General features: G+C 41.4%; 7 protein-coding genes across 10 annotated transcripts in view; 3 read left to right on the top strand and 4 right to left on the bottom strand.

Moving 5' to 3' along the window:
• LOC138630948 (serine/threonine-protein phosphatase PP1-beta catalytic subunit) overlaps positions 1–11,187 on the bottom strand; it is a 20,187-nt gene extending 9,000 nt beyond the window's left edge. Inside the window, exon 1 of the mRNA XM_069715613.1 lies at positions 11,077–11,187. Within this exon, the coding sequence (XP_069571714.1) occupies positions 11,077–11,128 (52 nt within the window). The 5' untranslated portion in view covers positions 11,129–11,187. The remainder of the gene's footprint in view (positions 1–11,076) is intronic.
• A 2,705-nt stretch (positions 11,188–13,892) lies between these two features.
• rela (v-rel avian reticuloendotheliosis viral oncogene homolog A) lies at positions 13,893–25,521 on the top strand. The gene is given in 13 exon segments (XM_069715610.1): positions 13,893–14,086; positions 16,500–16,538; positions 16,712–16,857; positions 18,049–18,194; positions 20,115–20,206; positions 20,598–20,732; positions 21,496–21,600; positions 23,122–23,337; positions 23,538–23,618; positions 23,747–23,821; positions 24,406–25,214; positions 25,216–25,295; positions 25,297–25,521. Coding segments are annotated over 13 exon segments (2,007 nt in total). The 5' UTR covers positions 13,893–14,079; the 3' UTR covers positions 25,373–25,521.
• Positions 25,522–26,238: 717 nt separating this feature from the next.
• cunh11orf68 (chromosome unknown C11orf68 homolog) lies at positions 26,239–28,421 on the bottom strand. Of its 4 annotated transcripts, none has more exons than XM_069715617.1 (2): positions 28,355–28,421; positions 26,239–27,565 (listed from the first exon to the last, which is right to left on the bottom strand). In XM_069715617.1, the coding sequence occupies exon 2, from the start codon at positions 27,516–27,518 to the stop codon at positions 26,775–26,777; it is 744 nt and encodes a 247-aa protein (XP_069571718.1). In that variant the 5' UTR covers positions 27,519–27,565; positions 28,355–28,421; the 3' UTR covers positions 26,239–26,774. The 4 variants fall into 4 exon arrangements, with proteins under 4 accessions (XP_069571718.1, XP_069571717.1, XP_069571716.1 ...); XM_069715616.1 differs by lacking the exon at positions 28,355–28,421 and adding an exon at positions 28,078–28,207; XM_069715615.1 differs by lacking the exon at positions 28,355–28,421 and adding an exon at positions 27,800–27,941.
• A 144-nt stretch (positions 28,422–28,565) lies between these two features.
• Positions 28,566–34,286, top strand: drap1 (DR1-associated protein 1 (negative cofactor 2 alpha)). The gene is made up of 7 exons (XM_069715619.1): positions 28,566–28,797; positions 29,474–29,546; positions 29,927–30,020; positions 30,761–30,886; positions 32,262–32,352; positions 32,467–32,555; positions 34,061–34,286. Exons 1-7 carry the CDS (start codon positions 28,756–28,758, stop codon positions 34,248–34,250), a joined length of 705 nt encoding a protein of 234 aa, XP_069571720.1. The 5' UTR covers positions 28,566–28,755; the 3' UTR covers positions 34,251–34,286.
• Positions 34,287–39,925: 5,639 nt separating this feature from the next.
• On the top strand, positions 39,926–80,098 carry LOC138630945 (mitogen-activated protein kinase kinase kinase 11). Its single transcript, XM_069715609.1, has 10 exons — positions 39,926–41,997; positions 59,501–59,681; positions 63,917–64,065; positions 65,089–65,264; positions 66,510–66,762; positions 71,193–71,309; positions 74,182–74,353; positions 74,456–74,568; positions 74,748–75,368; positions 78,323–80,098. Exons 1-10 carry the CDS (start codon positions 41,241–41,243, stop codon positions 78,922–78,924), a joined length of 3,141 nt encoding a protein of 1,046 aa, XP_069571710.1. The 5' UTR covers positions 39,926–41,240; the 3' UTR covers positions 78,925–80,098.
• Positions 80,099–123,611: 43,513 nt separating this feature from the next.
• Positions 123,612–783,663, bottom strand: nrxn2b (neurexin 2b). The gene is given in 25 exon segments (XM_069715608.1): positions 123,612–126,547; positions 126,550–126,705; positions 135,699–135,777; positions 141,434–141,756; positions 153,771–153,860; positions 167,869–168,040; positions 230,515–230,696; positions 411,967–412,086; positions 416,403–416,576; positions 437,375–437,565; positions 438,759–439,140; positions 440,475–440,594; positions 461,409–461,435; positions 464,700–464,903; positions 467,039–467,422; positions 468,561–468,999; positions 477,643–477,804; positions 485,793–485,816; positions 499,746–500,047; positions 582,956–582,973; positions 619,888–619,917; positions 662,513–662,533; positions 689,348–689,416; positions 707,042–708,420; positions 783,330–783,663. Coding segments are annotated over 24 exon segments (5,118 nt in total). The 5' UTR covers positions 707,754–708,420; positions 783,330–783,663; the 3' UTR covers positions 123,612–125,810.
• Positions 783,664–931,052: 147,389 nt separating this feature from the next.
• Positions 931,053–960,596, bottom strand: LOC138630951 (RAS guanyl-releasing protein 2). The gene is made up of 16 exons (XM_069715620.1): positions 960,440–960,596; positions 960,142–960,244; positions 959,821–959,877; positions 959,365–959,496; positions 958,692–958,842; positions 957,037–957,210; positions 951,858–951,974; positions 951,169–951,450; positions 946,770–946,844; positions 945,697–945,816; positions 945,133–945,248; positions 944,871–945,012; positions 937,735–937,771; positions 934,367–934,525; positions 933,414–933,476; positions 931,053–931,453 (listed from the first exon to the last, which is right to left on the bottom strand). Exons 1-15 carry the CDS (start codon positions 960,507–960,509, stop codon positions 933,418–933,420), a joined length of 1,794 nt encoding a protein of 597 aa, XP_069571721.1. The 5' UTR covers positions 960,510–960,596; the 3' UTR covers positions 931,053–931,453; positions 933,414–933,417.
• Between the last annotated feature and the right edge of the window lie 11,904 nt (positions 960,597–972,500).

Here is a 972,500-nt window from a genome sequence, read left to right as displayed (position 1 = left end):
GGCAGAATAAGAGGGAGCGGGGGAGGTGTATGTATGTCATCCAACAAAAGTCCTCGGTCAAAACAGTATTTTTCTACAGACATGGACCCGTTTAAAAAAAAAAACCCAAAAAAACAGGTAAAGTTGCAGCTGGTTTTTCTTCCTTTTCGGTGTTGAATGTGAATAATTTCACACGGAGGACGGAATCCGCCCGACCTGAAAGAATCCTTCACAATGACGGGACGCTCCGAGCGGTGTTCGTCTACTCCCTCGGCGGCAGCGAAAGCGAGACTGAACCGGCTCTCTGGTTCGAAACAGCTGCCGACCTTCACTTCACCGCAGTCTCGTCTAAAGTTGAAGGATGGAGGGGGGGGGGGGGGAGGAGGTAGGAGGAGGAGGGGGGGGGGCCCTCCACGCTCCACTAGCTTTTCCCAGTTGATTTGTTATGCAAGATTAGTGAGAATGTCTTCTTTGCGAGACCTCCGTGTTCCTGTCCCTCTCTCCTAATTTGGTCGGGTTGCTGCGTCGGCCCGCCGGAGCTTCTCCGGGGAGGTGGTGGTGGTGGTGGTGGGAGGTGGTGGTGGTGGTGGGGGTTTGGTCGCACTCTGATCCCCGCAGACTCGACTCGCTGTCTTGTTTTCTCTAGATCAAACGAGATCACTGCACCGTGAAGTAATCTCTTCCATCTCCATGTCTCTCTTACCCCCCCCCCCCCCCCCCACACACACACACACACACACACCTTCATCTTGAAGTTGCATGCCCGGCGGTGGCCGCACCCCACCCCCCCCCCGGGTCGCCGTCCTCCTCCTCCTCCGCCAGTGAACCCGCTGACGTCAGAGAGCAGCTCCCCCCCCCCCCCCCCCCCCTCCGGACGGCCCACCGAAGCCGTCGGACCCGAACACGCTCAGCTGTGCCGCCCCGCAGGGACCCGGAGACCCGGCGGTCGGGGCATCTGGAAGTCCCATCAAAAACCTGAGGTGGTTCACGACTCGTGTTACTTATTCACGTCAGAGGGAAGACAAAAAAAAAAAATAAATAAAAATACTCCCGGGCGGAAGTCGGTCCGTAGGACAGATACCTCACCGGAAAAACATTCACAAGGAGACCACCACGTTTTCAAAAGTTACAAAAGCTGAACAAAACGCCTCATTTAAAAAGGACCCGTATGTAGGATTTAGAAACAGGACGTCCTATTCCTGATTATGTTTTCGTTACTTTTGTAACCTGCAACCTCACCTCAACCCACGGCTCCTTTAATTGGAGGAAAAGGTTAGATGATCAAGAAATCATTTGGTTTTACTAAATTCAACAAAATTTAAAAAAAAACAGTCTGTTGCAATGTCCCAGATTCCCGGGAGGCGTCTTCAGACGTTTGGTCCGACCAACAGTCTTAAAAAAACAACAACAAAAAACAACCAAATATTCATTTTAACACAATATTAAACTAATAGAAACGAGTCAAATGACCAATCATATCAACCCGTATTTCTGGGGCTGGGAAATATATTAAGAAATCGATATTGTGATATCAGACTAGATATCATCTTCGATTTTTGCATATTGTAGTATCTTGACATGCCTTAAATGTTGTTTTTTTCCTCAGGTTTTAAAGGCTGAATTATAGATATACATGTAGATATTTGGTCAAAGATATTTTTGATTCCGTCCATATCGCAAATCCATAACAAACGAACAAACAACCTGTTTCAGGTGTAAGAAGGTTTTGTCGGGGAACGATTTTTCTTTCAAATCGCTCGGGTTGACAAAAATCGACGAGTAAGATCCAATTTTCCAGGCCAAGAAAAATATTACAATTTTTCTTTTTTTTAAAAATTATTTTCCGATATTTTAAAACCGCAATGTACGATTAGGATTGGTACGCTCGTTCATTTCACCGTCCTCTACCGGAGAGAAGTGAAGCTTATTATTGCAGTTCCTGCTCAACTTAAACCTTCGTTCCACCGGTTGATCTTCTCCGGGTACAAATGAGCCAGTGTTCCCTGAACCAAAGCCCGGCTGCATGTCAATACGCTAAATATGCTTTTTTTTTTTTTTTTTTTTGGGGGGGGGGTTAGCTCCAGGTGATTTAACTTGACCGAGTCGGATGACGCGCCTCTGCAGAGTCACGCAGGAGCCAAGAGTCCGACGCTCGTGGGACGACGTTCCCCCCCCCCTCCCCCCTCCAAAAAAAAAAAAGAAAAGAAAAGAAAAGAAATCTCTCGATAAGTAGGAAAATCCCGGGGTTTAATATGCAACCGGCGCTGGAGGGTCGCTTTTCTAAAAAGGGGCTTGTTGTCTGTCAGTCATCGTTTCCTCTGCTTCACTTGGCTGTACACGGGGTCAAAGAGGTCGACTATTTTTTTCCTCCTCCTCCTCCTCCTCCACCCCCCCCCTCTCCACCACCACCACCACCTCCTCATTTTTCATTTTTAAAAAGAGGGTTTCCCTTCAACGTTCAACGCTCGAGAGTCAAGGAGAGAGACGGAGAAGAGGGTGAAAGATGAGGCAATTACACACACTTCGCTTCTGGAGAGGCATTGCCTTATATGGGCGCTTAGTGTTATGGAGAGAGAGAGAGAGGAGGGTAGACGGGGGGGGGGGGTCGTCGGTGAGGACGAAGCGGGAGAGCTCGGAGGCTCCGCCGCCGCCGCCGCCATGTGATGGGAAGGGAAGCGGCCCGGCGGAGGCCCGGGCCTCAGCACCGAGCCACGGTCCACAACTATGTTAATGTATGGAAAGCCACATCAACAAGAAAACACACACACACACACACACACACACACACACACACACACACACACACACACACACACACACACACACACACACACACACACACACACCGATGTCAGCACAATGTCATGTGCTTAAAAATAGGGCTGACCCCGAGAAGTCAGTGATCCACCGGTCGTGTTGTGAGCCTGCTGGTCAGCGTTGCTCCACATGACAAACGACAGGTCTTTTTGTTGTTGTTGTTGTTTTTGTTCCTCAGCCGGAGTCCGTCCGTTCTACTCCGGTTTTTTCTTCGCCGCGTACTTTCTGGCTATTTGCTCTGGAACATGTGTTGCATTTAAAAAAAAAAAAAAAAAACTAAGCTTGGTATTATTTTAAAAATGTTTTATTCTCGCGGCCGATTCGTTTCTGTTCCAAATACAACAACAAAAAAAAGCTTTTGATACCCGACTTTAGCTTTCGGACCGCTGACGCGCCAATAAAACGGATCAATAATGTTGATACGGGTACCTTTGCTGCACCCCCCCCCCCTCCCCCCCGCACGCCTTCAGCGAAACATAAAACTCAGGGCGGGAGGAAGGGGGGGGGAGGGCAAAAAGTTGCAGTGTATATTTGGACACTATCAATTTAGCATTTAACACTTCCTGGGAATGAAGTAAAACATCAAAGTTCCCGTCTGCAAATCCAAAACAACGAGCTGAAAGACGACGCAACACAGAGCCGAGGAGAAAACCTGCAAGGTCTCAGGGTTTCTCACCGTCGTCAACACCTTTCACAATCCGTCTTCTGTTGATATAAAAAGTACTGATCAATGCGGCTTTTATTATTATTATTATTATTATTATTATTATTATTTATTTTTTGGAAAAAAATAAGTTCGGCAAAAAACAGGGTCCTCTATTTTCTCTGGTTTCCCGACAAAAACATGCAGAGGAACTTCCAAATCGGGTCGCGCGGGCCCGTGAATTTAAAGCGGGGCAATGACTGTGCATGTTTTCGGTCACTGCCGCGCCAATAAAATAAAAAAAAAAATGCCCCGTCAGACCTTTTTTAGCAATCCACCTCCATTCTCTCCGTCTGGGCGCGAGGCCAGAGCAGCTCCCCCCCCCCTCCGTCTAACCCGCTCCCACACAGGAGCGATGGAAAACAGTGACCCCGCTCAGTGCGCGAGGAAAAAAAAAAAACCCAACACACACAAAACGAACTCCGGCGAGGAGAGCCGGAGAGCCGGAGAGCCGGAGAGCCGGAGCGCGCTCTCGAGACGCAGACATCCCGACAGCGATGGCATTTCTTGCGCGGGCTTTTTTTTTTTTTTGTGTTCATTTTCAGAGGACGTTTTTGTTCGCCTCTTAAGTGCCACGGGTGAATGGCCGTCTTTGTGGGCCCGAAGAAAGGCTGAAATTGAGAGGAGAGGGGGGGGGGGAGGTGGAGGGGGGGGGGACGAAGGGGGAGTGGGAGGGGGGGTAAACAGTAGGCAGCTTCTACGGACACAGAAAGTGGGAGAGATGGGGAGAGGAGGGAGAATACGAGAGAAAAGCGAAGGGAGAAAGTGAAGCTTGAGACGCGGGGCGGAGCGAGGGAGTGAATAGAAGGCTGGGTTTCTTTGGAAAGCCTCGCCGGGCGGCTGAAAAGTCCCGGGTGAGCTCTCCGTGCCCCGTTTCGGTGCCGGGGGGGGGGGGGGGGGGGGGGGGGAGCGCGCCCCGCCGCACAGGCTCCGCCATTGTTGTTTCCACAACAGAGTGCCACGCCAGCAGCCCCAAACACCACGCAGACGCGGCAGCGGTCCTCCCGAGTCCGACGAAAACAAGCGGGGAGGGAGAAGGGGGGAGGGAGGGAGGAAAGGGGGGTTAACCGGCGAGAGAAATGTGTCACGGGGCAGAAAGCTGCGTTACAAAATTCAATTTTAGTCGGGCATTTAGGTGCGTAAAAGGACATAATGGATTTGTTTGTTTTTTTAAATGTATTTATTTTTATATCCATGCTGCTTATAGACTACATTTTAACATTCATTACAACCCTCTAACTGCCCCTCTGGGCCTCAGCAACCACCACAGCAGAGCAACAGTTACATCAGGTCACTTTGAGAACTGGCTGAATTCAGTTGACGCACTAAAATCTCCTCAGAAGAAGTTGTTTGTTCAGAAAACACTGAAGGAATTTTCAGTTCAGCAAAACGTGAAATGCAAACCGGAGCTCAAAAGCTGCGGCTTAGACGGTCAACTGAACTCTATTTACGAATATGTTGTACTTATCCGACCGGACATTTTTTGGGGTCCGGCGTGTTCAGAGTGTTTTTCCGGTCACACGGTAACGCGGCGTGATTTCACCGTGGAGCTGCAAACTTCAGCAGAGGGCGCACTTTAATTCTGGGTCCAAACCTTTGAGGAACAGAAACAAGTTGTTTGGTGTTGTTGTTGTTGTTGTGTGTGTGTGTGTGTGTGTGTGTGTGTGCGGGCACATTGTCATGTTGAAGAAAGAAAGTGCCGTCGCTCCACGGTTTTGGAATAGTCGTTTTCTTTTTGACCATATACTCGAGTTTCAGTGGCTGTTCAGGAAGAATTAGGACCAACAAGCCACCGTTTAGTCTTTGAAAGTTTACAAAAATCAATAACACACACACAAAAAATAAAAATATATATGTATGTATTCTACTGATGAACTGAAGGTTTACTATAAGTGTGCAAAGTCAGGGATGATTCCCAGTCAGGGAAATAAACAAAAACCAGATCTTTAAGCTATTTTAGGTTCTCGTACTAGATTACAACTTGGTCTGCATCTTTGCCCGAAACCGAAATGACTCAAAAATTCCAACTTCCCCCTCCCGCCCCCCCCCCCCACCCCCACCCACACGCCCCCACCCCGTCGCTGGCGAATGCGCGGCGGGGTTTGCGGTGTGGATTGTGCCACAGAAAGCCTTCAGGCCACCTGTGCTGGCAGAGCCAGACAGAGGGCCCCGTTGTCGCTGAAGCCCGGGCCGGCGTGGGCTGAGCACGGGCACGTTGGAAAAGCCGGGGGGCGGGGAGGGGGGGGGGGGGCCGTCAACGCCGCCCTGCGTGATCGCAGCAACCAGACACGGTAGAGCACCAGTAAAAACTAATGAGGAGGAAGAGGAGGAAGGGTGAGATGGGGAGGAAGGGGGTGTCTGATCCCCTCCCGCGATCAGACACCCGACCGCCAGCGAGGCACTTCGTTTGCTCCTTCAGCGGAAGAACGCGGGACGAGACGGCCGCGTTTTGCGTCGGAGGCGCTCTCCGGGGACGCGGGAACGCCGAGTCAGCCGTACGCCCTCCACGCCGGTTACCTTTCAAAAGTGGGACCGCGCTCGACGGCAAGTTAGTGTTCACGGTGACAAACGAGGCCACCGACGGGGGCCGCCGTGATCGTAAACCACGTTGTCAGTCGATCGGGTTTAAGCCCTGTCGGCTAGACGACGCCTGTCAAGCCCTCCGCCAAACAACCTCACTGAAGGACACGTGCGCTGTACTTGTGTTTGTGTGTGTGTGTGTGTGTGTGTGTGTGTGTGTGTGTGTGTGTGTGTGTGTGTGTGTGTGTGTGTGTGTGTGTGTGTGTGTCCTTGGATGTCCACAGGCTAAAGTGGACACGTTTGAAAATGTCTCCTCTACATTTTCAGCCACACCAAACTTTGTTTTTAAACAAGTTTTTTGTTTTTTGTTTGTTTGTTTTTTACATTTGGAAAGAAATGCACAAATCCTGGGACTTGGACCGTTCCAATCGTTGAATCGCACAATACAGCCGGTGACATTTACCTGAACCTACATCTGTTTTGTTCGGTTCCTTACCAACCACTGAGCGCGAAAACAAAATCTCAGACACTCTTCTCGCTGTGCAAAAAAAACCCAACAACAACTCCAAAACATATGAATAGAAATAGACTCTATTTCGTGTCACGCATAAGTAAAAAAAAAAAGATTGAACTTAACTTAATTAAACGTATTTCATATTTCTTTAAATCTGGATGGCGAAATCAGCAAAGAACGAGACAAAGTAACAGGACCGCAATCAGGTGGTCCCCCCCCCCCCCCTCTCCCCCACCCTCTCCCCCACCCCCACGTCATTCATTACAGTAATGAAACGTACAACTTGTCAGGTAATACATAATATGTACCATCGTACTAGGTTAGTTATGCTGAAAGGATTCAGACTTTTAACATGACTATTATCGCCACAATACCAATGTAATAATGCACCGTGTGCCATAAATATAACGGTTACCAAACATGGGTTAAACAAAAGCGTATAGTGAAGTCAGAGTACAATTATTTGCTTTTTTAACCCCCGCCCCCCCGCCCCCTTTCGCTAACTCCACAAACTGTTTATCGTTGTTACAAAATATTTTCGGACGACATTCAAATTAAATCACAACGCAGAAAACAACGCCGATGGCACAAAATTGCATTTGAAAATACGGCGCTCTTTAAAAAAATAAATAAAAAAAAAATTGTACTTATTCTATCGAGAATCCAATTTTGAATTGTGAATTTGTTCCGAATGGATCGGTTCCACTGATAATCCGTGCTCAGCGGAACTGGAGATTGTCGAAGTTTCAGTGTTATCCAGCGGGGGGGGGGGGGGGGCGTAATCTGCCAAAAACTAAATGCGAAGTTCTGTTGCTAGATGTCACGGGGGAAGTTTTAGCTTTTTTTGGAAGATTGCAAGTCCAAAAATTCCTAAATGAAAACGCGGTCCAATCACAGCTCGGGGGCGGGGCCGTGGGAGGGGCTTAACATTGCTCAAACAAGCTGACAAACAACCTTTGACATGACAACATTTTCCTGTTGGGTGGCTGGCCAGACTCGGGACACGATCTGTTCCTTCAGTCGATTAGTTCAGTTCCATTTGGAACTGTCTGCCGTTTTAAAGGATGGTTCATGTGACAGGGAGCTGTGGAAAGACACAGAGCTCCTCAATGGCCCGGGAAATACATAAAAAGGGAAACACGTATGTTTTGCATTTCACTGTACTTCCGTAGTTTTCTGTTTATTTATTCAAAGCCTTTTCTTTGGCCATAAGGAATAAAAAAAATAAATTTAAAAAAATACAGAGTGGGATTTTAAATGTCTGACATTTTATATTTAATTACTAAACCATTTGTAGCCTGTAGAGCATTAAAAATGAAAAAATATTTTTGAAAAAAAAACTACAAAAAAAACAAACAGACAGCAGCGAAGTGTATACCTGTGTTACTTTAGAGCTGTTTTGAACACTCTCAGCCATGTGTTTGGGTCAGCAAAAGGGTAAGTTAATTTCTACCAGGGACAGCTGTGCCTGTTGACATTTAATAGGACATGAGCGAGCGCTCCATATGTGCGTCTCTGCGCAAGGGGTATGTATATTTCTGACTGGTATCAGCTCTCATTGAAAAAGTGAAACATCAAACTGTTGAAGCAGTTAAAAAGACCCCCCCCCCCTCCTCCTCCTCCCCACCACCACCGCCTTCATGAAAAGGTCCTTTTTATTCACGCAGACAAGAAGAAGAAGAAGAAGAAGAAGAGAGATTCCCCAGTGTGGAAAAGTAAAAGCCTTCGGAGCTTCTTCCTGTGAATGCGAGCAGAAAGCCTCCGACAGGCCGTTTAGTAAACGTGTAAATAAAGCGAGCTGCAGATGTAATCTGGTTAAGTCAACTAAGTGAGGGATATCAAGATTTCAACGCCAAGGAAAAGCCTGCGAGAGGTCTTTGCGATATCGAAAGGTCAAAAATCGAGAATAAAATGCGGCCCATTCGAAGACAAACTGATACATCAGGAACCATTTCAGTGCTTGGTTTTGTATTTCTTCCCGTGTTTGGCCCCAAATCTGTTTCTTGTTGTTTAAGTAAAAGCGCTTCGCTCTTTATTTTCTTTTAACTTGACGGAAAATATTGGCCAGAGAGCTCCGCGAGACCTTTAAGATGGAAATGACACAGTCCGATTGCGTCTTTTGTTTGCAGACAAAAAAAAAAAAGCAATTTAGAAATGTGATTTCCCCGGGAACCACATGCAGCTCTAAAAAAAACCAAAAATCTGAATTGAATTTGTAATTTGCCAACATGAACAAATCACCACATCTAGGTTCTATCTTATTCTAACAAAACTCTTATGTACGGCTCGTGTTAGACAATATTTACGGGAGCTTTTGTAGAAAAACATTCTCAGAATAACCAAAATGTGATTCAAAGAAGTCTTGGTTTGGTTTGCGCAACTGAATTTGGACATAACAGCAAGAGGACCAATTTCTACCTTCCCCAAACGATGAAGTCCCATAATGTACAAACCCGGATTTTCTCATTTGATTATAAAGCAGGTGTAGGTGCTGTATAAATATTGTCAAAATGTTAAAATACCCACTCTTAGGAATAAATACAAACAGACTGCGCTCAGCAGATTTCTGAAAAAAAAAAAAAAAAAAAAAAGATTTCATTTACATCAATTTATGGTTTCGATTTAGAAGTGTAGGCCTTCAGAAAAACCATCAGCGGTGAGCCTGCCTCGTCCAACAAAAAAAAAAAAATCAGCCCAAACGGCTACAAAGTGCCCGTGGATGGAAAGAGAAAGTGAATGAAAGGAGATGGATGGTGGGATACAGTCACATCTCACATCTGGAAGCTTTTAGGGACAGATCCCTCCAATTTCCTCCACTGAGGTTTTCTAATCACTGCATTAAAAAAAAAAAAAAAAAAAAAGAAGCTAAACATGAAGCCAACTAACCGACTACAGCTCGGGAGTCCTTCACAACTGACATGACAGGCTCACACTGCTGTGTTACTGTGCAGCGCGCGCACACACACACACACACACACACACACACACACACACACACACACACACACACACACACACACAAAGAGCAAACAAAAGCACTATGATGTCACAAGCCTCCAAATCAATCTGGATGATTTTAGTAATACCAACATGTATTCTTCGTGCTCATTCATTAGCATACGCTGCCAAACTGTGTATGTTTGTGTGTGTGTGTCTGATTTCCAGCTGGCTGAACATGAGTGTGTGTGAGTGCGAGATGATCGATCGTGAATGTTTGTTCACCACTGTCTCAGCTGTCTGCATGTTCACTGAAGACAGAGCGGGACCCCGTCTGTGTTCCCAAGAGGACAGAAAGGCCAGAAGAAGACAGAGAGCTCCCGCTCACTTGTTGTCAGGATCCCTTATTTAACACCGCTGGGAAAGTCATCCACTGCTGCTACCCAACACATAACAACGGCGCCAGGAATAACAACAGTTCTTTCTGCAGAAGTACACAGGTTACTTTTGCGAAGTGCCAACAGACTCAAACTGATGGCTTTAAGTATAAACAACAACCCATATCATATCCCACACATGCATGTTAGGTACCACAGCAAACAGACATATAGCACAGGTGGCTTTCTGAATGATTGTCATCCACAGTTAAAAGGTAGGAAAGCTTATTTAAATGTCGGACTAACCGTTTAATTCATTTAAAAAAAAAAAAAAAAAAAAAAAAAAGTGAACACTTGTAGGATGACAGTTTAACACTGGGCTTAACATGACCATTAACATTCACGTATAAACATAACACTGTGACGTGTCCCCCCCCTCACTTCAGCTGAGAAATCCTTACCCGACGTCCCCATCGGAAACTGGACATTTTTTCTTAGGAATGTGGGCAACCCACATATAGACAACACACCGGGTATTTGTACACCTCCTCGGAGGTCAGGCGGTTATACTGAACGTTTCGGCTCACCTAAAATCACCAAGCTGCACTTTATTCTGGTAGAAATGTGAACTTTTTAGTGCCGATATACCAGCAGATGCTGCCGCCCACCGCGGTGTGTTTTGTACCGAGTTTGTGGGAATAAAAGTCGAGATCACGATAGGTTTTAGGTGGCAAGTGTGTCATATCCTTAACACCAAAGGGATAACACCCATATTGCGACATTAAAAAAAATATTAAAAAAAAGGCACCATTGAACTGCTATAGTTAGTTGAAAGACGGGGTCTGCGGTTCGCCCCCGTACTGGACCCGTCGGGGACGCAAAGCCCTCCCGGCTACAACTTTCTTATCACTTCGCCGTCAACCCACTCTTTAACACTCACAATCCCCATTGAAAGACCGTGGTCCAATGCCTTTTAAATATGAATCAATGATAACTTAGTCCTGAGAAAGAAGGCGGCGGCTGCCTGAAGGTGTGCCGACTGACTGACTGACGGGACCGGTCCTGCTCACTCCAGCACCGGGCTGCGCCAGCGAGTACAGCGGGCCTTCTTTCCTTCTCAACTCGCGTCAAAATCAAACTTAAAAAAAAAAAAAAAAATAAAAACTGTTGTGGATGAACGCCACGCACAACAAAGCCAACGCGAATCAAACAAGGGTTGTGAAACTCACCCTCTAAAAGCCTGGAAATCAGCGAGTCCACGTCCAACTCCCCCTCCGCCATTTCTGTAACGAAGAGCTCTGCCCGCCGCAGTGAGGAGCAGGCACCGCCTCAGAGCACATAAACGCACCGCCAACCTCCTCCCATCCACGGGCCTCCCATTAGGACTATTACGCTGCATTCAGGGGACCCTCGGATATATTAGTTTACGGTGCAAAAAAAAAAAAAAAAAAAAAAAAGGGAGACAAGTGGAGCTTTTAACCACATCTCACTTCTCTTTTTGGTTTCTACTCGTTTCCAAAATGGCACATTCTCGGGAACTTGTTGGAGATTGGTAGTTTTTACTATTTTGATCCAAAAGTAACAACGCCACGGCGCAAATATGCACATGTAAAGAGAAGCAATGCTTTAAGGGGACTAATAGAAACAAAAGGTAGCACAGAAAAGCCAAAACACAGAGGCTTGAACTTCCAAACAACTGTAATGTTAAGTAGGCTATATGGTACAAAACGTAGGCCACATAACTAATCTGCATTATTTTAGACTCTGGGAGGAAAGAAGAGCACCCAAAGGATGCAAACTCCTAGAACACTTGATAATGGACAATTCAGCTTTTCTAAATTTGTAGCTGTGGTCACCCACAGTACCTGAAGGCATCAGGGTGGCCAAGGCCTTTGCAATAGGTTAGTCATATTTAGTTTTAATAATAATAATGATTATAGTAAAATAGGAGTACTGAAAAAAATATAATTTTATATATATATATATATATTATGATGAATAAACTCTCCTGCAACAAATGAATATTTAGATTGGATTTCTGTTTTTCTTGTGTTTACGGGCCAATTTTATGCCCATAAAATTTGATTTGCAATGAGGAAATCTGTGGAAATTATTTATTAAGTTCCATTCACTCATTTTTGTCAAGTACCAGTTGCACAGTCCTGTACTGAAAGCGGACCTTTATTCATTCCCCGCAGCGCCCCCTGCTGGTCAGAAAATGTCATAATCTTGGGAGAGGTTTTTACATATATATATATATATATTTTTTTTTTTTTTAATTGCAGAAATTCCCTTTTCTTTAGCTAAACAAAGACAAACAAATTTTAACAAACAAATAATAGCTAATAATAATAAAAAAAAATACTCTGGATTCCAATTATGTGTAACACAGCGCCTTCATTGTGCGCAGGGCCACCAGCAGAATGGAAACTCGTCATGTAGGTTAGTGTGCGAGCAACCGTTTTAACATAATCATGAAAACTTATTACAATTGCAGCGGTGTGTTTTACTGTGAGAAGTGTGTTTACAGAAGGAAACCCTGAGAACGCCCTTCTATTGTAAAGTCTTGCTGCAAGGACTTTAATGTGTTAAGTGCCATGAGATAACCTATGCTGTGATTTGGCTCTATACGAATAAAGTTGAATTGAATTGAATAGAAGCGATTGATCCGGTTTTGAATTCTCCTCCAGGTTATGACTAAAGCCAGAAGCTATGTTGCTGCCTCTCCCACTCACAAATTATTTTCTTGTTCCTTTCAAGTGCGTCATCTGGGTATTTCCGCACTGTTTTGAGTGGGTGGTGGCAAGTTGCACTGCAGAGGAGAGGCGAAAAAGGGAAAGCTGCGTCAAATTGGACACGGGGGACAAAGCCGGAAACACAGACATTTTCTCTTCAAAATAATGGCACAGAATTTCTCGTGGCCAAGTTTTTGTCTGCTACAAATACCTTTAAATGAATTACGTACTACTCGTAGTTATTAGTATTTGACACAGTTGCCACGTACAATGTGTAAGCGACATAACAGCAGATAATGGATAAATGTATTAATTTATAAAGCTGTAGCATTGCCAAAAATACACACGTATCAAAACCATTTTTTTTAATATATATATATTAATGGAAATAAATGATGTTAAGATGCTAAGCGAAATAAATATAAATTAAACGAATAGGCTAAATAAAAAAGAGACCGAGAGAGAGGGAAACTATTTCACAGCTATTAAAAGATTTTTTTTTTTTTCAGACAGCACCTTATAGTTGTATAATAATAGCCTATAATAGTCTTATAAGTAGCCTATCTGTCGAATGCAGATTTGTTTCCAGTGTTTTGGAAAATATTTAGCCATTTAAAATTTCATTTCCCCACATATTTAAAATATTTTGTGATATATATAATATATTATATTTATCACAAAAGTGTTGTTTTTTAATGAAGTCCCTAGACTTCATTGTACTTTTGTTTTCAAATAGTCTATTGCATTCTAATATTGTTGTATTGAAGCATATTTTAAACTAGGGCACAAAGTGCACTGGTTTTATTCCTTGACTCGATTTGTGTCAATTATTTTGAAGCAAAAACATATTTTGAATGCTGTGTTGCAAAGCTGACAACACGGGGGGAAAAAACAAAACAAAAAACTTAAAACATCCTAATTCACGTATTCAAATCCGGTTTTCGTTAAGTTTTTTGTTGTTGTTGTTTTTGTCAAAACTGTCTGTCTACACTATGTGTCAATTCATATTCCTTTATTATTTACATTTTCAAACACAGGTGTAAACCAAATGAACGGAAATGTATTTCACAAGGACAGCAAAGTAGCGTTTTCATGCCCTTCGCATTTGCCGCAACCAAGTGCGATCACCATGTTGACTTTAAAAGCGTCGTGTTGCGCAAAAAGCAACCAAACACTTTGAACACGTTGTACCTCAAATAGACCAATTTGTTGAATTTGTGCGCTGTTTTTTTTTTTTTTTTTTCTTTTACCGGAAAACCTGTCAGTACAGTACAGTACAGCTTTACTCCGTTCACCGCCGGACACAGATGTGGGTGGAGCGAAGTGCGCGACAGAACAGCTCTGTCAAGAAGTTTGGGGAGTCCACACGGTCGTGTTTTCAGCGACTTTTAGCGGAAAAAAAACAACAACAACAACAAAAAAAAACAACAACAACACAAAGTACAGAGAAAGAGAGGCGAAAGACGGAGAAAGCGGGAGCCGGACTCGGACGCAGCCATGGACGGTGAGTTGCAGCTGCTTTCGTTTGGCTCGGCCTTGTTTGTTCAGACTGGACGTGAAAATGTACAGGGAGTTGTTTTGCGCACGGAGGGGGAAAGCCCCGCTGTCGTTGGGTTGTTTTTTTTTTTTTTTTTTGCGCTAACGGGAGGAGTCTCGTACCGGTTCGTGAGCTTAACGTACCGGAAAGAAGGTTGACTGAATTTAAGTTTCGTACAGTACCTTGTCTGTGCCAGTGGACTTGCTGTCATTCCGTCTCCTGCGTGCGGCGAACTCACCTGCCCGAACGGTGTCGGGCTGCCGAAAGGGCCTTCGTCGGGGTTGGTCCACCTCATGGATCTTCCCCCTCGGGCGGACTTACACATTGCCAAACGTCGTTGAGATGTGTCGCGATTTGAATGATTTCTTGTCTATTTGTGGAAATGTGCACCCCCCCCCCCCCCGAATCACATTTTAAGAGCTCGCTGGTTCATTAGCGGCGACTTTTCTTTAATTCGGCCGACATTAAACACAACCGGCTTCATTTAAAAAAATATATTATATATTAATATATTGGTAGTCGCTGCTCGCAAACGCCCACCTCAGTTCTGATGGACGGAAATAATTGAAAGAGCACATCATAGTTTTACACAAATTGTCATAAGAAACAGGCGGTTTAGTTTGCCGATGTGAAGCACGTCTCGTGCATATTTATAAACCGCCCCTGGTTCCTTTTTATATATTCAACTCATATATATTCAGGGGGGGGGGGGGGGGTTAAATGCCGCCAGACTTTTTCTAGATCTTGTAGGCTGCGTCCTAAAAATAGATTGAAGCCACTAATAAGCGTGACCTGGAGGTGACTTGAACGGAGATGGGAAGAAGACAATATGACAGAGCAGTCAACAAAATGTCTGACAAACAAGAGGCATAATAGTAAATGAAAGTGAGTCACCAGACAGTCTCAGACGCTTCAGCTGTGTTTTGATTGTGGGAGATTGTGTGTGTGTGTGTGTGTGTGTGTGTGTGTGTGTGTGTGTGTGTGTGTGTGTGTGTGTGTGCGCTCAGCTGTGTGAACTTTGGTCTACATACTCACCTACATATGTTTTTTTTCTTGATACATAATTTCCAATATCTCTATAATCCAGTTTTGATTGAATATTAATCTTTGAATGTCAGTTAACCGGCGTATTGATTTTTGTGTAGTTCACAGTATAAAGTGCTGGGCTGCGTGTGAGACGGGTCACAGGTCAGTCACAGGGTCAGCGGGTCACTCGGAACATGACGCGACCCCTCGCGTCGCGACGTAGAAAAACACCAGAGGGTGTTTGGAAGCGTGCGTTTCATATTTGTGGTGACCACGGTTCATGAAAGATATGTGTTGGTAGTGCGGAGGAAGTCTTGACAAACATGCGTTGCGTTAATGGGACTCGCGGTGGCCGCGGGACGGCATGCGTCTTAACATCGGTAGAAACGATGACATCCGAATGGTTTGTGAAGACGGTGCCTGATCATTTCACTCCGGCTGGTCTCGTGAGATCACTCGGTTTGTCGTCAGACTCCGGAAACTGTTTCATTATGAAGTGGTGTGATGTGAAAGGGGCCCGGGCCTGCGAAGAATTTTCACCGCATGATATTAGTACTTTTATGAGCATGAGACGACACACTTTTACTTTCACTTTCATAGCATGAGGTCCTCAAGAGAAAGTACAAGTGCAATCATAAGGCATTTATTTGTAGCTCTTATTAAGTGATTAATTGGCATGAATATTGTATAGTACAAGTGTAAATGGTGATTTTGGTACTTTACTGCCCCTCTTCATGCGTCGCTGCACATAAAGCGAAAAGAAGCCACAAAAAAAAAAAAAGTCCTTTCCCTCCCCCCCCCCACATTCTCTTCCTTTGGTCTGCGGCTGGAGAGCAGGCATGTTACGGCCTGGTAATCCCCCTTCTTCATGCCTTTTGACGAGAACAAGTACCTGATCTAGTGTCACCCCTTGCTCGCTGTCCCCCAGCACCTGAAACTAGAGCGCTCCCCGCCCGCTTTTTGCCTCACTTCTATCAAGCCGGCCGGTAATCCGACACCAATATTCCACCCCGCCTGCCATTGTTTGCCTTTTTCTGCACTTCTTCATTTGGTCCGCAGCTTGGCAGGCAGTTTATGACCAGTGATTATATTTAGCCGGGAAGCCCTTGTATCTCGGGCGTCCTTCGACCTCTTTGGCCGCCGAACCGTCTAGTAGATTTCCACTCTGGCCACACCACATATGACAAACTCTTACCGTCCCACAAATATGTGCTGAGGCTGTTCTTTTTCTTCTTTTTTTTTGGCCACTGCCCCCGTAACTGCATCATGCGATTATAGATGGTAATCCACTGCCCACTGTGAGATTTTGACCAACAAGTCTTTAAATTGCCCTCCCTGTCGCTGTCCTCCACAGGTGCGTATGGAGGATGGAGCATGGCGTCACTCAACCCAGGTAAGACGTGGTTTCCTGTAAAACGGTAACAGTAAAAGTCAGTCCTGGTGTTTGCTTTTGCGAGATTTCGTGAGCAAACATCATCCCTCCGCTCCGTGACGCAGCTGTATCAATGTTGACACACAGATAAGAAGTAAAAGCTCGGTATTCTCTGTCCTCCGTCTCTCTGTCAGTCCAAACAGCGAACCCCTTCATAGCAATCATCGAGCAGCCCAAGCCGAGGGGGATGAGGTTCAGGTACAAGTGTGAGGGACGTTCAGCCGGCAGCATCCCGGGAGAGAAAAGCAACGACACCACTAAGACCCACCCAGCCATCAAGGTGAGTCGGACAGGCACATTTCACTGCGTGTTTTTCCACCTGCAATCCGTTTAATGTAGCTTACATTACACGTACGACCCTCTTCAGCAGAAGTTTGGGTAAACATTTTTTTTGTACATGTACTACAGAGCAGGTCAGTGCTGAATAATCGTCTCCTGCAACTGCACCACTTTATTCAGTATTGTTTTCTTGTTGTTGTCTGCACATACTGACAGGTACACACATAAAGTACAAAAAGAAAGTAGGACGGGGGGGAGGAACACAATTTTTTCCCATAAATGTGATCAACGAAACACGAGTACAGAAAACAAAAGCAGCTGTTGTGTGAGTGATACGTGATCACACATAAACCAGTTCTGCTTGATCAGGTTGGATATTGTGTGTGTGTGTGTGTGTGTGTGTGTTTTTTTTTTTTATAACTTCGGCAAAAAAGGAAGGCTAATAAGTTAAATGGTGATGATAATAATGATAAGAAGGAAGAAATGAATGACAAATCTAAGAAATGGAAAACCACATGGGGGTACGGGGCTTTTATCATTCGACATGAGATTAATACAGCAGCGCACCGAGCGGTTGCACACGCAGACAGAAATACACGTCGACAACGGGGATCGTCGCAGCCGAGTTTCGCCCGTTGTCGTGATCAACGAAACTCGAGCAGGACGGCACGCGTCAAATCTTGCGTCGATATTGTCCGGGAACACGAAGGAGCAGCAGGGAGACGAATACGCCGAGCAGCGGTGGTGGGGAGCGACGGTTGTGTTGTTGCGGGCGGGGAACTTGTGCGGTTTTTTTGTTGTTGTTGTTGTTGTTGTGTGTTTTTTTTTTTTGTCCATACTCAAGTCCGGTGGCAAAAGCGCACCGGTGGTCCCTAAAACGCGGATCTCGCGCGGCCGCCGACGCTGGTCACGTGACGTAACTCGAAATGTTTACCGACTCGAAAGGGATCGCGTTGTAACGAAAGGAGCGCGCCCCAAATACGGACAAGCGCTGCAGCGGGGGGTGAGGAGGGGGGGGGGGGGGGCAATACGACGCGGCAATCGACTGAGAGATGCTTTAAAAGTCTTCAACCGTCTTGCCTGTCCGCAGCAGATACAGTACATTGCATCAGACGGCGGCGTTCGCCCGAGGCGGGCTTCCTTGCGCCTGCGCTTTTATCCATGAAGTGTGATTTCTTCCCCCCGGGGACAGGTGCACAACTACAGCGGCCCCCTGCGCGTCCGCATCTCCTTGGTGACGAAGAACGCGCCACACAAACCTCACCCCCACGAACTGGTCGGGAAAGACTGCAAGCACGGCTACTACGAGGCCGACCTGCAGGAGAGACGGATACACAGGTAAGCGGGGGGGGGGGGGGGGGGAGGGTGTTGCCATGCGACGGGGACATCACTCGGACCGCAGAGAAAGCGCCCCGCTGGAAATTACAGTTTCACGACGTCAGCACAAGGTGGCATTTGCTTGTGACGCGTGTGCTGTCACCCCGGTAATAAAAAAAAACAAACAAAAAAAAAACCAGTCGCCAGGGAAAACATTAACAGAGTTCATAGCAACCCAGGTGACTCCGCGGCCTCGGCTGTCTCTCGGCTGCGTGTCACGCTCAAATAGGCTGTGGCTCAGTCGGCAGAGCGGGCTGCACACCAATCGGAAGGTCGGTGGGTTCGATCCCCAGCTCCTCCCGTCCACGTGCCCAAGTGTCCTCGAGCAAGACGCTGAACCCTAAAATTGCTCCCGATGGCGTACCATCGGTGTGTTGTAAGTCGCTTTGGATAAAAGCGTCAGCTAAACGAAATGTAATAATAATACAAATAAATTGCCGTAGCTTCTAAAAAAAAAAAAAAAGCAAAGAAGTATGAATCATCTGGATTAGAAAAAGTGTGGCAACAGTGACAGATTTCATGATTTAATGTTTAGAATTGCAACCAAGACCAGACATGTTTCTCTGTCTTGGTCATGATTGTGATGCGATAGAAACAAACACGCTGCAGACTGAACGTGCGCACAGGTTTTTATTAGTCATGTTGTTTTTCACATTTAAAGATGAGTTCTTTTGATAACGGCTCTCGGTTCCAACAGAGGTTGTTAAAGGCACGCAGAATAGAGCTATAGAGTAGTCTACCTCGGGCTGCAGGCTGATTTTCTCAAAGTATCATTCATTTCTTGTTCTTACCTGTGGTTTTATGTATATTTCGCATAAAACGAACAATTAAACCCCCAAACCACTGCCTGTTAAAGGAATAATAATAACAATGAAAGATACTTTTAAGTACATATAATAGTCTTAATAATGAAAATAGTAATGATCTTTTTATAAGACATGTGAAGATGTCTATATTAAGATATCCTGCTAGAAATGATGCAAGCCTTCAGTAATGTTCTTCTTTGAGTTTGTTCTCAGAATTTTCTTCTTATGTTCTCATGTTTTCTCTGAAAACGTTCTGAAACATTTGAAGAATTGGGAAATAATGTCGCGACGGTGTTAAGAAAAACATTTTAACGTTAACACTTAGAATGCGTTTAGAAAACGTGAATCCTACCTTTGAAGAAGAATATTCTGGTAAGAAAAAAAACCCAAAAAAACTTTCTAGCTGCATAGAAAGATCAATGTTATTTATTTGTTTATTTTTTTTCCAGGAATACAACCAGCAAGGTGTTTTCTGTAGTAACATTAGGAGTTTGAGATCAGCAACTTCTTGAAGAAGCTTTAAGGAAGTTGTAAAGTAACGTCTACTAGTTTATCAACAGGACTGCAGAATGGATTGAAACCAGAATGATCAGTGCAAGAAAATGAAACTGAATTAAACCTTTTGTAACTCGGTGCATTTCAAAAGCAATTCATAGTTTTTTTTTTTTTTTTTTTTTGGCAGAAATAAAATCCTAACATTACCAAGGTTTCACTTCCTAAGGATGTTTATGTTTTGCGTCTCTAAAATGTCTTTTATCTTTTTGGTCAAATGAAGTATTTTTCCGGTTAACCTAAACTGCTCTCTCAACCTGCGGATGCGGTCGGCGACCACAGCGATCGTGCTTTAGTATTCTTAAATGTGGCTTTTAGTATTTCAGACTCATCTGAAGCCGAAGGTACAAAACAGATTAAAACCGTAGGTAATGGAGCAAATTACTTGCACGATGTGTCGACTACGAAGTGGTCACTGTGTGGGCGCCGCGGCGTTTGTTTCCCATAAAACCCTTAAACTGATAAGAAATGGGAAGTACACGCTGATTTAGTGGTTGTTTTTTTTTTTTTTTTTTTTTTGCAGTTTTCAGAATCTGGGCATACAGTGTGTGAAGAAGAAGGACGTGAACGAAGCCATCACCTGTAGACTGCAGACGAATAATAACCCCTACAACAGTAAGTAAATCCCAGTTACCAGTTTTTCGACACCGAGCGCTTCCCCGTGGCTGTTCGATGTTGTCATCGGGCTGTGCGGAGAGTCTCCGAACGTCCCGCTTCGCGTGCGGACGCCGTTATTTTGGTGGACGTTTACCGAAGTAAAATCCCAGTGATGTAATTACCTTCAAAGTTTCCATTATTCTGTCGTCCCAAAATGTCTGTTGCCCACTATTGCCGCGAGCCTTAAAATAACGGGGCAACGCCGTTTTTTTTTTTCCCCTTGAAGTGCACACGCGCACACACGCACACACGAATGAATGAATGAATGAATGCATGCAGTGCTTTTCCAGACTGTTGTGTTGCCTGACTGTGCGCTCCACCCTTTCCCCTTTCACCGTCTTGGCCTCAGTTCCCGAGCCGAAGGTGTGGGAGGAGGAGTTTGACCTGAATTCCGTCCGGCTCTGCTTCCAGGCCTCCATCACGCTGCCGACGGGGGATCTGTTCCCCCTGGATCCGGTGGTGTCGCAGCCCATCTACGACAACAGTGAGTTGACGGACACGCCCGAAGCACACGCGCCGTTCACTCGGCCTCCATGTAAACCTCGCTCTCTTACCTTTGCACGTCCGACAGGCTTTGTTCCTCTTTGCCTGCTAACTTCTTGTCAGCCTGAAGGTATTTACAAGATTCGGCTCTTCTTCTTCTTCTTCTTCTTCTTCTTCTTCTTCTTCTTCTTCTTCTTCTTCTTCTTCTTCTTCTTCTTTTTTTATTCTTCTTCTTGCTTCTTTGCTTGTTTTTCAAGTATTTGATCACATTTCATGTTGAAATGCGATCTATGCGAAACAATGCCATTAATAGATGTTTAGGGTTTTCTTTAAATTCTCAACCGCAAATGTGTTTTAGGTTTGCAATGTTTTGCGTAATAAAGTGTTTTTTTGTTGTTGTTGTTGTTTTTTTTGTTTCCTTTTTATCGTTCCAGTTTTCAGATACGCAAGATCGTCGGCAGTTTAGACGTCCCATCTGCCAGTCGCTCCAAAACGCCAGAATAAACAAATGTCGCATTTGCTATTTAAATTCAAGATAGGCTGGCGGTAGTCGTACGAAATTGAATGATGGCCTTTAATATAGCACAGTGGACTATGAAGATAAAACACAACAACTACATAGAGGCGAGAACCGAATCTAAGCCGTGTAGTGTTGACTTGTCAGCCACACCCCAAACACTCCTCCGCACTTCCTATTCGTAGCGTGGCGCTAATCTGTGGCACAAGTGTTCATTTGTTCATCAACGCTTTCGCTGTCTTCGCAGGAGCCCCGAACACAGCTGAGCTGAAGATCTGCAGAGTCAACCGCAACTCGGGAAGCTGCAAAGGAGGGGATGAAATCTTCCTGCTGTGCGACAAAGTGCAAAAAGGTAGAAGGCAAATAGTGAAACCGGCGCTTTCATGTTGGAACGGTCCGTAAATAGAAGTCAGAAACTGACCGGGCGGATGGGAGTGCGCTGCAAGAAATCTGTTCTCCAAAATTAAAAAGACAAAAAAAAAAAAACTTCCAGCTGCACATTTGAATCTTTCACTAAGTCATCAGATGACTTTTCCACATGAAATGTCGTCGCTCGTAGCGACGAACCCACAGAGGAAGGATCAAAACAAGCCCGCCGCTTTACAGAGCCTTTTGGCCTCTTTCGGCCGATTTGTTTTGGTCGCCCCTCCCCTTCCCCCCCTTTTCCGCTCCGGGCTGCAAACTCTGCACTCATTAGCTTTGATTCCAGCCGCTGCGGGGCGGCTGCGTGCTTCGGCATTAATGGAAAAAAAACAAAAAACGTGCAGCAGGCAGATATTTATCTCGCGACGCGGCGGAGACCGAAACCGAGATTAAAACGCGAAGGGATGCCTGCTTGTTGTTTGTGAGCTGTCGTTTGCCCGTCGCACGGCCTGCTGCGACGCAACGCAAAACAAAGCAAAGCAAAGCGCCCCCCCCCTTCTTCTCACGCCTCCCCCCCCCCCCCACTCCCCTTTTTCCACACGAGTCACTTTTCCCACCAACCAAAACCTCTCTTCCTCTAGTCAGTGGCCCACTTCTCATTTTCACAATTTTTTTTCCTTTCCCAGTCCCAAAACGTGGCTGTGCGCACGCAACGGTGACAATCAAACCCGCTTTACTTCCATGTCTGATAAAATGCACCTGCTGACCTAGAAAAAAAAAACCCCAAAAAAACGGCTTTACGATTATCTCTGAAAAAGCTCAAAGTTTGTGCAGGGCTGACGTGCGGTTCATATCAAAGCAGTTTCCTGCGTGGGTAGCTGCTCGTATCGAGCGCAGCTCTTTGAACCCGTCGGCTCTTCTGCTCCTGGTGACGCGCTCGGTTTTCTTTTATCTGGAATCAATACTCGGTAAACAAAGCGGAAAAAAAAACTCGATCGGGTCGCAAAAAAAGAAAATGGCGCGCCGAGTCGCGTGCAGCGGTTCGGCGAGACGCGCCGGCGAGGCGGGACGCTCCCAGCCGGAGAGACCTCGGCGGTTCTGATCCAGTTGGCTTCACGTCGGGTCGCGGAAAAAAAGCCTGAGAACCCTGGACGTGGACGGGTTTATTGCACTCCTGGCCGCGAGGTCTCAAAAGACTTTTCGCGCGAGCCGTCGACTCGGAAAGCGGAGTCGACGCATTTTTTTCTGCTCGAAACATGACACCCTCTTGCTCGAAGTGAAACATCTGAAGCCGGTTGCAAGTGGTTGGCAAACTTTCCGCTGTGACGCAGCAAACGTGACGCAGCACTCCTGGCGTCGTTCTCTCTGTTTACGTTTTTTTTTTTGGAAGCTGGAGAGAAAAATGCCTGAAGTTGATTTTTGGTTTTTGAAGTTTTGGAGTCCGTTCTCATCTTTTACTACGTTCCCTGTCTCCCCTCCCCCCCCGCCCCGCCCCGCCCCCCCCGCGCAGAGGATATCGAGGTGCGTTTCTTCCAGGACACCTGGGAGGGGAAGGGCACGTTCTCCCAGGCCGACGTCCACAGGCAGGTGGCCATCGTGTTCCGCACGCCGCCGTATCGCGACACCAACCTCACGGAGCCCATCAGGGTCAAGATGCAGCTCCGGCGGCCGTCTGACCGAGAGGTCAGCGAGCCGATGGACTTCCAGTACCTGCCATCCGATCCAGGTAAAGAAGCGGCGGTTCCTGGCGCTCGTCTCGCCTTAAATAATAACCTTAAAAAAAATAAAAAAAAAAAATACACAAAAAAACCACCCGTATCGCCTCCAACACTCCTCTTCATTGAGCATTTCTGAAACACCAAAGATGAATTTAGCCGTTCAACGCTACAAACTGGTAAATGCTTTTTGAAAACGCCCCCCTTGCAGATGAATACAGGCTGAGCGAGAAGAGGAAGCGTACGGGCGACATGTTCCAGAGCCTGAAGATGGGGCCCATGCTGTCTAGTGGTACGTGGATGAGAGTTGTTGTTGTTGTTTTTTTTTGTTTGTTTTTCCTCTTCCATATAACGCAGGAGGGTAATGGTTGCTCCGCTGTAGTTGCACTGTAACAGAAGCAATGTCTGTTGGAATTTCAGTGTCCATTCCGCAAGACAGACGGCTCATAAGTCAGGCGAGGAGACCCAAGCCTCCGTCCATGAACGCACAAGCCGGTGAGTCTTCAGATATTTTTAAACCGTGGGGGGGGGGGGAAAAAGGCATTTAAAGATCCTGAGAAACTGCGAGACACATTTTCGTCCGTTTCCTGACATTTCATTGACTGAATGATAAAAGGATTAGTTGAAAAAGTTATTGTCAAAATAATCCAGAAATGAAATGATTTGTTGGCCTCGGTCCTAGTTTTTAATCACTTGTGAATTTGTTATTGCTATTTGACGGGGTGTTTTGGTTATGATTGGGGTCCCCTAATAAAATCCTAACAATAATTCAGATGTACTGTAAATCTGCCATTTGCTTTTCATCTTCTTCTCTCCTCCTGTCTTCAAAATATTCAGTAAACAGTAACCGCCACTTCAAATCATAAACAGCTATTAATAAAACAAAAATGGAACAATTTCTAGTTTACTTCACGAAGCGTTTTCTGCATTATTAAAAGAAGTTTTCACATCCGTGCGTATTGACCAACATACGCCATTATCTGACAATAAAATCGGGTTTCCCGCTCCAGTACACACAATATACTGTGTGGATATTTAGGTATTGGAACTCAAATTGTTTGTCGTGTTTCTTTTTCCAGGAAACGTGGCGCCCCCTGGTGCCATTGGGGCGAAAGTTCAGCCCTCCTTTTACAACACATCAGGCCAGTTGTTCTCAGTTCAGCCCAAAGTAGAAGCCGTGTCCTCCATCTCGGCTGCAACCACGAGCCAAACATGGAAGATCATGGAGAGTCTGAACCTGGGCCCCCAGCCCAAAGCCGCTCCAGTGCCCACCTTTCCGATGAGCCCGGCGTCGGCCCCCTCCTCCTCCTCCTCCTCCTCTACCGCCGCGTCCACTGCCAACCAGGACTACTCCACCGTCAACCTGTCGGACCTCCACGAATTCTTCCCCAACATTTCCTCGGCCATCGGCCAGGAGACGGCAGCTTCTCAGGGAAGCATGGCCGCCTCGCAGACCGGCAGCTCCTTCAACCTCCAGGCCGCTCAGTTCCGCGTGGACGCGCCGATTGTGGACGAGGATATCCCAGAATTCCCCAGCTTTTCCGAAGCCCAGGTCCAAGGCACCCTGGACAGCCTAAACATGGACGACTTTGTGGACCTCATGAGTGAGAGTGGAAACGGCGTCTCGATGTTGGCTCAGTCTTCAGGCCAACAGGCTGCACCCTCCGGCTCCAATGCTGCCGCCCAGAGCAGCGCAGCATTGCAGAACACTTCTGACCCTGCCAGCAACCCGGGAAGCACCTGGATGAATTACCCCAACAGCATTGTCAACCTGCTCCAGAATGAGGGCATGATCGACATCGCATCCAACACCAGCAGCCACCGGCCCGCGATGCTCGACGAGTTTGACGAGTTGATGTCCGCCGACGAGGACCGTCTTATTTCCATTTTTAACAATGGAAGCCAAGCCGGGTTTGTGTCGGGACACCCGACTTAAAAGCCGTCCGAGTGATTTATTTCGAAACATTTTTGACAAAGACCTTTTGTATCTGCCCGTTCAGCCTTCAGGATCCCTTTGCTTCGGACGGAAAAGGAAAGTGGACATGACGAGCCGGAGGAGGCAGAACGTAGCAAAACTGCTCTCTGTGGACGTTCTCGTTGAAATACCAGCAAAGACTTTTTGTGGCATTGAGTCAGGAAGCTTTGTCCAGTTTTATGTGCAGTTTGTCTGTCAAATGATAAAAAAAAAAAAACAATATTCAACACAATCACATTTCATCACACTCCCTTTAGGTCATGTTTAACATCCGCCACAAACTGTTTCGGTGTCAACGTGACGGTGGAAGATGATCCAGCAGCAAAGGCTTGTTTTAAATAGCCAGTCGGATGTGATGCTTTAAGTGAAGGCGTCAGGTGAGGTCAGAACACGTGATGCGTGTTTTTGTACGGTCATATTTTGAACAATTTCCATAGCTGTGGTCATTGAATTGATCCAAGTTTGGTCGGCCATTTTACTTCAAACAAAGGGCCTCATGAAATCAAGATACGGAGGTAAGTTTATGCAAATGATGTCCACTGTTAGTTTCATGAAACATCGCTTCGGGTTACTCGCATATAATGTTTTAAATGTCTTCTGAAGGTTGGCAGTAACTGTCTGAATGTGCTAAGAACCAAAATGAAGGGCTACGTGTAAATAGCTGTCAAACTAGCGATATTAAGGAGTCCATGCTTACAGCAGAAACATCTAGTTTCAGTTCTTCTAGTTATTTCGTGAATACTGGCTGCGGTTTAACTCGCGTGTCAGACCTGTAGGTCCTTTTGCTATCCTCCGTGGTGAAAGATGCTTTGAGATTGGATTATGCTGTTGTTTTTTTTACATGTATGATCTTATACGATAGGTATTCAACTTTTGCTGTAATCAATGACTAACAACATCCAGAACACTTTTCTTGGCAATAAAAAAGAACATAAGATGGTTTTCAAAAGTATATTTTATTTGGCAACTTTGTAATTGTGGGTCAGTACAAAGCGAGAAAAATAAATGATAATAATAATAATAAAGCCAAACGGAAAAAAACAAAACAAATGTACACTGTCAAAATGAATGGATGCAAGTTATCCCCTGAAAATGTGCATACAAATCAAGGATTTCAGCCATCCTGCCAGTCGTGTGTGTGTGTGTGTGTGTGTGTGTGTGTGTGTGCGTGCGTGTGTTGAAAACTCGTGAATTCAAATGTTCTTATCGATACAAAAAAAAAAAAATTGGACCGTATTTCAGGCCACTCAGAAAATATTACAGCAATAGACTTGATGGAAACAAGGTTTAGTGGTTTCATTTGCAAAAAAAAAAAAGAAAAAGGAAAAGCTTGAAATCAAAATTACACCACAGACAATCAAAACGGTCAGAATCAGTGAACTGTGCTGCACAACGCAGCTTAATAAAGAGCCTCTTCATATATATATATATATCTATACTGGTCCTGCAAAAGTTGCCTCTCTTCCGACGGTCTTATGTTACTTCCAGATTGGTGACTTTGTTGACAATATGGGAACGCCTGGGCACACACTCCAGGTCAAACTTGCTCTCGTATATGGTGGGACAAAGCTTCCAGCGGTTGTTTCGGTAGATCCCCAGGTTTGTGTATACATCCGGCTTGTAAGATAGAGGGCATTTGACCCCGGCGGCACGAATGACACAATCCAGCCTCATTACCTCGCTCTCCTCCGTGAACTTCTGGTTGTAGGCACATATGACCTGCTTGCTCTCTCCCTTGGGATTGAAGGGGCTGACTTTGACGAGGGAGATCTTGCCGTCCAGGGCCGCCCTGGCCACGCACTCCCACGCGTGGTCCAACTTGAAACCGGGGTCCAAGTGCATGAGCCACTTGCCCGTCAGCACTCCGTGGTTCAGGGCCAGCTCCTTCACCGTCTGGAAGCTGACGGGCCGTCCGCTGGCCAAAAGCTTCTCCCAGCTCTCCTGGAGACCCACGACGTCGCCGGGGCTGGGGCAGTGGTTCGGGCCCAGCACAGCGATCCACCCCACGGGGCCGCCGCCCCCTTCCTCGTCTCCGAACCGCTGCACCCGGGAGGGCCTGTTGCTCTCCAGCCAGCCGTCAAACTCCGACCTGGGGGTTCTTCTGGAGTCGAACACGATCCAGGGGTCCATGTCTGCAGCCATGGCCTCGGCGGCGTACGTCTCCGCGGGGACGGAGACCTCCGCCGCTTTCTCGACGGGGCCCTCTTCCTCCTCCATGATGCCGTCAGCGTGGAGGCTATTCAACCGAGTCCCGGAGTTTCGCCCTGTGAAAAGGAAGACGAAATTAAAACAAACAAACAAACAAACAACAACAACAACCATGTGCGTCACATAAGTTTAATCAAGGTGCTGACTCGGTGTTAACTCGCGTCGGGCAGAACCGGACCGGCTGGATTTGTTTGCGGAGGCTGCTAGTTAGCCAGCCTGCTACATCAACAACTCCCCCCCCCCCCCCTCGCCATCAACTCTTTTACAAACAAACAACAACAACAACACACGTTACTGTTTATCTTCGTCTCCAGTTGACGTTTAAACTGAACCCGCAGAAAAGACTCGTGATCGTTTTTTTGTTCACCAGCTAGCCGACCCGGCTAACCGATTGTACAAATCTTAAAAACTAATTCGACTTCCTGACCAAAAATAAATAAATTGGACGTTGATTCTCAGTAAGTGACGTTATAACACGCTTTTTTTAATTTAAAAAATATATATTTATTCATTTATTTACCGGTAGAATAATCACACAAAATGACCGTAAACGTTGAGGATCAGTTACCTGCCGAAGTTTTGTTGTGTTGATTTTCAGCGACGCGACGACTCGTCAAATATCTACAGCTGAACTCGAACCGCTTTTTATTTATTTTTTTTAATTTTATTTATTTACACTCAAAACACGTCGCTTTTTTTTTTTTTTTTTTTAAATAAAAATAAAATTAAAAAAATAAAATCGGCGCACATACGTTGTAGTAAAAGCTGTGTTGTTATTTAAAAAAAAAAAATCCAAACACACACCGGTCGTAACATCATCTTAAAAAAAACAAAAAACCCCGTACCTTTTTAAATGAATATCGCAGGTTCCTCCGGGGTTTATATATCCGGCGGAGGGGGTGTCGGCTGTCTGATAACCCGGCGGCGCTTTGTGACCCTGCGGAACCGAACTGACCTGCAAGGCAGCAGAAGGAAGGAAGGAAGGAAGGAAGGAGGGGGGGGACGACTGACGACGACGCACCGACGAGTTAGCCCCGCGGAGCTACTAGCCACAGCTAGTGTGTGTGTGTGCGCGCGCGGTGGCGGCGGCGGCGGCGGCGAAGTATACATATATATATATACATATATATATGTATATACATATACATGATCAAAGATTAATAACGTGGAAAAATATTGCTTCTTTTTTTTTTAAATTTTATTATTATTATTTTTTTTTTAGTCTAGCCTTCCAGGTCATTTAACTATGCCCAGTAAAAAGAAGAAATACAACGCCAGATTCCCTCCGGTAAGTTCGGCTAAACTCGGCGCCGGAGCTGAGCTGCTGACTTCGGCCTCTTTTGTTTTAAGAGCTAACAATGCTAACTAGCAAACGCGAACCATTTCCCCGTAAACTACAAACTACGTTAGTCGTTTGTTTCCTCTTCTCTCCCCCCCCCCCTCTCTCTCCTCTCTCCTCCCACAACGCTGCTAGCTAGCCCCCGGTATTTTTTTTTGTTGTTGTTGTTGCTTAAAGTGAATTTCAAGCGTGCGCCGGAAAATTTGCGAGCGAGTCCACTTTTACGGACGTTGTTTTTAGCACGTCAAGCTAAACTCGAGTGAAACTGTTGTGAATCTGAGCAAAATGTTGTTGTTGTTGTTGTTTGTTTACCGAGGCAATCCTGGGGAAGTATTTACAGCGCAAACGCTACTTTTTTTAAAAGCGGATAAACACGGCAGGAAGGACCGGTTTTATCACTCGATCGCGATTCTTCCCCTTTTAGAAACGTGTTGACTGTAACGTTTTGCTGACATTTTACAGCAGTCGATGAACACAAATCTACCTCGAATCTGTTTATTTTTGTTGTTGTTGTTGTTGTTTTTCTTGCAGTGATACAACTTTACTCGTGTCTCTTGTCTTCACACATGTTGACCCACTGTGCAAACACGTGTTTAAAAACTAGACCTTCTCTCTCTCGTTTCAGGCGAGGATTAAGAAGATTATGCAGACAGATGAAGAAATAGGAAAAGTGGCCGCAGCAGTACCTGTTATTATTTGTATCCTTCCTGCTTGAGAGGTCTTCAGTGTGCAAGTTCGAGAAAGGGTTTGTGTTCACGTGTCTGAATGTTTTTGAATGATTTACTTGCTGAAGAAAATGAGCAGAAAGATGACCTGTCAACGAACGACTCGTCAGCCCCGGACTGACTCTGGATCGAGTGCAAAGTTTTGTCGACCGGCGTTGTGATCGGGCGCCAAAACTAGTGGACCGGTCGGTAACATTCATCGTACTTAATCGGGAGTTCGAGAGCAGCCCTGTTTGAGGCTTTGCACAGCTGCGGTACTTTTTTTTTTTTTTAGGTTCATGTGATGGAGTCGGTCGTGTTTAGATGAGGGACGCACACCGCCGGTATCGTTATTTCCTCAACTGAGACATCAGCAAGAGCCCTGGAGCTTTTTTTGGAATCGTTGCTTACAAAGGCCTGTCAAGTCACCCAGTCTAGGAATGCAAAGACAATGACAACGTCGCATCTGTAAGTTTTTTTGTTTTGTGTGTGTGTGTGTGTGTGTGTGTGTGTGTCTTGGTAAACCAACCCGTTCGACAGCATATTGCACCGTGCTCTCCCTGCTGCGCGCACAATTCGCCGCGCATCCCCGTGTGTCGTGATCACAAGGCGGTGAGCTAAAAGTGAAGGTGCAGATGCGCCGCAAGACGCACCGAGATCCGGCACCGAGCCGTCCTCCGTTCGATTTATTCAGACCGAAGCACCGCAGACGGGAGCTCCTCGCCGGCTGAATAACAAAACGGCGAGTCGTGAATACGGCAGTAATTTGATTCTGGATACGTGTAGCCGTAAAGGCGTTGTGTCTTCATTTGCTTTGGGTTTACATAAAGACACTCTGAAGCGCCCGATACGCCGTATCGTTGGATTACCTGCTTGCGCTGGTGCTTCCTCGACAGCGCTGCCGAGCGGGTTTGTAAACACATTTGCCAAATCCCTTGTATCCGAACGTACCCGCTGGCCACGAGGAAGACGCGGCTGCCCAGACAAATCTCGCCGGTGTGATGCTGTCGAAATGTTGGAACGGTGCCGTGCATCGCTCTTGTTTATCTGACACGAGGTTGACCTTTTTTTTTTTTTTTTCCTTTTCTTTTTTTTATTACTATTATTATTATTATTTTTTTTTTTTTAGTCAGCTGCTCTTATTCACAGTGCGGGGTAACCCAAGTGGAGGAAGCGACGATTTGACAACTGTGCGTATGTGTTTGCAGAAAACAGTGTATCGAGCTGGAGCAGCAGTTCGATTTCTTGAAAGACCTGGTGGCCACCGTGCCGGACATGCAGGGCGAGGGGGAGGAGAACCACGCGGAGGGGGGGGGAGAGAAAGTCCCACGCAGGTGAAGTTCCCTTTACATGGTGAAAACACTCCGGTGCGATGCGAAGCCGGCCGCGTCCACTCGCCGTTGACCGGGAAACGGCTGCCGCTGCTCATCGAAAGCGACCGCAGCGATATGTTTGGTCATCCCTGCGTTGTTACCTTATCACGGGTTTCCATTTTGTTTATTATTTGATACAAAACAACAAACAAAACAAAAAAAAACTACAGAACAACAACAACCAAAAAAAGGCAAGAAAATGAAAGAGCAGGCGCATTCTTTCCACAGGCCGACTACTAATTATAGACGAACTGCGGAGAAGAAGAAGAAAAAAAGAAGAAGAAGCACTATTGACTGTCAAGTCAAACACTCGCATTTGTAGCAGAGAGTTACACGCAAATGAAATGAGTGAGAAGTCTTCTTGTCACTAAAGATTGCGGCTGATTCGATTCAAAGTGGTTCCCGCTATTTAGACATTTTGAGTCAACCGTGGGAACGAGGCGAGCGGAGTCAGGAGTGTCGGGAGTTTCTGACAATGTGCACTGGCTCAAAGTAATTCCCGCCAATAACATCGGTCACACCAGTCTCCTTTGGAGGTTATCTTATTATCGCCCGAAGGTTTACGCCGCGGAATAACCGCCTTTCAACTCTTCGAATATGTTCACAAGATATTGGAACGCTGGCGCCGTGCTGCTCGTTCAAAACATCTACGAACGTCGAGTCGTTCGCTCACAAAGTATTTCTGGCTCGCGCGCCCTCGAGGGTCCGGAGTAGATTTAAAAGACGGATCCCGAGCCGAGCAGACAGACCTCCGCGCCGCGCTCGTGATTCCGTAGCGCGTTTTCAACGGCGTACACGAGCCGGCTCGGCGCTCTGCCGCACGCAGCGGATCAGCCCGGCGGGGAGTTTACACGGCATGCCAACTGTATCCGACACGGTTATGAGGAAGGATGTTTTTGGTTTTTTTTAACAGCTTAAACACAGCAAACTGTATTTTTGTCTGTATAACAATAAACACCAAATAGGCCTGGAAAAAAAAAAAAAAAAAAAAGGCACCAATTTAGCAACTTAGCGCAAAAATCAAGGAAAAGGGACCAAATCAGAAAGTCACCGAAATAAAACAGACAAAAGACTTTTACTCCTTAAAACGCTGAGTGGAGTTTAAAAGAGCGTTCCAGAGGACTGAGCGAAACGGCGTCACGTCGTGTCCACACACACACACACACACACACACACACACACACACACACACACACACACACACACACACACACACACACACACACACACACACACACACACACACACACACACACACACACAAACTTTCTTCAGAAACTTTGCCGCGAAAAGTAGCCGCACGTCGTTACGTAAACGTTTTGTTTTCCCTCCCCAGGGGTCGAAAGCCGGGGTCTGGTCGCAAGAACGGAGGGGCCAGCTCCAAAGGCAAGGACAAGAAGTTGTCCGGCACAGAGTCGGAGCAAGAGGTGGGAGATGATCTGCATACGGAGGCCTCCGGCTTTCTGTTGGTGATGATTTGTGTGTGTGTGTGTGTGCGCGAGAGGGCTCACGCTTTGTCTGCCCCCTTGTGATGGAAACAGGATGACTCCGAAGACAGCGAGACGGACGAGGACGAGGAGGACGGCTCTCAGTCAAGCACAAATCTGCAGGCTGCTTCCAGGTTTTGCAGGTACGGGGGAACAAAAAAAGAAAAAAAAAAAAAAAAATCCGCGGTCGAGATGCCGTTTGTCCAGACCGTGTTTTAAATCCACGCCAGACAGACGCTGCGCAGCTGGCAGCACAGTGTGTTCGGTAATTATCCTCCAGGCTGCAGTCAGAGAGGAAGACGAGGAGGAGGAGGAGGAGGAGGAGGAGGCGGCGGCTGTGCGGGTGCTTCGTTGCCTCGTACGCGCGTCTGTCTCTGCTCCTGAGGAAAAACCATGGATCTCCTAGACTTTGATTTAAAAAAAAAAAAAAACAACAACCCCGGTCAATATGAATTTTAAGTCATTTCTCCATAAGAAAGAAGAGCAAAGTAAAGAACGCCGAGAGAGCAAAAACGCACAGATGTTCTTCTTTCAGACGAGAACATCTGTGCGTGAATGCGATGGCAATACGACACATGGTTCTCGTGTCTGACTAAGCGCTGATCAGTCAGCGACGGTGTCACTGACAGAATCATTTTAAAGCTCTCACTGGTGCAGAAAAACACATGAATCTTACTTTGCATGGTTTTACAAATCTGCCGCACTCTCTCTTTATATGGTGCTTTCCATAAAGGTCCTGCCATGTTAGTATATTATTATTGTTATTATTATTATTATTATTATTATAAAGCTAATAATCAAACTCCAATCCCGAGTATACTGAATTGAGGAACAGCCTTTTTTTTTAACATTTTTTTATTTCCATCTGTAAAGAGAACGTGAAAAAGAATTACCTATTTCGTCTCTCCAGAGTTACATCATCTCACTCTAACAGCAAATATGGTCAGATTTACGTGGCTGATAAGTCGTTATGAGGCTCCTGAAAGCCCTCAGCTCATATTATTGGAAATTGAAAAACTGCTGTCTAGTTCAGCCAGAAAAAAAAAAAAAAAAAAAGCCTGGCGGAGGAGTTTACAGCTGGAATCAGCCAGGGGGCGCTGTTCTTCCACTACAGCCGACGAGGAAACCAGTGCAGGGTCTTAAATTCACTGTACACAGGAGCATTGGACGCGGGTACGAGCGTGTCGTTTACTCTCAGGCGGTGGCGAAATGTAGTATTCACAAGTCGGCGTGTTCTTCGTGGACGCTTTTCCCACGATGCACCGCACAAAGGAAATGTCACACGTATTGTGTATTGTTTCCCGTAAGTATAAAAATGCTAGAGTATTGATCTCTCTCTTTTTTTTTAATGCTAAATGCTAAAAAAAAAAAGAAGTATACTATGACAATGTGTACACGTAGTACATGTTATCCGTAGCAGTGTGTAGTGCTTTGAATGCCGTACTCGAGAGCTCGCAGCGTTGCCAGATGACGCGCGGCCAATTTGCCGGCGGTTAATTCCCGTTTAAATTGGGTGCACTCTTCTGAGGATACAACATATTGTGAAAGGACAAGACTCCTAACATACCTCTTCTTGTGCCCCCTCCCCGTCCTTCCCCCCTCACCCCACTTTACACACACACACACACACACACACACGCCCACACAGCACCAGCGCGCCCCCCGAGTACATGCACACGGGCGACACGGGCTCGATGGGCAGCATGGCTCCAGCACAGCCGGCGGGCGGCATGGCCTTCGCCCCCCACCCCTCCATGATGAGCGCGGCGCCGCCTCCCCCGGCCCCCGCGCCGCACAAACACGAGGACGACGACGACGATGAAGACTATGACTCTTAGCTCCCTCTTCCTCCTCCTCCCCCGCTTCTCCCACTCCCCCCCCCTCCCCCCCCACACACACCACCACTCACTCACTCACTCAATCAATCAATCTCACGCGCACACACGCACTCTTTCAACGTTATTTTTCGAATTCTTAAGTTGTTCTTCCGGCGGCTGCTGCAAGCAGAGGGAAAGACTCTTCACCGCAGCGCACCGACAGACGAAGCCCTCGACGGCCAGCTGTAAGAGACGCCACCGCGGGAGACGGAAAAAAAACAAACTGGTTGCACGTTATGTGTTTTAATTTTCCTTTTTTATTTTCCCCATTTGAAGAGGAAAATCCAAAACGAGGATGTTTTTCTTAACAAGTCAGCCGTTTCGATTTGGACCAGCAAACGCGGCAGTCGTCACCGTTTCTGCCACGAAGTCCCCCCCCCCCCCCCCACAAAAAAAAAAAAAAAGACAGGAGAGGTCGGGGTTGTGTAGGTTGCTTTTTTTTTTTTTTTTTTTTTTTTTTTTTGGGGGGGGGAGCACTTTTTTCTTAATTTTTTTTATTTTTATTTCTTCCATTTCTTCCTAAATCCTCCGTAGTTAGACGTTATGAAGTGAACATTATCAGTCCTCGTCGCTCAGACCCTCAGGTTGGCTGAAGAATTCCACGAGTGGCAGCCGAAGCCTTCTCCGAGCCGCCTCGGCCCGCCGCGGGAAGCCGGCGAGCCGAGGCGGGGGGGCGTCGGGGAGGGGAAAGGGAACAGGAGGCCGTCTCGCCGCTAAAGCGCGTTGCGTTACCGCGTTATCGATATTGGGCTACGAAACGCTGCTGCTGAGATGAGAGCCCTGCTTCCTGGCTTTGTCGCGACTCGGCCAAGTCGGACTGCAACATAAACAAAGGAAGCAGGTGTATTTTTTACTATAGGTTCGCTTGCCGCAGCTTTTTTCCAATTAGTTTCTATTTTTAAGTCACGTTTTTATCAAAAGAGCCGTAGACCTGAAACCCCCCCTCCCCTCCTCCTCAAGTCAACCATATCAGCGGGTTAAGGGTGTTTGTTTTGGCAGTGGAAGCCTGAATATTATTTTATTTTATAGAAGCATTAAATTACCCGTCAGACGTATACCGCGACTCTTGGACCATAACTTTGTTTTTAAAGTTGTTTCTCTCCTTCCTTCTCTTTAATTTCCACTCCGGCCACGCCTCCGATTTTTTGAGTGACTTGCTCCTTTATCTCCAACATTCCCCCCCCCCCCCCGCACCGCCCCTCTCTCCACCCCTCTCCTCCTCCTCCTCCTCCTCCTCCTCCTCCTCTTTTAGCTTGTTTTAAATGTGTTCATTGAAAGCAGAGATGGGGCTCCCCCTTTATGTGTCAGTCTCGGTATGAAATGATTGCGAACAGACAGTTGACGCTGTATTGTAAACTTTTAACATTCTTTTTATTTTGTATGGGTGAAATAAAGTTCATATTTCAATTAAAAAAAAAAAAGAAAAAAAAAAAAAAAAAGCAACCCTTGTTTTGGTTCGTTTTCAACGCCGGAGACGAAAAGGCCGCGACGCTTTTCACGTGGAGAAAATCTGCAAACAGCCTTCAAACCTTCAGACTCCCCGTTCTTTTGTTCAAGCAGCTGGAAGCGCAAAACCCGAATCCTGCTGCGTCCTTGAGCAAAACATTTCCTAACTGCTCCCCTCTTTGGTGTTTTTTTCTCTCTCTCTCTCGCCACCACAGGCCAGAAACGCGCATTTTGTAGTCTCAACTCCGCGCTTTTCCTACTTTTATTTTTATTTTTTTATTCCCTTCCTTTTCTGTATTCTACAATATAGGAGACTTTCCTCGTAGATGCAGAGCTGGTATTTTATCCCGCAGCCTCCCGATATTTGAATCGGATGAGTGCGGCGACAGTCGCAGGTTTGTGGAGCGCTTGATTATTACCGCCACCGTCTCTCGAAACGCAGTCCGGCGAACACTTTTGGCCCTGAGCGCGGGTACTCGCCCCCTTCCTCTTCCTCCTGCCTTCTTTTATTTATTTATTTATTTTTAAAACAGACCACTTTGTCGTGTAAACGCAGCCGCCCCTCCTCTAGACCCCACCCCGCACACGCACGCACGCACACCCGACCGACCAAGCAACGCAGAGCCGGAGCTGCAAAAACAACAACTGCGTCCTTCCTGCACAAGCGTTGACTCAGCGTACTGCGAGGAGGGCGGGGTTTCGATGTGTGTGTTGTGAGAGAGGGTGTGTGTGTGTGTGTGGTGGGGAGAGGTGGGGGGGGTTGTAGGTGGTTTACTTTAGGAGGTCGCTGTTGAAACAAACGGCAGCCAATATGGGGCAGGGAAGGAGGGAAGGGAAGGGGAGCCATCAAAGAGGGAACAGAAGGAAGCACACTGTTTCCACACAGCAGCCGGGAAGGGGGGGGGCAAAGGTGGTCCTCTTGATTGTCATCCCCTCCCATGAAGCCACTGACTTTTAGAAACATGGGAAAATGTGGTTAAAAAAAACAAAAACCTGGAATTCCCTGACCTTTTTTTTTTTTTGGAGAATAAAAGCCTTTCATAGCGTGGCTACTTGAAGAGCACATGTTTAAAATGCACCTTGTGTTTCAGCACTTGATCGGAGGGGCCAGCGCAGTCACGTACTTCTCAGATGTGCACTTCAGGCTGCGCCAACATGCTCGTTGAGCATCATGTTCTCACTCCACCATCGTAGGTGGCACGTGGGATATCGCGTCATACATTATTCGTAAGGAAAGGCCAAATTTGATCGCATTTCATACGTGGCGCTGTGATGTAGTCGGATCCTTTACTGAAGTGAAAGTGTCATTTATTTCAAAGGAAAAATTGTTTTATGTATGCAGAAAGACTTTATGACGTATGCCTCCTCAATGATATTGAAAAATTACCAGTCAGTCAATACCGAATACCTAATGGGAAAAAGACTCAGCTGGCGGCACATTTAAATTAACCAATTGATAGGAATAAATACATTTAAATTGAGATAAAGTCCTTCATTAAGTTAAATTTCATGCGTAATACACGCATTCTATCGTGTAGGCTGTTTGTTTTTGTTTGTGTATCTTTTTTTATATATATAATTGTGGCGTCTTGTAACGCTGTGAGACAAATGCTTTGCATGACAGGAAAAAACAAAAGTGCATCTAATCGCAAATCAAAGTATTACAATGTACTGATGGTAAATTATGATATAACCTGTCAACTGAAACCTATGAACTTTTTTGCCCTTTTAAAAAAAGGTTTTGGCACAAATGGGCTTCAATAGATAAAGTACTGGTTATAGTAAACACAGTCTCTCCCAGGGGATTTTTCATTATCTGGGATCAGAAACTGGCCAGTTTTCATTTTGAACAGTCAATCCAGTTTGGAGAGAGTCTGGTTTTACATTGTTTTAGCAGTAATTTATCATTTTTTAACGGGAAAATCCGCTCAACTCTCGTGCTTTTACAGTCGAAAGATGATACAACATTTTTTTTTTTTTAAAAAGCTCCTCGGAATGAAACTTTTGAAGTTGTTCCGTTTGGCTTCAGACGAACAGTAAAGGAGCGAATCTGAGTCCACTTCAGTTAAATCAGTTCTTCCACCTCGGTCGTGTAAGTTGCCCGTCAAACCACATAAAGGACATGAAACCAGCCACACGCTAAAGACTTTCAAATGTGTCGCTTTGAAGACGATCTTGAAGCTCTTTCTTTTCTTTTTTTTCTTTTCTTTTATTCAAAGTAACAAAAAGAAAATCTTCAAGAACTTTGTCCTCAGAAGCAGCAGGACTTGATCCTCGTTTTTTTTTTTTTTTTTAGCCCTGGGACAGTTTTTAATGAACTGCTGTCCTTGAGTGTTTGGACTGAGTTTCACTAAAGACTCACATTCCAAATGATTCTTTGGGCGAGACACTTTATCGTTGAGTTGTAGGAGCAAAGGAAATAAATTAGCTGTAGACCTGATGGCATGTAATCATATGGCATATTGGATATAAATACATTAACAGAAAGAAGTTATAAGTTTGAAAAGTAACATTGCTTCACTGAAATGCAAAAGATACTCATGGCAGAAGAAAAGTGGATATTATTTGTCTCAATGTACATCTTTCAAAAAGTGTGGATTTTTAGGAGCTATTATTAGCACGATAACTATTAATAAAAGGTTTACCCACAGGTATATTGCTATCACGTCAGTAATGACTTGTGTTATTGTGTTTGAAAGACTTTGCTTGCTTAATTACTGCAATGTTTTTGATCGTTTTCTCTTTCTCAGGTTTAAATAAATACTGCAGTATTTACAGCCTGCAGCGGAAGGAGCAGTTTTCAGATCCTAATACCACACGGTGAAAGTAAAAGTCCTGCATTCAAACCCTGCCTGCAGTAAAAGTATCGAGGTACTATCAGTGAAATGTACTCCCGAGTATGAAAAGTAAAGGTACCCACTGCATTAATGTGCATTTTGCTGCTATAGTTATTTCCGGTTGTGCTAATTTGAACCACTAATGCTTAGTTTAATCTACAGTAATGATCCAAGTCATTTATTTACCTTAAAAAGTTGAACAATAGCTCGACCCATACATTTTTAATCTCCAATTCAGAATCATTAAAATTTGGAGTGACGTGGTTTTCACTAGACAGGAAAAGTGTGAAAGTATATTCTGAAAAGTAACTAGTAACTAAGGTTGTGGAGTAGAAGTATAACGTTAACGTTACAAGGAAGTGCCTCGTATTTGAGAAATTGCACTTGACATTCAGCCCCTGCATCCAGTATCAGGCCAGCCAAAATGGAGGAATAGGACGTAAAGTGTAAATTTCAAAATAAAAGCCAGATCAAAATGTGCCCTGTGGGATCAAAGCACAATCGGCAGTCAGGAAAATACTAATTTTCTCCCAAAATATTACTAAATAATAATAATAATTATAGTTATATAATTACAACATTAATATCATGGCTATTTCGACAGAGCAAATAATCGACTGCTGTTAAAAAAATGTAGAATCTTTTACTTTGAAAGCCTGCACCTCACTCACGTTGTATTTTTTTGGTACAGTAGTTTTAATTTTTTCACGAGCGTGGTGCACCTCCTGCACTGTGGACCACCAGGAGTGTGAAGTTAGCAGGAAATACCCACAAAATACCGCAACAGCATAAATTTGAAAGAAAAAAAAAAGAGACTATTATTGTAAAAAAAATAGTAGCCTGTTTGAGCACTCGCTTTTTGAATATTATCTGTAATTTGCCTCAATTTATTAAGGCTAGACTACTTTACTTCGACATTTGAAATCACGTTGTAACTTATTATTATTTGTATTGCAATAGAGAGCAACATGTAGACAAAAACGATCTGTACAGAGGTTTGATGAAAGTAAACATGATCTTGGATCATTGAATTGCCCACCTCTTCTCTAATGTAAATATGTTATGTTAACACCGTCCACATAATAATAATAATAATAATAATAATGTTGGACAGCTACACGCAGATATTTGCCTCGTTTGTACTCGTTGGCAACGCACGCCGACAATTAACTCGACTTCCGCTGACATTTTATTTTGACGGTTAACACCGGATGTTAGGTCACATGATTTTGTGTCTACCTTGACCGTGGTCATCTGACTCCTTTCCTGCTGGGAGAGAGAGAGAGAGAGAGAAAAAGTTTTGTAAACCCCACCCTCTCTACTGGCTGGTAAGCGCAGACGTAAGAAGTGGGTTCGAGGGAAGCTGGCGAGTTTGAACGCTGACCGACGAAGAGGAGTTGCGATCAGAAGTCACGATGGAGTTGCTGCGCTGTTTGGATACCGACCGGAACCGCAGGAGCGCCGAGCAGGACCGGGCCACGCGTTGAAACTCCAACCAGGAAACTTAACTCGTTTTGTTTTGTTTGTTTGTTTGTTTTCTCCCCTCCACCACCACCACCACCACCACCACCACCACCCACTACTCCCCAACCTCTCCCCACCTTGCGTGTTTCTCCCTGGAAAGTAAAGTCGAGCAGGTTCGGAGAGCTCTTCCTGTTTACGGAGTCGGCGGCTCCGAAGTTTTTCGTCGTTGTTGTTGTTGTTGTTTTTTGTTTTTGTTTTTGTAAACTGTTATGATAAAGCTCGACTCATCGCGTGATCTTCATAAGACCGTGAAGCATGGATACTCTGGCGCGACGGGACGCGGGATTTCCTGCGGGAGCGCAGCGAGGTTTCTGCCAGACGCCGTTGTTGGAGATTCGGGCTCAATAACGCAAAGCGGTCAGCGCCGAAACTTGTCGTGAAACACTGGTTGGCTGGACTGAATGCTCCTTTCCTGCTATTCTTCTCCGCTCCTCGGCGCTTCCTGCTTTGTGGTGGCCACCGCACTTAATGGCTAAAAATACATTAAAAAAAAACAACCTCCAGATGGACAGTTAAATGTTGTGGGAACCTCGATTTTGGATTCGCAAGTAGCCACACTTCGAATTGTTTTTGCGATAAGTTGTAGGCAGAATTTGACTCTTCTTCTTCTTCTCCTTCCTCTTCCTCCACCTCCACTCTTCAAAATCTCAACTCAACAGGTGGCAGTTTTGAACGTGGGAAGACGCAAGGGCTAATTTAGCCATTATGAGGTGATCAGCGGAAGCCTCTTAAACTGCAGGCAGGCTGGTGAAATGATATTGTGCTCAAACCATGTGTTGGGAAACCGCACGCCGCATCGCTTGAACAGAGAGGAGTTCGCTGGAGACGCTCGCTGTCTGTCCCGGCGTTGACCCACTTTGGCCGTAATCAAACAAAAGCCATCTCCCAGCTGACCCTTCGTGACGGAAAGCTTTTGGAGTTTCATGTCGAGGCGAATGAAAGACGCTCGCTGCTCGGCCGTCTTCGAGTTCTCTCCCGTTGCCCTCTTGTCGGTCCAACTTTTGAACATATTCCGTTGGTCCCTGATGAGCCAACAAGAAAGACAGGAAAGGGAGCGAGGCGCGATAAAGTACTTCTTTGTACTTTATTTTCAAACCCTTGGGGTGCAGAATCAGATCCAGTCAAAACATCTGCTGGAGGCTCCATGGAGCCGCTGAAGAACATATTCAGTCGTGGTCCGCTGTCGAACTGGAAAAATTTGGAGCAATCACAAAAAGGGAACTTCACCAACCCCGTGTGGACGGCCCTGTTTGACTACGAGGCGTCCTGCAAAGATGAGCTCACCTTGCGTAAAGGCGACCTGGTGGAGGTCCTCTCTCTGGACTCCGAGATATCGGGGGACGAGGGCTGGTGGGCGGGCAAGGTCAACAACAAGGTCGGCATCTTCCCGTCCAACTACGGCTCCTTCAAGCCGAGCGGATACGCCAAGCTCCCGGGCGGCGGCGTGGTCGGCGAGCTCAGCCCGGCCGTCGTGGGCGAATTCGAACCCGAGGAGGTGGATTTCAGGGAGCTGAGCCTGGAGGAGGTCATCGGGGTTGGGGGCTTCGGGAAAGTGTACCGCGGCACGTGGCGAGGCGGCCTGGTGGCGGTGAAGGCCGCCCGACAGGACCCGGACGAGGACATCAGCGTGACGGCGCAGAACGTCAGGCAGGAGGCGCGTTTGTTTTCCATGCTCACCCACCCGAACATCATCACCCTGAAGGGCGTCTGCCTGCAGGAACCCAACCTGTGCCTCATCATGGAGTACGCCTCGGGCGGGCCGCTGAGCCGGGCGCTGGCGGGCCGCCGCATCCCGCCGCACGTCCTGGTCAACTGGGCCGTGCAGATAGCCAGAGGGATGCTGTACCTGCACAGCGAGGCCATCGTCCCCGTCATCCACCGAGATCTCAAGTCCAACAACAGTAAGTCTTATTAAAAAAAATTAAAAAAAAAACAACTGATGAAATGCGGGGTATCGATTCGTGTTCTGGGTCTTCCGGGGTTCTGAAGCTGCTAACTGAGCCTCCCGAGTCATTACCAAGCCGTATCCAGAACAGAGACGACCTCTTGGCTCTCGCTCAGTCTCCCAGACTCGCGTCATTAGTCCGCGTCCGCTTCGGATTCTGTCGCGTAATTGCTTCGGCGGTATGTCGGCTTTATCCCGACGCGTGCTTCAAGATCACGACTAAGCGTTTAGAAATAAGATTTAGTGGCACGACGACGCATTCGGCAGCCGAAGTCGCGTGACCCTCCCTCCCTCTCCCCTCTCCCTTCACCCCTCTCTCTCCCTCTCCCTCCCCCCGGGGGGGTAGGGGAGGGGGGGGGGCTGAAGGAAGTAGGTCAAGGCCGAGGAGGCCCGAAAGGCTCGTAGACGGTAGATAAGTGTTGTCGAGGGGACGAATGTCACGCTTCGCGAGGCCGAGGTCAGGGAATTCAAGAGGAAGCTTTGTGGCTCGGCTCACACTTTCGGACTTCGACGCCCGGCCGGAGGGGGGCGGGAGGGATTGGGGGGGGGGGGGGCTCTTGGCGTCGGTTGTTTTCAGGCCTTTGACCTGAACGCGGCAGCAACTCCCCTCTCGTTATTGTCATCGTTGTCGTGACGCAGGCACGTGACCACGACTCCCTATCGGCTCCGTCCCGTCCCGTCCGATCCCGATCGCCAAAGGGTCGCGCGGATTGCCGCCCGTTTCAACCCAACACCGCCGAAATCATTTCTGAGCATACGGCCTTGGCTCGGAGGTTTTAAGGAGGTTAACTCCCTTCATTCAAGGTTTGTTTACAACAAAGGGGCTTAACTCGGCACGTCCTCAGAATATTGTTTTGCTCCGCGACTCCTCAATGTTTCCATCCATTTTGCTTTCATGCGTGTCAAGTCTCGCTTGTTGACCATCGACAGTCTCTGTCCACCGTTCCCCGCTCCCCCCACCCGTCGCCCCCCCTTCCCCCCTCCTCCACACACACACACACACACACACACACACACACACACACACACACACACACACACACACACACACACACACACACACACCCGTGTGTCAGGTTCTTTCCCGGCTGGAAATGCGTCTCCTGTAGGGCAAAACAGAAAGAAGAGTTGCGTTAATATAGTGTTTGTATACGAGGCGGGCCGAAGCGAACACAATCCCTCTCTCTGTGCGCCGGGAGATCGTATCGCTCCTCCTGCCTCCTCCTGCCTCCTCCTGCCTCTTGTTTTTTTTTGTTGGTTTTTTTTTTTTTTACATTTTTTTTTATTCTTCTCCGAATCTTTGTCCCTGGCCTGCCTCAACATGTCTCCATACAGCCGTAACCCTGTTGTGCCACTGAGCAATATCCTGTTGTGTTGGTGGGAAGAGGGAGGCGGAGGGGAGGCAGAGGAGAGGAGGAGGGGAGGAAGGGTCGTTTCAAAAAAGGACGTACCGTCGGTTTGACAGCGATGGAAGTGGGACGCTGACAGTTTTGTTGTTGTTGTTGTTGTTTTTTTTTTATAAAGGAAAAGACTCGGGCGCACAAAGAAAATTCAGATAGTGAGGCAGCTACTTTGACTTCACAAAATGTACTAAAGCTTCAATGGCGAACTTCAGATTATGGTGTCAGTTCCTCAGAATATTACTGCAAGTTCTTCTTTCTCGAGCTGCCATTTTACACTCCGCGGTCGCACGGGGGAGAAGCTGTAGTCACAAGTGGGCCGTAACGCTTCTCATAACGACCGGTTGTGAGAAAGGAAGGAAAGGACGCGAGTTGAACAGGGTGGTTTGAGGACAGGAGAACTCCCGGTATGATAATATGATGATGAGCCCAACCGAAACTCTAGGTGAAGATTATGTGACTACATTAGAAAGGAGATGAGTTTGGATACCTAGTTCGAGCTGTTCCGATGATGGATCGGGGTGAATAGTCATTACCCCTGAAGGGCCTGTAAACAACAGCCGGGAGTTGCTGCTGTTGCTGGACCAGCAGAAGATGCTGATTAAACAGGATCATGTTGGCTTGTGTAGCCAGAGGCCGTAACTGCAACTCCGTCGAATACAAAGCAGAGAGCTGAGGAGCCTCTTTTTTTTTCTTCTTCTTCTTCTTCTTTTTTCTCGTCTGCGTCCGGGCACGAGAGGCTATTTTTTCCCTCGCCCTTATTTTTTGTTTGTTTTTCCCCTGCAGATTACTGATCTGGTCTCCTAATAGTTTTCTAAAAGAGCTTTCGAGGGCTTTACGTACAGTTCTGGTAGGAAACGCGGTCCCGTAGCCGTCACTGACTGACTAATAGCCATTGTCTTTAGTTCAGAGCCTCGGACTTTGAACCTTGACTCACATTAGCCTTTGAGCTAATGTCTTCGTCTTATCTACAAAACAAGGACGCATGTCTTTGCATCACTTTTGTCTTCCTGTGCAAGCCACCAAACAAAACATTCACCGGGGAAACGCGTGCAGGTTGGATAGCTCACTGAGCGGCACATTAAAAAACAAAAACAAACAACAACAAAAAAAAACACGCTAAACGTTGTGGGTGCCAACAAATGCTGTCTCGTGAGCTACGGTTTGAGATGCAAGTTTGATTATATTGTGTCTCTTGTGTCCCTGGATGCTCAGCTGTCAATCAAACATGGACGCAGTCCCAGCATATAACGGTAAACTTGTCAAATTGACTTGACATGTTTTTTTTTTTTAACCGCAAAAGGAGATGATTCCTGGCATTTTTGTTGGACCTTAAAAAAACAACAACAGCTGATTTTTTATTATTTATTTATTTATTTATAGACAGTATCAATGTTCCCTAAAATCCTAATACACTATCAATAGGTCTATGCCAACAACTCGCTCAGACAAATTACTTTGAAAAGACTGAAACGAGTCGTCCAATTCAGTCCGTGTCATAAAAGTATCGACGTTTTATACCCGGCGCTCTTAAACCAAAACAATAAACCAAACGGAGCTCCACAGCGGGACAGTGCCGAGATGCCGTGGGTCCGTCACTGCAGAACTCTTCAAAAACCGTTTCTAAAAGAAGACGCGCAGCTTTAAAAAAAACAAAAAACAAAAACGCTTTCATCAAAACGTCGGCGCAGCAATTTTTTTTTTGCAGCATTTCGGTGCAGCCACAGCAAAACCCGCGCCGTCGCCGGGAGCCTTCGAAAGCTCTTCGAGCGCAGCAGCTGTCGTCCTTCCACTTGTCGGTTATCTGCACAAAGCCTTCATAGACCCAAAAACAGCTATAGGCATCGCCACATGCCATAAAACTGTGCAGAGGCCTTAGTTTAGAACTGGCGGGGGAAAGTGCCAAGCTAAGCACTCCGCTGGGCTCCGACTCACAGGCCCCTTTTTCAGGAAGAAGCCACAGTTAGATCTTGGATCAACATGTAGGTTTTTTTTTTTGTTTTTTTTAATTTATTTATTTATTTTTGTTCTTCTCTCTCCACGAGTGGACAAACATCTGATACATCTCCCCACCAGCGTGTTTTCATTCGGGGCCCCCCAGCGCCCCTCACCGCAGCGCACTCGGGACGGCCCCGTGTGTGTCGGTGTCCTCGGTGTGTACGCCGGGCGGCCGTGTGTGTGTGTGTGTGTGTGTGTGTGTGTGTGTGTGTGTGTGTGTGTGTGTGTGATGTGCACTCCTGTCAGCACTGCACTGGCACACATCGCCGTCCCGCCGTCCAGCTGCATTACGCGGGTACTCCAGGCGTATTTAGCGATGGGAACGAGGGGATTTGAAAACCCGGTCAGGTCTGAACATGCACCTGCATTCTGCTAAAGGAGCCATATTATTATTATTTAGCGTGCAGTTTAGGTGATAGCTGAGGCAATAAGGTCGTGAAGCTGTCCATTAGAGATAAAAAAATAAATAAATTTAATAAAAAAAAACCTGTTAAAAAAAAAAAAAATCCAGCAGTGAAAAATGTCAGGCTTGACTTTTGCTATCAGTTTGTCAGTCAAATATGTTGTTGGCTGCCACCGGAGTTGGCACGTAAAAGCACAAACCTGTTTTTGTTGTTGTCGGTCAAATAACAAAAATGATGTTTCTATTCTTGTTGAGGATGACGGGCCAGAATCGCACCACCAAAAATCCCGTTTTTATGATATCCGTTTTTGCCCGTGTTGTGACTTCAGACTGATCAAAGGCCCTCTCGGCCAGCAGTTGCAGCCAGAGAATCTTATTTTGGGCGAAGTGCGGATGGCAGAGTGAAGTGGAAGGTGGGACGAGGGAGCTCTATCGGGAAGGGCCGACTGATAGCCCGACAGACCTGTCAATCAAACCTACCAGACCTTGTAACCGATTCCCTGAAACGCCTTAACAGTCTTATTAAAAGACCGGTTTGAGGAATCGCTGCCAAGACAAACTGCAGAAGAAAGGAAACCGTCATCTTGAGGAAAAGCGAGCATTTTACTTTGGGATCGGCTTCAAACATTGAGCCCATTAAGGCTTTGGATTATTCAAACCTCGCCCATGTAGATTTGTGACTAGAAACAAATGCAGGAGCGTGTGTACAGAACAGTCTGAGTGCAAGAATATGTCATGTGAATGTAACAGCGTTTATGATTTTTAAGAACCTAAAATGCTCACTCTCACCATCGTCCTTAAAAGATGTCACTACATTCACAAAATCATCGTTTCATAAAGCAACTGTATATACTTGGATTGAAAAAAAAAAACCACGTTCGTGTCACAAGGAAGGGTTGAGTTTATGATCCCAGTGGCGTGGTGCTTATTTCTACTGGCCGATTTCAAAACACTCATGACAATGGTGATAGAAGTTTGAAAAATGTAAACGCGTGGGTGTCTCACTCGGCGCTAACCAGAAACGACGTGACTTACTTGTGTTCCTTTGGTCACACGGCGGAAAAGAAGATTCAGCACGTCGCGGGATCAGGACGAAATAGTCGGTAAATTGTAATACTGTTTTGAACCCCTCGTGTGTTTTTTTTTTGGGTTTTTTTTAAGCGGGAGACGAGAAATCAAGAAAAAAAATAATTGAAAAGAAGGAAGTTGTGTTAAAGATATAAAGGTGTAGGGGGGGTGGGGGTTACCTGGGGGTAGAGCTCAGCTGCGCTGCTGCCGGCTCGGAGTGGGCGATAAGGCAGAGGGGGAGTTTAACTAGCCCGGCTCCATGTGCGGCTTAGTCATCCTCCTGTCTTTTTAGTCTGTGTTTCGCAATGGACAGACAGACAGACAAAAAAATACAAGTCGTTTTTGTTTTTTCCTCTCAAGAGAAGTACTTAAAAGCTAACAAAAGCTCATTTGTTTTTGTGTTCTGAGCTCCAGACTTAACTTTTCACGTTGATTTCACTGGTAACCTTTTTGTTGAGGTGCACCCAAAATTTGTCAGCGCCCCTTTTAGCACCTCCGTTCGACGACATTTGAAGAGATACCTTTTTTTTTTTTTTTTTGGCAGCTCCTGCGACTTAATTTATTATTATTTTTTTCTGTTCAGTTGCTATTTACATTGGTAATTTATACTTTACGTATTATTATTATTATTATTGTTACTACTATTGTAAACCTGCTACTCATATAGTCGATGCACTGCGGGCGCAAAAAAAAAAAAAAAAAAGACGCGCCCACACAATGGCTGCTGCACACCCACGCTCAGTCCTGAAAGCTGCAAAATGTGTGTGCGTGCGTACGCGTGTGTTTTATTTAAATGCGACGCGAGCAAAGCGCGCGTCCCAGGTTTTGATTTCGTTTCAGCGTGCGTTATCTTACATCTTGTATAGCTTTATTTTTGTATCGGACGTTCGGATGTGCATTGCGCAAACGTATCGGACGGGGCTCGGGAATCGCTCCGGGCTCGTTGCCATTGTTGCCTGCGATGTCGACACAGCCCGGCGGCCTTATCGAGGTGGACTCGGCAGTCGGCGTTACTCATTAACTTCCGCGAGATAGCAGGAACGAAAGGACTGGGAATTCAATTAACGGACGGGTGATTTATTTATTTATTTTTTTTAGGTAAAAAAACAAAATCCCCCCCTAAAAAAAACAAATCGCCACCGTATGCGAATTTTAGTTCCCGCGAAGCTTTTTTTGTTTTTTTGGAGATCGAACGAATTGACTTGTTTTCTCTCTTGATTGGTAAATACAAACAGGAATGCCCCGAAAGTTACTCTTCTTTAAATCCGTCGTGCGTGCGCGCGTGTGTGTGTGTGTGTGGTTAAAAAGGGGCGGGGCTTCTTAGTGATTCGTTTGACCGCGCGCGGCGTGCCGTTGAAGCGGCGCCAGTCTGCTTTCCTTTTGTTGCCTGCGTGCGTTTGTTTCATCCCTATTTACCTCCCGGGGGACATCGGCCCTGCCTGCAAGCAGCTTTGCCTTGACATCCCAGCTTTCAGGGGTCAGAGCCAGTAACGCTCCCCCCCCCCCCCGCCCGCCCGCCCACACTCTCTCTCTCTAGTTTCTAAGGAAGTAGCGGTAACGGAGGTTAAAATTCAACAGGAGAGCTCTGGAGGCTTGTTAATAAGTCACCGCTTTCAGGAGCTTTCACAGCTTTTTTTTTTTTTTTCACCTGGCACAGGATGCTTTGCACAGGGAATCATTTATAACCCCCCCCCCCCCTCCACCCTGACCGTGTTAATGTGGTGGGTGCCCAGAAACAAAATAATCCCTTGTGTGTGTGTGTGTGTGTGTGTGTGTGTGTGCGTGCGTGGGTAGTCCGAGCAGATCGCGATGCGTCTCGCTCTCACGATGATTGGCTCGCATGGCAAGACGACGCGTCGTACCCCCTCCCTCCATCCCCCCCCGACCGCGATGTCGCATCGCCGGCCGCCGCGTGAGTTTTAAGTGGCCGAATGTCGATTTCGCACCGCCGGAACCGCGTAAGGAGTCGGCGCGCTGCGGAGAATCTGGCCGGGTCTGATAAATAAAGCATGAAAACGTCCCTCTTAGCCGTCGACTCCGGAGGAGTGTAAAGCGGTTATTTATAAGGCGGTGCTCGCGCCCCCGGAGGCTCCGGAGGTGGAAGTAAATCTCACTAATTTTGTTTTGTTTTTGAACTTTATAATAATTGACCGCGGCGGTTTGTCACGTTTGGGCGACCGGTGTCATGTTTGTGTGGCCGCCCGCTACGCTCCATCAACTGCCGAATGGATCCAAATTGAATCGAGAGTTTTGACCCCCCCCCACCCGCCCCTCCCACCCCGCGTGACGTTTCCGACGTCGGCCTCATCCGCCGGTCCTGCGCGTGACGAGTTGCTGCAGAATTCTCTCGTTAACGTACATTTCTTTTGGGTTCTGAACTCGCAAGCTTTCGGCCCTGATAAATTGGTAATGGGCATTTTTTTTTTTTGTATTCATTATTTCATGGACTACTTGTATGTTTATCGATTACTGAAAAGCGAACAACTGACGAGGAGCTCTTTTTTTTGTTTTTTTGGTTTGGACCGGCGGTCACAGAAACGTGGAACTCGTGCGCCGATATTGACCGGGCGTCTCCAAAAAAGTCGGAGCAGTTGCCCGTGAAGGTTGTTACCGAGTCGGGTTTTGCGGCCCGGTGGCAGTGTAACTCGGTGACGTTGAACAGCGCCCACTCTTAAGCAAAAAAAGGACCCCCCCCCCCCTCAGAGCGACAAGATGAAACTCCGGCGGAGCGGGCCGCTCCAGTTTCGCCGTGAGTCGACATCTCCCACGCTGTGATTATGCCTTATCACTCTCGCCTCCCTCTCCCTTACTCGCTGGCGGGCCTGGTCAGAGGTTGCCAGACTGTCTGTCAGCCTATGGCCTCCTCCCGTCCCTCGGGTGGAGAAGGGGGGAGGGGGCGGGACGGGACGATGACAAAGCTCCTGTTCTTCCTGGGGAAAGCCCCCACCCTGCCGGAATTCTCCCCTCGCCTACAGGCTGCACGGCGGGGGGAGGGGGGGGGGTAGAGTAGAGTAGAGAGAGCACAGAGGAGGTTTAGGTTGACCCGCTTAAAAAAAAAAAAAGGCATTAAAAAGCCCATAGGGATATTTTTGGGCCATTGACTAATATTAAGAACCTAAATTAGTCCCTTTCTGTACAAAAAAAAAAATCTTTGTGTTTTCGCGAAGTACTGTGTGTGTGTGTGTGTGTGTGTGTGTGTGTGTGTGTGTGTGTGTGTGTGTGTGTGTGTGTGTCGCGCGCTTCCAGCCATCATCATCATCGGCCCGACGCACTCGTTAAACTGCGAGTGTGTGTGTGTGTGAGTGAGGCGGGGGGGTGGGGGGGGGGGGGTAATAATTAAGCGAGGTGCGGAGTGAAGAGGCCGGGGGCCGACTTTTTTTTTTTTTTTTTTTTTAATATCTGGCGCGTCGTCGTGACGGGTGCTGGAGGTTTAGAGAAAGACTGTCGTGCAAGCTGGAAGGTTACGGCCCGCCGTGACTGACTGCCTGCGCTGCGCTGCGCTCACTCGGCCGCCGCCGCATGTTCTCTCTAATGTCCTCGAGCAAGGGCACTGAACCTTTACAAGCTTTTGCTCTTTTGAACGTCAGGCGCTGTCGATGTAACGACCACTTTTCCATGGCTCTCTCTCTCTCCCTCTGAAAGTTCCCGAGCGGCGGCGGCGGCGCGCTCGCGTCGACAGAAAAGGCGGCGCCGGAGTTCATTTTCCCGTTTGATTTATTGTACTTTTAGCTTTGCAAGTTTCTTTATTTTTTATTTTTTTGTAATTTAATTAATACGTCTGAGGCAAAAATGTCGACGTTCCCCAAACGCCTTAAAGTTTTCCTTCGATCACTATCACCTTTGGACTTCCTGCGCTGCACTACGCGCCCGCTGGGCTTGCTTTTATACTCTTAAGCATCCGTGGCTTCTAGACGGCGTCCATGTTGCCGCGGTAACCAAGGTAACCACTTCGACGCGAAGCGCACGACGTCGCCGCGAGTTCTTCCGTGAAGGAGGCAGACGACTGCAGGTTGAGGAGTGGATCGGTGTATATATATATATATATATATGTATGTATATATTTGTTTCCTAGCTGTATACATGTCTATTTACTTACCACTGTCCCACAAATTTTTGCCAGTTTTATGCAGGCGTAGCCAACCATCTGATTTTACAGATATTACTTTGGCAATTCTACCCGTTTCCTGCTATGAATTACCTTGAAATTCATAATCTGTACGTCAGTAATGATGTCAAACCAAGTTTCCAGAAAACCTTTTTTTTTTTTTTTCTCCCTTATTTGAAATACCAGCCTCTTCACCCCCCCACCCCCACCAAAAAAAAAAAAAAAAGGTTGAGAGGGATTTTGCACATTAGGCTTGCATTTTAGAATTAAATCTCTTTGTTTAATGACATGTGAAGAATGCGGGGAATTCAAATTTGCCCGGGATGCACGGTTGTGCTTTGTCAGTCGGATAAGCTCGCGTTAAATCAGCACCAGAAAAAAGAAAAAGAAAAGAAAAGAAAATCCCCGACTACGGGATTCTCGCTAAGTGATGTGTTGCTGGGTTGAGCAACAAACAGCCTTGATCTGAGGCCGCTGTAGGTAGCAGCCGTGGCTGCAACTGACACACTCTTGTTTCTGAACAACAAACAGTGCCAAAACAGAGTCTGGTTGCCATGGAGACCTGTCACGGCGCTTTTGTGGCGACACTGTTGGTTTCGCCTCTCTATCAGGAAGACACTGTGTCTGGGCAAGACGGGTCTAGTCAGGGTACCGGCTGTTATTCTTTGGGGGAGAGGTGGATTCCTGGTTTAAAATGTGACAAAAAAAACAAAAACAACCTCACATGTCCCCAATTTATTATTATTATTTTTATTTTTTCATGAAAGGCACGAGTGTGTTTTTTCCCCCCCCCACTGTGCTGCCGGACGGCGGAGTTTCGAAGATATTTCCTTCGGGGCTTATCGTCATGTGGGTCAGCGGCCGATTTGGACGCGGCCGTCGTCGTCGTCGTCGTCGTGGTGACGGCGGCGAGAGGAGGAAGGCTGAACAAGGGCTGAACTGTGGATGCACTCTGACTCAGCTCAGGAAGTGGAAGAAGAATGCGGTGTGCTGAGACTGCTGAAATGCTTCGGCGTGTCTGCGTCTGCGCTCGGCATCGTGGGTACGGTGTTGTACCAGTTGAGTGTTTGGGACCCGTGTGTGTCCCCCCCCCCGGGGACACATTTATGTGGAGCATGTTCTCTCCAACCTGTGTGTCTTCTGAGAGCTTGAAAGTTGAACTAGTACTTGCATGTTGCTTGGAGGGCCCATGAGCAAGGCACTTGAACCCCAACTCTTTTCCGGGTGCTGAAATGGCCCACTGGCGTGCGTGCGTGTGTGTGTGTGTGTGTGTTAAATGGACAGGTCAAATGTGCTGTTGGTGTTTAAAAACAAACAAACAAACAAAAACAACAATAAAAACATACAGTATTTAATGTACATAAATAAATAATAAAAGATAAATCATTTTCTTTTTCTAAATTGGGTGGGATTCGGTCGTATAAGGAGCGACAGCCCCGCAACGTATGGACACGGTTCACGAAACGTGTGACAACTTCAGGTCTACGGTGTGGGACAATTCTTTCATCAATTGTTGATAAGGATTCGAATTTAGGTGAGCAGCTTATTCTCTGCCGCCGATGCTTTGGACTCACAATCTGGGTCCACGTGACTAAAAGGGATGTTAAATATTGCATCATGACTCTGTGCAGCTACATTTCATAATGTGTGTTGTATCAAGTTGCTGATTGGTGTTTAGACCGCCCAGCTGTCATAACACAACAGGCACCCTGAGGATTAGACTCCTCGGTGTGTGTGTGTGTGTGTGTGTGTGTGTGTGTGTGTGTGTGTGTGTGTAGTAGCAGCAGCAGCAGCAGCAGTGTTCAGTATTCATGTGTGCCCTTCAGCTGATTGCCCCTCTCTCTCTCTCATACTTTGCTACTTGTGTGCAGCTGAGCGCATTGCTAAAAAATGGACATACCGTGAGTGTGTTAAGTATTTTGTGTGTGTATTGGTTTTCTCACGTAGAAGGATTGCTTTGTGTGTGTGTGTGTGTGTGTGTGTGTGTGTGTGTGTGTGTGTGTGTGTGTGTGTGTGTGTGTCCCTCCCTTTCTGTGTGTGTGTGTGTGTGTGTGTGTGTGTGTGTGTGTGTGTGTGTGTGTGTCACCTCAGCTCTTCCCTCCAGTCTGTTAGTGTCTGTCCCCAAGTGCCCCCCCCTTTTTAACCTCTGTTTCCTAAAATAGCGCTGCACTAATTTAGCACACACACCAAGAGCAGCAGTCCCTGGGAGTGCTCTTCTTTTTTTTTTTTTTTTTTTTTTTAAGGGAGGGGCCAGCTACTGGAGTCTTAATTAGCCGAACGCCGACGTCACTTCCTGGAAGTGGGGTCACGGCTGCAGTGGGCGAGAGTCCCGGTGGAAACAGGGGTGACTGACCGCGGCTTGTTTTTACCAGACGATGACCGGCAAGCAGCACAAAAGAAGTGGAGCAAGGGATCAGGGCCCATTGCAGTAAATACCAGCCCGCCCCCTCCCGACACCAGCACCGCCCCCCGCCGCCTCCCCGAGAGCCGCTGGAATTGGCAGAAACAGTGACTCAGGCGTCGAAGGGACAGACATTGATTTTCTGCTGAAAGGTTAAATGAGCAGGCTTCTTTTTTCTTTTTTTTTTTAACTGTAGATGTTGTTTTTGTTTTTGCCATTGGCTACTTTTGCCATTTTATTGTTTGTGTCGATGTGAAAGTGCGTGACGGACATACCTCAATGCATTTTTTTTTTCTTTTTCTTTCCACAATTTAAAAGCTGCCTGGCAGTGAGAATAAAAAGAGGCGGTTGGGAATGTGAGGCGAAAGATCTGAGAGGCAGAGTGGACAAAATGCTTTGTGTCCGGTGTGTCCTCCTACGTGTATTTAAAGGCGGCGGTGTGTCGCCTCCCAATTCTGAATTCTCACCCCTTTAGAAACTGACGTTATATTGTCTCTGCAAGACGCTTCACATCCTGGTCAGCATATGAATAAGAGCCTTTTAACGCCGAGCTGATGACAAAAGCACGACGGTCATAACAAAGCAGCAGCGGAGGGGATCGTGTTTGCAGGATTATCATTTGCCATAAGCAAACTCTACGTGTCGCCCAGTAACGTTACGGCAAATACTCTCATTGGATAGAAGTAGTCATGGAAACACATCTCCTGTAAAGTTGGAAAGACATTGGCACATTCGAACTTCCCGAGTCAATAACTCATTAACTAAACAAACAAGAAGGTGGACAACAAGCTAAAACCTCATTTTTTTCCTCAAATTGAGCCAGCCTCAGAGCTGGACCAATTAAACAGGTCTCTGTGTACCAGTGAAAAGAACAACAACAACAACAACAACAAAAACGACCTATAAAAATGTTCAATAACTTCAGCCTTATTCGGTGTACTGTCGTGGTCTCTGGTTGGTTTGTACTGCAAAACTTAGTTTAGAAAAATACATTTTTTTCATAGTTTCGACGAATTTCTATTTGTAAAAAAAAAAAATATTCAATAACTTCGGTCCTTCTCAGTCTGGCGTCGCGACGATCACTTCACATATCAATGATCTGCCGTCCAATTAAAATACCTCACCATTACGCAACATCCCATTTTTTGTTGTTGCGCACCGTTGATGTGTGACGCAACGCTGCGTATGACTGAAATTATGATTTGACTCTGGGGGGGGGGGGGGGGCACAGTTCTGAATACAGAAGCGGGAGAATGAATGAGAGCTAGCTAGCACCGAGCGGATGGAAACGGTCACCCGGTGGTGGGGGGTGCAGTGGGAAAAATAATAGCTTGTCAGTCAAATTTTAGACTTGACGACACATTGGTGGCTGGCGATACGTCATTTCTCTTGAACGCGTGTCGACAGTTATCGTACAAGTTGTACTTTTATTACCTCGCAGTGACATGTCAGCCAGACAGACATTGACGTCCCGTACGCACTTCGCGAGCGCACAGGACCCCCTCCCCCCCGCCCCGTTTAGCGCTTTCGCCTCAGGCCGCGACCCTCCCCGTCCCAGGCTGAAACACTGTTTTCTGTATGTGTGGGTTTGGCAGAACCGGATGCAGAATTCGGCGTGCAAGTACATTTATGAAAGAACCCGAGTCTCCTGTGTCGTCCCCCACCACACCCCCACCCTCACTCCACCCTCACCCCACCCCACCCCACCCCACCCCATACCCGGTCAACGTTCTCGCACACAGAGCAGACAACACAACCTCTTGTGATGCATTCCTTTGTGACGTCAAACCCGCTGCCTCTGGGCGACGACGAGGCACAGCACAGGATGTCTGAACGAGAGAGACAAAGAGGGAAAGAGAGAGACAGAGAGACAGAGAGACAGAGAGAGAGAGAGACAGAGAGAGAGAGTGTCCGTTCAGTGTGTCGAAAGAAATTCGCCAAATTCATATTTGCGTGGTTAAAGAAAAGAGAGACTTATGGAATAGATCTTTTTTTTGTTGTTGTTGTTTTTTTTTGTTTTTTGTTTTTTTTGAACGAAGTCAAAAGAAGGGGAAGAAAAAAAGGGAAAAGGGCGCGGAGCCCAGAAAGTCGGAAAAGTGACTGCAAATAGCAGGAGTCCTACTTCCCTATAATAAGTCAAATTCTTTGCCGCTTCTCCTCCCTGCGCTTTTGACAGCCGGCCGTGCCGTGAGCGATGCCCGCTCCGCCGGCCAAAGAGGAAGAGAGGCACAGCTGCCGACCGTACACCGAGGCATGTGACGCCGTGTCACGCCGCGGCAGCCGACATCCTCGGCGCTGTATTCTGTTTTCGCCCAGAAGCTCGCTCGGCGAGCCCTTGAAATGCCTCGCGCCGGCTGCTCACCAAAAAATGCGTTCGCTCGGAGGTTATTGCATTTTTACAGCGTGTGCTTCTCCCGCTTTATTTCGGTTTCTCTCTCCGTTTCGACGGAGCCGGTCTTTGTGCGTCAGTTATGAGCCGCTCCCCTCCCTGTTGATGAGATTCAAGCAATTATGATACTGGATTTGCTCCATCCATTCCATTTTTTTAATTTTTTTTCCCTCTCTCGTTGTTGTCGTAGTATTCGGGGGAAGAAAAGACGCCATATTTGAAAAGCATTTGTATTTTCAGGGTTTATAGGGTTTCATAAAGTCCCGGTAAGGACGGTTTTGGTAACTTGTTGGTCACTACTGGATTAAATGTGGTTAAGAAGTGACTGTGTTTTTTGAGAATGTGGATTACATATGGTCTTTGGTTTGACTGTATTTCAATTATTATGTTTTGAATACATAATTTGAACATGCCAAATATAAAATATATTCATTTAATGTAACACGGTCGAAAGAAACATTGATTCCTCCCCCCCCCCCCCCCCCCACCACCACCACCACCACCAGATTCAGCTCAGTTTTAACCTGCAAATCCTTCCTGATTGGGTTATTGGATAAAATAAATATTTAGTTCGAGTCAGGTGTCCTACCAGTGCGACTATAGACACGACTGTCATGTCAGTGCAACTTCCTCCCTGCTTTAATCTGACCCGTGGATTCCCCCAGGCAAAGGTCCATCGTGCTAAAAGCGTTTTTGCCTCCTCGGTTTCGTTAACTTCCTGGTTTGGTCATCTTTCACAGATTTTTGTGCTCTCAGCGGGTAAACAGTGTTTTATGTTTATTATAGTTATTTCCTCCTTCGTGCTGCAGCCCACAGACAAAGTTGCGTAACTATTCCACACAGACACGCATTTCTCTTCCTGCTCGAAACCCCAGAAGGGGGGACGGTGTTGAAGGAGTGAGGTGACACGCGATCGGAAGTCTGCGCGGAGCGTTTTATTGTGAAGGTTAACCGGATTCACCGGGCCCGGTCCTGTGTCTGACTTCCTTCCCAGCTGATCGGCTGCGTACAGTTTGAAGTGGCTCTCCCATCAAAAGTTGATACGGCGCATATTTGCGGTGCAGCGGAGCGCTGAGCCGGTTCGAGGAATGCGTCTGGCCGAAAACAAACGTCAAAAGATACTTTAGTTTCGTCAAGTCGGAAAGAAAAGTTCACTGTATCCTGTTTCTCTTTTTAGTTAATGCGTGCGAATGTAGAATTAAATAGAAAATAATTGATTTATCTGGACATTGAAAAATATACTAAAAGAATTTGACATGTACACAAAGATATTCACATATACACAAAAACTTTGAATTAACCGGACACGCGTTAACTCAAAGTAGGAAAAACATAAAAGTATCGTAAATATGGGAGGCAATATAAGCAGCGTTACATTAAATAACTGCCATGAAGGGGGGAGAAAGGAAACCCACAATGTGAAGGCATCAATGGAAGACTGGCGCATCTTCACCAACGGCAAATAAGTGGAACAATTTTAAACCATTGGTAGAAAAGTGTGCGTTATAACCCACGTGTGTGCGTGAGACAGATAAAACAGGGACCCACTCACAATATAAACCCTGAGTGCCACTATTGGGGGGGGGGGGGGGGTCATAAACTCCACAGGATGCCTTTTAAAACAGCTGTTGATCTGACTCCACCATTAGTGGGCTCCGCCCACTTTGACCACGCGGGTAGCTGCAGCGGCCGAGTGACGGCGGTCTGCCGGCGCGAGATAAGACACAGGAAAGATGAATATCACCGGGCTTCAAAGGAATAACGGGACGTTCAGGTTCCCCCGGTCGGCCATTTTTCCGTAAGACGTGACAGATTTGTTACTCTGCTGCGCTACCGCGAGCGTTCGGGGCAATACTGCGTGACGTTTTTTTTTTTTTTTTTTTTTTTTTCTGACACGGTTGGGAAGTTGGGCGCAGGCTGCGATTAGAGCTCGTGATGCGGGAGCAGCGTGGGCGGTTTTCTGCACGACACGGCATCAAGATAAAAGACATTTCTTACCTCCGTCACATGTTGTAGGTTACGCAAATAAATATCGCGTAATAGATATACTTTCCTGCAGCCCTTCATCTACACATCTGTAATTAATGCTTCTTTTACAATTCCCCGCTGCAATATTTAAAGGCCGTGTACTCTACACTTTGATGGTGTTTAAAGTGCAGTCTTGATATCTGTAATCAAGATATCTGTTGCTTAAAACCACAGTTTTGTCGTTATTGTCCATTATTTTAAACTTTCCCCTCAGGTTTCTTTTCCTTTTCTTTTCTTTTTTTAGAGTTCATTAAAATAGCACATGGTGACATTATTTTCAATTTAAAGCTTCTTTTATGGTTTCTCCTGAACGCCATTCTTGTAAAAATGCCTGAACAACAAACCACAGTTTTAAGCAACAAAAAACATTATAATTTTACATCTCCTTTTTTAAGCTCTTCTCCTGAGCTCTACCGAGAACAGGCTGTTTGGTTGCTGGGTCTTTAAGGCGCGTTGATATAAATGACCGTCTCCTCTGATTGGCTGATCCTGGTAGCTCGCTAACCTCTTTGAAAGAATGCCTGCTAAGTGTTTTCTTCTGCATTAGAATTGATATAATATAGGACCTTTAAAACTGATTCAATTGAACAAAAGGGCTTCAACGTCTATCGACGCTTCCTGTGTTCAATATCGGATAAATAAATAAAATAAACAGTTATTTGAAGAAAGTGTGTTAAATATACACCTAAATTAGTTTTATGGACAAATCGTTATTGTCCATTATTTTAAACTTTCCTCTCTTCTAATTCTTAGAGTTCATTAAAATAGCACATGGTGACATTATTTTCAATTTAAAGCTTCTTTTACGCTTTCTCCTGAACGCCATTCTTGTAAAAATGCCCGAGCAATGAGGTTATTGTGTATTACAGTGTCACACAGCACACCAAGTAATATGTTTTTAGTTTTTTTTTTAGTTTTATTAAAAGTCTCATTTTATCGCGATTTATTTTCCAACGACATTTTTTTGTCATGTAGCTTACGGAGCATGGCGTGGCTCGTCGCTGCATAAGTACCGCAAGGCTTAACGTGAACTAAAGTGTCTCATTAATAAGTTGGACTCTTATTTTCTTTATGTGGTGCTATTGTTGCTCTAACTAACGTTAGCGTGCCGGCTTAAGAGTGGCGGGGGTCGAAAACAAAATGTGCGCTTCCTCACGTCAGCCGGTTCACTGATGCTCAGCTCGGTTGCGGGTGGGGACGCCCGCGGTGCTCCTAATCGCGCATGTGATTCGGCGTGCCGGCTGAAACGCGCCGTGCGCAGCGTGCCAAGCGAGTAGACATTCTGTGTCCCGTTTTGGGTCCAACAGCTGATAATCGAAGGAGGCCGAGGTTTATGTGTTTACAGTGATCAGTCAAATGGAAGTGAGCCGTGATATCGGAAATGTGGAAATGTGTTTGTCGCTGTCAGTTTGGGTCGTAGTGGCCTCAAGGCAAGAGGAAGAGGAAGTGAGAAAGAAACCAGCAAAGTGTGGATGTGTGCACTGAAGACTGAGCTCTAAGCATGATTGTTTTGTATGTTCTAAGCAAAAAAACAAAAAAAAAAAAAAGTGGATCATTTTTCTCTCCAGTGAAGCATTTCATTGAATTTGAAGCACTTGGAATATCACTAAGTCTCTTTTTGTCCTTTCTGTCCCTCTCCCCCGCCTGTTTGTCCTTCCTCCCTCCAGTCCTCCTGGCTCAGCCCATAGAGAATGAATGTATGGAGGGTTTGACGTTGAAGATCACCGACTTCGGCCTGGCGAGAGAGTGGCACAAGACCACCAAGATGAGCACCGCCGGCACCTACGCCTGGATGGCCCCCGAGGTCATCAAGTCCTCCACCTTCTCCAAGGGAAGCGACCTCTGGAGGTGAGTGCCTGTGTGTTTCTGTGTGAGGGTGGAAGTTGAGGTTTCTGGAGCTCGGCGATATGTAGCTGCTGCGTAACTCGTAACGAAATGCGGCCTGGAACAAATCCAGGATTTGTATTGCGTGCACAGATGTCCTCGTGTGGTATTGAGGGCGGCACGGCGGTGCAGCGGTTAGCATTGTCGCCTCACAGCAAAAAGGTTCCGGGTTCGAATCCTGTCCTTGGCCTTTCTGTGCGGAGCTTGCATGTTCTCCCTGTGCTTGCGTGGGTTCTCTCCGGGTTCTCCGGCTTCCTCCCATCACCCAAAAACATGCACCTCAGGTTGGTTGGCGCCGCGGTCGTGGCAGCCTGTTGCAGCAGCTCCCCCTCGGGATGCTGCTGTAGCAAAAGAATTTCCCCTCGGGAATTAATAGAGTACAATTAAAAAAAAATATTTGGTTACGAAACGCCCGGAATATATAAGAAAAGGTGATATGAACTGAGTCGCAGCGCTTTCAATGAATACTTTGACATTTTGAGAAGTGCAATTTTTTGTTATCTTGCAGGCAGTTAAATACGAAGCTCGACACCACTCTCATAACTGATTACTGATTGCTAAATATGATGCAGGCTATTAGCTTAGCTTAGCATAAAGACTAGAGGCATAGGGAAACGGTCAGCTTTGCTTTGTGGAAAGCTGAAATAGTCCACCTGCCATCACTGCTGAATTGAACCAATCAGCACATTCTCAGGCGAGCTGTATCCTCCTGTTTCCAGTCTTCATGCTAAGCTAAACCAAATCGCCTGCTTATTCTAGTTTAACATTAACTCACCGACGTGAGAAGTGAATCTTTTCAAATGTCCTTTTGTCCCCCCCCCCCGCGCCCCTCCCTTCAGCAGCAATTTTATTGCAGACTTAAAGACTTGCTCTCACTGTGGTTGTTTTCCCCGTTGCCGCCTTTTGCTGCTCGGCATCAGGCATCAGCGTTGTCATTTGCTGAGGGAAGAAAGTAGGAGCGCTTGTTTCGATGCAGCTCAGTCCCGGATTGAAATGCGACAGTCGTCGTCTTTTAGAAATAAAATGTCATAGAGATATGAATCGACGTCGTGTTTTTAACACGATTGACTCATAGCCTGGCCAGTCCACCTTAAAATGTATCATTTCAGTTTTACTCTCAGTTGCTGTTTATTTGTGAAGCCAAACTGATGGATGTATGTGGAAGGGATGTTTAAAAGGAATTTCAGATTGTTTTCAAATGTTGTAAATGCACAGTGGTACTCAGTGGGCACACAACAGTCCTCGGGCATTTTCTACTGTTTTTTTTTAGGATTTAATTTGAGTTACAGGTGTCACGCAAGTAATTATTTAACTGAAGCCTCGTGTCATCGTAGGGTTTTCTAAAGTCTCAAAAGTCAAATGTATGTGTAGGGAGGATCTAAAGGAAAGCGGGCACACCTATGATCCATTCTAGGCACCAAAGGCTCTACTATATACCTCCTGGATATTCAATGCTTGATATCAGGAAAGCATTGCTGAAGTTGTATTGGAAGTTCTGGATGTAGTCAGTAGTCAGCGTATCCGCAGCTTCAGACAGGACAACTCTGTGGACGGAAAATCGGAGCGAAATAGAGCGAAAAGGGTGAAAGTGCAGAAACGTGATGGTGGGAGACTCGGCGATGAAGAGATGGAGGGACAGGGTGATGGATGGCAGCAAGGCCACCGCGACCATGTGATGGCGTCCCTTCAAAGAGCTGCTCTGTGCTTTGTTGTGGGACATGTGTACCGCACACTGTCCCATTGTCTCCAGTGTAGACGGAGAAGGAGGCCACACACCAGACCTAAACCACAGCCCTTTATCTGGGAATAGCTGTGTGCGAGTGGGTGCGTGTGCATTTCTGTGTGCATTTGGCCACATCGACAGAGAAAGAGAGGAGTCCCTTGATTATGGTTAGCGGTTTTGTAGTAATGGCTTTAATAACTGTTATTTTTTTTGGAGAGGGGATTCGTGATGGCTTTTAAGTTTCGTGTACAAATTAGCATTTGGAATTATGCAAACGGGTGTTTTTACCCGGCAACAGAGAGAAATATAAATATTTCATCGAATGATAACACGTACACCGCTTTGCGCCGCAGTTGGTTGTATAGCAGTTTCTCTCATATGCTATGGTTTAATTTTAATCCTGTGGATTTGGACCATTTCATCCACCCTTGAATGCTTCTTTTTAGCTTCGTACAGAGCCTATGTAAAACCAATTGAGCAAGCGTCCTTGAGAACATCAAAAAGGATTTTGCCATGGTACAAGCTGCTTAAGGAATTTTCTGGTACTTTAAAGAACCGCGTTTAGTTACAGAGTGCAGTTTTTACTACCTTAATGGCCTCAGTGCCATCTCACTGTCACACACACGCACACATGCACACGTCCTCTCCATTTCCATCTTCCCCGTCCAGCGACAACAAACCCACGCACGCTCATTTCCACAGTAATCGCCGCAGAATCTGGAAAACGGCAAAATGAGCGCAGGCAGCCCTGCTCTGAAAATGAAGGGTAATCTTTGTTCTAGTATTCTTTCTCATCTGTCCGCGGCCGCTCGTCTCCAAAGCCGCCACGCGGAGACGACGGCCGCCCCGGGGGCGAGCCGACGTGCGGCGTTTCTGCACAGACACAGTGTGTGGAAGTTGTAATTAAAGAACTAAATAAAAATAGGCTGCGGCCTGCGCTCTCCACTTAGTGAGCCTCCACAGTGCGTTCAGTCAGGTCCGGGCGAGGGCTAATTGACAGTGTGGGAGATCCAAGTCCTGCGCCACGCTTCATCTTCTTAGGACGCAGGGCTGCTCCCATTGTGTGGGCTCAGAAGTCCTGTGTGCGTTTGTGTATTTGTGTTAGCACAAGTTCTGCATGCATGAGTTCACAGTGTTATATCAAGTACAAAAAAAAAAAATATTCCAATTGCACAAATGTCTCTGGGTTCTGTACTGTCAGTGCTGTGATAATGAATGTGTGAGATATGATGTGCAGAACATAGTGATACAATTAAAGTTAACGCGGACTTGAACTGGATCAGATTTATTCACATCCAAAGACAAGAGGCAGCCCAGTGTGTATGGGTGTTATCTGGTACGAAAAATATATATTTTGTCTTTCATTCTTCTTTTACGCGAACAATAACAAATTGATACTCGACGTACACATTTTGTATCACAGTAGCTTTTGTCTCGATGTTTTTGATTTGAAAAGTCACGGTAATAGCCAACCGGTGGTGTAACTTTGATCTCTCACACACTCAGTGACAGACTCTCACTTTACAGTTCTGGCCTGCTGTTGTGCTCCAGCACAAAAAAAAAAAAAAAAAAAAAGGTAAATATGTTATTTACCTAATTTGTGAGCACCCGTTTCTTTCCTGCTCAGTGTGAGAGTCTCTGCTGCGTTTTGCAGGCACATTGCAGGTCCGGCTAGTTTCTGATCTCTGCGTTTCGTGAAGGGCGGAGCTCAAACGACGCCCGTCGGCAAACTGTTCTTCTCCTTTAGTTGTTTAACGACGGTCCGCAAACAGCTTTTAGGTGCATTGCTGCCACCTTCTGGCGGTAATTATGCGTTACTTCCAGGCACCAGGGAAATAGGATTAGATAATAGTCACATGAACGATTTGAGTTTTTATTTTTAAATTACTATTAAAATATATGAAAATCATGACCCTTCTACAGCAGCTAGAAGAATGTGTTGGAAAAGATACTTCCAGTGGAATTGGGTGCTTTGGTTCAGTCTCAATTCTGGTCACACGGGGTAGCTGGTTTCACTGAATGAACTCACTGCACATTATCTGTCCTGCACCAAATAGCAGAAGGACAAAGTAGACAGTTGGTGGACACCAAACCAGAGCTCAAAGCAGTGTGACTGCTGGACTCCAAATGAGATGAACACAAGAGGTATTGAAGTTGTCTGGGGACAACAGATTAAAAATTGGCCTTGTAAAGTTAACGTGTATATTTTTCTTCTCAAGATCAGTCCAGATTATCCCTGTGAAATAAACGGCATGAAATTAAGTTTACAATTATTATTATTATATTACCAATGCAGCAGTTTGATTTACATTATTTGAACATGTACATAACAGAGCTAATAGTTAAGGGCTGTACTATATGTGTTGTAAGAATGTTATATCATGAAGTTGTGTTCCGAGATGTCTGAATTTGGTCTGAGCGAACTGTCTCATGGCTTTTTTATCTGTTTTTTTTTTTTTTTTTTTTTGCCCTCCAGCTACGGTGTGTTGCTGTGGGAGCTGCTAACAGGCGAGGCGCCCTACAAAGGGATTGATGGACTCGCCGTTGCCTACGGAGTCGCCGTCAACAAGCTCACCCTGCCCATCCCTTCCACGTGCCCCGAACCCTTTGCGCAGCTCATGTCAGGTGAGACAAGTGTTTTGGAAATGTTAGGGAGTGCGCTCGCTCGCACCACTCGCTCCGGCAGCGGCCGTCAAAAAACTCAGCTGAGACGTCTGCGTGAGATCCGACTGGTGTTTCAGGCACGCGCTCTTTCCATTTCCCCAAAGCTGCGTTGAAATTAAGAAAATAAATTCCCGCACGTGGTTCACGGAGAGGAAGTGATTTGCGCTGGAGCCACCTTGTGCAATATGTTTGTGGCTGTTCATGTTCTTCTCTTGTTCAGTTTCACTGAAAAAAAGAAATTCCACCTGGGTGCTTGCTGTCAGCAAGCTGCTCCTAATATCCAGCACATTTGGCTGAAAGTCGATAGAGATAGTTTACATTCTTTCCACTTTGCCTCTTCTCCTGATGTCAGCTTGTGTGTTAAAAAAAAAAAGAGATCAGTGCACTAAAGTACCGGTAGCCACCCCAGAGGATTAATTAATCATCGGATTGGTTTTTCATCTGCTCGTAATGCCCAAAGTTTTTTGAGCAAATTATGCAAAACTCCCCACAGCAAGGTAATTAAGCATAGCACTTTGAATAAGTGATCAACTCGACTCTGGATTGTGCCACACAAGTGCCTGAAACATGTGTAAATACAAATTCAGGGCATTGAGGGATATTCATTCAATATGAGGTGCAATGAGTGCAGAAACATCCGTTTTAGTCATATGGCCTGATTTTTAAGGCTTAAAATCTGAGTTGAAAGCGTTCAATAGGATGAAGTTCTCCTTTTTTTTTTTTTTTTTGCTGATTTGCATGTGTGAGGATTATGTGAATCTGTCTGGTGTTTTTCTGTCATCCCTACCAAACTCTAAATAACCTTTGTTTCTTTTTGCAAGAATACACATCTTAGTGTTTTTATTTTTCTGCATTGCTCCACTACTTCTGCTATTTTTTTTTTTTTTTTTTGCATGAAAGTGAGGACAGCTATACATTCGTGGAGGTGACGTTAAGTGCAGCTCTTGTGCTAATCAAACCCTGGTGTCTGACTATGTACAACAGAGTGCTGGGACCAGGACCCCCACCGCAGACCCAATTTCAGCTCCATCCTGGCGCAGCTGACAGCCCTGGAGCAGCAGGTGAAGGAAGAGATGCCGCAGGACTCCTTCCACTCCCTGCAGGAGGACTGGAAACTGGAGATCCAGGACATGTTTGATGAAATCCGGGCTAAAGAGAAGGTACGAGGCGGTCAGCTTTGAGTTGGCATGTGGCAGCGTCTGTACTGTTGAGTTATAAACTCCTGACGCATGTTAACTTTGAGCAGCTCTAAGTATCTTTGGTGATTCCACCAAAGCAGCTTAGTCTGCACTTCACATTGAACTCAATTTCTTCCGGTGTTTTGGCCGTGTCATAAAGGCAGCACCGACCACAGGATCACGATAGCTAGTGTAGCTATTACACATCCTTTAGACGAGTGGTTTACAACTTGTGGGTCACGACCCAAAAGCAGGTCATGGGGCCATTCTCAGCGGGTCGAGGTGCGAGTGAAAGGAAAGTTGAGTTTATTTTAAAGTCGACAGAATTTCTCATGCTGTGCCTTTACATTGAAAGATATACATTTCCCGTAATGCGGTGCGCATGCCGTGGCCCGTTGCTGCCAGCGTCGTCATCACAGTAACAACCAAACTACCAACGTCGTCACATCAGCAGTTAGGTTTTTTTTTTTTTCTGTTATTCAAGATCATTTTGCTTTTTCATTTTATATTTCACACACTTCAAAACTTAATAAGCATTACAGGTTTAAAGATGTTTGAAAAGCATGTATGCTTAGTTATGCTTTTGTTGTGTTTTTTTTTTTTTTCTTTTTTCAGAAAGGCGCAGTAGAGATAGACAGAAATTGTGCGGAGACATTGCAGGGAAATGACGTTCAGTAAGATCTGGCTAGCTGGGAATCGAACCGGCGCCCTAACCGCTTGGCTTTCGGGCTGCCCTGAAGTGTTATGAAGTCTACAACCTCCAATTTAGTTTTGACATTCAAAGTGAAAGTAAAACGATGACCATGATTTTCCAAGCTCACCCGAGTTATTTTCTACGTCAAACCTGTTGGAAGAAATTAAAACTAATGAAAGTACAAAAAAAAAAAAAAAAAAAAAAGGTTCTTTGAGTCTATATGTGGTAAATGATTTAATTAAAAGATGACTCACTCCAGTACACGCACAGCATTCCTGTAGTTGTCACCTCACAGAGATAACATAAACAAATATTTGAAGTGATTTGAAATGCACGGAGATATAATATTGTGTCATTTGATCTGCACAGTAGATCCCTGCAGGAGAAGCCCTGTCAAATATAATGTCGCCGTGAGTCATCCGGGCTGACGAAAGGTGTTATCGGACTGTAAACCTGCAGAACTTTGGTCCACACAAGTGATCGGGACCTGCTGACATTAAACCGCTCCCGACTGCCTTCTTATCCTCCGTCAGGAGCTGCGCTGCCGTGAGGAGGAGCTGAAGCGAGCCGCTCTGGAGCAGAAGTCCCACGAAGAGTTCCTTCGGCAGCGCGAGCAGCAGCTGGCCCAGTGGGAGCAGGACGTGTTCGAGCGCGAGCTCAGCCTCCTCATCCTCCACCTGAACCAGAACCAGAACCAGGAGAAGCCCAACGTCAAGAAGAGGAAGGGCACCTTCAAGAAGCACAAGCTCAAGTGCAAGAACGGCGAGAAGATCAGCATGCCCCAAGGTGTGTGTGTGTGTGTGTGTGTGTGTGTGTGTGTCTCTGTCTGTCTTTGTCTTTTGAGTTGCTCTATCAGAAATCAGCTATTAGGCAGCAGTCTTGACGAGAAATCCCATTTCAAGGGCCATTACTGGCTCGGTCTCAAGAAGCAACGACAATAACAACAACAGTCAAAAAAAGAAAAGAAAGAAAGATACAAAAGAGCAGAGAGGAGGAAGTGAGGGAGTTTTGTGGTATGACTGCTGTATTTTTGTCGCTCGGTTCTGCTGAAGGTTCCTATCAGGGCGAGACTCGTGTAGGTTTAAAGGCTGATATTTTGAAAGCGGGGCTGCAGACAGGTGCTGTTTTCTCCTGTCACGCAATCGCTTTCAAATTGTTTACCTGTGTTTTCATCACAAAAGTGACAACTCTTCAAAAAAAAAAAAAAAAAAAGTTTCCTTACAATTTCATCTAAAAAGCGCCTGAAAGCGTTCAGTCCACCGTTGTAAGAAAACAGTGAGTGACCGTGTGAAAGGGTGTGCAGAGGGGGGGGGGAATCACAGGTCTGACTCCTCCCCCCCTCCCCACCCTCACCTGACTGCTGTTTCTTCTGCATGCTCCACTGTCACACAGTCACCCAGCCGGCAGCAGTTCACATCCACTGTTTCAATGCGTGTACGAGTGTATTTTGGGCTGAGCAAGCATGCGTAAATGCGCTGTCTGTCTGTCTGTGTGTGTGTGTGTGTGTGCGTGCGTGCGTGCGTGCGTGCGTGTGTGTGTGTGTGTGTGTGTGTGTGTGTGTTATATATGTGTGTGTGTGTGTGCGTGCGTGTGTGTGTGTGTGTGTGTGTGTGGTTAGGCCTTTCCCAGCAGCAGCAGGGCGGTGATGTGGTGGTGGTGGTGGGGGGTTGATGAGAGGGGAGAGCGAGCCAACCACGCCTCGACACTTCCTGTCCATGGATACACTGCTGGCTGGCCTCGCTCACTTTCTCGCTCTCACCCTCTGCGTCGCTCGCCCTCTTTTTTTTTCTTTTTAAGCACGCCCCTCCTCACCCATTTTCTCTCTCGCTCTGTTCCCCTCTGGGTTCCCCAGTCAGTGTTTTTAGTCTCCTTCTAACCATATCTGCCCGAATCCCTTTCCTTTCTCCCTTCCTCTTTCGCCCATTGTTATTATTATCCTCTCCTTCATCCTGTGTTGCTCTCGTACTTTATACCCCGGAGTACACTTCAGATATATAAAAATGTATTCCGGACTAACAGAGGCTTTGCACTGGCGTTACAAATCTGGCTCTGTCATGGTTGTATTGTGGCTAAATATACAGAGAAGCAAACAGTCTGGCAATAACAAGATAGCCGAGGCGTTGTTGTATGATGTAAATATTCCCGTGAAGGTAAAACGTGTCGAAATCTGCACCGCTTTTTATCTCTAGAACTTGTTTCCTCTTAAAAACATCTTGCAGCTTGAGTCAGGTCGGTTAAGTCGTTGACCGCAAATGAAACCTGAAGGTAGCCTCCTCGACGTCACCCATACGTTTTCTGAAGGGAGGTTTTGAAGGACGTCACCATCTTGGGAAAAAAAAAATGGTGCTAGGGTGGAGCTGCAGCCAGCCCATCGTCACGGCACCCACCTGTCACTCAAAGCAGCCCCGCCCTTAGTTAGACATAAGTCTTATTACAGATTAAACGGGCGAGTTATATAAATTTCACCATTGCAAAGTTGTCATGAACGGTTAAATTAGCTATAGACATCAAACATATTTATTTCTGTTATTTTGTCATCTTAACAAAGTGGTCTATGGGGTTTATCTAACTTTTTGAAGCCAGCCTCTAGTGGCCGTTTTAAGAACTGCAGGTTTTGGCACTGGGTTATTAACTTTTTAGCCCCAGAAGTTGTTGCTTGAGTTAACCTGAACAGATAATTAGCTACTTTTTCTAACGAGTTAAGCAATATTAATGACAATAAGCAAATACTAGTTCATGGTAGTAGCAGCTTGCTATGGAGCCTGTTATGCCTAGAACTTATAATTATATACAATTGATTTATGAAGCCATGATGTCAAACTGCATCATCCATCACATCAAATTAAAGGTCCCCTACTGTATGAATTCAGATTACCGTGTCTTATTTGATTATAAAGCAGGTCTATGTGCTGTATACAAACTGTAAAAGTGTCAAAATGCACACAGAGCCTGTATTCAGCAACTGTGCAGTTTGGACTTTCATGAGTTTGTGATGTCACAAACTCAGCCTTATGTCATATGCTCGCCCTCAGCACAGGTAGCCCACTGGCCAACCTTTAATGACAAAGAAAACACATAGCGGTCAATCTGGTGCGGCGCAATCAAGCTGCAAGACCGAAGAACACGGTCTGAGCGTGAGTCATTCAGTCAGGAGTCAGCCAATCAGAGGAGACGCTCAATGCGCCTTAAAGACACAGTCACAAATCTTTGCAGAGCTCCAGAGAAGATTTGGACAGAAGATGTAAAACTATATTCAACTGTTTTTTTTTGTGCTTAAAACCACAAACATATTTGATTGTTGTTATCAAGAAACAGGTAAAATATGGGACCTTTAACAGTGAAATCTTTTGTTAGAGCCAGAGTCAATATTTATTTTTTAATTCTAAGTGTCTAAGGAAATTTAAGAACGTAATTTAATTGTTTGAGGAGACAAACCATTTATTAAAAGGAAGTAATGAGGAAAACCGAGGGAACCCGTAAGCAGTGTAGAGAAAGAAGTGGATGAATTAAGTGCACTTTGATTTGATGTTCATAATTTAAGGTAATTAATTACTATTTGAGGGAATGATTTACTAGAACGATTTCCCTCTCATGCCCTTGAGTTCTGAAGATCAATATGGGCAGCGTTGCTTTCCACTATCAGCAGCGAGTGAGTACCAGCTTTGGTAAATGTCAGGGATCAATTTACAAGATGCTCAAACGACTTATTCTGCCGTCGGTCGACTTCTTTGTCCTCTCAGTTTGAAGAGTTTGATATCTTTCCTTGAACTGATGATTGGTGCCTTTGATTTAAGAAGACATAATAATAGAATTACTATATTCCATTTGTTTAGAGTTTTATCATGATATATTTTAGAATGTTTCCTGTTAAATGCAAAGTTATATCAACCTGTACATGTATTGTACAAAATAGTTTCATGCTAAAATTGATCATTTACTGTAATGTGCGGATGTGGCACAGACATATTGAAGGGAAAGGAAGTTGAAAGTCTGATTTATTCGTTCAAAAGCACATTTTATCAATTCCAAAGTAAAAATGAACCACACTAGAATGAAAATGACCAAATTAAGAGACAGAAAAAAAGTATAAATAATACATTTTTAGAATCTGTTTGCCATATTGGATCATAAATTCTCCGTCCTAAAACCTGCTCGGTACTTTCCCTAAATTTGGGGAAAACTTGGTGGAGGGTTTGAAGTTCCTGCCCTGAGAAAATGTAACATTTTTCAATAAAAAAAAAAAATTATATATAAAAAAAAAAATCCAATTTCACATGATTTTTGGCCGTTATTATTTCTCTATCAGTATAAAACTTTCCAAAAATTCAGAATATATAGAGCTGATAATAAATACCCCACAAAAAGTCAAGTCAAATCAGAACTTGCTAATGAAGTCCGCTGAGAAACAACTATAATATTAGATCTGGAAAAACTCTGATTGTTGTTGGCTTATTGGTGGCCGATATGGCTTGAGTGCTGCACCTCAGGGAAACCCCTGCTGCTGGGCTTTGTAGCTTGATAGTAGCAGTAAGAGCCAATAGCAAGTAGCAGAAGTAGGATGCTGTTAGCTCAGGGTATGTGCAATATAGCGATATAATATCATGAGACTTGATACGGTTTTAGATTTTGGGTATCGTAATGTAGTGATGTGGCATTAGTGCTGTGTTTTTCCTGGTTTTAAAGGCTGAAATATAGTAAAGTGATGTCGTGTTCTGAATTTATCAGACTGTTTGTAGCTGCTCTATTATTGGCCTTCACCCACCGAGTCACAGTATCCACATGACCAATAATTACTTATCAAAAATCTCATCGCGTAAATATTTTGTAAAAGCACCAGAAGTCATCCTAAGACCTTGAGGTATTTGGTCAAAAACTTCGGGATATTTGGTTTTGTCCATATTGACCAGCCCGATGATCAAACAAAAGAAATGAGCCGTGGAGAAGTAGTCAACTGAAAAAAAGAAACTCTCGACACCGCATTTCCTACCGGCTGTGAAACCCTTTTGAGGCTGGTTTATTGAATAAGGAAGCTAAACAATTTTAAAAAAGAAAAGTGTTGCAACCTTCAAAACAATTTCCAGCTCTTGCACATATGAATATCTAACATCTTGTTTTTAATAAATGTGTGTGTGTGTGTGTGTGTGTGTGTGTGTGTGTGTGTGTGTGTGTGTGTGTGTGTGTGTGTGTGTGTGTGTGTGTGTGTGTGTGTGTTGCAGATTTCATCCATAAAATCACAGTGCAGGCGTCCCCAGGCCTGGAGAAGAGGCGGAACTCTCCTGATTTGGGTTCGAGCTCCTCACCTTCCTTCGGCCCACGTTTACGTGCAATCCAACGTGAGTGCCGTCGTTTTTCAACAGCAAGCACACGCACACGTACACACACACACACACACACACACACACACACACACACACACACACACACACACACACACACACACACACACACACACACACACACACACACACACACAGGTGCACAGACGCTGTATGTGTACGTGCTTCCAGACACATAAAAAAAAAAAAAGAAGCAAAGAACGCAGCACCTCTCGCCAGCTTGCCTGCACACACACACACACACACACACACACACACACACACACACACACACACACACACACACACACACACACACACACACACACACACACACACACACACGCAGACTCTGTTGCAACATTACATCTCTCGGTTTCCAAATTCTCTCCTTTCATGTGCTCTCAACCACCCACTCGTCTTTTTGTCTTCCCCTGTTTCCCTGTGGGCCCCTGCTCTTTCTCTCTGCTCTGTCCTCCCCCCCCCTTCCACACACACACACACACACACACACACACACACACACACACACACACACACACACACACACACACACACACACACACACACACACACCCTTTTCCCTTTTCAAAAGTGTGTTCCAGTCCAAATATTATCTGACTTCCTCTCAGCAGCGCGTTTCCACCGCAGCGTCGCTCTGCCACCCGAGTCGTCAGTTCCCTCAGTGCTGCAGCGGGGGGAGCCATTCAGCTATATTTTTTCCAGGCAGAAAGAGTCCACTTGTTTTATATGCATGTAGCGGCTACGGTGTGGTTTACTGAATTAAAAATAAGCAGGGAAGAATTCATTGCTCCAGGAGAAAGGGTTGAGAAGGGTTGCGGCAGCGGCAGAGATTTACAATGCTCTTCTGCTTGTCAGGCTCGTAGACAAACGCCCCGAGATCTTTCCCTTCGGAGGGAAAGCGTGGTCAGCAGGTCACGGGTTGTCTCAAAACAAAACCCAGAAGGAAATTTGTGGTGCAGCAACAGGCAATAAAAGAAATTTTACTAAACAATTACCACTGGGGGCTGACACAGAAGCCCAAATTGCAGTGAAACATTTATCTGTAAAAGTGGTTAGTGAATCCAAAACATCTGCCAGCTTCTTTTATTCATTAAATAGCCGGCTGCTTTTCTTTACTTCCTAATGACTCTCCTTAATGGCAGTCACTAAGCCACGAGTGTGCCTGTCATTAAAACGTGTTTAGTCGATATTTATGCTTGCCCTCTTTGTAGCAGCACTGATTTATTGCCGGGGCCTCCCAAACTTATTTGTCTCGAGACCTGCCAGCATTAGTGCACATCGCCAGATTTCATCGTGCCGCATTAAACTGAATAAAATAACACGAAAATGAAACCGCCCCATATTTTTAAGGACTGTTCAAATTAGCATTTTTTTTTACCCTCTCGGTGGGCTGTCTATGTCATATGTGTTAACAGCTTTTGTATACTTTTGTCACTATTTATTTGTTCTGTCTGTGGCGGCAGTATTAGATCTGGATCTTTTATTAGTCCCAATTGCTCGTCCCAGTTCCAGTACCTGCAGTACAGGAATATGAATTCATGTTGATATGATCATCTCAATGCTGTTCTTTAGGAATGGCAGAGTTGCTTGGTTAAATCATAACTTTAGACCACCTTGATGACCCCCTGACCTTTACTTGTAGTGCCAGCCTTCATCCAGTGAAATATATTATCCCCTACAGGATGAGCAGGTGATACTTTTTTACAACACTTTGATTCGTGCTAAACTAACAACATTCCCGTCAGCCTCGGCTCTATTCCCGGTTTAGTGCAAATTCTCAAATGTTTTCATGCTAGCATGATAAACTAAGATGGCGATCATTGTAAACATTGTACCTGCTAACCACCGGCATGTTACCATTATCATTGTGAGCATGACAGCACACTAACGTCAGCGTTTAGGGTGCGTCTAAATAAATATAAAATATATTCCATCAAAACATGACGACATTAACAGAGACGTATTGTAAAAGAAAACGAGAGTGCACAGAGGAGAATGCTGGGAAAGTTTCCAAGCCGCTGTCTGATCTCGATGAAATTGCAACACCGTCACCTGACTTTTGTGCTTGCTTTGAAAACATTGTGCTGGAGAGTGATGGGAGCAAAGTGCATCAGCCAAGCTTCCACCTGGAGTAAAGGCCAAAGATAACAATACAACATGTCCAATCAGAGAGCATATTTACCTTTTCCCACATCTGTGGGAACCAGTGAAAGTGAGCAGCACCAGAACTCAGCGACATGAAGTTGTAGCTTTAAAGTCTCCTCCTTGGTATTTGACGTGTATGATAATTGTGACGATTCTACATTTGCGTCCTCTTATCGTGTAACACCCAACTTGTTAGTCGAGGAGTGATCTTTTAGGATGGTGCGATGGAATTGGTATGTTCGGAGGCGTTGTCACAGGAAGCCCAGACACATTGTTCACACGCTTTGTGTTAGCGGCACAAACCAGTTGGGGGGTGAGAGGTGTTACCAATCCCGACTTTCAACAGAGCCCTGCATTCCTCCTCATCCTCTCCCAGGTGACTTTGCCTCATGCCCGTCACACTTTCTGCTCAGTGAAGCACTTGAAAGTTACATTAGTATAGACTGTATCCACAGACTTAATCAGGACTTAAGCTTTGCAGAAACACGAGCAGAAAAAGCCCATTGAAGTTTCATAAATTGGAGCTGTAGCGGGAGTCAGTTAAAGGTCACCGTGTTGGAGATGATTGCAGTGCTGTGTTGATTTGTTGGTGAAACCTGTCTTTTAAAATGTTCACCTCATTAAAATACAGCTAAGCAGCACGCATACTGATTATCAGAAAGCTCGTATTCATTTTACCCAGTTGTGTTTCTTTCTTTTTTTTTTTCCTTTATCTCTGCAGTCAGTCCCAGCGACAACAGCAAGACGTTTGGCCTGAGCCCCGTCTGGCCCCTGGATGCCCCTTCTCTTAAACAAGCGAATGGCGAGCTGAGGTTGAGCTCCCACTGGAGGCCTCAGAGCCCCAAAAGCCCCAAGAGCCCTAAAGTCCTGCGCCTTAGTCCCCAGGAGAGCAGGTACAGCAGCGTTTCCCCCCCCCCCTTTTTTTTTTTTTTCTGTCACGCGCAAACACGCACAATGATTTGATTATCACCGTGTTTGAATTCAAATTCTTTCAGCCTGTCGATGAGAGCCAAGCTCCTGGAGTCAGACAGCAATGAGAACAGAGAGAACAAGGACGACTTTGAGGAGTACCGGCCCTCCACCCCGACCCCTCCCTCTGCTCAGAACGGTAGCCGACACCCTCCATCACCGGGCCTAACCGCCGGCCACACGCCGTATCTTCCATTAGCCACTGTTGTAATTCACGCTGGCATGAGTGTGAATTATGAATAGAAGCTGAATGAATAATAAATATGTTGAGTGTTCTCTTTCTCCTTTCTGTCTTTTTAAAACTTCATCTCTCTGCAGGTTCCTCAGTGAAGGATAGCCTGCGGCTTCCTCTACCTCAGGGAGATTCAGCCAGCGAGGAAGGGGGTTCCTCCCCGGCTGGCTCCCCCAGGCCTGAGAGAGGCTCTCTCAGTTGCCTGCTTAAGAGCACCCACCGGGCCCTGCTGGGCGGTGGCTCTCTCCTTGCCTCCATAGGACTAGGCCGCTGCCTGGATATTCCCCCACGGGTGCCCCCTCGAACTAACCCCCCTTCCTTAGAGGACCGCACCCCCTCCGAACTTGAGATCTCCCTCCCCAAGCCCCTCATCTCAGACCCCCCAGTAGTGGACGATCTCATCACCCTCTCCACCTCTGAGCCGCTCCACAGACCGCTCTTGGATTTAGCCCTGCAGTACCAAGAACTGAAGCCTTTGCCCCTGACGCCGCCTCCGCCGAACCCCCGAGAGAGGAGCGGACACCGGACTCCGCAAACGCCGCACAGTCCGCAGAGCCCCAGGGCCCCCCCGCAGCAGGACAAGGCCAGCCCCAGGGACTGGACCCCCGACTCAAACTCCACCAATGGGGAGCTGAGCTGTGAGGCCTGGGAGCACAGAGCTGAGAGGAGGAGGAGGTCCAGTCAAGGTCTGCACGCGTCTCAGCTAGGTCAGTCTGAATCTGCACCCGTTTTGTTTCCTCGTCTTTTAATGAGTCTCCCTACTCCATGAATGTACAGTACGAAACAACTGTTGTAAAGTGGTCCTTTAAGGCACAGCCGCTCCTCCAGAGTAGGTCCACGATTTGGCTCCTAATTTAGCTGCACGATTCCTCTGCGTTTCCTCAAGAGCACCGAGCATGTTCCATGTCGGGCCGACACTGAAACTTGGATCCAGCTTATACCTTGAATAATGTATCGCCTCAGCATGACAATGTTCCCTGGCAGAATTATTATTGTGCCTTTTTTTTGTTGTTTTGTTTGCAAGATCTCTCTAGCACAAGGGAGGCTTCAATGCTGCTCGGCACTTTTTCATTCACATCAAAGCTCGTCTTCAGCTATTTGCATATCTCAGGTAACAGCTGGTCCCCCATACTTCACTGCTAATACTTGCTAAGCAACGCCCGCATCCAGTCTCCCGTTGTTGTGGGTTTTTTTTTACATCCCTTTACAAGACAGTTTTCTTTTATTGTAAAGTTAAAGATGAGTGCCAAACAGCAGGTGGTCGCACAATACAGAGAGGTCACACGGACACGAAGTAAAAGTGTGCGTGTGCGTGTGTGTGTGTGTGTGTGTGTGTGTGTGCGCGCGTGTGTATCTTTCTGGCCACTTCGGGACTTTGTCTTGAGTGTGTTTTGGGTTGGAGCAAACTTTCATATGTGCTTTTCAAGTTTGTTCGACACACACACACACACACACACACACACACACACACACACACACACACACACACACACACACACACACACACACACACACACACACACACACACACACACACACAGTACATGACACACGACAAAAGATCACATTGAAGTCGGATTAGCATTCATCCGCCCCTCAAAATGACAAAATATCGCATTTCAGCTGCACATTCATTACAGTGCATTCACATGTTTTTTTGTCCAAAGACTAATATGCATTTCTTGGAAGCTCTGGCACAGCGCGCAGCCATAATGACGGAGGCGTGAGTATCGGTTGTTTCAAGAGCGAGTGGGCTTTTGAGGAAGGTTTTTAAGAGTGCCCTCTGGTACCATTTCACACTCTATATATGGTCCGATTGCCTCTCAAAGCCGTGGATTCTCCACAGAGCGGCTTTCGCAGCTCTAAACCCCCCCCCAACCCCCCCCCGGTTACCGAGCAGACATGCCTCGCCTGTTCCGCCGCCAACAACCGTGATCTCACAAACGGCGTGCGCTCATTACATCAGAAGCACGGAGGCAAAAAGACACGCATAATTAAACAGCGAGCGTTTTGGCTAAACATCTTATTATGTTTATTGACTGTAATGACTCGGATACATAGACAGACTGCCACAAGGTTGCCGCTGGTGAATGTGTGCATGAAAAGAAGAGCGATGAATTCAGAGGATTCCTTCGCTGGCATTTATTTATTTTTGTTGGACTCCTGATTGCTCTTTCTTGTCACCTTGAATAGCTGAGCAACCTTTGGAGAGTTACTGTTGATGTAAATAATGCCATTTGGCAGACGCATCACATTTGGAAAAGGCAAATGTTCTTTCGAGCTGATTTATTCCGAGTTTAATGTTCTTGTCGGGGCTAATTTACACTTTCTGTTTGCTCCTGTTGCAGCTCTGTCAACACCTTACACAGCGCTATGTTATACTTAATTTAGACTAATTGTATCAGTATTCTCTGCTGGTAATTGTTCCATTTCTTTTGGTAACAGTAATGCACCCCACTCATGTTTCTGTTTGGATCAGTTTCATCATACAGGTTTATGTGTTTTGCAGAATATTAAGTGAGTGCAGAATTCAGATGGGTGAGAGGAGTGAACAACGGAGCAGCAGGGCAGTGCTGCAGCAGTTGCCGAGTAATTTTGCAGTTCAACAATTAAAGCCTCAAGAAAGAAAATTAAAGACAAGATGATGGAGATGTTTAATATGTTGAGCGTTTAGACTTTCTATCATGTTGTGTCTTTGTTTGAAGGGGCCCGCCTCTGACTGTACACATTGAGATTTAGCTGTGTTCTGTAGCTCTGGAGCAGCTTCCTGAAGGCAAGATTGATCACAGGATGATTTGAAACTTGGAACTACTCTCTCAATTCACCAGTCTGCAGCTTTTTGAGCCCAGCAGGTTTATAGAAAAGCAACTAGACCAGACTTTGTCACATCTCCACTGCGCAACGACTACCTGTACTTTTTTTTTTTTTTTTTTTTTATGTGCTCGCTTTTTAGTTTTTTTTCTTTGAAAGCTGGATCAATCAATCCATTTTGCACCTTCCAAAAATGCAAAAATCCCACTGGAACATGGTCCCAATACACTTTGCAATTACAGTGAACACGATAAAAGACAACCACCTCAAAGAACATTAAACTGGACATAATTTGTTGCATCATAAACTGTGAATGAGGACAGTGATAGTGAGTTACTTGCAACAGTTGCATTTTTAAGTAGTGATGAAATGACAAAAGCATAAAAAAACAAGAGGGTAGAGAATTTGAAGCCCAACATGGGTGCTTCAACCGATTACCCAGGGGGCTTATGCAAATGTTGGCAGTGAACTAGTTGAGACAGGAGATCGTCCCCGTTTTGTCAAATTCTTTTTCAGCTTTGTCATTTAGTGGAGTTGGGGTCTCTTCGAATAGGCACAAAAAAAACACTATAATGGTTAAGAGTAAAAAAAAAAAAACGTCCCACCAGCGAGTTGACACGCAGAGTCAGCTCGAGTTGAGCTCCGACGGGCCAGTTCACGCTGCTCTAACCTCTCATGCAACGTTTCAACAGTTTTGTCTCGTCTCAAATCTTTGGTCTGAACTGGGCTTAAAGTCCAAGATGTTTGTCTGTCTCCCGGTCCCTCGACCAAACAGAAATGTGATACAAAAACTGCTGGTGTAATAATGTTGTTTTTTTTGTTTTTGTTTTTTTATCATTCTCCTTTCCAGTTTTGGACCTGCCCTTATGCCAAGACACGCAGGACTCTGAGGACAAACCTTCACGGCCATATTCTCTCCACCCTAACCCTGCCCTGTGGAGCCCTAAAACCCGCCGCCTGGAGGTCAGTGTCATTCCTCGGCCCCGCCCTTCCCCCATCCGCCCCCGCATCGACCCCTGGAGCTTCATCTCGGCCGGCGGTGGGAACTCGGGCAGCGGCCGCAGCCCACACCGCTCGGACAGCAGCCTTCTGGGCTACCAACCCTCGCCAACCAACCCGTTCACCAATTGCGACCCTTTCCCCTCTCCGGACTGCGACCCGTTCACCCTCAAGGCGTATCCCTCGAGCGGCTCGGATGCGGCTTCGCCCTTTGACCCCTTCTTGGCTCCCTTCCCCACCTCCCGATCCGCCCCGTGCTCCGCCAACGGCTCCCCCACGCTGCCCTCGTTCCGCATAGCACCCATCAACCCCGCCGACTCGCCCCTCATCGACCTCGGCTGGGCGGCCTGCAGCAAGCCCCTGGACGGCACCAAAGAGAGGGCTCACCCCCGCAGGATACTGGGGCTCAAGCCCTTCAAGTCCCCGACACAACTCAGAGACGACCGCTTCTAGTTCCAGCCATTCCATTCACATTGACGGATGTTTAGACCTGCAGTTTTTTTTTTTTTTTGGTTTTTTTTATCACAGGACCGTTTCCACTACTATTTCCTTCATCGTAACAAGGGTTTTGGAAAAACGCACACTCATCACTCAACCCACCGAGGGAGGTTTCCCCCATGGGAGCGCCAATCATCGCAGGTCTTATTTCTACACCAGCCCGCTGCTTTGGAAAACAGAAAGCCAGTGAAAGGTGGTACATTGAATCGTGGGATAGCTGCCTGTGAACCAATCGTTGGTGCCCATTTTGTTATTCCTCTCTATCTGTTTCTCGATCCCCTTTGAAGGAGCAGAATACAGATCACTAGTCCCATCTTCAGATTCTATCAGACTGCTCATATCACCTGCTTTTATCCCCCCCCCCCCTACCTTTGAAGCATTGTGACAATGCAGAGGCGGATAAGGCGACTTGCACAGCTTCATCTGCTTCTACCTCTCTGCAGACTGAAAGTATTCAGGACAATGGAAAAATGGAGTGCCTTATTTCGTGAAGTGTTTTTAATATATATCTTTTCAAGGTTCCTTGAATGGTTAATCTGGTGCGGAGGGAAGATGCTATGAATTTGGCTTAAATTTGCAAATCAGCTTAGCTTTGCTCCGTAAGAAAGTGTCGCCAGCGTGTGCGTGCACGTGTGCATGTATGTCTAGACTCATTGTTCAAGGAAAGCTTACTGTTTTTTGGGGTTTTTTTGTGGATTTTTTTTTTTTTTTTTCCAAACTGCATCTGCCTGTTGCATTATGGGAGAAAGCACTCAGAGTGGATATTCTAGGCTGCTCTCAAAACCCAAGACGAAACCGTGACCCAGGCATTCCACTTGGAAGCCCGATAACATTCCAGTCACATTCCCCGGGAAATGCCAGGGATGGGACAGATTCACTCGGCTGGCAGGCGACACAGCACAGGAAACGAGACGGGGGAGCCCTCGGCATTCCCTCCTATGCCAAAGAATGCCACTGTGACAGTGTAAGGGCTGGGTTAAAGGCTGTTTGCAAAATGAATCGTTTTTACCTCCACTAAGTGCCGTGCAGGGGTCGGAGGGGTTTGCACACAAGACAGCACCGAGCGTATTTCATTTTAAATTAAATATCCTTTTCTGCGGTTATCAAACTTCAAAGTATCATCCATACTGTCTTGACGCTGTAGGGAGGTTCAACCAAACACTTTAAAAGTATTTGCAAATACTCCAAGGAAGCTACATTGAAAACTTCATCACCAGATTATCTTTGCAGTTTCGCAGATCTCAAAAATGAACACTTAATTCCTGCACCTGATCAAACAAACGCACCCCTTTTCCAGGCTTTGGTTGGTCCCCTCTTTCAATTCTTGTTCTAGCAAAACCATTATTTCTCGTGGACCTGCGTAACTTATCTCCTGGACCGATGGACCGAATTTGGTGTCGGAATACAAATGAGCCGCAATCAGGTGCTGAAGCTGAGATTATTCTTCATTTTGACGCTGTAGAAACTCATTTTAGAGACATTTCTCGCCAAGAGTGAGATGAGAAGACTGATACCGCACTTATATCGGTCCATATGGAGCCTACAGGAAGGAGACAGTTAGCACAAGTTAGCATAAAATGGGGGAGAAAAAAAAGCTAGTCCAGCTGTCCAAAGGGAAAAAAAACGATCCACAGACCCGGCGTCATTAGCACGAGACATCCGTTCTGTTCAGCTGCAGTGACTTGTGGTCACTCGTGGTCGTCATCGTAAGGTTGCCAGGCAGCCGGCTGAGGCTCTTGGAAGTTAATGCTCCCGGCCAAGAAGTAGTCTCACACCCGTAACGCAACAACTCAACGCCTTTACAACGAAGCCTGATGATGCTAATTAAACAACTGAGACGTGATGCGGCGATTAATGCACATTGAGATGCTTCTACGTTAGATACAGCAATAAAACGTACCACAGCGCACTGCAGCAACGCCTGAACCTCTTGAGTCTCACACTCGTGGTTCGTGATCATCATTGATCATTCTACAAGCTAAATATAATATGCTCAGTCATTCTGAGAACTGCTTGGTGGGGGAGCAGGCTGAGGTTCAAGTTGCTGCAGCAGCAAATATTTAATCACAAAATAGCTTCTGGAGTAAGTTGAGCATCACACACTGATGATGCATAACTGTATCCCAGGGTGTGTGTTTATTAATGGCAGTCAGCTGGTTGTCAAGCAGGTAGTCTATTAACAGAACAAGTGCAAAGTCCAGCATGCAAGCAACTGAAAGAGACCCACCTACTTTTAGCACCAACTTGTCCTGTTAACCACGGCTTTACTCGGAACAGTACGGTGTGCAAATACTGATTGGCTTCGTCACTGACACCGTGTCATCGGAACACAATGACGGCTTTGTTCCGACGAGGAGTGAAAACCTCGTCTCCAAAGGGGAAAGCTTTGTGATTAGCTTAATAATCCTACTGACGAACAGGAGCTGATAGTGATAATTAACCTATTGATAAGAGCAGGGAGCAGTAACAAAGCATTCAGATATTTGGTTAATTAATTTGGCCCGACATTACAAAAATACCCTGTATACCCCGGGCAAGATACTGTGTCGCTTCCAGCGCTCCTCGATATAAGCCGTGCCCTTTTTCATGTATAGAGTTTCAACGATCGGTTTTTCTTTGTTTCTCTCTTGCCACTGGCCACGGCTGCTGACTGGACTTCTTTTTCATCTTTATTGTCAAGGCTCACCTTTTTCTGCTTCCTTACCCCTCAGGTGATGTGGGAGATATTTTTCTCTCTTTCATTTTCATTTTAGTTCTCTCCCTTCTTCTCCGGAAACTTTTCTTGAGGGCAGTCTTGTCCTCAGACTGCAGAGCGTTCAGTTCAGTAACAGCCAGGTTTTTCCATGCGGGAAAAAGAAATGGCATTTGTTCTAGGACGGAGTCCATTTGCAGAGGAGTGCTCATTTCACAGAGGCAATTTGGTTTGAAATTGGAACAGGAGTTTTATTGTATATTTTTCTCTTTTTTTTGCACATTAATGTGTCCGTTGGCCATCGCCTGGTCGTCCAAGTAATACTCAACATTAACAAAGACACAGAGCTCGTGAAGGTCTCATTCTTCAAATAAACCAGTTTGAACACGTACATGTGTTGTCTGACCACTTCAGAGTGGCTGAGCAAACCTTAATGCGAACAGGGTTCCCGGACTCAAAGTCAAATTGTCTGTTTTTAGAAAGATACAAAACATATCGAATGAACCTTTATGAATTCTCAACGTGGGGTCGAAATGCTGTTGAAGCTTTAAACCTGAGGATCTGCTTGTGCTTGTTTTGTGAAGACAAGCAGCTGTGATTGGAGTTTTTCTAGCATCTGTCCGCATAGTTAAATTGTGCCTGGAGGGTAAAAAAGGAGTACCCACACAGGACCGAGAGTAAATCCAATGGTCCGAACACGCAGCAAAAAGCAATAAAATACAGACAGCCTTTTAGAATCGGACTCGATTACCCAAACACAAGAATTGACCATTTTTCTTGTGCAAAGCTTGATGTTGACTTCTGGTCTAACTGAGCAACTCACCTGTCATCATTTGAATAAGAGCACTGTGGTTCTTCTTCATTGTGAACAAACCTCAAAGGTTTGATATAGAATTTGTCTCCCTCAGCAGTGTCCCCCCCTACCTTCTTGCACTCTCTTGTCCTCACCACCAACATTTTACTGACATGACAAGTGATGAGTTATTGCCTTGTCTCTTTGTGTCAACACTCAAAGCCTCAAGAGCTATCTCCTGATAGTCATTACGCTTGGGTAGCTGTTATTGTCAACGGCTTTGTGAGTAAGGAGGAAAAAAGAGAGAGATACATGGGGGAAAGTGAGATGATTGAAACGTCTAGCAGATTATTTCTGTCACAAATTCTCTGCGAGTGTCAAGTATTCACTTCAACCTGCCACTCATGTCTTGTCTGTACATTCTCTCAGAGCTACACAAAATTTTTCCTTCAGACTCGATGTTGAAAAGCGTTACTTGTCCTTCTCCATCAAGTGCGTGCACATTTAGTTATTGATTGTATTCAAAGCTTATTTGCAATGACGGGAGGGTGCTTTTCAGAAATGATTATGTTATTTACCTGTAGTCGGGATGGGAATATGGTTCCTACTGGTAATGATCTCTGGAAGTAGTTCGTTTAAGGTGGTGTGAAGTCTTTCTGCTACAAAATGACCTGCACTTGGAAATAGCTTGGAATACTTAAAGTATGTGCTTGCTATTTCTACATAGGCAATATACCCCCACCTCAGCTCTTAAAGTGCAATCTGAATCTGACAAATGTATCGTTTCCCTGCTGAGAGAAGAAACAGGACACACTTTAGTGAGCACTTTCCGGACCGGGACGTCCGATTCTTGGTTTTGGCTGTCAGATCTGGAAACCATAGCTGCCATTTCTCTGCAGGAGCTGACAGCCAGAATCCCAATAAGAAAGTCCTGATGAGTTGTTTGTGACACTCTGCTCGTGCAGGCATCGCCCCACCCGTCACTGCAAATCGCTTCCCCCAGTACAAACTGACACGGAGAGAGGAGCTGAAGGGCGGCTGCGGCTCAGCCGGTAGAGCAAGTTGCCCACTCCTTTAAGACTGGCGGTTCAATTTCATGGTCTTCCTGTCTACATGCCGAAGTGTCCCTGGGCAAGGCACTGAACCACGGGTTGCTCCCAATCGTAGATGAGCACCTTTCATGGCAGGTTTGCTGTGAATGGCCGAATGGGAGGCAAATTGTCAAGAGTTTTGAGACCACTAAGGTTGAAAGGCACTGTTAAAAGTCCAGACCACTTATTCTCTGCAGGGGAGAATGATATCTGACAACCGGCAATCCACTTTCAGCCCCACAGTGGCAGGGAGCAAGACTTGATTTGACGATTTTAATTTAGAGTTCAAGCTCAGACCATTGCCCCTAATCAGTGAATGGCAAATGGTCAATAAATTACATGAATAAAATCTAATGAGACAGCACAATGGAGAAATACAAGGCCCTGGCCCTCATCATGCCAAGAGGCTACTTGTGAGCGGTAGTTGTGTTTTAGAATTGCTGGCGTGAAAAATCAGAGCTATTATCCAGAATAAAGAAAAAAAAAAAGAAAACAATGTAAGCTTATTTGCTGGCTTTATGAAGGCATAACAGTGGGAAGTGCTGCCTCGTGCAACCATCCGTTGAGGTTATACTCACACTTAAAGCTTAAGTTGGATTTTGTAAACAGCAGCTACATTCACATGCGCATACGTGTCTTGATTTGAACGACCGTCCTGAATTTTTTTATTCAGACAGCGGTAAAAGCTTTATGAATAATAGCGCCAGCCCCTCACGGACCCGCCATGTCCGTTATCTTTAAATCAACATTACTACGAGCACCCAGCGTTGCAGGTGAACGTTCCCCTGATAATTCGAATCTCTAGCGAGTCGAACACAGGACCAGATGGATTTGCATGTGTGTAAGAGGCTGTGTAGTAAATATCGTCTGAACCTAAAGGTTGTCAAACAGTCCAAATTTACAGCTTAAAACACGAGTAAATACTAGTGTCAGTTCAAACATTGTACTAGAGTGTAAAATGAAACTTAAAGCAACAAAACAAAAAAAACAACTTGACTATTTTCCTGTACCTTCACCTGGTTGATTAAAAAAAAAAAAAAAAAAAAAACGAAAACACGGACAGGTAATGACAATGACCTTTTTAACTAACATGAGCTACCTAGCTGAAGCTGACCTTTGACATAAAACCGAATCAACCGGGACAGTACAAAGCTTTATTTTTCTTTTTACATTCCATGTCATTATTTAGCTGACAATGTCAAGATATTAATGTATTGATATTGTTTTTACTTGTTTCAGGACCTCCTTGTGCAAATCTTCCTTTTTTTATTTGCTAATCCAGAACGTGTACAATGCCTTGTATTATGTTTATATGCTGCCACTTCAACTTGCGTTCCATCTTTTAGTTTCTGACAACATGCCGACACGTCGGTGTTATTTGATCCCCTTTTCAAAACGTGTCAAAATGGCCACGGGGTGAACGACGTGAATCGAGGCGCAGTGTGTGACAGGGACAACGTGGTGGTGAGTGATGGTGGTGAAAGGCTGAATCTTATTACTGCACAGCCTTCTGGGTAAACGAACCAATCTCTGGAAGACAAACACGTGAACCTCGGTTACTTGGGGGGGGAGGGAGTAGAAAACCCATTTAATAGTCAAAACGGCAGAATTGAACTGATTGCTCAAAGTAGCGGAGCGCAGAGTGTGCACAGACCACATATGCATTTCTCGAAAGTCGGCAAATCAAGTCAGGAGTTGACTGCATTTCTTAAATTGCTGCCACTCCAGTTAAAGCACGTTTTTTCTCCTTCATGGTTAGTGAGGAAATTGGAGAACAATTCAATAAGGCCAGGTGAAAAAAGCTCCTGCTGAACATGTTGTATTTACTTTATTGATGAAATTTTTTACCTCGGCGGGTCACTGAAGAGTAAACTCTGAAACGACAAAATGGATGGCCTCGCATTTCAATGGCTTTCACCCCATTTACCTTTTGCTGCCTCTGCTTGCTCGAGTTCAATTAAGTGGACGTCACAAATATACCTGCTTTTCAGCCTCGTCTCACAGCTAGCTGCCATTGCCAGAGACACATTATCGCTCGTTCTGGCTCGTATTAAAGGCTCATATTAAACTGAAACACCTGCCCGGGCCTTTGTTTGGCTTTAATAAGCCGAGACCAAATGATCAAATATGACCTTTCGTCGGCCGTACAGGAATTGCCCGTCCCAACGGGGATGTGGAAAAAAGCCATGTCTGCAGGAGGCGCCACCAGGTGCATGAGCAAATGCTCGGTTTGTGAAACTGAGTATTATTACCTAATTCTTTTCAGTCTGTGCATCCAAGGTCACCATCTGCTGTCCCTTTTTTTTTTTTAATATTTTTTTTTTTAGTGACAACAAAAACTGAATGGATAGGAGCAATGAAAGAAAGACCAATTCTCCTCCAAGACCACATTGATGGCTCTTGCAGAAAGCTGGCACTCTGTTTAGGAGATAAACACGGATTTTATCTATCCGGTTATTAAGTCCCAGGCCCACTCATTTGTCCCTTCCCTCCGCTCGACAGCATACAACAGCCACATGGTTGTGATTATTGTTCGGCCTCGCTATTGACACTCAATTACCTTGTGATCTTGCTCTCAAATAGAAGCCGTTCATTCTGTACATTTCTGTTTCTGGACGGCTAGATGAGTGCCGCGAGCCAGTCGGTTGAGTAAACAGCCCTCGTGTCTCAAACATAGATAGTGAAAAATGATTTATTGTTGTCTGCTCCAGCTGATAAAAAGAAAGAACTGATATTCTTGGCATTTTTCTTAATCCTATGATGGCTCACTACAAATCTTAGTGCGTAAGATGGTTCTATGTATGAAGCTCTAATCTGACCAGAGAGTCCGTTTAGCTCGGGGAAGAATTTAATTTTTAAACTCGGGTGTAATATTGACAACTATCACTGGGATCTGGTTAGATTGTGGTGTGGTCCTCACACCAAAGATCTGCTAACAACTTTTGTGACGTTCTACAATTCAAATTTGTTTACTTACCCAAAGTACCTTTTTCTTCCTTTTAATTCTACGAAACTAATAACAATACGTTTGGAAAAAAGAAAAAAAAAATGCATTCACATGTCATTATTATAGACTAGAAAAGGGGATTTAATTGCAGCTTTTTGACTTTACTTTTTTTGATTGGTTAGAAAGAAATCATTTGCATATCGACCCTTGCCCCGCCCGCAAAACACCTGAAACTAAAGTCACCGTTAGCTTTGGCCACTTTCCGCTACCTCAAAGTTAAGCTAAACCCAAATCATTTGAAATTTTCTAATTCGGCAATGGCATAAAATTGCATATTAAAGTTGAACTCTGGAAAACGGTGTGGATTTTGTTAGCTTCAGTGTAGACATCTGAGACAACGGAAAACGGCAAAAAACAAAAGTGGATTTTTTTTTGGGGGGGGGGGTGGGCCCTCGCGAGCAGGGCAATAATCGAATGAATCTAAATGAAATTTATTTACCACCAAAAGACGCCAATTAAAGTAGCATCCCTTTGCTACGGAAAGAATGCCAGTCGCTCACAGGATCGTAGATAAAACAGGTGTCAAAGCAGCACCGGCGCTGTTGGGGCTGCCAATGTTTTATCAATATTATCGAATATCATGAATGTCTAAGTGGCTGAACGTCTGGCATTTAACGTGATTAATGTCTTCCAAGGCAGAGATTTAATTCAGGGAGAAGTATTTTGACTGAGGCTTGAGGGTATTTTCACAGTAAGTGGTCTCTTTCAGGTGCTCGTGGTTGGGCTTAAATGACGGAACTCTAAATGTTTCACAGACGCAGTTTGAAGTGGTTTGGATGGTACAAATCCCCATGACTCACTGGTCAAATCTTTTCCACTCACAGCATCACCGTACTGTAAAAGGCTTTTCTTCTCACAGCTTCTTGCCAGCCAGCTAAGGACATCCACAAAATTTATATAAGGGGGAAAGTAGATATTTATAAATGGCCATCTTTTTTTTTCACACTGGATTAAAACTATTTCTCTTCAAAGATGGCCACGGACGTAGTCTACATTAGGATGATAGATTGATTGCGTCGCGCGTACAAAAAAAAAAAAAAAAAAAAAAAAAAACGTTTTATAGGTTTTCACTGGAGTATTTAAGATGCATGTATGGGTGCTTCACATGAGGCAGATCAACTTTTACATTCCAGTTCTCCAATTTGACCAAATCTGTATGAAAATGCAAGCCCCAGTATTTGTGTGTTGCAAAAAGTTCAAGAGAGTTGCCTGGTTGGAGCTTGAAATCCGGTTCTTTGTGTGGATTGCAGCAAAATCCTAAACCTAAATCGCAGCCTAATGTCCCCTTGAGGCACCCATACTGAATTTCTATGTGCATCAAACTGCTAGATGGAGATGAGGCGCTTGAGGTAAAGAGAACAAGTTTGACCTCCTCTCTGTCTCTGTATCTATTTGCTTTTATTGTAATTGTTCCAGATTCGTTTCCATGTTTATTTTGTGTTTTATTACAACCCAGGCGATGTGATAACACAAGTGTCGCATTGCCCTGGCAGCCATTTTTACAGCTCTCTCAGAACTGTCTCTGCTCATGCGAGTCAGAGGTTTCGCAGTCCTCTGGCTTTTTGGAAAATTCTTTATTGTTGCATTTTTTGTGAAATCTCGCACTGGGCTGGGCCTAATCAACTGTTTTTATTGTGAGTCAAGAGGATTATTTCTGTATACAGTATGTGAAAATGTCTCTATTTCGCTTGACTATTGTAATGGGTTTTAACCTGTGGAAAAACAAAACAAAGGAAAAAGCTCAAAAAGAGATAAGACCAAATAAAATGTAACACTCCTGTCATGTGTGTGACCTCATTTGTATCGTGGCAACAGCACAATTGGATACCACAATAAGAAAGTTTTCACGATATCTTATCGATTGTACTGGTGTAAAAATATTCGGTTATTATCACTTTTTTTGCACCGCAATGCCATTTTTAGCCGGCAATGAGGAGAGCGAAACCCGACACTGTCCGAATTCTAATCAGCTATAACGACGCGCACGGCTGAAGCGGACATGTGAGCGTTAATTATCTCCCTTGTGTTGTTTTATCACTATTTGATGTTGTCAACGCTACAATAATGCTGACCTCCGTAACACGCGAACTATGTTGTTGTCAAGAACAAAATATTCCGTGATGATGGAAATGGTTTTGACGGCTTGTCATCACAAAAGCAAACAAGAGTAAACAATTCAACTCTGAGGTCTGTGGAGAAGCTCTTGTGGAATTGCAGACATCTAATGTTGACAGACACAACCATTATAAAGCTGACTATGTGAACAAAGGAGAAACAGCAGCAACAACAAAATGAACTAAAACTTGGTAATAACCTCAACAATGCAAACAGACTGTAGAACATATATATATTCACGATAAGTGGCACGCATTCAGCACACAAAAGTAGTTTCCTAACAGAAGGAGAGAAAATATACCGACGGATAATGACAATAATAAAAAGCGTATTATTAATATTCTCTTGATTTTCGTGTTAACCCACTCTTTGCCTCCATGCTGTTCACCATGTACTCAGATCTATTTATGATGCAACTATGATGTGTTTGAGTCCAGAGGCAGAAGATTTTTCATCAGATACATTAAATGGAGCTTCGCAGTGGTTCACGCAGGCAAAAAGTCAGCTCCAGTCATAAGCCCCTTTCTGTGTTATTGTTCACGACTTCAGTCTGTCACACCTAATTAGTGGGCCTTATCACTTTATGACGCTGCGTTCAAGTGATGCGCAGCAAAGTGCTTTTCTTTGTCCGGAAATGTCCAAAATCGGAGCTTTAATATTATTGGCTTAGAAGATTTGTACAACAAATTGTTCAGCGCTTGACCGGAGCTCCCACCGTGTAGTCTCCTGTAACGGAAAGACAGCCCAACGGTTTGTATTCGACACGATAGTCGGCTTCTGGAGCTGGAAGCGCTGATGCTTTGACAAACACACCGAACTCCGCTCACAATTCTTGATATTTTGAAGGTTTCCTTGCTGGATATTTGAGATGAGCCTTGAAACTGAAAAGTTCAACATTATTTTTGAACTGAACTGACTCCAGCAGTTTGACTATCACTCAGGCGTCACGCTCACAGTGTAATGAGTGAACCGATCGCTGAACATGCACTACAGTGAAAGGATCTAAGTCAGCCTGATCTGCAGTCGCAACAACGGCAATCTACACTTGCCTCTCGTACAAGCTGTTTAACATTGTAAACTTGTGTTTATTGGAAACGTCTGTTAAAACAACGGGGAACTTGAAGGTGTCTGCATTTGTGTTCATGTGGTTTTGTAAGTGTAACCAAGTGAGGAATTATACTAATGATTATTTGGAGCCAACCCTCGGTGCCGTTTGCTGCTAGGTCACTGACTGAGGGAATGTTTCCCAGCACATTCACTCGCAACTTAATGAGCGCTCAAGTGAACTCAGAAATGAACAGATCGTTTAAGGAAATTATTCAGGTCAGTTTGTTCCCCAAAAAGATGTGCTCTTTTGAGCAAAAGATTTGTGAAGGACACAATGCTACTGTGTTCATTCATTCCACACAGCTCCTACATCGGCCCACTACAGATCTGCAACTCATCTGCAATTCCTCTCCTCTATCGTCTCATGTTAAGTTATGATATTCAGTAATTAGGTAAACAAGCTCATTCCAGGGATGAGAAGGGATGCAAGTCTCTGTTCCCCATATACCACATCAGCCTCATAGAAGTCGCTGCTCTGAATTATTGAGGGCGGAAGAGGATGATTGTTGATTTTTCAGCTCTTCGTGACCAAGAGGCTCAAATTATTGTCACAGCTTTCTCCCTAATATACAACAGTACATCCTGCCATGAAACTAAAATAGCATGTAAAGGTGCTCAGTTTGGGACTCACAAAGTGGTATTACAAGATGGGACTTGTATCTTACATAACACATAAAAAAAAAAAAAGATAAATCTGACAAAAATGATTCTAGTCATTGCCTTAAACACCCTGCACCTGGGATTACAGGTGATGAGCTCCAGTTCACCTTTAACTCTGGGAGCGCTATGTTTAAATCACAGTTTGCAGCTTTGCATTCTGTGCAATTGCTGTGCTCTTTCCCCATAGCTGTACGCAACCTATTCTTTCTGCATGTGGCAACCACAGCGGCTTCAGTAGTTCCTATACTACTCTTCGACATGCAAAGCCACTGACCGCTGTTTTTTTTTGGGAGAATATCAATGATACTTCCACCTGAACAGCAAAAAAAATGTTGCCCGTTTAAAAAGCCGTGACTAACTTATGTAACATGTACAACATTCTACTAATAGATTCTTGGATATGAAATGGCACTCAGATTTGACAATGATTCTGTTACTACGGTGTATTCCTCATTAAGCAGCTTAGTTCGAAGCTGCATTGCTATATGAATCTACAGTTTCTTGTTCAAGAGATGTTGGTTGCTCATAAATAATTTTTCCTTTGCATCAAACTGTAATTGCGTCTTGCCACATGATAATCTGTATGTATTCAGTATGCTGCTGATCTCCCTGAATCCAGATGAGAAAGTCATGCACGCTTTGCATAAACTCAAAGGAAACACAACACGCTTGTCGCTGCACATATTTCCATTCTATTCTGTTTCTTCTCAGATTTTATTAGCAGCTGACGCAGCTTGTGCCGGTGTTTGTGATCTCAGGGACTTGCTCAGATTGTTCTCGAGCGGAGCCTCTGCTGAACACAAATCCTGTTATAAATGGTTAAATCGGAAGTGTCCTGCCTGAAATGTGGACTTAATGTATTACTGCACATCTTTCCATTGGGAAAAAACAATTGTTTTGTTGTGATTCTGTTGCGATCTGAAGGAAAATACAAACTATTTTTATTTGTAAAGTGAGAGTTTTCTATCTCTTGATAATGAGTTTGGATCTAAATGATTAGATTTCATACTCTGTGGGACACGAATGTCTATCAGAAATGGATGTAATCCTTCCAATAGCTGTTCAAACTTGACACTTCGAACCAGAAATGTTTCCCTGCTGGTGGCGCAGGAAAAAAAAAAGAAAAAAGGGAGAGGATCAAAGTGTTCATCATCTGTGGACAATAAACGTCTGTATGACGTTTCATTGGGTAGTTGTCGAGATGCTTCGAATCCCCACGAAGCTGTCGACAAAAATATCCATCTGGGTTTCCGTAGTCACTTCTACAGGGCATGTGGGGGCCGTTTTCCTCCTGCTGACAGCTCCTTTTAAACTGAAATGTAAAATGATGTCTGTCCTGCCACTGAAGCGCTGGGAAATATTCTGTTATGACCGTATCACCACATCTTTCCACATCATTCACGGTCCATAAAATGAAATGAAGACGAATATGGTTCAGTGGAAGTCGTGGTCGCGTACGTATGCGTGTATCTCCTGTGTCTGTAAGTGACTGGGTGAAGCCGTTGTGTTCAGTGGTGAGACCGGGCGCTTTACAGCTGCATGACAGGTGATGACGGGGTGAGGACAGCGCTGGCTTGTGTGTGTTTTCCCTAAACAACGCAAATTTTGGGCCAATTATGCACCGGTGAATACACTCACACTTTATCGTCACTGTGTTTGGTGCCTCGTCAGGCACGATGTTCTGACTGTGTGACTAAGCGCAACCTCAAGTGAATGCTGAAATGTCGGAAATGAAGCTCGGCACGAGTTCAATCATGAAGACTTCTGTCTTCTATCTTTCTGTCTCATTCGTCTTCACTTCTTTCTCTCTACTTGTTCTTATCACCCGACAATGGCTGTTTCCAGGAAATAAATAAATCGAATTTCACCACGATTTCAAATCAGCCAATCATTCCACTGTTGTCAAACGTTCTGTCTGTTCTCCTCTCTTCTGTGTCAGCTGTCACATTAGGGCCATTCCACTTTTTTTTTTTATCAGTGGGAGGATTTTAGTGATGATAGTGAAGCCTAATTTTAAAGTAATGATGAATTTAAGCTACTTTTCATTGTTTATCCATTTCATTTCATTCTTTAGCACATTGGAGGCTCCTCACAGGTACTCACTCGCGTGTTTACGTGCATCTGGACATGATTTAATCGATATTTGTGCTGCAATGCGAGCCACTGACGAGGGCTGCAGGAAAACTGCGACCACTCCAGCGCAGCAGCGAGCGCATACCGGCAACTTCAAACATCAGATGCGTCCAGAGGGAGGTCATCCTCTCAAATCCGAATGTGTTTGAAGAACGAGTGGAACAACGTTGGGTGGTACGTCGGTTGGGTGAGAGGACACGCTGAGACACGGCGCCGCTCTTTACTACCCCTCTCCCCTCTCATCAGCACTGTCAGTCAACTGGATAACACAGAGAATGGGGAATCAGCAGCGTCAGCGAGGACGTGATGGAGAAAACTCTGCAATGCCTGACCCTCCTCTACCCCAGCACAAGTCTCCAAGGCTCCTGTTGCCATGGACACTGTGAACGAGAGTCTGTAAAGCGCAGTGGTGTGGCTCTGCAGTGCCTTTACACTGAACACAGGTTTTTTTTTTCTTTTTCTCTTTTCATTTTTATTTAGCCTATTGAAATATATATTTTCACACACCATGTTTAGTATATTTTATATTTATTGAATTTATTGAATTTTTTTGAAATAGAATAAATATAGTAGATCAAATAATACAAAAATTGTCATCCACAAGTGGCAGTTAAATCTGCAATTATTGATTGATTACTTTTGTTTTTTTGGCCACTTGTGGAGCGAAGCTTTGTTGCTAATTCCTATGTACACATCCAGCCGACACAGATCAACATTAGCATTCAAATCAAATCTTTTTTCTGGTCATTTACGTAACATATTGACTCACCTTTTATCCCTGTTCTGGCCTCAACCAGCTCCTGAGAGAAATTAGTCATATTAATTCGCGTAATGAGTTCACACAATGCTGATTGAACCTACCACAGCCAGATCAGATCAATCTATCGTGTGCAGTTTACAGAGTTTTTTTCATCGGTCAGTGGGGGTGAGACATGAATGAATGCAAGCTGAGCATGCTCTGTGTGCAGAGAGCAGTGCACCAGATAACTTCCGGTTGCACAATCCTCACTTGAATGGGGATAAAATAATTCTATCATGCAACTCCTCTACATTTTTCCACGTTATTAGACCGAATGGGTCAAATTCTGATAATGAAACAACTCTTTTCAGCAGGGGTAGTGATGCATTTTATTTCATTTATCCACCATTTAACAGTCACAACGGTAGGCTACAGTGGAGCCTATGGAGTGTGCACGTGAGACAGGATTTTTGTAACTACTCTCACTGGCAGAAGAGGCACTTTAGCTTTAAATATAAAATATTGTATATTTTTTTGACATAAAAATGAATAGTAATATAAAGATATATCCAACTACGTACATAAGTAAAATAGCCAATAATACACATGCAACATAATTGTATTTTTTTAGTGTTTTGTACTGATTTAGATCATTTTTAAGTATCGTGTGACCAGTGTATGCAACCACTTGTTTGATAACACAAGCATTCAGTTCAGATTGTGTTTCCAATCGCCTGATGAATAATCAAAACCACATAAGGTGATAATTTATCAATATTTTGTCGACAGCTTCTTTTGCTGCCCCCAGGTGGCCAAAAAAAATTATGAATACAGCTTTAGTTTTTCTACCTCCTCTTAATACTTGAATATTAACATTTTTAAAAAGTAAAATTCTGATGGGCTCAGTTTTTAAAAAAGTACAAGGTTATCACATTTTCAATTGGTTTTAATGAGATAAAATAGTCCAACGACAAACAACACTGTCACATTTCCGTGTTAAGTCCCCCAATGTCCAGTATAAAATGATTAACTTTAGATATTTTTTCTCCTCACTGCTCAAAACATTGTTTCCAGCATCATCAACATGTACAGAGCCCGGTGTCAGATGTTAATTTTCATCTCCGTTTAGTCATCAAATCAGACTCCCACTATCCCCCCAAATTGAATTGAGCTCAATCAATCATAGCAGTATATTAAATACAGTATACTGTATATAATTGTAAGAATGTTTACAATGGATTTGACTTTTACTCGTTAGAATAAAAGAAGGTCAGATCGTTTTCTGTATGCTTGTATGCAATTTGTTTGGATTGAAGACCTGTTCAAAGCTGCAGGTTCACCTTTTAGATTATTGACTTTTATGAGAGCAGGTAATTAGAGTCAGGTTATCCAATCATTGTGATGACATTTCAATCAGGAGAGACGTGTCTGTAAACAGACAGGGATTTTGTTGCCAGGTGAACAACAGTGAGAATGATAAATGAAAGTCTTTGGCGATAGATCCCGACGAGATGTCGTCAACTTTGGAAGGGAAGGTGAGGGCGAATAATCGATGAGGAAAAACTCCCCTCGGGGTCTAGACACTGGTGGTGGTGATGGGAAGAGGAAGGCGCTGGAGAACTGGGTGGGATGAATAGATTCTGAAGGGCTCAGCCTGAGACGCCAGGAGGCGAGTGGGGTGGAGGAGGGTCGCGGCGAAATGCCCGAAATGCCATCTGACTTGGAGGAAGAGAATATGCTTAAAGTTTGACAGCTATGGTATGATTGGCTGAATGGGATCGTGGCCGGATCTGATTGGTTTACCGTACACCCCTACAGTCAGCTGGTAGATGAGCAAGGCCGCAGCATGCAGCGAGAGAAAGGGACGCGAGTCAGAATTCCTGATTGGGTTACAAATACACTGAGACGTCCTGATCAGAGGAGATTTCAGTGGACATGAGAGGAAGATATGTGGATTGTCAGAGGAGTAGAAATGACAACACAAGCTTCTCTGAACAAATAGAGGAAATCCAGCTCCAGCCCTGCTCTCTTTAGGACATGTTGTTCTGCAAAGCTCACCGCAAGGGTGCCATCCACATCTCAGTGACACAAATCTGCAGCCTCCCAGAACTGTGCACTCACTAACATCAGCTGTCATGAGTCCACGGTGAGTCAGTCGTTGCGGAATTTTTTGTCACAGTGATCTTTGCCGAGAGCCGAAGCTTAACTGTTAGTATACACACACAAAACAAACACCGTTAGTTAAGAAAGTGTAAGAAAAAGCAATCCATATCAAGCTAACTTGATCCAGTCTTTGAATCGTGAGCTGTAGGGAGTGAGAAGGGATTTGATAACCTGAGCAATCAATGAAGATGCAACATTGAAATACTGATAAAGAAAATCAGGGCCACTGTGAGCTGTTATACAAAATGTGCAAAGACATATTACACATCTACAACAGATATTTATAAAATGTTTTGGCACATGGATGGGAAAATGAAATGAATGAGAAGAGAGTAAAGTTTTTGACCAGTGACCATATTTGTGGGAAGGAGCGAGTAGTGGATCTGACTCCATCTAATTGGAAACACAATGCCCCGCCCACTTATAACAAAAACCTGACAGCACCACGGGGTCAATCAAACCGAGGCACTCCCAAACATTCTGCTTTTTGACACCTTATATCTAATTGTCAGATGGAGTGACTTTAGCGAACAACACCACAATAATTTGTGGAAAAAATATATTGAATTTGTATTTCATTGAATGGGACTCTATGGAGCTGGAGACTCTTTGAAGCCAGCCCCTAGCAGCACTTGTGGTATTGCAGTTTATGGCACTCCCCCCCCATTGGACTCTTTATTCAGACCCGGAAGCTACGTCTACATCAGTCTGTGGCTCCAGCACATAAATTGAAACGATTGGTTCCTTAGATATGTGACATGTGAAACCCTGTCTGTCCGAAGGCTGACGCTGGAGTGGACTGGAAATAAATCATTAACATCACATGATAAAAAAAAAAAAAAAAAAAGGATCACAAACAATTGATGATTATTTGGTTTATTTGGCTGAAATGACAGACTTAGTGGTTTAGACAGTTGGTCAGCCAAAACAAGCTATTAACACTTAAATTAAAAATACTTTAGCCCTTCTCTGTGTCTGTACCAGCGTAATAACTGCTTTCCTGAAGACCCCTCCCATGAAAAGTGTGGATCAGTTCAGGTGCTTCAGGGTTAGCGGCTGTTTCAATAGAATCGCCGAGTGCAGGGATACTGACACCAATGACATCACGGCTGTTAAGATCCTGAAGAGAGTGATTCCCAGGGGCCCCTCAGAATCTTTGAGCATCGCATTTCATGACATACCGAGCATTAATTGTTCCTCCGCTGTGTCATCTGTCTCAGGTGTTGCGCTTTCTCTCCAGCTGAGAAGAATTTGCGGTCTTGATCCGGACAACACTGTTCACGTCTTTGAAGACTTCGAACACAAAGGACGTACCTGTCTCGCATTTGAAACACTAGACAAGAACCTACATGAGCTGCTGAGGGAGAGACGAGGCAAACCGTTTTGTCTTCAGGAAAATCAAACCCATCAAACAGCAGGTAAGTGGATGTGATCATTTACCACCGAGCAGTGGGAACAAAATCATTCTTCTGCACACTTCAAACATGCGTCGATGGAAGTAGCATGTCGAAAATTAAACCGTGGAGCCTTTATTTCTTTTTCTGTTCCTGTAGCTGCTCACCGTCCTCGAGTCTCTGAAGACTGTTGGTGTCGCTCATTGTTAAGGTGTCACAATGACTGCACAAAACACAAGCAAAGGCACAATCTGTTAATGACGGAGGTGCAAAACAAAAACAAGACGAACTGTTGGAGAAACACAATGACGATCTGACACAGGAAGTAAGGAGCACCCAGACTTTATACGCATGGAGGCACGGAGATAATTACACACAGGTGGAGACAATCAGGGCGGGGAAGACATGAGGGCAAGGAAGTGACAAGCCACGAGGTGAGTTACCAAAATAAAACAGGAAGTGACCATGAAAAACTTAAAGGACGGCGAGACAACCCAACGACGAGGAAAACACAGAAAGACAACTAAACAGTGAGAACAGACTGAAATAGACAGCAATGAACATAACGAAACAATAAGGATGAACTGTGACAATAACGTCATGTTGGTGCTTTTGCTATGTAATCTCATCCCACTGACAGTTATTAAATGTGTAAAACTGTGCAGACTTTTGAGTGTTGTCTGTCACCCTCGGGCCTCCTGATGTTATCCCCGATAGGTGGTCATTCAGTTGTCTTCTGGCCGCCTTGGCAGCGCGGTGTTCCTTCAGTGCTGCCAGCATTACCTGGTACGTCATTTAATCTGCTCGGATTTAATTGTACAGTTTAACGTCAAAACCCAAATAACGTAAATATCTTTGAGGCCGATCTAACTTCATGGACATTTTCTCTCTGTGGATGGAAAACACTGTGGACACTCTGGGTCAGCCGGAGGATGAGCTGCTAACTGACGGCGCCAACAACCTGCTCTATTTCAGCTAAACCAGTTTTACCCTGCAAATGGAGCCTGGAGGCTCAACGCTGTCCTTCATCCAGCACAGCAGAGACTGTTTTTTTTTTTTTTTTTTAGAAATGTATGACATTCTTGTGATTATAACAAAAATGAAAAGCTTCTCAAATATTTTGTGTCTGAAGAGACCAAGGCTGCGACAGGCTTCGCACTTCAAATGTAGAGGAAAATTTGCAACAGCTTCGACGATCTTTGTTTCTCTGCGTCTATAAATGCTGAATCAATTCAACTATTACTGAGCAGGTTGCTGTTTGGAACAGCTATTAGATTTTTTTTTTTTTTTTTTTCCCCCCCTCATGCAGCTGTACACAAACCCAAACACGTGTGAGATTATACAGGACTTTTCGTCGTAATGCGGTATTTTAAAGTATTGTACGATGATACTTTTACTTAAGTGCGGTTTCTGAATACTTCCCACCATTGAGAGATGGCGTTAGTTCACATCACAGGTAAATAGGTAAACAGTATGCGCACGAGATGTCTAAGCAGAGCGGAGCCGAGCAGTGTGGTGGGAGTGTGCGGCTGTAAGCAGAAGGTTTCTGCAGGTTGATCGGGTGGAAAAACTGCAACAGTCTCGAGAAGGAGGGGAAGAAAAAAAAAAGTGCGATGACGGAGCCGGGCTGCCTTGTATGTGTGTAAGTAATTATAGAGGATGAAGATGAGAAACACTGTTATCACAGGCATCAGCATTGGCAGGCAGAGAGTCCCACTATATGGAAGAAAGCGCAGACAGGTTGGTAAACATAGTATCAGTCGCACACACATAAGGATTTCATATCCGATGCACGGCCTAATTATGTATCTAAACATTGATCTCGTTATACTCTGGCACGCCGCAGGCAAAAAGAATGACAGCAATATGGCCGCTTAATCAGCACCAGTGACATAGAACAATTGATTAATCAACTAAGCGTTTCAGCTCTTTACTCATTATCACAGCCACCCGATCTGGTGTAGACATCATCATCATCATTTTGATTTAATATATCATTGTAATAAGAGTTTGCAGAAACCATCCTGTTTTTATCATTCAACATTTTAAATATAAGCAAAAGTGACACTATTTTAACTCTTTAATACAATCATTTTTTTTTTTTTTTTTTAAATCTTACGTTGCTGTTTTGTCTTTTCCATCCAGTTGCTCCATAGCTATTACATTCAAGACTCCTGGAGCCCCCGCCTGTCAGGACATGACCCAAAATGACATCCCTGAACTGTCAGTGAATTAAAACTACTGTCCTTTCAAGCTTGTTCTCACCCAAAAACTAGCCTCTGCATAGTGTTTCCTGCAGGAACGCAGGTAATTCTCAGGAAGTCACAAACTCATTCTCATAAATATAGGCAGTGTTAAGGTTTTAATCAAATCCAGCGTTAAATATAAACCCATATAAAAAGGTTGTAATTATGGTTGTCTTTCAATAGCTGCTGAGGCTGAGTTCTTTTGCTGCTTTGAAAATGGCAAAATTAACATTTACGTCACAGTAAGTGAGGAATTTTCTAATGTGAACATCACTGTCCAGTGATTAAATGAGCTGTTTGAGATCGAGCATTAAAAGCAAGGTTTTCCTTTGTGCTAGTGCTCAGCGGCCCTCACACATTTACACACACTCACACAGTGTATCCTTGGTGTAATACAGTTGTGGGCTGTCAGCAGTATCTTGCATGCTATTATAGCTTTTCACCTCTGGTGTCTATGCCATCAAATCTGTTTAAATATGAAGACATTTGGCCCTTCGCTGGATCATTATTTTAAAAATCCACAGCACCAGTGTGCACAATGATTACACCAAAGTATTTTTTTTTAATTTTTTTTTACAAGAATTTAACTCCTAACGTCTCTGCTGTTTCTAAATCTTTAGTTTAGAAAATCTCAGGACCTCGTGTTATCAATCTGTTATGTGCCTCTCTGACCTGTCACGTGCTCACACAGCCAAATTATGCAAAGTGCCTGTGAGGTTAAAAAGGGGGTTAAACGCAAACTGACACTGGACCAAAGATTTCCCCGGTGCTGTAATAATGCAAAACTAAGACATCTCAAACCAGTGATAACAGAGTTCAGCCCATAGATTCATAGCGCTGTATGGATCTGTGCTAATTTCAGTGCTAAAGTCGAATATAACGCTTGGCCGTTCCCTAAATGTGAAAACATAATTCCCTCCCAATATTTATCACGAGGATCCAGTCAGTCATGTTTGTGCAGATGTAGCCACCAGAGGGCAATGTGTTAGTGCAGCTACTGCACCACATAATTGCATGAGACTCTGAGCACTGATCTACTGAGTCTATTTGTTGTCACTGTAGTCTGCCATTTTGCCACCTTTGGTTCCCCATCTCACACCATCTGGGAATCTCATATCAACAGTGCATCAGGTCAGAGGTTGAGCATGCGTGTCCCTTTTGAAGGGCTGCTGTCAGAGAGACGTTTGCACGGCGGGGCCGACTAATGATGTTTTTAGGGAGAGTGGGTCCTCCCACCGCAGAGAGCCGCACATGTAACTCAGGAAGGCTGATTGACAGATTGAGATCATGGAAATTACAGACAAAAGGTCTTTATGGAAATGTATGCAGAATTAAAAATATTACACAGGCTTCAGTCTTCACTCTTTATCGTAGCAAGAAGCAAGAAGAAAGAAAGGCAGATTAAAAAAAAAAATGAATCAGTCCCCGTGATTCCCATTATTGTTATGAGATTTTCAAACAACACACACTCTTATTAGAAAGGCTCTCTTCAAACATTGTTGGGGTGGACCTGTTTGCTGCTGTAGCGTCTTACTGATCAAAGATTAATTTTGCAATTCGTCTCAACATGCCTCACCTGTCCCGGTGCCAAATTGGCCATTGTTCTTGGTTGCCTTTGACAAGCCTATATTGTTACATAAAAAAAAAAATTCATCCATTCTCTTGCTTGATTTCACAACTAACCCGCTTCAACGGGAGCATGTCCGACATAGCACTGTGAAGTGCACGCCAGCAGTGCACAAACAAATACACAGCACAAGGCCGCCACAAAAACCTGCCTGTTTTGTGGCAGCCGATAAGAGAGAGCCCTGAATAAATGTGCCTGCATGCATGAAAGACTTGAGAGGGAGAAGTGTTTGCAGGGTAAATATTGCGGTTGGCGTTCGTGCATGTGTACAGAACAATTACATGCTTCATTGTTGCGACAAAAACGAGCCGAGACAGCAGCTATTTGCTGCTAATTTAGCTTGAGAAGTCCCCAACTGTGGGGGGGATAAATCTCAATGGATACTGAATGTCAGCAGCTCCACTTTCCTGCCGGCTGCGAAAGGCACACGCAGCTTCAGAGTGACTCTGCAGGATGGCAGGTGGAACTGACCACAACGGACTGGACACTGGGTTTGGTTTAGTTGCTGTAGAGTGGATGCATTGTGGGGATCAGATCTTTTTGTCGCAATTTACTTTCAACAATTTCATAATCTACAAACAGTTGTGGGTATAACTTGAGTCATTTTTTTTCGACATTAGATCGGCTTCAGTCAATTACCGAGACAGGGATTCTAACGACTCAGAAGTCACCTCGCCTGTTATTGATGACGGTGTCAGACTGCCAATAAGCCAAACTGTCAATATGTCTTGCCTGATTTTTAGTTTTCCTAAAAGATGACTTTCTCTCTGACACTCATGTTTCTATAATAAAAAAAAAAATAAAAAAATCCATTAGTGCAGGGTCACACATAACTGGGGATAATCAGCGGGTGCACTCAGTGAAAACACAATATCCGCGCTTGATGTTAACCAGGTGGGTCAATCATCAGCCTATAACCAGTGTCAAATTAGGAGATGAACTGTGGCGAAGCATGAAATATGAATTACAATGGGACCAATACTGTATTTTTAAGGGTGACGTCAATATTGATATTCAAGAGTAAAAAAAAAAAATCGGAAACAATTTATCAGCTGGACTTTGTTTGTCGGCCAAATAGTCTAATTCAGAGAAACAAGATTTTAAATGTACTCTCATTTACTTTAAATTTACTTGACCGTGTTTTTTTTTTTTTTTTTTTAAAGTGTCTATGGTTACAACTGATTATTATTTTGGTACACAATTAATATGCTCAATGTTTCATTCTGTTTGTTATATACATTGTCTGAAACTATTGGCATTTGTGAAAAAAAAAATCCCGGTGCAAGAAAAACGAAAGCAAATTTCCACATTTTTGCTGGAAAAATGATTCACACATAATTTACTTTCTTAATTAATCCTTCAAATGTTGGGAAAAATGTCCCAAAGGTTGCACTGTCTTTTGTTGGGATGACTGTTTGGACCCTGAAGGGTATTGGATTTATTATACCAGAGGACTAAGAATCTATACAGTCAGTGAGTAGTTGGTATTGATCAGTTATTATAATTGTTGAATATCAATTTTCTGTCAATTGAGTGATTGGTTAATTGTTTCAGCTTTAATTTGTGACCAAAACACAAATTGAAAACATTGCACATTTTTTTAAAAAAAGGTCACATTTCTGTTTTGCAACAGTTTCTAAAATCATGTAATGGGACTAAAAAGTGCCATACGAGCTTCTAAAGTCATCTCAACGTCACCCAATGGGAATATGTATCTGTTGCTTTGATTTGGGAGCAGGTATAAGTTGTGAGCGTTACGAGGCAGAATCGGCTAAATTAAAACATTTATCCTCAATTTATAGAGCGGAGAAGACAGATGGTGCGAGAAGGAAACGAAGACAAGGAGAATAAAACAAGTCAACATCGCTCCGATACCAAAACAGAACAGAAGAGTCTAAAATTAAAGAATATGTTGATATCATCAGCAGCAGCATGCTGCTCTGTTACAGCAGAGGGCTGATGGTGCAGTTAATTTTCCTCCCTGAGCCTCTGTCCCAGAGGATTTCAGAGTCCATATCTTGATTCATGACCAGCAGTGGTGCAATTGAACATTTTAAGAGGAACCAGGGGTATACAGTGGAGCGTAAGCCTTAATAAATGGTGTTCTTAAGAGCCATTCATAGCCTGTCCTGAGCACACAGAAATGATGACGGATTGGTTTTCTTTGCCGTGCCTCATTTCTTATCCAAATGAAATCCGGGAAGTCCATTCATCCCTTTTAGGAGATAATAAATTGGTTGAGTTGTTGGCTGTATATAGATCTCATGAGTTGACCCACCTCTCCTGCTTATTGTGTGCTGGTATACTTTACCTCCTTCTTTCCTCCTCCTCCTCTGCTGACCTCCCTCTTTATGCTCTTTTTATTCATAAGTATCACTTTAAACTTTGACTTCAACTACTTTAATGACAATCCACCATATGACATACAGCATGAAAATATGAGTTCCACAGTGCAAAAGTTCTACTGTCATTCATCCATTTGCTATACCTGCTTACCCTGCTGACTGGTGGAGGGGACTGGATCCTATCCCAGCATGCATCTTGGCTAACTTGCTCGTCTCAATGCAAACCCTTTGGTATTTAAACACAGCACCTGCACCAGGATTCCCATCTTAAATTTTGACATCTTGAAACCCACATTACAAATATGACCAGAGGCGAAGCTGACCTGTTTCAAAGGATCAGTGATTTGTAAAGTTAACCCTCAATGATCAACGCAAAGCTGAAATGTTTCAGGAATAACTACCTCGTTATAAATGGTGCGGATTCAAATCTCAGACGGGTTTACAAATCTGTGCCATTCCTTTGATCCAGTTATGACTGTAACTGATCAAAAAAAAAAATATCCACCAATAAATCATCTAATGCGCCTCTTTGACAGAGCAGAAACCGTGCAACGTTCTAGGTAGTTTTTCAGCGTGATGTTTTTCCCCCTGCAATGCTCTCCTTAAAAAGTAGAATAACGTTCTCTGTAAACATTATAATACGTCCTGAAAACATTCTCAGAACGTTTCCACATATTGGTATCCTGTTTTTAAATCACATGATCCCGTTCTAAAATAACACCGTTCTTGGAACGTTAAAAGAAAGTTTCCACTGTAAGCATTTTAAGAATGTTTCAACAAAACACTAGTATCATGTTTTTAAAGCACATGATCCAACTCCTAAATAAAAATAAATTCTGGAAACATAAAAAAACAAAAAAACAACAAGGTTCAACTTAAAACCTTTTACGAATTAAGGCATAATGTTCTGACAACGTTCCGGAGACAATTTTTTTAGAATGTTAATGTTGGGAGCAAAAACAAAAACAACAACAACAACAAATGTTCTGCTGAAAGCACGAATGCATAATATTCTCATTCATTCAGAACGTTTCTGGAACAAAATAATTCCAGTTGCGTTGAAAGGATGGGAAGGCGGTAGTGTGACATGCAAAATATATTGTTAGCTGTGTTTGAAAAATAAAAGATCAAGTTACGCACTTTTCAGCACTACTTTTTTAAGCCGACAGGTACTGCGGCAGGTATCTTATACACAAAGAGTGTTTTTGTGGGTGAAGTATTCCTTTGACCAGGGAACTACTGCGTTTATATTGTACTTCAAATGAACTCCACAATAGATTTCGGAAAGAGGAAAAACTTGACCATAAAATAGTGACCCTAACATTTTTTTTTAAAAGATGATTTTTTTTGTTGTTGTTGTTTGTTTGTTTTTACATCACTGGATCCTGTTCAGGTTCCTTTCTTCTACAACCATGGGTTCTCGTACGACCAGGTAAAAAAATACAAAGCTGTTGAAAAATATAAGAAGCAAAATACCACACGTTCAATGCAATAGGATCTAAACATCTAAAACATCCTCCGAAGCTTTCGCTTCACTGAAGAGATGAAAAAAAGCTCGAGATCTCTGTAAAGCAAAAAAAAAAAAACAACAAAAAAACCAAACCTGTAATGTTTCTTCAATTAACACATAAAACAAATATAACTATCATGTTTCCATCACGTTCCATGTCATGTAGCTCTCTGAGACATTAACTGATGACGGTAATGTGACAGCAGACTGGTGAAATTGTTTTCATTTCAAAATAAATTACTGACGAAGCTCAAATCTGTGGTGTGTCGTTGTGTCAGAGATATTATTAGCGTTCCCTTTCCCGCGACTTTAATTGTGTTTTTGCTGTTAATAGCTCTGAGACGAGTACCCCGTCACAGGCGATAGCTGTGCAGCAGGTGGAGGAGTTTAACAATTCTACATTCTGCAGTAACACAAAATTAAAGAGACACCGATGATCCAAATCCTGGCAGATTTTTTTAACGACGCGGCTTTGTATTTTCATGTTCTGAAGCGTGTGAATCTCGCGTTTACATCTGGAGGTGATGATCAAATGTTTGCGCGAACGAGATTCCGGGAGACTCGGTTTGAGACCCGACGCGATGTTATCTTTATGCTGATTTCCATGTATGACAAGACGATACGAAATTAAAGGCAACGAGTTTACCTGTCACGGTGTCGTCTGCTGTTTCTGTGTTGAAAACAATGAATGTCCAAACAGAGCAGAAGTATTCTACTGTGTGTTGGACTCTCCCGTCTAGAGATTACAGCATCGTGAGAGTTTCCTGGAGGCTCAGCCTTCTTCTTGGAAGTACAGGATAAAGTGTCTGTCGAGAAAAGTCTTCTCGAAGTTCAGCCGTTACTTGTAAATACACGCGCGTCGTGAATAAAGCATAAAACAATCACTTTTTTCTTTTTAAATGTTGCTGTAACTGTAATGCTTTGGCACAAACTTGGATATAAACTAAGGGACTAAGAAATTGAAGTCAATAATTTATTTTCAGATTATTAATTTAACAAAATGCAGCAACAAATTGCACAATTAAAACACAAAAAACTTTCCTTGTGTGTCCGGCGGAGCAACTCATACCGAGGGCGTCAGATACTGACAACTTTTGAAAGCCATTCGCATCTTATATAAAAACCACATGGTTGTGGTTCGGAAAAGATTATGATTTGGGTTAATTGTACCAGGTTTGGTTAGGTTCAGGTAACAAAACTACTTGGTTAGGGTTAGCAAACGCTCTTGTTTGGGTTAGTTACTTCTGTGGAAGGGGAGGTAACAAAGGTGTTTCAGCAGGAGGACCCAGTGAGGCTGGGTGGGCGGGGTTTATAAAAAGGGACAGGAAGCTCATCAGGGCCTTTCTTCCTGCACACCTGAGGCCGGCCTTTGTTTGGTGGTGAATCTGGTAGGCTCCCCTTTGTTTTTAGAAGTTTTTGGTGATGATTCAACATATGAAATGTGTAGCTTTTAGTATTGAACTAAATGTGGACTGTCTAGCAGTAGGACCCACTCAGGCAGGAAGGAGGAGAAAGGCTGTGAAGGGAGGCAGGAAGCTCACTCTTTCCACCTTTGTTTGGTGGTGATTTTGGTAGCCATGTTGTTGAAAAACATGGTTTTTCATAGTGAACAAATATAAAGATGAACTGTGTCTTTTAGCTCTTTACACAAAATAAAAGATGCTTTAATTAATTGTTCTTTTTAACATATTAACTTGGCCTTTTTTTTTTTTTTTCTTTTTGATAAATTGTCTCCAGGCACCTGCATGTTTCCGACTGAGGGGAAGGGCTTTGTTTCAGGCCTGGAAGGTATTTGCTTTTGTTTATTTGCTTTTGTTTCCACTCTGCAGATAGTTTGTAAAATGTGGTTGTAAAGTTTATTTTGTGTATTAATCAGTCTGTTTGTTTCCTTTTCCCCCCCAGGTTTTAGTTTGTTTTAATACAAAATTGTTTGGGCTGTTTTTTTCTGTTTCATTTCTTTCCAGTGTGGTTGTGGTTGGGCTGCCAGGGAGAACAAAATGGTGGCAGTCTTTATGCATGCAGTTTGTCAAATGTTTGTTGAAACGTTTCCTTTTGTATATCAATTTGCTTTTATTTCTTTTAGTTTTCGACCAGAGATGCGTTTAGAGGAGACTGTCACTGTTCTTCTCCATGCTAGTTAGCTTTTAGTGTATTTAAAGCTGAATTATTTGGGCTGTTTCTTTGTTTTATCTCCCTCCTGTGTGAACATTGTTGTACTAACAGGCGGATCAAATGGTGGCAGTCTTGTATGCTTGAATGCCATCATGTTTGTTTTTAGTCAGTTTAGAACAGTTTGATTTGGTTCCAATTTGTTTGTAGTCGTGTCTCATTTTTGCTTGCCGACTTTGCAATTTCTCTTTTTCCCTTTTTTGTGGTACACATAACTCTCACCAGCCTCCCCGACAGTGCAGTCTCAAGTTCCAATTAATTCTTGATCTTTTGCATTCCATGCAATGAAGTCAAACTTCCACATTGACTTTTGCTTTTTCATGAACTCTAACATTGCTCTACCGGCTGAAAGTCTTGTTTGTTCCATCTAATTAACCCTGACCTACTCCATGTGCTTGAGCTTTACCCCTGTACGTATTTGGTCATTTGATCATCTTCGAATGGCCTCGTGACGGTGCACAAGACATAAGGTAACCTACCTTTTGTGTGTTTCAGAAGCCAAAGGACACCTTGTGGCTCTCTGACACCAACAGCTGTGACAAAACAGAATTATCTGACACCCTGGTAACGAGAGCAGGCTGGTGGATGGACAGGTCTCTTCACTTTGTGGACTTGCTGTGCCTGGCGCTGATGACCAAATCTGTGAGTAGCTGATCTGACTTTTTCTGAGAAGCGGTTGTTCATAGCAGTCTGAAATCTGAGCTTTCTTCACAAAGGAATCATTTTTCCACATGTTTACTGCATAATTTAAAACTTTTAAGTTTAATGTGAACATTCAACATTTTACACATGATGGGAAATACACAAATGCTGCAACAATTAGTTGAATAATTGATCATAAACTATAATTTATGAGTTGTTTGATTTTTGTATTAAACATAGTTATTTCAACCCCTTCATTTTCCCTGTGTTTAGTTGGATTATCCGGTCAACCGGAGATGCGTTTTATTTTTTATGATGTAATAAAGCTCACATCTTTGTCCACATCTGTCTCAAGTTCCAGTTTATTCTGGCTCCTGTGTATTATCACCTGATCACAAAGATTTTCCAAGCACTTGTCCTTTTAATATAATATTAACATAGTATTTTAATTTAGTCTCTAGGCACCTGTGAGTCTTCAACTGGTGGGAAGGAGTTCTCTTTCACGCTTCAACAGTATTTCTTTTATATCCACTTTGAATATAGTTTGTCAAATGTTTGTTGAAACGTTTCCTTTTGTATATTAATTTGCTTTTACTTCTTTTAGTTTTCGACCAGAGATGTGTTTAGAGGAGACTGCCACTGTTCTTCTCCATACTAGTTAGCTTTTAGTGTATTTAAAGCTGAATTATTTGGGCTGTTTCTTTGTTTTATCTCCTTCCTGTGTGAACATTGTTGTACTAGCAGGTGGATCAAATGGTGGCAGTCTTGTATGCCATCATGTTTGGTTTTAGTCAACTTAGAATAGTTTGGTTTGGTTCCAATTTGTTTGTAGTAGTGTCTCATTTTTGCTTGCCTACTTTGCAATTTCTTTTTCCCTTTTTTGTGGTACACATAACTCTCACCAGCCTCCCCGACAGTGCAGTCGGGCACCACATTCTTTACTTTCTTTGGTTGGTAATTTATAGTTGATTTGCTTTAAATGTGTAGTTTGTTTCAATCTTTTTTATGGCTCCAGTCAAATGGAGAGATGTTCTATTTTCTCTATTGTATTAAAGCTTGCATTTCTGTTATAGCAGTCTCCAGTTCCAATTAATTCTTGGTCTTTTGCATTCCACCCGCAGTCAAACTTCTACATTGACTTTTACTTTTTCATGAACTCTAACATTGCTCTACTGGCTGAAAGTCTTGTTTGTTCCATCTAATTAACCCTGACCTACTCCATGTGCTTGAGCTTTATCCCTCTACGTATTTGGTCTTTTGATCATCTTTGAATGGCCTCGTGACGGTGCACAAGACATAAGGTAACCTACCTTTTGTGTGTTTCAGATGCCAAAGGACACCTTGTGGCTCTCTGACACCAACAGCTGTGACAAAACAGAACTATCTGACACCCTGGTAACGAGAGCAGGCTGGTGGATGGACAGGTCTCTTCACTTTGTGGACTTGCTGTGCCTGGCGCTGATGACCAAATCTGTGAGTAGCTGATCTGACTTTTTCCGAAAAGCGGTTGTTCATAGCAGTCTGAAATCTGAGCTTTCTTCACAAAGGAATCACTTTTCCACATGTTTACTGCATAATTTCAAAACTTTCAAGTTTAATGTGAACATTCAACATTTTACACATGATGGGAAATACACAAATGCTGCAACAATTAGTTGAATAATTGATCAACATAATTAGCAGTAATTTGGATAATCACTCATTTTAGTAGCCCAAACATGTGATTTTCAGCCAAAACATTTTCAGCATCTCTAATGTGAGGACGTGATGCTTTTGTGTTAAACATAATAAACTGAACATCTTTGGGTTTTGGGCTGTCGGTCAGAGAGAACCACACATTTGGACATTAACAGCATTTGATCATTTTCTGAGAAGAAAATATTTGGTAGTTGCAGCATAATAATTATATTCCTCAAAGTAAGACATCTAAGAACAGTACTGCTGTGAAAGTGCTGCCAGATGTACTGTATTATCGGCATTAATGTCAGGACATTTCAAATGATTCTGAGTGCCTTCATTCAAAGACATTGAAAAGTTTAAATGGTAATGTGGGATTTTTCAAATATATCTCCCCATTAGAGGTGAACTGTGGCTTTCAGATTCTATTAAAATCTCAAAATTGGATTTTTGGTCCAAATCAAAGCATGAAAATGTTGTCCATTTCAGTAAACCAGCTCTTCCGAATGTTTTCAGGACATATGCGCACACTGACTGTGTGGTTTTATCAAGGTTACATCACAATTGCCATCTTTAGTATCTGGCATTTTATACTACAACTGCGTGCCAGATGATTTGAAGGAATCAGAAAATGATAAGTTCGAAACGACAGTGTTTAAAATCAAAAAGTATAGTTATGCATGAAAAATATATGGCAACTGTGGCATGGATCAATATGGTTGCTCTACATTTTAATTATTGTTAATGTCTAAACGGAATTTCTGGGATCTTTAGAAAAAATAATTACGTCTAAAGAAACAAACAAGTTATGTTCAGTGCTAATCATGCAGCACCATCTGATAATGAGACTCTCGCTTAGTTTGAAGCTTGTAAGTGAAAACAGTCAATAACGCCTTCAGTTGAAATGAATGTCAGATCGGAAAATCGTTTTGGCTGCAAATAAAGCTCTAAGTAAAATGTGCGAGGTCTCCGTGATGCTGCAGAAAACAATCCCACTCTGGGAAAATGCATCAGCCATGATATTTCACATTTTAAATGTGTAATTCATGGTGGCATGCCAGAATTTACCCCCATCACGTATCATTCAGCTTTTAAATTTCATCATTCCCTTCTGGTCATGTTCCTTGTGTATCTTCATTATTTACTTGTTGTTTTATTGAGAACACCTTGGAAAATATTGGAACGAAACTATTGCGTATTTCTGTTTGCAGAACTGTGTGCGATTACATCTCTCTCTCGCTCTCACACACACACACACACACACACTGTTCTCTATGCAAACACATGAACATCTACAGCAACCGGTACAAGGACATAACATGGCCTCACTTACCAAAGCAGTACTCTGCATACACACATTGTGCACACGGCACCGTTGATATGTTGCAAGTCACATTGTTTGACTGCATATGAACCAATCACAAAACAAAATCTGTATCCATCCAATAAATATGGCCTTTTATGATTAGGTAGACCTCTTCCCAATGAAGGCCAAGCAGGGTTGCCTGAGGCAGCTAAATGCAGTGTTGTTCTACCAATCAAAAGTGAGCTAGATACAGTAAGACGGGTAAGAAGTTGTGGAGGCTTTGGCTACTTTAATCCCTATTTTGAACTGAATATGTCTGCAACAAAACCCTGATACTACTTTGTAGTTTCCTGATTATTAGAAACACCGCTCTTGCAGCTGCTTTTTTAAATGGCATTGATGGAAATTAACCCAAGACACACTGTACATATCAACCATTTATTTTCACATGCAAATAGATTTTGCGCATGCAGCTCTGATAATTTTTCAGGGATTTTTAAGCACAAGGGAATCTTCAAGGTCCATGTTGTGATATAGGCAATGTTAAGTAACATGTACTGCAATTATGTAATTAGATTACAAAAATGATGTAATTATAATCAGTTAGTTTCTGAGAAAACATATTTGATAAAGTTCGTGACGATTTAAATGTTGGTGATTACAAAGCGGTTACATCTGAATATATTTTTTTTATGTAAAAAAGTTATGTACGATACAATATTTATGCTGTTGGTCTTCTGACTACGTCTAAACAGGCTCCATACATCTGGCAGTATGAGCTCTTATTGTGGACCTTGTTTTTGATTAGTTATTTGAATTTGTGCCAATCATCAGCCAATTAATTTGCCCTAAGCAACCATGAACAGGTAGTTGGTCATGTCGTGGTGGTTTCTGAATGACTAATGTCCAAAACCTGTGAGCAGCACCCGATCCTGATGATTGTTTTATCGAGACACGGCATGAAGTTGACCTGAACTTGGTTTGAGGTTCGGGGAAATTTTTTCTGTCGTGCATTCACTTATGATGTACATACGTGATGTGAAATCAAAACATTCCCAATCTTAATTTAAGCTATATTGAAGAACTTTAAATAAAAGTTTAAAAGTAATCAGTGTTGAGTTCTGTTGGGTGGTTGCCTGGTTTAAAATCGTTTTTTTAATTCAGTTTAAAATTACATTTCTTTGACGTAATTACAAAATGACTAATTACATTTCAACAATCTGTAACCCGTTACATTTCAAACCTTCCCATCCATACAGACTGATATAGCCTACATTTGATTACTTTATGTAGTTATCGGTGCTTTTTTAAATTTTACAAATACTTGTATGGAACTTTAAATATTCCCTCAAAAATTTAACCGCTGATGTCAGAGTGTCAATTAACATCTTTGTCTGACAGGCCGGTCTGCAGTACAAACCTAAACCGCTTTCCAAACGGCTCTTCACCTGTCACGCACACACACACTCATTAGCCCAGATAGAGTACAGGGTGGTAATGAGTGGATCCTGGTATGGTGATGGAGCTGAAGTGTCTTCAGAGGCGGCGAGGTCAGCCGGATGCTGCTTCAATGCCACAGCAGTTTAATTAGAGTACTCTATAATGGACCTCCTATCTAGAATAGGCCTTAATGAGCACCTAGTCGTTCTATGTGTCCTTAATTTGTTCCACATAACTGAGGCCATGAATAATCTCAAACTGTGAATGATTATCTCTGGGGTTGGCGGGTGTCGGAAGCAGAGGTGAGGAGGGGATTATTGGTGAAGTGTGATTTTTTTTTTTTTTTTTTTTTTTTAGGTGAGTCACTTGAGTTGTCTTCAGTCACCATAGGGTTGGTTTAGGGGGGAGGTGCAGCTTTGAAGTGTGGACAATAGTTTTCTGCGAGCCCACAGCATTGACTTTACATTCCCCAAACACGCACGCACACAAGCATAAGGACGGTGGTTGCCATGGCAACTGGGCAAAAATAGTAGGGGAGGAATGGCGGCCGGTACGCACGCTCATCAGCACGCAGACACTCTCGGAAGGGGAGTGATTAAAAAAAAAAAAAAAAAAAAAAAGTCAGTCTTTCAACACGTTTGTCCCCCCCCCGACACACCTCCCATCTTTTTGTTTCTCCCCTTTCTCCGCCCCTCTCCGGCTCGCTCGGCGTTCTCCGTTTCACGCACTCTGTGCTGGTGTGTGTCAGACAGAGGGATCAGCCGACAGCCAGATTGATGGGGGCGTGTGGTGCGTTTTGTACGGCTTCATTCCAGCTGCAGAGGTGTGGAGGCAGCTACCTGCTCATCCAGCACCCTCCTCTCTGCCCTGCAGTCTGGGTTTCTCTCTGCAGTCACAACACGCACACCGCTGGTTATGTATATTATACACACATGCATGGCCCTACGTACTACATAAAAACACACTCTTGCGCCTGCACACGCCGCTTTCACATGCATGACGGCCCTTGTGCTCATCTCACTCTCATTCTCGGACAAAAACACACTTGAAAAGACAAACCTGTGAACAGCCATGTAGATGAGCACACAATCTCTGTATAAAGCTTCCCTTGCTTTTCCCAAGCTCCTTCTATGCCCCATTTTTAGCCCGTTGCTCACCATATTGTATCCAGTTACCCCCCCCCCCCCCACACACACACACACACACACACACACACTTCCATCTGCATCCGAAGCTCTGCTGCCTGGCTCCCTTCCAGTCACACGTCGCTCCTTATACATATTTGACTTGTAAATTGAGGCTCTATTTGTGTCATGCCCAAGAGGTGCTGTCAATTAGTCTAAACACTGTGACGCTTCTTGAGGAGAAAGTGAGAGAAGGAGGGAGGGAGAGTGGAAGGAGAGGAGACAAGGATAGGCAGGAAGTGGAGTAAATTTAGCGGGAGAGAAGAAGCTAAGTAGCAGGTTTTAACTTGTTACAGCAGATCCCAGATCAGTGCGAGTGTCATCAGACAAAAGTCCCACTCCAACCTACTGAGCGTTTTGGCAAGAAGCGCCGATCAGACACTCACCCACAGAGGGCTGCTGAATGGAGGGGAGTGTTGAGAGGCTGACTGTCCGGCGTATGTTGGAGTGGCCTGCTTGGCAAGATGCACACTTACACGAGGATGTAAACATTTAGTCACGGCACAAGCGCTTTGATTTTAATGAGCAATGCTATGATGCATGATGGAAACCAGCAGGTGTTTTGTAGAATAGAGTGACGTGATTTTGGTATTTCATCAGGAAAAGCCGCATAACGTATTGAAAGTTGTATTCTTCATACGTTAAGGCTGTAAGGTGCATTTTAAAGATGTCACCATTTTGTTTCATATCTCACTACTACAACTTTCAGGACCTTAAAGTGCGACGTATGACCTGCTTGCTTGTAAGGCTGTCATTACCTATCCCTTCCCTCTATAGTCCATTCTAGTTTTTCAGCCATTAAACATCATTTGGCAGCGATTTACTCTCGACTTGAATAGAGGTGCAAAACTATAAGTACTTAATAGCAAGGTATTGGAAATTGCAGTCAAAGGTAGAAGTGTCCTCCAAAAAAAACCTTTTCACAGCTGCTCTTTTTTTTTTTTAAATTAATTTTTACCACAAGAATAGATAGTTCACAGGTAAGTGACAGGAAACGCAGGCAGCGGGGGATATGGGGAACCTGGAAAATTACTGGTCTAACTAATAGCTTTAGTGATGGCTCTGTTCCACTTCCCTGTCCCAGTAAGCCATAACAAAGAGGAAGCATGCACAGTACCAGCACAATGACACTGGCACACTTAGTAATGGCCCTGATTTGTCATGACTAATATTTGGTCTCTACCTGCTCTGACAGGTCAAATCGTCTGCTGTGGAAAATGTCTGTGGCGACCGTAATGTTAAGTTGGAGACCAGTGTGCCTGGTATAAAGTGCTGAAGAAACTCTCTTGTTCTTTTGCTCTTTGAAGTACTTTGTATTGTAGATTGCCTGCACAAACCGATTAGCGAGTTTCCATTTACTGTACTTCATTATTTCAAACTATGATTATCACCCAGTTGCAGAAATATAGCCAGGAGGCTGAGACGCAGCAGCTCAGGTTAAAGGATATACCGTTCATTAAGTTTTGCCCCTCCCTAATTTTTGGGGGACAGATACGGTGATATAATATGTAAAATGACACTAAACTCTTTGTTCCGCAGGCAGTAACAAATGTTTTCTTTGATTTACACCTGATTAAACCTCTTCAGAGTGATGCTTTGACTTCATCTTAAAAGATTAATATATGTACAAAAACGTATTGTGACAGGTACATCTGCTAATATTAATAATTGAGTTGTTCCAGCTACAGGACCTGGTGTTGTGCATACCCAGAGAGCAAGTCATTTTATTTCTCAAACCTGTGACATGTCGAACAGTTGTTACGAACGGTAGGTCATCCTGTAATATAACAAAACTAACGGGGCGATATTATACAAGCCATTCCACAGGTACTGCCCTTATTTACTGTAAAACAACACGGTAAGTATTGACTATAGCTACATGCTGCTGCACACCAGTGTGGTTTGGAAGAGTTTAATCATGGCTCAAGAAGCCGATGTTCTTCTAAAGTGGCGTAGCCTCAGTTTAGCTCATGAATAGAACATGCTGTTTATTAATACATCTGAATCCTAATTAGCTAACTGATCAAATATTTTAGATGCCGTTTTTGTTTTAGCTTATATAGTTTTGGTACTAGAATCAATGTTTGCTTCATAGTTCAACTCGTTTCTCTGTAAAGTATAAATCTGTCTGTCGGTTAACAAGAGGGGGCTCAGTAAAATATTAAATGTGCTTATGAATGCCACACTGCAGTGAATTAACTTTTGTCATGTTGCATGAACAAGACACATCATACGTGTCTCGTTATTTAACTGTATTGGAGGGCATTACAAACAGAAACACTTATCCATATGTGCTGGGATTGTTTGAGTATTTGAAAGACCTTCCCTCCCTCCCCTGCAACCGCACACGCACAGAAAGAGAGACTTGCTGATGCAGAAAACTGACTCGACAAATGCCATCAAACTTCCAAAAACCCTCGCCTTAGACAGAGCTGATGGGAAGTGTGTCTAGTTACCATCTTGCCGTTTGCTATGCACATCTAATATCTAACTTACTTCATATGGGGACAAAGCTAGCCATTGACAGTTGATCTTTCGTCGTGTGTAGTTGTATTAGGCTTATGATCTTTGCACTGCCCCTAATTTCCTAATTTTCTTAAACTTTTTGATGGCTGCGGTTGTCTTCGCATCTTTCTGCTGTTTTTGTACCGTTGCATCTAATCTCAAAGTGCCGCTCATGTTTTGCCCAAGCGGTAACCAACCGTGATGTCACCCATTGCTTTCTGAACTGCTGTTCTGAAGCCTCAAGTTCAGATTTTGTCCGTTGCCATCTTGTTATTTTGGATCCAGAAGTGACCGGATGAGATGGGAAGGAGCGGGGGGGAGAATTTGATTTGATTGGGAACCTGAGGATACTCTGCCCCGCCCACAGTTAGCAACCTGACTGCATCACAGGCCTGTCAATCAAACTGACACGACCCCAAAATGCTTTTTGAGGCCTTAAATGTAATTAATTAATGAATGATTTTCAGATAAACCACCAGAAACCTAATAAGAACAAGTGACTTTAGCGAATGACACCAGTATGACTTTAAATTAAAAATTTGTATTGACTTGTATTAATTGAGGGAAGTTAAATGGAAGTCTATGGAACCAAAGCCTTTTTAGGGCCCCTAGAGGCCCTCGGTGGTATTGCAGCTTAAAGCACTTAAAGCATTGGCCTCATTTTTCAGACCTGGAAGCTATGTCCACATTTATACAGTCTGATTTGACCAGAGCCTGATAGCAGCTTGTTCCTCTTCTTGTTCTGTTGTTTAATGATGGTTGGCAGCTTTCAGGTACATTACTGCCACATACTGGTGATAGTAATGCATTATTAAAGATTTGAGATTTCAGACAAAATGACGGATGCATGGATTATTTTTGAAAATCATCACGACCCATCTCTATTTATGCTGTTCTATGTTATCCCTGCTTGAAGTCTCTTTCCTTTTTGAAACAAACTAAATTTCATTTACATCCAAAAACAAGCACATGACACTAAAAATATAAAAATGGACACGTTGCTCCCCAACGCCACTAAAGGTCAAAAACACCACAGTGTAGCTTTAATGTCTGTCATCAGTCTTTTAGGGATGTAGTCTTTGAACTGCAGCACAGTGTTGAGTCTGCAGGTGTGTGTGTGGACTTGCTTTTAACATGTTTTTCTAAGTGCCTGCATGCCAACCCAGGTGTCAGAATGGGAGGGTTGCCTTGCGTGCCTGGTTGTCTCTGGGGGACTTCAAACAAAGTCTGTTCCTGCAGGAGCTCCCCCCACCCCCTGTCATAAACGCTGCCGAGAGATGCACGATCGCACACGATTAAAACACTGAACAACACACACAGTAAAACAAACACACACAGCTCATTTGAGCTTTTACTCGGCGAGGCAAATCAACAAATTGACTCTGGATCTCCATCGCCTCCTGTGATTCTCACATGCACCCACACGTGCACAGTTACACACACACGCGAGCCCAATGCTGATGATTTTGGAAGGCATGGGGGACTGCTGACACCCCGCCTGTCTATCTAACCAGTGATGTCATTATTTCCTGTGAAAGCCAAGCTTTTTGCAAGCGCTTTATTTTTGTCTCTACGGTTTTTTTGATTGGATGAATGTGGAGCAGCACAGGAAAGAAAACAAAGCTCTCCTTAAATTTAACAGGGGAATATCCGAGATGTCTAATCGTAGTTTGATCCATGCACGTGTGTACATCATATTTTATAGATTGGTGCGTAAACGCGAAAAGCGGCTACGGGGGACGACTCGGAGGAGGAAAGAAGATTGGATGATGAAATAGGGAGGAAACGGCACATAAAATGGAGCGGGGAAGTCTCGCTCTTCTTTCCTTCCTTACCTTTACTAACCTCTGCTCCAGATTCACAGAGCTTTTGATTCGATTCTGTGTCTCGGTGTATGAGCTGATTCAATCCCTGTGGAGGCAGTACTGCACAGACTTTCGAGTCACTTTCTTTAACTTAATTGTAGAGGAGTCTTTTCTTTTTTTATCTTCGAAGGATAGGGGGCGTAGAAACGCAGTAAAAGATGATTGAACAAACTGGTTTTAGACTGGCGGAAATATGGTCTTATTGCTGGTGACGTTGGTATAAGAAGACAGATGACGACTCGAGAGAAAATTCCCGCCTGACCTTTTATTTCCTGTTGTAAATGTCAGCGTTTAGTCAGTCAGGAAGGTGAGAATTCATTGTAGAAAAGGACGAGATGATCAATTCTCAACCAATTCCAGACTCCATGGACCAAACTGCAGCGTGGCAGAAAGACACTTTGTGAGCCAGTGCTGTATCTCACCATTTCTTGCACCACAAAGTTGTTGAAACACAATGATGGCATCAATGAGTCAATACAGTATTTCTGCCTTCAATCCTTGTTCAACTGTAGTATTTGTAATGCTTTCATTTAAAGATGGTGTACCTGCAGTGGCTGCTTCTCCGTCCTGCACACCACAAAGTAACTCTTACCAACTTGATCCTTAAGTATTTATGTTGTGTATGACTTGATTGAAGGACAGTTCAAGTGTTCTTTTAGTGGACAGGGAATGATGGACAGCTGTGGTCTAGTGCCTCTCGTGGTGCAACAAATGCTTTGTCTTCTGTGGTTGATTGAGGTTGTGAGAAGGGGAGACCAACTTTTATTCCAAAACATGTTTCCCATTTATGACGAGCTGCCTCTGCAACTGTTCACTGTGTTGGTGAGACAATAATTAAGTTCCTGGTGTTTTCAGAACACATTGCGGTGTGGGCAGGTGTGTCACAAGTTTGACCATTTCTGGTCTTGTCAGTCAAATTTCTATTATTATTTTATTCTATTGTGTCTATTATTGCTCCTGTATGTATGCTGTTGTGGCGAAAAAATTTCCCCTCGGGGATTAATAAAGTATATACCTACCTACCTACCTACCAAATTCACAACTTTTCTTCTTTAATGTCATTCTCAATTTTTTACTGGTAACCTCTTCTGTCTAAAAAAGTACTCTGTTTTGCCTGTGCTGGCATAGGGATTATGACGAATTATATTTTTTTAAAGAATGGTACAAAATATTGAATCTAACCAACATTACGTCATTTTCTATTAAAAAAAAAACAACAACCCCCGTATAACAGTTTTCTTAATTCTGTGACAGTTGCTGAAAGTTTTGTTCTCACTTCGGCTCTTGATATGAGAATGGATTGGACTTTAATCTAACCAACTGTGACATCACCCATTGGTATGTGAACTACCTTTTCTGAAGTCTTTAATACAGCATATCAGCCGGCCCCATTTTGCTATTTTGGAGCCACAAATGACCATATGTTGAACAATCTGGGGAGGAGTGAGCACTAAATCTTACTTGATCTGATTGGGAACTCGAGAACACTATGCCCCTCCCATCAATGGTCAAAGCCTGGCTGTCTCACAAGCAGGCTTGCCCCACAAAACACAAAAGAGAGGTCAGGAGAACTAAGACCTCATTTACTCCGAGATGTGTTGCATGGCAGAAATATTGGAAACTTTTTTTTACAGTTCTTCAATATTATAATATTTTATTTTGTGCGGTTTAATTCATTGCTATAGTTTCAATTCCCTCCAGTGAACCCCAGAAAACTAGGGCAACATGTTACAACACCAAACACGAACTCTCATGGCTCCGTCTTCACTCATCTTACCGTACAGGTCAACAAACCAATCATAGAGACTGAGATTACCTGCTTAAATACTCTTTAAATTTAAACAAACAGTTCCGAATGAACAGACTGAAGATGAATATGATCAGGACCTGCGAGAGCCAGAACTTCATCATGTACAAATTATGGTGGGTTTCATCTGCCAAGATGTAAACTGAAGCTCATGAGGGGTGTGGAATCGAAAAAATGCTGCAGTGATGACTGATTTACTTTGGCACAGTCGTGTGTTTTTATTTTTGCGACATGTTTTTGCTGCAATATTAAAGGTCACTCCATTTTTCCTGATATCTGCCCCTCTCTCCACAACTCCGTCCTCGCCGCCTTCTGCGGTCATGCTTGTACTGTACCGTTTTCTTCCCAGCATTTATCCGCCTCTTGATTTTCACGCATCGGTATATGTTTTGATGTGGGCAGGTGGACTACCTCGGTTAATTACATGATGCCAATGTAATGTTTGGTCTATCGTTGGCGTTGGGTGTCTCAGTGGTGTCTGCGGGAGTGGATTAATTGCTCTACATGCCACAGTAACCCATCATGGATGTGTGGCATGGATGTCTTTGTTTGTGTGTTGGGTGCCGGCTGCAAATGATCTCATCAAGGTACAGGCCACTTTGTTATGGATAGTTTGCAACATTGAGCTCCATGATGAGCACATCAGGCATTTTAAATCTCCATGTTAAGAGGCGAGATAACACTCAGAGAAACGGGGGATAGGCATGTGTCGGGAGAAGACGAACATCTGCTCCCATGGCACAATTTGATCATACACTGATTCCTCTCATGCAGTCTGCATGCATGCAGCGGGCTGGGCTGTGCACCAGGTGGCCAGCAGTCATGCACTGCCACACCAACAGAGAGGAACTGTATACTCGCATCTGTTTTGCTCTATGGTGCTATGTAAGACGGAGCCTTACTTGGCTGATGTGGCTATAAACCCTCTATTTAGCATTGCTTTGTGTCCTACCTCCCTAAGAATGAAGAGGCTTGTCAGTCCACCTCTTTGGTCCTGATTGAAGCATCTCTTGAACTGAATCAACTGGCAGGATAGTTGGTAAAGGAATTCATTTACCCAGAGGAAGTAACTAAAGGACTTTGATGATCCCCTGACTTTCCCTGTAGCATCACCGAGATACATTTTTGAAGTTGGAAGTAAAATATTCCTAAAACTTTCAGATGGATTGGCATAAAATTTGGCAAATAAAGCAACAGTGCCCAGAGGAGGAATCCAAATATATCTGGTGATCATGTCTTTTCATCTCCTACTGCCATCAGGTCAAACTTTCATTTTGTCAAATACTTCAGCTTATGGCCAAGTGCCAACTCATTGTGGTGCCACCCACTTGTTTGGGAGTCTGGCAATGTAGCCACCGCCATCTTGTTTTTATGGAACCAAAAGTCAAGTTGGGAAAGATCTGACAACCAAAAGACACTGTGCTTGTACACCTCGACCAGAAACCTGACTGCACCCAGGTACGCCCCCAAACATACCTCTTTTTGAGGCCTAATATTTTTTAATTAATGATGGAATTATTTTCAGAAAGACCACACTGAACCTGACATTTTTGCAGCCAGCCCCTACTGGCCCTCAGTGATATTGCACTTCTGCATTGTCTTAACTTCTCAGTCCTGTCCATGACCAAATCTCTGCAAAGCTAAAGATGCCCAAAAACCTTAGCTTTAGTTAGTGTTTGTGGTGATTAGCAAATGTTAGCCAGCTAAAATGCTAAACCAGAACATTGTAAACATTATCCCTGCTAAACATCTGCATGTTAAACAACTGCATCTCAAATTTCTTCTTTCAGTAAGTTCAGCCTCACAGAGCTGCCAGCATGACTGTAGGCGCTTCATGTTTTTGTTCAATCATTAAAACAGATTCAGGATAACCATAGCAGTTGTATATAATACACCATGCGGAGCCTGATAGATGATTTTGGTCATTAGACAACGTGTGCTGTAGGTTGATGTGTGTGTGTGTGTAACTACCATATTTACAAGTTGGAAAAGGTTTAGTTTGGCATTGAGATTGCTGGCGAAACCACCACTCTCTCTGCGACGGAGAGCCATGCACACACACACACACACACACACACACACACACAAAGGCTTCTTTAGCAGCTTGTTCCCAAAAAACTAATTTTGAAGAAAAACATTCAAGTTTGTGCAGTGGTTGTATGCTGATAGTGTTGTTTTCAATGTAATTATGTAAAACTAGCCACTGTCACTCAACAAGAGACCTGTCTAACTCGTCTAAAAGAATTAAGTTCTCTATTTTTCATTCTTCCTTCATTGGACAAACAGTAGATTGTGGCCTATCCAATAGATTTGAGTACCCTGACTTTTCAAATTTTGGCCTGCGCTGCAGAAAGGTCCAGGTTCTACTTTCAGTTTTTTAATCTGTTATTCATTGACGTGATCAAGCACAGATTGCAAACTTAAAGATTTATGTGTATTTTAGATTCGTGTGTCTTTGCCTTACAATTTAGATGATCAAATCGACTTTGAAGAGTTTCATAGCTCCTTAGAGTAGAATCCGTTTTCAGGCGTAGACAGTAAATCACCACTACAACATTAGAACACTTACCTCTGCCTCTGTCTTTTGAAAGCAGTGTTATAAAGAAGTCAGTGCACCTACATGTTTGATTGGAGAGGTGGTGAGGACTCAGCTTGAGCTGTGTGATTGCTCTTTAAAGTTTGGGACATTAGCATGCTTTCACCATCTTCACCAAGCTGATTGGCTACTTGTGATCTTTCACTTTGTGAAGTGTTTTTCTTTTCATGGTGAGAAGAAAGCTCATCATGAAGACTCAAACTTAACAGAAGTGACTAAAAAGAATTCAAATTTTGTCAAAAGTAATAATAATTGAGGTGAGAGTAATGTGTGAATTAAAACAGCATTAGGATTATAATTAGATGTGCTGATTTTTCATATGTTCCTGTGATTACAGCAAAGCAACACCTCTTGAATATCACTCCTGAAAAGCGTCTGTGCTCACCGAGCACATACACAAAGTATTCCCTCTGGACTTTGTTCACATTTTGTTATGCTTCAGTCTAGATTGATGAGGGACAAACTGAATTTATCATATGGCTTCAACTAAGAAAAGATGTGCAAAAAAGTGAGGAGGTCTGAAGACTTTCTGAATGCAGTGTATGAAGGTATACAGAACCTTGCTCCAAAATAAAATGTGGTTAAAAAGCAGCAGCTATTGCAAGACTCATGAAACTACATGGAAATAATAAAAGCCTGATAGTTTACCTTTTTCCCCTGTTTTCACTTCACAGCGTCAGCAGCTCCTCAATGCTGCCACAGCAGTACAACGAATCCCTACCAACTGCTCATCCACTCCTCTCTATTGGGGCAAATGATACTAAAAAGGTTACCAGGTTACCCAATAACACGAATATAAACGGCAGCTTTTTCTAACTCATTAAAGAATCATTGAAAACTCTGCACTGTATCACTACAACAAGTTTTTAAAAGTCTTGACACCAAATGAGACACGGTGTCAGTGGGTGAGCTGTTGGTTACAGCTTGAGCCCCTTTTATTTTAGCACATAATTTACACCATCAAAGGTATGCAGACTTAGCAGTTCCTGCTTTTAATAACCACTATGTACAGCTCCTTTATCACTGTATTAACTTGAATTAGAAATGTGATGGATTTATATGGGACATCTGTTTTCCTACAATATGGACCTTTATTTGCTGTTAAAAGCAGATACTGACATCCTCTGAAACAAAAGTCACACTGAATTGCTAAAAATACATGTTTCAAAACATGTTCATATATGACTGAGTTATAACTTTGGGAACAATGTGCCATTTTTTTACATAAATCGTGGGCCAAAACTCCCACCTGTCTCCTTCATCACAGGCAGCATCTTTGCCTCGTATCGCTCCCTCTGCACCCTCCTGAGGAGACGTGCCTCGTATCTGAAAACCTCGACTCTACAGTGAGAATGTAACTGACATAAAATGTATGCTAACTGGATGTACCTAACCAAAGTCTGCTGAATCTGGAAAAGAACCCCGATCGTATTAACATTCACTCAGCTGCTCTGAATGGCGGATCAATCAGTAACCAGTGTCGACCATTGCAGTTCTTCTTTTTCTTTCTTTCCGAAATGAGGTTAAAGCTGTGGTAGAGTTCAAATGTACTCGAGGTTTACGCCCAGTGGGATGCAACGACTGTAAACGATTCCTTTACCCAGACCCATATATTTACGAAGTGAATTTTGGTCTGGGAACACCAGGCTAAACCACCGTCAATCTCATGGTGGCTTTACCCAACGGTTTCTCCATCAAATAAATTCATATCGAGTTGATCCAAATCAAGTGCAGGTATTTATAACTGTTCAAGTCCTCTGCATACGTCACAGGGTAAAAATTAGTTTGGGAGACGAGACGACGATAAACAGACCACACGACACGGGGAGTAAGAAGTATATAACCAAGTGTATTCCCTCTGTTAATGTACACATATTTAGAGTCATCTCACTGGAACACTTTACAATAACATTTAGAAAGAACAGGAAGATACTGGGAGGAGTATGCTTGGAATGGAGAAAGAGAGAAACCAGACGAACGTGGCAGGTGAGCGAACTGATGGAGCCTGTCAAGTGAAATGGCTGCCATCTCGTCTCTCCCCGTATAGACAGAAATAGATATAAAACAAATAAAAACTGGAGGATGGATAAAGCCTGCTTCCTCCACAGGGTATGGGGACGTACAATCTGCCATACAGAGAAAAAAAAAGGAATAGATGCAGGACAAAAAATAGATTGAGGATGACAGATGGAGGATGGAATAAGAGAGGAACTTCTCTCCTCTGGAAAGAAAAATGCAGGATTTCATGTTCATAACCCAAATCACATTTGCTCAATTACCAAAAGAAAATACATAGAAATTTCAGTTTCCCAGAATCATAGTCATTTTTTTTTTCTTCAAACAGGAATGATAGTAGGGAAAACACATTTCTCTTAGTAATGGGATGAGAGTCAAATATTTAGACATTTCACAAACTTTTTTCAGGATTTTTCTTTTCTTTTCATGGTACAGTTTTCTTTTTTTAATAGAGCTGAGAAAATTGGAATACTAGAGTTCTGTTGTACATCTTCCAGGGAACTGCCGTTCACCTATTATTTGTGTGCTCTTCCCACAAAGTTTTGCTTTGCCCATTGGCTGCCATCAGTCCAGTCAGGCTCGAGAGGGGTGAAAGACACAGTCGCTTTTTCAGCTGCAGGGTATCTCTCGCCACAGAGGAACTCCAGCAAGAATGACTTTCCCTTAAAATGTCTCTCATTTCCCCAGAGAAAAGATTCAAAAAAAAAAAAAAAAAGAAAAGAGCAAACCAAAGTGACTGAGTCTTGCAGCAAGGCATTCAGCCAGCCATACTGTTCATGAGAGGGGCGGGATCTGGGAAACGGGCGGTGAAACTGTTTTGACGCTGAAAATCCTAAAGTCCGTCTTCGCTGTGCTTTGTCAGCAAACTCACTTATAGACTCGCTCACGATTTAGGTCCATAGGTTTCTGCAACGCCTATACATATATTTATAATTATATAGAACAGAGTTCATCTTGTTTGCTGGAGGTTTTTTCTGTTTTTCTGTGATTAGTAACTGTAAGGACGTGACAGTTTCTCTGCTGGCCCACTAGAGGGCACTTCGGAGCTCCAGAAACACATGACACAGATCTGCTGGAACAAAAGACGACCAAAAGGGTTTTTTGGCCTCGACAAGTTTTTGGCGGCTAAACGTACAAGTTAGCATCCATTAGGTCGGAGCGGTGGTATCTCACATAGTTGCTACGTTTAACGTTGTTATGATCATCAATCATCTTCATATTTTTTGTTTTTTAAACTCCACAGAAAGAAAAACAGATTTTTATCTCTTTTTCGTAAATGAATACTACATGCTTGAAACACGGCAGAGTTTACGTTGCATCGGCTGTTGGGCACCGTAGACGAGGAGAGAAACAGAGTGCACGAGCGAATGAGAGGAAGAGAGAGAGAGAGAGAGATCAAAGATGTCGGACACTTCCCCATGTGGGAGAACTGGATTTGACACCGTGTTTCTGTAAGCTGGCAGTATATTGATTTTACAGAAGGGTGTCAAGTTGCTAATTCGAGCCTGGCTGGAAACCAATAAGCTGATACTGTCGAAGGTGACGGGCGTCCACCGCAAGCTCGCCTCAGAGTGAAGTACACAAATACTGATGGTGGTGTTTTCCTACAGTACTCCAGATATTAAATAACCTGTCAAATGCTCACCCATAAGTCACTGTTTTATCAGCATTGTTGGCACAGTGTGTGTTGAGCTCTGAGGTGTAGAAGCCTGTCCTTAAATCTACACCATTGTTCACATTTAATCAAAGTTTAGTCTAGTCAAATGAATCAAAGCAATGCTGACCGGTGTGAACAGAACCATCTTGTTTTGCTGCCTCCCTCCGATCAGAGTGGAACCGGTAACAGCAACAACCACCTGACAATACTGAGTTTAAAATGAATGACGATGTTATGTTTGTCATTTCCCACATGCTGCCTTTCTCCCTGCCCTCTCTCTCTCTTTCTCTCTCTTGTCTCTTTCCTTTTCTAAGTGCGTCTTCGTTCTGTCTCTGTGTCTCGTGGCGGCGCTCCCTCAGACGTAGTACTCTTTGTCTTTGTTCTTCTTGTTCTTGGTGACTGTCTTGGCAGTGCTGGGCTGTTTCTCCTTCACCAGAGCGCCGTTGCTCTGCGTGGCTGAGTTGCTGATGTAGTTGCGGCTCTGGTCCACCTGATAGGAGCCCTCGTCGCGGTTGCGGTACTTGTACATGGCGTATAGCAGGATGAGGATGCAGAGGGCAGCGGCCGCCACGATGCCGACCACCATCCCGGTGGTGCTGCTGGACTGCTGCACCTCAACGGCGCCTGGGAGCCCTCTCTCGGGAGACGTGGGGTCTGGAGTGGGAACATGGGGGAAATTTGGGGGATAGGTTATTCCCGGGACTCTGCGGTTGCCCGGGTCTGACGAGGGGTGGGCCGGCGGCAGCAGCACCTGGTCCCGGGTGTTCATTTTCCCAGCGGGGATGTTGTTGTTGCTACTACTACTGCTGCCACCGCCGGCTGGCTTGATGCGCGGGCTGAGCTGGTCGGGGTTGGCCGTAGGGGTGGAGGAGAGTGGTGGGTGGTGGGAGTTGGGAGAGCGGGAGAAGTGGCGGTCTCGGGGGTTCTGGACGCCGCCCTCGACGGCCGGGGGAGGAGGGAGGACAGTTCTGTCGGTGACCAGGGGGGAGTTTTTGTAATAGTCCTCGTCATCTGACTCGGTCATCTCCCCCGAGCCGTACGCAGACACCTCGATGGTCTCCTCGCAGTCCTCCTGGTCCAGGGGGCAGGGGGCCGGCCGTTGGGCAAGGGGAGGGACTCTTTGGTGGTTTCGAGCAGGGTGAGGAAAGGGCGGTAGGTGGTGGGGGGCGGGGGGATTACTGGGTAGTGGGTGGCGATGGATGGGGGATCTAGGGAGTCCACCGTAATTATGGGCAACACTAATTCACCTCCTAGGACAAGAAAGAGACAACGGAGGGAAAAGAGTGTTAGAGACGGCCAGAGAGAAACAACACCTCCAGATCAACAGAAGAAAAACAGTTCAAATGAATACAGCAACACCAGTATTAGAACAGCACTACAGCTTAACATGAGGTTAGTTCTATACGTTTATTTAGTCTGGTCTACTGAAAAAGTTAATATGTTGTCTAACTCTGATCTGAAATATAATACAAGGTGTAAGAAAACAGTCTATCCTGTTCCTGGCTGCTCTGACCTATCTCCCTGTGCTGCATCAACCTACATGTTATAATGACTAACACAAGTTAAAAGCAGACTACAAATTACACTGAACAACTTAACATCTATTGCACTACACAACCTAGCCTTCACTTTTCTAGTCTTACTTACGCTTTTAGCTACACTAACGCTCAGATGTTTCTGCTGTGATTGGTTAAATAAGATAGCAAACCACGAGGTTCAGGTCACTTACATCAACAAATTGGCCGCATGATTTTTGCATGAAAAAAAAATTACAAAAAGAAAGCTGTGTAAGATTGTTCTCGGATAGTGATAAACAACTCCCCTCCCCGCACCCCATTCTTTAACCTCCTCTCCTCTTTTATTTCTTTACTGGGTGAAAAATAATCAGAATGTAAGAAATAAATTATATTGTTAAATTATTCACTGTCCCACCAGCCCCCAAATTCTCATGAAGAATGGTCTCAATCCTATTTTCCCCCTTTGGGCATGGCTCATTTCTAATTAGCTTAATCTGTATGCAACCCTGAGGAGCGGCTGCGGGAAACTGATGCCCCTAATTTCTAACCCAAAACTCTCAATGCTCACTAAAGTACACTGAGAGTCTTAAACCCTACTGCTCCCATTTAATTCACAGGACTCCCTCATGCCCACCTTCCCTCCCAAATAGCACACATATACATGGGGCAATGATGCTCCTCTCAAACAGCCACCAACGCAAGTAAACAGTTAAAAAAAACAAAAAAAAACATCTTTATGAGCTAGAATTTCTTGTCAAGCTTCTGTTATGTAATCACATTTTAGCTTCAGTCTGAAATGAACACCCACATTTTAAATAAAGATTACCGGGTGTATAAGGAGAAAAAGACATTCAAGAAGAATCCTTCTATCAGACTGAAACGGTTAAACATTTCGGGAGTGCGTTAACAGGACAGCAGAATATCAATCTATTTACACACTGAATTTTTTCTCAAGAGTGGCAGATACTTCAGGGTCACAGTCAAGGAAACAGTTTGAAAAACATGGCAGAGGGAATTAGAGCACATCTTGGAGGGAGAAAAAGGAAGGTAACAGCAGAAAACATGACCAAAGAAATGCCAACATCACCTGCATAAAATCATGACTCTGGCTCTTTGTTCAATTGATGAGGTAAATCAGAGTGACTAAGTGGGGGGGGGGGGTGTGTGTGTGTGTGTGGATCAGGCGTTTCAGGGGTGATGACGAAAGTGTAAAAGGAGGTTCTGGGATTGTAAGAATTCCTCTGTGGCCTTTATTCAGCTAAGCAACGCTCAAACACCCCAAAACCCCCTTTGTCAGTTATATAACCACACATTTGAACTCAGAACGGCAAAAGCTTTGTTAAAAAGAAGAGGTGATGCATTGAGTTAACAAAGCCACTGTAACATATCAGCATATAACAACACACTTGAGATACAGGACTTTGAAATAAAGCAGAATGTGAGAGCTGCAAAGGATGAAAAGAAACTTAGCAACTCTTCTAACTTCTTATTTTACTGCCGTTACTGGAAACGCTAGTTTCCATGGCAATGCTCAAGCTATTTTGTCCCATTATATTTTCTTCCTTTCTGTGTTTGAGGGATGCGTTTCACCTTGAGGGCTAGAGGACAGCAGAGCGTGGTGGCACATTTGAGGAACAAAGAGGAGCCACACCGAGGAAGATTCCCCGAGTGTGTTTAAAAAAAAAAAAGAAAAGAAAAAGAACAACTTTGGTTTTGGGAAATAAGTTGTCAAAGTCACAGAAGAAAGGGGAAAAAAAAAAAAAAAAGACCTCAGTGATAATTCCACAGAGATATGTGACTGAGGGTGATGAGATGCTAGGCTTTGCTATCTTTGCTCTGCCATCTGTCTGTGTGGCAGAGATGCTGCAAGTGCAATTTCAAGCTTTGCACTGCGGCTCGGTGTGCAGCCCACCCATAATTGAGGAGGAGTTACTTCCACTCACCGTGTGCCCTACTTTACAGTATGCGGCCGACATTGCAAATGGATGTCCTTGTTACGGTAAACACTGAATGTAATCCTGTCCGAATCAGGAACACAGTGTTTCCCTGCCTAAAGTCTATGAACCCATAGAACAGTACTTAAGAGATTATACAGATATTTAGGAGGAAAATACAGATATCATAAAAGTAAATGATTGTTCCAACAAATCACTCTTGTCACTCTGCTGTACTCTCAGCGGAGCCAAAGCCTGGAGGCCTTATGGCATCCTCTCATGACTGTCAGGCAGCGACTACTGGGATAAAAACAACATGAATCTCAGCCCTCACACACAGAAAGAGCCACATCTCAGCATGATACACACTTATCAAGTCAACCATCTTTTCATTTCCCGTTTTGTGACCCAAGCCTACTGCACCAATAGTTTAAACCAATCAACAGCTTCAATTGGCTCTCCCCCTTTCCCCAATGCTGTTGTGCCCATATGCAGCTCTGATTGGTCAGTTAACACCCAGAAAGGCAGGCTCAGGAAGTTGTTGCACATGATCCTATCTGTGTTCTCCTGCTGAAAGCTGCCAAGAACCACAGACTGATGGGAAAGTGAAAATATTTTATTCGACATCGTAGACGTCGCACGCAAAACAGACCTCACTGAGACCATTTCTGATGATTATACTTCACACACAAAGTAGTTCCGACCCAGACATCTGATTGGTCAACTGTACATTTCAACGTGCTCAAATCAGCATATAATGGCACACCCTGCTCTTCACTAGAAATATCACTCCGCCTTCTCAATGGCAAGTATATAGTTGGACTTGAATTTCATATAATATGCATTATATTGTTGTATTTACATGTTATAGGTCTATTACATGTGACCTGTTTGGTAAAATTGGATCTTTTTTGGTCTTTATTTGTCGCTCTGAGCACCCGTACCGTAACACCATGGATAGTTGCGCACTTAAAATCCTAGCGGCGGTTCGCTTGACTGGTTATGTTTTAATACATGACGCGGTGCTAAAATCTTAAAAATACATGAGTCCATCGATATCATTTTTCAGCAGATCTCTTACCTACGAGATTGAGCGAGCTAAGCAGTTTAGTGTTTCTATGTGCTGTATTTATTCAGTTTGAGAAACGATCTCTAGAAAACATTAAAACGGACTAGATCTCGTCTCTGTTGCTAGGATCGTTACTAAGGGTCGGGCTACCACGTGAAGTAGTAAACATTGCATGCATCACTGACGCAACTGATTGTGTTCCAGTTGTTAGTCATACCCCATGTATTGCCATAGAAACGGACGTCATACAAACAAAAAGTTTAATATTTTGAGAGCAATTGCCCCAAAACATGAATATATTTTAATTACATATTTAATTTAGTTGGTAACTTGCTTTATAATTGCACTATCGCACGAGAGGGTGTGTTTCAACGTCATTATTGGCACGACAGTGATGCGGCCTGTAAGCATCACATTTGCAAGTGTAGATGTCTTTTTCTTCAGTATTCCTACACCGTCCATTTTAGCATTAAAAGCGAGAGAGACTCGGAGATATTCCACCTGATTGACTGAGTTTGACTGCATTGATTGGACCAATTTGAGGCAGTGGCACCACGTTTAGTCCACATGATGAAATTTCTTTATCTTAACCCCACATACCACTCCGCCACGCTACCAGCGGGAGTCCCCCCCCCTATTTACTCAAAATGAGAACAGGGCAGATGGATACTGACGCATCTACGGCGGTCTCCTGACAAACATCGTTATTCTGCCGATCACGTCGCCACGCTCGCATCCATTTGAAATATTTAGAGCAAAAAGGTTGTTTGGAGTTTGAGCATTCTGTAATTCAGCTTTGATTAGGCTGCAGATGGAAAATCCAGCAGCATGTCCGAGCGTAATATATTTTCCCTTGCTTGCGTTTGAATCATGCTACAATAGGTACAATTATGGGCATATAATCTGTGCGACAGGAAACAAACCTGCTTCTTCATACATGAGGCTCCGTAAATTGTTTACAAATGCTGCGTTTGCTGCCGTCGCTCTCCGGCAAAGTGATTTATTTTGACAAAAAAAGGAGATGACTCCCCGGCTCACACTGTGTGTCTCGATGAGAGTCACATATTGGCTCCAGTGAAAGTCACCTCCCCGCGCAGCACTTTAGAAGCTGGATCACCTCCACGAACCGGGCTGGGTTTGTATTTCTGGCCAGTCTGGTGTGTCAACCTCACTGTGGAATAAATCTGATATACACGTAGAGTCTCATCCTGATGCAGAGATATGACAGTATATCACTTTACCTCGCCCCTGCATTTTAATAGACATCTTTTATTAATTTTTTTTTATCATAGTGCACATCTGCTTCATATCTTCATTGTTTTCCATATTTGTTAAATTAAAAGGTTTCTAACCAAACAACTGCAAAGCTAACTGACTACTGGTAAATACAAGAAAGGATACATTAATTAGAATTAAAAAAAACAAAAACTCACTAGGTTAGATGGCTCAGACAATCAGTGAACCAGACTTTCTGCGTGGTGCTGCGGGGGAGAAACTATGATATGTGTTTACAGTTTGAAGTACGAGTGCAAAGACTCCCTGCTGAGAAAGCAGTGGCACCAGAAATTTAAAAAAAAAAAAAAGTCGTCTTCATCTACTTTTCTGGGTTAACATCAGATTTTAATTATAACTTCAATAAGGTTTTAGATAGTTGGATAATTAGACAGTTTGCAGCTGAAATTCATTTTGAAGAGCAAAACTGACCAGCAATGAATAAAATAGTTACAAAGCATGCGAATAATGTCGAGTAATGCATTCTTCAGTTTTATGTATTTAACAGCAGACTGAGCAGCAGCCTCTGCAATAAATGATTCCCCTGATTTATGTCTGTGAGGACGGTAATCCCTATTTTTATTAGCCGAACGCATCTCCAAGGCCTAAACAAAGACAATACCCTGAGGCACAGTTTTTTGTAGCAAATATGCAAATAGTGCATTCTATCTAAGTAGCGTGTGTGTGTATATATATATAGAAACAAATGATTCAGGATTATTGAATGAACACAGTCGTTATTGTAATTGGAACTATGTTTCTCTATTTTACCTGCAAATTTGGATGTACACTATTTAAAATGTTGGATTGCGCAGTCATTTAATGTTGTCAAGTTTATTTTTAATAAATTCTTGAATTAGCTATTAATAGTAAAAGCCATGATGCATTCATTTAAACCAGTAAATTATTCACATTCAATCTGTCAAATTTGTATGGTCAATATTCTTTTGTAGTTCTCTTTATGTCTCCTTGAATCGCCTCGTGCCTCTTTTATATCCGTCTTATGGAAAGCACTTTTGTTGCTGAAGACAAATGAACCATTCACATGAATTGTTAACCATTTTATCGTTCTTCTCTCCTGCTGGGGAATTTTTTTTTATCGCGCAATGATGATGCAAACTTCACCAGTCACCTCGTTAATTGTGTAATCCTCTATTGTTTTCACTGAAAATGGTGACATCAGAGAAAGGCCTCTGAATCCGACGGATTGGATATTCCAGTAACATCGAGGACACGCTCCTCTGAACTCTGAAAGCCTGGTCTTCTGTTTACAGATCGTCCAGGGACGCTGGTTCAAGCCTTTACATCAAACATCCAACCTGTGGAACCCGTATGATAAACCCGGGGCTGTTTACTCGTGGAGGGAAGGGAGATCAATGAAGTATCACACTGACAAATAACGGACACCCAACCCCATCGACCATGCTCCGAGTCACGACAGGTGCGGGGACTCGGCGCTCTGGGTCATCCCTCATCTATCACCCAATCTCTTACTTTCCCTCCTCGACCTCAAACGAGCATTCGCTGGTTGTCTCTATAGCGTCTCTGCTGATGAATTATTGAGGAGCTCCTCAAAACTCTGATCTTGTCGGCGTAATACCGATATAGCGCCTACAACATCCTGGGACTGATAAGTAGCTCGGAGGTAAGCGAGAGAAAAGGAAAGTGAGGTCGCGCTGAGGTAGAGAAAAGACAGAGTGAAATATGGAGATGAAATGAAAGGGATTTAATGAGCAGAGCTTGTTGTTTGAAAAAAAGATCAGATTTTCCTTCGCCGTGAATGCAATGTGTCTTTTAGTATTAAACGAGTGTTCATGTGAATATACAGATATATTTCCTGTGTTCATGTTGACTTCACTCTCTCTCCTCAGTACGTTGAGCTTTGTAATCCACAATTCCGAGGCCTTGTCGCTCTCCTGACAGAGGCTCATTACCAACACTGAAGGATCCAAGGCAGAGCTCTAATTGGCTGATGTAATTAAGGCTCCCTAACAGTCAAAGTTTAATTAGCCTGGTGGGAAAGTCAGGAATCGTTCACGGGAATTTCACTGGGTCCTCATCCTCTCCTTGGCTTCCTCTTTCTTCTCTCTCTTGCATGCTTTCTCCGTACCTCCTCTCCTCTCCCCGTTTCTCTGTTCTGCTTTGAGCGCAAAGGAACGTGACACCCATCTCAATGAGGGTCAGTCCTTGACAGCGCAGTCCTCCCAGCCCTTTCCCCCACTCATCTCCTCCTCAGGTCCTCTTCCCTGTGTGGCTTTTTTTTTTTTGCATCCACTCCGAGCGTGTCAGCATGTGCGCGACGGCGGCTGTCTGAGCGTTGCACATCGAGTGTCATCACTTAACATTCGACGGCCTAAACTCTCCCTGGACCACGTTGCAGTTGTTGAAAAACAAGCTGCCTCCGTTGAATTGTGTATTGTACAGCTGCAGGTGAACACATCTGTAAAGCAGATGGAGGAAGCAGTTGCACTGATCCCCATGAATTCACAGCAGTCATATCTGGCGCAGCTTAATAGAAAATATACAGCGGTACTTAAGGTTTTCTCTCCATCCTGAAGGCATTCCAATAACACCGAGCTGCATTCTCGCATGTAATTGAAAACACTGGGAATTGGTCCTATCGCACAATGACTATAGGCCCGTGCTCGCGGAGCGGTGCTGGAGAGGGGACATGTTTTGCGGACAATGTTGATTCTTCTCTGCTTGTCCACAGTTTTCACGGAGGCTTATCCGACCCCCGCTGGCTCTGCCTCCCTGGAACTCCTGTGGCATCTGGAAGGTGTGATAGGGAGCATGCGTGTGCTTGTGTGCGCGAGCGTGTTTGTTGTTTCTCGGAAGTGTCGGCTGCTCAAGGGAAAACTTTACACCCACAGAGTGAGAGAGAGACAAGTGTCTGTCTGGAAAGGTGAGCATGTCTGCCACTGTATGCGTGTTTGTGTGGGCATACGAGAGAGAGAGAGAGAGAGAGAGTTGCAGTTCCTCATGGGAGATTAAGCCTGGGTAGAGCATCCACCGAAAAACTCTCATTTCTCCTTTCGATAAGAGGGGAATTGAGTCTCTATTTTGGTCCCAACCACCTACAGAGAAAACCGCAGGAGAATGCTACACTCGAGTTTCTCAACACAGGTTCAGATCAGTTCCTCCTCGCACAAACATAGATATATATATTGTAATCTCCTGCCATTTATACTCCAACATATTCCAACCTTTTAATCCCAATACTGAGAAAAAACTTTTGTGAATTTATTCCAGGCAAAGTGAAGAAGTGCTTTTTACAAACCGACATTATGTTGATTCTCTTTGTTTTTGTTTATAACATTTGTTCTGCTATAGTTTCATAGCTTCAGGCCTTTTATTTTATTTATTTTATTTTTTTTTAAGAGCAAATCAGAATCTTTGCATGTATAATTCATTCTAAAAATTAGAATCGGTGCGAAAATAAAGACCAGGTGTTGATATGGTTTCCTAAAGTGAGAAATTATTAAGGACCATGTAATAATAAAGGCCATATAATTATTCAGATGTCTCTTGTTAGTTGATAAATATACTGTACTCTATGACAAGCTCCTTTCATATTAAACTCAACTGTTAACTAATTTTTTTTTTAAGCAGCATGCAAATCAAAATGTACATTTATTAACTTGTGCCGCAGATGTTCTGGGCTCTCCCTTTCTAATTCCTCGACGTTAGCACCAGAACGGTGTGCACTGTATACTGGCACAGTTTTGATGATAGGTGTCATCCCACCCACACCACAGTTAAATCTATAAACTCATTTAACAATAAAAATCTTGTCAGTCAGGATCTTCTGGGATAAAATGTCATTAAATGAGGATTTGCATTTTCTCCTGGTTCCTAGATTTTCTCCAGAGCAGTCGCAGTAATTTGAATCCCACAGCTTCACTGTACGAACATGGTTCTCGGCAGATTTCAAATATGGCCAGCTTAATAAAGCTAGAAACCACAGAGGCAGGGAGTAAAACACATGGCCTCTAACTTTCACCTCCTGTCATGGTGTCAGCACATTGCTTGACCCGCTGTTCACACAAACAGCGCCTCAGCCACCGGGCCTGCCAGGCTGCAGCTGTGCGCAGTGCACAACAAGCTGCGATTCCACGTTGCAACTGTCCTGCCTTGTTAGAGTCAGAGCAGGAGATTGGTGCAGCAGCAGGGTAAATGCCAGGTATTAACACTTGGCTGAGCAACTGACGGACCACAATGCTGCTGACTGCCTGCTGATCTAAAAAAACAATAAGAAAGCGGCTCAGAGGGTGCACATCTGGCCAATCAGAGCTGCAGATGGGAGGCTGTGTAGCCACAAAGAGTCATTTAGAAGTGCAGTAAGAGACATAGCGGTAGTCTAGATAAATCTGGGTTTTTTTTTGGTTCAGGTTGCTCTTTGTTGCTGGATTAAAAACACAATGAAGACAGAACTCCCTGAGTTGACTCACCATTTCCAGGCTCACACTCCTCCAAATCTTCGTCATCGCTAGGACATTCAGCTGATGCTACCAAGAGGTCATCCGCATTCTGGAGGAACAGAGAGGGAGGAGAGCAGATAGAGTCAGGACTCATTTTATTTGTGTAGAGGATACGCAGAGCATCACGGAGGATTAAGAACCTCTGCCAGTCACTGTGAAGGTCTTTGGCTCGGATTTTAAAGCAACCGAGAGGCAAACTTTAAAAAAAGGCTGGAGTTGAAAAAAAAAATATATATATATATATATTTTAACTTCTGGCAACAATATGAGGATTTATTGTTCAGCAATTTGGTAGTAGTGGTTGAAAATATGGAGGTGGGTGTGCTTTATGACTCTCACCAATGTGTATTTATGTAAGCAGAGATGGGGAGCTGGAGGGAAACCAAAGTGAAACCAGCTCTTCTTTTTGACCAAACAATCAAAGAGGTGTAGCTCGTCTAAACTCTGGGCAAGTTCAGCTGTGTGGGCAACAGAGGCAGACATGGGAAGCTCCAAAGCACAACCATTATTTAATTCTTCGTCTATATCAGGAATCTGTTTTGACCTCGGACCTGTAGACATTTGAACTGTGTGATAAAGAGGACATGCAGTCTGTTGGGTGGGCTTTAGAACTACAGCAGCAGGGGTCTTGAGATGAAAACAGATTAAATCTGACAAGGTGGTTCCAATTTAGTAGCCAAGGTTTGTCCCCACTTCTGCGTGACTCATGCAGCTGTGTGTCTAGACACCCCAACCTCCTCCCCCTCCTCTCTTCTCAGCCTCTGGTTGTTATTCAAGATGGGGTCATCCAATAGAAAATGGAGGGCTTTTATCACCATAATTGATTCAAGTGCCACACTGCTTCGCCGAGTTTTCTCTGTGTTATTAATCCGCGGCCTGGGTGTAATCATTTATTAATTAGAATGTGTCAGTTTGAGTGTGTGTGTTCATATCACCTGGCTCTGTCAAATGGGCCAAATAAACCTGCTTCACTTTGTCAGCCACATCTCCATCAAACTTGTATTTTTATTCAATCCATGCAGTCGGCTGCTTCACTTTTCCTCACTCGATTGTAAACAGCACATAATGAATCCTTTAAAATGTGCACTTGTCTAAATTAAATGACCAGGACATCAATAAACGCACACAGCAGGGTGTGTTTGTGGCCATTAATGAAAAATATGTTTATATAATCCAGTTTCTTGCAGACTAAATGTCAAATGGCTTCAGACTCCTGGAGTTACCACGGTTGTAATTTAGTGCAACATCTGTGGCACACTTATAAGCCCCCGATTCACAAGTTGCCCCCCTCCAACATCTGAAGCAGGCCACAATAGCAACACTGACTGTAATTTATTGGATGGAAAATTGCCAGGAGGCCCACTAACCCGGTGTACTGATTAATGCTGAAGGAGTAGCTCCAAACTCCAGTTTGACCTGGTCAGAACATTTTCCATCAGTCTCCAAGCAGGACCCACAAGGAGGCAACTCTGCAGCATCCTCGCATCCATCCATCCAGACAAATCAGTGAGATCCCAGCACCTGGGAGTGCTCTCAGCTGCAGACAGCAACAAGGCTGCAGCTTGTGATCTTAGTTTTATAACATCCTGACACCAAATGTGGGTCAGCGCGAGACAAGTGATGAGTCCAACTGTTTCATGGAAACCCACAGTACTAAGGGGTGAAGGGAAGGGGGAAAAGGCAGACCCCCACATGCACATCAAAAGGTAGATCTTTTATTCTAAGCATCAAAGCACATTATTCCACTATGATCAAAGCTGCAGCGTGGCGGGTAGCTCAGAGCTTTTGGAGAAATTGGAAATTTAGGTTTCTTGCTTTCTGCCACCCTAACTCGTCTCCACTGTGTCTTAGGTGCTGAAGAAATTCATTAGAGAGACATAGTCCCTGTCAGGTTTGTTCATTTCTGTGTTCTGTATTACTGTGATGTGGAGGGTAAAATTTTGTTGTGGGCTGCAACTGGAAATTGAAATTCCTTTCTCTTCAAAGGCATTCCTGACCAAATTCTCCAGTCGCCCCAGGCTGGCTTCAGTGTTCACGCGTTGGCTATAGAAATTGACACACAGTTCAAATAACCACTGGTAAATTATACTTTTTTGAGGACAAAAACTGAATTACCAAATTAAACCAAGCTACCACCACTATTACTTAATACAGAATCCCGGGACTCCCCCGAATGATGTCACAGTCCTTTAGATTTCTGTTGCCATGGTGAAGAAGCTAGTCGGAGACCTCAATTGCTGAATTTATCAAAAATCCCCTGTATGAATGTATAGCTTCACTACCTTTAACACTGACCACCATAAAATGATGTTGTTTTCTGAAACTCCATGACCCGTCATTGTTGGAGCTACTTCAACGTCATCACACTGAGCAACCCCCACTGGTTACTAGTTGGTCTGTCCTTCAGAGTGGCTGAGCAAACCTTAAAGCAAACAGGGTTTCCAGACTATAATCAAAGCAAAGACTGAGGCTGTGAACAATACATAGCAGCTGTCAAGACCTATAACGTTGAACATTTTTATTTGTAAGAATTTGACTACTTCTGAAACCTACATTGTCTGTGAAGGTTCTTAGTCATCCACAAGATGGTCAATCTAAGTTTTATCGAAAGGCATCAGGGCTTCTTTTCAGTTTCTTGAAGATGTTTCGCCTCTCACCTGAAAGGTTTCTTCAGTTCTAACGAACTGGAGGGGAGTTCCAGGTTTAACTTCTTGTGGTGTCATTAAGACCTTGAGAATTGTTGGGATTCATTTAGGTCACAAGTGGGACTCAACCGGCCATCTTGTGGATCATTAAAAGTATACTATTTTGAACTTATAACACGATGGCCGGGTGGCTCGCACATGTGACCTAAATTACTTCCAACAACTCTCAAGGTGTTAACGACCCCACAAGAGCACCTGGAGCCTTCTTCACGGGGTTAACGACCCCACAGGAAGTTTGCAGGCAATCTGTCCAAACTGTAACAAGCCTTACATTGCACATTACGAAACAGAGAGGCATTCAGTATGTGTTGACCTGTATGTGCTTCCCAAAGTTGAGTACAGTGACTGTGTGTGTTTCTGATTGATTGAGTTTTTGGGGTTTTAGTCTTCCTTATCTGTTCATCTATTATGGTATGATATGAATCACCACCATCCAAACTGCTGCTGCCACAAATACAGAAACAAACAACACTTCTATGTGCACCAGAGGCTTTTTCCCAGGACAAGAATACCAGACTGTGTCAAAGACCGAATCTAAAATATTTCATACTCTGCCTGGTGCCCCTCAGCCGTCCTAAAATCAATGTAATCCCCAACCTTTCATAACTACTTAATTTGACTTGAATAGAACTGTGTTTGTTCACTGAAGCTTTTTTGTGTTATTCTATCTTTTCGTTGGTGGGAGCAGATGAGCTTTCCAGGCATTTCAACATCTCCCAGCAAATTAGAACAAATGCCAAAACAACAAATATTCCGTCACACCGGCATCATCTGTATGAATGATCAGGAAAGTGTTTGCCAACTATACGCCCCAATAATGCCTTTGTTATTCTTGTGCACAGAAAGATATTGCCCGTCTGATCATTAAAGTAGATACTCATTGGTAATATCTGTTCATTCTCAAGCACATATCTTGAACGCTATTTTAGGCTGTTAGACTGTTCAGCTAGGTCCATAATCGTAATAAAGACGAAGCTGTTGAAATGTTTGTATATGATATAAAAATAGATATTTGGCAATAAAAAGCACTCTAAAGGTGGAACTGTGCTTTTTTTATGACCAAACATAAACGTCAATCAGCAAATGCAATTCCCATTAAGGCTTGTAACAACAGAAAGGCAGACAGCACTCGGAGTCCTTTGCTATCCTAAAATGGTTCCAGATAATTTATCAAACGGGTGTTTGCAACTGCCAGTTTGACATCACAGAACGCTGCTGTAAAAGCTTGTGTGCTGAAAGTGGAAGGATGTTTCTACCAAGAAGTCTGGAGGCCAGAGATATGATATTGAACTAAGTGGATGGCTACATGTGACATCTTGTATTCAGGTTCCACTGATCTCATGTTTAGACAGGAGATGCAGACACATTAAATCACAGACCGTTCATTTAAAAAAAGCCATGCCAGCCGGGTACACTCGAGACAATGTTTTAAAGGAGCTCTGACTTGCTTTTTAGCCCAAAACTTCTTACTTGCTTGTAAATACATGGTAGTAACAACCAAGACTGAAAGCAAGGTCTTTGGATGAACATTTTTAAACGGGACCACTTTCGTATATTGCCAGCTGCCATCACAGTGCTCCTTTGATGAGGCAGTGGAAGCCTCAGCAAGTGAATTTTATCAAAGTACAAGAGGAGGAAAACAACAAACTAACATTGTGGTTTTATTTGAACTGCATGTTTACAACACACAATTTTGTGTATTGTGCACTTGTGCCATCAGCGGCCATTTCTGGACTTCACTCTAATTGGCACTGCTATTCAAAATGAGACGGATAGGAAATGTTTGAGATTGCGATAAAAGGATAAAGAGTAAGGTCTAAATATATTCTGGATCTGCTGATCATGGCTATCGGGGATGAGTGCAAGTGGCTCGCCGACTGATCTCGGATAAGCTTCAGTGGACATGAACAGCGCTAATGAACACGGCAGAATGATAGAAATGTGCTGGTAATTGGCACCTTACCTCTATGTTTCCTGTATAAAAGTTTGTTGGACAGCTAAAGGATGGCAATTGACAGCTTTTAAAGACGCAAGCTTTCATTTAGTTAAGGTACAAAGTCTTGACAGTAACAGAAATAGCTGATAAATGTACATCCAGTTCTTCCACTGATGGCCTGAATCACACTTGGTTCACAAGGCTTCACAGCAAAGTCTTTCTGCACCGCACACAGCTTGTAGCTAATGATATTGGAGCATATCTCACCCCCTGTAACAAATGGATCCTGTTATTATTTCTTTTTATGAGTACTGGGCCTGGATGACCCGTCTCCTCCATCTTCAGGCATGTGGGCAGCAGCGCTACCGTTTGCTAATTGTTGCTTGCCATGATGGCAATATGTGCCTTTGTGCATCATCGTCAGGCCATAAATCCCAGGCTCTCGCATGGATGTGAAGTAGTCATAAATATAGGTTTATTGCACCCTGAGTTGCCGTGCAGCTTGTGCCCTAGGATTTCCTCCTCATGATGCTCCTTCCCTCCTCCAACCGCAGTTGATTTGTCTGGATGTGCTGTGATTTCCCAGCATCCTACTCAGCCATATCATCTGAGAGGAAATCAAAATCGCAGCGTTGATTGGTCTAATAAGGCCAGCCACACAAAAGCTGTTCTGTAACTTCCTCCCAGGCAGAGGGCTGTTTGAACATCTGAATGTGGCTGAGGGCTAACAAGGGGAAGCTCACGCACAACACGGGGACGTGACTGTTTGACCTTGCAGCTGACGTATGATTTCTTTTGAAATGCACATGTACCCGTCCGAGCAGGAGACCATCTGGTTACTTGGTTATGCCGTTTAATCTTTCAAATATTTTTTTCAGCACTTTGAGATTTTGGAGGAACTTTGGAAAGCCAATTAAAAGTAACTGGCAATGTGACATCACAATGCACAGCGCAGGAATATCTCTGCGGCTGAGCGACTGGAACGGCAGGCTACTTTTAGCCACGGTTTGCTCTCGGTATGAATCATGCAAACGAGCTGGGATCACAGGCTCGTCATCACTCACCTGTGTGACACTGTCCCTCATGGTGGGCGAGCGCTGTTTGCGGGTGGTGGTTGTGGCCATGGTGGTGGTTGTCTCCATGATGGTGGTGGACATGTCAGCCAGCGGGGTGGTGGAGGTGGTGTCAGTGGTGAGCACCGAGGGCACGTCACCCACCAGCCGCAGGTTGCCCTGGGTCTGGACGTTGGGGTCGCCCTCGGCTGCCAGTTTGAGCACCTGCAGGCCGTTGTAGTACAGGCCTGAAATCTGGCCCTGGAAGTGACGCCCCTTCTCTCCACCACCAATTTTGATGAACGCCTGGCTGTTAAAGATGGTCAACTGGCGACCTGAGATGCGAAAGATGAGAAGGTCAGAGCGATGAAGTAGAAGAGAGAGGAAGTGGAAGTAAGAGAAAAGAGTAGAAGCCGTGAAGAGAGGGGAAGAAAAAGGAAGGAAAAGGCAAAGAATACAAATCAGCTCATGGTCTCTGAATGAGCTTGAACATGAAACACAAAGTAATACACAGGCAAAGTGTGAAACGGGGGAGATAGAGGGACTATTTCAATCACATGGGATTTCCTGGGTAACACTTTAGGGAGATTGGGCCCTGGCTTGCTGCAGTTGCAGCCATTATGGAGCTGGGCACGTGCCACGTTCCCAGAAAGGCAGCCTGAATCTGGCAGTCAAATAGATTGCAGGGGCAGTTGCGGATTGACCCTGAGACTGAAGGTTCATAGCAAAATGCATCTCATTTGCCCCGAGATGGAATATATTAGAACAATGCAGGTCTGTGTCACTGACCTCCAATGCACCTGAGCTGCACAATGATAAAGTACCTCTGCCAGCAGAAAAAAATGTCGCCCCGCTCTGCCATCCACAGGAGGAAAATGAGATCCTCATTGGAAGGAAATGTTTAATTCAGCAGGGGCTGTTCCTCTCTGTGGTCATTACCATTCATCTGGATGGATAGATGGATGAAGGGAGGACAGGGTCGACCATTTAACCAGGGTCCAATACTAATGTGTTCCCAGGACTTGTGATGACGGGGTGGGGTAGGGGGGTCTGACAGGTGTAGTTTTTCTCCCTATATTTTCTCCAGCTGATGTCACTTCAGGTTTTTTTTTTTTTTTTTTTTTCCCCTCCTCATATTTGCATTCCCATCTCCTCGGGGACATCCCATCACACCGGGTGGACCGATGCAAATGTTGACCCCTATTATGAGTCGTGTGGATGTGTGGACAGAGGGAGGAGGGTAGAGGAACACTGTTGGACGAATGTGGGTTAAAAACAGACCTTATGAGGTAATTACTCAGAGGAAAAGGACCGGAGAAGCCAAAGAGCTTTTTATGGATTAATCAATCCCTGTATGGAAAGAGGGAGTGTGTTTGTTTGTCAAAAGGGATACTAGCCTAATCTGTGCATTTGAGAGTGAAATATCGACTCTAGAAATGGTGGGCTACCGAACTCTGAAATGAGAGAGCCCTGTGGCCTGAAGGGAACGTGTGCTTCTGTATAAAGTCCTTGCATGTGTCCATATTTATTACATCTTGTACGGGCATGAGAGATGACTCCACATCTTTTATGTTTGCACATTTACACCTCATGTCAACTGCTGACGGTGGCTTCCGTTGAATGGTGACAAATGAATCCTCTGAAAAACTTGTCAATGTTTCTATTGTTCTCTCAGTGAGATTGTAAGTTCTGCTCATCAGTACTTGGGACAGACCCAGGTTCCATTTGTTTTCAATTAGGAGAGCGGAGATGGTGCTTCATCACTGTAATTATGATTTACTCTCCATCTATGTGGGTGCATTTGTTCTGACATATGTGTAACACCCAGGTGGGTGGAACGACCAGACAAATAATGGCTATTAATGCACTTGTGTGTGTTCATGGGCATAAAAAGCACATCTTCACTATATGTGTGTATCTGTAAGTTTTCAGCAGAAGTGCTGGAGAGATAAATCTATTGCACTGAGATGGGCCATTACACGTGTCATCCCATTATCAGATCATTAGGCCCGTCAGGGACCCACGAGGGACCGAGCCCCCGTCCCCTAACGCTATAATGATGAGACTTAATGTCTGGCAAATGTGCTGTTGACATAATAGCCGAGTCTCACTCTATTATCTCATCACTTAGCATGTTTGGTGTGGGAGTGATACGGCGATAAATAAAATGAACGGTAAAGGATGGACAGATTGTCAAAGTGTGGACATCAGCTAGGAAAACACAGGAGAAGAGCCACTTTTGTGTACATACAGGGGTTAACGTTACACGTCAGGATTGAGAACACACGAACACACGAACTCGGGAACGCACAAAAACAATCTCAGTCCACCTCCCGCCCACTTCCATCCTCCACATACATACACAGTGTCAGCCCAGAGGGTCTCCCGTTTCAAACAGCCCCAGTCGCTTCTGACTCTCCACTGAAAGGGTCACGGAGAAGTTGAGGACAGACATCATCGTCATCTGTGTCCCTCAATGTGGGCGCTCCTCTCGATTTACCAAACAGTTTGAGTTCCTCTATAAACACCCAACTCTCCCCTGAGTGTGAGCAAGTCTGAAGACGATCTGTTCCGACAGGCCAGTTTACTCCGGAGGAGTTAAGTGTATTGGTGTCAGAGTTACACTCTTAGCCAGTGACACAGTCATAAATAAGCCATATTGACAAATGGCTTATGATTATGATGCAGAGTAGGGGGGATTAGTAAGACCTCCATAAGTCACTGCACATGTGTATTGTGCCTTATTTCTGTAAGTGTCCAAGCATCCACTGGGTAACTCTAATTTAATGCCTTCTCCTTTGTAGAAAAAAAAAAAAAAAAAAAAAAAAAGTGCATGAAACAAGCCTTGAGGGCAGGAGAGCACTGTGGCGGCCATTTATGTTCATCCCAACTGAGAGAGGTAGAGCGATAAAAGAGAAAGGTGCCCTCTAGACTAGATGAAGGGAAATCAGTGTTTGTTTTGGTAGCTGTCTGGTCAGGATGAGACTCTAACAGGGCCTGATGAAGTTATTGTTTCAGGGTCTGCCGGGTCAAATCAAAAGTGACATGCGGTTTTAGAGCCAATTTTGGCGGCGGGCATGAGCGGGGTGGGGTGGAGGGATGGAGGGGTGGGAGGGCAGAGAAGGAAGCCTCTGCATGACAAGCAATCACAGCGCTTAATATGACAGAGCTGGATCTGGCGCTGCTGCAGAGAAGAGCGTGCGTGCGTGTGTATTTATAATAACTTATGAAATATGTCAGTGAAATGACCTTTATGTGTGTGATAGTTGGCCTTTTCAAGTAGTGTGTATTTGCCCAACATTTATTTACATACGCCTCTCCGTTTGTGTGTGTGTGTGTGTGTGTGTGTGTGTGTGTGTAGACAGCACACCACAAGAGGGTTTGCACATTGATGAGGGTCTATTGGACCAGTTCAGAGGGACTGAGTGGCTGCTGCCTTTCTCCTCAGGGCTCTTAAAGCAATAGATGTGTAATGGGCAGAAGTGTGTGTGTATGGGGGGGGGGGCTAACACCCATACACAAAGCCTTAATTAACTGCAGTGCAGAGACCAGAAGGGTCAGATTTCTGCAATGTGCCACTGTAGCTAAATTTCAATACTTCTATCCTTTGTTTATACATTTATCTACCCATCTGTCTAAATCTAGAGGTTTTGGGTGTTACTGTATCGGGCAGATGAGCAAGAATACTGAAAGACCTGAATCAATTGTTATTATAAACAATACCATCTTTGTCCGCCCCAGCGCAACGCAACTACTTGCACCCCTGCAAGAAGGTGTGTCAAAATTGTTTGGTTAAAAACAACCAGAAGCACATCTCTGGTGCAGCTTAGTACATTGGTGAAGTAGGAGGGATGGATAATTAGAAGGTGTAACACAACCGACTTTGGTCATGGCCAATCAAATCAGCTCCCCTCATTCCCTTTAAAACCGCTCCGGCACAGCTAAATGTAATGGTACTGTGAGCCGGCCTCCACGGGCTGATGTTAAATCGGAAGAGGGAACTAATATTAAAAATATCTATTTCACTATAAGAACTGATGCCCAATGTAGGAAACGGTTTGATGACCAGAATAAATTCCACGGCTCGGTTATATTTCAAGTTGTTGCCATGCTAAATGTTGCTAATTAGCATTTAACATAAAATTGCTACAGCAGAGGCTGATGGGTCACAAACTACAGTATTCCTGACACATATTTTGGCCTGATGGTGCATGCGGATGAAAAGCTTCTATCTAATAGTTAGTGAGATATTTCAGTTGAGCCCACAATTACAGACTGACCGACACAGGGTAACAAAGGCTTCTTTTCACGTAACCTGTTATGATGCCTTGTTATCAAACTCAAACTGAGAATTTAGACTTCCAGATGTGACTGTTTCCCTCTGCGCTGGCCAAACACCGCGAGACACCTGCAGTCATTAAAACCTTGTAAATTGTGTTTGGCTCACAGATCGAACTATTCATGTCACAGTGCACAGGATGTTAACAGAATGATCTGTCTATCTGTCAGAAAAAAATGTGAGATTAATTCTTCTCCTCTCTTAGCTCTTTACATCCCCATCCTGACTCTGTCAGTCCTTATTGCATTTAAATCCATAGTGTATATTCTTATTAAATCCATAGGGGGATATGGAATGAGCAGAATGGACTTCAACTTTGTCACAACAAAGAGGAGTAAAAATAGCTCAGAGTAATGAAGGGATATGCATAAACATGCTGGAAAGAAGCATAAAGAGTGAAGGAGCCGCCTGAAGATGACTGAGCAGTAACACACACAGCATGTTGTAGTTTTATGTGAATCTCTAGGTTTAGTTCAGATTGGTGAGGATTGAATTTCTTTTTTGGCTCATTTGAAAGGTTTCAGTGACTATAAATTATTCTTCAGAGGTGCTGTAGTTTGAAGTATCTTTGCTCTTGTTCTACAGCTCTGACTTTTAATTCCTTGCAGAAACATTGTGGTAATGACCCCTGCATGTCACAGCATCTTGTGCATCTGGGGGAGAGTGGTTATTGTTACATTTATAATACACAGAGGAGTGCAGTGTGCAGGTAATCGATAAGAAAGGAGATGTGAACTCCTACTGTACATCTTACACTGGTCTTTCATATTCCCATGAGCTTCCCTCAACATTGCCTCCAAAAAAGGATGCGAGCTTTAACTTTTGTGAAGAAGTTTGAAGTTGGTCATCACTATTAACACTATTGACCTGTAATTTACTTCATATTTTATCCGGATGGGGAAGCTCCTGTGCTACCTATTGGGTGCTTGGGAAAAGAGAGAGATAAAGAAAGAGGAGGTCGGACAGGGACTGAGAGAATGGGGACATGAGAGATGACAGGAGCAAGGGAGGATGACAGACGAGGAGGACAGAGAAAGAGCGAGTGTGCATGAGGAGAGAATGTCAAAGAGACAGAGCGAGGGCACAGAGGGAGGGGATGACAGGCCCGATAAGAAGAAGAAGAAGAAGAAGAATGACGCAGTTAAAGTCTGAGGAAGAGAAAGATATACAGTAATACACGTGAGTAAGATGGTAAGAGAGAAGTAGGAGGAAGAGTTAGTGAGCTGGTGAGATGAAAGGCAAAAGAAAGCAAAAAGAGGAAAGTGAATTGAATTGCTTCTCATGTAGAGGATATTAAACGCCTGGTGAGTCACCTCCAGCTTCACACACTAATTTTAAAGTGCTAAAGTCAGCTAATCACATGGTTAAGTTTGTGCTATTCACAGGCTTTTACAAAACGTACCTTTCTTAGCTTCAAGTCAGAGCTTCCAGCTGTATGAATCACTGCAGCCCTGTTGTTTGGCCAGTGAGGACGCTCACATAGAGGAAGTGGGTATACATTTACACAGATCTGGGAAGAATACCAAAATAGCACACTCGGCTGGATTTGCTGTCAAAAACACTAGTGCGAAAATCAACTTATTGTAAGGAGTCACACTATGTAAATTATACTTGCTGGAAAAAAAACCATGAAAGATGTTTTTAAAGGATAATTTAGGGTCTTTTTATAGTTAAAATTATTTGCTGAGAATGTTATGATGTCACTAAAAAAAAGCGTCATATAGGGTGAAAAAAGACAACCTGAATTTCACGTGCAAAAAAAAAATTCCTATCACAATCACATTATTGTGCATTTGTGAAACATTTCTTTTGCCCTGGGAAAATGTGGTTTTGGAACATTTCATTTTCTACATAATTTTACCCCAGGTTATCGTGGTAAACACGTCATCACATTTGATCACATAATGTCCCAAGTGGAAAACATGGGAAACTCGTGTTATTTTCTGTAAGGGCAGTGACTTGCCGTTCAAAGAACTTTGAGATAGCAGCTGACAAAACTAATCAGTGATGAGAAAAAAACAAAAAACTGTTCATGGAATTTTTTTCCTAAATTTGTACAAATTAGCATGAACATTGTTTTGAAAGCTTTACAGTGATTTGCCAGAAAATGAAAGGATTATGTAAAGGAGATGCAGTGGTGGTGCAGGAAGCTTATAGTCTTCAGCACGTGTATATAAATGTCTACACGATTAATACAAACTATAAAATAACTCTACGCAGTATATGATTCCATTTTTGAATGCTCTCTGCCTGTAATAAGAGATAACTACCTGCGTGCTCGCTTTACGTTTTACTTCCAGATTTAAATATTCTGGCCGGAACTTTGGCTTGTTTACAGCCTGATCTTGTGACTGCTTGTGTTGCTCTGTTGGATGTCGTGCACCCACATCACAGCTTTGGCTTTACTTGAGTGTTACAGTATGTTGCCAATACACATGGCAATGATGAGGAAACCTGTTTAAGTACAATGGAAGCTGTAATAAATCAGAGGTTTTATTCATCGTATTTATGTCTATTCCTTCGAATTAGTTTGAGTTTCTCTTGATATGTTCATTTTTGGTGGCTATAATTGCCCACACAATAAATAATCTGTTGCAGAAAAGTTAAAAGCTGTGTGCGCCTCATTTCAATATAATGCAGCACCTGCACATTTAACTATCAGTTGGGAACAGGTGTCATCACTCTTGTCTGATGTCAGTTACAAATGGAGATTATTACTTTGACCAGAAGTAAACTGCCCTACAAACTGCAGGAATAAAAGGAGTAGTCACACATTTCTGGCTTCAGCTTTGCATTGGTGCACCATGCTCCTGGACTTTTTTTTTTTTCTTTTCTTTTCTAAACAGCCAGAGAAATGGCTTGTCTCAGATGAACTGTGGTCGGTAATTACTAGCTGAGCCGAGCCGAACTGAGGAGTGGGCTGTGCTCGGGGCACGCTCGGCTTGCTAATGCTCAGATTGCTCGTGGGATGCTGCGAAATAACGGCCGCGTGTCTGGAGAGGAGGGGCGGGGACGGCGGCTCGATGCCGGGCTTGGCCCCTCCCCCTGGCTGTGAACAGCTGACCTGGAGGAGGTGATTGTTGGAGGGGGGAGAGGGAAGGAGCGGAGGGCGGTGTGGAAAAGGATGATCTAGGTGTATATGACAGGATATGAAAAAGACTGCAGCTGGAGAGAGCGGTATCTTTCTCCCACCACCGTCATCATTACGCCTCTCTCATCTTCCTTCCACTCCTGTTATCTCACAGAGAGGAGGGATGCCACATGGCCGCGAGGAGCTTCTATCTGAAATGTTTTCTCTTAGCTGAGTTGCAGGGTGGGAGGGATGGCCCAGAATTCACCTCTGTCAATACGCTGCTTTCTGACATACAGAACAGAAACTTGGACCGTTTTATGGGTTTGTGTTGACAGCAGAATTTCTAGTATCTGCATCAACAAACAAGAACTCCCTCTATTTCCATTTTCTTTTTTGAAGGAAGAAAAGAGAAAAAGGAAAGTGGAAGAAGATTCGAGCACAATGGGGGCGGGGTGGGATGCTGCCAAAGTCGATTATGAAGTGTTCCCAAGTTATCTTCTTGGCACAAGGCTCTATTTGGTAATTAAGTGCGTTTTGCTTTTTTACTCCTCAGAAGTTGGGCTGGTTCAGGGTAGAACACTATGAATTAATTGTGTTTGACAATGGAGATGAGGGGCCAAATGCAGCATGAAGATAGACTAAAAGCCCTGGGAGACAGCGTAGAGCCCCGAGGTCCTTGAAGGCAGCTGAGGGTGCTGCGATTGTGGCGGTGAATCTGCAGGACTCTGGAGACAGCAGATTTGGATTTAATCAGATGAGGCTCTATATCTGATCCTGTATCTGCATGTAGATCTTAAACAAGTGATACTGTCGAGGGAGACACAAAGGGAGATAGCACGGTGGTTAGCTGGGGACAATCTTCTCTCGTTTTATTCTCTCCAGCTGTGACTGCTGTTTTTAGGCCATTTCATGGTAGGGGACCATGAAATGAACAGTAAAGAGGGACTTCTTTCCTGCCATAGAGACACTTTATTGCTGCTACTTCTCTACTCATGGGCAAGCATGTTAAAAATTCACTCCATTTCCCCTCTGCATGTTTCAAATATGGCCACATTAGTGCTGTGGTTTGAAATGGAAAAAAAAAAACAAGATGGTGCTCAGTGGGATGCAAAGCTCATCATGGAGTCGCTGAGAGACTGACAGACGGGTTTGCTCTCTGCGGCCAGATGTGAGAGAATCTCTAAAATGAAGCTGGGATCATGAATAGCAGATCTGGACTGATGCCTAGCCTTGAGATTTGATTTGGGCTCTGGCCCCACACTAAGTGGGAGGACTTGATTGCTTTCGATTAGGGAATGGGGGAGCTCACACCAGACCATTAAACACTGAGCATTAAACCCGGTTCTCCAGCTCGCGTTTTCGGCCACACAGACATGCCGTCCTAGTATTCCTCCTGTCTTCTCCTCCCTGCACTCGTGTGGCTCGACTCCGAGCTTGATCGTCGGGCTGTTTGGAGAGCTCTGCGGGGAGAGACTCCGAGCCAGAAGAAGATGTAGCGTTTCAATTCTTCTGGGATCTTCCTTCGCTTTCTTGCTCATCGCTAAAGGGGAACACCTACGAGAAATTGATTCTCTCTGGTTATTTGTTATCTTTATTTTCTAGTGGAGCTCGAGATGAGACCAGGAAGCTGTGACACATTATCATCCCTTCAAAAGGAAAAAAAAAGGCAACACTGAAGTAGGGGGAATGCTTGCTAAATTTTTGGTGAAGCCTGGTTCTGTTGGTCAAAGAATATAGAGGAGGATTTAAGGAGAGTGAAGGTTAGAAGAGACGGATAGAAATTAGAAAACGTGGGATGATGGATCCATCAGAAAGAGGAGGAAAAGGGAATGCATCGGCGCAAGTTTTTTCTTGGATAGAGCTGTTTAAAACTTTTGGAACTTAGGATTTTTCCCCTCCATTGGGTCTCTGTAATGGATGCCATTTTGGATTTAGTCAGAAGGCAAAGAGTTGGCCAGAGATGCTCACTCTGATATGCCTCACACGCAGTGGGGGAGATGGAATAAGGGCTTCAGAAAGAGATGTAGTGAGACAGTGCAGCTCTGCAGCACGGCTCTCCTCTCGGACTCTGCTGGCTCTGATGACTTCCATTAGATCTTGGTGCGACTGAAACACTGATATGTGCGAGGGAACGTGAGCGATTAGCAGTCTGATTTTCACTTCTGTGCACACACTAACGTAGACATGGAGATTTTCCAGCCATGCTAAAATTGACAGACTTGATGAAACACTGAGCGCACTTGATGAGGAGACCCACTGGGCTGATTGTTTTCTGTTCTCTGGTCAAGAACTCTGAAGCATGTTGAAACCCTCTGAGACGTTCATGTGAGAAAATCACCAGAGACTCAAACCCCATATTGGTTACGCAGCCTGGACCATTACAGGACATCTACTCCTGGATGGATGATCCAGACTGTTTACCACACACCTCCCATTCAAATACTCCATTCACCCTTCATAACAAATGACATACAGAAGAATACATTGAAATACAATACAGCCATTTCCTTAGTGGTGAAAACAATAAATGTTAAAGGGACCTTCATTTATTTCACATTTAGTCTCAATGATCCAGAACTGGTGTGTCATGGTTGAATTTGGGTTTCGGTCACTTGCTTTGTTTTAACCCTCTGAGTTTTGCTTTCCATGGAGGTGAGGACGATGGGAAGGCGTTGTCACTTGGAGGAGTCGTTTCTTTAAGCAGGAGTTAGAACATTGTTAGCTTTTTTTGTTGTTGTTTTTGTCCCGTACGATTGCCGCAACCTGTCCAAGTTCTTCCAAATACTGACATCCAGGTCCAATAAAAATGTTAAACAAGATTTATAACAAGGTTATAACTGAGGGCTCTCTGAATTTGTCACCAGCAGGGCAAAGCTGGGAAATATGTCCAATTACAAGTCAATTCACGGCTGTGGAAGACAGGGAGTCGGAGAGAAGCCCTCAGCGGTTAGTGTGGGTGGAGTTTGATTTGCTGTTAGGTGGTTAGATTCTGCTTAGAGGTTTCTTAGCTTTAATTTCTATCCGCTTCCTTATCAAAGCAACAAACAGCTTTAACCCTTTGAGCTTGGAAATGTCCGCTAATCCTCTTCAGCATCTAGACTAGCATGTCCTTTATGAAAGCAGCATCTTAGAAATGCTCTTCCAGAACCACTTTGCCTCTTCAGTCCATGACGTGTGTATGACATTTCTCTAATGAATCAAATCATATTGACAAATAAGCGACCTTGTTCCCCTTTTTTTTTTTTCTTTAACATGCACCCTGATCAAAGCCTGCACTTGAGGTTTGATGCGATTTATCTGTTTATTTCTCCTCCCTACTTTCTCCCAGTGCTCTCATCTAAATGACTGGATGCAGACTCAGTTCAAACTATAGAAGAAAGGGAATAATACATTTAGTTTCAAGCTCATTCTCTTTAGAATTTCATAGCATGCACAAATCATTTCATAAGTGGGCAAGTCATTTTTTATTGATCCGCTTTTTCATTCAACTTTCATCTCCGAAGCCTTTTTAATTCTGATTTGTGTCCTAACTACCCTCGGCAAAAGTGCATTCCCTGACGCACAGCAGGAGAGCAAGAAGTCAGTTTATAGGAGCTGGAGATGAATGCAAGGATTGTTTTGTTTTCATGAAATAAATATGGAAGCTCTTCATTTATCTTGTTTGTCTGTCGCATGAATACTTCATTTTGCTCGTGGAGACAAATTTCGGCTTCTGCATTCATCAATGTGTTATCATTCGGAATACTGTTTCAAAGGAAGCCCTAAAGCTAATTGGCTTGAAACGCTTAATTCATGATAATCTCAATACATCTCTCATGCAAATAGAAAAGCTAATGCAAACATTACTGTAAAGTATTTTAACATTCAGACATTCTACACCAAAACCATCCATTTATTGAGATTCTTATCCCTGTACTCTTTTTTTTTTTTTTTTCTCTTACAGCTAATGGAACTGTGTGCTCTTGTTTCTCATTTCTTACCAGAAGGACACAAGAAATGAGCGTCTGCAGTGCTTTGATTGAAAGAAACTATTTACTGACTCAAGTCCATTGATCTAATTTATTGGACTCCTCTCTATTTATACAAAGAATCAACCACCTTCAGCAGCACAAACACACGACACAAGACAAAGACAAAGAGGTTGGGACATTTGGCACTCAAAGGGTTAAAGAATCATCACTTTGATGGGACCGCATTCAAAACTTACGGCACTAGTTATGCATAAAGTTGGGCGGGAAAATGGCGCCCAAATGAATGTAGACGGTCAACAGTCCCTTTAACGTTTAGTGACTTTCATGGGGGATTCTTTTTGTTGAAAAGCCAGTGATAAAGTCATACTTTTTCTTTTTTGGTTTGGTTTCGTGAGTTATTAAATATATGGTCAATACAAGTTCACATTCAGCCAACAAAAGACACAGGAAAGAAGCAGATGGAATCAGTAGGCTGTTTACATGTGGTCAGGTTATTAGGGGGTTATGTTGGGTTATTTGGGGGTTAATGCTCTGAAGAGATGCAGCCCCAGTTTAAGGTGCTTTGGATAAGGTCCCCTGGATATCTGCAAATCAAAGCTTGAGAATGGTTTTACTATTGAAAACTATGGAAAGTATTTTTTTCAAAGCCAATTATAAAAAATTAAGATGAACTAGATCCAAAAGTAAATGTGATAGAAAACAACAAATCTTCCAACAATGCCTCATTTCCAGCTTGGTTTCCCATCACTGGAGATAAAAATAAGTGAGATGAATTAGTATTTGATGTATCAGCCAGTCATAATTAGGCTTGTTTATACATTTGCAGTGGATTATCGGGGACCTATCGGTGTGTTAAAGAGCCAAATCACATTCACCCCTGTTGCGTGGAACTGCACCTCCTCCAGAGTGGTGGTTAACGGTAGGTTAGGCGGTTAGATCATTAGTGGAGTTAAAGGGATTTATTACCTTTGTCGAGTAGCCACTCGTCAACTACCCGACCAAGTCGGTATGGAATTCTTTGTCTAGCAATAGCCAGGCGCTCATTATCAAAGTTCCCTTTAAGAAATTTGGAGAAGACAAATTAAGAGAGGTTACAAAAAAATCTGGAAGTTGAAAGGTTAGAGGTTAGAAGGGCAACATGGCAAATGTTTAGCAAGTTATGTACTTTAAATCAGCTTTAATTAGGACAGGAAGAACTTGAGGATGTGTTTTTGGGCTGGTTTGGTTGGTTAGACAAGTTAACAGCTGTCTAGTTACCTTGAGTTTAAATGATTTTTAAAAAAATGTACTAACATGTTAAACAGATTTATGAATTATTTAGATAGAGTAGGATTACATTTATGGTAGTGCTAACTTATGTTAGCTGCCCGCACAGTCAATACACTTTAGAAAAGAATAAGAAGTAATGAAGTAGATTAAGCTAGAACCGCACACAGAACCAGCAGTGAGTGAAAAACAGAATTATTACATAGTGAGAAAAGAAAGCAGAAAAAGAGACATCTCAATGTCAGCAATAAACCATTGTTATTTCACATGAGCAGGAGATAATCACACAGCACTAAAACGCATTTCATGGTTGTTTCAAGGAAGACATATTTTAGTTCCCATCGCACACAAAGAGTTGCTGATTAGCAAATCACCACCTCCCAAATCCGACAACAGGATGACGTTCTCCCCGTGGAGAACTTTGAATCCGACTCCTCTCCTTCAATAACGTGAAAAGGATTGAGTGAAACCGTCGGCACACAGTTTTTCTCAGGTTTTTTCCGTATGCATTAATGGACCACTTGTCAGTGGCACTCGGCAATTAGCATCACTTCATCAGCATGTCAAAGAAGTTTCATCGCTGCTGTGCGAATGTATTATCCCTCACTTCACTTCAATCAACCTCGGGGTCATGCTGCGTACATCTCTAGCACTGTTAATAGAGACGGAGCTGGAATTAGGGGAGATGAGGGTTGATGGTGGCCAGCCTGGGGGTTAGATGAAGTCTAATGTGGTGGCAATGTCAGAGGATTAATTAGGAGTTATTGTCTATGTCAAACAGCAATCTTTGCAGATTATAGGCTAAAAAAAAAAAAAATCAAAGAGCTCTGCTAGCACAGTGACTTCTAAAAATTGGTTCAGGGAATCCCCTGGTGTCCTTGAGGAGGTATGAAGTTGTGAGGGGTTCCCAAAAATGAGGAACATGCTATTGTCACTATAATATATGGGGAAATTGCCCATAACTGTATCACTAGCTATAATACAATCTGAGGAAGACGGGGTTTGGACCTGGACTGGAGTCTAGAAGAAGTTTGAGATATTAATTGTTGGAAAACGCTGATGAAATTATCTGCAGAGAGGCGAGTCTGAGCCTGAAGGAGAGTTTGGGACCAGCGTGGAAGCAGTAAACACAGGAGCTCTGAAGTATATCCTGCATCCTCACTTGTGTACTTTGATTTCGCTCCACCCCCATCCCCACCCCCCTCTGCACTGTGCTGCTGCTGCAGTGATCTAAAATAGACCACCTTATCAGTTCTGCAGTACCTACTTCCACTCCCCAGGGGTCTCTCTACCCACGCCTGCCTGCGCAATAGTGCCTCACACAGGCAGAGAGGAGATTGGTGGTTTGCACGTGTGCATACTGTATACGAAGAGACGCAGCTGTTTGTGCGTGGGCACGAGGGCCACAGCGAGAAAAGATAATGAGAAGTGAGCAGGGAAGCAAGGAGAAAGGCTGGGTTGCATGATAGCTGGCAGATGGACGGAGAAGAATGTAACACAATTAACATGTGAGAGCAGGAGGCTCCCATGTAGCAAATATGACTCAGTGTGGCTGCACCTGTAGCTCTGTGTGCTCATCTGGGGTGAGAACTGACTAACAGATGCAGGACAACAGAAAAATGACAGGTAGGAAAATTGTTGGTGGAGTTTTTGTACAAGGAATAATTCACAGTAACGGTGCTTTTCACCTGCCATAACTCTTCGATTAACGGGGTCCGTAAAACCTTTTCTTTATTTTCCTCGTAGCTTGTAGTAACTTGAAACCCTCAAGTATGAATCTCCTGTATTGAGGCCGATTCATATTTTATTGGTGGTCTTCCTGTGATTTATGAATGTGTGTCCCCCCCTCCAGCCCCCCCGAAACACAAATTGCTCTAAATGAAAAGGAAAACTGTATTGCTGCAATTACATGCATGTGTTCACATCACAGTTCAAATTAGCTAGGTACTTCGCTGCCTTCTGGAAAGGCAGTGCAGCAATTATGGTGCACATACAACCCCGTTTTTAGTAATGACATGGGCACTTTGCTGCAATCACTGAATTAGGGAAGGAGAGACATATGCTCCTGGTAGCGGAGGGGGAGACGAGCGAGATGGGAAGGGTGTGGTGGTGCTGATGGGGTTTCAGAGAAAAAAAAAAAAAAAAAAGGCGATGAAAATAATAACGGAGTGAAAGGAAAATAGTGGGAGGCAGTAGTCCTCGGTGAGATGAATCAGTCCTGTGTGCGTATGTTCTCCTCCTACTGCTGCATCTGCAATCCCGTCCTCAAATCCTTACTAAATCTTCTCCCTCCTCTAACTTTCTCGTCTGAATCACAACGAGGCAGCCACTTCCAGTAACTTAATCCCATGCAGGATTTATTTTATCAGCCTAATAATGGTTGATAAAGATGATCAAGCGGAGAGATGTACTGTAGTCCACCGTCTAGTGGCAGGTCTGAGATGTCACACCAAAGAGATTATTTTGAAAATGCTTTTGCCCCTCCTCTTCATGGTCCATGGAATTTTTTTTTCCTTGCTTTTCTTGCTGCCATCACTCTTTCCTTAATTCCTTTCCCTTGTTTTACTCACTTATTCATTTCCTCCAGCTTGCTCCTTTTCCCGTCTAACCACTCTTCTTGTCCTTCCCTTGTTCTCAAACAATCTTTCACCCACGCTTCATTCTGTCCTCTTTCTCACCCTCCTGCCAAAACCAATTTTTATTTCTTTTTTTTTTTACTAATACCTTCCCTGCCCCATTCTCTCCTTGCACCTTCACTACCTCCCTCCTGCCTTCCAGGTTTCTCCTCCTCAATAATTTCTTCTTCAGTCTTTGCTTCTTGTTTCCTCTTCCTTCCTCCATTCGCTTCTTTTATCATCCTGGTTTCTGATTCTTTCTTCATCCAAACTCTTCTTCTCCCTTCCTCCCACATATGCCTCCACCTCCCCACCCCCACCCCCCTTCATTCCATTTTTTTTTTGGTATTGTTTACCTCTTCTCCATTTTGCCCCTCTATTCTTCTTCATTTATTGGTACCATAGTGAGTTTATTACCAGGAGATTAAATGTACTCCATCGTGACACAGGCGCTACCATTCATTACTCCGCACAAACACACACAGTCTGCCTGAGTGTGCAGTTGGAAAAGTAATAAATGCTGGGGGTGGAGAGTGTGCGTACTGTATGCAAATGTGTGTGTGGTCTCTCCCTGGCAAGCAGGAGTGAGTGACAACATTTTCATTGACAATCAAAGACAACGGAGGAATCGACAAACAATGGGTCTGTGTTTCTGCTGAAAACAAAAAGACGGACAAGGGGAAGAAAACGGGAACTAATGGAAACCACAGAGAACAGAATGTGACTGTAAAACTAATTTGAGTAAAAATGTATGTACAGCCCCGGAGGAAAAAAAAAGAGTCACGTACTCCTGTTGGACAGGGTTTGTGTCCTCGACACACCGCAGTGTCAGAAAAAAAAAATTCCTCCGTGTCTTGCTTGTTTGTTTGCATCTGTTTGCATTGGGATCCTTGGAGAAATAAGTCATTCTGAGTGAAACTTCTCCCTTCTCGCTCTTCTCACCACCAGCTGAAGCCTGCTCTGCATGAGAATGGGGGGGATAGATTAAACAGCTGGGCCCTTCTCTTCTCCCTCGCCGTCATTATCACACTCGCTCCATTCCCAAGACTATTCCCTTTGCTTGATATGAAAGATGGCAAAACAATGCAATCGGACCTGGCTCTCAAGAAAGAGAGAGAAAAATAAACTGGTGAATCACAGTGGCTCTAAGCTGTTGAGGCATATCGTTTTATGCCTCTGTGCAGGAGACTGCCGTGACCAGAGGCATTAAGTTTTCAGATTGTCCGTCCATCCAATTCTCGCAAATACGATATCTCAGGAATGCCTTGAAGAACATTCCTCAAAATTGGCACAAACTTTTACTTGGTCTCAAGGCTAACCCGACTAGATTTCTGGGATCAAAGGTCACTGCGACCTCACATTTTTGTAAACGCGACATGTCAAAGACGCCTAGAGGGAACTTCTTAAAATGCGGCACACATGCTCACTTGGACGTAATGGATTAAGTAATTTGATTTTGGTGGTCGCAGGTCAAGGTTGCTGTGAATTTGTCATGTTCAGCGCTGGCTCATTTGGTCAGATACCGTTGGTGATACTAATCTTGAGTGTCCACCTTGAAGCTATAGTGATTGTATAGATGTTTTGTGCTGTTGCGTTGAAGATGCGCGTGAAGTATTCGTTTTTAAAATTTCTACCTTCTATGGAGCAACATCCATATTTGAAGCATCGTCTGCTGCCATGGCAAAAACGTTGTGTTCTATCAGAATCTGCTTCATTGGCCAAGCATGTGAACACGTATAAGGAATCCTTCAAAGTCTTCACGACATATTTTACGAGTCTGGGCAGACATGTAGGTAAACTACAATGCAAGTGGTTTGTGTAGGCATACAACATTCTGGTTCCCTTTCATAGCCAACCTTCACTAATGGACACAAGTGGTTTATATGTTGATTAATTCTCCTTTAACGGTGCACTCTACTCTTTTTATACCTTCAAGTCCATTTGCTAGTCACCTGTAGAGAAATGTGCAGCCTGTAAATCTAGTTTTATAATATCTTAACCCTTGAAATCTGAGTTTGCTCACCAATCAGAGAGGGTCTAATGAAAGTTGCTTTTGGCTGCACTATTGGGAATGTAGGATCTTGGGTTTTTAGGATTTGGACCATTTTTAAGCTCTTTTTCATGCATCTGTAGTATTCTGGTTATGACAATGAAAACATAAAATGTCACTACTTCGGATGGCATACAGACTGTCCTATGATGCATATAACGATATGGAATAATACATGTATATCTATTTGACTGTTGCCTTGCATGGCAGGCACATATGTACGGCAGGCTCAAATGTAAAATATAGCCCCAAGCCTTTATATCATTGTTGTTTTTTTTTAAATTTCAGAAATGCCTCTTCCTGAGGTTACAGCTCAGTCCCAGGAGACATTAGAAGTATTTTGTTAATGATCTTTTGCAACTGTAATTCTGGTATTCACAATGTATACTGTATAATTGGGGGAGATATGGAAATAAAGCTCGTGCACTCTAATTATAGGTGCATATAAATAGTTCATCTTAAATCAAATATAACTCCCTGTATGAGCCAACCCAGCAGACTGTGTGCATGTAAACATCAGGATGACCACACTCCTTCACACACGTCATGCATGTTTGCCTAGCCTTCATGCCTGCGGCTCTGGACCCCCCCCCCCCTCTCTCCCCCGAGGCTCAGACGGTCCACACTGAAACACTGGCGCTATTCCCTCTCTGGAAGCCTGCCTGGCCTCCTCCTGGGCCGCATGTTTGCCGTCCGGCGCATCGGCTGGATGAACAGCCATGCTGGGGACGGGTTCTGGGTCGATATCACAGCTGCGGTACTAGGGGGCAGGGCAAGGGCACGCTGATTGACTGGCACCTCGGGGAGACACAAAGCAAAGTGGAGGACAGGCAGGAGCTCTGCCCGGCGTGCTGGGAGTGTAGAGTATCTGTTTCTGTCTGTCTGGGTGAGTGGGACTTGAGTGCGCTGATAATCAGCATATGAATCACACACTGTTCTGTCTCCTTTGGTATCGGTGCATATGTGTTCGTCCGTGTGACTACATGTGTGTGTGTAGAGATCCTCCAAGGAGCCAACTGTATATCATGTAGCTCTGCAGGCAGCCAGATGCCCTTGTACAGGACACCCACATCGGAAATCCATCCACAAGAATGGAGATTACATTGGAGACGATTGGCTAGCGGCCATCCCGCTCTGCCTCTCTCTCTCTCTCTCGCTCTCAGAAACCTCTATCTGACAAGCTAGCCTCATTCTGCTTTTCATTTTGTAACTTTAGATGGATTGCTCTCATATCCACTGGGTGTTTTTGCGACCACCACCTATATAGTGTAGCCTTGTGCTTTTAAATGCACCTCTGCAAAAATCATGTTGCTTTTGTTTGTAAAGTTCTGTTTTCATGTCTTAATGTGATATAATATGTGCTGTGAAACAGATATTTCACCCTGTTTCTAATGCAGATGTTTCAGTTATGACGTGTTTCTGAAGACAAGACAGTTGAAGTGCTGTTTCTGCAGAGTCAAAATTGTTGAAGACAACTTTCAGGGCTCAAACATGGTAGAATTTACACAAGAGGTTCCCCCCCCCCACCCCCTCCTCCATCGTTTTAAAGCCAAATATTGCAGACAAGTTGTGTTTCTTCATTTGGGAAAAGACACCGATTTACCTACCCACCACACTCCTTTGTTCATTGTAAATACATCGCCCACCTCTTACGTCTATGTGCATTTGAAACGGATGATATGTCGCTGTTTTTAACTGCTCGCTCATCTTTCATCTGTGCAGCAGTTATCAATCCAGCAGCTCGTTTTCACTTCTTCCCCTCTCTCTTCCTGCTGCGACGGGATCCCTGCCACCTTTCATCTCAGCCACGGTGGATTTGTTGCGAGGGTGGCTGCTGGAGTGAGCCAAAGAAAGCCCCCCCACGCCTCCCCAACTCATCTGGAAATCAAAGTTGTCACTTCTCTAATTACCCAAAGCAATCTTTTCCCTCTCCTGATCTGAACTACTTAGCGGTGTATCTCCTTTTTTTTTTTTTTCTCCCCCCGCCCTGTCCTCATCACTACTTTCTTGACTAGTTCTCCTCGCTCTCTCTCCATCATCCCATAGCTACAGGCCAATAATTGGAGATACCTTCCAACTGTGCAAGATCCAATCAAAAGGAGTCGCACAGCACCAGAGGCCCAATAAGAAGCAGCAGAACGAGAGGGAACTGTCACCAGTGACAAGTGCCTAAGCTGCCTGACTTCAATTAACTCTTACTGACTTTCTCTGCTGTAGCTACTTTCCTGAATATAATGACGAACATAATAAAAACTCAAAGAGTGTCACGCATCATATCCCATTAATGGCCTGAGAGTACTGGCATTATTTTTTTTGTTTGTTTTTGTTGCTCAGAGGTGTTATTAGATGCGAGTGTGACTTAAAAAAAACCTTCACTTTTTACATTAATAATAACAATAAATAATGGGAAACACATTTAAATACAGTGTGCTAATTTAGCTATACAAAAAAAACAAGAAAGCGCTGAGCAAGTTCATGTCATCAGTGGCAGCCTTGACGCTGTATACTTCACTCATATTAAAAGTATTTTTCTAAAGTAAAATAGCAATAAGTCCCGCATTAAAAATGTTACATATGAATATTTATATATAAATATATTTCTATATATAGTCATGTCCTACAGAGTATCTAATAAGTAGCCCATATAGCTGTCAAACTAAAATAGTGGCGTTATAAGCTAAAGCAGCAGAAAATTTAAAAAGTAAAGCAATTTTTTTGACCTAATTTTTTTTTAATCATTTTTGCAAATAAAAAGGAAACATTAAAATCAAGAAGTCCACATTTAGGCTTGATAACATTACCGAGGACTTCTCCACACTGATGATAAATTAGCAGGTGATTGGTTCTTTTATAACAAGGGGCTGCTGCAACATTAAAAACTGTAATTACCATTACCATATATGAGAAGCCAACATATGAATAAGCCTATTTTACAGTATATAGTGGGACTCTTCCCAAGCAATATGGCACTCAAGATGCTTTCCTGCCAAGCCTGACACAAGGTTCACCTCACACACTCATCCATCCTCATCTGCTTGGTGGACCGTCACAGTCACGAGCCCGAGCTAGTGAGGTGAAATCTAGTCCATGTCCAGGTGAAGTCCCTGTGCCCCCAGCCATTGTCTCATACAGAGTGCACCCCCTCTCCTGTCCTAATCCTGTTCCTCTCCCCTACTTTCAGATACTCCAGCTACTTTTAGAGTGCTCTCATATTGCTTTTGCCAAAGGCAAAGAGGGAAGCAGATCTTCTGGGCTGCCTTCACCCCCCCACCCCCACCTCCCCCTCTCACACTGTCTCTTTCTCTTCCTTGTTTATTCATGCTTGGTTTTCTGTCTCTCTGAGCGTAGAGGTCGCAGAGACAAAGATGGAAACAGTGGAGACAAAAAGGTAATGATAAAAAAAAAAAAAGGAGGACGAAAAGAGCACGGCCGAGAGCTTTGTTGACCCCTTTTCTTACACCATTTATCTGAGGAGTAAGAACATCTTAACAGCTCAGACGGAAGAGCTGGAGCTGACCTCGCCGGTACAAAGAGTCTCTCTATTCTTTACTGACTCCATGTCTGTCGTCTTCCCTTTTTTTCTCCCTCTAATGGCCAGCCTTCACGCTGAACGGATCCTCTAAATGCCTTACAGAATGAAAATCGGGAATGACAATAGCCCTGTCTTTGTACTTTGCCTATCTCCCCTTTTCTTTTTCTGTCCTTGATTTATGATCTGTGTTAAGTGGTGGATTGGTCTGCTCAAAATGAACACCGTTGTGTCTGGGTGCATTTCAAGTAGCAAGTAATTTGTGTAATGAAATTATTCTTGGCTGCGTGTACAGTGCTGCGTTGCGTATGCATGCGCCTGCATGTGAAGTGTGTTCATGCGCTGCATCACACTGTACTGCAATGTATGTAATCTTTCCTGTTGTGATACAATCCAATTTGTGAAGCGCTTATTATTCAGTAACATTCAAAGCCTAATCCATCACAGCAGTGACAGCGTCTTGCTTCCAGCACCCATGCTGGCTCTCACCTCTCTTTGTTCCACTAAACCTGTCTATCTCTTTCACTCCGTCTCTTCATCCGTCTTCTCCATCAGTCCATCATTTTCCAGCAATTCATCCATAGTACTATTGCTTTCCTTATGTCCTCCACTGTTATTTATGCAACACCATCTCCCAAAACCACTTCCTCTTTTTAATTATACTCAACTGCAGAAACTAAAGTGACAGCTTTACATTAGATGTACTGCTCGTAAATACTGACAAGTGAGCGTGAAACTGTAAGAGCGTAGGAAAGACAGCACAGTGTGCACTCTCATTGGTCATAATGACAGTTAAAAGCTAGCAAAATATGGTGACGATATAACTACGGTTTTAAAATTCATAACGATTATGCAAAGCTCAGGGGGCACCGCGATGAAGTCCAAATGCCAAGTGTGGTATAAACCCTCAGGAAATGGGTGGGTCCTTCTTTCTGTAATGTCATAATTTATTGTGATGAATCACTGGAATCACAAAAATAATTAATGTGAGGTGATTTGCAAAAAGAGAGACGATGACGATGAGATGGATGGGTTGTGTGAGACACGGCAAAGAGAGAGAGGCAGGTAGGGATGCATTAAACAACACCGCCATACACTCTATATGTATGCATCTGTACACAAATAACCACGCAAAAGCAATTATACTACACACTCTTGCTTTCTTTCTTACTTTCTTTCTTTCTAGCTTTCTTTCTTTCTTTGGGGTGCAGCAGCTGCTGAAAGGACAGCTGGCTCCTTGTAAGAGACGGATTAATGCTGTAGCAGGACCCCACTCACCAAATCTGACCTCCCCTCTGAGTGTCTGAGCGCCATGATCAGCAAAGGGGTGGAGAGGAGGGTGAAGAGTTGCTACAGGGCAGGAAGAAAACTGACCTAGAAATATATAAAATAATGGCAAATTTCAAAATGGCATTTGCAGATTATAACTAATGCAGGTTTTTTTTTTTTTTTATACAAACTGATATTTTGGAATTAATATTGTTATAGACTGAGTGATTCTTTACAGGCGTGTGGTTCAACCAAAAATTGAAATAAAAAATGGGACAACAGACTCGCTGCTGCATGATTAGCAAGCAAATTTTGGAAAATTAATACTACAGAAACATTGAGTAGTGACAACAACAGAAATAAAAGTTTAAATGTGTCTTCATGTCTTTGTCATAGGCAATTATATCAGATCATTACAGCGAGACTGAAATGAAACTGAAACATATGATTGCACATTCTTCCTCTCACAAATGAAAATCTTTATTTACCAATAATAAAATGCTTCATTGTTCAGTCTGATAATTTTTGCTGTAATAATGGACGAGTAAGCTCATTGACTCAGCGACTTTCTTTACTTATGATTCAGTTAAAGTAGTCAACCCGTAGAGGCAGATTACTGCCTACCTCTGTGACTGGTTCTCTTGGAGATTATCTTCCTGTTAAAAAATAGTTTTTGAAAGTGTTGAATTGTTGGGTTTCTTTATGTTGTAAATTTGCCACCTTAAAATGTTAAGTGCCCTGAGATGATATTGTGATTTGGCACTATATAAATAAAATGAAGCTGATTTTAAGTAAGGTTAGAGGTAGCTACATCTGTCAGAGGTAGTGTTTTTTTTTTTTTTCTAAACTTCTGTGAGGTAAAAAAAAAAAATCAGTGCGATGCGGAACAGAGGTCGATTTTCTGTCGGCCAAGTTTTGATAAGTGTTTGGGTAGTAGTCTTTAATTATGAAGCAGTCTTCCTCAGAAAACGTTACCTCAGTTCTGTAAGAGGAATAAGATCTTCTCTGGTAACATCACAAACCAGACACCCTTTGTCAGGCTGCTAGGACTTCAGGGTTTGCTTATCTGAAAATGATGCACACACTTATCTCAAAGGGGAATGGTATCAAATTTTAAAGTAACTGCTGCAGACTAAACAATTAGCCACATCAGCTCTGCTAACTCTCTCACAGCAGATGACCAGGAAATAAATGGAATTGGGTGTGAAACGGTACAATTAGAGTCCGTATGACACTGCTGCTAGCATCTGGCTGTTTATTTGGGGCCAGGTTGAGGTGCTCGGTGTGATACGGGGATGTTTTTATTGAGCTAGTCTGCCATTTTGAGAATATAGGAGGTGGTGGGGGGGGGGTGTGTGTGTGGGGGGGGCCCAATAACTGTTGCTGCAGGAACCCACAGGGGACACCTGACATGCTGGATTAGCTGTCTGGGCACTCCTCTGACACTTTTTGTCTGCTCTCTGTCCATCAAAATGCATGCATGCGCACGCACACTATGTGATGCACGCAGACAGACGCATGCACTGTCACACGTAGAAGCAGACACGGACCAAAACACCCACAGACACAGACTCCCCGAGGAATACAAACATCACTTCGTGGGACATCAGGAGACGTGTTGCTCTGCCGTTGAATGTGCCTGACCCGTGACAGCCGTGTTTGCTGTCAACATCTTGTCTCTCCAAATCATCACCTCGCAATGGCCTTCTGTTTATGAGCCTGCTGCTGGCAAACCTGGGCCTTAATGGAGGCTTTGTGAGCAAAACAGTGCAAACACTTCTGAATCCAATAGGCATTTTGGACTGAGGCTACAGTGTGAATAAACGTGTTTTTGGTCAGGGAAAGATACAGAAAGATAACCTGTCACTATCCTTCTTCTGAGAGACGACAGATTTACATTCTATCTCTGCTATCTGGTGAGGACCTTTCTGAGGCCATGCTTTGGGTGATGGGAAATCCCACACGTAGCTCTCTGTGTACAGAAAGTATTAGACAGGGATCCAAACTGCAAGGGCATCCAGACAAGACTGCCTGATGTGGATCGCAACAGTCCCTTTGGGGACAGAGATTTCACATGAAACTGCACTTGCTTGTTTTGTTAGGGGAACAAGACAAATTTGGTACCTGTTACACCGAACAGAACGCCCCATTGGGAGCATCTTTCATGACAACGTGTTCTATTTTCCTCTGAATCTGGTTACAAGTTGATGTCAGTGCTCTACTGGGACAACATCGCGATGATATTGCATAATGTAAGCATCAAGAAAAATGATGTAGGCCTGACTCCTTTCACAAACTGAGAGTATATAGAGTATTTTGTCCCATTTAAAGAATCAGAAGACGTTTAAATCTCCAATCTGGGTCAGAGGAACTTGTTTCAACAAGGGAGCTCCTTTTTCTTTCTCTTCTTCCCCAAAATGTAACCTCTCTCTCTCTCTCTCTTTTTACGCACCTCATATGTCAGTTAGGGAAGTTGCAATCCCTTCACCTCCCTCCTCCATCCCTCCCTCGCTCTCCCCCTTTACGCAATCCTCCACCCTTTTGTGCCTGAGCCCCATCCGGGGCTTTTGCTTACCTAATGTGTAACATCTCTGTTTCCCCAGGACACCGCCCAACCAGACAATGATGACTGAAACCTTCAAAGCGTGTGCCGGAGCCATCAAAGCAGGCGCCCAAAAATAGTTCGAGTGTATCTAGCTCACATAAATGAATCAAAGCCATTCTAGCACCAGTTAGCATCCCCCCAATCTTCATCTATTTCCTTTCTTTAGCACTGATAACCTCCTAAAACTTCAGACGGGCTCTAGCCCCTGGCAGCCAAACACGGAACTCGTCAAATAAGCTAACAGACAACAACAAAATAACACTTCAATACTTGATCAGCAGAGGAAAAAGGAAAGAAATGTTTGATGAGGACAACAACAGCGGCAAGGAGGGCGGAAGGGAAGAGGAATAAAAAGAATAGAATATGGGCTGTGCATTAATGTTTCTTGACGAAACAAAACACAGATTTGAATGATGACACTCACTTGCCAACGCTAACAGGCTGCTCTACTGTTATTTTTCCGAGCGGCTCGTGCTATTGTTAGATGAAGGCTCCTCTTTGGAGCGCGTGTTGTAGCGAAAAGGGCTGCATTTCCATCATAATAACAACTGAAAAGAGTGAACTGTCACAGGGCGCTTCCTCCTCTGGTTGTGATGCATGCCCCTTGGTCCGGCCTCGCTGTGCTGATGGATGAGCGAGAGAATATTCTTCTCTCGATGGCAAAACAAAGCCTCCAAATCTGGGATCACTGCTGTGACAGAGAATGTCACAGTCCCACTGCTCTATATGTCGACGAGGGTAAATATCATGACCACATTAGCAGCACTCTCCCTGCTGTTTGAAACAATGATGATACATAGACGGTGCTTTTAGACAATGGAGATGGAGCATGTTGACTTCAGCAGGGCTGCCGATTTACAAGTTGGACATAAAAACATTGGTGAAAAAAAAAAAAATCCTTATTTTCCATTCAGGTTTTTCGTTTTCCACATTTTCATCAAAGCAGAGAGTCCAGCTTAGCCTGGCATTTACCAAACTCATGATGGGAACACAAAATGTCTTCCTTTGAACAACCATGAATAAAGAGGAAACACATTGGAGAGAGAAATTAAGTGAAAGCTTCTGCACCACCAAAAATAGCCTCATAATTCAGGCTGAAATAGAATACCATGATTATGGTTAAACAACAAGCGGGGTGAATGAGCACACTCCCAGCAGTGACTCATCGGGTGTTTGCCCTCGTTTTAAGTCTGTGTGCCTGTGTTTATCTTGGAGCCGAGGCATGACTTCTAAACACCTCCACATACTTTCCCCGCATGAAGTGTCCTCCCTCTGTATCCTGCCTGAAAAACCTTGCTCACCTACCGTACCTGACTGGCACATTTGCATTCTGCTGGCCTCCTTTCAATCATGGCATCCCAGTGCCAGCAGCTACAATGGCAGAGTAACTGCAGAGAGCAGGATGCTCTTAGATGGGAGATTGTTTGCCTCAGGAAGGCTGCTTTGGCTCTTCCTGCCTTTTTACACCAGAACCTGACTTAATCACCGAGAATAATGTAGGCGATCTGTAAATATGAATGTCATGATAAATAAACCAGAATGTGCTTCTTAAGAAAAATCCCCTTTAGTGGCACATGGGAGGCTGAAATAATGATTATTTCTGTGCCAAAGCTGCATCTTTCTCTCTCCACTGTGTTACCCAGCTTCTCTGAAAATTCAATATTGTGAAGGTTCTGATCCAACACTGATGGCCCTCCCGCTGTCCTAGAGATCAGGGCTTCTGTTCCTACCTGAGGGGAAACGTTCGATGACGGGCTGGTTGTCCACCTGTAGTGTGGCGTTGCCACCACTGCGCGTGAATCGCACCACGTGGTATTTGCCGTCGCTCACCATCACCGCGCCCTCCTCGATTGTTATATCGTCCGTTCCCACGTTGAAGATCACGCTGATCTTTCCCCGTTCCTACAAGCAAAGAAGATGATGGAGAACATTGTGAAAAAAAGGCACCGAGATGAAGAAATAACAAGTTAAGAAAGTTCACACAGAGACCGATGAATCTTGAATTGTCTGGAAAACTGTTTGGAAGTGGATCGTTTTTTTGTTCTGCCCATTCAATCAAATTGAACTGCCTTCTCAAAATTCCAAACAGCCCATTGGTTCATACTTAAAATAACTCGCTGTCTAATATCCTGCTTCAAATAACACACCAAGGAAGTTTGATTAGATTCATGAATTAATGTGTCAATTCAGCATTTAAACATTTCAAGCTATTGAGGTCTTTCAAAGAAGGATTGTGAGCTATTTTTAGTTTCAGCTTTAGAGATCGGGAATGCAGCCAATCAGTTGATTGATCATTTTGTTTCAGAAAAGCAGCAAAGTTGTGGATAAGTCTACGATAACAAAAATATTTGGCACAAACCTAAAATCACACTTCCTGGAACACTCATCATTACTCATGTTTTATATTTTTAACCTTTGATACACAGAGGGGCCCCGTTGAGCGTAGCTAGTTTCTAAATGGCATCGCATAAAGGGGAGTGTAATGACAAAAGAATATAAAAAAGGAAATTCTGTCTGTGTGTGAATGAATTTCTCTGAAGCAATTGAGTTGTCAACTAAACAGCAGTTACACTGCAATGGAGTACAGATAAATTGCAGTCATCCTGCCGTGCACCAATCCATAATACACACGATAGGGCTGCTATTTTGTTGTCCTGTGGTAAAAATCGAGAGTATTTTTTCTGAAATCAACAAAAAGGCCCTCGGTGACGGCAGTCGGATGACGATTCCAGCATCAGATCACACACACATCACCCTGGTAAAGAACAGTGCACTCACTGAGGACTGAGGCACCTTTAGTATTCATCAACTGGGTGACCCCCCTCCCCTCTCCCATCTATTAGTGTTGACAGTCACCCACTGCTTCGAGTTTATTACAGTCAACCGCCTACTCTACTCTCTTCTCCCACCATCTCTCTCCTCTCCCTCTGTGGTTCCTGTCCTCAGTCCCAGGAAAGGTCAAAGTCATTTACAGAGTTACAGTCTGCCGGAGAGGCATAGAACAAGGGTGAGGGAGAGAAAAATAGAGTACATAGCAGACAGCACCATTACAGACAAGCTCTCTGTCTGGCAGTAAATCCTCTGTTGCAGTTTTGTTCTGCACATCTGTAAGAGCCCGGCTCACACCTCAGACAGGAACACTTCTCTTTCGTCACTATAGGTCCAGCTCATTTGCGGACAGGGTCACATTTGCACACGGCTATCTGCCCTGAGCAGCTATGACTTCATTGATTCCATTATCTCATTAGCTATGTGCATTTATTTTGCCACTTTCCATATGCTGAGATATTAAGAGGTAAACGTGTGGCTTTTGCTCGCAGCGGTTTTTCATTATTCATGGCTGATTAAGTATTTTTTAAAAGACAATAAAACAGCCCAATGTTAACAGAACTTAAAATAGCAAGTTAATAGAGTAACTAAGTGCAGTGGTTGTACAGGGACTTAATGATCAGTATAATCACAGCCAATTTATGTGCATCCTAACCGCTCTTTGGTGCTGTATAAAGCGGTTACAGTATGCAGCCAAGGCCACATTATGGCCATGCATCGATGACAGCCATGATTAGGGTATTAATTGAGCATGCTCAAGTGGCGGTACAACTGGAAGAGCTGGTGGTTGTGATTAATGCTGCACAGGGAACAACAGAACATAAGACAACCAGGATAAACAAGAAGAATACAGCACAACAGGGAATGGACGCAGCTCGGTGCACTCCGGCACGAAGATCCGAACTCAGCTCGACCTGAGCTCGTCGGAGTGGAACTTAATGGACTGCTCAGTAGATGATCTAATTCTGGAAAAAAAGGCTTAAACATCTCAAATGGCAAAGTGCTTCCAGCTTCTTAGGCACGTAATCAATTGAGTCATGTTATAGACTGACCCTCGCAGTCCTTCCGCCTGCTCTCTCCACGCATGCCAAAATCCAATATAGATTCCCAGACATGAATATGAATACTGTCAGAGAGCGATTAGTGAAGCGCACATGAATGAAAATGTAATCAAAGCTTTGGCCTATTGATACTTTTGAGATACTGCAGCAAGAAGAACAAAACGGAGAGGGTTAGTGAAAATGCCTTTGGAATCAAGTGGAAACGCCGGGATCATCTGTGTTAAATCCCACGCACAAGGACGGAAGAATAATCATAACACCTTTGCTTGGAGAATTAATTCAATTGGCCGGGGCAAAGCAGAATGAATACATGCTATTACAACTGAAAAGCAGAAGGGAGAGTGAATTTGAGTGATATTTACGGAGAGATTAGCATTTGTGTTCCGCAACATTAGGGTTCTTCCCGGTGCTGAGGGAATGTATCGAGCCCATTACAGTGGGAAGCCGCTGGGAACCAGTGGTTTTTTAAAAATGATTTTAGTGCGGCGGTAATGACATTTTAATGGCCGTTTCCCTTAAGCGAACATATCTCCGGAAACAGAAGGAAAAAAAACAACTCTTTGAATGACTGGGAGCAGTCAAGCCTGCAACGTTGAAATGAAGGGACTGCTAGGTAAGTTACAATAAGCCCTGGCTGCTCTTTAAACACCAGCGCGTCTCAACTGCCGCTTAGCGGGCCTTAATCTGCTGCAGCTGTCGGCTAATGTCAGTCATAAGAATGTTACGTTACTCCTCTTTTATGTGGAGGTCATGTCGTCTTACTTCTATCTCTGTGGGTCAATCAGTGGTGCAGGTAGGGGTCTACTGGAGTAGAGGGAAGGAGCTCTACTTTATGATGCATTTTCAATTAAATCCAATTTAAACCTCAAGTGCCTGAAGAGGACAGCATCTCTTTGAATGTTTAATTGAACCTCTGTGACTCAAAGATCTGCAGTAGCAGGGGGTTGGAAGAAATACATATCTCTGGAATGAGTTTTAACTTCAACCAAAATCAGTTTTTGGGTTGTTGCACTTAGTTTCAAGGAAAAACTTTTTGTCTGGGGGGAAAGAAAAGAACATGTTTCAAAGATTTCCTCTTGAATGTTGTAATAATTACTCAAGCACAAACTTGCTGTCCTTGCCAAATATCTAAGAACTTTTTACAACAAAAATGTTTTTCACAAAGGAAAACTGCTGATTAGCTTCCCACACAACAGTAGTGTAAGTTGGTGTTTAGCTGCCCCAAAAAACAAACAACAAAAAAAAAGTTTCTGTAATCCTCATTAGAGTCTCTCCTTCCTTTTTCTCAAAGACAATTGGCTTTTGGAATTCTGTGCAGCAAGCTACCGCAGAGGAAGAGTTGTGCTGGAATACGGAGAGCATTTCCGTCTGAAATATTTCAACATGACCTTGCAGCGTGCAGGAGCGCGTCGAGGTAAATGCTGCTGTCGAGAGCGGAATGAAAATGAGGCAGCGGCTGCAGTTGTGGCGTGTGTGTATCAGGGTTATCAGGCAGCCTCAGAGAGCTCACGTTGATCACGCAGAGCAGAAAAGGAAGAGCGTGAGGAGGAGGAGGAGCAAGGGGCAGAGAGAAACACTGCGCGATAAAAGGACAGAGGGAACCTTGATGATCCTCCAGGGCCTCAAGGTGCTTTGAGATCAAAGCTCCGTTTGAAGATGTCAAGATCTCGTTCGTTCTCCCCAGCACACACTGGTTGTCAATTAAGATGCAGGGAAAAATAGACAAAGGCGGAACGTGAATGCATTTTTCAAGCATTTGTTTCTTTGTTTCATTTTCTTTACAGACAGCTCAATCATGAAGTGCTTCTTCTCAAACACACCCTGCAGCTTCAACTCATCGTCTTCTTGATGTATTTGCATTTCCTCAAAGTTATTGTGCGTTTCCCTTTTTTTTTTTTTTATCTGATACCAGTGCCAAACAGGAGAATTAGAGGGAGAAAACAACTGCTGGATAGGCTGCAAAGTGGATTCAGCAAGCCCCTCCAGCAGAGACAGTTGCAGTTGTTTAAATCACTCAAAGTATTTTGCATCTTGCTGTGCCAATGCGCCTCAGGAAATGGTCCAGATACATGGCTGACCAGTTCAGCAATTTGCTGATGCCGGTGATGTGGTTTGACAAATTTCATATTAATAGTCCCGTGGGTGGCGGAAACGCAAACTATTCATCAGCTTCGTTCTTATTTCTCCCAATAATGATCTATCACGGCCTGTATGTGCTTGAGTTTAACTTGACATGCCTGCATAAGTATGCAGAGCTCCAGTTTTTATTTGCTTATGAATCAGCCGCTGGAGCAGCATGGACAGAGAAATGACTGATAAATAGATTTTTACTGGATGCCCAACTAAAAGGACTGACACTTCCGTGTGGTGTAGGGAAGCTTAATATTTCATTAGTGTTACAGCTGGAGCACAGCATTTTAGCGTATATGCCAACTCTACGCATTAATGTTTGGTTTTGTGTGTTATTTTCAGTTCCAGATTCATATTGGTATTTTTCTAAGGCATCCCACAGGCTTCCTGATTTTCCATCATGTGGTATCTCTGCATCTTCCGTTTGAGGGTAATTCTGGCTATCTATGGCTAATCAGCTTGTCAACACGTATGCATGATGCCTGCTAGTGGAGATGTGGCATCTGCTGCACGGAGAACAGTATAGCGGGGCTAATCTTCCTCTCAGAAACTGCAGCGTTACGTAAGAGGAAATAGGCGGTTGCATAACATATAGACTTCTCGCCGGCTAAATCACCCCCTGTCCGTTCACCTAACGTCTACAGAGTGTCTGTGACGGAAAGAGGAAAACACAGAGGGGGCCAGCAGCCATTTTGAATCGGGAAACTTTAATCTGGCACTCAGATATCATGTCCTTCTCGCTCATCAGTCATCTCGAATGACACGGGGCTGGTGCACACGGAGCTCCGTGTGTGTCGTTTCGATTTGGTCGTCGGCGGGGAAAGGACGGAAGGCAGTGACAAAGCAGTCACTTTGCAGAGAGGATATGGTTGGTTTGATTTACCACACCTTCTCTCTGTTTCTGCTCAGCCAACTCATTTGTATGTGTTTGCTGTGATCTCTGGCAGTCACCTTGAGCAAGTTGCCCCCCCATCTCCTCATCTTAATAGCACTTTATCTCCCCCCCCTCTCTCGTCCCCTCCCTCACCCCAACTCTTCCTCTTTTTTTTTTTTTTTTTGTGCCTCTTCCTAGCGTCAGTGGTCACGGCTACCTGTCCTTTCCTGCGCAAACAAAATGATGAGTGGCTGCTGAATCAGATCTCATTGAATAATCAATGAGTTAGACAGATGCGGTGTGGGTGTGTGTATAAGTGTGTATGTACGCGTCTGAATCTAAATCTCCCATCAGAGCATGACTCGCACAGGGCTTGCCTGTTTGTCCTGGAGTACACACACGCTGGCAGCGAGCCACAAATATTGCAGAGGGAAGCAACGTTTATGCTAAGGAAGGAGAGCGGGAGAAATAAATCAGCCAAAACATCATCCTCCATAATCCTGATTATGTTGTCAGCCTGCACCAAAACTCCTCATTCACTTTGTGTCAGCGTTCGATCTCTAGCGCTACAAAAAAAAACAACACAAACAGTATATGCAGAGTGGATTCAAACATGATGCGTACCACTGAGACTGTTGATGGATGATGTCCTTCACTACAGTGGCCATCAGACCTGGAGGTCTGCATCCGTCTGACCCGCCCGCTTTCACTATCAACACACACACACACACACACACACGCGTACTAATATGCAAACATGAGAACGTCCGTGATCGAGGTTACGTTGAGCCTCGCCTCACACCACAGCCTTGTTTACAAAGCTGCTAAGAGCCAATAGACACACACACACACACACACACACACACACACACACACACACACACACACACACACACACGTAGTGATTCGTGTATGCATTTTTTTTTTTTTTTAAGTGGCTGGGATCCAAATTATGGTACAATGCGTGAAGTGGGTTGTTGTTGCTACGTGTGATTTGCAATTGAAACCATATTCAGTCACTGTTGGAATTTATGTCAAAAAAAGAACATGTTTACTCCTCGTACTGCTATTTTGGCACTGGAAAACTATTACTGCGAGTGCTGTATGTACAGCAGTGACCATTTGGCAATAGGTCACATGATACAGCTAATATTCTCCTCTTCAACACAAAGATTTATTCTGCGCACATCCACTGGTGTGAATCGATTTTGGTCTGACATTCTGTTTAAACCTGTATTAACTGATTTTTCAGCCACTTGGGGTGGACAAACCATTAACACCCGGAATGTAGTGCTTGTTGAAGTTTCGGACCGTGTTCAGGAGTGCAGCCATATGGGCACGCATGGAGGCACACATGGGGGCACGGACGGCTCATTTCTAAAGCGTAACTACTGCTACTGTGGTGGCAAGTCAACAACGTAGTCTATAATTCTATCACTTTAATTTAATAAAGTAAACCCTGCTATTTTCAAAGTTTGATCTAGATTACTCATCTAAAGTGTGATTGACCAATTTCAGTCAAAACACATTCTTGCAAATGTTTCACTATAAAAGCCTCTTTAAGAAATGAAGGGTATCTGTCTAATGATATGCTGAAGGGCTTTTAATTTGAAGTAATACATTAAGTGACACGTTTGTATTAACCTTTTCTATTTTATACAGTAATGTTGACAGTGCAAATGGCAGCTGATCATAAAAGTTGATGTTAATCAATTAATAGATCTTAAATCTAATTAAGACAAATCTGACCAATTCACTTGTTTTATTGGCTCCCTTGCAGGGCATACGCTTTGGATCTTCAAACACTTAAAATATGTAAATGAATTTGAACTGGATAAAAAAAAAACTGTGAACATTTTAATTAACATTTATCATATTGTAGCATACACATACAGTAGACACAGTCAAATGTTAGTATCACTTAAAGATGATTAAAGATTCTGGTCATCCAAATATTATAAATCAAATATTCAGCCCGCTTCTACCTCTGTTTTGGTCTGCACCATCTTTCAAGAAACATAATGTGTTCTGTAGCTGCTAAATGTTCCGCTACTTTCAACAGCTAGTCTCTGATTATGTCTGCTGGTGCTGGTCAGGTAGTGAACCGTGAGTTGATAAGAATAACATCTGGACACAATGTAGATAAGGGCAAGAAGACTGAATCAAAGCAGCAAAGTTGAAGCTTGTTGCACCAAAACAAGCTGCAAGATGCTACAAAGATGTGTAGAGCTAAAGTCATCTGGGAAATACATTTCAATTGTTTTTTCACTACAAGGTACACCTATTACATTACACGGATTACATTAGATCCATTTTTACGTAAACATTCATTCAAGCAACTGTGATAAATGCTAGTTTGATTGAGTGCTTTATGAACCGGTGACCTACAGTAAGTTAGATATTGGATGTAATTTACAGACTGATACAAGATCAGTAACCTCCACTAGACTCTTGTCTTTGAGCATGAAACTTATCTGACCTTTCCTCTCTGCAAAAGCCTCACTAACTACTCGTGCATGAAGTCCATTGTGTCCTTTGTGTTCAGGTTTTTCCAGCTGAGAAGTTTCCCACTTCAAAATATAAGTGATAAACTTAAAGCATCCATCATGGATGGCTAAACTGCCTTTTAGTGCCTTATCACATGCAAAACGAATAAATCAGAGAGGTGATATTACGGGAATATGCCACCTTGCTGCTAAAATAGAATCATCATTTACAACTCAGACTGCCTTGCTGCCAAGAGATGTGTTAAGAGAGATTAAATTTATCAAGATGCCCAAGTGAAACCTGAACCTTTCAAAGAGCAAAGATGTTTCATGTCAAGAGCCTCTTCAAGTCACCAACCACAGACAGTTGGAGGATGGAAGAGATAAAGTAAACAGAGGGGGGAGTGTGCAGGATGACAAAGGAACACAGGAGGAAAGATTAATGTAGGAGGGTAGTAAGAAGTGGTGATACAATAATTTGACAAAAACGGTAACAAGAAGAGGTAAAAATAAGAAGGAATGGTAAAAAAAAGAAGAGAGAGAAGGGTTGGGAGGCACAGCGCTGGAGCTGTGGGGGAGTATTTCTTGAGGCAAAGCCGGAAAAGGATCTGTCTCACTGTTGGTGGTCGAAATCAATGTCCATCCACCCACGATTCATCGTCTTACCAAAAGCCCTGGTAGGCCCAGACACTGGTAGATATTTCTCAGTTTGGGTGACTTAATGTGCAACAAAGAGGCTTACAAGACCAATAAAGTTTCCCACGCATCCTTTTTTTATCTCATTTTTTTGTATTCAATTAAACTCTGCCTTTACCAATGCCTCATAATCCTTCATCAATTCATTAAATTCCAAGATATGGCAATAATCCCTGTATCTGCCACAAAAACCTCATTATACTGACAACCTTTCTGGGGACAAAGAGAAGCAATAACTGATGACCGACATGGCATTTTATCAGCTTTATGAAGGTTTTTAGAAACTCAGCAAACACTGTGTGCAGTGTTTCTGAATGCTACTTTATGTTATGGCTTGAACATTTCTATTGACTGTGTCTTTTGCTATTCTCCCTCCAAAGCCTGTCAGTTCAAAGAGTATAAAGTAAAACCAAAATGGCAACTCAGTCACTGCAGTCATAAGGCCTTCCTATTAGGGCATTAAAAGCGTCAACATATTTTTTTTTAACTTCCTTAAACAAGGAATGAATATTGCATCACCTTCAGATGTCCTCAATTTTAATTTCCCTCACTTTGGCTAGCAACTTTGCTTCCCTTTTACTCCTTTTTCTCCATTTTCTATTTTATCCTCCCTCATCAGCAGCTCTTTCACTCCCCAGAGGCTCATTACTGTGTTGACTGGAGTTGCTAACATGAGTTTGCTAGAATCCAATTGATCCATGCGCTCTTGTGAGCGATCCGAGAGTGATGAGTGTTCTGTGGCTGATGGAGAAAAGTGCTCCAATTCAAAAACAAAACAGGTTTGTAGATCATTCCTGCCTGACAGCAAAAAGTCTAGTAAGCAAATTGCAAAATGACATAGCTGAGTCCTTGAATATTGTGCATAATCTGTCTGTTTATTGGCTTTGTACAATAATAATCCTTTCTGACATTGTATGGGTGATTTCTGTGGCACGGTATTAAGAAGGGCAAACAAGAAGGTAAACCATTATCACTGTGCTGTTTATCCTAATTGAGACATGAACCTTGATAAACACCTTTGAAATCCATAACTTAAATAGATAAGAACTAAAGTCTCAAAATAAGTCAGCCAATAAACTCCAAAACACACCTTAAGTGGATGCATTCACTCAGGAACACTTAAGAACTGAGCCTTTAAAAGAGGGCTGAAAGTGACATGAGAGCGCTACGACCTGGAGTTGTATTCACAAACATTATGAGAATCCTCTCAGAGAGCTGCTTAGTTAAACATTTCTAGCAGTAAGTCCTACCCTAGGAGGGATTTATGAAAATTCTCAGGAAAACTGAGTAAAGGTAGATGGAAACTTTTCATCTTTGTGGGGAGGTGTGGTTGACTCTGTTGCAAGGTAAGACACATACTTTTAAATAGTGGGATTAGTTCATCAAAAGAAAAAAGCACTCTTTGTGGTGTGATTGGCTGAAAGGAAATTAACATGCTTTCTGATATGAAGCTGAGGAATATGAAGCTGTGAAAGCACTGTTTTTTTTGTGATCACTCTGCTGATGAAGGTTGCAACAGACCCAAGTCATCACTACTGTACTGTTGTATTTTTACAGATGCCAAATATGTTAGTGCAGTGATCATATATTATGTCTTATGTTGTTGCATTAAGTTGGAGATGCGAATGCATCTCTAGTGAGGGTGACCATAAACATCATAAATCTATGCCATTCTCCTACCTCTTTGTCTTTCCATCATTTTCTCCTCTAGAAATTGTTTAGCTTCTTAAAAGTCCTCCTTGCTGCTCCTAACAGTGTTTCATCTGAGGAGCTCTTTTAAGGGATGAGATGTTTTGGGAAAAACCTCAATCTGTACCAGGATCTACTCTTAACTGAAGCAGGACATTCTCAGAAAACAGAAAACAAATTCTCAGAATTTTCTTAGATTTTTGTTATTAAAAGCAACTCTACTACTAGGAAGCTTTATGAATATGACCCCTGGTCTGAAATAAACTTGAGGTTAGTTAGACTTGATCCAAAATGAAAGCCAACTGAGACAGGCCGAACCAGAAAGAGAACACCTGTTTCCTTTTACTGAAAGGATGACATAAAACAAACAGTTAGTAATCAATAAATGCCTTTACAAACATCACTCAAATTCAGGTTCTATAACACGAGAGATGAACCAGTTTGGTTCGGCAAATAGTTGAAATTTCATATGAAACGACAGACAGAAGAGATGACAACTCCTCTGCTGTCTTTTTTTTTATTTTTTTTTTTATCTCCAGTTTACACACACAATTTGTCATATCAGAATATACACTGCTAGAAAAAAACTAAAGTGTGAGATTACTCCTTTTTGTCTTTTTGATATTTTTACACTTTGACTGTGTGACTTGGTGTGTAGCTATATGGGCGAGACATGTACTGTATATTGATGTGTGTGTGTGTGTTTGTTCTGGAGCTGCACGTTCATCTCTGTTGAGGAGAAGTGAGGTAGGCAGCTGGCCGAAATTGAAGGGAATGACTGTGACCTTTGGACAAAATCAAGAGCAAAGTGTTTTCTGTCTCCATTGTTTTCCCTCTTCTCTACTTTCTGTCCTTGCAGCCTCATTTTGCCTCTCCCCTTCTCTGTCTTTCTTTTTTTCCTTTGCAAAGCACAACAGAGCTGCAAAGAAGAATTTATTTGAGCATCTATCTGTTTTCTTTCCGTCGGTTACCGTCTCGTGTGGTTCCAAACTTCCTGCAATTGAAAACAGCGGTGGTGCATTTCGTACAGTTTGCGGTTTGAGCAGACTTAAACAGTGCACTTTCAATGGCAGCATAAAGAGAAGCTCTTTGATGGTAAAAAGCTGGGGAAAAAAAAAAAAGTGCCATGCTGTTCTTCCATCAAAAGACGTGAAGTAATGCAGCTGTATAAAAAGCTATATATGTCAATATAAATATAAAAAAAGTATGCGCTGGCCAAAAAAACTATTATTTCTCTTGATTTGGACCACAGACGGCCAGGTGATCACTCAGACTGCCCTCTTTGTGATTCTTACTTTCTTTTTATTCTCTGCCATTATTTGCTCTCTGTTCAGTTTCTCGTACCTGCCTTTTGCTTCTCCCCATCTGCTACCCTGATAAGTCTCCAACTGTTTCCCTCCCATTCATCCTCTACTATCCCCTCACTCCACATTCCCTTTTTGCCTTTTAGTCTCTGCGGGCCGGGTGTGAGGTTGAAGCCCAGTAGAGAAGAACGGCTGCCGAGCACACGGGCTAATATTTGCCCTGGGCTAAACTGAGCAAACACGGATAAAGCGAACACAATCTCTTTCTCTGTCCCTGGCCGTCTGCCTTGTTGTCGTTTCATTCTCTCCCTGTCTCTGCACCACTGCTGTAGAGCTGACTGCTGGTTAATCAACGCACGCTCTGTGCACATGATGTTTTCAAGCAAAGCACTGGGTGAGGGATAAATCTGATACCATAATCCGTTTGTGGTGTGTCTTCTATATCGGTGTGTGTGAAGCTTATTAGGTACACCTGTGCAATCTAACAAGCCTGCAAAAAAAAAAAAAAAAATCCCCCCCCAAAAAATCCCTACTTTCTGTTCTTTGTGCCAAAAGGCACGTTTCAAATATCCCAGTGACAAACTATATTTTTAATGGATCATTGGCACATCAGGATTTACGTGTAATACCAACATTACTTGTCTATGTACGTAAGTAGCGTGCCTGTATGGTAGAAGTGAAGAGTAAAGATGTGAGAAGGTAGATGTATAGTGACTTACGCTGCGATCAAATGGTCAAATGTTGTCGCATTTACCGTGTACATGAGAGGAGTCTATATGAACAGCGTCCTCTCGTGGTAATTTTAGTCATGTAGAGTTTGTCCTCATTGCTTAGATAATAGCTTACATCAGAGGAAAACGTTGATCTTACCAACGGCCTCATTTTTTCCCTCTGCGCCTTTGCATTTCCTGCATTACGTTATTCCCTGTTTGCTTGCTAAATTGTTAGGCTCTGTGGCTTCTAGATGCCTCCATGTTGCTGTTACCTAGCAACAGTGTTTTTACGACTTGAACATTGAACCCTAAGCATACGGTGCACATGACTTCCCATGTTGTAACCTCGAGCGCACGAGTTCCATTTGAATGCAGCATCAAACTCAGGCTTGCCAGCAACCATTGCATTCAGTAAACCTCTCCTAACATGTGTTTCAGTTGTCTAACACTAAACCAAAACTCATTTGCCATCACCATGACTATTCTCTAACTTTAACAATATGATAGTAGCCATCTGCAAATATTGAAGATGGCCAGAAAATTAAAAACACTGGCACTAGTAAAAAAAAAAAAGTGTCTGTGAACGTCTTAAAGTTAGCAGAATTTTCCGCGAACGACCTCCTTGTCAAAACAGATGAGCCTGAAATATTTGTTAAAGTAAACTCAGTAATAAGCCTGTGGGTTATTATTCATATTTTAATCATCTATTTATCAATATTTTATTTAAATCTTTGGGATAATTTGCTTTTAAAAACGGAGAGACAAAATGTCTGTGTGAGAGTATTTTTAAAACCAATGTGATTCATCTGGGTCTCTCTAACACCGAGACTGTACACTATAGAAATAGCAACTTTTCTGTGTTAAGCCTCGAGCTGGTTTGACCTATGTTGATAAATATAATATTTTTTTCTGACAACTACCGCCGGTTTTATGGGTGTTAAGCATATTGCAAAAGGTTAAACAGCTGCAATTGAATACAAAAGATAAACTGACTTTTTTACTCCACACAAAGGTGACTGATGTAAAGAGACATTGATTCACATCTTAGTTTGCCCAGATGTCAGAAAGGATACTCATCATTTTAATGGGGACACCAATGTTGATTTAATGTTGGTGCTGGAGGTTTTGGTGTTGCTGCATAACATTAAAATGTGTTTCATATGTTCTCCTCTTACCTGCATAAAAGATGCCAACCATCATTTTTTTTTTTTTTAATTAGTTGTTAGACGAATATAAAATCAAGACAACAAATCCACATGCCTTATGTTGCTTGGTCAATACTCAAAAATGATATCAGAAAAATATCGCAGCTCTCAACTGGGCTGTGTGGCTCCCGACAACCAAACAAATACAGGCCAATGCATCCCGAAGCAGCTTTAACACGTTGAACTCGACACAAAACAAATGTGGAACATACAGACTATAACATGTTTTGATTTAAACTCAGACAGACTTCCCCACAGAGTGTGTTTCACTCTGCGTGCATCATATTTGTACATGAGGTGCGTCAAAATAACACACTCTGCACCCAAATATTATTTTTCTTCCTTATTAGAACAGCTGGATGTTTTGTCTTCAATAATCCATGAACTATTCAATACATCACAGAAGTCAGGAAGTTCTTTCAATGCAATCTATATTGACTGTCAATCATACATCAAAAGCTACATTAATGAGAGCAGCGCTCCTTGTTTGGAACTTTGTTCTGCATTAACAAACACTGCTTTCAAAACCCAGCGTCTGAACCAGGAAGGATCAACTTCAAATCAAGGATTTGAGTTTCCTGCACCTCTAATTCTTGAGCTGCTGCTTAGGATTTATAACAAGCACTTAAAAACAAGTGGAATTCCCTCAATGCACGGCCTCTTCTCAGAGACACTACAAACATGAAAATCTGATTATGTTTAACAATCGATGCAATGTTACTGATGGTAAGTAAATTGATTTATAATAACTCTACCTTATAATGTTTGCGTGGTGTTTATGTGCATCATTCCCACTGGAATTTCAAAATAAAACTCAAACGCCGCTTCACAGATTAATAGCGACATGAGGTTACAATAAGAACAGTAAATGTAAGCAGAAAGAGTAGTTAAAAGAAAAAGATGAAACTAATTATTTTTATCTGATATTCCCTGTCTGGTCTGGGAAATTTGGTTTGCAGATAGGGATGGGAATAAACTGTGTAACGAGGAAACTGCTTCAACAAGTCAAATGGATTTCTCCAAATGTTGCTCAGAGGGAAAAGGTAATTTGGCAATGACATTAAAGAGATACTGTTTTTATGCTGCATTATTTTATACAAACGGAAATGCTGATTATTAATCACTTCTGTAGATTATTAGCACATTTAAATTCAAGCTCCTAGATCAAAATAAATTGCTTGTTAAAATATAGAGATGCATGCGATAAATCCCACTAGCGAGTAGAATAGCTGCAATGGAGTGCCTCGGTCCATTATTTACATGAGTAAGAAGAAAATAGTTAATTGTAATAGAGTTACTTCTATGATACAGGTTGTGCCGCTTTGGTGAGATTAAAAAACACAAAGTTAACTGGCCATTTATTCATTAATCTTCTATAAATGTTACACTTATGTAAATTTCCCAGACTAGTGAAGAGAACAACATTAGTGGGTAGACGCAGGTTTGCTGGGAACAAACAGTGCTTTGTATATTAAGGAGCAGCTAATGATCTCATGAAGGTTCATAGCTGAGGAGTGCACCCTTTAAAAATGAAACAACCAGCACATTATCATGCGGCAAATTGCAACAGATAATGAATAATTGAATGTAAAAATGGCTTTCTTCTAACCTCTAGCCTGCGTCTCGCTGGGGTGAACGCCGCAACAATCATATATAATGTGGATGAGAAATTAACTCTGTGTCGATGCTATCAGCCCAAAAAGAACCACAGGCATTAATATTGTACTCTACATGGATCTCAACGCATGACACTTTCATGATTAGTGCATGAATGTGGTCGGATTTCAAATTATTAAAATGGTGTTGGTGATTGTTGTTTTTAAAAGGCAGTGGCGAACATACTAGTTGTTTGTGACTGCATGCAAAAATTTTAAATAATAACACATTGTACTTCTTGACGAGTGGCAGCTACAAAGTTGCTCATAAAGCATTGAGGCTGTCTCCAGCAGTGACGGCTGTGTGCGATGTTTGTTTACAAGGCGGCGCCACAGCCTTCAAAGTCCTTAGTTTGAACTAAATGAAAGGAAAAGAAAGGAAAAACTAAGTTTTTGCTACATCTCTTCCTGAGAATTATACCGTGGGATGTCGGGGTGTAAATCTTCTTTTTTTTAACTTTTTTTTTTTAGCCTAGCCTATACAAGACAAAAAGTGACAGTGTGAGACTGACTACTCACGTGCGCACGCACGCATGTACACTCAACTCTCCCTCTGACAACCTACTTATACATTCCAGCTTATCAATAATTCTTTAAAAAGTCTAATGATATTCTGTATTTTTGCTATTGTGAAAGAATGCCACATAAAAAAAGGCATAAATCAGCCCACTGGCTACTAGTGTGGAAGGAAATGTAAAAAAAAATAGGTTGGTTAAAAAAAAGGATTCGCAATAAGACAAACAATATGACTTGACTAATTCTCTAAAGGGCACATTATTTCCACTTATCTGAAAAGATAAATTACAAAATTCCCCAAATGGTAAAAAAAAACAACACTTTTTCATCAAGTTTTAGTTTTTTTTGATATGTTTTAGACTGGACAGCAGAAATATTTGTACTCAATTGTTTTTCTCCTCCCAGCTCTGATGACGCATTTTAGCCGTCATCGTCTTGCTTTTTTGGAGCCAGAGGTGACCTTTTTATATGAATAAGCTGGGTCGGAGCGAATGGTGAATCTGATTTGATCTTAATGGGAACCAGAGGACACTACACTCCACCCACCTGAAGTAGAAACCTGACTGCACCACAGACCTGTCAATCAAACAGATACACCCCCAGAAATGCCACTTTTTGGGTCCTAATATCTAACTAATGATGGGATTATTTTCAGATGGACCACCAAAAAATGAATAAGAAGGACTGACTTTAGTGAATGACACCATTATGACTTCTGGAAAAAACATATTGACTTTGTATTTAATGAGAAGTTGAATGGGAGTGTATGGAGCCAGTGCCTTTTTGGAGCCAACCCCTAGTGGCCCCTGGTGGTATTGCAGTTTATGTCACTTCCGCATTGGCTTCCCTTGTTAGACCCAGATTCTACGTCCACTTTAACAACATGCACAAAAGCAGGAGCTCCCTTAATTAAAACTCAGACAACATTAACACACCTGTTTTCCCAAAGTCAAAGTCAAAATCTCTGCTGTGAAAAAGGTCTATTGTTTTAAATCTATAAAGCTAAGGTTTTGGCTAAAATGAGCATTTTGGTGTTACAGGTTTAATGAAGGAGCTTAATTTGACAAATGTCTGAATATTTGATATAAGAAAGAATCACCATTAATGCTTTCTTTTTTCTATGGAGGATCTTCACTGTACAGGTATTAATTAAATCGGCAAGTAACTTCCTGTACCAGGTACAAGAGGTCCTTTGCTAATTTGCCACAAATGGTCGATACCAAATGTCCCTTTATCAAGTGCCATGCTGCGTAGACTTTCTTAAACTTCCACTTGTTTTTAAAGATATTTCCGTCTGAATGAACGCGCGCTGGTACATGTACTGGTGGTCAGCTTGCCTGGTGCGACCCCTGCACCCCCAGCAGGTGATGAACGCTGCTGTCTCGCCAGCCGCGGGCTGCTGTGTCACCATAGCAACCCTGCAGTGGCAGTTCAGAGTGCCTCCGTCAGTGGTCATCAACCGTGATGAATCTGGGGCCAAGAAAATTGATAGGACAGTGATATCGAACACTCGTAGACTGGCCTTCTATTTGTTGGCCATGTTTTTCTTTTACTCTACCAACTACACAGACACACATACTGTACACTGTATGTCATCACACAACTACTCCCAACATGCTCCAGCACACACTCTGGCTGTACTCCCAAACGTTGTCTCTAGAAAAATACATGGTTACACTAAAAAAAAAAAAGGAAGCAGGACATACGTCAGTGTAAACGTCTTAACTGTGCTGTCAACTGGCAGCAACAATTCTCTCTAAGTGTCAGTCTTTGGCGCACACACACACACACACACACACACACACACACACACACACACACACACACACACACACACACACACACACACACACACACAGCGGCCCCTCTTGACATGTGGCTTGTGTGTGTGAGAAAGACAGAAATACACACACACACACACCGAGGATTTATGGGGCTGTGTTGTTGGTTATTTACAGGTCGAGCTCTGCTCTATTTACTGTCCATAACTGCGGACTGTTAGCCTTGTTTAGCACTGCTGGGGCAGAACCACTTACTGTACTGTCAGAGAGTGTTTGTGTACGTACATGTAAATGTGTGTGTGTGTACATGTGTGTGTGTGTGTTGTCACCCCCACCCCGCAACTACAAAACCCACCGCCCTATAAATCCAAGATGATTTAATGTGAGCCCCTATTTACTCTCACTCCTCACGTGTGTCGTCAGCGGCATCACACATCTCTAGGACATAAAGATTAAAAAGTACGCCACTGTGCTGACTAAAAGGGTGCAAACAAATAAATAAATAAAAGACAATGAAAAAAAAACCCATCAAATATCAATCGCAGGGCACCCCAACGGCCTCCACTTCTCTTATTACGAAGAGCGTGGGAGCGCATACAAGAGCCTCCTCACTTGAAAGTCAGACAGTACCTACTCTCACCAGCTCGCCGCCTCCCCCTCTAAAAACCTTAACCAGGCATCTTATCAGCCAATCAAGCAGGCGCAACCTTCCCCAGACCACACACCTCATCACCCCCCCCTCCCCCCACCACCAATTGAATGTCTTCAGCGGCAGCAGAGGGACGTCAGATGGGTGGAGGAGTGGTGCGGAGAGGGAGGGGAAAATGAGACGATCAAACAAGGAGAGGATGCTAAAAACAAAGAGACATTGACTGAATGTAAGATGGCATTCTTCATAAAACTTTATTTCAGGCCACTTGACAGAAAAAAGCTGCCAACGAATTGAAATTTTGGACAGAACATTCACCTCTGAAACTCTGCATGTCCGTGTTTCCTCCTACACTTAATACATAGGAGTGTTATGGCCTTGAACCGAACACGCATGTAAGCAAGCCGAAGGCCGAAACACCTGGATGGTAAATACATTGTTGTGCACTGCCTGTGTCTGTTCGTAGATGCTGATGCTACTATGTCAGACCTATTTTTTTTTTATTCACAGCTAAGATTTTTTTTCAGTGGATTACCCAGTCTCTCTCTCTCTCTCTCTCTCTCTCTCTCTCTCTCTCTCGATTTCGTTGAGTTTTTTTGGTGATCATTGCGATCGAAAAATGCTTGATTTTGCGGCATATTTTCCCCAAAAATGAGACGTTATTTGCGGCGTTTTAATCATGCTGCACATCACTAATATTTTAGTTCTAATCTATTTATTAATTTTAATTGAACTTAGAGAAGCGCAGGGCTAAAAGTTACAAAAAACTCATAAAAGTGACGCAGCTTTACAGAACAGACATTCTGTGACTAACGACGACTACATCAGCCGTCAAAATAAGAGCTTTAGATGCTGTTTCATTCATGTTAATTTAACACATAGGTCTATTGTATGCACAAAAACAAAGTGCAGTCTTTTACAACTTAATGTGATTATGAAATTATTTTAGCATACAGTAATATGCAATCACTTCCATTGATAATGAGCATTTAAAATGACCACATTTCACGCAAACCTCGTCACTTCCTTTATTTCCCACTTGTTCCTAAGTTTTATTTGGCGATGAGAAAACAGGAGCAGAGCTTTCCTGATTGTAAATGAGTTATTTTTGTTGATAAAGTGAGTTTTGTTTGAAAAGACTTACTTTATGCCATTACTCTTCCAGCACAGCTTCTGCACACGACACTTCTTGCGAAATATTTGCGGGAATTTAAAAAAAATTGCAAGCTCCTTCAAATATTGTTGAGTTTTCTTGAATTAGTGTGATCGCAAGATTTCCTGGAGGGACTGATTAACATCATTTTTTTTCCTTTTAGTTCTCACTGTCATGGGTCACTGTCAGGATTCCAACTCCATGTTTAGTAATGCTGCTGAATTTTGTAAAAAAAAAACTTTTTTTTATTTTTTTTATGCTCTACCACAACCTAAACAAAACTCATTGCTTTATTGAAACGGATAGGCTTTATCTCTAAATTGAATCTAACTATCTAAATGTCCAGATACCACCAGGGAGCAGCGACAACATTCTCATTTTATAATGTGTTTTTTTTGTGTGTGTTCATTTTGATGAAGCAGCGTGAATTAATTTGAGGGAAGCACATGGTTGTACAGCTCAGCAGTTCAGTCTGCACCTTTTTGGTAATTCCAAAACGTTGCCCGTTATAATTAGTATTTTTTTTTTGTTGCTTCGAGACAAATGTTTATACATATCGCATCTCGGGGAGTGAAAAGTTGTACTCCAAATGAAGATTACTGTCAAACATGATTTAAAATGGGTTCGGTTCCTCTGGATGTAATTGGGACACCTGTCCATCCAGAATGCACGGAACAATCCTACCAATGCGACGGCTCTGTGCACAAGACGCTGGAGAAAAAAACAACAACAACACTTTTGTCTCTGGGTTTGTGCTCCCGTCTTCATGTCGCTGGCTGCGTTTTGATTGAGATCATGTAATACATGTGATCATGCATGTGGAACATTTTACAAGTGGTTTTGTATGAGAGCTCATCTCTGCGCTGTCACACACACACCAACACAAAACACCAGATGCGATGACGGTCCATGGCTGATTGTGCACTAATGTGGGCTGCGCATTTCCACGCTGCGGAAATCCAAACATTCGAACATTACTACCGTGTGTTATGCTCACATTCCGGGGTCAGGCATTGTGCATGTTCTCTACTGACATCCAGAAGTAATTGAATTCGATATCCATGAATACCTTATACTCTATGACAGCTGCTATTGTAATACTAAAGGTCATACTTGGACGGTTATGTAGTGGCCGCTGACTATAGCGCAGTATGCGTTGTATAAAGTGGAGGTAGGTTTTTAAAGAAGATCAAAAGCACGTGCAGCACATCCTCATTTAGATCAATGTCAGCTATGACGCACCACCACATTACAATGCATGTTGAGCCGATTGAGTCACTAAGACAAGTGACGGGGCTCAGGAGGCAGAGCGATAGATTTGTAAAATCAAGGCATAAAGAATAACAGCGACAATTTGGATCTCCAGGGAACGAACTGCAGACCAATATACGTGTTCAATTTCCTTAGAAGCAAGGGAAAAGCATAGCCGGAGGTAATATTTGATAAAATAACAGTCTGCACACATTTTGTAGGAAAAACAAAGTAAAGATGCGAACTGGGTGCTGCAAACATAAATTCTCAGTTTTTATTTACTTAGCTCGTGACGACTGGGGTTATCAGCTCAGTTTTGATCCTGAAAGAAACGGGACATCCTAGACAGCTGGCTATCTACAGTATATACCTGAATGTGTGCGCTGAAGAGATAAAGAAAAAAAAAGAAGAAGTTGGAATAGACTTGAGCCGACAACTCCACTAGCACGCATCATCGCCTATCTTACACAACGACCGCACAACACCTCAACCTCCGCGCGGGCCTCACGCACCTGACACCTGCCCTCCACTGCACCAGCCACCCTTGACACACACCACCTGCTGCCTGCTCACACTGCACCCACTGATGGATGAAGACAGGGAGACACACGTGCGTACAAACAAGCTGTGAGTTTCTCTGTGTGTGCGAGGTACTTCTGTCAACTGCTTTTCACTTTGGAAAAAAATAACCCACCAGACTAATGCTGGACCGGACATTACAGGGCAATGGCCTATTATTTGGGGCATCTCATTAGCATCAATAACATCACATTGTGTTTCACTTGTTTGCCCTGAAACTCCGAGAAAAGTCCTAATTCTAAACCAGTGCTTTAAATAATTGTGGAAAAACAAATACATAATTGTACTGAGACTGGGGGTTCTACTTCCAAAAAAAAAAAAAAAAAGATGCTCATTGTAAAGTAAACTTTTTTTCTAGATTGGCATTTTTTCCATCAGTTCTAAGCCAGTGTCAACAAAACTCACTTCATCCTGATTTTTTTTTTCATATTAAAATCCTGGCAGAAAAAGGAGGGATTACACCCTCTAAGACTCTGAGGCTGTGTCTCAATTTGTGTACTTACATACTAAACCTTGCTATTTTGAGTGCATAAATCTGTTCACACTGACAAGTAAGGCAAATTCCAGTGCAATGTGAGTGTGGACATGAAACTCTGGACACTTTTCAATCACAACAGTTGCCACCTCGGAAGAGGAGAGGAGGAAACACCAACCTATTTTAAACTACTGAAATTGGCAGCCGAGGAAACTGTAGCTCTCTTGGTTACCAGGCTGGTTGTACACAAGCTGGTTTATTTTAGTGTCAAGTTGTAAAATGAGCAAACAAAGGTGGCAGATATGTTAGCAGGTGACGTGGTGGCCAGCATTTCCGGTAAATGTACAACAATTGTGTGTGATTTTAGACACCAATTTTGCACTACGCAAGTAACTATACTAACATGAAGTGTTCTACATCAAAGTGTACTAAAGGAAGTATGCGTAGTGAGTAATGGCCTGAAAAGCTTTGAAATGCAACTAACTCTGGAGGAGATGTGTTTCTCTGACAGTGACTTTCTACAAAGTAGAGAAACTTACAACTAATTAACAATACCTCTGTTGGAGGTTTTTCTTCCTTAAAGAGGACTTTTTCCCTCCTAGGTTATGTGAGAATTGTTGAATTCTTGGGTCTCTGTATAATGTTGTAAAGTTCTGCTGGAAGGACTTTAATGTATTACGTGCCATGAAATGACCTGTGTTGTGATTTGAGCTAGATAAATAAAATAAAATAGAAAAATGAATGAAAACAGTTCGATAAGCGATACTGAGCTGTAAGTATTAGTACTGTATGGTTGCATTTACAGAATTAGTATGAAAATATACTATAACGTCTTGAAATGTTATGTTTTTTAAAATAATATATGATAAAACATAGGGAGAAAAGCTGCTCTCTGTGTGAAATTCTGCTCATCTCTGCAGAATTCTAATACAAAAGTCCCATTATTCAACTATTTACAATCATGTCATTGTCTTTCCATAACCTTGTGAGAAGTCCTGGTTTCTAACAAAGAACGAGAAGACAAACCTTCACATATGGATATACACACACTGCACACACTGTACATACTTGCCCCACTTGCGAGTAGCCTACATATTGAGGAGAAGGTGAAGGCTAATGGGAAGGCTTCAGCAAAGACTGGAACACGAAGGGTATTTTGAGAGCTGGGGCGATAAACACAGCCAAAAGCGCATAAAACGAGAACGAAGAAAGATGCAAAGAGACAAGTCAATGAGCGTAACGTCATGACCGCACTCTGCTCTCTCTCAGCAGCCGCGGAAAAACAAACTTTTCCTCCGCTTGTTAATTGCAGTGGCATTGGCAGACGCGTGTGTCTCTTTCTCATTAATCCATTTCGTAATTACAGAGCAGGAGTAAAATGCAGAACTTTGTCTGCCCGAATTTCTCCTAATGAGCCCCCTTCCTTTTCTTTCTCCAGACTGCCGTCTTCTCACTTCTCTCCCCGTATGTCTTGGTCTCTGTCTGGCACCGCACCTGTGTCTGATTCATGCCAGTGCCAACCACATTCCAGGGAAACACGGCAAAACTGAAATGCTAATTACGCTCATTTTGATCAGATGGCTTGATGAATAAACATTTATTTCATTTCATCTGAAGGAAGAGAGGTCTTGGGCCATATTTTATTTTGTCCCAAGGCCAAAAAAACAACAACCCAAACCAGAATCTTACCAAGAAGTCTGTTTGATGCCCTTCATGTCAAGAATATCTTCCTTTTTCTGTCACATCTTAATCACCCAAACACCTTTCTGTTCCAACTGTGCATATATTTTCTTTCTTTTGCGTTATCGAGGCCATTTATTCCAAGTTCTCTCTTTCCATTCTGCTCATTTGTTTCCATAATTGCTGAATCAAAATCTGCATAACTACTACCCAGCTGGTAGTTCTCCCTCTGCTTCTCTTTGTACTCGTTATTGTTTGTGTGTCTCTTGAACTTTGTCCTCTTCTATTTATCTTTTTCACAGCCTCTGTCTCAGTTGCAGCCCCTTTGCCTCTCCTCCTCTCTGGGCACTGTAAACATTAAAAGTAAAACCCTGTTTGTTTGGCTGTAAAAAACAACATTTCTACACTGCTAATAGCGCTTCTTACGGCAGACAATGTATATTTAACTTTGAAAACACGTGTTCATGTTTATTTTATTCCTTCAGTGTGTGTTCTCAATTGATAATGATGAGTTTGTGTGCGAGTGTGTGTGCCTGGGCGTTCCTTGATTATGGAGATAATGCATAATGGAGATTGATTACTGAGACACTGATCAAGGCAGCTGATCTGATAGGTTAAGTGTGTGTCTGTCAGGGTGTGGTTAGAAATGCCTTATTGAGAGTTGTTTACATGTCAGAGGCTTGCTCCCCTCCGCTCAGAGTACATGTTTAATAGCTGGACTGTTCTGCCCTGCTGGGGAAAGGCATGGACTTTCAGAAAAGCAGAAAAGTGGCAGTCAGCGAAGAAGAAAATAAAATGGGAACCGAAGCGAGTCGCGCATACAGATAAGAAAGAAGGCACACACACACACACACACACACGATCATGTGCTCATCATGGCACCAGGTGGAGTGATGACACTTTGGGTCACTACAGCAGAAAGCTAAGACACACACACACTTTACCCACAGTTCTGTGAGGTGATGACAAACAGGACATAAAAGGTCTATTTCCAGATAACCCCGATGTCTCAGATCCAGCGCCGTGCTGCAATGGTCTTGACGGTGTGTGAGTGTGTGAGTGTGTGTGCACGTGTGGGTTTCTTTGTTCGTGTCAGAGATAATGTCAAATACAGAGACAACACCATATCAGAGGTTTGTGAGTATGTAAATGCATCAGTGTGGCGTTTGTGCCCTTCAGATGGTGCGCCTGTGTACGGGGATGTGTGTGTATGCCTCTCTGTTTGAGTGTGTGTCACATTGAAGGCCCTCTCCCCTTATCTCTCAGTGAGGATTAGAGTGCATAAACTAAGCCCGAGGGCTCCGATTCCCCATATCAAACGCTATCAACAATCGCTGGACGCCAGCACTGAGCTCTCTATTAAAGACCCTCTCATATCCAACAGACAGCAATCTAGCAAAGGTAATGAGCCATAGATAGCTCCATGATTTGATGTCGCTGAAATGGGATTATTCAGCCCCATTGTGATCCAAAAAAAAAAGGGGGAGACACATTGTCATTTTTAGTTCACAAAATTTGTCATTCTGTTCAGCAATATTTGGCTACCTTGTATTGTCATGAATGTATTTAATACATTTTGATCATGGGTGGCCTAAAAACTGAACCATCAGTTCAAACTCCAGCTGTATTACCTGTATGTGATCCTGGAAGTGTGCCCCAGTGCACCTCAAAGCTCAATCAGCAGTGATGTCATGGCATACCACACACTCAGGATTACATATTAACATCCTGGCTCCTGATTGGTACATGTAATCATGAAAGCATTTCTTCTATCTAGGCATCCTTTCATTGGCTAGAATATAGGATTCACTTTAAAATGTCATTGTTTGTCTATATGCAGCAGCCCCAGGTTATCTTTCTGACCTGTAGCACCCCTGCACCCCTCGTCGCTTGCTTAGGTCATTGCACCGGCAGTTTGTAGCAGTTACTAGATTCAGACTGACTCTCAGGGCCGACCAGGATTTCTCAGGGACAGCTCCAAAACTTTGGAACGGCCTCCTCCTCCTCCAGATCAAGTCGTCAACTTCACTACCACTACCAATCTCATTTACGAACATATTTTTTTTTCACTGGCATTTCCAGATTAGGCCTAATTAAAATCAAAGTTTTCCAGACTATTTTTTACTGGTAATGTTTATTTGTGTATTGTTCTGGCTTAGTAGTACAAGTATTTGTATTTTCTTGAATTTTGTTTTATTGCCTTTTTTTGTCTTTAATAGCTTAAATGTTTTAAGTCTATCTGATTATATTAATTCACTTTGATGTTGAGCAGCTCTTTGGTCAACCGGTGTTGTATTTAAATGGACTATAAAAGTAAAACTGACTGGACTTCACTGCAGCAGGGGAGAATTTGAAACACTGGAGGTTAGAAAAACCTAAAGTTTCTGCTTCGGTTAAATTACTCTTACAGTATGGGCCTGATTAAAGTTATAATAATGTCATTTGAGCCAAGAGTGGTTAATAACCAGACGTGATAAACAAGCAGCACTGTTTACTAAACCGTTTGGTTTGAGAGTTGATTGAAATTGATCCTTGTAAACTGGTCCAGGTCAAGGAGCCACAATGTAAACAAGACATTTTGTCAGCATGGAAGTTGCGAAGAAGAAATAAGACTCATATTGAGAAAATGTCTGAGATTTACCGGTGGAAGTTTACTTAAGACTTCCTACAATATCTTCTTAAAATCAATCTGTAGAGCACCTATGTGAATTGTGTTCCCAGTTCTACAATGATCTGTGTGCACAGAGTACAGTAACAAGATACTATTGAGGCGTTATTCAGTGATAGAGGGAAGCTGCAGGGCTGAAACATGTTGTATTCAGTGGAGGCTGAGTTGTGATCCCAGCATACCACCTCCTACTGGGACCAAAGGGATGGCGGCATTCCCGTGACTCAGACTGCTCTTCCTTTACCTAATATTGCCTTCCAGTCAGACTTGGGGCATTCAGCGCCCAAGGCAGAGAGAGAGAGAGTACAACTGTGATTTAGGTTCAGATAGCCTTTTGCTTGTGTGCACACCTGCAGCATGAACCTTTTCCTGGACAGTTGACGCTTTAAAACACTTTCAGCACAGTAATGCCCTGCATTGAAAGCTAGCAGTAGAAAAGGGAAAACAGAAAAGGAAGGAGTGGAAGAGGTGAGCGGAAAAAACTGGATTTACATCTCCCCCGGGAGAAGAGATGTTTTGTGAAGCCATCTTGGCCGCAAGCAGAGACTGACAAAATAGATAAATCCACTCCAGACGATGGCGGCTGTCTGGGACGAGATCCCGCCCGCTGAATATTTTAGTGGAGCTGTAAAACGCTGGTCAGCTGCACACAGAGCAACTTTTAGTGTGCATTTTGTGTTCTTTTTTGGACTCTTTTTATAGGAAGAGAACAACTGTCAGAGTGAGTGATGTGTTTTCAATCGCTGCTTCACTCGAAGAAAAGTTAGGTGTATTGTGGGACTACTTCCTGAGATTGGTGGAGTGACTTGGAGCACAAAACCTACTGGAAGAAAAACACAAAACTCTGTCTTTAACTAGGACGCAAACATTACTGTTAACACCTGCTCAATTAGTCCCCCTCAGACTCCGTGGTTCATCTGCAGTTCCCAGCATCACCCAACAACATCTCCACTCACTGAGAGTCTGAATGAGATAAAGTTATGTTGAAGCACTCTGGAAATGCTCAGCTAAAACAAGACAAAAGCACAATGCATCCTGCCTACAGATATAAAAGGATGATGCCCCTGTTCCTGCAGCGATAGTTCAGCTTAGGCTGAGTGGCCATTAATGGGGGAGTTGAAGGTTTTGTTTTTTTCTGTCTGTATTATGATTCTCTCGGGAAACGCGGGTCCGGTGATAAATGAACACCCACCTGGGAAATATTGGAGCTGATGGGAGCCATTTTGGCGCCATTATTCTCAATAAAAGGGGCAGGTCAATGTGCCTCCTCCCCCTTGTGCCCCCCTCCCCCCCACACACGTCTCATTAAACAGGCCTCAGTGAATGGTGCAGGGAAACATCATTAGCTCAGAGATGAAAGAGAGGCTATAGTGTCCTGAGAGGAATGCAATGACGTGCCTCTTAGAATGATGCTCATGAGAAATAAAGAGTCTGGATGTGTTTTTTAGTGGGAGCTGTGTGTTTGCATTGGGTGTGGGCATGTGTAATGCATGAAGGGATGTGTTTGAGGAGGATTTTGCCGTCAGTTATTTGTTTTTGTTTTTTAGTCAGTGTTTAGTTTCTCTGTCGGATGCAGGTGTGCTTCTGCATGATTGTAAGAGTATATTTCGTGATGTTTTTCCAATCGGACAGACACACACACACACACACGCACGCACGCACGCACACACACACACACACACACACACACACACACACACACACACACACACACACACACACACACTGGTGCACTGTGCATTGCCATTCAGCCTGTATGTCTCTGTTTACCAGCTTCAGTGCTGCCGAGACTCTTGCCATTGCCTACATGTCAGCGATGGTGAATTGTTTTTCCTCCACAGCCCCTCTCGCTCTGCTGTGGCTGGAGATTGGAGTCCTGACCCAACGTCTTGAAACCAGTCTCTATCTCATGCTGGCATCTGACGCCAATAATGAAAGCATTTGAGGTCTTCATCGAAGACCTCTCTCTCTCTCTCTCTCTCTCTCCCTTCCTGCCTGTGTGCTTTTCCCCCAAGCCGTTTTTTTATTTTTTATTTTCATCTACTTCCTCTGGCTCACTCACTGTTGCCTGACATCCTGTGTCTGTCCATCAGTCTCCTGGACCCTTAAATGCATCCTTGCCGATGGGATGGTCTATCTCGCTAAAGTGTTGGCTATCAAAAACCTTGCTGTGCGGTCGACAAGTGGCTGGAGTGTGGTGTCGGAGCACGCTGTACTCCAATCCTAGACACTTTCAATTAGTGTGGGAGAGCTGTGTCCAGTCAAAGTCATTCATTTACAGCCCTGCATGTTTTCAGTAAACAAACATGCATGTATATTATACAAAATTATGTAAACATTAATCAGGTTTCAGATATAGTCCAGTAATGTCTGGCATTCTGCACATAGCAGCTTTCTAAATCTGTAATTCCCTGCCAGCGCTGAATGCTAACAAGAATAATCACTTTGTAGAGTATACCTGCAGTGTTGTACCGAAGGAGGAGGCTAGAATTACTAAAAGACAGATCGCCTGGTGAGATAAATCCCACTCAGTCTCCGTTATAAACCGTGCTCCTGTCAGATTGCATGGTTTTATGTCATAAATAATAGCGGTTTGCTCATTTTGGACATTTTACGTCTCAAACAATACAAACATTTCTTTAAGTGCATTTGCTTTTAGATCAACAATTCATTGGTGTTAGAAGTCATTATCACTGCATAATTGAAGCTTTGATGGGGAGTTGATGCATTTATTTATTTAAAGGCTTTATTCAGTTGTCAACTCTGATTGGACAATTAAAAGCATTAAATCTAATTTCTGAAGAACTGATTATTGTGCTGTATAATTGTTTGAGGGTTTGTGAATTGCCAGATATAATTAGGAAATCTTTAACTGCAGAAATGGGTAAATATTGTTAGTATAAATTAATCCATTTCAAAATTTGAATTTGATCTTACAAACAATTTTACAGTGACTTAGTAGTTATTTATTGGGGAAAAAAAATTTGAGATGGAGTTAAATAAACAGTAGTTATGTGCCAGGATAACGGCCTTGTCTAAAAAAAAAAAAAAAGAAGCTTTTAAATGGATTAAAATCCTAACATCTAGCCCTCCACCACTCACTAATGCACCGCTAACAGAGACATTTCAATACAACAGCATGGCTTCATTAGAGCGGTCAATGAATAAGGCAGTTGGATTCTGGCACGCTCCCTCGGCTACATTTCAGAGCACCTCTGTGACAATTTCAGACCCCAAACTGGTGAGCTCTCATGTTTTGCTTATGTAATGAGCCTCCTCCACCACTACAACTGAAATGCAATTATCATTTGGCTGACACCAAAATGCATTTTTCTCGCCTGTGGCCACTCAATGCTATTTAGAATTTCTCAACTTTAGGCGAGGAAGCAGAAAAAAAAAAGAAGAAGGCTTTCTTTCTCTCTCTCCTGTCGTCCTACTTTTTGAGGGTGAGCCGGAAAGGAAGAGAGGAAGAGCTACACGAGGAAGGAGGAGGTGGGAAAGGAGGAGGAGGAGGAAGAGGAGGAGTAGCGAGATGATAGAAAAAGAGAAGTGAGGGAGAGTTTCTGGGAGGATGTGATAATGAGGACAGTTAATTCAGAAACAGGGTGTGAGAGGCAGAGATTAGCCCGCGAGCAGGGCGATGCAGTCCACAGATTTTCTGCTCTGAATGGCTGTCAGTGAGGGCTGAGGGGATGGGACGGGCCACCGAGCCGAGAGGAAAGGAGCGACAGTTTTTAATTAAGGAAGTGTTTGGGTAAATATGCATTTCCAGGTCAACTTTTACTGCATGGGAAGCAGACACGAGTGGTGGAGGAAAGAAGAAGAAGAAGAAAGGCTTTGAAACCATTTGCCTAAAGTCACTTATTTAGGAATAAAAAAATTACTTATTCCATATGCTTTCAAATTTATCCGAAAGGACTGCCATTTTACTTAACCCATTAATCCTGCTCCTCCATCTAAATTGGAGAAAAACAGAACCCTCCTCTTTCCTCCTCCTCTTCTGCCATCAAGCATTTCTTTTTCCTTTTCATGTGGTCTGGAAACAGTGGGTGAGAGTTTGCCACAGGAAGCCAAACAGCCGTGCCTGCTGTCAAAACTCATGATTTTATGTGGGGAGAGCGGCACAAGCTGGAGGTGGGGGGGCCTTTTGAGTGTCTGATATTTTATTCACTGAAAACGGAAATCATACAGTATAGGATGCAGTGGATGCAGGGAAACTGTGCTTATTATTTAATTAAAGCAAGTGGATGCACCAGTCTGCCTATATGATCAGTAGTTGCCACTCTGAGTGCCAATATTTCTCACTATATATATATGTGTTATGACCTTGACTGGTGTTGGAGGTCAAACTTGTGCCACATACATTTCTCTACATCCTCCACTTCATCCCTTTATCCCCCACCCCCTCCACACACACACACACACACACACACACACACACACACACACACACACACACACACACACACACACACACACACACACACACACACACACACATCTCTGCTTCTCTGCTTATTGTCCCGGGCCTATGCCTAAATGTAGCTCTTTCATCTTTGTTTTTATCTGTCAGATCAGTGAGGCGCTAGTCCCACTCCACACAACTCCTCAAAATATAAAGTTAGAGAGTCTCCCAAATCCGGGCAGATCAATGGATAAGGGTTGGCAGGCCTAGCTAATGGAATGCAGCTTGTGCCCTAGATTAGGATGTTTTCTTTTTTGCTTGGCTGTCCTCAAACCACCACGATGCCATAAAAAATGCTGGTGATGGAGAAGGAGAGGGGGAGTCAGACCGCAGGCTGGTTACTTGCTGAGATAGACAGGCAGATGGACAGAGATGAATCAACTAGAAAAACACTACCAACCAGCCAGGGGAAAGACAGTAGGATTTTACTGCTGCTAGTAAAAACATCCATTACAGTAATGGTCTTTATACAGTTTTTAAAGCACTGTTACTCATATCAATATCAAATAAAATACAAAACAAAGCAATTAACATGCCATCCCCATCATTGACCATTTCCCTTTTTTAGAGGAAGGGTCTTTGACAAAATTAAAGTGTTCAAGAGCTACTCATCTTTAGTAACATTTGTTCACATAACTGAGCTCCACCAAACCAGCTGAACCAGTGAACAATAACAAATTAATACTCTTCACACACATTTTGCATCACAGCAGGTTAAATTCACAGCATGTGCATGCTTTGTCCGCTGTTGCGGTCCAGCCAAAAAGTTTGTGAGCATCTCTGCTGCGTTTTCCAGGCAAGTTGCAGGTCGCCAAGTTAAAGTCCTCTGGTCTCTGTGTGTCAGTCACCATGTGAGTGCAGCAGTATTCTCCATTTGTAAATCGATCGCATGAACAGCGTCTTTCTTTTGGGCATGTTAGAAAATAATTAAATAAAATAAAAGCTTCAATAGATTGCCAAATATACTTGGGCAGCTGTCAATATACCTGGCAGCCCAGACAAGTACGTCTATGTATGGGAGGTACTGCATATTGTTGGAGCCTTCCATGATCTACTCGGAACCGGGTCGCGAGCTATGCGTTGGTACGTTAGCAAATATGCCACAAAAGCAAAACAATCCAAGAGTTAGGGTTTTCACTGCCCTTCTGTAAAGACGCAATGTGAATTTTTTTTAAATTTTTATTTGATTATTTGTTTTGATTGTGCTGAGATCTGACGGGACAGGAAACATAAAAAAAAAAAAAAAATCAAACAAGTTTATTAAGATGATCTAAACCGCTATATCTGGAGGTCAAACTGAAGCACTGCAGACCTGTCAGTAACAACCCCAGCTTCCAAACAAAAACTGGAACATAGTAAGAATGTGCAAAACTACAATACTAACAGCCACTTTGTGCAGTAATAAGATGGAAGGACTGTGCTGGTCAGCTTTTGGAGATGACTGTGTGTTTCTGTATCAATGTGAAGCAGAGTGCTGCTCAAAAGAACATAAAGCTGGGCTGACTTTCCCTCCATGAAAAACCTTTGACAAATAAATATGCAGTCAAATTTACAGAGAGAAAGTCAGAGAAGCAATTGAAGGAGACACGAATGGACAAGATGACCACAGACAGGAGAGGTGAGTGTGACTGAAGCCAGAAGGAGACAGTTTTACATCATCAAGATCGTCTCTTGATGATGTAAGACTGTGCTGCTGAGAGCTGGGCAGCACAAACTCCAGTGGGCTTTTTCTGATTAGATTTTCACTAAATGGGATTAGTGAAGAGGGTGTACAGTTGGACGCACTCAGCCACTGGAGACCCAGTGGGAAAAGTGGGAAAGGCTCATAAAAGATCTTTCGTTCACTCTATCGCTTTCACTTCATCTTGCTGCTAAAAGCACTTTCAGGCATTTGAACGATAAATGCATCATGTCCTCGTCAGCAGCTCTGATTGCTAATATAAGCATGTGTTTGTGGGACGGACGTCTGTCTGTGTCCAAAAGAGCTCAGAATACAACAGAACACATAACTGCTGTCTGGATGAGGTAAAGCAGAATCTTATAGAGGGACAGAGTCTCCTTGGAAGTTAAAATTGAACAAAGCTGAAACATTTTCTAAAGCAGAGTCCCTAACTCAAATAGTTTTGCACAACTTTGTTGGTTTGAGAAGTCACAGAGAGACAGAGGGAAAACTGAGCATTGTCCTCTGAGTGACTCTGAAGCTTAGATGTATTAATTAAAGCTAAATTAAATGCTGAGAATCAGAAAAGAACAGCATGGACCTATGCCTGAGTGAGCAACACTGATGGGAGAGAGGAGACACTCCCTTTGTCTCATACAGAGAAGTTAAATGGCGATTGGTAGGAGATGTATTTAAACAAAATACATGCTTTCTAATAATTCACAAACAAAATACCTGAACATTTTCTTCAAGCAGTGGATTGAAGTAGACGGTACAATAAATTATTGGCATAAAAACAAATAAGTCAAAGCGATATGCTGTGAAACAGTTGGCACACTCCATGCGATATGTCAAGAAAATTGTTTTCAGTCCCACTGACCTGAAATTATGGTACTGTTCAGAAATTCTTCCAATTTCAGCTTCAAATATTTCAAAGGGTGTCGAGTGCTTTGTGATTGGACTGAACCACCTCCCACTTCATGATAAATTATGTTGACTTCTTAAAAACTCAACTACCTAACACAAGAATACCGGCCCTCAAGGAGAAAAAGGAGAAAATCTCTACAAAATTGTGCATGAAGCACATTCTCATCGAGGTGCAAAGCCACTTGAGATTTTGATTATCGTCCCAATCAAGTTAACTTCTCTTCACAGAAGAGGCGCACAGTGTCTGACATCAGGTGATGATGTCTGACAGCAGAGAGAAGCAGAGCAAAGGGAAAATATAACTTGTCAAGGGAAGATAACAAGAGACTCCTGAAAAGTATGTTCCGAAATTTAACACAATGTGGGTAAAAACATCAGACTAATAGGAACTTCTATTATAGCTATATTTTGGGATAAATTGTGAAACATTCTGCTGCTTTCTCATCTGGAGGGTTTTCATTTAAGTGGTTAAATTTACTGAGGAGTTTTACTGCTACATTAAAAAAAAAGTCTTGATGCTTCTTTCAACAACTTTTCTATCTTGCAAGAAAATACTGTACATTTATAGGCATGTGGAATTTACATATATTGAATTACTGGTTAGTTTATTGGAACACTTAATCCACAAATTCCAGATCTCCAAAAACAAACAAAGAGGGGAAAAAAAAGAAAAAAGAGAAGGAGCGATGTACATTAAAGTCCCTCCACTCTGCAGCATTAATCAGTGGGTGACTGATGGACTGTGAAACTGTTTTTACAAGGCAGTGTAAAAGCTAAAGTGATTATCTGCAATATTTTCAAGTCAATATTTTGAAATCAGATTGATATAATTTCCAACACTGTTATAAATAGTGAATGAAGTATGTTGTGAAATGGGCAAAGTGCAGCTGCTGTGTTATGATGTAGCACTCAGCTCATGATGCTCGAATTAGTCAGCACAGCTGTCACCACTGACTGGTGAATATGAAACCATTATTCACAGCCTATGGAGTGCACATGGCAAACACAAATGGGAAACAAATCAAACAGAATGTGTGTGGAAAAAAGTATATTTTAATGTCTAAATATTTTTTCCATATTACTGTTCCATTTTGATTTTAGAATTAGGATAAATCGTTGCTTTTTATTCATCTAATAGGCCTTTTTCCTTTATTTTAGACCATTTGTTATGTCCTGCTGCTCAGTACAGATCTAACTTGGCAATTCATAACAGAAAACAGAGTGTGCAGTCTGAAAGAGAAAAACTGTAATACAGTTATTTAAAGCACCTTCGTCTGTTACAGTTTGAAATAAACCGCCGATAAAAGCCAACTGTGTGTGACGTGTACCCATTTAAATTGCGAATAAAGTTATTTTGAGCTCAAAAAATTGAAAGTGTCCTTCAGTGATGAAAGGAAAATACGGTGTATAAGACGAGCTATTCTGGGACATCAGTAAATGTGATGCAGTGAAACTTGTGACGTGTTAATTTCCTGCCTCAAAGAGACCATTTTGAAGTGTACGGGCTCCATAACATTTAACACTATAAATATGTCGAACATCTGTTGAGCAGTTTTATGGCTATTAATATCTTCACTTTGGGCGTTGATTCATTTTTAGGGTAACACTCTTGTTCACCGTTAGATTTAATTCCACATGTGTGCTCTACTGGGTGTCTGCAGAGACAATGAAAAAAATATGTGCACCTGACCGAGTGAGTGGTGTTACCTTTAGCAACCATGTTATAACACGGAAAAAGAAAACCTATACTTACCTAGCTGGTCATGATCATAATCTAAACACGTCTGCTATCCTGCCTGATAAAGTAGTTGAGAGTAAAACAGAGCAGACGAGAACTCCCCTCCGTCCTGTCCTTTGGGGAGTGCTGCAGTCAGCACTGTACGCACAACTGGCAGCGCACTGACACAGCAGAATCGTAAACAACTTCATTTACATTTAAGGCATTTAGCAAAACCTCTAATCCACAGCGACTTCCACTGACTGACTGCAGAAATTTGTACCTGTGATGGTTCTGTAATTAGACATAGAGCCCCACCACACACTGCCTTGATCCTTGATTGAGCTCGTGGCCTTTAATTGTAGCACAGAGCATCCTAAACCAAAAGTACATTTTTTTTTAAAAAATTTTTTTACCTTATTTCTAGCAGATTGTTGGGCAAGAGAGAATATATTCATGTGTCCAGGACATTAAGGTACAATATCCTTTTCAAACTTTTCAGAGTAGTGTTGATATTGATTACAGTCCCTTTATATGCTTATCTGTGTTTAAAAATGTGTTAACATTCAGCTGAACAGTGAAACAGAAGGAGTCTGGCCCTCTGCTTCACCCTGACGTACAGTACGTGATGGTGATCACAAGATTTTTTTTTTTTTTTTTTTTAATTGCAAACAGACATATCAACCAGCCAACATATTGATTCATCATCCAAAGAGGAAAACAAATCTATTACAAAGAAAAACATCTTCTGTGTCAGACTGAAGGTCAAGAAATGATGTGGTCCCTTTTTCAAAAGACAAATCTTTGTTTGTAAAAGAAATCTATCTTGCCATGTTGTGTAAGCTGACAGGAATTGACAGGCTCAGCTTCAGGCCATGGTTAGTCGATATTTCAAGAGCCTTTTCCGGCTAGTGGTTGCCATAATCATTTCATATTTATCTTCCCTGACCAGAATCCCAAGTAATATACACTTAAAGATGGTGGAAATAACTGAAATATTCACTTTGAGGGGTCTCATTCATCCTCTGAGTGAATCTAAATGGCACTGATATATATTATGATAATCACCCTTGGGGCGCCATTTACATTTTAAACTCCAAGTTGGAAAGGTTACTGATTCACAATAAATGAATGAGTTGTCCCAGTAACCCCCCTGTACCCAGCCCACCTCCCCCCAAGCTGTCCTCCTGACCTCCCATCCTGGATTCATCTAAATCCAAAACTATCAATCAAGGTAATTAAAAAGACATCACTGAAATGCCAATGTGCTGTAATAAAGCTTATTAATGGCACCCACATTTTGTGGCGCAGCGATCAAATGATGGCGGGGCCAGATGTTTGCGGGAGAGCAAGCGGGAGATGGGCCTTTGAAAGAACTGTGAGCCCTAATTGAAAGGTCCTGGAGGCTTTTTTGTTTTTGTTTTGTTCCTCTCACTTAAATTGAGGAAAATGATAATGACAAAATGCATTCACTCTGTGATTGTAGTCCTCTAGGTTGAATTATGGGTATTCCAGGAAAGCAAGGGTGCGTTTGAAATGACAGAGGTGGTGAGTGGAGGGATGATGTAACCCACATTCAGAGCATGTTTTCTATGGACCTTGGCATCCCTCCCATCACTATGTCCTTCAGACGCAGGGTGGTCTTTGAGGAAACTAGTAAAAAGCACTCTGAAACACTCAATCTGATACAAAGAAACATCTCTGCCACAGGAGAAATGGAAAGAACGTTCTCCAAAAGGTGGAGAGACAGAGAGACAGGGGACAGACTAAGTCATCATTTATGCAAAGTTAAGCAGTAATGAATGGGTGGGTATCCTGATCCATCTATTCATCGTGACAATGCAGCATTTAAGAAAATTCAATAATAAAGGCATCTTAAAAACAGGAAGCGATAACTTGACTGCACTAAACTGGCACAATCAGTCAACGGAGTACAATGCTTTAATCAATGGCGGTAACAAAATTTCCCCTATCGTGGTGTACAATCATCTAACCCTCTGTGTTCTATACTGCCTCAAATCCTGTCGTATAAAGATTGTGCTCATCTCTTGCAATGCATTTTGCATTTTCCTACTGGGGTTTAGCTTTGCATAAAACTTAATTTATTTCCTTTTTTGTTTGGTTCAAGGAGTACCGAATGGAATAGCCCCGGGCCCACTGAGCTGTTTTGTTTTACATGGTTCGCCAGGATGATTCTGAAGTAGATGAGTCTGTAGTGACGAGTGGCTGCCTCAAGGCTGTGTGCTGTCACTACCAGGGCAAGAAAACACAAAACACTTCTTCCAGTGTTGTTTGTCAACCTTCTCTCTTAATTAATAGGTCAATATGAACATTATCAAAGCCTCCCTCTCTGAAAAATTGAAACCTCACATTAATCTATGTGGAATAGAATCATTTGCAAATAACTCATTAGACGAGAGACGGTTCATTGGAAGGGCTAAGAAAAAAGTTTGCAAAGTTACTCATTCTGCCCACATGTTGAAAACGTGGTGAGTCAGTGCACCTATTCAGTATAGTAAAAACCAAAGTACTTCATGGTTATTTACACTTACTGCATGCAACAAGGAAGTAAGAAGTGGAGACAATTATTATGTGTCTCTTCAGGGTGTGGGATGGTAAAGCAGGAAATGTATTATAGACAGTTCACTTCAAATCATGAATATTCTTTTATTGCTTTATTGGCTCACTGATGAAATGGCAGGTATTTAAAGATATTTAAATCCTGACTCAAGCTGTTTCTGTTCATCAATGCAGAAAGGACAAATTGGGAGGTGGAGTATCTTTTTTTGTATGTTAATAATTTGATATGGGAGTAAAATGCAATATGATTATACATGACTTTGTCATGTTTCTAATATAAACTGGTTCCTGTATAGAGAGCTTATCAGCTGTAGATCTTCTACCCACATCTGCAGCATACACAACAAGGTTTTACAACCCCAATTACAGGACTGGTAAATATAACCATTCTACAGCCTGTACTGAATAGGCTGCAGCCAGATGCTTCCATTCTGGCTGGAAGTAAAGACAAGACAAAAGCATGGCAGACGGCGGCGCCAAACAGCATGATGAGAAAATAAGAGCCAGCAAGAGGGGGTAGCGTGTGTGTGTGTGTGTGTGTGTGTGTGTGTGTGTGTGTGTGTGTGTGTGTGTGTGTGTACGGGGTGGGAACAGGAGTCCATGTTGAACAGTTGAGCAGATGATGCAGTCTCAGTGACAGACCACACAATCGCCAAAATGGACATGACAGATTTAGAGCACACAGATAAAGGTTGGACTTGAATAGTACGGAGCAGATCGGAAGAAAAAATAATAGAAGTTGACGAGCTGGGTTAAAAATACATTTACAATAAAACAACATCTGAGGTCATATTACGCAAAGAGACATCATTTTGTACAACAGTAAATATCTCTGCAATGTCACGTATTGCCTTGGACCTAATGCATTATGTGTTTTTTGTACGTGACCAATGCTGCGATGCTGTCAACAAGCCCTAGTCCACACACTCTTATGTGCTGTAGTGACAACAGGCGCTTAGGGATGGCACACATACAGACACAGCCATATACAGAGCACAGTGTTGTCCCTTTAAATTCACTGGAGGTCTCTCATTGTACACTATAAATATCAGCAAAGCAGTAAAGTAAAAATTACATCTTTGGAAATCTGTAGTGATTTGTAAGTGCATTCTTTTTTTGTGTGCACAAAACATGCACAGTAAGCATGCCTATTATTTGTTTTATTGTGTGAGTGGCATACTCAGCAACAAACAATACAAAAATAGCAGATATATAATTTTCCATTAACATTTCGAGGATAAATATTTTCCTATAAATAACATCCCATTGAAGGCTTGTTGTAAGGTCTGAGATGCACTCAAACTCCCACCATGGCAATACTGGTGTCACAGGCACATTAAGCCAAACACTGCATCTCTTAAACAAACCCTTCTGCGTCGTACATGAGTAAAAGCCAAAAACATAAAAATAAGAAATTACGTCAGATCCACTCGAGCTGCCATTTCCAGTGTGTACTGCAGTTCAGAAGGGCATCATCGTATGGTTAGTAAAAAATATGTAGTGGTGTAGCACACACAGTAAAGTACATCGGACAATGATTGCTTAATCCATAGAGTGAACGTTTGGGAAACTCAATGGGATGTCCATAACCAGCATTTCCTGGCAGGCCGGCAGTTCAATCTGCACTGTAAGGCTTCTTGGAAGCAATAAAGGACTGTCCGTTGTCTCAAGCATACAGCTTACTTAAAGTCAAGATTCAATTCAAACGCACATCCTTCTTATTTCTTCTCATTTTCCGCTGCAGCACGTGCACGTAGGTATGCATGTAGATGTCAGAAAAAAAGCAGAAATTGAGAGGCCAGCACATGCATACACATTGGATGAACATGCTCACGCTCAGGGCGCCATCCTCCCGACAACTCTTATCAAAGCGTGTGTTATATCTGAGATGGCAGCAGTGAAGTAGCAGCCCAGGGCTCATTTATTTAAGAGGGGGAATAATGAATTCTTTGTGGCATCTCATCTTCCCATCACTATTAATCTGTCTTTCTGCAGGTATCTGCAAAGCAATCCATACTACATGGGCCTCCAGCCTGGCGAAGCGCAGATTCAGATGCTTGATCCACAACAGATTTACAGCCTCTCACCCTGGTGATGCTAATTGTGCACGAGTTTTAAATTCTCCCCCATGTTCTCCAAGCTGTTAAAAGAGACATGCATGTCCATCGCACATTGTCCTGGCATAGCGCTGTGGTTGTTTTACATAGCAGCTTTTCATCATTACTCCAGTTTTGCTTTTACTTTACTTCCTCTTATTGTTTTGCTACTGACATGTGAGAATACCTGCAGCTTACTCTCAAGTTAGAACCTTTGGAGTGCCATAATCTGTCTTTGACAGCATGCACAACTCACACAAGCACACACTCTGTAAACCAATTTGTGACACAGGCAGTCGAAGAAGTCATTTACCCTCCATTGAAAGTGGCTAAAAAGAAAGGCAGGGATTAACCGTAGGCCAATTACAGAGTTGGCTAAACCCTGTCTAACTGGAACAAATACATGGCAAGGCTGAGGCTCTGTGAACATGAATTAAGTTGACCATCTTCAGGGGAACTTGAATAAAAAAGCAAGGGAGGGAGTAAATGAGGAGGCTGGACAGAGGGAAGTCAATATAGATGGAAGGAAGGACGGTTCAATAGATGCTTTTGAAGGACAACATAGACATATTTGTATCTAGTTGTTGACAGCTGTTTGAAGTCCAGCTCAAATTAAATTGCCTCCTCTTTTGTGTTCCAGAATGCAGAGATCTCCTCTCTTAATTCCACAACCGTTGCTATCTTTTAAGAGAGAATAAAGACTGCTGGGTGTGTGTTTGTTTGTCTGTGTGAGTGAGTTTGAGGGGGGTGGAGGGGGGGACTGTGGACTGTGGGAAGAAGCCGGACCACCTGCACAAAAGTCACGAAGCCACAGGGAGAACAAAAAAACTCCACAGAGACCAGCCCTCCGCTGACCAGCAGGGTGTCAGGAAGTGACAGTGCTACCACTGTGCTGTTTGACATAATTTCATATTAAACTGTATTTGCATCAAACAGTAACGCCACTTTATCGTCCTTAGGTGCTGCACTCAGTCAGTTTCCTGCAACACAAACTTTAAATCACAACACAACACATTATTATGCACCCGAATGCGTCGGGTCCCATTATTTAATTGGTCCAGCTTGCTGAGCTCTGCTGCTGTGGACAAATTAACTGTGCGAGTGGCAGGAGTCTTCCACATTTAGGTCTGTTGTGTTTTGGAAATCACGAGATAAATTAAAAGAAAAAAAAAAGCTTATACCAGAAGAGGCTATGGTGAAACAGGCATCATCCAGCCTGTGTTTTAAATGACTAAACAGCTACTTTACAGGTGCGAGTTTGCAATACATCCCGCCTGTTTTTTGTAGAGTTCCGCTGCCTCTCCTGCAGAATCACGCAGGACATATTTTCTGGTAACAAAAAAAAAACCTGAAAATAGAAAACAGATAGAGACCTTAAGGTGGAAGAACTGTTTGAATGGAGTAAAACAAAAAAACATATCCAAAACTAACGCACCTGCCGTAATGTGGCAAGCACCAGGTCAGATACAAACACAGGAACATGGCACAGAGAGCTGCATTTATTTGTATTCCTTATTAAGAGTATGTCAGCTGAGCATGTGGTCTTAGTAGGTGGCCCAGGACACACTGTTAAAAGAACGTGGCCACATGCATCCCAGACCGCCTCCAAAAGTGGTCTGCGCAGATCAGATGTCAATGCGTCCTGGCTACATGTACACCTGTTCTTTTAGGGGATCACTGGGTTTTGATGCCAGATGTGCTGAGGCTATGTGCCCCTGCTGGCTCAGCTATCAATAAAACAGGAGTCTGCCCACTCTGCCTACTTTGAAAATTGTAAGCATTTCTGATGAATCGAGCATGGTATTTTTTTGTCTGGTTTGTTACGGCTAAGATTAATGGTCATCACAGCAGTGAGTGTAATTGAATAAACGACATCTGAGTATTTAATCAAATGGAAATATCAGCCGGAGTAATGAGCTAACTGAATTAAGTTAAACCCAGCAGAGAAAAACAAAGACTTTTGAAGTAAGGTGAAACCAGGAAGAGATTAAAAAAAAAAAAAAAAAAAGACAGAAAAACAAAGTGGAGAGAGAAAGATGCAGACAGAAAGATTGAGATGTGGAGAGACAGTGTGTCGGTGTAAGTAACTCAAAGCAGGTTGTATCCATCGTGACTTTGATAAGGAGCGAACGTTTACACGACACCCTGACCTCAAGGGACACTAACCCATGTCGAGTGACACCAACAGGGTGAGAAAGGCCGAGGATGAGGCCTCGCTGGAGGATACTTCAGGTCCCGATGTGTTACACACCCAAGTGACGTGAGGGTCAACAAAAATCGCTCGGCGGGAGACGTTGATACGGGCCGTGTGGGGATTTCTGTCTGTCTGCCTGTGTCTATAACGTGCACCATATTTCACCGCTCAGGGACCGTTCAAATCAAGCCGAATTCAAACACGGGTAATGTCCTCGCTCTGACAGTCCAGTCGGCTCATATCGAGAAAAACAGATAAAACAAGAATGTGTTCGGATGGCTCCCTTTGTATGCATGTTGAATCACCTCTGTGAGAAGGGGTGGCACAAGGCAGCCCGACTCTCACCGGAGAAGACATTCAGGAGCTGCTGCTCTATCAGATGCGGCTGAACACAGCACCGGTGACATTACACGATTCCCATCAGAATCAAAGTCAACTCTCTTGACATTTCTCTCCCTCGCATTTAGTTGGAAAATGGCTGCTGTGAACAAATGTCCGAGAGCCCAAAGACGGGGCGTCACGGTGATTACGGAACCAGTGCCGTCGTCACAAATACCTCTTAAATCATAGCTAATTGCATCGCAGCAACAGATTAAATGTGCCGCAGGACGCATGGAGGAAGTTTACAGTTTAATTAAAGCTTGTTTTAACTTTTGTGTGTGATGAGGGAATTGGGGCTCTCTCCCCTTCACTAGCCGAAGGGGAGCGGAAGATGAGCATTGCATCTCTAAATATGAGAGTGAGGAGACACTGGCATATGCTGTTCATATCCTCGTAGAATGAAAGCAGCTGTAACGAGCATCATGGCTGCATACATTTATTAGTTGGAGTGTATGAGAATGTACCTTGAGGATACCATAATGAAGTATTTAGATTCTGCAGCTGCTGCTCTTTAGGAAGGTATTTGTTGAGCACGATTGGCCTATAAATGGACTTTCAATATACATTACAGTGTGACTCTTCTGACATTTTTATTTTACTCTACAACTCATTGCCAATGACGTACAATTATGTCCAAAAGGTTTACATGTTAACATGGAATTAATGAGAGTTATAGCAAATAATGATGAAATATTTAGGATTCTGCACTTTTTCTAGGTCAGCAAGCACATTTAAGCAAATTAGTGCCACTGACCATGAAAATTCCTTTCAAAAAGGTCAGATTTCCTTGAGTTGCATTCTTTCTAATGAAGCAGCAATACGATGTCACTTAAGTGAGACAACCTGCAGCCATTGTTCACCTGTTATAAGTATGGCTGTGCCTCAAGATTCCAGCAGAACATTGGTTACTAAGAAGACTTTTGATAGCAAGAATCAAGGCATTGAAACTAAGTCAGATGGTTAGAAGTCAACTTGTTATTCTAAGCTGGACGAAACGTTTCTAAAAGGGAAGTGCGTAGCACTCTAAAGCCCTTTATTCAAATGAAATCAGATGTATCCAAAGCATGATCAGGTAGACCAAAAGGTACCAGACTTTGTTACGGAGAGATAGAACAGCAACTTCATCATAAATCCAGAATTTGCTAAATAAAGAAAGCACGACTCCAATCAGCAAATGTCAAGTCAAAAGAAGGCTGCGTAATAGTAGACTAAGAGGATGAGTAGCATTTCTAAACCACTTTCTCAGGAGGGAAAACAAGGACAAACAGTTGGAGTGGGCTCACGCATACCAGCATTTCACAGTAGATGATGGAAAAAAAAAAAGAAGTATATTTAGTGATGAATTAAAGAGATTTGTGGTAGTAACGGGAGGGGGGATGTAAGGAGATGAACATGACAGAGAAAGACACCACAGATTATTAAACCCACAGTTAAACATGGGGATGGAAATAATCAAGTCTGAGGGTGTTTTGCTGACTCTGGAGTCGGACACCTGCACCAAATCGACTCCACCCTGACCAAGGAGAAGTAGCAGTCTGTTCTTCGCACACACGCTCCATCCTCTGGTTTGCATCTTTGTGAAGAAGCATTCATACTACAGCCAGATGATGTCCCCTAACACACCTCAAAGCTTTGCAAGCGTCACTACTTGAAGACCAAGCCAGTCATGGATTTTTACTCCCCAGTCACCTGATATCAACATTTATGAGGGCTGAGAAAGCCAAGCCAAGGAAGCTCTTTAGAACATTATCAAATCATGCTGGATTCAACTTCTCACTCTCATTATAAGATACCACCATTTGATTTTTGGACCCCACTGTAAATATATTCTAATCTAAAAGGGGACTGATGGAACAGGGAATGATAAACTGCAGACAGGTGTTTTCCCTGAGTGTGAGAAAGAATGAGCTGCCTCAGCAAGGTGTCAGTATGTGAGGGACCACACCCTCCCCTCTGGGCCTGTCATGATGTTTCTCCCCGGCTAACTGGCAGATTAGGGCGCCCTTACCTCTCTTTATCTGTCCAGACAGGCATTAGACTTTCTAATATCGCTCCCAACCAAGCAGGGGGGGAGGGGGATTTCATTTTATAAATGCTCAGCTAAATGACCCACCAGCCGTCACGGCTATGGCTCCATCTTTACTATTTCTTTTTCATTTTCATCATTCCAGGGGATAATTACAGATCTGGGACACAGCGATGCCGGTAGTGGAAGGGTGAGTGGGTGTCAGGGTGTTCCCCTTCTCTCAGCTTCACAAGCAGCCCCTTAAATAGCCATTCAGGGTGAGTTAGTTTGTCGCTGTACTTTCATTTGCCAGAGCTGTGGGGACTCAGGGGGAGATTTGCCCTTTCTTTTCTTACATGTCATATCTTCTAGATGCAGTATATATCTAATATACTCCCCTCCTTTCAGCTAGAGCCGTCTGAGAGATGTGAGATATGCAACACTGTAAGTTAGACATCATTCCAATATACAGATTTTGCCTGGAGGGGAAATTCAAATCTTTGAAAGCCAATGATGAGTTGCCTGAATAGCCCAGAGGTATTGCTTAATTTTGCTTCACTGTTGGTATAGGTCAGTTTGTTTGTCCACCACTGGCTGATTGTCCCACTCAGTAGTTGCCGCTCAAGTCAGCAAAAGCTTTTTAGATTTTTTTTTTTAAAACATCCGTTTGAAACTATATGTGTAACATTTATTTATAAATACAGATCAGACATTTAATGTATTTGTGTCCCTTTGATTCAAATTGTTAATCATTCCTATTTCGCTGATATTTTTAAAAGCTTCACTGATTTAATACAAACATTTAAAATAGGATCACAAAACATTTTAAGCTTTAACAAAGCCTGAACTAGTTTGTTACCATTTAAGTGATTTTTCAGTGAGATCTTCAATATCAGTGAGCTACAGGACATTAGATAAAATATAGGTAGGTTCATCTTGAATGTGCTGTTGTGTATTTAATATCATTTTGATCTGTATTTGTCACATTTTATATCAGTGAACACCCTGAATGTTACTCTGTTGTCTTACCAGGGATTCAAAGACTGATGTGTCTGTTCTGGTGATGTCTTAAATCACTACTTAAAGTTATTTAGCCTTCTGGCTAAGTTTTTCTGTGATCTGATGCTTCCAAAGTCACACAATATTAACTTGAGGTTCTGTAAATCAAATTCACCAGTAGGAAAAGACAGAGAAAGTTACAAACTTTCTCTGAATGTATTAATCTGTGCATTTCTCTCTAAATTAGCGCCCTCAATTACTCGCTCAACAGCTGAGCCTCTCATGCTGTGTGGAAAAGAAGCAGCGGTATTTTCTATCAGGCCTTACAGAATGCATACAAACTACCTGTCACACTTTTCATTCAACATCAGGATCATTGGCTAACCTGCAGCTCCCTCTGCAAACCCCCCTCTCAGACTGCATCTGCTCTCCATCGTTCCAGGACCCTCCAGATTTACACATTAAACACTGGTAGTGCTGTACCAGCTGTTTGGTCGACTCTCGCCATCATCAGGCCAGATGTGCAACTAATTGTCATGGCAAGCATGGCATCTCAACACCCTGCCGTGACAGCCCCCAGCATGGTTGGATTTATGAAGCATGTATCTGAATGCATCTTTGTGTGCGTACGTGATGTTCAGAGTGTGAAAACTGTCCTTGCTGCTGCTTCTCTAAACCTTCCAGCCCCTGGGATGTCTCTGTCAACACTGATGCATGTCTGGAGGGTTGTGATGTCAGCACTGAGCTGTTTCCATTTTAGATAGGCATGACGGAGGCCTTATATAATTGAGCTTTTAGCCTCTCCATGCAAGCAAGACTGCAGCGGGATACCTCACGCACAGCTGCAAAGCTGGCAGGGGGGCACCAGAGCTAGGAAGCACCACCCCCGGCCATCTGACCCAGAGAAGGCTCACTGATCTGGGCCTTGTTAAAACAGCAGGTGGGGGGCCCTCAGAATAGCTCTTGGTTATTCTCCTCTTCTCTGTGTAACTGGCATCACAATCAGTGCTCTGACCATCCCTCCCAGGTGGGTTGCAATGTATGTGTCTGCATGTGTGCGTGTGAAGTAGAGAGACAAAGTCTGGACCGCCAGGAAGTGAGTGCCTGTTGTTTATACAGCTCATTTTCTGTCTGATGATAATACATCTGCTGCTTTTGGAAACAGACCACTATACTCTATTACATCTGTTGATTAGTTAGCCAATTGCGTTTGATCTAGTAGATCCAGAGAAAGGCATTGCTGATGCTCAATACATCTGCCTTATGACTGCCATTGTAAACAGCTCTGGGACTCTGCTGTAAGCAATTGCTGTTAATCCATCAGGGAAATGGTCTCCTCGGCCTTGACTATTGGTTTTTCCTAATTATTGAGACTGCCAGCTTTGATAACTCTGCCCTATTTGTCACGTTTGTATGGATTGCACCCCGGTTGACTGAGCCGAGATTGCGTGGCGATGTAAAACGGTGAGCTGGTGGAATAAGCAAGATGGGGGGGAAAAGCTTCATTTGTCAACACAGATGACTGTGGTCTGCCACCACGTCCATTCATCACGCTACAGTGGCGGTGATGTGGATCATACAAATCAATGTCCTTTTTTTTTTTTTTTTTAATGTTAAACCTTATATATGGCCGGTAGCTGAGTCAACAGTCGCAAAGCATAGAGGTTGACACCGAAACCTGCTCACCATGGATGGGGATTAGGCTCAGCAGAGTGGCTGGCAGAAGCTAATTTTCATCTGTGTATTAATCAAACAGGCATGTGGGTTCAGCTAATTGCTCTGGGAAGATGTCCAACTACCAAGCCTTTTTTTTCCCTGGAGTTGGCGCAGAGATGAACAGCTTGACGGTTACTGCCTTAGTTGAGAGGGAAGGATCAATGTGTCCAAAGTGCACCGGATAGTAGTTGGTGAACACTTTGTCATGTAAGTGACTTCATGCACAACCCCAATGAGCTACTGCTAAATATCCTTTCTAACTTTATAGATCTGATGGGAAATGTCAGATTGACGTGGAAACATTTGCAAAATCTGTCCCTAAACGTCTCACATCACAGCCCATGCCGAACTATTGTCCGTACATTTTCAGTTTTTGGGTGCCATAAAAACTTTGCCACCGTCATTATAGTAAAACTGAGGACTTTTCCTTCCCTTACTTGCATCGACTCTACCTCAGCCTTTTGCTATATCAGCTATGAATATAAGTGTACTTATTCAGCACATCACTCTGAAGCCTGGCTCGATGTAAGTACAAGCACTGACTCAGCAAAGAGGGAGTGGAAGAAAAACCCCTGAGATATAATAAAATAATCAGAGTGACAGGAATAACCACAACCTACCAGCTGCAGCTATCAATTGTGTTTGCCAAAATAAAGTTTTAGAAATACGATGCAACCAAATTGAACAATGTCTATTTGGTGACTTCTGGTTTTCTAATAAGATAAAGAGTTTATTGATCCTATAGCAGGGAAATGAAGAGTTTGATTGTTCAGGCGCTGCTGGGATTTGAACCCAGGCACTCTGACCAACTAAGCCACAGTGCCTCCTTCAAGCTAGTATAAGCTCATGCTTTACTTGCACAAGCCTACTTTTGCTTTTCTGAATGTATCTGTCAACAAACTCACACAATAAGGCTTGCATGTGTTGTAGTACTTGAGATTGGTCTTGGTCAACATATTTTGAAGGTGTTGTCTTGGAATTCACTGCAGTTTTACTTTGACATGTCTTAGTTGAACCTTTTAAGCCCTAGAGGCCTCCAATTGGGGGCCAGGGAGAAGACTTAGCAAAATTATTATTAAAATATGCACATATATACTGATATTTACACATCTGAACAAATCTCACAAGTGTTCCCTTTATTATTACAAATAATTAATTTTTATAATTTTGTATTGTGGTTGCAGAGATATACTCTTTTTATTATGGGGATGCAATTTTCGAGCAGAGGCCTAACAAATAGGTGTGTTTTTAAAAGGTTAAGACCGGTCAAGACCACAACTGTGGAAATATCACTACATTGCCTGAGCATCATATTTATTTGTGGACATCACTGTTATTGGACGGAAACCTTCGTGGTTCAAAATGCAACCATTTCCTCATTTCCTATTGAATTTGTTTTCCACTGCTGAAAGCTGTCACTGCTTTCCTTCACACACATTCTAAGAAAGAGAATACAGAAGACAGATGGCAAAACTGTGGTTGTATAAATCTTCTGCAATGAGATTTGGCAACCTAAGCCACAAAGAGTTAATCTGCATAACAGCACCCAAAAGAAAACACACATCAGTATGTAAATTCTGCAATGCAACGCTTAATGAGATGGCTGAGGTCATGTTAAAACTTTTATAGGCACTTAGAAAGGAAGCACGATTACTAATTTAGTTGCTTGCCTGCTATTTGCCACATAGCGAGATATGCCTGCCATACGCACACATATTTGTGTAAACAAAATGAAGGGGAATCCTCATTTCTTTCCTTTTGGTGTTTTTAGGTAGGTGGATCTTTCAGATCAATTTGAGGAGTGCCTATGGTTTGCATGTCCAACATTTTATCATAAGTGTGTCCTGATGTGTAGGACTCGCACCGGTCTGGTTCTGGTCTCGACTCTGTCTCACCCTGCCTTCGTCTTGACTTGGTGTCAACACCTGAAAGTCTTTGGATCGTGGTCATGACTTGGTGTCGGTTTACGTGGTCTTGATGACAACACTAGCAGTTGCTACTAAATGACTGATTTTGACATCTGATTGTCTCAAACCCGATCAGATAAACCTAAGAAACAGTGGTACACCTAAGTCCCAACGGCAAGAGCTAATAAATTAATGATGAACTTCCTTCTCCTCCTAAATTGTGCAGAAGCAATATGATGGCACCAATCCTTCAATCACTTATTAAAGATTTCTCCCCTGCGGCTTTACTTCCTCTAAATATAAGAAAGGGAACATGTGACACAGTGCTGCTCAGTGAGCATAAACAAGCCTGAGAATTGTCTTGATTCTGACTTCTCTGAATTTTCTCAGTCTGACACAGTGTTTTGTTTTTTGGGGGGATTTTTTCTTCACATCTGCTAAATGTATCACAAAAGAAAGGATCTCTTTCCTCTTCAGGTTTCAATTCGCAGTTCTTGTGAATGTGAGCTTAAGGAAACAAAAGCCTTTTTCTGGTTTGCTTGTTAAAGCCATTTGCAGTTTTAGCTCCTTGCGTGTTTCCCTCCAACTGACCCCCCTCCTAGGAAAAAGAGTGAGACAAAGAAGGTAGCCGAATGAATCAAAGTGAATGACAGCTACAGTATATTGTTTTTTCTGTTCCTTCTGTATCAGCTCTGATCAAATTCACAAGCAATTTTCACAAAACAGACAGAAAATATACCAAAGAAGATATGGTCAATGAATACATACTATCTTGCTAACTGACAGGTGGACAAAGTGAAAATACGATCTTATATGTGAAAATCCAAACAGAAGAGATTTTGGTATGGAAATCATTATGCACCAGCAACACAACTACACACATCTGTTTGTACATACTGTATTTGCTGCTCAACATAATACACCGTGCTCTTTATATCCTTCCTTTATTTAACTCTCTATTTCCCCCTGTCTCAACCCTGAATGCTGCCTTCTGTTCAAATCCAACCAAAAAAATGGTCTTTACAGCAGATTTACCAAAGCAATACAGCAGCTGCAGTGAGCGAATCCTATTTGCTCCTTATCGTCCAGGTGATAGCGCATGAAAGATTCAGCAGTGAACATCCATAGGATGGTGTCTACGACATGTTTGCACCGACCCCAGGGGCCCATCGTGCTTCAGTTATCGGCAGTCTGACAACGGGATTTCATCTCTCGGGGAAGGAGAGAGAAAGACGGGACAGTCGACTGCTTAGTGAGCTAAGACCTCAGTCACCCGTATCAGTAAGGATGGATTACTGGTGAATTACTCCTCGACCCATAAAGGCGAGGAAATTGAAAAGAGGGAAGAGGGTGATTGGGCTAAATGTGAAGGATAGGAGGACATCTCCACTTTTGCCCTTTCAGGGAAATTCCATTATGATGACTATTTTCTTTCTTTGGCAACTATTTGTACGAGTAAAAGTGTTTCTGGAATCACCAGGTAAATTGTTGAGATTTGGGAAAACAATGAAATCACCACAAACTTATCCACTGAGGGAAGTGTGATGAGTAATCAGACAGACTAAACAAACACAGTCAAATGTATTTGGAAGAAAAAACCCAAAATAAAACAAAATGGTACCATTATGACCCAAACTGTCCATTTAATCCTTCATAACAGTTAATATATTAAATTACTGAATCGGTTTAGACCTACTATTATCAATGTGGTTGTGCACACAGTTTTTCTGTTCATGGAATGGCTGGTATAAATCCGTCCAATGTTTATGACTTAGAAGCTTTCAGAAAAGGTTGGCAGGTTGAGGATTAAAAAAGTGCTGTGGAGTGACACAATAGACCTCTACAAGGTGTGATTAAAAAAACTGAGATTGTTGCTGTTGTGCATGAATGGAGTGCAGCACACTAATGTGCATGGAGCAGGGGGAGGCAATAACTTTCATGAGTAAGTAGTCCAAATTACGTCACTTGATCAACATCAGCGTCTGCATTACACATGTTTTTTTTTTTTTACCAATGCTGCTTTCACCACCGACTTGAGCCCAGCCAAATTTGCCATTTGTGGGAGTTGGGTTTAAAGAGAGGCAGATTATAACTATCTAATATGGAGGAAGGTACGTCAGATCAGGACTGAAAGGAGGTTTTCTTTGACATTCATTGGTCTCCTCACCATGAATTGATCCCCGAGATCAGACTATCAGCAACAGTGACTTTCGCCTAAAAAGATCTGAACTTTGGTGTAATGGTGTTTGAGTTGTACAACCACAGTGGGTTGGAAAAGTGCAAATTTACCCGCAACAACACAATCGCAGCTCCCCACCACCCCTACTCACCGGATTTGTCTCCCTGCGACTTCTTTGTGTTCCCCAAAATCACAAACGCGCACATGCCAGTGCTCACGAAAACATGTGGAACACAGGTGCTGATGAAGATTGGAGTAACTACTCGAGACAGTTATTGCTTTCCTCTGGTTTGTGCACGACTGGGCTGCTCTGTTCACAAGAAAGTCACTGAACTTTTTTTTTTTTTATCAACCCTTGTACCATGTTACACAGTTATAGTAATGTCAGCATCCTCCCAGATCACAGCAACTATGTTTATCAGAATAGTGTCATCTTAACAGACAGACATGATGGCAAAAATGATCAAAAATATGATCTCAATTGCATAAAACAGAGTGTTAAATTTGCACTGTTCTTTTCCAGCTCCCCCTCTCTCTTTGTCCACATTTTAATCACCCCTCTTCAGGCAAGCAAAATCAATTGCCAACTGCTGAAGTTACAGTGAGTGAACTCAATATGCTCGGCCTGTTAACTGTGCACATCAACTACCAACACGCCCGCAAAAAGCATGAAACAGCAGTCGTTGCATATACACTGACAGTGACCTAAAGCTGCGACACACTCAGTAAACTGTAGACGCATCATGGCAGGCACTGCCGTGTTCCTGGCCCCACCAGCTGGCTCTTTTTCATCCTCGGGAGGGGGACGTTGTGTGGAATGTAACACTGCAGAACGCTGGCGTTTATTAAAAGCTTTTTTACTCCTCAAAAGCAGTTACAGTTTTAAAAAGTGTTCTTCTTATCTTTGCTCTACACTGGTTGCTTTTTAAGAGCCTCCCTCTCAATTCAGAACAAATTTATGCAGAAGGCTCCTCACATTCATTCTTAATGGCATTCATTTTCAAAACAACAAGAGCACTGAATAATGAAGAGTTTTTTTCCTGGTCCGTCAACAGCAGAATGGTCGATGGGTTTGCGAAGTTGAGAGTGGCAACAGAGAAAAGATGCATTCATCATTTCTGCCTTGAGTACATCGCCGAGGGGCTTGGAAACATAGACATGTGCGCTCTGCATGGATGAGCAGATGTAAACATCTTTTTTGCCTCTCGTGGCCTCAGATACGTTCTCAGTCCATCTTTCTCTCTCTACCCCTGGAGCTTCTGCTTTTTTCTCCCCTCAGTCTTATAAGTCCATTTCTCATTCTACCAAAGAAACAGCCTACCAAAGATAGTCAACAAGTACACTGAGATAAATGTGAGAGATGGTTCGGTAACAGTGTTTGGGCCTTAAGCTGACCAACATTGTAAGATAGGAGTGGAAAAAGTTCAAAGCAGGTTTTTGGACTCCACAGAAAAGTCGGGCTTGGCTGATTCTCCTCACAACAACACAACAAACCCTGTTTAGGCAATAAGCTATAGATTATTTTTTCTCTCGGAAAGTGGGCCAAATGTGATGTAGGATGCTCATTTGCTGGTCGATTGAGATATTAAAGGGGGGCATTGACTCAGTGATTTTACAATCAGTAGAAGACATACGATTTATTCCAACAGTACAGAAAGTCAATCGTCAAACTTTCATGGAAAGGGCAAGGATGTAATAAGGACGTGGCGATGAATCAAAGAGGAAAGAAGACATGAGGGTCAGCCAAAGTCCACAAAGTGTTGGATAAAACGCTAACAGCTTTCAATGATTATAAGTACAAAATTATAAGACAAATGCAGAAGCTGAGGGAAGGTGTTAATTGGGAAAATTGGGAGTCTGCATACAATGTAGGAAAGTGTTGTTGGTTTCAGGTTGTCGCACCCACTCTAAAAATTCATGCATGTGTCAGCATTATGAGTTAATCATGAAAGAGAAAAGTTTTAATGAGACCATTCAGAATAGTAAAGACACCTGAGCATTCCAACAGAAAATGAGTGTATTAGTCACAGAGAATATTTAATTGCTGCGGAAGGAGCAGCAGCAGTAGGTGTAGATGAATCAGAATGCAAATAAAGGCATCATTTGTAATGAGGAGCGTCAGGATGTGTTGTGTTGAATAAATGGGTCGTCCTGTCTGACCTGCTGCTTATTGCAGAGAGTGTGGGGAGGCCTGGCTAAAGTGCATCCTGAGGGAGATGAGGGCTGGATGTCTAAAACACAAAGTAGACTTAAACAATTTACTTTTCTCCCTTTTATTTCTCTTTATCTTCTGACATCTTCTTAACTTTCTCTCTGCCCTCCCCTTCTCTTTCCATCTTCCTCCTCATTCCATGCACAATAGTTTACCTTTGGCCAAATCTGCTCTCCATCATTGACAATATGATGTAATTGTATTACAGCGCTGTACATTTTTATATTATATATTTTACTACGTCTATTTGTATTCTGTAAATTTGATTGCTTTTAGTCTGTATGTTTGTAACCTGTGCTGCTGTAGCGAAACAATTTCCCCTTGCGGGATCAATAAAGTCCATCTATCTATCTATCTATCTATCTATCTGTCTGTCTGTCTGTCTGTGTGTGTATCTATCTACCTGCCTGTCTGTCTGTCCGTCTTACAACTCTTTCATAGAGCAGTGGGACAATGGGGCCCAGCTGCACATTTTCTTTAGGTTTCATTTGATTCATACAGTTGTATTTTGACCCCTTCCACGTCTGACTTAATGAGTTATATTCTACCCTTCAAGATTAAACACACGCACAACAAACGTGAAATGCTTCCCTCTTAAATAATACGACATGAGCAATAAAGACGAAAGTGTCAGTGCAATGTATCACACTGCTGATGACATAATTTGTGTGGGAAACTGATCAAAATAAAACACATGCATCATCTTAGATCGCACAGATCCTGAGCAGTCATACTTACTGCGTGTACACTTGAAGTATGCAGACAGAAGACAAAGGGTAGACAAGAGGAAGAATGGAAGTTGGCAGACGGACAATATAGAATGGAAACAGGGTAGTTTTGCCTTCCCAGGTAATCATTAAAGGCAGGACTGGAACCATACAGACAGGCCTACTCCTGGACTGTAATAGCTTATTGATCGGGAAAACACATCTTCTACTTTGCTCTCACAGGATACATAGCCAGCGTGAGCTACAAGTACAGTGACCTATTGGCAGTGAAGATAATTGAGGGCACCTTGTTAGCAAAACTGTTATGTTTTTATGGACTTATCATTAGTTGGTTCCAATAATACAGGTGTGTTTTAATTGTTAAAGACAAAGTAAAAAAAACAGTAATTGACAAAGGGCTACTGCTAACCTGTTTTTACCAACTACTTTGTCAGAGTAAAGTTATATGAGAATTATTAAAGTGATCTACCAAAATGTTCGTTGGATTTGAGCCCAAGTTCCTGTTCACATGTCAAGTGTCCTTTAACAAGGCACTAAACCCCAAATTGCCTACAATTTGTAAGTCACTTTGGAGGGAAGCATCTGCCAATTTACTCCACTGTAATGTATTGCTTTCTTTTTGTGGACTCACTTAGGCTAAAGTGTAGTAAACCATATCGATGTCCTCTTAGCTTGCAGCATGGTTGCAGATCAGCTGGTGAGATCTACTTTTAAGATCGATGTAATTTCATCCGTGTTTCCTGAGTACATCTTTTTCAAGAGTAAATCAACACTATTACAGCAGCTGCTCCTCTCCGCGTAGTTTTCTAATCACATCACGCCTCTAACCACATATCATTCAGTGATGTCAGCACCAGTGCTTTTTCATCAGTTGTCAAAGGCAAAACAGCTCTGTGTGTTCTCATATTACCGTTTGGGGTGTGGCCAAACTGGAGATGTTTCAGTCCAGTAGAGTCACCCAGGACTTTACAACAGTATCTGATTCAGAGTAGATGTACACTTTAATTTGTGTTGTGCATTTAAGAAAATAAAAGATCAGGTAATTTACATTTAGATCTGACAAATTAAAAAAGCCACATAGCACTGTTCACTTCAGCAGTATTGAGTTACTGCTGGGATCTGCAGAGCATCATTTAAAGACATTTAACATTTTAGACAGACTGATCTGAATCAGAACTCTCAAGCAGCATTTAAAGCCATGCTGCCCATTACCAGCATCACCAGTCAAATGTATAGATAAATGTTGGACTTGAAATGTTCCAATCTTCTTTATAGGAAGATCATAATCCCCTTCCCAATCCAAAATTGGCCACCCATTATGAGATTTCTAATGTAGAATCTGGCCCTGCCTCCTTTCAACTCACGCCATGCCTCACCTCCGCTCACGGGGACAATTAATTAGTGATGCAGAAGGGAAGGATTAATCGATATGCTGTCAGGCTACCACTGGTTGAGGAGGGAGACCCTGCCAAACTCACCAGGACCCAATCTCATTACTGACGGCGGCCCACGCTCCCCTTTGCGAGGCAGTTGCATTCATCAAAAGCAATGCCTCCCTTTTTTCCTCAATCGCTCTCCACGGTTCATCCCTCCATCCCTGCCCACATGTTTGGCTTTTTTACCCCCTTGACAAGATGGAGAGGAAGTTGCGGATCTGACACCTGTTTAAAAGGAGGAATTATGGGGGACGGGAGGGGAGGGAGTTATAAATAAGAAAATTACAATGTGCGGGGGAGAGTGTGTAGGGCTGGCCTTGTACATTGGAATAATGCATGTATTAAAGTGTGTACGAGGTCTAATCATACTTGTCAAGGTGTCCTTGCAAATGTATCTGTGTGCAACTCTAGCTGGAACCTGAGAGCAGGTAGTGACTCTGTGTGCGACCGACAGCTAGTTAGGAGTAAAGGCATTCTGTGTGTGGCTATAAGTGTGTGTGTGTTACTGGGGGTGGGGAGTGGAGGATAAAAGCTTCTGCCTCTCCCTGACAGTTTTATCCGCATCACCATCTGCCTTCATCTGACGCCAGCATCTCTTAGCTCCCCACTGCACTCCGAAAGCTCTCCATCCACCCTGTTCTCCTCACCACTCATCTTATCCCCGGCTGCTGTCGCCTGTCAGATCATATTTTTCAACCCATAATTAAACAGTTGCTGGTTTAAAACCCTTGACAGATAACCTGTGGTCTTCAGAAAGTAAAAGCGAAAAACAAAAAGCCAATGTGGTGGTAAAAGACTGTTCCTCTCATTAGCCAGCAGTGAGAGGAATAACAGATCACGGTGAAGCTAATGAAGTCAGATCCACACGTGTATTGGCCACAAATGCCTGTGTACAGAAACCCAAAGGCCCGGTTGTGCTGTTCTGCTTTATTCCTTTCTCAGTCAGCATTTGTCACATGCTGGGAGAGGGGTAAGGGTGGGGTCAAGAGGAGGAAATATTGCCATGTCTCTGGTGCTATCCCACCCGCAACTTCCTCCCTCTCTGCCTTAGCTCAAAGTAGACAGTTGTGGTGAACGATGGCTCCCTAACGGGTAATCAGAGGCAGCCCTTATTTAATGCTATGAGCCCGGCCCCGGACAGCCAGTGATGAAGGTACTTGGGGAGGCCCGCTGTGCACTGTGCACCGGCCCATAACTGCAGATGAGACACTTCCCACAGAGCAGTTAGTGCAACAACTTGCCAGCTGTAAATGTAATGACAGCGACACGAGAGCGGCAATAAACACAAACAGACATCTCTAAAAAAAAATATATAAAAAAAAATGCGTAAGTAAGTTTGAAAGGTGCATCTAAACTGCTACAACTTTATTCAGCCATCTGTCTGGCCATTTAGAAAGTTTATGAGTGGCTCATGAAGAGAATGGCTCTAATATTTGCTCCTTTCTTCATTAAGGACTCATCTCTCTGTGCATAACAAATAACCCTAATTTGCCACTGCATTTATTGCCTTAAGTAGAAACAGCTACAAAAAAAGGACTCCAAATTTTAACAGTCTTAAGCAAGGAATATTACTTCTCAACCTGCATGGTCATTTCTATTAATTTCTGGTGAGTCAGAATGTTAAAGCTCAGTGCAGCCCCTCTAGACAAGCCATATCCTCTATGTTATATTCAGCAAGCACTTTCTGACAGCCTCTTAAATTTGTTTTTCCTCAGTTGTTTACCACACTGGTTGGGTGGGCTGCCTGCAGTGCAGTCACCTGAGCCAGATAGCATGGATGGCGTAGCACCGAGCTGGACAAGCAGACGGTTTTCTAGCCAAGCTGGAATGAAAGACAACACTTCTCAAATGCCCAGTTTTCAAATTGCCAATGTTTTTGTGCAGGAAAAAAAAAAAGACAAACTCAGACTGTCAAGTCAGCACAAAACAATAGAATCGAGTACTTTGTTTGCACTGATAAATGACTGTGGGGAATCACAGATGACTGCCAACAGAAGCTTTCACTCTCAGTCTGGTAAAACTAAGACAGGAGGAGTGTGAATCCATACAACCCTCAAACTGACTGATGGACCGACTGAAAAACTGAATCACCTGCTTAAAAATCTGTTCTGCAAGTATGTCAATTTGATTACAACTGCTGAAGTGTAACTATAAACCACAGGCAGATATAATTAGATGTACTGAACAAGCTACACAAGACTATATAGTTTAAATTCTAACACTTTGGCCAGGGTTTTGGTGTAGCAAGTGAATTCCATTCTCCTAACCTAAAAACAGTTATGAACTGGCATAACTGTATGTTGTGCCATAAAGTAAAGGCACGAGACTATTTGCAAATTTAAAGTGATGTTGATGACATATTGTTTTAAAGTGGTGATTGGCAGAAACAAAAAAGTAATACCAATCTCTTTAAAAAAAAAAAAAAAAAAAAATCTAAACTCTAACCTGTTTATTTCTCTGACTGGCTTCCAAGGTCTTGCAAGGACATCTACCTTTTCCAGCAGCCACAGATGGGAGATTTAGCTATCAGCCCGCTTCCATATCTGTCAGTAGCCTTCATTCCCTGAATCTAACACCCCCGGCCCTGATGGTGGAAATGTCATGAAGATTGGCAAAAAATGATGTCCTGTACTCCCAAATGACCCGTTTTTATTAAAAAAAAAAAAAAATTTAAACCTCTGTAGAAGTAACATCCTGTGAAAAACATCATAACTACTGGGGGACATCCTGTCTACTAAGTCAAAGGAAATGGAATTGTCATTTAAGAAGTAAAAGTTGTCTGTTTTCCAATTTAGTCCATGTTTTGGGAAGTGAAACCACAGGCTATTTCATGGAAAGTGAAATATCCAAATAATGAATCAATGTCATTTTTGTCATACATTTTACTTACACTGCTGATTCCACTTGTACTAAACTCATAAAAACTTTATATCCACTTGAATGTGGAGATTTATTCTTCCCCTCAGAGACACACATCTGTGGTGAATACTCTACATTCAAGGCCCACCAACTGACAGCTGGTGGAATTTGCTCCGCTGTCGTTGCTTTACCAAAGAGCCTTGGACCGTCATTTTAGTGTTCACAGAACTCCGGAATAAAACTGTAACAGCAAACAACTGGTAAACAGGCAAATGAAGAAAATATCTCATCAAGTGTGTGTATATAACTGGAAGTTATGACTTAACTGAGTTCCTTTACTCGGGTTATGTGATGACACCTGACTAAGGTCCATGAACAAGGTCTTGAGGTCTACACAACACATTAATATGGGCTCTATCATTTTATACTGTACATCTGTGAACTAATCACATCGAACATGGCGCTTTCCTTTTTTTTTTCTCTCTTTCTTTTTTGATTGTTATGCACCACTATAAATACAAATTTCCACTGTGTGAAAACTCATTTGGCAATCAATTAAATTCTGACTGACGGTGAAAAAAATCTGGGAATAGCACCAAATACCAAAATCACTACATGAATTTATCGGTCTGGCTACTCGCCATAAATAATCCTTTCCAGTTTTTGCATCCAAATGGGCGTAGATCTCGGGTTCATTTTAAAACTACTGGAGAAGTTATTAACGTTTTGTGATTGAATCATCATATGTGCTCTACCACAGATACAGCTACATTTGGAAAGAAAAACACTTGACTTCATCATCATAACACTTAGGCACCTCAACTGGTGGCTCATTGGTCCACCCAAGGTTAATGTGAACAGGGTTTCCACACTATAATCCCAGCAAAGAAAACTGAAGCTGTGAGCTCTAGGTCTTGCTTGTCATTTCAGCACAACAGCAATGTCTATTGAATGAAAATATGATGAACTAGACAGGATAGACATTAATATCTCAGCGGCTAGACCAATGTGACATATAATACCAACAACCTATCACAAAAACAGTTGCTAGTACAAACGATGCAACCTTTGAGAGCTTCCAAATTTAGCAACGACATACTGACATATTATGAGCACAGTGAGTGAAAGGTAACTGGAATTACTGAGAATTCTTGAAATTCTTTTGCCATTCATAAGGGGCTTAATTAGTTTCACTGACTCTTGGGGAGTTATATGGTATTTAACTTCCCTGGGTGATTAAATACAGAGGAACTCCACACCAGTCAGTAGAACTGATGAAGTCTGAGGACTCGAAAACTAATCCAGATGTTTTCTGTTTACCACTACTTCTCTGACCCAGATGACAGAGAATCTTTATAGACATATGCAATACTGCACTGCAACAGCAATATGCACAGTCATGCTTGGTCTGCTCAGCAATGACTCATTCCTATGGCATTTTCCAGATAATGTATTTCAAAGCCTACTAGCCAACTTTGCCGCACTTTCAGACACACCCTCAGTAAATAATTAGGGAGATGCAAGAAACAAGGTCTTATGAGGACATGTTATGTCCTTTTTTTAAAGCAGTCGCAGTCAGCCGATTTAGTTTAAGCACATTATCCCACAGCCCTGACTTTACATCTCCTACCCCAGGACCTGATGAAAGCATGTCAGGAAGATGTAGTGAGTGATGTCAGGCCCTCTGTCAGGTAAATGGACACAAATGGAAAGGAGGGGAGTGGCATGAAAGAGAAGAAGACCTGGTAGAGGAAGAAGGGTATAAAAAGAGACGGGTGGTTTGTGTGAGATAAGGAATAATGTTCTATCACATCCTGGTGGCATGCTATTATCAGCTGTGCCCACCAGTGCCAGTATTTCTACTAAGGCAGAGACTACATCCATCAGTGTTGTGTCATTTCTTGTAGTAACAAGAAATGGTTGCGATCTAAGTCTCTGGACCGCTGATTTAATGATACAGATTTGGAAAAGCCATTATCTTAACATTACCATGAATTAATTGCTTCATGAGTAATTGATGATCTCAAACCTCAGAAATCCAACAACAACAAAACAATGCATATTTGTAGGACTGTGCATGTCAACGCTCAGATATGTCATTTGGGATTAGGATTTGTATAATCCCATTAGAGTTAATGGAACAAGTCAACCTGAAATGAAAAGTGAAATGCTATTTTTTAACCACTAGCCAAAGCCAACGAATAAGGCCCCAGGTATTGCACCTGGAGGCCACCATCACCGTTTGAAGCTATTTTCCAGAGCTATTTTGTACTTTGATTGGGTCCGTGAGGCCCCCATCAGGTGGGATGATATGGGGCAACGGCTCGTAGGTTTAATTTGCCTGTACCTCTCCCCTCAAAGAGAGACAGGCATAATTAACAGGACCAAAACACCCACCACGGGCTGAACAGAGTCATTTAGGGGAGCGACTCGGGAGGAACGGCAGCAAATGAAATGTAATTGCAATGGGAGCAGAGGCGCCGGGCTGGTGTGTCGGAGCCACTGATGTGTGTGTGTGAGGGAGAGAAAGTGAGAATGAATGGGCCAGACATGAGGGAATGAGGGAGTAAATGAAAGACACAGAAGTTAGATAGAGAATATGCACTTGAGAGAAGAGCAAGCAAAAGAATGACTGATGAGGGATCATGAGCAGGCTGAGATAAACAGTGAGGAGTCATTCCTTCAGGTTAGAATAAAAAACAAATGCACCATGGTTCACTTAAAACTCTGCACAAAGTTGAATCCAAGTTAAAGGATCAGTTCAACGAAATTGCAAAAAGAAAAAAAAGACTTTACCTCACCAACCTCTAGCTGCGTGTAACTATAAGGATACATTTGTATTCCCCAAAGTGTTCAGATATGTGCATCCGAGATGTATTGCCACACCCAAATATAAAGGAGGCAAATCGAATTTTGTTGCTGAGCTTATAGCTTAAAAGATTATATTCAAAAATTCAACAGCAGCCTGTCATTACAGGAACAGTGTTGTGTTAGCCTAAATAATCCTCAGAACATACAGTCAAAAGCTTCAACAAAAAAACACCTCTTTCAGGTTAGAAGAGTTCCAGTGTTTACAGTGAGGCCTGATGGTTATGATAAGAAATTAGTAATTAATTGTAATTTGTCAAATAAATTTTCAATGCTGCACACACCACAAGTAAATTCTATTTATTTCCAGTTTTTGAGTGAATGCAGAAAACCTGGGCAAAAAAACTAAAGACTTCTGTATGGTGAGATACATAGGTGTTGATCTACGGTTTTCTATTGATATTTCTATGGCACACTGTTTAATTAGTTTGTAACTCTCTCCTAACAACCTTTTGAATATTAAAAAGCTGCAGAAATATTACTACAAGTTACAGAAAATGACCCTTTAGAGTTCAAAGTTGCCGCAGATGAACTTTGCTGCGTCCCCACTCCAACCCCATCATCATTTGTTGTGTCTGTTGCATTTACAATTGTAATCTTTCATAATTACAGTCATTATCATTATTTACCGCTAATGTTTTGAGCATTCAAATTGGCCTTGACCCACTTGGTGTGTTCACCATCTCTGCTCCCTCTATACTCTTTCACCTACCCCTCTCTCTTTCCCATCATCCCTCCCTCTGTCACTCTCAGTTTACGGAGCACTGGATGAGAAGTGACCCGGGGTCAACCATGTTCCTGTCGCTCGCAGGCACGGGCGGCCCCAACAAATTGGGGTCACGGGGATGTTGGAGTGGTGTGATCTCACACACATACACCCACTCGCGCAGATGGCAGAGTGTAGATAAGTGTAGATAACAATGATGGTGTCTTATCACTGAGTACTTTAAGTGAGTGTAAAGGAAGTGCAGGGCATTCCGATATTAGACTGGACACAGTGTTTTGTTGTGCGACTCCAGCAACATGTTGTGTGGATCAGAGTTACAGGTGTGGTCCCTGTGGGCAATTAACAGAAACCACTCCATCAACATGACTATGAGCCTTGAATGTAATATTGGCTAGAGGAAGCACAGGGGTCAACGAGACGATTAGCGACTGTGCAAATGCATTTTTAAATGCCTGCTGTCCCTTAATTGCCATTTAAAGTTATCATTAGAGGTGGGTTTAAATGACCTTTAAGCCTAACATATGAAAGCGATAAAAGCAGAAATGAGGGTAATAGCTAGTTTGACGGGATAAAAAGAAATGCTGCAGCGTGATTAGTCATTTTCTGGACACTGCACACACTGATTCCTCTCAGTGACCCTGGCAAGTGCTACACACCAAAAATCTAAATTCCTCAACATTTAGACCAGTCGGCTGTCCAGGTTTAAATATGCAAAACAGCAGAGCAATGCCTTCGTATTCCTCAGCACTTTTAAAACCTCAAAAGTCCAACCTTAAAGGATTATTCCCACTCATTACAACCACATTTTTTTTTAGTTTTGGATATCATTCAGATCACAATATATTTGCTGAATTAATTCCTGAGATTTAGAAGCGCATTGCAACAGGTGTAAACAACAGAAATTATAACCAACACAACAACAACAACAACAAAAATCCAAGTAACAACATAAATCTAAATGATCCTTTAAACCCTGCAATGCACCTGGAATCCTACATACATATTATATTGTATTTTTACCAGCCTACAATATGCCATTCCATGCCAACATAGATGTACAGTGTCATCTTGTGTAGAGTTTCATTCTTTAAACTACAGTACTGCACAAAAACAAAGTGCCTCTGTCCTTTCATTGTACTTATTTTGCATCAATGACCTCCGGTTCATCTCCCATTTCTCGTTCTACTCCCTGCACCCCACTTTTTTGTCGCTCCATGTTCCCTGGCCAGGAAATTCAATGATTCATCTCACTGAATGTACCCAGTGGTATTCTACCATCCCTGTATAATTTCATCCCCCATCACGATCCCCAAGGCAGTATCTTACTATGTGCAGCTCCAGGTAGTCTCCCAGTCCCTTGGCACTCTCCACCCTGACCAGAATAGCCTCCTTCAGCTGCGTGCTGAAGCCCACTGCCAGCCGGTCTGCCCGTGTGCTCGGCCGGTCATTGGGTGGCCAGGTATATGTGATGAGGGCTCCGCCTCGCCCGAAGATGTAAGTTGTCCCAGCTGCAAAACACAGGAAGAAAAGGGGCGTTATGACATGACAATAACACTTTAATAGCTGGAAAAAAGATGGTAGGTGGAAACACAAACTGTAGAATATCCCCAAAAAGCAAATAAAATAAATTTCACCCCAAAGAAAAATAAATCAGACTTTATGCATCACAGATTTGACATTTTTCTCCTTATGAGTCGTTATACAATCTTAAGCATTTGTGTATTCTCCTCTGCTACATACTTGCTTGAAAATCTGCAGGTTGTAATTTAATGTCAAATGAAGCTGAGTGCATGATAAATATGATGTTCTGTGTTAAAAATGAGAATGATTCAAAGCAGCATCTAAGGGAAAAGTCTTGGACTCTAGGATTTCAGCAGGAAGTCTGACAATCAGGGATTTGATAATCCAATTTTTATTTATGTATGTGAAAGAAAGCCCTCATTCTGGTTACTAAACATGTGTTGTTAGCAGAGTATATCTCGGTCATGAAGTCATGTTTAGCAGGAGCACTACTACTACTACTACACTGGCGGTGCCTGTCACTCCCCTTTGAAATGGTAATTTGCCGAGCCACCACAGTTTCAGTTGCCCCTCAGTTGCCTGCGGTTGCGTCGCATTCAAACTACGGCGAACTGACAAACTTTGTGTTGGCTATGCTGTCAGTATAACCACCACCTCTCAACATTAACAAAGGAAATTCCTCAGATCTCCCTGTCAGAGGAACTTTGCCTCAACAGTATTTTGAGTTCTAGCCTAAAAAAAATGAAAAAAAACAAAAACGCCCCATACACTGAGCGATTTCACGTTTGAACTGTAACAGAGGAGTGAGGACTTGGCTTGGCTCCAATGAGCCGAGTGGTAAACGAGAGATGACGGGCGTTGGGTGTAATTATCATATCATAATGAAACCACAGTGAACTGCTCTCAACCCTGTGTCTGTCCTCCATGGATCATAAACACGCATACATGAAGGCCGTATATGTCTGGATACTGATGCATGTAGATGTAGCTCTGTGGAGCATTTATCTAAATATACACAAGCAAACAAAGAATTCTGACAGTTTTTCTGCACACAAACCTCACTACCTATGGTACAAATCCATCAGTTGATTTTTGGTAACAACATAAGTTTCACAGTTTAATTTTATTGAAATAATATCTGAGCATGAAATCCAGCAAATAGTCCAATTTTCTGTTGTTTATCTAATCTGTTAATTTCACTATTCACATATGCACAATCACACATGGACACAGCAGCGCACAGCAAGAGCTTTCATCCTGTACCCCATGCTTGCCTATGAAATCCTGTACACTGGCATCTGCAAGTACACACACACACACACACACACACACACACACACACACACACACACACACACACACACACACACACACACACACACACACACACCAGCATGTCTATGTTTTTACATGCCCTACAAATCTTTCTTGGTGTGCTCAGGTCAGAGAGGATGGAAAGCAGAGGCTGTGATGACTGCAGGGCCAACAGGCCATCAAACAACATCCCCGGCAAGGGGGCCGCTCACACTCTTAGTCATACACGAGGAAAAATCAGCCTGATAAGGAATGGAGAGATGCAGACTTCTGCACGCGACACACACGCACACGCACAAACACTCGCTCAGCTACCTGACACTTTCATTATCTAACAATCCGCTGGTAGCCATTTGAAATCAGCTGACACACACAACTCTCCTCCCCATCTCTCGCTTCCTCTCTCCATCTCACTCTCTCTGGCTCGCACCACCCCTCCTTTCCTCCCTCCTTCCTCCTCTCCTCCTTCCCTCCCAGCGGAGCTAAGCCCTCTGCTCAGCTCTTGTTGTTTTCTTCAGGCTGTATTATTTTAGCGCTGACTAATTATCGCAGCATGGCAAGGAGGGCTATAAAGAGGTTGTGAGCCGGAGGAGGAGGGAAAAAAAAGAAGAGAGGATGAAGAAAGACAACAGGGTATGGAGGCAGGGAATAAAGAGGATGGGAAAGTGTGAATTGTGGATGGTGGAGAGAAGAAGTTGGTGTTGTTTTTTTCTTCTTCTTTCCAGTGTTTATTAACAGTGCAGCACCAGAGCTTCGCAAAAACTGGGCAAGAGACAACCAGGGAGGAAGAGGAGGAAATATTTCTAAAATGGCCGACAAACAGAGAGGGAGTGGAGCCATGTTGTGATAGATGAGACTGGAGCCACAAGGGGAAAAGCAGAAAATGGTTATTGGTGGGGGAAGTTGGTGCATGTTAACGTCGGTGATTACGCACGTAATAAGAGTTCATCAACACTCCGCTGGTTTTATATGTCTTATTACATCTTCTACTCCAAGGGATTACCTCTCAGCCGCTGTATAACACGTGGACATTTAAAGGCAGGGATGCTCTCACCTAAGACTGTATGAGGTTTCCATGAGAGGAAGTGTGTGATCCAGCATTTTATAAGACACTTTCTCCTCACCAACTAATAGTCTGGATATATCTGCATCTGCTGCAGCAGATTTGGCCTTTCTTGTTTATTAATTTGCCTGTTGGAGTTCATTAACTTTGGACATGCAACAGTCAATGACTTAAGTACACTGTTTTAAAGTATTTAGAAGTGCATTATAGCATTTTTTTTTTAATTTTATTTTTTACTTTTGTCAATAGTAATTGAACATTGTGTCACATTCATCTCTTTCAAACTATACTGATGAAAACTCACATCATCTATCTGATGCTACTTTATTGTGAAATTCCATCACTGTGAGACAATGACACAAGTGTGACTGTATGCTCTTCAATCTAGTTGTCTAGTCTAATTTCAAGTACCTGATGTTAAGACTTTAAGCTTTATTCTGTTCTGGCTGCGCCAAGAGTTTAATACAGAGGCAGGAAATTAGCAGGGACTCTACTCTGAGACACAACATATCCAACTGCTGGAGGAAATAATTATAAATGGATAAAAAAAAGCTAACTTTTCCAGGAGGATAGATTAAAGCCCCTGTTAATGTACCTAAACTACCAAGCAGTAGTCACCACTGCACTAAACCCACAGCACTACATTTCAAATTTAAATGAAGTGCCCAAGGCTTTAAGAAATATCTAATTTGTCAAGGCAAATTCCACTTAAAAATGTTTGAAACAATGCAGAATACCAATGCATACCATTTGATGTAATGGTGCAGCAACAGAAAATGGCATCTTTGTTTTTAATCAGTATTGGCTGATAGTGATGGCGTGGTATAACATAAAGGGGAGAAGGCCCTCAAAAAGCCACATGAATTTAATACTAACTGACATCTCATTTAGGGTGTAACACGAATTAGACATGCAGCACGTATCATTGCCGCATATCTTATGTGTGTACTCACAGTGAACTAATTCTCATCAATTAACACCCCTCTCATGCGTAGCAGCTACCATATGCTTTGTCTTCCCTAGAGTTTTCTATATGCCTGACGTTTGTGTCACAGTCCTACTTGTCACTTTTTGCTTTGTTTTCATCAGCAGCACATTCACTTTACTCTGTCACAAACAAAAGAAGAAGAATTCATAAACTCTAGAAATACTTGGAAATACTTTCTACTTCTCTCGCGACTACATCCATCGGATGAGCTGGTGTTGACTTTGCCTGCTTTGATTTGTCCAGCTGATAGTGGCCACCTGCTGCTTTGTGCACTGGTAAACGCGTGTGCATGTGTTTGTGTGTATGTGCACTTGTCTCCCCTCTAAATGAGGAGACAAAGGAGGTGCAGAGTCTCTAATGAGTAGTCTGACAGGGCGCATCCATGTGTCACCGTTTCTCCCAGCAAACACCTGCTGCTCCGGTTGAGGCAAAATCCACTGAATACTGCAGTGCAACACACAATAATGGGAGGGGGAGATGGAGCGGGAAAAAAAGAGAGAAAATGTGTTTATCAAATCCAAGAAGACAGGTCTGGAGGGCATTCTTCCCCAGTTGTCTTCAAGACAATGATCTCCTTAAAACCATTAAACATCTACAAACTAATGTTCGGTGTGTGGAACATCATGCACACAAGAAGGTCAAAAGAGTTACTGCTTGCAACTTCTCCAGCAGGTCATCACATCAAACTGTTGCCAAGAAATGAATCTGAAAGTTTATGTCTGCTTTTCATAATAACATAATATGATGAAATGTAGACAACAGCTTTTCTTTAAAAAAAAAAAAAAAAGAAGAAAAAAAAAAAGGCCTAAATCTTTCCTTTTAGACACAGCTTATAGTTTGGGCTGGCTCAGCAGACCCTGGACCATCCTTTAGTAATGCTTCTAAAAGCCTTGGCTGCTGGGGGACTTCCCATGTTGGTCTCAGCACCTATCCTCATTTCTGCAGGTACCTCTGGCTTAGGAGCTGTTACTATCCCCACCGGCCTGCCCAGTGTTTATAGTTTGTTGTTTCTCTATGCTGTTCTTTTCTCTCCACGCTGTCTCTTTGCTCCAGCTGGTCAAAGCAGATGGCTACAGCATCTGAGTCTGATTCTGTCTGAGATTTCTTCCTGTTAAAAGGGAGTTTTTCCTCCCCACTGTTGCCAACGCTTGCTCATGTGGGAATTGTTGAATTTTTGGTTTTCTTTCTATGATGTTATAAGGGCTGGACCTTACTATCTAAAGTGCCCTAAGATGACTTATGTTGTTATTTGGCATTATATTTATGAAATTGATCTGAATTGCATTTAATATGATTCTCTAGCTGGATGGTATACAGAAGACTCCTTTGAGGTTTGTTCAAATACTTAAAAGTCATCTATGGTGATGTTTTCCTGACAAGTAACCTTTTGTGGTCAAGTTGGTTAATGTGTTGGGCTTTATTGTTGGGCCTACAAAGTGTATCAGTAACTAGAGGTTGCACTTTGCATTCAGTCTCCTATCAACAATAAGCCTTTGCTTATTTAAACCATGATCTTTCCTTAAGACAAGGCAGATTAAGAAACACCCAAGTGATTTATTTTTGTTTCTCACGGGAAGTTCTGGAGGTCATTAGCAAAAAACCCCGATTTTGTTGTATGTAAGTATGGGGACTCGCAGGCCTTTGAACACGGGCTCAAACACACAGATGAATATATTCCCACTTTTAATGTGGGCTTCTTGTGTATTTGTGAAAATGTGTGTCTGTAATTTACTGAGATCAAGACAAACAAAGGAATCTGCTTTGAAGTTCTAACAAGCAGCACCTGTTTGGCTTTATTGAAAACTGTAAGTTAAAAGTAAATTAGCGCTGCAGTGGGAGTTGTCAGCAAACAAAAAGCCGGCCAGGTATGGATTCCTCTGACCTTCAGCCCTCCAGTCAAAACATTGGCCTGCCAGCTTTCACTAGAATAACAATAATGATGGAAATGCTCTGTTGCACTCGTGTCTCATCCCCCCCATCAAAAAAAAAGGGGAGGCTAAATATTTATTACTTTTGTCCAATTAGCTCTGGCGCCATCGATCCAACCAATCAATCCCACCTGCAGTTCTAGAGGTGGAGAAAGTGCATCGAAATGAATCAAACCGTCACAGGATGCCCCTTAATTATTATTTCCATGCACGTGGGCTGGCTGGTAATTTGGTAAAAAAAATAAATGCAATTTTCCTTTGTCCACGGATCCGGTTGAAAAATAATCATAAAAGACTCATGAATCAAAGCTGTAATGAAAAACCTATTGATTTTAATTTTTTTCACCCCCTTCCCTTTTCCTCACTCTACATTGGGGCGAGCGGAGAGTGTATTTAGAATTGAGTTTATCAGTTGAGATGCTTTCTCTGCGAGGGGCGATTGATTTGGGATAGTGGATTCTAGGCCACTACCATCTACCATGGGGATAAACAGGTCATATTGGAGAAAGAGGATGCCACAATTTTTCATTTAGGTCTGCGGTCAATGGTGCGGTGTCCAACAATGGTCGCAAAGCCTCATGGGAGCTGACAACATGAAAATTGTGACACAAGCCCGCCATAACATTGAAACTCCTCAAGGAAAATAAGGACTGATGGTAGTGAGGAAGTCAATTCTTGAGAGGCAATGAGACTTGAGGCTCCACCAGTACACTCGTGTAAATTTATACACATCTCTTATTTTAAACTCTCAGACAGACTCTCAAACAATAACTCAATAACACAGAGTTAGTTCTGCCAACCTTCATACATTATTGCATCAGTGCAGTCAGAGAGACAGAGCTATTGTCTGTGATATAGATAGGGGCTGAGATGAGACATTTGTTGAAAGTTTCCAGACAGCTGTTGATCTTTGAAGTTGCAGAACTACAAGCACACACACACACACACACACACACCCTGACAAGAACTCGGCAAAGAGCACACACTTTGCTGACATTTTAGGGTCTTTCCATCTCTTCCCCTCACTTGTTCTGGCACAGACATCAATAACCTCAGATGCAAACTTTTTGTAGTTTAACAACTTTGTCAGCATTGCAACCCTTGGTCTGATGGATACTTCATTGTGGCAGTATCTAAGAAAACATAGAAATGGTATCCCAAAGATTGGCTGCATCTCGAGTGGAAATAGCAAGTCATTCCCCAATGTGGTTGGATAATATTCCTCTTCTATCTTCTCTGCAAGATTGCTTCAAAGGATGAGAGGGACCTTCCGGTTACATGAGGTGAGACGACACTTGATTGCAGCAGTCTCAAAGTTTCCAACACTTCGCAGAGTCCATTCAAGGACAACACATAATGTGTTAACTTGTTTTTTCTACATGCAAATTCTTTCTTTAGCAAAATGTGCAAAGGACTTTAGACAAAATACTCATCAGTTTTGACTGCCATTCTTCTCTCTCCCAAGCATCTACTGGCAGCAAAACAATGTATTTAAAAGATATTTAAAGACAACTTACTCGATCACACTTGACACAGCTATTGTCGTCCTCATGAGGTTAAATCACATCCATTTTATACCTCAAGGAAATTCAAACTAATCCTGTCTTTTTGACTCACTTTGATTTCATCAGGCTGGTAACAGTTTCCTTTGGAATTGGATCGAGAAAAGTCTGCAGTGCTAGCTTGGAGACTCAGTGGCCTTTTTTTTTTTTTTTACTGTATTGTAAAAGAGTAATTGGACTGACCTTATACTTGGAAAATAATTGGACTGATCATGCATATTTCAAATGCTGTGCATACCCAAATCTGGAGCTGAGACATGTTCCTTTGAACCACAGCTCTAAAGTAGATCTCCTCATGTAACAAAATACAATATTACCAATTAAAATGTCTGAATTCATCTGACAAGGTTTGGTTTGGAGGGTTATTGGTGGTCAATGCCTGTGAGAATTGCAAATGCTGGAAATAAATTAATCGAGGATAGAAGTGAACAGGAATCTGGTGGTTATCAACAAAAATCCACAAGGACCTGATCCCTCACTGTCTTCCCACCAGTGAACACAGCCAGTTGTTCTACTCCTGTGCCGACCGATGTGCCTTCCTATATTTTAATTCGAGTACCTTATTTGCCTCAATTAATATTTGTCATTCTTCTAATTTCAACTTCAAAAATGTGACCATATAATATATTTTGCCCCTAGAGCTCTTTCTAAGAAATTATTAGTTTGTAACTTCTTTAATTTACCCTTTACATTTTAGCTCAGTCAGGATTTTAATGTCACTGTGTGAACTTGTGCAAAAGGGTGCTTTCTTTCTAGTTTGATAGTCATAACGGAATAACAGTCCAGCTCTGTATTTCTGAATCAAATTACAGGCTACTGTTAAAATGGACCTGATTTCAATGACAGATTGTTACCCTCCTCTTAAACCTACTTCATATTTTGTTCCGAAACTAAAGCCTGGTGGCAGATAATTGACAATAAATGTGTTGTGTGTTTTAAATTAATTTATTTCAATCATTGAAATATTTACAAATAACATGAACGCTGGATTATTTTCTGTAAACGGTGTCAGTAGTGAGGTATGTCAGTAACACGCATTTCTATGAATCCTCCCTCGAACTGTTCAGAAATCACTTCTGTCAGCTCGAGATGTCTAATGATTATTCCCCTCCCTAATTATGCCAGTAGGGACTTGATACACAGCTGTACCTTTTATAATTCCTGAGGATTCAAATGTTTCTCCTATTTTGCTTTCGACACCGATGATGCACTTGCAAGGTTTGTTTGACACATTTCAAAATGCTTGTTATGTCCCTGGAGGGCATGCTACAATCAGAGAGTGATTTTTGTACAAATACCATGCCGCAACTAGCACTCAGATGCTATCTTTGTCTTTTTCCAAATATGTTGAAATGAAGTGCTCCGGTGGGAGCTGTATAGAAGGCAGAGGGGGGGGATAGGTAGTAGGAAAACATGAAAAGGGAGTGTTGGGGGGTCATGTAGTTATGCTGCTTTACACTCTGTAATGTATAGAGTAGTCTTTAGAAAAGGTTGCTAGGTAGGAGAGCACAGCTACACTGCATACATCATCTACGAAGCTTATTGATCATCCCAAAAATACCCTCCTCTCTCTGATACGGCGCTCAATAGTCTGGTGAGGTTGAGACAGTGATGACCAACAGAGCTAAGAAAAACAGCAGCAATTTTTGTTTCTGTCAAAGGCTCAAACAAACACTAACTCAATGAGGCAGTTTACACATTTAGTAAAATATTTTCACAGAACTCTGGAAAAAAGATCATTTATCCATCACGTTTTGCCAAATAAACCAATTAACTCCTGCATAAGCTCCAAGAAGTACATTTTTGATGTTTCCAATACATCAGAGGAACTATGAGAAGGATTTAAAAGAAATCGTGGTTTGAGAAGAACATTTTGCTGACAACAAGAAAAGATGACTGAGTCATTAAATAACTGTGCTATTGTGTAACTGTGCTGTTTGAATCAATGATGCAAAGAAATGAAGAGGAGGAGAGTGAAAATATCAAAAAGACAGGTTGAGATCAGCATTTCTTTTTCTGGTTGTTTAGATCTGATTCAGTTCTCTACATAATACTGGCACTAATAGCTAAAGTTTCAGTTGTGTTTCTGTTGCTCACTTGAAAGTGGACCAATGATACTAGAGCTGCAATGTCATAGCATAAGAAAAGTTCTCAAGGCTCCAGTTGAGTTCCATCCAAAATCTAAACATGAAGTATATATTTTTAGACTTTGGGGTCATTTATACTTCTCACATTTTGTCTAATACACATTTATTGTAAGTGGTAAAGAAAAATAGACCCCCCCCCCCCCAAAGCTAAAGCTAAACAGGATTTGAATCAGATATTTCAATCATTAGCATAGCCAGCAAGTTTTGATGGTGCACACACAAGACCAACTGGATAGTTTAGCACATCAGTATGCCATTTAATTTGTTGCAGTGACTGTGTTTATCACTGTTTGTTTGCATGTGTTGTTCACACATGCCTGACATTTCTGTTCTCTTATTCTCACTCTGTTTGCCCATGGGTGGGTGAAGGTGAGGCTGACAACTTCATACCAACTGCTCACAATCCCGAGCCGCGTGGTCTCACACTCCCCGACTAAGAATTGAACTGCAAGAATGCACAAACGTGTTCAGAGCAGCAATAACGGCAGCATGTTTTCACATTAACTCTAATAACACGTCAATCAAATGGCGGCAGCAGCCAGATATGTGTGAATATTTCAGCTTGAGGTTCTGCCCTGGGATTCTGTTGTTTAATTATTCACAATGTTTGGAGGGTATGCATCACCAGACTGACCCCGCCCACCACCCACCACCACCGTCAAACACTACGACTGCAAAATATGGTGAATACGTTCAGCAAGACTTTGGCTGGTGTTAATGTTTAAATAAAACAGAGTGGATTAAGCAAAAAAATATAAAACGACAGGGGGCTAATGCTAGGAGAAAAAAGACAAGAGCACATGACAAACACTGACGTGCCGTATGAAGAAATAATAACATACCTGCATAGAATAACATCCTTCTCTACCATAGAGTCATTAAGCTGTGATGCACTGAAAAGGTCAGTCTGTTTTGTTCTTGCTCGGTCTATGGGAATACAGGTGCGTTCTTGTGTTTGTGCTTGAGTGTGCGTTTGTGTGTGATGGGGGTACAAATGAGTGTGTGCACTTCTTGATAATGTTTAATAGCCACAGGCCCAATTAGTGTTAACATCATCCTAATTACGCTGGAGTGGCCTTCACAGCACATAAACAAACACCGGCTAAAGCTGGTGTTAGCCATTTCATCCCTAAAGTGGTGACCTTACGAAATGGTGGCTCAAATTGTAAAAATTACACAAGCGCGGGACGTTTTTGCAGGAACTGTGTTCAGGTGGTATTCAAAGAAAGAAGTAAAAGGGATACAAAAGAGGGTTTGATAACATTTTAAAAAAAACAACCTCTGAATGCAAAATATAGATTTTTCTTCAAAGAAAAATGTCAAATAAAAAATGTTTTTAAACAAATTAAGGACAAACTATTATTTCAACCTGACATTACGCCAAAGCATGTAATACACCCGTTTCCACTAAATGTTACCATGTCAGAATCATGTTTTGCTTCACTTTTTAAGATAAGGTGTCTTAGGTTTAGGAACCAAAATCTACATTGTTAAGGTTAGGAAAATAAAAATCATGGTTTAGGTTAAAATAAGTAACTTCACATAAGTACTGTAGCGTATGTCGCCTGAGTAAGTCCACTTTTGATTTATCATGGACCTGAACACCAGTTGTGCAGGTGAAGGTCCTGTGTTTGTCCCATTCCCACCTCCTCCCTATGCAGACTTTATCACTCTTTGTACTTTATCAGAAAATAATAATATTAATAAATAATAAACTTAATTTGTAAAGCACCTTTCAAAACCAAGGTTACAAGGTGCTGTACAAGAAGTTAAAAAAATAAAATAACTAAAAACAACACACACAGATAATCAATAAAAACTATACAGGAGGCAAGCATTCATTAGAGTGCAAAGTGCTTATGAAACAAGTACATTTTTAAAAGCTTCTTAAAACTATCAACTGAATCTGCCTCTCCATTAACTGGGGAAAGATGGCTCCAGAGGGTGGAGGCCACAACTCATGACCTCTATCTTTGACCCTGGTCATATGTGTGCATACTTTTTACGCCTAGGCGAGGCAAAACGTGACTCTGACATGGTATCCTCTAATGGACTGATGAGTGTATTACACGCTGTTGTGTGATACCGGAATGATCATTATCATTGTAAATCAATCTGCCACACAACTGATGATTTGTTTCGTCTGTAAAATATCAGAAAAAAGTGAAACAAATTTCCAAAATTCCAAAGTGACATCTTGGATTGCGTGCTTTTTCCAAACAACAATCTAAAAGCAAAACATGTTGACTTTACAATGACCACTTGAATCCAAAGTATAACACTCAAATAAATGGAAAACCCTCTTAAACTACTAGAGCTTGTCTACTGTGTTTGTCTCCACTAGCATGGCCCCTCCAGCTTGTTCCATGGACATAATGGCCTCTGAGAGGTACCACTTGTAAGAAATAAGAGTAAGCACATCATCACACAGCAGAGTAATTTTTTTTTCCAAGTCAACATCACCCTCCACTTTCTGGGCTCCATTAACGCTCCCGCACGTCAAACTTCAAGTCTCTAAGAATATCTCGGCAATAATACGGCTCAGAAATATGGTTCAAATCTCGTCGAAATCTGTAGAGCCTCCACTTTCTACTCCATCTAATCGCGAGATGACCCACAGCCAGAGCTAAAAAGCTGAGATAAGAGCTTAACACACACTTCATCTGCCTCTCACTGTGCACATTTGGTGGATTCCTGTGTCCGTCTACATTTTTTGTGAAACCAATTCGTGGACATTCATCCTCGAGAAAACGGGTCAGTTTTCACTCAGCCATAATCGTAGAAGAAAGCCAAAGAAGTTTAGAGCTGCTGAAGTTTCTGTAGAAGTTTTGGAAAGTAACGACATGAACAGCGGTGGAACAGAGGTGTTCAAGATTCATTTGAATATGAAAACAAAAGGAATCTATTCAGCGATAAGACGAAACAAAATTTAACTTCATTCTGAATGTAAAACTACCGGGTGAACTAATGTGTTTCGAGGTGGAAGTGGAGGAGAAAAAAAGAAAAAGAGTGAAAATTTTCTGTAAATAAAACTAATGAATGCCTTAAATTATTTTTTTAAATTTTCTTTTAAAGAGAGGATACCATATGGCTCGGCCCAGTGAACCGCATGTAGTATCTCTCCAGCAACATAAAAACATTACATTAAAAATGAGTTTTTTTTCTGTGTAATAGTAAGTATTTGGTTTGATAAAAATGTTTGTAATGGTCATTTTTCATTTGCTTACAACACATTGTGTTGTCGTCCTTTTATGTCCTTTTATGCTGTTCTTTTGTTCCCCTGTTTTTGTTTGTTTATTTTATTCATTTATTTATTTGTTTGTTTTCTATTTCATTTGCTCGTTTTGGTTATTTGTTTGGTTTTGTCGTATTCATTACCTTTATGGTATGGTCTTTTTTGCCTCCTGTTTTCTTAAATGTTTACCGGTATTGACGTTATGTATGACTATGCTTTGCTTTTCTGTAGAGCACTTTGTAAACTCTGTTTTTAAAGGCGCTATATAAAAAAAGTTATTATTATTATTATCTACTCAAAAACGTTATAATATAATTATATTTTAGACATTTATCATGCATTTGTCAGCTAATCTTTTGATATTTTGTACTACTTTTGTGAACCTAAGACTTTGATAAACCCATTTCTAGCACCAGAACAATTTGTCCACATAATTTAAGGATGTTCTTATTTGAAAGCTTTCCAAAATCACACTTTAACTCAGCGTTAGGGTTAAATTATCTCTTTACTCCGTGCTGTGGGTAAAACGGTTGCTTCATTACAGTTATGGCTGACATTACCCTGGAAATTGTTATAGGAAACATGGGTTTAATGTTTCATGCACGTGGCTTTAAAAGGCAAATTTAAGAAAATAGGTAAAAAAAATTTAGAAAATGGCGTCATACCCTGGAGGGTTAACAATGGACATTCTAGAATTCGACCCATGCAAAACACTTGACCAGAGCTTGGAGCAATATCCTAAATGGTTCTTTCATGAAATGAGCTGAGTGTGCTGCAGGGCTTGTATGACTTGTTATTGGGCTACAAGAGGTGTAGGAGGGGTTGAAAGAAGAAGGAGCAATGAGAACAGCTAATTCATTGCTGACCTTTATCGTTGATGGGTATATTTTGGAGGGTGGCAAAGATGATGGAGTGAGTGATTGAAGGCAACAGAAGGATGCTGAGAGAGACAGAGAGCAATAGACGAAAAGGGGATCAATGGGAAGCCTCTACTGAGGAGCACAGATCCACTCTGTTTCATTCCCCAGGACTGTATTCCCGAGACTCCAGGGTCTCCCACATCAAAGGCTGAGGCGGATGAAGTGAGAAGATGAAAGGATGACATAGTCTGTAGTCGATGTGTGAAGTACATGCGTGTTGAATGTGTTCTGAGATGCACATATGATGAGCTGGTTTGGGTCAGTTCACGCAGGATTTTGGGGATCTTGCGGAGCTTTGAGTGTTGTTGACGCATGAAAACTGCTGGGCGGGATTCAATGCTGCATGACTGCATATCCATTTCTGCCCACATAGAAGGTCCATTATCTTTTCACTCAGCTATCATGAGCTTGCATCCGTACAGATTAGTCTCAGAAGAAAAATAGGACAAATATAAGCCTGTATCTTTGAAGACTGAAGGTGGTCCGGCTCCCCTCTGATCTCATGAGACTTTAAATCTGCCACATGCTGCTTTGGTGGAGGCTGAACTGAGCAGCCAGATGCTAAATGTTAAGAATTGGTTCGATCCTGCGGATAAAGCAAAGGGGTGACTGCAAAAAAAAAAAAATCACAAGTCTACTCTCTGTGGACCCAGGATAGGTTATCTGAAATGCCGTTGGTGCCTTTGTTCTCTGATGGTGAGTCAGTGTTAAAGTGGCCGAGTAAAGTAGAGACAGTTGATTGTATTTTTTTTTCTCGTCTCAACGGGCCCAGAAGGACTCGCGGACAGGGACAGCAGCTGTCACAGAGCTGATATTTCACATGTGGGGGGAGCTGGGAAGATGGACGAGCGAGGCGAGGAATGGGAGATGCTAAATAAATGACTGTCTGTACTTTGCTGAGAGCCCTTCAATGGAAAACAAATCAAGTTGAACCAATAATGTGACGAGAGGGAAAAAAAAAAACCGCGGGAGAGAAAGGGGCAACAGCAAAGGAGATTTGCTGTGCCGTGTCTGGAACCACAACATTTAGCCAGAGGCGCATCACTTACTGCTTCTCTCTTTCTCTAACTACCCGGCTTTCTTTCTCTCAATCCCTTTCTTTATCTTTAACCCTCCCTTTGTCCCCCATATTTTCTCTTTCTCTGCAGGTTGGCAGTCAGGCATAGCTGGCTGTGGCCGTTACATAACAATCCATTTGTTGGCTGGAGCTGAGACTGCTTGGCGGCTGATGCACAAGCAGCAAACAAGGCCCTGAACGATGGGGAAATAAGAATTCACAGACGCTGGTGTACACAAACAAACAAACAAACAAACACAGACTGTAACAGGATGGAAAACAAACACTGGGGCTACTAGTGGAGGTCTCATGCTCTTCTTCGCTGGTGCGTCATCAGTTGAGCAGCCAACTGGACTCTCAGGCAATCTGTTGGGTTTAATAATGTCTTGTTGAAGTCACTGACGTTTATCCTAAAGTGGTTTAATTTGTGGTGTATACAAACACACTGAAAGCTGTTACAAATAAGAGTTGTGTATACATTTCCCTTAAAAGGAATTTACCCATGAAATTTGTTCTATACACGATGAGCATGCCTTCACTTTCTGCATGTTCGGTATGTAGGGCAAAAGTAAACAGGGCTTTCCTGTTTATCATAATATCTAGTTTATCTTTAATGCTTAAAATCACAAGCTTGCCTCAGAGGGTTTTATAACCTATATTACATGTACAAATCTTAGTCCCCAGACTGTTGATTTGATGAGAAGAAAGTCCTCAAAGTAGGAAAAATAATTTAATGGAACAGCAGAAAAAGCTGTGACTTCTTATTTCAGACAGAAAGGGCACAATGTTTATTCTTCATGTATTTCTTCAAGTTTTAGGTGCCGAAACTAAAGTGATAGCAAAAAATGCTCTGCATCATTTTCATCATACGAGGAGTTTTTTAGGGTATGGACAATGACTAGTATGTGTCAGGAGCAAAGAGAGAATATGACTATACCCGATACTATAAGAAAGTGTAAAATACACCCACCAGTCCAATTAAGGATACCATGACAGTGTCACGTTTTGCCTCACCTCGGCGTGAAGAACAGGGTGCCCTATATGGTCAAGTTTAGGAAAAGATCATGGTTTAGGTTTAAATTTAAAAAAAAATGTAGCTATGCAACATCACACGCAGGTTTCTTAACTCACATAACGCAAGTTACATTTTATATGTTATTTAAGCAACTTGCTTGCACTACTTGATAAATGTACAAACATTTTGCTTTGTCACAGACTCGAACGTCAGTCTGCTGAGAATTTCTGTGGTTCGGCTTTCTGTACACTCGATCTCCTGTCTACTCCGACTTTATCGCTCTTTCGTCACATAACCTTCTTTTTTTTTTAACCCTGGTCATACCATCTGTTTACGTCTCACGCCAAGGTGAGTCTAAATGTGACACTGACACATGGACTGGTGGGTGTATTACATGTGATACATGCTTTGACATGATACTAGGCTTGTGTGAAAGTAGGGCAGTGCTACAAAGGCCAGGTATTTGTATGGTTCCACAAAATTTGGGACTTTAAGTACGGACACTGCTGTAACGCCTGATAATATCCAAATGTTCCTTTGACAAATGCAGCAATTAATATTTGAGAGGTATAAACCAGAAAACTGTCAATGAGTAAAAAGAGGACTCTTTAGTACGTTCAAAGCAGAGTGTGTTAGAAAGACCTAACTTGTTACATTGATCAAATGTATCCTAAAGTTACAAACGTGCATCTTCATGTTTCCCTCCGGTCTATTTTGTTGACTTTTCCTAGCGTGCTTGGGGCAGTGTAACCTTCAAACTGCGCCGTTCACATGTAATTTCAGCTGTTTGCAGCCTCGAGGGGTGCTTGAACTGAAATAGATTAGATGAATAGGAAGACACTGCATTTTCATGAGGGGAAGGAACAGTGGGGAAAAAAACCACATGCAAGTGTTTAGCTCCGGGCTATTTCAGAGCCTGTTGAGAGTGTTTGGACAATGAATGGCAGCACTGGTGAGATGGGCTGTGCTGCCACGAAGCCATTTACAAATATTAAATGTCATGATGGTGTAATTCTGTAAAATAGGAAGAATTATTTCAGGGCTGGAAAAGAACAAATTCTGCCTCTCCAGTGCAGAGACATTTCTTCTCATTGCACGGTAAGTGCCTTTAAGTAACAACAAACTGTTCACACTCCATCTCGAAGTGAGAGACGACAGGTTATAGAAATGAACTGGAGCCAACATGGCTGAAAGAAATGCTCGGAGGCAAATAAAGCACAAATCTTATTTCATCTTGTCTTATTAACAACAGCAAGCTGATAACAGCACAGTTTGCCCCCCAAACAGAAATGTGATTTGATGCAACCAGGCAACCATTCCAGTGTCCACACACTCCAATGGCATCTCTGCCACCGCAATAACTCCGGCACCCCAAACAACCCAAACTCATTTCCCGAGCTCATACTAAATCTGTACGCTGTGGCTAATGAGAGAAATTAGACAAATCACGAATGCAGCTCACCCTGGATTCAAGTCAACACATCGCAGACAGCAGCCAGTCTACGGGGCCTCACAATGGCAAGGAAATATATTGTTTCAGCCAGTTCTCGCTGGTAAACAAACAGCAAATAATTTCTCTGTAATAAGCAGAGCTTCCCTGCCAAGGCATGGACAGGAAGTGGTGATCGTAGCAATCTTCCCGAGCCTTCAAGATGTAAGGCAAGTTTCACTGCACATCTATATACCACTCTTTTTCTGTTACTGTCTCTATGGCCCAGATGATATAACAGGTATCAACTGTCTGATCACAGGTGCAAACACCAAAGGTACGTGACATGAACTTGTCAAACTAAACGGAGGCGGAAGATAAATGTAAAATTAGCACGATTATGTCTTCAGGCTTGTCAAAGTAACACATCTCTGCACAGCACATTGACTGTTACACGGCTTATGTTTGGTGATGGGAGTTCCAACCTTGCAATAAATTATGTCTGCTTAAAGAGAGAGAGAAAAAAAAAAAGGATTTGCAGACACATTACGGCTGAATGCCCCTCTCGGCAGGACCAAGCGGTGTGCCAACAACACTGAAAAAAAAATACGAACAAACTAAGCAGATCATTTTCAAACTGCAGCTGATTTTATACACTGAAAGCTCCTGCAGTACTCCCTCTTCTCTTCTCTCCTTTCTATCCACATTTCCTTTCCCTCCCCATCACTTTCAGTCAGCAGATTAAAAAGAGCTTCACGGATGTCTAGAAGTATTAGCTTCTTGTACACGGCTATGAGGATATAGGGATAGACTTCATCATCTTGTGCTCTCGCTCTCCCTTTTTTCCCCCCTCTTCCCTGCATTCCGACTAAAGTTCAGTGCATGTAGTCAAGTGGACGCCCCCTAGCTGTAGTGTGGTGAAAGTGCATGGGGTTTTAGTGTAAATAAGGGACAAAATAATCTGAACACTCAACCGCAAGTTGTGTCCTACTTTTATAAAGTGCTAACAATTTTATTTACAGTTACAGTACAAAACTGAGTCCACTCTGGTCAATATCACCAAAATAACTATTAAAAAAAAAAATTGAACTCAATTCTATTTGTTCATAGCTAAAGCCCGAGAAGAATGAAGCGAATTAAGTTGAAACACAGAATATACTCTAATGAAAGGACATATTTAAGAACCAACTGCATCAGGAGAAAGAGCACCCATCTCTAGTGAGTTATGTCTTGATATTTTCTAAGTTCACCCTTACTTTGGACGACAGATTGAATCCTGCTGGGCATGGATGATAGCAGTCTCACTCAGATCTATGGAGAGATATTCTTCCATTTTTCACAGTTTTTTTTTTTTTTTATCTGCTCTTTGCTCGAGGGATTTTGTAGCTCTATCTTTCACTTTTAAAATACTGCAAAGGGGTTGGATTGGTTTCAAGTCATGGGACATGCTTTTCCCTTCAAAAACTATTGGATGATTGTTGTGGTGGAAAATTTGCGTAAACAAACTTGCATTCATACTGCGCCTATGCAGCCCCACATCAGCACATGCCCACGTTTCACGATCACACTTTGCCATCACTGCTGGCCAGCTCTGCATGCAGAACACTGACCTGATACAAGTTATTTTGGTTTCAAATAATGTGCTGCCAATATTCACCAGGCTCCTTTACAAAGTTTAATCTTGCAGTTTTGTGAGCAATGATTTTCTTTTTTGTGCGGCGTCCATAGAGGTTCACTTCTCTTTTTTAGCAATTACTGAGACACCACGTTCAATGGATAATCGTTGTGCCAGGCAGCACTTAAACTTTTCAATGCAAGGTTCAGTTAATCGTAAATTGTATGTTGTGTTGTTTTTCGAGGATGGTCTCTGCATCTTCTGTTACGAGTGTCTTAATATACCTCCGCTAACAAAGCTGCTGTTGTGTTCATGTTCAGTAGCCCACTGATGCTCTTGTACCCTCTCTCATCTTTATGAAGACTCACAATCTGATTTCTTACTGGTTCATGGACATGGGGCATATTTGATTGGACACAACAAAGAGCAAACCTGAGAGAGCGTTGGTGTTCATGCAACTAGCCTCAATTAGCCTTAATTGAAAATCATATGTTTAATCCTTTTTTTTCATTGAGGTGTTGGGGTCTGGATTTTCATTCTAAAATTACGTTGTAAAAATATTATTATTTTTAGTCGAACTGGATTGTTGTATAGTTGCAGCGAGATTAAATAGTTGTGCCTGAAAAAAAAAGATATATTTGCAAGCCGTCTAAATTGCTGACTCCGCATGGCAGCAAGAGGAAATTAACTGACATCACTGTAAATAGGTTTCATAGGGATTATTTCGTCAGAAGTAAGTTGTTCCTCTGAAACTGTAACTGTGGCATTGACACAATGCTGTCTTTGAGCACTGCAGGCACCATAAACCAATTTCATTGACCTCCATTGTGTCTCAAAGCTTGGGCAAATAAAAAAGTTTTGTCATTTGAGTCTTAAAGAATACATTTACAGTCATTTTTAGCAGAGCGGTGCACATATGAAACGAAAAGCTGGTGCTAAACTACATTTGCTTAGGTCACAAAAACTGTAAAAGAAAATGCATGAGAGAATTCTCAGAGTGCTGACTGCAAGTGATCATGACTGCAAGGAGTAAGATGACAAAAACAGTCAATATATCTATAGCATTTCATTAAGGGACCTCAAGTGAGTCGTTTAAGTTGTTAAGACTACTTTCTTAAAATATTACCAAGTGGAGCATTGGCAAAACAAAAAAGAAAACAAATGCCACATTATGTGATAATTTATCTCAATTTAGGACATTATCTTCATGTCCCTGGAAACACAAGCAACGTATCCACCACATATTGTTACCATCCTATTATCAGGGTATAATGTGGAAAGCCTAGGTGAAGTAAAAATGTGACAGGTGTGTAAGGTTGGGGGGAACTTAACAGTCGAAACCAAACGAGAGATCTCACTCTCTATTATCGGCAGAGGTGAGATTTATGTGAAGAATAGAAGATGAGGAGGGAGAGGAAGAATGGGCCGGTGTCAGCCATGACACAGGCATGTGAATAGTGGGTGAAAATGGAGCAATGAGGTGACATTTTGTACTCCATTTCCTCCAACAGCTGTTGCTACCAGCAAGTAAGAGGGTGAGAGGGAGCGAAGATGGACAAAACAGTGTGGTAAGAAAGCTGATGGGATGAAACACCGCCAACCTGCACCTTTACCACCGCCTATTACTTCTATCCCCAACTTTCAAGTGCTTCTGCTATTTTCTCTTTGTTGTCTCTTTCTTACCTCCTTCAATCTCTGCCCTATTTCTTTTCCTGCAGAAGCTGACGCAGACCATGCTCTGCCAGCAGGCTCGTCTGGTCGGTATGTAGAGAAAGGCCTTGCTGCTTCTAATGAGACACTCACAGTGCGATTTCAAACATCCACCCTGTCCCTTGCCTTCGGCAACACGAGCACAGAGTGGTGGACGGGGAGAGGTTAGAGTGAGCAAGGGAAGGATGGAGAGATTAGGGGGGGAGGCACAGAAGAGATGAAGCATGAGATAGAAAAGGAGAGGCAAGATGAAATGAGAGGCAAAGAGGCAGAGGGGAACAAGACCTCAGCCAAGTCAGGTCAAGTCCAACTTTTTTTTTATTGTGAAAACGGAAAGTTAGGTGTTCTTAGAGAAAAACAAGCTCAGATATTGTCAATACAAATACAATACAGTCCTGAGGCGCACAATCTCGTGCTAATTTGAGTCGTCTCTCTTGTTAAAGATCTGAGGCTGCACACTGGCTCAGAGAGGGTTCAGAAGTACATGATCTAACTTGAGGCCAGGACCTAATTGCGCTTGAAAAATTGATCAATGAAATCTTAAAACTAATCCTCCATCAGGGAGACAGAGAAGAGACGCCATTACTGGGGTGAAGTGATTTTTTTTTTTTTTTTTTTGCAGTTTAAGTCTGACTGCTCAGCAGAGGGGATGCAGAAGACACATGTAGGAATACCTAAAAAAATGTGTGCATTTCTTTTGCTTAAAATGCAACACTGTGGCTGCACTAAAATCCATCTTAACAAGCCAATCTGTGTTTTAACAAGCAGCAAACAGGGTGACACCATTTCAGTTATTGCAAGAGCTCAAAGCTATTTCCTTTATATTAGTGAAGTAATGTTATTAGGATTATTCAAGATGCATCTTATACCAAGCTTTTCAGGGAAAGTAAGACACAAAGACAGAGACATTCTAGCTGTGCATGGCATTGGTTATTTTGAAATCCTTGGGAATGTCAGGTGGTTTACAATCCTAAATAAAACTGTAAAATGACATGATCCGCATGATCCTGTGTGAGGGCGTGATTGAATGGGATAGCTTTGGTGCACAATGTAACCGCTCACACATGCAAACATGAAACAAAGGAGCTGTGGTTTAGAAAGAGGGACGCAGGGAGCAGACGTTAATGAGAGAGATGAGAAGAGTGGTGTCATCAGGAGCTACAGTAGGCTGAGGGTTGTGAGTTTAGTCCTGCCTCAGCTTCATTTACCCCTCGCTGGCCGAGCCACCGCATGCAAACAATGCAAACCACTTGCCATCACAAGCCGGCTTCATAACTGATTGCATGAAATCCTTCTGTTATTTGTGTCCCTTTCTTCCCCAGTCTCTCCATCTCTTCCCTTTGGGTGCCATTTTTTATTTGATATTTGAACAGAGGTTTATGTTTTGTTAGATGGTAAGTTAATATATCATCATTTTTCTAGTTTTTCTTCGTAATTTAATAAAACAACTTCCCATAGAGCTGATCTATTTCCTCTGTCAATATGTCTTTGCTTTTACTGGACTACATTACACACTTGCTACGTTTTTAAATTCTGTGGCTTCTATTGTAGATGCTGGTAACCACTTGAACGCCAAGCATACACTTCTTTTGATGTGCAGCTTTTGGACGACTGCTGTGCAGCCCAGTAAGATCACTAGTAAAGTGGTGTAGTGGCTGGCAGGCAAGTGGGGAGGATTGAAAGTATCCTTTGGTTCCTCTGTCACTGATTTATGGTGCATTTTAACTTAAAAAAGTTACACTCCCCTTGCTTATGTGACACATAACAGGGTGGTGAGCCTGGCAATAAGCACAGCTAACACCCTGTGCAGACACACAAAGCTACCACAGGAGGAGTTGGAGCACAGGGATGCTGCTTCATCTTCAGGCGCAACAGAAGAAAAGCTGCTCGTGACTGTCCAACAGGCTCAAGCAAATTCAATTTTTTTCTTATTAGCCGTTACAAAAACAGCCCAAATTCTCTAACATGATCAAATTGTTTTGCGAGGCACAACAACAGCCTCGTCGCTATCTTGCCTGCACTTTTTTTTTGCAATAAATCCTGCCCCTTAATTCAATTTTAGATCCTTCCCCTTGACATGTCAGGCAGCTGACATATTTGAAATACAAATATGAGGCCGGTGTTAATATAAGGTTTACACATAGAAATGGGAGAGCGCAGTGAGGAAATAGGAGGTACAGCACATGGAGGGAGTGATTTGCAGTTGCCCACAGTTTTGCAGTGACCTACTTTTGATTTGGCAGGGAGGGAGAGAGGTCTTTAATAAATGCATCACAGCTCACACACTCATTTCCATGAGGTCTCTTGCAACAGCCAGAAGTCTGTGCTGTTGACACGGCTCCTGTCATGTATCATTCCATAGGTGATGCTGCAGGTGAAATGGAAAGCTAAAGGAATCGGAGTGGGGTGAAAATCTAAATAGAAATCCTGGAAAACAGTTTTCCAAATACGATAAAAACAAAAATTATGAAGCTGCAACAGGGTACCTGTCAGCTGAGCTTCAATAATCCTTTTTTAACCCTTCTGTTTGCTGCTTGCTACAATTTTAAATACGTGCTTCTGGATTAATATAATATATTAATATCTATTATATTAATTAAATGTAATAGTTTTAATAATTTGTATTCAATTGGATAGTGTGATAATATTCTTTTGTTTTACCACAAGCTCATGATATGTCTATATGTCTTGTATAACATATGGTTTTGACCAACTTATTTCTTCACATTTACTAGTAACTCGTTGTACAGCCCCACTCTCAGTCTCTGTTTTTAGCCAATTAAAACTCATTCAGAAAAATGCAAGTGTGGTCTTTGGAAGCCTGTAAAAAAGTGTGTACCACTTACAGTTATCGAAACTGAAACCTCTGCACGGTGGCTGTAGTTATGATACAAATTATGATACTTATTTATGACTGGACCATAACAGCGGCTGAGCCCTTTAAACTTAATGTTTATAAGGATTGTTCTTGTTGAAAGTCACTGTTATAAAGTACCTGAGTCGAATGGAAAAACAACTTGTTTTTACCATTAACTTTGCACATGAAAAGCTGAAATGGAAGTGGAAATGACGAGACAAACACACACCATGTGAAGAGTGTCAGAGAGTGGCATGCAAAATGAGACAAGGACAGAATGACCGAGCTTTAATGACGAGAGGAAAAACAGAAATGTCAAACAGTGTGAGTCAGAAGTTTCACTCTGTCTCTGATTTAAATAACTGTTCTGAATCCACACGTACTGTAATCATATGTGTGGATAGCTACAAAAGAAAAAAAAAGAAAAATTGAATTGCTGCAACCCATCAATCAGTCAGTCAATCAATAGCTGAGTCACTCCCTCTGAGTTTCATCTTTGCTCTCGTGTCCCTCTGCTCCGTCGCTCTAAATCAACTTAACCCTCCAAAGCCCTCCACACTACTTGACTTGTCATTAGTGTTGCACTAATCAACTACCACCCATTAAAATCCATTTTTTTGCCCCGGTGGAGGAGCACTGGTGACAGAAGGGGAGACGGAGTGATGGAAATTGGCCGTAATAACGGAAGCGCAGTGTTTGCTGCATTCATGCTCTGCTGTAATCACAGAAAAAGAGAGAACGGAGGAGGAACAATGGTAGAGGGACTATGCTACACTGAAGAGCGCGCACACCAGTGACATTTACAAAATGAGGATGCTTGCCAGGAAGAAAATGGTGGCTGATGCAAGTGAGCCTCTAATGTAGAGGAAGGTCTGTGTGAGCTGCCACCAAAACTTCTAAACCAATTCATACCACCCAATTTCTAGGGACAAAGTGACACCATGTCCAACTATTATTAAGTTCGAAGTAATAAATCACGTCCAACTAACAAATCACCTAATGTGGGACACAACAGAGGAAACTCTGGTACTGGACCCTCACTCTGTGTGAATTTACATTTTCAATGGACAAACACAAGAAACCACAACCATGGAAATGAAAAGAACAAAGGTTTTATCTAAAAAAAAATAGTAAAATATATTAATACATCTATGATTGTGAACATCATTACGTCTCTAATTGTCTTTAAGGGATTGCATATTAAATCTAAAACCATTATCTCAATATCTGACCCATAAAAACACTCTCTACAACCTGCATTATCTCATTCTTTGTAAAACATCAAGCAACACAGTTTTTTCCTTCCTCATTTGCTGAGAGAAGAGTGCAGTGATAGTGGCAGCCATTTTGTGCCTGTCTCCCCCCCCCCCCCCCCCGAGTGCTGCGAGAATAAGGAGAGAGTTGGGACGAGAGCCAAGACAGCGTTTTGGCAGGAGTGGATGTACAGGCACGAATGTGTCATGCATACTGTCGAGCCGGGCAGGTTGGTGCCCGGCTCATCTGTTTGGTGAACACCGGCAAGTCAATTTGACAACAAAGTCCCCCCCCCCCCCCCGTATTGTGGGTGGGTGCCGGGGGTGACAGGGAAATATGTGAAGAAGCAACAGAATAGGATGTAAGCCAGAGACTGTAACACATCCGGGCAGGGAAAGAGAGCGACACGGCTAGCCGGGAAAAATAAAACAGAAAGTGAATCAGGGAGTGACATGCACAAGTAGATGGTGATGACTGAGAGACCTAATGACAACAAGTAAGAGATGGACAAGATTCAGACAGGAAACAGACAGGGAAAATAACGCAGTGAGAGTTTCAATTTGTAAGGTTCAGCCAGTTTTTCCCCACTCTGGGTATTACTATGATTTCATGTTTTAGAAATACTCTTTGATAGAGGCCACAACTCCATCAGAACACATACAATATGCATACAGAGTAGAGCCCTTGTTCTCCCTGCGACAATAAATCATCCCCCTCTGACTGTTTTATGCTCAGCGGAGCGCCGGCTTTGACGACAGTTCATTTCATGCCAATTGTTCGTTGCTTTTTTTCCCCTCCCCTCCACGCCCCCCCTCAGTCAGCCCCCTTTATTCTCTTCTCATTCGACTAAGACAGACTCCTGCATGCATCTGATTAAAAAAAGCTTGAGGCAAGCTATTGGCTGTTATGGAAGGAAATCAACAGTGCCAACTATATATTTTATCCTTTTTTTTTTAAGGCTTGTACATTTTTAATCTGGCAAAACATGTGCAAATGCAACTGAACTGCATGTGTGGGAGGTGAAAAGGCTAAACGGAACGCTGCTCCCTGCTTCACCTGAAATGTCACGGATGCTGAACTGTTTAATATACTGAAGGCAAACAACGTGTTGAGTGTGTTGCCTAGCGTGACGGAAAACAGACGGATATCACTTGTGTAAAATGGCAGCAACTGCGTGCCCAACAGACAGCTCTCCATTTCGACAGATGTCACTTTGAATACGCCCTGAAAACACTAGGACAAAACGACATACATGCGGAAAGCTAACAAAGAAGGGGCTCGAGAGAAGACAGATCATTATACAGTATGTGCTGCAGCTTTTTGTGGTGCTGTTAAATCACAGCTGTCTGCTTTTGTTGTTGAATCCCTTCCTCTGTGTCTACATGCGTGTGTTTGTTCGCTGGTCTTGCCAGGCTGGAAGCGACATGTTAAACAGCAGATGTTGATGCGATGGGAGCTGGTTGTAAATCTTCTCTAGGGGCAGCGGACGGACAACGATCCATTAACCGCAGTGACTGCGTGGCTCTGATCGGCCTGCCGACCCAGTTGAACCTCTCCTCGCTCTCAACACTTCATTCTGTTCACTGCAGGAGTGGTGGAGGTGCGGCGCTCGTTGAAGGGTGCGACTGACTCAAGAGCGATCCACTCTGCTGGTGTTTCTGAAGCGATTCTGGTATCAGACATCCATCACTTGTCACGGACCAGACAGACTTGTGTTTTTCCTGACATATCAATCAACAATGACGTTCAGACACAAGCTTTTCTTTTGACATTTTTACGAATGTATTTCATAAAATCTAACCGAGCTCTAACTTCATATTAATAATGCGGTCAGAGAAGTTAATATCCCATCTCTCAGATAGACAATCAATAAGAATAATGTATTTCCTAAAATATCAAACTACCCCTTTAATTACATCTCTGATGTCCTATCGACATCCTCAAATTGACCCTGAGCTTTTCATGGGTGTGTAGAGGATGGGTTGGTGCGGGAAATAGAATAACATTTCTTTCTGCACAGTCCTCGTAGAGCCTGACTAACAAAAATATTTTTTTGCCCATTGAAATTCTGACAAGACTCAACCAGTCGAAGGCAGCTTGAGGCCACTGATGGTAGTTACAAAGGTTAGAGCCTGTATATACTGTATATGTCAGAGAATCTTGGACACTGCTGAAGGCTAAAGGTTAAATGTGCAATGCGGCAGTGATAACCCATTCAAAACAGTTCCAAGTTGAATACTAAAGGGAACTCCATTATTACAGAAGTGGTACTGCAATGGTTTTATACTCTGAAGTACGCCGATGGGACAAAAGAAGAAGCAAAAAAACGAGTGGTGTGGCTTTGCAAACTCATTTAGCGCTGTTTAGCAGCAGTTTAGCATTTTTATTAATCCCTTATTGGGCTTTTTTTCATTTTCAGAATTTTACTGGGTAATTAAAGAAATGCTGTGGTGTCTCAGGAGGGGTATCTGTAATTTAAGCTGATACGATGACTTATTTGTACTTTAAAATCTGTCTTGTGCAGCTTTTCTCCTTTTTCTGCCCTCTTTTCAACTCCGTGAGTCTCTATCCTTGATTTATCCCTTCCTGGAGATCTTCCGCCCATACAACCCAATTACCTTTCTGCTCTGTCATCTTGCCAATCATTGAATCTCTGCTAATGCAGGTCATTGTCATTGGAGTAGGGGAAGGCTTGACTCTGTCAGACGGCATAACAAAGCACTAATGACGCGCCACCAAATTAAATACCTGTAATTGTAATCCCACCAGATGGGAGGTTTAATGTAGCATCGCTGCAAGGACACATCAGCAGAGACACACTCGTTTGTCGGCATCCATCCCTGAGTTGGTTTTACTGTTAAATGGCTGACCGATGAGAGGTAGAAAAGAGTGAATGTGAATCTGTGTTTGTGGTAACACTAAAGGTGAGGAGACTGAAATGTCAGTAAAACAAAAAGCCACGTTAACATAAAAACGAACCTCTTCACCACCCCCACCATCCCATCAAAAATCAACAACATTTTGGTCTGAGGAGCACGCACTTTATTGATGTCACATTAAAGGATTTTGGGTTAATGAAGTCCTTAAAGAAAGAGGGGTCGCCCACAGCCTCTGTCATCTGAAACCATCCTATCTAATTAATCAAATGTTTCGGGATTGGAACCACCCTTAAGGTAGGTTCATTAAAAACACATTTTTACTGCAGGCTCTATTAAGTCTTTACCTCTGAAAAAAATAAAAGTTAAAAAAAAAAAAAAAAAAAAAAACGTTCTTGCGTCGCCTCTGGCCCTTCAGAGGCATAAAGTGAATAAGCCAACTGCTAATTTAGAGCTATTCAAGGGTAAGCGGATTGCAGAGGGTGAAGCTTGAGGCTTAGTGCAGATTGCAGGGCAGTGTGTTTAATGCAAGAGAGATAGCAGGGTCATTTAAAGCACCACTGAAACCAGCAGCTCCACTCCCTGCAGCACTGAAACCTCTGTTCACACGTCATCTCTGCACGATGCTCACTCGTCTGCTCCCTGAGAGTCCCTCTACCTTCTTCGGCCTCTCTGCTTCTTTCTATATTCACTTTGCCTCATTTAGTATTACTGTATATAATTTTTTTTTTTTTAATCATGATTCAAATTCATATAAATACAAAGTAAACAATGAGTCTCTGAGGAGTGAATTCAACACTCAAACATTACTAATCAAACAAATGATACTTGTAACTGTTGTTTCTCCATTTGGAATCATTTGCAAAGATACAGAGCCCAAACCTTGATACATTGATTTATATAAAAAATGTGGGCACTTGGGAGATTTCTGCGTTACAATTTAATACCATCAAAAACATGAAGCTGTAGAGGCTGTTTGCAGAAGTCTGGAGGAGTAACACATGAAGCAGGCTGCACAGAGGCATTCTGCTTTTTATTAATAATAATAATAATAATAATAATAAAAAAATAAAAATAAAAACTTCTAAGGAAGCCTGTGAAAAAGCTCCAGACAAGTCGACAGAAACAAAAAGAAAAAAAACAACGAGAGCCTATAGGATTGGAGAGCACGTCCTCGGCGTGCAATGGGAAGTCTCGAAGGACATTTTCCTCCTTTGGGGAAACAAATGATTTTAAGAAGAGGGCAGAGCGGTGGTGACTGCATGGCTGTGTTTATTATATATTTTCTGTATGAACACTTTTCAGAGCTGAAAAAAGCAGGTATTCTTCTATAGGTTACTTTTGACTGCCAGTCATGCTGACAAATCCAATACAGCAGAGGATCAAAGCAGAACACTTGGATTTAAGTGTCACCTACAACGTCCGTAAAATGGGGTTTCACTAAGCAGCACATACACTACATAGAGCGGTAGGTTTCTAATGAATCTTGCATCTTCAAGATGCAAACAAATCAGTGCCCATTATAATCAAACTGCTGGCTTTGTCTTGAAGGATAAACCATCACCGCTCAAACATGTTGCAAAATTTGAGAAAACGCAGGTCTGTGGTCAAGGTGAATTAATGATTATTAGTGGAAAGAAATGTCCGGAAATTGAGCAAATTAACACACAAAAATTGCAAATTTTCTTTTTTTTTTTTTTTACTGGTATTATTTAGTTCAGGAACTTTGTTGTAGAGAAAGTCAAAATATTTGACCTGTGACTACAAAAATGGACGATGTTTCAGAGCTACCCTCAAATATCTCAAAGAAGGCTTTCAGGGAAGCACCTCTGTAATTGGAACCATGGTTGTAGCTAAATTCAAATAAGTTACAGATTTGGGAGAGGTAAATAAAACTTAATCCAGTCATATAACAAACACTGTACTTACTATTTTGGCACTTCATTCTGGTACTGGGCATAAACCAGGAGCTGTGAAGTGTCTTTTATGGACATTATTCTGAAGGACACTGGGCTACACACATCAACTGTGATTACATCAAGTGTAACTACAAATGTACAAATGTTCTGCGAGCCTTACAGTTTGTATTGAGATCACTCCAAAAATGACGTCTCAGGTAGGGTTTGTTTTTGTTTTTAGTCGCAGCATGTAGCAATCATCAGGATAAGTGCTTTTCATCTCTAGCTGGCTATTTCAACAAAAACCTAAATCACACATTGTTGAAAGGGCTGCCACATAAATGATACACATCTATGATTATATTGAATGAAGGTTGTTTGACATTGATTCAACCATTTCTACCTCTCACGTACACTCGTACCATTATTTTTGAAAGCACAGTGGATTAAACCCTACAAGGTGAGTGGTTTCAAGAGACAAAATAACACATTTTGTCATATTTTATACCAAACATCATGGCTTCTCTCACGCCTTTCTCCCTCCACTGCCAAGAACAATCTGGTGAATTGTTTCTAAATGTAGAGGAGGACATTTGCACTTTATGCCTTGAGAAAAAAAAAAACAAGAACAACAGCACATTTTGTTTCATCCCATTTCTATGTCCTCCTCTCCTTGAGACATCACCTTTTTCTCTGAATCCCACACGTCTTGTCTTGCACTTACAGCAAAGCACCAGCATTTCTTTTTTTTTACCCGTCTCTCTCGACTCTAATAACATGTCACTACGTGATGATTCCAGTTTAGCCTGCCTTCATCATAGACGAGTATGATGGCTGGTGTCGGTGGTTGGTTGGTCATTTTAGGTGTTTTAAAATTGTGCAACTCGATACAAAACTGAGAAGGTATCGGGAGAAAAAATGAAAAATTTTACTTTTAGTAAAAATGGTTCGGGTAATGTCTGGTTGCTGCCGAAGACTACAATGACTTTAGCACATGTATATGACTGACACCACCAAATGTTCTTCTCCCAATTTATCTTGCAGTTTAAACCATATTTAAATTGACCATCTGATTAATGAGATACATCATCATTATGATAATGTCTCCACTGAATGGTACCTAATTTTACGCTGGTGAACACGCTTCACATTAGGAGTATTACCTACTCTACATTTATATATTATTTATTTTTATTTACATTTATTTATCATTCATATATAAACTGGTCAACAGCTCTAGAGTACCACCAGATGCTTGTAGCTATATGGAACCCTCTTTATTTGGACTTTAAGTTATACCAAATCCTGTTATTCACCTTCACTCTATCTGTATTTTCTTATTTTTAGAGTTCAATTTTTTTTTTTTTAAAGAAAACTAAAATGATTCTAAAATGAAGCTTCTACATGAGCCAGTCCTTGTAATAAGATGTTACATCAAAGTCCAATAAATGTTCTTATAAAAAAGCTGATGTTATTCTACAGGTGGGCCTTTGGTTATTCAAACCTTACTACAGCTATGAGGTATTGTTGTTTCTCATTTTACTATGGTGACAAGTGCATTTCCACCCACTCACTCGGCCACATTGTGGTCACCAATAAGCTAAGAGGGCATCCTCAATAAAGTGAGTAAAAGATTCCAATTACACAGAGCTCTCCATCTAACCTCATGAATTTAAACAGGCCCATGTATTCAAAATACAGTCGTTTGACAAGATCAAATGAGAAAATTAAATTGGAACACATGAGCAACACGAACGCCATCTTGCTCTCTTTTCCTGCCTTATGAGGTGTGAGCTGAATAACAGCACAGGACGCGCCTGCTCCATTAGGCATCCCATACAGAGCAGGCAGAGGGAGAAAGAAAAGATGGTTTTCATTATTATGAAAAAGACAAAAGGAGATGGAGAATGAAGAGGAATAATGAAAAGACAGAAGGGTGGAATAAAGCCACAAAGACAGATGAGCAATTCACCTTTGTGCTGGTGGAAATATAAAGAGGCTGGTTGCAAAATGCACATGGAAATGCAGAGAGACGAAATGAAATGAGTGAGAAGTGAAGCATCACATGCCGCCTCTAATGCTGTCTGCGCTGAGCTCTAATGAGCAACCCAATGATACTCTGTTGAAAGGAACCAGCACCGAGTGAAAAAAAGTGTCAAAGAATACTCCACATTTCCTCCAACTAGTTTGATATAAATTGGCCCTATCAACAGCACTGCGGCGGTGGCATGAGCTGCCCTCATTCACACACATAGGAGGTAATTTGCCTCGAAAAATGTGGCAATTCCCCCCCTTTTATAATCACCACACGTATTAATATTGCAATGTCCTCTGACTATTTAAATATGATACAAAGAGAAATAAGTCGAAAATGAATCAGTGGTAGAAGGAGGTAAGATTCATTGCAATCCAGAGTCTATTCAAATTTAATGCAACGCCTAAATTCGAAGCCACAAGAGCAGATTCCGTGAAAACTTACAGTAAAGGCTTCCCACGGTCGAGCTAAATATGTAATTAAAAGCAAGCGGCAGACTGTGCCTGAATCACTGCCAGAATGACAGCTCTGAGGTTTCCAGAAAATGCTATGACTGTGAGAGAAAGTGGCCACTGAAAAGAGTTGTAAATAAAATGTCTTTGTAATGCATCGACGCACTTTTTTCTTCCTTCACAGGTGCACAGATAATGTGTCCACCATTTGTATTCTCATTCAAAAGGGCCGGAATGCCTTTAAAAGTTGTCAGGTAGCGGCAAATAATCCTTAAAGCCTATTCTGCATCTATTCTGTACCTGCAGCCAAAGCTTGGCGCCACTCAGACCTGCCTTTCTAGCAAAGAAAATGAACCAAATAACTCAATCGGACATTTTAGTGTGCAAAGTGGGATTCTGTCACTTACCTATTTGGTTGTTTTCAAGGCATCGGTGGGGCCGGGGAAGAGCATGAGAGAGAGAGAAAGAGCAAGAGAGAAGCTGGTTAGTTCAAATGCAACCTCAACATGATTCTACATTAATCACACGCGCATAAATTCATCAGTCATTTATCATACTTAGCCGCGGCTTTTCTTTAGAGGATGTAATAAATGCCGTCCTCTACACAAAGTCATCCATCCAGGATGAAAGAGAAATCCGAGGCAAAGATCAAGAGAGGCGAGAAGAATCCAGAGGCAGAATAAGAGCCTCGAAATGTGGTGCAGAAGGTGCATGACAAAATTCAAGTGTTCAAAATTAACAACTGTGTGCGCTTTCTTTTTTTGGGAAAAAAATAAATAAAAGAGAACAAAGATGAATGCCTAAATTTGCACTTCTCTTACCACTGGCTCATATATTGTGTGGCACACTTCCCTGACTTCTTCAGCATAGACTATACATATCTTCAACACTCAGGGTCTGATGACCTAGTTTGGCAGTGGTGGAACAGTATAGAGGCAGAGCACCGTCCTGTTTCTCCACAGACAGCATGTGTTGATGCAAAAACATGGCCTTACTGTGAAGAGTGGGTCAGACAGAGGGCATGCTGGTCTTAAAAAAAAAAAAGGAGTCAGGGTGCATTGTTGGGGCTTTGCTGTCTTAAGACAACTGAGAGCAATTGATCATCAAAAGCCTGCTCTTAAGTCAATGCAGCAGTGTTTTACAGTTATTTTTGGGACTCATTAGGTAGGTAGGTAGGTATTTACTTTATTAATCCCCGAGGGGAATTTTTTTTTTCATTAACTTTCATTATTGAGATAGTGATATGCTCCTACAAAGGCGGGGGAACAACACATGTACACTCCCCTTGTTACACACACACAGATATGCAGCAGTGCACAAACACGCAAAAGATTTCAAACAAAAAGATTACAATGTGAAATATTATCATTGTGGAAATCAAACTGCTCGATCAGCAGAGAAGCCTTCTTTCCTACTACTTGGCAAAACAAAACAAAACAAAAAACTGTCAAGGTGCAAGCACAACTGGCTTTTAGAGAAAATGTAAGATGTCACTCTGATTGGTTTATTTTATGTCCAAAACACACCTGTGATTAATTAAGGTATGATTTGAAACATGCACTTTACACACTGCTCAGATTATCTGCCATCAAACTAGGTAAAGTGTATCTGCACACACCCTAAACACACTCAGACTATGGGCTTCAGACTTAGTACTTAGATCAAATACTGCTTGAAGCTTTCTGGGTGCAATCACAGTGATAAAAAACGAGTTGGAACATGTTCAGTTTGCTTCTCTTTCCTCAGGATACAAGTGAGGTATGACTCTGTCCCAGTTTTTGTGCACACATAAAATAAAACCTTTCTGAAGTCAGTATTTAAAGTTACCCTTATTGAGCACAAGAGGGAAGAGGAAAACAAACAAACAAACTACAAGTGTTTGGAACAACAGCAACCTTTACTATAAATACTGCCACCTGGACGAGGAAGAATTTGCAAGTGTATATCGAACTGCATAACAAAAGGCTAGTCTGCAAGAGTGTTGAAATTTTGCATTTTGATTCTGCTGAAGTCATGTTTTTCCATCTCCCTGCTTTTCACTATCTAGGTCAGCCAAGGCAGATATTGAAAGGAAGGCGGGAGGGGAAAAAGACAGAAAAGTCGCTAGTGTGGAGGGTGTTTGTGTGTGTGTTTTACGTGTGTTGCTCGCTTCTCATTTTCCTGGCGATTGGATGAAACGGTGTGCAGATGGAGCTAGGTAATAAAAAAAATAAAAAAGGGGGAGAGGCAGTTCTCCAGGAGAAAATTTGGCAACCTGCGGAAGTTATACTTCATTGTTTATTAGCAGCTATCTTCAAAATTTCCATATCAAACGCAACGAGCAACAACTGCTTTGTTGAGCATTTTGGCCTCCTTTCAAGGGAGAGTAGAGCCTGTAGGGGGGTTGATGAAGCCTGAGAAGGTGGGTGGTTGTGTGTATGAGTGTGCCGGGTGTGTGTGTGTGTGTGGGGGGGGCAGCCATGTTGAGAGAAAGAGAGAGTGCCAGCTTTCAAACACTGATCTTCTGTCATAAAGTGCGTGGAGGGGGAACCGTTCTATGTTGCACCTCCTTAATTAAAACCACCATCACACACTTACCCATGCACAAACACACATACACTCGCACACACACACACCACCTGCTTTACTTTCTCCGCCTGCATTAATATAATCAAGTCGGTGTGCTATCAGATACCTGCTATTTTCTCCTGCTAAATCCAATTTGCTGATATTTCCAGAATGTCTCTCCCTCTGCCTGATCCCCCCCCCCCGCAAAAAAAAAAAAAAAAAAAAAAAAAAAACACACACACACACACACACACACACGGTCAATCCTTCTTATCGGATTGCAAACAAACTGTCTGGCTCTGTGCGCCCTGATTAGTAACACACTGGCGTAAAGATGGGAAAGTGGGAAAAGGAAGAGGGGGAGGTGAAATCAAGGGAGGAAGGGATGGAGTGTATCCTTCAGTATGCAAAGAGAACAGATAAGGTTTTGCTGCTGCAGTGACATACTATCAAGGAGAGGCGGTGTTTGGATCAGCTGAAAAAAGACAAAAATCTGATACAAAAAATAATCGAAACAGAAAAATAATAACACTTAAATATATTTCAAAAATACCTCTCGATACCCATATGTAGTAAAGTCTATCAGACATCTATGCATTGCAACATTTAACCTCCATTTTGCTCTCCCAACTGGCCCGCCCTCGTTTTAACTTATCTTCCTGCAGAGATGATAGGACTTCATGCCAGGAGAAGGCCTCTGTGGCCCTACCAGCACCCACAGGCTTCAAAATCACAGTGAAACACCACCAAACAAAGTGACACCAGTGGGGCACGGCCTTCTCCATCTGTGTCATGCCAGGAGGGAACATGAGACCATAAGGGATGCTGGGATTGCTGCAGAGCCCCTACCATTTACTGGCATTTCAGATACAACGAGGCAGGAGGGGGGGGGAGGGGGAGAAAGTCCATAAAACACAGTTAGCATGCAAATTAGGACATTGTTTAGTGCTCACAGTGAAATTATGTCGCTCCATGCTGTGTTGGCAACCGTTTTTCTTGCCCATTTAAAAAAGAAAAAGTGCGAAGCAAATATTAGAAACGTAGTCATTTACTCATATAACACGTTTTCCTTCAAAACTACAGACATTTATAAAATACTAATTTGCTTTAACAATTATGTTATAAAAGACATTTCATTGCATGACTTACATTCACTGATAACCTGTTTTCTAATCCAGTTAGTGTGTCACCTTTAAGAAGGGGCCGTGTTGGTGGAGTACATTTAACATCTTGCAGACAGGCTCAAAGTTAACAATGTGCAAACATTGTGCATTCACTTCCTGGTTATTTTTCTTTTGAAACATATTTTGCTAGTGTTTTCTGTTTTAATATGTAGTGTACACTACAAATTTGCAAGTATATTAGTTTGGAAATATGCTATACTACCATATGTGGTGAAACATAATGATGGAAAAAAAAACCTCTGCCAACAATTTCTATTATTGTCATTATTTAACTGTGATTACTGTAATTATCAGTGTTTCCAGAGGGCACGGATTTCAAAAAGGCTTATTTTTTTGAGTAGCAGAATTGCTACAGAACAGCCACTGAAACAGGCTGTTTGCCTGGCCAGCTTTAAAAGTGATGGCCTGCCGAGCTGCTGTGAGAAAGCAGATAGCATCAGTGACATCACCCAGAGGCTTCCTGAAAAGTGGCATTGAGGCTCAGAGTGGGTGACTTTGACTGTTACCATCTTGGCTGTGGCTGACTCCTAGCTAATCCCAAAATGGGCAATGTTACTTGGGTGGAGCTGAGGTGGATTGAATGAAGCCTGATTGCTTAAAGCAGCTCTGGCTGACGGTCAATGGTCAAGACTTGAAGGACAGCATGCCAACTGTAATGGTGCCAAGCTGTCACTCATATCAGCCACTCACACACTTAATTGTGTGTAACTTTAAGCTGTAATACAACTTAAATGGGTGAGTTTGGTAAATAAAAAAATAACCCTCTGGTACAATTTCCATGAAAGAGAATCTTTTCGGACCAAATCATTTTTTTTTGCAGCAGACTGTAAACGTGTATATTTATGCGGTAATGTTGACCAGTTTAAGATGAGTGTCTGTGGGGATTGACTCGTCTTTGGAGTGGTCATTCGAGGAACTGCACTTTTTGCCACTTCTGCATTGGGTTCATTTTTCAGGTCCCAATGTTGCCGCTTGGTCCAATAAAGGCGGAATAATGACTGTGCTACGGGCCATCCCTGTTTCTTTTGAAAATGTTCTGGCTTCACGAAATCATCACCGTTAAAATTAAAACACATGCGGGTGCACAAAATCAAAGACCTATAGTCACCATTCAATCAGACATATACTTCAGCATTAACAGTGGCATTTCAGCAAAGTTTGATGTGAATCATGTTCCCATTTACTGTGACATTTCTGGCAACAATAATCGCAGCATAAAAATCTCATACCAGTACTTTTCTAATCAACACCCAAGGTAGCACCTACGTTTTGGAGATGGTCTCCGCTGTCTGTATGCTGTATCAACACTACAATTGTTATTAGCCTGTGGCTCAGTCACTAACAGGCCAGTTCACACTTACTGTGAGCCAACCAAGGTCACCAGCACCGCCTCAGGTCACTGGTATCTTACTAATGACCAGCACATTGCCTAGCAGCTGTCCGTTGCCCCTTGACATTCACTTCTTATTTCGCTATGCAGCTCACATCTGACATTTTGCGTGCCTTATCATGAATATCGCCGCTCTACAGCACCCCATTACAGGGCCCTCCCTCCCCTCCACATCACTGCCAGCACCCTCCTCCTACATCTTTATCCATTTTTACCCACCCCTCAAACCCAGCTTCCCCCCCGAGCCAACACTTCCACATTAAATGTCAGGAGAAGCCTTCTGGGGAGTAATGGTGTTTTCATGCCAAAGACGGAATAACTATATAAGCATTACAGTGCAGCAGTAAAAGGCTGCTCCCTGTTCCCTGGGCATTTGGAAATGCAATTAAAGGCTGGTGATGATAATAACAGGTGTCATCGCTGAGCTGTGTTCACTGATAGCTTTGAGGGCCTGCAGAGAGGTTACTCGAAAATGCATCATGGCCTTTTCTAATGGCCAGTTCAGCGGACTATAAAGGAGAAGTTGGACGGGAAACAATAAGGGGAGCTGAGTCCTCTCCCTTTGTGTGTGTTAGTTCTTGGCCTTGGAGATAACTTTGGCCCCCAGCTTACCTCTCCACTCTGATGCATGCCAGCACAGGAAATATACAAACGCATCAAATAAAACGGTAAAGTGGCTGCCGCCGCCATAAGGGGATGCAACTAAAATGGCCATTGTCTGTGTAGGTGTGTGTGGAGAGACAAAGAGAAGGTTGGATTATGTGTGTGTGGTGTGTGTGTGTGTGTGTGTGTGTGTGTGTGTGTGTGTGTGTGTGTGTGTGTGTCTGAAAGGTAGAGTGCTTGAGTGTGCAGTGCATTGTGTGTTCTTGGTTGCGAGATGCTAAATTATTTACAGTCTCAAACCCCTGCCGCTGCCACTGCTGTGCTGAGGAGAGCCTCGGACAAACAACCGTCTCTCTTTTTTCCTGCCATCATTTCCTGTTTCCGTCCTTCTATACCATTTTTTTTTATAACATTTTCTGACCATTTTCTCACAAAAATGTTGATACGGATAATTGAGAATAATGTCTTTGTATTTATGTGACACGTATATTCTGTGACACATTTATGTGGTTTTGGTTGCAGATGATAACAAAAAGGCTTTGTAAAGAGAGCAGTACATCAAATATGAATATCAGTTCTCCTAAACCTCCACAGCTTGATGCTGATTGGGTGATAACAGTGAGGCTGAGGGGTAAATAATAAATAATGAAGCACCAATCCAAAACACACACACACACACACACACACACACACACACACACACACACACACACACACACACACACACACACACACACACACACACACACACACAATCCCCTGCCAATACTATAAAGGAGTACCCAGTATTTCATGGATGTAAAAGAGGAGCGCCGCACTTAGATTCAACCTCTTTCTCTCTTGGACACCGATTTGGCACACGACTCAAACCCTAGGAGGGAGATGAGGAAGGAGTGAGGCCGCGGTGCAGAATGAAGAGTGGCGAGACAAAAAGGCGACCAAGCGAGTCTCCGTGTTTCTCTTCCAGGCCTTTGATGTGCTGGGATACTGAAGAAGGGAGAATAGATGAGGGGATGGAGAGGAGGAGAAGGACGGTGCTGTGGGGTAGGTGTGTGTCAAGGAGTTGAGGTAGTTTAATTTCTTGCCAGCGTGGGGTTTCTCTCCCAGCAAATTGGCTCCAGCGATTAAAAGTCAGTGAGGTGAGTGAGAGGAACAGGGAAGCTGAGGTGCCTGTGAGATGGGGCGGGAGATTTCCCAAGGCTATTTTCACTCTTTCTCTTTCCCTTCTTCTAGTTTCTTTTACTCTCCTACAGCATTTTTTTCCCCAAGATATAATACCGCAGTAACATCATACCCTCTTCAGTGAAGGGTTGAAAATAGCAGACCCTTCCCGATAGACTTTCTTCTCCATGTTTAAGACTCAAGCTGCATTTAATAGACAAGGAAATGCTGCTGCAGCAAACCCTGCTACCACCTGTTGAGATTGTATCTCAGTTACCAAAAACAAGCCAGGTAATTCACTTAGTTTGCCTGCCTTTAGGTGAGCATGAGGTAGGTGTCGAGGCTTCCAGACATTCTGGTCTGAAAAATAGTTTTTTGACCTCAATGACTAATTTGAAGGAAACGTTTAGCTCAGCCAATCAGGATGACACTTTTCCACAGGCCTAATCTTTGCTTTACTAAGCAGGATTAAAGCAAAGCTGAAGGAGTATGATTCTTACTGTTACCGTGATTTTTCATTTCAAAGCGGTGACCTTTTCTCAGGCTTTTACAATCTTTCGCACATTAATTTTGAAATGTCAAAAGACGCCGACTTAAAGAAAATTACTGCGGTTGCTTGACGTAATGAAAACTGGGAAACCATTTACTCTTAAAAAAAAAAAAAAGGACAGAATTCAATAAAATCAGAATCTTGTGAATTTCCGTGGATCCGGAAAGAGGCCAAAAAATATTTAGAGAATGGTAAGAATCTAAGTTGCACATTCCTGCTTGTCTCATAGTCAGGGGAACTTAATTCTGGAGGCTGATCTGCCAGTGAAGCTGCAATCCCCCGCAGTGGAGGAGAGATCTGTGGTTTCAGCACCGTGGACAGCTCCTCTGGGCTGCTGCTACTTGTTCACACTTGCCAGGACAAACACAGGTCTGGGCTTAGATGAACAACACGACGGAGGGCCGGGCACGTCTCAGACTGGTTCAGCACTGAAGCCTTGGTAGGGACACGTCCCTTACACGGCGGTAACGTGGCGCTGCATTATGCACGAGGCCTGGGACACGCGACATGGCTTTTCCATTAGGTGAAGTAGTGGAGTATTAATGCAAACAACAAATCTCCATTTCTCTGCAGGGCGAAGCGCTGAGACGGCAGCGCGGCTCAACTTGTTATGTGCTGAACCTACGGAAGAAGCAGCTGTGCTGTAAGCAACACTGCACAAAAATAAAATCCCTTACAAGTCAGGTGTTCTCTGTAAAATTCATCTACTGAGGCTTAAACGCTGGAATCTGGGATGCAGCAATATTGATGAAAAGAAGTCGGAGAGAAAAAGAAAAACAGACAGAACTACGCACCACGCAACCAGTCTTTTGGGGTAAAAGGCAAAAAGATGAGGTCAACTATACTTTGCAAAGTTATTGCCTGGACACGCTTGCGATACCACAAGCATGTCTTAAGAATTGTGTAAATCATAGTGGCTGCTGCTCTGATGTGCTCTGCCTGCTGCCTCCACGGTATAATTTGGCTTCATTTCTCTTTGTCTCCAAACCTCCGTCCACACAACCGCCAGCTGTTTCTTGGTCTCTCACTTAGTCGATACGCGTCTCATTCTCTCCTTCCACCCATCTGTTTGTAATTCTGCACGTCTATCTCCCTGTCTTTCGCCAGACTAAACACACATATAGACATGCTCACACACACACGTTTGGCTTTTCATAAAATATACCAGTGACAGGATATGACAAGCTCTCCCGGCTTTTTAATTTAGCGCCGGTGTCCGCCCACCTCCTCAGAGAGCTGGTCTAAAACCTGTCACTGCCAACTGCCGAGGGATGACAAGGTAATTAATAGTGTTTCACTACAATGCAGCCAACTCTTTCAGGAGCCGGACAGACGGGACAGGTTGAAAAACAGGAAAGCGTAGGGAGAGAGGAGCGATTAGGAGGCAGGAATGAGCAAAAAAAAAAATGTCAACAGACGGAGCAGGAAGAAAGAAGAACAAAAATAGTTTAGTAAAGCAGACGGTTCCTCTTGACACTAATCACATGACGCAGAGGATGTCAATATAAATGTTACAATCCAAAAACAAGCAAGCACAAATCAGATTCAAGTCTCAGTCTTTCCAAAAGCTTCGAGCAGAAGTGTCGGACAGCATCATGTGATTGAAAAGCTGCCTAAAGATGAGGAGTAGGCTGTGGACATTTTATGAAGCCATTAATCAGCAGAGCAAGCACCCTCAGAAATATTTAGTATCTCTAATGCAGACCAAAGCTTGCCACTGTGTTTCATCCATCTCTTGATAAAGCGTCATGCAGTGATGTATAGAGGGCATATATGCACATTCTGCAGAGTGGAGAGATCAATGGCGCTAAAGGGCTGTCCTCATCCGCTTTGATAGATCGCTGATGTCGCTCATAAAGCTAGCTGCTCCAGCTAAAACCAATTCAGCATGGAAGAGCGGGTGGACTGTGGTAGTCGTGAGGCCAAAAATGAGTCAGCTGAATGGTATGTGAAAAAAATACAACTCAATACTGAAAACAAAAAAAAGACGCCCCATTGGAATCAACAAGAATTTGGTTTAGGAAAAAAAAAAAAAAAAATCACAAAAGTGAGATATGTATTTCAATGCCATAATGAAAAACTTTCAATTAAAATTTCATTTAGACTGTTCAGAAACCTGATACAGGAACTTATTACGAGTATGCTTTTTCCAGAAAAGTCCAGAGAGATGATTTACTGACTTCCTCTTCCTCCAACCCAATGCTGCACTCTGATTTGATTTCCTCTGAGTTCTTCATTAATGCCAAATGAGATGAGAAGTAGGGAGATGTCGCTCTGGGTGGACATACTCTAACTATTTTTAGTTCATCTAGTTAAAACAAATCAGAACAATGTTCTACATCAAAGTTTTCTGGTTTCCCTGGTGATCCACACTAAAGCAAATCACACAATGAGTCATCCGAAGATTTAAAGGGAACTCTGGATGTAAAAGCCAACGTTGGTGATTAAGTGCAAAAGTAAAATAACTAGATGAGCAATAGATTACTGATGATGTTATCATTGACCAGACGCATCTGCAGAGAAAACACAAACGGTCGTGTGAGTACAGACCCAGACGCAGGTAGGGGCATATATACACTGACAACTCGCTCAGTGTATCGCTACGAGGGCTGCAAACACACATCCGCTCGCACAATCTCCCCTCCAAATGTCACAACATCATTATCATGCCATATTGATCCCAGCGAGAGTGATCCATTTGAATTCCAATCAAGATGGATGCGACAGTTCTTTGGCTGCAGCACCGCTGCCTGGTTTGGCTGGTCCTGGCGGTAAACAAAGCATTGTTAGTCTGTTCACGACCACAGATGGCCGCAAGATGCTGGAATCTCCCTCTAAAACATCCACTGATTAATACCTGGGCTAGTGAGTGTGTGTGTGTGTGTGTGTGCGTTTTTCATGCTGAACTGCTCACCCCCCGGCTGAAATACCTGCCTGGATGGATTAGTTCATCTTAAAATTGTTTCTGATGTTTACAAATCTATATTCATAATCCTGAATGATGTTGCTGCATCAACTGTATGATGGCAATATGTTATATACAATTGGTCATAAGCCTCCTGCGGCAGCCTGACACCACTCTCAACCAGAGGAGCTGGGAACCCCTGTAGGCAAATGGATCTGGCATGGAGGATGGCACAGAGGACAACACAGACGGGGAGCTAATCAGTCCCAATTACATCTCGCTGCACAAAGGAACGGAAGCCTTGTGTGTGTGTGTGTGTGTGTGTGTGTGTGTGTGTGTTTATGTTTATGGGTGTGTGTATGGCCTTGGGGATGCAATGGTAGATCATGCTTTTTAAAGAGCATGATAAGTTTGACCTTTGAGCCTTGGCTTGCACAATGCCTGTGATGTCCGGTCATCATGTTTAATCAAAAGCCTGTACTGTAATTTGAGTCTTTTTTTTCTTTCTACCACACTGCTGCAGCTCAGACTTCTACATGCCTTCAGCTTACTTGTTCTCAGTTTCTTTTTCTATTCTCCCTCTGATCTAAATGCAAGTGCGGATAATAAGAGATAATCTTATCTCTTCTCTCAATCATTGTGATCTTGTCTATTCAGTGTCATTAGCAATCCAGACTCCCCTGTTTCCTTCAATCACTTTTACTATTTCAATTTTCTCTTTCTTCCCTCTCTCTCTCTCTCTCTCCCCCCCTCTCTCTGTCTCTGGGCAGCACATTAGCATCAACAATGCCACTCAAGAGTTCAAGTGCTCTCTCTGTTCCTCTCCTTTTCCTCTCCCTCCGTTCTCTTTTGTCTCCTTCAGTTTCCCCGCTGCCCTCTCAGTGGCAGCCAATCAGGGTCCGAAGGAGAGCAAATCTATTGTAAAGTAATCAAACTCTGCAGCAGGTTAAAGAATCCACTCACAGAAACACACATGTAGGGGCTCACAGTGCTTCACCTCTCCAGCAATCATGCTTGCTTATTTCTGCTTACCATACAGTGTGATTATGTTACAGATATAGACAACACAAAATCGCAATTTTACTCACACAGACATGTGTTTTTGTCTAGCCAGAGTCCCAGCATGTGATATGCAGGGAGACTTGATTGTCTCCCCCTCCCTCCCCTCCCCCGCTGTCTGCTGTGTTGCTTCAGCATAAAGCACACAGTAGATAAGCATCATGTAAGCTCTACGTTCCCAGAAGACTGCTTATTTTAATGAACCTCGCTTTCAGGGGGAATATGAGGAACATTTCTTTGGTTATGTGCTAAAGCTAAACTTTTGTGTTGTTGGTGACATATTATATTTGGGTAGCGATAATAAGCTGCTAATGAAAACTGTTGGCAAGTAATGTCGGGCATATTAAAAATCAAACAACTGCAACAGTCTGCGGCGAGGCTAACCCAAACAACAACAACAACAACAACAACAGACGGAAAAAAAAAAGAAATATGGATAGCTGCGTCTGCTTTGCATCAAAGGCCGAAGCGAGGATATTCTCATTACAGCTCCTCTTCCGTTTCATCGCTTTCATCCCAAGGCCATCCACCTCCCAAACACAGATAACAGAGGCACCCCAAATATCTCTTTTAAAGAAACTACTTAAAAATCCACAGTCAAAGGGAGAGAGGGACTGTGAAGATCCTCTCAAATAATTAAGGAGTGGGGCATGCATTGCAGATAATGAGTTCCTAGCATCACTGGCTACACAGTATTCCCCTGTCTTATCACCTGCTGCTGTCACTCACTAATGAAGTTGCTATTTCCAATTACTGCTCCCTATTAGGAATCATTATTAGGCCTGGGTTGTTATTGTGGCTACTTCCCAGGCTAGAGATGGAGAGAGCGAGCGTCCATAATACATCACTCAAATCACAAGTAAAACTGTTTTTGGGGGGCTTTCGATGCCTTAAAAAGTGCTCCAGCTATTCTAGAGCTTGTTATTAGTACCATATTAACCACAGACACACAATAGTGTATGGGTAGAATGAGCTATAAGCATAAACATAAGTCAGTGTCAAGTTTGAGTGGAGGTGATAAAAGTGAGAGAAGGAGGCGCAAACTTATTATTTCAATACTTAAGAATAAAAACACCATTAATCCATAAATGCTTCAGTGTTTTTTTGGTCTGCATGATCAGTAGTTCATGGAGGTTAATGTTAGCAAACTTTAGATAGATATTGTTGTACAACTCCCACTTCGCTGACTGTATGACTCTGCTTATGCGACTACAGAAACTGTTAAGCTGTAGCCATTCACCATTATCCCGAGCCTAGTACCACACCAACGTATTTAATACACCGGTCAGTATTGTAGCGGATAGTGTGTCCATGTCACGTTTTGCTTTGCCTAGGCGTGAAAAGTACATGAGTGCATGATCGGGGTCAAAGAAGGTTATAAAGTCAGTTTAGGGAGGAAGTCAGGGGTGGTTGAGCATAATAAAGTTCGGATTTTCACCAGGGAGACCCGTGTTTGATTTCATTACAAAGGAAAACTCAATGTGGATTTCTTGTAAGCAAGGTACTTACATAATGTAATGTTTTTAACTTATTTATAGGTATATAAAGAAAACTATTTGACGTACAAAATGTTACTTATATAAGATTTCTTATTGGAATCCCAACCCTGATCTTTTATTTAAACAAACCGTGCGATTCTCGGTGCTTAAAGCTGAGGCACTTTAGGTTTAACGCCTCGGCAAAGCTATTTGTAACACTGACACTGTCACGACAGCTTTTGTGGCAGTCGTTTCACAAAAGTTGTTATTTTAAAAGGAAAATAAAATGCAGTCATAAGGCTGCCTGTTAAACTTCATCTTGCATTCCTGGACATATTTTTCCGTTCATTGTGACTTTTTCTGAACACTCTGGTTAACTAACTACATATGGAGGACAAATATAACATTGAGTTACTTCTCAACATGTACAAGACGAAAAGCACCATAACAGAAGCTGGCACAGCTTTTTCACTCTGACTGTAGCTGCACACATCTGACGCAGCCACAATAGTTAAAGTTTGATAAGGAGCAGGTTTTTTTTTTCCACAGAAAAACTTTCCACTCAGTTGTTTTTCCTCACATTGTAGAGTGTGTGTGTGTGTTTGGAAATATAATTTGGAGTGCCTATTCATAAGAAAAGGCAGATGATATGTACGCAGCGGCCATATTTTATAATTGTCATGCTCTGTATGTCTATTTATTGTCGGAATACTTGAAAAATATATAATCATACGTTCCAAGCTTTGCGGTGATACATGATCTTGATATTTAAACAAGCAGGATAGCAGAGCTGAGCTAGCCTGAAAGAGAGTCCTCAAGACAAGAACAGAGAAAGGATCTAATTCATTAAATACCAAATTGTTCTTGCCATGGGCCACTCAAATCTCTCATGCGATCTCCATCCTTCATTTCAGTAGAAATTAATGTATCACCCTCATATAGTTTTATTGCTTTGTATTTGTGTGTTTAACCTGGTTTTAGTAACTGAGCAGTAGCATATTTTTCTTTAGCGTACATATCTTCTACAGCATGTGTGCTGTGGAGGGTGTAAGTGGGTATTTGCGCTGAGCACCTGACATGTGTGATCATCACTGTCTGCAATCAGTGGCCTGTCTGCCCCAATGCTGCAGCCGATCAATCTCAATGCCAGGGACGGTCCGCCATGTCCTGACACGTAGCAGTCTTACCAGGGGCTACAAACAAAGCACAATGGCTAACAGGGTGGAGGTCACAGCTATATTCAAAAACTTCACCTAAAAGAGCATCGACTTATGTCATTTTGAGTCAACTTCCTTGAAAACTAACGATAAAATAACTACATTGAATAATTGTGATGTGGGTGCTCGGTGAATGACTTTGAACAGTAAATGAACTGCATGTAGCCACACGTATGATTAATAGATATGTTTCCACTAAAAGTTCCAAGAATTTTAACATCCCAAGAATTAACATCAGGAACATTCGCAGGGCTAAAATGTACGACATTGTGAGTTGGAGGCCACAGCAGCGGGAAGATTTAGCACATTAGAGTGCTCATGCATCCAGTCTAAAATTTCCCCTGAATGTCATATTCTACATAAATAAACAGCAAAGCTCAGAGTTTGTGTTCATTAAATCTCTTGGGCTACTCAATCCTGACTTTTGTCAGATAGAAACTATATGCAAAAATAATATGTTTGTGGTTGCTGGTTATTTAAAATGCCTGTTGTATTCATTGACTTTATATAATATTGGACGTAGTTTCTGGGTCTGAAAAATGAGGCCAACACGGGAGTGCCTTAATCTGCAATACCACCGAGTGCCATTAGAGGTTGGCTCCAAAAAGCCTCTGGCTCCAAAAAGCCTCTGGCTCCATAGACTCCCAGTTAACTTCTCTCATGAAATATGAAGTCAGTACATTTTTCCACAAGTCATTTAGGTTTTGCCAGCTAAAGTTGCTCCTTATAAATTTTCTGGCGGTCCATCTAAATATAATCCCATCATTAATTCGAAAATAAGCCTCAAAAAGATGTTTTTTTGGGGACGTGTCTGTTTGATTGACAGGCCCGTGGTGCAATCAGTTTACGGCTATTGGTGGGCGGGACGTACAGTAGTATTTTCGGGTATACAATCGCTCGTTACTCCCCAGATCGTCCAAATATGGACACTTCTGGGTCCAAACTGCTCCGAACTGGCAGGATGGTGACGGCCATCATCTGAGCTCGATGCTTCATAAAGGCCTTTCACAAACCACTGGGTGATATCACTGTTGGTTGCTGCTTGGTTGTGTCACAGCACATAAATCGAACATTTAGTGCTGAAAGCCCCAAACTGAAGCTGCTAGACATGCACACAAAACATCAGCACAATGATGGCTCGTAGCTACGGTAACTGCTTGTTTAACAAGGGCCAAGTTTGTGAAGTCCTTTTTCAAAATTCTGTGTTCAATTAAGGAAATAGGAGTTATTTGTCAAAAAAGGCAGGAAGAAGATACGATCAGTACGGTTTGGTGAACTTTCTGAAAGATTCACCCAATTTACTAGAGCAATTTTTGCAAATATGTAAAGGAAGGTTGTGAGCGGGGATGACTAAATTAACATGAGTTCTACATAAATCTAAGTAACAGTACAGAGTGAGTGAGTATACTGAGAGAGTATGCAGAGGAGCTGCAGTGAATTATAAAAGCTGAAAGAAAATACAGTACCAGGAATAAATCAACATATTGTAACTATTTCATAAGAGCAAACAATATGCCAGACAGAGTTGAGGCAGCGCGGTCATTAAACTTCCATTGGAGCGTGACGCTCACTGAGTTACTAATCCAATATGGCGATAGCATTAACTAGAAATCAGTCCACGTTGCTGATAATGCAATTAGCTGCTGTCTCAGTAAGTCAAACCCCAATTACACGCAAAAACAGCAAGAAAAGCATTTTTGTAAAACTGGTTCAGGCTAAATGTGATCAGGCTTTTCAAAATAAACAACTAAAATCATGTCTGTTTCACTTCTGTTCTGAATTCTTATTCTTATTTTATGTCACTCTTTTTTCTCTGCAGTGACTCTGAAGAACATGAGAAAAAAAAATACAAACTGGAAGAGGAATGAAGGATGGGAGTGAAAAAATGAAGAGAGAAAAAAGATCCTTGAGCAATTCAGAGGGCAGTGAATCCTTCACCAATCAGAGCCCTGCGTTTCTCATTCAGCTGTCATGAACACACCAATAACACATTTTATAATAAGTGCGCTAAAAATGTACCATGGAGAAGTGGGGAATAGCGTGGGAGCTACAAGGTGCTGGGTCAATGCAGTACTCTCAGAGGGTTAACACGCTGCCCCTTTGTTTAAAAGACAAAAGGGAGATGGAGTGAGAGACGAGGAGCGAACAAGGCTGTGTGACTGTGGTGATGCACGAGTGGCTATTTCTGCTTTCAGTGCCTCCACCTCCCCTGAAGGACGTGCTGGAGGATATGAAGTGGGCAGAGTGCTCAAGGAAAGCGAGGAGGGAGACTGCAGGGTGGAGAGCGAGGTCAGGAGGAGAAAACACACCGGGCCATTACAATTTGATTCAATTTGTTTAAACAGGATACAAGACTGACTGAGAATGGATGTTCAAATGCTATTTCAAGGTGTTCTTCCTGTACGTGGCTGCTTTTAGACAGGGAACAATTTTTCTCCAGAAAATTATTTTCGCAGTGTACATTTCCTCCATTAGAAAACGACAATATCAGTAGTTCTTTAAACACTTGAAATGACCTGCATTTACCCAACAAGCATCTGATGTTAAAGTGAATGACGACCATTTTGTCTCAGAAGCGAAGTACTGAAGCATTGTCATAGTGCCACAAAACCACTTAAGGTGAAAGTTGGAGTAGATGGTTCAGCATACAAAGCAAAACATTGTTTACGGCAACACAATTTTAATAAATAATTCACTGCATATCTAGTCCTTGTGCATGTTAATGCATTTTTGTAATTAATTCAACTGCCCATTCATAAGCCATAAGTCACAAAAGTTGAGCAAAGTAAAAAAAAAAACAGGCTTTATTTGTGGTGTGTAAGAAAATACATTTTAAGGATCAGACAATCAAAGGAAGGAAGAAAAGATATTTCAGGCAGTGATATCAGCCTCTGAAGAGGAATTGATCTTCTTTACTTACAGTTTTATGATTGTCTGTTTAAATAAACTGAGGTGAAATTGCCTCTTTCTTGAAGAAATGTCAAATCCAAAAACATTAATTTGTTCCGTGAATAGCTTAAGTTTCCCATGGCAGGAAAAGTGTCTTTTCTGATGAGACTCAAGGGAAAAACATGTGATGTGTTTTTTGTTTTGTTTTTGACAAGTTGATGGTCACATCTACAATTTAAGTATCAGCACCAAAAGTAAAACTTTGGTACCAACTTTCAAAAACCTCACAATCACCCCCTCATGAAGGTGAGCATCCACTGGCTGGATTACACAACAACAAAACACACACATATCCACACCCACACCCTTAATCTGCAACCCTCTATTTACTCCAAAGAGAAAATATGAAAACAATAAAACAGCGATTACTGGGAGCTAATTCAATAAGAGCCAGCTAATCATTAGTCCCCAATCTCTTGCACTACAATAGTCAGTGAAAGACAGCCAATGCCACCAAGGACAACTGCTTTACTAATTTCACCAAGGGGGCTGGGCCCATCTGCCGTGTACCTACGCCGCAGACAACAGTAGGATGACCTCAGCCGAATCACTGAGAACTGCCGCTCTGTATCCCATTCAACGCACTGACAGACACGGAAGTCTTCGCCTTAGGGAGCCAAAATGTCCTTGTGAGCCGAGGAAAGATGGTCTTTAAAGAGAAATAACAGAGATGGAAAGCCAAGGATCTTTGTTTTATTACTAGCCATACCGCAAATCTGTTAATATACAACCTCAATTTATATATGACTAGAACTGCATGTATGTAAATCGTGATTTGTGACTGCATCTCCTCACTATAATACTCGCTGGAGATCCTTCACCTCCTTCTCCCTCCATCTTTTCAATGTTAGGATGTCAATAAAATCTCCACGGATGACAGATTTTTCCTCCCGTAACTTGTGGTTACACCATATCATTTGCTTCTCCAGCGATCCAATAATCATTTACACCTGATTGCATCAGTCAGGAGGAGCTAATAACCCAGTCAATACAGGTGAGCAGTGAAGCCAACATTGGACAGCTGCGGTGGCCGCTCAAATCAGAGCTGGTGTTCTGATTGGTGTCCACTGAGACCAACAGAAGCAGCGTGATGAAGGGCTCGCCAGTCTGATGAGGTTTTTCTGTGTGTGTCAATGATGGCATTGAGCATATAAATTGCAGTGCTGGATTAGAATACAAAACACATCCTCCACAACTTTATAGAGCCAAAGCATAAACACACACATAGATCAATACCAGATGGGACTGTGGGAAGTCCTATTTGTCTACTAAGAAGAACACCTGTGGTTACAATTTCCTTGTTGCCAAACCCTGAGATAAATGTGGCAGTGGAATCAGTGGCCCACTAATTTGACTTTTTCCTGCTCCTCATGCCACTTCCTCTGGCTCTCTTCTCAATGGGGTTTTCATTTTCAAAGCATGAAATACACATGCTGGTCTACTACAGCAAAACATGAGATAGTCATGCCTTGGCCTTTCTAAGTGTGACAGTGACATTGTTGTTTTTGTTTTAACCTCAACCATGTTCTTGTTCCTAACCCCAACCATGTTGTTTTTTCTAACCCCAACCATGTTTTTTGTCACAAATCCCTAACATATGTTTCTCCTAAAAGTTAATTTTTTCTGTAAATCACATGGCTGTATGCATTCAGTCCATTTCATTTTCGTCCAGTACAGGAATATGTGAAACTGTCACGGATGGAGGCCAAAGTGTGACTATTTCACGTTTTGTCGTGGTGCCAGCTTGTAATATTGGTGTCAAGGTGTCCTAACTTGGACTGGATGCTGGATTTGAAAGCTACCTGGTCAGCTGCACTGACAGATAACAAATAGACCTATCTGAATATTAACAGATTGTCTGACTGCACAACTTTAGTTAATACAGCTAAACAAAATCATAACATAAATTCAGCTGGGACCCTCTTGTGCTTTGTATTTGCTGAACCGTCCTTCTTTATTATTCTTTTAAATAAAACAGATCTAAGCTGTATTGCGGTTATATGATTTTTTTTGTTATGCTCTACAGGAAAGCCAAAATGAATGAATCTAATTCTGAATTAATAATAAAAGTACTGTTCGGCCATTGGGTAGTAGAAATGTGTGGGCATGATGCATGTGCTTCACAGAAAGAACATCTGAGCACATTGCATGGGTGGATGCAGTCATCCAGTCTGACTGTGTGAGTGTATGTGTGTTCCTCCAGCACCACACTGTGTACTCTGTCATGCTTGTTATTGACTTTAATGTTAAAACCTAGACGCCCTACCACCACACACATCCCTTCATCAGCCCTCAGTGCACTTCTATTCAAGAACTGATATGGCTTTAAATAGTAATACGACATTTTAGACAAATAATCCCATTGTAACCAGAGGGTATATCAAATTTTGCCTCTTTCTCTAATCTCCAGGTGCTGCTTTATAAAAGCTCCATCTGTAATATGCTTTTAATGCTTTTTTGTTGTTGTTGCATGACCTCCGAAGCTGGTCTCAGATCATTTCTCAGACCTACGCTCCGACCCCGTCACTCCATTGTGCCATCAACCTTATGGCTGACACGTGTCACTACCTGATAGCCACACTCCAAGCTCCATCTGAGCACACCCATGTGAATCGTTTTGCAGCTGTAAGATTATGCTGCCGTCTCCGATAGGCCGCGCTAATGAAAGCAACATAAATCCCCTATGGGAGCCGAATCCAGAATGAACCCCGCAATGATGTGTGCATTAACTTCTGCTTTATTTGCCACCTTAGACTGAAAACCAATCAAGTCCAGAAGGGAAGTGGCTGTGCAGGTCTGCAGCCGAGGGGGGAAGAGAGGGCACTTGTGAATAATTCACCAGGCAGCTTCAGAGTTGAGTCAGTGGCAGGTGTTGAAGGGAGGACTTTGGCCAGAACTGTGTTGCATTTAGCGAAATAATTGATGGCTTCAATCAGCCTGTCATGCCCGTGCAAAAATGATACACGTAAATACAAGTAGATGAAAGAGAGAGGAAGAGGCAGAACGAGAGACAATAGGAGGTGATATGCAGGAGTGGAACGAGGGGTCCAGAGGGGAGGATGGTGAGGGAAGCGCTTTTATGCGTCTTCAAACTCTGGGCTCCCACTCAATTTTATGTACACACTCATACACAGCTGAGAGCTACCGCATCAAGAGTGTTTCATCTCTGCTTTTACAGTTTTCCCCATTTGTAAATCAGTTTCCCTTTTTTTTTATACTGCAACATTTCCTGCTTTATGGGAGCTATGAAGGTGAGGTATGGCTGAAGGGTAGAGCTCAATTCATTCCTCTTTCTTTGGTACCAGATCAAATGCCCCTCAGGTCTAAACTGGTTGTATCTCTCACTTCTCACTTGCAGATTCTCTTATAAATATGTGTTCACTTCCAGTTAATATTAAAGTCAATACTTGTTCTTAGCCTCAGCGAAACTACAAAAGTCCATTTATATATGCTGGTTTTTTTTTTGCCCATGAGCTTCGTCATAAAAGAGCAACACCTGTGTAATAATGTATGCAGGAGCCTCCGCTGCTTCTTTTGCTGCCTCAGTGGCTCCTGCTGCCCCAAAGCTCAATTGCATTTGCTATGCATTTCCTTCCTCCTCTTGAATTTCAGTGCTTGCCTATTGATCGTTCAGTGCTATTTTCAGCTTCCCCTCAATAGCATCCACCCTGTGATCGCCAGACCTAACCTGATTGGCGTCAACCGGTGGGTTAGAGACAAGCAAGTTCACGAGCAGGAATGGAGGGAGATGTGGGAGTGGAGGAGTGAGGACAGGAAGACGAGAATAAAACAGTGCTGGGCACCAGTGGTGACCCAGCTGCTCTGCTAATTCACTTCAAAGTAAGACATTGTGTGATATTGAGAACATATATGTACACAGACTCGTCAGCCAGCTGGACTAGACAGGTGTGTTCAAGAAACTGACAGAGCTAAATACTGTTGTTCAGTGCAGCAATAAGAAGAGACTAATCCAACTTAATCCTCAAAGAAGGACTACACTGAAAGGCATCTACCGGCACTGAACACTCAACTGCACCAGATGAGCTCTTTACAAGTGGTAGAAGGATAGTCAGATCTTTTACTTAAGTACCACAATGAAAAAGTACTCAATTACTAGTTGAAGTCCTGTATTCAAATCTTACTTAAGTCAAAGTACTCTTATCCAAATGTACTTAAAATATCAAACATAAAGTACTGTATGAGGTTGTGTACCTAATGCTTTTGCAGACTTTATATTTATTTTATATACTTTTATACTTTGAGATAAAGTAACTTTCCACCACTGCACTTAACTATTCTGACACCAAAAACAAAAGGGGCACATGCAGTGGGAGAGGGTAAAATAGCTCAAATAACAGCGTGTCTAACTTGGAGTTACTTCATCACCCAACATGTCAGCTGTGCTTCAGCAGCATGATGATATAACTGACTGACTTTTTCTTCAGGTTTTTGCAGATTGTTTGAATGTAGATAAAGTGACAGTGCAAAAAAATGGCTTTTGAGCCCAATTACCTTCATTGACAGGCAATTTTGCCTGGAGCTGGCAGTTATTAACAAGCCATCACCTTCTGTTGGCAAGGCCATTTCCAAATAAAATCCCCCCCCGCATAGATAGAGTAAGTGTAGTGACCTCCAGCACACTCAATTATGGAATCATAATCCAGGATGGTGGGCAGCCCTGACTAACTCCTAATTGGTGGTCTTTTTATGTATGAGGTTAGCTTTAAGATGGAGCGACGGCGCTGTGGGGAAATCAAGGCCTCTCGTCAGGCCTGTCACTCAACCGGAATTGCTTAAGACTGAATTCATTTCCATCCTCAAACAGATTGGGTCATAGCTGTGCATTTGTTCCTCGCGCCTTTTTATACACTATATCATTCTGAGCTCATTCTGAGCTGCTGAAGAAAATTGATCCCTGTGGTATTTAATCTTTTATTGTGTCTAATTGTAAATACAGATCCTGGAAAATATAAAAGTCAGAACTCAAAAAGAAGATAAAACAGGTAAAAAGGCGACTATCAGTGTTGCTATAATTCTCTCAGGCAAAAACAATTTCCTTTAGTTTGCATCAGGAGATAAACTTTGATCTGGTCAGTGCTGCAGAAAAAAAAAAGTCAGCTGAAAGACTCATTCTCAGCAGCTGAAACATTTCTGGACCAACACGCCAACTGTGATACACATTGACTATCTTGTTTATCATTGTAGACCTAGTTACTGGTATAAAAGTATTCCTTAGCTAAGACAAATGATGACATAAAATGTAGATATTTGAAGATTTATTTACGTGACAAGCTGTGATGTAAATGTAGCCACTATACACACAACAGTAGATAGATGTTTTCACTGAGCGATGACGCCTTCAGCCACCTCCTACATATCTCTTTTTAGTTTGTTTTTTCATTATAATACCAGTTAGCTACTGTTACCACTGCAGTGTTACTGCTGCTGACAGAAATGGATGCAGTCTCGTTTTGATTGATTTCAAAGACCAACTTATCTGAGCTGTGTTGGCAAAAATAATTTCTGATTTCAAAATGTATGTGAATGAATGTCACCTGATTTTATGATTCATTCTTAAATTTCCCAAACCGTCGCCTCCATTTTGAAACCAACTCTGTGTCACACTCGATGTCATGAGATGTCACTCAGGAAGTTGCTTTGTTTTTGCCTTGCAGTCAGTCATTTAGAGAAGCCCTAAAAATAATAACTATTTAAAATTGATTTGTCTGAAATGGCCACACTTTCTAGTTTACTCTATGTCACACATACTGCACACACATGAATTATTATGATCTCCTGATACTGTGTGACAACTCAGAAGAGGAGGGAAGCACCACTACAGATTTTAACACCCATTTAAATGTGATTTGACACGCAATCATGTCATATAAAAAGGCACAGACATTTGCATCCTTGAGGTTTCAGGTGATTACTGTGAGATGAATCCTTGCTGTGTAGATATCAATCAAGGCTTTCAATCAATGAGGGCACGATAAACAGAGGGAAGGAGGAGAGGTCTCTGTGAATCCTGACATTTGAGTGTGAGAGATTGACAGACTATCAACACTGTAATCCACCGGGGAGCCGTTCTAATACACCTAACCGCCCAACTAATGGAAACCGTCCGACAAGCAAACCGGGGCTGATTCCATGTATCAAGAAAGGGCGGCGGGGTGAACGCCAACAAAATGTCAGCTTCAATCAAATTTGAAAGGCAGCCTTCGGTCTTTCACTGACAGCGCATTTACAATAACCCAGCAAGCCAACTCGCTGCCAGCCTGAGAAAGATGTTTCCATTTGCCACAGATTTTTATTGTGTTTTACTCTCGTCCTGCACTTTGCTACAGGGTGCCTCTACTGCAGACACTGAATAATCTGTAAAGTGCCACTTGGCAGTCTGTAACCAACTAGCCACTCGACTGAAGCCACTTGAAGGCACACTACACCTGAAACCAGCAGTTCAGGGAAAATCCACAACTAAACAAAACAACTGGGTTTGTGTGGCATCGAGGATTCTGCCATATTTGGAGCATAAACAAACAAAAATATTTTTTGGGGGTATTATATTTTAGTAAGTGAAAAGATTAAATACATTTTTTTACGAGAATTAGATACAACATACAAAAGCACTATACTATACTATACTATACTATACTAGTACTATAGTATTATAAAGGCCTTTGCATACAGGGGGCATGATGAATAAACACCTGGGAATACTTTGCATCAAACATATTCATACGGGCAGCGATGCAAATTTGAAACAAGTTGTTCAAGAACAGGTTTGAATAGAGTTGTGTCAGCTCATTCTTCAGAAAAGTATAGATTCTACATCATCAAGTGATGAAGATCTTGTCCTGCTCTTCCTCACTCAGGTTTTGGCCAAACCTGCTGTAACACTGTTGCCAGCTCACTACCAACTCTACTACATCCAAAAGTGAACGACAAAAACTACTCACTATCTTGATATAACTTCGTTTTTTTGGTCATGCCACTCTATACGTTGTCCTTGAGACCATTTTCTCTGAAATGTTTGTGCCCTTTGCCACAGAACACTGGGTGACTGGAGAGACAATCAACATTGTCATCAGGAAATGTGATGGGATATCCTTTCCATTTCTGCACAATGTTGGTTGATGCCCCAGAAAAATGTATTTCCTTCAAAATAAACAAATCCCTTTTTGTTGTGTAATATTTGTTTTATGCATGAAATTACTTGAAAAAAATAGGCCAGCATGTCCATTAATCACACGCCCCCGGTCTGTCAAGACTTTAAAGGTATGGCACAATTATGTTGAAAACATATCTTTGTTTTCCAACTAATGTCCTCCCCACTTGTTCAATCCCCAGTGACACACATAAACACAGATTAAATTATTTCACCATTATTAATTCAACTGCGGAGATTCTATTAGTCGCATGCAGTAGGGAGAACAGCTTGTTTATCAAACGCCATGCTGTGCTTCAATTAGTCTTAACAGTCCAACCTACCATGAGAAATACAGTGCATTAAGCCATGGGGGTGAGTCCTCCCTGTTTTTCTAAATGTGATAGATCTGGATAAAGTGGAGAATTACAAAGGCCATAAAGGAGATCATTTTCTTGTGAGAGAGGGTGAATTAAACTGAATAATACAGCGGGAAATGGAGAGTATTTTACCTCTGTCCAACTATCTTTTCATGATCAAACTGATGAGAAACTGGGCCACTGTGACGGAAATGTCAAGGGATACAAAGGCTAAAAGGTAGCATATTCCCACCACACACTTTACAGCACTGCTATGACACACACGGACAGACACATTCACAGTTCTACACCCTCACAGTCCATTCCTATCTCGGCGATCATTCCCTGGAAATAGGTGGACAGGTGACAATGAGGCGCACCACGTGTTTTAATGCAAATGACTTTGGCTTCATCAGTGTGCCTTACAGAGCCCACTGCCATGGGTTAAATGTGTATGCAATGACTTGTGAAGGTGATGCCCCAAATACAAACATGTCAAACAGCATGCATATATGTCTGAAAAAAAAATACAGTGTTGTACCTGCTGTCAGTGCTGCAGTGGGCAAACATCATGTACATGCACTTGAAATATGATACATGGTAGCAGTGGTGGGATGTAACCAAGAACATTTACTCAAGTAAAAGTTCAAGGTACTCTTACTATACTTTTAATGCAACTTTATACCTTACTGCACATTTCATGACATTTGACTGAAAGCTTTAGTCACTAGTTACTTTTAAGATTATAATTTTTCATTCCCTTCCTGTCCAGGGAAAACATGTCTCTCCAAATTCAACTTTCAATTTTAATGTTTCTGATGAATATGAGGGTTTAAATGATCCCTCGTGTTGGGAAAATTAAACTTGTGAAGATAAATAACCTTTTTTAAAACCCTCTTGGATTCACTGCAAAATTTCACAAAGCTGAAAACAGGACTGTTTTTTTGTGCTGAAGAGTTGACTTTTTAGAGATACGTAATTCTCACAGGACATCATTTCTCCAAAGATATGATGCTCTTATACAATATGATGCACTGAAGTAGATTAAACTAAGCAACATCCAATGAAGCAGGTGAAATTATCTACAGTTGCAAAATAAACATAAATGCAGCAGTAATATTCATCCAAAAACATCATATTTAATGGGAGTATTTTACTGCACAATGAAAGTATTTTTATTTTTGATACTTTCATAACATTTTGGTGATCATACTTACATACTTTTACTTAAGTAAGATTTTGAATGCAGGACATTTACTTGTAGTGGAGTATTTTCACAGTATGGTTTTTACTTAATGAAAGGATCTGAATACATTTTCCACCTCTGCATACTGAGTGAGCGTCATGCCCTTTGCATATGCACAAAAACAACAGAAGTGAAGTGGGAGTATCTTTGTTTTGTATCTGTTTTTCCATCCTGACTGTTTTTCCATTCATGCACGAAGGTACATTTAAATTAGTTTTGGAATACAGTAACCTAAGCTATTCATTAGTATGAATTAAAGGTAGAAAGAAAATAGCATAAATTTGCAATTAGAACATTATACTAGTTTGAAGTTATCTTAATGTGCATTCAGGCACACAGAGAGAACCCATCCTATTCAGAAGATCAAATTAATTTCCACCATTAAATCTAAAAAAACAAATTCTAAACAAGATGGATGATTTGGCCATCAGAGGCTTATAAAGCTCTCCAGCTCTCTCCAGGCCTAAAGTATTGTTAGAAATAGTAAGGACAGTAGTATTTCTGAATTAAAAACATCAAGTTGAGGAGAACCGAGGCCAAATAATAACCTCAAAATGAAAACATTCCAAAAAAGCTGTAGCACAAGGTGCTACAGGGCCTTTCATCATTTACCAAAAATCCTTCTTTTCTGTATCCTTCCAAAGGGATGACACTTGAACAGATCCACAGCGACTGCACTGCTCCCTCGGGTAAACTCACTTCCATGTGTAGGAGGCGCAGGTTTGCCACTAGCATATTGATGGCACTTTAAATTAAATTAGCTGCATTGTGGTGTAATAAAACTGTCCAGTGTGTTAGATTTATGATATCCATGTAATGACATTGCATGTATAAACTTTAAAATATGTTTTTGTTTTTCGTCCTTAGTGGAGAGAGACAGTAAATATAGGAGAACCAGGCAGGAGGTGATACGGCGAATGGAAAGCATGGGGCATTGTGGGTGCCAGGTCATCCATAAAAATGCGGATGATCATGTTTTTCTCCATTATTTGTTGGCCTATACTTCTAAAAGAAAAGATATCGGTGCACAGATCGTTACAATTGGCGCTGACTGCAGTTAAAGTGTCAAAAAAGTTTAGGTCTGGATCTGCTTCGCATGTCAAAAATAGAAACCCAGATGTCTTTGTCATGACAGGGACAATACGACAGGAGGCAGATTGAGAGGAATGAGAGCCAGAAGAAGAAAGAGGAAGTCAGGTGGAAAGCAAGCGCTAACCGCTGGCAGGGGATCGTGCCAAGTCTTGGCCCGGTACATCAGCACATGGATTTATAACCTGACCTCTCTACTTGTCGCTGCATAGGCCATTAAGCTTGGCTCCGATTCTTTCCCTCCCCATACACTTCCCCTCATCTCCTCCCCATCAGTAAAACTGTCTGAGTGGCATACACTGTCACTCATTCATAATATTGTTTCTATCTTTTCTTGATTTCTGTCCACCCTCCTCTCATCTTCCTCACTCTTCATGTAGATTATCTCAGCCCATTCTGATGTCAAGTTGGAGGCAGCACTAGCTTGCATATTTGTAGGTTGTTGTATGTGAATACACATGGTCATATGCCACTCAAATCTTTGCAAAGTTGTAACTAGTTTGGAAAGGCTCCAATGAACAAGTGGACTCGACGGTGTCAACAAGGCACTGAGACTCCTGCTGGAACATGACCTTCCTGAGAACAACACAATGTTCTGGTCACCTCCAACTCGCTCAGCAGCATCCCTCCTCTCTCACCCCCGGGTGCCCTTTAGTTCCCCACAGGGACGGTCATTACTGCAACGATGCCCCTCACCACTTTTTATCAAAATGAAAATGTACGAACCGCTGATTACAGAGGCCGGTGGGAAAATCAATTCTCATTTCAACGGGAAACATTTGTCTTTGCGCTCCGGTGGCCCACGGAGATTTGACAGCAAAGTTTAGCGTTAAAGGGTAAGTGTGTGAACGGGGAGAGGTAGGAGGGGGTGTAGCGTGAGCCAGGACTCTGCACCTGATCTGGGTGTATTTGCGCAACGGTTGACTTTGACGTGCAGCAGAAAGGGAGGAAGTGAGGAGACGATCGAAGGTCCCTCCTCTTTCTGTCGATCGCACGAGCACCACAAGGGGCTGAGGACCCTCAGGCAAGGCAGCGGACTGGAAGAAACATTCAAAGGCAGAGTAGGTGTGTGAGTATATTAGTAGAAGATTCATGGTGGGGGAGAATCTCTTTCTTAGCTCTGTGACATTTAATGTGACATTACTGCTTTATTGAAAGGCCACCACAAATACCCAGTAAGACAATATAACCTGGTGGGTAACAAAAACACTGTTTTTCAACCATGTTTTGGAAGCCAGATAATTGCACTCTTGAAATATAGGCTATTATTTTATCTTTGTATTATTATGTACCTTATGAATTTATAATCTGTATTTGTATTGAAAGGCTAGAGGACACACATTTTTAAAGCTATTTAGTGAAGAAGCTTTTGGCCCACTGAAGTGTCCTTGAGCAATACATCAATACATCTTAGCTCCAAAGGTGTTTGAGGATTTGGAGGTTCATGAAATCCAAGCAGAGGTTCTGTTCCCAAACAGTGTGCAGTAATTGGTATTGATCAACAGGCCTATCAACCCTTTGCAGATACATGGTGGTAATATTTTGCATTGTAGAAATTGCCACTACGAACCCAAAGAAGTCCATGAAGAGCTTTATTTTGTATTTTATTTTTATAACACCCATGGAGCAGCACCTTAGGGCATCAGACTGTTAGCCCTCGATGGAACTGGCAGCACTGGCTCATCGTGACAAGATGAGTTCTCGAGATGCATTTCTTTTGACAAGTGAAACAACCGCATTTCATCCTGGGGTCTGAGGCCATCAAAACACTGGTGGTAGAGACAGAAACGAAAAAGTAACAAAAGAGGAAGACAAAAAGAAATGACAGCTATATTGGTGCCAAATACAGTGATAGAAAAAGTTGGATTTTTTTTTTTCTCCCTACGCTTTCGTGTTTGGGGTTCACTTTTTCCCCTTAATTTAACTGTTGGAGGCTGAGGCGAAACAAAAGAATATTTGACAACAGAAAACCACTGGTCCGAGATGAACCTGAGCTGGCAGGCTCCTGGCAGAAACCCCGAGACCACATCTGAAATTATACCTGGATGAGGACACAAAAACACATTCCCATATTCACCAAAATACATTTTAGTAGCAAATAAATAACTTACTTAGGTGCTGCTGCTAATGTGTATAAGAGCAAATGAGGGATAAAACCCTGACATGGGTCAAATACTCGCCTTTCCAAATGTTCTATGTCCCTTAAATGCAAAGCTCAAAGAGCGAATCCATTTCACACGCACAAAACTACAATCTCCCTTTTTCTGTGCAGCCTCGATTAAAATACAGAACACCTCTGCCTGGTTAAAAAGGGGCCCTTTTTAACCGCCATTATCCAGCAACACCACTGTATGTACTGGTAGGCCGGGAAACAAGGGCTAATGCTATCATACCTGCCACAGACCAAAACTCCCAACAAAGTCTAATTTAAATGAAAGGTTGCACACAGTGTACTTGTGTATATCTATGCTTCTACTTTGAATGTAAACACAGTAAAATGTAGGTGGAATAAAGACACACACACAAAAAAAAAAACATCCCAATTTCCTAAATTAATAGCAACTTTAACTTTGGCTGACATTTATTACTCTGTGTGTGTGTGTGTGTGTGTGTGTGTGTGTGTGTGTGTGTGTGTGTGTGTGTGTGTGTGTACGTGCAGGGAGGAGAACACCGCAGACTAAATTGTCTGCATCCGCTCACAGTAATAACTTAGGTATGGGAGAGGGTTTGGGGCATGGTGTGCTCCGACCTGACTATATCACAGACAAATGAACAGCAATATCATGGGCCTACTCCATTATAATGTATATTATTAGTCTGCCGTGCATACTGGGAAATCCAATGTGTGAGTAATATCGTTTAAATGTGACTCTAGCGGTTACATTTTAGAAATGAGTAAGGGATTATTTTGTATGCTGATCTTTGTCACTGTTTTGTTATGTAGGAAGATATGTGCTGTTCTGCATAATGAGCTGCACAAATTGGTACTTACGTTAATTGGATGTTGAAATAAGAATGTTGTCTTTTTATGTACAACAGTAGGAGAAAAATGCCATTTGTTTACTATAGTGGCCTCGTGTGTCTCATAGTGGTAGTTTTGTACCGCAGCTGTGTTACTTTATCAACACAACCTCTGCAGAGAAGAGGTAAACGTGACATAATGCATTGTCAGTAATGGCCTTTGAATAAATAAGTATATAAATACACCTTTTCACTATGAAAAACACAAGCTAACATCAGCTCAGTCAAACAGTGATTCCTCATATTATAATGAGTGACTTTGCACAGTAACTGCATTATGGCATCTGGTGCAATGAAGGCATTTTGGAAGTCCATATGAGCTAGTGAGCAAACTGAGCTACAAAAACATTTTGTTTAGGATAATTGTCCCAGCGCTGCGACACTCCACCAGTGTCTCATGTCACATTTGGTGCTGCTCAATTGATCTGTCGGAGTAAAATGTGTGTTTTGTTTAGAAACCTGTGCTGCAAATATTCTGCTTAGAAGTCTCCTCAGTCAGCAAAGCATTTTTTTTTTTTTTTTTTTGCAGATTAGGTTTGGAATTCAAGGTTTTTTTGTTTTAAAAAAAAGTTGTAAGTAGATTGATTTTGCAAAGCCATTTTTTTAAAAGTCATGTTCTCCCTGCCCCATTTTAACTTCGTAAAACTACACATTTAATGTTCAGTCTCAGTGAATTAACTATATAGTTAGTGATGGGGTAAGGAAAAAACGCAACAAGAGGGAAAGGTATAGAGAATGACTGATTTGAGGGTCTGATGAGGCAGGGTGTTTAATTGCATTCAGGAGTTCTGCCGCTGATGTTTCCACCAAATTACGACCTCACTTGTATCCTGACTGCGTGTGTTCGTGCACGTGTGGACTCTATCATACGTACATCTTCTCCTGCTGTAAATGTACCTTCTCCTCAAAGTAACCTGGAAACACGTCAAACGTTGGCTTTAGAAAAGTGAAACCGTTTAACGCCGACTGTGAATAAAGCTACAAGTCAAATGAAATGTAAGGCACGTTTGGCCTGAGGTGTGTTCTAGATAAGATAATATTATACACAACATGTTTCATTGGATGTTTAAACATTCAAGAAGAGAACCATTTATTTTTATTCTGAAGCCGTGATGATTAATAGTTTAACAATGCTGTAAAGTCATATCGTGGATACGCAGTGTAATCAGGTGTAACGGTGGGGCGGAGAGTGGGCGATGTACTGTTCTCTTCAGCCAATAGTTGGCTAATTAAGCATAACTGCCATGACCGTCAAATTCCCATGGCAGCCTACCACGACTCTGCTCCTCCACCTGAATCATAACCTTATTCATTTTTTTTTTATCCAAACTGCGAGTCAGTGCAGTAGAAAAGTCACGACCACTGTGGTGTTTGATTAAAGCCAAAGATAACCTCTGGGGACAGAGAGCCCACTTAGAGGCCATTTCATGAGCATACAGAGTTTGTTTACACTTTGTAGCGCTTGTACCGACAGAACAACATCTTCCAGAGAGTGGAGAATGAACTAGAAGGCATGCTAAACAGGAGGCCATTTATTGAATTTTAACAAGGTGTTTGGGGTGCAGGTGCATTGTCTTCGATCACATTCGCGCAAAAATCTATAACTAACTGAGATCTCAGGCTCGCAGAGGGACTCACAAGCAGGTAAATGAGCCTTTTTCTCATTTACATGCATTTGATAAAATCTATACATTTTAAATATGAATCGTTACAGCATTACACTGGGTTGAATGAAAATAAAGGAATGAATAAATAAAACTATAAAAAAAAAAAAAGTGTGAACATACTGCAGGGAAACTTGCTTGTTAAAGTGCACTGTCAATATTGTGCACATGCAATATGCAATATCAGAGCAGCCCAATTTGGGGCCCGTGGGCCGAGTTTGGCTCGCACCTTCTTTGTTTTGGCCCACCACATCATTTGACAAGCTCATGCTTATTCTCCTTATTCTTAGGTTCTGTAAAATCTTAACCATAATGACTCTGAACTGTAGATTTTGTGCATCTGAAAGTAGATGAGTTTTAGGTCAATGTACAACATTTCACAGTCAAGTTTCCCGATTAAATTACATCGGCCTACGTCTTATTTATAAATAATAATGGTATTGTCTCTCTCTCCTGCTGATTGTCATGTGTTGTTAGTGTGTCCTGCATCACTAACGGTGAGTTGCCAGTAAAGATGAGAGATTGAGGCAGTGACACACTGACAAGAGAAGTTTGAGAAAAAGTTGTTAAGAGGACTGTTTTAGACAATAATTTCAGCAAAATAATACAATTACTATTACACAGATGAAAGAGTAGTGTTTTAATTATACAGAAATTTTAGTTTAGAATCAAAATGTAAATTTTCTGTAAAATACTTTTTATTGAAATGTCATTTCACAAAACAGATTTTTGGCCCTCGGCCCTCCATCCAGATTCATTTTGGGTCATTCATAGGAACGAGTTTGGGACCCTCTGCTGTCGACCATCAAGCGATGCCTCATGAAGAATAGTCTTGCACAAAACAAGTATCCACTCAACCCTCCTCGCACTGCCCCCTAGTTATAATAGGTTTGCTTCTGTAGAAGAGACGATTGTGCCAGGCACTAATTGGACACATGATAAGGACTCGTGACACCTTTTCAGGACCCCATCAGTTTGCATGATAGCACCTGCTGTGGCTGTCTGTGGATGATCTACGTACAGCTATGTTGTTTGTGCGTGTGTGTGTGTGTGTGTGTGGGGGGGGGTGCTTATGTGTGTGTACATGTATATCAGCCTTTTCAGTATTCTGATTTTTTACCCTTGAGCTCCTTCCACTGACCTCCATTTTAATCAAGTGCTATCAGAGTGGAGTTCAGCAGAGAAAGGAAGAGGAAAGAATGGAGAGGACGTTGAAGGAATGCAAAGAAGGGGACACGTGTGTGTGTGTGTGTGTGTGTGTGTGTGTGTGTGTGTGTGTGTGTGTGTGTGTGTGTGTGTGTGTGTGTGTGTGTGTGTGTGTGTGTGTGTGTGTTTATTGTGAAAGCTGAGGGAGGATGGAAAGGTCACCACCTTTCCTCACCCAGTGTTAATTGAAAAGATGGGGATTGGATGAAGAACTGCGTGGCTACACAGGGGGTAAACTGCTAAATTCTAATGAGCTGTGAAGATATTTATCTATTTATATGTTTATGTGTTTATTTATTAATCTGTTTGCTTTCTTGTTTGTTTATTTCATTTTTGGAGAAAGTTTAAATTGGGAACTCACAGAGATTAGGCTCCAGTAGGTGTGATTGATAATTTAAATGTGTTTTTCCAAAGAAACGGTTTTTAAAATAACTTTTCAGACAGCAATATTTTGGTCATTTCCATACAGAGAAAAAGATGATGAGTGCATTACCATAAGCTGCTGTTAAATTATGCCCAGAGCAAAATTGACTCATGCTACAGCTGTCTGTGCTTTAGGCTTTTATTAAACTGGAATCAAACCAAACTTTGGGTAAATATAAAACTAAACAAGAATAAGCAGGCCCCCAAATCCAAACAGGTCCAATTAAATAGTGCATGACAGCAACATCATACACCTAAAAGTCAAAGTGGATGTGACAAAAATTTCAGTAAAGCATCGTGATGGAACAAGAGAGAGGATGCATATGAAGGGCAAACATAAGCTACTATGCACACTGTCTGCAGACAACACTTCTGAACATACAAATCCCCTCTATGCCTGTGTAACCATCCAGATACCCAGCTGGGTTCCCTGAGACTTGACTGTCCAAAGCAATCAGACTGGTAACAGCGTCTGGGGGACTAACGCTTTGTCCCTCTTACACTGAACCCACGCTGACCTGCAGTGCCAAACCCCTGTCAAGGCCTGGACTATTACTTTTCCTTTCCTGTTCTTCATTTCCAGCCCCAGAAGGTGCCTTCAACCATGGCTGAACAGGCAGGCTGGGCAGCCTGAAGATAAGCAGCCATTTGGAAGAGAGAGGAGAGCGAAGATGAAACGGTGGAAAGAGCAGGGCATGGAGGGATGGATGGATAAGGGGCAAACTACACAAACTTAACAGGTGCAGATATGATGGCTTGGACCAATCTGCTCTCCACTATGCAGTCTAATGGTTCACACATACCCCATCATCATCAAATGGGAGGTGCAACTGTTGCCTTTTTTTAATCCTTTTTTTTTGTACAATGTTTCTGCACAAATAAACCCCCACTGAGGCAAACCACAAAGAAAAAAAAAATATTTACTCGTGGTAGCTACTGTAATAGTTTGGGCACTGGAAACTAAAGTCGAATGTATCTCTGGTGTATGAGGGGGGCAGAAATATTAGGTACATATCTAAAAACATTGAAAAGTAACTCTAAAACCACTTTGATTGCTTGGAACCACCACGAATAAAAGGAGAAAATCTTTGTTTTTCTGGAAATATTGTGTAAAGATGAAGTAGTGCGACTCCCCGGATAGAATATTGGTATAAACCCGCCGTGGGCCAATAATTCCAGTCAATATTCTCCTTCGCAGCTACCATCTTTGTGTTGTTTCATCCCCGTCATATCAGGAAACAACAACAATAACCTCTGAGTACGTACCTGCATGCTGAAAATGGCAAGTTTTGATCACACAATAAGGCACGCCTACTTAGATCTTTTTAGTCTTTTGTGTGGATTTAGCTATTTTAATACCAGAGCTCACCTCCTCATGTGCAAATGTACCACCAAAACAAGCACTAATGACTATTTTGAAAGACACCATCAGTGTACAATGGGCTTAAGACAACTGCAATTTGTGTAAAGAAACACAGTGTTTTCCCCCATATCAAAATGATATGAATGCAGTCAGACGGTTCTCCAGTGCTGGTATAGCTAAGTGGAGATCCGTCTGGCTCTGTGTTTCTGTGTGTGAAATGTGCTGCACACAAACCTATACAGACACACAAATGCACATGCAGAGATGGATTGGATTTTAAGAGGTCTGAGGTGCAATTTAAAAAAAAAAAAAAAAAAATACGGATCACACTGTAAAGATAAATTGTCTAAATATGAAATCAATATTTCTAATATTCTCAACATGGCTTTTGTAGCTTACTCTAAATTACACTGTTTATGCATATCAACAAATAATTTGAACATGGAATATAAACAAATCTATGTAGAGACAGGGGCGATGCAGACACTCCGTGAAAACAAAGAGGAATTTCTCAGTGGTGCATTAGATCCTTGTCACAATTCATTTGGATCATGGGTGGAAAGCTTTGCCTCTGTGAATCCTGAGCTGGCGAGGCAGTGAATCCTGTGTCAGGGGCTTGAACAGCAGGCGTGGAAGGGCTCATAACCGAACCAGGGGAGGGTGGCATCGGTATATGACTGGCAGCAAGGCAGGGAATGGCCCCACCCGGCAGCCTGGGTTTGGGATAACGGACGGAAAATTATAAAGGGTAGGGCAGAAAACTACAAAGAGGAAAATGGGGAGCTAGAGATTGAGGCAAAGCAGCAGAGAATTGGAAAATATGTCAAAGAGAAATAATCAGAGAATAAGAGTTCTGATGTCCTCAGATGTCTCTACACTCATTTCCACCATGCAGGCAGTATCCCAGGGGGATCCTGATGGAAGTTGAAGATTTAAAGAGAAAAGAACACGAAAGGGAGATGGAGACAACACAGCATGGCACCTCCACTTTTTAAACGCTGTCAAGTAAGGGTTTGCAATATTTTATATGCAGCCTGTTTGTCTCTTAGGCTCAGATAAAGGAGTATTTCAGGGAAGCAACTATTACTTGTATTGTCAGTCAAAGTAAGGTTGTCTTTGCAATGGGTACTGTTTAAAGGTTAAGGTATGGAATCCAGTGTTTTGGATTCAATTTACTTGGTTTTAAATTACTTGGACCAACAGTCCTAACCCAAACATATTCACATTGCAACAATGTTAAACAGATAAATCCAGGAAGCTAAATAATTATCCCTTCATATCTACAGGGTCCTCTTCCATAGAGCACACCATGTTGCACAACCATGGCTCTCGAGTGTCAATATATGGGTGTGGCCATGCATCATAGAGATTCCAGTCGTTGCATCCTACTGGGCGTAAACCTCGGGTTAATTCCAAACAACTGAAGCAGCCTTTAACCAATCAGCATTGACCACCATATGCGCTGAAACTCTAACTCCGCTGCAACTACGCAGCCTGTGCAACTACATTTAGAAAAAAAAAAATGCTTGACTTAAATATCATCACACTAAGCCACCCTCACAGGTTGCAACTGCTGCCCCCCAGTTTAGAGTGGCTTTGCAAACATTTTTAAGTGAGCAGGTTTTCCAGAATAGATTCACAGCAAAGGAGGCTAAGGCTCACAAAGCCAGACTACTACACTAAACCAGAGGGGACAAACCAAACACTGGCTCTAGAAAGGGCGTTTTAAGTTTTATGTGAGTTTTGGGGCCACCATAAATCTCCTACACACACAGGGGAGTTTACTGATGTTGGTGGATGTGCGCTAGATGTGCAAAAATCCTACACGCTGGTCCTTTGAAGAATCAGTTGAGTGTTCAAAGAATATTTACGGTGTCACTTCATTTTCTGTTAATCAACAAATCAACTAACCTTTCAGTATTGCCAAATTTAGGTCGCAGCTCACTTTAACAAACAGAATTTCCATCAAATTTGAATAATTATGATATGTTAAACAATGTATTCTGTTGTGGACACCATATTAACTGTCCTGATAAGGCACTAGGAATTATATGCAGCTGTTATTAGGACCAAAGATGTGAATGTGTATGGATGACTTTGCACTAAAAAGACATTCCCAGCCTTTGGAATCTCTTTTTAATCTCAACTCCCACAATATGTAACAGAGCAAAGTCTCCGAGGCATGGAGACTGGCAGGCTTTGCTGAAGAGAGAACATATCCATATTTATTTATACCATCAGGCCTGTGGCCTAAATATTTAGCAAGGAGCCAGCTTCAAAAGAGGACCTCAAAAGCAAGGCCCTTCCCACAGCTGATAGACTCGCTATTCATTAAAATGAGAATAACCTGCAAAAAACATTCAGAAAAAAAAAAAATGAATGAGAATAATGAGCCCCAAATAATCTTTGGTTGCACTGATCGTGTGTTATTTATGATAGAGTAATATCCAATTGTAAATACAGCTTTGACTTGTCTGATTGGTTGCAAAGATGGAGGATGGGGAGTGACACCTTGATGCAGTCTGTTGATCATGGAGATATATAAGCTTTGCTCCTGATTTTATGCAGGTTACATTTGTTAAATAACTTCTATTGTAGTATTTCACCCAATCAGCGCTCATATAACTTTATCAGTCTGTCTGCATTGAGGCTGTGTTAAACAATAAAACCAACTGCAATGATTGTCTTGCTGGAATGAAAACCTGTAGACTTTTGCTCTTTATACACTGCACTTGGTTTAAAAATGAATCCTCACTGGGAATGTTTGAGGCATGAGGAGAACCTTCTCTACTTTCATGAAATATCACAAAATTTAAACTTTTTTTTTTCCATATACATGGGCAAAATTCTGTACAGACAAAATTGTGTTCGCTGGTGTCCACAGACTTTACCATCCAGAAAAATGATAGGTCTGAGAAGCTGCTGTGATGCAACCTTCGCCATTTCCCAATCACTGAATTTAATAACTTTGAGGCCCTGCAGCACTGAAAATCCGGAGCATATTTGCAATATGAAAATAGTGTTGTCGAGAATTCACAGTGCATGCCGCCTCGACAAAATGCAGCATCTAACCCGGAGTTCCTGTTTCATTGCACTTTTCTAAGACTCTAGAGCATATGCCTGGTATTATTTTCCCATTTCCGCACTAGACCTATGGCGTTCTTTTCTTGCGTAATCACTACCCTTCCTCCCTTCTTCCTCGTCTCCATTCCTCTCTCCTACCCATCTCCCTCTCTCCCTTCCTCGCTCGCTCGCTCGCTTCTTGCCTGGTCCCCGAGAAACTCATACATATACATGTCATCTTCACCACAGTGCACCAAGTGTGTTAAGCACAGCTTGGAAATGAATGGCCCCTGAGCAATGTAGCGGTCCCAACAACACCACATGCACGTTTTGGCTGAGGCAGTGTTCTGACTGTTAACAGTGGTGTGAATGTCAGATGGCAATAGATGTGCATGTGAATGTAAAGGTCTTTTAGCTTGATAAGGATTAAAGTGAGTTCCAAAGTAAGACATCCGCCATAAAAAAAAACAACAACAACCCTGAAAACTGTTTGCCATTTTACTACATGCACCATCAGTTGTATAAATATACTGTCATGCGGATCTATATTTTTGAGTCATATTCTTATTCACTGCTTCAAAACGATCCACTGCAGACGTGGCAGCATAATTAGTCCAGACAGGAGTGTAGCCGTGATGCTAAAGATTCGTCTGTTTACTGCATTACCTTGCATACACATGGGAAGGATCACCCAAATTGGATATGTCAGGAAACATCAGTGAGCATGAGCAAGCATCAGCGAGTGCTGCATATAGCCATCCGTTCAAAGGGGATAACATGTCGCTTTCTGATACCACAGTGCTGCGTTCACAAAGTCAAGATAAAGTGAAACATTGATGCTAAAAACTGAAAATGTTTATAACACGGTGTCAACATTTGCTCAGGATTATGGGAACTGAAGAAATAAATTAGACTGCAGAAAAACCGACCAGCTTTGTGAGACAGAAACTATCTGGATTGTCACATTATCTGTAAAAGCTGTTTTGAATGGCAGCATTAACATGATGATTAACATGAGCCAAAGAAATAATAGAAAATAACAACATTTTACTCACCAGAAAAAATGCCAGACTTGTTTTTGTCATCTATCTAAAACTAAAAAAGACATTAGCGTACCTGTTAACACTGAGTTTCATCTGTATTTTAAGAGCATCTCCCATCGCTTTCCTGTTTTGTTGTCTATCTTGAATGTCCATGGCAGCTCAAAATTAATAATAGAAATCGTCGTACTTGCATACATTTTCTATGTTTTCTTGTTTTTTTTACATTACCCAAGTTGCCAGATAATCTAATAAACACTATCCAAAAACAACCTGGCAACCCACAGCACATATCAAACAGCGTGCTCACAGCTGCTCTCTGCACAGACAGGCAGGTGCCAGTGTTTTGTTACCCAGATGGAGGCTCTGTGCTGCGTGACAAACATATTCTGTTGTTCCTAACATTCTCTGTATGGCCATATTTAGCGACTTTTTGAGCTGCTTTGGCTGCTTTACATTGATACCCCTAAAAAAAACCTCCCATCATTTGAAACCTACATGTTGGCAGGTAATCATAGAGACATACATAAAGAGGAAGATGGAGAAGGTAGTTAGGCATGAAAGAAACAACAACAATATGATGATAATGAGTAGTGTGAGATGCATTACGGAGCCAAGCATAAACCATGTAGGTGGCAGACTAGTCATAGTCAAAAGTCTTATGATTTTGGAAAGGCAATGACAATGGCGTTCTGATGATAGGGACACCTATTTAACAGACATATTTTATTTGCTGTTACACATATATTCTTAGGATGAGGCAATCTATACCAGACAACAATCTGATTCAAATGGGTTCTTTGGCTGAGCAAGCTATGACATCACACAGGTATGATTTTAGTTGCTAAAATACAGCTTTAAATGTGGATAATCCAGGCACCTTCTTTTAGCCAAGAAGGCAGCGACAACGTCAGTAGAAGAAGAAACATTGCGTGACCAGACCTTTCAGTGTAACCTGAAGCATTATGAAAGTAATTGAGTTAAATGAAGACAAAAAAATATGAGTGGATTCATGGAGCGGGTAAAAGAGCAGTGCATAGGAAGAAACAGAGGCCATTCAGTGGCTAAGAAGGGCTGACTCGAGTCAATATGAAGCAAGGGCTAGAGATACACATGTAATAAAATAAACATTACACTCATGAAATATGCAGGTCTAATGTGAGTTGCAGAGACGTGTGTGAAATGCGTGAAACACGTTCGTCGAGCCAGACGGCATCGCATATTAGACTGAAGTACTCCTTTCTGTTTGTGCTCTCCATCACCTTTACCTGTGTACTTTAAACTCACACATTCACACACTTCTCTGCTACACGTTTGCCCAACTGTTTTTTTTAAATAACTGAGTGATGGCAAAATGTACTTTTTTAATGCATGAATCAGGGTCCAGAAGAACTCTTATTCTTTCCTCGGCTCCTCTGCATTAACCCAGACTTTCTTTTTGAATATCTAAGCCATGCTTCTTTCATTTAAACATTATACAGGAGAATATTAGAGCCAAGATAGCTTCCTCTCCATTATCCACTTCTTTATATACCCACTCTCGCTTAAATTCCCTTGGCAGTGTTTTGATTTCTCGCAGAAGCTGCATTCAATTCCCTTCTTTGTGTGTTGCAACTTTATAGCTTCCTTTTGTCTCTGCCTTTTTCCCCCCACATCTCTATCTCCATTTCTCCTCTTCTACCCCTCCCTCTCTCTCTTTCATGGAAGCCTAAAGAGCAATACATTGAGACAAATGAGCTCAAATAAGCAACAAGGATAGACAACAAAACATATCCCTGTCACACACACACACACACACACGCACACGCACACACACACACACATCTCACACCCAACCTGACCCAGCCGCAATCCCCCTAAATATGTCTGTGTGTGGCGCAGAGATAGCAGCAGCACAAACACAGACAGCTCTGTTCAAGCTATCCTGATACAGATAAGCGGTCTGTTCTTTTCCCCCCGAAAAAGTGATAATTGCGGTTATTAAATCAGAGACACTGGCACTTTAAACCATCAGATGCACTCAGACAAAGATGCACCCGTGAAATGATCCTTGTGTTTTTGGAGTCGTACGCAACCCGTGTTTGGAGAAAAAAAACAACCACATGGTAAGAGAGTAAAAGCTGATTGTTGATCATCAGAGGCATAAATAAAAAGTCAGCTCACTCGTGGTCATTATCAGGAGTTAACAATGTCACAAAAATGCTGGCAAAAAGTGGCAATGAGATTATAGGGGCTATGGAAAAAGACATACTGCTCATTTGTCCTGCCAAAGCATGGACATAATCAACAAGCACTACTGCATATGGCTGTTTGTTAAGAGTGGTTCAGACAAATTGTGGTGTCTGACTTTCAGAGCTGGTAGGCCCTCAAATACACACACACACACACACACACACACACACACACACACACACACACACACACACACACACACACACACACACACAGGTGCACACTTCATCCATAATAAATGCAAATGCAAAATACTATGATATTAATTATATTGAGCTGGCAATGGATGTCTGACTTCAAAATCACTTTCCCTTTGAAACCCACAAACGTAGCTTCTTAGAGACACACACACTCCCACCTCACATATCTAACAGGTCTAATGCTGCGAACGTCAGCATTGTGTCAGGGGGAGATCCTCTTCCTGGTACTAAGAGGATTGGCTGGCTAAAGACCAGTGACTTTGATGAGGACTTCAGAAAGAAAGAGATGGCCAAGTCAGTGAAGCTGCAGAGCTGAGAGAGAGAAACTGAACTGGGTTTAATAATGGTGCTATCGGCCTAAGTCTGCCATCCAACACAGCGGTGGAACACGGGCTGGTCGGCGTGCTGAGTGGAACTTTATCTGCAAGCAAAGACCTTTGCCTTGATCCATCCGCAGTGGAAGGCTATCATTTTTTTTTCTTTTTGAGTATTCTCACCAAATTTGAAATCTTTTAAGATTTCAAAATGGCTGCAGAGGGGCTTCTCTGTGTCTGTCGTCTGCCAATAACAGAACAATCCAGGAAAATAATTCACCTTTAGCTCTGACACCATTTCCTCAGGGAGTATCATTTTCCGGTGAATACTACCATTAGTGGAAGAATGTGACTCTAAACCTAAAGAAAATTGAGATAATATCTTTGAAAATGACATTTGCTGCAAGATACTTCAGTCTTTTGTGGCTTCTTTCAGTCTGAAATCAATAAAGAAGAATGAGATGGAAGAACCAGATGGATAGAGTTGTCATAAGCTGTATAAATGTGAAACTTCAGATTTTGAGCAGTGTGAAGACAACTGTGTGTGTGCATGTTTGCATAAGGATATCTTAAATGTGTCTGTTGCACACGACATGCTTCTTTGTCCGTGCAGCTCGTGTTCTCTAACATTGAACTGTTACCAATTCCCTCATCAGCGGTCGCCCGGCTCTGCCTCACCCCATGTGTTTCTACAGATGGGTGCTTAGTGCAGCCAAGCATCGCCGGCATAAAAGAGACTGGTACCGATCCACTCCAACAGGCGCGCTGAACCGTCCCTTCATGCTATGCACGGCTAAACTAACATCGTTCTTTGTGCAAAGTGGCTCCGAGCCACATGCATGCACACATCTTTCACTGTATTTGAGCACAATCTCAAAATGTCCAAAGGTTGTGCAAATTCTGCGATAGTTGCATATATTCGCAACTTTTTTTTTTTTGGATCAAATTCTTTATTTTTCTTCACGTGAGTATAATTTCGGAATTGATTGATCATGAAATCTGTCCCCTTCATGAGAACATACCACTGACTGTTCCTCACAGACAGCAGCACAAGTTTAAGTTTAGAATGGTTGTCCAACAGTAATCCTATTGTGTAACGTCGTTTCTCGCTAACATCTGTGCAAGGTAAGCTATAAATTGGTGCAAACTGCTCAAATATTCCCATCAGAAGAGAGAAAACTCCAAAAACCTTTGAATGAAACAAACCGAATCAGAAGCTTAAATGCATTTTTGTAACGTCTGTTAATAACCACAGCTGATTTGACTACAAGCCTTAGGCCCATTTCTGTCCAAATCCATCCAAGTATGCACGCCAGTCCCACATATCCATATTTATAATTCACCATAGATATGATACAAACATCCCTGTACGTTGCATTACGCCCAGATGTCTGTCTGCAGAACAGCATTAGGAATCTGATGTAGCCTTTTGCACCACAGCTCTGTGTTTTCCCCATTTCCCCCCGTCATCCTTCCAGTTCCATATGGTTATATCCATCAACCACCGAGCCATCGATCAGCCTCGCCGTTACTTTCTTCTCTGTCTGCTCGCTAGGTCGAGCTCATAAAACATCCGAGACATTACTGTGCATTAGACAATAAAGATGTGCTGCAGGGAAAGCCCATTAGCTTCTATAGAGAGAGGTGGCATGAATAGAAAACGTCTAAGGTCTTGACTGAGATGATTCATCTTGCTCTCTCGGGCCGACGTGCAACAGCCTTTGTGCTTTAGGTGACTGAATACATGTTCGAATGAGAGACGACTTTCTGAGGGTAGATTTGCATGTGAATGTCAGATAACGTCTGGGTTTTTATTAATGTGTCATTGAAGGAAATAGTTGGAAGCAGTTTTCTCCGATCCATTTAATAATGAAGCAAATTTGGTTCAGAACACGACATTTTGACCACAACCGGTTGGATCGCCTTGTAATCTAACACTTAAATCCATGTTCCTGTAGCAGATGATGCCCTCCGATGTAGGTGAACCACTGCTCATCCATCTACTGTCATTGCATGGTTAAATTTAGGCTTTGATCAACACTTAATAAAAGACATGTAGAATCACAAAAGATAGTGGCCATATTTACATTAAATTTGCTGTTGCTTTTCACGATCACCATAGGATCAAACTGAGAGTTTTTGGTGACCTCCCAACCTTTCCTCTAGCTCTTCCATCGGGACATTCATTTTCATTTGCACAAAATTGCTGCCCGGTATCCCGACAAGGCGTGCAATAGCCCCATCAGTCCATTAGAGGGTACTGTGTTGCGTTAACATTTTGTCTTGCCTAGGTGTGATAAGTACAGACAGTGATCCGGTCCACTAACAGAGGACGTCAGGGAGACTTCAAGTCTGACTTTAGGAGAAAGCCAGTGTGGATTTCAAATGTAAGCAAATGACTTTTATAACATCATGTGTTTAACTTAACGTACATATTGTTACTTATAGACCATGATCTTTACCAAACCCTGACCAAGTCATTTCGGTGCCTCACCCTGATCAAATTGCTACCGTGTCACACTTAACCCAAACCAATATATTTTCCTAACCCAAGCCATGTGGTTTTTGGTGCCTAAACATAAGGCTAGGCATTATGTGACACTGACACGGTATCCTCTAGTGGTGTCTTAATACTGTGCCATTATACCTGGTTGGAAATTGTGCCCAGTCTGCATGATTGGCAGATTGCCCATGGCCCACCCATGCTTCCCAGAGTATGAACCCCTTCTGCTTAGAACTCTCTACAACATTTCTTGAGTGTCAAGACAAGTTATATCACGAGCTATGCAGCAGATTTCCAAAACACTTGCTGAGGACACTCGCATTCCTTTGACTTTTTATGTCCTTATACCCCCTAAGCATTGGTTATCAAAACAAACCTAATACGTTTTGCCACACTAATGATAAAGCTACAATTAAAGTGAAAATTGGCAAAACTTTTGCATAATGTCGGGTATAATTAACCACATAACCTCCAGAGGGCTGCTAGCAGGGATGCAGACCTTTAGTTTAATTATTGTTGAACATTTATTTATGCAGGACAGTCAACTGAGCGTGCGTGCTCTTTTATAGCTACACTCTGACATTCATACAGTTCTACTGGGAGCTTCCCACAAAGATGAGGGACTGCTAATGGTGGCCACGGCTGAAACAGTTAGTCATGTGCATGCCTCTCTCTTGAGGGACAACATTGGTATTCTTCCTTCTTTGTCACAACCAAGCTTCTCTAACCTTGACGTCACTCCCTGCGTCTGCTTACTTCCACTGTCAACTCTCATTCAGCCAGTTGGTTTCTTTCACCACCTTTCTTTGTCACCGTTGCCAAACTTCCCTCTCTTTGTTTTATGTCATCCTCCTCTCTGCTCTTGTCTTCAGTCTGCTATAAATTCAGTATAATGTATGCTCTTCTCTGAAACCAGGGACGGTCTCCAGGGAAGGGTCCTAACAGGCACAGGGACAACACACTCATCTCTCTTTCGCTTATATTTTGTTCATGACTGGGGACGTATAGCTCGTTCCTGTTTTCCCTGTATCACTGTTTATTCATAAGGCTACATCTGCAGGAAGAATTATTATGGAAGTCATGGAGTCTTCCTTGATTTAAATTCATAATGTGTGGATGAGTACAGGGCAACACAGACCAGATATACGAATGGAGTCAACAACTGAGTTTTGTTTATGATTGTATCATTCTGACAGTAAAGGTACATTTTAAAAACACTCATGAGGCAGTAACCACAATGTGTTGATTTTAGCTGGGGAACGGTCATGTTATCAAGACATGTTATGTCTCCTACTTTTTTTATTTATTATTGGTGATACAAGAAGAAAGGCAAACACAAATATCCTAAACTTCTATTATAAACTGTATATGACAAAACCATACAGTTAATTCAGGTGTTTTCTTTTCTGAAACTGTGCGTAATACTAGTTCCATATGAGAAAGCCCAGGGTATCTATTATTTATCAAACATAGACTACGTGTTTGTATGTGCTTAACTGTTGCTTTCTGACATATCCTACAACACTGAATGATGTCTTCTTCTGGAGTATCAGAAATATGTCTGAGACAAACAGACAGGTTTTATTGTGCAGGTTTTCCAGCTCTCTAGATGTCTACCCAGCACCGTGTCGACTTCACAGTTAAAAAGCCTTCCTGCCATAAGGCACCACTTCAAAGTATCTTTCATTTCTCTGATCACAACACACAGAGTGCGAATTCCCTTTCATGCTGTGCCCCAACCTTTGACCCTTTTCGTCCACTGTTCCATCTGACATGTCCCTTCCCATCACACCCTCATCTGTCTCCCAATGGCACCTTTTACCAGCCTCAGTGGCCCCTGTGCCTGTCAGTCTAGACCCACCATCACTCATCATTTGAGCCCGTGGCAGACCCCTGTAAGGTGTCTAACTAACCCCCTTATCTGGCTGGTCTGGCCTTGGTTTGAGACCTTGTGTTACACTATGTCTCTCTTTTGTCTGTTTTCACTTCCGAACTTTACATCTCACTCTGGTGTGTCTGCAGGTATCCCTCTGTTGGCGTGTTTATCCTTGCTGGCACTGCAACAACACTTAAGAAACCGATGTGTTTTAACTGGGATCGGTCGAGTGTTATACTTAAACAATATACAGGAGAACGGTAGCAGATGAGAAACCTATTTTGAAAAATATGCTGCTGCTATACCTCATTATCCAGCTACAATAGCTGTCCTTCACATAATATGGCTCAGCTTGAAGTGGTACTTGGCAAGCTTCTGTACAGCTGTGATTGAAACAGTTGTGCCTTTTGGTTGAGCTGATTCCTGTACTAAAAAATATTTATATATATGTATATATAAAAGTTAAGGTTTTATTATGCAGGAATTTAAACTGTTTTTTTTTTTTCTTTTTTCCGAGGTGTATTATGGGAAATAAGCAAGGCAGAAACAAGGTCAGCCGTGGAGTTTTTCTCCAGAACTCAAGTGGCGCATGACACACTAACTGCTAAGGTTAATGCAATTAGTTAATTTGTTATTAAAGAAATAACAAGTTGAATGGGAAATGTATATTCTCCACACCGCAGCTTGCTATGACTTCTGTGACAAGTAGCAAATGAACTATGCAGCAAAACATAGTGAAGGTTGTCAACTCTTGTAGAATGAAAAAAGCCTCATGTTAGACCTCATTATTTAATGTTTTATAATAACTTTTATAAATATTAATATATTAACAGCTGTTATACTTGCGAGTTACCAGTGTCGGTGTTGAAGAGGTAGTTTGTTGGTGAGTATAACCACAGTGCTGAGTTAAGGCAAATTGAGAAATTCAAGTGAAACAAACAGTTTGGGAGCAATACTTATATTTACACATGTATTATTTACGAGACATGGCAGTCTACTAGTAAGGTATCCATGAGTAATTCCCTGCGTCATCTATATGTACTTAAAAGCAGTAATCAGTAGTAAAGGTTAATTCCACCACCAAAGAAGTCATACAGAAGAAAATATAACCATGACTTAAAACATGTTTAGTGGATGCCATTGGCAGCAATAATTTCAGATTAAGTATTTTATATTCAATATTTGTTCCTTTTATCGTGTTTTATCGCAAGTGTTGGATGTATTATTATTCTACTTCACTGGGGATATTATTGCATATGCCTGAAATATAAAAAAATTAAAAAAAGCCTGTCAGTGAGCAACATTTTGTGGGTTAAGCAAATTACATTATGAACAACATTTTAGTCACAGTAGCAAAAACCCTGTTTGTCAGCATTCAACCAACAAACTCTCACTTGTCACATAATAAAAGCAAGGCACCGTACGGGCACACTATTATGTTTGTGTTACTGCCACAACAGTAATATTGTTTCTTCAAAAGCAGGTGTGTCAGCGCAGGTGTATTTGTGCCCCATTTGCTAACAAGAGCATACATGGATGCACGATTATGTAGCCGTGGTATGACTGTGTGTTTATACAGCATATGTACAAACAGCCAGGCCCAGTGACTGTATAATTCCGACTGCAGGATACCCGAGGGTGCAGCCCTCTCTCCTCGCTCAGTTACTCACCAGGAAAAAAGGGAAATACACCCCCGATCCAGCGGTAGCAAGGAAACAGATTGAGCTAAAAGGTCAATCACCCTCCCACCCCCCACCAACTTTAATTAACAAATCAGCGGAAAATGCCAGGGAACCAGAGGCTATGAAAATATCACACGGTAAAGTTGCTTCTTCCTGGCTACTCGTGCTAATTGGGTACCACTTCATAGACCAGTGAATGAATGTTAATACACCAAGCCTTTGTCCTTGTTGGAATGCCTCATGTCCTACCGCTGTTTGGTTGCACTTCATGTGAGGGATATGAGCTTTGGTGTGTACTGATTCTTTCTGTCAGAGCTAAAATAAACTGTCAAGTCGGATCAATTGTAGAAGTAAGGTCAACATGGAAAAGTTTGTGTGTGTGTTTTCAGCTTGTTTCAGTATACTGCAAGTGCACAGATCAAGATTCCACACTGATACCCATAAACATTACGCCTGCCAAAAATCCAATCTCTGGGTTATGCTGAGATACAGCCATTAGTGAGATTGGCAATGCTCTCTGATACCCAAATTATCCCCTCCAAACCTCCCTTATTATGTTCAGTCTTCTTCCATGCCTTCTTCTTTCTATCCTTCTGTCAACTTGCATCTCAATTAATAGCAGGAGAAACTGAATCTCACTTTTATCTGTTTGGAGTCCCGTAACAAAGCCACCTAATCAGCCTGAGCTGGACTATAGGGGATGAAAGACAGAGGGAAAAACAACTGCTGGAATTACATTAGCTGTAATGAGGAGACCAGAAAAGCATCAGACAGACAGACAGAGAAAAAAGAAGGAGCGGATAGTACAGTAAGAGATGACAGTAGGAAGGAAATCAAATGATAGAGATAGGGATGCAGATAATGGGAGGTAGAGAAGAAGAGAGGGAATATGAGGCCATCAGGGGCATGTGGCAGGAAGGGGTGCAGGCTAGATGGCAGAGGCGGGGAATGAAAATGAGGGAGTGGGAGAGGAGAAAGCAGATGTCTGATTCAGTGACTCATCCTTCTGTCCTGGCACTGTGCTGCACAAAGCAAGCACGTGAATAATTAAAAAAAAAAAAAAAAAGAGACGTGAGAATATTAAGGCAAAGGATGGTATGAAACTGAGGAAATGAGGACAAACAGACTTGAGTGAATGTGTACACCACATCATAAAGTGCAGTTGAGATCTTTGCAGTGAGCTCTGGGAAAAAGAAAGAAACCTATAACTAATTACTCAAGAGCATTAATCAATTTAAAGCCACTAACTATCACTTTACGTTTATATTTTTGCCCCCAGCTGTTAATATAAGATACAATAATGCAGCCCAGAGGCCTGTTCAGTGGGTTTTAAACCAGGCCTGTCTTTGGTTGTCTTCAGCATGCCTCCACACCTAGTGCCCTGCTCCACTCCACCACGGGGACGGCCCCAGGGGAGCCAATTAAGAGTGTCCGCTGTTCCATTGACAGCTGCTGCAGCCGGTGCCCTGAAAGTCTCACAGCTCCACATCACTGATGGGGAAATACTGTAGAACTGGCCGGGAGAGGGGGGAGCCATGCAACAGAAACGAGTCAGAAGAGAGGGTGGGAAGGAGGGATCAATGAAGACAGCAGTCAAGCTGAAAGCATCAAGAGGTGGTATGTTGGAGATGAACCCTTTGAGTGTGTGTGTGTGTGTGTGTGTGTGTGTGTGTGTGTGTGTGTGTGTGTGTGTGTGTGTGTGTGTGTGAGAGAGAGAGGGTGGGGTTGGGGGGGGGGGACTCCTGCCTGTGTACCGTCAGTCACACTTTCAATGGAGGTGCACACGGTGAGCTTCACAAAGGCTTTTATATAAAACTAGACCAATCTAATCATCCTCAATCAGCATGAGGTGCAGCAACAGAGATAGACCTCTCATTCAGTTTAATTGTGATACTAACTATCATTCTAGCTACGGCCTTTGTGGATTGGGTCTGGTTTGTATTGGTGTTGAGTTTCTCAAAAAGGTTGATTTAATAAAAGTTTATCATTTGTGAATTTTGGCATTGACATATAAGCCCATTTATCTTTATTATGGCCTTGTTGGCCTGTAAAACCCAACTGTCTTTTTAAATACTCTCGTTATCTTCCCTGTCATATTCTATTATCTGTTTGCTACTCTGTACTGCTCTTTCTGTACTGCTCTTTCATATTTCAGTGGAACACAAAATTGTTTGTCACATTCTTGTCAAAGACGGGGCGAGATCACTGAGGTGAGGAAAGTAAGAGTAAGCAGAATGATGTTTTGACGGAGGTTGAACACAACAATGTTTGTGAATCAGGAGAAGTTTTTTAATTGGGGCCTTTGAGATAACGCTTATGATGCAGATCACCAGCAGGGGTGGTGGTGGTGGTTTGATGATTATACATTCCAAAATACATTTCTATGCTCCCATTTACATACTGTAGCAAGCAAATCAAAACCCTGCTCTTTCTCTGTTTTAAGGCGCTTCCCTGAAACAACCTTGGAGCTGTGCAAAGGGAGATAGTGTATCTTGCAGTGGATAACTGCAGCACTCTGTTGTTTCCAAGGAGGTCAGGAAGAAATCTTTTCAGTTCTTTTCTTTACGATGTCTCACCTGCCTTCTTTTATTCATCACCGACTGCTTAATGCAACACAAAGCCTCTGTGGATTTTATTTGGTCTCATTAATTGATTGAGAGCAGTGACTTGAGAGGTAAAGTGCAAAAGTATTTTACCGCTTTCCAAGTACTTTCTCTTACTTTGTTCAGAAATTGACTATTTTCTGGAGAACTCTGACAGCCGTGTCCAGCCCATGTGACAATGGCTTCAGATCCAGTCACAATGGCAGCCACCCGTAGGCTGATGGTGGGATGAAAAACTCCCTGTGTCATGTAACAGGATCAGGCTGCCAGGCCAGCACACCTCAGCTAGATATAACACCAGAATGTCACCAACTACTTCCTGATACAGGGCAGCGTCCAAGTGTCTGCTCACTTTACCATGATTTAGCCTAAAAGAGTTCTTCTGGAAGGATTCATCTTTAGACCAAATTCTGCGACAACTACCAACTACAAACCAACTGCCTGCAATCATTAAGAGAGGGCAGAAGTGAACAGGTGAAGAGAGATATACCAGATTTTACATGGAAATACAGACTTTAACTGAAATATATGTGCAGAAAGAGCCCAAAATGTGAGGGCCTGGGTTACACCAAACGCTGACCATACACAACAGCTTCAAAGCTTGTACTTTGTCACAGGACCTCTTTCTGTCCTTACCCAACCACACCTTATCACGCTAAATCAATCTTTGGTTTCATCCAATCCAAACTCTTCTATGCATGGTCTTTTTGTACTTTGTCACAGGACCTCTTTCTTTGACAGACATACATGTGTGTATTTGGCGAGGCATGACACTGATACAGTACTAGCCAGTGTACTACTGCACTACAAGACAGATGCATAAAACGTATTTAAATGTAGTGCAAAGTTAGGTTCAGTAGAGTTTTATATATTTCTGGGATTAAATAAATTCTCTTGAACAGTAATCTCTTGTCCATTTTCTTCTTTGCAGTGTAAGACGTACTTGACACCTGACTAAATATCAGATGAAAATAATCAGTTATCTCTTGCCACACCTGTATCAAGGTTTCTGCTCACTTCAAGCATGCAGGGCTTAATTCATAATCATAGAGTGACGGGAAGCCGACAGGACCGGAGTGGATATCTTCCTCCCAATCAAATCTCAGCTTCAACTGTATGTTTAGATTCAATGTCACCTTTCCAGATGCTTGGATGTCAGCTCCTCTGCCACCCGCGCATCCACACGCAACCATACACAAGCAGTGTACGTAACTGCACACATACTTCTCATTCTGTGCTCTGAGGAAGCTTCTGTCAGTTTCCACTCATCAAAATGTATTTACATGATTTAGTAGAGCCCTTCTAGACAGAAACAATATAATGTGTTGCATGACTCTCTAATGAGCCGGCCAATAGATTCCATTTCACAAATTGTACTAACATGCAAACTAACCCACACAACGCAACTACTTTTTCTTCAACTCACTTTCTTCCTCAATGCAAATCCATTTTGCACCATGCAGTCCTCTGTGAAAAACTCAAACATATATCTTGCTGTGTCCCATTATTTACTTGCAGACCACATTATGTAGACAAAGAAATTGCTTAACACTGAGTCCCTGTGCAGCCAGCTAAAGTCAGCCCGACCACCCACTGTCCACAGCTAGAGCCTCATGTCACCTCGCCTTTCACACGTCAGACTTGACAAGCTTTGGACAGCTCAACTCTGAAGGGACTGACTGTCAAATCTGACATTTACGACCATTAAACACCGGCCATGCATTGACACTAGTTGAAAAGCTTGGAGGTGTGATTTAGAGGATTTCAAGGTTCAGTCCTTCCACCTATAAGCCACAAAATACGATTTGATTGACTGACCGGATAACGTTGAAGAAAAAGAATGTAAACCCTTTTATACAATGGAGAGTAGTTATCTGATGGCCAGGTCTGACAGGTAATTAAAATGATGAGGCGGTGGTTGAGGAGGGAGGTTTCTCCTTAGTTTGTAATTAAGCACATGGACTGGTGCTTGTAGATACTAACTGCCCCACCCATCTGGAAAACTAACATCTTTGCTGGGTAATCAAACATACTGACATGTCACTGGCAGGCTATTTGGAGAACTGTCATGTCCATACACCTGTCCTCGGTGCTATGTTGACAGATTTTGCATCTGGTACGGCTGCTCAATGCTTCCACATGGCAACCGGATGTAGCCGGGCCAAACATGACACAACAGAAGTGGACCAGACTGAGATTTGTACCTCGGTGATTCATTGCACAAGGGAATATATTAGGTATTCAAGATGTGGCTGCTGGCTCTTGACTTTTGTCCTGCTTCTTATAAAAAATATTCTCCACAGAGATCCCATTTGACTATGAAAAGCATGAAATGTTTGTGTGTGATACAGCAGTCCCTTCAGGAGGGAGGTCAGCTAACCAACAAGAAAAGGATTATAGTTGACATCCTGAGGGAGGAAACTCTGGACGCTCTGTTCCTCATCTCAGCATATCAACAGTCTGATTAATACATATGGCAGATCAGAAAGAGAGAATGTATAAAAGGATACCGATCCTTTCTTTACTGCCTCCTTGTGTACTGCCTGCCCGCACACTAGACATTAATCAAATTGGAAAAGAATTATTTTCCCTCCACAGCGTGGCACAAAAAATAAAACTTCGTCTGCGTCTGGGGCGAAGGGAGGGGTAATGTTGCGTGACATTCTCTTCATATCGCCGAGCTAGAGGTCACCTCCCGGCGCTGAGAGAAAAGAGAGAGGGAGAAAAATAACGCTCTCCATCTCTCACCTGCTCGCCCACTGAGCCTGCATTCATCAATCCTTTCCCGGCTCCTGTCCTTCCATCTATCTGGGCTTGTGTGACACACACTCACACGGCAACGGTGTACCCATATAACACATGACACATATTGCTATTTCTGCTATGAGAACAAATTGACTCCAGTACTTTACTTTCCACGACACAAACTGACCAACATCATCTTCCAACATTACTGTGATGAAACAGATGGAACTCTTTACAAGCCATATGACAGCCTGAACATGCAAATACCCAGCATGCATTGGTGGTGTTGTATTTGCTCCTGAGCTTTGACACAGAACAAACGTTTTTCCTGGTCAAAATTACACCATGTAATTGATTTGATTGGTGGAGGATTAGTGAGACAAGGACTTCATTAAAAAGGTGTGTCGTTTTTAAAATGAAGTGAACACATTTAGTGCTTAACATTTTAACAGAAAATCACTACCATTAAATTGCATTTATGAGGCTATTTTTGGGAGTGGACATGATTAGCATGTGGGATTATTTGTGTGCGCGTGCTGGAGCAAGTCACATTTACGTAAATGGAATGAGCCATATTAGATTGACAAGATACAGGACGTAAATCAACTGCATACTTTAAGTTCATCTGAATCATTGACACATCGGAGTAAAACTTATAATAGAATCCTCCATCTTCCGCATGTGTGATGGTATTTCAATTATCTTCTAAAATAAGACCTAAAGGACATTTAAGAGCGGAATTTTTTAGTTTTTTAGAGAGTATCAGAATGAGAACCAAACGCTTAAAATATTCCTGCTGATGAAATAACAATAGTGCATCCATTATCTACCACTTAAAGGGCCACTACCAGAACACAACATCAATCTTGTTTATTACTCTTCAATAGCTCTGACCTTTTGATCTCCAAATCCCAGTTTATGGACAATAGAAGCTACCTGTGAGTGAAATGCAATCAATACCTGGACAGCTTTATGTAACTCTGCACTGTTTGAGTGACCACAGAGCGGGTCCAGAAAGGAAAATGGAGGCTCTGAATTGAGGGAGGAAACTGACAAAGCAAGACAGATAACTGACAGAGAGGGAGCGGACTTTCAACAAGGGAAATGGTTCAAGTCGAGTGCAGTCCACCTCTGCATACAAGCCAAGCACACGGTAACTATATATAATGGATCACAGCAACCTATCATTGCAAAGATACTATCTTTATCTCAGTAATAGAAAGGAAACAAAATAAACAACTTTGGGAAGTGTATCAAGAATAAAGGGAGCTCAAAAAACAACAGTCGTCCGTAGGCAAGGAGATCAAGGCTCCTGTGAGGGGAATGTCTGAAATGCAGACTGACACGGAGACGAGTGGACAAGGGGAAGGTCAAGCCTGTTCGTCTGCATCTGAGGAATGGAGTCCAGGTGGAGGCTGTTTGTTTGACAGTGACAGGATGTGCAGTCACCTTAATTAACTCCATGCCAATTATCCATCTACCTGGAGGCAGATATGTCTTTACTACTGTGTGTTGGTATAATCCCTCAATGATCAAAATTAATATTGGCTTCTTCCCCAAATCAGTCTTGTTGTAATTTTTCTTTGTCACTTAATTCCAGCCAGGGTGTTTGTTTTGGTAACTATAAAGCAAGCAGGCCTGTAATCGGATCATTACAGGAGCCATCAGGACTAAAAATACAAACTAACCATGCGTCGGTACAGTAATACTCTGTAGAATTTAGTTTCATGATGACAGTCAGCTGTAATCGAACCCAGTTTGTGGGAAAACCTAGACCTCTGTCAAAGCTGGAAAGGGCAGGAGAGCTCATGCAGTGGACGGCCATTATCCTGACTGATGAACATGCAGGAACAAAGCTCTGTACTAACTGAGGCAAAGGTTTCAGGACACAAGAAACACACGTTTAAATGAAAACATTTCAAAGAGTCTAGATTACACTGGGGAGTCACATGAAGTGGGAATTCTCAGTATTTAGGAGATGTGTTCGGTGCCAGAATCAAATTATTTGGCTCAAGGGCCATTTAGTCCTCCAGCCTAAACAAATGTAATGTCACATTTCTTCCTGATATAATTGTTTTTTTCATTCCACACTTGGGTGTGCAGTTTAAAATGGGAGATTCTGTGGAGGGGGGAAAAAAAAAATCCATTTTCAACTGTTCTGCCAGACTGAGCCTCTTAGCCCGCCCACGTGCCCTGCCATTGGCGGTCAATAATCTGCCCAATGAGGAAACATTAGCTGGCATGTGGAAGAAGGAGAAGATGAGGAGGAGGTGGATAGGGTGAAGCTTGTAGAGGATGGGCGACTGAGTGATTTGCCTTACATACAGGCCATGAGATAAGCCTCTCGGTTTCCCCCTTGGCAGATAAAGGCCCCCACATTACAGTTATCATCGCAGACAGATTAGACGCCGCTCTCTCTGTAAGTACAGGATGATGCTGGCGAGGCCTTCACTGCGCCACTACCATTATGAATGCTCCACTTGCACTGTTCTCCCCTGCAATCAATCAAATTTACAGCCAATTCGAGTTATTGCTTTCACTTGACTCTCTCTGAGTAGATATTGACCTGCACCGTTCCTCCCTCCTACAGGGGAACACGTACACACCCAATCTGAATGTCACATCCTACAATCAGATAACTGCAAATACACCATAAACTGGACCATAAAATCTATAGTGATGGTCTGATTATGGAAAGTCAACCTTATGTTGGAACTGATGGAATAGTCTCTAGCTATTTGTCAATTGGACAAACAGTTGATATTTTTTCTATCAACTGTTGGCGTTTTCCCCATGTGTGTAGTAGAGTGGTCAGTGATTCAGAAATACACATCTCAATCTTGCTCAGCTCAAGTGGACTGAAAGACAGAGGTTTATGGTCCTGCGGCCCAGAAATGTGAGGCTAAGTCTGGTTTTGACTAGCTCCAAAAGGGACAGTCACCTGGGCACACTCCTGGATAACCTATTTCCACACTGAAATGACTGATGCGCTGGGATAAGATGGCAGCAACAGCACGGACTAGAGAGGAGCAGAGTGGAAAGTAGCGGGGGGCTCGCCTAGCTCTGGTTCTGCTCCAGTAGTGCCTTGGTTCATCTCTACAGCCCCCCGAAGGCCCTGGGGAGGAGATTTAAGTATGTCAAGGCTCTGTGTGCAAGAAGTTGCGTTAGGGCTTCAAACACAACCATGCCAAGAGCCTAGCACTCTGTAGTTCTCTCTCTCCCTCACTTTCCAACCTTCCTCTGCCTCCCCTGCTGTGCAAGCTCTCCTTCCTTCCCCCGACTCTATTAATCTCCACTCTTTCCAGAATTCTTTCTCATTTCCACCAGATACCTCATCTTCCCCTCCTTCCTTATGCGATGTGGAAGCTGCGTGCGGGGCTGACTTGTGGGCACATTAGTTGTAGTGGCAGGGGGGAAAGACGGTGATGGATGCTATGTCTGTCAGTCATCACAGCGCTGGCACAGATGTGTCAGATGGAGACGCGGCGATCTTTGAAGTTCACTTGAACTCTGCTGAAGTTACTTTCTGCTGGCGGAACATGTGTGGGCGTGTGCATGTGTGTACATGTGGATTTATGTGATGCGGTGTATGTGTAGCAGGAGGTGTCTGTCAGTCAAGCTCCTTCAGTAAACCTTTTATTTACCTATTTTCCCATCCTGACATGCTTCTACAAACAGTGAAAGGCCATGTCTCTGCTGAAGCACTACATCACATTTTGCCTTGTGCATGCCACCTCCACAATAACACAACGCAGCTTTAAAGAACAATTAAGCCAATAAATAAGTAGCCCCACAGGACTGCAGTAAAAATAAATCACTGGTATAAATTAAAAAAAAAAAAAAAAGCATAGCCAATACACCGCCCATCCCACGGGTTACCTCCTCGGTCATACAGACAAAAAAACAAAACAGTATCCGACTTGTAAACCCCGTTGACATCCCGCTTGCTGCGAGTGCTTTCTGTCAAGGAAATTATATTTTAATATTTGAAGGCAACACAGCCATGAAAAGCTTTTTACAATACAGGGAAATGAAGGATGAAGCAAAGCAGGAGACCAACTGAGCAAAGCTAGCTCTACAGATAAATGTTAAATGGCCCATAACTGTGTTCACAATAGGTGGGGCGAAATGGGCTAAAAGATGTTGTCAACGCAGCACTGATTAGTATGGTATTAACGCTGACTTCAGTCAAATGGATCAAGTCTTTCTTAACACTTACTTCAATTTACTAATAGATTTGTGTAAAAACACAGTGGGATGCAAAAACAAGGAAAATGATCAAGGTGAATTATATTTCTGCTCGTCTCCAGCAGACAGACTCGTCTCTGATAATCCTTGCAAAGAAAACACATACAAATTGGTTTCTGAATCATCTCGATATGCAAAGTTTATCAGATATAATACATCATCTGCTTTTTGGAGACAGATAAAACAATAAATAATACCAATATATGTTGTAAAATGTCTTATTGTGTGCATTTTTTTATTGTGTTTTGACATTGTGGTCTAATTCTATATTATAATGCAGTGCATATTTTACATGTATCTTTTAGGGTTTTTATATGCTGGAAAGCTGCTTATTGCACATTTTACAAAGGATGCAAAGTGCACTGACATGCACACTGCCACAAATTTTCTGCCAACTAAACAGAATGATGCAGCAAGACATGTAGGTGCACTTTGTCCCAGATCTGTACAATTCCTCGCAAATTATATTTGGGAATGTTTTAGCCGATTAGTTCCCGGAGAGCTTCATTTGGAAACAAACCACAATCAAAGGGCCCTTGGAAACTAGAGGGTGAGGCAGGGAAGGTTAGCTGATGGATGAAGGGTGGGGTTGGGGTACCCTCATGTAGTTGCAAAGCTCATGAAAGTGTTTTCCTGTGCCTCCTTCGGGTTGGGAAGAGTGGCAGAGGTGGCGGTTTTTCAAAGCATCAGTCATGCATAATATAAGCCACTTTGTTTATTAATGCCGAGCACTCCCAGTGGAGACTGAAATACTTGGCGCGGGCCCCCAAGTTTCACCGCTTTAATATCTGACGGCTAAATAATTAAAGCGGGCTTACATCACCACAACCTCTGAAGATCTGGCCCCCTCGTCTGTGCTGTCTACAAAGCCAAGGCGTTGCCCACGCCGCGGTGCACTCCCAGTGATGTGCCTGCAGTGCTTTCATGTGCTGTGGCAGGGAAGGTGGGTGGGAATGACAGAACATCCCGACACACGCTACAGAGTAACCGTGTCACTTCCCCTGAGTTCAATGCCAACTTTTAACACATTTTCAGAGGGCTAATTCCCCAGAAGGAAACACTTGACTGCTAAGACCGGTGAGAATCTGTGACATTAGTGCACCTGCTGTGTTTGTTAGAAGGAAAAAAAAAAACCAACAACACAATTTATGACAACAAATTACTATTTCAGTGTTCTGCAGTATTACAGTATTTACGACAGCAAAGACATACTGACAATGGTACAGCTCCAGCCATGTTGTAACTCAGTGTACGACTAATAGCTAACTTGGAAATAACAAGAACTTGAATACCATTCCCATTCATTTCTGTTAGTTTGCGACACATGGATTGATGCATGGCTCCTCTTGCTTTGGAGCAGCATTAATCAAACCCAAGGCGGAGGAGGATCCCGAGCACAGCGGCCAGGCAAAGTGCCATCGTTCTTCTGCTCACTCGGTCCTTCTATTTAATAGAAAAGCTATGAATGGCTGTGTTGGGGGAAACGCGTTCATCTGGTCCCCGTGGCCGTGTGTGACACCTTATTTTGTGTCTGTGCCCGAACATGCGAGAGCAAGACGGGGCAAATAATTTTCCCTGGCAGGCAGGGAGAATGTGCTCACTAGCTAACTGGCTTCATGCAAATGACTGCAGAGGTGGCTTCTTTGCTGATATATGTCAACTATTCTGAATATTATTTTGTCGTATCAATGGTGTTTTACTCTGCTGCAACTAAACTGACAAAAGGATGTGGAATTGAAGTAATCTTTAACCAAACGGAAAAGAAAATGAAAGAATTTGAGATAAAAAGAGTTTACATCAAATATTATTTGCCCAAATCACCTCAATTATGTTGAGATGATTGGCAAAGTAGGCCTTTCATTTTCAAAGATTATCAAACTGTTTTTATTATTACCGGTTTGACTTTTTTATTTGCATAAATTAGGTAAATTCCATTTAACTTTTGTCTAGAAATTGTGTTATTATTACATGTTTTGTAAAGTTCAACCAACGTTCTTGGCACACCTGTCATGAGTTGACAGTCTTGCCGAATATCCTGCTGCCACGGCCTCTGAATGACCATCTAGCAGTTCTGCCTGTTGGCATGCTGACCTTACATTTCAGTATAAGAGAGGCTGCCATTCTGCAGCTGGCAACTATAGCCAAAACAAGAGGGTGACAAACCCGAAGGGTCCAATTCAGCCTCGGGCCCAGAGCTGTCAGAGGGATACAAATGCTCATGTAAGAAAGCAAGGCAGCAGCCACAGAGAAACTCACGCGCCAGTAGGCACATACGTAGACTCAAACTATGGAGCAGAAACTCTGAGGGTGCTGCTGGAGCGAGTCTGCAGTATCGCTCAATAGGAATGTGGCTTTGAACTGCTACAGTGCTGCTTGAGACATACTTTCCAGCATTACACTACTTAAAATGTCAGAAATGCACCAGCCTGAAGTATCGAGCAGGAGACTGAGAAGTTATTGAAAAAAGAAAACCTGTTAAATGTACTCCTGCGACGGGCTCAACGCTAAAAAATCTCAGAGCTAGCTGAAGTTGATGACACACTCGCCTATTTTAGGTCTTGGCAGCGTTTTGGAAAGGTGTAGCCTGGCACTCTTGGCTTATATATGTTCCCTTTCATGGCAGCACAAATGCTCAGGTGTGAAAAGGGGGTGGGAGCGTGGGTGTGTGGGTGCAGGACAGAAAATGTCAAACCAGCAAGCTTATCTTAACTGGCCAGAACACCCGAGGCGTCCTTTCTGTTTCTCATCACGATTCGCATGTCCGTGCATGCGGCTGTGTGCCTTGAACTTCGTGTGGAGGGAGAATCATGAATACTAATGGTGTTCTCTGAAAGAGAAGGGTTGTGACTTGACTCTCAACGGAGAGCGCTCAACAGCTCTCCCCCTCCTCAACATCCTTACACACACAGATGGAAACACACACACACACACACACACACACACACACACACACACACACTGCACCTGACCTCCCTCTGCAGCCCAGAGATAAAGTGGTGATTATCAAACATAGCAGCTTGTCATTAGCACAGTAATGGGAGATTATTTTATCTGAATTTCAGGAGCAGGACCACACCTCAAACACTCCCTTTCCGGTCACACGTCTATAAATACCCTCCCACCCGGCGCATCTGTCTGCTCTCGTCCGTTCAGAGCCACAGCAAGCCAGGCCACGCCACGCCACGCCGCTCGTTCATCTTGCCTTCGGAATCGGCTCCATTATTAAACTTATCCTCTAAACATCTGTTGATGTCCTCTTTGCCATAGCCATAGGGAGCATTCCAGCAAAAACTACAAAAACCTCCACCGTCCTCCATCCGAGATTCCGCTCGAGGAAGATCATCCATCTGTAAAGTCACTGTCACAAAAGTGGCTGCCCTCCTTCCTCTTTCACCTGCTCAAGTGGTCCCCCATAGAAAAGGTAGTCTCCGGGAACAGCTATTCACCTCGAGCCGTATCCACGCCATCGACCATGCTGCAATAAAAAAAATAAAAAAATCTCCGAACGAACTATGCTCTGTTGGCAGAAGAAAGAGAGACCTGCTACCACAACAGTCCGATCACGAGTTATTGCAACTTCTTCCAACCTCTCAAGACTCATGGGCCAACTCAAAAGAAACAAATCTCCTTCCTTCCTTCTCAGCCCGTGATGTCACCACGCACTCCTGCAACATCGGGTTGCCAGGTTTGCACCTTCTTATCATCTATCCCCATCACCTGCTTCTTCTTCTTCTACTCATTACTGCCACCTGACGGACTAGAACTTCATTTTCTGCAGTTTCGCTGTGTTTCTTGCACTGGGATGCCCTCTCTTCTTCATACTTAATTTTCAGCAATTTTTTGTCTGTTTGTCTCTGGATGCCAGGTCTCCCTTCTACACAACATTTTCCACAGTTTTCCTGCATTGGGATGCCAATGTCTCTCCTTTATACTTCTTTTTCAACAGCTTTTCTGCTTCAATTCTGGCACCGGGATGCCAGGGCTCCTGTTCTCTATTCTCAATTTTATACTTGTCTGATCCATTTCCCACATCGGGTCGTCAGTTCCCCCCTCCTATATGCTCCATTTTTTAACAGTTTCCTCCTGTTCCTTGCACCAGGATGCTAGTTTTCTTCTCCACTACCACCTCATTCCAACAGTCTCCCGCTCACGTCTCGGGCGCTGGCTGACCAGTGGTCCTTTTCTCTTTCCCCTAATTTCAGCAGTCCTGGGATCTTATTTCCATTTCATAAAGGTAGGTAGGTAGGTAGGTATATACTTTATTAATCCCCGAGGGGAAATTTTTTTAATTTAATTTTTTAAAGACGGTGCTTGTTTGTGGATGCGAAGTTCTAATTCTTCTGTCTCCCTATTTCATTAAAGTTTTGCCATTCTCCTAGCACCAGGTTGCTCATTTCTGTTTCGTCAGTCCTCCCATTTCCTCAAACTACTACGCTCATTTGGGGCACCGCTGTGTAATTCTCCATTTCCTCTGTCTTCCTTTTCCCCAAACTACAGCGCTCATATCAGGCACCAGGATTCCTGTTTCCGTTTAGTCTGTCCCCCTATTTCATCAAACTACAGAGTCCATTTCGGGCACTGAGATGCCCGTTTCGTTTCGGTTGTTCCCCATTTCATCCAACAACAGTGCTCAATTCGGGCACTAGAATGCCAGTTTCAGATTCATCAGTCCTTCCATTTCTTCAAACTACAGCATTCAATTCGGACACCGGGATGCCAGTTTCAAATTCTGGATGACGTTCCTTCTGCCAGTATTTGGGGTCTTCATGACGGTGCATTTCTCTTCACTAAAAGGCCATAATAATAAAACAGTTTCTCCAAAACTCTCTCCAACATCCTCTACCATCAACAAAACCATCCGGTAGTCGCTTCTCCAAGACCTGCGCATCACTTTGTTATCACTGCTTTCTTAGGAAGGCTTTTTTGGTGATCTGCGAGGCCCGAGAGCAGCAGTGGATTCTCAATTTAGCCTTCCCCAAACCGCAGTATTTTACCCAGCTCCAATGAATTCCACCATATCATTATCAATACATTCTGTTAATACATAATTAAGGTGGTGGTCCTTGCTCGTGAACAGGTGATATAGGCCAGTGGTGACAGACTGGGACAAAACTTGAGCTGAGACAGCCACACACTGGGAAGTTTTGAGCAAAGATGGTGCTTGGACCCTCTCTTGTCCAGGATAGGTTGGATGGATGGGCGAAGGCGGCAGCTGAACGAATCAGTATGCATGTAATGTCAAGCCAAACAAACAACAACACACAGAGGACTACAAACAGTGACTGTTCTCCTGAAGGAAGTGGACCATGGCATGGAGAAATCATGGCTCTGAGAGAGGAGAAGCAGAGATACGAAGTCTGGGTGGAAGATAAGGTGTAGAAGATAAGGGTAATAATACTGTATGTAGACTGAAGATAAACTCTCCAGAGATTGAGGTAAAATACAAAAAAAAAAAAATGACAAAGAAAAGAATGGAGAGAACAGAGAGAGAACAGCAGATATCTCTTAACCACAACTGACATTGGAAATAATCAGTGTGGTAATTATGTGCTCAAAATAAAAAGGTAAAGAAATGTACGCCAGTGATGACAACAGGGAATTGAATTTAGAGAGCCTGGTCAAAATACGTGAATATACAATGTCTCTCCAATTACTTCAAGGGCACTGCGAGGTGGGTCGCCATGATCACCGAAGACCAGAGGAAAAGGAGGGGCCGCTTCATTCACCACGGTAACCCGACACTTAACATCAGCACACAGCACGGTCAAGTATGGACACCGTGACTGCGGCTTATTTCAAGGTGTAATTTAACGTGGCTAAACACATTTGGCCATCGCTTAAAATTGCTCCAAACGATTGTGTATATTTTCAATCATATTTTGCAGATCACACAACACGTTAATTTTATATTTTCTGCTACGATGTTCATTTTGTTGATGCAATTCACATTTCAAATAGGAAAAAGATGAAAAATCTAGTCTGGCTTGCATCAGCAATACAATGTTATTGTCTTTTTATTTCACAATTGCAAACAAAGGTTTGCTAGATATATAACAATTGGTGTGTTTTCCGTTGATGGTCAGGTTGAAAAGCAACAAAAAAAAAAACACATTTGTGTGATATACAAAAGCTGCTCACACAAACACACACAAGGCAGAAGTAAAGCTGAAAAAAGGCTGAGATGATTTGTGAGCGGTTGTAATTATGATCCTATCCGAATCTTGAATCATTTGTTGGCTTGAGGTGATCAAGGTTAACTTTCCATTTCCTGACTACATTCCTTTATGTTTCCAAAACCACACCTGAGGTTGAGTCTGACTTTGGTTTCCTGGGAGACCAGTTATGACAGGCAGGGCAAGAGATATACGATGCTGATCATTTCAGAAAATGTAGCCGTTAGCCAATGAGGGAAACATTCCATTTTTGGTAGCATTTTTTAAAATAAAATATTCATGCAAAAGTCTGCACACAGGTAAATGTACATACAGTAATGTACACACCAGAGTCCCTCCTGGATACATCCTGTCCACCGCCAAGGACAAAGTGATCTACTCAGCAGTAAAAATCTCCTGGAAGCCCTCCATCTAACACATCAATGGCAGCCTGACTCAAAACTAGCTGTTTAATCCCTTTAGCCTTATGCACTGAGGTGTTCAGGTATGGATTACCTTGTATGGTAAACATCTCCTTTCAGTGTCTTTAATCCAGAGTCATGAAAAGTGTGCACAGGGATGTGTATGTGTTTGCAAGAACAGATATACAGTACTGACAGACACACCAAAAAAAAAACACGGTGGCGCCATTAGACCGAACGAGGGAAGATCACACATAAACAAGCCCTGAGCAAAGTTTATTGGCTTATATCTGGAATAAGGTAGGCTGTTAACACCTCAGTACAATATCTCTCTAATAGCGGTGCTAGGTTATCCACGCAAGCACTGTAAATGTCTCATGGAACATGAGAAGTACTTTCTGCGCAACACATTTGTACAGACTCAGAGAGCGTTTTAAACTCATACTTTGCCACAAGAACCATCACATGTCTGATGGATCTGAGAGAGAGGCCAATGTGAGAGGCATGCACATGAATGTGTGTGTGAGGTCACTTATCACCAGGCGGACAACCCAGTGAAATGCCACAGTTCAGCGGTTAAGACCCTCCAATTAGCTGTAATCACAGCAATGTGGGTGATACTTTGCAGCGTCTGAATAGACAGTAATGAACTGCTTTACATATAGAAGGCTGCAATTGGTGGCCATCTTGGACAGCCAAAAAGGTCTCTCTAAATCGGGCAGCTATGCATCCATCACAGGTGACGATGGCAGCAGTAGGGGTCTTTAATCAGTGGCAGTGTTTCCCACAGGTTGAGAATTTGCTTGTGGTGTTGAGTGGCATGGCGTGTGGCCGTTGATCAAGCACACTCGTGCAGGTCACAAGGAGAGGGTTGGAGTAACCCTGGATGTTTTCTCTAGCGACAATTTATGCCCCACATGAAGACAATAGGTAGATGCTACAATTTACCAATGTTCTGTAAAGGCCTCACGTGTTGGCTATTGGTAGATGCTGCAATTTACAATGTTCCCTGAATGCCCCACATGCAGGCTTTTTGTAGATGCTGCAAATTGCTGATGTTTTCTAAATGCCTCAACTCAATTTAATGTGACATTGTAAACATGCTGAAACCAAGGGATTTTATCTACATAGCCAGGTCTTAATCAAAATGGGCAGGCCACCCATATAGAGCCTTTATTATGGGAAACGCTGAGTGGCAAATGGCTTGTCACCTTCATTCTGTGTGAATTGTGGATCACTTTAAAAACACTGAAGAAAATGTTTGCATAAGGCAAGCACCTCATACAACATATACTGTAAGTAGAATATATTTTCATTTCAGCACTCATGAAACACACACATCACCAACTGCCACATCTATTGCTGTCACATACATGTTGTATAAGATTACAATCATTCTGTGTGTTCATAGATGAGTGGATGCCAGAAGGGAGCGCAGCGAGACCCTGCAGGAGCTCACCCAGACAGATGTAGCATAATAATGACACTGTGGGAAGAGAGCAGCAGATAAGGCCTGAGCCTTGAATCTCATGGATCTCATAAGCTAAAGCCCCAGAGTGGGTTCAGGGCCACAGAGACAGAGAGACAAAGCGAAGCTTAATGAATGATGGGTGCCTAATTTCATAGTTGACAGTAAATGCTACTTGGCAAACTGCATGGAGGTAGATGCGAGGGCTTCTGATCGTAACATAATGTGGTGATAGTGTGTGCATGAGTTTGTGATGGTAAAGTCTCTTCTACAGACTTGTGACAATGAGACCCAGTTGAAAAACTGCCTGCTGAAAATGTTCTGAAGTAAGTGGGCTCTTATCACCACATAAGGTATTAGTGGTAGTAATAAGCTGTGCCACTTGGTTGACAATACAGAGAGAGCTGGCATTTCAGACAAGGACCTGATATGCCAGGCTGCAATGGAGGTATTTATGATGGCAACTGAATTTGACTCCCCACACACGAGCAGTGCTTTAATGTGCATGTGCTGTCTTGTAATAGATAATGAAAAGGCTGGAAGTGTGCAACAGTACTAAAAACAACGCAAACCAAATGAGAAGCAGCAGTGTTTGCTGTGTAGGCGTACATTAGTAACTGCAACAGCATACTGCCAGGGAGAAAAAAGAACAGCAAACACAGCCAACCAATCAACCTAATAACTTCTTCATCTCGCTGTAGCTTTAGCGGCTGTTGCGCTCAACATGTACTTTTCCGTGCATGACTGTCAGCACATGAGAACAAACACAGAAGACTGACAGGCCTGTAGAGTAGGAGGGGGGGGGGGTGACATCATGGCCTGAGCTTGAGCTCGAAGTTTGCTATATGGAAATGTAGCGGTTTTTTTTTCTTTTCGCAGGGTAAACAGACCATTCCTCTTGCAGGCCAATATCTTTTGACAGCCATAAATCCACAGAGAGCCAGATAATATTTATATGTTAATTATGTCAATTTAAATAGCTTAGCAACTCAAGATTTGAGAGGTGCAATCCAATTATCCAAGCTAGACAGACGAGAAGGCAGGAAAATAAAGAGAAGACACTAGTTGGAGCTGCCATTTTAGAGGAGAAAAACTGTCTGTGTGTTGATACTCAGTGTTTCTCTATGATGAACTAGGATGTGGAAGTTTAATTTAAAATGTCAACATAAAAAAATAAAGGGCATATTGGGACGGAACACTGTCACTGACAATTTTATACTTTAGGAAATAAAAGATTCACTTTTGGGTTCACATAATGAGGGCAGAGATTGGAATGAAGATTGTTCTGTTTCAACACTGACCAAGCAGCACCATTAATACAGACAAGAGAGAGACCAAGTGCTGACAAGCTGATCTGAAGTGTTATTAGTGTGAGTTTTTGAGACACAAAAAAAAGTGCACAAAAGATCCTGCTTCCTTTGGATCAAAGATATAACATTTTGGTTTTACTAAATAAAATCTGAGATTAAATGAAATGTCAACAAGTATGACAAAGTTGGAAGTCTACATTTTTTTTTTTTTTATCCTTTTAGGCCAGTCCAATCTAATGAATACAATACTTAATATTGTACATGCTATTTTGGAATTTTAAAAGCTCAACATGGAACATGTTTTGGAATTTTTTTTTATAAGAAAAACTATAATATTATTTAATGAATTCACTATGAGATTGTTTGACAGTCAATACAACAAGGTCGGAACATAGTGTATGGCTGGCCCATGTATACAATGCGATAATTTGAGATGGCTACAAGAAGTCAAGGCATCCTGCCAACCAATGCTGTAAGTTCATCAGTCAGTCATGTGACATTTGGCTGACGCATAGTGTAATTTTGGGCAGCTGTGGCTTATAAAATAAATAATAGAATGGGTTTCTCACGGAGCGTCAGGTTGGCGGTTCAGTCCCTGAGCCGTCCAGTCAACGTGCCTTTGCTACTGAACCCTAAGTTGCTCCCAGTGGCAGGTTGAGCAACTTGCATGGCAGCTCAGTTGCTTTCGCTGTGAGTGTGAGTGTGTGAATGAGAGGCAAAAAATTATAAAGCAACTGCTATCTCCTCTATGACACGTATCAGCCCTCATTTGTGTGCGCAGTCACACTTCGACTGAGAGAACATGTATTTACATGTAGCTGTGAGCCGGATCACATAAATGCAATGCAGCACTGAACACCAGGGAAGAGGTTGTGAACTAATAATGTCCACAGAGGCTCACCACAGACAGAAGACCACAGAGACCACAGAGGGCTAAATAAAGCTCCTTGGCTCATCTGAGACCAGATTCACTGATACAGATTATAGATATACTGAGCAAGAGACAAGGTTAGAAATTAGAGACAGAAACAGTCAGACAGACAAACATAAGGTATACAGTTAGAACATCACTAAGTGGATGCAAATGGACCGACATGAGCATGAACAGGCTGAGGAATCAATAAATGCTATTAACATCTCCTGTCAAAGTAATGTATGTACAGGGTGATGAAAGGCAGCAAGGGAAATAAATTCAAGGAAAAAATGGAGAAGAGAAATTGCAGTGGAAAAAGCTGGAGTTGGGGCACATCAAAGGAATCATCAGTGTGAAACTCTGCCTTGTCCCTGACAGCTTCAGCTAAGAACAGCGCAGCAACTGCACCGCAGAGCACTGAGCCAAAGACATATGCTGTAGAAAGTAGGACAAAATAAGGAGTTCTCAGGCTATTATCAATGGATTTCTCTGGGTATACAATGTACCGTGACAAGCAGCATGTGAGACACAACCAAGTCAAGGCCATTCTCTTTTAGTGGCTGCCATCATGTGTCAACAATTTCACTACTGGTGGTGATTACATGAATTTAAATTGGCCACAGTTCAATACGTCTGTAGAACCAAGATGGCGGCTGAACTTGAAAGGTAAGAAGCTGAACCCAGCTGGCTGGGGATGTGCCGCAAAGAGCCCAGAAGGGAACGGCTTCTAGAGACATCATCCGCCAACTCAGGGACATGAATCAAGACAGCGACCTATGGGGAGCTGAGGCAATGAGACTGGTCGCCAAGACCTGGCTCCTCTCGTCTTCCCAGAGATGACACAGATCAATAGATGGATGGACCAATTGCCTGGGCTTATGTACTCAATTTAGAGCTCAATACCACCATAAATCAACCCCTTGAGGGAAATTAACTCCTACTGACCCCTGGAGTACATGCCATTCCTCTCAGTCAAACTCACACGTTCTTTTGCATGTTGCTCAGCAAAATCATTGGTCAGTCATTGCCTGATGGGTACCAGAAGAGTGTAGCAACAAAGACAAATGATCTTACCATGGCCCCCACGTGTAAGAAAGGGCATCCGGTTGATGGCAATGGGCACAGTACCATGCTTGTTGTGGAAGTGGTGGACATGGTGGGTGGTACTGAGGGAGGAGGAGACCCGGGCGGCCACTGCTGGGCATGGGAATACCAGCAGTGCCAAAGATAGCACCAGCCTGAACAGGAAGGCTGGACTGGCCCACACCACAGGTGATGCAGCAGCTGGCCTGGATACCAGGAGCAACCCTCTGTCCACCTCCACTTCCACCTCCTGCTCCATGGGGGCGGGGCCTGAGAGGAACGGAAGGCCCCTCCCCCTCATACGACACAAACAGGAAGTGAACATCTCAAATGAATCCAGGGCCCATGATCCCCAGCCTTCCAGCCCGGGAAGGACAAAAAAACTAAAAGAAAACACTGATTAAAAATTTAAGCCAAAAAGGAAAAAAAAAAAAAAAAAGATCCTTGTTTGAAAATCCCCAAAACGACTGGAAATTTGAAAAAAAAAAAAAATGAGTGAAAAAAAAATTACAAAATCCTTCCAGAAATGAAAGACCCCCAAAAATTCTCCGTCAGTCTAGTATTGATATCCAAAAGCTTCAGAACCAAAACAACTCCCACTGCTCTCCTAACAATTAAACCTTTTGTGTGAAACTTAACCTCTTTTGTTTAACGTACAACTTCCTCGGGTGCCAAAAGCAAAATAATCACAGTTTAGCAGCACTGATTTAGCAAACAAAGGACTCCATCTTAGCTCCTGAAAAAAATATCTGGTGTACAACTCTTTTGAGTTAATTGTTCGACAGGGTTTCCTTCGCCTTGGGGAGATCTTCAGAGGGTTTCTCCACCCATAATCCAAGCCTCCATCACGAATAGAAAGACTCCTGCCATGCCTTTGGAGCTTTTCGGAGACAACTTAAACGGAGAGCAGTAGAATGGAAAAATAGAAGTAAAGCCAGAGTGCAAAAGGGAGAGGCAAGAAACAGGAGCAGAGACAAGGGTGCTGTGATGAAGGAGCAGTCAAATCCTGTTTCTCGGGGCTTGGAGTCCCTGAAGGAGCTCTGAACCCGATCAGTCTGCAGCCGAGAGCAGGAAAACAAGGCAATGAATAGAATAAAGGACTGGCAAGAAAAAAAACAAAAAAGGTTGTTCCGAAGGAGAACAAAACGATTGGCTATTTCCAAGTGCAGCGGTGCTGAATTCCCTCCTTTCTGACAAAATAAATCTATACGGGTCGCGCAACGCAGAGCAGCACCAAGAAGACACCTTAACAGGATTAAACCATAACCAGAGCATCAGAGTGGTTGACGTTCAGTTCAGCACAACAATCTTTCAATCCTTAGACTTGTAATGAAACTCCGTCCCACTTGCTCTTCCCCCTTTGGGGATACAAGTGAGTCCGTTCCTCGGCTCCTTCAAACAGTGCTTTCCAGGTTGAGAAGCAGACGAGAAGCGGCCATCGGTCCTCTCAGCGGAGCTCCGACACAGGGTGCTGCTGCTGGCTTGCTGAGAGAGTCTGACGATGATGATGCTGCTGCCGCTACTGCCTCTGCTGTGAAATTCATGCTAATTGAATCAGAAGCTGCAGCAACGAGCGCATCCTTCCTGCCCGCACAGTTCTCCCGTCTCCTTTTTCTCCGATCGAGTCAGCCAGTCTCTCTCTCTCTCTCTCTCTCCCCCCCCCCTAAAAACGGCAGGCGCACACGGCTCCGTACTGGCAAGGCAGAAACCAAGAGTCAGGGGCAGAAATAGAGCCAAAACCCGGGGAAAGGTGGACACACTCAAGATCCTTTGAAAGCACAGATGGTGACTATAATACACAGGGCAGAGCAGAGACAGTGAGAGAGTGTTTGTGTGTCTGGTTGATGCAGAAAGAGAGAGAGAGAGAAAGAGAGAGAGAGTGGGAGGGGAATGAGTGGAGAGGATTGAAGGAGGAGAGCACGCAGGACGGATGGGAGGCACACATGCATGCTGGATTTGTTGCTTGCGCACACACACACACACACACACACACACACACACACACACACACACACACACACACACACACACACACACACACACACACACACACACACACACACACACACGGAAGATTGTAAACTGGTGGATATGTTGGGATGACATCGAGCATCCTCTGGAGTGTGTAAGGTCATTAAGACACTTACACCTTTATAAATCCACACGTTACATTAGTACAAAATATGCACATGGAGAAACGTACCTTTTATGACTTTGTTTTTTCCAAGAAAACATCCACACTTCTTTTTACTTTAATAATCCCCTTCCCTCCTCCTTTTGTTTCAACCCCTCTGCACTCAGCACACCTTTCAAGCCTGGACCAATTTACCCCTCTGCATGGCTTTTATTTTCCCACTGCACAGCATGTACTCATTTTCAGTTACTTTCTTTTCTTTTTTTTCTATAAAGAGGGCAGAGGTATTAGCGTGGGCAACAAAGAAAAAAGAAAAGAAAATGACAAATGGGGATGCCAAGAAAACATGATGGTAAGAGGAGTAGGAGGAACAGGCGGTTCAAAATAATGAGGAGGAGAAAGATGCAAGCAGTGTGGAAAAGACATGTAGAGACTGGACGGCAGGAGGAGAGGAAGTATGAAAGAAAGACCGAGGGAAGGGGCTAGAATGAGAGAAATGGAGAGAGATTGTGTATCAGATAAATCACGGCTGATAGAGATCGCAGTTGGGACAGGAGCTCAGTGCCAGAGACAAGAAGCAAGAAAAATGGTCAAAATGGGAAAAGGCAGTGCAGGTCTTCTGCACTGATGGAGAGAACAGAGTCTGGACTATTACTCATTTACTCACACACTCATGTACACACGCGAGCACCTCTGCCAGGTGGGAACATCCCAGGGGAGACAAGAGATGCTGTGCTTGCTGCTGTCGGTGTGAGGGAGAAGTGACACCCAGGGTGACCGGGACACATTTCCCGATTTTGCACCAAGACTGAACTGCTGAACTGAGTGGAGTGATTTGCAGAAGTTCCAAACAAAGACCACCCGCCCCCTCCACAAACACACACACACACACACACACACACACACACACACACACACACACACACACACACACACACACACACACACACACACACACACACACACACACACACACACACAATCCATCCAAGCCTACTGTGTCCAAATCCACAAGCTTGTGCCCATTCTCTAACTTCAAGTTTCCCTGTATAGGTTTGGATGCAATGGTGTTCAGTAAATCCTCTTCGGCAGCTGGAGCATGTCTAAACACCGGGTCTATCACATCCTGATGCTGAGAGCTGGTTCCAAAGTATTTACTGTGCTCCACATCAACAGGAAATTCCTTACTGCAAAATGAGGATGCTGTTTGGTCAACAACTCTGTGAAAGGGACAAATCTCAACTAAAATTATACTTCATAAACTCCCCTCACCGACTCTACCCTCAAGAACACATTAACTCAAAACTTTTTTTCACCGGACAAGTTAATGGTCGTCTGAAAAAAACAAAAACATAAAGGTGAAGGTTGCCTGTTCTAAATGTCACACGTTTATTACATTAACATTAATTAAGGCAGTGTTTAGGAGTGGATTTCTTACACCTCCTTCTCTTCCTCTGGCACACAGGTCTACACGCAATAGTTAACTTGCATGCTTTTTTCTGTTCCCGGGAACCAAATGCAGGTGTTATTGTGCAACCTGGTATCATGCCAAAGCGTGTAATTCACCCGTCAGTCCACTAGAGGATACCGTGTTAGTGTCACATTTTGCTGTGCCTTAGGTCTGGGCAGGAAAAAACACGTGGTTTGGTTTCAGAAAAGACCATTGTTTGGGTTACCTGTGATAGGGATAAACTTTGGGTAGATGAAGGCACAAAAACTACTTGATTAGGGTTTAGAGAAGGTAATGGTTTGGGTTAAAATTAGTAACTTTACAAAAGTAACATTACGTGTGTCACAGAAGTTATATGTTACATATGTTACATACGCTAAATACATTATGTTATGGAAGTAGTTTACTTACATTACCTAAGATAATCAACATTAACTTTTGCTCTGATGGACTGAAACACCGGCCTCCCAGGTGAGAGTCCTGTGTTTGTTCTGTCTAGCAATCCCTGACCTCTCTTTAACTGACTTTGACTTCATCACATGATCTCCAACACTTAATCCCCATCCTTGATCCTCGTCAACCATACATGCAAAATATGACATTGATACACAATCCTCGAGTGGAAGGGTGGGTGTATTGCACACTTTGCTGTGATATCAGGTTGGCAGAGGCATGCAGTACACCCGTCTGTCCACTAGACGGCAGCGTATCAAAGTGGTGTCTATGCCTCAAATGATTCATTGGTGTCATGCACATTAGGAAAACAAAACAAAACATATTTACGGTTAGGACCAGTTAGGACTTTCAAAGAAAACATTACTATCTCCTGGACTCGTACCCCATCCTCCTCAATGAAAGTCAATAGGTGCATCAAAGACACGCTTCTCTTTAGTGGACTGGCACATGTATTACACACTTAGCTGTAATACTGTTTTTGCATGATAACTAGCTGAGTCCAGACCCAGCGTGTTAAACTATGTGTTTTTATTCCACATGTCCAAAGACACAGATTTTAATTTCTGCAAAATTTGCAGGGAACAACAGATTCACTTTATTTTTCTTTCTCCATTTCTTTGTTTTCCACACCATACATCTAAATACTGACCACCAATGGATAGCTTTAAGCAAATTAATAATCATTTAAATTAACCTCGTAACTTGTATACGTACTTGTTACCAAAAATGATACCAAATCTAAACAATTTTATTTGCAGATGACACTGGACAACACTGACATGCTGTGAATTTTCTGTTTAGTGCCATAATTTCAGTTTTAGTATTAGTGGATCTAGTGGATTAGTGACATACTACTATACAGACAAAAACATTGGGTGGGACTTTCTGGCACAGAACTAAACTGGTTTGAATCCTACTTGAAGGACCAAGAATACTTTGTGTCTATAGCTATTATAACATGTGGTGTTCCCCAAGGTTCAATTCTGGGGCTTCTTCTGTTCAACATCTACATTTCCACTAGCATAATTATGCAGACAAGAAACACATTTACATAACTATATTGCCAGGGGATTATAATCCCATACAAGGGCTGGGTAAATGCATTGAATAAATCAACAACTGGATGTGCCAGAATTTGCTTCAGTTAAACAAAGATAAAACAGAATTGTTGTTTTTGATGCCAAAGGAAGAACGATTGAAAGGCAGCGCTCAGCTTCAATCACTGATGTTAAAAACCACAAACCGAGCCAGAAATCAGGTGTAGTCATGGATTCAGACCTCAATATCAACAGCCATATTAAGACAATTACCAAATCAGCCTACTATCACCTAAAGAATATACCAAGGATCAATCAATCAATTAGAGGACTTATGTCTCAACAGGATTTGGAAAGATTTGTCCATGCATTCATCTTCAGTGTATTTCAATACTGTGACGGTGTGTTTACAGGTCTCTGTAAAAAGCCAATCTGACAGCTGCAGCTGATTCAGGACGCTGCAGCTCGAGTCCTCACTAAGACCAAGAAAGTGGATCACATCACTCCAGTTCTGAGGTCTTTACACCGTTTTCCTGTCCAACAAATAATTTACTTTAAAATCCTCCTGTTGGTTTATAAAGCACTGAATGGTTTAGGGCCAAAAGACATTTCTGATCTGCTGCTACCTTTATGAACCATCCAGAACACTCATGCCGTCTGGGACTGGTCTCCTTTCTGTTCCCAGAATCAGAACTAAACATGAAGAAGCAGCGTTCAGGTTTTTTGCTCCACATATCTGGAACAAAGTCCCAGAAACCAGCAGGTCAGCTGCAACTTTCAGCTCCTTTAAATCGAGACTGAAGACTTTTCTGTTTGCTGCTGCCTTTCACTGAAGCAGATTTGAGGATGTCTTAATCTGCACTGTAACTTTCATTGTATTTTTAGCTTGCTTAATGTTTTAATCACTATTTTTAATGTTTTAATCTCTGTTCTTAATTGTTTTTAAATGCCCTTTTCTTTTGCCTTATGTTTTGATGCTTCCAATGGTTTTATGTGAAGAACTTTGAATTGCCTTGTTGTTGAATGTGTTATACAAATAAACGTGCCTTGCCTTGCCTTTAATCGATTGGACTGGGCAGCTAAACTATTTTGGATGAATTCATATTGGAGCTTTTTTGAAAGAAAGCTTCTTCATTTTCAAAAAGAAAAAACGGTAGTATGGAAACACTGAAAAAAAAAATGAAAAAAGGGGAGGGATGAGAACAAATAAAAACCCCAAATAATCTAATCTATATGTAACAAACCATTGTGACAATTGCTTACTACTTTTTAATAAAAGCTTATCTCAAAATATATTCAAATGTAATGGACAACAGTGCTGTGGTTCATTATGAGACTGTCACAGACATTATAGTTGTTTCCTTCAGAGGATAGCGTGTGGACTGGGAACTCATTATGAGGCAAAACACAGAGGGCTGCCAACACCTGCTGCTGCACTCCCCTCCGGCACAGGACAAAAACAAGAGCACACAAATACACACAGGTAAGCAATCACTCCCCACACACATGCATGCATAGTAATTGTACTACACACACATAACTGTCACGTCAGCACTACTGCTGTGTGATGCAACGCCTACGTTTCTGAGGCCAAAAGTCGTGCGCTTCAGACACAAAATATTCCGCTAAAGAAACTCCAAACTCCCTCAGGGGAAAGTGAGGTCATAGATGGGAGGAAGTGGGCTTAGTTTACTGACAGACGTGGGATCAAACACTCTCCTCTACAGTCTAATCCTGAGGACAAATTCTTGCCATTATATACCTAATTAATTAGCCCTAAAAACCACTTGATCTTAAGAAGGAAAGATGACAGAAGTACAAAGTGCGACAGGATGTTTAATAAAAAAATTTTTTCAAGGAAGCACGTTACAAAGGGCGCACGTGGCTATATGTTAGTGTATAGGTCTATTTAACCCTTGTGTTGTCCTTGGGTCAAAATGACCCGCAGCTGTGTTCAATCAAGTTCTATTTTATTTTCATATTTTTTGGGATCATTGGTGACATGGAGGATGTGAGGGTTTCTTTAAAGAATGATGACCAATGATCCCCAAAAAATATAAAAATATAGAAATAAAATAGAACTTGGTTGAACACAGCTGTGGGTCATTTTGACCCAAGGACAACACGAGGGTTAAGGGGTGCGAGAGGCAATGACAACCAAAGAGGAAGTAGAGAAAGGGCTTTCATTTTTCCATTGGGTGAGGTCAGAAAACTAGGACAAGTTGAATCTCTTTGCTTGCGCAGAGGGGGAGAGCAAAACACAAAAAGCAAGTCATCAATTTTTAACTCCAGTCTCCTGTTTGTGCTATTCAGTAGCTTTTTCCTGCACTGAGGCCCAGCGTTAGCCGCTTATGTAAGTGCACTGCTGGGAAACTTCCTCCAGACTGAGACACAATGTTGGCCGCTTACATAAGCGCACTGCTGGATACTACAAACTGGGAAATAAACTTGTATAACTGGAATCCAAACGGAGACACTCAAACAACAGTTTGTCATTAGCATCTGTGATTGTGAGCTGTCATCTACCAGGCAGGCTATTCAAAATTGATTTTGTGGAGCTGCGAACATGCCTCACCAATTTATAGTGTTTAAATAATTAAAAAAATGTACTTTTGAAGTGATAAGTACTACAACATCACACAATGATTTTCCCCAAGTAAACAGAGAAGATGTATAAAATAAGGAATTTGTGATTGCCTTTAAATATTTCAATTTAAATATTCCAATATAAAGATGGTATGGTACCACTATTTTCATTGTGTCTTCCATAATGGCCCACATAAAGGATTGTGGTTAATAGAAAAATTCCTGAATGAAAACTCTGTTTACAAGTTATATTTCTTGTACACCCAACCATCCACCCCTGCCTTGGTCTCAGATTTTGTGGTGCAATGCTGAAATCAAGCTACTTTTGCTTTTGAGAGAAGCCACAACCGCAAGGTTGCTTGTCAGGAAGATGTAGCATTCGTTCTATTTAGGCACAACCGAGACAGAAAATAATCTACTTTGAGGAGGACCGTCTCACATAAAACCAATACAGTTTCACAATGAAACCTTCATTGTCCCAAGCTGTACATTTTGGCAGTTTACTCTGCAGAGTAAGGCACATTATACAGCATTGTCTGGATGAATTCTGCTGCTTTCATGTACATTCTCAGAAAAATGTTCGGGGTCCTGCTGCTCTTGACCAGGTACCATCTTCTTTGAACAACACACACAGGAAGCGAAAACGTTTTCTGACAGGCTACACGTGAGTCGTTTTCTCCTGGACAATCTGCAGATTGAGCTATTTGGTTTGAAACAATTTCTCTAAGCTGGTGGGAACCGAGACATTCAAAATCTCAAAATTTGCCTCAAAAGCAGGACTTTCAAATGATAAAAGAGAAAAATGCTAAATGCTTTGTTTATACTAACTGCTGCCACCTGTAGTTGGGTTATTTTGCTCAGGTATAGGCGAGCAAATGTCGACAACAATATTTGCCCGTCAAACTACAAAGGAGCAGCGGACCGTCTAAGCTGCCTGGTATCACATTTGTACCATCCACTCTCATTGCCTCGAGACTTTTCATTTGTTTTCCTTCACTTTACACCCATACAGTTCCTCTGGAGCCAAGCACAACTAAAAACACAATTTCAACACTTTTATATCCAGCCACTTGCTTTAAATTGTAGGATACAAATGTTTAACAGCATGAGTGGTTTGTCATTAATTTTTAATTTACTCAGTACCACTAAAGCCACTCTTTTTTTTTAATGCTGCCAGCAGGTGGGGTTTTGACTCATTTGACCCAAATAACCTCTCACAGTTTACCACCGGGCCCCTGCCTTGAACTGTTTAGAAACCAGGAAAAGACAGTAAGACAGACCCGCAGCCAGTCTGCGGTTTGTAATGTAATTCATTCTGTTTATTTACTTACTTCAATATGTTGGTTTCGGGGAGGTTTTGTAATTAAAATCTATCAGTTTTCCACCAACCCTGCATCAATTATCCTGCCGGTAATCAGATGCCTACATTTACCGTTGGGTAATGCCCTCAGAAAAAAAGAGCACCAACGAGGATGAAAGCACAATATGAAGCCGTCTATGGAGAGCTGATGGATGCATTAGAGGACAGAGTTATGGGCAAAATAATCCATTAATAGCATTGAGGTTTCAGCAGCTTTGGAAACGAAGGATAGCTAGTTAAATGTATTTCTACGGTGAATGGTGTGAGGATAACAGGGACTGTGAGCGATAATGAAAGAGAGGTTTAGAGCACTGGCAGGGTTACAGGGGAAAAGGTATAGGGAGAAGGGTTAGATGAAGACGAACAGGTCAGGATGAAAGGGAGACAGGGAAAAAAGCAGGATGACTATGTTTGGTAATTAATTGGGAGGGATTAAAGGAAAACGTGTCTTGTGGGCATAAGAAGCTTTTGCTAGGTAGAGGAAAGATAACTAGCTGAAGGGGGGTGTCTTCTGTTTCACTTGGATGGAGGAGCAGGTTGCACACATCTTAATCACATCAAATGATGGGGGAGTAAGCGGTAGACAGCAAGGAGATAAGGAAAAAAAAGAGTCTAAATCGCCTCCTTCCCCCTTCCCCGTCTTCCTTTCCACGTCACCATAAAAGTCCTTTTCTCTGAGATTTCATTAATGATTTTACGCGGAATGACATTGTCTGCCAAACTTATGTTAGTTCTCTCTGTCCTATAGGTAATTGGGTGTTTGGTAATTACAAAGATCTGCTATCTATCAGGAGGTCGAGATGTTGAATATTTAAACGGCGCAGGTATGGCTCACTCCTCAGGGTGCTGTAATGTTGTCTTATCAGCTGAGACAGGTTTTTTTTTTCACCCACAGTCAAAATAATTCACTGTCTTGACAACAGTGGGACAGATGAGCATCGGTTCAGCCTGGGGTGTGGCCATGCTCGATGACCCAGACAAGCTCTTCGGTCAATTTCTAACCAAGTAATCATGAACAGATCTGGTCAGAGCCCTCGGCAGAGGTCATGTCAGGATCTTTCTTTTTCTTTTTAGTTCCCTTTCCCTTTTTTTATTCTTATTTTCTGTAGTTTATTAATATTGTCTTTATTATAATATTTTCAAAGTAGTGTCAATTAATATTGGCAGGAAGTTCAGTTGCAGGTTAGAGAGTTAGCAGGCTGTAAGTTGTGTTTTAATATTGCATTCTTAATTCTTGACCCCTTTGACACAAACTTTTTGTTGTTGTCATCCAGAACTGGATGTTTACTGAGTACTTTTGGCCGGCTATGTCCACTAACAGTCATCTGCTCATGTGTAGCCTAATGCAGAGCAAAAAAAATATGGACAAGGGGACTATGATCTTAATGAGCACGTCCGCATTTCCATTTTGTAAATAACTTACATCTACGTATATCAAATACTCTTTCGAGTTATGTTGCGCTAATAAGCACACAGAAATGGTAAAGTATGTGATGCAAATGCTTGTTAGAGTACGCAGTTGATGAAATCAAGAGCAACAAGACTAAACTGTTCCACAAGTTAAACACTTGCCAAGCTCTGTATAGACCTCTTCTCTCCGCTGAAAAAAAACTACACTCTCTTTGATTTCACCATCACAGAATTGCAAACGAAGAATCCTGGTGGGCTGACAAGCTTTCCCCAGCTCTCTCTCTCTCTCTCTCTGTCGCTCTCATCTTCTCTTCTCTCCCTGCTTCTTTCCTGTCCCTCCAGACATCCATCCATCCATCTCTGCAGCCTAACACTGTGTGGTGAGTCAGCTGTCACTGTCTGTCCCTCCAGCTGTGGACCCAGCTGTCTCGGCCAGATGGGCTCATCTCCACCTCCTCCTCCCTCGTCCATGATGCCTATGAGGGGCCCCACTAACCTGAAGCTACGGACAACTGGCCCCGCAGTGTATCACTCTCACTGAGGCAAAACTATATGGAGAAGAGATGCTTCTGTGTTGGTGCAACACACTCACTTCAATGGCTTTTTATTGTTATTAACATTCGCAGTGAAACATTCCTTTATTTAAGTGATTACTCTTTACCTCGCAACAACTTCAGAGGGTGAGTTACAGGTTTTCCGGGACCTGAAGAGACTCCTTTCTATGTCCCATTGTGAAGGTAATAATCAGGGTACATGCTGAAAGGTTGGTGGGGAGGGAGAGTGCCTACTAAAGCTATTCCAGAATAATACTGGCTCACAGTAATCTCTTGCACACAGGGAGAAATTTTGACAAGGATTTAAGGATTTTAAATACAATTTCTATACGCAATGAAGGCCCAACAATAGCACTGGAGGAAAGAGGGGAACGGAGCACGGCGCAGGAGAAAAAGTTTGGAGGGTAGACGGGGAAGAGCGAGCGTGCATGAGAAAGAGAAAGAAAGAGTCATCATCTTTCTGGGGAGCCAGATTGCAGAGCTCTAGGGTATGAGACACCCCAGTGTTTAAAATGCCAGCTGAATCACATCTAATTTATCCAAAGCCTACGTGAAGAGGAAAGGCAGTTAATGTGGGGTGTGTAGCCTATGTCTGTGGAAAAAAAAGGAGAGATCAACAGAAAGACAGACAGAGTGCACTGTACAACAGCTTATTTAAGACATAAGCCGTTTTTGATGCTCTGGTGGTGTGTATGTTCGATAAATGGAAGTGCCTATCGATTTAAACTCCAGATAGGGAGCGCCAAGTCCTTGCTGTTATCACTGAGATTAACACACAACAACAATGAGAAATCTGCAGGGAACAGATTGGGGAGAGAATTCTCTCGGTCTTATCCTGCACGTAAGAGATACATGGCTCAAACTGCAATTCCGTCTACCGCTGATAGCATCCTACGGAGTTTGCAACACACCCATTGATGCTGATGTACAAGTATAACAGGAGAAGCCACCAGGCATGCAGAGCTGTATTTACTAAACATTTGGAGCGGCACACAAATGGAACTCCGGTTTCCACAGGAGATTTTTGTGAGCAGGGCTTGACAATATTTTCTTCGCTCAGTTAATAAAATAAAATAGTGGTGAAAAGAAAAGTAGTGACAACAGCTGCAGGATTCTCTAAATATAACATTCAGAGATTTGCAGGAGACATTTGGAACAAGACAAACCTGACTGGCAGCAGAAAATGTGATATTAGAATCCAACATGAGATCTGAGGCTTAAGTTTTTTTAAGCTCATCTATTACTGAGGTTAATGACGGTACTGGCTGCACTCTATCTGCCCCTGTTTCCTCTCTGGGTTTTGTACATTTAACTGCAACATATAACATCTAATGAGACTGACGACAGGCAGAGAGGCAGAAAGAATTGCTTATCAAATCTTTTTTTTTTTTTTAATGTGATTTGAATCTGAGGTCTTAAAGAGTCTTAACTTAACTGGGATCAAATATGCTTCTATAAGCTTTACTTCTTTGTGAATATATCCTGCTGAGGCAGCTTGGTATCATGGCCATCAGTCCGCTCAAGGATACCGTGTCATGGTTTTGCCTCACCTAGGCGTGAAAAGTACATGCATGTATGACCAGGGGTTGAAAAATGGTGCGAAAGTCAAAGTCAATATGGATTTCTTTTAAATGATGTAAGAAAGTTACATAGATAATGACGTTAAGTAACTTACATCATGTACATCATGTTAATTACTTAAAATAAACCCAAACTATAATTTATTCTTAACCCTGACTATGTGGTTTTCCTGGCCAAACCTTAGGCACCTTATTTTCCACGCTGAGACAAAGCAAAACCATGAGATGATTATCCTTGAGCGGAATGATGGCTGTGATACCAAACTGCTTCTGCAGGGTGCATTCAAAAAGTAGAGAAGCTTAAAAGGAACAGAAAAATTGTACATAAGACAGTTGGGACATTTAGTTGGCGAGAAAAAAACACAATAAGTAGAGAGAAAACCAGGGAATAATGTAATGACAGGCAGTGGTTGTGGATTTCTGTCTGCATACATATCAGTTTCCACAGATTCTCAGCCCTGAGTGTCCTTTCACCAGGATGTCCCAATCTTCTCTTGATATTTATACCTGTCATTTTAATCCTTTCCCCCAACACCAGCTCTCAGCTTAGACCTTTTTTTTTTCTTCTTCTTTAACTTCAGCCTTTATCGTTCTCTCCCTCTGGGAGGCAGTTTGGTCATAATCCCCCTTTCTGATGTTTGCTCCTTCTTGTATCATCTCTTATCTGAGCGAGAAACCCTTGAAATAAATACTTTCCACAGATTTTCCCTCAGTGGAAGATATTTCTTCCCAGTTCTCTGTGTACAGTTTCACTTATTACTGGGAAAGTAAAAGTTTTCAAAAAATAAAAGCAGAAAATATCCTTTTAGGGCATGTTTTGCCTATACAGTGAGTCACAGTATGCGTGTGAGTGTGTGTGTGTGTGTGTGTGTGTGTGTGTGTGAGTGCTGTGCAGTGCCTTTGCTGCAGTACAGCTGACTAGAACCAGGATTTCAGAGTTAATGGACAGGGTGACGGCTGCCTCCTCCATGTGTCAGCCTTCGTTACACGCTCTGCACACAGAAGCCACCACCGCTGCTGTCCGCAACAGGGCAACACGGCAGCCGAATACATTTAAGAAAAGAAAAATATAAAGGAAAACTATTTGGTTTGCTGCATCTTGTGTACCAAACCATGAAAGCATTGTGACAGATAAGTGCGATGAGTTTGCTGTCAGTTCTATCAGTTAATAAACATGTTCTAATTAATTCATTTCACACATTTAATTCATTATTTGTTTGCTTTCCTGAAGGTCTCCTCTTCCACTGTTTGTCCTTGTGAACTGAAAGAGACGACTCAATGATGCAGGTTATGTGCACGTGTGTGTGTGTTACAGCATGTCTAATAGTGTTGTTTACAGCACACTGTTGCAATTTTTTTCAGAGTGCTTCTTAAATCAAAGCCACAGAGTAATCCTCGGTGCCCAGCATGTTAAATCATTGGTGCCGTTTGACAGCAATGACCTAGGATTCAGTCACCTGAGTCAGGCCCCTACAAAAGTAGACCTCCACGCTTGCAATGAAACCCCCAACTGGAGTTTTCACATCCTATTCGACTTCAGAAGCTGGGAATACAAAGGAAAAAAACAAAAACATAATTTATGGATCAGGCCTATATGGCACACCTTGTAGCTTTTCCTATATCACAAATCCCTGCAGGTAGCAAATCAATCTTCACATCAGATTTTTTTTCCCACAAGGTCAATGACAAGTGCCCACCAGTGCTTGTACCAAACAAGCTTTGATCTTGCTTGGGATGATATAGGGAACACAGTAGGCAAACTGGATCACGCCTCAGGGTGATTTTTACATTTTACAATAACTCCGGTGTTTGACAGAGAGACACAAATGAGAAGAGAGGAAAACTAGGGGCACATAAAGAGAGGCGTCCAGGAATGTCCTTGACGTTTTTCTATACCTCTCTCCCTCTCATCAGTCCATTCTGCCTTGTTATCTCCCTCCTTTGACAGCAGCTCCTGCGTCCACTCAGTAGAGGACATTAACCACCTAAGTGCAGGCCTCCTATTGAGCGGCTACACGAGTGTTCATTAGGGTTGAGGCTGATAGAAACAGCTCCAGAACTTATCTGTTGACTTGCAGCAATGCAAGATTGAAGGGTTAACACGCTGAGCTTATCAGTAAGCAGATGGGGATGCCTGCTCTGAATATGTGAACATGACTTTCCATCACTGTATTGACTGCTATTGCCAATCGGGATGGCAAAAAAAAATAAATGCCGTGCTGCACATTTTGATGGCCAAGGAATGATTGAGTTTTATCTAGGAAAGAGTCACCAAAATGATTACCAAACAATAACAAGGGAAGATGATGGGTTGACACGTTCAAGGGTAATCGTTTATATGACCATCCTAAAAGCTTCAGTTGAATACATTTTTTCCTATTTTACTTTATAGAATGCTTCCCTCTCTATCTTCCTCCAATCTTTATGCACAATACGAGCACAAGAGAAGAAGCAGGATGTGACACAGTGAACATAATAATTACTTGTGACGTCGTCACCTTCTTCCCCCACAGACTTTATGACCCACAGTGTCTGTATTTGTGGTTAATACATTTAGTAAATTCAAGCCACGAGGGAGAGAGAGCCAGTGAGAAAAACAAGTGCAACATGAAGAACTAGCACATAACACAGCCAGATGGCCACCCTACAATGTGTCAACCATGACACGCCTATGAAAATACAGCCAAGCATATGCAATGCAAGAACAGGCCATATCAGGCCAAAGATCTGCGACAAACCTTTTTTTTAGAGCATTGCATGGAACAGTTGAAGCAGCTCGAACCGGCCTGTCTTGGCACGATTCAAGTAAGCTAATGGTGTCGCCGGCAACTCAGCTTGCTCTCAAGTAGTTTGTGGTAGATTGTGAATCAATGTTTTTACTGGCTGTGAAGTAAACAGCATGGTGCTACATCCCTGATGGATTTCACCGCAACAGTTTGCTTTACAAAGAAAATTGTCCTTTTAATGCAAACTATTGTGGAAAGCATCATCACCTGATGACAGCATAGGTGAGGGTGAGAAACAAAAAAGTCTTGACAGGCACTTCAGCGGCGCACAGGAAATTGAGCAGGTTGACATTTAGTCTACTGGTTTGGAGAATCAGGTGGAGAGGTATTACATGACAGCAGCCACCTGAGGAAAGGGCCAATCACTGAATAATCAAGCCAGGAAGCAAAATCATATTTCTACTGAGTCTACATTCACTTTCTAATGACTGTGTACTGTTACATACATCAGAATGTAGGATGAATAAACATACAGTAAAAGTTGTGCAATTAGGTTTTATGCTGGAGTGAGCAGAAAACCTTTGTTTAAAATGATGTCTTATTTTTCTGACCACTGTATTCATTTTTTAAGGGGTAAAACCTCTCATGCAACATATTTAGGCAGTGAGGAGTGACAGCATATTTGAAGTAACTGTGACTGATATTGGTGAATTGGCTATTGTGTTTAAGCATAGCCGTCTGTGCATCATTGGTTAATGCAAGAGGAGCCTACCAGGATGACACACAGCAACCCAGCTGTAATCTCCCAGTGAGAAATGACTGGATGAGTTTAAATTACTTAATGCAAAAAAATAATTTCAATAAATTAATTTACAATCATAATTTGTTTTACTCATGAAGGGAAAGCATAAGGTTTGTCAATATATTCAGTTGGGGCCTGCAAGCCTGTTTGTAGCCATTTCATTGCTTAAGATAATTAATCCAATGATCTTATATCAAATATAAAAATATAAAAGTTATTTGTATGAAAGTCAGTGACCCAAATGAGATATGCTTGTATATTTGAAATCTGCCACTGCAGTCTTAAACCAAATTTTAAAAAAAAGGCAAAGATAAGAGATAACAAAAACTTCCAGCCATAATAGGATAGTTTCACTTAGTTTTCATCTTATCGTTTGAAGATACCTACTTCTCAGCACTGAAACAAATCCAGACAGACCCACACACTCACCAATCAGATGGTAAAAAAAATGTTCCTCCCCTCCGGCCTTTATATCTCTTTACATGCTCTGTGCGTGACACGGCATGACTTATTCATATGGACACAGGCCAAGTAAACAAATCACATGTATGCGCTCAATAATTTAGACAGAGAAGGAGGGCTGTGCGAGCACTTTCTAGGTGCAATCCATATTTGAGAATTGGCTCGGTAGAGACATTCACCTTCACTTTCCACTCAGATGTTGACATGATTTCTGAAGTGATTTCACTGCAATCTCTCCTAAACTGCTGTAGCACTGCATAAACTACAAGTGAACTCAACTACACACCGCCATGAGAACATTATTGAGACCCTAGTTAACAGACAACAGTGGTCCAAAATACTGCTGGTCTTAATATAGTAGAAGGCAGACACATTTCAACTATATTACCAGACACACCAATGATACTGGATAATTGCACAAATCCAGAACTGTACTCAGTGTCAATGTTTACAATGTTTCATGCCAGCATTTTTCAATTCATTGTTATTATTATTATTACTTTTTTTTTTTTTAAATAAACACACACTATAACTACAATACAGTTAAGATTGTGGTTATAGGTGAAAAAGTTAACAATGATTGTTGGATGCACCATTGCATTACATTACATTTCATTTAGCTGACGCTTTTATCCAAAGCGACTTACAATAAGTGCATTTCTTGTGCACCAGCTGCCCATCAGCCACCTTGAACTTCATATCCAGAAATGTCACTTCATTAGTGGGGAAATACTTGCTGTGTTGGCACTAAATGTTGGAATTTAACATAAATTATGTTTTGCAGAATTGTCTTCCAGACTAATCAAATAATTTGGAGATGTTCTGGGGTGACATTTTTTATGAATTCCCAATTTTCATCAATGAGATCAGATAGATTGGGACAACATGATTTGCCAATATATGCATGGTTTTTACATCATGTATTTTCATCTTATGTCTATTTCTGTTTATAATACAATCTATGTCTTGCACAATCTCTGAATGGCTCCAACTTGATTTACACAGTTTTCCCACTTGCCTCGTACACACTCACTTTGTTGCTGCCATGAAAGATCATGAATTGTTGCCCTGTGTGATTAATGTGATGTGAATATACTGGCTGAATAATATCACCTTAGTTATTTACTGCACATGTTGGTGAGTGAAGCAGTGTGTGTGTCCACACTCCTGGATGTTTTTGTTTTGTTTTTGTTCCTGGTTTGAAGCAATGAAGATAGATGAGGATGGTTGGCTGTCAGTCCTCCTCCCCACCATCAAGCTCCATAACTGGCAGCCATAATGCCCTGCTGTGCTTATCAAATGCCAAGATGACAGATTTAATTAAAGACCCTTACACTCTTTATTCAGCTTGGCCCTGTGTTGGGTCCCGCTTATGCAGTGCAACGGTTTACAGGAATCACTGTGCGACAGCGTCTGATAAAGTCATTAGACTTCCACATTAATAATAGAAAGTGGGCAGGGATGTCCTTTTGTTAACTGTGAGAAAGGCTCCACTGTTAGCATGTAGCACAAGAGGATGAATGCCGATCGAAATGAGAAAGGAACATGTAATGGAGGACCGCTAATCTAAGATGATTGGACATACAGACTCTGATATAAAAAAAATTAGCACACAGGATTAATGGCACCCAAAACGACAGAGTTGGAATTTAATCAGGGGAGGAAATGGATCTGTGGCTCTCTGCTGGGATTGGTTTGTGAGTGATCTCCAACTACAGGTTACATAAATGAATTAGCAAATACAACATTTAGAACCTCGGCTGTGCCACAGCAGTGCATCGTAAGGTTTCATCATGCTGTTCTTTTCTTCTCACTGCTGGAGTCCAATAGTCTGCTTTTAAAGCCATAAGCTTTCAGATGTGATTGTCAGGAGAGAAGCGCCCACAGGATCAAACCAGCCAGAGCGCGTGGTCCTCCAGCCTTTCTAAATGGGGAACCTTGCATTTCAAATGACGTCCAACTAATCTACTGATTTTTTTATGGGACAGAGAGCATTAGTACATGCATGGATGCAACAAAGTGCACAGAAATCTCACCACACACACTTGCTTGCACGTTTTCTCTTTGTCTCCTTTAGTTTGTTGATTCATTCGTTGGTTCTCTCATCGTTTTATTTTCACTCCCTTGGCCATGATTACAGTGCACACATTTAAATAATTCAATTTGCAATGCCCAGCTACATAATCATATTCTTCCTCCTCTGCCAACTTTTTCACTGATGCTTCAACTCCCCTGCGGGCAAATGTTCTCCCCTGTCTCTCTCCTTTGGCAAAAAAGAAAGACAAAAAAAAAGGCTGGTTTGTTAAAGGCACATAACTTTGATTCAATGACAATTATATTCTCGCTTATATTAGACAATGCTAACTTAATACGAGCTACTCCTCCCACAGCTCTACTATGGAGGGCTATCAATTACTCCAACCCACTTGTCACCATTTGCCGGTTAAGTGGCTATGCTCATTTCTAATCAAAGCCACTTTTACTCAGCCATAATAGGGCATTTATAATCCTTATCCATATACCGCTTTATGTTACATTACCACTTGTTCTCAAAGAAACAAACCCTGGCTCTGATTTGTTGCTGCTTTTCCTTTGCTTTTACTCTCTACAGTTCTTTTCTAGAGGGACAATGAAGGTTAGTGATAATTTTATATCCCAAACTGCAAAATTCTGCTCGTTAACCATAGTTGTGTTTTAGCGTTAACTCCACACTGCTGATAAAAGTTAAGTCTTAGAAACATATTTACTCTGGTCTCATGCTATAATTTATAACTTCGTCCACAGATATCATCAATATATTTGTCATTGATACCCATACAATTAATAGTAAAAATGTGATGTTGCTTTTAAAATTTTGCTTATGAAAAAAATGTAATTAGAAACCTTGACTACACTGCCATCTTTACAATTTCTGCAAAACTCGGTGGTGAAAAAAACTCAATAAATAAATACAACAAATGTATTGATTGTTTCCTGTAGCGTACCTCACATGGTTCCAGACATGAACCTGATTACCAAACACATAACTGAGGGGGTTGGGGAGGAAGGATTGCAATGATAACACAAACTTGCCACTGTGCCAAAATAGTATTGTTGCCTTTGAGGGATTGACACATTCTTCCCTGTTTCACTTGCCCCTGCAAGATGGAGGTCATAGTTATAACATTGAGAACATGTTATGAGGTTGTTTATTCTTGTTAATAATACATCATCATTTTATTATTGTATTAATGCATATGTACGTTGACATGGACAAAGACTTTTGTGCTATTGTTAATTTGCAGAGTCATTATATCTGTTCCAGGAACAACAGCATGCGGCCAGTGTTGCCAGCTAACTCAACTAACTACCGAACTGTGTGTGTGTGTGTGTGTGTGTGTGTGTGTGTGTGTGTGTGTGTGTGTGTGTGTGTGTGTGTGTGTGTGTGTGTGTGTGTGTGTGTGTGAGTGAGTGGCAAAATGAGTCTCTATTTTCCAAGAACACTACTTGAGCACTTCTTGTGCCCATGCTGAGGGCATTTAGATTCACTGTATTCTCCCAGAACAGTCACTCAGAAGAAAATGGAGACCACAAGCCACGGCACATGGCATTTATTTCTCCCTCCAGGATATTACCTTTCAGATCACATTACACCTCAATTATATGTGGTCTCCATAGATTGTAGACTCAAAAGCAGTGACGGAATAAGAGAGGACAGCGAAGTACACAAAGACAAAGAGAAATGGAAAATATGGCAGTCAGATTGTGCGCTGGCACCCTGCTACTCGGCTGGCACAGCGTCAACAGCTTGATGGTCAATTAGCAATAAGTAGTGGGCAGGTGGAGGCCTATCACTCCCCAATCTCAAATTTTATTCTTTGCTCCTTTCCTCTTCCTTGTCCTTTTCCTACTATACAGAGACCACCCACTCCCTAGCACATTTCTCTGAGGGCTCGGCCCCACCGCAGGGGCCTGCGAGAGCCAGATGGCCCTCACAGTCGTGTCAGTGTCTGTGTTTGTATGTTAATGTGTGTTTGCTCCTACCCAGACAACCAGCCACTGGCCCATCGCAGCTGCGGGGATCCGCTCGAGCCATTGGCACTGATTAAGACATGTTGGGACGTGCCAAGCATTTCATGCATCCTCACACAAACACACTAACGGTTCTCACCATGACTCATCTTCTGAAGTTTTAACTCTGGCCTGCAGTGATGTTCAATGGCTTCTGGTGAGGGAGTTGTGGGAAAGGACAGGAACTGGTTGCATGGGACATTTTCTTTCAGTCTGTTTTTTAACATACACAACATATTCTTTATATGTCTTTAAAAATGTAGGAAAACCTTCAGCGGTTGTTTTCCAGTCTACTATGTAACCCCAGGGACAGAAGCCTATGGCTAATTTTCTTGGAGGGTAATCTGTAAACGCCTACCACCGACGAGAGAGATGTTTCAGTGGCCGTTGCCTCACGTGCCCTCAAGTCCCCTTCACGATTTGACTGCTTTCTGTTATAATCTGTGATTTTTGAATTTAAAAGCCTTTCCACTGCATCATGACTTTTTGTCACCCTGCAGCCAACAGTGGCCATTATACTTCCCATTCATTAGACCTATAAAATAATAATTTACATTTTTTTTAAAATTCAATTTCAGTGTCAGGTGCTGCAATCTGGACATGACTTTTGAGGCAGAGCAGATGTCTGTGTTGAACACATGATCAATGAGAGTGATTAGAAAGTAATTGTCTTTACTTATCTCCTGGTATTCAACACTGACGAGTATACATGCCTCATACACAAGATCACAGTTAAGTCTTTCAACATCCATCCATCCCTGTGAAAACCTTTTGTACCACTCAATGTTTTGCCAGTACAATGCAAATAATATGTAAAGCTTTCATGGTCTTCAACCACTAGTATGAACCATCATTTAATCTGGAATACAGATATTTCACAGGTTACACTGGTCTTTGTGGCAAATGTGGTACACAATACAGGTGTACCACCAACAAAAGGAGCGTAGATGCTAAAGGATTATAATATAGTTACTGTTTTAGAAAAGTATCAAATGTAATCTCATGGAAAGTAACATCTTATTTCAGTCACTCATGGACTACCTTTTTTTTAATGGGAATTTTAAATGATGTTGAACATGGGGGCCATTGAATTGTCACCCTCTTCGACCCCACACAAGAGTACGGTCTATCTCCATTAGAGAGACAGTGACCAGGCAGCCAGCCAGATAGTCAGCCGCGACTGCGTCAGCACTACAACACATTAGCCTGCCTTGCTTCGTTGCCCCGTAGAGCTATTTTACATATATGGATAATGGCTTTGCAGACTTAAGTCAAAGACTCCATGACTGACTGCAGAATGCTGACTTAGTTGATGTACTCAGTGAAGTTTTAAATTTGATTTAATTATTTTTTTTATGAGTTTCTTTTAAAAAAAACAGTATTAGTGTCCATGCTGTTTTGCTTGCTACCCCTGTTCTTTTGCACTGGCTCTGTGACCATTAGCGCAACTCCCACATCAGTCTAAAGACGATTGCACTCCCTTGAAGGCTTCTGTGCACTCCATCTTGTTTTACAGGAAATGGGCATCATCATAGTACGACACTATTCAGAATTTTCCAGCCCATTTGCTCACAGTGCCACTCTCATCTCTCAGTGCTTATAGACAATGTTCCCTCCACCCTTCATTCTGCGGGTGATATATCACAGCAGGTAATCCATTGTGTGAAGAAGATTCGGTGGGGGGCATACAAACTAAAACTGCAGATTTTCAAAAGGATGTGCATCTGTAACCGCATCCAAATACATGTATTAGGATGTCTAGACTGTATGCAAAAAGAGCAAACATGAGCAGATTCCTGTCATGTATCAACCCACTAATGTGAGTTTACAATACATCCAAATGTTATGCAGACTATGACCATGAATTATTTAATCATGTAATTAATCATTGAACCAAAGATGAGATTGCTTCCTCTTGAGGCTTTGATAATATGATTTACACCATTCTATTAACAGTTTAATTTAAAGCAGTATTCCCTGCCAGTATTTTCTTAACTCCTTTAATCTTCCTTCTCCAAATGCATTTACCCATCGAGCTTACAGAGGGCAGTCGCTGTGCATCACTAATGACAAAGTCGTTTTAGGCCAGCGACCCACATTTCAATTAGTAATTGTGTCGTATTTGTTTGTGATATTAATCACCATGGGGCATGAGCATCCTCATCATCACACGGTATCAGTCAAGCTCAGCTCAACAGAGACAAGCATTGATGAAGGGATCATAGAGGAATTACAGAGGAACATGTGCCCACCAAGCCACTTAACCCTTTAAAAACACACCTATTTTTTAGGCTTCTGCCTCGAAAATTGAAAAAAAAAAAAAAAAAAAAAAAAGTATATATCTCTGCAACCACAATAAAAAATAATTACAAAAAATATTTTTAATAACAAAGGGAGCATTTGTGAGATTTGTTCAGATGTGTAAATATCACATCTCCATATTTTAATAATAGTTTAGTGCCTGACCCCCAATTGGGGATCTCAAAGGGTTAAGGCACAAGCAAAGTAAACATGAATCTAATGGATAACATACATGAGCATAGTTTATGCACCATGGATTGAAATTTAGCAGTGTGTAGTTTGGCACACTCATGTTTATGAGACTAAATCACCTGCGACCACTGAATCTTTCAGTAAACATAGTGGATTTCAAATAAATCAGAGTGAGGGAATTTGTATTCATCATTGGGCCTCCCTCTCATCAATCCAGTCTCTCTGTCTCATCAGGTTTCCTTTGCCCACTATAGGTCACTATATCCTGGTCAGTTACGGCTATAGACAGAGGCAGTCTTGTGTTCCAGGGTTAACAAAGCTTAAACGATGAGGCAGGTGGCTCTCTTTATCTGGAAATAAATTAACGATCTGGAGGACAATATTAACTGGACCTGGGAGGGTAGGAACTCAGAGATGGATTGGGAAGACATCACTACACTTGTCAAGCTGTCTCTCCTCGATGGAGGTCTGTCAGTAAATGTGGTTGTTTTGCCATCCAAAGTGGTGTCTTCTTTGACTTCTTCACTCCAAATCTATGATTTCCATCACGATCACCTAATTTGAATGATTAAGTGCTATTACAAAGGTTGATCAGTTTTAAACCAACTTCAGAATTTACAAATCAGGTGTTATAGTCTTAAAATGATGAAATTACATCATGTCCATGTGATTGCAGATCTGTTTTTGTCTTATAATGGAACCAATAAGCTTCTGGCTAAGAGCTGATCAACATAGTGAGGAAATCCTTTTATCCAATTTGCTAACAATAAGAAACCATAACCAAAGCTGAAAGAAAAATGCCAGCTTTTTTATATAAAATATTTTCAGTTGGTTGTATTTACTTCAAAATTTATTTTGTCTTTTTTCCTGTTCATTTGCCAATAAGCCATGTTCCATGCTGTCCTGAACATCTACGTAATCCATACTGTAACAGAAGTTGACATTTGAGAGAGGAGAGAGAGAGAGAGATGGGTCCTGTGGGCATTAAACTGAAGCAATCGGCTCTTTTTGTGTCTTCCACCATCCCTTTGTTTGCCCTTCTCTCCACCATCTTCTGCATCACTGGCATGACAAGACCCCTCCCGTCATGCTCATGTAAAACAGAACATTACCTCTGAGTATGAGTGGGAGAGCATTGTGTCATAGCTCTTGTTTATGTTGACTTTATAGCCATAGAAAGTAGTTAAGCATGATTCAAATGAAATGCTCTTGTTAGGGAGTTTTCATGTGCCAAAGCCCGCAAAATCAATGTGTGTACAGTTGCTATAATGTGATACAATGAGTGAGGAGGTAGTTAGTCTTGCAGCTGAGTGAAATCAATGCCTCTTTCTCGGTCGGTATGACCTACTTCTATTACTGACTGCATTCATGATTGTGTGTGTGTGTGTGTGTGTGTGTGTGTGTGTGTGTGTGTGTGTGTGTGTGTGTGTGTGTGTGTGTGTGTGTGTGTGTGTGTGTGTGAGAGAGTTTGTGTGTTCATATATTCCTTCATGTCTTCTATGTGTTCCTGTCTGAATGCAGTTGTGCAGTTTTGTGTAAAAGTGTGAGGGTGTGTATGAATCTGCTCTGCATAATGCTGACAGACAGAGGGCCCACCAAACACACACACACACACACACACACACACACACACACACACACACACACACACACACACACACACACACACACACACACACACACACACACACACACACACACACACACACACACACACACACACACACACACACACACACACACACACACACACACACAGTTATCTCATGCATTGTTTTCTAGTCAAGTCAGATATTTGCACCTCAGCATTTCTTGTCCATTGTATTCATCATACCAATACAAAGCTTACAGATCAATCAGGAGGGCCAAATAGAGGTGATATCCATTGTATTTATTCATGAAATTACTGTCTAGACATCGCACTCAAGAAAGTGCCTGCAAAGACTGAATCCTAAATACAGCCAAGTGCATGAGGGTGGTGTCCTCCACAGTGTGAATACGAAACAATGAAAACACCAAAGCTGCTCAGAGAAATTGAACATCTCCTGCTTTAAAATAATATATTTTTAAGCGATGACAATTAACATGATTTTCTCATCTTAACCTTGTATATATGGGTGTCACCTCTAATGTGTTATGACCATTTTATTTTGTAGAGATCACTGTACCAGTGGGTCTCTCAAGCAATGAAGGCAACAATTAAATATCCTCGCTGTCTTGGAGGAAGTTATTGGGCTGAGTGTTAAACAAGTTTGTGACACATTTGCAAAATAAACATATATGGGCAAGAGGGTGTGGGGGGCTGTTTGCACTACTCAGCATGTGACAGGACCCACCCACAACAGAAGGCACACACTGGACCTCATCATCATCAAAGGCCTTAACATTCCCAAGGTGGCTGTGACTGATGTTGCACTCTCCAATCATTTCTGTGTTTTCTTTGAGAGTGCAATCTCCCTGCACACAAATGTCGAAACCGAGGTTGTGACAAAGCGTTACATCTCCGAAAACACCCGTGAACTATTTACTCAGAAGTTCTCCTCCACACAAGCCCTCTCTGGCATCTCAGTTAATGAGAGTTGTAGATAGCTTTAACTCTAAAGTTAAACATGTTATTGATGCCATTGCACCCGCTAAAGTGAAGGTTGTCTCTGGTAAGCCAAGATCTCCTTGGAGAAATGCCACGCTGGTCAGAATAGAGAAAAGAGAGTGTCGAAAAGCTGAGCACAGGTGGCGAAAAACAAATCTCTAGGTTCACTGTGACATCTAGACTTTGCAATTATAATTTGGAACTGAGAAATGCAAGGCAGTCCTTCTTCTCTGACATCATAACCAAAAACAATAACAATACACATGCCTTATTTGCTACTGTTGACAGGCTAACAAACCCTCCAGTGTCAGTAGCTGCTGAGCTCCAATCCACTTGGGCATGCAATCAATTTGCCTCCATTTTTACTGACAAAATTCTGAAAATTAGACAAGCAGTAAATGCCTCCACACCAACCACAGGATATATGTTGTCCCCATCTCTAAATAATATCCATTCAAATATCATGACATTTCATGCAATCAGCCATGGTAGTCTGGAAGACATTATACAACATCTGAAGTCCTCCTCCTGCAGCTTGGATATTATACCGACACACCTTTTAAAAAATATTTCAAACTGCATGACCACTGATTTTTTACAAATTGTAAACACATCCCATCTCTCGGGTGTCTTCCCACAGGCCCTAAACATTGCAGTTATTAAACCACTCCTAAAAAAAGGCTAATTTAGACTCCACAATAAAAAATGATAGGCCAATATCAAACCTCCCATTTTCAAGTTAAATAATTGAAAAAGCGGTTTTTCAAAAGCTGAACAACTTCTTGGCCGTAAATAAGTGTTTTGACGTCTTCCAGTCAGGCTTTCGACAACACCACAGTACTGAAACTGCTCTTGTTAAGGTTTTCAACGACATCCACTTAAAACACAGACAGTGGCATAATTTCAGTTTTAGTATTACTGGATCTCAGTGCTGCATTCGACACGGTCGACCATGATATGCTACCAGACGGACTAAAAATCTGGGTGGGACTCTCTGGCACAGCACTAAACTGGTTTGAATCCCACTTGAAGGACCGATAATACTTTGTGCCTGTAGCTAAGTACACATCAGAGCGGACTAAAATGGTTTTCTCCAAGTTTCAATTCTGGGGCCTCTTCTGTTCAACATCTACATGCTTCCACTAGATCAGATTATGGAAAGAAAAAAAGTGTGTTATCATAATTGTGCAGATGACACACAAATCTACATAACTATATAGCCAGTAGACTATAAACCCATACAAGGGTTGGGTAAATGCATTGAACAAATCAACAACTGGATGTGCCAGAATTTTCTTCAATTAAACAAAGATACAACAGAAAAAGGAAGAACGATTGAAAGTCAGCGCTCAGCTTCAATCATTGATCTTAAAAACCACAAACCGAGCCAGAAATCTAGGTGTAGTCATGGATTCAGACCTCAATCTGAAATAAATAAACTTGCCTTGCCTTGCAGCCTGTCAATGAAAGAGACATGCGCCCAAAAACACAGCTTTTTGAAACTTAATTTCTAATTAATGACGGGAATATTTTTAGATGTACCACCAGAAAACTAATAAGGAGGAGCGACTTCAGCTAGCAACACCAAGATAACTCGTGGATATATTTTATTGACTTAGAACTTTATAAGAGTAGTTGAATGGGAGTCTATGGAGTCGGAGGCTATTTAGAGCCAACCTCTAGCAGCACTTGGTGGTATCGCAACTTAAGGCACTTCTGCATCGGCTTCATTTTTCAGACCCAGAACTACCTCCACTTTTATATTCAGTCTATGGTTTCATCAAATCACACAACCTTTTATCAAACCGTTGACACCGTTACAGGTTTGATTGGGCACTGGGTCCTTGGAAAGGTTGGTGATGTCACAGGGCACCAGAGAAACCTGTAACGATTCACTTCCTGGTTTTTGACTAAACAAAGCCATTTGTAATGACCCTGTAATGGAGAAATGCCCAAAATGTAATTAAAGACGCAGGTGACCTTCAGGAAACTACTCCTTCAAGTCTCCATTACCAGAGAAATAATTTTAATTTCCTGTCAAGCCTGGGTCAAAAGTTATCTAAAGCATAGTGGGAGACTGATTAAACTTTGGTACAAAGAAGTAATCACTTAGTTTTTTTTTTTTTTTAATTTTGCCCGTGTCTGCTGGCACTACTGAGTAGTGTTCACAGGGTGTAACATGCACCAGCATGGGTGCCTGATGACACGGGGCTGATTCACAGTGATAAGTGGTGGAAACAGAAAAGGGAGAGAGACATTTTCCTCTGTCACTTTGCTTTTGGGGCTTCATATGTTGTACCAAGAACAAAGAACACCCCTTCCTCTGGCTTCTTTGCCCGCCCATTACACCTTTCATCACGCCTGTCTCCCTCTTCGTCCCCCGACCCCGAACTTCCTAACCATTTCCTTGCTCCAGCCAGCTCCATTAATAGTGACTGCTCAAAATTTGCTCAATCATTGTTGCTTTAAATTAGACCGGTGGGTCAAAAAGGCAGCCTGGAAAGTTTTGAAGATGGGCAGTTCTGAACAGTGGGGGCACGATAGGTCTGTTCCCTTTGAATTTGGAGGTGAGGCTCATTCTGCAGGGGACTCAGGTTGGCAGAGGGAACGTCATTCAAGATAAGAACTACACTTCATCACAAGACTGGACACAGAAGGAATCAAAGCATGTTTGTGAGTTTTTTAAAGTATCATTCATCATTTGACTGAATCAGCACAGAGAAGCTATTGAGCTCCCCTTTTTGACCTCTGGGAATCAATGGCGGCATTTTTTCCCCATCTTTTTTTTTTTTTATTATTATTTCACAGTTAAATATAAAGCCTCCCTGTGAATGTTCCTATTTTATGAACAGTGTTGATTTATATTTGATTCAAAGCCACAGAAGCGAGCTACTCTTTTGCCACGGGTCACCCTCCCTTCTTTGTTGCCCTTGCCACCTCTGTCTGTCTGTCTGGGTCATGCTTTGGAAACACTTGGTAAAATTGGCTGCAAGTAAAAAGACTGTAGGTAGTAATAAGCAGCCACAGCACTCGGTCACAACATTCTAGAAAATGGAGAGGCAGGAGGAGGGCTCAGGGCAAAACAGCTGCCTATTTCTCTCATTCTCTGAGCTGATTCACAATAGCTCACATTCAACAGCATCCAGTCGCACACACACAGCCACACATTTTGCAGAACCCCCGACATTCACACACATGCAGAGAAATGCACACTGTGCCTTTTTTCCTGACAATTTCTCTGAGGAACTAAAACCTGCAGCAATCATCACTGACCCCTCTGCAATCAAACAGAAGGGGTTATTTCTAGCCTGGCTCTCTCTTTGAAGATCCGACACTACAAAGTTGCGCACTGGTGGACAAAGAGGGAGGGAGACTGACGGACAGACGGACAAAGACCGAGGGACACAGGCAGAGGAAGATCAAAATGGAGCGGTGAAGTAAAGGATATAGAGTTATCCTCTTCCAGCAAGCTTACTATACAACCACAGCTTCAAACACTAAAAAGATATTTAATAGAGGTTTTAGGTAGGATGTCAGAAGTACTGTTGGATGTACAAAGTGGAGATGGTACTTCTTGCATCCCAAGTGATGTAAGGTTTGTGCCATTCAAACATATACTTAAACTTTGGGAAGTATTGTTTCTTTGGTAATATTTTTGGGAAAAAAAAGATGACTTTTCACAAACCTTAACCTCAAATAGACATTGTAGGGGAAATACAATGTAAGAAAAAAAAACAACCATGTATACCATTCTATCAAAATGTTCCTACATGATTTCTGATGAGTGGAAATGTGTTTCGGACTTTTTAATCTGCAAGAAAATACTGTGTGATCAAAATGTGGAGGCCTACAATCTTAGCTGGGCTCCACGAGGCCTGATATCTGTCAACATTTTTCAAATAGTGTAGGTGGAATGGGAAAAAAAGAAAAGTGGGCTTCGGTGGCATTTTAATTCATAAATATATATATATATATGTATATATATATATATATGAATGTGTAGGTGTTTTAAGTCAGTTTGTAAATCAGAGTCTTTGTCACAGTTTCAGCATCAAAACAAGTGTGAAGCCTTAAAGGTAAAATATCAAACATCAGCTGGAATCTCAATGCATACCTAACACACATTCAAATAACTTTTTACAGTATGACATCTATATAGGTAAATACTAACAATAACAAAGCAAATTCCTACTATAAATTCATGATAGAAAGAGAGGGAGAGAGAAAAAGACAAGTTGAAGGGACAGACCTAAAGCAATGCAATCTAATTGGAGAGGCAGAGAACGACAGCAGAAAAAGGAAAAAAATGCAAAGTTGGAAAAAAAACCCACAAAGGAGACAGTGCTGACTGTCAAAATCTAACACCTGCATTTCCATCCAGCCCCTTCCCCAGTGACCAGATTAATAAGTGAAGAGAGAAGAATGGAGAGGAGGAAGGACAAAGGAAGGGAGCATGGATTGAGAGGGAACACGCATGGTCAAGCATGAAATGTGTGCAGCCCTGCACTGGGTAACATGAGAGATGAGCAATTGAGTGTGGTGCTTGACATCCAACCGTGGACCCTAACCATCACCGTCACCATAACCGCAGCGCACCAAGATTACGGAGCAGGGCGAGGTGAGGAGCGAGGCTGTGGATGGGGTTCAACTGACACGTGATGGGTCTAATGCTTAAGTCACAGTCAGGATCAGGAGGGGACTTGCAGTCATGGGACCCTTTTCAACTTTGGAGCACTAAAGGCAAGTAAACATACATAAAACATGGCTACTGTTATGTAATTGTAGTGATTGTGGCTCTTATTTACAAGTAAAAGTGCTGTTTAGCCCGACACTGAACCCTCATTACTGTCAGACCTGTGCCTTGCTGGAATGTGTGTGTATGAGTAATTGAGAAGCATTGTGCAGCACTATTTCATAGAAACAATATATAAACACAGTCCATTTCCAATTTACCAACTGATCCGCTCCATATCCCAGCACTTAAAAATTTCATTTTTGCATTTGTGCAGATTTTTTTCATGCATTTAAAAAAAAAAAAAAAAACCTGCTTTTTAGGGTCCGAGGACCAAAGGTGTGAAAGCCCTATTGGTATCCAAGGAATTATTTTTCTCGTTCCTTATTCTTCATACAAATGAATTTCCTTTTTGGTAGTTTTATCATATTCCAAAACTCATGAAAGTTGGTACACACATCTCTCCCGGTGAAACATTTCGTATTCTTGTGGAGTCACGAGTGGACGTGGCCAAATGGCTCGCTGGCGCCCCCTAAACAGATGACCCGGCAGCTACATTTACCTACATGCAAGAAATTCGGTGGATAAAGTTCCAACCCACCATTAGGTCAACTCAACAGGAAGTCTGCCATTTTGAATTTTGTTTGCAATTTTTGGTGATTCACACATGTTGTGCTTTAATGAATTCCCCCTACAGATTTGGTCGGACCGACTTGAATTGAGTCTGTGCAGTCTTAACATATTTGGAATTAAAAGTTATCAAAATAATATGTTTTCGTCGATAGGTGTGCATGTCGTCCAAAATGTGAAAAAAAAAGTCATATTATAGCATATCGTCCAAATTATGACCAAAAAGTCATACTATAGCATGTCGTCCAAAATGTGATAAAAAAAAAGTCATACTTTGGACTACATGCTACAGTATGACTTTTGTTTTACCATATTTTGTACGACATTAAATAAGTGTGACTTTTTTGTGCTATTTCTGAGGACATGCTATAAGTATGACTTTCGTTCAGGTTATGGAAGGCATTATGGAGGATTGCATGTTCTTGCTTGGGGTGTGACTTAGTCACATTTACAACTACAAACGTCATGAATGAATTACATGCTTGTTTTACATTATAGACTACATGCATAAGTCAGTCATCCATATTTTTGGACAACATATTTTACTTTTAGGTTATTGCTTATGCAGGAACATGCAAATTCCACATAGAAAGTCCCAGGTGGGTATCAAACCACAGACCTTTAAACTGTGAGATGACAACGCTGACAACTGCACTATTGTGTTGCCTGCCAAAATTTGAACGGAAGTCATAATTATACCATGTCGTCAGAAATTGCACAAATAAGTAATACTTCTTTAATGTCGTCCAAAAAGTGATGAAAAAGTCGTACTATAGTATGACTTTTTCATCACATTTTGGACGACATGCTGTAGTATGACTTTTTTTTTATCACGTTTTGGATGACATGGTATAGTATGACTTTTTTGTTCATTTTTTAAAATTATTCCCCGACCCGCTGGCTAAATATACGTAAGATTTCACATCCTATTTATATATTTGTCATTGCTATAAAACAAGTGAATGACAGCAACATGACTGTAGAAACAACTTCAAGATGCAAAAGAATCTACCTCCAGCCTCATGGCAGGTGATGCAGCTCCACCACATGTCACAAGTAATTGACATCCCTTCAAAGTGACGTGACAGAGCAAGGGTGTATGTGACAAATTCAGGCTGCCTCCATTCATGTTGCCTTCTCGCATCTCCTCCTGCTGTCATCAAAAAAGGGAGGAGCTGAAGTGAGGGTGAGCGCAAATGATAAACACACCGTCCTTTTTTATATCTGTTTTCACAGCTTCACTCTAACTCTGCTGCTCTTTTTAGTCTCCTTCACGTCTCTATTTCATCAATGCCAATCTTCACCTTTTCTCAGCCTCTATTATGTGCTCGCTCTCATTCAGCCTTTATATCCTTCCTCTTTCTACCATCACTCTTGCCTCTCCTCTCTTTTGCTCTCAGTCTATGCTGACATTCTTTTTTTCCAGGAAGAGGTCTGAGGCCAGCTGCTGCTGTCTGATTTGAGCTGTTTCAAGTGTTCTTACAACAACAAGGAGGGGGGGTGATGGACTTGACAGGGTGTGTGCACACTAACAGCTGAGAGATGGGCGAGGAAATGTTGGAGGCTAAAATAAATAGATATTTTATATCTACATTGTAAATAGAAAATGTGCACCATATAAACAGAGAGAGAGATGTCTAATTTGAACGAGTGTAAATTTCCAGTGTCGCATTCTTAGTGTTATTTCAAAAAGTCCAGACTTTACTCTTCAGCTGGCACTTCAGGTCACTAGAGTACACGTTGCTTCCAATTCACCCTTAAGTATTCAAGAGACTTCTTAAAATACACATTGAGATCGTCGTCTGAGGGCCTCTTTAAATCATGAATGGGCTTTGTAAAGTGACTCACGAGAAGTTCAAACACTGGTATGTTATTTTGTATTAATATATATATATATATATATATATATATATATATATATGCATTTTTAATAGGTAGTTAAGGATTTTGCATTGCATAATTTAAATGTTAACCCTGAGAATAAAGGTTTCTATAATATATATGAGTGCAGGTGATGCAAATAAACAGCAAAGTATGTGCTTCATTTTTCAACCTAACTGGCTCTGAAAGTTTAACAAATCTTAAAGAGTTCCTCGTAACCAAGGCTCTCCCGTCAGTTGAAAGTGTAGTGAAACCAAAGTCAATCTCAAACTTTCTTAACCAATCAGAACAAAGTTTCCTGCCCCAAGCCATTTCTCCTTAAACAGATAGGAAGTCCATAACCAATGACTCTCCTGACACGAACCCATCCAGCTGCAAGATGGATTGGGTGTGCGGTTCAGAAAAATAACTAATTTTCTCATTTCAATATTCTCTAATTTCTCAACCTTGTCTGCCTACATTCCCACCCACTAGCTCAGAGGGGTGGAGGTCCCAGCTGTGAAGGGGGGAAATAGCTCAATCCGAACACACTCATTGCTCCTTTTCATTATTCATAGGGGCTAATGGAGGTTTGGATAGCAACCAGCAGCAGACACACTCAGGAAAAATGGGGCTGAGAGCAGGACGAGTGTTTTGTCTCACCTCTGTTTTGTCTCCTGCCCTCTCTTCCTCTCCCTCTCTGTGTTTTCCCCTCTCTCAGTCTGTCTGTGTTGCTGACACAGGGCTTTAACAGGGTTTCAATGAGTAAGAGCTCTCAGGCTGCTGCGTGAGTAATGGGACAGTGAGAGCGTCTGGAATAAATAAAAGGGGGTGACCGGAACAGCCCTTCCTGCCCCAACTCCCCAACTCATCCTTCTCCATCCTCACCTGCCCCTCTCATTGCAATTCAAATGCTGCAGGTTGCAAAGCGACCAAAAATACTCTTCCTGAATCATAATGGGACTTCCTGGTAAATTGATTTTTTTTTTTCAGGGACAATCTCCATCTTTCAAGATCCATCTACTATTTGAAAAGATTAAAGATTTGATTTTCTCTTTGTGAGTCCCCTGACTCCAACTTGATCTCAGTGGCAACTCTGTACCCCTGCTCCAAGATGAGCGCTGACTGCTTTTATCCATTCTCCACACAAGGTGGAAAAAAATCTGACTAAGCAGATACTTTCTCGGCATGAATTATTCAGCGCTGAGGAGAATGCTCTGATTCGCAGTCATAATGGGAGGTCCTGAAATGGAGCACCGTACCGCACGTCCTCATATATATTTTAGACCTTGGCAGAGCCTCTGTCATGCAAGAAGTAGAAGCCCTGCCACTGTGGAGAGGAAAACCTGCAGCGATGGAAAATGACTGGGTTTAGGTACAATGAACGGCGAACCCCTCCAATTGGCTGGGAAGTCAAGTGACTGTTAATTCAGCATGTTCCATTTAAGGAAAGTCAGTCCCAACACAAAACTGACCTCTTTTGGAAGAAAGACACATTTCAAAAGATAAAATAATTGTATCTGCCGTAATAATAGCACCGAAGATTGAAGGACGTGTTGTTGTTTTTTTCCCTCATCTGCTCTCATTAGATGATACAAGTCGCCACTTCCTGGAATATAACATGTGTTAGCTAGAAAAAAAGAAGCAATGTTCATTTGTTTTTGTTCCATTAAGAAAGAAAAAAGCCAGCCTCCAAGACACTTCTTAAGATGTAACTGTGCACCATCATTTCAGCTGCCAACTTACCATTACTATCAGCAGAATGATACATCACATCATAGTGCCTTCTCTGTTCCACCCACACACCAATATTCAGGGTTTGCAACCTATTAAATTGTCCCTGTTAGTATTTTCTCTATTCTCTGTCATTGTGAACAAAGACAGGATGGTCTGATGAGGACTATCCAACTCGGAGAACAAGGTTTTGTCTCTGTCTTACAGCCCTTTCTCTGCTGTAGTGCTACTTGCTGACTCTCTGGGTTAGATAATTGCTGTCAAGATTCTCCCAATTCAGCAAATTGCTCCAAGTCATAATGAGGAAAAATCTGGGTTTGTGCACGTGTCTGTCAAGCAGGAATGCTGGCTGCACAGGAGAACTATGCAAAGGGACACAAACAGTCACACAGTGTACCGAAGCTAATCAAAGGATCCGTGTAGACTCAACTAATGCTGAAGAAATACAAAGACAGTACAGTACAGGCTGCTGTTATTGGGTGGATTACCACAAGGTGTATTGCTGAACCAGACAGACTTCAACATGACTTGTAATGTAAGTAAAACCATTTTAGTGAAAAAAATAAGAAATGTAATTCCTTCACTCAGCAAGAAAACAGTAGGGTTAACAGTTTGACCTGTGGACACCTAAAACTGAAATACTGAGCGAGCCATTGTTCTTACATATGCAACAGACATTTTGAAACTGTAACTTAAATTAGAATTTCAATTAACAAGATTGCCATTTAAATACATGCATGTTTAGTGACTATCTATCATCGAATGAGGGAACACAATGGTGATTGAGCCTGTGGCCCACTGATTAATCCACGGTTTTGTTTGCGTATTGAACTAGATGTCGGTGGTGACATTCTCTGGAAAAAAAACTTTTTTTCTGGAGAGACTTTTTTTCTAGTCTCAGTAGCCTTGTGAGTAATCTGTTACCATGGCCGAGCAAACCAAAGTGTTGATGACCGCAAACAAGGAAACTTTGAAAACGTCACTGTTTGGAACGCAGGGAAGTGAAGTCCAAAAGCACGAACGAGAACGAAATCAAGATCTTTGGGATTGCTACTTTAAGTTAAATCAGGTAACATCTGGCAAGAAATTACTTTATGAATGATAAGTATGTGCAGGATGAGAAATAATCAATAAATAGTTTGAGTCATTTTTTCTTCCTAATTAATGTTTAAAATCAAAATGGTTTGAAATTGGAATAGATGTGTTTCCACACATCTATTCCAATTTTTCCAGTCAGAACCCAGAAATTATTCCTTTTGTGAGCAATTATACTCATTAATATGTCTTACTCTCTTTTTGTTGCATCTGGAAAGCGGTTTCTATTGGACCATGATGAGGTGATGAGATATAAGAAACCTATAAAACTCCTGGCAGCAGATGTGACAGACAGGTGCCACAAAACCTCTGGAGGCAATAATATAAATTAACTGTAGCTCCGTGATCTCACCTTCTCCCCTGCTCTACTTTCTCATTTCCTGGCCCACTTTGTGCTGCCTCTTCATATGCACACTCCTCAAGCGTCCTCTTACTCCAGTACATCAATTAGTCCAAAGTTTTGTATGGGCTTTGCTAATGGGGGCTTGATTAATGGTGAAGACTCAGCACAAAGCCATTAGCTTCCTGACTCCCTCAGGAGAGAGGTGAGGGGTGGAGAAAGGTAAGGAAGAGGAAGTAGACAGGCAGAAGGAGGGTGGCTCGGGGCGAGGCCTGGGTGTACCAGGCATGACGCCAAAGGAGATAGAGAGACAGCGGGGCGGTGTGAAGAGGATGGAAATGGAGAAGTCAAAGTCACCATGTCTGAATCTATCAGGTATCAAATTATCTATACAGGCACAAACTGCAGATAGAGTCTTTTGGCCTGTGCAAGACCCAGCACTACCTCCCCCATCAACGAAGTTCACTTTCACAACTTAGATGAGGGGTTCAGATGATTTGGAACATTTTAAGTGAAAGCACCATCTAAAATGCATGGCATTTAAGATTCAAAGTTTACTGCTCTCAGACATCACAACAAAATTTAAATCTCATCTGAAAGGTAGGCAACAGTTAGAATACTGCAAATCAGCAACACTTATCCGTGGACTGACACAAATTAATTCTGCTACCTGCCCCCAGGCCTAACATATGCCTCTCGAGCGTCTGCAGATGCTCTCATCAGATGAAGTTGTGGCTCCGTCTTTGACATCGTTCTTTATACCCTTTTCCGAGATACATCAGTTAAAACGCGCAGCAGAAAGGTTCATCCTTCTAAACTGTGCTCCACCCAGGGCACATTAAGCTCCACTGCTGTGTTACAAGACCGTTCATTAAGCACACACAGGCTGTTAAAGAGATTTAACACTGTCACAGTGTTAAAAGAGTGTAAGAAACATACAATAAATATGAACTATGAAAGCACAATGTAGCTTGCAATAGATCAGATATATTGACACGAGGAGGCATTCAGAGATCGTGAATACAAAGACAATTCATCAGATAAAATGTAGTGTATTATTTCACATACAATTCTTCAATTAACTACTGATGACCTAATATCTCACTACCCATTTAGACCCTTTCATCATAGCTCACTTTGTCCTATATGTGATCATACAAAGCGTGTATTCTTCACAAAGCGATTATGATTTCTGAAGTAAGACATATTTTTTCTCATCAACATCAAGACATCAACGTCTCAGCAGGCCTACATAAAAAAAAGAAGCAACAAATCTGTCGGTTGCAAAGGCTCACGTAGGAGCAAAAAACATTTGAACAAATTCAAATTTTATGGGTGCCTTGATTATGAGATCTGGACTGAGAGAGAGCAGCGAGCCCTTCTCATTGCTTCTCATCTCTCATCAGTCCGGGGTGAGAGTGGTGGCTGCGGTAGTGATTGCAGTGTCACTCTCCGATGACAGGAACATTGATTAAAGAGCCTCTACAGTGTAAACGTATATTACATTATCCATACACACATGACATTGACAAAAAACAAAACAAAAACAAAAAGATATGAGAAGCCCTTCCTGTCCTTGTTGTACAGAGCGAGGACTGATCAGAACACACTTCAGCACACGGGCGGGTGGCAATCAGGTTCATGTCACCAGGGTTTAAACACACTTCTCCTCCTCATCCTCCTGTGATACCTTTCTGTATTCAATGTGTTTGTTCTGTCATAACTCATTGTTTGGAGAGATTACAGTGCACCTGTGAAATCATCATGACAGCTACGCAGCAGAAAGTGATACCAGCAGGAGCATGCAGATGATAGAGGGAGAGAATGAATGAGCCAAGAGCAGGCAGAGGATGTAAAAGGATAAATAGAATAAAATAAAAGAATATTAAATGATATATGATACAGGTTGTAACAGGCGGCACTACACTTTTATCTCTGGCACAAGCCCACTGTACGGTGTTGTTCACATTTAGAGACCTCTGCAGGAAGTGGAATATATGCGAGCTAGGGTGAGAACAATCCATCAATTTATCTTGTTCATTTACAAAACAGGTCTTATTTCATACGTCTGTAAGTTACGGAATGAAAGGGAAATGGCCGGCGCATAAGATGCGAGGCGAGAAACTGGAACAAGAATAAAAGTACTGCCAATTATTTAGATTGAACTAAACAGGCGCAGTGAAACAATAGAAGTTGGTGGATATGGGGGACGGGGAATTTCTAAATGGTCTTAAGCATTTTTTGTGTGCATTATGCTCTCTACAAAACATTGGACAACATATGCACCAATACCAATATATCTTGATCTGTAGTAGGCCACTATTGGCCAATATAATCAACCAACCGATGAATCGCTCAGGCTTTGATGGTGTAGATTCAAAATAAAGTTTTTCATTGAGGAAATCAGTGAAGTAAGTACACACTGTAAGAATGCCTCTTCACTGTTCTCCACCAAAAATTGCAGATGTGACGAAAAAATATCGACCTGGCAAGTAGGATTTATTTTCTCCTCATAAAAACAAAGAGATGAGGTTCAGCATCGCCTCTGACCCTGAACACATAGCTGTGTCATCAGGACTAATTTGCCCACCGTTTTCCTTATAACACCTGGTCGACTGTACTTCTATAACACATAGATCCACACAGAGATCAGGCTTTTTAACAATGATTTGAGTGAAATGAGAGTTTTAATATTCATCTAGCTCAACAGGTTAGTCGTTTTTATCAGAGAAGCGCATTCACAATAAATGGCCTCCCGGTACTTTATTGCTGTATAAACCGAGTGCATGATTTTGATCTATAGGTTTTTTCTGTTATTTACAATAATCACTCTACCAGAACACCACTGAGAATATGATGACAAACACACAAAAAACACACGTATGAAGAAGTGAAAGGCTTTTAATGTGAAGCTAGACAAGCAGGAAGTGCTGAGTTTGAAAGAAAGAGATGGGTAGTTTATTGTGCTGGGATTATAGCTATTTATATAGCATGCTTTTTAAAATGTATGGTTGTAGTGCAATAATATTTTAACCAGTCCTTGTTTTATATGTAGATTCTAATGTATAACTTGTTTTGTAATTGTTTATTTGTGGATGAATCAACCTGGCCTCTTCTTTTGACTTGTTCTCGTTGCTGCTGTCACACTTGAAAGTCATTCTCAGAAAGTGATGCTATATATTATCATAATGTGCAAACAAATATACTGTATGTTCCTGTGGATCTATGTGAATTAGTATACTCCAAATCAGACCAAACTTAATTAACCATGGAGCACATGTCAATCTATAGGCAAGAATGTTTGACATGTCACAGTGAAAAAAGTCCCTGCTGCAGATTTATTTAGTGGATCAACCGGTGTCTCTGATTAAAGTTAAACTTCCCTGCATCTAATCGGGTATTTCTTTTTCAAGTGTTCAGTGGTTGATTAATACAAAAATAAGCTGCTTTCTTCCATTACAAACAGCTATTTTTTTTAGCCTGTCATTTTTGTTGTAATTTGCTATTTCATGGGTGCTGTCTCTCCCTTAGGTGATGAACCACAGCAGAAAGAGAAAACTGTGTCTTACATCTTACTAGTGTGTACATCAAATCTCATTTGCACATCAGAATTAAACTGTGAAGCCAAAACTGTAAACAAACAAACTAGAAACTAGTCCAAATGCTCAAAATATGAATGACTGTACTGTATCAGGGTTGTATCTTTTATGTTACATTAAGTCATTGCGTAGAAGCTGAGTTAATGTAACATAAAATAAACAACCTTGTGGAGCCGTCTGCAAAAGTGATATGGTAACAAAAATGACAGAAAAAATAATTTAATTTCCTTCTCTTTTTCTTCTTCTTACTTCTCCCAAAGAACAAATACAAGTTAGGAGACAATTATCTTTTATATTAGGAAAAAAAAAAAGCATTCAGAAAAGTTAAGTGCAAGTAATGAACTTTTAATTTAAAAGATGAGTAAAATGGACAAATGAAGGATGGAGAGAGTCAACCAAAAAAAAAAGCAAATTACAAGAAAGAGAAAGAAAAAAGAAGCAAGTTTGTTGGACCCGTCCCAGGTTTTTACTGCACAGCCAATCGCCTCCCTCTTACTTTTTATGTCACACCATAAAACATAACAACACCACATCAACTCAAAATGCCAATACTGACACATTAGGTAAGGGGCTTTTTGAAATGCATAAAGTCAATCACACCAGTTTAAGAGGGAGCTGGCTTGGCTCTCATGGTTATCTGTATACAAAGAGGGTGTATGGTTTACACACCATCCTGTGTACCTGCATTCAGGCAAGTGTCAGTCTGCCAGAGACTGTTTCAGTTTGCCTCTGGGCCTCTAACACGGAGCCATTCACTGTTTGTCTGGCTCTTTGAGGAAAACTGTGTCTGCTCTATTGTACATATGCATATTTGTGAATGTGCAGGCATTGATTTCTATTGGTGTGGTTGAGGCTTTGAATCTGAAATACCTGTCACGAAACAAAAGTGTGTTCGATGCTGTAAGCTCTTCCGTCTTTCAGGACCTTTGGAAAAACTGGACGTGCGCGTGTGTGTGCATATGTGAACGAGGAAGAAGTACTGAATAGATTTGTGTGAGCAAGTGTATTGACGGGGAATGGTAGTAGTTTTAGAGAAGAGGAGCAGCTAATATTGACATCACTGATGAAGAGATGAGGGCATTTTTTTGTTTCGGTTAATCTAATTAAATTGTTGACATGCGGTTCACAACACATATCAGGACTTCCATTGGGAAAGACACATTGAGTCTGCTAGAAAATCCAGCCTGCTCTCTCTTGGAATGAGGTTCCTACTGGAAAATCCATCAGGACAATATTTATAGTAAAACCACGTGCTTGGGTTTGCCTCCTGTCGCAGACCAAGTATGGCTGAGACACAATGACAATCAAGATCAGAAGAGTGTGAAGGCAACACTTCCATGAATCTAAGGAAATGTGTTTGTTTTAACCACGACCAAAATGTACATCATGAATGGATGTTAGATTCAAGTTTATTGTCACCTGACAGTTCAAAGTACTTGACAGTGAAATGCAGTTGACATCTGACCAGAAGTGCAATTAGTTATTTCTATTCAACTATGTATTATAAGAATAATGATTCAAATGTAATCAAAATAGATATTTTAAAGATGAATTTATTTACCCATTTTTGACATTGTTCAGATATTGCGTTCGGAAGTGTGGACAAATAAAATAAAGGTCCGACTGGCATTTGCACCCATGTGGCATGCTGCCTAACCACTCAGCAATCAGGTCGCCAGAGAAGAACAGTTCATTGTTATATTATACAGGCTTTGGTGGGGACGTACATGAAAAGAACAATCTGTATATAGCTAGAATAGAAAATAATTAGTCTTTTATTTTAAGGATAATCAGTCAGTAGCGATGAGCAGACCCAGACAAAGTAATCAAAACTTACGGTCATTTTGTGTGGAGGTCAAATGCGAAAAATACATTTGTTTTTGGCAAATGATGGTTTCAAACCCAACACATAGAAAATACAGCTTACGGCATCAATTATATAAATAAGCAGACAACATGAAGCTGACAATCTTTATAAATGCTAAAAGATAAGATGTATGCCAAAACCCCTTAAATTATCTGGGTTGAGGTTATGTTAGACACCTAATTCTATATAGTCAGGTAACTATATAATGCTTTGTGGAGCTGGTATAATAGGATAACATATCAACACACAACTTTAATTCATGGCACATTCAGTTAAATATTACAACGTATTAACCCTAAGCAATGATTTCTACTGGAAAAATGCACAAGATATGACAATCATGCCATGACAGCCAGCATAATGTCAATAATTCCACATAATGGCTTCACAATTACCTCCAAGGGCCACAGATTGCTGAGCAGAGCAAGAACACATTAAAGAGAATCACATTAAAATGGTTGTAGCTGGTTAGCCAGGGGAGAGAGACTAGCATCAAACAAATTCATTATTTAGTTGAGAATGATGCTTTCCAATCATGGAAAGCAAACACTAGTGCTAGAAGGGGAGTAGAGAACAGGCAGCGCAATTAAATGATGCCAAGAATACAATGCTGACAGCTTGTACCAGTACTCGGATAGGGGGTGTGCATGTTTTTTGCACACTTAAGCAAGACAGATCGATAAAGACCCAACTTGTACACTATCGCCCTGTTTTACAGACAAACCTTATTGCTGCAAATCACAACCGGGACACCCACTATAAACCTTGCTCCTTGTCCAAAGGAGATGTGGTTGGGGGCACTGATAGAAGAAAACCACAGCTGTGGTTGTAAATTTAGCCTGCGGCCATAACAGCCACAAGGCGTGAAAACTTGGGCGTGACCCTGACAGACACAAATCCACCTGTCCTGCTCTGAAAGATGACAGACACAGAATCTCGAGGAGACAAAATGTGTTGCAGCTGACAATATACACGGCAAAAAGGATGACGAATGCAGCCGGAGATGGAAGAGACTTGTGAGAAAGACACGACTCCTCATTTAGCTTTTTACATTAATACCATCAGTGTAAACTATTGTGCGCCACGTGAAAAACAGCAGTTTTAAAAGGGCAGAAAAAGGCTTTCAACTGATGCCTGACTGGCACAGGAGACTCAGGAGCCTCTTCTGGGCTTGCATCTGAGATTTATGGTGTTGAGGTGCTGTCAGGTAAAAAAAAAAAAAAAAAAAAGTAGACTCTGCTAGTTTGAGTCTGTAGGGAGGTAGTATGTACAGTAGCAATTCCCTTTATCCACTCACAGCCACATAGAAGTAATTTCACAAGTGTCCCAGTTAACTTCAGACAAGTTTCTCAAGGGGAAGCTCTCAGACAGACAGAGAAGGATTTAAGATGGCTTAACTCTCAATAACCATATTGGAATTCACTGTCTTTTTCTGTATCCCCAAGACTTTGCTGAGGTCAACGGAGGCCAACGATTGTCATTTACTGTTCTGTTGGGCAGCAACAAATACATCAATAGACGGGGTTAGCAGTAACAGGGACTGTGACACATGGGGGAGTCAGTCCCGTCAAAGCTGGTGCAAAAGGGGGAAAAATATGAATAAGAGTTCATAGCCTGACTACAGTTATTATCGTTCATTAAAAGATGTATTCAAATACCCTAAAATCCTATATCTTCTATTTTTAAATCACATTAAACTGCATAGAAATAAAAATGATGCTGTGGTTGGCTAGGTGCATATAATAACTACAGTGCCCCACTTTCAAATCCAGTCTGTTTCTGTCATGTAATTTCCACCAATAATTATTTCTTCGCTGTGGTATATCTTCCATAAGCCAAGTTCAACATTTTTTTAAAGCAATATTATGATATCCTACAACTGGGAAGTGAAAAATGGGGTCAAACAGAGAATGAGAGGCAGAGAGCAGCTGACCTCATGTGTCTACGCCAACACATACTAAGTTCTACCAGTAAGGCAGCTTGTATAAAGGATGGTTAGCAGCCCTGGGGCTTAGGGTCCCATTGTAGAATCACTGATCTGGGCTTTTAGTCCAGCCAGCTCAGCCTACATCCAGCCTGAGTGAAAGGGATAACCATGGAGGTTTGGATCTCCAGCACTCCCCAGACCTTTTGCATGATTCACTGTCTGCCCGGGCAAGTCGAAGCAGCCCCTGCCATGTCGCTGGGCCAGAGCCCATCCAATAACAGGAAAAAAAAAAAATCTTACAGATGACTGATGAAGTCATTAAATGAAGCCATGAGGAAGGAGATTGAGGTGGGCCCCTGTGAATGTAGCACAGGCCTTGTAATTTGTATACGTGCATATCAGTGACAAAGGAACAAGGGTAAGGTTGAAACCCATAAGCCTGTTCGACTGTGACAGGCCACTGACTGCTTAATGGAGTTCTCAGTCAACGCTTCACTATGTCTACCTGAAAGTGCTTTATATTAAGCCAAATGCAAATAATGTGAATAATCTGCTGAAGAATTTGTATAGCTGCAATGGAAGCAGCAGTGGCGGCCAAAGAGGTTTTTTTTTCCTTATACCACAAGTAAGATGAAGAATTTGGCTTCAACACCATCATTTATAACCTGACGGGATAAAATACATCATCGTCACTAGTGAAACTACCAAAATATGACTAAGATTAATCTTCGGTAGAAAAATTAAATATGGATTTTTATAAATGTTTAGCTATGAAATTATTACCACAGGATTTTAGACTGGTACACACCTTCAGGACATCTCAATGCCTGTCCATGAAACAAATCATGTAGACTCTTATTACTGACAGACAAGATTTACTGAGGTTACTTCAAAGAATGTGACTTGCGCTCTCTGTTTAATTTTATGTGGCCATCGGAAACTTGGCCTGACCAATCGCTTTTTGGCCAGCTGTGATTCTCTCCCCGTCCAAAATAAACAGCCTCAGCTCACCACTGGAAGGCATAATAGCAGAGGCGGAGAGGAGTGTACCAGAGCAAGCAGAGGAGGGGGACAAAGAGCCAAATCAATTGGGAACCATTTCTGTGCTCTAAAATCAGCTTTGGGGTAGACGGAGGCAAAAGAGTGTGTCTAAACAAAACCGATGCCTCTGATTTATACATACTCATAATGATAATAATTCAAACATGGTGGCTCCCACTCAGAAAAAAGAAGCTTTGAGGGTGTGATGATGTGAATTAGGTATTTTAACACAAAACGCCAAACAACATTTACATAAATTGCAGTTTGGGGAGTCAGGTTTACTATGATGAGATAATGAACCTTTCTAAACTTGGCCGTTGTACAATAACTAAAAGAATACAGTCAATCTATCTACAACAGGATCAATGCAAGTCAATACAGAGGGAGAGGGCAGGAAATCTAAAGAAAAGCAAAATGGCTGCAAAGCCACTGAATTTGCAGTCTTGCTCTCTTCCTCGCCTCCTTTCCTGAGTTTATTCAGTGTGTCATTGTGACTTTGTAGGTGAAGTGCTGTTCTCAGTTTTATGTTCATGGTTGACAATCATGCTGTCAATGTCACCTCACCCTGTGTGTTTATCGACACTTTCACCACAGAATACCATTTTTCTCTGCCCTCACACTCCAAACGTTGCAGACTTAGACGTCTGAAAAAAAAAAAAGAAGAAACCCATTATGGATTATGGTCTGAATTTGTACGTCTGTGTTTGTGTGTCCAGGTGTGTGTCCAAGAAACAGTGGGCAGCATTACTCTAACCTTCATTTGAAGAAGGCACCATTACAGTGCTGCAGGGTACCAGGTATGATGATTTGAAAATTTGAATTGTAAAATTGAATAAAGATGTTTTACAGGGAGAAAAGACATTAAAAATAAAAGCAGAGCATGACTTATTCCTGCCAGTTCAGAGGTTCTCAGTTTTAAAAATACCCAAGACTAGCGGGTCCTCCTTTATTACCATAAAAGGCTGAGGCAGCAGAATGTAAACGCATTGGAATGAGCAGAAAAATATTAACAGGCTCAATATCCATTAGTCCAAATAGCCCTGGAGAACCGAAAAAGTGCTTATCTTTGAATAAGCTGGAAGAACTCAAGTAACTGTGACAGGCAATTTACTGATCATAATAATGCAAGTGTGAAACATGACACTGTAACTGTAATAGCTATGTGACGTCTCGAACTGACAGCTCTATTTATATCCTGCGCTGAGTCGGGAGGATGACTGTTTTCTGACCAGTGTTCTGTTACTCTGAGAGCACAGAAATGTCAATAAGATGGGTTTGGCTGGTGGAACCCATTGATCCACAGCAGAGGAGAGGAAACAAAAGAAAGACACAGAAACAGAAACCGAGAGGAGAGGAGAGAAATAAAGACGGACACAAGGTGAGGTAACACTCAAATCGGATTGAAAATGTATCTTTTTCTATAGATTTTATATTAGTTAAAATTTTTAAGCAGTAACAGTTCACGTAGGGTTTCTAAACACATTATAATGTAATTTGACATATGTTTAAGGTCTTTTTTGTGCCATGCTGCAGTATATTACAGCAATAGTCTATGGGTGTCCACATGGGGACCCTATTATAAAAAGCCATTACTTAATGATTGCATACTTCTCATCAATGCTAAATAGATGGAGTTGAAGTAAAGTGTTACCAACTTTGAGGACATGATGAGTTTGATGATTAAGTAGTGCTTTAATGGTGCAGGGCAACCTGGATGATACCATTATGAAATTAGGGTCAAGGTCATTTTAACATTTCCATATGGTAAATGTAAATCACGTGGAACAATGAGATCAAAATCATCATGTGTCAAACGTATCATTACCTTTTTACTTTATGATTCAAACTTGGTTAAAATGATCAATTTGGACTACATCTGGAACAAACAATATGTTATATGTTTTTAATAAATCATTTAATCTATAAAATCACAAAAACAACAAAAAAATTGTCTGTTGCAATTTCTCACAACCCAAAGTGATGAAGACACATTATGATCAAATAAAATAAACAGAAAATAAACAATTGTTGAATTTGAGACACCTGAACCAACAACTCTTTCTGGTTGCGTGATACATTTGGCACAGAACTGGATAACAGAAACGTGTGACAATACCATGATCACTTCACAACATAATTCATCAGAAAGTGGATTAACAACGACATGCATATTGCAGTATTTATCACGCAGTCCCATCTTTAAAAAAAATAAACAAGCAAAACAAAAACATTTGTCATCTACAGGGTCACAAGAAGTTGGAACCTTTTCTGGTTCATATTAACAAGAGGCTGTACACACAGCTATTTCAAAGTCACCAGTTAATCTAACCTAAGTGGATACTCACACAAATACAAATCTCAATTCTCTCCAACAAAAATGAGCAAAAATCATGGAAATAAAAATCTAAATTGTTAAACTTCTCTTTACAGAGTCACTAGGGTTGAAGTAAACAACACTGCTCTCCAGTCATGGCAGCTGGTCGTTCTGTCCTCTAGTTGTTGTACTTTGTAAAGAGGTTCTCGACACAGCTTAAGGTAAATGACTCCACACAGCTCTGTTAAAGTGTAAGTGTAAACACAGCTGGAAAAGTAATCAGTCGTAGTAGCAGTGCTGCTTATTAGAAATGGAAGATTGGTGTATTAGCACATGGCAGATGGCACTGTGATTGCTGATCACTATCCCAGTGTCAAGCTAAGAAATCTGTGTGCATGTGTCTCAAAGAACCAATTGTTCTCGCGTTAGAGACACAAGCCAGCCAAAAAAAACACACAAAAAAAAAATGCATACACACACAATATGAGCACACAAGAAGAAAAGCATATGCTCTCCTAGTCTGTCAACTAACACACCCACAACACTTTTTTTAAAGTGCAAGAAACAGTAGAGTTAAATGTTGTTTTCAAGCGATCCTCATGAAGCAGGACAAGCTTGGGGTGCATGTGTGTGTGTATCTAAATGCATGGTTTTTTCGCATAGTGAGTGACGATCTGTCCAGTTGTGACTCAGCATTTAGTCATCCCCCTCCCTCGAAATGATCTGACTGCATTTACAGTGCCGTCTGTCTCCATGTGTGATTAACAACATTTAACCAACCTCACTGACTCACTAAACTCACTGACTAAGTGTTCTATTAATGTAGAATTCAAAATGAAATGCCCTTCCATCTTTAGAATACCATGAACGCCAGCAACCAGTGCAAGAAAGGAGGGACTCTGAGCTGTTTGGATATAAATGGAATAAGGAAACAAATACTCTCCACAATCCTCCCTCATACACAGATTTTTACCAAGTTGCAAGAGTAGTGACTCAGTTGAGCTTGTGTATCACATAAAAACCTATTTGCTATTATCTCATTTTAACAGGCCCCATGCGTGAAAGTGCTTCCACGACTCTGTGACCAAGCTGAGGAAACTGATACCGTCGTTACAAATGCTGCAAGAACAGAGGCAACAATAGGAGAAGAAAACAAATGTATTAAAACAACTTTCTGCAGGATGTTGACGGCGTGCAAGAGCCAAGACTGCGACCAACTGACCAATTTTTTTTTTTTTTTTTACACACAGTATTACATTGTCAAAGTGTGAAAGCACTCATGTCCTGTTGCATAGACATTGTGGTTTTCAGTAAACAAACAAACAAACAAATCCTTAACACACCACACACACACACACACACACACACACACACACACACACACACACACACACACACACACACATACACATGCTACATGATGCTCCTCTAAATGAGGAATTTAAGAATCACCAATGTTATCCTGGAACCCAGTGGTAAAATGTTTTTTTCCCTCCAAAGACAAGAACTCTGATTCCATACGGAATAAAAACATTCAGACAGATAGATAGTTACTTTATTAATCCCACAAGGGGACATTTTTTAATTCACACAGCACTGCCGTCAGTGTTACTGCCGTTACACATGAAAATGGGGAAAACGAAACATGTTAAGGGCCGTTTTAAAAGAGGGTTTTGAGCTGTTTACCACGTTACTGATTACCCTGAAGGCACGATAACGCTACCTCACCTGTCTATGTGTGTCATTGTTTTGAAATGCAACTGTGATCTTGTTTTTTTTTCCTTCTTTTGAATAATAACTACTGCCGCACAATGATTACAGTGTCTGCACATGAATTGAAAGACACTGAAATGATATGCCTCGGGGCATACATTTTTGACCAGGGAATACACACACACCAGGCACGCACATCCCTTACATACAATACTGAAACCCACACACACACGCACACGCGTGCACACACATGCGCGCACACACACGCACGCACGCACACACACACGCACACACACACACACACACACACACACACACACACACACACACACACACACACACACACACACACACACACACACACACACGTGCACATGGAGATCATAGCACAGCCTAAGGCACACTGAACCTCACAAGAACCTCTGACTTGCTGGGGTGGGTTAATCTATCAGATCTTCTGAATATGCAGTTATTAAGCCTCTCGTGGCTCCTGTGCAGCGCGGCACCGGTGAAAAAGTTGCCGCAGTTTGGTCAGCAAGAGAGGAAACACAGAAAAAGACATATTCACTACTTAATGTTGTTTTTCTGTCACCTTATTATTGTAAAGAATCTGCAGTTAAATATACATGAACTGGGTCACAGATGTTTGGCTGGCATGGTTTGTGCTATCTCGACAGACGATGCAGCTATGTGACGTGAGAATAAAGTTCATTTGAATATCTATATGGATGAGCGAGTTCAAAATGCAGAAATGTGCAGTGGAAAACATTTTTTTAAATACGCATACATAAAATATGCAGTCAATGTTCAAATTTGTGGCACACACAACCAGTACAGGTGACTACAGGAATTAACCTGGTACAAGTCAGAGCCAACCAGTTCACGGTACAAAGATGGCTTAAAGCTCCAATATGGGATGCAAGACATCAATAAAAAAAATATTAAAAAAAATACTACGTTTAATGCTGTAGAGTTACAGTATTGAGTCAGGTATTATTTCAGTCTGCAGCTCAAACGTCTTGACGGACATGACATTCTTTAAAAAAAAAAATAGTATTAAACTACGGGTCTTTTTTCCTTTTATCCAGATACTGCAGTGTAAACCGACAGGAAATGGGAGGAAAGAGAGCAAGAGTATGACATGCAGTGAAGGTACCGCCGGCCAGGAGCTGAACCAGGATTCACTGCTGACAGCAGTTGCACCCATGTGGTATGTGCCCTAACCACTCGGCAATCAGGTCGCCCCAGAACTATGCTCATTTTTCAGCAGAGTGCAGACACATTTCCCCTCGGTTGTGCTCAAGTGCTTTTCCCTGGTGGATTTATTATAATGTACTCCAATTCTCTGTCAACTTTCTGCCATCTTGCCTCTCCTACTCTGAGGTGTGTGCCTGTATCGTCCTCTCCATACACTTTGAAGTCTCTGGTTTGCAGTAAATGCAAACACACTGATCATATTTTCAAAAAAACCTTGAAATGAAATGACACAGTATGTCAGAAGAATGTTCAACTCACTTAGTCTTCTCTCTATCTCTCTATCTATCTGCTCTAAAAAAAAAAACTATCAGGAGAGGGAGAGTAGCGAGGGGGTTAGCAACATACTGTAGAGCTTCCGCTGTGCCTCCCCCATGGTCTTCCTCCTCCTCCTCCTCCTCCTAATGCTGACAAATGGACAGAGTGTGCCAGTAGTGGACTAGAGAGGTGCTGAGACACCAGCTAGTCATCCATCTGCTCTATTCCCTCGGCACCGCCTTCACCGTGGCATAGGTCACATACTCGCTGGCTCAACTGTAACTACAAACACACACTTTCCTGACACATGCACACTTCCTCCGTAGCTACCCTCCCCCGCCCCCCTCTCACTCTCCAGCTTCTTCTTTCTCTGCAGGTGATGTTTTCTCTAACAAATCTCTCGCTACCTTCCTCTCTGAATTATGCTAGGCCGCCATCCACCCTCCTAACATCCTCTTCCAAATATCATCTTAGCTTCAGTCTTTTTTTGAAGCCAACAAAAGCTGGACGCCTTGGAAGTGAATTCAGCACCAGGGACAGCTCCAACAAAATACACTACAGCCCCTTTCTTCAATACTAAAGGCAGGTTCAACATATCTCAGTCATGGGGGAAGGAAACAAAAACAGGATTGACTAAAACATGAAATGCAGTTCATAGCAGTAGGTGTGAAAAACACCATCTGAAATGTGTTTAACAATTCTAACCCCAAACATGTTATTTGTGAACTTCCATATTCAGCTGCTGTGCTCAGACTGCTGTGTTTGCAGGCGTAGGGAGTGTGGGTTCTTCAAAGGTGCAGAGCACACGATTTCCAATTAAGATGTGAATAACATAATTTGCAGTTCATTTTAAAAGGAAGGTTATAGCGAAGATGTTTATAATTGTCTCTTCATTATCAGCTAGCTAGAGGTGGGAGTTTGATCATATTTCAACCAGCAGAGGAGTTAAGACACAGTAAATTAATTCCATTACATTTGCAAGAATTATTCATGTAGACATGATTATAATATTTCTTTTAAATGTAGTGACTTTTGTTGACACTAGCATATAGAATGTCCAGGATGGATTTTCATGGCTGTTGATCTTTTTTGTTTTATGGTTAAAGTCTCACTTACTGCTTACAACATAAAAAAAAAAAAAAAGCTTTCTTTTGGTTGTTGTTATTTTTTTTGGAGGTGGACCGTCGCAGCAGAGCCAGCCCTGTAAACATCAATGTCTGCCATTGGTTGGCTCACCGCCACATGACTAACTCACAAAGTCACCATTGGTTGGCTGAATAAATGCCACATGACTGACTAATGAGGTCACCATTGGTCCTTAATGCAGCGACGTCCTATATATGCTTCAAACTCAAACTTCTCTAGCATTTTTTTTTATATCATCCAGCAATGCAGAGCTTGAATTGTTATATATATATATCACAATGAACCCATTCATTTATATTGTATCGTAATGATAACAAATAGTATTGTGGATGTTTTGATGGAAACCACTTTGATTTAAACCTCCATATTAAGACATATAATCTACATATACCGTAGCTTCATGAACATACTGTATCTACATCCATCAGACAATAACACGTATTGTTGTGCTTGATGTTGTGTCCCGATGTCTGGCATGTTTCCATTGAAACTTAAAGAAATTGTATAATGCTGATATTTGTTCATGTTAAAGGCGGTTCAATTTTACTTTGAGACTTTCACAATCAGGCAATTCCACTTTGCATGCAAGCCTGATACCTAACTGCATATAGACAAATGTTTGAGTGAGAAATGTATACTCTCAAAGCTGTTTCTCTATATTTTAGCGACTTATTTTGAATTCCATGTCTATCCCAACAAATTCCCTCTTGCATGCCTCCCTGCCTCCAACTTGATCTCACTCTCTCTGACACACACGCACGCACGCACGCACGCACACACACACACACACACACACACACACACACACACACACACACACACACACACACACACACACACACACACACACACACACACACACACTGAACTCCCTGAGCTAGCTGCTCTTGAGTGACAGAATAATCAGTGATTAACCACTTCAGAGATGGCATTCACTGGAGAGTAGATCAGAGTGTACTACAAAACTAGATTCATCAGAACATGAGGTACAGCCCTTTGTGTTTTTTTTTGTGAGAATGTCTATGCGGGTTTGTGTATAAGTGTGGGTCAGTACAAACAGCAGGGTCGAAACAACTTTGATTGATGATTGATTTTTCATTCCACATTGAGATGAAAGTGTTTCAGTGATTTTCAAATGTTGACACGATGTGCGATGTGTTCTTTCATTACCACCACTCTGTGTGACAAGGTGCTAATTTAAGAGTTGTTAATTAAGAGGTGACAATTATTGTCTCGATTGACAAAATGTGACGACAGTGATGCATTTGTTATTATGAAACGAATGTGACAGAAATAACACACATGCGTTTCAGAGCAGGAAGAAAAAAAAGAAAAAAACAACAACAACACTTTACCGGGCTACAATAAATGACCTGGCCATAGAAATGTCTTCGCCCTTAACTGAGTATTGTTCTTATGAGCACATGGCTGACAGAATCAGTTAATACTGAGAACCCCTCTCTAAGAAATGACAAATAACTTGGGCTTTGTTGTGTGTAGTCAGGGGTATTATTAGTATTCTGTGTAAGAAGGAAGAAATCTGGAAAGTTCAGATGGGATAATGCAAAACTAATCCTACAATAAGCTCTTATGTGGTCTTCCTGTCTACCTCTCTCAGTGATCACATACGTAGTGGGCTTGTTTACTCTCTGACAAGCTAATTGACATGCAATGGGTGGCTTACCTTTGCTTCCAACACGCAAACTCCAAAAATCCCCATGTGGAAAGCTCCACCTTCAGGCACCAAACACTGATTCTGAGTCATCAGCCTGCATCACATGGCATGTTCCTATCAATTAGAGAAGTTGTTTTCCATGTCCAAGGGCAAGAGTGGGAACCATATGGGAAGCTTACAACACAGAGGGAGCATGTTTTCAGTGCAGGGACTCACCGCACGCCAGCTTGTCTCATCACTAAGGCTGGGACATATTCTGCAGGGATCCTCTGCTACCCCTGAGAGCTGGTTTGTATTTTTTACAACTAGTAAACAAGTTTTGCAGCATCTTGTGGCTGTGTGAATCAAAGGCCGCCACAAAACACACAGAGGCTGTGATTATAGGGAGCTACAAAATAACTTCGAGCAAAACAAATACTGGGAATGCAGTGGTGAAATTTTCAAGAAGTAATCGAACAAAAAACAAACAAAACAAATCACTCGTTATTTAATGAATTGATGCACACAATTCTGACGCAACAGATGCACAAGATCTTCTAACTTCAAAAACAATCGTGAAAAGACCTAAAGAGCATGTAGTTTGTTTGTGCTGCCTGCAAAAAGTTAATCTGAGCATGCAGGAGAGGCAGTCAGACATATTCATCAACATCACAAAATTGCATCATCTGCACTGCCAAGGTCTTCCCTCTGCAGGTCCTTGAGCAGTGCAGCAGATCTGTTTGTAAGTCTTGACAATCTAAGTCATGTCTATGGTCAGGTGAGATTGGTCCAGATTTCGGAACTCCTTCAAATCAAGGAGAGTTCTTACAAGGAGGTCCAAGTCACAAGTCTTCAAAACAAAATGCAGCTCTACTGCTCTGCAATATGGGAAAGACATGGTAAAGATGGAAAGAGAGGCAAGATTAGCCAGCAGTAAAAGAGAGGAAGGGAAGAAGAGTGGTTTGGAGTAACAGAGAGGCTGATAGGACATTCTCTGAGTCAGTGTGGCGAGGAGTGTGAACAATCTCCTAGCGAGATCTCTTTGGTTTGTAGTCACATTCAAAAGTCACAAAAGTAAGGATTTTATACTTATTTTGGACTTGACTGCTGTGATACTTGACTCACGGAAGACATGACTTGAAATTCTTATGAATCAGATTTTGAAGTGTCAAAACCACAAAAAAATTGAAATAAGACATCAACAGACAGTCCTTGAATAGATAACCATACATGGAACTCTTAAACTATGAGACCCAGAAATATCTTGTAAAACTTGACATAATCAATGAAATTGTTAAATGCGGGGATTTCAGAAGTCCGAAAAGATTTGCCACTAAGTCGAATTTGCTTATGAAGACCTAACTTGACGTTGACCTGCCATTAATGAGCGGAGAATTGTCCCGAGCAGTGAAGACTTGTCTTGACTACCTGGACTCCTGAGACTTTCCCTAAATAAACAGCTCCTGCATGATGTAAACACCACCAATTCAAGAGAGGCAATCGACAACCCAACCAACAACCCATTATCGTCACACAGGCTCTCAGTATGCGTGATGCGTTTTACCCCGGGTTGTGCTCGCCGTGTTGATGATATATGGGAAATGTCACCAGTGAAAACAGGATCGTGCCCACGCTGATGATTACGGGGATAACAAACCCGCAGTGTTAGATTTCCATCTGCACAAACTGTGCGCTAATCTAACACAACCAACACCTGACCACACACATACACACCTCCATCTCATCTGTCGGCCATCACCACCACACACATTGACCGAGTGCCAGATAAGTGATGAGCGACTAGCATCGCTTCCCCCCTCAGAGTGGCTGTGGTGGGAGGGTGGTAGGAAGGTGGTAGGAGGGTGGTGGGAGGTTGATGGGAGTCTCGTTAAGGGACAGGAAGGAGCTGGGAGTGACGTTCTGGCACATTGCTAACACAAGGTCTGACATGTCAAGAGACATGGACTATTAATTTAACTCCTTGAGGTTGTTTACTGGATGGGCTACAGGCACACGGAGATAAACTGTCATTAGTTCACCACGCCCCTCATATCAATGCAGTTCACTTGAAATCATACTGACCTTTTAAAATATGTTCTACATAATTTAAAGACATGATTGGACAATTGAGTACTGCAGTATTGGTTCTCCCTTCATGATACATCGATTAAAAATAATCACTCGTTGGACCAGTGAAACAACGTTATTAAATGGTTATGCGTGCTAGTGCAGTTTTGTAAAATGATGGAGCACAGGGAATTCTCAGTAATTTACATCCTAAGGTATCTATCTCTCACTTGTGTATATTGTAACTCACTTCAAATAAATGGAATGTGAATATTGGTGCTCTCCTTTTGTAAACAGCGTCTTATCGCCCTCCTCTGCTGAAGCCTCCCCATTGTTTATCTCCCGTGCTCGTAATGGGACAGAGTAATTTCTCATTTGTAACAATATCAAAAAGCAATTACAAGCCTGTGACTAAAAGCCAGTGAACAATGTCCACCATCAATCATCGAAGAGGAAAAAGGGAGTGTGTGCAGAGACATTTCAAGCTGCTTATTTCCCCTGCCTCTTGCTGTGGTATTTGTGCTCAGCTGAACTTGGCCACCGCTTTAAGACTGCTTGGGTGCCACTCTGAAAGGGCAACAACTTGTTGCAGATCACCAGCTAATTATTCATCTTATTTACCAGGTTAAAATACCACTATCCATGCACTGCCCTGGAAATTTTGGGCTTTAACACAGAGTTAGACCTGCTAACATCAAGCCTTTTTCATCATGCCCACATTTCTGGAGCGTGACAGCTACAGCAGCATGTACCTGTCTCAATAACTAATTTTAAAGAAGCAACCACATTTTTAATATTTCTCAGCTTGGGAAATACACCATCGCTGGAGGAGTCATTTTCAATTTGCGATTCACTTTTTTCACTCTTTCGCGGACCAGATGAATCACATCTTGAGATATAGGAATATTTAAATTCATTTTGATGTCAGAGATCGACTGCTGCCACCTCAGGCTAATATCGACACGCACGGAACAAGGCAGCTCACATTTACAGTTTGCACATGGCATTAACTTCCTCTCCCTAAAGGAAACGTAAAGGCATCGCTTGCAAAGGTCGATTCCCACAGCAGGTTTCACTTTCAAAGCGCAACGCTTTGACTTTGAGGGAGCGTTGACTGAAGGCTATTCTTGATCAATCATAAAGGCATCATACCCTAAAGAGAGAACCCAGTGGCTCTCAATCCATCTGCCATGTGTGTCTTTGACATTTTCTCAGCCCAGGGGCATGTATTGACAGCCTATTTCCTTTTCCCCTTCCCGCCCTCTCTGCAACCCCTTTAACATCCACTGCCTCTCTCACGCAAACACATTCTGTGCACCCCGGCATGCCAGGCTCATCAAGGACATACAAGAGTGTCCACACTTGATCAGTAAATGTATTCTTCTGCGTGTCTGTGTGTGTGTGTGAAAATTTGTCTTGAGGAAAGATGACAATCCTGTAATGTCCCTTTAAAATCCCCGGCTAGTAGAATACATTTCAGGCAGTGAGACAGGGACCTCACGAGTATGAAATCATAAAGGGACACAGGAGGTGATCAAAGAGGAAGAGAGGTGGGGTTGACCTTGGGAGATTTAGCATTAGAGTGAACATGCCAGGTGTGTGCTCGCTGCTTTATACAATTAGTGCCAGACAAAAGGTGACTGCACTATAATACAAGGGCAGGCAGGGAGTGGCCTGCAGGAAGGTCAGACTCCCCCCCCCCCCACACACACACACACACACTTTGTCACATATGCACATGAAGCGCCACAGACAGGACGTTTGGATGCACTACTCAGAACCTCTGCCTGCTATATACAGTCTGACTATTTGATGCCGGTGTATCATGAGCTTTATCGGAACTGGCAAGGGCACCCATGCATTTTAATATCCTCTGTTCCTGTTACTTTGTGGTCGTGCCTGTGCCCCCCCTCCTTCCCCTACACACACACACACACACACACACACACACACACACACACACACACACACACACACCTCCTCTGGCTTAATTTTTCCATTTCTCTATTGGACAAGCAAAGACAGAAGGATTAGTCTGATAAATTTAGCAAAGACAAGCTGAAAGACTGAGTCTGAGGACACAGGAGTGAGTGAGCATGTGAGTGTGTTTGACAGCTTGTTGGAGTGCTTCTTCGAGAAAGAGTGCCTACACATGTATATCTGCGTAAGGGTGTGTCCCTGCGTTCATGGTCAAGTGTTCCCTCAGCATCCGAAGGCACTCTCTCCCCCTGACAAAATGCATTATCAGCTATAGGTATAAAGAAGGTCAAAACCAATTTGCTTTCAGTTCAAAATAAGATGTAAATTAATCTTGGAATATTTAATTAAATATATTTTAGGAGGAATTATTAATGGCCAACCGGGTCTCACAGCAAAGCGCGTGATACACCCGTCACATTTTGCCTCATCTAGCCGAGAAAAAAAAAAAAAACACACGTTATGAAAAGAAAAAAAAAGAAAAACAACAAGAAAATATGTGGTCAGGATTAGGTGAAGACACAAAATCCTCTCTTGGACCAGCGATTGTATTACCACCTTGGTGGCTGTGATAGTGCAATTGTTGGTGGGTTGCTTCTCAGCAGAATGAGATCTATCTAATCAGTTGAATGGTTCGGTGAGCAGAGAGTCAACTTACTTCATGTTCTCCACATGCAATCATGCAAAAATTAGACCTGCTTACCCATTCTGCCTGACTTTACAAATGTCTATTTAATGCTTAGTAACTGTTCGTGTAAACACTTCTGCAACAATGCAGGCTGTGTATTGCTAAATCTTTTATTGACTGTTTTTGGATTGACTCAGTGTTTGTTGTTGTAGCAGTTGCAGAGCCACAAAACTTTTTTATGAAAAAAACAAACAAAAAAACATGAACTTCTGTGCCCCTTCTCTCGCTCTCTCAACATTTATTTTTCTTTTGTGTTCTATCCAGTTGCTTACATTTGCCAGCATGGCAAATCTAAACTCATGCGTGAATGAGTGCTGTCGTTCTGCGGGTCAACAGACACACTTCAAACATACTTAGAGGGGACCGGCAACCAGGATCGACTCAGCTGAACGAGAGACCGCTGTCTCTATCTCCCTCGCTCCACTTCCATTTTCCCTCCCCGCGGGCACGCACAATGTTATTTTGGCTTCTTGCATAGCCCACGATACCAAAAGTGGAAGTGACAGAAAATAAAGAGGGAGCATGCCAACATTTTTTTTTTTTTACGGTAAGCAGGATCTACAAATTAAATGTCTCTGTTTGTGCGCATATCTGTGCATGTGAGATTTGGTGTTTTTGTAGAGCGGGAAACCCAATCTTTTTTGCAAGTCTTTGTGTGTATAAGCAGTATTTTGTATGGCCCACATACCCACATTTCTATTGCTACGCGTTAATGCACAGATAAATGTGACTTTATGCTCCAGCACGTCTCCGTCAAAATGAATGCGATAAGTGTGTGTTAAATGAGCAGCAGTTTCCATTTGTAGAAGCTCATTATCCCTGGCCCCTGCCCTTGCTATCTCTCACTCTGGCCTGGGGACAGCTGCACTCCCAGGACATTCCTCCACAATCCTATCTCAGGATCTGTGCAATCAATATGCACTGGCTACTTTTTTAATTATGCAATTCATCCTCTCCGCATGCTGTCTACATCCCAATTTCCTTCCCTGCACCCTCATCCCTCTCTATTTCTGTAGCCATTTTCTCTTTGTTTCTCCAATTTCTTTCCTTTTAAATAATTATCCCCTTAGCGACTGAATGCACGAAAGCGTGCCAGCACACATACAAACACAAATACAGACACCGGCTTCTCAGACTCTCATTTAGGCCTATTATTAATAATTTATTACCTGTTTGCTCGGCATCCTGCTGCCACTTAATTGCCTCAAGGGCTGATTGTCATGCGCAAATAAAGCCTGCGTGGAACCATTAGGAGGGTATGGGCAAAGAAGTCAAATGTGCTGCAAACAGGGGACCACATCATTCACCAACACAACTAACTGGTTTCTGTTGTGGTAGAAGTTACAGGCGTCAGATGCTCAGTGATATCGGTTGGGTGGAAAGGTGACATGTAACATGTGACATGTGACCTGGGGTCAGAAGCTTCCTGACTGCTAGTGAGGAAGAGGCACAAGACAGAGACATCCTGCACAGTTTAATGAATTGAGAAAGAAAAACACAAGTTAGAAATTATGGTTTGCTTTCATTCTCTTGAGGAATCATTGATCCCCTCCTTTTTTATTTCAACTACTTTCATTTGAACCAAGTCATTTGTTTTGTTTGGTACCAGTGTACACACTCAAAAACAACTATTTTCTTAAGAACCAGGTTGAGAGTATCTTATTTTGATTGCACATTATTTTTAAATATTGCAACTACCTTATAAATCTTCACTTCATTGAAAAACCTTTCCGGCAGTTGGGGACAGAATCAAAGTGAAAAGAGGAAAAAGAACACTGGGTCAAGATGGAAAGCCGATGAGGCAGAGTTGTTTTTTTTTGTTTTTTTTGGCGCAAATCAAATCAAAGCAGAAAAGCAATCAGAGTTTGGTGTTTTGTTCCTTTGTGATCAAGTGGTACAACTGAACGTTTGTCTCTTTGAATTAAACCTTTTCAAACTCAATTTGATGCCGTTGACACTGCACAGATGTCGAGTTAAAAACAACACACGCTTCTAACTCGTGTAAAGGTGACAGGGAGGAAAAAGGTTGATCACCGTGCACGTGGAAAAATGCAGACATGAGATGGGGAAATGCAGATGACAGATCACGGCATTTAAAGAAGTTGGAGAGATATGACGAGGAGGACAGAAGAGTGGATTTTACTAGAAATCCGCCACCGAGTGTGGTCTCATTAATGTTCAAGGCGAGTACCTCGCTCTCTTCTCTTGCCCTGCACACACAGATGAGTGTAACTTATCTCTCACTCTCTCTTTACTTCTTTCTTCTTTGTTCTGGCTGAAATTCCCTGTGGCACACACACGCACACACACGCACACACAAACACACAGCTTTCTGCATGGAACTAGGGTAAAGACATGGTTCAAAGCCTGAATGATTTCTCAGAGCAGAGGATAGTGACTGCATCTTAAACTCAAATCATCTGCTCTCTTTTCTTATCTTTTCCCACACTGACTTTCAACTTCCACCAACACACACAGATACACAGATACACACACACTGTACGGCAATACTCAGTCAAGCCATGCACACGATTCCTTTTTATCACCCTCTTTTCTGCCTCCCTGTTAGCCATTTTACCCTTGAGGACCTTTTTTTTTTTTCCCCCTCTTTTCATCCGGACAACATGACTGGAACCTTTGGCCCCCGGAAGCCCCAGCGGTAGTGCACTGTTAAATTAGAAAGACTTAGGAATGAGCTCCTGGTAAAGCGGTAGTATGGTGTAAATGTGGAGATATAATCTGGAAAAGGAGAGGAAAGGAAGGAAGGAGAGATAATGGATGAGTGGCAGAGGATAGAGAGAAGAAGAGGAAGGGAGGGAGATGAAGTAGAAAATTATGTGTAAGAGCGGAAGATGATGATAATGGTGAACAAAACAAAAAAAAGAAACTCAAGAAGAGACAGGGAAGTAGTAGATGTACTGTAAGTATGGAAACAACATGGGGAGGAAGCAGAGAAATGATGGAATGAGGAAATTTAGGAAGAAAGTGTTAAATGGTGGAAATTAATCTTAGAGAGGGGGTGGGCGGCACAGGGGAGATGGCGAGAGGGAAGGAGTGTGAGTCTAAAAAAGTAACCGTGAAGTAAGGATAAAGGAAAAGGGGGTATAGAGAAATGAAAGATGGGAAAAGGGAGCAGGGAGGATGAATCAGAAAAAAAGAGGCTGGAGAAGGTTTTAAAGCTCTATCTGCTTGTTACCTAATACCACTCTGAACATGGCGGATCTGTGTGTGTGTGTGTGTGTGTGTGTGTGTGTGTGTGTGTGTGTGTGTGTGTGTGTGTGTGTGTGTGTGTGTGTGTGTGTGTGTGTGTGTGTGTGTGTGTGTGTGTGTCGGTGTGCCTGTGTGTGTGCGCGCTCTGCTGTTTCGTGCTCCTTTCTCCTGCTGCACTGATGCTTCATTCTATGGAGATCACAGGAAGCACGGAAACAATCTACTCCTCCTCCAATATAGATCTCATCTACCGCTCACTTTTTCATCATTGCTTCCCTATTTGTCTCCGTGCCAGTCTCTCACTTCCCCTCATAAAACACCAATCATATGCTGTCAATGTATTTCATAAACTATGAAATAAATTATACTCTCCCTTGCTGTTTTTGTTTCGCTAATTTATTGCGTTATTTGATTTAATTTCAAAAATAGGTCACTTCTTTGAATTACTTGAAAGCATTTACTTCCAATGTGGTATGTCACTGCTCTTTACTATCTCAACAGAGAATAACAATGAGACTCTTTACAACATTTTCATTTTTTGTTTACATTTTTGTAATTGTTTTAGACCAAAAAGTCACACATTTGTTACAAATGACAAGAAATCACTTAAATTCACTATCAAAGCAGACCTTGCTGTTATGCTGCTTCAAATAGCAGCCGTGCGCTAAGTCGTCACATTTCACTGCCTCTGTATGTATGATGTGGGATATAGGGAGATAGTGGTTGCCTATAATCCCATGACAATAGCAGACATCGAGAGCTTGCACCAACACTTTTAATGATGTAGACTATATATAGGTTGTGTAATTTGACACAGACATCTGATCGAAAACCTTATTTTCATATTTCTTTTTAGGAAGATGAAGCTAGATGGTGCACCGAATTCGTGTTCATCTCGACTATTTATTACATAGACTGAATGCTGCTGCTCGGTCTATAAAGTGCCACTGTGGACCTCTTTAGGAAAGAATGGTCAGTAAGTTTGTTCAGGATATATCACTGTAAATGTCAGCTCGTGACGGCACCGCACTTCCAAGTGTCTATGACAAGTTCACTTTATTTTGTAACGACAAAATGTCCCACTCAGTTCATATATATATATATATTTATCATTGTGTGATTTTATAAAATCTCAAATACCACCATCGGTATTGGCCTTGAAAATCCATTATAGATCTGGCGTGACTTCTGACAGTGGAAAGGACAGCTCAAACCGGAAATCAACCTCTGCAGGATGTTTTCTTGTTGTCTGACTTGAACGGTCTTACGAACTCTGAAATATTAGAAAATTAAATAGCCCTGTCTCCCACCATCCCCTTCCTACCTCTGTCACCCTTTTTATAAATAAGTGCCAGCTGTAGTTACCAAACACTACCCACTGCCTTGTCTTCCTCTGTTCACAGTTTCACTGCTGTGATGAATCACTGCTGTATGGGAGGAGGAGGGTGACGGCATCCGGAGAGACTGAGGTTCAGAGGGGAGGAGAAGCTGGTTGATTGGTTCCAGCGGTGGGATACGGGAACTTATTCACATTGTATTCGCTATACAAACACAGTGTCTTTCCAAAAGACCAAAACACACGCAACCAAATCGGAAACATCGCTGACAGATCTTGAGGTTCTACCTTGAATTCAAATTCTGACCTGTGATATCTGGTAAATACAAACTGTGTCCACATCCTTCTGAGGTGCATTATAGTTCACACCTGGCGCCAGAGTGTTACCGATGTGTCTTGAGTGACCACTTCTGATTGGATCTAAGTCATAGGTTCTATCGAAGCAGCAGCGCCCCCACTGGTTTGTGTACAGCTGTTTTGAAGCCTGAAGTCTCGCATTTTGTTTTTGTTTTTTGGCCCAGAAGTGGTCACTTTTGGATGAGCTTGGGAGGAGTGACAGGGTGACTGAGAACCTGATGACACTATACCAGAAATGTGACGGCACTGCAGGCATGTCAACCAAACCCAGCCTGCCCCAAAGCCTACCTCTCTGTGAGGCCTAATATTTAATTCATTATGTAATATATTTTCAGAAGGACTACTCGAACACTGATCAGAAGCCATGACACCATCATGACTCGTGGAAATACTTTCAATGACACTATTTTTCAGAGAATTTGGCTCTTTTTAATGCGAGTCTATAACAGCCAAATACTCTGTGGCACCAGCCCCTAGAGGCCCTCAGTGGTATTACAAATGAAGGCACTTTTTCCTGATGCTAAATCTAAGTGTCTGAGAGTGTCTTTGGATCAAACCCCCCCTCATTAAAATTCAGGATAGGGCAGATGATGTAACTCAACTCTTGGCATGGGGCTTGTCATGCTATACACAGTAGACTGCTGGGGCCCTTTTCTATGTGATGAAAGACACCTTAACACAGCTTCTGAATGTAGCTAATTGTATTTGTGGTGGTACATATTTACTTAAGGATTATTGTGACCTTAAATGACTCCAGAGATGTCAGGATGGGTTTCACATGTTCCTCAACAACCCCCATAGAAGCCTTTTGTGTTCAGGAATTTCAAACAAGTCCAGTTGCCTCCGAACAACACAGATTGATGATGACCTGGATGAGTGACAATCATCACATATATATATATATATATATATATATATATATATATATATATATATATATATATATATATATATATATATATATATATATATATATGAGCAAAGGTGCACTTAGGTGCTGAGTGTGAATAGATCCTTAAATGAACACGAGCTTTCAAGTCAAACAATGTATTATATGTCGAACAGCATTGTCGATGCTCATTATGCCGCCATTCACAAAGTCTCACATATCTGACTGTTCCTCACGTGTGCAGACATACAGGAGCATATGCGAGCTCAGTCCAGAGCAACTACAAAACGGAGTAAGATACAGCAAGAACAAGAGACACAAAGGGAGAGTAATTGATGCGATGGGGTGAGGTGAGGTACAGCAGTAGGGGGGGTCAGCCTTTTATCTTCAAGAATAATACATGAAGAGCGGTGACTGCACTGTGAGCTGAAAACTGCTTCAATATTTTATCATTGTAGCTAGGCCAGGCATCAAAAGTAAGGATCTGTTTTTTTCTCCCTTTTTCGGTCCTTGACAGCCCCAAATGCCACCAATGACGAGTGTGGGTGGAGGGTGAGATACTGACACTGTAGAATCATACTTTTCACTCTCTTTCTGTTTAGTCTTTTACCTTTAGCGTCGCTTTCCCCCCCTCCAAAACAAAGCAAATCTCCATCGCCAAAACACTTGTAACTCTTGTTTTCAGCCTGCAGATCTTAATTTCCAAGGTAATTTAAATGCAATCTAACTTGCAAATCACGTAGCTAACACGTTTTTAAACCGGTCTAGACAGCGCCTAATGTGCTGTGGCTTCAGAAAATAGAACGTGTGTGTGTGTGTGTGTGTGTGTGTGTGGGAGGGGGGGAGCATTCCTGCTGTTTTAGCTCCTAAAATGACCAGATTTCTTGCTTCTGAGCGAGAGACTCAGCTCTGTGCTGTGCACTGCTGTTTTCTATTTACACAGAGCGGTGGCTGGGCCCTCGGGGGGGGGACCTGCAGGCTTGCACTTCTTCCTCTGCGTCCTTGCTTCTCCACCTCCCTCATCCCGTCTTCCTTTGTGTTCTATATACAAAATTAGGCCACAAAATCGTTTTGCCGATGTTGGCCTTTAATTAAAGACCAGTGGCTTACGCTCTGATATGATGATTGTATCCATGTTTCATTATGTATTTATTGTAGAATTGATCACCGGCTGTCAATGAGAAGACTTTAACACAAGACAAGGCAAGAAAATTTGGGATTCACCAAGAAAACAACACATTTGATCAAATATAAATGCTAATATGTTTCAGAATTGAGCAACAATTAGAGGGACAATGAAATTTTAAAGCAGATTAAACTGACTGTTTTTCTAAAATATATTTTGCAGTTAATTTTATTTTATTTTATCAAAAGCAACTAGCAGCTCTATTACTAGTAATTATACCATCATTATGTGCTATAAATATGAGTCAATTCAGATGCATTTATGGATTCTACAGAATTACGAAGTCATATCAGAACTGGGGGCAATATGAATTCATGAGATAAGACAAACAGGTTTTTGAATATGTATGAAGCTGAGCCATCTAATCTTCTCGTATGTGTGCATGCAAGTGTGTGTATGTAACGAAGGGGCTTCGGGCTTTATACACTATTCATAAAAGAGCGAGCTGCAGAGCACAGCAACTTTATTCGGTTTAGTTGGACTTAAATGGTTTCATGTGACCCTTTGGCCTTTTCCCTGCAACACATTACGGCGCTGCTGACGGCGGCTGGATGTGCAAATCAAGGGTGAGGCACCGTGCACCTTGCTTTTGAAAATTTCTGTGATATACAATCACATGCGGACGCTCTCACCCCGCCTCCCCCCCCTCCCCACCTGGCCTACTTTCCTGCCAGCTTCCAGTGTGCGGTAGAACTGGGTAAGTGAAAATTAAACCAAATGACACTGATCAGAGCTTCTGTGGTTTCCGGCTATGTGATCAAGATCAGAAGTAATTCAGCTGCAAGATCAGAGGGAGAACAGAGAGTGGAGATATGTGTGAGACCTGTGGGGAGAGAGAGACAGAAAGAGAAAGGTGGCGAAAGAGACTATTGATCAGGTAAAGCTGTGCTGCCTATCAATACGGGCCTCTCTCTGGGGAATGGAATGACACAAAATAGGGAGAGAATATTTATTAGGCTGTGGATATGTGTCCTGTGTGTGTGTGTGTGTGTGTGTGTGTGTGTGTGTGTGTGTGTGTGTGTGTGTGTGTGTGTGTGTGTGTGTGTGTGTGTGTGCGTGCGTGCAAGGGGGATGGTATGGGTGTGAGTTTGTGTGCACATTTTCACACCAGGGAGAGTCCCACTGATAGGCTTTTAGATCGAAACACACTTAATGCCTGCATGTGGACTGCTCATGCATGCTCCATCTGTAGCAAGGACTGAAGATAGGCCAATTTAGCAGTCTGTAAACCTTCTATTGGAAAAGTCAAGCTCACAATAAAACATACAATCATTGAAGGACAGCAGAACAATGTTTCTTATTGAGTAGCAGCACTATTTTATGATTTTCCTCAAATAATACACAGACAAATAAAACTTGAATGCTACAAAAGCAACTACAAGTGCACAAAGAGCAGAAAGTCGAAATGTCAACCATTACTTCCCAATAATGTAATACCAAAGAAAAAAAATAATTTCATCTGATCTAATTTAGACACTTTAAACTCAGTGCATTTTCACAGAAGAGATCTCAATATACAGATCCAGGTCTGCTAGAACACTAAGCAAGCTGAAAACTTAAATTGCGCTTCAATGCACCTACAACTTCAATTGCATCTTAGATCCATTATCAGTAATCATTTACAAAAACACATAACGATAACTAAAACATTAAAAAAAATTAAAAAAAAATAAAAAAAATTTTTTTTAAATGCCAGAACAACATCTGACAAAAAAAAAAAAAGAAAAAAAAAGTGGGCAACAGACAAAGCAAGAGCTATTAGCGGAGAGTTACCAACAGCAATTAGTCCAGCTAAATGTAACAGTAGGAACCATGGGTGGTGGTTCCTGTGTGTTAGGGTTGGGGGAGGTGGTGGGGTGGTGCTGGGTAATAGAAGAGAGAAACAATTCAAACTCTTCCACTGTCTTTCACAGCATTTCAGTGAGATTTAATAATCCCTCCCATAACAGCGTGTGATTTTCGTCATGGCGGTTTCATGCGACACTGCCACAGTAACACCGCATCCTTGAGGGGGTACAATCTGCAGTGGAAAATGTAATCCTTAAAAGTAACTGTACCAAAAGCGAGGCAAGTTATGTTAAATTATAAGGACATTTTATCCATTTACTCACTGGTTTATATTGGGAACATGTATGTTTAAAATGGTGAAAACATCCTGTTTTGGAAGAAAAAAGTGGAAGAATCTTAAATTTTGTCAGTGCAAGGGACAAGTATTACTTTGAGTGTGATAAATTACATACTATGAAGCCACATCATTTGTACATATACCTAAACTCTAAACTAAACTCTTTCCATATCATGGACTCCAGTTTACCTGCATTAAAAACACAGTTAAGTTTTAATCCTGAGTGAATTAGGACAACGCAGCACCTTACAAATCGACAACAACAATGTAAATACATTTTTTTTAAAGTTCACTGCTGCTCTAAGCACTTTTTCTACCTTTTGAAGGAGCGGGGGTGAAAATGAGCTTTCAGGTCTTGTTTGTGTAGCCAGTGTTCGCTAGGGCTCCTAGATGTGTGTGATTGTATGCGTGTATGTGGTGGGGGTGTAGCCCTAATGTTGATACAGCGTTTTGTTTCACTGTGTAATTTTCCTGCTCATTTCCCTCCCACCTTTGCTTTTAAAAGCTCTTACAGGCAGGACTGTTTTGTCAGGCCTGCCTTTGGTCCCTCCGATATATGCCAGCTGATTGGGCGGCCCGCGCTACTCTATTTACAAAGAACAGCCTTGCCATGAATAATACAGGAAGTCCTGAGCGCAGGGATGGAGACGAGGGAGTGGGGAAGAGGTCTGGGCTTACTTCTAGGCAGCCAGGCAGGGAAACACATTTGGAAAACACATGACAGATACAGCCGTAGTCAGACAAAGAGAATGCAGAGCCTGATAGTCAGCAACAAGATGATTCATGGAGACAGGTCGCATGTCTGAGCAGCTTCACTCAGCCTCACAAACACGATTAAAATTCTTCTTGATTCTCTGATGAGTGCCGGCTAACAAATTTGCAGAAATGCACGTATTACCAATTTTACAGAGACGGATTTTCAGCTCCAGTCAGAATGGCTGCATTCAGACAGAAGTGGGCTGTCATCACCAGGGTTATTAATGTGGTTTCTGCTTTGCTCAAGGACACTTGTCTACTTTGTGCTCATAGTACTGGCTTCAATCGATTGCTGGCCCTCCTCAGCTGCTGTGTGTGTGTGTGTGTGTGTGTGTGTGTGTGTGTGTGTGTGTGTGTGTGTGTGTGTGTGTGTGTGTGTGTGTGTGTGTGTGTGTGTGTGTGTGTGTGTGTGTGTGTGTGAAAGCAAAAGATACAGAGGATATAAAAGTCTTATATAAAAGTGAAATGCCAGTCGTTATGATAAAAAATTGAAGCAGAGATCGAGACAAGTGGAGCTCGTGAGAAGGATTTCATTTTAAACACACCTAGCAAATGGAATACTTGATCTGTACAAGATGGCAGAGGCCTAAAAATGTGCACTAATAGCAACATTTTACCTCTACTTACGCCTCAGACATGTGTCTCTAAGTCTGAGCTAATAGAACTCACTCATTAAAGCAGCACAAAAAAAAAAACTTTCCCTGTGTTGGAAAATGTGCCTGTCTGCAGAAAGTAGAGCACAAAACCCAAAAGCAGATTCTGAATGCAAATGAGAAGTTTCTATAGAAACAGTTCTCTCGTACATTCTGCTGTAAACTTGTGCGCATGAAGCACTTTATAGAAACCATTTTAGTGAGGATAGATATTTCATCAAAGCCATGCAACACTCCATTGTCTGCACCGTTATTTTTCAACTGTTCTATAAAGCGACACACAATCTTTGGACTTGGTAGCAAACGCGTAGGTTTTCTTTTAAAGCTGTCATTTAAAAAAAAGAATCATGTTTCTCTCACCTCATGGTGTCTGTCTATTTAGTGAAATTAATTATTAATGTATAAATTCACTAGTGTATATGTAAAAACAACACATTTGTCAGTGAGAACAGACTCTGCCTCCAGACCAGGTTGTCAACTTCACTGCCAGTATTGAAATCTCAATTTAAAACATATTTGTTCCCACTGCCTCTTTCACATTAGGTTCATATCTTATTTGCAATCATTGTTTTTTTCTCCCCATATTGATAACAGTTCATGTATACTTTTGGGTGTTGTTTTGACTGAAAATTGTTTTTACTTTCTTTAAAATGTTTTTTTTTTTAATTATTATTATTTTGTTTTATTGTTTAGTTTGTTATTATTCTATCTGCCACATTTGTATTATTTTCTGAAGTTGTGCAGCACTTTCATGCTGTGTTTAAATGATATATATGATAATAATTATAAAATGGTTGAAGTAAATTCAAGCTATGCGAAATTATTAACTATTTCCTACTACCAGAGGTGGGCTTGCTCTGTGTATACTGCTGTGTGGATTTCATTTCTTATGTAATATATAATGTGTAATATGTTATTTTACTTGATTAACTTGGAAGAATGTCCAAAGAGAGATGCAGTGAGGGGTCAATTAATACATTGATCTATGCTTGATTTGGTGCAGCTTTGGGATTCTGCATTGGTACATTATTGATTGTGATTTTCCTTGGAAGCATCAGATAAAATCAGACACTATTACTGATGCCTAACAAAATCTGAGTCACTGTCTATAAGGATCGGAACGGAAAATATAAAAAATAAGGTGATAAAATGCAAAGCTTCTCTTGTTAGATAGTGATGAGACTGGTTTTAGAAGGGAAAGAGAAGGCTGACTTCATTATACATTCCAACTGTGAAAGTCAAAGTTTCCCTTGACAGCCAAGGAGGGGGGGCTTTGAAAAGAGTGCCATCGCTCTCTCTGCTTCTGTTTCTGTCTGCATCTTTTTATCCTCTCTCTCTCGGTTGCTCTCATCTGTACTTGGTCCGTCCCCATGTCATCCGTCAGAGTACAGGAATCAAAGACACTGAAATGCAGCAATGATGTGGAGAGACTGCATCAAACACATGCGGGGGGGGTGGAGGGGGGCATACAAGCACATACATCGTGTCCACATATCTCCATCACATCAAAAGCTGTGAGTTGAGTCAATGGGGCGCATACAGTGGGGCACACACACTGAAGATTAGACTTTATAATGCAGGTCTCTCACAGCAGTAAATAAAAAAAAAAATACTTTTTTCTTTAAAATACAGAAAAAAAATACCAATAAAATCTCTCCCCTGACACCCTAATAACAACATGATATAAAATGTAACCCGAGGTTTTAAGAACAAAAAAAACAAAAATACTGCCAATAAGCTAGAGGGGAAAAATCTATTAAAACATCAAAGCTTGAATTTACACACTGAAATGCACATCAGTGTGGATTAATTCTTAAGGGAAGGGGAGTGAGAGATATTTCTGATTCATCACCCTCTTTGGCCACCATCATTTATCACCTCACTAGGCAACAGATTCAGGTCTGCTTTAAAATGGCCACTGCATTTCCGCTCAGGCAGTTCCATTACTGGCCGGGGGACAGAGAAGAAGATGTGAGTACAAAATGTAAGAGCCGATGCTCAGGTGGGAGTCAGTTTGCACTACACTGATGCTCCTGATTTCTATGAATATACTTTGAGAGCGTGCATCCCCTGTGGCACCGGCGGGATTACATTTCATAGTACACACTGGAGCCGCCCGCCTGCTAGTAATGTCCAGGTTCACTTCGGTAAACATGTGCCACGGCTTTACTGTCACAGGTGCAAATAAAGCCAGAGCAGTCAATCTGTAATGTATGATCTCAGCACAGGTCTTTTAATGCACAGTTTCAATTTGATTGTATAATGTGTGATTAATATTGCCTCACACATCTTAATGATAGTATTAGGTGTAGATACAATCTTCCCACCTTTTGCACTTAAGGTTCTGAGTCACAGCCTTATTGAATTATGTTCATATATATGGTAAATCCTACCAATCACTTACACCTATTCTATATTTGCATTATTCTCAAAAGTGCCAAAGGTAGAAGGCATGCTGGGACATTTGAGGGGAGGAGCCCAAGACAAATATATGCATCAAGACCAACCACGTGTCGATTTAAAGAGTGATTTAAAGAGCAAGAGAGATTGATTCATATTCTTTTGCACAAAATTTACAGAAAATAAAACTGTGATTAGCCTAATTGCATTATAATGTCAGTGAGTGGATGCAGCCAAAGAATAAGACAGGATCTGTTGTATAGTGTGGCTTCTTACACAAACACAGACAACTTGCTGCTGCTCCATCAGCAGCCATCCATGCCATTGATTTTTCATTTCCTTTTATAAAGAGGTATTGCAGGGGGAGTCTAAGTCTAAGGAGTTAAATTTTGGCTTCAGATGAAATACATATTTTCAAAACCCATTTTAAACTGCTTGCTAACACATAATCAATTGTTATTTCTGGAGCGTGTGCAAATAAAAGATTCGCCATAAGTGTGCACTGACATGTGGTGCAAGGAGATTGCTTCTTTCAACAACAACCTCAATCTGTATTAATTTTCCTAAACAGATGAGTACTTTGGCTTTGTTTGATTTCTTTGGCTCCAGAATCAATTGAGGAGTTGAACACGTTCAGATTTACAACTGTTTTTAAAAAAAATATATTTATTTAAATGCATATTCACACTTGTTTTTAACAAAATTAGTTCAATGTGTATTACAAAGCATCTTAGACAAATCAGTTATTTCATCCATGCTGTTGTATTTTAAAGATTTCTGGAGTATACAAATGGGGGAACACTAAGTTATAAGGCTGACTCCTCCAAATATGGCAAATATAGTGTTTTATGAGAAGGATTCTTGTTGCACACTTGCGGACATGAAATTAAAGCCAATAATATACAAACTTTGTTGATATTTTCATCCTGATACTTTTTGAGGGTCACGCTTGAATACCACACTCAATTTAACATCTTAAATTAATGCCGAACTTTTGTCATGTTTTAAATGCTTCAGTCCTGTTACCAGTAACATTCCCTCAGCCTACAGGGAGCAGCAGAGGGCAAGAGAGTAAAAGGAGTTGAACAGGAAATAAAGGGCAGGGAGGGAGAGGAGTTGAGGAAGAGGACAGGATGCAGAAGAAAGACAAGGTGAAGCGGAGACTGTCAGCTCAACTTATTGACAGCTCAACCCCCACAAGGATAAATACAAGGAGGGAGGGTATGTGTGTGTGTGTGTGTGTGTGTGTGTGTGTGTGTGTGTGTGTGTGTGTGTGTGTGTGTGTGTGTGTGTGTGTGTGTGTGTGTGTGTGCATGCGTGTGCGTTTACGTGCCAGTCCTGATGATCTACCATGTCAACTTGAGTAAAGGTCTCCTTCTGTGCTAATGCCCTGAGGAAACATTGACATTCTCAGCTGAGTTCCTTGTGTGTTCGCAGGTGTGTGTGTGTGTGTGTGTGTGTGTGTGTGTGTGTAGGAAGGCAATCAAGCACAGGAGAAACAGAGGAAGAGAAAGAGACAATTTGACTGCCTAATATAGCAGCATTCCTCCAATCAAATCTCATGTATTAACAGTATTATGCGATATTTAGTATATTTTGGGAAGCAGCCATCCCAAAAGCACTAGTTATTATTTGTGGTCATCAGGACCAACAATTATAAACTGTGCATCATTTTGTAGAGCAGCTGTCATTTACGCCAGCGAAGATCATATCTCCCTCTAAAGATGAGCATATTTTCCAACCTTATGTGCAATGAAATTAGGGCACAGCTAAACGGTTGCTGTGCCAACTCCTCACTTATTCCTAATGTACAATGCAACAGTTTTACTTCCTTATTCCAAATAAGTGTAAATGGGACGGTGGAATGGCTTTTAGCACCTGCCTTTGATAGACTTCTGTCTATGTCCTGCTGAATCTGTGGTTACCTTCAAAATGCATCAAACACACACACACAAAGTGCATCTGTCAGAGTCATGTTTACATGAGTTTGATTGCAGAAGGTGTGCGTGGTATTTGGAAGTGCATTTGCACCACTGAATTCAATCAGGTCCGGGGCGGAGGCTGACATTGTGGGATCGTAGTCAATTGCCCCATTGCCCCGTTTGTCATGTGACTAGAACATGGAAACAAAAGTCAGTGGGAGCTGGCGAAGAGGCAATCATAATAGCAAACGGTCTGTTTTTATATATGCAGTTCTACTAGCATATATTATATTTTTTTTCTATCATTTTTTTGTCTGCTCTGGTTGTTGGTTGCTTGCAGCCACCTGACCCGTGCAAAACGTGTCAGTCTTCCGGGATTGGGATGGGAAAGATGGATTTTGTTTTGTTTTGTATTTACTCTGTAATGGGGTTGGAACAAGACGGGAGTAGTTTTGTGAAAATCCATCCCTCTGTCACCCTTTAATCAGATGTGAAATGCTGCTTTTCACGAAGAGTAAACACAGGAACTGACTAACATGAAATGTGTGAACTGAACGTCAGTTAAAACTGATCGATTTTTCCTGTTTTTCACCCTTTTTATATTTTGATTTTCTATACCATGTCCACACAAGAGCGTGCACACACACACACACGCACGCACGCACGCACGCACACACGCACGCACGCACACACACACACACACACACACACGCACGCACGCACGCACGCACACACACAAGCACACACACACACACAGCACACACATGCACTCACACAATATATGTTTGAACTCTCGTTCTTATTCCAGAGTACAGTAAAAGGCTTTTGATAATGGTTGTAAGTGGCTGGAGTGGTTTCTATGCAATTACTAAGCCCCATTAGTTGTGCTTTAATGCACATTGTGGTTTCATGAAATCTTTAATTAAAACCAAAAAGGGAGAGAAAAATCTGCACTGCTTTGACACAAAACAAAACCTCACCAAGACCAAAGGAGACTTTCCGGTGTTTCTACCCAAAGACACAAGCAGACGTCTGGCTTTACTGCTCACAGGAAAACAGACCTTCATCATATATAAATATATATATGATAAAGTGATATAACAAAGCTAAACTGATTAGGGAATAGTTAATTACTGCTGTTTTTAATTCACCGCATTTACCTTATCTATGAGATATTTGTGTTATCATCTACTGCACCTGTTCTTTTGGCTTTGAAAACTGGCACATTGATTGAAATTTTCAATTAGCACTGGAAACATGTTCTAGTCTGTTGACCAGTACAGCAAACACATCATTTCCATCTAAGCCAAGCTATTACTTACACCCACTGCCCTCAGCACCACAGGCCAGAGTGTGGCCATCCACCCTCAACCAATCCCCTTCAAGCTCTTGACATGGTGACTTCTAAAGTCCAATGGGCTTAGCGCTGCCCTCTTTTTTGGGAAGCCAAAATTGCCTTTGCATGCCCAAACACTATTTCATTACTCACTTGCACTCTCTTCTTTCCAGTGCTTTCCATCCACACTTTCATTCCTCTGCCCATGCTTTCAGTCCCAGTGTCTGCAAATAGGAAGATAACTGCAACCTCCCTGGTCCCTCTCCATCTCATTTCTAAACCAGCCCGCCACTGAAAAGCAGTGAGGGAGCTTGCTGTGTGTGTGTGTGTGTGTGTGTGTGTGTGTGTGTGTGTGTGTGTGTGTGTGTGTGTGCGTGCGTGCGTGCGTGCGTGCGTGCGTGCGTGTGTGTGTGTGTGTGTGTGTATTTATGGGCATTAAAAGAAGAACATCAAGTAATTATTCAGGATTCACACTGTGTTTCTGGCCTAATGAGGTGGCACTTAATTGCTAGGTTTGGACAGCAGCACTTTGGGGCCGGGTGTCAAACAGTGCAGAGAGAAGATGGCGGGAGGAATGAATACCAAATCTGGACATAACTGAGAGTGTTATAGAGAATAGGCGCAACAATCTAGTCTAGACACCTTCCATTAGTTGGCTTTTATGTGGGCCCGTACTCGTCTTTCTCTCAGTTGGGTTCTTGGGTAAAAACTGTTGATTTCCCTTATTGGATCAGAAGGTTTCAGGGGAGATTTTTTTTTTTTCTGAAAGGTTTGCAGCTCTACTTACTCATTCCTCCTGAGTTTAGGCTGAGTGATTTCAACTGGTGATGAGAATCTTAGAGGGCTAAAGCCTTCCCTTAAGTCTGTCCTGATCCATGCTGTGTTGAGCACTGAGTCCATGTTGAAGCCAGTGTGACCTTCATCACAGCAAGCGGCCTGACAATCGATGTTAAGCCTGAACCAAGTGCATTACACACACAGTGATTCTGTTTTGCCCTAGAGACAAGTAGCCCTTCTTTGATTTTTGTTTCTCTGTTGTTGTTTTTTTATCTTTTTTTTTTATTTTTTACATCTGAAGCGACGTGCGAACTAAATGATCACCTGTAGAGTCTCGGGAGAGGATGAGCGTGAATGCATTTCAGTCATCGGGTTTCATTAAAGTTTGGTGAGCAGAGATGGCGAGAGGGGCTTGACGTGGCCGATGCCTGTTGAAACCTATCAAGCTTATCAAGCATTAACAGTAGGCTAGCAAAAGCAAGAAGTACAACACTTAGTGAGCTGCATTTAGTCCTTTAAAATGTTGCAGTCAATTTACTTAAAGTTAGGGCGCTTGCATGAAATAAATAAAGGACTCGATAAATAAAGAGCTACAGTTAATGCATACTCAAACATAGATACAATAATAATGTTAAGTTTCCAGATGAAGGTGCAAAGTAGTTTAAAGTCTGCCATGATTTGTGCCCACGCATTCCTGAACTAAATGCAGAGTAGCAGCATTTTCCAACATGTCCAACAGTAACTGTTAATCATGACTATCTGATGCTTTACTTTTTTGCAAGCTGATTGGAAAGATTTTTTTTTTTTTTTTTTTTTCTGTAATTGAAAGTGATTACTGGTGTGGAGCAGACAATGACTGCATATAAAAGTGGAAATAGCTTCCGGGTCTAAAACGTGTGTCCCATGCAGAAGTGCCTTTAGCTGCAATACCACAAAGTGCCGCTAGAGGGTGGCTTCAAAACGCCTCCGGCTCCATAAACACTCATATTTCAGTTTTGCTAGCTAAAGTCACTCCTTCTCCATCTGCAAACAATCCCGTCATCAATTACACAGTAAGCTTCAAAAAGCAGTGTTTTCGGGGTGGTGTCTGTTTGATTGACAGATCTGTGGTGCAGTCAGGTTACGGCTATCGGTGGACGGGACGTAGTATCAGCAAATTTCCAATCAGATTAAATCTGATCCGATCGCAGATTGAAATCAGAAGCGCTGCAAACACACTTGCTCAATTAATACGCCCAAGAGCGCGATGCACTGGCAGCTGGACTCATTGTACACATGCACGGGTTGTGCTAATGCCCAGCTTTACTGCATACAGTCAAACAAAGACTTGCACAGATGCAACCTCTCTTCACAGGATCCCTCTCTCCCGTTCCGTCCCGCTCCATCTTGTTTCTTCTCTCACTCACATAAACAGAGAATGAAAGACGGAGAGAGAAACAAAGCCCTCGTACCACACGCACTTACACAGCATCTCTGTCTGAGTTGGTTCCAGATGAATAAGGCAGAATACCAAGTGGCCCACTTATACGCTACGCAGAGACAAATAGACCAGTCAATCACTGCAGGCTGCTGCTGAATAACAAATGCTCTGTGGTGTGGTTCTGTTTGTGTGTGTGTGTGTGTGTGTGTGTGTGTGTGTGTGTGTGTGTGTGTGTGTGTGTGTGTGTGTGTGTGTGTGTGTGTGTGTGTGTGTGTGTGTGTATGTGTGCAATAAGGGATGCAAGGCAGCTTTTTTTGTTTCTATTGTTGTTCCATAAATGCATCTGTGTGCACAAACGTAGTGTTACAGTATGAGAAACAACACTCAGTTCCAATCGAATGCGACGTGCTTTTCAGTGTCACAGCAAATACACCAAATGTTCCTACTGGTAATAAGAATAGAAGCGACACATCTGGTCAAAAATACTGGTGGAGAGCACTCTCCTTTCAATGAGGCAGCAGAGGCAAAGTCTGTAGACTACTGTTGGGTGGAAAAAGATGAATACAACAGACCAATTTCATTTGTTCCTGATCGTTCCTTCGAGCAGCATTTCATATATCAGCGTCCCCCGCCCCCCTCTCCCGAGTCCTGTACGGTAGGACGGTCGGAGTAAACCAACCAAAAGAAGGGGTCACTGAAAAGGTGCAAACAATACTATTCTACAAATCGAGAGCTTTTCCACAAACATAGATACACAAACATACCCACCGCAGATTGAACTGTTGCACTGCTCAGAAAGATTGGTATGGAAAAACCTGACAATTGTATTGAGCGAGATTCAGCAGCGTTAGAGTCTCCCTTTATCAGAGGGTGAAAGGAAACAGGGTTAACCTTGGGCTATGGTGATCACTTCCACTATCAACTTTCTGCCAATCAGACTGCAAGGCTTCCTTGGTGGTGTCTTTTCTTAACAAGTGGACACTCATAAATAAGGAATGCCAGTAAAAAAAATAAGTTTACAGTGGAGTATGATTTGTGGATGGGCAAAAATGAGTAAGACAGTTTTTTTCAATCCAGGAATGCCGATGAAGAACCTCTCAGAAGTGATTTCCTTGAACACAAACTTTAGTCCTGTATTGCACTCAGGATTAATATAAAAGTCTACAGTGTCAAATGTCTTTTCAATACATCAATGTCACTTAGAAAAACGAATAAAAATTTGCAATATGCTATTTTCAAATAAACACCTTTAGTGAGCAGACCTTTTCTAAACTGTGAGTGGACATCCTGAAAGCAAAGCTTTTTCCAAATGAACAAATCAATAACAACACCACTAAAACCGCCATTTCAGCTTCATCGTCATTATCATAGATAAACCCTTTTTAGATGCCAGCATCTCGTGTCAGATTTTACTTTGTCCCCTGTCCTTGTCTCTGGGCATCGAGTTTGTGACAAGCAATAGTAAACCGGGATACAATCCAAAAATCAAAAGATGCTCCGATGAAATACATTATTAGTTCAATGTAGTTGTAGTATTATATACCTTTAATTCTTGGTAGAATAGAGAGACCTGTGATAGTATTTAAAAAAAAAAAATGAATGTGACACTAAAACTCCTTTGGAAGCACAACACTTCATTCAGCAGCTGCTTTGGCTGAAAAAGATTTATTGCATCAAATATGCAAAGAAAATGGTAACATGTAGTCTGAAGCTTTAGACGATGAGTTAACCTTCATTATATCTCAGGTGGTAGATATGATTGGCTGACGTCCAACAGGTCATAAAATCCAGTAGAGAAAAAAATACTTCAGTTTATCTGGTATGAAATATTAAATCTTTTCTGAGTGTGTGTGTGTGTGTGTGTGTGTGTGTGTGTGTGTGTGTGTGTGTGTGTGTGTGTGTGTGTGTGTGTGTGTGTGTGTGTGTGTGTGTGTGTGTGTGTGTGTGTGCGTGCGTGCGTGCGTGCGTGTGTAATATCTCCTCCACTGAACTGTGAATCTGCACTCATAAATAATTACTGTTATGTCAATGATTTTGACAACCTTTCCACCCAGAGTAGAACAAATGACTCTGGGCATAAACTGAGGAAATTACTCTTAAGCTTTTGCTCTATTACAACCCTCTAAATCTGTTAGTATGGCTATACCGAACTGCAGTTGTGTGAATGTGTGTTTTCACTTGTGTTTCATTTGTATTTCTTTAGCAGGCATATTAGAGTAGGGTAGTCCACACGTTTAGGAACACTCATACACTGACCCTACACCCAAAGCCCATTCATGTTTGGTCGATGATGGAAGAACATTCTTTCACAAATACAGTGCTAGCAGTCATTATTGTAATAATTATGTTTTTAATCCCCGCAGAGAGAGAAAAGCAGTGCCATTCGCTCTATTCAAGTTTATGTTCTATTTTCAGAGCAAAATAAAGTTGATTATCCATCTCTTTTTTTAGTGAATCTAGTGTGTGACCTGTGACGCAGATGGCGTGAGTGTGAGTGTGTGTGTACTGTATCCACACACTGTGTTTTGCACAGTGGGAGATAAAGAGTGTGACCGCGTGGCACACTGGTTCTTTGTGATTCATTTTTACTGGGCCTATTTCTGTCCCTTCGTTTGATGACATCCAAACCTTTTAGAAAGCTACAAAGCGATGCAGCTCATACACCTGTTTGTGCTGGCCTCATTCTCATTATTCACGCAGGCGGAAGCAGGATCCATGCTATAGGATTTCTATGACACAGCAAAACAAAGGATTTAAACCCTTTGAAAACGATCAACCTCGATATGCAGGAAACAAATCAAGGGCAGAGAAAAGGCGAAAGCAATTTCACAGCGGAGAGCAACAGAGCGTAACCCTATCGACGGGGTTTTGAGGTAAAACTGAAAGTCCTCTGCGTCCAGGACAAACACAAATATGTTTATAGATCTTCAAATCTGGAGGATCGGTTTTATAGACACGTTACCCAATTTAATAAGTCCTACCTTGGTTTTCAGAGCCGATTCAAGGAAAATTCTGTGAAGGCTGGCATGTTCAGAAAGAAATGGTGATTCAGTGCAAAGCTTCAAGGAGACAAAGCTGTTTGTACGGCGAGAGGTAAGGAAGCATAAAGAGAAGGAAGAGAAGACGATGCAGAAAAAGGAGCCGAAAGTTGGACTGAGGGAGAGCCCTCAAGGTCAAGAGATGTTGTTTGTTTCAATGTTCCAGGGTGTCAGAAATGATGACGGAAGGCAGGTCAGAACATGTGCAGCTGTTGTGAGGAGAGAAAGGACATCAACTATACTGCATGCACACTTGGAAGTGGCTGACATACTGTTTGTTAGCACATTTAGAAAAATATATACTGTATGTAAACAACATCAAATGCATAGAACTGTGTTCATAGATGTCATTTTTAAGCTGTTTAACATGCAATTTGATCAAATTTGCACTTCAATTTAGAAGAAAAATGAGTTGTATTTTAATTAGCCACATTTAGATGTTAATTATTTTTTTCTAAAACTGTGTCATCAGCAGATTAGAGGTGCTGGCTCTTCTCTCAGATGTCGTAAATGTGTGATACTACAGTATGGCAACCCCTCATTGAATAAAACAACCGACAGAAGTTGCAAAATGCTTCTAGCAGAGGTGAGTGAACTTTAACCAGCAGCCATTTGACACATACAACTACAATCAGATGTGCTCAGGCAAAGAAGATGAAAACCGATGTCGGTGTTGATGGTCTCATGTCGGAGATTTCCATGTCTTACAATTTAGAGCTGAATGCTTAACAAGGCCCGATGTAATGCAGACTGGTAGTTGTTCCACTTGAATGCTTCTTTTTTGTGCGCAGTTTTACAAAACATTTTATCAGGCTGCTGGGGAAGTCCTTCCCTCCACTATTGCACACGCTCACAAAACAGACACCAGCATCCAGAATCTCTCCACAGAACTCATGTTGTTTCCACTCACTTCTACCTGTCATATCTGCAACCAGCACGGTAAACCTGCCACCGTTCCCCACAGGCAACAAGTCAAAACACAGGAATCAGCACCTCTCTCCTTTTCTCTTCTCACCATCTGCTCTCCTCTCTCAAGGAGCAAAGCATCTCTGCTTATCTTCGCATAGCTGTCATGCCAACAGAGCAGCTATTATCGCCTTCTCTTTGCTTGAGACTTCCAAAAGCCCAAAAAAACACCTTGCTAATCAGCACCTCACTGTCATGCCCAGTCTTATTCTGTATATCTGACATGGCAGCCGACATAACAGCACAACAATCAAATATGAACTCTATCGCAAATGAGACACAGGGAGGTTTTAAAAAAAAACAGAAGAGAAGGTGAGGGTGATACAGCTTAACTCAGCTCCCACCACTTCATAAGCAAACAAAGACTTATGCAAACAAGTCTATTAGCCTGTCACCCTGCCTCTGCCCCTGTTTAAATCAAACCTGTGAAGAGTGCTGAATGCTAATTGGACATAAGCCCTATGTTACCAAGCTGAGCTCTGCAACAGACACACAACAATACACATTTATCTTAACACGTGTTTTAGTTTTACTTTGAAAGAGCTGAACATTGTTGCTAATGAGATGGGGCAGTACCTAATAAAGAGTCACCTGTTAAATTAACACTTAAAAACATGAAGCATGTCATTAAAATAACACTGAAATTCAGCTCATGTTAAGAAATAATGAAACATGAATCAAAGCTTACAGCAGGTTTGTTGGAGCTGCAGTTGCATGTTTTAAGTTGCAGGTCTCTGACAACAGGTCAGGGTATTTATATTGATTCAGTAGGTAATTTGCAATGTTTAGGGAACATTATGACAAAGATAAAAAATCTTTTCAATGAAGGTAGTTCACACCAAAGCAATATCTATGCAAATGTTTAGACTTTAGCTTAACACTGGGCCCTCAGAAAAAGCATTAACCATAATCATATTAGAATAAACACATACTGTCAGCCTGGGAGAGAAACACTGAAAAACATTAAATAAACACCACATCTGGGATAAAACTCTTTCCCCCTTCCTCCGTTCCATCTTTCACTTCCCACCTGCCAGCCACCCACACACGTGAGCACATGGCAAGGACACAGGGCTTAAATCGCAGCTTTTCCTCACAGCGGGGGCCAGCAGTTGCTCAAGAACCAATTTCATGAGGACCTCAGATTTGTACAAGATTTGACAAAGAATGGCAAGTGACAAATAGTTGACACTTGAAGGTGAGTGCAGTGCACTCTGTGTGGATCTGCCAAGGTGAGGTAATGAGTGTTTAGACATTTAATTTGGTAGCAATACTATGTTAAAATCTACTTATTTATAAAAGCATTTTTTGTTTAAGAAATGATAAGTCAGATCTGTGAGGCTCTAATGCTCATTTATGTATGTATGTAAATATGCAATGCTTTAATGATAAACTGAGGCTGTATAAGTCTTCCATGGTGCTTCCAAGAGCTAGAACTAAACACCAGCCCTAACACCAGCTGTCCACCTCCAACTATCATCACTGCACCACCCACACGCTCTAACCGGTCATTAAAAACTGTTCACTTACGGTCGCTGCAAAACGAGCCTCCGTAGGACGTCATGGTGCAGTCGCAGGTGAAGCCCTCCCACTGCTGGAGACACACCCCCTGATGGTAGCAGGACTCCTCCGTACAGGTGGTACTGGGTCCTGACGGCGTAATAAAGACAAAACGGGGTTTTCAATTCAAAATAATGGGAAAAAAAATGAATAAAATTGATGTGAAGGGTTGCATAATGCACAGAAATGTGCTCATCAGGAGTATATTATGGTATTTGTTGCATTTAATCTGACCCAGAAGCAAAATCCCAGGCAGCTCTGCTGGCAGTCGACTCCTCCAGGCAATGGCGGCAGAGGATACATTTAAAGGCTCTATTTTTGCAATATATGATATTAACATTCAGGCACCCCCTTTAATTTCAAAGGAGTGCTGTTTCTCGTACTGCCAGCCCCACAGAGAATCAGCACATTCAGCAGCCTGCAGCTGACTGTGCTGGTGAAGGTTGGCGGCTGAAAAGAGTTTAGCATCTCTAAAATAGATTTTAAACCTACGAGTTGGTGAACCAATAATTTCTACTCACTTTGTTGTTAAAGTGATGCTTACCAAGCATTCGGCATGTTTGTGTCCTTGTTGTTGTGTTGGGTGCTCTCTTAACTGTAAACTCTCTCCTGTTGTCAGGGATGGCTGAAATCATCAATTATAACTCCACTGTTGAATTTCAGCCACTTATTCAGACGGCATGAAAACCCATATTTCCACTTTGGATTATACTATTGACCCAACAGACGTTGTCACATGAACTGAGAAGTGTTTGGTCTCTGTTGACTGTGTTAATTGAAGCTAATCCAACTGATTGAAATGAAGGAAGACAAGATCTTCATTAGTTTTCTTTCCAGGAAAACCTGATTTCAAATAATTGCTCTCCAAATTAGATGGGAAAAGGGCTGAATGATAGATGTAAGATTAGGATGCAGATCAAGTCTGAGGCAAGACGATTGTTCTAAAAATAAGTGTGTGTGTGGTGGCTGTTGTCTTGGTGGTGGTGGGCTTTCTCATTAAAATCTCAATTAAATACAGACATTTTCAAAAGACCATGGTTCAGTGCCAGAGTAATTTGTTTCTGCATAGATAAACAGACATCTCACTGTGCCATTTACAAATGGCCCAATTAAAAAAAGACCCCCCCCCAAATCTGTAATAAAAAAAAGGAAAATATAAATAAGAAGAAAACTAGGAGAGTTTTCACTTTCAGTTACAAAATGTCCACTTTCTGTCTACCTGTTGTGTTAGTGGTTCCTAATTGCTGCATTAATTACTCACTAATAAAATATTACCTGGAGGAGATAAGTAAGTATATTGTCATAATTAATAGCCATGTCATGTAATCAAACTCTTCCTTTAAACTATTGATTGGCCACCCATTACCTTTGCATGGCTGCCTGAGAACCTGTTATTAGGTGCTTTGGGTTTTGTTGGAACGCAAAATTCCATCTGCTGCGTTTGCTCTAAATGTTCAGGTAAATCCTGAACAATATAAAGAGAGAGCTAACATGATATCACTGTAAAAAAAAAAAAACAAGTGAGCACACATTATTCCCTTACTACAGTCCGCCATGTACTCGCCTAAGAGATTGGTTGTAACTGAAACATCTGCTTTGTGCACTCGATTGGAGATTAGTTTGAGGTTTTGATTTAAAAATGAAATATGAAACTAACATTTTGGCCAAAGCTTCTGATTATTGTAATTTTGGTCTTTTCTTTTTTGGAGGTGGTATTCCAACATAATCTCGAAATTAGTAGAAAACCGTTTAAGTAAGCTTGAAATTAAATTCAACCCCTGCAACTGTTATGTGCTCTGCTACAAATGCTCATACGTTTGCATTTAGAGTCTGTTGACGTGAAAAGAGATTCATTGTTTTGTTTTTGCTGTTTTTATTTTTTGGCTTCGTTTTCTTTGCGTTTCCCCGCAGTGAATCAGCAACACTGTTTATGTATCTTATCTTCAAGTCTCTTGGCCTCAGCCCCCCCACCCCCACCCCTTCTCCCCCCCCCTCCCCCACACACACCCCTCCATCATGTTTTCTGTTGTTGTGATCCACTGAGTCAGCGGGGAGCAACAAGAACAAGCTCCCTGTTCTAGCCTTTGTTTGGCCTCAGGTCTGGAGAGACCGGACCGGCAGCCACCTCTGACCACTCTGCGTATCCCCAGTCCACAAGTCAACAACGAGCTCAGAACGGAGTCGGTGTGGACGCTGGCACTGATCCAAAATAAGGACTACGACGCTTTTGGAAAAATCATCTTCATCACTCTTGTTATTGCTTTAGTAAACCAACAATTTGGTACCTGGATCTTAAGTGTTGAAAATATCAATGACCACTAAAACTGCACAATATGAAAGTTGTAATTGGCTGAATTGATGTAAAATGTGTTTGGCTTCTCCAGCCAGTGGTGATAAATCATATTCTGAATTTGATTAGAGTAACATTATATAACTATTTAACATCTTTTTTGATGTATCCCCTTAATATCAACAAGGGAACACGTGGATTTGCAACAGCCTCAGGACTCAGTATACTAACATTTGTGAAAAGGGTCCACCCTTTCAAAACTGGTCAATTACAACTGCTCAGCTCACTGGCACATCCAATCATTAACTAATATTAACATCCATTCCAGGTGCCTCCAGGAGTCGATATGATAACGTAATGCAGTTTTAAACTGTGTTTGGAGCGAAGTAATTGTGGTGTGTAACTGTGGGCAGGTAATAAGGCCGGCTGGCAGAAGTAGCAGCGTTGGGGAACAAGAGGGAGGGAGGGGGGAGAAAGCTGGATCAGTGCTGCATCGAGTCGGCCAGTGCAGCCCTTGGGGAAATCAAGTCTGTGCTCTCCGACGCTCGGTATGCCACTGAGACATGGCAGAGAAGGGAGTTGAGGGTGGGGTGTGTGGAGAGGGAAATGCTATAGCCAAAACCCACTGTTGTACTCAGGATTAATTACTCAGCATCAGAGTCATGGACCCTGAGACGCGGCGGCCGACCACGCACAGCAGAGGTAAAAATACGACAAATGCAAGGTTGATGAAGGAAAAGTCAATGAGGGTGTGACGCTGCTGAGATTAGCCATACTGACAATAACGTTAGGTTTTATGAGGCAACGGAGAGGATGTACAAAGGACAGACTGTAAAGACTGCACAGAGTTTGGGAGTGGTTCCTGGTGCATATCAGGGAGCAGCAGCCATGGAAAATGCACCTGAGTTACCATGCTGGTGGGTTTTCACTAGAAGCTGTATTAAGTGGCAGTTTTGTGTGATCAGGCAAGAGAGGGGAATCAGGTCCAATGTATGTGTGTGGATAATAACAGAGAAAGGTTTTATTTCCATCTCTTAACGACAAACTCAACTGTTGAAATGTGTGCCTTATAATCCCTGTAATCTTGATGAGTAATTGTTAAAAAGTTGTCTTTTTCTGTGAATAATTAGTTTCACTAACAACAAGAAAATTGTATAACACAATGGATTTTAGCACTTAAAATCAAAGCTGTTTGAGTTTTCCCAGTGAATCATCGGTGAGAGAATTGTTGATTTATTCTACACTTTGAACTCCATTCCTTGAGCTACTCCTGAACAGTTTCTGCAGTGTTTGGAGCTGCATTCTATAAGCTGAAAAATGGCATTTACATCAAGGAATACTGTTGCCATGAAGGGCCGAGCTTGGTCTGAAACAGGGTTAAGGTAGGAGGTGTGTGTCAAAGTAACATCCACACACTCCAAGGTTTCCCAGGAGAACATTCTCTCGGCTTCCCTTCTTAACAGAGTGCATCCTGCTGCTGTCTTTTCCCCTGGACGTCCACGTGGTGTAAAAGACAACATGGTTCCTCAGAGCGGGTCACCTTCTTTGTTGCTCCATGGTCCAGTTCAGCTCACGTGCCTATTGTAGACACTCTACTGAGCGGTCTGCTCAAGCTATGCTGCACTGTGTGTTCTGACTCCTTTCTATCACAGCCAGCATTAAGGTTCTCGGCAAATTTTTCCTACAGTGGTTCTCCTGCTGGAATGCACCACATGGGCCATCCTTTGCTCCCCACATGCATCAATGAGCCTCGGGTGCCCATGACCCTATGACCCTATGCCTGTTCACCGGTGGTCCTTCCTTGGACTACTTTAGGTACAAACTAACACAAGACCTGGTGTTTTGGAGATGTTCTCACACAGTTGTCCAGCCGTCACAGTTCGACCCCTATCGAAGTCACTCAGATCCTTGTGCTTACCCATTTTTTCCTGCTTACAACACATCAACGTCAAGAACTGATTGGTCCCTTACCGTTTAATATATCCCACTCCTTGACAGGTGTTGTTGTCACAAGATAATGAATGCCACTCAGTTCAGCTGTCAATGATTATAATGTTGAGGCTGGTTGGTGTATACCACCGTCTGTATGTGACAAACAGGTGCTTCGCATACTCACCATCGCAGCCTCGTTCCACCTGACCCACCCTGTGGAGAGCATCTGCGATCAGGTCAGGGAGTCTCCCATTCAGGTCCACAGAGGCCAGACAGCCCTGGTACCCGTCCCGGGACGCAATGAGTTTGGGCAGATTGCTGTACATGTTCTTTGTCACGCCACCGATGTACAGCTCCCCTGCAAAACACACACGTAATAACCACAAGTGAGAAGTTGAAAATAGTAATTTCTGATTACCTGTGAATAATAGCCATTACTAATTAACTTCTATAATGTCAAAATAACTGGTGTTTTAGTTCAAAATGCATTCCATCAAAACATATCACTATAATTAAACATATTCATATAATAACCACTTACAACAATGACAATTTAATTGCAGAAGTAAATCTGTGACCCTTTTATATATATATATATATATATATAGCATGCATTTTTATTTGTAGTTTAAGTATTCTGGAAATTGACCATTGCTGGATACTGCTAAAGAAGAATATATATACAGTTTAACCATCTCAGAAATGGATTCTAAATTCATGGATAAATCTGACCCAAACCCAGGCTTGATTCCCAATTCTAAAAAAAAATACCCCAATAGGAATATACACAGCACATCTTTCAAGGGATGTGGTTTTCATATAGTCAATAAATAAATAGCTAATTTTGTAAATGTTGTAATGCTTTCACTGTATGACCTCCTGAGCTCACTATTTCAAGATTATGGTAAAAAAAAAAAAAAAAAAAATCACAGCTGCAATTTTAAAGTTATCTTTAGAAAATTGATGTTGATTATGCAACACGGGCAGGAAAACCTGTGTGACTGCTACAGTGTGTGAGCAGGTGTACTGTATACTGTAAGAAGCCATGACCAGATTTTGGATGATGTGACGTGTATTAAAAACTTTACATTTAACTTTTTCATGAATCGTTGCTGTTAAAGGATTAACAAGCTAATCCTTGACGTATTTATGGCTAAATGTGTCTGCTGAGAATCACAAGTTGTCCCATTACAGAACAGTGTGGTACTGATCCACTGTGAATGTATGCATACAGCAGACAGCGAACACTACAGTCACCGAGAGACAAAGAGCTGCCATTTTAAAGCCGAGCAGCGTGAACGTTGAGAGGTGTGCTCCTCAGAGACTTCTCTGATAAAATGCTTTGTCATTACGGAAGCTGCAAGACCATGTTTCCGACGATTATACGATTCAAGGAAGCAGCTTACACTTGACATGAATAGACTGTACAGCATCAAGCCTGGAGAATTGGAAATGGCATGTGATGCTTGACACATTTATTCCATGAGCCTGTCCACGTACTGTGCTCTGTTAGAAGTGGGGCAGAATACATACAGCAGTTCTTACTCATGAAGGAAGCAGCATTTGTGAATCCTCAGCGACACGATAAAGCTGGGTTTTGGGAAATCTCAGCGCTCAAGTGCAATTAAAGTCTCTTTACATTGCAACATAAAAGGAAATACCCATCCACTTTTAAACCCAATTATTTTCCATCTCTCTAACTCTATCTCAGCCCTCTGTTCTGTAGAGTTTTGCAGAAAATGCCAAGTGAAATTATGAAAAACACAAAGAGGCCTTTGATGTAAGTGCGTATGAATAAACACAGTTTGAAATGATTCGGTCTTTTCATATCATCAAAACTCCTGAAAACTCCCTCCTCGCTTTATCTTTAAGTAGGCATAAAATGAACATCCAGCAGAACCTTTCACACAGGGGCGAGATCCTGCTACAAAGATAAGACCGTCAGAAATCCTTCCGACTCGCAAAAAAAACAACAACACATTTCTTCACAGCTACAAACTAGAACTTTCAACTGAGAAGCAATGAGCCACAAGGTCAATTATATGTGGACTTTGTGTAATGGAATGAGTCAATGATGTTTGCCAACTCCTCTCTAGAATTAATGAGCACTTGACACTTCATATTTCCCAGCCAGGGCTCCCGGGCTTTATAATCAATACAAAGAATTCATTAGCTGTCCGGCTGAGTGATGTCCTGAAATCAGGGCTGTAAGACCCATTTAACAAATATGAAATTATCGGTATGGAGTTAATCTCAAAAGAGCAAACAGCTCATTTCCGCAGAAGTCAACAGAATGCTTGAGCTTCCACTGGCAGACTGCATAACGAGAGGAGACAGGAGAGGAGGGAGGGCTGCGCCAGATCTACTGTAAGAATTAGTCATGAGACTTTTGTTTTCTTTCAGCGGAGTAAAAACTACAGAAGAAAAAAGCACACACACACACACACACACACACACACACACACACACACACACACACACACACACACACACACACACACACACACACAAACACACACAAACAGCAAACTGGGATTGTTTTATTTGTGTAAAGTTTTGATGTCCTTGTTTATTTGGACCTGTGAACATTGTGTTCCACAACATATATTTCACCATCAACCGCCTTCTTGTTTTAATGCAACATGGCTTTCGCGTTAATAGAGGTGCACACTTTGAAAGTTCCGGATCCTGACATGTAAAAGCTGCGAGGAACAAAGTTTGCATGTAAGATATTCACCAAGCATCGTCTCCAGCAGCGCTCCATTAATTCAAATCACGCACCTAAACATCATATCTATTATTTATTTTCCATTTATGCAGTAGAAAACTTATTTAAAAAAATATATATAACTAAGTGTGAGGCTCTTTTTGCTCATTTACCAGTTTTTTTTTCTATTTGTTGACAGACAATACTCCTCATTAAAGATGGTTTGTTTTCCTACTCCGTTGGGAAAGAAAACTCTCGGTGTAGCATAAGGTAGTGTAACCTGATGTGGTGAAATGATGACTGTTCTTCTGCTCACTTCTATAATTTGCTAAGTTATATAAATCTAACTGTAATAATGCTGGTTGAGTGATTAACCGTTTACCTCTACTGTAACTTAGTGCTTGTGGTTTGTTATGTTGTAAAGTAATCAGTGACGTAAATACAACTAATATTTAAATGTACAGTACGTTGTTGTTATTTTCCCAATTTTCCCAATTGCAGCTCTTAAGGCCTGTTCTTCTGCCGGAAGGTTAGAATGATGAGTAGCCACTTTCCTCACAGCCCTCAGACTGTGTCCCTGTCTGGCCCTGCTGTCCCAGCAGTGATGCATGTCTGTGCTGCTGAAGAGCCCAAAGAGATCCACAAGACGGGACCAATTACAGGTTCCCAGACATCACCAGAGAACACCACCTCCACATATCTACGGTTATCATAATGACCTCTCAGGGGCCGGTGGGAGGAACGGGGATGCTTGGATACAGGGCCCAGGAGAGCCTCCGACACCACCATCTGGAAGAGCATGCTGACTTAACATTTACACTTGGCAATCAGGGTTTTTAGAGGGTTTTAAACTAAAACATTGACTTCTATAAAGATAATTCCATTGGTCCTTCATGGTGGTAAAACTTTGTATATATGTTTTTTTTTTCTGATAAAAAAAAAATGAATATGCCCCCCTCCCCCGATTGCTTTCTGACTTGTTTTTAACCAAAACACAATCAGATCAACCAAAAGTAATGACACCCTCACAATCAATACATCAATACGCAAAGTTAAGACATCGATAAACAACTTCATCACGGATATTGAATTTGCTAAATTTCTTTTCTTTCTCTAAAGTCAGTGTGGTGCACACAGTACTAAAAAGCATACCAGGTACCTTTCTCCATTTAAACAGGCTGAATTATTGATTAAAAGAATGAAGGGACCTGTAATATGAATTGAAGTCTGCTTTAAGTATCACTAGAATCCACTGACGACCGGGGTATCAATAATTTCTTCCAGGTAATTTTAGATCTCACTACGATAATAAAGAACGCAGCTCTTTTCACAGCTTCTTTGAATGGAAAGGTATGTGGATATGCAGGACACAAGACGTTTTAACGTCAACAATTTGTTAAAAAGAAAGACCATTGTTTATGTGATGTGTAAGAGTGCCCATACTTTGTATCTGAAAACTATCCACCTCCGGTGAGCAAAAACCTCACAGCTCCAATTTCGCTGTTTCTAAAATCTTTGAATTATCTTCAAGAGGAATTTCACTGGGCGTAAACCCCCGATGCCAAAATAGTGTTTAATATCTAAAACAGTTTGGTTTCTATAAGAAATTCATCCTTATTTCATCCTTGCTTGTAATTGGCTCCCAAGTGAAGTGATGGTATTGCAGCGTGTGCCCATATCAAGCAATACTGTGATATACATTATTTATACTCATCATCAAGAGAAGTCTAATCATAAGAATGGGTCATGAATGCACAATGTCTGCTCTGATCTCTAAACAATGCTCAGACTCCCTCTGGACAATTCCCCGGTGCACACAAAGCCGACCATTAACTTTCATTAAATGCTCTATTAAGAATCTCTGCCTCCCTCTCGAGTCTTCACTTGCTCCTTTCTCTGCTGCTTGTTTTGCTTCACTATCATGCTGGCTCTAATTGACAAAGATTGAATGATTACTGATGAGAAACACAAAAACACATGCAAACATGCACAAACACACACACACACACACACACACACACACACACACACACACACACACACACACACACACACACACACACACACACACACACACACACACACACACACACGTGTATGCAGTGGGCTGCGCAAATGAATGGCTGTTAGGCCGGGGTGATTTGTGCTATAGGCAGTGGTGGGACAATGGCAGCCAGCAGGAAGATGCAGGCAATCTGTGATTGCTAATTATAGAGGCGCTCCAATCTGCAAAGATGCCACAACAAGATGACTGGTGCAGAGAATAAATGTTGACGCTGCGTTAATTGCAGATGCTAAATTATAAGTTGCTTAATTATGTTGTGTCTTATGTCTCTGTGTTTTGGATGATATAATATAGCGAGAGATGTTTTGAATCCTGAAAAAAAAAAAAAAAAAAAAAAAAAGGACCAAAGGCAACTAAAGCTGTCATTATTTCATGACAACAGGTGCATCCTTGTTCCACTGCACTGTAACCACAGGTGGTGAAATACACCTCCGGAGTCGCTCTCTCTCTTTTTATCTAACTCCGTCAGCGTAGACGGCTAAGTAACGGAGAACAGGCTGCAAACAGAGTAGCTGGAAACAATAAGTGAAAATGGAACGTTAAATGATTAAAGTGAGCTTCATTTTGCCGTGTCTGAATATATTTTGCAGCCGCAAATCATCAATATTCAAGTCAAATGTTTCTACAATTAAAAATGAACCTTGACTTTGAAGTGCACAATGACTACATTGAGCATGAAGCCGGGCTAGTAATGTTGGACTGTGATCGTCATGCACTAATTAAAGTGTGGGCACTGCAGCATGTAGTGTGACGATCATTACATGCCTAGAACGACTCATAACTATTAAGTCTTTGAAACGCACATAAACATTTCAACACTGGCAAATTAAACAGGAGAGATCAAGATAGAGAGAAGGGGAAAACAAAAAGTGTCGTCAACTTGCTCTTAGCAGTCACATCATTATCGTTTCTTTGGCAAACACACAATTTACCCGTCTGGACTTGAACGCCTTAATATCAAAGATGAGATTTCTGCAGGTGAGAACATCTCTTAGGCAGTAATTACACATGTTCAACAATCACCGTGTGTCGAGCATTTCAAGTCTCATTCACAATATGTTATTAGTGGGTATACCTTTTCAGTAGGATTGTTCTGACTGGCTGGAAGGTAAACAGAGATCTAAAACACAGCTGCAGTAAACAGTTGAACAATCAACAATCCCTCCAAATTACATAACAAGAGAAAAGGGTATACAACTTGGTCAAAGTGGAAAACGTGGAAATAAAACAATGTACAGAACAATATATATCTGCAGAATATCCGGCCACTGTAATTTTTCATCCAACAGAGTATCTTGCTTGGCATTTAAATTTTGCGTAGTCTACCCAGTTGGATTTAATCAACTACGGGAAGAGTGGACATTGTGTTTTGTAGGGGTCCAGAGCCATTATGTGCCCAGCGACCAAATACTATTTCAATTAACATTATATCAGACCCACAGATCACTGTTATTAACACGCTATGATTGTAATGCTTGCTTTTATGTGATGCAGTGCAAAGAGTTTCCTATTTGAAGTGCTCATATCTACGAGGGCTGTGCTTTCACATGCAGTTAATAAAGCCCTGGTGCTGTGTGCTTTACAGCATCTCTGAAGTCTCTTAGCTGCTCTGTAATCATTATGACATAGCCTGTTGTGTTACAATGATAGAAGCTGCAACCAACCTATAATTTCCCCCACTTGGATGCATATTTACATTACAGGAGAAAAAAAAAAAGAGAGTATTAACTGTTTGCCACCATGACAATGTTTCACTGACCCAGACTCTATGTGTCAGTGCTCGCTGTTGAGATTGTACAGTGACACAGACAGGCATCATTACACACTTTCATGCTTCCATTTTCTCCCCATGAAATGTCACTATATTGTATTTCCATTCACTTTGCATTGGCTGGACTTTCCAGCAGCACTTCAGGTTTGGTCGTTTTTATTTCATTTTTTTGCTCGGTCACCACTCTGCCCCCCACCACCACCATCCTTTTACATCTTTACTGTTTGTGCTCCACAGTATCTTTACCTTGTTTTTCTTCATGTCCTTTGTCCTCTCCCTGTCTCTTTGCTTTACTCGCTTCTACCTTAACTGAGTGTGGTGTAAAAGCCAGTGAAGGTCAGTTTGTCAGACTTGTTGTACGAGTGTTTTATGAGTCTAGTTTTCGTTGCATCTATCAAAACTGGCACAAGTTGAATCTACACAGTCTGCAAGTTTTAAATGGCGATGTCTTCAGGTGAGACATCAACCCCAAATGTCGCACCAGTCAATTAGTGACTGACTGTAACCAGACTTTGTACTGTACTCGTAGTGCTGCTGACACAAGGCACTGGAAGTCCCATTATTCACTGTCCGCAAAACATGCCTGCAACTTTAATTCCTTCCGTCTCTGCTGTTCAAAACTAGGAGTTCACACAAATTCAATATCCATAATTGTGTGAAAACAACTTTCATGAAATGGATTTTAAGATAGAGTTATCTTTAATCTAAATATTTTGCTCTGTTATAGCAGTTTTCAAATGGATGTTTATGAATGACTCTCCCATTGTTGCAGTGGGAATTTAATATACACTGTGTTCAAAATCAATTTAAGCATGATTTCTGTCAAATAAATATTTTGTTTTAGGTTTTGCTTGTTGTATTCTTCATATATATTTAATTAACTGGTATCTATCTCAGACAATTTACCAGGTGACCTTAATGAAAGGGAAACCTACTAAAATAAAACGTTTTTTTTTTACACAGCAAGTCACAGCAGTCATGCAATTATCTTTACGATATAAAAAGTATGGAATAGTGCAATGCCTTGCAAGAGGCATCACATTTTCAACAGTTTCCTTAAAAAACTGAAGAGAAATAATTGAACTGTGAAAAGAGTAGTGAGTGGTTCAGAGCGCAGATTAATCTGGTCTGATAAAGGCTTATTGGGAAAGAGAGAAACAGTGGGACCAGAAATAGTTGAGAATGAATTTAAAGCTGTTTTAATTATTCTAGACTGAACGGTCCAGACGCATGAGTTCTGGTGGTGAATGGTCAACTTGTTACTACAAGCCTGACGGCAGCAAGGCGGTGGGGAAGTGAGGACTTGGACTGAACCGTATTTTGAATGAGCACAATAAATGTAGAGTTCCTATTCCCTGCCACAGTATAAAAAGCAAAAAGTTGAATTATGCCTTCTCCAAAATATATATATATATAAATATATAAGGAGGACATTGTACCATCTGCACAGCACACCACAGACGTCTTGGTTGCTATGGAAATAAAAGGGGGGGGGGGGGGAATCCCGGCGGTGGCTACTTCAACTTTTGACCTCAAACCTATTGAAAAACCTATGGAGCAAAGAAGATCAATGAAGGAGGTGGGTGGCAGAACACTTCAAAACAGCAGCTCTGGGAGGCCACACTGCCATCACATTTAAATTAAATACAATACAAATTGTTATTATTAAATTGTGATCGAGAGGAACGTTCAGTTGATGCAAAACGTACAACAGATTTATGATGGTTTCCAAATGGCACTCTGCATAATAATGTGGGACTATTTTTCAGTTTTCATTATCTGTGTTTTTTCTTGTAATAATGTCCACATTGTTATATAATCGTTTCAGTATTATGATAACCTTAATCATCCTGACTGTCAGGACAAACAAACAAAAAATGCATCTTAGTAATAATTTGGAACATGGTGTAATTTCTCTTTCAAGATGATGGAGAAGTGGACCTGTGAGTGTGGAGAAAAATAAATGTACCCATGACAGTATCGCAACCATCAGGGACATTATTAGTCGAGCTTCTGCAATGTGAGCCCAAGCCAACCAATGAGGCTCCAGGGATTTAAGATGATGTGGGGTACATTCAGTCCATCTCTTGCCGGAATAAACGGAGTGTGGAAAATGTATTGCTGATATTTGTCTGTGTAATTTTGAACATTAAAAAAAACAAAAACACTTAATGGAAAGACAATGTGAGAGGTTCTATGCAGGAGACCGAGGTCACTAGTAGCCTGTCTGGTATCAGATAGTCCAAGTCATTTTCAATTATTATTATTATATTATTATTTTGACCTATTTTTCATAAAGAAAATGTTTTGTACCTTATCAGAAAATACTTGCACTCTTTTCTCTGTCCCTTCTATGAGAACAAAAGGCTTCTATATTTCACCTGGCAGATAGTTAAAACAAGGTTTCTTTTATTGGCCCATTTGCCTGGAGAGATGTTAATAGGACGTGATTACAAAAACAATGTCATTCTCTTTTCTGTTCTTATTGTTTGCATGAATGAGAACTCAAGTCTTTGTAGTTTACTTTTCCAGACACATGCAGAATATATTACTGTTGATAACTATTTCTATGTAAAATGATTCATATAAATTGTACAGTTAGCTAATATCACTGCAACTGCTCGATACTGTTAACAATGGATTGCATATGTCAAATGTCATATTCTAATAAAAGAACATGTTACCTATAGAGCATTTAACATTGTCACATTAGGCCTGCACCAAATAGTTCATTTTGTATTTACTATATTGATTGGTTACTATTTGATAAACTAACTGATGACTTATAAGGATTAAAACATTCTTTAGATTGCTCTTGTTGTTGTAGTATATTTCGAGCACTATATATTCAGGGGATCTATCACTTCAGAGCTAATATATAATATGATGGGGGGACTGCTCTTGTTGCGTGTTAACTGTGTGCAGCAACGTGCATGTATTAGGGGGGAGCTATAGTCCTCACGAGTATATAGTCCAAGTTTTGTTGCTTGATCAACATCGGCACCAGAGTTATACACGGTTTTTGCGATCACTGGTCTGGGCGAATTTGCAATTTCTCCTCGGAAATTAGCAGAGGGAGCAGGTCAAATGTCCAGAAATTGGAAAAGAAGGCCCTTAAAATCATGAAAAGCAAAGAAACCGCAGATGCACCTAGACCACCGCTCACCAAAACGTTTGTAACTCAGGTGCTGATGTTGATCAAGCGATGACACTTGGAATACTTACTTACAAGACTTTAACCTCTCCCTGATACTGCTACAGGAGCAGTCTCAGTATGTTTTGATTGCCCCTCGTGATAGAGTCTCACACATTGTTTTGAGTTATTTGTGTCAGCAGAAGGGTTGCAAGCACTGAACATTAGCTGTAAATACATGAATGGGCGTACAGATACACGCATTCAAAAGAAGTGCTGTCTCACCTCTGGTGAGGAAGCTGGCTTTTGATGAAAGGGATTGACGAAGCAGGAGCAAGAAGAAGGTGGGGTGGGAAAATGGCCAAAGCTCTGCGTAATGCCATAATAAATTGTAATGTAAGACAGGTCAGTGTGAGAATAAAAGCTAAAGCACACCACTCTATTGCAACAGGCAAGCTACCTAGCCCATCATTTATTGAGAGAGCACTGACACTGAGGAGAAAAATAGAGGGGATAGAGAAGGACATGGGAGGAGATGAATGGAAAGGAAACTAAGTTAATCTGGGAGGGAAGACGAGGCTTTCCAGGACTCAGTGAAGGATCAGAGTATTTCACATTACATTTTATGTTGCTACATTGATTTATTGGTTTATGAAAAAAAAAAAAAAAAAGGTATCTAATGAAGATGTAGTTTAACAACAATTTTGAAAATCTCCCGTTTTCTTTATTTTGATGACACCTATGGATATACATTGTAATTGCAGCTCTGTTTTTTGGACTTCTCTTCCCAGCGATCCAAACAGGGTTGTCTCAAACTGCACACTTTCGTGCTGCACTTCTTGGAAATACCCATACCATTTGAATGCATCAACTGCCAACATACCTGGTGGCCGTTGTTGTTTTTTTTAAACCCAGAATTGAACGTTTTGTGCCCTCTGTTTAACAAACACAATAGCTTCTGTCCAACAGCAGTATAGTGTTACTGACCGTAAAATAAACATGTGCGTGGTGTTTTGCTGCAGCTTCCTCTGGACACCATGATTTTTACATTTCTTTACATCAGTGGTCCCTCCCTTTCTGCTACGTAGCCGAGAGGTCGAGCGCTGAGTGTGCAAATTCTCCAGTGTATCACATCATATTTTTGGAATGTTTTGAGAGCATCATCTGGGTACTTGTAGTGCACAGCATGTTTTCATACTGTACAGTGTAAACGCACTTATGCAATGAAAATAGTGAGTGTACAGTATGTAAGTACGCCACAGCATGTGTCACTGGTGTGATGTTTTTTTTTTTCTTTCTCTGGATTTGTAGTGTATGAAGATTCATAGTCGTCGATGTTGTCTTTGTTTGACCATATTAACCGCTTGCAATGATTGTCACTGCAGACACCAAGCGCGTTTACTTCAGTCATCTATTTATTTTAAATACATCTGTTTCAGCCTTTTGTCTGTAAACATGGTGACTCCCCGTTGATTGATTAAACAGAATTAAGAATAGATGTTGTTGATTGATAATGTTATTAATGAGTAAGATAAAGAACAGTGGTCATGGCAAATGCTGATGATGTAGATTATGACAAATGAATGGCATAGTGTGGATGAACTCAACATGTATCCCAAATTGCTCCCACTGTCTCCCCGTTCCCGAAGCTTTGCAGGCGTATGTGTCACGCAGGAGGCTGAAGAAACTGCTTCAGACATTTATACTGTCTGATGTGAGGTGCTAATCCAGTTATGCTGCATGTGATTTGTTTAGTTATTATTATGCAAATATATTCAGGCCCTGCTTTGGCAGATCTTCATTACATGGCTTCCTCCCTCTCTGTCCTTCACAATCCTACACCAGGTGCGAAGTGAAGCAGTGTTAAAAAGGAAATTGAATACAGTACGCAGATTGTCACACATTTGCCAAACAGGTATTTCCTACTTTTCTCCTTCTGGCAGCATCAGATTTCAAACACAACCTTACTGTCATACCTAGTTCACTGTTCGTGATACAACAATTTGAGCTAACAAGTCTCATGAGAACACTGGAACACTGGTTTCTTACCGAGATGAATACAAAAGAATAATCCCCATCATCAGAACAAGTCTTAAAGTCTGTTTGAAACAAATTAAAAAGTCGGCGTGTCCTGTTCTTGATACGACTACTCGGCCTGATTAGTTTCAAGATACTTCGACTTGTATGGAGGGTATTTGAACAAGTACACTTAACTACAGTAGAAATAAACATGTTATTTGCTGTCTACTTCTCTGTGTTTCTGCAGAAAGCACAAAAAATAAAGAACAACAACAAAAACAAACGAGATCTCTTCAGCTCCTGAAGCCAAGAAAAGACTTATTTAATCAAAGTGCAATAAGCCCATGCTAACTACACAATGAATTAGTGTGGCAATCTCAGATATTAGTCAACATGCCCCCAGCACACCTCTCTTCAAGTGTTCATATGTTTGTAATAAAAGACTACTGAAACACCTTGGAAGTCGAATTAGCTGAATTATTAATGAGGGAAATATTAAAGGTGTCATTGAGCAAGCCCCTATTGCTTTCAGAGTTACTGTCTAACACCTCCTCACTGCTATGAGCATTCAACTGGGGAGGCGCAGCAGAGACACTTCATATTACTTTCCAAGTTGCTTGTCATCATATTAAGTCCTTGAAGCATTTTACTACTTGAAGTCCTTGGGGCTAACATTGTGTCCTCTTCTAAAGATTATGAGGTCAAGAAAATCTCTGGAGAAAACATGATAAGTGCTGAAAAGCGCAGCACTTGCAGTATTCTGCCTCTGGATTCAAAATCTTAAAGTAGTATATGTAATAGTTCAAGGACTGTGAAATAGAAATGAAAAGGTTTTCAATCTTCACTGCTGGACAACGCTTTTTTTTGTTGTTGTCTACAGTGCGATTACATCGCTGTCTTGTCATTCACTTAATAGATCTGCACCACCGTCTTGTTACTGTTGCCCCAGAGAGGCTGATTTTAAAGGCTATTCACGCAGTACATAATGCAATGGAAAAGGGAAATAATAAGAAGCAAAAGAGATGAGGGAGAAAAATGTATTTTTTTCTACATAATAGAGCAGATCCCGGCATTATGGTAATGACATTTCCTCCACATACAATATAATGGAAGCAGAGGGAAAGACCTCAAGATGTAACAGTCAATGTATATCATCATATTGAGATGTTTTATGTCCATCCTGAAAAATGATTCTTTTGTATAAGTGGGCATGCTGCTGCACTGGTGACGGTGTACTTAAGAGGACAGGGATGGGCAAGCACCCTTTTAATAATATACTGTTCCTGATGAGTGACTGAAGCAAGCCATTGTTGCCCTTCAAATAGCACCCTTCAAGGCCAAATCTTGGGCAGTGGAAGACGTACATATTGTCAAGATTGTATGAAACTCAGCAGCAGCAGTGTTGCAGCTCAAGTCAATTCAAGTCATTTTATCTGAAAAGGTGGGCACAATCAGTCCCGTTCACCAACCCACCCCACACCGCTCTGTCCTTGAGCAACACAGAGTCCTGCCATTGAGCTGTCGCTCCATCTTGATCCTCTCCTAGAGGAGAGTAGTATAAGAAAAATGTCCCTTGTAGGGAGGGCGAGCACACAAAAACTATCCATGTAGCACCACATTAACATTATCCCTCAATGAGTCCTTTGTCAAACTCTTATCGCATACCACCTACAGCCCTACGTAAGGAAGATTAGCCTTTTTTTCAGCATGTTATGAACTGTAATGTGAAAAGCATAAAGTAAATAATTAGTTTTTTTAATTCTGTCCTATATTGCACAAAGCCTGCTGTAACTTATCATAAAGAGACTCTTACCAAATCCAATGTATTATCAAAGTTTTCATCCGATTGCACTATCAATACCTCCAAGTCTTGTGACAGATATACAACTTCCTACCTTGTGAATTTATGGTTTTGAATCATAGCCTATTTAGTGTAATATCATTTTTATTAATTGATATGTCCTAAAACTCCATGTTTAAATTGTATACATATTATTTCGACCAATCAAATAGACATATTTGATTTTGATACCTATTTTTAAAAAGTTGTAGGAAGTTGTAAGGAAGAAGGCATGCTGGGAAATGCTTTGTTTGTGCAGTGACCTTGCTCGCTCTCATTTGTGATATGTCATGTGTGAGGGGCGTTTGCGGCAAGAAAACTATTTGCATCCTGACCAATCACAATCACGTTACGCCGCAGCGAGGATGGATGTGCAGCTGTGGTGTCTCCAGCATTTCTGTGGGATAATTTTGGACGAATTTATTATTTTTCTGGCCAAACTTAAAACCTTTCGAGTATCCATCAGGTTTTGGAGGTGGTGGAACATTGTGCCTTTAATCAAGAGTTAAACTTTGTGAGACCCTCTGGTTCCCTAACTTGGACATGGACAAATGAAAGGGATTTCTAACAGCTTTGACATTTTCATCAGCAACACAAACAACTTTTAATGTCTGCCCCTTTCTGATAATCAATTTGAACTTTTTTTTTGTACAACAGTAAATAGTGACCATCACCTTTTCCATTTGTGCCTCTGAAAACATTTGAATTTCAGCAGCGATTTATCTTCTGGTCTGCGTTTAGGTACGGAAAGGTTTTGGTATGCTAACAGGATTATCGACTAATTTAGGTTTGGTTTGTCAGATGCTGTTATTAACTTTTGGGCAATGAAACGGCTAATCTCAATTTTACTGCTGGCAGGAGCTCAACTCATTAGTATTTGTGTACCTGTTTGTCTTTCTCTCCTCCTCCTCCTCTCTATCCCTGCCAAACCTCTCCTCCATATTGTGTTTCAATTTGTTCTGCTTTTGGTAGAAAATGGAACATAGTCAATGTCATCACTTTACAATTCTACACAAGTATACCTCATTAGCAAGCATCTTCAAAAGAAAGGGACAGGCATTGTCTGAATATGGTATGCCAAATTACTCCTCCTCCCTGCATCTTCTCAACCTGGAAAATGTTTCATTAGATTAATTCTGCTGCTGTTGACATTCCTCACTTCCTGTTACATTATTTAATAATGACATTAATATTTTTGACACTGCCATTTTTATTGCATAGTAAAACAGGTTCCTTTCCTGGTGGCAATGGGTGTTTGTGTTTGCCTCCTCTTCCACATGCCCAACATTGTTTACTTCAACCTCAGCTTTAAAAGGGGCAAAACTACAAAACAGAAATATAACAGTGCTACACCAGAACACAAGACAGTCACTTAACTGAAGCCTGCAGCCATTTTTTTGTAGTGTTTACATAACTAATTCGCACATTTTTCACAACAGATATCTTGATTTGTCATGGTCGTAATGCATAGGTGCATTAATGATGGCTCATTCCCATTAAGTGTCCCAGTAAGCCATGTCAAGAACCATCATGCAGAAAAGTAGAAACCGCCCGAAGTGATATGCAGCCATCACTGATACACCTGGGTTTTCCCTATAACGACAACTAAAATATCTGGATTGAAACAGGTCTATTGCTCCAGTTTAAAAAAAAAATATATGTGTTACTGTTGAGGTCCAGGAATAATAAAGGAACTTTTACTCATACTTTGACCTCCTACAAACTTCTCCATTTATTGCTAAGTGCTACGCTATGTTAGTAAGAGGATACAGAGAAGGACATACTGTATATCCTCATTGGCTTTAGTCAGAGAATATTTATTAATTAACCTTAAGTGTCCACGGTTTAAAGTGCTATGTGTAGCACTAATTAATTCATGATCAATATATCACTGTTAAATTAATTGTGATAACTAGTATAATTTGCATAAACAAATGGGGTCTATTAGCCTCTGTACACCGCAAATAGGGTTACTGGTGCGACTGTTTCGCAAAATGAAGATATATCATATAAATCTGTTGCTTCCTGTCACTAAAGCGGAGGCTGCTAATTAGTCCTGCTACTGTATCTTCCCAAAAGGGAACTTGCTTGTCTTCTGGGTGAGAGTCTCGTTCATGTAATTAGACTGAAGCCTCAAAAAGGAACATGGTAATTACTAATGTTAAAATGATAGAAGCAACACCTGGCAAGAAAAAAAAAAAAGTACCAGTATTGAAAATCAAAACAGAAAAAAAACGGTATTATCCTATGGTTAAAAGTCCAAACATTTCAAACCACAAATGGGAAATAATTAAACCAAAACTCGATGAGAGCTATGTGGTAAAAGAAAATTAAAAAAGCACTACTGAAACAGGCAAAGCAGCCCTCACAACATGAGGCATCAGACAAAAGGCTGTTTGACACTTTCCTGCAGAGATGATGGGGGAAATCCTGTTTCACATATTAATTTATTCTGTGATAATTAACACCATTATTTTCTGGATCAAAATTGTGGCTGAGGTGGGGTGTTGGTAACTAATATATTTTTTTACTGTAGAAGACTCCAGTTGGGTAATTATAAGCTAGCATTATAATATACTGAAAAGTGTTTCCGTCTACGTTGTTTCCTTTTAATAATGTATGCAAGACTGGTCAGCAGTCTGTAACAGCCTTAACGACCATCATGAATATTACTAGACACAGACAGAATATGTAATAGTTCAGGAATTGTGACACGTTTTACATAGCAGAAGCAAATCAGTTTTAGCCTGCTCAGTCGGTGCTTTGTTTATGTACTTTGAACAGGTAAGAGGCTCCACTTGTACTGCCCTCAGCATACAGAGAATATAATTAAAGTGAGACTAAATTGGAGTTACCCGTACCACAGTGCAGATCTCTACGTTTAATGCACTTTGGGGGCTGAGAGTGTAACCAGTTAACCGGCGTCTCCTAAACGTCTACCATGCAAGTTATCGCTAGAACTTACAATTTAACGATGTTCCCTGAATGCCCCGTGTGCTACCGATAGATTGTAGCAAGCCGGCTGCACACACAGAAGCCTCTAGTTACTGCAGCACAACTCAGCCAGTTCTTTGGCCTTTTTTTTATTATAAAGAGTAAAATAGTGTGATTGATTTGATCAAAGCGGACGGGCCGCCCGAGTAGAGGTTACGCACAGTAAATGCTGTTGTTCACTGACACTGATGAGATTTACTCCTGCAAAAGTTGGGCATTTGAAAGTATCAAAGTTTGGTAGCCAGCTGTAACACTGATTTAATGATTTGATTCCTAGCCAGTCAGACCTTTACTGCATGTTAGTTTCCTGCTCTCCCTCCAGACATTTCATGTCTGTCTATACACTGCTCCTATTATAGGCAAAATGCCAAAACAATAGTCTTTTAAAAAAAAAAGGTCAAACTAAGTTGCCCCAAACAAGAAGTCCGAGTTTGATGATTATGTGCTATGCTAGCACAATGTACAGCTTATGTATTTGGATGGAGGAACATCATTCTCCTCCTCTCACCTTTTTTCCCCTGCACTTTTTATTTTTAATTTTTTAGCATAACACTATACATAACACAACATGAACAGTTTTTGGTCATTTACTCCCGGGCTCCAGTGAGATCTGCTCGTGATGATGTGTGTGATCATTTCTATATTGTAGTCACGAGAACGAATTCCACGTTCCAAAAATACGCACCCATTGTGATATCATATTCAGCTTATCGCGATTTGTGGTATCGTTCACCTCCGATGGTATAACTAAAGGATTTTTCTGTGTTATCGTGTTTTACCATCATATTGTAAAGCTTCTCTGGCATATTTGATAAGGATTCTTCTACACTGTGTTTCAATACAGAATCAACAAGGCTATTTCAGAATATGGAAATATCTTGCTGTCACTGTGTTCAGCAGGTTGTTAACAGGAATGGCAGGGCCATATTACTTGTATGGTGTCTGTTCAACATGTCTTGCTCCGAGACCCGCATTCATTACACAAAACTAGATCCACTCAGCGCTATCCTCTGGGACTACATGTGTTGCTCCCTCGCCATAATTTAGCTGACAAAGAGGGATGCCTTGAAGATGTTTTGCCTGTCCAAAAACAAAGAAAAGGAAGACAGAGCGCACAAAACCCATTTTCTCTGCGCAATTACACAGATAAAGCTTGGAGAATTGGGTTTTTCTCTTTGCAATGCCTGCTGAAATGGTGTTAGAACAGAGCAAAGAGATTGTGAGAAATAGCTTATTGTTGCTATTTCTCCTGCGCTTGATTTGCTCAGCTTTGTGTGTGACTGCTGAAGCCTTAGAAAAAATGTACATAGCTTGAGTGAGTGTGTGCCTACACACATTGCAAGGGGCAAGCCGATTCTGCTTAAGTTTATACTGTATATGTTTATGTATTTGTCAAGAGGCTTTCTCCACCTACACACACGTTTAAGCTCAGTGGATTGCAATAGTGTTTACAGTTTGAGCCGCACACAATTTTTTGCCAGGGGAATTGTCACAGTGGAACCACTGAGAGGTTTGAATGCTCAATTAGACAAAGGGACGGAGGGAAGATGCCCATCCCCCCTCTCAAGTCCTATAAAGGAAGATGTACAATGATTATTCTTCCCGGTAGCAGAAAGCTGCTCAATTTCAGTCCCCTGCAGACACAACGCTGTTCAGATGAAGAAAAAGGAACCCTGAAAATACCAGCGACCAAGTTAACAACACAGATGAAAGGTTACAGCCGAGTAATACATGCTGTTGTGATTATACACTGAAAATATGCCTTGTTTCATTTGTGAGGAAAAAAAAAAAGGAATAATTCTATGGTGTGACTGTAATTTTGAATATGCAAATGAATCCATTGTTGTCATATGGCTTTGTTGGGCAGCTGAGGGATGGTAGCACTTTATAAGGAGCAGATGTAACTGTTTATTAATATACTGAAGAGAGGAAACAGTTGTATTATGTGTAGAGCATTGCTTCATTCAATAATGGGAAGATATATTATGTTTACATTTTGTAAACTGTATTGACAGAAAAAGTATCCCTTTATCGTGAGGGTGCTTCTAAAGCATTTTTCCTTGATTAGACTGGACACCATTCAACATGATTGCAAATAATGAAGATGAGGATGACACGGGGGGGGGGGCCAAAACCACAAACAACACAGTCATCCTTCCCCTGCAGGATGGTAGCCCACTTAAAAGCCTCGCAGTTGGTTTCTTAATGATTCTCCTGTCTAATCTCAGAGCTGATTGACAGCAGTATTTGCCACACCCTAGACATAAGCAATCAATCAAAAACAAACCCTCTTCATTTTAAACATGAATTACTTCACTTTAATGTAGGGGATTGCTTGTGTAGATATATGCATGCATGGATAAACAGGAAAGCCCATTTATTTATCAATCACACCATGCATAAGGAATACACAATTAGGCTGCAGCTTGCTACACTCAAACTGCATGAAAGCAAACATTCATTACATGCAGTAGTTACTGATATCTCTATCAACAGCGTAGTCTTGTGAAGCACATTGACACATTAACCAAGTGACAATTGCATTCCTCCTCCAAAGCATACGTGGCAAATGTAATCTTTTTTTTCACACCAACCTGGTAATTGCACGTGTTACCGCTAAAACCAATATAGCTGATTCAATACTCTTCTATCCTTGTGTCTGCAGCTTATTAAAGCCTGCTCTATGGTCATCAACTTTGCATGTAGTTCGGGGAAGGTAACTGGCAGAGTGCCATTCATCTTCACCCCAGCCTCACCTTATGGCTGTCTTTTCGAGGTGCACTGTGCATACCGCAAAGGGCAAAACTGGTAAAACAAAAAAAAAGGATAAGTATGTCAATAAATCACGCTTTCCCCAAAGAGCTAGGCGCGCGTTTTGATCTTTTGACTCTTGGCAGCCTTCGGTGGGCCCAAAGGCTCACCCTGACTTCTGATCTGTATTACACAACCACCCGCTGCACCCTCAGGAGGACTCCAAACTCTGTGAGATGACACAGGCAAAATCAAAGTGAATTATACAGAGCTAATCTTAATATTAGTGCACACACGGACTTGAAAGAGTTTGGTAATGCTCGCGTCTGCCCTCTGTTGTCCATTGTTAACATGCTAGTGTCTGTCCTCCAGGTACTGTAGGTGTCTGTTTCTTTTTGAACCTTTGCTTTTATTTCTATGCTGTCAGTCTCTGGCTATGCAAACAGCCTCTCAAGCATCTAAATAACACATCAGAAAACTTGACTTTTGAGGTGTTCAACCTGCAATTACCTGAGCTTCCAGTCCCAGTTTCGCTGTAGACCTGAGATACCTATTCACCCTTAAGTGCTTCGTAACCATGGCTGTTATTTCAAAAGGATTCACAAGGGCAGGGTATTTTAAATTCAAAGAAGTAAAGATGCCTCAATCAAAAGACAGTCATCATGTTGCAGGTAGAATTCAGGTGCACCCAATGCGATTGTTTTTTTCCAGTCGAAAAAGCAGCTCACTGGAAACAAGCATGTGAAAGCAAAAAAAAAGAGCAAAGCACAGATGGATGAAGTGATAAGCTGTTATTGTTTTCAGAATGTTTCTCTGCTTCAAGTCGGTCTGTGATGTTGGATTTAGGTAATTTTAGGATAGTGATCAGTAAACGATATTGCTCTGTTATTGTCCTGCTCCTGTAAAGCCAACATCTGCTGAAAGTGGAGGGTCATCTTTCAAGGTGAACAACATTGGGCTACCAACAATGCTGCCAGGCTTTTGTTAAATTTTATTTCATCCACTATCCACATTTATTTGGCCGCCATATTTACACCAGGCACCCAGGATAGATCTCTTTTTATCATGGACGCCTGGGAAAAAAAACAGAACCTGTGAATACAACAGCTGTGCATTTTTGGAAGGTCTTTGTGAAGAAAAATGTACTTAGCTAACACAAATATCAAGGCAACATTGTGCTATATGCACCACAAAAACTAAAGACCCCTCTTTGACTCAGAAAACCCAGTAGACTCTAAAAGCCGCTGGGATAATGAAAGTGGATCTAATTTAGATGGATTTGAGCTGGTATGTATTCATTGCCATTCTCAAACATCTCATAAGGGACAGACCAAGGATGACACTGGAATAGTTCATTCTTGTAAAGCCCAGTTCAGTCCAAAGATCCATTACAAGATGTACGTTGCAGCAGTGCGGACTGTCTCAGCTTGACTCAGCTGTCAGTGAGGTCAGCTGACATGTCGGCTTTGACAAGTTGCAAGTGGACAGTTTTGGACTGCAGTGTTTTTTTTCTGCTTATTAGAGGATACAGTACCTTCTCTAGACAATGGATCTGCTACTGAAAAAGACACGAGAACTTGACAATTGATCACAAATTGAGTTTTGAAATTGTTTAAAGAAGTGAGAAATTCTATCCAGTAACAAAAAAAACCCTGAAAAGCTGGCAGTTAAAACAAGTACAGAGACTCGTCGCAGTGGCGATGTCACACCATTTCGTCCAGTTGCTTTGGTGTAAATTGGCAGGTTTGAGAACAATACATTATAGATTATAGCGATCAATTGCGAGGAGTTTCTAAGTTTCAAATCATCTCGTCGCAAATGGCAATGGCAATATAAGAGAATATAGATTCAACAGTGCTGGATGGCCAGCTGTTACCTTTGAGGTCCAGGTTGCGGGCTCCATTGGAGTGCTGAGTAACGGTGCGTGAGTCGATCTTCAGTGTATGTACATTGTTGGCATCCCGGGACACCACCACGTTGTGCCACTGGTTGTCGTTGAGTGGTTTGTCTGAGTTGCCCTTCATCAGCGACGGGCCGTTGCCGAGATCAAAGACGTAGTGGACATACCTGTCAGGAAGGACATCACAGTGTTTTGGTGTGGCCATTATAAGTCATTATAAACCTTTTGGCAATAAAATATTTTCTTTCAAGAAACACCAACGATATATCATACTTTTTCTGAATTGTAACCAGCCTTTTTTATAATAACAAATGTTTGAGGAAAATAATATTACGAGTTCATGTGGCTGCACATGGGGCCTGGGATTTGTTTCTGTGTTTTCTCATTGGTTTGACATGTAAATATAGAAACCTGCTTTTGTCTAGAATTCCCTGTTTGCCCACAGACCGATGAGGTGGCACAGTTCCCTCCTTCACACAAATATGGCTGTCTTTTGTGTGTTGGGTTAAGGCTATTGTGGCTGTTTCATTCAAGGTATGTGCTTTTTTTTCTACCTCAATTCCAATTCCTTTATGTAGCCTCTTGTCTTTGTGTGGCAGAAGCAGCTCAGGCCTTTGTGTTGTAACAGTGCTGATTATAGAGCACAAGAGGAAGAGAGATACAGGAGCAAAAGCCTCTTTTTGATACTCTAATTATGAGCAGCTTTTAGGGTGATACAATTCACAAGTCTAACCAGTTTATTTCTGGTTTGTGCTCGCTTTTTCAAGTCTTTATAAAAAGTTTGAAGACTTCTTCCCTGGTCTGAGAAATGCATCCTGTTAAAAATGATAAATTAAAAGTTAACAGATTATATAAAATAGACACAGTTTTTGCGAAAAACAGGCATTAATATTTGTCTACTTTCCATTTACCGTCCAATAATAGGCTGCAGTATGTGCAGCTTTCAGCTGAGCTTTTCAGATGACTGGTTATGATTACTCACTAACCTACACTAAGCTGACGTGCAGCCCACTGTGTTCATAGCAGCAATAATAACTCACAACATGCAGTTTAACCCAACTGGACACTATTTCACAGCGTGTTGCTGGGTTAGGAGATGTATGGATTCCTTTGAATACCAGGATTACTTTGTAGCACAAAACAAAAGACGGTACTTGTCTGTAAGCACAAGTAGTGAAAGGCTGTTTTTTGTCAATGGCAGATTGGAGAATAAGTAAAAGTTCAACTGAAAAATTTGTCATTTATTGTCACCAGTTAAGCTAAACATCAATGGAATAGAGAAAAGGAAAGATCATCTCTTTAGTGATAAAAGAGAAGAGTTTTTCACTTGACTAAAATCATCAGAAAGAGATTCGCTCACCCTTTCACCAGTTCCACAACGATGAAGTCACTCCCGTCTCCAGAGTTGAAGAGCATCAGGCCGTCAGGCGTGGTGGTTTTAAACTGAAAGAAGAGGTGCATGGAGGCGTAAGCTTGTAACGTGGCTAATGCTAAGTAGCTGCCTTTAGTTCGAAACGTCACCGGATCTGCAATGATGTGGCGCATGCCGAAGCGGGCGTTCAGCTCGCAGTAGGAGATGTCTCCGTTTTTGCACTGGTCTAGGTATGGCAAGCCGTTGAAGGACAGGCCCTGGAGGTGGCCAATGAAGTTTGAGGGCACCACAGATATGAAGCGGCGCTCGGTCATGATGCCGGTCTCGATGTTGTGGAACTCGAGACGTGTGTGAGCACCGGTCATCTGGCCTGAAAATTATGGATGATACAGAAAAGAACTGCATTAACAGATTGTAAAATATTAATTGCCCTGCTCTCTATTGGCTATCAGGACACGTCCTTGAACAAGATTTGCAATACATAACAATGATATAGCCCTGTGAAAGGATTAACAGACAAATAAATGGAACCTTATACTTCCTGTGGAGATTGTGTGTCAAACTCAACATAATCAGGGATAAACCATAAATATTAAAATGTATAAATGATGCAACTACCTGTGAAGAAATGCATATTAATCTGGGGGTTTGTGTGTCTTTATTATGCTTATTATATCTTAAAATACATTTTAGAGTCTGTCTACAATATATGGTTTTATCAGTGCACCTATTTTTCTAACCTGACGTGAAGTTAAATTATACGGGAATAATATTGCAGAAAATGTCTTGTTACTGCTCTACAAACCACAATTTATATTGTGTTCACTGGGAGATGTGAGTAATTATCTTGGCAAGCTGCAGATTAAAATGCATTCCCTGCTAACGCCTGACCGGCTCCTGCAAGGACTCACTGGGCGTTTCCTCCTTTTTCTTTCGCATGAACCAGTTTGTGAACCGGTCCGAACTTCTCAGGGTCATTTCTTCCTTCCGGCCTCAGCATGCCCACTCTCCTTCCTTCATCTAGCTCACACCTTTTCCTCACCTCCTCTCTCACCCTTTGCCACCGCCATCCTCTCGCCCGAGGCCACAATACTGTGAGTGCCCGTAACTCCACCACGTCTCTTGACCTTTCATCCTTCTCTTTCTATTTTCTTATCAGTTGGCAGAACCTATTCCGCTGTACTTTGTTCACAGCAGCTCGCTCACAGTTAGTGAAATATATGCATGAACAACTCTCTCTTGTGCTCAGTCTAAATTATATGTTTTATACTTTCTTATACATCTGTATGGATTTGCTCTGACTGAAACTAGTTCATTTGCAGTCTTTTAATTAAACATAGTGTCTATGTGGGTTGGGGTTTTAAGTCTGTCACTGAAAACGGGTATTAAGATTTAATCTTAATGTGAGTTAAGTTAAGTTCTTAATTATTTCACTTTTATCAAAACGTCTTTAGCTGCCACTATGCATAACTGTCAATAAATAAACAAACCTATCATGGCCTTTGTCATTCATTATCATGATAATGAGTCAACTTCCTCTTTCAAAGACAAATGGATAAACAGTTCAATTTTGAGGGTGAATACATTATTGGTTGGATAACAAATGGATTTGTGAGTGTGTAACGCCAGGCTCAGACTCACTGCAGTCTTATTCACTGCCTCTCGCCCCAAATTAATCCCTCGGTGTCCCAAACACAAACTGACCTTCCACTGTGACATTATCCACAGACAGCTGTAGACTTTTGCCTCGCCGCACCACCTTCACTGCGTGCCACTCGTTGTCGTTCAGCTTCTGCCCCGCGAACACTGTCTCAGGTCCTTTGCCTGTCGTAGGGGGAATTCAAATCACAAACAGCACGGTGGAAAAGGTGTGCGCGCCTACACATGCGCCAGCCCACCCTCCCTCAAACACACACACACACAGAGTTCACACAGTGTTGGTGACAGGGCTAGTGAAGAAAACCTGCATGTTTGCACAACACATTCACACGATGGATTTCTCGACTATACTAGACGTGAAAAGAATCAATTATCCAACCTCACAGACTGTAAAATCTTCTCTTGAGCTCACAGTGTTGCAGAAGAGTGTCGAGACCATTGGCCAAATAAACAACCTCAGAAAGTAGATCAGAACAGGGAGCCAACGAAGGCACGTTCTGCTTTCACAGAACATTTTCTGTCTCAGCTCAGCACACGGAGGAGCCTCTTAATGGGCCGTGTAAGTGTGGGAGTTGATGGGCAAGACTGCTCATCCCACCGAACCACTCTCCTCCTTAATACCCCTTTCCACATCGTTACTCCCAATTCACTTTTACTCTGCTCTCCTCTCCTACCGTTGTTTCAACTCTGCCCATGAAGGAGGCAGTTTGGTGTTTATTAAAGAAATACTTATGTAAGTGTCTTTTCAAAGTGTGGAACAGGCTATCTATGTGCTGCCATTGACTGAGCCATATGTATCAACACTGGAACAAACAGTTGGCGGAGGAACGACAAAAAGGGAAACCGTGTGGATTTTGATTAAATGAGCTGTCATGTATCTGTCTTTCCATGCACAGCGACGAGTTAACAGATTCCATGGCTAAGTCAATGCAGTGGTTGGTGCTGGCTAATAACTGTGCCAGAGTTTGCTGAAGGATTCAAAATAGAGTGCAAAAGTATTAGCTTGGTATTACCAGGGTCTGGCCACTATTGAGGGTTGTTTCCAGTCCTTACATCAATATGGGCGTAGACCTCAGCTTAATTTGCAGCCTTTAACCAATCGGCATTGACCACAATATACAGCATGCTGAGCTGAAACTCTACCAGTAGCATCATTGTTGCTACTTCAACGTCATTGCATGCCACCGCTACTGGTAGCTGATTAGCCCACCCTTGGCTGAACAAACCTTAATGTGAACAGTCACCGGACTATCAGCGGAGCCAGGCTGGGAATGTATGTAACAAAAGGGGAATCATTCCTCACATGGCTTCATAAGCTGAAATTGAGGTCGGGCAGCAGTGGGCACGTGCAGTGACATGGCACTGAGGTGATGGTAATAATGAATGATCTGAGAGCATTCTGTAAACAACAAAATAATGAGGGGACAGTTTCACCTCGTTGGCATCAGAGCAGACAAAAATAAAAGAATACCAGTCACTTCCATTAAGCAACCTTCTGTACTATGCACACTTTTAGGCAGCTCTGAAGTGGAGCGAGGGCCATTGTGGCTGGTAAATAAAACCACCATGACATCAAAAGCCACTGGGTTTCTTACACCATGCCACTGATGATTTGTTTATTTCGGGTCTAATATTTGTAATCCCACTCCACTCCCAGGGTCACTGGCTCTCTCTCTGACTGGCTGAAGCCTCAGCGTATTATAGCGGCTGCTCAAGTGGATGATATAGTACAGTCTGGTGAAATATAATTGCCCGCTTCCTAGTTGTGTGTGAAATTATTTAGTGTAGAGGAAAAAAATGACCTAACAATTGATGGTACCGCCTCGCAAGAACACACACACACACACGCCCCACTGGAGAATTGTTTTCCCATTTACTCCTGTTAGTTTTTTTATTATGTTGTTTTTTCATAGGCTTTTTGTCTGCGGCCACATGAAATTGGATAGAAAGACTTTTGATCGCACCATGTGTGAGTAAATATAAAGAAAAAGGCTGCTAGCCGCAAACAGAGAAAGAGTGAATAAAAGTTAGGAGCAGAGGAGTTAAAGCTGATACAAAGAGAGATGGGATGATGGGGGTAAAATATGAAAACAGACTAAGATGAAAAAGAAAGCCTGAGAAAAAGAAACCCTACACAAAAAACTGAAAACTAAGAAACAAAGTGCAACGGAGACGCAGCAGAGCCGGCCGGCTGATGTAAGATCGTAAAAGTTCGAACAGCCCAGTGCAGCACAAATGAATGGGAACGGCTACCCTTTAGAATGGAGTCCATGTAATATTTATTTCGCCTGACTGCTACTGGCCACAGGAGAGGAAGGGCCACTGCTGCTCGCATACTAAGAGCCATTTGACCATTATACCACAAACAAAAAGGGGCACAAGATATATATGCTCCTCTGGCCGGGCTAGGCAAGCAACAAAGAGCTTTGGGCTGAAGGTGGTTAAAGTGCAGCTGGGGAGCCGTCAGGCTGGATGGGCAGAGTGTGAAGCACAGTAACAGCACTTTAGAAAAAGCACAGGTGAGGTTGGGATGCAAGTCCACTGTCATACTCAGAGGTTAAAGACTGGTTTTGCTGAGTTTGCTGTTCCCAAGTATAACTCTAAAATTAAAACACTCAAGACTTCAGCATATTTTTACTTTGGCTTAACGCCCAGGTCATGATGCTATCAGTGTAACTAATGAAGAGTGACTGCCGGAAAACCACATACTGATGAAGAACCTGGAGGTGTATCACTAACAGTGAGGTGAAGTGAAGTGAAGGGTTACTTCATTTCTCAGGTAAAACTGCAAACAAGCAGGCTGAGGACTCGCCTCCCAGGGTTAAATGAGCCACTAAGCCTTTAATGCAGAGAGAAGTAATCACTGCATAAAAAGAGAAAACAAGGAGGGACACAGGGCTCATTAATAACAGAGCTATGCAATTATTAAAATGCAATTAATTCTCATCCCGCCACTTATGCCCTCTCATTTTGTCTTGGAGATCAGCAGGGCAAAGGGTTGTGATCACATAAGCAGAAGCTTCCTCTCTCTTCATCTCTCCATCTCTTATGTTCCCCTCCCCTCCCACCCACTTCCCCTAATTGTGTTAAATGGGAGCTGAGGAGATGTCAAGAGGATTTCTTTACCAGAGTAAAAATAGTTAAGATTGTGGATTATTTTCATTGACTGGGTCAGCACACCAGAAGTGAGAGGTGTGATGTGTGCGGGCTGTTACATAATTAGCAGCAGTCATCCATCATTGGTCGCTGTGTTCCCTCTGTAAACAACCTTGATTAATGCAATCGGATCAATGGAACACAAGCCCTCAGCCAGTGGCTGCAGGTTGTTGCCATCAGTCTCTATTCAGGCTGCTGCTGTAGCAGCGAGCACTTCAACACAGTGGGATAATTATTTTGCCTCAATGCTAATCAAAACAACATGAGAGAGGGAAGCTGATCATCGGCCTGCAAGTGGGCATGATGACAACATTTCTGTCATCATGAAATGAAAGCTGAGAAATGTTTGTTTTCTCTCGCTGTGTGATCCAGAAATCTCTTAGACCACTCATGTTAATGGGTAAACCCTCAGAACTACGTTGTGCTTCAGATAGAAGCATCTGACAGACGGAATAAGTTACCAAGTTTAATGAATTCTCTCATTCCTGTTCATGTTAATCACAGAAACCACAACTCCGACCCCAACGTGACTTCAAAATGAGAAAACACTGCTGTAAGGCACGTTTCATTTAGTTTCCTTTGCATTCTGAATGACACCAGAGCTCTGTGTGGTCCAACTAACATCCCAATTGTCACTTAGTATCATTTCAGATTGATGATGACCACACAGCGAACCCAGCAAGCACTCCCGACATGGTTGTTATGCTAACAAGTGCACCAAAGTCTGACCAGAGGGACCGAAGCCGGCCAGAGAGGGACGATCTTTGCTCGGCAATACAACCCCACAGCATGACAGGCCCACAGGCCACTGCTGGTGCAACAACGAAAGCAGCTATGAGTCATGCAGTCCTGCAGACAAGCCATCGAGGCTGGCTGTTTGTCAGGGTCACTCAAGCATATGTTATTGGAGTGTTGAGATTGTACAGGACGGGGGTAACTGCGGGGTGGGTCTGCAAGTGAAAGGGTCAAAGTTTTCTAGGAAGGTTTGCATGTGATGATGTGCCTGAGCTAAGAAGACAATGCATAGCTCCATTTACTCAGTCACAAAGTTCCCCAGACTGAGCTGCTAAGAAAAAAAGAAAGGAGTTAAATTAAGATTTAGATCAGAAGTAACAATACATGTCTGTGTATTGCAGCATGAGTGCAGGGTTGGAAAGTTTCCAGTCAGCCATCGCAGAATAAAATGAATGTAACACTGAACAGAGAAAAAAAAAATGTATTTCAGAACGTGCTGTGCAATGAATATGTCACTTTTTCATCTCAACACTGACTTGACTAAACAGGGGAATCGGAGCTACTTTAACAGTCGAGTTCCATAACAGTAGATGTCCCTTCTGCAAGAGAATCATATTATCTGTTACGATGTTTGACAGAACCTGCCATCTTAAAGTATTGGATAGAGTAGGTAATGCCAACTTGAGCTCTGCGATTCAAATTCCCTGGGAGGGAGCGTCATCATCCTGCTCGGGATTATCGAGGTCACGAGCTGCCGCAAAATACAACAGTGGACAGCAGTCTAATTAAAACTCCTTTAGTGTTTCGTTCTCGGCTCAGCAGCCCCACTCTGAGGAAAAGAGGAGGATGATACTGAGTGGGAAGAAGGAGGGAGAGGGGCTGAGGAGAGGGGTGGGGGGGCAGGATAGGATAGGATAGGACAGAAAATGCAGAGATGATGGTGGGTACCAGATGACTGAAATTTATTTTTCTTGCAGAGCAGCAGAGAAGCATAAAAACAGAGCCAGAGAGACCAAATGCTGACCAGGTGGAATTGTGATGCTTGGCTTCTCTTGTGGATTAATTCCAAAAGGAGAGGGAGAGAGAAAAGTGTCTTTTTTTTTAATTTTTTTTATAAAATCCTTGTTTAGCAAGTAATCTAGGTGGCAATATGTGTATGTGCAGGACTTATTTATTTTCACGATGAGCATTTCACAACCAGGTGAGGGACCTTAAGGCAAATCCCCTCTTGTGCACCCACCTGGGAACACACAACTGTACAGTGTTCCTTGGACACACTATACTGTTCACACCCACACGGAAGTAAGTATGCACACAACGCTGCAGGTTCCAGCTTGAAATATTCTGTATGTAAAGAGGCTATACACATTGTTCTTTGAAGCAGAATCTATGGGATGTATCATGGAGGATTATTTTCTCATTTGCTGCTGTTCCGCTAGTGTCTTCAATGTCAATAATATAAGTAAGGCATTTTGAAAATGCCACGGGAATCATGAAAACCAGTGGTGAGCATTACATGAGACAATTGCGTTGGAAAAGTCAGTGAACTTTCATTCTAGTCCGCATTACGTCGAAATTGAAATTTCCTCAAAGGTTGAAACGTCTCCTCAAAGTAGCATGAGCGAAGAGGGACGCAAATAAACACTGTTGGCGCATTTTGGAACAGCATTTAAAAGCAAAACTATAAAAATGGTAATTCATTTGATCTTTACTTTTTAATTAGGTGATGCTTCCCTGCTCAAGCCAAGCACTTGTCAGACCAGAAATGTCAATTTGAAAATTATTCTGAAAGGCATAAAACATTTGCGCACTGTCTTAGACAGAGACATGGACACTTTGAGCCTTTTCCTCCTCTACGAGAATGGATCAAAAACTTCTGAGAATGCTCTTGTTGCATGTAAGCCATGACAGAGGGAAGTTATACCCCCCCCCCCCACACCCATTAGTAAGTATTCCAAGTTGTGTCGCTTGATCAACATAAGCACCTGTGCTACACATGTTTTTGTGACCGCTGGTCCGGGTGTGTCTTCGATTTCACCATGGACTCGAGCAGAGGGCAGATATCAAAAATTGTGTTAAACTCTGGGAATTGTCAACAAAGACCCTTGAGATGTTTTGCTAAGCCTACGGCAATAAAACATGTTTGATGAAATGTCAGCGTTTCAGAGAGGCAGAACTTGTCTATCCAAGACCAAAAAAGGCTCATCGGGTCAGGAGCACGACCAGGTTGGTTTACTTTGACATGTGTGGCATTGTGCACCGCATTTGTCCCCCCAGGGTCAGACTGTCAACACTGAGTTCAACTGTGATGTTCTGAGGCATCAGAGGGAAAACATTCTGTGCAATCCACCTGAACTATACAGGGATGGCACTTTGGTTCATCAACATGACAACACAATCGTTACTCCCCTATTCACCAAATGTGGCTCCCTGCAACTATTTTCTAATCGTCCAAAATTTGACACAAACTTTGACGTGCACACTCTCCTCAAATTTCAGATGCATGGAGAAATCACAGACCAGTGGTCAGAAACCCACTGATCAGCTACTTCCTCTACTGTGCAGAAAACAGCAAACTAAAACTAAATGATACTGATGGTTCTGTGATCTATTTGATTTTGCCAGTGGGGAAATAGCAATCAATCTTTCTTTATAGATGTTTTATAAATATCTCTTAGTGATGTTCTATTGTCTATATGCAGTTAACTATACACTGTAAGTACAGTGTATAGTTTCAATAAACACACATAGGTGGTGCTACAATATTGATTTCTGTGTTTCAAAGTGACTTCAGCTGTGAGCTGGTGGGTGTTTCTTAGGTGTACTGTAGACTACCACCTGACACTGCGTGCTTTTCTTGCTTCCTACATTTGTGGGAGGTATGTGTGTGTGTGTGTGTGTGTGTGTGTGTGTGTGTGTGTGTGTGTGTGTGTGTGCATGTGAGAGAGAGAGAGAGAGAGAGAGAGAGAGAGAGAGCGTGTAAGAGCTCGCTCTTCCGTTCAACCTTGCAGAGCAGAGAAGTTCATACTGTGCACAATAGATACATCTCCCACACACAAACATGTTATCCTGTTTTCTCACTGTGCAAACAGACCGCAGCCTCTAATTGGACCGTCGGGGGTCCGAATGTGTGTCTGAGTGTGCATAACTGACGGATGAGGAGAGTGAAAGAAAGTGAGATGGGCCAATTTTCAAAAAGGAGCCGTTAAAATTTTAATTTAAATCTTAGATTAGAGCGTTGGGGGTGACGAGGGGTTAGATAATGAGTGTAATGGGAAGGTAGTGCGTGTGTGTGCGTGTATGTGCGTGTGTGTGTGTGTGTGTGTGTGTGTGTGTGTGTGTGTGTGTGTGTGTGTGTGTGTGTGTGTGTGTGTGTGTGTGTGTGTGTGTGTGTGTGTGTGTGTGTGTGTGTGTGTGTGTGCGTGTTAAAAAAAAGTGAGATGGCCAAAAAATGATGAGAGAGATGCAGTGTCAGCACGACTGTTTTCCTGGCCAAGAAACTGGCACGGGAACACAGAGGGATAACTTGATGACACGTGTTTGTGAGAGAGAGTGTGTGTGTGTGTGTGTGTGTGTGTGTGTGTGTGTGTGTGTGTGTGTGTGTGTGTGTGTGTGTGTGTGTGTGTGTGTGTGTGTGTGTGTGTGTGTGTGTGTGTGTGTATGTGTCAGGCAATATCTATGCAAATATGGGAGTCTTTCCTACCTGTCTTTTTCAGAATTAGGAGGAACATATTGAGCTTTAAGGACCTATTCTTTGATTATAAATATGTATTACAGTGGTTAGAGCGTGCCAATGTATGTGGTGTGTGAGTGTGTTTTGCAGTTTATGTGCCAACCTCATGCCCCCACTATCCTTTGCCATCTGTGCTCCTGGCATGGCTCCTTAGTGTCGGTAATGAAGAGGAACACCATAACCCCTCCTCTCCCCCCTCCCTTTTCTCTTCCTCTCTACACACACATTTTAAACATTCTTCCTCTCTTTTCCCTCCTTGTCTGGCTCTCTAACAATCCTTTCCTCTTTCAGTATGTTCTCTTTCCCCTTTAAATGACTCTGCTGCACTGCGAGCCACAGCCTGCAAACACACACGAGCACATAAAACTTGCAAACAACCGATCTGTCCCAGGTATCTCCGCTTTTGAAACACCCTCCTGAACCGCATCTCCCTCTGAATCTGCTTGACTTGTTATAGATTTTTTTTTTTCTTATACAGAGCCGCACAGCATGTTGCCGCTTAAGTTCAAACGGTTGAATGCTCTCCTCCCACCCAAATGAACAAATCCTATAAATACTGCACATCTCATTGCTGCACTGAAAGGGACCCCTGAAGTGTTCCGACACGAACACTGATAGCCCACCACAACCCCAGATTACACGTGGTTTCACACATATTCGCATTGTTTTAGTGTGCTTTTGAGGACACTATTGTACATTGACTTCACTGTATTCTTTGGTGGTTACATCTCAGCTGCTGTCATCCAAATACCATACATTTATTTATTTTATTAAACATTTATCTGACCGTAGCTTTTATATTACTCCTTCCTCAATCTAACCATATTACATATTACTGAATGCAACTGCAGTGTCAGAATCGCAAATAGTCACATTTTTCCCGACTAGGAAATCAGATTGTTTCCATATTTTGCCTACAATGTAAATTTGCAGCCACACTCCCAGAACCACACACAGACATAATCACACACAAACTTCATCCTAAAACATCACACCTACAATACACACACACACACGTTGGTCCTATGATGTAATGAGAACAAATGGTGAGTAAACTATAACCTCCAGAATGTGATCAAAAGGAATGAATCCAAATGTTTCGTAATACTATACAATGCATGTTTGAAACGAGTTACATTCAAATGTGCCTCCAACAGATCACATTTTAATTAGAGTCTTTTTCTTTTTTTCATCACTTTGCCTTTTTTTTTTTTTTACTGACCTAAAAACTGAAGATAATTTATGCTTGGGCTCCTTTAAAAATCTTGCAAAATGAGTTTACATAATGAAGACAAAAAACAGCCTTCACCTGTAGCTGAACTCTCCTGCACCCAGCGAGGTGGACAGTTTATCCACTGTGTCAACTCTCCTGATCTCTACTGACAACAAACACACCCTCGCACTCCATCACACCCTTGTTTCTCTGAAGCGTTTTGAGGGCAGTAGTTCAGGAGAATCTTGGCCGCCGTGCCATGCCAAACCCCAGGTCCAATGCCCTTTTCCTCGTGCTCGCTTCCAATGATTTCTCCCTCGTGCTAGCTTGGCCTGGAGCAGATGGGTCGGTTCAGCATGGCATCACAGCAGGCGACACAGTGGCTTGTCAAACAGGCGGTCACAGGCCCAGGCACGCCAGGCGCAGCCATACTGCACTGCCATATGGGAATTACGTGTGTCGAGATCACACCGGATGGGCTGACGGAGTGGGATACATGGCCTGATCTGCCTGCAAATCAGGATAAATAGACAGGGATGCCACTGTGTACATGTGCACACAGACACGCACACGCCGATGACTATTTACCAGACTGAGGTTAAGGCCTCAAACTTTCATGTTCCAAGCGCACACACACACACACACACAATCCCCTCAACCCAATTGAAGAGAGTCCCAGCTGCAGACACGCACCGTGCACTCACACACCTCCCAACAGACACACTCACACACGTTCCACTCTATCCATCAGACAGCAATAAAGGACACACACACAGGCCTATACAACACTCACTAGTCCTGGCAGTCACTCACATTCACACAGTCTCTCACACACACACACACACACACACACACACACACACACACACACACACACACACACACACACACACACACACACACACACACACACACACACACACACACACACACACACACACACACACGCCCCTCTGTCCTCTGCAGACGGTGATGATGGCCTGTGTTTGGGAGGTTAATGACTGTTTGCTCCTTGCAACCTTCACACTTGATTACTTAAGTCGACTGCTGTCTGGACGGCGGGGGACATCTCCAGGACACCGGAGCCCGCCCGGCCACCATGGTCATATGCAAGCCGTGTTCATTTGAAATGTTTTTGCTAGACTGGGGACACCGTGGGCATAAATGGTTGTCACTGTATGAAAAGTAAATAGGATTTAGAGATGTCGGTGGGAGCAGCTCTACATGTTCTTTTGTTATTTGTTATATATTCAACAGTGAGGGAAATTATGTATCTCTGCCTTTAAAAAACAAAGTGGAAACAGAAGCACATCTTGAAAGCGATGTGCAGGTCACATCTATTAATTACATTTTAAATCATGGAGTGTGTGCTTTGCACTGCTTATGGTCATCACCAGATGAAAATTAAGGAAATGCTCCATCGATAATCTGGGGAATTGTCTGAAATATTATGAACTAATATGGTCATACCTCGGTGTTATTACAGCAGCACAATCTGTCAAACAACTCTTTAAGTATGTATTTGGAGAACCTCTTGACTGGATGCACAGCCCGAGGTGTTCCAATAAATTGTGACTGAAATTTACAGTTTAATAGCCTGTACAATATTTCACTGATACACTATCATAAAGATACCATAAAGCTGCTGGTGAGTAGTTACAGAAGGTATATTACTGATCAGTGTAATACAGTAAATGTAAAGTGAAGATGAATGCAGAATAAATGCAGAGTAAAAGTGAGGGACTGAGAAACTAAACTGGAATATTAAAAAACATCACTGTCACCACAACCTCCATTTTTGTTCCTCAGCCCACACAGAACTGCTGGCCTTGAAGGGATAAACTAGGATAATATAGTGTTCTGGAATAATGTTCTTCTGACATGGTGCTATACTTCTTAATAGAATGACAACACGCAACAAAACTGATGGATAAAACAATTATGTTGAAACCGACACTTGCCCATTATGAGCTGATGAGCTCGCTAGCATCTGTGGCCTGCAGTAATGACACTAAACAAAAACAAATGATAACCCCACAAAGAAAAGAACACATTGCAACAGAATCCACTCTCGCACTAGCCTCCGCTTAAAGCTCATGGATCTTTGTTGGACACAGACCTGATGATGGAAACCGTTTGGAAAAGCGCAGATCAATGAACCGTGACGTAGGAGCAGTTCACGTGAATCCATCCGCCTCACAAGCTAAATTCAGTCAAGGTGCAATCCTACACGAAATATAGTCACGTTAGTGTCTACAGCAGGCCAGAAAAAACTATTCAACACCTTTGTAAATGACAGACATTTTTTGAGGGAACTTCATCGATGCATTTTGAGATTTCTATGCTTTGCAGAATTCAGTCAACAACAAACATATTCTTGTTGACCATACTGCTTTTTTCCCATTAAAAGAATACTCGTCCTGCTGCATTTTATTTAATCAACTCAGTTTTTTTGTTTTTGTTTCAAACAATACAGTTTGTTCTGCAAGGCTTTTAATGGTGCCAGCTGATAACGCGTTCACAGAAAAGAAATGTGCCTTCTTTGTGACAAACTGCATTCTTTAATGACTCAGTCTGTTAACAATGACGCAGGCTTTTGCAGCATTCTTGGCATTAAAAAAAACCTTCAGTTTGTTGAAAAGGAATTTGACTTGTCAGGACAAGCAGGTGGGCTTGTTAAGTAGAAATGATGAACAGGCCTTTGGGAGATAAACACATTAGCCCTTCATATAAAATATAAAGAGAGAATATTAAACATTTGCACACCGTCCGGAAACAGGAAAAATACTAAATTATGAACAGAATAATACATCAATAGCATTACCGTGCACACCTTTTATAACCACATGCATGATTTAAGTAATTTGAAATGTATGCCAATAAAAGCTACACATGATGCAACTGTAACTCTGCAAAGAAGCAGAATTTTGTCATTTTTCATTCACTGCCTGCACTATATAAACACACACCACTGCATGGTCTAGTAATCATAGCCACAGGCACGAGATTTAAATTAGGTCTTGGTTCAAAATATACACAATATATAGTGAATTTTAATGCATTCAATTCCTAAGTGATCATGACACAGGCAGTCTATATACTTTATACTTCTCATGTGAGGAACAAGTCAGTTTAATACATAATATTGTTCTCTATTTGTATTTAATGGAGGAAAAACAGGGACATAACTTGCAGTTATTGTATAGTGGAAATAAGAAAATGATGAAAATCCACATAAAATGATGTTTACATTTACCAGTCAGCATACAGCAGGTGAGTTATTGTGCAGTGGTTTTAACATTGATATTATACCTTTTTTTCCTCACAGAGAGAAATTTGATAGGTTTGACTTAACAGTGACAATAAACTGCTCGCCAAACATTCACAAACCTGAGACATTACTTCTATATGTGGCCAAAATCGAATTTACAAAGGTAGGACTATGGAAATACCTTATTCAGAGACCCACGGGTGCCATTTTATGATTCACAGCTAGTAACTGTGTTAACTGCCTTCATTGACTTTCAGATGCGGAAGCGTCTTGTTTAAAAATGAGCCAAGCGATGGCTAAATTGAAAAGCGTGTTTTGGCCGAGCTGCATAGACCAATACATTATAGATGGATTGAAGGACTTTGCTTCTTTTTTTTTTTTTTTTGCCACAGTCACTCTGCAGGCACCATTGCAGCATAATTTACCAAATGGTTTATTATATACACATTCCATATGTGGGAATGGTAATATAAATTACGTTTCTACTGCGGTGGGATGTGGTTTATAGGAGAGCTGAGGGTTGACCCACATAGACATGTTATTTTCCTGTAAAAGCATGAGCTAATGGCAGAAATTGTTACATAAGACTGCAGAAGTTAATATTGTTTCTATGGCATAAGACATGATTTACTTTGCTCCTCAGAGTTATCAGGATAAGACCTCCTTTGACGATAATGCCATTTGGCTCCTATCTTAAGATATCATATTTCCTAACTCAAAGGAGCACACATCTTCGCTGCAGATCTAATGAAAACCGGGGTGTGTTTCTGTGTATACGCTTTAGTGTGTGTGAGTGTGCCTGCATGCGTGCCATCTAAATGTCAGCCATCTACTAACAGCGATGATGCTGTGATGGAAATGGAAGATATGAGCAGATAATCCTGATAAAAACACAAGGAGAAATCCATATCAAGACTCTCCTCCATTTCTGTCCCTCTTATTGCTGGTGACTATATTGTCATGCACCCTCTCCAACCTCCATTTCAAAACCTTTAATCTATCAAAGTTCTCCTCCCCTCCTCTATATAGCACTCCACTATATACACAGTGCATCTGAGAGCAGATGTGTTTCTCTGTGAAGAGAGGGGGGGGGGGGGTTAGTAGTATTTGTGTGCATGGAAGGGATTTGGAAGTGGTAAGTGGGGGGTTCTGGCAGTCAGTTGAGGACACTGTTGCATGCTGACACAACAGCCCCCCTACAGCCACATCCAAAACATCTCCCTCATGGTGCTGCATCCCAAAACAGGGATGAAAAAAGAATGGGGAGGTGGTTGTGTGTGTGTGTGTGTAAGAAACTGTCTGCGTGTGTGTGTGTGTGTGTGTGTGTGTGTGTGTGTGTGTGTGTGTGTGTGTGTGTGTGTGTGTGTGGTTCTGGTGTGTAAGGGAGCGGTCAATGAGAAGAGAGGAATAAGCAGCGTAGAGGGCAGCGGCAAACAGATTATGACCCCCAGCCATGATTATCTACGCCTGCCGCTATGATCCCCCTGTGGCAATTACAAAGATAAGGCAGCTTGTGCCCGTGTGTGTGTGTGTGTGTGTGTGTGTGTGTGTGTGTGTGTGTGTGTGTGTGTGTGTGTGTGTGTGTGTGTGTGTGTGTGTGTACACGAGGGTGACTACTTTCCCTTCTCTAAAGCAAAATGTGTGTGTGATGCTTCCTTGCACATTTGTATTCTCTCGTAGCTATCAGGGGCCTCACATTTTTGCTTCCCCACTCTTCTCAGCCCTGTGCGGGAGGGGGTGCCTGTGCTGCTTTAGTGAGACAAGATAACTGTTGTTGATAGGGTCTAAAATTGCAGATGCCCACCGCAGGAAGACATATTTGAGTCTGGGAGATGTAGAGAAGACACCTGATTGATTCTGAGGAGCAGGAAATGAATCATACATTCTACCCATCCTCTCCAGAATTTTAGAGCTTCTGCTGGAGCTTCAAAGAGACATCTCCCTTCTTCCCTTTCATACTGCCATCTGCACCCTCCCTCTTTGCTTTCCCTTTTCATCCTCGCCCTCTGTCGCCTGCTTCTTATCGGTTTCCTTCGTCCTCTCATTTTTTTTTTTTTTTTTTAAACTTCCCCTTTCTCACATCTCTCTTCCTCACACTCCAGAAAAAGGTCCTAGGGGGATGCTGATTTATGATTTGAACCGCATTTCCCAGCATGCTGTGGCAGGAGGGTATGGTCCCACGAGACAGCCATCAGTCCTGCAAGGCAGTATGGGTCTGGACAGCTCCAGGCTGTTACCGGCTCTCTCATTAGAGTGTCTGTAATGAGTCTATATCTAACCTGTCGCAGACGCCACAGAGCGCTGAGTAGAGGCACACTGATCATGGACTGAGGCTACGCCTGGGAGGCAGCCACAAACCAGTTCAACACACAGGTCCAGCCCTCTATGCACTTGTTAAGATGTTGTCAGTTTTGACAACTGTGTGTTGTGTGTTGACATAATTCGGAGAAAAATAGACTCAACTGGCACCCCACGGATATGAGAACCTTTTTTCTGAGACCGAGAAAAAGATCAACCCCAAAAGTCTTACGTGTAAACTTCTTATTTCCGACCCACAGCTACATTTTATAGTTAAACAGTTTTATAAATAACAAATTCAGATGTCACCTGTATAACGGGAGTTCTTCCTTGTTAGGAGGAGACAGGTGCGGTGGATGGTGAGATGCCACAGAAAACTTGGGTGCAGGAGACCACTCTTTACTTACTGAGACTGCATTTGCTGTTGCCATGACAATGAAGGGTAACGCACAACATGGTTCGATCTGTCTTTTTAACTCAAGCCATTACATTTGTCGAAACCTAACTTTGTGGTTCTGTGCTCTACTCAGGGAGGGTGATTTAAGAAATACTTCTGTGGGTCATATTTGAGAGTAGCAACAAACAACGTATAAGGTCGTATGGGTTTTGATAACTTGTTTGCTTTTTCTATGTGGAGCAAAAATTAATTATGTACTTGCAAGCACTTGGGAACTCAAGCAACGCACGACACTCTGTAGCTACGTATATTTGTTCAACAAGCTCCCCTTGCATCTATCCTTTCCTGAGGTATCGTTCCTATATTATTATAGACAGTAACTTTGCACAGCCTTCTAATAAATGCTAAATGTGTGTACAATACAGTACAATAATGCTAGGATATGACAGAGGTTCCACCTGTTAAAAATGTCATGAAAAGGTTACTACGCGTGGCATTAAAACACAATCTTAGATCAACAATCATCTAGACTTGTGTGTGCGACAGTTGGTCATCACGTCTGTGAAATTGTCTCAAAAGGAAAAAACATGTCCAGACACACACACATAACATAAAAGAGTGATGTCTCAATGTCTGAAGTCCAATCTCTGCATCATGATTACTTTGCTCATTGCAGACTCTGGAAAACAGAAGAGCTATAACATGAAGGGGAACAGCAGACATGTATTTAAGCAAACTGTTCACCACATTTTAATATTTTTATTTAGTCCCCAGATGAAAAGACAGATATTGCATATGTCTTGGTCTGTCTTCTCCACATTAAATATATTAAATTGTGGCCTTCTTACAAGTAGACACTGGAACATCGGTGTGGACGATTCGTATTGGACAAAAAAAAGGGTAGAAAGGCAATGCCCTCACCCGGTCTAGTGTGCAGAGAGCCTCTGGTGTCTGAAGTTCAAAGTGAGTGGAGACTGGAGGGAGGGAGGAGGAAGTAAAAAGAAAAACTACAAGGCACGGTGCCATCCCTGTTAGATCTTCTGAATTCGCAGAGCGTTCGCAACCGCTGCAGCCGTGGTTCATCACCTCCTCTGCTCATTTGTGCAATTTTGAGTTAGTAGAATTAAGAGTCAGGATTTTATAAATGTTTCTCAGATTCATAGTTACATGATATGTACTTAAAGTTTGCTGTCTTTCAAAGCAACCGGCCTTGACATTCTGACAGATTCTGGCCTCAACTATCTCATTAACACTATATATATATAATGACAAAGTTTGAGGTCGCAGTGTATCCTGACGCACATTTCCACACAGATGTGCACATATACACTTCATCCTGCTGGCCCGGTTCCACACAAACACTCGAGGACACTACACTCCAGCTCCAGTTAGGAAAATGTTCCAATTACATATTCCTTTGAAGTTTATATAGGCTTCAGAGAACTTCTTTATTGGGTCATGTCTGTTTAACATTTTAAGAGGCATTTGGTTCATTTCCGTGCAGAGCAAAAATGTATTAAATGTTTTAAAATCAAATGAAGTTGCATGGATGTGTGTGTGTGTGTGTGTGTGTGTGTGTGTGTGTGTGTGTGTGTGTGTGTGTGTGTGTGTGTGTGTGTGTGTGTGTGTGTGTGTGTGTGTGTTGGAGGCCACTGCCCGGAGGGCTGCATACAGTACATCTAATCTGTTTACACAATGTGTATTTTTGCTGGTTCCTAGCAGTGCACTACTGTCACACCGATGACTGTTGATTACATTTAAATGCACGAACTACTGGGAAATGTACAATTAACTTCTGTTGTCCACCACTGAACTAGATGATTTGTCTAAACATAAATCTATTTATATCAAATGATGTCCCCATATCTGACGGTGCACCAATTTAAGACATTATGTTAATAATGAAAACCTCTTATTGGCTCATTGCTTCATATTTGGCCTGGAGTTTTGGAGGATAAAATGAGTATTCAATAAAAAAAAAAAAAAAAAAAAAAGATATCCTCCACTGGAGCATTAAATTGCCTTTAAAAATCAAATCCCAATCCAAGCATCTTCAAAATAAATTTGATACAGTCTAACTGACTAACTGATGCATGATTCAACTTCATAAACTGTGATGCATTGTGCATGCTGAGGGCAACTTCTAGTGCCTACTGCAAATCCATCTTTGACATCAATTTGACTCAGATAGGACGTGATGACTCATGATTTAAGGGAGCGATTGGAAACTCATTCAAATTCAATATTTGTGATTCACTGCAAAAATAAGAAAAAGCCATCTGCCTGGAGACGAGTGAGAGAGAGAGAGAGAGCAGAGGAGGCAGATAAGAAGCCAATTCAGTACAAATTAGACTGTGGAGAACAAACAGGGGAGGAGTGTGACATCGGAGGACCCGTCGGGATTGAAGAGGGAGACAGCGTCAGTGAGAGAAATGTGTCTGAGTGTGTGTGTGTGTGTGTGTGTGTGTGTGTGTGTGTGTGTGTGTGTGTGTGTGTGTGTGTGTGTGTGGGTGGTCGGGGGGTGATGCATGCATCTGTGAATACATATGTGTGAACATGTTCATCTGTGTTTGTGGGCATGCTCACTGACAGCAATGAAATCATCACCTGGTTCTATTAGTCATCAATGTTCTGTACTTACTGCCATACAATATTGTTAAATACAGATCTAAAAAATGTTGACCTGAGTTTACTTATCGGGAAACATGTTCAATTACAGGATAAGGTCATTATTCAATCACCAGTAAAAGAAAACAAATAGGATTTGGACATACTTTCAAACTGACTGATTTCCCTATCTTGGTTTGCATCTTTGAAACTGCACCCTACTGTAAATCCACTTTTTATTAGTTGGAAAATTACATATACAGTCACTTTACTACACAAACTATTGATTTTAACCACGTTACGCTGTTTATTGCAGCAAAAGTTATTTTCACTATTTCCAGAGTAAATCTTTCAAAACTATCTACAGTAAGGAGAGTAGGCAGCAGACTATAGATTATGACAGACTAACATAATGCTTGCAGAATAATACTGGTGGAAATACTACCGGTACTCCTTTTAGCTTGTTTTTACTGCACTGATCAAATTAAAACTGTCCCTACATATTTTTCATACTGCATATTCTCTTACCCTCCGCTGCCTCTCCTGCTGTACCACTGCTGCATCCTCCCTGCACTAAAATAGCAGTTTATTAGCTCTGAGCAACTGTCAGCAGGTTTACTGTCCACGCACCTTCGTAACTCAGAGAAATCAGGTTATGTGGGTAATCAGGGATGCACTGTCATCATTTACTGTTAATGAGCATAAACATGCAGCAGATCACTAACCTTTACTTGAGTATGCCCAATCATACAATGATGCATACATGTTGTATGTTTAATTTGTATTTTTTTTTTTTTAGAGAACCTGAGCTATGGTGTTTCTTTGCATCCTTTCTACAGACCCACTGTGTGTTTCAGTCTGTTCTGGAGTGAGTACTTGCAGGTGGATAGGCCAAAGGGTATGACATTAGCAGACGGAGTGGTCGCACCCCACATGCTGGCCATATGTCATGCCAAATCTCATCTTATCTTGAACTAAGAGGAGTCGCTGCTGGCGGCTGAAAGGCCACCTTCCAAACACATATCATCAGTTTGACACCCTGACCCGACTGGAGCTGAGGGCTACGGATCTGCCCTCTATCACATGCATTAAGTTGAGAGAGTTGGGGTCAGAATATACTGCAATAAAACACACAGGGCTGATCCTTCCCTTCCTAATCCTCACAGAGCCAGAAATTAGAGAAATAAAAAAAGGCCAAGAGTCTTGACAGTGGACATACTGTCGTTTTAGCAGTAGTAACAGTCAATTGGATATATTCTTATTTGTCTGTATACCTGAACATCTCCATTATACTGACATATTACAGGTGCTGCTTACATAGCTACCTTTATTCAAAGACCAGCCAGCAGAGACTCTGGTGCCTATATTTTCTTACTCAAGTTCAGTTGCTGTAGAGCTCTGAAGGAGATATCGACCGAGATGTCATGGCATTGAATAAAATGTTTTTCTCTAGTTCTGCCTGGTTTGTCTCTGCTCTCTCTTCCCTCTCCCTCTCCTTTTTACAAGTGCACACTAATATTTTGGGACCGCTTATCCAGGGTTGTGTGTGACAGAGTGGCCATGAAGCAGGGCATTACTGTACAAGGGTGCCCAGTCAACCAAAAAGCATAAAGGCTAAGTAAAATAGTCCTCACAAAACCACTGAAACCCAGAGTCCAGAGTCCGCGTTGCCTGAGCAGCAACAGTGAATAACCTGATCAATTTTTAAACCCAGCAGCTGAAAAAGGTCTTTCCATCATGGTGGAGATTTTATGAAGCATAAAGCAGCTCTGAAAAACCACAAGATCCCTCGTGACATGCTCAGACAGCCAAATATTTCTCCTATTAAAACATGTAAATCTGAAACGACCTCAACCGCCATAGAAAATAATGTGCAAAAATTAAGTTGGCCAGTTCTAACAGGAAAACTGAGAAATGGTTCAGAGCCCTGTGATGGGAGGAAAATAGAGAGAGAGAGAGAGAAAAAAAAAAACAGCTTCAGTCTCCAACTCCTCCCTACTGCGGGAACATCACAGAGTATTCCTATTGCTTCTCTGACATCTAGTGGTTAACCCAGGGTACTGACATATTCTCAGCAGTATTTGAACATGTGCCAAGCCAGTGGGTCTGCACATAAAGGGGGTTTAATCTGTCAAACCCAGAGGCCACTTCCATGCCGGGTGGAGATTTTGAAGTGTTTGGATTGTACCCAATTGAAGAACAGAGATGTTATATGTGAAGATTCTCCGTCATCCAGGTCAACCTTAGTGTTATCCAAAAGCAACTGGACATGTTTCAGTTTCTTAAAGACAGTTTACCTCTCATACAGGGGGCTCCTTCAGATCTAACTGACTGAAGGGGAGTTCATGGCATCTCACACAGTGATTATGACACACCTACAGCCCAGGCTGACAAACACATCTGTTTGACTCTACAGAAGCGCCTTTGTAATTTATAATAAGATTCCAGCAGCCGACAATATCCTGCAAGCATACAAATGTAAACCCTGATCCTTATTCAAACCAGATACCAAGGATTCAATAAATACCAATACATAAATGTCAAATTCTCTAAACATACTTGAAGGGAGAAAAGCCAACAAGAATGCATTATTAATTGCTACCTCTATATTTAGCTGTAAGAGGCAGATCAAAGTCAAGCTCCAACCGTTCTCTTCTCACAAAGACCTTATCAAAATTGAGGAACACACCCACCGACACACACAGAGACAGACACAGACACAAACACAAACACGCACACATTGTGGCAAACATGAGGTTTTCTCTATCTTTGTCACCGTGGCTGGCAGCACTTACCTGTGGGCTAGTTGTTCAATTGTCAGTGGACATGATAGAAATAACAGTTTGCTATCATTCTGTCAGCATGAGGCAGGAAAACATTAGCGTGCTCTGAAAACAAGCACACACCAGGTGGTACCATCTCTCAGTAGAGAAGCAATTAGCTTTCTGGGGGCCAAAACTACAGTTTGTCCCACATAGAAAAACAAGCAACACCTGTGTGTGCAGCAGCGTGGAGCGGAGACTCAGCGCTGCATAATAGAAAATAGGAACATCCAACAGGGGAGTGTCACGTTGCCCTTTTGTGAATGCATTTTTGGAGAAGGTTGACAGGAAAATGACTAGAATGGTAATAAGCATGAGAAAGGCAATGGAATAATGTCATGTTGTTGAAAAGGGAGGAGGTTAGTGGGATGGAAAATCTTGATAGTAATGTAAGTGAAACACTAATTAAATCTGGGAAAGAAATGGTGGGAGGGAATTTAAAGTGACAGAACTTATGGAGTGAAAAAAAGCAACTTACATCAAGTATTTCAAAAAGAGTTGAGGACAGACATACAAATGAGCACGTGAGAAACACAAATACAAATCTAAAAAAAAAAAGTGTGCAATGGAAAAGAAAAAAAATGAATAAATGGAGCTCATTCAAAGAAAATATAGCAAAGCAGAGACATGGTTAATGAGAGAGGTGTCACTATATGAGGACAGGCGAGAAATGAAAGAGCCATGGCACAGAATCAGAATGAGAAAGACAGATACATTTTAGTCAGAAAAATGGATAGAACCACTTACTGAGGCTACAGTCTATCCTGATACAATCTGGCGGGAGAGAGAGCGAAATGGTGAGATCAAATAAAAAAAAAAAGGAGAAAGAAAGAGACAGAGAGAAATAAGAGAGAGAATAAAAGAGGGAAAAAAAAGACATTTTACATCCTTCAAGGTACATTCTGCAGACAACCAAGCATTGCTCTGGGGCCACCATCCGGGGACAGGCTCCGAGTCAGGATCACCCTTTTCCTCCATCAATCCCATCATCCACCCCTCGTTCCACCCACTAACCCCAAAGCACAGTAGAAGGCAAGACTTACATCGTGGTACCTACACAATAAGAGAGTGCTGCAGCTTCAACCTGCTGATGACACTACGTTCAACATTGAAATAAACTCTGCAAAGTGTTCTATTGTTTGGTATATAAATAAATACTAACAACTTAACATGTGATTACAGAGGCAACATCAAGATGCAAATTGTGTACTTGGAATTATGAGGTTGTATCTAGGTGGAGTGCAGCTCTGACATACTGAGCATCAACGTTTTAGCATACCATCTGGAAAAACCTTCATACACTTTTCATCTCTTTAAATAGTTCATGTTATTTTCCCCTCTTTGTAAATCATAATACCTCTGTCTAAAGCATGCAATAGTAATCACCTTCATGAACAAGTTAGATAGAGCCTAATAATTTCAACTGCACAAAGGGTGTTGGACATAATTAGATGGTCTGGAAAACTTACTTGATTTCATTGTGTTCATGCTGTGTACGTTTCCCTCCCCCCCAATGTGCTATCACTACACTTTTAACTTTATACCCCCCCTCCCCCCCGTTCCTTGCAATTTTTGATGCACTTGCCTTCTGCAGCACTTTGGGTTTTGACAAACCCAACAGTTTAAATGACAAGAAAGGGTGATCTGCACATCCCAGCCACCTTTTGCCTGATGCACACAAACTGCCAGAAATATAACCCCACTGTCAGCTATTTGCTAAAAGTAGTGCGACAAAAACACAGCGAAGAGTGTTATCATTTTAAAAGCTGTGCGGTCAGAATAGTGACGTGTTGGTTAAAAAGCGTTGTCCTTCGGCTTGAAGACTGAGGTTAAAGCAGAGTCTCAGCAAACACCAGCTCTGGTTGGAGCAAGTAACTGAATCTGCCTCTGACCTGACCTTTAACCCCACCTCTGGATGGGAGTTAGTAAGAAGATACTTCCTTTTTCAGGGATAAAAGTATCAGATTCTTATTCACAATGGAATCTTATCCTGTATCTTCAGATTAATTTATTGCTATTCTGTCCCATCTAGTGCTGAACTACGTGTGCATGTGGCAGTGTGGTTGGGTTGTGGTCTCGAGCTGTCAACCGCTACAGAATAGTGGACACAAACAGCCAGGGACCAGCATCACTCTATAGAGACGTGGAGGTAGTGCAAGTACAGCTCCGGTCAGCAATGATGTTTTCTGAAATGAATGAGATTTGGGGCAGAAATGTAAAGAGTGTCCCTACAGGATGTGTATTTCTTTACTGATAATCAATAAATACAATATCTGAAGGTGTTAAACTAGAACATTACAGGTAATTTATGTCAGTGTTAGCACGGCAGGCTTACTTTCAATCTACACATTGCACACTCGAAAGGTTATCGTCATCATCTACCACTAATAAATACAATTGGGGCTAAATCAGTCCAATTATAGCTATTCCTAGTCATTAATTAGTTGGATTTTAATTATCATAACACGGATTAAGACCTTAACAGATCAGAAGGATTGCCTTCTGATTGAGGAATGCATTTCACTTAATTTTATCGTATTAAAATCATTAGCAAAACTAAAGCATCAGACAACTATGTCGATTTTTTTTTTTTTTGACGTGTTATTGAAGTGCAGGTGAAAACAGAGAAATGGGGCAGGTATGCAAATTATGGGGAATTGCTAGCAGGTCAAGTTGCAGCTCTGTGTACATTAAACTTGTGTCAGCTACAGCTGTGAGCCGGTCCCTCTGGCTGTTCGATCCGTGGGCCGCAGACATACAGGCCATTGAAGGGATGAAAAGTTCCATCTTCTGAGTCTTGGCCAGGTGGTGGGGTTTATGAGTGACAGAAGAAGTGAGAAGTTGGAGGAAATAGAAGGAAGAGGAAGGAAGAGGAAGAGAAAAGAGAGAGTAACGGCCACCTTGTGTTATCCCACTGCCCCCCTTCCTGTCTCTACGGTGGCTTAGACCCTCATATTCCAGGCTGTGCCTCTGTCATGCTCCTCCCGGTTCAGTGCTGAGCGTCTGGTCCTTCAAAGGGTCAGGACAGGCTTAAAGTATCAAGAGCTGGAAGGTCGCACCCATCTTACCCGGAGCTCTATTATTCATCGCAATTAAATTCTAATATGTCAGGAGGTCGGCATTCCTCCAGCCAGTTATTAGAGGAAAGGCATTTGGCCCCTCTAAGAAACCATACAGCTTACAAACTGTTCTCTGTATAATTTCACTGACCTTCTCCCCATTAACATTGCCTTTCAGGATTCTTTACATCTGCCTCTTCTTTCAACACATTGGTAATTTGCCTATTGTTAAAGATTCCTGACTCAATTTAGCAGTGCAGCTCAGTAGCGGTGGAACCAGCCAGCCCTTAAGCTAACTCCACAAAGAAGGGAGAAGAGCAGAACTGGAAAGAGGAGCGAGACAGGAGCGAGGCCACCGAGAGGCTTCTAGAGACAGGTGAACAGGTTGAGGCTCAGGGTCGGGCCAGCGGTACTGTTCGAGATGGAGCTTTTTAACGGGATGAGGAGGTATAGGGCTTCACAGAGACCTCAAAGAAGGAGTGAATGCAGAGGGGGTCAGAGAATATGGAACAGAAACCACCGCAGGGTGGCTCCCTACAGAGGACGAAATGACTTGGGTCTGGCTATATCTTTACATTTTCAATCCGTCTTATTCTTCTAAGGCAAGCAGTTGGTGAAAGAAAAAGTTTCTGGATTTCTACCTCAGTTTTCTCTGATAAAAAAACAACAACATTTGAGCGTTGTTGGCTATTCTGCATTTAAACCAGTAGATAATGAAGGCCAAAAACCGCTGTACTGCCAACTGTTCCCATCAATCAAAGGAAACAAATATAATGTAACTGAGGGACGAATTCATAAACTTTTCCCACCCAACTATTTTACGATGAAAAAAAAAAAAAAATCATGGTGTGACACTCAAAATGTCAAACTAGTATTCTGAGTTCAAAGGCATACAAAGCTAAAACACTGAGTGAGGATGAGGAGACAGGGCCAGGGGGAAGGTTAGCAGGGACGTCCACGATGAGTCGCGGTGGCCTACCCAGGTTGACAGTGAGCTTGACGCGGCCTCCGTCCAGCTCCAGTCGCAGGGTGTCCGCTGACTCTTTGGAGGTGGTGGCCATGAGCAGGCCGTACGCCCGCTGAGACATGAAGCGCAGCACCACGTCCTCCGCCTCCGTGTGCATGGTGACCGGCATGATGATCTTCAGGTACATGCTACCGTCGTAACTCAGCACCGTGGCCTCTGTGTAAGGGCGAAGGAGATGACAAAGTGGGCAACGAATGACAGGAGAAAAGATGCTCGGAGAGCGATGTGGTCATGATGGTAGATGGATATGACAGTACAGTATCAGCAGCCAAGTGAAAGTATCTAACACAAAATAATATTGAATGAATGTTTCTACCGAATATACTTACGTTTCAGTTCCTCCAAACACTACATTCCTAGTTAAAACTACATTAAGACGAGCTTATATCCTCAAAAAATGTTTTGCCAATAAACCTTAACCATATAAAAGATCAATTTTTAATTTTCTGTCTTTGACGTTCAACTATTTCAAATGCGAGCAAAACGAATACCAATTTCCCGTTTGTCAAAAGGTGTATTTTTGTTGTCACGTCTAAATCATAAGATCAAGTGAACATTCAGTAGGAGCGATGATCAAAGCCATGTGTGTCTGAAGACGTATCACACCGATCAAAAGATAATACAGATCACGCTGCACGTCTCAGACATTAAGGTTTGGAAGTCTGACAGCAACATCCAGACTGCTCATCAAGACCTCTGTCTCTGTGCTTTTGTAAATGCACCTTGATGTTGTTTGCCTTGTCATTTTCTTCTTAAATATAACTAGGTTTTAATCTGTTTCAAGATAATAGTTGTGTCTTAGAATTTGTCCTGGACTTCATTTTAAGAAGAACGACAGAAAATATAAATACTGGATTTCAAATCAGACTCTCCTCTTGCTTAGGAAAATGTGAAAAGTGAAGCTGGTTTTCTTATTCACATGAGACACAACTGTGGCTACTGTCTGGAGAATCAGCCCTGCAATAAATAGACTGCTGCGGAGAGTGGCAGCTCCCTGAGGACTGCTCTTATCTTGCAGTTTGGGTCGATATATGTCACCATAGGCTAACATGAGTCACTGTCACAGGGTGCTTAAAGCGTTTAGGTTTAAGAGTGTATGAAAACACGATGTTTAAAGATGCAGAAAAATCCCTGCTGCAGGCGGAAAGCAGTGATATTTTAAAAGTGCACAACAAAAATCAAATGTACAAACACACCTTGTCTTCTTTGGCAAATGTCCTACTGACAGAACACATGTATTATTCGATCAATCAATTAAAACGATCAGTAGCTCAAAAAGAATGTCCATTATCACATGAACACCTGCTCAAAACACCATTACCTTGGTTGTCGTTCTCTCGCCAATATTATTGATTCGCTGTACCTCCTGCTAATCTCTGAAGTCAGTTTACTGACAAAGGAATATGTGGCTGGTTCTGAGCAAAGTGCTCCGAGTGTGCAGTAACACAGAGCTCCACTAGATGGCAGAAGAACATCACGGACAGCACACCTGCTGCGTGAGCACCCAAAGACTAAACTGGTAAAATATCACCCTTCCAAAATGAAGATATTTCACCCTCTGCCTCAACTGTCCTGATTTGAATCCAATCTCTCCTTCCCTCATTACCCTCCTTGTCCCTCAAAATCCCATCCTGTCACGGCTCACTCACGCCCACAGACGTGCAAAGACAAACCGTGGACCGAGGTGCCTGCAGCTAATCGGGATGAATCAGACGGCCGTGGTGCTGTTTGAGGAGCTCGCCCTGCTTCGCCGTGGCGTATGCGCCACCCGGGTTTGCGTGACTGGCACAGATGGCGGCGGTAGGCCTGGCTGCTCTGCCACATCGCTGCCAACCTCTCAGCACTTCAGATTCGCATCCCCCCCCCCCCCACTGCAGCAAGCGGGCCCGAGTGCAACCGAGCCTCGTTTGGCATTTAGTCTGCACACAGTTCCCTGCGGAGCTCTTAGGTCTACTATACCAGCAGCTGCTTGATCGTGTCACATACAAGGCAGAATGTCATAATTGTGTTGAAACTCACATTCTACATTTGTGTTCTTGTTTTGCTTTGCAGCTTTAACAATTTAGTAACTTTCCATTATTTGTCCCTGTGCACATTTTTTTGTTTTTGTTTTTGTTTTGTTAGGGACAATACAACACATCTATTTTCTTTTGTTTGGACTGTGTTAAACACAGTTATGTTTTCTACGATGTGTGCATAGCTGATCAGAACCTATAATTAACTATACAGTCGTAAACGACCTTCAGATTGGAATCCTTTCACTCATACAGACTCCCTTTCACCCTCCTTACCTATCTCACAGTTGGTTCCCAGGTATCCGGTGCCAGTGCAGTCACAAATGTAGCGGTTCCATCCCTCTTTGCACAGACCTCCGTTTCCACAGGGTGTGCTGCTGCATCTCTTCTGCAGCTCTCGGGTGCAAAAGCTGCTGACTCCCAGAGCGCTCTGGATCTCGGCCAGACGGCGGACATCGCGGCTCTTTCCGTCAATGAAGAGGTCTCGGACGCAGCCTACGTAGCCGTAGTTAAGGAGCGCCGTCCATACTTCCGGCGGCAGAATGAGGTCTGACTTGGACTCGGGCAGCCCGCCCAGGTACATGTCACTGTCCAGGTCCAGGATCTCGCTGCCCTCTGGGGAGCTGAAGGGCATGCTGCGGCTGTTGACGGAGATAGATCCTGAAAGACAGAAACACAAGGAAGAACAAAAAAAGACCTTATTAACTATCAAATACTGAAAGAAGTGCGTGATCTGGCGAGGTGTGTGAGGGGTTAGGAGGTCAAGTGGGTGAGGGAGTGAATGGGCGAGTGGGAGGGGCAGACAGAAGGACATACAAGAAACAGGAGGGACGGATGACGGTAGAGTGTGTGTGCGCATGTGTGAGTGTGTGTCTAATGTATCTATAATAGACTAAATGGAGGAGAAGGGAAGCAGAATGCAACAGGGAGTGGGTGAAACAAAAGGCCCTCTCCCTTTCTGTGATTAACGACTCCATCTTAATTTTCTATTAAAAGCCAATTACAGCAGGAGCAGCAGTGAGATCACATGCGTGCGCAGACACACTCACACTCACACACACACACACACACACACACACACACACACACACACACACACACACACACACACACACACACACACACACACACACACACACACACACACCCTTCCTCATTATAAGACACCATTAGGGGGAGATATAATGTCCAAGGTGCTTGCCCACCTACAGATCATTCATCAGACACCACACACACACTTTAGCATGCAGATGCTCCTGTTTGTACCCACAGAAGCATTTGAAGACATCACACAGCAAGGGAAAATAAACGTAAGTTAACAAACACCGGATATTGGTATGTGTAACCATTCCTTCACTTCTAACATACTGAATTAGTGGAAGACGGTTATAGACTATGTCACATTCACTTCAGTCTCCTTTTCTGTGACCGTCCATGACACTGTCTATGTCATAATCCAGTGAATTGTTCAAATGTGCTGCCAAAAGATGCAATACAATGAAAACATGAAGGTATTTAGAATAAGTACATGTTTAGTCTGAGTGCACATTCTGGTTTTAAAAAAACCCAACAACAACAGATATTTGGTCTGACTTTTGAGTTCTACTTTGAAGAATAACCAATCTATACATTTGAATAAAACAGTATGAAAAACATTACTGAATATCAACCTGCCTCATAACGTGAAAACACCTTGTTAGAAAATGTGGATTATGAATCTAAGATTAAAAAAAAAAATTTTAAAAAGTGCTCAGTAAAATTATACGTCAGCTGTCAGTCTCAACAAAGCATCCCTCACCTTTCCTCCCTTCCCTCTGGAAATCCACATGGCACCAGTCCCCGTCATTGACCTTCTTGTTGCTGGCCTTGAGCTTTGTTTTTCCAGAGCCCATATCAATCAGCAGGTACAAATACCCGTCTAGAAGTTCCATGGCAAAGTAATCAGTCTTCAGCTCCCGACCGGGCTTCTGCTCTTTAGGGCCCTGAGGGCGTCCGTGGCTGTACAGCAGCAGGCCGCTGGGCTCTGTGGTACGGAAGTCGAAGGAGATGGAGCCCGTCTTTTTAGTGTTCCACTTGGGCAGGGAGATGTAGGACTCGGGCGTCTCGAAGGTGACTGGGTCCAGGGCTGCCACGTCCTCGCAGCGGAACACCAGATCGCCGTTAAGGGTGATTTTAGGGTCACGCTCGATGGCCAGACGGGACAGCTCCAGCTTGAAGTCATTGTTTTTGTACACCACCTAACAAGCAGACAGGACAGAAAGTGGTTATAGGGTTATAACTGATGGTGATTGTGGATTCATATATGTAAACCAGAGCCGGATTCTTATTTAAAAATGTACTTTCCTTTTCGAGCCTGAAAACAAAATGCAGCTGCAACAGTCAACAACATTTTCTTCACAATACTGAGAGCCGGGGAACGCATGTTAACTACTCAAAGTATGTGCTATAACCGCAGCTGAAGAATATTGTCAACATGGGGAAACGATGACTCCAAATGTGAATGAAATTCATGATTTTCTTGAAGAATGGTGTGAAACCAGATTTAGAAGTACTGAAGCTGCTTTTGCATCTCTTACCTCTGAAGAATTCTCTGTGAATGGTTTGGTGAGGAAATCCTTCACACAAAAAAAAAAAAAAAAACCTGAAACACCAAGAGCGACCACTTGGGGCCAATGAGTTGCCCAGGGCACGCTTTCATTGATTCCACTGACGTGAGTGTTGGGATTTAGTGGGTACTCAACGCACTCGGTGCATCACGCTCTGATCGCCACTGTATAAACTCCTAACTCTTGGTCAAATCCATAAAACAGACAGCCAAGGCGCTGTTGTACAGAAAGTGCAGCATAAAATGGCAATAAATAAGCACAATAAACAGAAAAAGAAATTAAAAGGCAACACTTGATATCCAAAGAATGTTGCCCACAGCCTTAATGTAAATGTCTCCAACAGCCTTTGATGGAATAAAGTGCTATTGTTTGAGCTCAAAGTGTCCATTTATGCATCACTGTGTGCATTCATAATGGATTAAGAGCTAAAGGCAAATTAAATTATTCTCGTCTTTTATAGTTTTAGTTTTCCTTTTATTTGTTGAACACAGCGCTTTGAGAGGCCATCCTCAAGGTAATGCAGTGAGCCAGCTGAGGTCTCTGTTTGTGTGATCTGTCTCCAAGCAGCGCTTTTTATGCTCTCACACACCTACACACAGTCGCTGACAGTTAACGATGGGAGAGAAAAAAAAAATCTCCACATTTCTGTCTTTGTTTTCTGCTGCTGCAAGGTTAAGGAGATTCTTCTGTTATTGTAAAGTCTCAGGTTTGATCCTGGCAGCAGATGTCTATTGATGATTTGGCACTGAGTAAAGACAGAAAAGCTACCTGCTCATTGTGTTTGGAGCACAACAGTAGCTTTGACAAAAGCAAGGGCCAGTTGGCCAGTTGTATTCACTGCTTTAACCTGTAAATATGTTGTTTTCCACTCGTTTTGGCCGACAATGCAATTCAAACTGCAAAGAAAATGTATCTGATCACAAAATTAGTCAGGCTGCACTTTTAAGGGTGAAATCAAGTCACTTAAATCAACTTGAATATCATGATCCACCAATCTGATTATGTACTTCACTGTGCTTCTCAATAATATCAACATAGTTTGAATACAACTGCAAACTACTGTTACCCCAAAGACGAATAATTAAGGTTGAATTATTATCTGTGTATCAAATTGCCTTTTCCTTTGTTTGCACTGGCCTGTTTTAAATTCATTTTAAGCCTCGTGTGGATCACTATATTGTTTTTTTGACTGCTTAATTTGTCCAGACTACTGCTGTCATTCGTCATCATCTCCCACAGTATCTCTTTCAAATGCCACCAATCTTAAACCAATTTTTTTTTTTTCTCTCTCTCTCTCTCTCACATGCGGACGCACTTTGAATCTGGTCCTCTCTATCTCTTCCTCTCTGTCAAACACTACACCTACGCAGGATGCTCGACAAGCACGCAGATGTGCTGGGTTATTCTCAAACGTAAGCCTCCTTTGGTTCTCTTCTACATTGGCCACTCTGCCACATGTACAGTACACTTTTATAATGTCATCATTAGCAGAGATTAGTCCTGGTAATTAGCCATGATAACGCTAAAACTGGCAGCTAATCAGGCGTGACCTCGACTGGCTTAAGGTGTTAGAAGAAGAGTGTTAGGTGCAAGGGAGAAAAGGCAGTAGGAGAAAGAGAAAATATGTATTTTCATTTTAGGTACTTGGGTTTGTTAATCTGCTCTGTCGACAGAAAAAAAAAAAAAAAAAAAAAGAGCTGGTGTTATGCTTTTCTATACAAGATCATACAGCATGTCTACTTTGTTCCCAATCAACACTATCAGTCAAACATGATCATTTTTATTGGATTTTTTTCGTACAAACGTTGGAGCTAACAAAATGTTATAATGAGTCCATTATTCTTTTAATCAATAGACCTATTTGCATGAAATTCACTGTGCTGCAGAGGATGAGGTCATTTCTTCCTCCTGTGAATTTTGGGTCGATGAAAACAGACAATAGATCTCTATTCTGACTCCTGTCATATACTTGTTTTCTCTCGTTTTAATATTTTTTTTGACTGTGACCTCTTAATTTTCCTGAGGAATCCAAACAAAAACAACAACAAAAATCAGTTGTACAAAAGACTAATGGTCACAAGTACACGAGTCTCTCACTTTTTGACTGTCAGAGGGATTGAGTGCAATCTCAAGAGTCGCCATCGGACCAATACAGGCATGTAGCCAAGTTTAGCATTGACTGGGGCAGTTCGCATCCTCTTTCACACTACCACCCTTGGAGTACATTCAGAAATGTTAAAATCTTCTTCCACGCAGCTGTGCTTGTTTGTTCCAGTGTGTGTGTGTGTGTGTGTGTGTGTGTGTGTGTGTGTGTGTGTGTGTGTGTGTGTGTGTGTGTGTGTGTGTGTGTGTGTGTGTGTGTGTGTGTGTGTGTGTTTGTTCGTGTTCAATTTAGCAAGAGCAAGACATAAAAAATATTGAATTAGCCAGTTATTAAGTGTTTCAATAGCTATCTTTTCACGCTGTGTCTATCAGTTTGTCTCTAGTAGAATAATATAAATGTAAAAAGAACGAGTTGCCATGGGCAACAAAAAACTAAGATGAAAAAGCAGGCTGTAAAATAGAAAGGAGAGGTGTTAAGCAGTGAGGGAGCCAGGAGAAGACGGCGGCGTATGAGAAATGAGAGGGCAACAAAGGGACAGAGGGATGCATGGGGACACTAAAGTGTGTAAAGCACACAGGGCCAATTCACAGACATCAAATATTTGGAGCTCTGTAGAGCAAAGCCTCCAGATGATCTGGACTCAGTCAGGGCCGGGATCTGTAGAAATTCTTGTGCTGACTTAGCATCTATACTGTATGCCTTTCATTTATATGGTGAAATCCTGGCCTTACACAGACTTTGTGTAACACACTGTCTGCGTGGCGTCATTTCATTTAGGCTTCTATATTAACGGATTAGAGCAGCCAAAACGCCTGCTCAGACGTGCGTCTCACACCTCGCGTGTGAGGTGTGCCATTTATGAAATAGAACTGATGCCTATTTTTCACGCGTTGCGGGATTTCCTGTAAAAAAAAAAAAATATCCAGGGAAACGACCAGTGATCAAATTTGTAGTGTATAATGACAACAAAAACTTGAGTCGGCTATAATTGTGCCATGGCGACACTTCACCAGGTGAAGGGTGGTGTTTTCTTCGCTGCTCTGCTCCTCTGTCTCAGTGTGAGTGCCTGTGTGTGTCTGTGTGTTTCGATGTGAGTGAGGCTAAACAAAAACCACGTGACTGTCTTTTGGTTACAACTCATCACTTGTTGCACCTTAAAAATTCAATACTGAAGGGGCATTATCAAAGAGGAACTCATTGAGTCAATGGTAGGACCTGCAGCCACAAATGGAACCGAGCCGCAGTAGAGCAGCATGTGAAAGGCAAAGCACATGCCAGGCAGGCAGTGTATCCCAGGCCTAATATGGGAGTGTATGGAGGGTGGCCGTGGTGGTGGTGGTTTGGGGGTGGGGAGGTCAGGTTTGACAATAATAAAAAAGATTACTGTCAAAAGATTAAAAAAACAAAACAACTCTGAATCCCTTGACAGAGTTAATAATGCCAAAACAGTTCTTGTCCCCTCTTTTGATTTAATCATCATGTCTGATTCTAGATTTCATTCACTCATGTAGCAGCACCACAGGTGTTTTTTTTGTGTCGACTTAAACTCCAGTGACCTTTCTGTAATCAGAATGTGTGCGGCTCTGATGTGGGCTCTGACTTCTTGTTTCTAATGGTGCAGCCGACGCGGAGCCGAAACCTCCACCTCAGGGGTGGCTTCATCGATTTGTTTTGTCATTCAGAAACTCTGCAGGTCTAGAGTGTAAAAATAATAATTCATTCCTCAAATACTGGGGGTTAAGAATGTTTGATGAGCCCGTGTAGCACAGTATTAAGAGTTACTTATGACATAATTAACAAACACTTCCAACATAGTATTATACTGCATGAATTGGCTCGAATGGTGTTTACTGACAGTTTGTAATGCACTGCCATTATTACCATATGCTGTATGAATAGCTGCTATTTAGTAAAAAGGAAAATGGGTAAAGGACAGGCTTTGCAGCAGCACCCTTCCTAAAACCGCTCAGTTAATGTTGACTTGTGGTTGGTGGGGTGGAGTCGAGGTGATGGGTGACTTAAGTAGATTTTATAGTTCAACAAAGGCGAGACTAGGAGGAAGTTGCAGATGGAGAGATAGAGCATCAATCTGAAGTTGAAAGGGCGGCAAAGGAAAGAGAATGGGAGAGAGAGAGAGAGAGAGAGAGAGAGAGAGAGAGAGAGAGAGAGAGAGAGAGAGAGAGAGAGAGAGAGTGCAAGGAGGAGGGCAAGAGCATTCATCCAGTGCGTGGAATCTTTTGAAGAAATCAATTTTTAATTTGGCCGTCAGGATGGCAAAGCTGGTGTACCAACAGCGCTACCATGGACTTAATTACACAAAAATGCCCCTGAGAAAGGGAAGATGAGAGGGAGAGAAAAGGAGACGGAGAGGAGTGATCAGAGAGGCAGGAAGAGTGACAAAGACGAGCAGAGAGACCGAGACGGAGAGGGTGGTGTGAAAGGGACGATAGCAAGGTCACCGTCTCCGAGAGAAATGGAGCGGTGGAGAGACAGATGGCGACACGCAGAAGAGGAGAGGAATCTGTGGAAACAAGACTGGGGGGCTGAGGAGCAGAGAGACCCGATTTCACACCCCACCTCTCAGAGAAAACACGCAAGCGCATCACGCAGCGCGTGATCATAGCATGTGGGTGACTTTGAACACACATGGAGGAGCACAGGCACACATAGGGCAAATAAAAACTTCACAGAGTTTCAGTGTGTTTTTTTTTTTTTTTTGACTTCTTTACTGCTTTGCTCTTCCTTTGGATTTCTGCTGCCTGGAGGGTGCCGGCCAAGCGTATCAAAGGCATTTGACCACGGTGGCGGCATGAAAGCCTTGCCCCGGACCATAACACCACTGATAATCCGAGCTGTGCCACAGAACCAGCGCAGGATGAAACATACCGGTGTCTACCCCCCCAACCACTCACTTTTCTCTTTACTCTCAGCCACTACTACTCTCTCCCCGGTGCTCTCGGTTACTCTCATTGCGGGTTTTCTCAATGCCTTTCTGCATGGTTACCTTTCTCGCTCAGCTCAGCTGACGTACTCATTAAAGCCTGACCGCAGCTACAAATGTGAGACCATGAGACTCAAACACTGGGAAAACAACCTCGTGAGTTTTAAGCCGGGATATTATTTTCGCCTCCACACACCTTCAAAAACTAACAAACAAAATTGGTTATTGAGTATAACATATCTTACTTTGAGTAAAAATTAAGTCAGCAAACCGTGTGAAAACGATACAGTATAATCACCTTATTTTTCAAATATACTGTTGTTTATCTCCTTTCCCCCCCCATCATTGTGGGGCAGAAGAAATGTACCAGTTTTTGAAGCCATTCATTTTTCAAGGGCACTGTCAAAACGATAATAATAATAATAATAATAATAATAATAATAATAATAATAATAATACAGAGACACACAGGTAGAAGGTACCCATATGGACAGAAAAAGGTGCATTATGATTTCACATAGAAAGGTGATCCAAAACATCTTTTTCTAATTTTACGACTCGATAATTGATTGTTTATCACACAAAGTTTTGACACATGCTTTGCAGTGCTGACCGAAACCCAAGCTGATGAATGAAAAGTTCTTCCCTTTGCAGAAGGTCATAAATGAATGCCGATGTCTTATGTTTACAGTAACATCACGTACCTCCTGGATTTTATCTGGAGCTCACTCAGTTCTCTCGAAACCAAATCTCACCTCTGCAATTGTTCTTTTCTTACAGTCTGCAATGTGCGATCCAATAGGATTTGCTGTTGATAATAGTTGTAATATATTTTTTTTAGTTTGATACATATTCAGCTTGCATTTTTTTTAATTTTATTTGCACCCCCTTTCCACTATTTTGCCAAGTTTTTTCTGCAGCATCTCTTCTAAATTAGCTTTTTATTGAGAGTTTGTTAAATCTATGGAACCGTCTAAAAGTTGTTAAACATGTTTGACATTTTAAATAAATATCTGCTAAGTCACTATCTAACAGCAAATGAAGTAACACATTGGTGACTGAGCGTGTGGCCCACTGATGAATGTCTTTGCGTTTTCAGTGAAGCGGTGCACAAAGAAGAAGAAGAAGCGTAATAGTGTTGTTGTTTTTTTCCGGTCTCTGCTTGCATTGCAACTAAACGGTAACTTTGACCAAACAAACAGACCAAAATGATGAACACTGATGATGGAACTTGAAAAACAAGAGTGAATCCGAAGAAAAACAAACAACATGACGCTGTTTAAATCCTTGATTAGTGAAGTCCAGAAACACCATCGCAATTATTGCTTATCGCCACCGATGCCAGCAAAGAGAAAGACATGGAGAATTTTGACACTGTGACCCTGAAACTGTCTCTCAAACCATCAGCTCCGACATGCAGAACTTTGCTATCATTGCTTCTTTCACCTTTATTTGTTGCTGTTAGCGCTCAGTTTTCCTCCTGTTCCATCCCCCTTCCCTTCGCTACTCTCTCTCTGTACATAGACTGTAAATCCAGCCTTGTCTTGATGAGAGAGAGGATAGTTAAACGCCTTGGGAAGTTTAAGACCCACTGGGGATCCTTCCGATAGCAGCCCAAATAATGAAAATGTAATTCTACAGGCATAATTAAGTTAGAGATAGGGTGATTACTGTGTGATCCATTAAAAGTGATGGCAAAAGTAATTACTTATTCAATCAGCGTGATTTTATGAGGAAATGCGATGGCACCATGTTGCGTCGCTTCTATACAAGTCATTACATGGGCATAATACTTTAAGATATGATTGGTCCTCCTGACAGCTTGTTCAGCCATGGATTAATACCCTGGTGAAAATAAAAGTCAGTTTTTTCAAAGTTGAGTTGAAGACAACTGTCCTCTACATACAAGACTGTGTGTGACTGTGTATACAGTCTGAGTCTGTCTGTATTCCACTTGCTGACTGTGGTGTGGTTTGAGGGGTTCCTGTGGAAGTGTTTGGTCTGCAGTGTGGTTAGGACAAGAGGAAAGAAGCCTGGAGGAAATAAACACTGGACAGAAATTCAGGATGCTGACTGACACCTCCCACTCTCACATATGGGAGTTATATCTGCACACTGATGATTCTCAAGACGGTGTCAGTCAACACAAGTATTCATGTGCGTATGTGCGAGAATGACGCTACTCCACATTCTAACATGAGCCAATCACAAAGTTCTGAGACTGTTCCTGTTGTGCAGCACATGGAGCAGGGCGAAGCAGCAACACACAATAACATCAGCACCTGTGAGACACACTTTTTTTTGTGACCACTGGTGAGTGCATATTTGCAATGGACCTGAAACTGGATCAGAAAGCAAACACCAAATTTTGTGTCAAATGTTTTGGAGAACAGACAGAAGCCACAGAAATCCAAATCTGGCATGTAGGGGGGATGGGGAGTTACGGTTCATGTGAACGAGAAACCCGCCTGTTTTCAACGCACTGTAAGTAGGCGTGTTGTCATGTAGGAGAACTCGTGCGCCATTGCGCCACAGTTTTGATAATTTGCTCTGAATGCTCCTCTGTGACGCTTCAGAACGTCACAGGAGAACTCGGTGTTCACCGTCTGACCGTGGGGGATGAATCCACGGTGCACAAACCCTGAACTGTCAAAACAATTCACCTGGTTGTGCTGAATGACTTGCCACACCGTCTTCAGTCTTGGACAGTGATGTTCTGCCGATGTTAAAGTATGACTGTCACTCAAAACACCTCACCAGGCTCATTACTACATTGCCGTAGGCTTTCTGAAGCATTTCAAGGGTCTCCACTGTTGCTTTCCGAAGTTGGACACAAAATGATATGCACGTTCTCCGCTCAAGTCTATGCTGAAATCGTAAGTGCGCACATACCAGTGGTCACAAAAACACAATTAACACGGGTGCTTATGTAGTGCTTTGTATTATTGTTTTTTTTAATGCAATTTTGTTTTGAAAAAAGAAAATTCTCCTCCTCTTAGTTTTAGAAACACTAAATTGCTGTGAACAGTTCAAAAAAGGTTACTTTAAGTATAAGATTGTACGGTAATCATACACTGACGGCTGGTTTGGTGAGAATTGTGTACATAGCAAGTAACGTAATATACTAGCTTTAAGCAGTGACATGCATCACATAATTATGTAGTTTCATGTTTGATCAGCCTCAAAAAACTACAAACCACAAACTCCACAATCACACAGAGCAACTCACATCTTTAAGGCAGCCCATGAAGTTGTTGCTGACTGGTGATCCGGGCAGGTCTGCCGTATTGGGGCTCCCTCCAATGTAGAAGAAGTCATCCGAGCCCAGCATGGTGTAATCTTCCTGGGTGTAACCAGTTGTGGTCAAAATACCATCAACTGAGATGGTCACCTGGTACAGGCATGGCCCAAAAGAGATAGAAAAAGGAGAGGGAGGTAGAGAAATAGAGCAGGTAGAGGCAGAAACAGAAGATGATAAGACAGACGAGAAATTTGAAGAAAATGGGAGGAAAAACAAGGAAGAAATTGGATTAAACACCGGTGATAGGTGGGGCTGTCCCCTGAATTGTAGCACTTGGTTGGTTGCTTTTGGTGCCAGTCAGACTGAGGGCTTTCACTCTAGAGTGCAGTTGCTAAGAGAAAACCAATGGAACAATGCTGACTGCGTAATCCCTGCCAGTGGTGGAAGAATAACTCTGTTTCAGCTGACTAAAGGCTTTAAAACTGAACCCTGCTCTATAAAAAAAAAAGATTCAGTATATGTAATAAACAACTAGTCTTTTGTAAACATGCTATCGATAAACACAAACAAGTATCTAATTGGAGGAACTATCAGTAAAGAAATAACTTCCTTTTCAATAAACAACTGCCTCAAGTCTCATATGTTGTGCAAGGTTACATATTCTGTGCTGACTGTTTGATTTCTGACGGAGCAGAAAATGTTAGGTGGAGTCAAGAATCAAACATGCAGCCCCAGGCTGACGCTATGAGAGGACAAGGATTGAAGTGCAGAAACAAGACTTGATATTCCTAATACAAAAGCTGTTTTGGTACATTTTGAGGCTCTCCAAGGTATATTTCTTCCTCTTTTCTGAGCTCAAATGAGGTTTTGATATCTGTAACAAAAAGTGTTCACACGTTTGTGTTAGTAGAACAAAAAAAGGGTTTCATCCTCAATTAAAACATGTTTGGAGACTTCTGTTGTAATAATGTAACACTAGACCTTAAAAGACATGAGGTAACTGGTATAAAAAGTTACACCGGGCCTTGTCTGAAGAGTGACTAAAAATGAGACTGAAATGAAAATGCATCTCTCCTCCGACGTTTTCCAGGAGGCATCACGAATAAAAAACCTTGTCTTTTTAAATTAAATTCATCAAACTGCAGTACTGGATGAAAATGCTAATACATGTAGTTTGGCTAATGGCATTATATCATGATTGTGTTTAGTATCAGTACCACAAGCTATGCTGCGGTATGCACACGCTGCCAAATCATGCTGTTTGATTCTGGAGAGACTTTTGCAGTTAGTGACCAATGTATTGTCTAATTAACCTAAAAGAGCTAGCCTGGGTGAAAGTGAAGCACTCCAGTGTCTGATTCACCAGCTGGTATTCTGCATAAAAGTATGAATACAGCACTGCTGGGAGCCACGTACACAACCATCTGCTTTTCATTACCTCTGCATACTAAAACGTGAAGCTGGCACTAAAGGCCATAATTTCATCAAAGTCCACATTTAATTTGCGGTTATTTGCAGTTAAACTTTGAATACGAGAGGAGGTCTTTTTGTCATGTCGGATGTAGTGACATTACTTTGGTTTAACATGTGGTTGATCTGCATAATTTTTCATGCTACGAGCACAGGCACAAATTCCGTTTAAACAATAAACAGAACAGTTTTTAAATCTGCAAAAATAGCAGTTATTGTAGTAAATTAATAAACACGCTTCAATTGAAGTTTAAATATCGGTCCACAACAACTGCAACATGCACTCTAAGCCAGCGGGCTGAAGAGAAACCTTAGCAACTGCACTCCACAGATAATCCGCCTCTGCTGAGTTCTCATCTTCTCTTTTCCTTGGCGGTTTTTTGTTTGTTTGTTTGTTTGTTTGTTTGTTTCCGTACTTCCCTTCTTAACAGGGCAACTCATTTTTATGTCTGCTGTTGGTACGTGGTGACAAAGATGGATCATATTGGCCAGAAGTATATGGCATGAAGAGACTGCAATGCTGGTATGTTGGGGTCGTCTTTGGAGATCTCGAATGGGGCTTTCAGCAGGACCACTTCATTTGTCCGATAGTGATGACAGAGACCTGACTGGCTAAGGAGGAGAAAAGGGGGAGGGCGGATCATCACGGCGTATGTGAATTCAAACCTACTGACTTTGGTCCAGCCATCTACCCATGCTATTACCTCTTCTCAAAACAAGGAGATAGGAGACCTCAAAAGTAAAGATGTAACCTGCAAAGCTTCTGAAATTAGAGTTTAGACTAAAGTGCTGAAGAATGTTAATGGAATATTTTATTGAGGGTTGTTGATGCTTTATCTTTAGGGCTTAATGTATTCATTACGGCCATGAGGGACTAGCATTGGCTAGCTGCCAGACACCTATAAAGTTCCAGGCTAAGAGGGAAAACTTGAGATTAACAACGTATCTCTTCTTTCTTGCTCATATATTATCCCACATTCCACCACTTAAAAGGTTCATCAAAGCCTTTACCACATGCAGTTTATTAAAAAAAAAAATTTTTAAAAAGCCCAGTGTGATCATATTCTATTCAGTGATCAGAGGTTGGACTTAAACAGCAAGAACAAACCCACAGAGACAATAAGTCAGAATCCCAAAATAAGCACATGAAACCGTTACAGTGAAAAAATGAACAAAAGTAAAACAAAGATCCACGAGTTCCCTCCAAGGTGGCTTTGTAATTATTCACTAGAGGTAGCGAGTGTTTGCTTCCACTAGACTGCACACTCATCTCACTGACAACATTACAAGCACTTGCATCACTGGCCGTAGGAGGGGAAGGGTGATGATATCACACGTTGCTAGTTGAAATACTCAACATGCGGTCTCAGCTCAAATTGTTAGCTGCAAAATGCCAACAGATTGTTCTTAAAATGAATTCCAAAGAGTGAAATGTTAAGATTCTACCAGTGAGTCTCTCGCTGCTTTTTCCCACTGACCTTCTTTGTTATTAGTTTTATCATTCAGAGTGATATGTAGCTTTAAAAGCTGTTCTAATTGTGGTCATTTTACTTAACAAAGCAGGTCCTATCAACAGCAGCTGAAAAAAAAACATCAAACATAAACTGGATCCATTTGTTAGAACGTCCATCCTTCTGATTCCTCCCTATAGATCTGTGTGAAGCACACAAGCAGCTAACAGCCTGTCAATAAAACCATAAAGTGTATTTACAGCAAGGATTCACTTTGATAAAACATTGCGATATCTACAGAGGTAAACCTCCAGCATTAGCTCCCTCTGCTATTCCTCTGTACTTCATGGTGATAATCACTCACAGGTCAAATGAATGCTTGTTAAAATCCAGGTTCACTTCACGAGATAAAATTAGCACTCTGGGTTTTTCCTTGATTGTGAGTGCATTGAAATTAAATGTAGAGCTGGAACAAAAGCCGAGCTGAGAGAGGACATTCAGAACAGTCAAGGTTAGTGAGGACCTCTCCTGTGCCAGACTGATGCAGTTTTTTTTATTAACATGGAAATATAGTTTTTATTTTATTTTTTTAAACAACTGCGATCGTTTACTGTGTAAATCCCTTTCTGTAATTGTGCGATCACTGTTTCTGTCTTGAAACAAAGCCTGCTGTGACAATCAAAGAAGAAGAACACAAAAATAGAACTGGCTTATTAACACTTCTATGCTCTATTTCCAGTGATCTTCATTCGGTTGACCTTATTCCTTCTTCCATATCCACCTCAAATGAGCAACTAACACACCACTACAAAAAAAATAGGATGATTTAAACAGGAAAACAGGTAAAATACAGAGCAAACTCAAAAGGCCAGCTGGTAGCATAATTTGATTCTTGTTATTAACCCAGCTGCTCCTTAAATACGTCTTCAGCCCAGCACACACCGAAACTAAACAGACCTAGCTGATCTGTGCCGAACTGTGCGTCTCAGAAATCATACAAAACATACTGAAGATGTTTACAGCTGAATATACGGTCTGTGACACGGCTGTTGAAATCATGAGATTTTATTTTATGTGCTCATGTGCTGCTCAGCTGGCCCCTGAGATGGTTTCTTTTCACTAATCTTTATGCTCCCTGCTGAGCGCTTGTTCCTGATAAACCAACAACTACCAAAAGACTGACAAAGCTTTTGTGATGTGGCTGTTCTCTGTGGAGTCCCACAGTGTGCTCAACTGAGCGTGTCCCTACAGCTCACAGATATCTTCCTTCATGACTGCAGGCTGCTGGGAACTCCATAAAGTTGATCTGCATTTTATGAAGTAAACAACTATGCTGGTGATTACACTGAAAACACTTAGGAAATATTTTTGAACTCAGTTTGGTTAGTCCTATTGTAGTTTAAATAATAAGAGCAACCACATTCTGTACACACTAAAACTTCCTGTTCAGTGAGCTCAAAATGTCTATCACACGTGCCAGGAGATGAATCCGCATCACATTTGACACGCTTGCACAAAATCCCCTGCGTACACGAGAACTCACAGCTCATCTACTGCCTATTGATCTTCACAAGTCCGGGAGCAAAATAATATGCTGACTCGGGCGAAATTAAAAGAAAGAAATGAGCAAGCACACGCAGAAGGTAACACAAGTACAGCAGCCGCTACTTCCTTGTGCGCCTGAATAAACACAGCAAGGGCTGAGGAGAAGGAATACAGTAAGTCTCGAAGCTTCTGTTAGCCATGTCCCAAATTGTTATGGGGAAAAAAAATACAATGGAAAATGACATGTCCCAGGCTTATCGTTTTTGTAGTTCATTTGTCAGAAATCTCTGACTATATCGAATGTGACTACGTACAGACACCTTTCAGTCACTCTTCACTCTTTAACATCATAATCCATGCATCAGAGGTCAACAGGCTTACCTTGAAAATGCATCACTTACCCTCGTTGCCACTGTCTGTCAGAAATCTTGCAGGGAAAAACAACATGTTATCTTTTTGTGTTAATACATTATATCACACACTTAGCAGCCCACACACTTCCCCCGCATTAGCTCAGGTCAAAACCAGGCGCACAATAACAAAAGTTGCAGAAGAGCCAAGGGGACAGAACGAGTTCCCCTCCAGCGTTGGACTTGGATAGGTGTCTGGCAGCTTGTCAAATGTCTGAGCCGGGCGCAATTTATGTTGAGTGATGGCCTTGTCTTTAAACAGTAAATATAAGAATGTAGTTTGGAGACGTAGACCTTGAACCTTGGAGCTAAACTACATTTCTAAGTTAGTAAAGACAAGAGGGAGGTTTGGGAAGCTCGGGGTGAGCACTGTTTTGGCAACACTTGTCAGGAGGATGTGAAAGAGGAGGGAGGGGTTGGGGGTTGGGGAGGGGGGTTCTTTAGCTATATGCCGAAAAGAGTTAAAAGGGTTGGAGGGTGAACGAAATCGGTTAGTACTTTTGTAAGTAAGGGAAAGTCAGACACAAAAATGGTTGTTAGTACAGTTACAACAAAGGTTTGATTCAAACAGTAGATTAGTAACACTGTTTTAGTAAATTTAGTCAGTGGTAAAAACGTATGTGAGGATTCTTTAAAAGTCCTCTGCAATTTGATTGCTCAAACCAGATCCAGATTTGGACTGAATGTGTTATTTCATGTGACAAGGGTTTGTTTTGGTTAAGAAGAAACAAAATGAGTCCATCCAAGCTAACAGGGGTGACACACAAGCCATGCACATAAATTAAGGGGTGACAGGAAGGAGGGGGGTGGTGGTGGTGGTGGTGGTGGTGGTGGTGGTGGTGGTGATGGGGATCTCCATTAGATACAACACAAACAAATAATAAAAACAAAAAAAACAAAAAAAACATCTTGCAAGATGCAGAAAAGTGGGAAAGTAGTGGGAGAGAAAAAAAAAAAGTAATTTCAGGGCACAACAACACCAGACGATTGGGTAAAAAAGGAAGGATGAGGGATTTCAGTGTTAAGGGTTTGGGTTTTGGACAGGAAGGCAACATAAAAACCCATTTAGACACGTGTACAACAGACTGACACGTGCTGGGCAAGAGCAGCATTTACACCCCGTGACGATGCTGATGGGAAAGACATTCTAGCCAATAGAAACATGCAGCTAGGGTGCAGGAACACAACCACTGGATACTGTCAGTTTGGAGGTGGAGTTGGGACAGGATGGGACCAGTGTCAACAATCACAGATGGAATCAACGGAAATGAGAGGGTTTTTTTTAAAGAATAAGGAAAACTGAGGGGGGAGAGGAGACGCCCATGTTTTGGAGAATAGAGCCATTAGTATTCCAGCGGTGGGAAATATTGTATCATTGCTGACCCTGTCCTCCACAATGTTGGACACGCACGCACACAACAATCTCTACTCAGTCATGATTGCAGTTCTCATTATGCCTCATTTCACCACATGATTTCTGATGCAAGCACAAAATTGCTTCATCACATTTTTTTTTTTTGCCGAATTTGATTCAAGAATGAGTGAGTCACTGCCAGATACATTTCTTTTCTAACTCGTGCGTGTTATGATGGATCGGCCAGATTCATACCTCGGGGCATCAATCTTCTATTCACCAGAAAATGAGAATCTGTCCCCCCTCTTTATTTTTTCCCTTTGTTTTTGTTTCAGAAAGATAAGGTGTGAGGTCATTATTCATTTTAGTGAGTTAATTTAAACTTATATAAGAAAAAAAACAACTGTAAAAATAAAAGAAATTTAAAGTAAATAAATAAAAATAAATCAAGGGGGGGGGTGGCTAATATGTCGTATGGCCGTATTGATTATATTAGGACAACTCATATATGTATGTATATATGTTAGCCATGATATATACATATACATATATAGTCAATGCAATCTCTATATCAAAAAACAACAATAAAAAAAGATTTAAAAAAAAGATTGGAAAGAGGGGGGTCAGGTCTGGTCATGCAAAGGTGAGGCCAGTAAAGTATAAGAAATATAAGTTAGTGTTAGTGTTAATGAGGGACGATCGCACACAGCTCCGATTTTCTCATACAGATCCGTTTATGATCTGCATCAATGGGCAGACAGTTATTGATTGGAGAAATCCAGTGAAAGCAAGTAAGACTGAGCACAACTCCACACTAATGGTGGCCCACCAGTGGTCACTACAGTGCATTAAGGCTGATGTAAGTCTTTAAAAATAAGATTCTCACCATCGATATTTATTTTGAAAAATGACTTCCTTCTTTACTCTTGATCACCTCTGCACCTGAGTTCGGGGACCACTGCCACATTACAGCACATTTTAAAGAGTGCACATGTGTGTGTAACAGAGGGAGTGTGTTTGGGCGCAAGGTCTTGGGAAAGGCCCCATCTTGATCATCAATCAGCCGGGGGCCACTAATGGGATCAAGCCCTCATTTGAGGCCTACTTTACAGCCAGGGCTTTGACCACTAAATCACGAGTTGTAAATACTCTTCATGATGCCATAAACCACAGGATGGCAAGCCGAGTTAACAGGTCACTCCACTACAGGCTGCGCAGGTGCAACTGAAGCAACACACGGTGGTGTCTCTGGTGCCACTCATCTCATGTTGTTACAGTTGGGGCAAAAAAAGTCTCTTTTTTTATGTATATATATACTTCCTTTCACTGGATTGACCTTTATCTGCTTGAGAAGTCTGCTGTGTGCGCTCACTTCATAGGGATCTTCTTAAAAAAATAAAAAAATAAAACATAAATCAGAAAGGAACAGGATTTAACAAAATGTAAAGGTAGTTCTTAAAACTTTTTTAATACTCAATTGAGAAAATATCTTGCATTATGATTCTTTATTTCTTCATACGGATAGTGTTTGAAGTTCGAGAAAAATAAATAACCAAAATAAAAAGAGACGGAAAATAAAAAAATAAAAAAAAAAAAAAATCTAAATTTATATAATTGTAGATCTTTTTGGGCAGACCTCTTGTGATGAAGACATTAAGTCTTTTCAGGAAAGGGAAACTGGATGGCGATAAAAAAAAAAAAAAAAACAGTAACAGATATATATATATATATATACAGAGAGGGCTAAAAGAAAAACAGAAAGGTGAAGTTTTTCAGCTACCTTGGAATTGATGGAGGATTGTACTTTCAGTAAAGCAAACAGAATAGAAAGAGGTAACGGAAAACCCAGGGCAAACCAAAGTGTAAGACAATTAGAATGATATCTACCATATAATGCAGTTTGTTTACCATAGCGTGTCCAATGCCTGCGTGCTTCAGGAGAAAACAGGGGGAGGAAAAAGAAAAAAAATAATGACAAACCTTAAAAACTCAAGAAAACACACCTCAACCCCAAAAAAGTGGGAAATAAAAAAAGGAAAATCGCCTTTTGCAAAAGCAGCTTCTCCGTTTAATAGGCGATTTAGTTCTAAAAAAAAAAAAAATGTAATTTGATTAAAAAAAAATATAATTTGACAAGAATCTTTTTTTTTTCCTTCTGTTTATGTAGTAAAACATCCAAATAAAGAAATAAAGAAAGCAATTGGAAGCAACTATTTAGTTTAAAAGGGTCATCTACAAAATAAAATCATAAAAAAAAGGAATAAAAGGATAACAGTACATTTGTTAGTATGTAAGTCGCAAGTTAAGTAGAGAAAACAACAGATGGTTCACATTCCGTGAATGACACAGTGTTAGTTGTTGAAATCATAAAAGGTAAGGGAAAAGAAAAATTCACCAATGAAAAGAATCAAATTGGAAGAAGTCTGAAGCTTGTTAGTAAGAGAGACAAGAGTTAGCAAATCAACTTCCACAGAGGGGACTGGGGCAGTTTAGATGGGGAGGTTTATTTTCAGGAGGGGAAGGAGGGAGAAGTACAGAAGTATTAGTATTCACTGTGACAGACTAATCTCGTCAGCGGGCTTGTTGTCGCTGGGGTCAGGTTCATTTCAAAATTCTCTGTTTGCGGACGTGGCCAATCGTTTTTGATGACTTGTACAGGTGAAATTATTTATTATGAAAATTAAAAATTAAAAATATTCATTAAGGGGCTACTGTGATGCATGCAAGAGAAAAGAAAGAAAATAAATGATTGCATTGTAAAAATTCATTTTCAGAGTAATGACGTGAAATCTTCAGGGGCTTTTAGGAAAACAGAATACATTTGGTGTACTCTTGAGGAGGAGAGAGAAGGCTGAAGGATAGAGAGGAGCAGAGACACTCTCTCTGCTCCTCTCATGAGGATTTTATTTCAGGTTATGGTATCTGCAGCATCCTGGAAGAGAGAAACATGTTCATTAAGGTCATGTCTAGAATAAATAGCCATGCTCGCTGCCCCCTAGGAAGAGAGAGAAAAAAAAAAAGTGAATTTGAACATAAAATGGAAAATAAATAAATCAATAAAATGGCATACGCTATGGCATATCAGAATTTACAGAGTCTTAGAACAGCTTTCTGTCTTAAAATACCACCTCGTGTCTTAAGCTGTTTGCGAGGCAAATGGTAGAGTGGATGTAAAATATCAATGTCAGTGAGATCTGCCCTGAGTTGTCGCTGAGGACACAGTGGACATCAAGAGGACATCTGCAGTGCTGCAGTGTGTGGTTATATCTAACACAATACATTTTCTCTCAAAAATCTAATTGTAGGTCAGGTCATTCACACAGATGAGATCGCATTATACATTGAGCAATTATCTTTACTGCTCTAAATACAACAATGTTAAACATGACGAATCAAATACAAAGCTCCAGGTGAGGTGGTTGAGATGAATACAATGATGGAAAATAGCTACCACAACATGACATGTATGAGCCGTGAGTGAGTGTGTATTATGTACAGTAGATACAGTACCGTGGGTGTATTTGTGTGGGGGATGGAGTACTGTCTGTTTCTGTGTGGGAGCAGAATCTAAGTGGTGACCATAAACAGAGTCCTCTCTAGGAGGTCAACTAGCCAATTTGATGCTTCATACATCCCCTCTGTTTGATCCAGGGTCACGGTAAAGTGTTGTCACCAGTCCCCCACTTTGTCTAACGGCTCCTCTTAATCCATTAATTAGATAAAAAAGATTTAGTGGTGGGGGTGACTTTGCATATCAGCAGCACAGTGCTCTCCCGTGTCCCTAAGCTTACAAAAAAAACAAAAAAACAGCTGAAACATCAAAGAACGGAAGCTTGGAAAACGAGAAGCCCGACGAAGGCTTTTGGATCAAGACAAAATGTACCCTGACAAAGGTGACAATGACAGCAGGATTTCCAAAACTCATTCAAACATGGCAACGGAAAAGAAATTAAAAAAAAATGTTACGAGAAACATTTTGAATTATGTAGGTTTTAGATCCTTCGCCGCCACTTGATGTCTGGATGATCAACCGAACTCCGTGAACTAGCGCTCCTGTGACAGAGCAGCCCTGGAATGGTTGTGAAAAAACCCCTTCAAAAGACGAAACAGTGAAAAGCTAGGTTCTACAGATGAAAGGAAGAGATTACATTCAAGCTTCTGTCTGTGTGGTGCCTGCATGGTCTTCTATAGTGAGTCCACAAACTGTATGTTCATCAGTCTATACAGTTTAAATAAGCAGGATCTTCATATGCTGGAAGAACGGCAGTTTATTTGGACTTTCCTTAACAGGTCTCAACAAATGGTTAACTGTACACGGTCAAAACATGCCGTTAAATCTGTTCTTTGTTACACTGACTTGTATTTGACTTATCAATGTGTGTGTCTATAGACCTGTCTCGATGAAGCTTTGTGGGCTTTTGCGACTAAATTAGTTTGTTTTAAGTTTAAGTTTATTTGCAACATATTCAAAAGAAACTCTGTACTTCTTACGTTTTAAATGATGACCCTGGCCTGCTCCCAGTGTAAAGTACCAAATAACACACCGCCAGACTAGAAGTGATGTGTAGAAGATCGGGAGGCGCAGCTGATGTGCGAGTCAGACTTTGTACTGCAGACTTGAGAGCTGTAAGTACTGCTGAACTGGTGCTCCACTGTCAAGATCAATCGTGCAGAAAATTGAACTTTTGTTCTACTTTTTGCTCTCAAACAGCAGACAGAACGGTCTTGTAACTTAGTTGGTTTAAAGGGTTTCTGTCACGACTTCTCCATTTTGTGGCGCACCGAGATGTTCAGGAAGAAGTGTGTGCAGCACCACGGCAAGAAGGATGCAGGACAAGCGCATGACATCTTCTATAAGAGCCAACTTCATGAGATTAACCTCTTGTTATCCTTCTCAGAAAATATCAGATTGTCTTAGTGAGGAGTGTGTGTTTGGTGGTGAGAGTATTGAAGAAATACACTGACCCGGGATTTTGGCGCGAGTATGGATGCAAGAGTACCGAACAGCCAAGTTTACCCCTTTCCACACTGCTAATTTCACTCTCTTACAGCAAATTTCCTCTCCTCTGCACCTTTGCCTCAAAACCCATCATGCCTGGAGCTCCTGCCCATCACGCTCTCTGTAATTGACCCATGTGGGAAAACGGAAACTGCGAATGCTGATGTTGGTTGATGGAGGATAAACCTCCCAGTCATGTAAACAACCACAGGCACAGACAAACAACTTGGTGTTGCATCTGTCTCAAAGGGCCCCCTGGGCTGAGAAATATTCATGTAATAAATATTGCGTGTGTGTGTGGGGGGGGGGGTGTTGGGGGGCTAACGGTAATACACTTTGAACATGCCAGCTCAGTATTTGAATTTCATAGGTGAGACTGTAGTCGACATGTGCAGATGACCTGCAGGATGGCAGACACAGTTTGCGAAGATGTAGATTTATCTTTTGTTGAGTTGTGGATCTTTTACAGCCACATCATAGTGGCCATTACTGAACTGTGGCCACCAGTGAATAAGCTGAATAAATATTTAATGACAAAGCTGTGAAAATGATCAATGGATAGTACAGCGGAGCCAAGATTCCCAGTCCAGATAGATTTATCACCGTAACTCAGAAAGTCCTCAGACTGATGACCATTATCCTGCAAATTTTCATTTTGAGCATTTATGAAGAAAGAAATAAAAGGAATATTGTGGTATTGTGTCGTGGGGCGGGAGGGGAGGGAATAGGGGTGGTTTCTTGTCGAAGGGGAAATTTCAAAGTCTGAATTCGTGATTAGAGACACATCCAGTATGTGTTTACATTTTTGTGGCCGTGTGTGTGTGTGTGTGTGTGAACGTCCATATTATGTACACCTACGTGCCTGGCTGTATGCATGTATCTATGCACGTGTGGTGTACCAGGCTGTCTTCAGTAACACGTACACTCCGTAGGTGACCCCGTCAGATGGCGTGCAGCTGGGCTTTGATTCAAAATAGCTCTTTCAGGTACATTTGGTTCTGCGCTCATTCCAATCATCTGGCATTCAGTCTCGTCTGCCTCTCTCGAAATCTGGCTCCAAGTAATGGAATCTGGCAGACAGGCTTCAGGTGCAAATATAAATGTCACTGCAATTACGGCAGCGAGAAGTCTGCAAACAAACAGCGTGAGGGTGTGTATGCTTCTGTATAGCCGAGAGAAGAGTGCATGGAAATTGCAGTCGAACATCATGGATGCTGCACCGAAGATGGTCATAATTGTTTCTCTTTTTTGGTTTCCTATCATCATCTCTATTTCCCCCATGTCTGACTCTCCTCTTTTATTCCATTCGCATCTAAAGGGAAAACTGCTACTGCTACTTGCATGCACTTGTGAATATGCTTCATAAGAAAAAATGGTACAGCGAGGCTGCGGAGAAATACACACACACACACACACGCACGCACGCACGCACACGCACGCACGCACGCACACACACACACACACACACACACACACGCGCGCGCGAAAACATGCAAGGGAAGTCTGTTGGATCCCATTAAATAGGACAAAACAAATGGCAACAAAATCTTCAGCAGTAAAGTTGTTGGGGTCTGATATTCATCCCTCAGAATCAAAGTGAAAGGGTGTCATCTGAGTGCCAACATTTCGCTTAAATAGAGATCCCTTCAACGTTCTTACATACCACAATACAGTATAATGTTGACACCCTTTGTTTGAGTTGCAACAGAGGCTGTAGTTTCCCCACTGACGGAACAGAATCCTGTTTGAGACGTATGTTTTACTAGCAAAGAAGGCCAATTAAAGGACGTCACTTTCCCAACTTGGATGCAGGTAACAGCTAAGGATGCTAGTAAATGTCAAGATCAATTTCAAGTGATTGTGGTAGTTTAACAACCAGTTTTTATTTATTTTACAAGGCCTCATCTCAATCTTAGTTGCTCACTGCTACTTTTCCTGAGCTCAACCACAATCTCTGTTTCAATCTCTTACTGTTTCTGTCTCACTGACATTCTATTACTTGTTTCCACCTGTTTGAATGTACTAACGGCACGGAGATTTGTTATCTGATTAAAGGTCTGTGCAGCGGGGGGAGAAATAAACATTAAAGTGCCGGAGCAGGTTGTGGCAAATGAGGCTGACGAGTGAGTGAGTGAGTGTGTGCGTGTGGGAATGCGGGCTGATATGCTAATGTGGTGGAAATGTGATGCAAATGAGCGCTTTTTTTCCCTGAAATGCAGAGAAACTCCTGAGTTTTGATATCAAGCAGCTGGGTTAATGATTTAGCATGGGGTCTTTATAGTTTGTGCAAAGAACAGGCAGAGGCTGCGCTCGAGGTGTCGACCTCTGATCAGCATAGGGAAAGAGACACAGAAGAGAACAAGAAACAAAAAAAGAGAACAAAGTCACCAGAACAAAGATGGAAAAAAAAAAAAAGAAGAAGAATCCTAAATGCACATCCTCCCACATACACATGATGACTGCACCCCCCCCCCTTCCTCTCAGCATGGCTGGAGCACATTAGGAATACTTAAAATGTCATTGGCAGTAAAGTGAAAAAGGATTACAGGGGTGTTAGCATGTCATTATGTACATCAAACAAACCCACTACCCCTGTTTGACTTGAACAGCAATTCCTATCATCACCATAACAGTGCAGTGCATGTGTTGGCAAAGCTGAGCGCTGTAAATAACATTTCTGATTTGGCCAAAAGAGTTTCAGTCTGTCGTTATGCTGAAACACATTATGTTGACCTTATTGAGATGCCAACATGTGAACGGTAGGAGCTTATCCACAAGGTTTAGTGTGTTGCTTGGTCATGAAGTGTAACCCGAGTGTTCCAGAATAGAATTACTTTCGTAACCAATCGGTGACCGGTACCTCGTTAAAGTTCTAACATTTTATAAATTCAGATTTTCATTTATTTGTCTAATTAGAAAATTGATGAGCCATTTACTTACTTCCCTTGTTGCACCTGTCCCTAAAAACACACCAGGTCGAGGGACCACGGAATGATGTTTTTTTGGTTTTAATATTCTGCTTGTTAAATCAGGACTTTTCAGACATTATGATATTCGTCAGAAATATCATAGTGCTTCAGTGGAAGACTTAGTTGTACTGAAAGGGTTAATACAGGACTGCAGCCCGGGATGATTCACTACCTAACAGCATAGCAGACACCGTTGCTAAGTGACAAATTGCTAGCAAGAATGGAAGCGAGAGATAAAGTGAAAATGAGAGAGAGAGGGAAGGGAAGACGAGCTGGAGAGGAATTGATTGGCTCGCTCTTAGGAATGCTGGTTGCCTTGTGGAGAGAGGCTGGATGAGAGGGGAGGGAGATGAGGGATGGACGGATGGAAGAGGAGGAAGGGGAGGGTAATTGCAGCTGATCATGCCTCACATAAATGGATTCAAAACAAGAGATAGAGAAGGAGGGTGAAACGGGAAGACAGTGCCCAGCCATCGAGTATTGATTGATGGGGGAATAAGACATTTTTATTCTGTCGCTTTGTAAGGAACAAATGGGGGAAATGATCATTTCTCCTACATGCCTGGCCATGTGACTTTTAAATGTGGTGATGTCTTAGTAGCAGGGATTAGAACATTTAAATGAGTGAATTCCTCATTTTCAAACGGGGAAATGCCTTCACAAGATCCCACTGCATGTAAAATATTAAAAGACTGATCAATGACAATGATTCTCCTCGATGCAATTTTCAGCCATGACCGCAGCTGAGCTGTCACGGTGTTGTTTAGAAATCAGACTGTTTTTTTTTTTTGTAGTGTAAAGTCTATTTTTAATCAAAAGGTTTTCCATCCCTTGATTCCTCCACATAACAACCATAGAGACGTGAAGAGAGATGGCATATGCATATATAAGAGTGTTATGTGTTGAATTTGAATACATACAGCTAGCTAGAGAATATTTCTATTGCGTATAGATGCATGGGAGAGAGAAGTTTGGATTTTAATAGGTTGTGTTTGTGTGTAAACTGAATAACAATATTTGCATCGTTGGTTTTTAACCACTATTGTCTTGCAGCTTGTTTTGTGTGTGTGTGTAAATTGTAGTATCCATTATTGACTATGAGGCTTGACTTCACCCTTTACAGTCATAAACAGTCTCAAACATGATTCAGAATTAACTTAGATTTTCCCTTTGCTCTGTGAATCTTGAAAACATTAAAACTAACAACAGTGTTGTCTTGTTTTTTTCTTGACGCTGAACAGTTTCAACTGTACTATTACAAAGCTATCTGCCTTCTTTGTACACTTCGCATACAACTTAGTAAGAAGAAGAGGATTGTAGAAGAGCAAGTGCATCACAAAGGCTTTCTTAGAATATTGTTTATGTCAATCTGGGCCAACACAAGCCAATGTGAATTCTCAATGTGACCTTTTCCGAACTCGATCAAAGCTCCATCTGAACTCTGGGCCAGCATTTTGAACATAACGGGCTGTACGCTCTGTGCTAAATGAACATGAAAAATGTTGTTTGATCCCTTCATTAATCCTACAGCTGCTTTGGTCCAGTAATATGGGAAAGAGATGTGCCCGGTTAGGGGGAACTTGAGGAACATCAAAGCAGACAGGAAGAGAGAGAGGCAGCCAGAAAGAAGCAGCCAGAGACAAGAGGACAGATGATACTGTAGGTGAGAGCGTAAAAGGGAGTAAAGGGTGACAGTGATACAAAGAGGAAAAATGGGATGGCAAGAAAAAGAGAGATATTGAGTTCAAAGGTCTCTCTCTCTCTCTAGTCGCTGGATAAGCTATACTGACCCACTTCTGTGACACAATGGATGTTGAATCTTTTGGTTGAAAAGTCACATTGGGGAATTCAAAGAAAGCTTGCCTCTGTTCTTGTGTTGGTAGTGCAGAACAAACTGCCATCTCTCTCCCTACGCTTCCACTATCCTCCCACTGCTCAGATACCCTTTTAGTCTCATAGCAGAACTACACTTCATTTCCCACTCTCTGTTGTGCACAAAACCATTCGCTCACAAACAAAAATACAGACATGCAAGTGCCCATTTCCTTCCCCTTCTCAGTGTGTCTCATGTTTCTTCTGACTGCCTGCAGTATCCAGTAGGCACCCAGGTGCCTGTTAAGCATGCATTAAGGCTGTTATGATTGTTCAAGTGATTGTCAACATGGAAATGTAGCCCTCCAAAAATACATATAGAGGACTATATTTCTGAATGTATATCTTCCCAGGAGATCAAAAGAAAATAATTCATAATTTGTCCTTCCTTTCTGTCATAACAACCTCAAAGAAACATTGAAACAAAATATACTAATGATGTGATTAGATTAGAAAGTGATTAAATTATAGCGTTAGGTAGGAGGTGATTGTGCAATGTACTGATTTTCACCAAGTGATTGTGGTCTATAAAGGAAATTAAGTATTGGAAATACATTGAACATCACCTGACCTGCACTTGCAAAACACACAAAATGATGGCTTGACTTTGAGTTAGTGTAATGACAGTAAATGGCATGAACACAATAACACAGGCGCCGGTGGTTTTAACTTCTTTACGAGGGACTTCAGATTGAATTGTGGTTGATTTTCCAGTTGTTGATGCTAAAGCTCATCCCTGCAAGGAACACAAACTGTCTCCCTCAGTCCGTGGATATATGCTATGTATTTACAGAAAGGAAAACGTCCCTTTCTGTGAAGTGTCATCTGAAGTGACGTCCATATCTGATGATAGCAGCACAGTTGAACTTTAGAGTTATGTGACTTTTGTTGATTTAGAATTTCTATTTGTCTTTGTCCATATATACACTGTCCAAATACACTGTTCTTTTAAGTCTGTTTGTTCTGTATTTAAATGGCGGTGAGATGAATTAAACCACGGTGAGTACATGTATTTCTACTCAGAGACTGAATGCACGTAAAGTCTATTTCTACTGGTAGCAACGACATTTATTGATAGATATTCATCATTCCATAAACTAGACTGTGATTACAATGTTTCCCCATATGTTTTAGACCAAATATATGTATATCCAATATACAGCTTCACGTGTGACTGAATGGAAATGACGACAACTGACAAACTGTGTTTCTTAAGAAAGACCTTAGGCTGTCCTCCTCCCTCTCACTGTAATATTATTTTTGACACTAATTAACAGAGGAAATAAAGATATCAGGAATATAAAACCTGTATTAATAAATGAGTAAAGTTGTTACTGTTAATTTGTTAATACCAACAGATTAAGTGGTGAATCTAATAGAAATCAAATCTTTATCTTGGTTATAATACTCGATTATACAACTGTTGTGTCAGACTGCCTGCAGCATCCAATCAATGACAGCTTTCTGATACAGCGTTGTGCTCAGTGAAGGCTTTAGGGAAAGCAGAAATAAACATATTGGTATGACTTCCATGATTTCAGCTCACAACAACTTCTGGGCAAGTGAAAAGTGGGAAATGATCAGTTAAGGAAAATGGCAAAGCCACTGTGTCTGCAGGGCTTCTGGAAAAATCTATATTAACTGAAAATACAATATGGTGAACAAATATCAGTTTTTATTTAAACTGCATAAATGAGGACTCCAATTGCTTGCCGTATGGTGACCAGTTTGTCATTGCACACTTAATATTTGACCCATTTTCACAATGTGTTCTATTTTGGTGCTGTGTATCTGATCCAACATCTCCCAGGACACCCTGACATGGAGGTTTCCATCTCTGCCTTTGACCTTTTACTTTATGCAGTGTGTTAAGACAGTGTGTGTGTGTGTGTGTGTGTGTGTGTGTGTGTGTGTGTGTGTGTGTGTGTGTGTGTGTGTGTGTGTGTGTGTGTGTGTGTGTGTGTGTGTGTGTGTGTGTGTGTGTGTGTGTGTGTGTGTGTGTGTGTTTGTAATCCCACGGGAAACGCTGGTCACCAGGACTGAAGTCTAGAAGACGTCCATGATGGTAGATCATCATGTCAGGAAGAGCAGAGGGAGGAGAGAGGGGGAGAGAGGAGACTGTGATGTTTAAGCAATGTGTCCAGTGAATGGTGCAGGATGGGTGTACTGTGGGGATAGACTTGCACTGATGAAAGGTCAAGCTAAAGGTGATCGCCTGCCTATCAAATATACACCACAAGGACTCCTCTACACACACACACACACACACACACACACACACACTACTCTGCACATACACACTTGCAGTACTGCCAGATATCACGGAGGGGAGCTCTGAGCCTGTGATAATTTGTTCGGCATATACTATACCCAGCCCTCCCCCTTTTCTCTCCTCACTGTTAGCAGAGTCCCTATCACCTCGCCTAATTCTGTCTGCTTCATTTTATCCCGCACAAAGCTGCCAAATGCATAGGTTTAGTGGAGAAAGAGAGCAAATATGCACACACAGGGGGAGGGAAGTCAGAGAGAGAGAGGGAGAGGGAGAGAGGCTTCCTTGTAAGAGGTCAGGCTTTACTTGTTCTGGAGTTTACTGATGCTGTGGTAGATATGCATAATGCTGCAAGAGCCATTAAGAACAACAGACGCAGAATGGATGAGACGTCGGACACCACTGACACTGTACAATAACCTCAGCTGGAATCCGACACTTCTCTTATAGACTGCCGGCTATATTTAAAGATATCGCGTAGGCTCTGATAGGCAGAAGAAAATGTTACGTTTTCAATTATAATTAAAGAATAGAAGGTGCAATTAAATGTATAGTGTATAAGGCACACTAGCTGTAGAAGGAGGGGCGAGACACACATGTTGATGGAATAAGTCTGATTGGTCAACAGTTACAGATGATGTCATGCAATAGAAAAGGGAAAAAGTAAATAGATACAAACCGTATAGGTAGCTATTATGTTGTCAGTTTGTAGGTTTCATTACAGTGTGTAAAAGATTAAAAAAAAAAAAAAAACAACAACAACACAAACTTGATTTTCGGAGCAGGAATACATGATGTTTATGGCATGCATTCACCATTAAATTATTAGAAAAAACAAACAAACCCAAAGGCATATATTTGAATATTTGGAAGCTACACTGTATCAAGGGTGTGGGGAAAAACCCAAGCAGAATACAATCTAAATTAGCAGTTCTGCAATTTACAGTCTTGGAAGAGTTTATAATAGTCAAGTTTTTCAATGAAATGTTCATCTTTCTCTATTATTGGCCAAATGTTGTAATTCCCGTATCATATGTAAAATGCATGTGTGTTCTACAAGATTGCAAAACACACAAGAAATTATTGATCTGCTGGATATCAGGCGAGCAGTAAACACTGGGTCATAGGTGGTCAATGTCAATGATATGTCTCTCCTGGTGTCTCTCTGTGGGGATGGCCCAGCGTAAATCCACAGAGCTCTTTAACACTTAGGTTGCCTGTTAGGTCAATTAGAGTGATCTGCTGGGGATTCAAGCTGTTATATGAGTGGATGGAGATTGGCTGGAAAATGTGGTGTGGGCGGTTAGTTCTGAGTCAGGTCATGGACTGAGTGAGGGAAATCGGTATCTGCTCGACCCCACAAAGTTTTCAGACGGGGAGGATTTATTGAGATTAAGCTAGTTTTCTTATCCAGAGTACCTTGCATGGCAGAAGAGAACTCTTATCTAATATAACTCATGACTTCATATTTAAAAACGGCAAGGATAAGTGAGAGTAACTTAACACTACTTGAATTGCTGGCGAGTTCAAGCAATTACAATTTTATATATAAATTCTAAGTGAAGTGAAACAACTTTGGATGGAGTTCTCCCTATTTGTTTATAAAATGAAGTTCTAGTTCATGTCAAGGTGCCCCACTTTATTTTGTTGTATTTAATCACTCAGCCCCTATGTCTTAGTTTACTTTACTCACTGCCTTTGTGATTACCCCACCCTGCTTAGTTTCACTTGGTCTTGTGTTCCCTTCTTTTGTTTCCAGTTAGTCATTTTATTTTCCGTGCTTTTGGCTCCTCGTTCAATTGCATGCCTGCTCCTTTTTGGTTGTATTTGGAACTTGCCATTCTATTTGCTTGGTTGTAGTTGTGTAAAACCCTGATGTTTCCGGTGTTGTGTGTTGGCCTCCCTCTTTCTCTTGTGAACTTGTTGCAGTTTAATTCAATTCAATTATATTTATGTAGCCCCCAAATCACAACATAAATCATCCTGGGGCCCTTTACATAGTAAGATCAAAACCTTACAGTAATAGCAAGTTAAGCCCCAGACTTCAACAAAACCCCTTTAGTAATGTTATCTTTACTGTGTGTTTTCTAGGTGACTAGTAGATGTGGTATTGCTAAATATTGACTCTTTTTCCAGAGCAGAATACAGGAGTCTTCTAGATGAATAGAAATACAGATAGTCAGAAAGGAAGGTGGGCACATCATAATAGGGTCTCACTTTAAGTTCGGTGTGTGTGTGCATGGCTGTGTTTCACATTTGCCTAATGATCGTTAAGGTGCAGTTGGGGGTAGGTGGATTGGCTAATGCAGCAAATCTTTGAAACCGTGTTGGCTTCCCAAACTCGTTAAGGCAGTCTCACTCTGCTGATCACACATAGCTCGACAGCATTACATATTTGACCCCAACAGTGGATGTGTGTGTCTTTGAGATGGTGTGCCTGAGTTTCTGTATGTGTCTATGAATGTGTGATCATATGCCCCTATCCTGAGGCGAGTCCTTTATTTGCTAATAAAACATCAGCTCCACAAATTTTGGACCATATTCATCGTGTAAGATACCACACCGAGATATATAATATAATTTCTGTACGAGAGAAATTGCAGGGTCTGGTTTGCATGGAAATGTCTCCCTATAATTTAACAGCACTTAGTCCACATTAAGAATCACTTTGCTCTCAGGTTTTTCTTTTTGCAAAGCGAGGAATTTCTTGAGTGTGAAAGTACAGAGGCTTGAGAGTATTGGCTACTTTTTTATCAACTTTCTGGAGACGGTTTTGCAGGCGCATACAAAGAAGCTGATGCACCATCTTTGTGTTAATGCATTCACATTAGGCTCTTTTGCATTCTGGGCAACTTGCAATGCCCATTATTAGTTCTGACAAGCCATTCATTCCAATTACATTTACCAAAAAAATTTAAGGAACTAAGCACAGCATGTGTAAGTGAAATTGATTGCATCTCACTGCTGGTATCTGCACCTGCCAATTGATGACTTAGTGCATCCAGTGGGTCCAGTATTCAGATCGTGCACTCTACTGTATGGGTGGAGACAGAACAAGCTGGGATGCACAGGTCCACCACATTTCACACTCACACTCACATGCATACGCACAGATATCCTGGTTTCTGGTGCTCGTTTGTTTTCCATTAGCTACGATTAAAGGTCTGTAAAGATGTGTTGGGTAATTTGTTCAGAATGGTTTTAAGTGCATTGTCACCTTTGATAAATTAGGTTGCATTCCATTTGTGTAGCTGAGTACATTATGTGCATACATACTGAGCAGGGCACTGGCTTTGCTTGTTCATTAATAAGACTCCAGAACAGCATCCAAGGACAAAACCTACACGTGCACAATTGTCTTTGATTTCACTGTAATGTATGTGAAATATAATCCAACTACAGCTGGGATAATAGTCTCATTTCCATCTGGACTGTGATGCCTTTTAACCTTTGGCTTTGAATGACCTAAATATGAAGGTGAGATGGATCTTTGGTTGAAATTAGTGATGCAAAAAGAGAAACAAAAAAACAAAAAGAAAAGACGGGCCTTCAGCTCAGGTTCAACTGGAAAAAAGACAGTTCTGTTATGATGGGCAGGAAGAACAACAAACAAGAGAAAAGATAACCGAGACAAACACTTGCTGTGTTCTCCATATGTTAAGAGAAAAGAACAAGATGCAAGCAGAGATAAGTGGATACCAGAGAGAGGTATCCTGACTGCAGCGGCCCTGCGTTATGCGGGCAGTGTTTACCTGGCGCAGGTTGCGGGTCACGCGCACGTCATGCCAGGCGTTGTCGTTGAACTTGCCATTGACGGGCTCAACCAGGGCCTCAAAGGCCCCCGAGCCCAGATTGATGACCAGCCAAACAGCGCCGCTCTTCAAGGATAGGTTCACGTAGTCGGCCGACTTGCCGGTGTGCAGCATGAGGCCGTTGCGTTGCAGCGTTCGGAAGGAAAGCGTGATCTCGTCGGTGCTGCTCTGGATGGGTGTCAGGGACAGGTCGTAGCAGAAGAACTCGTTGCCCTTGAAGGTGGCGACAGATTCTTCTTTACCTTGAGAAGAGAAAAAGAGAAAAAAGAAGGCTAAGGAATTTCAGTGTAAAGAAAACAATGTTAGCCCCTCTTCAGAAGACTGATTTCCTATTTTCGTTCATTTGGATTATAGCCCGACTGAGGTCGACTTTACCACAGATATATCTGCATATATGTTGCCTGATATGAACAGTTTTGTTTACAGAACATAATGCAGAAAAAAGATGCCTGGGGTAAAATAGATATATGTATATATATTTTTTTTTTGTATGTGTGAGTGTGTTCTTTTCTCACAGTGAAGTTCACTGATGTCATTAGGACATTAAAGCTCATCATTAAACTGTAAAATAACTTCCCTTTATTACATATTTTTCACAAGTGTTCGATAACCACATTTCATTCGATGTATCGATATCAGAATTGTTTCACTTTCTAACATTGGTATTGGCACGAGCCCCCAGAAATCCATATAGTTGAGCATGACTGTGTGGAATGGTGTTTGTTTTTCGTTTTTTCATCTGCTGAAGGAGAAGGATTACTCTGTGCTCACTTCAAACCTTAATTTAACACTAGCAACACGGGCAAAACAAGCAGCTGGGTTAGAGCGACAATGTTTTTGAATTGAGCCAAAACAGAGAAATATGAATGCAAAGACCAGACAATGTGGATTAAAAGAGCAACTTAAAAAAAAAAGCCAAAAAGAAAGGAAAGAAAAAGGTATTGACAGCTTTGATACAGCCTGCCAGGCTGTCTGTGCAGCACATGGGCTCCTTCCACTGCACTGAGCTTTGTTCACACACTACCAGTCAAAACAGACAGTTTTGTACGATGGACACATGTCAAACAGCAGCCTAACAGCAGCCAGGGAGGACACTGTGTGCATCTGTCAGGAACAAACACCTGCAGCTGTCACAACAGAAAGGAGGCTGCAAGAGCCCTCACAACGGTGACACCTCAATCACAGGAGTCAGAGTGTGGACACTGCAGCCCAGGAGAAGGAGGAATAGTAGGATTCCTCAAATTCTCAAAAAATGTTCCTCTTATTATTTTATCTTACAGTGTGAATATAATATTTACTCTTCCAACTGTTTTATGCGTTATAAAACTATATCAGGGGTCTCCATCCGATAGATCGTGATCTATCAGTAGAACGCAACGCATTTCTGAGTTGATTGTGGAAGGTTCGAAACATTATGTATATATATCTGATAACCCAAAGTCTCTTGGTAAATCTGTTTACTTTTCTATCCAATCAAATGCACAGACATCCCGCCTCCCTGTGACACAAAGCAATTCAGCTTTCAGCCAAACACCTGCCAATATTTCCTTGCTGCTGTCAAGTTTGGTTATACCAAGCACGCAGTAACATCAGGTTGTTAGTGTGTGTTTCTAGTTTTATTGTGTATCAACTTGCTATTGTTCTGATAGAAAAAGCGTATTAAGCAGGTTTGTTGGAGCTCAGCTACATGTTACTTAACATGAGTAGGTCTCGGACACTTTCATTTTGTAAAATTTTGATACGCCTGGGTTATATATTATCTATACATCCTCTTTCCCTAAAATCACATTATGTTTGTTGCAAATATGAACTCATTCCCATGCAGGATCAACTACATTTTTATTTAAACTTAAATATAATAACAACAAAGATCCTCAGACAAACTACAATTCATTTTCATCGTCAGCTGCTTCTTGGGACAAAAAAAGCACACACGCACACAACATCAGCAATAACAGCAAGATATCTCAACTCTCAAATAACTCTTCCTCACTCTGCAGTTATCCAGATCAACTGGTCTCCTGACATGAACTGTGATCTGAAGTGACACTCTACTTCCTGTGTTCATTTGCCCCTCCACACCTCTGTTTCCCAGGGGAGGCAGGACTGAAGAATCAGCCACAGGTAATCAGGTTTAGGGCTCAAATACGGAGGGAGAGAGAGGGCAAACTCAAAGTGCCCAGAGTATCTCCCTCGTACGGGTGGATCATCAAATCTAGTTTATCCTGAAGTTCCATTACAACAAAATCACTTCAAAACCTCGATGCATTTCCCTGAGGAGAGAGGCTGGGCTGGCTAGAAGTGGGGGTGGGAGGTGGGTAGGTGGCCCGTTGGCAGACAGATTGAAAGCCAAATCCTATGAGCGACTGAGTTAACCACAGGAGCAATCTCAGGTGAGAGGAGAACGAGTGCTGGTGGATAATGGTGTGTCGATTTGAAAGTTATGCATTCAGTACTGAGATTTGACCATGACTTTTTCAATATGGGGCCTACATGAGAAAAAGTTTATTTCATTAGGAATAACTGCTGCATGGGAGACACATGGAAAAGTAAAACATTCAGAAAGTAGTACCGTGTTAAGTGACATGCTAACTGCTGTACTTATGAAATATTAAAGAGGGATGATTGTGCTCACGTTGAGACAAACACAGCCACATACTAAGGGTGAATGCACTCAGATTAAAGAAAAAAAATTTTTTTTTTTTTTTTTTTAAGGAGAAGTGAGGGACGAATAGCATCCAGACAGAGACAGCTACTTAAAAGAGCATTTTGGTTGAAATCGAAATTTGGAGCAATCTCAACTAAAGTGTGAATTGTCATAATTTTTTTTTAAAAAAAGCATCAAAGGAGAGAGAGAAAAAGAAGGAGGGGAAAAATTACACACAAAAGCAAATCCCTTAAGAGCAGCATCCTGGCTGTGGCTGTGTTGCTGATGAAGCAAGAACAAACGCGTGGCAAATGGACCACGGCGACCATTTTCAATTATGTACTAAGTTGGACCCCCCCCCTCCCTTCCCATAGTATGGGCTGTTAACGGTAAGCAACAAACAGCTTGTGATTGCCCCCGTGAGCTCAGTGAGATTGAGCCGCATGCAATGGCGAGACGCAAGCAGCAAACCAAAAAAAGAAACGTTCTTTTGTTTATGTCTGTTTAATGAACAGAACGCTGAGAGGGGGAGAAAAAGCTGGGGAGGATCGGAGAGTGACAGCAAAGGATAGGGAGGAGGGTGTTCACCGTGACACCAGTCGGTCTGGTCACGATGCCAACAATGACCCTCAATGAATGGTTTTCAGATTAACAGTCATACGGTTTTTGTTTGTAAATTTAGAGACAGCGGTTTAAGGGAAAAAAAAGTGCTATCTGAAAATGTACAATGATCCATCTCATATTGTGAGTCAGGTTAAGTCATTTCCTGTATCTCCGGCAAGCTCTTGCGCTCGGCAATATTCCCCCACACCGCAGAGCACCAGAGGAGCCCTCCTCCCAGCTCCCAGGAGTGACAAGATCACTTCAGCCAAGACACACAAAAAATAATATAAAAGACTTCGTCTTTCCCTAACTGAGACCACTTCAGCTCCTGCGAATATGTGTATGTGTGTTTTTCATCTTACACCTACTGTACATCTCTATCTCTTCCATTTGGTCCCATGGCAGCGCTCTTTTGATTACATGCGCGTACACACTTGGCGTATACGCTTTTCACTCAGATCAGATCTCATTCCACGAAGCCCAAGAGCAGGCACTCTAGCCAGAGGAAAGATGAGACACACGGGCATGCAGCAGAGACTAAAGTGCTGTCAAGGTCTCAATTAACCTCACAGAAGGCCCTGACTACATTACAGGAATGACTCATTTGAAATGTAACCACCCGTAATGGTGACTTTATTATTAATTAAATGTTGAGTTCCTCCGATATTTGCCTTTACAGAGTTTATTCAACAGATCTTTAAAGCAGTTGTTTTGAGGGGTTAGATGCGATTTGCACGCACCAGGAAGAAGCTATAACCTTCCTGAGTATTCCTTTGTACGTCGCCTGAGAAAGATCATCGGCTGAGTTAAACACATTTTTAGTGACAAGTAGTTTGTGTGCTTTTTGGATTTCAACATGGAGTCTTGAAATGCTTCAGAAATTCTACAGCAATGAAGCATTGAGCCGGGCCAGCTGTTTCGAGTGTCATTTGCATTATAAGAGGACCAGAACGTCACTGTCCAAAGACCCAAGAATGTGCTTCATGTTGAATTTGATGTGCCGTCTTTCCTCAACTTTCAGGTCCATGTCAAAGTCGCAAATGGGCATGTCACAGTGGTCCTTCTCACAAAGGTTATAGGTTCTCCCTGATCTGTGCACATCACTGTGCTGCGCTCCGTTCTGACACAGCAAGAACAGTCTTTGAACTATTTGATCCAAGCTCGTCTTCACCCAGCTTTAGTGGCCTTTAATGAAGCTTGGACTTTCTATGCTTACATGCAGTGGATATGGCGGTTTACTGGCTTAAAAAATAAAAACCTCCAGCTAAAGTACTGCTCTCTAGCTGAACCAAGGAATTAGTACAATATCAGGCAACCTCCTTTTTTTTAAGCACTCCTGATCCACCTTAAAACACATCCTTCAGAATTCACTGTTTTCTCTCCCCTGCCTTTACCTTACTCAAAATGGATTCAGTAACCTTGACCTCCACTGCGACCTCTGTCACAACCACTCCACCAGCAGTAGCTAAGGACTTTTCTGGAGACATTGTGTCAAGCATTTTGTCCTCTGCAATCTGTGGCCTTCATTGTTCTTCAGAGGGTGTTAATTTCTGTGAGCTACACCGTGAGTGTGTGAGGGAGAGGGATGGAATTCCAGCCAGAGGGGAATCAATGCCATTGACTTGGACTATCGCACACTGCAAGCCACACACACAGTGCCGATACAGTCTTGACAATCTTGCAATAGTTTCAATAAGCAATGAGCATCAGCGTATGTTTAAGTATGCGACCAAGCTTGCCTGCACTACCAATGCTAGAATTTATGATCTGTCCAGAGTGTCCACACTCTGGAAAAGCAGAGCATCATAAATGGTGATAAAATGTCACGGCAACACAAATACAATCTATGATTGCCAATGTTGCCCCGGAAGTGCCATTGTAGGCTAATCTTTGGTGGATATCACAGTAATAAAAGCGCAGTGCAGCGTGTGTTATTAAATTGGATTCAGCTCAGACATAGAGAGAGCCGGTTTAATAAGATGAGCTGCATGAATAGCTCCATCCAAACTAGTGTGTTGCATTAGTCAACGTATAATGAACCTTAACATACTGCTTTTTGGCCCATTGGATTACACATTGGAAGTGATTAGGTAGTTTTAGGGGAATTAGTAAAAAAGAGAATGAAATAAGACAAGACAAAGTGTCTGAGAGTGTGTGCGTGCAAAAACATCCAAAATCTAGATGACCCCATGCTGGCAAATCCGCTCATCGCATCGCATTACCTCGCTGTTGTTACACACACACACACACACACACAAACACACACGTATGTGCATATACAGTCACCCTCTATTAGCTTTCGATGAGTGCCATCCACCCCGCAGAGAGAGTATCCGACAGCTTTGGAGAAACGATTCAACAGCAAGATGAGAAAGAGCAGTGGGATATGTAAGGGGCATATGAAAGCTTTGATGCTGCTTCATGAATCAAACAGGCATGCTGGGTCCATAGACAGCGGCTATTCTCTTATGCAAGCAGCAAGGCACAGACATCTGAACTGCAGTGAAAAATGTGTGTTTGCTTATTAAATATTTGGCCAGTTTTAAAGAACTTGCCTGTGCTCAACCGCTTTGTGAAAAATCCCGCCCCACTAGGAAGCAAACAGCTCCATCATGAAGCAAAGATAAAAAATTTAAAAAACGCATGCACAATCTATCCTTCCTCCATCCAGAGCCAATCATGAAGCATGCCGCAAAGAAAAAAGCAACAATTATATATATATATGTATAATAACCTGTGTGCTACAATGATTCTCTGTAACTTTCCAGCAGACCTGAAGCACATTTGTGTGTAAAAAGCTTGCTTAGCTATGTCTAGTGAAGAGGAAAACAGAACATCCTCACGGGAGAAGATTTCCCTGTTCTATGTTTTGACTACATGTTTTCGGTTACAAATGTGTGACTGTATCTGTACGTGGGGTCAGACTCACGTTGCACAGCCTGTGTGCATGAGCCTGTTCTTTCAGCTGAAATATATTGACTCTGTAATTCTTTCATCTGTAATTATTTGATTTGGGATTCTTGATTCCTTAGTATTCTTATTGCATTCATAATTATTATTGATATTCTTATATTATCTCGTCTGATTAAATTTACAAAAGACAGTTCATTGTATCACTGATTATCTGTTCATTTCTCACTGGAAATACATCATTTCCACGACAGAAGCCAATGCTACAAACTGAAACAGAGTAAAAGAGAAAGAAGCGATGCAGATTTTAAAGAGTGGGGAGAGTTCCCGTGTCAGAGGGTAGGATGCTGCGGAAGTGCTGAGGCGGGATGATTGATCGATTGCTCAGATCTTTGCGGCCCCTACCTGTTTTAGGTTTCATTTCTTCATGGATTTTGCCATCTTTGTCCGCCTCACACGTAAATCTAAACTGTCAGCTGTCTTTAACTAAAACATTTATGGTATTCTAAGCTTCTGCATCGGTCACTGCATCGCCTGTCTCTCAAAACCTGCTGTGTACCGACGATGTGTTGTCACTCATGGGACAAGGGTAGGGCTGTCCCAAAAATATCAGAAAGGAATGTATTCGCAGGTAAGTATTGCCACACAATTTTAGAGTTTACATTGGATCTCCATCAACAGGTAAGTGTTCAACAGGGTCATTTTGTTCATTCACAGGTGAGTTTTCATGCGCTCTCCATTCCCCACTCTGACCTGGGATCTCATCCTCAGCACTTTTTTCATCTCCATTTGTCCTGGGCTGAAATACTTCAGCGGCAGGGTTTAGAGTTGATATATCAGGAATCATCGGGACTTTGTTTGATTCTGGGGTAGGTTCAACTGCAGTTCTTAGAATTTCATGCACAATGGTGATGGCTGGGTAAGTGACGTCCTCTTGAACTGGGATGGGGTAGTAGTACTCCCTTTCTTCATGACTTTCATACTGGTGTTCCACTTCTTCCATTTCAGGCACAGGACTTTCCTGCGGTGCTCTGACTGCTAATTGTCTCTTGGGTCCCAGATCTACTTTGTCTTGTTGCGATGATGCTAAAAATCCACATGGTAAGAGTCGATCGCGGTGTACCGTTCTCTCTGGGCTGTCAGAAGTGAGTGGAGCCACGACATACACAGGAGAATCCCCAATGTGCTTGACCACTTTGTGCACAGCTCGGCTCCATCTGTCGGCTATCTTATGCTTTCCTCGTATCCCAACATTCTTGACAAGAACATGATCTCCTACATCCAAAACGGATTCTCTCACTTTCAAATCATATCGCTGCTTGTTGCGATGAGCAGTTTTCTCGCTGTGTTCGACTGCAAGTTTGTAACTCTCCTGTAGGCTTTCTCTGAGTTTTTTCACGTACTCAGTGTGTGTGATTTTCTTCTGCCCTGCCAGAGAAAGTCCAAATGCTACATCAATGGGAAGGTTTGGCTGTCTTCCAAACATCAGCTGATAAGGGGAAAATCGAGTTGTGTCATTCTTGGTACAGTTATAGGCATGGACCAACGGCTGCACAAAATCACGGCACCTGGTCTTGCAGTCTTCTGGGAGCGTCCCAAGCATCTGTAGGAGAGTGCGGTTGAACCGCTCGACTGGGTTTCCACGTGGGTGATAAGGAGTAGTTCTTGTTTTCTTTATCCCCAGCAAATAACATAGGTCCTTAATAACAGCAGACTCAAAATCACGACTTTGGTCGCTGTGCAGGCGTTCAGGTATACCGTAGTGAACAAAGAAACTGTTCCACAATGCCTTGGCTACGGTCTTTGCCTTTTGGTCTGATGTGGGCACTGCCACGGCGTACTTAGTGAAGTGGTCCGTTATCACTAATATATTCTTTGTCCCGCGGTGTCAGGAGTTCAGTTTTGTCCTCCATTTTGCCCCGATCACCTCTCCTCCTGTGTCCCCTGTCTTTGCCTGTGGCCACGCCACTCACCTCCCGTGGCCACGCCCCTCACCAGTCCCAGCAGATGCAGCCACTCATCCCTGATCACCACCTGCAGGTGTGCTGCATCTCCCTGATCACCTCCCCAGACTATATGTACCCTGCCCCTGCACAATTCTGGTTGTCGGTTCATTCTTGTTAGCCACCCGTCCGTCTTCCGTCTGCTCCCCATCCGTCTTCCGTCTGCTCCCCGTCAGCTCTCTGTCAGTCCTGTTCCTGTTCCCGTTCCTCCGGCCTCTGTGTTTCCTGCGGAAATCCCGGTCAAAATCACCAGTCGGTGGAGTTGCCCTCCCGGCTTGGAGGATTGTTGACGCCGTCCCTTCCGCTGGTCTGCCGGCTGCCCTGTTACCCGTGTCCCCCTGGAGCTGTCGGTTGAGTTGCCCTCCCGACTGGACGTAAAGTGGACACGCTCGGTGCCACCTTTTGGTTTGTAGTTTTTTGTTTGTTTATTTTTTGGACAATAAAGACAGTATTTTTTGGAACTTATACCTCGAGTCTGTGTGCTTGCATTTGGGTCCTGGAAAAATACTCCACCACATAACACGCGGCCATCAGGTTCCAAGGACAAATAATCCATACAGACGAGCTCCAGCGGTCGACTGGTCTGTATGTTCACAAGACGAGCAGTTTTCTCTGCTTTGGCCTTGCGGAGAATACATCGCTCACATTTCCTGACTTTCTCATCAACATCAGTGCACATTCTCGGCCAATAGAAGCGTGTGCGAACAAGATCCATAGTTCTGTCAAATCCCATGTGACCCACAAAATCGTGGAGACTTTGAAGAGCAATTTCTCTGTATTTCTTGGGAAGCACGAGCTGGAAGGAAGCCTCACTTTGGTGAACCCGCTTCCTATACAGGACTCCATCATTTAGAACGAGCTGGTCTTGTACTCTGAGAATCAGCTGCACTTCCCTCTCCTCGTTCTGCCTAACACGGTAAGACAGACGTCTCCTGACATTTACAATGTCTATGACTCTGCTGATCGCTGAATCATTTCTCTGTTCTACAGCCCATTCCTGCAGTGACATCCTGGGAAGAGTGCTTGCTCCAGGGGGCAGGTCAGCTTGAAGGAACTCTGCAGGGATCGCATTCACATCCATGGCAAGACTCTCAACTGCAACTGGCACAAGGATGTTTTCTCCTTCCGTTTCAGGAGTTTTGTCAAAGTGGTGTCTCTGACATATGGCTTTGACAGCTTCCTCAGGGAAAGTTGTCCTTCTTTCCTTTCCTGGGTCACCCTCTGTCACAAACTTAGAAATGAACTGCCTCACTCTTTCATCCTCAGCAGCTGCACTATGATCCACCTCGGGTGATTCGTGTGGGCGTCTGGATAGCCCATCCGCATCTTGATTCCTTTTCCCGGCTCTGTACTGAATGCTGAAGTTGAAATTGGATAGTGCAGCAAGCCACCGGTGTCCTGCAGCATCAAGCTTGGCAGATGTCAGCACATAAGTCAATGGGTTATTGTCTGTCATGACGGTGAACTCAACTCCATAGAGGTAATCAAAGAACTTCTCAGAGACGGCCCACTTGAGAGCGAGAAACTCGAGCTTATGGGTGGGATATCTTCGTTCACAGTTTGACAATCCTCTACTGGCATAAGCGATTACCTTAATTTGACCATCTTGCTCTTGATACAGAGCTGCACCAAGTCCAAGTAAACTGGCATCAGTGTGTAAGATGTATGGTTTCTTGGGATTTGCGAAACCTAACACAGGTGCAGTTGTCAGCTTTTCAATGAGCATTTTGAATGCCTCTTCACATGACAGTGTCCACCTTCCGCCAAATGGCTGTTTCAGGGCAGTGCTGGAAACAGACTTTTGGTTTTTGGACTTCTTCTTTGTAGGTATGTAACCTGCAGTCAGATCGTTTAGAGGCTTGGAGATTTTAGAATAGTCCTTCACAAACCTTCTGTAGTACCCAGTGAACCCTAAGAATGACTTCAGCTCGCTGATGTTGGTTGGTCTAGGCCAAGTGGTCAATGCAGCTATCTTTTCAGGGTCAGTTTTTACACCATCCTCTGAGACAATATGTCCCAGGTATCTTACTGACTTTTTAAAAAAAATGGCACTTTTCAGGTGACAACTTCAGACCAAATTCCTTAAGCCTGTTCAAAACTCGCATGAGCCGCTCCTCATGTTCCTCAAGGGTGTCAGAGAACACAGTAAGGTCATCAAGGAAAACAACGACTTCTGTTAGATTCAGTGAGCCCATACATTTCTCCATGACCCTCTGAAAAGTGCTTGGTGCATTGGTCACTCCTTGTGGCATTCTGTTGAATTCCCAAAATCCCATGGGCATAACAAAGGCTGTCTTGTGTTTATCCTCTTCTTGTACCTCGACCTGATAGTAACCTGATTTCAAGTCCATGACTGAAAACCACTTGGATCCAGTCAGAACTGCAAAAGTCTCCTCGATGTTTGGCAAAGCATAAGCATCCTTGATAGTCTGGATATTTAACTTCCTGTAGTCCACACACAGGCGGATCTGACCATTTTTCTTTCTTACCACGACTATCGGTGAAGCGAATGGACTCTCCGACTCTCTGATGATGCTTGCATCATACAGTTCTTTAAGGTGCAGACGCACAGCTTCATAGTCCGAAGGGTGGATGGGCCTCGCCCTCTGCTTGAAGGGAGTTGGATCGGACAAGCGTATCTTATGCTTGACAGCAGTTGTATGTCCGTGATCAAGATCTCCCATAGCGAAGACTTCGGGGAGGGAATTCAGCTTTCTGGTGATTCTGTCTTTCCATCGCTCTGATAAAGCGGAATCCGAGAAATCAAAATTAATGGGGCCTGCGGAACTCACTTGAGATACACCATAACATTCAGCTTTGGTGCTTGGCTGTTGTGAAGCCTTTCGTTCCATTTGAGGCTCACCCATTGGGGGGACTGATGGGGAGATGAAAAAGGGGACTGAGAGCTCTGCTAGGGCAAGATGGGCTGGCAACTTGATGTCATGTGTGGTCTCATTTTTAAGCAGTATGGGGACTTTGAATGAAGTCTGACGTGGGCTTGACATAATGTAGCTGCAAAAGGCCAAACCATTTGGTAGATTAGAGGAGGTGGGAGGCTCCACCATGAGGGGAGCTCCAGGAGCAGTTGGAACATTTCTCGTGTATCCTGTCACTGCCATTCTCTGACCAGCTGGTATGACTTTGCTCCTCTTGCATTGTAGTTTGACTCTCCCAACTTTACCATTGTCCCGTGTCTTGTCTTTGTAAATGCTATGCAAGTGTCTTATGAGGGAAGCATAAGCACAATTCTCTGGGATTTGTGGCTCACCTTCAAAACCTTCATACAGGGTGTCAAGGGCATTTGTACCAATTAGAACAGGAACTTCTGCATTAGCTCTGTGATCAGGAACGATGAGTGCTAAGGTGCCAACCTTTACTGGCTGTCCTGTAAAACTCTGGGGGAAGAGTATGTCAACTTCAATATAGCCAAGGTATGGAACAATTTGGCCAGCAGCTCCCTCCACTTCCAATAAGTTACCCAGAGGGAGAATCGGATGGGAAGATAAGTGGCTATCATGAAAGGATTTTGAGAATGTTGTGACCTGCGAACCAGTGTCAATGAGGCAACTGCACTGAATATTTTCAATCGTAACATCAGCTACAGATTTAGAGCCTACTAAACCACCTGGAAGCTGATTTCTAGAGGAATCACTCTGTTGACATTTGACTCCTCTGTGTTTCTCCTTACTCATGGGACCATCATCTAAAATCGTGGTTCCAGCATGTCCCGCTGCTGGAACCCGGTCCAGTTTAAAGGTAGACCCTGCTTGGCCTTCCATTCTTCCTGTTTGGCTTTAAGCTCTCTGTACTTTTGGTGACAGCTGCTTTGTTAATGGGGTTTTCACATGTTTTTGCTATGTGCCCGTCTTCACCACACCTGAAACAAAACCAAGCTTTTGGTTGTGATTTAGGGATGGACTGAGGTGTCACCTGATGGACTTGAACCTCGGCTCTGGCTGTGGGTGAATCGTTGTTCGTTTCAGCTGCCTTATTATGATGCTTCATTTTCTTTTCAGACTTTTTTGTGTTGAGCTGCATCTGTAGCTCAGACACCTGTTTCCTCAGATTCTCAGTCTCAGAAATGTATGCCTGCAATACACTTGCATGGGGATCACTATATGGAGAGATGTCAGACATAGAGTGCACACTTGCCATAACCTTGGCTTTGGAGGTTCCAAAATGGCGGTGCATTCTATCCAGTTTGGTGGCTCTTCTATCCTCTTCTGTTCTGAGCTGCAGTAACAGCTCTGCAAAGTCAGGTGGTTTGTCAGTTTTGAGTTCTAGTTGTAGGACAAGGGTGTGATCCCAGCAGCCACGTCTGAACTGTTTTAGTAGGTGACGGTTTGCGTCAGACCTCTTTACTCCATTTCTCTTTACAGCAGTGCTTAGTAACACCTGCAGCCTCTGTAGGTACTCAGATGCTTTCTCACCTGGGTTCTGATTGGTGTTCAGAAACTTAGCAAATATTTACTCACCGTCCTCCACCAGGCCATAAGCAGAATCCAACAACTTAAAATAATCTCTGGGATGGGCTGAGAAACCAAGCTGCTTCACAACATCTGAGGCTGGCGGGAGGAGACTCTCCAGTATTTTCCTTCGTTGCACATTGATTGAGCTGCCATCCTGAAACATCAAATCCACATGAAGGCACCATGTATCAAAATCTGCTTCACCGGCCAGCTTAGGTGTTCGCCCTGAGAATGAGCGCAGCCATTTTGACTGGTTCTGAGGTGTGGAGGTTTCAGTTTTAATAACATGTTCCACCACAATGCGTTGCACTTCAGGTGGATTTGTCACTTCATTGAGTGTGAAACCTTGAGCTGAAGTTGGTTTCATTTTAGCTGAACCATGTCTTCGGTTCTTGTTGGATTTTCCATCAAACTCAAGCGGAAGGGGCTCTTTCAGATCACATTTCTTACTGGGTTTGCGTATCAAGGGTGTAGTGCTATAGTTAGAGTGGATACTGTTGTCAGAGTCACTATTATCACTTGAATTTGAAGATTCAACATCGGCGTCTGGTTCATAGTTAGGAAGCTGGCTAAGTGCTCTAATACTGTCCACCTGCCATTTCACAGTTGGGTCACTCACGTTCTGTATCTCAAAGGGGAAATCGGTCTCAAGTATAGCTCTGGCAGCTTCCAACTCAAACGCCACAATGGCAGTGTGATCACCCTGCTCTTCTATACTCTGCACCCTCACCACCCTTTCTACAGCACCAAATGTGCCCAGAGAGGCAATGATGTCACTATCTGTATCAGCACTGTTGATACCAGACACACAGACAGACCTTCTGGCATGAATACCATATTTTTGTTCAACATCCATTTTTTTTTTTTCTGGGGCAATTTATGTAACTTAAAATACTAGCATAGGATGTAATTCCACTTCAAAAAATAGAAATTTATCAAAACTTAATCAACACTGAATTATTAATCTATTGACATGAGCCGTGTCTAAAACACTCCTGGCTGGCTCGCCATATGTAGTATCTATGTAACACAGTAGATTTCCTGTGTTTTAGTTTAGGACTGTCTTTAGGTCGCTCTGGGAGTGAATGAAACACGGCAAATGTTTGCAGTTTAAAACAAGGAACTGAACTGCAATTTATTATAGTTATTAACACACAGAAAATCAAGGGAACAACATAAAAGAAAAATAACAAATTCAAATAATAACCCCAATACCGGTATTTCTCTCACAGTCAGTCAGTTTCAGTCTCTTGTCTTTCAGTCTACTACCCGGTAGTGTATGTCTGGAGGCTCTCAGAATAACTCTTATCTGAATCTTTTTGCTTGTCGGTGCTCCGGCAGGAGAATCCAAGAAGACCAAATGCAGCTTCACCCACGGAGAAGATGATCAGGGGTCACAGGGTCACTCAGCTCCAGCTCTGTGGAGGTTTCTGGGGATCGCTGTCTCCATCACAGATCCATACAAAAAAAAAAACAATCTGCATGCAGCAGAATTGAATACGATGTCAGTGCTGTAATTTATAAACTCTATTGTTGGTGTAACAGTAAATGACCAGTAAAATAGTACACACACACACACACATATATATATATATATATATATAATATTCACTATGGTCAATATTAACATATTTCACACACACATGTGCTCATGTCTCAGTGACATCCGTCACTTATACCTAACACGCATTATTTAAACGTCCACCGTTACTAAGCAACACACTCAACACTGTTCTCAATCTGACCGTTAACTTCTGGCGCCAAAACAAGAACATGACGTCATCGTTCCCGCTCGGTTCAACAGGTCCCGACGCATTAACCCCTCAGCGCTTAGCTAGCGCTTAACTAGCCCCGTCGGTCACATGTAGCTCCACAATCACAGATATCAACCCCGTAAAATAATATTCAACAACAATTTAATATTTATCTCCGACTGGTTTTGTTCTCTTCTCTCCTGATAGATATCTTTAGCCCAACTAAACAACTGTCCTCCTTTGTAGCTCTACAGCAACGGCTAACTGTTAGCAACGCATTCGTCACTCACCGGAGATTCTTCTCAGACTTAAAGAAACTTCTTCCTTCGGAGTCGGTCTGGTTAACGATCAAATAAATAAACATTCTCAACAGCAGTGAGGAAAAATCAACCAAATGAGATTCTTCCTGGTGTCGCTCATGACGCTGCTGTTTCATTGAGACATAAAGGGTCGTCTCCTTTTGAGACGGCTTTGATCTCCCGACGTGCACCACAGCGCCCCTCTGGTGAACGTCGGTATTGCATGTTTGAGTTAACCCTTTAGTTGCTGGTAAAACTAATGTGGGTTACATCAGCTAATGATGCAATTATAGAAACAAATTATTGCCTTAGCATTTCATAAGAGCAGCTAAAGCTTTTTCTGTGGAACCAGAGGTTTTTGGAGACAGCCCCTTGTGGTCCTCAGTGGTATTGCACTTTAAGACAAGTACACATTGGCTTCAGTTTTCACAAAGGGAGACTATGTCCTTTTTGTTGTACAGTCTATGCTCATAACCATATGCTAGAAGCTTCGTGAGATATTAGACATGTATGTATACAGTGTAATGTAGCAAAAACAGACATGTTTGCTATTACTGTGATTCTGCAGGAGTCAATACTGCATTTGTTCATTAAACTATGTATGATATAGTATTAAGTATGCAGTACTAGTCAAAATTATGCATTTTAATTTATAACCCACGGAGTAGTCTTCTATTATAAATTAATCCTGTCTCTCATGTCCAGCCTTCACATTGCTTGTGAAGAGTTAGCTGTATTGGCACTTTGTGACTGCGGTGATGGATCTCTCTGGTCTCTTGTTGGGCTGAAATACAGGAGCATTGTTCCCACCACCGGGCCTCTTCACTCTCCTTTCACTGCACAGCTGGTGATTACTGTAAGTATCGATCCGTGGGCTGATTGTAATGAAGGAACTATACTTTGTCATCTTTGCAGCCCATTTGCTGAAGGCCAAAGTTCTTTGCTGCATTGACCGCTCCTTCCCCACTCAAGATGCTTGTTGAGCCACAGTGAATATGCCATCTTGCCATTTGTTCTGTGGGAAGCTGCCAAATAAGCAGGAGTGTCAATATTGAATGAGCTGTGCACAGTGAAGTAGTGAAGTAGTGAATGAGAGCAAAAATACATTTAGGTTCTTTTATTTACCCACTGAGCCTTACAAACAATATTTATACCTAAGTCTGAGTGAGCCAGGGTTTTCAAAGATGCCTCATATTTCTTAGAGGCAGGTGGATACAGAGCTGCAGGACTCTATGTTTTTATCATATTAAGTGGATTGTTGTGTGGTGGAAATTACTCCTGCAGAGTTACAGAGAATATATTTTTCAAATTGAGTATGGGATAAGATAAACTGTAACAAAAACTGTTAAAAAAAAAAACAACAACCAAAAAACCAACCATATATATGTTAAGTAAGTAACTGAATTACAAATGGTTTCATCTTTTTGACATTGTGCATGTATTTGCAATTGTAATCACTCACTTGACTTTTTAAGTCAAATGTATGTCTACAAAGTGTCCACAGAGTTCATTCAGACCCACGAGCCCTTGTTTATAAAGACACTTGATTAGATTCCTTTTTTTCTTTAAATGTACCTGCAGGTCACATTTTAAGAGTGTACGCTTCGTTGTAATTTAATCCCCTATGCCATTACTTTGATTGACAGTGTTTGAAGAGCGCTCGAGGACCGTGCAGGTAGTGAAAAAAAAGTACATTTAATTTTTTTGTAGAGACAAAAAGAGTGGAATCAAGGGTCTGATGTTTAAGGCTACTGGAAGTTGGGTCATGTGATCCGTCCGGATGTGACACTGAGAACAAGGTGTGTTTTGAGTTGCTCTGTGGTTGTACAGTGTGTTAAAGGGCAAAGTGGTGCAGTGGTTTGACCTTTTTGAATTGCTCACTCACTGTCATCCCCAGGAGTTATATTGAGCCTGTCTCTTGTTTCCAACTCTCTTGTTCTTGGGGCTAATTGGATGTAGAACAGAAGAAGACATAATGGGTGTAAAACAGTTGCCTTCAATTGTCTGTCACCTTGGAAATGATTAATTTTGTAACTACGGTATTAGACACCAAGGCAGCAACCTCAAGACTCCACCTCCTTCTCCCCCTCTCTGATTTGCACTCTTTCTTTTTCCTCCTGCTTATTCATTTTTCCTCAGTCATTTCTTTCCACTGTGGATGTCTGGCAGGTGACTATTATCACAGTGGAGGTCTGTTCAAACTCCGAGCCCAAATGGTAAACAAGAAAATGTCACGTAAACTGACACTAACGATAGGCTTGTGCACCTGAAAGGCAGAGCCCTGTGCTAAAACAGGGCTCACTGCAAGACTGGACAAATACATAATAAGCCCTATTAACTGGAGCCAGAATATACCTTTCATTTGCACAATCAGAGTCCCCTCCCCCCACTGACACACATCTTGTCCATTATATCACATTACAGCCATTATTACAAATATGATACTTGTTTCTAGGATACCTACTCCATGCAGTGTTTGCACGAGTAGGAGAGACAGGAGGGTAAACAGATTTGCACACTTTATCCACTTATTTATTACAAGGCTTAGATTTGTTTAGGATGAGAAAAGTAAAGTTTACACTACATATGAATGCAGATCTCAACAGCACAAATCTTTTGCCCACATATGCGAGTGAAATTTAAAGCGTCTTAATGGGAAAAAGTTCATATTTGGGTGCACCAGTGGGAACCAGTCCTGAACTTAAATTAAGAGTAAAGATGATATGTGTAAAATATTCAGGTAGGGACTTCCTACTTCTAGTTGGTGCCGATTGTCTCTGTTGCAGGTTACCATGTCAAACAGCAACTTGACATATGCTCAGTGTTTTTAACACCATCAATGTTTTTTCTTTAAAATAATAATTGTGCCCCATCATAGCCTTAACCCTAACCATATTGCCAAGACAAAGTTGTTGTTTACCACAGGGCTAATGTTCTAACTAATAAATATGACTAATTTCCAACATAATTGTATACTTTCCCCATTTTAGACAGATGAACGGTCATACACTTCTAACTCAGCAACATGAAAGCAGCCATGTGAAATTCATGACTTTTTTGCTCCAGTGAACTTTGGCTTAACGTGGCTCATTAACTCCGTACGCATGCTACATTGAACTGTAGTGCAGAGATGTTACATCAAGCACAAACCAATCTTTACATCAGCACAAAGTCTCTTTGAAAATTAGCAGTCATATGGTCGGCAAGTAAAGCATATAAGTTAGCCTTGAAAAAAAAGAAAGATGTGTTTTTATTAAAATGTAAACTGACTGCCGGAAAAGAAACATACATCAACTTTAATAAATTGCACTCTGGCATGTTTTATCACAAATTAGTGTTGATAAAGCAGAGAGAAAATTAAAAACAATGGTGTATATTTGGAAGGGTGCCTGATGTTTTTTTTGAATGTGGTGTCTTTTAATTGTATGAGAAACCCTGGCAAATTGCCTGAAGAATTATCCTTTGTTAACTGCCTTACTTAATATGTTAATGTCATCACCGGCAGTAGAGTACAGAGAGTGCAGCTGTTTAGAGTGCCCACCATTACATTTAAAACCAGTAGATTCTGCAGTTTGAGTTGGCTGGCAGTTAGTTTACTCAAGTAAGATTTTCAGTACATAGTGTTGTACTCTAACTCAAGTAGCTATTTTGATGACTAGTTTTACAACCCTTTATAAGGTAACCGTACTTTGACTTGAGTACAGCTGTTGCCTGCCAGCCTCCGAGGGAAAGAGATGGAATTCAAAACTTCGTTCAGATCGGAAAAGTCCAAATTGGGGGAAAGAAGTTGTAAAGGCTAAAAATGACAGTTTAGGGGAGTTTAAAAAATGTCCCCTCGGGGATTAATAAAGTAAATACCTACCTACCTACCTACACACTCACACTCACGCACACGCACACGCACACACACACACACACACACACACACACACACACACACACACACACACACATACACACACACAAACAACCTGCATATTGGGTCAAATTTGAGTAAATGCCAATGTTGAGAGAAGCATTAAGTGATCCAATGTGTTGAACCACTAATAAGGCTTTCAGTCAGCTGGGAAACAATTTTAATGAGCAAAACTTGTAGCTGAAGGCGCTTGACCTCTTGATCTGTGAATCGAAAAACTGTGTAAGTGCCCACGAAGGAGCTGGAGGACACGGCTTTTTTGCAGATGAGCAGAGACTCTGGTACAAGACTAGGAAAGAAGGATTTGCTATTACTAAAAATAAGGGTGACGTGTCAAAACTGCATTGCAATGGATACTGCCAATATTTGGTAAGCTTTCTGATCATTCCCCCCCCCCCCCCAACAACTTGCACCCCTTTGTTGCTGCAATGGATTCCTAATAAAACCCAAAAGTTAAACACTAGTATTACTATTAAACACCAAAATTAGTCAGTAAATGTCGGTGGAAATAAAATATTTAGTGCACATACTCAGACACGGAAAAACTTGTATGAAACTTCAAATTTTCATACCTGATCAATACTTCCACTGACATTTCATGGTGAATGTAAAACTCTGAGGGTTTGGCATCTATCAGAAAGGCGAAAGATCTTAAATGAGATTTAATCCACTGATGTATTGGAAACCCCTTAGCTAAATGCTAACCTTTTCCCTTAGAGGCCTGTCAATGATAAATGTAGCAACATGAATCATCCCATACGGCAAAAGTGAGATAGAAGAATTGAGCTGGTGAGATAACCACTTCCTAATAATACATTATAAAGGAGACGCATTCTGGCATCTGCCTGGTCAAAACAAGAGTTAAGCAAATATGCTGACTTTCTGTTTGTAGAACAACCTGCTGAAGAAAATCAAACCTTAAAAGGTCAAGTCAAATACGAAGAAAATAGAAAAGTTCTGTCAAAGCAGTAACATTTCCTCCAAGGCCAATTTCTATGTATCATTCTCCAAAACCAATAAATGGCAAATGTTCCTTTTAAAGTTCCAGTATGTAGGATTTAGGGTGTAGGGTATTTTGTTTTTTGACAGTTTTGTGGCCACACACACTCATTCACACACATCGGAGGTGAGGGTGAGGGGAGAGGTATTCAGGTGATTGTAACCTGCAACCTCACTGCTGGATGTGTCATGCCTCTAAATCCTACACACTGCTCCTTTAAACATACAAATATCACGAAAGTGTCTCAGTGGAACATGAATATAGTCCATCCATATAATTGCCGCAAAAAAATCATGATAATCAGGCAAAACTGATGCATTGGATGTCTACAGACATCGACACGGTGATGCTAGCATGTTAAAAAGTTTCCAGACAGCTGCTCTGCATGTTTACACATTTAGTGCTGACACGCAACTTATTGTCATAAGCATGTGACCCACACACAGTGTGCCTAGCCTGCCAGTGTGTGTCTATACCACCATGGCGTGTATATTTACTTGTGTTGCTTTTTACACGCCAAAGCAGATTGACTGCAGTGGCTCATAAAGTGTACATACAAGCTCCATATGCCCCTTCCTCTTTTCAGGCTGAAATTCATTTTGTTTTTGTTTGGCATTTATATTCACACTTTACACAACACTTTAAGCACACACCCACATTTGCACTACTGATGCCACAGACGGTCACACTTTAAGTTACTGCTTTCTGAAATAACCTTCATTTGCAGGAATTCTCATGTCATTTCACGTTTCTGTCAAGCTATGTGAAAACAGAAAGGTTGTTTTCACTTTCTATAATTGATGCACGTGTTGGTGTATTTTATTTTACTGGATTAAACAGTACATCATAGTACGACACCTTTCACCTTTATAAACAAAGACAACAACTTGTAGCTTTAATTTAGGTGGGAGGAAAGAGAAACAATATGGTGGTAGATAATCAAAAGAAAATTAACTTTCTCTGACTGGAAAATATGTTTTATGTTCTTCCAAGAAGCCTCAACGGGTCATCTGCAAAGTTAAAAGTAATCAAAGCATTTGTGTTACATTACTTTTTTTTTTTAGATCACGTGGTAGTCATAAGAATTTATCACGTGATATGTTTGTATGTAAGGAAGGCATGGTGGAGATGTAAGGACGGACTGGTGATAAACGAATTAGTGGTGCCACTGTCAGTCCTTAGTTCATGTGTGTAACAAACTGCACAGCAACACCGTGTTTACAATGAAGGGACAAAATCAAAACTATCTACAGAATTACTGACACTCATAGTTAGAATATTTTTTTTAATCCACATGCGACACACTGAATGGTCTCACTGCATCATTTCACAGGGTTAACACGAATAAAGGTTTCAAACTGAAAATAACACAAGTAAACAACCTGGTGGTGGTCCAGTCAGAGAGACACAGGCTTTCCGGCTCTACATTATTCAAAAAGAGAGAGTGTGTGTATGTGCATGTGCGTGTGTGCGTGTCTGCGTGTGTGTGTGTGTGTGTGTGTGTGTGTGTGTGTGTGTGTGTGTGTGTGTGTGTGTGTGTGTGTGTGTGTGTGTGTGTGTGTGTGTGTGTGTGTGTGTGTGTAGTGGGGAAACCTGTGCTTCAGTTTTATTTCGTCACCTCCACTGACGCATGGAGGTCTTACAAAGTCATGTCAGGTAAACTGATATTATATGAAGTCCCAGTATTATAACAATGACATTATTATATAAGCAACTGTCGTGGCTTGAAATGTGTCACACCTGCACCGAATATTTGTGTTTTTCCAGTGTGTTTAAATGTTTATCTTCTTGCCTCAGGAAATCCAAACTCAACATGTCAAGTGAACGTAGGCGTGTGCCACTTGGAAGAGAGGCTGTTCACTTCCTCCATTGTTCAGTATGTTTACATGCACTTAACTAGCCAGATTACTCTGAGAAATCAGATTGCACAGGTAATGTGGGGATGCATTTACATGCACCGCGGTAACCTGGTTACTGTAAATGTACGTACACATGCAGCAGACCAGGTGTCTCCTCTTACCCGTGACGTCAGAACCAGCGCTCATTGACTTTAACTGTATTTTTACAGAAGTAGACATTGCTCCCTGACTGTTCTTGTTTTGTCGTAGCAGACTGACAGTTTATTGAGAGACAAACACGCAGGTGTGCAGACCGAAAGGAGAGTCTGACTTTAACATGTTCTAATATTGGACTGGAAGCAAGCCTTTTTGCTTGTCTGAAAAAGACTTTTACAGACAAGTTTCATTTTTCTTAGGACTACTCCATGTGATGATCCCTTCTTTCATCCAGCCCCTCCCTGCTCTCACTTTTCACGTGTGCCATCTTTTGTCATGCACATGCACTCTTGTAAAAAAGCGGATTAAAACCCAGCTGTGCGTACACATGGCAGAGAAATCGGAGTTCTCCAGGAGAAATCTACCTGGGAGAATCAGGATTCTCCAATCCTCAACTACGATTATGGAAACTAGCTTCTCATTTACATGACACTTAAGAAATCAGTTCACTGGAGAGAACTGACTGTAACTTAGTTACTCAAGAGCATGCTTTGTTCGCTGACTTGGTTTGGGCCCTGACAGAGCGTTTGTTAGTATGTGGAGATACTGACTGGAAGCAATCAGCTCTTTGAGCTCAGCTTGCAGCGAAGCTCAGAGTTGCTAGACCGGAGTAATCACGCTGAAATGTTACCGGACCACTGGGACTTCTCACAACTCTTATGATTATCATTCTGCTCCTGGTTGTCCCCCGACGTCATTTAAAGTAAATTAACTCATCATACCACACAGGCTGAAAGGCCTCCTGTAAAAATAAACATCATCAAACCCCTTGAAAGTCTTTCTTTCTTCTTGTCAACTTTAACAAACAACATTAAACCTCATTCCAACAGTGTCCGTACACTATGTGGGACTAAACGAACCTGTGGCACGGGTCAACTGCAACACTGTTTTGTTCTGTCCTCCGCCGGGCTTCATACTCCACCATTTCAGAAGTAAAGTGCTTTGTCAGCTTGATTTGGATGACGTCCTGATTTTGTCATTTTTCCAAATGTTTCGAGCTTTGAGTGTGGGAACGTAAGCTGCATTGTAATATGGTGTTTGTTTTTTTGTTTTAGTTGTGTTTATTGTTGCCATTTCCAATTTAGGAAATAAAAAAGTTTGCTGTGTTTTACTTGTTAAAAAAAAAAGCATCCTTGTGATTATTTTGCATATTTAATTTACATGCAGTGGGTGTTAGCAGAAGGAGAACATGTTTTATTCTACTTGAAAGGCCAGAGGGTAGATGTTCATGTAGTGATGTGATATACTGTACGATTGGAAGTCTGCACGCCTGCTCTGTGCAACTTGACCTGGCTTCTGTCAAAATTCTTAGGTGCTTTCATTTCTTTTTTCTTCTTGTCATTTTTACGACACAGTGATGAACCTCACTCAAGGAATAAGGGAAGTTCCAGATTGATCGTTAGATCAAGAGTTGACCTAGAATGAGTATAAAATGCGACGTCACAGAAGAGTTTCCATAAGCAAAAACGTTAAGAAAAAAAAAAAAAATCAACTGGAGCACCCCACTATTACACATGTATGATTCTATACCAACACTTCTGTACATTCAAACTATATAGTAAACTCATATCTGTATCACTATCATCGGGTTAATAGATTCAAATGAAATCTTTAAACAGAAGTCATGTTTTCATTTGTGCTGGTGGTAAGGATTAATGTGTCACATTAATGTAGCCTCAGTAATGTATACAGTGATGGCAAGCAAACACACACACACACACACACACACACACACACACACACACACACACACACACACACACACACACACACACACACACACACACACACACACACACACACACACACACACACACACACAGGCTGATAAACTTGCATCAGCGCTCGCGCACACATAAACCCCCGCTACACGCACAGCTCTTCTTAATCAACAAATGAGTTGTGTTGTTAGTTGACGCTACAGTGGCTATTGACAGTGAACTAGCAGTACGGGTGATAGGCTGTTTGTCTAATAACCAAGGCTGCATTTCAATTTCACAACTCAGTGAACAGCCTGCTTAGCCACACAAGACTGATATGACACCAGGCTTAGCAGGAGGCTCTGTTTGTGTGTGGCTGCTGCTGAAGATGATAATGGCGAAAAGTCGCACAGTAACCTCCCGGTCCGCAGTGATGACTTCAGCTGTTTGAGCCCACCTGGAAACATGGAGGCTTTAAAGATGAATACACAATTAACTAAAAAATTTACACAAAAAAAAAAAAATCTACCCCCTTGCTTGGTCCCAGGAGGGGCCCATTATATTATTGGAGCTTGAAAGTGACTTTCCGTTTATACTCCTTCCTTCAGGCCTCGCCTGTGTCATACACGCAGACAGCACTCTATGTCTGGTCTAATTAAAGACTGTAATTCACTGCCTCCCTTTGCCCCTGTTTCTGCAGCTCTTCCTGCCTGTTTTCTGCATCTCAGTGAGTTTGTTTTTCAATGTCACACAGAGTGATTTTTGCACTCCTTGGTTTTCAGAGAAAATATATACGAGACAAATATTGTAGATATGGCATCACAGAGGATTTTAGTTGAAAAAAAGCTTGAACTCAGAAGGCAAGCACATACCCATCAGGTGTTTGCATGCATCATTCACGTAACGATATTATCCCCAGAAATGTCTGGCTCAGGTTTCCATCTCTTTATCACTCACTATGTGTAACCCTGCTGCTCCCAACATGGAAAACATGATCACCACAGCCAGGAAAAGAGCGCATCTGCGTGTCTGTTGTTTTTTGGAGAGAGCTTTGAATAAAATAGAAATGCCTCGAGATAAAATCGACATGGAGAAAAATACAGCTTATTTCCTTCACACTTTTGATGCCACAGCCCTCTCTTCCTCTGCATGACTCCAACCCCTCGCCTCGTCGCCATGGTGGTCATCACTTGCCTTAGATTTAAGGACACACGCATTCTCTAAAGGCAGTAAGTTAATTAGACATCAGGCCCTATCTGCCCCACTCATCCCCTGTCACTCGCTGACTACCTGTAGGCTCAGAAGAGTATTGCTGCTCCAGTGAAACCACACACACACACACACACACACACACACACACACACACACACACACACACACACACACACACACACACACACACACACACACACACACACACACACACACACACACACACACACACACACACACACACACACACACTCTTCCTCGGCGCAGTGATGTGGACAGTCGCAGAGTGCGCGTACGTGGGTGTTGTATTATGTATGTGCTGCGGTGTGTTTGCATTTCCCCGGGCTTGTGGGTATATAGAGAGATTGTTTAAGTTCTTTCTAAGCGTACGATCCGCAAAGAGAAAAACTTTGTCATGCCCGAGCTCGCTTTGCACCAACGACAAACGCTGCATGTTCCGCCTTTTCCCCTTAATATGATGGCAGCCTCATCACAGCCTTGTCAAATGTAGGAGACGTGACTCCGCTGTGACTCCTGTGTCAATGTCACAACTCTTTATGCTGCAGACATCTGAAGTGCTGCCCGGGGCTCAGTTAGGTAACCTTGAATGAAGAACTAAGAGGATAAGGTACGTTTGACACTGTAGGCTGTACTGTGACAACTCCAGCCATCGTATACAGTGAAGACACAGTGACGGTTCGTCGTTGCGCAATATGTTGAAGTTCACGTAATATTAAAAGGAAAAATAATAGGCTGCGTTCTAAAGGTAAAAACAAATTGGTTTTACAGAAATAAATACAAATGATGGTCACATTACTTCAACGAAAGTAGTATAAAAGGTATACAAGTAAAAAAAACACAACATTATTCCCTGCCACAAAAAAGTGTATGTGCAACCAAGCCAAGGCTGGAAGTAACAAATTATAATTATTATTGTAATTACTGTTAGTGGGGCCTGCAATTAAATCATACTTTTTTCATCAGTGTTATTCTAAGCTAAAATTTTAATTACACGTGTTTTATACTTGGTCCTAATTTACTAATTTATCTGAATAGAGGAGATACAACAGGAAACAAAACAATGGTGGATATCAGTTTTGAAGCTCATGTTTTGCTCATTTAATAGGTCAGAAATGCAGCATTGGCAGGTGCGTTTTTAAATCAAACTACCACTATACCGTTCTTAAAGCCATGATTGTTCACAGTAATGTTCCTTAATTCGAAGAAACGGTTTCAAACTTTGTCCATCGAATTGCACGTCCAACAATGGCCAAACAATTACATTGCACTGGTGTAATGTTTGGGGAACTTAAATAAACACATCCATTTGAAATATCCTTTTCCAACATTTGCATAATTTATTTATCCATTTATTGTAATACTGTTTACAACATGCAAACATGGGCTCATGTTTGGTATGTATTAATTGTCCTTCATGCAGCCACCCTTTAACAAAAACTCAGCTCTGTAGTCATCTTATCTAGACTCACATTTGCAGTTCTCATCCCCTTCTTGGCATTCACGCATGCGACGCCTGCACGTATTGTCGGTCCCTGAGACATATGGCACGTCTCATTTTATAAGCGAAACAAAACAATTCAGATTTGTCACCACAAAATGCAACAAAACAAACCTGAAGAAGTCAACAGGTGCTAATGCAACCTGACAATACAGACTCGCAGAGTGCTCGCTAGGTCCCACACTGCAATTAGCATCTGCTACTACGCAGCATTCCAAAATATTCTTTTCACTTGGACCAAATAGGGATTCCAACTTGAACTTCTTGAACCCTTTCTAAAGCTGGAACTAACACTGTGGGGAATAGTGACGTATTAGTGAACATTAAAATACAAACACTGATTATGTGTGTGGGTAAGTATGGTATTCTTGGGTGGAGAAGTACAGAAACAACCCAGAGAGGGCTTCTCACTCTCGACTCACTGAATCAGTGTCGTGGATCCACAGTGAGAGAGATTTCAGGGACCCTCAAAAAAGATTTTTTTTTTTTTTTTTTGTCTGATGAGCACATACAGTATGTGGGGTCAAAGTCCACAGCAGTGAAAAGTGACCCCCTGAAAGCACATCAATTCTCACACTGCCTATAACTTCAGTTTAAGGAATCGCTCCTTGTTTAGCTGTATAAGTTGATGGTGCCTTGGCAGAAACACACAAAACAAAGTTTGGGTGAAACTGGGCAGCCTGTTTGAGGGTCAGTCAGTTTTTTTTTTTTTTTTTTTTTTTGTCAGGACTTCATCCAAACCCTGATGCAGCCATAAAAGCTGATTGCCACCCAGTCTCCTCATTATCTAACCACATCTTGAGTGTGTGATGTGAATGGATCAAACTGAACAGGGGAACAGGGAGGAAGGAGAAGGAACGATGTCATACTGTCAGGCTTTCCCCAGAACGAGGAAGGAAAATGTTAACTGGAAAAAGAGAGATTCTTCCTTTCCTAAATGAGAACTAGAGTTCATAAGGGAGTAGAGATGAGATACACTGGGAGAGAAGTACGTGCGTAAGTGAGAAAGATGTTAACCTCCTGCCCTCCTCCCTCCCTGCCATCCAAAGTTATCCTTACAACCAAACTCTCAGCATCAATATTACAGAAGAGACCCCCCCCCCTCCATCTCCAGCACCTTCCATGTATCTCCTGTCATTCATATCTCATTAATATTTTAGCACTGAGAATCCCTATCTCTCTGCCTCTCATCCCGCTCTCTCTCCTCTGCCTCGCTGGCTCACGCGGTGCAAAATGATCTAAAGGAGCTCCGACACCAATAATTAAAGAGTTATTGAAATTAGCATTGACTGGTCATGTTGTTGCTGCCGAGTGCCAGCAAAGATTCTCTTTCTGCTTTGATCGCCTAAGCTTTCTCTTCATTCTATCAAGCCCCGCTCCGGTGATTGATTCAGTCACACAGATACACATACACTGTACTAACGCGCACTTCTAAATATAAAATCAGGCTGCCTTAAAGACTTTTAAATGCTGCCTCTTTGCAATTAAGGACTGAAGAAAAATCTTCTTTTTTTTTACACAATGCACTGCTCAGTTTCATACCGATGTATCCAGTCTAAATACAAATAATGTTGCAGCATTTTATTTTTTAATCAGAGAGTTTGTATTACAGGAAGTGAGTGCTGATACTATAACCAGTAGCCCATCAAAGGACGGAGGAAACATAATGTCATGTGGGATGACATCTCCTGCTCCCCACCCCCACCTACTCACCCTCCGGGGGCATCAAATTTCCCTCCGTTTGCTGGCCATGCCAGCATTCCTCCTCCTCCTCCTCCCCCCCCTCTCTCTCCATATTCACAACCATTGACATGTCTGATGCTGTGCCCCACTCCTTGCCCTATACACATTTTGAATTCTCTCAAACCTGCTCCCCCTTTTGCATCCCTGCAACCTCTCCTCTGCAGCCATCCCTTCCTCCGTCCCATCTTTTCTCCTCGCTGTCAAAGCCCATCCTCTCCCTCCTCCACCAGCTGCATGGAACAGAGGCCTGCTGTGCCAAGTGCCATTTGATTAGCCTCTTTCTGGCAGCCCCAGTAATTGCATGGACATTTCCTCTCTTCCTTCTTCCTCTCGTCTATTTCTCTTTCTCTCTTTATCAGCTGTGCTGGAGATGCACCATCATCATCAAAACCATCATCCCTCTTGCTGTATATTTTTCTGGGTTCCCCACCCCCCCTTCTCTTGCTGAATATCCCTCACATGGACCCCATGACATCTTGTCTCCTCCCATATATCCCTTCCTCTGTGCCAGAGAAACCCATTTGAATCCCTCCATCTCTTTGGCATCTTGTTTCTGTTTTCCCCCTGTCACTTTCTTTCCCTCCCCGTTCCTCTGCTCCTTCTTACATTATCATACCTTTCCATGAACATCCTCGCATCTTCCCATCAGTCAAGCTTAAAAGTGCCAACTTCATACGCTCCCCAGATACGGGGAAAGAGAGTAAATAAATTCAGCACCTGATCACATTTAGCCCTGCGTATAAACCCAAATGAGCTGTAGGCTGGGGAAATTTCAAAGGAAAATCGGGGGAACGGGGAAGAGACAGAGTTGCAGATGAAAGTGCGGGGAAGGAGACGCTGTGGAGGGAGGAGGTGGAGACAGTCACTTATGGGGGAGGTACACAAACAGTCCAATATTTACAGATACAAACACTTCCCCAGCATGTTTCTGGTGAAAGCTCTATGGTGGTGCCATTCTTTTGTTGCTCTGGCACAAACTGTGACACACACTTGCCCTGTTACTCAACCAACTCTTTTAACACACACACACACACACACACACACACACACACACACACACACACACACACACACACACACACACACACACACACACACACACACACACACACACACACACACACACACACACACACATCAATGGGGAAAGGTTGGAACATCCTAACACGGTTGATCATCATTAATCAGTGTGAGGGCTTCTGCTCTATTAATTGACAGTGATAAAAAGAATGAGGATTTTTATATGGTATCACATGTTTACATGTGTGTAAATGTCGATTACATCAGACAATCTGACAAACAGCAGGTCTACATTTTGCCTACGAGGCTCTGTCATGTTTTTTCCTGCTTCTCCTCTGTCCTCCCTGCAGGGAGTTTTAAAAATATCCTCTGTAAAAACAACATATTTCATCATCCAGATCAAAAACCATAGCCAGAGAGCTCACAGTTCACAATAAGCTGAGTCTTTCAGGAAAGGAAGCATTCAAGAAACTGCAACTGCTTGACAATGATCGCGGGGTAAATGGAGGGATTGAGTCTCTTCCACATCACAGAGACCTAATTCAAATGCACAACTGGTGAATATAAGAACATGCAGGGAGTGCCCTGAGTGATATTCAGCTATGTTTGAACTGAAATGTCACGCCAGAGAAGAGAAGAAGATTCAAAAAACACTATTAAGTGAGGGAACTTCGTAACGAGGTGGAGAAAGGTGTGTATGTGTGTACGGAATAAGAAAAATCCAATTTGGTCCTTTCAGTAAGAGGGAGTTCCATTTCTTTAAAGCTTTAAAGGCTATTTTCCACAGAATCCATCTGCGTCACGTTCTGGTTCCGACATGGCCACTGAAACTGATTGCTGCATTTCAGTCAATACTTGATATTCCTCGAAATGCTACGCTACACTGCGTTGCGTTGCGTTGCGTTGTGCATGTCAGCATCGTCCCAGAACTGACTTGGTGCTCTTCTGTGCTAAAACTACGCACCAAGTCAAATTTGAAGGACCCTTGGTGAGATTGCATCACTCTACACAGAACAGATCAGCCAGACAGGAATTCAGACAGAAAAGCGTTAAGCATCCGGTCAATTTTCAAATTAAATCACCCCGATCATATTTTGAGTAACAATGTAAACTCCCTCGGTCTTTTAAATAGGACAAAGGATGCATTCTCCCCTGCTAACAGTCTGTTTGTGAAATACTTAGGAAATAATTATGAGGATGAATAATGTTTAACTATTAAAGCACAGCACAGCGTCTGTAGGCTACAGCACAAAGAAGCAGAGTTGTCATTAACTGACACAAAATGGACAAAAATGAAATTGAACAACGTCTACCCATGTAAAAATAACTAAACTCAAGGAAAAATGACCAAACCAGGAGAAAAAAAAACGACAAACAGAAAACGACAGACAATATTGTTCACTTCTGAAATGCTCCTGGTTAGGTATGAAGCCATACAGAGGATGGAACAAAACAGTGACAGACGAGTGCATTTCAATACTTTTAAATTATATCCTTATAATCTGCAAATAGCAGTTAGCCTTTATTAATGGAAAACATTCTGCACTGTGTAATAGCACCAACCTCCATGTTTTCACACCGCATTTGTTAAGAATATAGATTATAATATGTGATGACTGTGTTTGTGAATGCATTTACAAATCATTTGGACTGTTAGGAAGCTCCTACATGTGCACATGCATTTGTGTGGGACTTAATTCTGCCATTATTTGTATATCTTTTTAAGTAGTTTTCTTTGATTAAAAACGTTTAAGATTTATATTCTAGATCTCGTCATATGTCTGATTTCTCTTCTCACTTGCCTTTACACAACACGTGTACTGTATATGTCAATCACAACTGCTCAGCAAACTTCTGACACTCAGTGGTCGTGACATCATTGACTGAAGGGCAGCTTTAGGAACAGGGAATGACTGAGGGAGGTCTTGTGAGTAATCACGCTCTGTTTTAGTCATCAATCTCTGCACACTCTCTCCTTTATAATTACCCACACACACAACTCCCATGAGCACAAACACAATGTCACCTCTGCCCTGAAGGTTCAGCACTGTAATTTTGACAAATGAGTAAAAACCCCATTGCAATATCATGGAAATGTTAAATGATTAAAAATCATATCATCGTATAATGACTGAAGTTGAAATTCAGGGTATTTGATCTTCTGTATACTAAAAAAGCAAACATGCAAGATGGACAACACTCAAAATACAGACCCTGAAATACAACCTCAATGCAACAAAAGTCAGTACATCTTTCATTAGTGAAATTATATTCTTTTATGTTCATACTATTTTGTATCTCCGCTGTTGTTTTCACTGACTTATTGGATCCTCCTGGGCATCAATTATACCAATCTTCTGATATAAATCTGTGAAGAGATTTCCCGCCATTTTGCACCGAGAAATAATACTGCTCGCAAGGGTTGGGTTTTCAGAAGAAAACAAAGAACTAGTAACTCTGAACGTATCCAGCTTCGCTCACTCTTGCCCAGTCGCTAAGGCAAACCAGATACAGGTTTTATATTTGAATTGGCTAATCCACAACCCATACTGAAGTTCAGCTGAATGTTCCCTGATTCAGTAACACTGCTAATGTAGCTGCTTATCTGGTGGGATTTCAGCTGTGACAAATGAACAGTAAATCAGAGATAAAAAAAATAAAAATAAAAAATAAATCCAAATCCAACAGTCCATATTGATGTTTTAAGATCTACATCATATTAGCGATGATGTTGACAGGAGGCCCAGCTTTTTTGGCTCCATTTGCGCTTTTTCTGGATGAACTTGTCCCAGGTTAAAGGAGCAGTGTATAAAATCCAGAGCCATCTATCACTTGGGTTGCAGTTTACAACCAATTTAACACCCCTCCCCTCGACCTCATCTTCCGTGCGTGAATGAGAATATATGTGGTTGCTGCAAAACTTGAAATCACGTAAAGCTCTGTCTAGAGCCTGTATTTGGTTCGTCCCTGCTTATGCTTCTGTAGAAACATGGCAGTGGTATTCTAAGGTAAAAATAAATCAGGTTAATTACACAAAGAAAAAAAAGAAAAAAACATAATTATTAATATCATTAATATCATTGCATTTCTGCCAATAGATCCATCCCAGTCCTACACACTGGCACTTCAAATGTCACTGCTCACAGACTGGGTAAGAACCGCAATGTGATTGGCTGATAGAAGATTGGTAACCACAGCATGAGACTGAACGATCCACAAATTAAGATCCACAAATGCACAACTGATGATTTTTACTCCAGGTTTGTACTTGAGAGTCTCAATTTGTGCAGAGAAACGTACTTTTAAAATCTCGCACAGTTTTCACTGGAGCTCTACTTTGAGGCCTTAATCATTCATTAAAATATCCATTTCAATTTTAACATGATACAGTTATTGTAAGATTAAACCATATCGAAGAATTCAACACCATAGTGATATTTCACAGTGTTATATACTGTTTATCACATTGCAGTAGGCTATATAAGGTGTGTCAGTGCCCGGGTCTGTCAACCATGAAATATGTGTTTTTGAGATGCACCTGTTTTCTCTTCATTACTGTTTGTGGCTGCTAAGAGAAAAATCAGATGCATGCGGTGATCAGCTCAAACATGACAGCTGCATTTGTGCCACTTTGGCAAATGATGTGGTTTACAGCTAGCCAAGTGTTAAGACTGTTTGTATAAATATTCATGAAACAAAAAAGAAAAACATGGTGAAACAAAAAAAAAAAAATGCTGCTTGAACACATTTATTTAAGGATCGTAAAAAACTTTTCTTGTTAAGTCTCAGAAGAAAATTGTTGAAATAAAACTGCTACATGAGACACAAAGCAAGTAAATAATGAATTATGCCAATAATCATCATTTAATACTTTGATCTCCTTTGGAAATTTCAAATACAGATGGACCTGGGATTCAATATCTTTCTGAAGGCAAATTCAGCAGGTTAAATGAGTATTACTACTGTGATTTTGACTATCATTCCCCATTTTAAAAATCAGCCACACAAAGACACATCTTATTGCAAAAAAAAAAACCTATGTGTGCACTAATCAATGTGATTAAACTGTCTTTTTTTACTCACTTTAGAACTGAAGTGTAATCCCTTAATTCTTTCGAAATATGAAACAAAAAAGGAGGAAAAGCAATAATTGTAAATGTAATTAGATACCGCCCTGTGGTGTTGTCCTCTGCCAGTCACCGGCACACCAACCAACCATGGAGTTGCCCAAGTGAGTGGCTGGCAGAACTGACCACTGCTGCCTGCTATATTCTCATGTGTGCACCCTGGCATGACCATTTTTCTGCCAACCGTCGGAGAGAAAGGCTTTCAGATGCTGAACACAAATTGCCACCTGCCATCAGGCCCATTATCCTGTGTGCCGGCCTCCCTCTGCACAACCAGCAGATGCTGAACAAAGACCACGATACTACCACAGCAGCTACATAACTCATTTGTATAGCGTCGGGTAATTATGTCAACATATGCAAAAAGGCCTTTCACAGCTGAAGGCTCGCACATTATGTAGTGTTATTCCAAATTTGGCTGAAATCCCAGGGTGTTCCTGAGTCTTGTCTGTATTATTCTTAATAGTGGGATGTGCTTTTGTGAATTTTAAACAAATAAAGAAACGTTACATACAATGGAGGTTGATGACATCTTAACAAAGAGTAACTGTTACTACACACGTCTGAAATTTGAAATTTATCTCTTACAATATTTGTTTGTAGATTGGGAATGGTTGTGTTGGTCGGTGAAGAAATCATGCCAGGGAAGAAACAGACCTGAGGCTGTAAGGTAGGTAAAAAAAAAAAAAAAAAAAAAAAAAAAAAAAGAACATGTGCTCCTCACTTGCATTCTCACATAAAGTTTAGCCATGCGAGATGTCCTCAGCTCAGGGAAAACAAAGTAAATAAAAAATAAAAAATTAAAACGAGATGTGAGCTGGCAGCTATTTAAAAAAAGGACACCCCGTCCATTTTTCAAACCTTTGCGATCCTCACCTTTTTTGTGTTCTCCTGTGACAATTGAAATAGAAATCAATGTGTCTGGGGCAGCGATGGAGCCTGATGAGTTAATGTGAAATCGATAGCTAATGTCACAGTCATTTTTCCTCATCCACCAGCAAACAGAATCCAAAAGGAAGGCAAAAGGTGGTCTGCAACGCTGGGGAGTGGCTGAGGGTCAGTGGGCTGAATGACAAAGGAGGCTGCAGTGGGCAAACTGTGATTCCAGACAAACAAAATATAGTATGATGAAAAAATAAACAGGCCTCATAAACTCTTAATGATAGCTCTTTATTCCTAACTCTGCAAGTTTAATGCACATGTAGCACCCTGCTCAGGTGTTTACATGTTGTTTCTTGGTAATTCTGTAAACCAATGCATTTTGCATTTAAAATCATAGGCAGAAAGACATAGTTTGGAAAGTGCTGAAGTGTCCTACGGTTTTGAGTTGCCGAGCCTCTCGTGTCCTTACTGTATGTATATTAACCAATATACAGGTGTCAATGTGTTGCTAGCCAATCAGGACAAGCAGAGAACATTTTTTGTAACCTAGCGGGTTGTCAGAAGGGCAAGACAAAACGAAAGGAGAGTGCAAATCGGAGAAAGAGAAGCAGACCAGACCGAGGGAAAACAGGTAAATGGTCTGCACTTATGTTGCACTTTATCACCTTAGTGGTCTCAAAACACTTTACAGTTTGTGTCCCATTCAGCCACTCACACACACACATTCACACACCAATGGTAGCTGAGCTGCCATGCAAGGTGCTCGCCTGCCATCAGGAGCAATTCAGTGTTTTGCCCAAGAAAACTTTGACATGTGGGGAGGAAAACTGGCAATTGAACCACCAACCTTATGGTTAATGAGCAATCTGCTCTCCCATATGAGCCACGGGCCGCCTGAAGGTGGCTGGTGGGCGATGTGAGATGGGTATTCTAAATAGATTGTGTACCTGTAAGCTTACCCTGACTGCAAGATCTCCTCCAACCCACAGACATATAGTCATCTGTTCATTCCCTCAAATATGACTGACAGGAGTGTTTCCTAAATTAAGGCTCTTGGTTGGATTTAGGTACAAAAAAACACTAGAATCAGGGAAAGAGAATGGTTTGGGTAAAAATGATGACTTCAGTCATGTTATGCGTTAAAGTTATCCTACTACTTCCTTAAAGTTATGCAACCTCGCGCAGTCTACTTTTTTATCGAACCATCCACCCAACCTGCCTTCTACCAAGGAGGAACTCACATTTTATTGACCTGATCTGAACTGCATAATTTTATCCGGGACACCAGGTTGTCAATATTTATACGACCGCTAATGTAATTGTGGGTCATAATAAGCTGCTGACACAAATGAGTGCAGAGTTTCAACCTTAGAAATTGCTGTAAAGGATGACTGAAACACAGATCCCCATGATAGAGCTGGTTTTCAATTGCAAGGCTAAGATGAACAATTATTGGAAATAAATATTTCTTCAACTCCTTCAGCTCGTCCTCCTTAGTCCTGTGGTGTTTCTGTGGAGTAAAGCATCCGGCGAGCCGGTACTTGGAGGTGATAAATGGGGGAACCAGTGGACCCAGAGTTTTATCAGTGCTACCAAGGCCTGCAAACAAAGAGGAACACAGGATTTGCAGGGATATTTAGCGCTAGTTGTACGTTCCAGAAAAGTGTGTTTTATTATTGGTATTCGTTCAAGTTAGAACTGGAGTATTTTGTGTGTATGGTCCATATGGTATGGTTGAGTGTATGGTCCGATAATACGATAAAGTGAGCCGTGTTGGAAACCATTTCGGTCGGTAAAACACTTAAAGGAGGTCATTGCCACGTGTGGACTTTTTCTGCTAATGAGGTAGCGGCTTCGTTCGCTGGGAGGAGAGAGTTGGAGTGCATTTTGAAAACCCCTTTGTTTTGCACCCAGTTTCTGAGCAAGTATGGTAAATAAAAAATGTAATGACATGGACATCTATAGTAACAACATAGCAAACTCATTGCTGTTTGTGAATTTCTGGCTTTTGTGTGTCGAGTGCTGCCACAAGCTACTGCAGTAGATGTGCTCAGGACTGCGCTGCATGCCGAAGGACAGAGACTCATGAGACCTCTCATCATACAGCTGACCGCTGGGCACGTTTTTTACAAAGACTGTTACCTACAGCTTTCTGAGTAGCCGAGGAACAGCGAGTACCGACAGCATCTTTCCTTGAGGATTTCAATGAGCTCCAGCAAGCGCGCCAACGTTATGGTACCACCACACCGACTAATCAAATCCCGAGTATTATTGTGTTTTTTTTGTTGTTGTTTTTTTTAAATTTTCTGTGGGTCCCAAGAACATTTTAATGGTGTGATTCACCATTTTGTCTCGTAATACATGTTGCTTGTGATTTCAATCAATACGTGTGGTTTAAAAGTTCATGTTCATATAATGTTATTTCGACTTGGAAAATAACGGCTAAAATTGGGCTACATATGAATGCATGGGAGTTTAAACTCAGTCACAGTATAGCTGTATCTTAAGCTTACCAGGCCTTTCTTCTCCTCACATGCTATCAGTTGCTGCTCGCTAGCCGGCTGTACACAGTGAAGACTCCAGCTACTACAGTGGAACTCAGACAGTTGTGTTGTGAAAAATACGGTTGAAGAAAAGTGTTCTAATGTAAGATTTACTTGTTGATGGGCAGACCGCCCATTGAGAGTCTTATTATCAGACACATTCTGGTTCACTGACACAGATGAGATATACAACAACGTTTTGAGTTTTCAAATACAAATATGTTGGTGTGGATTTAACCTAGGCATTAGAATTTGGTATTGAACAGCAAAAGACAGTTTTCAGTAGAGATTATCAAAGTAATTCAGTGTGTCCTAAAAAAGTGTTAAAGTATGGTACTGAGCACAAAAACAAGATCATACCCTAAGTTTATCTCTGGAAACCTTGACTTAGTGTATTGATGTTGTGCAGATCAATCAATAAAAACAGCCAAAGAAGAAATACATTAAATACAAATAAAAGATAACTAATATACAAGTAATAGATAGCATATAACTAAGAGAATAAAGCAGTTGCCACACTGTTGTCCAATCAACCACTATCAGTCTGTCTATGATGCTTTTTGGGGTCAAAGTTGTGGGAAGACTTGAAAGGAAATTTCATCACAGCAACAAAAAGGTTGTGCTGTCTATGACACAAACACATCACAGAGACAGTGAGGTTTTGATGTGCAGTTGTACGATGTCTGAGGAGATCATAAAACGACTGAACAAACTCATCAACACAAATATGCTGGCAAAATGCACGAAGCCTAGAATATCGGGCAGCACGAATACGTGCGCAGGCACACGTTTAGAATCCCTCCAAGCTACAACAATTAGAGTCGAGGCTTCCTATAAAACCCAACTCTGTAATAATCCTCCAGTCTTTAAATATTTATGGGCCAGTGCCTGCAATCCCCCCACCTCACTTTTATTATTTGTCAGCAGAAATGATTTAACCCCTAGAAGACTGCTACACAGATACATCTATTCAGAAAATTACAGGGCACTGCTCATCATTGGTTATTGCACCCTTTGTACCCCCACCACCCGTCTGAATGGGGTAAACAGAAATCTTCAGAGTCCATAGAATTCGAGTAAACCAGTGTTTGGGGGCAGCCAGACAGACACCTCTCAAATGTGATTGCTGGGGAGAGAAAACATATACTTTTGGATGGGATTTGCTGCCGTGTTTTCAATGCAGGCAAAGTATTAAGCCTGTGTGCACTGCAAAGCTAGTGTCTACTCTAGCTTCATGATAAAAGCGGAGTCTGGAAGCTTGGTGCGGTTCAAAGGATTTTGTTTTTCAACTAACATGCTTTTTGTATTCTAAACCTTTTTTGTTGTTGTTGTTGGTGACAACAAGCGAATGCTATTGTTGCCAAAGTTCCAAAAGAGGTGGAACATTTTCTGAGGTGATGATTTTCAGATATGTGACAAAAATTTGCTTTGTTTTGGCTCCAGTTCTCCTTTCAGCTCATGTCTCTTCATCACCTGAGCGTTGGTGCCCCTGATAACCTTCTAGGTGCAACACATATCCGCAGTAAATGACAGTTAGGATGGAATGATGAAGAAGCTTAAGGACACATCCCCCCAGAATGAGACCATACCTTTAAGCAAAGGGGAGAAAGGGTCTGCATGCACGGCCGAGTCCACGGATATGCAATGTGTGTTATTTGGAATGGCGTGAGCATGCGCACAAAATATGTCTTTTGAAGTGGCCCAAAGATTAAATTACTTTCGGCATGGATGGTAGGGAGGGGGAAATTGAGAAAATGATTAAAAAATAAATGGAAAAATGATTTCCCATTCTGGGCCCTGTCACAATGGAGGGAGAAGGCAATGGGGCGACAGCATGCTTATTTGTCTGGTTGGGGCCAAAGCATGCCTGTTGTAGCTGCTCATTATAAGACATTACCAATTTATCCTTCTCTATCTCTCCCGACCACTACCGGCTGGGGACTCCTGGGTCAGATTACCTAAATGAAATAATCCTAATCTCTATTCGCAGTTAATTATGGCCACAGGAAAACAATCCCAGCAAGGCCGGCGACCTTTCAGTATGTTGAATTGGTCCTTGCATAATAGCCAGAGAATGACCTTGAAGCTCTCAAGCTATGAGTCGTTCTAAGCACGAGGGTGAGAGGGTTTTTGGTTGGCTGTTTTCAGATTCAACATATCCATAAACTAAAAGAAATAAACTAAAAGCTATTCATTCCCCACCCTAACGCCGACTTGGATGTGTCTCGCGTTAGAGCATACAGTAGCTGCAATATCATTACTGAGGTGGCTTCACTTTTCACCTAAAGCTGTCATTCGTGAACCCGTGAAAGTTTCATCAGCTTCAAATCTTTACCATTAACCCTGAATCCGAATGGGTAGTACCAGCTGGGAGATCAGTCACATACATATTAGCATCACTGCCCTCTCCTTGCACTGGGCCACGCACTCATTGCCTCAACCTCCGTGTCACCATCATTCCTTTATTCTAGTCTGTACCAGGGCCTTGGAATTTATTTGTGTGTGTGTGTGTGAGGACCGGAATGGATGGGTTGCCATCCATAAGGACTAAGTCTGTCATAAATTGTTGCATCGGCATCCACACTTCACCAATCGCCACATAATTACATTTCAAATATGTTGCGTGTGTTGACCTCCGAGAGGAGTTTGCTGCCGTAAATAACAGGCAGGCTGAATCTCCATGCGCCGTTCACAGAGAGCCTCTTGACACCCTGTGTGCACATACAGTACAGCTGTGCAAAAACCAGAGGGTACACACCCGGGCTCCTGAAAAAGACAATTGTTTGGTTATCTACGTAGGATATGGACTAAAATGATCATACGGTTCCGTACGTCTGTGCACATGTGACAACACAGACTAGCACACACCTATTTTAATCTTTAAGTCCTTGTTTTATTATGTCGCCAGTGTCTTCTTTTCTGTTACCGGCAAACAAGCCGCCCTTATCTGTTTAGCATGCTGGAAAGAGTGGTCCTTTTACTGTGAAGTTACCAGTAGAATCAAGAAGTAACAAGAGGAGGCATGGCCATGGACAAAGAGCCAAGATTCATGGACCCAGTGCATCTCATCAGCTGCAAAGGTTCTGAAACACTCAATCAAATCCCAGTTTATAGTTGCAGTGTGATGACACTGTTAGGTCCTGATTACTTTGAGTGTGAAGAAAGTAAAGGATATAATTTCCCTCAGTTACTGGTGGCAGTCTATAAAACCTGCAATTAATCATGAATTAATCATCAATTAATCATCTGGCCTTACTTGCTTCATTAGCATGAGCTTCACTTCCAACTGCATTTTAGAGGGAAATTATAAACGTACTTTATGTTTTGGAACGGGAATAAAGGTACGATATATAGCATTGTTGGCATTGCAAAGACATCAAAACTTGGGTGTTTGCAGAAGACCGGTTCTGGTTGATCAATTTAATTCACTCTGAATCTGAACTACAGAGGCACTATAGCAAGTCTGAGGAGTACAGAAAGGCAGAAAATAGCTGAGACGTTTCCTACAGCGATCCGATATTCAATGAAAATCCAGTGGTGGGCGTTTCACCAGCAGCTGTGTGCGGAGGCTGAGAGAGAGCAAGGGCAGGGGGATGCAGTAAGGAAGCATTGTTTATGGCCTGCCTCTCCCTCCACCGTATCTGTTTGCCATCTATCAGTACCTGACAACCTTGACAGGTTAGAGAGAGATAGCACCTCTGGGAGAGGATGGGCGAGATACAAGCAGAGACCCGAAGTGGATTGGTGTGCACGTGTGTGTGTGTGCATGTGTGTGTGTGCGAGGGGGAAGGAAGGGTCATGTCTTGCCACTTACCACTTCACATCCTCATCCCACACTTACGATATGTTGACAGACCAAGAGGGAGACAAAAACAAAAGGGCCAAAGAGCACTCAGGGAATATGTGTGATTGTCAGTGTCTCATAATAGGATACAAAGATTGATTTCATTTAAATGGTGGCCTGCAGCGGGACTGTAAATTATACTAACTGGGGTTAGATCCATATTAAGGACAGTGTGTAATCAAGAGCAAATACATGCATTCATAAAACAGTTGCATGAAATGTAGTTGATGTTTTTTTCCCCTCTTTAACCTTCTACATCTCTGAAACCGTCTGTAGTGGATGGAGTTAATTTCACATGTTGAAATGTATTTTGCTACCCTTTTAGTGCCAGTGTGTACAGTGTAGAAAGACTTAAGATGTATGTCTGCTGACTAAAGAGTAGAATATGTAGTTTTGAATAAAAATGGTCAGTGAGTAGTTGTTCTGACCAGACCAAAATCACTGAGTGAATATATGGATGTGGCCACTGAGGACTGGTATAAGTCGTTGCATCCTGATGGGCGTTAATTTGGAAACTATTGGAACAGCCTTGAACAAATCAGCATTGACCACCACGTGTATGTTGTGAACCGAAATTCAGCAAGTTATAAACAACAGAGAAGCTCCTCCAGTGTAAACAGAGTGCAACATCATGTCAGTAAATAACCGTTACTGACTATAAAAAGTAAATTTAGGATACAAGCTGCATTGTTCTTGAACAGGCTTCAATTCCTTGATATTTGCGAGCATTCCTACAACGGGTCGCTTCATCTAGCTCATCTGCTGCCATTGTTGAAACTACATTTCAAACGCTTGACCTCAACGTCGTCGCACTCCAACACCCGCACTGGTCCCTGATTTTTCCGCCCTTCAGAGTGGCTGAGTGAACCTTCATGTGAACAGAGTTTCAAGACAATAATCACAGTGGAAAAAACTGAAGGTGTGAGCAATATGTGCACACGTAGCAAGGTTAGTCATTGTGTGAACAGCACCTTATTGTGCAACATTATTTTTAGAGAAGCTGCTATTACAAATTGGCACTTTATTTTCAGGCACAAAACCGTCATATGCGGTTAGTACCCATCGCATACTTCACAACTGCCTTTTAATAAGGTGAGGTGATGATCAGATACCGTGGAAATACACATGCGGCATGATATCTAAGTTAATCTGATTCAAGTCTATCACTTTAATGAATACACAGTGGTGAAGCAAGTGGGCACAAGAAGCACAAAGAAACTGAAAGAATATGAAACCAATGGGAAATCATGAGTGACGAGTGAAAAGAAAATTCTGAGTGATCTCGGGGGATTCTAGTGAAGCTGACCGTCGGGGAGGGATTTGACAGCGTCGTCAGGTACGAGAAGAGCCATACCCACAAACAAACAGACATAAACGCACGCACACGCACACAGCATGGACTGAAGAACAGACATGGTGGAGCCATATGGACTAAATGGATTTAATGACAGTGGATTGTGCTGGCGTGCTGGGCAGGTGAGCATACACTCCGAACTGAGCAGATGCTTCACAGAAGGGGTGGGAGGGTATGTGTTGGGGGAAGGAGCATGTGATGTGTAAAGTACAACACACCATAAACTGTATACTGTATGTGCACACCCATGGGTGCTCACACCTTTGATGTATGAATTGATGTGCTTGTGTACATATTCAAATTTATATTAAAGACATATGCTTAAATGCCTCGCTGAATAAACACCAGGGCCACAAGACACACACATACACACACACACTGATGCACCCCTGAGATGCAAGTGCCAAAGTCATCACGTTAATAAACCTACAGTAAATGCACCCAAACTCTGTAAGCTTTTCCGACATGGCATCCGGAACGCCCAATCACAGCTAATAAAGGCAGCTAATGAACTCCTCTCATTATGGAGATGCTAATCATGTAACACAATCTTGTAATTTGACATGCTTGATTTATGGAGGAGGACCCCCCGCCCCCAACACCGCTATCACTGTTCACCCACAATCCACCACCCTCCGCACAAACCGTCTTTTGCCATTAACAATCCGAGCATGTCGCAGTTTGAAGCATGTGGAGCTGCAACATGCATAATGAGTTGCTCCGGCGACTTATCGCACACTGAGATGATGCAAGACAAAACAAGAAAGAGAACAGAGGGAGCTGTCAATGTGCAGCTGAGGAGAGACAATTTAAAGTGGCTGACAGTTGATGGTTAACCATACGTGTGGACACGTGTCAATACTATATGTACACTAATAAACAGACACTCGGATGCCATGTGCCACCCCCCCCCCCGCCCCACCCCGCCCTGCCCCGCCCCTCCAAGATGGACACACAACATCTGCTGTTATAAAGTATGCCGTCAGGTGCGAGTTCACGTTGGTTCGTTGAGGGACTGAAGCCACGTCGTGGGTTGCGTCACTCATTTGTCTCACACGCATCTCACAGAAGACACCGTTTGTATCAATCCTGCTGCCATATGTGCACAATACACTCATAATGGCAGCCAGAGGGAGCTTTTCGTGCTACATGTCTATTTTCCCTGCATTGTATACTGCGTGGACACAGACCGACACGGAGCTGCAGCTCCACTAACAGGTTACACTATATATGTAGAAGAAAAACAGGAAGGATTAAGGAATTATGTCTTTTGTCTGATGCATAACATGAGGGGACGTAACAGAACAAAAAAAAAAGAGTCATGGTTAGGTTTGTAGCGCAGTTTTGGTGTATTTTTGGTACAGCAGAAAAATCAATAGAAATGCATACAATTATTTTTTTGTGTATGCAATTTTCTAAAAGAAATAGAGTTGCATGTTCATTCTATACTGCATACTTTTGTAATACAGTATGTACAATATACTGACTACAAGAACACTCGTTTTGTAGTTAGTAATCAATACAATCAATCCACCATTCTTTACAAGCAGGAGAATATAGTGTGACCTTTTCTGATGGACTTTGGAATGGTGCTGTCAAAAAAGTTCACAGAGAAAGCTAAATTGTTTGTTTGTTTACCATGTTCCTACTGAGGCTGCCTCATCAATATTTGATTCAGGGCTTCTTCTTTTAAGCTTGTGAGCTGCTCCTCTTTGACCTCAGTGAATTTTGGAACAATAAGAAGATTTCAGTTCACCTGCTTATTTATTCAGTATCGTCACCTTTCTCGTGTTTGCTATGTAAGTAGGACACAGATGATGATGGTTGTGTTGATGGCGGAGATAATGATAATGACAGAGGGAGCTATTGATGATATTAATGCCAGTGATGATGGTAATGATGTTAGTGGCAGAGATGTTTGAATAATGAGTATGATGGTGGTGATTGAAACAGACATACTGTTTGTGATAATATATACGATTATAATAAGAATAGTGGGATGATTTCATGAATTTGGATTTTATTGTTGCGTCCTGTGCAGGCAATGATGCTTCCATGCTTGCACGTTGTTCATATAGAAGAATAGAAGAATGCATTTCAACCCTTTCAATTGCTATTCTGTGACAAAAAGTGCATTCAGCCATTGTATCCAATCCAACCTCATAATCTGCTATTACAGGATCAAATCCAATTTTCATGTCAACACAGGCAGCATTATCCCACACCTTTCAACATACTGTCACAACAGACCAGACATCCACCGACACTATGTTTCCCTGCTCATTTCACACTACAGAGCAGGATTCTATTTATTTAAATTAGTATGGGATCAATTTCACTTGACTTTGTGCAGCTTGTGCATCAAAATTGGGCCCAGATTATGATGCACATCGACAAATTGTGTTACTATTTCATGTGCAACTGATCTATAACTAACGATAATTTGCATATTCATAAATCCCTCTCTATTTGATTGCATTACATTGTTTTACTGCAACACAATACAATGTCTTTAAATAGCTTTTTTTTTGGCCAACAGAGCACAACTTGAAAATAGTCAGTTGATTACCAGACAAAGAAAAGGAAGTGCCAGCAAGTGTTGGACATTTGTACAGCTCCATTAAGTTCAAAGTATAATTTATTCATATCTAGTAATGCTCCGTTTACAGTGAAATTAATGTGTGTTCCCTCTGTAATACAGTGTTCACACACACAGACACAAAGGGAAAAGCCAGTAAACTAAGTAAAATGTGCCACATTTGAGTAAAAGTATAAAAAGTACATCAAAATATAGATTTTTGAGGAAAATGTAAATATAGGCCTCTCAAAGATACCAAATCTTGTTTATTAATGTGTATCTGTGCATCCTTCTTGTTCAGTAAATATTTGTAAATAAATCTGAATCCCATCAGTAAGACTTTGAACATGCAGCTTTGCCCTAACGGCAATCAGAACGGTTGTATCAGATACACAACCAGAGGGTGGCAGCAGTCAGAGACAGCAGAGGATCAGTTAAAAGGGGAGGGAGGACAAGCAGACAAACAAGTAACAGATGGAACAGGCAGACACGGAGGTCATCCTCACTCATATCAGAGAAGAATCTGTGGTTCTAATGAGAGGATTCGTTTCTCATCTTTTATCTGTCTCACCTAAGGAAAATGATGCAAATTATATATCATACAAAAATGTTTGTGTTTGGAGAGAGAGTAAAAATGAGACAAGAGGATAGACCCTGAAGATGGACTGATGGGTGAAAAAAAAGGTCGAAAAAGTCAGAGAACAATTCAAAGCGCCTCGCTCTCAGTCTAAGAAAAACAAATGAAGGCTCGTTTGATTCAACACACACAGCCTCTCTGTGTGCGTTAATGAGGATATGAATAGAATTGTCACAGAGTCAATATCTTTTATCTATAGTGCGGTGGAAATCTGTTTAATTGTTGCCATTGTGTTAAGAAGAGTTTATATCCTTATGAGGGAGGCATTGAGTTAAAAAAAAAAAAAGAATAGACATAGATGTTCTATAGCCTTCATTAAAATGACAATGTTCTGCTTGATGAAATATCACCATACAAATACTGAATGTAGGCATTTTATATGGTTGATCACAATCTCTGCTACAACTGAAGAGAGGATACATCCATTTTTAATTAATTAATTATCTCAATGCAAATAAATAAGTAGAATACTTGCTTAGGAGGACATAACTACGTAATTATCTAAAGAAAATGATTAAAAAAATGTTCAGGAAAACTCAGTCACTAGATTTAGTTGTACAATAAAAAAACAAAACATGTAACAGTGCCAAAACTGAGTGTAATATTCTGTCTCGGCAAGTCACATATTGACCCACCTCTTCATATCATGACAAGTTACTTTCCATAAAGTACACAAAGTAGCTTCACTACACTATACGAGAATTAATCAAAAACTTTAGAGACCAGTCTTGCTGCACGGGAATGGAGCGCGGCACTGTTATGTGCAAGGGGCAGGGAGAAGCTATAACCTTCATGAGTACATATTCCAAGTTGCATCACTTGATCACGTGCACTTCTGCAGTTTCCCCGTGGACAAACACGTACCAGAAAGGGGGTTCTCTAATTAGGTGTTCAGGTTGATGCCATTATCGAGACAAAGGGAAGAGCAGTGCAGCAGATTTAGCAAATGAGTAAAAGGCCATGATGTTGTTACTTAAAAAAAATAAAGCCAGCAACTTTTACAGTACTCTATATGCTGAGCCCTCAAGAAGACCGAACATCCCACTGAAACTGAGACTAAGTTTTAGGCGTGCTGGTGTAATATTTTTGTCAAACCTTCTACATTAGACATATCATATACTGTATGAGCCTTATGAAAAGGGAGATCCCATTATTAGAAGTTTACAGGCTTAATCCCAGTGACTGTTATGTGTCCTGTAAAATGAATCACCAATCATTATCCTGTCAGCCCATTTATTGCAAGTATGTCTGGATAAAAGGAGCATGTAGACCTAGACAAGGGTTGGTTTACGCTAGTTTGGCTCCTCTGAACAAATATGAAACGTGCTTTTTAAACTTGAATTTCATAAAGAACTGAATGCCTGGAAATGTGTTTTGCATTTCTTCTAAGAAAGTCAATACATAAATATTTGCTGCTTCAATCTAAGCAAAACAAAATGGAAAGGGGGCTAGAACTGCAGGCTAGACTCGTGCTCGTATTTTGCTGCAATGTCTGTATGTGATTCAGCAGGAACACCAGAGAATTAATTTACACAACTCAAAATGTCATACGTGCATCCTGTGTAACTCAACAAGGGGAGTGAGGCATTTCTATTGCCTTAAACTCAAATTGAAAGAAAAAGAAGAAGAAGAATATTGTTAGAAAACTCGCACAGTATTGTGAACACAGGCACAACAGAATTTAAAAAAAAAAGGTTATATGGTGTAATTTTCATTTTAATATTCAAGTAAAAAAACAAAAGTATTTTCTTGAAGTCTCTTACAAATTTGTCTACACTGTAATGCCAAACATATTCCAAAGTCAGGTGTCAAATTGGATACAAAGCTGCAAACACTGCTGTGTGTCAGTCATGGATTTAACACTTTTCCAGAGCAACACATTGGCACCTGCAAAGAGGCTGGCTTGGCAGAGAGCCCAGCAAACAGCAAATCTCTGGAGTGTCGATTCCAGCCAGTGGCATGGACACACCATCACCATGGAGACCAGGTCCTGACTGAGAGGCAGGCTACATCATAGCCATTGGGGGAAAAAAAAAAAATGCATGGTGGTGAGAAAAAGAGAAGATAAGAGGAAAGTAATACTAAGAGAGGCAGTTCCCCCACATATCAGTTGGAAAAAGAAGAATAAAGATAGTGGAGAAAGACTTCGCAACAGAGTTATTGGATTTTTACATGTGTGCGTCTTCTGTATGTATATAGATGCATATTTATGATAGTATCTATGCAGTCACATTCTTAGATGTCAGTAACCAGCTGCTGGATGCTGCCAAGCCTCCAAAGCCAAACCATCATCCTCCATTCTGGCAATTTATGTAATGCCAATTGCTTCCTATAGACCACGGTAATGCATTATTCACACGTTACCTCCTTAAAACTTGAGGAAGAAGTGTTCTTACCATGACAAGATGATTCCAACTTGTGCCGAGTGTGAAGGGTAGAAAACAATATAATGAATGACAGCCTCTCCCCCACTGCACCTACTGATAATTACTCTTAATGACACAGCGTGCCACAAAATTATCAGTCAGTGGCAGTGATGTACAGAATAGGTCTATTGTGGAACTGAAACACACTAGTCTGGTGTACTGAGCCCTTTCAACACCATGTCACCACAAAGACAAGGGACAGTTTGCTTGAACTGAAACCAAATAATTGAAAAAAAAAAAAAAGTATCAATTTTGTCCTTTTTAAACTAACATGTAACATTTTGCATTTACAAACGTAAAAGCAACATTAAAAGATTGAGGCTTTCAGAGGAAAGAAGTGGAGCTTACAGGCTCTTTCTAAATACAGTTTGATCTGCTACCACAGCCCCATCAGAAACCTCTGTGCTGGCAAATGAGGGCAGACAAAATGTCTTTCATCAAAGACAGTCATAACACCTAATTTTCAGATGTTGAAATCTATGAATGGAACATATACTGTGTATTGGGAGGTTTTAAGGTCAACTTGTAAAAAGCTTGCTCACTTCGGTTCTGTTTTCAGTCCAAGAGCATAAATGTGTCAGAGCAACATGACAGCATTCAAATCCTGTAGATAAGACCATTTTGTTGTTGTTTGTTTCAGTTACAGTACCTTTCAAGAAGCTATTTTTGGAGTTTAGTGTTGTCGTTGTGTTATTCATTCTGCAAAATTAATGTTAAGTAAAAATGCCTTTGTCAAGTATAGTGAAATATACAAAGTGACTATAAAATATTGAGAATTGTTCACCAACATGATAATTGTTCACCTAACTGCATTCCAGTAATTACAAAATGAAATTCGCACCAACTTTAAAATAAATTAATTTTTACAATACACACAGTTTTTATATCACACTTCCAGCGTGCCAAGTGGCAGCTGTGCAGTTAAAAACTATTTCCCAGAGGAGGATGCTGTGCAAATAAAAGGTCAACAACATAATAAACTAAACCTTTAAACAAAACTAAGATCCACCAATAAACTTTTGATCACTCCTGTTCCATAAAAAAAAAATAAAGCAGGCACTATAGAACGGTGCTGAATGGGGAGAAAAATATATAACTATTCAGAACTGCAGCATAAAAAAAGCCCAAGTTGTCTAGTTTAAAAAGGGAGAATATTAAATGGACTTTGGTTCAACAGTTCTTTAAAAACCAAAGCAGTTTAACACAAACCGATCTGCTACACACGTAACATCAAAACACAGCCAGGAGATGAAACAAGCATTCAGACAATAATTACCAAACAGACAAGAGCTCTGGGTTGCAGGTTTCTCTGTTAAGTTCAAACTGAGAAACTTCCCCGTCACATTCACTTCAATATCCACCACAAAATGAAGTATTGATTTATCTTCGCCACCATCACCATCACTTACAGCACCACAACCACACTGTAGATGATTTTAATCAATTATGCATACACTGTTCAAACACGATCTGCACATTTCTAATTGCCTCCCCACTGATCTCCATGGCAACAAAGGCTGCGAGCACCACCGCAGAGTTTCCTCCCATTTCTCTGGTACAATCAATCTTTTTTTTTTTTTTTGTATTCCGTCCCTCTCACTCTAATTTCCCTCATTAAATTTAAATCAGATATTGAAAAAAGCAAGTAATGCTTTCATCCATTTTTAATAATGCTTAACTAAGGGTGTCGTTTTTCTGTCTACCCACCAAACTCCCTCTCCGTTTTCCCGCTTCTTTTGGCCTTGTCTCGACAAATAAAGTCCAGACCCGTGAAGGGCGTCAACAACACTTAGGGCCTGGGTTCGATTTGAACAGTTTGGAGATAAAAAAAAAAAAAAAAACATTTCAATAGTTACTTATACAAACGTTTGTCTGCAGAGCAAGAATCTTGCTTAAAAAAGGAAATAAAATCTCAGTTAAAGCTACTTGGGTGCAGAGTATCTGTGGAAGGACACTAGGTGCTTTGCAATTAACTGAGTGTAATTTAAAGAGGGTGACCATGGTTCACATCCCCATATTCATTTTTTAAAAGTTTAAAATCTGTTTTACTGTCCAACTCTGTTAAAAAAAAATTTTTTTTTAAAAATGTGCAAATATGCTGGCAAAAAAGGATCCAAAGTCGATTCTTATTTGAAGACGTGCAATCATTTTTATTCCGTCTCTGCAACAAAAATCGAGCAGCTAAAACGTCCTAACTGCAAATTGGAACGGCAAAGAAGAAGCTCAGGCAAAAATATCAGGAACAAGTATTTGAATTAGGTCAACTTTTTGAATATCTGCAAGCATTTACATTTACTGCTAGTGAATAACACAATAAAACCTCATTTAATTTACCAACTCTCACTGAAATTGTTTGATTATCATCATCTTACAAAGTTCAGTTGTCCAAATCATTCATTCTGAGCTAGCTATGAACTGTGGCATTGTTTTATACATCAATTAATTTTTTTTTGTGACGATACATACCTTTTGCTATACAATATGAAGCATTTCATAAAACTGCAGACATGAGAAATGAACAGGTGAAAATGGTGAAAATTGTCATTTGCCCACAGAATATTAACCATTTAGAATGTGAAATGACTATACATCTTTAACACCTGTCCTCTTCAGTTTGTAAATAATGTACACTAGAAGAGATCAAATTAGGAATCCTAATTCTTTTGTTGGAAATATATATTGTAATATTCTTGCAGCACATGAAAAAGAAACAACAATGCAGCAATCATACTAAAGGACATCCAGCTTTGTCCAGTGGTCAAGTGTTTCAGACCAGGTCTGGGTACCGAACCCTTTACTTGTATGGCATGGATTGCTTTGGTGTATCTACTGTTAAAAATGCAGAGGCTTCATCCACACTAACATGTTTTACACAGAAGTAGCTCTCATCAGCGTGAGTCGAACACAACATTTAGATGAGATCCCTCCATTTCAAAATAGGTAAGCATATTTCATATTAGAAAACCTTTAATTACTCTTTTCAAACTAATCTTTGGCCACACACCTGTCTGAATTGCATGTGCTACAGTGATTGGGAGGTGTCTACATGTGAAGCCCATTAGCTTGCTTTTATCTTCTTGAACTCACATTGACATTTACATAAACACACCCATGTTCCATTCACCCTCTGCCCTCCAACCCTACATCCTGCAGGCATCTAAGCAGTACATGGCTGCTAATAAGCTCTCCCTTCAGCTCCAAGTGTTGATTAGGCCAGGTAGTCAATAAAAAACACAGCCAGAGCCCTGGTGTACCACACACACTCAGGTGTCTTTTATCAGTCTCTCCCCAGCCTGCAGCTTCACCAGCAGTCAATAGCTGGAAGAGACTAATCCATAACTGCAGCAGCAGCAGGGTGTCTGACGTGCGCCCACATGATTAAGAGTGAACAGTCGAGCAGCATTAGCACAAACATCTGCCGAGCCGGCAGCAACACTTGTGTCCCCATATCGTAAATAGGCCGACCATAGAGGAAACAGATGAACAGGCTTCGGTTTGCACACAAACATACTCCCTCAAACACACACACACAGACAAGTGCGAAATACACGTATTCACGTGCGACACATACATGCGGTTCATTTGACACACAGCTGGCCAAGTGTCAGGGCTGCGCAGATAAATGCTTGCCCTGCAGTACATGGAAAACAAAGGTATTTCCTTTTAGGATGAGAAACACTGAAACAAAAACAAAAAAACCTTCAGATTACACACAAGGGATTAACGCACAAAAGGAGGGTGATTGTCTCCGAGCATACTGCCCTCAAAACACCTCTTCCACAAAGTGTTCTCTTGCAAATGCATGAGCACAAACAAATATGCACATGACTTTTGATTCACTTGTCCATATCAACACTAAGTACTCAGTCACAGCAGCATTTATAAAACTCAAATCATGGTGTTTCAGTGCAATCAAAGGACTGGCTAATCAAGTCAAAGTAAATTGGTTTCTGTTTTTGAGTTAGGATGAAGTCTAGGTGACATCAAACTCTGTTGTTGAATATTTTTAAATTGCCTTGACACTCCTGTAATGTGAGGGAATGAAGAAAACTGCAGAGGCCACAGTGTGTATATTTGCTTTTCACAACCGGCAATTAGTCACTGATTCAAGCACAATCTAGTCTGCAATGACACAATGTGTCACAATATCAGTGTGAAGGAACTTTCCAACATTGTTTGTTTTCCCTGGCTCTCTTTACATGATTACAATGACCACCTGTAATGTGGTTCACCACAGGCAACGGCATGACAAAGAGATGAGCCACACTAGGTTAAGGGACAAATGCAAAGTCTGACTACGGAAGAACACATTCTCCTGTGTCACAATATTAATCAGGTTTCAAGGATGAGATGAGACCTTTTTTTAAAAAATTTTTTTTATCTAGAAATGTAAAACATTCTATAGGACATTATTAAAAGTGACAAAGAAGAAAGGAGGTCAAAGACGGAATGGGAAGATAGCGACCTACACTTGTAATTTTGACTCTCCTTGATCGATTATGTCAATAAATATTTCTGTTTGAGACATCAGATGGTCTTCTAAAGGCTTCTTCCAGTAGACCAGCTCCATGACTTCCATCACAGCTTGCGGTGACCCTTCCAGATGTCACTGGCTTCAGGTGGGACATATGACGAGCCAGCTAATGTCATTATTGGCATGAAACTGACAAACTCTATAATATCTTAACCTGTTATTTGCATTTGCTTCATTAAACAAATGTGAGATTTGGCAATAAAAAGTAGGATTTAATAATTCCATTTCATGTTTTCAAGGCAAATAACATCAAAGAGACTTTAAGTAGGAAAAAAAACAAAAACAAAAAAAACATACGTGCAGACAACAGTGATTGATGAAGATGGTAACGAAGAGCAGCGCATTCCTGCACCCCACATGCACCTTAAGAAATGTGGTACATCTCTCCACACTTCACGGGTGTAATAGAGTCAGCTGGGTGATGCGCAGTAGCCTATGGCTGTGATCACTGTGCCCTTTGTGAGTGCGAGCCCAGCATGTGAGCAGTGTGTTTCTACGGCTGTGCATTTGTGCAAAGCACCGCCGCATGCCTGCTTGATGGATGCCCCTTTTTGCAGCACAGGTTAGAAGGCATCCTTGATGGGATAGGCCAACTGTTCATCACTTCCCAGCCTCAACCGCTCTCCTGCAGCTCCACCGTCGCTCCCCCTCCACACCTCTATCCATTCTCTCCCCTCCTGTTCCAGCTCTATATGACGAATGGCCTACACAAGAAATGTGCTCTCCGATATCTAGCTATTTTTCTTCTGCCACAAGCTTTTCTTCACCCTCTCATCTGATTGCTTCTTTTACTTTCTACTCTTCTTTTTTTTTTTTTTTTGCCATTCTCAGCCATTTATCTCTCATGGACGGTTGGTGGTTAATGAATCTTCAATGTTTTTTCATTTAGTTTCAATCTATGGCCTGAAAAGTTAGAACCATCTTTGCTGAACTAAGCCAAATCACTTTACCTTTGTTCTGTTAAGCCAAAGGTAGCTTAAGGGAACACTTTGACAAAGCTTTTAACTTTTTATTTATTGGCACTTCAGAGCCTAACAAATACTTTGTTTTGTTTAAGCGTTTTATATTTACTTCCCTTTGTTATTATCATTCATTAGGGAAATATAGTACTGATCCCAAACTACAGGAGGGAAACTTGGGACAATAATCTACCTGAACAGAGCTTCAATATCCTGAGTACATCTTGTTTATCTAAGCACACATCCTCTCTGATGTAGCGGTCGAACAACATTAATCTGTGTTTACCCTGAGCTGCCAAGGATGATACCCTGGGATTTATGCACACTCTTCCTTCCTCACTTTGGTATAACTGCTCCTTCCGCCGCTACTCATCCACTTATCCAACCAGCGAGATGTTAAGTGAAACACATTAGGGTTCAGCATCACACCTAGCCATTACTACTGAAGCTTGTTGCAGTTTCACTTTTCACTCAGACAGCAAACGGGGAAGGAAAAAAAATTGAAGATCTTCAGGATCCAAATTACCATCCAGTAAAGCCAAAGAAAACATCTTCTGGGATGGAGACGGGGCCGTCAGCAGGCTTGTTAATGGGGGCGACTTGATAAACAGAGTAATTCATCATCAGTTTCCTTGGCAAGGTGCAGCAGAGACAAATACTCCGCTCGTCTGGCATGGGGGAGGGAGGGGGGTGCCCTGTCCTTGATGATTAATTTGAATAAACAGAGAAGCATCAACATTAATGTTGATTGCTGATTAAGTTCAGATCCATTATGCTACCCCAACTGAGAAGCCCCCCCCTCCATTGTTCTTTATTCATCGCCTCGTTGACGTCCCTCCGTCTCATTTTCTTCATCCACGTCTTAAAACTGTACAACCATGTGACATGGCTGATACAGAATGTGTGTTTGTTATCATCAGGTGCTAAGAGGTCTTGTAGCAAAGCAGTTATTCAAATATTTTTGCTTAGTGCTAATATCTAATGGTCACAGTATAAACCATGCATATATTCCTCGCTGGCTGGCGCTCTTCTTTGTTTATTCTCTCCCAACTAACTGAACTGGAGAGAAAACAAGTCACGCAAAGTTAAGACGAGAAGCTAACGACACACTGTAAACCTTGATACGAGTAAAAAGCCACATACGGTTGCCCTGGATTAGTGCTCGTCTAGTGGACGCTGAATTCTATTTGTGACAACAAAGCACACTCTATAAGGAATTATGCTGCATGGATAAGGCTTATTTAAAAGGATCCCAAAGGGCCAACACAAAGCATACCCACGATTGCAAGCACATACGACTGCTTTCATTCAAAGAAACAAAATCCATTCTCAGGCCGTTGTCCTTTTTTTTTTTTTTTTCTTTTTTGGTTCTGTTCAAAACACAAATTAGAGTTATTGTATGAGGTGCCCTGAAGCTGTTGAAAACAAAGACATATGCCATTAAAAGTGATATCATCTCTCCCCATGAGGAGCCCAGAGGAAGGCTGGTAAACCAGGTTGAGTAATACCAGCAATCTGGCAGTAAAAGAACACAGAGAATATAGTCTTTTACAACTGAGTCAGCGTATTGACAGACAAATCAAATCAAAGAGGTGTACTTACAGACCAAAAGGGGACATATATCATGGGTAGTATATGCTGGAGAGTAGACCCCACACATCCATACACACAGTCCACAGTCACATACACACAAAACTGCTCCAAGTGATATGACATGAGGTAAAAAAAAAGTGAAGCATGCAGTGTGTCATGATTACAAAATTTAAGATTTGTGTTAATCAGCTGTGATTTGAAGAAGCATTAAAAACAAAAGTTGTCTGAATATACATTTCACAGCAAGAGATTCCAGCACTCAGAAGATCTTTAGCAGCCTGTGCTTATTTTATTTCCATGACTTAGTAGCAACTCCATACAGTAAATCAGGCTTCCTTTCTTTGTATATAGCTGTGAATCATCATCGCTCTTTCTGTGCCGTTGCGGACCAACATATTTCATGAAACACATCCTTCAAAGTAGCTACGGGCCTGTTAATGGTGAGGTGAGTGTGAGGAGGTATTTAAATCAACCATCTGAGTCTGCGGTTTATCACGCCGTCTTGTGGCAGCTAGTGCTGATCACTAGGACCGAAACATGATCTCTTCTTGATACTAAAGCCTCTACGGGTTCTTAATCTCCTGGGTAAGCCCACCCCGTGACAGCTAGAGTGTTTCTGTGCATACAAATTGCAGCCAACTCTGCTCTCATCCCATCATGTGATAAGTGGCTTTGGCTACCGCTGCAGACAGACAACTTTTATTAGGGTTTCAAGGCGAAGACAAGTGGCTCTGGGGCAACACGCAGGTCACAGCAATTTGGATCATCACCTATAGAAAGCTTGCTCCTGCAAGTACAGCTAGGTACGTATATCGTATGGAAGTATGCACAACGTTGTACAAACACACGCAAATATACATCACACGTCATTCTCAGCCTGGCACTTGTGTATGCAGCTGTGCACAAAGAAAAAAACAAACAAAAAAACAACATATTCCACATGATTTTTTTTTGAGTGCCTGGAAGGCGAAGGCACTGAAATAGCCAGAGATGCCCTGAGTAGTTTAATTTGAGTGTTGCCATGACGATGGCAGAGTCAAGATGTGCCCTTAGCCCTAATGAGCTGAATGGGCTGACATGGAGGGCAATGAGGAGGTTTGGAAAATAGGAGTATATACAGCAATTGAGACTGCATACATATGAACTCAGGGATAAATGGACACATGCAGGCAGGAATTCACCACCAGAAGATTCATATCTAGTTGGGGCAACAAATTACTTCCAAATTATACAATTTGTTTCATAAAATGCATGCAATGTATTAAAAAAATTAAAAAAATAAACACGTTTTTAAAGTCCAACCACAAACTGTGGTCTCTCTTTGAAGCTGTCCAGTTTCCCCTCTACGGTACATGTCATTCATCTTATGCTTAATCATGCATGCATACATACAAGACCCTAAGGGAGGTAAATTGGACTATAGCAGTAGCTTCAGGCTCTGGCCTTCATTATCCATCCATCCATCCATTCATCCATTATCTATACTCGCTTTATCCTGAAAAGGGTCACGGGGGGGGGGGGCTGAAGCCTATCCCAGCTCACATTGGGCAAAGGCAGGGTACACCCTGGACAGTTCGCCAGTTTAACCTGGCATTTATTAGGCAGGATTGATATGATGTGATTATAGACCAGTACTTGGCCGTGCCTTAAGACTGTATGCTGTTTGTGATCAAGACCAGGTCCTGCAGAGTCAGACCACCTGTGGTCTTCAGCAATAATATCCAACCTGCCCCAGACTGTTTTTTTCCTGTAATCAACATTATAGGCTCTACAAAGATTAATGATCAACGCTGATGAAATGCTATTTCCTTATGCACAGTTGGGTAACAAAACACCATGAGGATTGCAACCTCACAATCTCCGAAAGTGTGTTTTAAAAAGAACAGTGTGAGGACAGAGCCGGTACTTTAAACAAACACAGGATCAGCAGTTTTACTTCATTTACGATGTGGATAGCATTATTTTTGTTCATTCCCACTGTGTAAGGGTTTTGCTAAAGAAATCCACAAGCAATTCAAATGCAAAGGAATCCTTTTGATTTCCAATTGAAGCACAGAAGAAACACCAGTTTTCTAATGGTCACATGCCATCATTGCAATATGGTAAGAAATGACCACTGTAAACCATAGACTGTATGTAAAAATAGATGCAGTCTCAAAAGCAGGTCTGAAAAGTAAAGCCGATGCTTAAGTGCCCTAAAGTGCAATACCACTGAGGGCCACCAGGGCTGGTTCTAAAAAACCTCTGGCTCCAATTGACTCAAGAAATACTAAATTGACGCAATTGGATTACTTTTCTGGTAAGCTTCGGGAAATGTCTGGTTTGATTGACATGCCTGGGGTGCAGTCAGGGTGCCCAAATAGATGAACATAGTGTCCCTCGGTTCTCAGTTTGATAGATTCCCCCTTTGGTCTTCCCCAGCTCTTTCAAACATGGTCACTTTTGGCTCCTAAACAACAAGATGGGAACAGCTAAAATCTCAGTGCCAAAATTGCCTTTTCCAAACCAGTGTGCGGATTACCACTTGGTCTAAACTAATAATGACTGCTTTGTAAAGTAACATGTAATTTTCTGTTGTCAATGAGAGAGAGAGAGAGAGAGAGAGAGAGAGAGAGAGAGAGAGAGAGAGAGAGAGAGAGAGAGAGCAAGCAGACATTGCATACATTAGACATTGAGTTTCCCTTTGCAAGTCACAATGCTTTTACCATGTTGTCACTGCTGCTGGGCCAAACAAAGTTGAAGTATTTAAGCTCAATTTGATCAAGGTTTCCTTACTGAACCTCAGTAAAACAGCCACATGATTTCAGTTACAGCAACAAAAAACAGTTTCTCACAAAACAAGGTTAAAAGGGTCCATGCCACAACTTTGACCCTTTTCCAGGTCCTTAAACAGAGAATGGAACTCCTAAAACTGATGTGAAGCAAAACAGAAATATCCAGTTCACTTGTAGTTGTACATTGATGTTAAAGAGTCCATCCATCCATCCATTATCTACACCTGTATCCTGAACGGAGCTGGAGCCTTTCCCAGCTCACTTTGGGCAAAGGCAGCTTCCACTCAGTCAGATTGCCAGTCCATCATATGTAGACAGAGAGAAACAAAGACCATTCATGATGTGATATCCATGGATGTTGCACCAAACAAATCCCAGAATATTAGTACAAGTACAGGCTGAGGAGTCCGGCCCTTTTTTATGCAAAAATCAACAGCAAAGAAAATATTAAATATAAAATTATTGTTTTAAAGAATGTAAAAGCTGCATTTGCAAATAAAGTGGAAGGATCGTTCATTAAATTGACTCAAGTGACTTAATATCCTATCCCCTTTCAAATATTAAATGTTGGAATAAAACTCTTTAAACATTCTTTAGAAGCTTGTGTGAAATTCGATCATCTTGAGAATAACAAATATTTAATGTTTTATCCTTCATGAAAAAAATCTAAACGGATAAATAATATCCCCACCAGCAGTGAGTGAATCAGATCAAACTACTGCTGTTTGCATCAACCAACTGCTGCTCCCCTCCTCTTCCTGTTCAGACAAGTAATATTAGAGGCTTTATGGGGCAAAGGTTTATGAATAAAAAATATATCATCAATGCAATCAACTGAGTTATCAGTGAGCGCTGTCCGAAACACAGAGGGATAAATTTAGCCATGGAGAACACCCTAATCAAATCAAGCTCAGAGAGACTCCAAACATACTTCCCCCTCTCTTCTCTGTTCACGATCTCCGTTGAGCTGGATGAGTAGAGGAGCATGGCCTTAGGCGATGTGAAAATATTAAGATGTAGGGAGTCTTCAGCATTGCATTGTCACTACTCCTACCGAATCCTATCCCTGACTCCATGCTGCGTGGCAGTTATATGTCTGTATTCATTATCAAATTAATGTGGACCCCACCATGCAGGTACACAGTGACAGCCATGGTGAAATCCTCTATAGATCCTGAATTTCATCTTCTGGGTCATACAGGCAGCCACTTGGCCTTACATTACACTTGTAAAGAGAGGCAACCACTCTATTTCAAATTCAGCGTTCAGTGTTCCAGGCTGATATGTATATGTATATATATATTTTGGATTTTTTTGTTTTGTTTTTTGGCTGGACCCAAAACAGCCTCACTTGAGCAAATTTGTCTATTAAGGCATAGTATGGGTGAGAGGAGTAAGCTCATCTCCATGATACAGATTACTAATTTCCTCTGAGCCATACAAGTAATTATAAGGCTAATGTTGTTCCGATGAAGTAAAAATTTGAATAATAATAATAATATTTTCAATGAAGCGACCCTAAAATGACATTGTTTTAACTTATTTCTATTCAATATTTAGAAACTCTATGAATTAGTGACTCGAAGGTTTAAAGCAGGTTTAACTTAAATACGGATAGAACACAAATGAAAAGTCAATAAAACATATTTATCAATTTAGTGTTATTATGTATTAGAGAGAGCTGGCAGCAGTCTAAGCATTAATACAATGTAAGAAGTCGTGTGTTGCTGGATCTCTAGCCAGCTAGTAGCACCTTTGTTTCTTGCATGTGGTGTTAATTGAGTTAGTATGCTCTCCTGCCCACCTTCCAGCCTTTTCCTGCTGTCCTGGCCTCCTCTTCAACCTTGCCAAGAGACAAAGCCGCCTCACCCTTCTGCCATACACTCATCCTCCAACACAACCGCTGGCACCTCACCTCTCTCTTCCCCTCCCTCTCCATCCACTTCTAGCTCCTTATTCATCTGTCCACCCACACAAGTTTCATACCAGCAGTTTTATCATTCCCTTAACCTCATCCATATTACATGTTTCATATTGTCATTTTCCTTGATGAATTCCTGATGCCTGTATGTTGGGCTTTCAGCTTTTTTTTTTTTTTTTTTTTTTTTTAATCAAATAATTGCATATTTGTAAATAAAAATGCAAAATGGAAAAGCTTTGTCTGGGGAGCATCTATTCTGCCCCTGACTGAAAGGCTGCACTGGTAATAGAATAACACAATAACACAAAAGGTTCACATTTACCACCACCAACAACAACTGCCCTGGTGTTTTGTAGAATAAATAGAAGAATGAGAGGTTTGATTACTTTAACCATCTAAAGAGAAAGTGTATGGAGCCGTGGTGTGTCTATGTCATAGTGTTGCCCCCAACTAAAAATGGCCAGATAACTAAAAGTTGTTAATTCAATAGAATAGTCAACACACGTATCGTCATGCATTTATGATAATGATTTAATTATTTAAATATATATATTTATATTTTTAGCATGAGAAAATGAAGTTCCAGGGTTGATGAAGAAGGTAACAAGTAACATCATTAACACAGTGCACCATTACAGAGAAATACAAAACTGGAATAATAAAGATTTAAAATGGAACTTTTACAAGTGCACATGTTAAGCGAGCTGCCTGTTAATGACAATGCTAAAAACAAAAGCAGTAACGCTTCTGAATGACCAGCAAGTAGACAGAACATGTAGCTCATGTATTCCCACAGTATTTGGGATCTTAGCTTGATAGTTTCTGGGTATTGGCTACGAATGGATTATTGACAGCCACAGATAAGAGGACTTGGACCCTCCGGTGTGTGTGTGTGTGTGTGTGTGTGTGTGTGTGTGTGTGTGTGTGTGTGTGTGTGTGTGTGTGTGTGTGTGTGTGTGTGTGTGTGTGTGTGTGTGTGTGTGTGCGTGTGTGCGCGTGTGTTTCTGGTAACTAAGCTTTACAGTTCACAGCGGCTCTCCGATTCTGAGTAGAGGGAGAGACATCATTGTTACTTGAACCAGACCTTTATTTCTCTTTCTGGTGCAGCGAACGCACGACATTCGTACAAACCGTTTTCTGAAACTTGGTCTTATCTGGACACTTTATGTCTGATTACAGTAACTAAACTCTACTGTCGTTATGTACTTCAAAAGAGGCTACGTCCTACGAATGTAACTTCTCACACGTGAGAGTTGCACACACCCCACAGAAAAGACCAACGTCACCCTAAGGTTACCCTCAGGCCACTTTCCAGAGGGGAGGGCGCAAACCATAACAAATGTTTCTACAAGTTTCAAACAAGACAAATATTAAGTTTTTTTTTTAACTGTGTGACTATAGATGTACGTAAAGCCCGTCAACCTGAAATATCAAACGAGTAAAATCTCACGCGAACCAAAACTTTGTGATATTCTGCACGGACCACATGAAATGAAGACTCCATATTCCCAGTCTGTTCTGTGCCTGAGCTGCCTCTGCCAGCTCATTGATGGGGATGATAAATCTGTTCTTTTCAGTGCCCAAAAGTTCAGCTTTAATTAAACTGTCCTTGTTAATCACCTCCGCTGAACAAAGCAGTGTCTACTTCTTTTTCTTTGATTGCCACTTTCTTACAACAGAGTACTGAATATTTTGGGAAGTGTTAAGAGGGGAAAATAGTGTAAAACATGACTGTGATAATAAGAACAAAGTTGCTGTGAATATTCATTGTTCTGCATCGGTGCCGTGTTACCTGCCTGGCGACTGCCGAGGCAGCTGAACAGATCCATCAAATGCATCTGTCTTACAGCTTCTCGGTGTGTTTTGATATCGGTGAAGCTTGCAGGGAAGCCTCATTAGTCAAGAAACTTCAACACATGCAGGCTCGCAAGCATGCATGAGCACACTGACGCCTGCGCAAACACCTCCAGCTCAGATTCTGATCGCATTTAGTCACGAGGCCAGTCTGTGTTTGTGCCATGAGAGCTCCGACACCCCAAACATAGTTCAGCTCATTAAGGCTCAGATTTACATCAGTGGACCTTTTTGCACTACACCCAACCGCATCTTCACAATTTGCACTATGTACAATTGCACCATTGTTTTAGGTGTATATATTCATTCATTTATATCCTGTAAATATGTGTATTTATGTTTTATATGTCTATTTATGTCTGTCTGTTTTGTTCTTAGTTTTTTGGACGTCGAGTAAAACCTAAAACCGGCTTCAATATGTCTTATATGTCTTAATGTACATGGCCAATAAAGCAATTCTGATTCTGATCAAATAGGTCAGGTCTCAGCAAATCAATGGAAACTACTCCGGATCACAACCCCAACTTCAACTCAAACTTGGAAACATTCAGGACTGGCTGGAAAAAGGAGATCTGAATGAGAGACGCTGAGCCAAAGGGGCAGCTGTTAGGTGTGAGGCAGGGCATCATGTCCCTGGTGGGATGCTATTTGTGAGTGTATATATTCATACTGGCCCATTATCATCACGACAGAAAGGGCCAGCAGTCATTTATCACTCTGTCTGCCTGAGTGGGTATCGAGTGCCACGGTCGCGCCACCTGCTGCAGGTGGAGTGAGTGCAGAGTGGAGGGCGATGACCAGATAGGGAGCACTCGGTGCTGGTGGTTTTGATCTGTCAGTTTTTCCTCTAACCCAGAGCTTCCACACTCATCAGATCCCCTGTCCTTCTCTGTGACTTCAATATTGGGCTCTTCTTTTTGGCCCGGTCTTACCAGACCAAAATTCACTTTGGGAATACAAATTGTTTCGTTACATTCCACTAACGATTGTTTCCAGTCATTGCATCCCAATGGTAGACTTCAGGTTAATTAGGAAATTTCTGGAGCAACCTTCAGCCAATCTGTGCTGTTGTGTGCCAAAACTCACCAAACTGTAAACAACAGAGACCCTCACCAAATGCAACCAGACTGCAACCACACATTAGCAGATGACCACTGCAGACTTTGCAGAGTCCGGCTTCAATTACTCAATATTTGCTTACATTGCAGCTACTATTTGTATCATTTAGCTTTACACCTGCCAGTATTGTTGGAACTATACTTCAAAAATGAAATGCTTGACTTCAGCGTCCATGCACTTCACCACCCCCTCTGGTCGCTGATTGGTCCCCCATTTAGAGTAGCTGACTGGGCCTTCATTCAAGCAGGGTTTTCAGACTGTAATCAATCAGACATTGTTGGTGTTCAAAGTGGGCATTTTAATTCCAAAGTTACAAATGTAATTTTACAACTTTCTGATTAAAATTTTGCATAATGGAAACTGCAGGGGGGTTCATTTGGTTGTTAATCAAATTCTAGGGGCTCAGCATTCAGCGTGGCAGGTTATGAGATTACTTTATTTTAAAAATGTACTTTCTATTCTGTATAAAATCAAAAGTTGCACTTAGTTCTCAGAGCAACATGTCATCATAAACTGTGTGATCCATTATTAAGGTACAGCAGCAGCACTGTTATTAGCCACCAGTAATCAAAGTAACATTTACACATATAGAGGTAGGCAGAGAAACAAATAGATATCTGTGTACTTGGTATTTTCAGACTCTGCAGATTAGAAATTAGAGGGGTACCAAAGGCGTTTCCTGGAAAGAAAAAGGAAAATAGAGAGACTCAGACAGAATGAATAATATAAACAGCCACCCACCTACATATACAAACACAACCACAACCGACCTCAGCATGGAGTGGTTGGTCTGTAGGGTGTTGACGTCCCCCGCCGCAAGTCACGAAGTCTGCTATGGCAGCAATCACTGGCCAAGTGGCTCAAATCACAGCACCATTGTTTGTCCAAAACCACAATCAGAGCGGTATTGTCGTAAGCCCCGCTGTACAAACAGGTCTGTTGCTCCCCAAAACAATTAAAAGCCTTTGGACAGTGAGCCGCAGCACTTGTAATGCTGCATCAAACATAGAGGAGTTTTATGTGGACGACAATGACAGACTCCATTTGAGGTAGCCTTGCTGTGAACAACCGAGGGGAATAGGACTGAGAATACCCCATGTGTGCGCGTGTGTGCGCGTGTGTGTGTGTGTGTGTGTGTGTGTGTGTGTGTGTGTGTGTGTGTGTGTGTGTGTGTGTGTGTGTGTGTGTGTGTGGAGGACAAAGCAACAAGAGAGTTTAAAAAGAGTTTTTTTGGAACAGAGCTACCAAAGGTCAGCCTTTTCAGCAGAATCCAACATAATTGTACTTGCATTTCTGCAGGATTTATTTACTTTACTTATAGAATACAAAAACTACATGGAAATCCACATAAAAAATATATATATTTACAAATAAATACAGTGTAAATGTATTTGAGTTTGAGGTTCAGCTGGTTTTAGCATTGATATAGGTCCAACAAATAAACAGAGATATATAGTGCGCATAGCCGAGGTAACTATGTGTGTGTGTTTCCAGATACCATGTGATAGGTATATGCACTAAAATGAAATATTCCTGCAGCTGACTTTGGGGACAAAAAAGGACACAAAGGACTTTCCAAATGTAATTTTCCAGTGCCAAAGGACCTCCAGCTAAAAGAAACAGCCTGCTGAGAAATAGCAATGAGCTCAGCACCTCTAAGGTGAGAGTGAATCGACTTATCTACAGCACTCTCTAAACATGTGTGGTGTTAGGGGGGAAGAACAGAAAAATACAAAACTGTAATTCTCGCTTTGGTTGTCTGAGCTTTGTCAAATTTCTTTATATAACAGTACGTAATATGTGTGTTTTATGTTTTGATGTTCCTGTCAGAGTGTTGTTAATAAATAAAGACGAAGGTAAAACTATCGTAGGGTTGGATTCTCTCTGTGAAAGAGTGAGATTACAACCGGCAGCTCGTCGCGCTGTATTGTTCCTATTCATTATTATTTTATCCTTTTGATGTCCAACGCTCGCTTAAAAAATTAATAATAAAAAAAACTTGCATATTTGCATTTTCTTTCTTCTTGCGTTTTAGTATATCTATATTTAAAGTCTATATAAACATTAAATATATTAGATTTAAAGTCCACATTCAATTTCAGATAGGGAAATCCCCTTGTCCAGCATCTTCAATATACACCCTGTTTCAAGGGAATACAAGAAGGAATTCATAAGTGGCCCTGGTATCAGTTGGGAGATTGACATGTTGTTATTCCCAATCAGAGGAGAGGGTTTATACTCAGCTTTTCCCCAGCCAAACTGATTACAGCATGTTTAGAATGGTGATTACACAGAAACCAAGAGGCGGGGGAGTGTTTACAGTAAAATGTTGTGTTTTTGAGCTTCATAAAAATAAAATAGATATTTTTCATCAGAAATTTATTTAAAATATGTTGTTTTCTCAAACATTTGAAAATAGAAGAAGCAGACGAGACTGTTAATGGGAATAAACTAGAGGAATAAACTAGACTGATCAAGGATACAAAACTCTCAGGCAGTGTCATACTTATGATGAGAAATCTTCTATATACATTTTTAGATCTTTAATTTTTAGGTTTTCGAGCTGATTCACATCATTAAAGTGTCACATTGCCAGTTCCAGTAAGTCGACTTTGGATTTGGTCTTTTAGAGAATCCTGTAATCCCATCTGGGAATATTTGGGCTCAGTGCAGGAAAGAATCACTCAAACGAGTCACATTATGGCACTTTATGTCAAGTATGCCTTGAGACCAATTACTTGAAACTTAAACTGATAATTCTTAAGGCAAAAACTCCAGGAGGAAATATTCAGTATTGTGTAAATACATTGTGAGAACGGCACAGTCCTTCATGTCCTTTAGAAATGTCATTCTAAATTTTATCACCATTTCCAAACACGGCATTTAACTTTTTGTATATTCTATGGAACTGGTGCTATAATGTAAATGAGCTTCCAGGAAGAAAGCTAGACAGCAAGCAGCTAAACCGCCTACTCTGGAGGAGCATGTTGTCCTGGTGAATAATGAAAGTACTGCCTGCCACTGTAGGGAGCAGCTAGCTGTCAAATCTCGCTCAATGTAGCCTGATTAGCTTCAGCGGCGATGCTATCTGACACTAATAGTGTCTATAGTGCTTCAACATTTCACTGAAAAAGCAAACGAGATGAAGCACAACACACAAGTTTAATCGCAACACAATAGGGGACATCAAACTTACCGCCTGCAACATTGTGAAAATAAAGTAGAATATTTGACTTCTTTTCATCTTCATTTTGACAATGGACTCCTGCCACTCTGGAGTTCAATGAATCCTGCTGCAGGTGGTGTTGCAATCTCTATTCTGTAGAAAGTAGCTGCTACACAAAGGTCTTGTGATGGCAAACAGTTGGGTTAAATTGCACTATTAAGGTCTCATTCATAATATTAGATCATATTGAAACCTTCTTGGAGATTTGCATAAAAAAAAAACCTATGTAGACACGACAACAGCTCCACAAGTACCCCTGCATTATGTCCGATTGTTTTACTAACAATATCTCACACCCTGACTGTTACCCCACTCTAAATTAAAGTGTTATTACATTACAAACCGATTCATTCTGTCAGGTGAATATTACAAATTCCTATAATTCTCTGCATTTGGACATTAAAGCATCCAAGTGAAGATTGATTGTACATCTCCCTCTCCATCCACTGCACATCAATAAACTGACATTTCTGTAAACTCTACAGAAAGTGTGGACGCTGGTTTGCCTTGAATCTTCGAGTCACAATGTCTCCATAGAACAAAATCCAACAAAAGACACCGGAAATTAGGCAATATAAGTGCAAATATGAGCGTCTATACATCCGCACAGCTGTAAACCCCTTAATATAACCCAAAAATACACGGCAACAACAGTCGCATTCCTAATCACACAACACACACCCCACACCCCACACTTCCGTACAATTAAGATGTTGTGTATGTCGTGAGGAAGGTCGTCCACTCTTATACCCATTAAACCACGTTACACAGTAAAGGCTGTGTGTCACCGAGGCCACTGAATCACAGTGATCCTTCGCCCATTTATCAAAGCTTGCTCGTCGATGACACAGTGTCCTCGGATGAGAATTCGTTCTTAAGGCCACAATGCACAGTCGAGGTCAAATGTAAATGTGTCTCTGTGTTGCATGGTAGAAAACAAGAAAACAACAAAAAAATATATATACAAATACAACACAGAGACACCACAAATACAGTCGTGTACACATACAAAAAATACATTTAAAAAACTGTCCTTTCTATATTTTACTTGCAAGGATTTTGATTCATACTCAGCAGCTCATTTTTATCTTAATTGCAGTAAACAACAAACAACAGGAAACAACAATGACTGGGATAATGGAGATATTTAATTTGGTTAAAAGTGGTTTCAACCAAATCCACCACTATACAATAACAACCATTGAAAACAACAGCATATTACAACCCATTTTAAACTGGATTTTATACTTCTTAAGCTTTTGGAAACTGCATGACAGGAGCAAAGGATCACTATATATAATTTGTGGTTTCTTGTTTTGTCTGGTAAACATTTTTCTTTTAGATATAAACATTTAAGTACTGCGGCTGGTCAGAATGAATGAATTCATATATTGAACTTTTTTTTCCAGCAGCTGAATGCACATCAAAAACATCCAAATTACGAGTGGGCTGCTGACAAAAGACACAAACTTTTTTTTTTTTTTTCCCCATTTCCTGTCAATTGTAACATAACGGGACACAAACACCTGTCCGGGTTCTGCACGACATCTCAGCCTGTTTTGAATTGCAGTCAGTGCGGAGACGGGGCCAGAGCAAAATGGAGCTATATCGCTGTCAGAAGCTGTCAACGTTTTAATAACTGAGAGCTTCTCTGCTGTTCTCGTGTGATGACAGGAATGCATATATTTCCTTTGTCTGTTTTATTGTCCCCTCTGCCAGCTTCTCTTCCTTTTGCCCCTCATTCCTCCACTGCCACTATCCAAATTCCAGCTCGTTTGGTTCCCTTCTTTCGGTCTCGGGCTCGTCCCTCTTTCCGTCCCAAACCACTTACTCGTTTCCCTTCATGCCAGTTCCTTTCTTCTTCTCTCCCTCTCTTCTCATCTGTAAGGCTGCTCATGTCTCTTAAGTCACCGTAATCTTACAACATCAGCGCTGTAATGCGTCTTATTATGGGTAGTGGGCATGGCAATCAGAGTTATAAACCCTCGCTCTCCTCCAAGCCTCGCCTCCCTTAAATCCACTTTAATTCAAGCTCTTGCGTGCTGCATGGGGACTTCAGGGGGGGGGGGGGGGGGGGTATGTATTCAAGGCCGAGACTCCTGTACCGACTCTCGCACACCTCCGCCACACACAAACTCACACCACCTGTTCGGATTCCTAGCATAACCTGACAAACCTGATAAAGATGTCATTGGAGCAATTCCCTGAAAACATGGATTATGTCTTATAATAACTAGAACTTCATCCTCCCCACCCAAAATAAAGTTGTATTTCTTGAGCTGTGAACGACTGCATAGGATTTACACGCGAAGCTAAGAAAACCTCATGGCCAGTGTCTTTGAGCTGCAGCTGGTGTTCTGCAGGCTACTAACCACACGCATATTTTAATTTAATTATCATGTCTGCTGTTGTTGTTTTTTTTAACATCCACAGCACTCCATACGTCTTATTCTCCCACGTGACAAAAGGTAAATAAAGCTTTCTGTAGTTTTCTATGTAATGTGTGTATCATCGTCTTCCTCAAAGAGGGTGGTGCTAATGAAAGAACACGTGCGGCTGCTTCTGTGTGCAGGTGTCTGCTTTAGAGATGGGCAATGCTGTCACTGTATATATGACAGGAAAGACAACCGTATACTTGCACTCTAATTGAATTTCTGCTTCGCCTTCTGTCAGTTAGAAATTCATCAGAGAACACGCAGCTTGTAAATCATTATAAATGCATCAAAAGGGGCACATGAATAAAGCAGAAGATTGTAAAGGTACCGACTTCAACTTTTGGCTGTGACTTTGCTTTGCTTGCTTGGTAAAGTGGAAATTCCTCCACCTGAAACAAACTTTGTGAAATAAAGTTTAGCCACACTTGGTGGCAAAGATCGGATATTGAATATTCTCCTCACTATCCAGAGCTTGACGCTTCAGTGTAGAAGGTTACCCACATCGGCAGAGAAATAAAACTGTCTTGCAAAGACAGATTTTGAAAAATTGACACGAGATCTATATTTTAAAGTGCCGCCTGTTTTATCTGCAGTGACACACCGGCCTTGGAAAAAAAAAAAAAAATGGAGGAGGGACACAATGAGGCTGAGAAGGGAAGTATTGTATAACTGTCTCATCTACATCAGTTACCTCTCAGCGACAGATTGTGAGCTTTACAGTTAAATGAGATGGAATGGATGACGGGAATGATGAAACAGAACAAGAAGTAACAAACCTCTCATTTAAACCACCGTCTGCTGGTGAGGCCATATTTCTCTTCTGTCACGGATTTTGTTGTGATCGCAGGTTTCATGTTTCATAATGAAGGCTGTTATATATTGCCTGTAATTTAGTTGAGTAGGATGTGACTGCTTGAGAAACAGGAGGGCTGTTTTAAGGTAAAGACAACAAGAGAAGATAACATAACAATAACGGATTCAAATGAAGCCTGAATACATTTGATTGTTTTTCATTTACAGTTTTTTTTTTTTACTCTTATTCAATATTTTTTCACTGGTTGCTGCATGTCTGAAATTAATTCTGTGCTGCGCATGCTAAATATTTCACTGCATTTGCTTTTCCTCTGTGAAACTGACAAAACTCAGCTCCAAATGTTCGCCTGTTTAAAATGCTTATAGGCTGACATACCCACATTCACACACACTCAAGTTAGAGGAGTAAGAAGACAGAAGTCAGTGATAATGATTAAGTCACACATATTTTTGGCACAGTGAGCAAAAATCACTTTGTGGAAACTAGTCGTACCATTGTAGTACATATGAGCTGTATCTGTGTTTGAGTGCGTGTGGGCATCGTGTAGGCAGTGGCAGGATGACGCACTTTTTATGATGTCATCTGTCCTCTGGAACAGATTGGATTTAATTGGTCGGTCGTTTCACAGCCGCATGCCTTTTTTTAACAAGCACATCTATCAATCACACACACGCACGCACAAACGCACGCACGCACGCACACACACACACACACACACAGACACACAGACACACACAGTTCTAGTAAAAACTCAATCATCTCAGCTGCAGAGTAGAATGTATTTCATCCCACACTGCACTCAATGAAGTACACAAAATTTTGTGAGTGATTCATATCAAACTGCACGAGGACACTTAGATGGTGCACACATACACACACATAAATTACATGCCCTCTGTCTCTCTCCATAAACAGACACACTTGCAGCGATTGGCCCTCTTGCTCTAACAATGTTCGCTGAGGCCCATACAACATGAATCCTATAGTGACTGTGCAGCCATAGATCAACCTTAGCCTCATAGTCGGGCTTTGTCCTACCCGAGAGCAAATCCCGTGTTCCTCTTTGTTTGCAGGCCTTGGTAGCACTGATAAAACTCTGGGTCCACTGGTTCCCCTATTTATCACCTCCAAGTACCGGCTCGCCGGATGCTTTACTCCACAGAAACACCACAGGACTAAGGAGGACGAGCTGAAGGAGTTGAAGAAGCATTTATTTCCAATAATTGTTCATCTTAGCCTTGCAATTGAAAACCAGCTCTATCATGGGGATCTGTGTTTCAGTCATCCTTTACAGCAATTTCTAAGGCTGAAACTCTGCACTCATTTGTGTCAGCAGCTTATTATGACCCACAATTACATTAGCGGTCGTATAAATATTGACAACCTGGTGTCCCGGATAAAATGATGCCGTTCAGATTAGGTCAATAAAATGCGAGTTCCTCCTTGGTAGAAGGCAGGTTGGGTGGATGGCTTGATAAAAAAAGCAGACTGCGTGAGGTTGCATAACTTTAAAGAAGTAGTGGGATAACTTTAACGCATAACATGACTGAAGTCATCATTTTTACCCAAACCATTCTCTTTCCCTGATTCTAGTGTTTTTTTGTACCTAAACCCAACCAAGAGCCTTAATTTAGGAAACACTCCTGTCAGTCATATTTGAGGGAATGAACAGATGACTATATGTCTGTGAGTTGGAGGAGATCTTGCAGTCAGGGTAAGCTTACAGGTACACAATCTATTTACAATACCCATCTCACATCGCCCACCAGCCATCTTCAGGCGGCCCGTGGCTCATATGGGAGAGCAGATTGCCCATTAACCATAAGGTTGGTGGTTTTCCTTCCCACATGTCAAAGTTTTCTTGGGCAAAACACTGAACCCCAGGTTGCTCCTGATGGCAGGCGAGCACCTTGCATGGCAGCTCAGCCACCGTTGGTGTGTGAGTGGTTGAATGGGACGCAAACTGTAGAATGCTTTGAGGCCGCGAAGGTGATAAAGCGCAACATAAGTGCAGACCATTACCATTCAACTCTATGAAAAGATGGAACATGTTTTTTTGTGTTTTTTATTGTAAATGTGTTTCTGTTTAGCTTTAGATGGGCCTGCAGTTCCGATTATGTCAAGTTTGTGATGACGCAAGTGGCCACCATCACTTAGCAGTGTTTAGACTACTAATGAATCAGGGAAGAGCATGCAGTGATTTTCCTCAATGTCATGTAAATAATAATACAAAACAAGAATTGACTCATGCACCGAGAAGAAAAGAAACAACCAGCGACATATTGACACATTTCTTGCCTGAAAATGATGTGTATGTCCTGTGCCTGTCTCATCTATAAAACTGGTTAGATACAACATCCTGTTATAATGTGGACCATCCAGTGAGAGATACAGATTGATAGACTCGGGGAAGGGAAGGGCTGCGATGAAATCCTGTGCCAGCCACTAACATCCAAACATCCATCCAGCAAACATTCACACTCTGTGTTGAGACCACAAGCCTGGGAGCCAGGGTCCTATCAACGCAAGCTAGTCCATCATAAAATCACAGAGCAGCAATGCAGCAGCCTCTGTCCTGCTACCAAACAGGCTCCTGGTCCTTGTAATGGTGGCTGTGGAGTTCTTTTCTGCTGGTTTACGAGATGAGATGAAACAAAAACTGGCTGCTGAGACGGTGGAATACAGAATTTCGTAAAACCTACTGTGCCTTATCATCGAAGGTAATAGACATGGGCTGTGCACTATTTAAAAAAGTGGAGAACGTTTTTACCATAGTGCAACTTTACCAACTTATCAGAGATATAGAAAGGAAAATGGGACAGACCACCTTGTCAATTTGCATCAAGTACATCAACTGTCATTGCCACCCAGCATTCACTGGCACATCATTTTCTAAAATATCACACATGAAAGTCAAAGTATGGGGCAAAACCTTTGTATGCTACTTATAAATTGAATCACAGCTGTCAGATTGGTTTAACTGCAGTAGAAAAACAACATCTAAAACATCCTAAAAATGCATACTGACGCCTGGAGTGATCACAAGTATATGCCGTTTCTGTTGAGACACTTGAAATCTGGTTGGAAGTGAACTTTAGCTGACCCAAAAACCACCCAGGCTCCACCATACCTAAGTGGTTACTTAAAAATCAGCATCAATACAATGTTCCTGCACCAGTACACTAAGAGAGAGAACATGGATTCTACAGATTGCACATATTTACCGGTTATCAAACACACTGCATGGCAAGGCCGCATTCATTTATCTTGGTTATGAAAGGCATGCTCTGATAATCATTGAGTTTCATGTCCATTTTCATCCCAAATGAAAAGATTCGCTGCAAACACAAACTGCAATAATGTATATAATGGGATTCTGAGCAGTGGAAGCTGCAGCTATCAGATTAGAGAAAAAAAATGCAGTTTGTGTAGCATGACAGAAGATATACAATATTTCCAAAGCGTGAACAATTGCTGGAAAAACTCGTTAAAACAAGTAACAAAACGTAAAACATGAACAGTCAGGTACAGGAGGTACTCAAATAGAGATCACTTAGACTTTAATCAGGAAAAAAAAAAGCTATGCGTGTCTGTGTGTATCGTGCTGGAGGTCGGCGTCTCGTCTACGTATGGATCATTTGTCTTTACGGTGCAGGTATCACTTGTGTATGTACATTGCTTAAATGCCTCCTGTATGCGTCCTGCCACGAGTGTGCGCGCTGGTTCATATTCAGACAGGTTGATTCATGGGCCTCATCCCTCCTATCGGGTTCCCTATCGATCAGGTCGGCTGTGGGCTGCTGCTGACCGTGCTCTGGGAAACCACAGAGCAGCTTTGGCGAATAGATACACGGTGAGAATGGGGTGTATTAATGCCCAAGTTTGCATTTCAACAAAGTTGGAAATTACATTAGCAGGTTGAGACTGTGCAGTAATAACAAGGAGGGAGATCAAATGGGATCCGAAGTGGTGACATCAATCATTAAATGATGAATAAAACAATGAATCAGGGAATATGAATACAAGCAATCACAGACTAATATAAGCAACAGCTAGTTTTGACTTAAATATTGATGACGCTTGACCCCGACAGTGACGGGATCCAGTGGCTCTGTTATGCTGCAGAGTTTTTTTTTTCTGTCAGAGTTTGGCTCCAATTGTTCCCTTAGGGTGAAGGTTCACTATAAACCAATACAAAGTTGCTTTGAATGATCATCTTTATATCATGATGAAACATTTCTAACCTGATGCGTATGGTTTCTTTCCAGAACAGCAATACTCCCATCCATAGGGCACGTGGGTTCACGGATTGGTTTGATGAGTAGGAAAACGATGGGAAGCAAATGCGATGGCCTTTACAGTCATCAAATCTCAACCCAGTTGAACACCTATGGAAATATGTTGGACTGATGGTGACAGCACCCTCCACCACAATCATTGTTTTTCCCTCTTCATTTGTCACCCATCTGTATGTTAAGCATAATGTGTGCTGATGGCAAATAAAAAAAAGGAGTACCATCATAATTTATTTGTTGGCATTTTACACCAAACTTTCACTTACTCAATAAATAACAGAGTATATGGTTGAAACGATACACCTAAAGTAACTAATCGGTGTTCATTTCACTGCCACTTTGTTCACCTGTGACAGAAATAGACCTTCATTTCTGTCAGTTCAGTATCAAAAGGACAGAATGTGATTTTTACATTAGCATTAGCACAAGTCAGATTCGATCTCTGCTGGGGCAATAAATAAACTGATGGCAGCCGTACAGCTTATGCAAGCTAAAGAAACTGGAAGAGAGTGTTTGTAAAGCAGCTGAATGTGCCAGAAGCTCAGTGTCTATCATAATGGTGGATGACCTATCCCCATCCCTGTGTTTTTTTTTTAAGGGTTACACATGAAACACACACACACACAAACATACCCGTGGAGTATTGACACTGGAATCAGAGTACGGCGCCAATTGCTTTACATACTTATATATTTACTATCACCATAACCTGGTCAATGGCAAACTGGCAATGAATTGCAACTGTACCATGTCAAAGTGGAAAATACAGCCATCAGTCCACTGCAGCATACCGTGTCAGAGTCACGTTTTGTATAGGCAAGAAAAGTAAGGTGCCTCAGCTTTAGGCAACAAAAAGCACATAGTGAGGGTTCAGGAAACATTCATTGTTTGGGTTTAAATCAATCATTTAAGTAAAATTACATATATAACTTGCTTAACATATGTCAAATAACTTAAATATTGTATTTAGATAACTTATTTATGCTACATGAAATACATTTATGTTGACAAAAGTTTCCAAGGTGTAAGTCCCGTGTTTGTTCCATTCAATATCACCCTTTGTACTGACTGTACATTGTAGTCCATAACACTTAATTGAGCATTTACTTGGAGTCTATAACCACTTTTTTTAATATCCTGAGGGTGAATTTATGACATTTTCTTGATCTACTCTTTGCTTTTGAGTGTATATGTGTTGTTGTTTTTTGCTGTGGTGTTTATTTTTTTGGTCAAGCACTTAAATGTACTGCATATGCATGTAAATGTTTTAAGATGAGCCTTTTACGTCTATTATATTATTGATTATATTGTGGTATTTAATGATGATTAAAACACCGCTTCCAATGTGGGTTTACAGGTAAAGTATGTGTGATTTATTAATGGCAATGTGAGTACTACATTTTATTACAGCATCTCTTTTAAATAAGCATGGAAATCATGAATGTTAATTATTCAGGTTTGGCGCTATTGTAGCTCCTCGTAGGGATATGTTCATGACCCATCAAAACCCAAAATTATTTGTGATACTGTTGTGAATCAGGTAAGCATCCAGACCAAACTTCCACCAAGTGAGTGCAGCTCTTTGTAAACATACAGTGTTCAACCTTGCCTAAAAGCTGTTTGTCACAACTCCCTGCCAGACTAATTTAAATGCCTTCTCCTTTTATTTCACTCATCACCAACAAGTCACAATATTATCACAGGACTTAATTAAACCGCATTTAAATAAAGCTAAAGAGCAAATAGACGTGATCTTCCTCTGTCTCAGACACAAAGTGATAACTTGTCCACACAGTGCTGCTGTATAGAGTTCAGAGGTGTGTGCAAACAGTCGATTAGAGTCTGGGAAGTGGACAGTTTGCCGCTGACTCCGTCTGTCATCGCCTCCTCAGATCCACAGTCGCACTGTCATGACCCTGAGGCAATACAAGCAAGATTGCGTGTTTGTGCACGTATCTGTGTGCGAATGAAAAATAAAAGAAGATTGAGTTTTATAGGGTCAGAGTGGGAAATGTACGCAGAGAAAAGTGATTCTGTTCTTTGCAAAAGAGCACTTCAGGGTTTTACAGTTACATTGAAGATTAGGTTCATGTCCAAGTATGAGCAAAAGTAAGAGTTAATTTCATTCCTACAGTTTTATTGCGAGAACGGATATCATAAAATGTGTAATTCCACTTACACCGCACTCCGACTTGATAACTCCTTTTATCCTAGCAACAGTTGTTAGGATCCTTTCCTTAAAAAAAAAAAAAAACCTGTTGAATACATGAGATGATGTATGCAGTGTTTGCCACCATAAAAGAAGACACCAAAAGCAGATTTTGTCAGCAGGAAATACGGAGAGCTCCATATACATCAAAAAAGGGATGAATGCAGTCAAGTTAGAGAATCAAGGCGGTTCACGTCGTAAGACTAAAGGTGCAAAGGATGTGCCCGTGTGTGATAGTGTGTGATAATGTATGCGATTGGCCCTGGGCAGTACCCAGCACCAGCTGTTGGTAATAAGCTGTTGCCGTTAATGAACGCACCCTCTAACCTGTGGAGCTACAGGGCACTGGGACCCATCCACAGCAACGACCCGGTCCGATACTTAGCAAACACCCCTGCTGCTCCCGATAATATAACCCCATCACTCGGCCCCGTTCTCACATGCCAGCTCTTTCTCTACCCTCTCACTGAGTTAAATCAACTTAATAGACCTGCAACGGACCTGCAGAGCATTGTAATGAAGTTCAGCCTTGGGCTCGACACAAATGGCAAAGGACACCGTGTGAATTCATGCCAGGGAGGAAATATGAACAGAGACGTCAGGTTTTCGTGCAACTTGTAACGCAGTGGCATTACCTGCAAAGTTCGGTTGACATAAAAGTATAAATTGTGTGTGTCTGTGTTTGTTCTGGTGCTCCCAAACCTTTGCGCTTTCACAATTCTGCAGCTATGTTTTAAAAGAGTGTGTGTGCACACTGTATGCAAAAACAAGTGTCATCCTCCTCACATGCATTGTTCTCTTTTCACCTTGAATCTCTGTTTTTCAGTTTTTCTTCATAGATCTGTTTGCATGCACACTCCTAAACTCACTCTTACCCGCATTTTACACTAAGGATGTGTCCGTCACGTCGCCTGTGTGCCTATTTTATTATCCTTCCTGATTTGTTAATGTTTCCTGGATTTCTGTGCTTCTATTATGGGTAAACGTTGTTAAACCGTTTATTTTCCGTCCATTGTGTGGTTATTGTCCTACTTTGTGCTGCAGCCTACAGACAAAGTTAATACACCCTGCTGTGTTTTAATCATTAAAAACATGAATCCTCCTATTTATTGTGCAACTATTTCACATACTGTGACTGTAGCAGGAGGACAGTGGATTCCTTGTCCAAATTGAAACTGCAGGTGTGGAAGGTGATGTAGTGAATATTTTTTTACGGGTGGGAGTTTGCACACGGGTGTTTTATTTTGAAGATGTTCCCAGACTTTCATTTTGTTGTCTCGAGACATTTCCTGCCCGGCCGATCTACTCTGTTCTACTTTGCCGTAGTCTCCGAGTGGCTTCCATCTGAAATAGACTCGCTGCCTATCTTTAGCGGAGCAGTGCGGCGAGCCGCTTCTGAGATGCTGATGAGACGGACCAGGCCAGTGGGATATGAAGCATTGACTTTAATGATGGCAATTCACTCCGGCAGCCATGTCGGAGATGGAACGCGTCGCGTCCAGTAGAAAATAGCCTTTATTTCCCCAGGAGACAACAGAGTATTTCTTACAGTGCGCTTTATGTCAGGCCCCACTGCACATAAAAAAAAAGCACACCACCTCTGTCGTAAATTCAATAACTTCACTTCCACAAAGCTTGCATTGATTGAAACAAGGATCCCAAGAACTGTGATCAAATCCTAGATAATTAGTAAATAAAGTACATCGCCTCTGCACTGTGATCTCAGAACAAGACGGAAAGATTAAGTCTCAGTTTTTGAGTGAAGGAAATCAAATGTGAATGTTGGTGGTCTGTGCAACTTCTCTTTGATTTGAGGATTAGAGCTATGGACTGTTCACCGCTGTCTTAACAATTACTCTGAGACTAATGGAAGCGGACGCCGTTAATCTTCACACGCTGGCACCAATGTACATTGAGCAGTGCTCTCCATCTCCTATTCCGAGTGTGTAGTCTCACGCTGCTCAGCTGAATATACAAGCACAACGATAACGTCCTATCAACTCGCCATCATTTATAACAATCCAACGCAATTTCTCAGCAGTCAAGATATTACAGTTTAATTTATTCGTTTGAGACGGGACAAGAATGAAATATAATGGCAGTAGGTTTGAGTGATTGCCGTGTCAGGTTTTTCTCCAGCTTCCGAAAATGGCAGAATGTCAGCAGAGCAGTTACAGAGTCACCGTCTGCAACATAAACATTTCCAAGTCATGATTTATTAACATTAGCGTTAATAATGGCATTTCTAAGCCAAGCTACAGTCAGACTGAATATACAGTCTGATTTTTATGGGTTCATATACGATGGAAAAGCAGCCCGGTGTCACAGCAAAGTGGGTAATACACCCATCAGTCCAGTAGAGGATACTGTGTCAGTGTCACATTTTGCCTCGCCTACGATTGAAAAGTACACGTATGTGACAGTATGGTCAAAGAAAGTGGTCATGTGACAGGGATCAGAGTGCAAAGAATGATAAAGTCAGCCTAGAAAAGAGGTCAGGGGTGGCTGATTGGAAGCACCAATTCAACTCAACTCAGATCTATTTATATAGCACCTTTCATACAACAATGCATCCCTAAGTGCTTCACAGAGCAAGATAAAAGCAACTTAAAATACAATAAAAACAAGAAAGGTAAAGATAAAACAATAAAACACAATAAAAACCCAAACAAGAAATGAACAAATACAACATTAGAACCTGGAGGAAAAGCCAAGCTAAAAATATATCTTGTAAGGTTACTTTTGAAAATGTCCACACAAGTGGAGTCCCTCAGATCCGCAGGCAGGCTGTTCCACAGCACTGGGCAACAATGACAAAAAGCGGACTCTCCACAAGTTTTTGTCGAGATTCAAGGTATACCCGGGAGACGAGCATAAAATTATATTTTTGTTGTGTTTCTAATGCGAGTCTCAAAGCTAAGGTCACAGTGCAGGATAAGTCAAAGGTGTTTGACCTGGTCCTTGGTGTTAAGTGTTAGGGGGTGGAGGTGACTGGCCAAAATTTCTCTCTGGGCTTTTGCACCAAAAATTATAACTTCCGTTTTGTCAGAGTTCAGTTGTAGGAAGTTGTTTGACATCAATTTGTTTATGTCGTGGAGCCAACATAATCAACTTTCCATTGGGCTAAAATGATCATGTGATACTGAAATATACAGTTATGTGTCATCAGCATAATTGTGGAATTCAATGTTGTGCTTTCTGATGACATTACCGAGTGGCAGCATGTAAAGATTGAAAACACCTGACCTGGACCTGAGATTGACCCTTGTGGCACCCCTTACAAAGTGTCAGTTTACTCAGAAGAGCAATCCCCAACAGCGACAAAGAACCTCATTGCCAGACAGATACAATTTGAACCACTTTAAAACGACTCCTGAGAGATCAGCCAAGTTTTCGAGCCTATGCAACATTATGGCATGATCTACAGTATCGAAACCTGCTCTGAGAACCAGAAGAAGAACTGAGAGCTTTTTTGAGTCACTTTTTGAGTTACATGACTTTTGCCTGATAGGACAGTGTTTGAGTCTGTGAGAAAGCAAAAGTCAGCATGGATTTCGTTTCAATAATTTAAGTAAGTTAGTTACATAACCTAATGTATGCAACTTACGTAACATCGGTTGAGTAACAACTTGACGTATGCATTATGTAAAGAGAAGCAAGTACATTTTATGCCTAACCCTATCAAAATTGTGACTGTCACATTTAACCAAAATCATGATCTCTTCTTAACTCCAGCTGTGTGGTTTTGGGTGCCTGAACCAAATGTGTGTTTTCAAGCCTGTAGGCGAGGCAAAATGTGACTGACACAGTACATTCGAGTGGACTGACAAGTGTATTACAAACTTTGGAGTGATATCAGAAGGGAGACAGGGTGCTATTATTTCTCCCCCTTGTATCGACATCTATCGTGATTAATGAGTGATAAAGGCCTGATTATGTGAACTGATGATATATAATCAAACTCCTGACTGAGATAAAGGGGTACAATAACAACACCCTGTATGTACTGTGTCTGCATTGCATCAAGAAACACATATGATACATCTTAAAGGAGGAAGGTGGATACAAAAATAATATCCTTGTCAAAAACTGCCTGCCAGGACAGTTGTGAGTAGAGAACGAGTGAGACAAGGTGCTCACTGGCAGTTTTATAGGACACATGATACAGAAGGGACATTTTACAATCAGCTGTAAATGTCTTCTAATTTAAGTTAGCCAAGAGTCTAGTTCAAATGTGAGATGCATGTAAATCTAAGTCGTACAAGACTGTTGAAATCAAGTACGCATACACATATTGTTCTATATATCTGAAAAAGAGGTGCATACATTATAATTTCTTCCCCATGTTTATTATTTGTATCACTTTTTAATTTATATATCCAAGCATCACTCCACATGTGCTGGCCCAGGATTCCGCTACTGAAGCCACCACTGTCTTAAGACACAGTGGAGCATAAAATGGCATAAATGGTGCCTCAAATGGAGCAAATGAGTGGCCGTTTAATTGTAGTGAGTTAAACTGGTTCCCCACGGTAGGCGATGAGAGCTGGATGCCTTGAGTAGTAATTATCTCAGGTAGCTATCTCATTACCGTCCTCCTTTAGTATGTAAATGTGGCCACAGGCCTGGGTTTTATATTGCCGATTTCCTACTTTGTTGTGCTCTTCCGAGGCTGTGACGTTTATCAGCAGGCAGGGAAAATATCTTAAGTACAGGTTGCATTTCCAGGGATAATAGAGTTTTTTTTGTATTACCTTGGTTTGTGTGTGTGTGTGTGGCTGGTGTATACAATTTGCCAAATCACTGCAATCAAACAGAACATCGCCTCAATATGCAGCATTTTCATGATCAAGGGGATAAAAAGAAATCATAAATTAGGCAAGTTGGTTGGAATTGGATAAATGGGACAGTGTTAACACCACCTTGATGCCAGTGATGCCGCTTCATTTTCACGGTGCTGCTGATGCTTCATTTGAGTCTGTGGATCCAGAAGTTCATCAGCATATGTTACTGACAATGAGTCGCCATATTATTCATTAGTCATTTATTCCACAATTGAAGCAGAAAATCTGAAGCTGTTTGATTGTTAGTGAATAATAATAGACTTTGTGAGATGTATGAAAATAATTGAGGCAGATTTTTTAAGTATTTTGTTGGAGCTTGTCTGTTGAACACTTGTAGAAAAACAATATGTTTACTAAGTGCCACCCCCCACCCCCATTACAGAGCTTGAATCCCTCATTTTTCCTGTCCAAATTGTGGATGTGTGCTTCACCGAGCATTCTTGGTAACATGTGTGGCGAGCAGGCCAATCCCATTGCAGCATCAGCATGAAGAGGCTTCTGCTGGCTCTGATTAGCCTGAGGTTGGCATTCAAGGGAGAGAGAGATGCTAATCATCTGATCTGTGGAGAACAAGGCTTGAGATATACCGAGGCAGACAGAGAGATGCAGGCAGAAATATGTCTCTGCCTCTGCCAATGCCATTTTTTGGAGTCGGATTGAAATTCAGCAATAGGATAAGGATCCCTGCTTGTTGTTGGCCTCGCTGCCTTTACATCTAAGGGATAACAATTATCTCTGCCACTACCTGCCTCACAAGGCTGGCAGTGAAAAGAAAAAACAGACTGTCTGGAAAAACAATCATATTAACTCAGAAATATATAAGCAGAAATAATGGGTTTGTCCACACGGATGTGGGGACGGGTTGAAATGTATTCCCATGTGGGTTTACCGGTATTTATTGGATGTTGTGGATGATGTCAGCGTGAGTGTCTGCATGTGCACTGCAAAGGTTAAAAGAAACTTGGTGAAAATTCAAGCACTGTATAATATTTGGACCAATAAACTGAAAGGGGAAAAACAAGTTGCCTTACAGCAGAATGTGACTGCACAACAATTATTTTGACCGCACAATAACATAATAACAGTAATTACTAATTTCCAAATAAAAGCCAATATTCACTGCTGTTGCCTCACTAGTCCTGAGGAAGAACGTGATTAAGCTCTCACGTTTAAACCGCAGTGCCACTGATGGGCTCAATAATTAATGAAAATCACAGTGTATTCTGAACAAAAATACATCTGGCAAAAAATATTAAAAACATGAGCCAGTCAGAAGTTGTGTGATGACTTGATGAGACCTCATAGATCTGCAGAACAAAAACCATGATGAATTTGCAGACAGCTTGTGTCTAAAAAGCAAAACTGAATTATCTCTCTTATTTGCCCGGTGGTTTTAATGAAGAAGAAACTCAATTTCCACTGGCCTCTGATCAAATTTTAATTAGTTTTTGTTCTTCCCCCTTCCTGGATTTTAAATCTTGCTGGGTGTTAAGGCATGGCTGTTGTATTTGAGTGTTTGTCCCTGGTCTTCTATACATCCCCGCAATAATCATGCCCCTAACCAAACCTGCGGTCCTCAGCTAGTTTCATAGCTGCCGCAGTCAGAAAAAAAAATGTCACATTAGTATTCAGACAACATCAGAACTCTGGGCCAAACAAGAAGACACACACACAAATAGCTATTCATGTATAGGGATCAGCAGACATGCTTGAATTACCACAGTGAAGGACTCACAGGGGAAATATACACCACGGGATTGGTTAAAAACATTTTTATCACCATTTTGTGAGAAAAAAAAACGGTATGCTCTTTCCTCATTACATGTTACACATTCTGCTGTGCTGGAGATTCCTATTGCAACTTCATAATGCTAGTGGGTACTGCAGCGAGACAAAGCTAATAATTAGGAGGTGAACAATAACACTGACACATCACTAAAGCAATAGTTTGCTGCTACAAAGTACAGTTTCAAACTCTAACCATCTCATTTCCCTACCGTCTGAGTGAGGTGTTGATACATCCCATTAGTCTGACTATCGCACATTGATTTTAAATGATATGCTGATGGAAAGCTAGTGTGCTGTGACACGTCAGCATATTTGTGGAAAAAGCATCTGGTTTAATGAATACATTGGGCCGAGATCAAAACAACACAATAAATATGATTTGACTATGAATCTGAGTTCCCTCTCAAAGATGTTGCTAAATGAAAGTGACCCATAAACCCTTCAAAAGGACAAACAGGACCTGCTTTCTTTGGTTTATACACAGCTCTACAGTGCACAAGTGTAATTATGTTAGGTATCGTTGGGAAGCTGAGATTCTTGTGATTGGATTAATGTAGACTATTTCAAGATATAATCATAACAACAAGTATGAACAAGAACACCACTGAAGAAACAAGTTACTACAATATTGATGTAACTTACCTATTAAGTCTCAGTTTAGCAACAATCAATAAAAGTATGGTTAAGTTGACAAAGGTCCAGTACATTCAATTCAGTGCAGTATTTAGTCCAAAACAAATTATTGCATCCATATTGCACACGGACCGCTGTCGCATCATTTCAAATATCCACATATTCTTGGTCAAATTTGAGCTGGGTATATTAGACATTGTACTTCTGAAGAGCAACCAGTCACATTACAAAATGGTAAGCACTCAACCAGCTGAGGCAGATGGACAAATTGAAGCTGCATTACCACACAAACAAAGCAGCAGAACATGAAGCCCTCCAAGAATCACTTTCAAAAACTTTGTGAACGACAGAGGACCAACTCATTGAATTCTGGATCATTAAAGGAGTTAAGTGCAGCAAAACAATATACTGATTGTTAACAGAATTATACCTTGGTTCTCAAACTGGCAAACCGCTCAATAAAACCTTTACAATTCCCATTAACATTCTCACAAAGTAGGAATTCAGAATTCTGTCTTGTCAGAGTAAACTGTTGGAAATCTCCTTCAGTCTGTAGAAAGGTAATGCAGTTCGCAAAATCAAATAGCTGAAATCCATGCAGAATGAAAATGAGAGAAAAGGAAAGACAGAAAGAGAAAAATAATAAGTTCAACAGTGGTTTCCAGTTTGTTTTGAAAAGCTGTGTATCATTGCTTATTGCACACCGACTGAATTCAGTTGGTCTCCAGCTTTAAAATTAAAAGGAATGATTGCTGGTTTGTTGGAGTGTGTTCACGCAAACCGAGCTGCACTGTATAATAAAGAATGTCTGTAACCATTCAGTTGCTGTGACAACGGGGTGAGTGCATATGAAAAATTATGTAAAGGTGGCAGAAAGTATAGAAGAAGAAAAAAAACTTGGTTACGACTTACCAACTTGGGATGAGTCACCTGTAAGGGAAGACAAAAGAAGAGGAAGATAAGATGCATTATTTCAAAGCACAAAACAAAATGTTACTTACACGATATACCTGCTCACCAAAAGAGAGTCGCGACAAATAGAGATATAAGTGCAAGAGGAGAAAGAGAGAAAAGTCAGAATGCAATTAGCGTCTGATTTGTACAAGTGCTTGTAAGCCTCAACACAGAGCTGCTAATTGAGATGGTGGGAGGGAGGAAATAACCACCGCGGATGTTCAGAGGCCAGTGTTCATATTTTCTTTATAAAATAATTCATAAAGTTCAAAAGAAAACCTTTGAGGCAACAGCTAACTTCTTCACATTCACTTTCCTTTTTCCTCGGCAAATAACTCATGAAATCCATTTAAAAAAGACTGTGTTGAGAAGTTCAATAATAACATCGTCCATGGCAGGATCTACCATGTAGTTTTCATTTTCAGAAACCCTGATTATATAATTATGCATGTTTTATTAAACGTAAGCAACCTAGCCAAGAGGAATACTGATAAAAAAATAAAAAAATAAACAACCAAGGATCTAAAACAGAATAATCAAACAGTTTAGTAGCAGTTTAGTAACATCAATATGATATGTTTGGGTGCAAGAGTCACTGAGTCAGTTGAGTATTTGACTTCTGGTTACCTGTTAAAAGAATGACATGGCACACCAACCTGTGATGGTTAATTATACATCACACCACACGTTGTTCATGTCAGAGTCAAGCAGAGTGACATAAAGCATTAAAGCATGGGGGAAGACAAATGAAGCTGTGAAGAAATGAAAAGGACCACCGATCAGCCCACTGCTGTTGGATTCCATCCAGTGCTCAATACATGACTTCAACTCTGTAGACTTGCTTTACGGTCTTTAATTGGGAATTTGACCCTACAGCATGAATCAATATTTATATTGATATATCTGTGATATATATATATATATATATCACAGGCATAATTTTCATCAGAAATATTGATCCATGATGTAGGGTCAAATTCCCAATTAAAGACCGTAAAGCAAGTCTACAGAGTTTACAGTAGGTGTTAAGATCAATGCAGGATGGAGGGCACATCCAATTAACTTGTGAAAACCTTTTTTCTTCCCCCCACCCCCCCTCCCCCCAGAGAAGTTGAGCTGATGACATGGTGGAACTTCTACACTGCACCATTTGAAGAAATCTAAACACTTGTCCTGGACATGTGCCTTCTTTTAACTCCACTGTTGAACATTGCAGCAGTTTTACACATTTCTAATGCCATTTGTGAAAAACCTATTGATACTTTCTTTGTTGCTGTTGTTCCTTGAACTTGAAGTGGAACCTCACCATGCCTGGTGTGTGATGATGGTGGTTTAAGGCTGATGGACTTGTTGAAAACAAATAAGAAACGTGAACTGCATATTTCTCATTTCATTTATGCCTTTAAAAGAAATTTTGAATCTGTGTGTTTGTTTATGAGCTTACTTGATTGACGACCTATACCTCATCCCAATGAGATATTGGTTAGGGTTCCCTCAAAGTGCCGGCTGTAGTGCCGGCTGTAAACCGATAGTCTGTCATCAGCTCATTCAGTCCCAGCGCAAACCCCAAGTGTGGGGCGCTTTGCCTTTTTCTTGATCTGAGTTTCCAAGCACCAGAGCTGAGACAGAGCTTACATGTCCACACTAGTGGATGACGGCAACGATAGTAAAGGTACCAGAGGAATAAACGCAATCAATACGCCCCAAGTCTCCCAGGCCTCATTCGTTAATATCCTGGATTCTGACAGGGGTATCTCCCACTCCCGAGTGGTATCAGCTGCCCCGCTCGCTCTGACATCGACAAACATGCTCTCACACACGGGGTGTAGCCAATGACGGGAACAAGTGAGAAGTGCGTGCGTGTGCGTGTGTGCGTGTGCGTGTGCGTGTGCGTGTGTGTGTGTGTGTGTGTGTGTGTATGAGACAAGCAGGCAAAGATAGTGCAACAGAGCAAATGAAGAGAAGGTTGGTCAAACGTAACTCATCCATCATTCCTTTCTCCTTCTCCAAGGCCACAGCGAGTGCACCATGAGAGAAATAAAGATGTACAAAGCGGGAGACATGCTCCCATGTAATATCATGTCATGGCAGCTGGGTCCAAATATAAAGTTATGGCAGCCATCTTTGCAGTGCGGGGCGCAGAGCTGGGGTAACCAGGTGAGGATATATCATTCTGGAGGGCTGATGCAGGACACAGGAGCAGAGCGATAAAGTATCTGGTGACCCCTGTGGTATAGTAAATAACACCGGCTGACTGTGTGGCACTCAAGAAGGAAACATGCTGAGAGGTGATAAGGAGCGTTCCAACAAGCTTTGGTTCTGCGTTGGCTTTTGTAAGCCCAGTCATACATTCCCTGCACCGTTTGCACTGAATGATACCCTTCATTACACCTAACAGTGCGTGGAGCATTTTTTTTTTGTGTGACCATAGTGCCATCACTGAGGACGCAAGTTGGAAAATGACCGCTGACCACCTCCTCCACTTTTGGTTTTGTGTAACTGAGTCTCAGAGGTGAGAAGCAGTGACCCTCGTCTGCTGTCGATTTACTTTCCATCTCTGACCACACTCTCCACACCACCGGGCTGTCAACCCGTCTACTCCGTGAATGGTTGAGAGAGAAGTGTGTGGAGGGAACAGGACGCACATGAATGAGTGAGGTGCAACACAGACACACACAAAAGGAGAACTACAAAAAAAGACATGTTAAGGGCAAACCACGCTGGTCCACATTCCAGGTAACCGATAATAAAAGCCAAAGAAAGACAAATACAAGCATTTTAGCAAAATATAAATAAATCACTAAGTTATTAGACAACAAAATATGGTTTAAAAAAACACAGTTTAGCCAACTGCAATATAGCTTATAGCGTAATAATCAGCTAACCTAAATGTTTTATTTATTAGATAACACAAATATATATTAAAAAAAAAAAACAGTTTAAAGTCATAAATTGCCTACAGTGAAATGTTTGCCTTGAGGATACATTTTTGAATTGGTACGAGCAGCCTTTGTTAGTTCACTTCTAATTTTGAATTTTTTTCGAACCATTGTAGCACCTACAGATAATGGGCTTCACTCACTAACAGTGCGTGCACACAAATCTATGCTTAAACCGTGAGTACGAACAAATGATGACTACCTGACTGTCATAAAAAATGTAAACAAACACCTTTTAGCATATTAAAACAAACTGCATTCATTAAAAAAGGATTTAGTACACAACAATATTGAAAACCGTTAATTTTCTCATGCATTGACCAAGTGTATTAAATAGGCTAACCAAATTGATGCCATTTAATCCATATCAAGTATTCTATTAATTTAAAATATTCATATATATATATATTCACATATTCACAGATAATTGCAAATATCATGTTAATTCTGAAATAAATTACCTGCGGCTATACTCTTGCTGGATGTCATCACTTTCACCCTGATTTCTAGGACATATTCCACCCATGTTGGATGTTAATTTGTTAATAATTGCTGCCAGTGTCTCATTCTGGCTGTCAGATCAGGTGCTCTTTGTCCTCCACGTGTTTCCGTCTTTATTTTTGGTATGTGATGTGTTTCTTTGCGTTAACTTTAATGGCAAACCATTTTTTTTTTTTAACCCTATGATCCAGGGCTATTTTATTTAGCATAGTTTCACTCCCTTCACTTTTAATGTCATATATCAGTCTTTGTTGGGGCTAATCATTCAGCATAAGCCCCTGTGATATTTGCTATAACCTCAGCCAATAAATATGTTGTTATTCATTTTTATTCAAAGTGGGATGTAATTTCAGCCCACATGCTGAAGACAGTACAGAGGTCAGCTGTGATCTCAAAACTTGCTTTATCTCTGATAAATACTCGCTGTGCTATTGCGGTCATCAGGTTCTAAGGGTTAATCTGTGCCACAGTGTGCACTTCAGGGGACACAGCAGCCTCAGTAACAGCATCCTACGCAACATTTTTTTTTTTTTAACCATAGTTACTGCGGTCAAAACACTTTTTAAAAGTGTACCTTTTCTGTCTTCCACTTCAAACACTAATGTTTCAATTTCCGCTGTTGTGGAATTTTCTTTTCCATTTTTGGTGCCATCTCTGTCAACTTCTCGTCACTCTCGCTTCACTTCACCGCTTTCTTCACGAAGCTCTAGACAAACAGTGTACTTATATGGAGAGACGGGGGCGTGGCAGTATGCTAATTGCAGAGCGCGGACACACGCCTGTCAAATTAGAATGATTCTGATTCACTAACATACGTGTGGTGGTGAGAACAAAATTGGCAGGTTTGCACGTGTCATGAATCCCAAAGTGATTTTGCATGCACACTCACTTTGTGTGCAAAGTAAGAACATTTCTATGCACATATTAGTGAATGAGGCCCAATGGCTCCTTTTTTTTTTTTTTTTTTATGAGAATGAAAATATATATCTACCAAGACATGTCCTGACTAAGTATGGCCGAAAGACCCATTTAAAAGCAGAGCTTTATTTTGCATGACATAGCAGGTAAAGAATGGATGTAACTAATGATATTAAAGGCACCTACAGTAAATGCCTTACAAATAGATGAGCTAGGTTCAGGCTCCTGGTACTATGCATACTGGCTCACTGGAATATCTTTCTGGGACATTTGATGGAACAGAAACATCTTTGACAACATTTCTTGTTTTGTGTGTCAAGTGTAAAAAAAAAGTCAAGAAATTGAAAATAAACTAAATACATTTAAAATGTGTATATTTATTTTTTTATACTTACTCACTGTTTTACAACAGTCATACCCACAAAGAAATATCATCATTTCTGCTTTTGGACCTGCTACTTCTGAAAAACACACGAGAGGTAAAGACAGAGACGATGGATGTGAGGCAACAACATAAACAACACATCAGAAATCAATGACTTCATTGAAAAACTCTGACCTGAACTGTTTAAGTGTTAATATTTCGTCTCCACACCCCGCCGTGGTCTACAGACCAGAGACTTCCAGGTTTGGTCTCATGCAACGTATTGCAACTATAAAAGTTCAACTGCATGTGTCAGTGGCATCTGCACAGTAATAGAGTTATCCCCCGTGGTGGGCAAAGTATGGAAATAGGAAAGATGATTGTGCATTTACCGAATCCTCAAGAGACTGTGGGCAAAAATCTATACTCGTACTCTGATGTAGAGGTGAGAACCCGACTGCTGGAATGACTTTCTACATCAGTGACCACCAAAACAAAACAAAAATCAGAGCATTCTGCCATGATCAAGATTTTGTATCACTGGTGGATTTCACCCCAGGCTAAATGGATAGAAACAGTTGACTACTCACACCACTGCAAGGAAAATAACACTCTAAAATCCCATCCAAGAGTTTCATCACATACAATCACCACCTATGCACAGTTTACAATATTGAAATGTCTCTCAGGTTACCAGCATCTCCCACACACAGGTTCTACTTGGGCGGCCCACCTGGGCAGATTAAGACCCACAGAGTTGGATGAAATCACTCGGTTCCGGGGTGGTTAAATCTTACTTTAGGAGGCCTTATTTCACTCTTGACAAAGACATTTTTGACAAAAACCTGTGTGAGTTAAGTGCACTGCAGTGACTGAGTGGAGACTGGAGGCTTCTAATACGCACCTGACTAGCTAGCATCTACTGATAGTCTGCATAGGCATTTTAGAAACTATCAGTAGTCTTGATGTGATGTGTTTAGGGAACATCTGTATCTACCAAGAGCTTCCATGTGAGGGGTTCAGAGAATATTAGTAACTAGCAGCATCTACTGATAGTCTTCATGTGAGGCGTTTTATTGAACATTTTGAAATTGTATTGTCTACTCATAGCCTGCATGTGAGGCATTTGGGGATCATCAGGAAATTGTAGCCTCTATCAATAGTTTGCATGTACAGTCATTTAGGGAACATGAGTAAAGCGTTAGTATCTACTGATAGTATGCATGTAAGCCCTTTACAGAACATCTGCATCTACCAATAACTTCCTTGTGAGGCGTTCACAGAATATTAATAATTTGTAGTATCTATGATAGTCTTCATGGGAAGCATTTCAGGGACATCTTTGAATTGTAGCTACAATAACTAACCCGGGTTACACTCTCCCCCTCTAAATGTTTGAGTCTCTGCATGCGCATCTGTCACACGCCGTGCCATCCACCACCACATGTGAATTAACAACCAGTGGGAAAATCTGGACTTTAATTGGAAACCAAATACAATGTTAGTATGCTAAGGAATGGTAGTAATGAAATGCAATCCCCTGGATGACATATAAAACGGTAAAAGCAGTTTTTTTTTATTTTTTATTAATGTGGTAAAAGGAATGTTGTACCCAGTTGGTACTTAGAAAACAATGCAAATTAGTAATATGCTGAGGTTACTTAGCCTTTACGGCTTTGACATGAGGTAAAATGTGCTTTTAGTCAAGTGCTATGAACACAATTTGCCTTTGATGTATCATTCAAAACGGGACTTTTGTTCAATTACAGGAGGAAAGAGATGTCAATGAGTTACCCAGTTGGGTTTAACTTTACTTCCACATGTCATCAACATGTAATAATCCACTTTTTTAAAATTTTCAATAGCACCCTAACCCTCCTGTATGTGTGTATGCATGTGTGTGAGATTTACTAGAATAATGTAGGTTGTACATGGCAGAATCTGAAGCTATTTCTACACTTAGGGGGAACAAATGAACACTGAAATGACGTTGCTCAAACTGTTACATTTTCTTTTCATTTTCATCAACACTGAAGTCTGGCAGGTGTGTCAGGTTTTGCAATTGGAAATAGCTTTTGATTCCCACAAATGGTAACAATTACTGCTGAAGCTTTACATTTAATGAATGTTTGCAGAAGGTTTTGCTGTATAGGTACCTATTGATGTGTGATAAAAGTTTCCAAATACCATGCATGACAATGAAGTGTGAAACTGATGTGCCGACTTTAAGAGCTGTGCATTTGAGAACAGAATAATTGACTGTGAAAAACTGAACAAACAAAAGAAAATACATTTTTAAACTCGAGTTCTGCTTGTAAATTTATTTTTTGCCATTTCTCTTCAACAATCTCTGCCTTTACTCTATTTTTCTTCCATGTGAAGTCCAGAGATTTCCATGTTATCACTGAATCTTCAACACACACCGCAATGTAGAATTTGGAATTGAAAATTATATTTGCGAGAAACTGTAATTCATGCCATGGCGGGTCATTGTTTTTAAAGGTTGGGTAACTGGGCCATGAATTTACTCAGTATGTACAACTCACAGATTTTGACTGCTTTAGTCATTAACTTTAATCAAAACTAAAAATGTAAAATAGGCATCATGACCGACTGAAATCACAATAATTATTATCCTGAATTCTTGGAAGGAGGTTGAGCTAGAGTTAAGTACAACCACCATCAAGGCCCCACTGCAGCATTCAAAGAAATACAAAAAGACAGGAAACCTACCCAATCCTTAAAATATCACCTCAGAGATGGGCTAATGTTCTTCAGAATAAAAAGGAGGGAACAGAATGCTGTCCCCCCCGAAGCAAACTGGTTAAAATGTATGCCATGTGTACCAACACCAGAGCTCTGTGATCTGATTAGAAAAGGGTCCTCACTTCCCTGGGATTCAGACCTCTTCAAGTCTGCTGCTGAGTTAATTGGGCCCGCACCCAAGGCACTAAGCTCAATTAAGAGGGCACTTTCAACAAAGGGCATACCAATACTGCAACCATAGTCAGCAGCCATCCAGCTTACCAGGGAGATCATCTGTAGCCGTGAGATGGGCATAAACCATTCGGCTTGGACTTTGTTCTGCCAGCAGGAGCACTCCACTGAAAAAATATATACTTTATTCTGTGAGGCCTCAGTCCAGGACTTGCAGGTATCTCTGGACAGGTCATGTGTACAAAGGGGTAATTGGGACTACTTGGACCATACCTGCCATCAAACCCATATGGTGAAGCCACTGTGCCCAGCTGAACAGAAATTCTAACTGAAATAACGAGAGAGGCATTACATTTCGGTGTCCTCTCCGTGGGTTGAACAATTGTTGCAGTCTGTGGCCCCAGAATCTAGCCAACCTAGTCTTCTGAGATTGCTTGAGCCAATTATGGAGGTGCAATCACTAGGCCTTGTATGTGATTAAACAGCAAAGCGTTATAATGACACACCTGCTTCCTTGAGAGACCAAAGCAGTCAATCCCTGAGGCATTAAATAATTCTCACCTATTGTCCCCTCATTCAGGAAAACAAACTTATTTCATGCATTGATTGAATGCAGGATATCCCAAGGATATCTTGAAGTCCTGTGCAACCTGGGAGTACTTTTAATAACAATATAACGTGAACAACATTGTGGCTTAGGGGGAAACTGCTACTTGGTTGAGGTCTGGAAGCGTTTTCCATCGCAGTCAAAATAATACAAGACAACACAAATAAACAAAAATGATCAAATACGAAACAGGATACGAGAGGCAGCAACTTGTGACTCGTATTAGTGTTTGCAGAGCGACTAAAGGGTGGACCAATCAGTGACCAGTGTCGGTGGTTAAGCACCCTTGTGGCATGTTGACGGCTGGTGACAGTGATGAGCGCAACTCTAAGTGAACTCTTGGTGACCCGAAAAAAAAGTTGGTAGTTGCAGCTGTGGCAGAGTGTCGGCCGATTTCGGAGCGAGCTGAATTAACCCGAGGTCTACGGCCGGTAGGATGGAACATCTGCGAACCATTCTCTGTGGAGGGTGACCAGACCGATATTCAAGCAGTGAAATCGGGTCGGGTTCACACCAGGGTACTTCTTCACCTCAGTAGTCCATTAATAAGGACATATATAGCCTGCCGGAGGGTACTGGCGACAAGCAAACCAGACCTTAGTCATTCAAGAGGTTCACCTTCTTTGTTGGCACCAAAACTATTTGATTAGATTCATGATAAGATCGTGGTTTCAGTTAAAATAGGTACATTGCATACATAAATCAAGCTTGCACCTACCTATATGGTATGTAAGTTTATATACATGCAACTTAAAATAAGTCAATCTTGACTTTTGTTTTCACACAGGACAGTCTTTGAACCATTTAACGACACAAAACCTCCACCCTACACAGTTGTTCTCCCTCTTTACACGTACTACCTCACCTGACTGCCTCTTTTGCTACTGTTATAATTATTATACCCTCTGATAGTCACAATACATGTAACCTTCTGGCCTCCTAGTAGGTGCAGTCTGCTCAGTCTGAAGCATAATTATGGGAGTGATGACACCTGATAATGGCCATTTAATATGCTGATTACTTTCGCTTCAGGTGCAAGGTATTGGCCTCCCTGTAACATGCTCTTTGCTTTTCCATTATATTGACGTTCTCTTCCCAAGGCTTGTCAGAGTCCAGTCCCTCCCTTCATACTGCTTTTCTAATTGTAAGAAGCACGCAGCTTGATGGTGCCTTCATCAGGAAATGGTGTCATACTCACAAGCCTAATGGATGAAAAATGCACTTCTTTTATTTTTTATATTTCTATTTATTATACGAGTATCACTCTCCCTCACCCTCCTCTCCCTCCTGTGGCTCTTGTATTTTCACACTTCATATTGGTTGATTTATTTATTTGTGTGTCCTGCAACATGTTGTCTCATGCCAAGCATCCAAATATGGATCTAAAAAATGCTCGACACATTCAATAAATGCAGGTTTTTCAACAGATTTGTTTTTCTTTTTAAATCGAGGATTCCTGAAATCAATGTAAGACAATGGAACACAAAATTATATTCATTCAACACAATGCCTGGATTACAAAAATTGCTACTCTTCAGAAATGCATTCATATCTTAAAAGACACTTGAGCTTTCGATCATGTTTCAGGGTCATTACTGGAATCCTGAGCAGTCAACTAGGGTTAAATGTGTCCCACTGTCACAGCTGTTAAGGTTAAAAAAAATAAAAAACAATAAAAAATAATCAATCAGTCAGCCCAGGTTTGTTGGAGATGTAAGATAATTTGACTGTAGCTGGTTGAATTCCTGTTAGTTGGAGGAACGTCACTGATAGTTTTAGGTGCCACTAAATCATGTCATTGGCATTTAGCTTTGGGCGCTTTGGTACAATTTTATATACGTGGGTGGTATATTTGCTCACATACACTGTGTTTGTTTTTGATGCTTGGACAGCATAATGAAAAGAGTGCTCTAATAAAAGAAGGTGTCAAAGGTATTGAGACTGACAATAAACAATGACAGCAAAGCTAACAAGCACCAACCAAAGAATTGATGAATAATTGAGAACAAGCTTAAGACTGTTACTGATACAGCAGGAGACACAAGGGTAAATAAATCAGGGTGATAAAATTGTTTTTGTTTGGAGGTAGAGGAGACCTTTTGCAAGAATGCATGTCACAAATGGACTTAAGAATACTGGGGTGTAAAAAATAAATTTCACACTGATTGTGCATCCACTTTTTCCCCTTTTATGTTGAATCAATCAGCAACGCTATGATCAAATAGGATGTTTGAGTTGTCTTGTCTTACAAAAGCTGAAAAGAACTCTACCAATAATTTTTTCAATTTTATTTATTTTATTTTTTTACTTCTGTATCCACAGGAGGCAGGACCAATCTCTGTTGCCAGGTAACAGTGACACAGTTAAGCGATTGAGTTGGGTTGATAGCTCGAGTGGTTTTCTGAGAAGCCATTTGTCCTGTGGCACCTCAGTGGCCAGCAGTCCTGAGTGGCTCTCCCAATGGAAAAAAGGCTCACGGTCGCAACTGTCATTAAAGCCGCAAATGAGTGCAATGTGGGAAAGACAGACATTGTAATGGTGAAAAGTAATTATAAAATAGAATTAGTTCTAGTGAGAAAAAAATTAACAAATGTGTTTCAAAGTGTGGATATTATGGAGTAAATTTGTGACTGGTCTGACTGGTTACCCAACTTCATTGACTGACATGGACTAATAAAGTACTATAATGTGAATCTGACATGTTTCTGTTCTAGTGTTGCTGCTTTTTTCTACAAAGGATTTCTCTTTTCATTTTGTTCTTCTTTATATAGAATTGAATAATTAAAAAGTTTTTTTTTAAAAAAAAAAGGTCCACATCTGAGCATGTTTTCAGCTGTTCCACATGTTTTACCCAATCAGAGTGAATTTGCACATTTCTCCTATGATCCATGTTCCAAGTGTTGTTGCTTCCCGTTATAGTGTACATATTCCAACTGGCACACCACTTATCACACTTTATGTGCATCTCGGTGACCTTGAGGGTGCTCCCCCTGTGATATGACAAGGTACCTCTTCGTTGTGCTTGAAGGCGGTGTTTGACCAAAGCTTAACACACACACACACACACACACACACACACACACACACACACACACACACACACACACACACACACACACACACACACACACACACACACACACACACACACACTGATCCCCTTCTCCTCGTGCGTCTCCACATCTCTTTCCTGGACCCCGGTCCTTGCTCTAATCCCCTGGACTCGATGCTGATGCTGCAGCCTGGTAATTCACCAAATCCCCTTCTGCTACCCTCCACCCATACCTCTCCTCTGATGTCAAGTGCTCCTTGACAATACACACACACACACACACACACACACACACACACACACACACACACACACACACACACACACACACACACACACACACACACACACACACACACACACACACAAATAAATAAACACACCTGGCAAGCACAAACTAATGCTACATGCATACAAATTAAACCTCTATAAAATGCCTTGCTATTCAGAATTCTCAGAATCTTCCACCATATATTTTCTTGGCTTGCAATAGCAGAGTTTCTTCTTTTCCAAAGCTTTCAGTTGACGAAGTGGCAGTGTATTCAGCCTGCATGGCTGAAGTCTGCTTTCTGCCTTTTTCTATAATGAGTTCCTTTTTAACATCTATTCTCCAAACTGTCACTGAGAAACATTCACATTTGATCGCTGATTTCATTAGATGCTTTGTTTTTTCCTCGCAAACCACCAAAGTGCTCCACGATTTGCCATTAGAGAGCCCCCACAAGAACAATGTGTAATTTCAGCCTGCCACTGAAACTATCTGAGGTGTCAGTCAAGGGCGAAATGTTGACACTAAATGCTAGATACGGATTGAAATGTTTTTCTTTCCTAGAAAATGGAGATTACACACAGAGATAAATGATCAAATGGGCATGTGAAAAAAATACATTTTGAAATTCACATGTCGCCCACACATCTGTATTAAAATGTCAGTCTCTTCTTATAAGACATTGTTCTCATCCAAAGGGGGCATTTGTGATAAAAAATGAGGAAAATAACATTCAGGTAAGGGAATATTTTTAAACAATAATTATTCACTTTGCTCTAGGCAAAGGAAACTGCATATAAAACCCCAAATATCACTGTCTGAGACTTTTATTTTCTACCCGTTCACTATGATATGTGCATGTTGTCTTTTTCACTGGTTTACTTGTATTGGATTTGTGATATCTGTATGATTAACTATTACCTTGGACAACTCCGTGTTAGCCCCAACAATGACTGCTAGGAACCTTGGTGTGACACTCGACAGTCAACTCTCCCTTATTGCCAACATTACTGCAACAACACGTTCCTGTAGATACATGCTGCTCAATATCAGGAGAATACGTCCCCTTCTCACTGAGAAGGCGGTGCAGGTTCTGGTCCAGGCTCTGGTCATCTCACACCTAGACTACTGTAACTCCCTCCTAGCCGGTCTACCTGCTAGTGCCATCCGTCCTCTGCAGCTCATCCAGAATGCAGCAGCTCGACTGGTCTTCAACCTCCCTAAATTCACTCACACTACTCCGCTCCCTTCACTGGTTACCAGTAGCTGCCCGCATCCGTTTCAAAACATTGGTATTTGTGTAGCGCGCTGCGAACAGATTGGGTCCAGTGTACATCCAGGACATGGTCAAACTTCACACCCGAGCCCGCTCACTCCACTCTGCATCTGCCAATCGGCTTGTTGCTCCCTCACTGCGAGCTAAACACTCTACAAAATCACGACTGTTTGCTGTCCTGGCTCCTAAATGGTGGAATGAGCTCTCCAATGACATCAGGACGGCAGACAGCCTATACATCTTCCGCCGCAAACTAAAAACACACCTCTTCTGACTATACCTTGAATAGCACTTAAGTAGCACTTAAAATGGCACTTACTTATAGCACTTTGTAGTTTTCTTGATTATTGTTGTTCTGGGTTTGTACCCTCATGGTTGAAATGCACTTATTGTAAGTCGCTTTGGATAAAAGCGTCAGCTAAATGAAATGTAATGTAATTAACACATTTTCTCAGTTGGATGTGGCCCCATTTGAAGCTGGTTAGGGAAAGCACCTGATTAGCCATAAACAAGGACAATGTAAGTGAACACGAAAATGTGGAAGAGAGAACACAGATAGAAGAAAATGGAAGAGGATGTATTGAAAGGGGAAAGTAAAGGCTTTGGTATAGTGTGACCTGTCTATAGGGGAGAAATATATTTTACCAGTATGTATACAATATTAGGGAACATTTTGAGGGCTCTCCTGAGTCGAACAAAGCAGCAACATTTCTGTGTGCTTTGCTACTTTGTGAAGGGTTAAGAAGTGCACTTTGTAAAGGCTGCGAGGCCTGCTATCAAGACCTCCTCTCGGTTCCTTTATGATTAGTGTGCTTGTTCTGTTAGATGTGATTAGACTAATGCTGTAATGCTCTACCCGAGTTAATGGTCTGTGGTTACTGTTGCCAAGCCCTGCTGCTTGATTAAATTATTCACTTAATATTAGTATTAGTTGATTAATCTACCAATTAATTGGCTGGGTCAAAGTGATTGTAACTGTGACTTTCTGCAACATCTGACTAACCATTGTTGGTGTTACTTGATATTCACTCAATGATGATGTACCCAACAGGTTCTGGAAGTTGGCATAGTAATAATGTATTCCAACAAGACGTCAGATTAGAGGTCGCTTCCTTTCAGTCCCAAATCCTGAAATTAATACAGCCATTTTCCTACAATTAGTATATCATAAGGGTGGTTTTCATATATCATATGTTTTCCACAAAATACAATGTATGCGTTAGGGTATATTCCAAAAGTGACATATTTCCACACTGGCAGCTGAGGTGGTTAAAAAAATAAAAAAATAAATAAAAACATAATATTTACTTCCTATATTTGCTCAATTTCCACTTGTATTTTTTGACATACATATTAAGGTCCGGAAGTCTCAAACCACCAGCGAAGACACCTATACTTTGTATTCTTTTAAACCTAATACAAAAATGTTCATTATAAATGATATTAGCAGCTTAACAATTTAATTGAAAAGTTGAATCTGTAAATGCACATGCATTTCATATGGTATTTTGTGTCACCCTTTTTGTTAAATGACTGCATGCAGTTGAGTACAATGTATCTGATTTGATTGATTTTTAGACTAAAGTGGATCCCAAGTCTGACAATGTTTAATGGTAAATTAGTGGAGTAGACTTCCATTACTTTCTCTGTAAATGTACTTACGGCAGGCAGTTGTCACCAGCTAATTAAATGTGTTTTTTATTTTATAAAATTCTTGCTCTACATATTAATTATTATTTTTGTGAGTGTGGTTGGCTAATATGTTTTCTAATCAAGAGAGGACCAGAAAGTGGGTACTCAAAAAAAAGAGAAAACAAATGCCCCGACTATTTATAAAGTTCAGTTGTGTTTGGTGAGAAGCAGAAATCATGTTTAAATGCCATGTTTTGAAATATAAATGTGTGTGACATTCTTGATTTTCAAGATAGTTATTCAGAGCCATGCAAGTTCAGAAACACAATTCAAGTTAGGGGAACATTGCCAAAACATGACTTCTTTGTTCAGATCTGTCACTGACCTATCTAAAGTAACGGCTTCTAAACAAAGTGACAGAAGCCTCACTACCACCTGTACAGTAGCTAGTTTCCTGATGTTCGCATGGGAAGTGGTGCTCATTGGATATAGGGCATTGCAATGATTTATGCACGAGCCTTGACTTTCTGATGACCTACTTTCATTTTCTACTGTAAAACTGTTTTAGTGGTAAATATAAAAACATGTTTCACTAGTATTGATGGACTTAAAACCTTTCTGTCATGATTATTTACAGCTTCTGATTTTAATAATCAGAAAGACTGATCTTAAGGTTGACTAATTAGCGTTTTCCACATTCCAATGCAATTGTTCTCCCTTGGCCAAATGCATTTAGTAAATGCTTCAGAGTTTATATATGAGCTTCAAGAATGTTTCAGTCTTTAACTGCTTCAGTAGAGAGGTGCAGTTGCTGAAAGAAGGAATACTACCACATGCATGTAAAGCAGATAATCCCCTTCATTTCCATGTATTTCTGCTGTAGGGAGTTCTTCACTTCGTATGTTTCTTTTATTGACAGTCAGCTTTTATTCACAAAGTGTAAATGTAAAAGTTATTTTTCTTTTTTTCAACTCCCTTTTTGTCATGACAAATATATATATATATATATATATATATATATATATACACATGTAAATACAAATAAATAGAGGGTCTTTGTTTTTTTTTTCTCACTTATCTTGTCTGAAACATTTCCATGCATTTTTGTGCAATCACATTTGTGTGATTGAGAGCAGAAGCTTGTTTTAACCTGCTGTAGTCAGTAAAAAAAAACAGAACTGAAAAATAGTTGCAACCTCACGAGATGCATTTGGCCATTTAATGGTATTAAGTAATTATGAAACCCTTTCAAAGTTCAAGTGTGCAAGGGAATAAAAGAAGACTGACAGGTCTGCAAAAAGCTAATGTTATATAAGCCCGATGAGCTTATCCTGAAGTCAAAAAGATGGTAGTGGAGTGGGGAGTTGCAGGGCAGAAACTGAATAATTAATAAGTGGATGCAGGGCAGGAATTATCGGATAAGTGGGGTAGAGAAGGCATCGACCCAAATCTCCTTAAGTTGCACACAGCACAAAAAAAGCAAACCTCTCATCACCAACTGTTCTTTAAAAAGAAGTGGGTCCACATGTGAATCCATTAACTTAAGATGAGTGTTTCTATTAAGTGAATATTTATCTTTGATGGAAACACAACATAATCTCCTTTAGTTTTAAAATCTTGAGCTCAATTCAGTCACTAATGTGAGAATCCTTTAGTGCTATACAGCTTTGTTTTTGGAGGACTCTCATGAATCTTTTTCTAAAAGGTATTCCTGACATTTTCTGAACAAACTTACAGATGTCTGATGACAGTTAAAGACTGGAAGTTTCTGCCTTTGATTCAAATTTGGTCTTTCTTTTGGCTATCGAAACACATTTGATCCAAAATGCTGCAGCAAGAGTACTGATGGGATTTAGCAAGAGAGATCATATTTCTCCAGTTTTAGCTTCCTGTGAAATCAAGAATATAATTTAAAATATGAGAATTTAAAATTTTCTTGAGGACTACAAAACTCTGCATGACCAGGCTCCATCATATCTTAGAGATCTTATAGAACCATATAATCCGAGCAGAGCACTTCGCTCTCAGTACGCTGGTCTACTTGTGGTTCCTAGAGTTTCCAGAAGTAGAATGGGAGGCAGAGCCTTCAGTTTTCAGGCTCCTCTCCTGTGGAACCAGCTCCCAGTTTGTGTTGGAGGGGCAGAAACCCTCTCTAGCTTTAAGATTAGACTCAAAACATTCATTTTTGATAAAGCCTATAGTTAGGGCTGGCTCAGGTGGACCTGAACCAACCCTTAGTTATGCTGTTATAGGCCGAGGCTGCTGGGGGACCTCGTTACATGCTGAGCTTCTTTTCTTTCCTCCTACTCTTTAACTGACTCATACCTCACCATCCTTTTCTCTCCCATAGCTTTTTCTTATTGTCTGTTGTCTCCATTCAGTTCCCTTGCTCGCGTAGTTTCTCTTCTTTCTTTTGCAGATGTCCCGTCATGGGGCTGCATGTCTCTGCCCTGCGCTTGTCATCTCCACCAACAGTTCTTCTCTTCTATCTCTATGCTGTCCTTTTCTCTCTATGCTCTCCTCTCACCCCAACCGGTCGAGGCAGATGGCTCCGCCCACCTCTGAGCCTGGTTCTGTCGGAGGTTTCTTCCTGTTAAGAGGGAGTTTTTCCTTCCCTCTGTTGGAGGTTTTTCTCCCTGAAAGAGGAGGTTTTTTTTTTTCCCCTCCTAGCGTATGTGGGAATTGTTGAATTGTTGGGTTTCTCTGTATAATATTGTAACGTCTTGTTGTAAGGACTTTAATGTGTTAAGTGCCATGAAAAAGCCTGTGTTGTGACTTGGCACTATATAAATAAAGTTGAATTGAATTGAATAACCCTTATTGCTTCTCTTTACAGTTGAGGAGGACACTATAAAGGCTGAGGACTGAAGTTCAGATAACATGAGCTTACACGTCACGATCAAAAGGAGACTCAGTTTATCAGTTTATTTTTATGATTTCATGCATATAGTCTTTCAATTTAAAATTAAACATCCACAGCTACAAGAAGGCCCTCTCCACATCACTTCCAACTGTGCATGTGCATAATTGATGTGAAATACCAGTAAGAATATTGATCATGTGATGTGGAATCAGAGTAGAGAGCTCAGCAGATAGCCCAGACAGAAATACAGATGAATTAGTCAGATATAAGTAAAGAGTAAACTAAGAGGGTGTGATTGATAAACAAATACTGTACACACAGAATTTCAATGAGCACTGCCTATTTTACTCTGAATTTCCTCAGGAGGGCATTGTTGTAAAAACCTATGCCCTCACACAGAGGCACTCTGAAGCAGGTCTGTTGCATGCGTTGTCAGGAGCCACCAGTGCATGTTGTTTTTGTGTGTCTGTACACGTGTGTGTGAAAATGCAGGGCCTGATATACTAAGATCTCAAATAAAAGGTACTAACATTGCGTGTGCCTTCCAAAAGTTAGCACAAAAAAAAAATGTTGCACCTGTTTTGCGGGTGATTTACTAAGAGTAATTGTGTCATTGAAATCAGGTGCGAATCGGTGTATTTAAATGAGGGGTTTGCACATGTTCAAGTGATTCCAGCCATGACAAACACAGAACAACCGCAAAAGTAAAAGGAAATCTGATCCCATTGAAATTAAGCCATATAAATACAACAAGAACAAAACGCTTTATAGGAGATTATTAGCAAGAAAGTCAATACTGCGGGGAAAACAAAAAGGCCATTCAGGGAGACCCGATTAACACGTGTGTGGTGGCGGGGCGTGGTTTGTCTCTGCTGCAGGAAGGACTGATTGGGGGAGTGGCTCAGGGACAGGTGCCTGGGAGAGGCTTAATTGGCCCAAGCTGAAACTAATCCCTGATTGTTCCTCTCTTCCTGCATAAAATGGAGTAGCAGGACACCAGACGGGCTCTACAGAGGAGTAGAAGTAAAACTACACGTGCAATCACTTCTCCTGTTTCTACTTTCAGGTTTAGTAAATATCGTTGCGGGTGCTAAATTGTTCTCTTTGCATGTTCCCTTCCAGTATTTTGCACCTTCAAGCAGAAACGCCCAATATTAAATATGCATGCAGGCAAACGCACAGAATGGACAACATGTGTTAAATTGCACATTTGAAAGACGCAATCCTCACTGCACGTCGTTGGTAAGTCTGCTTGTTTTTTTTGTTTTTTGCGGGTGGTGTGGAGTTTGCATGTGATTTTACACGCGCAAACCTTTAGTAAATCAGGCCCTCGGTGTATAATTCGATTTATATATCTGTTTTGACAGCCCTGTCAAAGCTGCGAGTGAAGCTCTCAGAGCTCATAACCTATTCTGTTTGCACATGATGTCACAGGAATACTAAAATGTACCATAATTCTTACGTGATCATTTTTTCTCCCCAAAAGCAAATGCACTTGATTAATGATAGGGATGAAAATTATCGCAAACTGGCTTTGGAAATTAAGAATGCAAACAAAGAGAAATGGCTATGATATCTTATTCATGGGAACGTTTTAGCAGAACTATAACTTACGCAGAACCTCTTTTGTTCTTAAGTGACATAAAAGCACACAGTCAACAGGAAGGCCCTGCCCTCGGCCCAACACCTCCATTTGATGTCTTCTTTTCTTTTTTTTCTTTTCATCCCACTCCTCGTCCACACCCCCAGTCCCATCCCTCTTTTCACCCCTTATATTAACCTCTGTCCCCCGGTGCTTGTAGAGCAAATTCACCCTTGTTTTGATCTGTTCCTATAATTTGATGTTTCTTGCTTGATCTTGGTTGATAAAGTGTTCGTCTGAATATCCGGACGTCTTCACTGACATTGGAGGAGGCGATCATTAGTTATGCTCTTGATCAGAGCCTTCAACGTAAAATCCTACTCTCAACGCCATCCCTCTCACCCCGTCTACCTGCTCTATGGATCACGTTTTCAAACAAGAGGCTTTAATGTTATTCCACTTGCCTCATTGCCTCCGCTTGTATGCTCCAGCGAGCACAAAACCACCCACTGCCCTGTGAATTCTCAAAATTAAGGGCTAAATTGAGGCGGAGTACGTTGCCCAGTGTAAACTATTTAATTCTCAGAGGCTGTGACCACTTTTCACTGGCTTTCCTTTTCATTTACAAGAAAAACATGTCTATGTAATTGATTTGGTAAATGTGCCGAGATAAAAGGTAGAACGTTAAAGGTTGCCCTTTTTTGCCATTTGAAAACACCATTGGTGAGAAGACATTTCATTCTTTCAGCTATTGATTACTACATGCATTTAACAACTGCACCTGTGACACGAGTGTTGTCATGTAAGGCTGTATTCAAATGAGCTACTAAATTGTTATTTCCAAAATGAAAATCTATGAATTCCCTACAACCTTGATGAGGATCTTTGCTGTCTAGCTTATTCAACAGTTCACTTTGATGCAGAAAATGCATTGCAAATTTATTGAAAGCACTCCAGACAGTCAGCACTGGCTTCCTATCTTAACTAGGGGGAATTATTTTTGACTCACTGAGCCTCAGTAATAAGTTAAAACCTTTCACTAAACAAATCATCTGCCCAATTAGGCCCATTTGGAGATAAGATAGATAGCTTTGATCAGTACCATGTAGTGGATAATTTGGAGGACAAGGTCAGTGGGAGTCATTTCTCAAATGTTTGAAGAGGAATTTAAAACTGCAGTTTTTGCCTGGCAAACATCATGACCAGTAACATGCCATCTCTTTTCTCACTGACGCTGATCTGTGCCCACATGTTAAACGTTTCCACTTTTGAGTTAATGATGAAATATAATGTATTCAAAGGTTTCTTTCAAGCTCATTTATGAGAAAACACCAAAAATCAGTTGTTACATTTACATACATATTGTCATGGGGAATTTAAAAAGAGCTTTAATGTCAATCTGATTCTATCAATGTTACTGTTGGCCCATGGGAGCGCAGTTCACAGATTTAGGTTAATTATGGACATTCGTTAATCATTAAGTGAACATCCACTGTTCTGTAACTCATGAAGATGAATCATGGCACCTCTTTCATACTGAACTATTAAAATAACATGCAGTGGGGGTTTCCAGGAGGTGAGCGGCAGATTCTGAGGAAAGTGTGAATATCTACTAATTGGCCATATGACTGAAACACTCTCGGGGGAAGGACAGAGCATAGTGACAGTATGGTATATGATGGGCCGGGTGAGACTTTCGTGATCTCACCTCACATGTAGGTGGAGCATGTCTGCATCAAGTAGCATGCCGTTTCTTCTTGTGGAACTATGACTCATTATCGTTGCCCTCATGGCACATCAGGAGCTATATGTAGGCGTGATGTTACAGAGGAATAAGGAACCATTAACGTATAACAGACAACTGTGATGGGTAACTACACAACTCAGATATTCTGGAATGAGAAATCAATTACCTGCACACAGAAGTGTAATGATTTATATGGCTGCATGCCAAACAGATCATACAGGCAAACACTCTCAGGTCCAGATTCATAGTTTGCTTTTAAATAACAATTTGAAGCTGCAGTGGCAGAGATCCTTCACTCAGAAGGTCACAGGAAGATAAACTGTTTTGCTGCTGAACTTTTGCCAGACTTTTTGTCGTGCTTCTAGTAATTACAGTTAGGCCACCTGTCGTTTTAAATAAAGAGTTTGTCTTTCTTAAATTCAACTTAAAAGGGACAGGCAGAAAAGAATGTTGCTTTCTCCAGGACTCAGCATGAGGCCTGCTGCATGGTAGAACTAATATTTACGATTTTAAGTCCAATGCTACGATTCAATAAAAAAAAAGTTGAGTAAAGGTAATGGGCCTATCAGAGGCTGTTCAGTTAAAAAAAAATTGTCGTCCTCATTTTTAAGGTTTCAGCAATATTTACTAGCATTTACAAGAGGTAGTGGTATAATTACTCTTTATTTTTATTTTTTGGGCATCAATACATCTTAAATACTGGAGAAATATTACAAAAGCATCCTTTTTGTAATAATGCTCTTCTTTCACTACCATCAGGCCAGAATGCTAATTCACTACTGAACATATTTCTTGCCTCAGGAAAAGCACAGCTGGCTTTGTTTCTTGTCTGTTTGTTTGTCTGAACTAGTGTTTTTATTTCAACAATTAACAAAAATAACGCTTTGGTTTCCAGTCTTATTTTTCACAAGTTGAATTAAAAGATCTAAGACTTATTTTATGGACACTGAAATGTTGATTTCTCTCAAATTATGTTCACACATTTGTTAAAATCTGTGTTAGTCAGCACTTCACATTTGCCCAGATTGTCCATCCACCCGATGTGTTGATATTAACTGGATTTCCGGCCCAGCCTCCACGAAAAGATGCATATATGTAGCCATTTGTCAAATTGTGCCTCATACTGTTTAACATGTGCAGTTTTATCTTGATTTTTTGTTGTTGTTGTTGTTGTTGTTGTTTTTGTGGATTTATATTGTGACCAGTACAATGATGAAGCTTTTTAATCAGCATCTTGATGTGTCACATCTGTCAAATGGATAACCGGTGTGGACCTTGTGTGCGTAAAAGAAGTCTTACATCTTTTACTTTAACTCATGACAGATCGGGGCAAATACAAAGTGTTGCATTTACATTTTTGTTGAATGTATATTCAGTTGTACACAGCTGATTTTAATGGTTGCCAGGAAGTCTCCAATTACACCACCAAACTGAAAGGTTCAAGTCTGTCATGATAATACTAAATATAACTGAACCTCAGGTCCCCCAGTCCTCAAGTTTGGCTTATAAAGAAATGCTGTATCTCTTAAGTATATTGAATATACCCATGACATATTTACACATAAATACAGTAGAGAAACAGGCTGGAGTGAAAAATATATACATATATATTCATCCCAAAACATACATGTTCCTCGGCGCTGGTTTGACTAAGCTGACCTTGCCTCTGTTCTCTACCCTTTTAAATCCCCGTGCATCTTAATAATGTTCCCTCTCTTTTCCAAATCCCCTTATTCAATTATAGCAGCCTCTAATACATGTGTCAACACGTTCCATTAGTCTGTCCTCCTCTCCCACCAGAGATTAGCTTCCCTTTCTTTCTTTTTATTTACGAAACGCAGAAATATAATTTTCCCCAGGACAGAGAGAGAAACTATAAAAGAGGAAGTGATTATTTTTGTTCATTACATTTTATTCTGGTTGGCCAGCCGCAGCTTCCTTTTGTTTTATTTTTTTTCATTGAAAAGATTATTAAATATGTGGCCTAAAATGTGCTCATTCAGCATTCAAGTTTTCTGCAGTTTAAGGTGAGATGCTTAGAGAATATGAGCGAGTGTATGGTACTAGAGTGCGGTTTTAACTCTTGGCTCTCTGAAGTCAGTCGACTTCAATTCTTTCATCACAGACTGAGTATTCATGAGCTTTATGCAACTGAACAATGGTAAGACTGTAGAAATAAGATATGAAGCAAGACTGCTTCATCTCAATAAGTACGTATGACTATGTGTGTCATGGAAAGGGATGATTCATTCTATGAGTGTGTGATCCCTTTGATGTTCTGTGTGGTAATTCCTGGTCCCTCAAGGGTTTTATAGCTGCCTCTATTGTTCAACTGAGAAGGAGAGTATAGAGGCCATGTGTAGACAGGCACTAGATTAGGTGTTACAGTATATGCATGCTCTGCGGATCTTTCCCTGTGACACTAAAACAGTGGGGAGACAGAGCAGTGGAAAGCAAAGGCTCACTGGTCATTATCATTGGACTGTTTTTACACTCATCACCTGATGTGTCTCATTTAACCACCCTCTCTTTCTCTTTTTTTTTTCTCTCCGCACATAGCCTTGTCTTCATTAGTCCCCACATTGTGGGTTGTATTTTGTCTCGCTGTAGAGTAGATGACAGAAGACGAAAAGAAAGACCAAAAAAAAAAAAAAAAAGGAGAGATGATGCGCTTTTTATTTCTCACATTTGAAAATCTTTGTAATCTAATCGCAGGCCCTTTGGCTATGCTTCTATCAACAAAACGCCTCTGGGTAGAAGACACGCAGTGAAAATATGCCACAGCCTTAATGCTGCTCATTCTAGTTCCCTTATTTATGCAGTTCTATCAGCCAGAGCTGAGAAATATAATTAGGACAATATACATGTAATACCAATAGGGGGGAAGATAACACAGGTTATCACAGGTAAACTCCACAGGGAACTTGTGGTTAATTTCTGATTGAATGACCCATATATCGAATCCAACAGATCTGATCCAGGTCCGGATTTTACACGTTGTAATTGAGGTCTATCACAGACTCAGTAAAGACAGACATGATGACTGCTGCGGAGGTTTAAACTATAATGTTAGTTAATACAAGATGCCTGTTTGTACTGTAGGTTTTGGCTGCTGGTTGATAATGTTAGTTAGCGGTGTGGGAGCGCAGACTTTGCTTGGCTCACTGTGTGAGAGGTGGGATGGTAATGCTACTTTTTTAAATGGTTTAAAAAAAAAGAAGGAAAAAAAAAAAAGCCTGTTGTTTTATCCTGTCTTAATGGGCACAGGTCAGCTGCATATCTTGCAGCTCATATGACCTTGTTGTTGCTTATGAATCCAAACCATTTCCAAATAACCGATGTTATGTGACCTCTCTTCCTGACAATGTCTTTGCCTTCACAGCAGACTCTCCTCACGGTCGCTCGATTTTACTTTCCAACCAAGTGTGTGTATTTTCTTTCATTGTTTTGACCCTAGATGAGGCAGTTATATTACCTTGTTACCTTGTGATTGTGCAGATGAGAGCTGACCCAAACAGAACAAATACATTTATTGAAAATTACTCATGGCAGAGGGACTTTTTGTACAATTGTTGAGATCAGTTTTTTTTTTTTTTTTTTTTTGTTCATCACCCAGCCTTCAACTTTTCACATCGCCTACGACTTTGGTTATCTTTTTCAAATGTTCTTTTCTGCCATCATCCTCTTTCCTTCCACTTCACCCTCCTCCCTCCATCTCCTACTCTATCGTATATATGTGCTGCTCCATGGCTCCTGCCTATTTTATTTTCTCCTCCTCTCTCTTGCCCCTGGTGACCTTAATTACAACATGTAAAAACCTGACCTGGATCCAATTTCCAGCCTCTGACCACACTGCCCCCAGATTAATTCCCAAAAGGCCAAATTCAATTAAACTCCTGTCCAAATAAGGACTACAAATGTAGTTAAAAAAAAAAAAAAATAGAGGTGGGGGAGGCAACATAAATTCATACTGTTGAATCTTGGAGAAAAAAAAAAGCATTAAGGGCAAAGGTCCACACAATTAAAAGAAAAACACAGAGGGCAAACACAACATATGAGGAAATTGAATTTGCTCGACTGCACTGGGTGTTATTAGCCGCTATCCGCCAATGGCTCAATTACTATCTCGAGTGAGGCCACAAGTCAATCACCTGAAATGATCTACCCTGATTAGAAAGTCATGGTGCCTTTAATTTGTCTTTTTTTCTTTTTTTTTTTTACATCATTAGGTAAATGTTTATCTTGTATCTAACGGTTAAAGAGTTTGTTAGATAAAACTAAATATTTAAAGATGCATGTTCAACTAGGCAGAATAATGCACAGCACTTTGTGTTTCAGCTGAATGTGTCCTGAATCAAACTGTATCTCCGTTCATGTCCCAAACAGTTCGTATTGTATCTGTCCCCACAGTTTTAAAAACGGAAGTATGGACAGATGTATAGTGTGTTTACATCACTGCATCCAGCTAGACTTTCTGCTGCACAAATTAGCAGTGCCACAGGACCTATACTGATTTGAGTGAAGTCTGATTTAGTTTTTGGGGGCATATTCCATGATTTATAATCTCCACAGATTTTTTTTTTTTTTTCAATCTCTGTTAAAGAGCTGCCATTCTTTGCTAACTGTATGTTGTTTCAATTGCGGATTTTTTTGTTTAAACATAAAGGCTTTAAAACTAAAGCTAAAACACAATCTCAATAGACAGAGCTCTCTCAACTCTGCACCATTATACTGGGCCATGTAGTCTGCGAGAAAGATATGGCACACAGTGGGTCATACTGTGCAGTGCCATACGGTGATGATGTGTTTTCATTACATATTCGCAGGAGGGAATTCCACAGCCAGCCCACACTGTTATTGTCCTGTTTATGAATACCGCCTTCAGCCAGACACATTTAAGTCAAGGTTGACCAATTAGCTCCGAAGAGCAAGAGAAGACAAAAAAGAACGTGTAATTTAAATGACTATATTTAAAATGCACTACTTTTTGCTGCAGTAAAGTTGTTCAACAGTGCTGCACTACCACGCCTGCGCTTTTACAATTCATGTGGCAGATGGAATCCTCTCTGCTTTTCTGATTCTCTTTGTTTGGCACTGCTTTGTCATGTTCCAAGGTCAAGTCCATTTCTCTACTGGGATGGTGATATGAATGAAACTCTACAATCCTAACTTTATCATTTTGAGCTTCTTTTGATATCCTAGTCAACTTACCCTTTACAACTGTACTATATTTGAATCTGCACATTTAGTTTTTGAATCCATTGCACGCTGTGTAGCAATCTGAAACCTGGAAAACATATTATGCTGTACCTGCCAGAGTTTTATATATAATTTTTTTTTTTTTGTCATTCTCAAAAGGAAAATGAAAAACAAAGACAAACATTAAACTATGATTTATATAGCTCAGAATCACTGAATTTTGTTATCCGTCAAGCAGCAAACTGTCTCACTTTCAGACACAAAGTCTGAAAGGGAATATCTACAGTTGCGTACGAATGTGTGTGGGTACGGCAGTGTGTTCCCACTGCATAGTAAAGTGGGAGTTCTCTGGGCATATGATGTGTCCTGTCACTTTCTCTAAGTGAGGCTGCCAATAACGAGGCGTGACTAGCCTGGGAAACACAATGCGGGCCCTCCAATCAATCTCGGACGGGGCACATGAGGACTGGGACTGTCACACACCTCACACTCTGCCATTCGCTTTACCCAAGGGGCCCACTGAAGGTCATACAAGGTAGCCTCAGTCCAGCCTGTCAATCAGCATTATCATCAAGATTGTGATTACACTTCATGACTGCGATGACAAGGATGAACTATGAATTCTGGTCATTTTTTTTCTATAATTTAATTGGACTGAATGTTCTAACATTTACGAGTATCATGATGTGATGTTTGTACACATTATTGACTCTGTTTGTTACAGTCAAATCAAAATACAATTTATTCTCCCTTTTAGCTTTTTTATGCACGTATTTTCTGTCCAAATTTAACTTTTATTTTGAGTTAAAAATCATGATGGTAGTATAAGAACACTAACAAGCTGCTACCAGAGTGACCCTGTACTCAGAGATCTACACATCCCAGGCTTTTCTTTATACAGTGGGTACTGTATGAGGCAGATTCAGGCTGCTGTAGAGCTCCATCCATTTTAGCCTGCTGCTGTGTCAGGAGAAATTTCTGCCTGTGTGAGGACTTCTGTCATCCCGACCTAATGTCTCTGCAGCAGCCTTGCAGGCTTCTAGCCAGACACCCCCCCCCCCACACACACACACACACACACACACACACACACACACACACACACACACACACACACCCCAGGCTGCTGAACAGGGTGGAAGAGGTCACTGCTAAAATTTAAATGATCCTTTGGGATACAAAATGAGATATTTTTTTTTTTTTTTTTTTAAGCTGGATGTGCTCATGTTGTGTGAATGAATGTGGGACCTCAAACTGTAAAACAAGCTTCTATTTAAACCTTCATTTAATATTAATTTGGTTTCTATAAAAAAAAAAAAGGAATTTCAAGCTTTATTCAGTGTTATTATTGGATTATGTTTAAACTGATAGATTCAAAAGGATATTACAACATTTTTAAACCTGGCAGTAAAGTATGAAAAAGTTCTGAAATGTACATATACAGCTGCCAAAATTGTTATTTTTAGTGACAATTATTTTAATAAAAAGATTGGCGTCTTCATGTTCGGCAGATTCATTTGAAAACTGCCTTCTAGTGTCAGACTTTGAACTCGCATCATTCTGTACAGTTAAAGTTGAATATTTAAGAGAGGCAACATTGAGCAAAAACATTCCTGACTTGCAAAATAAAATATTGCTTCCCAGATTAATGTACTCTCATAATATTTATTATATCAATAACCAGAGACATTTTTACTGGTATTGATTACATTAGTTTTAAGTAATTGTGGTAAATAACGTAATAAACAACGAGTGAGTTTAATTACATTTCTACTTGACCTGACCACATTTTCACTAATTATAACTTCCAATCAAGAATGAAGTCACTAAGGCACAATTGGACCTCTGTTGCTGCTCTGTGGGAGAATATTCCCACCATCTCAGATAACTAACGGGGCACCACATATTTGGCCCTCAACAAAACCTTACGACTGTGAAGCGAAGTGATGCTGAGGAAGAAGAGGAGCATGTGAGTTAAAAAAAAAATCTATATTACGAGGGTAAATCAATATGTTCCGAGACGACTGCTCATGCACCACAGCACCGTGACGTGCACGAGAAAGATGTAACCATAATAAACAGAGCCTGGACAAAGTTTGGAGCTTGATCACCATCAGTTGCTGGGTTACACACGTTTTTGTGAGCGGTGGATCGGGTGCTTCGGCAATTTCTATGAAAACATGACCAGATTTTGTATCAAACGGAGACCCTTACAATGCTTCAGGAGGGCTGCGACAACGACGCAATGAGCCTGGAGAGGTGTTCTTGGAGACATTCACGTTTTCGAGGGGCAGAATGTCACTGTCCAAAACTTTAAAAAGGCCCACTGGGTGGGTTTTCTTTGACATTGACAGGGCTGCGTGTCATGAATTCATCCCAGGAGGGTCAGAGTGAAACCACGGAGCTCTGATGTGATGTTCTCAGGCTTCTGATGGAAAAACGTTGAGTTCAAATTACCCAAACTGTTGCGATGGTGCTTGCTTGGGTTCTCCAAAAATGACAGTGCGCCCGCTCACAGCGTAATGAGAATGCACAAGTTTCTCGCCCACAACAACACAATTGCTGCTCCTCACCACTCCTACTCACCGGATTTGGCTCCCTGCTCTTTTCCCCAGAAATGTTTCAAACACTTTGATGTTCGCTCTGCTAAAGTTTCAGGTCTGCAAAACATCGCCGACGCACCCGGTCTACTGCTCACAAAAACGTGTGTAACTCAGGAGCTGATGACAATCAAGCGACTACATTTGTACCAGTTCCTCATTACAGTTATATCTTTCTCCTGGGCAGTAGTTTCAGAACTTATTGATTTATTTTGTTTGAATAGGCTGATCACAGTGGTTTCAGTGGTCCTAGCTCAAGAAAGCATAATTTACCATAATGTTGGACACAATATGTGTTTGAATTATGAACTAATCATATTAATGCAGTTTGGTGAAAGCATTGTTAGCCTAGGTTATTGGGGTCATCCCATGTTGCATTGAACACTTCAGCTCCACTCTCCCTTGCTCTTGGTGCATTTGCATCTGTATGCCACTATTGCATGTAGTCTTATTTTTTTTTTCCCATTGATGTTTTGAATTTTATTGTTTATTGCATTTTTCTTTCATTTGCTTGTAGTGTTCATAATTCTAAAGTGCAGTGGGACCATATTCCATACAAAAATAATACAAATTAATTGAAATTATTTTAAAACCAAACTTTTTTGTTTCATTTATCGTTTATTTGCCAATAAACGTTACTGTAAGAATGCAGCCCATATGGTAATAGAACATTTACCGGCTGAACATTTTAAAGTAATTATTCAGGATGACACAGAATATAAGTCTAACGTCATTTGCAGTATTCAGACAATTGCGACTGGCAACTGCCATTTTGCCAGTAATATGTTTTGTAATTCGTAGTACAACAATTAATTTCTAGGTGACCACACACATATTTCAGCAGTATTAACACTGGACCAACTGTGGCCTTTTGTATTCATGCCATTAAGCCCACTGCTCTTTAATTGTTTTAATAACACAGTCTGTTTTGAAAACTGCAGGTATCTCTATTTAAAGTCTGCCAAAATGTCAAGCTATATCCAATTTAATGAGTCCTTCCACTATGTGTGTGTGTGTCCCCCATTTCTATGCGTGTGTGTGCTGCTTGCACATGTTCACATGCATTGTTCTGTTTGTGTATGTGGAGAAGAGTAGTCTCCATTGTTCAAATGAGGTCTGCAGAGGTTTTAACTGGAGTCGAATTATAACAGCCAGGGGGCAATAGGCTGTTATCCAAGCCAGTCAAATGACATGAGCCACATGGTGGTAATACCCCCATGTTTACTGTTGGAAAACAAGCATTATAAATAGCAGTCAGAAATGTTGGGCTTATAAGAATAATTGGCAATTAAAAGTGAGGAGGCTTTCAAAATAATACAAATTTGTATTCATCAACGAATACCATGTGAGTGCAGTAAAACACTTAATTAAGCCGATATGTGGTGTGATCACATATCTGCATGTGAAAACAGAACTATTTTATTTTTAAATATAACAATTATGATAAGTTAATGGTGACAATTGTTTGGTTTGAAGCATCTCTATTGAATATTTTCCATCAATAATGAAGACTTAACATGCATCAATATTTGATACCTAATTACCAATTTGTATATTTTTCAATTAACACTTTTCACACAAATTAGAAATGGTATTGAAAAATCTTTTCGAATATATAACTTAGATAAATCATGATGGACACCTATTCAAAGCCCTACAAATGTGTTTTAGTTCAGGTGAAGCAGTTGGACACAAGAATTAGTGAATATTAATCAGACTGCTTCATAATCGTATATGAACATAGACTGAACATGAAAAGGGACATTATTATTGTCTTAATTAATGGCCAATATTTTTGTGAAGTACCAATAAATTATATGCATGTTTTGTAGAAAGCATACCACATAAAGAATAAGGTCCTTTGGATTTCCCAGTTGTTCTGAGCTTATTGCACTTCTCTGTGCTTTACACAGCTCAAACTGAGGTGGCCTACAGACTCCATGAATTGTCTTCAGTGAGCTCAGACAGAGATTACTATCTTGGCCTGGACCTAGTCTATTACATTCGAGGTTAGATACAGATCGTGCTGGATATTCCCTTCATTTTCTGCCCAATATCCCCGAGGAGCTCTCCATTAAACTTGCCAAGAGACAATCTCCCAGGGGCTGCTTAATTTGATTCCCAGTATGCAGCATGCTGGGCTCTCCCAAAGAGGAGGTGGTGCTGGTGGCAGGGAACTTCATCCACACGGAAATTAAATGGTCCGTGGGCAAAAGCATCTGCAATTCCAAAGCCAAGGGGCTGGAAATGTTGCAGATTTAGAGACATTAACTTGCACATACTTCCGTCTATTATTGAAAACGGGAGTTTATTCGGGGCCCTTTAATGAGTTTGTCAAAGCTGAAACAGCTTGAGGGTTGCTGTTTAGAGCGAAACCTGAACACCTTGGAGACTGCTGGGTCGGGCAAATAGGTTACATCTATATTTAAATACACTGTTGTATAAACTTCATGATAAAATGGACTGTTGACATTACTATCAACTGAGTTTCATGAGACTCATACAACTACATATATACTCTGGATCATTAGAGCTTACTGTTAATAATGAATTAAGTTTGTCAGAGTGACCAAAGTAATATTATACTCACAGCCTCGGCCTGCAGGAGTGGAAGGACACTATCAAAATATATTCTGTCACACATTATGGTTTTCTTATTACTGGCTTGCTTATCTATACAGGTCAATGCAATTAAAAATATATTGTGCCAATTAGAATACTACTATTAAAACCTGATTCTGCTCATTGCAATTACACTTGTCCTCTGTTCAGCACAGCTTCTTCTATTGCACTGTGTGTATGTATATATATATATATATATATATATAAAAGGTATTATGGTAGTATTACCTTGCTACCAGAAATATGTAGGTGGCAGCTATTTGCTAGTTCTGTTTTGTTGTTAGTACATGTTCTGTGAAGGATCGCCCGTTGGCTCTGGTGTGGACTCGGGAAGTTTGTCTGCCCTGGAGTTAGAGTGTTCAACAGACTGTACAGACTCTATAAATGTGGCCATCCATCAGGTCAACAGCGCAGTGTCTTGAGGAAAACTTTGCAGTTTTGCATTGTGTATCTATTTCATCCTAAACATTAGCCACAATATTGTACTTCTATTCATTAGCTGCACTTATTCAAAATGTATTCAGTGTAAAATCTAAAGTCATATCATTTCAATCCTTTTCAAAACCAATTCCAGACATTTTGATACTTTGTATTTTTATTTGTATTCTATTGAAATGCTGAAAAGGACTTTTTTTAGTACAAGTTACAGATTTTTTACACAATAAAAACTGAATGCACTCCCTTCACCCAAATTTTCATACAAGGATTTTGTCTTTTCTTCCTTGTATTATGATCAAACTGATCATTTTATTTGAGGGTATTCAAGTGTGTATCTTGAAAAAAGCATTTGCAATTTAAAATGATACTGTAATGACTCCATTAAATGTAAACATTGGTATGCGCTGTTCCTCAAATGCCAACCCTTTCAATTACTCTGGCAGGTGAAAATGGTTTCCATTTATACATGTATTATTATTGTTCACGTTGTTTATATGTCAGTTCTTTTTTAAATGATAGTCACCATTTCATTGTTAAATGAAATAGGTTGCTTTCCAAGCATGCGGCCCAGTGTGTTGCTGGCAGCCGTCTTCCAGGCAGGGAGATAGACATCAGCAGTGAGTGACTGAAGCCTGAGGTTTGTCCTTCCTACAGCCGTGAAGGACAGCCTTGGGTTTGAGAGGAGACTGACATTGATTTTCTTGGCTTGGTGGTTGTGTGATGGCTGAGGCACCTGCCTCTGATCTTTAACACTGACCAAAACCCTTTTTGTTAAAAACATGCCTCTCCTGACACACACAGATACAGACATGTGCACGCGCACACAGACATATTTAAAGAAAGCTGAGGTGTGCCTTCAGTCAAAATCATCTAATTCGCTAACATTTGGTACATTCTTGCCTTTACCCAATAGGTATATGGATTTTTAATTTTTTTTTTATCCTGTCCATTGAGGACAATCACTGGATTAATTCTGGCTACAGGGGAAGTCAATATATAGCCAGGCTTTGCTTGATGAAACAAGCATAAGCAGCTATTTGTACTGACAACTCTGATAATATGGTAGTAGCTTTCATTTAACTTAGCTCAGATGACAGAAATATATATATATATATATATATATACACACACACACACACACACACACACACAGTGGGTACGGAAAGTTTTCAGACCCCTTTACATTTTTCACTCTTTGTTTCATTGCAGCCATTTGCTGAAATCAAAAAAGTTCATTTTATTTCTCATTAATGTACACTCAGCACCCTGTCTTGACAGAAAAAAAAACAAATGTAGAAATTTGTGCAAATTTATTAAAAAAGAAAAACTGAAATATCACATGGTCATAAGTATTCAGATCCTTTGCTGTGACACTCATATTTAACTCACATGCTGTCCATTTCTTCTGATCCTCCTTGAGATGGTTCTACTCCTTCATTGGAGTCCAGCTGTGTTTAATTAAACTGATTGGACTTGATTAGGAAAGTCACACACCTGTCTATATAAGACCTTACAGCTCACAGTGCATGTCAGAGCAAATGAGAATCATGAGGTCGAAGGAACTGTCCAAGGAGCTCAGAGACAGAATTGTGGCAAGGCACAGATCTGGCCAAGGTTACAAAATAATTTCTGCAGCACTCAAGGTTCCTAATGTGACCATGTGATATTTCAGTTTTTCTTTTTTAATAAATTTGCACAAATTTCTACGTTTCTGTTTTTTTCTGTCAAGATGGGGTGCTGAGTGTACATTAATGAGAAATAAAATGAACTTTTTTGATTTTAGCAAATGGTTGCAATGAAACAGAGTGAAAAATTTAAAGGGGTCTGAATACTTTCCGTACCCACTACCTGTGGAGTAGTGGTTTAATGTAATCTTAAACTGAATTTTATATTAGACTTCCACCAAATGCCTGTGCCTCGTTTGAAGATGGATATATTGATTTTTGAGAAAAAAATATGTACATGGAAGAAGTGGGTTGCAGTGAGTAGCATGCACACTAAAGTAGCCCGTCTGTGTTGTTTGATAGATTCCATTTATTTTCAACAGGTTTGTCCTCACTTTATTTTCCACAATGCCAAGCCCTTGTCATTCTGTTTGGAAAAAAGTCAAATCAAATGTGCAGTTTGAGAAATTATACAATTTTAGATGCAGCTGCTTGTGGGGGCAGAGTTTACAGGACATGCTGGGCTACATCCTTGAAACGGTGGATCTTACACTGAATATGTTGAGATCAGGGTTTGTCTCAGGGGAGATGATGGAGATGGATCGATGTTCTAATGTCAGAGTTCCCATTCCTCTGGTTATCCTGGTGTGTGGCTGGTGTAAACAGTCAGCCCAGTTTGGGGTGGACGACAGATGGGGAAAGAGTTAAATGGCAGCGGGTTGTGGGAAATGTTAAAGGGAGGCAGAGCTGTGGGTGCATAGAGATGAAGGGATTATGGTTATGATACATCTGCTCGTAGCAGTGAATGTCCGCTGGGCATAGGGGAATATGTTCTGCCTTTGTGTTGAGCCACATAGGAATAATGAACTGGAAAACACAGAGCTCCATGGTAGTAAAAATGTGGATACTGTACATTTCAGAGATATATTTTTATGCAGGTTTTCTGGGCTGTGGAGTAAAGCTGGTGTTTAAAATATGGCAGAATAGAACAGGGTTCAGGCATGGCTCACGGACCCAGATGACACACACTAACATAGGATCGAGCTGTAGCTACAGGTATAAACAAATGTTTTGCTGTTTTTCGTTTGTAATGGACAGCATGCTTGTCTTATCTTGATTGGCTGATGGTAAAGGAAGCATACATGGGATGAGTCCCTTCTGCTGATTACCGATTAAAAAAAAAAAAATATATATATATTTTTGTTTTCAGTTCTTAATAGTCAACCATTAAAAGCCCAATGACAACTAAAGTTGTGTTTAAAGTGTGTCTACATTTTCCAATAGATATTTGTTGTTAAAGTTCCTATTAGTATCAGAGGTCCTCAGTCACACTTAAATATAAAAAAGTGTCTGATTTTGGTGCCAATCGTCACATGACATGAGGGGAAATCAAAAAGTTCTGAGACCGTTACAGCACCATGACATGTACGGAGCAAGGGGATGTTTGATCAGAATCAGCACCTGCAGTACATGTGTTTTTGTGACTATTGGCACAGATTTAACTTCACCCTGGACCTGAAACTAGCATAGAGAATGGTCCAATTATAAGTAAAATTCTTGGGGAACAGAAATAAGTCGAGAAGGAAGGGCTGGTGGGGAGCGGTGGTTATGTTGTTGCGGGCATTAAACGTGCACTTCTTTTTTTTTTATGCGCTGTCAGTGGGTGCGTTTTTATGTTGGAGAACCAAAGTGCCATCGCACCACAGTTTAGGTGGTTTGTGCCAAATGTTTTTCCTCAGACGCCTCAGAACACCAAAGTTGAACACAGATGAAGTGTTGACAGTTTGACCCTGTGGGATGAATTAAAGGTTCACAACCTTGCGAATGTCAAAGAAAACCAACCTGGTTGATCCTTAACTGATGCGCCTCAGACAGTGACATTTAGCTCCTCTTGAAACGTGTTTGCCACTCAAATCACCTCACTTGGCTCATTGCTTTAGTGCCAAAAGGTTTTCTGAAGCATTCCCAGGGTCTCCGTTGCTGACTTACAGAGTCTGACACAAACTTTAATGTTGGCTGTCTGCTCAACTCCATGGAGAAATGTGCACGCACAACTGGTTGCAAAAATGCAATCTTGATCAGGCAAAATAACTTGGAATACTTCCTCATGAAAGTTTATTTTTTCCATCTGCTCTGTGCACGTCACGATGCTTCGCTCTGTTGGCACGCAACAGGAGCATTCTTGGAACATTTTGATGAACCCTTGTATATCTAATAAGATGATACATGGCTGACAGAAGTTTGGTATATCTTGAAACCAACACCATTTTACTTAAAACATATACAATGCAATATTACCAATTTACAGAACTTTCTAAGATAACATGTTTTCCTCCATTTGTTCCGTATCAGAACAAATGATCAGATGAGGGGAAAACAATGTAAAAGTAATTGTCAACTGTGAAACAAAGGAGAGGAGGCTTCTGCTCAGGCCTGCATGAATCATGGGCTACAAAGATACAAGAGAGGAGGCCGTCTTCACCCCAGTAAAGGTCAGAGCATGCACCGCACTTGTTCACTTCCTTTCTCTCCTGTGAACTTTGCTTTTTTTTTTTTTTTTTTCTGTGAACAGTCCTCACTGGGAGGCCCGAAGCAAAGAAAGGTCACAGAATGAGGAGAACATAACAGGGGGAAAAAAATAGTCAGACTGGTGCTCTCTGTGGAGTTTCAAATGCATTCTGGCAGCACAGGTACACAATATGACATCAAATGTTCACATGAAATCGGTTGCTCATATTTATACCCCTCTGAAAAATATGTCAAATACATGAAAAGTCATCAGATGAGGAAACAAAAATCAAAGGGATAGAACGAAGAGTAGTGTGGCAGAGATTAAACAGATATTGCGTGACTTGTGTGTGGAAATGTACACAAAACAGAATCAGTAACATCATCAATAACATCCAGTGGTCATAGCAAGGTCAAAACAATTGCGGACACATTTTCGCATAAAACAGAAGAAGACGTAATTTCAAAGTTTGTCAGAACTTGAACTGTTGCCCTTTAAACAAATCTGAATGCCAAACAATGGGAATGTCAGCAGAGTGGTGATGAGAAACTCTGCACATTCGACAACACTTTCACCTTGAAGTGTCAGTGAATGGGATTCTGGACACATTTTGCTTTTGTAACTTTGACCATCAAACACATTTCCAGTAAAATCAGCAGGTTTTTTTTTTAATTAATTTTTTTAAATGGTTTTTTTTTTTTTTTTCTTTTTGGTGTTTGTTTTCTTATTCTTGTTCAAACCCAAGCAGGAGCGATAGCAGAAAAGTGTTACCTTCAGCCCCGGGGGTCAGGTCGTCGGGGTCAAAGGTGGTAAGAGGTGAAGGTCCAGGACGTGAGCCATAGGACAGGACAAAGGGTGGGACACACATTGGTGGAGGTCACAGAAAAGCACAAAGATATGGCGGCAGGGACAGGGAGGAGAAGCAGGAGGCACAACCAAAGAAATGAAGAGACGTGGAGGGTGGCCGAGAAAGGGGCAGCAACAGACGGAGGATGTTGCAAAGGATTAAAAGGCAAGGGAGGATTTGGGAGGAGATGGAGGGATATGGCACCGAGGGAAGGTGAAAAGCAGAGGAGGAGGGGAAGCGGTAGATTCGAGGGGCTCGGGGCAAAGAGGCCGAGTCAATTCCTCTCAAAAAAACAGAACCAAAATAAAAAGGAATGAACCCATACCTTGGTCGTTTAACGTCAGGTGCGCCAGACCTTGAAAGGGAAAAAACAGAAAAAAAGAACAGAAAGAGGAAGAAAAGAAGGTCATAAAAGGCACGGGAAGAAAAAAAGCATTGTCACAACGTTGGACTGCAGTTTGTGACAGACATCCCGGGGCAGACTTGGATGTCAGAGTTCAAATCAAAGGTAAAAACAAGAGAGAGAGAGAGAAAGAAAGAGAGAGAGAGAGAGCGAATAGAAACAGAAAACAAGCAAACACTTCTTGAGTGAGGTGTGGGGGGGTTTAGAAAAAAAAGCATTTTCATTTGGCGCAACCCCCGAAGGCTATTGCTCTCACAAATGCTTTTTTTTCCTCTGGAGTACTTATGGAACACACAGAGAACTGTTTGGCAGAAAAGGCTTGAACTGGATTTCTCATACTGTACTCAAATATATATATATATATATATATATACATATATACACATATATATATATATATAATAAAAGAATCTGCGCTCTGCAAGGTCTCACACAGACGGGGGCAGAGCTATTTCTGGAAAAACGCTACAGGATAAAAATCACCACAGCATCACAACAGTCACTTTAAATACTTATTTAGCTAACTGTCGGCTATTGTGGTCACGTGTAGCCAAACACACAGATTGATAGAGTAAAAGGAAATAAATGTACAAAGAGCTGCTGCTGTAAGTACCTTCTGAATGCGGGCACTAGCACACAGAAACCATTTCACACACTGAGCCATCCATACATGCAAAAAAGGTTCACAACATTATGACTGTGTGGAGATCGAAGGGTTTTTAGGACACAACATCAAACACCCGTTCAACACAACCGTACCGTAATCTCCAGATAAAAAAGGATCCACACTCTTAAATCTGCCATTCAAATAAGCAACAGGTGAAACAATGCCAACCTTTTAAATTAAACTATCAGGAGTAAGGACACTAAAAAAAAAAGAAGAACTTACAGTCTCTAAATGTCTTTAGGGCATCAACACAAGTCATTATTGTTTCATAACTCTGTATAACCACAATGATATATACAGCAAGAACTCTCACTGTTTGAAATGTTACTTTCAGTCTGCATGTAGCACCTGTGCTGTACGGGGGCGGGGGACCATGAGGGAAGATACTTGGCAGGAGGGGAAATATATGTTCTAACAGTGTTCCCGGGCTGTGCACATACAGCTGCATGTCTTGTGGCGAGGATTCTTGGAAGCAAACCGTACAAGACTGAGACAGAACTATGAAAAGAAATGAAATATTATGGCCTGAAGCAGAGTTTATTCCCAAATAAAATGAATGGCTACAGCAGATTGGATGTATCCCCAGGCAGCACAATATATAAACAACACCTATTGAACTAGAAGACCAAAATGTCATATTGTTTTCGTGTACACTTGTCTTTTCTTGATCAATACCGCTTCAAACAAAAGACATCTTGACAATACCAGCAAACAGCTCGATCTACATAAGCATTTAGCATCAAGGAAGTGGGGGTTCATCATCATTCACCTGCAAGAAGAGGAGCGCCACAGAAAAGTCAAGATTTGTGTTCAGACTTGAGATGAGTCACAGGCCTGAATTATTTATAAATACGCAGCAGTTACCTATCAGACATTTTTTTTTTTAATTTGTTTTATTTTGTTTTATTATTCATGGTTTGGTACAACACTGAACTGCATGTACTCTGAACTCTTTCTCAGGAAACCTTCTTTTCTTGTGGACATTCTGTTTACCGATGCTGATGAAAATCAACAAGTCTGATCTGCAGCAATCTAGAAAAGTTAATCATTCATTCAGTTGCTAAGTTATGACTCAACAAAGCGTCTCACTTATCCTCTTCAATCACAAATGTGCTAAAGCCCTGATTTTCGAACTCCAGCACCAGCAAATAGAAGCAGCAACCTTTAGAGCAGCGCCAATCAACAGCTACACTTCAGCTTCCATGCGCAGTAAATGTGGCGGTGTTCATCTCAGGGAGGTCTGTGCAGCAACATTTAGTCCAATGACTGACTAACTGAGGTGCTTCAGGCTAACTAAACATTCAGTACCTGTTTTTTTTTCTTCCCTGCATACCAACAAGACAAATACGTTGTGTAATGTCTCAAAAAACAAATCAGCACCCAACCTGTGTGCTTCAGCAGGAATACACCCATGTCTATACCAGCACCAGTCAGCAGGCAAATCAGAATGCAAAGCCTACAGAAACTCAAATGAGTCTTAACTACAAGCTGTTTCCATTGTCCTCTCTCTTAATAACATCTGTGATTCAGGGGCAGAGGAAATATACAGGCAGAGTGTTTTATTTATCTGGCTGCAGTCCGTTTCCTGCCAGCCCTTTGCAGGAAGTCCAATCATTCTCACTCTGCCTCTTTCTTCTGTTTTTGTTCCCTCGCTCATAATCCATTAAGGAGATAAGGCGAAGGCTCCTGCAATGAAACAGAATGGCGCTGTCGCTGCATACCAAATCATTCAAATACACCCTCCCCCACCCCCCAGCCCCACCTTCTTACCCCGGCCTCATCCAGCTGAGGCAGGCGGTGGCACAATAGAGAAGGGAAGACAGGAAAAAAAATGCATAGATGAAGAAAAGACACAGAGAAAAACACAGCAAGTTGTCAAACGGCATCTTCAAAGCCCGTGTTAACTAGAGAGCCACAGACAGGTGTGAAGGTGACGGAGAAAAGCCAAAAATATATCAAAAGGAGTCATTCATTCCAAAGCATTGCGTCAGAACGTGAAACAGAACATTATAACAGTTTATAATAACAGCTTTTGTATGTGTAAATTGTAAAACGTTTCCTTTTACACAACATTTCACCCAAAATACTAAAGACATAAAAGATACACACAAATGATGTTGGATTGGCACAAGCATCCAATGCCAGACTCCAGATCCTGATCAGGGTGTGATAGCTTTTACGAGTGGTGGTTTGACAGAGAGGAGGCAGCATTTCAGGAAATGTAAATTACCGTAAACTATAAGACATCTGAATCCTACAGACATTTATTTCTTAACTTCCGCCCTGCATCGATATTACGGGGCAAATATAATGACCACGGCCACAAGCAGCGCTGCTGGACACGTACAGGAAAACCTGACGGAATCCAACTCCAATCTATGAGTTTTCTCTTCTCCTTGACATCTGAGCATTTGATTACATCTTTAATTCTGTGGTGAGGTACAGATGGGAGTGCCTGACGGAACCGGCCACCGTTTGGAGAGCGGCTCTGATTGGCTGGTTATGATTGAGTGGCAGATGGAGCGGGGTCATAATTCTGTCATTAGGAGGAGACGTGCTTTCGTCCTATTCTGGGATACTCCTGTTCCCCTCTGTTTTTCCTCCCTTTTTTTTTCTTGCCCACCTTTTCTCGCTGCCTGCCTCCACACGCAGCCCTCCATTAGCCAGATGCAGCTGCCTCCTGCTCACCTCTTGCTCATCTGCCACTTTCTTCTGCTCTTCTGTCAGGTCTGATGAACACGAGCCACGACTGTTTTGCAAACTAATGATTTTCTTTTGCAATGACTATTGGTCGCTCATGATAAAAACGAGAATTTATCAACCACCTAGAAATAAATACAAGGTTAATACTATGGATTTGGATACGGTGGATGGAAAGAACAAACACGAAGAATAAGGTCCAGTATTTGTTTTTACTGAATGTATAAAGACTTAAAGAATATTTGACCTTAAGCGGTTCTGACATCCCATTTGGACCCACGGATCATGTTGGGATAAAGTGTAATGAATAAAGACAGATTCAGAATTGTTAAGTAACACCTTTGTTTTGTAAGCTGCATTCAGCGGGAACAGCATATTCCTCAACGACCTTGTCAGACACTAATCCGTCACAACGTTCCTCAAATATTTACAGATTATGAGCATCAACGTCATCCCACACACCCCCCCCCCCACACACACACACACACACACACACACACACCACACACACCCCCACGTGAACAGATGTGTTGGGTCTCGGGGCAGCGGCGACGACACGCGACTTGAGGGGACAGAGAAAAATTGGAGTCATCATCATTATCTCTTTCTACCCTCTCTGCACTTCCGTTCCCCTAACTTCCTCAGTCCCTCGTTCATCAGATGGACGCACAGACTAAGTCAGAAGGAAGAATGGGTTCGCTTTTCAGGCCTCCTGTGGCGTTGCGATGGCATGTCAAATAGCATCATCCTCCAAGGACTCTCACCAACATATGGCTACCGCAGTTGACATGTCTCCTGAAAGCACACACTGGAAAAAACAAAACAAAAAACAACAACATTTCTTTACTCGCTGATCGCAAAACAGAAGTCGCACAACAGCAGTTAAATCATATTTTGAAGGACACTTTAGTGTAAGCAAGCATTACCAAAAAACAAGAACTGTCAGTGTAGAAAGGTCATGAAATACAAAATTAGATCAATAAATCCTTTTACATGCAGCTTATTGCTCGGTACATCCTTGACACGAGATATAAAACTACACACTATCCAAAACATCCACAAATCAAGGGCTTTTTTAAGACCCGGGCCAAGATAAAGTTTCACAGTGTGATCATCGATGTGTGTCTCTTGCTGCCTCGAAGTGTAAGCGTGGGGTCTCAGGAAACAACCTGGAGCAATTTGTAACATCTGCTCTAAGATGTTGAAATACGGTTATGATTGAATGACTGAATATTCACAACAGTAGCCTGATCTATAATGTAGTGTCTTTGAGCAGCTTAAGTAATATCGAAGCTGTGGCAGAATTTAAAGTGCTTTAATAATTCATTCTGGAAATCTATTCTTTGAGAGAGAGGTAGAGATAGTCGGCGGTAAGGGGCTTAGAACCTTTACAATCTTGCTTCCATGTCTTTCAATGCTTTAAATTATTAACATAGAGCTTTGCCTGTTTCAAAGGATAGAGACATGTACTGTAGTAAATTTCTGTGCTTTAACATCAAGAGAAAATCTTGTTCATTGGGTCCACAGCAGCTTACCGACAAGGACTGCAGCTCACTGTGAGAAAATAGAATAGCCGAACATGCAGAGATTGAGCACTCGCCTTCAATCAAATAGCCAAATGAAGAACCGACCAGCTTTGATCCCTTGGTCCTAATCCGGTCAATAGGTTAAGCTGTTGTCGGTGCAGACATTGAGCCAGTGTTCCTTTTAAGGACTATACTGCCCTGTATAGTGCTGTATAAATACCTAATCTCCAAGTAACTGTGCTGTCTCTTGTTTTGCACATACAGAGTATGCCAGAAAATTACAGATGCCCGACATAAACCCAAAGGTTCTGAAGGAATCCTTTAAGGATTTGGTTTGGCTTTACCACATGTTGCTTTCATAGTCGACAGGGAGCAAAGGTCAAAAGTTCAGAACTGCTGAGAAGCCCAAGTGGAGTTTATGAGCATGTGTGTGTACACATACATTTGATTACCCTGGAAATACCATAGAGAACTGTTGACCCCAGGCGAGGCACTTAAGCTAAGCGAGGGAAGCATTACATCTTTATGGTCACTTTCCACAGCAGCAAGACCCATCATCTGTCAGGAGCGATGCACTAAGTGTTGTTTGGAAGCCTGTCAGATAATGTGATTTACTATTCAACGTTTCAATTTAAACACAGCCACACAACGCAATTAAGATTGCATATTCAAAGGTTTGAAAATGGATGATGTTCTAACCTACGCTGCCGTGACAGTTCATCCAACACACTCTTGTCTGTCTGGATTTGGGTGTTTTAGAGTGACATGAGCACTGTCCAAACATAATGCAACATTGAAGATATAAAGCATACCTAAAAACCTGTCAATGTGTATTTTCATTCAGCGTAAGATTACCCATATTGTAAACACTTTGAAAGGTTGTTTATTGTGTGGGGAGATCATAAAGCAACACAAAGATATTGTGCTCCTTTATATCTTCTAATAAACTCCTAAGTACATCACGTTGACACTTTTTATTCATTAAAACACAGCTAGTGTTGTTGTGAAACGTGTTTCAAAAAATTAATCAGAGTAACTTGGAGATCGGTGAGGGGTATAGCTGTTCCATCTTAATTAAACAGTTCATAAATTAAATGGACCTCCATAAGTCGAGCTGCAGTACTTGGCCTAGTTTCAGGTTTTAGCCATTGAAGTTAACACAGAAGGGATGATGATGATGATTTCTTCGCTCATGCTAATTTACACAAGACTAAAGACGCTCAGAGGAGCAACAGTGTTTTACCGGGTCATAAATAAAAGCCACACAGCATTCACTTCAAATGAAGGGCTGTACCAACACGATACAGAAATATGGTGGCAACCGTGGCGTCCTCATGTCCTAGAGTTTATCTGAATATTTAAACGGGTTGCATTTTTTTCCACTTACACAATGTTTTCTGGACTGGAAGAGCCATCCTAGGTTCATCGTGTAATAACCAATAAATTCTGTATCTGACCTCTATTTTGCTTTCATTTATGAGGTCAAAATTCATCAGTAGTCCCCGCGCAGATCTACAGCATCCATCTGTCCTTCCTCTCCTCTTCCTCAATTCCATCTGCCTGCGCTGCAGATGTACCCTCCAACCGTTCTGTGGTCCATCCGCCCCTCTTTCAACAGCCAATTTCAGGGAATGAATACATCTGATTGCTACTTCTGGACTCTACTCATTAGAGGAGCTGTAAGTGGGGAGTGGGCAACAAAGTGCATTTCTCCTTGGGATGTCAGAGGCTATAATTGCAATGTCAGGTGTGATGGAGAAACCGGCAGCATTGACAGGAGGAAGGAAGGAAGCCAGTCTTCAAGTGGACGATTAGCGCATGTGACCACACCTTCTTTCTTAAGTACAAAACCATCGAAGTACCTCAACCTCCCATCAAACACACACACACACACACACACACACACACACACACACACACACACACACACACACACACACACACACACACACACACACATATAACCTAACCAAAGCTAATAGCATCATTTCAAATCCTTAACTCATCCTTCTGCTCTTTTTGTTCTTGAAATGCAACTTAGTCCGATCATGTCGTTCCTTACTGATATTGAGTTTTGTTGATCTAAAATTACAGAAAGATATACAGAAATAAAATATAATTTCAGTTATCAGCAAAATGTCTCGACTACAAAGATCTGGAATTAGAATGATTCCTCCAAAATCAAGACGGTGACACAATATCCTCCACCTCAAATTATAGACATTTTCAACTCCAAAGTATAAGAAATGATTTGTAGAGGGAGATATTTTTGTTATCAATAACACTTCAACTACAAAAGTAATCTCATATTAGTGAAATAAAGTAAAAACAACAAATCACTTGGTCCTCTGAACTGTGGAAGCTCAACTCTGAGGCAAAGTGATCTACAGGGACATTAGTGCCAAATAGCACCTTGCCTTGAGCGTTTGTTGATGTTTCATGTTTCATTTTGACAATCTTCTCCCTTCAGCCTGCGTTTAGGAGCTCAATCCTGTTTCCCTCCACTAACGGAACCACACTGTGCGCTGTAGATTTGTGTTCCAGGAAAAATAAATAAAAAATGGAACGACTTTTCCTGCAAATGCAGCTCCCCGTGAGGTTCTCACAAGGCGACTTCCTGTCTCGTGTCGGGGAGTGGGGGGGCGGGGGGTGTGGGGTGGGGGTCTCAGCAGGTAACAACAAAAACATCCCATAATGGAAAATTAATGTCTTCCAACTGAGATGGCGCACTAACTTCATTTAACTCGTCAGGTCGGGTAAACACCATTAGACCAAAGAATCTGCAGTGCTCCTGGAAGTTCAGTCATTTGAGAGAGCGGGGTAATTATGGCAAAATTAATGGAAATTTGTGTAACAAATGTATTCATAATTCATGTGCCTATTTTGTGAAGCTGGGATCATCTTTCTGAGAAACGAAGAGCAGCTTGATTTAACTGAGATTGGAAAGTCCCAACTGGTGTCTCCTCCTTACTCACAACAGCATAATGGTGTGTTCCTTTGCTGCACAATGGTGAATAAAAAGGCGATCAAGAGGTTCTTTAAACAGGCTCTTCAGTAAGTGGAAATTTGTAAAGCTAATATTAAATAGTTTATCCTCATAATCAGCCTTAATCTCTTAATTGCCCTTAATGTCATTTAGCAAGTGATTTCCTTGCTGTTTTCGCACTGTCACTGTGTGGTCTTAAAATTAAAATCTCAAGAGTATTCTTAAGATAAATCTTGACTGGGGATGTTTTCTTGCTAAATGAGTACAGTATCTGTGCTCAGTGCTTGGGAGGTGTCAAGCATTTGAATCTTAATACGAAACAAATTAATGTACAATGCACAGACTGATGTGCTGACAATCTTCTGTCCAGCCATTATGATTTATGAACATGATGCAATGCCATAAAATAACAAAGCTCAACCCTAAGCAACAAATCTCGAGTTACTTTTTCCTGGAGACACAACAGTATCTCGTTTAGTTTCAGCTGCTGAGCAAAAAGCCCTGCTGCTTGCCTTCATCTTGCCAAAGTCTAATTAGGCAAACTGAACAAATAACAGCGAGAGAGAAGTCCTCTGCATATTCAAACAAAAGGGCTCCTGAGTTCGAGCGAGCAGAAGGAGCGAGAGGGAGAAAAAAGAGAGAGCTGATCACAAGAAAATTAAACGGTACTGAACCTTGTAAACAAACATTTCAACAATGTTAAACACAATGTAGGGGATGTCTGGTGCCGCTGTGGTGTGAAATATCTGCTTGGAATGGGGGTTCACGTATGATGGACAGCGAGAAAACCCTCAACAAGAAAACATCATATGCGTCTGAGCGTATTTGTGAAGGGGTATGAATAAAACTATGTCAAAACAAAAGGTTACACATATAAGTAGTGGAGCATAGTGAGGCTTCTGCTCGTGAGGTTAAACAGGATCCATATTTCTGCTCATCCTACCGGCTTGGAAATGACTAAGTCCGGTATTGCCCTCATTAATAATTTTTCCTTTACTGATATAGTGTGTTCCACCTTGAAGTGTCAGCTATATTTCCCTGTAATATATGGAGGTACTGTAGTCTTCCAGGACCATTGAGGTGAAAGAGAAAAGACAGACACAAATCATTTTTTTTCCCTGCAACATCGCAGATTATTTTTTTTTTCTTTCCAAGTTTGGTTCTCTTGAAAGTCATTCATCACTTTTTAGGCCTTCTGTGGACAAATGCATAGGATGCCGCAGCCAGACCTGTGTTGGCATGGCAACTGGCTCCAATATCTTTCTTATCATGACGACGGCCATGCTGGTATGTTCTCATTGTGCTTGACATTCCCCTGCTTTCTTTCTGTCTATCTTCCTCTGTCATTCCCGTCTTCTCTGGGCTGTCTTTTATTCTTCCTGTTTCCGAGACTCCATCATCCCTTCTTCTTTTGTTCCCTCCCTTTTTTTGACTTGGCCTCAACACTGTGGAGCTCACTTTGCCTCTTCCTGGATCCTTTTCTCTGTAAATAATCAAGCTTGCCATTATGTATTGTATTACATCATCCACCCAAATACATAGCGCTTAACTCATAAAGGTCAAGGAGGAGGAAAACATGAAAAAGCTTATATAACTGACTAAGATAATTGTGTAATTGTATTAAGAAAACATAGGAATCTGCGATGCCATTCACAAAATTGTCTGCTCGTCGCCCACTGAGGTAAACTCAGCAGGGATTGTAGGTATAGGGCACAGAAATAAGCCTAACCTTTTCATAAATCTTCTGACTGCAGCACTTTTGGAGGCAAATCCTTCTTGTATAGTCAGGAATACTGTATCCCATTAAGTCCACAATGCAAATAATGTATTGTTTAACTGTAAGCATTTCTGTACATAACACTAATGAAGTGTGAGTGGGGCAAACACAGAGCTGCTATTCATTTGCATGTTATTACTTTCATTTAAAAGGGGATGGTAAATGTTGAATACATCAAATCGAGGGAAACCAACATGTAGACACACCTATTCAATTTTTACGATGTTTAAAATGTTATATATTGCAGAACAAAACTGAAAACATCAAGTTATTAAATAGCACATTTGGATTTATTTAGTAAAAAGAAAAAGTGCGAAGAAAGCAAAACTATCTTTGTAATTTTAGATTCTTCAAAGTAGTTTGTATCATTATCTCAACCAGCTTCACGATGAAGTATTCTGGCTTTTTCAACAGTCGTGAAGGAATTCCCACACATGCTCGGCTGCCTTTCTTTCACTGTGTGGTCCAACTCATCCCAAACCATAACAGTTGGCTGACTGTGGAGGCCAAGTGAACGGACGGACGCTCCTTCTTGATGAATTAGCCCCTACAGAGTCAGGAGATTTTCATTTTGAAAAACACAAAGCTAAAAACAGTTGTGATGGTGTGTGGCTGCAATGTTGCAGTAGCCATGCTAGGTAAGAGAATGAATCACCAAAAGTGTCAGCAGCACCCCGCCATGACACCGCCGCCTCCATGCTTCATGGTGGGAACCAAACACCCATGCAGCTACCATCTGTTCACCTTCTCTGCGTCTCAAAAAGACATTGCAGTGGCAAACAACAATCGACTCCTCAGACCGAAGTAACACGGGTCTAATGTCCATTCTTTTTTCTGGCTCGTCTCTCTCTGTGGTGGTTTCTTTGAAGCAATGAAAGCCTTATTCACACCCTCTCCTCCTCATCATTCAGGTTGAGGCATGTCTGTTACTTGAACTCTGCGAAGCACTGATGCTAATCTGGGGTGCCACTAAGTGGTGATTTATGAGGCTCGTAAGTCTAATTAACGCATTCTCTGCAGCAGAGGTAACTCTTGGTCTTGGTTTCTTGGAGCGGTCTTCATGAGAGCCACTTTGATCACGGTGTTTGATGGTTTTTGTGATTGTACTTAAGAAACTTTACAAGTTCTTGACATTTTCCAGCTAGAATGAACTTTAAGTCTTAAAGTCATGATGAACTGTAGTTCCTCTTCACTTCGTTGAGAAATTCATGCCATAACATGCGTAATATGGATTAACTTTGGACAAGGTTATCAACTGAAAACCATTGCCGGTAACAAACTCATAAAGCTGGAAAATATATTTACAAAGCTGTTTTTAAGGTTAACGGTAGCCACTTTCAAGAACCTAAAAACATAATTGTATTTGTTTTCTAATACATAATTATGTTCATTTTATTTCATAGTTTTGCTCTATACTTTAGAAAAGAGTAAAACTGACATTAATCATATTCATTTCTCTGGCACTTGGCAATCGAAAATAACAAGATTTACAGATTGGAGCAGCCTGATACCCCAGGAAGCCCTCTGAAGGCCAACACAAACCTCAGGAGCAAGAAGTCCATATTATATCACAGCCACATATAGTGTGTGTGTGTGTGTGTGTGTGTGTGTGTGTGTGTGTGTGTGTGTGTGTGTGTGTGTGTGTGTGTGTGTGTGTGTGTGTGTGTGTGTGTGTAAAGGTGTACTTTTGCCATTGCACTTGAGAATTTGAGTAAATATTGTCATCACCACTACTGCCAAAACCATCACCACCACCATCAGTTTGGCTAGCACTCGTAAAGTGTAGGATTGCTTAATCAGATAGGGCTGTTATGCTAGGCTCCACTGATCCCATCTGTCACGACTTCATCCTTGGATCCACCGTGCTGTTTTGAGCCCCATGACAGTTCCTTAAGAAAATCACTCAATCTGTTCTCTGGGCTATTTTTTGCATCCTTTACATTTTTCTCTCACATATCCAGAATAAGCGGTGTAAAAAAAAAAAAAAGGCTAGTCTGAAATATTTTCACTTGGATCCAGGAGGTGGGCAGCCTGACCTCCCTGATCCATTATCCACCACCTCCACCTCCACAGACAGACCTGGTAGTAGATCAGAGGAGTCCGGTGGTGCCCGAGTCACTGGTTATTTGGCACTCACGGGCCACTCATCCTCATGCCGGCCGTTCCTAACAGTGTGTCAGCAGCTGAGTACCAGTCGCCGCTCAATCAGCTCATCCCCGGGGAGCCCGAAGGAAAGTGGATTAGTGGCTCAGAGAGCACATGAGAGAGAAACCCCAAAATATGGTGCCTTTGTCCCTTACTGTGTGTCGTGGCAGGGGGTGATCACCAGTTTACAAGTTAAAGAGTTCAGATTAGACACTAATATACCAATGGATTTTTATACTGCAGTCATTACGATTGTGCTGGATATTAGCCTGCATTAAAAATATAATATCTGACATTCTCCTATAAAAGTCTAATCTACTGTCTCCTGCTGCTTGTTTGTTAATAAAAAAAACTTTCTGATTGAAAATTCAAAGTGATTGAAGCAATTGAGAGTCACTGTTACTGAAACGCAAAAGTAAAACAGGGCCATGAACAGGTGAAAACAGACCACATTAAAGGATATGTGACCAGATTGACTCTTTGACATGGAAGTACAGTCCCTGTGCAGTGCAGTGTAAAAACAACAAAGCCATGACTGGTTAGCACCAAAGATATCGTGAAAATCAGAAAAAACAAGCTTCCTGGAGGATTACCGCTCTAATCCATGATACTCTACGAATGCTAATATGCCGGCTCGAGGCACAAAGAACTGAAATCCCCTGCGGCCCGCGACTGCCTCCCTTTACTTATTACAACTCTTTGTGACAGTATAAAAAATTGATTCTGGTGATCCACAAGAGTGATAACATTAGCGTGTGTTAAATAGTCCGGGCATGCACAGGACTGTGTCAGGACGAGCTAAAGACCATTGTCTGACATCAGGCTGACATGGCTTATCTGTATCATCTTGTCTCTCAAAAGCCTAAAACATATTCACTGATGTATACAATACACACACCCACAATAACCAACACTCACTCTCACTTTGTGACCGTCGAGTTCAGCTAACTGACCACAAGGTCGCTGAACTGCTAAATCCAATTATATGCAATTATCCAGTGTGGGCCAAAGAGAAGAGCTTCATCTGACCAGGGGAGAAGGGAAAATTGAAAAAGTAAGCAGTTTTCTCAGCGGGATACACTCCTTCTGGCCATGACTTTTTTTTCTCTGGTGGCTCTCTTTAGGAGGATATTTGTGTGGCGTGTATCTGTGGGCAACGTGGTTAAAGAATCAAATTCGCTGGAGAGTCTATAATTCAGATTTTGAGTATTTCACCACTGTGTATATGTATATTGAAAGGGTGTAACACTTTGCAGTATCAATACTAAATTTCATGATGAAATTTGAGTTGTCATTTGACATACAAAAAATTACAATACATGCTTTAGATGTCTTTTACTACCCATTCATGTCATGATTACATACCTAATCATAGTTCTGTAATACACACACCTTATGAAGAAGATGAGCCACTTCTTGGCCTTTAAAATGATGATAAAAATGACATTTCTGTTTGCCTTTTAGGCATTTTTAACAAAATTTGCATGGGGCTTATATGACGTAAAAAAAAAAAAATATATATATATATATAAAAAGCATATTCCTGAAATATACAAAAACATTACTGAAAATGACAGGTACAGTAATAATAATGGAAATAAACATTGTAATGTAGTGGTAATAATTCTCAACTCAGAGCAGCAAGTCATTAAAAAAGTGGCAGTCGAACCACAGACAGTGAAAAACAATGTGGGAATAGTGATGGAAATATGACACTTCTGTTAGTCTTGTCCATCAGTTTTATACACATGAATGGAAATTATTCTAACAGTTATGCAAAATGATTGCAGTCAGCTCAAATCATTGCTACCCAGGCGATTATGTAACAATTGTAAAAGGACTAATTATGACAGCACTTTAAAATCTGAGGCCCTAACTAAATGCACCATAAGGACTAAAATCCTTCTCCATGATTGTCCTATATGCAGTGCAGCCAACACTGATCAATCCAACTAAAAATATCCAATGATTTAGATGTGCAGTATTTGGTCAAGGTCAGCATCAACCCAAACCAGTAAAAATTACATTTTATGGCCGTGACAAATGTTTACAATGCAATGATCATCAACAGTTTGCGTTGCCTTTAATGTATCTCAATAAAAGTATTGTTTACAGGTTGTATTAAAAGTTGTCAAATTACAATATCAGGTCAGATGTACTCTGTTTAATTTAAGGAATAAATTGGATACACAATATACATTTTGAGATAAACGATAAAGGAGGGAGTGTCTTAGAAATAGGTCATATTACAGTCATCCAGATCAATCAATTTCCATATAAGCTCCTGTAATTAAAACTAATTGCTTGGCTAAAGTAGGCACCTGAAACTGGGATAAAGATTGATACCAGCTGTAGTGGAATAGATCTGTTTTGGAAAAAGAGTCAGGCAGCTAAATCAATAACTGTCTGAGTATTTCATCAGTGTCAGTAACAAACACATATAATTAGAGTTGCCTCAGAAATACCAAAATCAATCAAGAAGTGTTTTTGGTTTTGTTTTATTTTTTTGCTCAGGCTTAGCACTGACAATTCAAGCTTTTTCTTCTTGTTGTTTATAGTTAACAAGGAGGTGGCGGTGCCTGGTCTGCATCCAAATTCCCCCAGATACTGCTTCCACATAAAGATTCTGGTTTGTTCGTATTCGTCTCCCATACAGTGTCCGTTCTTCTTCCCCCTTTCTGCACCTTAAGTGTCTCTCAGCTCCTCTGCATTTATTGAAAGCGCCGGAGCTGAGGGAAGAGGCGAAGAGTGATCAGTGTCATCTGCACTTCATTTCTATGATCAACGGTGCCTCTCAGGGCTCCAACCAACAAATCTGGGTACTCTGCGCTTCAGAACAGGCACCATCTGCCGCTGCCATCCCTGAGGCAGGGCAGCAAGCTGGGGTTCTACACTGGTGCTGTGGAATATAGGCGTATATGTGTGTCACCCTGAGCTACCGAGTTACAGCTATACATGTTAATGAGCATCTGTGGCTTACTGGGAGCGCTCATGTTGAAATGCTTTTAGTGGGTTTTTTTTTACACCGAAATGGGAGTTGCCATTCAACAGGTGTGTGTGTGTGTGTGTGTGTGTGTGTGTGTGTGTGTGTGTGTGTGTGTGTGTGTGTGTGTGTGTGTGTGTGTGTGTGTGCGCTGTGTTGTGGTTTGTGCACAACTATTTAACTTGTGCGTGTGTTAAAAACAGAAACTACAAATCAGAAATAAATGTGAAACATTTTGTAAACAAACCTCTCCATGGTCACTTAGTGTTTCTGCAGAAAAGTCAGACACAATTTAACAGATTATTGCATAATGGCTGACAACATATGTATGATAAAAAGCTTCCAGACACGCCCACAAGATGTGTGTCGCTGTGTGTCTTTATACGTGTTAGACAAATTTAAGAGAAATTTGCAGAATGATACGGAGCCCTCCTTTGAAATCTGAGTGTATGGCGGTCTCTGTGTCCTTTTTTTTTTTTTTTTTTAAAGCATGGACAATGTGTATGTGTGTGGGGGAATGTGTGCATGTGTGCGGCCTCCTCTCCTTATCTCCTTCTACCAGGCCACTCTGCCGACATACACTCCAAAGAGCCCCTAGTTGTCATTCATGGCGACACGCTGCCTCGCAAAATGTCACCATAAGGGGAAGGTGAGAGACAAAGAGAGAGAAGTCCACACACAGAAAGTGGCAAGTGGTGTGAGTATGAAGCCCGACGAAGCACCCCGCTGCCTCGGCAGGGGTCCGTTATCTCCTCCGTTAGACGTCATCCTTCCTGCAGAACCGCCCGCATACACGCATACACAGTGCCCTAGGGTAAATATGGTCTATGACACAGCTCTCAGCATACGCAATGGCTTTCAAAATACAGTTTTGTTACAGTTAAATGTGAGCTGATGTTTAGTGTAGGGTTTAAAAATCTGGTCAAACCAAGCGGTGACAACAGAACATCTCTCAGGCTGTAATTATGCAAATGGTAAGTGGGAAAGTGGGATGAAAAGCACTCCCAAACTTTTAGGACACACCTAAAATGTCAGAAATGATGGACGGAAGGTCACAGAGTATTTTCAACATTCAATTTTCTAGTGTTAACAAAGTGGTAATGTGTTAGATACTGCAAGGTATTTACTGTAACTTTAGGAAATTTACTTTTTTATTTTGCCAAAACAGTAATGTCACATTAAAGCTCCAGAAAAATATAATGAAATAGATCTTAGTTGTACTGCAAGAATGTTTTTCACACAGAAAGACAACTTCTAAAACCAACAACGCTATTTCCTGGGGGATGCTTTTGATGTGTAATTGAGACAATTGATTATCTACTTACGTATAACAGAAAGGAAACTGTGATTTTTCTGGAGGTTTAAAAAGTGAACAACTAACGGAGAAAAAAAAAGAAGAAAAATACAACAGTCACCCATTGTCCATACAGAGATGATCCCCCCCCAAAGCTAAGTCAGTCAGTCTAAGCAAGAACAATTAAAGTTGTTTATTTATGTAACATGGGTTTCAACACAAAAAACTAAAACCCACAATTAATATTAAGTGACATTTATATGTTTCTCTCCAAAAGAATTGCCATTAAAACAACAATAAGAAAAAGAAGCAAGAGGAAAATGACTAATATCGAAGGTTACTGAAGGATTTTGAAACATAATATGCACTTGGAACCTAAAAAAGAACAGGAGTGAATTTTGTTTGATTAAAATATTCCTTTTCAGACAGCGCTGAGTCAATTGATTCTTTTCAGGCTTTTGAAATTAAAGTTGGTATTTTTGTCTGATCTAAAAACCAGTATTAAATTAATGTGTCATCTGAATCCTTCAACCCATTTTTTTTTTTTTTTTATAAATTCACAACTTTTGTAACTGTAAAGTTAGTTCTAATTTAAACAACTACAGAGTGCAGTTTGAGAACACAGATACTGTTTTGAGTGGCAGCCAAAAGTGGCAGCCAAACCTGAAAACAACCTGAAAATAATAAGGATAAAATACATCTTTTTTTTCTGCCAAAGCTCCTCAGTACATAGTCAAAACAATATATCCGCAGCAGCAGAAGTTATTAAATGTTGACTAAATATATGTATTTCAAAATAGCTATAACAGCAGCCCAATGACTTTGCCACCCCTTATTATACAATCGCTAATTGTTTCAAATTCTGCATATGCCTGATTCAGAACTAAAAGTTGATCAAATGTATTTATTGTTCTGGTTTGAATAATATGTGAACTGGCAGATTCTGCTAAAATCAATGTGATGCAATCAGCCGATATTTTTACGAGACAAGATGTCTCACTGTTGGAAGTACAGAAACACTGCATTCCACTCTGATTTCAAAGTGGTGTCACTGAGTGATGCTGGCAGAGGTTATGACACTAATGTTAGTTAGCGACAGTTGATATGACCTGCTGTAAATTATATTTAACCCTCGTGTTGTCCTTGGGTCCAAATGACCCGCAGCTGTGTTAAACCAAGTTTTATTTTATTTCTATATTTTTGGGGATTTTTTTTTTGGTTTAAAGAAACCCTCACAGCATCATTGTCACCAATGAGCCCCAAAAAATATGAAAATATAGAAATAAAAAAGAACTTGGTTGAACACAGCTGCGGGTCATTTTGACCCAAGGACAACACGAGGGTTAACTGCAAGAGCACCGATCAGCACTAAGTGAAAGTAGCAAGCTGCTACCTGAATGTTTTGTACGCTGACATTTGCTCATAAGAGCGTCAGAACTACAAGAGTCTCGTGCATCAGTATGGCCTAAATAATTTGTTAGGTTGGCACACTAAACATTTGACAAACATCTACAAGCAAAATACTCGCAATGAGCAGCCCTGGAAATATGTCTAAAATTAAATACATCGTTGTGCCATTCATTTAGTGTTGTGATGAAGTGATTTCTGACACGTAGCTAACCATCCAGTTATATGCATCTATAGAGTATGGCATGACATTTCCATGAACCCCAAAAAGTGGTCAAGATGATGATTAATGCAACAGTTACTGTAAACTAGTTGGAGCAGTTCAATTTGCCATGGTGACTGCAATATAAAAGCAGACGTCCACAAACTTAACCGCAGTGAAAGATCAACACAAAGTTCTGACATGGTGTTGCTTGTTTGCAATAATTATGATCAAATGTTATATGGAAGACACAACCACACCCAGCTGAGCATCATCTTCAGGCTGAAAACATACTCTGATTTAAATTGGAAATCTAATCTGGTAGATGTATGCGATCAGGGTGGAGAAGTCTCCATCCACATCCCTTATCTCTCTCCGTCTTCCCTCTGCGAGACACATAAACAAGGAGCCGCGTATACAATACTGTTATTTACGACAGATAGTCATCTACAGGTTCTAGCCAAATGGTATTTGTGCGATTATCATCTTGTGGCGGCTGACAGCTCGTGTGGTGACAACACACAGTGATGTGTGGCTGGCATCATAAATAATGACTGCCATCCATTCCGACTGTCAGGACGAGCTGCCTCTCATAACAGGCCGAGAAGGCACGGAAAACACAAACATATGCTCGCACACGCAGACAGTGATTTATAACCCTTTTACCTTCCACGTGCAGGTACACGGGCAAAGTCCAACATACATCTGCAGTACATGCACACACAAATATTACAAACAAATATTGTTCAGACACACCGCAAATGACAATATATGGTTCATGGAATACTTCAGTGTTTCTAACAGCACATCTTCATGTCTTGGAGGTTTTTGGTTATGAAGGATTCAAGAACGTCAAAAACAAACACTTTACAAAAAAACCTTTAAACCTGGCTGATTCAGGATTAGACTATTAAAGAAAAAATAAAAAATAAAAAAAAGGAAATACGTGTAAATAAACTAAACTGACCAAAAATATAAATAAGATCAAATTAAATAAGGAGGGTCAAATAGAGAGAGTAAAATAACTATTATATTTGCTTTTGGAAGCAGTGAAAAGTTCAAATATTTGTGCATGCTTGCATCATCCATTATTTGTGACTCTATATTTTGAATACATTGCATTGCCATTATTGTGCCCTCGCCTTGAAAGCACTTTGTCTCTCCTCTGCTGCTGGAATAGATTGAAACATTCCATGTTTGTCACTGATTTGACTTGATGGACAGCTCCATTACAATCTCTCCCTGGGCCCGATGTATGCATATGTGTTTTTGTGTGTATGTGTGAAAGAAACCCACCATCTGTTCACACAAACAAGCAGTTGTTGAGGAGAAGTTGCAAAGAATCACACGGGTAAGACAGATCTGTGTTCACACTTTCCTGCAAAATGTTTTTCTGCTCTGTCGTTTTGGGATGCTGAAGCACATCGCGGCAGATAATACCGAGTGGTAGTGATGATGGTTATCTTGTAATTTCCCTGTGCAATATTTTTAAAGCAACAACACACTTCAGCTGATTGTGCTTATCTCTGCTCGCCTTAAACACAGACCTACGTGTGAGCGTGTACGTGCGATCACACACTAACTGCTGCATGCACACACACTCAGAATACAGCAGAGCGACAACTCTGTCTCTCCACAGGCTTATTCAGTTCGCAGGGAACTGCACCGCTTTCATGCTCATTTCTAAAATTCGGTTCACACCTGAAACTATTTTGATATGTATTGATCTATTCTGAAATCGATTTGCAAATGCAAACAGCTAGCCACATCCAGAGCTACATGCTGTTGGTGTGTTTCCCTCTTTATACCTCATGTTCTGTGCCTCTGTGTTTTCACTTAATTGAAGAACGTCCTTGAATTAAAACGATGTGAATGATTTAACTGTTTACTGGCTCAACAAGCTGAAATAAGCACCAGATTATTGGTTCTTGTTATTTCATATAAACCAGCTGTAACACAGTGTTCAAAGAATACCACAGTATTTAGATACATAATCAAAAACATACTATCATTTTTCTGTTTAGCTGGCAGAGATGCTCCTCTAGCATGATATACTATATACTACACAATAACATTGTAGTGGCAGACTCCGGTGGGAATACAGGAAACATTAAAAAAATTGCCTTTTGTCAAGGCCGATAATATTTTGGGTTCTAATGGGACGATACATGTGATCCTGTGAATTTATAGATGAAGCTGCGTCCATTATTTGCAGCAGGAAAGTTGCGGCAACAGAGAACAACGCATGAAACTGTCACTTGTCCGAGAGCGACCGCAAATCCCTCGGCATGTTTTCATCAAGTGCAGCGTCTGAACAAACAATCAGCAGAGGGGAGAACACAGGCAGCTCTTAGCGCTGTTAACTAAAGCTGGACAAAATAAATATACTCATCTTCACACCGGCTGAGGTCAGTTTAAAAAATGTTTGGGGTGTATTTCACAGTCTTGTACGGAATTTGCCGTTTGCATTTTTTTTCTCCATGCAGAAAGTGGCATAGGACGAAGGAACCAGCCATCAGAACCTTTACATTTACCTACGATGGCAGTTAACTGGACATGATACGATCTTGCCCATAAGAATGTACGTCACTAGTTTTAATTTAATGGAGATTAGCATTGAATTGTTTTACAAAATGAAGTTATGTTCAAACAGATATTTTAAGTAGCCTTTGTTAAAGATAAAATGAAATTATTGCAACAGGCATGTTAAACAACAGAGTCAGATGGAGGTAGGAATGACTGTCAGTCTGGTCATTAAACAGTATTCACAGTACCACACTGCAACACAGGTCAACAGTATTTAATCCCTGCAAGTCTTGTCTAAGTAATTGGTATGAGACAACAGTGTAGGCTGTTGCAGTGTCATGCATTCAGTATATTTATGTAGTTTACACCGCCTACTCCCAGTGAAATCTTAGAAAGGTATCAAGGTATAAACACAAATACGGTCCAAGCCTACTATTTACCAAACAGAGGTGCCCATGACATCAAGTGCACTATTAATTACACGGTTTTGTTATTTATTTTGCAGCACAAACTGTACCCTTGTGATCCAGCTCTTCAGATTGATTCTCAAATATCGCATCGGTGACACACGGGGGAGGAAAACAAAATCAGTGGTGAGACACTTTTGGCTGCTGTGTGAACATAAGATAGTTTCCCCTAATGATGGCACCTCTCGAGCTGCACGCTGTCAGGGCAGGCCTGCAGCCGACAGGGTAGCGATAAGATAAATAAAAAATAAAAATAAAAAAAACTGTGTATACAGCAAAGGCAGAATAAATCCTGTGGTAAAGACCTCGCTGTGGCCCGGTGTGTCAGATTGCCAAGTTAGTCTGATCTTTGTCGAAGCGTGGGGGTGTTATTGCCCTGCTATGGGTAGTGGCTCCCCTGACAAACAAATACCACCTCTCTCATCAAGGCTTTTCCTCCTCTCTATCTCCATCACCTTCCTAGCTGGCAGTTAAGGGGAGTCCTCACCTGTGTCTCTGTGGCAAAAACCTCTTGAGTGTTTCTGCCTGCCCTGCTCTATTCTTCCTTCCTTCAATGTTGCAAGACTTTCCAGCAGATAAACAGAGGGAAACTGGGTTAAATGTCAAGGCTGCGATGTGTGGGTACATCCAGGGAAATGTCTGGCCTCCTTGTACAGGGTATGTCATTAATGGAATTGAAAAAAAGTCAGATGTATTCACTCTGGAAAGCTGTTGAATAACCGTTCGAATATGGATGAGTTTCTGCATTTGCGTTGTAATCAAAGAGATACTGCGCCGCATGTGTCCGTTTAGAAAATAGGAGTCAATCAGAAGTGGTGTACACACCGTGGGTGTCTCTTACCCTTATAGACTAGGAAACATTAGAGGAAGCCACTTCAACAATGAATGCTTTAAAGAGACAATATAAAATACATGAATTCATTTTCTCTATTCAGAGACTAAATGTGGGCTGATTGCAGGCGCACAATGAATAATCACCCCTTTTAAATCAAATTAAATGTGTGGGCTTTCACGAGACTACATCCTCTATAATTTGAAATCGGACCTGTAGGTTTGTGCAAATATGACTGACTTTTGGACATAGTCCATGAGCCTGAGAGGGTTTTGACATGTGTGAGGGTAGGATGAGGTATCACAGGACATTAATTGCGATAATCAGGCCACGGGCCTATATCAGCAACAACTGAAGTGGATTTGATTTGAAAAGCACTAGCTGATTGGGCACTCATGGTGTGTGAGATTTGCTCTGCTCGTTGTATTAGTGTCCATTAGCTACTGATTGTCCACTGTGAGACAAGGAAGTAGAGAAACACTTGTATTCAATGCAGGAAAGTCCTCAAATACCTACTTCATGGAAAGATTTGCTGCAAAATTATATCCGAGGAATTTGCTGCAAAATTATATCTGAGGAAATTTCACGTAATAATATGTATTCACATCTGCACAATGATAAAGTACTTTTTGATTATTTCTAACAGAGGCAGGAACCTCTCATAATGTACAAGGCCAAGTTAATCAATTTAATTTATTTAGAGAGCAAACTAAAGTCATTTGTTAAAAGTACAGTTGACATAAAATTAGCTGCCAGGTCTTTCTGCATTGTGAAAAACCTGGTGTGGTTTATATTTGCTGATGCTGTTCACAGACCTCCAGGCTCATTTGTTTGTATTCACTAAGACAACACTATCTTTACGTAAACCGTTATGTTTGTGTCTGTTCAGATTCTTAGAAGAATGATTGGTGTTGATTGAACTCAGTTTTTAGAAATGACAATTGAAAATAACTAGAAAAGTCTCCGGTCAAAAAGCAACCTTTTGGTGCAGTTTCTTTCCAGTCATTTTTTAAATATTTTATGTAAACTACAGTATGGTTAGTTTTTGCTGTTTTTTGATCAAAGTTACATTATTGACATCCACTTTTATTCTGCAGGCACGAGAGCAGAGCTTTTTCTTGCCTACAATAAGTACATTTAAATGCACTTTGTTGACCGAGTTAGTTTTGTGTAGTAAACTGATCTCTTACGTCATAAAAACAGTACAGTACTGTAGTTGAGGTGGAGGCATAGAAACACACGATTTCTCCTGGACAACGTACATTTCAGGTTTCCAGTTGTGAGTGTACATATAAACATTAAAAACTTAAAACCAAAGTCTGACTCAAAGTGATGCAACACAAAGAGCCTTCTAGCAGTCAAATAAGTTGGTTTCCATGACGAAACATTTAAGTGTTCAACTTTGCCACTTTCATGCCGTGAGGGGAAACATGTGCTCTATCTTCCTACCTATCTGTCAGTCTGTTCCAGTGTAGAAACAAAGATGTTATGTCACAGCAAATACAGATATAATAAGAAAACAGAGGTCCCACAACATGAATACCGACCTACTGAATGATTTACCAGCAACCAGACATCAGTACAGTAAAGTTGTCTAAGGTATGGCGGCCATCAATTCAGAGCCATTAAAGACCCAAAGCCAGAATATTTTAAATGCCTCCTAATTGCCTCTAATAGCTTCTGAATTCTGTCTTGGAATATTACCGCTCAGTGTTCACTGCAGCTCGGGAAAATCGTGAGAAAAGACTTCTTTCCTTCAGAGCAAATCAAAGTTCACCGCAATGCACTGAGACAATAAAACAACAGAGTAGCACGCTCAAAGTGAGACACTGTCACACCACAGAACAAGGGACCAAAGATAAAAGCATGTTTGAATAAGGACCTTGCCAAGTCATTTACCATCATAATAATTATCTGCATCTCTGCTTCGCCTTCCATGAGATAAAGAGGAGACAAAGAAAAAGTGAAACTTTATGCTGGCCGGCATCACCCTTGAACAAAGGCCAAGTTCATTTGGGAACTAAAACCCCTGGATGCTTTGTTTTCTCATGACTCACATCTGATCCCAATTTCCTGGATTTTTGCTGCACCAAATACCCAAGCATAGAATAAATGAATCAAGATGATTCTTTCCCCTTCCAGATAAAAGTAAATTGACATTTAGTTTTTGAGCCACGCTTCCACGATTTAGAGCAAATATATGAGGAACGAAAAATGCTTTGGGCCAGATAAATGCAACATATTGAACATTAAGTAGAGTGCAGCCAAATGCTTATGCAGTTGGCTGCGAGGTACAGTAATCAATAAAAAAAAAATGCTATTTAAAACTTGGTCGGGGTTTGTGCAGCTTTGTAAATCTTGCATATGGACTCAGCACATTCTAAATTCATCTAATGTTTAGAGTAACTTAGACTATGATATATGAAACAATATAGCAGAAACAATAATAAAAAAGAAAACCTCCAGGAAATTAATTATTGAAACTGTTGCTACACAACAGTGAAGCCACTGAAAGCCTTTTATCAGTGTATTTGTACTGTGTGTTATGTTTTATTCTAATGAATCGTGGATACCCCCCCCCCCCACCTCCTCCACCCCCCAGTTCATTATTTTGTAGTCAGCTTGGAGCGATCCAGCTCGGGTGTAATAAAAAGAAATGGGAAAGTAGCGGTAGAGGTGGGTACACACTGCGTATTTATGGTTTTTATAGGATCTCTTATTTCCACACGGGTAGGAAAGTGACATAAAATACTCATAAGTTGTGTGATGTCACTTCCTGTAGACAGAAAAGGAAGGCAGAGAAGCAGTATGACAAAGGGACCACAAATAGCAGGTAGAATGTGGCGGTATGTAGTTTTGAGTGATGCCTCGTTTTATTAAAAGCACCGATGGGGTTTCCATGCACAGCTCTGGATGAATAAGCAGGGAAGCCGAGTTGCGGTTTCTTCTGCTCTGCCGTCTCTTCCTTTATCCTCAAACACCTCTCATCTACTTCAGGCTTCCCCCCTCTCTCTGACGTCAACCTCCTACACAGTTAATGCACTCGGGGGTTAGGGGGTGCCAGGTTGGCGGGGTACACACCTGCTTCAGGGCACCTATCAGCCACTTCTGCTACTGCCATCTATCTACTGTGAGTAGCTGCAGAGCTCTATTTAACCACAAATGCACATTGTGGGTCGTTAATTAATGCTGTAAAAAACATCCTCATCATTGTGGGGGGGAGGCGACTCAAAAAGGTTGAGTACTATGCCTTAGAGAGCTCGTTAGATCCTGGCACGAGGAAACCCCTCAGACATTTGAATAAGGAGGAGGCACCTAATCTGGGACACATGATTTTAATTTCATTTCATGGATTTCGAGGTGTAATATATGTGCGCGTGTACTCTGACTTTGAATGATCTCTTTTTTATTTATTTGAATTAAGAAAATGAAAATGTTATGTGGCAATTGTTTAGGTATGCCAAAAGAGACCATTTACATGGGATTCACTTATATTTTGACATTACAATATTATCAGTTCTGATTGGCTGACAGGTGTCTATAAAATCTTAAACTCCATGACTGCAAAGTTCAGTACAGTACTGTTTTGACTGTATTAAATCATTTTTTGTTTGTTGATCAATGCGCTTATTCATGACCTTAATCTTTTTTAAGAAGGACTAAACTAATAACAGCTGATTTACCAGCCAACCTTTGGAAAATGTATATACTTATTCACATACCTGCAACAATTCTCACCTTAAAATTGCCAGTTAACAGAGTTTGCAGGTACAAGAAGAAGCATTGATTTCCACTCATTTACCACCCGAGTTAAATTGGGCTGGTTAGCTGAGACGCATGACTTCACATAGTAAAATGGTAAAATTCCTACATCTTATGATCCATAAATGTATCAAACAAGGACGTTATATGCCATAATTCCGTCACTTATATATTTTAGCTGAATGTTTTAGATCTAGGCAGAGTAGGGACATTGCATATGTTTCAAACCTGAGACAGTCTAAGAATAAGGGCAGCAAGTAATGAGTCTGATTCTCATCCTGATTCCAGCTAATCTGTCTTCCACCACTGGAGCAGACAATGAATGAGTAATATTCATCAATCAATAATAATCACATAGAAATAATGATTTTGCTGTTTTAGTCATGCCATCTTGATATGGATTTAAGAAGCTGTACTTCTACAATGGAATATTTTCACTTTGGCAAATCACATGCAAAGTAATACTTGGATTACATATGTGCATGTGTTGTGTGTATTTTTGTAGAACAGCATAATACAGAATTCACACCGGAACAAAAATCACAGGCACAAATAAACCAAGGCCGCACAGTAACTACAAGAAAGTCTCACCAAAAAATGTATCACACCCCTCTCACAGGCCCACACACCTGTCTGCTTCATAATTCAAAAGAGGGACTTTCCTGTTGAGGGTCGGGCACCTGAGGTCATATGAAAGCCCCTTCAAATTTAATGGGGCAGCTCAGAGCCCTTTTGTCTCAAAGTCTGAACACGGATGGAAATCTACTCACTATGCATTTCCACAACACAAGATGTACACAAGCAGACCTGGGTCCAGTCAGTGAGCACAATATGATGCTGCATGCTTGTTATTTCCCTGATCCTTCCAACCATGAAATAAATGAGTATAAACAAGGTCCTTTACTCACAAGTATACATTTCAAAGGAGCAAAAATGTGGCGCTGTGATGTAGCACTCGCTCAGGGAAAATTGCTGATCAATATGTTATGGTTTCTATAGAACGCCTCTGCTGTAGACCTGAGCTGCTTATTACATTTCACAACATTCACTTCTTTTCCAAGAGAGAAGAGTCACATCTCTTAGAGCTGCTTTATGCCTGGGATAAACAGCACACTGGTTACTTTGGAGTTTCAGCTCCTCAGATGTGCTAATATATGCCAAGGGAAGGTAGACTTGAGAGGAGTTTAGAAGCTGTAGCTCTGATGTGTTCCCATCACTATGGGAAACTGCAATGGCTCCAAATAACAGTTATTTTACAGGGAAGTCTGAAAAACAATACAGAGGACTGCCCTGTTTGGAGGGTCAAATTGTGACAACAATTACGCAGAGAAATAGCAATAACAAGATATGCCATTCGGGGTGTCCTCTGTCGCTCATTGAAGATTGTTGTGGCTGTAAATACCAGGTAAATTGGACTCTTGTGGGTCTTTGGGATTGCCCTGCAAACTAAAGGTTAGTGTTGTGGTCTGCTTCTTTCTGATACACTTGTGTACATTTTTTTTAAAATAATTTCTGCAAATGTTGAGCCACGAACATTTCCAGCACTGTTCACATTCAACAGTTGTCTCCTGGACTTTACCTAAATATCCGAAATGTGACTATCATATAAAAACATAAAGCTGAGAGAAAACCGCCGAGAGAAATATTAAAAGGAGTGTGAACATTGAAATATTGTCACTGCAGTGCTTTCATTCCACATTACAGAGATTACTTTTAGTCAAGTGAAATGGAAAGACAGCAGTGTGACAACAAAATGGCACACTTCTTTCAAGTGTCGAATACAAAGAGTTCCTCCTGTTCTGTTTAAAACTGGGATCAATGCTTCAGGGAACAAGGATCAATATGAATTTGATGAAATAATAGCTTAGATCCTCAGAAACCAGGGTTTGTATCCTGGTCTTCCATGCTAATTTCTAAGAGCAACAAGCTGCCACCTTCGTAGACCTGTGAGGCCGAACAATGAAGGGCTACGAGACAACAAAGAAGCTGGATAAAAAAAAAAGGTTCATTGCTGCTTTGACATTATATCTCCACCTTTGTTGTTTTTAACCCTTTTCTTTTGCTTCCTTGTTGGAAAACGATAAACTGCACTTTACATAAAAAGTACTCTTCCTTTCCTCTGTGCTGCTCCACAGTTAACAGCAAATCTGTGTAAATGGCTTTAAACAAAAAGCATGCTTCACAAGGACTACATTAACTCACATGACATGCATGATTTTCTGGATTTCAAATGAAGAATATCAGTTCAAATCAGTCTCAACCACGTTAATTTGATTCTCTGTTGGGAGCGTTAACAAGGTGATAAAAGTGTACTTTAATAAAATGATGTGCTAGATCAACTTGAATCCCACAAGTATACAAATTGTTTGTTCTGCTGCCATCAAACCTTTAGAATTTTCAGGAAGTTCAAATAACGCTTCTCCTGAGTCTTGTTTAATGACAGTAGCATGATGGAGCATGATGCAGCTTTCTTGTTTGAGCATCACTCTTTGGTGTTTTGTGTCTGCCAAACTCAATGAGTAAGATTTGATATGAAGAGCTGGGGAGGGAAGCACATTTCTAAGCAACAACTGAGGAAAGAAAAAAAGAAAACCTCAACTACCATCATTCATTTATCCACCTGTCTGGCTGCTGAAAATGAAAACAGGTTGGCTAGATGAGAGCCTGAAGGGCGAGAGCCCCGGAGTGAGCATGTGCCTGCTTGTCATTGGCTGGTTGGACCTGCATCATTCAGTGCAGTCATAATGCCCAGTAAACAGGGGCAGCGCAACAAGAAGAAAAACAGTGCCAAATTGTGTGACGGAGCGTGATCTTGATTGGCAAATATCCCACATGAAAGGACTCAGACGGAGGTCAAAAAGTCATAATGTCCAGCTTCTCTAAGAGAGTTTTTGGAGCTGTTCAAGTTTACTGCTTGGCTATTATCTTGCCGTCTAAAAAAAACCCAGACCCCTCTCTGGATAGTGAAATACAGCTTGACAACCACAGATCCACTAAAATGACTGGACAATTGAATCAACACTTCCGTAAGACAGTTAAAACAAAAACTAAACATTCAAACTGTCACGAAGGCCGATTTATTGCAGAACTGCTGTATTGGGCTGCACACTTGTACCTAATAAGCTGGCAGCTGAGTGTATGTAACAGTGTCAGTGTGACCCTGTCCTGATATAATATTAAATAATCCGTCCGAGTATCTATATGCTAATCTTTACATGCCATTTGTAGGAGTCAGACACTATGATTCCGCTGCCCTTAATGTAACAGCCCTCCCTGCTGACCTCATTTGTGGATTCACATTCTCTTTAATGTGGTGTTACCCCGCAGAAATGGGGTCTAGCTCATAAAAAAAAATCAAAGGTTTACAGGGTGACTCTGAAATAGAATGTAACAGCTCACTGCAGCCATAATCTGCCCGTCTGTGGAGTCTACGTGTGAGCACAGTGCACAATAGAAAATCAGGTGTTAACCCCATATCATTAGTAAAATGACGGCATATCAGGTTCTTGGTTGATAAGTTCATTGAGGTTGTTGTCCTGGAGATGACGAAGGTTGTTCTGTGAAGGGGGCTAATGACATTAGTTGACGGACTGAACCATCCAAATAATACAAAAAAAAAAGACAGGAAATCAGTCATGCTATTACCTAATCAGAGTTCTCTGTATCACAGAAAGAAAAACACAGAGCTGAAGTAAAAATCAACCTTTTCTGAGCTTGCATAAACACAACCATTATCTGGGTAAATAATTATTCACTGTGTGTGACTGTTGATTACAGCTTCCCCCTGTTGTGTGGAACGGGAGGGAGACTTTCACTCATCAAATATGGATGAAATGGATGTAGATGCTTTCCATCAAGGCACTTAATCATGGCCTTCGGTAAACAGCGAGGGCAGGCCGAATGTGATATGGCGACTGTAACTGCTTGGTCGGTATGTAAACACTGGCGGGATTGCCTGCTGGGGATGTGAAGATGGTGAGAAGTGATCATCCTGTTCAAGCTGAGTGACTGGAAGGTGGATACACACACTCAAGACTGTAAAGTATGGTTTATGAGGATGTTTGGAGTGTGTAAAGACAGTCTTTAATAGAAAATCTAAGTAGAAACTTGGACAATTGTAAGAGGAGAAAGAAATTGTAAAATTTTTACACTTGCATAATGCTGTTCCAGGCTGCCACACTGGTGAAAAAGCTGACCTCAGATGACAGTTATCTTTGCATTTGTTCGCACGCAGCGCTGTCACCCTGTGTACACAGTGCTGGGCGCAATGACACTCGCAGGCTTACAATCCCCTTACTTAGCAATATGTTTATCACCCTGCCATGGATTTCCTCTCAAACTGAATGATGGGCTGGAGCCGGCTGCAAACAGCCACACACCCAATTATTGCACGGGTTTAGCATGTGGGACTGATCGACCCACGGAGCACAGACAAACACAAACCACAGACATGGTAGGAAAACAAAAAACAAATCCTGTATCACTGGAAAGACTAACCGCTTGATTCGCACTTGATCTTCACTTGTCTTCAAAAGGCAGGATCAGTGTCAGGCTAAGGTCAGAAAGTAAAGGCAAAAGGTCTGTAGGGAGAGGGGATCAGTTTTTAGCCCTGAACCACAAAACAAGATCAAGTTCAGATGGAGGACAAATCGCTAAGTAAAAATGAATACAGGGAATCAAGAGATTTTTAATTATGAGTCAACACGGACAAAAAGCCTGCCTGTATTAGAGCGGCTCGCTAGTACAGTGTGCTAATCTGCTAAAACCAAAACAACTCAGAACACAGAACTCCACTACTGTCACATGACTAACCTCGACCCTCCAGTCTGCTATCAAGGATATGCAATCCAGTAACATAATTTTTTTTTTTTTTTTTTACAAATCTGTTTACTCACAGTTTATTCTAAATGTGCTTGTTCCCAAGTAACCACAAAAGTTGCACTCACATTCAGTGTTGTCAGAAAGTGCACCAGCAGTAACACGCACAGAAAACAGTGTTTCGAGTAGCTACTTAGTATGCAGGAATAACTAATGTTTGCTGAATGCACTGGTGTTTATTTTAAAAAGCCATTACGTAAGGTAATGAATATGCGTAGACTCTGGGGGCCAGCGGCTCAGCAAGCTCAGTGTTTACTGTGCTTTAAAAGGGTGCTGCTTGCATTTGGGCTCATTATAAACTGCTCTATATTCAGGGTAAAAGTGGGTGATAGTAATTCAAGGATTCGTGATGTATAGATTGAATTAGGGCAATGATTCACAAAGGATGCTGTGATGATTTTTCAAATTCGTTATATGATTGAAAGGGCTGACCTACAGTTTACCTGTGAGCAAAGCTTTCAGCAGAAATGGACCACATGGCTGAATTTTTGGATTGCATTCGATGAGCTTTTTAAAAGCTATTTTTCTCAGTGACCATTGGCAGGTGCGCGTAACACTTATCTTTTCCCGTCTGTGCAGAACATTGGGCTGCTTTGTGATGAAAATCATGCCTCTAAATAGTGTGTTCTGTCTGCCCACCTCATTCTGCAATCAGAGAGGGCTTTGATAGTAACAGAAAGAAAAATCTGTCCATGGTGGCTGTGCTGGTGGGAATAACGCTACAGCGGTACAAAGGGCAGACACCCTGTGAAAAGGCAAAACAAAAAAGTAGAAAGGTGGAGCTTTGTGGGACTGGAGCTGGGGCTTAGCATGGCTGCCACGTTCGCTACTCTGACAACTAATTTGCCCTAACATTTCAGCAAAAAGGTCAGACAACCCTCTGCCCAAGTTTATGAATAGTGTATAGGGGCTCAGGCTGAAGGGAAGGAGAAACAGCGAACAAGACAGGTAGAAGGTCTCTTCATTGACTTAGCTTAGAGAGAAGAGGGAAGCTGCTCTTGTCAGTGTCCAGATGGGGGCTGCTCTGTATCCTCTAAATCAGGAATGGAGTTTGACCTTATCTTATTCAACTGGGCCACTTGCTTAGGGCATTGAACTGTTCAGCTTGCACTCTCTAGTGCCTGCAAATTGTACAACTGGACCTTTGACAGTGGTAAAGAATTAAATGGTAAAATACATGCGCACATACACACAAAGAAGAAAAAAAAATAAAAAATCGCTCGATTGTAGTAAATTCTCCCTGCATGCAGAAGCAATACCCTCAGGCAGTTTATGGTTCTGCCTTTGGTCCTCCAGGATGTAAATAAATGTGCTTTCACAAATTCTCTCTCGTTCTCCCGTTTTCATCTCAGGGAGCTGAGGCAATGTTCAGCATTCAGCGACCTGCTGCTGTTTGAAGTTGTGGCCTCTAACAGAAGAGAAGATGAACTTCTAATTGAAGAGGCAGTGGTTGGACTAAATTTAAACAGCGGGCAGGACAATTCACTTCTACTGGTTCTGAGAACCAGATATGTGGTCAGGACATACAAAACACAGGATGACACTGGATAGATGACAAACAACAAGGAGAGACCTCCTTCAACACACACAAAGCAAGGAAGATGTGCAGAAACAAGTTGAACTGATAAATTAAGGAATATTTTGTCATTTATATATATATATATATATATATATATATATATATATATATATATATATATATATATATATATATATATATATATATATATATATATATATATATATATATATATATATATATATATATATATATATATAATAACTTCTTTAAGAAGGAGCACACATGTACAAAAAGTATAGGACGTTAAGCTGAAAGACTTATGTTTCTAATTTGTCTGACTACATGGTACCTCTTCGCTGCCTCCTGAGTTACTCAGGATCACAGAACTCCAAAGTTCCTCTTCCTTACCAGCCATTCGCACATAAAAACACCCAATTCCCATGATGCTTTCTGTCCAGATGGGCCGAGCCAGCGACACTTGTTCAATTAAAGACATCGGGGGAGACCTAACCACTTTATTATCTGCAAGCTGGCCCCACATTGATCAGCCTGTCTGGGACCACTCGTATGCTGTGTGACAGCTTAATCTGGGCCCTACACACACACACACACACACACACACACACACACACACACACACACACACACACACACACACACACACACACACACACACTTTCTTTTACTCACACACAGACACACTCACTGGCACATCCACAGACAAAACCAAGACAGTCAATCTATTCCAGAGTAATATTGATATAAGTCTGGATTCAGCACAGGTGTAAGCGAGTGTTTTTGTCTGCCTCAAGTCAGCAAAAGGGGGAGGTTGTGGGGATTTGATCGCTTTCATTCATTGTCAACTGTCAGGCCGTGAAAACAAACGGTCGTTTTTCTTTCAGTTTTCCTGATGAAACTTTCCTGCACAAATCAAACTGCTGATCTAAAGGACCAATCTGGAGTACAAGCCAAGTGACCATCTGTGGTACCAGGATTAGTGGACCACTTATTTTCCACATTTTCATTTTGCAGGACGGATGACTCAGTCCGATAATAAACTGCCGGACCTGTTGATGCAAGGACTCATGGTCTGAATTTCAAATGGAAAAATTAATTAAATACAGTGTTACAGTGGGTCCAAAAGAAGAAAGCAGAGAATGTTTATGTTTTTGTATGAACATATGTTCATCTAAATATGCAAAACAAATATTTTGAAAAATCTGTATGTTAGTTTGACCTAGGAGTTTTCCACCGAAGGAAGTGGCTGGAGCCAATAACTTGTGAGGCCACATTTTATGTTTGAAGGCAATAACTTTTGAAATTCACAGCTAAAACAAGGCTAACGCACTGAAGGCTATTTTTCACGGGTTCCGTGCCCGACGCGTTCCGTCTCCGACGCGGCTGCCGGAGTGAATTGCCGTCATTAAAGACAATGCTTCATATCCCACCAGCTGCGCCGCGGTCCGTCTCACCAGCGTCCCAGAAGCGGCTCGCGGCACTGAAGATAGGCAGTAAATCCATTTCTGACGGAAGCCGCGGCAACTCGAGTACATTAGATCGGCCGGGCAGGAAATTTGTCGAGAACACAAAATAAAAGTCCCGGAAAAATTTCAAAATAAAACTGTATTAACTCTGTTTGTAGGCTGCAGCACAAAGTAGGACATGACAACAATAACCACAAAACGGACAAAAAAGAAACCGTTTAGCAACGTTCGCCCACAATAGAAGCACAGAAATCCAGGAAACATGACCAAATGAGGAAGGAAGATAAAACGGGCAGACGGACCCGTCTTCAGTGGAATATGTGGGTGACAGTCAACAGAAGAGCTTTTCTTAGCCAAACATACACACACAAAGCTGAAAGGTCACATGGTATATAATAACATTTTGTGTATGACACTGGCTCAGTTGACAAAATGAAACCGTGGCCTAACTGAACAGTCATTAACAGTGAATCCTAGTGAAGTATCTAGGCCATGTTTCTTTCCACTGAGACAGCCTGCTGGTTTGACGCCTCAGCTCCTGAGATTCCCCTCAACCCTTCCTCTTCCTCACACAGGCCCATGTCACGTTTTTTTCTCATCCCTAGCTTTATATTTTTTCCTCTTTGCAGTCCTTCTTTTTGCTGCTTACCCCTCATCTCCCGCTGACCTCCCTTATACCCTTCACACGCTTCATTTGTATTTCTCCCCCTCCAAGTGATCAAGCAGGCCCCGGTCTAAGCACTGAGGGTCTGTGGCGTTAAGCTCCTCCTCTCGGGTCCTCTGAGAATTGGAGGGGTGACAGATAAATAAATAAGAGCAGGGAATGAGGCTTTGCGGCAGCTGCTGAACAAATTCATGGCGTTTCTGATAACAACTCATTATAGTGGTTAGGCCACAGTGACAGTGGATAGAAAAAAAAGCAGGGGAGGCCTGTCTGCAGGGATGTTGTAAAAGGGACAGTTCAAATATTTATTTTTCTCAGAGATGTCTGCATTGTTTATCGTGAAGTACTGTGTAACTACACACAGGAGGCCGCAAGACGCAGAACTTTATGTAAGAGTTGAAGTAACTAATTCATAAATCCAGGGTTATGCGACAGAGCGTTGTTGTTGTTTTTTTTTTCATTATAAATCATGCCAAATTAAACCTGATACGAACTTTTTAAACACAGACTTGAGTTTACAATGGAGAGAGTTAGAGCTGCGATGTTTGCAGTCCCAGATCAACAAATATCAAACAATGATGAAAAGATTTTTGAAATCTTTCAATAAATGCCAGACAAGAGTCAACCTTAAGCAGGAAAATTAATCCTGGCAGGTGGCTGGTAAAAATGAAGGAATGCCTTGTGGTCTAGTTTGTTCAGGTGTTTGTTCAAGTGTTATCTTCTTCATCTTCGGTTTGAATCATTTTCAACAGATATCACGAAATATCTACAGCAACAGAAACTTCCTATAATAACTGTTTCCAGAATACTTGCCGAAATGTGTTCTCTAATATTAAAGTAATGTTAAATGTCAAACTTGAATGTAATGAACTGCCTTGGAATGTTTATACAGTTTAAATTATTTTATTCTTATTTTATCAACAAAAAGTGAACAACTCCACATTATCTTTAGGTGTTTTACAAGGGGGACAAGCTTAGGACCCACAGGCTTTGTATAACATTTATCACTTTAGGATTACTGTCTTCTACAGGTGCTTATAGGATCATGGGAAATAACGTCTGGGGAATAAGTTGTCATTTTAACACATGCAGCACACATGAGATTGTTTGTGTCAGATGTATTCTCACCTACTGAGAATCCTTGGTTTGGTTAAGGCGAGGAGCTGAGCCTGGATGGAGCGTGCAGGACTCATGATAGAAACATCATCAACGTGTTCTCTCACATGCGGTGAGATCTCTGGACAATGACCTGCTGTATTCACACATTGACTCAATCGGACATTACATGGACTTTGTACAAAGGAACTGGCAGGGTAAAGTCTGTTTAATGTCTGGTCCAACTGATTTGGACATTCTCACATCCAACCCCTCCGGATACTGTCTAGGTCAGTTCAGGGTTGCCGTGTATGTGTGATAGCAGCTTTCACCATTCATTTGGATAACTAATGGTACAACTTTGTCACTCAGTCATTCAGGGACAGATATTTGTTAGGGTCTAGCCAAAATATATATGTAAGATGCCGGAAGTAAAATTGAGACGGCAAAAGAAGAATAAAGTAAAACTGACGAAAAGAAAAAGGGAGAAACAAAAAGAGGATAAAGCAAGAAAAAAAAAAACATTCTCTACCTACTTGTGTCCCAAATGAATATCATTTTCCATTCAAGTAGAGGGACGTCCTCTGTGGCAAAACAAGCCCATTCAAGTGTTACTATTTTCCCATTATGAAAGTGAGAGAGGGATGAGTTGAGAATAGCTCTATTCCCCATTTCCCCTCTTTTATTGGCCACTCTCATTCATCTCACCAGCCTATTGATCTCAATTTTACCAGACCGTTTTTCTCAGCCACGGCCCCGTGCCACCAATAGCCCTTCATTCATAATTGTCCGAGTAAATTATTGTTGGGCAACAAATAAAGACCAGAGCCCCAAACAAGACAGTTGAAACAAACACATTGGTGTAAAGAAACTGTTCGCTTTGGACTGAAAAAGAGTTGGCATTGTACGAGAGGATGGGCCTTAGACATTTAAGTGATGGGAAAACACACACTAGTATACACCAAGTATCACACAGATGCACCACAGATGAAAGAACTGCCAAGTCCAGACACATTTACATATAAAAATTGCATGCATACACCTATGAGAAAAAAAAAAAAATGTGGCAGTAACCACTTCCCTTAACCTTTAGGTTTAGTAACCCGTTGGAAGTGAAAGTGCTTTTGTTGTCTTAGCACTGGCTGTCAGCTAGAGGATGGGCAGGAGATGGACTTTTCTCCGAGCTCTGCCCAAATGCAATCTCTCACAGTGTCTGTCCAACAGGGACTCCCAGCTTTGTAGTCTGTGGTGTCTCAAGGACAAATATAATTCAGAAAAGGTACAACAGGAATGTTCTAACAGTCTGGAAATAATAATGACTTGTGTGTAAAAAATATATGAAGCAGTGACTCTAGACTTTGTTGGAACAATCTGCTTATGGAAATTACAGTTGGTGCCACACACACACACACACACACACACACACACACACACACACACACACACACACACACACACACACACACACACACACACACACACACACACACACGCTAGTGTTCTTTGGGGTACTTCTTCATAGGTATACATGCCTAATTAAACCTGTCTTGGCTCCTGCTTTATTCTGATCTTGTTCTTGGAATGTGCTCAGTGAAACTAAACGTAGCTCCGTTTGGAGATTCAAAGGAAGATAAATTACAGAGGTGCTCAGGTAATAATTACATTAGCCACCTTCAGCTGTTAATCTGCTGCCAATAGAGTTTACGCTGCATATTGACACTGGTGTACTTCGGGCAGGTTAATCTTCTTTGATTTAACCTTTAGTTCCAATTATCTCTGACAATAGTGTCAAACATTAAGAGCAAAGTTTTACTAACAAGGACTTTGAATGCTAAGATGGAGTCTTGACATGTTGCCTTTGTATTCTAATATGTCAGCAATCCAATTACATTTCATAGTTGTGAAAAAAAAGTTTAAATTGAATTTTCACGCTTTAAGTGAGCATTGTTGGCACCAGTAGATAAATTCAGGTTAACCTCTCAGTTCTCTTCTCTAGACCACTCTGTCGAGCATTCAATAGCCCAGCTGCCTTTCACAGCCTCTTACAGAGCCACATTGTCGATACTCCTCTTAGCTACAACCAATAAGTTCATCTCCCAGAGGAGGGGAGAGAATAATCAAGGTAAAGAAAGCAGGACAGAACATTAAGAGACCTGGCACAAGGAAATGAAGAAAGATATACCAAGAGTACATATAGGCAGCGAGAAGACAAAACAATATTAGATTGAGGAGACTTGGATAAAGCTAAAGATAAGTGAAGGGATAAAGAAAGAGGAACCGAGCCAAGAATCCGAGTGATAGAGGTATCAAAAAGAGAGGAAGGTTACCACGACTGTATCCCTGACCGGGCATAAATTAGAGGGTGAAGACAACCAAATGAGACATACAGTATGAAGTGATATAAACTCCAAATACCCCAAAACCCCCAAAGCTCACTGGGGAATGCTTAAAAAACATTGTCTTTTTTTTTTTTTTTTTTTGCTATTACAAAAGCAACTGAGGCGCACAGGTGCACAACACATTTTCCTTTTAGCACAAAGGAGAAATGAGTACTATTAAAAAAGCGGCGAAATTCCTCCCAAAGCTCATTGTGGTATGCCACTGTAATATAGCAGAAGTGCTGCAGTTATGACGTGTTTGATAAGTAAAGAGAAAACTCAGTTGGAGGTGAATGATTTCAAAAATGTTATGGACAACATAATGTGCTAGAAACAATTTAAAGTGTATAACGGCTGCTGCAGCATTTCCGCTCCTCCAAAAAGCTTCAATCCAAAATATGAAATGAATGAATCGAGCTTAGGGGACAACTAGGCATAGCATCAATATTGAAAAGCTTCATGATTTCAAAGTCAAATCACATGCTGTATGTACAGATATGTAAGACAGAGGACTACCTGTTGAGTGTTTAGTGATTAAAAAAAAAAGGAGCAGCAAAATATGGCACAACTTCTTCAAACACACACACACACACACACACACACACACACACACACACACACACACACACACACACACACACACACACACACACACACACAAAGACAATTCAACAGCAGAGCTCCAGGCCATCCGTTGTCCAATGCATTGCTCTCCATCATAGCAAACAGTGCTGCCTAAGGCCATCCATGTTGACACTGAAGCATCTGAGCTTGCTCACAAGGGGATGCCCACTCCATCCCTTTAGACTCTGTTATCACAAAGCAGAAAACTAGAAAGAGAGGAAACAGTGAGAGATGTGTGGGGGGTGAATTTAATGTCGTGTGAGACCAGGCATGGCTGGACTTTGTCTCCTCCAGGACCTGCAGAGGCTTAATCTCACTCCAACATCTGGCAGAGGCTGAGCAGTCAGAGGAAACATCAAGGCATCCTACTGTCTAATGGCTCTAAAGCAATTTGTGACCTGAACGGAGACAGCCATTTTGTTCTTTCCCTCAATGGTCATTTTTCCCTTCCGATGGAGTTACTTTAAGTGTATGTGCCTGCATTTTGTATTTGCAGTCTCTTCTTTTCAACAGTTTGTGAAAAAAAAACAAAAAAGCTGCCAGTAAAATCAATTGCTTCGTTTGAATGCTGCACATCTTTTGTGCATTCGATGAAAAATGCAGTTGGGCTTTATTGATTGCAAAGAATGTACAGATAGTTTTGCTATGCCATACTTTTATCGAATGTAAGAGATACAAATTATTTCATGTTGTGTAATTACTAGCGGTAAACATAAATTAATAAAAAGCCTTGCTTTTTTTTTACTTTGAAATTTTAATGGAAAATTTGTTTTCTTGATGGGTTTCTTATAAGAAAAAACTTTGTAGAAATACAGTCACTTGTTCACACAGGAAATACTGACTGTTTTTGTTTTATTTTTTACGGTCATTGACTGAATTTATAAACGATTGGCACTATTCCCAAACAAATGCAAGATCCATGTGAAATTGTACACAGCATTAATGTAAAATCCTATTTTTTTCCTTTAGTGTGCATTCCATCTCATTCAGTTGCTATCGGCCTTTTGATCAGTGGTATTCAAAAGCAATAATAACAAAAGCAATTGGAATTTGAATATGGATCATGTACAAGCATAATTTGTTCCAAAAAACAAACTAAATCTAGGTTAATACCACAATGACATCAGAACATTTAATACTGAATACTACACTTTTTGTTTTCTCCTTCTGTTGCCTTGACAACACACACACATTTAGAAAACATTAAAGTTTTTACTCTATTATTTTGTTTTATTTCTCCGAAGAAAATAAGAACAAAATCCATAATCTGGTTTGAATGATCCAAAGTAATCTCCTTTAACTACAGACCCCAGTCAAATCTATAATCCTGTATCTTTAGCCAACATCAAACTCCATTTGTTATGGTGGGGGGAAACATTTTTTTTATTCCCCTTCCTAGAGGGAGAGATTAAGTTGGAGGTCTGCGTGGCTCAGAGAGAAAAGATCATTAGCCTTGATCAGATTGATTAAGATCAGCGTGGGCAGCTCAGAACATTGTTCACTCAAAAAAAGCATCATGTCACAACATTTTTCAGCCAGTTTCCGAGGCCAGAGGACATTTGATCGGTTACGGTCCACTTGTATCGGAGCCGTTTTTCTCTTGGCCATGTTCATGGACATGGACTGTCAGACAATCAGTTGGAAGAAAATTAAAAATGGCGGTCCTGCAGCATTTGGCATGCAGTTATACTGACTTAAAAATGTATTATTCCATCACTTTGTTTTATAAATGTTTCTTCACCAAAGGGTCAGCTAAATAGGTCTATATCAGAAATTCCGTTTTACATTCATATTCATACTGAAAATGAAATGACAATACCACTACAGTTCATCAACCGCTCTTCACACCCCAACACAATATCGGTCGTTAAAGTGTTCAATGCCCTAAACAGGGGTAGCCAATCTGCATTCTCCCAGAGATGCAGCAGATGGTTAAAATGGCTACCTCTATGTTGTAAAGCTTGTTAATATATTTGGCTCTTTAGTTCCATTTCCATATTAGACACCACATCAACACAACTGCACCAGACAATGATGTAAACTTACGCTTACATAATGAAACTATACATCACGCACGCGGTCCTCTGGGGAGAGGACGTGCTTGGATGGCTTTCTGGTAAAAACAGGTCAGTGTTGCAGGCACATCATCAATCGAGGACCTACAGTGTAAGAGCAGAGGGCCACCGGCTACCTTCCAGGGGCACTGGCCTCCCTGGGAATTTGAACATCTCTCTGCATCATCAATCTCAACCAACCTTTGAACACATGGACACCAACACTAATTAGACCAAATGCGGTCACAAAGAAGACCTAAAAATAGAGGAGAAAGGACTGCAGTAGTTCTCAGAGTTTGGTTTCGGAGACAATGGGCCAATAAATAAATCTATCGAGCTGCCGTGTGGACATGCGACACACCGGGAACTGGGAATACTACTTGTTTTTAATTAAACTGCCTGACTTTAGAGAGCACAGATTAATTGTGGTGTTAGCATTTACAATTCAGGACTTTTTTAGTTTTAGTATGTATCTCAATAAAACAATGCATTCTGAGCCTGGAATACTTTTGTGAGTCAGAATAAACTCCAAAGATTTTGAAAACTGTTTAAAAACTCCACAGCCACAGTGTTGCTGCAAAAACAACTCGACCTCTGCACAAGGAGAGAATGCCCCTCTCAAATTGCTGGTAGCCCACATAATTAATAGGACCCTTAACCGACAACACATGCCCTTGTCTAATGCTAATAAATACCTGCAGAACATAGTTCATTTCAGCAGGACGACTCCAGATTCTGAGCTAAAATGTAAGGCCGAAGTGACATTACCGTAACTCAAACAACAGTCCATAATATTTGGTTCTTTGGTACACTACTTAGAGCTATTGCTCTGAACTATACATTTGTGAGAGTCTGATTTTACTTGAGCAGCCTGAAGCACCCCAGGGTCACTGGTTACTGAATACCAGTATGCTGGTTAATGATTACTTCATGCAATTTGTACAGGCGCCTGTGATATTTCCAAACACAAAATGTCTTTGAAAGGCTTAATTTGACATTCCTGTAGCCATTTAATTAATCTCATTGTAACTATTGATTTGACTTGTTCTTTTACATGTTGGCAAACTAGCATCCCCGAACCTGTCTACTACAAAATTACAAAGATAGTATAAAGTATATTCACCTCTTCTATGCCTGCATTATTCCAAGAGTGAGACACTTTCACTGCTAGTTGTTTTTTTTCTGGTACATCACTTGGCTGACACCTTGATGTAAGGTATAAATGAACATGGCAATTATAAAATCGTTTAAGTACTCCTGCAACTGAATCACACTCCACATCAGTCGGGTGCAGATACTCCGTCAGACAGTGTTTCGTAGGATTGCCACCATTTATTATTGCTCCCAACCTTCCCTTTTGACATTTACCCATCAAGGACTTTCAGTGGTACTGACATAAGACCTGGCTGCAAGGGCACTCACACGCAGACATGTGCACGCAGATTCAGTCATTATAAGAGGCTTTCATTTCTCACATAGGAACCAACTGAGGAAATGTCAGCTTCACACCATCTACAAGTGCGTACATTTTACGTGTCAAGTCCAGACCAGAATTCAAATAGAGTTCACCGGGTTTGCAGATAACAAGAAAACGACACTGGCACGAGCTTTTATATTTCCAATATGCCACAAGATAAACTACTCATGTTTGGTATAAAGATTGAAAAATAACTGCAGCAAGCATTTTTTTTTTTTCAACTTGAAGAAAACCCAAGGCAAGAGGGTGTTTGTCATAGTGTTTTCCCCTGCTGGATCACACTGCGTGATAGGTAATCCATCACCTCAAACTCGGTAAGGAGGAAATGCAAACACGCGCACACACCCACACCAAGACACCATTTTGGCACTCAGTGCATACATTCAAAAAGGCCTGTTTCTGTCCACGTGAGTGTGATTCGAAAGACAGATTCAGTCAACCGGTGGGTGAACCTCTTCCACTGCAGAGCGGAGACAGGCAACAGTCTGCAGACAGACAAACTAAGGCTCATCTGAAGTCTGCGACATCTAACATTGGCTCAGTGCCTGGCCCGAAGACTAGTGAGAGGCCTGCAGCACCCTAGCTAGCAGCCTGTGTTCACCTTTGTAGGAAATAGAAAAGGAAGGAAGGAAGGAAGGAAGGAAAGAAGGAAGGCAGGCAGGCAGGCAGGCAGGCAAGAAGGACAGTATCCTAAAATCACCATGTTATAGATTGTGAACTTTAACAAAACCTTGTTAACAAGCAAATTGACTCAAGGTTGCTGAGCTGCCTTGACTATTTTACAGTTTAAAGTGCATTGATATACTCCTATATCTATAGAGATAAAGTACAATTAAAACAAAACAAAATTAAAAGAGACAAGATAAAATTAAAAAAAAAATACAACAGGGATAGTTTTAGTTGTGCATCCATCGCTTTTATCTTGTTCACGAACTGGAATTTAGGCCCCATGGAAGTCACTTATAACCGCAGTCCAAGCTGACAATGCCCCTCCCAAGAGGGAGGGCATATAGCATTAACACGCAACCAGCATCAGCATCCATGACAACAGTGAGGGAAGCCATCAGACGGCCTGAAGAGGAGAGCATCAGTCTTACCTTCAACAGCATACTCTTCAGCTTCAGGGACCAAAGGGAAATGCATGGAAAGGGGAGAGAAAAGACAGAAAAAATACAGTTAGATTGCACATTTTTTTCAAGGAAATGTCTTTCTATTATTTCTTCAAACAATTGTATGAGATAAATGCAGAAAATTTGACTTCAGATCTTTAGACTTGACAGCAAAACGGTTCAATTTTCTCCCATAAATATGTAATGAAAAGTCGTTAATCTGCTAACTTTCTTAGAAGTCCGTGGATGGCTGAATAACTCGGCAAGCACACATAGTACTCTATTTATAAAGAAAATATTTACTGTAAAGTCTAAAGAACATTCCTCCAGTACACTACACTGTAACAACACAACTTCCCATAGTGAACAAGAGGCTCGAGTTAAAAGGGATCCCCAACTGAGAGACAGCGACTCTCACACACTTCTCCCAGGCTTAATGATACAGCAAGAGGGATTCAAAAAGATCAGGCTCTAGTAGGACACTTACTTAGAAAATCTCCCCTGTAGCAACAGAGGACAATCTGTAATGCAAGAAAATAAAACTGCAGCCGCCTGCCGCTCTGCAAACCCCACGTTGGAAGATGAGGAGTGACTCAAGAATGTAAAACAGCCTCGAGCTTGGCGTGGCATCCCTGTGGAGAGTTTGGCATTTTGATCTGCTGTTGTGGCTGCTGGGCCTGGGTCTTCATGTGATGCGGGTGTGTTAAGATGTAGCGTGGTTTATAATATATTCATGTGACTCTACACTGCACTACTTCAATGTCTGGCACAGTATTTCACTCAGACTAGCAGAGACAGCACACAACAGGGACAGGAGCAGCATGCACTATCCTCACAGGGGTGTGTGTCACAGTTACATACAGTATATGGAAATCTATGAGGTCAAACAAAGATAAAAGTATGCAACATTTTACAGCTGCAAAGGACAAATCTATTTTTCATATGTGGTCCTTGTGCTGGGAAGCCCACATAGTTCAAGTCACTTTTAGCATTAAGATTTAATGATAGCAGAAGGCATTTAAAAATCAGAAACACACCATTGGGGACCCAACGTGCCTGAAAAGTAAGCAAGTCAACCACATTTCTTATAACACACCAGCACAGTTCCTGAAGAGGGATTGTTCACTCATGCATGAAGCAAATCGTACATCTGCATATGAAATCTGTACTATTTCTGGCCTTTGAGAGTTCCTTAAAAGGGTCTCAATCTCAAACAATCACATTACAGGTGAAGGCCACCTCGGGGTTAATAAATAAAGACTCCAGGTTGTTCCCCTCCACATGGGGCCAACTATTCAACAACAACTCTCAAGGACCACCAAGACCCTTGGATGGTCTCACTATGCATCACCGTTGCATAACGTGACCTGCAATGAGTTCATGAAGTCACAAACTCGGACATTTACCATAAAACTGTCGCCATATTCATCAACCATCAGTGTAGACAAATGTAGACAGTTTGAGATGCAGTTCAACAGCTGAAAGCACACTGATTAAAAGCCCCTCATTAACAACAAAGACTATGCCAAGCTGAAGCACGGGGACTGCATTTGTCTGATGTAGGTTAGCAGTTGTTTATATAATCACTGGCCATGACTTTGCCTTTACTCCCTCTCTCATCTCTGATCATAGCCCATCATCCCTTCTTTCATTGTGCACCTTCACATGTCCCTCTCTCTCTTCCACGCTGAAGCAGATGATGTTTGATGTACCATTAGACGTTAATGATGTCACTTGCCATTACTCTGCGTCTCCCCTTCCACTCATCTCTCAACATAGTACTGCTTGTATTTGTGGTACCTTTTTCTCTGTCAGTTCGGTTTCAGTGAAACAGGGAAACTGCTTCTGTTGAGATCGTGAATCTCTCTTTCGGAAGATGGAAGAGTCTGTTTTTCTTTAAATTCTCAGTGTTGGTTGATTTGAATTCAGTTCGTGACGTAAAGCACCATCCTCCGATGATCTCAACTGTTTTGATTGGGCAGAAATAATGGAAAGGATATAAACTGTATGCATCATGTTCATATAGTTCAGTGGTTCAAAACTGAAGATGTAGTTTTGTGTTCAAACATTTCAAATTAGCACCACTTGTAATACAAAGCATATCTCAATAGTTTCTATCTCTATTATTTCAATAAATCACATTGAGTCTCTAAATGTATTTTTGTTTTGTCACCTTCCCCACATTACACCAGGGAAGACATTTGTTAACTTAGGGAGGAAATTAAGAGTAGCTGTCAGGAGGCAATGCCACAGGAAGTGTCTAATATATTAAACAATTCAACAGATTTCCTTGACATATATATTTTGAGCAATCACCGTTTGACACTGAATAGTTGTAAAATCTAGCTTTAAGGAAGAAATACGCTGGTGGGATATACCCCAACCTCCTGTCTGTTTTATCCCATTCATGGCTTCCTGTAGTCTTTACCACCTATTACCTTTATCCCAGAGGTTTTCCATTAGCGTGTATCCCACATAGCCTCAGGCTTTAAGCTCCACTGGGATCTTAGTCTTTTCAGTGTTCTTCGCGATTCACGTTGAAACGTAGAGAACAATATTCAGAGCAGAATGCACAAAGGCTTTGCTATGTATATGTGCATTTTTAGGGCCCATCGCTAAGGCTTGTAATGCTGTCCAGGATAAAAAAGAGGACTATAAATTCTTTATTCTAACCTTTCAACCTGAGTGAAGACTAGAAGAAATACCCAATGCTGAAATGTAGACATAAACTTGCATTAAAATTGACAGCCAGTCAAATGTGACATTTCCTTAGGATATCTCTAAATTAGTGTGCAGTACCTCCAGCGATGAAAGCATGAAAAAAAGGCAAAATTAAACAAAAATACAGTCCCAGAATACAAAAGGGAGCAGAAATCAGACGTGGGCTGCAATAAAAATAAATAAATAGCAAAGTAAAATTCAGATGGAAGCAGCGGAGAAGCTGAATGTCTTCACCGATGAATCCCTGAGGGCTTTGGAGGCAAATGAGAGACTTTTCAGACCTAATCCTCACCAAGCTAACTAAAGGATTTACTGAGGGGAGAAAAGCATGCCTGCATTGAAAAACAACCTCCTCTCTATGACTATCCTCACATTTCTTTGCACATGGAAAAAGCTGCACAATTAACTGGTTGGATACGAGCAGAAATGGTCATAAAGTAATATTGCACTGTACAACACGAGTTGTATTTATTTATAAAAAGAACATACTTATAACAAACCACATTTCCATTTGTTTTTCCACTGCAATTTACTTACCCTGTGGTTTGTAGTTGGGACGTGTCAAAAGGAAATAGGAGTGGATATTAGAGCAGCACACAGTGGAACTTTCTCATTGGATCCACGTATTAATAATGATGGGTTCAAGTGACAGAGGGCTGTTTTTGCTTTTTGGACAATAACTGCTGAATGAGGTCTTATGGTGCTGTAAATAAATGCTGTCTCTACTGGTTCATCTTGAACTGAATTCTACTGAATAAACCACTACATCAAAACTGTGATAGTTACTTTCAAATGTCTGTTGATCGCTTTGCAGTCAAGCTTTTCTTCCAAATTTCTAATACAAACCTTTACTTTATGGGGTTCCAATCTTATAACTATCTCTAATTGCTTTGGAAAGACAGAAAGTCTATTATTTTGGCCAGCAGAGTGTCACTCAGGGAACTAAGATTTCAAAAAGCAAAAGGATACAGAAAAATCCCTTTCTATCCAAGGCTATTTGACATCACTAAACAGAGGCACAAAGGAAAGGAAATGACAATATTAGCAAATGATGGAGTACGTAGAGGGGGCAAGCAGATGGGCAGAAACATGTGCACACATACAGTATATTCCCTACACTTGTTTTCTTTTATCAGAGGAAAGCTTTGTCCTGAACTTTTCCTCATTGTCAGAAACTTGCGTGAGTGACAAGTTAATCCGTGAGACATGGCCTTTGCAGATTTCACACCAAATCTTGACAGCACAACACAAAACGTCCATCCGACAAACATGCAAATATGAGGGAGGCGTTCTAATCCAGATAAACAAATAAGACCAAAAAAAAAAAATTCAAAAAAAAAATCAAACAAATTGACTGATTTATCTAGCAACAACACAAAATATAGAGGATTCCCAATTTAACACAGGATGTCTAGAGGAGAGAGAGGACTGGGGTTAAATGGAGAGGATTCGAGCAATGCAACCTTAAACGAATGTATAGGCGTTTTCTTCACTGTGCAGTAAAAGACATTTTCTGCTCAGGTGTATTTAAAATGTTCCGTATAAAAGTAAAATTTGAAAATATGGTACAGCGTATACCCCACCAGTCTAAAAATAGTGCAAATTGTTTTCTAAAAATAAAAATGATTGTTAATTAATCTGCATTAGAAACAAATGCTATAACTTCAAACTAAAAGCCAGTATTTTTCACCTGCATTAAAACAGGATCCTTATTTAAAAAATAATTTGATATTTCATTATTTATATATTTGCATTTTTTTTTTTGTTTTTTGTTTTTTGTTGTAGTTTTAGTTTAGTGACAATGCTTGGATTTGGATACTTTTGTTCACACTTGTAAATACTGTATATGTGTGTTTTGTTAGTCTAAATGTCTAATAGCTGATTCTGCCAGGTGAATTTCCCATTAATTTGGCTTCTGTGGTTTTCTTACAGAGTCTTAAGGAGTCCCACAAACAGCGTGAACAGCGCATATCAGGGTAAAAAGTGAAAGCTCCCTTCAGATTCCCTAAAAATATGATTTTTACATGAATCATTTTAAACGTTTGTTTTCAAGTCTAGCCAAAAGCAAACGCAGAAATTAGCCGCCTGGAGCAGCCATTTTGCTAACTGCATAGGGATCTCCATCTGGGGATACATGCAGACTGACCTAATTACCGGAATATTCATCCACACATGCTGGTTTGTTTACATGAGGCTGACTTTCTGGAAACTCAACAGCTAAATGCAAAGGTTCGGGACTACCCACGGGCCATAAGGATGATGGTTGCAAGTGTTTTGAGTTTGGCCATACACAGTATATTCAAACAGAAGGGGGGGCTACATCAATTGGAATATGAGACATGGAGGATGGAGAAGAGGCAGAGTATTAAATGCTTTGCTGTGTGGACTGAAGAGGAAAACTGCAAGAAGTCAGAAGTGTTGACGCCAGACTTGGAAACCTCCATGTGCAATAATAACCCTAATTTAATTATGAAATGCTTTATTTAAAACCTAGTATATGGCAGCACCATGTCTGAAACACTACACCGCTTTTAATGTGAAACTAGGGTTTTTAATTTGAAATGGATGCAGGAAGTTGTGGTGTTCAACTGACCAATGTTCTAACTTTTTGACTTACTGACTCAGCCAGTCACCGACATGAGGGTTCACAGCGATCTTCCTGTTTTGTTTTTTTAAACTCAAGCTACTGCTCGTGGCCCTCAATCTTAACAACGGACGCAAAGCGCAGAGTTAGCATGTTATATAGAGTCACATTAATGGGATGTACACCAGGCTGAAATAAACTGGAATTATCCTTTAAAACAGTGAACAATTATATTTTGCATTTGTTTGCAGTGAGTGCAGTTCATCTTGGAGCATCTCTGTCTGCCAGGTAATGTTTTAGTTTTTTCTAACAGGAGCAAGATATCAAAAACTGTGGGAAGTTGAGTGGAAAGTTAGCCAGGAGCTGAGGAACAAGTAGTTTGTAAATGATATGTTAGCCGAGTGTGAGGGCATTTAAAAACACGTTCACACGTATGTTCATACACCTCCATCTGTGAATTGACTATCACTACATTTTGATGCAGAACTGGAACTTAAGAACTAACGTGTCAAAATCTGAAAATCTGTATTGTCATTTTTGAAAACTGTTCAGCCAACACAAACCTATGCACTTTTAGTTAGAGGATGGGAGAAAGGCAATGGCTGACAGCAGGCCCCTGAAACAAGGTTCAACAAGGACAAGGTCAGACAGAAACAAAGAGATGCAACTAGAGACTTGAAGAAACTGATCAAATGTTTACTGAAAATGGAAATCAAACAAACCTCACTTTGCAGTGGGTATCATTACATAGTAAATGATCATCTGTAAGTGGACTGATTTAAGCTGCTGATTTTGTTCTTTTTTTCTCACGAAAAGAGGGTTTAGCTGACACCCACCATTAGCAACAAACACGAGTCATGACACACAGCTTACATAAACTTTAACCACAGTAACCGGATATTTCTAACCAAAATGCACCTTGGAAGTCATAGTTACGCTCTCACCCTAAGCTAGTAACTTCAACCCCTTCACCCAGCATCGCTCACTCCTCACACTATCCCTCCCAAGCACACAGCCAAGACAATACTGAAGTGGCTTTAAGACACGTCTCTGACTGTCCTTGAGGGACGAGTCAAAGCCAGGATTAAACCCTGACAAAGTTGGAGAGGCTTGAAAATGGCAGTTCAGAGATGCTTTTCATTCAATCTGATGGAGCTTGGGAGGATCTGCTAGGAAGAATGGCATATACACTGCCAAAATCCAGGTGTGGAGAGCTTGTAGAGACATAATAAGGATTCAAAGCTGTACTTGCCACCAAATGGCTTTTACAAAGTACTGATTTAAGAGTCTGAACATTTTTTGTTAAAAAACTGATTTTAAGCATTGTTATCCTTACTATATTTTTACTAAGTTAATATATAATGAATAAATACAAGGCAGGTGCTACATAATTCAGATATTTCCCTTGGACGAGTTAGCAAGTGAGCAGTCAGTCGGTCGGTCCGTTGCTCCGTCCATTAGTCCTTTCAGGGAATAAGTGTGTCTTTCACCAATTCACCGAGCCAGTCCCCCGTCCATTAAGGCCCCCTTCAGCCGAGCGGACATTTGATTTTCAACACGGCTCATTTTTCACTACATTTAACCTTGATTTTAAACTCTTTATATTAATATCATTATTGTGTCCCAGCAATTAAATTCTGAAGTAATGACTTGTGCTCAGTTAACAAAAAGATTAATTTAAAAGCAGAGAAGCATTTTCATGTATCTATTCAAGATTTACCAAGGCAGAGAAAAAAAACTGCTTTCTCTACAGTTACTGATGACCACAGGATGAACAGGTATTTCTAATATTCGTATCACTAAAAGGGATGGCCTTAAAAGGGACAACATTTATTATATAAGCTGCAGGCTGTATAAATGCACACACACACACACACACACACACATATTTCTGCATGTGGGTGTACAGTATGTATAGGTGTGCTGTATATGAACTGAACTAAAGGTCTCTATCCCTGAACCAAGAGTGTTTTCTCTCCAGCTGGAATGCCAGACAAATCAGACTTTTTTTTTTTTATAAAAATGTATAAATGAGTTCTTGTACTCTAATCCTTGTTCAAGGTGACCTAAAAAAGATTTGCTTCCATTGTTTGGGAAATCTCCATGATCATGACCTCATCAAATAACATGGAGAGATCATGTGTATTTGTTCCCCGCTACCAAATCCTCTGTCAGATTATGTCTTCAAAATGACTAAAACAAGGGTTAGATGATTAGACAAATATTCAAACATACAAGCTTCTGTTGCGATTGGTTGAGAGATCATTTTTGTGTTTTCATCAGCGTTTACTGCAACAGCATGATCCATTGGTCACTATCAATTCATACTAAAGGGACTTTATGTTTCTCTGCAGTGGCCTCTCGCTGTTTGTGTACTACATGTCCAGTTTACATAAACTGAATCTATAGCACTGTGCTTATCATTTTTGGCCCACAAACTAAGAATAGGTGAAGATGTAAGCACTTTGTATGTGACAGAGTGTTTATCATATATTTATAAATGCAGCTTCTGTTACACTTAAAACATGAATAAGCGCACTTCTAAAATTTAAAAGTGAATGATTTCTGCCTGTATTTGGCCACAGGAACATCCCTCCTTTGTGTCAAGCCATACGACTACTAAAATAGAGATGCTACATAATGATTGGCAAGCATACTAGAAAAGGAAAAAAATATATAGGTAATAGAGAAAGAATTTAAAAATGTTTTTATTAAAACGGCAAAAATACACAATAGGCAGGTATTATTTTTTGCATGGAAGAAAATCTTTGTTAACCATTGTTCTCTACATTCCCTCATCATAAACTGTGTATAGTGCTTAATACACAAGATGAAAAATGATCTCAAAGTGTCAATCTTAAATTGGTATAAATCTAAATAAATTATTCCCATCACCTTCATGACACAACTGGACGCAAGATTCCAGACATGTGGGGTAATAAATCACACTGTGAGCCTTCATTCACGAAGCAAGCATGTAAGTCCCAGTTTTTTTTTTTTTTTTTTAAATAGCACATTTTCTCTTAGAGAGCTACAGCGAGCCTATACTAAAGACAAAGTCCACAAGATTGACAAGTTCTGGCTGACAAAAATGGTCTAAAATAAGGAACTGAGACAGAGGATAATATAATTGTCTGCTCAAGACAGTCTGCCAGTATAATCTCTGTGAAGTTGCTGCCTATTTGAAGCCACTTTCTGAGCCATCAGCAGTGATTAGACTTCAACTGTTAGTGTAACTGCCACACTTTGGAGATTTTACCTTTTTAAGATTCATTCATGCTCGAGACTGTATGACTGGTGTAAAGAAAGTTCAACAACTATCATTTGACGTCAAAGTATTGCAGTGACATTTCACCCTCTGGGCTCGGCATTTCAAGTCTCTACCCCTATGGCAAAGACATTCTGCAAAGTCACGTCTATGCGTAGCTGTAAATGACAGACCGTAAAAGTAATGGTGACGATGTTTGAGATTTGGTTCCCACCGGGGTTCCCAACGCTCAAAACACGCTCACTTATGCTGTGAGGTGATGTGGAAAGGAGGGTTCACCAAGATGACATTTATAGTTAGGTTCAATCAACAGCCGTATCCACCTCATTGATGTCACTAACTGTTAGCTGGCAGCTACTCAGCTGCCACCCAGAGCCCAGCAAACTGTGAGCAAAGACGCATCAACACGCATTAAGTGACATGCTTGTTGCTCCATTTCTCTACCCTACCTCTGACTGAGTTGGCAGATGCATAATGTAGCTCCTACCATGAGCTACCATTGGTGAACTAATGATGCATTTCTGGCATGTTTTACTCAGATGTGTAGATGGCTTTTTATTAAGAACAGAACATTCACAGCAAATCATGTATCCATTGTGCAAAAAAAAAGTCCCCCGAGTCACTGAACAATGAAATGAGAAATATTGTATTCATCTGCCACTCTGTATTAAACCTTGCGTAGTCATATGCAACATTTGCATCTAAAATTGCCAGCTTGTCAATGTCGTGGTTACTATCATGGTTCTAAAATGGTGGGGAGTGTGACTGTTTGAGGAGAACAGAAGCTGCTCCCTGCAGAGCGAACTGGTGCAGCTGGGCTGTTGAGTATAGAACAGAAACTGTATCACACGGGCAGAACTGAGGGGTGTGCTACAAAGCGAGAATAGTGGGTTAGCGAGGCATGTTGAGACTAAAGCCAGGGTTGTCAGTGTCACAAAGGTGGCTCTCTTTTAAGCTGGCTAGATCACCATGGGAACTTATGCTGCACACTTAACCTGGTCTGTAGCAGGTTGTGTTGGAGCAATACTGACCAATCAATTCTCTTGTAAAATTGTCATCACCAATCGGAGAAGATCCATTGGAGCTCGGTACGCGGTTTTAGACAGTCCTCTCTAGAGTGAGACAGCAGTGTGTTCAGACATCGACAAACCTCTGTGTCTTTCCCCGGTGACATTTATGAGGTATAGATGAATTTCAACAGTTTTTTTGCTGATACCAGGGACTGGTTGATGCACTAAAACATCTTGCATTAAGTATTGACAGTAAACCTACCTCTCGCTTTGAATTATGATTTTATATTTATTTTTGATTTGCTCCTCAGGCCGTTTGACACCTCCGGGGCTGCAGGTGAACTTATACGATTCAAACGTTTATACACGTCATGAGAATACATCTAATATACATTAATTTCATGAAATATGCACATGTAAATCAGTCCAATCTTCCTGCACACTTATGGTAAGGTGATACTTCAGCAATACATTCACACAGATGGGGAATTTTTTTTTCCATATTCTTCCATCATTTAGCAACTGCAGCTGTGCTGCTTTCAGTGTGGATTATGTGTTTAACTTCATGATGTTGTTTTTTTTTTTATTATAGTTTGCTCCTCATTTTTAAAATATGTGGCTGTGCTGTCAGTACACTTGTCCATGTCAGATGCTGCAAACACCTCTTTTATGTGAAAGTGCGCAAAGCCGAAAGCAGAGAGCATGAGTTAACAGAGAAAGTTGATAACCATCGTCGTAGTACCGATTACCTCTAACTGCGAGTTTCTGCTTTGTTGAGCCAGCTCGAGCAAAGAAAGCCTGGGCATGTTGAACTTGCTTCGTAGTACACCTCTCTGGAGCTCTGTCATGATGCTAGCTACATATTTGTATTCCTAAGTAATATCATTATTAATTCCTTAACCCATTTTCACAATCCTGCTCTTCAACTGAATACGTCACAAAGTGCAGAGGACTTCATACTAGGGATGGGCATTTTAAGCAAAAATACTATTATAAATTCGCTCTGAACTATTTAATTATGAATCTACTATTCGATTGAGGAGTGACTCCCTTGCGCTGTTAACTCAAGCTCAATAAATACCATTGTCACGTGTACGGAGGGCAGACTCAAATGCACGACTCTCAGACAGGCTGTTCAGATTAATGATCTTTACTAGCAACAATCAAAGTGACAACAAAGGATTCAAAAGGGAAATCCAAGCTCAGAATCACAGGTAGATTCAAAAAGTCCAAAACCAGAGAGTCAATCCACACAGGGAAAAGGCACAGACAAGGAGCAGGCAAAAACAAATCCAGGAACAAACAGGTAGAGGTTAAAAAACAAGGGAAAAAGTCACTAATAATAGAGGTGCACGACTTTAGAAAATAAATCAATGAAATGTTTTTTTTTAATTAGGCATCAATACATTTTTATTGAATTACTAAGTCATAGAGTGCTCCCACATCATGGATTGTGAAAAGATAACTACTGACAGCATTGTATGGCAAGCTACATGTAAAATAACAGTTTGTTAAGATGCAATATTGTGTTTTTCTTGATATAAATTGCAAGTGTTATCATATGAAATGATGGAAGACCTGGACACCAAAGACTGTTCTGAAAGGACACAACAAGATACAGCATGTATGGCTAGCTTTTTATAATGACCCAGCTTGTAGCAATGGTGGTGAAATACCAGTGAAAATAGCCTCGGGTTCATCATTGGAGCTTGTGTCGTCTAAAAGAAGACCGTAGACCTTAATGCTGTGAGAGGGAGCACAGTTTAAGTCTGTATACAGAAGATACAAATGGTGCCATAAGTTGTAGAACCTGTCAGCTGAGACGTTAAGAGTATAGCTGATTTTGTCTTGGTGGAAAAAACTTTAAATCATAAAACATAAAATCTGTAATGCATTAAACATGTAATTGTGGTGATTCTTGCTTCCATTTGAATTATTATTAAGAATTAGACATATTGCTATTAAAGAAACAAAAGCTACTGAATTAGCCTGCTGTTTGTTAGATAAGTCCATTTGGACAACAACAGAAATTGGTTTTAGATAGGAGGTTATTCCAAACACATCGGTAAATGTCTCAAAGACAAAGGGCCAATTAGGAGATGTCTTTAAAATATATTTTGTTTTTTTTTAATGTATATATCAGTATCTTTACCAAACCCAAAAATATCTCTGTTAATGGCGGGTAACAGAGGAGATAGCATTGCATTTCAGGGATTATCATTTCTGCCGCCAGTTGTTTTCAGTCCAAACAATCTGCAAAGCAGCCAATGTTAAAATACTGTGTGCTGATATGTTTATTCAACCATTTAAAATGCAATGCTAATGATGTTTGGACTCTAGTGTGATATCCAGAGGAACTAAATGAAAACATTGACAAAAGCAAACATACAAAAATGTTCTGTATTTTACAGAGCCTACTGCACAATTTGGCCTTTTCCTAGTGTACTACTTCCTGAGCATTTGTCTGCACTCAATGAGGCACAGGTGTGTTATTATAACGCCAAGTCTAGCAAGTGTTTCAGCCATGTTTTCTAGTCCACATTTCACAGGAACAGACACAGTTCAAGCTATCAACACAGGCCACCTGTGTTGATAGCTGTATTAAGACCTTATGGGTAGGTCTACTAATCTGCCTATTTGCGGTTTACAGTTTTGAATGTTAAAAACTCCTTTAACAAGATATCACTCACTCTTTCATAGTATGCTATTCTTTGTACACAAGTCCAAGTGCATGACACTAAATCTGGTGAGCTAAATCAGGGTTTAAATGTGTAAAACACACAGTTTGGTCCATATTTTATACCTTCTACTAAAAGTAAGGTATGTTTTGACATTTAACAATGTAATGCTGGAAACAGCCTCCTCCTTATCCACTGATAAACTCTGCTTAAGTTTATAAAGTATACATGTCAGGCTATTACATCATTTGGGATAATTTGTGCTTAATATTTGGCTTCTAAGGTAAGGTTGCTTTTTAAATTAGAATGAGGGGTGGAGAGGTGCGGGAGGTGAACATGTATTGCTTATTAAGCTGCTCTCAATCAACCAATCACAAATCCAAATATGACACATTCCCTGAAGGAGCTTAAAATTGGGACTTCCTGTGTCATGAAAAATGCCTTCAGCGCGATTGCTGCAGGAAGGTCAGGACAGGAATGGTGCAGAATGGGAGGAGGTGGTCTGACAGTTTATCGATGATAACAGCACATTAGTATCGACACCAAAAACTCACTGGGGAGAGCAAATCTTATCTTTGCAAAGGTAGGAAGACAGAGGAGAAGGGAGTGAGGGGAGATAATGGGAAAACGAGAGGAGTGGGAGAGGGGCAAGGGGAGGGTGTGGGGGGGAACGGGAGAGGCAGATATGAGATGTAAGAAGCCTTGGCAGATGGTTTATCGCATATGTGAAATAAGAAGTAAGATCAGACTGAAGACTGTTGCTTGAGGATGGAAAACTGCAGAATTTGATGTAAAAACAACTCAAGCAGTAAGAACAACTGAAGTTTATGTTGAAATGTAACTCACTTTTCTCTGTATTTTTTTGTTTGTTTGTATATGTGGGAGCATTTGTATCTCAGGTAGACAACAATTATAGACAACAAACAGATCCAGTGTAGCAGAAACAGAGTTTAACCCAAGAGGAAGCACATTTCTTTGTCAACAGTAGTAAATAAATGTTGATAAAAGTAGACGTGTCTCTAATTAGGTGATCTCCACTCATCCACGCGACTTTCAGCCCTGCATATGGTTTGAAGATAGACAACCAGTGACAGTTCACGATGCCAATAAGATGGCCATGCACTTACCAGTCGTCTCGTTAACAAGACTCTCCTACAGAAACATTAAAATTACACAAAGATGAGCCATTGATCTCATCATCTTTCACTTTCAATAGAAATATGCATTAATCCGTCTTTTTAAATGATCTATGGCGATGTGGAAACTCAGTTGTCATCACTACTACATAGTTTTCATCTTCTGCATGTGCAGGTACAGCATGAAACTACTGCATACAGTAAGTCAAGCTTAAATTATCTTACATGTATGTGGGCTGATTAATATGTTTGAAGACAATATCACAATGTTTATTTTTTATTTTTTTTATTCAATTATGAATTATAAATCAATGAAAGAATTGATGCTCTTTGTTCCCAATGTGAAAGTTACATTATCCATCGAACAAAACTTTGGTTTAAATGCAAAAAACATACCTCTATTACTGCATTTATTATTTTTTATTTATGCTGTGTTTTTTGGTGGATTTTCTTTTATAAACTCGTACGATCATGATCTTCCAGTCCAAGAAGTCTGACATCATTCTGGACCACAGAGGAAAATCAGTAAAAATTAACTTTAAAATGTCAAGGATATTTTGAAAGGAAAGAAGGAAGTCAAGGAGATACTCAGCATGTTTTGTATGAGGTAGTGATAGAGCTTGAGAATTATTATTTTTTTTTTTTTGAAAAATCTGTCAAGACTCATTCCTTCTGCTCTAAAACATTTTAAATGTCCACTACACATCCATCAATATCCTCCAGATTATGTAGTAGCTGCCGGAAATTGCTATGTTCCAATCACAATATTTAATGAAAATTCAACTCCACAATATTGTGCTAGAAATGTTGATAAATTCCTACAATTTCTTCCAAATAAATGTTGCCAATAGAATCTGAAGGCATTACAACAGAAAGTAAATCTTTCCAAACATAACTTGCTTTAAAAAACAACTCCTCATTTAAAGTCAGCAACTCTTCAACCTCTTCAAGGCAAGGATTTAGGGGAAATGTTTTATCATGATAATAAGGCTAATCATCACACTTCTCTGCATCACTTAAATCATACAGTGTGTGTTAAATTACATTACTTTATACATTCTTACAGTTTTAAGAGATCACTTCAGTTTTGTGCAAACAGTATATGGTAATTTAGTATTCAAAAAGCATCAAAGGCACTTGTTTTTTAAAGATGTAACCTGTATTCTATACTGTAGTCACAAACTGTCTGTTTTGTTAAGTTACATATGTTCAGCCAATGGTTCCATAAAATAAAATTAAAAAAAACTTAAAATGAGGTAAACAATATTTCTAGCTATTTAAAAAAAAAAAAATTATCATAAGAATGGATAACATGGCTATACCAATTAGGATTTGCATTGTCCGCCAATTCCCGCAAAATAACATGAAATACCATTTGTTGAAGAGGTGCTGCAGTATTAAACCCTTTATGATCACAAAAATCACAAATAAAAACTGGGAAATCCTAGCATTATGGATTGAATCAAAATACAACTACATGGTCAGCAATTTTGTTTTTCCATTTTGGGTAAAACAAGCCAAAACTCTGTTCTTTTCACTTCAGGACAAAGTAAGTTGTTTGAAAGAGAAAACCGATTCTCAAAGTAGCTCTTATGTAGCGCTGCTTTATATTTTAAATATATATTGACTGTCAGAACACTTTGGGGAAAAATGAAGGCAGTGGATGAGATAATACAGTTTGAATATCAGTCTCAGTGGAGGACATGTTAGAATTTGTTGGGAAGACTGCCACAGAAAATGTGAAGGGAAAAAAAAAAGCATAAAATAGGGGGGGGAAAGCAGCTTTTAAGACCCACAGCATTCAAGACTGAAGGGAAATGAGCAGAGCCAAACAAACAAGCTGAGAACCCCCCCCCCCCCCCCCAAAAAAAAATGGAAGGACAATAAAAAGGAGAAATAGTAGAGTGGAGGGGGTGGGGGCTGACAAATCTCTTAATCTCTCACTCTCACTGGCTCTGTTTGTTTTGTGCTGGTTTTGGCCTAAAGTCGACCGTCGATCCCCTCGTAAATTGCCTGTGTCGATCCAGCCTTACAAGCTTCCACACACTCCCAGAGTCCCTGTTAAAATGGTCACGCCAATAAAAGCCCATTCACTTGTAATGAATTGAGAGAGAAGCTAAAGACTAAAGGGGCTGATTTAGTGACAATTGTTGATGATCCTCGATTGAGTTAGGATTGAGCTAGCCAGCCTCCCCAGTCTGACAAACTTGGCTGGTAATGTGGCAGTTTTCTAAAAGGAAAAGAAGGCTTCAAATTCCCATCCTGTCTCATCAATCTCTGAAACAGACCTTTAGATAATATACAGTATGAAGAGAAAGGACTCACTTAGAGACACTTTAATTACACGTATAGGGATGAGCACGATTTTGCCATGTGCCTGCAACAAACCTACTACAGCCATAAGAAAACCAATAAAATTTAAAATTAAAATCACGTTGTTTGATGCCGACTGCCTAACGAATACAACATAGTTTCATGTTCCAATCATAGTGACGATGTCTGAAACACAAAAGTGTGAGGTTACATCGAGAGCCACAACTCAATCCTGGCCTTTCTGATAACTGTCCAGTGAAGTCACACCACATCGCTAGTCCAATGGTTAAAATGTCGCTGCAGGGTAATGGCAGTCAAATCCTGCGGGGCTGCATTGTCAGTGAACTGCTGATTCTGTAATCTCCAGGTAAGCTGTTGTAACGCTTGCATCCTTGCTCTTCGCGCTGGCCCTCGCGCTTGCTAAACTATTAGCGTTGAGCATGGAAACTCTTGCAAAGCACCAACCACCTGCCTCTCCCCAGAGCCGATTACAGCTGTGAGGTCAAGAGAAGCTAATGTGACTTTGTCTGGAACTGCCTGGCGTGGCCCTGAGGTGCTGAGCAGCGTGCCCCCAGATTACATGGACGAAGGGATTCTAAAATAGAAAACTACAGAGTGCAAGAATTAAACACAAAGCAGGGCAAAACATGTTTTTCTTTGTTTGCAAAAGCACAAGAAGAAGCAGAATGTTGTGAACACAGCTGCGCTGCAACTCTTGTTTCATTTATTGTTTTCTGTATCAATAGGAGTATTGATTTGTTTCTCCACAGCTTTGCCATGCAGTAGAGAACACGCTTATCATTTTCCTCTGGATTGAGAGGGTATTTTGTCATCGGATGGTGGCAAACAAATTAAGAAATGAGAAAATAAACATCACCTACCAGTAGTTGAATAACAATTCATTGCTAAACATTCCAGTGTGCCTGAAAGCTACCTGAGAAACCATCCACAGAGTGGAAAACCAATTTTAATCCCACTGGGGTCAAAATACAATACAAATTGTATTTTATAAAATGTATCTCTGAATACTATATTTTCTCTGAATCAGACCAAATTATTCTAATCATTTACACCCTGCATTCAACGGTTCACCCATCAAGTACATTTTCCATTTCTCTATCTTTGCATGGTTGCTTTCCGAGTGTTAACTATTTACTCACGTGCAAAAATGCAAGTACGAAATGTAGAATATAGACTTCAGTCCTGGTTTGCAAGCAAGAGGCAACCACCTGTTCTAAAGCCTCAAGTTCAGCATTTCAGCCATTTTACTATTTTGGAGCCAGAACTGACCATATTTAGATGAATTGGGGATGAACGAACAATGGATATTGACTCAATCTATTTGGGAACCTGAGGATAGTGAAGCCCCACCCACCTACAGCGAAAATCTAACTGCAACACAGGGCTGTCAATCAAACAGACCCAACAAACCTACCTCTTTTAAGGCCTAATATCTAATTAATTATGGGATTAATTTCAAATGGACTTGTCGAAAAAATTATTGACATTGTATTCCATGTGAAAAGTTGAAGTCTGTTGAGCCAGAGGCTTTTTGAAGCCAAACCTACAGCGGCCCTCAGCGGTATTGCACTTTCTGGCACTTCCACATTGGCTCCACTTGTAAGGCCCAGAAGCAACGTCCACTTTTATATACAGTCTATGGTGTCTATCCTATTATGTTTGAAAAAAAAGGAAAACAGCAAAAAAAAAAGTCAATTTGGTGCATGATGAAAAGAAGCTACGTGAAGTCATACTTAAGGTACTTTTGGATCTATAGAAGATACTGAACTGAATTACCTGCTTGCACATGTATAACATGAAAACATTAAAGTTTTTGCATTTCAAAGAAAAAAAATCGACTGTCACGTAGCACTTGTTTTATGTACTATTATACATATATTGCATCTCCTTGATTCCTTTGATATCAAACACATGTTGGCTTTTGCACTGCGTAGTATCACAATATATCCTGGTATGATGAAATGAAATGATATACTGTAAAGGGACAATCTAAAGCACAGCTCTATCAAATCTATAGTGACCCACTGGAAAAGGTCAAACTAGTTTACATAATGGACAACAATAATACACACTATCCTTTCATGCTGCACTTTCACACATTTCAGTCCATTATAAATGACCTCATGTGTTCATTAAGTGCCCCGGGCTTGACAAATCCAACTTCCAAGCACAGAACAAAATACCTTTACGATCCAATTACATGACTGCCTGTTGTCAGTAAAAGGTCAAATTCAGTAATATAAGTGTTGCAAGACAGCATGGCAAGCACTATTTATCACCTCTCAAGAAAGAAATGTGGTGAAAAAGTGTCGCAATCAAACGTTGAGTAAAATACCACCATTTTTCAACGCTGCATCTTTTGTTAGATGCAGTAGAGAAAAAACTAATAAAAATGTAGAGTGCAGAAAAAAGTACCCGCTCACTGAGTTTGAATCTCCACCCCCCCCCCCCCAAAAAAAAGCTCGCAATTGTCACAACGATTGCCTCACAGTTTCAACACCTAGTCAACCGCCTCACCAGGTGTCAATGTGCATCTAAGTCACTGTTGTGCCAAAAAGGCTGCTGTCTCGCTGAAAACAGGAATTCACAAAGTAAACAATGCGGGGAACTTGAAGTTTTTGGAGAACAAGTGCACCTGCCCTCCCTTTGAGGTGATGACAGTAAATCCATACTGTGTCTGTACAGTACATGTGGGTATGCGAGTGTGTGTTGACCTACATTACCGCAGCGTGTGCTAGTGTGTGCGGAAGTGTCTGCTTGGTTTCAAATATGTTCCGCTGCACACTGTCACAACCAACGTGAGATTTCACATCTGAAAATGGGCAGAGGTATTTTAGAGAAGTATGGAGTGTGCTCTTGTGTAGAGATTAAGTGGTCTGGTAATAAGGCTGTTGTCTTGTATGGAGATGATCGGGGCTGCAACAAATCAGAATGTGAAACTGCCTTTTTTTGTTCAATTTTGATAGAGGCGAGGCAATTCCAGTTTCAAAGTGTGATTGGTCAAAGATAGAAAAAAAGAAAGGCAAATCAGAATTAAAAAAAAAAAAAACACTACATGTAGTTCAAGATTATGTGGTGTGGTTGCTATGCTAACAATACACAAAACCTTCTTGCCACATATTCACTGCTTTGTTCAATCTGTCAAAATCAGAATAGATAGAGTAGAAAAAAAAATCTCCATCTCTGCCTCTTTTTTTGTGCTGAGACTGGGCCCCGACCCAATCAATGAAACTCAAATCCTGCCTCAACAAACCTGCCATTAAATAGTTAGAGCATCCTTGTTTTACAACCCTATTAGAGATGCAAACACACCAAAACATGATTGAATTAAACTTGCGGGGGAAAAGACATGTAAGGATTACTGAATGCAGAATGGCTCTACTTAAACTAAGGGACAATGATTTATACTGCTATTGTAACAAGGATGTTGGAACAATGCCTTATGATTGTCAAAGATTTAGGATACATACGGAAAAAAAAAAAGTGTTTTGAATATGTATTGTTGTGAGAACCTGGGTAGGAATCATACCTATATACAGATGTGTGGATATAACAAACTGTGAAAAACGGCTTACCATTCTAACAGCATGCAAAATAATATGTGGTTTGATCAGAACGTTCAGAAGCTGTTCCCATGACCCAAGAACCGAGCCCAAGAATGGAGCAAGTGAGTAAGTGTTCATATCGTTTGATTAACATCAGCGTTTTCGGGACCACTGTTCCGTGCACATTTACTGTATAAACGTTTCTGTAATCAAGATTAATTTCCAACAGGTTATTATACTGATGATCTTTGTGATCTATAATGTCTCTGTATGGATACATGAGAGAGAAAAGTACATGACCTCTGAAATATTTGATGAGATGAGTTGGTTGATGTAGATTATTACTGACATCAGGTCAAGGTTGCGTGCTTCGCGGTGATGCATAATGTTCAGGTCAACTGAACATTTCTGAATATATCAGCACAAAGACAAAATGAAAATCAGCTTGTATGGATCTCGCTGCAGGATTTAGATCATCATTGAATATCACACAGAATGATCAAAGCATAATCTGCCTTTACTGCTCATCTGCAGGACAGTATCTGTTTTATCCATGTGATACCTTATCAACGTACATTTTATAAATCATTCTGGAAAAGGAGTTATTCAGCTGTTCTTTCAGCACACAATAATAGTCAAATAGAGGTCAGTAACTTTAAACTGACATTAATCATATTGCACCTGTTTCTTTGTACAAAACCTAATAATTGAGAATATGAGCAATAAAACCGTATGAAGCATTATGTAACTGCAGCAACTAACCCATGCAACCCGTCATTCTCCAAGTTATTTTTTCCGAAAAACATCCAATTCATGAGTCTATCCACCACCGGAGACAACTTCTTTGGACAATGTGCACTGGATCTGAGAATTTAATGTTGTGACATTACCTCAGAGCACATACAGTCCTCTGAAAAGTTCAGCACAACAGGGTCTAGATGAGTTCAGAGACTCAGATTCAGAGACACCAATTCACCGGCTCGGTGAGAGAGTGGGAAAGGTGGAGAAGAAGAGCAAGGGCATCTGCTTTGACCTAGACAGGGAATAAACAAACAAACAGGCTGCCACGCTATCAGCACACACAGTGAACAAACAGGGAGGCTGACAAATCTTCCTCCTATCTGTGGAATTGTGCCAGGTTTCACACAGGTTAGAGAGGTGAGGTTTTGAAACTACATGCAGGTGGTGTCGATCCGTACGGTCTTATCCATACGACTTCTAATTCTCTCACAAATGTTGTATAAGCTATGAACCGAAGCTCTCACTGCTCCAACTGAATGGGTGCTCCATCTGAAGGTCGCCAACAATATTAGACCAATGAGGTAATTAATCTGACTGAAAATTGATTATCGTTTTCCAATCCCACAAAAGTGACATTAGGCATCATTGATCATTTACGGCCTGCTCTTGCTAATGACAAACACATAGCTTTCTGCTGTCAATAATATATGTCAGCGAAGTGCTGGTGTCCACATGTCCATCACGTAGGGCTGAGTGTGAGCAGGTTCTCCTGCACACTGCATCAAGCACATTTCACCACGTTCTCCAAATTTTATTCTCTTGGCCTTAAGTTAGCACGACACTAGCAGGCCAGGGAAACAGCTGAGCGCTGTCAACACTGTATTCTTTGTGCATGGGACAAGTGTAGCCAGCCTCACTAATAAACCTGCTAATAAATGACAAAAGTAAGTTTCTGATTGCTCTTTTTTATGGAACAAGGTGTATAGAAAGCCAGTTCGATAACTGGCCATTTGTCAAAAATATATTGTTCCACTTCTTCACCGGCAAGCAGTAATAGGTCAAATAAATGAAGGTCAGAGTGGCAATAAAAACGCCTCTCAGTTGCTGTGGTACACAAAAGAGGAACTCCTGTTCGCTTAAACAGTTGATGAACACAGAGATTACACATGCATGCATACAGAAAAACTACACCCACACCTTGCCAAAAACACCTGGGGATCTGCCTCAATCTCCTTCAAAGGTCACCTGCCAATAATGTGCAATTAAGCCTCAGACATGAGTAAGCACTGCGTTATTATTTTTTGGTTCCACACCACCACTGTTTATTGTAATTTCATTAGCTCAATCTCTGTTATTCTAATTACACAGACATATTTTTGGGCAAATAAAAGTTAATGAGCTTTTATGAAAATGGCTTGACATGACCTTTTTATTTATTAATTTAAATCCCCCCACCTACCTTCTCTCCCCTCCTGTCCCTATCAAATTGCACTGTGTGGGAGGGGAGGGGCACAGCCCTCCCAAGTATACATAAAAAACACTCAAACACTTTTTTCCCCACAATCAACATCAACAACTCTTCCCCTCTCCCTGTTTTCCATAGATCATTTAGCCTTGTCGTCCATAAATCTGCAAAATGCCCTTTTCAAGCTGCTCATAAACACCCTCATAGATCTCCAAAAATGCCACCACTCTGAGGCAAGAGCTATTGATGGTAGTGAGCCCACAGTGGTTCAGTTCTCTACAGTATGAAAGTGATGAATGTCAGAATGAATGTGTAGATTACAGTGTGCCAGACGAGGCCGGTGGGTCTTGGGTTGAGGTGTCCAAGTGAATTAGTAGGCTGCTGATCAGAGGAGGTAAATGGAAATGCTATTTACAAGTATGGCCTTAAAAATTTAAAAAAAAATTTAAAAAAAATTGCGTTGGAAGCACATTATTCGACTTTGTTCTTATGTACAACTTTAGTCTGTGACTATAATTTACGTTGCACAGAGGGACAGGGTCAGTGTCATGTTGGGAATAATATTTGCGCTACATTGTACTACATCAGGGCATTTGAAATTGAATGAATCAATATCAAAATTTCATGAGAAAGTGAGCTGTCAATGTAAGCTGTTACTGTAAGCTGAGTAAATATCTACCACTATACGTTCATCAGTCTAATGGCACAATACATTTTTATGTTATTGATGGGTAATAAGGGGAGGCAAATACTATCTGGCTTATTGATGCAGTCCTGGTTAGCTGAGCGCTGTGAGGTTCCTACCTTTGATACATGAAAACGGGAGAAGCATACCGCACTGTATCAATAATTGTATTAAGACCTTGTTGAAACATTGTTTTAGATGGTAAATAAAAGACTTAATTTAATAACATGAATGAACTTCTACATTTTCATAAGAAAAAACCCTATCAAATCTCCCATGCCTCTCTCTGAATTGCTCATACACTGAAATATTGCTATCAAAATCATTATGTGGCCCAGTAGATAGCCTTGAGGTTTATTAGCAGGCTCTTTGCTAGCAAGAGGTCCATTATCTCATTGCCTTTAATGTCAGAAAAATAAGGAGGTACGGTGGGTGATGGTTGCTGCTTTGGGCCACTGTTCTGAGAGAGCTGAAAATCCAATATTGCAGGAAAGATAGATGTTGAGGAGAAGAGATAGATCTTAACTCGAAAGCTATCACAAAGTCTATTGTTTTCCAATGCTGATGTAAATTACCTCAAGCAGCTTGACGCGCCATTTTGCATTCCATAATTCATGTTTGTTGCAAAGGGAATCAAGTAATAATAACTCCATGTGCACAACACTCCTCCAAAACAATATTCATGCTTTCATAATCAAGACAAAACACAGATGCAGAAATATATACAACCAGGTCAGTAAAACCAGTGTTATCCTCATAAAAGTCAGAATTTTAGCAAAGTGGAAGAACATAATGTTGAGCACTGCTTTGTGGAAACATGGACTTGTTTGAGCTCTTTATTGTAGTTGGGAGCACATGAGACAACAGCAGGATATGAAAATCAGTCTAGACGGTGGCTTTTCCTTCAATTTGATTTGCTCGACTTTCCAGGGATGAGTAAATCAGAGGTATCACATGTCATCACCTAATTTTCTACCCATCAAGCCTTGCCTTTTAACATCCGTGTACTTGGATCATAATACATTATTCTTTTCTACATTTTCTTCTGTAATAAGTCTCAGTTTTTCACTTTGAGCCAAATGTCTAAGTGCAGTTTTTTGGTGTCTCCCATATTTTGCGTTGGAATGCATCAGAGAATAGTGTGCGTCATTGTTCTGCCCTGCCTGCCTCAGTGAACCATGCTAATGGAATAAATGCTTCAGAGTTCAAACAAATTCCAAAATGCTTTGTATGAGCACAGCCTGAGACAGACTTTACAGAATGATTCACATCCACAGCCGAACAAAACCAAAGACACAGAAAGATCACAGGAGTAGACAACACTAGCCACAGTTGTCTGCTGTTAAAGTCCACCACTGATGCATACACCAGAATATCATTAAAAATGACAGCAAACAGCACTAGTTAGTAAAAAATGGCTCCTTCGGCTATAGTAGCACCTGTAGTGGCACAGTATGTCAGGTTTACCAAAGTATATTGTGTTTGCCAGACTTACACTGCGTGAAACACACTATGGATAACACATTGCACAAATAACTGAATGTGCTTTAATGTGTTTGAGGGAATGAGTTTTGACCCGTGGCAGTACTGTACCCAAAATGTGCCTCGAGCTCTTGCTTGGGATTCGGAACATCCATTTCGGCCTGAGATTTATGCATTATTGCCCTGAACCAGCCCATGACCTCATCTCCAACCCCTCATTGTCCTCCACTGGACTGAAACATTCATCATTCCCTTATGTGGAAGTGGCAACAGAAACATAGGCTCGTCTTTATCCCTCAATGAGACAATGAGACAGTATTCATTGGACCGTGTGTGTGTGTGTGTGTGTGTGTGTGTGTGTGTGTGTGTGTGTGTGTGTGTGTGTGTGTGTGTGTGTGTGTGTGTGTGTGTGTGTGTGTGTGTGTGTGTGTGTGTGTGTGTGTGGTGTGATGTGGGGGGCTACACGAAGCCACTATTTCGGTCTTGTTCACCAGAGTGAAAGTGCAATTGGCCATGGGCGGTATGTAAAGCAACATTGTGCAGGTTTGTATATGAGTAAGGGGGTCAGTAAGTCACCAAATAGGAAGGATCTATGGAACATAGTAGCAGAAGGCAAATGTAATTATAGGTGGGATGTTTTCTACCAAAAACAGTCAGAAAATGCTTCACACAAACCTTTAGGCAGAGGTCAAGCTCAAATGAGCACCAAATGTTCTCAACATGACAGGGTAAAATGATATGAATATCAAACTGCTAAAAAACCAACAGACTTAGAACTTTCACACAGCTTTTAAGTCCAAAGTAATCTCTGCTTAACAACTTAATTGAACTGTTGAGTCTGTGAAATTGACATGATATGTTCGTATGTGTTTGAAAAACTGTTGCTTATCTCACAACACCACTCAACCTGCTGGGATTCCAGCAAAACCTGATGACCCGATAACCCATGTTGTCACACAGTGGTTGCCTTTTTCGGTCCATAAGAGCCCCGTAATTGTTCAGCAGGGCTTAAGTCAGGTGACTGTGGAGGAAATTTAATGACATTCAGCACTCCTTGGTCTTCCTCAGTCCTCAGGTAGTTCTTCAAAGATTTAAGGTGTGTCTGCTGAAGTATGAATCCTTCTCCACATGATGCAAACTAGAGGGTGGATCATGTCTCGAAGGAATGGAGTGCTGTTTCTCTAACAATTTGATTTTTGACACTCACTTAATTGTAAAGTCTTGTTTGCTACCATTACAATATAATTGTAATCTTCAGTCGGAAACTGGAGACACAGCCATATTTATAACAGGTGAACAACGGCTGCAGGTCGATTTACTTGAACCAGCCTCTGATCAGTAGATCAAATCCATCAGAATGTCACCTGAATACCACTTCAATGGAAGGATACAACTCTGAGGAAATCTGACTTTTTGTACAAAGGATTTCCAAGTGTAAGAACTAATGAACCAGCATGCCGAGCGGCTTGTCTGTCTGTACATGGGAAAACAGGCTTATTTGCTGAGGAGAATTCCCACTGATGTGACAGCTTGAACCAAAGGCAGGCCTTACAGGATACCTAGCACTGTCACGTTGGCTCACCCCTCACTTCACCCCTCACTTCACCCCTCTAAACTCTCCAAGATGAGAGTGATGAGCAGCTCTGTGAGCTACTGATGTGTTACAGACAAATCACTGCAGTGAAAGTTGACTGGACTTGAGGCTGGCTGCCAAAACCCTGAGAACAAAAGAAGTTCTTTGGAGGAGACAGAACAGAAAGGAGTCTCCTTTATTTGCTTCCTCCTCGTAGCCACTTTCACGTTCAAAAAGCTTGATCAGTCATGTATGCAGGTCAGACTGAGTCAAGTGCATAATACATTTTTCAGAAACTAAGGCTCTCAATGGGGTGTTAGAATGTACTATTATTTCCAGCTGGTAAGCTTTTTTGATTTTCTCACTGATGTTGCTTTTCTTCATCTGTCTGTGGCCAGCGCTTGGTGCAATCACAGCTTGAGACTGTGATGGCAATGGCACCTGTCGAAGATCCAAGAGAAGGAGCAGCTGGGCTCTCAGCTGGGCTCTCAGCTGGGGTCTGTATGTTAGCTTTGGTCAGAGGCAACAGGTGAACGCATGAATACAATGGCTGGTCATCGGCCAGCAGTACAATGCAGCCTTCTGGACACAGCAATGAAATATTAAAAAGCAGCCCAATTTCATTTCACTCAATAATTAATTGACATGTAATTATTTTTACTACATTTCATTATCCATTGAGAGGACCTTTTTTTTTTTTTTCTACAAATCACATCGTGTGTGTATATCCTATTGAAGTGGATATAAGACCAGACTGATTACAAGAAGGGGAAAAAAAAAGAAAGTATATTTACAACTAATTAGTTTGATGTCCATCCATATAACGTTTATCTCACATAAACCACCTTAACTAAATACAGTGGAAAAACAGTTATCACTCACTTAGTTTAAACCCTATTATCTTTAGCACAACTAGCTGCAGGTCCCATCATCTTACTGCTGTAAACATTTAGCAACTTTCCGATCTAATATCTACGACATTCAGTCTGAGATCACGTAAAATATTTGTCATATTTTCCAGTAAACCTGGAAATAATCAAACGGTTTGAGGTTTTAGAAATATTTAAAAAGACAAGTTATAATTTGTGGCATTGACCATGTGAACTCATTTGTACAAAATGGTCCGATTTCCTCAGAGTTGTATCCTTCCATTGAAGCAGCATTCAGGTGACATTCTGATGGCCTTGGTCGACTCATCAGAGGCTTGTTCAAGTAAATTAACTTGCAGCCATTGCTTACTTGTTAAGGTAGGCCTCTGACCTCAGTTTCCAGCAGACGATTGCTTACTTAAAAGGTATTTTAATGGTGAGTGTGGTAGTGGGGTGTGGTTTGGCTCAGCTGCAGGAGGGACTGATCGGGGGAGTGGCTCAGGGAACAGTGCCTGGGAGAGGCTTAATTGTCCCGAGCTGAAACTAACCACTGATTGTCCCTCTCTTCCTGCATAAAATGGAGTAGCAGGACACCAGATGGCTCTACTGAGGACATGGAGCAGCAGGGTGGCTGATGAATGGACGTGCAGCGAGTGCTCAGATGCTACACAGATGAGCACACAGACATTTTATACTTATTTATTGTATGTTTGTGGCCGGTGGAATAAACACCTTGGAAACCGTACTTCAGCTGGCTGTTGTCGTTCGTGCTGGGAGAACCCACCGGTGACAGCAAGATGCCTGTCAAAGTGAAAAACATAGCTTCAGGACTAAGGGAAAGTGTCAGAAATCAAACTGATGTTCAGAGCAAGTGTCAACTCATGACTAGACTGAAGGTTTGGCACTAGTTTCAATGAGATCAGTTGTATCTAAAGCCCAATCAGGCAAACCAAAAGTGACCACACCATCAGAAGATAAATACATTAAACTTTTCAAACTCAGAGACCAAATGGAAGCTTTTATAAGTATAAATGATGTTCTCAGAGGAGGAGTAGGGTCTCTAAAACACTTCTCAGGAGGGGAAAGAAGGTCAAACAATCGGGGCGGGTTGATATATACTAGCGTTTCACAGTGGGTGGTGAAAAAAAAGTCCTGTTTACTAATGAATATGAGTTCCAGTTTTTTGGCAGTAACATAAGGCTGTGTGTGATGAGACAAACGGGAGAGATGAAGACACCACAGTGTATCCAAACCAAAGTGAAACATGGTGAATGGACATATTCAATTCAGGGAGTTAGACAGCCACCTTGAAAAAGGGGAAGTAGAATCTCATTCTTCACACACAATACACCCTCTGGTTTGCAACGTTTTGGACAACGATCCATACTGCAGCAGGATAATGGGCCAAAACACAACAAAGCTTTGAAGACCTGTTTGAATAATGACTGCCACAGGCTTTCCTCCACGGCCACCTGTCCTCTGCCCCGTTAAACATTTATAGGGACACTTGAAGACTGAGAAAGTCCAGCTCTGTGACGTCACAAGAAGCTTTCCGGTACACTGTAAAAGATGCTGGGATAGCATGGGTTATTACATAAATGTGGAGTTTAAGCAGCTTTAATGCCGCAATCATAGAAAAAAAATTACAAAAAAAGGACATTGGCATTGCAAATATATTTTCAAATTCATGTAAATATTGCACTGAAATTGTTCAGCTGATTTATCATTTGTAGTAATTAGAAAAAAGAATGCAAAATGGAAATATATTCATTTGAAGTTCAAAACATTTGGACCCCACTGTGTATACAAAATGTTCTCTTACATCTGATGGTTTAATGTTTTACTTGAAAGCACAAGAGACTGTTTAGGTTATTTTTTATTGTACCAACTGTGTGTGATAGACAGCCATTCATCAACAGATCTTATGAATCAAAACAACCATAAACTTGCCTCACATTTTTCTGTCCCACTCAGTGAACAACAATATACAGGAAGCCATGATGATTCCATTTTTACAAAATAAGTGAATCAATACACTGTTTTTGCAGTAGTAAACTGTTGTCTGTGCATCATGTTTGTGAGCAGGTATACAAACCCACATGGATACACCCGTAGTACCAGATTTTGTCCAGTACAGGGGGAGCAACAGTGTGTGGTCACAACTACCTGCAGCATTTCATGCCAGGCCTCTCAAAGCAGCAGAGGAGACGAGACTGTTATTTCCACCTCAATGGTATTCTACCTGCTCACTGGCCTGCTCCCGTCCCTGCTGCCCGCCACCTGTGCAGTGTGACAACACACACCACCCTGCACACACATCACGGCAAAACCAGGCCAGATCACAGTAGTTACCTGGCTGAAGACAGACGGAGAAAACAGATCCATCTCTCGCTCATCAGCTCATGTGGAATCTGTGTCTGGCTATAGTGAGTCAGTCGCTGAATGCATGTTAATACAGTATAAGCCTCTGGTTGAATTTATATAATAAATGTGTCACACTGGTAGAAATCCACCACAGACATAGCTCAACATTAACACCCCTGTGGGAGAGGATAAAAGGATAATACCAGGTTGATCATTCATTACCAGCTATGTGGGTGTGACTATTGTATCCCATTGCCATGGAAGTATCGTGGGAAAACATGTATTTTTGGTCCAAATCTTGCCCGTTCACTTCAAGACTGTTCTCCCCCCCTCAAGGGCCAAAGCAGCCTCTTTGTCATTAGCAGCGCAAATAAAGCATGGAATTAATCCTTACCCCCATCTGCCCTTACTTTACAAACTCACCCAGGAAGCCATTTTGAGATTCTTGCGTCATGGTTTCGTCTTGGAAATTAAAGGGACAAAATTGCAGATGGTAATTATCTAAGATTTTTGTATATATATATATATATATATATATATATATATATATATATATGAAAAGCGAAAAAACAGCGCTAAGTAGAAATGGATGGATAGATGGGAGCTACAGTGGGAGGCAGGCTGCAGACACAGCTGAGTCACTATGATCTCAGTGCTACCTCCACCTCCAGTGGTAATAAAAAGCCAAAGAAAAGAGCAAGGAATCCTTCGTCATGCAGTAAAACAGAGACACAACGAATGGCTATGGTAATATAAATGTTGAAAGTATTATATGCTGGTGCCCTCACTGTATCGGCTTCAATCAATCCCTTCCACTACATATTTGCTGGAAGCTTTGCGTCGTGATGCCGGATCACAAAAGGTCCACCAGGGAAGAAAATCCACTCTCTTGTCTGTGCAGGCTGCTGCCCTCCACTGCTCTATTTTGAATGACAAATAATAGGGTTCCAATTTATTGATATACAATCACACACCAAAGCAACTGTCATTCTGGGTGATTGCTTTCAGGTAAAGTGACTGTTAGGACTGCTTGCTTAGGAGGCTCCAAGATCAGGCGGAAAGAAATCAAACTAAAGCCAGCTCTGCTTTTTCATCACAATAAAAAGGGGAGCTGGCATTATCCTCTCCTAAGGAAATGGGAGAGGAGGGCTGTCGGCACGTAATAGACCTGATGTGGTAAAGTGTTGAAAAGGTCAGTGCATCTTCTAGAGGTAAACCACAGAGTACAGCTCCACTGACAATAAGGTAATAGCATTTTTAAGCTTGATCAGACATGTGAACAGCAGAACAATATACTCTCTGGGACTGCGAGTTTCTTTTATCCCCTCTCTCCCTCTACACTCTTGTTCTCACGTCCATATTCATGAGCTTAGTCTTTAACTATGATGTCTAATTTTTTCACATTATTTCACAATCAGTATTCGTGACTTTGTGTGACTTTGTTGCAATGGTGGACCTAAATTAAACCGAGGCTAAACAACAAGTATTAGGGGAAGGCATTATGCTTATTGTAGCTCTGAGCTGTGAAGATAATTCAAAAAAATGCAAGGCTTAGTGAAATACAGAGACAACAGCTGGCAGAAAAAAATGGGCCTAGAAGCTGTGCCCATTGTATAAACTTGGCATGAATCCCTAGTATAACAAGATTAACCCTATTTTCACATGAACTATGTTTTCTGCATTTACAGAGGAGTCGTGTAATTCCTAACATCCGCAATGACCTCTAATCTGATTCAACACTTTGGTCTGAGTTATCCCTTGGCAATAGGTCTACACAGGGGGGAGAGGAGAAGATAAAGGGTGACCATTATTACCAGAACACAATACCCCTGGCAGTCCATTTGCAATTAGTGCACTATATGTCCTTTTCAGGCTTCGACAGTCAAAAAGCCCTTTAATGAGAAGACTGTGAGTCAATATTTACCTTCACTGCTTGGCTTGTGAGCAGTGACGCCAGAGGATGTGTGTCAATGTGTTTGTGTGTTTATGGAAATGTATGATTAAGTCCTTTTGCTGAGAAAGATGGCTGTGAATAAATGCGGTGCTATGTTGTGATGACTGCTCCTAAATGGAAAGACTGAATAATTACAACAATCATTTCAGAATGTAAAAACTAAGTCTGTTTCCTGGCATCACATTATCGAAACATCATATTGATGCTGCTGAAACTGAGAACTGTCATTAAGGCCGTGCCTGTGTGGTAAAGCGTTAGTTCTGTCAATGAGGGGAAGTGGTCACCACACATACTGAGAGACCATTTTTATTTTTTATAACCTTCTTTATGGTCCCCTGTTTTTCTTATAAATTATTTCCATAGCATCTGTCAACCTGCCTGATGTATAGAGAAGTCATGCTGAGTGCTTCACCACAAACATCCCGTGAATGCAATATATATGAATTGCCACGACGCAGAATATACTGGCTGGCATCACAATGTGCTGCCCTCCCAGGATTGACTGTGTGCCCCTCATGCTGTTCCATTTTCCCTGACAAATATCACCCTGGGCAGTCCAACAGAGACATGACGCCATTCTTAAGGTGTTGAATGATTTTGTCACTCCCACTGTCACGTTACCATGTCCTGCAGCATCTTTTTGTCCACCAAATGGCCAAAGTATGCTCACTATATCTCCTTCCAGACTCCTTCTCCGCTTTCCATCCAGCCCCGTGTACCTCATTCTTTGCCGTATGATCAATGAGCATCCACCTTATTTGTTTTTTTTAATTGTTATGATCATTGTAATGATCAGTTAGTTACTTCCTAGTTTGGTCAACAACAACAACAACAACAAAAAAAGCACTTGACTGGTAGGGAAATTAGGGTGAATTACCAGGTTACTGCAAACACAACATGCCAAGTTTAGTCTCCGAGAACAGGAAGTGAATAATGTCGCAATTTTTCCCCAGACCTTGAGCTTTTTAATGTTCTTAAAAAAAACTAGATGGATTCTGAACGATTACCGCAGTTCTTCATTAAACCTATATATTTAATTTAAAAAAATGCTCAACTCAAAATGGAAGTAGTTTAAAATTAGATGAATAAAGCGCAAGTTTTTTTTTTTTTTCTATGGTGTGAAGTCTCACTCAGCAGCAAGGCAGGAGAGTCGTGATGAGCGACAAGCACAAACAGCTTGCAACTTGAATGACGGCATTACAGCAGCAGGCACATCACCAATCAGACCTCATTTCCGAGTAATTTGGTGTCGCCGGCGCTGTATTAACTCCATAGGTGGTCCCGTCTGTTTGGAAGGCTAAATTAATAAACAAATGTCACAGAACTAGTCTGAATCACAGGAGATCTATAAAGCAACAATGAATGCAACCCTGGTTGTGCAGAGATCAGCACTGATGGCACCTTAGTTCTTTTTAAGTAGTCTCCAAAGGCCAATTGGAGTCCCCCATGTTGTGATCCAGGTCTCTCTGCATGCTGGAGTGTAGTGCAGGGTATTTGCACCTGTATTTAAAGTCACACACTCAGCCGGGGCATCGGGATACGACAGGAGGGATCAGAACCTTCTTCTTCATATACCAATACTGTCACATTACAGTAATAGGGGTCTCTGGCTGCTACAGGAGGGGGATTACGGTGCTCTTTTAAAGCCCAGCTGGCAGGTGTTTGATTGAAGTGGAGCTCCAAGAAGGGGGGAGGAGGCACTGAGGAATGGTGAAGGTTTTCTCACAGTCTGTGTTGACGGCAATGTCTTCTGAGCCTTGCTTTGGTCCAAACACTCATTCATGCTTAGAACCCTTTTCTGCCCTGATGTTCGTTAACCCCTAACCCTTCCTCCCTACCTCCCTGGGTACTTTATTCTTTCTCACTGAATGCACAAACAAGTTTTCCAGGAGAGGGCCACGAGGTCACCTGATACACGGAGTTGCAAGGATCCCTTATCAGTCACTAAACGGTCGGAAATCATTTAAACCGGCAGCCTGGGGTTACACAGCCAAAGCTGTTACCTGAGATTAACAGTTTGCAGCTTTAAGTTAACTTTTTTTGTTTTGTTTCTTGGGATCCTTGCACACATTTGTGTAACACATAAACCCAGTTTATATTCGCTTCCTTGAAGTTTAGTCCAGTAGCCCTCAAAAAATTTGGCCTGACTGCGACTCGAGTTTCAAGTATTGATCAATGGAAGGAACGTTGCTCAATGCTTTAGTCGAATTACTGTTCATCACTGTGGTAGAACGATGATCTGATAACTTTACCTGCAGAGTTTACACTGCACCTCATCTTCATTTATGTTTTGAAGGAGTTCCATATGGAACTTTTCGATGGCTGAAGTTGTCTTTACAGCTTTTGTACAGTTTTACCTGCAAAGCTCTGGAGCCTTGTAGCAACATGTTCCTCTTGTCCTTATGTTGTTTGATGGCAGCTAGCCGACGGCTGTCAGGTGCATTACGGCCACCCTCTGACACCTTTTGGAGTAACAACCAGTTGCCGGTAAAAATGGGGGGAAATGTGGAGGGATGAATGTCGCATATACTAATAACTATTTTTGTTTTGTTTTAAAGACTATTTAAAATGAACACAATGGAGCAATCTTGATGTTACGTTACACATACATTATAAACGCAAACCTAATGCTGTAGAGTTGCAGAATTGTAGAGGTGAGGTAATGTAATGTTTTTAGGTGGGGCGGGGGTAACGCTTAACCATATGAATCATGGCATAGAAGCCCGTCTTACAAACTTTGTCATTTGGTTTCAATAGTGACCCTTAAAAAATAATCTTAAAAAAAAAAAAGGTGATCAACTTGCTTTACATAAAGCCCTTTCAGTGCAGCTTTAAGATGAGCTTAATCAGAAAAGTTGAGCAACAAGCAGCCAATAACACACAGCGTCAACAGATCAAAGCCTGGGTTTTTTTCAATGTAAGGTAAAAGCGATCATGTTGAGTAGAAAATGTTGTTACAGCTGCTACGATGTACACTGAATGTGAGCAAGCACAGCACTAGAATATAAAAAGATGCTGGAAAAATACTAGACAGTATTAATCAAACAGTACAAGAATTACACTATAAATATTTGATGCAAGCCGTAAAATAATACTATTGATACATAGCCAACAATATTCACAGTCATATTGGGAACGGGACAGAAATGGATTGCCAACCAGCGTGGTGTTCTTTTATGATTACAGAGCATTCTAATAAAAAGTGTAATATATATACTATTATCTGAGTTAAACATGATACCACATCTGGCTGGGCGTAGAGAGGAATAAAGCAACACAGTGCAGAGTTTTTGTGTGCAGCCATGCAGAAAAGCTATTATAAAGTTTTATGCCCAGGAACATCCTTGCAGAATGTGTGAATGAGCCTTACTGTCCTGCAAATGGTCTAATAATGTAGAATTGGATTCTTAAGCGCTTCTCAGTACAAAATAATATAAATAGACACATGACTTGATTCACTTCAATCACAACTAGCCATAGTCAAAGGTTTTAACGTGCATTCCTTTTGTTGCCAAGTTTGACCTGCATAGAAAGAAATATTGCTAGTTGAATTGCATTTACTTTAATACGTGCATCATCATCATGAATATTTTACAGATTAAAACTTTTACCAGAAGGGGTCTAAGATACCCATTCATTCCTATATCTGATTAAAATCTGAGTGTAGTCTCACTTTAATTTAAGCAAACATTTCTCTGGAGAGGAAAGGTCTCAGTCAGTTCACTGATGGCAAGCAGCACGAGCAGATATTGAAATAGAACGTGACTTTGCCGCTGATAATTCCTACTTTTCTGGTGACTGCAACCTCTGGGAAGCGGCCTGTCTGCTAATTAACGGTATACATAAATAGTCAGGAGACCTAAAAGTAAAAAAAAGAAGAAATCAAGCCTAATTGCATAAAGCTTTGCACCAAATACTCAAAAATCTATGCACACAAAATTTAAAGCCATCGATGTGAATACATTAAGATAACGATGCTGGATAGTCAACGCAGTAAAACAAGTTATTGATTTGCTTTGTTGTTGAATTAGAAAAGCTGTCTGATGTACTCCTCCAGCAGTATGTTGTAATGCATGTCGTGCATGCGTGTCGATTTTCCTCTATTATTGAAGACCATCCTTTACAATCACATAGACGTGTGCAAACTATCAATACATGTCTCATCTGTAAATGCTGCATATATTTGTCTTACATGGTGATGTTTGTAACACATTCTCTGTGGAAACTCAGTTCACTAAGCACTTGTATAATTCACCGAGAAAAACATAGAGTTTTAAAGTTTTTTCAAAGGCAGTATATTTTCCTGTTGTGTATTGTTTTGTTTTGGGCCTCCTGTTTCTCCTCCAGCTCGGTGATAATGGGGATGGATCGAAAGTGACATGTGACAGGGATGTGCGAGCCAGACCTCTCGCTCAATTGTTCTACTTGTGGAGTGACAGCGGGGGTAGAGAGCAAGCTTTAATTGTATTTGACGGCCGTTCACGCTGGCAGAGACCTTCAGACCAGCAAATACTCACCTGAGAAAATGGTGAAGGAGTACGTAGACAGGAAACATCAGACTGACACCCTCCCCAGAAGCTACTTGCTTGATTTTCCCCACCGGACCTACATCCTGCACTACCACCGCACTGCAACATACGAGTCAAAACTAACACGTCGTCTGTGTACTTCACACTCACTGGCTTCTTTGAGTCAATTTAACCTCACACTTTAATCCAGTAATTCTTGCTTTTTGCTTCTGCAAGAAGAGGCAATCTGCATAAAAGTATTCATACGGTGCAAAAAAATGAGTGGAATTAGGGGATTAGGGATTTAAGCAAGTATTTCAGCTGAAGAAACGGTTACTGGATTCCTTTTTTCTTTTTCTTTTTTCACACCAAAGACCAATTTAACACTGGATCAGAATCAGTTATTGAAGTGTAGATGAATATATGGCCTTCTTCTCTTCTCAAAAAGCAAAAGCACAGAAAGAAACCCTGAGAGGAAGACATGAAAAGACACCATGGCAAGAGAGGCCGAGATAAGCAACAGCCTTCAAAGTATGAGGAATTGAGAAATATTGGAAAGCCATGCCTAAATAGTGAAATTTTGCTTTGCTGTCTGCTTGAGGAAGCTGAGAATCTATCAAGCGGAGAATGGAGGCCCAGGAGCATGTGTCCTTTGAACTTGGGATTGCTCAGCCAGCAAAATGCCTCTACACAGTTGATGTAGAGAAAAAAAAAAAAAAAAAAAAAACTGAGCCGGTGAAGGGTTGAGAGTGAGCAAAAACTGAGATCACTTAAAAGTGGAGGTAATGAAGAAAGTGAGATGACGAGGGAGAGAGAGGCAAAACAGACATTTGTTGAATATGTAAAAAAACAAGAGTGAGAGACAGTGGTTTTCTTGGTTGAGTTTTTTTCTGCAAGAACAGTAATTTGGTTTGGTCAATCGGGGGAGGGGGGGGGTTGGATAATCTCTACTGAAGTGTTGTTTCGCAATGAAATTAATTTATTTAGGCTTTTAGTCAGATGAAACACAACGACATAAAGAGCCAAAATGGCGCCGTCGCATTGCAAGGGAAAAAATTAAACTGCCTCCTTCCCCATCCGCCACTCTTGTGTCTATCTATAACTTTTGCCATGCGGTTGGCTTTGTAGTTCTTTAGGAGGTTTCTAGGTGTGGCCTAACATTTCTCTGACCTTGATTCCTCCTGTTTATGTCAGACATGGAGATTAAGATGTTGTAATTGAGTTTGTTGATTTTGATTAAGTTATCTTTGTAGTGTTTCCTTAGATAGATTTGGTTGTTACTTTGGCCTCTGCCCACCCTGAAGGTGAATCTGAGCTCAATTTGAAAACACACTATAAATAAAGATAGCACATGTAAACCTGGGAAAGATGGGTTACTCTGCCACACCCATAGATGGGAATGTGAATACAATTATTGTCTGAGAAAAAAAAAAAAAGAAAAAAAGACCAACCCCTTTTACTGTTAATGAGACAATTTTCAAACACAAATGTCTTTCCTAATTACCAAGACCACCATTTTAGTGATTATTTGTTACAATATACTTATTATTTTACAGTTTTCCATCTAGTGTAAATTATTAAGATCACGTGCATGTGCAATATAATTTCCAAGATATTTTCAAGCTTTTTTTTTTTGGTGTTTTTGCATTCTTCATGCACATTTTTTAGGAAGGGGTCAAGTATTGCTGGCATTTTACACTATTCTGTGTAAGGTGAAAATTGTACCATTGAAATTTAATAATACAATTCAACATGTATATATACAAAAATGATGTTTCTGGAGCTTTACCATCTGTGTCCACATGGTACTACCAAGACAAACTGAAATTGAGGAAAATGCTTACTCAACCATTCGAAGAGGAAAAGGAGAGCCATAATGATAGAAAAAACAGCTGCTTTACAAACACCATGTCCCAGCAAGCACACGGCAGCTTTGATAAACACCAACAAAATCAGATCCAGGGGAGACTTGAAGCATAGCCTGCTTCATTAGACTTTATCAGTGCAGTTGCTCGGGGAATGCAAAAAGATACAACTTGGATTCAGTCAGCTTCTGTCATTACAGCCAGACACATGGCTGATAAGGTTATCTAGACAACCTCTTCAGGCAGCCTTATGGGGTACAGCCCCCTCATTAGCGCCATACTTATTTATGTATACAGGACAAGTTAATTGGGAGTTCAATTATCAGGCAGTGAGGGCCCTCATTCCCCACTGCACACTCAGTCCCAACTCTCTCCACCTCCCCCCTCTGTTGTCGCCAGTGGGGAGATAGCGCAATTATCACCATGATGTATGACTTGCTATGGTATACTCTGCTCTTTGCCCCAGCCCTGCTCTGTCACCATCACCCAACTATTACCACTAAAATCCGTTGTCCCACCACAGTTAACTCACATTGACTGTCATTTAAAATACTGTCATTGATGAGAAACATTAGTTTCACTGAGAAGATTCCTGCATTATGCATTTAATGCCATTAGGTCAGATATACTGGAACATGTATTGCTTCAGAGCCCAAAGTTTCAGAATCAGAATCAGCTTTACTGGCCAGGTATGTTTACACATACAAGGAATTTCACTTTGGTTGTAACTTGTTCTCTCAGTGGGCAAAAAAATATAAACAGACAGACATAAATAGATATATAAACATAAATAAACATAAACACATATATAGAGCTAAGAAATATATATATATATATATATATTTTTACATATATACACCTAAACAACAGTGCAAATGGTGCTGATGCGGTTGTGATATGTCCAATATCACTGGAGAGAGCGAAGTACCAAAGCTGCCATCCACCGATGCCATCTTGTATACACAGTATAAAGGCAACTACAACTTTCAGAACTGCAAGCAATGGCAGAGGGTCAGCATGGTGGTAGGCTCTCTTGTTCCAGCTCTGAATACAATTTTAGAGATAAAAACAATATTCACATGCAGCTAAAAAAATAACATAGAGCTGCAGCATAAAACATTTTCAAGTTCTTGAGTGTCGAGGTGTTAAGAGGGGCGTTGAGCCCATGTCGTTGATGAATCATAATAGCTGATAAACCAGATTACTCTGACTTGTCTGGGAAAACAGCATCTGTCCGTGGCATGCAGTGTTAAAACCTCTCCACAAGTTCTAAAAAAAGACAGTGTGTGTTTGAAGCTGACACCTTGACTCCCCAAACACAGCGCTGTATCCCTGCTTCACCTTGCAGCTACGGGCTGGCCTGCAGTCACAGCCTCTTTGCTTTAAGGTAGGAGGCTGCGTTCGCGACATGCAGCGTCCAGGCCAGTTACCTGCAGGGCTCCTCAGGGACCCCAGGTTCTGCTTTATTCCAACATATACAATAAAAAGTGATGATGAAAGTGAATTAGAGAGTAGCGAGCGGTAACGAGTTAAACAGCTGTTTTTGAACACGTCCCTATTTGGCGCTGCCAAGTGGAAAATGGCTGCTGCACCAACCTTCCTTTTTCATAAACGTTGCTATCTTGTGTATGTTCCACTGCCAAAAACCAGATAATATCACATTTTCTGTGACAACCCCTGGGAATCATTTACTGTTACAGACTAAAAATAAGGGTTACATCCTATGAACCTATGAACCATTGATAATCTTCCTAAAGTATAATCCCAAAAACATAGTGTTGGTATTAATGTGTTTTTATATTTAAATCTATATAGTATCCACTAAAGACAACAAACTTCCTACTTGCAGACAGAAATTATTTACATTTCTGATATTAGTGTTTGAGGTAAATCATTAAGCACACTTGCCCAGCTTCTGGCTAAGACACATGTTTACACAGGCTGCCTAATGGAAGCAACACATTAGCAGAGCTGCAGCAGTAACTTGAGTCCTTTGTCAGTGTCTTTACAGGATGCATTCAGGCACAGTGGTGGATGTAGACCACCCGTGTTTTGGCAGCGCTCAGAGCCCAACACACAATCATTGTAGTTACACATGTAAAACAGACATCATCTTTAAAGCTAAAGAAAAAAAAAAAAAGAGCTGCAGGATGCAGATGCATGTGTGCAGCATGAGCGAGACGCAAGCTATTACCTGGTCTGTGTACACAGATGTATCAGCCAAAAAGAAGCAGATCTGTGTCACGACTGAATAACGTGCCTGCACGTGTCTGACTGGTACATTTCCAAACTGATACAGTGAAACAGATCAATGAATTATAACATAATAATGAACTAGAGACCAACAAATATATCAAACAGTCCTTTTTTTTTTTTTTTTTTTTTTTACAAAATACGAGGCAGAAAATTATATTTGTTTTGTTCTACTCATTTATAGTAAATAAATTCCCAGTGAAGTCTTTTGGTTTGGTGCACTAATGTCACTGTGGACAATAATCTGTGAATGATCCTTCCTCCATTACATTACCTTGTGACTGGCTACAGTACATACTGTATACATTTCAAAGATCCTGAGTCTGTCAAGTTAGTTCGATATGGCAATTCATAGGCCATTCAAATAAATAACTTCTCAAATCAATTCTCATGGCAACCTGAAAGCCTTTTCACAGTTTGCGGAGGAAATTGATGTATTAATATCACAGCAGGCATTTTCACAAAGTCTTTAACCTCTAATTACCCTGACTTGAGAGCTCATAGCTGCCTTGCCCTGCACTGCCGTTTGGAGGTCAACACAAGATCAAAACCAGGGTCAGCATCAATTATAAAAACAACGGCCTACAGAGGCACATAACAGCTTTAATTACAAGCCCTAATGGTAAAAGGCATGGCAAGAACTACTACAAAATGCAAGTTAATAGGATGATTATAAGAGAAAAGATGCACCTACATACATACATACATACATATTGGACAAAAAGGCTTCCGGCAGGGTGTAAACTCGCTCCTCAGTGAGCAGCAAAAGTTGCATTTATTTGGTAAAATGGGATGTTTTTCAGTGGTATTAGGTCAGTTTTAAAAAGACATGAGGCTGAATGTGTGACGTTCAAATTTTACCTTCATCCATTTTGACTTAACCTTAACAAAATTTGTGAAAATGTGCAAAAATACTAAAACCCATCAGTGCCAGACATGGATGAGGGTTGTTAGGAGCTGCGTGAGATCACTAATATTCAAATCAGTGCAACAGGAGATACACAGCAGTGGGAATAAAAAAAAATTGAAAAAAAGTTGAAATGACATGACCTCCTAACATGACAAACTACACTTTAGGCTGTCAAAGTGTGGATGTTGAATAAGCGTCATTTGAGAAGATTAACACAACGTGGTTAACATCACATTAAAGCGTTGCTCTTTTTTCTTTCCATCGCCGCATTAGGCAGATTTGAAAGCAACTTCTTTGTGTGGAACTCTATTCTCTATTGGAATGCTCTCATGTGTACATCAAAGCCTGACACTTCCAAAGCCTTTATATTCATGAGCACAGAGTAACTATCAGTAAAAGGACGATAAGGATAACCAATCATTTTAATGATCCCTGCACTCTCGCGCATTTGCCTTTCATTAAAATATAAATTTCATATTTGGTTTTAAAATCCAACCTACCTTGCTGTACAGCATAGCCAACATCAGTCATCCATGTCTGCTAAATTATATTGAAATGTCCTTATTGTTAATATAACTGGTTAATACTGAACGGTCTTAATGTAATGATTTTGATGTCTAAATGCAACTGAGAAGCTTTTCTACAATACCAAGAATAAAATGTACAATACATGGTAATTCCAGTTTCCAATCAGAGTGAATTGTTCACCATCTATCGACCTTTACTATTTTCATTGGTGACACATTAAATTGGTTCAAAAAGGGGCAATTTGTGCTTGTCCTGGAATTGTAACCATTGAAATTTGCTCCTGAATATCCGAACAAAAGATTAGCTTTGAACCTGAAATGCATTTGAACCACTCCTTTAAAACTCCACAACAGGGTACTACACACCATATCATCAAACTATAAATCCCCCCGTTTGTCTCTTCGAAGAATGGGTACCTTTCCATGTCCTGCAGTTTTGTATAATTATGTGGGGTCTATGAAGCACATCTGTTTGTTTGTTTATTCCTTGCAAAAGCCCATTAGCTATTGTTTTGGTGATTCACATCCCGGTGCTGCTTCTCCACCTACATGTGAACAGGCCGTTTTGGTCTGTTTATGCATAAACAGCTTCTCTATTAATGATGTGCTGCTCTGAGTGGGAGCGACACAAACATCATGTTCAGGGTTTAAACTGATCAATTTCAGACAAATATTACAACAAAATATCAGATTATTATATCCACAAAAGCAACAGGGATATTAACTACTAGTGCAATACCCATGATCATTTCTTGTAGTTTGTCCTTGTGACTAATTTTCTTAATACTTGTTTCTTAGTTCCTTAACCTCTTCTTATAGTTTGATATTTGCAGTATTATGTCTCTGTTCATATGTTTGTGCATTTCCCTTTGTAGATGTTTTGTTATCGCTGAATTTCCGGAGACTTATTGGAGCTTTTGTCCATTCTAAGGTTTGTGGTAAATACCCTGTCTCTCATTTCTATCTAGAAATGCAGATGGTTTAGAACTAATTTGCCAAAGCTAAGAAATATCTGTCTCTGAGATTTCAGGATCCACCCCAAAACAATGGTTGTAACCAGACTGCAGTTTATCTTTCTCACAACTTTTGAAAATTATATAAATCGCATCTTAATAGCGAAATGTCATTCCAGAATAACAAAAACAGAATAAATAAAATTAAACAAGTAATAAATAAATGAATATTTTTGTGTAATTTTGTTGAATCTTCCTTTAATAGTAATCTTGTATGTGTTCTGTCCTTAGGAGCAACCCTAAAAAAAAAAGAAGCCATAATCTTGTCATTTTAGTGATCCAAAAATGTTAACTTTTTCCACTGATTGTAAATCTTTGTGAGGAAGAGCATCATTTAAATGCCTGAATGATCAACTAGCACATCATAAATAATCTGGAACTAGACACATAAATATATTGCTAGTGCCACATCATTAAAAAAAATTCCTATTAAATGATGCGTTCTTCCTCTCTGAAGTAAGCAGGCAGAAGCCCTTTAAAAACAAGCTTTCCTTTGACATCGCCCCTTCACCACTGAGCTAACACAGCGAGACATGGATTTGTTAGTACAGACATCTAAAGGGTCTTAAAACCAACTAAAAAGAGAGAGTGAAAGACCTTTACATTCCCACCCACGTGTTGGATAAAAGGAATAAATACACCTCTGCACTGGCAGTCAGCCATAATGACCTAATTTAAGGTCCTCAAACCAAACAACATCTCTGAAAATAAATTGACACTTAGCAAATGAATATCCTCATGTTGCCCTCCTCATTCTTGCTGCCCGCTCCATTTCTCACCACACCACTGTCATCACCCTCTCCCTGATTTCCTCATTGTGTTTCTCTCCTCCTTACCTCCATCTCCATTGTCTCCCTCTAGCTCACTCTCTCTCTCTCTCTCTCTCTCTCCATTTCAAAAGGACAAATGCTTCCTGCAGTCACTGTAGTACTGCATTGGTATTCTGCTCTCAATTTAGCCAAGAGCCAGGCAGCAGTATCTGCTTCCAGCAACCACACAGCAATCTGACACAGAGCAGAGAAAGAAGGAGAAAAAAGGCTCGAAGAATAAAGGAACTGTATAATATGAGATACAAACAAGAATAAAGAAAAGAGACAGACATGTACGGCTGTCCAGCAGTGTCATCATGTACTGCACTATAGGGTGTCTATAGCCAGCAATAACTCATCCCAGCGAAATGAAGGACTTTACTGGTTTTTGACTTCTTCAGAGAGGAAAAAGCAAAACAATAGAGCTCCTTGAGCTGATTAAGACTGTTCTAAACTTTCTACATCAAAATGACTCCAAGGCTTTGATCTAAATCATGGCCACATGCTGATTTTATTCTTATTACTTCAGATCTATCAAAAGCAATGCTCTGACAAAAAATTTAACACAATATTTTGTTTGGGTTGATGTCTTTTCTCAGCTCTGTCAAAGCTTATCAGCGAGTGCCACAAAAATGCAAGACTTCAAATAATTAGCACATAACTGCTGGCAAAATAGTTATCTACCTTTTGAACGTTCTGTAATTACAAGTAATTTCATCACACAGGACGAGGTAGCAGCTACTGTGAGTGTATTGACTATTCTAAGAGATGCAATGCAATATTAATAAGGCGTGGTCATAATGTAGGATGAAGGGCCCCCCACCCCGCCCCCATTTCCCCCCCATTACAAACGATCAAGACAGAGAAAGCAATTTCTGATGCCTGCATAGGGAATGGAAGAATTCATAAGAAAGATGTGGAGATGCAGACAGATGAAAGAAATAGAGGAGAGAGATAAGTGCAGGAGGAGGGGAGACAAGAGTAGGAAGTGCTGACAGCGGGTAAAGGCGAAAGAGAGATAAGTGGAGTGAGGGAGTAAACTTGGGCGAGGCAGAGAGGTGGCGGAGAGGGGGGGTGAGGTGGAAAGCCCAGATAGCCTTGGGAAGAGCAGGAGGCGAGTGAAATAAATGCTATGGGATGATGAGAAGCAGAGATGGATGAATGTGAAGGAGAGGGAAAAAGCATAGATATGGAAATGGGATGTGTCAGTGAAGGAGGGAGCCAGAGGTTTAAAACAGAACAGAGTTTGACATGAGCTGACAGCACAGGAGCACATCCCAAGAGCAAATGAAGGCAAGAGCAGGGTGTATGCTGCAGACAATAGGTTCGGGGAGAGAGAGAGCCAGAGAGAGAGAGAGAGAGAGAGAGAGAGAGAGAGAGAGAGAGAGAGAGAGAGAGAGAGAGAGAGAGAGAAAGAAAGAAAGAAAGAAAGAAAGAAAGAAAGAAAGAAAGAAAGAAAGAAAGAAAGAAAGAAAGAAAGAAAGAAAGAAAGAAAGAAAGAAAAACAGAAAGGAGGCAAGCCAGGAAAGTAGACCTACACTATGCAAGCTTGCATTTAAAATATTCAGCAGCTTTGATGTTAAATATTGTTTTCATATAAATTTCAGGCACATTCAAAGTAGCACCTGTGCCATGTGTAAAACTCTTGAGTCACAAAATCCCTCAAACAGCGTTCTTCGTCAACAACTCAATATTCCAAGCAAAGAAGCCCCCTCCTTCCTCTACGTCCTCACAGGGTCAGAAAAACTACTAAAACACAGACCTCCTACTCGCTGACTAGAGAGATGAGTATCTGACCTCTCTGCAAGAGTCTTAGTAAAGGTTAAAAACAGTATAAGTTATACACATCAGATTTGTACAACTGGCCCTGTGATAGGCTGGTGATCTGTCCAGGGTGTACCCTGACTTCGCCCAATGTTAGCTGGGATAGGCTCCAGCCCCCCCGTGACCCTGTTCAGGATAAAGCGGGTATAGATAATGGATGGATGGATGGATTTGTACAACTCAAAATACGATGTACACAGCACTGCAGAACTGATGCCTTATAGCAATGAATGGCTACAAAGTGTGGTCACAACCACAAAATGGGCCGTCAACGCTTGACAGAGTTTATGAGTAAACACGTGAACACTGTATATAAAGGAGCATGCCTTAATATCCACTAGTACTTAACAGGTACTATGCAAAAACAAAATCACAGTGGGGAGTGTGATAGTTCCTTACCTTCCTTGCAGTACTTCCCCTTGAAGCGGGTGTGGGTGCAGTCGCAGTGAACTTCTCCGTACTGAATAGAACAAAACCCTCCATTGAAGCATGGGTTCTGTTTGGTGCAGAGGTACTCCAGGTCGCTCTGAATGCCTTGGCTGTTTAACAAAGTAGGAGGCATCTCCCCCACCTTCAGATTGGAGATCAAGCCCTGGAAGGGTGGTTCGTACTTCACTGTGCTGGACGTCAGCGCAGAGAGGCGCACGTCTGGCGGGATCCCACCCACAAACAGGTCACTGACCACCGCCATCTCCTTCCGCTTTGACTTGACTTCGGCCACTTTTGTCTCCGCGTCCACCATTAGCAGGGTCTCCCTAAAGTTGCGGGTGAGCAACACCATGTGCCAGCGGTCGTCGTTCACCCCTGTCTCCATGTGCAAAGTGGCGGGCTCGGCACAGTGGATGGCGAAGCGCAACTGGAGGCGCCCGCCGGCAATCAGCAGCTCCAAGAAGTCACAGTTGCCGCCATCGTCCAGGTAGAGTACCAAGGCTTTGCTGATGTTGGTCTTAAGACTGAAGCTCAGCTCGCCCACCGATCCAGCTTCCCAGCGCCCGTAACGGGCCCACTGGCCAGGCGCCCCTCCAAATTCAAGCATCTTCACTGTGGTTAACAGGCTGAAGAGGGCCAGAGGCCACAAAGGCCAACACAGGAATTTTAGCCCCCTTATCATGCTCAAAGTTCCCACTTTTCCCTTCTGTAATTGATACCTTACAGGTCTAATGAACCAGAGAAGAGGTCTAGCTTCACTGTGGATAACAGATTCAAATGTAAACAGGAATTATTATATACTTCTGAACTGGGATATAAAGCTCGCTAGGTAAGTAATCCTCACAGGAGCCCCACTCCAGTTTTCCTGACCAATAAGCAGTTTTCCTCTTCTCTCTGATGCTCTAATTATTGTCCTTATCCAGACTCTCTCCTTCGTCTCTCCATCAGTTAGTGCCTCTGGGACTGTGGAATAGCAGTACAGTGAAAGAGGGGGAATATGATAATTTCTACACAGCCATTTCTTCAAAAGCCTCTTGGTCTATCCTGGACCGAAAATAGAATGTTCGTCTCCAGAATCCAGATCTCAGTGCAATTTCTAGGAAATTTGAGCTGCTGCCAAAAGCTTGGAGGAAGATTGTGATCGTTCTTTAAGAGGAGCGCAAGCAGAAGAAAATGAGCAAAAAGAGGGAGGGAGCTGTTGAGTAGACAGGTATCAGAGCACGGTGGTGTCTGCTGGAGCATACAATGCTTTCATCATTTCAGCTAAAACCTGTTCTTCTTCTAAAAAGTGAGGGAACGCAAAGATTTACGCAGGTTTGGCTTCCATGATTATGGTGGCAGGTGGCGATCTGGAAGAAACAACAAAAAGAAAGAACAACTTTAATAAGATACTGTACATGGAAACATGCACGAGTACATTCCAGCACAACCGTGCAAGATAGATACCGTCCATATAAAAATGTGATCCATTCCAAAAGAAGTTACTCAGCAATCCCTTTGATAGCCTTTGCGGATGTTTTACTTGGTATTTCATGTATCTTTCATCTGCTTACCCTGCAGTTTTATATTCCATGTACTCTAGAATAATCCATATAGTTCTTAGTTGAAAGCTGAAGCTTAAAAAAAAAACCAAGAGAGCCAACTGATATATAAGCATTTTTTTGCATCACACCATACATCCCAAAAGAGCCTGAGCAAAATCAGTCTTATTTCATCTTTTACTCAAGTCAAGCATTGTACTGTACTTTAACATAACGGTTTCATATACAAAGGAGATAGCTGCCATCCATACACACCTTTTGGCAGAAATAGTGTATATTTGATAAATCACATCCATCCACTATGGAACACACACACACACACACACACACACACACACACACACACACACACACACACACACACACACACACACACACACACACACACACACACACACACACACACACACACACACACACACACACACACACACACACACACACACTATGAACATGCAAAAGCTAACATACACATCATTAAATCAAATGCGATTCAGAGTGGAGTGCTGCATAGTCAATAGCTATCTGAATAGCTGGTCTTGACCCTGCGGGCTCAACTTAATCCCTCGCCATTAATTCTTGAGTGAGATTTAATTTCCATCACAGACAGTCTACAATTAAAGATAGGCTAACCCCTGCTCATGCTCCTTTGTGCTATCTTGCCTGGCTTCAAAGTGACAACAGTGATGAGGGTGGCATACAAGCAGGGAAGGGAGGGAGGGAGGAAAGGAGGAAGGGAGAAATGTTGAGGCAGAGAGAGAGAGAGAGAGAGAGAGAGAGAGAAAGGCTGCATAATCGTGATCTCAGAGGGGTAAAGCTCAACATCGATGGAGAGAGATTAGGTAGAACAGAGGGGACAGAGAGTTGTGAGAAACACAAAAGGGAGGAAAACAAATAATATTGGGGCCATTTTTCATCGAGGCATGTTGGAGTTGGTAAGGAAAAGAAATTAATGAAGCCTACAGATGGATCTTGTGAGCTTATATTTACAGCATTGGAAGCACAACACACATCATCCTCTGCGTTTAAGTGTTTCAGGATGGGAGAAATAGTTGCTCAGGCATGGGCATTGCATCATTCAAAAAAAACAAAAAACAAATACGTTTAAAAGTAACCAAAATCTACAGACTTAGGTGTTCCAAAACAGCAGCCTCAACTGGGATTGAACACTACAAATGCTAACACGTCTGATGCTCTCAGAGAATTATACATTAAGTGATTCCTCATTTTCAACAAAAGGGTGAAATTTTTTTGTTTTTTTTTTGTTTTTTTCACCTAATCCTGCCATTCTGACTACCCATCCATCCATTATCTATACCTGCTTTATCCTGAACAGGGTCATGGGGGGGAGCTGGAGCCTATCCCAGCTCACTTTGGGTGAAACACTATTACAGGGCCATCAGAGAGACGGAAACAAAGACCATTCACACCCTCATTCACCCACTAAGGGCAATTTCTAGAATCACCACTTGACATGCATGTCTTTGGACGGTGGGAGGAAGCCGCTGTCGTGGCTGCGCACAGGCAACACATGTGAGGCTGGGATTGAACCCAGAGCCTCCTTACTGTATGGCGACGGTGCTAACCACTGCATTACTGAGCCGCCGCCATTCCGACCATTTCAACAAAATCAAATATGGTTAATGTAGAGTACTTTTTTTTTTTCAAGCATTATCTACGGAAGGGTTTTTCATGATAAACAGCTCAATTTATAATCCTATAGTCTCAGAAACCAAATCACAGCATGTCTATCTGTGGCTCTGCATTTTAACTGTTGCCCAACAGAGAGACAAAAATAACTCTGACAGGGAGGTGATGTCCTCTATTTTCTTATTTCCTTCCTCCTTAACTTCCTAAATTTCTGGCTGATTTGCACAGTTTCCTGACATTTATTTTGCATATTTGACAGTTAAAGGACGGCTGGAGTCCTGTGTGTTATGTTTCATGATGTGCACACACAGGACTATGAACACACTTTTTACTGTATGTCTAACTGTTGCTAAATGTGAGACACAGTCAGACAAAATGTATACTAGTATGCAGCAGGAACAACATGAGTGTTGATGAGTGATAAATCAGCTGATATATGCCTGCATACCTGAATCAGATACCAATAACAGGAAGAAAGAAAAAAAAAAAAAAAAAAAAAAGAGGCTTTAATCCCTGATAAAGAAAAGAGAAAAAAAAGTGTGAAAGTTGAATCATCGATCATAAAATGCACTATAGAAATATTTTTTCCACATGCCAGCTCCCGGCTCCTTCTGTGGCATCTGTCCCTTTGGTAACCTCCAACAGACATAAAAACTTACCCAGCTCGGGGGGCTGATGTGTGTGTGTGTGTGTGTGTGTGTGTGTGTGTGTGTGTGTGTGTGTGTGTGTGTGTGTGTGTGTGTGTGTGTGTGTGTGTGTGTGTGTGTGTGTGTGTGTGTGTGTGTGTGTGTGTGTGTGCGTGTTCAGACAGGATCAGTCTCTACAGTAAATTGCCAACCTTGTTGCTGATCAGAGCACTTGTGATGAGATTTCTTACTATTTTCATAATTTTTACAAACCAAATTAGCAGTTAATAAACAAAAAAGACAGCAGATATTTCCAAAGATGGATAAAGGGGACATCAAAAAGAGCTTACACTTGTTTATTCATCCATTCTTTGAACTAGAATTTGTGACCCTTTATGGGTAAATGGATTTGGTACATTCTATGGCACAACAGTGAACTCACTAGTTATGTGTGGTTGGTGGCTCTAAAACTATAGACAGAAGCAGCTCTTTCACACTGCTGCCTTTATGAAGGTTGCTATGTTGAATTTCACTGTATCCTCTGTGTTCTGTTGCTCGTTAGGAGATATTGGTGTTTCGCCTGATGGTACTATTAAATTCCAAGGACACTGAGGAAACACAACAAGCCTCAAGAGATTACTGTAGCTACGAGGATTGCACTGTGTGGGGCTGTGATTGATTCTAGTTGCATGTGCAGCTGTCGGCACCAAGCAAAACAACTGTCCTTGTGTGCCAGTGCGGAGTTCATTTGGACTGTGTATACTCGGTACCAATTTGTGTGTATATTTATGCCTACATTTGGAATTATGTTTTCATCACAGAGTCCACAATGTCTCCTCTACAGCATTTGGCAGCAGCATTGTTTTAACAATGACAATCCAGCTTCGGTCAGTTTCAATCCAAAAATAACGTTTGCCATATTTTTCTTCTTTTTTTTTTTTTAAAACCAACTGCTAGCATGATATCCATCTGCCTCAATTTGTTCCTGACGAAAAACAGCAGCTCTTTCACTCAGTGCCTGGCTAATCTTGACTTGACTGAAAGAGCAGTCTGCACTCAGTCTCACACAGCCTGACCCAACTTGTTCAAGCGAAGCTCTTCACCCCTCAGGATAACTGCATGGTCATGTGAGCCACCACCGACCCATTTCCTCTCACATCATCCCAAGAGGAAGGTTGGCACATTCTTGATAGAAACTCTGCTCCAACTCTTTTAAGAGTCTTTGGCTGCATTTACACTGCAAACTGTCCCATTTAATATTTTTATTCCCTCACTTGAGACAAAGATTGGATGTTTTACAATCAATGAAAACATCAGAACACCAACCCAGTTTTTCTTCTTTTTTTTTTTTTTTTTTTTATCTCTTTTTTAATTCAGTGGCACAGAGAAGTCTGTGCTCATTTATCTAAATAGTGGAAATAGTACTCAATGACTACTATGACAATAAATTAATGGCATATCATTATTTTAAGACAGTTGTTATGTTTTTTTTTGACTGCGGAATCTTTGCCAGGCCAACAATATCACAGAGCCAACATCAGTAAAGAAAAGAAGTCTGAATGACTTCACTGAAAATGTCTAAACTCAAGGACAGAGGCTGGGAACAGAAATTGTTGTGGTTCTTTATTAGTGGTATAACAAAATGTATTAGTTGTATAACAAATTAAACTTTGATTTAGGTACCACAGCTCAGTACATTTTCAGTAAAGCAATGAAAGCAAAAAACAAATTAATATCTTTTTTTTTCAAATAAAGTACCTAATTGGTCATAATTCCCACCGTAAATTAAGGCTCTTAAATGCTGGAAACTGTCAATATAAAAACACTTGAATTCTTGTGTCTCAGTTATAAAAACATAACGTAAAATTAACCATCAAAGCCAGCAGTGCAATTTTAACTATAAAGGTTGCACAAAGTAACGTTACCTTTCTCTTGTTTTGTCAACACACGGACATCTTGTTTGTAAAAACTTTATTGGACTTAAAAGTGGACAAAAGTGTCCGGGTAGCAACTGTGAGCTCCACCTGGTATCTGGTTGATTGACCCATTCAGTGGGAGCAACGGTTTCACAGGTTTTAGAAGAACGCAGGGCAGCTAATTAAAATTCAACCTCAGTGCGCGTTAACACATTGTGCGTGTTTAATAAAATCGGCACAGTATCTGGCCAGCTTTTAAGGCTAACCTTGCTGAAATGAACAACAACTGGTGCACTGCCAAAACATTGTGGGTGGAGCTTCTGCCACTAACTGTTTGTCTCGCGGGGCGTAACTAACCATTGACATTTCATACCGAACCCAACATCACGTCAAACACACGCACCATTACAGCCCTACTTTATATATTTCACTATACATACACTTCTCCTTTAAGAAACTGTTAACTGCAGTCATACTGTATGGTTTACGTCCAAAAGCATTTGGTCACCAATGTAAAACTGGGCATGGAGGTATTTTGTATGACTTTAGCTTTAGTAAATGTATTTATGGAAATAAAGGCTTGTGTGTGGTTTAGGTGAGTCTTGGGGTGTTTGTTCTTTGCTTTTTGTTGTGGAAAAATTAGTTTTGATGTGTGTGTACACACTTGCAGTTTGCCTCGGCACAAATGTGTGTGTTTCCGTATTTAATCCATCTCCTGCTGAGCTCCGCCTTGGCCCCAGGTCTTCAGATTCCCCACAGACCAGACTACACCTGTTGTGTGAAGCTGTGCCAGGCTTTCATCTTCCTTCTTCTGCAAACATTCAGCTCACAGACAATCAGATGAAGTCTGGTTTGAATACTTCACTGCCCACCGTTGCTACACCGAGTTCAATGTTGTGCATTTTTTATGTTTGTCCTCCTAGGGAAGCAACACTTTATTTAGAATTGTAAATATGACAATAAAACACTTTTCAAGTGCTATAAAAACCCCTGAAGCACATTAAATATTTATATACCACAATAATCCAGACAAAGGATAATAGAGGTGTAGCTCACAAATATTTACATGTGCAAATACTTTCCTACACAGTAAAACACCTACGCATACGCATTATCCACGCAGCTTCCACATGCGAGCAGCTAGACCCACACACAGCACATCCTCGTCAGGCAGGAGCCATTAATCCTGGCCTGTGAGAAGCTCAGCAGTGCACCATCCGTCAGCATGAGGCTGCTGCTGCCACTGCTGTGCTCTAATTAACCAGAGCGGCACGCTGAGACACTTTTAATATTCCTGGTCAAGATGGAAAACAAGGATTTAAAAAAAAAAAAGAAGTAAGAGGAGAAGGAATGGCAAACACAAACGTGGGAGATGACAATTTGTGCCACATTTCAAATACTAAGGATACAGGTAGCAGGATGGGGAGAGGGTAAAACATAGGAGGAACGGGCACTTTGGAAGACATTTCTAAAGAAGCTGTAAATAAAATATTTTTCAATGCTAATTGCAATTTTCTTTTGCAAAAATGTGTGCTTGCAGCAATGACTTATGAGCAGTAATGTGTGTAATCAAGTATAAATGTATTATTTAAAAACAGAATAATTACTAATAGATAATTGCAAAAGTTTTACACATTTTAATCAATCAGAAATGTTGCCGTTTCCTTTTTGGGTGCCTGTTGTAGTTCATCTTTCTAAAAGTGTCTGACTGCCTAACGTCACTGCTATGTCGCTCTGGGATTAAGAGAGAGATTTATGAGTCATGGATTGAGGGAGGGAGGAGGAATTACAAAGACTAAGAAGAATGTAAAAAAGAACAAACCTACATTTCAAAGAATAAATGAAGGAGACAGAGCACCTTAAATCTGGGGGGAAATTAAGGAATCAGGACTGCGACAGCACAGCTATTCACAGCCTTTCAGTCATGTGGACCGTGTGAGCAGACACAGACGTGAGCAGGCCTTTATTCGACATCAGATTACTGCCTTTGATCAGCCCCGTCAGCTGTAAGCCGCAAGTGACTAGCTGTGGCTGTTAGTGCTAACTGCATTTAGCCCTGATGAGGAGATCCTAATGAAACAGATCAAGGGCTTTAGCCTTGCCTTTAGCTCTGCAACAACTAGATTAATAATGACTTTAGCGGGCCTCCTTGTTGCTCCTTTTTGTCGTGACACCTTGACAGGGTGAATCATTGGGCAAATTAATTTGCTTTGCAAGCTGAAATGTTGTGAAGGTGACATAAGATGGCAGTCAAAGAGGTCGAGTAAAAAAAAAAAAAAAAAAGATGTAGTGAAAGATAACTGTGCTTAACCACATATTGTGTATCCCCTGGCCTGCTTTAGACCCTATTTGATTCTGTAGGAACAGGTCACCCAAAGTTCTCCACTAAGTCAGTCAACCAACAAGGTTGTGAATAATGAAAGCTTTCTAAGTAACGACTATGTGGGAAATTTATTTTCGTGGTTTGGTTTGTCAGATATCAAATAAAGACATCAATATCCTACGTGGAAAAACATGCATAATACTTTATGCATGTTTTTTCACATAGGAAATTGATGTCTTCATTTGGCAAGTTTCAAAGAGGCCTAGAGAGACCCCTTCGTGTTAGCAAGTTACTCAAAGGCTCCGTTACATCCCTAATCAAGCCAACAAAATGTCCGATAAAGGGGGAGAGCAGAGGGGAGAGGAGGGAGAGAGACTGAGCTTGAGGCACATAAATGAAAAAAAGAATAAAGCAGAAAGAGGACATCACTCATGACACTCAGCCTGCCATGCTGCTTGAGACGCAATCACACTGACATGCACTCTCACACACATCACCCTCTGCAGAGTGGTGCCATTAGATCTGCATGCTCTCTGCCAGGTTCATAATATGACTGTAATGCACCAATCACGGTCTGAGGAATATAAAGAAAGAGGATTTTGCACATGTTCTGTAAAAGTATCCTATTGTTGAGTGCTCATCCAGCCTCTAAAAAAACATTTTCACTTGTCCCTCCATCCCCTTTTTTCCTTGCTGTTTGACACGAACCTCAACACCTTTCATTTGCCATCACGCCCAACCTACTCTCCCTTGGTTTATTCAGCCATCCATCACCATTACGCTTCAGTTCCACCCATTTCCAGCCTTTCAGTGTAAGAGTTTGCAGACTACATGTGCGGTCAGCACTGAAAGTGTAAATCCAAATAAATTTGCCTTGCGCAGGATTTCTAAACCAGAATGAATTGGCATTGCGTTTGTGCCACGAGTTATACTCTGCCATGTTATCACTGTTAAAAGGTGTGTGACCATAGAAACTGAAAATGGCAGATCTTTAAATACCTGCAGGGGTCAATTATTGTGTCTGTGTGTCTGGCATGTATGGACATTTTGGAGCACCAATCAGTACCAAAAATAATGCAAGGCAACTCAGCCCATATTTAGAGTTGAGAAGTTTAGATATCTCCAAGTGTTGTTTTCCTCTCTAAGTTTCTTTGGGTAAGTTACTCAATCCCTACCTGTTCACCCGATTTATGTTGCTTTGCATGCATGAAATGTAAAATGTTTGCTGGGGGCGTGTTAGAATACGAGTGTGTGTGTGTGTGTGTGTGTGTGTGTGTGTGTGTGTGTGTGTGTGTGTGTGTGTGTGTGTGTGTGTGTGTGTGTGTGTGTGTGTGTGTGTGTGTGTGTGTGTGTGTGTGTGTGTGTGTGCCCAGCAGCATGCGTGTGGCTGTCTTGGTGCCTGGAGATGTTTTGGTAGGAAGCGCAAGGCTCACTGGCCAGGCCTCAAGACTCTCCTGTTCCAATTAACCAGCCCAGCAGCCTGCAGCTCTACTGGCCTTATCTGGGAGAAAAGAGAGGAAGAGAGAGACGGGTGGTGGTGGAGTGAGACAGGACATCGGAAAGACAGAAAGGTTTTGACGGCAACAGAAAGTAAGTAAGGCTTGAGAGTGTGAAAGGAGGGGAGACAGAATAAAGGAAGTCACTCCACAGTCATCTTGCCAGGCAGTGGTCAAGCAGATGTCTGCTTGCTCACTATCTTTAAGTTCCTACCCCATCACACAGACACACACACACACACACACCCTTCCTTCATCATCTCCACATCAGACGAGGGTTAAGCATCGTGCAAAGAAACAAAGACCTGCCAGTGTCTCGGTGTGGGGAGGGAGAAACTGACAGCTGACAAGGTATTGTGTCTATTCTAGTAAGAAAACATTGCACCATCAATATAGCCAGCAGGCTATTTCAATAGCTACTGTCAACCAAAGGATCGGGAAAAGAACTCTCACTTGTTGTATGCTGGTCAACATAACGGACAAACGAGACAACATCATGGAAAATGTCAAAACTCTGTCAATCTAAGGATAAATTCTATTGCAATGAGAAGGGTAAGAAAAGTGAGACTTTATTAAGGGAATACAGATGATCTTAAAATTTCATAATAATGATTAATAGTTTGTTGTTTGTTTTTTGTTTTTTTAAAGGTTCACATGATTATAGGGGAAAAAAAGATAATATCTGTTGACGAACCAGGGAAGCAACAAAAATATAAAGATACATCTAAAAGTGGCCATTCCAATTTTAGAAAATGAATATGAAAATACCATACGAGTACATATAGTGCCTAATGGACATAACATTTATTATGAAGGAAACAATGGTGTAGTTTCTGGCAGCTACAATCCAAGTGTAAATAAGCAGCACAACTGGTTCGGATTTGTTTGCTAAATCTCCACTTGAGACCGTGTGTGTGACTTTTTCTGGCATGGTATGTGCATCTCAAGAACATTTTTAAGAATTGTGTGAGCACATACTTGTGTACACATACAGATCACAGTGTATTTGCATTTGAGCTCCATTATGATTGCTCCTGAGATTGCCTCTACAAAATAGCACCAACAGTAAAGGAGGCAATTAGCAGCTGTATGTGGTGGCTGCCAAACCATCTTTCCTGCATGTTAATTGGGATGACAGTGGGCACAATTAGAAAATATTTCTGGTTCCTGAGTAGCCAATGACGAGAAGCATTTTAGCAGCAACCTTTAAGAGTAGGGCAAGCAGCTTAAAATGACACAATAATTTCTTCTCATTTTTATGCGTGAGAGCACTGGGTAATTGTAGCTTAAATCTATATATATAATATATCTAATACATCTTTATATGTAGATACATTTCATGCTATTTAAGTTGCAGTTGTAAAATGTATGTCTTCAAATTGTTCCAATAAATGGACACACACATGTGTGATTGACTGTGTATCATTACACATGTTGCTGCCTGGTCAATTTTTGCTCTTTAAAACTCAGGTACATAAGACACCACTCTGCCCAATAATATTATCCTTAAGCCAGGAGAAAGTGGAGGATTTATGAATATAATATTGAATTTCATCTATTATTGGGGAAGGGGAGTTGGTGGGGTGGGGTGGCCTTCCATAACTCAACGATGAATTATGGATGAATAAGACAGGAAAAATGAGAGGGACAGCAGATAGAAGAAGTGAGATAGAGCCAGAGAGGGAGAGACACTCAGGCACACGTAGCAATTCAGAGAGAATTGGCTGTGGCAAATGACAGTCGATTACCATCTTAAATATACTGTCAAAAAGCAATTTGCTACGCTCATGCCACAGGCCTGATATTTGCACCTTATTAGGATGTCTAGCCTATATTCTAAGAAGCCAAACTCCCGACCTTCCCTACATTTCCATGTAGCAGTGAGCCACCGGTCTAACATTTTTAGGAGGATATTTTTTGGTGAAAAGAGCTGAGGATAGAAAGCTATAATATGATATTGTCGTATAATGTAACCACAAAACAAAGGCCAAAGATGCCATCGGATGGTTTTGGTTTAAAAGGAAGCATAGTACTCTTACATACAGAAAATTAGGACGGAATAATGACGTTGCAAATTTCAAGATCCTATCGCCTTTCTGTACACTCGATAAGGTGGAAGACACGACCTCTAAAATTCTAAAAATGATATCATCACGACTGCAGATTTACAATGAAACTGTCTTTTCAATATCCCAGCCAAGGCTGACGGAGGGCCGTATTGTTAAACACAAATCAGACAAATCAAAAGAAAAACAAGCACACTGGAGACCTAGGGACCGACAGAAGCAATAACCCGGTGTCTGTATATTCTACACAATGTTCCATCTTAGCGATTTCCACTGATGTTAGGGCACCGATATGATTACTAAGAGTCAAGGCCCACTGATATCTGCAGCAGGTGAGCAATGTGTTTAATTTCACAGACCTTGTAGACTCGTTGAGCTCATTATTGCCTCTCAATTCCCTCAGTGCACTTCCTATGGTGGCATATTGATCTGGGTAATATGGTTGAAGGCTGTGTCTTACAAAAGACCTCTCGCCAAGCTCCTCTCATATGTAGTCCTCAGTATCAAGTCTGTCCCTATCCGGCTCTCTTTTGAGAAGATATGAAGGAGTAACTAAGAATAACTGATGAAAAATGGAACTGACGCCGCTCTGAAAACATTGATTCAGGTCTCCTTTAGTTCAGCTCTAAATCTGAAGGAGCGGGAACATGCACAGGCATGCGGCGCCGCTTTGTGACTCAGAAGGAAAAAGTGGCAAGAATTCGGTTTGAAAAGATATGAGGTGACACACAGCTTTGTGTGTGCACATACACGGACACACAAACGGGGAGCTGTAAAAAAAAAGGGGACAGAATATGCCTGTATTTGCAAGTCTCTGGACAGAAGTAGGTTAGGCAGAAGAGAGAGGAGAGGAGACACAGGCTGGATTTTGTGGTGGGGGCAGTAGAGACTCAAGGATCTGATTATGTAAGCTAATGCTCACTCCCTCTCTGAAAGAAAAAAAAAAAAAAAAAAAAAGTCAGAGGAGGGAGGAATTTTTTGAGCATCCAAACAGAAGTCGTAAGACAAACTGCATCCTCCTCCGAACAGCCTCTGTGGGGATATTACAGACAGGATAAATTATGACCCCTGGAATAAAATAATATTACACCGGCTGCCTCTGAGGCCAATTGAAACCACTCAGTGCCTCAGGATTTACTGCCGGAACCAAGTGGAAAAGCTAAAAGACAGTGCTTGAGATGATCAATACCAAATGTACTGACTATGACCTTGTAAAATCTGTTCATACGGGACGAGTGGATGTTGTCTGAGGCGAGTTTGTTTAGTAATGTCAGATACTGATGATCAACTTATTTCAAGTTGAGGTCAACATGCTCACCTATTGATCTGGCATCATAACAGAGGCTTACATTTTTTTTTTTTTTTTTGTGCAGTGCATTTGCATATCAAAATACAAAAAACTATATGTTTGCCTGCATGTGTTTATTTCAAACTTTAGCTTTTCCTTCTTGTTGTCACAACAGCCAAAACACAGTCAATGAACACAGCGATGACTCTGGTGTTCACTGGTAGTGAGTAGTTGATGAGCTGTCCAAGATAATAAATAAAACAGAGTAATGAAGAATGCAGGAAGGGCAGCACACTACATTTAAAAATAAATGTACAACTCCTTCAGTGAGCTTATTTTGCCGAGCAGATAATCACAGTTTTGAGAGTAACCATTGTGAACTTTTCCAGGGTAAGAGCCAGGTCAAAATAAACAAGACCAGGTCAGAAACTATGGCTGGACTGTGTATGAAACACTAGAGGGATTTTTATTTCATTACGCTGGGAGAAGTGATAGCAGTAATCTGGTTGCAGTACCGGACCGTGGTGGTGAAAAGGAAGCTGAGCCAGGAGGCAAAGCTCTGTATTCACCAGTCAGTCTACATGCATATCATGACCTGCGGTCATGAAGTCTAGGTAATGACTGAAAGAACAAAAACATTGTTATCCGTTTTGTCTTGTGTATTTGTGTTTGCTTGAGCTATTGCGAAAATATTCAACTTTTATGATTGCCATGGAGGAAAGATTCCAGATAAATTGTTTGTGCAATTCTAACTCAATAAAACGGTTCAAATAAATATTAGGAGGCAGACCAGCTTTGGATACATTTCTGTCCTTCAGCAAGGTTTACTAACGGCATTGTTTGTATTAAATACATCAGCAGGCTACAATGAAGGCAACCAGTGTCTCACTGTTCCAACTTAAAGGGATAATGCAAATAAAGGCTTATATTTGTCTGTAAGCAAATTCCTCTCAGTAAAAAAAGCTGACACCACAGAGCCACCTGTGAAAGTTAAAAAGTTAAAGAGTAACCACCTCTGCCATATGGCTGAGTGAACTAAAGTGAGTACTCACTGTGCCCATCCACTGGCACTAACCCAACTATAATGCAGCAGTAATGAGATATCCCGTTATGACGATATTTTAATCATGTAAATAGCAGCCCAGCTCTCTCCCACACGAACCATAGTAGTAATATTGTGTGTCAAATAAGGCTTGTGCCAATGGGGAGATTTTAGGTTTGATGGTAAAGTCAGTGAGCAGTTACTTGTGTTTACTTTAACAAAGCTTCCTTCTGTCATTCCTGGGACTGCTAGATACAGACTCAAGAAACATAATCCAGCAAGGCAACTAGAACTGAACTATTATAATATCTGTTTCAATTCATCATCATCATAAGAGTTACGGTAAAATCCAAATGCTGATATTTTTCCAGACTAAAAAAAAAGAAAAAAAGACTTTGTGTATTCCCTGGCTTCTGCTTCATCCTCCCTCTAACCCTCCCCTGTCTCCTTCTTGACATCTTAACCTCTTTGGGGGACTTTCACCAGCAATGCTGTCTGTCGGCTAAGTCAGACAGTCAAACAGCGAGTCAAAATGTAACGTTTGCATCTTTCTTCTATAATCCTTACACAAAGTGTGACTGTCAAAGTGAATTTAGGGAAGTATTTGATGGATATGTGACTTGTTGGCCTGGACGCAATGCCAGTGGATTGTTGTTAAGTTGCTGTATGCTAGGACAAAGGAATTAAAAGTAGAAAAATGAACACAAAATTGGACTGTCAAATTCTGAATCGGCAGCATCCACAGTTCTCAGCCTGTGGCCCATGTAAAGGGTCTGCATGTCAATTTTTATCCAATTATGACATGTACAATTAACCAGTAATCTGAGCTGTTCAAAGTCCACACCGCACACTCTGTAGCAGTGCTGGGCCTCCAGTCTACTTCACTTCACTCCTTTTTTAGACAGCACTCCATCGTGTATCATGCATCACACCCTACCTGCTATTTCTTTATCAATATCCCTAAACAAACCCCCCTCTCACCCTGTATGCTGTCATGTTCCTGTCAGGACACCTACTGGGTTTACCTTCTTAAGCTCTAGCTAACCACTGTTAAATCCAACCAACAATACTGGAAGAAAGGTGTGAAGCCAACTGGGGCATGAGTGAACTGAAATAAGCTCTTCATTTCATCCTCTACCATTACCAGGAGAGTAGAGTAGGAAATGTGGGAAGGGAGGGAGAGATAAAGGTGGGAGCACTTGACAGGTAGCAAGTGAGACTGAAGTACTCGGTAAGAGCCTAAGCGTGGTGAGGGGACATACAAAAAAAAGCACCCTGCTAAGTATTTGGTGAGCGCTGATCTTTGATGATGGCTTCTCAGATGGCAGCAAGGCCATGTGTAGAGAATGAGGCAATGTTTGGAAGGTATAAAACATGGTGCCACACATTGGGCACAGCAACAATAACCCAGCTTGAAGGATAAGCACTGATGGCAGTGGCAGTGTATGGAAGAAGAGAGTGGGGTCCTCTGGGGACGGTACCAAACACAAGTGTACAGGGAGCTCCGGTTTCCACAAAAGAGCATTAGTGCAAATTTGGCTATGGACACTGCAAGGAGACCTATGTATTGGATGCAAATGGGAATGTCTATGTCTGACAGAGTATACATCTCCTACCATTCATAATGTAACAAAGTGGTACACTGCTACTTTATACCTGGGCGTGTATGTGTGTCTAGCGTATTATGCAACCAGGTATGGGGACTTGGACGGGAGCCTGGGAGCGTTTGTAGCCATTGAAAAACCGTGCCCGTGTTTTGAGGCGCACAATGTGGAGTATTGTGACGAGGAATGCCGGAGATAATGGAGAAAGCCCGAACCGTGTTGGGAGCAGGAAGGTAAGAGGAACCAGGCGGGAAGGGAACATCCAATTCAATTTCGAAACTGTGCCGGCTCAGAGTACAAACACAAAGGCTTCATTACTGGCAGATCCCTGTTGAAAGCTGGAGCTAATTCACAGTCTTTGCGCACAAGGAGAAAAAACATCGGGAGGTGGGGGGGAAGGTAAAAGGGGGGGGGTACAAGGTGATCGGCACAGCAAAGAGGTGAGGTGACATCGGGAGGGGAGAATCATGAATAGACCAAGCAGCAGTTACTCTGCTCTCAAGGAGAGAGTGTGTTCAATACCAACAGTGCCACTAAGAGCATACTAATGCTCTATTAGAATGGAGAACTGGGCAGGAGAGTAATGACTTCCATTATGTGTCCCCACACATGTGAGGACCAAAGGCATGTTATTGCATTCATAAATCTGGCTACACATCAACTGATCAACATTCAAAACAAATGACTGGCTGTCTGGTACATGGACGGGGCTAAACGTAGGTGTTAGAGATGCTTTGAATCACCTCTAAACTTCCGTTGGAGGTCATTATATGAAGTGTATTTTTGTTGTTTTTATTTACGATTTTGTATTCTCTTTTGCAAAAAAGGGTGCTAACAATCAGCTATCACATATTATTATATTGTAGAGTTTACGGTTTATAATATTTTGACTTCCCTCACCAACATAAAACTCTAAAACAGCAAAACAAAAACACCAACGAAGACAGAATTCAATGCAGGGCTGGTGTATTGGATTGCATTCGTGAAATTTACACGTCACTAGTAAATTTGCAACTAAGTATAATATAAAAATCCATCAAAATATTTTACTTTTGTCAATGTGTCTATGATGACATTTGTGTTGCAAAGCAGATGCATTTAGTTTCTGCAAGTGATTCTCATTTTCTCAAACAACAATGCTAAATATATGCCAAGTGTCTTATTGATGAATCCATTGATCTACTTTCACAAGAGACTGTTGTCAGCTGGCGACCAAAGGACTTCCGTAATGATGCTATTAGTTTCGTGAATCGACATGTACATGGAGTGGACAGGGTGTCCTTGTGAGAGCAAACGACAGCAGCCTCTCGCTAATGGTTGAAGGTCATGGATGGTGACCCCTCCCCTCTGCCCAGTCTCCCCCCACCTGACACCAGCTGTGAAGCCCTGAAGCACAGCTAAACTGCAGAGGTTTCTGCCATTCACACACACGCACACACACACATATATATATATATATATACGCACACACACATATATATATATATATATATGTGTGTGTGTGTGTGTATGTATATATATGTGTGTGTGTGTGTGTGTGTGTGTGTGTGTGTGTGTGTGTGTGTGTGTGTGTGTGTGTGTGAATGGCAGAAACCTCTGCAGTATACTGTATATATATATATATATATACACACACACACACACACACACACACACACACACACACACACACACACACACACACACACACACACACACACACACACACACACACACACACACACACACACACACACACACACACACACACACACACACATACAGCACGACACAAGCACCAGGGGCAGGCAGAGCACTGAGGTTTGTGGTCCCAGGTGTAAGGCCTCTCAGCTGGGTATAAGTCAAGCTGTGGCCAGTGGACAGAATGCCAATGGAAATAGAACACAAGGAGAAAGAGAGTCAGCGAGACGAAGAGAGACGGACAGACAGACAGAGACCAGTGTCAGAGCAGATTAAAAATTCATGGCTTTACTCTAGCTGACGTAACAATGAGTGCCTTCATTCGTTGCGTGTCACCTCTGTGAACTCATGGGACATAGTAAGGGAGGGAGAGGAGTGAATCCAAATGGAAAGGGTGTACCAGCAGTTCACAGTAGGGAGCAAAAAAAGAGAGGAGAGGTAGAGGAGAATCGCAGGTGATGATTCACGGTCCAGCGTGAAAAGGAGAGAGGATTACCATGAGACTTTATTACGTACTGTGGAGATGGAACAAACTAAAATGGACCAATTGAAACCAGGCCATCGGGATGTGACACGCAACCCATGAAAAGCACCATTAAGGAACACTGCCTTTTGCAAATCACCCCTTGCATTCTCACAACGACTTGGCTAAACACTTTGCACTCAGGGGGAACATGATCAGCATGGCAGCGGAGCAAATACCACTTCCTGAAAGGCTCGAATGGTGTCGGCACAATCAGCACGTCACAGAGAAAACCGATGCTCAAAAGAAAAAGGGCTGACGGGTGACAACAATCATCTGGGACTCTCTCTTCAGCGACCTTGACAAAAAGGAAGATGTCATCTGCAGCGTGATGAAAAAGAGCCCCTACGATGAAAGAAACTGGGGGGGGGGGGGTTCAAAAGGGAGGGGGGCGCGGGGGGTATGAATGGCCGATGAACTACACATGAGTGCATCCAAACAGCTTTTTAATTGCATCTGGAGGAGAGCTGAGGCCACAGCTGTAAATAACCTTTGTTGCACTGAAACACTCCCCTCTGAAAAGGAGAGCACATGACTTATGAGCGCATGTGTCAGTCTGTATGTGTTTGGAGGACTGCAATGACCTGGTAAGGTTGTTAGGTGATAACGGCAGGAATAAAAAGGTACACATTGGCCTCTGCACACACACTCTTTCATGTCACAGTATGACTACTGCTGACAATGTGACATTAGCCGCACTCGAGAGTAGGTCATATCACCTCTGACCAAACTGATCCCATTTGTACATGCATTAAGAGTAGCTGAAGCCCTAATGCCCTGTGACTGACTGGCAACCCGTCCGCAGTGCACCTCGCCTCTTGCCTCGTGTCAGTTGGGATAGGCTCCAGACCCTCAAGGATAAGCAGGTATAACTAATGGATGGATGGATGAACCTATAATCCAATTGCATACTTCTATATTTTATCACAAAGCATGTATAAAATTATGATCAATAAATCAGCAATGCTTCATGAAATAATAATGGCACAGTGAGGAAAATATTTTTGAAAATAAAACCATTAATAGTGCAAGACACTTTACATTTTATAGCATTCTGGAGATGATTTGGAAAAACAGGGGACAGAAGAGGCACACTTCACGTATTAAATGTACTAAAGTCTTAAATTCTATTAATTGGTATAATTGGCTAAAACATGGTTTTCTGTGTATTCTTTTTTCAAAGAAACATGCCAAATAATTGCTGGTTCAAGTCACTCAAATATGAGGTGTGGACTTAAGGTTGTTGGATACAGTGATTTTCCTTTGTTCACTCATCTTCTGATGTTGATACAGATCAGATGCCCACAGAGTTCCTGTGTTGTCCTATGCTTAGATTACTTAAATGTACGACTATTGGTTAACAATAACTATGTCTGCTAATGTAAAATAAAAATAATAATAAAAAAAAAAAAAAACGTCACCCCATCTCAACAACAGTTAAACACCATCAGCAACCTAGTTGCAAATATGGTAAAACACATTTATTCTTTGTGACATCCCCATGCTACAAATCAAAATGTCAGCAAATCCCCTTCACAATAATTCATGTTTCCCTCTCGACTACCTACAATTGACCAACATTAAACTGCCTTCACAAAAACTATTGAACATGTTTACTATATTTACTCTACTTAGATGCACCTCATGTATTAGATTTAAAACATTTAAATAGCAAAAATGTCTTTTAATTGAATTGAAAAATTATTTGCCAAACACTAAACGTCCGTATATAAGACACTAAGTCTAATAAGCATAAAAACAATAACAATTTAGAGATACTTTTTGATTGAAGTCTGTTGGGTCCTAAACTGTTCGATTTGATCCAAAGAAGCTTCACTGAACAGGGCAGATTGTGCTGAGAAGGAAAGCTCTCACAATTTACATTATGAATCAGATTCTCCAGGGATTTAACAAATTAGGCAGACAGGGAAAAGTGCAAGTTCTCTGTCTATCGCTATATACTGTTGTGGGTTTATGAGTGTGTAAATGTATAGTGTTAGTACATTAAATAGTCATTTTTTTCATCCAGTGAGGTTCAAGGTTCGTAGATCTTTACAACCGCAAGAAAAAAGGTCTGCGGAGTAAATATATCATGTTAATCCATTTGCTCTCAAAAGGACTATAATATGCCAACGAGACTCAAATGCATACTGTAGAAGTGAAATAATCCGATTTTACTGTTTCAAGGCTGCAAGTTTAAATGCTATGAAATACAAACTTTTCTACTCTTAATGTACACACATTGCAGGCTCTATTAGGATATAATATATTCACTTAAACATTCAAATAATAGATATGTAACTGCAACAACTGCATTCTAAACAAAAATAGTATATTTTCATGAAAATATGAAAAATATGTGCATATGCCTACACTCATGTCATCACACACATACACAGAACTCCCCTCCCAGATCCTAACCTCCCATTTATTATTTTACTTTCAGTACTTTCTGTATTATACTATTTTTAGATTTAGAGAAGTTTTATTTTTGTTTCACTTTAATTCTATTTTGTTGAATTGTCTATAAACATAGATATAAAGTTGTAAGAAAATAAAAAATAAAAACAGGAGAAATTGGGAATATGATTGTATAAGTAGATGAAACTGAAATAAAATTTACAAAAAAAATATATATATTATAATTTCATTTAGAATTCCAATTTAAATCCTTTATTCAATTATAAGTAGTACATTGTTATTCAAAAATGCATCCATCAGAAATTTCCACTCACTTCCAAACAATGGCAAAGCAGATAAATCTTTGGCCAATATGCAAACAAGGGAAGTTGTGAAAATGCAAATCTCAAGAGTTCTATTGCCTCTAATATCCTATAGTGGTTTGCACAGCCAATCAAACCAGTAATGGGCTCCAATGACACCTGTAGGACACCGAGGCACTACAGTGACCCAGTGGCGGTTAAGTTACAAGGAGTGGACAACCAGAAAAAAACAATGGGAAAGACACATGTCATGGTCATACATGAGCTGGAGATGAAGATCCTCAAGCATATTTGCTTCTAATATGATTTGGTAACAAAGGGGAGTTACTTAGAAACATATGGACAAAAAATATCTGAATGGGTGACAAGCAAAGTGGTAAAGAGAAAATCCTATCAAGCGTCCATCGACAGTTTAAGTGATAAAGTAATGTGACAATTAGTTCAGTGTCTCAAATACCTAAATTACTGTTCGTATCTCTGATCTTTTCATGATGAGAGCAAAAGTGCAAGTCTCCTCACCCTTCAGGGCTCCATACCAAAATTAGACTGGATATTACAACTAAATATTAGAGAGAAGTCTCAGCATATTCAATGTTTTTTTGCATTGAGAGAACCCCTCCTCTGAGACCAGCTTAACTCACATTACTATGTGCCCCCAGGCAGAGGCTTGTATTGAGAGAAACTAGAACCATCCTACAGGCATACATATCAATCATATTAGGTCCCAGCGGTAATCAAGCCTTTAACTCTTAGTTAAAATTGACCTATTGACCGCAGTGAGCAATAGGACAACACAGATAGTCTTGGAAAAGACATGCTATCTGGAGGTTTTGCTTCTACACAGCAGGCTTCCCTTTAGTCGAAGGTCAAACATTTTGGCTGCTTCTATGACTGTCTGGTATTTTCTACTTTTTGGGGGGAAGATAATCCTATGTGACAATAGCCCAAAGCGTGTGTTTTTCCGCAACTCAGAAATGGTACCTGACTTGGAAGTGTGAAGTACAAATGCAGACTTGTAACTGGGAGGTACAAACACAAAATTGCTGCCAATAAAATATTAGTTTGAGACAGGCGATGCTCTGTGGCTGAGATGATCCACAGCCCGACTGGAAAATACAGACAAATGCAGGTTACCATCAGTGGGAGAAGACCAGAGGTATTCAGAGCCGATGCAGCTCTTCCCCTCTACAGAATTGTAAAGATGTAGGCTGTGCCTGTTCAGGCAGGGTGAAGAGTTCTGCCTTTAACAAGTTTGTAAATCTGCTCCTTCCTACTCAAACTCGTTCTGTTTTTTTGCTTCTTTTTTTTTTCATAATCGTTCCTTTCTGTCACAGCTCCTTGCACTCTGTGTGGATGTGGAGTTGTAAGCCCTAATGCTTTAAGATAATCTTAACCTTGACAAGAGTCAAAGTAGAAAGAGTGACTAAGAAATCGTATTTCAGGAAGTGCACCCAAAAACCAACTGTAAGACCTAGATGTGGGACATAAGTCAATGCGTCTTCTTGTAAACAGCGAATTTAGCCTTAAAGATTGACAGTTCTACATTGCTTCATAACATTCTTGCCTAATTCATTGTTGGCTCATTATGCAAAGCAATGATATAATCTGGAGAGAAATCTTCTTTGGTAAATTATAAAATTATCAGCATGCAATCTGAATTATATTATTCCCTGAGAATGTCATTAAAACTATTTACAGAAAGATATTACTTTTCTGCATATTAACTCATAGCTATGCATATAAAATTAATTTTGCAGTACTTATTTTCACAGATTGCAAATTACTTTTTATTTTTTTTATTATTGAACTGGCTGGGTGACATGAGGTATTAGCAGCTTTTTTTTTTATACTACATCACCCTACTTAAACAAACACTTTTTTTTGTTTTTTTTCAGTTATTCAGAGGACAGACTGTAAGTGCCCCCAAAGACACTTGCTTTGCTCAGAAGCGTTTTGGCCACTGCGCGTGCGTTTTCTTTCTTAGAAATATGAATTGTTTCCCACCTGCTCATTTTAAGGTAGATGACCACAACCTGTCAACACAAATCCTGTAACACGTTGATAGTGTCCATTGAGGCTTGTTTTATGTTTTGGTCAATTTAAATGCAACACAGGTAAATTGTATGTTACCTGGAAAAGCTAGAGACACAATAAGTGACTTTCTTTGGACATTAAATAATGTTTGTGTTGTGTCTATTTTCACTGAACGCGGCAGTAAAATAATTTACTTACTGAAAATACTACTCTGTCTGAAGTCTTTTGGGTTTATAATTGCTGACACAGCTTTAAATAACTGAACATAAAACTTGCAACAGACCAGTCAGACATTGTATTTCAGTACTGCGGCCTACTTAATACAGATGGACTGCACTGCATACTATGGCACAGTTTATATAAAATAAAAGTTATGGCTACACTTAGAAGAGGAAGACATTCAGGGCAGGCAAGGAGGTGAGGGAATGAAGGAGAATAAAAGGGGAGAGGAGAAGCCTGCGGCATCGGAAGGAGCTAAGGCGGGAAAAGATGATGTGGATGATTAACGATGCCAGCTCCAACTGGATGAAAAATATGGGCACTGTCCGGTTTGCACTGCAGAGAAGACCTAGAGGCATACGTAGCTGATGTTGACCCTACAGCAACAGTCAGAGCTGACGGCAAAGCAACAATCCTTGGGGGCCTCCTCCTCAGCCGTCATCACTATCATCATCTCTCCCGTGATGATGTTGCAAAGTAACTCAACGATGACCTTTCAAGAATAGAAGACAGTTCTCCCTAACTTACAGTATCTATTCGTCTTTGACAGATGTGTGCAAATCAGCTTTCATTAAAAAATACACAGCACAACCTGTATTTCTTTGAAAAGGCATGATCAAGGATGGTATGAGGGTAGACATCGCGTTTCAGCATAATTGCCGTTTGACTTGGTATTTGGTAAGAAGCACTGAGACAAATCATTAGGGAAGGAGGGAAACACGATTTCATGGAAGCTGCAGCTTCCTCGGGAATAGGGTGAGGGAGTTGCTCAATTGACTGATCACTGCCTTTGAAGCAGATGGACTTGATACATTATTAAACAGGATCTTTTAACGAGGTAAAGTGCTTTGACTGGAGGCTATAAAGCTATGTATAGGCTGTCTGGCCACAAGAATAATGCATACTAAAACCAACAATATGCATTTTTGATGTCCAGGGTCAGTGCTTGTACCTGCAAATGTTTCATTAACCTTTGACCTCTGCGTGTGCCAGTTCTCTGGCAAACACATTAGCCAAGGGCAATGCTGATCTGAAATATACTGTAGGGGGCAGTATGTGTGTCTGTGACAGGAATGGGCACGTGTTGCATCTCTTCTTCACAATACACATTTGAATAAGCTTCCTGACACACTGTATGTCGCATTTTTGGAGAGAATGAATATATTATTCACCCGTGTACATTTTGATGAGGAGACGTGGCTACAAAAAGACTTTCTAACCACAGACTTTTATACAAGACTGTTTCTTTAGGAGGGGTGAGTGGGCAATAATCAGAGTGTGAATACGTGCAGCATTAATCCCAAGGCTTTCGGTCACTAACAGTTGGCATGGCTGTGTCTCCCTTCCTTCCCCAACTGGATTATGGACACATGCACTCTGACGTCCCTGACTAACAATAGTACAATATTCAAAAATCCTTCCCTTCATCGCTCTGCCTGACAGTTTTCACTCTGCTGCTTTCCCTTTCTTTGGCAATGTCTCGCTTCCTCACATCTAGTTCATTTTCTGCTCATATGTAAAACACATGGATGGAGGCCATTCCAGCAAATGGACACCAGACAAAGCAAATGGAGCACAAGTGAAGAAGCCTTGTAATTGCCCAACAACAATGTGGGGTTTGTGTTTGGCTTTAATGGTGCATGAGAGTGTAAGGTACATATTAATGGCATTTTCACCTTGCTTTCAGCACCTAATTGCAACAGACCAGCACAATACCTGACTGCACAAAAGATTTGTGAAGACGGCTGTAGTTTTTTTTTCTATTGGGTAGAGCACCCACCTGTACTGTGGCTAAATAAAATGAAGGTCTATTGTAGAGGGATTTTCAACCACAACACAATTACAAACATGCATGTTACTATGCTGCAAACAGCCATCAACCACTTTAAATAAAAGGTCATCATCTCACTTTTTTGTGCAAATTATTGACACCTAAAACAAAGATATTTTTGGAAGTTGAGCAGTAAAGATGTCAAATATTTAAGATTATGAAATGTCACTAAATATACACATGCATTTCAGTGTGACCTCCTCTGTCAATTCTGTGCATAAGACCCAAGCAGAGATACTTTTGTAGCTACTGAGCTTATGTTTCCATTCCATCCTTTATTCATTCAGGGTTTACATTTACCTGAACACACAACCGCCAATTGACATGAAGATACACACACCTCTTTGCTCAGATCTCACTGTCATCCTTAAATATCAGTTTATCCCCTTGATCAGTCCTATATCTCACGATACCCTTTCCAGGGGGCCAATCAATAAGACAATGCTAATGCTAACGCTAGAGTGTTTACTCTAAATCACATCCTGGACGGTGAGGTAAAGACACTGCGTGTAAGGAGTGTAAAAGGACATCTAAGAAAAAGAAGAGTTCTGTCTCAAACAGTGGTTGTATTTTCCAGCTGTTCACAATCTCCCAAATAAAACTGCATTACAAAAGAGAAATTAACAGGGTATGGCAGATTTTAGATATCACTTCCCACCAGCAGAGGCTTCTGGAGGGTAAACAGTGCAACTTTGAAGCAGCAGGGTCCAGGCTGGAAACAGCATGTGGTATGTATACTGTCCACTTTAGGAAGCCCAGTACAGCGACTCTGGAGAAATAATCAACTTGACAACGTCCACACACACAGAGCAGAAGAGCTTGCTTCATACGTACAACAGAGCCAATCTTTATTCATGCTCACAAAGTATCAGAACAGACTAGGGGAAAAAACTGCATATCTATAGTAATGCTGAAATGAGTTTACTAACTTAATTCAATCGAAAAAAAAAATAATCATTCACAATTTTCAAGACAGTTCCATTGGTTTTAGCACCTCAAATGTGGGGACATCTCTGTTTATATTACTTAAAATTCGATACCAAAGGTATTATTTTTGGTGTTTGGAATATCTGCCATTGACTTCAGGTCAAGCAAAACAAGCCATTTGAAGACAGGGCTCCACGAAACTGTGAGGGGCATTTTAAAATGTAAGTCTGACTCTACCCCAAATAATCAATAATAACAGCAATCATTACTTGCAGCCCTGTTTGCAACAAAAACTGGAAGGTTCCATGTCTGACACTCCACATATGATTTCAAACATTAAGCAAGACTATGCAACCAACACTGAAGGTCAATGTGATCACAGCAAAAATCATCAGGGTGATATGTCCAATTTCATTTACTTCCCTCTCACATTACTTTACCAAACACGCCTCCACAACCGTCAATTCACTTAATTGAACGGGGGATAGTGAGCAGGTTGAAATAAAAGATTAGCTATAATGAGAAAAGAGTCTGTCTGCACAATTACAGCTTTAATTAAAGCCAGTAAGGACGGCAGCGACTGTGAGGCCACCGGCTAATAAATGTAAAGGTTATCTTTCTGGTGGACAAACATGAGGTAAAAATAATCACCAATTTGGACCAAAGGGATTAGCATATTGTTGTTTTAGCCAATACAATAATGTGTACATGATCTAACCTCATTAAAAACACCTAGTGATGATGTCGGTGAAGCTCGGTTGATGATAGGTTGTTGTGGATGTTGTGGTTAGAATGGAAGTCCTTACCAATGGTCATAAACTCTCTTTAGTAAGGCTGCCCCTTGTAGGTCGATAAGTCATATAATCAGTCAGAGACCCTTCAGTCGACTGAGATTCTGAGGAGAGCGTGATGCAGATTTTCTAATTGACAGATAGACACTTCATCTTTACTCTCTCTACTGTTTAGCGCAAAACCTTCAGAGATCTTTAAAGTAATGCTTTTGTTTTAAAGAACTACAATATCAAAAGTTGAATAAACATTGTGGACTACCAAGTTTGTTAAAGTTTTTTTCTCAAGATAAAAAGTAAACTACAACTGTCAGTTAAGTTGTTCTTAAAATGAACAGATACAGGCTCTATCAGTTATATACATTATTTAAGTCGCCTTAAGATGCACATGGCTTTCCCCTTTCTCTTTTATCTTGTTTTTACACTATTGTTGAACTATTACTGACATATTTTTTTTAAATTCACTGTTCTGCTAGAATTGCAATCCATACTCATATTCAGTGTTTTCTGTCGCTCTAATATTTTTGATGGTGGGATATTATAGTTAGAAATTATAAAAAATTGAATAGCTAAAGGGTGATTGTAATGACACTGGTATAATGAATATTCTGAATTATGAGTCATAAATACACTTTTTAGATTTGATCACGTATAAGTGTTAACGTTTTAAGGTTTTATTTGGCGTTAGCGGTAATAACTGTTCAACAATTTATTTGTGAAGCTCATAAAACTTCAGTTTTGAACATGCTGATTTACTTTGGTTATTTTTAGGTTAAGAGGGTACCAGTAACTACAGTTTCCAAAATGAGTTGAATCCCAGCCTCTCAAACAAATATATGAGCATCACCAAGGTATGCTGTGTAAGACACAACAAAAGATACAGGAGCTGGCCATGCTGCAATTTTATGCAAAAAACTACTGGAGTGCTCCCACCATAGTGGGGGAGAGGAGTGGGAGATTACCAAAACCTCAACCCACCGGAACACAAGCTTAAAACTGAGTCCCCAAGCCAGATGTGGATCAAAGCCATGGATAAAGTCATGTAGCAGATGACTGAGCAGCAAACTGCAAATACAAGCTCTGCTCTGATCGGAAGACTTGACAATTTGGTCCTATGTAGGACAATATTGACAATAGTCAGCACATAGGAAAATATCTCACTGATGCCTCTCAGGAGGTTGGTATTTTAACATCTCCTTGTCTGTGCAGTCACTCCACTGAAGTCAAATCTTCTTCTATTTCTTGCTAAAGTTGTGACAGTACAGAAAGACTACTGAGATCTCAAATGAGCCCTTAATCAATAGGAAGCTGGCTCCTAAAGCGGACAACTCTTAGGTTTGTTTTCAATGACAATTCAATGAGCACCTATTTCTCATTCAGTCAAATTTATTTTGTGAGAGTGAGCCCACACTTGCAAGCCTCACAAACAACACACCATTAATACAGTGTATTAATCAAGGTCAAACCTAAAATATTAGCTAAATTGCTTGAATGACGTTCATGTTGACGTCTAAGTACTGATGGCAGCACCAGTTAGCTAAAAGCTTATCGTTATTTTGTTTTCTCCCCAATCAGAACCAGCGACCAAATTAAGACTCACTTCTGCAGTCCATCCCTCATCTGCAAAGGTGGAAATAGTTTTATAATGTAAAAATATGTTATAGGCACAATAAAATGGATTTGAACACATTGCACACTGCACCATCTTCTGACCTTCTGTCTTTGTGACACATGGCTCCCAAAGGAATTCTCCTTTGTTTGTTTGGTTGTGTTAGTTGTCAGTGGAGATTAGGTCTATGAATATTCATCTAAGGACAGGTGGTGAGCCAGAGGCCAATCAAATACCAAATCCCTTGTGAGTCTTTTCACACTGTGTTGGTCAGTTCATCCTCAAGTGTGGTAAACCTTTTCACACAAATCATAGTGGAGACACTTGTGAGTTTGTGGGTATAAGAGCAAACCACTGACACCAATTACAACATCAGCTATTCCCTCACAAACTCCAATGACTCTCAACCATCATGTTTCATTTATGACCGCAATGACGAGTGAGTGAAAAAAGAGATTATCAATGTGGCATGCTTGACAGGATGACGTAAAGCAACAGGGCAAGATATATAGAAAGTGTGGAAAGCCATCATGTACATTCCATATTGATACAGCACTCAATAATCCCCCCATCCAACTCAATACATGTGCTTATGCTGTGAACAGCTTTAAAAGCTCCATCTTAAATCTTTATGACTGGTGTCCTCATAAACTTCACCACAAATACATTTCCCTGGGGAGGCTTGCTGGCGCTTCAGACACAGCTTTTATTAAGAGGTGTCCAAACCCATGAACGTGAAAGAAGGACGTGAGAAAATAAAGTGCCACTCTTATAAAACTTGAACTTCAATTTTCATCAAATGAGTTTTCCAATAGCTTTCACTGGGGACCATTATGATATGACAATAAATAATCTCTTTTTAAGATAGAGCTGAGATGTCTCCTGTCCAAAAAACATTTCAATTATGTGAAGCAACAGCTATTGTTGTATCTTTAAACACTGCTGAATCTCGAGATGGTAATAGGTTAGTGGGATCACCATCTTGAAATGTTGCATGAATGTAAGCAACCAGACAGTGTTCTAGGTATTATATGTTATTTCAGAAACGTGTTAAGCCTCTAGAAGTGAATTTACGTAGGACACTAAAAAAAGCAGTCCAAACTCTGAAGAGGTCAAAGCCCCCAAAATGTCTGTATCAGCTTCAAATGCCCATACTGCTTGAACTTTAAAGAACCCATGCAAATCCATAAGATTAGGTGCATTAAGGGCACATTATGTAAATACACTGATTATTACATGGTTTCTCTCCACAGCTTGTAGTACACTGAGTAGATGTGACCCTGAGTCACCTTTGTTTGCCCCCTGCTAGCAATTTGCAAGTACGAGGGAGAGGCCGGCCAAGCGTGTCCCGGAGTCAGGGCGAATGCCATCCACCCACACATAAATAAAGCCATTAATAAAGTGGCTTCCGTGCTATCTCACTTTGCATCAAAATGTAAAGTGCTGATTCGAATGGACCCTTGAGGACATTCCATATTCCACTTAATTATTGCCTCAGAGTTAGTGCCCTCTGTCCTTCCCGATTCTTCCCCCATGCTCTCTTTCCCTCCCCCACACTCTTCATTGTATATTCTCACTGACCCACTTTCTGAGTTTCCCCCTGCCCTCCAATTTATCTCTGAAAAACAACAGTAGCACGGTAAAGAGATACTCTAATGGGTTGACATGGGACTTTTTTCTGTCAAGACTAAGATGAAAGTAAATAGAGAAAGGTGGCAGGTGTCCCTGTGCCGTGATACAAATCACTGCATAATCCTGTAATCCCTCACCAAAAGCTGACAAGGTTGGGCAAGAGGGAGGCCTTACAGTTCAAAGTCATTATTTTCTTTCTATAGCCAACCAAAGAAAACCAGGTTGTGATTAGGTGTCCTATAATTATGCTGCATCATCATCATTAACGATGTTTTGTACTTCTCTCATCCTCAAACTGGCACTCTGCCCATCCTGTTTGATGTAATTATGAGCGGATTTAATTTTTGGTGTAATATAAATCCCAGTGCAGTATGGCAAGTTCACTTCCTCATAGTTTTGATGTTGAATTAAACAGATAGTTACGAATAAAGACGGTAACAGAAAGAGGTATATGCCCACAGTTGAGGGTTATAGTTGAGAACATTCAAGTAACAAAGCTGGAAAAAGAAAAACATGCACCTTTTTACTTTGTCTAAGCACAAACCAGAAAAGAGACGTTAAAATTGCATACGCAGACTATCGATCATCGAGGAAAAGAGGGACGAGGAAGGCAGCAAAGAAAATAAAGGGACAGGTCTGGTTCTGGTGAAACAAGTGCTTTATTATTGGGATGATAGAAAACAGAAAGAGAAGTGGAGACATAAGTGGCAAAAGGATTTGTCTCATACCCATGCTTTACTTCCCCTTCCAGCTTTACCCAACACACTCAGCCAATCCCTCTTGTTCCCTTTAATAATTAGCCCAAGTACAGATGACAACAGTGCTAAAACACCTTTGTTTGTGGTTATTGTTATGCCAACAAAGTAATGTCTTCCAAAGTTACTTGGCAAAGAAAGAGACCACTTGGACCTGGTTGTGAGGGATCTTAATCAAATGCTGCATATACAAACAAATAAAACAACATTTTGTCAACTAACTGTTGGCACCAGTGGGCACACACAAAAAGTGCTCCAAGCTGCTCAGCCCTCACAGTCTCAATGTTACCACAAAGACAATAAGAAAGTACGGGAGCCAAATAGAAGACAAGCAAGCTGTCCTTAAAATACTCTGTGTTAACAAAGCTACCTCACAAGCACTAATGAGTGCTGAACAGTCACAAAGAAACTGAGAACAGTTGCTTTGGAACAGCGATTTGATCAAATCTGCAGAGAAGTTTCAAACAGTTGTAATCAACTTTTGAAATATTCTGCATGTGTCATGTCATGACAGTATTAGTAAAGTCTTAGTAAAATCTCATCAGTTAGGAAAAATAGACCCATCACGAATGGTAAAAAACACAAATGGTCAGATTTCTATAAAATCACAGACATAGTTAGCCTTCACATGGGGCTCAGTAGATAAATAAAGTCAGAAATTACAAAATCAGCCTTCACATTAGATTGTCAACTTGTAACCAGTGTTTCCCCTGTGAGTGCCACTGCTCAAAATTCACATTGTTCATCAAAAACAAAGCAAAACCACTGAAACGTTCACTCTCTACACTGTGTGCAGCTGACTGGGGCTAGTTTAAGGGGGACATTTCCATATACCCACACATTAGTACATGCAGGCTTGGACCATGATGTCATCATATAGCAGTCCGAGTCATTCATTCAGCCAACTTCTGTGAATATCCATGGCAGAGTGGTTGTTGCAAGCAAAGCTAAACAGTTACATGTTAATCCTTATGGCTACAGTTTAACAACACTGTGTAGCCTATTCCGTGCCCCTCAGTGATACCGGCATATTACGCATTAATGGTTCAGGTTGGGCATCTAATTAAACACTATTACATCTGTGGCGAACACTACAGAATATTGTGCACCTCTATGGAGGTAGGCTGCCCATTTGATCAGGACATGAAAATGTTTTTAAATTGTTTGTGCGTGTTGTTTCACTTAAAATTGAAAGTTGTGCTTTGTGGGAATTTAAATATTTAATGAAAAAAGGTTTGTTTTTTTCTTACATAAACAATGTGCAAGCAAATGAGTCACCAGTTTGGAGTAATTTGGATGTTAATGCCGTGCCGAAACCAGTGGCTAAAAATTGTATGTTCATTTTCTCAAAAACACTGTGAACATATTTTATTTTTATGTTGCCTGCTCAAACAGGCACAAACGAATCAAATGGTTGTATTCCTATTCTGATCATATGCCAATATGCCCAAATTGGGCGCCGTGCAACAACAAAACATGGATGACCTCCAAAGCAACGCTGTGCTTGAACACATCCTGTGTACACGGACCAGTGATAGCAGAATTATGCCTCTTTGAAGATATATGCAGACACGTTCACACAGACTATGTTCACAGACTTTCACAAAGAAGGGTGTTATGGGTAACTGAAGCTTACAGAGGCTTGCACAGGTGCTAACGAACACATATCCCAAATCTCAAAAATTTGTCATGCAGCCCTGCATTTCCCAAATCTGAGTATAGTTGATCCAAATCGTGTCAGAACTTCCCTCAAATAGGGAACAGATACTTTAACTTACAAAATTGTAGTGGTGTTTTAATGATAAATGAAATGCGATAATAAAAAATAATTCTAAATAGAATTTGAGTAAATGGACATATATAGTGTTTCTCATCATTGCGTTCTTGTGCAATGCAACTGAAAGAAGGTGGCTTCATAGTATTCAGATTCGTCTAGCAAGCTCAAACTATGTGTCGTTTGAAACTTAGGTCTGAGGCAAATGGGATTTCACTGTTTGGTTTACTCAGGCATTAGTTCATCCACGGGTAAAAAAGCTAAAATTATTTATACACACACACACACACACACACACACACACACACACACACACACACACACACACACACACACACACACACACACACACACACACACACACACACACACACACACATACACACACGCACACGGAAAAACAAAACATCTCATGCCAAGCATCCACCCACCTGCCCACCCATATACATGCAAAACATGCCATTTGTGCCACACAAACACTTCACAGCACGATTGTGTCCGTGCCAAACACAGTACTGTGCAGTATGTGTTATAACAGATAATACAGAGGAGGAACAGAAGCCAAACACAGCAGCTGTTCTCAACTGAATGCCTAGGGGCTGATAACGGGAGGCTCTGAGACCTGTGACCCTAGATGCGCTCTCTCATTCTGGGCAGGGAGAGCATCTGAGGGTTAGCCTCTCTGGTCATGAATTATTCCACGTCTATGCCTCCCTGAGTACCTGTAGTCGGCTCTGCAGAGACAGAGTCAAGGGGCTTTGACTGACAAAGCCTTTGATCCCACAACAGCCACGCACTCTATGATCAACATCTCTCAGAAGGAGGGCAGACCAGAGCTCTCTTGACACATTCTCCCAGTGAGCTCTCTCTCTCTCTCCCTCCCTCTCCTTTACTACTCCATCTCTCACTCTTTATCTGAACTCTGAAGTCTACACATCTGTGGGAAGAACCCTGATGAAACAAACTACTTAAGTGTGGCCCAAACATACTAACTCACCTTTGTTAGCCTTAATTAACTACCACACTGTGCTAGATATTGGAGGTCAGACCTGAAAACATAGCGCTCAATTCAGGATCTATATCTGGATGCTCAGTACTTGTAATAGCATGAGGAGGTCAACTCTTACCACTGTTTCTGAATGCATCCATAAAATTACCCTGTGTAATAAGGCACTTCTCTGACCTTTTACCATCGTACCCTGAAACCATAAATACTTAATTTGTTGGTCCTCCCTGGTGTTTTCTTAAATCCAAACCTTACATAAACCAAACATGTATCTGTCCCTGCCAGTACATGTGGTTGTCTTCCTTTTCAGACACACAATTTACCAGTGACATGACAAACATTTCTGTCGGCTTATTCTTTACATGCTACTCAAAGGATGTCCGCTGGAAATGAGAAACAGATTTTGTATCAAGAATATTTTGAGGAGTCAAGATGAGGAGGTTATAACAGCAGCCATACACCAATTGGGACTGTCAGTATGGTGCTCGAAGAAAGACCCAAGAGTTGCATTTTTATCATTTTCACTGCATCAATCTGTCTTTATACTGCACAATCTGCAAGTGTCATGAATATATGGCTGTCCTAGTAAAGTTATTTTGTGTGGTGGCGGTGAGCCAAAACCAGATGTTTGACAGAAGTGCTTTGTTTTCAGAAACATCGAACCTACATCACGTTTCCTTAAGATGTTTCCTATTGTTTGACATTATATTTTAGCCAAAAGCTGCACTTTAGAATTGTAGTACACATGCAACATGTGGCTGAAATACGGGCAATTAAGTAATTTGTTTTAACTCGCAGTGTTTTATTTGCTCAATGTCGGGGTGCAAAACTACTGTCTACTATTCATGTGGTATGCCATGGTTACTCACTGAGCGTTAGAAAATTTTACTTTTTTTTTTTTTTTTTAAAGCTAAGCACATTATTTTATAATAAATAAACAAACAAACAAAAAAAAATCATAAACACATTCAAGTTTGCTATGTACAACTTGCATGTTCCCAGTGGAAAAAAAAAAAAAAAACATCTTCTGTATGGCTGTAAATAGGTCTACAATATGTGGAATACATGTACATGTCTTAAAATAAACTCAACACATTGTTACATATTGTCTACAATATCTTCTTGATACAAAGTCTGACCCACATGCAGGTCTGAGTCTGTGGAGTAAACAGTACACAGGTAATTCCTCAGGGAGGAAGCGTAGAAACGCTTCACTTGGCTAGAAACGGGATGTGGGTGTAGTTGGAAAGGCATCAGCATTTCTCTCTGACACTATCAGAATAATAGTATACTATCAGCTCACCACCCTTGGTTTAATTTGTTCTTCACTTGCACGTTAGGCCTTATAGCCAAAGGGGGCTCTGTCACAACCCCAGCCCCAGCTGCGTGGCCCGATAGCAGGAAACAGGAAAGGGCTAGAGGGAGACTGCTTGAGCTGCTGAAATGAAAATGTTGCCAAACACAAGGACAGAACGACTAGGAGTCCGTATGTGGGCATATGCTGCCTTTTAAAACATGTACCCAGTGCAAACAAACCCAAAATGTAAACGGAAACCCAGAAACTTCTATAACTAAATGTATTCTGACTTGGATACAACCTATCTCCTGCTCTTCTCTCAAACCCCTCTGTGGTGCTCAATACAATTTTGCACATGCACAGCATGTCACTCTCCTCATGAGCACCACAATCCTTGGCTAATCTCATCTGTGAATCAATGGGTTTTTTCTCATGGTAACCGCTAAAGTCTATGGGACACCAATGATAACACAAGCCAACAGTATTTCAGAGCTTTATCCAGCCCACCAGGGATAACATGAGGACGGCTTCCAACAAAACTCAAGCAATACTCAACAGATAAGTCAGATCATTTATTAGGACCAAGAGCAAATCTCTTGTATGAATAAAAAATGATCACATTCTGGAGAGGAATTTGGTGGTGGACTGATGGGATTCTCCATGATGTAATATAGTAATATTCGCACAAAGCAGCAACATAATCAAATATAAAAATATTATTTTGCACAGTCTCAATGCTTGAAATATAGTTATGTTTGAGCTGAGAACAACTGACGTTTAAAGAATCAATTTCAGTGCAGGAAACAGGTGAACTGGTCCACATGTATTTGATCAGACACAAAACAAGGATGACTAAGCATGACTAAACAATTACTCGGATGTGTTTTCAACAAGCTAAAAGCATTCACTAACCCCTTGGATTTTCATTGTTTAGAGTAGTAATCTGACAAATGTGAGCACACAAGCAAAACCTATCCAAGCCAATCTAAGCCAAAATAAATATATAATATCTAAATATTGTGGGTTAGCAAATCTGAACTTCATGCTAATAGGTCTAATATGGCTCCCCCAGAAGCCATGATGGTTCCTCACTGTGGAAAGCGCACTCGCATCCATTGGCTTAATTATGGCCACAAGACACTGCCAGTACGACCGTATGTACAGTTAGGCCTTCTCAGTCATATCATTTCCTCCTGGCCCTGTAACATGATAGGCATTTCAAGCAAAAATACCATTCCCTCAGTGCAGGAAAGAGCGCTACCGCAGGTCGTTTGTTCCGACGGCTGTCAGACTGTTCAACACCACCATAAAATAACGTTGCACTGTTCATTTCATTTCATAGCGCCTGACACTTTTCCATTCATCCCAAGCTACATTTAGATATTATTTACTTGTATTTGTATTTTTATTTGTTTTTTGTGTATATAGTCTGCGTATTTATTCATTCCTCTTATTTTTTTTTGAAAATATATATATATATATTTTTTTAATCTATCTTATTTTATGCATACGTATTTGTAAATGTTTTCATATTGTGTGCACCTTTTTTTGTCTTTATATGGTGCTGTGACAACTATATTTCCCCACTGTGGGATTAATAAAGTCTAAATCTAAATTAAATCAAATTTATTAGAAAATCGCTCTGAACTAATCAACTATTCCCTCATATGATCATTCATCACAAACCGAGTGTTTGGAACATTATTGGTCCTCATGTCACAGAGTATGCTGACTACCAGTCTCAGAAAAAGGTAACAGTATGTTTATTACACAGCTGTTTGCTAACACTACTCCATATGCTCAAACTATTTAGTTTGGTAAGATGCGAGTTAGGAAATATAAAGCCCTAAAATATATATTTTTTTATTCACTGAAATAATGTGAAAACATGTGAAAGCATTTAGTTTAGTTTATTTTTTCTTCCAGCAAATGCTTAGCAGGGTCTGAACCAGTGAGCAGTGCAAATAATTAAAAACTGTCTGCTTTGATGATTGCCTTAATTTAACTGCAAGATAACCCTTAAAATGTAAAAAAAAGAAAAGAAAATAGGTTTGTCACTTTATGTTAATGTCATGTTTGTGGAGGAGTACCAATCTTCCACGCCATGTAATCTGTGTTTTAAAGTTCACAGGCTGTCTTCTCTTTTAAACTGTCATGCTGGTTTTTGCTGTTCTACCACCAAGTGTTTCCAATGTCCTTAAACCACAAACAGCCTCTTCCATTGCCTCAAGTACCACCACGGGGTCCTTCCGGAGATGGACTTGATCTCGAGACGGTTTATTAGTAGGATTATAATGTGTGAGTCTTTCTGTTCTTTTTATTTCAATGTTCAAGTTTCTGTGGACTTTCTGCTTAAAGTACACAGACAATGCATTCTAATTAGCCTGGAAATGTAATGAACTGTTATCTCTAAGTTTTCATTTCAAGTTTCAACTAACAGTTGGACAATTATTTTTTTCATATACTACTTTTAAGTTTCAGTGACTAAGAGGCTCAGAGTTTACAGACTTTAACTTTGAAACCTTGCACACTAACAGGTGATTTAATTATATAAACCCATGCATTAAAATAAATAATTAAACTGATATAACATAAATAAAATTAATAATAATCTACTTATCATATTTTACCCCTCTTTTGTGTTACAATTAACTTCAAGACAGCTGCAATTTGGCAGCATCAAGGTAGTCCTCATATTAATTCCATTCGTCATCCAGCCTAAAGACTTGCCACACATGGAAATGATGGGCTCAATTTTGCAGATGAGGAAGGGTCAATTACAGTATGATGCATAATCCCAGCGGAGTTATTATGTGTATATTGCCAGTGATAAGTCAGGGATGATGTCTGCTTTTATGACTCCACACCCAGCATCAGCCAAGCAGTTGTAAAACTTGCCCTGCATCTGAGTGCGTGTGTTTGTGCCTCATGGGAAAGCAGACAAATACAGCGGAAGATGAGTCCCTAAACGCAGAAGAGAAACAACATGAATAATTCATTCAATTTAAGTTGAATGAATATAATGTGCGCATGTGTACGCATATATAATGTGTTCATAGTTACAAGGGCATTTACAGATGCAGCCACATCAACAAAGAAAAAAGTGAGATTTTGAATGAGACAGTTAATGAGGCAGAGAAAGCAAGCGAACAAGGTGGGGATAGAAAATGAGACAGAGATATACAGAGCACAGGTTGGTGTGCTGATCCAATATGTCTGGGGCCCCCTGAGAGAGAGCTAAGCCTATTAGCTAATAAAGAGGAAGTGGATGAAAACACGGCAGAGGTGGCCTAATCAGGTTGGCCTGAGGTGTCAAGGCTTAAGTAGTAGCGGCTGGAGACCCTGAAATATGTAAGCCAAAGACCTCGCTCACAGTCGGTCGCCTCAACACTTCTTTTCTGAAACGGACACCCATGTGGTATAACAAAGTCTCTGCTCTGTAAAACCCAAAGGAGCTTCGTTTTAATTATTGCAGTGCTCTGTCATGGTCAATCCTACTGTAGCATTTCCTCATTTCACCCATAGAACAAATAGAATAATAGAAATGAGGCCACAGTGAACTAGCCTTAAAACACGTGCAGAGACAGAGATGGATGAAGAGACCCCACTAAGCAGTTTTTTACAATTCCCTGGCATTGTGCTGATATGGACTTGTTAGGTTTTAGGCAATTAATATTCCTATCCATCATCTAGTACCATCATGGAGGCATCTGATCAGTCCCAAATTAATTCTAAAGCATGACAGTGACCCAAAACAGCCAGCCAGAGCCATAAATAACTATTTTCGGAGACAAGAAGAACAAGAAATCCTGCCATATATAGTAAGCCCTCCCCCATAGAGTCCTGAGTCAGTCTAGGAATACATGAATATACAGAAGCAGTTGAGACTAACTTAACCTAACTACAAACTGTGGCAAGTTCTCCAAAAGGCTTGGAACACCTTTCCCACCAAGTATCAATCAAAACTGTGAGCAGGTGCACTTAGGACAGTTGGTGCTATTTTAAAAGCAAACAGTGGACACACAAAATGCTGATTTGATTCAGGATTTTTCTTTTCTTCTTACTGCCCTATGTATGAAACTAAATGATGAATCAAAAAAATGTCATTATTTTTGAAAGCATCCACAAATTACTTTTAGTGCCTAAAACCTTAACAGTCCTCTATGTATATACCACTATCTAACATTATTATGGGATGTAGGAATGATGATTCTATAGATTTGGAATAACCATAAAGCACGAGTGTTGCATCCAGGATAAAAAAAAAAAACATTTTTTTTCTTGCTTTAATTGTGTTGAGGGAAGCACTTGATAAGACTGCCTTGCTGGGCAGAGACTAATGAACCAACAGATCATTTGGCTCCAACAGATGACAACCAACAAAGAAGAGGCCATTATGACTCCCCTTAACCGAATTTACCATCATATCTTTTTAGTTATATCATTTTGAGTTTGAAAAAAATATAAAACTGCCCTATGTGATTAATGTGCACGTTGTGTGATTTTCTGAAGAGAGAAGTGAGATGATGCAGGCAACACCTGTCAGAGCTGGTGTGGGGTGACCAACTGAGAGGCCCACAGCCTAACAAACATGCAAGACAGGAACTGCAGGGCAAGGTACTATAGCAACTTTATGCAGGCCACACAGAGATGCACAATAAAAAGACACAAACAAACGTGAAAGCAAGCTAATCCCACCTACTTTAAAGACTTAGTCTGCACAGAGACTGTGTGGACAGTTGAGTGTAACTAATTCTGTCGTGCATGTATTAATACACTACTGGAGAGGAAAGGGAATTAGATTTGGCATATAACAAAAAAAAAGTGCAAGGCACTGTCTTAGTCCCCAACAGGAAAAGGCACTTGGGGATCTCTGGCAACATGATACATATTTCAACAAGAGTAGAAAGAGAAAAATAAATAAATAAAAAGGGACAAATGTCATGTTCGAGGCTAAGAATTCCATGCCACTGTGAAGAATGTGTCCCTGTACGCCCCTTCAAAGTAAACCTTGAACACCATTTGAAAAAAAAACCCATCCAAGTTTGAAATCTGTGAATAACTTCGACCAGATGAAATAAGGGACGGCAATGAAAAAAAAAAAAAAAAAGTTCCAACTTTTGACTTTGGGACAATGATTGATTTGGCGTAGCCACTGGAAAAGAAGTGACGATTAAAAATTGACACAGGTGGCTCTGTGGCAGACATTTCATGTATTATTTCAAGTGAAATGAAGACCCTTCATATTGGCAGATGGAAATGAATTATGGAGGGGCCTTAACCATCTTCTTTTCCTCCATCTTCTCTCCACCATCCCTTCATCTCTTCCACTCCTTGGGATGAGTGACAATTGGGATCTACTGAGTGAAATCAGTTCTGTCAATTCCATTGCAAAGGTATAAAATCTAATTTTTGTGAATATTAACGCAGTGGCCATAAGATGTATGCAACTTTTGTAAAATATACTTGTCAAAGACTTCACTCAGAAAAAATAATTCACAGCAATGGTTAAACAATATCCTGTATTTCCATACTTTAAGAAGCAAGCTCTGAGAGAGTCAAGTTTGATTCCCAACAAGGTCTTTTAACAGACAGCTTTAGGCTATCGATTTATACTACTATGGTTCTTAGAGCAAGAGCTCTACTACGCATCTTCGAGCAAGAGCTCTCTGTTTTGGGTTATTTGTGCTTGCTCTAGATTTTTTTTTTTTTTTTAAACACCAACAGTGATCCCATTGTCTTTTGGCTGGTTTCTGAAGCAAGTCAGGCTACAAACAATGTCTGCCATGGCCCCTAATGACTGAAACTGAAGGATTAGCCTGAAACACACTTCTCTAATATCTGTACCTATTGGACTGTTTCTCATCTATTTTACAGGGGTGTCTATAGAGTGTGTCCTTTTTACACACTCAGTGGCTCGGTACAACTTTACAGTCATATTGGTCTTAGCTCACAATAATTGGTGACATTAATGGCAATTTGAAAATGCAATTATAAATTCATTATCAAGGTTATAGTTAAAGGTGGTATTGTACCGGACTACATTTTAGAAATGTATTTCTGGCATTCTGCCCGCACTATGTCAAGAGGAAGAACAACAAACTAAAACTAATATTGTGGAACACCACAATTAGAAGTGGCTGCTGTATATGTATTTATATACCATTACTTTTTTTTACCCCGTAAAGCACTGTGATTTGTTTTCCTTTATTTCTAACACTTCAGCATGAGAAAAATATACCAGATCCAAACAAACAGTCCTGTATATTGCCAGAAAAGGTAAATATTCAGAAAAATGACTGCCTGCATCCAAATGCGTGGAGTAATGACAGTTCCAAGGCTGCACAACATGGCTCCCAAAGCAAGTGTGGATAAAAGTGCGAGGGATGAAAACATGAATGGCCACAGTCTGTCTTTTGAAGTCCCGTACTCACATCAAACTGTCTACACAGTGTTACTATAGATACAGGGTACTAAAGGGACCTTCACTGACAGATATACAGTCACTGTTGCCAGCACACAAAACCATACACACCCCTGCTTACACTTTATGCCACGTTGTAGCAACAGCAATCTTCACATCTTCCATTCAGAGTTTAACTTTAACTCTCTTTAAAAAAACTGAAAACAGTGAGAGTTTTTTCTTTAAATAATTATATTGAAGAGTGCATTTTCTGTTTCCGTAGCAAGCAACCACAAGCCAAAAGCACTTCTGACAGCATCATTGTCAATGGCAGCTGCAGTTTCATGCAACATTTTTGTTATCAAAAGTTACTGGAGACAATATGAAACAAATGCATTCCCCGAAATCTCATCCTGTCTGTGAAAAACCCCTAAATTTCTGCAAATACACAAGAAAAGGACAATGACACTGATGTCAACTGCTCAAAAAGCTAGAGCTGTTTTACAATCAGTCCACAGGAGCAAAAGAAGGCATCGAGTTGCTTTGCAGTTGTCCTGGGAATGTAACTGTCCTTTGTTTCTGGGGTGTTTTCTGTGTTTTGTTTTACTCTTTTTCCATCATTGTCTCTCCCCTTGCAGTGTGTTTGGTGGGCCCAAATCATTGTCACACTCCAACGGATATGATAGTGGCAAGGTAAAACGTGATGATGAAAACATGCCCATGAAGAAGCATGAATAATTTAGGAAGGTTTTTTTTCCACAAAGGATTTGTTTTTGTAATCTGTAAGCACGTATTCTAGAAGATCTCGGAGCTGTATTTAGCTGCCATTATGTTCCTGCATTGTTGGGGATGAACACAAAAACTGTCATCCTTGGCCATGACTCACAGCAACATCTCATAACGGATAAACAATACATCTGGTTCATGTCTGAAAAGTCATTCTTTGATTCCTCAAAAAGATAGTTATACACAATTGTCATAACAAAATGATCCTGTAACGGGTGAACATACAGAAGTTCCAGAAGTAATAGTCACTAAAGTCCTAATTCATGCATATCGAAAAACTGCAGCTCCATTACTCATCTTATTTGTCTTGGTTTGATGGATTGAGTGACTTACATAGTCACCAACTCCGGTTTGAATACAATACCTTACAGTTTGTGGTGAGCCTTGACGTATAGAGGGGTTTACAGCTCGATGCTGAATACGTATTCAATAAGAAATTTCATCAGCCAATACTGTCATGAAACTAAGCTGTCTATGTGGAGGAAATTAGCCATTAATCTATTAAATCGGTGGTGTGTGCCAAGTGGAAACAGAGAATAAAGGCTGGAGGTAAAAAACCGGAATGCTTTCCAATGTGCTCCATCCAAGGGTTTCCAAATGTTGACTGGAATGGATTGTATCATTCCTAAAGCTGAATTATGTAATATTGATCGACAAAAGATGCACATTATTTCAGAGATACATATTTGATTGTAAAGTTTTAATACTGTTCTTGCCAATGTTACATATATGCATGTCTAATTTGTGCATCACTCACTCCTGTAAACAAAGAAAAAAGGCCAGCTGTCAAAAAGTAGTATGGACTAAAACAACTAGGCCTTTAGACATTCTTAATTCTTATTTTGATCTTGAACATTAATCTCTTTGCAGCAGACATCGTCTTCCTCTGTGGCCGTCGTCCTGCAATCCCCACAGGTGCACCTGTACATGTGCAGGACTAAATATACTGTTAACTAATTCATTTATCAAATATTTATCATGAACAACTAGTCAGTAAAGGTACGTAATTGGATGGCAGCATTTTGTTACTCCGCTGCTACGATGCGAAGAAATATTCAGTAATTCACACATACAGCACTCAGAAGACCTGCAGGTAGGTGTAGTTGAATGAAACTAACAATAGAGCATGTGTTAAATTTGATCGTAGTCTAAATAATTATTATAACAGCGGGGTTCTTTCACCTTTCGTGAAATGGCAAACAGAAGTAAAAAGAAAGTTCAGGGTTCACTTATTTAAAAATTGACAAAACAGGGTCGTATAACAATGATATATATTGAAATATGAAAGAAGGCTGCAGAGTTGATCTGTGGCCATGGAGACAATTAAAACAATATGGAAATATGTTAAAATACATTCTGTTTATTGATATCCTAACTGGATTTAGCTATGTTATGCTAGTCAGTACTGTTGTTGCTAACTTGAATAAATGAGAGAAAATAAAATACCATTCTGTTGCAGACTGAGAAGAATGACGTTGGTTTTCAGGTCGGCCTGCTCAGAACTTGATTCTGGTTCTGGTGGCTCAAACACGTCAGGCTGATCGAGTGCTATTACACTCCTCGTCTTGGCGTCCATTGTCCGGGGCGTGGCTACTTGACAGAGTCCCGCGACTGGGCGGAGTTTCAACACTTTCAGGCGACACGCCCCCACCGTTTCAGAGCAGAGAAGACTGCTGTTTTTCTCATGATTTTAAAGCCTAATTTAACATACTCGTCAGGTTTTTTTCATTCAAATTTGGATGGGTAGTTGACAACGTATTCTGTGGTGTGATGAACTTAAAATTAATGTTCATGTATACTTTAGTTGTTTTCTTTTTTGTTTTGTTTTTTGCACATAGCATGGACATTGAAATGGAGTAGATACAGCCTTACCACGCTGTAACCTCAGTAAAGATGTAGTATCCCCCCAGCAGGGTGGGATACTTGTGTGTTACCACCGTATATCTCCCCAACTCTTATAGGCAAAATCAGTATAACATGCAGGTAGTGGCTTCTCATTTCTGACCGCTACTTTTGCTGATTAAACTTACATACTTTGCCAGTGGCAGATCATCTCAGCTGTCACAAACGTTAATTACATGTGTAACTCGATGACAAGTCAAAATGAATCTTGGCTGATGTCAAGTTAATGTGCTCTCTGCAGCCAGTGTCTCTACTCAGATAAAGATTATTTCTGAGGGAAGAAACCCCCGCTCTTCAACACCACCGTAGTATCACAAATAGGCAAAAGTCACGACAGAACAAATCAAAGTGCTCTACATCCGGAATAATGAATAAACAAATATCTAAAAAAAAAAAAAAAGAAAGAATTAAAATCAAGTACACATTAAAATAGAGGCCTAGTTAATGGCTAATGTCCGTCAAGTTAATCACTCCGTTTAATGCTCCATTTATTATTCAACCAAGAGTGAATTTTGAGTTTGATACTTCGTTTAATTATTAGCAATATATCCAATCCGTTTTCAATCTTTCACCATTGTTTTAAGTTTAATCGGCTTTTAATTTCACTCTTGAATCACAACTTCACCTTCTCCAAACCATAAAGTGAAAAAGAAGGAATAGAATAAAAGAAAGCAGCTTTCTTCAGCAATGTTGTCATAAGGCCAAACTATATATATATATATATATATATATACTGTGAGACTCCACTGTATAAATGACTGTGAGATGGGGAAAGCACTAAGCTAGCAAAATTGGTGTAATTATCTAAATATGAATGTTCCCAACAAGGTGTTAATGTATTTAGTGACTGAGAGCTAATTTTCAACACTGGGCATCCCAAAATCTCCTCATTTAAATTGCACACATGCAGCAGTTTGTGACACAGCAAAGTTCCCCTGAGCAGTGTTCGCATCTATTTTCATCCAAACTCGCTGCGTATTCCTCAAAGTGAAAAATTATTTATTTTTGCTGGTTCTGCTATGTAGAAAAAAAAGGTGCCCAGCACATGTTAAAAAAAGATTTGTATGGATTTTTAAAACCTACCTCTTCCTTATGCTTTGGCTGCAGTCACTAATGATAAATATGTGTGTGCTAATTACCTGCTAACATTTGATTATGTGGGTAGTCTGACTTTCATTAAATAGAGCTACTCTACATCGACTCCTTAAGGAGGAATAACCACTTGCTAGACTTATTGAGAATATTTTTCCAATTTAAGCTCCATTCTCTATTCAAATTGTCATAAACCGAGCCATTGATTAGATGCTTTAATAGTTCCCAAACTAGGTTTTTAAATAGTATACCACAACATTCTACAATCTTAAGGTGGATTTCTGTATCTTCTTGTATTTTTGACACCCACCTTAAAAAAAACATATAATTATATGGCCAATAACGCTGTGAATTTATTCATGCAAATCTTTCCTCACTGGAGGAGAATGATAGGTAAGTAGATGAGGCAATATTTTGGGAGTTGGGGGTACTAGGGAAGATGTCTGCTTTGTAACCTGAGCCTCCGGTCAAAGATCCCCTAGCAGAGCAAAGCAGCATCCGAGGGCCCTGTTACCCTGGCCTGCATAGGTAATGTCCCGAGATGATCCCTATTTGCAGCGCCTGGATGAAAAGCAAGAGACCATCGGTCAGAAAGGAGAGGAGAGAAGACAGAAGAATTGGAAGGGAGATATGAAAACTACAGACAAGTGCATGAAAGCACTTCATTTTTGCCAGTTCACTTTTGAACTGTTGTGTCAGAAACAATGCAGAATTACACCATTCCCTCGCTGAATACTGAATTGTCCCTCCTAAAATAAACATCCAGACACAGTGATCAGATTTAATACTATCTGTCCTGCTTCAAAATAAATGCAATGCCATTCACATCACCTGCATGTTGGTGGTACAACAACATCATCAAATGAATACACTGAAAATCTCTCTCTCTCTCTCTCTCTCTCTCTCTCTCTCTCTCTCTCTCTTTCTGTCTTTCTTTCTTTATTGCCCTTGCCCCAATAGAGCATGTGCAAAAGTGATAACCAAGACTCCTTTAGCTGGATAATAGAAAGAGGAGTACTTACAAGTTCTTATCTTTCTCTCCGTCTGCAGCTTTCACTCTCCCTTTCTGTCTCTTAACCTTGTCTCTGCTCAGCACTGTCACTGCTCATGTTCATGTGTACACTAGGTGAAACTTGAGGAGGATCCATTACACTCGCAGTCACTAATGCCACATGTGGTGTGTCTGCGCAAGTCCAATTTGAGGTACAGCGGCTAAAATAAGTATTGAACACATCACCATTTTTCTCAGTAAATTTATTTCCAAAGGTGCTATTGACATGACATGACATTTTCACCAGGTGTTGGTAACAACCCATGTAATCCATACATACACAGAAACCAAAACAAATAAGTTCAGAAATTAAGTTATGTGTAATAATGTGAAATGACACAGGGGAAAAGTATTGAACACATGAAGAAAGGGAGGTGCAAAAAGGCATGGAAAGCCAAGACAACAGCTGAAATCTATCAGTAATTAGAAAGCAATCTGGGCCCCTTGTCAGTGCAAATTAATATCAGCTGGTTCAGTCCTAACTGATGGCCTATAAAAAAAGGTGTCTCATTACCAAGGTGTCACACAAGAAACATCTCAAGATGAGTAAAAGCAAAGAGCTCGCTCAAGACCTTCGCAACCGTATTGTTGCAAAACACACTGATGGCATTGGTTACAGACGCATTTCTAAACTTCTGAATGTTGGGGCCATAATCCGGAGGCCATAATTTCGCCATACGACTCATTTCTCCATACAGGAGGCGTCTTGAAGCTGTCATTACCAACAAAGGCTTTTGTACAAAGTATTAAATAAATATCAGTAAGCGTGTTCAATACTTTTTCCCTGTGTCATTTCACATTATTACACACAACTTAATTTCTGAACGTATTTGTTTTGGTTTCTTTGTATGTATGGATTACATGGGTTATTACCAACATCGGGTGGAAATTTCATGTCAATAGCACCTTTGGAAATATATTTACTGAGAAAAATGGTGACGCGTTCAATACTTATTTTACCCGCTGTATGTGTTTGTTCCCATTTGACTGCCTCTGTCTGTCTAAGAGAGCCAATAAAGGCCTAAAAACATCTATGCAATTCAAACCATTGTCTATGGGAAGTAGCATGTTGGTAGAAATGGGACAAACAGTGAAGAGTTCCTGGCACTGTCGGCGTGTCCAGGAGAGTGTTGGTCAGTGGAGGGAGAACAGAGCTCGTAAAGACAAAGCCCCCCTCTCACTAGGTTATAGGATTTTTCTCTTTGTCCATTAGTCTGGTAATGAACCACTGGCCGTTTATGACTTCCCACAGTGGTGCATGTTTCCCTATCACAAGCTCTCGCTGAGCATTCTGACTATGAAGCGCAGGAAGAAATGTTACCCATGTTGCCGTTATGAAATATAAAGCTTTACACGCAAATAAATCCTTCAAAGTACAACATATATACATGTTTTCTTACTGATGTTTTGTACTTTGCTTTTCTAGAAAAAAAATATTTCACTAAAAACTGTTGGCAGTGCACTGTTGATTACTGTAAATCTCTCAGACATTTTTTCTATGACGACACATTGCTTGTATATTTGGTGAATTGTGCAAACTCCAGATAAACGTTTCTGACAAACCTCCTCAATAAAAACTGAAACTTTATTCATATGTGGGTATGTGGGAAAATGTTTTGTTGTAAAGTGGGTAAACTGACCCTTCGAGTATATTACTACTTCGCATTATTACCAATATGGCGAGACACTGTCTTGCCAACAAACTATATTAAAACTATTACTTACAGTAGTTCAATTGGGGTTTATTCCCCCGGCTGCGGCCAGTCCGACTGAACGGACCCCATGAAGTCAAGTGGCGTTCCACAGCCCTTTTGACATGAGCGCACTACATTGGAGTCAGCAATACGATGATTGGATCAATAGAAGGCCTGCAGATTCACTTGTGTGTGTGTGTGTGTGTGTGTGTGTGTGTGTGTGTGTGTGTGTGTGTGTGTGTGTGTGTGTGTGTGTGTGTGTGTGTGTGTGTGTGTGTGTGTGTGTGTGTGTGTGTGTGTGTGTGTGTGTGTGTGTGTTATGTGCACATGTGTCTTTCTCCCCTATCAATCCACAGCTGGATAGCTGCTTATTCTGCCCTAAGGCTACTTCAACTTTAGCGTTTCACTGTGGGAGAAAGGCTCCAAACCAACATCGATACAGAGCATGCTGAGACACAGGGAGAATGACTGATTGAATGAAACCTTAGACTGGTATTTGAGAGCAAAGCCTCTGACAACAACAGCTCAGGCTGTCAGCCTTCCAAACAGACAAAAAGCCCAACTCAAAGCTCCAAGGTTAAAAGGAAGAGAGAAAAAAAGAGGAGGATTTTGTTTGAATAAATGTTATAACTATTAGCTGGGAGGTGAAAAAGGCAGGCAGACAGCTCACATATCAAACACACTACGGCATTTTCAGTGTTTAACATTGTCAACTACAATGTTTGCTCTATAGAGGACTAATCTGTGCTTGCAGTGTGGTGTCAACTGCTAAAACAGTGTAAATCCAATTGTGGCCATAAGTATCTCCTGACTAAATACATATGTTGTATTGGAAAATTAAAAATGTATTACATATTTACAAAATTACCATTTTCTTGAACATATGACTATTTCTAATTTTTTTGGTATAATTATTCTGCAGTTTATGTATGGCACAAAATACAGAGTCTGGCAAACATGTAGGTTTGGAAATTGGAAAAACAGGTTGTGATTTTCTCAGATTGCAGATAAATATAGATGAACACAGGTCTGTGAATTACTGTAGACATAGCCCTATAGCATTAATCAGTTTACTATATCAGCTGTAACTGATACTAATGTACAGAACAGTTTGCACATATCTTTGTGTTGCTACAGTGGTGATGATGGAGATGCATGTGTTTGGAAAATTCAACATTGGGTCAGACTAAAATCAGGGAATTGGCATTTTCGTTTTAGGCCAGAGCAGATCTGGAATCATGTCACTTTTCATCAGCATTCAAGTAGACCTCCTGCTTCACATTAATACATTCATAAAATGTATTCATTATTCTATTTCCATCCATCAATTGTGTTTTCACGCCGTTTCAAGTTAAGCTTAGATCCAGCAAAATTAGAATGCCATCATCATTTTGCCAATCATAATCATCAAATAGTGGAATTATGAATGAGATATGGTCTCTCCGGTCTCAATCCCTTTTACTTCTTTAAGCCACCATTTCCACTGTGGCCAGAATTATTTTAACCACGAGAGACCAACTGTATAACAAATGTGGGACTCACTGTTCTGTGGTACAGTCCATTGCATTGTGTGTTCTCCTCCTACACTTCAGAAGGAGCTCTAAGCTTTCTGGATTTCACAAAATTGCTGTATTTCGGCTGTATCCTTGTAAAAATCAATTCATTAACTCATCATCCTTCTTCTTGCCTTCTATATTATCAATTAGACTTGCAAAGCTGATGCTCATGTTGGAAAAGCTCCTCAATGTAACAGCTGTGTTGTTCTTGTATATTAGAGTCTTTTAAGGATAGTTTAGTAAATTGAAAATAAACAAGGAAATCCAACATACAACATACCTTTAACCAAATTCAACATGACAAATGAATGCAACTCAAGCGTTTGATTTAGCATTCAATTAGACACTTTAGTTAGATCTGTTCAACAGTATATGAGAATTACTTTTTAATCTTTTTCCTATTTATTTATATTTATTTTTGATTTCTTGAAGTGACTTCTCATAATCTGATACTGTCTAATCTCTTACTGTACTTTGAAAATCAATCATTACTTTTCACACATTTAAAGCTTGTTTTTGTCAAAGGATCAAACTGTATTTGCATTCTCGTTTAAGTGACCACTCTGCAACAGCTGACTATTATCAGTTAATTAAGACTTGGGATGAACTATATGTGGGTGGCTAATAAGAAAATCAAATTATTGTTCCATTAATGGCATTTCACTGACAGTTAGGTCCAATAATGCAGAGTGTGTTGTCGACTGGGAACACCAGTTAAAACCTGGTTTGGAGGAGATTTTTGCTCCCTTCTGCTTTTCTCTCCCTGTCATGCCCGTTTACACAACGTCGGGACTGATTTACACACACACATACTGACAGAGCGGAGGACACAGCCATTGTGAAAGAGATGTGATGCTGCATCGTACTCGACTTGATGACAGCAACGCTTGTGCAACCAAAGTGCAACAAAATCTGCTAGGGAGACAGAAGCAGCAATTTATTAAACACGAGTTGAACCAGCAGAATCGAAACCTGACGTCTCCAATGGCTCCCCAAACAGTCAACTGGTTCCTCCCTCTATATCCACATATATGGTTTACACAGAAATATGCAGCTCGTTGTGCTATTACCAAACTGATGTGGATGAGTTAAGAACAAATGCTAGTTTTGTTATGGTTTAGCCTAACCAGAGTTTAGCCTGAGTTGTGTATTCTAAACTTGAATTCCAGTAGAGTTTCACACTGAGAGAATCAAGGTCATCTCCGCAAGTAGCACCTGTAGTGCAGAGTGTCTCTTTAATAACAGTAGCAGAAGGAGTATGACTGAGGATGAATGATGTTCCCGAGCAGCCAATATAATTGAAAAGACCTTCACCTTTCTGAACAAGAACAATTCTAAATAATACAAAAAAGTTGGCTCAGTGCAACTCTGCAACACTGTACATTAGCAGCGGTGATATATGAATATGATGATCTTATCGTCCTCAGAGAGAGGAATCCTCCATCTGCTACACTGCTAACCAAGTGCCAGAGTAACCTGAGGAGTCCCATAGGAAGATCATACAAGGAGCAGAAAGGTATACGAGATAACTGAGCTGGTGGAAATCCTGCCATCATTTTTTGTTGTGCTGCTGCCACCTCACAGCTAACCAGCATCATAGGGGAATGGCACTGAGAACAGACAGTGAGAGAGCGGTGATGCCCAAGTTCACGCTGAGTGACAACTAATGCCTTTTGAAAAAGTGGCCGTGGTGCCACCAAAGGGAACTGGGGGATAGGCAGTGAAAAGTTCAGCTGTCTCATCTCGGTTTACCATCGCTCCTCTTGCACTAATCTGACAGCTGATGTACACCAGCCTGCTTCAGAAGCCCATTTCTTTCTTTGCTCTCTCTCACTCTTTATCTTTACATTGAAACTGACTTTCTCTCTCCCACTTTCATGTTTCCTCTCTTTTGTTGCCTCCTGCCCTTACGCCCTCTCACGGTGTCTGTCCCTCCCTGTCTGACATGGGACAGTTATTATGTTCTCCCACTTCCGCAAATGAGTTCAAGGATAACGCCAACTGAGTATGGAAGGGATGATTTAAGATCATATTTGACTGAATGTTGTAAGTATGCCAAATATTTTGTTTTCTGGTAAATCAAATGACATCATCATGTACTATTCTGCCTTACATTACCTCAGTCGCTGCACTGAGACGTACAGCTCATTAAACTGATTGAAAGGTTACCTAAGTTAAATGGCTCAGGCTTATCACCACCGATTGATCAATTCATTGACTGACTCATTTTAGCAAGTTGTGCCACTGTTTCCAGGCTGAAAATGCTGATGCAGTGCAATCACTTGCTCACGGCAGTCGGACCGTATTGATTCATCCTTTTTTGCCTCAGATAGAAAAGCAACTTGAGTGCACACCCACGCACATACTTAATATACAAGAGGCATGTCGCATGGGCGCTGAGAAAAAAAAACATGAATTGATACAATGCAAATATTCTATCTCTTCTGCTATCTCTCTCTTTGTATTCCCTTTCTCTTTGCCAGATTCCCGCTCTCAGCCCATCTAAACTATACACTGAGGGACTGCTAACAAGATGTTGCCTATTAGATCCTGGGATGGAGGAAGTCTTTAACTATGATGTGTCATCAACATGCTGCCTTTATAGCAGCTTGGTGATTGGAATATTCCCTTCCACTTCTCCAACAGTCGGCTAATTGAGAACAAGGGACTGATGATTAATTATCCCGTCCCTGTGCACTGTTTACCTAGATGATGGCTGCTGATGAGGGCTGATTAAAATTGAACTGCCACTCATATTCAGGCTCAGTGTCAAGCATTGTGCAGATCTGGTGATATCAGCTATTTTAAAACTCCCTATACCATGGTTGTGGTTTGAAAACACTGTTGTAATTCGATCACACAAATTCTATCACAGGGAATGGACAGAGGGCTACCAAGGTGTGAGATGATATTGACATGTTACACTCAGAGGGAACTGATGAATCCCTTCCACTGTCCACATAAATGCTGGCATCCGTCTTGCAGCCAGTGATGGCACAATACCAGAAATTTGTTAGTTGGTACATGTGCCACTGAATCGACACAATTCTCGATAATATGTTAACGGTAGCCTTTCAATTTTAGATATTGTATTATCTACTCTCTTTAAGGTGCTTAGACATGTTTGAGATGTTTCCTGTCATCTGAAATGCCTTGCATGCTGGCCCGTGGTTGTCTACAAATTTCCAAAACCAAAATATCTCTCCTTCAGTGTGTTTGACAGGTTAAAGCTAGCCCGTTGCTGCACCTGCACTTAACAGCTGTCATTTCACGTGTTCCTGTTATTGTTTTTTGAGAAATCCCTTCAAAGGCTGTATCCTAAACTAACACGGTATGCCCGTATTAATTATTGTGGCATTTAATAGTAATTAAATATCCTAAATGACGTTAAAACATGACAATTAGCAGAAATGATGTGAAAGGTTTCCTCATTTCAACAATCACATGGCTAGTGATAGGTGCACGCCAAGGACACAAATAGGATTTATTGTATTCTAACAGGAGTTCCATCTTCTGACCATCTGCAGACTGAAACATGTTGGCCAAACCCACAAGTCTTGAGAAGAGTGTGGCCTGGCCCCCGTTTTTGGCCATTAGGCAGTTGATGAATGTCCTCGGGAATGCCACATAGGGAGGGACATGTCGCCTAAGCGGCAGGCAGCCATAATGACTCGCTGCAGATCATATAAACAGATCAGTCATTTGCCAAGCCATACAGTGCCAAACTGTGGGTGACACAACTCAGAGAGGAAGGACAGCCTGTGCTAACTGCTTGTTTAGCTTGTGCCCGTTATTTGAACATCAATGTTCTAAAAGTTGTATTAAATTAAAAAATAAAATTCAAACAGACAAATGTACGATATACTGAATGACTGTAAAACGACTGCAGCACATCCGAGCGCTCAAACATTAACACTCCCACACACATTTGTGCACACAGTCATACAAATGGAACAGATGTTTATTAATACGAGCAATTTATTTTAATTTTATTCAGTTGTATTTAAATAGTCTGGCAATAGTCATACGACAGTGATGGCAGCAACACAAGGTAACTTGGATTGAGCTCAACTGAAAAGACAAACGAGGAAACAAAACTGGCTAGACAGGATTTGGTTGGTAGCTGGAGGGCTGGGGGGGGGGGTATTTATCGTACAAATACTTATTGATAATCTTATCGATACGACTCTTCATAATTTGAAAAGATAAAAGATCAAATAAATACATAATAAATACATAAAGCTGAAACAATTTTCCAAAATGTTTTCATCGTGATTTTTTTGGGCTGAAATTATTTAAATTGCTTCCTAAGTTTCCGGTATACACAGTAAGTGAGGAACAGGCATGGCTATTGTTAAGCTGTTAATGATTCTTCCTATTGATCCAAAACTCCAATCAGACTCGATTTGGTTCTTCTGGGATTTTTAGGAGAAAAAAAACACATCATGTACTTTATGTAAATTAACATTCTTGAGTAGTAAACTGCAGCAGCATTATTTAAAACAGGACTTTTTCTTTGACGGTATTTCTACTGTGCAGTAGTTTACCTGCAGCCCACCTCCCCTCATCACTAATGATCCGCACCCAATAACTATCAGCTACTTAATGGTTAGTCTTACTTGTTAACTCGTGTTGGTATACTTTAGTTGACTGTGTGTAGCTGCAGGCTGATTTCATACTGGAGCACTGACATGAACGTCAAGCTTGTCGGTAACTTTTGTCTCTGAGCCCGTACACGGTGGACTTTCTGGATGTCTCGACAGATTACTCGTTTTGCATGCAAACGATTGTCGGCATCGTAACCGCGCTTTTGTACGTTTATCCTCCCTGCCGCTGCCTGTGGAGCAGGCGGGTCTCTGTGTCCGAGTGTCCGCTGCAGCGGGGACAGACAGCTGTCCCCCTACGCTCGCTACCGACGCAGATTTCGCATCGTTCTTCGGACAGATTTTATAAATGAAAATTAAAAATGTGTCGCCAAATATATCTGGGCGGGCCGCCCAAGTGTAGTATACTGTATGTATGGGAAACACTGGACGCTGCTAAACATTTCAGCAGCGGCCACTGCCCGGATGCATCACAATTAAACGCAGACACTGGCAGTAAGAGTCAAAATACCCCTCAAGCTGTATTTCTCCTGAAATAATACAATGGTAAAAAAAAACTTGCTCGGTGGGAGAGGAGAGACAAAACATTCAGAAAAACTAGAGGAAAATAAGAATAGGAGAGGAATAGATAGAGAGGCCAGTTGTTGCGAGAAAGCCAGAGGGACTGGAAAGCCCAAGCTTTTTATTTAAATTTGATTTGAATATCAAATGATAGCAATTTTCTCTGCCCGTCTTTCCTGCAGGACTTGCTAACACAAAGCTTTTGTGGAAATCAGAGTCACCACAGTGAATTTAAGTTCTACTTTACATGGATCCTCTGACAATCAGTCTCACCAAAAAAAAATTTCTCCCTTCCTGTGCATTTCCTCTCCACTTCCCCCTCCTCCTCTTCTTCACTCTTTCCTCTCCAGCAAAGTATCACAATTTCTCATTTGTTAATACCAACCAAATTAGTTTTTTGTCATTAAAATGGTCCTCGAAGGCTCAGCGTGTGTAGTATCACAGCTTTTCACAACCACTGTGATGTAGTGGGGTGACGAAGAAAACTAAAATCCCAATAAATTTCATGTGACTCAATCTCCATTATCATGCAAAATTTCAGAAAGATAGCAAGGTTATTAATTCACGTGTTCAGAAATCATGCAAAATGCCCATCGATTCAAACGCTTTAGCACACTTAACACTTTTCAATAAGTCTATTGGGCCGGTCTGTTCACTGCAGAAATTTTACATTTCGCACAACAATCACGACCAGCGCAAACCACGCACGCCGTCTCCACTTGGAGCAACTGACTGGAGCTAGAGGCACTGCAGCCTCTCCTCTCCATGTCAGTGTTTGACAGCAAACATCAGCGTCCACAGTGGAAACAGTGAACCAGGTGAAGTCAGAGATGACATCGACAATACTGTACCTACACTCATTTAATCAAATTACATTAAATCTGACAAACACACAGAGTCATTCTGGTGTTTAAAGCTAAGAGTCACGTAGTTTTAAGTTATTCCACCGCCAATATGTGCAAATACAGGTTCTAGCAACATAGGCCCTGCTTGCGCACAACAGCACCACTGCTGAAAAAGATCCTCAGGGAAACATTGCATATAGCTCACATAACACACTACAATTTTCAATCCATTGGTTAGATTAGCCCACTGATGCAGATCCACTCCATTTGAATGAACTAGCACTTGATAGTAATCTGCTAAATTATGCACAATGACATCTTACACATGCATTTGTCTGCTATGCCATGGGGCCTTAAATGCTTGGTCTCAGTGTGCAAGCGTGTGTGCAGTAAAATCCAAACCACAGCGGTGCCTCGACACTGTGCTCGGAAATGCTCCCAATGATGATTTAATCCTCATTATACATGCTGACATCCTCCACAGTAAGACCGTTTCAAACCAGTCTACCGAACCGATTGTAGGCCATTACAAGTGAACGTATTAGTGCGGCCGCATTGTGCGAGACAGAAATATATCTTAAGCGTATTTTGTATGATCTGCCGCTAGGTTGGAATGCAAAAAACACTCACGGTGAAAGCAGCCAGTAGGAAATGCAAAACCTGAAACATGCAAATGCACAGATTCGCTGACAAATCCAGCAGAACAGTGGCGATGCCTACAAGAACAGAGAATGCAGCTAAAAAGAACTGTCAGGGAATTTGATAGATGGGCTGTGGGATATTATCTCATGTTGATGTAATGCAGCAAACACAGTTGATCAGGGAAAGCAAAGTGCTGTTTAGCTGATATCTCTGAGTAATGGAAATTCTGCATACATTTTTCTTCAATCCTCAAGTGGCTATGCTAAACTATGCTAAACTGACAGAAGGCCGATTGAAATAAATGATTGTGCCCCAGCGTTTTCAGCTGCAGCCAGCACCTGTGGGCAACTGCAATGCCCTGTGTGTGTGTGTGTGTGTGTGTGTGTGTGTGTGTGTGTGTGTGTGTGTGTGTGTGTGTGTGTGTGTGTGTGTGTGTGTGTGTGTGTGTGTGTGTGTGTGTGTGTGTGTGTGTGTGTGTGTGTGTGTGTGTGTGTGTGTGTGTGTGTGTGTGTGTAAGGAACAGTGTGACTGACCTTGGGAGTGAGAACGTTTAGAGAAAGTGTGAGGACAGTGTAGCTGGTCAGCACATTTTGACACACATTCAGTGGACTGTTTAAGGGTATAAGACCCCCTCCAATACAAATCAAGTTTTTAACCCGACCGTATGTCCATATAAAATATTGTTCATAATTGCTTCTATGCCACAATTAAGTTTAAGGGGAGTTTTTCTTTCAAAATTCTTCTGTTTTGGAATTTTGATGAACATGGATGAGTTTTTAGGAGTTAGAGCAATGTCAGGAACTGGACTTTAATTCTTGGTTTTAGGGTTATATAGTGCTGGGTTTTTAATCCCATTAAGAATATTTGTTTTTATATTGGACCATACCAGTGCAGTTATGAAACATTTGCTGTAACTTTACATTAGCCATTGAATTATACGTACTCATAGAACTGTAATTACATCCAGGTGAATACTGTAATTTCACAGTGCAGAGCACTATTGAGTGCTCTGTGGAGGGGTGATGCACCAGAAGACCAGAGATGCTCCAGAGCAACTTGTACCAAATATGGGAGCTATGCCCGTCGAAGGCCTAAACACTGTATATTGTCAAGCCTAGCAAGCCACTGTTGTTGTCGGTGGGGGTAACACCAGCAACTTCCTTCATTACCTCAGCAGAAAACGTTTTGGAATACCGAGAATTTACGCCATTACTGTCGTAGTGTAGTGCCAGTAAAACAGTGAAGCCAAAGGGTCAGACGATGCTTGAAGAGGAATTTTCTCCAAGCACCACGTACAACAGAAAAAGCAAGCAGTGCAGCAACATCATAAGCCAATAACAATACAACTATGCAATGACATGATTCCACAGACAGTTAAGAAATATGAGATCAAAGCAATATTTAAAAACACTGGATTTGAGGTGTGTTTTGTGTAGGTAGCAAATAGTCACTGTGCTCCAGCTTTAACTAATCACGTCTCTCAGGTGTACATAAGGTAGTGCCAAGAAAAAGGCTGGACAGAAACATCCCAAAAAAAAAAAGTACAGCAGTATCTGTGTATGTTGCAAAATACGATAGAAAATAATAACTCACACAGAGCCTTTATTTAAGTGTATTTATGTAATATGCACGTGATGACATTAAAAACCCAACATCATGAAATACTGTAAAACTGCCAGGATGTTAAAATAAAACGACGATACATATTTTAGGTCAGACTTCGCAGCATTAGGGTTAAGGACAGAATGAGGTTGACGCCTTATGTTGTGATGTTTAAGGCTGGGATAAGGGGCGAGGAAATGCATTATGTGCATTATGTCATTAAGTGTCAACACAAAAGTGCGTGTGGTGTGTAAATATGCACACGTCTGGGTGGGAACAGAGGGTGGAGGGGGCCGACAGATAAACAGAGATGGGTTGGCTCCCAGAAAGAAAGACAGAAAAAAATCTTGCACGTACCAAAACAACAATGAATCAGTAATACCACCATGTTTCCAAAAAAGTTGGGACGATGTGTAAAATGTAAATAAAAACAGAATGCAACGTTTTGCAAATCACAAAAACTCACATTTAATTAAAAATAAACAAAAGACAAGTGACATAGTGCTTCCATAGTGGCATTTCAACACAGCGACAGTGTCTTGTCAAACACAAAGCTACACTCTGCTGAATAAACCACACCAAGTTTCAGGCTCCCTAAGTGCCCTCAGATGTCTGATTGATGGACATGTCCATCAGCCATTAAATATTTCCACATGTTCCACACAGCCTAATGATTAAGCAGTCATCGTCACATCCTGAGCACTGAAGTAAATCTAGTAGTGAGCCATAACCATCTCACACACACACACACACACACACACACACACACACACACACACACACACACACACACACACACACACACACACACACACACACACACACACACACACACACACACACACACTACATGTGGGACAAGGGTGAGCCTGGTGGGAGAAGAATATGGATCAATATTTATCTCAAAAGTCCAAACATACGTAAATATTCCCACATAAACAAACATGTCTACCCCGTCCCGAAGAAGTACATACACTTCCACTTGCAATTTTTCCCGACTTCCTGTTACAAGTCATGAGACAGCAGTGCTGCGATGAAAGTCAGTGTGCCTCCAACATTGGGCTATAAGGCCTGCACTAATTCAATTATAAAGCCTTCACATATCAATGGGCAACAGCTCTGCGAAAAGGAGCCTCCACAGTGAGACAACCCTTCCCTGTAAACAAGAAAAGATCATGTTTCCTGCCTGCGGGCTAGGATCCAGGAATACTCCCTTCGACTGTATGTGTTCATCACGACACACAAACACATCCGCCTTTAGTCACACAGATACAAGTAGGAGAACATCTACGACTGGACACAACAACACACCGAATCCCCTGGGAGCATTTAAGTAGTGCAGACTGAGGCACAGGCGTACAGCAGCACAAACACACACCTGAGTAAGATGATGCCGAGTTTGCAGAGGAAACCAATGTAGCGTATATCCAGTGGTGATTGACCTTTTAATTTGGCAACGTTGGGCATGTTTTATTCAAGATGTCGCTTGTCCTGCCGTGACATCACTGATGAGCCACTTGGTTTGAGGCACTGAAAATCCTGCTCTATCTTTTAAGTTAACTCCATATGCACTCTCACCTTTCATTTGAAACTTAATTTACCCTGAGAAACAGCTCGCTCTTCATCCCTTACTTTGTTCAGAACCATTATTTGAGACTTTCCACACCTCCCTACAAAAAGGATGCTGTTGTTTGATCATATATTGCTTCTCTGTAGAACTTATAGATGGTTTCAAGGCAAAATCCTAAAACCAAGCCCTTGTGGAAAAGGTATCTCACTGTATTTCTCTTATTCTAAACTGTTCATAGATTTGATCTCTAAAGATATAGTCATATGTCACATTTACCTGTGCAAATGTCTGTGGAGAAATGATCTCAAATCTGTATGCGTAGTGAATGTGTAAAGAAACCTAAGAATGTATATTTGAATTTGCAAAGAGTGAAAGTGTAAATGTGTTTTGAGATTTGTGAATTTGTACAAAAATCTGAAACGTGTGCCAGGATAACAAACCAGAGACCATCTTGCTCAGAGCTCGCCTTAAACCTACAACTGAAATACATACACACGCAGCACATATGCAGAAAATTTTGAAGATGTCCATTATTGTTCGCCACGGCTTTCCGCGATCACAAAAACACATTGAGTCCAAAATGTTTAGCAAGGAGTACAGTAATAAGTGTCTACTAAATGACAAAGTTACAAAACCCACACTGATACTGCTGGAGTTACTGTAACGCAGTGAAAGAACCATGAAACACAAAGAGAGTTTAAGAGTTTCCTCTTTAAAAGAGACATCGAAAAGTCAGAGACACCAACTCCTATTCCTAGAAAATAAATACTGAACCAAAAACCTATTGCAGGTTAGTAGATAATAAGTATTAATGTGCAATAGAGGATATTGCCTTTTACACTTACTGCAAACAGCTAAATGAACCACAACCACCACCTGACAGCTTAAAACCCGCAAATTCAAAAACACCATACAGCCGCGTAGTATTTCTACTCATTTTGCCTGATTTGACCACTTCTTCAATATAAACATGGACTTTATTGACTTTTGCCAATTTAGCTGGTAATACGCTATTTATGAATGCAAATCAAGATATTCATCATTTTCTTTATTACGCGGACGTAGTTTGGTGAAGTCACGTAATTGACATCAAAGCAGCCTGCGTAGAGCTCTAATTAGCAACACCTTCCAAGTGGTGAACTAATTATCCTTATTACACGGGAAATACAAATACACATAGGTTTGTTTGTAATTTATTCACCACAAACGCCATGGTAGCTCCCACTCCCGCTCAAAACGGTGGAGCTCGCAGTTCCCAAACTCCGAGCTGCTCTGACACCGAACATTTCGCGCTAATACTCTTAGACTGTACAGCATTTTAAAACTCCTCGCTGCAGCCTCCTCTGTCGTTACTTATTCATTTGTCTCCCGTGCTCACCACTGTCCAAATGTCCAAATTAACCGCGTGACCGCTGTCTGCTGGCGTCAGGTGAAGATTGGAATGTAACACTATTGGGAGGGGAAAGCTACGTTCACAATGATAACTGATGGAAATGATCATTCTAAATCCCAGGTTGTTTTAAAAAAAAAATTAGGGTTTAGTGTTATGTTCAGGTTAAATTATTACTATTTCATATTAAAAAAAATAATAAAAAGACTCATTGCTGGATTGAAATAGAAGTTGCAGAGGATGTTCATGGTACCTAAAAAGATAACCGTTTTTTTTTTTTGTATGTCATTCTCAGCAGGGCTACAGTAGCCTACTGAATACAGTAATATATGACTGAGAGAAATATGTCAATATATTTCACAACTCAACGTTGCCTTCCTGTCGATTTCATCACACATCCTGAACCTGTGCATTCTGTATTGTAGCCTATTTCAAAATAAACACGCTGGAAGGAAACGGAATGAAATCAGAAAATGCCAACTGAGCTGCACTAACCAGGGACTGAAAGGAAGCGAGGTGGCTCTCTTAGCAGTTTCAGGCAGCTAAGCAGCCTACAGCCTGCTTTAAACCAAGTGCTCTGCCCACCCCTCCTGTCTCAGGAGTCAGAGGCAAGAAAATGGCCCAAAGGGTTGAGAAAGCCGTGCTCTGCAGTAAGCAGTAACATGTTTAGCATTTAACACTACACAGGAGGTAAAGGTCACTGTCTCACGATTTAGTCCCTTTTTTTCTCTCTCTCTCTTCCTTTATTCTGTCTGTCTTTGCCAATCATCCTTGGCATGAACACAATTATGAGTGGTACATGTCTACTTTTGCTGCCATATTCTGTCCCCTGGCTTGGTGCTTTGTGTCCTTCCCCATATGTCCCCCGACTGGCCCTCTGACCTATATTTTCTCCTCGAATAGGAATGCATGATAGCTGGATTCTCCTCCTTCCTCCCCATTGCTCTCCACAACAGCCCAACTGCCCTCGCACCCTGCAGCTCACCATCCCGTGCCTCTGCGGAGACTTCCCCCTGAGATCAGGGGTTGCCCCGTTGGGTGTCACACAGTGACAGAGCACAGTCAATGGAGCATATGAATGAGGGATCGGATGGTTTGGTAGTGATTGTCCAACCGAGGAGGCAGGCAGACTGAGAGCAAAAGAAAACCTCAACCTCGACATGTGGGATTCAGAGTATCATTTCAGGATTTGGTGCTCGATTATTTTTTTTAATTTTTTTTCAGAAATCATAGAATATTTGCCTCAATATTAGACAAATCCCTTGTGCAGTGTATAATACGTTATATAGGATAGGTTATACCTCAGGGGATGGTATATTTAAGGTTGTGATTTGAATTCATGCCTACAAAATGATTACCAAATTGCACGAGCCCCAGCTTGCAGGACTATTTGGTTCCCCCAGGGCACAACTGCTGCTGGTGAATTTTATAGCCACCTCTTTCCCTACCTCCACAAACAAGTGCATTAGCCATTCCCGAGGCTTTAGTAAATTCATTAAAGCAGCAGGGAGTGGAGCAGGGGGAGACAGATAACCCCTCCTCCAACTGACTGACAGCCAAGGTTAGCCAATGTCAAACCACAGGTTGCACTCTGCAACCCTCACCAAACCTCATTTCTTCTCTGTCTCGGTCTGTCTCTTTTTTCTGGCAGACTCTTAATGTGCTAGGTTGAAAAAGGGACATCTTCCTCTCCCTTTATTCCTCCCTTTCCATTCTGTCCTCCTTCTTGCCAAATCATCTCTCCTCCTCCTTCTCCTCCATTAGTCATTTCCATCAACTTGCCCCATTCTCTCCTCATTTCTTTTTTTTATCGCTATCACTTCTCTTTCACCTTTACCTAATTCCTGCACTTTCTAAAATCGTCCCCTCTGACGTAGCATCCAAGAACAAGCTAATATTGACCACAAGCTATCTGTGCTACTGACTGACTGCACTTTGCTCTTCACTGTGTGGCTGAACATCGTGGGTGTATCTAAATGTTGCTTGACACGCAGCGATAAGGTCACTGAAGCAAACTATAGCATGTGGTCAAATATATATTTTATATCATATGAATACATTTGTTTATTTAAGAATCAGTACGCATAGATATACTACATTTTAATTGCACCAAACCTGCAAAACACGCCTGAAAGAGAGAAAATGATCAGTCAATAGGTTCATGAATTATGAGTTGCTCTTCTTTTTGCAGCTTCAAGGCTAGACTTGTATAATGATCAGTTTAATTGGTCTATTTTCCCTTCAGGATTTGAATGTTCACAAAACCCTTAGCTAGAAGAAAACAGATAGAAGAAGAGGTAAGAAGAAAGACTGTGCGCTACACCAACAATAAATTCCTCCTGAAACGGTCCCCCGCCTTTGCCTCCCTTACACCTTCTCACCTCTCTTTCTCTCTCTGTCACTGTGACACTCAGCAGCTGTCCCTGTGCTGTGTCATGGCCTATCAGGACCATCTGCAGGGATGGGCAAGGCATCAGCAGCCACATCAGCATCAACTGACTTTACCCCTCCTTAGGTCACAGGTGGTGCCCGGGGACAGGGGTGCAAAACATGCAGAAAATGTATATACACACACCGTGTATTGACATGCATTTGCATATATTCATATGCATGTAAAACTTCCTCTCGAAGCACATGTAGGCAGTTCAAAAGATGCGATCTGTCTTGCTTAAATGGCATTGCATGCTGTGTTTTTGTGCAAAATGTATTTAAGCATGCATAATGAATACTTAAGACAGCATTTACTAATTTGATGTAATCGAATCTACTCGGATGCATTCTTGCACAATTACACACACAGGGACATACCACGTTACTGCACTCTTATTGCACATTGAGCACAACTGCTGTGTTATGATACTCCATAAATCACTACAGTATTTCCTTCACCGAAAAATGTCTGACGTTGCACATGCCATCAGACAAAATATATGCACTTCAAAAGAGCTTACATAGATATTCTGCAGCTACCTTAAGTGCGCTAAGAGGCTTGGGCTTAACACTCCATGACCTCATCACTACATTTCCACCATGACCTGACGCACAACCAGCAGCCCAAACATCAAAGGGATCCAGTCAGCAGTTCTTGCCCTAAGCCTCGATTATGCCAGTCTAAAGTCTGGCTTGATTAAAATAAATAAAGCAACACCAGATGCAACGCAAGACTGAGGTAAGGAGGAAAAGAGAAATGTGGTGCAGGATAGAGGGGAAAGTCTTGCCTAGTCATCACAAGGACGATTGAGGACTATAAATCAGACATAATCATCGAAGCTTTTTCCCACAAGGACTGCAGGTCCTTCTGACTGGCTTCATACAAGTACATAATGAATAAAAGCAGCAGCTTAAGTGACCACCAGCCAAGACATACACTCTCCCACGCACAGACACACAAACAACCATTGTATTGTATTTAGAAACGGGCCTAACTTGGCTGTTTCATGGCTGTTTACTTCCTGAGACCTGCCATCAATTTCTGCAACAGCAGTGAGTAAAAATATCAGCCCTGTCAGGATGGTAAACATAAACAAGGCCAGTCCAGACTCATTTTGAAGGCGAGCAAGAGATAGAAAGGTGGATAAGGAGAAGGAGAAGAATATTGGACCACAGTTCAAATGTGCGCAGTTCCACACACTCGCGCGCACACACACAGACACACATACACGCCTCTCATCCATCATAAAAAGCCAGAGCAGCAGTCCTTCTGTGGGGAGCTGTCCAGGGAGATCTACCAACAACGAACTGAGAGTACACAGGTACACTCCACATGCATATTCATACGCACAAACTGTAAGGACTGTCCTAGAAAGTTCATGGAACAAGGTTCTGAAAAAAAAAAACAGCTCCTCTGTGGTAAAAAAAAAAAATGACAGGGACAGTGAGCAGCAGTCCAGCTGCTGGAGCTATCCAAGGTGCTGAAACCCTCTTACACCCTCAGACACAATTGGCTGGTTTTGAGGAGCAATGGGAGAATGCAGGCAGAGTGGGCTGACGAGAGGAACTGTCCAAGGGACTGAATCAAAAGCACGACTCTCCTCTCTGCACCAGATATGTTTCCATGCATTGAGTAAGCTCCCTGTGACACTGTTTACTTATACCTTTGATAACAGTTTACCTGCAGCTATGAATGAGAACGCTGACTGGATATTAATGCCCATGCAGAGAATGAGCTAGACTGACCAAAAAGAGCTACCCTCTGATTCCAGAAAATATAATCCCTAACAACTCAACTTTAAGTATTATCTGTAATAATAGGAATGGTGCTTTTTATTTCAAAAATAAACCAGCAGTGAAAGTGGGAAGGAAAAACTCCCTTTTAACAGGGAGAAACCTCTGACAAAACCAAACAGGGTGCGCCAGGTCTGATTCAACAATGGCTGGAGAGGTAAAAAAAAAAAAAAAAATTTGTTCATAAAAGAATTGAGGTGCAACGACCAGCCCAAAAAGTAGGAACAGCGGCCCATTGGTCAGATCTGTGACGAGACCCATTCCCTTCCCCTCTGTCCTCTGTTTCTCCTGTCGGATGCCATGGTTCAGAGTCAAACAGTTTGAGATTAAGGTGTCTAAATAGACAGGCCACAGGGCACTTTCTACTTAGCTACTAATTTTGAGGTATAGTAGGCTACAGTTGGTATGGGTCCTTAAGTGGGATACATGGATGGTGTGTTGGAGGATGGTGTCTGACCAATAGTGATGGGCCGCCTGGGCCAAATTTCTGTCCCAGGCCAGCCCTGGGCTTTATTGGCTGGGTAGGAAGTAAGATGAAAAGTTAGCCCCTCCAAAGCCCTATCAAATTTCTTCAGAGTGGTATCAATCGTAAGCACATTTTTGTTCCAAGCCATTTTCTCCAAGAATGCTGCTATCTGCAAGCCATGCACTTTGCACAGTTACCCACTGTTCAATCAATAAAACACTGCAAATTTAAAATTTAAATTCCACAAATCAAAACCGCATAAAATGTCTTAAGGTGTGTTTCTGTAATATGGGTCGGTAGCTTGGAATGCTAGCTGTGTGTTTGGTGTTCATGCAGAAAATCCAATTCCAAAACTAGAATATGAAAATACTGGCATATGATAAAATAACAATATTGAATGAATACAAAACTATTGTTTCAGCGTGTGCAATACAGAATATTATGGCAGTGACAATAAAGCCCTGCTTTTATTGCATAAGCTAAGTACTGCTGGAAGACAAGTGCAGATGGTGTAAATGCATAAATCAAAAACTTTAGAAGCACAGCATTATTAGAACACAGAAGACACACTTTACTCTCCATTAATACTGCACTGTATATTGATTCTGTAAAAACATGTCTATTTAAAAAGTTGGTTTCATGTTCTCCCGAGCCACAATGATGAAATATGAGTGCAACAGTTTACACTGGACCAATCGATGTTGGGAGTTTTGTAGCACAATTAATAGTCTAAATTTAATTCATTATTGATATCCAAGCTCAACCAAGTTCTACCTCCTATTTGTTAGACATTATGTTTTACAGCAAGAGAGCAACTTTAAAATGTGAAAAGCATTGACTCAGGTTTTCAACAAAAATTGTGTTATAACCTTTTATTGAAAGCGTGAGCTATCTTACTCAGCAAAGGGTACCGGGATAATTTACTGCAGTTGGAATACAGACATATTTATGCAACAACAAAGTCAGTGTTAAATTCAAGGTTAGCTGACTAACCAGATAGTCTGGCCTTGTGAGACAGGCAGCAGTGTGGGAGAGATGAAACAAAGCATGTGGGCAGAGAGCTGTCCGTGGTGCTGAATGGTCAGCCGCTCTCAGCACAGTGGCCGTGCTGTGAGCCGTCTGACAAATATGTGGTACTGAAGTGTGCCAGTGGACCGTGTGCACAAAGCATGTCCTTCCTCAATGGTCAGGAGTCCCGGTGACCTCTTCCACAGCGCATCTTGCATCCATTGTTTCCGGTTCAGCTGCACTGCTAAACTGGAGAGGCAGGAGGTGGCAATGCTCTGTGGAATGTGCCACAAGCACTTAATGACATCAAAGAAGGTCACTGAAATACTCAGAGCCAACACTAAGCTTTTGGCTGCAGGAAGTGGATAGAGGAAGTCTGAACAAAAATGACTAGATGGATGATATATAGAAAACTGTGAATGTATTTTAGATGGTCACATGTTTGCATGAGTGTAGTTGTTTTTTTTACAGAGGCATAAAATTGTCAAGTCAGGCTTTGTTCAGCATCTTTAACCAATGTGGCTTGGCAAGGTTCGAGCCTTGAGCTGGACATTTTCTTTTCAAGTAATGTGCAGTTTTCTCATACATTGATATTAGTAAATATACTTTATACAACTAATTGGATGAATACACAGCTTACTGGGTTCAAACTGCTTTAAATTTCAAGCTTTGAAATCACAGCTGCTTGTATGACATGTTTGATTTATTTACTTGTTTTTCCACAATTCAAAAGTCAGTTTCTGAATAAATGTAAGATAAGGAATGATGACTGTTGCAGAATGATTCTCCCATTTTGTAACAAGAGTGTAAGTGCTGCGCAAAGGTCTGTTATTGAGTCCTATCTCACATGTTAATCTCAATTATGTGACCAGTCTGAACCAGGAGTCACTTGGGAGTTAACTGCAGGTGGTTGATTCTTAACAGCCTGATTCACACATGACAAGTCCTAAAATAACACACTCATTTACCATCTTTTTGTTTTCACTATATCTAGCCTCCTTTATCCTTGCCCTATTATTCCAACTCTTGCCTTCAGCATTACAAGTTAAGCCAGCAATGCAGTTTAGTGCCCAGCCATTTGTCAAGCAATGCTGTCCAGCTCTCAGATATATATAAAAGAATACAGTCCAGCTTCCAGCCTTTCAAGCAGCGCTGTTTACCTCCCAACCATCCATTCGGCAATGCAGCTCAATGTCAGCTTTCCAGCAGCCAGAAGTCCAGTTTCTTTAGAAATGACATGTTACGTACATCACTAGACTATTGAAACTCACAGCATGTCCCAGCAGGAATCTCCAATTTCACATCCTTCTTAATGTATTCAGACATCATCAACAGTAGCCCATTGCCACTTTATACCATTAATAATGATGATTTACAAAGGGATGATGTTACAAATCTGTGAAAGCTTTACTGTGAAAATGCAGGAACCTCAGTCCTTGCTTCTTTCCCCCCCCTAAGAAACCAAAACGACTAATAACCGAGGAAGGAGATGGAGATGTTAATGTTAAAGGAGAGAACAATACACTCGCACTCTCTACTCGCTGACTTGCTCCCGGCCACACAGATGTGACTAAGTCTTATAGATTCAGGGCTGATGGCGGAGCGAGTGAATAGTGGGTAACTGGAGCAAAGTGCACGGTTTGCAGATAGCAGCATCCTTGGAGGGAATGCCTTGGCAAGAGAGTTAGCTTTGGATCGATAAGGCTCTGAAGAAGTTTGATAGGGCTTTGGAGGGGCTGACTTTTCAAAAACAGCATATGTGTTTTGGAAAACCTAACAGGTCTTTTGGGTTCATCTGATCTGTCTCTATTTGTCTTTTCTTTTTGCCTCTGTCTTCTCCATGTTTGTCTCATTTTCTCTGTTAGTATCTTTCTTTGATTCTCTGTCTGCCTGCTCTCTTTTTATTTACTGTAAATTTAGCATTATTATCCAAGTGTATTTCTGATGCAGCATTTGTTCGGTAAAGGTAAAATCAAATAAGCTGAAGCATTGAACTTCTTGTTTATATTTCAGTTTGTCTGTGTGCTGTCCCACTTAAACTGGAAGAAACTGTTGTGGATTGATGGCAATTTAGGACCTCAAAATTGAAATATTTGTGTTAATAATTGCTGGTGAACCTACCCCATTATCGAAATCCAGATTGTTGTGTCTGCCACTAACTGCAAAACTTAGCTCCAGAAATATCAAGAAATTTAACATGTATTCCGTTTCAGAAAACTGAAAAAGGGTGACGGGCTGATGTGCCTCAAGAGAGGTGGAAATCCCGGCTCCGTTCCCAAGGATCTGCTCTGTCAAAACAGGCACAAGTATCTCTGCTGCTAATACCATCTGTGACACACATGCACACTTCCTGTCTCCCACACTCTACGGGTTGCTGTACACCAGGGGCCATGTCAAATCACAGAGTTATTCCAGGGACTCGCTGGGGAGTGGGAGGCACATGTCACCATACATGCTAGTCCCCAAACAATGCAGGCCAAATGTGTGTTACACCAGCTTGGAAGAGAGGGAAAACACTGATGAATCCTGGACTGCTCCAGTTGGAAATGGGAGAGAGACAGAGAGAGAAAAGAGGGACAGAGACAGTGAGAGAGAGAGAGAGAGAGAGAGAGAGAGAGAGAGAGAGAGAGACTTGGAAACCTGGTGAGTGCTAAACCCCCACAATTAGCACCATTGATGGGAAAAGTGGCTCTGATCCCACAACAATCAGATCTGGGCATATTTCATTTCCGGGCCATGATTTGAGAGGCTGCAGCTTTGGACATTTGTGGTTGATATCTTGGCAGTTGAAACTAAATCAAGGGTGCTTCAAAATACAATTAACAATCAAAATGTATAATTTATAATGATATTTTAGGTTGTACAACAGCAACAGACACTCTACTGCTCAGCATGTGTGACGTCAGTGCTGATTTGCACAGCGCTTTATGGTCCTGGACCTGTCAAATATTCAGTCTGCACAGCAGTGACATCATAATTGCATACTTTTTTTTACTTTCAGTATGTATTGCAGCTACCATTACAAAGCATGTACTGTTGGATGCAGTTTGCGTAGAATTGAGATATGCTACTTTGCCACAAAAATGCGCCTTGAACTTTGACCCTCGTGTTTATATCTGTCGTGATCTGTAGCCCGGTATTTGAAGTAAAAGCGAAAAGGATGTGATTTGGAAGGAGCGCTACACTTAAAGTTTTTGGGGGCATGTCTGTTTGATTGACAGGCCTGTGGTGCAGTCAGGTTATGACTATCAGTGGGCGGGACGTAGTATTGCCAGGTTTCCAATCAGATCGAGTCAGATCCACCGCTCCACCGCTCGCTCCCCACCGGCTCATCCAAATATGGTCACTTCTGGCTCCAAACCCCCAGAACTAGCAAGATGGCGCCGGCCAAAATCCAAACTCGAGGCCGTTCGCAAACCAATGGGTGACGTTGGTTGCCATTTAATAAGGACATACTAAATATTTTTCTGGCATACTAAATGGTATGGTAGCAGGGATATTGGAATGCACAGCTTGTTTTTCTGCTGATAAAGTTTTACTTTTTGTAAGTAGCACAGTTCTTTTGTATCCTTTATTTTGTATATAATATGCGCCTGGATTGGTATTACTGCTCATGCTAAACAAATCATCACAGCTAAAGCAATTACTTTTCGCTGTGGAAGAGGATTTCTTTTTGGGAAATTGCAAAATTATTAAAATCACACTGCATCATTATTCTGTTATATCTGTTGATCAAATTGGCAATGACATAACTTGAATTCATATTAATTAATTCTACGGTCTAAAATCTAACTAGTGAGGAATGGGAATCTTACATTGGCTTATAAATAAGAACAATTAATTTTTTTTTTCAATGGTTCCCTGATTCATTATCAAACAGAAGCATAGGAGAAAAACATACTCAACAGAAACACACCAAACAGCTAAAAATGTCCTGGAAAGGTGCGAAAAAAAAAGAAAAAAAAAGCTTGCACTGCATCAGAGCAATTAGTCTGCAAGTCTCACCAAAGCTATCTAAATGGATGGCTGGACTGAAACAGCTGGACTGAGATGGAGGGAGGAGTTGATGGCTTTTGAGTCTGCTCTCCCTCTTTTCTACTCCCAGCTCATTCTCCCTCCTCCCCTCCTTTTCCTCTCACCATTATTCTGACACATTTAGCCTTCACGTCTCTGCTTTTCTCCTTCAAACTGGGAAAAGCAGGCAGCCAATGTGGCAGACTGGCACAAATGTGACACAGGCCTCATTTGCTGCTGACAAATAGGAAAATGGGAACAACAGAAAAATCTGCATCAACACTCGCAAAGCTACTAAAAGTAAAAGTTTAGAATAGCAGACATTGTGCAAAGAAAAATGAAACACCTTAGCTATCAGTCAAAACACAAAGAAAATGTGAACTAAATACAGTTAGTGCTTGAAAGCAAGATACATTAGAACTATAAAAATACAATAAAGCTGAATGTGATTGAACTTGAGTGCCTATTTCATCTCTGTGTTTCTCCTTTGAATCACAAAATGGTGTTAGCAGTCATCACTCAATGGTGCTTCTCTATTCCTGGCCCATTACAACTGAGAGAATAGTGCTGGGTAATTGTTTGACCCTGCCTGCTCAACCTACGTCCTTGGCTGCTGAGAGTGCTCGATGTGAGAGTTCTATGGGATAAATGGTGGCTATTCCCACATTCTGCCCCGTGGCCGTCTGCAAACAGAGTGCCATCGTATCGGTGACAAGAGATGGCTGATGACGGTACACTGGCTGCACAAACCCAAAGCAAGCCCCAGCAGTAGCAGAACCACCTCTCTAAAAGGACCCATTGTGCCCTGCCGAAGCCTCTGCCTCTCTGCAGTGAAGTGGCTATTGTGGATTTCAGAATAGTCATGCCTCTCCATTGCCTGGTGGGGAGAGTGCTATCGCGCTGGGGGCTGAGTGCGGCCGTGCCCTCAGCAAGCAGACAGTATCTCAATATCATGACCCCCATCAGCCCCTGAGTGCCCCCCGTCGCTCAGTTCACTCATCCCACAGGTGGGGACAATCCAGACCTAATTTCAGATGTTGAATAGAGCGTAAGGAACAGGTGCATTCTGGGACTAGAAAACTAGCTATATCTCAGAATGGTGCGAGAGGTTAAGTTATAAACTCAGGATTTTTTTTTTAGCATGAACTCAAGTTTCGATATCTTGTATAGATTTGGCTGCAGGGGTGGTTGTCTGACAGCACAGTATATTCATTTATGACAGCACGGACAAGAGCCTTATGGATTTCTGAAGTAGAATAAACTCTGATTGAGCACAACAACTCTCTAAAGGCTACTTTACTCACAGCAGCACTTACAGTTTTTCAAGTTGCTCTGGCGAGATTCCCCAAAGGAAGTGGGAGGGGGAGTTCAAAACAAACAAAAAAACACAAACAGAAAATCTTTGGAAGAAAGACGTCTGAGGAAGCTTACCTGGCTGTGTGTTCCTCAACAGCTCATTTGCAACTCAAATGCAAATCAATGTGCTGGAACACAAGCACATTTATATTTGTAAGTGATGATTCTGAGCTTTCATTACTGTCTATTCTCCCTGCATGTTTGTTATTGAGAAAAAAAAACAGTCTTGTGAAAAGTATTAATGGCCACAGGATATGAATTAAACATTCATTAAGAGAAAGAGAAGTTTCATGGATTAACTTGCATTTTATAACATAAGGCTCGATCTTAATAGTGATTAAATAACTGATGGTAATGTCCAGCACTTGTCTTTGGAAGTAAATGCTATTGTGAGGTTAGATATGCAAGTGTTATGCAAACAAATTGCATGATTATGCAAAACTAGAAATAGTGTGGATGAGTGATATCCCACAGCATAAGGATTAGTTACTAACACCCACTCTTCAATTATGAGCATAAAACTCTTATGTGGGGCTTTTTTTTGTGTCCCATATCCCTGTTATGCAACCTGCTCCACTTTGAAATAGGATCCTTTTTACAGCTAACCACATGTTAGCATACCCTAGTATGGACGGGCATAATTAAAAGATGGAGACAGTCTTGCTGTTCATACATCATGAAACGAAGCTGAATGACGCTCAGAAAAGTTTCGTCTGGCAGGCTCCGCAGTGCAAAAGGCCACCATTGTTTACTACGGAATCTGAGAGAAAGCACTGTCTTCAGGTTGCAGGTGGAAATTATACATCGTCATCATCATCAGTGAGGTTACATCAGCTTGTTTTGTCCAGAACGTGCCCTTCCAAATGGGCGAGGTAGGTGTGATATTTTTAAACGCTGAGAAGCAGCAGCTGCCTTTGTGCTTGAGTAAATTAGGTTAACCGGCTCAGTGGCAGGTGCTAAAGAGTCATGTCCCACACCTCAAACATAAATTGGTCCTGAGAAACTCTCAGGCCGAGAGTTCTTTCAGGTCTGGGCTGAGGTGACACCTAAGGGAGGTGACATTTGAGATGAGGCCAAAACATTGAAAAGACAAGAAGTGTCTTGTTTTATTTGTCTATTATTGGTACTCCCTTATTCTCTTTTCATAAATTCCAGTTAAACTGCAGCGCCAAGGAGCTTGCTTGAGCATGTTAAAAGGCGAGCAATATGGTAATGCAAATATTTCAAATCAAGTGCTCACTGGAGGCTACAAAGAACATCTTCATTAATTAATTTACAGTGCCTGCTTCTTGGGGGTTACTTAGATATGGAAAAAGGGGAGTGAGATTACATTACTTTCAACAATTCGAGAGAAAAAAAAAAAAAAAAGAAGCCAAGATTCAAATGTGCTTGCAAGCTCTGTTGAATGAATTCATGACCCAGTCTTTGTGGAATACAGTCGTGTACGTGGCACAGATCCAGGATATGTTAACACCCAAGTCTCTCAACTCTCTCTCATTTAGAAAGAACCAAAGGCAAGTTGTTAAAAACCAAACAGAGCTTTGAACTCAGTTGGTGCCATCACATGACAATTTTATGCCTTTTCCTCTGCATCCGACACCACGACAAGAGATGCATTAAGTTTGACATGCTCAATAATAAATGTCCTGCCAGACTGACTAATATTAGTCTCAATCTAGACACAGATATCCTACTGGCAAGGCCACACAGGAGGGAAGGGCGTAACTTAATAGGATCAATAGGCCATACTGTATCCTCTCCTCCCTCTTCTCCTCTCTGTGTGCTGCCACCTCGCTTTCTCTCACAAATCCATTCAGGCAATCACTCAACTAGACAAGAAGAGGAGCTTCAGTGCTTCTTTGCATCACGGACTCTTCTTACCTCCACTCTGAGGATTAAAGATTATGGGCGGGACAGAAAGCAGCCCGGGCACGTCCTCCCTGATCATGGCCCACACGGGTAAAATGGAGGGCATGAGGAGGAGTCAGTGGAAATCTTACATTTTTCTTATTGCATTTGCCTCCCCACTTTTTTTTACTTACAGAGGTGAAAGTGTCTGCCTACTTTATAACTCCCCCTAAACTCCTTTAACCTATCTTCTCTCCGGCTCAGGAGGCAGCCGGTGGACAAACGTACGGGAAGATGGATGAGGGCCCGGCGGCAAGAGGCAGAAGAAGTGAGTTAATGAGGCAGATTGCTCCCTTTGCCGCCCTGCGAGGGATTACAGGGAGATTACCCATTCTGATTCTGTTCTCTTCCAATTTTCGCTCTCTCAGTCTCTATTCGGTGGTAAACTGGAGGGGGCAGGGCAGGGCGGAGGGGGGCGTGTGAGTGCCCGTGTTTTGATAGAGGTGAGATAGAAGACAGTGCCTCGGCTCTCTGTCAGAGGAAAAATGACAGCTGCTCACAACACTGACCTGCGAATGGATGGAACTTCTGACTGATGCCTCCGATCTGACAGATGCTTCGAGGGGCTGCATTTGGGCTAAATATACCCAACATGAGAGGGAATATCTTCTTCAAATTTATTCTCGCACAATAACTCCAATAAAACTGGGTCTGCAGATTCCTCCTACATAAACAAACACATATGGGGACTCATTACAACAAGTCACATTATACATTGGAAAAGGTGATATTTCTGTGGCGCACAAATGGCATGGCGATTGCGTGTTGACCCCGAATGATGGCATTTGAGTTGAAAAGCTGGAGATTTGTATTCAGGAAAGTTGTGTGCAACCTCATGTCAGACAGATGAGCGGAAATAAAAGAGAAGCACAGGACCTCAAATCCACTTTTTGCACTCACTGAATAACAAATGTTGAAAAGGTCTGGGAAAATTATTCAAATTGTGGAGGAATTTGCAATTATTATAAGTCATCTCAACCCACAAAGCACCCTTCATGAAGTGCACTGAAAGCTGGGAGAACAAAAGTGGAACTACACTATATGTGGGCCCATTTGTGTGTCTGCTCAGTGTGGATTGTAATAAAGGGAGAAGTTATTCAGGTATTCCCAAAGCTAGAGTCGTTAGCCTGAGCTGATGGTGGATTCTTTTTTGTGAATTTGGAAGAAAATGCAAAATTGTGTTTGGGAAGTTATACACTTGTGTTGTCATTCTTTGGTTGTATGATGACGAAGTCGCCGACTGGAAAAGACAAAAAAAATATATATTTTTGACTCAGTGGTCAAGTGTTGGTATGTAGTCCATGTGGCCTTTATACGTCTGCCCATTTCTGGACTCAGAAAGTAAATGAGCCATACCACCTTAGTTGATCTCTGGCACTGGGCTTCATTTGCATTGAAGAAGACAGGTGGCTAAATAAGCGACGCCATCTCCTGTGTGCTTTAGCCAGTCATCCTTCCATCCATCATTATCTATACCTGCATTATCCTGTGCAGGGTCACATCTCCGGCCACTTTACAATCACCAATTTACCTTGTCTTTGGGCTGTGGCAGGAAGCCCACACAGGCACGGGGAGAACATGTAAACCCCTCAAATAGAGTCCCACATTGCTGTCAAGAGCACAGTGCTAACCATTGCATCACCATGCTCACAGTATTCATCAAAGATCTTGAAGCAGAATTCAGATCAATCAGTCAGCAAACTTTCATTACTTTGATCACAGTGAGCACAATGCCAGCAACTTCTTTGTCACTGACATTTTACAAGGTCATAAAAATTGAATAGCAATTGTCCTATACCTTGATGTCACAACACTGCAACAAGTCTGAGAATTGATTTTGGACACGTGATCAACACGCAACCATTTCCATGAATATCAAGACAATGCTCAATGCTGAAAAGTTCACCCATCTCCGTTATAAAAACTGAACAGGTCAGATTCCCCACTGGCGTCTTACAGAGACTCTCCTCATGTGGTATCTGCTTCCCGTTTTCCCACTGATCCTTCCCATGCGTCTCTGCCTCTGCACCTCTCAACTAGATAGCCTGAGCTCAGTTCAAATATTAGCAGCACAACTAACCGCAACCCGACTGGTATCTCATAATCAAGGATTTGCCGGTTAGTAGTGCTTGTGAATTAACCGTTGGTTAGGGGGGATTTTCTGTAGAGACACCGTTACGCACCCCAGTGGGCGTTTGGCGACACGGTGGCGCAGGAGTCGCATACAGTCGCAGCAGACTCGGCGCAACGTCTACGTACTTTCAGAGTGCATTTGGAAAACATCGTGCCGATCGCGTTTACTTGGGGAAACACTTTGCTTTTACGCAGAAGTGTGTCAGAATTGCCCCCCCCCCCCCCAGCACATATAAATATAATGCAGCTGTTTATTCAAGAAAGTGTAGCCTGCGGTGGCCTAATTGTCCGTGTCCAAAAGATTTTAATGAAACGAAAGATGAATAATGATGGATAAATAAATTTAAAAAAAATACCCCCAGCTGATGGTGCCAAAACCAGCAATCGACTCCCGAGTGAGTGAAATTCCAGCAAATTTCCATTCTAGGTATTTGGAGTGAAGGAGAAGAGTACAAGTAGGCTGTTTATGTAAAAATTAGGCTACATGCATTGTAAATAGATTATACAGCGTGTCCCACTCGCTACAAGCCAGGTGTTTATTCTATTCCATGCGGAGCTGGTAAATGAAAACAATACCCCGGCTTTAACGAGTGTCGGAACCTGTAAGAATATCTCCTCACAAGTAGTCTGGGCATTGCGTAGCCAAACACATCTCCAGCTCGCCGAAGCACGAACCCTGACTTTCTCTTACACCGAGCACAGTGCGATTTTTTTTTTCTTCTGAATTCCCACACTCTGCCACCGCTGTCACGGGTGGCTCCAAAACATACATGTCCATCATCCACCCCCTAAAAAAAAAAAAAGAATTCAACGTGTCTGCTCCCAGAGCCGCAGAAAACAAACAGCAGACCAAAAATCCACTCGCTTCCCAAATCTCCTCAAAATATTGACCCATTACGCATCATTTGCTGCTGGCTCCCTCTCAACCGAACAAAGCAAGCGTTATTGGACTATCTTAGTGTGTCTTTTATTTTTCCCCGACATCACCTGTCACCATTTGGAAAAGCCTCTGAGAGCATCACAGGCAGAAAAACACATACACACACACACACACACACAGAAGCGTCCAGTCTCCACAGCAAAGAAGAAAAAAGTCCTTACTTGTATTTTGCGGCAATCCCTTCGATATAATTCTCCAGACTTGAGGAGGTTTGTAAATATCCCTGCGTATAGCCTGGATGAAGTTTACGCTTCTGTGCTTGTTTTGTTTTTTTGTTTTGTTTTTTATCCAGAGCGTTGAGCAGACCAGAACGCAGGATTCCTTCCCCCCCTCTCTCCTTCAAGACAGATGTGATCGGTCCTGGCCGAGTCGCTCCACCTGCATCCCTGCTGTCAAGCCAGCCACAAGGCAGGAAATTCCACTTCACATTCTTCTTTTCAAACTAAAACTCCCACGCAGATATGTTACCGCCGGGACTTTTATTGTGAAGGTTCTGCCACCCTATTTCGTGCGAATGCTTCTGGGTCCTTTGACGCACCTCCACCTGCATCCACTGGAAGAGGAGACACAGCGGCATCAGCAGCAGTGGCAGCGGCACCGCACTGAAGAGGCCGCCCACGGAGACACGCCTCGCTCCGGCTGGAGAAGGCTACTTCACCCTGGGCGAGGGAAACGGGGAGGTGCTGTAGAGGGTATAGTGTTCAAGATACTTCTCTCTGCCCATGTAGTTACACCTACAGGGCGGTGGAGATTTTAGAAGGGATAGGGTGGTCAAAGAGGATGAAAACATGAGGAAATATCAAACTCAATGCAGAGAACAAGACGAACATGTCAAAGTGATCAAATAAAATAAAAATATGAACTCAATGAGAAAAAACAATAGTATTGTCCTAAAAATAATAAAAACAACAACAACACAATATTGTATCCCATAAAGACAAATTTACAGTATGCAGGTTGTGAAGGATGGTCACAGATTCCTTCAGTGTTCCTCAAAGATGACAGCCAAGCTCTCATTAGTTGTTTCCCATTGTAAATATATAATCTGAGTCAAAATGGAAAAATAATGAGTCACCCACTTATTTGTTTAAGATACAACTACCAAGTGCATTGCTGCTATTATTTGCTAATGACTGCCCACTCCCTCAAACATTTTTAGAGGCAATTATGTAAACAAAACAGAGGGTCCACAAGCTCCATTTGATCATTATCATAAAAGGGGAAAAAACAACATTAAAGGAATCATATTTTCTTTGCACAGATAGTTTTACGGTTTATTGTCTTGGTTGTACAGATAAATATTCCTCATAAAGATTTATGATATTCAAATTGGTGTAAACAATATTATAAAGAGGAGAGGACCTAACATTTAAGTATATGCAATGTCTGCAAACTCTTGAACGTGTAGAATAAACTGTAATAAGAATATTGACCTCATGCTGTATTCTCATAAACAATTTAGGTGTTTCTGTGGTACTGAAGATGGAGTTGATAGGGAATATATACCATAGTCTGTGTTAGTCCACGAAAGTATTAATATTCCAGTTGTACATACATTATACTGTTGCTGTTATAAATATATTATTTTCAAATTTCTAGTAAACTTCCACCCAGTCAGATGTCAGACGTATTCAAGGGTATGGTAGCGTTGAGAGGCACAGTTGTTTGTTCAAGTGGAACTTGAATAATTTGCTGAAATAATCTGAATATATCCACAGATTTATAGCTTCTGTTTGTGTGCCAACTGAATTCAAATATTTTGACAAGTCAGCAGAGCACTGCCTACTTATAATTCTTCCAGTTAGTTAATTGCATTTAGTTTGCATCCTGAGCGTAAATCAGCCCCCCGATCAATATCTTAAATGAAAAAAGCGGGACTCTGATACATGCTGGATTTAAAAAACACTGTTGTAGCATTTTTTTTCTTTTTTCTTTTTTTTTTTAGTCAACATGTGGAATCAGTTTTGACTGGCCAAGCCATTTTCTCTCTGCTGCACCACTGTGTGTTACCCTGAAGACTGGCACATTGCCATTACTCCTGGCAAAACCCAGGTGTCACCTGTACAAGCGGGACCATTTTTATGTGGGCAGAGAAGGGGGTCATTTGAGTCAGAAAGACCATTTGAAGCTGAAACTGCATTTCTCTCTGCTCTCACTTTCTTTTCCATTTCCTTCAGATACTGGGCTGACAAAGTTCCTCATTAGTAGCCATCCATGGCCTCACTGTGGTCTGTTGCTCTGTCTTGCTTCAGTGGAAGAACAACTGGGTCTGCTCATCATTTCCTACATCATGTCAGCAAATTGTCACAGCAAAAGTCTTCATTTCAGCCTGTTAGGCTCATTTACAGGATTTATTTCCTCCTTGGTCAGAGCAGCATAGACTTTCATGGGAACAAAACACAAATTCAACAACAAATCCACCACTTATTGCATGTCCATAGGAATATACATATTTCTAAACTGTCTAAATAAATGGCTAGTTTATATCGTAGCAGGTGATCAATCAGTGAACCATTGAACACATATACGCAATTGACACGTAAGTCAATATTGTGTCTTTGGAGTACTTTTAAAGTCTATTCATCAGTCTTAGCCATCAGCATGTTCTGCCTTAAAGGTCTGTCCACATCAGAGACAAGTGGTGTGTCGACACAGAAATCCCAGTCCCAGTCAATGAACCTCAAGGGGTGGCATCAATCACAGGCTTATTGAGCAGCATGGTGCGAGGGAAGGCCTGTCAAAAGGGTATTGGCACCTCTCAGAGATAATTTTTAAAACCATAATATCAGGTTTAAAGCAGTCAAATAGAGGGGAGGCGGATTTTCACAGCAGAAAGTTGTGTCAATAAAGTTCTTTAAGTTACACCTGTATTAATATAGTAGACAGAAGAGATCAGTGAATAGGGGATCAGTAGTCATGTTTGAGCTTGTGATATTCATTACAAGTTAAAATGTGATAGGCCTGAGAAATCAATACTTCCACCACCATTTAAATTATATTGTAACAAAAATGGGAAGAGGGATGGCTGCTATTTATTCTATGCCAAGAATGTTATAGCAGGTTGCAGCATTTGGATTCGTCATTTCTGGACAATTCTCCCTGAATCAAGCTTATCTGGTCCCCAACCAGATAAGCCTTTAGATGGTGTTGAGGAAACACATTTGTCTTGGCTGAAGGTGGGGGAGAAGCTGGTTTGTAGTCTTCTAACTTTTCCTTAACAACCTCTCCCTAATGTAATGAAATGCTGTTTTTAATAAAAGACCAGTGACAACTAATCAGATAAGTGTGACAAAAAAAAAAAAAAAGTTTTATGATAGCTATTAATTGGAATAAATAACCATTCTTTATCAGGAAAGACCTCCATAACCAGATTTTTTGTTGTTGTCCTGTCCATGCTCAGAAGAGTGTCTGTTGGGATGCATGGAGCTTATCTATATTTTTCACATATAATAGTGGTTTCTAACCTGATAGTAGGGATTGCACATACATCTATGGAGTCACAAGATGATTGATGGTAAAGGAAAGATGGAAAACAACTTAGATACGTAGACTGCGTCATGTTGGGTTTTTTTCTTCTGATGTTTTTAAATTATTATTTTTTGGTAGTTTTTTTTTTCAAGTTTAAAGATTAAAATGTGTCAAATGTAACATCTGAGGTGAGTGACACTGCTCATACACTATTCCTGTATGCAGAGATATGAAGTTACAAGTAGACACAAGGGTTCATCAGCCAAAAAGGTCAGCATCCATTGCCTGCAGACTATACAAGGTTTGTTCACAACGATGCCTTTCTCACAAATCCTCACAGTCTTCTGATACATGTATGGGAGTTATCATCAGACAGTGTTTTTATGGATATGACATTTGTGAGAGCCCTGCCGTTCACAAAACTGCCGGTCTCTGCGGTCATTGTTAGAGGTAACCATCAATCAAACGTGAGTCAGTGTTGTCGGGTCTTCTATTCAAAGGCAACCTCTAAAAATAAATGAAAACATCTCATAGCAGACAGATGTCAACCGAGTGTATAACGCACCAAATAGCATCAAATAACCACCAGCCTGTTATCATGATCTGATTTGAATCCAATAGAGATTTCATGCCTTTTAAATATCAGTATAACTCATTCCAGTCATATGTCTTCCAGCCCTTTGATTTAATATTCTATACATATAAAGCTGGCTGATTTGATAAGCTTTCACTCATGAGTAATTCATTTCATTGTTGAAGGATCCTGTGAGGTTGTTGTTTTTTCCTCTTTCTCTCCATTGCGCTAATTAAAACTAATTGAATTGAATTGATGGTACCGAGCCCCTGAATCGCAGTGCCACCATCACGGCCCTGCTCATCCCTGAAATGAGACAAATCAAGTGTGCCGTGTAATCAGACATGAAAAATAAACATAAAAAAGGCGACACACCAAAGAAGTTGTCTCCCTTGTTTGTTGTTAGCGCATTATCACATTTCCATCAAAATCACAAATAATAACTTGGCACAGAGCACAGAGGGAGAGTTGTTCGCACACAAGTACATTTGTTTGCTTTTAATGTGACTGTGATTGTTGTACACACAAAAAAGTTGGGTGCACTTTTTCTTGGCTTGAAATAACTACTTCAAGATGACAGAAATTGTAACACTTTTATGGATAAATACAACTCTGAGCAAATTCAATCAAATGTCAGTCTCCAGCAGCTATGTATAAGACCAGTTTTATAGAAATGCATATGTAATTTATGTCAACTGAAACTTTAGTACTGACTTCATATGTAAAGACACCTACTTTGCTTGATATATTATTATATAGAGTAACAGTAATGGATAGATAATGTGAAGTAAAGTGGTGTACCTGTTTATTATTGGGACAGTGAGATTCAGGGATTTTCAGTAAATACCATCATCTGTTATCATGTTGTCTAAAAAGGTCTTTTATTTTGAAATATGTCAACATGAGTCATGAGTCAGACATTTTTCTGGTTCTCTATACAAAGAAAGCTGAACTCTGTGAATTTAAAAACCACCGATTTAAATCATGCATTTGCATTCTGTTGTAAAATGAAGATTAATATTTTCTCTGGACACTCTCGTGTGGACAGCGACGACAACACATGACTACTCACAATTCAACCAAGTATCATGGCAAAACATGAAACAGACACGCCGGTCCACAACAGCAAAACGTGAAATAGCCAGGCTTTGGCCTCTATAGGCGTGACAGTTCCACGTTTCCATGTAGTGGACACAAATTAAACTTATTGCATGGATACAGCCATGTGATTTAAAGGGAAATGAAACTTTTAGGAAAAACACATGGTTGGGGTTTGTGACAAAAAGTACGACTGGGGTTAGGACAAAAGAACATTGTTGAGGTTACAACAAAAACAATATGCTTGGAGTTAGAAAAGAAAAAAAAAAACTCAAGAGCAACGATGTCACCTCCTGGTCATTGCCATTCGTGTGTGAAAAGAGGCAGTAATAACCACAAGCAAGAATATGTTAAATTGCCAGTGAAAATGAATCACAGATTGAAGCTCTAAGGCAGTCAAGCAGCTTAAGTGGTCACATCAAGTTCTAACCTGGTGTATATGAACATGAAATACTTACTATCCTCCTACAGGATACAGTAATGATCAACAGGACAGGATTCAGGAAACATATGTTTACTGACCAGTGTGTACTTATTGTAAAGTGAAAGCATTGCTGTAGTGATGTAAACCTGAAAGCCTCCATTCAGGTCATTAACTAACAAGTCAAGGCACGTGAGTTCACTGCTGAAACACGTCACTGGTTAGAAAAATGGATCTGTCTCCACTGCGAAGGAATGATGTTGATTAATAGTCAACAGATGATGGAGAAGAGGTTTGCATGCGGAAATCACGAGGGGTTCAATATTTCAGTTACAAACCTATTGTTGCTACTCTTTGATGCGAATTTGGAGATCGATTTCCTGAAGCAAATGGCAGCATTAGCTGTTTCTAAATGTTTGTCAGTGGCTATAGGAACAATGTCTCTTGAGCAAAATGAGGAAATAGTTTGATATTTTTATAAAGCTACAGTATCCACATATGGAGTGTTTTGTTGTAGATAGATGGGTCAACAAGATGTCAGATATAGATACTGCTGTTTTGTTTTCGGCTCAAATACCAACAACCAACGTTGGTGTCTTTTAACCAGGACCACAACCTTTCCCACACTTCAACAGTCAACAGGGTAATATTATTCTATTCTTATGAAAATGGAAATTACATTTTTCTAATTATAAACTAATTCTGTTTGTAACCTTCCCAAACTTTAAACAGATCAGAAAACACGTGTCGTGCTGTGACAAAGGGAAACCAAATTGTTTTTAGTAGTAATTGGGTTATGGATATCAACATGTTTAAATTTGCAGACCATGCACCACTTATAGCTGCAATAGCCTGAACACAGTACACATAGAAAAAGTTTGACAAAACCTTTAATAAAAAATGATCACGTACCAAAGTACAGGCAATGCTGAGGTATTAAGGGACAAGGCAGAGACAAAAAAACAGGAACAGGCAGACGTCACAGATACGCGTAGGACAAACGACTGAATCACTGGGAAACCGACTGGTATGAAGAGCACAGAGGAAGACAACAAACTGGCACAGAAGGTGGGGAGCATGCAGATGACATACACGGGAGGGTAGGGGTGATAACTGAACACAGGGCGGGGCAGACAATCACAGAGGCAGGAGGACACGTGGACAGGAAGTGAAGAGACCTGAAATGAGAGACAACAGTGGGTAACCAAAATAAAACAGGATATGAAAACTACAAAGGTGCAGGAAACAAGAACATGAGTTAGGAGCTGGAGCAGGTAATAATAGGAACTGACTGTTTGGGAGAGACATCGCACAAAGACAGACAAATGTTCATGCATATATTTATACCAATGGTTTATTAGAGTCACCATTCAACCTACAGTAACACGCATTTCCTGAATCTGGGCAAAAACACTGGTAGAAAAGGAAAACTTCACAAGGAAAGGTCCCAGAGAACCTGCAGATCCAAACCCAGAACCATTGTGCTACCCCTTGGAGACACATCACTAAAGAAGAAAATACTTTATGTTTTATGCATTCAGTAAATATGAGAAATGGGAATAAATTCAGCATTGCTCTGCACATCAGAGTAGCACATTAGGAGGCATTTTTCATTGAATTCTTAATCAGTAATGATAATGTATTTTCATGGTTTCATGAAAGAACAGAACACAGTGGGTTCAAAGTGAGAAGAGGAACACTGCAGTTAAAGAGGAACAAGTAAAAAAAAAAAAAAGCAAATGGTTTTGGCAAACTAATTAATAACATCTAAAACACAAAGTGTTGGACATAAAAGTTTACGGCCATCAGTACTGGTTCTCCTGCTGTGCATGATCATTCTTCTTCCCAGGAACTTTTTTTGTTATTTACCTCGCTTATTACCTCAACTGATGCAGAAAGTTATTGTTTTACAGAAAAAGCAACGCTGCTGATTGGAAATGTGACAAGTATAAATATTGATGATCTGTTATCATTTTAAAAAAGAGTCCATTCATATTCATAAACAGGTTGAAATATCGAGTGATTTATTCATTGTTTATCTAATCTATTTTTGTGGTTCAAAATTCATTCATTATTGTTGTATCAATCATCCGCTAAGTAGCCTGATCAGCTATCCCGAGATCGATTGCTTTTGTCTTCGCCTGCAAACCCCGGGGAATTCGCGGTGTTCTCCTCAATCCAGTAAATGCCTCCATTGAGGAAACATCACTCTTGCGATTGTTTCTCCCCGTTTTCAGGTACGTTCATGTTGTTTTACAGCGCAGTGTTTGTAATGATTTCCCGATGAGTCCCAGAGGTGACGGGAGAATGTGTATGTCGTGTTTGAGCAAGTTAATACGACGGGAGTTTTGTCGAGCAGTGTAAAGTGTATCCGCACTGTGTGAAGTTAGCGCTAATTAGCGTGTTAGATTGGTTCGGCTCGTGACGTCACCGAGTGACGCAGCCATTTTGTGAATTCACCTGTCGAGATAAAGCAGGTAGGTAGGTAGTTACTTTATTAATCCCCGAGGGGAAATTTGTTTCGCTACAGCAGCATACAGAAGCAATAAGATAATAATAGAATAATAGAAAAGCAATAAAATAGCAGTAAAAAAATATAAGATATAAAGTGCACAGTATATACAATACAGTATATATCTATATATATATTATATACAAAATTTATGTATGTGAAAATGTTGATTGCTCTGTTAAAGTGTGTGTTGTAAATGTGTGTAATTCATGCCAGTACATGCGTTCATTGAGGAAACGTCACCGCATCACTCTTGTGGTTATTTCTCCCCGTTTTCAGGGGCGTAACAGAAACGGGCAGACAGTAGACCAAACAACTGTGTCGGCAGAATATTTGGTTGAGATTTTGATTTGGTTTGAGTAAAGCTCGAGAATTCAATACGTAATCACAAGCAAACTTTAACTATCTCCTCGATTCGTCTGAAGCAGAAGAAAGAAATCAAGCAGCGATGGAAATGCATCAATTATCCTCTTAAAAAGGAAAACTGCCCAAGCAGCACTTCACTCGGGTCGGCCTTTATGCCAATCTAAACCGTCTCTTGGATATGAATCTGTGGTGTTGAAGGGCGATGTGGGAGAATTGTATGATCAGCATCTACGGCGAGGGGGGGGGGAAAGCAGGCGGGCTTTGCTCCCCAAAGGCCCGGTCATGATTAGATGATCAGCTGTGACGGCTCCAAACATATTTACCCTACAGAGCCCTTTGGACATGGTGTGCGTGCGTGTGCTACAGCAGTGACAACATCAGCACATTCGCAGATGGCAGATTCAACACGTGAGACGGGAACAGGAGTCGGGGAAGTACCGCCATTGCTATCATCATGCCTGGCTGCCGAAAGGAGAAACACTTTACACATGGTGTGAGGGTAAGCAATTATTCCCTCTATCTTTTATCCCCCTGAGATGGAGAGAGCCAGCCACTGGTGAACAATGCCGCTTTTGTGCTGCACTATCAAGACCGAGAAAATCAGAGCTTCCCTCTGTCCCTCCTGCGAGGTAGCAAATGTACTTGGTGCTGCTGTGTGCGTGTACATTCTTACGCTGCCTCCTTTTTAGTTCTTTTCTTTCCAGAAGCAGTGCTGGCATAACTGCTTCGAGGTTGTGCCATTTTTGTTAATCCTCACCAGGCTACTTGAAATTATTCAAATATCCTGAAGAGCTAATGTCACACAGGCTTGGTTAAGATTGGAGCAGGTTAAAGGAACATTGCAACATGTTTGGCAAATTTGCTCATTGATCAAGTGTATTGCAAGAGTTGGTCATTTTTGGACAGTTTATTTGTTTCTGTCTGCCACAAACTTGGTTCTAAACTAGGCTACACCTCATGCAGCCACATATATATGGAACACACGGATGAAATGTGCGTTAATCTTCCTATTTAGCGCTCGGATAGACGGTAAATGAGGAAAGTCCCCTAAATGTCTCTTTCTGGTTTTGGATTTGGCTCCTTGTGTTTTGTTGTCCCCTTTGTTTGTAGTAAAGCCATTAGTTTAATCAGTAAAGCTCATCTTTTGTTCAGCATTTGGCCTTTTGTGTCATGCATTTCGGTCCTCTCCTCATGAACCGTGACTGATATGACACACGTGTTGTTTGACATCCATGTTACAGCCACTTCTCACTCTTCCTCCTCCCTACTAATACTGCGTTTAAATGGGGTCGTGTTCACTGTGTACATGAGAAGAGTCTATATGGACGTGAATACCACGTGAATTCACGACTTATTTGACATCCATATCACACCCACTGTTCACTCTTCTTCGTCCCTACTGAATCCTTGAGGAAATGTCTCTTCAGCAGCTAAATGTGCCATCATGCGCACCGCCTTGTCTCTGTATGCGTTTCCATTTCACCCAAACTTCCCACCACACTTCTCCATGAAAGCTCCCGCTGCAATCAGTAGGAGTCACTATTGTTCACAACAAGCAGCACATTATGCTTCATGGAAATTGGTGGATGATAGTGTATGAGCAAGCAAAGTGCAGTGATAATGTTGCAAGCAATTATTGGCTCCCGCATAAGCTGGGCCACACTTCGCCTTGATTTTTTGTTGGTTCAGTGTGGAAATGTCATTATGCGTAAATGAGAGTCAGGCCTGGCTTCATGCATACACAGTGAAAGTAGGACGTATACTTAGCATAGATAAATGACAAATAAGCCTTAAAAATACAGTGAGGCAAACTTGAATGTGTGTGTGTGTGTGTGTGTGTGTGTGTGTGTGTGTGTGTGTGTGTGTGTGTGTGTGTGTGTGTGTGTGTGTGGTTTCAAAGAGAAACTGAGATGGCCCCCTTTATTCCTGATTGCAAGTCATTCCTTCAATCTCTCGCTCAATCTTCCTCTCCCTCTCCTCTGTTCTTTCTTTCTCTCTGCGGGCCATCTCTCACTTAATCTCCCATTCTTTCTCTCTCCACCTTCAATTCAGTTTAATTTGCTTGGCTGGCATGGGAAGTATGCATTTATGTCAGCCAGGCATCCGCAGGGGTAACTGATGGTGCAATAACCATAGGGAAACAATGCTCTCAAACAGGGGGGAGTAGGTATCGCTATTGAACCATTAAATAAGGGAACGCTCAGTGCTCCGTGTGACTTTCCAGGAGGGAAATGACTCTCTTCTTCCCCCAAATGACTCCCACTACCTCCAGCAGAACTGGCCTGGATCAAAGACTAGATCGATGAGGGAACCTCTAATTTGCACGGTTTTGCCGTTGTACCTTATGAAAACCCATCTATGATGGCGGACGGGTGTGACAGTGTGTGGATATACTTCATGCATGAGTGTAGCTGATGTGTTGACGGTGGCTCCATTTTGACTCAGAAAAATGGATGCATGGATGCACATTGTATTCTTTCACCAACAGTGCTGGTCAGGGGAAAAAAAAAGAAAAATAAATAGAATAGTTAATATGATTTAGTCTCTTGTACAACATCTGATGGGCTATCCTCCACAATACCCTCCATTTAAACTGCATTACACTACCCTTAATCTCTAACCAGCTTGGTTTTACACCAAAGCATGTAATACACATGACAGTCCATCTGAGGATACCAAAGGAGAAGGGAGATGGGTTGGGGGGTTGGATGTAGAAGTGGGTAGCTGTTAAAAAAAAAACCTTCAATAATGAAAACGGTAATACTTTCAAAATCATCATAATCAAAAGAACACCATTGAAGCAAATATTTACTGTTGTGAAATTATACTTTGTGATCACAAAATTAAAGAGATATAATTACAGCTATTTCATCTGCAGCCGTCTGTAGTTAATATACTTTTCAAATATTTAGCCATACTTCAAGCACAAGTGCATGAAGAAAACATTTGATTTGCCCTTCTCCTTAATAAGAGGAGAAAACTCTTTCAAATAATTATAAAGGTCCCGGAGTATGAGATGTGTAATATGTCGAGATGCTTGACAACAAGTTTCATTTTCCAGTTAACCAAACACTCAATTATTTACGACTATAACAACGTGAGAACTGCGCATGCACCCAAAAGATATATCTCATTTGCCCGAGATGTCTCTTCTTTTAAAACCATCAGTTAAGGTAGATTTACTTTTGCCAGGCCTAAATTACATTATATGCTTCCACAAGTCCATTTTTGGAGACAACCTGAACTTCAGGAACCTCATGACAGGAAAAGAAAGCAGATCCCCCCCCCCCCACTCATTTTCTCAGTTTTCATTTGCACGAGATCACAAATGTCTCTGTGTATGTATAGTAATCACTTATACGGCGTCACAGTTCATGAAAAGCAGGACCGCAAATGTACAACACGAGACGCAACGGATGAGGCCTTCAAAAGAACTTTACTCACCAGAAATATCAGCCAGAGGCAGGCCCAGACAAGTGAACACTGAATGAAATGAAAAATGAATCCAAAAAAAAAAAAAAAAAAAAAAATCCATGCAGGGTTTGAAGAAAACAAAAAACAAAAAAATACAAACAAGGAACTAGAACAGAGGGGGAATCGACCGATGGATGGACTTAGCCAGAGAATGAAGACTTTCCATGCTGTCGACTGGAAACGAGGACTCCGACTTTACAGTCCAACAACCGGGAAAGACTGACGAGGGGTGTGTTTACCGGCTGGTAACAGCAGCTGTGGCTTGACTGGTGAAGTGGGAGCAGGTGAGGTCGGTGTGGTAGGTAGTAGAGCAGCCATGTAGAGAAAGAGAGGGAGACTGAGGGGGCAGTTGAAAATGATGGGAGGGGGGGGGGAACAAAAATGTATATCGTAAATCAGTTTGTTATCATCCTTCTATGCCTATCCCTGCAGTTTTTCATCTTTATTCTGGAGCTGCTTTTTGTCTAAGCAAACAATGTGATGGCATAAATGAAACTTGGAACACTACTTAGCTGACAAGCTACCTTAATTGTAACAGTTTTAACTTTTGTTGTTGTTGTTGTTTTGTTTTAAATCGCATCACGTACGGCGAGCCGCGAGGTTGAAATCTCATAAAGAAATTGTGACGGTGGACAAGCAACAGCGCTGTCCGTGGTCCTGAAACAACAGCACCACGTTCCAGCACTTGGAAAAAGCAAACAGACCAAGCCATGACATACAGTGGTGCATGTATTACTGCATATAATTCATATATGATGCTTCACAAATTTTCTCCCAACATCTATTAATGTGTCAATTACAGCTTGAATGACATTTCCCATAATGCGGTGGCTATAAGTGAAGAAGTGTTTAAAAGAGGATGTTCATGAGACCTGAATATCAAATCACTTGGGATGCTCTTTAATAACTCGAGTAGTTTAAAAGCTCCATTTAAAGAAAGCCATATAGTGCACTCCTTCCCACTGTGAGCCGATCACTGATCAATGCCGCTTTGACCCGCAATGCCCGGTGACTTGCTACAGCAGTTCTACTGTTCCGTTTTGAACCGTGTTATTGCAGCTGGTTTGAGGCACAGAAAGAAGTGGAGAGACGGAGGCAGGGGAGGGAGATATAAGGAAGCAATGCTGGTAAGTTTTTATCTGTCAATGTGTCATGAAATGGAATTTAGAAAGTTAGAGAGCAGCCAGTGTGCTTACAGGTACAGTGTGTCTGACAGTCACAGGTGGAGTAAAAAAAAAATGCTAACACAAAATCTGGGGGAAACTTCAACATCCACGTCGGCAAACACACCATTAGTCTCTCCCTAAAATGATGTTTAATTCAGTTTTTCCCCTCTCATTTTCCACACCAGTTCTGACGCTCAGAAAATAAATAATACAACATCCACAGCGGTGACAGTGCAATAGGTGTGTTTTAAGAAAGCTTTTGTACGCATCTCCCTACTTTAAGGATATTCTTGGACAGGTCTGAAAAACCTCAACAACAAGGCTCCTAACAAAAAAACAAAACAAAACAAAAAAAAAGTATTTACTTTTGGAATAGCAGAAAATGCTTTTTCCACAAGGCAAGGAAAGTAGGATGCTCAAAAACAACCCTTGGTCATTTTTGTTCCTGCAACATCTTTTTTTTCTTTTTTTTTCCTGTCGATTCTCTTAGAAAAGAGAAGAAAATGGCTGCGGGAAACAGTAGGGGGTTGAAAATTCCAATTAAGTGTAATGGGCCTTTCCTTTCAACTGGAGTGGATGTAAAAATATATTTAGAGCATGCATACGTCGGAGAATAGTCAGCGCTGCTCTCTTCTTTTGCGGCTGTCGTGGGTAGGACACGAGGCTGGTGTCTGAACTCCGGAGGCGAGACATCTTCACACTCTTGGCCTCTCGGTGTTCGTATGTGAGCTTCAGGGAGCTCCCGCTCTTCTTCTTCTCCTCCTCCTCCTCTTTGCTGTCTCTTCAACTAAGTTTTTGGCTGGAAAAAAATGACTTTTTTTTTTCTTTCTTTTTTTACCCTGAGTGAAATGTTTTTGCAAAGCAGAACTCGACACTTGACACACACAACATACAGAGGACACATTTTTAATTGACATTAACGATGACTCGGAGGTAGTCTTGAATGTTGCCACGATGTGACTCATATTTACACGCTACTTGTTTCCACGAAGGTTTTCTCCCCTTTACAAAAGAATCCGAGATCTAATTTGCAGTCACATTAGCGAAGTTTGATGAGCACCATTCCCTCAGTTACTGTTTCCATGCCTGTCGAGTTTTCCACTCCAGCATGACATTCATGTAGTTTAAAGTGATAAAGTGGGCAGATTTACCACTCAGTATTCACAGTTATGTCTGTAACAACAGGTTTTCCATTTCACACACAAGTAAAAGAAAAAAAGAAAAAAACAAAACAGCATTTGCACCTTCGTGCTTCGGGAGCATTCAATTTGAAATAAAATAATGGACACTACATTAAAGTGCTCTCTGCTTTGATTTAAGTAGGTTTACATCAATGCAGAGACAACTGTGTCGGAGACATGGCCCTTTTAACACAGCGCCCAAAGTGAGAGACGCATGAAGCTAAACAAAATCACAAAATGTAATGTTTAGCGGAAACGCATTTGCAGACAAAAAGGCTGACTGAAGTCTTGGGACCCAGAACGCCAGCAGACGCTCACTTCCTGCTTCCGATCTTCAGCTCACTCGGGTTGAGATCTGGGGGTGGGGGGGTTGACTCGGCCAGTCGAGGCTCTTCCCCGCCCAAAACAAAATGCCCTTTTGGCCGCCTCGCGTAGGACCGTTGTCCCGCTGGATGCTGAAATGACTTTTTAATCCGTTCGGCAGTGAACACACAGAATGCTCCGGTTTACCGTTCATACCGCTGCTTCTGTCAGCAGTGAAATCATCAATAAATGGCAGCGTGCCAGCTCCATTGGCAGCCGCAGACGCCCAAACTGTAACGGAGGCGCCGCCCCGTTGGACAGACGAGGTGGTGCCGCGGCTCGCGAGATGCGTTTTTCCTCCGCTTTCCTCCTCCCGTCGTTTTGATCGAGGTTGATGTTTGTTTCGCTTCACAGCCGGACATGTTTCAGTTTGTATGTGTTTGCAACTTTAACCTGCCCTTTCAATATTTGAGGCTTTCCACACGATCGTGAAATGTTGTCTTAATTGTTGACCACGAAACAAGTACGCCTACATCCTGGTTTTTTTGTGAGGTTTTTTTGTGTTTTTTTTTTACACGCAAATAATGTTGTGCTCATCGACAAAGAGTTTTGCTCCTCAGTCTGGCGAATGAATCTCCCAGCTTGGATGCCATTTTCTAGTTTTTCTTTGTGAAAATGCTTCTTCCAGAATGAACCCAACTGCTGATCAAACCAACTACCTTTTATCTCTCGGAACAATTTTTCCGATCTTTTGTGTCATCATCATGTTCTTCTCCTCACACTGACGGACATCAAAATGAAATACATAAAAAAAATTCCCTGCTCTCAGAAAATTGTGAGCCACGGGTGAGCCATTTTCTTTAGGAACAAGCATCACACAGTGGCCAAAGACACTTTTAGTAGCCATGAGTTTCTCATGAACCTCTGCAATTTCAAAATATATGATGTAAAAAAAAAAAAAAAAAAAATATATATATATATATATATATATATATATACACACACACACACAGTGCATACCATGTCTTACAATCCTTGTTTCCTGGTGATTTATTGCTCCAGTGAGAACAAAATGATGTCGCCATTGTCATTTCTACAAAGCCGATGTCAAACAGGCGCCTTCCTTTCTTTTGTTGTTGAAGTAAAGATCAAAATGTTTTTTGTTTTTTTTCTCCGCGTTGTCTAATAAGCCCCATAAAGACAGAGGTTTTACTGGAGCGTCATGAGGGAGCGGGGTGCATTTCATGCTCTGTGGCTTTAACGGGAATAAACAGGTGCATGTTTGCATTGCTCTTCCCCCCCCCCCCTCGCCTCCCCCAGTCTGGCTATAATTCAGACCCTGTTATTCCACCATAAGGGAGACAAGACCACAGTTAGCCGGGAGACACGAGAAGTCTGTTCTAAAGGCAGCATGAGTGTGTGTGTGTGATTATAATGTTATAATTATGAGAAGTGAATTTTGCCTGCAGTACGTGCTAAAAGTAAAAAAGAAATAGTATGTGATTCGGGAAAGCAGGGCGAGTGTCCTATTGTTGTGTTCTGGGAGTGGAGAGGACGCAAACGCATTAGAAAAGGGTATAAAGTTAAAGGTTTTATTGAACATAAAAAAATTGGGACAAAAAAACAACAAAAAAAGGCAGCGTGGTTGGGGCTGATCTAAAAAAAAAAAGCAAAAGGTTCAACAAAACCTAAAACTAAACTTAACGGATACCAATAAAACGTGTTCACAGAAGAATATCCACGGATGTAAATGGGTCCGAAAACAGACGCACGGGTAACACGGGGACACCGAGAGAGAGACAAAAGATGCTTTCTGAATCACATACTTTTTCTTTTTACTTTTAATATGTACTGCAGCTACCCTTACAACGTTTATACTGTTGCGTGTAGTACGTGTACAATTGGGAAATACTACTTCGTCATAAAATATATATTTTTTTTTAAAAGGGACCACACGTGAAGGCCAGGGAGCAGACACAAGAGGACAAGAGACTTTCAAAATAAAACGGGAAACATCAAACCTAAAATAAGGAACGGAAAACGGGTTCAAACTATCACAGCTACGCTCCATGTGAGGTTTTATAGATTCACGTCCTTTAATTTGGTGTCACATGTGTCACGTCCCTGTTTGAAAACCGCGACTCGCCGGCAGTCACTGTTTAGTTTATTTTTAAAAGGGCACAAAGCAAGTTGGCAAGCCGGTCCAAACATTTACCACACAGGCTTTATCATAATATTTAGTCGGTAAACTTTGTGTTTCATAAAATGTGTCTCTTATACAAAGCAGGAAATATTATATAGTGCTCTAAATAATGTCCCAAACTTGAGCAAAAGCCTGCCAACCAAATAATCTGAATTATTTTAGTTGAAAAGTTGAGAGAGTGACGAGGAGAGTTTGTGTTGATTGTTGACTGAGCCAACCGCAACCACTTGAGGCAAAGTCAACTACAACTAAATGCAGTGTGTGTGTGTGTGTGTGTGTGTGTGTGTGTGTGTGTGTGTGTGTGTGTGTGTGTGTGTGTGTGTGTGTGTAAATTGATGTCTGACTCCCTCTATAGTTAAAGAGCTAACCTCTCTTTGACAAGGTTCCCCATAACAGGTTTGCATAACTACTTATTATGCTAATTAGAAGTGATAATGACTCCTCTCTCCATGTTGTGCCGCGTGTGTTATTCAGATCCACCCCCATGTTCCATTTGCTTGTCACTTTTATACAAAATGCCACTCTTTGCAACTGTCCAAACGACAAAGAGGAGAGGAGCTTGAGCTCGCAGACACGCACGGAGGACTGAAGCAGCTGCAGCTGCTCGGCTAATGTGCTGCTCATGGTACGCCTCCTGTGCAGACACGGTACGAGATGACGAATGTATTTTAAGGAACAGCTTCACACACACACACACACACACACACACACACACACACACACCGGATGACGTGCGAGACTTCTATTTAAGCAGTCCAGAAGTCAAAAACGCCGCTAAAAAGAAACAACGATGTCAAGGTCACGAAGGAGGGACGTTTGTCGTCCGGTCTGGCCTCCTCTTCTTCGAAACAGCAAATTCTCGGCCAAAGCGGCTTTGTGAAAACAAAGCGTGTTCGTTCAGCCACTGACGTCCCACTTGTATTGGCTGATTGGCACGATGCTGACAGTGACTGACTCATTCGCAACCTCATCCTGTCATATTCCTTTAAGTGTAATGGAAGCGGTAACCTTCCTCACGCCAACTCGTGTTTTGCTGCTGCAGCTCCTTCAACCTGACTGATCCATATCCAAAGACAATGGGACATCTAATCGTCTTGGCGGGATGGTTTTGTAAACCAAGTGTAGGGGTTTCAATGCAACTTTCCCAACAGATGACCCAACAATGACTCAGCAGGGGTTTTTTTTTGCATCGTTAATTTGTTCCACACTAAGTGGGCTTTGGGCTCTATGATAATCATTTCATGCTACTTTTTTTTGAATTAGTAAGTGATTAGAAAAAAACAAAACAAATAATCACTCAAATATTTGCAGCCTTATTGGTAGCATTTATTTATCTGTTGATACATTATGGTTCGCACAGGTTGTGCTAAATGTTCAGTTCTCTTTTATGTAACATGCTGTCAACGGGGGAAAAAAAACAAACAAACAAGGAAAAGCGGGCATGATTTATATCATTATTACATTATTAATGACTCTATTGCCCCTTATTGTCCTTTTTACTATGTATTGCTGCACTCCCCCCTCCCCCCCCCTCACTGTGCCTCCTACAAATAAAGAGGTATGGCTGTACCACTCGCTCCGTCGTCACATTAGAACGAACAGTCACCTGAAGAGCGATGGGGCTTTCAAGGCAGCCGCTGTAAGTGGAAGAGAGGAGACTGGAGAGTGGGTGGTGGTGGTGGTGGTGGTGGTGGTGGTATGGGCCTCCAAGATTGGTAGTAGAGGCGAGATGAAAGGGATTCTTTACTTACTCGCAAACAAGCGCACAAACACACAAGCACACACTTCAGTCTCTGAGCGACACCACTTGCAGTGAACCACAACATCCCCACGCCAAATGTTAGCCTTAAGTAAGTGAAAGTTACTGTACTGTGAGGGAGCTGGTTATATTTGTGCCTCCGTGTACGTGTGTCCATTTTTATTTTGACCAGTGTGCGTGGGTCCAAACTCCTGCCTGCCACCCTCCGCCCTGCCTCTGTGAAACCGCTGACGCTCAGCGGTTGCCTGCGCGACTCGCTGCCGTTGGCTCACACGTGGGCAGAAGATTTCCTCGGAGCAGCGTTTTCCTGGCTCATCCCGGGGATCATGGAGGATTGGAGGTGGTGTTGCTGAGGCCAGGAAAGACCCTCAGGGCATCTGTTCAAAGCTCTGAGGACAGGGACTGCTCTTTGGGCTGCCCTCCCAAGGGCCAGGCACCTTTCCAGGGGGATTAGCAAAAGGGCAAGTGAGCCTGTCGGAACCAGAATGAGGAGAGCGTGTGCAAGCAATTGAGTCACAGGGGGTCTTGCTTTCTTTAAGTGGGTCCGGTGGGAACCGTAAACCCACAGCGCGAAGCCATCGTGCCAGAGTTTAAATACAGGCAGTGATTGTGGTATCAGCCATAGAAATGGGACAGAGAGAAACGGCACATATGTAGTGTGTGCTAACACACACAGCAGGATTACAGACAGACTAATCGTGCTAATCATACCGTTTCCTCATTATTTCCCCTGGGTAAGCGAATAAGGCATCTATGGTGAAATTAGGTCACTACAAGAGATTATATGGGAACCATCATTTTCTCCTCCTCTCCTCTCCTCTCCTCTCCTCTCCTCTCCTCTCCTCTCCTCTCCTCTCCTCTCCTCTCCTCTCCTCTCCTCTCCTCTCCTCTCCTCTCCTCTCCTCTCTCCCTCTGCCTCTTCCTCTTCCTCTCCTCTCCTCTCCTCTCCTCTCCTCCTCTCCTCTTCCTCTCCTCTCTCCCTCTGCCTCTCCTCTCTCCCTCTGCCTCTCCTCTCCTCTCCTCTCCTCTCCTCTCCTCTCCTCTCCTCTCCTCTCCTCTCCTCTCTCCCTCTTCCTCTTCCTCCCTCTCCTCCTCTCCTCTCCTCTCCTCTCTTCCTCTCCTCTCTCCCTCTGCCTCCTCTCTCCCTCTGCTCCCTCTCCTCTCCTCTCCTCCCTCTCCTCTCCTCTCCTCTCCTCTCCTCTCCTCTCCCTAATCCTCTCCTCTCTTCCTCTTCCTCTTCCTCTCCTCTCCGTGCAATACAAACAGCCACATTATTGAAAACAACAAATATTTTTGGCAAACCAATTCCCTCAGCAGGCTGGGAGCCTTATTGCCTTGGACATCCTCTCTTGGCGGCGTGTGTGGTTTTGAAAAAAAAAATGACGTGAGATCCGGAGCCTCATTCCTCGTTGTTTCTTTAATTTCCTTCCTCAGAGCTCCTGTGCTGAAAAGGAGCCAGAGTATTATTGGTGTGATTATTCTGCCACACTATGTAGCAGAGAGTGGCGGAAAACTGAGCTCACTGTTGCGACTATCTCTGCCCTAACTGAGTACAAGCCACCCCTATGGGACGACTGATAGCGGCTGTTATATATATGAGATTCACTCTGGCCGCTGGCAACATGCCTCGTAACTGGATGGGCTGGGAGGGACACCGAGTCCAGACCGGAGTCTAGGTTGAACAGCTGCTGACCGTGCAGTTGGGTCCCCAGCCTTCGGGTGGGGGGGTCTGGTCAGGGTCAATGTTTTCATGGTGATTGCTTATAGGTTATTTGCTTGGAGGCAGTGTTTGCCCCCACTGTGTCACACCTCTGAGGCGTAGACAGTAGCTGCATGGGCTTCATGAATATCACAGAGGATTCAGTTCAAGACTTTATCCAGGAAAAAGTGATTTTATATACAAAACCTTTGCTATTGTAATATTATGATTTGATAAAGAGCAGGTATGCTTCGTTCTTGTGGAGGACGAGCTGATGTTGGCAAACAGTCATGTTGCTTATATTTGGAATTATTTTAAAGATTGCTGACTTTGGGGACTCCTAGTGTTCGTTTCACCACCCTGACCACCAACCCTAAACACCAATAAATGCACTGCACTGCAATAGTTCTCACAATAATTAGATTCGTAAGTAAAAAAAATATATATATATATATACTGCTGCAGATGGTGATATAATAACGTGTGCAGACAGGGCCATTCTTTACTCCAACTCGAAGTTCCAACTATTAGGCTGCTGCGCCAAGCTGAACTTGTGGAGGGTTTGAAAGAAAACAAAGTTTACCACCGAAAATCAATTACAGTACTGTTTAATGTCCCTGCACCACATTGCATTCAGGGTGTTTTGTTGTTCTTGGTTGTGTCTAGTATCACTGCCCGGGGGGGGGGGTCATCATTAAGAACCACCGGTACTAAGGGATAAATCTTACGATTTTTGTCCGTTGCAGTGCCATGAATGGCCACTGGTAGAAGTTAGCAGTGCCGTTAATACATTTATGATTAAGGCCATTGCAAACCACGTCGCATCAAAGACAATACAGGATCTCCTCTTTAATCACTGATTGGAGTACCAATCATCAGCACCTCAGAGTCTCAGCCTCTTCTCCGAGCACGTTTTCGGCTGAGTGGCTGCGTATAGCTCGGCTAAAACACTATGAAATGTATCCCTGTCCACAACATCCTCTGTACTCCCATTTTGGGATGCCATTTTTTAATGTTGGAAAAAAAAAGCCAGATGTGGTATGGGTGAAGAGGACAAGGTTCTGTTCAAGACTGTTCCAACAGGCTGTAGTTCTTCTGGCCACCAACTACGTCACTGTACATGTCAAATATGACAGATGCTGGAAGAGCTTTTGCAGCTGCTTCCCAGAGGCACGGAGAATGTATTGCTTCATTTAACAACATAGTCCATCAACGCTGATCGGACATCCACGTGAAAAGTGGGGAATTTTCTTTTTAACAGGCAGAGAATAAATTCAATCTACCACCAAAGGTGTTGTGAAGATAAGTATTTTAAAATATGCTAAATAATGCATGAATTAGCCTGATAATGAACGTATTAGCATAAATTGTGTTAACTACGTGTAACGTGTGTGATATATTTTGCTGATTTTGTCAGAATGTGGGGCAACCAATCATGCCAGTTTGATCATTGAGAACTGGCAACATAACATACAATGATACAGGTTTTTTTTTTTTCTTTCTTTATAATTGTTAACACATATTTCTTTATACCTTCTTCACTTTTTACAGACGTGCAGCTCAGCACCAAACATCCACAACTGCAAATAAAACATTTCTCCAAAGCAACCCTTGAGTAAACACTGACAACATTGGTCTTCCAGCAGTCATACTTTTTTTTTTACGTATAATATAAAAACTATTTAAGTTTAAATATCTGTATTGGTTCATGAATTTAGCATTAACGATGTGTTGTGTTGTCACAACCTTTTGTTCCTTACGTTGTACACTTAATATGTCCGGTTTTACTGTGTTACCAACCTTCTCCTGTCCTTTCATACTCTTAATTTCTTGCCTTTCTGTGTTTTCCCATCATTTAAATTGTTGCCCCGCCCTGATTGTCTCGTCCCGTGCGTCATTTTCTCCCTTCCCTTTGTGTATTTAGCCTCTGTACCCTCTGCCCTCTTTGCCAGTTCATCTTATAGATTTTGCTTAGTGTTCCATCGTTTCCTTGAGTCTTTCAGTTTGTTTTAATCTGGTCTTTGTCTGCCCCCTGTCAAACTGTGTGCCTGCCTCTGCCTGATCTACTGTGCGCTGAACCGAGATTCCAGTAAAGACCTTTGCCATTTGAACTCCATTTTTTGAGGCTTTATCTATTTGTTGCCATTATTGCAAGATAATGCCAAGAGCATGAACAAAACTATAGTCATTTAAGTAATGACATACAACACTATACATATTCACTATACAAATATGCATATGTGTGTCCAGAAATCCACCGTTCGTCAACTCTAAGACGGACATCTGAGGTGTGACTGGTGATCGTATTCTTCCCATCTCCACGAGGATTACAATCCCTGTTGAGTGACCACTGAATCGGTTCCGTATCAGGACAATGAAAAAAAAATGACGTATTGTCCACACCGACTGTGTTGAGCTGTCACTAAGTGTAACAAAGAACTGTAGAAAATACAGATATCACTCCGGCAGCTGCATGCTTGTGAGCACAGCTGGCTCATGAGAAAAATATTCCTGGTGAAATGGCCCTATTAGAGGAAACACAGGTTTAGGAGGAGACAACTACATGCATGAGTAGTCAATGGAAGCGTTCAGCATGTTAAAGCTCTTTTGGTCTCTCGCCAGCCTGGTTATAGATCTCACCAATGCAGCAGCTTGTGGCAGCTAGTTTTTAGCCTCAGCACTAATAGCCTGGTGTACTGAGCCATGGGAAATTAGCTGCTCACTGAAGCGTGCTGCGAGTCGCTTGGTGAACCTTGGTCGGAGGAGCAGCAGTCACACATAGGTCAGAGGAATCAATGTCCTTTAGGGACCTGGGAGCCAAGCTTGAGAGCACTGAACTCTCTCTAACCTCAGTTTGTGGCGGAGGTGTAATTGCACCGGTGCAGTGACGGAGGTCGGGTGAGAACTGCCAGGGGGCTGATGCTGAAGAGGAGCATGTGGAGAGGTTCGGTTTGTTTGGTGGCAGGATGGCTGAGATTTTAGAAAGATACCAAGAGGGATCTTTTCTGGTATTACAAAAAACACAGACAAACAAGTAATTCAATATCTAAAATTTGAAAGGCTGTTTTCAGTGTTTCATTCGCATTGAGGATGAACCTTTTTTTTTTTTTAATTTCGAAGTTTATTTGATATCAATCTGAATTCAGGCCAAACATCACACATTTTAACTTCTTGTTAAAAACAAAATAAGAAAATGTCTAAGTACTTCATTTCAATGACAACAGAAAGAATTGAAATCAAAACACCGTCCAGTGCATGCTTTTCAAAACGTATGTCATTCCCCCTCAGGATGTACTCGTGAACAACAAAAATCAGTCTAATTTCTCTGATCATGAGATGATTTTCCCACTCAGGAATATGAAGAGGCTGTGAGTTACCGCCAGAGAATGGCTCATATGTGTGATCAAGCCACAGCAGACCAGCCATTGGGAACTTTTGTACTAAAACCAACAGCAGACATTTCCAAGTTGCTAGCTGAACATCCATCTGGTGTTCGCAAGAAACTTTAAAGGGGACATTAATCATAACATCTGAATTAAAGTTTTTACTATGGACAAAGTGTTATTGTCCCCGTGACTCATAACAAGGGTGTCATCCACTGCTTAGATCTTATGAAGAAGCTTGAGGCTACTTGTGCTTAACAAGCTAGAGACAACAAGTGACCAGTCTGGGGCTTAGTTGGCTCATGATTAATTTACATTCCTGACTATCCCATTCTGTCTTTTCTCTGCATTGCAGCTGGCCACCACATAGAGCTGATACATGTGCTGAATAAATGGCCAACAGTCAGAGTTTTCCCACTGGAGTGTTGGTGAGTGAGAGATCCCCCGGCGAATGACCTGGGCTTGGTACCGCTCAATCACCCGAGGAAGCCCTTCGAGACTGCCTTCACTCAGCCAGAAAGCACCAGGGAGGTGATTGGGGCCACGGACACATCAGTAGGACTACGGCTCCCATAGGCCACCAGGGTTAGAGATCACAGACACAGACGGGAGTTGAGGGAGTGTTTACAGTTTGGGGAAAGAGCTGATGGAAATGAAGAACGATGGCGACAGAGGGGAGGGATGCTCTCGTCTCACTGATACAAAGAGACAGGGAGTGGACACTGTACTAGAAGCAAAGTACACACTGGAGAAAGTTGGACCGATCCCAGGAAATTAAAAAGATTCAATGTTTCCACTCATGGCCCCTAATGGTAGAGCCCCTGGCTCAGCATTCAGTGCTGACAGTGTCCATTTATTTCCAAGATAAAAGTCATCCGGTGTGGGGGAGACACAACAGGGGAATTAATGCATACATTTTATTTTTATCATCCATAAATGATTTGGCAAAGACCCAATCAATTAAATTTATAGTTATATAGGCTGCAAGGAGAAGGAGTTACGGTAGTTTAAATATCATCAGTCATAAATCTAGAGCAGTGATTCCCAAACTGTTGTATGCGTCTCGTTGGTGGTACACAAAGCTGTGACAGACTTAACAACCACCATCCAAGTGGCCCAAGTCCAAAATTGTTTTATTTCATTTAATTTCCTTGCAGGCAACAGTTATTCCATAAGCACTCATTTTACAATAATGTAAACATTAGTTGTTAACTATTTGAATATGTTATGCCTGTGGTTGCATCTGATGTACCATTATGCTGATATCAGGACTCTTCTCCCGCTGATTTTAACAAGCATTATGAGTGGAATTTTGTAGTGGCTTCAAGGTTCAAAAAACTTTAGACCAGATATTTCAGACAAACCTTTCAATGGTCAAGAGAGTCAGAGTTGGTTGTTGAGCTGCTGATGGCGCCACTTCTAGCAAGAGATTAGTTAGCTAATGCAGTTTTATAGACAGGACAGTGCTAATTTGTTGCTCTATCCATTATCCAGTAACCCCTTTCACTGTCACACATACAACCACTCACTATTATTAATGTTTGGACATCAGCATATCATAATTAGAGGTACGGAGGGCATGTCAAGACACTCTTCTTACAGTGTGCTGATCAAAGAATGAACATTAAAAGGGTTTTCTGAAAAAGCCTTCGTACAATAACGGCGTGGGTAATTCTCTTTGCAGATTTAACAAAGATATATATTACTTGGGAGAACGTCGAATTTCTCCGGTATATCAGCTTAAGTGACTGAATTAACAGTACAGCAGTTGGCACAGCAGCAGGAATTAGTTTCCCTGCATAGACTCTGCAATCAATTATATCTTTTACTATCACTTTTTTTGTGAAAAAGGCACCACATATGTTTCAAATCTCAATGGGAGCTATTTACCAGAGATACAAAACTAGAAAGGCTCATTTGCGATGTGCATTATTTTTGGCCGTGTGATTAATAAGCTCGAGTTATTGAGCTGGCATTGCTAACGAGAAAGCAAGAACAACCAGTGGATATTAATAACCACATGGTGAAGATTGCTTTCCAAAAATCTGTCAGACACAGAAGTACAACCATTTCGTAATACAAAACATGGGTATTTTTAATTGCATGTGCTTTTATTGTCTCCAAATTACTGCAAACACATTTTCCTGTCATCATTGAAGCCAAGGCTTTGAAACATTAATTTAGAATTTTTGATGACAAATTAACTGGCATATTTGAGTAATAGCACAAATAGAAGTATTGCCATCCAATTTGAGCTTTTCCTCTCTCAATTTTTTTTTTTCCTCTCTCAATTTTTTTTCTCTCTCTTACTCAAAACAAAAGTTCAAATACTCGACATAAGGCTTGGGGGGCGGGCGGGGGGGGGGGGGGTGCAGCTGCACCATGTGTCAAGAAAACGGGTCCGAAAGTTGTTAGTTCAGATATTTGGGCAGAGAAGAAGAGTGATAAATGCTTTACTCACCTAACACAGCAACATTTGGGATACCCTAAAAAAAAACATTTAACCTGCATTGTTCCAGTGCAGCTGCTTTGCTGGCTTAAGTTTAGTAAAGTGACAAATGATATAGCATAAAGAAATGTATATAAACTCTCAGATTAGTCTTTTCCTGTGTGACATTTTGAATAGAGGCAGTGAGTTAGAAACCACTAGAATTACATCCTTGCTGTTGCATGCTTCTGCCAACCAGTCAAATTGCAGTTTATATCCATATCTGTGCCGACTCGTATAACAATATATCTGGTGAAGACTTTGAAGGAAACCTTACATGTGTTCACATGTGGGAAATAAAGTTGATTGACAGTAGACATTGCTTCAAATAAAGATGTTGCTGCAAAGGAGCTACGCTTTTTAAAATGTGGATGTTTCACACACGTCTTCAACCAGAACTGAATAGCTGTACAAGCGTCACAGTTTAAAGGTGAACACACGAGATTAGTGTTACCAATCAGTATCTGACCAAATAATGGATCAATCGCCAGAAAACTGTTTGTGCTGAACATTTTGATGTAACAGTGAAGTGCCCTTTTGAATAAAAATGTCTTCACTTTCTCAATTTATCTTATTTGACATTTGCGTAAAGGTTTGTCCTTATCAGCTCATGAATTCTTGACGTAAGGCCAGAAATGTTGTTTTGTGAGGTCATTGTGACTTTTGACCACCAAATTCTAATCGGTACATTCTTGAGTCCAAATGAATGTGCTAAATTTGAAGAAAAAAAAAGTCCCTTCAGACATTCTTGAGATATCGTGTTCGCAAGAATGATATAGATTTGAGATGACAGTGACCTTGACCTTTTGACCCCCAAAATGTAATCGTCCTTGAGGGCAAGTGAATGTTTGTTCCAAGTTTAACGAAATTGCCTTCGAGGCGTTCTTGTAATATCGTGCACACGAGAAAAGACCAGACAGATGGACTGACAGACACCTGCAGGCACAACAACACAAATTCCACCCATGAATTTCTGGCATCAAAGTTTTTGTGTCACTACAAACTACGATTTTTCAAACATAATATCTCATATCCCTCTAACGGTGAGTGGTAACTGACCCTTTAACATCATATTCTCAGCAGAAAAGTCTGGCCTATTTTAACGACTCAATCACCTATGTTTATTTTGATGACATTGTCAGCTACTGGCCTCACTGCATTCATTGAAAATACGCGACGGGAAATCAAACTTCCCTGCTCAGCCGTGCGCGTCATGTGGATGTGTTTGCCTGTGGAGAGGAAAGAAACCCTCTTGTCGTGACGACAGAGGTGACATTGCTCTGAGGCTGCCATTTCTACTGGTGACTTCAGTCTGAAAGCTGCCTTTGACTGACTGATGTAATCTAATTTCCTTTTGTGTGTGTGTGTGTGTGTGTGTGTGTGTGTTGTCAAAGTGCAGGATTACCTGTGTCCTTCCATGCAGATCAGTGCAAATCACTGCCAGCCTACGTGTGACTGTGTGTCCGTGGATTTGTTTTTCTTTTTTTTTTTTTTTCTCCCATCTGGCCCTTCGGATGATGAAACTGCTTCTCCTGTGTTCTGTCACGACCTGTCCCTTCACATCAGGTCTCTGTGATGGAGATTGTCAGCGTGGCATGCTCTCATTTTTTTTTTTTTTTTCCCCCTGACTCATAAATCCCCCTTTACACATGTGTGCACTTCCTCTCTCGCACACTCACACACAGATCACCTCTGGCTCACCAACACCCTCTTGTCTCCTTCTCGCCCCACCTGAGTGTCAATCACAGCTCCTGAAAAAAAACGAGATGAACAAATCTGAGATGAGACAGCAGACACTTCACACTCCAGACAGACCTAAAAATGGACATGCACATGGTCATACCCAGACACGCACTCATCTCCTGTGTTTCCACCTGCCTTTGAAATCCAAATATTACATCAGAGAGTGAGGCAGTTGTACACAAACATTGCAGACATACCTGCATACGCATTCAATCACACGCGTTTGGACACTCCTCTTCTTTTGATATAATATGTAGCTCGGTTGTGAATGCTGCTTGTTGGAAGCCGTGTCTGCTCTTCGGCTAATGGCTGATAAAAGCACCTTTTATCTCCTGGCAGCTTGCTGCCCAAACGTTCCTTTTCCTCTTTCTCGGCAGCGCTGTCGGAGAGCAGGAGCAGAGGAGGGTAGGAGGAAGATGTGGTGTCAAAGCAGAAAGAAACCTAATACAGTTATTGTAACACAGGTTTGGTCTAAAGGGGATGGGACAGACTGAGATTTAAATAGACTATTCTTTCCTGTAAATGGAAGATAAGAAAGCGCCGTGGTTTCTGATGTCAGTGGCAGGCTGATGATGTAAAAGGAGATTTGAGCTTCTGCTGATGTGTTTTGCCATCTTAAAAGGCACTTTGGATTACTGATGTACTTCTATGAGCCGGAGTTGAAATGTAACAAAATTGGACTCGGTCTGCCGAAGCTTTACGCCTTATGTTATTTACATACTCAGCTCCAATAAGAATCAGGGCATGTTTTGATGTCGCCACAACACTCGGCGCTAAGTACAGTGATTTGTTTCCACACATCAATTTCCTTATTAAAGCTGCAGTGGCTCGTTGGAAATATATTGCAGAGAACTGGGAGTCAAGCACTGCTGAGTGTCAGTTTGGTACAGCAAGTGGAAACTTTTACAACTTCCCCACATCTTTATATCTGAGCAGAGTGTGTTAGCATCTGAATCCGGTGAAGCAGAATGGCGAGTCAAAGCTGCTTGAAGCCAGCAGTGACTGGAACTGTGCTCCATTCTCCCTGTGTATGCAGTCAGTTATGTAAAAAATATATTGTTTGTTGTAGTTAGGGTTTGTAGATATCAACTGTTTTTCAAACATTCTTTGTCGAACTGAAACCTAGCAGTGTTGGGAAGTTTACTTTTGAAATGCAATAGGTCACAGATTACTAGTTACCCTGATTAAAAAAAAAAAGTGATAAGTAATGTAACTAATTACATTTGGTTACTTTGGGAATGTTCTAAACTGGACAATAAAGCTGAAAAGTGCAAACTAAAGTAAAAGTAAAAACTAAATGTAAACTACACAGTGCGAATCCCCAAAACAGAACTCAACACTGATTGCTGTCAAATGTTTATTGAAATATCTTCAATTTAACTTGAATAAAGGTTGAAATGTTTTGACTAAAAGCACAGGCACCTAAAAAAAAAAAAATCACAGGTTGGCAGATCACAAATGACTGCGATAAAGGAAATGTGTTCCCAGAACCTCAAACCAAGTCAAACACACAGGTCGACTCCAGCCTGAGTAATGATAGAACCAACAACACGGCTGGGTTTTATTTTGCTCGCAGGTTTCAGACACTGACTTCTGAATGACTCTTTTTAAATGTCTCCCCATCATTGCCAGCCACCTTGGTGTGGCGGCTTTGAACAATGAACATTGATTTGATTGGCTGACGAGAGCCGGTGCAAATTCAAACAAAACAATTAATCAAAAACAAAGCTCAGAATTGGAGTTCGTACTGCCGGATGAATGGAGCCTGTCTGGACGTAGATAAATAAATAAATGAAGCCAAAGCAGCAGAACAAATATAAAATTGTACACAAGCTTTTTTTTTCCTTTTCTTTTTTTTTTTATTTTTTTTATCAAAAAGGAACGTGTTCAGATGTAACCCCTTTGTAATTACTGACATATAATAACTAATTCAACACCAATTTTTTTTTCTCAGTAACTGCAAGTGATTGCGATAATTAAGGTACTCTGTTACATTTAACTAATTACTCCTCAACACTGAAAAGTAATAAACTAAGAAGGTTTAGATCGTTACAAACCCTGTAAGTATGCTGACCGTTTATCTGCAGATGTGCTGATTTTGGTGATATCTGCCACTGACACTTCTGACACCACAGAAGGAAAATGGAGGTTAACATGTTTAAGGTTTTTGGTTTTCTGTAAATGTATGAATGGATTTCATCAACAGTTCTCAGTAAACTTAAACTGCAACGGCTTGAAATCAGCCTACGGATCAGGCATGCGCACAAGCGCTTCATTTCTGGTTATGGTATGTTAAAGTTAAAAGATTTAAAGAGTTAAGTCTAATCCATCATGAGAAAAAAATGACCTGGAGGGTTGATGGGGTGTGAACGTGAGGTGGGAAGACCTGAGATCTCGGTCTATTGTAAATATTGTCACCTCTTGTGTTGTGACACACTTCAGATGTCACCTTGTCCTCTGCTCGTGTTTCCTCATTAAACACCCTTGTAGGGCTTGAATGGAAGTGACAATGAGTTTAGGGTTCAGGATCTGAGTAGGCTCCCTTCCTGCCATCGACAGCTATAGTGCGAATAAAGTATTCCCTTTTTCTCCCCAAGATTTGTCAGCCGTTTGATGTGCCACCTTGCTCCTCATTGAAAGACAAAGCAGCAAGCAAGTGCCGGCTTTGAGGTTTTTGATCGCTCGTGTACAACCCTGATGGATCGTTCCTGGAGGAGCGAGAAGCTTTAATCAGGGTTCCTGCGATATGCTGGGAAGGGGGTAGGTTTGGAAAAACAGCTTGAAATAGTTATAAAACAAACAGGCGTGCTTGTTTATGTCCTAGATGCGGGCTTGCCTCCCAGAGCTCCATTGCACGGATGTCAGCAAGATGGCTGCCATATTGCCGACATCAGAGTGCGGGAAAATGTGATGGATGGATTGTCTCACATGAACACACGTACAAAAGTACACCGCTCTCCCCTGACAGTTTGAGAGGTGTCATAGAATCAGGGAGGCAGGGAAGGGGCAGGAGAATCCACTCTCCTCTGTAAATGACTGGCATATAACATTTAACAAGACACATATATTTGGCCACTTTCACTGTCAGTCTTTTCATCATGTGCTGCTGAGGTGCTCGAGTCCGATTTGTTATGAATTGCCGAGGCGAGTGAGTGATATCAATGCTTTAAAAAGATATATCAAAAGCGAGCGGGAGGGGGTTGTGTTTGTTGAGGGATAGTGTCGATCCATTTGGAGGTGTGAGTGGAGTCTACAATTTACTCCAACGTGAAGTGTGGTGAAACCTCAGCTCTGTGATCTATATCTCCCCTTGAGTCAGGCCCTCAGAGACCCAGTGGAGGCTGTGATCATCCCGGACCCCCACTACGCCTCAACACTCCGCTTCACATCTCTGATCTCGTTCACTGGTTGTTTTTTTTGTTTTTTTTTTGTCTCATCGCCGAAAGTCCTCTGAAGTGAGGTGGTGTGTTTTTAATCGTGACATTCAAAAATATTGTCACTGATAAACAAAAACTGAACGTGAGAAGAGAGCGCCTCAAAAAGATGATGTCAAGTGTGTCTTATTTTCCTTATCAGCTGCGTGCTGTTAGTTAATGATGACAATGCTGTCACCCACTGCTTATTTTATTGATTGACATCCGCCGTTTCTTCGCTGACAAAATCTTGTTATTCACACTGTATTTCCAGACTTGTCCTTAAACTGACGGGTCAACTGCTTATTTACAACCTAAAGGTGAGGAGAGCCTCTTTCAGCAAGCCTGGGTGTAATCAGAAAAACGGCAAAGCTTTCGTCTTGTGTGGTGACATTTTGCAAAAACAATCATTTCATCAGATGGAAAATGAAACACAGTATTGATTATGAGTGGAACGAGGGGACGATAAAGGCACTGACAGAGGCAGATATGAGCTGCACGGTTGACCATCATTCAAAGGTCACTTTTGAACTGACAGCTGTACATCCACGCATGCTTTATGCACTATATGAGTAAGCTGCTGTGTGCTGTGTGTGTTGAATGCATCTGTGTTTTAGATGTTGACAGATGAATGAGATTTTGAACAAGATTTGTTTTTAAAATGCCAATAAAATGACTCGGGGAGGGTGTGTGAGTGTGCGTGTGTGTGGGAGGGGGGAGGAGGGGTTAAATAGGTGAGACTGCTCGCATGCCATTAAGCTCATTAGGAAATGAATGAGAAATGCTGTGAGAACAGTGTCATTGGAGAGGCTATGCGGTGTGATATCTCAGCTTCAAAACCCCACTCTCCCCGCTCTCTCTGCCTTGATCCCGTCAGTCCGTGTAAACTCCTATGTCATATAAATCCCTTACATTACTGCAAGCCAGTACAATATTCTTTTCATCTGGCAGGATGAAGGTTTCTGTCTAACCGCAGCCTCACGACAACCGTAAAAGGAAGGAATTTGCATCTTTTTTGTTTAACATTTCATCATTTAACAACCTCTTGTCATTAATGATGAATTTCAAAAGGCCTGTTCAGTTTGGATTTTCCCTAAAGAGTTTACCCCACAGTGGTTGAACAATATAATATAAAGACACCATTTAAAATGTAGTTCATGAGCCACATGTGAATCTAAGGCTATAAAGGTGCTCCATACAGTTAGCTGGTTGAATTGAAGTTAGTACAATGTGTCCGTCGATCAGAATTTTGTTTTGTGATTTATTTATTTTTTCAAAGCAACACGCAGCATCTAACAGCTGCAACATGTGAGAATGAGAGTGTAAAAATACTGGCAGACTGGTTAAACTCTTTACTGATTTAAGAAAGCAGCACATATGTCCATTTTCAGATAATTTCCTGTGTTTTAGTCACATTTCAGATCCTGGCTCATGTGGCCTGAAGCCAAAACACCAAAGAGAAGCTACAGAATGTATTATTTCATTTCCCCCATAAATTTAGTTCCTGTCATTCCAACCAGATACCATTTCAAAGCATATAATACACCTGTCAGTCAGAAGATACCGCGTTATTGCCTCTTGTACACTTGAAAATGATATACATGTGGTTTAGGCACCAAAAACCATGTGGTGAAGTGACATGGTTGCAATTTGTTTTTATTAAACACCAAATTACTTTGCTAGAGTTAGAAGTTTTGGTAAAATGTGACACAATAGCAATTTTGTTAGGTATTGGCAACAAAATTACTTTATTGGGTTCACTGTTTGGGTTGAAATAAATAATTTTAAGTAAGTAACATCACATAGGCTAAGTTACCTAGCGTACATTAGGTAAGTTAAATATATTCAGTTTTATCAATAATGTACTTACGTTACACATCTATAGTGCCTCGAACGCAGGCCTTCCGGTTGAACGACCAGTGTTTCTGCTATGCAACTTACTCAATGACCTCTGTCATGATACATGATCTCTGTCATGACGTCTTTCTTCGATCCTCAAACCCGGTCATACATGCGTCTACTTTTCACGCCTAGGTGAAGCAAAACGTCACACTGACACGGTATCCTCTAGTGGGCTGACAGGTGTGTTACACACTTTGTTGGGATACTGGACTAATTATTCATACTGCATACATAAATCTTGCTTCAGAGTGCTGTGTCCAGAATGCTGTGTGAGAAGAGTTTATAACAGTTAATGATACTGTACTAGTAATGCTGTAACACTGTTAGTAATGTCAGCCTGGAAAAAGCTTTCATATACCCACTCCAGTTAGTACGGAGTATATATCTATATATATATATATAAGAAATTAAAAAATAATTGTAACAATATGAACAGTGTTTGTTTCTTTTGATCTTTTGTTTAAATACCATCAGATATGTAGACGATACAGACAGATAAAAGGAGAGACCACAGACACATGAGAAGATAGAAGATGAGGTGAAAAGGAAGGCATTTAGATTTCCTTCCAGCAAGCTTCGTGTGTTATATTATGATTCAAAGTCATATACATTACACTATGAACAAAAGACATATTCACCGACTTACCAACGTAGCAGTCACAGCTATAATTGATCATAATGCATTTCTCAGTGTATTTCATAACAAGAGCCCTACTCTTTCATCCATACACGTGCAAATATAATAAGTGAACTACACAGCGACGCTCTGGGTCCAATTCATATGCTAAATAGGGAAATGATGGTAAAGAAAAGGTAATTAGGGAAGGAGAGGAGGAGGGAGCAAGGGAGAGGGAGTGAACATTAGAAAAGTGAAGGCACTGAAGCAGAGAGATTGAGGTATTTTAAAAGAGCCAGATACATAGACACACCACAGAGACACCAAATACAGAACAATAGCATATCCAGGGTTGAATCCCAGACAGATGTTCCTCTGCAAAGCAAATGCCAGCATGCTGTGTAAAATTATTAACGAGGAGTAAAATGGTATTTAAAGAATAACACATTACAACAGCCATACCGCCACCCTCACACACACCTAGATCACCATAAAATGAACATTCTCACACACACACACACACACACACACACACACACATTGTGACTCACACGATCTCTTGCATACTACCAACAGCACCTAATGGAAATGCCAGTCTTGATCTGGAAATCTGGTGAAAATAAATTAAGAAACACGTCCGTCGTCTGTTGAAGTTCTGATAAGACCGCCATCTCTCTCCAGTAAGGCCTGTCACCTGTTGGCGCTCCCTCGCTGCATAGAAGCATCAGCACAGATGACAATATCCTCTCAGTTCCTCTACACTGCAGGTGAGCTGTCCATCTGCAGTCAGGCTCTCTCGGTGCTCCTTGCTTAGGTGCATTGTATCTGGCCTGCTCGAAGTCTGCAGATTAATCAAACCCTCAAACAGAAATCCCATGGTGTGACCTGTAGCAGAGGTTTTTCTCGGATACGTGAAGAACGAAAGAGTAATAAAGCTTTTCTAAGTTAAACTCCACTGTAACAATTTTAGTATGAGATGTTTCAGTTGTCTTCTATCACATATCCACAGAAAACTGAAAAACGTCAGAGCATGCACAAACACACTTGAAGAAGAACTTTTCAATGGAACAACAGGCCTCTTTCTTTCAGCCAAAAAAACTATTTTGCACTTTAAGTGAGGTATTTTGTGCCTCTGGTAGCAGCAGCTGTTACTTTGAAATAAATAGAAGAACTGCTTAGTTAGCATGAAGAACAGCAGTCTCTGTGGATTAGCAGACAAAGACAATTTTACTTCACTGTCACAAGAAGAGAATCTTTTCAGATTCAGTCTCCCTGTTAAATCTTTTCACTTTATTACTGTCAACTCTAGTTTTACTTAAATATGTATGAATTTCCCTGTAAGATTTTATGCATTCACAGTAACCATGTCCCCATTACTATTGTGTACCAGCCAAATACACTGTGTGAATGATATGAATTCCATCCATACAGGAGGATACAGGATTTATATCCACTACTGTCTTATGTGTAGCGATGTGAAAGGTAGTGGAGATGATGTGGAGATTGTATTTAAAGGCTCGGGAGTGAGCTCTGTCATGTCTAACCCTAACCTCAACCACACCATAGCCATAATCGAGTGTTTAAGTTACCTAACGGTACCTGTACCAGTTTATTTGGTGACTGAATAAGAAACAAGATGGCAGTAATGGAGGCTAAACACTGTTTAGCCAACTCTTATTTTCTGAACTAAAGTTCACGACACCCCATTCACGCAGACATCTGTTCCTACCAGTGGCTGAGCCAGACTACTTGTAAGGTTGGCCACACTCGGGCCTTTACTCACTTTGGGGCGACACACAAATAAGTATATTTAACATTTTTTTCTGCGTGGTTTGACTCTGTACCAAGGTTAGACTGAACTGTTTGCTCATGGCCAAAAGTTTATGGATGTAGAAGCAACAAGTGAGAAACCGTTTTATTTGAATATGATACTCAGCAGTAGTTGGTACTTTTGAAGCTTTTGCCAGAATCTGTGCTGTGCAGCGTTTAGTTTCTCTGTTCTGACTTTCATTTTATCAATTTCAGCATCACTGTTCACCAACCACTTCAAATGTGTCTGATCCCCCCTATACCCCCACTCAATATGAGTATCCACGTCTTAAAACTTGTTGCAATAGAAAAATAAGTTGTGCTGGGACGTGAATGTCAATGAAATCGTTCCTGTTGCTGTACCACCACATTAAGAGCCTTCCATTTTTACAAGACTGACAATAGCGGCTTGTGTACTGGCTCCTACACGACATCACATTATATTACATATACAGTGTATTTATATCCTGGGTCTTTTTCTGGTGTATCACTTTTAAAACTAATTGTACTGTGTGTGCAGCAACTGAGATCTCACTCATCGCAGGTATCCATAATAAGTCAATAGGTCTTTCACACCTAACTTGCTTCAACCCTTCCTTCACTGAAATAGAGTCATTGTGAAATAGTTAAAAACTATTGTTACACCACTGCAGCCCAGCTGTGTCTCTGCCATTTCTTAGTGACCTCAGTTTCTTCTACATCCTGGATTACTTTCTTAATTTACCCATAGAACATTGCATTCTCATGGCAAAGGGCATTTTGACAGGTATAGATAATTCCTGCTTGGCGATACGGTTGTCTATGCAGTGCTAATTGTTGTATTTGTCACTCCTATCTAGTCTGCTACCGGACCTCATAATTGCTGTCCACAGTTTAGATTTTCTTTTGACAGCTGTTAACCTCGTTGTAAAAAAAAAAAAAACCTACTATTGCTACCTCTACTCATACATTAGGGAAAATTACCACCCTCTCAAAAAGAAAACCACCATAATGAAGACAGTGTCTAATGAATTTAAAATTAAATCACAAGTCAGTCAAATTATCAGCTCCATTTGTCTCCCTTTATAATTGGCCTCTCCAGCACATCTGAACCAATGTCGAATATTTTTCTGACTGGGAAAAAAAGTGTCCTTTTCGCTGCCTCTTGCTATCAACAAGGCACTTTGATGCCCTAATGATTACCTCCATTGTCATTGTAAATGCTACAGGGTAGAGTGTGCACCCTGCCAAGGTACAAATTGTCAGGCGCTGTCATGCTTTGGTAAGTACCAATCCAATGCTGCGAAGCATATTCAATTTTGCCCATTTTCAGGAGAAAATGGGCTTTAACATGACTTTTGGTGGCATTTGGTGCACAAAAGAAATACAAATCTCCTCTTAAACAACTATATGGTGCTGAGCTATCCGCACTTTCCAGGTCTATTGCACAGCATGTTTTTTTTTAGTTGGATTAACCTGAAGACACTGAGGAGCCATTAAGTTTTGTTCAGATGTGTCAAAAAGTTGGTGTTTTTCAATTGTAAGTCATTTATTCACCAGTGCTCTGTCACATTAAAGGTATGTACTGGTAAAAAGTGAGTGACTCTTCCCTCAGTGTTAAAGTTGCTCCCAATTTCAACAAATACCTTCTTCTTTCATAAGCCTCATAAATCTCCCAACACCTGGAGCACTTCTGTTAACCTTCCAGCAGACACTACTGGATCCCAGAAACTCTCATTAATGTTTTACTGCATTTTGCATCTTTTTTATATCTTTGTGGCCTAAAAATGCCCCAACTTTCAATGACGTTCCCAGTGTGACTGTTTCAGAAGGTCCTTCTTGTTTTCAGACCACCACCATTTTCCCTTATGAGGAGCCAGTTTTTAATGAATTTAAAGGCAGCTTTACAGAGCTCTGTCCCAGAAGACACTCTTTTTCATTTCTTTTTTCTTGCACACCTCTTTCTCATTTTCTGATTCTTTTCTGCACTACTTTTTGAATTTCACTCTCTGGTGCACAATGGCTCTCTATTTCTGTTATGACCTAAACCCCCTTCATTCTGAGATTGCTCACCTTTTAATAGACCACAAACCTTTTCTGTTTAGTATCTGTGCTGTAGTTTTAAGTTTGTGCATTCTCAGCTCTTTCTTACAGCTACATTTGTTCTATTTCCAGTCCGATGTGTAGCCAGTGAGGAAATGTCCCTCCTGAGCTACTGTAGGTTCAGGCAGGCCTTGGCACCTCCTACCTCTTGGTTCACCTATTAGGCAGGGTATAAAAGCTGCACAGAATGAACTGCTGGCAGCCTGCTTGTCCCTTTTGGTGCCAGAGTGCTGCATTGAGGATCCACAGTGATCTGGTAGGTGTTTTTTTTAGGTTTAGTCTTTAAGTAAAGCTATGCTGCTATTGGTTATCTCTTGTTTGTTTGTACCCCAGATCCAGCTCCTCTGGGAGGTCCAAACCAGGTGTGAGCCTGCCCAGATGGAGGAGGCACAACATTCAGACTAGAATTGAAAGCCACTTCTGTTTTGTTTTGTTACCGTTTTGTGTTTCTTCATTTTTGTAGTATGGTTTAGTTGGATGACTTTTGTTGATGTTAGTTTCCTTTTTTTTTTTTTAACTACACTGTTTATTATTTCCCCTCAAGAATATTAATTTCCATAATCTTGTGTTTGCGTTAAGTTCGATTCTCCTTTTTCTTTTTAGGAGTGCTTGGGGATGGCAGCAGCGTGGCTGCCCAGACGGTGGTGAGTCTGGTGACTGGGTCTCTCTCCTGCTCAAGTTGTGTGGTTGGTGGTATTTTCTTTTTGTTTTTGCACATCCTTCCAGTATTTCCATGCTTTTGTTATAATCTTGTATTGTTTGATGTGAGAGTTTGGAGCTGGTGAGGGCTCTGTCCCAGAGTCCGTTACCCCCCCTCCCCATCCCCCTTTACTGCCTACAGATGAGGCCTAGTCACCAGTAGCACTCCGCTTATGTTTTAAAGCCACATTGGATTGATTTTTTTTTATAGTTGTAGGATCTTCAAGAGTTGATTTAATAAATAGCTTTCTATTTTACCGTTATATTCTAAAAATTGTTTAATTAAACGTTGTAATCTTGGGGGAATCATTCGCCTCAGTCCATTGCTTTTTGTCACTTGTGGATCTGTGGTTGTTCTATCCAAACTCTAAAAGGAAATAACCCACCCTGCGGTACCGGTGGTCACATTTGGAAATAACAGAATTACATGCAGTAGGTGTTAAATCACGCAGCATATTTTAGGGAGCAACAGTTTACAAGCAATCCTCCCGAGTCTGTGACACTGTATGAAGAAACATGTTAGCTCACATCAACAGTGTTAACATGCTGAAGTTCAGCAGGCATACCATTTAGTTCAATGTGCCAACCCTCTGAGTTTGCGGTGTTAGCATGCTAGCTTTTGTGGTTTGGGCACTAAACACAGAGCAGTTCAGGGTGATGGGGGCGTTGTTTGTTTTTCAGTTATTTACTGCAGTCAAAAGCCCCTTTTCCACTGCCACTACCACTCTACTCACTTTGTTTGGTTTTCCATTTGGCAACGGTGTTGCTTAAAACCTGCTAATTGGTACTATTTTGGGTATCGCCTTTGTTGAGGTTGTGAGCAAGCTGAGCCAGTACTCAAAGATGACGTGGGAACAATGCAGACCACTGTTTGGTCAGAGAGAATTGTGATCTGCATTGCACGTGTGCCGTGGGACTTTCACAAACCCGCCATTGCTAAATAGCAAAGCTACAATAGAGGCTGCAATTTGTTTTATTCATGACTCAATTAATGGCAACTCGTGGTACCATGCCATGGTCAATGGAGGAGATGCAGGTGTTCCACACTTTGCTTGCCAACAAAACGATCTAGCGAGTGTGCATGTTGGCTCAAGCCAAGACCGGGCTGTTTTGTGTCTGTATATTTAGGGGCTCTTTTTCATATTGGCTGAGTCTTTTCTAAGTAATGCATGTCCTGGCCAACCACAGGTTTTCTTTGGCCTGGTAGCTCGCCAACTTGTATGACATGACATTAGCGTGGCTTTGTGACATCACAAACACAGAGCGCACAGTTGCTGAATATGAGCAGCGTGCATTTTTCACGGAGTAAGCATGTCGACATTTGTACAGTATTTTCACATAACCTAGCCCAACAATGTAGGTTACAATAAGAAAGGATATCTGAATCTATACAATATGGGACTTCTTTTTTTTTTTTTAACCAGTAACTGTTTAACAGAACAAAGAAATAAGTAGACCAACGCAAAGCTTTTTCTAGCTTCTTGGCTACAGTGGCTGTTGTATGACTATTCTGTGTCCATAGTCCTGTATATCCATAGCACTAACCAGAAGTCAGGCAGCATAGCAATGGCCAGTACTCTACAGACAGCTCCTCAGCACTGTGAGATCCTCTTACAGTAAGCCTCTCGCACACAGGTTTCCTCGATGTGATAACAGCCCAAAAAGCTTCCTCCAGTGAAGCATCCAGCAGGTCTGAGCAGGCCTGTTGGCTGTCCATGGCATATGGAGCCATGACAGTGCAGAGTGCTCATCTGATCCCCAGGGATGTAAGATGCTAATCACCCCTCAGCTAACACGGTGGCCTTGTCTTATCGTCACTTTAACCTTGCTGCACTTTTGTTTGCAATTTTTAAATCAAGAGCGACATAAACAGCCACAATTTTTTTGTCTCATCATTATCTTATCTTCGTCATCACAAATTGGTTCGGACCAACGACCTTGTCAAACTGCACATATTCAGTTACAATACAGTTGTAATTTATATGGTCAGATGGGACTTGTAAGGACTTGTGGTTTTATTAACAAAGAGGGCCAATTAGCATTTGCTTTAAAAGTTATCCTTTAATCTATGACAGTGTGCCCTCCAAACCTATTGCATGCTACTCTGCACTAAGCTTTACCTTTTATCTCCATGGACAAGGGTAAGATAAGGGCAGAAATATTAAGCAAAACTGTCCATCTGTCGCTGTGTTTTATTGTATTGTTTTGCTGATCTTTGCTTTGTTTTACAACCTCTCCTCCTCTCTCCGTGACCCTTTCTATCTCTTCCTATCTCCCGTCTACTCTGTGAGGAGCGTGGTTAGTGGATCGCTGTGAAATGCCAGCTGTCAGAGTGACAGACGCAGTGTCACCTCTGTGCAGTCACGTCACAGAGACGACAAGCCGTCAACATGTGCATCGGTCTATGCATGAGAGAGATTGGGGGAGTCGGACAGTGTGCGGGTGTTTGTTTGTATTGCAATTTTTGAGAGGACGAGCTAGTGTTTGTGGTGTTGGAAATTATTTTCTGAAAATCAGGGGGTAGGATGAAATTAAAGCCAGGGATTAAACATGGATTGGCTGACGGGGAGAATTATCAAGGTGCATAGTGTAGTAATATGAATGTATACGATATATGTGCGTACAGACAGCAGCAGCCTGCAGTGAAGAGAGGAAAGGTCATGACAGACACGGACAGAGGGATGTGTTGGATATTGGGAGTAATAAATAAGAAACAAGCTGGAGATATACCTAATTTTGAACCACGTGTTCATGTCGATAACCGTTTGCGTTGTAAACGCTGCCTCTGTACTTTGTGTGTTAGTTGATGACTTCACTAGAGGGCGCACCAGAGAAACAAGGATATAATTAGAGCATCCTGATTTGCCCGAACAATTGCTGATTCTGAGATCACACGGATAAAACATGACAGCAGCACTGCCCAAACTCAGTTTTCCAGCATTTTCCACTGTGACCGTAACAGTCTTGGACATCTTTCCATTTAGTTTTGCAGGTCCCTAACCCTGTCACATCTCCTTTCTACCCCTACAATGTCCTGACTGGTCATGTGTATATCGCATCTTGTGGATGCGCCACGTTCATTTCTGAGAACACGCACAACCAACATTCCAAACAGATGAAGGAAATGCGAGGCAGCCATGAATGCATAGTTTGAAAATAAATATATATATATATATATTGAGGGTGGGAGAACAAGAAAAGGACGGGTGAAATGCAGAACTGAGCATCAAAAGAGCATGAAGTGAATAAGAAGAGAAATGGAATGTATTCTTGAAAAGCTAAAAGAGAGGGCAGAGCGAGAGGATTAGAGACTAAGTGAGAACAGGAGATAGGGATGGCAGTGAAGTAGATGGATTAAAAACAGTCGTACAAAGGGATGGGATTTGTTATGGTTGAAGAAGGAACATGAGCCACTGACCAACAGCAGAATATGAAGGAGCTTCCTCACCCAGCCTTACCACTTTCATACACAAAAGAAAATGGACACATGTTCATCCTGTTTTACTATAACTGATTTATCCCGGGTCAGAGAGAGTTTCTAAATTCTATAAAGAATGGTGTGAAGAATATTTTTTTATTTTATAAATTGTGTATCTTCTGCATATAATAGATAACGCACCCCCCCCCCCCCCCCCCCCCCCCCCCCCCCCCCCCCCCCCCCCCCCCCCCCCCCCCCCCCCCCCCCCCCCCCCCCCCCCCCCCCCCCCCCCCCCCCCCCATTCTAAGTCAACAAATTAAATCTGCAGTGATTTTTAACATACAAAAACAATTAAAAATCCAGTGACAATTAGTGAGAACATTTGTTGCATTCTCCTGTGCAGCACCTCTTAAAGTGGTAACAAATAGGGGTTGTTTTTTTTAGTTCATTGGTTGTTATGCCCATGTAAAAGGTTACTAAACCACTGACTAGCTGTCTTTGCCTGCAAAAGGGTGTGGTACCTTCGTGTTTGTATTTTGAGGTTTTTCAAAATAAGTGCATCGATGTTTAACTGTGGACAAGACATTCAGTATAGTTTTAATTAGTTCATTAATCCCTCTGACTCGATGATGTTGAGGTTTGTTTGTGTTTGGGGCCACTGTCACGCTGCAGAATACATTTAGGCACACACACATTTCCCTGATGCTACTGATTCAATGAAAATGATCTAGGAAAAAAAACACACAAAAAAACAGATTTATACTATCGTAAAAATAGTTTAAAAAAAAGATATTAGACCAAATGTGTTTTGGAAAATTAAGTCTTCCCGTATACTGCTTCAAATGTCAATGACAACCATTTATATTTTGTTTTATTCCCTTATTTATATAATATAAATGTTAACCGAGGTGATGTGAAAAAGCATTTTGTGATGGTATAATGAAATGACAACCATTTATATTTTGTTTTATTCCCTTATTTATATAATATAAATGTTAACCGAGGTGATGTGAAAAAGCATTTTGTGATGGTATAATGAAGCTTTCACACACACAGACTGATTTTGTGCTTTTGTACTGCAATTATTTAGTGGGACAATATTTGATTTACTGTTGGACCGGTCAGCCAATTTGTAAAGCAGGTACTTCAAAATAAAATTTCTCCAGTCAATGTTAAGTGTTAACCTAATGTTTTTGTATGACATTATGCCCCATTTGGGAAATTATTTTTGGGGGCAACATGATGAAAATGGAGTCAAATCAATTTTCCTTAGGATGAAATAGACGCACACAAAAAAATGACACGAATGGCTGGTCCTGCAGTGCAACTCTGGCAGTTGATTTCCACGGTGATAAAGAATAAATAAATGACCAGTGTAACCCTGTTAATAACGTACACGGTGGCCACTGGAGATTGAAATCTTGAACAAAAAATGGCGTCACAATTTGTCTCCAAAGTCTCTAGTGGCATTTGGCTTGTTCATGAGAGCCAATCACTCCTGGTTTACCTGACCTGGCCCTCCATGAATACTAATGACCACAAAATTATAGAGCAGCATTTCACTTCCTTAGCAACCAAACAGAAGGGAAGATTAGATATGAATATAAGGCAACCGGCAAGTCAACAGAATGCCCTGACACCTCTCTGTGGTGTCGGATGACAGCACTTTTCCCCCAGGGGTCTGGGAGAAAACCAAATGGCTTGTATTTACCTGGGAAACGCTGAGGTGCAGGTAAGTGCAAAATGAGAAGGAAATGGTGGGAGGGGGAGAAAGACAGAGAATTTAGAGAGAGTGAGAGATAATGATGAAAGGGCTTTTTTAGCCCCAAGAAGGCAATGAGTCATCCAATCACACATCCTGACTCAGTGCGGCCTGGATACATCCCCAGCCTCAGGACGTCTTTGGTCACCGTGGTTACTGGGCACAAGGGACACAACATGCTCAAAGAGGAAGTAGGGTGGAAACTCTACATGTCTATATTTACACGTATGTTGCAATGCACACTTCTGCAAGCGTGTGACACTGAGACGCGGTGAGGGAGATGTAGGTTGCCTAAAAGCAGTAGGCAGCATTCATAATTACTCTGCGGTTGGCTGTTATTTCAGTATTTGGCCAGCGGGGAGATGTGCTGTCAGTATTGACAGACAGACCCTGAATGACAGCCCCGCCTTCCTCTCCCTCTGTCTTTCTATTCTCTCTCTCCTCCTCTCTCTCCCCTGACATCAGTCAGCATCTCCATCTCTCTCTTTCTCTCTCTCTCTGTCTCTCTGTGTGTTCCAGGGCCTTATAATGAAATTCATTACTGTTACAGATAGGAGAGTAACACCCATTTAGAGATCCGTGTAGAAAATCAATCACTGGCTGGTTCACTGTAGGGAAAGTTCACTGAGGTTTCTCTCTCTGTGCAGTTGTGGTTGATGTATGTGGCCTCTCCAGTGTTTTGGTATTTTCTGTTATCAGAAGGGGGATTTCTTGCATCAGCAAGATGATACTTTTTGTGACCTTGTGCACCTCTGGTGTGTGTCTGCACAAATAAATATAGGGCGTTAGGGGAACTATTTGATTTAAAAGAATGAGGCATGGTAGTCGGGTTGAGTGCCGCCACCTACATTGATTTCTAATGTAAAAAAAAAAAAAGAAGAAAGGAATACGGCATCAAGGTCATTGTCTGCTCTCCTTGAAATAAACTAGGAATGGAAAGTCAAACCTTTGAGACATTGAATTATTTTTTTAATGAGATAAAAGGAACTGACAATGCCGCACTGCTGTATGTGATGAGTGATTTGGTCCTTTTTTAAAAAGTGTGGCAGTTAAAAAGGCAATATACCTTTTGTATTGTTTCATGATTCATCTTGCAGCGCGTTGGTTCCATTAGTGGCTGAAAGTTAGAAGATTATTATTATTATCTGCTTTCTGGGCCTCCTGAGAAAGGTGACAGCCACACTGCAGCTCTGCATAGGCTGCTCAGCTTTATATTAACAACCATACTATGACCACAGCTCTGTGTTTACACTCGACAACTGTTTATTATTAATTCTTGGCTTGGGTCAAACAGTCTGCAGCATTCAATGAGAAGAAGTAACAGCAGAAAAACAGTAAAGATATTTTTTTTAAAGTAAAAATGATTAAACTATGAATGAATTAATGCTTCTCATTAGACATAATCAAATGGAATAATACAGCAATAGGAGGTCCGGAACATTTTGATCAAATATTGATGTAAAACAAATGATAAATTCCAATAGTTTGGGAGCTTGACAGGCTGGTCAGCCTCTAAGTTTCAGTAAATGTTTTTTTCACATCTGGTCTGCTTTTTATAGACCGTTATTATTTCAATTATCAGTGCAATTTACCTTAACGGAGCAATGTGTAGGAATTAGTGGCATCTAGTTGTGAGATTGCAGATTGCAACCAACATCCCTTGCCTCACTCTGCTCCTCAAGTTGTAGGTAGGAGAATCCATTGTGAATGTCAAACGTTCTCTTGACAGTCCGTGTTTGGTTTGTCCCTTCTGGGCTACCGTGGGAACATGGTGGATGACGAACCCTGTGGAAGAGGATCTGCTCCCTACGTAGGTATGCAGGACTCATTCTACAGCTGTAACTTGACACAATGACTCTTTCAGGTGATTATACACTTATGAAAACACAATCATAAATATCATATCGAAATTCTTCCAATAGCTCCCACTAAATCCTGCATACTGGTCCTTTAAGTTGATGCGGTGAGGAAAATGATAAATATGGAGCAAATGATTGTACTTAATTTTACTCAGAGGTACGCTGTACAGATGAAATAGCTTTATATGTGTTGCAAGTAAAAGTCCTGTATCAACAATGAAGTGAGTATATTATAAAAGGTGGCTGGATATAGTCCTCCGCAGATGCAGACACTGAGCTTACCTGACATTTTCAAATTGAAATGTCTGCTTTCTAACAACTGCAAAGATCCTGTCGCCATTTCCACAAGGGTCTGTGGAGCCTAAAATGTATGACTGTATCCGTGTTAACACTGGATTTGCAAACACCCAATGTAATCTAAAAAGAAGTGCACATGAGCCTGTTATCCGGGTCCATGATTGTTTTCCTAGAGTACAGCAACCCTCTTATACCAACTGTAAGAAAATGTAGTACTGGTCTGAAGTCCATTACAAACACCAAACGGTTTATGAAACACTGATATATGTCATGATTTAACAGACTGAATTAAACCATAGATGGATTAACTTGTCACAGAATGAAACATTTGCTATCCAACAGTGTTTGAGGCAACCTTATAAGCTTGTTCTATCATTCATTTTCTGACCAAAATAAAGCCACAGTATATCAACTACAGAAATGACATGATGTAAATTACTTTTTTCATTCTCTTTCATAGCTCACTCCAAACATACTGGCTACACAAAAGGCCAGATATTCTGCATGTGAACAATTCAGGCTGCAGACACACTAAGTGTTCTTTTTTAGAGAAGTACATTCTGACTAATTGTGAACACAGTTGGTATTCAAAATGTCAAGAGTTACAGTAAATAAATATACTTGAGGGTTCTGGGAACAGAATATGTAATCTAAAATAAGTCCTCCAAAATAGAACAGAAAAGGACAGCAAGCAAACCATTTTTTATTTTTTTTCCCATTTCTTTTGGTCTGCGATTTGATTGATTTCTGCTGTTCTGTGCCTCTACAAGCTTCCTATCCTTAGGGATATTGTATTGAAAACTGTTACTTTACAGCAACCATATTTTGCAGAGCAGAAAGAGGAGAGGCAATAGTAAGCAATAATAAAAGAAAACACAATTACTGCAGTAAATCAAAACTCTGTCTCTTTTAGAATGTTAAACACTTATAACGAAAGCATGTAACAACACGCACAACAGATTTTATTAATCCATTATGTTTCTTGAAAAGGACCAGAGGTAAAAGTCCTTAAGATTCTCGTCCAGCGGAGACAAAGATGGGCCGTTCTAAATTCATTTTCTTCAAGCTCCCCCATCTCCATCTGAAGAGATTGCCTGAGTGAAGTGACCCTGCTTTTTTAATAACCGTGACTGTAAATGTGTGATTCAGAATCCCGGTCTTATCAGCTCCCAGAGACTAAAATAGGGTCCATCACTGCCTGCTTAATGCTCACCCCTAGCACCTTCAGGGACCGTCCTGGAAGTTTGTCAATGCTTGTCAGCTCTTCCATCAAATACCTCGAGGGCTCGGCAGTTGCAAGACTAAAACTATATTTCTTTTCTTTTTTAAAGCCCATTGTAAGTCAGTGATGATAAGAGAGCTTGACAGGTCAGGAAGCTTTTTTTTTAATTTATCAACTGTACTTTCCTGCTGAAGAGGGACGAATAAAGACTTATTTTTGACACTGTGTATGTGATTGATAGAATTACTGCAAACCATTCTTTCAGAAGAGCGCCAAGAAACAAATTTGAGTTTGTAACAAGAGTGCAATGAAAGTAAAGATGAGGCTGATGTGACCCGAGTCATAATGGGACCTTTATCATAATTTCTCCTTGCCACCCTTTTTGCAAGTTTGTAATGAGGTTATGGAGGGGTGTGAGAACAGGGAAGCAGAAAGCACACACACAACCGTAAGGACTCTTATCACCTGCGTTGCGTTATGATTTAGGCTGAAATGCAGCAGGTGGAAAGAAAATATCTGTCCTTCACTTGAGGGCTTTGTTTATGTGCTGCTGCAGAAGAGCAGCTTTATTTACCAATCTCACTGATGTTGCTACCTCTTTACTATTCCTCCAGTATTTGTCTGACTCATTCTCTGCAGGTGGTAGTCAGCTGGTGTAAAGAAATGAAAAATATTGCTTTGGCAATTGTGTCGGGATAAATTGCAAAAATATGCCAAGACTCAACAAACAAGGGGTGTGGTGGGAAGTTTTCTGCTGCAGGAAATATCATTAAAGAAAGATCAAGGTGAAAAAAAATGAATCTTTAAAAACAGATATTTCAGTTTATCTCTGTATTCTGTTAAAGCACGCAGAATGATAGAACACATCTTTAGATGCCTGCAGCAGTTGAAGGTATCAATCGTACTTGTTTGACTTTGAACTCTAATTGACAGTAAAATAAGTGAATGCTTGTAGTGGTGGAAGAGGCATTCAGACCTTGTACTTAAGTAAAAGTAGCAATCCAGAAATGTGAAAAAAGACGTCAAGTAAAGGTCTACTTAAAAAATTTAAAAAAAAAAGTAAAAGTACAGACGAATCAGTAGCAAAATACTTAAAGTATAAAGTATTCTTCTATACATCGTAGGCATTGTTAAATTATTTCTACTGAAGCAGCATTATGCAAGTACCATGTACCTGTTGAAACTTCTGCAGGTAGCTACTTTTATATCCAGTCTTGTATCCAGGGATATCGGATAAATGTGAGGGGTCATCAGATGATTACTGGGAAAGGAAAAAAGAAACAAAGTTCTGATCCACCAATCTGTTTTCAGCTTTTAGACTTTACTTTTCTAATATTTGAATCTTGGTGAGATATTGAATCATTTGAACATTTATTGAAATGAAGCCATGTGAGCAGTCTAGGGGAAAAAAAATAACTGTTTAGTGGAGTTGTTTACATCTGAAATGTGACCCTGACTATAACACCAGAAAATATTTTAAAAGCTTGTTATATTATCAATTGTTTCTAATCTTAATCTTAAAAGTAAAGCTGTCAAATAAATGTAATTGAGTCGGGGGGGAAAAAAAATCCTCCTGAAACATGGTGGAGTGGAAGCATAAAGTACCTCAAAATTGTTCTTAATTACAGTACATATTTAATTGTACCTAGTTACTTTGCACCACTGTTTATTTGTATTTGGGAAACATTAATGTAAATCTCACGTGGTGTAAAAAAATATGTATTGTACTTTTCATGGAGGAGAGTCAATCTCTTTGTCATATATGTTAATAGACACCCTGGGCGTACACCTGAACTTGCGTCAATAAAATCCTAAGGGTGGAGATACTCACTCATACATTTGTGGCTAAAACTGCCCTTCGAAACTATCAGTCAATGCTCACATTTGCATTCTTATGCTAAGGTCATCTCAGATTCGTAGGTAAAGGTCATTTGTGTTTTGTCGTTTGCCTCAGATTTACATCTCCTCACATAATCACATATGTCGCGCTGGAATTCTCTTATAAGCAAAGTGTGGAACAAACGGAGGTGTTCCTGCTGAATATGCATGAACATCGTACATGGTGTTCCGGATGCCTAGGTGTCAATGATTTCCTCCTGAGTCATTATCATAAACTGTGATTTATTGTAATAGTAGCATGGCTGCAGCGCTACATGATTACCCAAAGCAGTGGCACATAATATTCCAACCTGCATAATCAGAATCTCTCTCAAGAAGCAATATTACTTGAAAGGTCCTGACGCTTGGTGTTGTTTCAATTCCGCACTCTACCTGAAGTCTGGAGGGGGAGAAACGCCTGTCAATTTTCATATCGCCCCTTGATTTATTTTGAGCAGTTATTAAAGTTCACCTCCCTCTGAGAATTTCCATAATGATCTCTCTTACATTGGTATATGCGAGGCACATGGACTGCCTGGGCCTACCACAATGTTGCTTATTAAATCTGTGCAGCTGTGAATTTACTCAAAGGCATATATGATTAATGAAGGCAAGGATTCAATACAATATCTCTGCCTGTTTCACAACTTCTAAACTCACTGCTCGGCTGCGATGGAGAGAAATGTCATGTTACCAAGAGCATGTCATGTGTGCAACCCTGTATCACAGCAAAGCTTGAAATAGACACCCGACATCTCTCTAGGCGTGACAGTTTCACATTTTGTAAGTTTATGTAAAAGTAACATAAGGAAGGATCATGTGACCAAGTACAAAATACATTTTTCAATTCAGCAAGTTGGAGGGGTTCCCTGTTGGCATGTTCAAATCCAGAAGGTAACAATGTCGTGTTTGAGGTTTTTCTTTTGTGTTCTAACCTCAACCACCTGTTTTTCCTCAAAGTTCCTGTAAGTCACACCGCTGTACACATGCAGTAGGTTTCATTTTAGTCTACGAAAAAGGAAAACGCGTAACTGTCACGCCTAGACAGGCCAAAGCGGATTTCACGTTTACACTGTAGTGGATGGGCGTGTCCAGTTCACGTTTTGCCGTGTTACCGGGTTAAAGTGTGCAGTGGCTTCTTTTGTTCAGAGGTGTTGCTGGATCATTCAGTACCAGAGTGTGATTACTGTATCAATAATTACTCTTCTTGTTTGGAGGTGGTTATGTATGCCGACCCCTGACAAGCCACCATCTGGCTCTGACATCAAGGGGGAGGCGTTGTGCTTTTGGCCACAAGGACTAAAGTCTTACTTCACGTGTGCATCTGATGCTGACACACTTTAGACAAAATGACAAACGGCTTCGGCATTCAGACACCGCGGAGAGGGCCAAACACAGTGGATGGTTTCCCAGCGTGTATTTAAAGCGGAATAGAGTCTGTGGTGCCACTGCACTACATGCTACTGTAAAGTGCTGAAAAGTGACTTCTTCCTCCTCCTTCTTGTCTGCCAGTCATCTCTCAGCAAGACTTCAGTCCCATGTGGAGGAGAGAAGCAAATTAAGCAATACGTTAACACTCAAAAATACATATCTGCTGTGGTGGGCTCTTGCTTAAAAATTTGTCAGCGCTCCTCGGGAGGTCAGAGGAGCTCTTACTGGCATGTAAACAAATGAAACGATCTTGACATCCAGACGTGTTTGCCTCAAGATCCCAGAGCCCCCGCTCAACTGCCCCTCTACTGGCCCTCCCTCCTCCCCCATCCCCACATTTGATGCAGGATTTAAGTTGTAGCGACTGATGCTTTGTCACTCTTCAGTCAATACAGCCAGCGCTCCCTGTGGCGTCCCACTCCGTCACCTTTTAATTACAAGCCTTTAATATTTAAACAGAATTGAGGGAAAAAGTTCAGGTGCAGGAAGAAAAGAAACACCAACTTTATAATGCGCTCTCTTTATCTGTCCGACTTTCTCATGACTGGTCACGCTATTCCGTCTCCTCTCCTTTCACTACTTCTCTGAAACACTTTTATTTCTCGCTCCTCTCTCACCTTTTATTCTTATCTATGCCACCCTCATTTATCCTGCTTGCCCAATTCCTCATCTTTTGCCATCTCCAGCTTTCTGCTATGGGTTTATAAAGAAACAACAAACAGCTGTCTGTGTCTGTGTGTGCGTGTGGGTGGGTGTGTGTGTGTGTGTGTGTGTGTGTGTGTGGGGGGGGGGGGGGCTCACCTGCATCCATCAATGTCACTGTGCACAGTTGGTGAAGCCCCGCCAGCACCCTGACATCACAGCGGGAGTTACAAATGGATGTGACACTCTTGTTCCTTTTCTCACAGCCCCTCTCTCTTTGCTTTGCGTACTACAGCATTGTGAAGAATACAATGGGTATCTCACACAGTCATTGCTCTGAGGATATATTTTCAATCTTTAACCTACAGCATTTCAGAGATGTGAGCTTTTACCTCTGTCTTGGATAGCTGTGATTCGGTCCCGGCGTTCGGATTTCATCAGTGGCAAAGATGGTCCTGTCACATCCCTCTGTATCTCTCTTTGCTTTCATAGTCTGAAGCAATCACAGCACTGGATGTGAATATTTGGATTGAGAATGCGGGGGATAATGGTGTGACCTTCAGGTATAATAAGGTTTGATTCTAATAAGAGCAAATTAATGCGTAGACAAAAGGATGGAGAGCCCAGTGTGGGAGGAGGCACAGCTGTAGGATCCACTAAAGGTCATGGTTACAGTCATTAAGGAAACATAGCAGACAGAGGAAATGAATTAAATCACTGGCTCTCTGTTGTGAAACATATTACTGAGAGGAAATGAACAGATCAGACTGTTGTTGTTGGTGCTGTGGGTAAATTAACGTTGTGTTTTTATGTAAAATGGTTTGGCAGCAACCGTTTTAAAGCCATGAGTCTGAAGGTTGGTTAGATCAGTACCGTAATGTCAGTAGCTCATCATTGTAGTGTCAACTCTGGATATTACTGCAGCTCGTGAAAGCATCACAAGAGAACAAGTATTAGCTATGTATGCAACTCACAGCCTGAAGTTGATTATTTTTATTTATTTTTTTGCTGTGTCCCGTCTCTTCCCTTCACCCTTGTCCCTCTGCTGAATATGCGTTTCACCTGAAGCGCAGTGATGTGTCCCAGTAAAAAAAAAAAAACGCCACACTTGCCAGGTGATTGTTAGTCTGTCCACTCTGTTTAAATGCAGATTTTTCACTGCCGCACTCGGTTCTCACCATGACCCATGCCACTCTGCATAAAGCTCAAAAAACAATTAAGTGTAGAGGGCAGTAAAGCAAGATCGATAGAATCACACAAAAAGTAATATTTAAAAAGATGAAGAGAAGTTAGTTTCGAAGATATGATTTTACAATGTTAATATTAAAATAATAGGCTTTTATTTTCAAAAACAAATTCAAAACTGTCCAGAAATTGGTTTGAAAGGCAGCAATTACTGTTGCAAGGTTCATCATAATTTTTGTGATTGAATGGCAGCCACTAATTTTATATTTTTCGTGGCTGATGTTGAAGTCGAAGCAGCACGGTGCTGCAGTGGTGTGCACTCAAGGCAAAGGCTGGAGCCTTTCTGTGTGGAGTTTGCACGTTTTTTATGAAATTAGTTTTGTGTTCACAAACCATCAGCGAAAATTATTCTGCCACATTTAAAATTATTTCAATAGAAAAAGGCAAAAATAACATCAACCCTTGGACCTCTCCCGTCCAGCATTTACAGCGGGAGAGACGGAGTTGTGTGAGTGTGTGGCCATGCTGTGGATTCAAGTCAAACCCTCCAATAGAAACTCTTGTCTCATCCATCAGCATAACTCCCGCCCACCACATCCAATTCACCTTGCAAGCAAATGGGTCTGATTCATAATTAAAAGCCAACAAATCTTTAGGGTATAATTTGTTTGCGATCTTAAAAATCCAATCCAATCATTCTCAGTTTATACACTTTTACTTTTTTTTTTTTTTTCACCTGTTTGTTACTCCTTCCAATCTATTGACCGGCATGCTAGGTTAATTGATTGATTTTAAATGCCGGTAGATGTGAATGCGACCAAGAGTTTGCCTGTCTTTCTTTGTTGGCCCCGTCATGGATTGGCGACCAGGGTGTACCCCACCTTTGCCTCAAGTCAGCTGGGATAGGCTCACAGAGATACTGGACGGATGGATGTTAAAGTCTTGTCAGATTTTGCGCCACAAAACTGCATAGGTGCTGTTTTTAAGTGTCTATGGGGCAACACACAACTCATGAAACAATTAATCTATTATCTATACACGTTTTATCCTGAACAGAGTCATGGGGGGCTGGAGCTTATCCCAGCTGAATTTCGACAAAGGCAGCTCGCCAATCCATCACAGGGCCAATAGAGAGACAGACAGAAGCAGACAACCATTCATGCTGTCATTCACACCAATTAATGTAATATGCACGTCTTTGTAGGAGGAAGCCGGAGAACCCAGAGTGAGCACGGGGTGAACATTGCAAACTAGCCCCTCGCAGAGGTTCGAACCCAGAACCTTCTTGCTTTTATATCGAATCATCGGACTGCAGTGACAGTGTACTGACCTTTCATTACATCTATAAATTTACCATAACCTTATACAACCTCAGGCTCCTTAACAGTTAACTCCATCACACCTCAGCCTTCACTGCTAATGGTAGATGCAGCAGCAGTGTTAATATTAGAAAAACAATTCCCTATGGTCGACATGAGCAATTGCAAAAAACAAAATCGTACTTATGGTTCTGACATTTTGAGTGCTGCCATAACAAATGTTTACTGAAGTTCAGCACTTACAATATGAACTTAAAAAGCCTTTCATGCGGGTGTGTTGAATGTCGATTCACCCCACTGTCACAGATGTTGTTTGATGTAGATTACCAAGTCCCTCCAGAATTAAAAGTATTTCTCAAACCGCGTTAAGACTCTTTAAGACCGTGTGCTACATCCTAATTTGTGCTCCTGCTTTCCCCTGGAGTTCTGCTGTTCATGATGAACGCTATAGGGGGCTACCTGGATCCCCAGTGGCGCCAGATGGTTGCCAGTTTCCTGGTTGCTGTCTAGTCAGCTGTTCATGGAGCAGCCCAACGCGCAAGTGGGGAGAACAAGCGAACACCTGAGGCCTTTCAGATACTGACGGATGCAGTGGAGTGCGATCCATACAGCTTGCAACCACATGTCCTTTTGTATTCTGATTGTGAAAGTCTTTATTGACTACAGTCATTCCCTAAACCTTTGTTCGATTTGCATCTAACTCTGAACTGGTCTCCTCAATCACCATTCAAGGTTTTATTCCTGTGCTCTTTTCTACATGTGATATGATGTAAATATATATATATATTTTATGCACTCTATTGATGGTTATACTGTATTTATGTCCTCTTTAAGTACAGTATCTACAGACCATATTTTGAAGCAATACACCTGATTCGAGGCAGACAATCTGCTATCTGCAGCTGTTGGACACTGATAGCTACATAGATGATTACCAGTGGGTAGATAATGTTGTGTTGGTCATCTGCTCCTGGATGAACTACTTCTTACAGCAGTAAGATACGTTTTTGAACTTGAACTGTTCTGAGGAATCTTCAAATGTGAGGTCTGTGAATTATCATGTCGGCCAGAGGATACAAATGTGAAATATGCAAGTTCTTTACAGTTTGCTGGAGCAGAGAACTCGGCTGTTTGAATTCAGACAGCTAATTATCATGGAGCAGTTTTCTAATATTTGAGGATGTAGTAGTAGTTAATTTTACCCTTATCTGACTTCATCACCCACTACACAGGGATATTACCATAACAAATTCCTGGCTATGCTTTCCCATTGTTCACAGCTTCAGTCTTTGCTGTGATTGTAATCTGGAATTCCTGTTTGCATTAAGGTTCGCTGAAGGCCGGGCTAATCAGTGGCAAGTGGCCGTGGCTGATTGTAGTTCCAACAATAGTGGCGGTGGTACAAGCAAAACAAATGTAGCAACACTAGCAAATGTTGAGAAATTAAAGCTGGAGCAAGATCAATTCCTAAAACAAAACGTCTGAAAAACTGACATGGCGTTGCACTCTGCTCACATTGGAGGAGGATCTCTCTTTGGTGAGTTGTGACACACAGCATACGTTATATGGTGGTCAATACTAGTTACAGGCTGCTCCAGTAGTTTCTAGATCAACCGAAGGTCTGCACCCATTAAGATACACCGGCTGGAAACGATGCCCTCTGGAGCGTGGCCAGACTCTCTCCATTCATGAAGTAAATTTACCCACCTCTGAGGGAAAATTAGACTTGAAGCATATGAAACTGGGATAAACTAAATGCACTTCTCTGTTCCAAATTGTGATTTAGGCTAATTTGACAGGTGTATACTGACACAAAAATTCTGCCTGTGGTAACCAAGGCAACTGACGGAAAAAATCACGAGTTTAATGATTCCTAAAGGACTCAAGTTCACGCTGTTATTGGAACATGAAATATGAACATGGAGAGCCTTTAAAATGTTCCATCCAGCTATCCTGAAACTGCTGGCTGAGCTGAGATCATTGTGTTCTCAGCTGTCACTGCAGAACACGACGCCGGAGAAAATATCCAGCTCTCCCATTTCAGCTGGTTATTCAACCACTGTGGCGTTATATGCATGCAAACATTCCACTCATGTATATGCGCAGACTTACAGGCGTATACAGGAGAAGGCTCAACTTCTAAAACCTTCCAGATTTGGGGCTCCTCTCAGGAGAGACAAACCAATTAAAAACGACAGCAGAGCCTTATCCAAGTTCTGTCTTTGTGTAGCTCAAAAATCTCCCTTACTCATTTCCTTCTCCTCGCCCTCTCTCTCCTTACCGTCATTTATGGGAGCTGGTTCTAGTTTTAAGGCCATGGTGAGGCGGGGCGGGGGTGAGTAGGGGGCCATCTTTTGTGTCTTTGTTGCTCAGGATATTTGAGTGTAATTGCTGCACTTGGTACTAATTAACGGTCTAACAGAGATAAGCAGGCAAGAGGCTCAAAGCAGTATCTGTGTGGATTCACTGATAAAGAGGACACTTTCAAGAGGAAGCAGAAACCCACATGACAACCTATCAGACATGGACTAACTGAGAAGGAACACCACTTTCATTATAATTAGGTGCGCACAGGTTTTTAAGAGAGCACCCACAAAGTTTTACTGCATGCTCCGTTGTATTTGTAAGTACTTTAAAAGAGCAGTTGGTGGACTCCAACTTTGACTTAGTTTTGGTTGTCACAGTACTTGAAGGAGAACATGTTTTATTCCATGATATGATTCATTAGTTTGTAGTTCAAAAAGTCAGCTTGAAGCAATATGACAGTTGAGAAACAGCTGTTATTGCTGGTAAATGTGTTTTAAATTCTCATTCCAAGCTTCTTCTTTGTCTAAGAGAACTTCCAGCAGAGACCATGCATGAGATCACGCATGCAAGAAATACACAGAGACAAACACAAACACAAACAACCACACACACTCCAGAGAGACATTGTAGTGGATATGACAGTCAAACATAGTTCACAGTATGTTTTAGCTGCGTATCATCGTTGAGAAGTTCAGAGGAGTTAATCCGTCAATGACGACAGAGCCTTAATATAGAGGCCAAGGAGGAGAGGGAATGTGTGCTGAGGGATTATGGGTAAGCAGATGAGCAAACATTGAACATTATAACAGTAAACACTGATGGATTGGAAAAGAAAAATATTGGAGGGATCAGAAGAAGAACCACAGCTGAAGCTGGAAGAGGAGGGCGGAGGGGGAGGGGGGTTGATGAAGTGGTTCCCCCTGCTGTTTGCAAATGTGAAAATGTTGTTTTTCACAGGCGCAATTTTTGATAACATGGCAATCTGGGAGGACTCATCCCCAGCTATTTCCAGTCATTATAAAGCAAATTATAGCCGAATGTCAAGGCAATTTCCAGATAATCACTGGTGTTGCAGAGATAGACACTGGTCCCTACTCCTGTCCTTTTTTTTTCTGCTGATGGCAGTACATTTCACTCTGCAGTTGAAACCTAAAGTATAGCTCCATTCTCTCAGCCGGGGCCTATTATTCCTTGCCTTGGTTTTGTGGAGATTCAATTCCACAATCAGTCTGTTGAACTTGGCATCAACAAAGAGGGGGCCCATTCCCAGCGGACTGCTGCTCTCTCTCCTTCCTATCTTGTGTCTTTCACTCCCTCGTCGTCCTCTCAGCTCAGCCTCTTTCCCTCCATCCATGATCGCAGATGATAATGGAAATGAGCTGCAGCACACAGATTATATTTGTCACATTTTACCTTCACAGGGGGTTCAATTTTAGCGCTGCAATCATTATCTATGAATGGAGGACTATGGGCGAAGTGACATGACAGCCACCGCTTAATTTGGTACTCGCCTCCAACATATCAGATAAAACTCAGGTTCTTGTGTTTGCGCTGATGATGGAGACAAAAATTAAACATTAGCTACTTCTGTTGTATGAGGTTGCAAATATTTTCTGGTGCGCAGGTCAGGCCATGGATGCTTGAAATGATTGAGTCCCAAGCGAGGGAGAGGACCAATTACGTGGCAGCACAGCAATGATGCTGTGACAAGACGGGGAGGCGGAGGAGTGCCAATGACAGACAGGTGAAATGCCCCTGAAGCAGGGGAGGTAATACTTGTCCCCGTAGCTCACTGACAGGGTTAGGAAACAAATGTCATCAACACAGCATAGAGAGCAGCTGCTTGACTCTGGCAGCTGGACAGAAAAAAAGTGAGGAGTGTTTGTCGTGATAGGGGCTGCGTCAATAACAAAGGGGCTAAAAGAGACAAAGCAAAGTGTTTCTGCACCTGTTAGGAGGCATGTCAGCTCGCGTGATCACTGTTTTGGTACACAGGAAGTCGTATCGTATCACACTTAAAACCCAAATACATTGGGAAAAAAAAAGTGCTCCTGCCATCTGTCTCTCCTCTACCTGCATTGCCCCCTCCTTCCCCTCCACCTCGCCACTCGTTTCACATCTGCTTTCCCTGCAGTGTTTGTGTTTACCCGTTCTGCGGCAACAGTTTCCCTTTCCTTCCTCTCTCTCCTCTTTCCACTTCCATTCTTTCCAAGCCACTGGCTGGGGCCTTTAATCGTCAGTGGCACCTGTCCCCAAGAGCCGTAATGTCCCCCATCCATCAGTAGTGGATGACGGGCAGTATACCTCCCCCGTCCCTGCCTCCGACCGAGCCAGGTGGGGAGGGTACACACTCTACCAGACCAGGGCAGGTGGAAGGTGTTTGTGTTGTAGAGGCTGACACTCATGGCCACTGGATCTGGACTCTTAATCATCGAGGCCTGATGTGTGTGTCTCGGCCCTCCCACCTCCGTACAGCAGGACTTCCTGCACATCCCCAGGGGGTGAAGATGGAGGGGGAGGGGGGGAGGTAGAGGACACACAGGACTGTCCTTCTGAGGGACAATTCCTCTCCAAGCTCTGTGGCGTCCACTAATGCCGTGGCCGATGCGGCCCATCAACAGGAAGTCATTCAGAGGATTGGTCAGTGTTGCTTCCCAGAATTAAAACCATATATTGCAAAATAATCAAAACCGACTGTCATCTCAAACCTAAAAATTAAAGTCGTTTTCAGCAGGAAACATTTTGCATGATAAATTAAAATACATTTCTATTTCTAAGCAAGTCTATTGTTACTTTGACAGGAATTGTGTAAACACAGTTATCATGGATTGAAAGGCCATTTTAATGCTCAAAATATGACTCCAAAATGTAACAGTTAAGTATGGTGTGTTACAACTTGAGTTTTATTTCAGTAGTTTTGGCCCTAATGGCAAATTGCATTCGAGTAAGTAACAATAATGCGCACTAATAATCACTTGCATTAGCTGATGATTGGCATCAGCTGCTTCATCATGAGATACTCATTCATTAGCTGCCTGGCACATTATGATTTGTGACATCCATTCATATGTATGCAGGTGCACAACACGGTCATTACTGGTCTAATTCATTCTTTATGGGAAGTGTGTTTGTTGTAAGTGCGATTCCAGATATAAAGGAAAGGTTAGAGTTGAAAAGATTTGAATTTGTGCGAATTTTGTCCTCTATGAATACATGTCTGTGGTTTCTCACACTTCTATGGGTCACCTGCCTTTCAAGATTATAGATACAAAGACAAATAAACCGGTTAGGTTGTTTGACAGCTCAGGTTTATGAATTCATCAGTGATGTAAGACTGTTCTTAACAGTTCATTACTGTAATACACTGGAAGTATTACCTATCAAACCAGAATCACGCCAAAATATGCAATACACCTGTCTGCCCACTAGAGGTTACTGTGTCAGTGTCACATTTTGCTTCAAACAGGCGAGAAATGTAAGCTGCCTTAAGTTCAGCCAGCAAAAGCCACGTGGTCAGGTTTAAGAAAAAACTATTTAGCTGGGAAAAGATTTCTTTAAAGAAATTCACTTTGCTTTCATGCAGACATGAACCCTACTCTCCTGGGCGAAAAGTCTGGATTTAATCCAGTCAGCCACCCACACCCTACCTTCCTGCCCTGACTTTATCACTTTTATACTTTATAAAATGACCTCCGTCACATGTCTCCTTCTTCAACCCTGGTCATGTGCCATACTTAAATGTGACACTGACACTATCCTCTAGTGGACTGACGAGTGTATAACATGCTTTGGTTCTGTACATGTACAAGTTATGCACTATAATTTCTGCAAAATACCATTGTAGATAATACACTACAAAATAAGACTTAAGTTGTATGACACCATTTTTTTCTCAATACTTTTATTCATCACCATTTTTTCATTGGGAATGGTATTCGGTAAAGCACTGACCTTCAGTCAAATCAGAACAAATATTATTTTTTACAATCAACAGACACTCATCAATTGAATGTGGACTTCAAGTAAGTACATTTTATGTATGTAGTGTAAGACCTTTAAAGACCAAATGTGAGTTAACATAATATAGACAACATAATTAACCTCCCGAGTGTAGTTTTTGTAAAACCAATGCCTGTCAAAACTTTTTTTTTCTTTTACTATATCACTACTGATAGTGTTAAGAACAGGGTGTATCATGGTTCTTTTAACTGAACGCTTTAGCAGTAATCATGCTGGGCAGGTACTGTTTGGATTCATTTGAAAAGAACTACTGTATATATATCACTGTATACAAGTATGGCACCAAGCCATTATCATATTTCACAAGGGAGATTTTAAACTGACAGATTGTACCTATTTAGTGGTTCTAAAAATGACAAAAAGAAAAGAAAAGTAGAACGAAGTGATCAAAGCTAAGCAGGTGTTTAATTTTTTTTTATCTCATCTCATCACAATTAGAGGTGTCTGGGAAGTATTTTCTCTGCGATATCTTCACTTTCATCTGCTCTCTCACAGAAATCACATAAATAGATGATAAAAAGCTCATTAACTGCTGTCTGCAGTGAAATGAGCGCCAACAACCTCACCATTTGCCACACTACATGTCACTCAGCCATAATTGGAAAAATCAGCACAAAAAAAAAAGATGATCTGACAAAATGCCAGCGTGAGATGTGTCTTTCCTCACTCATACTCCCCTTCTTCTCTATCTCTATATTTAGACCCAGGAGATGAGCAGGAAAAGGTTTGCAGGAGGAAATGGTTTGCTAGAAGCACACTTGAAAAAAAACATGGAACTCTCAGCTCGGTTGAAGCGACTCCCCAGGAGAAGCATTTGTATGCCTGTTTTTTTCTCCCTCATTCCTTCTTGTTACCATTGGAGCTCTTTACTATCAGAGGCCTTTGTGTCATGTTTTTTTTTAAATTATTTTGTTTAGTTATTCAGTCATTCAGTCAGTCTGGTTGTGTTCCTGTGATCCCCATCCCTTGTCTCCTCAGACCAGCCACTCCTTCATTTCCTGCTTTCTTACCTGATGTTTCCTGCCTCTCTGCTCACCTGTTTCCACTCTGCTGATCAGTCACTTGACTATATACAGTGGTGTGAAAAAGTGTTTGCCCCCTTCCTGATTTCCAATTTTTTTTTTTGCATGTCTGTCACACTTAACCCTCCTGTTGTCCTCGGGTCACAATGACCCGCAGCTGTGTTCAACCAAGTTCTATTTTATTTCTATATTTTTATATTTTTTGGGATCATTGGTCATCTTTCTTTAAAGAAACCCTCACAGCCTCCTTGTCACCAATGATCCCAAAAAATATGAAAATAAAATAGAACTTGGTTGAACACAGCTGCGGGTCATTTTGACCCGAGGACAACAGGAGGGTTAAGTGTTTCAGATCATCAAACAAATTTAAATATTAGTCAAAGATAACACAAGTAAACACAAAATGCAGTTTTTAAATGAAGGTTTTTATTATTCAGGGTGAAAAAAAAATCCAAACCCACATGGCCCTGTGTGAAAAAGTGTTTGCCCCCTCTTGTTAAAACATAACTTAACTGTGGTTTATCACACGTGAGTTCAATTTCTCTAGCCACACCCAGGCCTGATTACTGCCACATCTGTTCTCAATCAAGAAATCACTTAAATAGGACCTGCCTGACAAAGTGAAGTAGACCAAAAGATCCTCAAAAGCTAGACATCATGCCGAGATCCAAAGAAATTCAGGAACAAATGAGAAAGAAAGTAATTGAGATCTGTCAGTCTGGAAAAGGTTCTAAAGCTTTGGGACTCCAGCGAACCACAGTGAGAGCCATTATCCACAAATGGCGAAAACATGGAACAGTGGTGAACCTTCTCAGGAGCGGCTGGCCGACCAAAATTACCCCAAGAGCGCAGCGACGAGTCATACTAGAGGTCACAAAAGACCCCACGACAACATCCAAAGAACTGCAGGCCTCACTTGCCTCAGTTAAGGTCAGTGTTCATGACTCCACCATAAGAAAGAGACGGGGCAAAAATGGCCCGCATGGCAGAGTTCCAAGACGAAAACCACCCCTGAGCAAAAAGAACATTTAAGGCTCGTCTCATTTTTGCCAGAAGACATCTTGATGATCCCCAAGACTTTTGGGAAAATACTCTGTGGACTGACGAGACAAAAGTTGAATTTTTTGGAAGGTGTGTGTCCCATTACATCTGGTGTAAAAGTAACACCGCATTTCAGAAAAAGAGCATCACACCAACAGTAAAATATGGTGGTGGTAGTGTGATGGTCTGGGGCTGTTTTGCTGCTTCAGGACCTGGAAGACTTGCTGTGATAAATGGAATCATGAATTCTACTGTCTACCAAAACATCCTGAAGGAGAATGTCCGGCCGTCTGTTCGTGACCTCAAGCTGAAGCCAACTTGGGTTCTGCAGCAGGACAATGATCCAAAACACACCAGCAAGTCCACCTCTGAATGGTTGAAGAAAAACAAAATGAAGACTTTGGAGTGGCCTAGTCAAAGTCCTGACCTGAATCCTGTTGAGATGCTGTGGCGTGACCTTAAAAAGGCGGTCGGTGCTGGAAAACCCTCCAATGTGGCTGAATTACAACAACTCTGTAAAGATGAGTTGGCCAAAATTCCTCCACAGCTGTAAAAGACTCATTGCAAGTTATCGCAAACGCTTGATTGCAGTTGTTGCTGCTAAGGGTGGCCCAACCAGTTATTAGGTTTCGGGGCAAACACTTTTTCACACAGGGCCATGTGGGTTTGGATTGTTTTTCTCCCTTAATAATAAAAACCTTCATTTAAAAACTGCATTTTGTGTTTACTTGTTATCTTTGACTAGTATTTAAATTTGTTTGATGATCTGAAACATTTAAGTGTGACAAACATGCAAACAAATAAGAAATCAGGAAGGGGGCAAACACTTTTTCACACCACTGTATATACCCCCAGCTCACTAGTACCCATCTGCCATTATTCTTGTGCTTACCAGTGTTCTGGTTCTGCCCTTGGTTAGTGCTTGCTTATTTTTTTTTAACCTCTCTTAAACTTCCTGTGTTTTGTCTGCCTGCCTGCGTTTTGTAACCTTGTAACCTTTTTTGTAAGTGAAGCTTGATTTTTTTTTTTTTTTTCGCCTTGTGTGTCACATTTCAGCTACTTGAACTGACACTTAGTTTGCAAAATGCAAGTGGGTTAACAATGTGCATATACTCTAGCTGGGGTGAAAATCCAAGCTGCCGGCTGTGCCAAGAGAGATTATGTGAGGAAAAACATATATGAATAGGACATGAAAGCGAGGGAGACACTGCTTCAGAGATATGTTATAGTTCATAGTGGAATGCCACTGTCCTTTAACATCAAATGAAGGTCTGTCTTCCTCTTGTGAAAAGAGTAAGTGCAGAAGATTTACAGAATAATACAGAGATGGAACTCTGAATGCAGAATAGTGTTTTACCATGTATGTGTTCCCCAGTGAAACAAAGATGCCTGATGAGACACCAAAAGCATTTTACACCCACATACGAGGAAGTGGGGGAAGCAATACGTTGTGCCACCATAACAGTTCAGTGAGGGAGATGTCAATCAACCATGGTCTGTTTACCATATTATCAACAGAAGAGGAGTGCGAGTCTGAGGATGTTATCCTCCTAGTCTCTGGAATACTATAACATATGATGATAAACGATTCAAATTATTGATATTCGGATATAATTGCAGTAATTTCTGACTGTGGACCATGAAAATATTGTACATTAACTGTTCAGGCAGTAGCACTACTTTGCATTTGTACAATGTCCATGTGTGTGTACTACTCGAGCTTTTTGCTTTGCTTATTTTGGATATAAAATGCTGTGGTAAGCAGGCTGAAAACTCAGCAGTAAGTGCTGCAGATTCCAAATGTTGTCAGTTTATAGCACTTATAAAAAGTGTCCACATGTGTACCCAGCTAAAATTATGTAAACATAATCTATTAAAAGTCTTGCATTTAGAATATATCTTAAGAATTTGCTTTAAAATTGTTTTTGAATGAGAAATTTCAAAATTAAAAGTGCTCATTATATTCATTCTCACAGAGTATTTAAGTGCTGTGAACAATTTTAATGTGGAGATGATAAAGATGGCCATAGCTCTAATTACTAATTAATGTATTAACTCAGGTTATATTTTCCTTGTAAGGTATAAATCGAACATGCAACTACATGGCAAATTAATGAATGAATAAATTGATTAAAACAGAATAAAAAACAATTTTATACGAGAGTAAACTTGACTAAAAAGTATAACATTTCCACTTGAAAGTGAGCAGACTGCAGAGAAAAGGTTAAAATCTAATGTTTCTTTCTAATATGGTAATTGCACAGTAAAAGTGGAAATAGAATATATATTGCTACTGCTCGATGTTCATGTCCATTGTCTTCTATTCATATTTAAAAGGAAACTTTTCATTGTAATAATTTAAATATATATTTTTAACATTGCTTAGGGACAGTGTACAAATACAATGTATTTGCCTTATTTTCCACAAGGTGAACTTCCATCATGACCCTTTCATAATGATTATCTTAGTCTTCAAATGTATCCACACAACAAAAGCTGCAATTTATCCAGTTGATCAACTAGTCAAATCATCCACTGTTGTTGTTATTTATTCTTTGTCGAGGGTAAAAATCTGTCGGCTTTCACAGTCTTCTGTTATCTTTGAATGCAGGGACCAACTCGTTCACAAAATTGCTCGGCACTTATCTCAAAGCGTGGGCTTAAAAACAAGCAGCCATCATCAGGCAGGCGGGCTTTCATAAAGCTAAAAAGGACAATGCATTGGAAATGTTGTTTGTGCTGCACAGCCAATTGTATTTGAATAATGCACTTTTACCACCAATCAGGGCCACATTGTGTTGTTTTTTGGTTTATAAATGAAACAAAAGATCTGTATCAGGGGATGGGAGAAGGAGAATTCGATTTTTGATTTGCATGTATGCAGAACATATTAAATCAGAGACCATTACAACTTTTCTAATTGCCAAATCACATCAACAAACCACGTGCGAATCCATGTTATGTCTCCAAAAATTAAAAAATCTTGTTCATTTTCTGGCTGCAGGCATCACCTGCAGAACTGGGATATCTATATCTATAGATATAGATATATACACATACACATACAGTATGTTGCCCAAAAGGGCGAACATGGATCATGTGTGCAATTTGAGAGGATTTTCCACAAATCACATCACATGTTTAACGGTGAAACAGGATCCCCCGTGTACCTCTGTGTGGAGGCCTGAGTGTGTATGTGTGTGACATGACTGCTGCTCCCCAGACACCAGCTAATGTGTAGTCATCAGGGTTTTAAAAGGCAGGATCACTTTCCCACGTCCTTCAGGAGCCAATCAGACGTGTGACCTTCACCACCGTGGGTGCCTCGGTTCCCGGCTATCCTTTCAGATTCACTCACCTCTCGATGGGATGACACGTGTGTCTGTGTGCTGTCGCCGTGTTATCGCAGTAGTTTGTCTTTAAAAGGATAACGCAATAAAGAAAATCTGAAGAGACTGTTCATTCTCTCTGTTCTGAGAGAAGTATGTGGAAAGATTTTACAGTATTTGCTGTGCAGTAGATATTCAAGGTTAGTTCACATACAAAAATACTTTCACGCATACAAATCTTGAGTATTAATGCAAATATTATATACATGTATTTATACAGTACAGTGCTGTTATAGTAAGAGTAGTTGGTTTAATATTTTCAAATTGATTCATGCCCCCTAATACCGCCACTGACACTGATACCTTTAAGTTTTCTCCTACTCATTTCAGACAGCAGGACTATAACCTCCACAGTGTGAAATCCTTCTTGTTTAGAGGACATCTTTGTCACATCTTTGTGAATCAACCTTTCCATAAAAAGTGGAAAACAGTGGCAGCAGTTATGGGTTGACATTTATGCAGGTCAAAATGTAAAATGATGGTACGGTTACAAAAAATGTGCACAAACACACTAGTTTCCAATTTAAAATGTTCAATATTTTAGCACCACCAACGGAATGGTGTAGGAGAAGAAAATTCAGATACCTCAAAGGTTGGGCAAATAAAGCCAAAATAATCTGTAGACACCACTGAATTCGATAACGCTGGAGGTAAGTGCGAAAATATGATCTGATCCTTTCACTAATCTCCATACTTGATGCAGTGCCAGCTGCAGCTATTTCACTGCACACATGCACTTCATGTGTGTTAGTATTTGAAGTGCACATCGTGTGCACTCGTGAATGTGCGGCTGCCTCCTGCTGACTGTGGCCTCGGGGACACAGTACGAGAACATGTCTGCCTGGTGTTCACCGAGCAGTCAGAGTCAGTTAAAGGCAACGAGATTTCAAGGTCAACCTCCATCAGAAAACTAAAAGCAGTCATGCCTGACATGACCCTGCCATCGCCACATGGCCGGGCATCGGCACCTCGGCCAAAATCCTCTCTTCCTTCTCCTCCTTTTCCTCCTCCTCTTCCTCCTCTTCCTCCTCTTCTTCCCCTGCGCACATGAAAGCGCTGCTTCTGCCAAAAACCTGCTGCCCTCAGCACCGGTAGAGTCATGTCTCTCAGTCTGTCTCTCACACTAACATACACACTTGCTTACTCACTGGTTTGAATGTACAAACACACACACACACACACACACACACACACACACACACACACACACACACACACACACACACACACACACACACACACACACACACACACACACACACACACACACATTTTCTCCTCTCAGGTTATCCCTCTGTGTCCTCCATCACATTTCCTTCCCTCCTCTGCCTCTCTGTGTTTCTCTGTGAACTCTACACCCCCCCCCACACACACACACACACTGCCACCATTGCCAGGCAGAGCTGTCGACCATGTTGTCCATGAGCTTATTGTTTTTGACAAGTACGCATAAACACAGAGGCTTTGCTTAAGTTAATCAGAGTGCAAACTGTGGGAGGACAGCAGTTGAAAGTCTTTATTCTTAAACAGAACACTCTGAATTGCCACCTTAGGGCCAAACAGGAGAACTTTTTTTTTCTCCTGGTGTTGGGTTGGTGGCTCAGTCTGTGTTCTTTTACATTAGCTTCTTTGGAATTCAAATTTCAGATTAATTCAAGGAGAAAGCTAAGGCAAAGACAGCTCACACTCAGGCTGTGTAAAAAGTTTCAGCCAAAGCAATGATTCACCAGGTGGAAAAAAATATTTCAGTGTTCAGACAATTTGAGCCTGTCACTCAGAATGAGATACTAGTGGAATAAAAATGTTCGAAAGTAATGTAGCTCTTTTATCAGGTAGGAAACAATCTATTGTTACTGCAATGGCGCTGTTACATTGTTTTATTTTTATTTTACAAAAAAAGAAACTAAAGAACCAAACAAGGAGTCTGAAGAGAGAAATCCGTCTTTTATATATAAGGATGTGAATATGTACAGGTTATTTAAGGGCCTCCCAGACCGGGTGACTGTTTCATTAAAATGATTCTAATCCATCCATCATGTTTAAAAGTCATCCATCAATTCAAAAAGAACCACAAAACAATTAGGCGCCTGTAATTTATTTAAATATCTAAGAAATGCACAGCGCAGTGAAAGTTTGAGGCACTTTAAATGTTGAAATCACTGCTAATTAATTCTGCAGCATTACAATGACCCCAAACATACAAGGAGTCCTGCTACAGATGGTAGGACCCCCACAGAGTCCTGATCCCAACACCACTGAGTCAGTCTGGGATCACATGCAGAGACAGAGGCCTTTGAAAACAAATCCACTGAGGAATTATGGCACATTTTTAAAAGATAAATGGAACAACCTTCTTGCCAAGTGCCTCGAAAACCTCTCAAAAATAACTGTTCCTTGGAGAATTTGATTTTTTTGCTTTTTAAAAAAGAAACAAAGTCAAACCAAATGTTGATTTGGTTTGACTTTGTTCTGCCCTTTTTATGCAGATAATTAATAAATAGAAACTTCATGGCATTGAATTTTAAAACATCCTCACCTGTACTTTTATTGCCGAAAACCTTTGACAGTGCTGTATTGTTACATTGCGTTGTGTAGTCAGCACATGATAACAGTTTCTGGACATACCAGACTTGATTAGGGAATAATTCTTTCCTAATATTGGCAATGTGCTGAGTAGCGAAGTATAGCTACTTGCTCAGTGCATGTACAAGTAGAAGTATACAGTAGCCATCATCAATTTAACGAATGCATAAGAGCATATTTATCCCCTGAAAAGAGCTTATGTACAGTTTAATCTGTAAATGTGGCATGTACAGGAAATGGCAATTGATATATTGGTGGAAAATGTTCAAAGTCAAATTTAAATGGAATTTTTTTTTCCCGAATAGTCTGTGTAGATTATTGAGGATATACCCAGTTAACTTAATAGTAAAACTTTTGGATGCTGAGGTGTGGGAACACAGCAACAGCTGTCAAAGGGTAGAAAATCAGAACATCATAATTGGTCCTTCTCACCAACGAGGAGAGAAACAGGTAACCTGGAAAAATGGTATAAGTGCAGCTAATAACATCACATTACTGTAACCAACTGAAGGAAATGGTGCAATTAGGGCCAGTGCATTAGACAGTCTGGAAAGATCACTGCAAAAAGAGCACAAACAAATGTCAATGCATTTTTTTTTTTTTTAAAGTGAGCTTTCCTCTGCTTGGAAAAAGCAAATGTCCAAAAAGTATTGACTTGATATGTTTACTTAAAGTCAGGTAACAACACCAGATTAGAGTGATATTTATTTTCTTATTGACGAAACTTGACAGGGAATACCTGTACAGAGCTGTTATCTACCAGGTTTTAAACTTTAACTTGGAAGATATGTATGTCAACCATATAGTTGCTATGTTAAATGACTACGTGTGCAGTGTCCAGACTAAAATGTCTCTATAAATTGTGGATTGCCATACAAGTTTGTACAGATGTTTATGTTCCTCAGATAATGTCTCTGTTGATGGAACCCCAGGCTATTACCTAGCATTTCACTCAACAAAGGATTTTGAAAGAAATGTTTTGCCGGCTATACAATAATTTGCCATTCAATTTGGAACATATTTAAGGAAGAATCTTAGTAGCCTTGTTGATCTCCTGACTTTCCCCATAGTGCCACCAGCTGGCCAAAGATTTCACTTATATCTCACATCTCATATGACTGGGACAAATTTAGTTTTTCAGAAGTATTCATGATACCCACACAGGATGAATATCAATACAGTTGTAGATCCCCTGACTTTTCATCTATCACCCTTATTAGGCTAAAGTTATCAGAATACTCTCTGATCAAATCCTGGAATTGTATATTTTGTAAATTTTCCAAGATAAAGTTGAGAATATACTGACCTGCAAGTCAAAATAAAAAAAAGTTTAACTTGAAACTTCAGAGACTTGAGTAAGTGTAACAAATTGTAAAGGAGGTCCTGTTGACAGGACCTCATATCTAACTCAACTCAAGGCCAAAAGTGATAACATTGCGAGATAAATTTATTTGAATTGAATAAAGCCCCCTTTCATAGCAATGCATCACAAGATAACCTAACCCATCCTCAAAACAAGTCAGATTTGATTTGAAATCCAAATATAACACATCCCACTGACTTAGAAAAAGAGTTTTTAATTCTGCGCACGCTGCAGCGATCAAAGCAACACGGCAGTCTTTGTTGGGGGTTGCAAACTCACCTTATTGCCTATGAGAATTCACTGATTTTGATTTCATTTGTAATGTACTGCCGGCTTAATGGTACTTATGACTTAGGGTTTAAAACCAATTTCTCGGCAGACTATTATTGAGAGAATTCCCCCATCTCTTAGAAAAGCAGACTTATCTAAGTGTTAGATTCATGTGTTAAATCCTCGCCTTGATGTGGTTAGACAAGAACAGCTGCTAAGAGTTCCCTGATGAATTGAACACTGGCTCGTGATTTAGGAGATTCACTTAACCATGCTGTGCGTGTGCATGTGAGTGTAAATGGGAGTCTTGCTCGTTTCCCTATTTTTACATACTTCTTTGTCTGCCTGCGTAGAACTGTGTGTGTGTGTGTGTGTGTGTGTATGCCCGTGCGTCAATCAGTGCCTGTGTGTGTTTAATATTTTGGTCCTCAATGATAACTGATAAACAAAGTGGGAGAATAATAACGCTTCCTTCCCGTCTTCTTCTCTTCCTCACCCTCCCATTTGGTCTCTCCCTCTGTGATGACAGCGCTGTCTGATGGAGTGAGCTGCTTCTTGTCTCTTGGCACATTGTGTACCCATGAACAAGCCCCCACTACCACTACCACCCCCGTCCCCGTCCCCATCCCCAACCAGCCCCCCCACCCCCAGCTACTGAGCGCTGACACGTCCCGTGCTCTGCTAAGTGCTCTGCTGCTGCTTGCGTGAGGGAGCAGCGGTCCAGCCCAGATGAGAAACTGGTAAGGGGGCCTGATGATGGAGGCAGTGGCTCTCGTTTTAGTATTAAACCTTATTAAAAGATTAAATTTGACAGAGTTCAGCCTTGTTCACTCCTAGGCCAGACAGCAAGACCATTTCCCCATGCTAAACACAGCACAGAGTGCTACTTAGTCTCCATTAGAAAGCTGAGCTACAATTGAAAAGTAGGAGGTTTTAGTTTGGCAAGTGGTGGGGTCCTGATTGATAGTCAAGTCCTTGGCTTTGTGATGTGTAGCATAAGGGATTTAATTCAGCTGCATAGGCGCAAAGTGTCGCGTAATTTGCTCCATTAATAGTGTGTGGAATCCATGGTCTCTCTAAACAGATAAATAATACACCTAAAGAGTTTTTTTTAATTTATTTTGGAGCTGAGACACCACTGAATTTCTAACATTTTGAAGCACATGTTTATGATTCATGATTTACCATTATTCCAAACAACTAAATGGGAGTGAGATGAGTAGTGGGGGAACAACTGCACCCCCATGCAGTAGCTAATCTATACCATACATTCACATTTTAGGCTGCTGTACAGAGTCTACAGTTTGGAAGGGTGACAAACTGTATGCAGCCAAGATGTCCCATTTTTCTACCAACACAAAAACGCAGCATGTATTTGTGGATTTACAGATGTGATCAATTATATATATATATGACATTGACATATCCGAAAACCAACATGAAGTTACTTTCCTCATACTAACTTAAGGCAATTTAAATTGTATTTTGATGAGATGGTTTGAGCTGTGTAAATGTCTGGAGGATTTCAGGGTGAGTTTGCCATCTCAGACAAATCTGACCAAACTAGATCTACAGAATGTACAGAATGTAATCAAAATATTGGTAAATTCTCCATGCAAGGTCACAGCACTCTTGATGTGGTTTTGTGTTTCAAGGGAGGGGCCCCCAACCCCAAAGGTTTTGGCTCCAAGGACTGGACAATTATGTCTGTCTCCGCCCCTAATTATTCCCAACATCTACAAAAAAAATACCAGCTGCAGTTAAAAATGAATTCAATTACTAGTGCCCATGTTAGTGAGAGCACAAGTAAAGCGATGACAGTCAAAAAATAACTTTAGTGTAAGGAAAAGTGTTGTGCAACGTGATTTGTGTCACCTATCCACTGGGGCTATGAAGCATGTTCAGCTACAGATCAAGGACTAGTTACTGTAGCTGGTGGAGTATTGCACTTAAACATGGTGTTTGTTTGTAATTAGTGTCTGCTTGTTTCGTGTGCATTGCTGTAGCTAAAGGCCCGTTGTCCAACTTAGAATACCAACATTTGTCCCTTTTATATTTCTTGTTGTCACACGTGTTAAGGCAATGCATCATAGCAACATCCTCAGCCAAATATGTAATCATGCATGATTGGATAAGCAGATGTATGAACAGTAAATGGCCAAATGAAACCTAATAAAATCATACTTTGAAAAAGATGCAACATTTAGTAATTGTAAATAATTCAGGGGATAATAAACACGAACAAAAAACAATCCTCAGTTGTAAATCTTGAAATCTGGCTGTTTGGAGGCTGGGAAGGGAAGAGGTAGTTCATATAAGTGAGGTTTCAAATGTGATTTCATACCTCTGTCCTTTTCATGTCAATTTGACCTAACAAATGTAAAAATGGCAGAAATCACTGTTGCAGCACCTTTGCTGATTTTTCTAAAATGTCCACTAAAGCACATTGTTCAATGCTCTTCCACTTTTGCCCCTGCTGAGAAATTATTGCCTGAGTACTTGGGGTCCATATAACCTAAATCTGAGAAACCTGGACAATAGTGTGATCACATTCTCCATAGCATGTTGTTTTTCTATCTCGAACAAAACTGTGTACAAAAGCTTCCTTCAGTTGTTCACCGACAGAAACAACAAAGTCAGATGGAAGACTTGATATCGTCACTCTCCACCACAAATGCGCACGCAGTCAGATTGAGAGATTTGCAATTTTGGAGTACAGTCAACTTGAAAGTGACTCAGGAGAGGCATATAATCTGCAGTGTTATCTGTGACAGGATTCAAAGGCAGCAATGAGAGGGGACCCCAGGACATTATGGGGACTAAGTAGCTCTATCAGGCCTAGGCTCGATCAGCACATGGTGGGGCAGAGACGCTTTGATCTCACACACACACACACACACACACACACACACACACACACACACACACACACACACACACACACACACACACACACACACACACACACACACACACACACACACACACACACACACACACACACACACACACACAAACTGCTGGAAAAAGAAAAAAGATGAACCCCGCCTTCTCTTCTGCAGTTCATCTCAGGTCTTGCATAACAAGTTACAAAAAGACATATAGAGAAGTACGTGTGGTTTATATCTGATTTTGGAAGGTAATTTAACAGCACTGACGCGAGCACAATAGCACATCATCTAGCAAAAGTGAAGAAAAGAAGTATTAAAAAAACAAAAGAGGCTCGAGCAATATCACTGCATTGCCTGTTGTTTGGATGTTTGATTTCTATTCTTGAACATTCTCATCTTACCAAAACAAAAACATGTATTTGTGCCTTTTAATATGATGTTTTCGTGCACACCAGAGTGCCAAATTGACCACTCAGCAGGAGAAACTCGATTCCCATTGTATGCAAAAGAGTCACAATGTTGTCCTCATACAATACACAGACAATCAGGAGATCACTCTATTTTCTTATGAAGTTCTGAGCCATTTCTGGTGCTTTTCAAGTCACATTGTGTGAAGTAAAAAGGGGGAGTGGGGGTGAGAAAGAAATCAGTGATGGCATTAGACAGTCGACTGGAGCTCAACCCAAACTCATAATGACGCGCGGACATGGTATGTGCCTTAGCCTGAGGCACCACAAAGCGACAGATATGTTGTGTATTTTAAAAATGTATCATGAAATGACACAACTGGGGCTTAATTCATTCTGCATGAGACACCCACAGGGAAGGATTTCATCATTTACATGAAAAATAGAGTGACTTGTCGCAGAACAAAAAGGGAAAGGAACCACCTCTTGAGGCAGCTCAAATGCAGTTGGATGTCAGAGCAGGACACTTTGCTTTGGCCCGCCGACACAATACCAACGCTGTATTACACACTGGGTTCTCTGATTTCTGGATTCTTCTTAGTAGCCTATGCTCACAATTTCACCATCCATGGAAATATCATGGTATTTCTTCAACAACGAAGGAAAACACAAAGTCAAACAAAACAAAACAAAAATCAAGAAACCGTATAAGACCTTTAGATATCACAAAGAAGGATTTTGCTTCAGCATTTACACACAAAATCAACTCCAAATCCAGACCTGGATCAAAGCAACAAAGCAACTTTGTCTCTATTGTAACTGTCAATACAAAGAAAAAAGAAAAAAAAACTCAGTGCAATTTTAAAAATGGTCTTAGAGTCTACAATCATGCTCAAGGCTATTGACTGTACAGTGGTGCTCATAAAATGCTGACAGCCAGCAAATATGCTCACAATGATATTGCTCACAACTTATTGTTTAGAAGGCAGCTATTTGTTCATCATGCTCACTCGGTATATTTTGTGTGTTAGCATGCTAAGATTTGCCTAATAACGTTAAATGTTTGGCTGAGATAGATGTCAATCGATTGCTCTATGTCATAGGTTCATATGGTGTATGACCAAATACCTGGTATTTATACCATATATACCATGCTGCTTTTAACACTGCCTATAATTTGTAACAACCCGGCATCAGCGCCAAAGTACTGCTTTGTAAGAATACTGAGATTCTAGAAAAATACAAAGCTTTTGACTTTTGACTTTCTCCTCTTTTCGACCCTCTAAAGGAAAACTTGATATTAGAAGACTCAATGGACTTCAGTGATTAAAACTCATGTGGTCTCATCTGTTTTATAAATACCAAAAAGCTGTGGTGGGTTATTTTAACAGCCAATAAAATAGAATAGATGTTTCAACAGCCCTAACACAAACCACTTGTTACAAAATGATAAATAATACAGAGTGTTAATCAATGCAGTTGAGTGCACCAGTGTAGTTTAGATTGAATACAGTTGGTTTGTTTCCATGTTGGCTATTTATACAACAGTAACTTTGCCCTAAATCATATCGAAGTAGTAGTCTGAACATCACACAGATCAGCTACAAAAGAAGTAATACTCTGAACTACAGTAAAAAAAAGACTCAGCATGATCCTCCGCTATGCAGTGGTGAGTGCTCCAGCTCCACTCCTCTTCAGGCCGCTTGGAGGTGAAAGATGGTGGGTGTCTCAGAGTGAGCCATCTGTTATGATTATGGAGACCCTGAAGGGGTGAATGGTGACTAAAGTGGGCTTCTAATTGAATTGGGTGTAGAGGTAATCTTGTCAGAGTGCCGGGGTGGCTGGCACCACTGCCAACTACTCCTCCACAAGCTCCTCTTTACCCCTATGCTGAAATAATGCATGACACATATAGATATGGTAGATATGTACCACATAGTATGTGTATGAGTAGCTGTGTGGGAGAAATGTGTTTGTGTGGTACAGTATGAAAATTGAAAAAAAAAAAAAAAAAAAAAAGGCCAGATTCTTTATGTCAGGCAAAAGACAGGTTTAGATTTACACAAGAACAATCTCTCTATGGGCAAGATATATAATATCTTCCTGTTTTATTGTCTGATACTGATATATATATATTGTCAGGCTACCTGGCAGTGAAAATCAAGATGAAATATTAGTTCATGCTATACATGTGTAGGTTCTGTGAACAGGTTCCTCTGAGTTGGTTTAGAAGTAGAATTGAGCATCAGAAACATACTGAACATGTTTAGCTCTGCTGGGAACAGTCACATCATTCTTCACCTCATATGATGTGGTTAACGCTAAATGTCTTAATTAAAAAAGAAAAAGAAAAGGTAATTAAAGCCCTGGTCAGTGTCACGTTTTACCTCGCCTAGGCATGTAAAGTAAATTGCTTTAGGTTTAAGCACCAAAGACCACATGGTTAAGTCTAGGAAAAGTTCCTGGTTTTGGTTTAAAAAAAAAAAGTAAAGAGATGTTCCTAAAGTAATGTTACATCATGCAAGTTACTACAGATGCTTAAAGTAAGTTAAATACATTACCTCTGTGACTTACTTCATTAACTATATGAAATCCATGTTGATTTTTTTTCCTTCTCACAGATTTGAACACCAGTCTCCCATGAGAAAGTCGTGTGTTTGTTCCATCCAACCACCATTACCTCCGCCTATTGAGGACTCTATCACTCTCTGTACTTCTGCACATTACCTCATGCTCTGACAGTCAAACATCTGTGTACTTTTCACGCTTAAGCGAGGCAAAATGTGACACTGACTCGGTATCCTCCAGTGGATTGACGGGTGAATTACACACTTTGGCATCGTACGTGTCATGAGAGAAGAGAGACAGAGGAGAATGCTGGTAAATATTATGGATATATATCTACAGTGGTAAATTTTCATGGTTTGAAAATGTTTTTCTTTTCTTTTTTTTGCCTGCTTTCAATTTAATAACAGTTAATCTTTGATTAAATTACAAATGTTTCAACTGTTAATAGTAGATGCTATAGTTGTGCTATAGCGGTGACATCAGGACTTTGGTTATAAGCTAGCAGGCCCGAGTTCCACAAGCTACTGTCAGCCCACTAGGGAGGGTATTCAATTAAATCATTTCAGCAGACTAAAAGCTGTAAAATGAAACAAATACAAGTTAAAGGGTTGCCCGACAACGCCACCTGGTTTGAGGAGTCTAGGTCTCCATTTAAAACACAGGCTCTTAAAATCAGGGAAAGTGGCAGGGATCACCAAGACATAATAGTTATGGGATGGTAAAAATATTTATTCAAAAACTAAAACCCATAAAATCGTAAAAAAATAACTGCGTGATTAAAAGACTAAAAGTCCAGTGTAATTTCAACAATAAAAAAAAAAAGTTAAAAAGAGTTAAAAGTCCAGTTATAAAAGGAACTACTAAAAAGATTAAATGAAAAAAAGAAAAAAAAACACAAACGAGCTGAACACCAGGTAAAAGCAAGCATGCAACCGGGAGGGGAGTCAGGGTCTTCTGGTTATTTCTGTCTCCTCCAGCTCAGCCACCCGTCCTCTCCTGCGTTCCTCTAATCACCAGGGAGGGGAGATCCTGCCCTCCTGTGACGCTGTTCTGCCTTGCCAGCACTCATGATTGGCCCTTAATTGATTAAGAACTTTTGCAGGTGCAGGGAATCAATAATTACAAGCAGCTTCAATCAGATCAGAACACAGTGCCCAATAAAATGGCTGATAAAATTGTAGATTATAAAAACCTGCAAGTAAAACACCACATGCTAAAACCACACAATGCAAATAAAAACAACCCATGCTAAAACCAATATAAAAGCAAACCATTTGAATTACTCTAAAAGGCAAACAATGCACAGCAAAAATTAAATACAAACTGTCTACACTGCAAAAAATGGCTCACTCTCTGCCCGATGACACTAAAGTAAAAACTTTTTTTTTTTTTTTTTTTTGAAGATTAGTTAATTGGATGTAGGTGAAAATGACACATCATAACAAAAACTCAGCATGTGTTTATTTTACTTATTGTGAAGCTCTTTGTAGATGGAAGCTGCTATGCAGAATTTCTTATGTTAACCAATATATATACTATTGTATCGGGGCAAAATTGGATTGACCTGATGTATAAGCAGCGGTAGTCAATACACTCAGAATCACATTAAAGGACTGCGCTGTTTAAATAGAAGACATGAACAAATCTTAAGACTGTAATGCAGTTAATAATATTCAGTGGGCACTTGGCAAACTTTCTTTTGATTAATGTGCACAGCTCTCCTGCACCACTGTCCATGCTTGACCTTAATGTCAGCTCATTACCAGCTTAATTGAAAGGAGAAAGTCAGAGTTGAATCCCTTGACCATGCACAACTTGTATGATACAGGTTCTCTCCCAGGCACAAACACACACGCACACCCTCATTCACACTGTTATTACTTTCATCCCACAGCTGAAGGTTTGAAGAAGCTTCCTAATTAACGTCCCAAAAGTGTATGTGGGGCTTTGGTTGCAAATTGCTGAAAATGGTAATAAGCCAAAAGTTTGTTACCACAGCTGCGGTACAAATACTTATGCAGTACAACGTAGTTGGTAGAGTAGGTGTACAAAATACATAATGTCATTAAAATGGTACTATACAGCTCCTGTTTATCCTGCACTTCTTTTGATTACTTCTTGACAATAATAACATTTTAACAAAATATTTTGGTGGTGCAAGTGGGAAAACAGATGCATACTGATATTAATTCAAAAATGTGTTTGTATAGAAGACATACAATGTGTAAGCAAGCAAGCGAAATGTATTTATTTTGCACCTTTCACAGACACCAGTCACAAAGTGCCTCAAAACCAAAGACAATCAAATCAAATATAATCAAATGAATATAACAAAGAACTATACGATACAAGGAAACAGATATAAGAAACCAGTCAAACCATAAAACAGTAAATGTTACCTTAATGTCTGCCTGTATAAATGTGCTGTTTTAATAATGGAATAGCAGTTTGCAGAACGTGTTATTGTTTGTTTTTCTCCAAACCTCTGCAATTTTATCTGTCAAATGTAAATTTGCTTTGTTGTTCATTATTGTTGTAGCGTTAATCAAGGCAAAAATTCCAAACTGAAAGTCAACTCTGATATAATTTCTGTTGCTCATTGCTGCAGGAGGAACACACTAGCACATCTCTGGTGCAAGTGATTAATTCTGTGACATTAAATGCAAAAACACAAACTAACACAAACAAGTACGCCAGGATGCCTACAAATAATTTAGTGTGGTATAACGTAAACAGTTTCCTGTTATTTCGGACAAAGACACAGGAACACCACTCCCTGCACACACAGCCACATTCACAGTAGAAACTGACCTTCCTGAAAGTGTGTAGCCTCCCGGGAGGCTGTCGCCCAACTTTTTGACAAAGCACCGATGGCCTGGCTCCAGGTCTCCTCATTCATGCGCTCGAGCTCCAGAGGCCACATAGTATTGTGCGAAGTGAATAGTGTAAGTCATCCATGCATCCATGGGAGCATAATGCAGCAGTGGCTGAATTGAAGTGGAGGTGATCACCCTGAACTTTCTGCTGTGAAACCCCTTTTCATTTCTTTTCCGTGGATTGACCTTCATATCAATGGCTTGTGTGGAGATGTCAAGCTGGGTGTGGAGAACAATGGCCCATGGGTTGGTCAGATAAATGCCCTGTTGATAAACCTCTCAGGTTTGACTCATTCATCATTTTATAATATTCACCTCAAGATCAGACCCTTTGAATGTCCTTTTCAATGCTGGCCCCATATCTTTTTGTTTCAAGTATATTGTGGATAATTGGTCTTTATTTAGTCGAATTGTTCGCGTTTGGAACATCAATAATTATCAAATCTACAATTTGACTGCTCCTCTTTCAACTGAACTTCATTTCTTTTTAAATTACAGTTTCTTTTTCATTCTCCTACCTTTAATTAGAGCTCTGTAGAGTACACCCCTAATGTGAAAGCTTTTTGTTTTAATGTTTTAATACCAGACTTGTAATGAAAAATTCTGGTTTTAATAGTGCTGATGCTCATTAAATGCTGCACTGGTTGGTTTTCAGTTTGGGTTTAAATAGAATCAATGTCAGTTTGTGTAACTGGTCTGGATAAAAACTCCTCTGTGTGTTCGAGTGCTCCGAGAAAGCATAGTCTCATCATCAATATAAACGAAGCACACGGAATAATACCGACCTTGTTATTCAGCCAAGCCTCACATTTTCACACTCCATTGCTCATTACTCCCCTACTTTATTGGACCACTTCTGGAGAATGGATTCCACGGCTGACCACTCGGTGCGCCGGCCCCTCTGAGGGCAGATGTGCCTTAGACTCACTAACATCTATAAAAGATGACAGCTTGAATCACTAAGGTGGAGTTCTGCTTCCCCAAGCAATCTTTTGATCACAACTAATTGATAGGAGTATGTAAAACTGAGAATAATAGCGCAATCTGAATGAGGGGAGGTACCAACACGGGTCCGTGCCAATTATAAATTAATGTACGTAGTAGAATGTTCTGATTTAGAGTTTAGAGGCTCTCGAGGACCGTAGAAGTCTTCTTTCGGCCTTTTTAAAAAAAAATTTATTATTATTTATTTATTTGAAGAAAAAGCTCGGCGTTATTTCATGGTGAAGGGCACATATTTTCCTCACATGGGTAGTTTGACATGGACAAATAGGAAGAGATACAAAGAAAGAGAGCAAGAGAGGCAAGTTAAAAGCAGGAGTGAAAAGGCACTGGGAAGGGATTATGGTGATTTAAACCTCTCCTACCCACACGTCTCCTCCCAGTGGTTTTCAGAGGAGAACAAGAACGTAATGAAGACAGTCCATCAGCCCATCCAGCTTTTTATTTGAGCTTTCCATTTTACACAGTCTCTGCGATTAGACTGGCGTGTGTGTGTGTGCACATATAGTCGATGCATGTGAGAGAATGAAGGGGATCAATTTCTTTGTGACTGTGTGGGTGTGCAGCTGGTTTAATGTGTGCCTACCACCTATTGTGTGATTCCTTTGCATGTATGCGTGCATGTCTACATAAATCTTTGCTTCATCTCTGCACCATTTTTTTCCCCTCCCTCCGTCTTCCCCTCTTGTCTCGACGGCCATAGGCATTTGACTGAAACGGCAAGCTTCAGCAGGAGCAGGAACACAAGAAGCAAGCAAATTAATGATCCTACATCACTTGCTCAGATAAAAACAGCAAAAGAAAAAGAGCAGGAGAGGAGAAAAAAAAGACGCCTGTGTTAGATTATCTACCCACTCTTTCACTAAGATCCCTTCTTCTTTCTGTCCGTTTTCTGCCGTGCATGGGTTCTTAATGCATTGCTGCTCTCGCCCTAAAAAGTGAGCATTTATTTTGTTGTTAAAGAAAAGGCAAAGAGGAGGAAAATTCGCAGGGAGCTGTTCACTCCACTGGTGCTGAAACACAGGAATTACTGGCATGCTGCAGGGTGACACGGTGTTTACACTGAGCCCGACTGCACTGACCATCATTACCATTTTAACAACACAGCTTTACCTTTAAAAACAAAACACTTAGGGAAGATGCCAGAAGCAATGCAGGTGCTGCTGTTTGATGTTCACCGCCATATTCTCATATATCAAACCCAACTCCTTCCTTTAATGTAGCTGCTCTGCACTAGCGATTACAATGCCCTTATCAAAATGCAATCAAAATGAAAGACAATACATCAAACACCAACATCTGCTTCAGTAACTCTCCTCGCCGTGTAAACAGCAAACATTGACAACGGCTACTTATTGTCACTTGTCAATACACTCATAAATAAAGCGCAATGTGATGCAAATATTTCTTTTAAGACAAACTCCTGCCTGCGAACACAATGAGAGAAGAGCCGAGCTGATCTGCATGTAGCCGTCTATGGTGGCAGAGGGAGCCAAGAGAGATAGCCCCGTGGCATAAATTGATTGCTAGAGGCATATGTTGGCAACGCTGTATTTCACTCTGTGTGAAATCTCCCCTATGGGGCAGACAGGGCAACGCAGGGAGGGTGGGAGAGTAGGGAAGGGTGCAGGGGTAGTGGAAGTAGAAATGGGGGATGAGGAATGAGCTTCAGAGCAGGCAGGTGTGTGTGTGTGTGTGTGTGTGTGTGTGTGTGTGTGTGTGTGTGTGTGTGTGTGTGTGTGTGTGTGTGTGTGTGTGTGTGTGTGTGTGTGTGTGTGTGTGCGTGTGTGTGTGTGTATGCATTTGTCTGTGTGCAAAAAACATGCATGCAGGGTGTGTGTGTGTGTGTGTTTATGGGGGTATGCAAATGCGTAGCCTTGTATAAATCCTGAGCTGTGTTCTTGTGTTTTTGTGGGCAAGTGTGATGTCTACGCAGAGAGCAGACCTTGATGATAAGCGAGTCATCTTGCCGTGCTGAGTGGGCCATTTAAAAGACAGCCATTTTTCTGGCAGCTCTGTGGAGAGAAGTATGATGGAGGTGGGAGGATGGACAGGGAGGCTGCTGAAAAAGTGTGTGTGTGTGTGTGTGTGTGTGTGTGTGTGTGTGTGTGTGTGTGTGTGTGTGTGTGTGTGTGTGTGTGTGTGTGTGTGTGTGTGTGTGTGTGTGTGCGTGCGTGTGCGTGTGCGTGTGTGTCTGCGTGTGTGTTTGTGGAGCAGAAAAGAAAGGGGAAACATAAACAGCCTGTGGGTACTCAGCAACAAGGAACAGAATTCTTCATGGTTTTTACGTACCTCACACATTTATACCACACACATATTCCTACTGTACATGTAATGCGCACACGGAACCTCACATACAGTACACGCAAATTACATATCACCGTAGAGCCTCCACCCACACGCATGAAGACAAGCATGGCGGCAAATTACATCCATTTGAACCCCCCTGAACTGTTTGTAGTTGATTGTGTTGATTATCATAGGAGTTGCAGTTACAAATCTCCATGTTGCTGCTGCCTGTTGGTAATGCAGTTGACCCTCAGGAACAACTGCCCAGACTTGTTTATGTATTTACATACTGACACTGTATCTCTGAGGAGTGTCAGAGCAGTCCTGTGATTTGTAGTCACACTGCAGAGGCTGTTACGTTGGCTAATTACCCATGTAGATCGTGCGTACGTGTAGAAACAGGAGTATGTGTGGTGAATTAAGACAAAGATGGACGGACGTGGAGGTAGATGAATGCAAATCACCATGAATGTTCCCTAAACAGGAGCATACAGGTGTCAGACTCCTGATGGCAGTTACAAGTAGGTCACATGAGGATGTGTTGGATACTGCCTTGACAAGTTGACTTTGGTTGAAGGGATTTTAGATCCATTGACTCTATATTCTCTAATAGTGAGACAACATGGGAAATACTGGACAGCTGAAAAGGAAGGATCTAAACCATCAGTCATTTTAGAATTTACACCTGTAGATCATCATTTTATCGAAATGAAAAAATACACACACAGAGAAACACAGAACTGCTTAGGTAGCTCAGTCTTGTTGTAGCCAAGATATCTGTTGAAAAAAGAAATCCATGGACAAATGTAGTTTTTAAATAGTAGAGCCATCATTTGTTAAAACCCTGTCAAGCTAGCCACTCGCGCGACTATCCGTAGTGTTACGGTACAGGTGCTAAGGGAGACAAAAAAGGACCAAAAGAGACCCAGTTTTGCATCATTGGTCACATTTAATAGACCTATAATAAGTAAAATTATATTGCACATTATATATGAAATGTAATTGCAATTGTATATTTTCCATGGAGATGGTGGAGTGTTATTTACTAGTGATCATCATGTTGATTTGAGCACATTCCAAATGTACACTTGACCAATCAGATTTTTGAATCGGCACTACTTGTTGTATAATTGTATTTTGGGTGCACCTTCAAAGTGTTAATAGTGAACATTTTACAATGTTTTATTTCTACTGCAATGTCTCAGTGAAACACAGTCTGGAACTAGGGAGGAAGATGGATTAGAGACCATATTTACTTTATTTATGATGCAGGTAAGTAGTGAAAACTAGCTAAACAAAAACAAAGAAGAAAGAAAACCAAAACCTGGATATCTGAACTGTGGCTTCCTATGTGCCAGGAATAATAGATACACCTTGCCTGTGGGCAGGATGTTCGGAGGACTCTGAATTTCTAACAACACCTTTGGAGATAGGTACAGTTCAAGATCAAAATGAGTATTTCTGTAGACAGCAAATATAAGTTCAAACAGATGTGAATAGTAACTGTCAAGTGGTAAAATCCCCAAAAACAACAGATGTTGGGCTTGCTTCACGAGAGACGATCCAATTACCACAAACATTAGGAAACAGCGGAGTGTAAAGATGACATATGGAACGGTGAGTTGTCTTCCTCGTTGGTCAAAATCCTTTCCTCTGGAGAATGAATCAGTGTGTGAGAAGGCAGAGATGAAGTAACCACTATAAAGATGTGGAGGGGAGAGGAAGGATGCTGTCAGGGAAGAGGTAGGTGTAAGTGGGGGGTGGGATGAAAGAGGAAAGAGGCTTTGAGTTGGAAATCCAGACAAGAAAAGCAGGAGTAGGTGAAAGAACAGAAAATGAAGGACAGGTGGAAGTGAAGAGATGTTGGCAAAAGCACCGAGGCACTCAGGAGAAAAGGATTTTCACACCCTTTCCGCTTGCTTCCTCTTTTTCATTTTTAAAACTCTTCTTTTAGCCACCGCTATCATGAACCCTCACACAGAGGAGCAGGCAAGAGAGAGCTGTGAAATCAGACTAGCAGACAAACACTGTACCCTGTATTTAACTAATAAATCTTTAGGAGGGAGACCCAGCACTCCACGTCCTGTTAGTTAACTGATTACAGGTGAATAAGCTCAGATCAGCAGCGAATCCATGGATGTGGATGTGGACGTGTCTTCCAGCCTATAGTACACCAGCGAATGCATCCCAGAAGACGTAGCTGGACTGGCTCCGGCAACGACGGATGGAAGGGTTTTCTCCCACGGTTATAATTTCCATTTCATAAAAGAAAAGCGGCGATAAAGAGAGCTTTGTGAAATACCCCCCGCCCCCCTCCCCAATGCCTGCACCAGCATAATGAAAGCAGAACAGAAATCAATGGGAAAGGACTTACTCTATTCATTTCTCATTGGCCGTGCGAGCAAAAGCGTGCGCTGCCTCTGCGTGTGCATCTCAAAGCTTACAGTGTGAGCATTTGAACGTGCAGGAAACCCAATTAAAAACGGAATCAAAAGTGGGAATACATAAATGAATGCTATTTCTGTCATTCTGCCTTTGTGCTATTGAAGGCTGCAGCATGTGGTGTGAGTCACTAAAACCGGTAGCGATAATACTCAGTCTGTGCACTCAGAGCTGACGGACACGCAGGTTAATTTTGATCCTACCTCGCTGGATTCTTCTAGCTGGAGGGAAAAGACAAGTGGTGATAAGGGCATTTTCTTTTAAATGAAGAGATCCTTAAAACAGCATCTCTTTAATGACGTGACAATAAAATGTTCTAATTGTTTTCCACAGTACTGAACGCTTGTAATTGATTCTTTTCATTTCCTTTATGATAGACCTACCCTTTCTGCATCTGACTTTGCAAGGTGGAATTCACTCTGAGCAATAAGAGTAGGCTATTTTGTTCTTTGAAATATATATTTTAAGAGATGTTACATATTGTGGTTGTGTGGAAATCAGACGTGCGGAGTGGCCACTTGTGAATTAGGACGGCGTTTTGAAGTAAGATTATGTAACTTTGTTGCTTTTGCTTTATCTTTATCAAAAAAAAATTATAATTACTTCACATTTCCACACTGAAAATATATTTCACAATTTACCATGTTTTAGTCATGCTAGCAGTGTAGTTTCAGGGTTAGTGAAGACTGCTCCACACTTAACCCCAGACTTAAATCCTTTCAACTTTGGCTTGTGTGATTTAAAATTTCCACCTGAAAATATCCCCAAATTCCGTCACTATACATCTGCAAAACTGAACAACTTTGGCTCTATGGACAAGAGACACTGGAGGGATTTCTTTCAATACAATAAGTCTCCTTATCATCAGGCCACAGTGAGATGTGGAAAAAGTCTAGAAATAATTGATGTTTATAAACCTAGTCAGACCTGCAAAAAATTAGAGAGCAAATGATTGCAACTATGGCAAATTTTCTACAACAGAAAAGAAACGAAATGTTAAATCCATTGTAGTGACAGGATGATCCAGTGGCATTGTCATTCAATGTGCTACGCTTCAAACTTCAAAGAATGGCTACATGTTTATTACAGATACTACGGGGTTCTGGTACAGGGACGTGTAAGGGGATTACAACTCTTGCACTGATTGTCTCAAGATTTGCTACAGACGTTGTCCTCACAATAAAATGCAGTAACTTTAATTTTCACCTAAAGCCATCATCAAGCTAATGATATAAATTTTATCCCGTAAATCTAAAGACATTCCCATCATCCTCAGCTGCACTTTGGGCTTCGTTATAATTTGCAAATTTCAGCATGTTAACATTGATGATGATCACCATGATAAACGTTATATCTGCTAAATATCAGCATGCTGGCATGCTGTCTTCAGCATTTAGGTCAAACCACTGCTGCGCCTAAACACGTCCTCGGTCCAGCCGCTGGCATCGTTCTTATCATTTCAACTTATTTTTGTAGTTTTGTTCATTATTTTCTTACAATTACGCAAACAGTGTAGCCAGCAAAGCATCAGGCACCATGGCAACATCACTCCATGTGTGTCGGACAATATAAGTATGCAGATTGATAAATAAACCAAAGGTTAGCATGATAGAATTAACTCATTCGACAGAAAAACTGCAGGTCCTTGTGACTTTATAAGTCACATCTGGTTAAAGGGAGTCTGTAAACTGTGATTGATGTTTACAGTAGATGGTTTAGGTGATAAGTTGACTGTTTACCTTTGTTTTCTCTTCGTAATTAATCTGGCTAACCTGAGGGTTTCAGCTTGCGTTTGTTCGTAGTGACTAAAAACGAAGAGAAACGTTCGAATAACATGATAAACAACCAGTATTGTAGAAATATCAAAACAAAATAAGAAATATTCCCAATATGAAAGATATTCAATGGTGATTGTTATAATGTGAATCTAGTCATATCACTCAGTGAATTCAACTCACAGAGGAAGAAAAGTAGACAAACATGAGCAGATGAGTGGTGGATTTTTAAGCTTTAAGACAACTGAGATGTGGATTGTGCAGACACACATACTGTATGTGAAGGTGTGCATAAGAAAATGGGTTTGAGTGTCGTGCACGGAGAGAACAAATACACTCCATTCTCCCATAGAGGCACATTTCTGACAGGACCGCAATTGAAATACAACCTAATATTTTGCTCCTATGCACATATAGTCACCAAAAATCACACCCACGTATAAAACATACAGTACACCTCTCAGCAGCTTATTTCCCATAACACCAAATGTATACATATGCTCAGCACGATTTATAAATCAATTTAATGTAGCTTCATGTTTGAGCGGCCACACCACGGCACAGCCAGCAGTAAGTCACAAGACAACTCGCAAACACATCACCGTAGAGATCCAGTGCTCGGTGATTTTTCTCCTTACGTCTGTCTCTTACAACACACACAGACACGACCGCCATCAGAAGAGACATCAGAGCGCTGAGTGTAGATATACTCTTTCCTCACCTGCGTCTCACATGAGTTGGTTAGACACCATTTGTCACTGATGAACCCCTCCGGCACAGCGCACACCAAGGAGAGATTCATTTGATGTACGTCTAACACGGTTTTTCCATCGGTCGAAGGCTGTGAATGTTCGACAGCATGACTGTAGCTTTTGTAGCAGAGGCAGAAACTTAAAGCCACATTTGTTCCATTTTCAGTCATAGTCCACTTATTCACCGCAACCCAATGTATTGCTGTATTATTCAACCTACGCAATCTCGTGTTTGCCATTATAACAATAACTTAATAGCTGCAATACCTTATTTTCTAAACAGCTAAAAGAAATCTCTAGAATGGCTAATAAACAAATATGTTATGGTATAGGTCAATACATTTCTAACTATGCTATTTATTACAACATACTCACTTTGTTATAAGTCCATCCTGTATGTGCTACAAACCAGTGTGGTTGACCCCCAGTTTTCTTCTTTAAAACACTGAGCCAGCTCATTTGAGCAGCTGGCGCTGAAATGCTTTGCTCAGTGGAGCAGACACAGATGAACCAAGAATAACGTACACTTGTAATTCACACACTGGATTCTTTCACAGTTGGTGGTGAAGTTAACAAAGCAACTTTTAGGTCTTAAAATCTGTCTCCACAGTCCTCTCTGCACAAAATAGAAACAAATTGCTATTCTGCTTTGACAGCATTTTTAAAATGCTTTATCAGTGTTGCAGTTGATCGTAGGCCATATTAATTTTAAGCATTGTTATATAATACTTTTCGGCCAGGTGGAAGTGGTTGCATTTATACAGTAAAACAATAATAATTTACAGACCAAAACAAAGTTTTGAGTTGACATCTTGAATCAATCAACACACCTTGAATGCCAATATGACAACTTTGACAATTACATTTGTTTTTATTGGCTCTCTTGCATGACATGCTTTAGAGATAATTGGATCTTGAAGCTCTTAAAAAAAAAATCCATCCATCCATCCACCCATTATCTTCCGCTTATCCGGGATCGGGTCGCGTGGGCAGCAGGCCATGCAAGTTGGCCCAGACTTCCTTCTCCCCTGCAACATTTTCCAGCTCATCCTGGGGGATCCCGAGGCGTTCCCAGGCCAGCTGGGATATATAATCCCTCCGGCGTGTTCTGGGTCTTCCCCGGGGTCTCCTCCCGGAAACGTATCTAACAACAATCTTTATTTTTTTTAATTTTTTTTTTTTTTTATTTCAACTGGATCAAGAGAACTGTGAACATGTTATTTCCTCACTTGGAGAAAAAAGTAGAGTGTCGTTCCGGTGTGCTCTGACAGCACGACACCTATGCTGCCCACTGGTACATGTGTATTTGCAATTTCACCGTAGACCTAAAAGTTGAACGCGCATTAACCTGTGTCAAATTTTAGGAGAACAGAAATAAGCCTGGCCAGTAGTGGTGGTTGGGAGTGACGATTGTGTGTTGAACTGGGCACATTGTCTCGTTGGTGAACTCAATGCTACAGTTTAGGTTGCTTTCCCTCAGACACCTCAGATCTACACAGTAGAACTCGGTGTTGACACTGGGGGACAAATTCACGGCGCACAAACCTGCAAATGTCAAAGAAAACCCAAGTGGTAATGAGTATGTTGATTTAGCAACTTGGAATACATTGTACTTACCCATGCAAGTTATGCTTCCCCCTGCCCTGTTTATGTACAGCAGGAACAGTCAGAAGGTTTTGATCACACCCCATATCCCAATATTAGAATTGTCATGTTTACAATATGGCCAAGTCCACATCGGCTGGCATATTGGCCTAGTAGCAGTGACTGTTGAAACATTATAAACATTATACATTCAGCACTACATCAAAAGGAGGTTGTACTTTCATCCGTACTGTGTGTCATACAAGTCTTTACAACTGCTGTTCACCAGCTGGTTGTATAGTGATAATCCATTTATCTTCCCAGTGGCAGCAATACAAGTTTGTTTGGAGCAAATATGAGGAGATGCTGAACAGATCTGAAATAATCAAAAATATTATTTGACTAGAATTTGAAACAATGATACATGTGTAGATGGATGGATTACAGGCTGAACCTCAATGCATCCAAATGGCTCACAGATTTTACATTCAATTTAGATGTGGACGGGCAGATACCAGTCTAGCACTAGGACCCAGGAAGGGGAGGAGGGAGGCTACAAAGGGATGCAGGAAGCTCACCTGGGCCTTTTTCCTGCACACCTGAGCTCAAACTGAGGCCCGCCTTTGTTTGGTGGTGATTTTGTCTCCAGGCACCTGCATGTTTCCAACTGAGGGGAAGGGCTTTGTTTCAGGCCTGGAAGGTATTTGCTTTTGTTTCCACTCTGCATATAGTATGTAAAATGTAGTTGGAAAGTTTATTTTGTATATTAATGTGCTTGTTTGCTTAGGTTTGTTAGGTTTTAGTTTGTTTTAATATAAAATTGTTTGGGCTGTTTTTTTCTGTTTCATTTCCTTCCAGTGTGGCTGTGGTTGGGCTGCCAGGGAGAACAAAATGGTGGCAGTCTGTATGCATGTTTTGTTTGAGTTTCTTTAAGTTTCAGCATATTGTAGTGCTGTTAAATAGTTTGGTTTAGCTCCAATTAGTTTGTTCGCACTGGTGTTTAATTGTAGTACATCTTGCTTTCCACCAGCCTCCATGACAGTGCAGTTTGGGCCCATATTCTTTATTTCTTTGGTTGTTAATTTATGGTTGATTTGATTTTTGTATTAAACAGTTATTTCAACCCCTGCATTATTCCCTGTGTTTAGTTGGATTATCCAGTCAACTGGAATCCCATTTCTAAATAATCTTCAGCACATAAAACATGACTTATACATGTAATTTATTGGCTACTTTTTTTTTAACCATGTGACATGCTGTTGGCTGGAAATGTTGGTTTAATTAAAACACTATCTATGAGGCCTGAAAACAGAGATGAAACTGCTCATCTAATGATTGTGCAGCTTTGTTTCATATTATCTGTGCACCAAGGGCTACTTTGTTTTTAAAGTAGCCAAGTCATCCGTTTACTATTGTGCCCCACTGTATTTCAGTGTTTTACAAATGGAGATGTTCGAGTGTCTGACAGTAAATACTGTGCACTGTGAAAGCATAATTGCCAAAGGACCCGTGATCCGATGTTGTGACAACATCACGGCTGATGGGGGATGAGAGGGATCACTTGTTAAAATTGCCATTCAAACTCGGTCAATCAATCGTGGCAGGCATTTCAATGTTAATGGTTAAAAATGAACTGCGACATTGTTGGTGGATGACTGGTGCTTCCTATTCAATGCTGTTTATGCTCAAACTATACAATTGCCAGCAAGGGCATGTACCTTCTAACAAAGTGACGACAGAACAAGAGGCATTGACAGCCATTTTCTCAACTGAGAAATCACTGAATAAAAAAATCTGTGTGAGAGGTCCTGCATTTATCATCATGTGACAGAGATTTATGCCTTGCATGGGAATGGTGCACATTGAAGTCATTATCATATGTCACATCATGCATGGAGTGTGAGCTCCATTTCAATCTGGTGAAAAATATCACCGCATGATCTCAAATACATGTTTAAAATGTCAAACAGGGCAGACCCACTGCTTGTGAATTGCACAAATGCAGTATGTCAGAGCCCATAGAAATTATACAGCAATGGGAAATCCCATCAACAAAAGCCCTTTATTTTAACATTCACTTCATAATAGAGGTAAATAACTGCTGCTTTCAGGGCAGGGAGTTGTGACAACAGTTTGGAGCTTTCTATACAAGCTGCAATAGACAGATGTGTTTCAGAAAGGATGAGGGCTGAACAAGAGAAAGCCATTAGCCTCACTCTCCAAGAAGACTGTCATATTTATCTTTTTTACTATCAACTACCTCTGTATCTCCTCCCTCTCCCTTCGCTCCACATCATATTCCTTCTAACTCGCCACTTTTACTTTTATGCCACCTCTTAAGCTAAATACTTTGCACCTGCCCACCTTTTCTCACTTTTCTCCCTAATCTCACCGCATCCTTTTCACCCCCCATCGGTTCTGGTGTGGTACTTGAAGAGGATTCAGCTTTGTCTGTTGCCACCCAGGTTGCACCTCACTCTGCTCTGTCATATTTCCCCTTCAGCATTTGGCATTTTTCTATTAGTCCAAACAAAATGTCTTATTATTGTTACTTGTGTACAATTTATCAGATTGTAGTCAAGATGATATTACAGTCATGCAGAAAGAAATTGGATAAAGCCAGATAAAATGTAAGTCATGTCTGTGGACCAAACAGTAATATACAGAAGGAATTGTTGCTATATATACCAAATATGTACATGTTTGTTTTGATTTTTAAAGTATAGAAATTAAATTATACAAATGTGTAGCCAGTGAGGGACTGTCCCTCCTGAGCTACTGTAGGTTCAGGCAGGCCTTGGCACCTCCTACTTCCTGGGTCACCCATTAGGCAGGGTATAAAAGCTGCACCAAATGCGGTGCTGTCAGGCTGCCCCCCTCCCCCCTGGTGATAGAGTGCTATATAAATTGTGATTTGCAGTGATCTGGTCGGTGATTTTAGGTTCAGTCTGGAAGTAAACCTTGGCTGCTGTTGGTTCCATTTTGTTTGTTTGTACTCCACGCCCAGTTCCTCAGGGAGGCTCAAAAAAGATGTGAGCCTTCCTAGATGGAGGAGGCACGACATTCAGGCCAGACATGAAAGCCACTGCTGTTTTGCTTTGCTACCATTTTGTGTTTCTTTAATTCTGTGGTATTGTTTAGTTTTATGCCTTTGATTACTTTTGTTGGTGTTATTTAGCTGTAATTTATTAAACCACTTTTGGTATTTGGTATTTGATGTGAGAGTGTGTAGAGCACAGGAGCTGGTGAGGTCCCTGTCCCCAGAGCCTGCCCCCCCCCCCTCCCTTACTGTGGCCTATAGCCACCATTAGCACTCGACTTGTGTTTTTAAGCATCATTGTACAGTATTTGTATTGTTGTTGTTTCTTCAAAATTTGCTCTTTATTTAACTTTGTTAGAGTATTTAAATAAATGTTGTAATCTTGGGGGAATGTGTTTTCTCAAACCATTATTTTCCATCACTTGTGGTCTATGGTTAGTTTTATCCAAAGTAAAAAAAAAATAATAATATGACCCTGCACTGGTGGTGGTGGCGGCCACACGTTATTTCACTTTATATACATTTTTATAATAAAAGAAGAAAAATAAATTACAGATCCTGTTCAACAGGCTAATCTACTGACCAATCAGAAGCAGTAGCTATAGAAATAGGAAAATATGAGGATTAGTTCATTGAGAATTTACTGGCCCTTTACCCTTCATTTCAAACTCCTATCGGCTGAAGGACTGCACTGAGGTTGTAAATTTGTTAAATGGAAGAAAATCTGCACCACTAAAAATGGTATGTTTGGTCTCATGCAATATGTATTTTCAGACGTTACTGACATTTAATCAAATGTCTGCTACACCTGATTTATCACTGCGGCGTAACCACTTTCTCACGCATCGCCTTCCTCTTGAAAACAGTGTGCAGTTTGGAAAATGTTTTCTCTTCAAGCTGTATTCCAATTTCAGCTGCCTCTTTGCTTTCCACACCTGCACAATCAGGTCTGTTTAGTGGCACTTCATGCAATTCAGAGTAGCTCTGCTTGGCCTCTTTTGCATGTAGTCTAAATATCCCACTAAATTTACAAATTTTGCTAAAGCAAAATCTTACAACTCTGACATTAATTTCAAGTAGTTGAGGTGTGTTCTCCTAAAGCGGAAAAGACAAGTTGAAAGTAAAAAATGATTTACATTTAACCGGGTACATTTTATGAGCATGTATAATTTGTCTTTTTTCATGATGATAACATGTCTTGAAGTCGAGTGTGCCCTGTGTAACTTAACTTATTTGTGAGTGTTTTACATAAGTAGAACATTTTAGTAATTTTCAAATGTCAAATAGGTTTTCAGTATGTATATAATTGATCTAATTTATTTATTTATTCTTTTTTTTTATATATATATATATTACCCCACTTGTGTCAACCCTTTGACAGGCCTGTCTGCTCTACGTGTCGTCCTCAGCTCCACGGACACCATGGGAGAGGCAGCTAAGTTGAGACAAATAGGTAGGTGGAGGATGACGGAGATAGAAGAGGAGATGCCAGGTCTCATATTGTGAGAGTTGGCAGAGCTCTTGCAAGATTTTGCTGTTGACAACTGACCATTGTTGTGAAGAAAAAGGTTATTTTGAAGGTTTTTGCTGCAGAGGACATGCTGTACCATACAGTGCGAGTGTACTTTAATGTCAGAAGCAGAACACTGGTGCTACCGCGAGGCTTTGGTTGTTTGCTGCGGCCACCCATGTACATAGAAAGATTAATTCTCAACGCTGCATTCATTCTGCACTCTATAAGCCACATTTTGATTGAATAACAAATTGTTCAGAATGAGATTATGTGTATTTATTCCTCTTGTTTGAGTCACAGAACAACTTGCCATGTTTCATGTAGAGGATGGTAGAAAATAGATCTTATAATGCTTTCTCCAGGACATGATTACAGCAGTCAGGCAAATGCAATAGGATGCAACACAAAGGGAAGCCTGTGTTCACATCTGGAACAAAAAGGGTTAACTCCACAGTAAACAAGCTGTAATGAAAGAGGTGGATTGCCAAGACAAGAGAGGAGAGATGAAGAGATAGAGAGGAAAAGGAAGAAGGGGCAGGAAGGGTGTTCAAAGGGTTTGTTCTAGCATTTGAAAGTAGAATCTACAACAGGCAGGCAAACAACACACAACAGCAGGGCTTTGAAGTGTCTGGCAATGTGTCGAGATGCCGATGCTTACATGCCTTGATTAGCTGGAAAGAGTTTCACACCCCCTGCTGCACATGTTGTTGCTGTGATACCCTTACCAAGCAGGGGATGTGGTGATAGTCAGGGACTCAGCTGGAGCTGTGTGTGTGTGTGTGTGTGTGTGTGTGTGTGTGTGTGTGTGTGTGTGTGTGTGTGTGTGTGTGTGTGTGTGTGTGTGTGTGTGTGTGTGTGTAGGCAGAGAGTGTGTGTGTGTGCCTATAAATGTCTGCAGCAGTGTACACATTAGTATATGTGTCTATGAGCAGCTCATGTAGGTGGAGTGCAGCAGTGGAGGGTGGGTGTACTGTACGCGTGTGTGTTCGTGGGCCAGGCTGTCAGCATAATTGGATTGACAGCTCCTACTGTGAAGGGTGCAGCAGAGTCAACTGGTGTGTGTGTTCCTAGAAAGCTCTCCTGATGCCCCCTCCGCCATCCTCCACCTCCTCCTTTTTCCCTCCCACCTCCTTCTGCTATGATCCTAATCAGGAGAGAAAGGCCAGCGAAGGCGCTGCAGCTTGTGGTCGCTGGGCATCTTCCTCCTGTGGAAACAGAAATGAGAGGGCAGAGGAGAGGCTTAAAACATGTATGAAAAGATTCTTACAGAAAATATACATTCATCAGTACTTGGGCCTTAATATCTTTGGTGGATTTATCTTTAGATTTGTTGCTTTAGTCCCAGATTAACAATTAACATGGTACGTTCAATGTCACCAACACCAATAGGAAATATGGCAAAAACCACAACAAACAACATGGAGCATGGCAAAAGTGTTTATAGTTTGAAAAGCCAGCCATCACAAAGACAGGGGAGATGTAATAATTGCTGAAATGTATGTGCACACTTTTAGACAGTGTCTCCTGGAAGACATTCATAGTGTCATTCCTGCTTTATGTGCAACTCAGTTTAAGGGAGCTTATGGGATAAATTCAAATCCTTCCAGTTTCTCACCTCTGCACAGCTGGCCAAACACCCACCTGTTCTTATCCCAGGGTGTCAAATACTGCCGTCCTGTCACAGTCAGCTGCCTAGGAGATACGCATGAGGGGATTTTTGCACCAAACCCACTGGTTAAGTTTAGGGGAAAGTCATGGTTTGAGTTAACAAAAGTAATTTTATGTAAGTAACAGTACTTTCATTATTATAAAGAAATTCAAATTGGCTTTTTCTTTCCTACTGACTAAACACCAGTCTACTGCATGAAAAATCCGGCGTTTGTTCCATCTAATAACTACAAACTCTTCCAAACTTTGTTGCTCTTTGTGCGCCATTACATGACTCCTCCTTTGATCCAGGTGATAAAGTTGCTGGTGCCAAAGGGCACTTTGTGCATATCTTTCTGAGGCCTTTGACAAGACTGCAGCATGTGACGCCCTGTGAATGAGAATGGGCAGCACACACGATGTGTGTGTGTGTGTGTGTGTGTGTGTGTGTGTGTGTGTGTGTGTGTGTGTGTGTGTGTGTGTGTGTGTGTGTGTGTGTGTGTGTGTGTGTGTGTGTGTGTGTGTGTGTGTGTGTGAATATCAGAGATCAGAAATGTATACATATTCCCTCTAGTTCATTTATGTTGTAAGTGCAGATTAGTGCCTGCATTTTGAGATGAAACGATATGTCACACTGGATATATTTAATTAAACAAAAATAACTGATGTAACCCCTTGTTTCTTTTACCCAGGTGACAAATGAGGAGAGCATGATGGTTATAAAAATGCTGACAGGTGCAGTCCAGATGCAGTGTCTTGGTTAATGAAGCTCGTAACTTACTACAACCTGTGTCCTTCCCATGACCAGTAAAGAAGAAATATGACCCTTAGGGGGCAGAGAAAAATAGCATGGCCTCCTGTCACTAAGATGATCACACTTTGTTTTGAGTTTTGTCTGTTGATCTATGCTGCACGGTGACTGCAGGGTCACCAAATGTTGCCCAGTAAACGAGTGAGTGACCGAGGGAATCAAACATCTGAATAAAAGATGAACTGACATCCACATTTTTGACACAGCAGAGCCGACATGTCACTATGGGTTGTTGCTAATAAGTTGCATAGTTATTAGATGTACTAATAAATATAGAATATAAACATGTGTAACTTCTGATAAATTCCCATTGGTACAATTTATAATTTGAGCAATTGAGGTCAGTAAAATATACTATTGCACTGTACTTGAATCGCGTTTGTAGTGTGTTGGTTGGTTCATGGGTACAATGTGTATAAAGGGTTGGGTTTAGGGCTCTTGCCATGTGACTTGGTGTCCTAGTATGTGAACATGTATGTATTTCAATCTGTGCTGAAGTATCTACCCAGAAAACATCTGCACATGATTATTATGCGCTATATGGCTGTGATTGAAGAGCAAGGCAACAGAACAGGTTCGAGTCATATGAAACAGTGCGCATCAGGCTTGTTACTCTCTATACCACCAGGATGTTTCTGCTAAGGACACTGTCATACTGGAAGTGGAATAGTGGGATGCTAGTTAGCCACTCTGCGTGTGGCTGATGGCCACAGCCTAACAAGAGCAATGGGAGCTCAAGACTGATGGTGGGAAAATGGGGCTTCCAATCCTTTTAGTGTTGGAGTTCATTCTGACTTGTCAGATGCTACCAGCAGCTGTGAGGGTCTGACAAGTTGTAGCTTGGGTGGTAGGTTCCTCTCTGCACCTGTGTGCTCGTGAAACTCTTTGTTTGTCTCGGTTTTCGTTCTCCGCTCTGCAGGAGTTTGCATGTTCTCCCTGTGCTTGCGTGGGTTCTCTCCGGGTTCTCCGGCTTCCTCCCATCATCCAAAAACATGCACCTCAGGTCAGGTTACCTGGCGCCGCGGTCGTGGCAGCCTGCTGCAGCATCTCCCCCCTGAGAGCCCCCCTGCTGTAGTGAAGAAATTTCCCCTCGGGGATTAATAAAGTGTATAAAAAAATTTAAAAAAAAAAAAAAAAATCTTATACTCACCCCCTTTTCCTTTCAATTTTGCAACCTCCAAGTGCTGTCGACCTTTCCCCCATTTAGCCTTGTTCCAGCTCTAAATTATTCATTTGGGGAGTTTCTGCAAAAAGCCACCAACATTCGCCTCAAAACCCTCAAAAAGGTGTGCTGCCAGGCTTTTACCTACAAGACCATTATAGCACGGGAAAGCTCTGCTACCGTCTGCCAGCCATTTAGGTAACTCTGACAGCTCTCATACAGCTGGTATCACGCCAAAGCATGTAGTACCTCCATCAGTCCACCAGAGGATTCTGTGTCAATGTCACGTTTTGCCTCGCCTTAGCGTAAAAAGTACATGTACGAAAGACACAGTTAAAGAAGGAAGTCATGTGACAAAGTAAGAAAAAAAGAGAGTGGTAAAGTCCATGTATAGAGAAGTTTGATTGTGATTGGGAGGAATAAACACTTTTTCATCGAAAAGACCAGTGTTTGAGACAGAAAGTATTTAACTTGTGCATTGTATGTAACATTATTTGCATAAAATTACTTATTTAAACCCAAACCATGATCTTTTCCTGAAACTTAACCATGTCGTTTTGGTGCCGATTCTAAACACACTGTGTGTATCTCACATTTAACCCAAACCATGATCTTTTCCTAAACCTTTTTGGCGCTCATACTTCAGGCACCTTATTTTCATGCCTGTGCAAAGGAAGACGTGATACTGACTCTCCCCTCAAGTGGATTGATGACACACTTTGGTGTGATACCAGGTTTTCCCACAAGGTCCAGATCCAGTATGTGAACTCTGATAAATGTACTTGACCTCCCAAATGTAAATTTTTTTATAACAGTGGTTTACACTAGTTTAGTGAGAGCTGTTGTTCTCTGGGGCTTGGGCAGTGATCTATTCCAAAAGATTCACACCTAAATCCTATTTTAATTACGCCTCCACAAAGTAGTCTGCGCTATTTAATTCATATGATGCATTGCAGTATTCATAAATCAAAGTACAATACCAAAACTAAAGACAGTAATAGGGCTGGATCAAAGTTTTAGTGTAGCCAGTCTGCTGGAAAGCAAACAATGAATACATTGTATACAGTATTTAAATCTAAATGACTTGTTTGTGCTTCAAGAGATGAAAAATCGCATCAATACACAGTCAATACGTTTTTGGAAGTAAGGAGTAAAAGCACAGAGTTGTCACTGCCATCAGCGTCCTCATAATGGCTCGTCTGTCCCCCAGCTGTCCCTTCTACAGAGGCTCTGTGTGTGTGGTGGTTATTATGTTTCTCTAGCATGCTCTCTCCTTGACAACCTAATTACTACTTTCAGAGATACACCGACATACAGATGGAAAACTCCAATCGGGAATGTGGCTCATTTTTTGACAGGGTGGTGGTTTATAAGATGTTTTTGTTTTCCATCCTCCATTCTCGGTACTATAGGTAATTATTTACATGGCTGGTGTCACAGAAGAATGGAAGACAGGCACTGAGAAGGGAGGAAATCATGGGAGATTTGTGGGAAACATGAAAAAAGATGATTTTTCTCTTGAATGAATAAGTGTCATTTGTACTGTAAGCAATGTGGTTAATGGATTGATCTGTACTTAAACATGATGACAAGAGTTGCATTGATAAAATTACATAATCTCAATGAGGTCACAAAGTTTGTAAATTATAGTGAGGTGGCATAAACTGAAAAAAACCTGTCAAATAGACCGAACTTGTGTAACATTTGTTCCTCTGTAAAATATATATATATATTTATTACAATATTTGTCTTCTATTTGTCTGTGGAGTTGGTTGTGGATAGTATTTTTTTTAATAAGTTCAGTTGCAGCCACTTTTGGCAGAAAAAAATGTGTTGACTACTTCAGCTCTGTAGGGAGTCAGTGGACAATTGATTTGATGCAGTGTGAAGACAGCAAGAATTGTACACTGTTGGGCACTTATTGTGAAATGTAGCAGAGTCACGTTCTCAAATTAACAAAAACAGAGTTCTCGAAATACATGTTCTTTTATATTTTGCAAAGCCAACACTTCAGCTCATAGGTGTACAGGCTGCTCATGTTGCCAAAACAGACAGGAGAGAGTAGTGATGGTGGTAGAAACCGGGTCTTAGTTTTCAATTTTAAGAAGTAAAACACAAAAGCACATTAAGATATACAACATTAAATTCAAACAACAGCTGCAGAGGCTAACTTTGTAAAGAAGTGCATCTGGATAACAAACTCTAAGCAATACCTTGGCACAACTAATTTATTCAGAGGCTTTCACAGCAGCAGCTTGGACTTTTGTTGACTCAGGGTCTCTCTTTCTTAAGCGATGCCCAGCCACACTCATGCATTTTGTTTTTCCCAGGCTAAAATGTTGCAGGACAACAGAAAGGGAGAATGGAAAAAAAAAAAATCAACGAGCGGATGGCTTGAATTTCTCTGTCTGGCTCCTGGTGGCAACAGATGAGTTTTGCGTGCCTCTTTTTAAGTAACTGTGGCTGGCCCAAAATTGAATGAATGGGCTTGTAGCTATCAACTCAATGCACCAGGAACCAGGAAGACAAGAAAATATAAACTATAAAAACTCCATGGTGAACTGTTTACAGTCTTTGCATCCTACAGGGCGTATACCTCGGGTTAATTTTTACACTTGGATGATCATCGCACGTCATTGCACTTAACCACCGGCACTGGTCGCTGATTGGTCTGGCCTGGCAGGTGTGCAAAATAATATCACAATTAAGACTGGAGCTGCTTTTTTGTTTTGTTTCGTAACAGATTAGATTGTCAAAAAAATATTACCTTTTCATTTAATCTAATCTATTATTAATTGTTACTCATTATTTAGGGTCAGACAGATCATTTAGAATCACAAGAATATATTTATAATATCCTACTAACTTCTTTTAATTATTAATTTAAAAACTGGCTCTGAATGTGCACGTCACTGTATTCGACTCCCTTCGTCCAGAGGATAAAGCACATGATCTCAGCTCTCATGCTGGGTGGAGTCTTAAAATTGACTTCTTTCGAGACTTATTATCCATGTGTGTGTATATATTATCCATCCTAGAATAACACCAGTTCTGAACACCACAGTTAATCTGTTTGCTCTCTCTCTGAATCCTTTTGACCTGTATTTAACATGGAGCAGTTACAGCATTAATCCAAATTAACCTGTGTACTTTCCTTCATGAACTAACTACTCCGACTACAGTCTTGCATCTCTGAATTAACATACTGCACGCTGAAGGCCATATTTCAGATATTTGCATTAATTGACTGTGAAGACATTAGAGGAATGTGATTTGTCATGCAATACTATTAGGGGAGGATTCTAAATAAACAACTGAACCACAGACAGTATGTCTACCACACAAAATAAGAACAGTTTTTGTTACTAAATATATACATTTTGGCATTCCCATACTTCAGGGTTTAGTTGACAGGTGTGAAGAATCTCTGGTGCTTTAAAGAGACATTTCATTAATGTCCCATTTCAAAAGTTATTTTGTCTGCTTTTATTTTGTATCGTTGAAAGAAGACTTTTCTGTGCCAGTTCAAATTTGGTGCCATAGTTCAGCTGCATTAGCAGTTTTCAAAGGCAGATGTCGTCCCTTTGACTTTACCTTTTTACAAGGGTTATTTTGACACAAAATAAAGATTCCATACAGTAAATAGTTATATAAATCTTTTGACCTGCTTAGAAATGGAAGCAAACTTTAAACCAGGAAGGACCTGTCAAGGGCTATTTTAATGGAATGTTTCAACACAGATGACAAATTGATTCAGAGATTTTTTTTTTCTTCTGTAAAGTACATGCAGTACTAACCTATAAGGTGACTGAATGTCCTTACATTTGTCAGCTACTGTACATTTAATATAATATCCACATAGTGTTGATAATGCCATGTTATGCTTGGCTGTTAAAGATGTGTGTTTTATGTATGGCATTATTTACCACACAGATATACTGCCATGCGGAAAGTTGACTGCTTTCTCCCTCAGTCAGCATTCAGATGGGGAAAAACATCTCCTTGTCTGAGTCATCAGCATGAATAATGACACTTTCAGCTGAATGTTTGTTCACGGATCCCCAAAAGAACGGCAATTTAAAGAAGGAAAAGTGAAGGACAGCCTGCTTCTTGCCTTGAGTATTTGAAGGGCGGCGGGCGAAGACAATACACACATGCGGAGAGTGCAGGTCTGATCAGGAAAGTAATATGTGCTGTGGGTGGAAAATGTACTTGGAGGGTGCCTGAGCGCTCAACTGGATTAGAAAGTTAAGAGAAAGAAAACACAGACAAACAGGTATATATATCAGTCTAAAGCCGTGAACTGGAATGCACAACTTCCTGCAGAGGCTGCCTATTTTAACCAGGGAAGCAGATTTACATGTTCACCTTACTATTTTTGACTGTTTTTTGTACTGTATGCGTCTCTGTTGCTGTGCACATATTCATAAACATGTTTCTGTGTGCGTGTGTGTGTGTGTGTGTGTGTGCGTGTGCGTGTGCGTGCGTGCGTGCGCACGCGCCTATAAATGAGTGAGCTGGTGTCTGTGTTCATTTCTGCTCCACCTGCATCCCAGTCACCTCTCCGTGGCAGATTTTCCACTTAACATGATAGAAATGCCTTTGGCCATGAATAACACATTTACTCTCTACTGTACCTCAGGCGAAGTATTACATGATCAGTTTCCTCCGCTAGGATATGTTAAAAATGGAAAAATTCTCTGTTCCTTCAGGAAGCAGAAGCTGCGTAAGCAGGACAATTTTAGGGATTGAAAAATGAAATGCTGGAAGAGACAGAAAAACAAGATCAACAAAAAAAAAGGAAAACACAGCCGCAGCAGTCAGTAATGATTTGTGTCCCCTCCAGAATCGCAGTTGCTGGGAGGGGAGTGTGCATTTGTGCGTACATGTGTCTGCCTGCCCATGTGTGTGTCTGTGGGTGTCAGTGTAGATGTGTGTCTTAGGGGCTGAGTGTGGAGGGGCTAATGGAGTGTTGATTGCCTGGCGGTAAGCAGGCATCAGTGGGTAATTGCAGCTCTACGGTGTAACAGCTCTAAAATGAAGATGCATTTCACATTCGATCACTGTGCCTCCAGTGTGGATGCACGTTCATGTGGTGGTGGGTGATGGAGGGTTAGAGCGTGGATGTCGTCCTATATCTGTATGGATCTGGGTTATAATAATTGGCAGGGTGATATTGAGCTGCAGGCCACAAACAAAATGACTGTACCTGCCTTGCTAATATAATTACAAGCTGTTTTCAGTATGCTGGCAAACTGTAGGTTTTGAATGGAGTTTCAAATTTTTGTTGGCGATGGAAAGCTGTAGGTCCATGCAGACGACAACCAAAAGGTTGCTAGAGGTGGAGCCAGTTTGTCCTGCCCTTTCTTTTTCCTTCTGTTTTCTCTCCCTTCGCGCCTGGTTGAAGTCTCCCCTTGGTGGACCTCACTCGTGTTGCCAGGCGACAAGGTTGCCTGGGAGCAGGGCTTTGATGAACAGTCACAGTGTAATGGAGGTAGCCCAGCCAAACACACTGAACACAGGGACAGAGAGGTGGACAAACGCATGCATGTGTGCAAACAGTGCAGCACGTGTACAGCTGGAGCAGACAGGACACAAAGGCACTCAGTGGAGTCGAGTCTGGCATCCTGCAGCTTTGACTCAAGGTAACAGTATAGTATAGAGTTATTAATAATTAGTAATTACTACTGAAGATTACTTAGATAATCTCAAACAAATTGCTGATAAATGTCCTCAATGAAAGCCTGTGATGAATATAAATAATGTATTTACCAAAGTCAGAAGCAACAGCTTGCTGAATTCTACTTTTTCTACTGCGTCTTAAACTCACATACTTTCTGTATTTTCTATTAAAATGTTTCACAGAAACTGTCTGCTGCTTTGGCAAATATAATCCATCATTTCAAAAGCGTGGACAGAATTTCTTCCACACATTACTTATCCTCCATCATCCTTAGGTGAAGTACAAAATAAAACAGTTCTTCCAACATGCCTTAACACTGACATAATTTGCATTGATGGCTCAACGACACCTCATGTTGCATTGAACAAACAACAAATACACTATCACTGCACACAATCAAAGAAAGATGGATAGAGAGCAACGTGAGCAGAGTGGTCAACACCCTCCAAGCTCAGTATCACAGTCCGCTGTAACAAAATGGCTGATTGGAGAGCCGCCGATGTGGCAATTAAAAGAACATTTGATCAACCCAGGTAATGAAGTGTCTAGCCAACACGCTCCCCTGCCCGAAGCTCCGCTGCTAAAACATAGCTCCCATCTGTCTTTGCATTCTTAAAGTAATAGCCTTATCTGCAACTCTTTCTAATAATTAGTTATTTTCTAATTCGTACTCTTTCTGTGTTAAACATGATGATTTAAACTCAGACTCTGGTTCCTAAAAGATTTTACGGTTTCTCTAGGAAATGTTCCTCTTTTACATTTCCAGTGGCTCCAGCAGCAGTTATAGCTGCAGGCTCATGCCAGCACAGTCAATTGTGTGTGCATCTGTGCATGCAGCTGAGTGGAAAGGCTGAGTTAGTGGTTATGATTAGGGCTCGTGAGAGTGACGCCTGCAAACATGACTTGTAAAATTAGCAGAGAATAAAACTACCTTAAATGGTCCTGTAGTCAAGGCTGTAATGAATGATTTTTATGTTTTTTACCAAAAGCTGTAAACATAACACTGACTTACAGCAGAAATGGAGCAACATTAGCATTCATTGGAGTCATATTTCTGATCACATGATAGATATAAGTCCAATTTTCACTTGTGTGTTAGCGGTTATAGCTCATCTATTGGCCTTCACTGACTTGTGAGGTACATATCTGGCTGTTTAAATTCTCAACATGTTTGCCAGTGAGTTACTAACTTTGACTGCCATTGAGTTGTGGGTATCTGGTGTAAAGTGGGTTTTTAACAGCTGCCTGCTGTGGCCAAAAACAAAGACATGAGTGGTGAGTGACCTAAAACGGTAAAAGCCAGAGGACTGAGCTGAGAGATGCCAGAAAGCACTGTATAGAAGGGAAGTCAGTAACCCTATCAAATATAATTGATATTGAAGTGGAATATACACACATTTTTAATAAAATACTGAATTTGCTCTAAATTTAAAGTTCCTTTCACAGTGTTAATTACATGTTTCCATCAGGCTGTGATCTTATGAGATGTACTTTCCAACATGGCTGCCACCAGTGGGCCCTGACAGTAAATAATTAAAATAAATACCAAATTGTTACAAAGCATAACATTTGCTATCTTAATCACCTGCTAATTGGAAAAGACTATCTCTTCCTTAATCAGGATACAGTTAAATAACAATCTAAAAGTACATTCAATAACCTAAAAATGAATAGACAAAAAGGATGTCACATTAGGTATATGGTTTGATTGATAATTATCTCTTAGCACCCTCAACTGTGACAAAGTTGCCATAAAATAAAAAATTGCTGGGTTACCTCTTTACATTCTCAGCTGTAATTTGACCAAAATTGCTATATCTGCCAGTTCAATCAGGTTGCGCAAGTATCTTTAATGCCTATATTACTGAATAAATTGTCAGTTTGTCACACGCAGATGGGGTAAAGCTGTGTGTGTGTGTGTGTGTGTGTGTGTGTGTGTGTGTGTGTGTGTGTGTGTGTGTGTAAATGTCTGTGTCAGTCTAATTGTGATTGTGGCATTTAATTAAGGCAGATGATTTCCACTTCTCTGGTAATCATTGGTTTTGTGTGTGTGTGTGTGTGTGTGTGTGTGTGTGTGTGTGCGTGTGTTTTTTTGCGAACATGTGTGTAGAGTTTGGACTGTGCCATTCCTCTCAGACCGCGGATGAAACTCTCTCGCTGTCTGTCTGTCTGTCTGTCTCAGTGCAGGATTAGCTCCATGTCATCCCTCCTGGAAAAGAAAAACTCAGTTGACACTGAAATCCTCATCCATCAAATCATCAAATGTCCTCTTGCTAAAAATAGTCACCTCATGTCAAGCCATGAAAACGCTCCCATCTCCTGCAGCAGCTGCGACTCACACAGACGCCGGCACGGTAAAATGTCATTGTCGTCACTTCGAACAGCTGCATCACCCTCCTTTATGACCACATCACCTGTGTCGGAGGAGGTTTCTGCTATAATGCAATGACAATAGAGTTGTTTGTGGGATTTGTGGAAGCTTCCCTCCCTTCTGGCAAACTAAATGACCTGTGAAAGCTGCTATGAGAAACATCAAGTTGTGATACATAAACAGATGGAAGTTTTTACAGGCAAACACTGCTAACTACCCAAGTGTGAACACAGCTAATTGGAATAACAGTGATGTAAACGTCCCCACCACATATGTGTGGGTGTACATTTATAGGTTTGCTATGCATGAGTGGAAAACTTAATATGGGATGTCTTGTTTTTATCAGTCGTCAAAGGTGGATATTTTTTAGCAGAAGCTTACATGTCGCTTATAGTTTTCTGTAAACATCACCTCCACAGACAGATAACTCATCAAGTTTAATTTTGTAGAGACAATGTTGACATATACGAGTTTAAAAAATGTAAAAAGTGAACTGTTGTGTCTTTTTAATAAACCATTCTGCCTGTAGAGAACCATAGAATTTAGTTAGAAAGTGAATTATTGTGCACACTTAACATAGAAGTAATAGTTTTGTCAAATTGAAAAGAATCTGCATCCATATCTACATATGGTAGATGTTAAACAACACTCTATGAATTCACTGCAGTTAATATGTGTGCTTTTGTAAACTTGCCATAAGGTGTACATTCTACATGTTGCATTTCAGTATAGTGATGTGAAGTCCACTATACTGTCATTGTACCATTGTAGTAGCCTGGCTCGCTCCCCTTTTTGCCCAAAGCTCCAGTGTTGGCTGTGATTATAGTCTAGAAACAGATAAGAAATAAATTCGTATTGGAATTAGATGGATTTCTCAAACTAATTATTGATGCCCCAAATGTGTGAAGTCCTCTTGACAACTTTAGATAGATCAGTAGAATTCTATTTTGGAATGCATCTTTCTCAAATAAATTGATACTAAGTGCAGCAGCAACCTTGACATAAACTCTGACATCAATAGATATCACTAAACCTGTGAAAGTCCATACATTGAGTCTTTAAACTGTAAAGTCTGTCCATACAGTAAACCCCACTTGTTAAGGCCTGAATTTCACTGTGGATTGCAGGTATTGCACACAATTTCATTGATTATCGCAAATCAAGCCTTATAATGCAGGAAATTTCTGCACACATTTACAGCAATGTCTTGTGATGTTTAGCTCCAGTGCGAAATCAAGTGCAGAATGTGAGACGACTGCCTGGAACACTGCATCAGACCTCTTAGCATATTCTGCTTCCCTCCCTACAAGTATTCACACAGGTTTAAATCATGTGAACTTAAAGACATGGACCGCTGGCTAAAACTTAAAGCTACATCATTTGAAGTGGAACCCAATAAAAAACAACAACAACAACAACAACAACAAAAAACCGAAGGGACTTGATGTGCACAGACGACCGTGCCAGCGATGTCAACATTAACCACGTTAATACTAAAGATACTCAGACAGGGAATAGCAACGTTACGAAGAAGCACCGGACCTAAGACTAACTGGCCCAAAATATATTTGGAGCTCGGACTTGAAAAAAAACGAAATACATACACACACACGCACGCACGCACACACGCACGCACACACACACACGTTTTAGTTGGTGTCTATGTTTCTTATGTGCAGTGGGCCTCCTGGGCCTTTGAGAGTGTGTGAAACCATGAAGACATTCAGAGACACAGATAGACACAGACATGTATCCTGGGAAAAAGAGAGCAGAGGAGTGAGGGATGAGGAAGGACACTAAGTGCCTCTCACCCAGCTGTTAGCCCAAGAGTAGATTACAGGATACTTCAAACTAAATCCAATTTGAGTTAATCAGGAAATCTGTAGGTGATGTATATATATGTATATATATATATATATATATATGGGGTGGTTTTACAAATCAGGATGGGACTAGCTGGTTAGCATGCCAACTTAAGTAGACATCTGTGCAACACAATATAAAGAATCTTTAAAATAACGTCAACATGGCTTCACATTCCGTGGATAACTTTAGTTTGATGTTTTAAACTCAAATTCATACATATTGCCCCTTTAAGAGGAAAAACTACACACTGTGGGGATTAAAGGACAAGACATTTTGGCATTTTGAGTGCAAATGGTTGCTAAAATAAAGTCAAGGAGTTCTTAAAGCATTTCCATATAATAAATGTACTACCAATTATGAAAAACAAAGTGACAGCGTTTCTGCTGGAATAAGATATTTCGGTAGTCTTTCCGATTAGCAGCACTGTCCTGCCTCACCCGACCCTCCCTTGTTTTTCTCTGTTTCTGTCTGTACTGTCGTCATCTGACAGCGACAACAACACAGGCAGCAGTGGCAGCAGTTGTGACAGTGCCAGAGGCCACACTGCTCTGCCACATAGTGATCTTGCAGTCTGTTGCCCCCCCCTTCTCCACCCGCGGCTCCCTCTGTGTCTCAGCTGATAGACACCTGAGCAAGACAAGGGGTCAACCTGGCCACCGAGCATGTTGGCCCGCTTCCACCTTTTGACGGAGGGGGGGTAACTAAGTGTGTGTGGTTGATGCAATGGATGGGGGTTTGAGATTTGGCAGGCCTTCAGTCTTTCTGTCCTTTTTTATCTTGTAGTTTTAGCCCTTTCTGCAGCTCCTGTCCCATTCATCTACACTACAATGGGCAACTTTTGTTCCTTTTATTTTTGGGCACATTTTTTTATTTGCACGTCCTTAAACATGCTGAAACTCTCAAATATATTTCTTTGCTTGGCTGGAGTGAAAAATGACAGCATACAATTTGAAAAAGGGGATTGACATTGTTGTACCTGATGCTTCTTCTTGTCAGGGAAATCACAGTTCCTACTTTGAGTCCATGAAGTGCCCTTGTTGCACCCATACTTCATTCACATTGTTGGTAGATAAAACATGATTGTATAAATTGTTACATTATGTTTATGCTGCAAAAAATGTAAATAACCGCTTTGTGCCGTAAGTCATTATGGACCTTTTCAGACCCTACCTATTACCTTCTTCAATGAAAAGCTTAATGATGCTGTAGTCACTACAAGAAGACATTGTACAGTGAATATTTAACTGACGTGCTCAGTATCAGCATATTTCCAACTGGCCAAATATTCAAATTAGCAATGTTTCCTTTTCTATGTTGACGGAAAACACAATGCAATGTTAATTATTTCCTTCAAAACATGTTTGCTGTTTCAATTTCAGTTGAATCAGAAACAATTTCTAAGAAACTAGGTTGATAAAAGTAGATAAGAAGAGACAAAATCATTCCTAATTAGATTAATGAGCTCTGGTTTCCTGCTGGCACTAAGTCAGTGCTCGTGCAAACACAGTTTTGATGCAGTTTATCTCAGCCCAAGTCTACTGATTTATGCCTGCACCTGTCTGGTTATTTCCTGGCACAAAACGTGTTTAAGCCGAGGTGGGAGGAAGCTGTGGGTATGCTGATTAGGTGGCACAGTGAAATAGTGTTGCACATTTCTGAATAAAACTGCATGCAAAGTAATACCTGAGAATACCTCTAATTGTAATCATAGGGGAATTTTCATGAATTAACTTGGCAGAAGCACACAAACAAACACATACACATAAAATGTAAATGTAGCCTGAAATCATTTGACCCACAGTTTCAAAGAAACTGGTGTTGAACGAGCAGCCTACAACATCCTGTAGAACATGAGATCTTTTCTGTGACTTTTCTAAAACACCTGTATTCATCATTAATCAGCATATTGCAGCATTATAATATTCCTTGCTGTGAAGCGACACTGCTAACTACTGCACCACCCAGCATGGATAATCATTACTTTCAGGCTAGACGCTTTGTTTTGATGACAGCTGGCCTTGTGCATTTTCCTACTAACTTAAACTAAATCTTTCATTTCGTATAATTTGTGTTCTGTTTATTTTACTTTAAAGACATAAATGAGTCTATTTAAATATGCAGAGAACAAGAACCGCTGAGTTTAATTCACCTTCAGTAATTGTTGGTACAAATAACAAGCTGTGCTGATATGTGTGCTGCAGCAGCACCAGTCAGATGTCTATTCATTCTATCACTAAGAGTATTTGGGGGGATAGATAGGCTATTAATATTTTCTGTGATGCTGAACTTATCCCTCGATGCCATGAATTTGTATTTTTAGGGAAAAAAAATATTTCATCCTATTTTTTGGGGAGCTTGGGCGTCCCTGATAATACATCAAGCATTAAATATGCCCTCCGCCCCCCCCCCCTTCCCCTCCCCATCCCCATCCCACCAGATATTGGTTTGTAGCCTTAGGGCAACAATGTGCTGAAACACCAAGGTTTTTTTTTTATAGCACATATGATAAGTGGATTTGGAAGAAACAAGCAATATGTGCTCCAAAACATAATTTTACAAACAAACAAACTACAATTACCACATCATGTGTGAATGTGCTTCACATTTCATTTCAGTGTGTTAACCAGTAGTAGGCAAATAGTGACCTTTAGAGTCAGCCCTTCAAAAGTTTTAGTCCCCACAATGAGAGCTGAAGTGCATTTCGTTTGCATCACAACACAAGGCTTGTGTGAATCCCAATAAATATGACCTTGTAAAAACTAATAAAAGTCAATAGTATACAGAAATAGTACAGTTTTAGAAAGGCTGCTGTGTCTGTGTTAGCTCTCACCGACCATAAAAAAAATGGTCTCTGCATTCGAATGTAAAAATAAAACAAATACAGCATACGCTGGGCCAACTGGCCCATGGTTGAACCTAATTTCTGACCCATAATATAAACAAACATCCAACTGACCAAATTAGTGTGTTTGTGTGTGTGTGATTTTAGCCTTTGTCTGCATGGATATTTGAAAGAGTGTGTGGGTCAGTGGGTCTCAATGTGTGTTTTTGTGGGTTATTGTTTGAATCCGTAGTCTTGGTTAAACATAATCTGGTACATCTTCAGAATTGTCATCCACAGACTTATTATCAACAGACAATAAACATTAAAAAGAAAATCAGACAGATTATATACAATTAAAATTAGAATGTATTGTACAGTCCTGTACTTTTCCCATTGACTCACACACAGACTACACGCACACACTCACACACTCCCAGTTTAACATTGGAATAGATAAAATGGTCAACATGGCAAACATTATACCATCACCGCAACATTAATTTGACTTTGTTGCAATGTGTGGGTTTTCATCACACATTCATATGTATAGACACTCAATAGAGGATGCTTCAAAATGTAATGTGACATGCCGGCGCGTGTGGACGACATGGCTACTGTCTGCTGAACGTGTCCGGAGTCGAGGAGCAACGCGTTACGGTTAATCTTCTCAGACTAGTGCGAGTAAAATATCAGAGAAGACCAGCCAGTAATCTGTAGGAGTCCTGCTCAGCTCTTGCTGGCCACGTTAGACGTTACTAATTTAGAACTAACCACAAAGTACATCTGAGACTATCATTAGCTTTGCAGATATTTAAACATAAACCAATGTATGGCACAAATGAACCTGATAATGGTGCTAAATGACAAATCAGGAATCACTAAATCCTGAGAGGATCATGAATATCTAAGTCACATTTAACGACATCCAATCCAATAGTTGTAGTGACAGGGAGATCCCTAAGTCATCACAATACATCCTCCGGACACTCTGGGTATTCAGTTGATTGCAATCTGCACCCTCACCACTAAATGATACTAAATCCTACACACTGCTTCATTACATCCGGACCATAGTGTGGTGGACTGATGGACAGACCAGCATTGCCATTCACCAACACATACTGCAAACATCCCTAAACATGTTCGCTCACATACATTTATTTATTTTAAGGAGATTGGAAGTAAATTAGTTTTATTTGTATTTAGTAGCCCAGTACTACTTCATATTCTCATTCACGCATGAGATTTGCAGAGATCTACAGTCATCTGCTCTCCACCCGCAGCTCTGCGGACGCAATCTGGGGATGAAGCACTTTGCTCAAGGGCACACTGATGAAAGTTGATGGTGCACTGAGGGTTTTACATATATTTTTTTTCCTACCAAATTTTTGCAGGCTGACTTGAGTTCCATGGTGCCTCAAGTCAAAAGTCTGCATTTCTAATTTGCTGCGGGCCGTGCTGGTTCATCACACTCCCTCTCTCCCTTCCACTCCACCAGTATTTATTTTCCCTCCCTGGGCCAGACAGATGGGAGTGTTCAGGAATAAAAGCGTCAGTATTTACCATGTTATTTACTAGCATCAGCGCTAGTCCCTTTGGCCATGCCAGCATAAGAAAAAAACATCTCCTTTTCCTCCTTCTTCTCGTCTGCCTCTTCGGCTCACCTGCATCATTTAGGATTTATTGTGGAACAACTATCCTGTTGGATCCATTTAGTAGCTTGATCAAAGATGTGTCAGTTCAGCGATTCACTGCACTGACCCACAGGTTAAGAATGTGTTTTTTCCTGTGTAGCATATATATCATACCGTGACAGACCAATGGGTTTGTATCTCTTTGGACAACAATGGATTTCTTCCTGCAAGTGGGTGACTGGAATAATATTTTAAAGAATAGCTGAAGATATAATAATCTGGGGATTTCATAGAATGTACTACAAAAAAATGAGTCGACAACGTGTAGACATTGTGTCATCAACAAGACAGGAATGTCCTACTGAGACGGATTCATCTACACAGGAGATAATCTGATACGATTTCTGAGAGCTTTATGCCAATTTTTGCATTATAATGGAATACACTGTAATTTCTTAAGATTATAATATCCAGAGCTCAGAGCCACTGTACATGCCAACTGTTGTATGTGACATCACACATGGTGACATAAAGTGTTAATTAGAGCATTTAGCTTCAGGAATGAACCATGTGCATTATCATTATCATATTAATATGTTGAACACTAGTGGTGTGAAACTGTCCACAAACACTCAAATGATTTCAGTTACCATGGGGACAAAACATAATCAATAACCTTAAATTGAACTATTTTTAAAGCTGAACAAGGCACTCTGTGTCTTTCTATACAGGAACAACTTTGTGTGTGTGTGTGTGTGTGGGGGGGTGTTATGACTGAAGCTTGGAGTGTGTAATTATGGGCAGATTATGGAAGATGCGGACGGCATGGAGCAGTCTTTGATGGGATTAAGCACTCAATTACCCAGCTGAATCTGCCCCCCCCCCACATCCCCAACTCTCAGGTTCAAACATTTGTGAGTACACAAATACACACAAACCGAAGGCTTCCACTTTTCCTGCAATTGAGGGCACGATTCACACACAGTCAGTCCACCATCAGTCCATCTGCTAGTAAGGTCATTTGTCTCATCTTGGATATATCAAGCATGTCAATGTTTCTTTGATAAAAGGATTCAGGAAATAATCTGACTACCACCCTTAATATTTTGCCAGTTGTTGCAGACTGAAATGCTGTGAATGGGCTATACTCTCATCTGAGACTGACAGAATGTCTGGGAGGCTTGCAGAGCTGAGGTGAGGGGCTGGGTTTCTGTTGATTGGTACTGGGAAAGTTAACCCGAGATACGTTGTGTGTTTATCAATGTATTCTTTATCCTTAAAGGACAGTTGTATGTTTACTTTTATAATGATCATTAAATTCTTCCAATAAAGCATTATTGTCACATATGCGCGTTAAGTGTCCTCCTCACGTCATTTGGGACTCTCCTCCCAGGAAGACAGAAAAGCAGTCGTTAGTCAGCGCCCCAAAACAAGGTATATTCACATTCAAGTGGCAAAGCCATGTAGCAGCCATAGTCATTATGATGGTAGCCAGGGGACATTGTTATAGATTGACAAAGTCTCCATAGAGAGTATATGTGGCACACTCAAAAATGTGACCACATTTATGTTAATTTATGATTTAATTTGTCATTGTTTATTTTGAACGATTTAATATGTAGAACATGATCTTAAGGATTTAAGTAATAATTACAGAATGTAACCTAAACCAGGGGTCTTCAACATTTTTCAGGCCACGGACCCCCAAACTGATAGAGCGATGGAGCCGGGACCTCCTACTATATATATTGTATAAAAATTGTGTTTTATATTAAACTGGAGGAGTGCAGGAGGCTTGGAGGGACAGGTCCAGGCTAGTCTCGAGCTGTGAGTGAACCGGTGCCCAGCTTGAGAGAGCTCCTGTGTGTCGCTGAATGTGTGCATTTCTGACTGAAAGATAACATCTTCTGCCTCCATTTATCCATTCGCTACAATATGTTGGATTCATGTTAATGTGTATTTAAAGACATTTAAATTTGTGGAAAAAAAATTGTGAAAAAACAAACAAACAAAAAACCATTAAAAAATTGTCTAATCAACCAAAAATGTCATGGACCCCCTGCAGTACCTCTGCGGACCCCCTAAGGGTCGCAGACCCCCTGTTGAAGACCTCTGACCTAAACATTTGGACCGTACAGAGGAACAGTAAAGAATTGCAAGCGCTAACGTTATCTACTTTCACACAGTCATCATTTGGGCTCTCACACTGCTGTTAGTTACAGAAAGTGGTCATATGTTTCAGTGCCTTGTGAATAAGTATATTTTGAAGAGTTAGAAGTTAATTTATATGAAATGTTAACTTGTGAATGCAGGAGAAATGGATGTTGTAAATTGGGAGTTGTGTTTACTGCACTGAAGATGAGTTTAAAAGCACGTGTGTACAATGTGAGTAATTTGAGGTCAGAACAAGTGCCTTTAGTTTCAGAACGGGGACAAAGAGAGAGAACTGCACATTAGTTAATGGTTAGTCACAGTTTATAGAGTTTAAAGCTGCACATGCTGCTGTTTAAATGTTCTTTAGTGAACTTGTTTTGTATTTTTTATGTGATATGCAGGTCTGTCATAAGGTCAAATCTATGTACAGACAGTTTAATATAGTTTGGTTTAAATACAGTTGACTATTGTTGTAAATTGCACTGTATCTTTACAGTTGCCCTAAATCACTTGTGTACAGGTGATTTAAATGTACTTTACGTGGCTTATAGTGGAATACTGTGAGAAGTACACTGAATACGTATTGTGCCAGTTGCGGTGAATGCATTTTTGTCAAGAGTTGTAAGATAACCAGACTTTTTGACACTTGTACATTTCAGAGACAGCAGGAGACTGTAATAGAGACTGCTGCAACACACACGGTGGTGTTGAATGTTTAATGCGGTTTTGGAAGTTAAGAATGAGATGCAATCTGGAAGAAGAACTTAGTGTCTTCATTGCTGCTGAACTTTACCTGTGTCTTACAGGATATTCATTTTTGTTGCTGTGGTACCATTCCTGGGACCCGTAACACAGATGGTTTCAACAGATTATTTTTTTGGGGGGGGCCACTTAGGAACGATGGAAATATCTTTTGAACACAACACTGACATTATAGCCTTTATAGTCATGTTTCTCGCAAATGTTTCTCCAATACATCTCTACATCTTTATTCTGTTTGTGATCTCCACCACCTCCGGAGGGAAATCTCTTGTGCGACTCTTGACCTGCAAATGCTCTACAACATTCACCAGCTGGTTGCTAACTTTGTCTGTCTGCTGTTTGGTGTTAGAAAGGTCGAATACAATTGTTTGTTTTTTTACAGCTTTTTTTTAAGAGAACATCTGCCTGCTGAGTAGCGAGAGTGAACCAAAGTGGTGCAGTCGTGTACATAAAACCAAAACAATAAGCTAAAAGTTGCTACAAAGCTCTGTAGAGTTCAGGAGAGCTGCAAACTTAGCTGATAATGCTGCAGGCTGTCCTCCTTTAAAAATGACCTCATCGGTCTTTGCATTTTAAAGTTAGGTGACCTCTAGGGTTGTGTAAATTATGATAAACTAGTGTCCCAGAGAATGATGCAGGTCAAATCATGTCTGAGTTTTTTTTTTTTCCTTATTTCAAGGTGGTGAGTAGGTTGGTTCAGTACAACAGTGGACTTGGGTGCAGGAGATCGCCGTTTGCTTTCCGTGGACAATATTTTAAAGCCGTTCACTGCTGCCATGACTATAAAGGTTGCAAAACTCTCGGTGCAAGAGACCGCTGTTCTCATTTTCCCAGTTTCCAACCAGGCAGAACTGTATTTTTAATACATTTGACTTTTGCCACGATGACAAAGATTGCGTTATTTTAAGGAAGTAGCTACTTTAATGCACAACAAGTCATCATTTAAACCCAACGTATTATATTCCCCTAACCAGGGGATTTTTCTACTTAAACCTAAACAAGAGCATTCATTTTGGGAAACAACCATTTGAGTATTTGAGGATCCAAAAAAATGGGTTGGAGGACTTGATCTAATATCATGTAAATTGACATTCATTTACTTCGAGTTTGTTTCAGATGCATTTCCTCCGTCCTGTTCTCCTACGAGAACAGGAAAAATAAATTTTATCTACCACTGACATGATGGAAAGGTCATGAAGTTACGATTGTCATATGTTTTGAACACGAACTGGGAACCCAATGCAGGTTGTAGAGTTGACGGTGAAGGTCTCCTCCGCTCTTACCCTTATCTCTGATCTTTCATTCATAATGATAGAAACATCCTATACGATATTTGGATTGCTATTTATTAACATACATGAGAGTGAAATGAAACTGCTCTTTGTTTTGCTTTTATATCTTCTGGATTCCCCAGATCCCAATTTGAGATCCACTTCAATAGGAAGAATTCCTGATCCAGTCAACCCTTTTTTGATCTGTGTATTTCCTCCCAACTTCTCCCACCTCTGTCCTTTTTAAATTGTTACTTTTTAATAACAGCTCTTTCCCTACCCTGCAGACACTCTACCTGTCAGTGCCCTTTCCCCAACAAATACGCTGACATTTGAATGCACAGCTACAGTGCTCCATGCCTGTGTCCATGCCTGACCATATAGACACATAGATGTAATAGTGACTCGAGGATGCCTATTATCTGCCTGTACGGGCCTGTGGGCTGGCAAATTGAGGGGCAGCTACTGTGGAAAGGTCAGGTCCCAGTCAGGAAGGAGCGGTGGTCGCTGTTTATTACACTCTTTGGAGCTGCTCGAGTATGTAAGTCACAGTTATTAGTGTCTTTCAAATTGTCTTGCATATAACCCTCTGACTGTAGTACCAGGCTTTTTTTTTAAATTTTCATACCATATAGATAAATACTGTTTCCATGTACATACATCATGGAACTCATCTACGAAGGTGATTTCAACTCTGTAGTATCACAGTAAACCAAATCTGGTAATGTGGACTTGACTAATTTATCTGCCAGTAAAGCTACAATCAATCAACAGTTGAATAATAGTACAGGATGTGGCTTGATTAATAATCTGAAAAAAAAAGCATAGTTTAAATGCTAGTTTTGTCATTCAGCTATGTACCTTTGGTATACTGTTGCCCAGTTTTTCCCAGTGAGAACCATTTTATTGCAACATCTTTCTGCGTTAATTTTTTTTATTTCAAATGAATTTGTTTTTATTAGCCAACAAAAGTTCAGGTTCAAATTACTTACAATTCCTGACACAGAACTTTTTTTTTTTTCTAAATCACGAATCATCTTATTTCTCTCATCACTTATATGTCATACATTTATGTATATAAATGCTCTGACCGCTTGGTTGAGAAACACCCTAATGACTTATTTAACTGTATATACAGTTCAGTAGTTAACTAAAATAGATAAAACATGTTTAGTACAGCAGCTTACATTACATTAACTTACATTAACAAACTAATGTCATAAACTGCATTTTTCAGTCAGTCATTTTCCTGCAGAATGAAAGACTCAAAATATTCATTGCCATTTCCACAGATAATGGACAGCACAGGAACATCTGCAGAAAAGACCAAGAAATTAAGTTAAAGGTGCAGCATAATACCCATTGTATACAAATAATGCAGATACACACTTTGAATTATAAGAAAATCAAAATACACAGAATGTATTATTGCACCATGAATTATTTCAAAATGAATCATTGCACAAAACGATGGAGTGGAGCGAAGATAAGAGATTCAGGTAGAGACCGTCTTTAAAGTGTGTGAACGTTGTGAGGTGTCCAGGATGAGGTGGGTGATGTGGTATTTCCTTCCAGCCTTAATGTCCTTTGTAATCAGTATCGATTGCAATTACTTTTGATGCTCTAACTTTAATTTGTAAAGGAGCACTTTTACTTTAGTGAAGAATCTGAGTTCTTCTCCCACCACTTTTGCTGATACAGAGGCAAGTAACAGGATTCAAAAGGTGTCTGTAAGGAGAGCTCAGTTTTGTGCACACATGAAGGTGAACTCGCTCATTTTGAAACCCAGCTCTTTACCCACCACTTCATGATCTGTCAGCATGCTGTATTTGTACCTGCATGTTGCATTGCAGTTGTATTTATAGTAATATATGCCAGTTTAGTAAAGCCCTTGCATTTTGGTAAAAAGACAGTACAACTTATGCTTTCAGCTCTTTCAGTCTCTTTGCTTCTAAAAGTGAGTCTGAATCTCCCTCTCTGACGCCTGGTGTCAAGTATTATCCTGGAGAGCTACCAGGAAGTTGCTTTTGGCCAAAGACAGAACATTACCTGGCTATGTCTGCTGTATGTAAAACAGCAGTATGAAATGAAATGATCAAGTTGATCATAGACTGTGCCATTCAATTTTTCACTGAGAAATGGATTAAATCATGGGAATTATCACAGCAAGGAATCCAGTTTCTGCTCCACAGCAAATACACTCACAATGGCAGCGAAAACTGTAACATAATAATTATTAAAGCCCTCGGTGAGCTGTGATGTCACTATAATCTAATTGAGACCAAATATTACATGGTGCCTTTCTGAAATAAAGAAGGTAAGGCTGCTACAGCAGCATACAGACTGGTGCACCACAACCATAGAAACCACACACTATATGAAGCAGTCACAGACACTATTTTTTCCAGTTGGAATGGATTTATGTTTGATGTTGCGAAAAGAATAAATCCAAGTTGTAGAGCCGAGCTGTGTGCGCGGTGCTGGAAAGGTTTACAGTAGCAGGCAAGACTAATTTCTGCACATAAAAGCTGAATGTGTGTCTGCTGTCTGCTGTGGGTTTTCTCTTCATCTGTTGACTCTTTTCAATAACAATATTCTTTCTGGATGCATTTTTATGTTTTTTTTATGGAAAGTAGCGAAGTGTGTAAGAAAGAAAGAAAGAGAGAAAGAAAGAAAGAGAAAGATTGCTTGCCAAGCAGGGGTCGTTTTAGGGTGGACAATCATCCAATTATCTGGATAAAACAGGTGGCACCTCATTGGGAAAGCTCATTAAAATGGCACTCAATCTTGGCTCTTGGCTGCCTCTGGAAATGAAAGCACATTTCCTGTTTGGCCTGTTCAAATTTTTCAACTAAATTCAGACTGGGAAGAGGAGTGACTTTCCCTGACGTGAATAATTGGATGTTTGGATCTCAGCCAGTTGAGATTTACTCGCCTTTTCTTTCGTGGAGTCCACGGTGGACTGGTTATCACGATGGCGTCTGGTCTGAGGCCTTGGGCTTCGTCAGCAGAGCAAAGAATCCCATCTGTTCTGGGGTCATCCTCTTAATGCACGAGCTGTCTTTTCTCCATTCTCACAAGTTTACAATGTCCACTTAATGGCTATTTATGGTGCATGAAAGTTCAAATTGAATTTGTGGATAAAGGTATCCATACCAAATACACACATGCTAGAAAGGCCAGTGCTTCTGAGGGCTGTTGGGTTTTTCTTCAGCAGCTGCCCATGGTAGTTACAGGAATCACACGATGAAATTTGTTCCACGTCGCAAATGGTCCATAAAACCAAAGGTCAGGCATTTTTTTTCATAGCGATTGCTCACCAATGTGGAAAAGAGAGGTCGATTGGGAGAAAAGTGGGAATTGGTTTGCAATTGCCGGCTTTACAGTTACCATGTCAGGGACAATAAGTCTTAATGGCTGAATGGAGCCAACAAGAAAGAAAAGCATACAGTACTTCTCCTTCAGGTTCTTCTTTATCCTATTATTATTATTAGTTATTGTAGATTTAAATTAACATTACCATAGAATGTAGTTATAATTCCAGACATGTTTATGTACTGCTTAAATGGTAAAGAGAAATTGGCAGTATAACTGATTAACACTTCACTCATTCCGCTATGATAATACCTTATTGTTTCCTTCAAAACCTTTTATTAAAATTTTTTTTTAAATCATCACATGCATCAACAGCAGATCTTTGTTGTGCTCACTTCATTAGCATCATCAAATGTTTGTTCGTTTTATTCGGAGAAGTTATCTTGAACCAGTGACACCTTTAATGTGACATTGATGATTAAATCTCATTAAATGCCTCAAATGTGTTGAAAATTATCATTAAGAAATAGACATCATGCACTGCAATGCAATCTTTTAGAATCTGTTGCAATGAATGGTCTCAGCTAGAAATGAGGTGTGTGTGTGTGTGTGTGTGTGTGTGTGTGTGTGTGTGTGTGTGTGTGTGTGTGTGTGTGTGTGTGTGTGTGTGTGTGTGTGTGTGTGTGTGTGTGTGTGTGTGTGTGTGTGTTTTGTGGTCAAACGTACGTTTTTTTTTGTTGTTGTTTTTTTTGCACAGACTCATAAACGTCTTTACTGTTGAAAATCACAAGGAATTCAATTCAGATTCCAGCCACAAACAGAAAGCTTATTGCAACTTGACTTGAGCAGAAGGAGGGATAAGTAGCAATCAAGCTTAAGATCTGTTCCCTAACGTTTCATCTCCGTTCCTCTGTGGGTTTGCTTTTCCGAGCTGCTGTGTTTTCTTCGTCACTTCCATTTCCACGCCATCAACGTTTATGACGTTGTAGTCACCATACTTGACCAGTGATCTTCTCTGCGTGTGTATTTTGAGCCAATCAGTTTCTCATCCCTGTCCTTTAAACACCATTGTCATCGTGTCTTTAGACCTCCTAATATGCAATCCTCCTCCTCCTCCTCCACACCACCTGTCTGGTTTTCCTGGGAGCGTCGACAGTTTCCATCAGTCGTCTCCACTCTTCCCTCACCCCAACTGGTTCGAGGCAGCCGCCGACCTACGAGCCTCGTCGGAGGTCCGTTCCTGTTAAAAGTGAGTTTTTCCTTCCAGCTGTCGATCGTGTCGGAATTGTTAGATTGTTGGGTTCCTGTCTTTAGCGCCCTGTTGTGATTTGACGCTGCACAAATAACACATTTTTAAATCCGCATATCCTGCTTCACCACCTCCAGCGTCTAGTCTCCGGGGGGGGGGGGGTCCTGTCTTATCACCTACATCCATTTGTGCCAAAATGCCATGTCTTCAATCAGTTGTTATTCAATACAAACAATCTCTTCTTTATTGGCAGAGAAGCTAAACACTTAACAGTCAAGAATACATCTGCATCCTTCTTCACTGGTGTCTGAAGCTCAGCATGCAGGCATAATACTAAATTCCTGGACTATAGAAAAATTATGACTTTGGCATGCAGTATTGACTTGGCAGAGAAAAAGTTCTGCCTCAAGAGCAGGGAAATGAATTCTGGTTTGCTGCCAAAAATATCAGTCCAAAAAAAAAAAAAAAAAAAAGCATTTTATTAACATTCATATAATCGGTTTTAAACACTTCCACAGATTGAGCTTGCTGTGCTTTGCTATACATACTTCATTTTTATATCGGCATAAAAGACTAGCAGAGAATAGCCATGGCCCAATTTGGAAACAAAATAATGTACTCTTTTCTTTGTCTGGTGTTGATTTTTGTTTCAGACTTGGGAGTTGATAACCACATTCTCATGGTGAGCAGACCCAAAAACTATTTCTTCGGTATTGATGGTATTAAAATAAACTAAAGTGAATAGTAAGAAGCCTACCCTGTTAATAAAAGTGACCTTACCTTGTAAGCCAGCTACTGTGGAATTCAGCCTGTCCATCTCCTTTGTGTTCAGTCCGTAGCTTCACAACAGCACCAGAGTTGCTGTTTCTCAAAATCAAGCCAACATAGAGCACCAAGATTGTTGCTTCATGAGTGGGAGATGTTACTATTTGCAACATAACAGAAAGGAAAAGAACATTTGTATCATCTGGTTTGGGTGGAAAAGTCATATCACATGCATATTGCCAAAAATAACCATAATACTGTAGCAGGCTTGTTTGAAAATGGGACCAGCAAATAAGCACAATTGTTCCATCTGAAAGTCTTGTTGAAAGTTAAATAAGTCTTGTACAAAAAACAAAAATGAATGTGAGTGGAGTTCTTGTTAGAAAAAAGGTAATCTATTCAGCCTGAAGGTATTTGCATTGAAGACACAAGTGAGATGTCTCTTTATTTTGTTCAATTCAACAGTCCACAAAGTGTATAATGCAGTATGGAGGGTGGTTGGGGCTGTTTCTAGTCTTCCAGGCCAGACAGTAGTCTCGTTCATGTACAGTACTTACACTAAACTATCACATTAGTGTCATTGTTTAATTAATTGAAAACAACTAGATGTAGCACCTCCAGGTACCCTTCGGCAAAGTAACATAAACACATGCTGTTATCATTTAATTGCACCTAATCGCATACATTTTAGGATAGGATATCAGATTCGTTATAATGTTCATCATCGCTGGTGCGTGGTTTCCGTTGCTCAGTCCGTGGCCCAGTATACCCTGCTATGTGGAGAAGACCCTATAGAAGCCAGGTACGGGGGCCAGGAGGCATCCCCGAGTCATCCTGAAGAAGGAGACCTAATCCTCCTGGACAGCGGGGAACGGCTGCTATCCTGGCTTGTCACAACCACTCTGGGCCCTCACAGCTGACGCCGTCACACCGCAAGCCAGTCCTCCGCAGAGAAGAACAGGACATGAGGGGGGCGGGGGAGGACAAGGGGGTATGAAGGAGAGGATTTAAATGCTTGGCTGTTCCTTTTTATGCCACCCAGGGGACTCAGGTGGATCAGGAGGATTTATGATGCCACCCGAGAGGACAGGAAGCTGCAATGGGCGTGAAGGATTTTAATAGTTTTAATGTTTTGTCTTTTAGCTGTGAGACACCTTCTGGTCATATGGTCTTCTTGTGTACTTTCAGAAGTAACTGTTTGCACTCAGTGATCTATGACACAGTGTACACAGTGCTGTCTAACCACCGTCATCGTCCCCCCCCCCGTCACACTTATTCCTTTATTCAAGCACTGTCAATTCCCAGTTGTACTGACTCCAGTGATGCGCGTTTTCTCCGATGGATTAACAAGATAAAGCTGCGGTACCCGTTACATGATTGAACTGACAATAAGATAATTGCATTGTACACACTGATCGATATTTTATATTAACAGTGGGTCATATGACTACATCGATGAACCAACAGAAAAATATCACCAGTCTCTGAAGTTACCCCAAGATCTATAGAGCTCTTTAGCTTCTTTCAGCCGATTATTTTGGCTGTCCCTTTACTTTTTATTCACTGCTCTCATTAGTTTATTGTTTCAGCAGATTGTTCCAAAAAGACGACAACAACAACACAAAAAAAAAAACACAACAATCTCTGTTTAACTCCTTGCACAAAACGGCAGGCGAACCACAATATGTAGCTGATGAACACAGTGGAGTATTTCCTTCCTTCTTTTCGGACAGGCACCAACTTCACCGACTGCCAAAGTGCACGGAGAAGGAAAAAGTATCTATAAAGGTTCAAACTTTAGCAACACTTGTAGTATATAGAAGAGCTTTAACGTTAGACCTTCATCAGGGACCAATATGAAATCCAAAATCCTAAAAGGATTGGTATAAAGTTCTGCTGTAGTTTTGACCTTTGTTTCATTCTGCTTGTCAGAACCTGTGGTGCAGTTGCATTGTTTAACCTTATTCAGTGATATATAGTGACATACCAGGAGATCCTTGGTATCTTATTTTAATGGCTGACCATTTTTAAACTTGTGTCCCACATACAACGTTCTTTGTTAGAGTAGTAATCGGTCTGGGGAAAGATTAGTTGGATTTGTTGATAGTAACATATTTGATAGATGGTTGGATGTCTGGTACCACACAAGCTACCAAATCTCAAACAAATAAGCAGATTGGTTGCACTTTTTATTGTTTTGAAACTTCCTTTGAGTAATATTTTAGTTATTGTCAATCCTTGTTTCATATTTAAGTGGAAGAACAGGGAACATTACTGGAGGACTGAACACAGTCAGGAATGTTGATAGCAGTCACAAAATCAAGATGCGAGACTTTTCAAATTGGTAAAGGAAGAGGGTTTGACGTTGCTACCACTGATTTCACAAATTAATACACAGCAGATTTCTGGAGTGGTATATCCTGGAGGTAAACAAAACAAAAAATTGAAAGATTTTGGGATCTAGTACACCTTAAGAACATGTGTACTCACAGCTTCGTGACATATAATGTATTTACATTTTGATTTCCCAGATAGCTCCTTTTTTTTTATTAGATATGCAATTGGGTGAAGGGATTTGGGGGCACTTTTTTTTTGTTTCGTTTTTTGCCAAATGTGAAAAGCTTACCTCCGAGCAGTCAAATTTGAAATTCCATCAGTCGTGGTATTTTCTATATAAAAAAGAAGCAGAGTTTAAAAAAAAAAAAAAAAGAGGATGGGAGTTAGAACGAAGAGAGAAAAATAGATCAATATTTAATTTTCTCCCCAGGAGATATGTTCAGGCACTAATCAGCGGCGACTGGAAAAGATGACACCTGGAATAGCAAGCAGCAGAGCTGAGCTGTCCTCGCCTCTCCTCCCACCACATCTTTTGCCTCCCAGGGCAGTCTCTCACTTTGCCTCTGCCGTCTCTTGTCAGTCTGCGTTTCACTCTTTTTTCTTTTTTTTTTTTTTCTCCCCAGTCAAATCCATCTCTCCATGCTTCCTATTAGCCTGATGCTTCTTTCTCTCGCTCGTCAGCCCTCTGTCATCCTTTCATTCTCTCCACATTCATACTCTGCCCTCTCACTTTTTCTTCAGCCACGTCTCTCACCCTCACTCCGCTTCCCTCGCTATCCTTCGCCAGCCTCTTCGCCCAATCTCTTCTTTCTTACTTTCAATCTTTTGCTCAATAACTACTTGTCCGGCATGACAGACCGGCAGAGATTGGTCTTGCAGGAGAAAGCAGGGATTCACTTAACAAAATCACTGTACGTGCAGCAGGTATCATTCACAACAGGCGTTCCAGCTGTGCATGGAATTGGTAACCCCACATTGTGAGCCCTTTCTTCACTATAAAGCTCACCGTCTGAGCTCCCTCGCCACATGTACATGTATAGTAGCCTTGTTGGAGATATATGGCTCTTGAGGATGAAATAAACCGTCACACTTTGGTGATATTTCCTGAAGAAAAGAATCGTAGCGCAGCACTGAAGTGATTTCACCAGACGAGTCATGATTTGATTTGCAAGGCTTTCACATTTTCATTTAGCAACATGGAGCAACCAATCTGTATTTCAAAAGCATTTCAAATCCATGTTCCTTCTCTCACTCGGGCTTTAACAAGACCTCAAGCATAATGAGCTTCATTTCCAACTTGAACAAATTCAGACAAATTGGGTCTTATCGCTTCAAATTACTGCTCTGATTTCTGTGCCAGAGATTCCTGCCTGATAGTAATAATAGCATTGTTTTTAATCTACCAGACCACTGGTGGAGGAAGTATGGAGGTCTTTTACTTAAGTAATTCCACAATGTGAAAATGCAGTATTGTCACAAAAGGACATGAACTAAAAACTTTACTTAGTAAAGAAATATATTCAGCAAAATATTAAGTACTTTTGTGTATCAAATTAAAAAGTTATCTTTTTAGAAAAATACAAAATAAAATGTTTTTGAAACTGTCAAGACATTTCTATACGCTGTAATTAACTCTACAGTTTTTTTTTCTTGAACTTTATAAAACTGACTCATCACTGGTTGATGATGTGCCACTGAAGAGTTCGAGGTAGTCCGACCTAAGTGTAGACATGCACCAAACACACTCAATGTGCTTGCTGCTTTTTCCCTGTGTTGTAGGTGTGTGGGATAATGGTACAGATAAAAAATACAGATAGGTGCAGGACCTGCACGTTACTCAAGTCTTATTTCAGGTTCAAGAAGCTTCCGTGTACATCTATTTACACTAGATGTACAACTGACATCAGGTTGGTTCTCTTATCGTCTCGAGTCTTTCTCGCCACTCCGTTACATATTCCGTATGTACAGACTGGAGAGATAGACTCTTCACTCAGAGAACCAAGGTTAAAATGTAACCACACATTACCACGCCATCATTTTCTGCAGTTTCCAGGTCGCAGTTCATTCATTTCAGCGTTGTACTTCTGCCTGCCCATTTTACACTGCTGGATAATGTCCTGTTGCTTCCTATAGATAATGAATGGGATCTGGTGGCTCCACCCAGATCATCATCATCTTTCTATGCTAATTCTCAGTTTGTTCTTGATGAAACAGTAGTTCTTTCATAGATACTGCTGCTGTAGGTTTTAATTTATTTATCAGAATCATACTGTATTTCCCCCACTGACACCACCACCGCCACCACACGAGGTGGCTTTATTACATGATTGGGCAATGTCGTTACTGCAGTACTGCTCATGCAATTGTTTCAATTATGTTGTGATTTAGGTTTTAGGTTAGGTTAGGTTAGGTAGTTACTTTATTAATCCCCGAGGGGAAATTTTTTCGCTACAGCAGCATACAGAAGCAATAGATAGTAATAGAACAATAGAAAAGCAATAAAATAGCAGTAAAATAGCAGTAAAAACTATAAAATATAAATATAAAATGCACAGTATATACAGTACAGTATATATCTATATATATTATATACAAACAACCAAGAAACACAGTCAACAGTGTTATTGTTTATGCACAAACTTTTAAAACGGGACAACTTCTATTTCAATAAGGAGAGATCATTTTGAAATGAACAATATTTATTGAAGTAGTGACAGTTTGGGTTATTAAAGTTTTGTCAGTTAGACTCTGATAATGAGAGGGGACTTCATAGAGTGATGTCCCAGATAAAGGTCGGAGAGTGTAGATTTTGGACTCCTCTGAAGTCTAGACACCGGCGGTGGTGGAGCAGAGTAAGCGGTTGGTGGACGGAAGCTTTTGTTGAGGCTCCCTGGTCAACCAAAGGGATGAGTTGGTGATGAGAAGGAGGAGGAGGAGGGTTGAATGTTAGAAGATCGGAGGCAGAATAACATAAATAAAATGAAAATTATAGGACAAAGTTCAGAAAAGCGGGCAGAAAGATCATTGGACAAGTACGGGCATGACAAAATATTGAATAAATAGATTTTTACAGTGGAATTGCAGAAGTAATGTAGAAAATTCAGCATCACATATTTACCCATAGCGAAATATTGACCGAATCTGAGGGAGCAGATCTTCCTCATTGACCTCCTCTCATTACTGAATAGAAGTCAAGTCATCTTCAGAAGGCATCCATTCTTTCTTTCTCTCATTCTAATACGGAGCAGCAGTCAAGACGACTGTCTCAATGTGCAACTCCGAAACTGAGCAGGGCCTTTCTCTAAGTATCAACTACCTTGAGATACTGAGGAAAAAACACAGGCAACATGAGCCACCTAATCACAGATCTCGCTGTCTTCACCGGGTATCTCCACAGCTGCCACAGAGCTGATGTGTAATTACATTTCTGAGAAGCCACACATCAGCTTGGTCCAAGCCTGCACCATAAGGAGGGGTAGAGCGGTAAAGTAATTGGGTGGGCAAGGATATAGGATACGGTCTTTCAGAAGTAGTTCTCAAGATGTGTTTATAGTTATTCCAGACAGTTGCAGTGGAAAGAGAGCAGATGGGATATCTTTAAAAAAAAAAAAAAATTAAAAAAAAAAAATGGGGAGACAACATACATTTTCAGACAATTTCCACTTGTGGTCGATCAGATTGTCGATTTCAGGAAGTGACAGAGAATGCTCACCCAGACACCCCCCTCCAACATCACATCTGCCCATCTGACGAGCAGTTCAGACAGACCATAAACCTGCTTAAACGCCACTTTACAGCTACTCTGATGGAAAGGTGGACCTACGAGTCTTAAATAAAACGGTCTATATCGTTTTTATTATAACTCAGCGTCTAGAATATAACAGAAAAACAAAACTGATGTGAAGTCTATTTGTGACAAATAAATGACAGTAGAGCCTGAGAGATGTATACATTTGTATTTTGTGTTTCTCAGAACGAGGGCAGCCCCCGAACAATCTAGGAGAAAAAGTCGACCAAGTTTTCATTAGTTATTTGGCTGTAGGAAAAAAAAAAAAAAAACTTAAACTGTCTTTTCAGAGATATTGTAAATTACTAACAAAAATATTTTCTAACGGCTGAGTTTTCCACTTTAGGAAGGAGGTTTTGTGGGTAACCTCAGTGTAACGTATATCCAGTGGGCCTTGTGGGTGCGAGAAGTAACATGCAAATAGCGGTTATTTAAGTGGTTTTAATGTACCATAAATAGTTTTAGCATGAGTTTATCCAAATATTATGTACAGTGTTTGATGCCCCAGACAAGAAAATAAAGGCCCGGTTCATCCTCCTCACACACAGTAATGTGGAGGTGCTCCCAACAGTAATGACTGGTTATAAACTACAAGCCAAGACTCGTGTAAAGAGACAACCACGGTTAGGAGCTGCAGATCTGAAAAGATAACACCTTGCGTGCACTCAGGTTGTGTTTTAGGCTTTTTGAATTATGTGCACCATCAGAGAGTGCAGGTCATCTATGCCCAGACTGTCGTTAGTCCGTTAGTAACCAATATCCAGACACTATCGAGCTGAGATAGAATATACCGTGTTGAAATGAATTATCAAAATCTTTAGTCTCATTGCCGGTTGTTCCGACACATTCGGCATCATTACCAGTTTTGCCATTGCGTTGTCGTCAACACGGCGGCTCTCTTTTTGCATGGGCTCCTGAATTTATATTCTAAAAGCTCATTATTCCGGTTTTGTATTTCTCTGTAATGTAGCACAGCGTTAACACTGGTAGTAACAACATTTTTTTTTTTGTCAGCCCTGTAGCTTAAACCATGCCCCAAAAACTATACTTTCAAAAAACGAAATTAATACCATGAGAATGCGTGGACCGGCCGGCAAGTGTCTTGAACTCACGACTATTAGTCGCCAAAGAGAGTCCTTAGTCGGAACTAATGTAAACACACCGTAATCTAATAAATTCATGTTGTTATACGAACCTAATCACTGTATTAAAATATCTGTCAATAGTTTAATAACAGGTTCGAGTGTTGCAGTTTGATCTTATGATGATTAGATTATAAAACATTTGTTTGACAGTTTAAAGATCGTAGCGGTTCCATAAAGAACTGTGGTGTAGTCAAAGTACAGGACATAACGAACCAAACGTTTTCAAGTAATTTGCCTTCATTTGTGCTTAAGTACACTTGAATAAATGTTCTGATGTCTTTCCACAATACAGCACACTGTACTGTTCTGTATAGAAAACTTTCAAAGCAAAGCCCCTCTGTAATATCCTGATCCTCACTTTCTTCACTGCAGTGAATGAGTGAATAAGATAAGAGCCTTTGGAGGTAAGTGGACCTTATCAAGTCGACAGAAAGGTTGTTCAAGGTTGATCTGTTGTGGGCAATTCTGACATCAGACAGCCAGCCAATCAACCTGTCCTGCAGATACCCAAAAAGCACGCGCGCACACACACACACACACACACACACACACACACACACACACACACACACACACACACACACACACACACACACACTCACTCACACATAACTGAAGCCAAACAGAAACTCGAGACAGAATTACCATACCAGACTTCCCTTTCAATATTTCGCTTTACAGTGTATTTCTTCTGACACGCCGACAACCATCTGCGCTATGTTGGTGGGCGTAGAATTGGTCTGCTATGGAGGAAGAGTATCTGTATGTGTGAGTGTGTGTGGATGGAAGTCTCTTCTGTTGACACAAAGCCTCTGGGGAAAGAGAGAGAGAGGGAAAGAGAGAGAGAGAGAGGCAGGAAACCTTCGGCCCCAAAGGGAAGTCCCAATACAGCTGCTGCCTGCCTGCCTGACTCTTTCTCTCTGGCTCCCTGCATGCACTGTCAACCTGTCTGCCCCCCCCCCACACACACACACATTATACAATGAAAACAGACTATTGCCTTTACAGTGCCGTGTGTGTATGATTGCGTGTCTTAGTGCATGTGAAAAGCACTCACAACTCCGATATAGCTGATTTTATGCTTAAACCCTTTACCCCATGATACAGAAGGTGACTGATCTCTCTCACACACACACACACACACACACACACACACACACACACACACACACACACACACACACACACACACACACACACACACACACACACACACACACACACACAGCTTCTCCCTCCGTGGGAGACGACGTGTTTAATTAATAGTGACTCTATACTAATAGCAGGAAAAGTGTGTGCGTCATTGTGTAATCCTATATCTGTGTGAGTGCATGAGACAATATGAGCCCAGAGGTTGCTGCAGCTCCTCTATGTGGAGCATAAGTGGCCATTAAATATTATGCAAAGCTCATTCTCACACATAGTGAGGCCAATCTCCCTCTCAATGTCACCTACACAGTCTTAAGAAGCCCTCAATTAACTTATTAGCAATTCTGCAGAGCTTAACATGGGTGCTAATGAAGGGAGTATGGGAAGGAAATGGACTTAATGGTAGGAAATTAGGAATCTGGCACACTGAATATCGCAGCCCTCTCTCTTACTTTAGACGGGGTCAGAGGCAATCAGTCGTTGATATATTGTATTAATTGTTCGCTCAACAATTTGAATATTTAAATTCAAACAAATTTTTATTGCTGTTATGATTGGCGTTACATACGAGTGGCCAAATCAGTGCACAGCAAATCCTATCAGATATATTTTAAATCAAAGTTTCAACACGGCAGGTTGGGACATTTCAAGCTTCTCGCTTTTAATTTTAGCTCTAAAAAATATAGATAAAATGACTCTTCCTTCTCAAAACCACATAGAACACATTCAGAACGTATAAAACTCCTTCTGCACTTACATTTTGCTCAAAACATTACTTATTCAATAAGCTGTGCACGACTTATTGTGCCACACCGGCACATGTTGAAAGGGGCTGTTAAACCCATTAAAAGCAAAAAGCAGGACAGTTATCATGCACAGACATTTAGGCAGCAGAGTCAGACAGTTTGCGCTGTGAGGCAGGGCATTATCTCACCTCAACATCAGTTTATGAATCTACAAGGAGAGCTGTCCAAGCTAGTGATTTATCAGAAGATGAAAAAATTGCTCATGCACTGCTACCATGCCTTAAATCCTTTCTTTATTTTATACGGGCTTAGCAATAGTTCTACCACTGGTCTTCCGCCGTATATATTTTTGCCCTTTCAAGCAGATTGTTCTTACCCAGCACCTGCAAACAGAAGAAGCAATTACTGGCAAAGTTACAAAAAGTAAACTCCAAGTTGTAAAAAGAAGATGAATTCTCCTGTTTCTAACCACGTTATCTAATTTCTCCCTCTCGCTATTGCTTGTTTTGATCTCCTCCTACACGCCTTTTTTTTTTTTTTCTTCCTTTTCTCCTAACTCTGTCAGCTCCTCCCGCTTCCTCTCCTCTTTCTATCCATCGTCACGTTTCTCACCGTTTGTTTTTCCCCCTCTCTTTCTTCCCTCTCTCCCCCTGCAGGCAGAAACAGTCTTGCACAAAGTGACGCGATGGTTGTAATTGGCTGCCCTCTGCCACAAATCAGATCACAGTTGGCGCTGGGAGTGCTCTGGCAATTACCCATAACCCCCACCCCACGGATCAGGGGCTAACTCCAAAGAGAGTTGAAGATAGGCAGGAGGGAAAGGGTTAGAGACTAATTTTGTTCATCTACTCTTATTTTCCTCTCGTCAGCTCCCCCGCCATTTTCCCACCGTGATGGTGGTCATCCATCGATTTGAAGGTATTATAAACAACAGCTTGTTCTTAAGTGGCTCCTTTTCAGATTAGCGTCGAGTTGATGAGACCGGGACTAAAGGGTAAACCACGTTGTGTTTTAAAACATCGGCCGTCAGTTACCTTTCTCTCTCCCCAGCCTCTTTCTCTCTTTTTCTCATTCCCTCTCCCAGCCCCGTCTTTCTGCAAAGAGAAAAGAAGCTGATGAGATCTTTGAGCCTGTGAGCAATTGACTTGAGATTGCTTGGGCTTCTCAGACACTCCATTGACCCTCCATTCTCAGCGAGGGGTCACGCTTGATGTGGTCCGTTATTAGCTCAAATTAGGCCTCTGTGTCTCCAAGAAGGGAACATCCATCTCCTTATTCATTTGTTCTTCTTGTCCCATTTATTTACTTATTTGGCTCGGCAGTGGGCTGTTTGGACAGGTAGCCCCAGGCAGGGACACAAATAACATCTTATGCACATTAGTTACAAATCAGCGATAAGGGGTGAAGGTCAGAAAACAGGAAATAGGTGAGGCAGAGGATGTGAAAGGCGGCTGATGGAAGACAACACGGTGCAACCTTATTGTAGAACGTGCATTCTTTAGTCTAATCCTCACATGCTTTTGAGGCGTGATTGTTTAGACCGTTTCTCTCTTGTGCCTTCGGGTACTTGTTTCTATTCATTTCACTTCAGTATGAAAATCTTTTTTTGCAGAGGAATTTAGCCATTTGTAGTGTTTCATTTGTGTTCAGGTGCCAGTCTGAACACTTTTCTCGGTGGCGCCTTCAAGGGTGAGCGGTCAGCCGTGATTTGAGAATTAGCTGCAGAATTGACAGGACCAAGGACTGAATGAAGTAATTTTGGAATCGTAATAGCACATAAAACAAAATCGCATGTGAAAGTCCCGTACGCAAAATTTGACTTAAATAGAAGTACAGTCGTATTAGCAGCCAAATGTACTTCAGACGTGTGTGCAGTGGACGGTGGAATAGCCCCTGTCACAGTGTCATATTATATTATCGGGTTATTAGCACTGATGCTGTTGGGTGTGAGCAAAACAAGCTTTTAATGCAGTGGCTGCATTAAAAGGAGGAGCTAATTTTAGCTATACTGTTTGGTAATTTAATCCATACTAATGCATATTTTATGAAAATCATTTCATGCTTTCTTATTAAAATGTTAATCTACAAAGTAACTGGAAACAATATCAGCTATTGGATAATTGTAGTGAAGTGAACATATTCTGGTTTGAATATAGCAGTCAGCAAAGCATCTCAAAGTGCTGCGACTGCAGTAGCTGAGGAGATATCTGTAGTTGCTCAAAGATTGTTCAGGCCAACCTCTCGAGAAATGACTCCACAGTAATGTTACAGCTGGTCCCTGAAGTAGTTTCTGAACCAAACCATGTCTTGAACAGTAAATGCAAATTATTATCAAGGTTTTGTAATTTAACAAGGTTAGACAAGCACTTTTTTTTAAAAAAAATGTTACACTCCTAAAATGAAATATGGCATTTACAGCCAAGATTAAATGTACACTCAAGGGACTATTATGATTTTTGTGATTATGATGTCTGACGTGTTTATTTCCGTCCTAATTTGATTACATGTTTTATGGTACTGCAAAATGGAGCTGCTGAGATGCGAGAAGAAATTCAGACTAACTATGAAGTATCATATTATTATCATCAGTTAGTTTTTACAGCTGGTAGCGCAACAACCTACAGCATAAGAATTGAGCCAAAATGGTCATTGTGTTAAAAAAAAAAAAAAAAAAAAAAGACTGTGATTTATATTTGTATTTAATTATGAATTACAAAGATTTCTCTAAAATGTAATTTGTCGGACTGTCCTTGAACACAATAGGAATAAAAATATAGCATTCGAAGGGCTTAAAGAAATCCATATCACTTTAATGTGCACATTAACCATTGTGAAATGACCTGTGTATTTTGTCTTCCCCTAATTTGTATGATTTTTTTTATGGTGCTGCAAATGGATCTGCTGTGATGCAAAAAGGAATTCAGACGAACTATAAAGTATCATCATCATTATCAACAGTTGGTTTTTACAGCTGATAGCGCAACTTAACCTTTGCATAAGAAATAAGCTAGAATGATCATCAAACTTTGATCATTTAGTTATTTGTCATTATGACTTGCAAAGATTTATGTAAAATTTCATTTGTTGGACTGTCCTTGAACACAACAAGAACAAAATTCAGCTTTCGAAGGGCTTAAACAGACACGTCCCCTGGTAATGCCGTCCAATGCTTCTCTGAAAGTAACTGATAATTGAGTTGTTTCCTGTCACACCAGATTTGATATACTCAGGAGAAGATTTTGCTGACTCTCCGAGGATGAGTGCCAAAATTTGACTTTCTAGTTTTGTGTTAGCCAACTTGGCCCTAATTCAAATCCTACATGTATAGGACTGTGTTTGTTTCCTTTGTTTGCCGCTAAAGGGTATAAAGCACAGATCTTTCATCAATGACTTTCCATTGCCCATTTCCACAGCTGATTCATGACTCAAGTATTGCCTCATTAACTCACCATATCAATTTATAGATTGATGGCTATGAAAAGCAGTGAACCCAGAGGCATTGAGGGATCCGGCTAAAGAAACACTGTTAAACGAGAGCAATTTGGAAAATAGTGGAACAGTTGCATCTCATTTGCAACTGTACAGATGGTAATAATAACAGGAACGTTTCAACCACAACGATAGATGTTTAGGTTTATGGACAGAAAAGTCACTAAAAGAACATTTTTGCACGTTTTAAACACGGGCAACGTATAAAACATGGCTCCATCCGGCGCACACATTAACGGCCTCCCAGCACGTACCTATACAATGACATGTTTAACCCCCTCCTCCTTGATCGGTACAAGCAGCGATGCAACAGAAATTGCACTGCGTCTCTCCGATAGGGCTCTGCCTTTACTGAGCAGAATGCAAAATGTCACCAGGCTGACATCACTCCGGCCCCGTGTCTCTTTTAACACAGCAGGAGGGTATGGGCTGAGCGACGAAAAAGGTGAAGAAGAGAGTGAACAAGTGTTCTCTGTGTATTCTGCGAGCAGTGATTTTTTTTTTTTTTTTTTTTTTCCCCGTGTGCGGCACAGTCTTTTGACAGTCTCCATTTGAATTTAAGGTGGAGTGTGAGAGAGAGAGGTGGAGGCAGCCTGCTGGGGGTTGATGGGGGGGGTCAGACAGGGAGTACAGGGTTTACTGTCAGACGGAGAGTCTCTCTCCTCTGCTTATCTCAAATTCTCTCTCTGTCTGATCACGAATCATAGCCCCGACTTAACTCGAGCAAAGAGGAGAAAAGTCGGACTCCCGCAGCTATCTTCATTGCTTACACCGCTTCTTCCCCATTCCTCCTCTCCGTGTGCCTCCCTCTCTCCCCAGCCATCCGACTCGGGGCGGCGTGCTGGCCTTTAAAAAGGCAAACTTGTAATCTGATAATTAACAATCTGCTAAATTTTCTCAAAAGGAAAACAGTCATGAGAAATGTCTGCCTCATGCCTGTGAGTAGGATGACCTTTTGCTGAGGCTGGAATGGCAGGCGAGGCGAGGCGACTCACTTAGAAGCATTTAATTAGCTCTGCTTGCGGCTGTGTGCGCTGCCAATGGACGGAGGAGAGAGGGCGAGATGCGGGAGGAAAGAGATAGCCGGGCGGGGATAGGGGGCACGAGGAAGGAACAACACTAATTCCAGATGTCTCTTAATTCCACTTGCTCCCCGGCTTCATGCAACATGTAACTTTGTGTGGCGTGAAGGTGGGAGAGGAGTGAAAACAAAAAATAAAGCAGTAATTACTAGCTTCTCTGGATTTTGCGGGGGTTTTTTTGGTTGTTTTTTTTTCTTGTTATTATTGATTCCACTGGGAGTTGTCTGTTGTAGCCTCAAGGTGAGCCTCTAAGGTCACAATAAGCACCTTCAAAGTGTAACTCAAAAAAAAAAAAAAAAACTGAACACCTTCAGTCTGTCCTCTTCCTCTGTGTTTGCTCTTGCTCTTTGGCTTTCCACACCCAGGCTCACTTGTCTGGGTGCAGGGTACACACTAACCTCAGCAGCAGTGTAGGAACATATCAGCCCTCTGGCATATTCACTTGCTATCCCCAGTATGTCAGTGTTCATCTGCTGGAAATAGAACAAAGCTCACAAAGCAGGAAGGAAACTCTTTGCTCTGTCGTCCTTTCAAAGAAGCTCTTCTACTTTTGTATTATTATTATTATTATTACATTGCAACAATTAATTGATGAGTCCTGTGTCTTTATTCTGTTCTTTATATATATATATATACTATATATATATATACTATACATACTGTATTCTGTTGGTATTTGCTTTGTAGCCACGCAGTTCTCCCAGCTAGAATCATTTAACTTTTTTGCTTCACTGCTTTATTGCTTTATAGGACACAATATGGAAATGCGTTCCTTAAATCAAACAGAGCGCACTGTCATAATGTCAACGGCAGACTAAAGCTTTGCTGTGATTTGTTAGCGAAGACAGGGAATAATGTATTTGAGAGCTGCAGAAACAAAACAGCCAGGGGAGACCGATGGAAGTCAATTCAACAAAGTCAATAAAGGATCATTATTCCACCTCATTTCAAGCACACATAGACAAACGGTGAGTGAGATATTAGCACTGAAGCTCCACAAAGCAGCCAGAGCTAATGCATTTAGAGGGTTAATCACAGCATTTGTATGCAAATATGTATTTAAGTGTGTCTGCCCTTATGGGAGGGTTGAATGAAGAAATTGGGCCCAGGCAGTAGGTGACATTCAGCACCAGTGTAACCTCTGCGGATAGCTTCCCTGACGCTATTTGTGAATGTTAATTGCTTTTCTGCTGCAACCGCCTCCCCAGCCTCCACCTGTCCCTCTCTAGCGGGAAACATGGGACTGTCCTTTAAGCCAAAGTTGTTGTTTAAAAAGAGAGAAAAATCCTCCCAGGAATAACGTTTGTTGTGTTGCCACATCATGTCAAAACTGACGGGTTTATGATAAAAGAGTCCCCGCGCAGAAGAGCACAAGAAATAAAGCAGAAACCTCAATTGTCTGAGGTCTGACCTCCTTTCTGTTCTTGTTGGATAGAAAGGAGTGATATCTTCCTCGTCTGCTTTCTCTTCTTTTTGTTTTTAACCACTGACTGAAGAAATAATTGAATATCCAGCTGAACAGTGAGGTAGTCTGTCCAAATATAATTTAGTAGAATAGGAAACTACATAAGACAAAAGAGACCATCATGTATCTTTTTTTTTTTCCCCCGATTTGTCTCCACAAGTGCATAATACAACAACAGGAGAGAGGAGGAGGAGGAGGAGAGAGGAGCAGGGGAGGGAAGATAGAGATCTTTCCATTTCTGACAGGGAGCTTTGAATTGAGGTAATCCACAGAACTGTGAAAATTAAAACCTCATCTGTTAAAAAATGCAAATAGACCTTTTGATTCTGCTGCAGAAGGAAATTTGCCCAAATCAAAAGATTACCACCAATAGTTATAGATTATGTTTCACTTTTATTCTCCCCCTCTCTCTCTTTTTAGACTGTTTCTCCGTCTCCTTCTTCATCCAGATTTCTGTCAGGGTATTAAGATCTAACTGTTCCGCAGAGAGGTGGAGGAGAAAGGGAAATGGATACAGATGGAGAGAGAGAGAGAGAGAGAGAGAACATGAATTCGATACACACCCTGAAATGTACCTGTGATCTAAATTTGGCCCATATCGTTCATATCAGTCACAATCCATACGCACTTTTCTCAACCTGGTTAGCAGGATTCACATCGGCAGAATGAATTCTAACAAGCTAAACCCAGAATGAATATCTTGTATTATTCCGATGAGTGAGGCCCAATCAGCTTATTTAGTTGTGACGGAAAGTGTTTACTCATAAATAGACAGTGGATGGATCCTGAAATTAGACCGGCTCCTGATTGGTTAAAAGTAACACTAAACATTTATGAATGCTATGAATCTGTGTTGAAACGCTAACCATTTAGTCCTGAATGGTGTTTAATGGACTTCGTTAAGTGGACACCATTGCTAACTGTGTTTCATGGCTACCACCTGCTAAGTGCTTTTTTTTTTTTTTTTTTTTTAAATGTTGTTTCCACTTCTTGAAGGCTCCCGCTTGGCTGTAGTGATATTCAAGCAAAAGCCATATAAATGCTAACAACAGTGCATTGATTTTGGTGTGTGTGTGTGTGTGTGTGTGTGGGGTCATATCTGAGGCATCAATCTTGTTAACGTGGGAAGCTTCGGGGTGGAGATGTAGGTTCAGACTGTCTGCTGTGCGATATAATGCAGTGTAGTGAACAAGAAGAGTGACCATAGTCTGTAATTATTTGACCCCATTAAAGCAGTAAACCTAAATGGCATTAAACAGAAGAGAGAAGGGAATATCGATGATGGAGGTCAATTTAGCTCCACAAGCACATCAAACTTAACAATGTGGAAAGCTGAGAAGTGTGTGTTTGTGAAAAGAAGAAGAAGAAAAAGAAAAAAGAAAAAGTAGAGTGCTGCAAGTCGTCAACATGATGGCATTAGAGACAAAGGGCACAGGGATCACAGGGATCAGTGTGTGTACTCTGTGTGTGTGTGTGTGTGTGTGTGTGTGTGTGTGTGTGTGTGTGTGTGTGTGTGTGTGTGTGTGTGTGTGTGTGTGTGTGTGTGTGTGTGTGTGTGTGTGTGTGTGTGTGGTTTTGTGAAAAGTCTGTCCTGACAACAAGCCTTTCACACATTACTGAGCCCAGAGAAGTATTTGGCTCCGGTGGGTTGTCAGGCACGATACATCTCACGACAAAGGGAGGTTAGATAAGAGGGTGTGATCACGCAGTTTGTGAAGTACAGTCCCAGTAACATCTGTAAATGGTGCACCACAAAGCCACGCAGCAGCTGTGGAGTCTTCAGAAGCATGTGATTTAACAGCATATATAAAGTGTGACCACAGAATTATATTTTTAACTTAAAAATGTCCTCGCTGTCACATCAGAAGGTTGCACACAAAGGCTCATCGACACATACTCGTGTTAAAGTGACTTCTGTTGTCAAATAAGACCACGAGCTGCTGTTTTAGATTTGTTGTTTGCGTGTGTGACTTTTCTGCTTTTTTTTTTTGCATTTGCATTTGCATGACAAATACATGTAAATCCAGACATTTCCACTTAGCCCATAAGTTCTGAGGCTACTTGGTATCTATTATAAGCAAACCGGGTAGCCGATACTCTTTTCACATAGTGATCATTAGCTATCGTATCGCATCAGAGAGCTGATGTGTTATTTTTCTCGTGGCGAGCGTCTAAAATCCCCACAGGGTTAGGAACGAATGTGGATCTGCCTACTGGCTTCATCACCTCCCTCCTCCTCCTCCTCGCCCTCCTCCCTGCTCCCACTGAATGTGGAGGGCAAAACGCGTCACGGCGCTCATAAGCCTTTTTAATCAGCGTGAGAGATTGCCCGCATATCTGTTAACTCTGTCACTAATGGCTATTCTTCCTCATTAGGGCATGTTAACGCTCCTTCCACCACACGGAGACGTGATCAATTCCTCCATCATTTAGGACCGGATCAATCTCGCATCCCCTCTTCCTTTTTAAACTTCAATATCGCCCCCTTCCATCATGATGCATTACGGCATCTAATTAGTCGCGTAGGGAGCGGAAGTGGAACAGGGGAACAGGTCTGTACATTCCAGGTGGGCTCTCGTAGTGTAGAAAAGTCTTCGTTAAAGAAGCAAATCCCATATACCCACGCAGACAGGGAAATTCTGTGGGTGACAGTTTGTGAGATTTAGTGTTACAGAAATTTTGCGTGGCATCATTGATCTTTTTAAGTTCCTATTTTTCCTTATGATGCCTCATTTTGCTTCAGTATGTTATACCAGGATGCATTTTAATTCGCCAGAAACAGCAAACATTTTGTCTATGCGTTCACAGTTGTTTGCAATGGCATCGTGTCTGCTGCACCTCACAAAACGCAAGCATGCGTTGAAGCTGCATTGCATTTTTCTCGAGCTGCTAAAAGATCTTCATCTTCAACTTGACTTCTATTAACTGTTTGTGTGAAACTCCGCAAATGTCTTGAGATTATTTTCCTCGTATCCTTCGAAACTCCAATATCTACCTCCTCCCACTGGGAGCAGATAAACCCCCTCCCCCCCAAACAACAAAATGGGTCAAGATATGCAGGCTCGCGACCAAAAGATGTTTCTTTGACATTATTACGATTGCTTCGATCAAATCTCAAGTCTTACCCTTTGGATAGGAGTGAATGAAGGCACGGATTGGCGAGGCTTTTAGCGAGGGCATGTGGGAATGATTGTTTCCTCAGCGTTTAGCTCTGTTATAAGGTCAATACAGCCATGAAAGCTTCAGAGACACATAACGCACTTGTAAAACCTGGGTGTAAAGTCTTGCCTCGCAGCGCTAACAACAAAGCACAACCTCAGAGCTGCGTGTAAGACAGCTACTGTAAGTCGGAGGAAAAGATGCTCTGAATGTGTTGCCAGTTTCATTGGGGATGATAATTACACATACTGTTTTGATTGCGGTCTAATCAAGATGACATGATTATAACTTTCTCCCTGACAGTGCTGAATCTTATTAACTGGCAGTGCAAGGTTAAAAAAAAAAAACAGTACTCGACTTTATGAAATGCAATATGCAGGGAACAGTCCTTTGAAATGTAACACCTGATAAGGGATGTAATTATGACATGTATTTTGTGGCCTGACTACTTTTTTGGTATCTTTTGCTGCTTTATCCTGTTTTGCTCTGCTCTCTATAACCTCGAGCAGGAGAGTGTTGCTCAGAACCTGTTGTCACAGCTCCTCTCTATCTCACCGCAGTGCAGAGTGAAGAAAGAGGACAGAGGGGAGGTATTATTTATTAATAGTCAGTCTCCCCAAAGCTCTGTAAAACATCCTGTTGAGTTCCCCGAGGTGAGCACTCAGCTTCAAAGCAATTAAAACCGAGGCTATGAGAGTGGGATGAGAGCAAAAGAAAAATGAATAGAGAAGGAGAAGGAGAGTGAGAGCGGCCTGGCCGGCCACAAGGCCAATGGGCTTGGCTGACTGCACAGTCACATAGTGTAGATTCCGTTTTCATGCCTGGGATGACAGGGGCCCTGAGCACAATCATCTCCCCAGGTCAGAGATCCCTTGTCAGGGTTTAAAGCCCTGGTGAACCTGGGGACAGGCACAAAAAAAAAAAAGCTCTCCGGGGATTATACAGCCATAATAAGTGAACGTGGTGATTCTTTCCTTTTCTGTCCCACAGAGTCATGTTAAAGAAAAAAAAAAAAAAATGAAATAAAGAAAGGTTAAGTCTTGTTAATAGTCCAACTTTCTGTCAAAACCACCCTCCACACTTTGGAAATATGTTTCTATCGGGTGGTTAGGAGACACTAAATCGCCTTGTATGCTTGTGAGGTATAAGGATTATCTACTCTATTATCTACTGTATGTTTTACCCTGTGATATACTGGCAACCCCTGTAGGGTGTTTACCTGCCCACAACCGCGTGCTGGGATTTGGTTCAGCCTCCCAACAGAATCTAAACAGAAATGACTGGTCCAACAAACACAGCCCAAAGGCAGCCGAGAGCTGTGAACTGCTCAGTATAGTGGACTTTTAAAGTATCCCTCATACGTGCAGGAACAGTAACATACTTCCTAACACTGCATCCAAGGCCTTTCTACTCGTGAACAATAAGCCTCATAAACCCACATGAAGCAAGGTTAAGCCTATATCCATCAGCAAATGTTGTTGGGCTTCATAAATGCAGCTTAAGTGATCTTTAATAAAGGTAGGCTTTACATGCCTCTTGGGCATTTTCTCATAAAAACCTGAAAGGTTTTTGGTGGATAATTCTCTCTGACGGGCTTGTAAATCCTTAGCATCCTCCTCTGACCACAATGACAATAACAACGGCCTTAGAAGACGTTTTATGGTGGGTCCAAGAGCGTCGTAACCCCTGTCCTCGGATGATGCTCTGTCCTAGTATACCCTCACACACCTCTTATCTTTCTCTTATTGCTCTTTCCATTCCTCTTTGTCACTCAGAATCTGTGATTATAGCCTGTTTGTCGCAATCTTGATTCGATCAGAGGAGAGAACAGGAGAAAGAGAGGTTCCGTGAATAACCTGTGGGGGTTTCCGTGCTCGAAATTGAAGCATTATGATGCGTATATTAGTTCCACTGCTTTTCCATTCTGTGCCCACCGTCAAGGTGGGTTATGCAACTGAACAGGGTGAGATAAAGCAACTATTTTGGGCAGAGTGCCTGTGTTTGCTTCAGAGGCATGAAGGAGGAGATGCCTGCCCTCCAGGACAAAAAAGACAAAAAAAAACTTAAGTAGCAGGAGATTTGGCAACCACCTCCGCGTGTTGCAGGAGACAATTATTTACAAGTAAAAGTCGTAACTGGAGGGGGAGACTGAGTACAATCCCCCCACCCACCCCTCATCCCCCTCCATCCATTCCTGTTTATTCAGGTCCAAGTCTCTGTGGCAGTAGGCCAAGAAAGGTAGCCTAGAAATCCTTTTCCACATCCTCCAGCTCTACCGGGGGCACCCCAAGGGGTTTCCAAGTCAAACAAGATATGTTATCCCTCCAATGCGCTTTGGGTCTGCCTCAGGGTTTCCTCCCAAATGGACGTGCATGACCATACTTCCATAGGAAAGCAAGTCGATTCGATTTTCACGAACCATCTCAACTGCTGACTGTCCTGTTCCAAGCTCCTTCCGGACATTCAGAGGCAGCCCAGACACAACTGCATGAGATCATGTTCACCTCTTTATTCTGCAGTCGTATTCTTTCCGTCACTCATGAACTTTAGTCTCAACTTAAACCTTGAAAAAGCATTTAAACCAAGACTGCCCTGCAATATCGCTTCCACAACTGTCCCCTTTGCCATTGCTTTCTACCACTGTCACCACTTCAGTGACCTCTGCCAGGGAAATAGAAAATATTTCTGTAGTTGAGCCTCTTTTAGAGTGTGTGTGTGTGTGTGTGTGTGTGTGTGTGTGTGTGTGTGTGTGTGTGTGTGTGTGTGTGTGTGTGTGTGTGTGTGTGTGTGTGTGTGTGTGTGTGTGTGTGTGTGTGTGAGTTGTTTTCGGAATTCTTCATAAAAACACCTCACTATGTTCTCACTGGGGGTCAGCAGTTCTAGTCCCCTGCTGAGAAAAGCCTAGGCAAGGCTCTGCCTCCACTTCCTGAGTCATCTGATGGTTTGCCAAAATAAAAAGTCTGTCTCCATGGCTCCCAGAAACTTTAGCAACACTAAAGTTTTTGCTTTTAAGACCACATACACTGCAGTCTTTCTATTCTCAGACCGTCAAATACTGCCGTTTTCACAGCCTGCTGGCATCTCGGAGATGTGCAGAGGTGCCTCAGGTTTAGACCCCAAATATCCACAGGGTTGGGTTTAGGTAAAACTCATGGTTTGGGTTAAATGTAACATGTTCACAATTTGGTTAGTGTTAGGCACCAATAACGTAATAAAGTAACTACCTAACCTAACCTAACCCTAAAACAACTGGTTACATTTAGGAAAAGACCATGCTTTAGGTTCAAATGAGTAACACTATGTATGCGCATTACGTAAGTGAAACACGTATTTGCGTTACCTTAAAGGACTCCCTGTTGACTTTTGCTTACTTGTGGATCCCAACACTGATCTCCTGGGTACATGTCGTGTTTGTTCCAGCCGACTAGACCCTGACCTCTCCCCCTATTAGGACTTCCTCCTCCTTCGACCTCACGGTGCTGACACCAAAGAGCACCTTGTGCGTCTCTGAAACCACTGTCTTTAACCAAACAGCAGTACTTGGCACCCTGGGAATGAGAATGTCTCAGATTGCCTTAGGTGGGTATATCCTCTGGGTATCCAATCCCAAAGTGACAAATTTCTTCAGCTTTCCAGCTTGATGGCTTTGTCCAACTGCAGGTTTTGGCACCAGATAGAAAGATGACCATCGAGTAGCTGTGGCCAGACTGCATCACAATAGGAGATAACTGGTAGTTAAAATGATTTATAGTGCACATTATTTACCATCTTCAGTTTGCTTTCATATCAAAATCACCCAGGATGTAATGTGAATTTTAACACCTTGTGTTTGGGGTCCACTGGAAAATGCCCACAAATCATCACTTAGCAACTAATAATAACCCAGGATTCATTTCCAACTAGGTTTTATTTCATTAAACTGTTGGAACTGATCGGCTGGACAGTATGGCAGCTGATCTGAGATATTTACATGTTTGGATTTCACACGTAGGAGTTTAAAGGCCCACCATGAATCATTCATGTCTGGAAGTGAGTTATCTACACCACATATTTGCCTAATGAGTACCAAAGGGATGGTCAAGTGATGGTCACTCACTTGCTGTTCATATGCTGCCAAGACATTTTCCATTTGTTGTGGTTCTTGGACAGTAAAGTGTGACAGTAAAGACTGTGTCTTTGGATATGTGGATTATTGTAAATAAAAGCAACCCTCTTAGATCATCATGTTATTAATGTTGGGGTTACAATAAACAAGGATATAGTGATATAGTAAAAACGAATTGATGTCCTCCAGCAGTAAATCACCAGCATAACCTCCACCACACACTGCAGCAATATGGTAAAAAAAGACAAAAAGCTGCAACGGGTAGAAATCACAGGATATTTGAGGTGCTCTGGACTGAAAGCAGAATATTTGATGCATTCAGCGATGAAATATAACGCATCTTTCGGAGAGATGATAGCTTGCATTTCGAGAAAGATCTTTATTGCAGTCATTTATGCATTGCATACTTTTATAGCCTATCATATCTGCGCTTTCATGAATACCTCAAAGCGGAAATGTTATATGCGCCAAAGTGCTGCTGCTTTTAATCTTCAAAAACACTGAGGGAATGAAAGGTAAAGTGCACCTAGGGATACGCTTGTTGTCTGTCTTTTTTTTTTTTTTTTCTTTCTCTAGAACTCTTAACAACAGTGGCGACCTGGCCGTGAAGGTAGATAAGTCTGAGGTGCAATGCTGTCGGTGATGCCAGGGTCACAAGATCCAATCTACTGCCCCATCAGTCAAAACACACTTGCTTTGCTGCTGAGGTTTACACCCCCTCCCTCCCTCCCTCCATCCATCCCTTCCAGCCCCTGTCCTGCCGCTTCACGAATATTAAATATGGGAGCCATCCCTGCCGCAGAAGCGAAGCCATCGATTTTGTGTCAATCCTCCAAGCCACTGTAACTAGCTTTGGTATCAGCAAATGGCTAAATGAGACTTCTCCAGGCAAGAGCACAGAGAATGGAAGAAGAGGTGAAGGGTTGGCAGGTTTTGAATTCTGACTACTTTTAATAGCTATGTGGCTGTGTTCATTTTTCTCAGTCTTGGCTTAACAAAGAGCCTCTACTTGAGTTGTCTCATAACATTGTTTTCTCTTCTAATTCAAGAGGTCATTAAAAAGCCTGATGAACGTTGAAGTTTGGAGTTGATCCTGACGATAGAAGTGCTTTATAAATTCTTTAACAGTAGAACTAGCCGGTCTTGGCCACGTCTCACTGGGTTTCCTTGGCATAAGTCACATTTTCTAAAAGCAATATTCTTCATAAGTGATTCTACTCTAAATGAAGATTCCAACCCTCCTACAGTGCTGAGTGCTCCACCAGAGTCAGCAATGAGCTTAATGCAATTATAAGGCCGCTGCCGTCGACTTTGTGAGAGACTGTTTGCCCTGCTGCTTCTTAAATGTCGACGAAGCCAGATAAGTAGAGCTGAAGAGGCACTTTCACCCGAGCTTTTTCTTTTTTACTTGTTCTACTCGACATCAACTCTGTTTTTGCTGTTGGACTTCAAAGATTACTTTAAACAGGTGCCTGCGGCTGTATATCTAATATAATTATTGCTTTTTTTTTCTTCTTTTTTTTTAATAAAATAATAATTTTTCTCTGCAAATTTAAAACATTTGCATACCATGAAAGCAAAATCATGAAACCCAACTAAGTATCTATGTGCTGAAATCATGTAAGGTATTTTCGTCAGCATTGTGTGCGAGTGTGTGGGCAAAAGGGACACTAATTAAAAAAATTAAAAAAAATAGCATAAATCAACATTTCATTTGACTTACAGTATATGTGTTCTCGTGCATATGCATAGGGTCGATTTCCATGGGGAGCAACACGTGAACGACACAGAAACGTAGTGCTGTTATCTGCATTGTGATGCTGCATTGTGATTCAACCACGGAGCCCCGGCAGCAGGCTCTGTTTTTGCCACATCACTGGCAGCGCTCCCGCATGCCCGGTAGGACTTCCTTCCCCTTCGGCAGCTCAACATTGCCCCCAAGTGGTCGGCGACAGCCGCGACCTCCCACTGGCGCGAGGTTAACGGCTCCAGATGCTTGCAGTCAGTGCGCCACAAGGGGGACACAGCACTGCAGATGCAGGTGTCATGGTGGGTTCAAAGAGATGAGCAGACGTCAGATCAGCGCAGGGCTTGGCTGCGCTCCCGCTTTTTGATGAGCAGACATCAAATCAATAATTGCTTCATTAAGTCTTACATGAGGAAATCTAAGAGTGATCTGCTGCTCCAAAAAAAAAAAAAAAAAAAAAAAAAAATCAATATTGCATGTCGTACCAAATCCTTTTCTCCATCCATGATCAGCTTTTATGCGTCTGCAGCTGCTAAAATGAATACATACCAATACGTATCTCTCTCTCTCTCTCTCTCTCTCGAAAAACCCATCAAGGTGCTGTGCATTGCATCACTTTCTAATTGAACAGCACCACAGACCTGTTACCTTCTCTTGAGGGGGGCAAATGACATCTTAGCTCGAATGCGTTTCGGCTATATCGGGCCCCAAATCTTTCCTCTCCTTGCAATCAAGGTCGCAGTGTGCGAGTGCTAACAGTGTGTGAGGTTATTTCCCTCCTGCCTTCATTACTATGCAATTAGCTGCGGTGCTATTCAATTTCCCTCATTTCAGACTTTGTAGATCAATATCACTCAGGCTGCCGGCTAAATGGCTGCCCTGCTAGGAGGGCTTTTCTATAGCTGAATGGAAGGTATCAATCACGGGGCTAAAAAGAGATGTTCAATGCTGTCGTTGGGCGATGGCCACACACACTAATAAGGAGCAATTGTACGGGCTCTGGAGGAACAGGGGAGGAGAAATGTGCGGAGTGTGTGATACTTCAAAGAGGATATTAGAGAGTCGGGTTGTTTGTGTGGCGTCTGCATACGGGTTCCTTTATGTCTGCTTTCCTTTGGTGCTGCAGCGTGCAAACAATTCAAACGGAGACACAAAGCTATGGTCTCCTGTGTCATTTCTTTCAGTCAATGATGGGCCACCTTTCTAGAACAAGCAGCCACAGAGAGTGAGTGTAGAACAGTTTGATAATCATGTGGTTAACGCAGACTACGTGTGTGTGTGTGTGTGTGTGTGTGTGTGTGTGTGTGTGTGTGTGTGTGTGTGTGTGTGTGTGTGTGTGTGTGTGTGTGTGTGTGTGTGTGTGACCAAGGTCGATAGGCCAAGTTATGAACACGCCATCTCTGCTGTTCATCTGCTCATTGTTAGCCGACACAGTCCCACACGAGAGCGTTGAGCAGTATCATTGCACTGGATGAGATATGAGCGGAGTCAAAGACTGGATATAGCCGGATCAATGTCCCCCCCCCCCCATTGAGCCGAACATACAGAGCGGGGGCCGAGCAATCAGGAGACCTTGAGTGACTTCATCTCTGAGAGTAATTAGATGTGGCATCGACTCCAAGGCTCATTCAGGGCTGGTTATTAATGTCTATAATAGACAGGCAGAGGGCACTGAATCATGGTCACACGCAGGACGGCAGAAGTGTGCGGTGGCAGAATGCATCAGAGTGTGGAGTAAGTCTGTGTTTTCTGAGTGGTTGTATTTTCTTTTTCATTTTCTCTTGTTGTGTTGCAGTTGCTGTCCTCGGGGGGAAAAGGGGCTGAGTTTGGAAATGATGAGAAAAATAGTTGCATCAATATTTTAATGTGCTACAGGCAATACACGCAATGTTAAAATGTGTTTTAAGTGTGGTAAATTGTTCTGATATTAAGCAGTATTGCAGCTAGTGTCAACTAAATCATCTCACGCCTCCCTTCTATTAGACCTCTGTGCTTTATGTTTTATTCTGCTCAGCTACCGTATTTTGAATTGCGCTTTCAGTGCAGACAGACTCAGACAGCAGAACAATTACATTATCTTTGCTCAGATTGTTCCCTTTTTAGGAACGGAGAAAAAATGAATTTGATTTTGGACTTGACGGCTGTATTTATTTGTTATTTTTGGAGGGTTCATTTTATATTTGAAAAGGTTTTCTCCCCAGAAGTTTTCCAACCCAGAGGGAGTCGTTCTTCTTTTTTTAAACATGAAAATTGTCAAGGTGAAACATGAAACATCAAAATGGACAGCTTTCAGTGTTAATGATAACGATATACAATTTGAAGTAAAACAGGCAATATTTTTTGGATCAAAGCAGCTGCAGGTAGAAACATCTACAGTATGTGAATACACTGTTGAACTCCCATTTCAGAAAGACAAGAGAAGCCTTTTTATTTCCCAGTATCATTCTTATTAGTTAACACATATTAGAAAGAGGCCTGCTGCATTTATTCATTTGGTAATAGACCACAAGGAACAGCATGACATCAGTCTGAATGGCAGCACACATCTTTCACCAGGCGAGGAGTGATGCAGAAGGACCGCCATCTATTTAAGCTATTTAAGCAGGAAATATAAATACCAGCGACGAGAGGTCTCATTCAATGACAAACCATCGGTTAGCAATATGGCACTCAAAAGTCTGAATTCATCTCTCCACGGGCACAAAGATACAGAAAACATCTCCACTGTCTGGAAAATTCAAGACAACATGTTTCCTAAATAAATGATCATTTGGCGTGCTACTTTAAAAAATACAAAAAAGCTCAAGCAACAGAGATGCCTGGCCGGAGAACACAGCCGTGAAGGAAAGGAAGCATGCGGGGAGAAAAACGGCAAACTACAACTCACATTAAAACAGATTTCTCAGGAAAATGTTTTTATAAGCTGCTGTCAAATGAAAAGCCTCATTACTCCGGTTTTGGCATCATCCCTTTTCATTATTTCATTTGAACTGACGGTCTCTAAACTTCAGAGCTCATTCAAAAGCTAATGGAGGAATCAGTGGGAAGTAAAGGCCAGTCTCCTGCTCTCTACTGTCAACACAGTTAATAGGAAAGATCGGTTCTTCATCTGACAGCAGCCCTTCACTGTTTCTGCTACATTCACAGCACTGCAGGAGGATAGGTCATCTATCAGTGCACTGGTACGGTACAGTACTGTATACTGAAAACAACACCACAGCTAGAAGTAGAGGACAGTTACTGACATTCAGGTAAACATGACAAAAATATAACAATGTTCAAAGTCTGACTAATCATAAATGTCGATACGGTCGTTTCTGACATTCCTTTTGTTGGCAGAACGGCCGCTTTTGTCATCGCACTTCAGACGGGCACCAAAAATCGGCAATATTTTATCTGACATCAAAATTGGTCCAATTATTGGTCCGCCCTGATGGATTTCAAAACAGGATGATAAACAAAAGGAGAGAGAGAGAAAAAAAAACCCAGAGCTTCTCAGATGCGTGGCAGCTTTACATTCTTGGCAATAACAGCACCTCTTTTAAAGTAAAGTCGACTGCCATTTCAATCTGCAGCAAAGTGTGCTCAAAATCTAAACTTTAACATTCAAACAAGAAAATACAATTTTGTGGATTTTTTTTTTCTTCATATATATATGTGTGTAGTAACACTTTTGGTTGACACATAATCAAAATGCAAAGGTTTGACACAGAAATCACACAAAGACATTCCATTCACATTGGTCGTCACATTCATGCGAGTTTTAGGTGGCGGTGGAGAGGAGTGCTGTTGCAGTACGTGTCCACCGTGTGGCAGCATGTAGGCGTGCTGGCTCGTGTTCAGTGCAGCGTCACAGCGCTGAGGGTTGTTAAAGCAGACATAGTGCAGCACATTCTCTGTCCGGCTCCTGACAGCTGCTGATTTTGGCTTCTTGCATGACAACCGTGGGAGGGGGGCGAGGGGGGGGTCTATAAATTGAGAGTTGTAGACTTGTCACCGGCCCGTTCATGGAAACCACTCCTCAGCTCAAGGCTCCTGCGAGGATGGTCACGCACTGACATTCAGCAACAAAGGACATGTTCAGTGTGTTAGGAAAATACAGTAGTTCATGTGGTTTGTAGATATGTAGGAATAAAATGGCATGAAAATATGCATTATTTATACCAATTTTTTTTTTTTTTTTTTTTAAATGATGCTCTCTTCTCCCACACTTCTTTGTCGCACAACATATCCTAACAGCACTCTACTCACACATCCGTACACACCTTCCCCACTGATTATACTGACGTCCACAGCACTTTTCACAAGGTTTTTGATGTCTTCGTTCAAATAAATTAGCTCTTTTTGCCCTTCAAACTGCATCTCCTTCCTTCTATCATGTCTTTTCGAACCAGGTCGTGACGCCACAAAACATTTGCGACAAACAAATTGCTCATTTGTGCCCCAGACCTCCCAATAGAAGGTTGATTTGACCACGTTCTATTGGATTCTTACACTCTTATTGTTAAGTTGGCCAACTCAGCAAAACAGTGGTTCCCAGCGTGGGTGTAAATCTCAAGGGGAGAACAAGATGTTAGGTAAGAAGAATAAACACTCCTCAGAAGAAAAAATTGGTTTAATTTTTCCTGTTATCTCCAGTTGCTTTTTTTTATTATTTTTATGTAAAACACTGATTAGTTTCACTTAAGTGGGACGGTAAGAATTATTGAAATCAAACAATCCGAGACGAGAAATGTGCTCTTTGATTGAACTGATCATAGGTAGGTAGGTAGGTAGGTAGGTATATACTTTATTAATCCCCGAGGGGAATTTTTTTTAACTCGTGTTCATATTCAAACTGTGATTTGAGGTTGTAAGCAGGCACTGATGTTTTTCTCAGGGCAACGAGGTTGTTAGATGACAACACCTCGAGCTATTTCTTGGAACTGGATAACAAATGAAAATAGGTCAACAATTTGGGAAATATTTTAATATGTTTGAAGGTAAAAAAAAAAAATCCCCCTACCAGCACCGCTACATAGCTCATTCTGTTCTTGGTTATGTCTTGAACGGGTGCAGTAACTTAGTGAAGTGAGACTGGTTGCACACGTTACTGGGGCCAAAACTTAAATAATCTGACACATAGCCCGCCATAAAATCACACTTTTAAATTTTTACACCTCATATGGATCAAACAGGCAATAAGAAATGTGGTAACTTGCAAGCTGGGAGAAATAGGTTAGGTTAGGTAGTTACTTTATTAATCCCCGAGGGGAAAATTTTTTCACTACAGCAGCATACAGGAAGCAATAGATAATAATAGAATAATAGAAAGCAATAAAATAGCAGTAAAATAGCAGTACAAATATTAAATATAAAATATAAAATGCACAGTATATACAGTACAGTATATATATATATATATATATATATATATATATATATATATATAAATATTTTGTTTATATTTAATTGACAGACATGTGAATGGCATCAGTCCTCTAATCTAACTCTCAACAAGAAGGCAAATAATTGAATTTCCCAAATTGCCAAACTATTTATTTAAAACACCAGCCAATAATAAAAAAATTTTTTTTAAAAAAAAAAAGCCGATATTCAGCAGATGTGACAGACATGTTGTCTGCTCTACACTCCTGACCCCGACACAATGATGGGAGCTGTTTTACTTTGACATATCAAAGTCTGTCAGCTGTGTAGTGTTGCATGTGTGATTTTCTTTCAAATGCGATACTATACGTGAGTAAGTTATACAAAGCTCCAGAGGGAGCTGTGTATAGTCTGATCAATGTCTTCAAGTAATGCAGCTGGAGGCAATAAATCCTGTCTAAGTCAGGAGTCAACTCTTTCCACAGCAAATGTAGTACTTTACTGACACAAGGAATTCTTCTGGGCAAAATATTAAGTTGTTAACTGGAGTGAAAATGTATAGAAACACTAAAGATCAGTTAAAAAAAATGAAAATAACAATCATAGTTGGTATGCAGTAAACGAGGAATTTGCCACATCTCTCTCACCTGGTTATAGGTGCACATCAAATACTCCTTCCTCCACCGTCTCTATATCCTCTTCAGCAATCACTTTGAGAAACCGAGCAGGTGAGAGGAGAGAAATGAGCAGCAGATTGGTCAATCAAATGGAAATGCAAAACTGCCTAAAGCCCATGAAAGGCGTGGCCTTCGTCTATTTACCATCCTAATTCATTTGCCTGCCAGTATTGTCTGGTCCTGTGATCAAGCAGCTTCACACTGATATGAAATAGAGCCAGTCATGGCACCATTTCTGCAAATGTCTGTTGAAAACACTGCTTCTATGAGTTACTTGCCTCACCGTGGTGGGCCAATTACATTTCCGTTGCAAATTACACTCTATTGTGTGAAAATATGTTCTAAATGTCAGTACTCCATATGCTTGGAGGAAGACAAATGCACCCTTTCTGAAAGTGGAGGTGTTGCAGTGGTGAAACAAAGTAGGAAATTCCTTCTAGCTATACTTTTCTGTGAGGATGCCTGCGTTAGAATAAAAAAAAATAAAAAAAGAGAGAAATGGATTTTTATCAGACATGGTATCCTGAAGAGGACTGATTGATGGGTGTAAAACACACTTTGCCATCATACCAGGTTGACGTATGCTCTATGATACCATAGCCAGCAGGTGATTGCGCTATAGCCAAGCATACGGACTACAAACAAGGGAAAACAGCTTGCCTCCATCCTTAGTTTTTGCACGCATACAAACAAGACGAGCTTTATAGGTGCTGGTTTTAGGAAATCTAACCCAGCAGATGTAAGTATCCTAAACTAGTCTTGTAGTGTTGATGTCGTATTTAACAGACACAGAGGGAAATGGATTGCCTCATCTACGTCTCAGAAAATGAAACGAAATTCTGAGCCATCAGGTTGTTTGTTTTTTGCGGCCCTGTTGAAATTTGATTTAATTGAAAAGTCTCCTTGCATGTGATGCATCTCACCGGTGTTCTGCAGGCTGGGCGGCGTGTTGGCAGGAGGAGGGAAGCTGTAGGATCTGGCCTGCAGGGCTGGCGGCGTCTCGTGGCTGATGCTCTTGGTCCTCTTCCGGCACTCGACAGCCAGGCGGCTCCGGCAGGCCTTGTGGCAGTTCACCCCGCAGGCTGCGGCCGGAGGAGGGTTCATGCGGAGGGAGAAGGACGAGGGCAGGGAGAGGTGCCGGGAGAGCGGGGAGGGGCGGGGCGGAGGAGGAGGGGATCGGAGGGCGGGGAGGGAGAATCGCCGAGACAGGAGGCGAGACAGGAAGAAAGGAGGGGAAAGCCAGGGGCGAGGGGAGGACGGTGGAGAGAGAGGGTCAGGTGGCGGGACGGGTGCAGACGGGAACGTCGGGGCGAACGGGAGAGCTCGTGGAGACGGAAGAGTGCTTCGACAACACGCCATGCAGACACACGAACACTGACACACGCACACGGTGAGGCCGATCGTGCCCGACAACAACTCTGTCAACTGGGGGGAGTCTGAGAGGAGGGGAGTGATGGGTCACCCAGCAAGCAGCAAGAACACATGAGTCCCTGAACACACTCGCACAAATCCTTCTAGTAGTCTCGCTACGACCTACATTCCATTTCTCCTTGACACCGCTGCAGAAGAACCTCCTCCACATTAAACTTTCAGAAATGTTACACACTTCGAACAAAGGCGATTTCCAAATTAAAATTCCATGTCATGACCACCTCTTCACAGAATAATACCCCAAGTTGAATTATTTTTCTCCATCATTCAGGAAGTGTTATCCCCTTGCCCCTTTTTGTGGTCAAGTGCTTCACATCATTCATGATGAACCACCCAATACTGAGAGAGGCAATTAAAAACCTTTCTTTTAACTGCTCTGTGGCCATATGACACACACACACACACAAAGGGAATAAGCCCAAAATGTCCACACTAAGGGGATTTACAATTAAAGGAACTGTCTGACATGTAAAATTGATGCTATTCAATTTGATTTTTATAGCGCCAAATCACAACACGGGTTATATCATGGCGCTTAACACGTTAAAGTCCTCACAGCAGAACTTTACATTATACAGAGAAACTCAACAATACAACAATTCCCACATAAGCTAGGAGGGAAGAACCTACTACACTCATGTATGTCCTTGAAATACGAAGCTACAACTGTTGCTCCCTTTTCCCAGTCTGAATGCTAAGCCGAGCCACGTGGCTGAAGGCTGAACCTCCTGTTTAATCGATAGATTCATGCAGGAAACTCTCAGCAAAAAAAAAAAAAAAAAGCAAAGGTGTACTTCAGAAAATGTCAAACTAATAGAAAACGGAAATGAAAACTTGTTGCCGTCATAGTGTAGCTGCATTGCATTGACATGAAAGTTTGAATACAGGCACTGTGACTGCACTACAGACTCTGAGAAAGCGTCTGAATATCTGACGTCCACAAGAACACATCAAGCTCCCCACAGTCACTCACACTTCTCGCACACGCTCATGCACTGCAGTAGGTGATTCATTTCAATTATGTTCCTGCCGCTATGTCTGCCTCCCTGAGTATGGGCTAACGATGGTAATGGGGATGAATGACTGTGAGGCTCCGTCATTGACTTCCTCTGGTCTCATTAATGGAACAAACCAGAACACTCTAAAAACTCCCAGTCCGACTTGCAGACTGCACTGCTTCAGAGTCCAGAGGACACCAGAGAGTGTGGGGTTCAGGGCTGTGAGTGTGTGTGTGTGTGTGTGTGTGTGTGTGTGTGTGTGTGTGTGTGTGTGTGTGTGTGTGTGTGTGTGTGTGTGTGTGTGTGTGTGCGTGCGTGCGTGCGTGTGTGTGTGTGTGTGCATATATATACATGTATGTATGTATATATATCATTCATCCCCATTACCATCGTAATATATATATATATATACACACATATATAACTGATGTGTGTGTGTGTGTGTGTGTGTATATATATATATACATATACACATAGCACAAAGAAATACATCAATCTTATTCCTTTCTGTGGGTCAACATGTGTTTACCCCGCCATTTTCCCTCCTTTTATCTCAGTAGCACTAATTATTGGATCATGTTTGTCTCTTAATATCTGACTGACCTTTTACGCAGCTAAAATCACAGATCTTTTTTAATAAATACTTTGATATCATCCAAAATTATCATACGCACTCAAAACAGAAGATCTCTGCTCTAATTAACAATGAGTCTGTGATTAGATAAGTGTTTTTTTTGTTTTTTTTCTTCTTCTGCATACACGGTGCAGGGGGCTGCTGGTAACACACCTCAAAGGCCCCAGGGAGCATTAATTACACCAGTTGCTATGCGACTCAAATGTCTGATGATAACTTGCAATCTATTTAAAAAGCACTAGTTAGCCAAGCTGAAAGGCTGAATGAATGCGGAAGCAATTAATGCTGAAACCAAGAATGAACCAGAGAGAATTAGTCAATATAATGTTTGTTTGTTTGTTTTTTTCCAAGAATGGATTTGAATACATTACATCCTCCGACACACAATGAGTCTGCATACACAAATGCTGTGATGTTTATCAGTTATTATATTAACATAATACTAAACGTCTTCCTCGGTGACAAACAAATGCTTGTACAACCACATAACTGAATAAAAGGTGCACACACACACACACACACACACACACACACACACACACACACACACACACACACACACACACACACACACACACACACACACATATACACACACACATACTGAACACTGACCAAGCACAGAAATGCTGTCTGTAAAATATCTGCCCAGTCTAACTTCTCCCGTTGAGTTGCTGTAATCAATCACTTCTTGAAAGTCAGCAGCAGATGGAAACTTGCACGACTTGCATTTTAGATCTGCCGTGGTTTTCTGACCTTTTTTTGCTTGACATCTGGTTGGAGGCATTTGTAGCATAGGTTTTTTGGAGAGAGTAAATGTCTGCAGATTATCACTATTTACTTTATAGCGTCGGCACAGACCACCAGCAGCATATCCACAGAGGAAAAGAAGCAAGCTGTGTTTATAAAGCCAACGACCGAACCTGCTTCTTTAAACACTTGCTCACTCGGAGGACTCGAAGGGAAAACACTCATCCATTGTGTGAGTGGGGTCTCAGCTGATGGATATCATCTAGCTGTTGGAGAACAGGGCTTTGACTCTGCACATAAAAGAGTGCGCCGTTCTGTATTTGCCGTAGTTTCTGTGTGGATCACATGTACTTAGCACCGGGTGGGAATCGATGGGAGTCAAAAGGATTCACTGATTCTCTGAATGCTTTCCGAGCAGAAGAAGCAACATGTGTGTGGTGCAGACATAAAACACCAGCTAAATGAAGTGCTGTCTTACCTTTACACTTGTAGCCTTGCTTGTAGAAGCCCCATATCTAGAAGAAGAAAGAGGAGGAAAAGGGCAGTGAGGATGGGTGTTAATTAGGACGAGTTCTCATTTCTATGGAGACAAGAGGTATGCTAAGAACATCAGGTGATGCAGCAATCACAGAAGGCAGAGGTTGGCTGTGTGTTAATGAACACCGTGAGAATGTTGATAACACACAATCTTTAAATTTCTTGTGGAAAATAATAAGCTTTTTAACACAGTCGTGAAACACAGAAACGTATTTGTTACAAAGGCAAATGAGGCAAAAAAAAAAAAAAAAAAGTGTGAAGAACTTACAGCGGTGAATAAAGAAATATGCATAAAATACAAAGAACTAAGGTTTCAGATCATAGTGAATTTCCCTTTTCGGTTCTTGTTAAAAGTTCTAACAAGATATAACAAGAAAAGTTTTTAACGTAATAAGTCAGTATATTATTACAGAAGAAGTATTTTTTGAATGGGATACAATGATTTTGTATAATCAGACCGGGTATCTTGTTAAAATTGGAATTATTTGGTTTGTAAAAATAATGAGAAAAATGTGGTTTTACGTCTCATTTACAGAGTAACTTTTGCTTGAAATGACAAACTGGAGACGAGCAGGGACATGATTTTTCACCCACTTAGTTTTTTGACCCTTCCTTTATGACAAGGAAGATCCTCCACACACATGTACAGTAATTCATTCCAGCCATCTATTATTAGCGACGTATATTCCAAGATGTAGCACCCTCCACCCTTCCTGTAATTTTAAAGTCACGATGTTCTGCTTTTGGTGACTAGCCGAGAACAGAGTTTTGAGTTTTGAGTTTTAATTCATGTTTTATTCAAACAAAACACAGGGATCATATTTATAAAGCTTCATAGTGCTCAGAGTTACTCCAACTGACAAAAAAAAAAACTAAGAAAACTCTTAGAATATTGATATTTCCTACAAATTTAAATTAGGAGTAGATCCTTGTAAAGATGAGACTTATTCAGAAAGCATCTTGGTCCTTAAGAGAACTCCAAAGGTGAACAAGAAGCAGGGACTAAGACTGTCTTAAGCAGAGGAGAAAATTCCTATGTACAATGAGGTAGAAGAGATGCTGAATGACAGTGATTATATCATGCAGGTATGATGTTTGTGGTCAGTCTCATTAGAGATGCTATGAAATCTCCAGCTCAACGCAATAACACAATAACAGCAGAAATTAAAGTGATCACAGCACTAAGACACGTGGCAGCTGGAAATGCAGCAGTGATGACTGGGGTCTGTCAACCTTCATCAGCAGAGTGATCACGCTGACAGTTCCTGGGCGCGATTCATTTAATTTCCACTGGATGTCACTGTCCACTCTGTGCCCATTATCACAAAGTGTTTTTATCTTTCATTAACCAATCAAGCCTTTTAAAATGAGGCATCATAGCAACAGGGCTCAACCGCACCTCCTCACCGAGTTAAAAGTTTCTGTCATTTCTTCACTCAGAGTTGCTCTGAGAACTTTCCTAAATCACTCCTGAGCGAGGACTCCTTGTTAGAAAGTGAGGAGATCATTGAGAGGATTTCCAGCATGTTTGTGAATACAGCCCCAGGACTTTGACCCAGGAGTACAGGATCAGAGTCAGTGGGAAAGTGATATGGATATCTTTTAAGTAATCGTGTTCTTGCTAAGTAGTTTTTGGTGGCTAACCCTCACCAGTATTTTTTCCATAGAGCTAAACCATGTGGTTTTTGGTGGCTAAACTTAAGGCAGCTTACTTTTTTTTTAAAATTCAGGCGAGGCAAAGCATGACACTGATACGCTATCATCTAGTAGACCAATGGGTCGGGACATTCTAACTCATTAAACGTCGCATGTTATTTCAACGTAACTACCCAAAATGCAACACGGCCTCTATGATCAAGTTTAGTCAAATTTGGTTTAATTACTATATTGGTTTTACTGGAACTCTTTACCAAATATTAAGCGTACCATAAAATGTTCAGAATAGTACCTGCTAACGAATCTCATATCAAACCATTTCCCTAGTGCTGTGTTTGTTTCATATAAGTTTGAAGCCTTTAATTTGTGTTGAACTGTGAATTGAAATGAATGGAAACCATAAGCTTCGTGACACGTGGAGAGTTCATCTAAAAAGTTATGCACTGGAAAATGGTTTGCAATGAAGAGAAAAGTATACACAATTAGGGATTCATGGGCTAAAGCGTGTTAAAACACCCATACAGTTCACATGAGGATATCCTCTGAGGTATTGAATGAACACTGGACAAATGGACCAGGGAGAGAGAGAGAGAGAGAGAGAGAGAGAGAGAGAGAGAGCGAGAGAGAGAGAGGAGGCTGGCGGGACAGAGGGGGCGGAGGGGGCCCTACATCAAGCGGGACGTAGGGAGCGCACAGGCAGTGGGGGAACAATGACATGAAAGAGCTGAGCTGGACATCACACACCGCACTGGCACATCTGAGGAGGCACAAAATATCCTGACCTCTTCACACACACATGCAGACACCACAGACGCACACGCATGGATGCAAACACACAAACACCTGTAGATGCGCGCGCACGCACGCACGCACACACACACACACACACACACACACACACGTCCACGAGAGTCTCGCGCGCACACAGCCAGGGGCTCGACAACAAAGAGAAGTCGGTTATGAGGAGAACATCTAAACACAGCTATCATCACAGCTCTGCCTACACTGACCTTTACTGCCTCTGTAGACTGTAAAACACAATGCACTACAAACAAGAGCTGCAGACACACTGACTTGGACACTTTGACACTTTGACGCTTCAACGCATGCTTTTAGAAAACTGCTGCTTTTACCGCCAGCAGTAACACATTATACATCAAAGATGAACTCTGTGACTGGGAGATGTACGATTCTACTTTTAGCATCCTTTACTGATGCTTCTTCACTTGCTTTTAAATCGGCTTGTGGTGTGTGAATGAGCACGAAACACGGCCGGGCGTGTTCAAATGTTTAAAATGAGAAGCAAGATGGGTTTGGTTACCTAGTTCATGCCATATTGAACCTGTCTTTATTCTAACGGGGAATTTGAAATGAAAGTGAATACTTTTTTAATTTTGTCGAAAATCAAGTTGCTGTTTTTTTTTTCCTCAATTAGACAACGAAAAGTGTTTCTAAACAATCTTCTGTCTCTCACGTGTCATTCTTTCCCTGCTGAATTGTTTGATACGCTACGGTAAAACCACCCTTTTCTCAGGACACAGTGACACATCAACCATTAACAGCGCCAGAAAGTGTGCAAGTTTGAACATCACTGAAATAACATAATCTACACAGACTTGACAGTATCTTGCTGTACCTCTCTCTTTTGTGGCATTTTTAGTTGATCATAATTACTTCTTTTTTTTTTCCCATCAAACATCTGTTCATCTTTTACTAGCGTGTGTCAGTACGATAAGGAAAGCATGCCATTTGGAACATAGCCAGTGACAAGTTAGGCGAGCAAGATGTAATCAAATCTAAAACACCACGTAAAGTATATGACTTGAATTTCAACAGGATAGTTTGTCTCAAATTGCAGTTATACCGGAAATAACCATAGCATTTGAATGCACCTCCTGCCAATACATCTGCTGGCCTTTATTATTTTATCCAGAAATGAACACGTTTCCATGCCCTCTGCATAACACACACACACAATAAACACACTGATGGCTGATATCCAACAGCAGTACTTGATGAAAAATAAACACTTTTGTGCTGTGTTCTGACAGCTGCAGCTTCTCCAGATACCTTTTGGAAAATTCTTCACGCAGGTGGTCCCTCCCTTTCCTCTAGCCAAGACGGCAACTGTTGAGTGTGGAAAGTGTCCGGCGTTTTTTAACTCAATCGTGGGACTGTTTTGAACATATCATCCTGGTACTTGTAGTGCACGGCATGTTTTTGTACTTGGCCACGTGAACGCACTCAGGCACTCGAAATACTGACTGTTACTACGTAAGTACGCCTTTTGGAACAAAGCCATGGTCCCTGTCATACCTCTGCCTGTGTCCTTGTGTTTCCTGTGTTTCCCTTTTACCAAGTGTTTCCTCATTTGCTTTGTAAGTAGTACATGCCATGTCCTTTCTGTTACCTTACTTCCTGCCTTTGTGTAATTAGTCCTACCTGTCCCTCATTGTTGTCTTTTAGTCTGTGTGTTCTCCAGTTCAGTGTTTCAGTTCCCATGTCCATGTCTGCTCCTTTGTCCGTCCCTGCCCCTTGTCACAGTCGCTGTTTTGTTCCTCTGTGTTTTGTGGGTTTTTTTTTTGCCCGTTTATAATCCTGCTCCAGCATATTTTGTGAATATCAGCTTATGTTGCCTGTTTTGAAGCCCTGGCCCAGTTCTTTCAGGGAGGCTTTTGTTTGATTCAACTTCCTGTCTCAATGTGTCGCACGTTTGGGTCTGATACGCAAGAGACATCTCGATAACCTTGCGAGCATCAGACCACTCTTATTCAACTACTGTTCCTTCACGGATCAAATGAGGCTCCACATTTTTTTCCTCCCTGGTTTTGCTTGCTGCCACGGCAATTGGCTCGGTATGCTCCACATCTACGTGATGCACGGTCGTCTTTTTTTCAGCCCTATTAGTGTGATGAATGTACAAGTACATTTATCTATTCATCTTGTAAAGGTGAAATTATAGTCAGCAGCAGGTTGGCGTGGGTTATCATTGAGACTGGAAAAGGAGGGGAATGCTTTTGTCTAAAGGTCAGTTACACTGGTCTACCAGTTCCTCTGAACCTCACTAATGAACACATCCCGTCTTGACTTGTCTTGTCATCTCATTGAACAACCAGCCGAGACTCTCGGAAATCAGAAAGCAAAATCCTTAATTACTGGTAAAACCACGAGTTGTCATTTTACATTTGGATTTATGTACAAGGTACATTATAGAGATTTTTTTTTTTAACCTTTGGACAGAGCGAGGTTAGCTGTTTCCCCCTGATACTAGTCTGTATGCTAAGTATCTGTATCCTGGTCATAGCTTCATATCTAACAGACAAATCTAAAAGTACTCCCAATCATCCCGTCTAACTCTTGCAAGCAAATGTGTTTCAAGCAGAAGTTTGTGAAACTGTCCTACTTCTTCAGTTTGCCAGCACGAAGAAAAAAAGCCACTCTGGCCTGTAACACTTGAAGACTCTCTCCTTTAAATCTATCCTCCCCACTGCATTCACAACATAAACAAGACTGAACAGATCCAGTATGGAAACTGAGTCTGCAACGTCATCATCTATCAGAACTTATCAACCTGATTAACTGTAAAATTGTATATGTGGTTTCAGATTAAAAGACTCATATGGTGTGCAGCTTTAACTGGTTTGAACATCAAAGGAGGAAAATTGCAGTGGAAAAAAAAGAACGGATAATTCCATCGTGATTATCTGAGGTCACAGGAATAGACTGGTGTTGGACCACCCCTCTTCATTGCCAAAGTCTGCATTCCAGCAGGATAAGGTCACCACACAACGTGTCCATGATGGGTTTGTTTAGAAGTGCTAGTTCCCTGCAGGAACCTCAATGCACCAAATACATTAAAAGAAAAGCTTTTAACAGTATCAAACCCGTGAGCAGCTAATGTAAAGAAGAAGTGGCTTGACCGTAGGACACACGGCGCAGACAAACAGCCCGGGAAGAATTTGTGATATTTTTTTTCCCCCATTATTCTAATTAGACTGTTTTAAGGTGGAGTTGTCAGAGTGAATGACCACTCCAGCAGTAGTATAAGAGATATATGTCGACAGATTGTATGCTACTCACTATTATTCTATGAAATCTAAACTGTCGGGAGCCAAAACAAAAACTGTACACACCACTCTGTGCAGCCTCTCTGAGCCTCCAGCTAAACGCTTGCTGCATCCTCCTGAGATGTTAAAACTCACCCTCTGTGCTATGTTTCCTCGCTCTGTGCATTTAGTAAAACTCATCTGTGAGCCATTAATTAAGACGTAAGGCTAAAGGAGGCTGCGGGCGAAACAGCAGAAGATTATGAGGATCCATGTAAGACGCTTGAGTTGAGTGAACGCTGCAGTGTTTACTGGAGCCCCCCCCCCCCCCCCCCCGCTCGGCTTTCTGCAGCGTGTCTGAGACAAGTGCTGAAAAACGGGCTGCAGGAAAATATTGTCATTGCAAAGGAGCCAAGAGGAAAGTAGAAAGCAGGCAGATGAGGAAGCGGCTGGTGTATCTACCTCTGCCAAACACACACAGATGTATTCAGAGGAGGAAGCACGCTGCCAGAGTCCTTATCTTTCCCTGCTCTCTCTTCTGAGTTTCCCCTCATGATGGTTTGAAAATGCCAGAGTTTCCCCTGGAGAACATTCATTTGCACGTATACGAGCGTGTTGAATGTTAATGGAAGTCTATACAAATAATCTATGCCATGCTTCTCTTTTGAGCATGCAGTAGTTCATATGCAATCTAAAGAATTGAATGGAATAGCATCTCCAGTTCAATCCAGAAGCCCTGTTCCTGTTCTCATTACAGCTGAGTGCTGACTCACTGTCTGTGTCGAAATAACAGAGGGCTCCTTGGGGGACTTTGGGGAATGTTAAGGGCCACAAACACACACACACACACACACACACACACACACACACACACACACACACACACACACACACACACACACACACACACACACACACACACACACACACACACACACACACACACACAGATGTAAGACTGCCACAAAGCAGAGTTATCATCGCTCCATATTTCCCAGAATGCAACTTCAGCAGCATGTGGCTGTAGCTCAAAGTAATTGGCATTGCCCTGACCTGACAGGAGGAACCTCTAAGAGATGCACTATCACGCGTCGCCAGTGGCTGCTGAGACAAATAATGAATTGCAAATGGTCTGTGCAGCTACGTGGCTGTGCAACGGCAAGGTGAGCACTGATGACCCTTGACCTTTTCAAGCAAACTATGTCATTTGCCATCGACTGAGACTATGAATACATCAATAACACGAGAGGAAATGAAAAATATAAGGACGTCAGTATCTGAAATCATCTTTGAAAGTATAACCTGAGGATCAATGGAGGTCATAGATAGCGTCCCATGATTAATGTTCAAATGAGAACTCTAGGTGTGTACTCACAAAGCCAGCGCAGTGCTCGCAGAACGTGGGCTTGACGTAGGTGCTCTCTGTGAACGTGTGGATGAAACCCATCTTGCAGTTGAGCAGAGAGCTGGCTTTCATAAAGTAGTCAATCATCTCCTCTCTGCTGATCTTCCCGTCTCTGTGGGAGGGAGTGATGAGAGGTGAGCTCCACACAAGACAGAGTGGACATTGGCTCAGTCGACTATATAAACTGCTTAATATGGACTACTGCATGAATAATAAATCGGTAAATGCTCACTGGTTCTTGTCCAGCTCTCCAAACTTGCTGAGGTAAGGGAAGTTGTTCCTGATTGCTTCGAATTCATCCCTGGAGATGTGGCCATCGCCATCGGCGTCAAAGTTCTTGAAGACTGACTGTGTACGAGACAGTTCTCACATAATCAGGGTCAGGAGGACGATTTTACAGGCAAAACAATTACCTATATAACAATTTAATCAATATGTCTGAAAATGATTTCTATCAAATCACTCACTCTTAATAAAGCTGACATGTTTTTGAGCAATTCAACAAGTGACCAATAAAAATAATATGGACACAGCTCAGGAAACTGCCTCAGTAATGTCAATAATACAGCAATATCAATTTAAAGTTTTTTTTTTATACTAACCACTATACACTGTTGTTATTTCAGACCAATATCTATCTATGCAACTAGATAGATGGATGGATGGATTATGATCAGGGTTTTTATTTGACCTTCCCAGCTCTGGTAATTATGGTGAAAGATTAGAGAACAACAAGATCTTATTATTCATCCTTCCGGTCCCTCACAGGCACTGAGAGAGGGGCTGAGAAACTCACCTCCACCATCTTCTCAATGTGTTTCTTGATGACCGTCGGGTCGGCGTTGGGCTTCACCGACACAGCCCACTCATCGATCACAGTGGGGTTGGGGTCAGGTGCGGGGACGGGGCTGGAGTTCTGCAACAGCCAAAGAGAACCCAAAGACCACGAGATCAATATCAAACCAGGGAAGTCTTTCAAAAAGAAAAGAAAAAGCTGCTCCTCAGTGGGACAAAATGGCATGAGAAAATGAAAACAAAGGTTTCTGATATGATTTGTAACATTCATTTAAAAAAAAAAAATCTATTATAGAATATATCAAATCTGATATTTATGTACATTTGAACTTTAAACAATGGTGAGGATTCATCATGAAGCTCAACATGGGGCACTGAATCCCTCTGAAATGCAGACAGTTTAGAGCTCGCAGCTTTACAATTGCTGGATGATGCCTCTCAAAAGGCAGAGTGAAAATTAGCACCATCCGCAATATCAAGACGGAAGTAAAGCAAAGCATATTTCTGCCAAATATACGGTATTCTAAGCAGTGGGGGAAAGTAACTAAGTACATCTGTATTTAAGCATGATTTACAGGTATTATTACTTTACTTCAGCATTTCTATTTGATGCTTCTTTATACTCCCACTCTGCTACATTTATCTGACAGTTTTAATTACTTGTCTGATCAATTCTCTTGATACCTAAAATGTATGATTAGTTTCTTTACATGCATTAATATACAAAGATTAGACACTTCAACAGTATTATGTGTTGAAATTAGCTCAACCATGACAACATTAATATGCTGCTCAGTATTCCAGTAATTCATATATATAAAAAATAGAAGACTCTAAACTGGGCCATATTGCACAATAAATACTTTTACTTTTGATACTTTAAGTACATTTTGCTGACATTACTTATATGTACTTTCACATCAGTAAGTTTTTGAATACAGGGCTGCTACTTATAATTGAGTGTTTTTTCTATGTGGTATTTCTACTTTTAGACCTGATTACTCCTTCCGCCACTGATTCTAGGAAAAGGTCGGAACGGGACACGTGGGATGTTTAAGTCAGCGTGATGCTTACCGCTGGCTTGCGAGGTTCCCTCTGAAGAGACATCTGGTAGATCTCCTCCTCTGTGTGGTACTGGTCCAGAGAGACCTGCATGGAGAGCCAGTGTGAGTGAGGCAGGTGTAAAACCTCCAGTCATTGCCGAACAATCAGGATCTCCTTAAAATGTTAAATCAGATATTCACCAAAGCATTCATCTCATCATTTTGCCCTTTATTTTCTGTGTCTAGTCATTAAATGTAAAATATTTACTATATGTATGTTTTCTTTTGATGTCTGTGGAGATACATACCATCTAATGTTACATTCAAAGTTGTTGTTTTTTCTGATTTCCTTCAACTGGTCCTCTGAAATTGGACACATGGGCAACTCACTGACTCAATTTGTATTGTGAAAAATGGTACATAATCGCTTTTACGACATCATTTTTCAGTATTTTAATATAATACTGCATCCTTGAACAAAGGTAAAGGTTATAATCTCTCGTGACTCGCTGTACACTTACTGTAGGTCACATGACGTCACCTAAACTAGGTCCATTTCCAATCTCCGAAAATTAGTACGTTTTCACCTTTGAGTATCGGTTGGTTTGTTAAAGCTCCATTTCACACACACACACAAAAAAAAGTTTTCCTCTTGTCCCTGAAGTTGAATGTTTGAGTGTCACTGCTGTGCAACGTGATTGGATTGTATGTGCGGAGTTTAAACTAAATGGCTGTTTTCACATTCATCTGCTAAAGGAGGAAAGTTTCTCTGAACTCACTTCAAGTGTAATTTGACAGTTAGTTTGGAAGCAAACTTGGTTCAATGTTCAACAAGTGTGATTGCCACACAAAGTGAGAATGGACTTAACAGTGAAGTATGAGACACCTTGTGTCCAGCAGTTAAACATAGCCTATATATTTATTAACCTACATATAATTGCACATACATACCTTGTGGAATTTTGAAAGCGTGAGAGAGAATAAAGTTCATTTTGAGGACATTTAGAAACTAATTGACTTTTTTGGTGAAAAAAACGTTTCAGTCAAAAATTATGATTTCAAAGTGGACTATTTTAGATATACTTTTCTAACAATATGCACACTTGAGTACTGTAATACTATATTTTGAATAGTAGAAGAAAGGAGATCAGAACTCTTATGCAGAGACAAAGGTTTGACAGCTTTGTTCATCCTCAACATTTTGAGGTTTAACAAAGGTGTCTCAAACCTTAAAATAACTGCATCCCTGCACCGATTTCAGCCAAAACCATCCTTTATTGGAATTTTAGACCGACTGTAAACGTTACTGAAATAGACATAAAGTGATAAAACTTTACTGAAACAGTTATAGTTACATCTATTTCTTTGTCTCTGCTCAGTTTGCTCACTCACAAACAGAGTATCCGATTATTATTGTTCAATGCTGTCGGCACTACAAATGAAAAATCCCCACATCTAAGGGCAGGTATTTCAAAATAAAAACAAATTATTTGCGTGACAAAATAGTACCATAATAAATAAGTAAATACAGTTTTTTTTAGACAAAGAGATTTATAAAAATCTTCATCTGCATCAGAAACTGCACTCCATTAAACTCGAGTGGAGTGAAGTGGTTCCCAGTACTGGCAATTAGTCACTGTGCACTGCTAATGTTCAGCCCTGAAGGCTTATGGAAAACATCCTAATGACTCCACACTTATAACACACTGTTTACACCAGACTATGCAGATATGTTTAAAAGTTATTCATTGTGTTCAAATTTATTTTTATTTTCCACCGCAGACTCCATTTTCCAGTTATTAAACATTGTCACACACACATCTCTTCATTATTGTTAAGTAGAGCAATCTCTTAACACAGCTACTATGGCAAGAGGTGAAAGAGAGGCATCTATTTTTCATTTGTTTTGCTCCAGTTAACACATTATAGCCAACTGCCACACAAGCATCCACTGCATCCGATGTCGGCCTCAAATTGTTTTCCTCAGAGCTGTTTGCGAACTGTAGTTGTGTTTCCTGTCTTTTATTGAGCTGAAGTGGTAAACATAGAAGAAGAAAAAAACATTTCTTGTTTGGCCCACTGATTTAGTAGAGCTTACACTATATGAGAGCAAAGGTTCAGTTTAAATGGGTCAGGATCATAAAAAAGAGGATAATTAATCTGGAAGGCTGATAAATATGAATAAAAGAAGAGGAAAATTATAATTAAACCTGTGTGGTTTGCTTATCTTAACTCTCCACGCAGGCATGCCTTCTCTTTTTCATAAATTTGGAGGATTTATTGGCTTTCTTTCCATCTCATGGCTGCAAGTCAAACAGAACGCAAGTTAGATCAACTCTAATAAGCACTGGCATAAGATAATTGGGTATTGACTCTGTCCAGCAAACTTTCCTGGTGCCTCTCAGCTCCAAAACTTGTCAAATTGTTTTTCACATTTTCACAAAAAAAAAAAGGAGGGAAGCCAGCTGCAATCTCACACCAGCACCTGCAGCCAGATTGAGTAATTGATGTCTTGGGATTGTTTAAACTCAGAAAGTGCCCCTTCTCAAATTCCGGAAACTCTTATCTGCATCTGCCAAAAATACTGAGACACAAACACACACAGGGCCTGTGAAGTTGTTGTGCTTAAACAGAGCCTCAGCTTTCACGCTGAAGGCAGCACCAATGCAGGGATCAGTTTCAGTCAGTAGTCTCTGGCCTCTGGCCTCCGACTAAATATATAATGTAAGCTGCACTGAAATGTTTACTCAAACTCTTACTGACAAGTGTATTTTTCGAAATAAGAAGTTTGTGATTTTCATTCAATGATTGCTTTTCAAACACATCTAATATTTTGATTTCCACCTGAAATTTTGCTTTCTGCATGTGTTTTAAATTTCATCCCATCATGTCACATTTTAAGGTGAATATATTTGATGACTTAATAACATGTTGTGGGGGGGATTATATTGGTGATTAATAATTTAATCTAATTTGATTCAATTTTATTTATATAGCAAATTACAACACACGTGGAAGGAAAGTAGTGTTCTCTCAGTAAAGACAGGAAAGAAGTGACATGATTACTGTTACTATTGCTGATGAATAGTTTGACTTGTACTTTTATAATGAGACTATTTATGTTTGTTGCACTTTGAAAATCAAGTTCTGAAGTAAGAGTAGTGAGAAAACACAGAGCAAATGAGTAAAGCTGCAGTATCAGTATAGCATATTGTGATCTTTGAGGTAAAAGGCTTTCCTGTTGTGTTGAGATTTAAAAGGTCACCGTTTCTACTGAGGTGCCCTGTCAGATAATTTCAGGGCCAAAGCAACCAGACGGGCAAAGCTCTTCAGTTTTTACTCAGGATAAAAAAAACACACAAGAAGTTTCAGTGCAGGTTAACAATTTAAAGCTCAGCGAGGAGATGCTGAAACATGGGCGACGACTCTGTGTCCTGGATAAAAGCATTGTTCAACACAATGGAATTTGGCAACAAGATAACAGTATTACAATAATGAAAGCAAAAAGTAAATGCCCTCTTTAATCCTTATTGTATCTCTGAGTGCCAGTATTAGCTTTCTTTTTTATTCAAAGGGGCACTCTTTAGTGCACACTGTGTACGTGCATTGTCATTTGGAGGACACAGCTTATGGAAAGGACTATATAACTACTCTGTGTATGGGTTTGATGAAATAACAGAAATGCTGTAGAACAAATTGAAGGTGTGGGTTTTAATACTGAACATTATCTAGGCAGACAGGGTAAAAAACACAACTGGGTTGCATTATGGGAAACGTAGGATCCAGAGTTTTGGGAGCTTGACTCATACTAGGAACTGAAGGTCAGGATAAATAATTAATTCATTGTTTAAATAGGTTAAAATGATCTCACATTAGCCACTCAAAGTGCTTGTGACTGTTATCATAATTAATGTTTTGAATCCACACTTGGTAACGATTTCCAACAGTCAAATCTTATTTATTCCTCAGAGGTGATATACTGGCTATTCTAACCGCTCTGGACAATATCGGTTGAAGACATGTGAATGCTTCACGCGTGGATTGCTTCGGTTACATATCATCTCTGGCCTTTGAACACAGATTTTGTCCCAGCTGGCTCCAACAGTCCGTCTGACCATGAGCCAGTCAAATCACAGCAGAACAAAATCTGTGTATCAACCAGGCTGTCTGTCACACGGGTCGGACATAAAGTTGTTCTCCTTCTCAACATTTTTCCTCCTACTTCATTTACGTCTGGCTGATCAACAAACGCTTTCGAAATCTGTTGCTCTTCATGACGAATAATAAACTCACAGCCCCCTGATTCAGGACCGGGATTTTGCTGTTACAATTGGTTTGAATCTTTTCTTTGCAGGTTGCTGTATGAATTCAGGCCAAACATTTATCTTGGACTCTGCACATGCACATTCTGTCCAGCCTTTCACACTCACTGTAAGCAGGTTGAGCAGGTCTGTGTTGGCATCCACGTTGGGCGGCGTGGTCTGGATGAGCGCCAGCTCCTGCAGGATGGCATACAGCTGCTGGCTTTTCGCCAGGTTGACCCGTGTCTTCTCTTTGTCGGCCCAGTCTGACAGTGCCACATGGACGGCTATCAGGTCCTTCAGGTGCACGCCAAGAATGGGGAATCTGAAGCCCGAGCACTCAGAGAAACGCTTGCGGTATTGGCTGTAGTTCCCACATGATGTCACCAGTTCAATTAAGTTGTTAAAAACCTGCAATTGAATGATTGTAGGGGGAATTTGAGGGGAGAGGATGGACATGAGAGTTGGCAGGAAAGCAAAAGGCTGTCTCATGAGAGATTAGTTTAGAAGATTCAAAAACATTCTGTAAGACTTCCAGATGGACTTGCATAACTGAAGAAACACTGCAACTCCCCCAACTGTTGCATTCAACTTTCTGACCATGCAGCCCAAACTCATAGTTCTATAAAGATAGTGTGTAGGAGTAATGGGCACAGATAAGGAGCTTGGCAGCTCTCGGAGGAGATGTGGATTACGGAATTATGATCCAATATCACTTGTAAACTAAGTGCATTGACACGTGGGGAACATTGAGTTTGTCAGGGAGTGTCTGGCTGTAGATGCCAGAAATAGATCAGTGATGGTAGAAGCTACTGCACCTTGTTGGTTTCTGCGCTGATGTGTGTCTGCGTGTCTTTGAGACGGGAAATGGAGCTGTTGCTCAGGCCGCCCACCACCGCCATCAGTGTGTTGAAGTTCTGCAACTGCAGCAGCTTCTGTCAACGGAGAAGGAAGAAATATTAGGAGTGGGGAGGGGTGAGAGAGGAGGCAGTATATGAATGTGTAAGGCGCTGCCAAAAAAGCACGTTGCCCAAAAAGGATTTTAAGGGAATGAGAAAGAGGGAAGGCAGAGCAGGTTAGAAAGGAGTTACAAGGAGTCAGAAAAATAAACACTTTAGACAGCGAAGGCAGAGACTTTTAGATATGGAAAGTCTGCACAGTGTTCAGCAGCTCAAATGCACATCTGAACATGAACCTGGTGTGAATGCACCAAGACTTTCCTGAATGTTGTAACCTGTCCATGTCAAAGTAAGGCTAGCTCTTTGTGAATGGCACTCTGCGGGGCTCCACGCTGCCCTTCAGCCTGCTGGCATCTCACTGAAAATCAATGAGGTCGCAGCTGTGTGGGAGGGCTGCCAGGGGGGGATCATTTGATTCAGCTCAAACATCCTTTGGAATCAATTTGCAAAGCAGGGTGGAAGGCAGCCCATCATTTGGAGAGTAATACGGTTCAGCTACACAGCACATGCATGCAGCCATCAGTAAAGGGAGAGGTTTCATTGTGAACATGCCAGGTCTTTCCAGTGGTGTTAGAAAACGTACTGATAGGGCTGTGTCCTCGTCAGCTAGATTTGCGATGTATGTTTATCAAAGCCAGAGGGAACATTCAGAGAACATGATGTGAAAAGAATCAGAGCGGAGCTTTGCTGCGTGAAACAGAGCAGACATGTTTGCATTTTAAATATCAATGCAATTGTGCAGTGGAGAAAAAAAACTAATGAACATGAGTCATTTCCCAGTAGGAAGCTGAAATGGGACACAACTGCACCCTCAGGGAAGTTTTAGGAAATGTCAGATATTTTAAGACTACTTTCTGTGCTGCTGCTGAATACATATGAATTCAGATTGAGCATTATTTTCGTCTTTGCACGTGCTGGGATCATTTTCTGAAATATTAAAGTTTGAGGCATTTTAAATGGGCAAAGAGTTAATAAGAAAAATTTTCAGCAGGGTTGATTGTTGATGTATATGTATATGTCTCAGTGCTCGCCCATTCTGTGTGAATGAGTGAACTTCCAAAATGACCTGCGGACACTCTAAGACAGGGAAACACTGATTGTCATTGTGAAACAGTGCACAGATGCAAGATAGATCTCCAGTTCCACTAATGGGCTTAACCAGAGACTGTTTGCAGGTTTCGTGACCACAGTCATTGGTAACTAACCAGGTGCAGCTGAGCACAACTTTGAAGAGAGGCTGAATATTTTAAATATTAATACTTTAGTGGGAGGAATCAGCAGGTGGAGTCAGGGTGAGATTCAGTAACAGACAAATACATGAGCTCCTCTCATCAACTTTAAAAGCAGCACCAGGTCAAAAGGAGATAGTCAGGTTGAAGTGTCAGAGAGAGAGAGAGAGAGAGAGAGAGAGAGAGAGAGAGAGAGAGAGAGAGAGAGAGAGAGAGAGAGAGAGAGAAGGGAAAAACTCATTACTGATCATCAGTGCTTCTATTCATTTTCATAATGTCTGTGTTGCCTCATGCATTGGTGCCCCCCTGGGCTTTTGTATTCACTCCTCAGGAGCAGCTCTGAGCCAATATTTAATTATAGGTCAGGGCAGATCTTACATTGTAGGTCAAGTTGGGTTCAGAATTGTTTTGTTTTAAGCGGTACATGCAGATGGTAAACCTTTGCCGATGGGGCAGATGCAGGGTTTGAAAACTTGATCTGTTCATGGCATTGGTTCAAAGATTTAAAAAAAAAAAAAAAAAAAAAAAAAAAAGATTTTAAATGTGTGAACTTATTTGCAAAATGTTTTCATGAGAGTGTTTTATGTATTTGTGCTACTTATTAAAACCGTTACAGAAAATATTCATCAACATATCTGCAAGCAAAAAAATGTCATCGTAATAATCCGCCTGACATGACAGGGAGCAATAATTTAACTCTGAATTGAGGTCTCATAAAAATGTCGGCACACATTTGCTTCCTCAATGCAGTCATGACCAGGCATGACCTTTACTGAAGCAGGTTAGCGGTTACCACGGTTATCTACTGGTTCAGGAGTGAACCCAATGCCAAAGATAACTTGGTATTTCACTCGGTACAGGCCACAGGTCACTGGATTACACTCGTGGGTGATATTACTGACGAAAATCTTCCTCTGTTACATTACAAACTGTATTTTGAATACAGTTTTATGTTGCAGTACTTAAAACGGCAAACAGAAAAAGGAAGAAAATTTCAGACAGGTGTTTATCGGTTTTGGGGAGGTATGCATGTGTCACAGATTTACACGAAGACTGCACTGGCCTAACGCTGGCTTTGCACCTGCAGGAAAATGGAACCTTAATCTACAATATTGTTAGAAACTCTGTGAGGACGTCCTCCAACACAGCAATGCTTTGAGGTAACTGTTAAAATCTGAATGCTGACCATGCCAACCATGACAATGCTTATATTTTATTATGAGGGGTGTTCAAAATGTTTTGCACACCAATGGGGCAGCACAGTAATGTGCATGGAGTAAGGAGAAGCTGTAATTTACAGGAGGAGTTTAACAGGGTCACCAGTGTGCCTTTGCATGCCAGCATGCTAAAATCTATTAAATAGCATAGAACTAAAACTAAAAGCTGCATAGGTCGTTCTCACGCATTCTATGGATCTGACTGTAGATGTTCATCAACAATGCTGGTCAATAGCGGCATCTGTCCTCAGCTCCACAGTGTCACGGCTTCATTAAACGCTGGAACAAGTCCAAGTGTGGAGTATCAATGAGTGTGAAACACTTAGTGTTGGGCTTCCCTGACATACAGCCTACAGAGATGTTAGAGCACTGGTGTACTGTGACAGAGCGAGGTGGAGAAAACCTGCAGAAACTAAATCAAAGACTGACTTCTGCTCTGCACATAAAGAGAGGGCAGAGTAAATGGAGAGAGGGATCTGACGGCGACATCTCTTAATGATGACAACAACCTCGCAGAAGACTTTCAATAAGTAACGAGTACGCATTCAACCAGAGCACTGCATTATTAGGATGGAAATTCGTGCGCACTTTCTGTGGTTGACTGAAGGTCCCTCGCACAGCGGAGATGAGTAAATTGTCGCTGAGAGGGAGAACTCAGCCCATCTGGCAGACCAAAGCAAATGATACCATCAAGCTGAAATAAAAATCAATTACAGAGAAGCGCAGGATGCCATTTAAAGGGATGATTCTGTGCTGAAAGAATGACGGTCTCCAGACATATGGTCAGAGAACCATGTAAGGCAGCTAGCTGGCAGTTCTGTCTGGGAATTTGTGGGAGAGACAAGATTACGTTAAGATTAGGATTAGAGCCATCCTGAACTGTAGATGACTGTGGATGATTACAGACAATGAATGTAGGAATACATTGATAGGTGCAGACAATCTAAATGGTATTTAGCTTTACTTTGTGCAGTAGGAAGGAAGATTATCATTTAGATAGAAAGGTGGGAAATCTTGGCCATAAGATTAGTTCAACAGGTCAATGTGCAGCGGAATAAATTAAATTCTGTAAAGGGAACACTCGTCTCCACAATTACAGCTAAACCTGCAGGGAGAAGAATATTGAATGCTAGTGGGATGGTTCAGAGATGTCAACTGGTTGCTCGGTCCACCACTTTGCTGCAGACCAATATCTAACAATTATTTGACAGATTGTCAGGACATTTTGTGCAATACATTTATGATCCCCACAGGATGAATCTCAATTAGGGCAAAAACAAATGACTATTGTCGTAATTTATTCATTTCCTGATTCTTTTATTTCGATTAATTGTTGTGAAAGTGACAAACATTGCTTTTCCCACCAAGGCAATTCCATCAGTCTCAGCTATACTGTGTTTATTTAGCTAACATGCTAAACAACAATAAACCTGGTTAACTTCACTTTAGATACATAAACATGCTGTGCCTAAGTACAGCTTTAAACAGACGCTAGCATCGCTGTAGACTTTTTTTTTTCTGCACAATTCCTGCAGGGAGAATAATTTTGGAGGACTGACAACTTTTGTAGATAATTATATTCAATTTCAGTCAGTCATTTTTCTGTATATAGTAACTTTAAAGTCCCCCTCCATTCTTGGACGTTTGAGCTTCGCTGTACAGAATGATGAACGTTCAGAGTTCGACATTCAGTTTAACTTTTGAAATGAAAAATTTGATTTACAAATTCATACATTCTGGATTTTCAAAGGAGATATGCTGAAGATGTCAGTTGAAGAATTTCCAACCAGGTAATTTTACTTTTTTTCATGGAAAAAGACAAATTATGTTTTCAGTATTGTTATGTGTCGTTTAACATATCAGGGGGGAATTTTTAAATCATCCAAAATATGTGTTTCCCTCACACCTTTTATTCCTGTCTATACCTGACATTTCATAAGCAAGCTGCATATATGAGTCATGCTACCTGTAGAAACTCCCCAGGGATGCCTCTGTTTTTGTTATTTCTAACTATTCTACCTCTATTTAAATAAAATGGTAGTCACACTACGCTTTAACCTTGAATTATGTTCAAAAAGCTCCCACTAATATTTGAGATTTGTCACGTTTTATTATCTATTTGTTTCAATGAAATGTAAGATTTACATACTCCTTCATTATGTGAGAGATTTATTAAAGTGCTTATGCCTGAAAAAGCCATTGAAAAATGCTAAAACTGCGTCACCACCCGGTGAACCAACTCTGCTTTTCTTAATTCCAAGAGATGCCAGGTTTTCCCTCAGTAGGAACCTAAACATGCTAATACCTCCAAAGCCTTTGTTGAATACATTTCTCACAATCCGTGCCTCTAATGAAAGAGCACGACATCGCAAGTGTGTGTGTGCAAATCATCTAAGCTTCGCCATGCCTTTACCCTTTTCTCTATACCCCTTGGCTTTCACTGTCAATTCTAATTCCAATTTTTTTTTTTTTAAGAATTTCTGCTCTTTCTCTCTGGCCTGAAGCGATCGCCCTCTATCAGTGTCCTTGTCCGTGCACCCTAAACCCCCACAACTTTCCCAAACCCAGTCTTAATGGGCCCTGCAGACAGACCTGTGCCACTCTGATGAAATGGGAGATGACAGCAGCTCTCTGCGGGGCAGTGGGCTTGCTGAGCACCATAAGCTGGATCCACTGCGAGACGCTGTTAAAGAGGGTGATGAAGCGCTCCAGGATGGGGTTATCCACCGTGCAGCCGTGCATTACAAAGCTGTGGTAGTCCTGAAACTGAAAGAAAAGTGGAGCATTGAGAACTTTCATCTATTTATAAAAAAAATTTAAAAAATGCTGTAGAACATAATCATATCCTACTATTCATAGAAATTCGAACGATTGTACCCTCTGATGATGGTATAATTCTGGACATGATACAATGCAAAGCCTGGCCAAAATACACGGGGAAAAAAACCCCACAGAATTTAAAGATATGTAATATTAGGGAAATTATCTTTACATGCAGATAGTTAATTTTACCTGACAAGAAATTTCAAAACAAGATGGTTCCAGTCTAGAAAGAAGTAAACTCTGAGAAGTGTTCAAAGGTTTGAAATAAATACATACAACTTAAAAACTTTTTTTTTTTTAAAAAAGGCTTGTACAACCTTGAGTGGATGTTCACCAGACATGTTTCTTTGTATGTGGTTAAAAGGAACTGAATATACTGTAAGGATGCTTATGAGAAAAATACAAGTGAAATTTACTTGAATTAAGTCAAATGATGTGCCTGGGAAAGCAACAGATAATCCATTTATACTAAAAAATAAGGTCACATAGCTTTCAAATCTAAATATAAGATCATCTCACATGATAAGATCTAGTGTTTGACCTGTACCATATTAAAAAAAAAAATCTTATATCCAAGCAGTTTTTAACCCTTAATGTATTACTAGTGGCACAGGGAAGCAATGCAATTTTGTGGGGTTTTTTTTAAGTTGGTATTTTTGTACAAATTGAGGGTGTGGAGTTTGAAAAACAGCATCTGGCCTGGGAATGACAGATGCGACTGAGATGCATCATGGGAAATGTAAGCCGCATAGTGGAGACTAGAATTCCAGATATTTCAAGCTCTGTTGCTTTGATCATAATGGCTCTTTTTTTTAAATGTGTCCCCCAGCTTTATGGTAGTGAAACAGTGTAAAAAAACACACAAAAAAACAAAAAACAAACAAACTGGGGGGCCCCTTTAAAGGCATAGTTTGACCATCTTAAAAAATATGATCACTTGATTTCCCACTAAGAGGTACATGACAAGATTGAGAGTGCTCTCGTTTCTGTACAATAAATAAATAGCCTATCAACAAGTTCTTGTCATTATTATAACTAAAACTCTGTCATAAATGCCCTTTTGTACCTCTAGGTTAGATTTGTTTCATTTTGAGCCAGAATCTTTTTTAGAAGAGGCACACAGACAAAGTCAAGAGAGATGCCACTGCCCCCACTGTGCCATCAGCACCACCACACTAGAATAAATGATCTAAAAAAAATCTTCAAGCATTTAAATCTCCTTTGCCTTTGCCTCCCGAAATAACACTCAAAGAGAAATATGTCTCCAGTAAACTAATATAATTACTGCCCAGTGTGAATTTTTAAGTACTATTGCTTAGCAACTACCAAGAGTCTGTGGCATGTAAACACCAGATTACTTGAGAATTTTAGGAATTCAAGAGCTGTAAACATCCCATGAGATGCACAGCTGTGGTCAAACTGACCAGGATCTTGCAGAAGGATTTGTACTCCAGGTAGGTCAGGTGTTCGGCCAGCTCACAGGAATCGAGGTGGTCGAACAGCAGCGACATTTTCCTCTTTTTGGACATAGATGGGACGCGCTGAGTCACCTGACGCTTCCATTTATATGACGGCCTAGAGGAGAGAGACAGCACAGTTTTCTCTGCTTGGGTCTTCTGGAACGACACCATAAAAGATTATATGAGGATCAGCTTTATAGCCACTGCAAAAGTTAGAGCTGCACTTAAAGTGGTGTTGGATATCAAAGCAAAAGTATGGTGAAAAGAACTATGGCATTACATAGTGGCCACCATCAACAAAATGCCAGAAGCCCTGTGAAACCTGAAATATATTAGCAAATTACTACTGCGCAACTTTTTTAACAGATTTTATTTTAAGGAGAGGATATTCCCTCGTTTAAAAAATGTCAGCTAAGTCACATAGTTTCACAAATTCGTCTTTTTATAGCGCAATACACAGTAGTCACATCGTAATGGCTTTTATGAGAAAAGGATAAGTCACTGACCCCGTATAGCACAGCTCAGCAATTTCAAATAGGAGGCAATAAATAGGCTTGCTGACACAAACACCCACAGACAGCCACATTTTTCCGCACTGTCAATAACACGCGCCACATTCAGCAACCAATTCACTCACACACTGTCGAGGTCGATGAGCCGGCTCTGGCTCTCGTTGCCCTCGGTGGTCAAGAGGTCTTTATAGTCTTTGATCTGGTCCGCCAGCTCCGGGTTGAGATTGAACTCTGCGGGGAACTCAGAAATCCAGTACCTGGAAGAAAGACCAAAGGAGGAGAGAGAGACAGATGCTGACATGTACTGAGAGGAAAATAGACGTGTTTACATCTACACAACAATATGACTGTTATTGAGTTTAAGAGCTTTTATATGAAGATAAAATGTGACTTTTTACCAAATGATGGAGCTTCTGTGTAGCATGTTAGTGTTTTAATATTCACTGGAAACAAAATACGTGAATCAAACACATCAAGAAGACCATAAGACAGAAACAAATTTAAAAAAAAAGATGACAGCTGTAAAGAGCAAAGATCAGAAAGGAGAAGCACTAGATGAGACAGACAAGATAGTTGATTACTTGACGAGGTGACATATTCTTGATCGGCGCTCAGCAGTGCAGCTCTCCTCTTGAGATCTGATCCAAGTCAAGGTGCAAATTGTTGTCAAACTTGTAACTGTTTCCTCTGCTTTAACACTACAAGTTCCTTTTAAATCTCATTAAGAGTTAACGGATTTAGGAGAACAGAACAGACTAAACACTCTTCTTCAGTGATCTTCCCCTATACAGAAAATCGTGCTTTAATTCCATTGCTTTGTGTGTGAAGAAAATATTCACTGATAAACACCAAAAAACATTAAATGCATCTTTGATGTAGCAGAAGCCAGAGGTGAAGGATACTTGAACACAAGCTTCTTAGCCATGTCAGTAGAAGGAATATACCAAGGGTGCATCATGAGGAAATTGCGGACCAAGGCAGCATCCTTCAATGTGCCCTTCTCATCTATAAAAAGACAATAAGATGACCCTCATCATCAGGAAGGTATCACACCGCCTTTCAGTTAGTCTGTATATCCATTTTTGGCAGTTAGTGCACAACAACATACATTTCTGCATGAATATATATATCATCGTATATAATTCACTTTGAAATTAAATGACTTTTACATATGACATGAATGACACTTAATTGACCAACCGAAGGCCTGGATGGATGCCTCCACCAGCTCGTCCACCGTGGCAGACTGTTCTGATAATATGGACTCCATCACTCCCTTCCTCTCAGTTTTCCCCTCGTTTCCCTCTCGGCGGTTTGGCTCTCGTGCCTCTCACTAAACACAAAAGAAGATGAAAAGAAAGGATCAAAAGGCGAGCAAAAAAAGGAGAATAATTATAAAGCAAAAGGAGAGAGAAGAAAATTCACAGCGTAATTGTTGTGTGGTCAGTTATTTTGCATCTCTGCAGTGAGGGAGATAATCAGTGAGTGTTCACGTTTCGGGCTGGTATGATGGTATTGTTAGTGAAATTTAATTGGGATATGTGCCTGTCAGTGTCATCCACTACTGATATGATGGTTTTATTTGCCCCGAACACATTCAAGGAGTCAATGTACAGAATCTGCACTGAAACTAGTTCCACTTGAAGGAGCGTATTTTTAATTGGTCCAGCTTTCAGCGGAAAATCTAAAAAAAATATCTTGTTTGAGTCTGAAATGCTGAGATGCTTTTGCAGGTGTTTTTTTTTTTATTGGTTTTTTTTTTACTGCAGTTGAAACGGAGGGCAGTTAACATTTTAAATGTTTATATACTGCTGCCATAACACCTCAATACTACTGCAAAAACTGCACCTGTTTGGGATTCCTTCACGAAGATAAAACATTCCTTATCAGCGAATAGCTGCTGCACCACTTACAAGCTGCTTATAAATGATTGGTTCAGTATTAAATTACTATTTTCACACTATTTGTGGTATTGATCATTTTACTTAAAGCTATAGTATGGAACTTTAACAAACCTTTGCTTAACAAGTTCACAAAATGCTAATGAAGCCGATTCCCACAAGATAAATATCTCTGTATTTTACAGTAGTTTTTATATCTGCTGTCTGGTGAGACATTCCTGCACTGGCCGGATAGGCAGATCATGCATGCCGCAGACTTAGCCGACTTAGTCAACTAACATTCAGTTTAAACTCGGCTAACTTTAATATTTTGAATAAATACAAATTAAAAAAAAGATGTGGCTCTTTGATTCCTTTTCAATGTTTTTGAACTGAAAAGATTCAATTCTGACTGTAAAACAAGTTATTTCGCTGACATTATTATTCCTTTTATTTCATTTATCCACCGTTTTACAGCTGCATCAGTAGCGATGGAGTCGGCTATGCTAGCCTATGATGTAAACACAATGTTGACTGATTTGTTTTGTAATTCCTCTCACTAGCAGGAGGGGAAACAAAAGTAAAGAACATGAAAAATTCAAACATTACAAATGGAAATAGCAAAATGTAAAACATGAATACCACCTAAAATATTGACTAGTTTTTTTTTCAGTTCATGAGATTCTTGTCCATACTGGTCTTCAAAATGAAATCTCATTTCCATTTACACATCCATCCCCACTTTATGACCATGAACTTTGGAGCTGGGTTTCGATAAACATGTTGCACTGACATGTGTGGCTCATCATAAAGACGGCTACAAAGCTACAAGCACTAAGCAGGAAACCACTATGTATCTATTCTTGAAATGCCTCGATGCAGTGTGTGGTATGCAGCAAAAACAAAACAAAAAAGAGTCTGGTCCATACACTGCATCCGGAAAGTATTCACAGCGCTTCACTTTTTCCACATTTTGTTATATTACAGCCTTATTCCAAAATGGATTAAATTCATTTTTTTCCCTCAAAATTCTACACACAATACCCCATAATGACAATGTGAAATACATTTTTTTGAAATTTTTGCAAATCTATTAAAAATCAAAAACGAAAAAATCACATCTACATAAGTATTCACAGTCTTTGCCATTACACTCAAAATTGAGCTCAGGTGCATCCTGTTTCCACTGATCATCCTTGAGATGTTTCTACAACTTGATTGGAGTCCACCTGTGGTAAATTCAGTTGATTGGACATGATTTGGAAAGACACACACCGTCTATATAAGGTCCCACAGTTGACAGTGCATGTCAGAGCACAAACCAAGCCATGAAGTCCAAAGAATTGTCTGTAGACCTCCGAGACAGGATTGTATTGAGGCACAGATAAATTTCTGCAGCATTGAAGGTCCCAATGAGCACAGTGTCCTCCATCATCCGTAAATGGAAGAAGTTTGGAACCACCAGGACTCTTCCTAGAGTTGGCCGCCCGGCCAAACTGAGCGATAGGGGGAGAAGGGCCTCAGGGAGGTGACCAAGAACCCGATGGTCACTCTGACAGAGCTCCAACGTTGCTCTGTGAAGAGAGGAGAACCTTCCAGAAGGACAACCATCTCTGCAGCACTCCACCAAGCAGGCCTGGATGGTAGAGTGGCCGGATGGAAGCCACTCCTCAGTAAAAGGCTCATGACAGCCCACCTGGAGTTTACCAAAAGGCACCTGAAGGACTGTCAGACCATGAGAAACTAAGTTCTCTGGTCTGATGAAACAAAGATTGAACTCTTTGGCCTGAATGCCAAGCGTTATGTTTGGAGGAAACCAGGCACCACTCATCACCTGGCCAATACCATCTCTACGGTGAAGCATGGTGGTGGCAGCATCATGCTGTGGGGATGTTTTTCAGCGGCAGGAACTGGGAGACGAGTCAGGATGGAGGGAAAGATGAATGCAGCAATGTACAGAGACATCCTTGATGAAAACCTTCTCCAGAGCGCTCTGGACCTCAGACTGGGGCGAAGGTTCATCATCCAACAGGACAACGACCCGAAGCACACAGCCAAGATAACAAAGGGATGGCTTCGGGACAACTCTGTGAATGTCTTTGAGTGTCCCAGGCAGAGCCCAGACTTGAACCCGATTGAACATCTCTGGAGAGATCTGAAAATGGGTGTGCACCGACGCTCCCCATCCAACCTGATGGAGCTTGAGAGGTCCTGCAAAGAAGAACGGGAGAAACTGCCCAAGAATAGGTGTGCCAAGCTTATAGCATCACACTCAAAAAGACTTGTGGCTGTAATTTCTGCCAAAGGTGCTTCAACAAAGTATTGAGCAAAGGCTGTGAATACTTATGTACGTGTTATATTTTCATTCTTTATTTTTAATAGATTTGCAAAACTTTTAAACAAACTATTTTCACTTTGTCATTATGGGATATTGCGTGTAGAATTTTGAGGAAAAAAATGAATTTAATCCATTTTGGAATAAGGCTGTAACATAACAAAATGTGTAAAAAGTGAAGCGCTGTGAATACTTTCCGGATGCGCTGTATATAAGGTATCGGTCAGTCTGTCACACATTTGATGCCATAATAGATTCAGAAAGAAATGTATTTTGGTATTTTTCTCCATTTAGTGAGCGCTCGAAGCAGGAAACCATGGCAACCACAGCTTAATGTCCAGTCACTTTCACAACATACAAACACCTCTACACACAACACACATATATAAAATATTTTTCCCCTGTGCATGCGTTCAGCCTGAAGGAAACTTTTATTGTTTGCAGTAATCCTGGATGCTTTAGTTGTGTCTGAAGCAGTAAAACACACTAATCCCATTTTCTATTTAGGTTACACACCTCAGTGTGTTGGTGAAATGAGAGCTACAAGACACCCCCGCATTTTGGTTGATGTGAAGGTAATGCTGAGGTTATGCTCGAGTCGCAATGTGAAGTCGCAGAATCCACAACAATACACCCCGTCGCTGCATTTAGACATTGTTGTGGTTCGGTGAGTATGAGAAGTATGTGTGTGTGTGGGGGGGGGGGGGGGAGTGTGTGCATATATCTATTGTGCCCGACACAATGAAGCTTTTCACTGCACTGTCTCTGCTGCAGCACAGTGGGTGGACACACTCAATTACAGGCTTCACGAGTTGTCTCAGCCACACTTGTTCCTGCAGGGATGGAGGGAAAAGAAAACATCGCAAAAAAAAAAAGAGAGGGAAGTATAATCCTCGGGCTTCAATCATCATGCGTCATAATCATCACACAGCGAGTGAATGTGGTAATGACAAGGCCAGATTAAATTGTAAATTTCAAATCTGAGGCCATATGGTCAAATAATGTGAGATACAGTCTAAAGAAATAATGGGAAACAATCAAAAATGATATGTTATTGCTATAAATAGACTGTTGTATTGAAACCACCATGGTCTGGCTCAGAAAAAGGAGAAATATTTGTCATCTTGTGGAAACAAGTATAGATTCTCCCTGAATAGATACTTCTGCTCACATTTTGTGAATACAACAGGAAGCAAAATGGCCTTAGAGTCTATTATTGCCATACTACCTCTTATTATTATTATTATTATTATTATTATTATTATTATTATTAATGAGAGGCATCTAAGTCTGAGCATAAGTGTTTTTTTCTGTGATGAAATAGGAGTATGTTTCACTTCTGCATTTTGACTGTTGACTGTTTCAATCAGAAAACAACTTTCTCCAAAGATGCAGAAGACTGACTGTATCCATCCCTCAGAGGCTCAACAAAAAAAGAAATGCAGGGGTGTTTACAAGTGCAACCGGTGCAAAGACTGAGTCTGCTTTTAACGGAGTCTAGTTTGGCACTGCGGCACAGGCTGTGCTCGTCTTTATCGTCATACTATCTTGCTATTCCACGCGAATGCATCATTCATCATCCTGTTGACAGGAGCGCTTTTTTTGCGACCCAGAGAACAATTCCCCGTGTGCTTCCAGGAGATTTCAGAGACTGATTTATCATTAACAAGTTCCCTGCTTCTGTCCTTTGAGTCATTCTTCAAGTATTTTCCCCACAGTGTCATTTCTGATACTGTTTCCATAGCTGTGAAGCAGCGGATTGATTGTTAAGTAGCACACACTGTGAGAGCTTTGGTGTCACCCTTGGTTGCCTGGTGACGACGACCCAGGGCCATCGATCAGGCAGATTAAGGGCTGGGATGGGGCGCAGCGGGGATAAAGGGAAGTTGACGGGTGCCTGGTCAATCCTGGCCATGCACAATGTGCTGTCTGCTGCTGCTTTACTGGGCAATGAAAATGTCCCATCCTCTGGCTAGACACGGGCAGACACCTTCGAACGACTGTCCTTTTCCTGTTGTTTTGTGGCTGTAAATAGTGGAAATGAAAACTTCTCAAGCACTCACCTCACTTCCATCAAGGAAAATGTAGAAACCAGGGTTTTTAAAGCCTCCCACGTAACAGGGATTAAACGTTGTCCGTGCTGATTCTAGCACTGATTGATGATGAGACACTGACACACAGGTAATGATATCCATCCTGTTATTTATATTTCCATAATGGTCTCATTTCCATGCTAGTAAATATCCCGTGACAATGCACCGTCTCTATCCAGCCATTGATTTAGTTTTATCTTTTCTCCTTGGCATTTGGGTGAAACAAGTTTGATTGATGTTTTCATGGATAGTGGGCATGAGCCAAAAGATATGCATGCATTTATTTACTCTGATTAGGAATTGAAACATACACACACACACACACACACACACACAAGTTTGTGCTGCTTTCCTTGTTAGGACAATGCATTGACTTCCTTTCATTGTGAACAACCTTACAAAAACCTAAAGCCAAAACTTAATCACAAATAATTCATGCCTAACCTTAAAATTAAAATAACTCCTATTCACACCTTAACGCTGACCTTAACCAGAATTTATTTTGTGCCTCATTAGGATCAGGATTTGGTCCCCATGAGGACGACTGGTTTATACCGGAACAGTCCCAATGAGGTAACAAACACGCACACACGGAGTCTTAAAACACGTGTTCTATCTCCAGCAGCCGGGTCTTAATCATACTAGTCTGCAGAAGTTTGGTTGGTCCACCATTTTCTCAACAACTGTTGAATCGATCAACACATAATCTGGTGCAGACATTTTTGGTGTCTAGATTATGTTACGTAGTAATTTTGGTAATCCCCTGATTTCTGTGCTTGCACCACCAGGGACATGGACAACGTTTGATGGATTACCTTGTAACTTGGTCATCTTCCTCTCAGAATGAATGTTCTTGCATTGTCATCAACCTCAGCTGTACTTTGACTTTGGAGCTAATTAGTAAATATTAACATGACACACTATAACTGCACCTCAGGTTAATTGGTGGTTCTACAAATTGTCTGAGTATGTAGTATGACTTTAAAAAAAAAAAAAATAACAAAAAAAAAAAACTAATGTCTCAAATTATGATAGTCATTTTCTGACTATAACTTTGACAACAGTTTCCAAACTGAGAGGCAAGTTTTTCTTTGTTATTTTATCATCTTTCTGTCAAGGATAAACTTTAAAAACGCATACATAAACCACTCTTTTTTTTTTACACTATACACACACACCACCCTTATCTGTTGCCCAACACCCACAGTTTGTTTCAGGAAGTTGTAGCAAGGGTGTTGCATGATGGGACAGATACATTTCTCCAGAGGGGCTGACAGAGCTTCTGGTGGCAGGCTCTATTTACGGACTGCAGGGCACTGAGAGCAGGAAGGGAAACATTTCCTTTTCCCTGGACACGAAAAAATGCAACATCGGTGGGAGGGCGGGGGGCGGGGTGGGGGGGCACACCACCGGCTGCAAACAGAGATTAGCAGCTACAGTTGCTCCTTAGGGAGGGAAGGCGGAGAGAGGAGAGGAGGTATGGGAGAATGGGAGAATGGGAGATAAAGACAGAGACTGGGAGGCAGAAGAGAGTGCTTCAACTCAGTCAAACATGGAAAGATATTGTTGGAAGAAGGAAGGATATTAAAAGGGGGGGTTTAATACTGATAAAAACTGGATGTCTGCATCATAATGGCAGCAGTCCTACTGTACATGCAAAGAAGGCGAGCAGCACTTTTGCATGTTCTTGAAATAACAGAAGGAAGTGAAGGAGAAAAATATGTAAATCTCCCAATGTCTTGTTGGGACATAGCAGCTGCCAGAGTGTAATGTTTTATTACGTCCTCCAAAACGAACGAAAAGTCACGCATCCTGTTCCACATCTGGCACACTCTCAGATCTCATATCTAAACGCTCTACGACTTCAAATGAGAAGTGTAATGTGTGACAGAGAGAAAGGGCATCGCTGCAGAGGCCATGTACTGTTATAATATATGTCTCCTGCCCTCCGAACCCGACAATGTATCATTGTGTCAGAGTGTTTTTGCTGCTTTGTTTGGAAGCTTCCTGCTCAAACTTCTGTCCTTTTACCAGATGTGAAAGTTTGCTTCATAACAAATACCGGAAAGGTGTGTTGGTATGCGTATGTGAAATGGAGCAACTGCATGAGTGTGCGCGTCCGCACTTCTTCTTCTTTTTTTCTTTCACGATCATAAAAAACTGTTTAATGTGCCGTGGGTTTGAGTTTTCAAAGTTCAATGAATACTGAGTTTCATAAACATTTTTTCCACACTTTTCTTTCTAATCATTAGTTTTTCCTTTTACTCTGTCGGTTATCTCCCTGACACACACAACTTCCTTCACAAACTCTCACTGTGTGATGACTGAAAGATGAGGCCTCGTGGCATATTGTGTAAAAGAACAAATGTCATACATCATCGTTTGCAATGGCACATTAGGGTTGGCCTCTCGCAGTGAACACCCTGGTGATTCCTGCCGACTGTCTATTAATTTCAGAGCAAGCCTCGGTCAGGGTTCATTTTCTGGTGCACTGCCATGCTGAAGTCAGAATTCTCACATCCTGTTTTTACAGTCATCTCAGTCAAATTCAATATTTAAAGCAACATACACTTTGGGAAATACACGTATTTGTCAGGAGTTATAAAATAGTTGTATCCCAGTCTAATGTCTGCCCAGTAAATATGAAGATACTATCAGCAATTAGTTACCTTGAAATAGTTTACCTTAGTAGATGTTGTTACCTTTGAACACAGCTGCACTAGTCAATTGTTTTCAGGGAAAATGGTTTCATTATGGGAAGCATGCTTTCTTGTTGAAGTTTAAATAAGAAAAATAGCACTGGTTCCATGTAAGTGGTAACCAACAGCGATGTCACACATTGGTTTGTGAACTGCTAATATGAAGCCTTGAGTTTTGGTATTTTGGCTGTCACCATCTTGTTATTTTGGAGCCAGAAGTGACCATATTTAGATGAGCTAGCGTGGAGCAAGCGGTGGATCTGACCTGATCTGATTGGGAACCTGAGGACATTGCATCCCACCCACCCATAGCGGAAGCCTGACTGCACTACAGGCCTGTTAATTAAACAGATGTCCAAAATATGGCGCTTTTTGATGCTTAATACAATGAAATTATTTTCAGATGGATTGCCAGAAAACGAATAAGAAGGTTAAACTTTAACCAATAACATCATTATGACCATTATGAAGAAAAAAATATATATTACTTTTTTTTTTTCATATTTTGGACGACATACAAAATTATGACTTTTTAATGATATTTTGGACAACATACTATAATATGACTTTTTTATATTTTGGACGACATGCTATAATGAGACTTTTTTATGATATGTTTGACGATATACTATAGTATGACTTTTTTTCATATTTTGGATGACATACTATAGTGAGACTTTTTTATGATATGTTTGACAACATGCTATAGTATGACTTTTTTTTCATATTTTGGACAACATGCTATATTATGACTTTTTTTCATATTTTGGACAACATGCTATAGTATGACTTTTTTTCATATTTTGGACGACATACAGTACCAGTCAAAAGTTTGGACACACCTTCTCATTCAATGTTTTGTTGTTGTTGTTGTTGTTGTTTTTCTACATTGCATATTAATATTGAAGACATCAAAAGTATGAAGGAACACATATGGAATTATGTGGTAAACAAAAAAAGTGTTAAACAAACCAGAATATGTTTTATATTTTAGATTCTTCAAAATAGCCACCCTTTGCTTTGATGACAGCTTTGCACACTCTTGGCATTCTTTCAATCAGCTTCATGCGGTCGTCACCTGGAATGGTTTTCAATTAACAGGTGAGCCTTGTCAAGAGTTCATTTGTGGAATTTCTTGCCTTCTTAATGTGTTTGAGACCATCAGTTGTGTTGTGCAGAGGGGGTTGGTGCACAGTTCTATACAGTGAATAGACCTATTCAACTACAGTTCTAATCCATATTATGGCAAGAACCACTCAACTAAGTAAAGATAAACGTCAGTACATCATTACTTTAAGACAGGAAGGTCAGTCAATCCGGAAAATTTCAGGAACTTTGAACATATCCTCAAGTGCAGTCGCGAAAACCATTAAATGCTATGATGAAACTGGCTCTCATGAGGACCGCCCCAAGACAGGAAGACCAAGAGTTACCTCTGCTGCCGAGGATAAGTTCATTAGAGTTACCAGCCTCAGAAACCGCAAATTAACAGCACCTCAGATTAGAGCCCACATAAATGCTTCGCAGAGTTCAAGTAGCAGAGTTGATCAACTGTTCAGAGGAGACTGTGTGAATCAGGCCTTCATGGTCGAATCACTGCAAAAAGGCCACTACTGAGGAAGAACAACAAGAAGAAGAGACTTGCTTGGGCCAAGAAACACAAGGAATGGACATTAAACTAGTGGAAATCTGTACTTTGGTCTTATGAGTTCAAATTTGAGATTTTCGGTTCCACCCGCCGTGTCTTTGTAAGATGCAGAAAAGGTGAGCGGATGGTTTCTACACGTGTGGTTCCCACCGTGAAGCATGGAGGAGGAGGTGTGATGGTGTGTGTGTGTGGGAAGGGGGGGGGGGATGGAGTTGCTGGTGACACTTGGTGATTTATTCCAAATTTAAGGCATACCTAACCAGTACCACAGCATTCTGCAGCGACGTGCCATCCCATCTGGTTTGCGCTTTAGTGGGACCTGCATTTGTATTTCAACAGGACAATGACCCTAAACACACCTCCAGGCTATGGAAGGGCTATTTGATCAAGAGGGAGAGTGATGGAGTGCTGCGTCAGATGACCTGGACTCCACAATCACCCGACCTAAACCCAATTGAGATGGTCTGGGATGAGTTGGACCGCAGAGTGAAGGCAAAGTAGCCAACAGGTGCTCAGCACCTCTGGGAACTCCTTCAAGACTGTTGAAAAACTATTCCAGGTGACGACCTCGTGAAGCTGATTGAAAGAATGATATATTTTTTATGATATTTTGGACGACATGCTATAGTATGACTTTTTTTATGATATTTTGGACGACATGCTATAGTATGACTTTTTTTATGATATTTTGGACGACATGCTATAGTATGACTTTTTTATGATATTTTGGACGACATGCTATAGTATGACTTTTTTATGATATTTTGGACGACATACTATAGTATGACTTTTTTATGATATTTTGGACGACATGCTATAGCATGACATTTTTATCACATTTTGGACGACATGCTATAGTATGAATTTTTTATGATATTTTGGACGACATGCTATAGCATGACATTTTTATCACATTTTGGACGACATGCTATAGTATGACTTTTTTATAATATTTTGAACGACATGCTATAGTATGACTTTTTTATGATATTTTGGACGACATGCTATAGTATGACTTTTTTATGTTATTTTGGACGACATGCTATAGTATGACATTTTTTATCACATTTGGGACGACATTCTATAGTATGACATTTTTTATGATATTTTGGACAACATGCTATAGTATGACTTTTTTATGATATTTTGGACAACATACTATAGTATGACTTTTTTATGATATTTTGGACAACATACTATAGTATGACTTTTTATGATATTTTGGACGACATACTATAGTGTGACTTTTTATGATATTTTGGACGACATGCTATAGTATGAATTTTTTATGATATTTTGGACGACATGCTATAGCATGACATTTTTATCACATTTTGGACGACATGCTATAGTATGACTTTTTTATAATATTTTGAACGACATGCTATAGCATGACTTTTTTATGATATTTTGGACGACATGCTATAGTATGACTTTTTTATGTTATTTTGGACGACATACTATAGTATGACTTTTTCATGATATTTTGGACGACATTCTATAGTATGACTTTTTTATGATATTTTGGACAACATGCTATAGTATGACTTTTTTATGATATTTTGGACAACATACTATAGTATGACTTTTTATGATATTTTGGACGACATACTATAGTATGACTTTTTTATGATATTTTGGACAACATACTATAGTATGACTTTTTATGATATTTTGGACGACATACTATAGTGTGACTTTTTATGATATTTTGGACGACATGCTATAGTATGACTTTTTTATGATATTTTGGACGACATGCTATAGTATGACTTTTTTATTATATTTTGGACGACATGCTATAGCATGACTTTTTTATGATATTTTGGACGACATGCGAAGTATTACTTTTTTATGATATTTTAGACGACATGCTATAGTATGACTTTTTTATGATATTTTGGACGACATGCTATTGTATGACTTTTTTATGATATTTTGGACGACATGCTATAGTATGACTTTTTTATTATATTTTGGACGACATGCTATAGTATGACTTTTTTATTATATTTTGGACGACATGCTATAGCATGACTTTTTTATGATATTTTGGACGACATGCGAAGTATTACTTTTTTATGATATTTTAGACGACATGCTATAGTATGACTTTTTTATGATATTTTGGACGACATGCTATTGTATGACTTTTTTATGATATTTTGGACGACATGCTATAGTATGACATTTTTTATCACATTTGGGACAACATGCTATAGTATGACATTTTTTATCACATTTGGGACGACATGCTATAGTATGACATTTTTTATCACATTTGGGACGACATGCTATAGTATGACTTTATGGTCATATTTAACACGACATGCTATAGTATGACTTTTTGGTCATATTTCGGACGACATGCTATAGTATGACTTTTTGGTCATATTTTAGGCGACATGCTATAGTATGACTTTTTGTCATATTTCGGACGACATGCTATAGTATGACTTTTTGTCATATTTCGGACAACATGCTATAGTATGACTTTTTGGTCATATTTTCGACGAAATGCTATAGTATGACTTTTTGGTCATATTTCGGACGACATGCTATAGTATGACTTTTTGGTCATATTTTAGGCGACATGCTATAGTATG

Source organism: Brachyistius frenatus, unplaced genomic scaffold (assembly GCF_029030835.1).
Source record: "Brachyistius frenatus isolate BFR_SWC_R1_liver_20210118 unplaced genomic scaffold, ASM2903083v1 Contig_145, whole genome shotgun sequence".
Taxonomy (NCBI): domain Eukaryota; kingdom Metazoa; phylum Chordata; class Actinopteri; family Embiotocidae; genus Brachyistius; species Brachyistius frenatus.
Note: the sequence above shows the minus strand (reverse complement) of the source record. Positions and strands in the feature narration are given on the sequence as shown.

Coding starts and splice junctions, on each gene's coding strand:
- LOC138630951 (XM_069715620.1), bottom strand. CDS start 960,509: ATGGAGTCCATATTATCAGAACAGTCTGCCACGGTGGACGAGCTGGTG. Junction 945,817..946,769: donor GGGAACCTCGCAAGCCAGCG/GTAAGCATCACG, acceptor TGGCTGTTGCAG/AACTCCAGCCCCGTCCCCGC. Junction 934,526..937,734: donor GCAAGGCTACAAGTGTAAAG/GTAAGACAGCAC, acceptor CTCCGGCCGCAG/CCTGCGGGGTGAACTGCCAC.
- LOC138630945 (XM_069715609.1), top strand. CDS start 41,241: ATGGAGCCGCTGAAGAACATATTCAGTCGTGGTCCGCTGTCGAACTGG. Junction 66,763..71,192: donor GAAGATCAGCATGCCCCAAG/GTGTGTGTGTGT, acceptor TGTGTGTTGCAG/ATTTCATCCATAAAATCACA. Junction 75,369..78,322: donor TCTGCACGCGTCTCAGCTAG/GTCAGTCTGAAT, acceptor TCTCCTTTCCAG/TTTTGGACCTGCCCTTATGC.
- drap1 (XM_069715619.1), top strand. CDS start 28,756: ATGCCCAGTAAAAAGAAGAAATACAACGCCAGATTCCCTCCG. Junction 28,798..29,473: donor ACAACGCCAGATTCCCTCCG/GTAAGTTCGGCT, acceptor CTCTCGTTTCAG/GCGAGGATTAAGAAGATTAT. Junction 30,021..30,760: donor ACAATGACAACGTCGCATCT/GTAAGTTTTTTT, acceptor ATGTGTTTGCAG/AAAACAGTGTATCGAGCTGG.
- cunh11orf68 (XM_069715617.1), bottom strand. CDS start 27,518: ATGGAGGAGGAAGAGGGCCCCGTCGAGAAAGCGGCGGAGGTCTCCGTC.